Source organism: Triturus cristatus, chromosome 1_2, assembly GCF_964204655.1.
Source record: "Triturus cristatus chromosome 1_2, aTriCri1.1, whole genome shotgun sequence".
Classification (NCBI taxonomy): Eukaryota; Metazoa; Chordata; class Amphibia; order Caudata; family Salamandridae; genus Triturus; species Triturus cristatus.
This window is the reverse complement of record NC_140580.1, coordinates 261,600,583-262,715,711: the sequence shown is the minus strand read 5'-3', so window position 1 is coordinate 262,715,711 and position 1,115,129 is coordinate 261,600,583. Positions and strand designations below refer to the sequence as shown.

At 48.5% G+C, this 1,115,129-nt stretch overlaps 3 protein-coding genes across 4 annotated transcripts in view; 1 reads left to right on the top strand and 2 right to left on the bottom strand.

Annotated features, from left to right (window-relative positions):
- The window catches only part of VPS26A (VPS26 retromer complex component A), a 363,728-nt gene extending 214,217 nt beyond the window's left edge, over window positions 1-149,511 (top strand). Inside the window, exons 6-9 of the mRNA XM_085603584.1 lie at window positions 73,388-73,494; window positions 94,069-94,137; window positions 121,246-121,388; window positions 148,647-149,511. Of these exons, the coding sequence (XP_085459710.1) occupies window positions 73,388-73,494; window positions 94,069-94,137; window positions 121,246-121,388; window positions 148,647-148,757 (430 nt within the window). The 3' untranslated portion in view covers window positions 148,758-149,511. The remainder of the gene's footprint in view (window positions 1-73,387; window positions 73,495-94,068; window positions 94,138-121,245; window positions 121,389-148,646) is intronic.
- A 108,536-nt stretch (window positions 149,512-258,047) lies between these two features.
- LOC146867129 (nucleolar RNA helicase 2-like) lies at window positions 258,048-1,054,207 on the bottom strand. 2 transcript variants are annotated; one of them, XM_085603581.1, is made up of 16 exons: window positions 1,054,002-1,054,207; window positions 994,437-994,679; window positions 945,496-945,705; window positions 869,943-870,018; window positions 857,417-857,595; window positions 803,770-803,887; window positions 800,337-800,522; window positions 757,748-757,893; window positions 733,699-733,848; window positions 689,841-690,002; window positions 613,648-613,767; window positions 530,370-530,443; window positions 511,461-511,620; window positions 433,503-433,637; window positions 327,956-328,000; window positions 258,048-258,407 (listed from the first exon to the last, which is right to left on the bottom strand). In XM_085603581.1, the coding sequence occupies exons 1-16, from the start codon at window positions 1,054,098-1,054,100 to the stop codon at window positions 258,222-258,224; spliced, it is 2,289 nt and encodes a 762-aa protein (XP_085459707.1). In that variant the 5' UTR covers window positions 1,054,101-1,054,207; the 3' UTR covers window positions 258,048-258,221. The 2 variants fall into 2 exon arrangements, with proteins under 2 accessions (XP_085459707.1, XP_085459708.1); XM_085603582.1 differs by lacking the exon at window positions 945,496-945,705 and having other exon boundaries at window positions 1,054,002-1,054,189.
- On the bottom strand, window positions 836,306-840,480 carry LOC146867130 (uncharacterized). The gene is made up of 2 exons (XM_085614839.1): window positions 836,526-840,480; window positions 836,306-836,438 (listed from the first exon to the last, which is right to left on the bottom strand). The coding sequence occupies exon 1, from the start codon at window positions 839,253-839,255 to the stop codon at window positions 837,618-837,620; it is 1,638 nt and encodes a 545-aa protein (XP_085470965.1). The 5' UTR covers window positions 839,256-840,480; the 3' UTR covers window positions 836,306-836,438; window positions 836,526-837,617.
- Window positions 1,054,208-1,115,129: the final 60,922 nt, after the last annotated feature.

Sequence of the window (1,115,129 nt, the reverse complement as noted above, 5' to 3'; positions counted from 1 at the left end):
TCACGGAGCTCTGACCCAGCAAACTCTGAGAAAAAGGACCATCAGGAAGGGGCTGAGAGGCAGTAGCGTACCCAGGCCTCTGGGGGCCCCAGTAGGCGGGCCCCGGGTCTGCCTTCCCCCATCTCGGGATCGCCGGACCTCACGGGGCTCTGACCCAGCAAACTCAGAGAAAAAGGACCATCGGGAAGGGGCTGAGAGGCAGAAGCGTACCCGGGCCCCTGGGGGCCCCGGCGGGCGGGCCCCGGGTCTGCCTTCCCCGTCTCGGGATCACCGGACCTCACGGAGCTCTGACCCAGCAAACTCAGAGAAAAAGGTCCATCAGGAAGGGGGCTGAGAGGCAGGTGTGCGTACCCGGGCCCCTGTGGGCCCCGCTTCGGGCGGGCCCAGGTGCTGCCTTCCCCTGTCTCGGGATCCACGGACCTCACGGGGCTCTGACCCAGAAAACTCAGAGAGAAAGGACCATCGGGAAGGGACTGAGAGGCAGGAGCGTACCCGGGCCCCGTGGGGCCCCAGCGGGCGGGCCCCGGGTCTGCCTTCCCCTGATTCAGAATCGCCAAACCTCACTTTGGTCTGACTGACCCTCTCCCTAGTAATCCGGAGGAAAATTACCCCCTTTCTTGTAATCCGTGCGCACGAGGTGACAGAGGGGACCCTAGGCGCGAATGTACCCGACCTCCTGGAGCCGGAGCCCTCGCTGGGATCCCTGTTTCAGAATCGCCAGACCCTCATGGAGGTCTGACTGACGCTCTCCCTAGTAATCCGGAGGAGAATCACCCTCCTTTCTTGTAATCCGTGCGCACGAGGTGACAGAGGGGACCCAAGGCGTGAATGTACCCGACCTCCTGGAGCCTTCGCTGGGATCCGGGAGGCAAATGGACCCTCATCAAGACTTCCAGGCAAGCTCGGCCATCTGGTCGCCCCATAGGAAAGCATTGTGCGCGACCAGATGGCCGAAGTGAATTGCACGACCAGATGCCCGAGGGGACAGCTGTGACCAGATGGCCGAGGGGAATGGGGGCCGCGCTTCCCGGGGCCCCCAGGGGCCCGGCCGGAGCTCCTGAACCTAGACCAGCGAGAGGAGGCTCCCCGGACACAGCGGAACCCCGTCGGGGGACAGGGCCCGGGGACGGAGACCCCGACCCGGGGCCGGGCCCCTGGACCCAGCCGGGGCCCGCAGGCGCAGGGGAAGCCTCCCCGGGCCCTCCGCACCCTGCCCCGGGCACCCTGCCACGTGGCAGGACCCCGGATGGAGCCCGGGGTGGGGAGGCCGCCCTCCCCGGGGCCGCCAGGGGCCCGGATGGAACTCCTGAACCCAGACGAGCGAGGGGAGGCTCCCCGGACACAACGGAACCCCGTCCCGGGCCTTTGGCTGGGATCCGCGAGGCGAATGGACCCTCATCGGGACTTCCAGGCTGGCCCAGCCATCTGGTCGCCCCATTGGAAAGCATTGCGCGCGACCAGATGGCCGAGGGGAGAGGTGCAACCAGATGGACGGGACTGAAAGGACTCCCATCTGTCCAACCCCGAGCCTTCGCGCTAAGGTTCCCGCCTGCCCACGCAGGGCTCGGGGGCTGCAGGGCACGGGGCCTGCAGGGCTCCAGGGCTGCAGGGCTCCGGGCCTGCAGGGCTCCAGGGCTGAAGGGCTTTGGGGCTGCAGGCCTCGGGGGACGCCCGGGGGACCCATGGAGGCCGTCCTGGGCACTTTGCCTCGCCGCGGGCTGGAGGAGGAAGCACCGGACGCCCCGGGGAAGTGTCGTCCGGGCTTGGCCCATCTGGTCCCCGCCTGAGAACCGCAATCCCCAGGAGGGGTGTCCCGGCATACCCTGCCCCTACTAATCCGGAGGAAGGCTACCCACCTTTCTTGTAACCCTCGCGCTCCGAGTGACGGAGGGGACCCTAGGCGCGTATGCACTCGGCCTCCTTAGAGCCCTGGCTGGGATCCGCGAGGCGAATGGACCCTCATCGGGACTTCCAGGCTGGCCCGGCCATCTGGTCGCCCCATTGGAAAGCATTGCGCGCGACCAGATGGCCGAGGGGAGAGGTGCAACCAGATGGACAGGACTGAAAGGACTCCCATCTGTCCAACCCCGAGCCTTCGCGCTAGGGTTCCCGCTTGCCCACGCAGGGCTCCGTGGCTGCAGGGCTCCGTGGCTGCAGGGCTCCGTGGCTGCAGGGATCCGGGCCTGCAGGGCTCCGGGCCTGCAGAGCTCCGGGCCTGCAGAGCTCCGGGGCTGCAGGGCTCCGGGGCTGCAGGGCTCCGGGCCTGCAGGGCTGAAGGGCTCCAGGGCTGCAGGGCTTTGGGGCTGCAGACCTCGGGGGACGCCCGGGGGACCCATGGAGCCCGTCCTGGGCACTTTGCCTCGCCGCGGGCTGGAGGAGGGAGCACCGGACGCCCCGGGGAAGTGTCCGGGCTTGGCCCATCTGGTCCCCGCCTGAGAACCGCCATCCCCAGGAGGGGTGTCCCGGCATACCCTGCCCCTACTAATCCGGAGGAAGGCTACCCACCTTTCTTGTAACCCTCGCGCTCCGAGTGACGGAGGGGATCCTAGGTGCGGGTGCGCCCGACCTCCTGGAGCCCTGACTGGGATCCGGGAGTCAAATGAGCCCTCATCGGGACTTCCAGGCTGGCCCGGACATCTGGTCGCCCCATTGGAAAGCATTGCGTGCGACCAGATGGCCGAGGCAAAGGTGCGACCAGATGGCCAGGACCGAAAGGACTCCCAGCTGCCCACACCGAGCCATAGCGGTAGGGCTCCCGCCTGCCCTGGTAGGGCTCCCGCCTGCCCTTGCAGGGCTCCGGGGCTCTGCACCAGGGTCCCTTGTCCCGGGCAGATGGACACTTGGCAGGCCGCAGGACGTGGGATCCCAGGCCCCGACCAAAAATCAGGCGGCCCGGGGCCGGTCCCTACTTCTCAACGCAGCCAGGCCGGGGAGATCGGGGAGCCTGCCCAAGCACGAGGGACCCCAGTCCCGGGCACATGGTCCCTCAGGTTGTGCGCTTGTTTTCCACAATTGTTTTTCAAAATTCCGCGAAGAGGCATTCCGCAAATTCCGCCCAGCCCTAGTTCATGCAGGGCAGGATCACGCGGGGGGTTTAATTTAATAATATATATATATTTTTTTAAATGTAGCTTACCTTTCCGCCAGCTGGGTCCCATGTCTTCACGGCTCCTGCTCTCCTGCTTCTGGCAAAAACAGGATGCAGGCAGCCAGGCTCCCTCCGCAAAGCCAATCACAATGCTGCAAGCAGTGTTGTGATTGGTCGGGACGCCGCCCAGCCAGGGGCTTATGTGGAGGCCATGTTCTCCATGCAGGCTGCATTGCAGCCAATGCAGCCTGCATGGAGAAGGGCAGAGTTGGCATGACTAGTTTGGGCGGCCCCAGAGGGCCGACCAGACAGTCTTTCTGCGCTCATGACCTGACTGCTAATTAAATAAACAAAGGGCATGACAGGGCAGGCTTTAGCACTAGTGAGAAAGTCTTGTTTGACACCCCACCAATGACCTCTTTCTCCATAGATACCATTACTACCACCCTCCAACAGTACCCTTCATCTCTCTGTAGCCCCTCTCTCATATGCATTTCATTTGTTGTATAGCGCTACTCATATCAGTGTGTAGGGTGTCAAAGTCCCTTACATCACGCACACATTATACAGAGATAATGAATCAGTGGTAAGGTAAATCAGTCTATAGGGAATGTCACATAAGCCAATGAGGATTATAAGGTGTAGGACTTGCGTTATCCATACTGGTGGGCAGGATATTTTAAGAGGGTGTGGTCTGGAGAAGCACAAACTCAGGACTTAAAGCATACCCCAATGGTTGGTGGGTTGGCTTTACTAATAAAAATTTATATCTGCCCAAGCTAACTCCTTTTTTTAGCAACATTAGAATAATGAAAGACTGAGGAAGTTCTAACTATATCGCAACACAAAAGAAAAGTGAAGTTCTAACTAAACCATTCAGGTTTGTATGCACCTGTTTGACAGCTCCTAGGTCTCTGTCCTATGTAAGAATTGTAACTTCTGAACTGCAAGTAACACAAGAATCACTGTGACAAAGACAGTAACCCACTGAGCTATCCACATAAAATTTAGTTTATCTGGATTTCAAAACTACCAACAAAGGATTGCTCTCCAGCAGCATCATTAATCACCAGTTATCTGGGCACTTTTATTGTTGCCTTGCATCCATGGTCATGATAATGATAACAAGCATTTGCAATGCAATAGGCCTTGCATTTATGCAAGTTTAAGCTATTTGCATTGTAAATGGCAATGCCTTTTATATATGTTTTAAAAACCAAAACATAAAAAGGCATTGTTATTTACAATGCCAATAGCTCAAACTTGCGTAAATGCGAGACCTATTACATTGCAAATGCTTGTTAATTTTTGTTTCTCACTTGTTACTCCGGTGTACGGGTTGTATAAGACTACCTTATGCTGTGATTTCGCACTTCTGGTTGGAAGGCCTGCAAGAAAGTAGGACCATGCTTTTATCCAGTTGGTATTCCCTAATACTGACTCAGCAATATACTCTTTCATTGTAAAAAATTACTGTTGAGTCGTTCCGCTTGACCAGTTTAAACGTTTTGAGTTTGTGGTGTTCAAATTACCTTCCTGGCCTGTCGCAGTTTTGCAGTCTTGGCAGAGTTAGATTGAAAACAATGTTAGATTGAGTGATCACTTATTGTGGTGTACTCTATATAAAAATGTGCAAGGAGCGGCATTAATGGGAGCATTATGATCGTATAGTCCAGTGTCAATTGAGAGCGTGGGCTGTAATACATATATTTTGGTGGGATGTCTTCAGATCATCTTTTAATCACCCGCATTCACTGATATTCTAAAGCTGTTACTAGCTGTTGGCCGAAGGGATCTTTACGATTATGCTTATTCGAAGACTGTTGCTTTATGCTCCAAAAAGTATTGTTCGCGATCAGGTTTTCGTCTAAGTCAGGAGTATAAAGTAGGTTTGTGTTGAAGTCACCTGTCAGAACAATACTCCATGCTGGTTCAGCACAACGTAAATTCAAAATGGTTATAATTAGAATAGCCTTGTTCTTCCTTTTCTTTTGGTCTGTTGGTTTGTATAATAATTCATCCGAATTACTGTTGTGGTTTTTCCCTGACTTTAGTACGAGAGCTTGATAAGTTGAATACTAGGATTTGGAGAGATCAGCTGCTCCGATGAGATTTTTAAACCTAACGCAACGTAATTGTGATTAAATCTTTCTGCCGTGAGTGAAACCAGCTATGGAGAGATCTTCCGGAGCCCATGTCTCTTGCAAAGCAATTATATCACAACTGTCCCACTCATGGAGGGGAAAACCTTCAAGAAGCTTTTTTTGCACTGACTGGCTATATTCAAGGATTGAATGTGGATCACGTTTCCATGAGCATTACTGATTTTCTTTGTTCTTTGTCACACCGTCTTCTTGTTGGCAAGGGTGCCTGGAAGCCAGCCCCATTGGTTGAAGCTTGAATTTGTTACTGGTTGTCGGTCTGTAATTGAACCATCCAGGGGTCGCATCTACCCTGCTGCTGCCCTTGGCATTCTGTAATATTGAATAGACTTGTTTGTTTGCAAATGGTTTATTGGAGTCTTGTTTCGTTTGGTACAGTTGGAGATCCGACAGTGGTGAGGGGTATTGAGGTTTTGCTGGTGTAGATAATTTTATACCCCAAGCAGCAAATTGCTCACAATTATTTATTATTAGCTGAGCTGTCTCGGGCGACTGCCATGTGACTACCGTTTGTTCGATGGCATCTTTTTGTCCTGAGGAAAGTAACTGAACCGCCAACAAGTCGGCTGTGCGTATCTGAATCAAATCTGGTATTTCCGCCATGAGTCTTAATATGTTACTTCTGTTTAGTATGTCGTGTCCTCCTTTATATTCATATTCGGGAGTCCAAATTATCTGCTGCTTTGTGCAGTTGGACTTTAATGCATCTTGTAGGTGTTCTTTAGACGTACTGTCCCTTGGGGCAGAGTTAGTCTGGTTTATAATGTGGAATCTTAATTGCGCTTGCGATAGCTGATCTTCTTCACCTGCTTTCTGGAGGGCAGTGCTTTTTTTTATAAGTGCCCCTGGAAGTCCTGAGCATATAGTAGTCTTTTATTTTGTGCTGCTGAGAGCCTGGAGTATGGTCTGGGGTGGATTGTTCTACCGTAATTACTGCTGATGCTTTTGCATTCTTGTTTGACAAAGTGCATTCCATTAGTCTAGTTGAGTTTTTTTGATTTGGAAGCAGTAGTTTCTGGGTTGGGTGAGTCATGTGATCCTGGAGGCACCTGGGTGGAGCATTTCTTCTTCCCTTCCATGCAGGTATGTGTTTTGATGTCTAATGTGAGCAAACTCTCTGTTTCCGACTTAAGTATGTCCATTTCAGCTTGGATGTTATCCCGGATGATAGTGTTGGTGTCCCTGGATAGTTTTTTAGTAAATCATGGTGATTCTGGTTTCGTTCAAATGGGTCCATTGATTGTCAGTTTGGGAGGAAAGCGGGTGTTAGGGAAGAAGGGCACCTATCTGAACGTTTTATGTCATGTAGCGTGGAGAAGATGAATATAGTTTGTTTGTATTGTCCGTCTTGACCTCCCTAGTTTTATTTCTTGCTTTTACTCCTCTCTTTTTTTGTCTTCCAGATTGCAACAATGGTTTTGGTTGACTCAAAACTACCTTCGGTTTCATAGTTTGTTCTGCATCTGTATTCTCCACCTTTTCTGTAAAGGGCGACTGGCTGGAGTTGTTTATTCCCAACGCATTGGTTGGTGCTGCTGTTAAAAGCTGCTCTTTTGTAGTTGGGCCAAGATGGTTTTTGCCCGTGGGTGAACTAACCAAGCGTCTATTAAGGCAGAGAATCTGTTCCAGCAAGTATGTAAAAGCCCTAGTCTATCTAATATTGGGCCGCATGTGCATGCAGATACCTCTGGGGTATATTTGGATTGTGCTCGTTTTTATTTTCTTTATTAGAACAGGAAAACAAATAAACGAGAGCAAACAGACAAACTGTAGGGCATCACAGAATAAATAACAAGAAGCACAGGTAATTAACACCAAATTCCATGACGATAAAATTGATAAATCTGAATTAATGACAACTATATAAACATTCCATAAAAAATATAATACAGAGAATATATAACATAGTTCTCAATAATCTACATTAAGCTATAGTCGATACTCAGGCTTACTCCCTGTGATTTCCCAGAAATGTATATATCCATCCTTAATTGTTAATGACCGCTATGATCTAAAGTAGCTACATCAAACTGACGAAGATTCTATTTAAAGTGCATATAAGACTAGCAGCAAATATACCTCTAACCCCATAAAAAGTGCAATGTGCCGATGTCCTAGCAGACAAAGGTCACATACTATCTAAAGTGCATTGTGCTGGTAGCAGCAATTATTATAAAGTGCTAAGTTTATCAAATATCGGAAAGATACCTTCATCACAATTTGCAAATCAACTATCGAAAATGATAGAAAATGCAAATATGGCTAACAGCCGCTATTACACATGCTCCTATAGAGCACCCAGCTCTTATAATCTCCTTTCCTTCGCAACCCCATAGGAAGAGAACTTCTGCCAGATAGCTTTAAATCTTACAGTTGCTCCTACACGTTTTGCATAGGCCTCCTCAAATCTGAAAGTCCTGCACATTTTTTTAAACCAGTGCTCCATACTGGGTTGTTTATTGGTTCTCCAATTTTAAAGGACAAGTGACCTAGCGACTGCTATGGAGATTAGTTTAAAATACTGCTGGTATTTTGGATTGTGCTCTTGTTATTAGATTGGTTAATTATCCATTTTCAAGTTTATCTCGGTGATGTAGGAGGCCATGACATTCATTAGGTAAATTTGAATGTCCAATTTATCTGACTGCAGAATAAAAGTATTTGTTGATGCTTGAAGCGCTGTCAGCATCTGGGCAATAAGTTCCGTCTGGGTCAGTGACCTGTCGCTAGCCCCGTTAGCTGACGGGAGGAAAGCAGCCAAGTTTGCCATTCGCTGTGGACTGGATACAGCTGACTCATTGGACAGAGTGGTTTCATCGTCCGTGGCCCTTAGGCGCCATGTCAGGTTGAGAACTACTAGCTTTTCAAAGGATGTCCAAGCCTTGCTGGTGACATGCCCTTTGATGGCTCACATCTCTTCGGAGACAAGGCGGACTCAGCACTAGAATGCTTAAAGGACAGCAGAGGTACGGCCATGGACCCTCGCCAACCCCAGTCCACCATTCGAGGCTACAGAAAGGGCTTCCAGCCGTGTCTCTTCCCACCCAGCCACCATGGCACGCAAGCTTCCTAGCCCCTGCATGATCGAGGACTCGGCACCCACAGGCCTCGTGGGTCAGATAGCCAGCATCGAGGTAATAAGTTCCATCTGGGTCAATGACCTGTCGCTAGCCCCGTTGGCTGACGGGAGGAAAGCAGCCAAGTTTGCCATTCGCTGTGGACTGGATACAGCTGACTCAGGTGACTGAGGTTCTCTCTCTATTGGAGAAACATGCTATAGAACCAGTTCCATTTTATCATCAAGGGACAGGAGTATACTCTCTGTACTTCCTAATCCCTAAAAAGGATGGCTCTCTCAGGCCTATATTAGACCTCAGATAGCTAAATCTCTACATTCAATCAGACCACTTCCCCATGGCCACACTCCAACAGATGCTTCCACTACTTCAGCAGGGTGACTTTCTATCCACTCTACACTTAAAGGATGCCTATTTTTATATTCCCATTCACCCAGCTCTCAAAACATATCTCAGGTTCGTGGTGGACGGACAACATTACCAATTCAAAGTTCCCCCATTCGGGTTAACTACAGCACCCTGGGTCTTCACAAAGTGTCTGGCATTAGTCGCAGCTCATTTAAGAAGGCAACACATTCACGTCTTCCCTTACCTGGACAACTGGCTAATAAAAGCCAGATCACAACAGAGCTGCATACATCATACTCACAAAACAGTTCAGCTGCTTCACAACTTGGGTTTCACTGTAAACCTCACCAAGTCTCCTCTCCAGCCATCCAACATGCAAGAGTACCTAGGAGCCAACATAGACACTTGAAAAGCTCTTGCATACCCCAACCCAGTCAGGATACGCAACATAGAAAATCTGAAATCCCAATTTCAGCCTCAACACTCATTACCAGCCCGAGTGTTCATGCAATTAATCGGCATGATGACTTCTTGCATTCTCATTGTTCCTGACGCAAGACTTCAAATGCGTCCCCTACAGGAATGCTTAGCACGTCAGTGTTGGTGGACGGCCGCACCCATGGCTCTCTGTAGTGGTGGAATACACAAAACCTTTCCAAGGGGCGGCTATTTGTCGACCCGGTTCCACAGATAGTGCTAACCGCAAATGCATCGCTCACTGGTTGGGGAGCTCATCTTCAAAAACATGCCATTTAGGGCATGTGGAACCTACAACAAAAACAACTCCACATAATCCATTTGGAGCTACTAGCAATGTTTGTGGCATTGAAAGCCTTTCAAATGCATCTAGTAGGCAAAGCTGTCCTAGTTTGTACAGACAACATGACAGCAATGTACTACATACAAAAACGGGGGGGGGGGGGCACACTACAGCTCTTACAACTAGCTCAAAGCATATGGAGATGGGCCAGTCCTCAAAAGATATATCTCCTTGTAGAACACCTCCCAGGAGTAAACAACCAGATTGCAGATCTGCTCAGTCGTCAAAGACAACAGATCCACGAATGGGAACTACATCCTCAAGTTCTCATCCCATTCTTCCAGATGTGGGGCTACCCAGAAATAGATCTCTTTGTCACACACCTCAACGCAAAATTCCCTAGCTTCGCGTCCAGGTATCCTCACCCATTGTCCAAAGGCATTGCGCTATGGATAAATTGGTCAGGAAAATTGGCTTACACTTTTCCACCTCTCCCACTAATTCCATTAATGGTTCGGAAACTCAAACAACATTCCCTGACCATGATCCTAATTGCTCCCACATGGGCTCGACAACCCTGGTTCACAACCCTGCTGGAAGTATCAGTAGTTCCTCACCAAAAATGACACCGCTCACCCAAGCTTCTCACTCAGAACCATGGAGAGATAAGACATCCAGATCCCAGTCATCACAACCTTGCGATCTGGCACCTGAAATCCTAGAGTTTGGCTACCTCAATCTTCCGCCAGACTGTATGAATGCCATAAAAAAGGCTAGACGTCCTACCACAGGAGCATGCTACACAGATAAGTGGAAATGGTTTGTAATTTACTGTACAAACAATCAAATCAATCCACTAGATGTTTAAATCCAAAACTTCATTTGCTATCTATTACACCTACAGCGTTCTAATTTAGTGTATACATCCATAAGCTTACATCTTGCTGCAATAGCTGCTTACCTACAAAACAGACAGCACTTGTCTTTGTTTCGAGGGCCCGCTATCAAAGCTTTTATGGAAGGACTCAAAAGAATCATTCCTCCTAGGCCTCCACCTTCCCCAGTGTGGAATCTTAATATAGTTCTTACAAGACTAATGAGTCTGCCATTTGCACCTTTACAAAAATGTGACCTACAATTTCTCATCTGGAAGGTAACCTTCCTTATAGCCCTCACATCTCTTAAAAGAGTTGCTGAGCTTCAGGCACTAACCTACAAGAACCATTTTTGCAAATACACCAAAACAAAGTGGTTATTCAGACTAATCCGAAATTTTTACCCAAAGTAGTCTCTGTCTTCCATATCAACCAGTCTGTTGAGTTACCCGTATTCTTCCCTCAACCAGACTCAGTGACGGAGCGTGCTCTTCACACATTAGTTGTCAAAAGAGCCATACTATTTAACATTGAAAGAACTAAACCCTTGCTTTTGCACGGCCGCATAAAGGCAATCCCATATCAAAAGCAGGTATTGCACGGTGGATAGTTAAGTGCATTCAAACATGCTACATTAAAGCTAAACACACATTAACCATTTCCCCTAGAGCGCATTCTACACGCAAACTGGGGGCTTCTATGGCATTCTTAGGGAATATACCATTAGATGAAACCTACAAGGCTGCAACATGGTCTACACCACACACATTCACAAATCACTATTGTGTAGATGTGTTAGCAAGACAACAAGCTAGTGTGGGCCAGGCAGTTTTGCGAACACTATTTCAAACAACAGCTACAGGTTAGCCACCGCTTGGGAGATAACTGCTGTATAGTCTATGCTAAAGCATATGATCTACAGCCCATATGCCTCAAACGGAAAAAATGCTACTTACCACAGTATGCATCTGTTCTTGGCATATACAACTGTAGATTCATATACACCCACCCGCCTCCCCAGGATCCTTTATCTGTTGTAGTATTATCTTACTTGGATGCATTCAGGGCCGGACTGGGAACTGATAGCAGCCCTGGCAAATTCTCCCAGACCAGCCCCCGTCCGGCGCGTAGCGAGCGAGCCCGACCGCTACTAGGGGGGTTTGGGAAAAAGACAGACCAAAATGGTGAATTTTACAGCACATTTTTCATTACATCTTCAATTGTATCAACTTTGAAAACACAGTAAATAGTAGATGATGACCTTAAAGAGCATCTGGTTACCCACACATTCATATGTACCCATAGACATTCTTTCAGAGAGCACCAACAATAGACACAAGTAGTGAATCGTATACATCTTATTTTCTGTTTGCATTTTAATAAATACACTGGGGGTGGCATCTAGTGTCTCACTGAGGAGCACCAGTCAGAACAAGACCACTATCTCCCTAAACTGCAACTGCAAGTTTAGCTCAGATATAATAGGATGTTCTGACTGCACTACTTTGGCTATTAAACACATTTCCTATGAATGCCCCTGGCTTCTTCACATTCACTCCTGTTCAAGTACTTTCAGCCAGATTCAATAATCTTCATCTAGCTGTTTATTATGCTTTTTTTTTTTAACGCATTCTTTCCCAGAAAGAAGGGCATTCAAAGGGCATTCTCCCAGTTACCTTTCTTTCCCTTGCTACTCTTTCCTAATCCTGCCTTCTACGCTTTTTACTCAGATGTCAAATTCTCCATTCTTAAACCTTTTTTGCCATTTGATTTTCCTCTTTTTCCTCTGCTCTCTTATCCTTTCAGTTCTTATCCTCACTGTCTCTCCTTTTTTATAACCCATGTTCTAAATATAATCTCCCCTCTCATTCCATTGTGTTCCTTTCTTTTCCCTTTCACTCTTCCCTACCATCTCTCCATGATCACCTAAGATTCTTTACTTAATTTCTATCCTGGTTAATGCTCTCTAATTCCTCCCGCCCTTACCCTTGTTCCTCCTTCCTTTCACCCCATTACTTTATTCCACTCCTTCTCTCACTTCTTCCTCTTGTCTCCTCTGCCTTTGACTCTTTCCCATCCTAGCATCTCTTTCACTCCCTTCTCCTTTGTATCCCTTTATTTTTTTGCTATTAATTTTTTTCTCTTCTTTATTTTCCTTTAAAAGGCACAAGCAAATGACAATAGATATACTGTAGTTGTGTGAAGAAGGATGAAGCTGTTGACCATGAGGAGTATGAGAATGATTGTGAGAGTAATGAAAAGACTGGAAAGGGACCGGGTACACTCAATGACCCACTGTTGTAAGGTAGACTGCGGCACGTGGGTTTGGGATTTGCACCTGCAGCTGTCTGCAGCGTGAGTGATAACGCGCCAGATGAGGAATCGAGCCTGCTGACTGCGGGTTATGCATGCATATGGACAACAGGCACATTTACTTAGTGTACTATATACATACCGAGTGCTTCAAGTAGGATAAAAATGGCAAGGGGTCTCTAGAAGGGATGTAGCAAAAGAAGTAGAACTAGAACTACTTTCCAAGAGTCGTGGTCTATGTAAGGAAGGGCATAGCTGAAAACACAGGAACTAACATTCTGTTCTTCACGTAGTTTCAAAACAGTGTCATCTCTTTCCTCTTCTGCGCCATTCCTTTCACTCTCGCCTTCTGCACATACCCGCTTTTATCTTCTCCACTCCACCATCCCTGCCACACTCAACCCACACACCTGGAAGCATTTCATTTCTATTCCTTTGGCACGGTCTATATTTTGACAGCTGTGTACTTCCTTCACACACTTCCCAACAGTTCTCATTGGAACATATGAGACCATCGCTTTGTGCGCTCTGCGGAGAGGCCAAGGACGTGATGTGCATGCAGTCTGAATACCTGTATAACCTACTGACAGGAACTGAAAGAAACTCGCCCTTCTTCAGCCTCAGCTGCAGAGTTATCAATCGTGTTCCATCATAAACACCCACCCACAACCTGAACTCACTTATACGCCTAGAGTCAAATCAGTTCACAATATGCACTATCCAAGAGTCCTACCTTGTATAAAAACTACAGAGAAACATATGGAAAAAGCAAACACTCCTAAGGAATGCAAGAAGTAAAATGTGAAATGTAAGCGGGGGCTGCATGGGTGACGTAGATCACCCTGACTGAGGATTTTTACAGTCATTGTTGTGAAACTGACCAGTATTTTTGCTTGTAAAGTTAGGGACCTTAGAATCGGATGGCCAGATAAGGACTGTCCACCTGAAATCTTTGATATATGCTGAGTTAAAGTCTGTTCCCTGCTGGTACTCTGCAGCAGGTGCATTAACCACTATGCTATTTTACTGGATTGGAACCTGGAGGTAAGTGAGCTTCACAACAGCTACATTAACCCTCTGAAATGTCTTAATCTGTCCCCCGACATGGCGATCTGCTCACCAGCACATGCATTAACCCACTAAGCCGTGTTTACCACAATGTCCCCTGTGCACAACAGCTCAGATGAAAAGCAGTGCTTAAAGGCGTCTGCAAGGCTGCAACACGTGCGGGGGCTGAGGGGGCAGGGTTGGAACATGTGTAGAGTTCTGCACAGTACACTGGATTTTACACATACGTGCATTACACAGGTGCACTGATTTGCAATTGTAGGCACAGAGAGAGAAGGAATTATTTGAACTGCGTCATACGTTTGGTGTTGATTTCAAAGCTCAGCAACTTCTCATCTGACCAATGGTCTTCAAACTTTTTAATTCTGTGCCCTACCCCCGTGTCCAATAATATATTCGTTACAACAATAATTTATTCGAGCACCATTAGCCAAGGTACCAAATACATTTTCTCACAACTAGTATTTAACATTTTAAATATTGCAAGCAAGTGGGTTGAGGACACACCTGACCATATTGGCTGGATAACGACATAATTCAGGCAGAACGTGCAAATGTTCACGGACGTGACGGGCGGCAGCGCAACCTTAGCCATCACCCCCTCCCCCAGCCCACAGTGTGGGGGTGCGTGTCCTCTGCAGACAGGAGCCCTGTGCAAGTGTGCACCCTCCTCTCAGCCTAGCCTGTGAGTGACGGGCTCAGCCCTGACTGGGTGAGGTCTGTAAGGGAAAGACAGACAGCCATGGGCACCGACTGCAGCAGCTCGCAGCCACTGAGACCAGGCAGAGGGCATGAGTGGCACGGGCCGTGGGATGCCGCTATGGAGACGGGAAGGGGGCCGTGCAGAAGAGTACCAATGGGCGGGGAGGACAAGACAAGCAGGGGCAAAGAAATGGGAAAGTCTGATAGAGGAGGCTCGGAGGAGATGAGCACACACACACAGCCAGACAGAGAGGACGAGGAGGGAAGGTGAGGGAGTGGGAGAGACAGAAACAGGGCAGTGGAGAGAGAGGGTGATTAGGCAAGGAAGGGGTGAGTTAGAGGAAAATGGAGCGAGAGAAGAGAGGGCAGGTGAGGGGTGAGATGGAAACAAGGCAGGGAGCACCTGTGGGAAAAATGGAGTGACAGATAGGACTGAAAAGGGGTCAGAGAAAGGAAGTGAGAGAAGGAATGAGGGATGAGGAAAGGAAGGGGGGATGGAGTGAAAGAGGGGTGTGAGAGAAATAAGACTAGAGAGGAGATGGACGTAAGGGGTTGGACGAAGGAAACACACTGAGAAAAAGTGTTTACATTGGTGGTGGAGGGGAGAAGAGAAGCGGCGGAGGAGGGAGAAGGCAATAACGGTGGAGAGAACCAGAGGGGCGGAGGAGAGAGGTGTACTGTACAGGGAAGAAGGAAATGAAGAGGGAAATGGATGTGGTGAAAGGGAAAGAGAATGGAGGAAGAGAAGGAGACAGACAGGGGGAGGAACGATAAGCGACAGTTTACAAGTGAGAGCGAAGGAGAAGCGATGTAGGAAGGAAGGAGAGGGAGGAAGAGAAAGGAAGGAAAAGCAAAATCATGATGAGAATGAAGACAAAGAGAGGTGTGTGCCCGAGAGACGAGAAGAGAGTCAATGTAAAGTGAGACAAGAGAAGAAGTACGACACAGAGGCAAAGATGAACAGAACAGGGATGGGGTCAGGGGGGGTGGATGGAGTAGACCGTGATGAGGGAAGGCTGTGTGGCTCCTCGGTGACGGATGGAGGGGTCTTCTTGAGAGTACATAAGTAATCGCAGTCACCAACAACAATCACTGGATTTACCACTAACCCTGGGTTCCGGGGTACAGTCAGAGGGGCGAATACACGGAGGCATTGTGCGAGAGCGGTGGCTTCCTCTTTAGAGGAAAGGCATCAATCGATTCAAAAGATTAGAGCGCTTTGAAAATGTAACCTAATACAAATTGCGGTTTGCTCCCGCTGATGCTCTTCCAGTTTCCCTGTAATTATTCAAATTGTTTTTCAGTCTAAATTGGGCGATGGTATACTTCAGCTGTGTAATGCCCTGGACTTGTTTTTAGGCATCGCCTGTTAATTGTTGTTTTTTGTTATCTACTACAAGAGTTTAAAGGTCTTGCCAGGGTACGGGCCCCTTGTTTTGTTTGCTTGGGCGGAACGGTCCTTTTCGGTAGCGCCTCTGAAAAAAGTCAGCACCACTTTCTTCCAAGCGCTGGACAGAGCGCTCTCACTCTTTACTGTAACTGGCCTATTTTGAGGAGAGGACAGGGTCAACGACCTGGGGATTTATTTTCACCCATAGCCCTCCCTCCTTGGGCTGTGGGGATCTGCGAGTAGGCAATTGTGTGAAGTGGGGTTTGGCGGGCCGGAGATGTCTGGCATGAGTGTACATCACTCGATGTCAGTGGCACTGACTGGGCAGGCGATTCACGGCAGTTTAAGTTGAGAACCTGCCTGGTATCAGGCACATGTTTGGATCATGGGACCGGACCGGGTCCAACTCCGAGGTCCGCCTGGTCCAGTCGTAAATAGACTCACCTGCGGCTGCGGGCGGCAGACAGGGGGGATTAAATTATGGGGTCTGTCTGGCCTCTGAGAGCGAGCGATGCCTGCCTCCTCCTCGACCTCGCCTCAGAGTCACGCGCACTTTTAATTTTAATTGCGCATGAGCATCAGACCCCACCCTAAGGCTGAACTAAACTAAAACCGCGGCGCACAGACGCGGAGGAGGTGACATCTGCGACTTCATCATGATCACATGGTCAAGTGGGTTTTAAATTATAACGAGTCAGGCCTGATCTGCCTGCTGCCTAAATGAAATTAAATCGGCCAGCAAGTCGGGTCACTGCTCACGTCACAGCACCAGCATTTTATGCAGAGAATCGTTGTGCTCAGGGCAGGCGGCAGTGTGCAGGAATGGAAGTTAATGCTATTTTTGTTTGTAGGGGCAGTCCGACACGGCCAAATCGGCCCCCAGCAACAGAACCGGCCTCCCAGTCAAAAAAAAACGGCCCCCATCCAGCCTACCGGGGGATTGCCCGGTGCCCGAAATTGCCAGTCCGGCCCTGGATGCATTATACATGGACATTTCTTTACTACTCTTACTAACTCCATCATCACCCTTATGGCAAAACAATCTGGGGATGGAGTTAATTCCCATGCGCACTATCACCGAAAGGAGTCACCTACCTCGTGACTGGAAAGACTTCTTCGAAGAAAAACTAAGTGCAAACATCCGGACCCAACACCAGATGGCGATCTATGCTAAAGCATATGGATCTACAGCTCTGTATACCAAGAACAGATGCATACTGTGGTAAGTAGCATTTTCCTTTTGTAGATTTGAAGTTTCTTATGGTGTCATACAAACCAACACCACACTTGGAAGATTTTTCACAGAAAAGCAGTCAGTGCAGTCCTATGGGAGAAAATGGTGTTATCGGTTTACGGTTAAGTACTTAGTTTTGTGAATTGGTTTTCTGTGGGTAGAACAAGGGTCAAGGATGCACTCTCAAAGCACCCTCAGCGGCACTAGGGCGGCCAGGAGCAGAGTGCTGAGGCCCAGTGTTATCCAATGAGGGATAGGGGGCTGCCGGTTGGTGGCTGCTCACGAGCAGGACACAAGGTTGTGGGAGCAAATCTCCTGGCCTTAAGCTCAGGGCAAAGTGGGATCCGGTATAGTACACAAGGTGCACCCACGGTGGACTCAGAATCTGGAGCGCTGGGGGACCTTGCTGGGACCGGTGGGCCACTCTAACTCGGGCCATAGGCAACGGGTTTCTTTGTCTTCAGCAGGCTCCGAGTCTTGCTTTGGAAATTCTTTTGAACAGAGCTGCTGTTCACAGGAGATCCGGTCTTTGTGGAAGTCAGTCAGTCCTCCCAGGAATTCTGGAGGTCGCTGGCTGCAGGACAAGGCGACTTTTGGTGCAGGATCTCTGGAAACTACAGACAGGCCGGTTTGGCTGGGGCCAAGTCAGGTGTTCTCTGCAGCCTCCTCTGCTGGGCGTCATCTTTTGTCTTTCGTACGTTGCTGAACTCTATCTTCCTGGTTCAGGGCTGCCCCCTAAATACTGTATTTAGGGGGATGTTTTAGGGGCCTCAACGTCAGTAGCCAATGGGCTACTGACCTTGGGGTGACTACACCCTTGGTGTGCTCAACCCACGTCGGGGAGTGGGCACAATCCCTAATCCGGATTGGAGAGTGACTACTTTCTGCAAGTTGGCGGGCATTGAAGAGTGGGCTTCACCTCGCCTCCCCCACCTGAGGGTTGGGGTTGGCAGAGGTGGGCACACCTTCTGAGCTGTGCTAATTTTTCCCACCTGTCTTCCCACCAAGGAGGGGAGACAGGAAGGGGGCCTGCTTCGGATGGCAGGCGAGGCTGGGGGTCGCGTTACAAAGGCGGCATGGCCTTTGAAGCTCCCCTGCCACAGATGGCTCTTATTGGCCTGGGGGAGGTGTGACCACCTCCGCCCAGGAAAGGCTTTGTTTCTGGGCTCAGGGAGCGAAGGCTCCCACCCCAGGGGTCCAGAAACATGTCTCCTGGTGGCAGGCTGGTGTGTACCAGTCAGGGAACCCACCAGAGGCTGGGTGGTTTTCAGGGGGCATCTCGAAGATGCCCTCTGAGTGCCTTGTATAATAAATCCCACACTGGCATCAATGTGGGTTTATTATGCTGAGAAGTTTGCTACCAAACTTCCCATAATTCAGTAAAGCCATTATGGTTCTGTGTTTAGTTCGTAATGACAAACTCCCAGACCATATACTCTTTATGGCTTTACTGCATTTACAATGTCTAAGAATAGACTTAGGCACTGTAAGAGTACAGCGCTCATGCAACTACCCTCACCAGTGGTATAGTGCACCCAGCTAGTATATAGCATAATGGTTCTGTTGTGTACGGACTAAATTTGTTTAGTATATATTTGTCCTGATCCGTAGGAAAGAGACAGTCAAAGGTAATAAGTGCCTAAACCATACAGATACACAAACTCAATGAGACTGACCAGAATTAAACTCCAAAAAGTGGACAATATATTATTTGTTATATATTGTATTACATATTATACATACAAATGTATACAAGCGGAAAAATAAACATCTAAATACATGAACATATGCCGTTTAACCCCTTCGCTGCTAGGCCTTTTTTGGGTTATTTGGGGTAGTGCGTGCTTAGGCCCCTGTAACTTTATGGCCACATAAGATATCCACGCCGAATTTGCGTCCTTTTCTTCCAACCTCATGGTGATTTTAAAGGTACCCAGGGTTTGTGGATTCCCCTGGAAGGGTCCCAGAAATGAGCCAAAATACAGCAAAATGTATTCTTTTTGTTTTGTGAAAAATGGGAAAAACGGGCTGCAAATGAAAGCGTCTGGGTTTTTCTCTGCAAATGGTATCAAAAAAGGGTTTGTGGGGCTGAAATCACCATTTTCCCAGCTTTTAGGGAATGACAGACTTTTGTCAGAAAGCTAAAAATCTTTACACAGTTTTGGCATTTTTCTGGGACATAGCCTATTTTTGCTATTTTTTTGTGCTTGCAACCTCTTTACAGTTAATGGTAGAAATGGGTGTGAAAGCAATAATGGATCCTGGAAAGCTATACATTTTTGAAAAGTAGACAAAATTCTGAGTTCAGCAAGGGGTCATTTGTGTAGATCCATCAAGGTTTCTTTATAGAAACTAACTTTTTCGAAATTGGGAATACTCATACTAGCATGAGAATTATCGGTCATTTTTCAAAATGATTTTTTCTTTTACACAATGTCTTTCATTTGGAAGGCAGAAATGCATCAAAAATCAATAGGTAATAACAGTTGCTTTACAAATCTGAATTACCCTAAGTCTCCCGATAAAAATGGTACCTCACTTGTGTTGGTAGGCATAGTGCCCACGACAGGAAATGGCTCAAAACCAAACGTGAACACACCACATTTTCACAATGAAAATTTACCCTTTTTTTGCGAAGTGTCTAGCTGTAGTTTTTTAACACTAGGTTCGAGGCATGTGGGCTGCTGAATTCATATCTGTGCATAGATCGCCGCCTAGTGTTGGGTCCGGATGTTTGCACGTTGTTGTCCTGGAAGAGTCTTCGAAGTATCCTGAGATAGGTGACTCCTCCCCTGGACCACAGTGCGCATGGGCATCCTCTCCATCCTCAGATTGTTTTTTTCCGCCATTGGGTTCGGATGTGCTTATCTTGACTCAAGTTAGGAAAATTTAGTTTCAGGCCAAAAGGCCTTTAGTTTTCGTCGGTACTGTTCCCGATCGGTATCGACAGCTTACTTACTAGTTTACCAACTTTAACAACTTTTTTCGGATCCGTTTCATCCGACCATCGACCTTACATCGACGATGGAATCGAGGACCCCATTCAAACGGTGTCCTGTTTGCCACGCAAAATATCCACATATCGACGTCCACCCGGTGTGCAACAAATGACTCTCTCCGGATCACGACGAATCGAAATGTATGGCCTGTGCCCGATTCAGATCCAAGAAGACTCTCCGGAATCGACGAGCTGCGAGATTAGAAGCGCAGCAATCGGCACCGGCCCCGACCAACATCTTCAGCACCGAGAACGAAGATGTTGAAAGCGTGAAAAACATAAACTCCAGCCCCACTTCCGAACACGATTCCCGATCGGAAGACGCAGATGAAGAGCTTTTTCACAGGGAAGAAGCCGACGATGAGGTAGGGGACTACGATGAGGCCTTCGGGGCCGAAGAAGATAGCTCTGGTGAAGAGCAGGGCCTACCCGTCCAAACGAAGGCTATTAAAGTGCGTCAGTCTACGGCTCCGGTCGAGGGATCGCCTTCGGGCCTTACCCGAGATCAATCCCGCAGTTCTTCGGCCCCGCCCTCTGGCCCGGCCTCGAACATCCAGCGAGAGCCATTATTACCGAAAAAGACTGGTTTCCCTTCCACGAAACCGAAACCAATCGTCGCACCGGTTCCACAGAAACCGAAAGTGAAACTGGCACTGGTCGGCTCGAAGACCTCCACTCCTTCGACGCCAGCCAAAACCATCGGCTCCGACCGCACCAAAAGGGATTTCGGCGCCGAACTCGCGGCGGCGGATGTCGGCACCGATCCAAAGAGGAAGGCCAACGGTACCACCAAAGCGCCTCGGCCCCCGGCACCGAAGCAATCGGCACCGACCACCAAGGTTAAAATGGCCGCTCCATCGGAATCCACTTCGAAGGCAGCGACTGCGGTCCAGTCATCGACGCCGTCAACGGCTACTACCTCTCCTCGACTCGATGACCCTGTGGCTCCGAAGAAGTCCACACCTACCTCTACAGAACCCCTCGGCACCAAAGAACCTTCGGCGTTCTCGGTGCGACAAGTTGCAGCGTCCTTGCAACGTATCAGAGAACAGGCAGCCCTCCAGGCCACGTCGGGCTCCGAGCCGAAAAAGGCTCCAAAGGCACCTTCGGCACCAGCCAACATCACTTTTGGTCTGCCGCCGTCCACAGCGCCAAAACTATTCGAGATCCGAACACGTGTCACCCAGACAAGGTCCCCATCTACTGCACACTCTCCTACTGGGCCTTCACCGTCACAATTCCTCGACGCCGACACCGGCAGGCTCATGCTCCGAAAGAGGAAGGTCACTTCCGACCAGGCTTTGGACTCTTACAGAAAGCAAAAACTGTCAGCAGAATCGGAACCAGTTCTATATGAACGCCTCCACACCTCCTATCCGGATCCCCAGTCCTTCTCTCCAACGCACTCCCACACGGACGCAATGGAGGATTACATGGGTGATGACACCACCTACCCCAGGGATATAGACCCTGAGGAGCAGCAGGACCCAGATCAAGCTTGGGATGACCCTGCAGACCCGGGTGCCGCTACAGATACCCAGAACACGCAGCTTTATGGCGCAAAAACATCTCCCACAGAGGACACTGCTGCCTTCAACGCCCTCATTGAACGTGCCTCAGCCAATCATGGAGTGCAACTCCACTCGGACACAATTGAGGACGATTTCTTGGTGGACACTTTCGCCTCCTCAGAGAGGACCGTAAAGACTCTGCCCATGTTAAAAGGTGTCCTCAAGCCAGCAAAGGACATTTTCAAGGAAACAACCAGGGCACGGGTAATAAACCCCAGGATCGAGAAAAAATACAAGCCTGCGCCCGGGGACCCTATGTACATTAGAGGCCAGTTACCTCTAGACTCCATCGTGGTTGCTAACGCTCGAAAACGAGCGCACTCGCAGACAACTGGTGATGCTCCTCCCCCGGACAAGGAGTCCAAGGTGCTGGAGACCTCCGGCAAAAGGATTGCAGCCCAAGCAGCAAACATCTGGCGCATTGCCAATACACAGGCGCTCCTGGCTCGCTACGATCGCTCACACTATGACACGTTGGAGTCCCTACTCCAACATCTACCAGACGAGTACAAAGAGGCAGCGGAGCTCCTCGTCAGAGAGGGACAACTTCTCACAAACGCATCCATTAAGTGTGCACTGGATGCCGCCGACACAGCTGCAAGGGCAATAAACACCAGCGTCATGCTACGACGACACGCTTGGTTAAGAATCTCCGGATTCAAACCTGAGGTTCAAAATAACATCCTCAACCAGCCTGTCAACCCCGACTACTTATTCGGACCAGAGGTTGACACCACCCTAGAAAAGATCAAAAAAGACACAGACACTGCAAAGTCAATGGGGGCTCTGCAAACGCAAACATTTCGTAGTGGCTCCTTTCGTCGCCCCGGAAATAGAGGAGCGGCTAGAGGACAGGGGTCACAGCAAGCCTACAATAAGGGGGGCACACAGAGTACCTACGATAAAAACACCAGAGGTGGATATCGTGGCTCCAGCACCAAGGGCAGAGGACGCGGTTACGGCAACACCAGGTCCTCACCCAAGAACAAACAGTGACGCCCTCTCCCTTCCCCCGACCACATAACACCTGTCGGGGGGGAGACTCCAGCGGTTCCTGTCCACGTGGAATACCATCACCACGGTCAGGTGGGTCAGGGATGTTATCCAACACGGTTACTGTCTCGAATTAACCTCCACTCCACCCACAATACCGCCAAAGCACCGTCCTATGTCCTCAGAGCACTTAGCATTATTACAGCAGGAAGTGCTAAGTATGCTGCAAAAAGGCGCAATAGAGGTCGTGCCCGTCCACCAGCAAGGGATAGGGGTGTACTCCCTGTACTTCTTAATACCAAAGAAGGACGGGTCCCTCAGACCTATACTAGACCTGAGACCCCTCAACCACTACATTCTCTCAGAGCACTTCCATATGCTCACCCTACAGCAGGTTCTCCCGCTGCTCAGGCAGGGAGACTTCCTAGCCACACTAGACCTCAAAGATGCGTACTTCCACATACCCATACACCCGTCACACCGAAAATATCTCAGGTTCACTATTCAGGGGCAGCACTACCAATTCAAAGTCCTCCCCTTCGGTGTGACAACAGCACCCAGAGTTTTCACCAAGTGCCTAGCTACAGTAGCTGCACATCTACGGAGACAACACATCCACGTCTACCCTTACCTGGACGACTGGCTTGTTCAGGCAAGGTCAGCCCAACAATGTGCCAGCCACATGTCCCTCACCATTCACCTTCTTCACAGTCTGGGATTCTCACTAAATTACCCAAAATCACATCTCCAACCCGCACACGTACAACAGTACCTAGGTGCGACCATAGACACTCTGGCAGCCACAGCTCAGCCAAATTTAGTGAGGATCAACAGCATGCAAATGCTGATCTCAAAGTTCAAACCTCAACCCTCCCTGCCTGCCCGAGTGTTCATGCAGTTGATAGGCATGATGGCCTCCTGCATTTTCATAGTCCCGCACGTGAGACTACATATGCGCCCGCTTCAGGAGTGCTTGGCACGTCAATGGAATCAGGCTCACGGGCAATTAAAAGACCTAGTGTTGGTGAGCGGTCGGGCATACAACTCTCTGCATTGGTGGAATCCACAAAACCTTTGCAAGGTCCGACCGTTCCAAGAGCCTGTTCCACAAATAATACTGACAACGGACGCGTCTCTCCAGGGATGGGGAGCTCATGTACTCAATTACACCGTGCAGAGACTATGGACAATATAACAAAAGAAGATGCACATCAACCTTCTAGAACTGATGGCAATCTTCCTGGCAATGAAAGCATTCAAGGTACACTTGTGCAACAAAGTCGTGTTGATCCGGACGGACAACATGACTGCCATGTACTACATACAGAAGCAGGGATGAACACACTCGCCACAGTTGTCTCATCTGGCACAGAGCATGTGGAAGTGGGCCATTCAAAGGAACATCTTCCTCATGGCGGAACACCTCCCGGGCAAGGACAACCAGATGGCGGATCTGCTCAGCAGACACAGCCACCAGATGCACGAGTGGGAGCTACATCCGTCAGTACTCCAACCGTACTTCCAACAGTGGGGTCATCCAGAGATAGACCTATTCGCCACAAACGAAAACGCAAAATGCCAAAGCTTTGCCGCCAGGTTCCCACATCCACAGTCGCAGGGCAATGCGATATGGATGAACTGGTCCGGCAGATTTGCGTACGCTTTTCCCCCAGCGCCATTAATACCGCTGGTGGCACGCAAACTGCGACAGCACTCACTGACACTCATCCTAGTTGCTCCCACATGGGCGCGCCAGCCATGGTACACCACCTTTCTAGAACTTTCTGTGGTGCCGCATCAAAGGCTGCGGATCAAACCTGCACTCTTAACGCAGAACCATGGCGAAATTCAGCACCCAGATCCGCAACAGCTGAACCTGGCAATCTGGCTCCTGAAGTCTTAGAGTTTGGCTACCTAAACCTGCCACCTGACTGTATGGAGATCATTAAGGAAGCCAGGCGACCCACTACCAGAGCTTGCTATGCAGCTAAATGGAAGAGGTTTGTCATTTACTGCAACAACAATGACATTAACCCGCTAGACGCATCCATTCAAAATATAATCTGTTACCTCTTACACCTATACCGATGCAATCTGGCATACACCTCAATACGTATCCATTTGACAGAAATAGCAGCCTATCTCCAGAACAGGCAGCACCTCTCTTTATTCAGAGTGCCTGCCATCAAAGCTTTCTTGGAGGGACTTAAACGAGAAATTCCCCCAAGACACCCACCAGCACCGGTGTGGAACCTCAACTTGGTCCTCACCCGACTGATGGGTCCACCCTTCGAACCTCTCCACTCATGTGAGATTCAATTCCTCACCTGGAAAGTAGCTTTCCTAGTGGCAATCACTTTGTTAAGAAGAGTTAGTGAACTCCAGGCACTAACCATTCAAGAGCCATACAGGTTCACGCAAACAGGGTCGTACTACGTACCAACCCCAAATTCATGCCTAAAGTTATATCGCAGTTCCACATGAATCAAACTATTGAACTGCCTGTTTTCTTTCAGAATCCACAAAATGTCGCTGAAAGAATGCTCCATACACTAGATGTCAAAAGAGCCCTCATGTACTATATAGACAGAACTAAAGACTTTAGGAAGACAAAACAACTTTTCGTTGCCTTTTCTCCCCAACACAAAGGCAACGCCATCTCCAAAGCAGGTATAGCCAGATGGATCGTTAAATGTATTCAAATTTGCTATCAAAAGGCTAAACGAACATTAACGATTCCCCCACGGGCCCACTCCACACGTAAGTTAGGGGCATCCATGGCTTTCCTGGGAAACATTCCTTTACAGGATATATGTAGAGCAGCCACATGGTCCTCTATACATACATTTACCAAACACTATTGTGTAGATGTACACTCAAAACAGCAGGCAGCTGTAGGACAGGCTGTTCTCAAAACTCTTTTTCAGACCGCTGCAGCTGGCACTGGTGGCCGCCGCTAATAGGAGGTACTGCTGTGTATTCTATGCACAGATATGAATTCAGCAGCCCACATGCCTCGAACTGAATATGCTACTTACCAGTATGCATCTGTTCTTGGCATGAAGGGCTGCTGACATTCATATCGCCCACCCTCCTCCCCGGCGCCTGTAGCAGCTGCAGCTCTCAGAATTACTGTATAGCATGGTCATCACTTTCTGTATCTACTCCATCACTGCCACAATGGCGAAAAACAATCTGAGGATGGAGAGGATGCCCATGCGCACTGTGGTCCAGGGGAGGAGTCACCTATCTCAGGATACTTCGAAGACTCTTCCAGGACAACAATGTGCAAACATCCGGACCCAACACTAGGCGGCGATCTATGCACAGATATGAATGTCAGCAGCCCTACATGCCAAGAACAGATGCATACTGGTAAGTAGCATATTCACTCTGCTGGCACCTAGGGAAACCTAGCAAACCTATACATTTTTGAAAACTAGACACCCAGGGGAATCCAGGATGGGGTGACTTAGCCGCCCCCCACCAGGTTCTGTTACCCACAATCCCTTGCAAACCTAAAAAATTGTGGGGGGGAAAAACATTTTCCCCACATTTCTGTGGTGGAAAGTTCTGGAATCTGCGTGGATCCACTAATTTCTACTCATCCCGCATTTCTCAAAGTCTTCTGAGACAAATGGTACCTCACTTGTGTGGGTCGGCCTAGTGACCTTGACAGGAAACGGTGCAAAATGCAACGTGGTCACACCTCAATTTCGCAGGGAAACATGACCCTTTTTTGGCAAAGTGCCTAGCCGTAGTTTTTGAACCCTAGCTCTGCCGGCACCCTGGGAAACCTAGTAACCCTATACATTTTTTAAAACTAGACACCCAGGGGAATCCAGGATGGGGTGACTTGACTGCCTCCCACCAGGGTCTGTTACCCAGAATTGTATACAAAAAGACCTGTTCACAATGTGAGCGAGTGGTTCATACATCCATAACAGTTGTCATACATTTTAGACAATCTTTAAAGCAAGCAATTGTATCATCTATGCTACTCGTCGGTGTGGCTCACTTAGGAAAAGAATAGACAAATATTTTGCATACGAGGTAAGGCAGGATGACTGTCAATGAGTCTAAAAACTTATGTCTCCAACACCCAAACGTGATGAAAAAAAAGTGAGAGGGAGTGTTGGTGCCTCACGGTAGCAACACCAAGGAGGGTTAAGCAGGATGGTACTCGCCTGCTACCTCAAGATCTCATCATCAGCTACCAACACTCCAAAAGCAAGAGATATGTGTAGGGAAAACAATAATTGACTGTACAAGTGCTAGGGTGTGTAATTAAAGAAAAAAGAACTGTGCTATAGTATGTGCACCATATTGAACCCCATAATGATATACAATGATATACAAATTTGAGCTAGATCACACTGGCTTGCGTTTTTTATTCTAAGCTGCGTGATTGCTCATGTTTAAAATGCCGACATGTTTCATTGCCTACTGGAAAAACTCACGGCAACTTCTTCAGGGCGTGGGGTCTTTTCATTTCACCCTGCACCTCTGTTTGTCAATTAAAAGCAATTCTGTTGGAGACAAAAAATAAATAAACAAAACAACACAGGACAGACTTGGTTGGCAACCGGTTTACCACGGGACTGATACCCTATGTATTGCATTCCGAATCACACCGTATCATATTTACCGGGATATTGCCCACCATGGGCATACCTTTACCCTTGAGTCCTTGTGGCTGTGTGTACGAATTCAAGGCTCCGCTTATTCAACTCCAATCGTGAGCCTGTAATATATAATAACGATTGTGTGACTGCCAATATCAGATGCCTACCCTTAGTGGTGTCATCGATAATTAATACTCATGTGTCTCAGTTCTATTAGGTATCTACCCAACATCTGTGTCCTTCCTTGAAACTTCCTCATGTTTGGCATCCTATTCGGTAAACTATGACCCCTTGCAGTGGCATACCCTTTATAGAGTTCGTACATAATCCATACGCATTAAAACCTCCCGCTCCAACTGAGGTGGCCCAAGTTCCTATCTTTTAATGTTTTAATGCCGAGTGCCCCAAGTCAAATTACATAAATCGGGACTCACCGTGGAAGCGTCTGTAACTGGCGTTTACTCAGCCCAGCAACAACGCGGCTGTTGTGATGAACACATAGCATCAATATTATCAGGCCCCTCCCTCCTACCCAATGCTCCTCTCAACGGGACAACTTCAGCCCGGGATGAATGGGAAAAACTGTCTAACACTAGGAAACGACAAATAAGAATTGCACTCCATGGAGCGCTCATGACGGAATACCTCAGGGCAGGCGCGGCGCCTGCCAGTCTCCTAGTACGCATTGAGCCTAAGATCTTTTTAGAAGACAAGAGATTCCGGGTGGACTGGAGCTACATAGCGAATAAGTGCACCCGGGATTGGCTTGTCTTGATAATTAATACAGCTAAGAGGCTCAGTGATGAACTCCTAAAAGAAATTCTGGAGATCGAGGAAACCCTTAAAGCAGACACCACCATCACTGACACAAAAGAACAACTAGCTAGAATTCAAAATGACCTTAGTGAATATCAAGCATACATGGTCAATCAAAAGATTAAAGGGCTCAAGCGCAATTTTGAGAGGTTTAGCCATGAATGGGCTTTTCCCTACGTTGAAGACCAGTATTACCAGCAGTCTCAACCACAACCCATGTTTCCACCTGGTGGGAGAGGAGGTCGTCAACAGGGTAGAAGGACACCTAACAATCAGACATTTGATAATACAAGCAGTGAAGATGACGAGACTACTGCCCAAGCATCCACCTCTAACCAAAAGGTTAGATTCAATCCCCAGGACAGAACCAACGAGGATTTGGGAGCAATGTTTAGGTTTTTTTTAGGCCAACAGACACACAACACTGCAGATCAAAGGGGGACCAATTACAGAGGCCGGGGACGGGGTCGGGCTCGTCAGAACCCGAACTCAACTTGGCAATCCTTCTCCCCGAGGATCACACGCAGCAGAGGCAGAACACCCCTTTAACTGTTAATGACAACAACATAGTGGTCAACCTCTCTAAACATCCACTCACAGATATGGAAATTGAAGTACTTAACAAAGGGTTGAGGTTTGTCCCCACCCCCCGGCATGATGGGTTCCAACTCCGGGCAGAACTCTACGGTCTCATGAGGAAGATCAAACTGAAAAAATTTTTTGAAGGGAAGGAAAAGGAGAGTGTGTCTAATTTCTCCACAAACTTACGTTGCCCCTCCCAGTTTTGTCCCCCCGGGAATGCAGTAGGCCCCAAAACTTTGGTCTTTGAACAAAAGATCTTACAGGATATCAGCCAGATTGAACACAATATGCACACTGTGGGCCATAGCAACATGAGTTCCAGAGACTGGCAAGCATTGAAAAGTCTACAAAACAACCATACTATCACTATCAAGCCAGCCGATAAAGGCGGGGCGGTGGTAGTGATGGATACCCTCGATTACGACACTGAAGTGGCTAGGCTTTTGGGGAACCGCTGCAATTATAGACCTTTGGCGCGGGACCCCACCAATGACCTGCAGGCGACCATCATCCAATTGGTGTCGGAGGCAAAAGAAAAGAAATGGGTTACATACAGGGAAGCCGAATTTCTGATTAACATGAAACCGAGAATGCCGGCGTTCTACATTGTACCCAAAATCCATAAGAAACAACAGCCTCCCCCGGGACGTCCTATTGTCTCTGGCATTCAATCATTATTAGAACCACTATCACAGTTTGCAGACTTCTTTTTAAGGGAATGTGTCATCACCCAACCCTCATACGTCCAGGACACCACGGACGTTTTGAGAATATTGGAGAATGTTTCATACAATCCTGCAAACCAATTCCTTGTCACTATAGACATAGAGTCGTTGTACACCAGTATCCCTCAGGAGGCGACGCTGGTGGCAGCAGCGCGTGCCCTGAGGGATTCTGAATGGTTCTATGACTGTCCACAAACCTTTGTCCTACAATGCATAGAGATCGCATTGACCCAAAACTTCTTCTCATGCAAGGACCAGATATACCTCCAGGTGTCTGGGACTTCGATGGGGGCTACATTTGCCCCTAGTCTTGCCTGCATCTATGTAGGCCGATTTGAAGCGTACTACATCCATTCTGACACCAATCTCTTCCAGAGGAACATTGTCCTCTGGAAGAGATATATAGACGATGTACTGTGCATATGGGAAGGTACGGAAGAGAGACTAAGGGACTTTCTTTCTTGGCTGAATGGTTTAGATAGCTGTTTAAAGTTCACCTGGGCAATGAGCAAAACATCTGCAGTATATCTGGACCTTGATATTCAGGCTGAAGATGAGAAGCTCGTGACCAGGGTGCATCACAAATCAACTGATAAAAACTCCCTGCTGCACTATAGATCATACCACCCCAGAGCTCTCCGCGACAACTTGCCTGTGGGACAGTTCTTAAGATATCGCCGCAACTGTTCCACCTTACAAGAATATTCTGAACAATCCAATGTATTGGCCACCAAGTTAGAAAACCGAGCATATCCGAAAAAGGTCATAAGACAGGCAAAAAAACGAGCCTATAACACGCCCCGTGCGGCCCTGTTGGAAAAAACCCCTAAGGAAAAAGGTGAATGCATTCCAGTGGTCACCACCTTTGGGCCACTCTCCACCAAAATCAGGCAGATTATCCGCAGACATTGGCATTTGCTTAGTACCACCAACATGCAAATGCCTCCACCCCGTTTCGCATTTAAACGATCGGCGAACATCCGAGATCGGCTGGTCCATACCAGACCCAAAATAAGTCCACGTGAGACCAACATCCCTCCGGGGCATTACCCGTGTGGTAATTGCTCTGTTTGTGCATTTACATCACCTACTAAAAGCGTTACCCTTGTAAATAAAAAAAATCTGGTTTCTAAATAAATTTAGCAACTGTAACACGTCTTATGTCATCTATAGACTAACATGCCCCTGCGAGCTCCACTATATCGGCCTGACCACCAGGAAGGTAAAAACAAGGATACAAGAACACCTTAGTACGCTACGCGCAGGTAAATTGAGCACCAAATTGGTGCAACATTTCCAGACACATAAACATACCCCTCAAGACTTGCGCTGGGTAGTGTTGGAAAAAGTTACAGGCGATCAGTTTAATATGGAATCCAGATTGAATAGTAGGGAAGCACGTTGGATTTACCAGGAGGGTGTGGATCAAAATGGATTGAACGACTTTATTGAATGGAATAAGGTGAACACATGAATCGCTCAGTCCTTCCCTTACACCATCATAGGTTCATCAGTATTTAGTTTATTACAGATCCCAGACAGCAAAAAGTTGGGAACTATACATCTAACAGGTCCAAACATTCAGTAATGAGTTAACCTAAAGAGTGCATCACAACTTGTCCCTACTCTCATTGCCATAATTTGTGAACATGAGAGTCAAGGCTTCATCCCTCACTAATGTAGAAGGGACTATACACGGCAATGTATTTCTATCAACCACTTGGTCATTTTCCAACAGAAAACCAAAAACAACAAATTACCATGCATTCGAAGGGGTATTTCGAAGGGGTATTTATGGAAAGACCTTGGTGCCGGTTTTAAACGTTACAAATGGGTCGATTTATCTATACATTCGACATTATCCACCAGTTGGGTGTAGAAATCATATGCAGTAGTAAACCTTTGCTAGTTAACGGGGGGTGGCACAGTAAGGAACCCACCACTCCAAAATGGCAGCCTCTTTTACACTACGCGAATTCCCCGATGAGAACGGGACCTTTGCAGTCAGGTCACGTGGTGAACGTGATTACGTTCTTAAACCGCGAAACACAACAGCCGCGTTGTTGCTGGGCTGAGTAAACGCCAGTTACAGACGCTTCCACGGTGAGTCCCGATTTATGTAATTTGACTTGGGGCACTCGGCATTAAAACATTAAAAGATAGGAACTTGGGCCACCTCAGTTGGAGCGGGAGGTTTTAATGCGTATGGATTATGTACGAACTCTATAAAGGGTATGCCACTGCAAGGGGTCATAGTTTACCGAATAGGATGCCAAACATGAGGAAGTTTCAAGGAAGGACACAGATGTTGGGTAGATACCTAATAGAACTGAGACACATGAGTATTAATTATCGATGACACCACTAAGGGTAGGCATCTGATATTGGCAGTCACACAATCGTTATTGTATATTACAGACTCACGATTGGAGTTGAATAAGCGGAGCCTTGAATTCGTACACACAGCCACAAGGACTCAAGGGTAAAGGTATGCCCATGGTGGGCAATATCCCGGTAAATATGATACGGTGTGATTCGGAATGCAATACATAGGGTATCAGTCCCGTGGTAAACCGGTTGCCAACCAAGTCTGTCCTGTGTTGTTTATTTATTTTTTGTCTCCAACAGAATTGCTTTTAATTGACAAACAGAGGTGCAGGGTGAAATGAAAAGACCCCACGCCCTGAAGAAGTTGCCGTGAGTTTATCCAGTAGGCAATGAAACATGTCGGCATTTTAAACATGAGCAATCACGCAGCTTAGAATAAAAAACGCAAGCCAGTGTGATCTAGCTCAAATTTGTATATCATTGTATATCATTATGGGGTTCAATATGGTGCACATACTATAGCACAGTTCTTTTTTCTTTAATTACACACCCTAGCACTTGTACAGTCAATTATTGTTTTCCCTACACATATCTCTTGCTTTTGGAGTGTTGGTAGCTGATGATGAGATCTTGAGGTAGCAGGCGAGTACCATCCTGCTTAACCCTCCTTGGTGTTGCTACCGTGAGGCACCAACACTCCCTCTCACTTTTTTTTTTCATCACGTTTGGGTGTTGGAGACATAAGTTTTTAGACTCATTGACAGTCATCCTGCCTTACCTCGTATGCAAAATATTTGTCTATTCTTTTCCTAAGTGAGCCACACCGACGAGTAGCATAGATGATACAATTGCTTGCTTTAAAGATTTTCTAAAATGTATGACAACTGTTATGGATGTATGAACCACTCGCTCACATTGTGAACAGGTCTTTTTGTATACAGTTCATTGAGTGGGGGACGACCTGTTCTCTGCCCCTTTAGCTCCTTATTGTAGATTGGTCTGTTACCCAGAATCCCTTGCAAACCGAAAACATTGTCCAAATAAACACATTTTCCCCACATTTCTGTGGTGGAAAGTTCTGGAATCTACGTGGATCCACAAATGTCCACCCACCCCGCGTTCCCCAAAGTCTTACGAGAAAAATGGTACCTCACTTGTGTGGGTCGGCCTAGTGCCCGTGACAGAAAACTGTGCAAAATGCAACGTGGTCACACCTCCATTTCGCAGTGAAAAATGACCCTTTTTTGGCAAAGTGCCTAGCTGTAGTTTTTGAACCCTAGCTCTGCCGGCAGCTAGGGAAACCTACCAAACCCACACATTTCTGAAAACTAGACACCAGGAGGCTTCCAGGGAGGAATGGCTTGCGTGGATCCCCCAACGTTTCCTTACCCAGAATCCCCTGCAAACCTCAATTTTAGCTGAAAAAAACACTTTTTTCACACATTTTTGTGTGGGAAAGTTGTGGCATCACCGGGCTCACACAAATTTCCCACCACCCAGCGTTCCCCCAGGTCTCCCGATAAAAATGGTGCCTCACTTGTGTGGGAGGTCCAAGTACCCGCAACAGGCAAGGGCCAAAACATTTTTTGTTAGGCAATGTTGATGTCGCCTCACTACGTTTTGGGCCCTTGCCTGTTGCGGGTACTTGGGACTCCCCAGGGTGTCTAGTTTTCAGAAATGTGTGGGTTTGGTAGGTTTCCCTATGTGCCGGCTGCGCTAGGGCCCAAAATCCACAGGTAGGCATATTGCTAAAAACAAATCTGTGCCTAGTTGGCTTTCTCACACCCGGGGGGGGGGGTATCGGGGGGAGGGGCTTGCCCCGATATGCCCCCAAGAAGGGCAGAAACACTGGATTTTTGTGGGGGGGGGGGGTGGGAGCATTGGTATGCCCATTCTGGGCAGCCCCCACCGCCACGCTTAAAAAAAGCCAGCGTAATCGTTGGCGTCTAGTGGGCTTTTTGACCCCCCCAGGGGGGCAGATTGAGCGCTACTGCCCCTATCTGCCACCCCGGGGGGGGGGGGGGGGCAGAAATTCCACTAGGTGCCAGGGAGTTTTTTAGGCAAATTTTAATTAGGGTGGGGGCTGCCCGAAACGGGCTTGCCAATGCCCCCACCCTAATTAAAATTTGCCTAAAAAAATACCTGGCGTCTAGTGGGCTTTTTGCCCCCTGGAGGGGCACATTGGGGGCTACTGCCCCATCTGTCCCCCGGGGCGGCAGGAAGGCTGTAATTTTTGCGGGGTGGGGGCATGGGCATGCCCGTTTTGGGCAACCCCCACCCTAATTCAAATTTGCCCCCAAAGAATCCCTGGCGTCTAGTGGGCTTTTTGCCCCCCTGCGGGGCAGATTGGGGGCTAATTCCCCTTCTGCCCCCCAGGGGAGGCAGAAAGTCCGCTAGACGCCAGGAAGTTTTTTGGGCAAATTTTAATTAGGGTGGGGGCTGGTCAAAACGGGCATGCCAATGCCCCCACCCTAATTCAAATTTGCTCAAAAAAATCCCTGGCGTCTAGTGGGCTTTTTGCCCCGGGGGGGGGGGGGGGGGCAGATTGGGGGCTACTGCCCCATCTGTCCCCCACGGGGGGCAGGAAGGCTGTAATTTTTGCAGGGATGGTGGGGGCATGGGCATGTCAGTTTTGGGCAACCCCCACCCTAACTCAAATTTGCCCCAAAATAATCCTTGGCGTCTAGTGGGCTTTTTGCCCCCACCCAGCAGGGCATATTGGGGGCTGATGCCCCCATCTGCCCCCCATGGGAGTCAGAAAGTCCGCTAGACGCCAGGAAGTTTTTGGGACAAATTTTAATTAGGGTGGGGGCTGCCCAAAACGGGCATGCCACTGTCCCCACCCTAATTAAAATTTGCTCAAAAAAATCCCTGCCGTATAGTGGGCTTTTTGCCCCCGGGGGGGAGGGGGGAGCAGATTGAGGGCTACTGCCCTATCTGTCACCCACGGGGGCAGGAAGGCTGTAATTTTTGCAGGGTGGGGGCATGGGCATGTCCGTTTTGGGCAACCCCCACCCTAACTCAAATTTGCCCCAAAATAATCCCTGGCGTCTAGTGGGCTTTTTTGCGCCCCCCCCCCCCTCCGGCAGGGCAGATTGGCGGCTAATGCCCCCATCTGCCCCCCAGGGGGCTGCCCAAAACGGGTATGCCAATGCCCCCACCCTAATTAAAATTTGCACAAAAAATCCCTGACGTCTAGTGGGCTTTTTGCCCCTCGGGGGGGGGGGGCCAGATTGGGGGCTAATGCCCCCATCTGGCCCCCGGGGGGGGGGCAGAAAGTCCACTAGATGCCAAGCGGTTTTTGGGCAAATTTGAATTAGGGTGGGGGCTGCCCAAAACGGGCATGCCAATGCCCCCACCCCCTGCTTGAGTCTCCCCTTTCCAATGATACCTCTCCCGTCTTTCTACGTGCCCGGGGGCTGAGATAGCCCCTTGAGCACATAGAAAGTGAAACTGAAATGAGCCTAAAAGCTCATTTCAGTTTCGGTTTCTGTGCAATGAAGACAGCGCGCTGATCTTCATTCCACAGAAACCAGGGAGGGGGCCTCGGGAGCTGGGGAAGCTCTTCCCCAGCTCCCAAGGTCAAAGGGATTAAATGGAAATCCCTCTGCTGTCTGCAGCAGAGGGATTTCGTGCCCGGGCCTCATGACGGAATGGTTCCGTCATGAGCACAGGGGCACCGATGCTCATGACGGAACCATTCCGTCATGAGCATCGAAGGGGTTAATATGCAGGAAACCACATTCAACATTTACAGTACATAGTGGGGGGAAAAGGGGTGGAGGAGCGAGGGAACTAAATCTTTAAAATGCATCCGCAATAACTTGGCCCATTATTTAACACATATAGCCTTATCCTTAGGCATCACTATGCGAAATGTTGGTGTGGGATGTCTTGTTCAATACGTCGACGTTTCGACTGCTTGTGGGAGAGTTGTTATTGGAAAACATCTCAGAGGGTCTTATTCAGGACTGGGAATGTGTAGGGGGAAAGCCTGTATGGTAAAGAGAAGGCAATTAAGGTGCTGTGTAACACCCCACAGACAATGTATCAGATGGGTGAGTAGATCTGTCAAAAATTCAGTTAAGGGAGGGGGGGTTGTGTTGGATGAGGGTGGGTGTGTGAAAGAGAACCTGGTTTAAGGCCCTCCGTGATTCCAAGCGGATCACATGTGGTTCTACGACATGTTAAAAGGTGATTGTACCTGTGTGTCTGAAAGAAACATGCAGGGTAAAAGTTACCTGGAATAATTGTAGGGAATAACTTTTGAAAGAGGGTTGCCTGAGGCCACAGTTAGCTGTTGAGGACAACAGTTCATATCCGTAAGTAATATAAAAATAGTCTGGCTGGTACACAGTAGGCCATAACTTTAAACGACAATGATTACCTTTCGGTGACGGTGCAGCCGCATTTTGCTATATACTGTTCTAATACCCCGGGTTCTGTGTGACACTGGGTTACTCCATTAATTTGTAATGGTTACCTATACCATAGGCAGTGGGTTGCTGGCATGGCACACAGGAATGTGTGCCATGTTGACTCTTCACTTTTCTCTGAACCAAAACATGCAGCCTGCAGAGTGAGAGAGTGTGTTAGTGAGTGTGTTAGTGAGTGTGTTAGTGAGTGTGTTAGTGAGTGTGTAAGTGAGTGTGTTAGTGAGTGTGTGAGGGTACAGGACCTCTAAGGGTGGCACAATATGTGCTGCAGCGCTTAGGGGCCTTCCCTGTTCACAGTGCCCTTCATACCCATGGTTTCCTTTTACAATGGACTTGCATGTGGCCAGAGAATTGCCAATTGGGGGTACAAATGTACAGTTGTGGGACAGAACACAGGCCCTAGGAACCTGATTGGCAGGGATCCGGGGCACATCAAGTCAAAGTACATCAGCAATCTTGCAAAAAGTGGGGGGTTACTGCAACAGAAGCCCAGCTTTCTACACTGACAACAGTATATAGGTAGTGTCCCGCAGCAGGCCACAGAGGCAATATCCCTACAAACATAAGACTAACCAGAGCACAGTGAACAGGAACCAAGAGCATGCACACCCCTCCACCCAATACTTGGGTCCAGGATGAACACATCAAGCGGCAAAGGGCTTCATTATTTATTACGCGGATCGCTGAGATCCTTACCCCGAAATTAGAACAAATCCGGCCTTGCCGGCAACAAGGCGTCTTGGACAGCCTTCCCCCAGCTTCCACATCTTCTCAGTCCGAGCCAGAAGAGCCCCTGCACTCATGGGGGCGCTAACATGTTTTCCTAGACTGCTTCTTCCCAGGAGGCCTGAGGGGAGACGACACTGCTCCCTCCCACCAGGGGATCAAGCACCGCGGATGCATCAGGTCGCCGGAGCACCCTCCTTTCGGGTGCCCATTACAAGCCTGTTCCGGGGTGTCCAACTAAGTGTCCAAGTTAAAGATCACCTTCAGCTGTGCTTGGAAGTGGAGCATGTAATACAGAGCTTCTGCTATCCTCCTCGAAGGAGCGCCGTCGCAGCTGGACCGCCTGGGTGCAGTCAGGGAAAGATCATAATTCGCTAATTCTGAAAGCAAACATCCTGATGAGCCTGGACATCCTGAAGGATATCATCTCTGTCGCGGTGGTTGAGAATGGTTGCTAGCAGCAGTCGGGCCTGTGCCCCAGGAGTCAGTAAACAGGTCTGGGACCTAAGAGCTTTTTCCACCACAAACGATGGTGACAGCTTTTTAGAAGGCACCTAGGATCGCAACCACTCCTCCAGAAGCTGCTCCGAGCTAGAGGTCTCAGCACCCTCTGGAAATCCATTGAACCAAAGGTTTTCTGCATCCTCGACTTGCTCTTCAAGCACCTCCATTGCCGAGAGGAGCCTAGAGATCTGCAGCTTAAGGGTGACTACTTCATCCTTCACTGAGGACACCATGGTCTCTGCCTCAGTCACTCTACCAGCGACGTTCCGGAGTGCTCGGTACAACAGGGGGAGATCCACCCAGACTTCACCCACGTTCGTTTGAACTGCCTCCCTCAAGTCCTGTATCGCCTAAAGGACGGTAGCAAGATCAGAGTGAGTGGAACACCTAAGGTCTGCCAGTGGCCTAAGGGTTACTAGAGGCCAGCTTGTTGTATTGATGATCGTCCGGGCCGGTGGGGGTGGCCTTTCGTGCCCCATAATCACCAGGACACCTCTGGACGAAACAGAAGTTTGGGGGCACCCACTTCCACCTGTGGCTCGCTCACCCCAATGAGCAGTACGAGCAGCCAGGGCAGCAGCATCTGCATAGATGTACTAGAGACCCAGGCCCACTGCACCAGTTGTAGATCGGAGAGTCAGGTCCAGATAAGGCAGTCACAAGCAGCCCTGTGAGTGTGGGCTGGCACGGCGAAACCACCATCAGATACGCTGCAGAGAAAGACCTCGCACATGAAACAGAACAGGGCACAGGCGGATCCAGAAGCGTACAAGGGACACACCTGTGTTTGGTCCATGGTTGTGAGCGATGCAATCATCAGATGGAGGGTGGCCAGACAGAAGTCAGCGAGATACCAATTGGCGGTAGAGGCGACTACAACGGTCAGTTGCAGCGCGGTCCCGATCTCCAACCTCAAGTATGCACCCAAGCCAACCCCCACCCCTAGCTGTAGTCCCAGCCAGTCGCCGAGCTGCCTCCAAGGCAAGGTCCAAAGCGTACGCCGTTGAGTATTCTGGAGTGGCAGATGGGCCCCTGGATATCACTCGGGCCTAGGGCTTCCGGCGCCTTCAACAGCAAGCAAAGGGTGTCCCCTCAAACAAAGCCCCTGTAGTTCAGGAAGGAGGGGGTTAGCCCTTGATCAAGAGTCACCCAGGTCCACCAGCGTAATGCCCCCACCTCAATGTCACGGGGCCTCTAGTTCCCGCACCTCACTGTGGCATTGCCGGCAGTGTAGGGCTTTGCAGGGCCGCCACAGCTCCAGGAAGCCCGCTAATGTTCACTCCCACAGGATTGTCTCCAGCCGCAGATCGGCTTAGTCTCAGAGCCTCGCCCTGCAGCGGTTCCTCAACAACCGTGCCACCTCCTCATGAGTGTCGCAGGCCCTCACTGTATCTTGACTTGTCCTGCTGATGCTTGTTTTTACCAGGAAACTCCTGCGCGGGTCCAGTGACAGTGGCCTTCTTTCCCAGCAGGCAACACCTCCCGCCTGGCTCCTCACGGCAGTCCCGCTCTCGTCCCTAGAGCTGGGTCCATGCTTGCGCCACTCTTAGGGCCCACAGCCCACCACCAGGCAGCCCCACACTGTGGCTGTCACAGCCGGTGCGATTCAGGCGCAGGCCACCATCTTGGATCGGTCACACGGTGGCAGAGGATGTCCCGGCGCTGTCCTAAATCCCCAGCATAAGTAGGGGGAAGAAAAATACCCGTTGTCAGGCAAGGATGCTGCCGGATTACAATGGGGCGCAGGAGCAACCTTAACATAGCCATGCCCCCGAAGTCTGCAATGTTATATTAGCAGCCCAGCATCCCTCCAGCAAAGCAGTATGGTCCGGCCGTGGGCACAAGTTTGTGATGTGGTGACTCTTATCTGCACCACTTTCCCAAGTTCTAGCATGGCCCATCAGGGCTCTGCATTAGGCACGTTGAAGGGATATTTGCCTCTCATTTCCATCTTCATGCGGCTGCCAGATCAACCTTTCCTCGTAAAGCCCCCTATTGTAAATAGGTTCCTTGAGGGTCGTCAACACGTTTCCCCCAGCTCCATTCTTTATGCCTCAATGGGTCCTTAACTTGGTTCTTAACCTCCTAATGTGTGCTCCTTTTGTGCCGCTTCATACCTGCCCTCTTAGGCTTCTCAGCATCAAGATGGCCTTTCTGGTGCCAGTTACTTCTGCCCGGATGGTCAGTGTGCTACAAACGTGATTTTCACTGCCTCCATACGTCTCCTTCTTACCACACAAACTGGTTCTTTGGAGCCAAGTATCCTGCTTGCCAAAGGTTGTAACCCCGTTCCATGTAGGCCAATCCATCACCTTCCCTACTTTTTATGCTCCTTCTCATCCCTCTAAAAAAAAGGAGAGACTCCATCCGCAGGACTCAAAAAGAGTGTTGTTGTTCTACCTTGACCGCAAGAAACCATTCTGGGTGGACGATCAACTCTTCGTGGGATATGTTGGGCCAAAAACGGGAAGGCCGTGCAAAAGCAAACCGTTTCCCGATGGGAGCCTGCTCTGCATTAAGATCTGCTACACATTGGCCTAGAAGCAACCCCCAAATGGTTTGTGTGCTCATTCCACCAGAGCAAAGCTGCAACCATGCTATGTTTCGGTCCTGGACATCTCCCAGGCACCAACGTTTACCAAGCACTACTGCCTGGACAGTTAGGTTCGTCGGGAGGGGTATTTTGTCCATTTGGTCCTGGAGGACTTCCTAGTATGAATCCAGTTTGCAGACCCACCTCCGGAGAGCTATTGCTTGGGTATCTATTCTAAGGTAAGGAATCGGCAGCTAGAAGTCTCTTATCAGATGAACATCTTACTATTGATAATGCTGTATCTGGTAGAGCCACTCTAGCCGCAGATTCCTCACAGATCCACCCATTCTCCCACGAATGGATAGGGCTAGAGATAGGGCTGCTTGCTTTCAGGGCCCTAGTTCCACACACCAGCAATCCCTGTTCTTCTTGGCTCCGCCCTTTTGGCATGGAAAGTCGTGAAAACAAACACACATCAGCATGCTGGGGTGGCACCTGTATAGCCACGTGCACGTCACTTCTGGCGCGGACGACTCCATGTGGAGCCAAATAATGCCACTTACTGCTCACTAAAAATTTCCAGATCCAGTCTGACACCTAGGGGGAATTCTAAGGTAAGGAATCTGCGGCACATAGTCTCTACCTGGTAAGACATTACCAGAGGTAAGTAACTTGTTCATTAGTGTGGTGCGCGCATATGGGCACCTGTGGGAATATTATGGCAAGCCTATTCTGCAGAAAATTGACGTATTAAAAATTCAGAAACTAATTTCAGTCATACTCATGTTGGTGTCAGAGACTAAAGTGAAAAGATTCAAAGCAAGTACTGTGGAACACTCTTTAGAACAGACTACAATGGTTCATTGGAATAAATTAAATGAAGGGTTCCCCAAAGCAAAAGCTAATATTGGAGCAGTGCAGGGAAACTACTGAAAAAATACAGAAAAACAACCCACCTTCAAAAAAATAGTAGATTAGTCCTTTAAGTATTTCGAGCTTGTGAGAAAGTGCCCTCTTTCTTGCATGGTATGCCCCCACTTTTTGCTGAATTGCTGATGTTCTTTGACTGAGTGTGCCATGGGCTCCTGCTAATCAGGTACCTAGGGCCTATGTTCCTTCCCTAAAACTGCATTGAAGCCAAAACCCAATTTGCATCTCTGGCCACATGTCAGCCCCTGGTAAATGGTACCACAGGTACCCAGGGCACTGTGACCAAAGAAGGCCTCTGAGGGCTGCAGCACTTATTGTGCCACCCTTAGAGGCCCTCCTGTACCTTGACACTCTCACACTGCCTTTGCAGGCTGCGTGTCTTGGTACAGAACAGTGAAGAGTCGACATGGCACACATCCCCGTGTGCCATGCCCACAAACCACTGCCCTGGCATACATCATTCACCCCTCTAGCTGGGTGCCCTATGCCAATGGTGAGGGTACAAGTGCATGAGCACTGTACCCCTACAGTGCTCAAGTCCATTCCTGGGCACTGTAAGTGCAGGGCTGCCATTAAGAGTATATGGTGCTGGGAGTTTGTCATTACGAACTCCACCACACCATAATGGCTACACTGAAGACTTGGAAGTTTGGTATCAAACTTCTCAGCACATTAAACCCACTTATGCCCATGTGGAATTTAAGGTAAAATGCACAACAGAGGGCATCTTAGAGATGTCCCCTGAAACTCGAACAACTTTTAGTGACCTGGACCCCTGGGTCAAGAGCTGCTGCTCTCGGGGGGCCTGAAATAATGCACATCCTGGGACGAGGTGCCAAGCCTCCTCCCCAGGATGGGCAGGGTCCACGAAGGAGAATCTTCAAAGGCATGCCGCCTTTGTGAGCCTCTCCAGACCAATTGCTGCTTTCAGCAACTGGTCCCCACTGGTTCTACTCCCCACTTTGGGCGGGAGAACCGGCGGGAAAAATAAGTGAGGAAGAGAGGTGTGCCCACCTCTGCCAACTCCACCCCTCAGGTGAGGGAGGCGAGGTGAAGCACAACCTCAAGTCCCCGCCATTTTGAGGATGTGGGGACCCAGCCAACCAGAGACAGGCTCCTGCATCACCCCCCCCCCCCACCCCCCTCTGGATAGTGGCAGAATAGGGGGTGTACCCACCCCAGGGAAGGGACCCATTGGTCCCTGCCCTTTACCTACCTGTAACGCCCCTAAATTTAGTATTTAGGGGGCACCCTGAACCTTACTTCCTCAGATCCAGAAACGACAAGAAAAGAAGATAAGAAGGACGAAGAGCCATGCAGAGCTAACAAGAGGACGACACCCACTGGCTTGGCCCCAGCCCTACATGCCTTTCTCCCCTCGAACCTGCTCCTGCGAAATCCCGGTGTGTCCTGCAGCCAGCAACCTCAAAAACCCGGAGGACCTGCCTGCCTTCACTTCAAAGACTGAATCTCCCGTGAACACGGGACTTGTTCAAACTGCATCTTCCGGTGCCAGCCAGAGACCGCAAATCCAGCCCACTCTGCACCCGCCGAGCCCGGCCTGAGCGCGAGTGGAGAAACACCACGACGAGGTGACCCCGGCGATCCTGACCAGAGATTTGGCGACCCCTGACCTGCTTCAAGCCTCCAGTCGACGCCTGCAGCCTAAATCCAGAATGCCCCCCTGACCGTGACCCGGAGCTGGTAAGAAGATCTGACCCCAGAAGGCACCCCTGCACCCGACGCCCCATGGCCTTGTGTGCCCAAACCACCGGTGCCTAGCCAACCCTTAACTTCCCAACTTACCTCTCCAAGTGGTGGTTGCACCCCGAAGTCCTTCGTCTCCCTGCCTGCAGTGCTTTTGCAAACCGGAGGTTCTCTATAGAAATTAACAGGGCACCCGACGTCGAAACTGCACTATGCACCCGGCCGCCCCAGTGCAGCTGAGGGTGCACCTTTTGCGCTGTGAATGTGAGAAAGTGGCTCTGTATATACTGTTCCCTACTAGGTACAGGGTGTACAGAGTCCACAGTCCCCCAGGGCTCATAGAGGTTAAAGTTAGGTATGACCTTACTCTCTAAAGTGGTAGCTTGGTCGAGCAGTAAGGCAGTACCAGAGGACAGTGCAAAGCACTTGTTGTACACACTCAGTCAGCAAATGGTCTCACACACTCAATAACTGAACTCTAGGCCAATGGTTTATATATATAAAATATATGCTTGTTTTATTTTTAGAACCACACGGAATAAAAATATACTTTCTCAGAATGAGAGGTTGAATATAAATACTTTTGCAATAAGCAATGGATTTTTGTAAATAGTCACAGTTGGTTGCAATAAACAATCCTATTTCCTAAACATAACAATGCATTGAGCTCAATGATAAATTCAGGTTATTTGTAATAAATTACTTTTCAGATTACTTTTGGAATTCCAGGTCTGGTTCCTAAATCCAGCCCTGGGACAATATTCAGAATCAAGTGGTGAAAGTCGACTTAATTACTGTACTGATTTTTAAATAATACTTAGCTATTTCAAAAGTTGACACTTAGAAAATATTTCAAAGAAAACATTCAATGGATCTCTATGGCAAGAAATTCAAGTTGCAGGTAGAGTACTTTATCGTTACTTTTGTAATCCAGGTCTGGGTCCCTCGACTCAGCACTGGGGTCCTTATCAGAAACAGGTAAGTAATTACGTTTGCAGAAATTGTACGATTTTAAAAGAATATTTCAAGATTGCAGAAATCAACACTTAGAAGAAATTTCACAGAAAAGCAGTCAATGGTTTCCTATGGAAGAAAAAGGAGTTAAAGGTAAGTGTAGTTGTGGGTACTTTTCAGAGTCAGTGCCGGGCACCAAGATCCAGCACTGGGAGCTCACCTAAGAGCAGGTGAGTAAATTCGTTTTTGGTACTCGGCTGATTTTTGGTGAATATTTTGAGTTTTGAAAAGTTCACACTTAGAAGAATTTCCAAGAAAAAGCCAGCCAATGTTACCCTATGAGAAAAATGAAGATCGCGGTTTAAGGGTAAGTTCTCGACTGGCAGAGTTGAAGTTCTGGGCATAGACTCAGGGGTCTCCCAGTGTCAGGTAGGTACAGTCAGTTCACCCTCAGCGGTTTCAGGACGGCCGGGTGCAGAGAGAGTTAGGCCCAATGTTAGCCTATGATGAATAGGGGGGCCTGGTTTGGTGGCTGCTGACTAGCAGGCCACGCGGCTGTGGGATCTGGGCTCCTGGTCACTCACTCAGGGCAAGTGGGGAAGTAGGCTAGTGTAGAGATTGCACTGCCAGGGCCACTCGGGCGGCTGGGTGCAGGGTGCTTTTGAGCCGTCTGGCGCTCAATGGAAATCAATGGGAATGTTCCGGTTAGGAAAAAGGCTGCAAGCTCGGGGACGAGGATGCTTCAGGTGCCACCACCACTTCGAGAGGTAAGTTGGGTAGTTGTAGGTTAGGTGGGTACCCCGGGATTGGGCACAGGGGGCCGCAGGGCGCCGGGTGCAGGGGTGCCTTTTGATGTCGGAAATCGTACCCTCTTGTTGATTGCGGTTGGGGTGGCACTCTGTTCTAAGGCTGCAGGCTTCTTCCGGAATGTCGAGGGGGGTCCTTGGGTGCCAGACTCGGGGTCACAGTCGCCGTGGGGTCGTCCTCAGGGTCTTTGTCCACTCCGGCACTGGCCAGGCTTGGCTGGTGCAGAGTGTGCTGGGTTTGCGGTTCCGGGCTGCTGCCGGGGGTTAGAAATAGGTTTCTGAGTAGAGCCTCTACTCATGGGAGTCCCAGGGGCTTAGAGCCAAAAGGTAGCCAGGTCCTCCGGGGTTTGGTGAGGTTGCTGGCCACTAGAGATGCCGCGCTGGTGCAGGTCCGGGAGTCGACAGGCCGGTAGGGCTGGGGCCAAAGCAGTTGGTGTCTTCTTCCCTTTTTAGCAGTTGCAGGGCAGGTCTTTGTTCTTCTTGCTCTTCTTGTAGTTTTTCGAATCTGGAATCTCCGGAAGGAAGGTTCAGGGTGCCCCTAAATGCTAGATTTAGGGGCGTTACAGGTAGGTGAAGGCCAGGGACCAATGGGTCCTTGTCCTGGGGTGGGTACACCCCCTATCCTGCCTCTCTCCTGGGGGAGGGGGGCAGTAGCCTAATCCTGATAGGGTAGGGCCCCCCATCTTCAAGATGGCGAGAGCCCGGAGATGTGCTTCACCTCGCCTCCCCCACCTGAGGGGTGGGGTGGGCAGGCTGGCACATCCCCTGTCCTTGTATGGGGTTTCTGGCCAAGCTTCCCGCCAGAGTGGGGGGTTGCAGTGGCCTGGGGAAACTCCAAGAGGCGGCATGCCTTTGAAGCTTCCCTTTGCTCATCCTGGGGGAGGAGATTTATCACCTCACCCAGGATGTGCATTGTTGCAGGCCCGGGAGACCCAGGGGTCCAGCAACGTGTCTGCTGTGTGGCAGCCTGGGCAGCCTCAGAGCAGACGTGGATTGTAGGTTAGTTGTAAGGGGGCATCTCTAAGATGCCCTCTGGGGTGCTTAGTACATTAAATCCCACTCTGGCATCAGTGTGGGTTTAATGTGCTGAGAAGTTCGATACCAAACTTCCCAGTCTTCAGTGTTGCCATTATGGGGCTGTGGAGCTCGTGTTTGACGAGCTCTCAGCACCATGTACTCTTAAATGGCAGCACTGCACTTACAGTGCCCAGGAATGGACCCGGGTACTGTAGGGGCACAGGGCTCCTGCTCCTGTGCCCACACCACAGGCGTAAGGCACCCAGCTAGAGGGGTGACTGATATATGCCTTGGCAGTGTAGGTGATGGGCATGGCACACAGAGATGTGTGCCATGTCGAATCTTTGTTTTGTCCTGCACCCAGACACTCAGCCTGCAAAGGCAGTGTGTGTGTGTGTAAGGGTACAGGGCCTCTAAGGGTGGCACAACGAGTGCTGCAGCCCCTAGAGGCCTTCCCTGGCCACAAGGCCCTGGGTACCTAGGGTACCATTTACCAGGGGCTGACATGTGGCTAGGGTTTGCCAATTTGGAGTTGAAGGAAGGAACATAGGCCCTGGGCACCTGATTGGCAGGAGTCCAGGGTACACTTAATCAAAGTAGATTCAGCAATTTAGCAAAAAGTGGGGGCATACCATGCAAGAAAGATGGCACTTTCTCACACCCCTTTGCCCTGACCTTAACCCTAGGAGCTTTGCTCCCACAATCCAGTGGCCTGCTTGTCAGCAGCCACCAAACCAAAGTTCCCCATTGGATAACATTGGGCCTCAACACTCTACACCTGGCCGCCCTAGTGCCGCTGAGGTTGCAGCAACAGTGCATCATTGACACTGGCGGACCCCTGAGTCTAACCCCAGAACTTTAACTCCCACAGTCGTTTACTTACCTGCAAACCGATAACCTGTTTTCCCTCCATAGGACAACATTGACAATTTTCCTTCCAAAAAAGTGTGGAGTTTTGAAAACTAAAGATGTTCTTTAAAAATCGTGCAAATAACAAAAGCGTATTTACTCAACTGTTTTCAGGAAATGTCCCAGTGCTGAATCAAGGCATCCATTGATGAGTTAGAAAAAGTAACGTAAAAATAACTTACCTGTAATTTGTTGAAAAAGCCCATTCGTTCCAATGTACTATATTTGCTGAGTGCTACAATCTACTACATTATCTGTAAATCGAATCAAGTACAATTGCATTTTCGAACTGTATTTCAATCAAGTAACTTATTATTGCAAAGTATTTTATGCTTACCTGCGCCAGGCTTGCTTGGTTCTAGAAATAAAACAGTATATTTTTTTTATACAAAAACAATTGGCCTAGAGTTCAGTTCTGGAGTGTGTGAATGAAAAATTTCCTAGCTATCGTTACGGAAAGTTTCAATTCTATTAAGGACTCGGAGGCGAGGATTATGCCTTCTTTCTTCGCTTTATTAAACAGCAGCGTTGGAAGAAACTAACAAAACTACTTTTCCCATGAACCATTGGGGAAAAATGTAGTCACAAAAACAGAGTGATAACAACCAATCATGACCGAGACAGTGTCCAATCAGGGCTCTTCAGTAACCCTATAGTCCCTTGTTAGTGTCCTGTCCTCCTCTTTCGGAGCGCGAAGACAGCCCAATCATCAGCTTCAGGAATCCTGTTTGTGGGTCTCCGATCCTGAAACAAACAAGGATGTATTAACAGAGGAAAATACAACCCTAGGTAACATTTTTCAGGAAAGAATACAATACCAACATCCTTTACGTCATTCATGAGAAAGCAACAACAGTTCCCGCCATAGGGAAAAAGGCAACATACCTACCTCCATACGGGGAGGGATCTCTTCCAAGAGCATAGGGCGGGATAATCCTCGCCTCCGAGTCCTTAATAGAATTGAAACTTTCCGTTACGATAGCTAGGAAATTTTTCATTCTATGTCAGGACTGGAGGCGAGGATTATGCTTGTTTAAAGCTTGCCCACAACCAAATGCGCCATATTTAGAATTGGCTTGAAATAAAAACGCTTGAAGGTAGAATCTGAGGACCAATCCGCCGCATTGAGGATGTCCTCCAATCGAGCACCCAGACCAAATGCCTTAGATGCCATGGCCCCTCTTGCCGAGTGGGCTCCAAAATGTCTGAGGCTAATGCCTGCTTCTTGCATCACCCAACGAACCCATCTGGCTATGGTGGGCGAGGAAACCGCCTTAAAGGGTTTCCGGAGCGCAATGAGAAGCTGACGTGCTCTCGGAGGACGGTACTCGCCTGTCATTTCCTCATACGCTTTAAGACAGTGAACCACGCACAGCTTCGGAGAATCCGAAAATTCTGGATAAGAGATGACCCTTGTGTGGCACTTTGTCCGTCGTAAAAGGGTAAACGTCACCCCCTCCGGAGTGAACATGCGACTGGAGATATCAAGAGCGCGCACATCAGAGACTCTCCGGCAAGACACCAGGCAAAGGAGCATTGCAAGTTTAGCTGACAACTCCTTACGGGATAAAAATCTATTAGGCTGCCATGAAAGGAAAAGATTCAAGACCTGATTAACATCCCATAAAGCCGAATATCTCGGCTCTGGTGGCAAAGAAAGACGGATACCTCTTAATAGTCTGCAAACCAACGGGTGTTCCCCCACCGAGGATCCCCCCACCGGGCTATGGCCAGAGGAAATGGCCTATCTGAAAGTGTTGATAGACCTGTAGGCCATACCGTCTGAAGCAAGCTTCGCCAAGAAATTCACGATGTGGACAACGTCCGCGACCAGGGGATCGAGACCCCTTCGCAAACACAACGGGACCATCTGCCCCACGCGGACTTGTATCTCTTAATCATACTGTCCGCCCATGCCTTGGAAATGAGCTCCTCAGCCGCTCGCGAAAGGCCTGGGGCTTGCCATCTATCCCTGAAATCCTCCACACCATGAGCCACAGCGAATTGGTGGACGCTAGGGGATGAGGAGCGCCGAACGGATCCTTGAGAAGATGAGGAAACCGGGGGAGTAGGATTGGAAAATCCCATGAAAGTTCCAGAAGAACTGGAAACCACACTTGAGACCTCCAAAGCGGGGTGATTAGGACTAAGTCCGCTCGCTGCCGGCGGACTTGCGCTGTTGAACGGGTGATCATCGCGAACGGAGGGAACGCATAGCCCCGCTCTTTGCTCCAATCTTGGAGAAATGCATCCGTGGCTGCTGCCCGGGGATCGGGTCTCCAACTGAAAAACTTAGGGAGTTGATGGTCCAGGCGGGACGCAAATAGATCCACTGTGAACGGACCCCAAAGGCCGTTGAGGGACGCAAAGACTGAGACGTCCAGCTTCCACAGGCTGGTATCCCGAAAGTGGCGCGAGTGGAAATCTGCCTCCACGTTGTCGCGGCACGGCAGGTATTCCGCTGTGACAGAAACGTGGCTGTCCAGGCAGTATTGCCAGAAACTTGCTGCCAGGTTCGACAGAGCCTTCGATTTAGTGCCTCCTAGGTGGTTGATATAACGGACTGCTGAAATGTTGTCCATTTTGAGGAGCACACACGACTGCACCGAATCTCTAGTCCAGCATCTGACGGCAAACGAGCCCGCCAGCAGTTCGAGACAATTTATATGTAACCTCTGTTCTTCGGGTGCCCACAAACCCCCCGTAGAAAGGTCTCCGCAACGCGAGCCCCAACCGAGTCTGCTTGCGTCCGATTCGATAACCAGATCTGGAACGGATCCGAAGATTGCTCTCCCGTTCCATGCCTCCATGTGTGTTAACCACCATTGGATTTTTTTTTTTTTTTTTTTTTTTTATTCAGGGAGGGACACGGAGCCTAGTTTTGATTTAGGTCCTGCTCAGAAGGCACCAATGGAACATTGAAAACAGGAAGAGCAGTTCCTATGGGTAGCTAGTTGGGGAGGGGGAGGAAGTGGGGAAGCACAGGTCTTTCTTCGTAATGCCCTCACACACCCCAAGGGATGTCATGCTTCATCATTTGGGCATTTGCCCCTCGTCAGGCCGGCGCTGCAATGCCTGACGGGCTCCCGAAACCGGGGCTCTTTGTCGGGGATCTTTTGAAGAAGCCGTATGGGTGCGTGTGGGTGTGAGGGCAGGGTAGTGCACGAGGAGTGAGATGTTTAAAAAAGGTATAGGGCCGTCCTACTTATTTAAGTATTTATTAATGAGGAGGCTCTAGCCTTAATAAAATAGTGTGGAAGCCCTAATTAGGAGTCATGGTCCGTGAGGGCTAGTCATGTGTGGGTGTGGTCAACATGTTTCGTGCCCCAGCTGCCCCAAAAAGGGTCAATGGCACTTCGTCAGGACCAAATTAGAACGTTTTAAGGTGAGTGCACTACCGTTTAGCACTAGTTGCTTAGAACGGTAGGGGGTGATTAATAAAGGAACTGGTACTGGGATGAGGATAGACCTGTGGTAGAGGGGAGAAACAACGGGAAGGGGAGAAAAAAGAAAGCAACAACCAGCGATTAAACCAGCCATCGGCATATAGTGCATGCACTGGACATTGGTGCGCCTAAGTGAAGTAAAAAGGTACACAGGTATACTCTTAGTGTACTCTAGGTATTGGACCAGTGGGTGGTGGAGGGACGGAGTCGATCCGTCATGATACTTCTAATGACAGGGTGTCAGGAGTAGTGATTATTCCGACGATACCGTGCAGCGTGGACGGACTACAGTAGATCTCGGGTGACTATGTAGAATACCAATTTGTATATTCAAAATAGTCGTGGTCTATTGTGCGATACTATAAAGTAGTCCTGTGCTGTGCACGTGTGGGTCCATCAAAACAATATCCAAAGGCAGCAAGGATATTTAGGAATGATAAAATTGATAACCGGTAACATAATGCAACCGTGGAGCGAAAGAATGACATATATTACAAAGATCGTTTGTGGGTCAGGGAGGGCTGAGGTTGTTTGTGAACTAATTTACACACTTGTGTGAAAGAATGCCACAAACGCGCTAATTTTAAGGACATACTACACGGTACACGAAGCACAATTAGGTTAAAGACTCACCCCTCACGACCTAGTTCCGGACAGACTGGGATGAGAACAGAGCACAATAGTTGCTCCGATATCTATGGGGAAGCAATCCAGACGGAAAGGCAACAACAGTGGGAGAAAAAACGGGGGAAAGGAAGTCAAAGTTACATTCGCATACTTACAAATATGACGAACGGGCTTACCAACGGGATACAGTCTTACGAACAAGGTACTCACGTAGGTAGACAGGCAACTTGCTGGCGTCCTACCCTCGCTCTGGGCCCCGTGCAGGATACTTCCCGGGTGCATCTTATGTAGCGTTGTTAAAAGACGTCCCTGAACGTGGTGGCCATATTGGAATGGGCTCTCCTAGCGCTAAAGTCATGTGACGTCCGGCGCGTTTGGAAGTAAAAGGCGGCCATGTCAGAACGGGACAACTGAAGGAATAGGATTGCAACTACGTAGATTGTGTTAAAGGAGAGGGGGGGCGGGATTGGTCGAGGGGTGAGAGTGATGTAATCAAATTACCGTGTACATGGACACGTGTGGTTTTTTATGATACCTCTCTTGGAAAATATAAAAAAAAATGTATAAAAGTTTTTTCCGTTCTGTTAATGTGGTCCCTGGGGGTATTTCAGATGTAGATCATAGAAACCCTAGGGCGCAGCCCAAGATGAACGGGGGGGGAGCGGGGGGGTTAGTTAATGAGGACAAACCTTCAGGATGACATTGGGGGGGCTCGATTCAGTGATTCAATTCAGCCCAAGGTATGTCATCGTTCAGGCCCCTAGTGTGTGACGCAAGCTTGAACACCCAGCATTGTTCCTTCCTAAAGAGGGCTTCTTTTGTGATGACTGGGAAGGCCTCTAAAATAGTCCAATTTAGCTCATTCGGTGTATGATTATGTGCCGCATATTGAGAACACATCTTGGTGTTAGTTTTTTTGCAACGTACATTGCTTCTGTGTTCGGTTAGTCTTGTCTTTACTGGGCGTGTGGTCCTCCCAATGTATTGCAACGAACAGGGGCATGTAATTAGGTAAATACAATTGCGTGTGTTGCAATTTGTGTGTTTCTTCTGGGTCCAAATCCAGTTGGTAGTTAATTGGACTGTTTTGCTTACTCGGGTCAGTGGGCAAGCCACACATTGGCCACAGGGGTAATGCCCGCTGACCGGAGGTAAGTTCCACAAGGTAGTAGAGACTGTAGGGGCCGGTGGTTTGGGTCTGGTGTTAATTAGGAGATCCTTGATGTTGGCTGTGCGTTTGAATGCAAATCTCGGTTTACTTAGAGACAGATCACTCGAGTCTAGTATTCGCCAGTGTTTGTTGATGACCCTTTTTAACAAATTTGACTCTGAGGTGAAAGTGGTCACACATGTGATGAGGTCTGATTCTGGTTTTGTCTGTGATTCGAGAAGGGTTGACCTATTGGTATTGCGTGCTCGTTTTTGTGCATTATTGATGATGCGGGCAGGATATTGTCTCAGAGTTAGATTCCTACTAAGTTCAGATGATTGCTTTTTGTAGTCATCTATCTTACTACAGTTCCTACGGATGCGTAAGAACTGCCCATAGGGGAGATTGTCTTTTAGTGCCTTGGGGTGAAAACTATTGTATAGTAATGGACAATGGCTGTCGGTAGGTTTTTTGTAAGTTATCGTCTCCAAGGTACCCATGTTTTTAATGATCGTCAGATCGAGGAATGGTAGTTCCTGTTGAGAGCAGGTTGCAGTAAATTTCAGGAAAGGGTTAAGACCATTCATCCATGACAGGAAGTTCGGGATAATGTCCATGCTGCCTTTCCAAAAAATTAAAATGTCATCAATGTAACGTCTCCAAAGGAGAACGTTACTCAAAAACGGATTGATGTCCGTGAGCACATGCTTGCCCTCAAAGTCTGACATGTAGAGACATGCCAGGCTCGGGGCGAAGGTGCTGCCCATCGAAGTTCCTTGGGTCTGATGGAACAGTTGATCCTCAAATAGAAAGAAATTCTCAGTAAGAGCAATATTGGCACATTCCATAATAAAGCTCACGGGGGTTGGTGAATCCCAGTTGGTATTGAGCAGGATCGTCTCCACCACCTCAAGAGTGTTAAGCTGAGGGATATTGGTGTAAAGGGCCTCCACATCCAGAGTAAGAAGTACATCTGGATGTGGGCCCTCCAGGTTAGTAAGTTCAATCAGTTTTAGAACATCTCTGGTGTCTTGGAGAAATGTTGGAGTAGTTTTGACTAATGGGCGGAAAAAATGATCGCAAAATTTGGATAGAGGTTCCATTACTATACAATAGTTTTCACCCCAAGGCACTAAAAGACAATCTCCCCTATGGGCAGTTCTTACGCATCCGTAGGAACTGTAGTAAGATAGATGACTACAAAAAGCAATCATCTGAACTTAGTAGGAATCTAACTCTGAGACAATATCCTGCCCGCATCATCAATAATGCACAAAAACGAGCACGCAATACCAATAGGTCAACCCTTCTCGAATCACAGACAAAACCAGAATCAGACCTCATCACATGTTTGACCACTTTCACCTCAGAGTCAAATTTGTTAAAAAGGGTCATCAACAAACACTGGCGAATACTAGACTCGGGTGATCTGTCTCTAAGTAAACCGAGATTTGCATTCAAACGCACAGCCAACATCAAGGATCTCCTAATTAACACCAGACCCAAACCACCGGCCCCTACAGTCTCTACTACCTTGTGGAACTTACCTCCGGTCAGCGGGCATTACCCCTGTGGCCAATGTGTGGCTTGCCCACTGACCCGAGTAAGCAAAACAGTCCAATTAACTACCAACTGGATTTGGACCCAGAAGAAACACACAAATTGCAACACACGCAATTGTATTTACCTAATTACATGCCCCTGTTCGTTGCAATACATTGGGATGACCACACGCCCAGTAAAGACAAGACTAACCGAACACAGAAGCAATGTACGTTGCAAAAAAACTAACACCAAGATGTGTTCTCACTATGCGGCACATAATCATACACCGAATGAGCTAAATTGGACTATTTTAGAGGCCTTCCCAGTCATCACAAAAGAAGCCCTCTTTAGGAAGGAACAATGCTGGGTGTTCAAGCTTGCGTCACACACTAGGGGCCTGAACGATGACATACCTTGGGCTGAATTGAATCACTGAATCGAGCCCCCCCAATGTCATCCTGAAGGTTTGTCCTCATTAACTAACCCCCCCGCTCCCCCCCCCCCCCGTTCATCTTGGGCTGCGCCCTAGGGTTTCTATGATCTACATCTGAAATACCCCCAGGGACCACATTAACAGAACGGAAAAAACTTTTATAAATTTTTTTTTATATTTTCCAAGAGAGGTATCATAAAAAACCACACGTGTCCATGTACACGGTAATTTGATTACATCACTCTCACCCCTCGACCAATCCCGCCCCCCATCTCCTTTAACACAATCTACGTAGTTGCAATCCTATTCCTTCAGTTGTCCCGTTCTGACATGGCCGCCTTTTACTTCCAAACGCGCCGGACGTCACATGACTTTAGCGCTAGGAGAGCCCATTCCAATATGGCCACCACGTTCAGGGACGTCTTTTAACAACGCTACATAAGATGCACCCGGGAAGTATCCTGCACGGGGCCCAGAGCGAGGGTAGGACGCCAGCAAGTTGCCTGTCTACCTACGTGAGTACCTTGTTCGTAAGACTGGATCCCGTTGGTAAGCCCGTTCGTCATATTTGTAAGTATGCGAATGTAACTTTGACTTCCTTTCCCCCGTTTTTTTCTCCCACTGTTGTTGCCTTTCCGTCTGGATTGCTTCCCCATAGATATCGGAGCAACTATTGTGCTCTGTTCTCATCCCCGTCTGTCCGGAACTAGGTCGTGAGTCTTTAACCTAATTGTGCTTCGTGTACCGTGTAGTATGTCCTTAAAATTAGCGCGTTTGTGGCATGCTTTCACACAAGTGTGTAAATTAGTTCACAAACAACCTCAGCCCTCCCTGACCCACAAACGATCTTTGTAATATATGTCATTCTTTCGCTCCACGGTTGCATTATGTTACCGGTTATCAATTTTATCATTCCTAAATATCCTTGCTGCCTTTGGATATTGTTTTGAGGGACCCACACGTGCACAGCACAGGACTACTTTATAGTATCGCACAATAGACCACGACTATTTTGAATATACAAATTGGTATTCTACATAGTCACCCGAGATCTACTGTAGTCCGTCCACGCTGCACGGTATCGTCGGAATAATCACTACTCCTGACACCCTGTCATTAGAAGTATCATGACGGATCGACTCCGTCCCTCCACCACCCACTGGTCCAATACCTAGAGTACACTAAGAGTATACCTGTGTACCTTTTTACTTCACTTAGGCGCACCAATGTCCAGTGCATGCACTATATGCCGATGGCTGGTTTATTCGCTGGTTGTTGCTTTCTTTTTTCTCCCCTTCCCGTTGTTTCTCCCCTCTACCACAGGTCTATCCTCATCCCAGTACCAGTTCCTTTATTAATCACCCCCTACCGTTCTAAGCAACTAGTGCTAAACGGTTGTGCACTCACCTTAAAACGTTCTAATTTGGTCCTGACGAAGTGCCATTGACCCTTTTTGGGGCAGCTGGGGCACGAAACATGTTGACCACACCCACACATGACTAGCCCTCACGGACCATGACTCCTAATTAGGGTTTCCACACTATTTTATTAAGGCTAGAGCCTCCTCATTAATAAATACTTAAATAAGTAGGACGGCCCTATACCTTTTTTAAACATCTCACTCCTCGTGCACTACCCTGCCCTCACACCCACACGCACCCATACGGCTTCTTCAAAAGATCCCCGACAAAGAGCCCCGGTTTCGGGAGCCCGTCAGGCATTGCAGCGCCGGCCTGACGAGGGGCAAATGCCCAAATGATGAAGCATGACATCCCTTGGGGTGTGTGAGGGCATTACGAAGAAAGACCTGTGCTTCCCCACTTCCTCCCCCTCCCCAACTAGCTACCCATAGGAACTGCTCTTCCTGTTTTCAACAAACCACCATTGGATCTCTTCTCGAGCATCGTTGGACAAGAGGATCTTGTGGGAGTACGGAAACCCCTTCCGAAGGAAATAAGCCTTGAGGCGCTGAAGGGCCCTGTAGTGGAGAGGGCCAGGGAAGATAGCCTGAATCGAAGCCGACAGGAGCCCTACCACCCGAGCCAACTGACGAAGGGACACTCGGTGGCTGGCCAAAACCCGTCGCAACTCGTGACGAATCTTTGCCAGTTTTTTGTTTGGCAAACTTAGAGTAGAGGAGGTGGAGTCGATGACGAACCCCAAGAAGGTGACGGTCCGAGCAGGATGAAGGAGGGATTTCTTCCCATTGATCACAAAACCAAGATCTTGCAACAGAGTTACTGTCATCTGAAGCTGATTCGTCAAAAGACGAGGACAGGCCGCCATCAAAAGAAGATCGTCTAGGTAAACGATCAGTCTTATCCCTCGAGCCCTCAGGAACTCTACCACTGGTTTGAGCACCTTGGTGAAGCACCAGGGTGCCGAAGAGAGACCGAAAGGAAGGACGTTGAATTCGTAAACCTGACGACGCCAGGCAAACTGGAGAAATCGGCAATGTGGCTGAAAAATTGGGACCACCAGATACGCGTCCTTCAAGTCCAGGCGGACCATCCAGTCGTGAGGTCGGAGGATATCTCGAAGGAGATGAATGCCCTCCATTTTGAAATGGCGGTAAACCAACCACCCAATGAACTCGCTTAGGTTTATAACCGGGCGCTTGCCCCCGTCGGTCTTGTCGACCAAAAAGATGTTGCTGAGAAAGCCGTTCGGATGGGGCGACGTAACCGAAATGGCGCCTTTGAGAAGAAGGGAGGCCACTTCCTCGTCCACCAGCTGTGTGTCGGAAAGTGAAAACTGAATGGGACGTGGAGGGACCTTTTGTACCGGGTTCCCGACGAATTCTATGTGGAAACCTCTCACCGTCTGAAGCACCCAGGCGTCGTGCGTGATAGACAGCCATGCCTCGTAACAATCTGCCAGCCTCCCCCCTAAGTTTTGTGGGGAAGAAAGGGGAACACTCACCAGAGTTTGAGTTAGACGCTCCTCCCCTGTATCCTCTGCCTTTGCCTCGGTGACCTCTTGAGGGGTTAAAATTTCCAAACCTGGACTGGTCCTGGAACTGGGCAGGGCCTCTCTGGTTGGATTGGTGATTCTGCCGACCGGTCTAGCGGCCCCTCCCTCGACCGGCCCCTCGAAAAACACCAGGAAACACTTTTTTGATTGTAGACTGAGCTCTGTCTAATGAGGTAAAAGTATTTACAAATTTACCTAGCTCCTTAATGAATGGTTCACCAAATAGTCCCCCCTGGGCAATGGCACCCGCCTCCGAATCAGCTAGGTCTCCGAGTTTCGGATCAATTTTAATAAGGAGGGACCTGCGTCTCTCGGTGGACAGGGCGCAGTTAGCATTGCCCAAAAAGATTACTACCCGCTGAGCCCAGCCGGATAGTGTCTCAGGTGAAATCATGGAGCCGGAAGCTTTGGCTTCCTCCGCCATGTCCAAAATTTTTGTGGCGGGTCCGATGACGTCCAAAAGCTTATCTTGGCACGCTCTCCAAGAACTATCAATTCCCTTCTTGGGATCCCTAATACATTTTTGCAAAAATGTCGACATTCTAGGGTCGATTTCAGGGGTGAGGGCCACCTTACCCTCCAGGAAAGGACGGGGGCATTCCGCCCTAAGACAATTGCGGGCCTCTTTTTCAAGTGGCCTTCTAATGTGTTCTGCGACATACGTCGCGACTTTTTCCGCAGGGGTCCAGTCCGAAGATCGTGGGTGCACTATGTCATTAGGGTCTAACATGTCAGAAGGCGGCGGTGGAGGCTGCGAATCAGAGGGGACCAAAGGAACTTGAAGGGGCATCTTGCGTGTAAGTCTGTCCTCCAAAGGAGACATGGCTTGGTCAGCAGCTTTGTAAATGGAGGTATCCACCACCTCATAAAAGGTATCCCCCCATGGCATCTCCGCCAAGGGGTCCTCCTCTTCCACCTGGAAATCATCATAAAACTCCATTCTATTGGAGGAATAGAGCAAACTATTTTTTGTGCCACAACAGCAAATGATAACTGAGCTGGGTGTCAGCTACAAGATTGTTGCGTGGTAATAACCACAAATCAATAGGGTGACTGACCCTAAAGGGGATAGGAGCTGGTGAAACCAAATTTAAATATGACTGAAAAACCTGGGCTGGCAATATCCCCTTTAACGTTAAGAAAAGACTAAAGGCCGTTACAAGACCTCCCTATAAGGAGGCGTCAGCGCTATCAAAGCGGTACCTGACTCGAATCCCACTCTCTTGGGAATCGAGCGTCAAAGTAATAAGTGCTGCGAGCTGTTCTACACCGCTCGCGAGCTACGTACAGACCAAAACTGGCATTGAAAGCCGCCCAGGAGCTCCGTTACACACAAACGCGCGCGTGTCTCTGACAGACGGTTGAAACCGCCGAGACGCGCCGCGCTCACCACAGCCTCCCACGCCCCCAGGCGGCGGGAAGACCGGAGCACACACACCAGCAGATGTACCGCGTAGGAGTGATAGAAATCACTCCCGCGGCAACGAACGATCGCACACGCGCGATAAGCTCAAAACAAGAAACACCGAAGAATTCACGCGTGTAACGAAACAATGGAGAAAAACTCCATAACTCAACCTGACAAGGTAATCGCTGCTCAGCGCAAGAGCGATACTTTAAGAATAAACGAACGAGCTGCAAACCAAACAAAGCACATTTTGAATTAAACCAAACCAAGCCCCCAAACAGAAAAGAATCTGATGAGAACTTAACTGGCTGCGCAGCAGCGAAGAAAGAGGAGGACAGGACACTAACAAGGGACTATAGGGTTACTGAAGAGCCCTGATTGGACACTGTCTCGGTCATGATTGGTTGTTATCACTCTGTTTTTGTGACTACATTTTTCCCAATGGTTCATGGGAAAAGTAGTTTTGTTAGTTTCTTCCAACGCTGCTGTTTAATAAAGCGAAGAAAGAAGGCATAATCCTCGCCTCCAGTCCTGACATATAATTCATTTGCTGACTGAGTGTGTACATCAAATGCTTAACACTGTCATCTGTTTCTGCCTTACTGCTCGACCACTCTACCATAAAAAGAAAGTAAGGTTCTATCTAACTTTAACCTCTGCCTACCTCTGGGGACACTTGGACTCTATACACACTATACCTCATTTTGGTGTAGTACATATAGAGCCAGTTTCTTACATTGGTAGATCAGCGGTGGGATACACAACTTGCATTTGTTGGACTACTTGGTTACCACCTGATCACACGACAGAACACTTAAATTGCCTTTAGAATTCTGATTTTTACAAATTGGCATTTTTACCAAACTACTAAAAGTCTTGTTAGGGCCTTGTTTAAGTCCCTTTAGAATTTTAGAAAATAAAAACTCACAATAGTCCAGGGTAGAGGGGTTAAAAGTTTTTGTTAGAATGTCTCACAATGAGAACTGGGTTCTCATTGTGAGACATTCTAACAAAAACTGACATGCAGGACATGGTTGGGGAGCTTGACCTCACCCCTTACCTTCACCTGTCTTTTCAGGAGTTACGGTCCTTAGACAGAATTAAAACATAGCCATGGGCCCACATCCAACCAAACAAAATCTTCAGGAGCTGTTGGCTGAGTATGCTTAGGCCCACCCTTCTGAGAATGGTGATGACCAACCAGAAGGTGAAGGAGGTGAGGAGGATGGAGATAGGTACCTACCTCCCCCACTTTCTAGGAAAGAAAGGGTCCCTGTACCCTTGCTTCAAAGAGTTAACCTCTGGGGACCTAGAGGCCACACAGGTGGTTCAGGTTCTGGTGAGGGCATTGAGGACAGCCTCAATGAGGAGGACAGCCTTTTAGCAAGGCTGGTCAAAAGATTGGATCTAGAGTCCAGACTTCTGGCTCTAGAAAAAAAAAAAAAGAGATGGGTTTAGCACCCATCAATGGGGGCAGCAATCCAAATAATAAGGACAAAGAGCAATCTTATGATCCCAAAATCCCCAAAGGGATTGTCCCTAAATTTGAGGAGGATGATGACATCACTAAATGGTTCACAGCCTTTGAGAGGGCTTGTGACATGAGAAAGGTGATAGAAACCTCACTGGGGGGCACTCCTGTGGGAACTGTTCTCTGGTAACTGCAGAGACAGACTCCTGACCCTCTCTGGGCCAGATGCTGGGTCTTATGACCTAATGAAGAGAACTCTGATTGAGGGAGCTGGACTCACCACTGAGGAGTACAGAATTAGATTCATGGGGGCTCACAAAACCCAAAACCAGTCCTGTATTGATTTTGTAGACTACTCAGTAAAGACACTAGATGGTTGGTTAACTGGACACATTGTGCATGACTTTACTGGACTTTACAATTTGTTTATGAAGGAACATATTTTAAGTAATTGCACGAATGAAAAGTTACATCCGCATTTGGTAGACCTAGGTCTAATTTCTCCCCAAGAATTAGGAAAGAAGGCAGACCACTGGGTCAAGACTAGGGTGACTAAGACAACCAGTGGGGGTGACCAAAAGAAAGGGGTTACAAAACCTCTCATGGGGAAAGGTGGTGAGAATCCCCAAGATAAAAAGTCTGAGTCTTCTAAAGGGCCCCAAAAACCTGCACGGGGGGGTGGGTCTCAAAACACTCCCTATACTCCACAGCCCTTTAGGGGGGAAGACCTTTGATCCTGCAAAGGCCTGGTGTAACAACTGCAAGAAGTTGGGACACTTAACTGGCTTGTCCTAGCAAGAAGGCCCCTTGTCCTACAGCTACTCCTGGTGTAGTCCGTCTCCAGGTGGGATCAACAGTGTGCTCAGAGCAAATCAGGTTGCACACTGGAGCAGTTCTAGTTTCAGAGGGGGGAGTTGAGTTTGCCACTGTAGCTGTGAGGCCACCCAACTTAAAGAAATACTTACAATACCCATGGATTAATGGAACTCGGATAGAGGCTCTGAGGGATACAGGTGCCAGTGTCACAATTGTGAGACACACTGGTTTCCCCTGAGCAATATTTGATTGGGCGTACTTACCCAGTCACCAATGCTTACAGTGTTACCACTAATCATGCAATGGCTAAGGTGACATTAGACTGAGGTGGGGTTACTGGCCTGAAACAGGTAGTGGTCTCTCCAAAGCTACCAGCTGCATGTCTGCTTGGCAATGACCTGAAAACCTCAGCCTGGGTTGAGGTTGAACTAAAAACCCATGCAGCAATGCTGTATATCCCTGAATTAGTGTGTGTAAAAACAAGAGCACAGAGCAAAAGGCAGGGTGAAAAAGTGTTGGAGCCTGAAAGTATGGCCCAACCTACCAAGAGAAAAGGTAAGAAGACTGGGGAACCAGCTTCTGTTCAGCCAAAGGATCAGGACCCCTCTCCTCAGGGAGAGGACTTGGACACCCCAGAGGGAACTGAGCCTGTGGAGCTTGACCCTTACCAACTTAAACTCTTGGGCCCAGGGGGACATCAAGACTGTCCCACTCTTGAAAGCCTGAGACAGCAAGCTGTTTCAGAAGCAAAGGGAGATGTCAGTGGTGCCCACAGAGTTTATTGGGAAGAGGGATTACTGTACACTGAAGCAAGAGACCCCAATCCTGGAACCACCAGGAGAGTGGCAGTGCTACAGAAGTACAGGGAGTTCCTCCTAACTTTAGCTCATGACATCCCCCTAGCTGGACATTTGGGCCTAATGAAAGACTTGGGAAAGGCTAGTTAGCCACTTTTACTGGCCCCAGATGCACCAAAAGGTGAAGGAGTGTGTCCGCTCCTGTGTTACCTGTCAGGCCAGTGGCAAGACAGGTGGCCATCCAAAGGCCTGCCTTATACCACTGCCTGTGGTGGGGGTTCCCTTTGAAAGGGTAGGTGTGGACATAGTGGGTCCACTTGAACCTCCCACAGCATCAGGGAACAAATTCATACTAATGGTAGTGGATCATGCCACTAGGTACCCTGAAGCACTTCCACTTAGGACTACTACAGCTCCTGCAGTAGCCAAGGCCCTCATTGGTGTCTTCACCAGGGTAGGGTTTCCTAAGGAGGTGGTTTCAGACAGAGGTTCCAACTTCATGTCTGCTTACCTCAAACACATGTGGAAAGAGTGTGGAGTGCAGTACAAGTTTACTACACCCTATCACCCACAAACCAATGGCCTTATTGAGAGATTCAACAAGACATTTAAAGGTATCATTATGGGGCTCCCTGAGAAACTCAAAAGGAGATGGGATGTCCTCTACCATGCCTGCTTTTCGCTTACAGAGAAGTGCCCCAGAATGGAGTAGGGTTTTCCCCCTTTGAACTTCTGTTTGCCATCCTGTGAGGGGACCACTTTGTATTGTAAAGGAGGGTTGGGAGAAGCCTCTCCAAGAACCCAAACAAGATATTGTGGACTATGCTTGGCCTAAGGTCCAGAAAGGCTGAGTACATGGAAAAGGCATCCAAATACCTTGAGGCCAGCCAGGAGCTTCAAAAGCACGGGTATGACCAAAAAGCTGCTCTGGTTGAGTTTCAACCTGGGCAAATGGTGTGGGTGTTGGAGCCAGTGGCACCAAGGGCACTCCAGGACAGATGGAGTGGCCCTTACCCTGTCCTAGAGAAAAATAGTGAGGTCACCTACTTGGTTGACCTGGGCACAAGCAGGACACCCAAAAGGGTTATCCATGTGAACCGCCTAAAGCTCTACAATGGCAGGGCTGACATCACCATGCTGATGGTGACTGATGAGGAACAGGAAGCAGAGAGTAAACCTCTCCCTAACCTCCTCTCCTACAGCCCAAAAGATGGGTCAGTGGATGAAGTTGTCTTTTTAGACTCCCTCTCTGCCCAACAGCAGACTGACTGCAAGCAAGTCTTGCAGCAGTATTCTAAGCTCTTTTCCTTGTCTCCTGGTCTGACAAACTGGTGTACCCATGATGTGGACACAGGTGACAGTGCACCTGTCAAAAACAAAATCTATCGACAGTCAGACCAAGTCAAGGAAAGCATCAGCCCTGAAGTCAGCAAGATGCTGGAGTTGGGGGTTATTAAACCCTCGGAGAGCCCCTGGGCTAGCCCAGTGGTTCTGGTCCCCAAACCTCACCCACAGGGTGGAAAGAGAGAAATGAGGTTTTGTGTGGACTATAGAGGGCTCAACCCTGTCACCAAGACAGATGCTCAACCTACCCAAGAGCAGATGAATTGATAGATAAGTTAAATGCAGCCAAATTCTTAAGTACCTTTGACTTAACTGCAGGGTACTGGCAGATTGGCATGGCCCCAGGAGCAAAAGAGAAAACGGCATTCTCCACACCTGATGGGCACTATCAGTTCACTGTTACGCCCTTTGGTTTAAAGAATGCCCCTGCCACCTTCCAGAGGTTGGTGAATCAAGTCCTTGCTGGGTTGGAGTCCTTTAGTGCAGCTTATCTTGATGATATTGCTGTCTTTAGTTCCACCTGGCAGGATCACCTGATCCACTTTGGGAAGGTTTTAAAAGCCCTGCAAACTGCAGGTCTAACTGTCAAGGCATCCAAATGCCAGATAGGGCAGGGCACTGTGGTGTACTTGGTCCATCTTGTTGGTGGAGGCCAGGTACAGCCCAAGATCCAGGCCATCCTGGACTGAGCAGCTCCAACAACCCAGACCCAAGTCAGGGAATTCCTAGGCTTGACTGGGTACTACAGGAGGTTTGTGAAGGGATATGGGTCCATTGTGACTCCCCTCACAGAACTCATCTCCAAGAAGATGCTCAAAAAGGTTAACTGGACAGTTAGTTGCCAAAAGGCTTTTGACACCCTGAAAGAAGCAATGTGCTCAGCACCAATTCTGAAGGCTCCAGATTATGCCAAGCAGTTCATAGAGCAGACTGATGCCCCTGAGCGAGGGATAGGAGCGGTCCTTTCCCAGACCAATGATGAAGGCCAAGACCAACCTGTTGCTTTTATAAGCAGAAGCCTTCTCCCCAGGGAGCAGTGTTGGAGTGCCATTGAGAGGGAGGCCTTTGTTGTGGTTTGGTCCCTGAAGAAGTTGAGACCATGCTTGTTTGGTACTCACTTCCTAATTCAATCTGATCACAGACCTCTCAGATACTAATGCAAATGAAAGGGGAAAATCATAAACTGTTGAGGTGGTCCATCTCTCTACAGGGAATGGGCTTTGAAGTGGAACACAGACCTGGGACTGCCCATGCCAATGCAGATGGACTTTCCAGGTTCTTCCACTTAGACAATGAAGAATCTCTAGGGCAAGGTTAGTCTCATCATCTTTTGTTTGGGGGGGGGGGGGGTCGGGTCATGTGAGAAAGTGCCCTCTTTCTTGCATGGTATGCCCCCACATTTTGCTGAATTGCTGATGTTCTTTGACTGAGTGTGCCCTAGGCTCCTGCTGATCAGGTACCCAGGGCCTATGTTCCTTCCCTAAAACTGCATTGAAGCTTAAACCCGATTGGCATTTCTGGCCACATGTCAGCCCCTGGTAAATGGTACCACAGGTACCCAGGGCCCTGTGACCAGAGAAGGCCTCTAAGGGCTGCAGCACTTATTGTGCCACCCTTAGAGGCCCTGTACCGGGTACAGGTGCATGAGCCCTGTACCCCTACAGTGCCCAAGTCCATTCCTGGGCACTGTAAGTGCAGGGCTGCCATTAAGAGTATATGGGGCTGGGAGTTTGTCATTACGAACTCCACCACACCATAATGGCTATACTGAATACTGGGAAGTTTTGGTATCAAACTTCTCAGCACATGAAACCCACACTGATGCCAGTGTGGGATTTAATGTAAAATGCACAACAGAGGGCATCTTAGAGATGCCCCCTGAAGCTCAACCAACTTCTAGTGACCTGACTGAGTGGCTGCCCAGGCTGCCACCACCAGACGTGACCTGGACCCCTGGGTCAAGAGCTGCTGCTCTCGGGGGCCTGAAACAATGCACATCCTGGGACGAGGTGCCAAGTCTCCTCCCCCAGGATGGGCAGGGTTCACGAAGGAGAAGCTTCAAAGTCATGCCGCCTTTGTGAGCCTCTCCAGACCAATTGCTGCTTTTAGCAACTGGTCCCCATAGGTTCTACCCCCCGCTTTGGGCGGGAGAACAGGCGGGTAAAACAAATAAGCAACAGAGGTGTACCCACCTCTGCCAACTCCACCCCTCAGGTGGGGGAGGCAAGGTGAAACACAACCTCGAGTCCCCGCCATCTTGAGGATGGGGGGACCCAGCCAACCAGAGACGGGCTCCTGCCCCCCTCCCACTGGAGAGTGATAAAATAGGGGGTGTACCCACCCCAGGGAAGGGACCCATTGGTCCCTGCTCTTTACCTACCTGTAACACCCCTAAATTTAGTATTTAGGGGGTACCCTGAACCTTACTTTCCCATATCCAGAAACAACCAGAAAAGAAGATAAGAAGGACAAAGAGCCGTGCAGAGCTAACAAGAGAACGACGCCCACTTTCTTGGCCCCAGCCCTACAGGCCTGTCTCCCCTCGAATCTGCTCTTGCGAAATCCCGGTGTGTCCTGCAGCCAGCAACCTCAAAAACCCTGGAGGACCTGCCTGCTTTCACTTCAAAGACTGAATCTCCCGTGAATACCGGACTTGTTCAAACTGCAGCTTCTGGTGCCAGCCAGAGACCACGAATCCAGCCCACTCTGCACTCGCCGAACCCAGCCCGAGCTCGAGTGGAAAAACAGCACGAGGAGGTCACCCCGGCGATCCTGACCTGAGATCTGGCGACCCCTGACCTGCCTACAGCCTAAATCCAGAAGGCCCCCGAAGCTGGTAAGAAGATTCGACCCCAAAAGGCACCCCTGCTCCCGACACCCCACGGCCTTCTGTGCCCAAACAGACTGTGCCTAGCCAACCGTTAACTTCCCAACTTACCTCTCCAAGTTGTGGTCGCACCCAGAAGTTCTTCGTCTCCCTGCCTGCAGTGCTTTTGCAAACTGGAGGTTCTCCATAGAAATCAACAGGGAGCCCGACGTCGAAACCGCACTCTGCACCCGGCCGCCCCAGTGCCACTGAGGATGCTCCTTTTTGTGCTACTTTGTTTCCCCCTTTGCCCTGACCTTAACCCTAGGAGCTTGGGGGCGTGGGTTAGCCGGATGCGAGATGACCGCACTTTAAGTGGGCTCCGCCGGGCAAGCCTTAAATCCGACATCATCCTGTGGATCCATCGGGGCTGACTCTCCTACCTGAGCACTCTTGACTCCCTGCTTCGTGGGGCGACGAGAGGTCCCTCAGCGGGTGCCCGACTCCACCGCCTCGCTGCTTTTTGTCGAGCCCCCCTGGCCTGCGCGCGGCAGCCGGGCCTGCCTGGTGGAGCGCAGTCGGAGGCTGCGCCGGAACGCCGTGGAGCGGGGGGATTGCCTGCGAGACTTCGCTGAATCTGTTGCTGCCCGCTGCTGATCCCTGGAGTCCATATGTTCACGCGGTCCGGTAAGGAGGCTCTGCTGGTGGGGCGGCCAGTGATGGGGTCGGGGGCGCGTGGGCCGTACCGCGGCGCCCAGGCCATCTCTCCCATGGTTGAGCTCTAGTAACCCTGCTCCATCCCTTGTGCTGATTTGGGCCCCGCGATGTGGACGGCGTGCTCCCTGCATCTCCCCGTTGCCCGCCGCTCCTCTGTTCACGGGCCTCCCGTCGAGACCCCGCCATCTTGCCTCTCCGGCTGGGAGTTTTGCGCCGGCCCACCCTGGGATCGCCGATATTGCTGCCTGGCCTGCTGCACCAATCCCAGACTACTCCAGAGGCTTCGACTTTCTACAGCACCGCCTCTGTGGCCCATCTTCTGCTGCCACCCTCGCATTCATTGAGGTCCGCTGCGCATTGGGGGCCCTACCAGCTACCACTTCCTACCTCACCATCTGTTTCATACACTAACTGTCCCTGGTGGCGGGTTCGGCGCTGGCCTCCTGCATAAGCCATACTTTCGCTTGCCGGCTTCTCAGGTCTGCTCCTTTCTTGTTCCACCTCCTGTTTGAGGCACGTGTCCGGTGCAGTGTCCACCGTGCTGCCTGCGGCCGTTGAGTTCCCTGCTGACCCCGGCCTCCCCTTCGGCAATCTCGTCACACCTGCTTTCTTGAGGTGCTGCGTTTTGGTGACTGTGGCGGCCTGGGCATGGGTAAGGCAGACCCCAAACAGCCTAAGCTGGCCTTCGACCAGCGCAAACTGACGCGTCAAGATGGATCTCCCACGGATACGTGCGACCTTGCCACACAGATTGAGGCTGGCTCAACTCGAGAGGACGACCTAAAAGCCATCATGCTGGATGTAAGGCAAACGTTTCTGGCATCGCCGCCCAACTTGACCAACTGTCCACTCGCCTAGACACGGTTATGGCCCGGGTGGACACACACGACTCGCGTCTGGCCCACGTGGAGGCAAGGGTTTCCGATGTTGAAGACGCTGTGACTGGTGACCGCCAAAAGCTTCTCCAAATGGACAAAGTGCTGGAACTCATCAAGAATAAGAATGAGGATTTGGAGGCGTGCTATTGGCGGAGCAGCCTCCTCATTACGGGCGTGCCCGAATCCTCCAACATTTCCAAAATGGAGGACTTTGTTGAGCAACTCCTGCGTGACCTATTTGGTGATGTCTTATCCCCGGTCTTCATTGTCGAGCGGGCTCACCGCTCTTTGGGTCCGAGGCCTGCTCCTGGCTTGCCCGCTCGTCCATTCATCGCCAAACTGTTAAATATTCGGGATCGTAACGCAGTTCTCGGTGCTGCCAGGGAGAAGGGTGAAATTCGCCACCAGGGCAACTCTCTTGCCTTTTATCCCGATTACACGTTGGCGGTGCAGGCCGCCCAACGCGAGATCCTGCTGGCCAAACGGTTGCTCCAGAAGCATGACGTCTCCTATTCCCCGGCCTACCTGGCCAAGCTGCGAGTCAAGCAAGGCTCCCACATGCACGTCTTTACTGAGCCAAAAAATGCCCTGGCCTGCACTAAGAAACTTGATGAATAGCACCGCTTCACCCCACCTAGTTCCCAGCTAGCCGATACTGGTGGTTTGAGCAACAATGACTGATCTCGATACAAAGTGCAAGGATTTTGCTTTTCAGGTGCTTGCTTCGTTGTTAACAGACCTAACTGTCCTGCTGCCCAATGCTGTAACCGCACCTGTTTTTACTCTATACGTGACTAAACTGACAATGTGTTATTGGGTATCGGATTGCCTGTGGTAGATCACCTCTGGTCCGTTTTATGCTCGCTTTGCCTCGCTCTCCTATAGCACCGTTGCCACCATCGGTGCCTGATTTTCTATTTGTATTGTTACGATGTCCCCCTGGGGAGGGGATGTTCTATTGGTCCTCTTGCTCTAGCCCCTGATGTCCACCATTATATGCGGCTTGGCCACCCTGTCCTTGTGGCAGGGGTGTACGCCTGGCAGAGCCATGCCTCCTTGGCAGGATTCCCTACTTTGCCATTCATTGTTTCCCTCCCAGTTGGGGTGGCCCCGGGGGGTGGGGTGGGTAGCTCAACCTAATTGGGGGGGTTGGTGTGGGTGAGAGGTTGGGGGGTTTATGGTATGAGATGTTGCCTCCTCCTAGAGGCCTGTTTTTCTTATTGTTTTGTTTTGTTCCTTGTTATTGGTCACAAAAGGCGTTCAATTGCATCTTATACAACCTGGCACTCGCTGTTTTTAACACTCTGGCACGCATTGTTTTATATCCCTGTCTCACCACCAATGGCTGACCATAGAATCTGGACTTGGAACATTAGAGGTTTAAATGACCACCATAAAGCACGCCTTATGCACGCACACCTCATACGCATCTGTTTCCTTCAGGAAACCCACCTTCTCTCTGCTACCTCCTCCAGGTTGAAATCGCGACACTGGGATGGGACCCACTCGTCCTTCTATTCTAACTATTCCCATGGCATCTCCATCCTGCTTCAGGCCCCCCTGGCACACTACTAAATCTTTTATCGACTCCGAGGGCCGCTATGTTATTTTAAAAGGGACACTTCTCACACAATTTCATGTGTGCCAACTTATTTCTTCCCTGGGTCCTTGCCCTCTCCTCTGGGGGGGGTGACTTCAATATCGCTCCTTCGCAGACACTTGACCGCTCAGGTCTGCATGCACAGCACCCCCAGTCCACCACCCTTCTCAATGCAATCATCTCCGACCACTCCTTGCTTGACTTGTGGAGACACACCAATCTGGATCGGGGCGAAGGCACTTGCATGTCTGGCTCGCGGGGGTGCTGGTCTTGTCTGGACCTTAGGCTCGCCACTCGTGATGCCTCCTCATGGGTTACATCTTTCTGACCACGCTCCCGTGCAGCTACGCCTACAGCTCCCACTCTGAGCACGCTGCATGTTCGCTTGGAGGCTGCCTCCGTACGCTGTCCGGGATGCAGCCTTCCAGGAGGAGATCCACACTGCTATTGTCAATTACTTCGAGCAGAATGTCGGTTCGGTTGCGTCCCCTTCTACCCTTTTTGAGGGCTTTATGGTAGTAATCCGGGGAGAGTGTATTTCCAAACAATCTGGAGTGCTGCGTTCTCTTCGCGGCACCCTTGCGCGCCTCGAGACTGAGATTAAAGCTTTGGACCTTCAACAATCCTCCAACCCACGGCCCGAAACTCTGGCCCAGATTTGAGGTAAACTTTCTGAATTCCAGGAAGAGGCAGATAGAGAACTGGCATTTCTAGGCAAAGTGGTGAAGGCTTGCCGCTATGGAGAAGGCGACCGCCCCGGCAAAACCCATGCCAACTTACTCCGGCACCCACATGCTTCCTCCTATGTCACTGCTCTACAGAGAGGTCCCACTGACAGAATCACTTCCCCTTCGGTTCACATCGCCCACTTCTCCGCTTTTTACGTCCAATTTTACTCCGCAGGTGCGGTGCCCTCCCGCGAGCTATTTGACCAATATTTCAACACCATCGAACTCCTATGGTTGGGTAATGCCCACCGGGAGTACCTGGATGAACCGTTCACCCAGGAGGAGATATCCGCTGTTATCTCGGGGCTTCCTGGGCACAAAGCCCCTGGCTCTGATGGCCTCTCTCCGGCCTTTTACAAGCAATACACGCCCCTCCTAGTTCCTCACCTAGCTGCCATGTATAATGATTCTCTGGAGCGCGGGTGCCTCCCCCCTTCTCTTCAAAAAGTCATGCTCATCCTTCTCCTTATGCCCGATTAAATCCCCTGAGCTTTGTGACTCCTACCGCCCTTTGTCCCTCATTAATATTGACAATAAAATCTATGCTAAACTACTGGTCATTCATCTCCGTCCCCTAATGTCATTGATTGCGTGTCCTGACCAATCTGGATTCATCCCCAGGCGCACCACTTCACATAATCTTCAGACCATCTTCTCCGTGCTTCACCAGATAAACCCGTCTCTTCCTGCTGTTGCGACACTTTTAGATGCCACTAAAGCTTTTGACACCCTTGAATGGCCTTTCCTCTTCTACCTCCTCCCTCGCCTGGGCTTCAGTCCAGGCTTTGTGCGCAAGATCCAGCTTCTCCACACCCTCCCCATGGCCTGCATCTGCATCAATGGACATGTCACAGATCCTTTTTCCATCTCGAGGGGCACTAGGCAGGGGTGACCTCTTTCCCCCTTGATTTTTGCCATCGCTATGGAACCTCTCGCTGTGCGGCTCCGGCAACACCACACTCAGCGCGGCCTTGGCTTCACGGCCCGGGCCCTGGTTGTATCCATGTATGCGAATGACGTCACGCTTTACATCCGCAATCCGCAAGATAATATCGGCCCTATGACAAGGGAGGTTGTGCGCTTTGGGGGCCTATCTGGCATCCAGGTCAACAGGAGTAAGTCTATTCTTTTCCCCCTTACCGACGCTACTAAACCCTTCACCCCAGACTACCTTTTGTCTGGGCGTCCAGCCCCACCAGATACCTCGGTATCTGGTTCGGTCGTGATGTTGACGAACTCTGGCGCTCTAATTTCGGACATGCTACGAAATTGGCTGGAGTCCAAGCTACCGGTTTGGCAAAAACTTCCTCTGTCGCTGGCGGGATGCATTGCGACAGCAAAAATGGTCGTCCTCCCAAAATGTTTATATCTCTCTTTAAACATCCCACTCACCTCAAACTTTTTACTTAAACTGAATTTACATATCATCGCGCTGGTATGGGCTTGCCGACAACCCAGAATAGCTTACGACATTCTCACACTTCCCCTGTCCCTTGGGGGCATGGGTGCTCTTGACTTTTGCCTATATACGCTCTGCGCCCAAGCCAGCTTTCTTCACTTCTGGCTCCACCCTACCCCCTTCCAACCCCACGTTGCTGTCGAAGCTGATCTTGCTGCCTCTTGGTGGTGAAGTAGACACGGTGGAATGTTTGCGCTGGGCCTGGAACAGACTCAGGAGACTGGCTGGCCTATCTACACTCTATGCTCCTTCCATGCCGCTAGCTTGTAATCCGGCGTTTCCGCCCTTTCAAACTTCCGGCAAGGTTAAACGCGCTGCGTCATTAAGCCTCACCACTATGGCTGACCTTTACCCTGCCGATACCTTCTTCGCCCTTCCCGAAGATACTGGGCCGCTAGATCGGCTCCTCTACTACCAAATCCGAGCTACCTGTAGAGAACTCCACCCCACGTTTCCGAACCCTCCACCGAAGCTTGCTGCCCTCGAGTTGATATACTCATCTAGCTCCTCTAGGAAGTTACTCACCAGGCTCTATGCTCTTTCGCTTGCCGCTTCCCCTGCTAGCACTGACAGAGCCCGCACAGCGTGGAGTCAGGACCTTGGCAGGGATCTCCCCCAAGACGTTTGGCTGTATTGCTGCAACCAGATAAAACGCCTGTCGCCTAACTATCGCTTGCGGTTAATCCTTTTTAAATATATGCACAGACTATATCGTACCCCCGCTTCACTGCATAGAATCGGGCTCCTCGCTAGCGATAGGTGTGTGCGCTGTTCTGCTCCCGCTGCCGCCTTCTCACACCTGGCCTGGATGTGCCCAAAGGTCTCCACCTACCGGCAGGCTCTATGTGCGGCCATTAGTGATATCACCTCTGTGAGAATAGACCCTGACCCGTTGGTGTGTCTCCTTGGTTATGTCAAGCATCTACCTAACGCTAGTTGCAAGCTGACCGCCATGCTCCTAGTCCTTGCCAAACGCAGGGTGTCACTTCACTGGGGGCGTAGACCGGCGCCTACAGTGGCTGGTTGGCTAAACGACTCTAGTCATTGCCAGACGTTATTGGGTGAATTTTGGGACCTGATGCAAGCTGCTAGCCATCCCCCCGACATCTGGCCCCCCTCATTTCCTACATACAGAGATTAACTGCCGGAGTCAGCCCCTTACCTGGTTCCCCTAGCACTGTTATACGGGCCTCCCCTGCTCAAACTACTGACGACCCCCCTCTCCCTGTCATTGACCCTCTACCCTCTGAGTAACGCGATCACACCACCGTTTAGATCTTCTGGCCTGAAATGTGCCTTTTTATTCTTTTCCTTTTTCATGCATGTTTTCTTCCTAAGGTTCTAAAGGAAAATAACAATGTAATCCATGTGCCGATGCCATTAATGTCATTGTATGTTGTGCCGTGCAATTATCTGCCTGATTTGTATTATTTCTTTAAAAACCTATAAATACAATTAAAAAAAAAAACTAGGAGCTTTGCTCCCACAACCCAGTGGCCTGCTTGCCAGCAGCCACCAATCGGATGCCCCCTGTCCCTCATTGGATAACATTGGGCCTCAACACTCTGCACCTGGCCGTCCTAGTGCCGCTGAGGGTGCAGCAACAGTGCATCATTGACCCTGGGGGACCCCTGAGTCTAACTTCAGAACCTTAACTCCCACAGTCGTTTACTTACCTGCAAACTGATAACCTGTTTTCCCTCCATAGGATAACATTGACAATTTTCCTTCCAAAAAACGACTTAAGTGTGGAGTTTTGAAAACGAAAGATATTCTTTAAAAATCGTGCAAATAACAAAAACGTATTCACTCAACTGTTTTCAGGAAATGTCCCAGTGCTGAATCTAGGCATCCAGCGCTGAGTTAGAAAAAGTAACGTAAAAATAACTTACCTGTAATTTGTTGAAAAAGCCTATTCATTCCAATGTACTATATTTGCTGAGTGCTGCAATCTACTACATTATCTGTAAATCGAATCAAGTACAATTTCTAAACTGTATTTCAATCAAGTAACTTATTACTGCAAAGTATTTTATACTTACCTGCTCCAGGCTTGCTTGGTACCTGAAATAAACCAGTATATTTTTATACAAAAACAATTGGCTTAGAGTTCAGTTCTTGAGTGTGTGAATTCATTTGCTGACTGAGTGTGTACATCAAATGCTGAACACTGTCCTCTGATACTGCCTTACTGCTCGACCACTCTACCACAAAAAGAGAGTAAGGTTCTATCTAACTTTAACCTCTGCCTACCTCTGGGGACACTTGGACTCTATACACACCATACCTCATTTTGGTGGTGTATATATAGAGCCAGTTTCTTACAGGACTGCAATGTACTGTAAATGGATTTCATTTGTTTGTGTTTGCTGCTACTTAAATTGTGCCTTTTCAGTCTATGCACAGCTTGCGATACACAACACGGGCCACAAACGGAAAAACGTTACTTATCTGTAATAATTTGTTTGCAGCCTGTAGTGTTGTAGATTCACATGCGATCCTCATTCCTACCCTGTGATTGATGGAGAATTAAACACTCATTCTCATGAATCAGAACCTCAGTGTTTAGCATTACTTTCTCAGTCAGAAATCACATTTATCTGTTATCTTTTCCTACTTTCTTTCCATTGTCCTCACTTAGACGTTTTGAGAAGTTGATTAATAAAGTTACCATTTCAGACTGAAGCATGCCCTGTTAACTCATGGCCCATGGCCTTTTTGTTGCCAAGCAGCAGTCTCCATGTGATTTTTGCTTTATCCCATAATTAACAGAGGTGAAGGCTTATGTCCATTACTTTTTACTTCTTGCTTGCAAATCGTTGAATTTAAACCTAGAGACTCATTTATTAGATCGCATTAGAGCGATATGAAGTGCATAAAATTACGTATTTTTTATATCGTATTGCTTTATATCATTAGGCTTTTTCTTACCATAGCAACTTCATTGAAAATATCTTTAAAAAGCATCAACAAGTACTGTTTCACTAATGCTTCATTTTGTATGTTCCACAGGTACCACTTAAAAGATGTAATTGTTGGCAAAATATACTTCTTGTTAGTACGAATTAAAATTCAGCATATGGAATTGCAGCTAATCAAAAAGGAGATCACTGGAGTAGGTATGAAGCAGATAGCATCCATTTTAATTCTATACATATTTGACGTAAAAAAAGCAAGGTGTTTTATAGAAAAAAAACATTTTCCTAGGTGTGTTTTTTAGTAGATACTTGTTGAACTGTATCTGTGAAGACCGTGGGTGTCATTTAAAGTTTGGTGGGACAGGAGCAGCACCATAAATTGTCAGTCCTCCTGCCCTGCCAGAATCGCACTTTCAGTGCCTTTTTTAGAGGTGAGGTGCTTTTCTGAAGGTAGAGCCTCCAATTGCTCTACTGTCCTGAGGAGTAGTACTGAAATTCATGTACGTTTTTTAAAGGCCTATAAACAGAAGAGGTTATGCCGTTGAGAGGTTAGGTTTATGTCTGTGTACCTCATAATGGATCAACTTTGTACATCCATTTCGATGTTCACAAACCTGTGGAGATAGGAACTCCAGGATAAGATGGCTGCAGGGCATACAAAGTTAAGAGGGCTAGGTATCCTCACAACCTTCAATACTGCCAAGAGACTCATCATAGCTAGTTTATAGAATGCTAGCATGAGGACAAAGGTAGACGTTGGTGTTGGTTTATACCATACTGCATCTGAATTCCTGTTGTGAAAGGTATCCTATAGAAAGCAGCGGACGGGTGACGGTTAGCCCACTCCTCCATGATCAGCTGGATTCTGCAGGAAAAGTGAGAGCGAGTCAGGGTAACGTGTCAACTGCCTTCGACCCCTACTTACACTTGGGAACAGGGGCCAGTTCAAAGATTAGCGTCTTCTCCATCCCAACATGGACAAGGGAGCAGGTGTCTTCTAATTTGTTTATCCTTGGCCCGCAGCAGTGTATGCGCCAAAGAGGACTGGATCACTGCTTCCCATTCAAAATTGAGAATAAGGAGCTGCTGCCAGCCTGGCACCCACTTCTCCATTTTTTGAGTCCCACCCACCTTTTATTTGGCATGCTGATGTAGGCTAGTACAGGGGGGCACACTACGTCAGCCTTTGGCTAAGTTTGTGGCCGCAAACCTCTTGACTCCATCATGGTCCACACTTCATGTAAGTGTTCAAACTCCCAAGCCACAGAAAATGCTCCTCCTTCAGATAGGAAAATCAAGAAAATAGGTGCAGCAAGGACAAGAGAAGCAGTGCAGTCAGCCTCAACTCTATTGGCCTGCTCTCCTGACACAACCGAGCTCATTGGTACAAGATACTGAACCTACTTAAGAATCTCCCCAAATGTAGACAGGAGAGAGGAATTGGTGGCAGAAGGGAAGCCCATCTGCAATAGCACCATCCTTTGTGCCCGAGATGTAACTAACACATTGCCTCAAGGGTTGACACTAGCATCCTTGGCTACGTTTTTAAACCGGAAGTACAACAGCATCTGCTCAACCTCTTCTGCCCGCTGTTGATCAGATGCTGGAAAAACTTAAAGGGCACAGACACTGCTAAGGCGGTAGGTGTTTTTCAAACATCCATCTCTAGTGTTCCTTTCATAGGCATCCGTACAAGACAGGTAGCAAAACCACCTACACAGACCCACCTTCCTCCTATCAAAGACAACCGCAAACTTACCACCAGTAGTCACCATAAAGCTGCTCTAGTGCTGGTGGGAAATCATACCAGACAAATGAGTATTAACAGTAGTTCAGAAGGGCTGCTGCTTAGAATTTCTCTTATGCGCACCCAACATTCCACCCAAAATGCACATTGTCAGAAGGGAACATCTTCGTCTTTTAGAGAAAGATGGTGAAGCTCTTCTTCAAAAGTATGGCGTCGAGCCGGCCCCCCTGCACCACCTGGGCAAAGGTATGTACCCCTTTACTTCTTCTATAAAAAGATGGCTCCATCAGGCCCATTATAGTCCTCAGTCCCCTCAACAGATATGTTCCCTCAGAACATTACCACAGGGTAATACCCTGCAGGATGTAATAACTCTGCCCCAGCAAGGTGACTATATGGCAGAATTAGACATTGAAGACACCTACCACTGCTGCAGATCGGCGCATATAAATTCTCCCTACTTCCACGGACAGAGTAAACCTACAGTCACACACACATACACTCATCATACGCTAGGGCCCATCACACTAAAATTCACACTATTACTCTATCCACACTGAGTACGAGAGAGATAACCTAAACCAATCTGCATCTACAATGAGGTCAATGAGACCATAATGACATTGTCATGAATCATGATTTTAAACATAGGAAATACATTTGAAAACTCAATAAATGACAAAGAAATAACCACCCAACACTGTAATTCAAACAAATGCTTATTTATCTAAATTAGTTCAAATGAAAGTCAATCATTAGCAAAATCATTATTCTCATAGTTACCTATTCTAGCTAAATGGGTCAGGACAGGTCTCTCGGTAAAGTCTCTCGAGCTGCTGTCCTCAGCATAAGTTCAGGAAGAAGTCCAAACGCAATGACCACGATGAACGCAATGGATGCAATGAACGCGATGAACGCAATGAACACGAACCCTCTCTAGTCTAGCATATTTATAATAAAAATAACAAAGTAAAAGTTACAAACAAACATTGAATATCCGTTGAGCCGCTGAGCAGAGCGAGCAGGAAAGGATGTCACTTAGTTACATTTAGAAAACCTCCGCTCAGGAAAAATCACAAAAATAAAAATACGGAAGAAGGAAACTCGAGTTTGCTAATGTTACTTTCGTATATGCTCTTCCTTGGTATCATAGCAGAGCCACCGCAGACTGATCATTGTTCATTGTGGCTTTATCCCTCTCCAAGGACAATTGGATTCATTCCCAGAGCTGCTATCCTCACGGAAATTTTTAAACCAGGCAGAAGCTGTGGTCAGGTGACTTTCAACCATGTTCAGCAAGGCCTCTCATCAAAATTCAATCACTCGAGTGCAGGCTGTAAATGGCAGCCATCTTGTTTTAGGCCAAAACGGACCATCTTAATTAAAAGAAACACAAAACAACGTTACCAAAGCATAATGATTAAACAGTGTTAATCCCCACTAATACCCTTATGTGTATGTAATTATCTAGCCTTCTGCAACGCAATAAAGCATTAGCACACGTTATTTTAAAAGCATAAACATGAAACAAATAGCACTTTTACAACACTCATTTAGTAAAACCGCACATTATTCAGACCCCCCAGGATATTGCGGCATGGATTAGCAAATTTAGCGGCACAAATATGGAAATTTAGCGGCACAAATAGGGAAATTTAGCGGCATTTGTGAGGCACTTTAATTTACTCATAATCATTCATTTTCAGCCTGAAATCAGTGGAAGCTGTTTTAGCAGAGTATTCCACTTTGAAATAGGCATGTTTAAAGTGTCTGCAGCTCTACGGAAGCACAGCACCAGTCCTAACCTCGTGGGAGGGAGCTGTATTTATCCCTAGGATGTTCCAGTGCCATGTATGCACCCCTGTTGGGGCACCGCTGCCTAGGGATCCGAGGCAGGACACCTCTTCCTTAGGCACCCTCTTTTGCCAATTGAGGGTGCCACTGATGCCCTGCAACAATGGTTGCAACATAATATTTCTATTTGTAAATTTGCTGCAAAGATATTGGTAACAGATGACAATTGTGACTGTAAATCTGTTCTAGGTTACTCAATTGGTTACATAGAGGCTGCATTTTAAAATATCTTACAGGGTTAAGATACCTGTTGGAGAGACCATTGTGTGCCCTGCAATTTCGAGGGGACAGAGAAAAACTTAATTACGATACTAAAAACAAGGTACTACACGTTTTAATAAAACAATTTTCAGGGCTTGAGTAACAATTGTGTGGGTGCTGGTGGGGGTTGAAGACCCTCTGTGGCCTCCTCCTGGTGTAGAAGCAGGTAAACCTCTGACCCTGTCTCGTGCACAGTCGCTGGATGAAGGGAAACTCTCTAAAACTAAATTCAGATAAAATAGAGGTGGTGTACTCGGGCCATTTGGTATTTCAGAGCCGTCTAAATTATTCCTGACTGCTTAGTTCAATAATAAGGCAAACAGAGGCATCGTTCCCATGGTAAAAAGGAATACAGAGGATTTTACATACACATGTTTTAGGTGCCCGCTCCTGCCCTTCCAGAACATCCAGACAGGATCAAATGGCGACTTTATTTCTTGGAGAAGCCTGCTAGTGAAAGTAGCCGCGTTTTATTGGACACTGCATGAGGCAAACCTGGATTTTAAAACCACAATCAGTGCTGAAAGGAGAATTGTGTCAAGGTGAGTGTGCACATATTGACAAACAATTATGAAACTGATGCACGTCTGATCTTGCACATCTTAGCTCACTGAATTTAGACATTATTGCATCATGTCACACTCTTTCAAATGTAGCACTTGTTCTGCTAAACCTTGTAGAGTGGACGAATTACCTTTTTGTTCCCAAATACACGTTGCTGCTGCTCTGTCTAGGCGCCCCTGTCTAGGCACCCCTCCCCCCCCAAACCACCTTCGCCTGCTCCCCCACAGGATGCTCAGGCTGTCCGAAATCTTGCTTTCCCGGTCCTACCAAATATTCACGGGGGGGGGGGGGGGTGAGGTTACTTCTAGGAGTGAAGTCGCCCCCCTGTTCCCCACGAGGGCGACATTCATGAATAGACACGTGGGGGACGACATTCCAGCAGGTCGGGCGAGTTTGAGTTCTGCTAAAAAGAGACCTCCCCCTATCTCCGGAAACATTAGAAAGACAGATCTCTGATACAGAAGCATGTACTTATCATCCACTAGAGCAGAGCTGTACTGTAAACACAGACCTAAAAGGGGCCTCCTTCCAAGAGCTGACGACGGTCCAAATTTCGCGGGCAGTTTTGCAAAAATCGCGGCATTTTTACAAAACTGCCGATTTCGCGATTTTTTTGCAAATCGCGAAATCCTGGAGGGTCTGATTATTATTAAGCAACATATATGCATCCCACGTGTAGTTGTTTCTTCTCATTAGTAATGTTGATTAGTTTACACTTTTAACAAAACAAACTATTAATTAATGATTTCATATTAGTAATTTTAATCATAACATATAGACAAAACTTGAGCTTAAAACTCGATAAATTTTCAACAGAAAACTCTGCTCCAGCAATCCCCCCTTTGGTGATATCTTATCACCACAAAAACCAACCCCAAAAAAAAATGTAGTCCCAATTTTTAGGAGAAATTGAAAATGTCTTTTTCAACACAACATTACACACCAGACTCCCTCACATCATCCCTCTTTGACTCCAAATAAACACTCTCCCTCAATTCTTCTAATTCTATTTCTTGCGAATCTCTCTTTTGTTTCTTATCAGTATTTCCTCTAATTATTCTCTTTTTCCCTCCCCTGTTTTTACAACACAAACACCCCAATCTTAGTATCAATAAAGCAACAATTACACATGTCAAAGGAAATAATATTTTACCAATAAAGGTACTACCTATCTTAGCAATAACATTTTTAATAGCAACCATCTTATTAGCTATTTTAGTCCAGATACTTTCAGCTTCCAGTGGTACTAATTCTTCATGCAAATCAGTAATATTTTTGATATAGACCTTTAGGTCTCTACTTTCGTCAGGAATGTAAGTGCAAATATATTGAACTTTCAGCATTCCGCAGACTCCACCCTCCTTGGCCAATAGAATATCAAGGGCAAGTCGATTTTGCATAGACATGGCACGTACGGCAATCATCTCCGTATTCACCAAAAGAAACCCTCCAGCGGTACTTGTCGATAAGCGATCCACCACTGTTGACAGTTTCCGAATTCCATATGCATTTAAAGAAATTCCCACTGCTGGAATTAAAGCTCCAAAAATATCACCTACGATCTCTGACCAAGTTTCTCTCTTAAAACGTGTTAGTAAATTAATGTGTTCTACGTCTTCTATCCTATCTATATGAAAAATCTTTGGAAAGACCAGGCCCACATAACACGTGCCATACCAATGGTCAGGCAACTTGTAATAAGCCTTGTTCCCACAAACATAATACACTCCTGGGAAAACTGGATCTTCTCCACCTTTAAAACCCCATCCTGTTGCAATGAAATATCTATCATGACACTCACTAGTCCCAACAAAATAAGTATCATATTGGGATTTCCTTCTGGTAATGCATAGTTTACCCTTCTGTGGTGCATCTAAAGCTAAATTTGGACTAGCCCCATTTCTCAATTCCTTTCCCATCTCAATATCCCATATTGTCTCACTCACTTTATATTTCCCTGCCTTTTCATGCATGCTCACTCTCCTTTCCTCTACCATGTTTAGGAAAGCCTTCTCCTCTTCTTTCAAACTGCAAGTTAAATTGTTTCTAAAAATGTAATCTAATGTTAATTCTTCTTTCTCAATAAAAATCTCACCAAAAATGTTAGCTTCTTTAGCTGGATTCAGCCTTTTATTCATAGACAATTGCCCAAAAATGTTATCTTTGTTAGACATCTCATAATCTATTTTCCCTAACAAATAAAAAACACTACTTAACACACTACAGGAAATTCCATACGTAGCTGGTAAATGGTGATAAGTAACACCTTCAGAAACGGATGCAGGTAATTGCATACAGACGTAGCAATCCCTAACTTCCATTGTCTTTACGTATTCATACAACAACTTTGAAAAAACATTGCTAGAAAAATCATTAATTGACCTATCTTTATGTATGTAAATGTTACTACTTCTAGTTGGAACTACTTTCTGTGAACTTTTCTCTACATTAGTCACATTCTCGGTATGTATTCCAAAAGTATCTATTGTAACTCTAAAAGTAACTAATAAAGCTAGTACACCCCATAATAGTATTAATAATCCAGTACAGCAGCAGCACATTCTACACCATCTTTTCAAGAAGGCACATCTACTTTGATTATTCTCTGTGTTAGCCATTTTACTACTTTGGCAGTGTCTTTTGACTTAGCCTCTTCTACTCCACTACTAAGATTTAAAACTCCAGATTATTTCACACAGCTAATTTCAAATTTTCTCTTTTCACTTTTTCCCAAGTGACTCCTTCAGTTCACTCAATTTGGATTTTCATCACTTTTCACTTCTTCTTCAGCAACATCAAATTGTATTAGATCATCAACAACATCCTGTGCATCTGACTCTTCTCCAATGTCAGTCAAGATAACTTTCAGGATTCCAACAGTCTTCTCCTCAACCACTTCTCGTACGGTCCCCTCTGGATTTCCTTGACTCTCTGCCTCTTCACCTTCAGACAGTGCCACATACGTCCATTCCGGTGACCTATACTTCTGGTTAGGTTTTCTTATTCTCTTGATCTCCTCTGGTTCTTTTGTAACCTTTTGTTTTTCACCTTTTGCTTGATTCTGACTCGACACCTCGTTCACCTGTTCAGCTTTTGATGAATTTACTCGTGTCAGTCTGTACCTTAGTCTCTTTATTCTGTTAGGCCAAAGATCTCCTCTTACAACCCTCTTTGGTCTCACTTCTTTATTATTTCTTTCTCCAATCCAAGTTCTCTTTCTCAGAACTTGACCCTCTGATTTCTCATGTTCACTCTCATCTGATTCTGTCTCATTTGCCTCTGGTTCTTCAACAATTTTCTTTTGTTCCACAGTCTTTCCCACCACCAATTGAGACTTCCCTATTTCTGTCCCTCCTCGGGTCTCCGACACGCAATCTTCTTGCTGTCTACTTGTCCCTTCACCTAGCTTATCAGAAATGTTCCCTACACCTCCTTGGGGGTCTTCCGCAATCTGTCCCTCTCTATCTTCTTCTGACCCTGCTTCTTCAGGTGTAATCTCAAGTTGATTTTCAACCTCCTCATCTGATTCAGGTGTAATTGCTCTTTTCTCCTCTTTCTTCTCCACTGCTTGTTGGAACTCCAGGCACTCTTACAGAATCTGATCTTTCCTCTGAAACTCTCAATGTTTCTCTTGAAGCCTCTCTTGGAAAGAAAGAATCACCTGACTCTCTTTCTCCTTCAGCTCTTTCAGGATTCTTTCTCCTTCTCACTGGCTCAGTTTCTTCATCATCACTCGAATCTGACCCCTCAAAATACTCTTTACCAGTCCCATCCTTTGGATTTGGAACTCGCAGAGTATGACTCGCATGCACCCAGTTTTTCACACCGGCACACTGTACTGCAGTTGTCGTAGTCAGAATAACTTGTCTCGGCCTTCCCCACCTTGGAACCAAGCAATTTCTTCTTCTGTGTACCTTAATCCTCACCCAGTCCCCTGGACTCAGATCATGGGCTTGCTTCTTCTCAAGTGTGGTAGCGTCTTCTCCAACCTGGTGAAACACCGAATGAACTGCGTCAGCCAGGCCTTTACAGTAATCCAAAATCATGTCATCAGTAATTGTCATCAACTTGTTGACAGGCACAAAAGCATGTCTCATCGCACGTCCCATTAAGATTTCGTGCGGACTCAAACCTGTGGTTCTATCTGGAGTAGACCTAATAGTCGTCAGCACTAGAGGCAAGACATCAGGCCATTTCATTCCAGTGGCTAAACACATCTTACCAATTCGGTTTTTTATTGTGCCATTCATCTTTTCAACGACGCCAGAAGCCTCTGGTCTGTATGCACAATGTAGCTTCTGCTGTATGCTCAATGCTCCACAAATTAAACCCATGAGCTCATTGTAGAAGTGTCCACCTCTATCAGACTCAATTGTCACTGGGAACCCGTACCTAGGAATCAACTCTCTTAACAGTAACTTTGCAACTGTTATTCCATCATTCCTCCTAGTCGGATAGGCCTCCACCCATCTTGAGAACAAACAGACTACCACTAGAACATACCTCAATCTGTTCACCTGAGGCATTTCAATGAAATCTATTTGCATTCTGGTAAAAGGACCTCCTTCTCTGCCTATTGTTCCTAGACTCACCACTGTCTTTTTCCCAGTATTGAACTGCTGACAAATCAAACATCTCTGACAGATGCTTTCTGCAATCAACCTGAACTTTGCATTGTACCAGGTTTGCTTGAATGACCTAATCATTGCGTCCCTCCCCAGATGTCCCTGGCCATGATACATTCTTGCCATTGTCGACAGCATGGAGTTAGGCATGACTGGTCTACCATCTCTATAGATCCAAACATGATCTTTCTCTCTTGGGGCACAACCTGCCTTGATCCAATCTCTCATTTCCTCATCTCCTGCCTCATCCTGCAACTGTTTCACTTCATCCCACGTTTCTAGAACATTAGTAAACATCACAGAACAAAAAGACATTTCCCTTTCTCGTGCCCTATTAATCGAATGATTGTTCTTTGCACAATACTGTGCTATGTCATTGGCAAAACGATTACCAAGAGTAACAAAATCATCTCCTTGTCCATGAGCAGCACACTTCACAACTGCTAACTCTTTAGGCAGCTGTATCGCCTCAAGTAATTTTCCAATCACTTCAGCATTCTTTATTGGAGTCCCACTCGACGTCAAGAAACCTCTCTGTAGCCAAAGCTGACCAAAGTCATGAACGACTCCAAATCCGTACTGACTATCAGTCATCACAGTCACTCTCAGGTTCTTCCCAATTTTGCAAGCTTTCGTCAATGCCCCCAATTCAGCCACTTGAGCAGATCTCACTCCTTTCAAAGGCGAAGCTCCCATAACTTCTGAAACCTTGCACACTGCATATGCTGCACTCAGCACACCATCATCAGTCCTTAGACATGATCCATCCACAAACAGCACATGATCATTTTCAGGCAATGGCAAATCTCTTATGTCTGGTCAGGGTTTTGTGCAGTAATCAAGCACATCCAAACAATCATGATCAACATCATCTCCCACATTCACATTGTCAGCATCTGGTAACAACGTTGCTGGATTCACATTTACACATCTTTCAAGAGTCACATTTGATGCTCCCAAAATGATTTTCTCATATTTAGTCAGCCGACTATGTGACATATACTGAGTCCTGCTTCTTGTCAAAAGAATTGCCACATCATGAGGTACGAATACCCTTACAGGATATCCCATTATTATACCTTCACTCTGTTCCAAGCTCCTGCATGTAGCAGCTACTGCTTTCAGACAACCTGGCAAACCCACAGCTACAGGGTCAAGTGTCGATGAGAAGTACGCAATCGGCCTTCTTAGTTGTCCATGCTTCTGGATTAACACTGAAAGTGCACATCCATTTCTCTCACTGCAATACAACTCAAACTCTTTCTCATAGTCTGGCATTCCCAAAGCAGGGGCTTCACACATTCTGCCCTTCAACTCTTCAAATGCTGCCATTTGTTCTCCATCCAATTCCAATGGGTCTCTCACCTCACTTTTTGTCAACTTAATCAGTGGCTTTGCTATCAGGGAGAAATTACTTATCCACTGACGACAATAACCCACCATCCCCAGAAACATCCTCACTTCTCTCTGGGTCATCGGAGCTCTCATTCCTCTGATAATTTTGATCCTGTCATCAGTCACCTTTCTCAGACCCTTTTCAATATTGTGTCCAAGATAATGCACCTCTTTCTTGCAAAACTGCAATTTGGCTGGAGATACCTTTAACCCTCCATCTGCCAGATGATTCAGTAAAGCTATGGTATCTACTTCACAAGCTTCACGTGTCTTCGATGCCACAAGTAAGTCATCGATATACTGCACCAGTACTGAGCTTTCAGGCATGATCAAACTCTCCAATGATTTCTTCAATAACTGATTGAATATCGAAGGACTCTCTGTATACCCCTGTGGGATACGACACCATGCTAAAATACGCTGGCCAAACCGAAATGCAAAAATCGGCTGGCTGTCATGATGCAATGGAATTGAAAAGAAAGCATGACACAAATCAATCGCCGTGTACCACTCAGCATCATGAGGAATCTGATACAAAATCACTGAAGGATTTGGCACAATGGGACAACATGCCACCACAATCTTGTTAACTTTTCTCAAATCCTGTACAATCCTGATCTTTCCATTAGGTTTCTTCAGCCCCATTATCGGTGAATTACATGGGCTACTCAGTATCTCTCTCAAAACACCCTGTTGAATCATCTTGTCGATTATAGGAGTTATTCCCTCAATTATTTCTGGTGTCAATCTGTACTGAGGAATATTAGGATAAACAATCCCCTCTTTCACTGAAATCTTTACTGGATCTACATTATTCATCAATCCCACATCTTCTCCAGTAAAATCCCAAACTGCTGTTTTCACTGTGTGTCTCAACTCCTGAGGCAAATCATCTGGATTAAACACAGCATATGTACCAACAATCTCACTCGCTCTATTATCTAGAGTCATCCGGTACAAAACATCCTCATCCGGTGTCTCAAAAGCTATTCCATCCGGAGTACAGAAAATTGTACAATTCATCTTGCACAATAGGTCCCTACCTAACAAGTTCACTGGACTAGTGTCACAGACTACAAATCTGTGCATGTCCGAAAATTTCCCTATTCTTACCCTTACTGGTTCAGTAAGACGAGTCTTAATCTGTGTATTGGCTACACCAACCACTTGGATTGCTTCGTCCGAGAGAGGAAGATTTCTAATATCTGCTGACCTGACAGTTGATCTCGTCGCTCCTGTGTCTACCAAAAAAGTAACACTCTCCCCATTTATTTTCCCATCTACAAATGGTCCTGCCTGGTCTATTTCTAGAGTTGCACCAAGTATGCACTCTTCCTCCTCTCTTCGGCACCGTCAATAGTCCCCTTCAGACTCACTCCCCTCATTTTTTAACCAGTACTGTTGTACCGGGTTAGAATGTCTCGGTTTGTTTACCTGCTCATCATTGTAGAATCCTGAGTCCTGGTTATACTTTTGGGACCCTCTATTCTGCGGCAAGGGCGGTTTTGGCTCTTGACTCTGCTGTCTGACAACCTTCTGTTGTTGCTGCTGATGATTACACCCCTCGTTCTGCACCTGTTGATTTAAGGGTTTATTTTCATTACTCACTAATGGTGGATTGGTACACTCGGATCTCCAATGTCCCAATTGTCCACAGTTGTGACAAGGGAACTTTTTCTTTGCCTCCTCAAGATTCCCCTTCCCCTTTCCTGCATATCTGGGTCTATTTCCTGGATTATTTGCTTGTTCCACCAACTGTGCTTCTTGTCTCTCAGCAACTTTCACCTGTGCCCACATTGCCTTTTCTTTCAGCTTTCTCTGTTTTGCTTCAATCTCATCACTGAAGTATTTTGCATGTCTCAAGATTTCATCAATCTTTTTACTCTGCCAATCAACTGTGTGCTCACGTATTCTCTCACTGATTTCAGGTCTCAGGCCATATACAAATCTGTATACAAAATGACTCAAATCCTTGTCACCCAGGTGTTCATCTCCACTGAACTGTTTAAAAGCCAGTATCAGCCTTTCGTAAAAAGCATGAACTGATTCTTTTGCTTCCTGATGTGTTCGATTTATCTTAACCCAGTCTGTCTCTTTCGGGGGTACTTTATTTTTCAGGAACACTATAACCTGATCATACTTCTTCATAACCTCTGGATCTGGTGCTCCTGTTTTCGGATCTCTTGGATACTCTTTTGCAGGCCAATCTATAACTATTTTACACTCTGCCCACAAGTCTGCTGGAACAATTATATCAAACAGACTATTCAGGTCAATCCACAGCACTTTTGACAATTTCACAAACCTGTCTACCTGCCTATACCACTCGACAGGCTTTTCTCTCAGTCGAGGGAAATCATTCGTAAATGACAAAATATTCTGTCTAGTCCATGGGACATGCACATATCTTCCTCCAGGAATCTCTCTCATAGGATAAGCATCCACTGTTTTCTCTTTTTCTCTCATGGGAAAAGCTGAATAAGTCCTATCCACTGAATCTTCCCTTTTCTTGTACCATCTATCCTTCCATTTTTCCACATCACCCCATTTTCGCAATAAGGCAATCATTTCTTTAATCTGCCCTGTTCTACCAGCACCATTTAGATTTTCAATATCCTTGTCCGTGAAATCCACCCTGTAAGGCTTCTGCAAAGCTTTCACCTTATCCATGTCAACTCCTTGTTCACTCGCTATTGCCTTTAACCTGTCATGTGTACTCTTAGCCCTCCAGGTGATACTTTTACACATAAATAACAACTCTCCATCATGATGGTTTTTCAGTATATCTGTAAGAATTGTTCCTGCAATATGCTCCTCCAATTCTATGCGCAACCTGGCTACATCAATTGCCTTTGTATCTTTATCCTTCTTTTGAAGAACTTTCAACCAATCATTCAAATCCTCAGCTGTTATTTCAGTAGACTTTTTCACTGCACCCACTTGTTCTGTCATCCTCTGTGGTTCCAAAATTGTTCCTCCCAAACAACCAGTATTCAATCCTGAATTAGACTGCACATTTAATCCTCCACTACATGTATCATATCTCGACTGTCTCACATTATTTCCTCCCGTTCTCATTCCCAATTCCTCCAAAGTGCAAGTACCAACCAAACCATTTCCAACATAAGGAACTGTCAAACCATTTTCACCCATTCTCTGTTTATCAAAAATAGGCACAACCGGACCTATCGTTACAGGTACTGTAACAGCTTCAAGATTTTTCGTTAGCTCTCTAATCTTCTCAGTCAGTTCAGATGTCGTTCTGGCTAATTCTCTTGTTTTCTCATCACTGATTTGATTCTCTCTCTCTCGCTCTTGCTCTCTCTCTCTCTCTCCCTTTCCATGAAAGAGCTACCACTTTTTAGATCAGGTGTCACAACCTCAGTTTTCACAATACGCAAAGTATCTCTTATTGGAGTAGCAACTGGCGTGCTCTCTTCTGGTTCTGGTCTATATGGAGGTGGTCTCTTGTAAATCATGTCATCCAAGACCTCATCCTCATAATCATTAGCCCCATACCTTCTCACTTCTGCATCTGACACCTTTTCTGTACCCTTCCTCCCTTCCGTTTCTTCAACTGTTCTCATAGGATATAATCCCTCTGACATACTAGCATCTCGCCATCTTATCATTCGATCATGATGAGTTTCACGATCATATTTCCTCCCAAAAAAGTACCTATAATTGCCTCCACTCCTCTGCTTTTCTCGCTCATGCACCTCCTCTTCCCATTCCACCAACGCCTCGAACTGTGTCGGCCTTGGTCTAGGCTCTAGACACATCATCTTTTCCCGTAAATTTCTTAACACGGCCAGATTAAATGAACCATGTTCCGGGAACGCTAAAACACCATCTTCCTTAGTATACTTAGCCCAGTTATCTAACCATATACAGGTATGATACCCATACTTCGCCACCATGAAGGATGCAGGAGTTCTTGTTGGAGGTAGCAATTCACCCTCTCTAGTTATTATGTTCTTATCCTTGTCGAACCACCTCTTTATTTTACCGAACAAGGATTTCTTCTTCTTTTCCTCCGGTTGGTAATACATTTTAACGTTTACCAATATTCTCTAGTCCCTTCCGCAACTGTACGATCTTTTGTCCAATAACAGCGCGACTCACACTAACGCACCAATCCTGGAGCGTCTACGTCACTCTGTACTCCTTCCAATCCCTGCGCGGCTCACACTAACGCACCAATCCCAGCGCGAGCACTGTTCTGATCCACTACCCAATCAGAGCACGGTCTGTATGACGTCAGCAGTCGCTGTAGTCGCTTCTGCTCCTGTCTCCTGTCACTCGTCTACCCCTCCTTTACAAAGCCTTCTTAGTAGACTTCTTTTCAAATTCCACAAAATCTATTAGTTACAACATATAAACATCTCCTTTGTCTGTTTCGCTAACCACAGAATAGTAAAGAAAATTCTTTCTCACAAGAATCCCGCTTCTCTAGAACAGCGCTTACCTCTGCTCCACCACAGAATAATTACTTTCGTTGACACAGTAGCACATCCCTCTACTCTGCCCTTCTAACATGCATCCATCAACTGTTTCCTCTAGGACTGCTCCAAAGAGTCTTACAATCAATTAAATGCTCATACATTCACGCACTTTCACACCAGAAAATGTAGCACATGCACACAGAATCCTGCCTTTCCCGAGAACAGCGAACAGTCTGTCCCACTACAGAATTATAACACACATTAACCAAGCAGCGCTTACCTCTGCCCAGTCCTTCAGACAAGCTCAGAGAATACCTATTACTCCTCCAGCAGTAAGCTTTAACGGCAAACCTTACGGATCCCTGGGACTTAAGACCAGAGTTTCACAGATAACCTTCGCTACCATACATACTCCTTTTATACCGAAAATATATCTCTTATAGTAACACACGACGATGTCACTGATTCCGAACCCAGACAATGTGACGCGCAACTTCAATTGTCACACGTTTTTCCTGCATACGTACAGGTAATTCCAACAATCCCGTCTTTCCCGAGAGCAGCACACACTTCCCTCTGCCCTACTACGGAACCGTCACCAGCTCCCAAGTTCCAGAAGCACTACATAAAACTCAACACGACAACTTCAACATATAGTATTAGTACATATACCAACATCAATCAATAATCAATGAATCAAAAGCCTATGTACAGGCAATCTAATCAGATCAAGACAATAATCAAACCATCATACTGCTACCAGGAAACTGCTGCAGATCGGCGCATATAAATTCTCCCTACTTCCACGGACAGAGTAAACCTACAGTCACACACACATACACTCATCATACGCTAGGGCCCATCACACTAAAATTCACACTATTACTCTATCCACACTGAGTACGAGAGAGATAACCTAAACCAATCTGCATCTACAATGAGGTCAATGAGACCATAATGACATTGTCCTGAATCATGATTTTAAACATAGGAAATACATTTGAAAACTCAATAAATGACAAAGAAATAAACACCCAACACTGTAATTCAAACAAATGCTTATTTATCTAAATTAGTTCAAATGAAAGTCAATCATTAGCAAAATCATTATTCTCATAGTTACCTATTCTAGCTAAATGGGTCAGGACAGGTCTCTCGGTAAAGTCTCTCGAGCTGCTGTCCTCAGCATAAGTTCAGGAAGAAGTCCAAACGCAATGACCACGATGAACGCAATGGATGCAATGAACGCGATGAACGCAATGAACACGAACCCTCTCTAGTCTAGCATATTTATAATAAAAATAACAAAGTAAAAGTTACAAACAAACATTGAATATCCGTTGAGCCGCTGAGCAGAGCGAGCAGGAAAGGATGTCACTTAGTTACATTTAGAAAACCTCCGCTCAGGAAAAATCACAAAAATAAAAATACGGAAGAAGGAAACTCGAGTTTGCAAATGTTACTTTCGTATATGCTCTTCCTTGGTATCATAGCAGAGCCAGCGCAGACTGATCATTGTTCATTGTGGCTTTATCCCTCTCCAAGGACAATTGGATTCATTCCCAGAGCTGCTATCCTCACGGAAATTTTTAAACCAGGCAGAAGCTGTGGTCAGGTGACTTTCAACCATGTTCAGCAAGGCCTCTCATCAAAATTCAATCACTCGAGTTCAGGCTGTAAATGGCAGCCATCTTGTTTTAGGCCAAAACGGACCATCTTAATTAAAAGAAACCCAAAACAACGTTACCACAGCATAATGATTAAACAGTGTTAATCCCCACTAATACCCTTATGTGTATGTAATTATCTAGCCTTCTGCAACGCAATAAAGCATTAGCACACGTTATTTTAAAAGCATAAACATGAAACAAATAGCACTTTTACAACACTCATTTAGTAAAACCGCACATTATTATTAAGCAACATATATGCATCCCACGTGTAGTTGTTTCTTCTCATTAGTAATGTTGATTAGTTTAGACTTTTAACAAAACAAACTATTAATTAATGATTTCATATTAGTAATTTTAATCATAACATATAGACAAAACTGGAGCTTAAAACTCGATAAATTTTCAACAGAAAACTCTGCTCCAGCACCACCACATCTCCATCCATTCCGCCCGATGACACGACCTACGTTTCGTGGTATGTGGCCGGCACAATCAGTTTAAAGTCCTTCCTTTTGGCATCATCGCTACCCGCATTCCACACACACCATTACTACGGATATCTCTCAAGACAGTTGGGGAGCTTATCTCAATCATATAACAGTGCAGGATGTCGGCCCTACCAGCATCAACTACTTCAAGCACATGGTGATACTCCTTACTCCTTTCTCTCAAAGTTTTCCTTCCATTCATCCCAGACAAGGTGGTCCTGGTCAGGACAGACAACCTGACCGCCATGTACTACTTACAAAAGCTGGGGGGCACACACTCACTCTAATTTTCCCTGCTAGCTCAGATAATCTGTCATCGGGTTCTCGTGCATTCACTTGTAGGTTGAGTACCTCCCATGAGTGAGTAGCACCCTGGTGGATTTGCTAAGCAGGACGCTTCAACAAGTCCATGAGTGGGAACTCTGACGGCAGGTCCTGCACTTGTACTTCCAGCACTGGGGCATTCCAGAGTTCAACATTTTTGCCACCCAGAGAATGCTGAATGCCCAGACTTTGCCTCCAGGTACCCACAGTCCATGAGCATGGCACTATTGATCAATTGTTTGCTTACACTTTTCCGCCTCTCCCACTCCTTCCATTAATGGTGCGGAAGATGACACAAACACCCCAGACTCTCATCCTGGTAGCCCTGGTACTCTGCCCTACTTGATATGTCTGTCAGCCCGCATGAGAAGCTCCCCACGAGGTTGTACCTTTTCACCAGGGCCAAATGTCCGATCAGGCACCCAGTTCACAAGCAACTCAATCTAGCGATCTGGCACCTAAGGTCCTAGAGTTCGGTTACCTGGGTCTCCCTCAGGAATTCATGGACAGTATGTGGGCATCATGTAGACCTACTATGCAGCAAAGTTTGAAAGATTTGTCCACTACTGCATCGCTAAGAAGCTGGGCCCTCTAAGGCCTACAATTCAGAATATCATTACCTACCTGCTCCACCTACAAATGTAAGGCCTAGCTTACACCTCAATGCGGCTTCAGCTACTGGCTATGAGTGTATACAAAGAAAACAGGGAGCATTCTTCCCTTTTCTGCATATCTGTAATCAAGGCATTCATGGACTGTCTTAAAAAGGTCATTCCTCCCAGGGTTTTCCTAGCACCAGTGTGGAACCTCAATATTGTCTTTACCAGACTCATGGGTCTCTCTTTTGAGAATTTACCTTACTGCCAGCTCCAATATCTCATTCTGGAAGGTAGTCTACTTAGTTTTGATAACCTCTTTATGGCATGTTAGTGAACTACAAGCCCTCACACTGCAGGAACACTTAATTCAGTTCCACAAGGACAGAGCAGTACTCAGGGCACACCCTAAGCTTGGTCCTAAGATTTCCCTTTTGGGGAGGTTATTGACCTCCGCAAACACACATCTCTACAAGCAAAGAAACAAATTGGCTGCAGCTCCAAGACTGGTGGAAGAAGACAAAGTGCCTGGGAGTAACCGTGTGTAAGCTGGGAATGGTGGCACAAAACCAAATAAGAGTTGGGCGTGAAGATGAAGAGATGCTTAGGAGGTTAAAGTTGATCAACAAATCAAAGATGCAAACACAAGCGGATAAAGAAAACCAGGGGAGCCTCACTTGTTGGAAAAGTGATAATGAGCAACCCCCTCCTAACATACTTTAATGTGTGAGAGCTTAATGTATCAAACAAGAGAATGGTGATGCTGTGAGCTATAAAACACACAAAGGGGAATATCTCACCCATAAACTCACTTGCATTCCATGAAGACTTCAATCCTGCTATTTCCCCCAACAGTTTTATCACCTCAGCTACAACAAGGGTGAAAGGAGTAGGCATATCATGCTTACCACAAGCAGGGCTCACATGTAAAAACTCCTCAGCCGACAAAGAGGCCCAATTGATTTTAATAAATGCACTTTTGAGAGGTCAGATAGTGTCACAGCATTATGTGCAAGCAGTCAGGTCCTAGAGGGATTTCTTAGGCAAATGATTCAGGATTAACTTATTGTAGCAGCAGGGCCTCTTATTAAGGGAGGATATTAGAAATTAGTATTAGGTGGACACGGACACAAAGCTGTCCAGAAGCTTGGCAGTACAGTGGCCGTTTCAGAAGAAGGGACCCTCTGGGTTTTCAGAAATAGGTTTGACAGACCCACGGCATAATCCTCAGCTAGACGACATGTTTCCCATTTCTTATCAGTATACAAGTTGTATGGTAGAGTCGATATTGTATTGTTTGACCAAACCTTTTGGTTTACCCTTCTAGGACGGGGCATGGAGTAATAATACTGTGAAGCCATGTGCCAGTCACCTGTTCATTGAAGTGGTGTAGACTATGCAATACACCAGAGAACTGACGCATTTATCACCATTATTCTTCTGTCCACCAAGCAAGATATATTGTAGGAGTGGGGGATGGAATATTTTTTTTCTTTCTATCTTATGGAGTTTTATACAGCGCGAACTTGACCCGAAGGTATCGGATATCAGAGCGCTTTACATAGCACCAGTTGCGTTACATGAGGACACATTCATTTTTGTTAGGCACAGGGGCATTACGTGATTTGCCCAGAATCACAGGATGTCAGCGTCATTGCCGAGACTCGAACCTGGTTCCCCCAGATTCGAGGTCGTCCGCCCTAGCCGTTAGGCCAACTCCTCGCCCCAATTGATCCCTCATCTCCAGGAGTGTTATCACAGACTCCTGAATACTGATATATTAGCACACATATCTTATCCACTCAGCCCGAATATCTTTTACTCATTGCTAAAATAGTTTTATTGATAGTTTTCTCCATTAAAAAGCTGATCAGCTCACCTTTTTTGGTCAGATATTCCCTGGAAATTGCAGCTTCTTGAAGAAAAAGATGACGCCATCCACACCACACATCCCTTTCCATTTATTAACATACAACTAACTATTATAACATTGCTCCCTCTCTGCTAACAATAAGAGCTATACCATGGACCTGAATTTCCTGTACACTGCATGCAAACCTGTTATTCTCTCAAATTGAGTTGCTTGGACTACTTCATACTTTCTTTGAAAATCATATCCGTAACGTACCATGCTAAACTGTATATGGAAATGGTAAAATATAGAGATATCGGCCAAATTGACAGCAAGCATTGGCAAAACTGACCGGTCTGTCTTTAATGTGCTAATGTGTGCAAACACAGGAATTTACAAAAACATGCAGACTGTTCTGCCATATCTCATTGTGATCTGACACACCACGTGCCTCTTATGTGTGTGCCTAGTTTATTTTATTCCACAATATGTGCTGCTGCTGTTTTTCTTCTTTCAGTTTCTAATGCATGTGCCAGACATCACCACAAGCTTGCAGACTAAATAAACAATAGTATGTAGAGCTAAATTATGCAGAGATGCAGCATAAATTGACTTGACTGTTTATTTGCACATGCCTGTGTTTGCTTGCACTGGCACATTAAGCCACATGTTGCCTGTCCAAATGCTTCATTTATATGTGCCCCCACTCAGTCTTCTGTGTAATTGTGTATGTAGTCTGGCCACCATGCAGCGGGCTTTAGCATAACTGAGTAAGCAATGATTTAATTCTGTTATTATACCTGGTATTTCTTAATAGGCACGCACATACTTTTCTGGCATTTTTTATAAACCTTGGAGAACTACCTTTCAAAAGGAGTAGATTACGTAGTTTGAACATAATTATGAAGGGGTTTTAACTTTGAAATTTCATTGTTGTTTTTAACTGAACAGGACCCAGCACCACAACTGAAACAGAAACAATTGCGAAGTATGAGATAATGGATGGGGCACCAGTAAAAGGTAGTTTTAGGTCTACGTTTTCTTATCTTTGTCAATTTGTTTGATAAATCACCCAATATGTTTTATGAGTACCCGATCATCCAAAAACAAATGTTTGAGGCTTGTGTGCTGTAGATACACATGCTTTGCATACTACTGCCATCTAGTGTTGGATCCGGATGTTTGCAACTTGTTTTCCTTCAAAGAATTCTTTTCCAGTCACGAGGTAAGATGACTCCTCCTTTCAATGATGCTGCGCATTGGCATTGACTCCATTGTTAGATTATTTTGTAGCAAGAGGGTGAGAATAGAGTAAGTAAGTGTAGTATGAAAATGTCCATGCGTATCTAATGTGAACGATGAGAACTGCAACAACCACAGGTGTCCAGGGAGGAGGAAGGGCGCATGTGAATCTACAGCTCTACATGCCAAGAACAGATGCTTACAGGTTAAGTAACATAATCTGTTCGAGGCATGTGTGCTGCCGATACACATGCGTTGCATAGACTGTATAGCACTATGCTCCCAAAGCGGCGGCTAACCAGTGGGTGTTGCAGTTGTTTGAAAAAGTGTTTTTTAGCACTGCTTGTCCTACATTAGCTTGTTGACGTGCTAATACATCCACACAATAATGTTTGGTCTGACGGGTTCAGACATGTATTGCAGCACTCTGATTCGAAACCATCAATCGGGATCCCTTTGGTACGCAATTCAATCTACCCTCGTTGGTATTGTTTTGATCGCGTTTTCCACCTTCTGCGTGTCTAAAATTCTGAAAGCTTTAATTATCCAGTCGGGAAACTCTAACCGCGGCCTAACTCGTTTTCCTCTATCTACAGCCATTCGAAACCCATCATCTAGTCTTCGCCCGATTGAACTGACACCATTTCAATTCTGCCCTCTGTTTTATTCCAAATACCTGCACACCGACCTTCATAAGGTCTGTAACCTCTGTCTCTCTCCGGAACATAAAGAAGAAGACTGTGACGCCTGTCGGTCATTTCGATCCAAAAAGACTCTGCGGGACCGTCTAGCTCGATGAAGAGTAATGCAGCGGCAGAGTATCGAGGACACCCCTGATATCTTCAGAAACCATATTGAGCAAGAAGAAACGGAAGCGTCTGCAGCAGACGAGGAAGAGGCCTTTTTCGTCCAGGACTCCGATTCCGAGTAGGAGTTCAAACTAGAGTCCCACGACGTTCTAGCTGGACAGGGTGCCATGAGTACCGAAGCACCTTTGCCCACCAAACCCACTTCAGCCAAACAAAAGGCTATCGGGCCACCACTGCCACCAGGCCATGGTAGGCACCAAGACTAATTCCAACGCCCCTCCTTCCCGCTCAGCACCGAAACAGCAAGTCAAGCCTTCCGACTCAGGCTCGAGCCGAGAAGATACCCATTCGATTCCAAAGCATTCGGGCTCGAAAGATAAAAAGGACAGATCCAGCTCCGCACAGAAAATTTCGGCACTGAAACATAAAGACGCTTGTCTAAAGCCACTGGAGCCTATTCTAGAAACAATGAAACAAAAGAAGATTCATAAAATCCTAACACTGGGCACATTAGAACTAAATACAAACTAAATATAAATTCTCCCAAAAAGAAAAAGGACATGGCTACTAGCCCTATTACCATTCCTCAAACCCCTCTACCATCTTCACCAGAACCTTTTATACCAGCTTCATGTACTCTACATATCACACTACCAGGCTCTCCAAACACAAATCCTGATATAGGAGATGATGATGATGATACCTATGATCAGCCACCACCAGATCCATGGGATGACTATAATATAGATCCACCTGTAGACACAGATCCGGATCTATATCCGGCTAAACCTTCCCCTCCTGAAGATAATACTGCATATCAGTAGTTAATTGCTAGGGCAGCCACTTACTACGTAGTGACTTCACATAAAGAAGCCTTAAAAGAGGATTTACTGTTTGAAACTTTAGGAAACACACACAGAACATCAGTCTTTGCCTATGTTTAAGGGTATTATGAGGCATGCTAACTATTTTTAGGGATCCATTTAGGGCACTTATCCTAACACCTAGTGTGGACAGAAAATATAAACCTCACCATCTAACCCAGTTTTATTAATGGCCAGTTGCCTTTAGATTCTTTAGGGGTCTCTAATGCCCGTAAAAGGGCAAATTCACAAACCTCAGGTAAGGCATCACTTCCAGATAAGAATCGAAACTGATAGATGTCTCGGGGAAGAGAGTAGCTGCTCAATCAGCCAACCATTGGCGTGTAGCCAATACACAAGGTCTGTTGGCTAGGTATGATTGGGCACAATGAGACGAGATGGAAGAATTATTGCAATATTTCCCTGAAGAAGACAATAAAAGGGGGCAGAAAATAGTGTAGAAAGGGATACTTATTTCCGATTTCTCAATCAGGTGTGCGTTAGATGCTGCAGATACTGCAACCAGAGGAGTCAACACTAGCATTCAACTTAGGAGACATGCATGGCTCACAATTTCTGGTTTTAAACCAGAAGTTCAACAAACTATTCTTAATGCACCTTTTGATAGGAAACACCTCTGTTGGCCTCAAGTAGACCAAACACTTGAAAAAATGAAATAGGATACAGAAGTGGCAACATTTATGGGAGCACTTCAGTCTCCTTCTAGAGGTTCCTTTTGTCGCTCCTTTTACAGAAGAGGCCCCAAAACTGATACTACAAATGCTGCCGCTTCTTCATATACAATACAGACACAATCATCCCCCTCTAGAGGATTCTATAACGGTGGATACAGGGGAAACAATTTTAAAGGGAGAGGTAGAGGTACACCAACACACACCTCTCCATCCACTAACAAGCAGTTACTTGCTATCACTTCCCCCAGATCATTCCTCACCTGTCGGGGGAAGATTACAACAGTTTCTTCACATTTGGCAATCAATCACATCAAGTATAAGGTAAAGGGGGGTCCAAGGGACAATTTAAAGACCACGACCAGACTCGATCCCCTGTCTAATAATTAACAAACCAAAAAAGTCTGGTGGTCTATACATACAGGAGAGAGATACAACAGGAGACATACAAAGATAAGAAAGCCTTAGAGTACTGTATGGCTAGAAAGGATTTCCATCAATAACCAGTAGATGGTCAATTTCATCATCTGGATATCCAGCCTTCCCACCACTATAGACCTCTCCAACAAGAGGTATTCTTTGTGGTTAGGTGTCAAACAGATCACCAATAGTACACATGGGAAAGAGAGGACAGCGAGAATTACTGGCTTGACCAAGACATATATCATGAAATGATGTAGAAGGAGTGCAGTGCAAGAAAGTTAGAATTAAAAAAGGATTTAGAGGAAGAAAGGAGAGTTTATTCAGGATATTCCCGTCAGTTACCTCCCAAACGATTCAGGCAGACGCTGAGGTACCGACGGATAGGTAAGCGTGTACTCTTCCACTGTAAGGATTTTTCGATTTTTGCATTCTGAGGAATACAGTCATTGGTCTATAAGCAGCGGAATATATATTTAATCTGTTGTTGCTTGCGGTTTCCAAACGCACTTATTAGCCACACCACGAGTACACCACTGTTGGTATGAGTGTATGGACGCTCTGCCACGTCTTTTTTTTAATGACACCATTCCCTCACTATTGGAGAGTTGTTTCGAGGAGAGTCGAGACAGGAGACGTATTAGTGGATCCATAATGTGATCCTTTTAAAGAAACCATAAAGAAACCATTACAACATTTTGATCTTCCCTGATGGGAGTCTTCCACGATTGACTCTCTCACTGATGGTCATTCATTTAATATTCCTTCTACCTTATAGGGCGGGGCCTCCATCAACCTGAGTCTTTACCGGGTGAGGTGAGGCATATTCCTCGTGCTAAACAGGTAAGCACTTGGTGTTGGTATATTGGTTCTTCCCGATATATATTGTTATAATAGGAGACTTAACTATCTAACAGAGACATTGTGTTCTTTCTTCCCCTTTCTGTGCTTATCTCCTACTGTATTTAGGTAAAACAGTTATACCAGTTGCACGAAGGCATGTACACCACAAAGGTTGTATTGTATTTTATACACTTATTCTTCTTTTTTTCACACATATTGTTGCAGTAGCAATACGAACATGGTATAAGGTCCTGAGGAAAGCCTTCTGACCACTGAGTCAGGAAGGCTGAAACATGTCGACCGTATTGTAACACAGCCTATTTGTTAAAAGCTGTTTTTTGCACCAATTTTATTTTAAGGATTAGTAGGAATATCCTGAATAAACTCTCCTTTCTTCCTCTAAATCCTTTTTTAATTCTCACTTTCTTGCACTGCACTCCTTCTACATCATTTCATGATATATGTCTTGGTCAAGCCAGTAATTCTCGCTGTCCTCTCTTTCCCATGTGTACTATTGTGATCTGTTTGACACCTAACCACAAAGAATACCTCTTGTTGGAGAGGTCTATAGTGGTGGGAAGGCTGGCTATCCAGATGATGAATTTGACCATCTACTGGTTATTGATGGAAATCCTTTCTAGCCATACAGTACTCTAAGGCTTTCTTATCTTTGTATGTCTCCTGTTGTATCTCTCTCCTGTATGTATAGACCACCAGACTTTTTTGGTTTGTTAATCAATAACATCAGACAAATGGGTGTTGGACATTATCCAACATGCTTATTGCCTGGAGCTCACAAGCAATGCTCACAATATTCTACCCCATAATCACAAACTATCTTAGAACACCAATATCTGCTCAAACAAGAAGTACGAGCTCTTCTGACAAAAGAAGCTATAGAACTGGTTTTAATAAAACAACAAGGATCAGGGGTATTTTCACTGTACTTCCTAATTCCCAAAAAGGACAGTTCATTAGGGCCAATCCTGGATCTCAGGCCATTAAACCTATAAATATTATCAGAACACTTCCATATGGTCACACTGCAAGAGGGACTTCCACTTTTACAGCAAGGCGACTTTATGTCAGCACTAGACTTAAAGGACACGTACTTTTATATGCCTATTCACCCAGCACATTGCAAATAACTCAGATTTGTGATAGGAAGTGTTTTTAGCAATTCAAAGTACTTTCATTTGGAGTAACAACTGCAGCCAGAGTGTTCCCCAAATGCCTTGCAGTAGTAGCAGCACCTCTATGAAGACAGCAAATCAATGTATATCCATACCTAGACGATTGGCTCATAAAAGCCAACACACATCTCAAATGTGTACAACACACACAAACTACCATAAACCTTCTGCATCAGTTGGGATTTACAGTCAACGCACAAAAATCTAATCTTCAACCCACTCAAGTACAACCATATCTAGTAGTCCTTATAAACACTCAAATCACTGTAGCATATCCCAAAGCAGCCAGGATTCACAATTTTCGAACACTGTTACTCCAGTTTCAAAACAACCAGTCTACCAGTCAGAACTTTGATGCAGTTACTGGGGATGATGGCGTCATGCATTGTGATAGTGCCTCATGCAAGACTTCACTTGCGTCCTCAACAAGAATGCTCAGCACATCACTGGAATCATTCGCAGGGTCAGATAACAGATCTAGTATTGGTAGACAGCCGCACTCGTCGCTCTCTGCAGTGGTGGAACACACAAAATGCATCGAAAGGGCTGCCCTTTAGCGACCCTATTCTACAAGTCGTGCTCACAACAGATGCATCTCTCACATGGTGGGGGGGACACATTTACAACATTTAACAGTTCAGGGTCTTTGGGATACCAAGGCCTTTGGGATACCAACCAACAGAACCATCACATCAACTACCTAGAACTGCAAGCAGTTCAGCTAGCGTTAAAAGCATTTTTACCTCATCTGATAGGAAAGTTGTCGTAGTTCGTACGGACAATATGACAACAATCTACTATGTACAAAAACAGAGAGGAGGGGGGACACACTCTGTAACTGTCATGCCTCTCTCAGACCATTTGGCGTTGGGCAATTCATCACAAAATCCAACTCTTGGCAGAACATCTAACCAGGACAGACAACATCTTTGCCAACCTCCTCAGCAGAATGAGGCAACAAGTACATGAATGGCAACTTCACCCGCAAGTTCTCCTTCCGTACTTCCAAAAATGTGGATTTCCACAAATAGACCTCTTTGCCATTACAGAGAACTAAAAATGCCCAGACTTCTCCTCCAGTTTCCCACACCCTCTATCCAAAGGCAATGCCCTATGGATCAACTAGTCAGGGATATTTGCTTATGCTTTTCCGCCTCTCCCTCTCCTTCTATTTCTGGTTTGGAAACTCAGGCAGACATCTCTCACACTGATTCTGGTGGCTCCCACATGGGCTCATCAACTATGGTTCACCACACTACTAGAATTCTCTATAGTTCCACACCAGAAGCTCCACATAACACACAGAACCACTGAGAAATCAGACATTCAAACCCCAAGGAACTCAACCTAGTGATTTATCTATCACCAGATTATATGACAATTCTTAAGGAAGCAAGAAGGCCCACCACTAGGCCATTTTATGCAGCAAAGTGGAAAATGTTTGCAATATATTGTAATAATAACACAGTTGATCTGCTAGATGTATCTATACAAAATATGATGTTCGAGGCATATGAGCTGCAGATCACACACTGAGGATAAGATCGCCATCTGGTGTTGGGCTCGGATGGTTGCAGGTTGTTGTTGTCTTCGGAAGAAGCCTTTGGTCACGAGATAGGTGACTCCTCCCCTGGACAACAGTGTGCATGGGCATTCACTCCATCGTCAGATTGTTTTTTTCCGCCATTGGGTTCGGATGAACTTTTTTCCGCTCCAGCAGAAAACTTCCAGCAATCAAAATAACTCTTCAATCTTCATTCCCTCGACATCGAAATCAACCCGGACCGGTTCCGGAAGCGGCTGATGGACAGGACACCTTTTAAAAAATGCCCCCAGTGTGGAGCGAAGTTCCCCCTCAGTGACCACCACGAGGTTTGCAACCTCTGCCTGTCGCCGGAACACAACGAATCGAACTGTCCAGTTTGTACCGCTTTCCGTTCCAAGAAGACCCTCCGGGACCGAAGAGCTCGACGCCATATTATGGCCAAACCAGCTCCAGAACCGGAGGACATCTTTGCTCAGGATGTTCCTGAAGATGACACCGAAGATCTCGATCGTGTCCGAGGCCGACGATTCCGATGACCTCATCACTCCAGGGCAGCGTGTGAGTACCACCCCCCCCTGCCCCTACCCCATCCAAAAAGACATTGGTCAAGACTCCGCCAGCTGGGCCCAGTCGCGACCGAAAATCCTCTTCAGAAGCCCCGCCCTCGGGCCCGGCTCCGAAGACATCTAAGCCTGTAGGTGGCTCGGGCTCGAGCAAACCTCATGTTATTGTACCTATAATACCTTCGGCACCGAAAACTCCACTGTCGGCACCGAAACAGGCTTCAAGACCGAAATCTCCTTCGGCACCAAAACGTTCCTCGGCACCGAAGTCTCCACCGGCGCCGAAACGTTCTTCGACACCGATGCCTAAAAGTCCCTCGGCACCGAAGATTCCATCGGCACCGAAGATTCCATCGGCACCGAAGATTCCATCGGCACCGAAGATTCCATCGGCACCGAAGATTCCATCGGCACCGAAGATTCCATCGGCACCGAAGATTCCATCGGCACCGAAGATTCCATCGGCACCGAAGATTCCATCGGCACCGAAGATTCCATCGGCACCGAAGATTCCATCGGCACCGAAGATTCCATCGGCACCGAAGATTCCATCGGCACCGAAGATTCCATCGGCACCGAAGATTCCATCGGCACCGAAGATTCCATCGGCACCGAAGATTCCATCGGCACCGAAGATTCCATCGGCACCGAAAAATCCATCGGCACCGAAAACTCCGTCCACACCAAAAAAAGTTCATAAAGACCCGAAACGGCCATCGCCACCACCACTTTCGGAGCCGGATGAACTTTTTCGCCCAGATCCGACTCAAAAGCGGATGTACATTAATCCCAAAACCGGACATGTGACTGCAGTCCCATATAAAAAACGAAAGCTGGACATCACACCACCTTCAGCTCCCATACGGAAGAAGGACTGTGCTACTTCACCGCTTCGTCCTTCCTCTCCTGTGTTACCTCCTGACCCATCCCCCCCTCCTCCTCCTCCTTCTCCTTTACCTTTACCATCTCCTTCTCATTCACCTCCTCCACAGGATGATAATGATGATTTAGGGGGAGGGGCGGACCCTGATTTCTTTAATGATCCTCTTGATCCAAACGACCCTTTTACGTTCCCAGACACAGCACCAGTAGATGACTGGTCTTATCCAGTACCTGACATGCCTGACCCCACTACCTACCCTTCCAAGCCCTCCCCTCCTTATGACCATTTGGGGTTTGGCCAACTCATAAATAGGGCAGCAACATTCCATGGCGTCACCATGCACACAGACTCCCTTGAAGAGGACTTTCTCCTCGATACTTTTGAGCAGTCACAAAAAACTGTTCACATACTGCCCATGATTAAAGGGGTTATAAAGCATGCCACTGAAGTCTTTAAAGACCCTGTTAGAGCTAGGGTTCTCAACCCCCGCATCGAAAAAAAATACAGACCAGCCCCGCAGGACCCTGCATACATTAAAGCTCAGCTCCCTTTAGACTCCTTGGTCGTGTCAAATGCCAGGAAGCGTGTTAACTCACAGACAACTGGAGAAACGCCTCCCCCGGACAAGGAGTCTAAGCTTTTAGAGGCCTCAGGCAAACGAGTCGCCGCACAGGCGGCAAACCACTGGCGTATTGCCAATACCCAAGCCCTGTTAGCCCGGTATGATAGAGCGCATTATGACCAACTGAGGACCTTATGCAACATCTGCCTGAGCCCTTTAAATCCCAGGCTACTGACCTCATTCAAGAAGGCAAATTAATTTCTAATGCCTCCATTAAATGCGCCTTAGAGGCAGCAGACACTGCTTCTAGGACGGTCAATACCAGCGTCTTACTCAGACGACATGCCTGGCTCCGTATTTCCGGGTTTAAACCGGAGGTTCAAACCACGATTCTAGCTCAACCTTTCAACCAAGAGCAGCTATTTGGCCCTGCAGTGGACACTGCATTAGAAAAAAATGAAGAAAGATAATGAGACTGCCAAATCTATGGGAGCACTGCAGTCTCCTCAAACCCGGGGTTCCTTTCGTCGCTCCTTTTATAGAGGAGCCTCCAAAAATCTGGGAACTGAGACCACGTCCACCTTTAAAAATTCTGGACAAACATCCCCTAACAGAGGCTATTTTCGAGGGGGTTATAGGGGAAACAACAACAAAGGTCGAGGGCGGGGCAACAACAACAACACCCGCACCTCCCCAGCCACTAAACAGTGACTTGCCACCACTCCCCCCAGACCATTCCACTCCGGTCGGGGGGCGGCTCCAACAATTCCTACCTGTCTGGACTTCCATCACCACAGACAGGTGGGTAAGACAAATTATCCAGTCTGGCTACTGCCTCGAACTAATACATTCCCCCCCCGAACATACCGCCCAAACACCGTCCAATTTCCTCACATCATCTCTCTCTCCTCAAACAAGAAGTTCAATCCCTGTTACAAAAACATGCAATAGAACCAGTCCCTCTTCAACATCGGGGAACAGGAGTATATTCCCTATACTTCCTCATTCCCAAAAAGGACAAAACGTTAAGGCCCATACTGGATCTCAGACTACTAAACCAGTATATACAATCAGATCATTTTCATATGACCACCCTCCAACAAGTCCTCCCACTATTACAACAGGGAGACTTCCTCGCCACATTGGACCTCAAGGACGCATACTTTCACATCCCTATGCATCCCGCTCACAGAAAATATCTACGATTTGTGGTAGACGGGCAACACTATCAATTTACAGTTCTCCCCTTCGGAGTAACAACAGCACCCAGAGTGTTCACCAAGTGCTTAGCAGTCGTGGCGGCGCACCTCAGAAGACAACAGATCCATGTCTTCCCCTATCTGGACGATTGGCTCATAAAAGCCAATACTCACCAAAAATGCGTTCTCCACACTCATCGCACTATTCAAACCCTCCACAACTTGGGATTCACTATCCACTACCCCAAATCCCATCTACAGCCCTCCCACTTACACCAGTATCTAGGAGCAACCATAGATACATCCAAAGCCATAGCTTATCCCAGCACTGCCAGGATAACCAGTATACAAAATCTCATCTCTCAATTTCAAACTCATCAATCTCTTCCAGCAAGAGTGTTCATGCAGCTCCTAGGCATGATGGCGTCATGCATCTCCATAGTCCCACACGCACGACTTCAAATGCGTCCCTTACAGTAATGTCTAGCACAACAGTGGAACCAAGCTCACGGACAACTTACCGATCTGGTGTTGGTGGACAGTCGCTCACTTCGCTCACTGAAATGGTGGAACACCATCAACCTGTCCAAAGGGCGGCCGTTCTTAGAGCCTCTTCCACAAGTTGTGCTGACTACCGACGCATCTCTCACGGGGTGGGGAGCCCACCTCCTTGCACATACCACTCAGGGCAGATGGACCAGTCAACAAAAACTGCTCCACATCAATCACCTAGAACTCTTAGCGGTGTTCCTGGCACTAAAATCCTTTCAGGTACACCTAAAGAACAAAACTGTCCTCATACGCACAGACAACATGACGACAATGTATTATATACAGAAGCCAGGGGGGACACATTCTCTCCAACTGTCCCAACTGGCACAGCAAATCTGGAGATGGGCAATTCCCCAAAACATCTACCTGTTAGCAGAACATCTCCCAGGGATCCACAACCAGGTGGCCGACCTCCTAAGTCGCCACACACAGCAAATCCACGAATGGGAATTACACCCCAAGGTTCTACTCCCATTCTTCCAAAAATGGGGACACCCAGACATAGACCTGTTCGCCACTCCCGAAAACACAAAATGCCCAACCTTCGCCGCCAGGTTTCCACACCCACAGTCGAAGGGCAATGCCCTATGGATGAACTGGTCCGGCAGATTTGCATACACTTTTCCGCCTCTCCCACTCATTCCGTTTGTGGTACGCAAACTGAAACAACAGTCGCTAACACTAATTCTAGTAGCTCCCACTTGGGCACGCCAACCGTGGTTCACCACACTTCTGGAACTATCTCTAGTCCCACATCAAAAACTACACCTCTCCCCGGATCTATTAACCCAGAACCGTGGAGAAATCAGACACCCAGATCCTCAAACACTGAACCTGGCAATCTGGCTCCTGAAGTCTTAGAGTTCGGGTACCTCAACCTCCCTCCAGACTGTATGAATATCATAAAGGAAGCCAGACGACCTACTACTAGAGCATGTTATGCCGCAAAATGGAAACGATTTGCCATTTACTGCGCTAATAATAACATACATCCATTGGATGCTTCCATCCAAAACATCATTTGCTATCTATTACACTTGCAAAGATGCAATCTGGCGTATTCCTCTATACGTTTACACCTAGCAGCCTTGGCGGCCTACTTGCAAAATAGGCAACACCTGTCCCTCTTTAAGGTACCAGCCATCAAAGCGTTTATGGAAGGTCTTAAAAGAATTCTTCCTCCAAGATTACCACCTTCCCCAGTGTGGAATCTCAATGTTGTTCTAACAAGACTTATGGGTCCCCCATTTGAACCAATGCACAAATGTGAATTACAGTTCCTAACATGGAAAGTAGCTTTCCTTATCGCAATCACTTCCCTACGAAGAGTAAGTGAAATACAAGCCCTGACTCTGGAGGAACCTTTCTTACAACTACACCGTAACAAAGTAGTTCTTAGGACAAACTCTAAATTTCTTCCAAAAGTGATTTCCCCTTTCCACCTTAACCAGTCAGTAGAGCTACCAGTCTTTTTCCCTAGCCCAGACTCCGTAGCTGAAAGGGCCCTACATACCTTAGATGTTAAAAGAGCCTTGCTTTATTACATCGACAGGACAAAACCTTTTCGAAAGACAAAACAACTCTTTGTTGCTTTCGCGCCACCACATAAAGGCAATCCTATCTCCAAATTAGGTATAGCCCGGTGGATAGTTAAGTGTATCCAAATTTGCTACCAAAAGGCTAAACGTACTCTTACAGTTCCCCCTAGGGCGCACTCCACGCGTAAAATAGGGGCTTCTATGGCCTTCTTAGGTAACATTCCCTTAGAAGACATTTGCAAGGCAGCCACGTGGTCTACCACGCATACCTTCACTAAACACTACTGTGTTGATGTGCAAGCCAAACAACAGGCCTCAGTGGGCCAGGCTGTCCTAAAAACTTTATTTCAAACTGCTGCAACGGATACAGGTGACCACCGCTAAGGGGAGACACTGCTATATAGTCTATCCTCAGTGTGTGATCTGCAGCTCATATGCCTCGAACGGAATATGCTACTTACCAGTATGCATCTGTTCTTGGCATGTAGAGCTGCAGAGTCACACACGCCCACCCGCCTCCCCGGGACCTGTATCTGTTCCAGCATTTGTCTTACTTAGACATTGCACATGGACATCCTTTCTTTTCATTCCTATACACTCCTCTTTTCCCATCATGGCGAAAAACAATCTGACGATGGAGTGGATGCCCATGCGCACTGTTGTCCAGGGGAGGAGTTACCTATCTCGTGACCAAAGGCTTCTTCCGAAGACAACAACAACCTGCAACCATCCGAGCCCAACACCAGATGGCGATCTTATCCTCGGTGTGTGACTCTGCAGCTCTACATGCCAAGAACAGATGCATACTGGTAAGTAGCATATTCCTTATCTTTTGAGTCTACAGGGAGTTGGCTTAGCCTACACATCCATTCGACTACACCTTGCAGCAGTAGCTGCCTATCTTCAAAACAGGCAACATTTATCATTATTCAAAGTACCAGTATTTAAAGCCTTTGTGGAAGGCTTCAAAAGAATAAAACTACCCAGGGTACCAACTACCTATCTGGAACCTTAACATTGTTCAAACAAGGCTTATGGGTCCACCTTTTGAACCATTGCACAATTGTTCATTACAATTTGTTTCATGGAATGTTGCCTTTCTAATGGCTATCACTTCCCTAAAATGTGTTGGTGAGCTACAGGCATTAACCTTAGAAGAACCCTTCTTTCAACTTAATAAAGGTAGAGTGGTTCTTCGTACAAACCCAAAATTCCTTCCAAAAGTGGTCTCTGCTTTTCATATTAACCAATCAGTTGAGTCACCTGTGTTTTTCCCTCAACATGATTCAGTAGCAGAAAGAGCTCTACATACACTTTGTCAAAAGAGCACTATTATACTATATTGATGGGACAAAAGATACTCGCAAAACAACTTTTTGTTGCCTTTCTTCCACCTCATAAAGGAAATCTTATCTCTAAATCCAATATTTCTCGATGGATTGTTTAAATGTATTCAGACTTGCTATGTTAAAGCTAAAATAACTTTAACTATACCTCCTAGCGCACATTCTACTTGTAAAATAGCAGCATCTATGGCCTTTTTAGGTAACATTACCAAAGCTGACGTATGTAAGTCAGTTACATGGTCTACACCACACACATTTACCAAACCTTATTGTGTGGATGTAGTAGCACGTCAACAAGCTAATGTAGGACAAGCAGTGCTAAGAATACTTTTTCAAACAACTGCAACACCCACTGGTTAGCCACTGCTTTGGGAGAATACTGCTACACAGTCTATACAAAGCATGTGTATCTACAGCACACATGCTTCGAACGAATTATGTTACTTATCCTGTAAGCATCTGCTCTTGGCATGTAGAGCTGTAGATTCACATGCGCCCTCCCTGGGCACCTGTGGTTTTAGCAGTTCTTATTATTTATCTTACATACGCATTGACATTTCCATACTACACTTACTTCATTCTCACCCTTTTGCGGGAAACCAATCTAGCAATGGAGTCGATGCCCATGTGCAGTATCACCGAAATGGAGAAGTCCTCTTACCTTGCGACTAGAAAAGGCTGCTTTGAAGAAAAAAACTTGCAAATATCCGAACCCAATACTAGATGGCCGGAGTATGCAAAGCATGTGAATCTACAGCTCTGCATGCCAAGAACAGATGCTTACAGGGTAAGTAACATAATCCTTCTTCAGTATAAATTCTAATAGTCCTATAATGCATATTTTGTTTAAATGTTATATGTAGTGATTGACCTTTTCAAATATCAAAAGGCAGGTGTTAAGGTCAGAACACTTTTTATAACATGTTCTTAAGGTTCTGCCATGAACTACATACTTGGATTCCTTTTTATCATTGCCACAGGAGGGAAATCACATACCCTAACCCTTTGTGCCTGGCTTAACTTCGCATCTGACTGGAAAACGTTTTGCTGACAGTGCTCCGCCCAGATGAAGTTCTGTCTCACCACCTGGTTCTGACTATTTGTTGTATCATCTTCATCAAGCTTTATTCTGAAGCATTAAAACATCCACAAAAGCACATAAAATATTACATCAAATATAATCCATATTTGTTGTATCATTTCACCTCCTTTGGACTGTTTGCATCACAAAGCAAGCAGAGTTATTTTACATATCAAAAGTACACTGAATCTTTACACATAAAATGGTTTATTTTGTAGATGCATTGCATACACGAAGCAATTGTCTTTTTTTTTGTCTTTCCTTCACTACAGTAGGCTTTTTCTAAATGTTTTAGTTCAAATTTAAAATGCAAGACAGACCTGTTGGCTTTATCGGTACTTGTTTTAGTATACTCCGACCCAGCAATACTCTTTTTGTCTCACTTGATAGTTTTTTTTAAATCTCTGACTTTGTGGCAGGATTACATTGGCTATATAGACCATTATTTTGCTTTAGAAATTACTGGCTCGACCTAACAAATATTTGATATTAGTAAAAGTCTTTACCTCATTCAGGCTCTTGACTGGATTAAATTACTTTGTTAAGCCTGATATGACCCTTTTTGATACATTTTTGGTACATTGGATTTGGTTAAGCGTGTCATAGTGCAGTTTGGCCTTGATGTGTGTGCAAGATCACAGCATATATAACGTGGATGAAATATAGCGCAGGATTTTGTGGAGTTGACATAGTTTCAGTTTATGGGTCTTCTGCTTCTTCTCCTGTAGCCATTAAAGGATACATCTCTCACCAAATATCAAGTAATGGAGTCCTTTTCTTGCCAGTCCCCTACAGAAGAGCTAACCATCACAAGTACATTCCATCCGTTAGGACATCCTTTAAACTCTTTATATAGAGCGAATAAAATGTATCATCCGGACCCCAAGGAACATAACCTGCTTGCCCAACGACCCCTCTACCACGTTTTGGGACACTCTGTTACGCATTTTAGAAAATGTACTTCCTGGCTGGTGCTTTTATGAGATAAATTTCTTCGATCTGTCTTGGGTCTCCCCCAATCTACATCATCCTTTGCAGCTCATATGGAGCTAGGGATAGGGTACATTACTGATATGCTAAATTTGGCACCGCTTTTACTATGGATCAGAACCTGGCTGAACCCCAACCTTACACTAAACCACAAGATTATTAGTGATTGTATGGGGAGGGATGGAGTGGCGGACATTTTGTGGTTGACATTTATTAAAACATCTGCAGTACTTCTGGGTCGCCCTGAATTATATTTGAATCCGGAAAATCTTACCAAGGAAGATATTACTTGGGTAAAAACTAAATTCATAAAATTACGAGAATTAGAACGAGAAGCAAAGGAAATCACAAAGCCAACAGTTAGGTAATACTTTTTGTTGATCTCGTCCTTGTCAATCCAACTCTACTTGACTACTGTTACCAGACCTTATCACCGGTGGCTTCTAACAAAATTTAGATTTAATCAAGCCCATTTTCTGTTGGGTACTTACGATAAATGGTGTAACCCAAAGGAAAATATACCTTGTGACTGTGATAATTTCTCCGACCAGGATCAGACACATCTTTCTGTTCTTTCTTTGCAGAAAGTAGGAAAAAGTTCATTAGACCGCTGTTAAGGGAAAAGGGGTTTGCACAGTTTAAACCCGCACTGTATTATCTTCAATTAATGGAGACCCCTTTAGTGATGTTTGGTGTAGCCAATTTTCTGATTGCTTCAATCCGTGCTAGAAGGAAGAGACTCCAGATGAATGTAGGAGCTGGTTCTGTAAATGTTTTCTCGAGATCCAATGACATAATTTAAATCAATTCTTTTGTAATAAATGAAATATTGGGGTTATGAATCATGAAACATCTGCTACTATACATTTTTAGTGTATATTTGTGTGGATTTATATGTATATGTCACAGACCTTTTATATATTTACATTTTATTTGTATAATATGCTCTGGAAATTTTTAACATTATGTAACTGTATAGTATACTTTTTATGATTTTTAAATAATCGAATAAAGTGCCTTTTGACTTGACTTGACTTGGTGCTTTTATGACAACCTCAAGTAGAAAACCCCTCAGCCACAAGGTTTATAGACCTACTGGAACCCCTTTTCAATCAGGGCCATGATGTTACATGCTGTAGAGAAGTTACGGACCAGAGAATCCTGATTTTGATCCAGTATATATTGAATTCTCAAATCAGGTGGTGTCTAGCCTTGTTGTGTCATCTGAAGCGTAGATCCATTGCTCGTGATGCGCTCTACAGCACACTAGTGTTTCCTGCAAATCTGAAAAGGTCAAGTAATTGTTTAATAATGAATTCACAGTTTGCCAAAAGTAAAACTAATGCCTCTGTTGAGATAGGTACCAAGATTGACCCAGGACCAGCCTCCTGCCTCTAGCCATAAAACATTAAGAGTCATGTGGCACATAAACCTTCCCAAGATGAGGTTAGCATGTATAGTGTCTCTGTCCACTTCCTCCCAAAACCACTCCACCCCCCAAGTCCAGTGACCTCATGGTTTGGTTCCCCTGTGAAGACATCTGTTTTAGAGAGTAAAGTCACTGCTATAAAGGTTCACGTTTTCTGTACATGGGGTGCAGTTCTAAGTCGTCGCGTTGACTATGGAACACCAACTTGAGACCAAATATCAGGTAAATATTTCAACTGTCCTTTAATAGTGCTGAGATTTTTAAAAACAAGATGAATTTACCTCCAGCCTATTAAATTGATGGCCAGTATTACAACCGCAATGACTGAATTACCAATACATGATCCTTCAGAATTCCAAAGAAACACAGATAAAAGTAAATCCCCAAACCCCATGAAGATATGAATGAAGAGCATGCCTTCTTTAGACCTTTTCCAGCCATCTCTCTTCAGCTGAGGGAGAGTATGTTCTGCGCTCATTAAAGGGTTCTTTCGCTTTGCACATTGGCCAACAAAGAACCATTTTAGGAGTTCATCAAAAACCTTGACAATTCTGCAGACCGCAACAGCACAAAACATATTAACGTTTCTAAAGTAAGCTGAGACTCTTGAAGAAAGTAAAAGAAATCCTGGCACGTCTTGTGAATTCATAAACACTGAATATCATCTACCTTGCATGCGGATCCTAGAGCTCTTTTGTTGGCGAGATCTACTTTTTATTTTATCTTTAATTATCTTACATTTTCTTTTATATACTTTTTTTTATGAGTGCCATCCAGTGCCTTTTTTGTTTTCCTTTCTTTCGTGTGGCTTGTTGAGTAAATGAGGAAAACGCAGCAAGACCGACTATAATTGCCTTTTGCAGAGGGAAAGTATTCAACAAAATGGCCTAATAAAAGAATTTGCTGAATGCAGCCATAAAGGAAGTCCACCACCCCAGGATGCAGTACAGGGTCTGATCTTTTGCCTCTCTAAGCAGTTGGATTTTCTGAGTACTGGGCACTGCCCTAAAGCTTTATCCAACTAAAGTTTTATTTGTAATCTGTGTGAGAAAGTGTCTCTGTATATACTGTTCCCAAATAGGTACAGTGTGTATAGAGTCCACAGACCATAGAGGTTTGGCAGAGGCTAAAGTTAGATATAACCTTACTCTCTAAAGTGGTAGCTTGGTCGAGCAGTAAGGCAGTATCAGAGGACAGTGTAAAGCATTTATTGCACACACTCAATCAGCAAATGGTCTCACACACTCAATAACTGAACTCTAGGCCAATGGTTTATATAAAAAATATGTCTGCTTTATTTTAGAACCAACAATAGGTATTAAAATATACTTTCTCAGAATGAGATGCTTTAGTTAAATACTTTTGCAATATGTAATTGACTTTTGTAGATAGTTACAGGTTGTTGCAATAGGCAACACAATTTCAAACACAATAATGCATTGAGCTCAATGGAAGTTTTAAGTTATTTGCAATAGATTACTTTCAGGATTACTTTTGTAACTCCAGGACTGGATCCTAGATTCAGTCCTGGGACAGTTCTTAGAAACAAGTGATAAGTCGACTTAGTTACTGCTGTGATTTTTAGGCAATATTTTGCTATTTTAAAAGTTGACACTTAAAAGAAATTTCATAGAAAAACAGTCAATGATTCCCTATGGAAGAAAATTCAAGTTGCAGGTAAAGTAGGTTCTCGTTACTTTTGTAATCCAGTACTGGGCTCCTAGACTCAGTACTGGGGTCTCTATCTAAAACAGGTAAGTAATTAAGTTCTCACAGTTAGCACGATTTTTAAACAATATTTAAAGTTTGCAAAATTCGACACTTAGAAGAAATTTCACAGAAAAACAGTCAATGATTTCCTATGGAAGAAAATTGGGTTACTGGTAAGTACGGTTGTGAATGTATTTCAGGGTCCGTGCTGGGCACCAAGATCCAGCACTGGGATCTCTCCTAAAAGCAGGTGAGTGTTTTTGTTACTCGGTTGATTTTTGGTGAATATTTTAAGTTTTAGAAACTCCACACTTAGAAGAAATTTCAGAAGAAACGAGTCAATGTTATCCTATGGAGGAAAATTGGGTTATCGGCTTTTGGGTAAGTACTCGACTGGCAGAGTTAAGGTTCTGGGCACAGACTCAGGGGTCTCCCAGGGTCAGGTAGGTACAGTTGTTACACCCTCAGCGGCGCAGGGGCAGCCGGGTGCAGAGTGAGTTAGGCCCAATGTTCTCCTATGGGAGGCAGGGGGGCCATGGTTAGTGGCTGCTGACTAGCAGGCCACGCGGCTGTGGGAGCTGGGCTCCTGGTCACTTGCTCAGGGCAAATGGGGAAGTAGATAGGTGTAGAGGTTACACTGCCAGGGCCGCCAGGGCCACTCGGGCGGCTAGGTGCAGGGTGCTTCTGAGCCTTCGGGCACTCAGTGGGTTTCAGTGGGAAAGCTCCTGGTCGAACAAAGGCTGCAAGCTCGGGGAGGAAGATTCTTCAAGTGCCACCACCACTTGGAGAGGTAAGTTGGGTAGTTAGAGGATAGGTAGGTACCCCGGAGTTGGGCACAGGGGGCCGCAGGGTGCAGGGATGCCTTTTGGTGTCGGGAAATCTTACCCTCTGTTGATCACGGTTGGGGGGGGTACCTGGTTCTGAGGCTGCAGGTGTCGTCTGGAGCGTCGAGGTGAGTCCTTTGGTGTCCGATTCGACGTCACAGTCGCCAGGGGGACGTCCTCGGGGTCTTTGTTCACTCCGGCACAGGCTAGGCTTGGCGGGTGCAGAGTGTGCAGGGTTCGCGGTTCCGGGCTGATGCCAGGGGTTAGAAGCTGGTTTTGAGCAGAGCCTCTGCTCATGGGAGTCCCAGGTGCTTAGAGCTAAAAGGTAGCCAGGTCCTCCGGGGTTTTGTGAGGTTGCTGGCCACAAGAGATGCCAGGATGTAGCAGGAGCAGGTTCAAGGGTAGACAGGCCAGTAGGGCTGGGGCCAAAGCAGTTGGTGTCTTCCTCTTCTTAGCAGCTGCACGGCATGTCTTCTTTCTTCTTGCTCTTCTTTGTTTTTCAGAATCTGGAATCTAAGGAAGGAAGGAAGGTTCAGGGTGCCCCTAAATACTAGATTTAGGGATGTTACAGATAGGTAAAGGGCCGGGACCAATGGGTCCATGTCCTGGGGTGGGTACACCCCCTATTCTGTCACTCTCCTGTGGGAGGGGGGCAGTAGCCTAGTCCTGATTGGGCAGGGCCTCCCATCTTCAAGATGGCGAGGGCCCGGAGATGTGCTTCACCTCGCCTCCCCCACCTGAGGGGTGGGGTTGGCAGGCTGGCACCTCCCCTTTCCTTATTTGGGGTGTCCGGCCAGGCTTCCCATCAGAGTGGGGGAAGCAAGTGGCCTGGGGAAGCTCACAGAGGCGGCATACCTTTGAAGCTTCCCCCTGTCCATCCTGGGGAAGGAGACCTAACACCTCGCCCAGGATGTGCATTATTGCAAGCCCAGGAGAGCGGGGCTCTCCTACCCAGGGTTCCAGCAACGTGTCTGCTGTGTGGCAGCCTAGGCAGCCCCTCAGACCAGACGTGGATTGTAGGTTAGGTTTCAGGGGGCATCTCTAAGATGCCCTCTGTGGTGCTTTGTACATTAAATCCCACACTGGCATCAGTGCGGGTTTAATGTGCTGAGAAGTTTGATACCAAACTTCTCAGTCTTCAGTGTTGCCATTATGGTGCTGTGGAGTTTGTGTTTGAGCTCTCAGCACCATGTACTCTTAAATGGCAGCACTGCACTTAGTGGCCAGGAATGGACCTGGGTACTGTAGGGGCACAGGGCTCATGCTCCTGTGCCCACACCGCTGGCATAGGGTACCCAGCTAGAGGGGTGGCTGATGTATGCCAGGGCAGTGTAGGTGGTGGGCATGGCACACAGGGATGTGTGCCATATCGAGACTGTTTTGTCTTGTACCCAGACACTCAGCCTGCAAGGGCAGTGTGTGTGTGTGTTAGGGTACAGGGCATCTAAGGGTGGCCTAATGAGTGCTGCCGCCCTTAGAGGCCTTCCCTGGTCACAAGGCCCTGGGTACCTAGGGTACCATTTACCTGGGGCTGTCATGTGGCCAGGGTTTGCCAATTTGGGTTTGAGGTTTTTAAGAAAGGAACATAGGCCCTGGGCACCTGATTGGCAGGAGTCCAGGGCACACTCAGTCAAAGTACATTCAGCAATTCAGCAAAAAGTGGGGGCATACCATGCAAGAAAGATGGCACTTTCTCACAATCTGTGCTTATGATAGAGACATCTAGCTGCAGATTCCTCGCCTTTTGAATATTCTCCAGGTGTCAGACTGTACATGTAAACTTTTCAGCAGTACCTCTGTGCGCCAGTAAGTGGTGCCCTTCAGCTCCACACGAACACTGTTCCCCTTTGGCAATGATGTATGGAGTCTATATGTTCTCCACTCCCACATGCTAACGTCAGAAATGTTTCCATATCACTAGACCTGGATTCGGAACTGTCTGTAGTCCCTCAGAGGCACTTACTTCAATATTTTGTAAAGTGTAAAAGAGATGTCACCCCTTAAAAGTACATGCTTTAAGCCCTGTAGGGACTGTTGCAAATAAATATCTATATCAGATCCCAATCGGGTGTGCCTGTGGTGTCTGGGATGGAGTCTAGACTCCAAACCCTGCGGTGACTGAGTCGGTGAACCCCAAAACCCGCCATAACCCCAAGGCAAACCTTTGTCACTTCTGAGTCCGTGCCGAGTTGACCTAGGCCGCGTCCGGCTGCTGTTGAGTCACCGCTTCCCCTACTTGATCTTCCATGCCAACCAGACCACAATCCCTTTGTTCTCTTTTTGGAACGGATTTGGACAGTGATTGTGAAGCAGAGGAGGAAATTGGTCAATCATACACCAAAGATAACTGTTATGATGACTTCCAGGATCCTAAGCATCTTGACACCTTCCCTGGGTTGGGGCTCCTCTCACCCCTGGGAAATGCCACTGATGAGAGTGCCTCCAAAGCCATGGCTATGCGTAGGGTGGCTGAAGTCCTTGACCTCCAACTCCCCACCTTGGAGGGTAAGACCAACATTCATACGGATGCGTTTCAGCCAGAGTATACACCACTGAGCCCCTCTTGTCTTTTAACTAGGTCCTGAAAAATACCTTATTAGGGGCATTGGTCAAACCTTGATCTGGTTACCCGATCAACTACACATTGTGCAACGTCATGACCTGCAATTTTTATCCCAGCACCCCTCCCCTGATAAAAGCTTGAGGGTGCAGGTGTTTGGGAGAGTGACTAAGCCAAACATGCTCCTAACTACTCCCCAAGATAGTTTAAATGTGTTTAAGCTTTTGGGGAAAGTCTTTTCGTCTACCAGCTTGATGATTGGGTCAGTGCATGCCAGCTGTCTGTTGTGATGCTGCTCCCACCCCTGTTGAGACTCAATCGCTCATGACCTCATGGTATCCCCGAAGGTCTCCAACCTGTACCTACCCAGGCCATAAAGGACAGTTGGGACTCAGCCAAGTACACAATTTGTTGTGGCTTGGACACCACCAGTTCCATTGGGCTGGTCTCTGGCACCAGTGATGCCATCTGGCACCACGCTTGGCTACAGTCCACCAGTGTTTCTAGTGACGTCCAGTCGTCGCTCATGGATATGCTGTTCGATGACACTCGCCTCTTCAGAGATAAGGCAGACTACACTCTGGAACAGTTCAAGAAAAGCAGGGCTAAGACTTGCTCCTTGGTTTATCTGCCCCACCTCGCCAGCTGCATCAGCCTCAGCACTCTTTTCACAGTTTAGGCATTGGTGCCCCATAAACCGACATCACCATGGGCGCCCACAGGAGTCACTGGTTCACAGGGTTAGGCCCGACTAGGACTGGAGTATATCTCCAGAACATTACAACCGCACAAAGTAATTAACAGGGCTGCTCAATACCACTGGGTGGAGCTACACTCAGACACTCTAGAGGAGGATTTTTTTGTGGAGACATTCACAGAAGTCCTCTAATACTTTGCCCATGCTCAAGGGCATGGCAAAACACGTAGACGAGGTCTTTAAGGACCCAGTCAGAGGCAGAATACTGACCCCTAGAGTGGATAAAAAGCACAAGCCCGCTCCTACAGAACCTGCATATATTAGGGGACAGTTGCCCTTAGACTCTTGTCGTATCTAACGCCCGCAAAAGATTCCCTAACTACAGGCGATACCCTTCCTCCTGATAAGGAGTCTAAATTAATAGATGCATCAGGCAAACAAGTGGCCTCACAGGCTGCTAACCATTGGCGAATCGCCAATGCTCAGGCCCTGTTAGCATGCTAAGACAGAGCTCACTATGATGATTTAGAAAAACTCACCAAACACTTGCCTGATGAGTACAAGATGAAGGCTAACAACCTCCTTCAAGAAGGGAAGCTTATCACCAATACTTCCATAAAATGTGCACTGGATGCAGCAGACACCGCATCTCGTGCCATCAACACCAGCATACTATTACGCAGGCAAGTTTAGCTTCGAATGTCTGGATTCAAGTAGGAGATCCAAGCCTCCATACTCAATCAGTCCTTTGATAAAGAGCATCTTTTGGGCCAACAGTCGACACTTCACTTGAAAAGATGAAAAAGGACACAGAAACTGCTAAGTCCATCGGGGCCTTACAATTACCTTCCAGAAGGGTTTCCTTTCGCCGCTCCTTTTTAGAGGTGGCTCAAAAACACTGTCGTCAGAGACTCCCTCCTCCTCTTATAAAAACAACCAATCCACCTCCTCCAGAGGTTATTTTCAAGGAGGCTACAGGGGAAATAATACCAAGGGACAAGGCAGAGGTAGTTCCACCCGCAGTTCCCCTGCCAAAAAACAATGACTTCCCTCCACTACCCCCGATCATTTAACACCTGTCGGGGGACATCTCTCACATTTGCTACCTGTCTGGAATTCAATCACCACAGACAAGTGGATATTACAAATTATCCAGTATGGTTATTGCCTGGAACATACATGTACTCCCCCCAATTCTCCTTCCACAGGAGCTTGCAATGTCACCAGAACACACCTCACACTCATAAAACAAGAGGTTCTCTCCCTGTTACAAAAACATGCAATAGAACCAGTCCCATTACACCATCGGGGGATGGGGGTGTACTCCCTTTACTTTTTGATTCCAAAAAAGGACGGCTCTCTCAGACCTATATTACACCTCAGACAGCTAAACCTCTATATTCAGTCAGATCACGTCCACATGGTCACACTACAACAGGTACTCCCACTGCTTCAACAAGGCAACTTCCTTTCCACTCTATATTTATAGTAAATGCCTACTTCCATATTTCCATTCACCCGGCACACAGGAAATATCTCAGGTTCCTGGTGGACGGACAACACTACCAATTCAAAGTTCTCCCATTCGGGATAACTACAGTACCCAGAGTGTTCCCCAAGTGTCCGGCAGTAGTCGCAGGACACTTGAGAAGACAACACATTTACGTCTTCCCTTACTTGGACGACTGGCTAATAAAAGCCAAGTCACAACACAGCTGCATACAACACACTCACAAAACAGTTCAGCCACTATATGACTTGGGATTCGCTGTAAACCTCACCAAGTCTGATCTCCAACCCTCCAACACGCAAGCATACCTGGGAGCCACATAGACACTTGCAAGGCTCTAGCATACCCCAACCCTGTCAGAATACACTACATACCCTGATATCACAATTTCAGCCTCAACACTCCTTACCAGCTCGAGTGTTCATGAAACTCATCGGAATGATGGCATCTTGCATTCTAATTGTTCCTTACGCAAGACTCCAAATGCGTCCCCTACAGGAATGCTTAGCATGTCAGTGGAACCAGGCTCAAGGTCATTTAACGGGTCTGGTGTTGGTAGACGGCCGCACCCATCGCTCTCTGCCTTGGTGGAACACACAAAACCTTTCCAAAGAACGGCCATTCGTCGACCTGGTTCTATATATAGTGCCAACAGCAGACGCATCACTCACTGGTTGGGGAGCTCATCTCAAAAAACATACCATTGAGGGCATGTGGACCCCACAACAAATAAAGCTCCACATAAATCATCTGGAGCTCCTAGCAATCTTTCTTGCATTGAAAGCTTTTCAACTGCATCTAGTAGGCAGAGCTGTCCTAGTTCGTACAGACAAAATGACAGCGATCTACTCCATGGCTTTCATGCCTAGCTCAAAACATCTGGAGATGGGCAATACCTCAGAACATATACCTCCTTGCAGAACATCTCCCAGGAGTAAACAACCACATCGCAGATCTGCTCAGTCGTCAAAGACAACAGATCCACGAATGGGAATTACATCCTCAAGTTCTCCCATTCTTCTGCATGTGGGGCTACCCAGAAATAGATCTGTTCGCCACACACCTGAACGCTAAATGTCCAATGTGATGTGCGACTGTTTAGACCACCACTACCGTGTTATGATATTGCAAAATGCCCAAACTTCGCATCCAGGTATCCGCACCCATTGTCCAAAGGCAATGCGCTATGGATGAATTGGTCAGGGATATTTGCTTACGCTTTTCCACCTCTCCCGCTAATTCCATTAGTGGTTAGGAAGCTCAAGCAACATTCCCACACAATGATCCTAGTTGCTCCCCCATGGGCTCGTCAACCATGGTTCACAATCCTCTTAGAACTGTCAGTAGTTCCTCACCAAAAGTTACACCTCTCCCCCAAGCTTATTAATCAGAACCATGGAGAGATAAGACATCCAGATCCCAATCAGCTCAACCTTGCGATCTGGCACCTGAAATCATAGAGTTTGGCTACCTTATTCTCCCGCCAGACTGCATGAACGTCATTAAAGAGGCTAGACGCCCTACCACAAGAGCATGCTATGCAGCCAAGTGGAAACAATTTGCTATTTATTGTACTAACAATAGCATCAATCCACTAGATGCTTCAACTCAAAACATAATTTGCTACCTGTTACACTTGCAACATGCTAACTTAGCATATACATCTATATGATTACATCTTGCCGCAATAGCGGCTTACCTACAAAACAGAAACACTTCTCTTTATTTTGTGTGCCCGCTATCAAAACCTTAATGGAAGGACTCAAAAGAATTATTCCTCCTACACTTCCACCTGCTCCTATATGGAATCTTAATATAGTCCTGACAAGACTCATGGGTCCACCATTTGAGGCTTTGCACAAATACGAAATACAGTTTCTCACTTGGAAGCCATCACATCTCTTAGAAGAGTTGGTGAGCTCCAGGCAGAACTATACAAGAACCATTTTTACAAATTCAACAAAATAAAGTGGTTCTTAGGACTAACCCAAAATTCTTACCTAAAGTCGTCTCTGATTTTCATCTCAACCAGTCGGTTGAGTTACCTGTCTTTTTTCCTCAACCAGACTCTGTAGCAGAGCGTGCTCTTCACACTTTAGATGTGAAAAGAGCATTACTTTATTACATTGAAAGAACCAGATCTTTTAGGAAAACTTAACAACTCTTCGTTGTTTTTCACCATAACATAAAGGCAATCCCATTTCAAAAGCTGGTATTGCACGGTGGATAGTCAAGTGCATCCAAATATCGATCTTGAAGCTAAACGCACCTTAACAATTCCCCCTAGAGCGCATTCTACACTCAAATTAGGGGCTTCTGTGGCATTCTTGGGGAACATACCCTTAGATGACATCTGCAAGGCTGCAACATAGTCTACACCACACACATTCACAAAGCACTATTGTGTAGATGTGTTAGCGAAACAACAAGCTAGTGTGGGCCAGGCAGTTTTGAGAACACTATTTCAGACCACTGCAACAGATACAGGTTAACCACCGCTTGGGGAATAACTGCTGTGTAGTCTATGCTAACGCATATGATCTACAGCTCATATGCCTCGAACGGAAAAGGCTACTTACCCAGTATGCTACTGTTCTTGGCATATAGAGCTGTAGATTCATATGCACCCATCCGCAACCCCTCCCCCCGGTACCTCTATCTATTGCAGTAATATCTTACTTAAAAAACATTCTACATGGACATCTCTTTATTACTCTTACTAACTCCATCATCACATGTTATGGCAAAACAATCTAAACATGGTATCGATACCCATGCGCTCTATCACCAAAAGGAGGAGTCGCCTACCTTGTGACTACAAAGACTTCTTCGAAGAAAAACAAAGTGCAAACATCCGGGCCCAACACCAGATGGCTATCTATGCTAACACCTATGAATCTACAGCTCTATATGCCAAGAACAGATGCATACTGGATAAGTAGCATTGTCCTTATCTTACGAGCACGACAGTCATTAGTTCTTACAACAGGAAACTGCTTGTCTGAGCCTGCAAAAGCATGCATTCCGGTTTAACTGTTTAGGGTTGTTAATGTACCTTTTTTCTTTTTTTTTTTAGGTGAATCCATTCCAATTAGACTGTTTCTAGCAGGATATGACCCAACTCCAACAATGAGAGATGTCAACAAAAAGTTTTCTGTGAGATATTTTTTGAACTTGGTACTGGTAGATGAAGAAGATAGACGCTACTTCAAACAACAGGTATGCTGCCACACAGTATTTTACATGTGTATTTTGTTGTGTGACAAAGGCAACTGCTCAACGCTAAGCATTTTTTTTTTTTTTGCATATTTCGATATTCAGACCCTCATAATATTTACTTCAGGAATTAATAGAGAACTGAGCTTACCACATTACTGCTAGCAAACTATTGGAGATTCAGTACTTGGGGATTGCATGCAAGGCCATGTGGGTCTGTATAGAAGGTGTAAAAGTCCTACTTTCTCTATTGTAATTGGAGTTAGACTGGTTTTGGGCATTCTTCAAAAAAACTGTTATTAATTAGTAGCACTAATGAGGTCCAGTAGTATAGCCGAATGTCAACCCTACCCCTGACCATATAGTAATGGTGTACGTTTTGAGAAGGTAATCCTACGCATTCTCCAAGTCCGTATGTAGTTTTCTATTAAGGCATGTAAACCATGAAGAGTGTGGGGGTGTGATAGATGTAGTTTAAAAAAAATTGGAGTGAGGTCGTTTTAAATAAAAATCCTCTTCCCATTACAGAGAGTGGTAGTGTACATCATGAATCCACTTCCCGCTGCATTGTTGGAAAAGGGGGTCCAGAGATTGGAGAATACCAGTTTACAGAAAGGCCCAAGGGATTTACGTATATTCGTAGCATATGCATTAGCCTGACCTGCGTAAGGTCTGATTTTTTTAACAAATAAGAGCCTGTCGTGTGCATATAATAAAACCCAATCATTATTTGCCTCCGGCCATCAGAAGCCACAGAAATGTGCATCCTGTGTAATCCACTATGCAAGAGGTTCAATGACCTGGGCAAAGAGTAGCGATGACAATGGACAGCCTTGCCATATGCCACACTCAATGAGAAGGGATGAGAAGAGAATCCCATTTACCTCCACTGATTAGTGTATAGGTCCTTGATGTATCCCAAGAAGATAAAGCTGATCTGGATTTTCTCTCGAAGTTGACACTTGAAGGGCGACTGAACTGAATCAAATGCCTGCTCAAAGTCCACTAGAACTAATGCACAAGCACCGTCCACAGTATGAGCCTGGGACAAGACCACCTGAACTAGTTTATGGCAGTGTTGGGTACTTCATCTATCAAACCATTTTGCTCCTTGTGGATTAGGTAATAGGTACGTTCGAGGCATGTGGGCTGCTGAATTCATATCTGTGCATAGATCGCCGCCTAGTGTTGGGTCCGGATGATTGCACATTGTTGTCCTGGAAGAGTCTTTGAAGTATCACGAGATAGGTGACTCCTCCCCTGGACCACAGTGCGCATGGGCATCCTCTCCATCCTTAGATTGTTTTTTTCCGCCATTGGGTTCGGATGTGCTTTTCTTAGCTCAAGTTAGGAAAATTCTGTTTAAGGCCAAAAGGCCTTTAGTTATCGTCAGTACTGTTCCCGTTCGGTATCGACTAGTTTCTTTAGTGCTTTAGCACCTTCTTCAAGCTTTTCGGATCCGCTTGGTCCGAACATCGAACTTCGATCGGCGATGGAATCGAGGACTCCCTTCAAAAGGTGTCCTTTATGCCACGCAAAATACCCACACATCGACGTCCACCTGGTATGCAACAAATGTCTCTCACCGGATCACGATGAGTCGAAATGTATGGCCTGTGCCCGATTCCGCTCGAAGAAGACTCTCCGGAATCGACGGGCAGCGAGATTGGAGGCGCAGCAATCGGCGCCTGCCCCGGCCAACATCTTTAGCACCGAAGACGAGGACGCCGAGAGCGTGGAAGACGTAGACTCCAGCCCCGCTTCCGAATACGACTCCCGATCGGAAGACGACGATGAGGTGATATTTCAGGGAGAAGAAGTCGTCAAAGAGGTAGGAGACTACGATGAGGCCCTTGGGGCCGAGGAAGATAGCTCCAGCGAGGAGCTAGGCCAACCCGTCGATACGGAGGCCGAAAAAATACGTTGTCATAAGGCTCAGGTCGTGGGATCGCCTTCGGGCCTTACCCAAGATCAATCTCACGGTTCTTCGGCCCCGCCTCCGGGCCCGGCCTCGAACATTTCGCAAGAGCCATTATTATCGAAGACGACTGGATTCCCTTCAGCGAATCCGAAACCATCCGTCGCACCAGTTCCGTCGAAACCGAAAGTGAAACTGGTTGTGATCGGCTCGAAGGCCTCGAAGCCATCCACTCCTTCGACGCCGGCAAAGGTCATCGGCTCCGACCGCGAAAAAAGGGATTTCGGTGCCGAGCTGCGTCGACGTCTAAGATGGCCGCGCCTGCCAAGTCATCGACTCCGACGAGCGTCAATACCTCCCTTCGGATCGATGACCCCATGACTGCAAAGAAGTCGGATGCCGCTTCGACGCCTACCTCCATGGTGACGATCGCTTCCAAGGAGCCATCTGCGTTCACCGTGCAACAGGTCTCGGCATCGCTGCAACGCATCAGAGAACGGGCAGCCCTCCACTCTACGTCGGCTCCCGACATGCACAAGGCTTCGAAAGCACCCTCGGCGCCGACCAACATCACGTTTGGGTTGCCGCCGCCCACGGCGCCGAAACTGTTCGAGATTCGGACACGTGTCCGCCAGACACAGTCCCCATCCACTGGACACACAGATTTCGAGCCTTCCCAGCCACAATTTATCGACGCCAACACTGGTAGGTTGATGCTCCGCAAAAGGAAAATCACGCCAGAGAGGGGATTGGACTCCTACAAAATTCCTCTCAAACACAAATTGCCGGCAGGGTCAGAGCCAGTGCTTCATGAACACTTTCAACCCTTCCATCAGGATCCACCGTCCTTTTCTCCTACGCCTTCAGAGGCAGACGCAGGAGAGGACTATGTAGGGGATGATACCACCTACCCTGGGGATATCGATCCTGATGATCACTTGCAAGACCCAGATCAGGCATGGGATGACCCCACAGACCAGGGTACCGCACCAGATACCCATGACACGCAGCTTTATAACATAAAGACATCTCCCACAGAGGACACTGCTGCCTTTAATTCCCTCATAGAACGGGCTGCTGCCAATCATGGAGTAGAACTCCATTCTGACACTGTCGAATAAGACTTCTTGGTGGACACTTTCGCCTCTTCCGAAAAAACTGTCAAGACTCTGCCCATGTTAAAAGGAGTTCTCAAACCTGCAAAAGACATTTTTAAAGAAACAACCAGGGCACGGGTGCTAAACCCCAGGATTGAAAAAAAAATACAAGCCTGCACCCGGAGACCCTATGTACATTAGGGGTCAGTTACCTTTGGACTCCATGGTTGTTGCTAATGCTCGCAAAAGAGCCCACTCACAAACAACGGGTGATGCTCCTCCCCTAGACAAGGAGTCCAAAGTGCTGGAGACATCAGGCAAACGGATTGCAGCGCAAGCAGCAAACATCTGGTGCATTGCCAACACACAGGCACTCCTGGCCCGTTATGATAGGTCCCACTACGACACATTAGAATCACTACTCCAACATTTGCCAGATGAATATAAAGAGGAGGCGGAGCTCCTCATCAGAGAGGGACAACTCCTTACCAATGCATCCATCAAGTGCGCACTGGATGCAGCCGACACAGCGGCGAGGGCAATCAACACAAGCGTCATGTTGAGGAGGCACGCATGGTTGAGAATCTCAGGCTTCAAGCCGGAGATTCAGAACAATATCTTAAATCAACCGGTCAACCCAGACTATTTATTTGGCCCTGAAGTTGACACTACCCTCGAGAAAATTAAAAAAGACACTGACACTGCGAAATCAATGGGGGCTCTGCAGACGCAGCAGTTTCGTAGTGGCTCCTTTCGTCGCCCCGGGAATAGAGGAGCAGCTAGAGGTCAGGGGTCACAGCAGCAGTACACTAAAGGGGGCACACAAAGCACCTATGATAAAACCAACAGAGGTGGATATCGTGGCTCCAGCACAAAGGGCAGGGGACGTGGTTACGGCAACACCAGGTCCTCCCCCAAAAACAAACCGTGACGCCCTCTCCCTGCCCCCCGACCACATAACACCTGTCGGGGGGAGACTCCAACAGTTCCTGTCAGCATGGAAAACCATCACCACAGACAGGTGGGTCAGGGACATTATCCAGCACGGGTACTGTCTCGAATTAACGTCCACTCCACCCAACATACCGCCAAAGCACCGTCCTATGTCCGTAGAGCACTTGGCATTATTGCAGCAGGAAGTGCTAAGTATGCTGCAAAAAGGTGCAATAGAGGTCGTGCCCGTCGACCGACAGGGGTGTACTCTCTGTACTTCTTAATCCCAAAAAAGGACGGGTCGCTCAGACCTATACTAGACCTCAGACCCCTCAACCACTACATTCTCTCAGAGCATTTCCATATGCTCACCCTACAGCAGGTTCTCCCGCTACTCAGTCAGGGAGACTTCCTAGCCACACTGGACCTAAAAAATGGGTATTTCCACATAACCATACACCCATCACACAGGAAATATCTCAGGTTCACTATTCAGGGGCATCACTATCAGTTCAAAGTTCTCCCCTTCGGAGTAACAACAGCACCCAGGGTCTTTACCAAGTGCCTAGCAACAGTGGCTGCACATCTACGGAGACAACACATTCACGTCTTCCCTTACCTGGACGACTGGCTTGTTCAGGCAAAGTCAGCCCAGCAATGTGCCAGCCACATGTCCCTCACCATTCACCTTCTTCACAGTCTGGGATTCTCACTAAATTACCCAAAATCACATCTCCAACCCGCACACGTACGACAGTACCTGGGCGCCACCATAAACACTCTGGCAGCCACAGCTCAGCCAAATTTAGTGAGGATCAACAGCATGCAACTGCTGATCTCCAAGTTCAAACCTCAACACTCCCTTCCTGTGCGAGTGTTCATGCAGTTGATAGGCATGATGGCCTCCTGCATTTTCATAGTCCCGCACGCCAGACTACATATGCGCCCGCTTCAGGAGTGCTTAGCACGTCAATGGAATCAGGCTCACGGACAATTAAAAGACCTAGTGTTTTTGAGCGGTCGGGCATACAACTCTCTGCATTGGTGGAATCCACAAAACCTTTGCAAAGGCCGACCGTTCCAAGAGCCTGTTCCACAAATAATACTGACGGCGGACGCCTCTCTCCAGGGTTGGGGAGCTCATGTACTCACTTACACAGTGCAGGGACTATGGACTACGCAACAAAAGAAGATGCACATCAACGTTCTGGAACTGATGGCAATCTTCCTAGCCATGAAGGCATTCAAAGTACACTCGTGCAACAAAGTCGTGTTGATCCGGACGGACAACATAACTGCCATGTACTACATACAGAAACAGGGAGGAACACACTCTCCACAGTTGTCTCATCTGGCTCAGAGCATGTGGAAGTGGGCAATTCAAAGGAACATATTCCTCATGGCGGAACACCTCCCGGGCAAGGACAACCAGATGGCGGATCTGCTCAGCAGACACAGCCCCCAGATGCACGAGTGGGAGCTACATCCGTCAGTTCTCCAACCGTACTTCCAACAGTGGGGTCAACCAGAGATAGACCTATTCGCCACAAACGAAAACGCAAAATGCCAAAGCTTTGCCGCCAGGTTCCCACACCCGCAGTCTCAGGGCAATGCGATATGGATGAACTGGTCCGGCAGATTTGCGTACGCTTTTCCCCCAGCGCCATTGATACCGCTAGTGGCACGCAAACTGCGACAGCACTCACGAACACTCATCCTAGTTGCTCCCACATGGGCGCGCCAACCATGGTACACCACCTTTCTAGAACTTTCCGTGGTGCCGCATCAAAGGCTGCGGATCAAACCCGCACTTTTAACACAGAACCATAGCGAAATTCAGCACCCAGATCCGCAACAGCTGAACCTGGCAATCTGGCTCCTGAGGTCTTAGAGTTTGGCTACCTGAACCTGCCTCCAGAATGTATGAATATCATCAAGGAGGCCAGGAGACCCACAACCAGAGCTTGCTATGCAGCTAAATGGAAGAGGTTTGTCATTTACTGCAACAACAATGACATTAACCCGCTGGATGCATCCATTCAAAACATCATCTGTTACCTCTTAAACCTATACCGATGCAATCTGGCATACAACTCAATACGTATCCATTTAACCGCAATAGCAGCCTATCTCCAAAACAGGCAGCACCTCTTTTTATTCAGAGTGCCTGCCATCAAAGCCTTCTTGGAGGGACTCAAACGAGTAATTCCCCCAAGACACCCACCGGCACCGGTGTGGAACCTCAATTTGGTCCTCACCAGATTAATGGGTCCACCCTTTGAACCTCTCCATTCATGTGAGATTCAATTCCTCACCTGGAAAGTAGCTTTCTTAGTGGCAATCACTTCGCTGAGAAGAGTTAGTGAACTCCAGGCACTAACCATTCAAGAGCCATTCATACAGGTTCACGCAAACAGGGTTGTACTACGTACCAACCCCAAATTCATGCCCAAAGTGATATCGCAGTTCCACATGAATCAAACTATTGAACTGCCTGTTTTCTTTCAAAATCCACAGAATGTCGCTGAGAGAATGCTCCATACACTAGATGTAAAGAGGGCCCTCATGTACTATATAGACAGAACTAAGGACTTTAGGAAAACAAAACAACTTTTCGTTGCCTTTTCTCCACAACACAAGGGCAACGCCATTTCCAAAGCAGGTATAGCCAGATGGATCGTTAAATGTATTCAAATTTGCTATCAAAAAGCTAAACGCACATTAACGATTCCCCCACGAGCCCACTCAACACGAAAGTTAGGGGCGTCCATGGCTTTCCTAGGAAACATTCCTTTACAGGAAATATGTAAAGCAGCCACATGGTCCACTATACATACATTTACCAAACACTACTGTGTAGATGTACACTCAAAACAGCAGGCAGCTGTAGGACAGGCTGTTCTCCAAACTCTTTTTCAGACTGCTGCAGCTGGCACGGGTAGCCGCCGCTAATGGAGGTACTGCTATATATTCTATGCACAGATATGAATTCAGCAGCCCACATGCCTCGAACTGAATATGCTACTTACCAGTATGCATCTGTTCTTGGCATGTAGGGCTGCTGCTCAGCGACCGCCAGGCTCAATGTCGCAGCATGCAGAGTCAGAACATCAGCTCCATTCCCGACTTCTACGAAGAAGATTCCAAACAAGAAACCGGCTATGCCATTGGGGCCGAGGAAGAACAAGAGGAGCCTATCCCTGTCTCCGGCTCAGATTTGGACAAAGACATTCTGCAAGGTCAGCATATCGTGAGTACCTATCCTCCCTTTCCCCAAAGTCCAACTCATCCCAAGAAAAAGGCTCCGGTCCCACCTCTGCCTTCAGGCCATGGTCGGCACCGAGAACATGTTTCCAACGCCCTGCCTTCGGGCTCTGCACCAAAACATACGTCAAAGCCTTCCGGCTCGGGATCAAGTCGCCCACACTCTGGGTCGAAACCAAAACCGATCTCGGATCCAACTCCTTCGACGCCGAAACCATCTTCGGAGCCGAAATCCACACCATCCAAGACACCGGTCCCTGAAAACCTCAGCACGTAAACATAAAGATGCTCCGATACCCCCAAAGGAGCTCCGTTTCGACGTCCCGCCTTCAAAACGGGACCACAAACAAAAGGAACTTTACATTAATCCAAAAACTGGACATATTACGACCAAATTGCCACTTAAATGCAAATCTGAATCGGAGGAAGCTTATCACATTCCTTTAAAAAGGAAACCTGTTGACACTAACCCTTCTCCTCCTCCATCACCTCCTTTCCTAGAAACACTGCATTTTCTTATTACTCCTACTAATTGGCCACCACCACATAACCTTACAATCAGGATGGGCATGGGGGCAATGATCGTTCACCTGCAGACCACTGGAAGGATTGTAATACAGACTTCCCCACAGATAATGATCCTGACCTTTATCCTACTAAACCTTCTCCACCAGATGACGACGTAGGTTACATAGAGCTATTAAGCAGAGCTGCTGAATATCATGGGGTAAAATTACAGAAAGAATCCAGAGAGGAGGATTTCCTTTTTGAATTCCTTAGTAGTTCCCCAAGATCCACACACACAATCCTCAAGCTCAAAGGTATATTAAGACATGTGGATGACATATTTAAGGATCTTGTTCGTGAACATATTCTTACCCCCAGGATAGACAAAAAATATAAACCTGCACCATCAGGCTCAGTTTTCATCAAGGGCCAGTTACTGTTAGACTCTTTAGGGGTTTCTAAAGCCCGTAAACTAGCCAATTCTCAGACGTCAGGAGATGCTTCACTTCCTGGCAAAAAGTCTAAGATGATAGACACGTCTGGAAAGAGAGTAACACCCCAAACTGAAAATTACTGGTGCATTGATAATACCCAAGTCCTTTTAGCAAGTTACGATAGGGCGCGTTGGGACGAAATGAAGCAATTGCTCCAATTCCTGTCTGGTGATGATAAGTCCAAAGCTCAGGACCTAGTGCAAGAGAGAAAGCTCATCTCTAATTCTTCCATTAAGTGTGCGTTAGATGCAGCTGACACTGTGGCTAGAGCCGTTAATACCAGCGTTCACTAAGAAGACATGCATGGTTAAGAATTTCAGGGGTTACCAGAAGTTCAAGCTTCTATTCTTAACTCACCATTTGAAAAACAGCACCTCTTTGGTCCTGTAGTAGACACGTCCTTAAAGAAAATGAAAAAGGACACAGACGTGGCAAAATCTATGGGAACTCTACAGTCCCCTTCTAGTCGTGGTTCCTTTCGGCACACCTTCTACCGTAGGGGGTGCAAGAAAATCTCTTCAGACACTACCTCTACACCGTACAGAGGTAATAATTAGAGACAGCCACATATGCTAGATCGACATGTTTCAGCCAACAGGCTTTCATCAGGATCAGGTAGTACACAGCTACTGCAACTCATTTGAAAATGCACAAAACAAAGTGTACACAAAACCCTCGGTATCAGATACTGAACCAGGAGAGTTGTGTCCAGTAGGTCTCACCAAAGAAACCTAAAACAAAGGAAAACAGAAAAGAAATGTACAAGCTTGGTTTATACCACATCCAAACAATTGCGGAGTAGACAATCCTCCACACCAGTGTGAAAATGTCTTAATTCCGCAAAGTGCGAAAAGAGAGGCACTTACCAAACTGGGGTACAGTTGTTACCTCATCTGTCCAGGGCTAATTTAGCCATAGGTACACGCACCAACCAACCTGAGAGATAAAGGTGGGGGCGTCAAAGTACAACAACGAGAACACAAAACACAAAAGAACAGTTGTGGGGGGGGGGATGCATGGGGAGGGAAAGGAAACCTTGCTAGTTTCTAAGGGGGATTTTATAGAAAAGAACAACAATGTCTAGACATTTATTTACTTGTCTGGAAATGCAGAAACAAGCCTGTTTGAAGACTGCTGAAGTGGTGCCCCACCGGACATATGTTTAAGAGCGCCAAGTAAGGGGAGGGGGGGGGGGGTGTAACATGCCCAGAAGAAAGGACTCCAAAAAATGGTGTCACTACTAGCTTGCTGTGTGCAGGGCTATGGAAAAATGACAGCGCGGCGAGTCTATGCTGCTCCTCTCGTCATGAGGAGTCAAAGAATAGCACCCAGCACATGAATTATAGAGGGCTGAGAAAGCACACCAGGCCAGTGTGAAGTGAAACATTCGGCTCCGAACAATGTCAAATCACAAGCCTGCAACTGCGGGACTCCGAGTAAACAGCAGCGCAATGAATCATGTGGCAGAGGTCAACCAACCAGGGGCCACGAGGTGTCTAAAAAAACAAAAAGGACTATACGCGGTGTGGGCCAGAACAAGCGGAGCGAAAATGCTACCGGTTAGTGAAACCTCCATGGAGGAACGTGCAGTGGAAAGGATCGGAGCCTAGATGCTGCCGATCAGGCAGTTAGCGTGAGAAGTGATACTGGCAAACCAACCTGAAAGGGCATCAGGCTGGGAGCCGGGGCGCCGTATCTGGAAAGCGGGCAAAAGAGCCTCTGCTGCCGTTTAATGAAGCCCTCACGGACATCCTTTTGGGCACCTGGTCCAGACCCAACACAGGGGCTCCTGTGGACAGGATAATTGCCCGACTCCACCACCTGGCCCCAGGCGACCCCACTTTCCTCTCCCAACATCCCACCCCTGAGAGCTTGGTGGTCCAAGCCTCAACTTCCAAAGGCGCCTTCCCTACCGCACCACCGCAAAGGGAATCCAAAAAGCTAGACCACCTTGGGAAGAAAATGTTTTCTTCCGCCAGCTTGGGACTGCGGTCAGTAAACACTGCATGTTTGTTGGTCGTTACACCCACTCTGTGTGGGATACGGTGGCTCAGGTGCTGCCTCGGTGCCCGGAGGAGGCCCGGGCAATACTCTCCCGTGCAGTTGCCGAGGGGAGAGACGCAGCGAAGTTTACCATCCACTGTGGGCTAAATACCGCCAATGCACTTGGCAGGAGGATTTCAACAACCTTAGCCCTTCGACGCTACGCCTGGTTACGTTCCACTGGTTTTTCTGGGGATGTCCAATCCACGCTTATGGACATGCCCTTTGATCGCCGTTGCTTATTCGGTGACAAGACAGACAACACGCTAGAGCGCTTTAAAGACTCTCGGGCTGTGGCCAGGTCCTTGGGTCTCTCCACCACCAACCCTGCGCAGTCTGCCTTTCGCGACTTTCGTGGCTATGGAACGGGTACCCCACTACGTCCCACCCAGAGCCACAGGCCGGCGCAAGCTGTCCAGCCCCAGCGCGGCCAGGGACATGGGAACCAAGATGTGGTTCTGGGGACCAGCGGGCGGGCCAGTTCACCTCTGCAGCAGCCTCCAAACCTTCCTAGTCCGACCTTACAGGGCCACCAAACGCCAGTGGGCGGCAGGGTACTCCATCACCTCCCCTACTGGCGCACCATCATGTCGGACAGATGGGTTTTGCAAATAGTCCGAAGGGGCTACTCCCTCCCCTTCGAGACTACCCCTCCCCCCATGCCACCTCAGTGCCATCGCATGTCGGAGGATCATCTGGCCCTTCTCCAACAGGAAGTTTTGGCATTCTTGGCCAAGGGTGCCATTGAGTGTGTTCCTGTCCCAGAAGTAGGTCGTGGTTGCTATTCCCACTACTTTCTGGTACCCAAGAAGGACAAAGGCCTGCGTCCCATCTTGGATCTCAGGAACATCAACCGCTTCCTCCGGAAGGAAAGGTTCAAGATGTTGATGCTTGCTCAGGTCTTGTCTGCCCTCGACCCTGGAGACTGGATGGTAGCGTTGGACTTGCAGGACGCTTACGTTCTCATCCCCGTCCTTATTATTATTAATTCTTGATAGAGCTCATGGCTACCCTTAGGCATCCCAGCGCTAGTTGCAACCACAAGAAGTTTCCGGTCTCACTGCAATTTCTGAAAGAGCCACATTTTTAATTGCTTCCTGAATGTAAAATGGTGGGTCGTTGACCTAAGCTGGATTGGAAGTGTGTTCCATAGAATGGATGCATTGTATGAGAACATACGCCCTCCCGAACGTACTCAAGATTTTAGGAACCTTCGCTTGGAATAGGTTGGCCGATCTCAGTCTGCGAGAGGGCTGGTGAAAGGACATTAAAGAGCGGTTAATTTTTGGACCTGTACCCCAGAGGGTCTTGTGCGCAATGCAGAGTGACTTGAACATTGTGTTCTGAGATGGGTAACCAATGCAGTGCCTTCAGTGCTGGTTTAGCCGAGTGTTTTCTAGGAATGTTGTGTAGCAGCCTGGCTGCGCAATTCTGCACCACCTGATGTTTCCTTATGGTGGCATTCGGGGTGCCCAGGTATAGTGTATTACAATAGTCCAGCCGAGGCAGTACCAATGCTTGTACCATAGTTCTGTGTGCTGTTTCCGGGAGCACAGGCAATATTTTCCTCAATTGCCTTAGGAATCCGAAGCGTATTGCCTTAGGATTCCGAAGCATATAGCCCCTACTTGTACCGCTTGGTGGTCAAGTTTTAGTGACCTGTCTAGCCAGATTCCTAAGCTTTTGATCCTTTCTTTAGGTTTTGGGACTGGACCCAAGCAGTTCGGCCAGTTCACATCTGAGGGGTTACTCGTGACATTGCCAAGAATCATTAGCTCGGTTTTATCCCCGTTAAGCTTAAGGTATGATTGGTCCATCCAGGTGGCAACCTTTCCTAGGCATGCTTTGAGGTCAACTGCGCTCTTCTTAGGGTGATTGGAGGGCTACCAGCAGCTGAGTGTTGTCCACATAGGTCACTATCTGGGCCCCATATGGGAGGACTAGCTCAGCCAGAGGTCTCAAGTGCACATTAAAAAGAGTGGGGCTCAGCGATGAACCTTGTGGGACCCCGCAATGAACCTTGTGGGAACCCGCAAGTTAGTGGGATCTTTCTTGAGGTATGCCTGCCTTCAAATACCTGGAATGATCTATCTGTTAAAAACGACTTATACCAGGATAGAGCTTTGCCTGCCACTCCCACCTCCTCGAGTCTATCCAGTAGGATACCATGATTTACAGTGTCAAATGCGGCACTTAGATCAAGCAGGATGATTGCCACTGTGCCTCCCAGATCAAGGACTTTCCGTGATTCCTCCAACGGTTAGTAATGCTGTTTATGTGCCATGGTTAGGTCGGAATCTTGTCTGGGAGGTGTGTAAAATCTCGTGGCAGGCCCACCGGCGTTACCTCTGGTTCACGGTAGGCCACGAGCACTTTCAGTTTACCGAGCTCCCCTTTGGCCTTTCCAGCGCTCCTAGGGTGTTCACGAAAGTGATGGTGGTGGTCGCAGCTCATCTGCGCAGATCAGGGGTTCCGGTCTTCCCCTATCTCGACGACTGGCTGTTGAAGACGGGCTCACCGCAGACTGTCTTTTCCCACCTCCGACTACGGCCGACCTCCTGCATGCTCTGGGGTTCTCCATCAACGTGCCGAAGTCGCACCTGACCCCCTCTCAGAAGCTCCTCTTCATCGGAGCTGTTCTGGACACAACGCAGTTTCGGGTTTGTCCTCCCGAACAGCGATTCTGGGATATTCGGGCTATGATTCCAATCTTTCAGCCCCTATCCCTGTTTTTGGTCCGGATGACCCTGAGGCTGCTGGGCCTCATGGCCTCCCACATCCTGCTGGTCGATCATGCCAGGTGGCATATGCGGGCTCTGCAGTGGGACCTGAAGTTCCAGTGGGCGCAGCATCAGGGGAATCTGTCCAATTGCATCCAGATTTCGGATGGCACTGCACGACAATTGCAGTGGTGGCTCACGAACCAGGATTGGGTCAACGGCAGATCCCTCTCCCTTCCCCAACGAGAACACACAGTGGTGACAGACGCATCCCGTCTGAGATGGGGCGGCCACATGGGAGAGGCAGAGATCAGAGGCCTCTGGTCTCCGGCGGAGTCCGGGCTCCACATCAACCTTCTGGAGCTTCGGGCGATCCGTCTTGCACTGAAGACCTTCCTTTCCTCTGTCCGGGACAGAGTAGTGCAGGTGTTCATGGACAACACCACCGCCATGTGGTACTGCAACAAACAAGGCGGGGTGGGGCCCTCCACCTCTGGACATGGCTGGAACGTCCGGGCATATTCCTGGTGGTTCAACACCTGGCAGGTTCACTGAACGCCAGGGCGGCCAAACTCAGGCGCAGGTGCATGATGGATCACGAATCGCGTCTTCACCCGGAGGTGGTGCAAGGTCTCTTTCAGCAGTGGGGAGAGCCTTGGTTAGATCTATTCGCCACCGAAAACGCGCAATGTCAGCAATTCTGCCCATTGGAATTTCCAAGGCGGCACTCGCTAGGCAGCGCTTTTCGTCGGGAGTGGAGTTGCAGTCTTCTATACGCCTTTCCGCCTATACCACTTCTGCTCAGAGTGCTGAAGAATATCAAGCGCGACCCGGCCAAAGTCATTCTTTTGGCCCCGGATTGGGCACGAAGCGTCTGGTATCACGAGCTGCTCAACATGGCCATCGATCCTCCGATCAAACTGCCTCTTCGGGAGGATCTTCTGTCGCAGCAGCAGGGTACGGTCCTCCACCCGAACCGGTCCAGCCTCCACCTCCTTTCGTGGAGATTGAGCGGTGGCAGTTGACATCGTTTGACCTGCCTCCTGGTGTCTGTGATATAATCTTGGCAGCCAGGCGTCCCTCCACTAAGACGGTATACGCCTGCAGATGGAATACATTTGTGGCATGGTGCACAGCAAAGGCTGTGGATCCCGTTTCTACCCCTCTTTCTGAGGTCCTCTTGTTCTTTGGCCCGACAGGGCTCTGCTCTGGATACTCTTAAGGACTACCTCTCGGCCATTTCAGCCTTCCTCAGGCTACCTGATCAGCCTTCTCTTTTCAAGTCTCCTGTTGTAAATAGATTTCTTAAGGGCATTACTCATCTTTTTCCTCCTGTTCCCTTTGTAATGCCCCAGTGGGACTTGAACTTGGTTCTGACATATCTTATGTGCGCTCCCTTTGAGCCACTACATAACTGTCCTTTAAGACTTCTCACTTTGAAAACTGCTGTTCGAGGCATATGAGCTGCAGATTGTACACTTAGCATAGATCGCCATCTGGTGTTGGGCCCGGATGTTTGCAGTTTGTTTTTCTTCTTGGACAGTCTTTGGAAGTCACGAGTTTGGTGACTCCTCCTTCGGTCCGTACTGCGCATGGGCTTCGGCTCCATCCTCAGATTGTTTTTTTCCGCCATCGGGCTCGGATGTGATACTTCGTGCTCCGGCTTCGAACTTCTACGGTTCCAGCCTCGACGGAAAATCCTCGTTTCTTCGAGTTTCTTCATCATCATCTTCATCTCTCGAAGCGGCACTTTTCTCCATCCCGTACATCGGCACTGGCCTTCGGGCCCTCCTCGACTCCGGTCCCGGCCGATGGAAAGGACTCCGTTCAAAAAGTGCCCAAAATGTGGGTCTAAATTTCCCCACACCGACCTCCATCAGGTGTGTAATCTTTGCCTCTCTCCAGAACACGAGGCCAGAGACTGCCCCGCCTGTAAGTCTTTTCGATCGAAGAAAACCATCCGGGATCGAAAAGCTCGACGCACCATGGCGCACTCATCGTCTGCAGCTCCACCGGACATCTTCGGAGACGGCGCCGAAGCTTCGGGGCAAACACACACCGAGCAGGAAGAAGACGTCGTCAGCGCTTCCGAGGCCGACGACTCCGACGTGGAGGACATCACACCGGCGCAGCGGGCCGTGAGTACTGTGCCCCCTCCCACCCCCGCGCCCAAAACCAAAGAGACTCAGGTTACTCCCTCGCCTGCCGGCCTGGGCAAAACCAAGACCAAAGCTTCGATCACCCCACCTTCGGGCTCGGTGTCGAAGCATCCAAAGTCTCACGGCAGCTCGGGATCGAGCCAGCCGACGCCCGGTGCCGAAAAACAGCATCCGGCACCGAAGAAAGCAATATCCAGCTCGACTCCGAAGCCACCGGTGCCGAAGCCTGGACTCTCGGTGCCGACCAAACACAAACATAAATCTGTCGGCACCGACGCTCCGGCGCCGAAAACTCCTTCGACGCCGAAAAAACCGGAGGCCCCAAAAAAGCATGGCGCACACAAACCATCGAAGTCCTCGGTTCCGAAATCACCGGTGCCGACGGACGAGTCGACGCCACTGACTCTGTTTACACCAGACCCTCTACAAAAGACTCTGTCCAAAGATCCAAAGACTGGACTATTGACTTTAATTATCAAGAAAAGACTCCTTGATACTCCGGCTCCTCCTCCACCACCCAAACGGAAGGACTCTGCTACTTCTCCCCTCAGAGTGCCCTCCCCACTACCACCTCCCCTACCTCCTCCACCTCCTCCACCCCCTCCCCCTCCCAGGTCTCCGCCACCTTTACCTCACTACTCTCCGGCCCCGTCCCCAGATCCGGACGACGGGGACCCGGACAATTACCCGGCGGACGCCCCAATGGATCCCACTCCACCAGGGACCCCAGACCCGTGGGAGGATTACAATAACCCTGATGTACCCGATATTCCTCAGGACGACCTATACCCATCCAGGCCGTCTCCTCCAGAGGACTCCTTAGGGTTCCATCATTTAGTGCAGAGAGCAGCACACTACCATGGGGTGGACATGCACACTGAACCAGTGGAAGACGACTTCTTACTGGATACATTCGACATACAGGACAAATCCACCTCTATCTTACCCATGCTTAAGGGTGTCACCAAGCATGCCGCAGAGGTGTTCAAAGACCCTGTCAGGGCCAGGGTACTAAACCCTAGAATAGAGAAAAAGTATAAGGCGGCACCCACAGACCCTGCATACATTAAGGGCCCTGCTCCCTTAGATTCCCTAGTTGTCTCTACAGCTAGAAAGCGGGCTAACTCCCAGTCCTCAGGAGAAGCCCCACCACCAGACAAGGAATCCAAACTCCTAGACGCGTCTGGCAAGCGCACCGCCTCTCAAGCTGCAAACATGTGGCGCATTGCAAACACACAAGCGCTACTTGCGCGCTATGACAGAGCACACTACGATGAACTTGAGGCTCTTATGCAGCACCTCCCCGAGAAACACAGGCGTAGGGCTCATGACCTAATACAGGAGGGTAAACTCATTACAAACACCTCCATTAAGTGTGCCCTCGATGCAGCCGACACTGCTTCTAGAGCCATAAATACCAGTGTCCTGCTTCGTCGCCATGCCTGGCTCAGGATCTCAGGGTTTAAGCCTGAAGTCCAGGCGTCCATACTCAATCACCCCTTTGACCAACAAACGCTCTTTGGGCCCAAGGTAGACGAAGCGTTGGAAAAGATGAAAAAGGACACAGACACAGCAAAGTCTATGGGGGCACTCCAAACACAAGCGTCTAAACGTTCCTTTCGACGCTCCTCCTTTCGTGGCACAGGCAGAGGCTTCTCCACCGATAGCAAATCCCCTCCTCAAAATACCTTTTCAAAGGGCAACCAAAGGGGTGGTTACAGAGGCAATAACAATAAGGGCAGGGGCAAAACTAACAACACCCGTTCTGCCACCCCGCCCACACAATGACTTCCCTCCGCTCCCCCCAGACCATTCCACTCCGGTCGGGGGCAGACTGCAAAACTTTATCCACGCATGGGAGTCCATAACATCGGACAAATGGGTGACCCAAATCATTCGGTCAGGGTACTGTCTCGAGCTAACATCTACCCCACCCAATATCCCACCAAGGCACCGCCCAATGTCTCAAGAACATTCCACACTGCTCAAACAGGAGGTACTCTCCCTCCTCCAAAAACACGCTATAGAGCAGGTCCCCATCAATCAGCAAAATCTAGGGGTTTACTCCCTATATTTCCTAATACCAAAGAAAGACGGGACCCTCAGGCCCATTCTGGACCTCCGGCCTCTAAATGCCTACATACATTCAGACCATTTCCATATGGTCACCCTACAACAAGTCCTCCCGCTCCTCTGTCAGGGAGATTTTCTCACAACATTGGATCTGAAAGACGCATATTTTCACATTCCAATACACCCCTCTCACAGGAAATACCTCAGGTTCGTGGTGGACGGGCAACATTACCAATTCACGGTTCTCCCCTTCGGGGTCACCACCGCACCACGGGTGTTTACCAAATGCCTAGCGGTAGTAGCAGCACACCTCAGACGTCAACACATTCACGTCTTCCCTTACTTAGACGACTGGCTGATAAAAGCCGCGTCTTACCATCAATGCGTGCAGCATACAAACAGCACCATCCAACTGCTCCACCAGCTAGGCTTCACGGTGAACTACCAAAAGTCCCACCTCATACCATCTCACACAAAGCAATACCTCGGGGCCACTATAGACACCTCCAAAGGTATTGCCTATCCAAACACAGCCAGAATCACAAGCATTCAAGCCTTACGCAAAACATTCCTTCCCCAACACTCTCTCCCAGCAAGAGTGTTCATGAAGCTCATAGGAATGATGGCGTCTTGCATCTTTATAGTGCCCCATGCAAGACTACACATGCGTCCACTTCAAGAGTGCCTAGCACAACAGTGGAACCAGGCCCAGGGTCAGCTGACGGATCTGGTGTTGGTGGACGGCCGCACACATCACTCTCTGCAGTGGTGGAACACCACAAACCTTTCAAAAGGGCGGCCGTTCCTGGACCCGGTTCCTCAGGTGATTCTAACAGCGGACGCATCGCTCTCCGGCTGGGGAGCGCACCTCCTACACCTCACAATGCAAGGTCTATGGACGCCACAGCAAAAATTGCTCCACATCAACCATCTGGAGCTCTTGGCGATCTTTCTAGCCCTAAAATCTTTCCAAAAACAGATTTCGGGCAAAGCAGTCCTCATTCGCACAGACAACATGACTGCAATGTATTATATCCAAAAACAGGGGGGGACACACTCTCCCCAGCTCTCCCGCTTAGCCCAGAGCATATGGAGATGGGCAATTCCCCAAAACATCTTTCTCCTGGCACAACACGTTCCAGGCGTACAAAACACCATGGCAGATCTGCTCAGCAGACAAACGCAACAACTACACGAATGGGAACTGCATCCGCAAGTTCAACCATTCTTCCAACAGTGGGGGCATCCTCAGATAGACCTCTTCGCCACCCACGAAAACAAAAAATGCCCAAGCTTCGCCGCCAGATACCCACACCCATTGTCCAAGGGCAATGCGATATGGATGAACTGGTCAGGCAGATTTGCATACGCCTTTCCACCTCTCCCACTAATTCCATTAGTGGTCAGGAAGCTACAACAGCACTCCCTCACACTCATTCTGGTAGCTCCGACGTGGGCCAGGCAGCCGTGGTACACCACGCTACTACAACTATCAGTGGTACCACATCAAAAACTGCACCTATCCCCATGCCTCCTAACCCAGAACCATGGAGAAATCAGGCACCCGGACCCAGCTCAGCTCAACCTGGCGATCTGGCTCCTGAAATCCTAGAATTCGGATACCTTAACCTTCCCCCTGATTGCATGAACATCATCATGGAAGCCAGACGTCCTACCACTAGAGCATGTTATGCCGCAAAGTGGAAAAGATTTGTTATTTACTGCCGTAACAATACAATCAACCCTCTAGATGCATCCATACAGCACATCATATGCTATCTGCTCCATCTTCACAGGTGTAACCTGGCATATTCATCCATACGCCTACACCTAGCAGCGATCGCTGCTTATCTACAAAACAGACAGCATTTATCTCTCTTCAGAGTGCCCGCTATTAAAGCCTTCATGGAAGGCCTTAAACGAGTAATTCCTCCCAGGGCACCACCTTCCCCTGTATGGAACCTAAATTTAGTTCTTACACGACTAATGGGTCCGCCCTTCGAACCAATGCATAAATGCGAGCTACAGTTTCTCACCTGGAAAACAGCTTTTCTCGTAGCTATCACTTCCCTTAGAAGGGTTGGTGAAATACAAGCGTTCACTATACAAGAACCCTTCATACAAATACATCACAGCAAGGTCATACTTCGCACAAATCCGAAGTTCCTGCCCAAGGTCATTTCCCCCTTTCATCTCAATCAATCGGTGGAATTACTTGTCTTCTTCTCGCAACCTCAATCTGTTGCAGAAAGAGCCTTACACACACTCGATGTAAAAAGGGCCTTGCTATACTACATACAAAGAACGCAACCCTTCAGGAAGACTAAACAATTGTTCGTCTCCTTCTCTCCACCACATAAAGGCAACCCCATTTCTAAATCAGGGATAGCTAGGTGGATTGTAAAATGCATACAGATTTGCTACCAAAAGGCTAAAAGAACATTATCTGTTCCGCCTAAAGCCCATTCTACAAGAAAGTTAGGGGCTTCTATGGCCTTTCTAGGGAATATACCCTTAGATGACATCTGCAAAGCAGCCACATGGTCTACACCGCACACCTTCACAAAACATTACTGTGTAGATGTGCATTCCAAGCAGCAAGCTAGAGTGGGCCAGGCTGTACTAAAGACACTATTTCAAACCACTGCAACGGATACCGGTGGTCGCCGCTAGGGTTGGGTACTGCTATATAATCTATGCTAAGTGTACAATCTGCAGCTCATATGCCTCGAACGGAATATGCTACTTACCAGTATGCATCTGTTCTTGGCATGTAGAGCTGCAGAGTTGTACACGCCCACCCGCCTCCCCGGCTACCTGTATCCGTTCCAGTACATCTTATTTAGATACTACACACATGGGTTTCTCACTGTGATTACCAAGCTCCATCATTTCCCTGTTGGCGAAAAACAATCTGAGGATGGAGCCGAAGCCCATGCGCAGTACGGACCGAAGGAGGAGTCACCAAACTCGTGACTTCCAAAGACTGTCCAAGAAGAAAAACAAACTGCAAACATCCGGGCCCAACACCAGATGGCGATCTATGCTAAGTGTACAACTCTGCAGCTCTACATGCCAAGAACAGATGCATACTGGTAAGTAGCATATTCCTTTCTGGTGGCCCACACCTCTGCACTCAGGGTGAGTGAGCTGCAAGCTCTGTCTTCTAAGCCTCCCTTTCTGGTTGTACATCCAGACAAGGTCGTCCTAAGAACTAAACCTTCCTTTCTTCCCAATGTGGTTGCTTCTTTCCACAGTAGCCAAACCATCACTTTGCCCACCATCTTTCCGCCTCCGCATCATTCGAAAGGGGAAGAGAGTCTCCACCGTCTGGATCCAAAACATGCACTTTCTTTATACTTGGATCGCACCATACAATTCCGGGTGGATGACCAGCTCTTTGTTGCTTACGTGGGCGCTAAGAAAGGTCGGGCCGTGCACAAACGGACCACCTCCAGGTGGGTCATTTTGTGCATCAAAGCCTGCTATTCTTTGACTAAGAAGGAGCCTCCAGTGGGGCTGCGCACCAGGGCAACTGCAGCTACTACGGCTTTGGGACGATGAGTCCCCCTAAATGACATCTGTCAGGCAGCTACGTGGGCATTGCTGCACACGTTTACGAGACAATACTTCCTGGACAGCTAAGTCTGCAGAGATGGCTTCTTTGGCCGTTCTATTCTCCAGGACTTTCTGGTGTGAACTTGGTTCGCAGACCCACCTCCGGTGTTGGTATTGCTGGGGTATCTCTTCTAAGGTAAGGAATCTATAACTAACTGTTTCTTTCAGATGAACAATCGGTAACGATATATCTGTAAGAAACAGGTTAGTTATAGATTCCTTACCGCCCCACCCATCCTCCCCGTTCTGCGAACTGACTTCTAGGGTTAAGCATATCCTTTCAGGACCCTAGTTTTGTGCACCAGTGGTCAGTGTCTCGCATGGCTCTGTGCTTCTGGCGTGGTCAGCCGTGTACAGAACTGACGTCAGCGCGCGAGGGCAACGTCTATGTGGCTACGGCGACATCATCTCGGCGATCGCAATGCCGACAATGGACGCAGAGTCGACTGACGCCACCTTCCGACTCGCAAGGGATACTGATGACGAAAAACTTTCCGGATCCAGTCTGATGCCTGGGGGTAAGTCTAAGGTAAGGAATCTATAACTAACTTATGTTTCTAACCTATGTTTCTTATAGATATATCATTACCAAAGGTAAGTAACTTGTTCAACAAAGGGGGGGACACACTCTCTCCACTTGTCGCACCTAGCTCAAGACATTTGGAAATGGACCATACACCACAAAATCTATCTCCTAGCAGAACACCTCCCAAGAGTAAACAATCAGATTGCCAACCTTCTCAGCAGACGGAGGCAGCAAATACATGAGTGGGAACTTCACCCTTAAGTTCTCCTCCCATACTTTCAAAGTTGGGGGTTTCCTCAAATAGATCTTTTTGCCACACACGAAAACGCAAAATGCCCAAACTTCGCCTCCAGTCATCCACACCCACTCTCCCAAGGCAATACACTGTGAATGAACTGGTCAGGGATATTTGCCTATGCTTTTCCACCTCTCCCACTCATTCCATCAGTGGTTCGGTAACTCAGGCAACCATCCCTCACACTGATTTTAGTTGCTCCCACATGGGCCCATCAACCTTAGTTCACGACCCTGTTGGAGCTATCAGTAGTTTCACATCAATAGATGCATCTCACATCCAATCTCCTCACACAGAGCCATGGAGAAATCAGACACGCAAATCACAAAGAACTCAACCTACCGATCTGGCTCCTGAAGTCATAGAGTTTGGTTATCTGAATCTTCCATCAGACGGTATGAACATTATTAGGGAGGCCAGAAGACCTACCACAAGAGCTTGTTATGCAGCTAAATGGAAGCATTTTCTTATCTATTGTAATAATATCAATCCTTTTGATGCTTCGATACAAAATATCATATGTTATTTGTTACAGTTGCAGCGGTCAACATTAGCTTACACTTCTATCCGCCTACATCTCGCTGCCATAGCTGCGTATTTACAAAATAGGCAACACTTATCTCTCTTTAGAGTACCAGTTATCAAAGCTTTTATGGAAGGACTAAAAATAGTCTTACCACCAAGACTTCCACCTGGACCAGTGTGGAATCTTAACATAGTCCTCACATGATTAATGTGCCCACCTTTTGAACCCATGCATAAATGTGAACTGCATTTCTCTTGTGGAAAATCGCTTTCCTCATTGCAGCTACTTCACTGAGGAGAGTGGGTGCACAGGCACTAACCATAGAAGAACCTATTTTCCAGCTTCACAAAGACAAATTGGTTCTTTGTACCAACCCTACATTATTTCTACTTAAATTAGATTCTGCCTTTCACATCAATCAATCGGTTGAGTTACCTGTGTTCTTTCCACAACCTGATTCAGTGCCAGAACAAACTCTACACACTTTAGATGTTAAAGGAGCCCTCTTACATTACATAGAAAGAACAAAGTCATTTCGTCAGACTAAACAACTTTTTGTTGCTTTTGGTCCAGCTCACAAGGGCAATCCTATATTCAAATCAGTATTGCTAGATGAATTGTTAAATGTATTCAGACTTGTTATGCAAAGGCAAAGAGAACTTTAACAAAACCCCCTAGAGCACATTTCACTCTCAAAATAGGGGCTACTATGGCTTTCTTAGGAAACATCACCATAGTTGACCTTTGTAAGGCTGCAACATGGTCTACACCACACATTCACCAAACATTATTGTGAAGATGTGTTAGCAAGACAACAAGCTAATGTGGGCTAGGCAGTACTTGGAACACTTTTTCAGACAACTGCAACAGCTACAGGTTAGCCACTGCTTTTGGAGAATATATAATATGCTGCTGTATAGTCTATGCAAAGCATGTGATCTACAGCTCACATGCCTCGAACGGATGTTACTTACCCAGTAAGCATCTGTTCTTGGCATGTAGAGCTGTTGATTCACATGGGCCCACCCGCTTCCCAGGGTACCTGTACCTGTTGCAGTTCTCTCTTACTGTATATACATATGCATGGACATCTCCATTCTATACCTACTAACTCCATTCTCATCCTCAGCAGGAAAACAATCTAACAATGGAGTCGATGCCCATGCGCACTATCACCGAAAGGAGGAGTCAGTTACCTCGTGACTGGAAAGACTTCTTCGAAGAAAAACAACTTGCAAACATCCAAACCCAACACTAAATGGCAGGAATATGCAAAGCATGTGAAACTACAGTGCTTCATTCCAAGAACAGATGATCCTTGTAACTCTTTCTTTTCCTCTCATAAATACACAAGCCAGACCTAAAAAAAAATATGAGCCACATGATTAGTCTGCTCTTGCGCCCCCAACCCCCCGTAGCCACCAGTGTAAATGTTGCCACTGAATGAACCCATGTTTGGAGTCAAGGGCTTTGATGCCTGTGGGTTTTTGGGGGGAGGAGGTGTAGCTTTTGTCTTCAATAAGTAATGACAAAGTAAAAATGTGACGTTGAGGACTACATAAAGTCAGATATGCCTTACCATAGAATCTTAAGTACGTCTTAAGATGGTGTACTTTCTGTTTCACTTCAGTGTGTATTAGCTGTATATACTTGGTTGGGTAACCAGAAGTCTGGAAATGGCGACAAGCACACTTAAAGCTCAGTCTAAGATTATCCTTTGCGGCTCTTCCCAAATCAGTTTAACCTATCAAGCCAGTGTAAACAAATGATTTGTAATGAATGCGAGTTGTATCCATTTTAGAAAGGTAATGTTCTGAAATATTCCAGGCATAAATGCATTCAGTATCATTTTGCATCCAGTCGCAGAACTGACTTTATTGAATTTTTCAATTTCTGTATTAGTGACTGCAACTGATAGCCAACCTTTGTTTTATGAAATTGAGAATATGAAGAGTAAACAAGCACATGTTGCTTAATTAAAAAAAAAAAAAGTAATTAAAAAAAAAAAAAGTCCAAAGTATACATCTCTCCTCCCTGATAGGCTTGAAAACAGTACTTGTATATAAACAGACAGTAGCCTATAGGCACAAATTGTTAACAATTCAATATACAATAGTGAAATTAGTCACAACTGACATTCATGACTGTCAATATGTAGCCTAACAGCTAGAACGGTCGACCTCAGAGCTGGGGAACCGGGTTCAAGTCTCAGCAGGAACGCTCAACACCCTGTGATTCTGGGCAAATCACTTAATCTCCCTGTGCCTACCAAAAAAATGAATGTCTGTAACACAACTGGTGCTTGTGTAAAGTGCTCTGATACCATTGGGTCTAGTTTGCGATATATTAAAGTCCCAAAACCATATGGCCTCAGGCTATTTTGTATAGTTACCTCACAGTTCTAAGGATTTTTTCAAACAGTCAGTTTTACTGCCTGGCCTCCGTACAATGGGGACATAGTAGTTCACATATTGAAGAAGAGTGTATCTGGACTTTCATAACTACGTAAGTTGGTAGCTTGCACTTTAAAACATATTTGCACATATAAATATCTTTATATGATGGTCCAAAGTAATCGTTTGATTTATATTGCATAGTTTGCTAGTAAAATTATATTATTCTTTTAACATTTTGGTTTAGACGATAAGAGTAAGTGCACCATTTGTATATATTTTTGCATATTTTTCTAGGTGATAAAAATATCTACCTTTGTCCTGTAGAGACCTGAGTGAGTGGCTGAAACGAGTTGAAAAACATTGACTGATCTGTTCTATTCAGCACTAAAGTATGGAATACATTGATTAGCACATTATAAAGGAGAAGCTGTTAAATTAATCATACTATAGCATACAACAAAGTGATGAATAGAATGCTGGAATTAATCTCAGCCAATGGTAATCACTCGGGCTGCTTCCCAGTCCATCATTATTTTGCACACTGTGCCATCTCAGTTTGCACCCAGCCATGTGCAAATCAGTCTTTTACCCTGCTGCAATGGAAACAGTCCAGCCCAAACTGCCAGGCCATGTCCTCTCTGAACTGGAACACAAGCAACCCAAACACCATTCCTCTGCTGTCTCATGCTGTTGTTAAACCACCAAAGAGGGCCCCAAGAATAAAGCAAATAGGGTAACATCTACTCTGCCTTGGGTCAGTTCCCCAGGGCTGGCAGAGCGGTTAGGGTGGCGATTCGGACTTGCTTTCTATCCACGTACTGCGGGGGGCTGGCAACGTCTGATATATGGTCTTACTATGTTGAATCACATCTGCTCGTTTTAAATGAGTGGTGGTACGGGGACAGGGCAGACCCGGCTTATCCCGTACAGCGGCGCTGCATGGGCGACCACACTCTACACACTATTCTTTATTCTGCCCCGTTGATACACTCCCTACTGTCTGCCATGGTATTTCAGATCTGGAGTCAGGCGTTACGGAGGATGGGCTGGTGGAACAGATTAACTCGGGAGACCCCACTATGGCATAATGGCCGATTTCCGCAATTGGCGACTCTATCTGGGTTCCGTGATTGGGACAGTATTGGGATCTCCACCTTGGGTGACGTCATGCGGGGTCCGGTGTTAAAGTCCTTTCAGGATATCCAGAAGGAATTTCAGATGCCGAAGGCCCAATTTTTTAAATACATACAATTCAGGCATGCTATCTCTCCCAGTCAGGAGGGTCTGGACTCACTACCGGAGTTCAGCCTGTGGAAGCCAAGGTATTTATGGGGGACCTCCTTGACCATAAGATTTCCAAAATCTATCAATCCGTAGTTACACACTGTTCCCCTTCGCTGCAGGGTTTAAGGAAGGCCTGCGAGGGTGATGTGGGTCAGATGGAAGAGGAGGACTGGACAGAGGCTCTGGCTTCTCCGCAAGGGGCGGCTATCGCAAAGAGCCTGCGGCTTATTCAATTTAAATACCTCCATCGAGTTTATTATACCAGGGTCAGGCTGTGGAGGGCGGGCTTGGTGGCTTCCCCGGTGTGCCTCCGATGTGAACATGAGGATGGGACCCTGCTGCACACTATAAAGCATTGCACTGCACTAGTGAGATTCTGGAGGGGGTGCTGGCCTGTCTTTCTGAAGTGCTGGGGTGGGAGCTCCCTAATTCGCCGAAGCTAGTCCTCCTACATGTGATGGAAGGGACCGGGGGCAATGTTTATAAGCATCATCTCATGCTCCTGGGTTTCACTTTGGCGAAGAGGGACATAGGTAGAGCCTGGAAGGCGGCAGCTGCCCCCTCCGTCTCGGCCTGGAAAACGGCATGGATTTCTGTATGGGCTTGGAGATTCCGATATTTGTGGCCTGGGGGTGTCCCCAGAAGCACTACAAGATCTGGAGGCGCTGGGCGGACTACAGCGGCCTGGAGCTTGATCCGCCGCGGGAGGACCGGAACCGAGACCCAGTGTGACTTCCATATCCCCTACTGCTAGTTTCCCCTGCAGATTTCCCTTAACCGTAGTAGCATTTTATGTCTGTGTGAGCTTCCCTCTGCACAACGCTTGACATCTCTTTTTAATGTATGTATTTATTTTTCACAATTCAACATCATTGGCTGCATAGTTGCTGCTCATTGTATATGATCGTTGGGGTTTGTGTCCTTGTGGCGCAACTTGAAAAGGTAAGAATTTGTCTAAAGTAGATATCTAGCATTGAATAGCCTTTGATATCCGATGTTAAGAGCCTACCAGACAACTGTCTCCCTCTTTTCCCTTTCAATATCTGTACATTTTAATGTGTAAGGCGGTGACTCAAGAGGACAGTCCACAAATCCTCATTGACCCAATCCACTAGGGATTAATTATGAACCTATTGAACTAGCCTTGCTGTATATTTACTCACCTGAACCAATGGCCATCCAGAGTGGTGTTGCATGCATAGTATTCATATGAGACACACCTACCTAATTTTCCAAAAATGACCAGTTGAGACTATGGGTCCTGTTAAGTGTAAAAAAATAAATGTATGATGTTATACTGATAGGCATTGCCATCAACATTTCGTCATTTGTGAAGGAAAAGGGAACCCAGTGTAGCTTTCTTAATGACCCACTTTTTTACTCATCACATTGTTGTGTTTTTTAATAGGAGATCATCTTATGGAGGAAAGCTCCGGAGAAATTAAAAAAGAGAACAAACTTCCACCAGCGGTTTGAATCCCCAGAACCACAGGCTACTGCTGAGCAGCCTGAAATTTAAGGCTATTGAAACGGTTCAAGCAGACTAAAGATTGCAGCACTTTGTAAGAAGAGAAAAGACCAAATCTCCATTATAATTGTCTTCCTGGAACTTACTCTGCTGCATTTATTTTACCATACTGCAAGTCTGTGTATGTATACATATAAATACGAAGAGATTGCTCAAAACACTGGAATTTTATTAAGCTGCCACTTTTATAATGCATATTTGCTTTTACTTCCTAACTACATGTACTTGAAATGCTTACATATATACAGATTATGTAATGATCCAGTGCTGTTTCCTTGCACGAAAGCTAATGTATGTCTCTCTACATTTGAGAAGTTTTCCAGGATATTTATACATTACAGCATGTTTATTTATGTTCACACCCATGTATGATTACACATTTTGAAAGGAAGAATGAATAAATTACTGTTTGTGTGTCTATGTGTTACCTTAGAATTTCTAGCTTCATTGCTGCCCTTGTGATGCAGAAGTCATGTTCCGGAACTGAGACTTCATTAAAACGTTAAAAAAAATATATAAAAGTGATAAAAGGTGGCCTTGCACTGTATAAATGCCTCAAACTTAACTTTTGATTCTTGACACTATATTTTTTCTATGACCTTTAGTTTACCAGTCAACAGTAGCAGCAACGCAGATCATCTTCTAAATAAGTCTTATCTTTTTGACACGAGGATAATGAATAAATATCTAATTGTATGATTTTCCTTTCTAAAATGTATTTCTAATAAAAAATGTTGTAAAATAATATGATGGCTTATCTCCATATTGTAACTGCTTCAATTTTACAATCCTCTTATTTGAAGCATGCAGTATCCCAAGTAGAACTCTAGGTTGCCACGTTCCTAAGTCAATTGCTCGTCCCAGTTGCTTTCGGTTTTTGTGAACTCCCACTATGTTATGATGAGCCTATATAATCCGTATGACTGGTTCAAATGACAAAAAGGCTGTATTATCGTGTTGCAGTCTGGCATGGTATTGATATGACTTTGTACAATTGTAAAACTTCATGTTTCTTTTAACTTTTTATTGTAAGAATGTCCTTGACACATTTTGCCTTTTACTGAATACATGGCAGATTTCCAGAGTTTGTCGTTTTTGACAACATTTATGAAAAATATGACCGGTTATTTTTTATGGGGCTTTTCATTTCTAAAATCGTCATCTCAGCTTTGTAGGACAGGTGAATTTGAAAGAAACTTAATTTCCACATGCCAATACTTTTGTAACAGGCAGTTAAAGTCTCACAGTTCCATTCATTCAGTGAAAAAAGTATAGCACACCCATTGAAATTTAGACACCTGAAAATGGCTCACCTTCATGAAGTTCAAGGGGTCTTTTTAATTTCGTGGTGTATTTGAAAAGTGATTTCAAAAAAATAGAAAACGCATGTATGTCTCTGTGTCTGTGTGTATATATACACATTCGCACAATATATTCAGGTATATGTACAATAAATCTGTGCATACAGTATAGGGTAGCTGCTATTCTGTGATTATAATAAGAAGCCTTTCCCCACTGAAACCCATGTATTTTTTGTTTTGTTAATGTTTTTTCCACCTCTCCGCAGAAATGTATTAAGCTTCAAAAATGCATGTCACTTTTCTTTGATCCTGTAAACTTCGAAGATCAATCATAGGGATGCAAATGTATAAGGAATAGCCCTAAATCAAAATGGTATATTACTTATCTCCATGTTAATTTATTTTAGTCTAGCGCAAATCTGCTGCACGCCATAATACCAATTGCATATGTATGTGTGTGACATTGATGGAGTGCTAAAAACCCTAACAACGGGGAAAACAACCCGTACCGGTATCCTCTCCGCGGCACAGACCCAACGTCACACTAACTCATTCACACATGCAGTCATTGGTGGGGCCCATAACACCAACACTCACACGTTACTGCCACACCGGTCTGCACGCACATAAGGGATGAGTGGTTCAAGCGCCGTACATGTTAGGGGAACACCTTATAACCTATAGGGAAGGAAAAGTCATTTTACAATTTATACATTTGATCTTACCTTTCCTAATAAACCACAGACTCGTTTCTTGTTAATCAATATCTGTTTATCTAGATTTTCATGATGAGTTAAATTCGCATTTGGAAAGTTTATATCAAATTTCATGTAAATCGCAGAACATCATATTTACCTAATCTGGCTATTCGGAGTCCTCTAATTCATTGGCTCAAATTTGCAGTCAGTCGTCCGAAAGTTAACCAAAGTTCAAAGTTCTTTGCTCAGCACGCTACAGTCCCAAAAGATCGGGAGAGGACCAGAGACATGCAAGCATCTGTCATTGTCCGTATATCTAAGGAAAGTTCGCAGATATCAAATAATCGGGCAGCATCCGGATCCTCTAGGATTCAGGAAAATGCAGCAGTCACCCTAAGTAGCGTTGAAAGTAGCGTCATAAATAGCATCGTTGATGAAGAAGATGCCCTCTCTATTCTACCATGCATTTTTATAATAAAATTGAAGCGAATATGATACAAATTAATATTTTAGCACAGTCGTGATTGGTTGGTTGAGATCGTCCGAGGCAAGTTTTTGGGGATCTTAGTACAGTTCGAGGGGTGAGGTCATGGGTTTGTTTAAAAGTCAGTCTGTTAGGGTTTACTGTAAAGTCAATTGTTTTCTGTCTTGGCCGTCTCCCCACTGTGTCCTTGTTCGGGTACATGGGGCACAAAGGTTGTGACGAGGTTTAGGAGACTTCTCGCGCCTGCGCAGCTCACTCCACGCCTCGTGGGACAGTGGCCACATAGTCGTGTAGCGTCGGCGGTCATCTTTGATTTATGCCCAAACGCCAACTTAAGCGAAACAAACACAAAAGAGTAATTAATACATAGAAATGATAAATCTAATGTTAACCCCTTACTAATCCCTCTATGTGCTTGTGCTTATCTAGCATATAGCGACATTTAAAGCAATTATATTCACCCTTTTGGTCCTCCTCCTGGGCAACATTACAAAACATTACAAAAGCAACATGTATCATGCAGTATTCTATTTACTACATATACTACTTAGTATGCGTACGGATTTTAGTAGTAAAGGTTATTTAGCCATGCAAAATGCAAATCCCACGTGTAATTCGAATATTAATAATGTTGATTAATAAACATGCAAACTCATTTAATAATATTATAGTTGATAGATTTTTTAATTAGTATTTTTCATGCAGAATGGGGGAGGTATACAAAATTTTTTACTACCCGCTCCATCAATCCCCCCTTTGGTGATTTTATCACTACATCATTAAAATTTTGTATCAATTTGTCAAGAAAGCAAAATGAATTCTTTGTTTTGATTCACATCTCCGTTTCCCCAATTTCTTCTCTTCTTGCTGTTTTATACATACTGTCTTTCATCTCTTCTAATTCTACTTCTTCAAACTCTCTCTCTCTTGTTTCTTAATCTGTCTTCTTTTCAAATTTTCTCTTTTTAACTTTTTCTGTATTTTCTTTCTTTTATGACATAAACATCCTAATCTTAAAATTAATACTATAAAAATCACACATGTTAATGGAAATAGGATTCTACCTATAAATGTACCACCTAAGTTTAACAGGAAATCTTTAATAGAAGAAAGTTTCTTCCCAATCTTTTCCCAAACACTTTCAACCTCCATGGTGTAATTCCTCATGCAATTCAGTTATATTTTTAATGTAGATCTTTAGATCTTTATTTTCATCCGGAATGTAAGTACAACAATGTTGAACTTTCAGCATTCCACAGACTCCACCCACTTTTGCCAATATTATATCCATGGCAAGTCGATTTTGCATTACCATGGCACGCATGGCAACCATTTCAGTATTTACCAATAAAAATCCTCCACCGGTGCTTTTTGACAAGCGATCCACTACTATTGATAGTTTTCTAATTTTGTGTGCATTCATTTTCTAATTTTGTGTGCATTCAGAGATATTCCCACTGCTGGTATCAATGCTCCAAAAAGGTCTCCTACAATTTCTGACCAAGATTCTCTTTTTCTACGTGTTAGTAGACTACCTAACTTGTGTACACCATCTTCTCCTCTTCCCATGTGAAATATCTTTGGGAAAACCAGACCTACATAACATGTGCCATACCAATGGTCAGGTAACCGATAATATGCCTTGTTCCCGCAGATAAAATATAACCCAGGAAAAACTGGATCATTTCCTCCTTTAAATCCCCATCCACCCATGATTCAGTATGTATCATGGCACTCACTGTTACCTACAAAGTAATTATCATAGGCAGTTTGATTCCTTCTAATACTCATCTCTAATACATAACACCTCAAAGCCCTCGCATATCCCAGCCGAGCCAGGATAGCCAATATACAAGCTCTAATTGCAAAATTTCAGGCCCAACACTCTCTTCCAGCAAGAGTGTTCATGCAACTCATAGGGATGATGGCGTCATGCATCTTCAGTGTGCCTTATGCAAGACTTCAAATCCGTCCCTTGCAAGAATGTCTAGCATGTCAGTGGAACCAGGCTCACAGACAACTTACAGATCTGGTGTTGGTGGACAGCCGGTCACATCGCTCTCTAAAATGGTAGAACGAAATAAACCTGTCCAAAGGGCGGCCGTTCCTAGAGCCTCTTCCACAAATAGTTCTGACAACCGACGCATCTCTCACAGGATGGGAAGCCCATCTCCTCGGACACACCACTCAGGGCAAATGGACCACTCAACAGAAAGTGCTCCATATCAACTACCTGGAACTGCTAGCAGTGTTCCTAGCACTAATAATATTCCAATTACATCTCCAGAGCAAAACTGTCCTCATCCGGACGGACAACATGACAGCCATGTATTACATACAAAAACAGGGAGGCACACATTCTCTCCAGCTATCCCAGCTTGCGCAGAACATTTGGAGATGGGCCATTCCCCAGAACATATACCTGCTTGCAGAACACCTTTCAGGGGTTCACAATCAAATTGCCGATCTGTTGAGTCGACAAAATCAACAGATCCACGAATGGGAATTACACCCACAAGTCCTATTGCCCTTTTTCCAACAATGGGGCCAACCAGACATAGACCTGTTTGCCACACACGAAAATGCAAAATGCCCAACCTTCGCCGCCAGATTTCCCCACCCGAGTCGAAGGGCAATGCGATATGGATGAACTGGTCAGGCGGATTTGCGTATGCTTTTCCGCCTCTCCCACTCATTCCATTAGTGGTACGCAAGCTCAGGCAACAGTCTCTCAAACGAATCCTAGTGGCTCCTACATGGGCACGCCAACCGTGGTTCCCAACACTACTGGAACTCTCGCTAGTTCCACACCAAAAACTGCACCTCTCCCCGTCCTTATTAACCAAGAACCATGGAGAAATCAGACACCCAGATCCAGGTCAACTGAATCTAGCGATCTGGCTCCTGAAGTCCTAGAGTTCGGTTACCTAAACCTGCCACCAGACTGAATGAATATTATAAAGGAGGCCAGACGACCTACCACTAGAGCCTGCTATGCTGCAAAATGGAAAAGATTTGCCATTTACTGTACTAACAATCATATAAACCCGTTGGATGCATCCATCCAAAACATCATTTGCTACTTACTGCACTTGCAAAGATGTAACCTGGCATACTCATCCATACGTCTCCACCTAGCAGCATTAGCAGCATACTTAAAAAATCGACAACTTTTGTCACTATTTAGAGTACCTGCAATCAAAGCCTTCATGGAAGGCCTTAAAAGGATTATTCCTCCCAGATTACCACCCTCTCCAGTGTGGAATCTAAACATCGTCCTTACAAGGCTCATGGGACCCCCATTTGAACCTCTGCATAAATGCGAACTACAATTCCTCACATGGAAAGTGGCTTTCCTTATAGCTATCACATCCCTCAGAAGGGTAAGTGAAATCCAGGCTTTAACCATACAAGAACCATTCTTACAATTACACCGCAACAAAGTGGTTCTTAGAACAAATCCCAAATTCCTTCCAAAAGTCATATCTCCGTTCCATCTTAACCAATCAGTAGAGCTACCAGTGTTCTTCCCAAATCCGGACTCTGTAGCTGAAAGAGCTCTTCATACCTTAGACGTTAAAAGAGCCCTGCTTTACTACATTGACAGAACCAAATCATTTCGCAAAACAAAACAATTGTTTGTTGCGTTCTCTCCACCACATAAAGGCAACCCCATTTCCAAATCTGCGATAGCCAGGTGGATAGTTAAAAGTATCCAAATATGCTACCACAAGGCTAAACGCACACTGACAGTTCCCCCTAGAGCGCATTCCACACGCAAAATAGGGGCTTCCATGGCATTCTTAGGAAATATTCCCCTAGAAGATATTTGTAAGGCAGCCACATGGTCTACAACACACACCTTCACTAAACACTATTGTGTTGACGTGCAAGCAAAGCAACAAGCTTCTGTGGGTCAGGCTGTCCTTAAAACTTTATTTCAAACTGCTGCAACCAATACAGGTGACCACCGCTAGGGGAGACACTGCTATATAGTCTATCCTAAGTGTGTGACCTGCAGCTCATATACCTCGAACGGAATATGCTACTTACCAGTATGCATCTGTTCTTGGCATGTAGAGCTGCAGAGCCACACACGCCCACCCACCTCCCCGGGACCTGTATCTGTTCCAGCAGCGTCTTACTTAGACATTACACATGGACATCTCTCTCTTTTCTACAAACTCCATCATTTCCCATCATGGCGAAAAACAATCTGAGGATGGAGTTGATGCCCATGCGCACTGTAGTCCAAGGGAGGAGTCACCTATCTCGTCACCAAAGACTTCTTCCGAAAACAACAACAACCTGCAAGCATCCAAGCCCAACACCAGATGGCGATCTACTATCCTAAGTGTGTGGCTCTGCAGCTCTACATGCCAAGAACAGATGCATACTGGTAAGTAGCATATTCCATTCTAATGTTAGGGGAATTTTTCTTAGAAACTAAAGAACTAACACCTTTGCAGGCTTTACTTTATTCAATTTGTTAATTGCAGGTACTTGTGAAAATATATTATCTACATCTGAAAAATAATATTCCAATTTCCCTATTTTGTAAAACAGACTAGCTATTACACTACATGTTATTCCATAGGTTACTGGAAGGTGATGGTAGGTCATTCCCTCCGATACAGATGCAGGTAACTGCATGCAGACGTAGCAGTCCCTCACATCCATTGTCTTTACATATTCATACAGTAGTTTCGAAAACACATAGTTAGAGAAATCATTTATGGACCTATCTTTATGTAGATAATTCCTATCTATTTTAGTCATATATACTTTCTGAATCTTTTCTATATTAGTTTTATTCTCACTATGTCCTTCTATTGTTTCTAAGGTAATCTTAAATGATATCATCAAAGCCAATACACTCCATAGAAGCATTAGTAATCCTGTACAACAACAACATATTTTGAACCATCATTTTAGAAATAAACATTTAGCTTTTCTACTTTCTGTGTTTGCCATCTTTGTAAAATGATCAGTGTCTTTTGACTTAGCCTCTTCTTCTTCACAACTAGTTTTGTCTAACCCAAGGCTCTAAGCACCTACTTGGTTCTATCAGTTATGTCTTTTCCTGTATTCTATTTTCTTTCCATTAACAGCACTTTTTGTCTTTTTTCTCTCATAATCTTGATACAGAACTTCCTGAACATCCGTCTCTTCTCCAATATCGGACAAGATAACGCTCAGGATTTCCGATTCTTCGTCTTCCTCAACCACTTCCGGTACAGTCACCTCTGGATTTACTTGGCTATCCGCCTCTTCTTTTATTTCAAGCAGGGCCACATACGACCATTCTGGCGACTTATACTTCTGGTTGGGCTTTCTAGTTCTTTTGTTTTCCTCTGCTGTAGTTATTTTCTCATTTTTCGATTTTTCTTGACTTGATACTTCATTCATCTGCTCTGCTCTTGGTGAATTCACTTGTGTCAGTCGATATCTTAATCTCTTAATCTTATTTGGCCAGATTTCATCTCTTGCTGGTCTTTTCGATTTATTTTCTTTATCATTCTTTTCAGCTCTCCATGCTCTTTTTCTCAGGACTTGACCATCTGGTACTTCTTAATCACTTTCCTGTGATTCTGTTTCAACTTGCTTTTTGCTTTCAGCTCTTCTTCTTTCCACCGCTTCTTTTATTTTCCCTACTTCTGTCCCTCCTCGTGGTTCTTGAACACAATCTTCCTGCTGACTAATTGTCCTTTCCTCTAACTGGATGTTCGAATTCCCTACAACTCCTCGGGGGTCTTCCGCAAGAATCTTTCCCTCTCTTTCTGTATCTGGCACCTGTTCATCTACTTTTGTTATTTCAGGTGGAATTTCTCTCAGCTTTTCATTAGGAACTTCCTATCAATTTCTTTGATTGTCTCTTCACTGCTTTTCTCTTTTCTCCAATGTACCTGTGCTTGTTCAGTCTCTGAGTCTGAGCTGGTATCAGAAATCTGTAATTTTCTTCTCCAGGGAATATTTTCTGGGGCAACGATCCAACTTGGTTCTGACTTCCCCTTTCAGGATTTTCTCTTGTTCTTGTTTCTTCAGCATCCGATTCAAAACTAGTCTCGGACTCTTCAAAATATTCTCCTTCTTTGTTATCCACTGGATTTGGGATTCTCAGTGTGTGACTAGCATGAATCCAGTTCTTGATCCCTGCACACTTCACAGCTGTTGTAGTCAAAATCACTTGTCGTGGTTTTCCCCAACGTGGGACCAGACAGTTCCTTCTTCCGTGTACGTTAATTCTCACCCAGTCTCCTGGGCTCAGATCATGAACTTGCTTCTTTTCTTTTTTTTTTTTTTTTGTTTTCTTTTTATTGGCAAAATAGTTATTTATAATAAATCTTTTCAATAGTGATTGGTCACATCAGTTATTCATTATTCTGTTACAACAATGGTTTTGCTAGAAGTAAAAAAAGGAAAAAAAATAAAATAAAAAAAATAAAAATGAATTGACTCTTTTTATACAGTATACAACAAAAAAAACATTGCAATGGCAACAACAATATAACACTTGATACAGCATATCAAAATGTTTAGAGAGAGTAATCAATCTAACACAGCTTCAAGAATAAAGGACAGAGTTCATTAAGCATAATTAGATTAGGAAGCTCTATTATTATTACTCCAATTCTCAATTGATTCCCAAATCCTAATACCTTGAGCTCTCGCCTTCTTCCCCTTACAGGCAAAGAACGCCTTCTCTTGACTATACATACCTAACAGCCGGGTGAGCCAAACCTGAAAATTGGGGGGATCTACATCCTTCCAGCGAGCTGTTAAAATTATCCTATATACAGCCGTCCCCAAAAAGAGGCATGTTTCCTCCTCCTTGGTATGTCTCAATATATTATCATATCCCAAGATGTAAAGGGTAGGAGATTCAGCTACTAAGTGCCCAAACACTTCCCGCCAAAAACCTGCTATCATACCTCTCAAAACTAAAAGTTTATCACACTCATATAACATATGGACTAAATGTGCTGCGGTTTTTCCACATCTCGGGCATTCTAATGTAGCTCTTTTCCCCCAAGAGTAAAGCTTGGCAGGTGTAAAATAGAGATCGTATATAGTCTTATACAGCTGAGCTTTCAGATTAGAAGTTACGAACAGCTTCATTGAGAGGGTTAATGACATATCGATATCTACATTAGAATTATTCAGTTTTCTTGACCAGCTTACTTCAGTAGGCTCTACGTCATCCCGTTGATTTACAATTAAAATATCATATATAGTACCGATCTTAGTTGTAGATTTGCCCATACAATCGAATAGGGGAATATTATCCAATGAGATATCAGGACTTTTTACTTTAAGAATCGTATTAATTTGAATAAATTTAAATACACTGGTATTAAGAATATAATTATTTTTTTGCAGTTGTTGAAATCTATTACCGTAGCCAGGCAATAAGAAATCTCCTACCGTTAACACTCCTAAATATTCCCATCTTCTGGAAATATCATCATATAATTGTGTTGGCAGCAGTGTAGAATGCCATAGCGAAATATATTTATTATATTTAGGAATATTAAGATGCCTGACAGTTTTCTTCCAAATTCCCCAGACACTCGATATAATCTTAAACTTAACTTTTTTAAAGTATGAAGGTTCTAGTTGTTTTACAAGGAGGCCATTAGCCTTATCTCCAATAACCAATTCATATACTGAAGGTATATAATTATCCCCTATCACTATTTCAGGTGTTTTGATAAAAAGTAATGGCATCATCTGCTGGAGCAAGGTAGCCCACAAATAAAATCCTAAATTGGGGATTGCCAAACCCCCTCTTATAACTGGTAAAGAGATGGATTTCCTTATCTTCCCGTACCCCCATACAAATTTACTCATCTGGAATTCCAGGGCCTTAATAGTTTTATCATCCACCAATAGCGGGATCGCGCGGAACAAATATAAGACCCTGGGTAAGATATTAATTTTAAGAAAATTACCTCTTCCAATAATTGAGAGATGCAGGCAATCTATCCTTTTTAAATCATTCTTAATCTTTTGTAGGAGAGGATCATAATTTATTTTAATGATTTCATCCATCTTGGGAGATATATGAACTCCTAGGTATACAGCACTTTTCACTCTTCTTGAGTCTTCGAATTGAGTATTCTGAGTACATATAACCATCGTTTTATCCCTATTTAGGGAATACCCCGAAAACTGTCCAAAAACTTGGGTAATCTGTTCGATTTCAATTATTGCCTCCATGGGGTGGGATGTTACTACCGCAACGTCCTCGGCATATGCTAATATTTTAGTATCGAACCGGACTACTGTAATTGGTTTGATTGCCTCTGCACCTAGCAATTTTAAAATAAGGGGATTTATATATAGGGCAAAGAGAATCGGGGAGCATGGGCACCCCTGCCTAGTCCCACAAAATATATCAAAGAGCTTAGACTCCTGTCCCATTACCAATACCCTAGCCTTAGGTGTGTAATACATAGCCTTAATGGACTTCACAAAACGGGGACCCATTTTATTTTGATCTAAAACCGCCCACAAGAATTCCCACGAAACCCTGTCAAAAGCCTTCTCGGCGTCCAGGAGGACCATCGACATCCGGCCCCCTGCGACACCCATGGTAAAACAATGCTATAGCCCGACGGGTATGGTCCGTAGTGCCCTTACCCGGAATGAAGCCATGTTGCCACGGGGAGACCAGATGCTCAATGACCCCCCCCCCTGAGCCGGTTAGCTAAGATCTTAGAGTATAGCTTCGAGTCAGAGTTTATGAGAGAAATTGGGCGGTAAGATGAGGGTAGGTTAGGTGGTTTATCTTTTTTTGGGAAAACCACTATGTTAGTTTCCATCCATGACCTAGGAGGGGTGCCACTCACTTGAATCCCTATAAACAAATCGAGGAGTAGAGGTGTTATAACATTGCCCAAAATTCTATAAAGCTCCAGTGGTATTTTGTCAGGCCCTGCGGCTTTACCCGAGGCTAGCTCTGCTAGGGCCATTTGTACCTCCATCTGAGTTATGTCCCTTTCTAAATCTTGCCTAGTAGCCATATCTATTCCTAAACTATCTTCCAACTCGATTGCCCATCTAGCAAGTGCTTCTTTAATTGCTACAGGATCAAACGTATCCTCGTTTAGATACAACTTCTGATAATATTTTTTTAAAACTTCTATAATAGTCTCAGGTGTTGTATATTCTTGGCCGTCTAACTCGATGCTGGTGATAAGGTTGAGAGATTGTTTTTGGCGAGTGCGGAAAGCCAACTGCTTACCGCACTTCTCCCTCGCTTCGTAGATCTTATTACGATGAGATTGATATATCTCAGCAGCCCTCTGAGAAAGCCTACTATTTATCTCAGTTTTGAGAATTATCATCTCTCTAAAAGTCGGCCCCCCCATCCCCGCCCTGCATTATTAGAGTAGTATGCTTCTCCTCTATTCTAGCTAGTTCTTGAAGCTGTAATTCATTTATCCTAGCAAGTTCCTTCCTCTGTCTGGCCACGTAACTTATTGTCTCCCCACGGATTGACGCCTTAAAACAATCCCAGACCATATCTCTCGAAGCGCTGTATCGATTACAGTCGATAAATCCTTGCGCCCATACCTTAATATACTCTATGTATTCTTTATTAAGAAGCAATTTCCTATCAAAGGACCAACTTGAGCAAGGTCTAGACATATTGTTAATACTGAATGTAAGTACTAACGGATTGTGAGCCGAGAATCTTCGGGAGTTTACTGATTTGTGTCCTATTAGCACAATTGCTTGCCATCCAAATATAGTCAATACGAACATATTTATTATGCGGGTGTGAGAAATGCGTATACCCTGGATCCTGATGCTGCTTCAAATCCCATACATCAACCAAGCCTAAGCTTTCCGTAAGTTGTGAGACAGCTCACTTATTTCTCCTGAGGCACAGCCGGGAGCAACGATCTCTTGCTAATTTTTAAAATTGTACTTGTTTGTGTTTTTAAAATTGCTCACCTACGTACCCTTGGCGCATCTAATCTTCCTCGGCCATAGACACCCCCGCACAGCGGATTCAGCGCTGCAGCGGGTGAGGTGTTTGGTGTTATCTTTGCCGCCATTTCCGCGTTCAGCAGGAGACGCCCACCTGCGTTGGCCACACCCCCTTCCAACGTCCTCCTCTACCTGTATATAGTATGTGTCCCCACCGGAAGCGCAGCGGACGCGACGATTGCGCGCCTAAGGCAAGCCCGTCTGCACCCGTCCCCGGCCGGGGCCTGGGGCCCGTCACCCTGCCCAATATACATCTTTTGCCCCTAGGGACTTGATCGCTCTACACACATTCTGGCCGCTGGAATCCACTAGCTACTTAAAATTACAACAACTAGGCATTTTCCAAGCCCGCAGTACTTTTCCAGAGTTCCGGACCCTCCCGTCCTCCCTCATCCCCGAGCACACAGTCATCCCCCCTCCTTCTAAACTCCTGTCCGCTCAGGCACCTGCTAATATGGAACTAGCAATCACATACCTTAACACCCGGTCGTTAGTCAGCCACCAACTTGACATATGCCACCTCCTGGATTCAGACCGACCCAACATTCTACTCTTAACGGAGACTTGGCTGAATGAGGATTCCTCCCCTGACATTTTGGCAGCCATTCCACCTGGGTATTATATTCTCCAAGCCAACCGGCCAGCTTGGAAACCTGGTGGTGGCGTTGCCGCCATTATCAAACTCTCCCTCAGGTTCACTTCCCTCTCCCTACTCACCATTCCCCAGGTTGATTGCCTGGCAATCAGATTCGAATCCTCGGTGTCCCCCCTCACCTGTGTCCTGGTATACCGTCCTCCCCAACCCATGCCCAACTTCCCCTCGCTCTTTGGTGACCTACTTTCCCAGCTCGCAATCAACAACTCCAAACTCCTGGTCTTGGGAGACTTTAACTACTGGCCGTCAGACGAACACGAAAGCTCCCACTCCATGGCTTTTACCGACCTATTAAGTGGGCTCAATGGCCTTCAACACATCCATACGGCCACTCATTCCAAGGGCCACATCCTAGACCAGGTTTGGACCTACAATCTTGAAATTAAGTCCCTTGCGATCTCACCTTGCCACTTCTTAATCTCCTTTCTTCTCCTGGTCCCTCCACCGCCCCCCCGTAACCGAGGCCCTAGCCTCCTGGCCCGTAACTGGAACAAAGCAGACCTCGATCTATTTCTCACCTCTTTAACTTCTTCGATTCTGCCCAGCCCCGGTTCCATAGACTCCCAGGAAGCTGCACTTGTCAAATGGCTAGAGTCCGCTAGCGACAAGGTCGCCCCCCCTTAAGTTAATTAGAACTAAGCGTCCCCATGACGCACACCGATGGTTTTCAGATAGCCTTAAATCTTTAAAACTGGGACTCCGCCAAGCCGAGCGTCGCTGGCGTAGAAACTATGACCCCTCAGAAAAATTACAATTCTTAAAACTATCTGGAGAATACAAACAGGCAATCTCAGTCGCCAAAACTGCTTACTTCTCTACAAAAATCCTTAATTCCGCGCAAAAATCTAAAGAAATCTTTACCATTGTGGAGGAGCTCTCACACCCGGACAGGGTGACCATCAAACCCCTCCCATCTCAGGCACTATGTGATTCCCTTAACCAATTCTTCACAGATAAAATCAGCAAAATCAAAAACAGTATTTCCTCTGGATCCCCTGTGACGTCCCTCACAGAGGTTACTCCCGTTTTTAACTTCCACTCCCTGACCCAGCTTCCCCCCATACTAGAAGGAGATTTTCTCTCTTTGCTTAATAAAGTCTCATCTGGCTCCCCCACGGATTGTTGCCCTCCTGTGATTCTCCGTGCTGCCTTTTCGGCTTGCCCTGCCCCTCCGTTGGCCCTCCTGAACAATTCCCTCCTGCTCGGTGAGGTCCCCAGCCAGTTTAAGAACGCTGAGGTGGTTCCCATACTAAAAAAAAACAACGCTGACCCCGCGGTTATGGGTAACTTCCGTCCCATCTCCCTTCTCCCTTACCTGAGTAAGGTACTTGAAACACATGTAACCAGCGTCCTCAGTTCTTTTATTGAAGATTCCAACTTCCTAGACTCCCAGCAAGCAGGGTTTAGACCTGCCCATTCTACGGAGGCGGTCATCCTCTCTGTCATGGAGGAACTCCGTAGAGGTGCCGACTCCAATATTAGTCAAGCCCTGATCCTCCTGGATCTGTCTGCGGCCTCTGACACGGTCGACCACACCATCTTAGTCGACCGTGTCAAGGAGGCGGGCATCAGTGGGACGGCCCTTAGCTGGGTCTGCTCCTTCCTGACGAACCGCCACCAATCTGTCCGACTTTCCCAGTTCTCGGCTGACAGGATGAAGCTCTCCTGCGGCGTCCCGCAGGGTTCGTCCTTGTCACCACTCCTATTCAACTTGTACCTCACCCCCCTGATCCGCTACCTCCGGGGAAGGAATGTCACTGCATTTAACTATGCAGATGACATTCAGCTTGTCTTCAACCTCGATTCCTCGGACGAAGCGGCTCAAGACTTTCAGTCAACCCTTTGCCACATCAGTAATTGGATGGGTGCTCACCATCTTAAACTTAACCCCGACAAGACTGAGCTTGTTCTTGTCGGAGGCCCATCCAACCCCTGGAACTCCACCTTCTGGCCCCTTTCCCTTGGCCCCCCTCCCTGCCCCGCGGACAAGGTGAAAAGCTTGGGAGTTTACATCTCCCATGATCTCTCAATGAAGCATCAGGTCAGTGCCACTGTGTCCTCCTGTTTTTTCCAGCTAAGGAAGATCCGGAAAATAGCTCATTTCTTGACCACCGAAGCCCTCACTTTGGCGCTGTTGGCATTAGTCATCTCCCGGATTGACTATGCCAACGCCCTGTATGCAGGCATCCCACAATATCAAATCAAAAGACTACAGCTGGTACAGAACCAGGCAGCCCGCCTGATCTACCATCAACCCAAACACCACCACGTCCGCCCCCTGCTTAAAGCCCTTCACTGGCTCCCTGTATCGGAGCGCTGCAAGTTCAAACTAGGCTGTTTGACCCACAAATCTCTGGCCGGCATCGGCCCTTCCTTCATCTCCTCTCTTCTGCATCCTTACGTCCCCTCCAGGCACCTCCGATCCTCTCACCATGCGCTCCTCCAGACGCCTAGGTTTAGCCGCAAAAAACACGGAGGTCTCAGATTTTCTTTCCTGGCTGCCTCATTCTGGAACTCACTCCCGTTGGAACTCAGACTCTCTCTCTCCTACCCTCACTTTAGGTCTCTCCTCAAAACTCACCTCTTCCGCAGCATCTACACATAAGCACTCATCACCTTCCCTTTATGCCATCTTCCCCAAATAAGTGAACAGCGCCAAGAAACCGTCCGGTGTAAGCTGCGCTTTACAAGAATTTTTTACATTACATTACATTACATGTATACCTTCGGTTTACGACCACCATATTTATATTGACCTTGATTGTGTAGTAACCCGTTTTGAGTCAAAGAGATGTTGAAGTCCCCACAGAATATCAATGCCTGAGGCCAGGATGCAAGCTCCATTTCCAGATCAGTAAAAATAGAGGGATCATCCTGATTGGGAGCATAGATAGAGCATATTGTGATTCCAATTTTAAGCCCCACAATCACCCACCTACCCATAGGATCAGCTGCCTTGCGTATGGCCTCCCCCAAGAATGACTTTGTCAAATTAATCATTAAATAAATCCCTTGAAGGCACCTCCTTACCCATTTATTCATATTTGCCCCTCAAGGGTATATTGGGTTGTCCATTACACTTATCTACTCTTGTTAAAATAGCAACACCTCTTGTTTTGGTAGTATGGCTTGTACATACCATTAAATTAAACCCCGGGACCCTCAATACATCTCTTTCTGCCCATGGAATGTGGGTCTCTTGTAGACATATTATGTCGAATGTATTTTGGGTAATTATCCCACACATTTGGTCCCTTTTCCCCCTATCATTAAGCCCCGCTACATTCCAGGAACACATTTTTAGCCTAGCCATATTGTGTTATATTTATTTTCCAATCTGATTCTACTGTGTGACCCAATTTAACATTAATCTTATAATTTCCGTTTTTATTTCTATTTCTACAATTATAATTGCCATTTTTATATATTTTCTCCCCCCTTCCCCCCTCTGCCCCCAACCGCCCCAACCCTCCCCCCACCCTCCCACAATAAAGGCAAATAGACTCCATAAGAGTCCAGAATGATGAACGTGCAGTGCCAGTCAAGTGCTCCCAAATACGCCATGTAGTGTGTACGAGGATCCCCTTCTCATCCCTATTTTTTCCATATTTTAAGACTTTTTCTTTTCCTTTTTAACCCCCTTTTTTTTATTTTTAAAGTGCCACACCCAAGAAAAAATAAGTCTTGATAACACAGAAGAGATAAAAGCATATATAAAGGCAAAAAGAAAATGTTATCACTAAAGACTATCCAAATAGTCCTTTGCCTTAATTTCGGAGGTAAAAAGTTTTATCTGGTCTCCATTAATAACTTTCAGCCGAGCTGGGTTGTTTAGAAATGCCTGAAGTTTCTTGTCTTGAAACGGTTTGATGAGCTGACGTAAGCGCCACCTCCGTTCAACCGTTGCATGACAAAAGTCAGGACGTACAAAGTAGGTTATATGTCCGCTGGTTTTTTTTGCCTCAGGTCTCGCTTTGTCCCAGATTGCCTGCCTCAGTAGAAAATTGCCGAAGTACACTAATATAGCTCGGATATGCTCCATGTTTGGGTGTACTTTTCATGGTGAAGGGTACCAGATGTGCTCGCTGCACCTCTATATCCCAGTTCCAGGCTGACAATTCGGGGAGAGAGTCTTGAAATATTTTAACCACGAAGGAACGAGCATCCCCCCCTTCCACCCCTTCAGGAACTCCCAGAACCCGTAGGTTACTTCGCTGTAGTCGAGTTCCACATCATATCCGTGGGTTCTACCTCCTGGGCATCAATCCGTTCTGTGAGGCTGTTTCTGACTCGTTCACCAGCACTCTCGACTCCATCTCGGTCATTCGATCACTAAAGGAGCCAATTTTCCTCAAGTTTGCGGACCACACCCTGCACCTTACGTAGCTCCGCGTGGGCCTTTCGACCATCGTGGGATGTCTCCTCCCTATGCGCAGCTATGGCAAGCAAGACAGTTTCAATCGTAGGTGCGACTATATCTTGGGGAGTTACAGGCTCCAGATGCTGAGCTAGGCCAGAAGTTAGCCCCCCTGTGAACATGTTGGAGTGACTGCTGGAAGAATATGGCTGGTAGGTGTGTAGTCCCAAGCCAACTCTGCTGAGTCGCAACGGCTCTTTCTATGTTTTAGCGCCGTTTTCTGAGCCGTTCTAATCTCCTTGGTGCTGGTTCCGTCATCACTAGAATCACTCAAGTGGGACCCTGTATCATTTGACCAACCCCGCTCATCTGAAAAAGAGTAGAAATCGCTAGGATCCTTGTCTTTATCCAGATCATCCTCACTAACAGTTTCAGATCCAAGTTGTGCAGCTTGGGAGCCATCCAAGAGTACTGCCGCAGTCTGCCCCTTATGAGCAATCTGCAGACCCCCCAAGCTGTCTACTTTAGTTTCATTACCCCCAGAGGTAGATGGGGCCAATTGTAAGTGTTTGTCTAAAGAGATAGGACTCTCGGGGTTTATAGTGGACACTGCGGGTAGATTATTATTTTTTACCTATCAAGTCAGTCTGAACGCGCGTAGCACCATTCATTAAATTCCTGGAAGCAACCCCACTAACTTGGGGGGTACTCCCATCGCTCACCGCAACGTCCTGACCCACCACGTCTCCAGCCAGCCTGCTGACATCCACATTAACTCCGGCACCCGTGCCTGCCCGCACAGCTTCTCCCGCAGGCGTTGACTCGGGCATGTGTTGAGCTCCCGGCTGGCTCTCCCCTCCCTGACCCGGAAGGAACCGTGCCGGAATCCCACGAAGAAGTTCCACTACCGATGGACCGCCCTTCCGGGTGACGCTGCTCCAGCTGTGAGCCTTGCCGGGGGTCTTCTCCACTAGTCCCGCTGCTACAATCGTTGGCGGCCCTACACACTTCACAGCCGCCTCCGCAGCCTCACGAATGGCCAGCCTCGTCGCTCTTGCCTCCCTTGCTTTCGCGGTCGCCACTGCAGCTGCTGCGGCATTCTTCGGGGCCATGTCGTCCAGACCACAGCTCTGCTCCTGAATCTCGGCGCTACCCTGGTAGGTCTGGCAACAATTCTTATGTTTTTGGCCGATATAACATAGATAGCGAATCACAGAGAGGCCAATTACCACGGCCAGCGCTGGAACTTGACTTTTGTCTGGCGCCCTATATTTCACAGAAATCTCATCCTCTAGCATTATACTTGACAGCCGCTTCGGCTCGGTATCCATAATCCAGACCGAATATCTTTAGTTCCCCTTTCCACGCTACATATTAAACTCAAACAGACTTTTCCTCCATGAGCACCGGTCGGACAGCACTGCACTTGCGGTCTCAAGCGGCCGCCATCTTGAGCTTGCTTCTTTTCAAGGTTGGTGGCATCCGATCCAACCTGATGAAACACAGAATGAACTACGTCAGCCAACCCCTTACAGTAATCCAACACCAAGTCATCAGTTATAGGCAACAGCTTGTTGACTGGTATGAATACATGACGCATTGCTCTTCCCATGATAATTTCATGAGGGCTCAAACCTGTGGTCCTATCTGGAATAGATCTAATAGGCATGAGTACTAGAGGCAAGACATCAGGCCATTTCAAACCTGTGGCTAAACACATTTTTCCCAATCGGTTTTTAATGGTGCCATTCATTTGTTCCACCACACCAGAAGCCTCTGGGCGATAGGCACAATGTGGTTTCTGTTGTTCATTCAATGCTTCACAAATCAACTTCATGATCTCATTATGGAAGTGCTTTCCTCTTTCTGACTCAATTGTAACTGGTAACCCGAATCTAGGGATGAATTCCCTCAAAAGCAGTTTTGCCACTGTAATTCCATCACTCCTTCTTGTGGGGTATGCTTCTACCCATCTGTAAAACAAGCAGACCATTACTAGAACATACCTCAACCTGTTACAGGGAGGTATTTCAATGAAATCAATTTGCATTCTGGTGAAAGGCCCTCTTTCCCGACCTATCGTTCCTAGACTTACCACTGTTTTCGTTCCAGGATTGAACTGCTGACATATAAGGCATCTTTGACAAAGGCTCTCAGCTACAAGTCTAAATTTTGCATTGTACCACGTTTGCTTGAAGGACCTAATCATCGCGTCTCTCCCTATGTGTCCCTGTCCATGATACATCCGTGCCATGGCAGACATCATGCCATGCCATGCTGGTCTTCCATCTCGATAAACCCATACATGATCTGTTTCTCTTGGTGCACATCCTGCTTTTACCCACCGTCTCATTTCCTCATCTCCTGCTTCTTCCTGCAATTGCCTCACTTCTTCCCAGGTACTCATAATGTTAGTAAACATTAGGGGTCAAGAATTAATCTCTCTTTCTTTAACCCTGTTGATTGAATTCTGATTCCTAGCACCATATTGAGCCATATCGTTGGCATATCTGTTTCTCACCGCGATATAATTGGCGGTTGTGAGAAAGTGCCATCTTTCTTGCATGGTATGCCCCCACTTTTTGCTGAATGTACTTTGACTGAGTGTGCCCTGGACTCCTGCCAATCAGGTGCCCAGGGCCTATGTTCCTTCCCTAAAACACAAATTGGCAATCCCTGGCCACTTGTCAGCCCCTGGTAAATGGTACCCTAGGTACCCAGGGCCTTGTGACCAGGGAAGGCCTCTAAGGGCTGCAGCACTCATTGTGCCACCCTTAGAAGCCCTGTACCCTTACTTACTTTTTTACACACACACTCTCTCTCTCTCTCTGCCCTTGCAGGCTGGGTGTCTGGGTACAAGACAAAACAAGGAGTCGACATGGCACACATCCCTGTGTGCCATGCCCACCACCTACACTGCCATGGCATACATCAGCCACCCCTCTAACTAGGTGCCCTATGCCAGTGGTGTGGGCGCAGGAGCCCTGTGCCCCTACAGTACCCAGGTCCATGGTGCTAAATCTCCTCCCCCAGGATGGGCAGGGGGAAGCTTCAAAGGCATGCCGCCTCTGTGAGCTTCCCCAGGCCACTGCAACCCCCCACTCTGGAGAGAAGCTTGGCCGCAAACCCCAAATAAGGACAGGGGATGTGCCAGCCTGCCAACCCCACCCCTCAGGTGGGGGAGGCGAGGTGAAGCAATCTCCGGGCTCTCGCCATCTTGAAGATGGAAGCCCTGCCCAATCAGGACTAGGCTACTGCCCCCCTCCCACAGGGGAGAGGCCCAGGACAGGGACCCATTGGTCCTTGCCCTTCACCTACCTGTAACGCACCTAAATCTAGTATTTTAGCACCCTGAACCTTCCTTCCCCAGATTCCAAAATCCGAAGAAGAGCTAGAAGAAAGAAGACCTGCCCTGCAGCTGCTAAAAAGAGGAAAACACACAAGATGATGGATGGAATGTTGCATATTGGCAAAACATTCACCCCCAGTCACAGATCTGGGTTTAATCCATCGTTATTTTGCTCACCATGCCACCCCAGTTCAGACATGGCCATATGCAAATGAGTCTTGACCCTGTGCCTCATGGGAACAGTCCAGCCCGAACTGCCAAGCCATGTCTTCCCTGGACCGGAATCAAGCATCCTAGGACCGGTTTCGGGGTTTCACCCCTCTTCAGCCAGGATAGCTTGACTCCAGTGGCATGGTGAGCACGGGACCCACGTCTGGGCATACCCTTCCCACATAGGGTGAACAGCAAAACACACAAGATGATGGATGGAATGTTGCACATTGGCAAAACATTCACCCCCAGTCACAGATCTGGGTTTAATCCATCGTTATTTTGCTCACCACGCCACCCCAGTTCAGACATGGCCATATGCAAATCAGTCTTGACCCTGTGCCTCATGGGAACAGTCCAGCCCGAACTGTCAAGCCATGTCTTCCCTGGACCAGAATCAAGCATCCTAGGACCGGTTTTGGGGTTTCACCCCTCTTCAGCCAGGATAGCTTGACTCCAATTGTGGAAAGTAGGCCTCAGCTAGGCCTACCAGTGCAAGGGTTTCGCCCTTCTCTGCACAGAGTCCTCAGACTATTAGAAAGAAGTTGGCACAGAAACTGAAATAGAAAATACAGAGTTTAATACCTCATGAGGTGGAACCATATTCACCCAGCACCCTGTGGTGCTGAATGAAGGTAGCACACAGAGTAGAAGAACCATGGGTCTTTTATACCCACACAGGGGCTCAGAAAAAGGGCGGTGCAAGCATACATGAGAAGAGTTACATACATAGATGGTCATACAGAAATGCACAATCAACAGTAAAGGAGGAGCTAGCAGTTGCTGACTCTGGTAGAAACAACCTGATAGTTACAGACTAAAAACAGATGCATGGACAGTTAGATATTCCTGCGCATGTGCAGGGTAGCAGAGTCTAAGTATAGCCAGTCCTTTAAACAGAGCACAAGGGAAGACAAAATGGCTGCCAGAAATACAAAATGGATTCCACAAAATGTACAGGATAGCCTCTAAATACCAGATGGATTCTGCTAACGCTAATTTAATCGCAGCCAATTTACGACAGACGGCCCTTTTAGCGTTAGCTGAAGACATCTCCCATAATCCAGTAGGAAAATGAAAAATATGCAAATTAATTTTTAATTAAACATTTTTTTTTTTTCATAAATATCCTATTTCATTGCTAGGTGGGCATTTCTCATCCTAAATATTGTTAAGCGGGTATGTATGAGGTATAAACAGAAGTACAAAGGGAACAGAGAATTGGGTCATACAGATAGCAGGAGAGAGTAATTACTATTATCAGAAACAGAATTATTAGCTTTCTAGTCCTAAGCAAATCCTAGAACCATCCAGTAAAAACATTTTCAAGGCTCCTATGCATTTCAGTTACCATCAATTTCAACTTCAAAAACATTTTCGCTAGACTTTTCTAGTGTTTCCTTTATGAGGGCTAGAGTATCTATAATTATACCCAATACAAACATTAAAGCAGTCAGACATATTATTTACAAAAATGATCCTGGATCCAGAGGACCAGAAGAACTACACAGGACCATGAGAATTAGGACGAAGAGCTGCAAAGGGTTGCTCCTCCTCAAAAATGGGACGATCAATGGGGTACATTTTCAACAAAAAGAAAAAGAAGTCCTTGGGAAATTAAAGCCGCTGTACAACCAACCAGAGGGGAGTCTTCTCCCTGTGTCCGTTTGAGCCTCACAGGCAGGCTCTTGTTGTTCCCACGGTGGAGCTACACAACTCGCAACTCAGGAATCGTGGCCTAGTTTCAAGGGAAAAGTTTCTTCTTTCAGGATAGGGCAATCACCCACCAGGGCAAATGCGCTCAGCGATCCTGTCCAGTGTCTCAGGCAGTGCACCAGTTTTCTTCATTTCAATCTAACAGGCACCAGAGACACAGCACCTGTACCCTGAACTCCAGTCCTTCCCTAACTCCTGTATTGCTCTGCTGGCACACTGCTCTTTCGTTGGGGCCATATCTCTTGGCCAACAAAGGTGAAAACTTTGCAGCCACTTTAGGACCAGGATTCAGAGGCCTGATGCTAGGATCTCTGAAGCAACCCTTGTTTCAAAGGGGGTTACCTCAAGCAAAAACTTTCTCGCCTTCCTGGTCGGTCTGTGACTCTCGGCTGGGCATCAAAAGCTTGATCCACGATTTCTCCTTTCTGATTTGTGACCCCGTCTTTCGCCCAAGATTGTAGCAGGGGTACACTCATCTCAATGCTTCCGGCCTTCTACCTTCACTGAGGTCCTGGTTGCCAGCAATGCCTGTGCTGGTTACCTTCACTTTGACTTCAAGCTGGACTGGTGCTGACTCCTCAAGCTGGATCTGATGCCCGCGCCCCTCTGGCAATGGTTGTAAAGCAGCAAATATCTATTGGTGGACAGAACAAAAGGTCTTTAGACAAGGCACAGAAATAATCTATCAACAGAGAGGATAGTCTCAGAATACTTCCTAGTCTAGGGACGCCTCATATATTAACAAGGCACCCTAGAACCACTTTCATATATGTGAGAGTAAATAAAACAACAGCCTGAACCTATTGGCAAGTATAAAAGGAACTCTTTAGTGAACTGACAAGAGTAATACGTCACCCAATCCCAAGCAGTCAAGGAAGTCTGTGTTCATTTCTAAAGACCCTCAAGAAAAAGGAAATGTTATACTCATAAACTTTGCATTACTTATACAGGACTGTAGACACTTCTAAAATGATTTTTCTTAATAAAAGCACCTACATTGTATACTCAGGACCATGCTCTCATGTTATAGGAGCAACAGGAAAATCTAACACTGCTAATTTAACAAAGATTCTTATTACATAAAGAACTAAAAACTTCAACATAATGGGTACACGTTCTCCAGTGGAACATCTTGTGACTAACAGACTCCTATAAAACAATATTTTCCTCAAAAATGTTTGCTAAGGATCACATAGACCTCTTCCCTGCAGTCTACATTTTCACAATCCAAACTATGCAACATTAGTTCTAGTAAGGACTGTCAGTTTATTTACACAGACTAGCTAATAAAACTAGCAATGCCCTTGCAAAACTGTATGTAGCATGAGAATAACAAACAATAGTGGTGTTGTCACCTGAGAATTTTCAAACAAAAACTACCCACAGCTAGTTCCCCTTAAAGATCAAATAAGGAAGCAGCAATCTAGACTACTCATCCTCTCATAATTCCATCAGAGAGGATGGGTAGTAACATATATTTATTCATTTTATTAATGCCAATAATGTTTAAAACAGTATTACTGAATAGCCAATTAAATGTCTCATGGCTATTTCACAGACAGTTTAGACAGGCTCGGAAGAAATTAAGAAAAAGAGAGAGAACACATAAATTTGCCTACCCTTAATTTGTAGAGGAGCTAGCCTCCTCTCCCCAGTTTTGACAGTAAGAAACCTGTACCAGGTTTCATTCTGTCAACACTATCAACCCCAATTTGTAGCAACTGGGCATAAACAAACTCTGAGGAGCTAAATAGCACATTTCAGCTAGCCAAAGAACATATTCCTTTAGCAAATGTACTAGTGCAACATGAGGCCGCATGAATTCAAACTAAATCCCATTGCTTCCTGAATTCAGCCCTAAAAGCATTGGTACCATATATATATGGCAGAGCCATTGTCTTTTAAAGAGAGGTCACATATACTATGTTCATTGAGTGCACACAAAAACTTGCTTTTGCCAAAAAAAGGTAAGCAAAAACCTCTTTCTTCCCCTGCCATTTAGTCTTTCAAATATCGAAATGTCAAAGCTCATGTGAAGCCGTGCCCTGCCAGGCTTCTAAATGTAGGAGTTCGGCCTTTAACCTATGCAGCTGTTCCATCTTGTATGCAAGGTTGGCATGCGGTGCTCCCAAGTCAAAGTGACCCTAGAGACCGAAGGCAGAACAGCAAAACCCACTCTAATGTGTGTCTACCAGCAATTTCAGAGGTAAGCTTAATAACTTCTGCCAGTTTTTGTACATAGGTATATTTAAAATCAGTGTGCTGAGTGCATGAGCAATATAGATGTCAGCTTATGAAGTCTTATGCTTACATATGTGCATTTACTTGAGCCTAAGGCAGTTTAAAAGCTGCTCTGACTGGAGAAATCTCATTTAAATAGTGAATTTTACTCAATTTCGACTTTGATTTTTAGGGCACTTAAAAATTAATATCCTACAATGTTTTTGCATAATAGTCATCCCCAGAATGTCCTCTACATATCCCAGAGATGTGGCATCAGAAATGTATAATGTATGCCCTTATAAAAATGAGTTTTGTACGCCTGAATAAAGTGACATTTTCACATGTAATTGACCCCCTATTGCTGTATAGCACGGCTTAAATTCAATTTGGATGCTAGGAGGTCACAGCATCATGATTCAGGCATTATGAATAGTAAAAAAACGAATTGAATACACCTATGTTAGATAACATTGGTAATATAATCATTTTAAATCTGCGCCACTTTTATTATGTAACATCAAAAACCACTCGTATCCTTATTTAAAAAGGCATTAACAAAAGAAATCCCTACTGTCAATCTGTCCTCTGTTTATCAAAAATAATGAAACTATATTTCTAACTTTTAAAACAGCAGTCTGAAATACCGCATTTTACACCGTGTTTGACTTTAGCTGTTCTCTGTGGCCGGAGTCCGCAGAGAATAGAAATAGTCTTGCTGACACAGCTGTTTGACACGTAAAGGCATCGAATTCACACGCCTTTCAAGTCAACCTTTCAAGCCAACACAACTCTGTCGTTCTGTATAATGTGAATGCCTTTGAATACCCTATACAAAAGATAAATGCTGTGACATTTTGTATCTGAATTTAGTCTATTGTAAAACACACAATTTGGTTTTTTTTTTTTTTTAGCCTGCTTAATTTGTCAGGCTTAAAATTCATAACTGATTTTCTTGCCTTACTCACCCCCATCTGACAGTAGGTCATCTTTATGATGACCAGCTGTCAGCTGAACTGACTGTGTCGCTTCTGACACAGGTCATCTTAATTTTAACTTTCTAAAGGTAAAACTCTTATCTGATAGTCCATGTTAGCTTTGCGCCACAATTTCCACTGAGAAAATTAATTCTCAATGGGAAAATCGTTTTTATATAGGCATATAGCCCTTAAAATTTCAAGCAAGAGCATCATTTTACTTTTTGTCTAGGATTAATGCAACAGTTTAAAAAAAATAAAAACAGTTTTCTATGGAAAGTCTAACTGGTCTTTGCACAAAATAGGGCCGAGGAAGGCTCCTTGAGTTTCGTTCCTCAGCTGCCCTGTCTTATCAGAGAAGCTAAAAATAGCCCCTCAGCGCAGAACCGGGCCATAGCGAGTGCTCCTGGCCCCCACCTCTCTCCAAGGCTGTCCTGCTGTAAGCATTACACATTTTCATGTCATAGAAGCTTTCTAATCAGTGATTTCACCTCCTGGTTCAGTCGCTCAGCCTTACAGGCTGCAAGGTCAAAATCTGCCTCGCACAGCCCTGAAGCTGTCAAAGACCAAAAGCCTTCCTAATTTCATCTAAACTGCAATAATTTGCCCTATGGAAAAATGTATTTTGATATACAATTTCTTTTCAGGGGTCATAAGTTTATTTTCAATTCTCAGATTAGCAGGTTCAGCTTAAATTAGAACCTACAACCCTGTGGACCCAGCACATTGGCTCACTGAACCACCAAGAACACAAAGCTGCATAGGAACAATTTGCAAATTAGAAATACCCACAATTTTTGCAAGCTAAACTTTTAACCGGTCCCTAATTACTCTTCATTAATACTTTTGTACATTAAGGGTGTCATCAAATCACAGGGGTTGCTCTTTCTCTAGCTACACCCCTCTCAATTTCCTTTTGCGACTTATTGATGGTGAGGAGACCAAATTAAATTTACTCCTTAACAATTTCACTTCTCAGAATTCTTTCACATATTCACAGTCATTCAATCACACGCTTTTTCCAGTGCTAGCAACATCCAAAACACAATTTACCACACCATAACATTTAAACACACATTTAACCCACAGATCAACACTTAAGACAAACAAAAGACAGCCCACAGACTGTACTTAAACCAACCCATTTGTAAATACTAGTTGCAAGTCATATTCACCAGATTTGGCTGGCAGAACACCAGAAAAACGCTCTGCATCTCATAACTTATGAATGTTACTAAGTGCACAGACCAGGATACTTTAATGTACATATTTAGTTCCACGGGGTACTAGTCACCACTTACAAGTATTTTTATTCCATAATGCGCTGTACATTATAGAAGAAAGACCATACTTAATATACATATCCCTATTAGGCGTCCCCTCCGGGGGGGGGGGTGGCGGTTGTGCTTCATCAAGTCTCATTTTGGTACCATTCCAAAAGCAACACATCCTTTGAAGTGTGCTAAAGACAGGCATGCCAAAAATAGTGCAGAATATGCAATATTATAATCAAAGTAGCACTTAAGGTACCTTTAGTACGATGTGCCGTTCAAATCAATTCAGTTAGAGAAAATTCTCCTCATTACCTGCCTATGTGAATTGCAAGTCACATATGTCAAAACAAACCAAGTTGGCCAACACAAAATATACCATATTCAAAACCACAGTAAGCGTTACTAAACTACCTTACCAATCACAGGCATCAAAACCAACAGCAAGCGCCGCAGAAGGACACTTACCAATCACTTGGTGTCCAGATTCATCCTGCCAAGTTCTAAAATCGACCAAATGGTCACTGCACGGTGGATCAACAGAAGAGATCTCAGTCGAGGACCGGTGCCATCTGGATGGTCAGATCAGAAAGAAAGGAAAAGCCGCCGTGGATGCCAAGACTCTGGTCTTATCGGGCAGTGATCACGTCCAGAGCAAGATTCCAATCCTTCGTCGCAACCAACCCTTTGGGCATCCGAGTCACCGATGAGTCCCAGGTTGAGGCGCCAATTGTGGAAAGTAGGCCTCAGCTAGGCCTACCAGTGCAAGGGGTTCGCCCTTCTCTGCACAGAGTCCTCAGACTATTAGAAAGAAGTTGGCACAGAAACTGAAATAGAAAATACAGAGTTTAATACCTCATGAGGTGGAACCACATTCACCCAGCATCCTGTGGTGCTGAATGAAGGTAGCACACAGAGTAGAAGAACCATGGGTCTTTTATACCCACACAGGGGCTCAGAAAAAGGGCGGTGCAAGCATACATGAGAAGAGTTACATACATAGATGGTCATACAGAAATGCACAATCAACAGTAAAGGAGGAGCTAGCAGTTGCTGACTCTGGTAGAAACAACCTGATAGTTACAGACTAAAAACAGATGCATGGACAGTTAGATATTCCTGCGCATGTGCAGGGTAGCAGAGTCTAAGTATAGCCAGTCCTTTAAACAGAGCACAAGGGAAGACAAAATGGCTGCCAGAAATACAAAATGGATTCCACAAAATGTACAGGATAGCCTCTAAATACCAGATGGATTCTGCTAACGCTAATTTAATCGCAGCCAATTTACGACACAGTGGCATGGTGAGCACGGGACCCACGTCTGGGCATACCCTTCCCACATAGGGTGAACAGCAAAACACACAATGGCATGGTGAGCAAAAAAACGATGGATTTAGGCCCAGATCTCTGTACTGGGGTGAATGTATGTCATTGTTCTGCATTCTGTCCATCAATTGTTGTTTTTTCATTTGTCACCCCGAGTGGGTCGGGTATGCTCAGAAGTGAGTCCCGTGCTCTCCATGCCACTGGAATCAAGCTATCCTGGCTGAAGAGGGGTGAAACCCCGAAACCGGTCCTAGGATGCTTGTTTCCAGTCCAGGGAGGACCTGGCTTGGCAGTTCGGGCTGGACTGTTCCCATGAGGCACAGGGTCAAGACTGATTTGCATATGGCTGGGATCAAACTGGAATGGCATGGTGAGCAAAAAAACGATGGATTTAGGCCCAGATCTCTGTACTGGGGTGAATGAATGACATTGTTCTGCATTCTGTCCATCAAATGTTGTTTTTTCATTTGTCACCCCGAGTGGGTCGGGTATGCTCAGACGTGAGTCCCGTGCTCTCCATGCCACTGGAATCAAGCTATCCTGTCTGAAGAGGGGTGAAACCCCGAAACCGGTCCTAGGATGCTTGTTTCCAGTCCAGGGAGGACCTGGCTTGGCAGTTCGGGCTGGACTGTTCCCATGAGGCACAGGGTCAAGACTGATTTGCATATGGCTGGGTTCAAACTGGAATGGCATGGTGAGCAAAAAAACGATGGATTTAGGCCCAGATCTCTGTACTGGGGTGAATGTATGACATTTTTCTGCATTCTGTCCATCAATTGTTGTTTTTTTGCTAAAAAGAGGAAGACACCAACTGCTTTGGCCCCAGTCCTACCGGCCTGTCGACCCTCGAACCTGCTCCTGCTCCAAACCGGCATCTCTTGTGGCCAGCAAACTCACAAACCCCGGAGGACCTGGCTACCTTTTGACTCTAAACCCCTGGGACTCTACTCAAAATCTACTTCTAATCCCTGGCAGCAGCCTGGAACCGCGAACCCTTCACACTCTGCACCCGCCAAGCCTGGCCTGTGCCGGAGTGAACAAAGACCACGAGGATGACCCCACGGCGAATGTGACCCCGAGTCCGGCACCCAAGGACCTCCCTCGACACTCCTGAAGAAGCCTGCAGCCACAGAACCAGGTGCCCCCCAACCGCGATCAACAGAGGGTAAGATTTCCCGACACCAAAAGGCACCCCTGCACCCGGCGGCCCCTGTGCCCAATCCCGGGGTACCTACCTATCCTCCAACTACCCAACTTACTTCTCGAAGTGGTGGTGGTGGCACCTGAAGAATCTTCGTCCCCGAGCTTGCAGTCTTTTTCTAAACCGGAGCTTTCCCATTGAAATCAATAGAGCGCCCGAAGGCTCAAACGCACCCTGCGCCCAGCCACCCGAGTGGCCCTGGCAGTGCAACCTCTACACCCATCTACTTCCCCACTTGCCCTGAGTAAGTGACCAGGAGCCCAGCTCCCACAGCCGCGTGGCCTGCTAGTCAGCAGCCACCAACCAAGGCCCCCCTACCTCTCATAGGATAATATTGGGCCTAACTCTCTCTGCAACCGGCCGCCCTTGTGCCGCTGAGGGTGAACCAACTGTACCTACCTGACCCTGAGAGACCCCTGAGTCTATGCCCAGAACTTTAACTCTGCCAGTCGAGTACTTACCTTTAAACCGATAACTCAATTTTCTCCATAGGGTAACATTGACTGGTTTTTCCTGAAATTTCTTCCAAGTGTGGACTTTTCAAAACTTAAAATATTCACCAAAAATCAGTCGAGTAACGAAAACTAAATTACTCACCTGCTATTAGGTGAGCTCCCAGTGCTGGATCTTGGTGCCCAGCACTGACTCTGAAAAATACTTACCACTGTACTTACCAGTAACCCAATTTTCTCCCATAGGAAATCATTGACTGTTTTTCTGTGAAATGTCTTCTAAGTGTCAATTTCTGCAAACTTTAAATATTCTTTAAAAATCGTATAATTTCTGAAAACGTAATTACTTACCTGTTTTGGATAAAGGTCCCAGTACTGAGTCTAGGCACCCAGTACTGGGTTACAAAAGTAACAAGAACATACTATACCTGCAACTTGAATTTTCTGCCATAGGGAATCTGTGAGAAGTTGGCCTGTAATATGCTGTCCACTAGTTATAGGGGACACCTTGCACCAGTCCTATTCGACTCTTATGGTGATAGGTTAAAAGACAACCTTTAAAGAAAGCTATCCTAGTGGTAGCTGTGGAGAGCAGCCTTCAGGCTAAGTCTTGAAGGATTGTTAAGCTTATTGTTTTACCATAGATAACCTCTTGAATAACCAAATGAAAGAGTAGTCCACACAGGTATATATATATATATATATATAAGAATAATCCCACTAGTCTCTTTATGAAACTGGAGGGAAAGATACAATTCAAACAAGCATTGATAGTTATAATAAATAGCACTGGAATCATAGGGCCCCAGGGGGGGACCAAACCATATATTTAAAAAGTGGTATAAGAACCACGACAATTCTACAGACAGTGCCTAGGGCACTTAGGGTCGCTGGCCCCTTAAGAAACCACCCAAGGTAGTGAGGAAGGGGACCCACGGGGGACGCGTGCAGTGGTATAAACTACTGTCGGGATCTCTATTAAACCCTATGGAGAATGTCGCGGTTGGAAATTGCAAGAATTAAAACACTTCTAGCAGGAGTTCAAGTTCAGCAACTTAGAGTTAAGCTCTTGGAGGTACCACTGTTACCTGCCCCAGGGAAGCCGGGTGCATAGGTAGTTTTCGATGTCGGGTCGCGATCTCGTTTTCAATGGAAAAAGGTGAAGAACTGCTGCTGGCGTGAAGCGTCGTCGATGTCGTGCAGATTGAAGATGTAGATCTTGAAGGTAAGGACCTGAAAGCAGAGGGGACAGAGTCTGGGTCACGGCACAGTGACCAGGGGGCTTAGGAGAAAGAGCCCTTCAATGTCGGGTGCTTCCAGGTGGAAGATGGGTAGCTTGGATCGTCAGCCACGGGGTCCAGGAGACTTCAAGGAAGGCCAGCTTCTGGAGGGCGACTGTCCCACGAAGGATGAGGGCCACTGCGGTGTTAGTGTCCGGATTGGATCCACTAAGCCTTGGCACCCGCAACCCACGCAAGAATCAGAAAACAGCTACGCTGCAGACCCACGAGGTCTGGGCAAGGTCTCCAGCGAGGAGACTGTAGAGCAGGCCTGGAGCAACCAGGGGAGCCCTTGAAAGTGGAGGTTGACCTCCGCTAGGTCCCACCAGTCGAGAGACAAGGGACCGCAGGAGGCAGCAATTTGGCGTGCATAAAGATGCGCCCACGGGTCGCCGGAGCAGGCTAGGGCGTCGATCTTTGGCACAAATGATGCTGATAGGTTGGCTCAATAATGGGCCAAAGCACCACTTCCCCACTGGTCGGGGTTGTGTGCTATGCAAGAGGTGGCCGGTGTCCTGGGGTGTTGGGGATCTCGGCACCCACGGGGTCCACGGTGCTGAGCTTTGCTGTGCACATTCACTGGCCTCTGGGATGCTTGGAAACCCACCTCAAGGTGGGCAGAAGTCTTCGATGTCCGTAGGAGCAGCGGAGTTCCAACCGGGTCACTTCAGGTGCCTGCCAAGCAGGGGGGTAACTCCTTTACCCCAAGGGAGATTTCTTCATTCAGCTGTGCGGCAGCAAGTCGAAGGTTCAAGTCTATGAAGTCCAAGATTAATCTGAGGCTCTGGGGACCCTGCATTCACCTTTATCCAAGGATTAGGGGAGTGTCTAAATCAGAGCCCACCAATGAGAGTTCAGGCGGGAAAGGGTGGCTACAACCTCTCCCCTTTGTGTGTTTTCCCGCCTGGGCAGGGAACAGGATGCCCCTGAACCGGTTTGAGGCGGTGTATGCAGAAGTAGGCACTGGAGAAGCCTACGTGCAAGTCTGAAAGACATCCTATGGTGCACCCACCCAGTTCCAACCCACATAGTCTGTCTGGGGAGGTGGGAGCACCTCCCTGCAACAAGATCCCTATTGTCCAGCTGCCGTGGCTGGAGTTCTGCCCAGCAACAGGCAGCCAGAGTCGTGTGGGTGGCGGGTAGCATCCATTTTGTACTACGTGTGCACTTTTAAATTGGTGTCAAAAATCTGCCGCTTTTACCATATCGCCCCTCTAGCAGGGGGGAATCATGCCCTCACTCCCATGGTTGGATTGGGGGTATGATTCCTACTTGTTTGACACCAAACACGACATGGTTCTGTGCAGCCACTCTCAAGTTATCACGCTATCGCGATTACTTATAATGCGGTTAAGAGTATATGGTATGGATGCACTACAAACAACCCAGCAATAGTTTTACAAAGGTTGCAGAGGGGTCCTACTCAGGTAGGGGTTCCCCCTCACACATCTCAGCACCCTGCCTTGTAGGATTAGCAAGGCCTGCCTTAGGGGTGACCTATGAGGATATATGTGTTGTATTAAGTGGGATACAGGATACCTATATCCCTGTAAGGGGTGCAAGCACCACCTTACCCAGACTACAGTAGTGGTCTGGTGGTGTCAGTTTATATGACTGTCCCAGGGGTGGCACAATAAGTGCTGCAGCCCCTGGTAGGCCTCTGAGGGACCCATGGCCTGGGTACCTAGGGTACCATCTACAAGGGGCTAATAGGGTGTCCTCAGTATCCAATTGGAATGTACCTAGGGTACTCACATCAGTTTAGAGAGGAAGCAGATAGGCTGGGGTCCTGGATAGCAGGATCCCAGCCAGACTAATCAAAAACCATTCAAATACCAGGAAAAAAGTTGGGGGCAACCATATAGTCAGATTCCACCTTCCTACAGAATCATTGACTGTTTTCTATGAAATATTTTCTAAGTGTCAACTTTTAAAATAACAAAATATTGTCTAAAAATCATCACAGTAATTAAGTCGATTTGTATCACTTGATTCCAAGTACTGACCCAGGACTGAATCTAGGATCCAGTCCTGGAAATCCAAAAGTAATCCTAAAAGTAATCTGTTGCAAATAACTTGATCTAATGTTAACCCCTTACTAATCCCTCTATGTGCTTGTATTTATCTAGCATATAGCGACATTTAAAGCAATTATATTCATAATTATATTATGGTCCTCCTCCTGGGCAACATTACAAAACATTACAAAAGCAACATGTATCATGCAGTATTCGATTTACTACATATACCACTGTTAGTATGCGTACGGATTTTAGTAATAAAGGTTATTTAGCCATGCAAAATGCAAATCCCACGTGTAATTCGAATATTAATATCGTTGATTAATAAACATGCAAACTCATTTAATAATATTATAATTAATAGATTATTTAATTAGTATTTTCATGCAGAATGGGGGAGGTATACAAAATGTTGTACTACCCGCTCCATCAACATTTATACAGCTGTACTTCGCCAAAAGCCAGCAGAACCGTGTATCATGCAAAGAGGCAGCTTTTGATGGGTAGCTGGTTTCTAAAAGCGAAAGTGGACAATTATTGCATTGTGATGTAGCATTCTTTAACGAGCTGCGTCTTCAGCTCATTTATAAACTAGATTATTGTTGGGCCAGTCCCGATGAATACTGGGATGTAGTTCGATTATGGACATAGATGGAGAAGTCTTTTTGCCATGTGTTTTTTGTTCTTTTTTATTTTGCACGTTTTTGTCCCCATTCGGAACGTGAAATGGCTTCATATGTGCTGAAAGCCACCATTAATGGTAAATTTGTCAACCTGTTAGTCAGGGCCACTGGTCTTAATGGCTTCATAGATGATGCAGCTGCTTTTGAAGGTGGTGCAGTCCAGCAAAGGCAGTCTGAGCAGTTCCATCAGGGTGAGGATGGTGTGGTCATAGTTTAGTCCCTTGATGAGGAGTGATGAAGCTTGTATGATGCTCTTAAGGGACCCAGAATGGAGTTTGGAAAGCCATGAAACAGGGCATTGTCAACATCTAGGTGTGAGAGTACGGGGGCGTGAATGGCAGTTCTGAAGTTGCTTTCTGGGAAGGATTGTTTCACTTTGCTTCGCAGAGACAGTTGCCACCAACCTGCCAGTTTCGTCCGTCCCCCCCCCCCCCCCCAGCCCCCCCCCCCCCCCCACCCGTCACAATGTTTCCCTGTGTGTGAGAGTTGGAGTTTGAATCTGTCCAGATGTGTACCGTTTGTTCTTGTTAAATGGCCTGAATTCTGTTTTGGTGGGGTCAGGCTTTCAGGTATGTGCTGAATATTCAGGTCTGGGCTATAGTGAACTTTTCAACAACTGGAGCAGAGAAATCTTTCAAATATTCCTGAGACCAGATACTTTTGAATATAAAAGAGAGGCAGAGACTAATTCTTTCTTTTTGAGTTTACAGTTTTTTTTATAATTATGTTCACTGGATAAGTTTCAATAACTTTTATTAATTTTTTAACCATCGTACATCATAGAAAATCACATCTTCTCATTCCCTCCCTCAGCTTCATTACACCCCCTAAATCCATTTGGTTACTACACATTTTTTTTTACAGCCCCCAATTAACTTCAGCTTTAAATTATTACAAGTTTGTTCCTCTATTGACTCAGAGTCCACCAGACAAAAAGAGCCCTCAGTTTTCTCGGACAGGTCACGCAATTACTATCTTTTGTGAGAAAAGCGAATTTCTGATAGAGACTTCTAACTGCAAATGCAAATTCCTCACCTTTTGAATATTCCCCAGGTGTCAGACTCGATCCAGAAACTTTTGAGCAGGTCCTCTGCATGTCAGTAGATGGTGCTGTCGTGTCATGGATGTCGTTCCAATGTGGAAATGATGTGCGGGGGGTCTATATAAACACTACTCTCGCATGCTGACGTCAGTTCTTTCTTTCCGCGCCACGAGATGCGGATCCGGAGCTGCATCCCATCTCTGAGCCCCATTTACCTCATAAACGTTCTGCAATACAGTGCACAAGGGAAATGTCACCTCCCAAAACAGGTTTTAAATCTAGTATGGATTGTGGCAAACAAATGTCTAAGACCGATCCTCATTAGGGTTGCCAGTGGTGCCTGGGGTCGAGCCACTACTCTAAGGCCTCCTGTTGTTGCATGTCAATGAATCAGAAGTCAATAAAAGACCGTGAGGTGAAACTCTGTCACCAAACACGGAAATACTCCGCAACGAGACCAGTCCAAGTTGAAGAGTCAGTCTGGGTTTCATTCCTGTGCAGAAGTTTGAGGACTCTTTCCTGAAGTTGGTGTTGTTCCACTTCAAGTCTTCAGGCGAGTCAAAGAAAAAGCAAAGACAATCCAAGTGGATCTCTGCCCTTTCCACCAGTCACTCCTGAGAAGGCACAAGGCCATGGCCATGCTTCTCGATCTCGCTCCCAATTTCGATCAATGTCAAAGCCTATCCTGCAACTTGTCCTGACACAAACCAAATTTCAAGCGCCATCTGCTACACCGAGGAAGATCGAAGAGTTCCACAATGCCTTGCTCCGACTCTTCAGATCCTTAGACTCCCTCTGGCGTGCCTCTGGGCCCCCAGGGACCGAGACACCCTCCATCTAGGGTACTGCCAGTGGGTTCACCCTGGGCACAAATTTAATGCTCCAATTCCACCATTGGGCCTCTTCTGGCTCCCATTGCAACTCTGGCGACACTTTCCCCACTTGTTCTCAGTGCATCAACTCCGATACAGACTCCATCGACACCAGAGGATGAAATAGATGCCCTTGTGCTCTCTGACTCCGAGTCAGTGGCGTTATGACCTTGACCAAGGCTGCTCGGCTTCCATCAGTAAGCTGCCGCCCCCAATTGACTTGCCACCCCACAAGGAAGGACACATAATTTGCTTTCCTTTTTTGGCACGGATTCGAACGAGGATTAGGCGATGCAGGCGATGAAATTGGGCCACCATACCATGAAGAAAATTGATATGATGACCTTAAAGAAGTAAACCAGTGGCCTTGATACTTCCCCCCTGAGTTGAGCTTGCTCTTACCCTCTAATCCTGCCACTGAGGAGAGCTCTTCTTAGGCCATGGTCATGCGTAGAGCGGTTGACGTTCTTGTCCTCCAGCACCCCACCTTATAAGTCAAAAACAATGTCTTAACAGGAGTGCTCCAGCCAGGGCAAACCTCAACTTAGACCCCCTTGTCCGTCAATGAAGCCCTTACAGATAACCTTTTGGGGGCTTGGATCACACCTTGTTTTGTCCCGCCTGCTCAATTACCAGATTGTGAGATGCCACTGCCCTGGCAACCCTACATTTGTATCTGTGCACTCTTCCCCTGAAAGCTTGGGGGTGCAGGTGTCTGCAAGTCGGATGAACCCAAGTACTTTTCCAACTACTCCAACCATAAGGAATCTAGATGAGTGGAGACCTTTGGTAAGAGGATATTTTCTTCAGCTTGGTCCTCAGATCTGTGAATGTCAGCTGCCTCCTGGGCCACTATTTCTACGCTCTTTGAGATTGTGTGGCTCTTGCCCACCCAGGTGTTCCAAATGACCTCTGACTTTTCGTCGCCCAAGCCATATAGGACGGTAATGATGTAGCCAAGTTCACAATTCATTGTGGCTTTTACACCACCGATTCCGAGCAAGCCATTTGTACCAGCATTGCCATTCGGGCCATGCCTGGCTGTGGTTAATCGTTTTCTCATGTGACCTCCAATCATCTCTTATGAAATGTCCTTTGATGAAACTTGCCTGTTTGGGGACAAAGCTGATGCCACTCTAGCGCAGTTCAAGAGCCCCCCCCTCCCCCTTGATGGACTGGATCCTGCTAACCCCCCCGCGCCTTGAGACCCTTATGGGTGAGTAATCGCCAGGAGTCTACGATTTGAAAAAGACGTAGTCGAAAGAAGTTAGCCAAAAAGTAGCTAGGGGTAGCTCTCTCCGGATCTGCCCTAGGCTGCCGAGGAAAAAGAAAGATCTGATGTTAGTGTGCATGGGCGGTGTCTGTAGGTCGGGCGACGTCATGCCGACAACGGACTAGACCACCTAACGACGCGCAGGGGTACTGCTGAAGAAAAAAATCACCGGATCCAGACTGACGCCTGGGGGGAAGGGAACGATTCTACAACTAACAGTCTCTATCAGATTATGTACTACATGATTTAGTGATGGCGTAATACATGGTTTAGTGATGGCGTAAGACTGCTGATTTGCCTTAAAGTACAGGTTACTTACCTTCGGTAACATAATATCTGGCAGAGACACAGTCTAGCTGCAGATTCCTTAACTTTTGAATTCTCCCGAGGCAGCAGTCTGGATCCGGAAATCTTTCAGCAGTACCTCTGCGCGCCGGGTGATGACGTCGTACGGCTACGTGATGGTCTACTTTAGTCATGACGTTAGTGGAGCCATATAAGTCCCCTCTAGCGCTTGGATGCCAGTTTCTTGTGTGAAACCTTCCGCGCCAGAACACGGGGCCACTATACGAACTGGTTGTGGAAACAATGTGTCGGAAAGATCAAAAATCTTTCACACATTAATAAAGAAGAAACATAAAAAGGTATGTTAATACCAGATATGGATTTTAAAGAAAACCCCAAAAGAATCAACGAAGCACAGGGCTATGTGAGACCCTGGCAAATAACCATTATGTAAGGTAAGAAAATCTTACACTCTAGAGACCATTTAGCAATCGGAATGAATGGCATGGTAATAGCAAAACAAACCTATAAAAACAACACCACGCTGATTGTTGAATCACATCGTTACATGACATAGTGATAGAGCCAATACAAGGTATGATGATACCAAACAAAAACTTTCAAAGAAAGAACAAATAAATCAATACTGTTCACTGGTGTCTAATTCAGTGTGGCAAAAAAAGACACCCCCATCCTACCGACTGCTCACATTTGGAAATGGATGGTATGGCAACCTCTAAACAAAACCTATGTGGCAAGACTAAGTTGTCTGTTGAGTCCCAACATCAGTTGGGACAGTTATCACCTGCATATAAAACCAGAACTCAAAACGGGTATGTGATCAAGGCCACAGGACTTGGCCAAAACACGTCATGGGCAGCACAAGAAAAATAAACCGTTTAATTCAATCCCAGCCTATTGCTTGGAGTCCGCATCTCTTTTGTGCTCAAACAGCACTGGGACTGGTGTATAGATAGATATATATTTATATATATCATGTGATCAAGGCCACAGGAGTGGCCGAAATGCGTCATGATGAACTTGCACTGAACTAAAATAAAACTCTGCACTGGGCACCAGCAATCGAAGTTGTCCGTATCCCCGTTTGTGCGTGAATGCACATGGAGTGGTAATTGTGTACATGTATGTGTGTGTGTGTGTGTGTGTGTGTGTGTATATATATATATTCACTGAAAAAACCATAGGTTTCACACATGTTATAGTTAGCGGAAATTTTACTGATAAAAAACCAGTGAAATTCCCCCGTTATAGTTAGTGCAGGCAACTATAACTCACGCGACCGCAATCCTCTGCTGATGCTAATACTGTATTTAGACACTTATTTGCCCATGTCTTCTTCCATACATTTTTAGCTATACATATATTACAAATATTTTTTTTTCATAAAGACACATATGTCATCAGCAGAAGATTGCGGTCGCGTGAGTTATAGTTGCCTGCACTAACTATAACGGGGGAATTTCACTGGTTTTTTATCAGTAAAATTTCCGCTAACTATAACATGTGTGAAACCTATGGTTTTTTCAGTGAATTTGCAAGGTTTTTTAAATGCTAATTCCTAACTATAACGTGTGTGAAACCTATGGTTTTTTCAGTGAATTTGTACGGTTTTTTAAATGCTAAGTTACTTTACGCCATTCGAGGCGTGCGCGCCCACTTAACGCAGTTCGTTCCGTGCACGGTTTTTATCAACTTTAATAAGCCCTGTACATTTGGTGGCCTTCGGCCACCAAAAGCACAGGGGGTGGGGTCAATGTGGATAGTGTTTTTTTTATTTCAATTTTATAATTTCATGTTGCCAAAATTTAGTTTTTTTTACCTATTAATAAGCCCTGTACATTTCGTGGCCTTCGGCCACCAAAAGCACAGGGGGTGGGGTAAGTGTGGATAGTGTTTTTTTTATTTTTATTTTTTTACCATACGCTTACGGTAAGCGTACGGTAAGCGTACCCCGCGAAATTGCCGAAAAAAAAATAAAACCGTTTTTGCTCTTGGGGGATGTTTGTGGACTCCCTCAACATGACTATGTGGGAGGGAGTTGTCAAAACAGCCCCGTAACATGTTTTTGGCCATCATGTTTGATAAACAACACTCAGTGCGAGAGACAAAATGGCGGCCGCCGCTTCCTGGTTTCGGCCGATTCGAATGTTTACTAAGATCTAAGAGCCAATCAGAATCGCGCTCGCGCACGCCACCGTACGCTTACCGTAAGCGTACGGTAAGCGTACCGTAAGCGGGCTCAGATATATATATTGATTTAAAGGCTATTTTCTCAGAATCTACTGAACAGATTTACACCAAACCTACAAAAGGCACTTCCTTGACCTAGGGACTACCTCTCTGCCAAATTTTGAGTAATTCTGTTCAGCCGTTCGGGCTGTAGCTCGTTCTAAAGGTCCTATGGAAAAATGCATGGGAAAAACGCGTTTTGGGACCCCCCTTTTATCTCAGCCCCCGCTTGACGGATCCCCCCGAGACTTTCAGGGTAGGAGCGGAGCGTAGCGCCCCACCTATTTTGATAAATTCGCGAGGATTCGTCGACCGGCGCCAAAGTTATTCAAAATAGAATGTTGAGGTTTTCCTATGGAAACGTGGTCCTAACTATAACTACCTACTGGCGACCGCCAGTAGGTAATATATGTATATATAAATGTAATGTAATGTAGGCATACTTGTATAGCGCACTGTCACCCCAAGGGTATCCTGGCGCTTAGATTACCAGTCAGCCATTGCGTGTACCAACCAAGATAGACAAGAAACTAATCTCTGGGAAACAGTCTGGTTTTCAGTTCTTTCCTAAAACACGACAAGGTATTCAGTTGTCTAAGCTCCAAAGGCAGGGCATTCCAAAGTCTGGATGCTGCAAAACTAAAAGATCCGCCACCCATGCGAACTTTATTGACGCAGGGAACACAGACCAAATTAGCCGAGGAGGAACGCAGGTGTCTAACAGGAGAATACCATACGAATTTCCTTTGCAGCAACTTTGGCCCAGTTTTGTGTATAGCCCTGTAGACAATACAGAGTGCCTTGAACTGGACTCTCTGCACAATAGGCAGCCAATGTAGATACTTTAGGGCAAGTGAAGCGGAGGCACTACGTGGTTGGTTAAGCGCCAACTTAGCTGCCATATTCTGTACTGTTTGTAATTTTTTTATCAAAGAGGCTAGAGTGTTCAACAGAAGCGCATTACAATAATCCACTCTGCTTAGGATGATACTCCGTACCACCCGAGGTCTAGCTGAGGTAGGTAGAAAAGGGAGTATCTTCCGAAGAGCCTGAAGCAGGGATAGACAGGTATTCACAGTTTTATTTACCTGAGAATCTAGTTGTAAATTACTGTCTAACATCACTCCTAAGTTGCGCACTGTCTTAGCGAGCAGTAGAGAGTTGTTAGCCGGACCGGGCCAGAAATCTACTGGAAGGAGTCGCGGAGTTTTACCTGCAGTACAACATAGGACTCCATTTTTCCCCCCATTAAATTGTAATGAGCTTTCTCTCAGCCATTCTGCTGTTCTATCCATGCAACTATGGAATTTTTCTAAAGACACTGCTTTATTGCCCTCAATAGAGAAGACAAGCTGGGTGTCATCCGCATAGTTAATGACATCAATGCCAAAGGGTTTTATCAGGATAATAAGTGGGCGGAGATAGAGATTAAACAAAATAGGGCTGATAGCCGAGCCTTGTGGAACCCCATGTCTAACATCCCTATTCTGAGAGATAAATGGTGACAAGGTCACTGCCTGCTGCCTATTCGAAAGATAAGAATGCAGCCAGTCCCGTGCCCCGCCCACCACACCCAGCTCCTCCAATCTCTTAATCAAGATCCGGTGGTTAACCGTATCGAACGCTGCCGACATGTCGAGCAGCACTAAGAAAACTGTCTGACCACTGTCCGCCCGCATTCTCAGGTCATCCAAGACCACCACCAAGGCAGTCTCGGTCCCATGTGCAGGGCGGAATCCAAATTGGACTTCGTCCAGCAGCTCATTTTCTTCAACGAATTTTGAAAGAGATTTACTCACTACTTCCTCCAAGATCTTAATCGGATACGGTAGCTAGGAGATGGACCTGTAGTTAGAGGGACACTGGGGATCCAATGTAGCTTTTTTTTTTTTTTTTGCAGTGGAGAGACAACTGCCTTTTTCCAGCAGTCTGGTGCTACACCATTGGTTAGGGACTGACAGCAAATTTGATAAACATGTGGAAAAGGTTCACCACCAAACAGTTTCCAAAACTTGTGTGGAAGTGGATCCATAGGGGAACCAGAGGAGATGCTAGCTGCAATAGCATTGAATTCCTCTAGTGTGGGAACTTGGAATTGATCCAGAAATTTCATATGTTCCCTGTCATTTATACTACAGTTTGTAGGAGTGGTAGGCTGGTATGCATCATCATTCGTAGAGGATTCTAACCCATTTAAGATTTTATTAATTTTATATCTTTTTAATATATAATTTATACTACTTCAAGAAGCAACAGCCATGATTTCTCAAGGACTGTTAAGCCAAGAGAAAATTAGAAACATACCCCAAGAGAACAGGTAATATCTAACCTTCAGACAGATGCAAAAAAAGCATTGTAGGAGAATAACAAGAAGAGCTTTCTATGAAGCCCAAAAACTCCTACCATGAAATGCATGACCGAAAACAGCCTTAACCCTTTCAGACACTGCCTATCAGACAGCTCAAGATACAGAGTTCACACTGCCATGTTACAAAATTGAACAAAGGAATTACCTATAATGTCCCGCAAAGGAGGAGGCCACTAACTCATGTATTCCAAAGAATACACCATAAACTCTGAATTTACCTGCACAACTCTTCACTAATTTGAAGCATTTATAATAAATAAGCAGTCCGCTCAAGAAGAGAAAACAAACTGTACTGATTACCCTAGCTAAGAAAAAACAGAGGGGCGTGTAAATGTGTTAAAAAAAAGAAGGCATCACATGAGGAAAAGAACAGCTATTATCTCACAACAATAGACCTTAAAAGAGCATATAATGAAGTCCAAGAAGGACTAAGCTGTATAGCAGAGTGTTGCTCACACAAACCAGGGTACTCAGAGAAGATTATTTAATAGTAAACAAACCAACCACGTAAATAGTACACCTAAAAAGCTATACAATAGCAAACCAATGCTCCACATAGAGTTAGACATATACCCCAAAAAAGGTATGAACTATAGACTAGGCTCCTCATCAGACTAACATAAAAGAACAAACCAGCTACACAGCTTCAAAGACAATCCGGAGATTAAAATAATGAAGTCTGGAGTCAAACACTCATGCAGTAAAAAAGAAGTAGTGCTTAATACTTCAACACCCAAAGACCCAAAGATCTGCGACCATGGCTATATAAAAGATGAGCAAAAGACCTAATAAGACCAAACTACAAGTGAGCAGCCATGAGGCGTTGTATCGCTGAATGTGCATGGCTGTCACATGAACAAACACTGTCAAAGGTCATATCTTTCAAACTCTACCGAACAATATCAGGGATCTTCGACTCGCGCAACTAAGCGTGTCTGCGCAGAGCAACAGCTCTGCCATAGCTCTGTCAATAGATTTGGTGGTGTCCATTGCCGATTTAATGGTAAACGTTGCCATCTCACGGCCATCTTGCGCAAGCTGAAAGAGTTCAGTCCTGACCCTTTCAGGATGTGAAGGAAGCAGATGGGTGACAGAGTCCCATAAAGCATATGAAGTCCTACCTATAAGACACAAGACCTGTATAACGACCTAAAGGCCGAACTAGCCGAAGCAAAGATATTCCTGCCACACAGATCCATCCACCTACAATCTCTACCTGGTGTAAGGAAATGAGAAACATCTGAATTCGGTGAAGTCGTAGCAGCTTACACAATGAATCCCTTAGCAACAGAGAGTCGAGAAAGCCAGACAGGGTCGTCCAGAGCAGGACGATACCGATGGGAAATGGCACGATCACCAGAGGCTTCGGCCACTGGCCTCGCCCAAGTTCCTAGGAGAATATCATACAGAGACTCTCCATAGGGCAGTAAGAGTTCAATACCTGCCTCACCCTGGTGTAGCAGATCCAACAAGGGATCATAAGACAAAGTCACCTAAGGAAACTGTAATTTCAAGACATCAGCAGCTCTTTATAACTTCAGCAAAAGCTGCACTAGCCTCCGTTGCCATTTGTGGCAGAGAAAGCAGATCAGAAATAGGAGATGATTGTAGACTACTATCTTCACCTGATGCAGCCCAAGAACCTTCCACAAGAGGCTGAACAATACAAACCGGAGTCACCTGAGCCAACTAGCAATTATGGAGAAACCAACCAAGCCAACTTCATCCCCAGAATGCAAAGTAGAAGACATGGAAACCACAGTGGCTATGAGCTGGGTCTCCGATCAATGTTGGGGCAGCGTTGTATCGTCATGCACCATGAGGGGCGGTGCCTCTGGCGTCAACAGACATCGGGGCGGCATCATATCGACCTCCAGAACAACCTCATACGAAGCCACCAGTGTCACAACTGGAAGCTGCACCGGGCTGTGCACAGATGCCATGAAGACCCCAGGCACGTAGTCGAGGTCTCCGACCAGCGCCGAGGGCGAACCAGCTGGTGTGTTTCCAGTCAGAGTACCACCTACCTCCTTGGGGCCCGAAGGTGCTCCAGAGGATCGCATGGACCCAAATAAAGGCATGCAGGGCATAATAGTATGTCTGCATCTGGATCATGGTAGCTCTGGCTCGAGGATAAGAAGGGAGGCTCGGGTTGACTCTTGTGCGACGTCCTCCAGTAAGGAATGATATGAATCAACAGCCACAACACGGTGAGGCCGAAGGCCGCTGCAACCTTGATCCCTTACGACGGGAGTTTCACGACTTGGGTGAGCGGCCCTCACCTGAACGGCCTGGGCAGGAACATCAGATTGGGAAGGAGATCGTCGCTTGGACTCTGACCGGGAGAGCAGCGCCCTCAACCGCTTCATCCGCCTTCCCCGCGAGGCCTTATGCTTCAGCGGTTTATAGGCGTTGCACTCCTCGGAGTAATGGTGCTCTCCTAGGCACCACAAGCAGATGGGATGGAGATCAGTAGCCAACATCTGTCTCGCACAGGTCTTGCACGACTTAAAACCCAAAGGCATAGGCACACTGTTCCCCGACACAAAAAGGCATTGAAGTAGGCCAAAAATACTAACGGCCCAAGAAACCGCTTCTCCGGATTCATGTTTCAGCAACGGAAAACAAGAAACGGATGACCGCATGCCGGACTTGACTTATATGGCTCCACTGACGCCATGACCATAGTCAACGCCCTCACGGAGCAATACGATGCCGTCCCCCAGCACGCAGGTACTGCTGAAAAATTTCCAGATCCAGACTGGCGCCTGAGGAGAATTCAAAAGTAAGGAATCTGTGGCTAGATGTCTCTATTAAATATGTCATATTTCATACAAACCTGACATTTTCTGTGATTAAAATGAAAATAAAGGATAGGTTACTTACCTTACAAGCATCTGTTTATAACATGAGAGCTGTAGATTCACATGCTTTACATAGGACTGTCATCAAGTGCTGGGCTCAGGAGTATTCTATTTCTAGTTGTTTATCTTCTGAGAAGTCTTTTGAGTCACAAGGTATAGTGACTCCTCCTTTATCTGGTAATGGGCATTGGACCATTATTAGATTGTTTGCCGCACAGCAGGTGAGTGTAAAGATGGAGTGCAAATGAAGAAAGTACAGTGACAATGCAAAAGGTAAGAAACTTAGAAGTGACATAATAGAACGTTCATTTGCAAGAACCAAAGGTTTCCGGTGACACAGTTGAACGAATGTTAATATACAGCACTATATGCTATGAACAGATGCTTACAAGGTAAGTAACCTATTCCTTTTGTAGCATCTGTGCCTGTAGATACACATGCTCTGCATAAAATATAAAGCCATTCTCCAATAAGCGAAGGTTAGCCAAAGGATGCTGCAGACGATTGATAAAGAGTCCTTGGGACAAGATGCCCAACTTTTACTTGTTGGTGTTGTGAGAAGTCGGCTTAGTATATGGTGCTCACTTATGTAAGTGTAGCACCCTGCACTAATCCAGACAACCCTTATGGTGATGTTAGTGGTCTTAGACAACCTTTGAAAGCTCTCTAAGTGGTAACTATGGAGAGCAGCCTCAGGCTTAGTCTAGAAGGAGTGTAAAGCAGCTTGTTTTACAGGAGTGTGATCTTATTGGTATAGATTACGTGAAAAAGAACCACACACTGTATTTATAAAAATATTTATTTATTATAAGACACTCACTAACACATACAAATATCTATTACCCGGAGATGTACAAAATGCGCACAATACTTTGCAAAGGAAACAGGTAAGAAACACGTATTACACAGTGGTCACCAGTGGGAGACCAAACCATATACTAAAATAGTGGGATGCGCACCACGACTCAAGTGAAGACTATACCCAGAGTATGTTGCAAGGCCAGGGAACCACCTGAGGTAAGTAACCAGGAACCCCATGGAGGCAGTGTGCAGAGTGGGAACATGACAGCGGGCTCAATTCAAGTCAATGGGTAATTCACATTTACAATTTTAAAGAAGAAGGACCCTTCCCAGTGGACTCTGAAGAAACCCCATGAAAGACAGAGGGTTGAAGAGCCACCCCACCTGTGGATAACCTAGGAACCAGGATATGTACACCAGGGAAGCCGGGTGCATAGGTACGAAGTGGCATCGGAAACTGGGGTTGAATTCAATGGAGGACTTCAGGAAGATGCCGCTGGCAAAGAAGTGGAAAGTGTCCTGTGGAATCCGAAGGTGGATTCAAGGTGAGAGGTACCTGCAAGCAGAGGGGACAGAGTCTATACCACACAGGAGTGACCAGGTGGCGGGTGGCCCATCCATGTCAGGAGTTGCAGGAGTTGACGGTGACCTTGGAGCTGCAGCTGTGCGGACCAGGCGACACTGTGGAAGACCAGGAGCAGTTCACGAGCTGTCCCATGTCAGATGTCGAGAGTTGAGGGATAGGTGCCCATCGGGAGCACCAACAAGCCTTGGCAAGAGCAAATAACGTGGAAAGTGAAAAAGGTGCAGTATCAGGAACAGCAAGGTCCAGGTGACTCGCCACAAGCAGGGGAGTCAGAGCAAGCCCGAGCAATCAGGGGAGTCTGCTGAAATCAAAGAAGATTCTGATATGGACCCACATGTCAGAAGCACTGGAGTCACGAGAGGACCTCGAGCAGCTCACCAAAGATGCAGGCCCAAAGTGCAAGGGATGCGATGAGGACAAAGATCTTGGTAACAGGAGATGCTTGAAGGGGAGGCCACTTGGAGCCCGAAAATCTCTGAGGAAGAGAACCAACAAGCCTTTGCAACAGCAAGTCGACGCGGTGCACAGGAGTTCGGTTCTTGAGGCTTCGACGAGGGATACTGGCCTCAAACTCAGTGAGAGGACAGGGCAGGCCTGAGGGATGTGAAGAACCACCCCCTGTGTTCCTGACCTTTTCGTAGTCCGTGGGAGCCCAGGATCAGCAGACTAGTCAGCTTTGTTGCAGTGACTCCTTCACTTTAGGGGGGGATGGAATCACCCAAGGTGAGTACCTAGGAACCCCAAGGCGGTTGTGTGCAGAGTAGGAACACAACCGCATACTCAATTCAAGTCAAGGACCCTTCCCAGTGGTCCCTGAAGAAACCACGTGGAGGACGGACGGTTGGAGAGCCACCCCACCCGTGGATACCCCAGGAGCCAGGAAACCTACACCAGGGAAGCCGGGTGCATAGGTGCAGAGTAGGATCGGAAACCGCCGTAGACCACAATGGAGACTGCAGGAAGATGCGGCTGATGAAGAAGGTGAAAGTGTCCAGTGGAACCCAAAGGTGGATTCAAAATGAGAAGTACCTGCAAGCAAAGGGGACAGAGTATATGCCACTCATCAGTGACCAGGAGGCACCGGAGACGAATGCCCACCGATGTCAGAGGATGCAGGAGTGTTTGATGGGGCCCTTGAAGTTGTAGCTTTGCAGATCCGGTGATGCTGTAGAAAACCAGGAGCCGTTCACGAGCTGTCCCATGTCAGATGTTGAGATCCAAGGAGTCAGTGTCTGGCAGGGGCACTAACAAGCCTTAGCAGCGGCAAACATAGTCGACGGAAAAGGTGCAGTGTCGGGACCAGCAAGGTCTGAGTGACTCACCTCGAGCAGGTAAGTCAGAACAGGTCCCGAGCACGGAGGGGAGCCCACTGGAGCCAAAGAAGACCCTCAAGAGGACTCACAGGCCAAAGGCACAGGAGTCACAAGAGGACCTCGAGCAGCTCACCAAAGGATGAAGGTACACAGTGCACAGAATGTGGTGCAGGTGAAGATCTTGGCTGGAGGAGATGCTTAAAGCTTGAGTTACTTGAAGTCCGAAGATCTCTGGAAGAGAGAGTCAACAAGCCTTTGCAACAGCAAGTCGAAGCGGTGCACAGGGGTTCTGTTACAGCGGTTCAGACGAGCGATATTGGGCTGAAACTCGGTAAGGAGACAGTACAGGCCTGGAGGGATTTGCTGAACCACCACCTGTGTTGCTGAGCCTTTCGGAGTCCGTGAGAGCTCAGGATCAGCAGACCCGTCAGTTTCGTTGCGGTGCCTGCAGATGCAGGGGAGTGACTCTTTCACTCCAAGGGAGATTTCTTCGGGTGTCTTTGTCCACAGGTCCTGTGAAGGACCTGTATGGAGCATAGGCACAGATGTTGCAGCCGACTTGCATGAGGACGAGACCAGGAGCAACAGGAGTCTTACCAGTTGCAGTCTTGGTTCCCAATGCAACGCCCAGCAAAGTCGAGTGCCCAGACGGTTGAAGAAGTGGCATTGGATTTGAATCTCGTCCCACTTCGAATCTAGGGATCCGCTCACAAGTAAGGCCTTAAGTACTCTAAAGAAAGGGTTGAACTGATTAATGGGTCCCTTCCAGAGGAGGGGCTGGACAGTGGGGAGGATGCACCCATGTCCTTTCTCCAGTTTCGCATTAGAGCGGGAGCCAACGGCTCCCTGAACTGGTCTGTACTGGAGTATGCAAGGAGGGCACCAAATGTGCTCTTCAAGAAATCTGAATGGCGCTGGCAAGCACCACTACCCTGTCCCAATACACTAAATCATGTATGGGAGGTGGTCAAACCATCCTGTGACAGGATACCTATTGCCCTGCCTTCCTCTGATCAAGCTTGACTCAGCAGCAGGAGGGCAAAATCGTGTCTCTGGTCAGCAGCAGCCATAGTTTGCTGTCCGGGTCTAGAAGACTGGTACCGGGAGCACTGAGGGCCCCCCTGAGGAGCTTTACAGTGCATGGAATCATACCTCCCACACCATTTACAGTGTGGAGGTATGATTTCAACATGTTCGATACCAAACATGACAGGGTTCGTTACAGCCAGTTTACAGATGGTCATCACGTAATGACGCATATCGTAATGGCAGATGCACTTACAACCGGGGAGAATGGACTCCAAAGGTTGTAGGGGTGTCCTACTCATGCAGGGGCACCCTCACACTTAGAACCGAGCACCCAACCTTCGATTGAAAGGCCTGCCTTATGGGTGACTTACAGGTTTTAAGTGCAGTGATCTCAGATGTAAGAACACTTATCTGTTGTAAGTGGTGCTAGCACCAGCTTACACAGGCTGCAATGGCAGGCCTGTAGACACAATTTGAGTGGTCTCTCATGAGTGGCATAATACATGCTTCAGCCCATGGGAGACACCTTGGAGACCTATGCGCTGAGTACCTTAGTACCATATACTCTGTACTTACGAGGGTACACCAGTAGCTAATCTGGAGAGTACCCAAGTACTCACCATGTCCAATTTAGGGACGAAGCACCGAGACTTGGGTCTTGATTAGCAGGATCCCAGTCAGACTAGTCAGAAAACATGACACCAGCAAAAAGTGGGGGTGACCATGAAAGCAGATCCTACTTTCCTAGAGACATGATATGGCGTGTTCTGCAAAATATACAGTAGGCGTGGGATTGTCATCTTAAATAGGGCTGTATGGCCCATTAATATAAGTGGCAGTGCCTGCCATCGCTGGGCGTCCCTTGTGAATCGGACTAGCTGTGTTGCCAAATTCAGTTTGTAAAACTCTTGGGGATCTCTTGTTATGTAGACCCCTGGATATTTAAATCCCTTCAACTCTAGGGGGACGTTACACCTAGGTTCGGTGCGGGGAGCCGACCACCAGCATGGACATATTCAGGACTTTATCCCAATTTATGCTGTATCCTGAATACTCCCTGAAGATACAGAAGATTTGTAGTATCCTGTCAGTAGACTGCTATGGTCTCTCCACGTACAGAAAAATATCATCTGCATACAAAGAGATGAGCTCATCCCATTCATCTTCCACCATAATGTCCCAATTGAAGGGGTCCTGCCTGACCCACGCTGCCAGGGGCTCTAATGTCAAGGCAAATATTATTGGGGCCAAAGGCATCCCGGTCTCCTCCCTTTCTGCAATGGGAACATTCGGGACACCTCCAAGTCGACTCTCACCCTGGCCAATAACTGTTCATATAACAGCTTCACTCATCCGAAGAAATATGGCCCAAACCCCAGGCCAATAAGTAACACCATTCCACACTATCGAAGGTCATTCTGGAGTTCAAAGACAGGACTGCCACCGGGTTGGTGGAACCGGCTTCCGTGACATGCAGAATCTGAAATCTACATATTTTCAGCCCGGTTCCCCTACATTGTATTGTATTGGGATTGTTTTGTAATTGCATTTATATAGCGCTTACTACCCCTGACCCGGCGTTGAAGCGCTTTTTCGGCGAGTAGCACGCTACTCCAGGACCATTAAGGATTAGTGTTGAATTAGTATAGTGAAATATGAAAGTAATTAAAGTGGTGGATAGGTTAGTCAGTTATTTGGATTCGGAAGGATAGCGGAAGGATAAAAGAGGAAACAAGGTTTGTATTTATATAGCCCTTATTACCCCTGATGGGGTGTTTAAGCGCTTTTCTGGCGAGTAGCACGTTACTCTGGAACCCATAAAGGATTAGTGTTGAATTAATATGGTGAAATATGAAAGTAATTTGAGTGGTGAATTTTAGTCAGTTATTTGGAGTGAGAAGGATAGCGGAGGGATAGAAGGGGGAGAAAAGTTTGCATTCATATAGCGCTTGTTACGCCCGAAGGGGTGTTGAAGCGCTTTTCTGGCGAGTAGCACGCTACTCCGGAACCCATAAAGGATTATTGTTGAAAATTAGTATAGGGAAATATGAAGTAACTTGACTGGTGGAATGTTATTCAGTTATTTGGATAGAGAAGGGTAGTGGCAGGATAGAAGAGGGAAAGAGGTTTGTATGTATATAGCGCTTGCTACCCCTGATGGGGTTTGAAGTGCTAAGAATTAGTGTTGAATTAGTATAAGGAAAATATGAAAGTAATTTGAGTGGTGGATATGTTAGTCAGTTATTTGGATTAAGAAGGTCTGGGGAGGGGTAGAAAAGGGAAAAGGTTTGCATTTATATAGCGCTTGTAACCCTGATGGGACGTTGAAGCGCTTTATTGGCGAGTAGCCCGCTACTCCGGAACCCATAAAGGATTAGTGTTGAAAATTAGTATAGAGAAATAGGAAAGTAGTTTTGAGTGGTGGATGTGTTATTCAGTTGGATAGAGAAAGGTAGCGGAGGGATAGAAGAGGGAAAAAGGTTTGCATTTATATAATGCTTGCTTACCTCTGATGAGGTGTTGAAGCACTTTTTTAGCATGCTACTCTGGGACCTATAAAGGATTATTGGTGAATTAGTATAGTGGAATATGAATTTTGAGAAGTGAACATGTTAGTCTGCTATTTTGATTGAAAGGATAGTGGAGGGATAGGAGAGTGTAGGGTATAGCTTTTTTTTGGGGGGGGGGTCATAGCAGTACGAGGAGGCTCTTGGATGAGTAAAAAGGAGTTGTGGAGGGGAAGAGTCGAGGGAAGAGTTTAGAAAGGTTTGTTTTGGGGATCGGTATCGTAAAAGAGGAATCAGATGATGCAAGGAGGGGTAGAGTAAGGGAGAGTCTAGAAAGGGTTATTTTGGGGATCATAGTAGTGGTAAGGGGTTTGTAAATGAGAGAGTGGGTGTAGAGGATATATTGATAGCTGTATAGGGTAAGAAATAGGGTAGTGATTTGGAAAGAGTAGCAGAAAGAAGTTTGAGATGAGTCAAAGTTGGGTTAGAAGATATATTGAGAGAAGTATAGGGTGAGAAATAGGGTAGAGCATTGGATGTGCTGAATTAGAAGAAGGTGATAAATATATAGATCCATAAGTACATTGAAAGTATCTAGATGCATAAAGGAGGTAGGTATATGTAGAATAAAGATATTGATAGAGGTACAGGATGAGAAATAGGGTAGTGCATTGGATATGCTTTTCAGGAGGAAAGTAACAAACACACAGATCCAAGTACATGGAAGGTACATAGATGCACAATAGAAGAAGTACATGTTGACCAAAGATGCACCAGATAAACTCAGGTTATCAAGTGTTATTGAACTTTAATTTTTTTAAACATAATTATTCTACATGTTTATACAAAGCAATACACAAAGATAGGTATATATAGTAAAGACCAATTATTATATACAGAGGGATATGCTGTAAATTTCTGTTTGCATATGGTGCTTATGTGGGGAAGAGCCAATTCTTGAGCAGTTTTCTGAAGATAAGGTGGCTGTCCATGAATCTTATGTTGGGGGTAAAGAGTTCCATAGTTTGGCTGCTTGAACAGAGAAGGATGTGCCACTCATGGTTTTTTTCTTGTATCTTGGGATTTTGAGGCATGTGCCATTTTAGAGCGGAGGTTCCTTTGTTGAATGTGTTTAGTGATTTTATTCCGGATGAAGACCGGTCCCATTCCATATATGGCCTTGTGGGGGATAGAAAGCAGCTTGAACGTGGATCTTCTGGCAACCGGTAACCAATGTAGGGCTTTCAAGGCAGGTGAGATGTGGTCTCACTGTTTGACATGCAAGAGTAGTCTGGCAGCCAAGTTTTGAATCTGTTGTATTCTTTTCATGGCCGTTAAAGGTGATCCGTGGTAGAGGCTATTGGCGTAATCGAGTTTGGACAGAACAAGGGAGTGTGGAAATCCCAAATGAGGGGAAAATTGTTGCAGCGTTTTTATAGTGACAAAGCTTGATTTTGCTAGGTTGTCCACTTGGGCATTCATCGATAGCGCGGAGTCTATGATCATTCCGAGGTTTCTTACTTCCTTCGATACTTTAGGTGGTAATCCCAGTTCATCAGGCCAGGCGGCAAGCGGTTCATAATGTTTCCAATCGCCACACATGAGTATTTTCGTTTTGGAAGCATTCAATTTGAGGTGGCTCCAAGTCATCCATGGCTCTGAGACAACTGAAAATTGTGGAGTTTCCAATGTCTTTGGGGCATTCCAGTTGAAGGAGTATTTGTGTGTCATCTGCATAGTTATAGCATGTGAGGTGAAATTGATTGATCAGTACCGGTAATGACTTTATGTAGATGTTGAAAAGCATGGGCGAGATGATAGAGCCTTGAGGGACCGCTGCTTTTGTGGAGTATGGTTTGGATGAGCAAGGTGGGGTATGGATGACATTAGTTCTGTTTTGAAGGTAGGGTCGATCCATTCTAGAGCAGTCCCCTCTATGCCGCATCATAGTCTTTGTTTCAGAGTGTCATCGTCAACCCTGTCAGAGGCAGCCGAGAGGTCCAAGAGGAGAAGCACAGCAACCCTGTTGTGGCCTACTGTGTTCTTCAGGTCATCCTAGACAGCAAGGAGGGCAGATTCTGTGCCTCATCCCGGATGGAAACCTGTTTGGAAGTCTGAAAGTATGTCATTCTCTCCAATTAATTGTGACATCTGGGCGAACACTGCTCTTTCTATCACTTTGCCCAGGAAAGGGCCATTTGTAATGGATCTGTAGTTGTCAGGGTTCAGCGGGTCCAAGTTTGTTTTCTTCAGTAAAGGGCGTATGTATGACTTTTTGAGTTCTTCTGGAAATATTCTGGTAGTTAAGGAATCATTGATAATTCTTCTTACTGGAGTGGCAGCAGAGGTTGATAAAAGAATTGTCTTGAAAGTTTGTGGTGGACACGGGTCAGAAGGGCTGCCAGCAGGTGTGCTTGCTTTGACCACGTCCATAAATTCATCGTGTGAGATGTGTTGGAAGGAACGGAGAGGCTTGGTTAGAGTATTCTTGGATTGTTGTTTTGTCAAAGGGTTAGTGCTGATGCTTTCTCTCTGTTTTAAGTATGAGTCCAAAGTGTCTGCTTTGTCAGGGTAATGATTTGCCAGTTTGCCCAGAAGGAACTCATACTCAAGATTTCACAGACAATTTGGTTTGCGAAACTCATTGAGTATTTTATAGAATTCTTTATTTGCACATTTATAATTCTGTCTGAATAGTACCTTTTCTGAGCTTTTTTGATATCTGACTTGTATAATCTGTTAATTTTCTGTAGGTGAAGTTTGTCTTGTTTGGCGTTTGCTTTGAGCCAGGTACGGTGCAACTTTCTAATTTGTTATCTCTATGTTTCTAAAAAAGGCGCTTTTTTCCGTTTGTGTGGTTTTAAGTGTTATCAGGATGTCAAAAGCTTCCTGTAGCCACTCGTATAGTTTTTGAACAAAATTTATTGTTTCCAGAGTTGTACTGAATGTTAGTTGTGTTTCCAAGTGTTCTAAATTGAGTTTGTTCTACGGTCGATAGGTTGATGGATGTAAGGTAGTTTTAGGTGAGTCGCTTAGTGTTGTTTTATTTTAGCAAGCAAGTTTTGGTCTGACCATGTGACTGGAGTTATAATTTGAAAGGTAACTAGTTCGGTATTAGCAAAAATGACATCTAGGATATGTCCAACGATGTGTGTGGGTTTGTGGACAATCTGGTGCAGGTGTAGTGCATCTAGGCCAGTGGTTATTGTTTTTGGATGGGTCATTTTGGGTTTGTCAAACCAAATGTTAAGGTCACCCAGAACACATAGGTTAGAGTGTATTGTTATCAGGTTTGAAACTGTCTAGAAGTGCGTCTGGGAATGTCACCTTGATAGGTGGAGGTCTGTAAAGGAGCAGGAAGTTACAGGAGGAAGACGGTGTAGGATTGCCCCACAATTCTTTATGGTGATGTTGTCAACTTTAGTTATATATAATGTTTGCCTGAACACAACAGCTAGACCACCTCCTTTTTTGGCTATACGATTTTGGGTGATCGTTTGATAGCCTAGATGAATAGCTTAATGCAGGACTGGAGCCATGTCATCTCCCAACCATGATTCAGTTATGAATGGGTATGTCTGGTTTTGCATCGGTGAGGTCGTAGATGTGATGTTTGGTTTTAGAGAGGGATCGAGCATGTATTAGTAGACAGTTTAGAGAATGGGCTTTGGTGATAGTGAGACTTTGTTTTGTAGAAGAGTGATTAGTTTTGTGTGGGTTTGTAGCAGGTGTGTTTTTAGTGCCGATATTAGCTGTGTTAGGATAGCAATCGTGTGGCTGTTCTGTATCATGTTCCTCATCCAGCATGTTAAGAAGGCATTTTGATGGGTCTGCGTGTGTAGGTGGTGGAGACGGTGTTTGAGAGTGAGTTGGTGTGCTGTGTTGTTTTTGTGGTGTAACATTGTTGTGCAGTAGACATAGGGAAGCAAAGTTGTGAGGTGTGGCACGTCTCTTATATTGTGTGCATGTGTTTAGGGCAGAAGCTGTATGAGTCAGGGGTGGTGGTGCAACATGTGGGTCATGTAGTAAGGTTCTAAATCGCCCAATGGATGAGAGGCATTTAGAAGCGAGTTGCTGTGGTGCTGTATCGGTGTTGGATGTGGTGGAAGAGAGAAAGCTTGGCATTGGTGTTTGTTCCTTTGTATGGTTTGAAAGGTGGGTGTATGTATGTATTCTGTGATGGTAAGTATTATTAGGTGTTGCGCTTGGAAGATCTTGTTGTGTTGGTGTGCGTGATATGTTTTGTTTTTGAGGGGTAGTAAAAAGAGGTGCTGGTGTATTTGTTTCATGCGATGGATTCGTTTGTAAAGTATTATTTGTGAGATGAGGTTGTAAGGTAGAAGGGGTGGTGATATGGCATTAATCTAGATTGGTCTGGATGGATGAGAGAGGAGATCACAGCACACAACCACATGGATATAGCCTTTGCCAAGACCTTTACTTCATAATTGAGGAGGGAGGTCTGCCTGTAAGACCCAGACTCCGTCGGGGGCTTGTCCTCCTTTGGTATTACCACTATCCCCGCCGTCCTCTGATCTGGGGTAGGATCTCTACTTCTTTGGCCTCTTTAAACGGATCACTGACAAAATATCGAAGGTCAAAAAATCGACCTACAAAAATATCGGAACAAAAATATCGATGTCAAGAATATCGACATCTTATCTACAACATGGTAAGTACAAAAATATCGAAAATAAAATATCGATGTCAAAAATATTGTTATTAACTAATATCGTTTTTTCTTTAGTTTAAAAAAATATGTAAAATAAACCAAATAATACTTATAAATAAAATAAACATAATTAAATATATTTTATAATGTTTAAGATTAATAATTAATATATATAATTTAATAAAACATTAATTAAACATATACATATAATATATAATATATATATACTTAATAATTAGTTTTAATAATTATTTTAGTAACTTATAAATTATTAACATTTTTATAAATTACCAAGACATCTATACACATAAAACAATAACATGAATAAAAATGTAATAATTACGTATAACAAATTAAAAAAATTACATTTAATTTGAATAGTTTTAATTATTAATTATATATTACATTAGCTAAAATAATAGAAAAAATATTAAATATCAGAGAGAATAAAACTACTACTCCAACTCCAACAAAAACAACAGTAAGGAAAATGTTGGATAGCGTAGGGCTAAAAATTACTATTTCCACTCCAGGGAGTGGAACAGTAGGGAAAGTGTTGGATAGCGTAGGGGTAAAAATGACTATTCCAACTCCAGAGAGTGCAACAGTAGGGAAAGTGTTGGATAGCGTAGGGGTAAAAATTACTATTCCAACTCCAGAGAGTGCAACAGTAGGGAATGTGTTGGATAGCGTAAGGGTAAAAATTACTATTCCCACTCCAGAGAGTGCAACAGTAGGGAAAGTGTTGGATAGCGTAGGGGAAAAAATTACTATTCCAACTCCAGAGAATGCAACAGTAGGGAAAGCGCTGGATAGCGTAGGGTTAAAAATTACTATTCCCACTCCAGTGAGTGCAACAGTAGGGAAAGCGCTGGATAGCGTAGGGGTACACAAATAACTATTCCCACTCCAGAGAGTGCAACAGTAGGGAAAGCATTGCATAGCGTAGGGGTAAAAATTACTATTCACACTCCAGAGAGTGCAACAGTAGGGAAAGCGCTGGATAGCGTAGGGGTAAAAATTACTATTCCCACTCCAGTGAGTGCAACAGTAGGGAAAGCGTTCGATAGCGTAGGGGTAAAAATTGCTGTTCCAACTCCAGAGAGTGCAACAGTTGGGAAAGCGCTGGATAGCGTAGGGGTTAAATGAGCATAATAATCATTTAAATAATTTGTTATTAAAAATAGCATATTAATAATTAATTTACAAAATAATTATTAATAAATACCAATAAATTAAAATAAATATTTAACTAAATAACATTAAATTACATCCCACACTATTCCCCCTTTAACACACAACACACTACACATACAAAAAACACAATTAATTTAACTATCAATTAATCAATTAATAACAATTAATCATACATTTATAATTAATATAGTTATAAATTAACTGGTTAATACATATTAACTACCAAATAATTATTCACCAATTAACTATTAATTAACAATACATTAATTAGCAATAACAAATAAAAACAATTAATAAATTAATTATATTTAATATATTTAACTAAGTAATAACAATCAATTACCAATTAATAATGAATTAACAATTAATAATAAATACCAATAAAAAACAATATCATTAATTAATTTAATTTAATTACATCTCACCCTATTCCCCTATAAACCCACAACCCACTACACATAAAAAAATCACATAATTAATTTAATTATCAATTAATCACTTAATACAAATAAATCACCAATTAATTATTAATTAACAATAAATTAATTAACAATGACAAATAAAAATTATTAATAAAATAATTAACAATTAATAATGAATTAACAATTAATTAATGATAAATACCAATTAAAGAAAACATATTAATTCATTAATTATAATTAAATTACTTCCCACCCTATTCCCCTATAAACCCACAACCCGCTCTGATACTAAAACGCTAAATTTACTTTAACTAAATTACTAATTTCTAAACATTTATTTTTAAATTTATTAAAATACATTACAAAAATGTTTAACATACATATAAAATACATAACACAAAAAAAAAAATCGATATTATTGACAACGATATTTTTGCTTACAATATTACTTACTTCGATATTACTTACTTCGATATTAAAAAAAACGATATTACTTACCTTGGGGTCGATATTCTGGTCAACGATATTCTTGACTTCTATATTCTGTCCCTACGATAATAAAAACTCGATATTAATGTAGGTCGATATTTAAAATTCGATAATTTGACTAACCACCTCTTTAAACATACCCAGAAGGTGTGGCAGCATTTTATTTAGCATGCATTTAAACAATTCCACTGGCAAGACATTGGGCCCCACTGATTTTCCGGACTGTAGAGCCTGGGCCGCTGAGCTAATCTCCTCTACCGTCAAGTCACCTTCCAATCTTTCCCTAACTTCTATGGCTAGCTGTGGTAGGGTTATGTCTTGTAAGAAATCACTGCAGTCCAGCTCTATTTTATTAGTCGAAAATGAACATCATTTTTCATAGTATGCAGCAAACGCCTCCGCTATCTCTTTCTCAGTGTCAAGTCGCTGTCCTGTTCCATCTACTATCCCCAGGTGTCAGGAAACTGCGTCCTCAGCCTAAGAATAAATGCTAGTCAGTGGGGGCTACTATCGCTTAATGCAAAGAAAGGAGATTTTATTCCCCATGTTACCTCAGGAAATCACACGACCAGTCCTGGACTGCTTTAGTAAAAGCGTGGTCCTCTAAGATGGCTGCAAGCACAAAGGTTAGCACTGCAGCTTTTCAATTGTGAGTGCGAGGGTTCCAGCAGAGCCTAGTCTCGTGCTCTCCTTCTGCTGTGCGCACTTCGCCAGGACCGTTGGGCGAACAGCGTTAACGTCCGTGGTAGTTCAGAGCAGATTAGTGAGAGAGAGTTTACGTTTTGTTTCTTCGGTGGTAGAATAGTGTACTTGTACGCACCGGTTGTTAGAAAAAGCCCTTCAAGGTGAAGGTTAAGGTAGTTTACATGAATTTGGCTTACGGAATCCCAGACGCTTTCAGAGCTCTTGTCTCTGACCGGAAGGCTTCCAGCACACAAGTACCCTTTCAGGGAAAGCCATTAAGAACTCTCAATTTAAAATCTAAAGTGTTTCAAGTATCTGTTTATCATTTGTTTATTTGCTCCCGCTGGGCTTATAGAATGAAACATTATTTTGTGTTTTTAAGAATTGAATTAACTAATGCAAAAGTAGAACTTACCTGAATTTTCTGTTCCTGTGAGTCTCCAAGTTTGATTCAACCTGCATAAAAATGAAAAGAAAGGTTATTAGAACTACACAGAACCCTAATATATTATAAGGTGTTTAGATTGATTAGGAGAAATTAAAACTGTCATTGTTTTCTACAGAAAAATTCTACGCTTCCTGTAAAACCAATGTGCAGTAATTACATATCATAAAACATCAAAATTAATAGAAGAGAGGCAATAGCTGTCTCTTCGGGGTATGTGATACGAGGGCATTTAATACATATATAGTGAAGCTGTTAAACCAGGTTGAGGTCTAAGTAATTGTGTTTTTTGTGTTACAGTGTCTTTAAACTGAAAACTGCGCAAGAAGCAAGATAGAAGTAGCAGCATAGAAGACACCAGATAGAAGAAGGCGAAGCTGTCTCTTCTCTGTCCCCTATCCCTTTCCCCCCCCCTGGTAATTTCTTCATACTCTCAGAAATATTCCTTAGGAGTGTGGAGGGAGACTCAGAGAGGCATTGGGAATAATCATCATACTGCTCCTGTGAAGTATCTGGGAAACTTCAAGTAAGACTCTTGACACCAGTTCCATTCATTAGCGACTGCTTTCTTGTCTCCCACCTCGTACAATCTGAGCTGGGTAGCCAACGCCTGTGCCCTGGCACTGTCCTTGAGTAACTCGCATAGCTCTTTCTGACATAATTTTAGACAGTGTTTCACCTCCGAGGGTGCCCCTGCTCCCCCGCCACCCGGGCCTCCAGACTCAGTATGTTGCTTTCAAGGGTGTGGCACTGCAACGCCTTCTACTTTTTAAGTGCCCCTATCTGAGCCTGGGTGTGGCCCCCTAATCACCGTTTTGAACGCCTCCCAGATCATCGCCATTGAACCCATGACCTCATGTTTTCCGGCAAAAAACTGTTCGGCTCGGAGTCTCATACTCTTTTTACATTTTACATCTTTTAAGTAGCACAGGTCAATCTTCGGGGGCAGGACATCATCCCGTGTTGGACCTAAAAGCAGGACCTCAACTGGGGAGTGGATGGATACACCTCATGCACCATGCGTGGTGCCTTTAAAGTGCCCCAGGTTGTACATCTGTGTGATCAGGTAGTCTAGTCTGGTGAGGCCCCCATGAGCCACCGACATGTGGGTGTATTGTCTAATACTCGGGTGGAGGTGATGCCAGATATCTCCCAAACCCACAAGTAAGTCCCGCAGGGCGCCCACCCTCCTTCCGGAGGCCGCCCCCCAAAACATCCATTTCAAGTGAGACCACATCATTCATATCTCCCCCTAATATCAATTGTCTCACTGGAAACTCTAGGAGCAATGGACCCAGCCCGTCCAATGTTGGCGCCTGCAGCCTAGGTGGAACATATACCGAATCGAAGCTGAGCAATTGCTCCTCCCATTTGCCACTCACCACCACAAACCTTCCCAATGGATCTGTCCACTGGAACAAAAGGTTCATTTCTTTTTTACACAATACCCCCAACCCACATAGAATCAGCTGTATATCCAGCATGAGCTATCAGTGTATACCCTAACCTATCCAGCGCCTTGCAGTGGTTGTCCCGTAAGTGTGATTCTTGCAATAGAACAATATCTGGGGCATTTTTCTTAATGAATCGCATAACCACTGTGTGCTTTATGGATAAGTTACTTACCTGTAATCCTAGTTCTCTTCCAGGGGTATCCTCATCAAAGTCATAAGCACTGAATATTCCCGCCCACGTGCGGGGACCCCGGAAATAATATAGAAATTATATATGGAAATCATATATATACAGCTCTACATATACAGATATCTATATATATATATATATATATACAAATATAATTTTTTCTCAGACCAATGCAGCACCCAATAGGCGGCTAAACAATGTAATTACACATATGAAGACTGTATTTGCCAATATATATATAAAAACACAAGAGGGCAAGTAGTACTTGAACTCTGTTTTTTAATGAGCAAAGTACTCATGAATAGTAAACTGCAAATAAAGTAGACATTATTAGCCTACAGGCTGCATTGTAAACCAATAGCATAGAAAATGAAAGCATTTTCAACAAAAACTGGCACCGTGCCTTTAAGGCAACCATGAGCCCTAGCTTCCCATCATGCCTCAGGGGTGACAGTTAGGTCAGTTGTTCTTTGCATAGCCCTGAAGGTCAGGGCACAAAGATATCTTTTAACACTTTAGAAACATCTCATGTACCTGGGGAGGCGGGTGGGTTGCTTATGACTTTGACGAGAATACCCCTGGAAGAGAACTAGGATTACAGGTAAGTAACTTATCCTTCTCTTCCAGGGGATCCTCATCAATAGTCATAAGCACTAAATAGAATAGCGAGCCCATCAACCACCTGCAGGCAAATGAGAGTAAAAATGACCCAACATATAATAACAGCCGAACTCAGCTGTTGAACAGATTCCTCAAGGAGGCCTGACCTACTTGGGTGTCTGTTCTGGTGTCTGAATCCAGACAGTAGTGCCTTGTAAATGTATGGACGGACCTCCAAGTTGCCGCCTTATAAATTTCAGATATGGGCATGTTATGAAGAAAAGCAGTAGTAGCCGCTTTTCCTCTGGTAGAGTGCGCTTTGGGAGTAAACCCAAGGGGCTTCTGCGCTAATTGATAAGCAAGCTTGATACATGAAACTATCCATCTGGAGATGGACCGCTTTGAAGCTGCAAAACCAGTTCTGATCGACCCATAGTTAACAAATAGTTGATCAGATTTTCTCATAGATCTGGACCTATCCAGATAGAATTTCAAAACCCTTTTCAGGTCCAGAGAGTGTAAGACCCTCTCAGCTCGAGTGGAGGGATTGGGGAAAAAGGTGGGTAGAGAGATGGTCTGATTCACATGAAAATCTGACACCACCTTAGGAAGGGAAGAGGGGTGCGTTCTCAACACGACCCTATTAAGATGGAAAACTGTATAAGGTTCTTTAGAGCAGAGAGTCTGTATTTCGCTCACTCTGTGAGCTGACGTGATTGCTACCAAGAATGCCGCCTTCCAAGAAAGATGCTGTAAGGTTGCTTTGTGTACGGGTTCGAAAGGCGGACCCATCAATCTTGATAGCACCAGGTTTAGCTCCCAGGGTGGTGAAGGAGGCCGGACCGGAGGGTAGACCTTCTTTAAACCCTGTAAGAAATCCTTAACAGCCTGTAACTGAAATAAAGAAGGTTGAGAAGGTGAACGCCTATATGCAGTTATTGCCGCTAAGTGCACATTAATGGAAGAAAACTTCAACCCTGCTTTCGCCAGATAAAGTAGGTAAGTTCAGTGAGGGAAGGTTGGGGTGATGAATCCTCCCGTTCATTTTGGACAGCAGGTCTGGTCTGCACGGCAGCTTCCTGTGAGGGCATTCTGATAGGTGCAGAAGGTCCGGGTACCACCATTGTCTCGGCCAGTCCGGGGCAATCAGTATCATCCTCGTGCACGAATGAGACAGCTTGGTCACCACCTTTGAGATTAGCGGAAGAGGTGGAAAGGCGTACACAAATGCCCCTGACCAGTCTATCCAAAGGGCATTCCCTTTCGATCCTGGTCGGTAGAACCTCGAGGCGAAGTCTCAGCATTTCGTATTTTCGTCGTCCGCAAAGAGGTCGATGGTGGGACGACTCCATGACTGGAAGATGTTTTCGACGACCTCGCCGTTGAGAACCCAGTCTTCTCTGTCTTCGAAATGACGACTGAGCGCATCCGCTCTCACGTTCTGTTCTCCCGGCAGGTGGACTGCTGTGACTGACAGATTCTGTGCCAGGAGCCAATGCTAGAGTGTTTGAGCCTCCAGTGAAAGTGTACATGAGCGAGTTCCCCCCTGTTTGTTCGGGTAGTACATTGTGGTTGTATTGTCCGTCTGTACTAATACTGAGCTTGCCTGAATCAAGGGAAGGAAAGCGTTGAGGGCTAGGTGATCTGCTCTCAGCTCTAACATGTTGATGTGGTAGGATCGCACTTTTGGAGACCATAGTCCTTGAGTCTGGAGAGGACTCATGTGGGCCCCCCAACCCTGCAGTGAGATCAGCGTCTGAGGAGGCGGAGATTGATGAAAAGGAATTCTGACTTCCATATTTCCTTTTTCATCCACCAAGGTATGGACGCTTGTGCCGCATTCGATAGACTTATCTTTTTATCCCAGCGAGCTGTCTGTTGGTGCCACTTGTCCTCCAGATCCTGCTGAAGAGGACGCATTCGTAGTCTGGCGTTGGGAACCAGAAAGATGCAGGATGCCATCGACCGTAGCAGGGAGGCAATCCGACGTACAGGCAGTTTTCTGTATGAGGGAACACTGTCTCTCCTCCGAAGGAAACACTTGTCCTACCTCGGAGTCTAGCAGAGCTCCTAAGAAATGTATTTTTTGCGTTGGCTGTGAAGTTGACTTGTCTAACTTCACATGCAGGCCCAGCCGGTGACACAGCTCGAGACAGTTCAAGAAATGACTCCTCACGCTGTCTGGAGAAGGACCTTTGAACAGCCAGTCGTACCGGTACGGGTACACCAAGATGCCCCTGAGGAGGCTGTGCGTCTGCCACTTCATGCACTTCGTGAACACTCTGGGGGCTGACTTCAACCCAAAGGGCAAAACTTTGAACTGGTAATGACAGGATCCCACCAGGAATCGTAGGTATTGCCTGTGATGCTGATTGATCGGGACAGGAAAGTATGCATCTTGCAGATCCAGCGAACACATCCAATCCCCCTGCCTGAGATGTGGATATATTTGATGGAGAGCCAACATGCAAAACTTCTCCTTTTTGATTGATTGGTTGAGTGTCCGCAAGTCCAGAATGGGTCTGTATTCTGCCTTTTGACCCTTTTCTTTACCAAGAAGTATCTTGAGTAAACCCCTTCCCCTCTTTGAGATACTGGCACCCTCTCGATGGCTGACTTTCTGAGAAGGGTGGCAACTTCTCTCTGCAAGAGCTTTAACTGGTGACACAATGGTGGAACTGGCGGGATTGAGGGGGGACGGTTTCAAAAACGTAGAGAGTACCCATTCTGCAGCGTAGCTAACACCCACTGATCCTTTGTGATAGCTCGCCACTCTTCGAGATGATTTGCGATACTTCCCCCCCACTGGACTGGTGAACGGCGACGGGGAAAGTGAGTACTCATTGCTTTGTCTGCGTCATGGTGGAGTTGTTGCCCTGACGCTGATTTCCTCCTCCTCTGGAGGAACGTCTGCCCCGATACTGCGATCTTTGCTGGCCTTGCTGATCCTGATTTTTCTGCCAATGAGGGGTTTGAACCCTCTGTTGGGAGAATTGCCGATTGTAAGGTCGGAATCTCTTGCGAAATTCCTTCTTCTTTTCAAGGCCCACTGCCTTCAGCGTGTCCAGCTCTGTTTTCATCCGGGCCACATCTTCATCCGTGTGAGGCCCGAACAAAGAGGAACCAGAGAAAGGAACATTGAGGATGCGTGACTGCGCTTCTGGCTTGAGCGCTGTAAGTCGGAGCAAAGACGTTCTTCTTGCGCATACCCAATAAGCATGAGCCGAAAGGCCAGCTCCATCCGCCGCAGCACTGATGACCTGGTTAGACACCAGACTGCCCTCTGTTAGGATTTCCTCAAAAACTTTGCGATCTTCCTGCAGCAACTTTTCAGTGAATCTCTGTACTGAGTCCCACAGAGATCAGTCGTAGCGGCCCAGGAGCGCCGATGCGTTGGAGACCTTCAACAAGGAGGCCGAAGTGCCACAACCCTTCCTTCCCCAGGAATCTTGCGTTTTACTCTCCTTATCTGGTTATACAGTAGAGGAGGATAAGACCGCATGGGTCTTCTTAGCCGCAGCAATTATGACTGAATCCGGGGGAGGATCAGCTCTAAGGAAGAGGGGGTAGTCCTCTGGCGAACGGTACTTTTTTAAGATTCTCTCTGGAGCGGTCTTAACACTCGTCGGTGTGAGAAAGATGTCCATCACTGGCTCTATGAAGCCTGGTACCAAGGGAAGCAGAGGCTTAGATGCTGCTCTTTGGTGTAAAGTCTCAAAAATCACATAGGACTTGCTTTGACTAGTTGGCATAGGGATACCCAGCTTTACCACCCCTCTGCCAAGAATGTCCTGAAAAGTGTAGATGTCGTCCACCGGAGAGACCCTCGACGGCGGACTGTCGGTCAAAGTAGGCGAGTAGTCTCTGTGGGACGTACGAGTGGAAGAAGAGGACGGAGTTGGAGATCTGTGCACTATCCTCCTGCTTCTTGATCTAGACCTCCTTCTATGTGAGTGCACAGGGGTGCGGCTGCGAGCTCTGGCTCTTGAAGGAGATCACTTTTTATCCACTGCTTGTATTAGACGAGCCAACAGAGATCTGTCCCGAGGGCTCGAGTAATGCTGCTCCGCCGTAACCTTGTCAGTGGCCCAGTGATGCAACGGCCTGTACCATCGTGGTGACAAATGGATGAAAGGCGATCTGTGCCTCTCTCTCCCCTCAGGGGATTGTGCAGGAGGGGGGTGAGTCCACCTCTTCATGTGCAGGCCTGCTTGGGGAATCTTTGTGTCCCCCTGACACTGGACTGCTGGATGTCGAGATCACCACCTCCAGAGATCTTGATGTTGACCCTTGGTGAGAAGTGTGGGAGCCTGAAGGTGAGGATGATAGGCTCACTGGAGGTGAGGTGTCTCTGGAAGGGCGCCTTGACTTCGATCTGGAGCGTCTGTGCGCCGACTGTAGTCTCAACGGAGACGTATCCCTCGACGTTGACTTTCTTCTCTTAGAAGGTGGACTTGATCTTGCAGCAGAACGTCCTCTCGATGTCAAACGACTCCCCGACGCCAAAGGAGTGTCATGTTTCGACGTTCTACGCCCCCTCTGAAAAGACTGCTGCGTCGACGACGACTGGCGTTGGGCTGCCGGCGACAGAGACCTGTCTCGATGCCGAAGATCCATGTACCGATCTCGGCGGCGTTTTCTGTTTCAACGTCAATGATGGAGTATGACGGATCGCCGTCGAAGAGCTTTGTCCTGACTTCGACGGAGACTTCTGCTTCGATGCTGAAGGAGGTGTCCCGTGTCTCGACATCGAAGATCGTTGGATTGATCATGACGGAGACCTGTGCCTCGACGTCGATCACCGATGATGAGGCGGCGACGGAGTGATGTGCATTGACGTCGATCGCCGATGATGAGGTGACGACGGAGTGATGTGCCTCGACGTCGAACGCCCAGCCGGCGCCAACGGAGACTTGTATCTCTACGTTGAGCGTCGCCTGGTTGACGTCAACGGAGGACCTCTTACCTTTGTCGACGATGATTTCGTTGTCAATTGATGATGCGCCGGCATCGCCGAAGTCTTCGACGTCGATTTCTTTGTTGTCGGCAGCTTCGACGTCGATCCCGACGCCGATGAAGAACAGTTCGGGACTTTTCCTCTCGACGTCGACCGAGTTCTCTTCTTCTGCTGCCTCACATTCTATAAGATATTTTTGACAGAAAGTCAAAAAAAGGAAGAGCTGAAAATTCAGGGTCTTGACTGAAGGAGCCGGAAAGAACAACTAACCTAACTGTCACCCCTGAGGCATGATGGGAAGCTAGGGGTCATGACTGCCTTAAAGGTACAGTGCCAGTTTTTGTTGAAAATGCTTTCATTTTCTATGCTATTGGTTTACAATGCAGCCTGTAGGCTAACAATGTCTACTTTATTTGCAGTTTACTATTTATGAGTACTTTGCTCATTAAAAAACAGAGTTCAAGTACTACTTGCCCTCTTGTGTTTTTATATATATTGGCAAATAGTCTTTTTTTTTTACAACCAATTTTATTGAGTTTTGTAGGTAAGAACAAACAGCACCATTCAGAGCCACATATGCATCATCTGAATAGGGAGAAAAACACATCTCAGTGACATCAAAGTTACAGAAGGAAATCACTAAAAGCATATCCACGTGTGCCTGAAGAGAAGACCACACCATCTCAATAATCGAGTACCCAGACCCATTTGCCCCACATACGGCGACATTTCTCAGGACATCCTCTGGCCACATATAGAGGCCGCTCCTGTGCAGCGCACCAATCCACCCCCCGGAGCCAGCGCCCTAGAGTGGGAGGAGCAGTGTCCAACCAATGCGTAGTAATGTCCCTCTTGGCGACCACCAGTGCTGTGTTAAGGAAAAGCTTCTCCGCCCTAGAGCCGTCCAATCATCTGAATAGGGAGAAAAACACATCTCAGTGACATCAAAGTTACAGAAGGAAATCACTAAAAGCATATCCACGTGTGCCTGAAGAGAAGACCACACCATCTCAATAATCGAGTACCCAGACCCATTTGCCCCACATACGGCGACATTTCTCAGGACATCCTCTGGCCACATATAGAGGCCGCTCCTGTGCAGCGCACCAATCCACCCCCCGGAGCCAGCGCCCTAGAGTGGGAGGAGCAGTGTCCAACCAATGCGTAGTAATGTCCCTCTTGGCGACCACCAGTGCTGTGTTAAGGAAAAGCTTCTCCGCCCTAGAGCCGTCCAATCCGCCTGTGACTCCCAACAGAACATGTATAGAATCGAGAGGCACCTCCCACCCCAGGACCCCTGTCAGGTCTTGGGTTAACAATTCCCAATATCAGTGGATCGCAGAGCACGACCAAACCATGTGGGGGTGGGCACAATGGGGGCAGTGGGCGTCAGGCCGAAGCCCAGCACGGTGAAGATGCAGAGGTGTGAGGTAGGCGGTGTGTAGAAAATACATTTGGACCAGGCGAAGCCTCGCCGATACTACGATCGTCCTAGGGGCCATTAGGGCGGCCCTCCATCCTCCAGAACCCCAAGCCAGCCCTCCCACCTCTCGCAGAGTAGGGAAAGGGAATTAGGAGTGTTGTTGGTAAGTGAACGGTAGATCCGAGAGACTCCACCCTTCCCCAAGTCCCCAGTCAGTACCTGTGCCTCGTGCGGGCTATATTCAGGCAGGGGCATGCCGTCTGGAATGTGGGAAGAAAGGGCATGGCGCAGCTGCAAGTACCGAAAGAATTGAGAGGGATGGAGGGAGTGCCTGGCCTGTAGGTCCTGAAAGGACCGAATGTGGGTACCGCTCCAGACATCCCCCAGCAAGGTTACCCCACAAATACAGTCTTTATATGTGTAATTACATTGTTTAGCCTCCTATTGAAAGCTGCATTGGTATGAGAAAAAATTATATATGTATATATATATATATATATATATATATATATTACCTACTGGCAGTCGCCAGTAGGTAGTTATAGTTAGGACCTATTTTCCATCGGAAATCCGCAACATTCTATTTAGAATAACGTTGGCGCCGATTGACGAATCTTTGCAAAATTTTCCAAACTTTTGGCCAGCTCTGGTCTGCTCCTATCCTGAAACTTTCACGGTGATTCGTCAAGAGGGGGCCGAGAAAAAAAGGGGGGTCCCAAAACGCTTTTCCCCATGCATTTTCCCATAGGACCTGTTGACGCAGCTACAGCCCGAACTGCTGAACGGAATTACACCAAATTTGGCAAACAGGTAGTCCTCAGTTCAGACTCGTGCCTTTTGCTTAAATGGTGTAAATCCGTTCAGTAGTTCCTGAGAAAATTAGAGTTAAAAAGATAGATATATCTGGCCTAACCACACATCTCATCGTGAGATCTGATTGGCTGTCAGTACTTCATCCAAGAAGTGTTGGCAGCCATCTTGTGACCAATAAACATGATAGCACCTCATTAAAAAGCATTGCAGTTAATAGAAGGTTTTAAGACTTTAGTTATATTATAAATCATTTGTTGATGGTACCATACTCATTTTAGGAATTGTGGTGTGTTCTAAGGTGATTTTACCATGTGAAAAAGCCTTCTGCTGTGATATCATGAATCATGTTTGAGAGAAAACTATTTTCTCATGCTTTTCCCACAGAGGTTTGGAAGGTGATCTATAAGCTAAACTGAGAACATATTTTCTGTAAATTCACATTATCTTTCTCAGTCATGTGAGAATGAAGTCTGACATTCTCAGTAAAACATGTACATCCAACAAGGGCAGAGACTGTCAGTTGATTCCTTTGTGTTCTACTGCAGCTTCCCAGAGTGTTCTAAATAACAACTAGAGCGCTAACAGTCCTACTTATGACAAACGTATTGCACACCTGAAGCCATCTTGATTGGAATAAAGTGGTAACTCTTAAAACATTTAATTTAAAAAGGAACAAAATGAGGGGGTTCATTTTGCCATAGAAAGTATGGTTAGTGCTGCAGAAAGAAAAATTAGGGCACATTTTGAGTGACTTCTCAAATCCTCTTCTATTTCATTAAACAATTCTGACATGCAGACTGAAACATGCACTTTCAATACCAGCAGCAGACTTCCCTGGTGAGCAGTAGCTTTACTACAGTGATCTAATAAGCAACTAGAGTGCTAACATGCTGAATTTATGGCAAATGTGTGACACATCTGAATGCCTTCTTGATGGAATCAAAGTAAAAAACTGAAAGTATTTCCTACTGAGGAGACTGTAGTAAATGAGGAAATTAGGAAACTTCATAACAAATAAGTCTCCCAAAATGGCCACCATAGACAAAAGAGCCCAAATGTAGCACAAATATCACCCAGATGTAGCCCAAGTATAGCCCAATGACAGAATGTCCCAGAGTGTTCTAACGAACAACTAGAGCGCTAACAGTTTTACTTATGACAAAAGTATGGCACACCTGAAGCCATCTTGATTGGAATAAAGTGGTAACACTTAATACATTTAATTTACAAAGGAACAAAATGAGGGGGTTCATTTTATCCATAAAAATTATGATTAGTGCTGCAGAAAGAACAATTAGGGCACATTTTGACTTCTCAAATCCTCTTCTATTTCATAAAAAATCTGACATGCAGACTGAAACATGCGCTTTGAATACCAGCAGCAGACTTCCCTGGTGAGCAGTAGCTTTACTACAGTGATCTAATGAGCAACTAGAGTGCTAACAATCAGAATTTATGGCAAATGTGTGACACATCTGAATGCCTTCTTGATGGAACCAAAGTAAAAAATGAAAGTATTTCCTACTGAGGAGACTGCAGTAAATGAGGACATTAGGACACTTCATAACAAATAAATCTCCCAAGATGGCCACCAGAGACAAAAGAGCCCAAATATCACCCAGATGTAGCCCAAGTATAGCCCAATGACAGAATGTCCCAGAGTGTTCTTATGAACAACCAGAGCGCTTACTGTCTTACTTATGACAAAAGTATGGCACACCTGAAGCCATCTTGATTGGAATAAACTGGTAACACTTACATTTAATTTAAAAAGTAACACAATGAGGGGGTTCATTTTGCCATAGAAATTATGATTAGTGCTGAAGAAAGAAAAATTAGGGCACATTTTGAGTGACTTCTCAAATCCTCTTCTATTTCATTAAAAAATTCTGATATGCAGACTGAAACATGCACTTTTAATACCAGCAGCAGACTTCTGTGGTGACCAGAAACAAAAGAGCCCAAATGCAGCACAAATATCACCCAGATGTAGCCCACATGTAGCCCAATGACAGAAGTGTGTAAAACACTTATTTTTTGTGTATTTGCAGTTTTATATAGTGCAGACTTGTCAGTTATTGGAGTGCTTTACATGAGCATTGGTTACATCACACAAGTTCAAATTCATTTTGGTTGTAGACATGGGGAGATTAAGTGATTTGACCAGAATCACAGAATGTTGAGCTGAAGCAGAAACTCCAACCTGGTTCCCCAGTTGCAAAGTCTGCAGCTCTGGAAGTAACACCACATCCTCTCCTCTAGGTGCAACATTTAATCAAGTGGTCAACTGGATAAAAAAAAAATAAAGATTACAAATAATTTAAAAGTTCTTTGTCGCTATTTGAAAACTCAGAAAATGTGTCCTCATTTTAGTTTTTTAGAGCTCTAACCATAATTTTGATGCAGGTAAGACCCTCTCATATATGTAATTTCTAAAGGAAATGCTCTAGGTATTACAGTCTTGATTACATCAAGATGACGTCAGGCGTTCCACACTTTCGTAATAAATATAGAATGTTAGCAATCTAGTTGTTCATTGGGATACTGTTGAAAGGCAGAGGCCAGGGGCACGGACTCTGAAAATTGAAGGCAGGTAGGAGAGTGCTGAGGCAACAATTTGACCACACTGGGCAGGCAGGAAGGGCAGTGGCAGCACAACAGACTGTGGAGGGCAGTGGAAAGGGGGGCAGGGGCAACAAACCAACAATACAGGACTGGCAAGAGAGGCTGTGGCAATATAATAGACCATTGTGGGCAGAAGGAAGAGGCAGTGGTAGTACAACCATACATGCCAACAGACCTGTTTCAGCCAGGAAACGTCCAATGTTTTTAAGCTAAAATGGGCTTTATTTGATCTGTCTCCTGTCTACAATCTCCTCTTTTTCAATGTAACTCAAAGGGGAAAATAATACCCCAGTTTTTTTCCCAAATCTCCCTCTTACCAAGTTCAAAATGTTCGCAAGTATGGTACATTGGATCATGGTAGCCAGGAGGAATTGGGGTAGGGACATGGACTCGGATAACAGAGGACAGGAGGGACATGGAGAGGTGCACCAAACTGACCCTACAGGGTAGGCATCAGGGTTTGCAGCAGCACAATACACCACACAGGGCATGCGGGACGGGAGTGCAGCACAACAATCCATAGAAAGCAATAGGCAGGGGACAGGACCATGCACATGGCCAATAGAGAACAGAGGGGAAAGAGGCAATGGAGGCTAGCTGACCATAATGGACAGACAGGAGAGAAAGCTGCAGCATAACAGACCATAAAGGGCAGGAGGGACAGATCAGGGGCATTACAATGGAACAGACAAGCCAGGAGGGAGGGAATAGGGGTCTGCACATGGAAACAGAGGGCTGGGGGCAAGGGGGCAGGGCAGGAGCAGCAAGATGACCATGGAGGTGAGGCAGGATGGGCACTAGAAACAAGAAACACCATGGAGAGCAACAGTGATACTATGATGGCATACACACAGACCATGGAGAGAAGGTGGGAGGGGGTCAGGGGCAGCTAGCTGACCACACAGGGAGGGTGGGAGGGGCCATGGCAGCACAGAAGACCATGCATGGCAAGCGAGAGGGTCAGTGGCAGCACAATGGCTATGATGGGCAAGAAGGAGGGTGCAGGGGCATGCACAAAGGACCATGGAGGATAGAAGGGTGTGGCAGTAAAATGGACCATGGAGGACAGGAGGGTTCAGGGGAAGAGGCCTCACAACAGACCGCGCGGGGCAGGCAGGAGGAGCAGTTGCAGCACAACAGACCAGGGAGGGCAGAAGGGTGTGGCAGTAAAATGGACCATGGAGGACAGGAGGAAGGGGATAGGGGCATGGCATGTGGACAGGCAGGGTGGAGTTGGTAAGGACAGGTTACAGTCATTTGACAATGCTAGGCAGGTGGGAGGGGAGTGGCAGTTCAACAGAACACTCAGAGTAGATAGGAGTGGCAGGTCCATGGAACATGGTGGGCAAAAAGGATGGAGCAGGGGCATGCACAAAGACATTGGAGGGCAGGAGGAAGGAGAATAGGGGCAGCAAGCTTAGCACAGAGGCTAAGCAGGAGGTCAATGATGGGCCATAGAATTGGGCAATGGAGGGCAGGAGGAGTTGACTGGTACATCATGCTAAATGGAGGGCAGTGGCAGCACATCAGACCATGCATGGCAGGAGGGAGGAGGCTAGTCCATGGATTCAGACAACAGAGGATAGGGAGGAGGTGGATGGGGCAGCAAGCTAACTGTTCAGAGAAGGTGGGTATTAGGAACTTTATTGTTTTTAAAATGTGTGTCTGTGCGAACTACTTAAAATATGAACAGGTATGCAGCATAATCTAACTTTTATTCAGGAAGAAGAGGACGTTTGTGACTGTGACTCTGGGCTGACTTGGCAGAAACACCCCCTGACCCTCCACCCCCCATCGCAAAATGTAATGCCCATGAAAAGGGTAGGTGGACGCAGTGTTATATGGAACATAGTCCCGAGAGCACGATTGAAAATGAAAACTAGATATAGTATATGGTATAAACTATGCACCAAAAATTGTGATATAAGATGAACCGGGCGTGAAAAATAATATGCAATACATTGTGCGCAATGACAGATTCATTGGAGAGCACAAGATAGCACAGGCACTAGTGCGTGCTATGCGATATGTGCCATGGAGTGTAATATGCACAGGGCAGTGTTGTGTAACCTAACTAGTCTCTAAAGTTGTAATATAAAATATGTGCTAGGGAGTGTAACGTTGCATATCCACTGTGACAAAGATATGGATCCCAGATTGTAATACGTATGGCATAGCGCTGTGCGTTATAACATAGGCATCGAGGAAGGCACGTTAGATGGGGCAATATAACCCGTGCGAAGGCAAGTGTGGCATGACATATTCATGGGGTCTTGTTACAGTGCACATGGGCTAGAGAGTGTCATAGCATACGCACTAGCTGGTGGAATACAACACAGAGGTGTGTGGCACTCGGCGGGCACTGGTGGGTGTAACACAGCATTGGGCTCAGCCAGGAGCACGCTGTGACTCAAGTGAGGTTCGTCTCCTTTCCAGAGAGTAAAATAAAAAGTATTACACATCCGGCGGTGGATGTGTTTTATTAACCGTGAGGGTATTTTCTTGCATAGTTTGGTCTAATTTTTGTCGAATTCCCTTTGAATGGCTTGGTGTGCGTGTGTATTAAATGTGCCCGTCAATAGCTACCCATGTTTGTATAAATAAACGACAAGAGTGTCTACTTGGAGTACCCACCGGCGGGGGCGCCGGGATTAGGCACGGTAGGGCGTCAGACACGTCCGAGCTTCCCTAGCGGTGTAAATACATTCCACGTGGATTCATTGTATGCATAGTCACCTTTTAATGAATATCACGCAAATCGTCATGGTGATAGGTACATATGGTTTGTCCAGCATGTCCTAGGCCCCCCTCCTAAAGAATAAAATTTTTAAAAAAGGCCATAACCCGGGGGTTGGGGTCCCGGGGCCGATTAAGGCCTTGGGAGGGCCAAATTTATTTTTTTCAACAAAATAAATTAGGGTGCAGGCCCTGGGGGGTGGGGTCCCCAGGGCCAATAAATTAGAAAAAGAAGGGGGGCCACACAGCCCTCCTTCTTGAAAAAATAAAATAAATAAAAGACCGTCTTTGCGCCGGAGGCCACGCCCCGTCCTTGCAGCACTCTGCAAACGCGCCCCCCTGGCCAGTTGTAAGTTGGGGAATTAATTCCCCTTCAATACTGAGGGTCCCTGAGGGCCAACTAGCCCAGCGTGTATCTCCAGTATGCGCCAGGGAGCTGCGTTGCAGACAGGTGTTCTGAGGCCACGCCCCTTTTTACACCTCTATGCAACGCAGCTCTGTGGCGCTTACTGGAGGTTCCTAGTGGGCTAGTTTGACCCTAGGGACCCTTAGGATTCAAGGGGACTTAATCTCTCAATTTAGAACGGCCACAGGGCGCGTTTACACAGTGGTGAGGGGACGGGGCCTGAGGTGACATGTGCAAACACGCCCTGTGGCGCGTTTTAAGTTGGGGAAATAATTCCCTTTCAATCCTGAGGGACCCTGTGGGCCAACTAGCCTACCAGGTGTTTCCAGTAAGCGCCACTGTTCTGCGTTACAGAGAGGTGGTGCAGGTCGTGCCCCTTTTTACACCTCTCTGCAATGGCGCTTACTGGACGTACCTAGAGGGCTATTTTGCCCCTAGGGACCCTCAGGATTTAAGGGGACTTAATCTCCCAACTCAAAAAACAGCCACAGGGCGTGTTTACACAGTGGGGAAGGGAGGGGACGGGGCCTGAGTTAATGTGTACAAACACTCCCTGTGGCGCGTTTTAAGTTGGGGAAATAAATTCCCTTCAATCCTGAGGGACCCTGGGGGCCAACTAGCCCACCAGGTGCTTCCAGTAAGCGCCACTACGCGGCGTTGCAGAGAGGTGGTCTAGGCCGTGCCCCTTTTTACATCTCTCTGCAACGCAGCTCTGTGGTGCTTACTGGAGGTACCTAGTTGGACCCTAGGGACCCTCAGGATTCAAGGGGACTTAATCTCCCAACTTAAAACGGCCACAGGGCGTGTTTACACAGTGGGGAGGGGACGGGGCCTGAGGTGACGTGTGCAAACACGCCCTGTGGCGCATTTTAAGAGGTAGTTTTAATCCCCTGTCCTATTATATACTAGGGGTTTACAGAGGAGGTCATGCTAATCACAGGGGGACCCCAACGCATAGTGTTCCCTAGTGTATGTAGGTGTTTTCACTGTATTCTGAGTGTCTTTTAACATAGCACCGGCTCTAGGACTGGTTAGTCAGACTCAGTTACCACCAGTATCTGTCTGAAAAAGTTGAGGGTACAGGATGATTTTGCAACAAGGCTTCTTTCTGCTCTTCTGTTTGTTCTTTCTGCATGTTATCCTTCTTCCTGCACTTTTCTTCGTCTTTGAGGACTTCTGTTGCTTCTTTCTGCATTTCTTTTTTTTCTTTATGTGCGTTATTTCTTCTTTCTTCACATGTCCTATCTCTGTAGGCATAGTTAGAAATTAGCATTTAAAAAACCTTAGAAATTCACAGAAAAAAACATAGGTTTCAGGGGCATTATAGTTAGCTGGACTTTTCACTCATACATAACCATTGAAATTCCCCAGTTATAGTTAGTTCAGCTAACTATAACTCACGCGCCCGCAATGCACTGCTGATGATGTCACATATTACATCACTCATGACATGAACCGTATTTCTATAAGGGATGCCCCCTGAGGTAGCGGATAAATTTCAGATGTCGGGGTTTAATGATTAGCTGCTCGGAGCTCAGCTAATGTGTGGCTATCTTTGTTCAGGCCAATCCACCCCCCAGACTGGAGGATTAAGCGGGTTATGCACTACATCACTACAAAAAAATTTCAAGCAGAAGGGGAGGCAGGCCTGGCATGTGGTCTTGTCGTACTCTGGGGAGAGGCAGAGATTTCCGACCTAGTGGTTGTCAGTCGAAGGGAATGTTCAGCACAGTCATCATTAAAATAAGTAACATGACCGCCATGTATTATCTCCAAAAACATGGCAGCACTAAGTCGAAACAATTAGAAGCACTAGAGTAAAGCATTTGGCACTGAGCCATTCACTAGTAAATACGCCTCCTAACAAAGTCCCTTCCTGCAGTGAGCAATGATTTTCAAGGCCTGCTCAGCAGGAGGGGGCAACAAGTTCAAGAGTGTGAACTCCACCCGCAAGTCCTATTCCCATACCTCTGCTGATGGGGGTACCCGAGATAGACCCGTTGGCTACTACACTAAACACAAGATACCAAAGCTTTGCTTCCAGGTTCCCACACTTCATGGGCAATGCACTCTGGATGAACTTTTCAGAGATATTTGCCTATACTTAGCCAACTCTCCCACTCCCTCTGTATGTGGTCTGGAAACTTTGAGAGACCTCCCTCACATAGAACCACAGCAAAATCAGAACTCCTAAGCAAAGGCAGCTCAATATAGCGATCTGGCACCTGAGGTTCTTGAATTTGGCTATTTCAATCTCCTTAATGAGTGCATGTCCATCCTTATAAACTGAGCAGACCCACTACGAGGGCCTGCTATGCCGCCAAGTGGAAAAGATAAGACCACCATACTGCAATCCTAAGTGCACAGACCTGCTTAAGCCTCCAGTTTGAATCATCATTTGTTTCCACTTTTTGGCTAAAGTTTTTTCGACATTTGAGGTCCTGGTCAAGAGGGGGGTCACGGGACTGGTCGCGGAGTCACCACCATCATCATTCCTCTTTAAAGTCTTCATTTTTGGTTAAGTCGAAGCACAAGAAAAAGCACCGCCGCTCGTCGCCTTCTCCTCGTCTGTCAGCTGATGAGATGCAGGAGGTAGTTGTCCTTCGGTTCAGCCCGCGGAGTCTGCTGGGACAGCTCCAAGTCTCCCTTCCCGGGAGCCGGAGTGTCCCCTGCCCAGCTTCATGCATTTTACGAAGCCCTCCACTCCATCTTTGGGCAGCCTCACTCCGCCGGTGCGCTTTTAGGCCTTGCAGACTCGGCTGGGGGCTCTAGGCCTTCAATGTTGGGGCTCCAGGCCTTCAATGCCGGGGGCTCCAGCCTCAGGGGTGCAGGGCCCCCAGGGATCCAGGCCTGGATCCGGGTGGGTGCCGGTTAACCTCACAACACCTCCCCGGTGCAGATTCCTCTGAAAACCTCCCCCTCGATCTGAACGCGGAGCTGGACCGGCATCGGCTGTAGCCGGTACTTTTGTACCACTGTTCTATCCTGGCATTCCTTTTTGCCCTGAGTGGCAGCCAGAGGAGGGTGAGGAGGACTGGGAGGGGTCTGTGGACCCTCTGGCAGACCAGCTAGAAGAGCCGGACTAGAGAGAGGAGCTGGGTGAGGCCAGTGGTCTGGACACTTCCCCAGACCTTGGTATGCTTTCTCCCCCCTACCGTGGCCACAGAGGAGGGAACCTCCTATGCTGTGGTGTTGCGTAGGGTGGCTGAGGCCTTGGGCCTTGAGTTTCCTACAGTGGCAGTCAGGCGTAACATCCTGACTGAGGTGCTTCAGCTGCCAGCGGCCTCTTCGGAGCCCCTGCTGCTGTTCAATGAGGCCCTCACAGACATTCTTCTGGGCACTTAGTCCAAGCCCAGCAAAGGGGCTCCTGTGGATAGGATTATTGCCCAATGCCGCCGCTCTACCCAATTTTCCTCTCAAAACACCCTACCCCGGAGAGCTTGGTGGTCCAAACCGCCACATCCAAAGGCGTGTTCCCTTCTGCTCCCCCAGATAAGGAATCCGAGAAGCTGGAGCATTGTCGGAAGAAGATGTTTTCTTCCGCCAGCTTAGGACTGCGGTCGGCGAACACTGCATGTCTCTTGGGCCGCTACACCCACTCTGTGTGGTACACGGTTGCGCAAGTGCTGCCAGAGTGCCTGGAGGAGGCCCAGACTATACTCTTCCGCCATATTCCTTATGAGCGTGGTATCTGCATTCCATCTTACTGTAGCTGAGGTCCCGTTACGCTTTTGAAATTTAACATGCCCTCATGTGATACATCAATAGAATAAAGCCCTTTCGCCAAACTCAGCAGCTATTTGTCTACTCTCCCGTGCGGTTGCAGAGGATAGAGACGCAGCGAAGATCTCCATTCCATGTGGACTGGATAATGCCGACTAGCTAGGTAGAACGATTTCTATGTCCGTAGCCTTGAGTAGCCATTCCTGGTTCGAGCCCACTGGCTTTACGGGGGATGTTCAATCAACCCTTTTGGACATGCCCTTTGATGGCCGTCACCTGTTTGGTGACAAGACCGACAACGCGCTCAAGCGCTTCAAGGAATTTCGGGCTACGGCCAGATCTTTGGGCCTCGCTGCTACCTCTCACCCTGTTCAGTTTGTCTTTTGCCCTTTTCGTGTGCTACGGAAGCCACATGCTGGCGCAAGCTACTCTGAGTGGCCGGGGACATGGGACCCAGCACCATGGGTCTAGGGGCCAGCCGGCAGGCCAGTCCACCAGTGCCCCCTCTGCATCGGCCTCCAACCCTTCCTAGTCCGACCGTTCAGGGCCACCAGTTGCCAGTGGGTGGCAGGATTTGCCATAACCTCTCCCATTGGCACAACTTCACGTCTGACAGGTGGGTTTTGCAGATAGTCCGAAGAGGCTACTTCCTCCCCTTCAAGAATACCCCTCCCTCCATGCCACAAATGGAGAAGTTCAAAATGTTGACATTGGCTCAGGTCTTGTCTGCCCTCGACCCTGGAGACTGGATGGTAGCGTTGGACTTGCAGGACGCTTAGTTTAACATCCCCATCCTGCCGGCCCACAGGCGTTACCTATGGTTCACGGTAGGCCATGTGCATTTTCAGTTTACCGTGATCCCCTTTGGACTTACCAGCGCCCCTCAGGTGTTCACAAAAGTGATGGCAGTGGTCACAGCTCATCTGCGCAGATGAAGGGTTCCAGTCTTCCCCTATCTTGAGGACTGACTGTTGAAGGCAAGCTCACCCCAGGCTGTCGTCTCCCACCTCCAGACTACAGCGGACCTCCGGCACTCGCTGTGGTTCACTATCAACGTGCCGAAGTAAGACCTGATTCCCTCTCAGAAGGTCCTTTTCATTGGAGCAGTTCTGGATACAGCACAGTTTCAGGCTTACCCTCCTGAGCAGCGAGTCTGGGATATTCGGGCTACGATACTGATGTTTTAGCCTCTATCCCGGATTTCGGTGATAATGACCCTAAGGTTGCTGGACCTCATGGCCTCCTGCATGTGGACCATGCCAGGTGGCTTATGCAGGCTATGCAGTGGGACCTGAAGTTCCAGTGGGCGCAGCGCAGGGGAATCATTCAGATTGCTTCCAGATCTCGGAGGGCACTGAACACCAATTGCAATGGTGGCTAACGAACCAGGATTGGGTCAACGGCAGACCCCTCCCCCTTCCCCAACCTGAGTTCACAGATGCGTCACTCCTGGGGTGGGGCGGTCACATGGGGGAGGCGGAGATCAGAGGTCTCTGGTCTCCGGCAGAGTCCAGGTTCCACATAAACCTTCTGGGCGATTCGCCTTGCACTGAAGGCATTCCTTCCCTCTGTCAAAGGAAGCGTAGTGCAAGTGTCCACGGATAACACCCAGCCATGTGGTATTGCAACAACCGGGCGGGTGGGGGTCGTGAACCCTTTGTCAAGAGGTTCTTTGCCTTTGGACATGGCTGGAACATCAGGGCATATCCCTGGTGGTTCAACACCTGGCAAGTTCCCTTAACACGAGGGTGGACAAACTCAGCCGCTGGTGCATGATGATCACACCAATGGCGTCTTCACTCGTAGGTGGTGCAAGGTCTCTTTCAGCAGTGGGGAGAACCTTGGTTAGATCTGTTCGCCACCGAACAGAACACACAATGTCAGTAGTTCTGCACATTCGAATTTTCAAGGCAGCACTCGCTCTGTGAGGCTTTTGCAAGTGGAATTGCAGTCTTCAATACGCCTTTCTGCCTATACCACCAGAGTGCTGAAGATGAAGGGCGACCGGGCCCAAGTCATTCTTGTGGCTCAGGAGTGGGCACGAAGAGTCTGGTATCCCGAGCTCTTGAACATGGCAATCAATCCTCTGATCAGACTGCCTCTTCAGGAGGATCTTCTGTCGCAGCAGAAGGGGACGTTTTCCACCCAAACCTGTCCAGCCTCCATCTCCTTGCATGGAGAATGAGTGGCAACAGTTGACAGGCGTCCCTCCACCAAAACAGTATCCGCCTGTAGATGGAACAAATTTGTGGCATGGTGCATATCAAAGGCTGTGGATCCCCTCTCTGCCCCTCTTGCAGAGGTTCTCCTCTTCATTTTTTATATGACCCAGGAGGGCTCTGCTCTGGGCACTCTTAAAGGCTATCTTTTGGCCTTTCTTGATCAGCCTTCTCTTTTCAAGTCACCTATTGTAAATAGATTTCTTAAGAGCATTACTCACCTTTTTCCTCCTATTCCTTTCGTAATGCCCCAGTGGGACTAACTAACCCGAAGTTAAGAAACTTGTTCTGTAGCACCCTCCAGGAAAAGGGTGTAAACCTCCCTTCCACAGGACAACCTGCCGATTAGCCTCTTTGGTCCGGCGAGCTTCAAAGAAGCTGCTGCCTTTGGAATGCAAATTTGGCTCCTATCACAGGAGAGGAACCCCCTCCCCCCCGGTCAAGAGCCCCCTTGGCACCGGGACAGGCAGGACAAGTAGCTTGTCATGTAGGCGTGCCACCCCCAGGCTAGTACCACCCATAAGGTGGGCTACTGTGAGGTGGCTACAATGTTTCGGAAGTAGCCATCTTTGTGATGGCATACTTAGGAATTCAGGGACAGGGTTATGCCCACTCCCCACAGGAAGTGGTCATGTAGGGGGAGTAGTGACCTCAAGGGTCAGTAGCCCATTGGCTACTACCCTACACTCCCCTAACGTCCCTATATTTATTATTTAGGGGAGCCCCTGGCACCAGAGAAGTAGATCCTGATGACCTAAGTAGAGAGAGCAAAATGAAGAGCTGCAGAAGCAGAGAAGAGAGAAACAGCAGCTGACCTAGTAGCAACCCTGGCGGCCTGTCTGCAACCCTCATCTTCGACTTCTTATGCTTCGACTTACCTGACCCAGAGTGCGAAGACTTAGATGAATGGTGATGGCTCCGCGAGCGGCCCCTCGATCTCCCACATGACCAGGACCTCGAATGGCGTGGAGCCAACGCTCAAGAAGCTTTTGGGACTGCTCCCGCAAAGCCTTTGGAGTCATGGACCGGCAGTAGGAGCACGAATTGGGGTCGTAGTCACGTTCCAGGCAAAAGAGGCACATGCGGTGCGGATCCGTAACCAACATCAGTGGGAACAGGATCTGCAAGCCTTGAAGCCGGGCATCCCTACGTGCACCAGGAGTCGTAGACTCAAAAGACGTCAACATAAGTCGCTCAAAAAGTTCAGTCAAAAAGTGACTCGAGGTACCGCTCTCCCAGGATCTGCTCTGGCTGGAGCAGAAACAGAAAGAACTGACATCAGCGCGCGAGGGTGGCATCTAAGTAGCTACAGCGACGTCATTCCGGTGACCACGACGCCAACGAAGGACATGGAGCAGACCGACGCCACCATTCTGCCGCGCAAAGGTACTGCTGACGAAAAATCTTTCCGGATCCAGTCTGATGCCTAAGGGGTGATTCTGAGGTAAGGAATCTATAACTAACTGTTTCTTTCAGATGCAATGTTTGACATGTTTGCCAAGGAATCATACCCTACCGGTGCATCGTCTGGCCCTGTGGGTCCGCTTGCCTTTAATTTGGGCAACCCCCAACAGTATACCCAAGCACCTTTCATGTCGACGGCTCCATCATGGCAGTTTCCGGCACCGTCTGGTGTTGAGCCGACGTCTTCCCACATTAAAGCGGCGCCGTTGCCCACTTCGGAAGGTCCTCCTTCGACGCCTTTGTCACAGGCGCCTCGGTTGGCGCCGCCGACCCCGAAGCAGCGTTCCAGGAGGGAAGCACAAAGACTGCTGGAGGAAGAGGAGTACCAGCAAGAACATGAGGAAGGGGAAATACTCGACTCCGTGGATGACTTTGAGGGCCTACGGGAGGCCAGTGGCCTGGATACTTCCCCGGAGTGGGAGCTTTCTTCGCCGAAGGCCTTGCTTTCACAGGACGTTGACCCATATCACTAGGTCATCAAGAAGGCCGCTGCTCTGTTGGACTTTCGGTTGCCCTCAGCTAAGGTGAAGTCAAAAATCTTAACTGAAATGTTTTGCTTTCTCTCTCTTCTGTTGAACCTCTGCTGTCTTTCAACGAGGCGTTGACAGAGCAGATTATGGAAGTGTGGCAGAAGCACTTGGTTGTTCAGGCTTCTTGTTCCAAACAGTCGGCTGGATCCTTCCCCACCACCCTGGGGAATAGAGATTCGAAGAAGCTGGAGCAGTCTGCCAAAAAGGTGTTCTCCTTGGCAAGCATGGCTCTGAAGTCAACAAATGCCACGTGTTTGCTAGGAAGGTACATTCATGCACTGATGGACTCTGTCAAGCAGGTAGTTCCTAAGTTACCTGAAGATGACCACGTTTATTTTTTAGAAGCGCTTTCAGACACACAAGCAGCAGCTCGTCAGGTCATTCAGTCTGGTCTGGACACAGCGGACTAGGTCACAAGGGTGATGGGCTCCTCAGTGGCTACCAGGAAGCATGCCTGGCTTAGGTCTTCAGGTTTCTCACCAGGTGTACAGGCTACTTTTCTCGATCTACCCTTCGATGGATCCAGACTGTTTAGAACAAAGGCGGATTCTGCGCTGCAGCGTTTCAAGGACAGTAAGGCTACTGCAAGATCTTTGGGCCTGCAGTCTCTGCCCAGGAACTATGGATACAAAAGGTATTGAGGCTTTGGGAAGGCAGCTCCCTTTCGAGGCAGTCAGTAGCAGAACACTGTGTACAGGTCATACAGAGGAAAAGGTAGAGGCCGTCTGCGGGGAGCCTCTCAACAACAGTCTTCCTCCTCCTCTCCTGTCCCCACCACAGGTGCCACAGAAAAGCAGCTCTAGAATCCCCATCTTGGAACATACTGGCCCTGTAGGGGGCCAGGTGTCCCATTTTCTGGCACAATTGGAAATCGGTTACATCAGCCCATTGGATTTTTAATCTTGTAGATAACTGGTACGCCCTACCTTTTCAAGAGTTTCCACCTCATTACCCTCCTCGCCAGGGCTGGTGTTCAGAGGATCAATTGCTGCTCCTGCAGGAGGTTATTGCCTTACTGCAGACAGATGCGATAGAGGTGGTTCCGGAGCAGGAAAGGGGTCAGTCATGTTACTCCCGATATTTCCTGATCCCCAAGGAGGACGGCTGGTTGAGACTGATCCTGTAAATCAAGATTTTAAATTTTAACCTCAGGCAGGAAAAGTTCAAGATGCTGACCCTAGCTCAGGCTCTTCTGGCGCAGCAGAAAGACTGGATGGAGCTGATCGACTTGCAGGATGCGCATTTCCACATCCCTATTGTGAAGTTGCATCAGACGTATCTCCGGTTTACGGTAGGGTCTCAACAATACCAGTTTACAGTCCTCCCATTCGGTCTCACTTCCGCACAACGGGTCTTCACAAAGGTGATGGCAGTGGTGGCAGAACATTTCAGAAGGTTGGGCATTCCGATTTTTACCTATCTGGACGACTGGCTGCTCAAAGCAAAGTCGCCAGAGATGGTGCTGCATCACTTGCAAGTAACAACGAGACTGTTCAACTTGGGTTTCTCGATAAATGTACCCAAATCTCACCTGGTGCCCTCTCAGCGCAGCCTGTTCATAGGGGCAGTACTGGACAATACTGTGTGTCGAGCTTTTGCGCCTCCGCAGAGGATTCTCGACATTCAGGAGACGATTCCTTAGTTTCATGATGGAGTGGTTGTTCCAGTCCTGAAGTTCTACGCCTGCTCGGTCTGTTTGCTTCTTGCATACTGTTGGTCAACCATGCAGCTGGCACATGAGGGCACTCCAGTGGTGCCTCCGCAGACAGTGGTATCAGCACAATGGAGATCTCGGAGAGAAGGTCAAAATCTCCGGAGACCAGCGGCGGAGCTGTCTCAAGGAAAGCCTTTTCAACCTCCTCCACCAGTGGCCACAGTAATCACACATGCCTCCACTCTAGGGTGGGGGGGCTCATCTGGGGGATTTGGAGATCAAGGGTCTTTTGTTTCCAGAGGAAAGGTTGCTTCACATCAACCTTCTGGAATTGCGGGCAATACGTTTGGCTCTCAAGGCCTTTCTTCCATCCCTTTGCGGTAAGTCGATTCAAGTCCTGACGGACAACACTATCGCAATGTGGTACATAAACAAACAGGGAAGAGTAGGGTTGCATCGTCTCTGAAGAGCAGCTCTGTGACTTTGGTCCTGGGCTCAGGGCCATTAGATTTGTGCGTCTGCAAATCATCTGGCCGGGTTGCTTAATGTGTGTGTGTTGACAGTCTCAGTCGGCAATATTCTGCAGATCACGAGTGGCGGGCTTCATTCGGAAGTTGTCCATCACATCTTTCGGATGTGGGGGTTTCCTCGGTTGGACCTTTTTGCCACTCAGAACGTAATCTTCAGTATCCGATGCAGGGAGCGTTGGGGGGACGCTTTGCAATTGGATTGGAGCTCGCAACTCCTTTATGGGTTTCCTCCCATACCCTTGATTTCTCGTGTTCTGAGGAAGATTCGCCAAGACCAGGCTCAAGTCCTATTGATCGCTCCGGAATGGACAAGAAGGGTGTGGTACACAGACCTTCATCTCTCATCACACCCTCTGCTCCATCTCCCTCTCAGGGCTGATCTCTCGCAGCGGCAGGTTCTACACCCCCACCTCCAGCGCCTGCACCTTCATGCCTGGAGATTGAACGAGGCAACCCGAGTTCTTTCTCTCTCCCACCGGATGTGGTGGATGTTATTTTATCGGCCAGAAGACACTCCAACAAATCTGTTTATTCCTCTAGGTGGTCCAAGTTTGTGAAATGGTGTGGAGAGAGGTCCACTGATCCTGTGAAGGCCTATTTATCTGATGTACTTGGCTTTTCACTTTCCTTTGCCCAGCAAACTTGTGCTGTGGCTACTGGTTACTTGTCGGCTTTCCTCTGTTTGCCGGACCTGCCGTCTTTATTTAAGTCCCCCATAGTTATGAGGTTCATAAAGACCTCACCAATAGGTTTCCTCCCACTTCCCTTATTATGCCTCAGTGGGATTTGAATTTAGTACTTACTTTCCTGATAGGGTTTCCTTTTGAGCCTCTTCATAGATGCACATTGAGGCTTCTTTCTTTCAAGACAGTTTTTCTGATCGCAAGTACCTCAGCCAGGAGGGTAAGTGAGCTTCAGATTCTTGGTTCTAAACCTCTGTTTTTAACCATTCATGCAGAAAAGATGGTTCTCAGGACCAGGGCTGCTTTCCTGCTAAAGATGGTCACTCCTATCTAAGGCAGCCTATTACCTTATCTACCTTCTATCCTACCCCTCACCCTTCCAAGGAGGAGAGACTTCACCGCCTGGACCCTAGGAGGGCTGTCAGCTTCTACCTGGACAGAACCAGGGACCTGAAACTGGATGACTACCATTTTGAGGGCTATATTGGAAGGATCAAGGGCAAAGCTGTCCACAAACGAACACTCTTCAGATGGATAATTTTGTGCATCAAGATCTGCTATGCCTTGGCCAAGAAGGAGCCGTCTGAAGGTATTAGAGCTCATTCCACCAGAGCTAAGTCATCTTCTTTTGCCTTGGCTGGAGGTGTTCCTGTTGTAGACATCCGCAAGGAGGCAACTTGGGCATCCCTCCACACCTTTGGGAAGCTTTACTACTTGGATTTGGAGGTTAGGCGGGACGGTCATTTTGCACGCTCTGTGCAACAAGATTTTTTGGCTTAGGCAGGTAGACACCCTCCTCTGGGAGAGGAACAGCGTGGGAATTCAATTCAAAAGGTGAGAAATCCACAGGCAGATGTATCCATCAGAAGAACAAGTTACTTACCTTTGGTAACGCTTTTTCCGGTAGATGGTCTCTGACTGAGGATTCCTCACTGACCCACCCGCCTCCTCGTTGTCCATCTGCTTATACCGAAAAACCGCCAACTGTTTAACATTGTTATTTTTTATATGTAATTTATATGCCATACAGTTTGTGGCTAGGACATGCTTTGTTTTTTGGCTTTTCCTTTTTACTTACATATATATATATTATATATATATATATATATATATATATATATACACACTGTATGTAATTGTGTATATATTTTGTATTCTGTATACTTGTGTTATGGTGTTGGATGGGTGGAACTGATGTCAGCACGCTGACAAGGTAGTCTTATTGGCTCCGATGACGTCACGCATAGAGTCGTGCTATTGTGACGTCCTAGTCAACGAGGGAGAGCTAAGAAAAGAATTTCCGTGTAATGCTGGCGCAGGGGTAATTCAAAAGGTGAGGAATCCACAGGCAGATACTGTATCCATCAGAAAAAAGCGTTACTGTGTCCTATATTACCCATACAGGACCTGCGTGTTCGGATAACAAACTGTGGGTTTGGTGGCAAACTGACTTTGCGCACCCACACTGAGAAATGTTAGCCTGTTTGCATTAGCTAGCTCACAGTGCCACTAGTGTCTCCTCTGATCCAGGAGAGAATAGTTTCTGGCAACCTTAGAACATGACAACCCTGATCCCTCAGGATCGTGGAAACAATGTACTACTTTTCGCTCAGTCACTCATGCTTACTTAGTTTCTCTCAGATATACACAGAATAAACAGTCTGGACGTTTCAATAAGGATTTATTGAACAGTTGTTATTCTTGTGTAAAATATATGTGCTGGGATAATCGTTAAACAGTAGCAGAGATATATGATTAGCAGTACAGTGAATATAAAAGGATAGTACAGTTCTACCATCTTGCAATAAGCATGAATAAATACATGAATATAAAATGCAGGATAAAAATGCGTGTACTCCTACTATGCCTGTCTAGATGTACCCAAGTGTACCCAGCATGTGAGTAGGTGTGAAGCCAAGAATTCCTCTAGGTTTTAGTTGAACCCCATTTCCTGAAGTGCGAGAATGTAGGAGCCCGTCCTGGTCTCGAGTTGGACACCCCGCAAGGGATGTTCAGACCACTGTTAGCTAGAGCGTCTGCATGCAGGAGTCTCAGCGTCTCTGGTCAGTGTGTTGGCCTGAAAGTCTTGGTTCCCTCTGCCTAACACTCGCAAGATGTGCTGTATTTATGTAGAAAGTATCTAGGGCTCCTTTGTCCCTTGTCTCGTGTATTAGCCATTGTTGGATTTGAGGATGAGGTATGGGATGAACCCAGTGGCGGTGTGTCCATTGGGGGCGTTGCCCCCCCCGCCCGCAGCTCACTCGGCGTTTCTGAACTTAAGTAAACTAACTCAGTTTACTTAAGTTCAGAGACGCCGAGGGAGAACTGTCTGAAAATCATGTCAGTCAGCATGACGTCAGACCGCCCACCCCCTTCAGAAGGGGGTGGGCGGTCCGGCGTCATGTTGACTGACATGATTGTCAGACCGTCACCAGGGGCATACAGCAGCACAATGCACAAGTGCGGATGACTGGGCAAGGTGGGCGAATTTTCCACCATGCCCAGTCATGCGCACTAGTGTCTGCTGTGGCTGGCACATGCCCATTAGAAGAGCGAGGAATGAGCAAAGGCTCAAACCTCGGTCTCCTAAAGGGCAGGCGGGCAGTGAGTCACCCTGCTCTAAGCGAATCCTGGCGCTGCTGGCAGCGCCAGGATTGGCTGAGAGGGGTTGCCACTCCAGTCTCCAGTGACACGGCTGCTGTTCCTGTAGAAAGTGTTGAAAGCGCCGCGCCAACACACGACCCGGTCAGGTAAGTTTTCGTTATTTTATTTTTTGTTATCTCCCACGGACCCCCCCTCCCCCGCGCGATAAATCTGTAATTACAGAACATTCAAGAACGTTCACATTACTCGGAGCATTCAGGGCCGTCACTAAAATTAACTGCATACAGGGCGTGGAAGCCAAAAACTTTTGTCAGAACGCACACAAAGGGATGACGAAGACAGCTGGGTTTTTAAAAGCGACCGGCCACATTACAGCTGACGCAAAGCACCTGCCACAACAGGTAAGCGTCAGACACGCGTCAGAGTGAGCCGCAGTTCCGAGGTCACATGTCGTAGGTCAGTTACATGCAGCATGGATGTTAAAAGTCGGAATGCAAGCCAGCTCCCACAAGGTCTGTCTTGGTCAAAGGAGCAGATTTAGTTCTACTATTCACGCAGTTCAAATATGGCTCTACAGGCCAGAGGGGCAGCCCTGAGCCCTGTCTGCCAGATACCACAAGTGAATATGTGAGGTTACAAGTAAAGTGCAGATCCGTGACCACCTCTCTCTGGACTAGCCTGGAGCGTTTCTTGAGCATGTAGGCATGTGGCAAAGTATATGCTTCCATGCCACCACAAAGGAGCCATATCTGTGCCAGGTTTCGAGTTGTTCCCTTACATCTTGCTCCTGCGGCTAACTCTTATGACTGTTCTTAATGCTTGTTAATTTAGATTTTTTTTATTTTTTATCTATACCCTTCACAATTCAGTGATGAAACAAGTTTATCTTAAAATTGGCAGAGGGCAGAATAGATGTGAGCGAGATTGTGCTGAGGTAAAGTGCCAGCAAGCTTTTATGCCATCCTGGTGATGCTGGTGCAGCAGCGCCCACCCACTGGGGGAAAGAATACTGCACAGATGCGTTTTGCACCATGGGAAAGTGTAGTTTTCTGCGCCGAGCATTAACAAATATCTTTGGCGGTGTTTATGCATGATGGATAGCTTATATGTGAAGTTATACTATGATTTACTGGCTGCTGGGCAGAGCTTAAAAAAATCAGAAGCCATTTTAACATTTGGTGCTTAAGTCTGTAATGTTGTACTATGGATGTTACACTGCAGTGGCAGAAATGACGTTTCTTATTTAGATAACCCAGAGTAGAGTTCACATGGAATGTTTGCTAAATATTAAATGTGTCCACGGCACGTGCTGACTTTTTGGGAAAAGCACGTCAAAACCGACCAAGAACTAGCATGACTTGTACACACAGCCCAGCTCTCTCGGAAGATAAGATGTGTGTGATCTTGGGCAAATCCTTATTCCACTGGTTCTTGTTTCTCGTGACTTGAAAATATGAGTTGCTAGAAACTACAAAGCAGTCTAGTACATTTCGAACCTGGTATATAATCGTTTACCTCTTGTAAGTAACTAACGAAAATGTGAAAGGAAGGTGACAATAACTATTTAGTACAGGGAATGTTAAGTTGTTTCTATGCTTTTTGTACTGAAATCAGCTCTGTACGTCCCACTTATGCCAATTTCTAAATATTATGGCTTTTTCATAATAACGGAGTCACAAGGAATTGAGTTCTGCTCAAGATCACACACCATGTTCATGCGAGGAAGCAGGTATTAGAACTCCGGCCTCACGGTTTTATAGGAGGACACATAACCGCTATACAGAGCAACTTCAGAAACCTTTTAATTAAATCTTCACAAATGTAGTGATGTTCAAAGCTTGGGTGGGACATTTAAAGAATGCAGTGAAAGGACTGAAGTAGTGTAAACCCCGGTGCACAATAGCTAACTTTAATTCTATTAAACATTGTCCAGGTTGTTGTGCCTTTGTCTTTCTGTGCTGAGGTAATTTGTTGCGTGTTTTCTTGTGACTCACGTCTCACGGAGCATATACGTGTCTCCATCCACTTTTTAAAATTTTATTTCCATAGCTCCTTATATGTGAGTTTGTTGAGCTAATTCACGAGAACATTTTAAGTGATTCTTATTTTGTCCTTTTAACCCAAATCTGTTCTGTGCAGTCAGTTAGCAAAAGGAACGATATAGCCATAAACAGGCAATTCAAACATACCACGGCACCTATTTACACCCGTTGCTTATTCTGAAGTAGTTTTAGGCCTATTGTTGGACACAATACAGCGGGAGTTTACTTCCCCATGTTTAGATTTTGTTTTTGTGTTTCATTGCATTATGGCACATTTTTTAATACAAACAGTTGTTGAACCGTAATGCAGCTGGGCTTAATTGTGTGCAATATTCAGAGGAGACACTGTTGGAGAAGAGGCCACTGGTTTAAAGAGCACTCGTGCTGTTTATGATGGCTCCGGTAACAGCTGCATGGAAAGTAACTTGCAACCGAAAACAGATTGACAATAGAAATTATACAGAGGGTAAAGTGTGACCTAAGTGCGTGCATGCTTTTAAATTACATGTTTACTTGATCTTGCATTCCCCACGAGTTAGCTATTTTATAATGTTGTTTATCTGTATTTTTTTCTGTGCATACTTACTTTTAGGCTTGAGCCATGCCAGGTGTTTATGAGGGGCTTTGATTGAGCACGAAGGCTAAAGCCAAAAAAAGTGCCTGTCAGTGGGTTGGGCTCTGCTGAGCACACAGAACAATATTTGTGTATTCCATTTGCAACTGAAATACTGTGGAAATGTGTGTGAAGGGGGTACACTGATGTCAAAATATTTGCAAGGCAAAAGTAAGAGAAATTAAAGTGCTTATATTTGAGGGAGTGCAGTGCATGTTGGGGGCGGTGAAGTGACACAGATGTGAAGAAGGGCATTCGGGGAAGAGTGAAAAGAGGATGCTGAAGAGGAAAGAGGGGGTTGAAGATGTGCAGATGGACAAGACATGCAGAGAAAAATAGGATACATATCTAACATAAAGCACACATAATTGAAGGCCAAAATTCCTTCCACAGGCCTCAATGCTATTTAATTCACAGACTCACTATTTCAGAATTTAAACATTTTTAATGTTAACCCCTTCAGTGCCACGCCCTTTCCCCCTCCTGTGCCGGGCGTTGCATTAGTGGGTGGGGTTCATGACGAGATAGTCTCGTCATGGGCACAGCGCGACCGTGCTCCATGACGAGACTATCTCGTCATGGGCACAGAAGAGGTTAATTATTTATAAAAAATCATTGTTGTTACTCATTTATCTTAAAACAGCTAACACCCAATGACAAAGCCAATCATACTGACAGGCTTTAGGCGTATGTCAATTGCTGTACCATTTATCTGGATACAATTACATCTCAGAGAGAAACCAAAATACCAGTCTGATGGCACACTATGGGAATCACAGACATGTATTTGGCATGTTCCTTTATAGGGAGCACCCACTTTTTTCATCTCACTTAAAGACCTGTCTGCACATATTTCTATATGACTTGTTACAGCCAGCAGCTGTGGGTGCTTCCCGAAGTCTGGTTAGAGCATATTTTTCCAAAGTTAATGCTGCATGCAGTGCAAGACACTGGACAAGCATACATTTTAAAGGGCCATAGTTGTTGTCATGCAGAACAATTTACATATTACAGTAACTGTTGAACAAATTAATGCAAGAAGGTACGGGGCAGTTTTTAATGTGTTTAATATTTCAAGACTATACGTTCCCACTGCTTAATAAGCCTTGCTTTATCGCTGCATTCATTTGCTTTAAAATGCACCATTTGCCAATCTTTTTTACATTTCTTTCTCAGGAGAGGAATTCTCCCTAGACCCCAGGTGTGTCCATTGAACGTGTTCACATCGCTAACTAGTGTTTTCTATTGGAAAGGGTAGAGCCAAAGCAGTCTTAGTACCCTAGTCCCCTTCAGATGTCAGACTTGCTTGGCAACTTAGAAATTCTCTGCAATAATGTATGAGTTTTCTTTTATGAATGCCGCCCTAGAAGAACTGAATTTTTAGTCCATTTATCACAGAAATAGTGCTAAAAATCGCACCAAAAAGATGGCAATTTTTTAAAAATTTCTTCACGGGGAGAGAACCCCCCTGAACCCCTCTTATTGCCGTTGGCTCGCTCGTTTAGTGCGCACGCATACATTGATTCATTCCGCTTACGCCTCACCAGTTTCAAATTCCGCCAGCCGCCACTGGATGAACCTTGTACGTAGATATAGTGGGGTAGGTGGTTTAGCCCCTGCCTGGTTTCCAAGAACCTTATGAACATTCATTCATACTGTGTGAACAACCGCAATGGACCGCACTCCGCTAGCTCCTCCTCCGGGTCGCCCCAAGGGAAGCTGGTACATGAAGTTCTTGAGTGGTTCACCCCAGTGGGTGCAAGTAAGTACTTGTTGAACTGATAATCTTTGATGGAGTTCTTGAGTAGTTCACCCCAGTGGGTGCAAGTAAGTACTTGTTGAACTGATGATCTCTAGACCCGATACATGTCCCGGGTTTTAAAATATCGCCCGAGACATGGCTCGGGTTTCGGGATAACTTCCCTCCTCAGTAGAGAAAATAGTTAGGAGTGGAAGAGAGGGCCGCCAAGCAACCGACAAGGGCCTCAGTGCCCGCTCAGGCACGCAGGTGCGTCGCCCAGGAGCTCGTCAGCTCAAAGCTCGAGGGAGCCATTTTTATAAACAACCGCAATGGACCGCACTCAGCTAGCTCCTCCTCCGGGTCGCCCCAAGGGAAGCTGGTACATGAAGTTCTTGAGTGGTTCACCCCAGTGGGTGCAAGTAAGTACTTGTTGAACTGATGATCTCTAGACCCGATACATGTCCCGGGTTTTAAAATATCGCCCGAGACATGGCTGGGGTGAACCACTCAAGAACTCCATCAGAGATCATCAGTTCAACAAGTACTTACTTGCACCCACTGGGGTGAACCACTCAAGAACTTCATGTACCAGCTTCCCTTGGGGCGACCCGGAGGAGGAGCTAGCAGAGTGCGGTCCATTGCGGTTGTTTATTCATACTGTGTGAGTCTATTGATGAAGTTATAGGACTCTTTTGTTTAGGAGAAACCCTCCTTCTGCACCCAGGACTGGAATTAGGTGAAGGTTCAATCCTAAAGGCTCGTTACTGTGTAGTATAAGGGGTATAATGTAGGTGACGGTGTATGATAATCCCAGGGCCTATGTTAGGGTACCTATATGAAACATAACACCCATTCCCTCTTCCGAATAATGAACAATGATAAAAATGTTAGCAAACTATTTCCTCTATTAGGTAGTAACGCATTTAAACCATCAGAGAGTTTTGTAAAAACATTTGTCTTGAAATCATTTTTAAAAAGTCTAAGAGGGAAAGAGAAAGAAAACTTTTACTTCGAAAATCAGTTATAGGAATTTGCCACTTAAGCCGAAGTCCTAATTGAGTTTGTTTATAGAAGTCGAACTTCTACAAGCATCAAAAGGCCATGCTTTTCAGCGAAAAAAGTGTCACTTTTTAGGAAATGTTCCAAATGTAGTCGAGTTTTGAAACAAAAAGGAGAATCTGAATTCTTTCCCAGCAGACGATGAGCCAATTCTAGATTAAGTGTCCTGGCTGGGAGACTCAACATCATCGTTGCTTGCTGCTGCAGGGGACGGTCCTTGTAACACTTCACAGAGTAAGTCAATGGAGTACAGATGATATTCAGCACTGCCAATAGCTGGTGTAGAGGCAGACGGTGCTGTAGTCGATACTTGGGTGCTAGTGGCGGAGCTGATGCTCAACCCAGTTGTAAAAGGCACCTTCTCCAGGAAAGCAGCCATCAAGATGGGAATACACTGGGGACATTGCCGAGCGTGGGCCCTCAGGGGATCCAGCCGGGCATTCAAGTCCGCAGGCGTGTCCATCGCCAAGTGTCAGACAGAGATCCAACACGCATTCTTCACCGCAAAACAGGCATCGAACAAAAGGTAAGATGCAGTCCATCCAGACTGGTCTAAATGATAGGAACCAAGATGCACCTACGATAGAAAGCAGGATCAGCGGAAGACCTCCAAAGATGCTTTCCAATACAGAGTGTATAAAATTTGGAATAACTCCAAGGATTGTCTAAAAGGTGCTTAGAAATCCTGCCCCTATGGTCTTAAATAGGTGTACAGTATCAGACATATTCAAGATACAACCCACCATTTCTTCTAAATGAATGGTGCAGTTTGTAAGTATAAGTGCCTGTATCTTAGTTGAGGTCCTTGCGATTTGAAGATCAAACGTCTCTCGAGCGGAGGTTAGGGGTAAGGGTTGCTGCAAAAGCATGGCTTTCAGTCTGCTCAAAGTATCAAATTGTATAAAGTCAACATTCAACGAAGGCCATAACGGCGCCTCCCTGACTGTACTTGTAGGGGGAAACAAAACTTGCAAACAGCAAGTAACCCTGGAGTTTACAGTGACCAGATAGGCAATGCCCGGAAGCATCCCACATCAACCTTGATCGTTCAACATCAAGTAACTCCCATTTGAGAGCAGCGCGAATACCGGTTTAATCACGGCAGCTGGAGTCCCTTTCATGTGGCAGGACAAGTTTGCTATCTAACCATTGCAAGCTCCGTGCAGTGATATGTCCTGGCTCATGAGAGAACCGCTTAAAGCGCTCTTGCAGTTTGTACCACTTAGAAACACTTCTCGATCCCCACTCCAGCATCGAAATCTGTATGGTAATTCCAAGGATTCCATAATGTAATCCTTACCTATCTTTTCATATTTGCCCGCCTGCCTTTGCTCAAGGCAATATTGAAACTGAAACGTAGTGACCAGAAGAGTTATGTGGCCATGGATGAGCCATTCCGTAGATGGCGATTTCGCTACCGTGAATGGTAACCTGTCCAGTTTCTTACTACTCAGCATTCTGTATTTTGCTTCCCTTTCTGCCATTTCCATCTGTTTATCTGTTAGATTGTATTCAGAAAACAGAGACGTACGGTTTATATAACGCCAAGGCATATAGCCTGCATGCAAAGATTGTAGCGTCCAGCTCAATAACATAATAGAACGCAACTGAGATTGCCCGTGTTGTAATATGGCTAAATCCTGTTCCAGTATGTCTATCGCAGAAGATACAACGTTGCCTACGGAATATAAACTGGAGGTCAAAGTTGTTAACCCACTGTCTACCACTGCTAGAGATTTTTCTAAGTTAATACGGTCTATTTCCCGTATCCTCTCTGCAGCCTCTTGTTGGGATATTTTCAAGATTTCATTATAGGCAGCGTAAATAACGGCATACAAACGTTTTGGACATTGTCTCCTGGGACCTAGTAAAAAAATACCTTAAGACCCATGTCTTGTGAGAGCAAGGCTAAGTGTTGTTTCACTTCTGTGAGTGTTGAGGTTTCTAGCCAATCAAGGCACATCTTCCCAATAATGCAGGATGTCACTACCCCCGGGTGTTCTCTTTGTACATAACGTGGATGTGGCCTATGGATACGGAACCCTTCGGTGGTATCCCAGAATCTTTTCTGACATCTGTTCATGTCTAAGCACCAAACCAACCATTCTTTCCATTAGGGTCTGATCATTGTACCGTAAAATATCATCTATTGTTGCCCCTTCCTGTGTAGTTGAATTTTGCCACCCCTCTATCTGTGATGGTGTTGGAAATCGAGGTGTGTTCAGGTCCTTGTTCATGGCTAGTCCAAGACAGGATGTCTGTTGCACAGTGTCATTTAGAAATATCATCTGCTGTGGAAAGAGGCATGCTCTAAATAGCGTTTCTGTTCCCTGGACTTGCCAGTCTCTAGAACCCCAGACTGATTTCAAGTCTATGGTGTCCTTCCATAGGTCAACACCCTGTTCAGACAATTGGTCAATAAAGGAAGCACAGTAAATCTGTTTGGTGTTTGTCAGCATCATTTTCAGTGCCTATGTTGGTGCAACCTTATAATAACATGAGGTTGAGTCAGTAGTGTTAAACCCTGAAAAATATGAAGATTTCTGTGCAAATGTTTGCTAACTACTTTTAGGTGCTGTAGGGTAATGTTCCCACTGGTGGTACTCAAAAAGACTTCTAGGTGAAATAGATTTGTGCAGGAAATGATGACCATAATGTTGGTAACAGTACAATGTGTCAGTCTGAATAACCTAACATTTCATTGTTCGAAAATGTGGCCGTTTTTTCGAAATCAGACAACATGTTATTAACAGTTTCAGAGTCCCAATCATCAGACAATGAACTGGAGGTAATGATATCACTTAATGAAAGTTTAAATATATGAGAAATTTTTAAAAGTTCAGTCGGACCGAACATATCAAAATCAACTTTGTCCCAAACTATACCGTCCGGTATAGGAACTACTGTTCACTGATGACAAGTCTCTTTGTTCATGATGTGATGATTGATGTGGTTTTAGAATCAAATTAACTTTGTGGGCTGTAGAACTTTGTTGAAGGTATCGTCCATTAATAAGCGTGCTAAAAGTTATAACTAAGCCTAGTTCTAGTTCTTTAGTTCTAACCAAGGTGATAGCAGGTAAGTCTTTTTGAGAAAGTTTACAAAGTCTTTAACTTGCTGTTTGCGTGATTTTTGGGCTGGCATCGTTTCCGGTTCACTTGGATCCAAAGAAAACGTATCAGAGTTCATGAAGTAGCCAGAAGCAGTTCGATCAATTGTTGGAATTGCATCAGGATTTGTTGAAACTGCAGTTAGCTCTCGTCAAAGCATGTCGATGTAAACATCAGTATTTGGTCTTATTGCGACTTGTGTGTTGTTTTGGGTTTGATTTTGAAGTCTAACTTCGGGTTCAAGGGGAACAAGTTCCATATCATAGTTGCATAGTCCTTCATTCCGCACAGGAGGCTCTTCAAACGTGAGGAGTCTTTCTGTTTGAACTTCTTGTATTGTAGCTAGAGGAGGGCGTCTGCTACTGTGGAATCCACGAGGTCTACTGTTAAGTATCGGCCACATAGTGTGGTTTGATTAAGTCGATTGAGACAAATATTTTCTCCTTTTTCTCTGCAAGAGGCGGCAAAAGTACATTTCTTGTTCCTTAAACTGCTAGGACAGGTACAGGGTTTCTGTATGATGGCCCCAATTCTTTGTCCGCTATTTTCTTTCTGACCAGATCCCAGACTTTTGGGATCCAGACTGGTCTTGCTGTGACTGCCTTGACTTCCCCAGTGGCGTTCTGTTTATGGAGGACGTTACTTTGTTGTGTCCTGGATTCATTTAGACCCTGTAAAACAGCCAAACGATCATGGATATCACATTTTTTTTAACCGCCACTGTGCCTTCACAATCAAGATCAGGTACAATCATTTTCGTCCCAAATAGGACCTCATATGGAGTGCCACCCCCTAGAGAGCTTATTGGCTGATTGAGTGCTCGCTGTACCCCATATAGGTGATTGACCCAACTACCGCCCTTGCCTAATACCTTAGCAATTAAAGATTTCTTTAAGTCCCGGATTCTTCCTCTCCATGACCGAATTTCCCTCAGGATGGTACGGAGAGGACTACCGGAATGCTACGCCCATATCTTCCATGGCCTTTTTGTAAGCCCGAGAGCTAAATGCTGGGTCATGGTCAGAATGTAACGTACCAACTGCGTTTGTCCCAATAAAGACTCACAAATCTTTGATAACAGTTCGAGCGTCAGCCGAGCGCTGAGGCCATACCCATAGGAACCTTGAGAATAAATCCAATGCAACCATGATATACTTGTAAGCCCCATCAGCTTGTAAGGGGCCGCAGTGGTCCAGATACATACATGCAAGAGGTTTGTCAGATATTAGTAACAGTGTCTGTGCTAGGCATGTTATGGTGCAACCTTTCATCTGTTGGCAGATGTCACATTTCAAGACGGTCTTTAGTTTGTTTTGTTAGACCTGGCCACCAATAGCACTGTTTCAATGATGAAATAGTCGCTGTAATGCCTGTGCGCAGAACCAAAACCCTTGTGTGCAGCAATAATTAAACATTGCCTACGATCCATATTTGGTATTACTCTATCCCCCACTCCAGGAATCTGAGCATATGGAATGTTGTTTGCATCCAACTTGTAGGAGTACTTGAGTGGAAATATCTTTGGTACTGCTGAGCTGCCTTTGAGCGAAGCAATGACAGCCACCATAATCTCAGTCTATTCTTGTTGAACGATTAATTGCAGCTATGGAAGCAGTGCGTACAGCCCCCTTTGCGGCTTCATCAGCCAATGAATTCCCTTCAACGTGAACGCCATCACGTTGATGACTCAGTGTGTGTATCACGTGAGCCCGTGGTAGTTCGTTTTTCAATTCAACTACCTGTTCCCATAGCATTTTATGCTTAATTGTGCCACCTTTTGCATCTTTGAACCCGTTTTGTTCCCAATTATATTAATATTAATTGTATGACAGCACACAGTGAAAAGAATCATACACAATTAGTGGGGGGAATTCGAGATCCGTATTTACAAGTGCCAGTATCAGTGCTTTTAATTCTGCCAACTGCGCCGTGCAGTCTCCTACAGACTGAGTCTTTGTGCAACTTGGATGAACTTTCCATCTGCTTGCGACCTTTAACAATTGCACATACTGCGCTGTATTGTTGCTTATTCCTTATGGCCGGTTGAGCAGATCAGTCAGTGTAAATAATAAATTCATACTGTTAGATAGGCAATATTTCATTAGGTAGAGGATAATCTTGTTCGTATTGCAGGAATGCTTGTGTATTTAGACTTGGATCAAATCTGTATTCAACGTCCGTTGCAGTAAGAGAATTAGCCTATTGTATCCATCTTGGATGAAAGGCTTTCACATTCGGGATGCTAGCCTTTGTAATGGTTTCTAAAGCCGGTACCCGAGTTACGACAATTATGCGTTTCCCATGAGCCAGTGCTCTCTCTCTTGCTACAGCGGTTTGAACAGCTGTCAGTATCTTTTCTGTTAGAGTGAAACGCATTTCTGCGCTTGTGTACAGGTGTGATTTGTATGCGATTGGTATGGTTTCGCCATCATTGACGGTTAAATAAGTGTACCCGCATTGACCTGCAATTATTCTGATCACTAGGTTGCTTACATTTACGCGTGTCTAAGTGTTTGAAAGCTAGCATGTCATCTTGTAGTGAACATAGGATGGTTGCGTGTTCCTGTGTCCAATGTCCAACTGAAAAGTCAGGTTTTATTAAGTCGTAGAAAGGTTTTACTCTTTCTGCGTGATCCAAAATGTATGTTCTGCCTAAATTTAGGAATCCCAGCATGGATTGTAGATTTTTCAATGATTTTGGTGGTTGAAGACGCACACCCTTTTCTAAAAAGTTAGCTCCCAGGCTTTTTCCTTCACTTGAAAGCTCATATCCTAAAAACAGTAGACCGAGATGGGCTATTTTTGATTTCTTAAAATTAAATTTGAGGCCCTCAGAGGCGAATCCCATAATAATGGTGCTAACCCTGGTCAAGTGCCTTTTTAAGTCCTCATCCGGCAGCTAAATATCATCCACATAGGACAACGCTTCCTCATCGAAATTTTGGAGTAACTCAATTACTCTTGCTGAGAATACCCCGGGCTGTTCTTATACCCCTGGGGAGACAACAAAATTGTCGCTGGGAACCTAACACTGAGAACGCAGTCAAATACCTGCTCTCAGGTGCTATATTTTGGCAGAAAAATCCATTTGAGATATTAAGTGTGGTCTTGTATTTTGTCCGCACAATGTTATTCATTAATGCGGCACTATGTGCATTTTGGACCGCAAATGTCTTTGTGCAAGTGTTTAAATGTCTGTAATCCAAAACTAGACTATATGTATTGTCAGGTTTCATGACAGGAAACAAAGGATTGTTCATTGGTGAGGTGCAATTCTCGATCACCCCTTGGTATTCAAGTACGATCTCACTGACCTGTTTTTTAGCTTCTTGCTTTATTGGGTATTGCCTCTGAGCATTTGGTGAAACTTTTAACGGGATCACGTGGTGGGTTGAATTCTCATCCCATCCGGCATGATTTTTGTACAATAATGGAGCTAGGGCAACCGCCCACTCCTGTGCATATACATGTTTAAGATGTATGGGAACGAGGTCTGAGAATGCTGGAAAAATGATATCTTTCCACCTAGGGCACTCCATAACGAATGCTGGCGGACAATCTTGTTCGGCTAATAGGATGTCATAACCAGATAGGTTTTTCCCAAAAATACCTTCAACTTTCCCGGGATTGTCGTCCTCCATTTGGAGTGTTATCTCATGTAACTTATGTGGGACGCTCACCCTTGTATCTGGTGTTTCCACCGTGATGTTATCACTCAAGTCCGCTGTCACCAGAAATTCCATCAGGTTCTGGCGAGCTATTGTTACTTCTGCCGCACTATCTAGCATCATCAGAGCCCATTTCCGTTCAGAAGCTGCGTCCTCAGAATTCTGGGCATGTCTGATCTTCAGCCCTGCAACTTTCTCCTTCTTAAACGGAGGTTTTGATTTTTGCTTTTCTTCTTTTTTAGAAGTGTAGTCTTGAGCGTGCTGCTTGTCTCTAGACTTTGTACGCTCCTCTTTGTGTTCTGACCGTCCTTTTCTCTCGGAGCATTTCATCTAGCCCTGAAAGGAACAAGAGGAACGTGCATCAGTATCCCGATACCTGTCAGGTTTCCTAATATTATACCTATTCCTGAGATTATAACTCTTTTCAGAGGGCTCCTATGGAGGAGATCTATCTCAGGGTTGAGATCTCTCTTTTCTGTTATTTTGCTGTTTTTTATTATCCCACTTCTTTTTTTTAAGAAGCAGGTGTCTGCTTAGAAGTGTCCTTTTCAGGACTGCCCATCAGTTGTGGTTTTAAAGCTTTTCCACCCAAACTGTCTCTGCCTAATTCTGCATATGCAGTTTCAATTATTTTGTGCAGTTCATGTTGCTGATCCAACGGACTGTATTCCCTTAGGCATTGGTGGATTTCCACTGCAGCGGCTTCCCCATTAATATTAGCTAGTATAATTGCTGATACCTGGTCGTAGTAATTAAGTAATTTCATCCCTAAATTCAGAGCAGGCTCTGCTCCGTACTCGTTCTGCATTTGTCTTAATACATCTGGTGTCACAGCTAAAGAAGAAATACCATGTGTCCTGGTATATATAGCAGCAAAGACTGTACCCCAAGAGGTGCAATCCTCTACTTGGGGTGTTATCCCCATGGGCAAGCAGATTGTTAGCATTCTGTGTTTTTCAAACGGGGTAGTATTGGGAAATACTGCCTCGAGGCGAGTTATTTTCTGAGCTACCCAGAATGGCATTTGTTCAGGTTTTGTGGGAATTTTACCCATTTCCGCGTGTAATGTTTTTGGTGTGATTTTAGTTGCTTTACTCTGAGAATGAGTTCCATTTGTTGCAACTGTTGCTGGTTGGACTGTGAAAGTCCTCATGACGAATTGCGTCAAGTTTCTATAAACGTTTATTAAATCCTTGTGTTGTAAGAGTAAGTCTGCCTGTGGCACTGCTTCAATGTCAGGATGTGGTGTATAGGCCGCTAATATTAGCCATGTTATCCCGTCTCCTCCGAGCAGGCCTAATCTTACTCTGTTTCTTATATGGGGTAGGGAGCCTTTGAACCAGTATAGATGTTCCTGGAACGTGAGTGGAATCTATGTCCTCTCAGGGACCATATTCCACTGGTGCATCTCCTTCTGTATAGTAGTGAAATGTTTGTGTTCTTGCATCTGCCTTTGGGAATGTAACCCACAAATAGAATACCTGTTTGGTTTGATTTGTGTGCCTCAATCACAAAAGCTACTAAGCTACCCCTAGGTAAAAACATAATAGTTTCAGGGTGATCATATGTCTGAATTTAGGTTCAACGTGAATTGCATTTGTATCTTCTTTTCCGGCTGAGACGTGTAGATCTACTACGTGATCTCTGTCCTCAGTCATTTTTGTAACTAAGACTTTTGTTCAAGGGAGCAAAGATACAGTGTTATGCACAATTTTAGGAACACTATGTCCTTCAAGCTTGATTAACCAGCAGCCAATAAATAGGATATTTCGCCTACTCAGCTGTGGCAGGGTTTGTGCCCACCCAGTCCAGACGTCTCTGGTTTTTAGTGAGTAGGGGTCTCTGAGAATTAGCACAACTGAACTACTCCGATTCTACTGTTAAATAAGTACCCAACCAACATTGGCGGCGCCATGTCGTGTAGTTCCTATATTACCCATACAGGACTTGCGCGCTCAGATCACAAACTGTGGGTTTGGTGGCAGACTGACTCCGAGCACCCCCACCGAGAAATATTAGCCTGTTTGCATTAGCTAGCTCACAGTGCCACTAGGGTCTCCTCTGATCGGGGAGACAATAGTTTCTGGCAACCTTAGAACATGACAATCATGATCCCTCAGGATCATGGACACAATGAACTACTTTTCGCTCAGTCACTCGTGCTTGCTTAGTTTCTCTCAGAGACACACAGGATAAACAGTCTGGGCATTTCAATAAGGATTTCTTGAACAGTCGTTATTCTTGTGTAAAATATATGTGCTGCGATAATCGTTAGACCGTAGCAAACATATATGATTAGCAGTATAGTGAATATAAAAGGATAGTACAGTTCTACCATCTTGCAATAAGCATGAATAAATACATGAATATAAAATGCAGGATAAAAGTGTGCGTACTCCTACTATGCCTGTCTAGATGTACCCAAGTGTACCTAGCATGTGAGTAGGTGTGAAGCCAAGAATCCCACCAGGTTTTAGTCAAACCCAATTACTTGAAGTGTGAAAATGTAGGAGCCCGTCCTGGTCTCGAGTTGGACACCCCACGAGGGATGTTCAGACCACTGTCAGCTGGAGCGTCTGCATGCAGGAGCCTCAGCGTCTCTGGTCAGTGTGTCGGCCTGGAAGTCTCGGTTCCCTCTGCCTAACACGAGCAAGATGTGCTGTATTTATGCAGAAAGTATCTAGGGCTCCTTTGTCCCTTGTCTCATGTATTAGCCATTGTTGGTATTGATGATGACGTATGGGATGAACCTTGTACGTAGATATGGTGGGGTAGGTGGTTTAGCCCCTGCCTGGTTTCTAAGAACCTTATGAATATTCGTTCATACTGTGTGAGTCGATGAAGTTATAAGACTATTGTTTAGGGGAAACCCTTCTTCTGCACCCAGGAACTGGAACTAGGTAGAGGTTCAATCCTAAAGGCTCGTTACTGTGTAGTATAAGGGGGATAATGTAGGTGATGGTGTAGGATTTTACCAGGACCTATATTAGGGTACCTATATGAAACATAACTTAATGTAAGTAACTTGTTCGTTGTAGCATGAAGTGCTGCAGATTCACATGTGCCGACACACCTCTCAGGCACTCTTTAGCTGCTGCAGATCTACGCTCTATTATCTCACTTCTAAGTCTTACCTTTTGCATGATCACTAGACTTTTCCATCTTTTTTTTTTTTGTTTGAATTTGTTTATTGGGTTTTTACATTTCTTATGACTTTGTACATCATTTCAGAGTATTAAAACACACTTACAAATGGGCGTGAAGTACTTGCGATCATCAACATATTTTACTATTTCACAATGTTATCACTATTTAGTCCATGGTGGAAGACTGTTAGGGAACAGTCTTCTTGTTCTGAGCTTGTCAGCGTCACGGTCTCATGTTCGGGTAGTATTTGCCGCCTGTTGGGAGGTCGTTGATTTTGTGTGTTTCTGCGTTCGATCAGTTCTCCTAAGTGCTGTTCCACCCAGTTCCTTGCCTCTGCCGGATCCGTAAAGAAGTGTGTGCACCCTTCGTGAATGATCTTGAGGCGGGCTGGGAATAGGAGTGCATATTGTATGTTTTTTTGATTTAGGGTGTGTTTTACCACGAGGAACGTGGCTCGTTGTCTCTGAACTGCTTGGGAGTAGTCCGGGAAGAGCATCACCCGTTTGTCCTCAACTCTGAGTGTCCTTGCTTGCCTGCTCGTAGCACTGTATCTCTATCTTGGTAATTAAGCAATTTTAGCAAAAACGGACTGGGTGGAGATCCTGGAGGTGGCTTCCGAGCCGAAACCCTGTGCGCCCTTTCTACTGAGAAGAATGGCGTTGGGTCCTGCCCTTGGGTGAACGTTTTGATCCATGTTTCCATGTACCGTATAGGGTCAGCCCCCTCCACTCCCTCCGGCAGATTTAGAACGTGGATGTTGCTCCGGCGGGAGCGTCCCTCCAGGTCATCTGACTGGTGTTCTAGGCATTTGTGAGAAGTTGGCCTGGCATATGCTGTTCCTAGTTATAGGGACACCTTGCACCAGTCCAATTCGACTCCTATTGATGATAGGTTTAAGACAACCTTTAAAGAAAGCTATCCTAGTGGTAGCTGTGGAGAGCAGCCTTCAGGCTAAGTCTTGAAGGAGTGTTAAGCTTATTGTTTTACCATAATAACCTCTTGAATAACCAAATGAAAGAGTAGCCCACACAGGTATATATATAAAATATATGTATTTATTCTAGACAGAATCCCACAGTCACTTTATGTGGCTAGTGGCAAAGTTACACTTCAAACAAGCATTTATAAACACAATAAATAGCACAGAAATCAATGGTCCCCAGGGGGGGGCCAAACCATATACTAAAATAGTGGTATAAGAACCACGACAATTCTACAGGCAATGCCTAGGGCATTCAGGATCGCTGGCCCCTTCAGAATCCACCCACAGTTAAGAGGAAGGGGACCCACGGGAGGCGTGTGCAGTGCGAGAAGTTGCTATCGGGATCGCAATGTTAGCCTATGGAGAAAGTCGCGGTTGAATAATTAAGGTTTAAGGGCACTTCTAACAACAGTACAAAGTTAAGACTTGAGACTTAAGGCTTTGGAGAGCCCACCACCACGGAAGTACCGAAGTACCACTGTTACCTGCCCCAGGGAAGCCGGGTGCATAGGTCGATTCTGGTGTCGGGTCGCGGGCTGATTTTCTATGGAAAAGGAGTCCAAACTGCTGCTAGCTGGAAGTGTCGTTGAAGTCGTGAAGATTAAAGTTGAAGAAAAGACAAAGATGAACCTGAAAGCAGAGGGGACAGAGTCTGGGTCACAGCACAGTGACCAGGGAGCTCACAGGAAGGAACTCGTGGATGTCAGGTGCTTCAGGTGTGGAAGGTACAGCTGGGCTCTGCAGTCACGGGCTCCGGGAGGCTTCAAGGAAGGCCAGCTTCTGGAGGGCGACTGTCCCACGTCGGCTGAGGGTCGCTGCGGTGTTAGTGTCCCGATTGGATCCACTAAGCATTGGCAACCGCAACCCACGCAAGATGAACAAAGCAGCTGCTGGTGCAGACCCACGAGGTCTGAGGGTGCTCTCCTTTGCAGGGAGCGTAGAGCAGGCCTGGAGCAACCAGGGGAACTCTTGGAAAAGAAGATTGTCCTCCGTCAGGGCCCACAAGTCGAGAGACAAGGGACCGCGGAAGGCAGCAAAATGGAGTGCGTAAAAGGGCTCCCACGGGCCACCGGAGCGGGCCAGGGAGCTGAGAGTCGGCACAAATGCTGCTTGATGGTTGGCTCAAGAATGGGCCAAAGCACAACTTCCCCACTGGTCGGGGTCGTGTGCTGGACAAGAGGTGGCCGGTGTCTCGGGGTATGCGGGGATCTCGACACCCACGTGGTCCAGGGTGCTCAGACTTGCTGGGCACACTCACAGGACGCTGGGATGCACTGGAGACCCACCTCGAGGTTGCTGGAAGGCGTCGAAGGTCGTGAGAGCAACGAAGTTCCAACCGGGTATCTTGTAGTCTTTTAGGTGCCTGCCAAGCAGGGGGATAACTCCTTTATCCCAAGGGAGATTTCTTCAGTCAGCTGGGCAGCAGCTCGTCGAAGGTCAGTTCTGTGAAGTCCTGTACGAATCTAAGGCTCTAGGGCAAAGTTATTCCCATATATCCCCAAGATTAGGGGATGGTCCAACAGAGAGCCTACCAATCAGAGTAGAGGCGGGAAAGGGTGGCTACACCCACTCCCCTTTGTGTGTTTCCCGCCTGGGCGAGGGGCAGGACGCCCCTGAACCGGTTCCAGGCGGTGTATGCAGAATTGGGGCTCTGCAGCTGCCTACGTGCAACTCTGAAAGGACATTTGGTGCACCCACCCTGTTCCAATCCACATATCCTGTCTGGGGAGGTGCTGGCACCTCCCTGCCACAGGAGCCCGATTGTCCAGCTGGCGAGGCTGGGGTTTTCCCCAGCAACAGCCAGCCAGAGTCGTGTAGGTGGCGAACAGTAGCCATTTTGTGGTACATGTGCACTTTTAAATTGGTGTCCAAATTCTACCGCTTTTCCCATATCACCCTCCTAGCAAGGGGGAATCGTGCCCCCATGCCCATGGCTGGACTGGGGGTATGATTCCTTCATGTTTGACACCAAACACGATATGGTTCTGTGTAGCCATTCCTAAGTTACAGCGATGACGCAATAACTTATAATGCGGTTAAGAGTATATGGTATGGCTACACTACAAACAACCCAGTAACGATTTTACGAAGGTTGCAGAGAGGTCCTACTCACGTAGGGGTCCCCCCTCACACATACCTCAGCACCCAGCCCTGTAGGATTACCAGGGCCTGCCATAGGGGTGACCTATGAGAGTATATGTGTTGTATGGTATGGGACATAGGGTACCTACATCCCTGTAAGGGGTGCTAGCACCACCTTACCCAGGCTACAGTAGTGGCCTGGTGGTGTCAGTTTGGGTGGCTGTCCCAGGGTGGCACAATAAGTGCTGCAGCCCTGGTAGGCCTACTGGGGGACCCATGCCCTGGGTACCTAGGGTACCATCTACAAGGGACTGGTAGGGCATGCCCAGCATTCAATTATGTTTGTACCTAGAGTACTCACAACAGTTTTAGGGAGAAAGCAGATAGGCTGGGGTCCTGAATAGCAGGATCCCAGCCAGACTAGTCAAAAAACACTTAAATACCAGGCAAAAAGTTGGGGGCAACCATTAGTCAGATTCCACTCTCCTACAGCATTTCACTTTGGTCTGAAGTTATTGGATGGCCTCCTGATGCGACTGGATTTGCGGTTCCACCGTCTGTAGAATTCTTTCTCCCTGCTTGACTCTATCCGCCAGTTTTCTATGATCATCTTGCAGTAGGGTAGAGGTACGTGGCTAATTTGCCAAATTTGCTCTCCATGGTCATCCGGGATTGCTCTATCGCTGCCAGGACTTTGTCCAGCTTAGCGGACATGGATTCAGAGTGTGGGGGGTCCCTCATCTGTTTCACTTCTGAGGGGCCCGGGGAAGGCTGTCTCACTGCGGCTGGGCCAGGCGTTGTGCCGATTATCCGTTGTCTCCCCATGTCGTTTCGGTCGTATGGTCTTCCCTTGCTGCGTTCTTTACTCAGTGACCTTGTGATTCTCTTTCATGCAGCGACGCGCTCCGTCTCTCCTTCCTCGCCCTGTGTATCTTTCTCTTTGTGTGATTTAAGGTCACCTTAGTGTATGCTCAGTTGTTGGCAATAACTGCTGCTGGTGGTGGTATCTGGGAGTGTACAGTATTGGCTTGCTAAGGTTTTTCCCAGCGATGCAGGGGTTGGTTGTGCCAGACTTCAGAGACGTGGCGTTAGGGGGGGTATTATGCTGGTGCTGCTGGTGAAGCTCTTCTTGTGGTCCTTTCCCCTGTCTCTGAATTGCTCCCAAATGCACTGAAGGATCCTACCACAATGGATGTACGAGGCTTCAGTTCCTTAGTGTGTCCTGTACCTCCCGGGATCACGTGTCTGGGGGCACCTAGTAGAGCCAGCTGTTGCCTGCGGGTGTCCCTCTTCTACAGCCCCGTGCCCTTCCTTGGTTGTTATTGCTTCCCTGTACGTTCGAGGCCCAGATATCGATTTGGGAGGCTCAGGCCTGCCACTCCTCTCAGCCCCCGCGGTGGTGACCTCTGGGTCTGGCTCCGTCTCTGCACGGTCCGTTTCTGTGGCAGTCGAGGGTTGCTGAGCCGTGACGAGGGGAAACCGGGGTATCTGTCTCCCTCTGCCTTGGCAATGTCTGCCCTTCCTCAGTGCCTTCAGGAGTTGTGTTCCCAGTGCTTCGGGGGTGATCGAGGTGCTCCTCCCTCCGCCGCTACCGGTGAGTGGGTCCCGCCATTTTGGCCGGGGTTGTGGGCCGTCTCTACGCTGGTAGCGCTTCAGACACTTCAGCTGGTCAGAGGTCTGGGGGATCGTCAGCGCCCTCTTGTATTAGGGGGGGCCACTCCCGCTCCGGGTTCCCCACGGCGATCTCTGGTTGCGCGCCCTACGCGGCCCCTTTCCCTCCCCCTCGAGTTCTGGCGCCGACCGAGGAGGGAAGCATCCGTTGCGTTCAGGGCTCATATGATAGCGGGGAGTTCTCGGCTCTAATATCCGGCTGCGAAGGAGGCGTGGCAGTGTGTATACGGGTCCCGGTGTCCCCCCGAAGGTACTCACTGTGTCACCAGACCGTCTCGGACTCCTGTCCGGGTGTCCCCTCCACAGCAGTGCCGCAACCACCATTCCGCTTGCTGGGTCGCTTAATTTTTCGGTATTTCTCAGCTATCTATTTTCGGTGGACGGGCGCCGCCATTTTGTGCTTGTTCTGGGATCGGCATGCCGGTCCCGTTTCGTAGCAACCCGCGCTGATTGGGTCACAATTTTCGGCACTGCGGGGATTTCTGCGGATGGCAGCACTTACTGTGTTGGATTTTGCAGAGGTTTAGGCATTTTCAGCGAGGCAATGTCTAACTCGCGCAGGCAGCCGATCGGAGCACTAGAAAGGTGCGTCAGCCATCTTGGCTGGCTTGGCCACGCCCCACTAGACTTTTCCATCTTACGCTTCATTTTTATGTTCACCTGCTGTGCGGAAAAAGATCAAGCAATGAAGCCAGTGCCCAAAAGATAAAACTGTTTTGCGCCAGCACTAGGAAACCTTTAGGTGGAACAAATGGTAAGCTACCAAGATAACACAATGCAGATCAGCCCAATCACAAGATAAGTCTGACTGCACTAGCTAGACAAAAGCCTGACTGAGAAGGAGAACAATTGAGAAGCAACAGACCAGCAACAGCACTCAGCGCTGCAAAAACAGGCCCTCACACAGAGGGGTCAATCTGTTTTTATACTCTTAACTATTGATATATGTAAGTCCAACCATGTTAAGACTGATCAATGTATGCACTATGAAAATGTATGAACTGGATTAACAGTGATAATGCATTAAAACTTAGCTACCTAATAATTAAAACAGTAGTGTATCTGATTACTTGGATACTGTGCATATCTACATGCTTTACAACAGTAGCAGTATAACCTAATAACCCCATGCTTTAGCAGTTTGGTCACTGGTGGTAATTTTCAGAGCTACAAGTTTGCAGTGCAATCTGTTTAACTTTGAACTTCAATTGCGTACACAATTAAGAAATAAAAAAAATGAATTGAAACAGAGCCGTTTTAAATATTGTCTTTCATTTAATAGACTGGCTTTGCAAATATCGATGCCAATGTTGCCAACACCAGAAAATGGTAATAATTACGGGATGCAGCAAGTGGTAAAACCATAGAAATGTAACAGATTTTCTGTCCATAAAAATGAATAGTCGTGTTCATTCAAAGGAACAGACTGCTAATGAAATGCACTATCAAAGCTTCTTTTGTGGCCCCTGTTTTGATTTCTGAATGTGTTATTCCTGTGAAAGCCACCGCCTTGCCTTCGACCTCTGAAATCGGAGAAACTTCTTTCCCGTTCTTCTAATTCTGGTAAATCGATTGCAACAGTCAACTGCCATCGCCTCGTGTCTTTCCAGCGCTCCTGCAAAGACAACGTACATTGGTTAAACTGGTTTATGCACATGGTGTTATGACACTGAGATAGGCAATTAAATGATTAAACTGTTTCTATAGCACGGATGCCAACATAATTCAATTTTGAGAATCAAATCTGAATTGCTTACATACCTTCTGTAATGATCTTTCGGTGGATATTTTTATCCTACTGCAGATTCCTCAACACTTGAATATGCGTGCCAGACTGGATCCAGAAACTTGTCATATGTTTCCTATGCTGGGGGTTGGTGCTGGCACCGAGCACCGGAAACCACTCAAGCCAAATAGTGACACCCTGGCGCACCAATATCAGTTCCCTATCCATTTGTTCCATGTCCTTACATCACTCCTAAAGCATGGACGGACTTCTAACTCCACATAAGAGCCTTTTCTTCTCTTCTTGAACTCCGCAAAAAGCCGAAGATCTTGCTTTTCAATCTACCAACCTACCATAGGCAGGGCTAGGCGCACACACGTGCTCAGTACCAGGATACCCTCATGGGTGATTGTGCACTTTACAAATACACATCACAAAACCTTAGAGGCAGAGACAAAGAATCGCATCTTGAGTATTAACTGCAGTGCAACAGACTAACTTGGAATCATACTAAATGGAAGGGCTATGACCATCCTTTATAACCGAAGACACATGGGATCTGGGAGGGTTGGATATCCACCTTTTCTGCATAGTCACCACCAATATTTCACCTTTTGCTAGACCCTATATTTACTGGTTGAGGGCTGACAGAGGATTATGCCAATAAGTCTTCGGATAGTACAGGCAGGTAAAGGGTAACTTTCTAAAAGTGTATATCAAGAAGGTGTGCAGGTCCTAGTGGGGAAATGGAGGTCTTTCTTCGTGATGCCCTCACACACCCCGAAGGATGTCATGCTTCATCATTGGGCCAAGCTGCAATGCCTGACAGACTCCCGTAAACGGTGCTCTTTGGCGGAGATCTTTTGAAGAAGCTGTAGGGTGCGTGCGGGTGTGAGGGATGGGTAGTGCACAAGGGGGTGGGTTAAAATAAGTCTAGAGCTGTCCTATTCTCATATGTCTTTATTGATGTGGTGGTCAGGTGGCACTTCATCAGGACCATAGAAAACTAAAGGTGAGTGGTGCACTAACTCTGGACCACGTGAGCAGGGTAGGATAGACCAATTTCGGCTGCCACCCTTTTCTACAGAGCAACGACGTGCTCTGCCTCCCCCATCAGCTGTAGGCTATCTTATCACGAGTCGCCTACCCCGTGATAGTCTACTAGGGTACCCTCCACCACATCTGGTCATCAGTCTTAATTAGGAGAACCAGACTTTTGTTAGTGCACCACTGACCTTTAGTTTTCTATGGTCCTGATGAAGTGCCACCTGACCCGCTAGGGGCAATACAGGCACGAAAGATGTTGACCCACCACACCACGATAGCCCTAGAGGTACATTATATCCATCTAGGGATTCAATACCTTTTAATTAAGCCTGAGCCACCACATCAATAAAGACATAATAGGACAGCTCTAGACTTATTTTAACCCACCCCGTGTGCACTACCCAGCCCTCACACCCGCACGCACCCTCTGCCTTCTTCAAAAGAACTCCGCCAAGGAGCCCCATTTACGGGAGCCCATCGGACATTGCAGCGCCGGCCCAACGAGTAGCTTGGCCCAATAATGAAGCATGACATCCTTCAGGGTGTGTGAGGGGATCACGAAGAAAGACCTCCCTTTCCCCACTGGGAACTGCACACCTTCTTGATTTACATTTCTACTCTGGAGCTTGTGTGCAGGACCTGTTTTAATACAGCTCCTGCCCCCCCCCCCCCACACACTTTTTTTTGCGAATCTATTTTATTGATTTTTTTAAAGTGTAGTACAGCGTTATACATACAACATCGATCACCGTTGGGCAGCATAGTCAGCGTATAGGGCACCTTGTTGACAAATAATAGATGTACAGTTCATGTCCTGGGCAGCGTGCAAAGTTATCAAGGGCCAGGTTTACAGGTAGTCTGGCATCAGTACATTAACAACCAGGTGCACGAAGAAAAGATGGATAATGCAAGTAGGCAAGTACATACAGTGAAAACCTCTGCAGCCTGCACATTGGGAGAACTCTGAAGCATGAGCTTCGGCGATCGACTATTGCCGCACACATCTGCATGGATTGTCCCATAGTTCTCGTCGGAATGCTGGCATTCATTAGTAATTGGGTGCCAGTAATAGATTCGCAGTTAATTAATAGAAACTAAGAACTGTGCATATAACAGGGGAGGGGGAAAAGACGTATAGCCCTTCTGACCCCCTCTTGTTTTTATCATAACTTTCTAAAAGTAACTTTTCTTTAACATCTATTATAAATCTGGATTCACCATTGAACTGGATTTTTAACAATTGTTCAAAATAGTGGTTTCATAATTTTTTTAGCTAGTGCCTTTCCCGAGATACAGTATTAGCGTTTTAAATTTAATAGGTGCGAATGGGTGTGACTTGACTCATAGAAGCAAACAATAGGCTTACCTGATGGACCTGTGGCAGAGATAACTCCTCTGAATGCTGCAGAAAATGCAAGGTGGGTGCTATGGATGTCCTTTTTGATACTACAATCTCAAATCCTTATCGCAAGGCCTGCTGTGTTCACACATAATCCTTGGAGTACACCCGAAAGGGGAAAGACCAGGATGCGAAGATGGTTATTGTGAATTCACTGCCTGGTTACTGAAGAACTCTGCTTTTGTACTACCAGACATCCATCGCGGAGTTTTTTCGGAGTACAGTGCTGCTCAAAACTGTATTTTAGTGTTCGATGTGGGAGTACGCTAGAATTGTAATGTACACTTCCAAGTTTAGTGCGGCCGAAAACTTTCACCATCTTGAAAATGCTAAAACTGGGTGGAGTTGGCCTTAGGAGCTTTTAACCCATTGTTTAGGTCGTGTTCAGTCGTCCTTCTCACCCACTAGCCATGCCAGGCATAAGTGTGGCACCTCCTGGCACACACTTCAGAACTCTCCTGGACCTGTGGAATAACAGAAGAGTAGACCTGATGTATGCAACCTGAAAAGAGTCCTGAGGGACTGATCCTGCTATCTCTTGTACACAGGAACAAACATTTGAACTACATTGATCATAAGGCTGATCTGTTCAAGCTACAGGGATACAACAAGCTACACGAAGCCTTCCCCCAATTTCTAGCTGATCATGACACCCCATGAGTCTCCAATTAGGTTGAGAAGTGTATTCTGGTGGTGGATTGGGTCTTACAGGATTAAAGTCAGAAGGCAAAATATTTGACCATGATGAACTTGTTCGATGTATCTGACCAGTGCTCCTTCAGTCAGCCTCAAATTGTCCTAAGTGACGGTATACTGAGACCAACGATGCTTTGTGCTTTCAACTCAAAACTTTAATAATTCATATCTCTGGTTCTCTTATTTGATTTTTGTAATTTTGGTGTCATTTTATTAAACTGTACTGTATTTTTCTGATTTAATTTGAGATTTGTATTGTTTTATAATGTGACCTGAATACGGTTTCGGTACTGCATAAACACTTTACACACTGCCCTAAGTTAAGCTTGTGTGCCATAGCTACCATGGTTGAGCTCAGTGTAATTTAGTTACTTTGAAGGTTCACTTAGACTAGGGTTGTGATTATCCTTTGAGGTAGGTAGTCTCCCATCCCAAATAATAATACCATTTTGTACAATGGGGAATCTGTAGGTAGATCAGAGTATCCACCAGAAGGAAAATGTTACTTACCAGTATGCATCTGTTCTTGGCATGTAGAGCTGTAGATCCGCATACTTTTGCATAGATCGCCATCTGGTGTTGGGCACGGAGGTTTGCACTTTGTTATTGTAGAAATCTTTGTAGTCACAGGTTAGGCGACTCCTCTAGTTAGTAGTACGCATGGGCATCGACTCCATCTTTAGATTGTTTTGCCATGAAGGGTGATGATGGAGTTAGTTACAAAAAATAGATAGATGTCCATGTGTAATATATCTAAGTAAGATAGTACTGCAACACATAGGTGCCCGGGGAGGTGGGTGGGCGCATGTGGATCTACAGCTCTACATGCCAAGAACATATGCATACTCGTAAGTAGCATCTTCCGTTCGAGGCATATGAGCTGTAGATCACATACTTTTGCATAGATTAAACAGCAGTTCCCCTTTTAGCGGTGGCGGTATGCGTTGCAGTAGTTTAAAAAAGTGTTTTTAGTACAGCCTGGCCCACACTTGCTTGTTGTTTTGCGTGCACATCTACACAGTAGTGTTTAGTGAAAGTGTGCAGTGTAGACCATGTTGCGGCTTTGCAAATAACATCCATGGGAATATTTCCTAAGAATGCCATGGATACCCCTAGTTTGCGTGTGGAATGTGCTCTAGGAGGAATGGATAATGTACGTTTTGCTTTAAACAAAAAAAAAAAATTGGTGAATTTAAGAAAAAACCAATACAACCAGTTGCAAAAACAGCCAGTCAATTGCTTATACTATACAGGGTTACCGTTCTGTAACACAGTCATGTGAATTGCGATTATATTTGTATACATTATCGCTCCTATGCATAGTCCCAATAACACTATAGGTATTTCAATTATAAAGGATGAAGCAGTCCCATCAACACAAGAAGTCATAGCAGGACATCTCACATCCATACCCGTAAAATTTGAAAGGAAGTACAACGTAATCAGGCACATTTGCATATTTGTCATATCCCCAAGCTGTATATCACATCTCACTCAGATCTCCTTCTAGGCTACTCCTGGGGCACAGTGCCACAGTTGTCTCTTGATGTTCACGGGCCCACACCACAAATGGTTCCCAAATGTCTTTGGGCCTTGATGAGGAGGGCATAAGCTCCCAGAAAGTGGTCAATTGTGAGTGACCAAACGTTATGTCTGTTATCCAATCAGTTTTGGATGGAACCCTCCTACTTCCCCAATGTACAGCGACCCGTCTTTTAGCAAAAAGGAGCAGTAGTGCGTGTCGCTTCCTAGTCTTAGTGGGTGTGTCCTTAACATACCCTAGCAGCCCCTGTATAAGGTTAGGGTCCCCAGCCAGCCCAGTTATTTGATGAATTATATGAAACACATTGAACCAATACTTTTCCAACCTTGGGCAGTCCCATGCCACATGTAAAAAAACAGCAGGGGCTCTCCCAAATCTCCAGCAACTGTCATCCTCCAAGACCTATACGATGCAGATTAGTAGGTATTCTATAAAACCTGTGTAGGAATTTAAAATGAACTAAACGAAGTTTGTAATTAGGGGAGAGTGCTGTGAGTTGGCTGCAACAATAAAGCTACTGGTCTTCTGTGAGTGGGGGTTGGAGGTCTTCATTCCACGCCCGTAGTGCTCGTGGTTTCGTCAAAGGGGCCGATATCTGCATGTGGTTGTATATCCTGGTGATTAGTCGGCGAGGCGAGGCTGACTTAAGAACGTTTTCTAAGGCACTAAGGGTGAGCGGGGCGTCTGGGAAAGTGTCATGGAGGGACCGAGACACAGCCCTAAGTTTATGATATACGAACAATTCAGAAAAAGACACTTGCTGCTCTTCCGTGGTCGACGGAGGTGGTTGGAAAGACCCTTCTGGGTAGAAGTCAGCGAAAGTGTGTAGATTCATTTTGTGTGCCAAGTCTTTTCCAATACCGTCTCCCGTGGGGAACAGCATCGGGTTATGTGCTATGGGCATTGCTGGGGCATATAGGATGGGAGCGCCAGCTCTCATCCGCAACTCGTTCCAGGCCCAGCACAGAGTCTCCACTGTGTCTATATCTTCCCTAGGGCGCCTGTAAGCTTTAAACAGGGCAACCTGTAGAGGAAGGGGCGCCGCAACATCCACTTCCACTGCCACATGGGGCTGAAAAGGAGTGGGATGTACCCAGTAATGTAAATACTGCGCGTGGGCACTTTACACATATAATTGCATGTCCGGAGCCCCAAGTACACCCTGTCGCAAAGGAAGTGTTAAAAGCTCCCATGAAATTCTAGCTTGTCCACCCGCCCATATCAAGGAAATCAACAGGGACCGTAGGGTTTTAAAAAAAGGTGGTGTGAGGGGGAGTGGAATATTAACAAATAAATAAAGAACTTTAGGAAGTACCACCATCTTAACCAATGCTATCCTCCCGGGCAGTGAGAGCGGTAGCCCAGCCCAAGCAGTGATCGTCTCCTCCAACCAGTTTATGGCACGCCCATAAGGAATATGCTACTTACCAGTATGCATCTGTTCTTGGCATGTAGAGCTGCAGAGTTGTACACTTAGCATAGGTCGCCATCTGGTGTTGGGCCCGGATGTTTGCAGTTTGTTTTTCTTCTTGGACCGTCTTTGGAAGTCACGAGTTTGGTGACTCCTCCTTCGGTCCGTACTGCGCATGGGCTTCGGCTCCATCCTCAGATTGTTTTTCGCCAACAGGGAAATGATGGAGCGTAGTAATAACAGTGAGAAACCCATGTGTGTTGTATCTAAATAAGATGGACTGGAACGGATACAGGTAGCCGGGGAGGCGGGTGGGCGTGTACAACTCTGCAGCTCTACATGCCAAGAACAGATGCATACTGGTAAGTAGCATATTCCGTTCGAGGCATATGAGCTGCAGATTGTACACTTAGCATAGATTATATAGCAGTACCCAACCTTAGCGGCGACCACCGGTATCCGTTGCAGCTGTTTGAAAGAGTGTTTTTAGTACAGCCTGGCCCACCCTAGCTTGCTGCTGGGAATGCACATCTACACAGTAGTGTTTTGTGAATGTGTGCGGTGTAGACCATGTGGCTGCCTTGCATATGTCATCTAAGGGTATATTCCCTAGAAAAGCCATAGAAGCCCCTAACTTTCTTGTAGAGTGGGCTTTAGGGGGAACAGATAATGTTCTCTTTGCCTTCTGATAGCAAATTTGTATGCATTTTACAATCCACCTAGCTATCCCTGATTTTGAGATGGGGTTGCCTTTATGTGGTGGAGAAAAGGAAACAAACAACTGTTTGGTCTTTCTGAAGGGTTGCGTTCTTTGTATGTAATATAGCAACGCTCTTTTCACATCTAGTGTGTGTAAGGCCCTTTCCGCAACAGATTGGGGTTGCGAAAAGAAGACAGGTAATTCCACTGATTGATTGAGGTGGAAGGGGGTAATGACTTTGGGCAGGAACTTCGGATTAGTTCGAAGTATGACCTTGCTGTGATGCATTTGTATGTAAGGTTCCTGTATGGTGAACGCTTGTATTTCACCAACCCTTCTAAGGGAAGTGATAGCTACAAGGAAAGCTGTTTTCCAGGTGAGAAATTGTAGCTCACATTTGTGCATTGGTTCGAAGGGCGGACCCATTAGTCGTGTAAGGACCAAATTTAGATTCCATACAGGGGAGGGTGGTGCCCTGGGAGGAATTACTCGTTTAAGGCCTTCCATGAAGGCTTTAATAGCGGGCACTCTGAAGAGTGACAAATGCTGTCTGTTTTGTAGATAGGCAGCGATCGCTGCTAGGTGTAGGCGTATGGATGAATACGCCAGGTTACACCTGTGAAGATGGAGCAGATAGCATATGATGTGTTGTATGGATGCATCTAGAGGGTTGATTGTATTGTTACGGCAGTACATTACAAATCTTTTCCACTTTGCGGCATAGCATGCTCTAGTGGTAGGACGTCTGGCTTCCATGATGATGTTCATGCAATCAGGGGGAAGGTTAAGGTACCCGAATTCTAAGATTTCAGGAGCCAGATCGCCAGGTTGAGCTGAGCTGGGTCCGGGTGCCTGATTTCTCCATGGTTCTGGGTTAGGAGGCATGGGGAAAGGTGCAGTTTTTGATGTGGTACCACTGATAGTTGTAGTAGCGTGGTGTACCACGGCTGTCTGGCCCACGTCGGAGCTACCAGAATGAGTGTGAGGGAGTGCTGTTGTAGTTTCCTGACCACTAATGGAATTAGTGGGAGAGGTGGAAAGGCGTATGCAAATCTGCCTGACCAGTTCATCCATATCGCATTGCCCTTGGACAATGGGTGTGGGTATCTGGCGGCGAAGCTTGGGCATTTTTTGTTTTCGTGGGTGGCGAAGAGGTCTATTTGAGGATGCCCCCACTGTTGGAAGAATGGGTGAAGAACTTGTGGATGCAGTTCCCATTCGTGTAGTTGTTGAGTCTGTCTGCTGAGCAGATCTGCTATGGTGTTTTGTACGCCTGGAACATGTTGTGCCAGGAGAAAAATGTTTTGGGGAATTGCCCATCTCCATATGCTCTGGGCTAAGCGGGAGAGCTGGGGAGAGTGTGTCCCCCCCTGTTTCTGTATATAATACATCGCAGTCATGTTGTCTGTGCGAATGAGGACTGCTTTGCCTGAAATCTGCTTTTGGAAAGATTTTAGGGCTAGAAAGATCGCCAAGAGCTCCAGATGGTTGATGTGGAGCGATTTTTGCTGTGGCGTCCATAGACCTTGCATTGTGAGGTGTAAGAGGTGCGCTCCCCAGCCGGAGAGCGATGCGTCCGCTGTTAGAGTCACTTGGGGAACCGGGTCCAGGAACGGCCGTCCCTTGGAAAGGTTTGTGGTGTTCCACCACTGCAGAGAGTGATGTGTGCGGCCGTCCACCAACACCAGATCCGTCAGCTGACCCTGGGCCTGGTTCCACTGTTGTGCTAGGCACTCCTGAAGTGGACGCATGTGGAGTCTTGCATGGGGCACTATGAAGATGCAAGACGCCATCATCCCTATGAGCTTCATAAACACTCTTGCTGGTAGAGAGTGTTGAGGAAGGAATATTTTGCGTAAGGCTAGAATGCTTGTGATTCTGGCTGAGTTTGGATAGGCAATACCTTTTGAGGTGTCTATGGTGGCCCCGAGATATTGCTTTGTGTGAGATGGTATGAGGTGGGACTTTTGGTAGTTCACCGTGAAGCCTAGCTGATGAAGCAGTTGGATGGTGCGGTTTGTATGTTGCACGCATTGGTGGTAGGACGCGGCTTTTATGAGCCAGTCGTCTAAGTAAGGGAAGACGTGAATATGTTGACGTCTGAGGTGTGCTGCTACTACTGCTAGGCATTTGGTAAACACCCGTGGTGCAGTGGTGACCCCGAAGGGGAGAACCTTGAATTGGTAATGTTGCCCGTCCACCACGAACCTGAGGTATTTTCTGTGAGAGGGGTGTATTGGAATGTGAAAGTACGCGTCTTTCAGATCCAGTGTTGTGAGAAAGTCTCCCTGGCAGAGGAGTGGGAGGTCTTGTTGTAAGGTGACCATGTGAAAGTGGTCTGAATGTATGTAGGCATTTAGAGGCCGGAGATCCAGAATGGGTCTGAGGGTCTCGTCTTTCTTTGGGATTAAGAAATATAGGGAGTAGACCCCTAGATTTCGTTGATTGCCGGGTACCTGCTCTATGGCGTGTTTCTGGAGGAGCGAGAGTACCTCTTGTTTGAGCAGTGTGGAATGCTCTTGGGACATTGGACGGTGCCTTGGTGGGATATTGGGTGGGGTAGATGTTAGCTCGAGGCAGTACCCTGACCGAATGATTTGGGTCACCCATTTGTCCGATGTTATGGACTCCCATACGTGGATAAAATCTTGTAGTCTGCCCCCGACCGGAGTGGAATGGTCTGGGGGGAGCGAAGGGGAGTCATTGTGCGGGTGGGGTGGCAGAACGGGTATTGTTGGTTTTGCCCCTGCCCTTATTGTTGTTGCCTCTGTAACCACCTCTTTGGTTGCCCTTTGAAAAGGTATTTTGAGGAGGGGATTTGTAGGAGGTAGAGGCATTATCGGTGGAGGAGCCTCTACCTGTGCCACGAAAGGACGAGCGTCGAAAGGAACGCTTAGAGGCTTGGGTCTGGAGCGCTCCCATAGACTTCGCTGTGTCTGTATCTTTCTTCATTTTTTCGAGCGCTTCGTCTACCTTTGGGCCAAAGAGTGTTTGCTGGTCAAAGGTGTGATTAAGTATTGATGTCTGGACCTCAGGCTTGAACCCTGATATCCTGAGCCAGGCATGGCGGCGAAGCAGGACACTGGTGTTTATGGCTCTAGAAGCAGTGTCTGCTGCATCGAGGGCACACTTAATGGAGGTGTTTGTGATTAGTTTGCCCTCCTGTATCAGGTCATGAGCTTGACGTTTGTATTTCTCTGGAAGGTGCTGCATAAGAGCCTCTAATTCATCATAGTGTGCTCTATCATATCGCGCAAGCAGTGCTTGTGTATTTGCAATGCGCCACATGTTTGCAGCCTGGTAGGCGGTGCGTTTACCAGACGCGTCCAGAAGTTTAGATTCCTTGTCTGGTGGTGGGGCATCTCCTGAGGATTGGGAGTTAGCCCGCTTTCTAGCTGTGGAGACAACTAGGGAATCTAGAGGAGCAGGGCCCTTGATGTATGCAGGGTCTGTGGGTGCCGCCTTGTACTTCTTCTCTATTCTAGGGTTTAGTACTCTGGCTCTGACAGGGTCTTTGAATACCTCTGTAGCGTGCTTGGTGACACCCTTAAGCATGGGTAAAATAGCAGTGGAACGATCTTGTAAATCAAATGTATCCAGTAGGAAGTCTTCTTCCACTGGTTCAGTGTGCATGTCCACCCCATGGTAGTGTGCTGCTCTCTGCACTAAATGGTGAAACCCTAAAGAGTCCTCTGGAGGAGACGGCCTTGATGGGTATAGGTCGTCTTGAGGTACATTGGGTACATCAGGGTTATTATAATCCTCCCATGGATCTGGGGTCCCTGGTGGAGTGGAATCCATTGGGGCGTCCCCTGGGTCATTGTCCGGGTCCCCGTCATCCGGATCTGGGGATGGGGCCGGATCGTAGTGAGGTAAAGGTGGAGGGGGTGGTGGTGGGAGGGGGGGTGGCAGTGGGGAGGGTACTCTAAGGGGAGAAGTAGCTGAGTCCCTCTTTTTGGGTGGAGGAGGAGGAGCCGGAGCCTCAAGGCGACGCTTGTTAGTAATCACAGTCAAAAGGCCAGTCTTTGGATCTCTGGACAAAGTCTTTTGTAAAGGGTCTGGTGTAAACAGAGCCAATGGCGCCGAGTCGTTTGTCGGCACCGGCGATTTCGGAACCGGAGGTTTCGATGTTCTGTGTACGCCATGCTTTTTGGAGGTCTCCGTGTGTTTCGGCGTCGAATGCTGTTTCGGCGCCGGAGCGTCGGTGCCGACCGATTTCTGTTTGTGTTTGGTCGGCGCCGAGTGTCCAGGCTTCGGCACCGGTGGTTTCGGAGTCGAGCTGGATTTTGCAGGCTTCGGTGCCGAGTGGTGTTTATCGGCACCGGGCGTCGGCTGGCTCGATCCCGAGCTGCCGTGAGACTTTGAGTGCTTCGACACCGGGCCCGAAGGTGGGGTGATCGAGGCTTTGGTTTTGGTTTTGCCCAGGCCGGCAGGCGAGGGAGTAACCGGAGTCTCTTTGGTTTTCGGTGCGGGGCTGGGAGGGGGCATTGTACTCACGGCCCGCTGTCCTGGTGTTACGTCCTCCAGGTCTGAGTCGTCGGCCTCGGAAGCGCTGACGATGTCTTCTCCCAGTTCGGTGTGTGTCTGCCCCGAAGCTTCGGCGTCGTCTCCGAAGATGTCCGGTGGAGCTGTCGAGGATGAGTGCGCCATGGTGCGTCGAGCCCTTCGATCTCGGATCGTTTTCTTCGATCGAAAAGACTTGCAGGCGGGGCAGTCTCGAGCCTCGTGTTCCGGAGAGAGGCAAAGGTTACACACCTGATGGAGGTCGGTGTGGGGAAATTTAGACCCACATTTTGGGCACTTTTTAAACGGAGTCCTTTCCATCGGCCGGGACCGGAGTCGCGGAGGGCCCGAAGGCCGGTGTCGATGTACGGGATGGAAAAAGTGCCGCTTCGAGAGATGAAGATGAAGGAACTCGAAGAATCGAGGATTTTCCGTCGAGGCTGGAACCGTAGAAGTTCGAAGCCGGAGCACGAAGTATCACATCCGAGCCCGATGGCGGAAAAAAACAATCTGAGGATGGAGCCGAAGCCCATGCGCAGTACGGACCGAAGGAGGAGTCACCAAACTCGTGACTTCCAAAGACGGTCCAAGAAGAAAAACAAACTGCAAACATCCGGGCCCAACACCAGATGGCGACCTATGCTAAGTGTACAATCTGCAGCTCATATGCCTCGAACTTCATGTTCCACAGGACCTGAATATCCCTGCTAACCCATATACCTAAATACTTCAAGGGCTCCATCGTCCATTAAGAGGGAACTCAGATGAAGATTGGACAGTGGTGTCAGTCAAAGGGAAAATAACAGATTTAGACCAATTGATCGATATACCGGAGAGGCCACCGAATTTAATAAATTCCCTCAACAACGGATCTAGATTTGATTCTAGGTCAGACACATACAGGGTGACGTCGTCCGCATAGAGAGATTAAAAGACTACGGGCACTAAATCCAATCCCTTTAGCAGTATGATGCTGCCTGTACCTTTGGGTGCAAATAATGTAGTACAGAGAATAAAGTCCTAAGATTTTGGGATGTTGCTCTCCTGGCGATAAACCCCGATTGGTCCAGACGAGCCACCAATGGGAGCAAGGGCTGCAGCCTATTAGCGATCAGTTTCACCAAGATTTTAACATCTACATCTATTAGTGAGAGTGGCCTATAGGAGTCTAGAACGTCTTCAGGCTTCCCAGGTTTTCAGAGGGTAATTATCGCCTCCCGCATTGACGGTGGAAGGACACCAGATTCGCGGGCTTCTTCAAAAAGCTCGAAAAGGCGGGGCGCTAGTTCCTCAACATAGGTTTTATAAAAGGCGGTGGTTAGACCGTTTGAACCAGGGGCTTTGTTTAACGGTAAGCTTTTTATGACCTGCGCCACGTCGTCTGCTGTAAAGGGGAAATCCAAATACTCCCTGTACCTATTACTCAGCCAAAGCAGCTCAAGGGAGTCTAGGAATGGCAGCAGGCCTTCAGGGCAGGAGCACAGTGTAGCGGTGTAGAGCTTAGAATAAAAACTGGAGAACTCATCCAGTTTAGCTTTCTGACCCCGAATGATCGATCGGTATGCAGTTTTCAACTCAGTGACAAATGTAGAGGACCGTGGGGCGCGTAGCATTGCCGCCAGTGTCCTCCCGAGCCTATCTCCCTCTCCACATCTCCTAGCCTGGGCGTGTTTATCTAGGAATTTGACTTCTCTGTGTGCCGCCTCTTCAAATTCAAGCAGTTTTTCTTTCAGTGTGGCCAGTGTAGTGGGCTCACCGGATGAGTAGAATTGTTTCTCCAATTCCCTAATCTGTTTTTCGAGTGAGTCAAGAGTCCCTCAGATGGCTTTCAGTACCCCGGCCTGTCGTGCTATACAGTTCCCCCATATCACAGTTTTAAAGGCTTCCCACAACATAGCCACAGTGTTCACAGAACCCGTGTTGAGGGAAAAATAATATTTTATGTCTCCTCTAATTTTTTCTTTAAAAGCTTTGTCTAAGAGGGCGTCCTGGGGCAATCTCCAGGTATACATCTTCGGTATGGAATGTGGTAATTCCAAGCGCAGAAGACAGGGTGCATGATCTGATAGAGATCGGGGAAGATGCAGGGCCTCCCTCATCCATGTTGCTACATCTCGGGAAACCAACCGTGACCATGCTTTATGATATTCTGAAATACATGTTCCCTTGATTAACCACCGGGTGCACACTCCTCCAGATGTCCACTAAATTGCCGTCTGATAGTATGGCTTGCAGCGTTGCACTAGCTAAAGGATGTAGTGTGCGAGATACCCCTTTCCTATCCAGTACATCATTGAGAATGGCATTAAAGTCCCCTGCCCAGATAATGGTGTCGCAGTTTGTCGCTCTCACTTTAGCCCATATACTTTGAAAAAACTCAGGTGAGTCAACATTGGGGCCATAGACCGTGACTATCACCATTGGACTGCCAGCTAGGGTGCCTTGTATTATTGCATATCTACCTTCTGGGTCTAGTTGTTGTTCGCCTACCTTCCAATCCAACCCGCGTCTGATCAGTACAGTGACTCCTCTAGAGTAGTTTGAATAGATAGAGGAGTAGACCGATCCCCATCTACTATGGCGCAATCTAGGTGAGGAGGGAATACTTAAGCGTGTCTCCTGCAGCAGGCAAACATCAATATTATGTCTAAGTAAATAGGAATGCACTAACCTGGCCTTCCTACCGTCATTTAACCCACAAATTTTCCAGGTAAGAAAATGTAAAGGGGTCATTGGGCGGCTATATGAGTATAATGCAACAAATTAACAGGAGCGTAGCATAATGGCGTATACATTTTCACATGACAAGCAATATAAGAATTGAAAAGCATAGATCTGGCAAACAATAAAACATCCCCAACCCCCTCCTATCCCCCAATCAGGTTGCAGAATCCCCACCCCAAACATCACAAAAGCTACAACAACTAGTGGGAGCTCTCCCGTAGGGGCGTAGTATCGCCGACATACTCCCCCGATTACTCGGGGTGGCCAAGAACATTTTTGTGAGCCATACCTATCTCCTCATAACATTAAAAACCAAATACCCAAACCCACTAGAGTACGTATAATTGGTGTGTAGTTGCCCCATCAATCTCCAACCTATACCAGTTTAGTTAGTCTCAACTAGCCCCAGCATACCGTAGGGGCAGACTCGGCGTGCTCGGAACTAGCGATCAATTAGGACTGTGTTATATATCAAAAACCAGTTATAATAAATATACAGGCAAACCCTACTGCCCATCTTCAACAATTATAAACCAAACCATGTCGACAAGAGTCGTCATAATGCAATCCAAGAGGGCTTCAGGATCAAGACCTGAGTCAGTCATTGTCGCTTAAACTGTTCTCTTCGGTAGCCGAAACTTTAGGACGTTGCTTGGATGTCTACCCCCGATACGTTTTGCGAATTTGAGGGCAGATTTAGCAACCGTAAAGAAATGAGCAGACCCATCATAAGTTACTTTAAGTTTTGCAGGATTGAGAAGCACATACGGAATCTGGGCCTGCAGAAGGAGACGCTTAGCCTGGAGGAACTCCCGCCGCGCCGCGCCGCCTGTACAGCAGGGGTAAAGTTCTGGGTAGAAGGAGATGGTATTTCCCCCATAGGTGATCGTCCCTTTATCCCGGCGCAGGACAGTGTCTCGATCTTGATAATTCAGGTCTTGGCCAAGATGGGTCTGGGGGTAGCACCAACTGGCGGTCTAGGGCACAGAGCGTGTCCTCTCCACGGCGAAGACTGAAGAAAGGAATGGGTCAAATAGTTTGTGGAGTAGATCTGCTACGTAGGACCCCATCTTTGCAATTGCTGTTGTCTCCGGTATGCCAGTAATACGGAGGTTGTTTCGGCGAGACCGGGCATCCAAATCTTCGTTTTTAGCATGGATTATGCCAAGCACTTTGTCCATCTGGAGGAGTTCTTTTAGCTCCACTTGGAAGTCATGAAAGTCTGAGGCCCGATTCTCCAGCACATCCAGCCTAGTCTCGTGTGCCCCCACCTGTGTTTTAACAGCGTCCAATTGGGAGGTCAATGCATCCAGCTTATTGTCTATATTCCGAAGACTGGACCTCATTTCAAGCATTAAGGTACGTAAATATTCCCCCTGATCTTCAGTTTGTGGGTCCGGCGGTCGTTCCGTTCCTGCCTCAGAATCGTGATCTGTGAGCCTCGTGGTCCTCCGCTGGTCGAAGTTTAGCTTTGGTTGTTTTGCATCTTGTTTGCCCATGGCTCAATCGGCTTCTGCCTCGGAACCAATACGTACGCTGTACCAGTCCGTCGCGGTTCAAGCAAAAACAATGTCCAGCACGGGCCTCACCGCCTAGTACCTATCCACTGAATAGGAAACATAGAACTAGGCCAGCACTTCAATCGCGTAGACAGTGGAGTCATCCAGAGCCACCTCACAATCCTCAATCAAAGCCCCCCTCACCGGAGCGTGTTATAACCCTTGCGTCGCTGCCGATGGGACTTTAGTGTCAGGGGGCGGTGTGTAGCGGTGAGTCCATGCAGCGTGGCTGTAGCCTTAATCCCGGGTTAGCAGTCACCTATAGGCTGATAGATAAAGGTCACATATGGTCGCATGAGTGGTCGCCTACGGTCCCCCAAGGGATCTAGGGGTAGGCGCGTTGTCGTAGCATCCCCAACAGTGTCACAGCATCGTTCCTGCCAGCTAGCTATGGACTGGGGGTTGCAGGCTGCACACCGAGTAATACATCTGTGTCGTGCATGTCCCCACATTTGAAAGAATGGATGAAGAACTTGCAGATGAAGTTCCCATTTGTGAATCTGTTGTTGTTGACGACTGAGCAGATCCGCAATTTGATTGTGAATCCCAGGTAGATGCTCTGCTAAGAGGTATATCTTTTGGGGGATGGCCCATCTCCAAATGCTTTTTGCTAGCTGTGAAAGCTTCAGTGTGTGTGTTCCTCCCTGTTTTTGTATATAGTACATTGCTGTCATGTTGTCCGTCCGGACAAGGACAGCTTTGCCTATCAGATGTTTCTGAAAAGATTTTAGGGTGAGAAATATAGCCAGTAATTCCAGGTGATTTATGTGGAGAGGTTTTTGTTGAGGGGTACACATACCTTGGATAGTGTGATGTAATAGATTAGCTCCCCAGCCAGTGAGCGATGCGTCTGCTGTGAGCACTATTTGTGGAACCAGGTCTACGAACGGACGCCCTCTGGAAAGATTTTGTATGTTCAACCATTAGAGAGAGTGATATGTGCGGCTGTCCACCAACACCAGATCTGTAAGTTGACCCTGAGCTTGGTTCCACTGTTGTGCAATGCATTCTTGCAATGGGCGCATCTGGAGTCTTGTGCAAGGAACAATTAAGATGCAAGAGGCCATCATCCCTATTAGCTGAAAACTCGTGCTGGTAGTGAGTGCTCCAGCTGAAATGTGGTGTTGAGTGCTTGCATACTGCTTATCCTGGTTTGGTTGGGGTATGCAAGGGCTTTGGGTCTATCTATTGTGGCACCTAGATACTGTTGACTGTGGGATGGTTGTAGATGCGACTTGGTGAGGTTTATTGTGAATCCTAATTTGTGTGGCAGCTGGATTGTGTGGTGTGTGTCTTGCACACAAGCTTGTTGTGACCTGGCTTTTATGAGCCAGTCGTCTAAGTAAGGAAACAAATGGATGTGTTGTCTCCTTCAAGTGGGCTGCTACCACCGCAGGGCATTTTGTAAAGACATTGGGTGCTGTTGTGACTCCGAACGGTAGGACTTTGAACAGATAGTGTTGTCCGTCCACTACAAACCGTAGGTATTTTCTGTGAGCAGGGTGAATAGGAATGTGAAAGTAGGCGTCCTTGAGATCTAGAGTGGTAAGGTAATCGCCTTGTTGAAGCAGGGGCAGGACCTGTTGTAGTGTGACCATGTGGAAGTGGTCAGATTGTATGTACCAGTTTAAGGGCCTCAGGTCTAATATAGGCATGAGAGTTCTGTCCTTTTATGGAATTAGAAAGTAACGGGAGTAAATCCCTGTGTTTTGGTGATGTATGGGAACCAGTTCTATTGCATGCTTTTGCAAGAGAAAGAACCTCTTGCTTGAGAAGCATTAGATGTTCTGTGGACATTGGACATTGTTTGGGAGGAGTAGAATGGAGTTCCAGGCAGTAACCATACTGGATAATTTGTCTTACCCAATTGTCTGTGGTGATGGAATTACACAGGTAGGAACTGTGATAGTCTTCCCCCGACTGGAGTGGAATGGTCGGGGGGAAGTTTAGGGAAGTCACGGTTTTTTATGGTGGGGGAGTTGCGGGTATTAGAACAGTGTCCTCTCCCGCTGTTATTGCCTCTGTAATTCCCTCTATAGTAACCTTTATTAGGGGAATTTGGGGTGGGGCTTTTATAAGTGGAAGAGTTGGCCTCTGTACCAATGGTCTTGGAGGCTCCTCTATAAAAGGAGCGACAAAAAGAATCTCTACTAGCTGTTGCTTGCAGAGACCCCATGGATTTGGCGGTCTCTGTGTCCTTTTTCATCTTTTCTAAAGATGTGTCGGTAGTGGGTCCAAATAAGTGTTCCTGATCTAAGGGCTGGCTGAGAATGGTACACTGCACTTCTTGTTTAAAGCCAGATATGCGCAGCCATGCATGTCTACGTAATAAAACGCTTGTATTTATTGCACGGGATGCTGTATCTGCTGCATCGAGGGCACATTTTATTGATGTGTTAGTAATTAACTTTCCATCTTGTATAAGATAATTTGCTTTTTTCTTATTCTCTTCAGGGAGATGTTGCATGAGCTTTTCAAGCTCATCATAGTGGGCCCTGTCATACCTTGCTAGCAAAGCTTGTGAATTAGCAATGCGCCAAAAGTTAGCTGCCTGAGACGCAACTCTTTTACCTGATGCGTCTAGTAACTTAGATTCTTTGTCTGGCGGAGGGGCGCCACCTGTGGTTTGAGAATTTGCCCGTTTGCGGGCATTTGCCACTACTAATGAGTCTAAAGGGAGTTGCCCTTTAATATAAACTGGATCACTTGGAACTGGTTTATATTTTTTCTCAATTCGAGGATTAAGAACCCTAGCCCTGACAGGGTCCTTAAAAACCTCAGGGGCATGTTTAATGATCCCATTGAGCATAGGGAGAGTATTTGTTGTCTTTTGAGGTTGAGAGAATGTCTCTAACAAAAAGTCCTCCTCTAGAGGGTCTGAATGGAGTTTGACCCCATGGAATTGTGCAGCTCTATTTATTAGTTGCGCAAACCCCACATTATCATCTGGAGGGGATTGTCTGGAGGGATATAGATTTGGCTCAGGTACATCTGGGACATCATAATCGTCCCAAGAGTCATGAGGCGGGCTACTGTGAGTGTCATTATCAGTATCTGTATTATGTGGCGAGTGTATGTCCTCATCCTCATCTTGGTGCAGGTGAAAGAGGAGGCACTTTTTTGTTTTTTTTGGACCGTTTGTCTGGTCTTTGAATGCTGAACTGAGGTTCCAGACTGCCACTGGAAGTGTAATGCTTAAATGGTCCTTTAAATGTGACCTGGGTGACGAGGGTGGAAATAGATCAGACAGGAATGCACTGTAAGGTTAATCCAGGCTGCACTGAGAGTGCACAGTAGTAAGAGCTGTGTTACATGTTAGAGGTGAGATTTACAGAGAAAAGTATGTGTGACTAAAAGAAATTGGATTATCATTTTGGGTGGGCGACTGCAAATTTCAACGAATAATCACAACCCTTGTCATCGTGAACCCACCAAGTCACTAAAATACCCTGAGCTCAATCCCCTGGTAGCTATGGCACAGAGCACGCAGGCTTAATCTAGGGCAATGTGTAAAGTATTTATGGAGCGTCAAAATGCAAATCAATAGAAATCCCAAACCAAATGAAAAAAATAGAGTAAAATGTAATGAAAAAAACTTGACAATGACAACAAGCATTGGCATAGCCAATAGCTCGCCTTTGGGACCTTATAAGTATTAAGTTATGCAGCACAATATCCTTTGTGCAACAACATCAACTGTTGCATGGCTAAACACTTATAAGGTCCCAAAAGCAAGACCTATTGGCTATGCCAATGCTTGTCTTGGATGGTATCTCAGGAGTTCCTGAGGTGTCCTATTTCCTCTTTTTAGGTGGTATAGAGGTGACAAGGGACACCTCTGGCAAATGCTTAAGTTGAAAACTTTGCCCTGGTAGAATGAGCATTGACTCCCTTGGGTGGTTCCTTTTTCGCAAGGGTATAACACATTTTGACACTCAAAATGATTGTGACGTAAGGTCCTCTTTCTTCACCGCATTGTCACCACTGCTGCCTGCATATCCCACAAAGAGCTTCTCAGCAGATCTGATAAAAGACTGGATAACCTCATGGGTTACAAGAAGCGTTCTACAAATTTACTGAGTGATCAAGTAACAACTTAAAGGCCCCCAAGGGTCCATCCAATGTAATCTCTCCTCCTTCTTGGTAGGGTGAGTGGCAAGAAACAAGTGAGAAAGGTAATGGATTACCCCAGGTGCTAAGGAGTCTCCACCTTAAGCAGGAAATCCACTTTAGTACTCAGGACCAGTTTGTCTGGGGAGAAGCATGTGAAAGGCAGATGGACACCGGGTGCCTGCATCATGCTGAAGTAAACACCACAAGTTAAACAGTCAAACTTAAGTAAACAAATGTCAGGGGTTCAAAAAGGCCCTAAAAAATGTTAAAAACAAGATTAAGATTCCAATTGGGTACTGCAAAAGGTGAAGCGGAAATGTAAGCACCTTAAAAAACTCAGTTCACAATAAGGGATCTGAACGGGTAAGTTTGAACAGGCAAACAAACATGCAGAAAGGGCTGCAATATAGCCCTTGATAGTGCCTAATGCACAAGCCTGTGTTTGGATGTAAAGTCCTCGATATAGTAAAAGACAAACTCATACATTAAGTGCCCAACTGTACTGTTGGTTGGATCCCTAATGCTGATTTTGTTGTCATAGCCAAACTCGGATCGTGCGTGTGCACCATCACATAGGCCTCTCTCGTGGATTATTGTCTTGTTGGACTGCAAGGGGTGCCCAAAGGGCTATTCGCATGTGGTGGAAGGCTACTGCCTACACCAAGCGTTAAGTAGTACAGACACAGTGGTGCAGCATACCATGTAGGGGTCAGTAGGAGATGGGAGTCCTTTTAGCCTTGTGTTACTGGAGTGAGGCAGACAGGCTCACTGACCCCTTTAAGGTTCCGCTGCTGTGAGGGTAGCTCACTCTTGGCCTACATCAAGTAGACGTAGAGTGCTGCGCAGAGCAGAGTAGTGAGACTGCACTTGATGTATGTGTGCCTGGGAAGGGTACAGTACAGGGATAGAGCAGCACTGTGTAGTACATGAATGGTCAGCGCATGTACTAAGTGTATGTTGCATACGAGGAGTATATTACATGAGAGAAGTAGTGCTGTGTGTGCGCAATGAAAAGCAAGAGCTGGGTGTATGTGTGCTTGCGAGAAGCACTATGCATGAAGGGAGAACTGCTGAATATGTGTGCTGAATGTATGTGTCTGTAGTGGCGGAATGCATAGAGGTAACAGTGCTGGACAGTATGTGTGCTCTTCATGTACACGGAGTGAGTGTGCGCCTGTAATGGTACATTACATGGAGGATCCAGACTTCCATTTGGGAAGCCCATGCCTGCTAGAGTAATGCACTGCCAGGCAGACTTCTGTATTGCTGCATTCCTGTTAGTTGGGTGGGACACACACTGGAGGAAGGGACTCCCCCTTACCACTTCAAAAGGTTACGCTTTGATTCAGAGATAGCTCACAAGAAAGGGACCTGGAAATATCTCAGGAAGGAAATGGGGACGATAAGGGAATCAAAGTGTAGAGATGGGATCCCAGGATTAACCTTGTGATGCACATATCACTGTAGCGGACATCCAGGTGTGAACTCTGGTTACTCCCATGGCCTGGGTTGTGGGACAATCCTCTTCGGAGTCTTTCCTGCCGTGACGGATAGCCTTTCAAGAGGAAAGTGGAGAATAATAAGTTACTTACCTTCGGTAACAATGTATCTGTAAGAGACTTAGGTTAGCTATAGATTCCTTACCTTAGAATTACTCTCAAGAGTCAGACTGAATCCGGAGATTTTTTTCTTAGCAGTATGTGTCAGTAGGTGGCACCCGTCAATTACGCGTCCATCGTCGTGGTAGCCAGGATGACGGGGTGCCTACTTAGATGCCGCCCCTGTGCGCAGACAGTTCTGACACGACTTTCTATGCCAGAAGCGCAGAGCCATGAAAGACACTGATCACTGGTGAGCCACAACTAGGGCTCTGTATGGGAGTCCCTAACCCGAGAAGTCAGTTTGCAGAGCAGCGAGGATGGGTGGGGCGGTAAGGAATCTATAACTTACCTATGTCTCTTACAGATACATCGTTACCAAAGGTAAGTAACTTGTTCATCTGAAAGAGACCGTTAGTAATAGATTCCTTATCTTAGAATAAATACCCCAGCAATATCAACCTCGGAGGAGGGTCTGCAAACCAAGTTCAAACTAGAAAGTCCTGGAGGACAGAACGGGCAAAATAGTCGCCCCCCCGGACTTGGCTGTCCAGGCAGTAATGTCTGGTGAACGTGTGAAGCGATGCCTACGTTGCCGTGTGGCAGATGTCAAGGAGTGGGACTCCACGTGAGACTGAGGTAGTTGCTGCCGTAGCACTAGTGGAATGAGCACGCAGCCCCACTGGAGGTGCCTTTCCCGCTAAAGCGTAACAGATTGTAATGCAAAGGACCGAGACGGTACGCTTTTGGACAGCCAGACCTTTTTTGGCACCTACATAGCCAACAAAGAGTTGATCATCCAACCGGAAATCTTTTGTGCCGTCAAGGTAGAAGGGCAGCGCACATTTTAGGTCCAGACTGAAGTCTCTCCTTTTCCTTGGAAGGGTGTGGAGGTGGAAAAAGGTGGGCAGAGTGATAGTTTGTCTTATGTGAAAAGGCGTAACTACTTTAGGAAGGAATGATGGTCTCATCCTAAGCACCACTTTGTCCGGATGCACAGAAAAGTAAGAGGGCTTAGAAGAAAGAGCCTGAAGCTCACTCACCCTGCAAACAGAGGTAATGGCAACAAGAAAGGCAGTCTTCAGAGTGCGGAGACTGACGACAATTGTGAAGAGGTTTGAAAGGAGCGCACATAAGATAAGTTAAGACAAGGTTCAAGTCCCACTGGGGCATTATGAAAGGAGATGGAGGAAAGAGATGAATAATGCCATTAAAGAATCTGTGTACAATAGCCGAAGGAAAGCAGAAATAGCTGCAAGATAGCCTTTAAGAGTGCTCTGCTGGGCCTAAGAAAGGATGAACAAGAGAACCTCAGAAAGAGGGGCAGAGAGGGGATCCACAGCCTTTTATGTGCACCATGCCACAAACTTATTCCATCGATCGGCGTATACAGTCTTAGTGGAGGGACGCCTGGCTGCCAAGATGACATTACAGACTTCGTGCGGAAGGTCAAAAGCTGTCAACTGTCGCCGCTCAATCTCCACGCAAGGAGGTTGAGGCTGAACAGGTTCGGGTGGAGGACCGTCCCCGGACTGGCCCGCCGGCTCCCAGACCCACGAGGTCACTATGTCCCACATCTGAGGCCACGTAGAGGCAGGGCAGCTTGCATGAACCGGAGGCTAGACTGGGTCGGATGCGGTGGGAGGCGAAAAGACTAGGATGGACGGGAGGAAGCAGTGAGGCCCAAGGATCTGGCCGTAGGCTGGGAATCCTTAAAGCACTCTAGCACGGAGTCTGCTTTGTTACCAAAAAGGCGAAGGCCATCGAAGGGCATGTCCAGCAAAGTTGATTGGACATCCCCCCGAAAAGCCAGACGTCCTCAACCAAGCGCAGCGCCAAACGGCTTCTGATGTGGCAATCGTTCTGCCCAGTAAGTCAGTGGTATCCAGTCCACATCGAATTGTGAATTTTGCTGCGTCTCTCCCATCTGCCACTGCTTGGGAGACAACGGCCTGGGTCTCCTCCAGGCACTGAGGCAGCACTTGCGGGACTGTACTCCAGATAATATGGGAGTACCTGCAGTGCCAAGCTGGAAGAAGAGAACAGGCTCTTACAAGATGGTCCAGCCTCTTGGATTCCCTGTCTGGGGGAGCAGATGGGAATGTGCCCTTGGAAGAAGAGTCTTGAACCACCAAGCTCTTAGGGGAAGGGTGTTGGGTGAGGAGAACTGTGTCGCCCGGGGACGGGCGGTGGCGCCGGGAAATCGTCCTTTCCACAGAAGCCGCTGTGCTTGGACCAGGTGCCCAGAAGGACATCAGTGAGGGCTGCGTTGAAGGGCAGAAGGGGTTCAAAGGAGGTTGCCGGAGGCTGAAGTATCTCAGGAGATTAGTCCTGACTGCCAGTTAAGGGAGCTCCAGGCCCAAGGCCTCGGCTACCCTTCGCACCACCACAGCGTAGGATGCTCCCTCCTCCGTAGCCATGGTAAGGGGAGAAAGCATGTCAAGGTCTGGAGGTGTCTAGATCACTGGTGTCACCCAGGTCCTCTCTCCAGGCTGGCTCTTCAAGCTGGTCTGCCAAACGGGCAGCGCCCCTCCCAATCCTCATCAGCACCTTCTAGGCAATAGGGAACAGCAGGGATGACCATGGGGAAAAAAGTACCCGCCAGAGTCTTGTTCGAAGTCGACCAAAGTCAGTCCGGGTCCATCTCAGTGATGAAGATGGGGACGGAGTCGGCCGGGGTGTTGTCGACGGGGAAGGTCGAGTAAGATTAATGGGCATCGATCCAGATACAGGCCTGGATCCACGGGGCCCTCCAGGGCCAGAGCTGCCTGCATTGAAGGCCCAGGAACCACCGGCACCGCAGGGCCCGAAAGACGCGCCGGCGGAGTCGGGCTACCCAAAGACACGATGGAGGGCTTCGTAAAATATACTAAGTTGGGCAGGGGACGCCCGGCTCCCGGAAACTGGGGGAGGCGCAGAGTCATCCCTGAATCAGGCAGAGGAGACGGAGCCTTAGAGCGACGACTGCCCGGATCCCGCGTCATATCAGGAGACCGACAGGGAGAAGCTTAAGAGCGCCGGTGCTGCTTAAGCTTCGACTTACCCGAGGACTTTGAATGGGACAAGGTGTGGGGGTTCTGCGAACAGTCTCAAGACCTTTCCCTCGAACGAGACCAGGAATTACACGGAGCCAACCGCCCGGCCTCAAAGAGCTTTCGGGACCGCTCCCGCAAAGACTTAGGATTCATGGTCCGGCAGTCGGAGCACGACTTTGGGTCGAGGACGCACTCCAGACAACAAAGGCATACGAGGTGCGGGTCCGACACCAGCCTGTGACAGGCCGCTCAAGGCTTGAAGCTGGTCCGGACATCAGCATATGACAGGCCTCTCAAGGCTTGAAGCCGGTCAACGATGGGACATCCCTCGCACACCAGGAGTCAAAGACTCGAAAAGAAGTCGACAAAACGTCGAAAAAAGTTTAGCCAAAAAGTGACTAAAGGGATAGCTCTCTCCAGATCTACGCTAGGCTGGCGCGGAAAAAGAAAGCTCATTACACAGAGAGAAGTAGGAGGGTGGAAGGTCGTTTTTTATAGAGGTTAACTGGATTGTTAGAAAAACTGCCCTCACCCACAAATGTTTGTGGCATGCTTCATCATAGGGCTTCTGAACACACCTCTGCGCAAGCCAAAGCCCGAGGTGGAGCAATAGGGTGGGGGAAACAATACAAACATATAGAAGAGTAGGGATCAAGCAAGAATTAAGTGCAGACAAACAAAGTTAAAACTAAGCCAAGGAATTCCAAATGCCTATTTTATTCATGGATTCAGAGGTTAGGGTAAAAAAAAAAAACAAAAAAAAAACAAGGTTTTGCTAAACCAGTGGTTGGTGGTAAGCTGTTAAGTAATGGACCATGTACCCCTCCACTTTGCCAAATCGTCAACATGTTTCAGCCGGACATAGTGTCTTCCCTTGCTTTCATCAGGCCTACTAGATTCCAGTATTTATACCCTTCTCTCCTACCTCAATTTGTAGATCGAAGTTTAAGCCTGTGTTAATACTTAGGTCATGTAATCACACACTGATTAAAATTGAGTTTCACTGTAGTTCAAGCTCGAAAAGGCAGGGGAGCGAAGACTGCTCCCTGTAGTCACACATTCATCAAGATGAGTCGTCACTAAAGTTGTGTCTCTCACAGTGCTGTGTAGGCTCAAACTTCGATCTACATATTAAGGTAGGAGAGAAGGGTATAAATACTGGGATCTAGGAGTCCAGATGAAAGCCGGGTAAGAAAGAGCAGTTTTTTTAACATTTCATTTTTGCCAGTTGACCTCTAAAAAAAAAAGTGACCTTTCACCATCCTAAAGAGTCTACTATTGTGAGAAAGTGGCTCTGTATATACTGTTCCCTAATAGGTACAGGGTGTACAGAGTCCACAGTCCCCCAGGGGCTGATAGAGGTTAAAGTTAGGTATGACCTTACTCTCTAAAGTGGTAGCTTGGTCGAGCAGTAAGGCAGTACCAGAGGACAGTGCAAAGCATTTGTTGTGCACACTCAGTCAGCAAATGGTCTCACACACTCAATAACTGAACTGTAGGCCAATGGTTTATATATATAAAATATATGCTTGTTTTATTTTTAGAACCACAAAGGGAATAAAAATATACTTTCTCAGAATGAGAGGTTGAATATAAATACTTTTGCAATAAGCAATGGATTTTTGTAAATAGTCACAGTTGGTTGCAATAAACAATCCTATTTTCTAAACATGACAATGCATTGAGCTCAATGGTAAATTCAGGTTATTTGTAATAACTTACTTTTCAGATTATTTTTGGAATTCCAGGTCTGGTTCCTAGATCCAGCCCTGGGACAATATTCAGAACCAAGTGGTGAAAGTCGACTTAATTACTGTACTGATTTTTAAAAGAATATTTCAAGATTGCAGAAATCAACACTTAGAAGAAATTTCACAGAAAAGCAGTCAATGGTTTCCTATGGAAGAAAAATTAGTTAAAGGTAAGTATAGTTGTGGGTACTTTTCAGAGTCAGTGTTGGGCACCAAGATCCAGCACTGGGAGCTCACCTAAGAGCAGGTGAGTAAATTTGTTTTTGGTACTCGGCTGATTTTTGGTGAATATTTTGAGTTTTGAAAAGTTCACACTTAGAAGAATTTCCAAGAAAAAGCCAGCCAATGTTACCCTATGAGGAAAGGAATATGCTACTTACCAGTATGCATCTGTTCTTGGCATGTAGAGCTGCAGAGTTGTACACTTAGCATAGGTCGCCATCTGGTGTTGGGCCCGGATGTTTGCAGTTTGTTTTTCTTCTTGGACCGTCTTTGGAAGTCACGAGTTTGGTGACTCCTCCTTCGGTCCGTACTGCGCATGGGCTTCGGCTCCATCCTCAGATTGTTTTTCGCCAACAGGGAAATGATGGAGCGTAGTAATAACAGTGAGAAACCCATGTGTGTTGTATCTAAATAAGATGGACTGGAACGGATACAGGTAGCCGGGGAGGCGGGTGGGCGTGTACAACTCTGCAGCTCTACATGCCAAGAACAGATGCATACTGGTAAGTAGCATATTCCGTTCGAGGCATATGAGCTGCAGATTGTACACTTAGCATAGATTATATAGCAGTACCCAACCTTAGCGGCGACCACCGGTATCCGTTGCAGCTGTTTGAAAGAGTGTTTTTAGTACAGCCTGGCCCACCCTAGCTTGCTGCTGGGAATGCACATCTACACAGTAGTGTTTTGTGAATGTGTGCGGTGTAGACCATGTGGCTGCCTTGCATATGTCATCTAAGGGTATATTCCCTAGAAAAGCCATAGAAGCCCCTAACTTTCTTGTAGAGTGGGCTTTAGGGGGAACAGATAATGTTCTCTTTGCCTTCTGATAGCAAATTTGTATGCATTTTACAATCCACCTAGCTATCCCTGATTTTGAGATGGGGTTGCCTTTATGTGGTGGAGAAAAGGAAACGAACAACTGTTTGGTCTTCCTGAAGGGTTGCGTTCTTTGTATGTAATATAGCAACGCTCTTTTCACATCTAGTGTGTGTAAGGCCCTTTCCGCAACAGATTGGGGTTGCGAAAAGAAGACAGGTAATTCCACTGATTGATTGAGGTGGAAGGGGGTAATGACTTTGGGCAGGAACTTCGGATTAGTTCGAAGTATGACCTTGTTGTGATGCATTTGTATGTAAGGTTCCTGTATGGTGAACGCTTGTATTTCACCAACCCTTCTAAGGGAAGTGATAGCTACAAGGAAAGCTGTTTTCCAGGTGAGAAATTGTAGCTCACATTTGTGCATTGGTTCGAAGGGCGGACCCATTAGTCGTGTAAGGACCAAATTTAGATTCCATACAGGGGAGGGTGGTGCCCTGGGAGGAATTACTCGTTTAAGGCCTTCCATGAAGGCTTTAATAGCGGGCACTCTGAAGAGTGACAAATGCTGTCTGTTTTGTAGATAGGCAGCGATCGCTGCTAGGTGTAGGCGTATGGATGAATACGCCAGGTTACACCTGTGAAGATGGAGCAGATAGCATATGATGTGTTGTATGGATGCATCTAGAGGGTTGATTGTATTGTTACGGCAGTACATTACAAATCTTTTCCACTTTGCGGCATAGCATGCTCTAGTGGTAGGACGTCTGGCTTCCATGATGATGTTCATGCAATCAGGGGGAAGGTTAAGGTATCCGAATTCTAGGATTTCAGGAGCCAGATCGCCAGGTTGAGCTGAGCTGGGTCCGGGTGCCTGATTTCTCCATGGTTCTGGGTTAGGAGGCATGGGGATAGATGCAGTTTTTGATGTGGTACCACTGACAGTTGTAGTAGCGTGGTGTACCACGGCTGCCTGGCCCACGTCGGAGCTACCAGAATGAGTGTGAGGGAGTGCTGTTGTAGCTTCCTGACCACTAATGGAATTAGTGGGAGAGGTGGAAAGGCGTATGCAAATCTGCCTGACCAGTTCATCCATATCGCATTGCCCTTGGACAATGGGTGTGGGTATCTGGCGGCGAAGCTTGGGCATTTTTTGTTTTCGTGGGTGGCGAAGAGGTCTATCTGAGGATGCCCCCACTGTTGGAAGAATGGGTGAAGAACTTGTGGATGCAGTTCCCATTCGTGTAGTTGTTGTGTTTGTCTGCTGAGCAGATCTGCCATGGTGTTTTGTACGCCTGGAACGTGCTGTGCCAGGAGAAAGATGTTTTGGGGAATTGCCCATCTCCATATGCTCTGGGCTAAGCGGGAGAGCTGGGGAGAGTGTGTCCCCCCCTGTTTTTGTATATAATACATCGCAGTCATATTGTCTGTGCGAATGAGGACTGCTTTGCCTGAAATCTGCTTTTGGAAAGATTTTAGGGCTAGAAAGATCGCCAAAAGCTCCAGATGGTTGATGTGGAGCGTTTTTTGCTGTGGCGTCCATAGACCTTGCATTGTGAGGTGTAAGAGGTGCGCTCCCCAGCCGGAGAGCGATGCGTCCGCTGTTAGAGTCACTTGGGGAACCGGGTCCAGGAACGGCCGTCCCTTGGAAAGGTTTGTGGTGTTCCACCACTGCAGAGAGTGATGTGTGCGGCCGTCCACCAACACCAGATCCGTCAGCTGACCCTGGGCCTGGTTCCACTGTTGTGCTAGGCACTCCTGAAGTGGACGCATGTGGAGTCTTGCATGGGGCACTATGAAGATGCAAGACGCCATCATCCCTATGAGCTTCATAAACACTCTTGCTGGTAGAGAGTGTTGAGGAAGGAATATTTTGCGTAAGGCTAGAATGCTTGTGATTCTGGCTGAGTTTGGATAGGCAATACCTTTTGAGGTGTCTATGGTGGCCCCGAGATATTGCTTTGTGTGAGATGGTATGAGGTGGGACTTTTGGTAGTTCACCGTGAAGCCTAGCTGATGAAGCAGTTGGATGGTGCTGTTTGTATGTTGCACGCATTGGTGGTAGGACGCGGCTTTTATGAGCCAGTCGTCTAAGTAAGGGAAGACGTGAACATGTTGACGTCTGAGGTGTGCTGCTACTACTGCTAGGCATTTGGTAAACACCCGTGGTGCAGTGGTGACCCCGAAGGGGAGAACCTTGAATTGGTAATGTTGCCCGTCCACCACGAACCTGAGGTATTTTCTGTGAGAGGGGTGTATTGGAATGTGAAAGTACGCGTCTTTCAGATCCAGTGTTGTGAGAAAGTCTCCCTGGCAGAGGAGTGGGAGGACTTGTTGTAAGGTGACCATGTGAAAGTGGTCTGAATGTATGTAGGCATTTAGAGGCCGGAGATCCAGAATGGGTCTGAGGGTCTCGTCTTTCTTTGGGATTAAGAAATATAGGGAGTAGACCCCTAGATTTCGTTGATTGTCGGGTACCTGCTCTATGGCGTGTTTCTGGAGGAGCGAGAGTACCTCTTGTTTGAGCAGTGTGGAATGCTCTTGGGACATTGGACGGTGCCTTGGTGGGATATTGGGTGGGGTAGATGTTAGCTCGAGGCAGTACCCTGACCGAATGATTTGGGTCACCCATTTGTCCGATGTTATGGACTCCCATACGTGGATAAAATCTTGTAGTCTGCCCCCGACCGGAGTGGAATGGTCTGGGGGGAGCGAAGGGGAGTCATTGTGCGGGTGGGGTGGCAGAACGGGTATTGTTGGTTTTGCCCCTGCCCTTATTGTTGTTGCCTCTGTAACCACCTCTTTGGTTGCCCTTTGAAAAGGTATTTTGGGGAGGGGATTTGTAGGAGGTAGAGGCATTATCGGTGGAGGAGCCTCTACCTGTGCCACGAAAGGACGAGCGTCGAAAGGAACGCTTAGAGGCTTGGGTCTGGAGCGCTCCCATAGACTTCGCTGTGTCTGTATCTTTCTTCATTTTTTCGAGCGCTTCGTCTACCTTTGGGCCAAAGAGTGTTTGCTGGTCAAAGGTGTGATTAAGTATTGATGTCTGGACCTCAGGCTTGAACCCTGATATCCTGAGCCAGGCATGGCGGCGAAGCAGGACACTGGTGTTTATGGCTCTAGAAGCAGTGTCTGCTGCATCGAGGGCACACTTAATGGAGGTGTTTGTGATTAGTTTGCCCTCCTGTATCAGGTCATGAGCTTGGCGTTTGTATTTCTCTGGAAGGTGCTGCATAAGAGCCTCTAATTCATCATAGTGTGCTCTATCATATCGCGCAAGCAGTGCTTGTGTATTTGCAATGCGCCACATGTTTGCAGCCTGGTAGGCGGTGCGTTTACCAGACGCGTCCAGAAGTTTAGATTCCTTGTCTGGTGGTGGGGCATCTCCTGAGGATTGGGAGTTAGCCCGCTTTCTAGCTGTAGAGACAACTAGGGAATCTAGAGGAGCAGGGCCCTTGATGTATGCAGGGTCTGTGGGTGCCGCCTTGTACTTCTTCTCTATTCTAGGGTTTAGTACTCTGGCTCTGACAGGGTCTTTGAATACCTCTGTAGCGTGCTTGGTGACACCCTTAAGCATGGGTAAAATAGCAGTGGAACGATCTTGTAAATCAAATGTATCCAGTAGGAAGTCTTCTTCCACTGGTTCAGTGTGCATGTCCACCCCATGGTAGTGTGCTGCTCTCTGCACTAAATGGTGAAACCCTAAAGAGTCCTCTGGAGGAGACGGCCTTGATGGGTATAGGTCGTCTTGAGGTACATTGGGTACATCAGGGTTATTATAATCCTCCCATGGATCTGGGGTCCCTGGTGGAGTGGGATCCATTGGGGCGTCCCCTGGGTCATTGTCCGGGTCCCCGTCATCCGGATCTGGGGATGGGGCCGGATCGTAGTGAGGTAAAGGTGGAGGGGGTGGTGGTGGGAGGGGGGGTGGCAGTGGGGAGGGTACTCTAAGGGGAGAAGTGGCTGAGTCCCTCTTTTTGGGTGGAGGAGGAGGAGCCGGAGCCTCAAGGCGACGCTTCTTAGTAATCACAGTCAAAAGGCCAGTCTTTGGATCTCTGGACAAAGTCTTTTGTAAAGGGTCTGGTGTAAACAGAGCCAATGGCGCCGAGTCGTCTGTCGGCACCGGCGATTTCGGAACCGGAGGTTTCGATGTTCTGTGTACGCCCTGCTTTTTGGAGGTCTCCGTGTGTTTCGGCGTCGAGTGCTGTTTCGGCGCCGGAGCGTTGGTGCCGACCGATTTCTGTTTGTGTTTGGTCGGCGCCGAGTGTCCAGGCTTCGGCACCGGTGGTTTCGGAGTCGAGCTGGATTTTGCAGGCTTCGGTGCCGAGTGGTGTTTATCGGCACCGGGCGTCGGCTGGCTCGATCCCGAGCTGCCGTGAGACTTTGAGTGCTTCGACACCGGGCCCGAAGGTGGGGTGATCGAGGCTTTGGTTTTGGTTTTGCCCAGGCCGGCAGGCGAGGGAGTAACCGGAGTCTCTGTGGTTTTCGGTGCGGGGCTGGGAGGGGGCATTGTACTCACGGCCCGCTGTCCTGGTGTTACGTCCTCCAGGTCGGAGTCGTCGGCCTCGGAAGCGCTGACGATGTCTTCTCCCAGTTCGGTGTGTGTCTGCCCCGAAGCTTCGGCGTCGTCTCCGAAGATGTCCGGTGGAGCTGTCGAGGATGAGTGCGCCATGGTGCGTCGAGCCCTTCGATCTCGGATCGTTTTCTTCGATCGAAAAGACTTGCAGGCGGGGCAGTCTCGAGCCTCGTGTTCCGGAGAGAGGCAAAGGTTACACACCTGATGGAGGTCGGTGTGGGGAAATTTAGACCCACATTTTGGGCACTTTTTAAACGGAGTCCTTTCCATCGGCCGGGACCGGAGTCGCGGAGGGCCCGAAGGCCGGTGTCGATGTACGGGATGGAAAAAGTGCCGCTTCGAGAGATGAAGATGATGAAGGAACTCGAAGAATCGAGGATTTTCCGTCGAGGCTGGAACCGTAGAAGTTCGAAGCCGGAGCACGAAGTATCACATCCGAGCCCGATGGCGGAAAAAAACAATCTGAGGATGGAGCCGAAGCCCATGCGCAGTACGGACCGAAGGAGGAGTCACCAAACTCGTGACTTCCAAAGACGGTCCAAGAAGAAAAACAAACTGCAAACATCCGGGCCCAACACCAGATGGCGACCTATGCTAAGTGTACAATCTGCAGCTCATATGCCTCGAACATGAAGTTCGCGGTTTAAGGGTAAGTTCTCGACTGGCAGAGTTGAAGTTCTGGGCATAGACTCGGGGGTCTCCCAGTGTCAGGTAGGTACAGTCAGTTCACCCTCAGCGGTTTCAGGACGGCCGGGTGCAGAGAGAGTTCGGCCCAATGTTAGCCTATGAGGAATAGGGGGGCCTGGTTTGGTGGCTGCTGACTAGCAGGCCACGCGGCTGTGGGAGCTGGGCTCCTGGTCACTCACTCAGGGCAAGTGGGGAAGTAGGCTAGTGTAGAGATTGCACTGCCAGGGTCACTCGGGCGGCTGGGTGCAGGGTGCTTTTGAGCCGTTGGGCGCTCAATGGAAATCAATGGGAATGTTCCGGTTAGGAAAAAGGCTGCAAGCTCGGGGACGAGGATGCTTCAGGTGCCACCACCACTTCGAGAGGTAAGTTGGGTAGTTGTAGGTTAGGTGGGTACCCCGGGATTGGGCACAGGGGGCCGCGGGGCGCCGCGTGCAAGGGTGCCTTTTGGTGTCGGGAAATCTTACCCTCTGATGATCGCGGTTGGGGGGGCACCTTGTTCCGAGGCTGCAGGCTTCTTCCGGATTGTCGAGAGGGGTCCTTGGGTGCCGGACTCGGGGTCACAGTCGCCGTGGGGTCGTCCTCAGGGTCTTTGTCCACTCCGGCACTGGCCAGGCTTGGCTGGTGCAGAGTGCGCTGGGTTCGCGGTTCCGGGCTGCTGCCAGGGGTTAGAAATAGGTTTCTGAGTAGAGCCTCTACTCATGGGAGTCCCAGGGGCTTAGAGCCAAAAGGTAGCCAGGTCCTCCGGGGTTTGGTGAGGTTGCTAGCCACGAGGGATGCCGTGCTGGTGCAGGTCCGGGAGTCGACAGGCCGGTAGGGTTGGGGCCAAAGCAGTTGGTGTCTTCTTCCCTTTTTAGCAGCTGCAGGGCAGGTCTTTGTTCTTCTTGCTCTTCTTGTAGTTTTTCGAATATGGAATCTGGGGAAGGAAGGTTCAGGGTGCCCCTAAATACTAGACTTAGGGGCGTTACAGGTAGGTGAAGGCCAGAGACCAATGGGTCCTTGTCCCGGGGTGGGTACACCCCCTATCCTGCCCCTCTCCTGTGGGAGGGGGGCAGTAGCCTAATCCTGATAGGGTAGGGCCTCCCATCTTCAAGATGGCGAGAGCCTGGAGATGTGCTTCACCTCGCCTCCCCCACCTGAGGGGTGGGGTGGGCAGGCTGGCACATCCCCTGTCCTTGTATGGGGTTTCTGGCCAAGCTTCCCGCCAGAGTGGGGGGTTGCAGTGGCCTGGGGAAACTCCTAGAGGCGGCAGGCCTTTGAAGCTTCCCTTTGCTCATCCTGGGGGAGGAGATTTATCACCTCACCCAGGACGGGCATTGTTGCAGGCCCGGGAGAGCAGGGGCTCTCCCACCCAAGGGTCCAGCAACGTGTCTGCTGTGTGGCAGCCTGGGCAGCCTCAGAGCAGACGTGGATTGTAGGTTAGTTGTAAGGGGGCATCTCTAAGATGCCCTCTGGGGTGCTTGGTACATTAAATCTCACACTAGCATCAGTGTGGGTTTAATGTGCTGAGAAGTTTGATACCAAACTTCCCAGTCTTTAGTGTTGCCATTATGGTGCTGTGGAGCTCGTGTTTGACGAGCTCTCAGCACCATGTACTCTTAAATGGCAGCACTGCACTTACAGTGCACGGGAATGGACCTGGGTACTGTAGGGTCACAGGGCTCCTGCTCCCGTGCCCACACCATGGGCATAAGGCACCCAGCCAGAGGGGTGACTGACATATGCCTTGGCAGTGTGGGTGTTGGGCATGGCACACAGGGATGTGTGCCATGTCGACTCTTCATTTTGTCCTGCACCCAGACACTCAGCCTGCAAAGGCAGTGTGTGTGTGTGTGTGTGTGTAAGGGTACAGGGCCCTAAGGGTGGCACAATGAGTGCTGCAGCCCTTGGGGCCTTCCTTGGTCACAAGGCCCTGGGTACCTAGGGTACCAGTTACTAGGGGCTGACATGTGGCCAGGGTTTGCCAATTTGGAGTTTGTGTGGGCACCTGATTGGCAGGAGTCCAGGGTACACTCAGTCAAAGTACATTCAGCAATTTAGCAAAAAGTGGGGGCATACCATGGAAGAAAGAGGGCACTTTCTCACAACTATAGAGGAGGTGGAAGGAAGCAGGAGTTCCCCTCCTTCCCCCTTAGTTTTGTGTGTGGTGCAGAAAAAGAAAGAACGAACGTCAGCGAGCAGGTTCGGCATCTAAGTAGGCACCTCAACGTTATCCCGGCGACCACGATGCCGACAACGGATGCGGAGTCGACAGACGCCACCTACAGACGCGCAGGGGTACTGCTAAGAAAAATTCTCCGAATTCAGTCGGACGTCTGGGGTTAATTCTAATGTAAGGAATCTAGAACGGTCTCTTTCAGATAAAAAGTACACACTTCAAAAGAAGCAGAACCCCCAACATAAAACTTTAAAGACTTAGACCCTAAAACAAATTTGGTGTCTAGAAAAGGTCTATAAGAAGGGGAGGTTGAGAGACTAAACTTGGGCTGGCTGTGTGAGAAGGGGAAGCTCTGCAAGACTTCTGTCCATGGAGAGGACTGTGGGGGCCAAGGCCTGCTAGTCTCCCTTACTGGGTGACGGGAAATCATCCAGGGCACCAATAAAGAAACAGGAGACCTCACTCATTTCAGGACAGCACTCAACCAATATGCAAGAAAACTGGCTCTATATATATTGTGAGTGGTGATATATTGTTTCTTTTTTTTACATAGAGGTAACTTAAAATTTTCTGACATTGTTTTATTTTAAAGCTTGTATTGCAATTGTTTTAATTAACTATGCAAATAAAAACTATTCCTATTCCTACTGCACCAAAGTGAGCTACAGTGTGTACAGAGTCCAAGGGTCTCCAGAGGTTGAAGTTAGATAGACTTTTTCACATAGAATCACCAATGTTATCCTTTTGCGGGTAAGTTACTTTAACGTTACTTTTCTTACTCAGTGCTGGATACCTAGATTCAGCACTGGGACATTCCCTGAAAACAGTTGAGAAAATGCGTTTTGGTTAATCGGGACATTTTTAAGGAATATTCTCAGTTTTCAAAAGTTGACACTTCGAAACTTTTTGGGAGAAAAAGTGTCAATGTTATTCTATGAGGAAAAAGTGGTTATCGGTTTCCAGGTAGGTAATCTGTCTTTTGAGTTAGGGTTCTGGGGTAAGACTCAGGGGTCTTCCAGGGTCAGTGATGCACTGTTGTTGCACCCCCAGTGGCACTAGGGCGGCTGGGTGCAGAGTGTTGAGGCCCAACGTTATCCTATGGAGGATGGGGGGCTCCGGTTGGTGGCTGCTGGCAAGCAGGCCACTGGGTTGTGGGAGCAAAGATTCTAGGGTTAAGCTCAGGGCAAGTTGGGGACCAAGTTAGCACCAAAGGGGCACCCTCAGCGGCACTAGAGCAGCCGGGTGCTGTTTTGAGGTCGAGCGCCTTTTTGATTTCAATGGAGATTACCTGGGACAAAGAAACACTGCAGGCTCGGGGATGAGGATCTTCCAGGAGTGACCACCACTTCGAGGGGTAAACTGGGATGTAGAGGGTTGGTTCGGCACTGCTGCGTTGGGCACACAAGGCCATGGGGCGTCAGGTGCAGGGGTGCATTGGGACGTCGGATTTTCTTACCTGCTCTGGTCACGGTGGGGGTCCTCTGGATTGAGGCTGCAGGCGTCGTCAGAAGGCTTGAACAGGTATGGGGTCACCGGATCTCGGGTCAGGATCGCCGCAGGGACCTCCTCGTGGTATTTGTCCACTCGACCTCGGGCCGGATTCGGCGAGTGCAGAGTGTGCGGGATTCACGGTTCCTGGCTGGCACCAGAAGCTGCAGTTCAAACACGTCCAGTGTTCATGGGAGAAACAGCTTGGAAAGTGGGTCCTCCGGGGTTTTTGCGGTTGCTGTCCGCTGAACATGCCGGGGTTTTGCAGGAGCAAGTTCGAGGGGAGACAGGCCTGTAGGGCTGGGGCCAAGTCAGTGGGCATCGTCCTCTTGTTCGCTCTGCACGGCTTCTCGTCCTTCTCTTCTTTTTCTTGTGGTTGCTGAATCTCAGGAAGGAAGGTTCAGGGTGCCCCTAAATACTAAATTTAGGGGCTTTACAGGTAGGTAAAGGGCAGGGACCAATGGCAGGAGCCTGTCCCTGGTTGGCTGGGTTCCCCCCATCCTCAAAATGGCGGGGACTCAAGGTTGTGCTTCACCTCGCCTCCCCCACCTTAGGGGTGGAGTTGGCAGAGGTGGGCACACCTCTCTCCCTCACATGTTTTTCCCGCCGGTTCTCCTGCCCAAAGTGGGGGGTAGAACCAGTGGGGACCAGTTGCTGAAAGCAGCAAATGGTCTGGAGAGGCTCACAATGGCGGCATGCGTTTGAAGCTTCTCCTTTGTGAACCCTGCCCATCCTGGGGCAGGAGGCTTGGTACAGGATGTGCATTGTTTCACCCCCCCCCCCCCCCCGAGAGCAGCAAGCTCTCGACCCAGGGGTCCAGAAAAATGCCTGGTGGTGGCATCTTGCGCAGCCACTCAGCCAGGTCACTGGAAGTTGGTCATGTTTCAGGGGACATCTCTAAGATGCCCTCTGTCGTGCATTTTACATTAAATCCCACACTGGCATCAGTGTGGGTTTAATGTGCTGAGAAGTTTGATACCAAACTTCCCAGTCTTCAGTGTAACCATTATGGTGCTGTGGAGTTCGTAATTACAAACTCCCAGCACCATATACTCTTAATGGCAGCACAGCACTTACAGTGCCCAGGAATGGACTTGGGCACTGTAGGGGTACAGGGCTCATGCTCCTGTACCCTCACCACTGGCATAGGGCACCCAGCTAGAGGGGTGACTGATGTATGCCAGGGCAGTAGTTTGTGGCATGGCACACAGGGATGTGTGACAATTCGACTCTTCACTTTGTTCTGCACCAAGGCAAAGGCAGTGTGTGAGTGTCAGGGTACAGGGCCTCTGAGGTTGGCACAATAAGTGCTGCAGCCCTTAGAGGCCTTCTCTGGTCACAGGGCGCTGGTTACCTGTGGTACCATTTACCAGGGGCTGACATGTGGCCAGAGATGCCAATTGGGGTTAGGCTTCAATGCAGTTTTAGGGAAGGAACACAGGCCCTGGACACCTGATTGCCAGGGCACACTCAGTCAAAGCACATCAGCGATTCAGCAAAAAGTGGGGGCATACCATGCAAAAAGAGGGCACTTTCTCACACAATACCACCACCTACTGAAAGAAACCAAGAGCCCTCTAGCAGACCGCTTAGAAACCAACACAAACCGCAGCAAGGAGCTCTTCGCCATCGTGAAGGAGTTCTCTAACCCCACTGAAGCCAAGAACGACCTTAACCACTCCCAAAAACTGTGCACCACCCTGGCAGACTTCTTCCATGACAAGATCTCAGACATCTACAAAAACTTTGAAACCCAACCTCCCACTGCCGACAGCGTCAGCCTTCTCACACTCAAAAACAGTACCCGACCACCTGCGTACCCACTGGGAACCTCTCACAACCCAACCCACAATCGCAGTTATGAACTCTGTGCACTCTGGAGCACCCACGGACCCCTGTCCCCACCACAAGCTAAACCTCGGGAGCAAGAAGATAGAAGACGAGCTCAAGAAAGTCCTGAACACCTCCATCAGCTCGGCCTCCTTCCCCAAGGACTGGAAACATGTAGAAGTCAGGCCCTTGCTGAAGAAACCATCCACCGACCCAGCAGAATCCAAGAACTACCGACCGAGCTCCCTTCTCCTGTTTCCAGCATAGGTTCTTGGGAAAGCAATCAACCAGCAACTCACCAAACACCTAGAACAAGGCAACCTCCTGGTCCCTCTTAATCTGGATTCCGAACCAACCACAGAATTGAGACAGGTCGGATCGCAGTCAACATCAGGGCCTTACTGAACCGGGGCGAAACAGCATCCCTCAACCTCCTGGAACTATCAGCTGCCTTCAACATCGTCGCCATCACATCCTGATCAACAGACTCCACCACATCGGAATCTAGGGAGATACCCTTAAAATGATCACCTCATACCTCTACAGAATAACCCAGAGAATTTGTCTCCCACCATTCACCTCGGAACGCAAGAGGATCATCTGTGGCGTTCCCAAAGGATCATCACTCAGTCCCACCCTCTTCAATGCATACATGACTACCCTGGCCAACACCGTCCGATCTCATGAACTCACCATTTCCTACGCGGACACCCAGCTTATTCTCTCGCCGTCAGAAGGCCCCATTGTAGTTAGAATCAACTGTCACAGATGTATGAGCAACGTTGTAGACAGATTAAGGATAACTGCCTCAAGATGAACACAGACAAAACAGAAGTCCTCATCTCTGAGAACACCACCTCGCCACCATGGAATGACACGTTGGTGGCCTGGGGATCTTGGCCCACCCCCTGACACAACAAACCATGTCCACAATCTCGACATCTTGGACAGGAAGTTATCCATAAAGCAACAGGTAAAAGTAGTGTTGTCCGCCTGCTTCCACACTCTACGCATGCTACACAAGATCTTCAGGTGGCTCCAAGTCAACACCAGAAGGACGGTCATGCAGACCCTCGTAACCAGAAGGCTGGACCGCAAAAAAACACACCACGTAGGAATCACCGCTCGCCTCCTGAGGAGATTACAGACCATACCAAACTCAGCAGCAAGACTCATCCTCTGCCTCCCCAGACAGACCCACATCACACCCCACCTTTTTTTTTTAATTTTATTTTTTTTGAAAGACCTTTATTTAGCAAAGTAATGATTACACTGCGTCACGCCAACAACCCGGAGGCAGGCCGCGATATCGACAAGTGTGTCCAATTAAGGCGCTCCATGGCAGAAGTCATAAGTAATGACAACAACGTAACATACAGGGAGATACACACCAATGCCATTGATGAGCGGCACAATGGCGTAGTCAGTGAAAAGTGGAAGGTCTTACATTTGTGGGCTTCGTGGACTAAAAACAAATCCTAGGCACCCGGTCCCGTCTAATCGCTCCAGCAAGTACTGGGACCGCAGCTCATGTAAAAGGCAATGTATAGATAGATCACCCACAGCCACCTTTTCTCCCAACCCCCCCGCAACAATCGGAGGGAAACAGAAAACTTTCGGTGCAGAACTAGTGCAATAAACCAACAGACATCACAGCTTGCTCACGCAGGGGCTCACGTACAAGGACCCGTCCGTCCTGGAGGGACGACCACAAGTATCATCGGTGGCTGTAGGAGGAGCACAGGGCAGCAGCCATGGGGCAGGGGGGGGGGGGGGGGGGGGGGAGGGAACGCAGCAGGACAAGGCAGTAGACCTCCCGGATGGGGAGGGGAGGTAACACGACAAATCCAACAGGCATGCGGCAGGCACGGGATCCGGCAAAAGCAACACACTCCGCAACACCCAGGCGCACCCACCAAGCAGGCATCCGTCCACTCATCACGGTGTGGGTAGGGCTCAAAGGCCTACCCCATGTCATCCGAAACGCCCGTCCCGGGGGAGTCCACAGATGCAGCCGAACCCGCCCGCTCTCTTGTCCACTGCAGGAAGGGTTCCCAGATGTCATTGGGCCTAGATGCGGTGGGCATCGACTCCCAGTAGGTCGTGAGCTGCGTCTGACCATACGCAACGTCACGAACCCATTCGGCGAACGTAGGCAGGGCTCCACGGCCCCAGTGTATCGCCACCTGACGTTTAGCGTAAAGTAGCAGCATCGCGTGCAGTTTCCTGTCAGCGGGTACGGTGTCTTTAACGTATCCCAGGAGCCCCAAAAGCGGAGAGGGCTCATCAGTCCTGTTTAGAATGCGGTTGATGGCCTCAAAGATGCTCGACCAGTACTCAACTAGCTTAGGGCAGCTCCACGCCACATGAATGAAGGACGCGTCAGCTCCGCCACACTTCCAACAGGAAGCGTCAGTGCGGATCCCCATGCGATGCAGCAGCACTGGTGTGCGGTAGTACCGGTGCAAGAATTTAAAATGGACCAGTCGGAGTCTATAGTTCGGTGACAGCTCTGTTAGTTGCTTACAGCAATATTCCCACATGTCATCTGACAGGGCGACGTCCAGATCAGTGGCCCAGGCCTGTTTGGCCCTAGGCACGGTGAGCGGTGCCTGCTCCTGCATGCAGTTGTACAGCCTGGACACCAGCTTCGCGGGGAGGGTCGTGACAGCAAGTTTTGAAGGGCATCCAGTTGCGGGGGTTCCTCGGGGAATTGAGGCCACATCTTTTTGCAGGACTCCCGGAGAGAGTGATACAGGAGCTCGTCTGAGAACGAGGTAGGCTGACCGTCCGAGCGGACACCCAACTCACCAAACGTCCCGTCAGGGTAAAGGTCAGCGAAAGTGGCCACCCGTCTCCCCTGGAGCGTAAGAGTATCTCCCCTAGCGCTAAGGCAAGGCAGCATCGGATTGCTTCGCAGCGGTATGGCCGGCGCATAGAGCAAGGGAAGGCCCGCCCTCCGGCGTAGCTCCTTCCATGACCAGCGGATCATCTCAACGGTGTCCACCTCCTTCGAGGGGCGGGAAACCCTGCCATACAACGCCACCCGGAGCGGCAGCGGGGCAACCGCAGCCAATTCCACCGCCACGTGCGGCTGGTAGGGGGTGGGGAACGCCCAGAAGTGTAGAAACTGAGCCTGAGCGCACAGCGAGTAAAGCTTAAGGTCAGGCGCTCCAAGGCCCCCCTGCCGCAGCGGGAGCGTGAGCAAAGCCCAAGAGGTCCGCGCCTGCCGCCCAGCCCACACCAGAGACACAAGTAGGGAGCGGACTCGTGCGTGGAAGCATGCAGTCATGGGCAACGGGAGATTAACGAACAGATAAAGGAATTTCGGGAGAACTACCATCTTCGCCAGCGCCACTCTCGCCACCAGGGACAGGGGAAGTTTGTTCCAAACCTCCACCCTCCGCTCCAGCCAGTCGACCGTTCTGCCGAAGTTTAGAGACCATAGTTCCTGCGTGTCCCGACTAATCCAAATACCCAAGTATTTGACCGCATCAGTCTCCCAACGGAGGGGGTAGTCCGAAGGAGGTGGAGCTGTCCCGTCAGTGAGAGGGAATGCAACGGACTTGGACCAGTTTATAGACACGCCCGCCAGTCCCTCGAAACGTACAAATTCTCGGAGCAGGGGATTCAAATTCTCTGCGGGGTTGGAGACATACAGAGTAACGTCGTCTGCATAAAGCGAGATAAGCAGGCTGCGAGAGCTGAAGCCTATCCCCCTCGCCGTGTGGTGTTGGCGTATTCTGGCCGCCAGTGGTTCCATCGCAATAGCGAAGAGGAGGGGCGACAGAGGGCACCCCTGTCTAGTCCCCCTGGAGATGGGAAAGGGTTCGGACACCAGGCCATTCACTCGCACCCGCGCACGGGGTCTGTCATAGAGCAATTGGATGAGATTAATAAAGTTACGACTGAATCCCATCCTGCTCAAGATACGAAAGAGGTACGACCATTCTAACGAATCAAAGGCCTTAGTCGCGTCTAAGAACACGACCGCGGCCTGGACGGAGGGGTGAAGATAATGTAGGATGGAGAATAGCGTTCTGAGGTTGTGCGAGGTGGCACGGCCAGGGATAAACCCCGACTGGTCTGGGAGAGCAATGATCGGCAGCAGCGGCTGTAATTTGTCCGCTATGACCTTGGCAAAGATTTTGGCGTCTACATTTATGAGAGAGAGGGGACGATAGGAGTCCAGATGTAGTTCGTCTTTGTCGGGCTTTAAGAGAGTGACAATGAGTGCCTCGCGCATGGAATCTGGGAGGGCATTCAGCTCTAGCGCCTCCACGAATACAGAGTGCAATTTCGGAGCTAGTTCTTCAGCGTATGTCTTGTAAAACATTGTGGTAAGGCCATCTGGGCCGGGAGCCTTATTAGCCGGCATGCTTTTAATGACCTGAGCTATGTCCTGAGCCGAGACTGGCAGGTCCATGTATTGCCTATGGTTGTCATTGAACCAGACTAGGGCTATAGAGTCAAGAAAATCGTCCAGAGAAGTCGGGGCAGCCGAGTGTTTGGACGTGTATAGAGAGGCATAAAAGTCAGCAAAGGCCTTCAGCACCGCCTCCTGACCCGTGACCTGCGTCCCCTCGCTGGACATGATGGTGTGTATATAGTGCGCCTGAGTCTGGGGAGCAATCAGCCTAGCCAGTGTTCTGCTCGGTCTATCACCCTCCCCGTATCTGCGAGCTTCCGCCTGTTTCCCCAAGAACTTCACCTCTCTCTGCGCCTCTTCATTGTATTCCAATAGTTGTTTTGAGACTACCTGCATTAGCCAACGTCGGGTCCCGGCAGAAGGCCGAGTCCAGCTCTTTGAGTTCTTGCTCTAACTTAGCCAGTGTCCGGCGTATGGAGTGTAGCACCCCCGCCCGCCGAGCTATGCACTGGCCCCGTATTACCGCCTTAAAGGCGTCCCACACCACGGCCTCAGAGGAGGCTGAACCCTCATTGTCCTCGAAGTACTTAACAATGTCCTCCCTAATTTCTTCCGTGAACACCTGATCCGTAAGAGCGTGGGGCGGCAGTCGCCACGAAAACGCCCTAGGGGCCACGTTGGGTATACGCAGTTCTAGCATGCAGGGGGCGTGGTCCGAAAGCGACCTAGCCTGAATCTCCACCTCCCCCACCCAGGTAGCCACCTCAGGGGACAGCAGCCAAAAGTCTAGACGGGACCAAGCGTCGTGGTGGCACGTGATACAGGTCCCCATTCTCTCTCCGGGGTGTCGGAGTCTCCACACATCAGTCAGTCTCCCCTCCTCAAGCACATCTAGCAACGCCTGTCTCGCCTTCGTATGTGTAGGCCTACTAGTGCCCCTTCTGTCCAATTCATCATCCAACACCACATTGAAATCACCCCCCACCACTATCAGGTCACAATCAAGCAACACAATTTGCGCCCAGACAGTTCGGAAAAATTCAGGGTCATCCACATTGGGGCCATATACAGCGGCTAAAACCAGTGGCTTACCCTGCAATGAGCCATGAACCAGTACATAACGACCCTCCTTATCCAGTACACATTGATGCTCTCTCCAGTCCAGCCCCCTCCGTACGAGGACAGCCACCCCCCGGGCATAGTTAGAGTATATAGCGGAATATACATGTGACCACCTGTGGTGTTTTAGCCTGGGCGATGGGGCAGAGTTAATGTGAGTTTCCTGTAACAAGCAAATGTCTACATTGTGTCTAGTCAACATAGTATGCATCAACCTGGCTTTTTTATAGTCCCCAAGGCCACGAATGTTCCAAGTCCACAGTTTAACTCCCCCCATGTTGACGGCACAGCCAAGGCGACCAGGCCGCCTCCCCGCCCCCCCACACCACACCAACAGGCCCAGACCACCGCTCGCCCCCGCGCAGCACGGGCATGTAATGATAAATTTCAATGCATTGCACCAGCACCGGTAAACAAACAAACAAAAGTCCCTCCCAACCCCCACCCACGCCAACCCCCCAAATAGGTTGCGCTAAAATCCCATATGTGCTCTGAAACGCACTTGAGTCAATCGAGAACAAAAACAACAGGAGATTCCCCATGGGGCGAGGTGCTCCTAGCTGACACCCCTGAATGCACAGGGTGGCTGCACACTAAAGATCCCACGCGACACCCGAGGGGCGCCCAGCGGTATGGAACACACAGCACCGGAGTAGTATGCCGTCCAGTGCGCCCCAGACCTGCGACACAATCAGCAACCAAGATCCACCCGACCCGAGCGGGCCAGCTCCAACAGGTCCAGTAGCGGCCCCAGTGCACATCTAGAGGGGACCAAACAGTCCAGCAAATGTCAACTGTAGTGGAAGGGACAAACCCAGATGACTGCACCCCCTGTACCTCAATCGTTGTCGCTTATGCGGGCCACGTCCTCCTCCAACCTCGGCGATTTGCGTTTGGCACCAGGGCCTCCGATGTGTTTAGCGAACTTTAGGGCCTCCTTGGCGTCAGTGAAGAAGTGAGCAGTTCGTTCATGAAAGATTTTCAGTTTTGCTGGGTAGAGCAAGGAGTATTGGACTCCGGCCTGCATCAGGAGCTTCTTCGCAGGTATGAACTCCTTTCTGGCTGCCTGGACGAGGGGGGTGAAATCAGGGTAAAACGAGATGTGATTCCCTTTATGGATGATCTTGCCTTTTTCCCGGGCCAACTGCAGGATGCGGTCCCTATCCTGGAAGTTGAGTAGCTTGACCAATATAGGGCGTGGGGTGGCGCCTGGTGGCGGTCTCCTGCCCAGTGTCCTGTGCGCCCTCTCCACCGTGAATACCTGGGACAGGTCCGGATCAAACAGCTCGTGTAACAAATCAGACACAAAGACCTCCATCTTTCCGGTGTTGTCCGTCTCTGGAATGCCCGTAATGCGGACATTGGACCTCCGGGAACGCGCTTCCAGATCGTCCGCCTTAGCTCGCATGGCCTCCAGTTCGCGCTCAATATTTGTGATGTGGTTTTTCGCCTGCTGCTGAAACTCGGCACATTCGGTATGTTTGCTTTCTAGGCAGTCTAGCCGCGTTTCGTGCACTTCCACTTTGGATTTTACCGCCTCCAGCTGTACAGCCATGGCATCCAGTTTTGCGTCTATGCTCTTTAGGCTTGATCTGACCTCCATCATCAAAGCGCCAAAATCGACTTCGGCTGCTGGGCTCTTTGGGGGTGACGACGTGGCCCCCGTGTCCACCGCCTGCTGCCTGGCCCTCTGTTTGTGGTCGAAAGCCAATTTGGTCTGCTTTGCGTCCTTTGTGCCCCCCATCCCCGACCCGCGCTGGGCGCGAAGCGCAGTCCGAGGCAGGAAGCGCTCACCGGCGCGTTGCGTAGGCCCCTAGGACTGGCCGGCACAGCTCGAGGCGTTGCGAGAGGGAGCAAGAGGACAGAAGCCCCAAAACCAGTGGGCTGCCCAGTGTCCGACGGCGACCCCTCCAAGTGTGGTCTACGGTCTCCAAGGTGAGGAGCGTGGGAGGCTCCGGCAGGAGCAGGCCGAGGCCGTCAGCACGTCGCTCTATGCCCGGGAGTGGAGCCCTGGCGTCAGGGTGCGATCAACACCCGTACATCCATCTGCGAACAGCCGGGGCCTCAGGGTGCAGCAATCAAGGGGCATGTACAGCGTGGGCCATGCAGCGCAGCGGGAGCACAGTTTCTGCTCAGTCGCCCCAGACACAGTACAAAATGGCGGCGTCGCTCCTCGGCTGCAGCCCCGACCCTCCCCCGATCTGCTATCTCCGGTGGATGGCCGCTCCGCTTCCACCCTCCGCGCACAGGCAGCACCACATAGTGTTCGCCGGTGGCCCCCAGCTCCACAGCAAGGGCGTCAGGGCGACCCCCTCACCTCCGATCTCCGCGGGCCTGGGAATCCCCGGGGTCAGGTCAGGTTTCACAGCCGCCTCGGGCTCCGCAGTGTCAGGCAGGCTCCAGCCGGCGGGCCGGCTTCAATCGCGGTCGCTAGATCACCGCGCGCAGCCGTTCGCGAGCGGCCAGGATTTACTCGGTCGTGCCTCCGGGTTGCCGCATCAGTTTCCAACGGAATCCGGGCCCCTCAGCAGCGTCGCGCAGGATTGTGAAGGATTAATTTGTGTGCAGCCGGCGGAGCTCGCTCAGAGAGCGGCCATCACGCTGCTCGGTTAGCCACGCCCCCCCACATCACACCCCACCTTAAGAAACTACAATGGCTTCCAATCCAGAGGAGATACCAGTTTAAGATGCTGATCCACACATACAAAGCCCTGCACAACAAAGCATACATAAACAAACGCATGATCTTCCACCAACTGACCATACAACTACAATCTGCCGCCCTCTTTCTCGCTGACTGCCCCCGGATCCATTGAGCCAACAGCGTAGGACGCTCCTTCCCACATATGCTTACAAATGTTGTTAGTCCTTTGAATGTGTAGAGTTAAAGAAGGAATATGCTACTTACCAGTATGCATCTGTTCTTGGCATGTAGAGCTGCAGAGCCACACACTTAGGATAGTAGATCGCCATCTGGTGCTGGGCTCGGATGCTTGCAGGTTGTTGTTGGCTTCGGAAGAAGTCTTTGGTCACGAGATAGGTGACTCCTCCCTTGGACTACAGTGCGCATGGGCATCAACTCCATCCTTAGATTGTTTTTCGCCATGATGACGTTTGTAGAAAAGAGAGAGAGAGATGTCCATGTGCGATGTCTAAGTAAGACAATGCTGAAACAGAGACAGGTCCCGGGGAGGTGGGTGGGCGTGTGTGGCTCTGCAGCTCTACATGCCAAGAACAGATGCATACTGGTAAGTAGCATATTCCGTTCGAGGCATTTGAGCTGCAGATCACACACTTAGGATAGACTATATAGCAGTGTCTCCCCTAGCGGTGGTCACCTATATCGGTTGCAGCAGTTTGAAATAAAGTTTTAAGGACAGCCTGACCCACAGAAGCTTGTTGCTTTGCTTGCACGTCAACACAATAGTGTTTAGTGAAGGTGTGTGTTGTAGACCATGTGGCTGCCTTACAAATATCTTCTAAGGGAATGTTTCCTAAGAATGCCATGGAAGCCCCTATTTTGCGTGTGGAATGCGCTCTAGGGGGAACTGTTAGTGTGCGTTTAGCCTTGTGGTAGCATATTTGGATACATTTAACTATCCACCTAGCTATCCCAGATTTGTAAATGGGGTTGCCTTTATGTGGTGGAGAGAAAGCAACAAACAATTGTTTTGTTTTGCGGAACGATTTGGTTCTATCAATGTAGTAAAGAAGGGCTCTTTTAACGTCTAAGGTATGAAGAGCTCTTTCAGCTACCGAGTCTGGATTTGGGAAGAACACTGGTAACTCTATTGATTGGTTAAGATGGAACGGGGATATTACTTTTGGAAGGAATTTCGGATTTGTTCTAAGAACCACTTTGTTGCAGTGTAATTGTAAGCATGGTTCTTGTATGGTTAAAGCCTGGATTTCACTTACCCTTCTGAGGGATGTGATAGCGATAAGGAAAGCCACTTTCCATGTGAGGAACTGTAGTTCGCATTTATGCAGAGGTTCAAATGGGGGTCCCATGAGCCTTGTAAGAACAATGTTTAGATTCCACACTGGAGAGGGTGGTAATCTGGGAGGAATAATCCTTTTAAGTCCTTCCATGAAGGCTTTGATCGCAGGTACTCTAAATAGTGACAAGTGTTGTCGATTTTGTAAGTAGGCTGCTAATGCTGCTAGGTGGAGACGTATGGATGAGTATGCCAAGTTACATCTTTGCAAGTGCAGTAAGTAGCAAATGATGTCTTGGATGGATGCATCCAGTGGGTTTATATGATTGTTAGTGCAGTAAATGGCAAATCTCTTCCATTTTGAAGCATAGCAGGCTCAAGTGGTAGGTCTCCTGGCCTCCTTTATAATATTCATGCAGTCTGGTGGTAGGTTTAGGTAACCGAACTCTAGGACTTCAGGAGCCAGATTGCTAGATTCAGTTGACCTGGGTCTGGGTGTCTGATTTCTCCATGGTTCTGGGTTAATAAGGACGGGGAGAGGTGCAGTTTTTGGTGTGGAACTAGCGAGAGTTCCAGTAGTGTGGGGAACCAGGGCTGGCGTGCCCATGTGGGAGCTACTAGGATCAGTTTGAGAGACTTACCTGAGGTTGGGTACCACTAATGGAATGAGTGGGAGAGGCGGAAAAGCGTACGCAAATCTGCCTGACCAGTTCATCCATATCGCATTGCCCTTTGACTCCGGGTGGGGAAACCTGGCGGCGAAGGTTGGGCATTTTGCGTTTTCGTGTGTGGCGAACAGATCTCTGTCTGGTTGGCCCCAGTGTTAGAAAAAGGGCAGTAGGACTTGGGGATGTAGTTCCCATTTGTGGATCTGTTGAGTTTGTTGACTTGACAGATCGGCAATTTGATTGTGAACCCCTGGAAGGTGTTCTGCAAGTAGGTATATGTTCTGGGGAATGGCCCATCTCCAAATGTTCTGTGCGAGCAGGGACAGCTGGAGAGTATGTGTGCCTCCTTGTTTTTGTATGTAATACATGGCTGTCATGTCCGTCCGGATGACGACAGTTTTGTTCTGGAGATGTAGTTGGAATAATTTTAGTGCTAGGAACACTGCTAGCAGTTCCAGGTAATTGATATGGAGCACTTTCTGTTGAGTGGTCCATTTGCCCTGAGTGGTGTGTCCGAGGAGATGGGCTCCCCATCCTGTGAGTGATGCGTCCGTTGTCAGCACTATCTGTGGAAGAGGCTCTAGGAACGGCCGCCCTTTGGACAGGTTTTTTATGTTCCACCATTTGAGAGAGCGATGTGTGCGGCTGTCCACCAACACCAGAAGTTGTCTGTGAGCCTGGTTCCACTGACGTGCTAGACATTCTTGCAAGGGACGCATTTGAAGTCTTGCATAAGGCACAATGAAGATGCATGACGCCATCATGCCTATGAGTTGCATGAACACTCTTGCTGGAGGAGAGTGTTGGGTTTGAAAGTTTGTGATAAGAGCTTGTATATTGGTTATCCTGGCTGGGCTGGGATATGCTAGGGCTTTGGAGGTGTTTATGGTGGCTCTAGATACTGATGTATGTGAGGGTTGGAGATGAGATTTGGGATAGTCTATCGTGAATCCCAAGTTGTGTAAGATTTGGATAGTTTGGTGAGTGTGTAGAACACATTTGCTGAAAGAGTTGGCTTTTATTAGCCAGTCGTCTAGATATGGGAAGACATGAATTTGTTGTCTTCTGAGATGAGCTGCTACCACTGCTAGACATTTGGTGAATACTCTGGGCGCGGTTGTTACTCCGAATGGAAGGACTGTAAACTGGTAGTGTTGTCCGTCCAACACAAACCTTAGGTACTTCCTGTGAGCAGGATGTATGGGAATGTGGAAGTAGGCGTCCTTGAGATCTAGTGTGGCAAGGAAATCGCCTTGTTGTAGTAGTGGGAGCACTTGTTGAAGAGTGATCATATGGAAATGATCTGAGTTTATATACAGATTTAGGGGTCTGAGGTCGAGTATTGGTCTGAGAGTTCCGTCCATTTTGGGGATTAGGAAGTATAGTGAGTATACCCCTGTACCCTGATGTTGTAAGGGAACTGGCTCTATTGCGTGTTTTTGAAGCAATGAGAGAACCTCTTGTTTGAGGAGCGCAAGATGGTCTGGTGAAATGGAACGCTGTTTGGGTGGTATATGTGGGGGGTATTGGTGAGTTCCAGGCAGTAACCATACTGGATAATTTGTCTTACCCACTTGTCTGTTGTGATGGAGTTCCAGACAGGTAGGAACTGTGAGTCTTCCCCCGTCTGGAGTGGAATGGTCTGGGGGGAGTAGAGGAAAGTCACTGTTTTGTGGCAGGAGAGGTGCAAGTGTTGGTATTGCCTCGACCTCGTCCCTTGTTGTTTCCTCTATATCCTCCTCTAAAATATCATCTACTGGGGGATGTTTGTGTAGCAGGTTTGAACGTAGAGGAGGTGTCCGCTCCCATATTCTTGGAGGCTCCTCTCTAGAAGGAGCGTCGAAAGGAGCCACATGGTTGTGGAGACTGTAATGCTTCCATGGACTTAGCAGTCTGTGTCTTTTTTCATTTTTTCAAGGGCAGTGTCTACTGCTGGCCCAAATAGCTGTTCTTGGTTGGTAGTTTGTACCTCTGGCTTAAAGCCTGAAATGCGTAGCCAGGCATGTCGCCTAAGGAGCACACTTGTGTTTATGGCTCTAGAGGCGGTGTCTGCGGCATCAAGCGCACATTTAATTGACATATTTGAAATAAGTTTTCCCTCCTGGATAAGGTCATTTGCCTGGGTTTTATATCGGTCTGGCAGATGTTGTAACAGATCCTCCAACTGGTCATAGTGAGCCCTGTCATAGCGTGCTAGTAGGGCTTGGGTGTAGGCAATAAGCCAATTGTTAGGAGCTTGTGCTGCTACTCGTTTGCCAGAGGCTTCTAACAGTTTGGATTCTTTGTCGGGGTGGTGTATCTCCTGTGGTTTGGGAGTTGGCGCGTTTCCTAGCATTGGAAATGACCAAAGAATCCAAAGGGAGCAGTCCTTTGATGTAACAAGGATCTTCAGGGCCAGGCCTATATTTATTTTCTATTCTTGGGTTAAGAACCCTGGCACGAACGGGGTCTTTAAATACCTCTGGGGCGTGTTTTATGACTCCTTTAATCATAGGTAAAATTTGTACGGACTTTTGAGATTGCTCAAAAGTATCTGATAGGAAGTCTTCCTCAGGTGCGTCAGAGTGCATGGTGACGCCATGGTAAAGTGCTGCTCTATTTAATAATTGGCCAAACCCCATGTGGTCATCTGGAGGTGATGGTTTGGAGGGATATGGTGGAGGGTCAGGCATGTCTGGTAGAGGGAATGCCCAATCATCCAGTGGTGCAGTATCTGGATCCGTGAACGGATCATTAGGATCACCCCCTCCCCCTAGGTCATCATCATCATTCTATGGAGGTGGTGTATGTGATGGAGAGGGTAGAGGTAAGGGTGGTGTAGGCAGAGGGGGTGGGGTAGAAGGTAGTATGGGAAAGGAAGGAGGAATAGGCGATGTTGCAGAGTACTTTTCTTTCTAGGAACTGGGGCAGGTGGTGTGTCCAGTTTCCGTTTTTTACATGGCACCGCGGTGACATGTCCAGTCTTTGGATTAATGTAAATCTTTTTCTGTCTTGGATCAATGGGATCTGGATGGAAAAGTTCTTGTTCCTCTGGAACAGTTTTTGGCGCCAAATTTTTTGGTTCCGATCGAGGTTTTGGTTGATCGGTGGAGTTTTTGGCTTTAGGAGGTGTTTTAGAGTCCTTAGCCAGTGGTTTCGGTGCCGATGATGGTTTCGGAGCCGAAGTTGTATCTTTAGGCTTGGGAATTTTCAGTGCCGGTTTATCTATGGGCCTCGATGTTTTCGGTGCCGAAGGCGTCGGAGCCGATTTCGGTGCCGGTGGAATAATGACATGCGGCTTGCTCGGGCCCGAGCTACCGGAAGGCTTATGTTTCTTCGGAGCCGAGCCCGGAGGCGGGGCTTCTGAAGGATGTTTACGGTCTCGACTGAGGCCAGCAGGCGAAGTCTTGACAAATGCCTTTGGTTTTGGAGGGGTTGGGGCAGGGGCAGTAGTACTCGCGCGTTGCCCAGGAGTAATGGGGTCGTCTGAGTCGTCTGCTTCGAAGATGATTTGTAGATCCTCGGAATCTTCTTCCGGGACATCGGGACCCTCAAAGATGTTTTCTGGTTCCGGAGCTGGTCTCTGTGCCATGATGTGGCGTCGAGCCCTTCGATCTCGAATGGCCTTCTTGGATCGAAATGCTGCGCAGGCTGGACATCTGGACTCGTGTTCCGGTGATAGGCACAGGTTGCACACTTCGTGGTTGTCACTGTGTGGAAATTTTGCTCCACACTGGGGGCATTTTTTGAAAGGCATCCTTTCCATGAGCCGTAGGCCTCATGGTGTGGATAGGCCCAGCGGCCCGTGTCGACGTCTGGAATCAAGCCGATGAAATCGATGTCGAGTGAAGGTGCTGCGATGTTTTTGTGGGAGTTTTTCGCTTCGAAAAGCTTGGAATTGAGATTTCCAACCGGAACGGAAAAGTTGCATCCGAACCCAATGGCGGAAAAAAAAAACTATCTAAGGATGGAGTTGATGCCCATGCGCACTGTAGTGCAAGGGAGGAGTCACCTATCTCGTGACCAAAGACTTCTTCCGAAGACAACAACAACATGCAAGCATCCGAGCCCAACACCAGATGGCGATCTACTATCCTAAGTGTGTGATCTGCAGCTCATATGCCTCAAACATAAATTCTCCTTTTTTTATAAAAGCAAGGATTTGACTGGACATCTGATTTATTGGTAGTGCTGTGTGTTATGAGTTGTGTTCACTACTGTATCTAACCCCCCCCCAGGGATTCCCCCCCCCCCAGGGATTCACCCCCCCCCCCGGGATTCACCCCCCCCCCCCCCAGGGATTTCCCCCCCCCCCCAAGGGAGCCAATAGGTTACCAGTGGGAGTGACTAGGGTACCACTTATCAATTCAGGAGTAAATGCCTTTTGGGGGTTAAGTTTGGCACAGACTTGGAGCCTGGAGTGGACACTTCAGAAAGCTAAAGCTGAGGAAGATGAGAGAGTCAGAGAGGGAGAAACCAAACCAAGACTAGCTCACCAGGAACAAGGGGAGAGGAGGCCAGAGAGACAGGAGGAATAAGCCCGGGAGGAGAAATTGCGAGAGGGGAGACAGAGTGGGAGGAGAAGCAAAATGAAAGGGAAAGGATAGTCCTTGAAAGAGAAACTTAAGATGGCAGCAATGACCACTATCCAGAAAAAGTGACTGTACATCCAATTCAGGACAGGTGTGGCCAAGAGTCGAAAATCTTGTGCATGTATAAGGTCAGTATATTTTTGAATGGTTTGTGATCTTCATGTGTATGTGACAGGTCAGGATATTTTAGAATGGTTTGTGATGTATGAGGTTGCTTGTAAGGTGTGGACCTTTAATGAATGAGGTATCAAAGGCGGCTGCCCTAAGGCGCTGCAATCCATTAGAAGGGATAGAGATCATTGGGAGGATGCCTGTGTCAGACAAGATGGTCTTTGAGGGAATGACGGAAGCTTTCATTAGGCAGTTTGGGCAGAAGCCAGCTCAATACCTGCACAGATTCGGTGACTCCAAAAGAGCAGATGGTGTTTCGTTTGAGACTTGGATTCAAGGTATATAGGAGTCGATAAGAGGGATGGAGACTTTGTCTCCTAACCTGTTAATGGTTACAGAGCGACTCGAGGAGGGCTCTGCTCCACTTGGGCAATACCCATCTGATCTGAGAGAGGTATCCATCAAAACTCACAGTATTAGCTGACAAGTGGTTGGCAAGGAAAATGCTACTTACCCAGTATGCATCTGCTCTTGGCATGTAGAGCTGTAGAATCTCATGCTATGCACAGATCACCATTTAGTGTTGGGTCCGGATGTTTGCACTTTGTTTTTCTTCAAAGAAGTCTACCTAGTCACAAGGTGGGGGACTTCTACTTTCGGTGATAGTGCGCATGGTCATCGACTCCATCCTGTAAGAAAGTGGCTCTGTATATACTGTCCCCAAATAGCTACAGTATGTACAGAGTCCACAGTCCCTAGAGGTTTGGCAGAGGCTAAAGTTAGATATAACCTTACTCTCTAAAGTGGTAGCTTGGTCGAGCAGTAAGGCAGTATCAGAGGACAGTGTAAAGCATTTGTTGTACACACTCAGTCAGCAAATGGTCTCACACACTCAATTGAACTCTAGGCCAATGGTTTATATATAAAAAAATATATATGCTTGTTTTATTTTAGAACCAACACTTGGATTTAAAATATACTTTCTCAGCAGGAGATGTTTCATATAAATACTTTTGCAATATGCAATAGACTTTTGTAAACAGTTACAAGTGGTTGCAGTAGGCAACTCTATTTCTAAACACAACAATACATTGAGCTCAATGGTAAATTCAAGTTATTTGCAACAGATTACTTTTTAGATTACTTTTGGAATTCCATGACTGGATCCTAGATTCAGTCCTGGGTCAGTTCTCAGAATCAAGTGATGAAAGTCGACTTAATTACTGTAATGATTTTTAAATAATATTTAGCTATTTTAAAAGTTGACACTTAGAAAATATTTCAGCGAAAACAGTCAATGATTCCCTATGGAAGAAAATTCAGGTTACAGGTACAGTATGTTCTCGTTACTTTTGTAATCCAGTACTGGGTGCCTAGACTCAGTACTGGGACCTTTATCCAAAACAGGTAAGTAATTACGTTTTCAGATATTATACGATTTTTGAAGAATATTTAAAGATTGCAGAAATCGACACTTAGAAGAAATTTCACAGAAAAACAGTCAATGGTTTCCTATGGAAGAAAATTGAGTTAAGGGTAAGTACAGTTGTAAGTATTTTTCAGAGTCAGTGCTGGGCACCAAGATCTAGCACTGGTAGCTCACCTAAGAGCAGGTGAGTAAATTCGTTTTTGGTACTCGGCTGATTTTTGGTGAATATTTGAAGATTTGAAAAGTCCACACTTAGAAGAAATTTCAGGAAAAAGCCAGTCAATGTTACCCTATGAGGAAAATAGAGTTTGCGGTTTAAGGGTAAGTACTCGACTGGCAGAGTTGAGGTTCTGGGCACAGACTCAGGGGTCTCCCAGGGTCAGGTAGGTACAGTTGGTTCACCCTCAGCGGCTCTAGGGCGGCCGGGTGCAGAGAGAGTTAGGCCCAAAGTTATCCTATGAGGGATAGGGGGGCCTTGTTTGGTGGCTGCTGACTGGCAAGCCACTCTGCTGTGGGAGCTGGGCTCCTGGTCACTTACTCAGGGCAAGTGGGGAAGTAGGTAGGTGTAGAGTTTTCACTGCCAGGGCCACTCGGGCGGCTGGGTGCAGAGGGCTCGAGCCTTCGGGCGCTCAATGGATTTCAATGGGAAATCTCCGGTTTGGAAAAAGACTGCAAGCTCGGGGACGAGGACTCTTCAGGTGCCACCACCACTTCGAGAGGTAAGTTGGGTAGTTGGAGGATAGGTAGGTACCCCGGGATTGGGCACAGGGGGCCGTGGGGCGCCGCGTGCAGGGGTGCCTTTTGGTGTCGGGAAATCTTACCCTCTGTTGATCGCGGTTGGGGGGGGCACCTTGTTCTGAGGCTGCAGGCTTCTTCAGGCGTGTCGAGGGTGGTCCTTGGGTGCCGGACTCGGGGTCACAGTCGCCGTGGGGTCGTCCTCAGGGTCTTTGTTCACTCCGGCACTGGCCAGGCTTGGATGGTGCAGAGTGTGCTGGGTTCGCGGTTCCGGGCTGCTGCCAGGGATTAGAGATAGGTTTCGAGTAGAGCCTCTACTCATGGGAGTCCCAGGGGCTTAGAGCCAAAAGGTAGCCAGGTCCTCCGGGGTTGGTGAGGTTGCTAGCCACAGAGATGCCGGGCTGGAGCAGGTTCGAGGGTTGACAGGCCGGTAGGGCTGGGGCCAAAGCAGTTGGTGTCTTCCTCTTTTCAGCAGCTGCAGGGCAGGTCTTCTTTCTTCTTGCTCTTCGTAGATTTGAATCTGGAATCTAGGGAAGGAAGGTTCAGGGTGCCCCTAAATACTAGATTTAGGGGTGTTATAGGTAGGTGAAGGGCAGGGACCAATGGGTCCCTGTCCTGGGGTGGGTACACCCCCTATCCTGCCTCTCTCCTGTGGGAGGGGGGCAGTAGCCTAGTCCTGATAGGGTAGGGCTCCCCATCTTCAAGATGGCGAGAGCCCGGAGATGTGCTTCACCTCGCCTCCCCCCACCTGAGGGGTGGGGTTGGCAGGCTGGCACATCCCCTGTCCTTATTTGGGGTTTCCGGCCAAAGCTTCCCGCCAGAGTGGGGGGTTGCAGGGGCCTGGGGAAGCTCACAGAGGCGGCATGCCTTTGAAGTTTCCCCCTGCCCATCCTGGGGGAGGAGATTTAGCACCTCGCCCAGGATGTGCATTGTTGATTGGCAGGAGCCCAGGGCACACTCAGTCAAAGTACATCAGCAATTCAGCAAAAAGTGGGGGCATACCATGCAAGAAAGATGGCACTTTCTCACACATCTTCACATTGTTTTCCTGCAGAGGGTGAGATAATGGAGCAATAGTAAAGAACAGAGATGTCCATGCATATGTATGTATAGTGACAAGAGAACTACAGCAGCCAGAGGTAACCGGGGAGGTGGGTGGGCGCACGAGATTCTACAGCTCTACATGCCAAGAACATATGCATACTGGGTAAGTAGCATTTTCTGTTCGAGGCATGTGAGCTGTAGATCACATGCTATGTATAGACTATACAGCAGTCTCCCCCAAGTGGTGGCTATCTTGTGAGTTGCCTGAAACAGCGATTTAAGTACTGCATGGCTCACATTGGCTTGTTGTCTTTCTAACACATCTACACAATAGTGCTAGGTGAATATGTGTGGTGTAGACCATGTTCACTAAGACAGCCATAGTAGCCCCCATTTTATGAGTGGAGTGAGCTCTAGGGGGTACAGTTAGAGTCCTCTTGGCTTTTGCATAGCAAATTTGAATACATTGAATGATCCACCTAGCAATACCTGATTTGATGATAAGATTGCCCTTGTGAGGTGGTGCAAAAGCGACAGAGTTGTTGGAGTATGTTAAGATTCCATACTGGGGCAGGAGAAATTCTTGGTGGTATAACTCTTTAGTCCTTCCATGAATGCTTTGATTACAGGCACCCTAAAGAGGGATCGATGTTGCCTATTTTGAAGATAAGCAGCTATCGCAGCAAGATGCAGTCTGATGGACGTATAAGCCAATGCTAACTGCTGCAAATGTAACAGGTAGCAGAGAATGTTTTGTATGGAAGCATCAAGACGGTTGATGTGATTGTTATTGCAATAGAGAACAAAACGCTTCCATTTGACTGCAGGCTCTTGTGGTAGTCCTTCTGGCCTCCCTAATAATGTTCATACAGTCTGGTGGAAGATTCAGATAATCAAACTCTATGACTTCAGGAGCCGGATCGCAACGGTTCAGTTGTTTGGAGTCTGGGTGTTTGATTTCTCCATGGCTCTGTGTGAGGAGATTGGAAGTTAAATGTAATTTTTGATGCGGTACCAGAGAGAACTACAACAGGGTTGTGAACCAGGTTTGACATGCGCCCATGTATGAGCTACCAGGATTAGTTTGAGATGTTTGCCTGAGTTTCTGAACCACTGTTGGAATTAGTGGTAGAGGCGGAAAAGCGTAGGCAAATATCCCTGACCAGTTCATCCATAGAGCATTCTCTTTGGATAACGTGTGTGGGTACCTGGAGGTGAAGCTTTGGCATTTTGGGGTGTTGCAAACAGATCTATGTGAGGGACTCCCCAAGCTTGGAAGTATGGAAATAGAACTTGAGGGTGAAGTTCCCATTTGTGTATTTGATACCTCTTCTTGCTGAGGTTCGCAATCTGGTTGTTCACTCCCGGGAGGTGTTCTGCTAGGAGATATTGTGGTGAATAGCCCACCTCCAGATGTCTTGGGCTAATTGGGACAGCTGGAGAGGGTGAGTCCCCCGTTTCTGTATGTAATACATAGCTGTCATGTTGTCGGTTCGAACCAAGACAGCTTTGCCAGACAGATGATCTTGAAAGGCTTTGAGAGCTAGAAAGATTGGCATCAGCTCTAAATGATTCATATGGAGCATCCTTTGCTGTTGGCTTCACAGACCTTGGACTGTGTGTTGCTGAAGAGGCTCTTCCCCAGCCAGCAAAGGACGCGTCCGCTGTTAATACTGTCTGTGGAACCGGGTCTATGAAAGGCCGTCCTTTTAACACATTTTTTGTGTTCCACCACTGCAGAGAGCGACGAGTACGGTTGCTTACCAAAACTAGATCGGTTAATAGACTGTGTGACTGGTTCCACTGACTGGCTAAGCATTCCTGAAGTGGACGCATGTGCAGCCTGGCATGGGGAACGATCATGATGGAATACACCATCATTCCCAGCAGTTGCTTAAACACTGGAAGTGACTGATTGGCATGAAACTGGAGAACTAACGCCTGAATGTTTTGAATTCTGTCTGTGTTGGGAAACGCAAGAGCCCTTTGAGTATCTAAAGTGGCTCCTAGGTAGTTCTGAGTTTTGGCTGGCTGAAGATGCGATTTTAACACATTGACTGTAAACCCCAGCTGGTGAAGTAACTTGAATGGTTATGGAAGTATGCTTGAGACACTGTTTGTACGTGCTGGATTTGATGAGCCAGTCCATGTATGCTTTGTCTTCTTAGATAAGCAGCTACTACCGCCAGACACTTTGTTAAGACTCTGGGGCAGTAGTGACTCCGAATGGGAGTACCTTGAATTTGTAATGTTGACCTGCTACCACACACCTGAGAAATTTGCGGTGAACAGGGTGGATTGGAATATGATGATTGGAATATGAAAGTAGGCGTCCTTTTAGTCTAGAGTAGACAGAAAGTCGCCCTTTTGCATAAGAGGTAATACCTGTTGAAGTGTTACCATGTAAAAATGGTCTGATTGTATGTAAACATTTAGTTCTCTGAGATCTAATATTGGTCTGAGAGAGCCGTCCTTTTTGGGATTAGGAAGTAAAAGAAGTACACGCCCAACTCTTGTGGTGGTACGGGCTCTATAGCTCCTTTTAGTAGTAGTGATTGTACCTCTTGTTTGAGGCGGTGTAGGTGATCCGGTGAAAGTTTGTGTGACTTTGGGGGAAAGTTTGGAGGAGTGTTGATGAATTCCAGGCAGTAACCAGAACGGATAATCTGTAGAACCAACTTGTCTGTTGTTGATTGCCAAATTGGAAAAAAAAAAATCTGACAGTCTTCCCCCGACAGGTGTTAAGTGGTTGGGTGGTGGGGGTGGGAGAAAGTATGGCTAAGTCACTGTTTTGTATTGGAAGGGGAGGTACCTCTGCCTTTGCCGTTGTTTCCTCTGTAAACCCCTCTGAAGTAGTTTTTAGAGCCAGAGGGTTGGTTATTGCCCTTGTATGTGGATGCAGTTTCCGAGGAAGTATTTTTGGACCCTGCTCGATAGAAGGAGCGCCGAAAGGAACCACTGCCTTGGGTGGACTGAAGGGCTCCTATTGATTTGGCCACTTCAGTGTCCTCCTTCCTCTTTTCCAGTGAAAAATCTACCACTGGGCCAAAGAGGTTTTGTTTATCAAACGGTGTGTTCAATATGGAGGTCTGAACCCCGAAATACATAGCCAGGCGTGTCTTCTTAAAAGGACACTAGTGTTTACTGCTCTGGCAGATGTGTCAGCAGCATCTAGGGAACATCTGATTTGATTGTTTGAAATAAGTTGCCCCTCCCACACTAAGTCTTGTGCTTTAGATTTATGCTCTTGGGATAGATATTGGATGAGTTGTTCCATGCCATCCCAATGCGCACGGTCATATCTGGGTAATAGTACTTGTGTGTTAGATATGCGCCAGAAGTTCGCTGCTTGTGGGGCCACCCTTTTCCCTAAAGCATCGAGAAGCTTTGATTCTTTATCTGGAGGTTGAACATCCCTGTAGCTTGGGAGTGAGCCCTTTTGCGTGCATTTGAAACTATCAATGAGTCTAAGGGTAATTGTCTCCTTATGTACACTGGGTCAGATGGTGCTGGCTCATACTTTTTATCCACCCTAGGGGTAAGGATACGTGCCCTCACAGGATCGTGAAATATGTCTACATGCCTGATCATCCCTTTCAGCATGGGTAATGTATGTGGTGACTTGTGTACTACTAAATGTTTCAAAAAGGAAATCCTCTTCGAGGGATTCTTTGTGGAGCTGCACCCCATGGTAATTGGCCACCCTGCTTAGCAATTCAATATAGACTACACGGTCTGGTGGGGAGGGCGTGGTAGGGTATTAGTCAGGGTCGTTGTCTGTGGGCAAGTCAGTGTTTTAGTCGTCCCATTCGTCTATAGGTCCTGGCTGACAATCATCATTACCATCCCTATCATCCTGATTGTCAGGTGTATGTGGTGGTGAGTGCTCAGGTGAAGTTGGCACAGGCAGAGACTAAGGAGAAGGTAGTGCTGGAAGAGGAGGAGGGGAAGGGTTAGTTCCAATAGTTCTCTTCTTCGCAAGGAATGTGATATTCCTCTTCAGTATCAGTCCTTTTCTTTAGAGTCACTTTGGTGGTAATGTGTCCAGCTTTAGGACAAATGTAAAACAGCTTCTGTTTCAGGTCCGGTTTATTGAGCAGATCCTCGAAACTGTGCTTTTTAGGTGAATTTGGTACATCAGTCTGTTTCAGCGCCAAAGTTTTAAGTGCCGGCGGCTTAGAGGTTGGTGTCTTCGGATCCGAAGTGTTTTTCGGTGCCGAATGGTGATGTTCAGAGCCGTGCTTGTGCTTCGATCCCAAAGGCTTTGGCTCGGTGCCAGACTTGGAGTGGGGCTTTTCAGATCTGGAAGGCTTTTTGGTAGGCTTTGGTGCCGAGTCGGAAGGCCCAAGGGCGTGGGTTGGTCTGGAGCCTTCTTTTTAGGTTGACTTGGGAGTCCGGGCGAGGTAGGGACTGTACTTACAGTACGTTCTCCATGCGGGATGTCTTCATCCTGGTCAGAGCTGTCCTTGGAAAGGGAGACCGGATCCGGTTCTTCCTTGGCCCCGATCGCATCACCAACTTCTTTATTCGATTGAGGTCGAAGAGGTTCGGAATAGAGCTTGTATGTTGGCTCTGCATGTCGCAGCGTCGAGCCTGAGGGTCGCGAGGGTCTTCTTGGAGCGGAAAGCCTGGCACGTGTCGCAGTCCTGCTCACTGTGTTCTGTTGACAAACACAGGCTGCACACTTCATGTGAGTCGGTGCGCAGGTATTTCACGTGGCACAGAGGGCAGAATTTAAAGGGAGTTCGGTCCATTGACTGCGAGTCTAATCGAGGCGGCTAAGCCCAACGGCCTACCACGAGCTCTCCGATCAAAAGAGGGTTTTTTCCATATAAACACGATATGCGAGGAATGGAATACGCGATCAGAAACAATACCATCGAGGGTGAGTGTTCTACGCACCGAGGGAAACAGAAGGATCGTGTCGAACCTAAGCACAGCGAGTAACATCCGAACCCGATGGTGAAAAAAAGAAGATGAAGATGGAGTCGATGACCATGCGCACTATCACCGAAAGGAGGAGTCCCCTACCTCGTGACTAGGAAGACTTCTTCGAAGAAAAACAAAGTGCAAACATCTGGACCCAACAGTATATGGCGATCTATGTAGAACATGTGTTCCACAGCTTACATGCCTCAAACACAGTTCACAAAGAGCTGGAGCAGCACAGTTCTAAGCCAAAGTGGGAGAAAGTAAGGACGTTCTTCCAAGTCCAAGGTAGTAACTTGTTTTCAGGACACAAGGTCGGACATTACAAAAGATTCTCAAGAGAAGGATCTTGACAGAGCGACACCAGTGATAGAAGCATGTTACACATGGGTGAAGGTACCAGAGGAGGATCGAATGCACTCAACCTAGTAGCTATGGATATTTGAGAGAGGGACCCAGAGGATCTGAAGCACATCAATCCTTACACAATGTGATTTGTTCAGGAAGTCAGTATCAATGGGAGCAAAACTGCCTGCCCAGAGACATTGGAGCCTCCTGCACAATGGTTGCGAGGAAGTACCTTAAACCTAAGGATATACTCCCTGGAACCAAGGATACAAGATTGGTAGCCAGTGGAAAAGGCATGGAGTATACGCTTGCCAGGGTTGAGACTGTACTCAATGGCAAGGCAGCCATGCTTGATGTAGGGGTAAGAGGAAAAAGCAAGGAGCACATGCCTCTTAGGCAATGTTTTGATTGACCCAGGCTTGGTGCCAGGACCAGAAGCATTTATGGTTTGGAAAACATCCACTACATTAACCAGAGAACAGGCTGCCCATCAGTCTCAGAGTGAGGCTGGGATCAACTCTGATTTGCAGGGACCAGGACACGAGAGGTAGCAAGAAAGGGCAGACACAGGGAAGACAATGGCAGTGGAGGTCATCGCCTTTGCTCCAAAATGAGGTTCCTGAAGCAGACCAATTGCTGGCGTCTGGGTCGCTTCCAGAGCTGCATGGGTTGTTAGCTGTTCGGGGGACCTACTAGGGAAGAGGAGAGTCCTATGCTTGTGGGACTTAGGAAGGAAGCCCAGGAACAGGTCAGCAAATAAGTGGTCGGGAAACACTATGTTGGCTGCAAGGATGGTCTACTTTATAGTCAACCGGTAAATCCTGAGCCAGGAACTAGCAAGAGACTAGTGGTTCCATTAGTGCACAGGAACTCTGTCGTCACTGGTCCATGAAGTGCCTTTAGCTGGCAGTAACGGATTAGAAAAATAAAGAATAGGTTGGACCCTCTGTTCTACTGGCCAGGATGTGCAAAGAGGTTCTATAGGACCTGACCAGCTTGCCAGTTCAGTGGTAAGACAGGAGGGAGGACTAAGGCACTATTAGTGTCTCTACCAGTTGTAGGCGTCCTTTTCAGTGGGTGGAACTAGACAGGTGGTCCATGCGAACACCCTCAGTCAGGATGCAAGTATATCTCGGTTTTGGTGGATCACACCACAAGGTTCCCTTAGATGTGTCTCTGAGAAGCATGAGTAAAAAGGAAGTAGGGAGAGCTCTCCTGGGTATCTTTTCTAAGGTCAGATGTGCAAGGGTGGCAATTTCTGCCCAGGGAACCAACTTCACCTCATATGAGAGACACATGTGGGTTTAATAACATTCCTGGTTCATTGCATGCAAAAGGAAGACCTGGAAATGGGGTACTGTAGGGTACCAATGGACTTCCCAATATCTGCGTGCTTTATGAATGTTTTGAGCATCCAATCCGCCTAGGGGCTGAATACATGCTCGCCATCGGAAGGAACATTCAGCAAGTGCTGCTGCACCTCTGGTCCAAGCCCTCATAGCCTGCGCCAGGCATGCCTACGGTGGAGGATGCTATTTTTAATCCCTCCAGCGACAATTCGAGGACACATCCAATACTGTTGCTTCTTATGATTTTATACCCCAGTAACTAGCTCCTGTCGGTTTTCTGTGGACCTCCAAGAGGTGCTTCACCAGCTCCTCCATTTTCTTCCTGTGGCACGAGTTGTACAGAGAGAAGGCCCACAGAACTGACAATGCACTACTGTGTGGCTACTCAGAGCAATATGCGCTTCCGTGTCGCATCTATGTGCTGGGACTCCTTATCAGGTGGCGCAGTATACCCTGTTGCTTATGCAGACACCCTCTTACAGACAGGTGAGCACTAAAGGATTCACAGGCGTCCTGCCCACAGATATATGTGGAGTCATCAGGTGACTGTTAGTACTTTTTCTTTGACCCTGGGCTTGGCCTTAATGGGCTCTCTAAGGTTGTCTGTGGTTGACCTATGCATTGCATCAACATGGGAAGATAGTGCAGTGCAATGTCTGCTCTGTTTTAGAGAGGGCCTTGACTAATTGAACAAGTTACTTACCTTCGGTAACAATAGATCTGTAAGAAATATATTAGTTATAGATTTCTTACCTTAGAATTACCCCCAGGCTTCAGACTGGATCCTGAGCATTTTTTTTTCTCACCAGTACACCTGCGCGTTGGTAGGGGGAGTCGGTCGACTCCGCGTTCATCATTGGTGTCATGATCCCCGGAATTACATCGTGGTATCTACATAGACGCCGCACATGCGCGCTGACGTCAGTTCTTTTACACGACATTCCATGCCAGAAACACAGAGCTATGCAAGACACTGACCACTGGTGCACAAAACTAGGGCCCTGAAAGGGAGTCCCTTACTCTAGAAGTCAGTTAGCAGAACGGGGTGGATGGGTTGGGCGGTAAGGAATCTCTAATATGTCTCTTACAGATATATCATTACCGAAGGCAAGTGACTTGTTCATCTGAAAGAGACTATTAGTTATTGATTCCTTACCTTAGAATAGATGTCCCAGCAATACCAACCCCGGAGGTGGGTCTGCGAACTAAGTTCACACCAGAAAGTCCCGGAGAACTGAACGGCCAAAGAAGCCGTCTCTCCAGAACAGACTATCCAGGCAATAATGCTTCGTGAACGTGTGCAGAGATGCCCATGTGGCTGCCTGTCACATGTCACAGCAGGGGACTCCACGTCCCAAAGCAGAAGTAGCTGCCGTCACCCTGGTGGAATGGGCGCGCAGCCCTACTGGGAGCTCCTTTTCAACCAAAGAATAACAGATTTTAATGCAAAGAACGACCCATCGAGAGATGGTTCATTTTTGCACGGCCCGACCTTTCTTGGCGCCCACATAGCCAACTAAGAGTTGCTCATCCACCCAGAATTGTTTTGTGCGATCCAGATAAAATGATGAAGCACGTTTTGGATCCATAAGGTGGAATCTCTCCTCCTCCTTGGAAGGATGTGGGGCGGGAAGAAGGTGGGCAAAGGGATGGTCTGTCCTATGTGGAAAGAGGTAACCACTTTAGAAAGAAAAGGCCTAGTTCGGAGGACAACCTTGTCCGGATGGACAGCAAGGTAAGGAAGTTTTGGAGACAGAGCCTGAAGCTTACTCACCCTGCGAGCAGAGGTGATGGCAACCAAAAAAGCAGTCTTTATTGTCAAGAGTCTGAGAGGACAATTATGCAGTGGATCGAAAGGAGCACACATAAGGTAAGTAAAGAGAAGATTCAAGTCCCACTGGGGCATTACAAAAGGAATAGGAGGAAACAGTTAAGTAATGGCCTTAAGAAATCTATTTACAATAGGGGACTTGAAAAGAGAAGGCTGATCAGAAAGGGGAAGAAAGGCCGAAAGGGCTGAAAGATAGCCTTTAGGAGTGCCCAGAGCAGAGCCCTGCTGGGCCAAAGATTTAATTAAGAGAAGAACCTCTGAAAGAAGGGCAAAAAGGGGATCCACAGCCTTTGCTGTGCACCATGTCACAAATTTGTTCCATCTACAGGCGTATACAGTCTTAGTGGTGGGACACCTTGCTTCCAAGATAACATTACAGACTTCGGGAGGAGATTCGAAAGCTGTGAACTGCCGCTGCTCAATCTTCATGCAAGGAGGTGGGGACTAGACTGGTTAGGGTGGAGGATCGTCCCCTGCAGTTGCGACAGAAGATCCTCCTGAAGAGGCAGTCTGATCGGAGGATAGATGGCCATGTTCAAGAGCTCGGGATACCAGACTTCGCGGCCAGTCCGGGACCACAAGAATGACTTTGGCCTGGTCGCGCTTGATCTTCTTCAGCACTCTGGGTAGAAGTGGTATAGGTGGGAAGGCGTACAGAAGACCACTAACGTCGCCGAGCGAGTGCCGCCTTGGAAATTCCAACACACAGAACTGCTGATATTGCACTTTCTCGTTGGTGGCGAACAGATCTAACCAAGGCTCTCCCGACTGCTGAAGGAGACCTAGCACCACCTCCGAGTAAAGACACCATTCGTGATTCATCATGCATCGGCGGCTGAGTTCGGCCGCCCTGGAATTCAGAGAACCAGCCAGGTGTTGAACCACCAGGGACATGCCCTGATGTTCCAGCCACGTCTAAAGGTGAAGAGCCTCCTGACATAGGGTCCATGACCCCACGCTGCCCTGTTTGTTGCAGTACCACATGGCGGTGGTGTTGTCTGTGTACACCTGCACGACCCTTCCTCTGACTGAAGGAAGGAATGCTTTCAGTTAAAGACTAATCACCCGGAGCTCCAGAATGTTGATGTTGAGCCCAAACTCTGCCGGAGACCAGATGCCTTGGATCTCCGCCTCCCCCATGTGGCCGCCCCACCCCAGGAGTGACGCATCTGTCACCAATGTGAACTCTGGTTGGGCGAAGGGAGAGGAATCTGCCGTTGACTCAATCCTGGTTCGTGAGCCACCACTGCAATTGTTGTGCAGTGCCCACCGAGATCTGGACGCAATTAACAGATTCCCCTGATGCCGCGCTCACTGGAACTTCAGGTCCCACTGCAAAGCATGCATATGCCACCTGGCATAATCAACCAGCACAATGCAGGAGGCCATGAGGCCCAGCAGCCTCAGGGTCATTCTGACTGAAACCCGGGATAGAGGCTGAAAGATCAGAATAGTAGCCTGAATACCCCGGACTCGCTGTTCGGAAGGATAGACCAGAAACTGCGTTGTGTCCAGAACCACCGCGAGGAAGAGGAGCTTCTGAGAGGGAATCAGGTATGACTTCAGCACATTGATGGAGAACCCCAGTGAATGCAGAAGGTCGGCTGTAGTCTGGAGGTGGGAGACGACTGCCTGGGGCGAACCCGCCTTCAACAGCCAGTCGTTGAGATAGGGGGAAGACTGAAACCCCTGATCTGCGCAGATAAGCTGCAACTACCACCATCAGTTTCGTGAACATAAGAGGGGCGCTGGTAAGGCCAAAGGGGAGCACGGTAAACTGAAAATGCTCCTGGCCTACCGTGAACCGCAGGTAACGCCGGAGGGCCGGCAGGACGGGGATGTGAAAATAAGCGTCCTGCAAGTCCAACACTACCATCCAGTCTTCCAGGTCGAGGGCAGACAAGACCTGTGCAAGTGTCAACATTCTGAACTTCTCCTTCCAGAGGAAGCAGTTGACGTTCCTGAGATACAAGATAGGACGCAGGCCCTCGTCCTTCTTGGGGACCAGACAGTAGTGAGAATAACAACCACGACCTACTTCTGGCACATGAACGCGCTCGATGGCTCCCTTGGCCAAAAGAGCCGTAACTTTCTACTAGAGAAGGGCCAGGTGATCCTCTGACATGCTGTGACATGGCTGGAGGGGTAGCCTCGAAGGGGAGGGAGTAGCCCCTTCGGACAATTTGCAAAACTCACCTGTCCAACATGATAGAACGCCAGTGGTGGAGGTGATGGCGAATCCTGCCACCCACTGGCGTTTGATGGGCCTGAATTGTCAGACTAGGAAGGTTTGGAGGCTGCTGCAGAGGAGGGTTGGTGGACTGGCCCGCCCGCTGGCCCCCCGGAACCACGATAGTTGTTCCCACGTCCCCGGTCGTGCGAAGGTTCTGTAACTTGCAGCGGCATGTGGCTCTGGGCGGGACGTAGCGGGGCACCCCTTCCGTAGCCACAAAAGGGGCAAAAAGCAGACTGCGCAGGGTGGGCAGAGAGGGCCAAGGACTTGGCCGTAGCCCGTGAGTCCTTGAAACGCTCTGGAGCGTTGTCTGTTTTGTCGTCAAAAAGGCGACGGCCATCAAAGGGCATGTCCATCAAGGTGTTCTGTACAAAAGGGGGTGGTGATGGACGGAGTATGCTCAGACGTGAGTCCCTTGCTCACTTTGCCACTGGATTCAAGCAAGCCTGGCTGAAGACGGCTGAAATGCCAGAAACCGGTCCTAGGAAACTTGTTTTCGGTCCAGGGAAGGCATGGCTTGGCAGTTCGGGCTGGACTGTTCCCATGAGGCACAGGGTCAGAATGATTTGCATATGGCCATGTCTGAACTGGGGTGGCAGATTGGGCTAAAGAATGGTGATGGATCAAACCCAGATCTGTTGACTGGGTGTGAGTGTTTGATTGGTTCTGATGCTCCGTCCATCACCACCCCCTTTTGTACCATCAAGGTGTTCTGGCCATCCCCCGAAAAGCCAGTCGATCTCATCCAGGCGTAGCGACGAAGCACTACTGGCGTTGAAATGGTCCTGCCCAGAGAGTCAGCAGTGTCCAGCCTACAATGGATGGTAAACTTCGCCACATCCCTCCTTGCGGCGACAGCCTGGGAGAGCACTGCCCGGGCCTCCTCGGGACACTGAGGCAGCATCTGCGCAACCGTATCCCACACAGAGTGGGAATAACGGCTCAAGAGACATTCAGTGTTTACCGACCGCAGTCCTAAGCTGGCGGAAGAGAACATTTTCTTGCCAAGGTGGCCCAGCTTCTTGGATTCCCTTTTCGGTGGAGCGGTAGGGAATACGCTCGTGGAAGTGGTAACTTGTACCACTAAGCTCTCCGGGGTGGGGTGCTGGGGGAGGAAAGTAGGGTCGCCCGGAGCCGGGCGGTGGCGTCAGGCAGTCATCCTGTCCACGGGAGCCCCTATGTTGGGCCTCGACCACGTGCCCAAAAGAAAGTCGGCGAGGGCCTCATTAAACGGCAGCAGGGGCTCCGAAAAGCTCGCAGCCGGTTGAAGCACCCCTGTCAGGAGGTTAATCCTGACAGCCACTATAGGAAGCTTGAGGTCGAGAGCCTCGGCCGCCCTATGCAACACCACTGCGTACGACGCTCCCGCCTCCATAGCCAGGGTAAGAGGAGACAACTAACATGGTCAGAGGAGGTGTCAAGACCACTGGCATCCCCCAGCTCCTCTCTCCCTCCAGTCCTGTTGGTCTAACTGGTCAGTCAGAGGGTCACCTGACCCTTCCCAGTCCTCCTCCTCATCTTCTGGGTGCCATTCTGGTCGAAAAGGGACTCCAGGGGCACAAAATCACCTCTCTGCACTGGATTCGGCATTGCCGATACGGCATCGAATGCGGAATTGGTGCTGCAGGAAGCGGCGCCGGTGGAGGTGTGATCAGGTCAACCTGTGCCGATCCAGATCCAGGCGGAGAAGGCCTAGGTCCCCCAACTGAGTCCGCGGGGCCCGAAGGCGCACCGGCGGGTTCAGGCTGCCCAAAGATGGCATGCATCGCCTCATAAAACGTATGAAGCTGGACGGGAGTCACTCCGGGTCCCGGGAAGAGAGGGAAACTGAGCCGACTCTTCGGGCTCTGCGCGCGGAGCTGCGGGAGGGGCACCACCCGCAGCTCTGCGCGCGGAGCTGCGGGAGGGGCACCACCCGCATCCCTCGTCGGGTCGGCCGACGAGAAGTTGAAGGGCGACGATGCTTCTTCGACGACTTCTTATGCTTCGACTTACCCGACCCAGAGTGCGAAGACTTCGATGACCTGGCCGAATGGTGGTGGCTCCGTGACCGGTCCCTTGGACCGGGACATCGAACGGCGTGGAGTCGACTGCAAGCGCTCAAGCAGCTTTAAGGACCGCTCCCACAAAGCCTTTGGCGCCATCGACCGGCAGTCGGTGCACGACTTGGGCTTGTGGTCGCACTCCAGGCAAAAGAGGCACACGCGATGCGGAACAGTCACCAACATCAGTCGGGTACAGTAACCACATGCCTTGAAACCGGGCATCCCTCGTGCACCAGGAGTCGAAGACTCGAAAAAGAAGTCGACAAAAGTCAAGAAAAAGTCAGTCACAAGTGACTGGAGGTACTGCTCTTCCTGGATCTGCGCTGGCTGGCGTGTAACAAAAAAAGAATTGATGTCCGCGCGTGAGGGCGTCGTCTAAGTAGCTGCCGCAACGTCATCCCGGTGACACGTCGCCAACAACAAAGCAGAGCCGACCGATGCCACCTTCCGACGCGCAGCGGTACTGCTGATGAAAACATTTCCTGTTCCAGTCTGACGCCTGGGGGTAATTCTAAGGTAAGGAATCTATAACCAACGTGTTTCTTTCAGATAACACTTGATTCAAGAGTGATAGTGCTCGGCCAAGACACCAAGACTAGTCTTCACCAGTCAACAGAAAAAATGCAACCAAAGTGACAACATGCAGACGAAAAAAATGTGATGTGGCACTTTGTATGTGCACAGACTGTACATATTTAATTGCTTAATTCAAGATGGCAATCTTATTTACAAATTAAATTGGAGAAATACTTTGCACACCTAAAATTGAAACATTCAATTTGAGTGAAGGACCAAACCATAAATGGGCATTGTTAACATTCTGGTATTTATCAACCAGGAAAACATAAGAAAATAAACATACCTGAATCGTTTTTAGATCAGCTGTGGGGATGTCAAAACACACACCCTAAAACACAGGAAAATACGGGTGTAAGAATAAGCGTGCTTTAGTAAACAAATGTGCTTTAATAACTTTTTCAATAAATCAAAAACATTCTACTAAGGTGAGCATAAGGTTTGCCAATAAATGTTTTTGATTATCATTTGATCAGCTCCACCAGAAAATCTGAGAATGTCATCAAGGCAACACTTTATACAACTATTTTAGTTTTACACTGGGTACTTCCAGGGCCTGTCTCACCTTCATTGCCTTTGGTGGTTTCAGATGCAAAGAACTAGGCTTGTCAGGTAGCTGCGTGCATGACTTCTAGAGGTGAACGTTTTGATAACTGTGTCCCTAAACTCAATTCATGCTTGTCCAGACAGACCTCAATGTGAACACCATAAAGATATTGTTAAGTACTGAGTTGTTTTCCATGTAACCAACATAAACAGCAAGATAGTTACCTTTGATAACATCTTCCCTGGTAGAGACTATCTAGCGGCAGATTCCCAACATTAAAATTATCCCCAGGCATCACTGGATCTGGACATTTTCTCGAAGCATACCCCGGCACGCCTGTAAGTGGTGTAATTTGGCTCCGCGTGGCATTGTTCACACCGGAATGGACGTGTGCAGTGCCTATATAGGCAAAACTGTAGCGAGCTGGCGTAGTTTCTTTTTCGAGTATCCACACCTGGAGCTACAAAAAATATGGACCACTATGTGAAAAGCTAGGGCTCTGAAAGGGGATAGCCTTGTCCCTAGAAACAGGTTGTACGACAGTACAACGCAGGTAAATACATCATATGCCTTTGACACATTTTTCAACATGCATCTATTTACCACGAATATGCATTTACAACGCATACCAATACCACGCATTGCTTTTAGATTTAAAAACAATGTATGGTATTGGTATGCATTGTAAGGCAAATGCTACTTACCAGTATGCATCTGTTCTTGGCATGTAGAGCTGCAGATCTACACACTGTGCATAGATCGCCATCTGGTGTTGGGCCCAGATGTTTGCAGTTGTTTTTCCTCTTGGAAAGTCTTTAGAAGTCACAAGGTATGTGACTCCTCCTTTGGATCGTATTGCGCATGGGCTTCGGCTCCATCCTCAGATTGTTTTTCGCTAGCAGGGAAATGATGGAGCGTAGTAAGAAACAGTGAAGATGCCCATGTGTGTTGTGTCTAAATAAGATAAACTGGAACAGATAAAGGTAGCCGGGGGGGGGGCGTGTGTAGATCTGCAGCTCTACATGCCAAGAACAGATGCATACTGGTAAGTAGCATTTGCCGTTCGAGGCATATGAGCTGCAGATTACACACTGTGCATAGATTATATAGCAGTACCCATCCTTAGCGGCGACCACCAGTATCTGTTGCAGTGGTTTGAAACAATGTCTTGAGTACAGCCTGGCCCACACTAGCTTGTTGCTTAGTCTGCACATCTACACAATAGTGTTTAGTGAAAGTGTGCGTTGTTGACCATATAGCTGCTTTGCAGATATCATCTAAGGGGATGTTCCCTAAGAATGCCATGGAAGCCCCTATCTTACGTGTAGAGTGGGCTTTAGTGGGAACGGATAGCGTTAGTTTTGCTTTGTGGTAGCAAGTCTGAATGCATTTGACAATCCACCTAGCTATCCCAGATTTGGAGATGGGGTTGCCTTCATGTGGTGGTGAGAAGGAAACAAACAGTTGTTTGGTTTTACGAAAAGGTTGTGTTCTCTCGATGTAGTAGAGCAAGGCTCGTTTTACATCTAGTGTGTGGAGAGCTCTTTCTGCAACGGTCTGTGGTTGCGAGAAGAATACGGGTAGTTCCACAGATTGGTTTAGGTGAAAGGGAGAAATGACTTTAGGGAGGAATTTTGGATTAGTACGTAGAACAACCTTATTATGGTGCATTTGCAGAAAAGGTTCTTGAATGGTGAGTGCTTGCATCTCACTGACCCTTCTGAGGGAAGTGATGGCTACAAGAAAAGCTGTTTTCCATGTTAGGAATTGAGGTTCACATTTGTGTAGAGGCTCAAAGGGAGGCCCCATTAGTCTGGTGAGAACGATGTTTAGGTTCCACACAGGTGAGGGTGGCACTCTGGAGGGGAACTGTTCTTTTGAGGCCTTCCATGAAGGTTTTTATGGCAGGTACTTTAAAGAGTGATAGGTGCTGCCTGTTTTGTAGGTAGGCTGCTATGGCTGCAAGGTGCAGTCGAATAGACGTGTAGGCTAGATTGCATCTCTGTAAGTGTAGTAAATAGCATATGATGTGTTGAATGGACACATCTAAGGGATTGAAGTTATTGCTGTGACAATAGACTACAAATCGTTTCCACTTGGCTGCGTAGCAAGCTCTAGTGGTAGGTCGTCTAGCTTCTCGAATGACGTTCATACAGTCTGGGGGAGATTTAGATAACCGAATTCTAGGATTTCAGGAGCCAGATCGCAAGGCTGAGCTGGGTCCGGGTGACTGATCTCTCCATGGTTCTGGGTTAAGAGGTGTGGAGAGAGGTGTAGCTTTTGGTGCGGTACTACGGATAGTTCCAGCAGTGTGGTGTACCATGGTTGTCTGGCCCAAGTCAGAGCTACTAGGATTACTGTGTGAGAAACTGGCTCTGTATATACTGTTCCTTAATAGGTACACGGTGTACAGAGTCCACAGTCCCCCAGGGATTGACAGAGGTTAAAGTTAGATATAACCTTACTCTCTAAAGTGGTAGCTTGGTCGAGCAGTAAGGCAGTATCAGAGGACAGTGTAAAGCATTTATTGTACACACTCAGTCAGCAAATTGTTTCACACACTCAATAACTGAACTCTAGGCCAATGGTTTATATATAAAAAAATATATGCTTGTTTTATTTTAGAACCAACACTTGGGTTTAAAATATACTTTCTCAACAGGAGATGATTCATATAAATACTTTTGCAATATGCAATAGACTTTAGTAAACAGTTACAAGTGGTTGCAGTAGGCAACTCTATTTTTAGACACAACAATACATTGAGCTCAATGGTAAATTCAGGTTTTTTGTAACAGATTACTTTTTAGATTACTTTTGGAATTCCAGGACTGGATCCTAGATTCAGTCCTGGGTCAGTTCTCAGAATCAAGTGATGAAAGTCGACTTAAGTACTGTAATGATTTTTAACGAATATTTAGCTATTTTAAAAGTTGACACTTAGAAAATATTTCAGAGAAAACAATCAATGATTCCCTATGGAAGAAAATTCAGGTTACAGGTACAGTATGTTCTCGTTACTTTTGTAATCCAGTACTGGGCACCTAGACTCAGTACTGGGACCTTTATCCAAAACAGGTAAGTAATTACGTTTTCAGATATTATACGATTTTTGAAGAATATTTGAAGATTGCAGAAATTGACACTTAGAAGAAATTTCACAGAAAAACAGTCAATGGTTTCCTATGGAAGAAAATTAAGTTAAGGGTAAGTACAGTTGTGGGTATTTTTCAGAGTCAGTGCTGGGCACCAAGATCCAGCACTGGGAGCTCACCTAAGAGCAGGTGAGAAAATTCGTTTTTGTCACTTGGCTGATTTTTGGTGAATATTTGAAGATTTGAAAAGTCCACACTTAGAAGAAATTTCAGGAAAAAGCCAGTCAATGTTACCCTATGAGGAAAATAGAGTTTGTGGTTTAAGGGTAAGTACTCGACTGGCAGAGTTGAGGTTCTGGGCACAGACTCAGGGGTCTCCCAGGGTCAGGTAGGTACAGTTGGTTCACCCTCAGCGGCTCTAGGGCAGCCGGGTGCAGAGAGAGTTAGGCCCAATGTTATCCTATGAGGGATAGGGGGCCTTGTTTGGTGGCTGCTGACTGGCAAGCCACGCGGCTGTGGGAGCTGGGCTCCTGGTCACTTACTCAGGGCAAGTGGGGAAGTAGGTAGGTGTAGAGTTTTCACTGCCAGGGCCACTCGGGCGGCTAGGTGCAGAGGGCTTTTGAGCCCTCGGGTGCTCAATGGATTTCAATAGGAAATCTCCGGTTTAGAAAAAGACTGCAAGCTCGGGGACAAGGACTCTTCAGGTGCCACCACCACTTCGAGAGGTAAGTTGGGTAGTTGGAGGATAGGTAGGTACCCCGGGATTGGGCACAGGGGGCCGTGGGGCGCCGCGTGCAGGGGTGCCTTTAGGTGTCGGGAAATCTTACCCTCTGTTGATCGCGGTTGGGGTGGCACCTTGTTTTGAGGCTGCAGGCTTCTTCAGGAGTGTCGAGGGAGGTCCTTGGGTGCCGGACTCGGGGTCACAGTCGCCGTGGGGTCGTCCTCAGGATCTTTGTTCACTCCTTCACTGGCCAGGCTCGGCTGGTGCAGAGTGTGCTGGGTTCGCGGTTCCAGGCTGCTGTCAGGGGTTAGGGATAGGTTTCGAGTAGAGCCTCTACTCATGGGAGTCCCAGGGGCTTAGAGCCAAAAGGTAGCCAGGTCCTCCGGGGTTGGTGAGGTTGCTGGCCACGAGAGATGCCGCGCAGGAGCAGGTTCGAGGGTTGACAGGCCGGTAGGGCTGGGGCCAAAGCAGTTGGCGTCTTCCTCTTTTTAGCAGCTGCAGGGCAGGTTTTTGTTCTTGTAGTTTCGAATCTGGAATCTGCGGAAGGAAGGTTCAGGGTGCCCCTAAATACTAGATTTAGGGGCGTTACAGGTAGGTGAAGGCTAGGGACCAATAGGTCCCTGTCCTGGGGTGGGTACACCCCCTATCCTGCCTCTCTCCTGTGGGAGGGGGGGCAGTAGCATAGTCCTGATAGGGTAGGGCCTCCCATCTTCAAGATGGCGAGAGCCCGGAGATGTGCTTCACCTCGCCTCCCCCACCTGAGGGGTGGGGTGGGCAGGCTGGCACATCCCCTGTCCTAGTTTGGGGTTTCCGGCCAAGCTTCCCACCAGAGTGGGGGGTTGCAGTGGCCTGGGGAAGCTCACAGAGGTGGCATGCCTTTGAAGCTTCCCTTTGCTCATCCTGGGGGAGGAGATTTATCACCTCGCCCAGGATGTGCATTGTTGCAGGCCCAGGAGAGCAGGGGCTCTCCCACCCAGGGGTCCAGCAACGTGTCTGCTGTGTGGCAGCCTGGGCAGCCTCAGAGCAGACGTGGATTTGTAGGTTAGTTGTAAGGGGGCATCTCTAAGATGCCCTCTGGGGTGCTTGGTACATTAAATTCCACACTGGCATCAGTGTGGGTTTAATGTGCTGAGAAGTTTGATACCAAACTTCCCAGTCTTCAGTGTTGCCATTATGGTGCTGTGGAGTTCGTGTTTGACGAGCTCTCAGCACCATGTACTCTTAAATGGCAGCACTGCACTTACAGTGCCCAGGAATGGACCTGGGTACTGTAGGGGCACAGGGCTCCTGCTCCTGTGCCCACACCATTGGCATAAGGCACCCAGCCAGAGGGGTGGCTGATATATGCCTTGGCAGTGTAGGTGATGGGCATGGTACACAGAGATGTGTGCCATGTCGACTCTTTGTTTTGTCCTGCACCCAGACACCCAGCCTGCAAAGGCAGTGTGTGTGTGTGTAAGGGTACAGGGCCTCTAAGGGTGGCTCAATGAGTACTGCAGCCCTTAGAGGCCTTCCCTGGTCACAAGGCCCTGGGTACCTAGGGTACCATTTACCAGGGGCTGTCATGTGGCCAGGGTTTGCCAATTTGGAGTTTGTGTGTTTTAGGGAAGGAACATAGGCCCTGGGCACCTGATTGGCAGGAGTCCAGGGTACACTCAAAGTACATTCAGCAATTCAGCAAACAGTGGGGGCATACCATGCAAGAAAGATGGCACTTTCTCACATAGTGTGAGGGAATGTTGTAGTTTGCGCACCACTAATGGAATGAGTGGGAGAGGCGGAAAACCGTACGCAAATCTGCCTGACCAGCATCCATATTGCATTGCCTTTGGACAATGGGTGTGGATACCTGGCGGCGAAGCTTGGGCATTTGGCGTTTTCTTGGGTGGCGAAGAGGTCTATCTGTGGATGTCCCCACATTTGAACGTACGGGTGAAGAACTTGTGGATGGAGTTCCCACTCGTGGATCTGTTAAGTTTATCTGCTCAGGAGATCTGCTATAGTGTTTGACTCCTGGGACATGTTGGGCTAGGAGAAAGATTTTTCGGGGTATGGCTCATCTCCATATGCTCTGTGCTAGCTGAGAGCTGCGGAGTAGCGGAGTGTGTGTGCCTCCTTGCTTTTGTATCTAGTACATGGCTGTCATGTTGTCTTTGTGGACTAGGACTGCCTTGCCTGAGATTTGTGTTTGAAAAGATTTTAGGGCTAAAAATATGGCTAGCAACTCCAGATGGTTGATGTGGAGTAACTTTTGTTGAGGTGTCCACCTGCCCTGCACGGTGTGATGTAGGTGAGCTCGCCAGCCGGAGAGCGATGCGTCCGCTGTTAGTACTATCTGAGGAACCGGGTCCAGGAATGGTCGCCCTTTGGAAAGGTTTTTGGTGGTCCACCATCTACCAACACCAGATCTGTCAGTTGACCCTGGGCCTGGTTCCATTAGCGCGCTAAGCACTCTTGGAGAGGACGCATTTGGAGTCTTGCGTGAGGTACTATGAATATGCAAGAGGCCATCATTCCTATTAGTTGCATGAACACTCGAGCTGGAACAGAGTGTTGTGGCAGAAATTTGGCACGTAGAGCCTGAATGCTTGTTATCCTGACAGGACTGGGGTCGGCTAGCGCTCTTGGTGTCTATGGTGCCACCAAGGTATTATTTTACGTGGGATGGTTGTAGATGGGACTTTGCGTGGGTTACTGTGAAGCCCAGTTTGTGAAGTAGCTGGATAGTGGCATGCGTGTGTTGTACACACTGGTTGTATGAGCTGGCTTTTATTAGCCAGTCGTCTAGGTATGGGAAGACATTGATGTGTTGTCTTCGCAGGTATGCTGCCACTACTGCTAGGCACTTGGTAAATACTCTTGGTGCTGTGGTGACTCCGAATGGGAGCACTTTGAATTGATAGTGTTGGACGTCCACCACAAATCTGAGGAACTTCCTGTGAGCGTTGTGAACAGGAATGTGGAAATAGGTGTCTGAGGTCTAAAGTGGCCAGGAAATCGTTTTGGGAGAGCAGGGGAAGTACCTGCTGGAAGTGTGACCATGTGAAAATGGTCTGAGTGGATATATTTGTTCAGGGGCCGGAGGTCTAGGATGGGCCTTAGCGTGTTGTCCCTTTTTGGTATGAGAAAATATAGGGAGTAAACCCCTATATTTTGTTGGTTGATAGGAACTAGTTCTATTGCCCCCTTTTGTAGGAGGGAGATTACCTCCTGCTTTAGTAGTGTTAAATGTTCCTGTGACATTGGGCGTTGTTTGGGTGGAATGTTTGGGGGGGGGGGGGGGGGGGGGGGGGGGGGAGATGTTAGTTCGAGGCAATAGCCTGACCGAATTATTTGTGTTACCCATTTGTCTGAGGTGATGGTAGTCCAGACAGTAAGGAAATTGTGGAGTCTGCCCCCGACCGGAGTGGGATGGTCTAGGGGGAGTGGAGAAAAGTCATTGGGTAGGGGTGGAGACAGAGCGGGAGGTGTTTGTCTTGCCTCTGCCTTTATTATTGTTGCCTCTGTAGCCACCCCTTTGGTAACCCCTTGTAAAGGTGGATTGGGTAGGGGCTTTATAGGAAGTGGAAGCGGTGTCTGAGGAGTAGCCTCTGGATGTGCTTCGAAAGGAAGAGCGGCGAAAAGAGCGCCTCGGAGGGTGTGATTGTAAGGCTCCCATAGATTTCGCCGTATGTGTCTTTCTTCATTTTTTCCAGGGCCTCATCTACTTTTGGGCCGAACAGATGTTCCTGGTCAAAAGGGTGGTTCAGGAAGGAAGCTTGCACCTCTGGTTTGAAACCTGAAATCCTTAGCCAGGCATGGCGACTGAGGAGGACGCTGGTGTTAATTGCCCTAGAGGCAGTGTCAGCTGCATCTAGGGCACAGCAGATGGAGGTATTGGTGATGGTTTTGCCCTCCTGAATTAGCTCATTGGCTCTGTTTTTATATTTGTCAGGGAGGTGTTGCATTATGGCTTCTAGTTCGTCATAATGGGCCCGGTCATATCTTGCCAGAAGCGCTTGTGTATTTGCGATGTGCCATATGTTGGCAGCCTGGGATGCAGTGCGCTTGCCCGATGCGGCCAAGAGTTTTGACTCTTTATCAGGTGGTGGTGCTTCGCCTGATGCTTGGGAGTTTGCTCGCTTTCGTGCTGTAGACACTACTAGGGAATCCAGTGGTGCTGGCCCTCTGATGTAGGTGGGATCTGTAGGGGCGGCCTTATTTTTTTGGTCTATGCGAGGGTTGATGACCCTGGCTCTGACTGGATCTTTAAAGACCTCCGGCACGTGCTTGATAACTCCTTTGAGCATGGGCAGGATGGATGTGGCCCTGTGTGTCGTGTTGAAAGTATCAAGGAGGAAGTCCTCCTCCACGGGGTCGGTATGGAGATCCACACTGTGGTAGTGTGCAGCCCTCTGGAGTAGGTGGTTGAACCCCAATGAGTCTTCTGGTGGGGATGGTCTCGAAGGGTAGAGATCATCCTGCGGGACGTTAGGAATGTCATAATCGTCCCATGGGTCTGGGGAGCCTGTCGGAGTGGAGTAGGTTGGTCATGGGGCTCGTCCCCCTATGTCATCATAGAAATCATCATTGTCATCATCCGGAGAAGGTGTGGGGGGAATGATGAGGTGGGGGGAGGAGGAGGTGTTGGGGGGGGGGGGGAGGAGGAGGTAGAGGAGGGAGAGGGTGAAGGTATTCTCAGAGGTGAAGTAGCAAAGTCTTTCCTCTTTGGAGGTGGAACTGGGGCAGGCTTGTCCAGCTGTCTCTTTGATGCGGAGCATCAAATGTCCAGTCTTAGGATCCTTGACCAGTGTTTTTTGCAATGGATCAGGCTTAAAAAGTTCTTCAGAGAGTGGCCTGTCCGTCGGCGCCGAAGGCATCGGGCCGTAGTTTTTTTTGTTTTAGAGTCTGCACTAGTTCGCTGTTTTGAACTATGCGGCTTCGAAAGGGCTGGTTCGTTACTCTGCTCCGAGATGGTTTTCGGCTTTGAGATATGGGTGTCGGTGGCCTTGTGTTTTTTGATCAGTTCCGGGGACAGTGTCGGTACCGAGGAGCTTGTGCTGGTTTTCGGCGGCGAGTGCTTCGGTAAGGAGCTCAGTGCCGAGGAGGAGGCCATTTTCTTTTTCGGTGCGCAGGAGTGTTTCTCGGCACCGGCGGTGGGCTGGCACGAGCCCGAGCCACCGGAAGGCTTAATAAGCTTCTTTACCAGTCCCGAAGGTGCGGTGTGGGAAGCAGTGTTCTTGGTCGTGCCTAGGCTTGGAGGCGAAGGCGTGACCGTAGCCTTTTTTGATGCCGTCGAGGGTGTGCATGTGGGTGTGTGTGTTGGGGGGATTTCGGTACTCACAACCCTCTGTGCCGGAGTGATGTCCTCCACATCTGAATCAGCTTCGGAGGCGCTGACGAGGCCCTCGTCGGCGTGTTGTCCTTCTGGAGCGTCGACGCCTTCTCCGAAGATGTCGTCTGGGATCGCCGTCGACAAGTGTGCCATAGTTCTTCGTGCCCTTCGGTCTCGAATGGTTTTCTAGGACCGGAAGGATTTGCACGCCGGACAGTCTCGTGTTTAGGGGAGAGGCAGAGGTTGCATACTTCGTGAAGATCGGTGTGGGGGAATTTGGACCCACATCGAGGGCACTTCTTTAAGGGAGTCCTTTCCATTAGCCAGGACCGGAGCTTGGGTAGGCCCGAAGGCCGTCGTCGACGACTGGAATCGAAGGTCTTGATAGATGAGAGCCATGTCGAGAGTGGAGATTGCGATCTAAAACAATACCGCAAAAGGGGGTGAGGCTTGCGCGTCGATTGGAGAACTGGAAACTGTTCGGAACCGGAGCGCGAAGATCACATCCGAGCCCGATGGCGGAAAAAAACAATCTGGGGATGGAGCCGAAGCCCATGCGCAATACGATCCAAAGGAGTCATCACATACCTCGTGACTTCCAAAGACTTTCCAAGAGTAAAAACAACTGCAAACATCAGGGCCCAACACCAGATGGCGATCTATGCACAGTGTGTAATCTGCAGCTCATATGCCTCGAACATGCATATTCGCGGTAAAAATATGCATGCTAAAAATGTGTGGTAAAGGCACAACAAGGTAAAAACCTCGCTGTAAAGGTTGTTTCCCCTAGAAACCCAGTCACAGAGCGTGGAGGATGGATGTGTCGGTAAGAAATTTGTAGCTAGAATAAAGTCTCTACCAGATAAGGCATTACCGATGGGTAACTTGCTCATCTGATAGAGACTTCTAGCCGCAGATTCCTTAACTTAGAATAGATACGCAAGCAATACCTCCTGGAGGTGGGAGAGCAAAACAATTACACACCAAAAACGCCTGTAGGACCGAACAGGCAAAGTGCCTGCCTGACGGACCGGACTGTCCAGGCAGTACTGTTGTGTGACTGTGTGCAGCGAAGCCCACGTTGCTACCTGGCAGATGTCCACGACCGTGATCTCATGTGCTAACACAATGGCTGCAGCCTTTGCTCTGGTTGAATGAGCACGCACACCCCCAGGGGGTTGCGTCTTGGCCAATGTGAGCAGATTTTAATGCAGAGCACGATCCACTGGGAGATGGTCTGTTTCAGCACAGCCTGTCCCATCTTCGCTCCGACATACCCCTCTAAAAGTTGGTCGTCCACCAGGAACTCTTGTGGACGGTGTAGAATGACAATGCTCCTTTTGGGTCCAGATGGTTAAGTCGCTCCTCTTCCTCAGAGGGACGTGGCGGAGTGTAAAAAGTTGGCAAGGTAACTTTTGGCAGAAAGGAAGTTCTAGTGTGAAGAACCAGCTGGTCTTGGTAGATGTTCATGTATGAAGGTTTGGATGACAATGTCTGAAGCTCACTAGCCACTTGGGCACATGGTATTGCCACCTGGAAGGCCGTCTTGATGGTAAGGAGCCTGAGCAATGGCTCAAAGCACACATCAGAAAAGCCAAGCTCAGATTAAGGTCCCACCAAGGCCTGATGAAGGAAAAAGGTGGAAAAGTATTGCAAACCTTCCAAAAACCTATTTACGGGGGCGTGGCTAGCAGCCGGCAAGAATGGCGGCCGCCTAACGCCTAAGTGAGCTCCGAGCCCCGCATGTACAACTGACCTATCCTGTGCCATCCAGACCCCCCCTGAATCGCGGCGATTGAGGTGTGCTAGACTCATAACAGACCCGCGGACAGCCTCGCCCCCGTTGGTGCCGAAGATTTGGACCCGGGGCTCCCCGAGGAAACACCCGGGGCGCCGGTGGCGCCGGCAAGAGGAGCGGATGCGGAAGCCAGGGAGGAGAGCAGATCCAGGCGGCGCTGGTGGAGTCCCAAGGCAGCCAGGGACTCAACACTTGCCTGTAGAGGCGGAGGGGATTTGGAGGCGAAGCGCGCGACGGCCGCGCGGGCAGCATCGGCGGCTGCAAGGTGAGTGCCGGGCGGCCTGTGTGGCTAATCGAGGCCCCGGCTCCTGGGCCTAGTCAGTGGTGCCTGCCCCCGGCCAGCATCAGGGCGGCGTCCAGAGCATAGGGCGCTGCGGAACCCATGTGATCCCTGGGAACTGGCTGCCGGGGGTGCTGGGAGCCCCCGCAGTGAAGACATTCAATGCTGTGGATAACAGGGAGGCGATCTGCGCCGCGCCGGCGGTACTGGCCTGCGGCGCCTCCGGTCGCCGGGTGGCGCAGTAGAAGACTTGGCGGTGTAGAGGAGAACAACCGCAAGGGATACACCGGCAGGTGGAAGGTGGGCGCCGGGCGGGTTGTGCTCCTCATCGGAACCCGGCTGTTGGGCCTGCACGTGGAGGCCTGTTCCTGACCTGCCCCCGGTCGCTGATGTTGCCGGGCCCCACTGCGCTGACAGAAATACATGCCTCTCTGGACAAGGGAGGGAGAAGAGACTGAGCCCGGGACATACCCACGAACTGAGGACACACTTGTTGGTGACAACGTGCCCGAGGCGTGGAGGTCCTTACCGGCGGCGGTGTGGGAGCTGAGGTGAGCTGCCGCGAGTGGGGGGTGCGGGCTGAAGGTGTGCCGGGAAGATACATATGCCTGAGGCGGCTGTGGACCAGAGGGCTGAGATTGGAGCCCTTAGGCAGGAGTGAGCTCGAGCGCCGCTTGCCCTGAACACCGGTTGTGAGGTGGAACCGCAAAGGTTTACCCGAGCGACCCGGAGCCTGGGGCCACCAGATCGGATACGGCCTATCTCGACTGCCGTTGGGGCTTTGCTGGGCACGCGCTGGCCTGGGACTGATGGGGCTGCCGCCTGCGGCGAGTGTGAGATACAGATGGCCCCGAATCACAGGGTACATCACTGAGGGCTAAGCGATTGATCAGTTATACGGGCGTGGGGCTCTACCGGAGGAGAGACGACGCGGACGGCCTGGGCTGCAGAGGCGAGGAGACCGACGGGGGTCCCAAAGGAAGGGGAGCACTGGGTAGGGCGGGCGGACGAGTGCAGCCGTCGCAGCTTGGGCCCTACCTCGGGTGAGGAAAGCGAGACAGGCGGGCCCTTGCTGCGCTCGCATATGGTCACACGTGGGGGCCTGCAAGAAATAAGCATTCGATAAGGCAGCGGGAGACAGCAGGGCCCCCCCGGGGTGCCCCGGGCTCGCGAATTTGGTGCTACCAAACATAGACCTTGTCTCCTGATCGGCCCTGGCGGGGGAGCCCGGCGTCAATGGCGACGGGTGGCAAAGGGCCTAAGGCCAACGCACAGAAACAACTGGCGAAGTTCGCTTGGTCCAAAACAGGCGACATGACTGAACCACCGTCAACGGAGAAAGAGCCGTCACAAACTAGTCCCAAGCAGGGGACAGAGCCGACGCTGATGTTATGGCTGCAATAAATGGAATGCGTGCCTCATTGGACTCTGCAACAGTGGAGGTGTCCCTGATAAGGGCGGATCTTCGGAAAATGGATGAGAAGGTCCAAGAACTTAAGACAGTGACTAGCACTTTACAGATGGACACATCACAGCTGCAGGCTCAAATGTCCGATATGCAACAAAAACAGAACAGAATGGTGCAGCAGCTTGACTATTATGAAGGTCGCGCGCGCCGCAACAATGTGCGAATTTTAGGAGTTCCGGAACTAGAGGAAGGGCCGGCAGCGGACCTCTATGTGGAGGAACTAATCACCCAGAAACTTAAACCTAAGGCCTTGTCTAGTTACTTCTCAATTGAGAGCGCGCACACAGAGTACCGGGGGGCCGGCCTAAACCTGGGGCCCCTCCGCGGCTGATTATAGCCAGAGTATTCAACTATCGAGACAGAGACATCATCCTACAGGCAGCTAGGGCTGGTCCCCCACTGAAAGTTGGCAACAGCGAAGTGGCCTTTTTTCCGGATTTCACTGCCAAGGTGCAGGCCCAACGACGTAGCTTTCAGGCAGTAAAGCGGGAACTGCGGGATCGAGAAATCAAATATGCAATGCTGTTCCCGGCGAAACTGAGGGTGGAATCAGGCGGGACAACTCGGTTCTTTGATTCCCCGGAGGAGGCTTGGGACTGGGTGGAGGGTAAAGCCAGCACTGGAAAACAGACGAGTTCACACTGGTAACTCGAACCGACCAGCTGGGGGCCGCCTGAAACCGTCCACATCCAGGCCTCCGGAGGGAGGGGGGAGGGAAGGGGGGAGAGGGGAAAAGGAGGGAGTTCACGAGGTTTTGGTTTTGTTGATTTGCAGAAAAAAGTTTGTGAGGATAGCTAGTTCTGGGCAGGGGAATTGGCAGCTATACGGTACCTAATAGCTAAACCCCTGCAGTAAGGCGGGTAGCACGCCTATGCATGGGCAGCCGCGGTGGTTGGGGGACTGTCGCAGGATCGACCACAAGGATGTATGTGCTGACTCCCTTCCACCACACAGAGTCGATATGGAGCGTAGAAGTATTGCAATGTCAAGGCACCAGATACCAATCAGGTTACATACACTGCTGCTGATCCGCAGTATACTGCTTTTCCACCTTTTCGATGATTGGGGGTGACAGGGATGTGTCGCTTTCCATTCTTACCTGGAATGTAAATGGGATGGGGGACAAAATAAAGCGAGGAATAGTGCAGCAATACCTAAAACGCCAATCTCCAGACGTGGTGTTATTACAAGAGACACACTTAGTTGGGAACAAAAGCAAAGCTCTTACGCGATGGGGATATAAACTTTTAGTGCACGCAGAATACACCACAGGCTCCCGAGGAAGAGTTATCCTAATTAAGAAGAACTTGGCCCCGATTGTACACCGCATATGGGCTGACCCTCGGGGTAGATTAGCTGTTGTGGAGGGTAGAGCGTTGAATATAATTTCGCTATACCTACCACCGGCACTGGGTAAGGCCGCGCTAACGGACTTGGGGAGGATACTGACCGACCTCCCGGCAGGCACCCTGATCCTGGGCGGGGACTACAACCTCACACTCGACGACACAACCGACAGACACCCGCAGCGACCTGGGATCAAACCAAATGGGCTCATGACAGAATTCACAAAGACTATGGGCCTCATAGATATTGGACATGCGACACATCTAGCCGCACCACCGTTTACCCATTACTCAAATGCGCACAAGAGTTCGTCACAAATTGACTACTCCTTGACCTATGCAGCCACACTAGGGAGTTTCACACAGCCTAGGGTTCTGCCGAGAGGCATCTCGGACCACTCCCCGGTGTGGATCGAATACACACACTGGGAACGACAGCCTCGAACGACGATTGCAATAGACCCATGGTTGCTGAAAATACCGGATATCAAAGAAGACCTGTGCACACATACCAAGAACTACTTCGACGATAACGTAGGATCAGTAGACTCGGCCCTTACCATCTGGGAGGCATTCAAGGTGGTATTGAAAGGGAGGACCCTGGCACTAAAAACAGGCTATATATGCAATAAACGCAAAACGATACTCCAGTTAGAGGCCGAGCTTCAGCACTGGGAAGCTGAATATGCCACTAATCCCGTAGATGATACACTGCACCGTCTCACACTCAAACAAGAGGAGTACAAACTAAAGACGAGGGAGCATATGATGACTAAACATTTAAATATGCAGCACAGACTATACGAGTTGGGAGATAAGGCGGGAAAGACATTAGCATGGTTAGAGAAAAGGGATCATGGAGATAGGTGGGTGCAGAGACTAGTATTGTCCAGCGGCGAGACGGTTACACACCCCCAAAGACATAGCAGACGCGTTCGTAGAGTATTTTGAGAAAGCCTATTCTCGGTCTACCACATACACGGCAGAGGACTCCCCCGGCTCCTTGCCGATAGTGACCTGCCCACCCTTTCTCAACAAGAGAGAGAGACCCTTGATGGAGACCTCACTGATGAGGAACTCCAGAAAGCTATTGCCCAAATCCGCTCGGGCAAAGCGACTGGACCCAATGGCACCCCTATTGAGTTTCTAAAAGTGACGAGCTCTCAGATAGCCCCGCACCTTCGGGCCATGTACAATGAAAGTTGTGTTACCGGGCGACTTCCACCTGATCAACGTTTAGCTACCATAGTAGTAATCCGAAAACCCGGAAAGCCCGGGGATCAATGTGGGTCGTATAGACCAATTTCCCTGATCAGTGTGGAAGCTAAGATATTGGCGAAAGCACTGGCCACAAGGTTGGGCACGGTCATCTCTTCCCTGGTCCACCCGGACCAATCCGGCTTTATGCCAGGTAGGAACACGACACTAAATATCCGTCGTCTCCATAGCGTGATGGCTCGACGTGACTACTTAGAGGAAGACGCGGCGATCCTATCATTAGACGCCTCCATGGCTTTTGACTCTATAGAATGGCCATATCTATTTGAGGTACTAGCACGATTCGGATTTGGTCCTAAGTTTTTGAAGTGGGTGCAGCTACTCTATGAGGATATACAGGGTCAGATACGGGTCAATACCCACACATCAAGGGCCTTCGGGTTATGAAGAGGTACCCGGCAGGGCTGCCCATTGTCACCACTGATCTTCTCCCTTATGCTTGAACCACTGGCGGCGTGGATAAGGCGAGATGCGATGGTAAGGGGGTTAAAATGGACACTGGACCAGGAGGATAAAATATCACTGTACGCAGATGATATCCTACTCTATCTGGCCTCCCCTTATAGGTCCATCCGAACTGTGTTGAATATCTTCACTAACTTGGAAAATACTCCTGTTATGCCATTAACTGGAACAAGTCAGTACTATATATGCTCCGTGGGCAGGTCCCTCCCCTACCGTCTGACTGCAGGCTGGAGGTGGCCAGAGAGGGTTTTTGTTATCTGGGGGTGTATGTTACGGCTAATCCGGTCCTGTTCTACAGCCATAACCTGGCCCCCCCACTGGCCCGACAGATCCGATGTTGAACACTGGAGGACCCTACCGCTCTCCCTGGTGGGCCGGGCCGCCCTCTTTAAGATGCTTGCTCTCCCGCGGTTTTTATATATACTCCAAAACTGCCCGAACCCAGGTCCAGATTCCTATTTTACAGCGATAGTAAGCGAGATTCGTACGTTGTTGTGGGATGGTGGGGCCCCCCGAGTATCGCTGAAAAAGCTCATCAAGGGATGGTACGATGGAGGTATAGCCTTGCCGGATCTGAAACTATATTACTGGGCCTCGCAGCTGGTGGTGGTAAATCATTGGGTATATCGAACACCTGATGACCCGGCGTTTGTACTAGACAAATATCAAACGGGTCGAGCAGGGTACTTGGGTGCGCTTTACTCTAAAGCCAAAAAGCACAAATGTATTGGCCCCATGGCTCATACAATTGACGTCTGGCGCTGAGCGAATTCCCAATTAAGGTGGGCAAACACCCTCACGAAGGCGACACCACTATGGCAAACCCAGAGACTGGGTACCTTATGTTCTCAACCGGGGTTTGACAAATGGGATCTGATTGGAATCTCAAAGGTAGCGGGACATGATTAAAAAAGGTTCCATTCTCAGTTTTGAGGAATTGACGGAGACTTACCACATGGCGCAAGGAGAGATATTCCGCTACCTCCAGATCCGACATGCCCTTCTGACGGCATTTACCAACCTGCAGGACATACCGGATTCGTCGCCTCTAGAGGACAGACTATTAGACGGACCATTACACTCGAGGGCCATCTCCTTGACGTATAAAAAACTCTGCAACAACCTCCCCTATACATTTGAGACACTTCGAGAAAAGTGGCAACGAGACATAGGACCCATAGAGGAAGAGGACTGGAGGGAGGCACTAATGTCTCCTAGGAGGGCGGCGATCACCATCCGATTCCGCCTGATCCAACTCAGGATCCTGCATAGGTCCTATATGACCGGTGTCATCCTCGCAAAGATAAGGGCAAGTGGAGATGCAATGTGTCTTAGGGGTTGCCAACATGAGGCCACTTTCCACCATATGGTATGGGACTGCCCTGCGATCAAGCCGATATGGGAGGGGGCCACAACTAAGCTCCAAACCGCGCTGGGGAAAACGCTGGCCCTCACGCCTCAGCTGGGCCTGCTTAACATATGGGAGGCTACGGACCTCACGGAGATCGAGCAGCAGACGGCAATGCTGGGCCTCACCTTGGTTAAACAGGAAATCGCACGCCACTGGGGGACTGCAGATGCACCATCTATACGAGTATGGGTGCAGGAGTTAGAGAGATGCATGATTGCTGAAAAGGAAGCGTTCCTAATTCGAGGGTGCCCCAAGAAGTGGGATAAGAAATGGAAAGCATGGAATAGCTATCGAGGGAACTTATGCACATCCCCAATGGTGGACCTAACACTACGGAAGAACGAACTCAGAGAAGTGTTAAAATTGTGAATGTAATTCATTGTATCTTATTTCAGAATAAGTGTATTATGGTGCTGATGATGCAACTGCTACTCTATATATGTACTTTGCAAAATCAATAAAAATGTTATTCCAAAAACATATTTACAACAGGGGATTTGAAGAGGGATGGCTGATCAGGCAACCCCGAAAAGCCTGAGATGGCAGAAAGATAGGCCTTTAGGGTGTCTAGAGCAGGGCCCAACTGGACAAGAGAAAGAATAAAGAGAACTAGTTGCTCTGCATACCATGACACAAACGTACCCCAACGGCAGGCTTTTACAGTCTTGGTGGACACCTGGCTGCCAAAGTAACATTGCAGACTTAGGTTGGAATGTCGAAAGCAGTCAACTGTTGCCATTTAATCTCCACGCATAAAGGCAGAGCGTTGACAGGTTCCGGTGGAGAACCCTATCCTGCTGCTGTGAGAGAAGATCCTTCTGAAGAGGCAGCCTGATCGGAGGACCGATGGCCATGCTCAACAGCTACCAAACTCTCCAAGTCCAGTCCGGGGTCATAAGTATGACTTGGGCTCGTTAATTCCTGATTTTCTTGAGAACTCTGGGCAGGAATAGTATAGGTGGAACGTTTTATTGGAGGCCTGAGCTCCACTCAAGGCGAAAAGCGTCACCGAGTGAGAGCTGCCCTGGAAACTCCAGCACGCAGAACTGCTGACTTTGCGCGTTCTCTGCAATGGCAAACTGATCTAACCAAAGCTCTTCCCACTGATGAAAGAGACCTTGCACCACCTTCAGATGGAGGCACCATTTGTGATCCACTAGGCATCTTCAGTTGAGTTAGTCTGCCCTGGCGTTCAGAGAGCCCGCCAGGTGATTAACCACCAGGGATATGCCCCGATGTTTCAGCCATGTGAGAGATGCAGGGCTTCTTGACCGAGGGCCCACAACCTCACCCACCCTCGTTTGTTGCAGTACCACATGGCGGTGGTGTTGTCTGTGAGTACCTGCACTAGCCTTCCCTTGATGGGGGGCAGAAAGGATTGTAATGCTAGCTGGATCGCCCTGACCTCCATTAGGTTGATGTGGAGTCTAGATTTTGCCAGAGACAAGAGGTCTCTGATTTTCACGTCTACCTGATGGCAACCCCACACAGGAGTGACGAATCGGTCACAAATGACAGATCTGGTTGGGGAAGGGGTCTGCCGCTAACCCAACTGCGGTCTGTTAACCATCACTTGCCTATGTTTGCAGTACCCTCCAAGATCTAGACCATGTCAGAGATTTCCCTGATGCCGCTCCCACTAAAACTTCAGGTCACACTACAGCGTCCGCAGCGCTTCAGAGACAGTCTCATCAAAATCCAAGATAGAGCCTGAAACATTGGTATCATAGCCTGAATATCGTGGATCTGCCATTCGGGAGGATAGCTCCGAAAGTGACCCGTGTCTAGAACAGCTCAAATGAAAGGGAGAGTCTGAGTGGGAGTCAGGTGTGACTTTTGCAAGTTGATAGTGAACCCCAGCGAGTAGAGGAGGTACGCTGTAGCCTGAAGGTGAAAGACGACTGCCTGGGATGAGCCACTTTCAACAGCCAGTCGTCGAGCTAAAGGGAAGACTGGCACCCCTGATCTCCACAGATGAGCTGCAAACTTCACCATCACCTTAGTGAACAACTGAGGGACGCTGATAAAGCCAAAAGGAGGCACGGCAAACTGAAAGTGCTCATAGCCCTCCATGAACTTAAGGCAGAACAGGAATGTGGAAACATGCTTCCTGCAAGTCCAACACTACCATCCAGTGTACCGCGTCCAGAGCAGCCAGAACTTGAGCTAGCGTGAGTCTTCTTAACTAATTCTTGAGCAAGAAATTAACAGGGCGGAGGTCTAGGATAGGACAAACGCATCCATCCTTCTTGGGCACCAGAAAGTAGCTGGAAAAACAATCACAATCTATTTCTGCCGTCGACACCCTCTCTATGGCTCCTTTGGCCAAGAGAGCTGTTATTTCCTGACAGAGTAAGGAGAGATGGTCCTCCGTCAGCCTGTCCCAAGTGGGTGGCGTGGGTGGAGAGATAAACAAAGGAAACACAAGGAAATGATGGACGGAGCGCTGAAACCTTTCAGACACTCACCCACAGTCACAGATCTGGGTTGAATCCATCATCGTTCTTTAGCTCACTTTGTCACATCAGTTCAGTCCCAGCTAGTTTTAATCCAGTGGCAACCATTATCAGGATGCTTGTTTCCGGTTCAGGGAAGACCTGGCTTGGCAGTTCGGGTTGGGGTATTCCCATGAGGCACAGGGTTAAGACTGATTTGCATATAGCTAGGTCTGAACTGAGGTGGCGGAGTGAGCTAAAGAACTATAATGGATTCAACTCAGATCTGTGACTGGGGGCGAGTGTCGGAAAAGTTTCAGCCCTCCGTCCCTCAACTCCTTGTGTTTGCTTTGTGGGTGGGGAGGTAGTCACGAAGGGGAGAAGTTGCTCCTTTGGACAATCTGAACAATCCAGCTGTCTGATGTTATAGACCACCAGCAGGGCAAGTTATGGTGTATCCTGCTTCCCACTAAGGTGCTCATAATGGTAAGAGGGCGAACTAAAGGAGTATGGAGGCTGCGGCTGCCAGGGGAGTAGAGGACTGGCCCAATCTCTGGCTCGCTGACCCATGGGGTCTGTCTGTACCACATCCTCGGCCACGCATAGGCTGGGAAGCTTGTATGCCATAGTGGCTGGGCTGGCAAAGTCACGGCTGGAAGCCCCTACCATGTGCCTGCGAAAGGCAGACGGGGTCGTCGAGGGGCCATGTCAAGGACTTGGCCATAGCTCTGCAATCCTTCAAGCTCTCCAGCGCTAAGTCCGCCTGCTCTCCGAAGAAAAAGGAGTCAAAAGGCATGTCCATAAGAGACACTTTGACATCCCTGGAAAAGCCAGGCGTGACCCCGTAAGGTCACCGAAGAAAAAACCATTCTGCCCAGCCCACATCGAATTGTGAACTTTGTTGCAGCTCTCCCAACAGACATGGCTTGGGAGAGTATAGCCAGGGCCTCCTGCAGGACCATGGTTAGCACCTGCACAACCGAATCTCACATGGCAAGGGATTAACAGCCCAAAAGGCACGCAACGTTCACAGACCGCACTGCCAGGCTGGTTGAAGAAAACATTTTTTTCCCCCAAGGTGTCCAGTCATCTGTGAGGGCCTCATTAAATGGGAGAAACAGTTTTGAGGGGGGTCACTCCTGGCTGAAACACCTCCGTTAAGACGTTAGCCTACTCTCAGTGGCAGTCAATACTAAGGTTCCAGGACCTCGGCCGCCCTTCTAACCAACATAGCAAAAGAAGTCACCCCCCCCCACCAAGTCCCTGTCCAGAACAATAGTGCTCTGGCCTGGAAGGCATGGCTCCAATCGGCGCCGGAGTCCACGTGTCAGAGAAGGGGATGAGAATAGGGATGGCACCGCAGGTGTGCATTGGCAGAGTCAGGAGTGTAGGCATCAGGACCAGCACTGAGGAAGGTCGCGGTTGTATGATTGGAGTCTGTCCTAATCCATCTGTGGATCCAAGCGGCCCGACTGGGGCATAACTGCTGACGGAGAACCAGTGGAGGTCCCCTCTTGAATCTGCGGGCCTGAAGGCGTACCAGTGGGAACAGGCCAACGAAATATGAGTTACATGGCCTTGCTCCTGGAAACTCGGGGAGCCAGCTGAGGTGCAGACTGAACCACAGAGCCAGACCCTGAATGACTATGCTCCTTTGTATCTTTAGATGACTTCGACAGATAGGGCGAAGTCGAAGACCTCTGACTTCTTACTCTTCTTGCACTTGTGGGACTTACCCGAAGACAACTTCGATCTTAGGCTCCGCAAACAATCCTGGGACCTTCCACTCGACCGGGATCGAGACCGTCACGGCATCCCTCAAGGCCTTGGGGTGCATGGTGCGGCAGTTAACAGGTCGTTGTCTCATGGTTGCGGTTCAGGCACCTAAGGCTAACAGGGTGTGGGTTCAACACCGACATCTGCTGATGACAGGCACTTGAAACCAGCCTTCCTAATTGACATCCTGCCATAACAGGAGAAAAATCTCAAAAGACTGACAAACAAAATCAACAAGCATTGGCATAGCCAATAGGTCTCGCCTTTGGGACCTTGTAAGTATTTAGTTGGTGCAACAACATCAACTGTTGCATGGCTAAACACTTATACGGTCCCAAAGGCAAGACCTATTGGCTATGCCAAAACTGGTTTGTTTTTGTCAGAGCATAGGGCCTGTTTCTAGGGTTGGACTCTCGTCGAGATTACACTAAATTTTTTGAGGATGTAATGGCCGCTGTAATTTCCAGTTGTTTCACATTCAGACAAGGAGCATAGAGTTTCTTCCTTAGCACTGTCTGGACTTCGAACTCCAAAGTGGTGTTTGATGTAAAGAGAGCCCTCTTCATCCCAGTGGGATAAAGCTTGGTCCAAAAGTGCATTGTGCTATGATATATATATATATATATATACACATACATATACACATATACATATATACATATATATATACACACCTTTTGTATTCTCAGCTGCTTAAGCCATTAGGCATTCAGTAACTCCTAATAAAAGCAGACCAGAGAATAGCTGCATGTCTGCTCGGTAACTGGGTGCTGAGTGTGTCTGTAAAATGTACGTGACCCCCCCCCCCATTGGTTAAAAAAAATAAAAAAATAGGCTCCCCCTCCAATGACCAACTTATTTTCTAACAATAATTCTATATACTTGGCAGCTTTTAACATATTTAGCAGTTAAAGCATTGCAGTTGTTTTTGGTTATTCCTTTTAAAAATGCTAGCAAACACCTCATTTCCAGGCTGGTCTTTATCAAAGTGCTCACTGTGTGACTTGGATGGTTATTTTCCAACACACAGTTAGAGTCCGAATAGGAGAGGACACCAAATTTGCTGTTCCTAGGGCGCTGTCAGATTAAAGGCCAGCGCTAGTCACTTTATACCCAGGAGTAATGAACATTACCAGCAAATAACGTAGGCAATACATCACTGTTTTCCGATTTATCTGGGCGCCCTCCAGCCTGCCAAGCTCGCGCTCTGCGGCAGATTGTTTCTGTTGCAATGCACATGCTCCAAAGCACCTATAATTATATTTATTAATCACAGATGCAGCTTTCATGCAGTGCCACTACGGGAAGTTGCTCTCGGTAACAGTTGCTTTCTATCACCGTTGCCGCATTTTAATGAGGGAACATTTTTTGCACCAAGTGGTCACTGGCAAAAGGGGAGTTGGTTTGTGGGTGGCAGGCTGCGGTTCCCTGGGCTTTCCATAATGTGCTTGTGTCACGCGAACTAAGCTGGGAGGACTGCTGGCAACAGTGTTTCTATTGAAAAAATAAAAGAAACGACCAGACGATAGAAATGTAAATAACTGAAGTTAGATAAAAAGAAGCCATAGAGTCTTTGATGTAAAGAAAGTGCTGGGACTCGGGCTTGGAATGTTTTTTCATTAAATCTGTGGAAAAGGAAAGGAAAAGCCAGAAGAAAATTCGATCTGAGCCACTGCTCTAACTAAACAAGCGCTAAAACACAAGTGTGGCCCTGCGGTCGCGAAAGTTAATTGTTGTGAGAGAGGGGGAGCAGGAGTTGAGCCCGCGAGTGGTGCGCGCGAGCACGCTTGGGAGAGTCTTCACTTTTCAAGCACTGCACTCGTGCTTGTGGCGCGCCCCTGCTCGCTCCCGCAAGGTGTATGACGCCACAAGCACGAGTGCAGTGCTTGAAAATGAGCAGAGCGACGGCTAAAGGTCCTCCTATGCAGCGCATGCGCGCTGCGTAGGAGAGACCTAAAAAGGGTCAGCCAAAAATTGACTGGGGGTAGCTCTCTCCAGATCTCGGCTGACTGGCGCGGAAAAAAATAACTGAGGTCAGCATGCTGGGGTGGTGCCTATATAGGCATGCGCAGGTCACTTCAGGCGTGGACGACACTGAAAATGCCACGTGGAGCTGAATGATGCCACCCACAGGCACGTAGGAGTACTGCTCACAAACAATTTAGGCATCCAGTCTGACGCCTGGGGATAATTCCAAGGAAAGCAATCTGCAGCTAGAAGTCTGTCAGATTAATACTTCACCTTCAAAATAGATACCAAAGCAGTACCTCCCAAACATGGAGTGTATGGAGTAGGCTTGGACTAGAAAATCTTGCAGGACCTCATCAGTGAGATGCTCTTCCTGTCAGTTCTAGATATGAAGGCAGTAGAGCTTTGTGAACGAGTGACCAAATGCCCAAGTCACGGCCTGGCAGATATCGGTACTCTGCGTGCTAACGCAGTGGTGGCCCCTTTAGCCCTGGTGGAATGGCGGAGGTAGCTTTTTGGACAATGCACAGTAGATCTTAATGCAGAGAACTATCCACCACAACCGATTCCTTTTCTGCACAGCCGTTTCATTTTTTAGCCCTAAAAAACCCCACAAAAAGTTGCTTGTCTAATTGATGGTCCTTGGTGTAATCAATATAAAAGCTTAAAGCCCTTTTGGGGGTTCAACCGAAGGAGCCTCTCCTATTTTAAGGGATGAGGCAGGCCAAAGAACAGTGGGAGAGTGCTGGATTGCCCAATCTGGAAAGGAGTCAAGACTTTCTGCAAGGCAGCCACCAACTCCTTAGCATTGGTTTGTTCAGGAAAAAGGTGGTGTAGGGCGGTTACACTGATAGAGCTTGGAGTTCCTCCATGTGACAAGCTAAAGTGTCCCCAAAGAGGAAGACGGTCTTTTAAGATCAGAAGACATAATGAGCAGCTCTGCTGAGGCCTGAAGAGAACACATTAGAAATGTCAACACCAAGATAAGGTCCCAATATGGCAGCACAAACTTTTTGGGAGGAAACGCGTGTCAAACCTTTAAGAAACCACATCACAACAGGTTATTTAAAGAAGTGTGGTTGGTCGGACAAACGCAAATATTCCGGAAGGACTGACATATATCTATAATAATGCCCAAATGCAAGGCCTTGTGGGTCCAACAACTAAACAAACAACAAAACCCGACAGTTTGGCTTGTAACAAGTCTGCCTTGTGGACATCCACAACCTCAGGTGGTAGATCAATCCCAGTCAACTGCTGCAGCTCTATCTCCATGTATGGAGGTATAAACTCTGCATGTTTGGTTGCAGAACCCTGCCATTATGCTGCAACAGAAGTGTGTTTCCAGCATGGTAACCTGATCAGGTGTCAAACGCCGATGCCCAGACGTTTAGAGGACCACACATTCCTGGCCCAATCTGGAGCCTCTAGGATGCCTTGGGCCTTATTGCTCCTTTTCTTCAGAATTTAGGACAGGAGAGGCAGAGGCGGGAAGGCATACAAATGTACAGTGCTCCACTCCAGCTAACAAGAGTTTTGCAGGAATTCCAATGCGGAATGCGTGTTGACTCAGCACATTCTCTATGGTGGTGAAAAGATCTAGCCAGGGATTGCCCCCTTTTTTGGAAGGTTCCCTGTTCTACCTCAGCATGCAGACAACATTCCGCCAGGCACCACGAGGAGGAAACTGTTGAGCGGTCCAAAGAGTGCGCCATGAGCTGGGATTCCTTGAAGTGCTCCAGGGCAGGAATCAGCCTGTGGTCCAAAAAGGCGGGATCCCACAAGTTACCAACCTTCACTAACGCTCTTTCTGGTAGAACCGCAGATTGCTCTCCTTTTGATTAATTCCCTAGGTGTCACACTGGATCTGAAAAATTTTGAACAGTACCTTTGTGTGTTGCAATGTGACTCAGCACCAACGTAGTTTTGCTCTGTGAATGACGTGGGGAGCAAATCTATCAACTCCTGCATGCTGACTTCAGTTGCTTTCAAGACTGTCCTCACCCTCAGATGCTGAGACCCAACAGCAAACTGGTGTTGACCAGTATGCAGATTCCTAGACTTGGGATCTTTTTAGGTTTAAATTTGTTTTATTGATTTTGAGGTGAATATTCAGTACATTTGTCCCACCGAAATCCATTGGCCGGTGGGGAACAATGAGGGAGAACAACATTAACGGGGAAAATTGGCAGGAAGGAAAAGGGGGGATGGGCTAAGGGTAAAAGAGAGGGGGATAGGTAAGGACAGGAAATAAACTTCCTCGAATCTGATAGTGCTGAAAAAACGGTGGAAGTCATGAAGGCAGTTGCTAGCACCTTATTAACTATCATGGTCCAAGCGTGTAAGGCAGAGGACTTGTAAGTAGGCTGGGCAAGTTAGCTCTCTGAATTCATTGGCCAGGAATCTTACGCAAGGCCCCCAAGTTCTGTCAAAGCATGGCAGCATATTGGTTACAGCTGCTGTTAATTTCTCCCTTCCCAGGAGATCCCATAACTCATGGAGCCAGTCCAGGTGCGCTGCGCGAGAGTCCGCGACACAACGGGCCAAGAGGACCTGTTTGGCTTCACCAAGCACCAGTGCAATGGCCCACTCCGTCACAGATTTTAGGTATGTCAGGGGATTCGAAAGTCTTAGAAGGATGTAGCTGGGGAACCTAGGAACATCCGTGTCATAAATCTCATTAATGTCTGTCAAGACTTCTGCCCAGAATTATTGTATCTTGGGGCAAGGCCAAAGAAGCTGTTTAAGTGTGCTAGTCTGTCCAAAGTGTCTCCAACATGTAGCATTCCCGCTCTGCTTCCATTTAGCCACCCTAGTCTGGTTTATAGTAATAATATTGTGCAATCTTGAGCATAATTTCCTTACTCAACGCACTGCATGCAGAAGCATGGGCCCTCTGCCAAATGTTGCCCTATTCTTTGGCAGTGAAATTGCGTGCACACTCATTTTCTCAGCGCCTTTGCGCAAATCATTTAGAGGGCACCTTTGGATCATTTAAGAAGAAAACAAGTTACTTACCTGTGACTTTGGTTCTCCAGTATTGTAAACTTTCATAGATTCCCATAGCTTGTATCATTCCCCGTCGTCGGAATGGAAGTCTCGGTACACAAAATAACATTGCAGTAGGTACAAGAGAGAAAAAAAAGGCCTAGGCCTCATTCTCTTTTGTAGCATATCTACCTCTTTTTGTAAAAGAGACAAAAATAGAGCAACAGCCAATAAGATTAGCCTCACCCCACAGAACCCTCCTGAGAGAACCTCAGAGCCTCAGATTTTCGTAGCCGTTGTGTAACAGTACAACCAAACGAGCCAAGGGCTGAGCTTTCCCAGGGGAGGAGGGTGGGCGCATGGGAATCTATGAAAGTTATCAATACTGGAGAACCAAAGTTACAGGTAAGTAACTTGTTTTCTTACTCCAGTATTGGAACTTTCATAGATTCCCATAGCTTGTATCAGAGTAGCTAGCAGTCAAACACATTTTGCTTCCTTAGAGACATCTCATTCTTCATTCTCCTTAACCGTATTTCTCTCTTTTTAAAAAAAAAAAAGAAAACCTAAAACTACAATGCAATCACATAAAGAACACATAGCAAAATGTGCAAATAACAATAAGAAAGGAAGGAGGGAAGAAAGGAAAACTCACCACTCAATGGAAGAGGTTCCTCAGGACTGTCTGGCCTACAGCCGTGTCTTCCTGTGCCAAGGTCTCCAGGCAGTAATGTCTTGTGAAGGTGTGCACGCTGCTCCAAGTTGCAGCCCTGCAGATGTCTTTAATCTGGACCCCCGCAAAGAGCCGTAGAGGAAGCCATGGACCTTGTCGAGTGTGCTCTAATTCTGCCCTCTAGAGGCGTGTCCGCTGCAGAATGACAGAACTGTATAGCACTGGAGATCCAGCGAGCAATACCCTGCTTGGACAGGGGTAAGCCTTTGCGGGGAGCACTGAATGAAATGAACAATTGAGGAGATTTTCGAAATTCTTTAGTACGGTCCAGATACCATTTCAAGGACTGCTGCACGTCCAGCGAATGAAGTGCCCTTTCCGCCGGTGTAGACGGCTGGGGAAAGAAAGCCTTGAGAATTACCGGCTCATTTAAATGAAAATCCAAGGGCACCTTTGGTATGAATTTAGGATTAGTCCGTAGAATTACAGTATTCCTTTTGAATTGGAGGAAAGGTTTCTGGATTGTGAGAGCTTGTAATTCTCCAATACGTCTTGCCGAAGTGAGAGCAAGAAGGAGTGCTAATTTCCATGAGAGGAATTTCAAATCTACTCGATGAACCGGTTCAAAGGGCGGCTTCATCAGCTGGGTGAGAACCAAGTTCAAATGCCATGTGGGAGGCGGAGGCCTCACGGGAGGAAAAACTCGAAACAGGCCTTTGAGAAATTGTTTGACAATTCTACAGAACCAAAGAGAAGGCCCAGAGGCAGTACTTCTGTAGCGAGAGAGTGCAGCCAAGTGAACCTTTATGGACGAATGAGCCAGACCTGCCTTAGCCAAGGACAGGAAATAAGGAAGAACTTGATGAGGCTGAGACAAGAAAGGGTCCACACCTTGCTGTTGGCACCAGATGCAAAAGTGTTTCTATTTGAGACGGTAAGTTTTGTTAGTGGAAGGAGCTCTAGCCTGAGAGAGAACATCCCTTATCTCGTCCGAGAGATGAAGACCTAGGAATTCTCGCTGCTCAGGAGCCATGCTGAGAGGTGTAAGGAACAAGGATCTGGATGCCAGATCTGGCCCTGGGACATCGTGAGAAAGTCCGGGATCGCCTGTAGAGGACGTGGAGGGACCAGAGAAAGAAGGTGAAGCTCCGTGAACCAAAACTGCCTTGGCCAAGCTGGGGCTATTAGGATCATCTTGCATGGCTCTGTTTTGATCTTCCTGAGTATCCTTGGTATTAACGGAATGGGGGGAAAGGCGTACACAAATGCGCTTGACCAAGCTATCGAACGCGCATTCCCCAGCGATCCGCGATGGTGACATTTGCTTGCGTAAAACTGGCATTTTCTGTTCCCCAGGGTAGCAAAGAGATCTATTGAGGGTTTGCCCCACCGGTGAAAAATGTCGTCCAAGACCATCTGGTTTAGTTCCCACTCGTGGCTGACTGACGAAAACCTGCTGAGTCTGTCCGCCTTTTCGTTTAGCACTCCTGGTAGGTTTTCCACCATGAGCGATATTCCGTTTAGGATCGGCCATTTCCAAATCCTTTGGGCCTCCTGCGACAACGGAAGAGATCTGGTACCCCTTTCCTTGTTGATGTAATGCATGGCCGTGGTGTTGTCCGTGCGGACGAGAACCGCCGAACCCTGCAAACGCGGAAGAAACGCTTGAAGAGACAGACGAACCGCTCTGAGCTCCAGGAGGTTGATATGAAGAAGGCGGTGCCGGGGCAACCAATGCCCGCTTACATGCAAGTCCTGAAGCACCACACCCCAGCCGACCAGCGAAGCATCTGTTGTGACAACTTGAGGAGCCGGATTACTTACGAAGGATATGTAAGAGAGTGGGTTTCTGTTGCAGTAACCCCCCCCCCCCTTTTTTTTTTGCCTAATAGCTGATGCACTTTTCCTTGTTGTGCCCTGGGCTCCTGCCAATCAGGTGCCCAGGGCCTGTGTTCCTTCCCTAAAAACTGCCTAACAGCCAAAACCCAAATTGGCAAACCTTGGCCACATGTCAGCCCCTGGTAAATGGTACCCTAGGTACCCAGGGCCTTGTGACCAGGGAAGGCCTCTAAGGGCTGCAGCACTCATTGTGCCACCCTTAGAGGCCCTGTACCCTAACACACACACACTGCTCTTGCAGGCTGAGTGTCTGGATACAAGACAAAACAGAGTCGACATGGCACACATCCCTGTGTGCCATGCCCACAACCTACACTGCCCTGGCATACATCAGCCACCCCTCTAGCTGGGTGCCCTATGCCAGTGGTGTGGGCACAGAGGCAGGAGCCCTGTGCCTCTACAGTACCCAGGTCCATTCCTGGGTCCTGTAAGTGCAGTGCTGCCAGCTAAGAGACTATGGTGCTGGGAGCTTGTCAAACACGAACTCCACAGCACCATAATGGCAGCACTGAAGACTGAGAAGTTTGGTATTAAACTGCTCAGCATATTAAATCCACACTGATGCCAGTGTGTGATTTAATGTACAAAGCACCACAGAGGGCATCTTAGAGAGGCCCCCTGAAACCTAAACCTACAATCCACGTCTGTTCTGAGGCTGCCACACAGCAGACATGTTGCTGGACCCCTGGGTAGGAGAGCCCCTGCTCTCCTGGGTCTGCAACAATGCACATCCTGGGCGAGGTGCTAAATCTCCTACCCCAGGATGGGCAGGGGGAAGCTTCAAAGGCATGCCGCCTCTGTGAGCTTCCCCAGGCCACTGCAACCCCCCACTCTGGCGGGAAGCTTGGCCGGAAACCCCAAATAAGGACAGGGGATGTGCCAGCCTGCCAACCCCACCCCTCAGGTGGGGGAGGCGAGGTGAAGCACATCTCCGGGCTCTCGCCATCTTGAAGATGGAAAGCCCTGCCCAATCAGGACTAGGCTCCTGCCCCCCTCCCACAGGAGAGAGGCAGGATAGGGGGTGTACCCACCCCAGGACAGGGACCCATTGGCCCCTGCCCTTCACCTACCTGTAACACACCTAAATCTAGCATTTAGGGGCACCCTGAACCTTCCTTCCCCAGATTCCAAACTACAAAGAAGAGCAAGAAGAAAGAAGACCTGCCCTGCAGCTGCTAAAAAGAGGAAGACACCAACTGCTTTGGCCCCAGCCCTACCGGACTGTCGACCCTCGAACCTGCTCCTGCTCCAACCCGGCATCTCTTGTGGCCAGCAACCTCACAAACCCCGGAGGACCTGGCTACCCCTTGGCTTTAAGCCCCTGGGACTCCCATAAGTAGAGGCTCTACTCAAAACCTCTCTCTAATCCCTGGCAGCAGCCAACCGCGAACCCAGCACACTCTGCACCAGCCAAGCCTGGCCAGTGCCGGAGTGAACACTGAGGACGACCCCCCGGCGACTGTGACCCCGTGTCCGGCACCCAAGGACCTTCCTCGACACTCCTGAAGAAGCCTGCAGCCTCAGAACAAGGTGCCCCCCCAACCGCGATCAACAGAGGGTAAGATTTCACGACACCAAAAGGCACCCCTGCACGCGGCGCCCCAGGGCCCCCTGTGCCCAATCCCGGGGTACCTACCTATCCTCCAACTACCCAACTTACCTCTCGAAGTGGTGGTGGCACCTGAAGAGTCCTCGTCCCCGAGCTTGCAGTCTTTTTCTAAACCGGAGATTTCCCATTGAAATCAATTGAGCTGGGTGCAGAGTGCTCAAAAGCACTCTGCACCCAGCCGCCCGAGTGGCCCTGGCAGTGAAAACTCTACACCTACCTACTTCCCCACTTGCCCTGAGTAAGTGACCAGGAGCCCAGCTCCCACAGCCACGTGGCTTGCCAGTCAGCAGCCACCAACCAAGGCCCCCCTATACCTCATAGGATAACATTGGGCTGAACTCTCTCTGCACCCGGCTGCCCTAGAGCCGCTGAGGGTGAACCAACTGTACCTACCTGACCCTGGGGGACCCCTGAGTCTATGCCCAGAACCTCAACTCTGCCAGTCGAGTACTTACCCTTAATCCGCAAACTCTATTTTCCTCATAGGGTAACATTGACTGGCTTTTTCCTGAAATTTCTTCTAAGTGTGGACTTTTCAAATCTTAAAAAATTCACCAAAAATCAGCCGAGTAACGAAAACGAAATTACTCACCTGCTCTTAGGTGAGCTCCCAGTGCTGGATCTTGGTGCCCAGCACGGACTCTGAAAAAAACTTAAAACTGTACTTACCCTGAACTCAATTTTCTTCCATAGGAAACCATTGACTGTTTTTCTGTGAAATTTCTTTTAAGTGTCGATTTCTGCAATCTTTAAATATTCTTCAAAAATCGTATAATATCTGAAAACGTAATTACTTACCTGTTTTGGATAAAGGTCCCAGTACTGAGTCTAGGCACCCAGTACTGGATTACAAAAGTAACGAGAACATACTGTACCTGTAACCTGAATTTTCTTCCATAGGGAATCATTGACTGTTTTCTTTGAAATATTTTCTAAGTGTCAACTTTTAAAATAGCTAAATATTGTTTAAAAATCATTACAGTAATTAAGTCGACTTTCATCACCTGATTCTGAGTACTGACCCAGGACTGAATCTAGGATCCAGTCCTGGAATTCCAAAAGTAATCCTAAAAGTAATCTGTGGCAAATAACATGAAACTTCCATTGAACTCCATGCATTATTGTGTTTAAAATAGTGTTGCCTATTGCAACCACTTGTAACTGTTTACAGAAGTCAATTACATCTTGTAAAAGTATTTATATAAAGCATCTCATTCTGAGAAAGTACATTTTAATTCCAATTGTTGGTTCTAAAATAAAACAAGCATATATTTTTTATATATAAACCATTGGCCTAGAGTTAAGTTATTGAGTGTGTGAGACCATTTGCTGATTGAGTGTGTGCAATAAATGCTTTACACTGTCCTCTGACACTGCCTTACTGCTCGACCAAGCTACCACTTTAGAGAGTAAGGTTATATCTAACTTTAGCTTCTGTCAAACCCTTGGGGACTGTGGACTCTGTACACCCTGTACCTATTTGGGAACAGTATATACAGAGCCACTTTCTCACAGGATAGACCTTGGGATAAATTCTCCTCCGGTGTCCACCACAAGGTGGCTTCTTTCATTGCCACAGTAATCACCACCTTGTCGTCGAAAGAGCCGTGAACTTGTTGCCACTGCATGTCTAGTTGCTCTTGAAGAGATCGCATCCGCAACCTGCAGTGGGGTATCTGAGGGATGCATGAAGAAATCACTCCTAGAAGGGATTCGTAACGGCGTACTGAAAGACACTTTCTCAACAAATGAGCCAAGGACCTTAGTTTTTCTTGCCTTTCGAAGGTTGGAGAAGCCTTGTTGAAAGATGTGTCCAAGATAGCCCCTAGGAACCGTGCTCTCTTGGACGGACAGAGACGACTTCTCCTTGTTGAGAGTCAGACCCAGATTGCTGAACAGAGTCGTACACGCCCCGACTATCTCCTCCGCTGTCCGCCTAGACGGAGCCTTCAGCAACCAGTCGTCCAGATAGGGGAAGATTTGAAAATGCGGTTTCCTGAGGAAAGCTGCCACCACCTTGGTAAAGATCCTCGGGGCAGAGCGAAGTCCAAAGGGTAAAACTTTGAACTGGAAGTGGCTCTTGGCTACTGTAAATCATAGAAACCTCCTGTGTGCTGGATGAATGGGTATGTGAAAATACGCATCCTCGAGATTGAGAGTGGCCATGAAATCTCCCGGGTTGAGGAGACGTAAGATATCCTGGAGAGAGACCATCCGAAAGGATTGACTGATGAAATAGGTGTTTAGCTCCCTGAGATCTAAAATGGGGCGCCATTTCTCCAGCGTCTTCTTGACCAGGAAAAACCTGGAGTAGAAACCATCCCCCCTCTGAGACAGGGGAACCGGCTCCACTGCTCCCTTGAGGAGCATCTGATGAACTTCGAGCCGTAAGAGACGCAGATGTTTTGAAGGCATAGCGACAGGGGGCTTGGAAGGTGGTATATGAAGAAACTCCAGTGAATGGCCATCTTGAATGATGTTGAGCACCCAACGGTCCGAGGTTATCCGTTTCCAGTTGTGGAGATGTTGAGACACCCTGCCTCCCACAGGTGTCAACGGGGAGGTGGGTACAGTAGGCAGAGCCAGAACGCCGCTATTGTCTCTTGGAGGGGTCACGTCCCTGGCGATTCTGCTTTCCTCTAGTGTTGGAGCGAGAGAAAGGCGAGGTCTGGCCTTTCCGTTGTTGGTACTGTGGGCGATACGACGGAGTCGTCGATCCATAAGAAGAGTACCGTTGCTTCCCCCTGGCCCCACGGAAAGGAACCTTTCGATATTGAAGATTGCCTAGAGACCTTGCCGTCCCCTTATCTTTTTTAATGTCCTGGAGGGCATCGTCGACCTGTTTCCCAAATAATGCCTCACCATCAAACGGGAGGTCCAGGATCTTGTTCTGAACCTCCGGTCGGAACCAAGTCGCACGGAGCCAGCCCTGGCGACGAAGGACAGCCGTGCCTGCCAATGCACGGAAAGCGGTTCCATGGCACAGTCGATCACCTCCGCCGATGTAGCCTCTCCCTCCTGTAGAATTTTCTTGGCCTCCGCCTTGGACTCCTGTGGGAGCTGGTCCAAATATGGTGAGAGGTCGCACCACATTTGGGGATCGTACCTGCCAAGGATCGCCAACGCATTCGCTGCCCATACTAAAAGACTCGCCATAGAGGAAAACCTTTTCCCCGCATTATCAAGGCGCCTGCCTTCTTTATCGGGAGGAGTCAGTGGTGCAGAAGGATTGCGTGACTTGCATTGCGCCGCCTGGGATATTACCGAATCCGGCTTCGGCTGACCCATCAAGGACGCTGGACTATCCTCAGGCGCCTTGTACTTCTTCTCGAGGCATGGCAAAACTGGGATAACAGTAGCCGGGTTCTTCATCGCCTTCAAACCCTCGTCTCAGACATGGCCAACAATGGTGGGAATGGAACAAACCACTTTCCTGTAGGGCTCCTTAAAATCATAAAGGAAGCATTCCGTTTGAACTGACGGCATAGGAAGCTGGAATCTACTGGAGGCTCTTTCCATCAGCTTGTGAAAACCCCCAATGTCTGCCAGGGGTGAATCCATTGGATCCGGAGTACGTGAAGCAGGATTCGAGATCACATAATCCTCCCACTCAACACACTGGTTAGACCTGCTGCCATTATCCTGATCCTCGTCCGAGGAATCATCATGAACATCCGGGACTACTGGAGGTAAACCTGGGCTGGAAACCTTCGGCTGGGAAACCATCTGGGATGTTACCCCCGGAGAAAACACTGCAGGAGCCGATGGTGTAGGCACAGTATGCACTGCAGAGAAAGTCGAAGATGGAGGAGGAGGAGCTTGAGAAAACTTCTTCCTATAATCCTGCAACATACCCTGGAGATCTGCCAGGAGCGAAGAAGGGACCGCAACCATCTTCGGCCCTGCGCTATCCTGACGACAATAGGATGGTTGGTAGGAGTACCCAGGAGTGTAGTCGCCCTCCGAATCAGTGTCCTGACATTTGACCAACAATTGTGAAGGACTATGGGCATAGCCACAAGAATCCTGATCATCCCCATCAGAGTCCTCTTCTTCCTCGAGCAACAGTGCGGGAGGCAAGGGGGAAACCCTCCTTGGTGACGTCATATCAGGTGTTATTCTTTTTAAGGATATTGTAATCCTCTCCGCCAACGAAGATGTCGTCGACGGTACAGTCGGCGATGGGGTTGAAAGAGAAACCACCGTCGACAAGGTCGTCGACAGAAGATGCACCGTCGACACTGCCGTTGACGAGACAGTCGACACTCCTGCCGTCATAGACGTTATCATTGCTCTCGTCGACGACACCGTCGTCGCCGCCGCCACCGTCGTCGACACCCTAGTCGTCGACGCTCCCGTCGACGTCGATGTTTGAGTAGAAGGTACCGTCGACGGTGAAACTTTGTTCGCCTGAGATTTTGACGTTTTCGTCGACGGAGTCTTCTGCGTCGTCGTCGACTATCTAGAATCTTTTTCTGACTTCGCAGAAGATAGAGAAGAGGGCTTCTTAAAAGTCTTAACAGACTCCACCACTGCTGGGGCTGCAGATAGTACTTCCCTCTCCTTTGTACCGTAGTGAGGAGATTTACTCGGACTCCGGCGACTCACGGGGGGTCTTTTTTGAGGCCTTACCAGGACGTTCAGAGGATGGTGAAGGTGAAGCCCTACCCCTTTTCACTGACCTGCAAGATGAGGTGCCAGATGAGTCCTCACTGTCACTGGACAGAGTACCCTTCCTTGACTTTACCTTCTGGAGCCAAGTGAGAAGGTGACCCTCACGGTCCCAGAGGGTCTTCGTAGAGAAGGTAGAGCAGATCTTGCAGTCTGCTGCCTTATGATCCGGGTACAGGCAATAAATGCAGTCCTTATGCCTGTCCTCCACATACAGCCTCTTCTTGCCACAGGTGGAACAAGGCTTGAAAAGGGCTTTCTTCTCCTCGTCAGACATTCCTGAACTAAACACCAAACAATTCTAAAGAAAAAATGTAGAAAAAAGCAGTCAACTAGAGTTGAAGTGAGCAGAGCTCAAAGGAGACTCCCTAAGCACAACGTGCAGTAGAAAATCTGAGGCTCTGAGGTTCTCTCAGGAGGGTTCTGTGGGGTGAGGCCAATCTCTACTTTGGTCTCTTTTACAAAAAGAGGTAGATATGCTACAAAAGGGAATGAGGCCTAGGCCTTTTTTATTTCTCTTTTGTACCTACTGCTATGTTATTTTGTGTACCGAGACTCCCATTCCGACGACGGGAAATGATACAAGCTATGGGAATCTATGAAAGTTCCAATACTGGAGTAACTGGCATGTGTCAGAGTATGCGTCTATCGGAAGAGCGGGTGAGAAGCCATTTTTCAAAGGAGGTCATGGGGTCGGCTTGCATGGGGTGAATGTGAAGCAGTAGGAGCCAGTGTCTAAGGGCAATATATTGCTAGCAGGCACTGGACAAGAGGCAGTAATTCGATTGGAGTTGAGCGAACTTCATAATCCAATCAACCCTAAGAGGTCACCCAACCATTTACAGTTGGCTGCTTGCCATCGCGCAAAGGATGGTCCCTATACCGCTGAGTGCGAAATCAGGAAAAATGGGGTCAGAGGCAATATGCAAGTAGACAGCTTGGACAGGATTTGTACTGTGTCCTGGACTCCCATAGTGGCTCATATCACTGGCAAGATGTAGACCCCTAGAGGACAGCATGGTTTAGGAAACCATGTATTTTCCAGATGTGTATTCCAGCCACAGCCTGATCTATGAAGCACTAATGTTTCTCCGTGCGCGGTCTAGACCATTCCACCATGTAATAGAGCTGAGCCTCTTGATAGTATCGCACTGAGGCATGCCCAGTCCACCCTCCAATGGGGCTAGGAAGGCATGTTTTTTATGCTATGTGTGCCTTTTTCACGGCCCAGACAAATTCATCTATAAGGTGTTGTAGCTGGTCAAGGATATGTGGCGGGGGCTGCAACAGTAATGTTTGCATGACAAAGGATCTTAAGTAGAAAGGTCATTTTGCCTGCTGCAAGACCCGGTCCCCCCCCCCCCCCCCCCCCCGACCAGGAAACGGAGAAACTCTTCCATGAGGATAGGTCAGATGGATTAGTTACTTACCTGTAATCCTAGTTCTCTTCCAGGGGTATCCTCATCAAAGTCATAAGCATTAGAATATTCCCGCCCATGTGCGGGATCCCGGAAACAGTATATTATATGTGCCCCACATATATATATCCATACATATATACCTATATGTATACACAAGCAATTGCAGCCCATAACACCCTAGAGCTGAACCATGCTGTAAGGAATTTCCACTATACATAAGAAAATAGCATTATAAACATGAGAAACAACATTATAACTTGTTTGGAAACTGTTTTAATGCTTAGAAAACAGCAGAAATTCTTAGAAAACACTGAAAGCATAGGAAGCTCCCAGGCTGCATTGCAAATACCCAGTCTAAAAAGACTGAAAAGCTAACTAATAGCTGCATAGCAAAAAACTGACACCGTGCCTTTAAGGCACACCTGACCCCCCACCTTCTCATCATGCCTCAGGGGTGGCAGTTAGGTCAGTTGTTCTTTGCGGAGACTGAAAAGTCATGGCACAAAGAAATAATAACCTCTGAAAACTATCACACCTTTGCCCGGGGAGGCGGGAGGGTTGCTTATGACTTTGATGAGGATACCCCTGGAAGAGAACTAGGATTACAGGTAAGTAACTAATCCTTCTCTTCCAGGGGATCCTCATCAATAGTCATAAGCATTAGAATAGAATAGCGAGCCTCACCTCATCCCCCTGCGGGCAAAGGAAAGAAAACAGAGAAGGAACAGTATGCTTAGATAGACCCCGCTACCCAAACAGGTTCCTCAAGGAGGCTTGGCGTACTTGGGCATCCGCCCTGGAATCGGATTTGAGGCAGTAGTGCCTGGTAAAGGTGTGAACCGATTTCCAAGTGGCCGCCTTGCAGATCTCTGCCATTGGAACGTCATGCAAGAAAGCTACTGTGGCCGCTTTCCCCCTAGTAGAATGAGCCTTAGGGGCCAAAGGTAAGGGCCTTTTCGCCAGCTGGTAGGCTAGGGTAATGCAGGAAACAATCCATCTGGAAATGGATCGCTTAGCTGCTGGGAAGCCTGTTCTCATGGCGCCATAGTTGACAAACAGTTGATCCGTCTTCCTAATGCCTCTGGTACTTGCCAGGTAGAATTTAAGTACCCTCTTGAGGTCTAAGGAGTGGAGCGACCGCTCAGCCGGGGTCGCTGGATTCGGGAAGAAGGATGGCAGAGAAATGGACTGATTAATATGAAAATCAGACACTACCTTAGGGAGAAAAGATGGATGTGCCCTTAAGACCACTTTGTGCTGGTGAAAAACTGTGTACGGCTCTGTAGTACAGAGAGCCTGGATTTCGCTTACTCTGCGTGCCGATGTAATGGCTACCAGAAAAGCAGCCTTCCACGACAGATGCTGTAAGGAAGCTCTGTGGATCGGCTCAAAAGGTGGGCCCATCAACTTGGACAACACTAAGTTCAACTCCCGAGGAGAAGGGTTTCGAACAGGGGGGTAAACTTTCTTCAACCCCTGCAAGAAGTCCTTGACCACCTGCATCTGGAAAAAGGAAGGTTGACTGGGAGACCTCCTGTAAGCTGTAATGGCAGACAAATGGACCCTGATGGATGCATACTTCAAGCCTGATCTAGCTAAGTGAAGGAGGTACAGAAGGATGACGTCCTCCTGCCCCTTTGTAGGATCAAGGTGATTCTCCCTACACCAAATGAAGAACCTCTTCCACTTAAACGCTTAAGACGCTCTCGTGGAGGGTCGCTTCGCTTCTTTGAGAATATGCATGCAGTCAGGTGGTAGACCTAAATGTCCGTATTGCAGGACCTCAGGAGCCATGCTGTTAAGTTCAGTGAGGGAAGGTTGGGATGTAGAATCCTCCCGCCCATCTTGGACAGCAGGTCCGGCCTGCAAGGCAGTCGCCTGTGACGTCGCACTGAGAGATGGAGAAGGTCCGGGTACCACCACTGGCGCGGCCAGTCCGGGGCTATGAGGATCATCTTCATGTCGGATCTGAGCAGCTTGGATACCACCTTCGGAATCAGAGGCAGGGGCGGAAAGGCGTAGGCAAATGTCCCGAACCAGTCCATCAAAAGAGCATCCCCCCTGGTTCCTGGACGGTGGAATCTGGACGCGAAGGCGTGGCATTTTGAATTTGTCGTCGTCTGCAAACAGATCGATTTCTGGACGACCCCAACAACGGAACAAGTCTGCCACCACGTCGTCGTGCAGCACCGTCGGGCTAATCTTTGAAGTGCCTGCTGAGTGCGTCTGCCTTGATATTCAACTCCCCCGGAAGGTGCACTGCCACTACCGAGAGGTTCCGGGCGAGCAGCCAGTGCCAGATCGCCTGTGCCTCCAGGGAGAGGGGGCGTGACCGAGTCCCACCCTGTTTGTTCAGGTAAAACATGGTAGTGGTGTTGTCGGTCTGCACCAGGACTGAGTCGTCCTGGATTGCTGGGAGGAACGCCTTTAGAGCAAGGTGGACTGCCTGAAATTCTAGCATATTTATGTTGTAGCCCTGTTCTTTTGCAGACCACCGACCCTGTATTTGGAGGCACCCCATGTGGGCCCCCCAACCTTGCAGCGATGCATCTGTCACCACCGATTGCACCGGAAGTGGGTGGTGAAACGGGACTCCCACCAACAGATTGTCCTGACGAGTCCACCATGCAAGGGAAGATTTCGCCACCTGGGAGAGAGAGATTCGATCTCCCCAACGGCCTGTGGACTGATCCCATTGGACCTCCAGAGCTTGCTGCAAAGGTCTCATTCGCAGTCTGGCGTTGGGAATGAGAAAAATGCAGGACGCCATGGATCCCAGCAGAGATGCTACCTTCCGGGCTGACGGCCTCTGCTGCATAAGCCTGCATTTCCTCTTCATTGAAGACAGTCTCTCCCCCGAAGGATACGCTTTTCCCACGCTTGTATCCAGAACGGAGCCAAGGTAGTGGATGGACTGAGTGGGCTGCTGCACGGACTTTGCCATGTTGACGTGAAGGCCGAGAGCGTGCAACTGTCTCAGACAGGTCTGGAAGTCTTTCTTCACCTGCTGCTGGGATGGAGCCTTCAGCAACCAGTCGTCTAAATAAGGGTAGACGAAGAGACCCTCCTTGTGTAGGCAGGCCGCCACCACTGCCATACATTTGGTGAAGACTCGCGGAGCAGACTTGAGTCCGAATGGAAGGACTTTGTACTGATAATGCTTGCTTCCAACCACAAACCGCAGGTACCTGCCGTGATGTTTCGCGATTGCAATGTGAAAGTATGCATCTTGGAGGTCCACCGAACACATCCAATCCCCGACTTGCAGATGTGGACATATTTGGTGAAGCGCCAACATACGGAACTTCTCCTTGACGATGACTTTGTTTAGGAGACGAAGGTCCAGAATCGGCCGAAACTTGTGCTCTTGATCTTTTTTGGGCACAAGGAAGTACCGGGAGTACACTCCTTTTCCGACCTGTGAAGGAGGAACTTTTTCTATGGCCTGTTTTTGCAGAAGGGCCCTCAACTCCTTTTGGAGCAGTTGTAAGTGGTGAGGACGGGACCTTTTTGGCGGGATGTCTTTCGGATGCGCTCGAAAACGTAGCGCATATCCATTTCGCAGTATATTCAGCACCCAGCGATCTTTTGTGATGCTGTCCCACTCTGCTAGATGTCGTGACGCACTTCCTCCCCCTGGAGTGGGCAACGGTCGTAGAGGAAGCCACAGCTCATGACTTTCCTCCTCTTGTGGTAGTGGAGGACTGCTGCTGGTGTCCACCTCTGCCCCTGCCGGATTTTCCGCCTCGAAACTGCGATTTTCCTTGGGGTTTACTCTGAGACCACTGAGGGGTTTGAACCCTCTGTTGAGGCCCCTTGCGTTGGGTGGGTCGAAAACTGCGCTTGAATTCCTTTTTCTTCTCCAAGCCCACAGCTTTGAGGGTGTCTAGTTCAGTTTTCATGCGCCCCATCTCCTCATCCGTGTGAGTGCCGAAGAGGGAGTTGCCAGAGAACGGGAGGTTTAAAATCCGTTGCTGTGCGTCTGGCTTGAGCCCTGTCAGCCGCAACCAGGACGACCTCCTGGCGCACACGCCGTGTGTGTAAGAGTGGGCTGAGAGTATCGACTGATTAGCCACTAGAGCCCCTTCAGTGACAATCTCTTCAAAGTCCTTTTGGTCCTCCTTGGGGAGCTTGGACTTGAATCGCTCCATCGAGTCCCAGAGAGCCCTATCGTATCTGCCCAAAAGCGCCGCCGCGCTGGAGATTTTGAGGGAAGCCGCCGCGGAAGAGCAGGCCCTGCGTCCCCAGGAGTCCTGGGTTCTGCTCTCCTTATCTGGAGGAATGGAAGAGGAGGCCGACGCCGTCTGACCCTTTCTTGCAGCCGCCACTATTACGGAGTCCGCAGGCGGGTCCATCTTCACAAAGACATGGTCAGGGGTAGCTGGCTTGTATTTTTTGAGGATACGAGCCGGAACCGCTTTGACGGTCGCCGGGGTGAGGAAGGTGTCCATGACTGGTTCCATGATTCCTGGGACCAAAGGCAGCAGTGGACGAGAGGCAGACTTCTGGTGAAGTGTTTCAAAAATCACCGACGTGGTGACTTGGGGGACTGACATCTCAATCCCCAGCTTCTGCGCTCCCCGCTGCAGCACCTCCTGGTAGGTGTTGATGTCGTCTATGGGCGAGACCCTGGGCTGCCCGATAGCGTGGGTGAATAGTCCCTGATGGAGGACCTGCTGGACGAGGAAGAGGACGATGAAGGAGAACTCCGCTCCCGGCGATGATCACGAGCCCGTGATCCGGATGAACGCCCCTCCCGCCTGGGGGAGCGCGATCTGCGTCGCCTGTTGTCCGGCGACTTCTGACTTGCTGGCCTGGGGGGACTAGCTCTGTCCACAGCCGCCACCAGCCGTTGCAGCGGAGTCATGCACTTGACTGACGTATTCCCGCAGCCTCCTTGTAGCCCCTGAGTCCTGCCAATGATGTGCTGGCAGCAGCCATCTGGGCGACAGAGAAATGGTCCCTTGAGTCTGAGGGGAAGACCTACGGGGTTGGCTGGCAGGCTCTCGTGGAATTGCCGGTCGTGGAGATATCCCTGAGTGAGAGGAGGAATGGCGCGACGCCGACTGTCACCAGGACCACCGACCTGTCCGAGGCCTGTCTCGACGTCGAGCGTGGTCTTGACGTCGATCTGTGGCGTCGCCTTCTTTCTCGCCGGGACTCTTCTCTCGACGTGGACCGGCGGCCATGTTCAGTGGGCGAAGAATGCCGCCTCGACGTCGAACGGCGATGTGAAGCCGACGACGGAGGCCCTCTCTCCCTCGACGCCGAACGCCGTGGGGACGCCGGCGGTGATGCTGCCACTCTCGACGTCGACGCGGATGCCAATCTCGACGCCGAACGCCGTCTGGATGACGACGGCGGAGGATTCTGCTCTCTCGACGTCTAACGTTGATGGAGCCTCGACGACGGAGGGGATCGTGACCTCGACGACGGAGGGGTGACACTCCTCGACGCCGGTCGTCGCCTGGTTGACGACGGCGGAGGGTCCATGCTCCTCGACGCCGATCGTCGTCGAGATGACGACGGCGGAGGTTCCCTGCTCCTCGACGCCGATCGTCGCCGGGTTGACGACGGCGGAGGGGTGGTGTCTCTCGACGCCGATCGTCGCCGGGTTGACGACGGTGGAGAGGCTCTAGATCTCGACGCCGATCGTCGCCGGGTTGACGATGGCGGTCTGGACGTCGACGACGTACCTGCTCTCGACGGCGAGCCCGCTGTCGAAAGTCTCTTCTTGGAAACACGACCTACCGGAACATCTTTCCTCAGCGCCGATCCCGACGCGGAGGCGGAAGGACGAGAGGACTTGCTCCTAGATGTATCTCTAGGCCTCTTGGAGCCCTTCCTCACCGGAGATCGGCCTCTGGATGGTTGTGCCAGGCCATAAATGCGAATTCGCTCTCTGTTCTTCAAAGTTCTCTTGGACAGGCTCTGGCAGTGAGTACATGTCTTGGAATCATGATCCTCCGGTAGACACAGGATAGAGACCCTATGAGAGTCAGTCCTGGCCTCCTCCTTGCCACAAGCAGGGCAAGGATCGAAAAGAGAAGGCATTTCAAGTTGGAAAAAATGCCCAAAACTGCCTAAAAAAAGACAGCCTCTTACTGACTTCGATGTAAAACGTCGAAGTAAGGGAAAAAACAGTTGAAAAACAGACAATATTTTCTGACAAACTCAGAAAAAAGTGGAGCTCTGTTGCCAGGATCCTTCCAGAAGGAGCCGGAAAGAACAACTGACCTAACTGCCACCCCTGAGGCATGATGGGAAGGTGGGGGTCAGGTGTGCCTTAAAGGCACGGTGTCAGTTTTTTGCTATGCAGCTATTAGTTAGCTTTTCAGTCTTTTTAGACTGGGTATTTGCAATGCAGCCTGGGAGCTTCCTATGCTTTCAGTGTTTTCTAAGAATTTCTGCTGTTTTCTAAGCATTAAAACAGTTTCCAAACAAGTTATAATGTTGTTTCTCATGTTTATAATGCTATTTTCTTATGTATAGTGGAAATTCCTTACAGCATGGTTCAGCTCTAGGGTGTTATGGGCTGCAATTGCTTGTGTATACATATAGGTATATATGTATGGATATATATATATGTGGGGCACATATAATATACTGTTTCCGGGATCCCGCACATGGGCGGGAATATTCTAATGCTTATGACTTTGATGAGGATACCCCTGGAAGAGAACTAGCAATATCATGGAGCGCAGCATAGGGTATTTCTGCAGTGCGGCTTATCATTGGGAGTATCTGCATGCCCAAGTTTCCCACACCTTGGGCAGCCCAGGGGAAGAGGGGTTCCAAATGAGCTTGGTCAGCTTTGGGAAGAGTGAGTTTAAGGGCATGAGATTTCAGAAAGTTGATTGTGAAGCCATAAGTTTGTCCGAAGGCCTCCATCTCTCGCATCAGAGGGGTAAGGAAGAGAGGCCTCGTCAGCACTATCAAGTCATCAACCTAGAGTGCTCATTTGTGTTCCCCTGCACCCCCCCCCCCATCTGCAAGCCCACTATTTGATTTGGCAAAGAGTTAAATATATAATACAATCGTGGGGGGTAGGGGGTGTGGGGGGATGACTGCTCCTAGCAATATCAAAGGGCCGTGACATCAGCCAATTGACCCAAACGTATGTCCTGAGTCACAAGTTACTGCACCATATCCAGCAACAGTCTCGGGCCAAGGCCCATTTTAGTAAGCCAGTGGACCCAGCCAAATGCCTATTTGGAACGTCAACAGATAGTAAGAGGGCCCGGAGTACAAGAATGCTGAGCTTTATCAAGGAGGTGGCAAAGACGCTTAGTGTTATCACTGCAACTGCGCTTGGGTATGAACCCAGCTTGGTCAGGGTCATGCATGCAGGAGACCAACATATTTGTGAAGACTTTGGCACCTACATTCAGCAACAAAATGGGGCAGTATTAAGAGCAGTGTGCGGGATCCTTACCAGGTTTAGGGATAACTGTGACCGTCGCCCGCTGCATCGTATCAGTGAGTGTGTGAGTAGTATTAAAGGAGTTGTATGAACAGGTTAAAATAGGCTCCAAGATAGAAGTGAATGTTTTGTATAAGTCTAATGAGTAACCGTCCTGGCCAGGTGATTTTCCGGGCTGCAGTCATAGTATGGCCATGAGCAAATCAGTGGTCTGGTTGGAGGAATCGGCTGGGGGAAGATGGGCCAGGGGAACCCTCGTCATATAGGATTCAGCATCCCTTGATTCTAGAGCTTTAGTTTTGGCTGTATATAGTGTGGAATAGAAGTGGTCAAATGCCTGAGCTACGCGCTAATCTTGATCAACTCTAGCACCCTGGAAGCCTTCAATCTCTAGTATTGTATGTTGGAGGACCTGGGCTTGAAGTCTGTGCGCCAGTAGTTGGCCCGCCTTATTACCCCCAGCATATTATTTGTGCTTCGTACGCAGGAGTGCGTATTCAGCTTTATTAATGGCAAGGGCTTTGAGTTGCTTGCAGCCCGCCATTAGCTGCAGCCGCGCTTTAAGGCAGCGTGTTTATTTATGCTTTTCTTCCAAGTACCTTATACCATCCTCCAGCTGCGACTGTTTGCCTCGCCTGTCCCTGTTCATCCGAGCCACCAAGAAGATAAAGCAGCCTTAAATTACCACTTTCAATGTCCCACAGCAGTGCGATGGGGGTCTCTGGGGTATCATTGGTAGCCAAGAAGTCTAAGATGGCATTTGTAATTTCAGTGACTGAGGCTTCATGCACCAAGAGTTTGTGATTAAGGTGGCAGGTACAGTGTTGAGGTGCGGGACCTGGCAGATGGCATGTAATGGATATATGTGAATGGTCAGAGAGCAGTCACGCCAATTTCTATCACCCTTGTCCCTGCAGTCAAACGCAAGGATGTAAGGAAAACAAAAACCTCTAGAGTATGACTGGTGTGCTGTAGAGTAAAATGTATAGCAATTTTTGAGTGGGTTGTGCTGGCGCCATACATCGACTAATCCTACATCCGTTAACCATTGCCGGCTTGCAGGTGAAAGTGCTCCCATCTGCCCGGTCCTCTGGGTTGACCTATCTAGTGAAGCATCAGGGACCAGACTGAAATCCCCTTCCAGCATAATATCTGGAGTGGCTAGCACCCGTCCCACCGCATCTTTAAGGAAGGCTTCCTGGTGGTCATTGGGAGCATATAGATTTGCAAGAGTGAAAGTATAACCCTTTGAGTCAATGCGCAGAGACAGGAGTCTACCTGGCATCTCTGCTTGGGTCTGGATCATTCTCACCAGAAAAGATAGGGCAAGCAGCATTGCTACTCCCACTTTCTTCCCAAGCCAAGAAGCAAAGTATTGGCATCTGGAGCGTAAGTGCTTCCTGTGAGAAATTGGCCTGGTATATGCTGTCCACTAATTAAGTGGGCACCTTGTACCAGTCCAAACAACCCTTATTGATGATTAGGTTAAAGACAACCTTTATTGAAAGCTATCCTAGTGGAAGCTATGGAGAGCAGCCTTCAGGCTAAGTATAGGGAATGTAAAGCAGCTTGTTTTACCAGATCAGAACCTCCTGAATGACCAAATGAAAGAAGAACCACACGAGATATATAAAATGGAATATGCTACTTACCAGTATGCATCTGTTCTTGGCATGTAGAGCTGCAGAGCCACACACTAAGGATAAGATCGCCATCTGGTGTTGGGCTCGGATGATTGCAGGTTGTTGTTGTCTTCGGAAGAAGTCTTTGGTCACGAGATTGGTGACTCCTCCCCTGGACAACAGTGCGCATGGGCATCCACTCCATCCTCAGATTGTTTTTCGCCATGATGGGAAATGATGGAGTGTGTAAGAAGTAAAGAGAAAGGATGTCCATGTGTAGTGTCTAAGTAAGACAATGCTGGAACAGATACAGGTCCCGGGGAGGCGGGTGGGCGTGTGTGGCTCTGCAGCTCTACATGCCAAGAACAGATGCATACTGGTAAGTAGCATATTCCGTTCGAGGCATATGAGCTGCAGATCACACACTAAGGATAGACTATATAGCAGTGTCTCCCCTAGCGGTGGTCACCTGTATCAGTTGCAGCAGTTTGGAATAGAGTTTTTAGGACAGCTTGGCCTACTGAAGCTTGTTGTTTGGATTGCACATCAACACAGTACTGCTTAGTGAAGGTGTGTGTAGTAGACCATGTTGCTGCTTTGCAAATGTCTAAGGGAATGTTCCCTAAGAATGCCATAGAGGCCCCTATTTTACGCGTGGAGTGCGCCCTAGGGGGAACGGTAAGAGTAAGTTTAGCTTTTTGGTAACATATTTGGATACATTTGACTATCCACCTGGCGATACCCGATTTGGAAATAGGGTTGCCTTTGTGTGGTGGAGCGAAAGCAACAAATAGTTGCTTGGTTTTCCGAAAAGGTTTTGTTCTGTCGATGTAATAGAGCAAGGCTCTTTTAACATCTAAGGTATGAAGTGCCCTCTCGGCTACTGAGTCTGGATTAGGGAAGAAGGCTGGCAGTTCCACTGACTGGTTTAGATGGAAAGGGGAAATGACTTTAGGGAGGAATTTTGGATTCGTCCTAAGAACCACTTTGTTCTGATGTAGTTGTAGGAAGGGTTCTTCAAGAGTTAAGGCTTGTATCTCACTTACTCTTCGCAGGGATGTGATTGCGATGAGGAAAGCCACTTTCCATGTTAGGAACTGTAGTTAGCATTTGTGCATTGGTTCAAATGGGGGACCCATGAGCCTTGTTAGAACAATATTAAGGTTCCACACCGGGGAAGGTGGTAACCTTGGAGGAATGATTCTTTTAAGACCCTCCATAAATGCTTTAATGGCTGGTACCTTGAAGAGGGACAGGTGTTGTCTATTTTGCAAATAGGCAGCTAATGCCGCTAGATGTAGACGTATAGAGGAATACGCTAAATGGCATCTTTGCAAGTGTAATAAATAGCAAATGATGTTTTGGATGGAAGCATCCAGTGGTTGTATGTTATTGTTAGCGCAGTAAATGGCAAATCGTTTCCATTTTGCAGCATAGCATGCCCTAGTAGTAGGTCTCCTGGCTTCTTTAATGATATTCATACAGTCTGGAGGAAGGTTGAGGTACCCGAACTCTAAGACTTCAGGAGCCAGATTGCCAAGTTCAGTGTTTGAGGATCTGGGGGTCTGATTTCTCCATGGTTCTGGGTTAAGAGATCCGGGGAGAGATGCAGTTTTTGATGTGGAACTAGCGATAGTTCCAAAAGTGTGGTGAACCAGGGTTGACGTGCTCAAGTGGGAGCCACTAGGATGAGTGTCAGCGACTACTGTTTCAGTGTGCGTACCACAAATGGAATGAGAGGGAGAGGCGGAAAAGCGTACGCAAATCTGCCTGACCAGTTCATCCATATTGCATTGCCCTTTGACCGCGGGTGTGGGAACCTGGCGGCGAAGGTTGGGCATTTTGCGTTTTCTGGTGTGGCGAAAAGGTCTATGTCTGGTTGTCTCCACTTTTGGAAGAATGGGAGTAAGCCTTTGGGGTGTAGTTCCCATTTGTGTATCTGCTGTGTGTGGCGACTTAAGAGGTCTGCACCTGGTTCTGAACCCCTGGGAGGTGTTCTGCTAGCAGGTAGATGTTCCGGGGAATTGCCCATCTCCAAATTTGTTGCGCCAGTTGGGACAGTTGCAGAGAATGTGTCCCTCCTTGTTTCTGTATGTAATACATTGTGGTCATGTTGTCTGTGCGGATGAGGACAGTTTTGTTCTGGAGATGCACTTGGAAGGATTTCAGTGCTAGGAACACCGCTAGAAGTTCTAGGTGATTGATGTGGAACTGTTATATTTGAATGGTCCACCGTCCCCGAGTGGTGTGTTGAAGGAGGTGGGCTCCCCGCCCTGTGAGAGATGCGTCGGTGGTCAGCACAACTTGTGGAAGGGGCTCCAAGAACGGCCGCCCTTTGGACAGGTTGATGGTGTTCCACCACTTCAGTGAGCGAAGTGAGCGGCTGTCCACCAACACCAGATCGGTAAGTTGTCCGTGGGCCTGATTCCACTGTTGTGCTAGACATTCCTGTAAGGGACGCATTTGAAGGCGTGCGTAGGGTACTATGGAGATACATGACGCCATCATGCCTAAGAGTTGCATGAACACTCTTGCGGGAAGAGAGCGTTGTGTTTGAAATGTTTCTATCAGACTTTGTATGTTGGCTATCCTGGCTATGCTGGGATAAGCTACGGCTTTGGCTGGGTCTATGGTGGCTCCCAGGTATTGCTGTACTTGGGAGGGTTGTAGTTGAGATTTGGGATAGTTGATGGTAAATCCCAAGTTGTGCAGGGTTTGAATAGTGCGGTGGGTGTGGTGAACGCATTTGTCTAGAGTATTGGCTTTGATGAGCCAGTCGTCCAGGTAGGGGAAGACGTGGATTTGTTGTCTCCTGAGATATGCTGCCACAACTGCCAAGCACTTTGTGAACACCCTTGGTGCAGTTGTTACTCCGAATGGGAGAACTGTAAACTGATAGTGTTGACCGTCTACCACGAATCGTAGATACTTCCTGTGAGCGGGATGCATAGGGATGTGAAAATATGCGTCCTTGAGGTCTAATGTGGCAAGGAAGTCTCCTTGTTGAAGTAATGGAAGGACCTGTTGGAGAGTGATCATGTGGAAATTATCTGATTGTATGTACTGGTTCAGTAGTCTGAGGTCCAGTATGGGTCTCAAGGTTTTGTCCTTTTTGGGAATGAGGAAGTATAGAGAATATACTCCTGTGCCCTGATGTTGTAGTGGAACAGGTTCTATTGCGTTTTTCTGAAGCAAAGACTGTATTTCCTGTTTGAGGAGCGCGAGGTGGTGAGACGTCATGGGACGGTGTCTGGGTGGTATGTTTGGGGGCGGGTTTATGAGTTCGAGGCAGTAGCCATATTGGATAATTTGTCTTATGCACCTGTCTGTAGTGATGGTATTCCAGACAGGTAGGAACTGTTGAAGTCTGCCCCCGACTGGAGTGGAATGGTCTGGGGGGAGTGGTGGCAAGTCACTGTTTGGTGGCTGTAGAGGAACGGGTGTTGTTGTTGCTGCCCCGTCTTCGGCCTTTATTATTGTTTCCCCGATACCCTCCTCTAAAATATCCTTTGTTAGGGGATGTTTGACCTGATGTTTTGAATGTGGAAGAGTTGTCTGTTCCCACATTTTTGGAAGCTCCTCTATAAAAGGAGCGACGAAAGGAGCCTCGGGGTTGACTGGACTGCAATGCTCCCATAGATTTTGCAGTTTATCTTTCTTCATCTTTTCTAGGGCAGTGTCCACTGCCGGTCCGAATAGTTGCTCCTGATTAAAGGGTTGAGCAAGAATGGAGGTTTGTACTTCCGGCTTGAAGCCGAAGATGCGCAGCCATGCGTGGCGTCTAAGCAATACGCTTGTGTTGACTGCCCTAGAGGCGGTGTCCGCTGCGTCTAATGCACATTTAATGGAGGCATTGGATATTAGTTTGCCTTCTTATATGAGGTCAGTGGCCTGTGTTTTGAAAGGTTCAGGCAGGTGTTGCAAGAGATCCTCCAGTTGATCATAATGGGCTCTATCATATCGAGCCAACAGGGCTTGTGTATTTGCGATACGCCAGTGGTTAGCCGCTTGAGCGGCAACCCTTTTGCCGGAAGCCGCCAGGAGTTTAGACTCCTCGTCCGGGGGCGGCGTATCTCCGGTTGTTTGGGAGTTGGCCCTTTTTCTGGCATTAGAGACGACTAGTGAGTCTAGGGGGAGTTGCGCCTTGATGTACGCAGGATCTTGTGGCGCTGGTCTGTATTTTTTCTCTATTCGGGGGTTGAGAACCCTGGCCCTGACAGGGTCTTTAAAGACCTCAGTGGCATGCTTTATCACTCCCTTAATCATGGGTAGAATGTGGACTGTTTTCTGGGACTGCTCAAAAGTGTCAAGTAGAAAATCCTCCTCAGGAGTGTCGGTGTGCATGGTGACACCATGAAATGACGCTGCTCTGTTAATAAGCTGACCAAACCCTAAATTGTCATCAGGAGGGGAGGGTTTTGAGGGGTATGGAGCGGGGTCAGGCACGTCAGGCATAGGGTAAGTCCAGTCATCTACTGGTGCTGTGTCTGGGAGTGTAAAGGGATCAGTAGGATCAGTGGGATAAGTGAAGAAATCTGGGTCTCCCCCTCCCCCAAAATCATCATCATCCTGTGGAGGTGGTGTATGAGAAGGAGATGGTAGAGGTGCAGGCGGTGGGGGAGATGGAATAGGGGGTAATGTAGGAGAGGAAGGACGTAAGGGTGAAGTGGCAGAGTCCTTCTTCTTTGGAGGTGCTGGAGGAGCTGAGTCCAGCTTCCTTATCTTGAAGGGCACCGCTGTGACATGTCCAGTTTTTGGATTTATGTAAATCCGTTGTTGCTTAGGATCAGGTCGAAAGAGTTCCTCAGTGTCTGAAGGCGGCTGTGGGGCCGACTTTTTCGTGTCTTTCTGGACTTGTTTTGGCACCGAAGAGGTTTTGGGTGCCGAAGAACCTTTCGGTGCCGGTGGAGATGTCGGGATCGAGTGACGTTTTGGGTCCGATGGAGTTTTCGGTCCCGAAGCCTGCTTTGGTGCCGAAGGCACAATGACGTGAGGTTTGCTCGAGCCCGAGCCACCTGCAGGCTTACTTTTCTTTGGAGCCGGACCCGAGGGCGGGGCTTCAGAAGATGTTTTTGGATCGCGACTGGGCCCAGTTGGCAGAGTCTTGACCAATGTCTTTTTGGGTGATGTTGGGGTAGGGGGGCTGGTACTCACAGGCTGCCCCGGATCTGAATCGTCTGCCTCGGACACGATTTGGAGATCTTCGGAGTCATCGTCAGGGACATCCTGTGCAAAGATGTCTTCTGGTTCCGGAACCGGCTTGGCCATGATATGGCGTTGAGCTCTCTGGTCCCGGATGGTTTTCTTCGAACGGAATGTGGCGCAGGCTGGACAGCTGGATTCGTTGTGGTCTGGTGAAAGGCACAAATTACAGACCTCGTGGTGATCGCTATGAGGGAACTTTGCTCCACATTGGGAGCATTTTTTAAAAGGTGTCCTTTCCATCAGCCGCGTCCGGAGTCGGTCCGATATCGAGTTCGACGTAGAGTATTCAAGTTTTGAGAGTTGTAGTGATTGTAATAAGTTTTCTGCTGGAGCGGAAAAAAGTTCATCCGAACCCAATGGCGGAAAAAAACAATCTGAGGATGGAGTGGATGCCCATGCGCACTGTTGTCCAGGGGAGGAGTCACCAATCTCGTGACCAAAGACTTCTTCCGAAGACAACAACAACCTGCAATCATCCGAGCCCAACACCAGATGGCAATCTTATCCTTAGTGTGTGATCTGCAGCTCATATGCCTCGAACATATGTATTTATTACTAAACACTCTAACCTCTTTATGAGATTAGAGCACAAAGCACACAATATTAAATCACTACGACAGTAAATAGCACAATACACAGCGGGCTCCAAGGGGAGACCAAACCATATACTAAGAAAGTGGTAGAACAACCACAACTTAACCAGACAGTGCCTAGAGCACGTAGAATCGCTGGGACCCCAAGGAACCACCCAAAGTAAAGTAGTGACTAAGGGGACCCACGGAGGACGGGTGCAGTGTGTGAACACAGGCGCGAGCTCCGTACAACTTTAAGGGAAAGTCGCGGTTGGAATTTTAAACATCGATGACACTTTGGAGATGACTTTAAGCAAACCCTTTCAAACATAGAAGGCTCTAAGGCCAGCACCCTTGAGAGTACCGAGGCAACCGTGTTAACTATCCCAGAGGAGCCGGGTGCATAGTGGGTCAAGTGATGTCGGAAACCTTCGTCGTTTTCAATGGCATGATGCGGAAAAGTGCTGCTGCCGGGAAGATGAAGTGTCCGGTGGGATCCAAACCTGGATCCGAGGTGAGAAGAAACTGAAAGCAGGGGGGACTGAGTCTGGGTCACTTCAGGGTGACCAGGGGCATGACAGACGAATGCCCATCGATGTCGGGTGCTTCAGGTGAGAAGATGCGATGCTTGACTAGGCAGCCATGTGGACCAGGAGACGTCTGCGACGACCAAAGTCCGTAGGTGAGCTGTCCCATGAATGAGGTCGAGTGCTGGGGCGGGGTCAGTGCCCGGATCGAACACCAACAAGCCTTGGCAACTGCAACCCACACTGGCAGAGAAAATCAGCTTTGGTGAGGACCAGCAAGGTCTTAGGGACCCTCCAAGCTATGGGGAGTAGGTGCACGTCTGGAGCAACCAGGAAAACCCAAAGAAAGTCAAAGTTACCTTCACAGGGACCCACAAGCCAACGGACCAGGGATCGCAAACGGACCTCGAGCTGAATCATGAAATACCAGCCCGCGGAACACTCGTGGAGTGTAGGCCCGAAATCTTCGGTGGAAATACTGCTCGTGGTCAGGACTACAAGTAGCCCAAAGCACAGCCTCAGGGATCGCCGAAAAGCATATGCTGCTGCAACACTACACGGTGCACAGGGGTTCGGGTTCCAGGGTCCCCACGAGGGATACTGGTCTCAGAATTGCTGAGTGAGCAGATAGACCTCAGAGACCTTGGAAACCCACCTCCTGTGTTGCAGAAATCTTCGGAGTCCTCAGGACCTCGGGAGATGCAAACCGGTCAGATGCGTTAAAGATGCCTGCCTTGCAGGGGAGTAACTCCTTTTCTCCAAGGGAGATTCTTCAGTCATCCAGCGTAGATCGAAGTACTTGGTTTCTGTAGCAGAATTTCGTCCAGGTAAAATCTAAAGTCCTGTAGACAGGGCTATAGCCAAGGAAGGGGTGGCACAAACTCTGGGGACCCACCTATGGGAGGGTCAGGACAGAGGGGTGGCTACACCCATGTGCTTTGTCCAGTTTCACGCCAGAGCAGGAGCAAATGGCTCCTGCAACCGGTTTCAGCTGAACTATGCACAGGGACACCAAATGTGCCCCCAGTGCAGACTTTCTGGCACTCTGAGTGCACCCACCCAGCCCCAATACACTAAAGCCAGTCTGGGAGGTGGTCACACCTCCCTGTGACAGGAAACCTATTGTCAAGTCTTCCCTTGCTCAAGCTTGGCTCAGCAGCAGGAGGGCAGACTCGTGTCTGTGGCTGGCAGCATCCATTTTGTGATGCCCAGTTCGAGAAAGCTGGTACCAGGTAGCCCGGTTACCCACAGGAGTGGTTCCACAAGGAAGGAATCATACCTCCCACACCAGCTACTGGTGTGGAGGTATGATTCCAAGGTGTTTGAAACCAAACACAACATGTTTCTAAGCAGCCGTTTTAAAGTTAGCATTTACCGCGAGGTTATAATGCACTTAAATATATATGGTTGGCTGCATTACAAACAACTTCGGAAAATAGGTTCCGAAGGCTGCAGAGGGGCTCTGCTCATGCATGGCCACCCTCTCACATAAAACCCAGCACACTGCCTTCAGGATTGATAAGGCCTGCCATAGGGGTGACTGATAGGTTTATATGTGCAGTGATTTAGAATAGATATAGTGAACCTATATCTAAGTAAGGGGTGCATGCACCACCCTACACATGTTGCAGTAGCAGACCTGTGTTGTCAGTTTGAATGGTCTGTCAGGAGTGGCACAATACATGCTGCAGCCCCTGGGAGGCCTCTGGGGTACCTATGCCCTGGGTACATAGTATACCATATACTAGGGACTTATAAGGATACCCCAGAATCCAATCTGGAGTGTACCTAAAGTACATGCAATCAATTTAGAGGAGAAACCAGCTAGATTGGGGTCCTGGATAGCAGGATCCCAGTCAGACCAAGTCTAAAAACGTGAAACATCAGCAAAAAGTGGGGGTAACTATAAGAAGCAGACCCTACTCTCCTACACTTCCAATTTGCCTTTAAGGTGTTGTGCTTCTCGAATAAGACAATAATCACATTTAGAGTCCCTGAGCAAAGAAAGGACTGCCAGCCATTTCACTGGAGCGTTGAGGCCTCGAACACTGAGGCACAGAACCTTAACCATGTGGTGTAAGGTGGGTGTAGCTACGGATGTCGAGGTGAGCTAGGCCCCAGATTTTTTAGGAAATTCCTGAACGTGTGATGTCTGGCTACTGCCTGACCAGATACGAGCTGTCGGAACTAGAAAAAGATGGGAGACCAATAAACAATACAACTGGAGTGCTCCCCGCCTGGGAACACAGTGGTGTATCAAAGTCAGAGGCTCCACGTTGTCAGCGAGTGTGTGTCTAGCCTCAGGTGGGGGTGGAGAGAGGAGCTCCGCAATAAAGATGGAAGTCAGAACAGTAGGGCACAGGGCTCCCGACACCCCAAGTCCCTATTGAGGAGGGGAGTAACATCGAACAGCAGATAATCTTTAGCAGCAAGAATTAGGCCTTCTCTAGTCATTGTTTTTCCTCTGAAGTTGGTTCAGCAAGGCAGCTCGTTCCTGATGGCGCTCAAGTGCAGAGGGTTTGCAGAAAAGTATGTTTGTTGAGCAGGGGGTACGGAGTGCCTCAACGGAAGGGGACGTTGGGTGCTTTTACTCAAACTGTGAAGAAATGTCTTCCTGCAACTTGTCTAACTGCGACCGGGCTTCCTCCAGGGTGCGTAGACTACGGCTTTCATTGTTCCATACAAAGGTAATGCAGAATGGGTGCCCCCACTTGTATCTGATCCCTGTGTTGTGGAGAAGATTGGTGAGGGGGTCAAGGGTCTTGTGGCACTGCAATGTAATAGGAGATAAGTTCTAGTATAGTCACACCTTTGCACCATCAAAGTCAATGGTGTTTCTGTCATGTACTGAGTCTTCTCATGATGACTTCTTTCGGTCATTAATAATGGAAACAGTTGCGTATGTCCTGTGGCTGCCCAGGGGATAGGACCAGGCGACCAGCTCTGTGCACGATCTAGGACAATATCCTGGTCAGCAGGGGCCGGAGCCAAGTGGTGCAGGAGGCAAAGAACATAATTCCAACTTTCCTGAGTCAGCCTGTAGCGGGACCCTTTTTATGCAGTTGTTGGGAGTGCCGTGACCGGTTTTCAAGATCTTCCAGTTGGTAGTTGAGCTCAGCAGTTTTGTTCCATAGGGCGAGGATTTCCCGGCGATGTTCCTCTAGTTCTTTGGCTCGAGTGTCATGGCATTGTTCCAAGGAGTCGACCCTTTGGTCCACCCTTCTGCCCAGATTCCTCCTATTATGCTTGACGTTGGCCGCTATTTCCTGCTTGAGATGCGCTATGTTGTTACTGAGAGCCCTGAAGAGGCTCTCCAAGCATGCCAGATGGTCCAGGAGCAGGTTCCGAGACCGATAAGTGCTCCTTCGGTACCAGGTTGGGGAGCGCTATGTGATGCTTGGTGGTCCCGGTGTTGCGACTCCGCTCCCTGAGCTCCTCCACTCCCGATGCAAATCCCGAAATAGCAGTGTATGTGCAAATAGATCTCAGATCGCCCCATGCAGTATCTGTGAGGAGCCATAAATGATGCATTGAGGCCTATGGTCCTCCCTCAACAGGCAGACAGGCTTTGTGTGCGCCAAGAGGAGGGGCTGTCTGGAGTTAACAGCACATTCGGGACTGCTGTGTTTCTCACCTACCCCATTCACATGATTTCTCGGGCTCCCCGCCTCTCAAAGTGTTTGCACTGGGCGTCCAGTCTCTGGGCTGCACGGCACCCCCAGTGTTCTTGGACGCTAGCAAGCCGTTCACGCCCACTGACGTGAGGCGGGGGCAATGCGGGTAGTGTTGGTGGAGATCTGCAAACTGAGGTGGGGCCTGCGGCCCTCCTTCCTTGCCCAGGTAGGCCCAGTGTCCGCTGGGAAGAAGGGATGCTCAGGGTTAGCGCTGCATGTGGGGTAGCAGCCTTGTCTTACCTACCCCATTCACAAGGGCTCACGGGCTCTGCAGGTGGACAGCTATCACTTAGACTGAGGCGATTCGCCCCATACGTGGACTAGCTCTGGGTCGCTCCTCGTCCTTCACCGCTGCTCCCGCCAGACGTCGACAGGGCAACTTCAGTGTCCTCAGGGGCCAGCAAGTTTCTCAGAGCCCACCGACCTGGGGCCAGGGTGAGTCTCTGTGTCCTCAAAGCAGAGGGAGCAGGAACCGTGAAGAGTGGTGGGGCAGCATTGACCTGCTGCTGCCAGAATATTCAGAGTAATGCTTCAGCCATCATTTGCCTGCGGTCATGCTCACCTCCTTCGCCTCCAAAGTTGTTGCTAGCAGCGTCGTCCTGACATGGGGACCGCAACTCTCACCTATTGATGACACAGGGGAGGCCCCCTCAGCATGTCTGTTCCGCAAGGGGCCCGGAGAGGAGCTAGGACCACCACTGCAAGTGATATCAGCAGAGGAGCTCAGTGGAGAGACTTCTTACATAGGCACCACTTTGGACACCAACCTTGTGATCCTTTAAATGAAGAGGGTCCAATAGTTCAATACATAGAACTGGGAGGATGGGAAGTTCAGTGAGGAATCTGTGGTTAGGCAGACGCTCTAGCAGAAAAAGCATTACCGAAGGCAAGTAACTTGTTTTTCTGACTGAGACTTATAACTACATATTCCATAATTTTGAATGGATATCAAGCAATACCTATTCTGAGGTGGGTCTGTAAATTGGCTGAAACCAAAAAGTCTTGCAGGACTGTGCAGGCGAAACACTCCCCCTCAGTGAACCAGGCAGCCCAGACAGTGGACCTTTGTGAATGTATGGAGGGATGCCCCTTTTACGGCCTGAAATGACCAGGAGAGCGAATCTGCATGTCATCACTGTGGTGGCAACCTTGGCTCTGGTGGACTGAGCACTTATCTGGGTGCTGCTTCTTGGCCAGCGCGTAGCAGATTTTAATACAGAGCATGATCCAGCAAGAGATGGCAAGTTTCTGCACAGCTTTGCCCTTTTTCGCGCCTGTGAACCACACAGAGTGGATTGTCCACTCAGTGCTCTTTGGTACAACCCCTTTTGGGGTCTGGACAAAGGAGTCTTTCCTTCTTAGAGGGGTAAGGCAGAGCATAGAACAGAGGTAAGGCAATGGTTTCGACAACAAAGAACAGAGTCACAACTTTTGGAAAGAAGGATGCCCAAGTCTGCAGACCTGGTCTCTCTGGTAAGGTGGTGGTATGAGGCAGATCGACCCAGCTTGCTGACCCGCTGTGCCGGTGTTATTGCAACTAGAAACACTGCCTTAAGGGTGAGACGCTGCAAAGGACAGCTGTGCAGCAGCTTAAAGAGAGTGCACATCAAATATGTGAGGACCAGGTCAAGATCCCACTGTATCATAACAAAGGGAATGGAGGAAACACATGCTGGAGTCCTTTCAAAAACCGCACCACATGTGATTGAACCCCTTCGCTAGGCCTTTTACCCCCGGACTAATTCTTTTTTGGGGGTTTTTGCTATATGGGGTAGTTCGTGCCCAGGCCCTGTAATGTTTGGTCCACATAAGGAACCCACAGCAAATTTGCATCCTTTTCTTCCAACATCCTAAGAATTTTAAAGGTACCCAGGGTGTGGAGACTCCCCTGGAGGGGACCGAGAAATTAGCCAAAATACAAAATTTGTTTTGCTTTTTGGGGAAATAAGTGCTGCAGAAGAAAGCGTCTGGTTTTTCCCCCTCGGCAAATGGTATATCAAAGGGTTTGTGGTACTAAAATCACCATCTTCCCAGCTTTTAGGAACAGGCAGACTTTTGACAAAAAAACACAAACTTTTCTACACAGTTTTGACATTTTACTGGGACATAGCCTATTCTTCCTTTTTTTGTGCTTTCAACCTCCTTCCAATTAGTGGTATAAATGGGTGTGTAACCAATAATGGATCCCGGAAAGCTATGCATTTCTGAAAAAGTAGACAACATTCTGAATTCAGCAAGGGGTAATTTGTGTAGTTCCATCAAGGTTTACCTATAGAAACAGTTGAAATAAAAAGAAATTGAATTGAAATAACCATCCATTTACGCATACGTTTTCACCTGTTTATTCTTTGAATTATGGCAGATCTTTAAAAGCAATATATTGTTACGTTCGCTGGAGCCTTATGGTTGCAAGGATATATAAGACATGTAGGTTCACAAAAAACTCTAGGTACCCAGAGCCAATAACAGAGCTGCACCTTGGAATGGTTTTTCATTATGGACTGGGTTTACAGCAATTCATTTGGTAAAATGTAGAGAGTGAAAAACAGGTATCAAGGAAACATATGTATTTCCAAAATCTGAACAAAATATTGAGTTTAGAAGCAGTGGATATTTGCACATCCCCGAATTTGTGGGTACCCATACTAGCATGTGAATTAGACGGCATTTTTCAAGACATTTTTGGTTTTTTTACACAGTCTTACATTTGGAAGACAGAAATGCATTAAAAGAAAAATGGGTAATAACACGTGTTCTACTATTCTGTGTTCCTCTAAGTCTCCCAATAAAAATGGTACCTCACTTGTGTGGGTAGGCCTAGTTCCTGAGACCGTAAACGGCCCAAAACGCAACGAGGACACATCATAATTTTCCGTTCAAAACTGACCCTTTTTTCGCAATGTGCCTAATGTGGATTTTGGACACACGCTCAGCTGGAATTTCGGGAAACCTAGGAAACCTGTACATTTTTTAAAACTAGACAAAGGGAAATCCACGATGGGGTGACTTGTGTGGCTTTCAACAGATTCTGTTACCCAGAATCCCTTGTAAACCTCCAACTTTGTTAAAAAAAAACAACAAAACATTTTCCTCACATTTCTGTGATGGAAAGCTCTGGAATCTGCGGGGAGCCACAAACACCCACACACCCAGCACTCCCCCCTGAGTCTCCAGATAAAAATGGTACCTCACTTGTGGGGGTGGGCCTAGTGATCGTGAGAGGAAATGGCCCAAAATGTACAGTGAAGACTTCAAAATTATTGATCACAAAAGAGACTTGGTTTTGCGAGGGAGTCACCTGTGTTTTTGGCCCCGGGCTCGGCTGGCATCTAGGGAAACCTACCAAACCTAGACATTTCTGAAAACTAGACACCCAGGGGAGTCCAGGGAGGTGTGGCTTGCGTGGATCTCCTAACGTTCTTCTACCCAGATTCCCCTGCAAAACTCAAATGTATCAATAAAAATTAATTTTCCGCACATTTTTGCGGGAAAGTTGTGGGAACACCAGGCCGCCACAAATTTCCAGCCGCCTAGTGTTCAATCAGGTCTCCCGATTAAAATGCTAGCTCACTTGTGTGGGTGGGCTAAATATCTGTTACAGTGAAGGGCCCAAAAGGTAATGTGAAGACATCAAAATAATCTATTACAAAATGACCTGGTTTTGTAAAGGGGGCACCTGCTTTTTGGTCCCGGGTTCGGCAGCCATTCAGGGAAACCTACCAAATACAGACATTTCTAAAAGCTAGACATCTGGGGGAGTACAGGGAGGTGTGGCTAGATTGGATCCCCCTATGTTTTCCTACCCAGAATCCCATGCAAATCTCAAATTTAGCTTAAAAAAATCATTTTCCTTACATTTCTGTATAGGATCACCGCACCAGCACAAATTTCCTACCACCAAGCGCTCCCTTTGGTCTACTGAAAAAATTGATACTTTACTTTGAGGTATCCACGCAAGCCTCACCTCCCTGGACTCTCACAGGCGTCTGTTTATTTTTTTTGCACCAAAGCTGGGAAAGTAAAATGTGCTGATTGGCTCATTTCACTTTCAATCAGATGTCAGCGCCAATTGTCATTACACTGAAAAAATTAATGTTTCGGGAGGGTGGGGAAGCTCTTCCCTAAATCCGTGGCTCGAAAAAAAAGAAAATCCCTCTGTTGTAAACAGCAAAGAGATTTGGTGGTCGTGTGCAGAGGACGGGATGGTTTACTACTCTGCACACAAGCACCGTGGCGCAGGACAGAACCATTCCGTCCTGCGCACTGAACGGGTTAAAAATGAGGGCTGGTCTGGCAACTGTAAGAAGGCTCAAAGAACCAAAAGGTACCATTAACCGTGCGTAAAGCAAAGCCTTACTGGCCAGGGAGGGAACAAATAGAACATTCGATCCATTGGCCTGGAGAGGGACTATCTGTTGTGTGCCTCAACAAACCACAAATGTGTCCCAACCAAAAGGTTATACAGTTTTAAGGGATGTCTGACTGCTAAGATGAGATCAACCACCTTTGAAGGAAGGTCAAAGGTGTGCAGCTGTTCCTGCTCAAACTTCAATCATGAATGTGGAGATTACAGAGGTCCCGGTGTAACACCCTGCTCAGCTGCTGGGATAACAGATCCTACCGGAGGGGCAGTCTGATTGAAGGAAAGATGCCCAAGTCCAGGAACTCCAGATACAATACTCTTGTGACTTATCCGAAGTCACTAGGATGACTTGGGCCTGGTTGTTCTTGATCTTCAGAACACGGGGCAGGAGAGGTGTTGGCGGGAAGGCATACAGAAGTCCAGAGTCCCACCGTAGGAGGAATGTGTCTCCAAGAGAGTGTGATGCCTTGGCAACTCCCAACATGTAGACTGTCGACATTGCAGATTCTCAGCAGTGGCAAAGAGATCAGGACTAGGATCTCCTCATGCATGCAAGAGCTTGTACCATCCTCCTGGTGTAACTGCCACTCATGATCTGCTAGGCACCGATGGCTAAGTTGGTTTGCCCTGGCATTCAGAGATCCCACGAGGTGGTTCACCACCAGGAAGATTCCTTGATGATCCAGCCATTTACAGAGGTGCAAACTGCAACAATAAGGGGATGGACTTCTTGAGTTACTCTCAGCCACTGGAAATCGCTCAGGCCGCATTCCAGTCTATTCTTTTTCACCGACCATGCCACTGTAATGAAAGGACTGCCTTATGCAAATCAGAACTGACCCTGCTCCTCATGGGAACAGGCCATCCAGAACTGCAAGGCAATGCGCCTTGCAGAAGGCATCACAGACAACACCACACTAGTTTCGACCTACTTAGGTCTCATCAATGAGGTATAGCTTGTGTCCTTTGGCACAGTGAGTATGGGACTGATTTTTGGGCAGAGTCGCAACGCCTCTTAGCATAGAATCCACAACCCCAGCCTGCCCTGTTTGAAGCAGTCCGACATGGCGGTGGAGTAGCCTGTCAACACCAGCACCGGCCTTCTCGATGGATGGCAGGAAGGCTTTACGTAAAGCGGATGGCTCTCCGGTCCAGAAGACTGAGGTGGAGCTAGGCCTCTGCTGGAGACCAGAGACCTCGGATCGCCACCTCTCCCACATGACCAGCCCAGAAGCAATGCATTTGTAACAACTGTTAGCTCTGGGTGGGGTAGGGAGAGCAGTCAGCCACTGATCTAATCGCTGTTGAGTCATCACCACTGTAGGTCTTTTGAGGTCAAGATCTGGAGATCAGAGAGGTCCCCTTGATGTTGGGCCCACTAAGACTTCAGATCCCACTGCAGAGCCTGCATATGCCACCTCGTGCACTTCACGAGCAGGAGGCCTTCAGTCCTTGCAGCCTCAGAGTCGACCTCATTCCACAATTGTGGCTGAAAGGTCAGGATGGAGCAGTTTCTTAGCTGTAACTCCACTTCTCTTGTAGGGGTATTTCCATGATAGTCATAATCATGTGAATAGTCCCACCCATGTGTGTGGACCCCGGAGCACTTCATTAGATATATCTTCTTAAGTTGTCATCTTCTGCCTTTCTTCAGGAAGGCCTGAATGGACACTTAAGAGATAAAAAAAACAATAATGCAGCCTAAGAAACGAGGCTACACTGGCCATTACTTCATCTTGAAGTGAAAAAGATAGCCAGTTTAACTTTAATTTTAGTAATTTACTGAGTTTTACACATAGAAAACTCTCCTTCACAAACCTCCTTTTTCATGATAGAGATGAAAGGAATGGATAGAGAACCCTCATAGGCTGCCATTATGTGTCTGCAAATGGGTACCGTGCATTTAAGAGTCTCCAGAGACCCCCGGTATCCCATGAGGCATAGCCAGAGGCATTTACTTTCAGTTCTTTTTGAAGGCGTAAATAAGCAGAGCCTGCTGAATCTTGGGAACATCTGTATCTGCCACCGGGGAGGAGGGCAGGTTTCTTATGACTATCACAGAAATACCCCTACAAGAGAACTGGAGTTACAGGTAAGAAACTACTCCTTCTCTTGTAGGGGATTTCCGGGTATAGTCAATCACCTGAACAGACTAGCAAGTCTATCCCCAAAACAACTCACCAGCGGTGGCAGAACAGAGGACAACCGCACGATTGTGCGAATAGATTTCGAAGTGAAGCCTGTTCAACCTGAGCATCTGCCCTAGCATCAAGCAGTAGTGCTTTTAAATGTGTGGACTGACTTCCAAGTGGCAGCCTTACAGATTTCTGAAATAGGTACATCACGAAGTAAAGCCGCAGTAGCTGCTTTACCTCTAGCAGAGTGAGCCCTAGGCTTACTAATCAAAGGTTTGTTTGCCTTTTGATAGTAGCTGAATACAGGAAACAATCCACCCAGAAATGGATTGTTTAGAGGTAGCTAGACCAGTTCGAACCGAGCCATAGTTTGCAAATAGCTGGTCTGTTCTACGGATATCCTTAGTCTTGTCTAAATAGAATTTCAAGACTCTCCTAACGTCAAGAGAATGCAGTGACCTCTCCGCAGGAGAAGATGGAATTTGAAAAAATGTAGGTAATGTAATAGTCTTGTTTACATGAAACTCCGACACAACTTTAGGAAGGAACTTAGGTTGCGTCTTAATTACCTTAGAGGAATAAAAGACTGCATAAGGTTCTTTACACCATAAAGCCTGAAGTTCGCTAACCCTGCGGGCTGACGTAATGGCCACAAGGAAAGGCGTCTTCCAGGACAGATGCTGAAGAGAAGCCTGATGAATGGGTTCAAACGGTTCCTTCATCAGTCGTTAAAGGACTACATTCAACTCCCAAGAGGGCGAAGGACGCCTAATGGGAGGAAACACTTTCTTCAATCAAATCTCTGATGACTGGGATTTTAAAAAAGGAAGTTTGTGAAGGACAATTCCTATACGCAGTCAAAGCTGCCAGATGAACTTTGATCGAATGGAACTGAAGGCCAGATTGTGCCAAGTAAGGAAGGATGACATCTTCCTTACAGGAGGTAGGATTGAAGTCCTTAGAAGCACACCGATGCAAAATCTCTATTTATACGCACAGGGCGTGCATGTAGATGGTCTCTTGGCCTCTTTCAGTATCTCCATACAGTCCTGAGGGAGATTCAAATGTCCGTACTGTACTAGCTCAGGAGCCATGCCGCCAAATTCAACGATGAGAGGTTGGGGTGGACCATCTGTCCGCCGAACTTCGTCAGAAGGTCCAGCCTGTACAGCAGCCGGAGATGTGGCAGTAGTGACCGGTGGAGTAGGTCTGTGACCCACCACTGCCGGAGCCACTCCGGAGCAATCAGGATCATCTTGGCCCTTGATTGGGAGAGCTTGATCAGCACTGTTGGAATCAGGGGAATTGGCGGAAAAGCATAGAGAAAGCCGCTTGACCAATTGATCCATAGGGCATTCCCCAGAGTCCCCGGTTGGTAAAACCTGGAGGCGACGACGCGGCATTTGCTGTTTTCTGCAATAGCGAACAGATCAACTTCTGGAGTACCCCATCTGTCGAAAATGTCTAGCACCAGTTTGTCGTTTAAGACCCATTCGTGGTTTTCGTGAATGAGTCTGCTGAGCGCATCTGCCTGAACATTCTGAACACCTGGAAGGTGAGTTGCTGTGATGAAAGGGTTCCTGGCTAACAGCCAGTGCCAGATGGCCTGGGCTCCCTGAGACAGCACTCGAGATCTGGAGCCCCCCTGCTTGTTGAGGTAGAAGATAGTTGTCGTATTGTCCGTCTGAACAAGCAGAGAGTTGGAGTGAAACGACGGCTGGAATGCTTTCAGCGCCAAATGGACTGCTCGAAGTTCCAGGAAGTTGATGTGGTACTTTGTTTCTTTCAGAGTCCATGCGCCCTGTATCTGTAGGTGGCTGAAATGCGCACCCTATCCGTGGAGAGAAACATCCGTTGCTATTGTTTGTGTGGGTATCCCCCGGAGTAGATTGCGTGGAGAACACCACCATCGGATGGACTAATGAGCCTGTTGTGACAGTTGAATCCTGTCTTCCCAGTCCCCCAGTGTCTGGTCCCACTGATCCTCCAGACATTCCTGCAGGTGTCTCATATGGAGGCATGCATTCGGAGTGAGGAAGATGCATGACGCCATCAAACCCAGGAGAGACGATACTTTCCTCACCGTTTGTGCGGGCATGATCATAAGAGCTTGAGCCTTTCGAAGGATCGATAAGCGTCTCTCCTCCGAAGGACACACGCTTGCTGTACGTGTGTCGATAGTAGCTCCTAGGTACTGAAGACACTGAACAGGAGTTGAGGCAGACTTCGTGAGGTTGATGTGAAGTCCCAAACGAAGTAAGAGATTGGAAGAACGATTGAAATGTAGTTGCGCTTCCTGAAACGTAGCTGCCTTGATCAACCAATCGTCCAGATATGGGTAGACGCATATTTTGTTCCTCCTCAGTTGCGCAGCCACCACTGCCATGCATTTGAAAAAAGTTTGAGGCGCTGACTTCAGGCCGAAGGGCAGCATGGAGTATTGATAATGGTTTTTGCCCACTGTAAAACGCAGGAACTTGCGATGTTTCCTCGCTATGGGCACATGAAAGTACGCGTCCTGCAGATCTATTGCGCATAGCCAGTCTCCCTGATGAAGTTGAGGGTACATCTGATGCAAGGACAACATCTGAAATTTTTCTCTTCGAACCCATTTGTTGGCTTGTCGTAAGTCAAGAATGGGTCTGAACTCGTTCTTGTCTTTCTTGCGGACTAGAAAGAACAGTGAATATAGCCCTGTTCCTTTCTGATTTAGAGGGACAGGTTCTACCGCCCTTTTCCCTAGGAAGGTGTTGGCCTCCTTCTGCAACTCGCACAGCATGTATCTTGATCGAGTTGGAGGGATTGATGGAGGAGGGCTTATAAAACGTATAGAGTATTGTGAGAAAGTGGCTCTGTATATACTGTTCCTTAATAGGTACAGGGTGTACAGAGTCCACAGACCCCAAGGGTTTAACAGAGGTTAAAGTTAGATATAACCTTACTCTCCAAAGTGGTAGCCTGGTCGAGCAGTAAGGCAGTATCAGAGGACAGTGTAAAGCATTTGTTGTACACACTCAGTCAGCAAAAAGTTCCACACACTCAATAACTGAACTCTAGGCCAATGGTTTGTATATAAAAAATATATGCTTGTTTTATTTTAGAACCAACACTTGGAATTAAAATATACTTTCTCGACAGGAGATGTTTCATAAAAATACTTTTGTATATGCAATAGACTTTTTAGTAAACAGTTACAAGTAGTTGCAGTAAGCAACTATTTCTAAACACAATACATTGAGCTCAATGATAAATTCACATTATATGCAACAGATTACTTTTTAGATTACTTTTGTAATTCCAGGCCTGGATCCTAGATCCAGTCCTGGGTCATGTGAGAAAGTGGGTTTCTGTTGCAGTAACCCCCCCTTTTTTTGCCTAATAGCTGATGCACTTTTCCTTGTTGTGCCCTGGGCTCCTGCCAATCAGGTGCCCAGGGCCTATGTTCCTTCCTTAAAACACACAAACTCCCAATTGGCAAACCCTGGCCACATGTCAGCCCCTGGTAAATGGTACCCTAGGTACCCAGGGCCTTGTGACCAGGGAAGGCCTCTAAGGGCTGCAGCACTCATTGTGCCACCCTTAGAGGCCCTGTACCCTTACACACACACACTGCCTTTGCAGGCTGAGTGTCTGGGTGCAGGACAAAACAAAGAGTCGACATGGCACACATCTCTGTGTGCCATGCCCATTACCTATACTGCCAAGGCATATGTCAGCCACCCCTCTGGCTGGGTGCCTTATGCCTATGGTGTGGGCACAGGAGCAGGAGCCCTGTGCCCCTACAGTACCCAGGTCCATTCCTGGGCACTGTAAGTGCAGTGCTGCCTTTTACAAGTACATGGTGCTGAGAGCTCGTCAAACACGAACTCCACAGCACCATAATGGCAACACTGAAGACTGGGAAGTTTGGTATCAAACTTCTCAGCACATTAAACCCACACTGATGCCAGTGTGGGATTTAATGTACTAAGCACCCCAGAGGGCATCTTAGAGATGCCCCCTTACAGCTAACCTACAATCCACGTCTGCTCTGAGGCTGCCCAGGCTGCCACACAGCAGACACGTTGCTGGACCCCTGGGTGGGAGAGCCCCTGCTCTCCCGGGCCTGCAACAATGCACATCCTGGGTGAGGTGAGAAATCTCCTCCCCCAGGATGAGCAAAGGGAAGCTTCAAAGGCATGCCGCCAGTTGGAGTTTCCCCAGGCCACTGCAACCCCCCACTCTGGCAGGAAGCTTGGCCGGAAACCCCATACAAGGACAGGGGATGTGCCAGCCTGCCCACCCCACCCCTCAGGTGGGGGAGGCGAGGTGAAGCACATCTCCGGGCTCTCGCCATCTTGAAGATAGGAGGCCCTACCCTATCAGGATTAGGCTACTGCCCTCCTCCCACAGGAGAGAGGCAGGATAGGGGGTGTACCCACCCCAGGACAAGGACCCATTGGTCCCTGGCCTTCACCTACCTGTAACGCCCCTAAATCTAGTATTTAGGGGCCCCCTGAACCTTCCTTCCCCAGATCCCAGATTCGAAACTACAAGAAGAGCAAGAAGAACAAAGACCTGCCCTGCAGCTGCTAAAAAGAGGAAGACACCAACTGCTTTGGCCCCAGCCCTACCGGCCTGTCGACCCTCGAACCTGCTCCTGCTCCAGCGCGGCATCTCTTGTGGCCCGCAACCTCAAAAACCCCAGAGGACCTGGCTACCTTTGAACTCTAAAGCCCCTGGGACTCCCATGAGTAGAGGCTCTACTCAGAAACCTATCTCTAACCCCTGGCAGCAGCCCGGAACCGCGAACCCAGCACACTCTGCACCAGCCAAGCCTGGCCAGTGCCGGAGTGAACAAAGACCCTGAGGACGACCCCACGGCGACTGTGACCCCGAGTCCGGCACCCAAGGACCCCCCTCGACATTCCGGAAGAAGTCTGCAGCCTCAGAACAGAGTGCCACCCCAACCGCGATCAACAAGAGGGTAAGATTCCCGACATCAAAAGGCACCCCTGCACCCGGCGCCCTGCGGCCCCCTGTGCCCAATCCCGGGGTACCCACCTAACCTACAACTACCCAACTTACCTCTCGAAGTGGTGGTGGCATCTGAAGCATCCTCATCCCCGAGCTTGCAGCCTTTTTCCAAACCGGAATATTCCCATTGACTTCCATTGAGCGCCCGAAGGCTCAAAAGCACCCTGCACCCAGCCGCCCGAGTGGCCCTGGCAGTGCACTCTCTACACTAACCTACGTCCCCACTTGCCCTGAGTAAGTGACCAGGAGCCCAGCTCCCACAGTCGCGTGGCTTGCCAGACAGCAGCCACCAACCAAGGCCCCCCTATCCCTCATAGGATAACATTGGGCCTAACTCTCTCTGCACCCGGCCGTCCTGAAACCGCTGAGGGTGAACCAACTGTACCTACCTGACACTGGGGGACCCCTGAGTCCATGCCCGGAATTTCAACTCTACCAGTCGAGTACTTACCCTTAAACCGCTAACTTCGTTTTCCTCATAGGGTAACATTGACTGACTTTTTCTTCAAAAATCTTCTAAGTGTGAACTTTTCAAAACTGCAAAAATTCACCAAAAATCAGCCAAGTGACAAAAACGAATTTACTCACCTGCTCCTAGGTGAGCTCCCAGTGCTGGATCTTGGTGCCCAGCCCTGACTCTGAAAAGTGTTCACAACTATACTTACCTCTAACTCATTTTTCTCCCATAGGAAACCATTGTCTGCTTTTCTGTGAAATTTCTTCTAAGTGTCTACTTTTGCAAATTTGAAATATTCTTTTAAAATCGTACCATTTCTGCAAACGAAATTACTTACCTGCTTTTGATAAGGACCCCAGTCCTGGGTCTAGGCACCCAGTCCTGGATTACTAAAGTAACGATAAAGTACTCTACCTGCAATTTGAATTTCTTGCCATAGAGATCCATTGAATGTTTTCTGTGAAATATTTTCTAAGTGCTAACTTTTGAAATAGCCAAATATTATTTAAAAATCATTACAGTTATTAAGTCGACTTTCATCACTTGATCCTGAATACTGACCCCAGGCTGGTTCTAGGAGCCAGACCTGGAATTCCAAAAGTAATCTGAAAAGTAATTTATTACAAATAACCTGAATTTACCATTGAGCTCAATGCATTGTTATGTTTAGGAAATAGGATTGTTTATTGCAACCAACTGTGACTGTTGACACAAATTTATTGCCTAAGACAAAAGTATTTATATTCAACCTCTCATTCTGAGAAAGTATATTTTTACTCCCTTTGTGGTTCTAAAAATAAAACAAGCATATATTTTATATATATAAATCATTGGCCTAGAGTTCAGTTATTGAGTGTGTGAAACCATTTGCTGACTGAGTGTGTACAATAAATGCTTTACACTGTCCTCTGGTACTGCCTTACTGCTCGACCAAGCTACCACTTTTGAGAGTAAGGTCATACCTAACTTTGACCTCTATCAGCCTCTGGGGGACTGTGGACTCTGTACACCCTGTACCTATTAGGGAACAGTATATACAGAGCCACTTTCTCACATTGGTGGATCAGCGGTGGGATACAAACTTGCATTTGTTGGACTACTTGGTTACCATCTGATCACACGACAGAACTCTTAAAAATTGCCTTTAGAATTCTGATTGGTTTTTCCAAAATTACTAAAAGTCTTGCTAGGGCCTTGCTTAAGTCCCATTAGAATTTTAGAAAAATAAAAGTCACTATAGTCAGGGTAGAGGGTTAGAACTGTCAGGTTAGAATGTCTCAAACAAACCCAGCTATTAGTGATAATAATAACATGGACCTGGTGGAGGAGCTCGACCTCACACCTTACTTACACTTGTCTTTCAAGGAATTGAGGTCCTTATGTAAACTCAAAAATTTACAAATGGGTCAGCATCCAACCAAACAAGGGCTCCAGGAGCTCCTGGCTGAGTATGCTAAAGACCACCCATCTGAACATGGTGATGGCCAGTCAGATGAGGAAAGGGAAACAGGGGAGGAGGACAGCAACCTCCCCATACTATTCCCTAGGGAGGAGATGGCACCCATACCCTCCAACTCAAGACATAGCATCTGGGCACCTAGAGACCACACAGGTGGCTCTGGTCCCAGAGACAACACTGGGGGTCCCCCCAGTGAAGAGGACAGCCTTATGAGGCTGGCCAAAAGAATAGATCTAGAGTCCAGGCTCCTGGCTCTAGAAAAGGAAAGGAGAGAGATGGGTTTAGCACCCATCAATGGTGGCAGCAATAATAAAAACAAGGATAGGGAGGAAACTTCTGACCTTAAAATCCCCAAAGGGATTGTCCCTAAATTTGAGGAAGGTGATGATATCACCAAATGGTTCACAGCCTTTGAGAGGGCTTGTGATATCAGGAAAGTAAAGAAACCTCTCTGGGGGGCACTCCTGTGGGAACTGTTCTCTGGTAACTGCAGGGACAGGCTTCTGACTCTCTCTGGGCCAGAAGCAGGATCCTATGACCTCATGAAGAAAGCTCTGATTGAGGGATTTGGATTCACCACTGAGGAGTATAGAATTAGATTCAGGGGGGCTCACAAAACCCAGACCCAGTCCTGGATTGACTTTGTAGATTTCTCAGTGAAGACACTGGATGGTTGGTTAGCTGGACATGGTGTGCAGGATTTTACTGGATTGTACAATTTATTCATGAAGGAACATATTTTGAGTAACTGCACAAATGAAAAGTTGCATCAGCATTTGGTAGACCTAGGTCTAAAATCCCCCCAAGAATTGGGAAAAAGAGCAGACCACTGGGTCAAGACTAGGGTGACTAGGACGTTCACTGGGAGGGACCAGAACCAAGGGGTCCCAAAACCTCCCCAGAAGAAAGAGAGTGAACCTCTTGTGGATAAAAGAAAGGAGTCCCAGGTAGCCCCCCAAAAACCTGACCAGGAGGGTGGGCCCAAAGACACCTCACAAACTAAACCAGGGTACCAAGGTAAGAATTGGGATCCCAACAGAATATGGTGTTTCAACTGTCAGAAGGCTGGACACCACACCCAGGACTCTAGCTGTCCTAAAAATAAGGTTCCTAGTACAGCTCCAGGGGTGACTAGTGCAGCCCCAGGGGTTGCCAGTGTAGCTTGGGAGGGAGGGTCCTCAGATGAGGAAGTCCTCCTAGCTTTCAACTGGGGAATGGGCCCAAGAAGCAAGCTGGAGATCCCAGAAGGAAGTAGACACTTCCACCACCTACTGGTGAATGGAATCCCAGCCACTGCCCTGAGAGATACCTGTGCCAGTCACACTGTGGTACATGACAGGTTGGTATTCCCACACCAATATGTCTCAGGGGAAACAAGAAGGGTAAGAACTGTCCCAGGGGGAGTCACTGTTAGGCCTGTGGCTATAGTGCCCCTAGCCACAGCTGGGTCCCTTAGATGGAGGAAAGTGATAGTCAGTAAAAACCTCCCCCTTGATTGTCTCTTGGGGAATGATCACTTAGATGTGGAACTGAGCCAAAGAGAGGTGCTGGCCCAATGCCAGGCCTCACCCAAAGAACCTGTGGGGGCTCAACCTGCAGTCAGTGCAGCTGAGTCCCAAAAGAGTGAGAAGAAACAGGGTAGGAAAGGTGGGCAACTGTTAGCCACAGTTCCAGAGAGCCAGGGAGATTCTATCCCAGTAAGGGAAAACTCCCACAATGGCACTGGTAAAGCCCCCCCTAGCCAACAGCAAGACCTGACTAGTCAGGCAACTGTCCAGCCTGAATTAGTGGCTCCTCAGGTGGCAGAACAAGGGGTAGAGGAGGGGTGTTCCCTACCAAGAGTAGGGACCCCCTATCCTCAAACAGACCAACAGCCAGGACCCAAAGAGAACTATAAAATAGCCCCCTCACTTGCCAGTCAGGAGCTAAAGGTGTGGTTCTGGGCACTGACAGCTGTCAGCAGCCTCTGCTGGGTATTAGCCTTTATGGCAGCCCTATCCTTGGCATGGTGGCCTAACCCCCTGCCAAATAGCAAGTCAGGCCCCCTGACCTTATTGGTCATGGTGGGGTTGCTCAAGCTGTGGGTAGCCTCTGAGGGTAAGCTGGGCCTAGCCCTGGCTAAGTTAGAAACTACCGAGGTATACACCTCTAAACCCAAAATAGAAAGATGGGACCAGGACAGTAAAAGACAAGGAGAGGAGCCTTGGGAGTTAGGTCCTGAAACTAATAAGACAGGCCAGCTCCCCAAAGGGACTGACCTAGGCAGAAGGATGTAAGGCAGAGTAGGCCCTGCAACTTTCAAACCACTTCCCCAACTCTTCCTCGCCTGAAAGACTAGGTAGACTCTCCCAGCTTTGGCAGAAGTTTCCTGGCCTTTGGGCTGGGGGGGGGCTTGTGTGAGAAAGTGGGTTTCTGTTGCAGTAACCCCCCCTTTTTTTGCCTAATAGCTGATGCACTTTTCCTTGTTGTGCCCTGGGCTCCTGCCAATCAGGTGCCCAGGGCCTATGTTCCTTCCTTAAAACACACAAACTCCCAATTGGCAAACCCTGGCCACATGTCAGCCCCTGGTAAATGGTACCCTAGGTACCCAGGGCCTTGTGACCAGGGAAGGCCTCTAAGGGCTGCAGCACTCATTGTGCCACCCTTAGAGGCCCTGTACCCTTACACACACACACTGCCTTTGCAGGCTGAGTGTCTGGGTGCAGGACAAAACAAAGAGTCGACATGGCACACATCTCTGTGTGCCATGCCCATTACCTATACTGCCAAGGCATATGTCAGCCACCCCTCTGGCTGGGTGCCTTATGCCTATGGTGTGGGCACAGGAGCAGGAGCCCTGTGCCCCTACAGTACCCAGGTCCATTCCTGGGCACTGTAAGTGCAGTGCTGCCTTTTACAAGTACATGGTGCTGAGAGCTCGTCAAACACGAACTCCACAGCACCATAATGGCAACACTGAAGACTGGGAAGTTTGGTATCAAACTTCTCAGCACATTAAACCCACACTGATGCCAGTGTGGGATTTAATGTACTAAGCACCCCAGAGGGCATCTTAGAGATGCCCCCTTACAGCTAACCTACAATCCACGTCTGCTCTGAGGCTGCCCAGGCTGCCACACAGCAGACACGTTGCTGGACCCCTGGGTGGGAGAGCCCCTGCTCTCCCGGGCCTGCAACAATGCACATCCTGGGTGAGGTGAGAAATCTCCTCCCCCAGGATGAGCAAAGGGAAGCTTCAAAGGCATGCCGCCAGTTGGAGTTTCCCCAGGCCACTGCAACCCCCCACTCTGGCAGGAAGCTTGGCCGGAAACCCCATACAAGGACAGGGGATGTGCCAGCCTGCCCACCCCACCCCTCAGGTGGGGGAGGCGAGGTGAAGCACATCTCCGGGCTCTCGCCATCTTGAAGATAGGAGGCCCTACCCTATCAGGATTAGGCTACTGCCCTCCTCCCACAGGAGAGAGGCAGGATAGGGGGTGTACCCACCCCAGGACAAGGACCCATTGGTCCCTGGCCTTCACCTACCTGTAACGCCCCTAAATCTAGTATTTAGGGGCCCCCTGAACCTTCCTTCCCCAGATCCCAGATTCGAAACTACAAGAAGAGCAAGAAGAACAAAGACCTGCCCTGCAGCTGCTAAAAAGAGGAAGACACCAACTGCTTTGGCCCCAGCCCTACCGGCCTGTCGACCCTCGAACCTGCTCCTGCTCCAGCGCGGCATCTCTTGTGGCCCGCAACCTCAAAAACCCCAGAGGACCTGGCTACCTTTGAACTCTAAAGCCCCTGGGACTCCCATGAGTAGAGGCTCTACTCAGAAACCTATCTCTAACCCCTGGCAGCAGCCCGGAACCGCGAACCCAGCACACTCTGCACCAGCCAAGCCTGGCCAGTGCCGGAGTGAACAAAGACCCTGAGGACGACCCCACGGCGACTGTGACCCCGAGTCCGGCACCCAAGGACCCCCCTCGACATTCCGGAAGAAGTCTGCAGCCTCAGAACAGAGTGCCACCCCAACCGCGATCAACAAGAGGGTAAGATTCCCGACATCAAAAGGCACCCCTGCACCCGGCGCCCTGCGGCCCCCTGTGCCCAATCCCGGGGTACCCACCTAACCTACAACTACCCAACTTACCTCTCGAAGTGGTGGTGGCATCTGAAGCATCCTCATCCCCGAGCTTGCAGCCTTTTTCCAAACCGGAATATTCCCATTGACTTCCATTGAGCGCCCGAAGGCTCAAAAGCACCCTGCACCCAGCCGCCCGAGTGGCCCTGGCAGTGCACTCTCTACACTAACCTACGTCCCCACTTGCCCTGAGTAAGTGACCAGGAGCCCAGCTCCCACAGTCGCGTGGCTTGCCAGACAGCAGCCACCAACCAAGGCCCCCCTATCCCTCATAGGATAACATTGGGCCTAACTCTCTCTGCACCCGGCCGTCCTGAAACCGCTGAGGGTGAACCAACTGTACCTACCTGACACTGGGGGACCCCTGAGTCCATGCCCGGAATTTCAACTCTACCAGTCGAGTACTTACCCTTAAACCGCTAACTTCGTTTTCCTCATAGGGTAACATTGACTGACTTTTTCTTCAAAAATCTTCTAAGTGTGAACTTTTCAAAACTGCAAAAATTCACCAAAAATCAGCCAAGTGACAAAAACGAATTTACTCACCTGCTCCTAGGTGAGCTCCCAGTGCTGGATCTTGGTGCCCAGCCCTGACTCTGAAAAGTGTTCACAACTATACTTACCTCTAACTCATTTTTCTCCCATAGGAAACCATTGTCTGCTTTTCTGTGAAATTTCTTCTAAGTGTCTACTTTTGCAAATTTGAAATATTCTTTTAAAATCGTACCATTTCTGCAAACGAAATTACTTACCTGCTTTTGATAAGGACCCCAGTCCTGGGTCTAGGCACCCAGTCCTGGATTACTAAAGTAACGATAAAGTACTCTACCTGCAATTTGAATTTCTTGCCATAGAGATCCATTGAATGTTTTCTGTGAAATATTTTCTAAGTGCTAACTTTTGAAATAGCCAAATATTATTTAAAAATCATTACAGTTATTAAGTCGACTTTCATCACTTGATCCTGAATACTGACCCCAGGCTGGTTCTAGGAGCCAGACCTGGAATTCCAAAAGTAATCTGAAAAGTAATTTATTACAAATAACCTGAATTTACCATTGAGCTCAATGCATTGTTATGTTTAGGAAATAGGATTGTTTATTGCAACCAACTGTGACTGTTGACACAAATTTATTGCCTAAGACAAAAGTATTTATATTCAACCTCTCATTCTGAGAAAGTATATTTTTACTCCCTTTGTGGTTCTAAAAATAAAACAAGCATATATTTTATATATATAAATCATTGGCCTAGAGTTCAGTTATTGAGTGTGTGAAACCATTTGCTGACTGAGTGTGTACAATAAATGCTTTACACTGTCCTCTGGTACTGCCTTACTGCTCGACCAAGCTACCACTTTTGAGAGTAAGGTCATACCTAACTTTGACCTCTATCAGCCTCTGGGGGACTGTGGACTCTGTACACCCTGTACCTATTAGGGAACAGTATATACAGAGCCACTTTCTCACAGGTCAGTTCTCAGAATCAGCTGTTGAAAGTCGACTGTAATGATTTTTAACTAATATTTAGCTATTTTAAAAGTTAGCACTTAGAAAATATTTCAGTGCAAAACAATCAATGATTCCCTATGGAAGAAAATGTAGGTTACAGGTACAGTAGGTTATCGTTACTTTTGTAATCCAGTACTGGTTGCCTAGACTCAGTACTGGGACCTTTATCCAAAACAGGCAAGTAATCACGTTTTCAGATGTTATGCGAGTTTTGAAGAATATTTAGAAATTGCAGGAATCAACACTTAGAAGAAATTTCACAGAAAAACAGTCAATGGTTTCCTATGGAAGAAAAATGAGTTAAAGGTAAGTATAGTTGTGGGTGCTTTTCAGAGTCAGTGCTGGGCACCAAGAGTCAGTGCTGGGCACCAAGATCCAGCACTGGGAGCTCACCTAAGAGCAGGTGAGTAAATTCGTTTGTCACTCGGCTGATTTTTGGTGAATAAGAGGAAGATTTGAAAATTCCACACTTAGAAGAAATTTCAGGAAAAAGCCAGTCAATGTTACCCTATGAGGAAAATAGAGTTTGCGGTTTAAGGGTAAGTACTCGACTGGCAGAGTTGAGGTTCTGGGCACAGACTCAGGGGTCTCCCAGGGTCAGGTAGGTACAGTTGGTTCACCCTCAGCGACTCTAGGGCGGCCGGGTGCAGAGAGAGTTAGGCCCAATGTTATCCTATGAGGGATAGGGGGGCCTTGTTTGGTGGCTGCTGTCTGGCAAGCCACGCGGCTGTGGGAGCTGGGCTCCTGGTCACTTACTTAGGGCAAGTGGGGAAGTAGGAAAGTGTAGAGTTTTCACTGCCAGGGCCACTCGGGCGGCTGGGTGCAGAGGGCTTTTGAGCCTTCGGGCGCTCAATGGATTTCAATGGGAAATCTCCGGTTTGGAAAAAGACTGCAGGCTCGGGGACGAGGACTCTTCAGGTGCCACCACCACTTCGAGAGGTAAGTTGGGTAGTTGGAGGATAGGTAGGTACCCCGGGATTGGACACAGAGGGCCGTGGGGCGCCGGGTGCAGGGGTGCCTTTTGGTGTCGGAAAATCTTACCCTCTGTTGATCGCGGTTGGGGTGGCACACTGTTCTGAGGCTGCAGGCTTCTTCAGGATTGTCGAGGGGGGTCCTTGGGTGCCGGACTCGGGGTCACAGTCGCCGTGGGGTCGTCCTCGTGGGTTTAGTTCACTCCAGCACCGGCCAGGCTTGGCTGGTGCAGAGTGGGCTGGGATCGCGGTTCCGGGCTGCTGCCAGGGGTGAAAGGTAGGTTCTGAGTTGAGCCTCTACTCATGGGAGTCCCAGGGAATCAGAGTTCAAAGGTAGCCAGGTCCTCCGGGGTTTCTGAGGTTGCTGGCCACAAGAGATGCCGCGCTGGAGCAGGAGCAGGTTCGAGGGTCGACAGGCCGGTAGGGCTGGGGCCAAAGCAGTTGGTGTCTTCCTCTTTTTAGCAGCTGCAGGGCAGGTCTTTGTTCTTCTTGCTCTTCTTGTAGTTTCGAATCTGGGAAAGGAAGGTTCAGGGTGCCCCTAAATACTAGATTTAGGGGTGTTACAGGTAGGTGAAGGGCAGGGACCGATGGGTCCCTGTCCTGGGGTGGGTACACCCCCTATCCTGCCTCTTCTGTGGGAGGGGGGCAGTAGCCTAATCCTGATTGGGTAGGGCTTCCCATCTTCAAGATGGCGAGAGCCCAGGGATGTGCTTCACCTCGCCTCCCCCACCTGAGGGGTGGGGTTGGCAGGCTGGCACATTCCTTGTCCTTATTTGGGGTTTGCGGCCAAGCTTCCCGCCAAAGAGGGGGGTTGCAGTGGCCTGGGGAAACTCACAGAGGCAGCATGCCTTTGAAGCTTCCCCCTGCCCATCCTGGGGGAGGAGATTTAGCACCTCGCCCAGGATGTGCATTGTTGCAGGCCCAGGAGAGCAGGGGCTCTCCTACCCAGGGGGCCAGCAACAGGTCTGGTGTGTGGCAGCCTAGGCAGCCCCAGCACAGATGTGGATTGTAGGTTAGGTTTTAGGGGGCATCTCTAAGATGCCCTCTGGGGTGCTTGGCACATTAAATCCCACACTGGCATCAGTGTGGGTTTAATGTGCTGAGAAGTTTGATACCAAACTTCTCAGTCTTCAGTGCTGCCTTTATGGTGCTGTGGAGTTCGTGTTTGACGAGCTCCCAGCACCATGTTCTCTTAAAGGGCAGCAATGCACTTACAGAGCCCAGGAATGGACCTGGGTACTGTAGGGGCACAGGGCTCCTGCTCCTGTGCCCACACCATTGGCATAGGGCACCCAGCTAGAGGGGTGGCTGATGTATGCCATGGCAGTGTAGGTGTGGGCATGGCACACAGGGATGTGTGCCATGTCGACTGTTTTGTCTTGTACCCAGACACTCAGCCTGCAAGAGCAGTGTGTGTGTGTTAGGGTACAGGGCCTGTAAGGGTGGCACAATAAGTGCTGCAGCCCTTAGAGGCCTTCCCTGGTCACAAGGCCCTGGGTACCTAGGGTACCATTTACCAGGGGCTGACATGTGGCCAGGGTTTGCCAATTTGGGTTTTGTCTGTTAGGCAGTTTTTTAGGGAAGGAACACAGGCCCTGGGCACCTGATTGGCAGGAACCCAGGGCACAACAAGGAAAAGTGCATCAGCTATTAGGCAAAAAAAAGGGGGGGTTACTGCAACAAAGACCCACTTTCCTACAAGTATCCACTGCGAACAATATTCAGCACCCAATTGTCCCAAGTTATTTTCTGCCACTCTGCCAGATGATTTTGGATACTTCCACCCCACCGGAGTGGACAACGGACGAGGGGGGAAAAAACCCTTCAGGGCTTCGGACCAGCAGGAGCCTTGTTCCCCTGTCCAGACTGCTGGTTAGATCTCCCTCGCTGTTGTCGTTTTCGAAACGGCTGAAAGGAGCGCTGGAACTGCTGCTGTTGGTTAGATTAATCCCTGAGACCGTTGGAACCCCTGAGAGGAATAACGCCTCTGGAAAGGACGGAAGGTCTTGCGTTGTTCTTTAGGTTTCTCCAAACCTACAGCCTTCAACGTCTCCATTTCGGTCTTCATGAGGGCCACCACGTCGTCCGCGTGGGAACCAAAGAACGTTGTGCCAGAGAACAAGAGATTGGAGATTCGCTGCTGTGCCTCAGGCTTCAGTGATGTAAGAAAGCCAAGCATGATGTCGTAGAGTGATACCATGGCAATACCAGTGGGCTGCCAAAAGTGAAGTATCCGCTGCAGCGCTGATGACTTGGTTAGAGACTGTCAGGCACTCATTCACAATCTCCTGGAAGTCTTCCCTCTTGTCCCTGGGCATGATCCACAATTGCTGAAGGGACTCCCACAATTTTCTATCGTAACGCCACAGCAAGGCCATAGAGCTCGCCGCCTTCATGGAAGTCGCCGCGGTGTTACAAGCCTTTCTGCCCACTGAATCCAGCTTACGGCTCTTTATCCGGAGGCACCGTGGAAGTCGGAGCCGCAGCATGCTGTTTCCATGCAGCCACCACTATCACAGTGTCTGGAGTGGGGTCCAGCCGGAGGAAGGCAGGATCCGAATCAGGCGGACGATAATTCTTCTGCAACCTCGAGGGTGCAGACTTTATAGAAGACGGCGTAAGGATCAGTTCCATAGCTGGTTCCTCCAGACCCGGCACCAACGGTAGCAACAGGCGCGATGTCCGTCTCTTCTGCAGGGTCTCAAATATCACAGAGGTCGGCTGCACAGGGGTAGACAGGGGAATGTTGAGTTTCGTAGCCCCTCTGACCAGAACCTCCTGGCAGGCAGAAATGTCATCAACTGGTGACACCCTTTGCGGGGGAAGAGTCCGTAAGTGTAGGAGAGTACCTTCCTGTACTCGTGGAAGATGTAGCCCTTGTATGCCAGGACCGAGACCTCTCATAATAACGACGACGTGATCTTGTGGAAGACCGTTGGCGTCTATGTGACCTATGTCTCGAACGAGACCGTGTTCTTGGCCAACAAAGTTCCAAAGGGCGCGTGGGCTGAGGAGCCACGGGCACAGGTTGAGGCTGTGGTGGAAGATGTGGTGATGGAGGAATCGCTGATGGAAGCGGAGGAGTAGCTGGAGGCGGAAGACTTGGTGGTGGCTGTGGCATTCCTGGTGGGACCACTGGTGGAAGCGGAGCAGGAGGAGACCTAGTTGGTGAGTAGGTACGTGAATACTCCGAACTGGGAGACGAGACCAACCTCCTCCTTTTACGAGCGGGCCGTAAGAAAGGGACCCTAGATGCTCCATCTGTCCCCCTCTATGTCGATCCACTACTCAACGTCGATAATCGACTGGAACGCGAAGTTCCTGTCGACGACGATAGGCTCACCACTGAGCGAGGCCCGGAACGGGACCTCGATGTCAAACGCCGGTATCGACGTCAACCTTCTCCTTGATTCTCTCCTCGACGTCTACTTTCTCCTCGACATCGATGGTGATCGGCGACGGCGCTTCGGTGGCGACTGCTGCTTGCGAGATCCAGATAGACATCGATGATGTCTCGACAGCGATGTTCGTTGTGTCGACGTCGAACGCGGGGAACCCCTTGACGGCGATCTCGTCGTTCTTCTCCTCGATGTTGATCGTCTACGTCGCTTCAACCCAGAGCCCTGGGTCAACTGAGAGCATATCGTAGTCATACCTGCTCTCGACGTAGTCGTCACCGTCCTCGACGCTGACTGGGAACGGTGTTTTTTTTGCCGTTTTTCCACTGGGGAGCCCCCAGAGGTCGAAGCATGGGACTTGGTAGAGGACTTACCTTCTCCTTTGCCAGAGGCTGAAGCAGCTGCCTTCTGTCTCCTCTGCTCCATGCCTTGGAGCCGAATCTTCTCCCTGTCATGCAGGGTGCGCCTGGAGAATGTCTTGCGAATGGCACAGGTGTCAGGAGCATGGGACACAGGCAAACACAGGATACAAACCCTGTGGGAATCCGACTTGGCCTTCTTCCTACCGCATTCAGGGCACTTGTCAAATAGAGATGGCATTTTGACAAGAAAACAGCAGAAATACAGCCAAAAAACTACAGCTGTAGTTAGCTAAAGGCGTCGAGTGAAATTGCTAAAGTCAAGAAATAATCATTCATTTTAAATGAAATACCCAAAAAAGTAGAGCTCAATGCTCCAGGGTCCTGCTAGCAGGAGCCGGAAAAAAACAAAGTAAATGCCTCTGGCTGTGCCTCATGGGATACCGGGGGTCTCTGGAGACTCTTTAAAGCACGGTACCCATTTGCAGACACATAATGGCAGCCTATGGGGGCTTCCCTATCCATTCCTTTAATGTCTATCATGAAAAAGGAGCTTTGTGAAGGAGAGTTTTCTATGTGTAAAACTCAGTAAATTACTAAAATTAAAGTTAAACTGGCTATCTTTTTCACTTCAAGATGAAGTAATGGCCAGTGTGGCCTAGTTTCTTAGGCTGCATTATTGTTTTTTTCTCTCTTAAGTGTCCATACAGGCCTTCCTGGAGAAAGGCGGAAGATGACAACTCAAGAAGCTATATCTAATGAAGTGCTCCGGGGTCCACGCACATGGGCGGGACTATTCACATGATTATGACTATACACGGAAATCCCCTACAAGAGAACATAGCCTGATTATCCTGGACTCTCCTTTCGAGGGAAAAGGCTAGGAACCGAAACAGGTTTAGAATGGCTCAGATGACAGGGTGCGTCAGAGAATGAGTCGGTGAGACTGCAGCAAATTGGTAGTGAAACTCAAAGATGTCAGGAGACTTGCCGTAGTCTGGAGGTGCGTGTCCACTGTCTGGGGCATGTCTGTCTTTAGAAGCCAGTCATGGTGGTATGGGAAATCTGGGACCCCGACCTTCGAAGATGTGTTGCCACGATCCTCAACGCTTTAGTGAACCCCTGAGGGGCGCTGGTGAGACCATAGGGAACCATAATGAACTGAAAATGCTCCTGTCCCACCATGAACAGCAGATAGCACATGTGGGCCTGTAGGAGGGGGGGGGGGGGAGAAAATAGTCATCCTACAGGTCCACCGCTATCATCCAGTCTCCAGGGTTAAGAGCAGACAAAACCTGGGCCAGGGTGAGCATCTTGAGGGCACATGCCCATCAATGCTGGAGGACGAGGCACATCCTACTGCACTTTCTGACTCCAAATCCGCCCTGCATTTGACCAAGGCCGCTCTCTGGGATACTTTTGCTGAAGTGGTCCCAGAAGACATTTGAACTGTACTGACTTAGTTCAGAGAGGATGGCCGTGTCACCACTATGTTTACCATCAATTGTGGCTCGGATACAACAGATTTCCTCGGTGGGACTAATGGCACTAGTATCACTATCTGTTGACATGCCTAGCTGTCATCTGCAGGATTTTCCAGAAATGTTCAGTCATCCCAAATGGACATGCCCTTCGATGTGACTCAACATTTTGGGGATCAAGCAGACTCTGCTCTGGAACATTTCAAAGAAAGCATGGCCACAGAGCGGTCTTCAGGCTTATCTGCTCTGCCATGCCTTTCCCCATGAGCTCTTACAATCTCTCCGTGGCTCTGGCAGGGGTGCCCAATACAGAGGGCTACTTCAGCCTCAGCAGTATTCCCAACACTCTTGTAGCAGATGTCCTAGCACACACTGACCCCGGGATCAGGGACAACACACCACTCAGTCCACTGCTCCAACCCTGAAGTTAAACCTGCCAAACCCCTTTTGCGTGCCCTCAGTGGAGCATGGCTACCAGGGTGGAGGCAGGATCCAAGGATTCTTACCCTGCTGGCAGGTGGGTCCTACAAATTGTCCAGAAGGGATATGCTCTACCATTCCTGCACGCTCCGCCACACCAGTCATCCTCGGAACGCCTGACGGAGGACGATTTGTCTCTTATTGCAGGAAAGGCATGGCCTTTTGGGTAAAGGAGTTTTAGTGAGGGGGCCTGCATAGGAAGTGGTTCAGCACTGGCATTGGCATTTCAGAAACCAGCGTAGGACGAGGAGTCGAGTCAGTAAATGCACAGGAAGAGATCTGGTGAAGGTATCGGAGGGTCCCACTGGTGCAGAGGGCAAACCTGCTGGTGGTGTCCTGTATGGAGGATCTCTCGACTCTGTGGGGCAAGACTGAGCGTCTGGGTAGAGTCGAAAGGGATCTGAAGATTCACAACATGGTCTTGCTGAACTCTTGCATCAGCCTCAGAGTCGCAGGCGACCCTGGAAACACAAGTTGTACTAGGTAAAAGTTGCAGAATCTGCTTGAGTCATCAGACTTTGGAAACGAGATAGAGAGGTAAGTTCTTGTGCCTTCTTCGGTGCACAAGAGTTGCTGGAAGGGGCTGTGTCCTGCTTGGATTTTAAAAAAACCCTTTTTTTTCTACAACAAATGAAGATTTGAAGCGTGATGACGATCGACATCTGGATCTATTTTCTGGGCATGTAATCGGGACCAACCTTTGAACTTCGACAGGTTCCAGCCCGGGTCATGTGATGCTTGGCGAAGTATAAATGTGCCTTGCAGTCCTGAATGGCCTTAGGATTCTGTCTAAAACCTTTGCCAGAGACAGTCTTTACAAGGTTTCAAACCTGCTGTCCTGGGAGGGGATATTTCCCTTGCCCACTGAAAAAACTTGAGGAAAAATGGGTCCAGAAAGAGATGAAATGTAGTTCCATGGTGGCATGTCAGCTTGCGGAAATGATGCTAATATTGGTTCTGCATGTAATTTCGGCAGCAGAACAGCTTCAGTTCGGAGCCGCACGGTGCTACCTGGAGGTGGGCAGAAGTAATGCCCAAACATCTCCAGCTCCACTCTCGACTCCTGAAGAAGTATTCAAAAGGTGAGAAATCTGCGGTTATAAGTGTATTAGAAAGTCATTTATAAGGGATGCCGGTACATCTCCAAAAAAAACTATAGATCGTATCCACACATGGCGCTGCACTACTTCACTAGTGCAGACTCCTCACCCCAAACAATCAGTAATATCCAGGCCAGCCCTGATCACATCTGTGGCTGCATCCTGGCCACCTTGGAGGGTCTGAGCCCAGATGGCATGCGTGTAACAGCTCAGTAGGCAACTTGAGTTAACTGAACTCCAGGCTAGGCTGACCAAAGAGAACCGTATTCCTAAAGCCTCAACCATTTTGACTCCCTGTAGAGGGGTGGGATGGGGTCATGGGGAACAAATTTGAGGAGTAGGATGTTGTGTAAGAAACTCGGGGATGCCAGGGACCGACCGAACTGTGGCATCTGGCCAGCAGACAGTTCATCAGTAGGCAAGAAAAAGGTTTAGATTAAGTTCCCAGATGAGTATCAGGATATCACTGAACAGTAGTAATTGCTCCGAACAAGTCATCCCACGCTGCAGACTTTTAGTAAGCACATTTGTGATAACTTCCATAAAATGGAAGCTGGAGATCCAGTCCCTCTACAGCATGTCTTCCGAAAACAGCAAAGTTAATACTTTATTATCTTTGGCGGCGCCAAGGGAAGAAATCGACCATTCATCAGGGGAAGTGTTGGAAATCCATATATAAACTCATGATGACGTGGGGATGATTCAACATATACATGGTCTTTTCCTTGTGGCAGTAAGCTCTGGTCAGAATTGGAACCAAAAAGCTAGTGGAGCAGTTAAGGACGGGTCAGTAGGAAAGGGAGTGTTTTGTCTGATTCAGACTATAGGGGAAAGGGTACACCAGACTGTGACCTCGGTCGGGGTTGAGACAGAGGCCGTTGGGGGTCAGACAACAGAGTAGGCAGAGTGGTACTATGCGGCGTCGCCAATGTCAGGACCAGCATCGACGAACAAGGGAATCACACGGGTCCTGGGAGCTGAACGTAAGTCAGCAACTGAGTCTGTAACCAGAATGGAGGCCACGGCCCCTCCTTGGTGCTTGAGGTAGGGGAGAGTGCTGAAAATACTTAGCATGGACACTATAAAGTATTTGACCTGTTGCAGCATCACAGATTCCTAGGAAACACTGTGCACATCAGGATGAACTGTGGAATGAGCTCCTCAATCAGAGATCAGGAACAAAATCAAGTGGCATATTGACTTCCTCACCACTTCTCTTTTGACAGAGTGGTGTAGGAAGCTGGCTCGGTATATACTTTATGAGGTATAGTGTGCACAGAGTCCAGTGGATCCCCAAAGGTAGGCAGAGGTAAAGTTAGATAGCACCTCACTCTCAAATTGTGGTAGTGTGGGCAAGCAGTAAGGCAATATCAGAGGAGAGTGTTAAGCATTTGCTGTACCCACTCAATCAGCAAATGATTTTACACACTCAAAGACTGAACTTCAGACCAATTGGTTTTGTATAAAAATATTCTTTTAGTTATTTTATTTTCTAGAACCAAGCAAGCCTGGCACAGATACGCAATAAATACTTTACAGTAGTAAAGCAGTTTGTAAACAGTTTGGATTGTAATAGTAAATGTACTTTGGTTTGACCTACAGTATTGTTTCAGAGAAATGCAATGATTTGTAACTATAGTACATAGACATGAATGGGATTTTCAGTAAAATACCAGGTAAGTTACTTTTTGGATTACTTTTCTTACTCAGAGTAGTATGCCTAGATACTACTCTGGGACATTTCCTGCAAACAGGTAAGTAAAATCGTTTTTGTAAAACAGTGTAATTTTTAAGTATTTCTTTAGGTTTTCAAACTCCACACTTAAAAACTTTTCCAAGAAAAACAGTCAATGTTATCCTATGGAGGAAAATATGGTTATCGGTTTGAGATAAGTATTTGGTAGTGGGAGTTGAGGTTCTGGGGGTAGACTTCGGGGCCCCCCACGGTCAGTGATGCACTCTTGTTACACCCTCAGCGGCACTAGGACAGCAGGGTGTAGAGTGTTGAGGCCCAATGTTATCCAATGGGGGATGGGGCCCTCCGGTTGGTGGCTGCTGATGAGCAGGCCACTTGGTTGTGGAAGCAAAGCACCTGGACTTTAGATCAGGGCAAATGGGGAAACAAGCCAGCACGAAACGTGCACCCTCTGCAGCGCTGGGGCGGCCGGGTGCAGAGTGCTGTTTTGACGTGTTGGTTTTTAGCTGCAGGCTCGGTCCAGGAAGACTTACCGGGAAGAACCAACAGCTGGGCAGGTAAGTTGCAGGGCTCGGGGATGTAGGTGCACCTCGGGTTATTTTCTCCAGGGCGCAGGGCGACTGGATGCAAGGGTGTCTTTTGAGGTCGGATTTCACCTTACCGGGCCACTCGATGTTGGGGTGGCCTCCGTGCAGAGGCTGCAGGTAATGTCGTGGAGTCCTGGAGGGGTCAACCCGTGGCGCTGGGAGACCTATCTGGGACCAGTTGGCCACTCGGGCCGTAGGCGACGTGTGCAGTGGTAGTTCCAGGCATTGGGTTTTCTTGTCCTCAGCAGGCTCAGAGTCTGTTTTTGGAGTTTCTTTTGAACAGGACTGCTGTTCAAAGGAGATCCAGTCTTTGTTGAAGGTAGTCAGTCCTCCCCGGGGTTCTGGAGGTCGCTGGTTGCAGGACAAGACTATTTTTGGCACAGGATCTCCGGAAACTGCAGACGAGCCGGTAGGGCTGGGGCCAAGTCAGGTGTTTTCTGCAGTCTCAACTGCTGGGCGTCTTTTTTAGTCCTTTTTCTGCTTAGGTTACAGGAATCTGCTTTCTTTGTTCAGGGCTGCCCATCTAAATACTGTATTTAGGGGGAGTTTTAGGGATCTTGAGGTCAGTAGCCAATGGGCTACTGACCTTAGGGTGACTACACCCTTGGTGTGCTCACCCCACGTGGGGGAGTGAGCAAAAGCCCTAATCCTGATTGGGGAGTGCCTGCCATCTGCAAGATGGCGAGCAATGCAGAGGGCTTTACCTCGCCTCCCCCACCTGAGGGGTGGAGTTGGCAGAGGTGGGCACACCTTCTGGGCTGGCTAGTCTTTCCCGCCTGTCTTCCTGCCGAAAAGGAGGGGAGACAGGAAGGGGGCCTGCTCCTGCTACCAGGAAAGGCTGGGGGTCACATTACAAAGGCTGCCAGGCCTTTGAAGCTCCCCTGCCACAGATGGCTCTTCCTGGCCTGGGGGAGGTGTGAACACCTCTTCCCAGTAAAGGCTTTGTTTCTGGGCTCAGGGAGCGAAGTCTCCCACGCTAGGGGTCCAGAAACAGGTCTTGTGGTGGCAGGCTGGTGTGTACCAGTCAGGGAACCCACCAGAGGCTGGTCGTTTTTTAGGGGGCATCTCTAAGATGCCCTCTGTGTGCATTTTTCATTAAATCCCACACTGGCAACAGTGTGGGTTTAATGTGCTGAGAAGTTGGATACCAAACTTCTCAGTTTTCAGTGTAGCCATTGTGGTGCTGTGGAGTTCGTAATGACAAGCTCCCAGCACCATATACTCCTAATGGAAGCACAATGTCTAAGAATGGACTTAGACACTGGAGGAGTACATGGCTCATGCACCTGTACCTGTACCTTCACCACTGGTATAGGGCACCCAGCTAGAGTGGTGACTGATCTATGCCAGGGCAGTGGGTTGTAGGCATGGCACACAGGGATGTGTGCTATGTCGACTCTTCACTTTGTTCTGCACCAAAACACTCCTACAAAGGCAGTGTGAGTGTGTAAAGATACAGGGCCTCTAAGGGTGGCACAATAAGTGTTGCAGCCCTTAGAGGTCTTCCCTGGTCACAGTACCCTGGGTACCTGTGGCACAATTTACCAAGGGCTGGCCTGTGGCCTGAGATGTCAATTGGGTTAAGTTTTGGGAAAGAACACAGGCCCTGGGAACCTGACTGGCAGGGACCCAGGGCGCATCAGTAGTCTAGCAAAAAGGGGGGGGGGGGGGGGGGGGGGGGGGAGGGGAGGGGAAGGGGTTACTGCAATAGAAATCCACTTTCCTACAGCACTACATCAAGAAGGTGGATAGTTCTAGGGAGCGAACCACATCTATAAGGAAGGGGAGGGCGATGCCACCGCACCCACCTTCAGTGTAGGGCAAACCTAAGGGAACTCCCACCTAACCGCAAACAGGGAGGGTTCCCTGGGGAGGGCAGTTTAGGAGAGAAGCAGTAGCAGTTGCACCTCAGCCTCCTGTCTCTAGAGCAGAACCCTTGCCAGTCCTGGCAGAGCCCGTCTGTAGGAAGCTGGCTCTGTATATACTATACCAAAGTGAATTATAGAGTGCACAGAGTCCAGTGGAACCCCAAAGGTAGGCAGAGGTAAAAGTAGATAGCACCTTCTCTCCATTTGTGGTAGTGTGGTCGAGCAGTAAGGCTGTATCAGAGGGTAGTGTTGAGCATTTGCTGTACACAATCAGCAAATAATATCACACACTCAAAGACTGAACTTCAGACCAATTGGTTTTGTATAAAAATATTCTTTTAGTTATTTTATTTTCTAGAAACAAGCAAGCCTGGCACAGGTAAGCAATACATACTTTATAGTAGTAATACAGATTGTAAACAGTTTGTATTGCAGTTGTATATATACACTTTTGACTTGATTACAGTAGAGCTACTAGTAATGCAATGCTTTTGATATACTGTACATATACTTTGTATTGGCTTTTTAGTAGAATGTCAAGTAGATTACTTTACATACACAGTGCAGTATACCTGGATATTGCACTGGGACATTTCCTGTAAACAGGTAATTAAAAGCGTTTTTGGTATTAAGTTAAAGTTTTAAAGGTTTCTTAGATTTTCCAACTCCACACTCAATGTTATCCTATGGAGGAAATTAGGGTTATTGGTTCAAAGTTAAGTATTCGGCTGTGGGAGTTGGTTTTCTGGGGGTATTCTCAGGGGTCCCGCAGGAACAAGGATGCACTCTTGTTACACCCTCAGCGGCACTAGGGTGGCCGGGAGCAGAGTGCTGAGGCCCAATGTTAACCAATAGGGGATATGGGGCCTCTGGTTGGTGGCTTCAGACAAGCAGGCCACTGGGTTGTGGGAGCAAAGCTCCTGGACTTAGGGGGTTCAAGCCAGCACAAAAGGTGCACCCTCAGCGGCACTGGGGTGGCCGGCTGCAGAGTGCTGTTTTGGCGTCGGGTGCCCTGTAGCTTTCAATGGGGAGTCTCCGGTTTGCAAACACACTGCAGGCTCAGAGACAAAGGTCTTCTGGGTGCGACCGCCATTTGGAGAGGTAAGTTGGGATGCTGGGGGTTGATTAGGCACCGTCGGTTGGGCCTTCCAAGACCGTGGGGCATCGGGTGCAGGGGTGCCTTTTAGGGTCGGACCTTCTTACTAGCTCCTGGTCGCGGTTGGGGGGACCTTCCGGTTTGAGGCTGCAGGCGTCGGCTGGAGGCAGGTCAGGGGTCGCAAGGTCTCAGTTCAGGATTGCGTGGGCGCCCCTTTGCTGGGGCAGCAGTGCGCATTACAAATGTATGTAACATAACATAACATAACCTCCTCTTGGTGTTGGGCCACTCTAACTCGGGCTGTGGGGTGCAGACTCATGGACTTTGCGGGACCTGGAGTCTGTTGGTGAACAAATCAGGTGTTCGCAGGAGACAGTCTTTTCTTTTGAAGGCAGTGCAGGTCCTCAGGATTGTTGAGGCCTCTGGCTTCAGGACACACCAGAGTTTTGCTTCTGCAGGTCCGAGGTTGGGACAGGTCGGTAGGGCTGGGGCCAAGTCAGTGGGCGTCCTCCTTTTGTTAGCTTTGGCACGGCTGTTCGGTCCTTTTCTTCTTCTGGTTTCTTGTCTGAGGAAGCAAGGATCGGGGTGCCCCCTAAATACTAGATTTAGGAGCATTAAAGATAAGTTAAGGTTGGGACCAATGGGTCCCTTCCTTGGGTGGGTACAGCCCCTATTATGCCAACCCGCCAGTGGGAGGAGGGCATATGCCTCACTCTGGTTGGCTGGGTCCACCCCATCTGCAAGATGGCGGAGACTGAGTTGTGCTTCACCTCGCCTCACCCACCTGAGGGGTGGAGTTGGCAGAGGTGGGCACACCTCTCTTCCTCACTTGTTTTTCCTGCTGGTTCTCCTGCCCAAAGTGGGGGTCAGAACCAGTGGGGAGCAGTTGCTGTAAGCAGCAAGTGGCCTGGGAAAGCTCACAAAGGTGGCAAGCCTTTGAAGCTTCCCCTTCGTGGACCCTGCCCATCCTAGGGGAGGAAGCTTGGCACCTCGTCCCAGGATGTGCATTGTTTCAGGCCCCCGAGAGCAGCAGGCTCTCGACCCAGGAGTCCTGACACATGCCTGGTGGTGGCAGCTGAAAGCAGCCACTCAGCCTGGACACTAGTAGTAGGTCGTTTTTCAGGGGGCATCTGTGACCATTTAGAGGGTGGCCATCCAGGGGGGAGGCGGATGTCCCTGCGAAGCCTGGGTGATGAGTCTTCCTCTGGATCGTTCCCCAGCGCCGCCAGGAAGATGCAAAAGAATCCACAAGATGGCACCAGACGATGCATTACAGCCAACACAAGCGGAGAGAGGGACTTGGTTTAAAGTGAGCCTGTGGTAGATTGTGTAAGGGAAGATACACCCCCCCCCCCACCCCAGGCTTTGGAGGTGGTGGATAATATCCCATTTGGTTTCCTGCGTGGAGGCCTCTGCTTTGTGTTGATCAGGTCCTTGTGGTTTAACCGTGGTCCAAGCCAGTCGGAGATCTGTTCCTGGAGCATCTCGGGTCAGCACTGTTGCAAGTATCATCAGGGAGACCCACCAGGTGTTTCGTCTCCGTAAGGGATCTCAGTTATCTGCATCTGCACCCCCCCCCCCACCCCCCCAAATAGAAACAAGTGTGCAAAGGGGTGACCTCACTGATATCGAATCCCCAACTCACAAAGTTTGTCAGTGATCGGCTTAAATTGTTGTTGTTTCCGCAGTGTAATAGGGGACTGATCTTGGCATAGTTGCACAGTGAGGCCCCGAAATTTCACTTCAGTTTTGTCTTTAGCAGCCTGAAATATCGCTTCCTTCTCTGTAAAGAAGTGTACACTTGTCAGGATGTCTGGCACTGTGTCTCTGCGCCCCGGGGCTGAGGCCACCCGATGGGCCCCGTCGAGGGTAGGTGGGGAGGCACTGTCATCTCCTCGGATCGCCTGTAGGAGGTCAGCTGTGTAAGGACATGTCGTCAATGCCCTCCGCTCCTTTAGCGACTTCCCTTAGGCATACATTGTTACGATGGCTTCTATTTTCCAACTCCTCCTGCTTTGATTGAATCTCAATATTTTTCTCTTCTAGAGCAGTTATCGGACGCCACAGCATCTCTTGATCTTCTGGCCTTGCATCCACGGTGCGTTCAAGATAGTCTACTCGCTCACCTATGTCTGACATCTTTCCGGATGTCCCTAAGGCATGATTTGAACTTGCCCTTGAGGGAGCTAATGTCTAAACAGATCTCTTGCAGAAAACGGCCCCTGTAGCCTTGCGTGACAGAGGCAGGGGATGGGGGCTCCATCGTCGGGACGGGGGAGGGAAGGGTGGCGCTTATGATACAGTAGGCGCAGCCTTGGTCCTGAGGGATGTCACCAGGTTGTCTTCTGCAGCTTTTGAGTGTGGCATATCAACGCAATGTTTGTTAGAGGTTGATCAAGAGAACGGGGCCACCAGATGTGTGTCAGGAGCCAAGGAGCAGTGCAGACAAAGGGAGGACGGTCCTTGAAGCTGACTCACGCAGCTTGGGAATACAGATGCTGTGATTCTTCGCACACAGAATATCATCCAGACCTACACAGTGCATTGTCACTGTTTCTAGAACTTACCAGGGATTAACCATACCGCTATGGCTATAGCGAGTTGATGTAAAGAGCCGGTCGGCCAAACCGTACCCCTGACTGCCAGCCTTTCCTCACACTGATTACCCGGACGGGTCCTCTTGTCAGTAATACCCTTTCACTTCTCACTTGTGGTACATCACTAGTTCACAAGGCTGCGCATTAAGCAATCCAGATGTCCCTGCATCACTAGTCCTGAGTAGACCCCGTACTGATAGAGGGTCGAAATGCAGTCGACAAGCGAACCATTGCCCAGCGCGTATTATTATATACAGTTGCGGTTTACAAAGAAATTATACAAGAATGAACGCCTTTTAAGATTTATGGAAACCTTGTATATAAACACACACCCTGTCACTTACGATTAGGTTCCATTTTTCACTTTGGGACACAGTGCACAAATATCTGTTCTAATGTAAATTTAAACAATGTATATAATAAGTCTGTTGTGTTTATAAAACAAGTCATAATTTTACAAATGTGTTGGTGGTTCCTTGCCCTCTGACATTATTCTACCCTCTTTTTATTGCGATTGTGCAAATTATATTGCTTGAATCCTTTTTTATGAGTCCACAGGAACCGTTGTTTCCCCTTATACAACATGTCATATACGGCTTCACCATAGGGAAGCACCGGTTCTACCTCTGTTTGGTGGTCCGCCAAGGACGCCAACTAAAGGATCAGTAGTCATTTCGACAGGAGGAAGTGTCAAATCCAAAACCACAGAAACCCATCTCAGCATGTAAGCTAGACAGGAGCTCTCCTCTGTAGCAAGGTCAGGAGGAGAAAGGAAACCAGTGGCCTGGGGGCTCCAAGTCACTAGCTTCACTCAACTTAGTCAGCCAGCTATCCTCCATAGGAGGCTGGGTAGCATCAGACAAGGGGTGAAGAAACCCCAAATTCTCTTAATCGCCGCCAGGATAGTGGTTCTCAGAAGCAAAAACAGGAGGAGGCTACACAGAGAGCGGAGGGAAGGTGTCTGAGACAGACGGCACCACCAGCACCGCATCGGAAAGGGAAAGTGGCGTGGCGTCGATCGGCGTCACTGGTATCTTTGACTGAGTCGGCTGATCAGACCCAGGCGCCGAAAGTGGGATCCCCAAAGGGCTGTGGACTGGCGTCAAAACAGACTGGACTATGGATCAGAAGGCTAAACCGAGGACAAGGGTGAACCAACCAGTGTGGACACAATTTCGGCTCCTCGCACCTTGTAGGAAACTGGCTCTATATATACTACACCAAAGTGAGGTATAGTGTGTATAAGAGTCCAGGTGACCCCCAGAGGTAGGCAGAGGTTAAAGTTAGATAGAACCTTACTCTCTATTTGTGGTAGAGGGGTCGAGCAGTAAGGCAGTATCAGAAGACAGTGTTAAGCATTTGATGTACACACTCAGTCAGCAAATGAATTCACACACTCAAGAACTGAAATCTAGGCCAATTGTTTTTGTATAAAAATATACGGTTTTATTTTTAGAACCAAGCAAGCCTGGCACAGGTAAGCATTAAATACTTCTCAGTAATAAGTTGCTGAATATAGAACAGTTTGAAAATGCACTAGAAATTGTACTTTGTTTGATTTACAGGGGATGCAGTAGGTTGCAACACTTAGCAAATGCAGTACATTGAAATAAATAGGCTTTTTCAGTAAATTACAGGTAAGTTACTTTTTACGTTACTTTTCTAACTCAGTGCTGGATTTAGCACAGGGACATACGTTTTGGTTATTTGTTCGATTTTTAAAGATTATTTTTGATTTCAAAACTCCACACTTAGAGACTTTTTGGAAGAAAATTGTCAATGTTATCCTATGGAGTAAAAACAGGTTATCGGTTCACAGGTAAGTTATCGACTGTGGAAGTTAAGGTTCTGGGGTTAGACTAAAGGTTTTATGAAAATAAAAAGGTTCTGGGGTTAGACTCAGGGGTCCCCCAGGGTCAGTGATGCACTCTTGTTACACCCTCAGCGGCACTAGGGCAATCGGGTGCAGAGTGTTGTGGCCCAATGTTATCCAGTGGGGGATAAGTGGCCTCCTGTTGGTGGCTGCTGGCAAGGAGACCACTGGGTTGTGGGAGCAAAGCTCCTAGGGTTTAGGTCAGGGTAAATGGGGAAACTAAGTAGCACAAAAGGTGCCCCCTCAGCGGCACTGGGGCAGCCGGGTGCAGAGTGCTGTTTCGAAGTCGGGCGCCCTGTTTTCTATGGGGAACCTCCGGTTTGCAAAAGCACTGCAGGCAGGGAGACGGAGGACATCTAGGTGTGACCACCACTTCAAGAGGTAAGTTGGGGAGTTAAGGGTTGGTTAGGCACCGTCAGTTTGGGCACACAAGGCCGTGGGGTGTCAGGTGCAGGGGTGTCTTTTGAGGTCGGATCTTCTTACCAGCTCCGGGTCGCGGTCAGGGAGGCCTTCTGGATTTAGGCTGCAGGCGTCGGCTTAAGGCATGTCAGGGGTAGCCGGATCTCGGGTTAGGATCGCTGGGGTGACCTCCTCCTGGTGTTTTTCCACTCAAGCTCGGGCAGGGCTTGGCGGGTGCAGAGTGGGCTGGATTCGCAGTCTCCGGCTGCTGCCAGAGGTTGCAGTTGAACAAATTCGGTGTTCACGGGAGAAGCAGTCTTTGTAAGTGAAGGCAGGCAGGTCCTCTGGAATTTGAGGTTGCTGGCTGCAAGACACACTGGGATTTCGCAGGAGCAGGTTCGAGGGGAGACAGGCCTGTAGGGCTGGGACCAAGTCAGTGGGCCTCTTCCTCTTGTTAGCTGGCTGCACGGCTGTTCGGTCCTTCTTTTCTTCTTGTCGTCGCTGGATCTGAGGAAGCAAGGTTCAGGGTGCCCCCTAAATACTAGATTTAGGGGCGTTACAGGTAGGTAAAGGACAGGGACCAATGGGACCCTTCCCTGGGGTGGGTACACCCCCTATCGTGCCACCCTCCAGTGGGAGGGGGGCAGGAGCCTGTCCCTGGTTGGCTAGGTCTCCCCATCCTCAAGATGGCGGGGACTCAGTTGTGCTTCACCTCGCCTCCCCCACCGGAGGGGTGGAGTTGGCAGAGGTGGGCACACGTCTTTCCCTCACTTGTTTTTCCCGCCGGTTCTCCCGCCCAAAGTGGGGGGTAAAACCAGTGGGGACCAGTTGCTAAAAGCAGCAAATGGTCTGGAGAGACTCAAAGGCGGCATGCCTTTGAAGCTTCCCCTTTGTGAACCCTGCCCATCCTGGGGGAGGAGGCTTGGCACTGCGTCCCAGGATGTGCATTGTTTCCGGCCCCTGAGAGCAGCAGGCTCTCGACCCAGGGGTCCAGAAACCGGTCTGTTGGTGGCAGCCTAAGCAGCCACTCAGTAGGGTCACTAGAAGTTGGTCAAGTTTCAGGGGGCATGTCTAAGATGCCCTTTGTTGTGCATTTTACATTAAATTCCACACTGGCATCAGTGTGGGTTTAATGTGCTGAGAAGTTTGATACCAAACTTCCCGGTCTTCAGTGCAGCCATTATGGTGTTCGTGTTGACGACCTCCCAGCACTATATACTCTTGATGGCAGCACTGCACTTACAATGCCCAAGAAGAGACTTGGGCACTGTAGGGGGACACGGCTCATGCACCTGTACCCTCACCTCTGGTATAGTGCATCCTGCCAGAGCGGTGACTGATCTATGCCAAGGCAGTGGTTTTGTGGGCATGGCACACAGGGATGTGTGCCATGTCGACTTCACTTTGTTCTGCGCCAAGACACAGCCTGCCAAGGCAGTGTGTGAGTGTCAGGGTACAGGACCTCTAAGGGTGGCTCAATAAGTGCTGCAGCCCTTCGAGGCCTTCTCTGGTCACAGTGCCCTGGGTACCTGTGGTACCATTTACCAGGGGCTGACATGTGGCCAGAGATGCCAATTGGGTTTAGGCTTCAATGCAATTTTAGGGAAGGAACATAGACCCTGGGTACCTGATTAGCAAGAGCGCACTCAAAGAACAACAGCAATTCAGCAAAAAGTGGGGGCATACCATGCAAGAAAGAGTGCACTTCCTCACACACCTCCTTAGGGCACAAAGATGCTTCAGGGGAAGGTAAAGACCTAAAGATAGCATGAAGAGAATTATAGTATTCTTGCATCTGGGTCAGAGTCGCCCCAGTTCCAGGGAAGGTAGGAAGGCGCAGGGTGCACTCATGTACCGACTCGTCAACTGAAGATCGGGAGGAGGTGTAGGAGACAAAGATTTTACGCGGATATGTCCGGGGATGCCACAACTTTGACAGCCTGTGTCATGACTCACTTGAGTCGTCGATGGAGAGTGACGTCCACAGGAACACCTCCTGTACCGGACCCTCAGGCGGTCCGTGGAGCGTGTAGGGGACCAAGGTCGACAGTATGTCTTGGAAGACTGCAACATCTGCACCGCTAGAAGCTTAATACAATGTTCCAGAAGTGACTTCAGGAAAAGTTGATGTCCGGAGTCGCACTCCTTGGAGTTATGGTGCTCCCCAGGCACCACATACAAATAGAGTGAGGGTCTGTGGCTGACATTTTCCGATCACAGAATGGCTAAACCCAGAGGACATGAGAAGTTTAAAGGCACACTGTCCCGTTAAAATAAAATGTCAAAGTAAGTCAAAAAAATAGCCTGAGGAATCGCTACGGAAGCCACGTTGAAAGCTCGGAAAAGAAGAAACCGAGGAAAGTGTGTCAAGAAGGTGCCTATATGGACTCCGTTTATGTCACATTCGCTGATCGACGTCACTATGTAGTCGCAAAATGCCCTCTACCGACATGCTGTTGAATTTCTTTTCCAGGTATAGACTGTCGCCTGGGGAGAATTCAAAGGTAAGGAATCTGCACCTAAATGTCTCTATCAGATACACCCTCTACCAGAGGCAGCATTGTTCTGACCTCCCGAGAGCGTGGGCTCTCACCCCTGGAGGTTCAGAAATTCTACTGTGCTGGTAGGCTGGTCAGTACCAGTCAGTCAGCACAAAAGTAGTTGGTAGGTTTTCAGGGGGTACCACTAAGGTGCCCTCTGGGTGCATATATTAATAAATCCATCACTGGAATCAGTGTGGGTTTAATACAAGATGCTTGATACCAAACATTATTGGTTTCAGTGAAGCCATCATATAGCTGGGGAATTCTATTTTACCAGTGTTCAGCCCATGTACTTAAAATAGCTTCCCTGGACACTTGTAATCTGAGAATTTACTTCGATATTACAGGAGCATATCTGCTCATGCAGATGTCGACACATGTAGTATAGTGCACCCTGTCTAAGGGCTGTAAGGCCTAATTTAGGGGTGGCTTACCTATACTGTATGCAGTGTCCGCAGGCTTGGCACACAGGCATGTGTGTGCTATGCTGTGTTTTCACTTATGTCTGCACCAAGACACGCAGCCTGTAATGGCAGTCTGCATGACTTAGGTGAGGGGTACCTTTAGGGTGGCACAATACATGTTGCAGCCCTCAGGGACCCACTATAGTACCCTTTCCCTAGGTACCTGGGATACCATTTACTAGGTACTTACAGAGGTGCCAAGGGTATTGCCAATTGGGGGAACAATTATACAGTTTTAGGGAAAGATCTGGCACTGGGGACCTGGCTAGCAGGAGCGTGGTGTACTTTGTCAAAATTGCATCGAATACCAGGCAAAAAGTGGGGATGACCATGTCAAAAAGGGGCACTTTCCTACAGTAAGGCATTGCTGCATGCCCACACTATTGATCAGCCAATTGACAAGATTGACGTGCGCCTCCACTCTTCGGGTGGACAGCTACGATTGCTAGGCATTTTGTAAACACCTTCGTGGCTGTGGTAACCACGAAGATTAACACCTTGACTCAGTAGTGTCCCCTTATAACAAAGCTAAGGTAGCGATAAGCTGGATGCATTAGTATGTGAAAGTAGGTGTCCTTCAGCTCTAGAGCAGTCATGAAGTAGGCTTGCTGCAGCAGGGGGATAACCATGTAGGGATGGCATTTGGAAATGTTGTGAGAGGATGTATCTGTTGAAGGTCTGAGGTCAAAAATCGGTCTGACGAACCCTATTTTTTGGGTATTATAAAGTATAGGGAGTATACCCTTTTGCCTTGGTGGTGGAAGGGCACTGCCTGTTTGGTCAGTTTCAGCAGGAGCATGTGCACCTCTTCTTGAAGAAGGTGGAGATGTTCTGCACTTGGGGTGAGTTCACAGGTGGAATATTTGGTAGGGTGCAAAAGAGTTCTATGCAATATCCATGCTGAACTATATTTAGTACTCAGTGGTCTAAGGTAATTTTACCCCAACAGGTAAGAAACCCCTGCAACCTTCCCCCTTCCAGGTGTGATGCATGGCAAGCCAATGTATTGAGGTGGAGGCTTCTTTAGTGGGAGTGATGCTACCTTTGTCTCTTTTGGAGATGCCCCTCTATGATCCACAAGTAAATCCATTGCCAGCTTGCTAGTGATAAGATTACTGAAGACATTGGTAGGAGTAGAGCCGCTCTGAGGAAGTGACCTTTGCTGCACCCTTGTATACTCTTGCCTACGAAAGGAGCCCCTGGTGGATGGCGTTTGGAGGGCCTCGATGCATTTAGCTATTTCAGAATTTTTTTCACTCTGTGAACCAAAGAGCTGCCTCCATTAACAATAGGACAATTATGTTTTGTTGCACCTCTGACTTTGAGACAGTGATACCAAGCGACAAATATATAGATAGGATCACTGAGGTGTTAACTTCACTGGCTGCTTTATCCGCCGCATCCAAAGCACACCGTATGGTGACACAAGAGAGAACTTCAGCCTCTGATACAATTTCCCCCCCCCTTTTCCTGAATTGCTCTCGGAGGCGATGTAGCACACTCTCTCCTTCCACTGGGCCCTAACGTAGCATGAAGGCAGTACCAGAGTCAGCAAACCTCCAATGCATAGCAGCCCCCACTACAAACCTCATCTGAAGCATCAGTTCTCTTGCTCTCCGTTTCCAGTGGAGGAGCATCCCCTATGGCAAGCAAAGAGGCAAATTTATGGGGGGGGAGCGCAGCAACAAGTAATCCAGAGGGACCTGTCCCCTGATGTAAATAGGTTTGTGGGAGAATACCTATTTCTTCTACGCCCTGGGAGTAACCACCAGAGTCCTGACAGGTTCCTTAAAGATGTCTGCAGTAGGCGTGAACATCCCCTTCAAGATTGGAAGGAACTATATGGAGTGTTCTGACCTGGAAAGCCTTTCCACAAGGAAGTCTTCCTCCTCTGCCATGGAATGCATGTCCACCTTATGGCCCCAAGTGGAACCCCTAGGGTTCATCAATCTTCAGTGGCTGCACGTTTCCAAAATTGTGGCGACCTGGGTGGTGAGTGTAATGGGGTGATGTTGGAGGTTATATCCTGTAGAAGTGTCTAGTATGGGCTCCTTCTTAAAAGTCAGCCTCCTTTTTTGGGTATCCGCTCGAAGGTCTTTATATCCTTAGAGGAAATGTTTCCAGTGTGTGGATAAATGAAAATTTGTCACTGTCTTACCAATTTCCTCCTGGAGTCTCACGAAGATTGGAAATTATCAGAGCCAGTGGTGGAGAGCAGTATCAGGGCAGATGGTGTTTTCGGCAGAGAAGGTGTCTTTGGGGCTGGCATCTTTTTACGGGTCCGAATGGGGTTGCAACACCAATGAGTCTTTCGGCTTCAAAGGTTGCTCTGGCTATCAGCGCCTGGTGTCGGATGGGGGTTTGAGGCAGTTGTTTGAGTTCCTCTTTAGGTCGGGTGCCTTGCCTTATGCAGACCGGAGCATGAAGGGTTGGCAGGCCCTGAAGGTGGCGTAGTTTTGTGTTGGGCTGGACACCCAACTCCTGGAGGACAGTGCTCCAATTCAGTGTGAGGCTGTTAGTGAGGTTTGTGATGTCGGGGTTCAACCATACACACGATCCTTGCCTTCAATTTGATTTGAGGCCCAGTGGTGGACATGGAGGGAACATCATCTTGTCTGAATTCATCTGACTCCGAGGTGTTGAATTGGATTACCTCTGGGTTGGTGCGCAGGCAGGTCTTGGGTTTTGAAATATCGCCTTGTTCCTCTTCCTCTGCGCTGAGGGTGCTCAGATTCACTAAAGATGTTGGGTATGGCGCTATGGATTGGCATTGAATTGTGATGTGCTCCAGGGGTATATCTCTCCACTACCTGAGGATCTTTTTACAGTGAACAGCTAAGCAGAATGTACACTCTGTACCCTTGTGATCTAAAGCAAGGCACAAATTACACACCCTGTGCAAGTCAGTTCAGGGGTACTTTGCTTTATACTAAGGGCACTTTTTGAAAAGCATACATTCCATCAACTTTCTTAGCTCTCATTCTCTGAAGTTGATGGAATAAGAGGAGACTGAGCACCAACAGGGCAATGGTGTCCCGATGGTCAGGGGACCAAAGGGGCGGAAGTTTTTACAGCAGTTCTTGAAGCAAACTAGTCGAATGCATCTAGTCCCGGAGTATCACTGGCAGGCGTGAGTACCACAGGACGGACAAAAAAAATCAATCAATGGAGGTGGTGCCCATGCGCAGTCCCTACTAAGGGAATCACAGGATAACTTGAGACTTGAAGAAAGTTGTTGGAACAAACATTTTGAAAAGTCCGAGCCCATCATTAGATGGAAGGTGTATGAAGAGCATGTGTATTTACAGCCATGTATGCCATAAAAGAACAAGTTAATTACCTTCGGTAACGCCTTATCTGGTAGAAACCTAGATTTGCTGCAGATTCCTTACCATAGAAATCTCCCTAAGCACTGGACTGGATTCGTAAATTGTTTAAGCAGTACTCCTGTAGACGGTGTGATGCGACTTCATACCGACATCGTTCACATATGCGATGTCATCCGAGTCTATATAAGCCCCTCCCGATATGCGTACGTCAGTTTTTTTCGTGACTATTTACCGCGCCAAAAAGTGGAGCCATTATAGAAACTGGCTGGGGAAACTGTGCCATAAAAGCTAAATATCTCAATTAATTACAAAGTCGAAATGCACAGCATGCGAATACCAAGAAAGGGATCTTTTAGGTAAGACGGAAACAGCTCGCAGAATGGGGAGGACAGGTGTGTTGGCAAGGAAAATGCGGCTAGACTGTCTCTACTAGATAACGCATTACCGAAAGTAAGTAACTTGTTCATCTGATAGAGATGTCTAGCCGCACATTACTTACCTTAAAATAGATACCCAAGCAATACCATTCCTGGATGAGATTATGTGAGCAAGAGCATACACTTCACCCTAGGAACTGTGGCAAAACCACAAGCAAGCAAAGTCATAAAGACAGTGAAAAGCATGGGAACAGAGTTACCCATGGCAACGGAACAGAAATGTGTCTTTAGACAACATTCAATATAAATACAATACTTGGTCGCTCCCAAGGTGGGAGCTCACCCATGGTTGGCTGTGACTTGGGAACCCAAAGGCAACAGCCGATGCCACTCAGCTACAAGGCCAGCAAAACAGAGAAAATAGGCCCCAAGAACGAAGCATAAGGGCAGCTGGGGCTTGGAGGGGCAGAAGCAATAGTGAAGGCATTAGAGGCCAACCTGTCCTGAGAGACACGGACGAAGGAACGTAGGATAGAAACACAGTGGAGGAGCATGGATTAATGTAACCACCGAAAAAATCGCAAAGACAAGACAAAAAAAGCCCCCGCCAGAACGTAGTCGATGGGATCATTCAACGAGTAGAACTCAGAGGTGGAAAGAAGAGAGTGCATGTATAGCAAATAAGTGAAGACGAGACTGCAAGATGCGAATGAAGGGTACATTCACGTAAGCTATAGGTAGGCCCTGTTTACGAAATGTAGCATAACACAATATATATGCACTGATTTAGATATATATATATATACACACACACACATACACACACACACATACGTTCATAGACAATAACCTCCATGCATATAAATATATCGATGATAGAAGAAGCTATCACCTCGCTGAAGCTGAGAAACATAAGTACTATGCGCTGAGTAATCAGCAACATAGTATTAGCCATAAAATGGTGACAGACAGAGAAAAAAAAACCACAAGACTGTAACTAGGCCCAGAAGCAGGCCAAGGAAAGAGAGGCTAACCCATAAAGGGCTAGAAAAAAGTATCAAGACTTATCCAACAGTAAGGCATATCCGATTGAAGATCTGATGAAAGTACAACAGTCTCACAGGAACTAAATCCCCACAAGAGGAACAGTTAAAAAATTGAACCAAGTAATGAAAGCTAAGCAACAGAAGAGATGCGAGGTAAATAGGAATAACTGTTAAAGTAAAAAATGTCCCAAAGGAAGTGGGTGGAGGACATCCAAATTACCAACGTATAAGGGTATATACCAAGTTACATAGGTGAAGAAAACACAAAATTGAGTCAAGAAAGTGAATACACACTAGAGGGGAATATTCTTTATGAAGAAGAAACCCCAGCAATAAAAGATAACACATAGGTGTAATGACTAACTCAGAGGGTAGGCTATCAGGAAACAGTACAGAACAAATGAAAGAGTTGTCCATAGAGAGAGTTGCCAAAGAGGACAAGCAAGCCAACAAGGAAACTAAGTCCAAGAGGACGACACCATAATGTTCTAGGAACAGTTTCAAGTAACAAGATATCCACCAAAAGGTGGATGAGCCATTATTGCACAAAAAAGGCACACCACATAGTGTCTTTGCAAGAATAAAAATGTAGATGCCTTGATGCCACGTGTGTGAACGAACTCTGAAAAAGGAGGTGTTCGTGGCAATAAGAGAAAAAGACTTGCCTACAGGCAATAAGTGAGTATGGCAGATGTCATGATAGGAAAAGTCAGAGGACAGTGAAACTAGTGGTAGAAAGAAGTCGGCACTTAAATACTACCGTACAGATAAAGAAGGTGAAGGAAACTGCAAACAAGATCAACAGGGCTGAGGAAGAAAACACTTTTTTTTTTTTTTTTTAAAAACACCCATGAGAAATTCGCAACAGGCGAATGAAACACATGCACCAGAGTAGTGCATTAAAAGTGCACCCTGCTTAAGAACAGAGAGAAGCGTGCTGGAGAAATGGAGCACACAGAGAAAAGAACGTCCCAGCAGGAAATAATGGCCAGGCCAGTAACGTGGACAACAGAGTAGAGACTGTGGTACATGTCCCACTGCTCCAGTGTAAATTCAGAGCCTTTGGCGAACATTACTTCACATGAAGGGTAGCTGAAAAGGGTGCTCCCTGTAAAGATCAAGGAGAAAAGAGATGCACAAGAAAAGGATCTCATTGAACAAGCTATACAGAAACTCCCCAAGAAGGATAAAGGGAAAGGTCCCTATAAGGGATACTAAATGTTATTTATCAATATGAAGTGTTGGGGTAAAAGGTTCCAAAAACAAAAGGAACTGATGGATGGAATGCTGAGCAATGCAAACATTCGCCAAAGTCGCAAAGATCTGGGTTTAATCCATCCTTCTTTTGCTCACCACGACAGCCCAGTCTGGACAAGCAATATGCAGATCAGTCTTGAAACTGTTCTCATGGGAACAGTCAAGCCCGAACTGCCAAGCCAGGTCCTCCCTGGACCAGAAACAAGCATCCTTCTACCGGTTTCGGAGCATCACCCCATCAGCCAGGCTAGCTTGAATCCGGTGGTAAAGGTTCCAGCAGTTTGGATGAGAGTCAGCGCTCAAACTCTAGACCACAAGTGACTGATGAGCAGTGCGGAACCATAACCTGTCATCGACCGTGTAAGAAGAATTAGAATAATACCTGCAGGAAGCAGGAATACAACACCGGGTGTCACCAGTAGAAGGGCTAGACAAACATGGACACCGCCACGGAATGCTCAATCGAGAAAGACATGAAGGACCAACATCCCCCATACAAACTGAAATGGGTGGATTTTGGGAGACAGGAGCAGAGCTACCTTTCTGTTCTATTTCAACTGACGCGAAAATGCCACAAAGCAGAGTCAACATGAGCACTGAAACGTTGAGCGCCATTAATAGGCATGTCAAGCAGAGTGGTCTGAACAGCCTTTGAAAAAGTGGAGGTGCGTAGATCGGCACGAAGACGTAGCGCCTCTGAAGAAGCCATGGCCCGACCTACCGAATCAGTGGTATCCATCACACATCTAAACATTAATGTAGCTGCTTGTTGCCCATCTTGGATCAACTGGGTAAGCTCGCTCTGGTTGTCGTACAGAAGCGATGGTAACAGACATGTCAAGTAATCCCACAATGTATGGGAAAAGGGCCCAAGAACGCAAGATGTATTAATGGAACGCAAATCAGAACTTGTGGAGGAGAGATATGCCTGCCACAAGCATCCTGTCACCTGGAATCTCACGTAACATGAGGAAGAGACAATATCCTACTAAGGCGAAGCGGCCTCTACCAACAGGGTGCAGAAGGAGACTGCGGGGATCCTCAGGGTCCGGACGGTGTTTGTGAGATATCGATCTATTCACCGGTGCCCCTGTATCTGGTTTAGCCCAGCTCCCAACAAATAGGGAGTCACTATAGGGAAGCACCGGCTCCACCCCTGTTTTGCCCCGATAGAGAACACCAATTAGGAGATCAGTAGATTTTTCTACAGAAGGAAGAGTTAAATGCCAAATCAGAGCGACTCGCCTTCGCATATCAGATAAAGAGGAGCACGCTTCTGTAGCAAGACCAGGAGGGGAAAGAAGGCCAGAGGCTGGGAAAGAGACTAATCCACTTGCTTCACCCCATTCAGTTGGCCAGCTATCCTCCACAAGATTCTGAGCAGCATCAGATATGGGGTGTAGAAACCCGAACTCGTCCCCATCACCTCCTAAACAGTGATCCTCCGAAGGAAAAACATTGGAGGAATCCACAGAAAGTGGAAGAAGGGTGTCCAAGATAGGCGGCTCCATTTGCTCCGCACTACGTCGATAGGCGTCGAGTTGGTGACGTCTCGAAGTCGGAAAAGGGGAAGTGGTACAGTGACTATCGCACCGCCGATTTAGTCGTTGGAGTTGGCCAATCGGATACAAGCGCTGAAGATGGGAACCCCAAAGGGCTGTGCACCAGCGCCGAGACAGAGTGGACCATTGACCCAAGAGCCTAACTGAAGCCAAGGGCGAACCCGCCGGCGTGGACACAGTCGAGGCACCTCCCACCTCCTTGGGGCCCGAATGCGCGTCAGGGGAAGGTTAAGACCCAAAGATGGCATGCAGAGAGCAATAATATGCTCGCATCTAGGCCACAGTCTCTCGACTCCGGAGAAAACAGGGCGAACTCGTGCACGGAGTCCTCAACCGGCAAGCGGGAGGAGGCGTGAAAATTGTAATCTCTGTGTGGCGAAGTCTGGGGATGCCGCAACTTCGACCACTTATGTCGAGACTTACCGTAGGAGGACGATGGAGAGTGACATCCACATGAATGGCTACTGGACCGGTCGTGCAGTGACTGCCAGAGCCGTGCCGACAGGAGCTTCAGCCCACATTTCTGCAGCACCTTCGGTTGAAGTAGAAAGGAGTCACATTGCTCGGAGTCATGGTGCTCTCCCAAGAACCACAAACAAATGGAGCGAGGGTCACTCTACTGACATGCCGGGGTGCTGCTGAAAAAATATCCGGATCCAATCTGGTCTGGTGCCTGGGGAGAATTCTATGGTAAGGAATCTGGGTCTAGACGTCTATCAGATGCAGTGCTACAAAACTCCCTGGATCCAATCTGGCGAAAAGGGGATATTCTAAGGTGAGGAAACTGCAGTTAGAAGTATCAGTCAAAATTCCTTAGAAAACATACAATACCAGTCCCGAAAAATAACATTAGAACAGCACACAGCATGATGGAAGGAATGCTTTAATGTTAGATACCCGGTGGGCAGAGATGCCGCAAGGAGTAATTGCCAGTGACTGTTCCACTACAGACAGGAACCAACCATACACAAATTGGTCTTGGCTCACCGCTTCACCTTTGTATTTCAGTGCGACCTGTATTCACATACTTGGGCCAACAGGATTCAAGCTGCAGCTCACAGATGAGATCCAACAAGGGCAAAACTGTTCACGGGTTAACTCATGTTCCAGTGAAGAGGACCAGTTCTGGCAATCTAGGGTGGACGTAAGAGTAGGATGAGGCTGATTTGCATAAGGTTGGTTCCTGTTTGGATTGGCACAGAGGGCAAAAAAACTATGAACTGAAATGCAGCCAGAGTGATTGCCAGTGCTGAGACTTCTGAAAAAATTCCTCCATTCACCATTTTGATTCATGACAAAACATTAGCCACAGGTCAAATTTTATAGAAAATCTAGTGCTATAAAACAATGGGCACCTTATCTCGGCTTGTGAAGGTGCTAACTTGTTCTGGTTTTCCTCCACAATCTTAAGTTGGAATTTCTTTACACAAAGCTACAAACAAATGTTTCTGAAGGTATAGCCCTAGTTGGACATTGAGTGTTATATACTGTGTCAACCATATTGAGGTTTCTGGCTTCATTCCACTTAGTCTTGATCACAAAAAGTCATCTTATTTATATAACTTAAGTGTCAACCTAATAGGCAATAGGTTAGGTTGCCCTGTCCAACAGTGATAAATGACAGTACTGGCAAAGGATACAATTCAGTAAGCACCATGGACCACATGGAAAGGCGTCACATTGCGCTTTATGGGCATGAAGACCTTAAACCACATCTGCAGTGACCCCATCTAAATCCCATCAAACCAGATAGAGGATCATAGCTCAGGTCTGCCTCTTTAGAAATAAAATGCAAACTACCACTGTACAACCATTGGAAAAGTACAACAGATTGCGGCCCATGTTTATTTTAAACAAATGCCACCAGTTGATAAACAGTGTATCAGCGCTAGAGTTATGTTATGATGAAATATGCTTTTAAGTGGACTTAACTTAAGATGAAAATCCACAAACAAGCATAAGATTAGCACCCAGTTTTAAATAATGTAATACAATTTTGTATTTGAGCACACCAGCATCCCATAAACCACAAAACTGACTTGTTTGTTGCTAGTCTTAAGGACTTTTGGAGAAAACAAAAATATTGCAAACATGGATTACCAGTTTCCCCTTCAAGAAACACATTCGGTTCACTTGGTTGTCAATTTCATTGCCCAATTGCTCTTTCAGTTCTCGCCAGGCATAGCTCATGTTGTGCATCTCAGTTGAGCACTGCAATATCATGGTTACAAAGCCCTGGAAAAAAGAGATCAAAACATCATAAATAGAAAGCTTAAAAACTGTAAAGAGAAAACATTTTTACTCGCTTAATTTGTTTTTCCATTTACTAACCTACAAGTCAAAAAGTAAGTGGTCTTATTTTACTCAAGGATACTGTTGGGACGGGAATATGGCTTCATGGCATACAGGCGTGTATCCCCTACCCCAAGTGCCTAACTGCACATGTACCTCATACCTTGACTTTTTATTTTTGGCCCTGGGGTCATGCTTATCTAAGCATGTGTGCAGTGGCCTAGACTTAACCAGGACTATGAGAGGCACTGGATCTGTGGTGTGACCTGTAGGGGAGCATCAAGCATGTTCTCAGTACTGTCAATTTACTACTGTTCCCGTCATGGGTATAGTGCATAGAGTGACAGTGGAAACATACTTTGGTTAGGGAAAATCTATAGTATGACTAGATTTTTTTTAGCCAGGGCCACTTATGTTAAAGTCTACCGGCAACCAGTGTAAAGTTTCACTTGTGTGTGTAACCAAGTCAGGTACATCCTGTGAGCCTGTCTGTACATGTAGTGAGTGTAGCACCAGTATGGAATGTTAGTAAGTTACAGTAATAAATATCAGCAGGGTCCATTTAGGATTCCCATGGCGTGGCTTAGCACATGACGGAGAGTGAGGACTGTGATCCAAGGCATCGTTTGAATGTATTGCTTGCATTCCTGTAGCTACCTGGAAGAGAGTCGGATACGGAAGTGAGAAGAGAAAGACAGGTCTTTCTTTAGAAATGTAGCTTTTTGGTTAACGAGGAGCTGTTTATTATTATTCCGGAGAACTGCCATTTGGTGGATGAAAGAAATGAGTGGGGAGACTGCAGACTCTGTTCACTGCTAGTCTTTCCCAGGTTATTCTTTTCAGTTTAACTGAAGACAGCCAGGGGTAGAAACGTCACACCTCTTTGTGCATCAATTGTGGGTGATTGAGGCAGGAGAAAGCCCCAGTGCTACGCTGAGGCCCAATGTTAGCCTATGAGGCCAGGGGGCTGTCGGTTGGTGGCTGCTCTTGGGCAGGCCACAAGGTTGAATGATCAAAGCTCCTAGGGTTAAGCTCTGGGCAAATGGGGATCCAAGTTAGCACACAAGGTACACCCACAGCAGCACAGGGGCAGCCGGGTGCAGGATCGATGTCGAGTGCCCTGCTGGTTTCAATGGGGAAGTTCTGGTCAGAAAAAACACTGTAGGCTCAGGCACGAAGACGTTCTGGAAGCAACCACCGGTTGGAAAGGTAAGTTGAGATACTTGGGGTTGCCTGTACACTGTCTGATGGTCCACCCAAGGCCGTGGGGCATCGGGTGCAGGGGTGTCTTAAATCATCGGGTTTTCCTTACCAGCTCTGGTCAGGGGGGGGGGGGGATCCTCCAGAGAGGCTGCAGGTGTTGTCGGGAGGCTTGAGGCAGGTCAGGGATCCCCAGATTCCAGGTCATGATCGCCGGAAGACCTCCTCGTGGTGTTGGGCCACCCGAACTCGGGCTGTGGGCGTCGGGGGCAGACTCGCGAATTCGGACGGAGCCAGAGTCTGGTTTCTTGAGCAAGTCCGGTGTTCACTGGAGACAGAGTTTATGAAGGGAAGGCAGGGCAGGATCTCTGGGGGGCTGCCGGACATGCTGGGATTCCGCTGGAGCAGGTCTAAGTCGGGATAAGCCGGTAGGGCTGGGGCCAAGACATTTTGGTGGCCTCCTCTTGTCCTTCAGCACGGCGCTTCAGTCCTCCTTGCATGACCAAGGAGGCAAAATTCGGGGTTGCCCCTAAATACTAAATTTAGGGGCGTTCCAGGTAGGTACAGGTTGGGACAAATGGGTCCCCTCCTTGGGGTGGGTACACCACCTATCATGCATCCCTCTAGTAGGAGGGGGGCATAGGCATCACTGTGGTTGGCTGCCCCCCTCCCCAAGATGGCAGGGAATGCGAGTTGTGCTTCGCCTCGCCTCCCCTACCTGAGAGGTGGGGTTGACAAATGTGGGCACACCTCTCCTATCTTGGTTTTTCCCGCCGATTCTCCCTCTTAAAGAGGGGGTTAGAACCAGTGGAGGCCAGCTGCTGGGAGCAGCAAATGGCTGAGTCAACTCACAAAGGCGGCAAGCCTTTGACGCTTCCCCTTCGTGGACCCTGCCCATCCTGGGGGAGGAGGCTTGGCACCTCTACCCAGGATGTGCTTTGTTTCAGGACCCCGAGAACGGGATGCCCTCGACCCAGGGGCCCAGAAACATGTCTGGGAGTGGCAGCTAACAAGCAGCCAGTCAGTCATGACACTAGGGTTAGGCCGTTTTTCAGGGGGGCATCTTTAAGAAGCTCTCTGAGTGCATTTTGCATTAAATCCCACACTGACATCAGAATTCGGTAAAGCCATTATGGTGCTGTGGAGTTCGTAATGGCAAACTCCCAGACCATCAATCAATCAGGGGGTTTATAAAGTGCGCTACTCACCCGCGAGGGTCTCAAGGCGCTAGCCTCATGGCTTTGCTGCACTTACAATTTCTAAGGAGGGATGTCTTACCTATACCATAGGCAGTGGTTTGTAGGCATAGCACACAGGGAGGTTGTGCCATGTCGACTCTTCGCTTTTCTCAGCACCAAAACACGCAGCCTGCAAGGGCACTGTGAATGTGTTAAGGTACAGGGCTTCTAAGGGTGGCACAATAGGTGCTGCAGTCCTTCTGGGCCTTACCTGGTCACAGTGCCCTTGGAATCCATGGTACCTTTTACAAAGGACTTAAATGTGGCCAGAGAGTTGCCAATTGGGGTTGTAAAGGTACAGTTGTAGGGAAAGAACATAGGCCCTGGGTACCTGGTTGGCAGGAATCCAGGGCACACTTAGTCAAAGTGCATCAACATCAGGCAAAAAGTGGGGGACATTCACACAAGAAGGGGCGCTTTCCTACACCCGTGGACTATTCACTGCCATGGGGAAGCACAATTGGACCTGTTAGCTGGAGCGACCTGGTCCCTGGGTGGCTCAGGGACCTGGAATTCCGGCAAGCTCCCGTGGGCCTCAGAGCAGATTTACTCCTCAGCTCCCCATCGAAGAGACCCGTTTGTGCAGCCAAAGCTCAGTTAGAAGTCTGGGACAGGAATAAAGTGGAATATGCCTCTCTCTCCACAGGACAGCACTACTACTCATCTTCCAACAAAGCGGGGAAACTTCTTGCAGCACAGTTAAAGGCCCAAGTCACAAATGTGAGGATTCGTAAAATAACCACAAGAGATATAGTTCAGGAATACCACAACACAGCTGAGGAGTTCGGGCACTTCTATCAAAAGCTGTACTTGAAGGAACGGGTGAATCGATTGAGGTCTCCCAATATCTGTAAAAACACTCTCCAAGACCCACCCCCCTGGAGAGGCTACAATCCCTGCATGAAACCATCTCAAAGGAAGTAGTAGTAACTGCAATATCTAAAACCTAACGCTGGGAAATCCCCAGGCCTGAATGGATACTCTGCCATATTTAAGAACCTCTTTTGTTCACAAGTTGCCCAAATCCTAACAAAGCTATTTAATACCATTGCGCACACTGTCGAGCTTCTTAAAATGTGTAAAACGGTAGTGGTTGTCATTCGCAAACCAGTTAAGGACCCAAAACTGTGTCCTTCATAGCGCCCCGTCTACCTCCTGAACATTTGACTTAAAACTTCATGGGCATCTTAGCATAAAGACTTGGCCGCTATCTCCCAGCCATAACAGATATAGATTAAGCAGGATTTACTCCTGACCACCAATGTAGTGATAACATGTAAAAGCTGCTCCACATAATTAATAACACTCAACAGAAAAGCAACATTATCTTACTCTAATCTCTCAGAGCTAAAAAGGCTTTTGGTTGGGTACATTAGACCTTCATGGAAGGAGTCTTGCAGAACTTGGGATTTGGTCTTTTGAAATGGATCATGGCGTGCTACCACCATCCTACAGCTGGCATACTGGTTAATCGCACCATATCCTTCCCTAGTAACATTATACAAGGCACAAGAGAGGAGTGCCCTCCCCCCGATGTTTGCCCTAACACTTGCACCGTTCTCCAAAGACGTCAGGCAGAAAAAGGTGATCGCAGGGGCTTTCTAATGGCACAGAGACGTGTAAAGGTACTATGCTCCCTGACATCTTGTTTACGTTAATGGATCACCTGACCTCCGTGCCGCAAGTGGTGGAAGACCTCCTGAGCTTCAAATCGGTTTCTAAATTTAGGATTGAGCACTGCAAATCAAAGGCTCTATTATTGCATCTTAAGCCTCTCTAGGTTTCAGCTATGAGCAAGCTCATTCCCATCCAGTGGTCTAGTGATTTCATAACTTACCTAGAGATTACTTCAGTGTGTACTACTGCACCAATAGTAACCCTAACCCTTGCTAGGCTACTAACAGACATGCATCAAGATTTTTTGAAATGGCACAATAAAAAATTCTCCTGGCTGGAGCACTTGGTGGTAGTCCTCCCCAGATCCTCTATTTGTTTCAAACTACCTCTCCCAAACATTAAACAGCTGCAGACTCTGGTAAACATACATCTGGCAGAACAAACCCACCCGCATGACTAAAAGGACTGCATATTACCCTGTTAAACAAGAGGGGCAGGCAATTCCACATAAATGGTCTCATTTTCAGTCTGCTCGGAAGCAATACCTTGTTAAATGGGCATAGACGGAAACAATGAAGCAATGATGCTTGGGCGGGACAGGGCTGGTGAAACCTGGTGTGCTAGTTGTAAGTACTGGCGGTATATATGAGATGTCCTTAGGCTGTGAGGTGGGGGTTGAAGTGTGGTGTATGTGTCAGTCTGCATATCGCAGTAAGTCGTGCTGCAAAGCCATGCTTCCTTCTCAGGACATTGTGTAGTGCCCCAGTGTAATGCGCAATTTCTCTTTTTGCTAATAGTGCTATAGCGAGGAACGTATAGTTTACCTGTCGGTGTAGTTTTGCAGCTTGAAGACTTTCTGGATTCACTATGCTGTGCATTATTTCGCCATCTAGTGGATGGGTCCGGAATTGTAGTCTTTTTATTTTTTCGTGGCCCAGGTGGGTGTCGACATACCACCATTTAGTGTCCTGCGTGACGTTGACGCGCTTCCCCCGGAAGCTCCCACCTTTGGTCACCATCTTTGGATTCTTTTTTCTTGTCTTGTGTTACTTTGTTTCTCCTCTAATCTTTTAAGTCTTCCTCCAGTTTTAATCCCTTATCTCCTGTCTCACCTTTCTGGCGGAGGAGGGTGGGTTCGCTAGTGAATCCAGAAAGTCTTCAAGCAGCAAAACGACACCGACAGGTAAGAAACTATACGTTGTGCAGAGTGAATCTTTCTGGATTCACTATGCTGTACATAGACTTTGTAGCGGTTTGTCCTTATTTTGGTGGCTGGGTGGAAGATGAGCACTGGTTACTGAATATGTGTTGTATGACTTTCTGTCCCACTTGCGCTTCCTTGTTCATTTGGATATCTACACAGTAGTGCTTAGTGAACGTGTGCACTGAAGACCATGTTGCAGCTTGGCAAATGTCTTGAATTGGTGTGTTAGCTAGAAACGCAATTGTAGCTCCTTTCTTCCTTATTGAGTGGGCATGAGCTGCTCCTAGTAACAGCTGTCCTGCTCGTTTGTGGCAGAGTTGTATGGTTTGTGCAATCCATCGTGCAATGGTATTTTTGGTAACTGGCCGTCCCAAAAAACTGCTGGCAAAGGACTGCTTTGTCTTTCTGCACTCCTTTGTCATTTCTATATAGTGCATTACCGCCTTCCTGGCGTCCAGTGTGTGTAGTGCCCTTTCTATGCTTGTGGCTGGTTTTTGGAAAAAACTAGGTATTTGGATTGTCCGATTGATGTGGAACCGTGACACCACCTTTGGCATGAAGTGTGGGTCTGTTCTCATTACAATCCTATCATTGTGTATTTGCAGGTAGGGCTCTTGAAGTGTTAGCGCTTGCAATTCACTTACTCTTCGTAGTGATGTGATAGCCACTAAAAAGGCTTTCTTTAGAGTGAGCATGTGCAGTGTAGCTTTGTGAATAGGCTCAAATTGTGCCTTCATCAATTGCGTTGGCACCACGTTGAGGTTCCATGCCGGTGCCGGCATTCTGTTTGGAGGTGCGATTCTCTTTGCTCCTTCTAGAAATCTTTTTACTACTTGGGAGGGGAAAAAACTTTCCCCCGTTCTACTCTTGTGTAAACCACTATCGCCCCTAAGTGCACCCTTAGGGATGTGTAGCTTACTTTACTTAGTAGTAGATGCGTTAAGTATTTTAGTACTGTTGATTCCCTTGTGATTTTCTTTTGCAGTTTCTCCCTAATGCACCATTCGGAGAATCTTTTCCACTTTGCTACGTAGCACTTTCTTGTGGTAGGTCTTCTTGCCTCCCTGAGCACTGCCATTGTGCTTGCCGGTAGTTTAAGGTGTGCAAATTTTAGGTCTTCAGGAGCCATGCAGCTAGGCTGAGGCTCTCTGGCACTGGGTGCAGCACCCTTCCATTCTGCATCGTTAACAGGTCCCTTCTTCTTGGGAATCGGTGTGCTGGTGCTTGCGCAAACTCCACTATTTGTGAGAACCTGGACTGTCTGGCCCACTGAGGCGCTATTAGTATTAGCGACATGTTGCGGATTCTGCATTTGCTGAGTACCCTGTGTTATCAGGGAAAAACATATGCATGTCTTTGACCAACTTATCCATAGCGCATTCCCTTGTGACCGATGATCTGGTTGAATGGATGCGAAGTGTTGGCATTTTGGTGTGTTGCATATAGGTCTATTTGCGGTGTCCCCCACTTCCGGAATACTTTTTGTATTTCTTGTTGGTTGATCTCCCATTCCTGGGATGATGACGTCAGCCTGCTGAGTCGGTCCGCTTCCACATTGTCCTTCCCTGGGAGATGTATTGCTAGTACGTCTATCCTTAGAGGAATGGCCCATGTCCTTATTTCCTGTGCCTGCCCCGATAGTGCTACTGATTGTGTTCCACCTTGCTTGTTGATGTAGAACATGGTAGTTGGGTTGTCCGTTTGGATCAACACCCTGTTTCCGTACAGCTGCTTCTGAAAGGCTTTTAAGGCTAAGAACACAGTTTTTAGTTCTAGGTAGTTGATGTGTTTGACCACATCTTGCTGCGACCATAGTCTCTTCACCTTGAGTTTGTTCATGTGCGCGCCCCACCCCAGCTGGGAGGCGTCCGTTGTGATGGTTACTGTTGGAGTTGGATGTGTGAATGATTTCCCTTGTTCCACCACGCTATTTCCTGATGCACTGCGTGTGTGACAACCACTAGATCTTCCCAACTCCCTGTTGCCTGTGACCATTGCTGCTGTAGACATTCCTGGAATGGTCTCATGTGGAGTCGAATATTTTGGACAAGGTGGATGCATAATGCCATCATTCCCATTAGCTTGCTCACCGTCCTCACTGTCAGAACTTTCCCCTTGCGCTAAAGACGTGTTTCCTTCAGTATTGCCAATGTTCTCTTCCCGCTGGGGGACACTTTGGCCAGTATGGTGTCGATCTCCGCCCCTAAGAATATCTTGATCTGTTGCGGCTCGGTTGGCGATTTTTTCCAATGGATTGAGAAACCCAGTTGGTTCTGTGTTTGTACGACCTGCTGTATGTATGTGCAGTGGCTGTACGAACTTGCCTTTGCGAGCCAGCAGTCAAGGTAGGGATATACGTGTATTCCTTGCCTTCGTAGGTGCGCTGCTACTGCTGCTATGCATTTTGTAAACCCCATTGGTGCTGATTTGAGCCCGAATGCCAGTACTGTGAACTGGTAGAGAGTTTGGTTGATCACAAACCTTAGTAGACGTTTGTGCTTGTGGTTGATGGGGATGTGTAAGTACGCGTCCTCATAAATCTATCATTGCCATGTAATCCCCTTCTTGTATTTGTGGTATTACATCTTGTAGGGAAGTCATTTTGAATCTGTGTCCTTATTAATTTGTTCAAGAACCTTAGATGTAGGATAGGTCTTAGTGTTTCGTCCACCTTTGGCACGAGGAAATAAGTGGAGTAAACCCCCCATGTTCCTTTGGTTGTGCGGTACTACCTATATCTCCTCTTAGCTGAGCAGTTCCTGCACTTCTAGTCTCGAGAACGAAAGTTCCTTTGCTGAGTGTATCTTGCTTCTAGGTTTCCTGTTTGGAGGCTGTTTTTCTAGCTCTATACAGTATCCGTGTTGTATGATGTTTAGTATCCATTTGTCTGCTGTGATCTTCCTCCACTCCTGGAGGAAGTCTCTTATTCTGCCTCCTACTGGTGTTGTGTGTTCGAGATATTGTTGGTTGTGGAACGTCAGGTTTTTGTTTTTCTCTGTGTCTTTCTGCCCACCCGAGGTGTTGCTAGGGTGGGTTTTCGTTCTATGGCGAAGTTACTTGGGGGCATGCTGCTGCCCTCCTCTCCGTGTCTGCCCTGGACTGTTAAGAGCGCACTTGAAAGGACTGTCCCCGGGGCTGGTACTGCCAGTTCTGCTGCTGCTGTCCCTGCTGCTGCTGGCCTTCGTTGTTCCCTTGATAGCTGTGCTGGAAAGTCTGGTACGATATAGTAGGCATGTTGCCTCCCCTACCACCTGGCCTTCTCGTGGGTGTACCCCTTCTCATCCCTCTGAACTGCAGCGCTCCCATGGACCTTGCTGTCTCGTTGTCCTTTTTGAGCTGTGTTAACTTGTCAACTGGTGTGCCAAACAGTTGCTCTCCGTTAAAAGGTGTGTTAAGGATGTTGTTTTGCACCTCTGGCTTGAAACCTGAAATTCTAAGCCATGTATTCGCCATGTGTTTGCTCTCTTCTACCAGGTGAGCTGCCCTTTGTTGGTACTGGTCTGGTAGATGCTTTAGGAGTTGCCCCACTTCCACCCAGTGCTGGTATGCATGACTGTTGATCAGGGCGTTGGAGTTTGCGATGCACCATTGAATTGCCGCACTCCGCTCCACCTTTCTCCCCAAGAGGTCCACCCTTCTACTTTCCTTGTCTGGAGGTGGCCCGGCATTTGTGGGTACATTGGCCCTATTCCTAGCTGTTGCTGTAATGATGGAATCGGCTGGCACTAACCCCTGGTTGTTTGCAGGGTCCTTTGAGGAATGTTTATACTTTTTCTCTGTTCTATGAGTCACTGCTTTGCATACTGCTGGTTCTTTAAAAGCATCCCTTCCCTGGTCCAGCACACTAGGGAGCATGGGCAGGAACTGGCTCCTAGTCGGTTGAGGCAGCAGAGTTCCCAGGAGGAAACATGACTTGGGCTTCTCTTCCTCCAGTTTTAACCCATAGGTCTGTGCAGCCTTTTGGACGACCATATTGTAGATCCCTATGTCGTCTGGCGGTGAAGGCCTCGAAGGGTATGTGTCTACTACTCCTTCCGGCAATTCGGCGTTGAGGTCATGCCACTCCAAGCCTTGTGCCTCCAAGGACGTCGAGTCCCAGTAGGTCTGCTGATCCTCGTCGTCTTCTCCCTCGAAATAATACAGGACTTCTTCCTCCTGTTCCTCGACCGGTTCAGGCGTTTTCGGCGTCCTCGTCGTCTTTCGACTTCGAGCTTCGGTGGGATAATGTACCGGATCATCCGTTCGTCGAAGTCCTTTCTTCGCTGCAGGATGCTGGCCATTTCGGCCTCGAGCCTCCTCTTCTTCCTTTCCATCTCAGCGGCCTGTTCGGCATCGAGAGTTTGTGCGCTTCGCTTCGAGGTCGTCGAAGTAGTTGTCGGCCCTTCTTTTCTCTGCACAGAGGTGTCCTTTTCAAGGGCATCCTTCGATGACCTAGATTTTTCGAGGGCTTTCGCTGTCTGGGAGTCCTTTTTGAAGGATCCGCTGGGCTGTTTGTCCTTGGGTGCCGTTGCTTTCGCCGGGTGTTTTGCGGCAATGTTCCCTTCGAGGACTTTGCTTCACTGCTACGAGTGTCGCTCGAGGACTTCGCTCCACCCTTTCGAGTGTCGTCGAGTGTCTGGGGGTCGACTCCCTTACCTCCTTCGACGTCTTCTTTTGGACCTCGACGACTGTACAGTCCTCCAGTCCTTCGGCGATGTTGTCCTCCTCTCCACTGGAGAGGCCCAAGTCCCGGAGTGATGGAGGTGGCCCCTGCATGGTGTGGTTCACCCTTCTCTGCCACTCTCTTACTCGGAGGGTCTTAGGTGTGAATGCTGAGCACGCATTGCAGTCCTCGCTGTTGTGGTCGAGAGGCAGGCAGAGGTTGCAGACTGGATGCTGGTCCTTCTGGGTGTATTTGTGGTGACAATCGGTGCAAAACTTGAAAGGAGTTTTATCCATTCTGGCGCTCAGGTAGCACCCTGCGAGCACATTCTCCGTTGAATGTTAAGGTCTTGGTCGAAAACCTTCTCCCTCGATGTCCCGGTTACCTGACCTGTAGTCGGGTGTGCTGAAAAGGAATATGCTACTTACCAGTATGCATCTGTTCTTGGCATGTAGAGCTGCAGAGTTGTACACTTAGCATAGATCGCCATCTGGTGTTGGGCCCGGATGTTTGCAGTTTGTTTTTCTTCTTGGAAAGTCTTTGGAAGTCACGAGTTTGGTGACTCCTCCTTCGGTCCGTACTGCGCATGGGCTTCGGCTCCATCCTCAGATTGTTTTTCGCCAACAGGGAAATGATGGAGCTTGGTAATCACAGTGAGAAACCCATGTGTGTAGTATCTAAATAAGATGTACTGGAACGGATACAGGTAGCCGGGGAGGCGGGTGGGCGTGTACAACTCTGCAGCTCCACATGCCAAGAACAGATGCATACTGGTAAGTAGCATATTCCGTTCGAGGCATATGAGCTGCAGATTGTACACTTAGCATAGATTATATAGCAGTACCCAACCTTAGCGGCGACCACCGGTATCCGTTGCAGTGGTTTGAAATAGTGTCTTTAGTACAGCCTGGCCCACTCTAGCTTGCTGCTTGGAATGCACATCTACACAGTAATGTTTTGTGAAGGTGTGCGGTGTAGACCATGTGGCTGCTTTGCAGATGTCATCTAAGGGTATATTCCCTAGAAAGGCCATAGAAGCCCCTAACTTTCTTGTAGAATGGGCTTTAGGCGGAACAGATAATGTTCTTTTTGCCTTTTGATAGCAAATCTGTATGCATTTTACAATCCACCTAGCTATCCCTGATTTAGAAATGGGGTTGCCTTTATGTGGTGGAGAGAAGGAGACGAACAATTGTTTAGTCTTCCTGAAGGGTTGCGTTCTTTGTATGTAGTATAGCAAGGCCCTTTTTACATTGAGTGTGTGTAAGGCCCTTTCTGCAACAGATTGAGGTTGCGAGAAGAAGACAGGTAATTCCACCGATTGATTGAGATGGAAGGGGGAAATGACCTTGGGCAGGAACTTCGGATTTGTGCGAAGTATGACCTTGCTGTGATGTATTTGTATGAAGGGTTCCTGTATAGTGAACGCTTGTATTTCACCAACCCTTCTAAGGGAAGTGATAGCTACGAGAAAAGCTGTTTTCCAGGTGAGAAACTGTAGCTCGCATTTATGCATTGGTTCGTAGGGCGGACCCATTAGTCGTGTAAGAACTAAATTTAGATTCCATACAGGGGAAGGTGGTGCCCTGGGAGGAATTACTCGTTTAAGGCCTTCCATGAAGGCTTTAATAGCGGGCACTCTGAAGAGTGATAAATGCTGTCTGTTTTGTAGATAGGCAGCGATCGCTGCTAGGTGTAGGCGTATGGATGAATATGCCAGGTTACACCTGTGAAGATGGAGCAGATAGCATATGATGCGCTGTATGGATGCATCTAAAGGGTTGATTGTATTGTTACGGCAGTAAATAACAAATCTTTTCCACTTTGCGGCATAACATGCTCTAGTGGTAGGACGTCTGGCTTCCATGATGATGTTCATGCAATCAGGGGGAAGGTTAAGGTATCCGAATTCTAAGATTTCAGGAGCCAGATCGCCAGGTTGAGCTGAGCTGGGTCCGGGTGCCTGATTTCTCCATGGTTCTGGGTTAGGAGGCATGGGGATAGGTGCAGTTTTTGATGTGGTACCACTGATAGTTGTAGTAGCGTGGTGTACCACGGCTGCCTGGCCCACGTAGGAGCTACCAGAATGAGTGTGAGGGAGTGCTGTTGTAGCTTCCTGACCACTAATGGAATTAGTGGGAGAGGTGGAAAGGCGTATGCAAATCTGCCTGACCAGTTCATCCATATCGCATTGCCCTTGGACAATGGGTGTGGGTATCTGGCGGCGAAGCTTGGGCATTTTTTGTTTTCGTGGGTGGCGAAGAGGTCTATCTGAGGATGCCCCCACTGTTGGAAGAATGGTTGAAGAACTTGTGGATGCAGTTCCCATTCGTGTAGTTGTTGCGTTTGTCTGCTGAGCAGATCTGCCATGGTGTTTTGTACGCCTGGAACGTGTTGTGCCAGGAGAAAGATGTTTTGGGGAATTGCCCATCTCCATATGCTCTGGGCTAAGCGGGAGAGCTGGGGAGAGTGTGTCCCCCCCTGTTTTTGGATATAATACATTGCAGTCATGTTGTCTGTGCGAATGAGGACTGCTTTGCCCGAAATCTGTTTTTGGAAAGATTTTAGGGCTAGAAAGATCGCCAAGAGCTCCAGATGGTTGAAGTGGAGCGATTTTTGCTGTGGCGTCCATAGACCTTGCATTGTGAGGTGTAGGAGGTGCGCTCCCCAGCCGGAGAGCGATGCGTCCGCTGTTAGAATCACCTGAGGAACCGGGCCCAGGAACGGCCGCCCTTTGGAAAGGTTTGTGGTGTTCCACCACTGCAGAGAGTGATGTGTGCGGCCGTCCACCAACACCAGATCCGTCAGCTGACCCTGGGCCTGGTTCCACTGTTGTGCTAGGCACTCTTGAAGTGGACGCATCTGGAGTCTTGCATGGGGCACTATAAAGATGCCAGACGCCATCATTCCTATGAGCTTCATGAACACTCTTGCTGGAAGAGAGTGTTGGGGAAGGAATGTTTTGCGTAAGGCTTGAATGCTTGTGATTCTGGCTGAGTTTGGATAGGCAATACCTTTGGAGGTGTCTATAGTGGCCCCGAGATATTGCTTTGTGTGAGATGGTATGAGGTGGGACTTTTGGTAGTTCACCGTGAAGCCTAGCTGGTGGAGCAGTTGGATGGTGCTGTTTGTATGCTGCACGCATTGGTGGTAAGACGCGGCTTTTATCAGCCAGTCGTCTAAGTAAGGGAAGACGTGAATGTGTTGACGTCTGAGGTGTGCTGCTACTACCGCTAGGCATTTGGTAAAAACCCGTGGTGCGGTGGTGACCCCGAAGGGGAGAACCGTGAATTGGTAATGTTGCCCGTCCACCACGAACCTGAGGTATTTCCTGTGAGAGGGGTGTATTGGAATGTGAAAGCATGCGTCTTTCAGATCCAAGGTTGTGAGAAAGTCTCCCTGACAGAGGAGCGGGAGGACTTGTTGTAGGGTGACCATATGGAAATGGTCTGAATGTATGTAGGCATTTAGAGGCCGGAGGTCCAGAATGGGCCTGAGGGTCCCGTCTTTCTCTGGTATTAAGAAATATAGGGAGTAAACCCCTAGATTTTGCTGATTGATGGGGACCTGCTCTATAGCGTGTTTTTGGAGGAGGGAGAGTACCTCCTGTTTGAGCAGTGTGGCATGTTCTTGAGACATTGGACGGTGCCTTGGTGGGATATTGGGTGGGGTAGATGTTAGCTCGAGACAGTACCCTGACCGAATGATTTGGGTCACCCATTTGTCCGATGTTATGGACTCCCATGCGTGGTTTTGTAGTCTGCCCCCGACCGGAGTGGAATGGTCTGGGGGGAGCGGAGGGAAGTCATTGTGTGGGCGGGGTGGCAGAACGGGTGTTGTTAGTTTTGCCCCTGCCCTTATTGTTGTTGCCTCTGTAACCACCCCTTTGGTTGCCCTTTGAAAAGGTATTTTGAGGAGGGGATTTGTAGGAGGTAGAGGTGCTATCGGTGGAGAAGCCTCTGCCTCTGCCACGAAAGGAGGAGCGTCGAAAGGAACGTTTAGAGGCTTGTGTTTGGAGTGCCCCCATAGACTTTGCTGTGTCCGTGTCCTTTTTCATCTTTTCCAACGCTTCGTCTACCTTGGGCCCAAAGAGAGTTTGTTGGTCAAAGGGGTGATTGAGTATGGACGCCTGGACTTCAGGCTTAAACCCTGAGATCCTGAGCCAGGCATGGCGACGAAGCAAGACACTGGTATTTATGGCTCTAGAAGCAGTGTCGGCTGCATCGAGGGCACACTTAATGGAGGTGTTTGTAATGAGTTTACCCTCCTGTATTAGCTCATGAGCCCTACGCTTGTGTTTCTCGGGAAGGTGCTGCATAAGAGCCTCGAGTTCGTCGTAGTGTGCTCTGTCATAGCGCGCAAGTAGCGCTTGTGTGTTTGCAATGCGCCACATGTTTGCAGCTTGAGAGGCGGTGCGCTTGCCAGACGCGTCTAGGAGTTTGGATTCCTTGTCTGGCGGTGGGGCTTCTCCTGAGGACTGGGAGTTAGCCCGCTTTCTAGCTGTAGAGACAACTAGGGAATCTAAGGGAGCAGGGCCCTTAATGTATGCAGGGTCTGTGGGTGCCGCCTTATACTTTTTCTCTATTCTAGGGTTTAGTACCCTGGCCCTGACAGGGTCTTTGAACACCTCTGCGGCATGCTTGGTGACACCCTTAAGCATGGGTAAAATAGAAGTGGATTTGTCCTGTATGTCAAATGTATCCAGTAAGAAGTCGTCTTCCACTGGTTCAGTGTGCATGTCCACCCCATGGTAGTGTGCTGCTCTCTGCACTAAATGATGGAACCCTAAGGAGTCCTCTGGAGGAGACGGCCTGGATGGGTATAGGTCGTCCTGAGGTATATCGGGTACATCAGGGTTATTGTAATCCTCCCATGGGTCTGGGGTCCCCGGTGGAGTGGGATCCATTGGGGCGTCCGCCGGGTAATTGTCCGGGTCCCCGTCATCCGGATCTGGGGACGGGGTCGGAGAGTAGTGAGGTAAAGGTGGCGGAGACCTGGGAGGGGGAGGGGGTGGAGGAGGTGGTAGTGGGGAGGGCACTCTGAGGGGAGAAGTAGCAGAGTCCTTCCGTTTGGGTGGTGGAGGAGGAGCTGGAGTATCAAGGCGTCTTTTCTTGATAATTAAAGTCAATAGCCCAGTCTTTGGATCTTTGGACAGAGTCTTTTGTAAAGGGTCTGGTGTAAACAGAGCCAATGGCGCCGAATCGTCCGTCGGCACCGGTGATTTCGGAACCGAGGGCTTCGATGGTTTGTGTGCGCCATGCTTTTTTGGGGCCTCCGGTTTTTTCGGCGTTGAAGGAGTTTTCGGCGCCGGAGCGTCGGTGCCGACAGATTTGTGTTTGGTCGGCACGGAGAGTCCAGGCTTCGGCACCGGTGGCTTCGGAGTCGAGCTGGATATTGCTTTCTTCGGTGCCGGATGCTGTTTTTCGGCACCGGGCGTCGGCTGGCTCGATCCCGAGCTGCCGTGAGACTTTGGAGGCTTCGACACCGGGCCCGAAGGGGGGGTGATAGAAGCTTTGGTCTTGGTTTTGCCCAGGCCGGCAGGCGAGGGAGTAACCTGAGTCTCTTTGGTTTTGGGCGCGGGGGTGGGAGGGGGCACAGTACTCACGACCCGCTGCGCCGGTGTGATGTCCTCCACGTCGGAGTCGTCGGCCTCGGAAGCGCTGACGACGTCTTCTTCCTGCTCGGTGTGTGTTTGCCCCGAAGCTTCGGCGCCGTCTCCGAAGATGTCCGGTGGAGCTGCAGACGATGAGTGCGCCATGGTGCGTCGAGCTTTTCGATCCCGGATGGTTTTCTTCGATCGAAAAGACTTACAGGCGGGGCAGTCTCTGGCCTCGTGTTCTGGAGAGAGGCAAAGATTACACACCTGATGGAGGTCGGTGTGGGGAAATTTAGACCCACATTTTGGGCACTTTTTGAACGGAGTCCTTTCCATCGGCCGGGACCGGAGTCGAGGAGGGCCCGAAGGCCGGTGCCGATGTACGGGATGGAGAAAAGTGCCGCTTCGAGAGATGAAGATGATGAAGAAACTCGAAGAAACAAGGATTTTCCGTCGAGGCTGGAACCGTAGAAGTTCGAAGCCGGAGCACGAAGTATCACATCCGAGCCCGATGGCGGAAAAAAACAATCTGAGGATGGAGCCGAAGCCCATGCGCAGTACGGACCGAAGGAGGAGTCACCAAACTCGTGACTTCCAAAGACTGTCCAAGAAGAAAAACAAACTGCAAACATCCGGGCCCAACACCAGATGGCGATCTATGCTAAGTGTGCAATCTGCAGCTCATATGCCTCGAACATTTGATTTTCATCGATTTTCTTCTCTTCCGTTGATTCTTTCTCCCAAAAACTCTGGAACTCTTCGCTAATGATCCAGACCCAACTGCGGAAAAAAGAATCTGAAGATGGCGACCAAAGGTTAGAGCTTTCGGAGGAAGTGTGTCGACATCACGAAGGACACCAAATGGTGGTATGTCGACGCCCACCTGGGCCATGAAAAAAAAAAAAAAATACAATTCCAAGCTCAACCACTAGATGGCAGAATAATGCACAGCATAGTGAATCCAGAAAGATTTACGCTGCAAAACCTGCGATAGCCAAGTTTTATACTGCTGACTATGCCTAGCAATGCTAACTTCGGCTGGGAGGGGGGGGGGGGGGGGGGGGGGCGAGGGTGGGAGGAAGTTATGTCGGAGAGCACTTGAAACACTTCCGTCCATTATTCAGTTATGGGTTGGCATGTTCAAGTCATGTGTGCAAAATCAGCATCAAACGCTTGGCATTCGGGGCAGTTTGAGGATTTGTTGGGATCTTATTTGGTCAGATGCTGCAGCGTGATATTGATCCGATGTATAAACTTGAAGTGAATTAATTTATGTTTGTGAGATACCCTCTTTATTTGTTCGTGGCTACAGGCCCATTCTTCATCAGTTAACGGCTGACCCAAGTCATCGTCCCAGTGACATCGCACCTCCGTGTACCGAACTTGCCCACACACGCCTGATATAGCTTGATCCGAGGGGCACCATCCTGGTCAGTTATAAGCATCGTAAGAGGTGTAAACTCTTCAGGAGGGAGAGGAAACAAAGAAGTAGCCGAACGGAGAGCACCGAGCAATCTGGTCGCAATGATTTTATCCATATAGGACATCTCGGGCCGTATGGTTCGGTCCACTATGGTTATTGCATGCCCATCAGAGAATAGGGAGCCAATGGTGTGTAATTGTAGCTTGTTGAGGGTGCGCTGAACCACCTTCTCAGAAGTGAGCGGTAGAACCGGATTCTGCTGTAGTGGGAGGTTGGGCGTATATAAAGAGTCAGCGCATAGTAGCCGGCTGAGTCTGCACCAGGCCCAGCAAGTGGTGGATAGGGTTTGTAAATCATATGGATCAACGGTATGCCCAGGGGGAGCAGCGAGCCTAAGGGACTATCTGCGGGCAAGTCTCGTTCAGGTCTGGTATATGGTATGCGGGCATCTTGGTGGAACCAGTGCTGAGAAAGCTAGGCCTGTGCGATCAGTTAATAGAGTGGTAAATGGGGGACCGCGAAACCCCACCGTTTATAGAGGAGCGCAAGGGTGTCCTAAGCTATCTGCTGCCTCCGACCCGACCAGACCAGACGAATAAGTAAGTCATGAAGCTGCTTTAAGAAGGCCTTAGTTAATGGAATTGGTATACTGACACATATAGGTATCAGGGAAGGACATTCATTTTAATGAGGGCAATGCGTCCGGACATGGATAACGGCAGTTGAATCCGTTGTTCAATCTGTGAAGCAAGCAACTTTATGGCTGGCCCATAGTTAAGGCGGATAAGTTGTTCTTTGTTTCTATGTAAAGTGATACCTAGATACTTGGTAGTGTCTACCGTCCATCGAAGGGGAAGGCCATCTCCTGTCGGGTTTGTAGAGTCAGTGATCGGGAAGAGTTCTTATTTGTCCCAATCAATCCGCAGCCCGGACATGTCGCTGAAGCTGCAAATCTCGTCTATGAGAGGTTGTAAATTTGTACTGGGGTCTCTAATAAAGAGCAGGATGTCACCCGCGTACATAGATAACAGCAGGGGTCCAGAGTGGAATTGGAGGCCACGAAACATGTGTTTTTCTTGTAGATGCCTGATTAAGGGGACCATTGCTACTATAAAATGTAAGGGGGATAAGGGGCAGCGTAGGGGTGCCACTCAAGACCGGAAAAAGGGGGTGGGGGGAGAAACGAATATGCTACTTACCAGTATGCATCTGTTCTTGGCATGTAGGGCTGCTGACATTCATATCTGTGCATAGATCGCCGCCTAGTGTTGGGTCCGGATGATTGCACATTGTTGTCCTGGAAGAGTCTTCGAAGTATCACAAGATAGGTGGCTCCTCCCCTGGACTACAGTGCGCATGGGCATCCTCTCCATCCTCAGATTGTTTTTCGCCATTGTGGCAGTGATGGAGTAGATACAGTAAGTGATGACCATGCTATACAGTAATTCTGAGTGCTGCAGCCACTACAGGCGCCGGGGAGGAGGGTGGGCGATATGAATGTCAGCAGCCCTACATGCCAAGAACAGATGCATACTGGTAAGTAGCATATTCGGTTCGAGGCATGTGGGCTGCTGAATTCATATCTGTGCATAGATTATATAGCAGTCCCTCCATTAGCGGCGGCTGCCTGTGTCAGCTGCAGCAGTCTGAGAAAGGGTCTTGAGAACAGCCTGTCCTACAGCTGCCTCCTGTTTTGAATGTACATCTACACGGTAGTGTTTAGTAAATGTATGTATAGTGGACCATGTGGCTGCTCTACACATTTCCTCTAAAGGAATGTTCCCTAGGAAAGCCATGGACGCCCCTAACTTTCGTGTTGAGTGGGCTCTTGGGGGAATCGTTAATGTGAGTTTAGCTTTTTCATAGCAAATTTGAATACATTTGACGATCCATCTGGCTATCCCTGCTTTGGAAATGGCGTTGCCCTTGTGTTGTGGAGAAAAGGCAACGAACAATTGTTTTGTTTTCCTAAAATCCTTTGTTCTGTCTATATAGTACATGAGGGCCCGCTTTATATCTAGGGTATGGAGCATTCTCTCTGCGACATTTTCTGGATTTGGAAAGAAAACAGGCAGTTCAATAATGATTCATGTGGAACTGCGATATCACTTTGGGCATGAATGTGGGGTTGGTACGTAGTACGACCCTGTTTGCGTGAACCTGTTTGAATGGCTCTTGAATGGTTAGTGCCTGGAGTTCACTAACTCTTCTCAGCGAAGTGATTGCCACTAAGAAAGCTACTTTCCAGGTGAGGAATTGAATCTCACATGAATGTAGAGGTTCAAAAGGTGGACCCATCAATCTGGTGAGGACCCCATTTAGGTTCCACACTGGTGCCGGTGGGTGTCTTGGAGGAATCACTCTTTTGAGTCCCTCTATAAAGAGAGGTGCTGCCTGTTCTGAAGATAGGCTGCTATTGCGGTTAGATGTATACGGATGGAGCTGTATGCCAGATTGCATCGATACAAGTGTAACAGGTAACAGATGACGTTCTGAATGGATGCATCCAGCGGATTAATGTCATTGTTTTTACAGAAAATGACAAATCTTTTCCATTTAGCCGCATAGCAAGCCGTGGTCGTGGGTCTCCTGGCCTCCTTGATGATATTCATACATTCTGGAGGCAGGTTGAGGTAGCCAAACTCTAAGACTTCAGGGGCCAGATCGCCAGGTTCAGCTGTTGCGGATCTGGGTGCTGAATTTCGCCATGGTTCTGTGTTAAAAGTTTGGGTGTTAGCCGCAGACGTTGAGGCGGCACCACGGAAAGTTCTAGTAACGTGGTGTACCATGGCTGGCGTGCCCACATTGGAGCAACCAGGATGAGTGTCATTGAGTGTTGCCTTAGTTTGCGTGCCACTAGCGGTATTAATGGTGCTGGGGGAAAAGCGTACGCAAATCTGCCTGACCAGTTCATCCATATCGCATTGCCCTGCAACTGTGGGTGCGGGAACCTGGCGGCAAAGCTGTGGCATTTTGCGTTTTCCCTTGTGGCGAATAGGTCTATCTCTGGATGACCCCACTGCTGGAAGTACGGTTGGAGTACTGATGGATGTAGCTCCCACTCGTGCATTTGGTGGCTGTGTCTGCTGAGCAGATCCGCCATTTGGTTGTCCCTGCCCGGGAGGTGTTCTGCCATGAGGAACATGTTCCTCTGAATGGCCCATCTCCACATGCTCTGAGCCAGATGAGACAACTGTGGAGAGTGTTCCTCCCTGCTTCTGTATGTAGTACATGGCAGTCATGTTGTCCGTCCGGATCAACACGACTTTGTTGCACAAGTGTACTGTAAATGCCTTCATTGCCAGGAAGATTGCCATCAGTTCCAGAAGGTTGATGTGCATCTGCTGTTGCTGTGTCGTCCATAGTCCCTGCACTGTGTAATTGAGTACATGACCTCCCCATCCCTGGAGAGACGCGTCCACCGTCAGTATTATCTGTGGAACAGGCTCTTGGAACGGTCGGCCCTTGCAAAGGTTTTGTGGATTCCACCAATGCAGAGAGTTGTATGCCCGACCGCTCACCAACACTAGGTCTTTCAACTGTCCTTGAGTCTGATTCCATTGACGTGCCAAGCACTCCTGAAGCGGGCGCATATGTAGTCTTGCGTGCGGGACTATGAAGATGCAGGAGGCCATCATGCCTATCAACTGCATGAACACTCGCGCTGGAAGGGAGTGTTGAGGTCTGAACTTTTTTTATCAGCAGTTGCATGCTGTTGATCCTCACTAAACTTGGCTGAGCTTTGGCTGCCAGAGTGTCTATGGTTGCGCCCAGGTACTGCCGTACGTGGGCGGGTTGAAGATGCGACTTTGGATAATTTAGTGAGAATCCCAGACTGTGAAGAAGGTGTATGGTGTGGGATATGTGGCTTGCACACTGCTGGGCTGACTTTGCCTGAACAAGCCAGTCCAGGTAAGGGAAGACGTGAATGTGCTGTCTCCTTAAGTGTGCAGCCACTGTCGCTAGGCACTTGGTAAAGACTCTGGGCGCCGTTGTTACTCCGAAAGGGAGTACTTTGAACTGATAATTCTGATCCTGAAGAGTGAACCTGAGATATTTTTTGCGTGACGGGTGTATGGTTATGTGGAAATACGCATCCTTCAAATCCAGTGTTGCTAGGAAGTCTCCCTGACTGAGTAACGGTAGAACCTGCTGGAGGGTGAGCATATGAAAATGCTCTGACAGAATGTATTGGTTGAGAGGTCTCAGGTCCAGTATAGGTCTGAGAGACCCGTCCTTTTTTGGGATCAGGAAGTACAGAGAGTACACCCCTGACCCTCGTTGTTCTACGGGCACGAGCTCTATGGCTCCTTTTTGCAGCATACTTAGTACTTCCTGCTGCAATAATGCTAAGTGCTCTGCGGACATAGGACGGTGTCTTGGTGGTATGTTGGGTGGATTGGATGTTAATTCCAGACAATAACCGTACTGGACAATTTCTCTGACCCACCTGTCTGTGGTGATGGATGTCCAGACTGGCAGGAACTGTTGGAGTCTCCCCCCGACCGGTGTTATGTGGTTGGGGGGCAGTGACAAGACGTCACTGTTTGTTATTGGCGGAGGACCTGGTGTTGTTGTGTCCTCGTCCTCTGCCTTTGGTGCTGGATCCACGATATCCACCCCTATTGTTCTTATTATAGGTACTCTGGGTAGCTCCTTTATTGTACTGCTGCTGGGACCCCTGACCTCTAGCTGCTCCTCTATTCCCGGGGCGACGAAAGGAGCCACTCCGAAACTGCTGCGACTGTAGAGCCCCCATAGATTTCGCAGTTTGTGTCCTTTTTAATCTTTTCTAGTGTAGTGTCAACCTCGGGGCCAAATAAAGAGTCTGGATTGACTGGTTGATTCAAGATACTATTTTGAATTCCAGGTTTGAAACCGGATATTCTCAGCCATGCGTGCCTCCTCAACATCACACTAGTGTTGATTGCCCTTGCTGCAGTGTCAGCTGCATCTAGTGCGCATTTGATGGACGCATTTGTAATGAGTTGTCCCTCTCTGATGAGGAGCTCCGCTCCATCTTTGTATTCATCTGGTAGGTGTTCTAGCAGTGTTTCAAGGGTATCGTAGTGTGACCTGTCGTATCTGGCCAGGAGTGCCTGAGTGTTGGCAATGCGCCAGATGTTTGCTGCTTGTGCTGCTATTCTTTTTCCTGATGTTTCTAGCACTTTGGACTCCTTGTCCGGAGGAGGAGCATCACCGGTTGTTTGCGAGTTAGCTCTCTTGTGAGCATTAGAAACTACCATGGAGTCCAACGGCAATTGACCCTTAATGTACGTTGGGTCTCCTGGGGCAGGTTTGTATTTTTTCTCTATTCTCGGGTTCAATACTCTGGTTGGCTCCTTAAAGATGTCCTTAGCATGTTTAACAACTCCTTTTAACATTGGTAAAGTCTTGACCGTTCTTTACGATGTTGAGAACGTGTCCACCAAGAAATCCTCCTCCACAGAGTCAGAAAGAAGTTCCACTCCATGATTGGCAGCTGCTCTTTCAATGAGGGCGTTAAAAGCAGCAGTATCTTCAGTGGGAGATGGTTTTATATTATAAAGATGAGTGTCAGGAGCATTTTGTGGGTCTCCTGGGTCAGTAGGGTCTCCCCATGCTTGATCCCGGTCTTGCTGTTGTTCATCAGGGTCATTATCCACAGGATAAGTGGTATCCTCAGTATAGCCCTCTCCTGCATCCGCCTCCGAGTGTGTGGGAGAAAAGGATGGTGGTTCCTGATTATATTTGTGGTAAGGTTCTACAAGCACTGGTGTCGAACCTGACGCCATTTTTCTTTTTAGTGGAATTTTGTATGATTCCAAAGCTTTTTCTGGAACAATTCTCCGCTTGCGGAACAGTCTACCAGTGTCGACGTCGATAAACTGGTCCTGTGAGTCTTCGACATCAGTTCTGTGTGTGGACACTGTTCTTGGTTGTTCGATACTTTTCGTAAGTTCGAACATCTTCGGTGCCCCCGGTGGTGGCAATCCAAACTTGATCGGTGCCGGCGCCGAGTGAGCCTTTGCGGCCTTGTTCGGTTCGGGACCCGTTTTCGGTTCGAGAGTGTCCCGTTCCCTGATGTTCTTTAGGGACTCAGACACCTGTTGCAACGTAAACGCCGACGGTGCTTTTGATCCGACAGGCTCTTTGGAGACAGGCCTCGACGCCTTGGCTAGTATTTAGTTGTTAAAATGAATTAGGGGGATGCGGCGATATGAAGTGCAGCTAGTGGGTTCCTTACCTGCTTTTGAGAAGAGGGATATGGCTGCTTCCCTCATTGAAGAGGGGGAAAGAGAGCCCTTTTTCGAGCGCTTCAACATATAGTCCGAGAGGATGCGGTGCTATTATTTGTTTGGATGTCTTGTAGAAAACCCCGACAGACCGTCAAGGCCAGGTACCTTCGATCAGTCTAGCGCGTCTATAGCCTGGGTAATCTCCTCGACGGCAAAAGGTTCTTAGAAATTGAGCCTGCCCTGTTAGCCATACCATTGCGATCTCCTCCAGGTAGGTTAGGTGCTGTGTAAAACCTGCGGGGAGTTTAGTCGCCTATAGGTACCGATAGCATGAGATTATCGGTCATTATATCACCATTGTCAGTAGCTGTATAGTTGTCAGGGTGCTGCAGCACCACGATATGCCCAGCTTCCCAGGGAAACAACAGTTCCTGTGGACTCATAAAAAATTATTCAAGCAATATAATTTGCACAATCGCAATAAAAAGAAGGTAGAATGTCAGAGGGCAAGGAACCACCAACACATTTGAACAATTATGACTTGTTTTATAAACACAACAGACTTATTATATACATTGTTTAAATTTACAATAGAACAGATATTTGTGCACTGTGTCCCAAAGTGAAAAATGGAAACTAATCGTAAGTGACAGGGTGTATATTTATATACAAGGTTTCCATAAATCTTAAAATCTATTTGCAGAAGGCCAGTACAGAGGCTGCAGTGTCAAAGAACCAGGTTTGTCGCCCACTTGTACAGCGAAATCGTGCAGGGTACAGCATGGCGTATTTTAGACAGATTGTGGGGAGCTTCAGCTTAGAATCCGCAAATTTGCAACTGGCTTTTTAGACTGCGGCTGTTTGGTCTGAATAGAAGGAAAGCACGGAGCCCTAAAATTGCACCAGCAAATTATCTCGGGCCAGGCGAAGGATCGTGTCCCTGTAATTGAGCAAGCGGGCAATTATAGGCCGCAGACACACTCCGGGGCAGAGGGGCGGGTTTGTGGGGGCGAGGACCTAGGGATCTCTGTGGCCTTTCCACAATGACTGTCTTGGGAGAGTTTATCCACTCCAAATAGATCGGTAAGTAGTGATTCAACAAATAGCTCAGGGTGCCCAGTGTTAGTAGATTCTGCAAGACCCAAGATACGAATGCTGTTTCTTCGTGACCAGGCCTCTAAGTACTCGTTTTTGATGGCTACGGCCTTAAGCAGTCGCTCCATTTTCTCCAACCAGCGTGTGGTGTCTTTGGCCTGGCCTTTGTGAGCATAAATACGTTGTTCCGCTTCATCAGGCTGGGTGTTGTGCTCATCTATGTGCTCCCAGAGTCTGTCCGGTCTGGAGGCGAGGGAGTCAAATCTAGAGTCTATTGCACGAAACCCAGCACGGAGCTCTGCCATTATAGCCACCGCACCCTCCAGGGCGGGAGGCTGAGCGTTCTCCTCCAACTGGCCATCTGCATCAAGGCTCTGATCTGGGCGTTCAGATGTGCCCAGTCTGTCAAAGGTTAGCCTGCGCTGCTTTGGGTCCCCTCGTCCGATGTCTACAATGTGAGCGAGGGCATCAGCTCAACAACCTTGTAGGTGATGTGGTGAGATCGCAGCAATGACTGAAGGCAGGTATGAGGACAATCACCGCCGGGGGCAGCCGCTCAGTGACACCCCCGACAAGTCCGCAAGTCACCACTCCCCTGCCACAGGAGGTTTTTGTCTTTGTTGTCTGTGTCCCCAGTTCAAAATGGCTTTGCTAAGTCCCAAATAAGCAGGCAAATGCTGGCTCCAACCAGCACTAACCGTCGCCACGCACAGTCCGTTCCGGGGCCTCTCCCCCAAGCACCCCATGGGCTCTGCACCAGGATGGAGGGGTGCTTGTGCACTATCACAAGGCCAGCACGGGGACTCCCAAGGACGCTGTTGTGCCCGGGGAGGAAGGTTGGGTGTGATCCAGGGGGCCCAGCGGAGCACCGTAGCTCTAGCCTCAGTCTCACCCACAACCCCCATCGCAGCAGGGCCTCCGAGGCTGGCTGGGCCTCCGCACGCCACCACTCACCTACGCAGGATTCGGCGGACGCTTGAGGGGAACAGTGCAGGATCTCGCAGCATCGTCGCGGTGTCGGGCGACCTCAGCTTGGCATCTCCACCAGTGGAATGAGCAGGACCATGGAGTTTGTGTTAGAATGGGGGCGTTGGAGCTTCAATACTATGGGGCCATCTTGTTCGATGGCTCGGCCACGTCCCCGGCTTGGCAAATTCTGGGAGTGTGAAGGCCAGTCTGCTTGCCAGTATCTAAATGTAGGAATCTGTATATAGTATACCAAAGTAAGGTATAGTGTGCACAGAGTCCAGGGGAACCCCAAAGGTAGGCAGAAGTAAAAGTAGATAATACCTCACTCTCCATTTAGGTAGTGTGGGCAAGCAGTGAGGCTTTATCAGAGGGCAGCGTTAAGCATTTATTGTACACACTCAGGCAAGAAATTATGTCACACATTTCAATGATTTCAATGTACACTCCCAGTAGACACCTAAGATCCTCCCATCTGCAGCTCTTGAGCACAATAAAAGTCAAACGGGCCAGATGGTGAGGCAGATCATTTGCCTACATGGTACCAAGGTTGTGGAATGATCTTCCACTCAACCTCAGATCACTGCCCAACAAAGCCTCCTTTAAGAAAAATCTAAAGACCTGGCTCTTCCCACGTTAATTTACATGTGATCAAACCTCTCAGCACAGCACTCATCAGCCCAGGGAAGCCCTCGGGCAGCAATGCGCTTTACAAAACAAACACACTCAAAGACTGAACTCAGACCAATAGTTATTTTATTTCTAGAACCAAGCCAGGCCTGGTGCAGGTACGTGAAATAATACTTTGCAGGACTACTGCAGTTGAAATACATTTGAAATGCAGTTGGATGCAATTGGTTTGTTTAAAGGTAAGTCAACAGTTTAAATTACTTTACAGTTACTTTCAAGATCACTTTGTACTTTCTTTTTATGATTACGTTTTAAGCTACTTTCTACTCAGTGTGATATGCCTAGATATCACACTGGGACATTTCCTAGAGAAAAGGTAAGCAATTCAGTTTTTGTACATTTGCAGTTTTTCAACGATTCATACAAACCAACTCCAAACAAGAATTTTCAAAGAAAAGCAGTCAATGCAATCCTATGGGAGGAAATTAAGTTATCAGTTTACAGGTAAGTACATGATTGTGGGAGTTGGGTTTCTGGGGTTAGAATCAGGATTCCCCCAAGGTCAGCGATGTACTCTCAAATCACCCAAAGCAACACTAGGGCAGCCGGGTGCAGAGTATTGAGGCCCAGTGTTATCCAATGGAGGATTAGGTTGGTGACTGCTCACGGGCAGCCCACGGGGTTGTGGGAGCAAAGCTCCTTGTGTTAGGATCAGGGTAAAGGGGGATCAGATTTGGCACAAAGGGTGCAGTGTGCAGGTTTCGCATCAGGTGCCCTGTTGATTTAAATGGGGATTCTCCGGTTGCAACTAACACTACAGGCTCGGAGACCAAGATCTTCGAGACGACCACCAGTCGGAGAGGTAAGTTGGGATGCCTGGGGATGATGGGACACCATTAGTTAGGCCACCCAAGGCCATGGGAATTTGGGTGCAAGGGTATCTTGAGGCTTCGGCTCCGGTCAAGGGGATCCTCCAGGAAGGGACTGCTGGTGTCATTTAGATACTTGAGGCAGGTCAGGGATCACCAGATCCCAGGTCAGAGCGTTGGGTTCAGAGTGGTGCAGACTTGCAGATTTGGCCAGAGCTAGAGTCTGTTGGTGAGCAAATCTGGTGCTAATGGGAGGCAAAGTCAGGTTTAGGAAGGCAGCACATGTCCTCTGGGTTCTTGGGGGCACCTGCCTGAAGGACACATCGATATTTCGCTGGAGCAGGTTTGAGGTTGGGACAAGCCACTAGGGCTGGGGCCAAGTCAGTTGGTGTCCTCTTCTTTCAGCATGGCTTCTTCGGTCGTTCTCTCCTGGTCTGAGAAGGCAAGGTTCCGGGTTGCCCCTAAATACTAAATTCAGGGGCATTACAGGTAGGTACATGTCGGGAGAAATGGGTCCTTTACTTGGGGTGGGTACACCCCCCATTATGCCACCCTCCAGTGGGAGGGGGCCATAAGGCTCACTCTGGTTGGCTGGGTACTGCAGAGTGAGAAAATGTGTGTGTGTGTTAGTGTGTGTATACAGGGTCTCTAAGGGTGGCACAATAAGTGATGCTGCCCTTAGAGGCCTTCCCTGGTTACAGTGCCCTTGGTACCCATGGTACCTTTTACAAGAGACTTGCATGTGGCAACAGTACAGTTTAGGGAAAGAACATAGGCCCTGGGTACCTGGTTGGCAGGAATCCAAGGCACACTCAGTAAAAGTACATCAACAGTTTGGCAAACATTGGCGGCAACCATGCAAAAAGGGGCACTTTCCTACACCCTTCACTTGTGTCTGAAAGGCCTTTAGGGCCAGGAAGAACTTCTTTAGGGCATTTATTATTTACTTAGTTCCCCCATATATGCTCCCCAGCATGTGTGAGATGTGTGGGTGGTGATCGTCACAGTAGGAGATGGCTGTGAGAAGTCTGCCCACTGTTATTGTTCCACCATTTCACCTCTTCTTGCACTTTGTGTTACAACCACTACATTCTCTCAACTACCTGTGACCATTGGAATTGGATCCACTTTTGCCAGGTTCTCATTTGTGTCTTGTTTGTGGAATGAGGGGAATACAAGAGGCCATCATTTCTATTTTCCACACAGTCCTCACTCTCAGACTGACCCTTGCAGTAGCTGCAAGCTTGCTCTGATTGCCAGAACCCTTTTGAGCAAAGGAAACGCGTTTGCCTCCGCCGTGTTGATCCTTGCCTCCAGAATGGTCTTATCCATTTCTGGTTTTGTGGATTATTTTTGTAGGCTGATTGTGGAGGGTGTCCATGACAATTCTGATGATGTTCTTGCATTGGTGGAAGGAGTTTGCTTTTACCAGCCAGTCATTCAGATATGAGTATGCATGGATTCCATTCCTTCTGAGGCAGATGGCCACTGTGGCTAGGCGTTTTGTAAATACCCTTGGGACAGAATGGAATCTGAAAGAGAGCACTCTAAATTGGTAGAGGTCTTGGTTGACAAAGAACAGGTGTTTCTTGTGCTTGCGACACTTGGGGATATGTAGGTAGGTCTCCTTTAAGTCTTTGGTTGCCATGCAGTCCTTTTCCCGAAGCCGCTGGAGGACCTCTTCAGGTTTACACATTTTTTATTTTTGTGTTTTTATGCATTTGTTTAAAATGCAGAGGCCCAGAATTGGTCTTAGCGACTTGTTTGGTTTTAAGATGAATAAGTATGCGGAGTAGTTTCCTTGGATCATTTCTGTTGTTGGCACTCTACCACCCCTTTTTTCTAGAGATTCTGCACCTTGAGTTCTAGGCAGTGCCTTTCTTCCTTCAAGTGCCCTCTCTTTCTGGGTTTGACTCCCGGAGGTGTCCTTGTGAGTTCTACTCAGTATCAGTGTTGGACGATATTTAGTATTGAATATGCTACTTACCAGTATGCATCTGTTCTTGGCATGTAGGGCTGCTGACATTCATATCTGTGCATAGATCGCCGCCTAGTGTTGGGTCCGGATGTTTGCACGTTGTTGTCCTGGAAGAGTCTTCGAAGTATCCTGGGATAGGTGACTCCTCCCCTGGACTACAGTGCGCATGGGAATCCTCTCCATCCTCAGATTGTTTTTCGCCATTGTGGCAGTGATGGAGTAGATACAGAAAGTGATGGCCATGCTTACAGTAATTCTGAGAGCTGCAGCTGCTACAGGCGCCGGGGAGGAGGGAGGGCGATATGAATGTCAGCAGCCCTACATGCCAAGAACAGATGCATACTGGTAAGTAGCATATTCAGTTCGAGGCATGTGGGCTGCTGAATTCATATCTGTGCATAGAATACATAGCAGTACCTCCTATTAGCGGCGGCTACCAGTGCCAGCTGCAGCGGTCTGAAAAAGAGTTTTGAGAACAGCCTGTCCTACAGCTGCCTGCTGTTTCAAGTGTACATCTACACAATAGTGTTTGGTAAATGTGTGTGTAGTGGACCAGGTGGCTGCTCTACATATATCATGCAAAGGGATGTTTCCCAGGAAAGCCATGGAGGCCCCTAACTTGCGTGTTGAGTGGGCTCGTGGGGGAATCGTTAATGTGCGTTTAGCCTTATGATAGCAAATTTGAATACATTTAACGATCCATCTGGCTATACCGGCTTTGGAGATAGCGTTACCTTTGTGGTGTGGGGCAAAGGCAACGAAAAGTTGTTTAGTCTTCCTAAAGATCTTAGTCCTGTCGATATAGTACATGAGGGCTCTTCACATCTAGTGTATGGAGTGCTCTTTCTGCGACAGTTTGTGGGTTTTGAAAGAAAACGGGCAGTTCAATAGTTTGATTCATGAGGAACTGCGATATCACCTTGGGCATGAATTTGGGGTTGGTACGTAGTACGACCCCGTTGGTGTGAACCTGTATAAATGGCTCTTGAACGGTTAGTGCCTGGAGTTCACTAACTCTTCTTAAAGAATTGATCGCTACTAGGAAAGCTACTTTCCAGGTAAGGAATTGAATCTCGCATGAGTGTAGAGGTTCAAAGGGTGGACCCATCAGGCGTGTGAGGACCAAGTTGAGATTCCACATCGGAGCCGGTGGGTGGCTTGGAGGAATTACTCGTTTGAGTCCTTCCAAGAATGCTTTGATGGCAGGCACTCTGAATAAAGAGAGGTGCTGCCTGTTCTGGAGATAGGCTGATATTGCGGTCAAATGGACACGTATCGAGGTGTACGCCAGATTGCATCGGTATAGGTGTAAGAGGTAACAAATTATGTTTTGGATGGATGCGTCTAGCGGGTTAATGTCATTATTATTGCAATAGATGACGAATCTTTTCCATTTAGCTGCATAGCAAGCTCTGGTAGTGGGTCTTCTAGCTTCCTTAATGATGTCCATACAGTCAGGTGGCAGGTTTAGGTAGCCAAACTCTAGGACTTCAGGAGCCAGATTGCCAGGTTCAGCTGTTGCGGATCTGGGTGCTGAATCTCTCCATGGTTCTGCGTCAAATGCGCGGGTTTGATCCGCAGCCTTTGATGCGGCACCACGGAAAGTTCGAGAAAAGTGGTGTACCATGGCTGGCGTGCCCACGTTGGAGCAACCAGGACGAGTGTCAGTGAGTGTTGTCTGAGTTTGCGAGCCACCAGCGGTATCAACGGTGCTGGGGGAAAAGCGTACGCAAATCTGCCGGACAAGTTCATCCATATCGCATTGCCCTGCGACTGTGGATGTGGGAACCTGGCGGCAAAGCTTTGGCATTTTGCGTTTTCGCTTGTGGCGAATAGGTCTATCTCTGGATGACCCCATTGCTGGAAGTACGGTTGGAGTACTGATGGGTGTAACTCCCACTCGTGCATCTGGTGGCTGTGTCTGCTGAGCAGATCCGCCATCTGGTTGTCCTTGCCGGGGAGGTGTTCCGCCATGAGGAACATGTTCCTCTGAATGGCCCACTTCCACATGCTCTGAGCCAGGTGAGACAACTGTGGAGAGTGTGTTCCTCCCTGCTTCTGTATATAGTACATGGCGGTCATGTTGTCCGTCCGGATCAACACAACTTTGTTGCACAAGTGTACTTTGAATGCTTTCATAGCCAGGAAGATTGCCATCAGTTCTAGAAGGTTGATGTGCATCTTCTTTTGTTGTGTTGTCCATAGTCCCTGCACTGTGTAGTTGAGTACATGAGCTCCCCATCCCTGGAGAGACGCGTCCGCTGTCAGTATTATCTGTGGAACAGGCTCTTGGAACGGTCGGCCCTTGCAAAGGTTTTGTGGATTCCACCAATGCAGAGAGTTGTATGCCCGACCGCTCACCAACACTAGGTCTTTTAGTTGTCCGTGAGCCTGGTTCCATTGACGTGCTAAGCACTCCTGAAGCGGGCGCATATGTAGTCTCGTGTGTGGGACTATGAAAATGCAGGCGGCCATCATGCCTATCAACTGCATAAACACTCGCGCGGGAAGGGAGTGTTGTGGTTTGAACTTTGAAATCAGCATTTGTATGCTGTTGATCCTCACTAAATTTGGCTGAGCTGTGGCTGCCAGAGTGTCTATGGTCGCACCTAGGTACTGTTGTACGTGTGCGGGTTGGAGATGTGATTTTGGGTAATTTAGTGCGAACCCCAGACTGTGAAGGAGGTGAATGGTGCGGGACATGTGGCTGGCACATTGCTGGGCTGACTTTGCTTGAACAAGCCAGTCGTCCAGGTAAGGGTAGACGTGTATGTGCTGCCTCCGTAGATGTGCCGCCACAGTAGCTAGGCACTTTGTGAAAACTCTGGGTGCTGTTGTGACGCCGAAGGGAAGAACCTTGAATTGGTAGTGCTGCCCTTGAATAGTGAACCTGAGATATTTTCTGTGTGATGGGTGAATGGGTATGTGGAAATACGCATCTTTGAGGTCTAGTGTGGCCAGGAAGTCTCCCTGTTTGAGGAGTGGGAGGACTTGTTGCAGGGTGAGCATGTGGAAATGCTCCGAAAGAATGTAGCGGTTGAGGGGTCTCAGGTCTAGTATAGGTCTGAGTGACCCGTCCTTTTTTGGTATTAAAAAGTACAGGGAGTACACCCCTGTACCTTGCTCGTGGACGGGTACGACCTCTATTGCGCCTTTTTGCATCATGCTTAGCACTTCCTGCTGTAATAGCGCTAAGTGCTCTGAGGACATAGGACGGTGTTTTGGGGGTATTGTGGGTGGAGTAGAGGTTAATTCTAGGCAGTAACCGTGTTTGATAATATCTTTGACCCACCTGTCCGTGGTGATGGAGTTCCACGTGTCCAGGAACTTTTGCAACCTTCCCCAGACAGGTGTTGTGTGGTCGGGAGGAAGGGGGCGTCACTGTTTGTTCTTGGGAGAGGATCTGGTATTGCCGTATCCGCGTCCTCTGCCCTTTGTGCTTGAACCACGATATCCACCCCTGGTGTTTTTATCGTAGGTACTTTGGGTGTTGCCCTTGTTGTAGGTTTGCTGTGACCCCTGTCCTCTACCTGCTCCTCTATTACCGGGGCGACGAAAGGAGCCACTCCGAAAGGTCTGTGTTTGGAGAGCCCCCATGGACTTTGCAGTGTCTGTGTCCTTTTTTATTTTTTCTAGTGTGGTGTCAACCTCTGGCCCGAATAAGTAGTCTGGGTTGACCGGCTGGTTGAGGATGTTATTTTGCACCTCCGGTTTGAATCCGGAGATTCGTAACCAGGCGTGTCGTCGTAACATGACGCTAGTGTTTATGGCTCTGGCAGTATATCTGCGGCATCCAGTGCACACTTGATGGATGCGTTTGTGAGGAGTTGTCCCTCCCTGATGAGGATATCTGCTCCCTCTTTGTATTGGTCAGGGAGATGTTGTAGTAATGTTTCTAGTGTGTCATAATGCGCTCGGTCGTAGCGAGCCAGGAGCGCTTGAGTATTGGCAATACGCCATATGTTAGCTGCTTGGGCCGCAACCCGTTTGCCGGAGGTCTCTAACACCTTGGACTCTTTGTCCGGGGGAGGGGCATCCCCAGTCGTCTGCGAGTGCGCCCGTTTACGAGCATTCGCGACTACTATGGAATCTAGAGGCAACTGTCCTCTAATATAGGTAGGATCCCCAGGCGCTGACCTATATTTTTTGTCGATTCTGGGGTTTATTACTCTGGCCCTGGTGGGTTCTTTGAAAATGTCCTTTGCTGGTTTGAGGACACCTTTCAACATGGGTAGAGTTTTAACATGTTTTTCTGAGGATGCGAAAGTGTCCATGAGAAAATCGTCCTCGATGGTGTCAGAGTGGAGTTGAACACCATGATTGGCCGCAGCATGTTCAATGAGGGCGTTGAATGCGGCAGTGTCCTCTGTGGGAGACGTTTTTGCTCCATAGAGTTGCGGGTCCTGTGTATCCATAGGTGCACCCGAGTCTACAGGGTCATCCCAAGCTTGGTCAGGGTCCTGTTGGCCTTGAGGGTCCATATCTCCGGGGTAGGGGACGTGGTCACCCATGTAGTCCTCCAAAACATCTGTGTCGGAGAGAAGGACTGTGGATCTTGGTAAGAGGCATGGAGAGGCTCGTAAAGAAGTGGTTCCGAATCCACTGGCAGCTTTTTCTTTAGTGGGATCCGGTAGGAGTCCAAAGCTGGCTCAGAAGTTATCCTCCTCTTGTGAAGCATCATTCTGCCTGTTACGGCATCGATGATGTGTGAAGGCGACGTCTCCGTAGGAGAGTGTTCTGCAGGTGTGATCCTGGTGTGGGTGACACGTGTTCTGATTTCGAACAGTTTTGGCGCCGTGGATGGTGGCAGGCCAAAAGTGATGTTGGCCGGTGCCGGAGAAGCTTTTTGAGCCTTTTTCGGCTCGGAGCTCGATGTGTCCTGGAGGGCCGCCTTATCTTTGATGCGTTGCAAGGATGCTGAAACTTGCCGCACCTGGAACGCCGACGGTTCTTTGGCGCCGACCGGTTCCGTTGAGGCAGGCGTGGACGTTTTCGGTGCCACAGGGTCATCGAGTCGAGGAGAGGTAGTAGCTGTCGACGGCGTCGATGATTGTGCCTTTGGTGCTGTTTTGGAAGTGGTGTGAGATCCAGCAGCCATTTTGACCTTTGTGGTCGGAGCCGATTGTTTCGGTGCCGGGAGCCGAGGCGGCTTGGCGGTACCGATGGTCTTTTTCCGTGCGTCAGCGCCGACGTCGGCTGCTGCAAGCTCTGCACCGAAGTCCCTTTTGGTGCGGTCGGTGCCGACGGGTTTGGCTGGCGTCGAAGGCGTGGTGGGCTTCGATCCGACCAGTGTGACTTTCAGTTTCGGTTTCTGCTGAACCGAGACGGCTTTCGGTTTCGGTGAAGGGAAACCAGCCGTTTTGGGTAGTATAGGCTGCCGCTTAATGTCCGAGGCCGGGCCAGAGGGCGGGGCCGAATGGATGCGGGATAGGTCTTGGGTAAGGCCCGAAGGCGATCCCTCGACCGGAGCCACAGACTGACGCACTGGGATATCCAAAGTCTGTTCGGGTAGGCCTTGCTCGTCACCGGAGCTACTCTCTTCGGCCCCCAAGGCCTCATTGTAGACTCCTACCTCGGTGTCGGCTTCGTCTCTGTGGAAGAGTTGTTCTTCGACGTCTTCCGATCCGGAGTCGTGTTCGGAAGCGGGGCTGGAGGGTAGGTTCTCCACGTCTTGCACATCTTCGTCCTCGGCGTTGAAGATGTCAGTCGGGGCCGGTGCCGCTTGCTGCGCTTCCAGCCTCGCTGCTCGACGATTCCGGAGAGTCTTCTTGGATCGGAATCGGGCACAGGCCATACATGTGGACTCGTCGTGGTCCGGTGAAAGGCATTTGTTGCACACCGGGTGGACGTCGACATGGGGATATTTCGCATTGCATACAGGGCACCGCTTGAAGGGCGTCCTCGATTCCATCGTCGATGTCGGGTCGATGGTCGGGTATGATGCGAAAAAGTTGGTTTCTGGAAGTTAGTAAACTAACAAATAACTATCGATACCGATCGGGAACAGTACCGACGCGAACTAAAGGCCTTTTGGCCTGTAAAAAGTTTTTCCTAACTTGAGTCAAGATAAGCACATCCGAACCCAATGGCGGAAAAAAACAATCTGAGGATGGAGAGGATGCCCATGCGCACTGTAGTCCAGGGGAGGAGTCACCTATCCCAGGATACTTCGAAGACTCTTCCAGGACAACAACGTGCAAACATCCGGACCCAACACTAGGCTGCGATCTATGCACAGATATGAATTCAGCAGCCCACATGCCTCGAACCAATTTGTCTCATGTGATTGTTCTCTGCCCCTGAAGGAAGGCATTTATTCTGCCCTTCCACTGGTGTTATGTGGCGGGACAACTGGAGTTTCTTGGCTGAGGAGCTAGCTCCTCCAGGGAGCTGTCCTCTTCCACTCGCTCACAAAGGGCTGTCTTAGTGTTGTCTGTGGCTTCCACTGCTGCGCTGCTGGTTGTTGTGGTGGTAGGATGTCTGTTGCGCCATGCTCTGGAAGTTTCCTCTTCCGGGTGCTCTTTTTACAGGGGTTGCCCCTCTGTGAGTGGCCTTTCTTTACCTACTGCAGTCTCTCATCCACTGCTGTGTCGAACAGGTTTTCTCTGCTGAAGGGAGTGTTCATGATGCTTGCCTGCACCTCACTTTTAAACCCTAACACCCATAGCGAGGGTGGTCTTCTCAATGTTGTGCCTGTAACCATCTTACTACTGGGCATGTCTATGATGTTGAGGGTGGATTTCAGGCACCTGTTAGCGATGGTCTAGTCTTCTTCCACTAGCGCGACTGCCTGTTTTTGGAACGGCTCTGGGAGATGTTTAATGAGCTCACCTATTTCTTCACCATGCAGATGGGCGTAACAGTTTAAGAGGGCGCTGGAGTTCGCAATCCTCCACTACGTTGCTACTCTGTTCTCCATTTGGTGCCCTCACCCTCCCCACCCTTTTGCTTGCTTTCTCGGGTGGTGGACACGTTGAAGTAGGGATGTTGGCTATTCCTTGCTGTGGCCATATTATGGAGTCTGCCATAGCATTCATGTATGGTGGGTCTCTGAAGAAGTGTTTGTATTTTTCTCCACCCTCCGAGTCACAGCCATGCAGGCTGCTGGTTCTCTGAATGCCTCAGTTTCCTGGTCAGGGATGCTGGGGCTCATTGGGAGATATTGGCTACTTCTCTGTAAAGGCACACGTGTTAAGAAGAGGAAGCATGTCTGTGACTTCTCTTCGAGTTGGTCTGCATGCCTGTGTGCTGCCCTCTTTACCACCAAGTTGTATAGGTTGATATTGTCTGTAGGGGATGGTCTCGAAGGATAGGAGTCAATTGAATTTTACCAGCGAGTCTGCTTCGATATCTTGCCACTCGTTGACACCTTCGACATCAGAGAAGAGCTCTGGTCATCGTTGTGCTCTTTGTCCTCAAAGAACATTTCCTGTTCGTCTTGTGGCGCGGGGTTCCTTCTCTACTTCCTCCCATTCCTCTCAGCACGGTTCTCGCAAGGGCTCCGAAATTCTCAAATGGATACCCGAGTCTTATCTTCTGTAGAATCGCCGCCATTTCGGCTTCAAGATGCCTTTTTTTTTGTACCTTGAGCGCCTTTTCGCGTGGGGTCCATCGTGACCGGCGGTCATTTCTTTAGAGCCAGGGCCTCTAGGTCTATCAGATACTTTGCATCTTTCACTCCTTTGATGTTGATCGCTTTTCCATGAGGTGATTTTCACTGGAATCCTTGTGTCGGGACAGGTGTGATTCTTTGCGTTTCGACCTCACTTCAGTCAACTAATCTTTCGGAGCTGAGGCAGTCTTTCAGGACATTAAGTCTGATGACTTTTGGCCAATACACCCCCCCCCCCCCCAACCTCAGTTTGCCCCTCGGTGCCAGAGGTCTTGTTTGGGGGGCTCCCTCCTTACGTTTCTTTGAAGGACCAAGTTCCAGACTGACAACCTCTCACTCAGCTACCAACCCTTCTGCTTGTGCTTCTTTGGTGCCTATGTTGTCCTCTTGACAGCCCAAGCTCTCTTAGGGATGGGATCCCCTTCTTCCGATGTATGCATTGTGGCATATGTGCCTACTTCTGCTTTATTCTAGTCCTCAGTGTCTTCGGGAGGAGCTCGGGCCATGACTAGCGGCCTTTGGTGTAATGGTCCATGGGTAAGCAGAGGTTGCAGACCCGATAGTTGTCCTTCTGGGCAAATTTGTAGAGGCACTTTGGGCAAAACCTAGGGGGATTGATCTTAGTTTCCCTTGTCTGGTCTGTAGCCCTGTCGTGTATTCGCAGATTGCGGGGTCTTCCATGTGGTGCATCTACTTTCGGTGCTGGTCGTGGTTCTCCATTTTGCCTTCTTTTCTCCTGCACAGAAGTCCCTTATGTCCGGGGAGCTTTGGTTGATGCTTCTAGATCCAATGGCAAAAAAAAAAATATGAAGATGGAGACCATGCACCTCAGGGGACTGTGTAGTTTGTAAATGTCGTATTTGTCTTTGTGTTAGCGGTAAAATAAAATAATCCTTTTATCCTGAGAGTGAGAATTTGGCTAGACAATCATTTGTTGCTGCTACTGCGTGTACTTTTAAGTTGTAACATCGTGTCCACCCCCTGCATCCACCCCCCCTTCACAGGAGAGAGACTTGGGCCACTCAGTGCCTGAGAGTCAAGTGCTGAAGGGGTACTTGGTACGGTTACTCAGAATCCATAGTAGGTCTGAAAACTGCAAATACCGCTAAACTGACCCGTATCACTTCAATTGCTGGCCACTAAGGCTCATGCATGAGACATGCCCTCACAATATTTACTCAACCGGAATATTTTATAAAACCATATTTATTATTTGTAAAAAACGTTTTTGGGTTTTTCTCTTTTTCAAAAAATACATTATTTTATGTTGGCACAAAGCTTGAAAACAGACACATGCAGAGTAGTCCTGTTATATCACTTTCTCAATACAATTCATGTATTTTATTTCATTGACGGCTTAATATCTCAAATAATATAGCATGATTCAATAGAACAAACAGAACAATTTCAATATGAAAAAATAATCATACACAGAGGAGAGATACTTCCAACATGATGTCAACCTAAGTATAGAGATAAAAAATTACAATAACCCCACAATCAATATCAAACATACATTCATACACTTCACATGCCTCATCCATACTATCATACATACTGCACCACAGAATATAATACATAAAACAGTTCAAAAAACATATGCAGGATATAGTGAATTAGATTGGTAAATTTGTAACTACGATGTGGTGATATGTTACAGCAGTTTCTTCTTTGTTTTTGTGTCTCAAACTGGATTCCTGTCTAGAAAGAGTAGGTCAACGCACGTTTCGGTGGGACATAAATAAAACAATCTTCATCAGGACCAATAATGATTCATTGCCTTTTCAAAAACTTGTGTTTGGTGGGGTTAATCTGGGTCGGTTTATTTGTATCACAAATGTATGAATACACTAATGGTCAGCCAGCTATGGTGACTGTGCATGTCACCAACTATGCAAGTGCACAAACGTTTCTGTCCCAGAAGGCAGGCAGTACTCCTGTTCGTTCACCTTCGTATATTAATGCTGCTAGGCACAAAGCATCAAAATTTGACGTCCAATGCGGTTACCTGCCCATCCTCAGGTGTAAATATGAAGCTAGTATCCTATTAGCTGGATGTTGTCTACTGTCAACACTTCTTAGACGCCTTCGCTTGGCATGTCTGCGTTACCTCCAACAGGTTTTACGTAATAATCTTGTTACATACGGATTCACGATAGGTTTTGTTTAGAAACTTCGAGTTAGATTTAATTGGATATTCCCAGCATTTGTAATCGCCACGAAGCACTGTGAAGAATCGAATCTGTGCAGCAGTAGTTTTCCTTGTTTCTCATCAATGGAATTCCTTATTTAATAACTTTTAGAGATTTAACTCGGGACTTCGTTAGTCCTAGCAAACGTTGTGACAAGTCTTGTAAATATGATGACACGCATAAAAGAGTGATCCTGGGTTTTTATACATATCGGGTCGCATCTTGTACTTGACAACTATCGGGTTGCGATTTATGTCTGACAACTATAGATAGAGCTTTTGGACATCTTTATTTAATAACTTTTAGAGATTCGACTCGGGACTTTGTTAGTCCTTGCAAATGTTGTGACAAGTCTTGTAAATATGATTACACGCATAAAAGAGTGATCCTGGGTTCTTATACATATCGGGTCACATCTTATACTTGACAAATATCAGGTTGCGATTGTCTGCCAACAATAGAGCGTTTGGACATCCTGGATCAACAAGTTACTATTAAGGGATATTGAACTTGATACGTGTCTGATATATATAAACTGGCAGGGCAAGTAGAGTAATGTATTTTTGGGTGGAAAACGTATGATTTTTGTCCACCATGAATTACAGGTCCTTTTTCTTACATTTTACAGATTCATACTGAGTAACCATTAAAATTAGGACGTTTCGCTGCATATTATAATGGTCGCAAATTATGAAAAAGCCAGAGTCTGGACCATTATGTATTGAGGATACAAGAACAAAGGAACTATAACAGACTGTGTTCAGACCTTGCTTGGTTGGTATTTTGGAAATGAGTCGTCGGTCAGGCTTAGCTTATCGATATTGAGGTACTCTTGAGTCTCAATCGTAATAAGTCTTTGCTTTCCTAGAATATTGTGTCCCAGGTGGGATGTTATTCTTGTGAAAAAAAATAGCTGCCTGATGTTTGGGCTATGACAAGAAGAGATCTTTAGGTAAAGTAACATCAGCCCGTTACTTGATGATATTGTAAAAGGGAATGTTGTCATCTAGTGCTTATGTTGTTATAATATCGTGTTTCCATAGACTGAATGCGGACTTTCTAAAATACGCCGTTGTTTTGATCCCATAAGTGGTTGCTTGTTGGACTAATATATATATATATATATATATATATATATATATATATATATATATATATATATATATATATATATATATATATATATATATATATATATATATATATATATATATATATATATATATATATATATATATATATATATATATATATATATATATATATATATATATATATATATATATATATATATATATATATATATATATATATATATATATATATATATATATATATATATATATATATATATATAGTCACCCTGGTATCAACACACTTCGTAGGTTAGGCTTGGTTAAATCCATAGCAGGGTTCCTTTATATTTTGGGCTACAAGGATTCTCTACACAGCATAGAATGGAAACTAAGGGACTATTACTTTACGCACTCGTGAACACTTTTCTGTTTTCTCTTTCTACTGAGTACCTATTAGAGAAACTTGTTCTCTCAATACTCCCATTGGTGAGTATTTGGGAGTATTGGGAGTAAGAGAATGTTGTGGTGTGGGTTCTACTAAATGTCAATTCTCTGTGTTTGTTGGGAAAAAAATATCTTCCCTTGTGTTTTCTGACCCTTTTTGAACATTTTTATTCAATCTGGTCATTGAGATTTTACTATCTACAATCTCCCTTCTTTTTCAGATGCAGTTTGGATGATTGTGGTATGTCTTGTTGAATAAATATATTATATGTGTTGATTGTATTTGATGTAATAACAGGATTGACCTCTTATTGTGATGTATACACTTCATAAAAAAAAGTTTTAAAGATGAAAAAATAAAATGAAATTTTACAATATGAATGAAGAAATGAAAAACAATGATAATCGATTTATAAATGTTAGTGTCATTGAATTGATATAATTACTTATTGAGCCCAGCAGGGATTTAGTCCTTATGGTAAAGGAAGGATAGGCCTTGAGGGAGCTTTTTTCATTGTATGTGCAACATCAGTATTCTACACTTATCAACACCTTTAGGACCCTTAGGTTTCGTTTCTCAAACCTTCAGCTTAACCCTGGGGAGTAGCAGTTCTTAACAGCAAGGCTTACACAAAGGAACAAGTGTAAAGCATTTAAACAGCATGAAACAATTACATTTGACACAAAAACCTTTTTAGTGAAAAGTTGGGCTAGGTGAAACTCTGTCACTTGGAGTCACTATAGGCACTGAACTCCAGTTGGGGAGCAGCCAGGTCCTCAAGAACAGTTACCTTAACAGGAGAAGCAATTCTCATTCAGATCCAGGCACTTTTATCCAATGCAGTCTTTTACAATGGAAATGGCCTTGATGCAAGGGATGAAGGAGCTGAAGATGCTCAAGGATGCTGTGGGTGCAACGTGGGTCTTTCTGCAGGTAGTCCTCGCTCCACAAAGACGATGTGGGGCTCGTGGTTGCAGGGTCAACCTCCCACGAGGTCCTCTCCAGTCTGACGGAAGTTCGGTCACAACTGGAGTACCAGTCACCAGGTGCCACGGTCACAGACCAATCTTTCCTGAGTCAATAGTTTGTCATCTCTGGGTCCCAGTAGTTCTCCGACAGCACTCCCAGGCTCTGCGAACTTGGGTGCAGCTATGTGCGTCGAGTCTAGGTCGCAGGTGCTGCACGGACTCAGTGATAGCTGCTTGAAGACTTTGGGCAGTTAACTTGCCCCAGCAGGCTTCTTCAGCTATTGTGTCCCAGTGCTGCAAACAGGAGGCCAGTAGGCTGACCTTAGCAGTCTAGAAACTTTGCTGGGCTATGGGGATACCTTCTCCTTGAACAGGACACAGCAGGCACAGACCCACACTTCGCTAGCCACAAGGTGCAGCAGATGGCAACTTGATGGTGCAGCCTCTCTTTCCAGGTCTCTCAGTGCAGCAGGGCAGTCCATTGGTCCTCCTTCCAGGTCAGTTGATATCGGAGTGCCAGGGGTGCTCTACTTATGCTCAGAAAATGCCAACAGGGCAGGATGTGGTTGGTAGCCAATGGGCTACCAGGTTCCCACCCACCTGATGACCACTTACAGTGAAGTGTGGCATCGGCCTACTCCCAATATGCCAGGACCCTCTGCCGGCTGTGGAGCTCCCTAGCCCACCCCAAATGTGTGGCTACCAAAGGGGCTTCACACCCCTGGAAAACCGGTTTGACAACTGGCTTCCCCTTCCCTGTCCCTAGTGCCACACTGTCTACCTAAACAATAGAGCAGCCCCTCTTCCAAGTGTTCCCCATTTGCACTTCAAAGGTGGTTTCGCCTTTTGGACTAACACCCTTGCGGCTTCCTGCAGGGGAGAGGTAACACCTCCTCCAATGGCAGGCCTCAATGGTTATCTTTCCTGGAAGTTGTTAGTACATCTCCCCAGGAGGGCAATCAGCTGTCTGCAGGAGACACAACAGTAAAAGGGCACTGGATTTCTTGGGCAACTAAAGGGGTAACTTCTAAAGTTGCATTTTGCCCACCAGTGACATTAAATTCAATTTAACAATTGCATCTGATTTAATCCACCGATTTTGATAACTTAAACAACTTTAGTAGTCCCATTCAGAAGTTAGAAGGGCTGAGGTGTCAGCCTGTAACTCTGTACATGCCAATGGAGCTATGTAGGAAGCTATCTCTGTATGCACTATACCAAAGTGAGGTATAGTGTGCACAGAGTCCAGTGGAATCCCAAAGATAGGCAGAGGTCAAAGTAGATAGCACCTTACTCTCTATTTGTGATAGTAGGGGTAGTGTTAAGCATTTGCTATACACACTCAATTAGTAAATGATTGTCACACACTCAAAGACTGAAATCATAACAATGTTCTTTGTATAAAAATATTCTTTTAGTTATTTTATTTCCTAGAACCAAGCAAGCCTGGCACAGGCAAGTGAGGAGTACTTTTTTTTTTTATTTTCAAAAACCTTTATGTACAAAAATTGCATAAACAATACATTATTGCATCAAATCAGAGCACCGTATACATAAGTACATTTGTAGATAAAGAAAAAGACCAATAAAACAGACCGGCAAAGAGCAACAGCTTGTACAGACACTACATAGGCACAACTGGACAGTAAACAATTGTAGAAGTGAATCATACAAACAGCGGGAGAAGGAGGAGGCCTGACTGGAGAGGAGTAAGGACAGAAAAGGGGGCAGCTACTGACCTACACCGGCGGCCGCCACGGGTAGAATGCCGGCGGGGAGCGCGGGAGAGGCTGTTTGGCTCAGGGGTGAACGAGTATGAAGGTATGTCACTAGGGGGCCCCATATGACGAGTGGGCCATATCTCACACGCATGAGGTCCCAGAATTCAGATAAAAGGGTCTGGCATCGCGATGCATCCTCGAGCCATTGGGCGAACTGAGGCACAGATTTGCGACCTCAACACATGGATGCCCTACACTGCGTGAGGACGAGCAGCATGGCAATCAAGCGTCTGGGCAAAACTTAAAGCCTAGGAGACAAAGCAGAGGGATGGGCTGAACCGGAGAGGAGGTGATCTCAGATATTGCAGTGCAGACCTCCCGCCAATAGTCAGAGACCTTTGGACATACCAGGCAAGATGAGAGAAGTCCGCAGCAGGAGCAGAATAGCGCAGGCACCTGTCACTGGGGATGAATCCCAATGTGTGTAGCTGAACGGGGGTGCGATACAGCCTGTGCAGATATTTAAAGATGCAGGTGATAGTTTGGAGATAATCGCTTCATTTGGTTGCAACAGTAAAGCCAATCGGCCTGGGAAATATCCACACCAAGGTCCTCGCCCCATGCCACACGAGCGCGGTCAGTGGAGATGGAGGTGGCCGCCAGCGTGAGGGCATAGAGTTTGGTAACCAACTTCCAAGGAGTGTGAGACTAATATAGGAAATCGAGAGTGGACATCGAGGGAGGGGGCTGGGGGAACGTAGTATGCAGCTCCCTACAGATGGCCCGCAACTGATAGAAAAGTAAAGTATCCATGGGACCAGAGACGGCAGTGGGAGAATGGAATGTGTTCCCAGGGTAGAGGTCCGCTAATGTTGCCAGCCCCAGGCGGGTGGAGTGTTTAGCCATGCCGGAGGGCTGGAGAGGAGGGAAGGTAGGATGCCGAACAATCAGCATCGTGCTTGCCGATAGCAACGGAGCACCGGACATACGGCGTAGTCCATCCCAGGCCAAGCGCAGGGTCTCAACTGTGTATTTCGGTGCGTGGGAGTTTGGCTGGGGCAAACAGGGCGGTGACGAGCGGCCATGGGGCTGCGAGATCAGCTTCAACCACCACATGCGGCTGGAAAGGGGTGGGATGAAACCAGAAATGCAAGAAACTGGCCTGAGCACTTAATGCATTAAGCTTAGTTAGGAGCGCCCATGCCACCACACGACATAGGGAGGGTACGAGTGTCATGCGATCCTGGGTTGTTTACCAGCCCAGATAGAGATCAACGAGCGGATCCTGCGAAAAAAGTTGGCAGTTAGGGGAACAGGGATGTTCAGAAAAAGATATAGGAATTTCGGGAGGACCACCACCTTGGCAATGGCTATGTGACCTCCAAACGTCATCCACGTCCCTGCTAAGCCAGATACCCAAATAGCGAGTGGGAACAGACACCCAGATGAAAGGGTAGCCCGGGGTGAAGTGCATAGTGGCGTCAGTAAGAGAAAAGAGGACTGACTTACTCCAGTTCACCTGGATACCGGAGTATCCACAGAACCGTATGATCTCCCGTACCAGGGGGCTGAGATGGTCTTGGGGGTAACAGACATATAGAGTAATATCGTCCGCGTACATGGAGACCAAGAAGGCGCGGGCTGCAAAGCCAATGCCCCTCTGAGTATGGTGTTGTCGAAGTCTGGCCGTGAGGGGCTCCATTGCAATGGCAAAGAGCATAGGCGCCACGCCCGATAGCGATGGGATCAGAAATTTGTAAAGGAGTAATATTTTGCATATGAAGACAGGGCTGAAGTCAAGACGTGGGTATCGAAGGCTTTGGTGGTGTCAAGAAGAGCCGGCACTGGGGGGAGGCCTGAATCAATCTGATGAAGAACGGAAAAAATGGTCTGAGGATTGTGTGAAGCATCGCGTCCAGGGATGAAGCCGGACTGATCAGGGAGGGCAATGAGTGGCATGAGAAGAAGGCGCGAGGCGAGTCACGGCATTCCGGGGGTTTGTCTGGCTTGAGGAGAAGCGTTAACATAGCCTCACAAAACGATGGTGGGAAGACCACCACTCTTGAAAGAGTCATTATACATAGCGGCCAGGTGCGGTACCAAAAATGGGGCGAAGGTCTTGTCGCCAGGCATACTATTGATGGCTGCAAGTATTTCTTCTTTAGAGAAGGGCTCGTCGAGGAACTCATGATGATAGTTTGAGCCATAAGAGATCGAGGGTGTCGAAATATTGGTTAAAGACCTTGCGCGAGGGGGTGAAGCCTGCAGTATAAAGTTGCATGTAGTACTCCGTAAAACGTGCCTTTATTTCCTCAGGGCAGATAGTGCGAGTGGGGTCGCCATCCTGGAGCACTGTGATGTAGGATGCAGCACGAGGAGGACGGAGAAGGTTGGCCAGGGTTTTACCGGGCCGGTCGCCCTCACCAAAACGGCATGCCCAGGCCTCTCTACCGAGGAATGAGAGCTCCCTGTTGGCCGCCTCAGCAAATTCCAAGTGTTTCTCGCGAAGGCGAGCAAGAGTATCAGAGCTGGGGTGGAGAGCATGGGAAGAGTCCAAGGATTTGATTTCCGAATCTAGTTTGTCAAGAGTGCTGCAAATGGAGCGTAAGACCCCCAGACTGTTTAGAGATGCATTTGCCGCGAATTACAGCCTTAAATCCCTCCCAAAGTGTGGAGGGAGAATCCACAGATCGCGGTTTGAACCTCATCACAGAAGACAGTCTCGAAGCGCATTCGGGGGGAGCCGCCAGGTGATGGCCCGCCATGGGGATAGAGGTAAACTAAGATTAAGCTGTACTGGTGCGTGATTCGAGAGAGTGCGCGCCATATGATCAACGGAGGTAAGCCAGGAGAGGATATCCGGAGTGGTGACCCAGAGATCCAGACGGGACCAACGGCCACGAGTTCCAGTAACACAAGTGCCCTCGCCGGCGTCAGGACGCATGTGGCGCCAGGCATCAAACACTGAGTTTTCTGCAAGGATGGAACTAAGGAGAGCCGTGGAGCGTGGGTGCGAGGCAGAAGAGCCGGAGCGGTCCAAGACTGTGGAAAGTGCCACATTAAAGTCCGCCCGCCCGCCCGCCCCCCCCCCCCACCCCCCCCAGAGGAGTGCGGCAGGGCCTAGGGATGAGATGAGGTGCCAGATTTGCGCAAAAAAGTCTGGGTCATCAGTGTTAGGGCCATATACTGCAGCAATCGTTAAGGGTTGGGTCTGCAGGGAGCCGTAGAGGATAACGTAGCGCCCTTCGGGGTCAGTGAGTACCTGGGCCGTTTGCCAAGGGAGACCGCTGCGCTTCAAAATGGACACCCCCAGAGAATAGTTGCAGTAGAAAGAGGAGTGTAATTCTCCCCAGTGTCGGGAATGCAGTCTAGCGGCAGTTGTAGGTACCAGGTGGGTTTCTTGTAGCAGACAGATGCCCACTTTGTGCCGAAAGAGGTGGGCATGGATGAGTCAGGCTTTGCGGTGGTCATTCAGACCACGCATATTCCAAGTCCAAAATATAGTGTCTGTAATGCTGTGCTAGTGTAGGGAAAAAAGGAGCGCGGTGCAGTGAATTCGGTCAGGATCTTAGGATGGGAGCGCATGGTGGTGTAATCCAACTGAGAGAAGGATAAGCGGTGTAGCAATGTAGGGTATGCAAAGGGGCCAACAAGCTCCAGCCAAAGCAGGCGGCTGGGCAATTGGGGGGGGGGGGGGGGGGGAGAAATTCAACAAGGGATGTAGGAAGAGCACAACCCTGGGAATGTGCGCCATGCGATGCACCGAGGCGGTGCGGGAAGCATGCGTAACGGTGATGTGATGCGAGCAAGATGTAATGAATATGCTACTTACCAGTATGCATCTGTTCTTGGCATGTAGGGCTGCTGACATTCATATCTGTGCATAGATCGCCGCCTAGTGTTGGGTCCGGATGATTGCACATTGTTGTCCTGGAAGAGTCTTCGAAGTATCCTGAGATGGGTGACTCCTCCCCTGGACCACAGTGCGCATGGGCATCCTCTCCATCCCCAGATTGTTTTTCGCCATTGTGGCAGTGATGGAGTAGATACAGGAAGTGATGACCATGCTATACAGTAATTCTGAGAGCTGCAGCTGCTACAGGTGCCGGGGAGGAGGGTGGGCGATATGAATGTCAGCAGCCCTACATGCCAAGAACAGATGGATACTGGTAAGTAGCTGTGAGACCGGCCTCGTGGCGTGGGCCCTCCCGACCAGCAAGTCACACTACAAACACGCCAAACCTCGTGGGCACGGCCTTTCGGCTTCCGTGGACCAACATCCCGAGGGCCGAACAGATCCCCAACACGCATGCCCCGCCGAGGGAGAACGACACACCCCCAAACCAGACCGAGAGGCGCCGACTCTGTCACACCTCTGGTCTCTTCCCCGAGGGAGGTTTCGATCGGCCACCAGGCCCCCGGTGAGCAGGCGCCTCTCCTACTGGGTGTCTGGAGTCCCTCCCGGACACATCTGAACAGATCAAGGGGCTGAGCGACAGGAAACCCCGACACACCGCCCCCCAGGCACCAGACCCCTCTCCGCGAGGACCCCGGACTTCAAAGAGGAAGGGGAGTATAACAAGGGGTGCTGAAGGGACGAGAGGCAGAGAAGACCTGGACTGACGAGAGCCTGCTGACCTGGTCGCGGCTTGATCGCTCACCGAACAGAAGATCGCTATCCGAACTCTGAAACCACCCGAGCCCTGCGGACGCTGTCGCAGCTCCCCGAACTCTGAAACCATCTGAGCCCTGCTGACGCCGTCGCGGCTCCCCGAACCCTGAGACCATCTGAGCCCTGCTGACGCCGTCGCGGCTCCCCGAACTCTGATCCATCTGAGCCCTGCTGACGCCGTCGCGGCTCCCTGAACTAAGACCCTCCGGTGCCTGCTGAGTGACTCGCGGCCCGTTCCTCCAAGAAGATCGGTAGGGATCGCCGAGAGAAGCAACATCCCCTCAGCTCGAGGATTGAGAGCTGGGCGCCGGATAACTCGCAGAGACACTGATTCAAAGACTGTCCCGCTACCCCCTTTTTCCCTCATCACAAGATCGCTGCCGCTTGTGGCATTTACTTTGGCACCTGCTTACCGGATCATAAAGATCCCTGACAACTACCGATAAAGACTTATTGCCTTATAAACGACCTACTGTGTGGTGTCCCTCTATCCGAAGAGAGAGTAAGCGCAGCGCGTGCGATCCTAGGTGCGAGACCCTGCCAGGCAGGGCCTCTCTGCTCTTGCTCGGCCTAATTCTGGGAAAGGTGGGCCCCAGGGTGGACGGGAGCACACTCCGCAGCCTCCCCGGGGAACGCTTTCCAACATTTGGTGGCAGACGACGGGATCCGAGCCAACACCTAGAGATCGTGCAGTAGACGGCTGACGCACTACCGAGAAGAATGGAAGGAGAAACTTCACTAGGTGCCGCAGGCACCAACCCAAGCACGGCATTTCAAAAAGACCAGTTAGAATCTTATACGCACCGAGAACTGAAACAATTTTGCAAAGACTTTGGAATCGCTACCACCGGACTGAGCACGAAAGAGGACTTCCAGGGGGCATTAAAAACCTGGGTCGAGGCAGAAGCTCCCCGGACACGAACAGAAAGAGAAACCCCCAACGAACCACGAAGCAGCCCGGGGAGGAACGGCGCCCCCGAGGGGGGCCTATCCCCTGAGGAACTAGCGGACCGAGAAAGAGGTCGCAACCACGAACTGGAACTAGCAAAACTAAAAATTGAAGGAGAGATAAAACTGGCCGAGAAAAAACTAGCGGTGGAACAGTTACGCCTACAAGGAGAACTAGAGGAAAAGAAACGACAGAGAGAACACGAAGAAAAGAAACTCCAACTAGAGCACGAACGTAGCCTAAAAGAAATCGAGCTCCAGGCCAAGAGGGCGGAGGCCCGACCCTCGGAAACCCAACCCATCTCCTCCACCGTGGAACCGAAGGTCCACATCCCCAAGGATGTGGTGAGAGAATATTATAAGAACGACGACATTCAGCAGTGGTTCAAGGCCTACGAAGTCGCCATGACCTCCCACCGAGTCCCGCAGAAAGACTGGGGGGCTGGGCTGTGGGGCCGGTTCCTGAGTGAGGGGAGAGATACCCTGCTGGACCTGCCCTCCACGGTGATGAACTCCTACAGTCACATGAAAGAGGCTCTAGTAGCCAGATATGGGCTCACCCCTGAAATGTACCGGCAACGGTTTAGAGACTGCAAAAAGATACCTGGTACCACCTGGGTGGAGTACGTGAACTTTTACAGCCGGGCCTTGGACGGATGGATCAAGGGCAGCAAGGTCTCCACCTTTGAGGAGCTGTTCGACCTAATCGCATGGGAACACTTGGCCGCTAATTGCTTCGTAGAGCTGCGCCAGCACCTCCTGGATAGCAAACTCACAGACCCTCGGAAACTGGCCGTCGAGGCTGACCGGTGGGTGAAAACCCGGACCTTCCGGGCACCCGTGGGAGACTACGGTCGCCACAGTCAGGGACCCCCCCGCCAGAGGGGCGGGGGGAACCAAGGCCGGCCAAGGGAGCTCCCGGGGGGATCCCCACTCAGCCCTCCCAGAGGACAATCTCCACCTTTTCCCGCTCCACCTCCGGCCAGTACAGGGCCACCCGGGAGGCCGGGGCCCCGAGTGAGGATCACCTGTTTCCGCTGCCAGCAGACCGGACACTATGCCAGTGACCCTCAGTGTCCCCTGTACCAGCGGACCGCCACCACAACCCCGCCGGCTCGACAGATGGCCTCTGTAGCCCTGGGAGAAGAGGTGGAAGAATCCGAAGAATGGGAACAAGCCGCCATGGCCTTGGTCTCCCTAGGGGACCGGGAGATGGTCCCCGGAACGCCCCTGCCCGCCAACACAAAGAAGTACCGACAGCAGGTAACGGTCAACGGTCACCGCATCGAGGGGCTCCGGGACACGGGGGCGAGTGTCACGGCGGTCCATTGCCACCTGATTTCCGAGGATCAGATCCTGCCTGACGCCTTTTGCCCCGTCATATCATCAGACAATTCCGAGAGCCTCTGCCGGATGGCCCTAGTCCCCTTCGAATGGGGGGGGAGTCACCGGCAAGTTAAAAGTAACGGTCCGAACCTCCCAGCCCGTGGACTGCCTCCTGGGCAACGACCTGGAGAACTCCCCGTGGGGACAAGTGGAACGAAGGGCCCACCTCGAGATGATGGGCCTACCCGAGTGGGTATGCGCAACCACGCGCTCGATGACTCTCCGGGCGCCTGCCTCCGAGGGGGGAGAGACCAGGCCCCTGAGCACCGCCACTATCCCCGAGAGCCAGGATACACCACCAGAGGCCAACGACCCCCTTCTGGACGAACCAACCGCTCCGGCGAAGAATCCGGGCCTTCCGACCCCGAAGCCCTGACCAAACTCGGACTTGACTGAACTGGCCCCGTGGCCCTGCGAAGGGGGCCCCTCCCGTGAAGAGTTCTGCCAAGAACAATCCACCTGCCCGTCACTCATTGGGCCCCGACAACAGGCCGAGGCCCAAGCAGCCGGCGACCGGACTGGCACCCACTGGGTATACTGGGAGAACGGACTGCTTTACAGCGAACAGAAGTCGGCCGAGTTGGGATCGGCCCGAGTACTAGTCGTACCCCTACGCTTCCAAAATCTTCTCCTGGGCCTGGCCCATGATGTACCCCTGGCCGGACACTTAGGCCAGGATAAGACCTACCAACGACTCGTCACCCACTTCTATTGGCCCAAGATGCGAGCAAATGTGGAGGCCCACTGCAAGTCCTGCCCCACGTGCCAGGCCAGCGGAAAGAGTGGGGGCAAGCGCAAGGCTCCGCTCCAACCCTTCCCCGTTGTCAGTACCCCTTTTGAGCGGGTAGGAATCGACATTGTCGGACCCCTGGACCCCAAGACCGCCCAGGGCCACCGATTCATCCTCGTCCTGGTGGACCATGCCACCCGTTACCCCGAAGCCGTCCCTCTCCGCACCGTGACGGCCCCCGTGGTGGGCCGGGCCTTGATGGGGATCTTCTCCCGCATGGGGTTCCCCCGCCAAGTCGTGAGTGACCGGGGCACGAACTTTATCTCCCGCTATATGAAGTCCCTCTGGCAGCAGTGCGGAGTATCGTACAAATTCACCACCCCGTACCACCCCCAAGGAAACGGCCTAGTCGAGCGCTTTAACAAGACATTGAAGGGGATGATCATGGGCCTCGAGGAACCCCTACGCCGGAGGTGGGACGTCCTCCTCCCATGTCTCCTGTTCGCCTACCGGGAGGTTCCCCAAAAATCCCTGGGATTCAGCCCATTCGAACTGTTATACGGACACCCCGTCCGAGGACCCCTGAGCCTGGTCAAAGAGGGGTGGGAAGCGACCCCCCGGGGGACTCCTCCGGACGTGTTCCGTTACTTCTTGGCGCTCCGCAACCAGACCCGAAAATTCAGGGAACTCGCAGAAGCAAACCTTGAGGCCAGTCAAGAAGAGATGAAGCGCTGGTATGACCAGAATGCTACGCTGGTCGAGTTTCAGCCGGGCCAACAAGTCTGGGTCATGGCCCCGGTGAGACCCTGCGCTCTCCAAGATAAATGGACTGGGCCCTACAAGGTGATCGAGCGGAAGAGCCAAGTCACCTATCTCATCGACGTGCAGTCCCCGCGGAACCCCCTCCGGGTTCTCCACGTGAACCGCCTCAAGCCACACTTTGTACGGACCGAATTAAGTCTACTCCTAGCCACAGACGATGGGGCCGAAGAAGACACCGAGCCCCTCCAAGACCCCCTGGGGGCGAAGGAGACCGATGGATCCGTGGAAGGAGTGAGACTGTCGACCGCCCTCACAGCCCAACAGACCGACGACTGCCGCCAGCTACTAGGGCAGTTCGCGGATCTCTTCTCCCTGACCCCTGGGGTCACCAGCTGGTGTGTCCACGACGTGGACACCGGAGACAGCCCGCCCGTGAGACATCGGGCCTACCGGGTCCCTGATCGGGTCCGGACCTGCATCCAGACCGAGGTAGAAAAGATGTTAGACCTCGGGGTGATTGAACCCTCCGACAGCCCTTGGGCCAGCCTGGTAGTCCTGGTTCCGAAAGCGACTACCCCGGATGTTGCCACCGAGCTGAGATTCTGCGTGGACTACCGAGGCCTCAATGCGGTCACCCGAGCAGACGCTCATCCTATCCCCCGTGCCGACGAACTCATTGACCGCCTTGGGGCCGCCTGCTACCTCAGCACCTTCGACCTGACCAGTGGGTACTGGCAGATTGCCCTCACCGAGGGAGCCAAGGAGCGCTCCGCCTTCTCCACTCCAGATGGGCACTACCGCTTTAGAGTGATGCCGTTCGGAATGAAAAATGCCCCGGCCACCTTCCAGCGGCTGGTGAACAGGGTCCTGGCCGGACTAGAGGGGTTCAGCGCGGCATACCTTGACGACATAGCAGTCTTCAGCTCCCAATGGACCGAGCCCCTCCAGCACCTCCGTCAAGTCCTGCTGGCTCTGCGCCGGGCCGGCCTCACCATCAAAGCTAGCAAATGTCAGATTGGGCACGGCTCCGTAACTTATCTGGGGCACCAGGTGGGGAGTGGGCAGGCCGCCCCCCTCCAGCCGAAGATCGACGCCATCTTGTCTTGGGAACCCCCTACAACCCAAACGGAAGTCCGTGCCTTCCTGGGCCTCACCGGCTACTACCGTAGGTTCATTAAAAACTATGGCAGCATCGCCGGCCCTCTTACAGAACTAACCTCCAAGAAACACCCCAAGAAAATACACTGGACTCCCACCTGCCGGAAGGCGTTCGACACCTTAAAGGCCGCAATGTGCGCGGCTCCGGTACTCAAAGCACCAGACTACACCCAGGAGTTTGTGGTCTAGACGGACGCCTCGGAGCACGGCATCGGGGCAGTCCTCTCGCAATATGACAACAAAGGCATAGATCAGCCCATCGCCTTCATCAGCCGAAGGTTGCTGCCCCGGGAACAGCGGTGGAGCACAATTGAACGAGAGACGTTCGCCGTAGTCTGGGCCCTCAAAAAGCTACGGCCCTACCTGTTCGGAACACACTTCCGAGTGCAAACGGATCATCGACCCCTGCGGTGGTTGATGCAGATGCGAGGGGAAAACCCAAAGCTGCTACGCTGGTCCATCTCTCTCCAGGGGATGGATTTCACTGTGGAACATCGCCCCGGGACTGACCACGCCAACGCGGACGGCCTGTCCCGATTCTTCCGCTTCAGCGAGGAGAACTCCCAAGTGGATGGGTAGTTCTCCCCGCCTTTCAGCTGGGGGGGGCACGTGTGAGACCGGCCTCGTGGCGTGGGCCCTCCCGACCAGCAAGTCACACTACAAACACGCCGAACCTCGTGGGCACGGCCTTTTGGCTTCCGTGGACCAACATCCCGAGGGCCGAACAGATCCCCAACACGCATGCCCGGCCGAGGGAGAACGACACCCCCCCCAAACCAGACCGAGAGGCGCCGACTGTCACACCTCTGGTCTCTTCCCCGAGGGAGGTTTCGATCGGCCACCAGGCCCCCGGTGAGCAGGCGCCTCTCCTACTGGGCGTCTGGAGTCCCTCCCGGACACAGATCAAGGGGCTGAGCGACAGGAAACCCCGACACACCGCCCCCCAGGCACCAGACCCCTCTCCGTGAGGACCCCGGACTTCAAAGAGGAAGGGGAGTATAACAAGGGGTGCTGAAGGGACGAGAGGCAGAGAAGACCTGGACTGATGAGAGCCTGCTGACCTGGTCGCGGCTCGATCGCTCACCGAACAGAAGATCACTATCCGAACTCTGAAACCACCCGAGCCCTGCAGACGCTGTCGCGGCTCCCCGAACTCTGAAACCATCGGAGCCCTGCTGACGCCGTCGCGGCTCCCCGAACCCTGAGACCATCTGAGCCCTGCTGACGCCGTCGCGGCTCCCCGAACTCTGATCCATCTGAGCCCTGCTGACTCCGTCGCGGCTCCCTGAACTAAGACCCTCCGGTGCCTGCTGAGTGACTCGCGGCCCGTTCCTCCAAGAAGATCGGTAGAGATCGCCGAGAGAAGCAACATCCCCTCAGCTCGAGGATTGAGAGCTGGGCGCCGGATAACTCACAGAGACACTGATTCAAAGACTGTCCCGCTACCCCCTTTTTCCCTCATCACAAGATCGCTGCCGCTTGTGGCATTTACTTTGGCACCTGCTTACCGGATCATAAAGATCCCTGACAACTACCGATAAAGACTTATTGCCTTATAAACGACCTACTGTGTGGTGTCCCTCTATCCGAAGAGAGAGTAAGCTCAGCGCGTGCGATCCTAGGTGCGAGACCCTGCCAGGCAGGGCCTCTCTGCTCTTGCTCGGCCTAATTCTGGGAAAGGTGGGCCCCAGGGTGGACGGGAGCACACTCCGCAGCCTCCCCGGGGAATGCTTTCCAACAGTAGCATATTCAGTTCGAGGCATGTGGGCTGCTGAATTCATATCTGTGCATAGAATACACAGCAGTACCTCCTATTAGCGGCGGCTACCCGTGCCAGCTGCAGCAGTCTGAAAAAGAATTTTGAGAACAGCCTGTCCTACAGCTGCCTGCTGTTTTGAGTGTACATCTACACAGTAGTGTTTGGTAAATGTATGTATAGTGGACCATGTGGCTGCTCTACATATTTCCTGTAAAGGAATGTTTCCCAGGAAAGCCATGGACGCCCCTAACTTTCGTGTTGAGTGGGCTCGTGGGGGAATGGTTAATGTGCGTTTAGCTTTTTGATATCAAATTTGGATACATTTAACGATCCATCTGGCTATACCTGCTTTGGAAATGGCGTTGCCCTTGTGTTGTGGAGAGAAGGCAACGAAGAGTTGTTTAGTCTTCCTAAAGTTTTTAGTTCTGTCAATATAGTACATGAGGGCCCTCTTTACATCTAGTGTGTGGAGCATTCTCTCAGCGACATTTTGTGGGTTTTGAAAGAAAACAGGCAGTTCAATGGTTTGGTTCATGTGGAACTGCGATATTACTTTAGGCATGAATTTGGGGTTGGTACGTAGTACGACCCGGTTTGCGTGAACCTGTATAAAAGGCTCCTGAATGGTTAGTGCCTGGAGTTCACTAACTCTCCCTAAGGAAGTGATGGCAACCAGGAAAGCCACTTTCCAGGTGAGGAATTGAATCTCGCATGAGTGCAGAGGTTCGAAGGGTGGACCCATCAGTCTGGTGAGGACCAAGTTGAGGTTCCACATTGGAGCTGGTGGGTGGCTTGGAGGAATTACTCGTTTGACTCCTTCCAAGAATGCTTCGATGGCACGCACTCTGAATAAAGAGAGGTGCTGCCTGTTCTGGAGATAGGCTGATATTGCGGTCAAATGGACACGTATTGAGGTGTATGCCAGATTGCATCGGTATAGGTGTAAGAGGTAACAAATTATGTTTTGGATGGATGCGTCTAGCGGGCTAATGTCATTGTTAGTGCAATAAATTACGAACCTTTCCCATTTGGCTGCATAGCAAGCTCTGGTAGTGGGTCTTCTAGCCTCCTTAATGATGTCCATACAGTCAGGTGGCAGGTTCAGGTAGCCAAACTCTAGGACTTCAGGAGCCAGATTGCCAGGTTCAGCTGTTGCGGATCTGGGTGCTGAATCTCGCCATGGTTCTGCGTCAAATGCGCGGGTTTGATCCGCAGCCTTTGATGCGGCACCACGGAAAGTTCGAGAAAGGTGGTGTACCATGGTTGGCGTGCCCATGTTGGAGCAACCAGGACGAGTGTCAGTGAGTGTTGTCTGAGTTTGCGTGCCACCAGCGGTATCAATGGTGCTGGGGGAAAAGCGTACGCAAATCTGCCGGACCAGTTCATCCATATCGCATTGCCCTGCGACTGCGGATGTGGGAACCTGGCGGCAAAGCTTTGGCATTTTGCGTTTTCCCTTGTGGCGAATAGGTCTATCTCTGGATGACCCCACTGCTGGAAGTACGATTGGAGTATTGATGGGTGTAACTCCCACTCGTGCATCTGGTGGCTGTGTCTGCTGAGCAGATCCGCCATCTGGTTGTCCTTGCCGGGGAGGTGTTCCGCCATGAGGAACATGTTCCTCTGAATGGCCCACTTCCACATGCTCTGAGCCAGATGAGACAACTGTGGAGAGTGTGTTCCTCCCTGCTTCTGTATGTAGTACATGGCGGTCATGTTGTCCGTCCGGATCAACATGACTTTGTTGCACAAGTGTACTTTGAATGCTTTCATTGCTAGGAAGATTGCCATCAGTTCTAGAAGGTTGATGTGCATCTTCTTTTGTTGTATTGTCCATGGTCCCTGCACTGTGTAATTGAGTACATGAGCTCCCCATCGAGACGCGTCCGCTGTCAGTATTATTTGTGGAACAGGCTCTTGGAACGGTCGGCCCTTGCAAAGGTTTTGTGGATTCCACCAATGCAGAGAGTTGTATGCCCGACCGCTCACCAACACTAGGTCTTTTAGTTGCCCGTGAGCCTGATTCCATTGACGTGCTAAGCACTCCTGAAGCGGGCGCATATGTAGTCTCGCGTGTGGGACTATGAAGATGCAGGAGGCCATCATGCCTATCAACTGCATGAACATTCGCGCAGGAAGGGAGTGTTGGGGTTTGAACTTGGAAATCAGCATTTGCATGCTGTTGATCCTCACTAAATTTGGCTGAGCTGTGGCTGCCAGAGTGTCTATGGTCGCACCTAGGTACTGTTGTACGTGTGCGGGTTGGAGATGTGATTTTAGGTAATTTAGTGAACCCCAGACTGTGAAGAAGGTGAATGGTGCGGGACATGTGGCTGGCACATTGCTGGGCTGACTTTGCTTGAACAAGCCAGTCGTCCAGGTAAGGGTAGACGTGAATGTGTTGCCTCCGTAGATGTGCAGCCACAGTAGCTAGGCACTTTGTGAAGACTCTGGGTGCTGTTGTCACGCCGAAGGGAAGAACCTTGAATTGGTAGTGCTGCCCTTGAACAGTGAACCGGAGATATTTTTTGTGTGAGGGGTGAATGGGTATGTGGAAATACGCATCTTTGAGGTCTAGCGTGGCCAGGAAGTCTCCCTGTTTGAGCAGCGGGAGGACTTGTTGTAGGGTGAGCATGTGGAAATGCTCTGAGAGAATGTAGCGGTTGAGGGGTCTCAGGTCTAGTATAGGTCTGAGTGACCCGTCCTTTTTTGGTATTAAGACTTACAGGGAGTACACCCCCGTGCCTTGCTCGTGGACGGGTACGACCTCTATTGCGCCTTTTTCCAGCATACTGAGCACTTCCTGCTGTAATAGCGCTAGGTGCTCTGAGGACATAGGACGGTTTTTTGGTGGTATTGTGGGTGGAGTGGAGGTTAATTCTAGGCAGTAACCGTGTTTGATAATATCTTTGACCCACCTGTCCGTGGTGATGGTGTTCCACGTGGACAGGAACCTTTGTAGCCTTCCCCCGACAGGTGTTATGTGGTCGGGAGGAAGGTAGAGGGCGTCACTGTTTGTTCTTGGGGGAGGACCTGGTATTGCCGTATCCGCATCCTCTGCCCTTTGTGCTGGAGCCACGATACCCACCCCGGGTGTTTTTATCGCAGGTACTTTGTGTGTTGGCCTTGTTGTAGGTTTGCTGTGACCCCTGTCCTCTGCCTGCTCCTCTATTTCCGGGGCGACGAAAGGAGCCACTCCGAAAGGTCTGCGTTTGGAGAGCCCCCATGGACTTTGCAGTGTCTGTGTCCTTTTTTATTTTTTCTAGGGTGGTGTCAACTTCTGGCCCGAATAAGTAGTCGGGGTTGACCGGCTGATTGAGGATGTTATTTTGAACCTCAGGTTTGAATCCGGAGATTCGTAACCAGGCGTGTCGTCGTAGCATGACGCTGGTGTTAATTGCTCTGGCAGCTGTATCTGCGGCATCCAGTGCACACTTAATGGATGCGTTCGTGAGGAGTTGTCCCTCCCTGATGAGGATCTCTGCTCTCTCTTTGTATTGGTCAGGGAGATGTTGGAGTAGGGTTTCTAATGTGTCATAGTGTGCGCGATCGTAGCGAGCTAGGAGCGCCTGGGTATTGGCAATACGCCATATGTTAGCTGCCTGTGCTGCAACCCGTTTGCCGTAGGTCTCGAGCAGCTTGGACTCTTTGTCCGGGGGAGGAGCATCCCCAGTTGTCTGCGAGTGCGCCCGTTTGCGAGCATTTGCGACTACGATGGAATCCAGAGGCAACTGGCCTCTAATGTACGTAGGGTCCCCAGGAGCCGACCTATATTTCTTGTCGATCCTGGGGTTTATTACTCTTGCCCTGGTGGGTTCTTTGAAAATGTCCTTTGCTGGTTTGAGGACACCCTTCAACATGGGTAGAGTTTTGATATTTCTCTCTGAGGATGCGAAAGTATCCATTAGAAAATCGTCCTCGATAGTGTCAGAGTGGAGTTGCACACCATGATTTGCCGCAGCACGTTCAATTAGGGCGTTGAATGCGGCAGTGTCCTCTGTGGGAGACGTTTTTGCGCCATATAGCTGCGTGTCCTGTGTATCCATAGGTGCACCTGTGTCTACAGGGTCATCCCAAGCCTGGTCATGGTCCTGTTGGCCTTCAGGGTCCATCTCTCTGGGGTAGGGGACGTCGTCACCCATATAGTCCTCCAAAACGTCGGTTTCGGAGTGTGTCGGAGAGAAGGACTGTGGATCTGGGTAGGAGGTATGGAGACGTTCGTAAAGAACTGGTTCCGAATCCGCTGGCAGCTTTTTCTTTAGCAGGATCCGGTAGGAGTCCAAAGCGTGTTCGGAAGATATTCTTCGCTTGTGGAGCATAATTCTGCCAGTGTCGGCATCGATGATGTGGGACGGTGACGTCTCCGGAGGAGAGCGTTCGGCAGGTGTGATCCTAGTTTGGGTGACACGTGTTCTTATTTCAAACATTTTGGGCGCCGTGGGTGGCGGCAGGCCAAAGGTGATATGGGGTGGTGCTGGAGAAGCTTTTTGAGCTGTTTTCGGCTCGGGGCCTGACGTGTCCTGGAGGGCTGCCTTTTCTTTGATGCGTTGCAAGGACGCTGCAACTTGTCGCACCTGGAGCGCCGACGGCTCTTTGGCGCCGAGCGGTTCTGTAGAGGCAGGCGTGGGCTTCTTCGGGGCCACGGGGTCATCGAGTCGAGGAGAGGTAGTAGCCGTCGACGGCGTCGATGATTGGGCCTTAGGTGCTGCTTTCGAAGTGGTGTGCGACGCAGCGGCCATTTTGACCTTCGTGGCCGGAGCCGATTGTTTCGGTGCCGGCTGCCGAGGCGGTTTGGCGGTACCGATGGCCTTTTTCCGTGTGTCGGCGCCGACGTCGGCTGCTGAGAGTTCGGCACCGAAGTCCCGTTTGGTGCGGTCGGCGCCGACGGGTTTTGCTGTCGTCGAAGGTGTAGTGGGCTTCGATCCGACCAGTGTCACTTTCAGTTTCGGTTTCTGTGGAACCGACACGACTTTTGGTTTCGGTTTCGATGAAGGGAAACCAGTCGTTTTGGGAACTAATGGCTGTCGCTGAATGTCCGAGGCCGGGCCCGAGGGCGGGGCCGAAGAACTGCGGGATAGGTCTTGGGTAAGGCCCGAAGGCGATCCCTCGACCGGAGCCATAGATTGACGCACTGGGATATCCTCCGTCTGTACGGGTAGGCCCTGCTCGTCACCGGAGCTACTTTCTTCGGCCCCTAAGGCCTCATCGTAGTCTCCTACCTCGGTGTCGTCTTCATCCCTGTGAAAGAGTTGTTCTTCGATGTCTTCCGATCCGGAATTGTGTTCGGAAGCGGGGCTGGAGGGTAGGTTCTCCACGCCTTCCACATCTTCGTCCTCGGCGCTGAAGATGTTGGTCGGGGCCGGTGCCGCTTGCTGCGCTTCAAGTCTCGCTGCTCGTCGATTCCGGAGAGTCTTTTTGGATCGGAATCGGGCACAGGCCATACATGTGGATTCGTCGTGATCCGGTAAAAGGCATTTGTTGCACACCGGGTGGACGTCGACATGGGGATATTTTGCATTGCAAACAGGACACCGCTTGAATGGTGTCCTCGATTCCATCGTCGATGGTGTCGATGTCGATGCGAAAAAGTTGTTTTTGAAGTTAGTAAACTAGCAAGTAACTGTCAATACCGATCGGGAACAGTACCGACGCGAACTAAAGGCCTTTTGGCCTGAAAAAAGTTTTTCCTAACTTAAGTCAAGATAAGCACATCCGAACCCAATGGCGGAAAAAAACAATCTGAGGATTGAGAGGATGCCCATGCGCACTGTGGTCCAGGGGAGGAGTCACCTATCTCAGGATACTTCGAAGACTCTTCCAGGACAACAACGTGCAAACATCCGGACCCAACACTAGGCGGCGATCTATGCACAGATATGAATTCAGCAGCCCACATGCCTCGAACACATAATTATCCTTAAACAGGGCACTTGTGGCAGAAGTTAATGAACTTCAGTGACGAAAGGGACTCAACACTAATTTTGTTAGACACGCAAAGCAATGAATAATTTAACTGGCTGGCTCACAGTGATCCGACATGATTCGCAGATCCCAGCAGTAGCTAGCATACATTAATTGAGGCGTCTAACCAGTTAGAGCGGTAGGGGCTCGACAAGGTGAGTGCAGGGCAGATAAGACTACCACCTGGGTTCGATGTTCGAACTATGGTTGTTTGGGGAGCAGAGGTACGCCAAGAAGAGTAAGGGAAAAACAGGCACTAAAGAAAAAGAAAGGGGAAAAGGAATACCCTACTCTGTTACAGCTTTCCCTCCTTTTCGTTTTGCAGGTTCTACCCTTTTTCTCCTGCAGCTTTCTCTCCCCACCTTGCTGCAAGTTTACATTCTCGTTTACATTTCCGTCCTGTCCCTCGCAGGTTTTCACACTTTCTCTACTCTTACAGGTATCATTCTGCAACTATTTTCAATCCTAGTCACCTTTAGAAGTTCAACTGAAAAGGTGCCTGAAAGAGCGTCACTGTGCAAGTATATTAATCTAAACACTTGTTTTGTGCTATCACCCAGCAAATATAATAAATCAAAGTGTTTGAATGTCACAGAATGCTTGTTTCCTGGTTGCGTATTTTTCTGGTGCTTTGCAACAGTTAACTTTAGAGTTTCTCATTGCTCAAATGGGTGTGATTTCTCATTTTTGTAGGTTTCCCTCATTTTCAAGTGTTACTTAGTCGTTGAAATGTCACTTATAATTACACTAAAATTATTTAAGTGTCACACATAGCAATCTGAAACCTTGGCAGCTATGCAGTAACGGGAATCCGATCAATAGCAGTTTCCGGACAGGGAGACCAGGGCAGGGAGCCCCTTTATGCAGACAGGATTCAGGGGAGACCCTCATGATGGCGAGGCCCTCATCCTTAAAGACATCATGGAAGCACAGGGGGTTTGGGACTCCTTGGAGACAAAAATTGATTCGGTCACCACAGAAGTTACACTGGACAGTGTTGATCTCCGTAAAATGGGGGAGAAAGTGAAGGAGGCGGAACACTCAAAGGCAGCCCTCAAGGCAGAAGCACAGACCCTGAGAGATCAAGTGAACAGCCTATGAGCGAGCGCGAAGGCAACAGGAGCCAAGCTGGAGGACCTCAAAGGCAGCTCCAGAAGAAATAACAGTGTGGTTGGGGTCCTGGTGAGGGCCCAAGTACAGACCTCTTACTTGGGGACTTGATCCTAAACAAAATACAGCCAAAGGGACTTTCTACATTTTTCCAGACAGAACATGTGCAAAGGGTCCCTGGTCCCCCGCCGAGGCCGGGTGAAGTGCAGCACATCATCATCGCCTGCATCTTTAATCACAGAGATCGTTAAGCTATCCTCCAGGCCACGCACCAACAGCTGCCTCTGAAGTATGACAACGGGGCCATCAGCTTCTTTCCTAACTTCACTCTCAGGGTCCAGAAGCTCCGCTGCTGTTTTGATGAAGTGAAAAGGACACAACAACAAGGAGACCTTGAAAGATCCTGTTATCAGGGGACTGAAATGGGCTGAGGAATGGGAGGATTATACATCATTGTAAGCTTATGATATACTGTTATATCTGGCATCACACAGCGCCTTCCTAGATACAGCTATACATCTCTTTATGGCTTTAGGAAGGTGCTCTGGCTATAGCATAAATTGATCCAAGTCGATCATCTATGTCCTGTGCAGTAAACCGCCTACACTGCCGCGGGGTATCAATATCAGTGAAGCCAAATTAGATTTTAGATACCTGGGGGTCCATGTTTCGAAGGATTTCACCCTCTTCTATGAAGAAAATCTTTTGCCCCCCTTACAAAGACTACGATCTGATGTTAAACACTGGGAATCTCTCCCGCAGTCCCTATTGGGGAGTGGGACATTGTTCGAAATGATGGCCCTGCCGCGTTTCTTATATGTACTACAAAACTCGCTTTGCCAGGTTGGAGTAGACCATTTTAGATCCATAGAAAGTGACCAGAGACGGCTCCTGTGGGCTGGGAAACCACCCAGGATATCCATTCAAAAACTCACTTATGGGTGGTATGATGGAGGGATTGTGCTCCCCATTAGGCAATATTACTGGGCTTCACAGCTAACTGCAATTAACCAATGCACTTATAGGCCCCCTGGGGATCTAGGTTATCAAATGAACAGGTGGCTTCTTCCAGGGGCTTCACAAGAGTGTTATATACCAAACCCACAAAGTTGAAGCGGACTGGCCCCACAATGCATGCGGTGCAGGTCTGGCGGGCGGCTACGAAAAGCTTGGCATGGGAAATGAAAATAACACGCTACCCCTCTCTGGGATGCAGAGGCTTTTGGTAACCTCAGGAAGACCAAGGGTTTTGACTGATGGGATTTAATAGTCATCGCTAGGGTTGGAGATCTTTGGAAAGCGGGAGATGTGGTCACCTTTAACCAACTGAAGAAGGAATACGACTTGGCCAGCACTGAATATTTTAGATACATGCAGATTAAACACGCACTACAGATGACAATAGTCGCCGGGGAGTCGTTACCTGAATCCTCCCCATTAGAAGATAGAATCTTAGAGGGATACATGCCAGTAAAAGCCACTACTTTGACATATAGGAAGCTAATTAACAACATGTCCGATCATCTTCTCCGCCTCAGGTCCAAATGGAAACACGATGTGGCGGGGTTGGAAGACAGAGTGGCTTGAGGTACTTACGTCCCCTAGGGAGGTAGCTACCTCATCTAGGCTGAGGCTGAAACAATTGAAGGTGCTCCACAGGATCTATATTGCAGGATTCGCAATGGTGAGGACGGACTACAGAACAGAACCAGGATGTACGAGAAAGTGTGGTCAGGAGGGAACCTTTATCCACATTCTGGGAATGTACATATATACAGGTGTACTGGTCCGAGGTTAAAATATGTATGGCAGAAATGATGGGCTGTGAGATTGACTATAATATAAAGCTGTGCATTCTGAATATATGGGGTCCCACTGACCTTAACACCAAAGAGAGAACATGGGTGACACTTGGTATGGCAATTGCAAAAAGTAACATTGCAAGATTGTGGGGGGAAGCAGGGTCCTCCGGCCCTCACAGAATGGAATAATGAACTGGACTGGTGTATGCACCCAGAAAGAACGGTGTACGAATCTAGAGGGTGCCCCAACAAGTGGTCATAGATCTGGGAGAAGTGGAATTACAGGGGAGAAATTTGTGAGCCCCCAAGGCAGAGATAAAGGGATATACCATTGTAGGCCAGCAAGTCAACTTGATAAAATGTATTATCTGAAGATGGTGTCAAGCTCAGTGTTTTTTTTTTTTGAAAAGTCAGCAATGTATACACTCTTGATTGATACTGTTTGCATGATGTACAAGATGTCAACCTGTCATCAATAAAAAAAGATATAAAAAAAAAAAAAAAAATCCAAGGAGACTTTTAATATTCAATGATGTTTCTGCCAAAGCTACAAGCGGTGGCAGAGGGTAACGCTTGGCAATTTCCATCCCCAGTGGAGACCTGGAACTGGTTCTAGGGATGGAGGCCAACTAGGGAAAGGGGTGCTGAATTGCCCCCAGCAACAACGAAAATGAGTGAGGGGGGCAGACCACAGGGCCACAGATGGTGCTGGGGAAGTAATGCAATGATTGCCACCGAGGAAAGATTCAGGACTCCGTGTCCGACTAGACCCAGGAGTCCTGGTCTGATGCCCCAGACTGAAGCCCTGGACTGCAGACATGGCCCCGGGCCACACGCTGGTGAAGGATGATATGAGAGCATGGGAAATGGAGAAGAATACATAAGGCTCATGGGAGACGTGCCGGCCACTTGGAATGAACGATACCATGTACAGCAAGACATGGGTAGCAAGCGGGATGATTTCCGTCAGTTGGGACCGCTGAACCCCATTGTTATATACTACTACTGGGGGAACAGGCGTTCTGCATTGTTGGGGGGGAGGGGGCAGTTCTAAATCTGCTATGCAGGGAGGGAGGGATTGATTGTGGAACCTTTCTTGCTGAGTTGGTTGGTTTTTATTGGTCTTGAAGCACTGTCGATTCACACTGGGGATAAATGACTTCTAAGCCTACCGGAGCTGGCCCAGGGACTTGGGTCATTGACCCTCAGAGCCCCTAAATCCTGTTACCACAAATCCAAATTAGCTGGGAGGACCTCCTAGAAAATAATGTCCTGGAATGTCAATGGGCTTGGAGACAAAATTAAGAGGGAAGTGGTACTGCAATGTCTTAACCCCCATGGTCCTGACATCGTTCTATTGTACAAGTTACTTACCTTCGGTAACGATGTATCTGGTAGAGACAGACTACACCGCCAAGGATAGCCCTACCTCCGGAAAGGAGTAGGACGACAAAGGGCAGGTAAGCGATCCGCAGACCACGCTGCCAAGGAGGGCCATAACCCTTGAAAGAAGTAGGAGGTCAAAGGACAGGTAAAAGAACACCCAACGAAGACCGGTGGGGATCAGAAACTCTAACAGAGGGAAAGAGCAAAAAGAGGCCCGCACGCTGGTAAGAAACCAGCTGGAGGGATGCCTGACCAGAAGAAAACGAAGGGGACACCCACAGAAGACAAGCCACCCAGAGGGAGGCGACTGCAGAAACCCAAGCAGAGGGTTGTCGCAGAACGGGGAGGAAGGGCAGGTCGTGAAGGAATCTGCGGCTAGAATCGTCTCTACCAGATACATCGTTACCGAAAGGTAAGTAACTTGTACATCTGATACAGACTACTAGCTGCAGATTCCTTAACGTAGAATAGATACCCTAGCCATACCCAGAAGGGAGGAGGGCCTGCGAGAGAGTCTCCCCACCAAGTGAGACACAGGGCCCCAGCAGGGGACGTCACAAGGAAGAGGCCAGGATATCCTAAGCCCAACCAAGGGAGAACTGCCCAACACCCCGCAGGGGCAGACAGCGCCTGAGAGCCCTAAGGAACCCAAGGACCACCAAAAACCCTAGGAAGAGGAGGAAGAACCGGAGGCAGGGCCCACCGTAAGAAACACATACATAGTGACAGAAAAAACTGAACACACCTCAGCCGCAAGCAGCGGACAGGGCAGGAACGGCTCCACCACCAAAGCGCAGACAGAAAAGAGACAGTCGTGCAAGCCCCAGCGGAACCAAAGGCAGGGGCACAAGGGAATACATCAAAGGCCACAACAGTGGAGCAGAACAAATAGGCCTGCACAGGCATGCGCAGCAAGCAGCAGGCAACACCACAAAACGGTGCATCCAAGACAAGCCAGACACCAGCCGAAGGCAGAGGCCAGGACACACCCCAAGGGAGGCCGGCCCAGAAACACACACAGACCCATGAAGGAAGAGGAACCAGGCAGAAAAGAAGAGAGAGAGAGACACGGAGGACGGACAAAGCCGTCCACCAGAACACAGAAGCCAAGGAAAGCCAGCCCCCCCCCCCCCCCCCCCCCCCCCCCAGAACAGCAGACAGAGGACCAAGCCGAAACCTCGGACAGAAGTGCGGAACCGCTACAACACGATGCCGCAGACAGCAGGCCAGACTGGCCTAGCGACGTAGCGAACCAGGAGAGGGACGGACCTGGGCGCAACGCAAGCTGCTTCAAACAAACGGCAAGATCGCACCTGCGACGTACCGTGACGCCACGGAGAGCAAGGAGCCCAAAGGGCGACCACACCTCCCCAGCACATTATAGAGCTATGTAATAGCTACCATCACCCCACATAGGGTATGTTACGTCCCAAGAACATGGGAACCCTCTTAGGAAAAAGTTTCCGCAGCAGAGGACAAACAAAGACCTGCGGACAAAACCGCAGACGGCTTGCTAATCAGCCAATAAAGAATACACAGAAGGCCTAATCTCAGGGCCTACACTACTTACCAACAGCCAAAACCACAAGTCAAAAAAGGGCCAGACCAGCAGCCAACAGCACTAAAGTCCCAACAAAAGGACCTGAAGGCACATCAACCACAGAACACACAACCGGGGCTACTCATTACAAGGCCCCAGGAAAACAATGGAACACCTCCCAAAACACAGACAGACATACAGGTCACAGGGGGAAGGGGTTGGGGGACAAAGCCCCGCAAGAAACCTTTGAATCCGCAGGGGCGTGGAACAAAAGAGCGCCATCAAAGGGAAGGTCAACCAGCCGTTCTCTAACGTTCTCAGGGAACACACTATCCCGTAGCCAGGCATGGCGACGAAGGGCCACCGAAGAAGCCATGGTACGACAAGCACCTCCGAAATGTCCAGAGCCAAGCGAAGAATAAATGCCGCCAGTTCCCGGCCATCCAACACATGGTACCGCAGATTAACACAGGCACCCTCCCGAGAAGCGGCAGACATAAGGGACTCCGCTGAATCCCACAAGCAAGAAGTGGCTCTAGCCAACACACAATGAGTGTTAAGGGCCCGCAAAGCCGCACTGGAGGAGGCGAAGATATTGCGCCCCCAGGAATCTAACCAGCGGGCCTCCTGTGACGGGGGAGACAACACCGATGGCAGGGAGGGAAAGGCAGTCTGTAAAAGAGGGTCCCTGGTAGAGGGGTGGAGGGAAAGAGACAGGATCATGCGTGGCAGGACGGTGACGAAGCGGCTGGGGCACCGGGTCCCCTGTGGCAGGACGCCCTCAAGTCCCCAAAAGAGAAGTGTGAAGCGAAGCCTCGAAGGGAAGAAGCAGCTCCCGACCACCAGAACTCTGATGGAGGACCTCCAGCAGATGATCCGTGTGGAAATGGGCAGCTGGATCGCCAAAGCGCAACATTCCCCCAGGCGTGGAAACAGCCCGAGCGAAGGCAGCACTTGCATCCTTAGGGCCCCGCGGCGGGGAAAGCAGTTACTCTGTGGGCGACTGCTGCAAGCTAAGGCGGCTGTCCCCCAGCCCAACCAGAGGAAGGAAAGGCCAAGCCCGGAAAAGGGGGGGGGGTCCAATGAATGGGGAACCCGAGGTGCCTCCGGCGAACAGCGGGCGCGGTGACGGCGAAGAGACGTCCTTACAGGACGCCGGGGAAAAAACCACGATGCAGCGACCTGTCTCCGGAGAAGATGAAACCAACAACCGCCGAACCTCTGGAGAAGAATCAACGACCCGATGTCGGCCCGGCGCCGTAGAGTCCGCCACCGGCGTCAGGCCAACATCGATCGGCGCCGAAGGGCACGCTGGAACGACCTCCGCCACAACACGCGGTGCAGAACACAGAGGCTGGGTTGGAGTCGGGCAGCTAAAGAATGGCGCCAAAAAGGCGTCGACTACCTCCCACGGCCGGCGTGGAGGGAGGCGTCACGCCCCGACCCCTAGTTGGCCCCTGCGGCGCCGCCAAGGCCAGCAGCCACCAGCGCCAGAGCGGTGTCACCTCGGCCAAGGCCGCCGCCTGCCCAGAGGACCAAGGGGGACTCGAGGACACGCCCCGAGCCCCGGCAACCTCCCGCAACCCCACAGGGACCCCCGCGGGGGTTTGCAGCGAGGCAAAGGCGCCATGGTCCGAAGGAGGGAACCCTGAAGGGCTGCACCCCGACGGCACCAGCACTTCAGAACCTGAAGTCGAACCTGACGGCGCCGGAGCCGCCGCAGAAGTCCCCGCACACGGCAAGGGATCCGCAGACGTCCCAATCAATCAGCATTTATAAAGCGCACTACTCACCTGTGAGGGTCTCAAGACGCTGGGAGGTGGGGAATGCTACTACTGCTCCAAAAGCCAGGTTTTGAGGAGTCTCCTGAAGATCAGCAGGTCTTGGGTCTGCCGTAGGTGGATGGGGAGGGTGTGCCAAGTCTTGGCAGTCTTTCAAGTCTTGGCAACGAGGTGGGAGAACGATCTGTCGCCGGAGGTCGCTCTTCGGATGCGGGGGACTGTTGCGAGGGCGAGGTCGGCGGAGCGGAGCTGGCGGATGGGGGCGTAGAAGCGGAGTCGTCTGTTGAGGTACGCAGGTCCGGTGTTGTGGAGTGCCTTTTGTGCATGGGTGAGGAGCTTGAAGGTTATCCTCTTGTTGACTGGGAGCCAGTGCAGGTCTCACAGGTGGGGTGTGATGTGGCTGCGGCGAGGGATGTCGAGGATCAGGCGTGCAGAGGCGTTCTGGATGCGTTGCAGCAGTTTCAGGAGTTTGGCCGAGGCTCCTGCGTAGAGGGTGTTACCGTAGTCCAGCCAGCTGCTGACGAGAGCCAGGGTGCCCGTTCTCGTGTCAGTGGGGATCCACTTGTAGATCTTGCGGAGCATGCGGAGGGTGTGGAAGCAGGAGGAGGAGACGACGTTGACCTGCTTAGTCAGGAAGAGAAGGAGAAGAGGGAAGAGCCAAAGAGGCCTGCAAGGCCGCTGCATAGGCCTCCATCTGGGCTCTGCTCGCCCCCATGCCGGGGAACGGCGGATAGGGTGGCGACGCGCGGGGCCGCACCAAGCACGGAGAACCCGCAACCCCACCAGGCCGGGGACCGGGCCTTGGGGACAAACTGCAACACTTACCAACAGGTGAGCGACACCCTTGTGGCCTGGGAGAGGGACGATGTCGGAGACGGAAGAGGCGGGTCTTGAAGCCTTCCACGGGGGACGGACGCGGCGAGGACACCAACCTGGACATGCGTGCCGAAAAGAGTTTCATCCGGCACTCCTGCCAGGACTTTGGCTTCATTTGCTGACAAGCCTCGCAGTCGGTGGAGTCGTGGTGCTCTCCCAAACACCACATGCAGATGGGGTGAGGATCCGTCGCCGACATCTGGCGCGCGCAAGACGAGCACGTCTTGAAGCCCGAAGGCATTCGCACACTGCTTAAAGCGGAAAAAGAAGGCCTGAAACAGGCCATGAACACGATCCGGATCCGCGTTGCACGCGGAAAAGAAGAAAACTGACATCAGCGTGCCGGGGTGGGGCTTATGTGACCTCGCTGACGTCACGCCCGCAGAAGACGTCGGGCGGAGTCGCGTGATACTTTAGCCAGGGGGATCGTCAACCACTCCCCAGTTTGGGCAGTGTTAGCCTCGAGACATGGTGACACTGAGACAACCAGACAAATAAACGCCTGGTACTTGAAGCAATGTGCTATACAAAGTCCCGCATTAAAAGCACAGAACACTACTTTAAAGAGAAACTGGCCTCATTCGACTCGGCACAAACTCTCTGGGAGGCATATAATACTGTTTAGTGGTCAAGCGATATCCCTTATTTCAGGTTTCAAGAGAGATAGGTGGGCAAAACCTGAGGAGCTTGAGGGGGACATACTGTCACAGGAGTAGCTCCTAATGACCGAGAAGGAATCTTAAGTGCGACACACTCTAGCCCCAAGGTAATACAACGACCTTGCCATGGAGGCCGTTTAAGCGATACACCATGCATCATTGCGTGTATGAATAAGGTAATAAATGCTGAAGTCAAAATTTTAGCCAAAGTATTAGCCAAATACAGTCATCCAGTCCCTGATCCAGCCGATCAATAGGATTTATGCCCCACCGGATCACCACACAATCTCCAGCACCTTCACGGGGTATAGGGGCAGAGGACCAACTTACGAAAGCAGGCCCTGGTGCGGTCAAAGGATGCCAAAATGGTATTCGACACAGTGGAATGGGACTATATCTTTGCAGTATTGGCAAAATTGGGCTTTGTCCCCCACTTCGTGCAATGAGTCCGCTTACGATACACTGGCTCAATGGCTAAGGTTAATGGTGGGTACTTCCGGGGGGTCAGAATTCTGGGTACACTATCAACTGGCATATATCTTTGATATGTCCACTTAGAGGTCGGGTGCCACATCAGCCGCCAAACTGTGCGGTGACAGTAGCGTGGACGGTCTTCTGCTACCTGAAAGGAATATGCTACTTACCAGTATGCATCTGTTCTTGGCATGTAGAGCTGCAGAGTTGTACACTTAGCATAGGTCGCCATCTGGTGTTGGGCCCGGATGTTTGCAGTTTGTTTTTCTTCTTGGACCGTCTTTGGAAGTCACGAGTTTGGTGACTCCTCCTTCGGTCCGTACTGCGCATGGGCTTCGGCTCCATCCTCAGATTGTTTTTCGCCAACAGGGAAATGATGGAGCGTAGTAATAACAGTGAGAAACCCATGTGTGTTGTATCTAAATAAGATGGACTGGAACGGATACAGGTAGCCGGGGAGGCGGGTGGGCGTGTACAACTCTGCAGCTCTACATGCCAAGAACAGATGCATACTGGTAAGTAGCATATTCCGTTCGAGGCATATGAGCTGCAGATTGTACACTTAGCATAGATTATATAGCAGTACCCAACCTTAGCGGCGACCACCGGTATCCGTTGCAGCTGTTTGAAAGAGTGTTTTTAGTACAGCCTGGCCCACCCTAGCTTGCTGCTGGGAATGCACATCTACACAGTAGTGTTTTGTGAATGTGTGCGGTGTAGACCATGTGGCTGCCTTGCATATGTCATCTAAGGGTATATTCCCTAGAAAAGCCATAGAAGCCCCTAACTTTCTTGTAGAGTGGGCTTTAGGGGGAACAGATAATGTTCTCTTTGCCTTCTGATAGCAAATTTGTATGCATTTTACAATCCACCTAGCTATCCCTGATTTTGAGATGGGGTTGCCTTTATGTGGTGGAGAAAAGGAAACGAACAACTGTTTGGTCTTCCTGAAGGGTTGCGTTCTTTGTATGTAATATAGCAACGCTCTTTTCACATCTAGTGTGTGTAAGGCCCTTTCCGCAACAGATTGGGGTTGCGAAAAGAAGACAGGTAATTCCACTGATTGATTGAGGTGGAAGGGGGTAATGACTTTGGGCAGGAACTTCGGATTAGTTCGAAGTATGACCTTGCTGTGATGCATTTGTATGTAAGGTTCCTGTATGGTGAACGCTTGTATTTCACCAACCCTTCTAAGGGAAGTGATAGCTACAAGGAAAGCTGTTTTCCAGGTGAGAAATTGTAGCTCACATTTGTGCATTGGTTCGAAGGGCGGACCCATTAGTCGTGTAAGGACCAAATTTAGATTCCATACAGGGGAGGGTGGTGCCCTGGGAGGAATTACTCGTTTGAGGCCTTCCATGAAGGCTTTAATAGCGGGCACTCTGAAGAGTGACAAATGCTGTCTGTTTTGTAGATAGGCAGCGATCGCTGCTAGGTGTAGGCGTATGGATGAATACGCCAGGTTACACCTGTGAAGATGGAGCAGATAGCATATGATGTGTTGTATGGATGCATCTAGAGGGTTGATTGTATTGTTACGGCAGTACATTACAAATCTTTTCCACTTTGCGGCATAGCATGCTCTAGTGGTAGGACGTCTGGCTTCCATGATGATGTTCATGCAATCAGGGGGAAGGTTAAGGTACCCGAATTCTAAGATTTCAGGAGCCAGATCGCCAGGTTGAGCTGAGCTGGGTCCGGGTGCCTGATTTCTCCATGGTTCTGGGTTAGGAGGCATGGGGAAAGGTGCAGTTTTTGATGTGGTACCACTGATAGTTGTAGTAGCGTGGTGTACCACGGCTGTCTGGCCCACGTCGGAGCTACCAGAATGAGTGTGAGGGAGTGCTGTTGTAGTTTCCTGACCACTAATGGAATTAGTGGGAGAGGTGGAAAGGCGTACGCAAATCTGCCTGACCAGTTCATCCATATCGCATTGCCCTTGGACAATGGGTGTGGGTATCTGGCGGCGAAGCTTGGGCATTTTTTGTTTTCGTGGGTGGCGAAGAGGTCTATTTGAGGATGCCCCCACTGTCGGAAGAATGGGTGAAGAACTTGTGGATGCAGTTCCCATTCGTGTAGTTGTTGAGTCTGTCTGCTGAGCAGATCTGCTATGGTGTTTTGTACGCCTGGAACATGTTGTGCCAGGAGAAAAATGTTTTGGGGAATTGCCCATCTCCATATGCTCTGGGCTAAGCGGGAGAGCTGGGGAGAGTGTGTCCCCCCCTGTTTCTGTATATAATACATCGCAGTCATGTTGTCTGTGCGAATGAGGACTGCTTTGCCTGAAATCTGCTTTTGGAAAGATTTTAGGGCTAGAAAGATCGCCAAAAGCTCCAGATGGTTGATGTGGAGCGTTTTTTGCTGTGGCGTCCATAGACCTTGCATTGTGAGGTGTAAGAGGTGCGCTCCCCAGCCGGAGAGCGATGCGTCCGCTGTTAGAGTCACTTGGGGAACCGGGTCCAGGAACGGCCGTCCCTTGGAAAGGTTTGTGGTGTTCCACCACTGCAGAGAGTGATGTGTGCGGCCGTCCACCAACACCAGATCCGTCAGCTGACCCTGGGCCTGGTTCCACTGTTGTGCTAGGCACTCCTGAAGTGGACGCATGTGGAGTCTTGCATGGGGCACTATGAAGATGCAAGACGCCATCATCCCTATGAGCTTCATAAACACTCTTGCTGGTAGAGAGTGTTGAGGAAGGAATATTTTGCGTAAGGCTAGAATGCTTGTGATTCTGGCTGAGTTTGGATAGGCAATACCTTTTGAGGTGTCTATGGTGGCCCCGAGATATTGCTTTGTGTGAGATGGTATGAGGTGGGACTTTTGGTAGTTCACCGTGAAGCCTAGCTGATGAAGCAGTTGGATGGTGCTGTTTGTATGTTGCACGCATTGGTGGTAGGACGCGGCTTTTATGAGCCAGTCGTCTAAGTAAGGGAAGACGTGAACATGTTGACGTCTGAGGTGTGCTGCTACTACTGCTAGGCATTTGGTAAACACCCGTGGTGCAGTGGTGACCCCGAAGGGGAGAACCTTGAATTGGTAATGTTGCCCGTCCACCACGAACCTGAGGTATTTTCTGTGAGAGGGGTGTATTGGAATGTGAAAGTACGCGTCTTTCAGATCCAGTGTTGTGAGAAAGTCTCCCTGACAGAGGAGTGGGAGGACTTGTTGTAAGGTGACCATGTGAAAGTGGTCTGAATGTATGTAGGCATTTAGAGGCCGGAGATCCAGAATGGGTCTGAGGGTCTCGTCTTTCTTTGGGATTAAGAAATATAGGGAGTAGACCCCTAGATTTCGTTGATTGTCGGGTACCTGCTCTATGGCGTGTTTCTGGAGGAGCGAGAGTACCTCTTGTTTGAGCAGTGTGGAATGCTCTTGGGACATTGGACGGTGCCTTGGTGGGATATTGGGTGGGGTAGATGTTAGCTCGAGGCAGTACCCTGACCGAATGATTTGGGTCACCCATTTGTCCGATGTTATGGACTCCCATACGTGGATAAAATCTTGTAGTCTGCCCCCGACCGGAGTGGAATGGTCTGGGGGGAGCGAAGGGGAGTCATTGTGCGGGTGGGGTGGCAGAACGGGTATTGTTGGTTTTGCCCCTGCCCTTATTGTTGTTGCCTCTGTAACCACCTCTTTGGTTGCCCTTTGAAAAGGTATTTTGAGGAGGGGATTTGTAGGAGGTAGAGGCATTATCGGTGGAGGAGCCTCTACCTGTGCCACGAAAGGACGAGCGTCGAAAGGAACGCTTAGAGGCTTGGGTCTGGAGCGCTCCCATAGACTTCGCTGTGTCTGTATCTTTCTTCATTTTTTCGAGCGCTTCGTCTACCTTTGGGCCAAAGAGTGTTTGCTGGTCAAAGGTGTGATTAAGTATTGATGTCTGGACCTCAGGCTTGAACCCTGATATCCTGAGCCAGGCATGGCGTCGAAGCAGGACACTGGTGTTTATGGCTCTAGAAGCAGTGTCTGCTGCATCGAGGGCACACTTAATGGAGGTGTTTGTGATTAGTTTGCCCTCCTGTATCAGGTCATGAGCTTGGCGTTTGTATTTCTCTGGAAGGTGCTGCATAAGAGCCTCTAATTCATCGTAGTGTGCTCTATCATATCGCGCAAGCAGTGCTTGTGTATTTGCAATGCGCCACATGTTTGCAGCCTGGTAGGCGGTGCGTTTACCAGACGCGTCCAGAAGTTTAGATTCCTTGTCTGGTGGTGGGGCATCTCCTGAAGATTGGGAGTTAGCCCTCTTTCTAGCTGTGGAGACAACTAGGGAATCTAGAGGAGCAGGGCCCTTGATGTATGCAGGGTCTGTGGGTGCCGCCTTGTACTTCTTCTCTATTCTAGGGTTTAGTACTCTGGCTCTGACAGGGTCTTTGAATACCTCTGTAGCGTGCTTGGTGACACCCTTAAGCATGGGTAAAATAGCAGTGGAACGATCTTGTAAATCAAATGTATCCAGTAGGAAGTCTTCTTCCACTGGTTCCGTGTGCATGTCCACCCCATGGTAGTGTGCTGCTCTCTGCACTAAATGGTGAAACCCTAAAGAGTCCTCTGGAGGAGACGGCCTTGATGGGTATAGGTCGTCTTGAGGTACATTGGGTACATCAGGGTTATTATAATCCTCCCATGGATCTGGGGTCCCTGGTGGAGTGGGATCCATTGGGGCGTCCCCTGGGTCATTGTCCGGGTCCCCGTCATCCGGGTCTGGGGATGGGGCCGGATCGTAGTGAGGTAAAGGTGGAGGGGGTGGTGGTGGGAGGGGGGGTGGCAGTGGGGAGGGTACTCTAAGGGGAGAAGTAGCTGAGTCCCTCTTTTTGGGTGGAGGAGGAGGAGCCGGAGCCTCAAGGCGACGCTTCTTAGTAATCACAGTCAAAAGGCCAGTCTTTGGATCTCTGGACAAAGTCTTTTGTAAAGGGTCTGGTGTAAACAGAGCCAATGGCGCCGAGTCGTCTGTCGGCACCGGCGATTTCGGAACCGGAGGTTTCGATGTTCTGTGTACGCCCTGCTTTTTGGAGGTCTCCGTGTGTTTCGGCGTCGAATGCTGTTTCGGCGCCGGAGCGTCGGTGCCGACCGATTTCTGTTTGTGTTTGGTCGGCGCCGAGTGTCCAGGCTTCGGCACCGGTGGTTTCGGAGTCGAGCTGGATTTTGCAGGCTTCGGTGCCGAGTGGTGTTTATCGGCACCGGGCGTCGGCTGGCTCGATCCCGAGCTGCCGTGAGACTTTGAGTGCTTCGACACCGGGCCCGAAGGTGGGGTGATCGAGGCTTTGGTTTTGGTTTTGCCCAGGCCGGCAGGCGAGGGAGTAACCGGAGTCTCTTTGGTTTTCGGTGCGGGGCTGGGAGGGGGCATTGTACTCACGGCCCGCTGTCCTGGTGTTACGTCCTCCAGGTCGGAGTCGTCGGCCTCGGAAGCGCTGACGATGTCTTCTCCCAGTTCGGTGTGTGTCTGCCCCGAAGCTTCGGCGTCGTCTCCGAAGATGTCCGGTGGAACTGTCGAGGATGAGTGCGCCATGGTGCGTCGAGCCTTTCGATCTCGGATCGTTTTCTTCGATCGAAAAGACTTGCAGGCGGGGCAGTCTCGAGCCTCGTGTTCCGGAGAGAGGCAAAGGTTACACACCTGATGGAGGTCGGTGTGGGGAAATTTAGACCCACATTTTGGGCACTTTTTAAACGGAGTCCTTTCCATCGGCCGGGACCGGAGTCGCGGAGGGCCCGAAGGCCGGTGTCGATGTACGGGATGGAAAAAGTGCCGCTTCGAGAGATGAAGATGATGAAGGAACTCGAAGAATCGAGGATTTTCCGTCGAGGCTGGAACCGTAGAAGTTCGAAGCCGGAGTACGAAGGATCACATCCGAGCCCGATGGCGGAAAAAAACAATCTGAGGATGGAGCCGAAGCCCATGCGCAGTACGGACCGAAGGAGGAGTCACCAAACTCGTGACTTCCAAAGACGGTCCAAGAAGAAAAACAAACTGCAAACATCCGGGCCCAACACCAGATGGCGACCTATGCTAAGTGTACAATCTGCAGCTCATATGCCTCGAACATATACTTAACACCGGACACTGTACTCTCTCTCAAGAGTATCCTGGCCCCGTTACTAGACAGACTATGGCTACACGTGCGACAATGGCAGTCTTTCTCGCTCTCACTATTGGGGAGAGCGGCGTTATTTAAAATGTTGTCTTTACCACGCTTTTTATATGCACTACAGAATACCCGATACGAGGACCCCAAATCTTATTTCAAAGCAGTCGAGGGGGAGGTCTGATCGCTGCTGTGGAATTTAGGACCAGCTGGAAATGTGCTACTCAAGCTTACAAGAGGCTGATATGATGGATGCATAGCTCTGCCGGATATATTCACAAATACTTTTGGGCTGTACAGCTGAGCACGATCACTGCGCTTTCCTGACAACAGAATTCCAGATGGACAGGTATATATTGGGGGAGCGAGGATACCGGAAAGCCCAATATGGCGGTGGGAGGGTGACAGACTGGCCTGAACCCACTAGGACAGTAGTGAAACTTCAAGATACTTGGGGTGAACGAACATGGGACGCTGAGATTCTGAGTACACTGCGGAAGCAACCAGGGTATGACAGATGGGACCTAATTGGACTCCCCACAGTGAGGGAGATAGGGACCCAGGGAGATATTACAACCCTGCTCGACTTACAACAGGAAACCAACTAGCACCTTCCGAGACATACAGGTATCTGCAGTTCCGACATGCGGTCAGAGCGGTGTTGCCAAGGGGAACAGAACTTGTAGAATCCTTTGGAGTTCCCAAGCCCCGAAAAGCCACGTCACTGACCTATAAAAAAGCTAATAAACAACACACCTGATGCCTTGCAACCCTTAAGGGCTCAATGGGATTGGGACGTGGGTGGTCGTCAAGACAGAATAGGAGGAGGTCCTCGCAGCACCTCCTAGGGAGGTGACAATACGATCAGGCTTCAGACTGGTCCAGTTAAGGATCCTCCATCACTCCTATTACGCTCGGACAACTATGATAAAGATGGGGAGGGGTACTGATGCACATGGCTTGTGTGCATGTGAGCAGACTGGAACTTTCATTCACATCATGTGGGACTGCCCAGCAGTACAGGTATTCTGGTCTGGAGTGGTGGAATGCCTGGGTAAAGTAGGGGGAGGGGCTTGACGGTCTCCGCAAAACAATGTGTTCTTAATATTTGGGGAGAAGCAACGGTCAGCAAGGCGCAGCAGACATGGATGAGGGTGGGTCCGGCAGTGGCAAAGAGAACTGTTGCAAAGTCATGGGATGCCGGATAGGCCCTAGATCTTGAAGCATGGAAGAGGGACATGGACTGATGCTTGGTAGCCAAAAATTTTGAGTATCAGGCTAAGGGATGTCCCTGACAGTGGGGGGAAATATGGAATTGGTGGAACTCAGATAGGGGCCAGAGCCAAGGGGACTTGGAATTGGCTGATGGGGATGTGAAAAGTTGATGGAGAAATCCAAAATAAATGTATGAGTAGGGAGTGGGAATGGGGGGCTTGGACCGATTCTTGAAGATATTCGGGGATGTAAGATAGAGCTAATGTTAATGGCTGTTGAAGCACATATGCCAATTTAAAAAAAAAAAGGTGTTAAAAAATAGCTTTGTTTGGTGTTTGTGGAAGACAATGCTAAGACACAAAAGGAGTGAAGGTAATGGTCGAGATGAGATGCTAAAGCCTGTGAAAACGTTATGTGACAGCAAAAAGGACAGAGGAGAAATTCCAGTGGGCTAGTTACAAGCGAAGGATGCGGTCATTAGGGAATGAATTTACAGGTAAAAGAAACACAAAAAACTAAAGAAAGAACAACACAGAAATAAAGAGTAATGAAAATAATATTGTTTGAAAAAACAATCAGTTTGCAGAAAGAGAAAAACAATGCACTGTGCAAGAAAAAAAAAAAAAAAAGACGCGGACACCAGCAAAACATTTTTCAACAAATTATTAAAAAATGCTTATCGCTAATATTTCCTTTTTAACTGTCAAAAAACACTGAAGAAAAATATTACTAAACCAAAGAAAATATTAAAAATAAAATGTTTAATTTATTTAAACATACCGCGTCTGAGTTGAGCAAAGACCGCTGTTCTATGGCAGTGGCTCCAGAAATGTGAGCTAATGCCGCTGCCAAAGCCTCCACTGCTCCCTTCTCCTCTATCAGTTGCGCTGCAGATATTTTGAAGTGCTCAATGGCGGAAGGGGGCACAGAATCCAAGAATCTAATATGGTAACAAAAATATATACATATATCTTAATATATTTCACACTTCATACTTTTCCTAAACACGCTATGCATCTTACGGTGGCCTCCAAATTTTTTTAAACAACCGACTGTTTCAGTCTAACAATTTATGGAACTAAGAATATTGGAATTCGGGGCTTTGTACCCAAGCAACATGTCCACAGTCTTGGAAAGCTCCAGTTATCCCACCATTATTTATAAAAAAAAAACACCTGCACTATCCTTTTCTTAGGACTGATAAATGTGGGCATCCGTAGTTGCTAAACTAACTTGCACAAAGTGGTTTCTCCGCAGAATGGTGCAAAGGAAAGGGTTTATGCGTATTCGGTATGCGATGGCACCTGCTCGTGTGTGCGTGTGTAAAAGCTGCAGTAAATCTAAGACATTGTCACAAGTTGGGGCTAACCCTGAACCCCTGAAGAAAGACAAGGTCAACAAAATCACAATAGGCTTGTGCACACGTCAACGGTGTACGCAGAGCAATTTCTCTGTGGATACACTTCTCATGAGACTGTATTACAGTAATTATAGAGTGAATAGCACATGAAGAACAACACTTGGAAATATTGCTGCTTGTTCTTTTTTAATTCTGATTGATTGCCCAGCCAACACGGGTTTCGCCTGGGTGGTAACCCAAGACTTCTTCAGGGCTTGTAGGCAAGTGAAGGGTCGTGTAAGATCTCGAAGCAGTCGTCTCAACATGCAGCGCACTCGCTGCTCAGAGCATCAAGCAGACAGCACTCCTCGGCTACACACGCCCAAATCACAGTTGCAGCTCCCCATCAACTACGGGCATTACAGAGGAGTGAAGCCTATTCCCATCTCCACGAGCTGGTCGACACTTTTGAGTCACCCACAATTGAAGAAATCCTACTCTCCTAGTCCAGCCGGAACGGAAGTACAACCGGCAGAGAGCTCTTACACGACCCTTCACTTGCCTACAAGCCCCGAATAAGTCTTGGGTTACCACCCAGACGAAACACGTGTTAGCTGGGCAAACGATCAGAATTAAAAACAACAAACAACATTTCAGTGTTTTTCTTCATGTGCTATTCACTGTATAATTACTGTAATACCGTCTTATGAGAAGTGTATCCACAGAGAAATTGCTCTGTGTACACTGTCAACATGTGCACAGGCCTATTGTGATTCTCTGCAGTATGCGTACTGTGGAGATGCCCTTAAGATTCCTGGAAAAATTGTGGAAGCACAGGCCCTAGCGTATAGTTTCTTACCTGTAGGTGAAGTTTTGCTGCTCGAAGAATTGTCTAGATTCACATGCGGTGCATAACTGCACAATGCTGTGTTTGGGTCCCGAATTCTCAATTTTTTGGTTTTTTTTTAGTGCCTCGATTTTTGGTTTTTGTTGGTGGGCGTCAACGGACCACCGTTTGGTGTTACTTGTGACGTCACTCTTTCCTCCAGAAGTCCCCACTTTGGTCACCATATTAAGATATTTTTTTTCCTTTTTTTTTTCCTGGTATCTTCTTCTTTTCTTACATCTTCTTGGTGGAGGTGGTGAATCACTTGTGAATCCATAAAATTCTTCAAGCTGCAAAACTACACTTACAGGTCAGAAAGTTTACAGTTTAGGGTATCAGCCCTGACCCTAAAAACCTGTCCACAGAACGGGGAGGATGGGTGTCTAGGTAAGGAATTTGTGCCTAGGTTATGTCTCTACCAGAGAAGGCATTACCCAAGGTAAGTAACTTGTCCATCTGAAAGACATCTGGCCGCAGATCTCTTATCTTAGAATAGATACCCCAGCAATACCATCCCCGGAGGAGGGACTGCAGACAAGTTTAGACCAGGAAGTCCTGTAGGAGAGAGAGCAGCGAAAAAGGCAGTCCATATGGACTTGACTGTCCAGGCAGTAGTGCTTAGTGAACGTGTGCAGTGATGTTCACGTTGCCACCTGACAAATGTCAAGGACTGGAACACCACATTGCAACACCTTGGTCGCAGCATTAGCTCTCGTGAAATGAGAGCTTAAGCCTTCAGGAGGCTGTTTCTTACCCAAAGCGTAGCAAATTTGGATGCAGAGGACAACCCATCTCAAGATAGTATTCTCTTCTGCACTGTACGACCTTTTGTTGAGCCAAGGTATCCCATGAAGAGTTGGTCATCCACCCGGAACTCCTTCTGCAGTCAAGGTAGAACAACAACGCTCTTTCTGTCCAAACGGTTGAGTCGCTCCTACCCTTTAGAGTGGTGCAGAGGAGCATAGAAAGTGGGGCAAGGAGACTGATTGCCCCACGTGGAATTGTATTGAATATGCTACTTACCAGTATGCATCTGTTCTTGGCATGTAGGGCTGCTGACAATCATATCTGTGCATAGATCGCCGCCTAGTGTTGGGTCCGGATGTTTGCACGTTGTTGTCCTGGAAGAGTCTTCGAAGTATCCTGAGATAGGTGACTCCTCCCCTGGACCATAGTGTGCATGGGCATCCTCTCCATCCTCAGATTGTTTTTCGCCATTGTGGCAGTGATGGAGTAGATACAGAAAGTGATGACCATGCTTACAGTAATTCTGAGAGCTGCAGCTGCTACAGGCGCCGGGGAGGAGGGCGGGCGATATGAATGTCAGCAGCCCTACATGCCAAGAACAGATGCATACTGGTAAGTAGCAGATTCAGTTCGAGGCATGTGGGCTGCTGAATTCATATCTGTGCATAGAATACATAGCAGTACCCTCTATTAGCGGCGGCCACCAGTGCCAGCTGCAGCGGTCTGAAAAAGAGTTTTGAGAACAGCCTGTCCTACAGCTGCCTGCTGTTTTGATTGCACATCTACACAATAGTGTTTGGTAAATGTATGTGTAGTGGACCAGGTGGCTGCTCTACATACATCATGCAAAGGAATGTTTCCCAGGAAAGCCATGGAGGCCCCTAACTTACGTGTTGAGTGGGCTCGTGGGGGAATCGTTAATGTGCGTTTAGCCTTTTGATAGCAAATTTGAATACATTTAACGATCCATCTGGCTATACCTGCTTTGGAGATGGCGTTGCCTTTGTGGTGTGGGGCAAAGGCAACGAAAAGTTGTTTTGTTTTCCTGAAGACTTTAGTCCTGTCTATATAGTACATGAGGGCTCTCTTTACATCCAGTGTATGGAGTGCTCTTTCTGCGACAGTTTGTGGGTTTTGAAAGAAAACAGGCAGTTCAATAGTTTGAGTCATGTGGAACTGCGAGATCACTTTGGGCATGAATTTTGGGTTGGTACGTAGTACAACCCTGTTTGCGTGAACCTGTATGAATGGCTCTTGAATGGTTAGTGCCTGGAGTTCACTAACTCTCCTCAAAGAAGTGATCGCTACTAGGAAAGCTACTTTCCAGGTGAGGAACTGAATCTCGCATGAGTGTAGAGGTTCGAAGGGTGGACCCATCAGGCGTGTGAGGACCAAGTTGAGGTTCCACATTGGAGCTGGTGGGTGGCTTGGAGGAATTACTCGTTTGAGTCCTTCCAAGAATGCTTTGATGGCAGGCACTCTGAATAGAGAGAGGTGCTGCCTGGTCTGGAGATAGGCTGATATTGCGGTCAAATGGACACGTATTGAGGTGTATGCCAGATTGCATCGGTACAGGTGTAAGAGGTAACAAATTATGTTTTGGATGGATGCATCTAGCGGGTTAATGTCATTGTTATTGCAATAAATTACGAACCTTTTCCATTTGGCTGCATAGCAAGCTCTGGTAGTGGGTCTTCTAGCTTCCTTAATGATGTCCATACAGTCAGGTGGCAGATTGAGGTAGCCAAACTCTAGGACTTCAGGAGCCAGATTGCCAGGTTCAGCTGTTGCGGATCTGGGTGCTGAATCTCTCCATGGTTCTGCGTCAAATGCGCGGGTTTGATCCGCAGCCTTTGATGCGGCACCACGGAAAGTTCGAGAAAGGTGGTGTACCATGGTTGGCGTGCCCACGTTGGAGCAACCAGGACGAGTGTCAGTGAGTGTTGTCTGAGTTTGCGCGCCACCAGCGGTATCAATGGTGCTGGGGGAAAAGCGTACGCAAATCTGCCGGACCAGTTCATCCATATCGCATTGCCCTGCGACTGCGGATGTGGGAACCTGGCGGCAAAGCTTTGGCATATTGCGTTTTCGCTTGTGGCGAATAGGTCTATGTCTGGATGACCCCACTGCTGGAAGTACGGTTGGAGTACTGATGGGTGTAACTCCTCACTCGTGCATCTGGTGGCTGTGTCTGCTGAGCAGATCCGCCATCTGGTTGTCCTTGCCGGGGAGGTGTTCCGCCATGAGGAATATGTTCCTCTGAATGGCCCACTTCCACATGCTCTGAGCCAGATGAGACAACTGTGGAGAGTGTGTTCCTCCCTGCTTTTGTATGTAGTACATGGCGGTCATGTTGTCCGTCCGGATCAACACGACCTTGTTGCACAGATGTACTTTGAATGCCTTCATGGCTAGGAAGATTGCCAACAGTTCCAGAAGGTTGATCTGCATCTTCTTTTGTTGTGTTGTCCATAGTCCCTGCACTGTGTAATTGAGTACATGAGCTCCCCATCCCTGGAGAGACGCGTCCGCTGTCAGTATTATTTGTGGAACAGGCTCTTGGAACGGTCGGCCCTTGCAAAGGTTTTGTGGGTTCCACCAATGCAGAGAGTTGTATGCCCGACCGCTCACCAACACTAGGTCTTTCAGTTGCCCGTGAGCCTGATTCCATTGACGTGCTAAGCACTCCTGAAGCGGGCGCATATGTAGTCTCGCGTGTGGGACTATGAAGATGCAGGAGGCCATCATGCCTATCAACTGCATGAACACTCGTGCAGGAAGGGAGTGTTGTGGTTTGAACTTGGAAATCAGCATTTGTATGCTGTTGATCCTCACTAAATTTGGCTGAGCTGTGGCTGCCAGAGTGTCTATGGTCGCACCTAGGTACTGTTGTACGTGTGCGGGTTGTAGATGTGATTTTGGGTAATTTAGTGAGAACCCCAGACTGTGAAGAAGGTGAATGGTGTGGGACATGTGGCTGGCACATTGCTGGGCTGACTTTGCCTGAACAAGCCAGTCGTCCAGGTAAGGGTAGACGTGAATGTGTTGCCTCCGTAGATGTGCAGCCACAGTAGCTAGGCACTTTGTGAAAACTCTTGGTGCTGTTGTCACGCCGAAGGGGAGAACCTTGAATTGGTAGTGCTGCCCTTGAATAGTGAACCTGAGATATTTTCTGTGTGAGGGGTGAATGGGTATGTGGAAATATGCGTCTTTGAGATCTAGCGTGGCTAGGAAGTCTCCCTGTTTGAGCAGCGGGAGAACTTGTTGTAGGGTGAGCATGTGGAAATGCTCTGACAGAATGTAGCGGTTGAGGGGTCTCAGGTCTAGTATAGGTCTGAGTGACCAGTCCTTTTTTGGTATTAAGAAGTACAGGGAGTATATCCCCATGCCTTGCTCGTGGACGGGTACGACCTCTATTGCGCCTTTTTCCAGCATACTTAGCACTTCTTGCTGTAAGAGCGCTAAGTGCTCTGAGGACATAGGACGGTGTTTTGGCGGTATTGTGGGTGGAGTGGAGGTTAATTCTAGGCAGTAACCGTGTTTGATAATATCTTTGACCCACCTGTCCGTGGTGATGGAGTTCCACGTGGACAGGAACCTTTGTAGCCTTCCCCAGACAGGTGTTATGTGGTCGGGAGGAAGGGGTCACTGTTTGTTCTTGGGGGAGGACCTGGTATTGCCGTATCCGCGTCCTCTGCCCTTTGTGCTGGAGCCACGATACCCACCCCGGGTGTTTTTATCGTAGGTACTTTGTGTGTTGCCCTTGTTGTAGGTTTGCTGTGACCCCTGTCCTCTGCCTGCTCCTCTATTCCCGGGGCGATGAAAGGAGCCACTCTGAAAGGTCTGTGTTTGGAGAGCCCCCATGGACTTTGCAGTGTCTGTGTCCTTTTTTATTTTCTCTAGGGTGGCGTCATCTTCCGGCCCGAATAAGTAGTCGGGGTTGACCGGCTGATTGAGAATGGTATTTTGAACCTCAGGTTTGAATCCGGAGATTCGTAACCAGGCGTGTCGTCGTAGCAGGACGCTGGTGTTTATTGCTCTGGCAGCTGTATCTGCGGCATCCAGTGCACACTTAATGGATGCGTTTGTGAGGAGTTGTCCCTCCCTGATGAGGATCTCTGCTCCCTCTTTGTATTGGTCAGGGAGATGTTGGAGTAGGGTTTCTAATGTGTCATAGTGTGCGCGATCGTATCGAGCTAGGAGCGCCTGTGTATTGGCAATACATCATATGTTAGCTGCCTGGGCTGCAACCCGTTTGCCGGAGGTCTCTAGCACCTTGGACTCTTTGTCCAGGGGAGGAGCATCCCCAGTTGTTTGCGAGTGCGCCCGTTTGCGAGCATTTGCGACTACGATGGAATCTAGAGGCAACTGGCCTCTAATGTACGTAGGGTCCCCAGGCACCGACCTATATTTTTTGTCGATCCTGGGGTTTATCCCTCTTGCCCTGGTGGGTTCTTTGAAAATGTCCTTTGCTGGTTTGAGGACACCTTTCAGCATGGGTAGAGTTTTGATATTCCTTTCTGAGGATGCAAAAGTATCCATTAGAAAATCGTCCTCGATTGTGTCAGAGTGGAGTTGCACACCATGATTTTCCGCAGCACGTTCAATTAGGGCGTTGAATGCCGCAGTGTCCTCTGTGGGAGACGTTTTTGCGCCATAGAGCTGCGTGTCCTGTGTATCCATAGGTGCACCTGTGTCTACAGGGTCATCCCAAGCCTGGTCAGGGTCCTGTTGGCCCTCAGGGTCCATCTCTCTTGGGTAGGGGACGTCGTCACCCATATAGTCCTCCAAAACGTCAGTTTCGGAGTGTGGAGAAGGACTCTGGATCTGGGTAGTAGGTATGGAGACGTTCGTAAGGAACTGGCTCCGAATCTGCTGGCAGCTTTTTCTTCAGCGGGATCCGGTAGGAGTCCAAAGCGTGTTCGGAAGATATTCTCCGCTTGTGGAGCATAATTCTGCTGGTGTCGGCATCGATGATGTGAGATGGTGACGTCTCCGTAGGACAGCGTTCGGCAGGTGTGATCCTAGTTTGGGTGACACGAGTTCTTATTTCAAACATTTTTGGCGCAGTGGATGGCGGCAGGCCAAAAGTGATATGAGGTGTTGCTGGAGAAGCTTTGAGCTTTTTTCGGCTCTGGGCCCGACGTGTCCTGGAGGGCTGCCCTTTCTTTGATGCGTTGCAAGGACTCTGCAACTTGTCGCACCTGGAGCGCCGACGGTTGTTTGGCGCCGACCGGTTCAGTAGAGTCAGGCGTGGGCTTCTTCGGGGCCACGGGGTCATCAAGTCGAGGAGAGGCGGTAGCCGTGGACGGCGTCGATGATTGGGCCTTAGGTGCTGCTTTCGAAGTGGTGTGCGACGCAGCGGGCATTTTGACCTTCGTGGCCGTAGCCGATTGTTTCGGTGCCTGGTGCCGAGGCGGTTTGTCGGTGCCGATGGCCTTTTTCCGTGTGTCGGCGCCGACGTCTGCTGCTGCGAGTTCGGCGCCGAAGTCCCGTTTGGTGCGGTCGGTGCCGACGGGTTTTGCTGGCGTCGAAGGTGTAGTGGGCTTCGATCCGACCAGTACCACTTTCAGTTTCGGTTTTTGTGGAACCGACACGACTTTTGGTTTCGGTTTCGAGGAAGGGAAACCAGCCGGTTTGGGTCCTAATGGCTGTCGCTGAATGTCCGAGGCCGGGCCCGAGGGCGGGGCCGAAGAACTGCGAGATAGGTCTTGGGTAAGGCCCGAAGGCGATCCCTCGACCGGAGCCATAGACTGACGCACTGGGATATCCTCCGTCTGTACGGGTAGGCCTTGCTCGTCACCGGAGCCACTTTCTTCGGCCCCTAAGGCCTCATCGTAGTCTCCTACCTCGGTGTCGTCTTCATCTCTGTGAAAGAGTTGTTCTTCGATGTCTTCCGATCCGGAATCGTGTTCGGAAGCGGGGCTGGAGGGTAGGTTCTCCACGCCTTCCACATCTTCGTCCTCGGCGCTGAAGATGTTGGTCGGGGCCGGTGCCGCTTGCTGCGCTTCAAGTCTCGGCGCTCGTCGATTCCGAAGGGTCTTCTTGGATCGGAATCGGGCACAGGCCATACATGTGGATTCGTCGTGATCCGGTGAAAGGCATTTGTTGCACACCGGGTGGACGTCGATATGGGGATATTTCGCATTGCAAACAGGACACCGCTTGAATGGTGTCCTCGATTCCATCGTCGATGGTGTCGATGCGAAAAAGTTGTTTTAGAAGTTAATAAACTAACAAGTAACTGTCGATACCGACCGGGAACAGTACCGACGCGAACTAAAGGCCTTTTGCCCTGAAAAAAGTTTTTCCTAACTTGAGTCAAGATAAGCACATCCGAACCCAATGGCGGAAAAAAAACAATCTGAGGATGGAGAGGATGCCCATGCGCACTATGGTCCAGGGGAGGAGTCACCTATCTCAGGATACTTCGAAGACTCTTCCAGGACAACAACGTGCAAACATCCGGACCCAACACTAGGCGGCGATCTATGCACAGATATGAATTCAGCAGCCCACATGCCTCAAACTACTCCTTACAGTAAGAAAGGAGACCCTAGTGCGAAGTACCAACTTATCAGGGAAGATGGTCAGGTAAGGAAGCTTGGATGACTGAGCCTGCAATTCACTCGCCTTCCTGCGGGACGTTATTCCCACTAAAAAGGATGTTTTGATGTAAAGCAGCCAGAGGGGGCAGCTGTGCAGAAATTCCAACGGAGCGCACATCAGTAAGGTGAGAACCAAATTAAGGTCCCATTGAGGCATGATGAATGGGGCAGGTGCACAAGTCCCTTAAGAAATCTGTTTACAATAGGAGATTTAAATAAAGAGGGTTGATCTGGCAGCCTCAAGAAGGCAGAAAGGCACCCTTTAAAAGTGCCCAGAGCAGAGCCCTGCTGGGCAAGGGTCAAATAAAAAGAAGGACTTGAGAGGAAAGCAGAAAGAGGATCAAGACAGTTCTGTACAATATTTTACACATTTTTGCCATTGGCAGGCGTACATGTCTTGGTAGAGTGCTGCCTGGCCACCAAAGGAAAATGCTACTTACCCAGTATGTATCTGTTATTGGTATGTAGAGCTGTAGATTCACGTGCTTTGCATAAGCCTGCCATCTAGTGTTGGGTCTGGATGTTTGCACTTTTTCTTCGAAGAAGTCTTTTCCAGTCACGAGGTAGGTGACTCCTCCTTTCGGTGATAGTGCACATGGGCATCGACTCCATTGTTATATTGTTTTCCCGCAGAGGGTGAGAATGGAGTTAGAAAGAGTAGAATAGAGATGTCTGTGTGTGTATCTAAGTAAGATATGTGAGAAAGTGCCCTCTTTTTGCATGGTTTGCCCGCTGAATTGCTGATGTGCTTTGACTAAGTGTGCCATGTGCTCCTGCCAAGCAGGTGCCCAGGGCCTATGTTATTTCCCTAAACCTGCATTAAAAACAAAACCCAATTGGCGTCTCTGGCCACAGGTCAGCCCCTGGTAAATGGTACCACAGGTACACAGGGCACTATGACCAGGGAAGGCATCTAAGGGCTGCAGCACTTATTGTGCCACCCTTAGAGGCCCTGTACCATTACACACACACACTGCCTCTGCAGGCTGCATGTTTTGGTGCAGAACAAAGTGAAGAGTCGACATGCCACACATCTGTGTGTAATGCCTACAACCCACTGACCTGGCATAGATCAGTCACCCCTCTAGCTGGGCGCACTATACCAGTGGTGAGGGCACAAGTGCATGAGCCCTGTACACCTACAGTGTCTAAGTCCATTCTTAGACATTGTATGTGCAGTGCTGCCATTAGGAGTATATGGTGCTGGGATTTTGTCATTACGAACTCCACAGCACCATAATAGCTAAACTGAAAAATGTGAAGTTTGGTATCAAACTTCTCAGCACATTAAACCCACACTGATGCCAGTGTGGGATTTAATGAAAAATGCACACAGAGGGCATCTTAGAGATGTCCCCTGAAAAACAACATACCACTAGTGTCCAGGCGGAGTGGCTGCTTTCAGCTGCCACCGCCAGACATGTTTCTGGACCCTGGGTCTAGAGCCTGCTGCTCTCTGGGGCCTGAAACAATGCACATCCTGGGATGAGGTGCCAAGCCTCCTCCCTCAGGATAGGCAGGGTTCACGACGGGGAAGCTTCATAGGCTTGCCGCCTTTGTGAGCTTCTCTAGGCCACTTGCTGCTCTCAGCAACTGGTCCCCACTGGTTCTGAACCCCACTTTGGGCAGGAGAACCGGCGGGAAAAACAAGTGAGGAAGAGAGGTGTGCCCACCTCTCAACTCCACCCCTCGGATGGGGGTGGCGAGGTGAAGCACAACTGTCAGTCCACGCCATCTTGAAAATGGGGGGACTCAGCCAACCAGGGACAGGCTCATGCCCCCTCCCACTGGAGGGTGGGATAATAGGAGGTGTAGCCACCCCAGGGAAGGGACTCATTGGTCCCTGCCTTTGACCTACCTGCAACGCCCATAAATCTAGTATTTATGGGCACCCCTGAACCTTGCTTCCTCAGACAAGAACCGGAAACAAGAAGAAGGACCGAACAGCCGTACAGCACCTAACAAGAGGAAGAGGCCCATTGACTTAGCCCCAGCCCTACCGGCCTGTCTCCCCCTCGAACCTGCTCCTGTGAAATTCCTGTGTCTCCTGCAGCCAGCAACCTCGAAAACCCCGGAGGACCTGCCTGTCTTTAACTACAAAGACTGTCTCCTGTGAACATAGGATTTGTTAATTTACAACCTCTCACTCCGGTCGGGCACCGCGGATCCGCACCCAAGGCCCAAGCGTGCAAAGACCACAAGGTTGTCACCCCGGCCATCCTGACCCAAGATCCAGCGACCCCTGCAGCCTAAATCCAGAAGGTCCCCACAACCGTGACCAGGAGCTAGTAAGAAGATCCAACCCCAAAAGGCACCCTTGCATCTGACGCCCCACGGCCTTGTGTGCCCAAACCGACGGTGCCTAACCAATCCCTAACTTCCCAACTTACCTCTCCAAGTGGTGGTCGCACCCAGAAGACCTTCGTCCAAGAGCCTGCAGTGCCTTTGAAAACCGGAGGTTCCCCACTGAAACAAACAGGGCGCCCGACATCAAAACAGCACCCTGCACCCGGCCGCCCTTGTGCCGCGGAGGGTGTAGCTTTGGTGCTACTTTGTTTCACCATTTGCCCTGAGCTAAAGTCCAGGAGCTTTGCTCCCACAACCCAGTGGCCTGCTTGCCAGCAGCCACCAACCAGAGGCCCCCTATCCCCCATTGGATAACTCTGGGCCTCACCACTCTGCACCCGGCCGCCCTAGTGCTGCTGAGGGTGTAACAAGAGTGCATCCTTGGCCCTGGGGGAACCCTGGTTCTAGCCCCAGAAGCTCAACTCCAAAGACTGATTACTTACCTGGTAACCTTTAACTTCATTTCTCTCCATAGGAATGCATTGACTGTTTTTTCTCTGAACAATGTTCCAAGGGGGGAGTTGATTTGTATGGAAACCAGAAAAACAACAATTGAGCAAAACTGACTTTACTTACCTTTTCTCTAGGAAATGTCCCATTGTGATATCTAGGCATATCACACGGAGTAGAAAAAGTAATCTAAAAAGTAATCTCAAAAGTAACGTAAAAGTAACTTACCTGTAATTCTTAATGCAAAATCGATACAAAGTATATGTACAGTATTTCACAGTATTGCATTACCAGTAATTCAAACAGTAACCATTTCAAAGCACATTTACAATTGCATTTCAAACTGTATAGTTACTACAAAGTATTTATCAACTTACCTGTGCCAGGCTTGCTCGGTTCTAGAAAATAAAGTAACTAAAGGAAAATGCTACTTACCAGTATGCATCTGTTCTTGGCATGTAGACTGCAGAGATTCTTGCACCTTGTTGTCTTGGAAGAAGTCTTTTGTAGTCATGAGATAGGAGACTCCTCCCTTGGACGATAGTGCGCATGGGCATCGACTCAATCCTCAGATTGTTTTTCGCCATGATGGGGAATGATGGAGCTTGTAGAAACAGAAAAGATGTCCATGTGCATGTATCTAAGTAAGATAACACTGGAACAGATACAGGTTCCGGGGAGGTGGGTGGGCGTGTGAATCTCTGCAGCTCTACATGCCAAGAACAGATGCATACTGGTAAGTAGCATTTTCCGTTCGAGGCATATGAGTTGCAGGATTCACACTCTGTGCATAGACTGTACAGCAGCGTCTCCCCTAGCGGTGGTCACCTGTATCAGTTGCAGTGGTTTGGAAAAAGTGCCTTAAGAACAGCCTGACCCACAGAAGCTTGTTGCTTTGCCTGCACATCTACACAATAGTGTTTGGTGAAGGTGTGTGTTGTAGACCACGTCGCTGCCTTATAAATGTCTTCTAGGAGAATGTTCCCTAAGAATGCCATGGAAGCTCCTAATTTGCGTGTTGAATGCGCTCTAGGGGGAATTGTTCATGTGCGTTTTGCTTTTTGGTAGCATATTTGAATGCATTTCACTATACACCTGGCAATTCAGCTTTGGAGATGGGGTTGCCTTTAGGAGGTGGAGAGAAAGCCACAAACAGTTGTTTTGTCTTTCTAAAGGCTTTAGTCCTGTCTAAGTTATAAAGTAAAGCTCCTTTGACGTTGAGTGTGTGAAGCGCTCTTTCCGCTACCGAATCAGGGTATTGGAAAAACACTGGTAACTCTACTGATTGATTAAGATGGAAAGCAGAAATTACTTTTGGAAGGAATTTTGGATTCGTCCTAAGAACCACTTTGTTACGATGTATTTGTAAGAATCGTTCTTGTATGGTTAGAGCCTGGATCTCACGTACTCTCCTGAGAGAGGTGACTGTGACAAGGAAAGCTACTTTCCATGTAAGGAATTGTAATTCGCACTTGTGTAAAGGCTCAAATAGTAAGAACAATGTTTAGGTTCCACACTGGAGAGGGTGGCAGTCTGGGTGAAGTTATCCTTTTAAGGCCTTCCATAAAAGCTTTGATAGCGGGTACTCTAAACAATGACAAATGTCTGTTTTGTAGGTAGGCGGCAAGGGCAAACAGATGTAATCTTATAGATGAGAATGCCAGATTGTATTTTGTAGATGTAGCAAATAATGTTTTGAATTGAAGCATCTAATGGGTCAATTTTGTTATTGCAGTAAATGACGAATCTTTTCCATTTAGCTGCATAGCAAGCTCTAGAAGTAGGTCATCTGGCTTATTTAATAATGTTCATACAGTCGGGTGGGAGGTTGAGGTAACCGAACTCTAAGATTTCAAGAGCCAGATCGCTAGATTCAGTTGTGCTGGATCTGTGTGCCTTATCTCTCCATGGTTCTGCGTGAGCAGCTTTGGGGAGAGACGTAGTTTTTGATGTGGAACTACTGAGAGTTCGAGTAGTGTTGTGAACCATGGTTGCCATGCCCATGTGGGAGCAACTGGGATCATCTTGAGAGACTGTTTGAGCTTGCGTACTACTAGCGGAATGAGCGGGAGTAGCGGAAAAGCGTACGCAAATCTGCCTGACCAGATCATCCATATCGCATTGCCCTTGTACAACGGGTGTGGGAACCTGGCGGCGAAGGATGGGCATTTTGCGTTTGCGTGTGTGGCGAACAGATCTATGTCTGGTTGTCCCCACATTTGGAAAAAGGGTTGAAGAACTTGCGGATGAAGTTCCCATTCGGGTAGGTGTTGAGTCTTACGACTTAACAGATCCGCAATCTGATTGTTCACTCCTGGCAGATGTTCCACCAGAAATGAAATGGCGACTTAGAGCGCAAACAATCACCCGAGAAGGTATATGTTTTGTGGAATGGACCATATTCATATGCTTTGCGCTAGTTGAGACAATTGCAAAGAGTGTGTTCCTCCTTGTTTCTGTATGTAATACATTGCTCTCATATTGTCCGCGTGGACTAGGACAGTTTTGTTGAGGAGATGTGTTTGGAATGACTTTAATGTTAGAAATATTGCCAGTAATTCTAGTTGATTGATGTGGAGCGCTTTTTGTTGGGTAGTCCACCTGCCCTGAATTGTGTGGTTTAGGAGATGGGCTCCCCAGCCGGTGAGAGATGCGTCTGCTGTTAGCACTATCTGTGGAACTGGGTCTAGGAACGGCCGCCCTCTGGAAAGATTTTGTTTATTCCACCACTGCAGAGAGCGATGTGTGCGGCTGTCCACCAACACCAGATCTGTAAGTTGACCTTGAGCCTGATTCCACTGACGTGCTAAGCATTGTTGTAAAGGGTGCATCTGAAGTCTTGCGTGAGGTACAATGAAAATGCAAGAGGCCATCATCCCTATGAGCTGCATAAACACTTGTGCTGGAAAAGAGTGTTTGGGTTCAAACTTGGTGATGAGGGTTTGCATACTGGATATCCTGGCTGGATTGGGGTATGCTATGGATTTGGAAGTGACTATTGTGGCTCCTAGATATTGATGTAGGTAGGAGGGCTGAAGGTGTGACTTGGTATAGTTTACTGTAAACCCCAAGTTGTGTAGCAGCTGAATGGTTTGATAAGTGTGGTAAACACACTGGTTGTATGACTTGGCTTTTATCAGCCAGTCGTCCAGGTATGGAAATACATAGATTTGCTGCTTTCGCAAGTGCGCTGCTACTACCGCAAGGCACTTCGTGAATACCCTGGGTGCTGTGGTTACCCCGAATGGGAGAACTTTGAACTGATAGTGACCACTGTGAACCCTAGGTATTTCCTGTGAGCAGGGTGTATGGGAATATGTAAGGAGGCGTCCTTGAGATCTAGTGTGGCAAGGAAGTCGCCTTGTTGAAGCAGTGGAAGGACCTGTTGAAGAGTGATCATGTGAAAATGATCTGATTGTATGTAGAGATTAGAGGTGTGAGGTCCAGTATTGGCCGTAGAGTACCGTCCTTTTTGGGTATTCGGAAATACAGGGAGTATACTCCTGTTCCTTGATGCTATACGGGGACTGATTCTATGGCATGCTTTTGAAGCAGTGATAGAACTTCCTGCTTGAGGAGTGTTAGATGTTCCGTGGACATCGGACACTGCTTGGGAGGTATGTTGGGGGGAGTTGCAGTAAGTTCCAGGCAGTAACCGTACGGGATAATTTGTCTTAACTATCTGGAATTCCATCACTACAGATAAGTGGGTATGAACTGTGAGAGTCTCCCTCCGACCAGAGTGGGATGGTCTGCAGGGAGTGGAGGAAAGTCACTGTTTATTAGTGGGAGAGGCGCGAGTTGTCACCTCGTCCTCTTCCTTTGTTATTTCCCCTGTACCCACCTCTAAAATATCCCTTGTGGGGGGATTTTTGTGTGGTGTTTTTATAGGACAAAGGAGCAGCGTCTGTACTGATGTTTTTAGATGCTCCTCTATAGAAGGAGCGTCGAAAGGACCCTTGTGTGGATGGAGACTGTAATGCTCCCATGGATTTAGCAGACTGTGTCCTTTTTAGGTCTCGGCTAGAAGGCTGCGCTTGCGCAGTCTCGCTCCGAGATTTAATGTTAGGAGTGGGGCTTTAACCCGCCCCTTTATTTTACCTCCTCTCCATTGGCTGGCCTCTGAAATACTGGTCAGCCATTGGAGAAGAGCATTGTCTCTCCAAACAAGCCCCGTCTTTTTCGGATTCGGGGGCATGTTTTTAACTTTCTTTCTCTTTCTCTCCTCTGGAATGTAAACATTCCAGCCAATGGCAAGAGGAGAGAAAGAAAAACACGCCCCCGAATCCGAAAACGCCGCTGCGTTTCTCCGAGGCATTTCTGCTTGACCTCGGAGAAAGGTGGTGGTGTTCATGGCGTATCAGGCTCTCCAGCCCCTGAGGTCGTGTTGCCAAAACATGTCTGTGCTGTGTGCTACGAGGCCAACCCACAGGAGTCGATAAGGTGAGCCATGTCTTTAAGGGAGACAGACGTCTGTACCGCGGGCAGAGACAGACGTCTGTACCGCGGGCAGCCCCATAGAAGTGAAACGAGCGAGCCTTGTCTAAGTGTGCCATCTGCCGCAAAGACCACCTTGTGTCGGTCAATGGAGGTTAGCCATGACAGACCCCGGAAGTCATGGACCTCAAAGGACCATGCATACTATGTTTTACAGTAGTGTTGAAGCTACTCGTTGTTTTGATTACATTGTGCACGTGCTTTTCAGGAAGTCTACTGTACTTTTTAATTTCACAACTTCTTACCAGAGCCGATTTAACTAACGTGTTGTTTCTGTGTGAAGCTTTGTGTACAAGTACAGCCATCCTACACCTTTTCTACAGCGGTGTTGAACTGCCGTGAAAAGTCTGGGGAGGTTATGCTTGCTAAAGTGCGTTTTCAGGTTGGAATACTAACAATGGTGATGTGCTGTGCCAGGAGTGACAACAGAGCCTACACCTTGCACCCTCTCTCCGAGTGTGTGTCTCCTCTCACCCTCCCTCCCCCCCTTCTCTTACCCAGCACGGCTCGCAGGTGCTTCAGGCGGGTCAAGACGTCCTTCTTCGGGTCCATAACTTTGTGTAGATTTCTTGAGGTCTCTATGGTTCCTCCAAGGAGAACATTCTGCAAGGAGAAGGTGACTTGGGGCAGGAGGCGCCCCCGAGGGGCCGCAGGTGCTGTGGGTGAGGGAACACACACCTGCACTTAAACGCTGCCTCCTCCGCTGTGACTGTGCAGCTCCCTGGCTGCCCTCCCTGCCCACTTACTGTCACTGCGCCGCTCTCAGCTTACAAAACACAAAGGAAGGACTATCGCAGTGGTTGTCCGGTAGCGCAACTTCGGTAGCCATTTCGGAATGTCAGTCTTGACCGCTGACCATCCATCTAAGAGCCGGTCTCCCTTTCAAAGCTAGGCTGCCTGCGTGGGCTATTACCCTCAATTACCAGTTGCTGTCCACTCTTCCTAGCTGCGGGGTTGAACTCTGAGCACTTCCCTTTGAAGTAACGATCCTTTTATCTGTGGCCGGACTCAGGAATTTAAGAAGAACCGTCATACTGATGCTCAGAACAGTTTGTGGTTACTGCAGTGCTTAATTTATGAAAAAAAAAATATATAGAAGTAAAAAACATAAGTGCCAGGGCCCTCCTTAGGAGGCCCCTGCAGCTTGCGCCACACATTGAGGCTCTGAGGGTGGCTGTGTGTGTGTGTGTGAGGCTCTATGTGTGTGTGTGTGTGTGTATGTGTGTGGTTCTGTGTGGGTAACTGTGTGTGTAGGTGGCTCTGTGTGGGTGGCTCTATTTGTGTGTGGGTTGCTCTATGTGAATAGCTCTGTGTAGGTGGCTCTGTGTGTGTAGGTGGCTCTGTGTGTGTGGGTGGCTCTGTGTGTGTGGGTGGCTTTGTGTGTGTGGGTGGCTTTGTGTGTGGGGCTGTGTGTGTGGCGCTGTGTGTGGGTGCAAATGCAATAGGTCTCGCATTTGAGAGAGATTAAGCTATTGACATTGTAAACTGTATTTGAGTGGCCCACTTCAGATCGTGAGCAGTCTCCTCCAAGCCCTGGATGACATCAGTCAGACTGTCTTAATGGTGGGCTAATTTAAACTATGCACCAATGCCTCCGCCACAACAATTGGCACTGGGTGGGACTGGAAGAGCGGTCTGCCACTGGAACCAACTGCGGTCCAGCAACCACCACTGCAGATCTTTTTCAGTATCCTCCTACACCTGGATATAATCTGTAAGGTTCCCTTGGTGTTAAGACAACTAAAACTTCAGAACCCACTGCACAGCCCTCATATGCCATGTAGCGTGGTCCAAAAGCAGGATGCAGGAGGCCAAGAAGCCTTACATACAAGGAGATCCAAGTCAAGGCTTAAAATATCAGTATCATAGCCAAACTTGTTGAGGTGGAGGGAAGACTTGGAAAAACATTGCCTTCTAGATAGTTCCAACAAAGTGGAGCCACTGTGAAGGAGTAGGGTGCGACTGGCATGCTGAAGGAAAATCCCATTGAGGTCAAAAGGTTGGCAGCCAAATCTGGGGGTTGCCCACAACTGCCGGAGGTGAGCCTACTTTCAGCAGCCAGTCGAAGCATGGAAGACTGGTATTCAAACCTCCAAAAATGGGCAGAAACCACCACCATCAATTTTATTAACACTCTAGGTGCACTGGTAAGGCCGAAGGGCAGCACCATAAATTAAAAGTGCTAGTGGCTTAACTGAAACTGCAGGCAACGTCTATGGGATTGCAGGACAGAGTTGTGGAAATAGGTGTGCTGAAAATCAAACATCATCATCCAGACAGCCAGATCCAGGGCAGGCAGACCTTGGACCAGAGTGAGCATTTAAAACTTTACTTTTCTGAGCAAAAAGTCTAGAGGGTGAACATTAAGGATAGGGCAGAGGCTTCCATCCTATGACTTCACCAAGAAGCAATGGGAATAGCCACCAGACTTCTGATGCAGGCACCTTTCTAATGGCTTCCTTTTCCAAGAGGGCTTGCAGTTCCCATCACAGAATTTACAATGCTTTATCTGATGTCCTGCCTAGTAGCTTTTGCCAATTAAATCTGCCCCCATCTGGAAAAGCATTCAATGATACTATTGCTACATATTAGAATGTAAGTAGCCTCCTACATGATAACGGTCAGTTCATGTGTTATTCAAAAAATATTCTTAACAGTACTGGAAATACCAAAATATAAAAATAAATTGGGAGCTTTATACACTTTAATGCTTGAATGCTTTAGAAACGTACACTCTAAACAGTCAAAGTTGATGAGCAGCTGTTGGAACACCGAACAATGTGAATGATCATGCACAGGAGGAAAAATGACCATACCTGATAGCATCTTTGCTTGAAGCTTTTATTATATCAGCCGCAGAAGGGACACCTACTCGTTTAAATGTCAAACCCTGTAATTGATAACGGTAAATTAAAACAAAAGATTATATTATTAACATGATGTACAGGATCTAAAAAGCACTACTTAAGGGAACAGTAATATTTCAGTTTTTCAAAATACATCCCAAAATGTTTACCAATGTAAAAAATACAGAGAACACTTTTGTTTCCAGTTTTAGAATGTTACATACCAGCGGTGTGGAATTCCTATTGCGGACATACTGGTCATATTGTTTGAAGTCAAGGACATCAAGTTTTTATGTTTGATTTGTCCTTTGGACATGGAGGCCGAAGCCCCTGTAGCACAAACACATTGGCTGCCAGTTCACAGTACCTCATTATGTATCTGCAAAAAAGCACATCTGCAGTTGAGGTGAGGTTTCTATCCATACGTTTATACTGTTAGAACTTGTATTTATGGTTCGTTAATGCTAAGTCTTTATGAATAAGGTGAGCGCTGTAAGGAAATGCTGTGAGCTCAGCTTGCACTGACAGTGGTTCCAGAAATAACAAGCATTGGCATAGCCAATAGGTCTCGCCTTTGGGACCTTATAAGTGTTTAGCCAGAGATATTGACTTTGCCAATGTCTGTTTAAATCATTCGTAAAACATTGTCAACGGTATCAGCATCTTCAGCCTACAACCCCTCGGGCCGGCAAGTTACACGCGTAGATATCAACACCACTTAAGCCGCTCCCTGTCTCGTTATCAGGTCATTGTTAAACACAGCATGCCGCCTACAACCCCTTGGGGCCGGCAGCGTCTTAAACTGGAGGGGAGCCTGGGAGTCACTTCCTTTACGGCGGGAAAAAAGCTGGTGATTCTCCCCGTAGGTCCCTCCTCCTTAAAGAATATGCCGTATAAATGCGAACCCATAGATACATGCCTGAAAGTGTCATCCTGTGGCTGTGACGGCCCGGTTGGGGTGGTAGGTCCCATAGCTAAGACGCGTTCCTAGGACACCACTCCGTTTCAATATTCATGAAAAACAAAACCATAACTTCCCCAACACCCCCCCCCCCCCCTCGATCTCCCAAATCCCCTATTCCCTCTCCTCCCTCCTACCCCATCCAGTGCGGCCTTTAACCCATCTCACGTGTTTCCGCGCCCCCCATTTAGGTACCCCTATCTAGGTGCGATCAAGAGGTCGAGCCTGCTTGCTCAGCAAGCCGCAGGAGTCGAAGGTATCTCGGGCAGGTCAGTTCTCTAAATTCCGTGGCCAGGAGGGACTGGAATGGCTTCCAGATGTCATTGAACTGCTCTGCCTCCCCCGCTGCGATAAACGACATTTTCTCCATTCCAAGTACATGCCATAGTCTGTGCAGCCATCCAGTCACAGTGGGGAGTGTGGGTGAACGCCAATGTGTAAGAATAGTTTGTATGGCCGACCCTAGCGCTATAGCTATCTGCCTGCCTCTACGGGATTTTAAGGGGCACATCAGCCTGTTCGGAAGGCCCAGTATAATATAGGCCGGGAGGCGTGGCAATTCGATCCCAAAGTGGGAGTCCACGTTGTCTATCACCTCCTTCCAGTAGGCGTCGAGAAGGGGGCATTCCCACAGGATATGAGTCAATGTACCTACCCGCCCACAGCCCCTCCAGCAGGTGGCCTCTTTGCTACTGTCCATTGTGTGTATGCGGTCCGGGGTATAGTACCAGTATGTTGAGATTTTTGTGAGGGTTTCTGTTAGGCCTGTGTGGTATGCTGAGTGTCTAGCTCTGTACGCTACCTGTTCCCATTCTGCGTGGCTCAGGGTTCGGCCCAATTCCTTCTCCCAGCGTCCCCTTCCCGGGTGATAGTGCGAGGAGGGCATTTGGAGGAACTTGTAAAGGTCACTGATGAGCTTCGCGTCAGACGTGCGGGACATGAGCCATCGTTCGTAAGGGAGGAGTCGTCTATCCGCTGTCTCTCGCACCTGGGGGTTCAGCGCTCAGTGGCGAACCTGCAAGTAACGCATTCTTTCGGCTTCGGTAAACGCATAGTCTTGTCTGAGGCTTGTGAAGGGGATGATTCCTTCCGTGGTGTACAAATGACACAAAGCCCTGCATCCCGCCGCGCGCCAATGAGCAAACGCACCCGCCTCCATCCCTGGGGTGAAGTCTGGGTTATCCACCAGAGGCGTCAACGGGGAGGGGAACGTGGTCAACCCGTAAGTGAGATTTGTGGTGTCCCAAACCCGTAAAGGTACTCTGGTGATAAATGAGGCGTATAGATTCGCGGGGCGGTGGGTCCTGCGCAAAAATGGCACTTCCTGTAATGGTCTGCCCGCTACTGCCTGATCTTGAAAAAGCCAGTGCTTGTCCGATTCCCACTTGCTCCATTCTACAAGGTAGCGCAACTGTACCGCTTGAAAATACTTGCGGAGATCTGGAATGCCGAGGCCTCCAGCCTCCGGCGCCAGCATTGAGAGTGCTCTCCTCATTATGGGCTTCTTACCCTGCCAGATAAAACGCCCCAAAGCAGACTGCATCTGTCGGATCCACCCCACTGGGGGCTGTAGTGGAAGTGCCCGAAACAGGTAGAGAACCTGGGGCAAAATTGTCATTTTAACGGCCGCCACCCTGCCCAGCAACGAGAGAGTAGTGCGGTCCCACCGAGTTAATTCCTCCCGTATCTTCCGACCCAACGCGGTATAATTGACTGCCACCATAGTGGGCAGGGTGGGAGCCAGCTGAATTCCCAGATAGAGCACCGGATCCTTTGTCCAGACGATCGGGATTCGATTCTGCAGGAGGGCTCTGGTCGCTGGCGCAAGAGAGAGATCCAATGCAACCGACTTCCCCATATTTATCTTGAATCCTGCTACGTCCATAAAGGAAGTCAATTCCTCAATACAGGCCGGCAGGGCTGTAAGCGGATCCTCCAATGAGAGGATCACGTCATCAGCATACAAACTAACTGCGTGATAGAAGCCACCCATCTTCACTCCTGGTATCATCGAATGATTCCGTATCCTCTGCGCAAAGGGCTCCATATATAAGGCGAAAAGTAAAGGCGACAGCGGGCATCCCTGCCTCGTGCCTTGTTCAATATGAAAACTCCCAGAGCTGCACCCGTTTCGCGAACCACCGCGGTCGGGGATCTGTAACAGTTAAAGACCATGTTGCGGAATTTGTCCCCCATCCCCACCTTCTCCAATACCCGTTCCAAGTACGGCCAGTGAACCCAGTCAAACGCTTTTTCAGCGTCCACCGCTAGTAACATTCTCTCTCCCTGGGTCCGTGACGCTTTCTCTATAAGATGTGTGACCCGTTTGGTGTTGTCCACCGTCTGCCTCCCCGGAACGAAGCCTGCCTGATCTGGATCTATAAGCCCCGGCAAGAGTGGTGCTAAGCGAGCCGCTAAGATCCCGGTGTACAGTTTGAGATCAATATTCAAAAGAGATATCGGCCTGTAGGAGCCGCATTGAGTTCTGTCCTTCCCCGGTTTCGGGATGACCGTTAGGGACGCCCGCAGTAGATCCGGCGGTATAGCCCCCGGCTCGGCGAAGGTGTTGAAAAGGCGCGTGAGAATCGGCGCCAGCATTGTGCAAAATGTTTTATAGAAGAGGGACGTGTAGCCATCCGGTCCCGGGGATTTACCATGTTTAAGATTGGCAATAGCGGCTATAACCTCCTCAATCCGTATTTCCCTTTCTAGACTCTCCGCCTGCTGAGGTGTCAGGGATGGCAGAGAAACCGAGTCTATATATCTCTCTGCGTTGCGGGTGCATCCGGGGGGTCCCCGGCGTACAGGTCAGCGTAGTACTTACGGAAAAGTTCCGCAATGTGGGCGTCCTCTGTGACCGTTGACCCCGTGGGGTCGGTAATCATCTTCACTAACTGGTTCTGTCGCGCCACTCTGAGTTTACTTGCCAACAGTCGGCCGCATCTGTCTCCCCCAGTGTAATAGGCGTGTCGGAGACGGAGCGCTGCATATTCTGCGCGATCCATATCCAGAGCCATCAGGGTCTTCCTCGCGCTCTGGAGCTGCCGCCAAATCCGGGGGGCTCCCGTCCGGCGATGCATGTGTTCTAATTCCCTGACCTTCTGCGTGAGTTCCTCTCTCTTACTCCGTCATTGTGCGTTATCCGCAGCTGAGATCGCAATAAATTCCCCTCTCAGGACCGCTTTCAGAGCAGCCCACTGAGTCGCCCGGGAAGTCAGAGTTCTCATTGTGAGATAGATAGTCCCGAATCGCGTTCGTCACCTGGTCTATTACGTCTCTTCTGTGTAGTAAGGTGTCTCGTAGCCGCCACACCCGGGGGACATAGGAGACCGGCGGCAATGCGAAGGTGGCTATCACCGGGGCGTGATCCGACATGGAGATCACCCCCATTTCTGCCGTTGTAGCTAAGGCGCCTGCAGGCCCGGTGACTAGAAAGTGGTCTAGCCGTGCATAGGTTTTATGTGCGTGCGAGTAGTAGGAATAATCCCGTGCTGTAGGGGGCAAGTGACGCCAAAGATCCAGTAAATCCATGTCCGCTAGCTGTGCCTTGCATCCCGCCGAGAACTCCCCGGTCTGCGGCGAACGTTGGGCGGACCTATCAAGTGCCGAGTCAAAGACCAGATTGAAGTCACCCCCCAGAATGATGTGCCTGTCCGGGGTGGCCGTGACCTCCCCCAAGACCGAGCGAAGAAAGCCCTCCTGTCGTTCATTCGGGCTGTATAAAGATCCAATCGTGAAGGAAAGACCCGCTACTCTAAATCGATAGGCTAAGAGTCTACCTTTCTGCTCTGCTTGTTTGTGGAGCACTTCCCCTCGAAAGTGCCGAGCCACCAATATCGCCACCCCTGCCGTTTTGGTATTGCAAGAGGAAAAGATTTGCGTTGGGAATTTGGGAGAGCGCACCCTGGCACAGTCTCGGGGTAGAAGGTGCGTTTCTTGGAGAAGGCAAATATCCGCCTGTGTGTTTTCCAATAAGGACAGTACCGCTCGCCTTTTAGTCGGGTTGTTGAGGCCCCGGACGTTAAGCGTAACTATTTTAAGGGTGGTGTGTGTCATGTGAGGGGACAGGTGCGCCCGCGCTGGTCCTGCAAGGACCCGTGTATTATGTCGTTGGAGTCACTATCTTGGCCATAAATTCGGTCACGCACTGGACGATGCTCCCCCCCCCTCCCTGGTCCCCCCTCTCCCGCTCCCCACCCCATCATACCTCCCTCCCTCCCTCTCCCTTCCCAATACCAACAAAAACTCCCCTCCCCCGATACCTACCAACCTACCCCTCGGCAACAAGCCATCAACATTGAGTCCCTTCCCTCCAACATATCTCTCCCCCGCCTCAGATCCGGAGTCTCCATTGTCCAAGTCCGGTCCCCGAGGGAACAGGTCATTGGTAAAGCACTCCAGTGGACGTCCAGCCACCATTCTCCCCTCCACTGGCCCCCTCCCCCCCCCAGCCCCCAAACCTGCAAATGGAAGTTGGCTATGGTGATCTCCCCCCGGAGCGCTCCTACGCTGTCAACGCTACAGCGCCGTAGCCTGTGTTCTCGGCCACCTCCAGCACCGCGTCAGCCATGCTGGCTCTGATGGCAGGCGAGTCCGGCCGCGCCGGTCGGTTGAGCGCCGTCTGGCCACCCGCCGCCATCCATCCCTGCCAGAGCGCCCCCGGCGCAGCGTCGTCCTCCACAGCAGGAAGACCCAGGACCCCGCACGTCTCCTGCAGGGAGCGTAATTGGTGCAATGTACCGTTCCATCGGAATATAAGTCTAAAGGGGTGACCCCAGGCATAGGGTGTTCCGTGTTCCCTCAGGAAGTCGGTGGCTATTTTGAAGGTTTTCCGTTTCTGGAGCGTAATAGCAGACAAATCCTGGTATAAGGCCACCTGAAAGTCAGGGGCTGCCGCTTCCGTGCTTCCTCCATGGTCCGTTCTTTAAGTGGGTAGTCCGGAAGGAACGCCAGAATGTCCGGGGGCGGCATCGCTGTCCTACGTTGCGCCCCCACTCTATGCGCTCTGTCTATTCTGATGGGGAACTCCTCCGACTCCCCCAAAATCTCTCTAAACAGGCCTCTCAGGTACCCTGCCACATCCGTTCCCTCCGTTGCTGATGGGACTCCTCGAACCCGTACGTTGTTTCGCCGAGACCCGTTTTCAAGGTCCTCGGCATGTGCTTGGAGATCAATCTGTTGGTCCCTGGGACGCAATACCTCCTGTTGTAGTTATTCGATCTCTTCATCTCTCCTCTGTCCGGTCTCTTCCACTGTGGCTACCCGGTCCCCCAGGCCGTCCACTTCCCGGCTGACCTCCCGCACCTCACTAGCTACCTCTTTCTTCAAAGCTTGGAAGTCCTCCCTGAGAGATCCGAAGAAGGACTCCATAAGGGACCTGGTGATCGGGGGTTCCCCATTGTCGGGGTCCGGTACACTTCCGGAGGTGTGGGGCGACTGCTGTCCCCTGTCCGCTCTTTGCGGGTGCCGGTTTAGTAGTTCAGGGAGAGTGCGCTCTCCTTTCCTCCCTCCTTTACTGCCTGCCATGGTTGCTGGGCCGGGACGCTACCTGAGTCGCCTGTGCCCCCGGTCCTCCGTTGAATCCTCCACCTGGGCTCTTCGCTCCTGCCCCCCTCCTGCCGCACCCTCCCTCATGGTGGTCTCCTCTGACTAGCAGTAGCTCGGCACAGTAGGCCTTGGCTTATGTCCGCCGGAGGCTCTAGTCGCAGGGAGCTTGGTGTTGTCTTGCGCTTATCCGGCTGCCGCTACCTGGGCCGGTAGTCAGTAGGTCCCGGTTGTGGCTGGGGCTCTGTTTCCTGCTCCCGCCATGGGCCTCGTGACTGGCCTGGTTCTCTTTCGGGCCTCGACTTTGGGGGCGCCCAGGCCGCCGCGACGCCGCCACCAACTCACGCTCCTGTGTCTGCGGGCTGTGGGCCCCCCGACCGGTCTGCTGCAGCCCAGCCGCAACTCCAGCCTCCTCTTTCGGCCCTGGGAGGGGGGGCCCTGCTACTCCTCGGGACCCCTTCAATCCGCTCAAGCTCGCTCCGTCTTGCTGGCGTAGCTGAACCCACACCAATCTGCAGTGGGGCCCTCCACCCCTGGTCCTCCGTGTCGCAGCCCTTCGCCGTTGCCGGCAAACCCCGGTCTGGTGTCCCTGCCCCCCAGGTTGGGGGGCAGGGACCCACAGGCTACTACAAACCACACTATCTTATAACAATACTGCATGTTTTGCAGCAAGAATGAATGGTCCACATTCCAAATACTAGACATAACTGCATATTCGCACAACAAACACTCAAATTGCAGGATGCCTTAATCACCCTTAACCACCCGACCTAAACGAACACAAAAAGAGACAACAAAGCAGTCACAATCCTTCCACAGTGTAAGGAAAGCCTTGCTATCTTTACTGGCGTGATGCTAACTAAACTTCATGTCAAACCATAATCGCACGACCCCCCTAGGTTTTGCGATCACCTTGAACACGACGCCCTCGAGCATCTTGTTTGCTGCACAATCAGTACATGCAGGATATGTAGTTGGGGACTCCCAGTGGCCTGGCCAGGTGAATGAACCCTAAAGCCCCTCTAGTCTAGGCGTTTCCTCGTCTTTCCCAAGTTTGCAAACACATCAAAACAATGAGGGGGAGTGTAACTGCACTCCATAAGTCACATGACCAGACTTCAATGTCACCTAATTGCACTGCAGTAAACATACATGCACCTCATCTGAATCCATGCATCACTCAAATTTACAAGGGAGCCATTGAACATGAATCTCAATCGCACTCAGTCAGAACGTGTACGCAATCTACATACATACTTTCCAGACATTCCATAGGAAAAAGGGGGCGCACAAGGTATTAATTTAGCAAAAGCCAGCTCTTTCGCACTACTGGCAAAAAGTGGTAGCCAGTTAGTCTTAAGCGAGGGAGTAACGGGAAGCAGTAAAAAATGCTGGTAGGAATAAGGGATGGGACATGGAAATACAGAGCTGATTGGAGAGAAGGTGATCAGGTTCAAGCGACAAAATACACAGCTGAACAGGTTTTAAAACTTCGCAAGCTCCTGAAATTACAAAGCTGGTTGAACTTTTTTACATAATTGTTTTCTAAAGGTGTGCAAAAGAGGCTGTGCATGGTCTTTCTGCTGCTCGAGTGTGCATATTGGGTGAAAAAAAAATAATTCCAAAAGCTTCCATGTTTTATAAGAGTGTAGAGAAGGGAATTGCAAAAACATTTGAGGTGAGGGAAAAGTAAAATAAAACGCAATCGATTTTCTCCCAGTGGACCATCCGCCAGTTTAGATCTTGTATGTAGAAACATTTCAGTAGATTTTGGTGCATCCCCCCCAACTGTCGGAAAATAAAAAGTTGCATATACAATAAAGAGCTTTGAAGTTTTTGAATTCAACATTTATATTTTGTTCACGGTATTTTTGGGGCAATATTATTACGTGTCGAAAGTTGTTTACTTTTGATGCCTTGTGACTCAATTTGCAGACCGGAAGTCACACGAAGGCAGATGCAGCAGTTAAGTTTCTTTGCGGCACCTCTGCCAGCTTGTGTGGCGCCAGTTTGCTGCCTCATCTTGATCATTGGGAGGTTGCAACAGTCACTGCTACAGAGACAGAATCGGATTTCAAAAAATCTGACAACCTCCGGTGCTGTCCTGCATGGGAAGACCACAGTCGTCGGCCCGGGCCGCTCAGGTATAATTCATGACTACTACTACATTATGTTGATTTTAATAAAGAATTAATAGTATAATATAATTTTAACTGCCAGGCTAAGCCTGCAAGTTACATAGAACTGCAGGCTGAGATCAGCAGAGATGCCTGTATTCTCAGGCACCAGGAAAGCCTTGTAATTAATTACTCTCTACTGTTTCTCTCAACCCGCAGAGCCCGGTTTTCGCTGACCGGGTAATCAATTTGTAGGCAATGGACACTTCGGAGTGCCCCCTTAATTTACATTGATAACTATGTTGAAAACGGTGACGAAAACAGTTACTGACCCACCGTCGGATTTCCTCCTTTAACTGTAACAAACTAATTTAACCTTACCCACTGGACAAAAAAATCGGGGGTTATGGTTTTCTACTAGAAAATAATGGAATCGTGTGTTTTCCACGATTGATTTTGTGTGTCTAAATTTTAGACTCTAAAATGTCCTAATGGGAAGAAATTATTGCTGGCAAAGCAGGCAGTTCGAGGAAAAGTCATGAAGGTAGGCCTTTTGTTATCAATCTTCCTTTGCCAACTGTAATCCCTGCTCAATGTCTTTTTACCCTGATCTTAAGTATTTTTTTGGGGGGGAGCAATTCACTTAGCAACTGATAAATGCACTTATTAACATTCATTAAGTCACCATTTCTCTTTTTCTGGCCACCGCACGTTCTCGTAACGAAAGCGAAACCCAGACAGGGACCCGCAGGTTGCGACGGGCAAACGCCTAGCTCCACTCAGGCCATGTTGGGAATGACGTCCTTTTTAATGGGCATTGCAGAAAAAAAAATGGGTTTTGTGGTAACGGAGCCACCCGGCCCGTTCAGCCACGCTGAGCATGCACCCACGCACCCGGAGGGCGGGCACGCCCGAAGGCATAAATAAACGGGCGCAAGACCGCTCGTGGTCTTCGGCCCACACCAGTGACCCTGACTGCTGTGTCCTGTTTGTCCCGTAGTTACCCCCTGTCCTTAGGCCTGCCCCATCACCCACGATACCACATTGGCGACGAGAGCGGAGCCTACCCGCGCCTCGCCCCCCCGCGCACCTGCTGATCCGGCTGGCGGTGCTCCAGGCTGTCCGCGGAGGCGGAACACGAAGGACTTTCCAAGGCGCGCCCTCGCGTTGGCTGGCTGGGCCGCGCGCGCGCTATTCTGGTGCCTGGAGGGGATTCCAGCGTCCTGTGCTGTGCCGGTAAGCTCTGTCGGAGGGGGGAGTCGGCCCTCGTGAGCCCGGCCCGCGTCTGCGTGGGGAGAGGAGAGCTCATTACCGCTCTGGTGTGCAAGGCCCCGAGAGAGAGACGAGTGGCAGGGGCGTCCATGAAAGTGCCTGCAGGGGGAGATCGTCTGCATAAAGCTTTGTGAAAAAAAAAAAGAAGGGCTCCGGTGGTCTCGCCCTCGCGCAGCACCAGCCAGGCAGCCTATCTGCGTCACGGTGCACAGCCGTTGGTCTCGCCTGCGCGCAGCGACAACTAGGCAGCCGGCATCATCCCTCGGCGGGGGAGGAGAGTGACAGTGGTCTCGCCTGGAGAACAGACCTGCAGCCACGGCCTGTGTGGCGGGAGGTGACGGAGAGGGGCAGCAAGCATGACCACCCCTGTCACCAGCGGAAGTGGCACCGCGCAGCCACCACAGCAGCGGGCCGCGCAGCCAGCGGCCGCCGCACCTGGACACAGTGCGGTAGCCCCGTTGCCACCGTTCAGCGAGCTGTCGGACCCCTCCACGGCGGCGGTGCGATGGCGATCATGGATCGGACGGCTGGAGCACTACTTTGTCGGGGTGCGGGAGACGGACAATACAGTCAAGAGGTCTCTCCTCATGTGCTACGGTGGCGAGGAGCTGTACGACCTCTTCGAGACCCTACCAGATAGAGGGAACGACAACGACTATGCGGGCGCCATAAGGGCCCTAAATCGCCATTTTGACCCCCAAACCAACCCCGACTTCGAGTGGTTCAAGCTCCGCCAGGCGCGACAAGAGGAAACAGAGAGCATCGACGTTTTCTACGCCCGCCTTCGAAAACTCTCGCTGTCATGCGAACTACCGGACCAGAGAGCAGAGATTCGGGCGCAGCTCATCCAGGGGTGCAGGTCGGTCCCGTTGCGGCGCCTGATCCTACGGCAGCCAGGCATCTCCCTGGATGATATCTTAATCCTGGGCCGGTCTCACGAGCTATCCAACGCTCGGGCGGACGTGATGGAAGCAGCCCTCAACCGGCCGGCTGTGGCCCCGAAACCGCCGGCAGTCAAGGAGGAGAGGGTGGATGTGCTGCAGAGGCGGCCGAACAAGCAGCGCGGAGCCGCGAGGGCTCCACAAAGAGACGCCTGTGGCAACTGCGGCCTAGGTCACCCGCCTGGCGGGCGGTGCGTCGCAAGAGGACAAACGTGTCTGAAGTGCGGACGAGCGAACCATTTCGCGAAGGTCTGCAGAGGCGGAAGGATGCGCGGCGGTACTGGGGGCCCGCGAGGTGCAGCGGCGAGCGTGCACCAACTGACAGAGGAAGAATCCGCCGCCCTGAGAGACAACACCAAGGCGGAATTCGTGGAAGAGGTAGAGGATGATGAAGTATTCTTCGTCTCGTTCGTTGGCCGGGAAGGCACGAGGCGAAGGCCGCCGCCCATGTGTGACATCATGGTGGCCGGATCCCCGGTGAGCGCTCTCATCGACACGGGGGGCGTCAGTGAACGTAATGGACAGCTGCCAGTATGAGAGGCTGTCGCCACGACCGCCCCTGAGGCCCTCCAAAGCCCAAATCTTCACATATGACAGTGACAAGCCGCTGTCCCTGCGAGGGGTGATTGACGTTGAAGTCGTCAGTGACGGCAGGAAGCTGGCCATGACGTTCCACGTGGCGGAAGGCAAGAGGGGCACCTTACTGAGCTGTCACACCGCCGAAGATCTGGCGCTGGTGTTTTTTGCGAATCAAGTGCATGACTTGCATGCCAGGGAGATGTTGAAGGACTTTCCCATGCTGTTCCGAGGTCTAGGGTGCCTACGCGGGAAACAGTTCAAACTACACGTGGACCCGACAGTCCGGCCCATGGCGCTGCGCCACAGGAGAATACCATTCCTCCTGAGACCACGAGTGGAGGAGGAGTTGAAGAAGTTGGAAGACCTGGGGGTGATCGAAAAGGTATCCGGCCCCACCCCGTGGGTGCCCCCCTAGTCGTGGCGCCCAAACCCAAGCAGCCAGGCGCCATCCGTTTGTGCGTCGATATGCGCCTCCCGAACAAGGCAGTGAAGCGCGAAAGACACCTCACGCCCACCATGGACGATATCGTGGCTGACCTCAACGGCGCACAGTGGTTCACAAAACTGGACCTCAACGCGGGATACCATCAGCTAGAACTCCACCCGGACAGCCGCAACATCACCACTTTCTCCACCCACGTTGGCTTGCGGAGATACAAGCGGCTGAGTTTCGGGATTTCGTCAGCGGCTGAAGTGTTCCAAAATGCCATACGGGAGACTCTCTCGGGACTCCAGGGAGTCATCAATTTGAGCGACGATATCTTGGTGTTCTCGAAGACTCTGGAAGAGCACCATCGGCATCTTCGGGACACGCTGCAGCGGCTGGCGGACAGTGGCCTCACCTTGCACGAGGCCAAGTGCTCCTTCTACCAGGAATCGGTCGAGTTCTTCGGCTATGTCTTCTCGAGGGAAGGCCTGAGAGTGGATCCGAAGAAGGCGGAAGCAATCCGAGCAGCCCCGAGGCCCACCTCCGTCACCGAGGTCAGGAGTTTTCTAGGGATGGCAACCTACTGTGGACGCTTCATTCCCAACTTGGCGTCCCTGTCGGAGCCGCTCCGGCTTCTCACGAAGAGTGGCCAGCCCTGGACCTGGGCAGCGAAGGAACATCTCGCGTTCCAGGCGGTCAAGGACGCGCTAATCGACGACAAGGTCATGGCGTACTTCCGGCCTCAAAGGCGGACAGAGGTGGTGGTTGACGCGAGCCCTGTTGGGCTGGGCGCAGTCCTGATGCAGGAAACGGAGGCGAAGGAATGGGTCCCGACCGCATACGCCAGCAGAGCCCTGACGGCCACCGAGATGCGGTACGCGCAGATTGAGCGGGAGGCGCTGGCCATCAAGTGGGCCTGTCAGCACTTTCATCTCTACTTGTATGGTCACGACTTCCGGGTGGTCACCGACCACAAACCCCTTGTCCCGCTCTTCGCTGGCACGGCACGTCTGGGCCCCCCCGCGGATCGAGAGATGGGCAGTCCAATTGCAAGCTTACCGATTTGAGGTCGTCTTCCGACCTGGTGCCAACAACCCGGCGGATTTCCTGTCCTGGCACCCGGGGCCGGCCCCATCACACCCTGATCAGTCGGATGAGCGCGGCACGGAAGAGTTCGTCAGGATGGTGTCGCAGGCAGCGTGCCCGGTGGCACTCACGCTGGAGGACATCGGCAGGGCCACGGAGCTGGATGAGTGCCTCGTAAAGGTGAAGCGCACGTTGGCGAACCGCAATTGGCGGAACTTCCTGGATGGGGTGCAAGCCCTCACCGAAGACGAGAGAGTCTTTCGACAGCAAGTGTGGAATGCGCAGAGTGAGCTCAGCGAAGGGCCGCATGGCGTGGTCATGAGAGGCGCAACACTCGTCATACCGAGGAGTCTCCAAGGGGAGGTGGTTCGGTTGGCGCACCAAGGGCATCAAGGCGTCTCCAAGACCAAGGCCAGGCTGCGGAGCAAGGTGTGGTTCCCTCGGATGGATGCCATGGTTGAGGAAGTCGTCCGCAACTGTCACTCGTGCAACATCACCGGGGGCGAGCCGGCGCCTCATCCGGTAATCACGGAAGAACCATGCCTAGAACCCTGGTCCAAGCTGTGTGTGGATTTTGGATCCTTCCCGGACGGGCGACACACCTTGGTGGTGGTGGATTCGCACTCCAAGTTCCCGGTGGTGGAAGTGGTTTCCTCCACAGCGTTCAGCCAGGTGAGAGCGGCGTTGGACCGCATATTTGCCATGATGGGACTACCTGAGGAAGTCCGGTCGGACAATGGGCCACCTTTTCAAGGAAGAGAATTCCAAGACTACTTAGCAGCTCGAGGGGTCAGGCACAGGAAGATCACCCCGCAATGGCCCCAGGCGAATGAAGAGGTGGAGCGGTTTATGTGCACGATGAACCGGGCGCTGAGGATCGGAGTCGAACAAGGGGAAGACGCGGATCAATGCGTCTCACAGTTTCCCAGCGCGTACCGCCGGACACCTCACTGCACCACTCAGTGTGCGCCAGCGCATCTTCTGTTCAAGAAGGCCCCCAGGGACAACATCCCGGCGAGCCAAGTGTGGCAGCCTCGGCCGCTGGACCAAGGGGCGGCTCAAGAGAGAAGGCGGACATCCAACGAGAAGGCCAGTCGGGCGAGGAGAGCCCAAGCGAGGAGTCTCCAGGTGGGGGACGTGGTCATCATGAGAGACCGTTACCCAAATTGGATGTATCGCACCCCGTTTGAACCGGAAGTGTGGGAGGTGACCAGAGTGCAGGGCACCATGGTGTCAGTCCGGAGAGGAACACGGACAGTGACTCGAAATGCGTCCTGGTTCAAACAGGTCACCTCAGCTCCCCCCGAGACCGACCCACAGGAGGAGGAGTTCGAGGCCAGAGAAGGGGGCAGCTCACCAGGAGGGCAGGCGAGCACATCCCGGAGCGCGCCCCCACTGTCTGGCGTGGGAGAACGAGAGAACGGGTCCTCCGAAGATGTGGGGGTACCCAGTGAGAAAGGAGCCTGCGGGACCGGACGAGGAGACGTCCCCCGGAGCCAGCCGTACGGCCTTCGGCCAAACCCGGCCCCTAATCAGAGACTGAGAGAATTTGCGTGGTGTGCGCAAGAGCCGAACTGTTCTGTGATAACTGATCTCTGTATCTGAAAGATTGGAGGGATGTGGTAACGGAGCCACCCGGCCCGTTCAGCCACGCTGAGCACGCACCCACGCACCCGGAGGGCGGGCACGCCCGAAGGCATAAATAAACGGGCGCAAGACCGCTCGTGGTCTTCGGCCCACACCAGTGACCCTGACTGCTGTGTCCTGTTTGTCCCGTAGTTACCCCCTGTCCTTAGGCCTGCCCCATCACCCACGATACCACAGGTTTTTAAATAAAAGATTTTTTTAAAGACCTGCGACGGTATTACACAGATTAAAACATGCAAGTTAACAAGAGAGCGTCTACACTTACCGCAGAGCACTCTCACAGCAGCTGCGATCGGAGCACAACAGCTGTTTTTTTGCAGCTTGGGAGGAGGTGCCAGCCTCCTCTGCGCGCTGCTGCTCGTTCCCACGGCAATACTTTTAAGAAAAGGAGGGACCTGCACCAACAATTAGATTAGCCATTTGGTATACACCATGGACTGTTTAACAAAAGAACATACACTCAAAGATGGCGGCCAAAAATCGGGACTGTATTCCCAGCATAGTCCTTTTTCTGAACACTGGGCAGGAGGAGCCTTTTAAAGAAACTAAGAAGCCATTGATTTCTTTACTCACCGGACAGCATCTGAGGAAGTCAGTAGACGAAACGCGTCATGCTGGGTGCAATAAAGGACTTTAAAAACCCAAAGAGTGCTCCGTGTGTGTTCCTGAAGGAGGGACACAGTTGTTGAACTATTTTAAAGCGTGCATGCCACTTGCACGAAGGAAGCACCCATCAAGTAATGTGTTCGGCAGAACGGGTGGCGTTTGTTGGAATATATATATATATATATATATATATATATATATATACTTTCTTTGGGACCTATGGTAGTAAGTGGTTATTGGACAAGATCCTTCATGAATATTTAGTTTTATGCCGATATTCCAGGCAACAATATCTATAGTAACTTGTATGTTTTACATTTAAGTAATGTTTCATAATGCATTTCTGCCCCATTTCTAATCGCTGTAAAGAATGGGTCTTACCATTACTCAATTCAACTGAACTTGTTTTATTGCAAGGTGACTATAGGGTCCCCTTTAAGATATTTCAGTTACCGACTTTGAGAAGTTGGCCTGGCATATGCTGTCCACTAGTTATAGGGGACACCTTGCACCAGTCCAATTCGACTCTTAAGGTGATAGGTTAAAAGACAACCTTTAAAGAAATCTATCCTAGTGGTAGCTGTGGAGAGCAGCCTTCAGGCTAAGTCTTGAAGGAGTGTTAAGCTTATTGTTCTACCATGGATAACCTCTTGAATTACCAAATGAAAGTAGTCCACACAGTTATATATTCAAAATATATGTATTTATTCTAAGAACAAATCCCACTAGTCTCTTGTGAGGCTGGAGATAAAGATACAATTCAATAAAGCATTTAAACAACAATAAATAGCACTGGAATCACAGGGCCCCGGGGGGGACCAAACCATATATTAAAAAAGTGGTATAAGAACCACGACAGTTCTGTAGACAGTGCCTAGGGCACTAAGGGTCGCTGGCCCCTTACGAAACCACCCAAGGTAGTGAGGAAGGGGACCCACGGGAGACGGGTGCAGTGTTTAAACTACAGTCGGGATCTCTATTAAACCCTATGGGAAATGTCGCAGTTGGAAATTACAAGAATCTGGACACTTCTAGCAGGAGTTCAAGTTCAGGAGCTTAGACTTGAGCTTTTGGAGGGCCCACACCCACGACAGTACCAAGGTACCACTGTTACCTGCCCCAGGGAAGCCGGGTGCATACATCGTTTTCGATGTCGGGTCGCGATCTCGTTTTCAATGGAAAAAGGTGAAGAACTGCTGCTGGCGTGAAGCGTCAATGTCATGCAGATTGAAGATGTAGATCTTAAAGGAAAGGACCTGAAAGCAGAAGGGACAGAGTCTGGGTCACTAGCCAGTGACCAGGGAGCTCAGGAGATAGAGCCCTTCCATAGCGGGTGTTTTCAGGTTGAAGACTGGTAGCTTGGATCAGCAGCCACGGGGTCCAGGAGGCTTCAAGGAAGGCCAGCTACTGGAGGGCGACTGTCCCACGAAGGATGAAGGCCGCTGCGGTGTTAGTGTCCGGATTGGATCCACTAAGCCTTGGCAACCGCAACCCACGCAAAGATCACGAAACAGCTACGGTGCAGACCCACAAGGTCTGAGCGAGGTCTCCAGCGAGGAGACGATCGAGCAGGCCTGGAGCAACCAGGGAAGCCCTTTAAAGTAAAGATTGACCTCCGCTAGGGCCCACCAGTCGAGAGAAAAGGCACCGCGGGAAGCGGCAATTTGGAGTGCGTAAAGATGAGCCCACGGGTCGCCGGAGTGGGCTGGAGCGTCGTCCTTTGGCACAAGTAATGCTGAGAGGTTGGCTCAATGATGGGCCAAAGCACAACTTCCCCACTGGTCGGGGTCGTGCGCTGTGCAAGAGGTGGCCGGTGTCCTGGGGCTATCGGCACCCACGGGGTCCACGGTGCTGAGCTTTGCTGTGCACACTCACTGGCCTCTGGGATGCTTGGAAACCCACCTCAGGGTAGGCAGAAGTCTTCGATGTCCGTAGGAGCAGCGGAGTTCCAACCGGGTCACTTGCAGTGTTTCAGGTGCCTGCCAAGCAGGGGGGTAACTCCTTTACCCCAAGGGAGATTTCTTCATTCAGCTGTGCGGCAGATCGAAGGTTCAAGTCTTTGAAGTCCAAGATTAATCGGAGGCTCTGGGGACCCTGTACCCACCTTTATCCAGGGATTGGAGGAGTGTCTAAATCAGAGCCAACCAATGAGAGTTCAGGCGAGAAAGGGTGGCTACACCCTCTCCCCTTTGTGTGTTTTCCCGCCTGGGCAGGGGACAGGATGCCCCTGAACCGGTTCTAGGCGGTGTATGCAGAAGTAGGCACTGGAGAAGCCTACGTGCAAGTTGACATCCTATGGTGCGCCCACCCAGTTTCAATCCACATAGTCTGTCTGGGGAGGTGGGAACACCTCCCTGCAACAAGATCCCTATTGTCCAGCTGCCGTGGCTGGAGTGCTGCCCAGCAACAGGCAGCCAGAGTGCTGTGGGTGGCGGGTAGCATCCATTTTGTACTATGTGTGCACTTTTAAATTGGTGTCTAAAATCTGCCGCTTTTACCATATCACCCCTCTAGCAGGGGGGAATCATGTCCTCACTCCCATGGCTGGATTGGGGGTATGATTCCACGATGTTGGACACCAAACATGACATGGTTCTGTGCAGCCACTCTCAAGTTATCATGCTATCGCGATTACTTCTAATGCGGTTAAGAGTATATGGTATGGCTGCACTACAAACAACCCAGCAATAGTTTTTACGAAGGTTGCAGAGGGGCCCTACTCAGGTATGGGTTCCCCCTCACACATATCTCAGCACCCTGCCTTGTAGGATTAGCAGGGCTTGCCTTAGGGGTGACCTATGAGGATATATGTGTTGTATTTAAGTGGGATACAGGATACCTATATCCCTGTAAGGGGTGCAAGCACCACCTTACCCAGACTACAGTAGTGGCCTAGTGGTGTCAGTTTGTATGGCTGTCCCAGGGGTGGCACAATAAGTGCTGCAGCCCCTGGTAGGCCTCTGAGGGACCCATGCCCTGGGTGCCTAGGGTACCATTTACAAGGGGCTAATAGGGTGTCCTCAGTATCCAATTGGTTTGTACCTAGGGTACTCACATCAGTTTAGAGAGGAAGCAGATAGGCTGGGGTCCTGGATAGCAGGGCCACAGCCTGGCTAGAGTCAGAAAACAGTCAAAACATCAGCAAAAAGTTGGGGGCAACTATGCAGTCGATGCCACTCTCCTACACCGACTGTAGAATGACTAAGGGCCAAGTCAGCATTGCTGGAATTTGAACTTCAGCTCTCCGCATTTCTCAGCTTCAAGTGTTTAACTCGCTGAGCCATCCGGAGCTGAATGCATGCAAAGGCATCCCTAGTTGATAAAAGTTACTTCTTTGGGGACCTTTATTATATCTGAGGTCTACAGAGGGAGAGCAATCAAGGCCACACAGCAGGAGGCGGTGGCTAGAAACGCAGATACATCTGTCACAGTAACAAATATTAACATGAATGCCATGTCAGCAAATTGTCACTAGTCAAGGTATAAAAAAATGAATTATTAATTTGGGTGGATAGTAGTCAACCACAAATAATAAAATCACTAACCTAGTCGGTCCAGGAAAATAAGGTTTCACTAATTTAAACATGAGCTCAACCCCTGGTAGCAATGAGACAGACAGGTAGCCTTAACTAAGAGAAAATGTGTAAGGCATTTAGAAGTACCAAAACAGTTCAAAAGTCATCACACTACAGTTTATAATAGAGTAGCACTTAATTAGCAAAATGAAACCTCCAATAAGGGGACCTGGAGATGTGAATTTTTAAAAGATTTAAATGAAAAGGAACCAAGATAAATTAAAGTGGCAATATAAAGCACTGTTCCCATGTGACTAGGACTTAGGCACTACTTCAGGCCGACTGCAATGAAGCGTAGTCTGAAACACCAAGCAGGATCACCCCAGTCAAGTTTTTTAACCTGACCTAATTACGGAAATGCAAGTCAAAATTCACCAGTGGGATAAGGTTAGAAATGGAATTTGAGGAAGTCCTCTCGAAGGGGATATAGATGTTAAATGAGGTCCGGCTGGACCCGTTGTTTTTGGTGAGAAAAGCTCAGAACGGGAAAAGCCCAAATTTCAGACCCAGGGAAGTACTTATGAGCAAGATACTTTTCGCGCTTCACCCAGTCACGATTCATTTGTTTAGACAGTCTCTTTTTTGGAGGTCAATATGCTCCATCGGGAAAAGGGTGCAAGGTGTATCTGGGAAAGTTGCACTAAAGTCAGATAGGTTTGCCACTGATGCCTGCTGAACAGATGGCCCGGCCTTACTGATTGAGGGTTAAATCCTTTAGTGTTTAGAGAAACAGATGTTTCAAGCAGCAAAAAGCTTTGAGATGAACCAACTTGAAATCTTCAGCTGCCAAGGTCGTGCCTTGGTCGGATTGACTTGGGTGGTTAGTCCTAGTCTAAAATTTGTCCAAGTCACAACTTTTCTGAGATGTTTTGAAAAGTCAAGCTCCACAAAGCAAGGGTCCCAAGGAACTAAGAGACAGAACTTACAGGTCATAACTTCCTGTATGTAGCAAGGTCCTCATTAGGGTTCAGTTCAGGCCAGTTGAAACTGGTCAGGTGGGCACTTCAGGAAAAAGGTCTCTTGAATTCTGTCCCTGTAGCCACACAAGAGGTCAGCTGTAGCAAAATGGGTTCTGCCCATTTAATCCACCCGGATATTGAGCTTTTGGATCACCTGTTTTGTGTCCATGTTACTGTTGGGGACCCTCACAGTTGGTGACTCACCCATGCTAAATGGACTGAGCTGGTTACCGCCAGTGTCCGCCTTTCAATACAAGGTTGTTGTGGTTCAGTAAGTGTAAGAGGCACTTGGCTTGTTACACATGAACACGTGTGCATGCAAGTGAGGGCTGCATATTTGAGACAGTCATGCGCAGCCCAGTAACTGAACACAGGTAGCCTGGCGCAGAGGGGACACTGAAGGCTTGGATATTGACCTGGGGTAGGCCTTATAATATCAGTGGACATTCAAAGGGAAAGTCAGAAAGGTTTACTGTTTTGTCAATGTCGGAAAGTGCCTATTTTTGACATGGTCACCCCCATTTTTTGCCTGGGATTTGAAGCAACTTTGACTGAAGTGCACTGGGTTCCTGCTAACCAGGTCCCCAGTGCCGGTGTTCTTTCCTAAAAGGGATATGCTACTTACCAGTATGCATCTGTTCTTGGCATGTAGAGCTGCAGATCTACACACTATGCATAGATCGCCATCTGGTGTTGGGCCCGGATGATTGCACTTGTTTTTGTCATGGAAAGTCTTTGGAAGTCACAAGATAGGGGACTCCTCCTTAGGATCATAGTGCGCATGGGCATCGGCTCCATCCTCAGATTGTTTTTCGCCAGCAGGGAAATGATGGAGCTTTGTAGGAAACAAGGAAGATGCCCTTGTATGTTGTATCTAAATAAGATAAAACTGGAACAGATAAAGGAAGCCGGGGAGGCAGGTGAGCGTGTGTAGATCTGTAGCTCTACATGCAAAGAACAGAGGCATACTGGTAAGTAGCATTTCCCGTTCGAGGCATATGAGCTGCAGATTACACACTATGCATAGATTGTATAGCAGTCCCCATTCTTAGCTGTGGCCACCAGTATCTGTTGCAGCAGTCTGAAATAGTGTTTTGATTACAGCTTGGCCCACACTAGCTTGTTGTTTTGATTGCACATCTACACAATAGTGTTTTGTGAACGTGTGCGGTGTAGACCATGTAGCTGCTCTGCAGAGGTCATCGAAGGGAAAGTTCCCTAAAAATGCCATAGAAGCCCCTACTTTTCTTGTAGAGTAGGCCCTAGGAGGAACAGATAAAGTTTTGCTTTGTGGTAGCAAATTTGTATGCATTTAACAATCCATCTGGCTATCCCAGACTTTGATATGGGATTGCCTTTGTGTGGTGGTAAGAAAGAAACAAAGTTGTTTAGTCTTGCGAAAAGGTTGTGTTCTCTCAATGTAATAAAGCAATTAACATCTATGTAGAACTCTTTCTGCGACTGTGTGTGGTTGCGAGAAGAATACGGACAACTCCACAGATTGATTGAGGCGGAAGGGAGAAATTACTTTAGGGAGGAATTTAGGATTACTTCGGAGAAGGTTATGGTAACCGAATTCTAAGATTTCAGGAGCCAGATCGCAAGGTTTAGCTGAGCTGGGTCCGGGTGTCTGATCTCTCCACGGTTCTGGGTTAAGAGGCGTGGTGAGAGCTGTAATCTTTGGTGCGGAACTACAGACAGTTCCAGTAATGTGGGGTACCACGGTTGTCTGGCCCAAGTTGGAGCAACTAGAATGAGAGTCCGTGAGTGTTGCCGTAGTTTGCGCACCACCAGTGGTATGAGTGGGAGAGGCGGAAAGGCGTACGCAAATCTGCCTGACCAGTTCATCCATATCGCATTGCCTTTGGCCAATGGGTGAGGGTATCTGGCCGCGAAGCATGGGCATTTGGCGTTTGTGGGTGGCGAAGAGGTCTATGTGCGGTTGCCCCCACATTTGAAAGAATGGTTGAAGACCTTGTGGATGAAGTTCTGTGAGAAAGTGCCATCTTTCTTGCATGGTATGCCCCCACTTTTAGCTGAATTGCTGAATGTACTTTGACTGACTGTGCCCATGACCCCTGCCAATCAGGTGCCCAGGGCCTATGTTACTTCCCTAAAAACCATAACCTCAACCCAAATTGACAAACCCTGGCCACATGTCAGCCCCTGGTAAATGGTACACTAGGTACCCAGGGCCTTGTAACCAGGGTAGGCCTCTAAGGGCTGCAGCACTCATTGTGCCACCCTTGGAGGCCCTGTACTCTAACACACACACACACACACACACACTGCCCTTGCAGGCTGAGTATCTGGGTACAGGACAAATCAGTCTCGTTATGGCACACATCCCTGTGTGCCATGCCCACCACCTACACTGCCCTGTCATACATCAGCCACCCCTCTAGCTGAGTGCCCTATGCCAGTGGTGTGGACGCAGGGGCATAAGCCCTGTGCCCCTACAGTACCCAGGTCCATTCCTGGGCCCTGTAAGTGCAGTGCTGCCATTTAAGAGTACATGGTGCGGGGAGTTTGTCAAACACGAACTCCACAGCACCATAATGGCAACACTGAAGACTGAGAAGTTTGGTATCAAACTGCTCAGCACATTAAACCCACACTGATGCCAGTGTGGGATTTAATGTACCAAGCACCACAGAGGGCATTTTAGAGAGGCCCCCTGAAACCTAACCTACAATCCACGTCTGGTCTGAGAGGCTGCCACACAGCAGACATGTTGCTGGACCCCTGGGTAGGAGAGCCCCTGCTCTCCTGGGTCTGCAACAATGCACATCCAGGGCGAGGTGCTAGATCTCCTCCCCCAGGATGGGCAGGGGGAAGCTTCAAAGGCATGCCGCCTCTGTGAGCTTCCCCAGGCCACTTGCAACCCCCACTCTGGCGGGAAGCTTGGCCGGAAACCCCAAATAAGGACAGGGGATGTGCCAGCCTGCCAACCCCACCCCTCAGGTGGGGGAGGCGAGGTGAAGCACATCTCCGGGCACTCGCCATCTTGAAGATGGGAGGCCCTACTCAATCAGGACTAGGCTACTGCCCCCCCTCCCACAGGAGTGTGGCAGAATAGGGCGTGTACCCACCCCAAGACAGGGACCCATTGGTCCCTGCCCTTCACCTACCGGTAACGCCCCTAAATCTAGTATTTAGGGGCACCCTGAACCTTCCTTCCCCAGATTCCGAAATACAAAGAAGAGCAAGAAGGAAGAAGACCTGCCCTGCAGCTGCTAAGAAGAGGAAGACACAAACTGCTTTGGCCCCAGCCCTACCGGTCTGTCGACCCTCGAACCTGCTCCTGCTACAACCAGACACCTCTTGTGGCCAGCAACCTCACAAACCCCGGAGGACCTGGCTACCTTTTGGCTCTAAGCACCTGGGACTCCCATGAGTACAGGCTCTACTCAAAATCTGCTTCTAATCCGCGGCATCAGCCCGGAACTGCGAACCGTACACACACTGCACCCGCCAAGCCTGGCCTGTGCCGAAGTGAACAAGGACCACGAGGACGACCCCACAGCGACTGTGACCCAAAGTCCGGCACCTAAGGACTTCCCTCGACGCTCCCCTGAGCCTAACTCCTGGGTACCTACCTTTCCTCCAACTACCCAACTTACCTTTCAAAGTGGTGGTGGCACCTGAAGAATCTTCGTCCCCGAGCTTGCAGTCCTTTTCTAAACCGGAGCTTTCCCAATGAAATCAATTGAGCGCCCGAAGGCTCAAAATCACCCTGCACCGAGCCGCCCGAATGGCCCTGGCAGTGTAACCTCTACACCTATCTACTCCATTTGCCCTGAGCAAGTGACCAGGAGCCCAGCTCCCACAGCCGCATGGCCTGCTTGTCAGCAGCCACCTACCAAGGCCCCCCCTGCCTCTCATAGGATAACATTGGGCCTAACTCTCTCTGCACCCGGCTGCCCCTGTGCCGCTGAGGGTGAAACAACTGTACCTACCTGACCCTGGGAGACCCCTGAGTATATGCCCAGAACCTTAACTCTGCCAGTCGAGTACTTACCTTAAAACCGATAACTCCATTTTCTCCATAGGGTAACATTGATTGGTTTCTTCTGAAATTTCTTTTAAGTGTGGAGCTTTCAAAACTTAAAATATTCACCAAAAATCAGCCGAGTAACGAAAACGAAAAATACTCACCTGCTATTAGGTGAGCTCCCAGTGCTGGATCTTGGTGCCCAGCACAGACTCTGAAAAATATTCACAACCGTACTTACCAGTAACTCAATTTTCTTCCATAGGAAATCACTGACTGTTTTTCTGTGAAATTTCTTCTAAGTGTCGATTTCTGCAAACTTTAAATATTCTTTAAAAATCGTATAAATTATGCAAACTTAATTACTTACCTGTTTTGGATAAAGGTCCCAGTACTGAGTCTAGGCACCTAGTACTGGATTACAAAAGTAACGAGAACATACTATACCTGCAACTTGAATTTTCTTCCATAGAGAATCATTGACTGTTTTCTATGAAATTTATTCTAAGTGTCAACTTTTAAAATTGCAAAATATTACTTAAAAATCCTAGTAGTAACTAAGTCGACTTTTATCACTTGTTTCTAAGTACTGTCCCAGGACTGAATCTAGGATCCAGTCCTGGAATCACAAAAGTAATCCTGAAAGTAATCTATTGCAAATAACTTGAAACTGCCATTGAACTCAATGCATTATTGTGTTGAAAACTGTGTTGCCTATTGCAACAACTTGTAACTTTCTACAAAAGCCAATTGCATATTGCAAAAGTATTTATATAAAGCATCTCATTCAGAGAAAGTATATTTTAATTCCTATTGTTTGTTCTAAAATAAAAAAATTTATATAAACCATTGGCCTAGAGTTCAGTTATTGAGTGTGTTAAATCATTTTGCTGACTGAGTGTGTACAACAAATGCTTTACACTGTCCTCTGATACTGCCTTACTGCTCGACCAAGCTACCACTAGAGAGTAAGGTTATATCCAACTTTAACCTCTGCCAAACCTCTGGGGACTGTGGACTCTGTACACCCTGTACCTATTTGGGAACAGTAAATACAGAGCCACTTTCTCACATTGGTGGATCAGCGGTGGGATACAAACTTGCATTTGTTGGACTACTTAGTTACCATCTGATCACACAACAGAACTTTTAAAATTGTCTTTAGAATTCTGATTGGTCTTTTCCAGAATACTAAAAGTCTTGTCAGGGCCTTGCTTAAGTCCCACTAGAAATTTAGAAAAATAAAAGTCACTATAGTCAGGGCAGAGGATTAGAACTGTCAGGTTAGAATGACTAACAAACCCAGCCATTAGTGAAAATATTAACATGGACCGTGGAGGAGCTCGACCTCACACCCTACTTACACTAGTCTTTCAAGGAATTGAGGTCCCTATGCAAACTTAAAAATATACCAATGGGCCTGCATCCAACCAAACTAGGGCTCCAGGAGCTCTTGGCCGAGTATGCTAAGGACCACCCATCTGAACATGGTGATGGCCAATCAGATGAGGAAAGGGAAGAAGAGGGGGAGGAGAGTGACCCCCACACTATTCCCTAGGGAAGTGAGGGCCCCCATACCCTCACATCCAAGAATTAGCATCTGGGGACCTAGAGATCACACAGGTGACTCTGGTACCAGAGAGATCACTGGGGGACCCACCAGTAAAGAGGACGGCCTTTTAGAAAGGCTGGCCAAAAGATTAGAGCTAGAGTCCAGGCTCCTGGCTCTAGAAAAAGAAAGGAGAGAGATGGGTTTAGCACCCATCAATGGTGGCTGCAATAATAAAAAGAAGGATAGGGAGGAAACTTCTGATCCTAAAATCCCACAAAGGGATTGTGCCTAAATTTGAGGAAGGTGATGACATCACCAAATGGTTCACAGCCTTTGAGAGGGCTTGTGAAATAAGAAGAGTAAAGTAACCTATCTGGGGGGCACTCCTGTGGGAACTGTTCTCTGGTAACTGCAGAGACAGGCTTCTGACCCTCTCTGGGGCAGAGGCAGGATCCTATGACCTCATGAGGAAGACTCTGATTGAGGGATTTGGATTCACCACTGAGGAGTATAGAATTAGATTCAGGGGGCTCACAAAACCCAGACCCAGTCCTGGATTGACTTTGTAGACTTCTCAGTGAAGACACTGGATGGTTGGTTAGCTGTACATGGTGTGCAGGATTTTACTGGATTGTACAATTTATTCATGAAGGAACATATATTGAGTAACTGCACGAATGAAAAGTTGTATTAGCATTTGGTAGTCCTAGGTCTAATTTCTCCCCAAGAATTGGGAAAGAAGGCAGACCACTGGGTCAAGACTAGGGTGACAAGGACAACCACTGGGGGTGACCAGAAGAAGGTGGTCACAAAACCTCCCCAGGGGAAAGGTGGTGAGAATCTAAGATGAAAGTCTGAGTCTTCTAAAGGGCCCCAAAAACCTGTTCAGGGGGGTGGGACCCAAACTACTCCCTATGTGCCTCAACCCTATAGGGGGAAGAACTTTGATCCCTTAAAGGCCTGGTGTAATAACTGTACAGTCAGGACACCTAACTGTAGATACATCTTGCCCCCACAACCAAGCCCCTAAGGCACCCAGAACAGCTACTCCTGGGGCAGCAAGTATACAGATGGGATCAGAAGTGTACCATGAGCAAATCTGGGGACACACAGAGGCGAGTCTAGTCTCCCTGGGGAAAGTGGGGTGTGCCACTGTACCTGTGTGGCCACCCAACTTGAAGAAATATTTGCAGTACCCCTGGGTGAATGGGACTAGGGTAGAAGCTCTGAGGGATACAAGTGCCACTGTCACTATGGTGAAAGACACACTGGTTTCCCCTGAGCAATTCTTGATTGGGAAGTCTTACCCAGTCACCAATGCTGACAGTGTCACTACTAGTCATCCCATGGCCATGGTGATATTAGGCTGGGGGGGGGGGGGGGGGTGGAATGATCTGGAAACCTTAGCCTGGGCTGAGGTTGAGCTAAAGGCCCATGCAGCCATGCTGGGCATCCCTGAATTGGTGTGTGCTCAAACCAGAGCACAGAGCAAGAGGAAGGGTGAAAAAGTAGGTCTGGAGCCTGAAATAATGGCCCAGCCAACCAAGAGACAAGGTAAGAAGACTGGGGAGCCAACTTCTGTACAGCAGGGCATTCAGGACCCCTCTATACAGGGAGAAGATTTTGATACCCCTGAGGGAACTGAGCCCATGGAACTCGACCCTTACCAGGTTGAACTCTTGGGCCCAGGGGGACCCTCTAGGGAAGAGCTGTGCCAGGGTCAGCGAGACTGTCCCACTCTTGAAAGCCTGAGGCAGCAAGCTGTTTCAGAAGCCAAGGGAGATGTCAGTGGTACCCACAGAGCTTATTGAGAAGAGGGATTACTGTATGCTGAGGCAAGAAACCCCACTCCTGGAGCTACCAGGAGGGTGGTAGTGCCACAGAAGTACAGGGAGTTCCTCCTAACTTTGGCTCATGACATCCCCCTAGCTGGACATCTGGGGCAATCCAAAACTTGGGAAAGACTAGTTAGTCACTTTTACCGGCCCCAGATGCACCAAAAGGAGAAGGAGTTTGTCAGCTCCAGTGTTATCTGTCAAGCCAGTGGCAGGACAGGTGGCCACCCAAAGGGCCCCCTCATCCCACTACCAGTGGTGGGGGTACCCTTTGAAAGGGTAGGAGTGGACATTGTGGGTCCACTTGAACCTCCCACAGCCTCAGAGAACACATTTATTCTAGTAGTAGTGGATCATGCTACTAGGTACCCTGAAGCACTTAGGACTGCTACAGCTCCTGCAGTAGCAAAGGCCCTCCTGGGTGTCTTCACCAGGGTAGGGTTTCCTAAGGAGGTGGTTTCAGACAGAGGTTCCAACTTCATGTGTGCTTACCTGACACACATGTGGAAGGAGTGTGGAGTGCAGTACAAGTTTACTACTCCCTACCATCCACAAACCAATGGCCTTGTTGAGAGATTCAACAAGACATTGAAAGGTATGATCATGGGTCTCCCTGAAAAACTCAAAAGGAGATGGGATGACCCGTTACCATGCCTGCATTTCGCTTACAGGAAAGTGCCACAGAAGGGAGTAGGTTTCTCACCCTTTGAACTTCTGTTTGGTCATCCTGTGAGGGGACCACTTTGTCTTGTAAAAGAGGGCTGGGAGAGGCCTCTTCAAGAACCCAAACAAGACATAGTGGACTATGTGCTTGGCCTAAGGTCCAGAATGGCTGAGTACATGGAAAAAGCATCCAAGAACCTTGAGGCCAGCCAGGAGCTCCAGAAGCACTGGTATGACCAAAAAGCTGCACTGGTTGAATTTCAACCTGGGCAACAGGTGTGGGTTTTGGAGCCAGTGGCACCAAGGGCCCTCCAAGATAAATGGAGTGGCCCTTACCCTATCCTAGAAAGAAAGAGTGAGGTCACCTATTTAGTTGACCTGGGCACTAGCAGCACACCCAAAAGGGTTATCCATGTGAACTGCCTTAAGCTCTACAATGACAGGGCTGACATCACCATGCTGATGGTGACTGATGAGGAACAAGAAGCAGAGAGTGAACCTCTCCCTGACCTCTCCTACAGCCCAAAAGATGGGTCAGTAGATGGGGTGGTCTTTTCAGACGTCCTCTCTGCCCAACAGCAGATTGACTGCAAGCAAGTCTTGCAACAGTATGCTAGCCTCTTTTCCCTGACCCCTGGTCTGACAAACTGGTGTACCTATGATGCGGACACTGGTGATAGTGCACCTGTCAAGAACAAAATCTATAGCCAGTCGGATCAAGTCAAGGAAAGCATCAAAGCTGAGGTCAGCAAAATGCTGGAGTTAGGGGTCATTGAACCTTCTGAGAGCCCCTGGGCTAGCCCAGTAGTTCTGGTCCCTAAAACCTCATCAACAAGGTGAAAAGAGAGAGATGAGGTTCTGTGTGGACTATAGAGGGCTCAACTCTGTCACAAAGACAGATGCTCACCCTATTCCAAGAGCAGATGAGCTGATGGATAAATTAGGGGCAGCCCAATTCCGCAGTACCTTTGACTTAACTGCAGGGTACTGGCAGATTGGCATTGCCCCAGGAGCAAAAGAAAAGACAGCATTCTCCACCCCTGATGGGCATTATCAGTTTACTGTGATGCCCTTTGGGTTAAAGAATGCCCCTGCCACCTTCCAGAGGTTGGTGAACCATGTCCTAGCTGGGTTGGAGTCCTTTAGTGCAGCTTATCTTGATGATATTGCTGTCTTTAGCTCCACCTGGCAGGATCACCTGATCCACCTTGGGAAGGTTTTAGAGGCTCTGCAGAATGCAGGTCTCACTATCAAGGCATCCAAATGCCATATAGGGCAGGGCACTGTGGTGTACTTGGGCCACCTTGTAGGTGGAGGCCAGGTACAACCCTTACAACCCAAGATCCAGGCCATCCTGGACTGGGTAGCTCAAACTACGGCATTCCTTGGCTTGACTTGGTACTACAGGAGGTTTGTGAAGTGATACGAGTCCATTGTGACCCCGCTCACATAACTCACCTCCAAGAAGATGCCCAAGAAGGTTACCTGGACAGTTAGTTGCCAAAAGGCTTTTGACACCCTGAAAGAAGCAATGTCCTCAGCACCAATTCTAAAAGCTCCAGAGTATGCCAAGCAGTTCATAGTGCAGACTGATGCCTCTGAGCTAGGGATAGGAGCGGTCCTATCCCAGAACAATGATGAAGGCCAAGAACAACCTGTTGCTTTTATAAGCTGCAGGCTACTCCCCAGAGATCAGCGTTGGAGTGCCATTGAGAGAGGCCTTTGCTGTGGTTTGGTCCCTGAAGAAGTTGAGGCCATACATGTTTGGAACTCACTTCCTGGTTCAAACTAACCACAGACCTCTCAGATGGATAATACAGATGAAGGGGGAAAATCCAAAACTACTAAGGTGGTCCATCTCCCTACAGGGAATGGACTTTGAAGTGGAACACAGACCAGGGACTGCCCATGCCAATGCAGATAGACTTTCCAGGTTCGTCCACTTAGACAATGAAGACTCCATAGGGCAAGGTTAGTCTCATCACCTTTCGTTTGGGGAGAGGGGGGTGGGTTTGCGTGAGAAAGTGCCATCTTTCTCGCATGGTATGCCCCCAGTTTTTGCTGAATTGCTGAATGTACTTTGATTGAGTGTGCCCTGGACCCCTGCCAATCAGGTACCCAGGGCCTATGTTCCTTCCCTAAAAACCAAAACCTTAACCCAAATTGGCAAACCCTGGCCACATGTCAGCCCCTGGTAAATGGTACCCTAGGTGCCCAGGGCCTTGTGACCAGGGAAGGCCTTTAAGGGCTGCAGCACTAATTGTGCCATCCTTAGAGGCCCTGTACCCTAACACACACACACTGCCCTTGCACGCTGAGTGTCTGGGTACAGGACAAAACAGAGTCGACATGGCACACACCCCTGTGTGCCATGCCCACCACCTACACTGCCCTGGCATACATCAGCCACTCCTCTAACTGGGTGCCCTATGCCAGTGGTGTGGGCACAGGAGCATGAGCCCTGTGCCCCTACAGTACCCAGGTCCATTCCTGGGCCCTGTTAGTGCAGTGCTGCCATTTAAGAGTACATGGTGCAGGGAGTTTGTCAAACACGAACTCCACAGCACCATAATGGCAACACTGAAGACTGAAGTCTGGTATCAAACTGCTCAGCACATTAAACTCACACTGATGCCAGTGTGGGATTTAATGTACTAAGCACCACAGAGGGCATCTTAGCGAGACCTCCTGAAACCTAACCTACAATCCATGTCTGGTCTGAGAGGCTGCCTAGGCTGCCACACAGCAGACATGTTGCTGGACCCCTGGTTAGGAGAGCCCCAGCTCTCCTGGGTCTGCAACAATGCACATCCTGGGCGAGGTGCTAGATCTCCTCCCCCAGGAAGGGCAGGGGGAAGCTTCAAAGGCATGCCGCCTCTGTGAGCTTCCCCAGGCCACTTGCAACCCCCACTCTGGCGGGAAGCTTGGCCGGAAACCCCAGATAAGGACAGGGGATGTGCCAGCCTGTCAACCCCACCCCTCAGGTGGGGGAGGCGAGGTGAAGCACATCTCAGGGCGTTCGCCATATTGAAGATGGGAGGCCCTACCCAGTCAGGACTATGCTACTGCCCCCCTCCCACAGGAGAGTGGCAGAATGGGGTTGTACACACCCCAGGACAGGGACCCATTGGTCCCTGCACGTCACCTACCGGTAACGCCCCTAAATCTAGTAATTAGGGGCACCCTGAACCTCCCTTCCCCAGATTCCAGATTCCGAAATACAAAGAAGAGCAAGAAGAAAGAAGACCTGCCCTGCAGCTGCTAAGAAGAGGAAGACACAAACTGCTTTGGCCCCAGCCCTACCGGCCTGTCGACCCTCAAACCTGCTCCTGCTACAACCGCGCAACTCTTGTGGCCAGCAACCTCTCAAACCCCGAAGGACCTGGCTACCTTTTAGCTCTAAGCACCTGGGACTCCCATGAGTAGAGGCTCTACTCAAAATCTACTTTTAATCCCCGGCATCAGCCCGGAACCGCGAACCCTACACACTCTGCACCCGCCAAGCCTGGCCTGTGCCGGAGTGAACAAGGACCACGAGGACTACCCCACGGCAACTGTGACCCCGAGTCCGGCACCCAAGGACTTCCCTCGACGTTCCAGACGACGCCTGCGGCCTCAGAACCAGGTACCCCCCCAACCGCGATCAACATAGGGAAAGATTTCCCGACACCAAAAGGCAGCCCTGCACTCGGCGCCCTGCGGCCCCCTGTGCCCAACTCCTGGGTACCCATCTATCCTCCAACTACCCAACTTACCTCTCGAAGTGGTGGTGGCACCTGAAGAATCTTCGTCCCCGAGCTTGCAGTCTTTTTCTAAACCGGAGCTTTCCCATTGAAATCAATTGAGCGCCCGAAGGCTCAAAAGCACCCTGCCGCCCGAGTGGCCCTGGGAGTGTAACCTCTACACCTAGCCCTGCAGTGTAACCTCTACACCTATCTACTTCCCCATTTGCACTGAGCAAGTGATCAGGAGCCCAGCTCCCACAGCCGCGTGGCCTGCTAGTCAGCAGCCACCAACCAAGGCCCCCCTGCCTCTCATAGGATAACATTGGGCCCAACTCTCTCTGCACCCGGCTGCCCCTGTGCCGCTGAGGGTGAAACAACTGTACCTACCTGACCCTGGGAGACCCCTGAGTCTATGCCCAGAACCTTAACTCTGCCAGTCTAGTACTTACCTTAAATCCGATAACTCAATTTTCTCCATAGGGTAACATTGACTGGTTTCTTCTGAAATTTCTTCTAAGTGTGGCACTTTCAAAACTTAAAATATTCACCAAAAATCAGCCGAGTAACGAAAACACTCACCTGCTATTAGGTGAGCTCCCAGTGCTGGATCTTGGTGCCCAGCACTGACTCTGAAACATATTCACAACCGTACTTACCAGTAACCCAATTTTCTTCCATAGGAAATAATTGACTGTTTTTCTGTGAAATTTCTTCCTAGTGTCGATTTCTGCAAACTTTAAATATTCTTTAAAAATCGTATAAATTATGCAAATGTAATTACTTACCTGTTTTGGATAAAGGTCCCAGTACTGAGTCTAGGCACCCAGTACTGGATTACAAAAGTAACAAGAACATACTATACCTGCAACTTAAATTTTCTTCCATAGGGAATCATTGACTGAAATCTATGAAATTTATTCTAAGTGTCAACTTTTAAAATAGCAAAATATTACTTAAAAATCGTAGTAGTAACTAAGTCGACTTTTATCACTTGTCTCCAAGTACTGTCCCAGGACTGAACCTAGGATCCAGTCCTGAAATCACAAAAGTAATCCTGAAAGTAATCTATTGCAAATAACTTGAAACTTCCATTGAACTCAATGCATTGTGTTTAAAACTGTGTTGCCTATTGCAACAACTTGTAACTTTCTACAAAAGCCAATTGCATATTGCAAAAGTATTTATATAAAGCATCTCATTCTGAGAAAGTATATTTTAATTCCTATTGTTGGTTCTAAAATAAAACAGACATTTTTTTATATAAACCATTGGCCTAGAGTTCAGTTATTGAGTGTATGAAATCATTTTGCTGACTGAGTGTGTACAACAAATGCTTTACACTGTCCTCTGATACTGCCTTACTGCTCGACCAAGCTACCACTTTAGAGAATAAGGTTATATCGAACTTTAGCCTCTGCCAAACCTCTGGGGACTGTGGACTCTGTACACCCTGTACCTATTTGGGGACTGTATATACAGAGCCACTTTCTCACAAGTTCCCACTCGTGGATCTGTTGCGTTTGACGACTTAACAGATGGGCTATGGGGTTTTGGACTCCTGGGACATGTTGGGCTAGGAGAAAAATTTTCTTAGGTATAGCCCATCTCCATATGTTCTGTGCTAGCTGAGAGCTGCAGAGTGTGTTTCCCGCCTTGTTTCTGTAAGTAGTACATGGCTGTCATGTTGTCCGTGCGGACTAGGACAGTCTTGCCTGATATTTGTTTTTGGAATGTTTTTAAGGCTAGGAATATGGCCAGTAATTCCAGGTGATTGATGTGGAATAACTTTTGTTGAGGTGTCCACCTGCCCTGCATGGTGTGATGTAATAGGTGAGCTCCCCAGCCGGAGAGCGATGCGTCTGCTGTCATGACAATTTGAGGAACTGGCTCTAGGAACGGTCGCCCTTTGGGAAGGTTTTTGGTGTTCCACCACTGCAGAGAGCGATGAGTGCGACCGTCGACCAACACCAGATCTGTTAGCTGTCCTTGAGCCTGGTTTCATTGACGTACTAAGCACTCTTGAATGGGACGCATCTGGACTCTTGCGTGAGGCACTATAAATATGCAAGAGGCCATCATCCCTATGAGCTGCATGAACACTCGAGCCGGAAGAGAGTGATGGGGCTGAAATTTGGTGAGGAGAGCGAGAATGCTTGCTATCCTGGGTGGAGTGGGATTGGCTCGCGCTTTTGAGGTGTTTATTGTGGCGCTGAGGTAGTGTTGCGTGTGTGAGGGTTGCAGATGAGACTTGGTGTGGTTTATTGTGAACCCCATGTCGTGGAGTAATTGGATAGTCGTGTGAGTGTGATGAACACACTGGTTGTACGAGCTGGCTTTTATGAGCCGGTCGTCGAGGTATGGGCAGACGTGAATGCGTAGTCTTCTTAGATGGGCTGCGACTACCGCTAGGCACTTTGTGAATACCCGTGGTGCTGTTGTGACTCCGAAAGGGAGTACTTTGAATTGATAGTGCTGCCCGTCCACTACAAACCTGAGATATTTTGTGTGCTGTGTGAATGGGAATATGGAAATAGGCGTTCTTGAGATCCAAGGTAGCCAGGAATTTGCCCTGTGAAAGCAGAGGGTGGACATGCTGAAGTGTGACCATGTAGAAATGGTCTGATTGTATGTATAGGTGTAGTGGCCTGAGGTCTAGAATAGGTCTCAGAGAGCAGTCTTTCTTTGGTATGAGAAAATACAGGGAGTAAACTCCCGTGTTTTGTTGATGCAGGGGAACCAGCTTTATTGCACTTTTTTGTAGTAAGGAAATTACCTCGTTTCAGTAGTGTCAAATTGTTCTGTTGACATTGGACGCTGTCTGGGTCGAATGTTTGGGGGGTAGAGGTAAGTTCGAGACAGCAACCTGATTGCACTATTTGTCGCACCCACCTGTCTGTGGTTATGTTGGTCCAGACAGGAAGGAACTGTTGTAGTCTTCCCACGACCGGAGTGGAATGGTCCAGGGGAAGCGGAGGGAAATCATTGGGCAGGGGTGGAGGCAGAGGGGTGTTGTTAGTCTTGCCTCTGCCCTGGTTATTGTTGCCTCTGTATCCCCCTCTCTGATAATCTCTGGTGAAGGTAGATTGGGTGGGAGCCTTGTAAGAGGTGGATTGGTTATCAGACGAGTAGCCCCTGGAGTTGCCCTTTTAGGATGAGTGCGATGGCAAGGCTACCATTGATTTGGCTGTGTCCGTGTCTTTTTTCATCTTTTCAAGGGATGCGTCAACATTAGGGCCAAAAAGGTGTTTGTTGAATGGTTATTTGAGGATAGAGCTTTGCACCTCAGGTTTAAAAACGGGAATGCGTAGCCACGCGTGCCTGCGGAGAAGGACACTTGTGTTTACTGCTCTGGATGCTGCATCTGCCACATCGAGTGCGCACCGGATGGAGGTGTTGGTGATAATTTTACCCTCCTGTATGAGGTCGTTGGCCTTATTTTTGTATTTGTCCGGCAGGAGTTGTAGTAGGGACTTCAACTGATCATAGTGAGCCCTATTGTATCGGGCTAAGAGGGCCTGAGTGTTTGTGATGCGCCAAATGTTAGCTGTCTGTGACGCTGTTCTTTTGCCAGAGGCGTCCAGGAGTTTAGATTCTTTGTCGGGCGGAGCTGCATCACCTGATGTTTGCGAGTTAGATCTCTTTCTAGCATTTGAGACCACCATAGAGTCTAATGGAACAGGGCCCTTAATGTAAGCTGGGTCTGTACGGGCAGCTTTGTATTTTTTCTCAATTCTAAGATTGATGACTCTAGTCTTAACAGGGTCCTTAAATACCTCTGTAGCATGTTTAATGACCCCTTTGAGCATGGGTAAAGTGAATGTGGACCTTTGGGTGGTGTCAAAAGTGTCCATTAAAAAATCCTCTTAGACCGGTTCTGTATGTAGGTCGACCCCGTGGTACTGGGCAGCTCGGTGTAGCAGCTGATTAAAACCCATGGTGTCTTCTGGTGGGGAAGGCCTAGAGGCGTAGATGTCATCTTGCGGGACATCAGGCGTATTATAGTCATACCAGGGGTCAGGGGAAGTTGGTGGACTGGGGTCCCCTAGTGGCAGGTCGTCCGCACCGTCCCTTGTGTCGTCATATGTGTCGTCATCGTCTACTGGTGTAGGGGATGGCGTAGGAGAACGAGGTGGTGGGGGAGGAGGAGGTGGAGAAGGGACTCTAAGAGGTGATGTGGCTATGGCCCTCTTTTTAGGTGGTGGAGCTGGTGCAGACATGTCCAGTGGTCTTTTCCTGGAACTCAGTCAATTGACCAGTCCTAGGGTCTTTAGTTAGAGTTTTTTGTTCAGGGTCTGGTCAAAAAAGCTCTTCTGAAGAAGGTTGGGTGTTTGGTGTCGACTGTCGATATCGAGGGCTTTTTCGGAGCCGGCTCGGAGCGGTTTTTGGCTAGGAGCCGTGTGATTTACCAGTCTCTGTGTGCTTCTTCGGTGTCGATGGCTTTTTCGGCTCCGAAGAATGTGAGTCCTAACTTTTGGGGAGTGGCTTCTTCGTCCGCTCCGAGTGTTTTTTCGGTGCCGGGGAGTCACTGCTTGGTGTTTTCGGTGCCGAGGGCTTCGGGGTGGAAGTAGCGGTTAGCCCAGGGGATGGGTGCGGCTTCTTTTTCAGTGCCGATAATTGGGCTTCGGCGCCGGTGGCAGGCAGACTCGAGCCCGAGTCGCCGGCAGGCTTGGTAGGATTCTTTGCCGGGCCCGAGGGCGGGGCATGGTAAGCAGTGTGTCTGTGTGTACCTGAGCCCGAAGGTGAAGGTATGACCGAAGCCTTTTTTGCTGTAGGGAGTGGGTCGGGGTCGACGTCTACTCACGACCTGTTGAGCCGGAGTCACTTCTTCGATGTCTGAGTCATCAGCTCCGGAGGTGCTGACGAGGCCTTCTTCGACCCGCTCCTCTGGCACAGACGCCCTCTTGGAAGAGGTCGTCGGGGATCAAAGTTGATGAGCGAGCCATGGTCCTTTGAGCTAGTCGATCCCAGATGGTCTTCTTCGAGCAGAAAGAGGCACAAGCTGGACAGTCTCTGGCCTCGTGCTCCGGAGAGAGGCAGAGGTTACACACCTCATGCAGATCGGTGTGGGGAAACTTCGACCCACATCGAGGACACGAGCCAGATGCCAAGGCTCAGGTCAGCCCGAAGGCCTTCTTCGATGACCGGAATCGAAGACTTGTAGAGATGCGCGCCGATTAGGGTTCGCGATCGAGACAATACAGTCGAAAGGGTGAAGGACTGCGCGTCGAATCAGGAATCGGTAACGGTTCCGAACTGGTGCGCGAGAACCACATCCGAGCCCGATGGCGGGAAAAACACAATCTGAGGATGGAGCTGATGCCCATGCGCACTATGATCCTAAGGAGGAGTCACCTATCTTGTGACTTCCAAAGACTTTCCAGGACAAAAACAAGTGCAAACATCCGGGCCAAACACCAGATGGCGATCTATGCATAGTGTGTAATCTGCAGCTCATATGCCTCGAACATAAGGTATCTGCTCAACTGTTCCCTGAAAACCTACCAACCTCTAGTGTACTAGCGGATTGATGTAGACCAGCATGCCACCACAAGCAGGTTACTAACCCCCTGCAGGTGACAGCCCACACTCTGAGGGCAGTAACAATGCCGGAATGCTTAGTAGTACACGGACTGCGACAGTATGCAGCAATGGGCCTAAATACAAGGGAGCTCAGATCTGGATATTCCCAGACTATACGTGAAGGGCGCAGGCCAAGAGGTGCACGTTCCTGGCCGCCAAGCAGCAGCTCCATTCCTTGAGCACCAGATATATGCTGCTTTTTCTGCCAAGCGCCGTGTGGTGCATGAAGGTCAGTCTAGATTCTTCACAAGCCCAGAGGACGTGCGCAATTGGCTTGATTCTACACTTGCAGAGCAAGCGAGGGGTGCCGGAGAGGCCTGAGGGACCCACTAAGGAGCAGACTTGCCAGGTCCAACAGCTCTGAAGAGAGCAGAAGATGGGGTATAAAGACTACTGTAGACGGCCCATGTGTAGAGGTGAAGCAAGACGGCATGTTGGTTGTTGCGGTGGCAGACTTAGGTGGAAGCACTGAGTAGTGATGAGGACAATGCTCAGTCACAGGCTGCAACTCCTTAGCATGGTTATTCATTGCGGAATGCAAGTGAGGCTCCTGTGGTTCGTGTACCACTTGACTTTTTACTGCACGGAATGTGCTCTCCCCCTTTTTGTTTCACGAGATAGCACCTGTTAGTGCATGGACTCCTCTACTGCAGGGCACATTGGGCCACCCGGTCTCATTTTGTTTGTCTCTCACCATTTGTTATTTTTGCTTTCCTTACAGGTTATCGCTGGACCTCATCACAGGAAAGAGATAAGGTGATCTGGGGATGCAAGTTCGTGGCTAGTTTCGGCTGGCTTGCAGTTCATGCCCTTGTGGGGTCCTCTGTGTTTTGAGAGTGAGGGTGAGGGAGTGTGAGGGTGAGGGAGTGAGTGTGAGGGTGAGGGAGTGAGTGTGAGGGTGAGGGAGTGAGTGTGAGGGTGAGGGAGTGAGTGTGAGGGTGAGGGAGTGAGGGTGAGGGTGAGGGAGTGAGTGTGAGGGTGAGGGAGTGAGTGTGAGGGTGAGGGAGTGAGTGTGAGGGTGAGGGAGTGAGGGTGAGGGAGTGAGTGTGAGGGTGAGGGAGTGAGTGTGAGGGTGAGTGAGTGTGAGGGTGAGTGAGTGTGAGGGTGAGTGAGTGTGAGGGTGAGTGAGTGTGAGGGTGAGTGAGTGTGAGGGTGAGTGAGTGTGAGGGTGAGTAAGTGTGAGGGTGAGTGAGTGTGAGGGTGAGTGAGTGTGAGGGTGAGTGAGTGTGAGGGTGAGTGAGTGTGAGGGTGAGTGAGTGTGAGGGTGAGTGAGTGTGAGTGAGTGTGAGGGTGAGTGAGTGTGAGGGTGAGTGAGGGTGAGTGAGTGTGAGGGTGAGTGAGTGTGAGGGTGAGTGAGTGTGAGGGTGAGTGAGTGTGAGGGTGAGTGAGTGTGAGGGTGAGTGAGTGTGAGGGTGAGTGAGTGTGAGGGTGAGTGAGTGTGAGGGTGAGTGAGTGTGAGGGTGAGTGAGTGTGAGGGTGAGTGAGTGTGAGGGTGAGTGAGTGTGAGGGTGAGTGAGTGTGAGGGTGAGTGAGTGTGAGGGTGAGTGAGTGTGAGGGTGAGTGAGTGTGAGGGTGAGTGAGTGTGAGGGTGAGTGAGTGAGTGAGTGTGAGGGTGAGTGAGTGAGTGTGAGGGTGAGTGAGTGAGTGTGAGGGTGAGTGAGTGAGTGTGAGGGTGAGTGAGTGAGTGTGAGGGTGAGTGAGTGAGTGTGAGGGTGAGTGAGTGAGTGTGAGGGTGAGTGAGTGAGTGTGAGGGTGAGTGAGTGAGTGTGAGGGTGAGTGAGTGAGTGAGAGGGTGAGTGAGTGAGTGAGAGGGTGAGTGAGTGTGTGAGAGGGTGAGTGAGTGAGTGTGAGGGTGAGTGAGTGAGAGAGTGAGTGGGTGAGAGAGAGAGTGAGTGGGTGAGAGAGTGAGTGGGTGAGAGGGTGAGTGAGTGAGTGAGAGGGTGAGTGAGTGAGTGAGAGGGTGAGTGAGTGAGTGAGAGGGTGAGTGAGTGAGTGAGAGGGTGAGTGAGTGAGTGGGTGAGTGAGTGAGTGAGAGGGGTGAGTGAGTGAGTGAGAGTGAGTGAGTGAGAGGGTGAGTGAGTGGAGAGGGTGTGTAGGTGAGTGTGGGGTGAGTGAGTGAGGTGAGTGAGTGAGTGAGAGGGTGAGTGAGTGAGTGAGAGGGTGAGTGAGTGAGTGAGAGGGGTGAGTGAGTGAGAGGGTGAGTGAGTGAGTGAGAGGGTGAGTGAGTGAGTGAGGGTGAGTGAGTGAGGGAGGGTGAGTGAGTGTGAGGAGGGTGAGTGAGTGAGTGAGAGGGTGAGTGAGTGAGTGTAAGGGTGAGTGAGTGTGAGGGTGAGTGAGTGTGAGGGTGAGTGAGTGTGAGGGTGAGTGAGTGTGAGGGTGAGTGAGTGTGAGGGTGAGTGAGTGTGAGGGTGAGTGAGTGTGAGGGTGAGTGAGTGTGAGGGTGAGTGAGTGTGAGGGTGAGTGAGTGTGAGGGTGAGTGAGTGTGAGGGTGAGTGAGTGTGAGGGTGAGTGAGTGAGTGTGAGGGTGAGTGAGTGAGTGTGAGGGTGAGTGAGTGAGTGTGAGGGTGAGTGAGTGAGTGTGAGGGTGAGTGAGTGTGAGGGTGAGTGAGTGAGTGTGAGGGTGAGTGAGTGAGTGTGAGGGTGAGTGAGTGAGTGTGAGGGTGAGTGAGTGAGTGTGAGGGTGAGTGAGTGAGTGTGAGGGTGAGTGAGTGAGTGTGAGGGTGAGTGAGTGAGTGTGAGGGTGAGTGAGTGAGTGTGAGGGTGAGTGAGTGTGAGGGTGAGTGAGTGAGTGTGAGGGTGAGTGAGTGAGTGTGAGGGTGAGTGAGTGTGAGGGTGAGTGAGTGTGAGGGTGAGTGAGTGAGTGTGAGGGTGAGTGAGTGAGTGTGAGGGTGAGTGAGTGAGTGTGAGGGTGAGTGAGTGTGAGGGTGAGTGAGTGAGTGTGAGGGTGAGTGAGTGAGTGTGAGGGTGAGTGAGTGTGAGGGTGAGTGAGTGAGTGTGAGGGTGAGTGAGTGTGAGGGTGAGTGAGTGAGTGAGAGGGTGAGTGAGTGAGTGTGAGGGTGAGTGAGTGAGTGAGAGGGTGAGTGAGTGAGTGAGTGTGAGGGTGAGTGAGTGAGTGTGAGTGAGTGAGTGAGTGTGAGGGTGAGTGAGTGAGTGAGTGTGAGGGTGAGTGAGTGAGTGAGTGTGAGGGTGAGTGAGTGAGTGTGAGGGTGAGTGAGTGAGTGAGTGTGAGGGTGAGTGAGTGAGTGAGTGTGAGGGTGAGTGAGTGAGTGTGAGGGTGAGTGAGTGAGTGTGAGGGTGAGTGAGTGAGTGAGTGTGAGGGTGAGTGAGTGAGTGTGAGGGTGAGTGAGTGAGTGTGAGGGTGAGTGAGTGAGTGAGAGAGTGAGTGAGTGAGAGGGTGAGTGAGTGAGAGGGTGAGTGAGTGAGTGAGAGGGTGAGTGAGTGAGTGAGAGGGTGAGTGAGTGAGAGGGGTGAGTGAGTGAGAGGGGTGAGTGAGTGAGAGGGTGAGTGAGTGTGAGGGTGAGTGAGTGTGAGGGTGAGTGAGTGTGAGGGTGAGTGTGAGGGTAAGTGTGAGGGTGAGTGAGTGAGTGTGAGGGTGAGTGAGGGTGAGTGAGTGAGTGTGAGGGTGAGTGAGTGAGTGTGAGGGTGAGTGAGTGAGTGTGAGGGTGAGTGAGTGAGTGTGAGGGTGAGTGAGTGAGTGTGAGGGTGAGTGAGTGAGTGAGAGGGTGAGTGAGTGTGAGGGTGAGTGAGTGAGTGTGAGGGTGAGTGAGTGAGTGAGAGGGTGAGTGAGTGAGTGAGTGTGAGGGTGAGTGAGTGAGTGAGAGGGTGAGTGAGTGAGTGAGTGTGAGGGTGAGTGAGTGAGTGAGAGGGTGAGTGAGTGAGAGGGTGAGTGAGTGAGTGAGAGGGGTGAGTGAGTGAGAGGGGTGAGTGAGTGAGAGGGTGAGTGAGTGAGAGGGTGAGTGAGTGAGAGGGTGAGTGAGTGTGAGGGTGAGTGAGTGTGAGGGTGAGTGAGTGTGAGGGTGAGTGAGTGTGAGGGAGGGTGAGTGTGAGGGAGGGTGAGTGAGTGTGAGGGTGAGTGAGTGTGAGGGTGAGTGAGTGTGAGGGAGTGTGAGGGTGAGGGTGAGTGAGTGTGAGGGTGAGTGAGTGTGAGGGTGAGTGAGTGTGAGGGTGAGTGAGTGTGAGGGTGAGTGAGTGTGAGGGTGTGTGAGTGAGTGCGAGTGCGAGGGTGGGTGAGTGCGAGGGTGGGTGAGTGCGAGGGTGGGTGAGTGCGAGGGTGGGTGAGTGCGAGGGTGGGTGAGTGCGAGGGTGGGTGAGAGTGAGTGAGGGTGGGTGAGTGAGTGAGGGTGGGTGTGTGAGTGAGGGTGGGTGTGTGAGTGAGGGTGGGTGTGTGAGTAAGGGTGGGTGTGTGAGTAAGGGTGTGTGAGTGAGGGTGGGTGTGTGAGTGAGGGTGGGTGTGTGAGGGTGGGTGTGTGAGGGTGGGTGGGTGAGTGCGAGGGTGGGTGGGTGAGTGCGAGGGTGGGTGGGTGAGTGCGAGGGTGGGTGGGTGAGTGCGAGGGTGGGTGGGTGAGTGCGAGGGTGGGTGAGTGAGTGCGAGGGTGGGTGAGTGAGTGCGAGGGTGGGTGAGTGAGTGCGAGGGTGGGTGAGTGAGTGAGTGCGAGGGTGGGTGAGTGAGTGCGAGGGTGGGTGAGTGAGTGAGTGCGAGGGTGGGTGAGTGAGTGAGTGCGAGGGTGGGTGGGTGAGTGAGTGCGAGGGTGGGTGAGTGAGTGAGGGTGGGTGAGGGTGTGTGTGTGAGGGTGGGTGAGGGTGTGTGAGTGAGGGTGGGTGTGTGAGTGAGGGTGGGTGTGTGAGTGAGGGTGGGTGTGTGAGTGAGGGTGGGTGTGTTAGGGTGTGTGGGTGTGTGAGGGTGTGTGGGTGTGTGAGGGTGTGTGGGTGTGTGAGGGTGTGTGGGTGTGTGAGGGTGTGTGGGTGTGTGAGTGCGAGGGTGGGTGAGTGCGAGGGTGGGTGAGTGCGAGGGTGGGTGAGTGCGAGGGTGGGTGAGTGCGAGGGTGGGTGAGTGCGAGGGTGGGTGAGTGCGAGGGTGGGTGAGTGCGAGGGTGGGTGAGTGCGAGGGTGGGTGAGTGCGAGGGTGGGTGAGTGCGAGGGTGGGTGAGTGCGAGGGTGGGTGAGTGCGAGGGTGGGTGGGTGCGAGGGTGGGTGGGTGAGTGCGAGGGTGGGTGGGTGAGTGCGAGGGTGGGTGGGTGAGTGCGAGGGTGGGTGGGTGAGTGCGAGGGTGGGTGGGTGAGTGCGAGGGTGGGTGGGTGAGTGCGAGGGTGGGTGGGTGAGTGCGAGGGTGGGTGGGTGAGTGCGAGGGTGGGTGGGTGAGTGCGAGGGTGGGTGGGTGAGTGCGAGGGTGGGTGGGTGAGTGCGAGGGTGGGTGGGTGAGTGCGAGGGTGGGTGAGTGAGTGCGAGGGTGGGTGAGTGAGTGCGAGGGTGGGTGAGTGAGTGCGAGGGTGGGTGAGTGAGTGCGAGGGTGGGTGAGTGAGTGCGAGGGTGGGTGAGTGAGTGCGAGGGTGGGTGAGTGAGTGCGAGGGTGGGTGAGTGAGTGCGAGGGTGGGTGAGTGAGTGCGAGGGTGGGTGAGTGAGTGCGAGGGTGGGTGAGTGAGTGCGAGGGTGGGTGAGTGAGTGCGAGGGTGGGTGAGTGAGTGCGAGGGTGGGTGAGTGAGTGCGAGGGTGGGTGAGTGAGTGCGAGGGTGGGTGAGTGAGTGCGAGGGTGGGTGAGTGAGTGCGAGGGTGGGTGAGTGAGTGCGAGGGTGGGTGAGTGAGTGCGAGGGTGGGTGAGTGAGTGCGAGGGTGGGTGAGTGAGTGCGAGGGTGGGTGAGTGAGTGCGAGGGTGGGTGAGTGAGTGCGAGGGTGGGTGAGTGAGTGCGAGGGTGGGTGAGTGAGTGCGAGGGTGGGTGAGTGAGTGCGAGGGTGGGTGAGTGAGTGCGAGGGTGGGTGAGTGAGTGCGAGGGTGGGTGAGTGAGTGTGGGTGGGTGTGTGAGTGTGGGTGGGTGTGTGAGTGAGGGTGGGTGTGTGAGTGAGGGTGGGTGTGTGAGTAAGGGAGGGTGGGTGTGTGAGTGAGGGTGTGTGTGTGAGTGAGGGTGTGTGAGTGAGGGTGTGTGAGTGAGGGTGTGTGAGTGAGGGTGGGTGTGTGAGGGTGTGTGAGGGTGTGTGGGTGTGTGAGGGTGTGTGGGTGTGTGGGTGTGTGGGTGGGTGAGTGCGAGGGTGGGTGAGTGCGAGGGTGGGTGAGTGCGAGGGTGGGTGAGTGCGAGGGTGGGTGAGTGCGAGGGTGGGTGAGTGCGAGGGTGGGTGAGTGTGAGGGTGGGTGAGTGCGAGGGTGGGTGAGTGCGAGGGTGGGTGGGTGAGTGCGAGGGTGGGTGGGTGAGTGTGAGGGTGGGTGGGTGAGTGTGAGGGTGGGTGGGTGAGTGTGAGGGTGGGTGGGTGAGTGTGAGGGTGGGTGGGTGAGTGTTAGGGTGGGTGGGTGAGTGTGAGGGTGGGTGAGTGAGTGTGAGGGTGGGTGAGTGAGTGTGAGGGTGGGTGAGTGAGTGTGAGGGTGGGTGAGTGAGTGTGAGGGTGGGTGAGTGAGTGTGAGGGTGGGTGAGTGAGTGTGAGGGTGGGCGTGTGAGGGTGGGTGTGTGTGTGAGTGAGGGTGGGTGTGTGTGTGAGTGAGGGTGGGTGTGTGAGGGTGTGAGGGTGGGGGTGTGAGGGTGGGTGAGTGCGAGGGTGAGTGCGAGGGTGGGTGAGTGCGAGGGTGGGTGAGTGCGAGGGTGGGTGAGTGCGAGGGTGGGTGAGTGCGAGGGTAGGTGAGTGCGAGGGTAGGTGAGTGCGAGGGTGGGTGAGTGCGAGGGTGGGTGAGTGCGAGGGTGGGTGAGTGCGAGGGTGGGTGAGTGCGAGGGTGGGTGAGTGCGAGGGTGGGTGAGTGCGAGGGTGGGTGAGTGCGAGGGTGGGTGAGTGAGTGTGAGGGTGGGTGAGTGAGTGTGAGGGTGGGTGAGTGAGTGTGAGGGTGGGTGAGTGAGTGTGAGGGTGGGTGAGTGAGTGTGAGGGTGGGTGAGTGAGTGTGAGGGTGGGTGAGTGAGTGTGAGGGTGGGTGAGTGAGTGTGAGGGTGGGTGAGTGAGTGTGAGGGTGGGTGAGTGAGTGTGAGGGTGGGTGAGTGAGTGTGAGGGTGGGTGAGTGAGTGTGAGGGTGGGTGAGTGAGTGTGAGGGTGTGTGAGTGAGGGTGGGTGTGTGAGGGTGTGAGGGTGGGTGTGCGAGGGTGGGTGAGTGCGAGGGTGGGTGAGTGCGAGGGTGGGTGAGTGCGAGGGTGGGTGAGTGCGAGGGTGGGTGAGTGCGAGGGTGGGTGAGTGCGAGGGTGGGTGAGTGCGAGGGTGGTGAGTGCGAGGGTGGGTGAGTGCGAGGGTGGGTGAGTGCGAGGGTGGGTGAGTGCGAGGGTGGGTGAGTGCGAGGGTGGGTGAGTGCGAGGGTGGGTGTGAGTGCGAGGGTGGGTGAGTGTGAGGGTGGGTGGGTGAGTGTGAGGGTGGGTGGGTGAGTGTGAGGGTGGGTGGGTGAGTGTGTGGGTGGGTGAGTGTGAGGGTGGGTGAGTGAGTGAGTGTGAGGGTGGGTGAGTGAGTGTGAGGGTGGGTGAGTGAGTGTGAGGGTGGGTGAGTGAGTGTGAGGGTGGGTGAGTGAGTGTGAGGGTGGGTGTGTGAGGGTGGGTGTGTGAGGGTGGGTGTGTGAGGGTGGGTGTGTGAGGGTGAGTGCGAGGGTGGGTGAGTGCAAGGGTGGGTGAGTGCGAGGGTGGGTGAGTGCGAGGGTGGGTGAGTGCGAGGGTGGGTGAGTGCGAGGGTGGGTGAGTGCGAGGGTGGGTGAGTGCGAGGGTGGGTGAGTGCGAGGGTGGGTGAGTACGAGGGTGGGTGGGTGGGTGAGTGTGAGGGTGGGTGGGTGAGTGTGAGGGTGGGTGGGTGAGTATGAGGGTGGGTGGGTGAGTGTGAGGGTGGGTGGGTGAGTGTGAGGGTGGGTGGGTGAGTGTGAGGGTGGGTGGGTGAGTGAGTGAGTGAGTGTGAGGGTGGGTGAGTGAGTGAGTGTGAGGGTGGGTGAGTGAGTGTTAGGGTGGGTGGGTGAGTGTGAGGGTGGGTGAGTGTGGGTGAGTGTGAGGGTGAGTGTGAGTGAGAGGGTGGGTGAGTGAGAGGGTGGGTGAGTGAGAGGGTGGGTGAGTGAGAGGGTGGGTGAGTGAGAGGGTGGGTGAGTGAGAGGGTGGGTGAGTGAGAGGGTGGGTGAGTGAGAGGGTGGGTGGGTGAGAGGGTGGGTGGGTGAGTGAGAGGGTGGGTGGGTGAGTGAGAGGGTGGGTGGGTGAGTGAGAGGGTGGGTGGGTGAGTGAGAGGGTGGGTGGGTGAGTGAGAGGGTGGGTGAGAGGGTGGGTGGGTGAGTGAGAGGGTGGGTGAGTGAGAGGGTGGGTGAGTGAGAGGGTGGGTGAGTGAGAGGGTGGGTGAGTGAGAGGGTGGGTGAGTGAGAGGGTGGGTGAGTGAGAGGGTGGGTGAGTGAGAGGGTGGGTGAGTGAGTGAGTGAGAGGGTGGGTGGGTGAGAGGGTGGGTGGGTGAGTGAGTGAGATTGTGGGTGAGTGAAGGTGAGTGAGTGTGAGAGTGAGTGTGTGAGAATGAGTGTGTGAGTGAGTGTGGGAGAGAGTGTGGGAGAGAGTGTGGGAGAGAGTGTGAGTGTGTGAGTGAGTGTGTGTGAGTGTGAGTGTGAGTGTGAGTGTGAGTGTGTGTGAGTGTGTGTGAGTGTGTGTGAGTGTGTGTGTGTGTGTGTGTGTGTGTGTGTGTGTGTGTGTGTGTGAGAGAGAGAGAGAGAGTGAAAGTGAGTGTGAGAGAGTGAGAATGTTACTCATTGGCATCTCATATGGGGAAACATCTTGGAAGGAAATGTGTAATGTTTACCGGGGGTGGGTGAGGTTCTGTGGGTTCGAACTTGTTACTAGGCAAAGCAAGAAATACAGGCACAGCACACATACATAGAATCCTCAGGGAGGAAGGCAGAGAGATGAGTGGGGTTCCTTACATCAGACAAGGGGGCTCGATGGAGGTGGGCTGTAGCTTGCCCTATGGGGAGCCAAGGAGTAACCTGAGAAACTATGGAAGGAGAAGTACAAATTCTCACTTGGAATATTAGGGGCCTGCAGGACAAAGTGTTACAGGGTCCAGACCTACTTTAGACATCACCAGGTGGGAATAGCTCACCTCATCAGCCCTGAAGTGAATAAGCTGAACAAATAAAGGGGGCAACCGTACACATTCACTTATTTCAGGTATGTAGCTATATGGATTGCCCCCTCCCCCTCCCGGGTGGATGAGCAGATGTTGAGTTTCATGATTTGTTCCTCTCAGGTGAGTTAGACGTCCTAAATGTAAAGATTCCAAACTGTGATGATAGCGGATTTTTCGAGGTGATCCTGGACATTATTCTGCAGAGTCTGGAGACATCCCTGCTGTGGTCAGGTGACTTCAATTGTATTATAGATGGAGATGGGGACAAGTGCCCCCCTTAAGCGTAGAACAAAGCTGGGCATTACTATGGTGCTAGAGGTGGGTATGACAAGGGTGGATTGTATCAATGCATGGAGGGCGATGCACCAAAGGAGTCTGGACTAAACCCATCATTAAAAAATGCTTGGCATGTATATCGGTGTGAGGCATTTCTGACTCACATCTACGAGGCTTAACCGTATCCTCATGCCAGACACGGTGCGGGGCACGATAATACTGCTTATCTGGTAGTAGTGCCTCTTCCAACGAGAACATCCTTTTGACCCTTACGACAGGGTAGCATAGATTAAGAATGCTACATGGATGGACCGGAACGGAATTACAACCGGAATAGAGTTTGGAGTTAACTTTGAAGATGTTGACTGCCCTGACAAACTTATGGGTGTATCCCAAACAGCGACGAAACACGTGTTGGCTCTGTGGATAAGTATAAAAGAATTGAAACCTAAGAAAATGACCATTATTGGCGATTTTTAAAAGTTGTGTCAGAAGGATGCTAGATTATTTGCAAAATACAATTGCGAGTGATTGGGATGAAGGCTTTTTGAACCAGTGATGATCTGATCAGATTTGGGGAGTGGGGTGATGCTCTTTACCGTTAAGCACTGCAGAAATGAATGTTGGATACACCAATAAATGTGCACTACCATTTGAGCGCCACCACCCTGGTCAGATCACCCTTTCCATAATAACTTGTATAGGATATTGGAAAGAATCCTTGTGGCGGGGGAACTGGCAGACCAGCTGGTCGCAGGGAAGCACCTTGGACGATCCTTCTCCAATCATGCTCCAGTGCTCATGACATACATACGGCAATGCAAGAACCTACCTATCCCTATGTGGCATCTGCGTTCGGAGGCGCTGCGCCATGGTGCATTGAGATCCAATACCCGGAAGATCCTAGGGTGCTTCTTGGAGGGCAACTGGGGGTCCACAGATACTAGGGCTTATCAATGGAATGCCCTCAAAGCTGTTCTACAAGGGGAGTGCCTTTCTAAGGTGTATGAAATTAAACATCAGCTGGGAGGGGAGCTGAGGGCTCAGGAAGATACAATGGGTGGCCTTCAGCGGGGGGACGAGGGGGATCCCCTATTGCAGGATAAGATAGTGGAAGCCAAACAGATGGTGGGGGGACGTCGGACAGGTTAGATACATTTACGCTGAAGGAGTATAGGCAATTGTTGCATAGAGTGGGTGACTGACCTGACCACCGCTTGGCTTCGCCGTAAGACCACCAGTGTAAGAAACTGGCTCTATATATACTACACCAAAATGAGGTATAGTGTGTAGAGTCCAAGTGTCCCCAGAGGTAGGCAGAGTTTAAAGTTAGATAGAACCTTACACTCTAATAGTGGTAGCTTGGTCGAGCAGTAAGGCAGTATCAGAGGACAGCGGTAAGCATTTGATGTACACACTCAGTCAGCAAATGAATTCCCAGACTCAAGAACTGAACTCTAGACCAATTGTTTTTATATAAAAAATATACTGTTTTATTTCATTGAAGAATGACCAAAGTCTGACAATTAAATCTGCAGACAAGGGTGGAGGCCTGGTGGTTTTAGACACCGAGGATTACAGCAATAGAATGCTAGCACTATTGGAAGTAAAGGAACATTACATGAGAGTCCCCCATACAAAATTGGAGAGATTTGACAATGAGGTAAAAATAATCACTACCAAAGCAATGGAGAATGGTTGGATGTGTCAGGGAGAATAAACATTTTTAAATAATCAAAATGCCATTATTCCAGCAATATATGACCTCCCTAAGATACACAAGAATGTATCAGATCCACCTATGAGGTCTATTGTCAGCTGTATAGGGTCCAGATTGGCACCCCTCAGCCAAAACACAGATATTTTTTTAAAGCCTTTAGTTCAACAACAGAAATTGTATGTTCGTGACTCAGCCCATATCATCTCTATGATAGAGGGTGTCCCCTTTAACGACTGTACTCAGATACTGGTGACCCTCGACATAGAGGCGCTATACACAAACATACCTCAAGAAGACACAATCAAAGTCATCCGGAACACCCTCACTGAAAATGACTTAAGAGGGGCTAATAAAGAATTCATCATGTAGTGCATTACCTTGGTACTCAAAAATAATATGTTCCTATTTCAGGAAGATGTGTATCTTCAATGTAAGGGGACCATTATGGGAGCAACCTGTGCTCCCAGCCTGGCATGCCTGTCTGTTGGGGAATTTGAAAACAGGCATGTCTTCAATCAAGCAGCGCCATTTTCTGAGAACATCTTGATGTGGCGCCGCTTCATTGACCTCTTCCTCTGGGAGGGTGAATAATCCGTTCTAATACAATTTTTGGAATGGTTGAATTTAGGGGATCTGAACCTGAGATTCACTGCAGTGTATAATAATCACGCGGTGAATTTCTTGGATATAACAATTAAAAGTGTGGAGGGATCCCTTGCAGTGGAATTATTTACAAAATCTACTGATAAGAACACTTTACTCCATTATAGGAGTTATCATCCTCAATCCCAGAGAGACAACATACCCTTTGGACAGTTCCTCTGATTACGGAGGAACTGTTCAAACATTGAGGATTTTTATAAGCATTCTGAATTTAAAAAAAAGAAATTATCTGACAGAGGCTACCCGAAAAAACTCATTTAACATTCATTCAAGCGTGCTCGCTTCTATAATCGGGAAAGCATGTTGAATCCAGATCCTGTTGAAAAATGTAAGAAAAGAGAAAACACAAAAAATAAACTAGTGTTTGGTACTAGTGTACCAGTCAGGGAACACACCAGAGGCTGGTCATTTTTCCGGGGGCATCTCTGGGATGCCCTGTGTGCGCATTTGTCATTAAATCTCACACTGGCATCAGTGTGGGTTTAATGTACTGAGAAGTTTGATACCAAAACTTCAGTTTTCACTGTAGCCATTATGGTGCTGTGGAGTTCGTAATGACAAGCTCCCAGCACCATATACTCCTAATGGAAGCACAATGTCTAAGAATGGACTTAGACACTGTAGGGGTACAGGGCTCATGCACCTGTACCCTCACCCCTGGCATAGGGCACCCAGCTAGAGGGGTGACTGATCTATGCCAGGGCAGTGGGTTGTAGGCATGGCACACAGGGATGTGTGCCATGTCGATTTGTTACTTTGTTCTTCACTAAAACACGCAGCCTGCAAAGGCAGTGTGTGAGTGTCAGGGGACAGGCCCTCTAAGGGTGGCACAATAAGTGCTGCAGCCCTTAGAGGTCTTCCCTGGTCACAGTGCCCTGGGTACCTGTGGTACCATTTATCAGGGGCTGACCTGTGGCCAGAGATGCCAATTGGGTTAGTTTTGGGGAAAGAACACAGGCCCTGGGAACCTGATTGGCAGGTACCCAGGGCACACCAGGAAAAGTGCATCAGTAGTCTGCCAAAAAGTGGGGGAGGGGGGGTTACTGCAACAGAAACCCACTTTCCTACACTACTTTCACTATGGATGCCTATGGCTGTCCTGCAAGGAAAACTACAGTGCAGATTAATGCATTAATATTGCAATCTCAGATTTTGGACAAGCTAGAGAAATTGCTCCACCACTATTAATATTTAATTAAAAATCCAATTCAATTATGAAGTTATATTTTTAATAAATTATTACTAAATGTAATTAAGTTACCATTTCCCTAACTGAAGCTCCTGATGGCTAATTTGCATTAGCCTAACCGCAGCTGCTCCTGCCAGTGCATGACCTTTATGGAGGGGTGAAAACTGCTCCAGAGCAGGACAATTGATTGAGCCCGGTGTAAGAAATTCCGTATTAGTTGCAAAGTATGCAAGTCTTTCACAAACAGGTTCATGAAGGAAATCAGGTTATTAGCTGTGCAGAAAGCGAGGTCTGTGCAAGTAATAGGTCCATAATTATCGGTTCACTGGGAACCAAGCACCCCATTGTACCGCTAGACTGTCAGGGTAGCGAAGCAGCGCAGTCCAAGGCCTACTCTAGGCAGCTGGTATGGGCTAATTGCCATTTGCTGCCATGCAATAGAAACACTCAATAAATGATTGTCCAGTCGGTGTTTATTCTTGAATATCAACAGTATCCTCACAGCATCCTCAGCATCATTCATCCCTTGCATTAGGACCGGTCCATTGCAACACAGATAAAGTACCTGGAATTGCTGTAGGACTTCTTCTGTAAAGATAGCTGTTCTTGAGAACCTTGATGGTTCCCCATGACTAGCTCACTGCCGGAGTTGGTCATACCAAGTACTTCTTAGGTACTTGCCTAAGTTTCTCTTGAAAACCTTCATGTCCAATTTGTTGGCTTTGCCCAGGCTTGTTTGCGGTTGAGTGACATTTTTTGGATTACTGCTTGTAAAATCAATTTCTCCGGAATCTTCCGGTGGATATTATTCATTCTAGTGTCTAAATTCTTATAAAAATAGTCTATTTTCATAAAGGTTTTTTGAGTGCAGTGTCAATTACTTCTTCAATTGTGTTGGTGCTGGTTAAACGCTTTACACTTCTTCCTGTGTGTAAGCCTTGCTGCTCAGTGACACAGCTACCCAGGATCGAGAAACCTACTAGACCTAAAGGGGTTGGTAAGTGTATTGCACAGTAAGTTCGCCCAACCAAAATATAAAATACACCCCATTTCCTCACAGTCCACAATAGTCTTATTACTGGGAATGAAGTACCCAATTAAAACACTTGACGGAGCACAAAGAAGGGCAGACCACGGCCTACTCAGATGGGGTGGTGTAGGCTAGCAATCCCAATTTGCTGGCACACAGTAAGAATACTCAAATTATTGTATGGTCAATGCCTTTTCTTTTAAAAAGCAAACGTACTTTTATTACAGACAGTACTAAACAGCATTACATTTATTTTACATATACATATGTATACACGTGTGTGTGTTTTCATTAAAAACAACAAAGGTTACAGGGAGATTACAGTTAGGTTCAGATTTTACACACAAAACCATAGAAATTCAGAAGTTAGTTATCTCAAGTAACTATAACTTGTGCCCTAAGGTAGTTATACCAATGCATAGTTTTCTCATCAATAATTTTACAGCAAATGTTGCAGTGATACCATCAATGATATTGTAGAAAGCTGCCTCTGTATATACTATACCAAAATGAGGTATAGCTTGCACAGAGTCCAGTGGATCCCCAAAAGGTAGGCAGAGTTAAAAGTAGATAGCACCTTACTCTGAGGTAGAGTGGGCAAGCAGTAAGGCTTTAACCGAGGGTATTGTTAAGCATGTGTTGTACACACTCAGGCAAGAAATGATGTCACACACTCAAAGGCTGAACTCAGACCAATATATTTGCATACAAAGTATTATTTAGTTACTTTAATTTCTAGAACCAACTCAAGCCTGGCGCAGGTAAGTGAAATAATACTTTGCAAAATCTTATGCGGTGATTTAAATTTGAATGCAGGTTCAAATGCAGTTGGTTGAATTACAGGCAAGTCAAAAGTTCGAAATTACTTTTCAGTTACTTTACAGATTACTGTGCATGTTACTTTTTAGATTACTTTTGCTGATCAGAGATGTGCCCTGATAGAACAATGAGACATTACCTAGACAAAATGCAAGTAATTCACTTTTAGTACATTTGCAGTTTTTCAATGTTTCATACAAACCAACTCCACACTTACAAAGAATTTAAGGAAAAACAGCCCATGCAATCCTATGGAAAGGTATGAAGTGAACGGTTTGCAGGTAAATACTTATTTGTGGCCGTTGGTATTCTGGGGTTAGAACCACGGTTCCTCCAGAGTCGAGGATGCACCTTCAGAAGGAACTAGGGCGGCCGTGTGCCGAGGCCCAATGTTATCCAATGGGGGATAGGCGGCATCCGGTCGGTCGCTGCTCACAAGCAGGCCACAAGGTGTGGGAGCAAAGCTCCTGGTGTTAGGCTCAGGGCAAAGGGGGATCCAAGTTCACACCCAAGGTACACCCTAGTGGCATAGTGGCAGCTGTGTGCAGCGTGCTGTTTTGGCGTCGGGTGCCCTGTTGATTTCAATAGGGATTCTCCAGTTGCAACAAACACTGCAGCTCGGGGACGAAGATCTTCTGGAGGGGACCACCGGTTGGAGAGGTAAGTTGGGATGCCTAGGGATGCTGGAACACTGTCGGTTGGGCCACCCAAGGCCGTGGGACGTTGGGTGCAGGGGTGTCTTTAGGCGTCAGGTTTCTTAACCTCTCAAGTCGCCGTCGTGGGGATCCTCCAGGAAGTGGCTACAGGCGTCGAGTGGAGATTCGAGGCACGTCAGATATCACCAGATCTCAGGCCAGGATTGGCAGGGAGACCTCCTCGTGGTGGTGGGCCACTAACTCGGTCCGTGGGCATCGGGTGCAGAATGGTGCCGACTCGCGTATTCGGCCACAGTCTGTGGGTGAGCAAATCCAGTGCTCACAGGAGGCAAAGTCTTGATTTCGGAAGGCAGGGAAGGTCCTTTGAGTTCTTGGGGGATGCAGGACATACCGGCATTTCGCAGGAAGAGGTTTGAGGTGGGGACAGTCCGGTAGGGCTGGGGCCAAGTCAGTGGGCAAACTCCTCTTCTTAGTTCAGCACTGCTTCTTTGGTCCTTTTTTCTGGTCAGTTCTTGTTTGAGGAGGAAAGGTTCGGGGCGTTACAGGAAGTAAATGTTGGGACCAATGGGTCCCTTCCTTGGGTTGGGTACACCCCTTATTATGCCACCTTCCAATAGGAGGGGGGCATTTGCCTCTCTCTAGTTGGCTGGGCCCCCCCCATCTGCAAGATGGTGGGGACTGAGAGTTGTGCTTCACCTCGCCTTCCCCACCAGAGGGGTGGGGTTGGCAAAGGTGGGCACACCTCCCTTCCTCACTTGGTTTTCCTGCCTATTCTCCCACCCAAAGAGGGGGTCAGAACGTGTGGTAGCCAGTTACTGGAAGCAGAAAAGGGCTGGGGTAGCTTACAAAGGTGGCAAGCCTTCGAAGCTTCCCCTAGTGGACCCTGTCCATCCTGGAGGACGAGACTTGGCACCTCGTCCCAGGATGAGCATTGTTTCAGAACCACGAGAGCAGCAGGCTCTCGACCCAGGGGTCCAGAAAGATGTCTGGTGGTGGCAGCTGGCAAGCAGCCACTCAACTAGGACACCAGAGTTGGGTTGTTTTTTAAGGAGCATCTCTAAGATACCCTCTGCGTGCATCTTTCATTAAATCCCACACTGGCATCAGTGTGCATTTAATGTGCTGAGAAGTTTGAGGCCAAACCTCCCAGTTTTCAGTAAAGTCATTATAGTGCTGTGGAGTTCGTAATGAAACTCAGCACCATATACTCTGTGGCATTGCTGCTCTTACAATGTCGAGGAATTAGTTTAGACACTGTAGGGGCATAGGGCTCATGCACCTGTACCCTCACAACTGATATAGTGCAACCAGCTAGAGGGTTGGCTGACCTGTGCCAGGGGAGTGGGTTGTAGGCATGGCACACGGATGTGAGCCATGTCAACTCTTCCTTTTGTTCAGCACCAAAACACCGAGAGAGGGGGAGAGAGAGAGGGAGAGGGAGGGGAGAGAACGTACCGGACCTCTAAGGGGGGCACAGTAATGCTGCAGCCCTTAGAGGCCTGCCTTGGCCACAGTGACCTTGGTACCTATGGCACCCTTTACAAGGGACTGACATGTGACCAAAGAGTGCCAATTGCACGCGCCCAGTGCATTGCTACCACAGGTTTGGCAATTAAAAGTCCCATGTCGACTAAGCGTCTGATATTTTCCCAAGTCGCTTACAGTACCCCAGTACGGCCAGTAGTGATTCTGGTTCAAGCGTTTCTCCTGCAATCCCACTCAGCTCAGCAGAAACCTGTATCCAAAAGTTAGCAACAGGGGGGCAGGGCCAAGCTAAGTGTAGAAAGCCAACTTCCCTCTCCCCGCATCTCTCGCAGCTATCCGTGTCACAGAGTCCACATCTATGTAACCGGACAGGGTATGATATGCTCGGTTAAGGAATTTAAATTGTATAAGACGGTGTCTGCCATTAAGGGAAATGCGTTTTGTGGCCTCGCAGCAGTATTTCCATGTTTCGTCTTCTAGTGTAAGTTCCAAAACAAGTTGCCATTCTAGTCTGGCTTTAACATATTGGTTACGGTGCAGCTCGTGTTTTGCTATAAATATGTGAGATTAATCTACTTGTGGAGTCAGTACGGTGCAGTGCGGAGAGGGGGTATCTCTGGTAGTTCCAGTAGTACATCCCCTAGCAGTTCGCGCTTCTAGCTCTAAGGTAGTGGAACAGTGTTAAGGGGGGGGGTCGTTGGGTTGCTCGCCGCTAACTCGTCTCAGTCTCATCCCTTTCCAGCTTTAAACAATTTGCCAATTGTGTCTATGCCTAAGGTGTGCAGAGCCCCGGCTATTTCAGGTTCAGTGAGAGCCGGGAGCCACACGCACCATTTAATAGATGTAAGGGGGAATAAAGGATGGAAACTGCTTGGCAGCTCATGAGGTTTTCCCAGGTGTGTGTGGTTGCATTAATCAAATCTAGAGTCCCGGAGCGTCACTTCACCGTGCGGCACACAGCTGTAGATAAATGAGCAGGGGCCACTGCAACCTTTTCTATGTGAAGGTGAGGGGGAGGTACCTGTTGGTGTAACCAATATGCATGGGAGCATTGGGCGGCAGGGTAATAGAGGTCTAGGTCAGGGGCTCCCAAGCCCCCTATCCAGTAAGGGAGAGCAATGACATCCCATCTGGCTTGAGGCTGTTTTCCGGCCCAAGCCAGTTTCATCTTGACTGTCTTAAGGTGCTTAAAAAAATGTGCTGGTAGGACAATCGGGATGTTGATAAAAGGCCTGAGTTATAGTTACCTTATGGCATGAGTTAGTCACTTGAGATAAATAACGGCTGAATTCCTATGGTTTTGTATTGTAAAATCTAAACCGAACTATAACGTACCCGTGAGCTTTGCTTTTTAGTGAATTTCTATGGTTTTTAAAAAAAGAAAAATGCTACTTACCACAGTATGCATCTGTTCTTGGCATGTAGAGTCACATGCTGTGCACAGCCCGCCATCTAGTTTTGGGTCCGGATGTTTACACTGTTTTTGTTCGAAGAAGTCTTTCCAGTCATGAGGTAGGTGACTCCTTTCTGAGATAGTGCGCATGGGCATCGGCTCCATTGTTCGATTGTTTAGCCGCAGAGGGTGATGGAGTTAGTAAGAGTAGTAAAGAGATGTCCATGTAGATTCTATCAAAGTTAGATATTACTGCAACATGTACAAGTACCCAGGTTGAGGGAAGAACACAGGCAACTCAACAGATTGGTTGATAAGAAAGGCAGATATTACTTTAGGTAGGAATTCGGGGTAAGTTCTAAGAACCACTTTGTTTTGGTGTATTTGTAAAAATGGGTCTTCTATGGTTAGTGCCTGAAGCGTACCCACTCTCCTCAGAGATGTGATGGCTATGAGGAAAGCTACCTTACAAGGGAGAAACTGTAGATCACATCTGTGTAATGGCTCAAAAGGTGAACCCATGAGCCTGGTAAGGACGATGTTGAGGTTCCACATTGAAGCAGGTGGAAGTGTTGAGGGAATGACTCTTAAGTCCTTCTATAAATGCCTTAACAGCAGGCAACCTGAAATGAGACAAATGTTGTCTGTTCTGCAGATATGCAGCAAGATGTAAGCATATGGATGTGTACGCTAAATTGGAACGCTATAGATGTAACAGATAGCAAATTATATTTTCAATTGAAGCGTCCAGCAGATTGATTTGATTGTTATTACAGTACATCACAAGCCACTTTCATTTTGCTGCATGGCATGCTCTTGTAGTAGGGCGTCTAGCCTCTGATATTCATGCAGTCTGGGGGAATATTGAGGTAGCCAAACTAAGATTTTAGGTGCCAGATCGCGAGGTTGAAATGAGTGAGATCTAGATGCCTTATCGCTCCATGGTTCTGAGTGATGAAATTGGGAGTAATGTGTAGTTTTTGGTTAGGAACTACTGATAACTCCAACAAGGTTGTGAACCAGGGTTCACGGGCCCATGTGGGAGCAGGAAAATGCTACTTACCATTATGCATCTGTTCTTGGCATGTCGAGCTGCAGAGTTGTACACTTTTGCATAAATCGCCATCTGGTGTTGGGCTCGGATGTTTGCATGTTGTTTTGGTCTTTGAAAAATTCTTTGTAGTCACGAGGTTGGTGACTCCTTCTGTCGACAGTGCGCATGGACATCGGCTTCATCCTTAGATTCAGGGGACACTACTACTTGTTCTCTTTGTATAACCTTCAGGGGACACTACTACTCGTTCTCTTTGTATCCTTTCAGGGGACACTACTACTCGTTCTCTTTGTATACCTTCAGGAGACACTACTACTCGTTCTCTTTGTATCCTTCAGGGGACACTACTACTCGTTCTCATTGTTTTTGCCACGTAGAGTTAGATGGAGTAGTGAGAAGGAATATGCTACTTACCAGTATGCATCTGTTCTTGGAATGTAGAGCTGCAGATCTACACATTGTGCATATATCTGGTGTTGGGCCCGGATGTAGCAGTTGTTTTTCTCTTGGAAAGTCTTTGGAAGTCACGAGGTATGTGACTCCTTTGGATCATATTGCGCATGGGCTTCGGCTCCATCCTCAGATTGTTTTTCGTCAGCAGGGAAATGATGGAGCTTTGTAAGAAACAGGAAAGATGCTCATGTGTGCTGTATCTAAATAAGATAAAACTGGAACAGATAAAGGTAGCCGGGGAGGTGGGTGGGCGTGTGTCGATCTGTAGCTCTACATGCCAAGAACAGATGCATACTGGTAAGTAGCATATTCCGTTTGAGGCATATGAGCTGAAGATTACACACTGTGCATAGATTGTGTAGCAGTACCCCCTCTTAGCGGCGACCACCAGTATCTGTTGCAGTTGTTTGAAATAGTGTTTTGAGGACAGCCTGGCCCACACTAGCTTGTTGCTTAGTGTGCACATCTACACAATAGTGTTTAGTGAAAGTGTGCGTTGTAGACCATGTAGCTGCTTTGCAGATATCATCTAAGGGGATGTTCCCTAAAAATGCCATGGAAGCCCCTATCTTACATGTAGAGTGGGCTTTAGGGGGAACAGATAGCGTTCGTTTTGCTTTGTGGTAGCAAATCTGTATGTATTTAACAATCCACCTAGCTATCCCAGATTTGGAGAAGGGGTTGCCTTTGTGTGGTGGTGAGAAAGACACGAATAATTGTTTGGTCTTGCGAAAAGGTTCTGTTCTCTCGATGTAGTAGAGTAAAGCTTTTTTGACGTCTAGGGTGTGCAGAGCTCTTTCTGCAATGGTTTGTGGCTGCAAGAAGAATACGGGCAGTTCCACAGATTGATTGAGGTGAAAGGGAGAAATGAGTTTAGGAAGAACTTTTGGATTAGTGCGGAGAACAACCTTATTAAGATGCATATGCAGAAAAGGTTCTTGAATGGTGGGTGCTTGTATCTCACTGACCCTTCTGAGGGAAGTAATGGCTACAAGGAAAGCTGTTTTCCATGTTAATAATTGTAGTTCGCATTTATGTAGAGGTTCGAATGGAGGCCCCATTAGTCTTGTGAGAACGATGTTTAGGTTCCACACCAGTGAGGGTGGCACTCTAGGGGGAATTATTCTTTTGAGGCCTTCCATGAAGGCTTTTATGGCAGGTACTCTAAAAAGGGATAGATGCGGTCTATTTTGTAGATACGCTACTATGGCAGCAAGGTGTAGTCTAATAGACGCGTAGGCAAGGTTGCAGCTTTGTAGGTGTAGTAAGTAGCCTATGATGTGTTGGATACACACATCCAAGGGATTGATATTGTTGTGACAAACCACAAATCGTTTCCACTTGGGTGCGTAGCAAGCTCTAGTGATAGGACGTCTAGCTTCTTTAATGACGTTCATACAGTCAGGGGGAAGATTAAGGTAGCCAAATTTTAGGATTTCAGGAGCCAGATTGCAAGGTTGAGCTGAGCTGGGTCCGGGTGTCTGATCTCTCCATGGTTCTGGGTTAAGAGTCGTGGAGAGAGGTGTAGTTTTTGGTGCGGAACTACGGAGAGTTCCAGCAATGTGGTGTACCACGGTTGTCTGGCCCAAGTTGGAGCAACTAGGATGAGAGTTAGGGAGTGTTGCTGTCGTTTGCGCACCACTAATGGAATGAGTGGGAGAGGCAGAAAAGCGTATGCAAATTTGCTTGACCAGTTCATCCATATCGCATTGCCTTTGGACAATGGGTGTGGATATCTGGTGGCGAAGCTTGGACATTTGGCATTTGTGGGTGGCGAAGGTCTATTTGTGGTGGCCCCCACGTTTGAAAGAATGGTTGAAGAACTTGTGGATGAAGTTCCGACTCGTGGATTTGTTGAGTTTGACGGCTCAACAGATCTGCAATGGTGTTTTGGACTCCTGGGACATGTGCTAGGAGAAAGAATTTTGAGGTATGGCCCACCTCCATATGGTCTGTGCTAGCTGAGAGAGCTGCAGAGAGTATGTGCCACCCTGTTTTTGGATGTAGTACATTGCTGTCATGTCTGTGCGGACTAAGACAGCCTTGCCTGAGACGTGTGTTTAAAAGGCTTTCAGGGCTATAAATATGGCCAGTAACTCCAGATGGTTGATGTGGAGTAACTTTTGTTGAGGTGTTCACCTGCCCTGCATGGTGTGATGTAGTAGATGAGCTCCCCAGCCGGAGAGCGATGTGTCCGCTGTTAGAACTATTTGAGGAACCAGCTCTAGGAACGGTCGCCCTTTGGAAAGGTTTTTGGTGGTCCATTACTGCAAAGAGCGATGGGCACGACCGTGTACCAACATCAGATCTGTTAGCTGACCTTGAGCCTGGTTCCATTGGCGTGCTAGGCACTCTTGGAGAGGACGCATCTGGAGTCTTGCATGAGGTACTATGAATATGCAAGAGGCCATCATCCCTATAAGTTGCATAAACACTTGGGCTGGAAGTAAGTGTTGAGGGTGAAATTTGGCGCGAGGAGCTTGTATGCTTGCTATGTGGGCAGGGCTGGGGACGGCTAACGCTTTTGAGGTGTCTATGCTGGCACCGAGGTATTGTTGTATGTGGGAGGGATGCAGATGGGACTTGGCGTAGTTTACTGTGAAGCCCAGGTCGTGAAGTAGTTGGATCGTGGCGTGAGTGTGTTGTACACACTGGTTGTATGAGCTGGCTTTTATAAGCCAGTCGTCTAGATATGGGAAGACGGGGATGTGTTGTCTTCTCAGGTGTGCTGCCACTACTGCTAGGCACTTGGTAAACACTCTCGGGGCAGTGGTGACTCCGAAGGGGAGTACTTTGAATTGATAGTGGTGACCGTCCACTACGAATCTGAGAAACTTCCTGTGAGCGGTGTGAACGGGAATGTGGAAATAAGAGTCCTTGAGTTCTATGGTGGTTAGGAAGTCGTTTTGGGTGAGCAGAGGAAGCACCTGCTGGAGTGTGACCATGTGAAAATGGTCTGAGTGTATGTATTGGTTTAGGGGTCTGAGGTCCAGAAAGGGCCTGAGAGAGCCGTCCTTTTTTGGTATGAGAAAATATAGGGAGTAAACTCCCTTGTTTTGTTGGTGGGCAGGAACTAGTTCTATTGCATCTTTTTGTAGGAGGGAGATTACCTCCTGCTTTAGAAGTGACAAATGTTCCTGTGACATTGGGCGCTGTTTGGGTGGAATGGGTGGGGGGGTAGATGTTAGCTCTAGACAGTAGCCTGATTGGATTATTTGTTGTACCCATCTGTCTGAGGTGATGGTAGCCCAGACAGGAAGGAAATTGTGGAATCTGCCCCCGACAGGAGTGGAATAGTCTGTGGGAAGTGGAGGGAAGTCACTGGGTGGAGGCAGAGCGGGAGGTGTTAGTTTTGCCTCTGCCTTTGTTATTGTTCCCTCTGTAACTGCCTCTTTGATAACCCCTAGTGAAGGTGGATTGGGTAGGGGTTTTGTAGGAAGTGGAGGCGCTGTCAGAGTAGTAGCCTCTGGTGTTGCCTCTAAAGGAGGAACGGTGAAAGGAGCGCCTGGGAGCTTGCGACTGGGCTCCCATAGATTTTGCCACGTCTGTGTCCTTCATTTTTTCGAGGGCTATATCGACATTAGGACCAAACAGATGTTTCTCATCAAAGGGGTGGTTGAGGATGGAACTTTGAACCTCAGGTTTGAAACCCGAGATGCGTAGCCAAGCATGCCTACGCAGAAGGGTGCTGGTATTAATTGCCCTGGAGGCCGTGTCAGCTGCATCGAGGGCACAATGAATGGAAGTGTTTGTAATGTTTTTGCCCTCTTGAATCAATTTGTTGGCCTTATGTTTATATTTATCAGGGAGGTGTTGCATGATTGTCTCCAGCTAATCATAATGTGCCCTGTCATATCTGGCTAGGAGCGCTTGGGTGTTGGCGATACGCCAGATGTTGGCCGCCTGGGACGCCGTCCGTTTGCCAGAGGCGTCTAGGAGTTTAGACTCCTTATCTGGCGGTGGTGCCTCACCTGATGCCTGGGAATTGGCACGTTTCCTTGCATTGGAGACTACCAGGGAGTCTAGTGGTGCGGGACCTTTAATATAGGGTGGGTCTGTTGGGGCGGCTTTATATTTTTTCTCAATACGTGGGTTAATGACCCTGGCCCTAACTGGGTTTTTAAAAACCTCTGGTGCGTGCTTAACTCCCTTAAGCATCGGCAGGATTGAGGTAGACCTGTGTGCAGTGTCGAATGTATCTAAGAGGAAGTCCTCCTCTACGGTGTCTGTGTGGAGATGGATCCTGTGGTAGCGGGCAGCCCTATGGAGTAGTTGGTTAAAGCCCATGGTGTCCTCTGGGGGGAGGGTCTAGAAGGGTAAAGCTCATCCTGCGGGACGTTAGGGATGTCTGAGATGTTGTAGTCGTCCCATGGGTCTGGGAAGCCTGTAGGAGTACAGTCCCCTGTTGGTTGGTTGTCCGCCCCATCCCCTGTGTCGTAGATAATGTCATCATCGTCATCCTCATCTGGAGATGGTGTAGGAGAATGATGAGGTGGGGGAGGAGGAGGAGGAGGAGGTGAAGGGATCCTCAAAGGGGAGGTGGCAAAGTCTCTCCTTTTTGGTGGTGGAGCTGGTGCAGGCTTGTCCAGTGGTCTTTCTGGTGCTAAGCGACAAATGACCAGTCTTTGGATCTTTTTTGAGGGTTTTTTGGTAAGGATCGGGTCGAAACAGCTAGTCTGTAAGGGGCAGATCCATTCGTGCCGGAGCCGTGGGTTTTTTCGGCGTGGATTCGGCACTGGTTCTTGGTTTAGAACCGTGGGGTTTAGCAGTGTCTTGACTTCCTCGGTTCCGAGGTGGCTTTCGGCTTCGAGGTTTGGGAGTCAAGGCTTTTCGGCTTCTTGCTCGGCTCCGAGGGTGTTATCGGTGCCGAGGAGCCGGTGCCAGTGTTCGGCGCCGAGAGCTTCGGTGTCACGCTCGGCGCGGACGAGGAAAGGGGCTTTTTTTTTCCGGTGCCAATGAGGTTTTTTGGGCACCTAGGGTAGGTTGGCTCGAGCCCGAGCTGCCTGAAGGCTTGATGGGCTTCTTTACCGGGCCCGGAAGCGAGGTATGGGAAGCAGTCTTGATGCATACCTAGGCCCGAAGGCGTGACCAAAGCCTTTTTTAATGGCGTGGAGGGGGGTTTAGGGTCGGGGTCGACATCTGTACTCCTGCCCCTCTGTGCCGAAGTAATGTCCTCGACGTCAGAGTCGTCAGCTTCAGAGGCGCTGACGAGGCCTTCTTCGGTGTGCTGTTGTTCCGGGACATCGACGACTTCTTCGAAGATGTCGTCAGGAATGGAAGTCGCCGAGTGAGCCATTGTTCTCCTTGCTTGTCGGTCCCGGATAGTCTTCTTCGATCGGAAGGAGGCGCAAGCTGGACAGTCCCTTGCCTCGTGTTCTGGGGAGAGGCAGAGGTTGCACACCTCATGGAGATCGGTGTGGGAAAACTTCGACCCACATCGAGGACACTTCTTAAATGGAGTCCTTTCCATCAGCCAGGACAGGAGCCCTGGTAGGCCCATAGGCCTTCGTCGACGACCGGAATCGAAGACTTAGATTGTTGAGTCGCGTCGAGTGTTGGAGAACGTGATCGAGACAATACCGTCGAAAGGGGGAGGATTGTGCGCCGAACAGGAAAACTGGAACGGTTCCGAACTGGAGCGCGAAGAACACATCCGAGCCCGATGGCGGAAAAAAACTATCTGAGGATGGAGCCGAAGCCCATGCACAATATGATATAAAGGAGGAGTCACATACATCGTGACTTCCAAAGACTTTCCAAGAGAAAAACAACTGCAACATACGGGCCCAACACCAGATGGCGATCTATGCACAGTGTGTAATCTGCAGCTCATATGCCTCGAACATAGAAATATGTCCATGTGTAAGGTATCTAAGTAAGATAATACTGGAACAGATAGAGGTATCCGGGGAGGCGGGTGGGCATGTACAACTCTGCAGTTCTACATGCCAAGAACAGATGCATACTGGTAAGTAGCATTTTACGTTCAAGGCGTATGAGCTGCAGATTGTACACTTTTGCATAGACTATACAGCAGTTACCTTGTTAGTGGTGGCTACCTGTATCTGTTGCAGTAGTTTGAAATAGTGTTCTTAATACAGCCTGGCCCACACTAGCTTGTTGTTTTTCCTGCACAGCTACACAATAGTGTTTTGTTAAGGTGTGTGGTGTAGCCCAAGTTGCTGCTTTGCATATGTCATCTAGGGGAATGTTCCCTAAGAATGCCATAGAAGCCCCTTGTTTGCGTGTAGAGAGCTCTAGGGGGAATGATTAATGTGTGTTTGGCTTTGATGTAGCATATTTGTATGCATTTCACAATCCACCTTGCAATTCCTGTTTTAGATATAAGATTACTTTTATGAGGTGGGGAGAAAGCCACAAAAAGTGGTTTGGTTTTCCTAAATGTAAGAAACTGGCTCTATATATACTGCACCAAAATAAGGTAGTGTGTGTGTGTGTAGAGTCCAAGGGTCTCCACAGGTTTGGCAGAGGTTAAAGTTAGATAGAACCTTACTCTCTAAAGTGGTAGCTTGGTTGAGCAGTAAGGCAGTATCAGAGGACAGTGTTAAGCATTTGATGTACACATTCAGTCAGTAAATTAATTCACACACTCAAGAACTGAACTCTAGACCAATTGTTTTTGTATAAAAAATATACTGTTTATTTTTAGAACCAAGCAAGCCTGGAACAGGTAAGCATTAAATACTTTGCAGCAGTAAATTACTTGTATGAACACAGTTTTTTTTATTTTCTAAAATTCTAAAGTGACTTAAGCAAGGCCCTAACCAGACTTTTAGTAGTTTGGGAAAAAAATGCAAATTTGCAAAATTAGAATTCTACAGGCAATTTAAGAGTTCTGTCGTGTGCTCAGATGGTAACCAAGTAGTCCACAAATGCAAGTTACTATATACTGCACCAAAGTGAGGTACAGTGTGTATAGAGTCCAAGGGTCTCCAAAGGTTTGGCAGAGGTTAAAGTTAGATAGAACCTTACTCTCTAAAGTGGTAGCTTCGTTGAGCAGCAAGGCAGTATCAGAGGACAGTGTTAAGCATTTGATGTACACAGTCAGCAAATGAATTCACACAAACTCTAGGCCAATTGTTTTTGTATAAAAACAATATACTGTTTTATTTCTAGAATCAAGCAAGCCTGGTACAGGTAAGCATATAAATACGTTGCAGTAGTAAATAACTGGTATGAACAGAGTTCAAAATTGCAGTACAAATTGTACTGATTTTGGTAACAGTTTAAGTAAGCAGTTTGCAACACTTAGCAGGTATAGTACATTCGAATGAATGGGCTTTTTAAGAAAAATTAAATTAATTACTTTTCAGATTACTTTTGCTAACACAGGGCTGGATCCTAGATTCAGCACTGGGACATTTCCTGTAAACAGTTGAGTAAATTAGTTTTAGTTAGAGGTATGATTTTTAAAGAATATTATTGTATTTCAAAAGTTGACACTTAGAATATTCTCAGTTTTCAAAAGTCGACACAAACTTTTTGGACGAAAAAGTGTCAATGTTATTCTATGAGGAAAAAGAGGTTATCGGTTTCCAGGTAGGTAATCAGTCTTTGGAGTTAGGGTCCTGGGGTTAGACTCGGGGGTCTCCCAGGGTCAGTGATGCACTGTTGTTGCACCCCCAGTGGCACTAGGGTGGCCGGGTGCAGAGTTTTGAGGCCCAATGTTATCCTATGGAGGATAGGGGGACTCTGGTTGGTGGCTTCTAGCAAGCAGGCTATGGGGTTGTTGGAGCAAAGCTCCTAGGGTTAAGCTCAGGGCAAGTTGGGGACCAAGTTAACACCAAAGGGGCACCCTCAGTGGCACTAGGGCGGCCGGGTGCATGGGTGCTGTTTTGAGGTCTGGTACCCTGTTTATTTCAATGGATATTCTCCGGGACAAAAACACTGAAGGCCCGGGGACGATGATCTTCCAGGAGTGACCACCACTTTGAGGGAGAAGTTGGGATGCAGAGGATTGGTTAGGCACAGCTGGGTTGGGCACACAAGGCCGTGGGGCCTCGGGTGCAGGGGTGTCTTGGGACACCCCTGCACCCGAGGCCGTGCAGGGGTGTCCCAAGCACGGCCTGATCGGATCTGTGGGTGAGGCTGCCGCTACCGCCTACAGTGCCGATTTATATGTCTGGCGCGATCTCCTGATGCAGAGCAGGAAACGTGGCAGGTCGGAGTAAAATGGCGGCTATCCACTAACGGTGAGACTCATCCCGCGGATCTAGGTCGTGAAGCAGCGAAAGACATCGCTACAGGGAGGCAGGGGTGCCTGATGGAAGCGCAGGCTGGAAGAATGTGGTGAGACTATGCCCCATCTATTATAAGGACTCCTTATACATGCGTCTCTGCTACTAAGTTTGGCTCTACACGATATGCCCTGAACACACCCTCTTGAAGGTGATTACTGCCGCTATATAGCGGTGAAGTGGGCTTCACTGAGACAAGTACTGGAGACTGTGTGCCGGCAAGCGCAGACTCCCGCTGAGGATAGCGCGGTGGTGATGGCGGCATCGCTGTAAGTGCGGGGGAGTGTGTTGGCATCTAGCGCCCCTGCCGTGGATATCCCAATTAGCAGACTGGTGGCCTGGAGGTAGTGGATGAATGTGAGATGAGTGCAGCCTGGGTACATGACCGCCTCCACAGACCCTGTGACTTGTAGATGAGGCTCAGTGGCACCTTCTGGGCACTAGGGGCCACAGTAGTGGTGGCCTACTTTAGCGGCATTAAGCTCAAGGCTGTAACATATCTGCTGACATCGGAGGCTGGAATAGTGCGCCATTTAGTGGTGCGATGCCCCTCTAAGTGGTGCTGCAAATTGGGGGCAACAGAAATTACGAGGTGGTGTTTAGGTGCGGCAGCATCACCACCGGTGGTATCAACGTGCATCAGACATCGTGGTAACTGGGGCCCGCCATTCTTATCATGGGAAAGTCAGACAAGCAACAGTCAAAGCTCTCCTTTGAAACGAAACGCCAAACGAAAGGTGCATCGGTGCCATCGGATACCGAAATGGAGGTGGGAGCCGAGCCAAGTCACCAAATGAAGCAAGTCCTCAAAGCAATACAACAAAGCCGGCAAGCCATCAATGGTAAACTGGATTCCTTAACGCATCGGGTTGATAATATATCGGCAAAGCTGGATAAGCATGGGGAACGACTGGATGAGGCAGAGAAACGTATCTCCTCTGTGGAAGGCGAATCGCAAACTACCGCGCGCAAATGCACAGATATGGAGAAAGCGGTGGAGGCCCTAAAAAACAAGGTGGAGGACTTAGAGGCGAGGTCTCGCCGCAACAACATCAGAATCGCGGGAATTCCAGAATCCATCAATACTGGGCGGATAGAGACATTTGTGGATGGTCTCCAGCGAGTGGTGTTCGAAGCTAATCAGTTCTCGTCGGTCCTCATAGTGGAACACGCCCATAGATCCTTGGCTCCGAGACCCCCACCAGGCGCCACGCCAAGACCTATAGTTGCCCGGCTCCTGAATTATAGAGACCGTGATGCCATACTGCGTATGGCACGGGATAAGCAGCAAGTAACGTATCAGGGCAACGAATTGGCGTTTTATCCGGACTTCACCATGACGGTACAACTAGCGCGCAAAGAATACAATCCAGCGGAAAAAAAACTGAGGGAAATGGGGGTGGAGTATGCAATGCTCTATCCAGCTCGACTTATGGTGACACAGGATGGCAAATCTACGATTCTCCACTCTCCAAAGGCCGCGCAAGACTTTATTAAGAAGCTAACTGGCCAACGCAGGGAGCGTAAGCACGCTGAGCAGACCCGTGACTGAGTGAGGCTCGCCGGACTGCTATTCTAGTATTGGCCAGTTGTATCTGTGCGGCGTAGGTGCTGATGCCGGCTCGAACTGGGGATATAAGACATTGTGTGATATGTATACTATGCAGACACGTCCTGTAAGGTCGGTATGATTTAAATACTCCTCCGAGGGTCTTCCTGGTAGTGACAGACAGGTAGCAGTTAAGAACGTGTACTCTGCTCAGACACTGACTTTCCGTTTGATGCCCTGCAACACTGAATGCAATGAGGAGTAGTATGCATAACATGTATATTGGACACTATTTACAATGGTGCTCAGGGCACGGAGGTTGAATTGTCACCAGGCTACTTTGTGACGCAGTAAGAACCCTGCTGCGTCTGTTTAGCTATTATTGGAGTACACGCACCAAACGTGGTAAATTGTCTCAGGCTAAACCACTAACTCTGATCCTTTTATTTTATTGCACATTCCAGACAGACGTATGGGATTACGGCAGCATTGAGATACTCGCCCACTTCTGGGCACTATTGGATCTGCATATGTAACGTACACCTGACCACATCCACACTGTTGGATAGAGTAGTGTGCGCTCGGTGGTACCCTCAGGCGGGTGATCCCCACAAAGTGTTTTTGAGATGTTGTTTCTTCTGTTAGGGACTTGTCTTTGGCATAGTTGGGGTGCTGAAGTGGGAGGGGGGGGGGAACGGGGTGGGGGACTTATGCAGACTGTAGTGCATGAGAGACATCACAGTTATTCAATAGAAAAATTATATAAATGTGATTACCAGCTTTTTATAAAGTCACAGAGGATGTTCCTGCAGGGGACATGGTATTTGACCTTAGGTTCTATTTCAATGTTTACCTATGTCCGCATCTAGATTGCGTCCAACCCAACTAAACCGGATTACGTGGAATGTTAAAGGGCTAAACAACCCGAAAAAAATAAGGCAGGTATTTGCCTATTTTGATAGGCTGCATATTGACATAGCATTTCTTCAGGAAACCCACATTGCCCCCGACGCTAACAATACTATTGGACGCAAATGGGCGGAGGCAATATACAAGTCGTTATACTCATCCTAGTCTAGGGGGGTCATCATATTGGTAAAAAAGGGAACGCAACTCCAAGTAGATAGTACATTACGGGACGAACTAGAGCGCTAAGTTATCCTTACAGGAAGGCTCTGAGGTCAGCGTATAGCCTTTGTTAATACCTATGGCCCAAATGTAGATGACCCAGATTTCTATAAAGACATATGGCGTAAAATACATGATTTGAAAGGCATGACTATATTCTGGGGTGGAGATTTTAATGCCGCTCTGTGTGACAATCTGGATAGATCAGACACGTCTAGAGAAACACACAGGAGGGCTGTGGAGGTATTGCACAAGATTATGAGGGAAGAGGGACTACATCACATTGCCTTACACGCGAGGTGGGCTCACTGTTCCAGACTTTCTGCTCTATTTTCTGTGTGCTCAAGCGCAATTTGCGCATTACTGGTACCACACTGTCCCGTATATTCCCCATGTAGCCATCAAAGAAAGGGATGCACATCCTATTCCGTTGAAGGCTATCATCACGCATCGTAGGTCTCCACTTCACAGCCGAGACATCAACCCTATAGACGCAACAGTTGCTGCGTGATATAGAATGGGGAAGTTAGCAGGCAAATACCCGCTATATGCACAGGCGCCGCCATTGTTACATCATCCAGAGCTGTCCGTCACGCAAGAGCAAGTGGGTCAGAAACAGCTGCAACAGGCGGGTATAGACAAGATGGGGGACCTTTACTGCAATGGTGTTTTTAGAGCGCTCACTGATCTTACATATATTAGAAACCAAACGACTATTTCGATTCACATACTACAGACTACAAAATGCGATCAAAGCATTGCATCCCTCTTACCCCGAGGAGCCATCACAGCTGTCCACTCTACAGTGGGTGCTCACTACACCCAACAATAAACACATGGTCTCTAAATTGTACATTAAACTACAGGAGGATATAGCTAGCAAGACGACACCGGCGATGGGGAAATGGAATGAAGTTCTTGATGTTCCACTCACAGAGGAGGAATGGTCCACGGCGTGCGCTCTAACTAGTTTGCTTACGCCTAACGGTAATTTGAGACTGATACACTATAAATATCTCCACCAAACATACTACACACCAGCCAGGCTATGTGCATATGGCCTACGGTCGGATGCGACATGTAGGCGCTGTAAAGCAGATGGAGCTGATTTTATGCATCTGGCATGGGACTGTGCAGAAGTGCATGAATACTGGCTAAATGTTACAAAGACATTGGGATACAGGGTGGGTATAACTATCGACTGTGCTGCTCGCACCGGTTTATTAGGCCTTGTTCAAAAAGTGCAGGCTCGTAAGCTTAAATTCTGTGCTGTTGCTCTATTAGTGGCAAAACGTAGAGTTTCATTGTGCTGGGATAGTAAGGTGATCCCAACGCTTCGACAATGGCTTCGAGACCTGACGTACTGTAAGGACACGCTCCATACCTACACTGAAGAACTGCCCACTGGTGCCAAACCTAGAGACTATTGGACATACCTAACTGACTATCTACAAATACATCCAACAGACTAATTGGATATCGTAGCATGCCTGGGGTATTTGTGGCTTGCTGATAACTTGCCAGATCTGTCAACATTGTAAGATGGATGTTGTTATACTACAGACTACGGGTTAATTTTTATGGTTTGTATAATGTACAATTTTGAAATGCCAATAAATGAAATAAAAAAATAATAATTTAGAATGAAAAAAAAAAAAACAGTCTTGTAGGACCGAATTGGCAAAATGCCTGTCCCAACAGACCGGACTGTCAAGACAGTAGTGTTTCGCAAACGTGTGCAGGAAAGCACATATTGCTGCCTGATATTCGAGACGAGTACTTTGAGACCTAATGCAGTGGTTGCAGCCTTGGTTATGGTAGAATGAGCTCGCAAACCTTCAGGAGGGTTGCTTTGTGAGAAAGTGGCTCTGTATATACTGTTCCTTAATAGGTACAGGGTGTACAGAGTCCACAGACCCCAAGGGTTTAACAGAGGTTAAAGTTAGATATAACCTTACTCTCCAAAGTGGTAGCCTGGTCGAGCAGTAAGGCAGTATCAGAGGACAGTGTAAAGCATTTGTTGTACACACTCAGTCAGCAAATAGTTCCACACACTCAATAACTGAACTCTAGGCCAATGGTTTGTATATAAAAAATATATGCTTGTTTTATTTTAGAACCAACACTTGGAATTAAAATATACTTTCTCGACAGGAGATGTTTCATAAAAATACTTTTGTATATGTAATAGACTTTTTAGTAAACAGTTACAAGTAGTTGCAGTAAGCAACTATTTCTAGACACAATACATTGAGCTCAATGATAAATTCAAATTATATGCAACAGATTACTTTTTAGATTACTTTTGTAATTCCAGGCCTGGATCCTAGATCCAGTCCTGGGTCAGTTCTCAGAATCAGTTGTTGAAAGTCGACTTTGATACTGTAATGATTTTTAACTAATATTTAGCTATTTTAAATGTTAGCACTTAGAAAATATTTCAGAGCAAACAATCAATGATTCCCTATGGAAGAAAATTTAGGTTACAGGTACAGTAGGTTATTGTTACTTTTGTAATCCAGTACTGGGTGCCTAGACTCAGTACTGGGACCTTTATCCAAAACAGGTAAGTAATTACGTTTTCAGATGTTATACGATTTTTGAAGAATATTTAGAAATTGCAGAAATCAACACTTAGAAGAAATTTCACAGAAAAACAGTCAATGGTTTCCTATGGAAGAAAAATGAGTTAAAAGGTAAGTATAGTTGTGGGTACTTTTCAGAGTCAGTGCTGGGCACCAAGATCCAGCACTGGGAGCTCACCTAAGAGCAGGTGAGTAAATTCGTTTTTGTCACTCGGCTGATTTTTGGTGATTATTTTGAGTTTTGAAAAGTCCACACTTAGAAGAATTTTCAAGAAAAAGCCAGTCAATGTTACCCTATGAGGAAAATGAAGTTAGCGGTTTAAGGGTAAGTACTCGACTGGCAGAGTTGAAGTTCTGGGCATAGACTCAGGGGTCCCCCAGTGTCAGGTAGGTACAGTTAGTTCACCCTCAGCGGTTTCAGGACGGCCGGGTGCAGAGAGAGTTAGGCCCAATGTTATCCTATGAGGGATAGGGGGGCCTTGGTTGGTGGCTGCTGTCTGGCAAGCCACGCGGCTGTGGGAGCTGGGCTCCTGGTCACTTACTCAGGGCAAGTGGGGAAGTAGGTTAGAGTAGAGTTTTCACTGCCAGGGCCACTCGGGCGGCTGGGTGCAGGGTGCTTTTGAGCCGTCGGGCGCTCAATTGATTTCTATGGGAAATCTCCGGTTTGGAAAAAGACTGCAGGCTCGGGGACGAGGACTCTTCAGGTGCCACCACCACTTCGAGAGGTAAGTTGGGTAGTTGGAGGATAGGTAGGTACCCCGGGATTGGACACAGAGGGCCGTGGGGCGCCGGGTGCAGGGGTGCCTTTTGATGTCAGGAAATCTTACCCTCTGTTGATCGCGGTTGGGGTGGCACTCTGTTCTGAGGCTGCAGGCTTCTCCAGGATTGTCGAGGGGGGTCCTTGGGTGCTGGACTCGGGGTCACAGTCGCCGTGGGGTCGTCCTCGTGGGTTTAGTTCACTCCGGCACCGGCCAGGCTTGGCGGGTGCAGAGTGGGCTGGGATCGTGGCTCTGGGCTGCTGCCAGGGGTGAAAGGTAGGTTCTGAGTAGAGCCTCTACTCATGGGAGTCCCAGGGGATCAGAGTTCAAAGGTAGCCAGGTCCTCCGGGGTTTCTGAGGTTGCTGGCCACAAGAGATGCCGGGTTTGGAGCAGGAGCAGGTTCGAGGTCGACAGGCCGGTAGGGCTGGGGCCAAAGCAGTTGGTGTCTCCCTCTCCTTCGCAGCTGCAGGGCAGGTCTTCGATTCTTCTCGCTCTTCTTGTAGTTTCGGAATCTGGGGAAGGAAGGTTCAGGGTGCCCCTAAATACTAGATTCAGGGGCGTTACAGGTAGGTGAAGGCCAGGGGCCAATGGGTCCTTGTCCTGGGGTTGGTACACCCCCTATCTTGCCTCTCTCCTGTGGGAGGGGGGCAGTAGCCTAATCCTGATAGGGTAGGGCCTCCCATCTTCAAGATGGCGAGAGCCCGGAGATGTGCTTCACCTCGCCTCCCCCACCTGAGGGGTGGGGTGGGCAGGCTGGCACATCCCCTGTCCTTGTATGGGGTTTCCGGCCAAGCTTCCCGCCAGAGTGGGGGGTTGCAGTGGCCTGGGGAAGCTCACAGAGGTGGCATGCCTTTGAAGCTTCCCTTTGCTCATCCTGGGGGAGGAGATTTATCACCTCACCCAGGATGTGCATTGTTGCAGGCCCGGGAGAGCAGGGGCTCTCCCACCCAGGGGTCCAGCAACGTGTCTGCTGTGTGGCAGCCTGGGCACCCTCAGAGCAGTCGTGGATTGTAGGTTAGTTGTAAGGGGGCATCTCTAAGATGCCCTCTGGGGTGCTTGGTACATTAAATCTCACACTGGCATCAGTGTGGGTTTAATGTGCTGAGAAGTTTGATACCAAACTTCCCAGTCTTCAGTGTTGCCATTATGGTGCTGTGGAGCTCGTGTTGGACGAGCTCTCAGCACCATGTACTCTTAAATGGCAGCACTGCACACAGTGCTCGGGAATGGACCTGGGTACTGTAGGGGCACAGGGCTCCTGCTCCTGTGCCCACACCATGGGCATAAGGCACCCAGCCAGAGGGGTGGCTGACATATGCCTTGGCAGTGTAGGTAATGGGCATGGCACACAGAGGTGTGCCATGTCGACTCTTCATTTTGTCCTGCACCCAGACACTCAGCCTGCAAAGGCAGTGTGTGTGTGTAAGGGTACAGGGCCTCTAAGGGTGGCACAATGAGTGCTGCAGCCCTTAGGGGCCTTCCCTGGTCACAAGGCCCTGGGTACCTAGGGTACCATTTACCAGGGGCTGACATGTGGCCAGGATTTGCCAATTTGGAGTGTGTGTGTTTTAAGGAAGGAACCAAGGCCCTGGGCACCTGATTGGCAGGAGTCCAGGGTACACTCCGTCAAAGTACACTCAGCAATTTAGCAAAATGTGGGGGCATACCATGCAAGAAAGATGGCACTTTCTCACATGCTTTTATTGCCAATGTGTAGAAGATTTTGATGCAGGGCACTATCCACTGCAAGATGATCCGTCTCTGCACTGTTTTTCTTTTTTTGACTCCAACGTACCCCACAACTAGTTGATCATCCACACAGAACTTTTGTGCAGTCAAGGTAGAATGACAGTGCTCTTTTGGGGGTCAAGACTATGGAGTATCTGATCTTCTTTAGAGGGGTGAGGCGCAGTGTAAAAGGTAAGCAGGGTGATGGACTGTCCCACATGAAAGGAAGTAGCTATCTTCGGTAGGAACGATGCTCTAGTCCGAAGAAACAACTTGTTTGGGTAGATGTTAAGGTACGGAGGATGACTCTCCGGGCAGATGGTATTAACACTGGAAAGGCTGTTATAGTAAAGCGCTTGATTGGGCAGTAGTGTAATGGCTCGAAAGGAGCCACATCAGAAAAGTTACTACTAAATTTAGGTCCCACTAAGGCATTATGAAGGGTGAAGGTTCGAGGAATCCCGGGATGGGGATCTCTCTCAAACTTTGTACACAATGACAGGGAGAACCAGTCCCACTGAGGAGTTGGAGCTGTAAACAGCAGTTCGGAATTGTAAACATGAGAAATGGTGTATATTTGTGGCTGCATGCCGGTCCACATTTCTTCTGTATTGGGGACAGTTAAGTAAACAGTTACTTAAATGCGCCTCTACACTCAAAGGTTTCCTATGGGAGAAAAGGCATCGATAGCATACAGCTATTTCGGCTTCTGGGGGTCTCCTTCGGGTCTTAAGGTCGTAGGGGGCCAAGGCCCAAAGTACTACCAGCAGTTCCTCATTACCTGCCCTGGGGCATCCAGGTGCAGACGTGCTGGTAGAGTTGGTAGCTGTGCGAACTACGCCGGTAAGGAGAAGGGGGCCACCTAGAAACAGGCTGCAAACAGGGACAAGTCCAGGAGTTCCCAATGGGGGTCTCGGTACGCAAGGTTACGGGGACCAGAGGGCACAGCCAGTTTGTAAGGTTCTCAGGTGCAGAGTTGAAAGGTCGCCTGGCCTCTGTGCGTCCTGGAGCCTCGCAAAAGGATTTATGAATAGGTCGGAGGCCAGCCCGCATGATTTGTCTCTATCTCTTCTATGGAATCAGAAAGGGACTGGCTCTCTAAAAGATCACACTACTAATGCTGTGTTGCATGCGTGTATTCTTCTCTCTGTATTTTGGTATCTATATTCTCAACTTGTGGTGCTGGGAAGAGTGGATCCTACATTTTTCCTCTTCCCCCCCTCTGTAAACCTGGGTTTTTCTGTTCCATTTAACTCAGGGTCTAGTATGAAACTACTAAAACGAAGCATTTAAATGTCTCCTTCTGAACGTTTGGAGTCTGTCTTTGAACCAGAGTTAACCCTGCTTTTCTACGACCACTTTTTTTGGAGTCTTTCAGGTGTTTGAGTACTTGTCGTTCACCTTCCTCCGGTCTCAGTCCTCTTGATGCTGATCAAGATGGTTTAAGCTTTTTGATCACATTGGTATCTGTGCTTTTCAATCCGTGAGTCAAGTCTGTAGGCCCTCTGAATCATCAAGGTTTGATGCCAAGAATTTAGCTTTCATTTTACTGAAAACCAAACTTTTCAGAACCGCACGCTTTACTTTTAGCCGTTAGCTTAGGCATTTTTGATGTTGAAAGAATGTCTCTCTGTAGCGTGTTATTTAACTATGTTCATGTGAGCGATGTCTTTGACGTCCAAATCCTGCATGTTCTCCTAATGTCTCCTCAATACCCTCTAGAGTAGTGGACTTCCAACTACTTAATGAGCCCCCACTCCCCAGTTGAAAAAACGCCCTCCCCCCTCAATTTCTCACAATTATTTTGCTCAATTGTCAAAATTTAAATATGGCTAAACATTTAAATATTGCATTTAAGCGGTTACCCCTTTCCTACACATACTCCCAGTCAGGATATAAATGACAAAAGTTGCTAGTGGTGGACCATTGCAAGGTGGCTTACTGCTGCTCATGTTTTCAACACTTAAAACAAAGCATGATGCTTCTCTTGGCCAGAGGCTGGCACCCCTCCCCCTGAGATCACTGAAGATCTCCCAGGGGGGCCGGCCCCTCCAGTTTGAAGACCTCTGCTCTACGACATCAAATCCCCCGTGATAATGAGTACTCTGCCAAGCTTTGTTATTTTGCCGATTCAAGACGCAACATATCCACTTTTGCTTCCCTCCGATTTTTAGTGTCTTCAGATTAAAATAGCAGCTGGTTTCAGATGTATGCTCCTTTGGGAGACAGTCTGCATACCCTGTGACCATCCATTTGGGTAAATGTTCGGAGGCACTTAGGGCAAACTTTTGATTACTGTCCATGACCCTTGCTTGACAGGTAACTAGAAGGCCCGATTGGAACAGCACTTACAAGTTATATTCTCTGACTTGCTTATCATTGGAGTATCACCCCCCAAAAAACTATTCTCCTTCGCTCTGCCTTTTTAGATGTGCACTGCCTCAGTCGTTACGGTTTACTTCAAGTATGCTTGCATGTCAAGTTTTCAAATTGGATCTTTCAGCAATCTTCCTTGCTTCCGAACACAATGGTGGAAAAAAAAAAAGCTAGAAATTGATTTGCCGATTTGATAGAATGTGGTGGTTTTGTCACCCTCCCCAAGATGGAAGAGAAGGCCTTCATGACTAAACTGACTGCCTGCAGCCGCAACATGTTTCTGTGTAGGGACTGCTCTGATATGGGGCAAAAAGCCTATGTAATGATGTACTGCAGGTAGGGTATATATCAATCTCTTTTGAAGTCCAGAAAAGTCCTTTGAGCTCAAAATAGCATTAGAAGTCCAATAGTCGTTTGCATAACTCTCAACATAGAGTGGTGTCAATAAATATCTGGAATCCCCAAGGAATCTTTCCTGAGGTATTGGGTGAGGTGGGGAAAAAACCAGATGGGAATAATTGGGGCGGAGTTTCCCCATCTCTCCTACACAAATCTGATCTTCAATACAGGTGGATCACTAAAACTTAAAGCCTCCGTGGAGCCAAAGTGGGTGGCTGAGAGTCCAAGCCCATTTATGCAAAATTTGTGCTGAACACCAGTACTCTTCTCATGTGTCACTTGAATTTTTCTTTTAGCTGAATTAATAAAAAAAGTCAACCAAGGATTTTTTTAACCTTTAATCAGAGTCGTTTTAATATCTATTTAAAAGGTGTGTCAGGATCCCACACACATCTGCACATAATCAGTATTCAAAACTACTAACGAAAAACTCAAGTGTAATTTATTATTAAGTACATTGACACACGTGCAAGTGCACTACTGGACAACTTGACCTTGACAGAGCGACCCTTGACCTTGCCAGGTAGGTCGCTCCCCCCCGCTGCAGCTCCACCAGCTCCCTGAGTGTCTGTGCCTTTTTGCTCCTGTGCCCCGCTGCCCACTTGCCTTCTGTGACCCGTTCTTGTGCCTTTTTGCTCCTCTGTGCCCCGCTGCCCACTTGCCTTCTGTGACCCATTCTTGTGTGCCTTTTGCTCCTCTGTGTCCCGCTGCCCACTTGCCTTCTGTACCCCATTCTTGTGTGCCTTTTTGCTCCTCTATGCCCCGCTGACCACTTGTCTTCCGTGCCCCCTCCCGTTCCCGCCGCTGCATCACCTGCGGCCCCGCGCCCATTCGCTGCCCCCTGTAACCCGCCTCCCAGCTGCTCCTCCCTCCCACCTTCCCTTAAAATGGGGGCCGCTGCGCGGTGAGGACAGCGACCCTAGACCTTGCCAGGTAGGTCACTCCCCGCCCCCCGCTGCAGCTCCACCTGCTCCCTGAGTGGGTCTGTGCCTTTTTGCTCCTCTGTGCCCCGCTGCCCACTTGCCTTCTGAGCCCTGTTCTTGTGTGCCTTTTTGCTCCTCTGTGCCCCGCTGCCCACTTGCCTTCTGTGCCCCCTGTTGTGCCTGCTCGCGTAGCTCCCGTTCCCGCCATTGCATCCCGCCCCCCCCACGCCTATTCGCTGCCCCCTGCCACCCGCCTCCCAGCTGCTCCTCCCTCCCACCTCCCCTTAGAAGGCGCGCCTAAGGCAAGCCCGTTTGCGCCTGTCCGCGCCTGGACCGCGCCCAGCGCCAGAACCCCTGGCCCCCGCACCAGCCATGCAGACCGCCTCCGATATGAAGCTAGCACCATCATCGCTCTCAACCCAGGACGAACCCCCACCTGCTGCAGGGCCACCCCGAGGAGCACCCACTGTCCCTTCGCCTGCCAGAACTGCAGCTTCTCCTGCATCGAACACGCAGAGACACCCGCCACGACAAAACACAACCGGCTGCGATGCATCCTGATTAACACCCGCTCCGCACGCAAACACGCAGTCGAGTTCTGGGACCTACTCGACACCGCATCTCCAGACGTAGCCTTCCTGACCGAGACCTGGATGAACGAAGCCTCCTCTCCAGACATCGCCATAGCCATCCCCGACGGATACAAGATCGCCCGCAGAGACCGCACCAACGGAGTTGGAGGAGGAATCGCCATTGTCCACAAGATGACCATCAGGGTCTCAACAAACACCGACGACACTCGGCACCGCCGAACACATGCACTTCCAGATCGACACGGACCCCAAGACCACCCTAAGAGGCACCCTCGTCTACAGACCACCCAGACTCCGACCACAATTCTGCGACGCCATCGCCGACTTCATCAGCACGCACCCACTGAGCTCCACCGACTACATCCTGTGAGAAAGCGGCTCTGTATATACTGTTCCTTAATAGGTACAAGGTGTACAGAGACCACAGTCCCGAGGGTTTGACAGAGGTTAAAGTTAGGTATAACCTTACTCTCTAAAGTGGTAGCTTGGTCGAGCAGTACGGCAGTACCAGAGGACAGTGTAAAGCATTTGTTGTACACACTCAGTCCGCAAATGGTTTCACACACTCAATAAATGAACTCTAGGCCAATGGTTTATATATAAAAAATATATGCTTGTTTTACTTTAGAACCAACACTTGGAGTTAAAATATACTTTCTCAACAGTAGATGTTTCATATAAATATAGGCAAATCTATTTCTAAACACAACAATACATTGAGCTCAATGGTAAATTCAAGTTATTTGCAAGAGATTACTTTTTAGATTACTTTTGGAATTCCAGGACTGGATCCTAGATTCAGTCCTGGGTCAGTTCTCAGAATCAAGTGATGAAAGTCGACTTAAGTACTGTAATGATTTTTAACTAATATTTAGCCATTTTAAAAGTTGACACTTAGAAAATATTTCAGAGAAAACAGACAATGATTCCCTATGGAAGAAAATGCAGGTTACAGGTACAGTATGTTCTCGTTACTTTTGTAATCCAGTACTGGGTGCCTAGACTCAGTACTGGGACCTTTATCCAAAACAGGTAAGTAATTACGTTTTTAGATATTATACGATTTTTGAAGAATATTTAAAGAGTGCAGAAATCGACACTTAGAAGAAATTTCACAGGACACCAGTCAATGGTTTCCTATGGAAGAAAATTGAGTTAAGGGTAAGTACAGTTGTACATATTTTTCAGAGTCAGTGCTGGGCACCAAGATCCAGCACTGGGAGCTCACCTAAGAGCAGGTGAGTAAATTAGTTTGTCACTCTGCTGATTTTTGGTGAATATTTGAAGATTTGAAAAGTCCACACTTAGAAGAAAGTTCAGGAAAAAGCCAGTCAATGTGGAAAATAGAGTTTGCGGTTTAAGGGTAAGTACTCGACTGGCAGAATTGAGGTTCTGGGCACAGACTCCGGGGTCTCCCAGGGTCAGGTAGGTACAGTTAGTTCATCCTCAGCGGCTCTAGGGCAGCCGGGTGCAGAGAGAGTTAGGCCCAATGTTATCCTATGAGGGATAGGGGGGCCTTGTTTGGTGGCTGCTGACTGGCAAGCCACGCGGCTGTGGGAGCTGGGCTCCTGGTCACTTACTCGGGGCAAGTGGGGAAGTAGGTAGGAGTAGAGTTTTCACTGCCAGGGCCACTCGGGCGGCTGGGTGCAGAGTGCTTTTGAGCCTTCAGGCGCTCAATGGATTTCAATGGGAAATCTCCGGTTAAGAAAAAGACTGCAAGCTCGGGGACGAGGACTCTTCAGGTGCCACCACCACTTCGAGAGGTAAGTTGGGTAGTTGGAGGATAGGTAGGTACCCCGGGATTGCTCACAGGGGGCCGTGGGGCGCCGCATGCAGGGGTGCCATTAGGTGTCGGGAAATCTTACCTTCTTGGGGGGCACCTGGTTCTGAGGCTGCAGGCTTCTTCAGGAGTGTCGAGGGTGGTCCTTGGGTGCCGGACCCGGGGTCACAGTCGCCGTGGGGTCGTCCTCAAGGTCTTTGTTCACTCCAGCACTGGCCAGGCTCGGCTGGTGCAGAGTGCGCTGGGTTCGCGGTTCCGGGCTGCTGACAGGGGTTAGAGATAGGTTTCGAGTAGAGCCTCTACTCATGGGAGTCCCAGGGCTTAGAGCCCAAAGGTAGCCAGGTCCTCCGGGGTTGGTGAGGTTGCTAGCCACAAGAGATCCCGGGCTGGAGCAGGAGCAGGTTCGAGGGTCAACAGGCCGGTAGCGCTGGGGCCAAAGCAGTTGGTGTCTTCCTCTTCCTCTTTTCAGCAGCTGCAGGGCAGGTCTTCTTTCTTCTTGCTCTTCGTAGTTTGGAATCTGGGGAAGGAAGGTTCAGGGTGCCCCTAAATCTAGTAGCGTTACAGGTAGGTGAAGGGCAGGGACCAATGGGTCCCCGTCCTGAGGTGGGTACACCCCCTATCCTGCCTCTCTCCTGTGGGAGGGGGGCAGTAGCCTAGTCCTGATAGGGTAGGGCTCCCCATCTTCAAGATGGCGAGAGCCCGGAGATGTGCTTCACCTCGCCTCCCCCACCTGAGGGGTGGGGCTGGCAGGCTGGCACTTCCCCTGTCCTTATTTGGGGTTTCCGGCCAAAGCTTCCCGCCAGAGTGGGGGGTTGCAGGGGCCTGGGGAAGCTCACAGAGGCGGCATGCCTTTGAAGCTTCCCCCTGCCCATCCTGGGGGAGGAGATTTAGCACCTCGCCCAGGATGTGCATTGTTGCAGGACCAGGAGAGCAGGGGCTCTCCTACCCAGGGGTCCAGCAACATGTCTGCTGGGTGGCAGCCTAGGCAGCCTCAGAGCAGACGTGGATTTGTAAGTTAGGTTCGAGGGGGCACCTCTAAGATGCCCTCTGGGATGCTGGGTACATTAAATCCCACACTGGCATCAGTGTGGGTTTAATGTGCTGAGAAGTTTGATACCAAACTTCTCAGTCTTCAGTGTTGCCATTATGGTGCTGTGGAGCTCGTGTTTGACGAGGGGTGACTGATGTATGCCATGGCAGTGTATGTGATGGGCATGGCACACAGGGATGTGTGCCATGTCAACTTTGTTTTTGTCTTGCACCCAAACACTGAGCCTGCAAAGGCAGTGTGTGTGTGTAAGGGTACAGGGCCTCTAAGAGTGGCACAACGAGTGCTGCAGCTCTTAGAGGCCTTCCTTGGTCACAAAGTCCTGGGTACTTAGGGTACCATTTACCAGGGGCTGACATGTGGCCAAGGTTTGCCAATTGGGGTTTGGTTTGTTTTAGGGAAGGAACATAGGCCCTGGGCACCTGATTGGCAGGAGTCCAGGGCACACTCAGTCAAAGTACATTCAGCAATTCAGCAAAAAGTGGGGGCATACCATGCAAGAAAGATGGCACTTTCTCACACATCCTCCTCGGACACCTGAACTTCCATCTGGAGAACAACAGGAACTCCTCCACCCTGATAGACAACCTCGCCAACCTCGGACTGGAACAGCTCGTCACGACGCCGACCCACATCGCCGGACACACGCCAGACGCCATCTTCTCCTCTAGCCCACACGTCTCCTTCAGCCACGTCTCCGAACCCACCTGGACCGACCACCAATGCATCCCCTTCACCTTCCAGAAACCAGTCGCACCTCACCGCACCTTACAGATCCCCCGTCGCCTACAGACAAACCTCGCACTTAACCCACCGACCAACCCCGACGATGGTGCGCGCACCCTCAGATGATGGATGGACGACTGCGCCAACACCTTAGCCCCGCTGAAAAAACAAACCCTCAAAGACACCAGCAAGAGAGCCAACTGGTTCACCCCGGAACTCCTAGCGTCAAAGCGCACCTTCCGGAAGTTGGAAAACATATGGCACAGCGAGAAGTCGCCGGGCAGCCGCGCAGCCCAGAAAGACGCCATCCTCAACCACCACCACATCAGGATCGCCAAGAGGACCTCCTTCAAAGACTGCCTCGACAACAACGCACACAACAGCAACAAGCTCTTCAACGTCGTGAAGGAACTCTCCAACCCCAGCTTCAACGCCAACGACATCCCGCCGTCGCAAGCCCTGTGCGACTCCCTCGCCACCTTCTTCCACCGCAAGATCGCCGACATCCACGATAGCTTCAACCCCCGGACGACCCTAACAGGCCCCAACACGCCGGAACCACCACACCCCACCGACTACAACCCCCTGACAACCTGGGCCAACGTGAGCATCGAAGACACAATCAAGTCCATGGGCACAATCCACTCCGTCTGACCCTTTTCCACACCACATCTCCAACAAAGCCGGCAGCTCCATCGCACCCCACCTACGCAACATCATCAACCTCCCCTTCGAGACCGCGACCTTCCCTGAAAGCTGGAAACAAGCCGAGATCAATGCCCTACTGAAGAAACCCAAAGTGGACCCGAGTGAACTGAAAAACTTCCGGCCCATCTCACTGCTTCCGTTCCCAGCTAAGGTCATTGAGAAGATAGTCAACATCCAGCTCACCCGCTACCTCGAAGACAACAGCATCCTGGACCCCTCCCCGTCAGGATTCCGCAGCAACCACAGCACCGAGACCGCCCTCATCGCCGCCACAGACGACATCAGGATCCTACTGGGCAACGGCCTTCATCCTTCTGGACCTCTCCGCCACCTTCGACACAGTCTGCCACCGCACACGACTCCACGTCGCAGGGATCCGAGACAAGGCCCTGGACTGGACCTCCTCCTTCCTCTCTGGCAGAACCCAGAGAGTCCGCCTCCCCCCGTTACGATCCGAAGCCTCCGAGATAATCTGCGGCGTCCCGCAGGGATCCTCCTTCAGCCCGACACTGTTCAACGTCTACATGGCGCCTCTCGCATGCATCGCCCGACATCACGACCTCAACATAATCTCCTACACCGACGACACGCAACTGATACTCTCCCTCACCAAGGACACCCTCACCGCCAAATTCAACTTCCACCAGGGAATGAAGGCCGTTGCCGACTGGATGGAGGATAGCTGCCTTAAGCTGAACACAGACAAGACGGAGATCCTCATCCTCGGACCCAACCCCTCAGCATGGGACGACTCCTGGTGGCCCGCATCGCTGGGGACACCCCCCGCACCCACCAACCACGCATGCAACCTGGGAGTCATCCTCAACTCGAAGCTAACCATGACCAAACAAGTCAACGCTGTCTCCTCCACCTGCTTCAACACCCTCCGTATGCTCCGCAAGATCTACAGATGGATCCCGACAGACCAGGAAAACTGTCACCCAGGCCCTAGTCAGCAGCAGACTCGACTACGGAAACACCCTCTATGCCGGAGCCCCGACCAAGCTCATCAACAGACTGCAAAGAATCCAGAATGCCTCTGCACGCCTGATCCTCGACGTCCCGCGCCCACATCATCCCCCACCTGAGGAACCTGCACTGGCTCCCTGTCGACAAAAGAATCTCCTTCAAGCTCCTGATCCACGCACACAAGGCACTCCACCAGACCGGCCCAGCCTATCTCAACAGTCGACTCTCCTCCTACGTACCCAACAGGAAACTCCGCTCTGCAGACCTCTCCCTGGCTACCGTCCCACGCATCCGTAAAACCACAGCCGGAGGCAAATCCCTCTCCCACCGCGCCGCCAAAACCTGGAACACCCTCCCCCCTCATCCTACGACAAACCGAAGACCTTCTAACCTTCAGGAGACAACTCAAGACCTGGCTTTTCGACCAGTAGCAACAGCACCCCCCCCCTCTCCCCACCCTCAGCGCCTTGAAACCCTTGCGGGTATGTAGTGCGCTTTACAAATTATTTGAATGATTGAACTTACTTGAAAACAAACTTACTTTAAGCAAAAGTAATTGCATGTAATTTTCAAAACATTTAAATCCTAGAATTAAAAAGAAACAGTCCTACTAAAACATGCTGATCGTCAATTGACAGTGCATTCTCCTATATTCAACATACTTACTGCTTTCTGCTCTACATATCTTAACTGCGATTCTTCTTTACGCTGATAGAAACAGATGCAAACCCCAGTGCGCCCAGCACGGCCTGTGCGTCCAGAACGATGAATATAAGAATCAACATCCTTAAAAATAAAAATAAAATTGGTACTAATTAGGTCTGAATATATGAGAAGAAGTTGGTAAGCATTTTGTCAACTTCTATCATTCACTTATTACTGCTTTCAATAAATTGGTTGCCATGAGGGTAAACATCCTGAAACTATGAACTGAAAATTATATAAGAAATTTAGAGATAAAAGTGCTCACCTGTCACAAGGTAATAACTATGTTCACCATTTCCTCAGGTTGAGCGTCGAGGCAACCACTATTCAGCCTGAGCCCTTTTATAAATATGTGGGTGATGGAACGCGTTACTTACCTGTAACTGCGGTTATCCAGTATTGGTATCTTTCATAGATTCACATGCCTGAATCATTCCCCGTCGTCGGGAATGGGAGTCGCCGGTAAATAAAGTAATGTCCAGAAGACATAAGACAGCCATAGGCCTCAGAGGCCTTAGCTTAGTAAGCTATCCACGTCCTTATGTAAAAAGGACCAAATTTTGGCCAGAGCCAATCAGCTAACACCACCCTCTAGAACCTTCCTGGTAGGAGCTCTAGTCCCTCAGATTTTCGTGAGCACAGTGCTAAGCAGCTGTATACTGAGAGATCCGAGAGAGCCCTTCCAGGGGAGGCGGGTGGGTTGCATGTGAATCTATGAAAGATACCAATACTGGATAACCGCAGTTACAGGTAAGTAACGCGTTCCTTATCCAGTATTAGGGTATCTTTCATAGATTCACATGCCTGAATCAGAGTAGCAAGCAGTGAAAAAGCACATTTCGAAAGATATGGATAACATACAGGTATTAGATAACCACATCTATCTGAGATAAATAACAGTACTACTGTAAAGCAATGAATAAGTAATGCAAACATTATAGTGCGAAATGTGCATAAACTCAGGATGGTGGGATGAAAGAAAGGGCTCACCTCTATTTAAAAAGATGACGTAGTACCGCTTGGCCCACTGACGCATCCTTCATGATCTCCGCATCGAGGCAGTAATGCTTGGTGAAGGTATGCGGCGTCTTCCATGTGGCCGCTCTACAAATATCCACAATGGGCACCCCAGCAAAAAGAGCCATGGAAGTAGACATGGCCCTTGTGGAGTGGGCACGGACCGTTGTTCTCAACGGACGTCCTGCCTGTTGGTGACAGAAAGAAATGGCCGAAGAAATCTAGCGGGAAATGCTCTGTTTTGTGAGCGGAAGCCCTCTTCGAGGTCTGCTGTAGGCTATGAATAGCTGATTTGATTTACGAAAAGATTTCGTTCTCTCAATGTAAAATTTCAAGCAACGCTGAATGTCTAGTGAATGTAGAGTTCGTTCCGCCACTGTTTGTGGATTTGGGAAGAATGATTGTAAAACAATAGGTTCGTTGAGGTGGAAGTGAGATGGAACCTTGGGAATGAAAGCTGGATTTGTGCGGAGAAGGACTCTATCCTTTTTGAATTGCAGGAATGGGTCCTGGATAGAGAATGCTTGGAGCTCTCCCACTCGCCTTGCCGAGGTGAGAGCTAGTAGAAGTGCCACCTTCCAGGAAACAAATTTAAGGTCAGCTCTGTGGATGGGCTCAAACGGGTGCTTCATTAATTGAGCTAGAACTATGTTAAGGTGCCAGGCCGGTGGAACAGGCTTTACTGGAGGGAATGTGCGAAACAGTCCTTTCATGAATTGCTTTATGAGTCTATGAGACCATAAAGAGGGGCCGGAAGAAGATCTTCTGAAACGTGAGATTGCAGCTAGGTGAACTTTAATGGAGGCATGAGCAAGACCAGATTCTGCCAGATGTAAAAGGTAGGGTAAGACTTGTTCTGGGGTGGAAGAGAAAGGATGCAACTTATTCGTCTTACACCAGATACAGAATCTTTTCCACTTGAGTGAGTAGGTCTTGTTGGTACTATCTGCTCGAGCCCGAGCTAGAATTCGTCTGCAGTCTGGAGGAATGTCTAGGCCCCGAAACTCTCTGAACTCAGGAGCCAAGCTGATAACCTGAGAGAGGCTAGATCCGGATGTTGAATCTGCTGATCGCTGAGCGTCAGAAGAGATGGAAACGTTTTCAGCCTGATCGGAGGTTCCTGGGAGAGGAGGTGAAGTTCCGAGAACCAGTGTTGGCGTGGCCAAGCTGGGGCTATCAATATCAAAGTGCAAGGTTCCGCCTTCATCTTCCGTAGTACCCTGGGGATCAGGGGAAATGGCGGAAAGGCGTATGCAAAGACGTTGCACCATGCTATCGAAAAGGCATTCCCCAGGGATCCTGGTTGGGGATGCCAGCTTGCAAAGTATTGGCATTTGGCGTTGCGTTGGGTGGCGAATAGGTCCAGCTGAGGTGTGCCCCATTGGGCGAAGATATTGTTGAGGACCTGCTGATCCAGTTCCCACTCGTGGCACGCTGCCTGTCTCCTGCTTAGATAATCTGCCAACACATTGTGGGTGCCTGGAACATAATCTGCTCGGAGAGAGATGTTGTGGCGGAGCAGCCAGTTCCAGATTTTCTGCGATTCGCGCGAAAGTGTCAGTGAACGAGTCCCTCCCTGCTTGTTCAGGTAGTGCATTGTCGTGGTGTTGTCTGTCCGGACAAGCACTACTGAGTTCTTTATCCTCGGGAGGAAAGCCACTAGAGCTAGGTAGACTGCTCGGAGCTCTAAAAGGTTGATATGAAGCATTTTCTCCGAAAGGGACCACTTTCCGCTTATCTGTAGCTCCTGAAGGAAAGCTCCCCAGCCTTCCAAGGAGGCGTCCGTGGTGATTATATGAGGAGTAGCAGGAAGCAAGAAAGGCAAGCCTTGCGAAAGGTTCTTGGGGCGAACCCACCATTGCAGAGCCTGTTTGATCGCCGGGGTTACTTGGATGACGTCGTCGAAAGACCCTGTACACTGGATCCACTGGTTCGACAGAGCCTCTTGTAGGGGTCGCATCCGTAAGCGGCAATGTGGGATTAATAGAATGCAGGAGGACATCATCCCGAGGAGGGATTTGAAGAGGCGCACCGAGAGTGTCTTTCTTGTCATTACCTGGAGTGCCAGAGATTGAAGTTTGTCCTGGCGTTCCTGTGACGGGAATGCTTTCCTGTGGATGGTGTCTAGTGTGGCTCCCAAAAATTGCATGCATTGGGATGGTTGCAGGACAGATTTGTCGTGGTTGAGAGTGAGCCCCAGTGACTCGAAGAGTGTCAGACAAGCGTTGGAAGATCTTATCACGCCTTCTTGTGATGGGGACTTGATAAGCCAGTCGTCTAAATACGGGAAGACTTGGTGGTGGGAACGGCGTAGGTACGCCGCCACTGGTGCTAGGCATTTGGTGAAAATGCGTGGCGCCGATTTGAGCCCAAAAGGCAGAACCCGAAACTGGTAATGCCTGCCCGCCACCATGAAACGCAGGAACTTCTTGTGGTTGCGGTGTATTGGGACATGAAAATAGGCGTCCTGAAGGTCCACCGACGCCATGTAGTCGTTTGCGTTGAGTAAATGCAAAACCTCCTGTATGGTAATCATTCGAAACGACTGTTTTTTCAGAAATTTGTTGAGATTTCTGAGGTCCAATATGGGTCTCCATTTTTTCTCTTTCTTTCGGATGAGAAAGAAATGGGAGTAGAACCCTCTCCCTCGTTGGCTTAGGGGAACTTTCTCTATAGCTCCCTTTAGAAGCATAATCTTTATTTCTTGGAGTAATGGGCGCAGGTTTTTGTGAGCCCTTTGGCGGGGAGGAGTTTGGGGAGGAGTTTGAGGAGGAATTTGTATGAATTCCAGGGAATGGCCGAATTGTATTAATTGGAGGACCCATCGGTCCGTAGTTATCGTTTGCCAATTTTTGAGAAAATGGGAGATGTTTCCGCCAATCTTGTAGGATGGAGACAAGTTTGTGACCGGCTGCATCTGGAAGTCATTGCCGCCGCGCGGCACCCTTTTGTCTTCCTCCTCTGTTACGAAAGGAAGTTTTGTGGTAAGACGACTGTTGTCGCTGCTGAGATTGTGGACGGTACTGCTGGGAAGAGGAGAAAGAGGAACGCTGTTGAAAGTCTCCTCTGGAGGAAGTCTGACCTCTTCCTCTGGACCCACGAAAGGAAGGGTTCCGAGATTGCAGAGACCCCAGGGCTCTGGCAGTATCTGTATCTTTTTTGATACCTTGCAATGCCTCATCAATAAGAGGACCGAATAGAAGCTGTCCATCATAAGGCATGTCCAGGACTTTTGTCTGGACCTCCGGTCTGAAAGAAGTTGCCTTGAGCCAACCCTGGCGCCGGAGAACAGCCGCACCAGCCAGCTGTCTAAAACCTGTGGAAGCAATATCCATTGCACAGTCTATCAGTTCCGTGGCAGATCGTTCACCCTCCAACAGAATCTTCCTTGCCTCTTCTTTTAAGTCAGAAGGCAAATCCGCTAGATATGGGGCAATGTCCGCCCACATTTGTCGGTTGTACCGTCCCAATAGTGCAGTAGCGTTGGAGGCACGCACTGTCAAGGCTGACATAGAGGAGAAACGTTTCCCTATGTTATCCATACGTCGCCCTTCTTTATCCGGCGGAGCTGTCAACAGCGCAGCTGGGTTGTTTGCCCTCCTCTGCGCAGCCTGAGTGATAACCGAGTCCGGCTTTGGATGGCCTGTAAGACAAACCGGAGCCGTGTCCGGAGCTTTATATTTCTTGTCCAGGCGTGGTAGAACCGGTGGCACTGATGAAGGGTTCTGCATTATCTTTATGCCCTGGTCCCAAATATAATCAATTATCGGAATTGCCCGGACGGACTTCTTGAAGGGTTCCTTAAAGTCATATAAGAAACAGTCTTGTTGATGCGAAGGCATCGGGATCTGGAAGCGCTGGGCCGCTCTTTCAATGATGTTGTGGAAACCGCCGATGTCGTCGGGCGGTGAGTCGGCTGTGGTAGGGACAGGCGAAACAGGAGCCGGAAGGATGTAATCGTCCCATTCATCTTGTTGGGATTGGACGTCCTGGAGTTCTCCTTCCTCAGGTTCCTCCTCCTCCTCCTCGTCGTCCGTGGTGGGCCGAGGCGGAGGTGCCGTCCTCTCCAAAAGCAGTGGAGGCGGTCGTGGCCGTGGAGTAGAAGGCCCCGCAGGCATCGGTGGAGGTGCCGGAGTCGGAAAACGCTGCTTATAGTCCGTTATTAAGAGCTGAAGGTCTGTGACCAAGGCTGCCGGTAGACACACCATGGAAGGTGGAGGCGGCATGTATTCTTGATGAGGAACCTCCTCATAGTCCTGGGGATTGTCTTCGAAATCCGAGACATCCTGGTACTTTACATGAAGCTGTGATGGACTAGTCGCCGCAGGAAAGAGACTAGCGTCATCCGAATCCTCCTCTTCAAAGAGGCGAGTGGGAGGCAAGGTTGAGACCTTACTGGGCGAAGTGAGGGCCGGAGTTAATGCCCGCTTGGTTATTTGTACATGCACAAATGTACCTTGGTCGTCCGTGTCCATACCCCTCAAGGGGCTCGATGGTATAGCTGTAACCGACGTTACAGGTATCAATGCAGTCGACGAGATCGTCGTCGGAGTCGTCGTCAACGACGAGGATGATGAAGACGGTCTCCTCGTCGACGATGACGTCGACGATGACGTCGACGACGGCGTCGACGGTGATATTCTCGTCGACGGTGTCCTCGTCGACGGTGTCTTCATCGACGATGTTGTCGTCGACGATGATGTTGATGAAGCTCTCGTCGACGGTGTCGTCGTCGACCCTTCCGTCGGCAGCTTACTCGCCGACGACTTTTTTATGGCTAACGTCGACGGAATTGTCTTGCCTGCCGTCGACGATGGAGTTGTCGTCGTCGAGGACATGGAATGGGATGTCATCGTCGATAGAGTCGTCGTCGACGATGTAACTGAAATCGCTGTCGAAGGCGACTTTCTCGTCGACGCTACTGTCGACATTGTCGTCGACGAGGTGGCAATAGGCTTTTTGAAGGTGTGGGGCATCACCTTAGGAGACAAGCTCCCTGGAACAGGCGAATCCTGGACCTCTGAAGACTTTTTCTGCGTCTTCTTTTGAGGTGGCTGCGACGAAGGGCCCGGCGATGCCACCCTTGGTCTTTTAGATGAGGAGTGAGACGCAACTGAGGAACTCTCACTCTCCTCAGAGGACACCACATCCTTGTCCTTTAGCCTTTGCAGCCAGATTAAAAGGCGCCCCTCTCGGTCTTTCAAGGTCTTAGAAGAGAAAGTCCGACATACCTTGCAGTCCTTAGAACTATGACTGGGATAGAGGCAATACAAGCAGTCCTTGTGTTGGTCGTCGATATGTAGCCTCTTCTTTCCGCAAGAGGCGCAGGGCCTGAATAAACCCTTCTTAGGTGTATCAGCCATGCTGAAAATCCAGAAAGTTGTGAAGAAATACTGTCAAATCCAAAGAAATGAGCAGAGCTCAGTGGAGACTCCCTTAGCACGACGTGCGGTAGAAAATCTGAGGGACTAGAGCTCCTACCAGGAAGGTTCTAGAGGGTGGTGTTAGCTGATTGGCTCTGGCCAAAATTTGGTCCTTTTTACATAAGGACGTGGATAGCTTACTAAGCTAAGGCCTCTGAGGCCTATGGCTGTCTTATGTCTTCTGGACATTACTTTGTTATTTACCGGCGACTCCCATTCCCGACGACGGGGAATGATTCAGGCATGTGAATCTATGAAAGATACCCTAATACTGGATAACATAATTTCCTGGCTAGTTATAAAAAAATCTGTGCATTAAAAACCATTTCAATACAGTTTCCTAACACCTACTATTTCAACCACGTTGATGCATTAAGACAAAGGTATCAGTTCTAAGATTATGAAAATACAAGGCTTTAGTATTGTTCAGAGCATCAGCTAGAAGCTTTTTTAATGTATACCAGATAAGTGGCTTTGATCCTTTGAGCGACTCACTCTGGAGGGCATCCAGGTGGTGAAAGCAGAAGCCATCTAGGCTGCCCCTAGGTCAGGTCCAGGGGGATCGGCCTCACCAAAGATGTTGGCATTTCTGAACACGATTGTGCCATCCTGTCTTGGGACCACTGTAGAAAGCTGTCTTTTTATATAGTGCACCAAAACAAGTTACGATGTGTAGAGAGTCCAGGCAACCCCTATTGATTTACAGGGGTTAAATAAAAATCCCAAATGCTTTCTTTTGTGGTAGTGAGGGTGTAGGAAAGTGCCCCTTTTTGACATGGTCACTACTGCTTTTTACCAGGTACCTGATGCAATTTTGACAGAAGTGCACAGAGTTCCTGCCATCCAGGCTCCTATTGCCAAATCTTTCCCTAGAACTGTACATTTCTTACCCCATTTGGCAATACCTTTAGCACCCTTAGTAAATCCCTAGTAAATATGGGCTAATGAGGGTCCCCAAGGGCTGCAGCTGGTATTGTGCCATCCTAAGGGACCCCTCAGCACCAATATGGAAACTGCCATTGCAGGCAGCGTGCCATGATGCAGAGAAAAGTGAAGACACGACATGGCACATCTGTATGCCATGCCTGCAGACAGTGCACGGAGAATATGTAAGTCACCTACAGAAGGCCTTACAGCCCTAAGGCAGGGTGCACTATGCTACAAGTGTGGACAGATCAGCATGAGAAGATATGCCCCTGTGAGGTCTAAGTTGATTCTTAGATATTACAAATTAACAGTATAGCCATTTTGAGTACATGTGCTGGACACTGGTCTTTACGAGTTCCCCAGCTAGACGATGGCTTCACTGAAACTAGAGATGTTTGGTATCAAACATCTCGTATTATTAAACCAACACTAATTCAAATGATGGATTTATTAACACAAGCACCCACTGGATTTATTAATACAAGCACCCAGAGAGCACCTTAGAGGTGCCCCCTGAAAACCTACCGACTACTACTGTGCTGGATGACTTTTGTAGGCCAGCCTACCATCAGACAGGTTTCGGACGCCCTGCAGGTGAGAGCCTGGGCTTGCTGAGGGCAGAAACAATGCCTGTTCAGGCCGGAGGGGTTGTCCCCACCTCCAAGCACGATGGCTCAGTGATAAGTATATTAAGGTAGGAGGCTTCAAAGACCTCTGATGCCTTTCATATGCGGCCCAAGGCTTCCCCAGACTGAGGAAATGCTACTCCCTGCCCCAGGTCCATTGGCACCAGGACAAGCAGGACAATTAGCTAGTCAGAGACATGTCCCCCCCCCTCTGAGGATAGTTCCACTTTTAAGGTGGGCTACCTGATGTGGACACGACTTTTAGAATCCCACCATCTTAGTTTTGGTGAAATTAGACTCTCTGGGTCAGGCTTTGCACACTTTCCACAGGAAGTGGTCATATAGAGGGTGTAGACACCCTAAAGAAAAGTAGCACATTGGCTGTCACTCCCCTGAACACCCATGAATTGAGTATTTAGGTAGCACCCCTGGCACCAGGAATTCTGATTCGACGGATCAAGAAGAAGAGGACAAAGAAGAGCCGCGAGAAAAGCGAATTCTGAAGACTGCTGTGGTCTTTTGGCACCAAACGCTGCTTGTCTGCACCAGTCTCGAAAATTGTGATCAGCTACTCGTCCTGCAGCTGACCAGCTTCCAAGAACCCCAGGAGAATGCCAGCCCTTTGCAAACTGCCAGCAATTAACTTGGGGTATAGGAGCTACTCCCCTGCAGTCCGCAGGCGCTGAAAAAGCAACATCTGGTTTACCGTGTTGCCGCTCCCTGGCCAGCAGCCTCCCAAAGAAAGGACCCTGTGCTCTTGAAGGTCAGATCCGCCCCCCCCCCACCCCACCAAGTGAGAGGAAACCAGAATGAACCGGAGACGCACAGCACCAATACACAGGATACAGACCCCTTGCAGCAAAAAAAGCCCATGAGAGTCCAATCCGGATTCCAACTACACAAACAGCCATCGAGAGTCGTCCGCACCACAGAGACCCACTTCCAGGATGGCCAAGCGGTCTTGATTTTACACCCTCAACTGGTAAAGATCCAACAACCGCAAGGCCCAGGACACACAGCCCAGCCGACCTATCCACTCTGCGCCTCAGCTCGAGGTGGCGCGCACAGCTACCAACACGACCAGCACCTCTGCACCCAGACACCCCAGGGCAGGTAACTAGTAACTGCTGGTGGTGGTACTTTGGACCATGGCCCTATACAACCCTCCCTAAGTACCGAAGGAGACCCTCAGAAACCGATCGCAAATAACTGTATACATCATATGCCTTTAGTTCCATAGGGAGGCATTGCTGCGTTAAGACGCATTTAGGGGAACTATTTATTGACCAGTAAAAAAATCATTTGATAATGAAGTTCTTGGATTCAAAGTTGAAATAAAAATGTGAGTTATTGTTCTAAATTGGTTTCAGATTTATTCTTCAGTGTGTCTCATTTATTGCTTCCGAGTAAAAATAATGCTTAGCACTTCCCTCGAGTAAGCCTAAACTGCTTGCCCACACAACCACCAAAGACCATTTACTGTTAGCATTTTTGCCTCTGTAAAACAATAAGGGTTGCCTGGACTCTTTACGCAGTGTATCTCGTTTTAGTTCACTATATAAAGAGCCAGCTTCCTACATTGGTGGTTCAGCAGTGGTATACAAGACTGCATTTGCTCATACCACTTGGTCAATAGGTGACTTCACAAAGTAAATCCATAATTGACATTAGTAAACCTTATTATTCAATTTATGTCGATTTTTCAAAGTTTCTAAACTTGAACTGTTAAGGCCTAGGTTAAGAACCCCAGTCCATTTGTATTAGGTTTTTAAAAGAATCGTAGGCAGTTAGGACATTGAAAAGTATAGTTTGCTCGATTTTTATTAAATTTCTAAAAAGGTCCCAACTGATCTAATACAGTGTCTGAAACCCAGGTGCTCAAACTGGGTCCTCACAAGAAACTTAAGTTGGCCCAACTTTAGGACCTCTGCAAAGCATGGAACCTTGCCATGGGGTCTAAATCTAACAAGGCTTATTAACGGACCCTGCTTGCTGAGCATGATAGAGCCATGGCAATGGAAGAAAGCCCTACTGATACATAGGAGGGAGATGTCAGTGCGGATGATGATCCCTTAAATTCCCCTACTGGAAGCACCTACAACAGGAGTACTTCAGGTAGTACTCCCGATGAAGTTGAGGAGAATCTTGAACTTCAGAAATTGGCTAGGAGAATAGCAGAGGATGCTAAAATCTTAGCCATAGAAAAAGAGAGCTGAGATGGGCCTATCACTCATCTCTGGTGGCAGCAAAACTTTAAATAGGGAGAAAGATGAAACTTCCAACCCTAACATCCCCAAATATGTAGAGGGTGATTATATCACCAAGTGGTTTACAGCCTTTGAGAGGGCTTTTAAAATAAGAGAAATCAGCAAGAAGTTTTGGGGCGTTCTACTCTGGAAGCTGTTTTCAGGAAAGTGCAGGGGTAGACTCCTCCGGACACTGAATGAGGCAGATGCAGAGTCCTATGACCTCATGAAAGATACCAAATGAGAGTTTTGGACTCACCACTGAGGAGTATAGGATTAGGTTCAGGGAAACTCATAAAACCTCGTGTCAGACCTGGGAAGATATTTTGGACTTCAGTCAAACACTAGATGGGTGGTTAAAAGGTAACAAGGTGCAAGTTGCAAGACTATAATGGGCTTTAAAATCGCATTATGAAAGCACATATATTAAGTAACTGTTTCCGAAAAATTGCATCAGTACTTGGTAGACCCAGGTCCAGTCTCTCCCCAAAAACTGGGAAAGAAGGCCGACCATTGGATTAAGACTAGGGTGTCCAAGAAGTAATATGGAGGGGTGATCAAAAGAAAGGGGTTGCTAATCCCCAACAAGGGAAAGAGAGGGGGACACCTAAGGATAAGAAGGGTCTTCTAAAGGCCCCCAAAAACCTGTTAAGGATTGTGGGACCTGAGAATACACAGACCAAGGGTGGGTATCAGGGTAAGAACTGGGATTCCTAGGTTTGGTGCTTTCATCGCAAAGCCAATGGGCGCCGAACTGGAGACCCTATTTGTCCCAAAAACCAAAAAGGCTTCCTCTAGTTCTCCTCCAGTAACACTGAAGTGGTGAGTCTCTATATGGGATTTTTGGTGTGACCTGACCAGGCCAGAGAGCACACAAACCACTTTAGTTTAAGAGGGTGGGGTGGAATAGCTGCCCTGGATGTCTGACCGCGTAACGTGGAGAAATACAGATAACAGTGCCATAATAATGGGATTAGAGTGCAAGCACAGAGATACGAGTGCTAGTGTCAACATGGTGACTAAAAACTGGTATCTCCAGAATAGTATCTGACTGGAGAAACGTATCCTTTCACCAGTGCTGTTAATGTGACCAAGGTTCTTTCCATGGAGTGGGGAGGGGTTACAGGCCAGAAAGTGGTTGTGCCCTCTGCAATTCCTGTTGAACATCTCGCAGGGAATGATCTAGCCTCAGCATGTGCTGAAGTAGAGTTAAGATGCCATGCTGGGAATCCCTAAATGGGTGCTAGTAAAAACTCGAGAACAGAGCAAAGCCCAGGGTGAAAAAGAGGAGTGAGAGTCTGAAAGAGTGTCCCAACCCTCCAAAAGAAAAAGTTGGAAGTATAGGAAGCTAGCTCCTGAACAGCCACAAGCTCAGGACCCCTCTCCTCAGAGAAATGATCTGTCAGCCCCAGAGGGAACTGGGCCCCAGGAACTTGGGCATTGCCAGGAAGAGCTCCTAGCCCCAGGAGAACCCTCTAGGGAAGAGCTGCACCAAGGACAGAGGACTTGTCCTACTCTTAAAAGCCTGAGACAGCAAGATGCTGCACAGGAAAAGGGAGATGTCAGCGGCTCCCAAAGGACCTATTGGGAGAAGGGCCTCCTGTACACGGAGGACAGAGCCCTCAAACCTGGTGCGGCTAGGAGGGTGGTTATGCCTCAGCAACACAGTTTTTACGCTCATCGGCCCATGACACCCCCTAACTGGGCTTCTTCGCAAGATCAAGACTTTGAGTAGGCTAGTCAGCCACACCTACTGGCCAAACATTTCCCAGAAGGTGAAGGAGTTTGGTAACTCTGGTGTTAAATGCAGAGCCACTGGCAAGGCAGCTAACCACCCAAAGGCTCCCTTAATTCCAAGTCAAGTCAAATGAACTTTATTTCGGAGAATATCTCCATAAAAGATGCATAAAATTGGTAATATAAAATTGTTTAAAGACATACATTGAATGATTGAAAAGTAGTTAAAATATTTAAAACATTAAAAACACCAGGACATCTATATATCCGCTCGTTACAGCAGTCATGTACAATTTAACCCAGTACAAATTGAGTCAGGTAGGCGTTTTCAGGTACCGTCTCCTCGTATGCCAGAAAGCCCCCAGAAATTTGGCCACAGCAAACACAGTATGAGCAGCCATTTCACTCTTGAGGATTCTAAAGGCTTCATGACACCTAGTAAAACCCAGATTCCTACAAATGGGGATGATCCATTTTCTGCGCGCCTCACTATAGCCCGGGCAAAAAAATATAATGTGCAGTTCGGTTTCGTCACTTACTCTGCATGCCGGGCAAATGCTGGGTGCGGACTCAGACCAATGACTAGTGAGTGCACGGATTGGCAAGGACCCGTGCCTCCATTGTAGATAAAGCTTCCTTATTAGTACTGGGTATATATTGTCCAGGGTTGGTTCCAGGCTATAGGCATTTTTAGTACAAAGAAATTGCTCCGTAAGGGTCCCTACGGTTGTGGAGGAATACAATGTGGGAGCCTTGGAGTCATAATACAATTTAGTGAGTGCCTTTTTTGGGAACCTGGGGCAAGCATCTAGAGGATCATTCCATAAGGTATCAAGGCCTAAACCCACCAGACTGCTCCTTACGAATTTAAACCAGCCAATATTCCCCGAGTTCGGAAGGCTAAGGACTTCCTGCAAGCCCTGCCTATAATGAGTCAATTCGGGCACCGCCCACAATCTATGCCAGTAGATCAGAGGGCGAAGCGCCAGTTCTTCTTCCAGGGGTCTAATGCCTAAGTCGAGTCTTAGTGGCACTAGAGGTGTACTTGGAGGGAGGGCTACTAAGCACCTAAGAAACCTATTCTCCTCTTTTGTCAAGCATGGCGAGACTTTATGGCCCCATAGTTCACTGCCATAGGTAACGGCTCCTCTAGCTTGCACCCTATAAATGTGGAGCGGAGGGCCTATGGGTTTGAGAGTTGACCTATTCTTCCCCGCCAGCCTTAGTATCCCACCCACGTGTTGCACTAGTTTTAGCCTTGCTTTCTCCTGATGCGGACCCCACCCCATTTTCTCGTTGAGGGTTACACCAAGATATTCAAAGGTGTTAACTCGTTCTAGCATATTATTCCCTATACGGGGAATGCGGTGGAACCTAGGCGGCGGATTGAAGGCCATAAATTTGGTCTTTAAAGTGTTAATCTCCAATCCGTGCTCTCTACAGAAGTCCCCAAAGCCATCAAGCACACGCTGAATTCCCATCGGCGACTTGGAGAGGAGGAGGGTATCGTCCGCAAACATAATTGCCGGAACCCTCCTTCCTGCCAACTTTGGGACGTCAGAATTGGGGACCTCGTTGAGGTAGTCAATGACCCCGTTGACAAAGAGGCAGAACAGGGTCGGTGCGAGTACGCACCCCTGTCTTACCCCTCTGTCCACGGGAAACTTATTGGATAGGGCGCCCTGCTTGCCACACCTCACTTGAGCATAGGTGTTGGTGTGAAGGCGAATGATAATCAACAAAAGATCACCTGGCACCCCGACTCTAGCCAGCACTTCCCACAGCTTACCGCGTGGAACCAGGTCAAAGGCCGCCCTTAGGTCCACAAATACAGTATAGAGGCTGCCAACCTCCAATTGTATTGTTTTCCAGTATATAAGGGACAGCCTGAAGACCTGGTCTATGGTAGAGATCTTTTGCCGAAACCCGGCCTGGAGGGGGCTCAAGATTTCCCTGTCTTCGATCCAGTCCGAAAGGCGATCCAACAGAAGCCTTGCGAAAAGCTTCTGGGGGACGTCTATCAGACTGATCGGTCTGTAGTTGGCTGGGAGCAGAGGTGAACCCCTTTTGAATATAGGGACAATCTCCGCCCCCAGCCAAGTGGAGGGAACCGCCATACCGTGAGCAATAGCATTAAACAGTACCAGGAGGTAGGGGGCCCAGATTCTAACCTCATGTTTTAGGAGGTCGCCTGGGAGCTTGTCAAGTCCTGGCGCTTTTCCCGAGGAAAGGCGAGTAATCGCCATTTCCAATTCCTCCAAGTTGAAATCTTCCATCATGGAAGAATTAGCGATAGTTGGGGACGCTATCTCTCCAACCTCGGTTCCTAGGTGATCCAGCCCAGCTACACTATAGAGGGATGAAAAATGTTCCTCCCACACTTCAGGCGCAATATTTGCCTCTATAGCCAAAACAGGCTCAGCAGAGCCATGTTTGACTATTTGCCAGAATTTCCTAGGGTCTCTGACTTTGAGTGCAGATGTCATTTCTGACCAGTTCTCCCAGTCCCAATCTTTTTTGGCATTTTCAAGGAGGAGCTTATAAGCGGCCCGCTTTTCCCTAATGACCAGAGGGGCCTCCTTATTTTTAAATGTCTGGAGAAGGTCTGCCTTGGCTCTCCTGCAACTAGCATTGAACCAGGAGGCTCTTTCTCTCCTCGCTTTCCTCTCCCGAACCACCGGGTTCAATACCTCGGCAAGGTTATTGCACAGGGTCAGATGAATGTCCCCCAGAGAAAGGCACCCATCAGGCGAAGGCAGTAGTGGGAGAAGTCTTCCCACCTTTTCGAGGGCTGATGCCACTAACTCATAAATTGCCCTGATACGATTTGGTTTTTCCAAGAGTTTTTCCCACCTTATTCTTCGCCTATTACTGGATATAATTAGATCGGACACCATTAACCTGTTTTCTACCACAGCAGCATTAAGAAATGCGTCGGCAGCCAGGGAGAGGGACAGGCCATTGTGATCACTGTCCGGCCTGGGGACTATTTTGAATTCTTTAACTAGTTTCCAGTCCTGTAGTTTAATTAATATATAATCTATCCGGGACTCCTGGCCTAATCTATTGAAGGTTGGTTGCGGTGGTATGTCCCCTTTAAACCTGCCATTGCAAGCTCTAAGTGAGTTTGCAAGGGTCATAGTTATTATTTGGGATACAAGTGGTGAGCATGCCCTAACCGGGGGACCCACAATAATTGGAATATCCCAGAGATCATCCTCCTCACTACTGAGCCCGTCTAGGTAAGCCGGGAATGGTTCATACTGGGTGTTAAAGTCACCTCCGACAAGGAGTGTTGCTGAGCTAGAGACAGAATCGAGAAATGTCACCAGATCCTCCATTGTCCCTGAAGTGCCCGCTACTCCAACCGGTCTGGAATATAAGTTTACCAGTGTTAGTCCCATCCCAGTGGGCCAGCGTAAGGCCACACACAAAATATCCAAAGAATTGGTTTCTACAATCTCGGCCTTACAGCCAAGATGAGAACCAATCCATATTGACAAACCACCGGACGGGCGTCCCTTCCCTCCCCATGTGGCTAAAACATTAAAGGTTGCAAACCCAGCATAGCAATGGCTCTCTCTGGCCCACGTCTCCTGGAACATGCATATATCGTATTTCTTAATGAAGTTCGCCCATTCGCTGCAATCTAATTTGTTGGGTAACCCCGCTGTGTTCCAAGATAGGATTTCTAATGACCTCAAATCCTTAACTGTACTTGTGACAATCTCGACAGGAATACTTTGAACTGGCCCGAGGGGGGCCCAGTCCCCAGTGTCAGAGCATTCACTATCTAGGATAGCCCGTGGCGAAGAGACCTGTCTTAGTGAGCACCCACCTGCCCCAGTATTCCTCTCCCCCCCCCCCCAATGCTGGACAGACGGTGCACTCCCCTTTGGGGTTACACCGTCAATCCACAGCATCGAGGCAGTCAAATCTATTGGAGTGAGTAAATGGGACCCCATTCAGATCTAAGGCTGACTGATTCCATCTATTCATGCCCCGGGGATCCCCTTGGGGATGGACTCTTCTCCCCTGGTACAATTTTCTCCGGCCCACCCATGACCAGCCCTCGTCGCCTCCCTCCGCAAACCGCTCTGATTTGTCGGGGTAGAAGGCCGATAAGGGAAGTGTCTGTATGGTGGTATGTGGTGAGCCCCCAACCCAATTGCAGATGTAAGCAACTGTTCTTGGGTCTCTAAAATTGACCAGAACACAATCCCCTGTTCCCCTTTTAATTGTCTCTCCTACCCACGGAACCCGCCTTGCCAAATTAACCTCATTATACATGCCCGGGGGTAGGGGCCTAAATTTGTTGAGCCAGTCTATGGTCTTGTTTTTAATCGAAGTGGGAGTCTCATTGGAGCCCTCAGCAAGCTCTGGGACACCACAAAGGACTACCACATAGGGTGCGGCACCTGGCAGTAGATGGGCTGATCTCCTGGCGGAATTGGAATCGTGGATCTTCATTAGAGGTTGCATGGCTTGCTCCCTGGGGTATAAATTGGGTGCCTTTGGGAAGTTTACCGGGAGATTAGGTCCCTGTGTCTGGGTGACAGGGATAGCTATTGCAGAAGTTTTGTTGGTAGTGTCCCCCCTGGGAGGTAGGGATGGGGGGGGATGGTAGGGAAGGGTTTGGGATGCCCCGTGATGTATCATTGATTGGGGCTAGATTGTTGGTACCAGATGTACTAGGTTGGGTAGTGGCTGAATAGAATGGATTCGTTTGGTGGGTAGATGATGATATTGCGGGAGCTGCACCTCCCCTTGCTACACACTTTGAGCAGATACCACTACTATTTAGCAGTACCTTCAGTGTCCCTACACCCTTTACCAGATCTTTCATTAAATCCTCCATTCTGGTCAACCTACCCTCTACTTTCCCTAGCCCCTGGGTAGATTCCATAAGGGTTCGCTGAGTATCATTTATGCCCTCCTCAATGCCACTTAGCCTAGCCTCTAGCCGTGTTAATCTATCTTCGAGGAAGTCTATCAGGCGTTCTATGGTCGAACTCAGGAGTCTATCCCCTGATTGCGCTTCCCCGTCAGCGTTAGAAATTGCAAAGAGACTACTTGACAATAGGGGAGTAGCTTCTACCCTTGGGTTGGTGTTAGATACTTGGGGGTTCCTCCCTCGTCCCTTGCTCATATTCCGTGGGGATTGGAGGTTGTCATGTTTTAAAATTTTAGATTTTTTCCCCCCCAAACCCTGGGTGCACGGTTTCCTTTTCTTAGTTGCGCCTTTGCCTTGGCCAACCTCTAGGGTCTTATTCCTGAATTCAGGACCCTGTGGGGGTTGGTTGGAGGGGACAAGGAGGAGGCTTTGGGAATCACCTTGTGTATCAGTGATAACAATGTTAATTGAGGGTTGGACATCATCAACTGACCCTGGTAGTGGTGGTGTTAAACTCAAATCCCTGGCCTTCACCGGGAGACCCTGCTGAATAGGTGATAAAGCCCTAGCGATAGCCCCAAGAGAAGAGCGTTTCGATGCAGCCAATCCCTGAGACAGTCTCCTCTCTAGCGTGATTATTTCTTTGTCAAGAATAGAGTTGGCCCTTATGATAAAGTTATCCATGGTCCCCAAAGTAGGAAGTGTTTGGGCTCCAGACCTTGCAACAGTGCTCCTAGTTTCCCTTGCAGCCATGGCCACCTGTTCGTATCGAAGATGGAATAGAAGGCTGGCCCGGTCCCGGCCTCCACCGTCCTCGAACGGCCTCAAACGGCCCGCTCTTTGCCCGGTCTTAGCCCCGTGCTAAGAGCCGCGCGCGTCCCGCTGGCGCGTGTGGGCATTAAAGTGAATTTAAGGTGAGGGGAAACTGTGTTGGGGGAGGAGTCGGGAAGAGGACCAGGTGCGGCTGTTCAGCGTCTCGCTCAGCACCCTGGTCCTCGCAGTCCCGAATGCGCCGGGCACTCCCAGAAGATCGTGCGTCCAGCAACAGCCCCTCACCAGATTGGGACACAGCACAACAAAGCGGCCAGCGCAGGATCCAGTCGCCGCTATCGCCAAGGAAACAAGCAGCGAAAACCCAGTCCCTCGAGCGGCTCCCGCAAAGCGGGGGCCGCGAGTCGTGGTAGAAGTTTTTAAAGGGTGAGGTGATGATCCAGGCAATCCCAGCTAGTGCAAAACAGCAAAGAAGAATACCTCTGGCGGAATTCCACTTCCAATGGTTGGGGTTCCTTTGAAAGGGTAGGGGTTGACGTTGTTGGCCCCCTAGACCCTACAACAGCATCAGGGAACAGATTCATACTGATTGTAGTGTATCATGCCACTAGGTACCCTGAAGCTATACCCCTTAGGACTGTCACTGCTCCTGCAGTTGCCTGAGTCCTCTTAAGTATTTTTACAAGAGTGGGTGCCCATAAGGGGGTGTGTCAGACAGAAGTAGTAACCTAATGTCTGGCTACCCAAAAGGCAATGTGGAATGAATGTGGTGTGACGTACATGTTTACTACCCCATATCATCCACAAACCAATGGTTTAGTCGAGAGATCCAACAAAACCATGAAAGGTATGCTCACGGGACTCCATGGAAAACTCAGAAGGAGATGGGGTGTCCTTTTCCCATCCCTGCTTTTCTCTTACAGATAAGTACCTCAGAAGGGAGTAGGGTTCAGGCCCTTTGAACTTCTGTACGGGCATTCTGTACAGAAATTCTGTAAGCGAACCATTATGTCCAGTTAAGGAAGGTTGAGAGAAACCTCTCAAAGAATCTAAACACGACATTGTGGACAATGTACTAGGCCTATGTTCAAGAATGGCAAACTACATGGGTAAAACATCCAAAGATTCCCAGACCTGAGGCGGATGCCGGGTCCTGGAGGTACGCGATTGTTTGTAAAACTGTGTAAACTTGCTTTTAATTGTGTTGACTGATAACCTTTAAACAGCTTACTGATCTCTGCATCCCACCTTTTTACCACGCAGCCGATTCAGCGCTGCTGCGGTAATTGTTTGGTCTCATCCAGCGGCCGCCATCGCAGGCGTGCTCGCTAGCCACGCCCCCTTGAGGCCACGCCCCCTCCTCCTTTATCATGTGCCTGGGCAGGAAGCGCAGCGGACGAGCGCAGCGGGAGCGCCGTTTGCGCGCCGAAGGCGCGCATAGGGCAAGCCCGTCTGCGCCCGTCCGCGCCTGGACGGGCCCAGGGACCAGGCAGAATGAAGAAATCATCAGGTACTCCTCTCTAGAGTTGCATTCTCTGCATGATCCCGTTCCTCAACCACTCGACCCGTCCACTCATGCCCGCCTAAAGGCAAGCAACATCCTTGCTCACCATTACTCACAAGAACCGACTTCTATCCTCTCTCTAAATTCAAAAAATAATAATCCTCCCCCTAAACCTAATCTCCGGACCCTCCGATGTCTCTATCTTAACACCAGATCCCTGGTCAAACACCAACTTGACATATTCCTGCTCCTAAAAACGGATAGCCCCGACATACTCTTTGTCACTGAGACATGGCTCACCATAGACTCCCTGCCAGATATACTCTCGGCTTTACCATCAGGCTATTACATCCTGTCTGCAAATAGAAAACCAGGTAAAGCTGGGGGAGGTGTCGCCGCTATTATTCACAAAGACCACACATTTACCTCCTCACCCCCCCTAGACTTACCAGACACGGATAACCTAGTTATCAAATCCGACACCGAGACAGGCACCATGGTGCTAGCATTGATATACCGTCCACCCACATCTATGCCTTCCTTTCCTGCCTCCTTGTCTGAGCAAATAGCAGGTCTAGTCGTTGACTACGACAAGGTTATGGTCATTGGAGATTTCAATTACTGGTACAACAACGCAGATGCTGGTCCTCACGCCACAGAATTGTTCGAACTCCTCTCTAATTTAAACTTCCACCAACATGTCTCGACCCCCACCCATGAAAAGGGACATATCCTAGACCACATTTGGTCTCACAACATCTCTACCTCCTGCCCCACGGCCTCACCATGCATATGGTCCGACCACCACTTACTGCAATTTTCTATTACCACTCAGGGTCACCAAAAAAAACAACGCGCCCCCGGGAGGATCAGTCAGGAAATGGAGATCTCTAAACTTCCAAGATTTTCTCTCCACCCTGACCAACTCCATCTCCACCCAGGGACCAGACATCAATCTGACGGATAAAGCGCACTCTGAGTGGCTCCTCTCTGCATGTAATGAACATGCTCCCCTTACCAAGTTCTCTCGCGCCCGTCGTAGGGACGCCCACAAATGGTTCTCCGCTGAATTGAAAGAGCAGAAACTAGAACTCCGCCAACTCGAAAGGAAGTGGAGACATAGCTACCACGCCACAAACAGAGCACTCTATAAGATAGCCCGCAAAAATTACAAGGACTCCATCTTATCTGCTAAAGCCACTTTCTTTTCAGATAAAATTTCCAACGCCAAAAACAAATCACGGGAAATCTTCAGAGTGATTAACGATCTTTGCAATGACGCCAGAACCGCCCCCTCCCAACCTGCATCTCAAATGCTGTGTAACCAACTTAACGACTTCTTTAAGGAGAAGATCGACAACATAAAAAACAGCATTCAAACCAACCACCCTGCAGCTGACGAGTCGGACATCTGTAGAAACCCCAACATCCTGCAAGACATCCCCCCCATTGACCCACCTAAACTATTGGAACTAATGAACCGAGTAAAATCAGGCTCACCCAACGACCCCTGCCCCCCGCATATTTTGAAAGAGGTCTATACCATACTCCCTCAGAGCATACTCCCTATCCTGAACACCTCCCTTTCACAAGGAATAGTACCAGATTCCTTCAAAAATGCCACCCTGGTTCCTCTTATCAAAAAACCAGGTGCCGATCCCTCCAACCTCTCTAACTATCGCCCCATCTCCCTTCTCCCTTACTGTGCAAAACTACTGGAAGCCTATGTAACCAGCTACTTATCCAACTTTATCGAAACGTCAGACTATCTCGAACCCAACCAAGCGGGATTCCGCCAGGCACACTCCACCGAGGCGGTGATCCTCGCCGCGCAGAACACCCCAAGGACCAACGCCGACAATGGTATTCATCAGGCCCTCGTACTACTCGATTTATCGGCCGCGTTCGACACGGTGGACCATACTATACTATTACACCGTGTCGAACAAGCCGGCCTCAGTGGCGCGGCTCTCTCTTGGATTAAGTCCTTTTTGACAGACAGGTCTCAGGCAGTAAAGCTGGAGAACTTCACAGCTCCCACCCTCCCAACCACTTGCGGTGTCCCACAGGGCTCCTCATTGTCTCCCCTACTCTTTAATCTTTATATCAAACCCCTTCTGCACTCCCTGAAAAACAGAAAAGTAATTATTTTTAACTATGCTGACGATTTGCAGTTGGTATTCCCCCTCAACTCCCCGGACTCCATCGAGGAATTCCAAAAGACCATGCTGCATATCCAGAGCTGGATGGATCGGAACCACCTTAAACTAAACCCAGGAAAGATTGAGTTAGTACTCCCTAGCGACAGTGCACTCAGCTGGGGGCCCCACTTCTGGCCACCCTCAATGGGCACACCCCCATCCCCCTCCCAGTCAGCGAAAAGCCTCGGGGTCACTCTTAGCGCCGATCTCTCTCTGAAGACCCAGGTCGGAACAGTGATCTCCTCTTGCTTCTTCCAACTAAGAAAGATTAAAAAAATTGCTCATTTGCTGTCCCACTCTGCTCTCATTCAGGCAGTACTCGCACTAGTCCTCTCGCGATTAGATTTCTCTAATTCTATTTACCTCGGCCTCCCCCTCACCATCTCTAGACGCCTGCAGATTGTGCAAAATCAAGCAGCCAGATTAATTTTCAAGAGCAATCGCAGGAAGTCAGCCAAACCTTTGCTAGCCTCCCTCCACTGGCTCCCCATCACCCATCGGATCACTTTTAAGACAGGCTGCATAATTTTCAAGGCTTTTCACGGAAAAAGCCCTAGGTTCATTAACCAACTCATCAACAAACACGTCCCGACTCGCGAGCTTCGGTCTGCCCATCTATCCCTTCTCACGGTGCCGACATTTAAAAAGAAACGACTCGGCGGATCCAGTTTCGCATACCTCGCCCCAAAAACCTGGAACTCTCTGCCCTTGTCTATCCGGAGCTGCTCCAAGCTGACAGAATTCAGGCGAGCATTGAAGACCTGGCTATTAAAACAAGCGTACGGTTAGAACACCATACCTTCTGACCCTTCACTATCCATCTCTCATCTGTTTTCTTCAGCGCCATGAAACCCCTGGGTGTCCGTGCGCTTAACAAATTCTGCATAGAATAGAATAGAATAGAAAGACCTTGAGGCCAGCCAAGATCTCCAGAAGCATTGGTATGACCAAAAAGCTGAAAGGGTGGAGTTCCAACTAGGGCAGAAGGTTTGGGTTTTGGAGCCTGTGGAACCTAGCCCCCCCCCCCCCCCCCCCCCAGGACAAGTGGAGTGGTCACTACCCTTTCCTAGAAAGAAAAGGGGAGGTCACCTATCTGGTAGACCCAGGCACCAGCAGGAGCCCTCACCGGGTCATCCATGTTAACCATCTGAAGCCTTTCTATGGCAGGGCTGATGCAATTATGCTTATGGTCACTGATGTGGATCAGGGAGCAGAGAGTTAACCCCTCTTTGACCTCTCCTACAGCCCATAAGATGGTTCAGTAGATTAAGTTGTCTCCTCAGACACCCTCTCGACCCAACAGCAAGCTGGCTGCAGGCAAGCTCTGGAGCAATACGCTGAGCTATTCTCCCTAACCCCTGATCATACTACTTGGTGTACCCATGATGTGGACACTGGAGACAATACAAAAGTCAAAAATAAAAAATACAGTCTGATCATGGTAAAGAAAGCATCAGAGCTGAAGTTAGCAAGATGCCCAAAATGGGACTCTCCGAGAGCCCCAGGGCCAGCGTAGTTGTGTTGGTCACAAAACCTCATTCCAAGGGTGGAAAAACCAGAGCTGAGGTTTTGTGTGGACTACAGAGGCCTCAATATAGTAATCAAGACAGACGAACACCCAATTCCTAAAGCTGATCAGCTAATTGACAGGTTGGGGGTAGCCAAATTTCTCAGTACCTTTGATATATCAGAGTGCTGGTAGATTGGTCTAACCCCTGGAGCAAAAGAAAATTCAGCATTCCTGACCCCAGATGGGCAACCAGTTCACTGTTATGCCCTTTGTATTAAGGAATACCCTTGCCACCTTCCAGAGTAGGTGAATAAAGTCCTTGCTGGGTAGGAAACTTATTGCAGCATAGCTGGAAGATGGTACTGTCTACAGTTCCACTTGCCAGGATCACCTGATTCACCTTGGAAAGGTCCTGAAGGCTCCACAAGCTGCAGGCCTCACTATCAAGGTATGCAAGTGCCAGATAGGGCAGGGCAGCTGTATACCTGGGCCACTGTAGGAAGTTGGCTCTGTATATAATATTGCCACTAGGTGGTAATATCGTGCAAAGAGTCCAGTGGTTCCCCAAACGTGTACAGGGCTCAATGTAAAACCCAAAGTGCTCGATTAGTGGTAGTGTGGGCGAGCAGCCTTAGGCCTAACACAGAGGAATGCAAGGAGAAGATCCAGACCAATTTTAGAAAATATACTTTGCTTATACTTTACTTTAAGACCAAGATCTTCGCAATAAGGTAAGTTAGTTTTCAATTAAAAGGAATATGCTACTTACCAGTATGCATCTGTTCTTGGCATGTAGAGCTGCAGAGTCACACACTGAGGATAAGATCTGGTGTTGGGCTCGGATGATTGCAGGTTGTTGTTGTCTTCGGAAGAAGCCTTTGGTCACGAGGATGGTGACTCCTCCCCTGGACAACAGTGCGCATGGGCATCCACTCCATCGTCAGATTGTTTTTCGCCATGATGGGAAAAGATGGAGTGTATAGAAATGAAGGAAAGGATGTCCATGTGTAATGTCTAAGTAAGACGGATGCTGGAACAGATACAGGTCCCGGGGAGGCGGGCGGGCGTGTGTGACTCTGCAGCTCTACATGCCAAGAACAGATGCATACTGGTAAGTAGCATATTCCGTTCGAGGCATATGAGCTGCAGATCACACACTGAGGATAGATTATACAGCAGTGCTTCCCCTTAGCGGTGGTCGCCTGTATCCGTTGCAGCAGCTTGAAATAAAGTTTTTAGGACAGCCTGGCCCACGGAGGCCTGTTGTTTGGCCTGCACGTCAACACAATAGTGTTTAGTGAAGGTATGCGTGGTAGACCACGTGGCTGCCTTGCAAATGTCTTCTAAGGGAATGTTACCTAAGAAGGCCATAGAAGCCCCTATTTTACGCGTGGAGTGCGCCCTAGGGGGAACTGTGAGTGTACGTTTAGCCTTGAGGTAGCATATTTGGATGCATTTAACTATCCACCGGGCTATGCCTGATTTGGAGATCGGGTTGCCTTTGTGTGGTGGTGCGAAAGCAACAAAGAGTTGTTTTGTCTTTCGAAAGGGTTTTGTCCTGTCGATGTAATAAAGCAAGGCTCTTTTGACATCTAAGGTATGTAGGGCCCTTTCAGCTACGGAGTCTGGGTTTGGGAAAAAGACTGGTAGCTCTACTGATTGGTTAAGGTGGAAAGGGGAAATCACTTTTGGAAGAAATTTAGGGTTTGTCCTAAGAACCACTTTGTTACGGTGTAGTTGTAAGAAAGGTTCCTCTAGTGTAAGGGCTTGTATTTCACTTACTCTGCGCAGGGAAGTGATTGCGATAAGGAAAGCTACCTTCCATGTTAGGAATTGCAACTCACATTTGTGCATTGGTTCAAATGGGGGACCCATGAGTCTTGTTAGAACCACATTGAGATTCCACACTGGTGCAGGTGGCAATCTTGGGGGAAGAATTCTTTTGAGACCTTCCATAAACGCTTTGATGGCTGGTACCTTAAAAAGGGACAGGTGTTGCCTATTTTGCAAGTAGGCTGCCAAGGCTGCTAGGTGTAAACGTATAGAGGAATACGCTAGATTGCATCTTTGCAAGTGTAGTAGATAGCAAATGATGTTTTGGATGGAAGCATCCAATGGATGTATGTCATTATTAGCGCAGTAGATGGCAAATCGTTTCCATTTTGCGGCATAACACGCTCTAGTAGTAGGGCGTCTGGCTTCCTTTATGATATTCATACAGTCTGGAGGGAGATTGAGGTATCCGAACTCTAAGACCTCAGGAGCCAGATCGCTAGGTTCAGTGTTTGAGGATCTGGGTGTCTGATTTCTCCATGGTTCTGGGTTAATAGATCCGGGGAGAGGCGTAGCCTTTGATGTGGAACTAAAGATAGTTCCAGAAGTGTGGTGAACCACGGTTGACGTGCCCAAGTGGGAGCCACTAGTATTAGTGTTAGTGACTGTTGTTTCAGTTTGCGTACCACAAATGGAACTAGTGGGAGAGGCGGAAAGGCGTACGCAAATCTGCCTGACCAGTTCATCCATAGGGCATTGCCCTTGGACTGTGGGTGTGGAAACCTGGCGGCGAAGGTTGGCCATTTTGTGTTTTCGGGAGTGGCGAACAGGTCTATGTCCGGTTGTCCCCACTTTTGGAAGAAGGGGAGTAGAACCTTGGGGTGTAGTTCCCATTCGTGGATTTGTTGTGTGTGGCGACTTAGGAGGTCGGCCACTTGATTGTGGATCCCTGGGAGATGTTCTGCTAACAGGTAGATGTTTTGGGGAATTGCCCATCTCCAGATTTGCTGTGCCAGTTGGGACAGTTGGAGAGAGTGTGTCCCTCCCTGTTTCTGTATATAATACATTGTCGTCATGTTGTCTGTGCGTATGAGGACAGTTTTGTTCTTGAGGTGAACTTGAAAGGATTTTAGTGCTAAGAACACTGCTAAGAGTTCCAGGTGGTTGATGTGGAGCAGTTTTTGTTGACTGGTCCATCTGCCCTGAGTGGTATGGTGAAGGAGGTGGGCTCCCCACCCTGTGAGAGATGCGTCTGTAGTTAGCACAACTTGTGGAAGAGGCTCTAAGAACGGTCGCCCTTTGGACAGGTTGATGGTGTTCCACCATTTCAGTGAGCGAAGTGAGCGACTGTCCACCAACACCAGATCGGTAAGTTGTCCGTGAGCTTGGTTCCACTGTTGTGCTAAACATTCCTGTAAGGGACGCATTTGAAGTCGTGCGTGTGGGACTATGGAGATGCATGACGCCATCATGCCTAGGAGCTGCATGAATACTCTTGCTGGAAGAGATGGATGAGTTTGAAATTGAGAGATGAGATTTTGTATACTGGCTATCCTGGCGTTGCTGGGATAAGCAATGGCTTTGGAGGTATCTATGGTTGCTCCTAGATACTGATGTAAGTGGGAGGGTTGTAGGTGGGATTTGGGGTAGTTGATAGTGAATCCCAAATCGTGGAGAGTTTGAATTGTGCGATGAGTGTGGAGTACGCATTTTTGGTATGTGTTGGCTTTTATGAGCCAATCGTCCAGATAGGGGAAGACATGGATCTGTTGTCTTCTGAGATGCGCTGCCACGACTGCTAGGCACTTGGTGAACACTCTGGGTGCCGTTGTTACTCCGAATGGGAGAACTGTAAATTGATAGTGTTGCCCATCTACCACAAATCGTAGATATTTTCTGTGAGCGGGATGCATAGGGATGTGAAAGTATGCGTCCTTGAGGTCCAATGTGGCAAGGAAGTCTCCCTGTTGTAAAAGTGGGAGGACTTGTTGGAGAGTGGTCATATGAAAATGATCCGAATGTATATACTGGTTTAGTAGTCTGAGATCCAGTATGGGCCTTAGTGTTTTGTCCTTTTTGGGAATGAGGAAGTATAGAGAATATACCCCTTTTCCCTGATGTTGAAGGGGAACTGGTTCTATCGCATGTTTTTGTAACAGGGATTGAACTTCTTGTTTGAGGAGAGAAAGATGATGTAAGGACATTGGACGTTGTTTGGGTGGTATGTTTGGGGGGGATTGTATGAGTTCGAGGCAGTAGCCAGACTGGATAATTTGTCTTACCCATCTGTCTGTGGTGATGGAAGTCCAGACAGGTAGGAATTGTTGGAGTCGCCCCCCGACAGGAGTGGAATGGTCTGGGGGGAGTGGTGGCAAGTCACTGTTTGGTGGCTGGTGAGGTGCGGGTGTTGTTGTTGTTGCCCCGCCCTCGACCTTTGTTATTGTTTCCCCTATAACCTCCCCGGAAATAACCTCTGTTAGGGGATGTTTGTCCAGAATTTTTAAAGGTGGACGTGGTCTCAGTTGATGTGTTTTTGGAGCCTCCTCTATAAAAGGAGCGACGAAATGAACCCCGGTTTTGAGGAGACTGCAGTGCTCCCATAGACTTGGCAGTTTCATTATCCTTTTTCATTTTTTCTAATGCAGTATCCACTGCAGGGCCGAATAGCTGCTCCTGGTTAAAAGGTTGAGCTAGTATTGCGGTTTGAACCTCCGGTTTAAAACCGGAAATACGGAGCCAGGCATGACGTCTGAGTAAGACGCTAGTATTGACCGCCCTAGAAGCAGTGTCTGCCGCATCTAAGGCGCATTTAATGGAGGTATTAGATATTAATTTGCCTTCTTGAATGAGGTCAGTGGCCTGGGACTTAAAGGGTTCAGGCAGATGTTGGATGAGGTCCTCAAGTTGGTCATAATGTGCCCTGTCATACCGGGCTAACAGGGCTTGGGTATTGGCAATACGCCAGTGGTTCGCCGCCTGTGCGGCGACTCGTTTTCCTGAGGCCTCTAAAAGCTTAGACTCCTTGTCTGGGGGGGGCGTTTCTCCAGTAGTCTGTGAGTTAACGCGCTTCCTGGCATTTGATACGACCAAGGAGTCTAAAGGGAGCTGGGCTTTAATGTATGCAGGTTCCTGCGGGGCTGGCCGGTACTTTTTTTCGATGCGGGGGTTGAGAACCCTCGCTCGAACAGGGTCTTTAAAGACGTCAGTGGCATGCTTTATAACCCCTTTAATCATGGGAAGTATATGAACAGTTTTTTGTGACTGTTCAAAGGTATCGAGGAGAAAATCCTCCTCAAGGGGGTCTGTGTGCATAGTGACACCATGGAATGTTGCTGCCCTGTTTATCAGTTGGCCAAACCCTAGGTGGTCATCAGGAGGGGAGGGCTTGGAGGGGTAGGTAGTGGGGTCAGGCATGTCAGGTATTGGATAAGACCAGTCATCTACCGGTGCTGTGTCTGGCAAAGTAAACGGGTCGGTTGGTTCAACAGGATAATTAAAGAGATCAGGGTCCGCCCCTCCCCCTAAGTCATCATCATCATCCTGTGGAGGGGGTGAATGACAGGGAGATGGTAAAGGTAAAGGTAAAGGAGAATCAGGAGGAGGAGGGGGGGACGGGTTAGAAGGTAATACAGGAGAGGAAGGACGAAGTGGTGAAGTGGCACAGTCCTTTTTCCGTATGGGAGCTGGGGGAGGTGTAATGTCCAGCTTCCGCTTTTTATATGGGATGGCAGTCACATGTCCAGTGTCAGGATTAATGTAGATCCGCTTTTGAGTAGGATCTGGTCGAAAAAGTTCATCTGGCTCCGAAGGTGGGGGCTGCGATGTCCGCTTCGGGTCTGTCTGAGCTTTTTTCAGTGCGGGCGTAGTTTTCGGTGCCGATAATGTTTTCGGTGCCGATAATGTTTTCGGTGCCGAAGGATGTGTTGGGTCCGATGGATTTTTCGGAGCCGATGTATGCTTCGGTGCCGATGTATGCTTCGATGCCGAGGGACTTTTAGGCATCGATGTCGAAGAACGTTTCGGTGCCGGTGGAGACTTCGGTGCCGAGGAACGTTTCTGTGCCGAAGGAGATTTCGGTCTTGGAGCCTGTTTCGGTGCCGACAGTGGTTTTTTGGGTGTTAAAGGCACAATCAGGTGAGGTTTGCTCGAGCCCGAGCCACCTACAGGCTTAGATGTCTTCGGAGCCGGGCCCGAGGGCGGGGCTTCTGAAGAGGATTTCCGGTCGCGACTGGGCCCAGCTGGCGGAGTCTTGACCAATGGTTTTTTGGATGGGGCAGGGGCAGGGGGGGTGGTACTCACACGCTGCCCTGGAGTGATGAGGTCATCGGAATCGTCGGCCTCGGACACGATCTCGAGGTCTTCGGTGTCGTCTTCGGGAACATCTTGAGCAAAGATGTCCTCCGGTTCTGGAGCTGGTTTGGCCATAATATGGCGTCGAGCTCTTCGGTCCCGGAGGGTCTTCTTCGAACGGAAAGCGGAACAAGCTGGACAGGTGGACTCGTTGTGTTCCGGCGACAGGCAGAGGTTACAAACCTCGTGGTGGTCACTGTGGGGGAACTTCGCTCCACACTGGGGGCATTTCTTGAAGGGTGTCCTGTCCATCAGCCGCTTGCGGAACCGGTCCGAGTTGATGTCGACGTCGATGGAATGAAGATTAAGGAGTTAAATTGATTGCTAGAAGTTTTCTGCTGGAGCGGAAAAAAGTTCATCCGAACCCAATGGCGGAAAAAAACAATCTGACGATGGAGTGGATGCCCATGCGCACTGTTGTCCAGGGGAGGAGTCACCATCCTCGTGACCAAAGGCTTCTTCCGAAGACAACAACAACCTGCAATCATCCGAGCCCAACACCAGATGGCGATCTTATCCTCAGTGTGTGATCTGCAGCTCATATGCCTCGAACATGCGTTTCCCTTTGCAAAATCGACACATAGAAACTTTTCAGCACAGTCCAATGTTGACCTACGGGGAAAACAATATCGCGGTTATACAGGCAAGTAATGCACTTACAATCCCAGTCGTTGGAGCCAAAAGTCTGCAAGGGCCAAGGGTCAGGTGAGTACCAAAACTGCACCACCAATAGCACAGGAGTGGCCGGGAGCAGAGGTCAAATTCAGAGTTTGGCCCAATGCTTTTCAATGGAGACTGGGAGGGGGAGAGGGGGTTTGGGAGACTGAAGTAGTGACACTGCTTGCATGTAGGTAAATCGGTTGCAGGGGCCAGGCTTTGGGGGTTAGCACTAGCATGGGGGCACAAAGCAGCACCAAACATTCACCACAAGTGGCACAGGGGCAGCCGGGTGAAAGGTGCAATTTCTGCATCGGGCGCAATATTCTTTTCAATGGGGAATCTTCTTATGGCTAAGAGACTGCAGGCGTGGCACTGCAGTTTGCAGGAGGAAACCCAATGCCAGCAAAGGTAAGTTGAAATTAAGAGGGTCATAGGGGTACTGTAAGTTCAGATCACCAAGGACTACGGGCTTCGGGTGCAGGAGTGCAATTCGATGTCGAAGTCTGCTTACTGGAGCCGGTCGCAGTCGGGGGGAGTCTCTGAAATTACACTGCTGGCGCAGTCAGAGATCAGGAGAGGTCAGCCAACACTAGGAGAGGTCAGTCAACACTAGGAGAGGTCAATCAACACCAGGAGAGGTCAGCCAACACTGGACACAAGGTCAGGATCGCTGGGGAGACATTACTGCACAGGTGAAACACTCAGACTCGGGCAGTGGATGTTGGGTGCAGAGTGGTTAGGAAAGGCAGATTCGCCTGGATCCGGCGTCCCTGGAGTAGGTTTCTTCTCGACATGTCCGCTGCCCACGGGACTTTGGAGTCTTTGTTGAAGGCAGCAGTCCTCTCAGGGTTTTCAGAGCTCTGTGGCTGCAAGAAAGGTAGCAATTTTGCAGAAGCTTGATGAGACAGGCTAATAAGGCTGGGGCCAAGGCAGTCTTCTTCAGTTTTCTCTGCAGTGTCATCTTTCTTCTTAGGTTATCGCAGATCTGATTTCTAGGTCTGGGGAAGCCACCTAAATACTAGATTTAAGTGAGTTTTAGGGGAGCAGCAGATAGGGCAAATTGGCACCTTACCTGGGGTGACTACACCCTCTGTTATGCCACCCTTCTCTGGGAGGGGAAAAACCTAGCCCTGATTGGAGGGGTCCCTCCACCTGCAAAAAATGGTGGGGACTGAAAGATGTGCCTCACCGCGCCACCTTAGGGGTGGAGTTGGCAAAAGTGAGAACACCTCCTACACTAAGTTTTCCCGTCTGTTTGTCCGTCCAAAGTTGGGGTGTAAACTAGTGGATGGCATCTGCTGCTAGCGTAAGAGGCTGAGGGTTGCATTACAAAGGCAGCAGGCGTTTGAAGCTTCCCTCTTCAAGCACTGGCCCATCCATGGGGAGGTGTGGTGATATATCTGCCCAGGATGTGCATTGTTTCTGGTGCCTGAGAGCAGGGACTCTGTACCCAGCGGCCGAGAAACATGTCTGTTGGTGGCTGGCTGCCTACAGCCGGTTAGAGACCACACCAAGGTTGGTCAGTTTTCAGGGGGCACATATGAGGTGCCCTCCTGGTACATAGTACAATAAATCCCACACTGGCACCAGTGGGGATTTATTTAAAGTAGTAGTTTGGTACCAACACTCCTGTGTTCAGAGAAGTTATCATGGTCCTGTGGAACTTGAGTTGTGGAGTTTCTGGCCCATGTAGGCTCTATGGCTTCCCTGGCCTGTGGTATAGTGCAACTTGCCTTAGGGCTGTAAGGCCTGCTATAGGGGTGACTTACCTATTGTAGAAAAGCGAAACTTCTGGCATGGTTGCCCCCCACTTTTTGGCAGATGTTGATGCCCTTTTTACTAAGTGTGCCCTGGGTTCCTGCCAACCAGGTACCCAGGGCCTACGTCCTTTCCCTAAAACTGTACAGTTGCAAACCAAATTGGCGGCTCTGGCCAAATATAAGTTCCTTGTAAAATGTACCAAGGGCCCTGTCGCCAGAGAAGGTCTCTAAGGGCTGCAGCACATACTGTGCCATCCTTAAGAGGCCCTGTACCCGGACACACACTGCCATTGCAGGCTGCATGTTTTGGTGCAGAACAAAGTGAAGAATCAACATGACATCCCTGTGTGCCATGCCTACAGCCCACTGCCCTGGCATAGGTCAGCCACCCCTCTAGCTGGGTGCACTATACCAGTGGTGAGGGTACAGGTGCATGTGCCTTGTCTAGACCAATTCTTAGACATTGTAAGTGAATTATTTGTGTCACCCATTTGTCTGAGGTGATGGTAGCATAGACGGGAAGGAAATGTTGGAGTCTGCCCCCGACCGGAGTGGAATGGTCTGGGGGGAAGGAGGGGGGGGGTCATTGGGTAGGCGTTGTGGCAGAGCGGGCGTTGTTGGTTTTGCCTCTGCCTTTATTATTGTTCCCCCTATAGCCGCCTCTTTGATAACCCCTTGTGAAGGTGGACTGAGTGGGGGATTTGTACGAAGTGGACGCGGTGTCTGAGGAGTAGCCTCTAGATGTGCGGCGAAAGGAGCGTCTAGGAGGGTGTGACTGTAAGGCTCCCATGGACTTCGCCGTATCCGTATCCTTCTTCATTTTTTCTAGGGCCTCATCCACCTTTGGGCCAAATAGATGTTCCTGGTCAAAGGGATGGTTAAGGATGGAGGCTTGTACCTCCGGTTTAAACCCTGATATTCTTAGCCAAGCATGGTGACGGAGGAGGACGCTGGTATTGATGGCCCTGGAAGCTGTGTCTGCTGCATCTAAGGCACAGCGTATAGAGGTGTTAGTGATAGTCTTACCCTCTTGAATTAGTTTGTTGGCCCTAGCTTTATATTTTTCAGGGAGGTGGTGCATTATGCTTTCTAACTCGTCATAATGTGCCCGGTCATATCTGGACAATAGCGCTTGAGTATTGGCGATACGCCACATATTGGCTGCTTGTGACGCAGTGCGCTTTCCTGATGCGTCCAGTAGCTTTGACTCTTTGTCAGGTGGTGGTGTTTCGCCTGACGCCTGGGAATTTGACCTTTTGCGTGCAGTGGACACCACTAGGGAATCTAGTGGCGCTGGCCCTCTGATGTAAGAGGGATCTGTGGGGGCAGCTTTGTAGTTCTTTTCTATGCGCAGGTTAATGACCCTGGCCCTAACTGGGACCTTAAAAACTTCTGGCACATGCTTTACCACTCCTTTAAGCATAGGTAATATGGAGGTAAACCTATGTGTGGTGTCGAATGTGTCGAGGAGGAAATCTTCCTCCACGGGGTCAGTATGCAAGTCTACCCCGTGATAGTGTGCCGCCATTTGAAGTAGATGGTGGAACCCCAATGAGTCTTCTGGTGGAGATGGCCTGGAGGGGTAAAGGTCATCTTGTGGGACTTTGGGGATATCAGGGATATTGTAGTCGTCCCATGGGTCTGGGCATCCTGTAGGAGTGGGGTCCCCCTGTGGGTAGGTTCTGGGGGACATCCCCTATGTCATCATATGGGTGCCCGTGATCATCATCGTGTGGAGAAGGGGTGGGAGAACGATGAGGTTGGGGTGGAGAAGGCGGAGGGGGTGGAGGTGGAGGTGGAGGAGGTGGGGAAGGTATTCTGAACGGAAAGGTAGCAGAGTCCTTCCTCTTTGGAGGCGGAGGTGGAGCAGGCTTCTCCAAATGTCTCTTTTTGGAAGAAAGTGTCAAATATCCAGTTTTTGGATCCTTGGTGAGTGTTTTCTGTAAGGGATCCGGTGTAAATAAGTCCGGTGGGGCTGGTCTGTCCGTCGGCGCCGAAGGCGTTGGGGCCGTTGACTTTTTAGGCTTTTCCGTGCTGGTTCGTTGTTTGGAACCTGGTTTGGGAACCTCCGGACGCTTGGTCGGTGCCGAGATGGATTTCGGCCTCGAAGTGTCGGTGCCGGTGACCTTGTGCGCTTTGGTCGGCACCGAAGGTGGTGTCGGTGCCGAAGAGCTGGGTTTCGACCCAGAGTGCTTCGGTGCGGAGCTCGGTGTCGATATGGAGGCCGGCTTCTTTTTCGGTACCGAAGCGTGTTTATCGGCACCGAGGATAGGCTGGCTTGAGCCCGAGCAGCCGGAAGACTTGCTTGGCTTCTTTACCGGGCCCGAAGGTGCGGTGTTGGAAGCAGTGTCCTTGGTCTTGCCTGGGCCCGGAGGCGAAGGTGTGACCGGAGCCTTTTTCGGTGCCGGCAGGGGTGGGGGGGGGGATTAGTACTCACGACCTTCTGCGCCGGGGTGATGTCCTCCACATCTGAGTTGTCGGCCTCGGAAGCGCTGACGAGGCCCTCTTCAGTGTAACGCTCTGGAACGTCGATGCCTTCTCCGAAGATGTCGTCCGGAATCGTCGTGGAGTGCGCCATAGTTCTTCTGGCTCTTCGGTCCCGAATAGTCTTTTTGGACCGGAAGGACTTACACGCCGGACAGTCTTGAGCCTCGTGTTCAGGGGAGAGGCAGAGATTGCATACCTCGTGGAGATCGGTGTGGGGGAATTTGGACCCACATCGAGGGCACTTTTTAAATGGAGTCCTTTCCATTAGCCAGGACCGAAGCTTGGAGAGGCCCGAAGGCCGCCGTCGACTGGAACTGAAGGTCCGTGCTGATGAGAAGGCGTGTCGAGTGGGGGAGATCGCGATCAAAACAATACCGCAGTTTGGGGTGAGGATTGCGCGTCGACCGTCTAACTGGAAGCTGTTCGGAACCGGAGCGCGAAGATTACATCCGAGCCCGATGGCGGAAAAAAACAATCTGAGGATGGAGCCGAAGCCCATGCGCAATACGATCCAAAGGAGGAGTCACCGACCTCGTGACTTCCAAAGACTTTCCAAGAGGAAAAACAAACTGCAAACATCCGGGCCCAACACCAGATGGCGATCTATGCACAAGTCTGCAGCTCATATGCCTCGAACATTTAGTTATGAGAGCTTGCATGCTGGCTATCCTGACTGGACTGGGGTATGCAAGGGCTTTTGAAGTATCTATTGTGGCGCCTAGATACTGTTGTGTGTGGGACAGTTGAAGATGTGACTTGGTGAGGTTTATTGTGAATCCCAAGTCGTGCAGCAGCTGGATTGTTTTGTGTGTGTGGTGCACACAATTGGGATGTGAATTGGCTTTTATGAACCAGTCGTTGAGGTAAGGAAATACATGAATGTGTTGCCTTTGCAAGTGAGCTGCTACTACTGCGAGACATTTTGTGAAGACTCTGGGTGCTGTAATCACTCCGAATGGGAGGACGTCGAATTGGTAGAGCTGACCGTCCAGTACAAACCGTAGATATTTCCTGTGAGCAGAGTGAATAGGAATGTGAAAGTAGGCGTCCTTGAGATCTAGAGTGGCAAGGAAATCGCCTTGCTGGAGCAGTGGGAGGACCTGCTGGAGAGTGACCATGTGAAAGTGGTCAGATTGAATGTACAGGTTTAACAGTCTGAGGTCTAATATTGGCCTGGGAGTACCGTCCTTTTTTGGGATGAGGAAGTAGAGAGAGTAAACCCCTGTACCTTGATGATGTAGGGGAACCAGTTCTATTGCGTGCTTTGGCAAGAGAGAGAGAATCTCTTGTTTTAGAAGCGATAGATGTTCTGTGGACATCGGACGTTGTTTGGGAGGTATGTGTAGGGGAGTGGAGGTGCGTTGCAGGCAATAACCATACTGAATAATTTGTCTCACTCACCTGTCTGTGGTGATGGAATTCCAGACAGGTAGAAACTGTGATAGTCTTCGAACGGAGTGGAATGGTCTGGGGGGAGTGGAGGGAAGTCATTGTTTTGTGGTAGTGGAGGCGCAGGTGTTATTCCCGCGGCCTCTTCCTTTGTTGTTATTCCCTCTGTAATCCCCTCTAAAATATCCTTTGTTAGAGGAAGTGTGAGTGGGGCTTTTATAGGAAGAAGGTGTTGTCTGTCCCAATGGTTTTAGAGGCGCCCCTATAAAAGGAGTGACGAAAGGAACCGCTAGTAGTTGGTGATTGTAAGGCCCCCATGGACTTAGCGGTTTGTGTCTTTTCAGCTTTTCTAAAGATGTGTCTACAGTAGGTCCAAACAAGTGTTCTTGATCAAAAGGCTGATTAAGAATTGTAAACTGCATTTCCTGATTAAAACCAGATATGCGTAGCCATGCGTGCCTGCGTAGTAAAACGCTTGTATTAATGGCACGAGATGATGTGTCCGCTGCATTAAGAGCACATTTGATAGAGGTGTTTGTAATTAGCTTTCCCTCTTGTATGAGATTGTTAGCTTTAGACTTGTACTGTTTTGGAAGATGTTGCATGAGCGTCTCAAGCTCATCATAATGAGCTGTATCATACCTGGCGAGATTATGGGCATTTGACACTACTAGGGAATCTAAAGGGAGGTGCCCTTTGATATAAGCTGGATCATTTGGAGCTGGTTTATACTTTATCAACCCTGGGATTGAGAACTCTAGCCCCGACAGGGTCTTTAAGCACATCAGGTGCATGTTTAATCATACCTTTTAACATAGGTAAAGTACTTGTTGACTTTTGTGATTGTGTAAAAGTTTCTAATAAGAAATCTTCCTCCAAAGTGTCTGAGTGTAACTCTACCCCATGTTATTTGGCAGCTCCATTTATGAGTTGCACAAAACCTATGTTGTCGTCTGGAGGGCATGGTTTAAATGGGTAGAAGTCTGGTCCAGGTACATCTGGGACATTATTATAATCGTCCCAAGGGTCAGGTGGTGGGATACTGTGTATATCATCATCATCATCCCCTTGTGGGTCTTCATCCCCATCCCCAAACTCATCCTCATCTTGTGGTGCAGGTGGAAAAGGAAGCGGTGGAAAGTGTGCTGGAGAAAGTGGTATAGTTGGAAGATTTGGATACTAAGCGGATGGTCTGAGAGGTGAAGTTCCTATGTCTCTCCTCTTGACGGGTACCTCGGGTGCTTCTGAGGTGTCCAATTTCCTCTTTTTAGGTGGTATTGTTGTAACATGACCTGTAAGAGGGTCAATGTGTAGGGCTTTTTGTTTCGGATCCGATGGATCTGGTTGAAACAGTTCTTTTGAGCCATTGTCTTTTTTCGGCACCAACGATTTTGTTTAGTCTCTGTAGCTTTAGGAGGGGTCTTGGTCGTCTTGTGCTTTGGAGGGGTTTGAGTCCGAAATCCTTTTTGGCTCCGAAAATTTATGGAGTTTTTCCGGTTCCGATGGCTTGTACTCTGTGTTTTGGTGCGGAAAGGCTCAGCGTGGAAGCAGTGTCCAGTGCCGATGGAACAGGGCATGGCACTGTGTTGATTTCAGCTTTTGTTTCGGTTCTGGGGATTGTTTTTCGGTACCGGTATGCGGCTGGCTCGGTCCAGAGCCGCCTGAAAGCTTTTCTTTGGAGTTCGGAGCCGGGCCCGAGGGGGGGGGCATCTGAAGTATTACCTCTGTGTCGACCTGACCCCGAAGGTGTTACCAGAGCCTTATCTTTAGTTTTAGATGGGGCAGGGGTCTCGATCTCGGTACTCACGATCCGTTGACCTGAAGTAACCATCTGATTCTGGGCATCTGACTCGTTAGCCTCGGAGACGTGGATGTCTTCATCCTCCGGTTCTTGTTCTTCTGGAACATCGGGCCTGCATCGAAGATGTCGTCCGGCACCGACATATGTCGTCTGGCGCCGACATAGTTGATCGAGACATTACGAGACGTCGAGCCCAGCCATCAAGTATGGTTTTCTTTGATCTGAAGGAAGCACAGGACTCGCATTCTTTGTCCTCGTGTTCTGAAAAGAGGCAACGGTTACAGACCTCGTTGAGATCGGTGTGCGGGAATTTAGCACCACACAGGGGGCATTTTTTAATGGAGTTCTTTCCATTGACTGCAGGGCCTGATGGAGCAGATAGGCCCAACAGCCCGCGTCGACGACCGAAATCGAAGGTCTTGATACATTTTTGGGATGCGTGTCGAAGGGGAACGTGATCGAAACAGTTGAGCAGTGATGGACTGCGCGTCAAAGGGGCATAGAGTACGTCACCGTCTCAAAGCGCAGCAATTTACATCCGACCCCGATGGCGGAAAAAAACAATCTGAGGATGGAGTCGATGCTCATGCGCACTATCGACCTAAGGAGGAGTCGCCCATCTCGTGACTACAAAGAACTTCTTCCAATACAACAACAAAGTGCAAACATCCTAGCCCAACACCAGATGGCGATCTATGCTCAAGTATATATTCTGCAGCTCATATGCCTCGAACGTGTCTGCTTCCCTCTGGAATCACCAACTCACCTTCTGGCCCTATTTCCCAATTAAAAGCTAAAAGGATTTCTTCACCCGAAAAGCAATCCTTCCTGATTACACTGGCAACTCCTGTGCATACCTTGAGACAAGCTGGGTCCCCTATGTAGTGCACAACCTGCTGATAATCAAAGCGGGCCAACAGTCTGACTTTTCTAAGCTTAGGGTTCTCCACTCCACTGGTTACCGCTAGAAGTGGGGTGGGATGCACTATCCTGAAGGAACATCTTTGGAGCACTTACCACCTCCTTTTCTCCTCTGTGGGCCTAACCCCTCTTTCCTAGGATCTCCCCCCAGATGCTTTATGAGAGTTCTAGTCCTAACCCATTCAACAGCTTTCTTAGCCAGCTGTCAAGGACTAGAAAGTGATGTATCTACTAGATGCTGATGTAACTTTTCTGATGTACAGTTTTCGAATATGTGCTTCTTCATAATCAAATTCTATGTCAGGACCAGAGGCTTCAGATTATGCTTTACTTCCCTTACTTCATTGATATAGCAGCCATCTTAAAACTTAAGACCACATTTCCCAGCAACCTCTGGAAATTGGCGAAAAAACAAACAAGGGACAAACATATCCTTCAGTCCAATGTCCAATCACAGCGCCGGATCCACCGTTAAGACCCTCTTCAGCCTCTTGCCAATCCTTTTTTTCTTTCCTGCTCGCAGCCATCAGAGGAGTACTTCTCTTTTTCCCTACAAGTTTTTCTGTCGGATTCGATATTAGTGGTTTCACATCACAGTTGCGGAGCTGCGTTTCGGCCTCCCGCAACTCGAGTTATGTTAATTGCCTTGTTAATGGCCTTTTATTGATTGTCTTTATTACCTTCATAGTGTATTGTGCCGTTAACGTCACGATTGTTTGGTTGGTTGGCACGCGAGCGCATCACGGGTCCGATCTGCGGTCCCATGCAACTTTTTCTCTCTTTGGTGCTTGGTGTACAGCTTAGTGAGGAAATGCACTTACTTGCAGGAGGCGGGTCGGCTTGTCCGGTCTACGCGATACCCGCTTCCCGGTTCCCTGCGGCATAGTGCGGTCTGGACCTTCGACCGCTGGGTAGCGCTGTGGAGAGCACGCATCGCGTCAGCATGTCATTGGCAACGGCGTGCTGAGTTTGGATTTTTCTGTCAGTTACCTAACCCACCCGCCATTGCCTGTGCCTCCGCCAGCCCCTGGAGAGTTACGCCCTCACAACCGGGTCTGTACAGGTGGATAGCCTGCATTTTAGTTGACGCTCAGAGGAAATCCACCAAGTAGGTGTATGTGTGTTTTTGACGCCCGGTGGGTGTATTTTTCTGAACACTGTTTGACAGGCTGAAGTCGGGCCTCCAGGGACACGCTCCCAGGGGGGTTTATTGGGCCTGTCAAGGAGTAGATTTTGGCTCAGAGACTCCTTCAAGCACGGTTGTGTCCCGAAGGCGCGGACCTCCTCTTCTATTCTTAATTGGGGCTGTGCCCTTGGTTAATTAGCTGGTCCCCAGCGTTTAGAAGGCAGTCACCAGAACTGCGGAGGTAGCCACTGGCTCGCAACATTTACTGAACCAGTGGGCAGAGTCTACTCTAGTAAGCATGTCTGAACAGGCTGACATGCAGTGGGATGAGGATCCCTGTCATAACTGCCGTGGGACGACGAATTTTACGACGCAGTTGATGCGTCGATTTACCGGGCAGTTGAGGAAGTGATGGCTCCCATGGAGGAGCGGTTGGCACAAAAAAACGCGCGAGAGTGTGCTAGGTGGGTCCCACCTGCTTCCAATGCCCCCCACACTTCACAGGGTGCGCAAGGGGAAGATGCAGTTCTGGCCAAGCGTCTCAGAGTTGAAGGGGTGGATCAGGACGCTTTTGAGCGCTTGAGGGAAGCGGTCTAGGCTCAGAACCAGTCCTGGGTGGGCCCCTTAGACCCCACCCCTTCCACTACTCCGCCTAACCCAGTCAGTCCGTTCCAAGGGTTTGAGGATGACACTGATGAAGAGCCCGGGCCATCTAGATCATGGCGCCCACCAGCGAACTCCAGGCCCACTGAGCCTCAAGGGGCAGAGGGCAACTCAGATATGTTGGATCCAGAGTTGATTATGCATCCCCGATCTTCTGAGTGGACACCCTCCACAAAGGTGGCTGGCTACGTGGCTAGTCGGATTTGTACTCCCATGGGGAAGAAAGCCTGTAGCCGCCTCCGGTAGGTGTGTCCACGGCCCTCCGTAAAAGGTGAAAGTTGCACAGACACCAGATTTAGATCCTAGAATGGCTACCTTTTTGGCCAAGTTCATTAAGGACCCCAAGAAGGGTATAGACAGATCCTGGAGGGCGTGCCAGGACAAGCTTCTGGATGCCCTGGGGCCGCTCACCATGATTCTGGACATGGACAAGGATGTCAAGGTTTCAGGGGCCCTTATATCACCAGAAGCGAGCGGTGGTGTTCTTAGGGAATGCGAATTGCGCTCTCCTGACGGAGCGGCAGAGATCTTTCCTCATTAAAGTGGACCCAAAGCTAAGGGGATCTAGCCGACTCTGGGGCGGTAGCCAAGGGAGGTTTGTTCGGTGAGCCTTTTATCAAAGAGTTTGGCAAGTTTGTGAACACGTTCACATCGCTTGATAAGGCTCAGTCTTCTATCAAAAAGGTGTTCGCTTCCCTGGTTTTCCAGGGGGCCGGTCGAGGCAGGGGCCGCTCGACCGGCCAGGCCCTCCAAAATTCCAGGAGACAAGGTTCCGGGAAAGATCAAATTCAAGCCCGTTACAACAACTTCTACCCCTCCAGTGGTAAGTGTCTCTTCCACTACTCTGTTGCATGTGGGCGGTCGTCTAGCCGAATTTGTCCGTCTGTGGGAAACTATCACAAACGATGCTTGGGTGTTGCAAACGGTCCAATGGTTTCACATAGAATTTTGCGGCAACCACAGTCAAGCAATCCAGTCCAGACCTATACAGTTCTCCCGGCCAGAAAAAGGGGCTATATGTCGCGCCTCGTTGCACACTCACGGGTTTGTAAGCAACATGTTCTTAGTGGAAAAGATGGACAGAGGACAGCGACCGGTCCTGAATCTGTGCGATTTTAACGAATGGCTTGTGTATCGCCGTTTCAAAATGGGGGGAATTTACCTCTTAATGGACGCGTTGCGCCTGGCGAATTGGATGGTCCGTTTGGATTTAAAGGATGCCTAATTGGCAATCCCTAGTTTTGCACCACACAGGAAATTGCTTCAGCTTCTCTGGTGCAGAGTTTACCGGTTCACCACTCTTCCTTTTGGTCTCTCCTCTGCTTCTTGGTGTTTCATGAAGGTGCTAAGACCAGTCGTGGAGTACCTCCGAGCGAGGGGCTCTCGCCTTATTGTGTACTTAGACGACATGCTTCTGTTGGCACAAGATCCACAGGTTTTACGAGATCAATTACAGCAGGCAGTCACCTTCCTGGAAGGTCTAGGATTCGTGATCAATACCAAAAAACCCCTGTTGGTTCCAGCTAAGAAAGTCACCTTCTTAGGCTTCATGATAGACTCTACCGAGGCAAATCTCAGCCTTCCCTCGCGGAAGATATCCAAGATATATCACAAGTTGCCACGCACATTGTCCAAGAGAAGGTCCCACTTCGACAAATCACACGCGTAGTGGGACTGCGGTTTGCTTCCATCCAGGTAATATTTCCGGGCCCGTTGCACTACCGAGCCTCGCAACATCTGAAAGCAAAACATCTGCGGAAGGGCCTTATTCACATACAGTTTCCCTGTCAGAGGAGGCACGGGAAGAGATTCTTTGGTGGCTCTCTCACCTGCAAGCAAGGAATGGGCGAGCGATTTTCGGCTCAACCCCAGACCTAGTTATCGAATCCGACGCAAGCAGGTCAGGTTGGGGCGCCAGGTGTGGAGAATTTTTCACAGGAGGATCGTGGTCTCCGCAGGAGCAGACTCTGCATATCAATTGCCTAGAGCTGCTGGCGGGGTCCTTTGCCACGCGGTACTGGACCAAAGATCGGGTTCAGTCGGCTGCCCTATTAAAGATGGACAATATCTCACCAGTCTGGTATATCAACCATCTGGGGGGCACCCTATCGGAGGTGCTTTCGGATCTCGTGACAAACCTATGGCAGTTTTGTCTAGATCACCATATTTCAGTGACCGCAGAGTATCTTCCAGGTCGGGAGAATCTGCTGGCAGATTGGCACTTGTGTCCCTTCAGAGATTCCAGTCTGTGGAAGTTACATCCGGACGTTTTTTCAATGGTGCAGGACCATTGGAGTCCTTTTTCAGTGGATCTTTTCACCTCCAGGTTGGACCATCAGGTTCCTGTATTTTTCAGTTGGAGGCCGGATCCGTTAGCGGTGGCCATGAACGCTTTCCTGCAGGATTAGAAGCAGGAGCAAGCTTATGCATTCCCGCCATTTGCAATGATCACTCGGGCATCGGCCCAAATCAGGCAGCAACAAGCGAAAGTGGTAGTGGTTCTCATCACACCAATTTGGAGGTCGCAAGTTTGGTTTCCAGTTCTTCTGGAACTTTCCTGGGATTTTCCTATCTGACTCCTCAACTTTGCAGAATTGTTTCTCGGTCCAGGTCAGGTTTCACATCAGATGAGGCCTGCATCTCATGGCGTGGAGGATTATAGGACTAGATGTTCAGTCCCAGGCCTTTCGGAGCTCGCTGAGGAGCTCTTGTCCAGGGCCTGGACTGATAGTACAGTCAAGAGATATCCTCAGCATGGCGGAGATGATGTCGGTGTGTGTGTGTGTGTAACGGGGTTGTGATCCTGTGGGCGTAGATGTAGTCTACGTTTTGAACTTCTTAGCGAGGTTGGCTCAGCAGGGTTTAGCCTACGGTTCAGTTAACACCTTCCGATTCACCATTTCGGCAGGGCATATTAGTGCAAGCAGCACCAGAGGGGTCTCAGGCTTTCACTGCTCCCGGAGCAGAGGTACTCAGAATTATTGGATGTCAATAGAGTTCTTAATTTGTTTTTGTCTTGGCAATCCAATGAGTTTCTATCAAGAAAGGAACTGTCTGCTCAACTGGCGATGCTCCTTTGCCTGGTCTCCTGTAGAAGAGTTTTCTGATGCAAGGGACCTGGACATCACAGCCAGGGTTTTTCTCCCTCTGGAGTATCCTTTACCATTCGGCGAAGGACCAAATGTCACACTAAGCTAATTGAATATCCGGAGTTCCCAGATTTCCCCAAGTTGTGTGTGGTTCGGTGTTTAAAAGCCTATGAAGAAATGTCTTCGGAGCTTCGGCTCCCAGGGGAGAGAGAACTTCTGATAGCCCTCCGAAAACCGCATAATGCGGTCTCATCTCCTACCATTGCACATTGGGTGCGATGGGTCATTCAAGAAGCGCGTATTAGCCTGCGACAATTCGGTGCTCATTCGACAAGGGGCGAGATGGCTTCCAAGCCTTTTACGCTTGGGGTAAGATTAGAGGATATAATGAATGCAGCTGATTGGTCCTCGGACTCAACCTTCAAAAGGTTCTACTTCAAGCCTATAATTGATATGGTTCATTTGGTGGTAAGTAAGCTTTAAACTAGCATAATCAAAAGCCTCCGGTCAGGACATAGAATGCAAAATGTCCTAGCTATCGTAACGGAAAGTTTCAATTCTATTAAGGACTCGAGGCGAGGGTTATCCCACCGTGGAGATTTTCCAGGATGCTCACCAGTCAGGAGTAAGTAAAGTTTTTTCTATTGACTTGGCTGTTTTGTAGATGTACTTACACTAATTGAAGTGATTTTTCTATACCGATTTGATGCATTGAGCTCGAGGATTCTTGTAACTCACATTCCAGAATTTGTCAATTAAGGAATTGTTAGCTTGTATGTAAATATTTATTTTGCTGATTGGCATTTCCAGCCCTGATCTTGTGTTTGTATTCCAGGAGCGGATTCCGGAAAGCAAGATGCATAGGAGGAAACGGATGGCGTGACTCGTGCAACGAAAGAGGATGAGCAAGAAGCTGAAGAGGGTCTTAACGGTGGATCCGGCGCAGTGATTGGAAATTGGACTGAGGGATATGTTTGTCCCTTGTTTGTTTTTTTGCCAATTTCCCGAGGTTGCTGGGAAATGTGGTCTTAAGTTGTTTTAAGATGGCTGTCATATCAATGAAGTAAAGAAAGTAAAGCATAATCCTCGCATCAGAGTCCTTAATAGAATTTAAACTTTCCGTTACAATAGGTAGAACATTTTTCATTGTAGTGCCCTTCATATTACTGCACCTGGTTACCTGACTGAGAAGTCACCAAAATCAACCCATGTCTGACTCAAGGTTTTGTGAGTCTCCCTGAACGTAATCTTGTACTCTTCGGTGGTGATTCCAAAGCCCTCAATCAGAGTATCCTTCATGAGGTCATATGACTCCAGCATCTACCTCATTAAGTGTCAGGATTCAATCCCTGCACGTTCCTGAGAATAGCTCCCAGAGTAGAGAGCCCCAGTGTTTCTGGTGTAACCTTCTCATCCCACAAGCCCTCTAAAAGGCTATGAACCACCTCAACAATCCATTTACGGATTTTAGGGTCAAAAGATTCCTCTCTTCCCCCCATTTGTAATTTTGCAGCCACAAGATATGGGTCCTAGGCCCATCTCAGCCCCTTCCTTTTCTAGTGCCAAGATATTGGCCTCAAGAGCTACCCTTTTAACTAGTATTTGAACATCAGGGTCTTCATCTTCTACTTCTTCTGGGGAACTGTTCGAGGTACTATCCATAGGGGTATCTGAGGGATCATCCTCACTGACCGCTCCATCCCTGTAGGGTGCCCTCCCTTTGCTAGTTCTCTATCATGTTTGGTAAGCAACTCTTGGAGATGTGCCCTAGTGGGTTTAGGCCCCATGGCAATGTCACAAGTTTTACAGAGGTTCCTAAGATGTCCTAACTTGAGGTTGTTGTAGGGGGCCAGGTTGAGGTCCTGGCTAGTTCACTCTGTATCACACACTATTTCAAAACAGTTGGAACCTTATTTGAAAATGTTTTTAAAAATCGAAAGCACTTTAAGGCCTGACTGGTAAACTTTTTATATTTCTAAAACCATCAGACTGGGTGACAACACAAGGCCCTACCTGTTCAAATTAGAAATTTGTAGAACAAAAAAAAAAAAAATCTTTTTGCCAACTAAAGTGAATTGTGGATTCTTTAGTGGAATCGCAACACTGAGAGTGGCACAGCAAATGCAAAGACTTGTATCCCACCACTGAACCACCTATGTAGGAAGCTAGCTCTATATATAGTGCACCAGAACATGGTGCAGTGTGTACAGAGTCCAGGCAGCCCTTATTGGTTTACAGAGGCACAAGCAACAAACCCAAAAGCTCTTTTGTGGTAGTGTGGGCGAGCAGTTTAGGCTTACCAAAGTATAGTGTTAAGCACCTTTTGCAAAGAGTTAGTAAGCGAGACACAATAAATATTGTTATCCTATGGGAAAGAAACATACTGCTTATGGTCACTTGTCAACGACTTACAGGACTGTTCTTCCGGACCTAAGATAAGTATGGGGCAAGGTCCAATGCAGCATCAGCAGGACACCTCGGTGTGCTCTGGGGCATCCAGGTGCAGAGGTGCTTTTCGAATTCAGGTGCCCTGTTAAAGTCAATGGGAAATGGTCCTGTTGAAAAGCGGCTGCAAGCAGGGGCTGGGGGGGACCAGTCCAGTTGAACCCACAGGAAAGCTCAGTTTTTGAAGGTCTTGGGCATGCAGGGACACAGTCAGTCCACTCGAACTCGAGCAGGGTAGCTCTTGTGTAGTGGGGCTTTGTCCAGCGGGGTCGCTCAGATTAAGAGACTTGCGGTTCTCTGTCCCTGCAGAAAGAGGCTGCAGGAAAAGGCTAGGGGGATCAGTCTGGACAAACCCAAACGTGGACTCAGCTCTTGCAGGTCTCAGGACCCCTTAAGCATCATCCCCTCCCTCGGACTCTGGCTGTGGGGCTTAGGTGCAGGGGTGTGTAGAGGTGTGGCAGTCAGACTTACTCTGTCTTGGGGACCTGGTGAAAAGGGAAACACAGCAGCAGGGCCCTCTGTGCTGATCTGGTGGAGCCTGACATCCCTTGACGGCAGGTGTGCCTTTGTGATGCTGGAGTCAGAACTGGACCACTAACAAGCCTTGATGAGAGCTGATGCTGCTTCTCTGCTCCTGCACGCAGCTCCTTAGCGCTTTAGCACATTTGTTTTTAAAAAATTGAAAATTTAAATTGGTTTTGTTCACTCGTTTTAGTCCTGTAAAATTATTGCCTTTTTATTTTAAACTATGGGGAATTGAAGCGGGGGGTTGGTTTTCGCTGAAAACAAGTGGGGCTCTTACCGGGGTTGATTGGTGCTGACTACTCCCTCGAGCCGCCATTTTTCCTTTTATGAGCGGTCTAGACGCTCTGGAGGCTTTAAAAAAAGGACGCTGTGCTAGCGCGCGCGATCCTTGATGAGAGCTGACGCTGCTTCTCTGCTCCTGCACGCAGCTCCCTAGCACTTTAGCACATTTGTTTTTTAAAAAATTGAAATTGGTTTTGTTTACTCGTTTTAGTCCTGTAAAATGATTGCCTTTTTATTTTAAACTGTGGGGAACTGAAGTGGGGGGTTGGTTTTCGCTGAAAACAAGTGGGGCTCTTACCGGGGGTTAACTGGTGCCGACGACTCCTCGAGCCGCCATTTTTCCTCCTGTGAGCGGTCTAGACGCTCTGGAGGCTTTAAAAAAAGGACGCTGCGCTAGCGCGCAGCGGACACACGCAGCGGGCGCGCCTAAAGCAAGCCGTCAGCGTCCGGCGCAGGGAATGCTGCTCTCCTTTCAGGAAACAATGAAGGTAAGAGTATCACAACGCTTAAATACAGTACAAATTGCCTTAAAATGCTAGGAAACCAATCACTCTGTTGTCCCCCATGAAATCAGCAGTTGCATCTGACAAACTGTTTTGTAACGTTTGCAACTGGAAGGCAGCTCCTTTAGATGTTAAAGGAGGGACTGTTGAAGGAAATGACCATACTTCCAGGACATATTCTCCACTGAGTAACACCAGAGAAAAACTTAAAGCCTCTCTCATAAATGCTAGATCTATGAAGAAGCATGAATTTCAATTTTATGATCTCCTTGTGGAAGCCAAGCCGGATCTTTTATTTATCACCAAAACTTGGCTTCACGAAGGATCTAATCCCACTCTTGCGAATGCTATACCTCCTGACTATAAGATCATTAGGAAAGATAGAATCGGAAATAGAGGGGGAGGGGGGGGGGGGGGGGGGGGTGTAGCTATTATATATAAGAACTCCCTTCTGTGTTCAGCTATTCCCGTGAATGATCTTGAAGGAGCTGAGGGTTTAGGATTCCATCTCTCTATCTCTGCCCACCAGTCAGTTGCGGGGATGGTTATATACAGACCGCCAGGATGCTTCCTAGAGTCAATCGGCCAGGCTACAGCATCTATTGCCACCAGAACTAATCAATGCATGGTCCTTGGTGATTTTAACCTGCATTTTGACCAAAAAGAAGATCCCGAGGTCAAGAAGCTATGCGAATCTTTAAACATTTTTAGTATGGCTCCGCATGTGACTACTCCTACTCATGATAAAGGTCATATCTTAGACCAGATTTTCTCCACATATAATATGGACTTAGATAACCCTCAACCTATTGTTTGGTCTGACCATTTCTTGCTCACTTTCTGGTTGAAAAAAAGAGCGTAATAAGACTCTGTCTCAGAATACCAAACAAAAGAAGGTAGTCAGATCTTTTAAGTTAATTACATCTGACTCTGGCTGAAATAATAAGCTGTCATCCGATCCCTGTGGAAGGGACTTTAGAGGATGCAGCATTTGCTCTAGAGAGCTGCCTGCATAAATGGACATTATACCTTGCCCCTCCTAAGGTGCATAGGGCCACTCGGGGGAAATCCTCGGCTCCCTGGTTTTCCGAGGCGCTGAAGAGCATAAGTGCCTGTAAATGCCTTGAGCGCTTATGGAGGTAAAGTTACGATCCTCTGAGCAAACTCAATTACAAACAGGCACTTAAAACACATTCGAAAGTCTGCGATGAGAAAAAAAGCTTTCTGGCTAAAAAAATTGGCTCTGCCAGTAATTGCACCAAGGAATTATTCAAGATCGTGAAAGATTTTGTCTCCCCAATGTCACCCAGTCTTTTTACCCCCACTCTTGAATGGACTAATCAGATTGCAAAGTTTTTTTATGACACATTTGATGTATCCATCTGTACTAGTCTGGCTGTTGTTCCGGACTCTATAGACCTTTTTAGGGCAGATGCTCTGCTGGAGTTTCCACCTATCTCCTTGTTTACCTCACTCACCATCTTGAGGGCACTGAAATCCCGGTCGCCTACAGACCCGTGCCCTGCTAAAGAACAAGTTACTTACCTTCGGAAACGATGTATCTGTAAGAAACATTAGTTAGTTAGATTCCTCACCTTAGAATATCACCAGGCGTCAGACTGGATCCGGAAGATTTTTCGTCAGCAATACCCCTTGCGCGTCGCTAGGCGTCGTCTGCGGCTCGGCGTCAGTCGTCGTGCGCCGGAATGACGTCTGAGTACTTAGACGCCGCCCTCGCGCGCTGACGTCAGTTCTTGTACATAGCATTCCGCGCCAGGAACGCAGAGCCATGCAAGAGACCGACACTGGTGCCAAAAATAAAATCTAGGGGCCTGAAAAGGATAACCTTAACCCTAGATGTCAGTTCGCAGAACGGGGAGGATGGGTGGGTCAGTGAGGAATCTAACTAATGTTTCTTACAGATACATCGTTACCGAAGGTAAGTAACTTGTTCATCTGAAAGAAACACTTTAGTTAGATTCCTCACCTTAGAATAGATACCCAAGCAATACCATCCCCGGTGGTGGGTCTGCGAACCAAGATCACACCAGAAAGTCCTGGAGGACAGAACAGCCAAAGAAGCCATCCCTCCGGACTTGGCTGTCGAGGCAATAATGCCTGGCAAACGTGTGTAGCGAAGCCCACGTTGCCGCCTAACAGATGTCCTGCAAAGGGACACCCCGTCCCAAAGCAGTAGTAGCCGCCGTGGCCCGAGTAGAATGGGCGCGCAGCCCAACAGGAGGGTCCTATTTGCCAAGGAATAACACATTTTGATGCACAAAACGACCCACCAAGAGATGGTCCGTTTGTGCACAGCTTTCCCCTTCTTAGCACCCACGTATCCAACGAAAAGTTGGTCGTCCACCCGGAACTGCTTTGTGCGGTCCAGATAAAAGGAGAGCGCACGTTTTGGGTCCAGACGGTGGAGCCTCTCTTCCTCTTTGGAAGGATGCGGGAAGAAGGTGGGCAAGGTGACAGACTGCACAAGATGAAAGGGGGTCACCACTTTCGTAAGAAAGGAGGGAGGAGGCCGAAGGACAACCTTGTCCGGATGAACAGAGAGAAAAGGAGGCTTTGTTGATAAGGCCTGGAGCTCACTCACCAGTCTAGCCGAGGTGATGGCTACCGGAAAAGCAGTCTTAAGCGTCAGCAGACGAAGAGGACAATTATGAAGAGGCTCAAAGGGAGCACACATTAGAAATGTGAGAACAAGATTCAAGTCCCACTGAGGCATTACGAAAGGGACAGGAGGGAACGTGTGAGTAATGCCTTTAAGAAAGCGTGAAACGACAGGGGACTTGAAAAGAGAAGGCTGATCAGGAAGCCGTAAGAAGGCAGAGATGGCAGCAAGATAACCTTTCAAGGTGCCCAAGGCAGAGCCCTGCTGGGCCAAAGAAAGAAGCAAGAGGAGAACCTCAGAAAGAGGGGCGGAAAGGGGATCCACAGCCTTTGCTGTGCACCATGCCACAAATTTGTTCCACCGGCAGGCGTATACCGTCTTTGTGGAGGGACGCCTGGCTGCCAGAATGATATCACAGACTTCAGGAGGCAAGTCAAATGGCATCAACTGCCGCCGCTCAATCTCCACGCATGGAGGTGGAGGCTGGACAGGTTCGGGTGGAGGACCGTCCCCTGCTGCTGCGACAGAAGATCCTCCCGAAGGGGAAGACGTATCGGAGGATCGGACAACATACTGAATATGCTACTTACCAGTATGCATCTGTTCTTGGCATGTAGGGCTGCTGACATTCATATCTGTGCATAGATCGCCGCCTAGTGTTGGGTCCGGATGTTTGCACGTTGTTGTCCTGGAAGAGTCTTCGAGGTATCCTGGGATAGGTGACTCCTCCCCTGGACTACAGTGCGCATGGGCATCCTCTCCATCCTCAGATTGTTTTTCGCCATTGTGGCAGTGATGGAGTAGATACAGAAAAGTGATGACCATGCTTACAGTAATTCTGAGAGCTGCAGCTGCTACAGGCGCCGGGGAGGAGGGAGGGCGATATGAATGTCAGCAGCCCTACATGCCAAGAACAGATGCATACTGGTAAGTAGCATATTCAGTTCGAGGCATGTGGGCTGCTGAATTCATATCTGTGCATAGAATGTATAGCAGTGCCCTCTATTAGCGGCGGCTACCAGTGCCAGCTGCAGCGGTCTGAAAAAGGGTTTTGAGAACAGCCTGTCCTACAGCTGCCTGCTGTTTTGATTGCACATCTACACAATAGTGTTTGGTAAATGTGTGTGTGGTGGACCAGGTGGCTGCTCTACATATATCATGCAGGGGAATATTTCCTAGAAAAGCCATGGAGGCCCCTAACTTACGTGTTGAGTGGGCTCGTGGGGGAATCGTTAATGTGCGTTTTGCCTTTTGATAACAAATTTGAATACACTTAACTATCCATCTGGCTATCCCTGCTTTGGTGATGGCGTTACCCTTGTGGTGTGGGGCAAAGGCAACGAACAGTTGTTTTGTCTTCCTAAAGGGTTTAGTCCTGTCGATGTAGTACATGAGGGCCCTCCTTACGTCTAGTGTATGGAGTGCTCGTTCCGCGACAGTTTGTGGGTTTTGGAAGAAAACGGGCAGTTCAATAGTTTGATTCATGTGGAACTGCGAGATTACCTTGGGCATGAATTTGGGGTTGGTACGTAGTACGACCCTGTTGGCGTGAACCTGTATAAATGGCTCTTGAACTGTTAGTGCCTGGAGTTCACTAACCCTTCTTAAAGAAGTGATTGCTACTAGGAAAGCTACTTTCCAGGTGAGGAATTGAATCTCGCATGAGTGGAGAGGTTCAAAGGGTGGACCCATCAGGCGTGTGAGGACCAGGTTGAGGTTCCACATTGGAGCCGGTGGGTGGCTTGGTGGAATGACTCGTTTGAGTCCTTCCAAGAATGCTTTGATGGCAGGCACTCTGAATAGTGAGAGGTGCTGCCTGGTTTGCAGATAGGCTGATATTGCTGTCAAATGGACACGTATAGAGGTGTACGCCAGATTGCATCGGTATAGGTGTAAGAGGTAACAAATGATGTTTTGGATGGATGCGTCCAGCGGGTTAATGTCATTATTACTGCAATAAATGACGAACCTTTTCCATTTGGCTGCATAGCAAGCTCTTGTAGTGGGTCTCCTGGCTTCCTTGATGATGTCCATACAGTCGGGTGGCAGGTTGAGGTAGCCAAACTCTAGGACTTCAGGAGCCAGATTGCCAGGTTCAGCTGTTGCGGATCTGGGTGCTGAATCTCTCCATGGTTCTGCGTCAAATGCGCGGGTTTGATCCGCAGCCTTTGATGCGGTACCACGGAAAGTTCGAGGAAGGTGGTGTACCATGGCTGGCGTGCCCACGTAGGAGCAACTAGGACGAGTGTCAGGGAGTGTTGTCTGAGTTTGCGAGCCACCAGCGGTATCAACGGCGCTGGGGGAAAAGCGTACGCAAATCTGCTGGACCAGTTCATCCATATCGCATTGCCCTGCGACTGCGGATGTGGGAACCTGGCGGCAAAGCTTTGGCATTTTGCGTTTTCGCTTGTGGCGAAGAGGTCTATCTCCGGATGACCCCACTGCTGGAAGTACGGTTGGAGTACTGATGGGTGTAACTCCCACTCGTGCATCTGGTGGCTGTGTCTGCTGAGCAGATCCGCCATCTGGTTGTCCTTGCCCGGGAGGTGCTCTGCCATGAGGAACATGTTCCTCTGAATGGCCCACTTCCACATGCTCTGAGCCAGATGAGACAACTGTGGAGAGTGTGTTCCTCCCTGCTTCTGTATGTAGTACATGGCAGTCATGTTGTCCGTCCAGATCAACACGACTTTGTTGCACAGATGTACTTTGAATGCCTTCATGGCCAGGAAGATTGCCATCAGTTCCAGAAGGTTGATGTGCATCTTCTTCTGTTGTGTCATCCATAGTCCCTGCACTGTGTAGTGGAGTACATGAGCTCCCCATCCCTGGAGAGACGCGTCCGCTGTCAGTACTATTTGTGGAACAGGCTCTTGGAACGGTCGGCCCTTGCAAAGGTCTTGAGGATTCCACCAATGCAGAGAGTTGTATGCCCGACCGCTCACCAACACTAGGTCTTTCAACTGTCCTTGAGCCTGATTCCACTGACGTGCTAAGCACTCCTGAAGCGGGCGCATATGTAGTCTCGCGTGTGGGACTATGAAAATGCAGGAGGCCATCATGCCTATCAACTGCATGAACACTCGTGCTGGAAGTGAGTGTTGGGGTTTGAACCTGCAGATCAGCATTTGAATGCTGTTGATCCTCACTAAATTTGGCTGAGCTGTGGCCGCCAGAGTGTCTATAGTCGCACCTAGGTACTGTTGTACGTGTGCGGGCTGGAGATGGGATTTTGGGTAATTTAGTGAGAACCCCAGACTGTGAAGGAGGTGAATGGTGCGGGACATGTGGCTGGCACATTGCTGGGCTGACTTCGCTTGAACGAGCCAGTCGTCCAGGTAAGGGTAGACGTGTATGTGCTGCCTCCGTAGATGTGCCGCCACCGTAGCTAGGCACTTTGTAAACACCCTTGGTGCCGTTGTCACGCCGAAGGGAAGGACTCTGAATTGGTAGTGCTGTCCTTGAACAGTGAACCTGCGGTATTTTTTGTGTGATGGGTGAATGGGTATGTGGAAATACGCATCCTTGAGGTCCAGTGTGGCTAGAAAGTCTCCCTGCTTGAGCAGCGGGAGGACTTGCTGGAGAGTGAGCATGTGAAAATGCTCGGAAAGAATGTATCTGTTTAGGGGTCTCAGGTCCAATATAGGTCTGAGTGACCCGTCTTTCTTCGGTATTAAAAAGTACAGGGAGTACACCCCCGTACCTTGCTTGTGGACGGGTACGACCTCTATTGCGCCTTTTAGAAGCATGCTTTGCACCTCCTGCTGTAAGAGCGTTAAGTGCTCTGAGGACATAGGACGGTTTCTTGGAGGAATTGTGGGTGGAGTGGAGGTTAGCTCTAGACAGTAACCGTATTTGACAATATCTTTGACCCACCTGTCCGTGGTGATGGAGTTCCACGTGGACAGGAACCTTTGTAGCCTTCCCCCGACAGGTGTTATGTGGTCGGGAGGAAGGGAGAGGGCGTCACTGCTTGTTCTTGGGGGAGGACCTGGTGTTGCCGTAGCCGCGTCCTCTTGCCTTTGTACTGGAGCCACGATATCCACCCCGGGTGTTTTTATCGTAGGTGGTTTGTGTATTGCTCTTGTTGTATGTCTGCTGTGACCCTGTCCTCTACCTGCTCCTCTATTTCCGGGGCGACGAAAGGAGCTGCTCCGAAAGGACTGAGTCTGGAGAGCCCCCATGGACTTTGCGGTGTCCGTGTCCTTTTTTATTTTCTCAAGGGTGGTGTCAACCTCCGGTCCGAATAAATAGTCGGGGTTGACAGGCTGGTTGAGTATATTATTTTGCACCTCAGGTTTGAATCCGGAGATTCGCAACCAAGCATGTCGTCGCAGCATGACGCTTGTGTTAATGGCCCTGGCAGCCGTGTCTGCGACATCTAGTGCACACTTGATGGAAGCATTTGTGAGTAACTGTCCCTCTCTGATGAGAATTTCTGCACCTTCTTTGTACTGGTCAGGGAGATGTTGGAGTAGTTGCTCCAATGTGTCATAGTGCGCTCTATCGTAGCGAGCGAGGAGCGCTTGAGTGTTGGCTATGCGCCATATGTTGGCAGCCTGTGCGGCAACTCGCTTGCCGGAGGTCTCTAGCACCTTGGACTCTTTGTCCGGGGGAGGAGCGTCACCTGTCGTCTGCGAGTGTGCCCTCTTGCGAGCATTCGCTACGACAATGGAGTCTAGTGGTAATTGGCCTCTGATGTAAGTAGGGTCCCCAGGCGCCGATCTGTATTTCTTATCGATCCTGGGGTTTATCACTCGTGCCCTGGTGTGTTCTTTGAAGATGTCCTTGGCTGGTTTGAGGACCCCTTTCAACATGGGCAGAGTTTTTACATGTTTTTCTGAGGATGCGAAGGTGTCCATAAGAAAGTCGTCCTCGATGGTGTCAGAGTGAAGCTGCACTCCATGATTATTTGCGGCACGTTCGATAAGAGCGTTGAACGCTGCAGTGTCCTCTGTGGGAGATGTTTTCGCCCCATAGAGTTGTGGGTCCTGTGCATCTAGAGGTGCACCTGGATCTACAGGGTCGCCCCAAGTTTGATCAGGGTCCTGTTGGTAATCAGGGTCTATGTCTCCGTGGTAGGGGACTTGGTCATCCATGTAATCCCCCAACACATCCGTGTCGGAGTGTGTGGGAGAGTATGATTGTGGATCTTGGTAGGGCGAGTGGTAAGATTCGCTTAGGAGAGGTTCTGAGTCCACAGGCAGCTTCCTTTTTAGCGGGATCCGGAAAGGGTCCAAAGGTGGCTCCGAAGTTATCCTCCGTTCGTGGATAACCATCCTGCCGGTGATGGCGTCGATGACATGTGACGGAGACGCCTCAGCAGGTGTAGTTGTGGTGTGGGCGACCCGCGTCCTGAGTTGGAATATTTTTGGGATCGTGGACGGAGGCAGGCCAAAAGTAATGTTGGCTGGCGCCGAAGAGGCTGCTGGAGCTTTTATTGGGCCGGAGCCCGACGTGTCCTGGAGGACCGTTTTGGTTTTGCTGCTTTGTGCTGCACCAGGTCGCACTTGGAGCGTCTTTGAGGCTTTCGCGCCGACCAGGTCTGTCGAGGCGGTCGTCGACTTTTTCGGCGCTGGCGGGTCATCGAGTCGAGGGGCGGGAATGGCCGTCGACGTCTTCGATGCATGAGACTTCGGTGGTGCCGGGGAAGCAATGTGAGACGCAGCCGGCAGTGTGACCTTTGGTGTCGGAGTCGATGGCGTCGACGCCGGGAACCGATCAGGTTTGTTGGCACCGAAGGCCTTTTTCCGCATGCCGACTTCGACGTCGGCCGCTTCAAGTTCGGCACCGAAGTCTGGCTTGGTGCGCTCGGTGCCGACGCGCTTCGCTGGCGTTTAAGGTGTGGAAGGCCTCGATCCGACCAGCGCCACTTTTGGTTTCGGTTTCGATTGAACCAGTGCAGCTTTCGGTTTCGGTTTGGAAGAAGGGAAACCAGCCGGTTTAGGTAATAATGGCTGCCGCTGAACGTCCGAGGCCGGGCCCGAGGGCGGGGCCGAAGAACTGCGGGATAGGTCTCGGGTAAGGCCCGAAGGCGATCCCTCGACCGGAGCCATAGACTGTGGCACTGGGCTCTCTTCAGTCTGAACGGGTAGGCCTTGCTCGTCATTGGAGCTACTCTTCGGCCCCTAAGGCCTCATCGTAGTCTCCTACCTCGGTGTCGTCTTCATCTCTGCGAAAGAGTGATTCGTCGACGTCGTTCGATCCGGAGTCATGTTCGGAAACGGGACTGGAGGGTAGGATCTCCAATTCTTCGACATCTTCGGTCTCGGCGTTGAAGATGTCTGCCGGGGCCGGTGCCGCGTGCTGCGCTTCGAGTCTTGCCGCTCGTCGAGTCCGTAAAGTCTTCTTGGAACGGAACCGGGCACAGGCCATGCATGTCGATTCGTCGTGATCCGGTGAAAGGCATTTGTTGCACACCGGATGGACGTCGATGTGGGGATATTTCGCATTGCATACCGGACATCTTTTGAACGGTGTCCTCGATTCCATCGTCGATGTCGTAGATGGGCAGGTAAGAAGCGAAAAGTCGGTGCTGAAAGTTGTTAAATTAACAAAGGAGTATCGAAACCGATCGAGAAAACAGTACCGACGCGAACTAAAGGCCTTTTGGCCTCGATAAAGTTTTTCCTAACTTGAGCTAAGATAGCACATCCGAACCCAATGGCGGAAAAAAACAATCTGAGGATGGAGAGGATGCCCATGCACACTGTAGTCCAGGGGAGGAGTCACCTATCCCAGGATACCTCGAAGACTCTTCCAGGACAACAACGTGCAAACATCCGGACCCAACACTAGGCGGCGATCTATGCACAGATATGAATTCAGCAGCCCACATGCCTCGAACTGAGTAGCTCGGGATACCAGTACCTTCGAGCCCAGTCCGGAGCCACCAAGATGACTTGGGCCCGGTCGCGCCTGATCTTCTTCAGCACTCTGGGCAGAAGTGGTATAGGCGGAAAAGCGTACAACAGACCGCACCACTCGTGACGAAAAGCGTCGCCGAGCGAGTGCCGCCTTGGAAATTCCAACGCGCAGAACCGCTGACATTGCGCGTTCTCTTCGGTGGCGAATAGATCTAACCAAGGCTCTCCCCACTGCTGAAAGAGACCTTGCGCCACCTCGGAGTTCAGACGCTATTCGTGATCCATCATGCACCGGCGGCTGAGTTTGTCTGCTCTGGCGTTCAGAGAGCCCACCAGATGTTGAACCACTAGGGTGACGCCCTGGTGTTCCAGCCATGTCCAGAGGCGCAGAGCCTCCTGACAAAGGGTCCACGACCCCACCCCGCCCTGTTTGTTGCAATACCACATGGCGGTGGTGTTGTCCGTGAACACCTGCACGACACTTCCCCGGACAGAGGGAAGGAAGGCTTTCAGTGCAAGTCGGATCGCTCTCAACTCCAACAGGTTGATGTGGAGACGAGACTCCGCCGGAGACCAGAGGCCTCTGATCTCCGCCTCTCCCATATGGCCACCCCATCCCAGGAGGGACGCATCCGTCACTACGACATGCTCCGGTTGGGGACGGGAGAGGCTCTTGCCCGTGACCCAATCGCGGTCTGTGAGCCACCACTGCAACTGCTTCGCAGTGCCCTCCGAGATCAAGACATGGTCGGACAGGTTGCCGTGATGCTGGGCCCACTGAAACTTCAGGTCCCACTGCAGAGCCCGCATGCGCCGCCTGGCGTGATGCACTGGTAGGATGCAGGAGGCCATCAGCCCCAGAAGCCGCAACACTAGCCTGACCGAAACCCAGGATAGAGGCCGAAAGATGGGAATCAGGGCCTGAATATCCCGGACCCGCTGTTCCGGTGGATAGACCCGGAACTGCGCCGAATCGAGAACCGCTCCGATGAAGAGGAGCTTCTGAGAGGGACCCAGGTGCGACTTCGGCACGTTGATGGAAAACCCCAGCAAATGCAGGAGATCCGCCGTAGTCTGGAGGTGGGAGACGACTGCCTGGGGCGAGCCCGCCTTCAACAACCAGTCGTCGAGATAGGGGAAGACTGTAACCCCTGATCTGCGCAGATGAGCTGCGACCACCGCCATCACTTCCGTGAACACCCGAGGGGCACTGGTGAGGCCGAAGGGGAGCACGGTGAACTGAAAGTGCTCTTGGCCCACCGTGAACCGCAGGTAACGCCGGTGGGCCGGCAATGTGGAAATAAGCGTCCTGCAAGTCCAACACTACCATCCAGTCTCCAGGGTCTAGAGCAGCTAGAACCTGAGCCAAAGTCAACATTTTGAACCGTTCCTTCCAAAGGAAGGCATTGACGTTCCGGAGGTCCAAGATAGGGCGTAGGCCCCCCTTGCCCTTCTTGGCAACCCGAAAGTAGTGGGAATAACAACCACGACCTACTTCTGGGCTCGGAACGCACTCGACGGCCTCTTTGGCCAAGAGGGCCGAAACTTCCTCTCGCAGAAGATTCAAATGATCCTCCGAGATACGGTGGTGCTGCGGTGGCATGGCTTGAGGGGTCGTCTCGAAGGGGAGGGAGTAGCCCCTTTGGACGATTTGCAGCACCTACCTGTCCGAAGTGATGGTACACCAGTGGAGCAGGTAATGGCGAACTCTGCCGCCCACTGGCGAGGAATGGGCCGGAAAGCTCGGACTAGGAAGGCTTAGAGGCGGATGCTGCCGGGGTGGATGTGGGCTGACCGCGTCGTCCTCCAGAACCGCCTCGGCGGAAACCACGTCCGCGACCGCGCGCAGGTTGGTTCTGCGGCTGGTGGCTAGGCGGACGTGAGGAGGCACCCCTTCCTTGGTCACGAAAGGGGCGAAAGGCGGAAGTTTGCGACCGCGGGGCCGAGAGGCCCAAGGACTTGGCCGTAGCCCGGGAGTCCTTAAAGCGATTCAGCGCACTGTCCGCTTTCTCACCAAAAAGGCGAGTGCCATGAGAGTGCTCTGGACATCCCCCGAAAAGGACGTGGACTGCAGCCAGGCGTGACGTCTAAGCGCCACCGTGGTAGAAATCGCCCTACCCAGCGAGTCCGTAGTGTCAAGCCCACATCGGATTGCATGTCGTGCTGCATCCCTCCCATCAGCCAGAGCCTGGGTAAGTCGTGTCTGGGCCTCCTCCGGGCACAGGGGCAGCACGTCCTCCACCGTATCCCACAGAGAGTGGGAATAACGGTCCAAAAGACAGGCGGTGTTCAAGGACCGCAGACCCAAACTAAGGGAGGAGAACAGCTTTTTTCCAAACTGTTCCAGTCTCTTGGAATCCCGGTCCGGCGGAGCGGTCGGGAAGGAGGATTGGGAGGTAGAAGCCTGGATAACCAGGCTCTCGGGGGTGGGGTGTTGGGACAGAAAATTGTGGTCGCCCGGAGCAGGGCGGTGGCGCCTGGCGACGTTCCTGTCCACAGGAGGAACTGTGGAGGGCTTGGACCAGGTGCCCTGCAGAACGTCAATGAGGGCCTCATTGAATTGCAGCAGAGGCTCAGTGGAGCTTGCTGCAGACTGAAGCACCTCAGTGAGGACGTTAGTCCTCACAGCCACGGCTGGAAGCTCGAGCCCAAGGGCCGCGGCCGCCTAGCGCAGCACCACAGAGAAAGCAGCACCCTCCTCCGAAGCCACAGTCGGAGGAGAGATGAATCCAGTGTCTGGTGAGGTATCCAGACCACTGGCCTCCCCCAGTTCATCTGCCCAGTCCTGTGACAGCTGAGCCTAAACGGCCATAGGGTCATCGGACCCCTCCCAGTCGCCCCCGTCATCTGATTCCTGGTAAACAGGAGGAAGGAGCGGAGCCGGACGATAGACATAATGGGTCTCTAACGGCGCCATACGCGGCGTCCATAGACGCCGCAACGGCGCCGGATCCAGAGCGGGGCTGAACTGGGGCTCGACGCCGAGCGGAGCCGGCGTCGGAGGTGGAACCGGTGTCGACGCCGGCGGAGGAGGCGTGACGAGGTCGACCGTCGTCGGCGGGGACTCGGAGGGGAGTCCCTCGGGAACCTGCGGCGCCGTGGCCCGAGCCGGCGCCGGAGCCGCCGGCATGCAAGGTTGCCCAGTCGGGTCCGCGGGGCCCGAAGGCGCGCCAGCGGGCGTCGACGGCGGAGCCAGGCTCCTCATGGCCGAGAGGAAGGCACTGACTTCCGCCGGCGTCACGTCAGTCCCAGGGACCGGCGGGTATGGGGACTTGCGCGTCGCCTGCGGCTCCGCTGGAGCCGCGGGGGTGGAACCACCCTGACCCTCGGTCGAGTCGCGCGACCGGCAAGGGGAGTCCGAAGAGCGGTGTCGCCTCTTGGACTTCTTGGAGTGCTTCGACTTACCCGAAGACTTGGAGCCAGACGAGCGATGAAGACGTCGGCTGCGACCGATCCTTGGACCTCCTCCTGGACCGGGATCGAGAGGGGCGCGGAGCCGAGTGGCGAATCTCAAGGAGCTTACAGGACCGCTCCCGTCTAGCCTTCGAGGTCAGGGCCTTGCAGTCCGAACACGACTCCGCGTCGTGGTCGAGACCCAAGCAGTAAAGGCACCGGCGGTGATCCGTAACCGACATCAAGCGGTTACAGTCAGCACAGGCTTTGAAATCAGGCATCCTACCGGCACCAGAGTCGAGACAAGATCAAAAAGGATCAAAAAACTTAGTCAAAAAAGACTAAAAGGGGTAGCTCTCCCGGATCTGCGCTTACTGGCGCGATAAAAAGAAGAACTGACATCAGCGCGCGAGGGCGGCGTCTAAGTACTCCGACGACGTCATTCCGGACGCGGAGCCGCAGACGACGCCTAGCGACGTGCAAGGGGTATTGCTGACGAAAAATATTCCGGATCCAGTCTGACGCCTGGGGATATTCTAAGGTGTTTCTTTCAGATATAGCAGCTTCTGTTGCTGAGGTTTTAAATCCCGCTGCTAACCAAGTCATGAATCTTTCTTTGGTCAATGGTAAAGTTCCAGTAAGGTGGAAACAGGGTAAAATCCTCCCTCTTCTGAAGAAACCTTCAGCTGACCCAGCCGTTGTTAGCAACTATAGGCCCATAACATTGCTTCCTTTTTTTGCCAAGGCGTTAGAGAAGTATGTGAACTCAGTCATTACTAACTTTATAGAAGTCACTAATGCCCTCCATCCCAGTCAATCGGGTTTTAGAGCTAATTATAGCACTGAAACAGCCCTATTGGAAATCACAGAAAGCATTAAAGGCACCCTTGATAGAGGAGGAAAGGCAGTTTTAATACTGCTTGATCTCTCGGCAGCTTTTGATACCGTGCCCCACGACCGTCTCCTTCAGAGACTTAAGGAATGTGGCCTTGGGGGCACGGTTCTTAGCTGGTTCGCCTCCTTCTTGAATGATCGTCAGCAATCTGTCTGGTCCCCACCGTTTTCAGCGGACATCCCTTCACTGAATGTTGGAGTGCCTCAGGGCTCAGTTCTGAGCCAGACCCTTTTTAATATCTCTATGGCCCCTCTGGCTTCACTTGCGGAAAAATTTGGGGCGAAGATTATAACCTACGCAGATGACTCACAACTTGTGTTCACATATGGAAAGGGTGAACCTTTTAGCGAAAGTGAAATTAACCAATGTTTGTCCAACATCTTTGACTGGTTTCGCCAGAACCAACTTTCCTGTAATTCCACCGAAACCGAAATTATCTTTTTTGGACATACACCGGGTGATGAATGGCAGAATTGGTGGCCTCAGGACCAACCTTCGCCCCCTAGCCCTTACACCACTGTGAAAAATCTAGGAGTCCTACTAGATTCTGATCTCTCTATGAAGTCGCAGGATCAATCGGTGACTGGCATGTGCTTTAGGCTCCTAAAAATGTTGAGAAATTTTCTTTCACTATTGCCTCTGTCTCACAGGCAGACGGTAGTTCAAGCCTTGAACACCTCAAGGCTGGACTATGCTAATGTATTGTACTTGGGCATTCTAAATACTTATTAAGTCGCCTCCAGTTGGTGCAAAATGCGGCTGCCAGGGCTATCTTGATGGTCGGGCCTAGGACCCATCTGGCAATTCACCTGAAAACTCTACACTGGTTACAAGTGAAAAACAGAATTGACTTTAAGGCGCTAGTACTAGCTTTTAAGGCCTTGCATGATAGCGGGGCCCAGTATCTCAAAGAGAATCACTCCCTACTGTCCGGGTAGGACGCTAAGATCTTTGACCCAACATCTGTTAGTGGTGCCCCAATTTCTTCTTGCACGGAAGGGAGGACGTTCCTTTCAGGTGACTGTAGGCAGATTGTGGAATTCACTGCCCCTCTCCCTCAGACTTGAAACTGAACTCCTTAGTTTTAGACGCCAACTTAAGACCTGGATGTTCCATCAATAACTTTGCCGGGTTGGATTGGAAGCTTTCAGGATCTCTCTTCTCACAAGGTACTGCTTTAGCGCCAGGACACTCTTCTGAGTAGTCATGCGCTTTACAAATCCACCATAACATAACAAATGCTCCAGTACCCATGGTATTGGAGCTGGGTGGCGACTGGAGCCTCCAAACTTGGCAGGGAAACCGATATGACCTCCTGGAGCATGAAGACCTTCTCCTGTTGCACTGTTCCTTCGGTGGGCCTGGTGGCCGCCAACACAATGGACTTGGCAGATGCCTTTTTGGTACCTGCAGAGGTAGAGAAGCAGCTCCTCTGCTTTAAGGGAGATACTGCTAGCAAGATGAAATTGTGTCCCGCTTCTCCACAGCCTTAGGGCTCAACGGTCTGCTGTATGGGCGATTTACTTATATTAATACAGTGAGTGTGCCATGTCATGTTTTCACTCATGGTTTGTGTGTGGGTCCCTTGGGGTGTCATAAGATATGCTGTAGCCCCTAGAAACCTTCTTTAGCACCCATGCCCTAGGTAGTAGAGGTACAGGGTGTAAGGCAACTGACTCCGGGCCACAACAGGAGCTGACAAACTATAAAAGACCAAGAGCGAGCTGAATCACGTCAAATCCAGAGGGCAGAAAAAAGCAACCTTACAATGGAGTCAGTGCCCATGCACATTTACAACCAGAGCAGTCACATAGACCCTGTCACTCAAAAGACTACCTCGAAGAAACACAAGTTGCAACTGTCCGAGCCCAAGACTAAATGGCAGGAGAATGCAGAGCATGTGCATCTACAGACACACATGCTACAAACATGTAGTGCTCTCAGCAGCTCTGCCTTTGACTCGAGAGGCATGTGAATACATTTGTAGCAGGTCTTTAGGTGCAGGAGGACTGTTGCAAAGTTTCCAGATCCACTCTCGCACCTCTAGGGGAATAAAGGTGGGGGATCAAAAAAGGAATCTTCAGGTAGAAGTATCCATAAGAAATCTGTCTACATGCTTTTTAACACAGTCAAATACAATGCACCCATAAAGGTCTATTGCTTGTACCTACTGCTTTTATCATAACTTTTCAATAGACCGGTCAGATCTTCAACAACCAACTTAACTTTTCTAGATGAACCAATAAGGCCACAGGCAATGATTATCATGGTCTGTCACCATAAACTCAAACCTGCTGAGCATACATTTGCCCACATGGCAACTTTTAGGGGTACAGACACAAAGTTACAAATAAGCACATAATCACATTTGGCAAAATATGCAACATTAAAGGGGATTATCACAGTGAAAATCTTCCAACTCTAGAAGAGGAATGCAAAATCAAAATCCTTACCTAATTTCATGTAATGAATGACGTGCCTGCACACACTGGCACAGTTTAGTAACTGTGCACCCTTATAGGTTTGTTTTCAATATAATGTTTCACAATAAATAACAAGCCTAATGTCGTTGACATAACATTTTACATTAAACAGATCAATCTTGATCAGTGGCTTTTCACCATAATCAACTCAAGACTACTGCAGTGAGAATAAGCTTTCCGGCAAGACAGTGCAATATAAGCACTTGTTTTCTGTTAACTCAACCACCTTCCACCAATTCAAAACTTGTAGAGTGGAAGACCAGCATGTAGTCAGAGCTAAACCCTTCTCTAAGTACTGCTTCTTAAAGCTCTTTGACTAGTGATCACATGGAGGTTAGGTGACAGCACTTTGACCCTCCAGATACCCCTGCCATACAGACAGCCCTTCACGTGGCGCCAACCATCCAATGCTCTGCTAGACTCTGCTTTCAAGGAGGAATTGCATACACACATTACAGAATACTTTGACAAGAACACAGGGTCTGTGGACTCAGCCGGGACCCTATGGGAGGCTTTCAAAGTGATAATTAGAGGACATTGTATAGCTGGGGCAAGCAGGGCGCTCAGGGATATACAGGGTTGTTTGGACCGCCTAGAATCGGAGCTCCGTACTCTTGAACAATATTACTAACCCTGGGCGGACCACTAAGCTACGCTCGCGAAGTTTGCGTAGTTTGTGCTACTTCGCGCTACGTGAATTGCACGTAGCACAGTGCAAAATCGCGTAGCGTAGCTGGCATTTCTTGCTCGCTCGCGGTCCTCAACGTCAAGTTGACTACCGCGAGCGAGCAAAACGACATCCCGGCGAGACTTTTTCCTCGTTCGCGATCAACAACATCAAGTTGCCAATCACGAGCGTGTAAAGGAATTTGCTACTTACCAGTATGCATCTGTTCTTGGCATGTAGAGCTGCAGATCTACACACTGTGCATAGATCGCCATCTGGTGTTGGGCCCGGATGTTTGCACTTGTTTTTTTGTCTTGGAAAGTCTTTAGAAGTCACGAGGTATGTGACTCCTCCTTTGGATCATAGTGCACATGGGCTTCGGCTCCATCCTCAGATTGTTTTTCTTCAGTAGGGAAATGGAGCTTAGTAAGAAACAGGGAAGAAGCCCATGTGTGGTGTATCTAAGTAAGATAATACTGGTACAGAGAAAGGTAGCCGGAGAGGCAGGTGGGCGTGTAAAGATCTGCAGCTGTACATGCCAAGAACAGATGCATACTGGTAAGTAGCATATTCCGTTCGAGGCATATGAGCTGCAGATTACACACTGTGCATAGATTTTAAAGCAGTATCCACCCCTAGCGACGACCACCAGTATCTGTTGCAATAGTTTGAAATAGTGTTTTGAGTACAGCCTGGCCCACACTAGCTTGTTGTTTAGTTTGCACATCAACACAGTAGTGTTTAGTGAATGTGTGTGGTGTAGACCATGTAGCTCTTCTGCAGATATCTAAAGGAATGTTTCCTAAAAATACCATTGAAGCCCTAATCTTTCGTGTAGAGTGGGCTTTAGGAGGAACAGATAATGTACGTTTTGCTTTATGGTAACAAATCTGTATGCATTTGACTATCCACCTAGCTATCCAAGATTTTGATATGGGGTTGCCTTTGTGTGGTGGTGAGAAAGACACAAATAATTGTTTGGTCTTACGAAAGGGTTTTGTTCTCACTATGTAGTATAGTAGTGCTCTTTTGACATCTAAGGTGTGAAGAGCTCTTTCTGCAACTGTTTGTGGCTACGAGAAGAATACAGGCAGCTCTACAGATTGATTGAGGTGGAAGGGAGAAGTGACTTTAGGGAGGAATTTAGGATTGGTCCAGAGAACAACTTTATCAAGATGCATCTGGAGAAAGGGTTCTTGAATGGTTAGCGCTTGTAGTTCACTAACTCTTCGGAGAGAAGTAATGGCTACAAGGAAAGCAGGTTTCCAGGTTAAGAATTGTAGCTCACATTTATGTAAACGTTCAAATGGAGGCCCCGGAAGGTGGCACTCTGGGGGGAATTATTCTTTTGAGTCCTTCCATAAAGGCCTTTATGGCAGGTACTCTGAAAAGTGATAGGTGTGGTCTATTTTGTAGATATGCTGCTATGGCAGCGAGATGCAATCTGATGGAGGTATAGGCTAGGTTGCATCTTTGGAGGTGTAGTAAGTAGCCTATGATGTGTTGGATAGAGGCATCTAGGGGATTAGTGTTATTGCTATGTGTAGGAAGGTGGAATCTGACTAATGGTTGCCCCCAACTTTTTGCCTGATATTTGAATGGTTTTTGACTAGTCTGGCTGGGATCCTGCTATCCAGGACCCCAGCCTATCTGCTTTCTCCCTAAAACTAATGTGAGTACCCTAGGTACAAACCAATTGGATGCTGAGGATGCCCTGACAGTCCCTTGTAGATGGTACCCTAGGTACCCAGGGCATGGGTCCCTCAGTAGGCCTACCAGGGCTGCAGCACTTATTGTGCCACCCTGGGACAGCCATACAAACTGACACCACCAGACCACTACTGTAGTCTGGGTAAGGTGGTGCTAGCACCCCTTACAGGGATATAGGTACCCTATATCCCACCCCATTACAACACATATACTCTCATAGGTCACCCCTATAGCAGGCCTTGGTAATCCTACAAGGCAGGGTGCTGAGGTATGTGTGAGGGGGACCCCTACATGAGTAGGGCCTCTCTGCAACCCTCGTAAAATCATTGCTGGGTTGTTTGTAGTGTGGCCATACCATATACTCTTAACCGCATTATAAGTCTATCGCGATAGCGTGATAACTTGAGAATGGCTACACAGAACCATATCGTGTTTGGTGTCAAACATGTAGGAATCATACCCCCAGTCCAGCCATGGGCATGAGGGTACGATTCCCCCCTGCTAGAGGGGCGATATGGGAAACGCGGCAGAATTGAGACACCAATTTAAAAGTGCACAAGCAGTACAAAATGGCTACTACCCGCCACCTACACGACCCTGGCTGGCTGTTGCTGGGGAAACCCCAGCCTCGCCAGCTGGACAATAGGGCTCCTGTGGCAGGGAGGTGCTGGCATCTCCCCAGACAGGGTAATGTGGATTGGAACAGGGTGGGTGCACCAAATGTCCTTTCAGAGTTGCACGTAGGCAGCTGCAGAAGCCTCATTCTGCATACACCGCTTGGAACCGGTTCAGGGGCATCATGCCCCTCGCCCAGGCGGGAAACACACAAAGGGGAGAGGGTGTAGCCACCCTTTCCCGCCTCACCCCTCATTGGTGGACACTACTCTGGACACTCCCCTAATCTTGGGGATAAAGCTGAATAACGTGGCCCCAGAGCCTCAGATTAATCTTGAACTTCACAGTCTTGACCTTCGACTTGCTGCTGCCCAGCTGACGGAAGAAATCTCCCTTGGGATAAAGGAGTTATCCCCCTGCTTGGCAGGCACCTGAAACACTGCAAGTGACCCGGTTGGACCTCCGCTGCTCTCACGAACTTCGACGACTTCCAGAACCCTTGAGGTGGGTTTCCAGCGCATCCCAGAGGCCAGTGAGTGTGCTCAACGAGTTTGGGCACCGTGGACCGCGTGGGTGCCGAGATCCAATACCCCAGGACACCGGCCACCTCTTGCGTAGCACACGACCCTGACCAGTGGGGAAGTTGTGCTTTGGCCCGTTTGAGCCAACCACTCTACAGCAATTGTGCCAAAGACAAGCGCCCTAGCCCCCTCCGGTGGCCCGTGGGTGCCCTTTTATGCACGCCAAATTGCCGCCTCCCGCGGTCCCTTGTCTCTCGACTTGTGGGCCCTAGCGGAGGTCTATCTTTACAATCAAGAGTTCCCCTGGTTGCTCCAGGCCTGCTCTACAGTCTCCTCGAAGGAGACCTCTCCCAGACCTCGTGGGTCTGCACTGTAGCAGATTTGTTTATTCTTCGTGGGTTGCGGTTGCCAAGGCTTAGTGGATCCAATCCGGACACTAACACCGCAGCGACCCTCATCCGGCGTGGGACAGTCGCCCTCCTGAAGCTGGCCTTCCTTGAAGCCTCCCGGAGCCCATGGCTGTAGATCCAAGCTACACCACTTTCCACCTGAAGCACCCGACATCGAAGGGCTCTTTGCTTTGAGCCTCCTGGTCACTTTGCCGTGACCCAGACTCTGTCCCCTCTGCTTTCAGGTACTTCTCTACAATCTTCACATCTTTGATCTTCACGGCATCATCGACGCTTTTGGCTAGCAGAACTTTTGACTATTTTCCCATTGAAAATCAGCCCGCGACCCAACAGCAGAAACTACCTATGCACCCGGCTTCCCTGGGGCAGGTAACAGTGGTACCTCAGTACTCTCGTGGTAGTGGGCTCTTCAAAAGCTTAAGTCTGAAGTTTTAACTTTGTACTCCTGCTATAAGTATTTTTAAACTATTTCCAACCGCGACATTCTCCATAGGCTGTAATAGAGATCCCGATAGCAGCTACTTGCACTGCACGCGCCTCCCGTGGGTCCCCTTCCTCATAACCTGGGGTGGATTCTTAAGGGGCCAGCGATCCTGAATGCCCTAGGCATTGCCTGTAGAATTGTCAAATTCTTATACCACTTTTTTAGTACATGGTTTGGTTTCCCCATGGGGCCCAATGTTAATAGTGCTATTTATTGTGTCTATCAATGCTTGTTTGATATTGTAACTTTGCCACAGCTTCATAAAGAGACTGTGGGATTCTGTCTAGAATAAATACATATATTTTATATATATACCTGTGTGGGCTACTCTTTCATTTGGTTATTCAAGAGGTTATTATGGTAAAACAATAAGCTTAACACTCCTTCAGGACTTAGCCTGAAGGCTGCTCTCCACAGCTACCACTAGGATAGCTTTCTTTAAAGGTTGTCTTAAACCCATCATCAATAAGAGTCGAATTGGACTGGTGCAAGGTGTCCCTATAACTAGGAGACAGCATATGCCAGGCCAACTTCTCACACTATGGCAGTATATCACAAACCTTTTCCATTTGGCTGCATAGCATGCTCTAGTGGTAGGCCGTCTAGCTTCTTTGATGACGTTCACACAGTCAGGAGGAAGGTTAAGGTAACCGAATTCTATGATTTCAGGAGGCAGATCACTAGGTTGAGCTGAGTCTGGGTGTTGGATTTCTCCATGGTTCTGGGTTAAGAGTCGTGGAGAGAGGTGTAGTTTTTGGTGCGGAACTACTGAGAGTTCCAGCAGTGTGGTGTACCATGGCTGTCTGGCCCAAGTTGGAGCAACCAGGATGAGCGTTAATGAGTGTTGCTGTAGTTTGCGCACCACTAGTGGAATGAGTGGGAGAGGCGGAAAAGCGTACGCAAATCTGCCAGACCAGTTCATCCATATCGCATTGCCTTTGGACAATGGGTGAGGGTACCTGGCGGCAAAGTTTGGGCATTTGGCGTTTTCTTGGGTGGCGAAGAGGTCTATCTGTGGTTGCCCCAAAGTCTGAAAAAACGGTTGAAGAACTTGTGGATGAAGTTCCCACGCGTGGATTTGTTCTGTTTGACGACTCAAGAGGTCGGCTATTGTGTTTTGGACTCCCGGGACATGTTGGGCTAGGAGAAAAATGTTCTGAGGTATAGCCCACCTCCATATGCTCTGTGCAAGTTGAGAGAGCTGCAGAGTGTGTGTTCCGCCTTGTTACTGGATGTAATACATGGCTGTCATGTTGTCGGTGCGGACTAAGACAGTTTTGCCGGATATATGTTTTTGATAAGCTTTTAGGGCTAGGAAGATGGCTAGTAACTCCAAATGGTTGATGTGGAGTAGTTTTTGTTGAGGTGTCCACCTGCCTTGCATCGTGTGATGTAGTAGGTGAGCTCCCCAGCCGGAGGTTCGAGGAACGGTCGCCCTTTGGAAAGGTTTTTGGTGTTCCACCACTGCAGAGAGCGATGGGCACGACCGTCTATCAACACCAGATCTGTTAGCTGACCTTGAGCCTGGTTCCATTGGTGTGCTAAGCGCTCTAGGAGAGGACGCATCTGGAGTCTTGCATGAGGTACTATGAATATGCAAGAGGCCATCATCCCTATGAGTTGCATGAACACTTGAGCTGGATGAGTGTGTTGCGGTTGGAATCTTGTGAGAAGAGCTTGCATGCTTGCTATTCTGGCGGGACTGGGATAGGCGAGCGCTCTTGAGGTGTCTATTGTGGCACCGAGGTATTGTTGCGCGTGGGACGGTTGGAGCTGGGACTTGGGATGATTGTGAATCCCAGGTCGTGAAGTTGTTGAATAGTGGCGTGAGGGTGTTGTACACAGCGATTGTACGATTTGGCTTTTATGAGCCAGTCGTCTAGGTATGGGTAGACATGTATGTTTTGTCTTCTTAGATGTGCTGCCACTACTGCTAGACACTTGGTGAACACACTTGGTGAACACACTTGGTGCTGTGGTGACTCCGAATGGGAGCACCTTGAATTGATAGTGCTGACCGTCCACTACAAATCTTAGATATTTTCTGTGAGCGTTGTGAATAGGAATGTGGAAATAGGCGTCCTTGAGGTCTAGAGTAGAAAGAAGTCGCCCTGGGAAAGCAGAGGGAGGACCTGCTAAAGTGTGACCATGTGGAAATGGTCAGAATGTATGTGTATGTCTAGCGGTCTGAGGTCTAAAATAGGCCTTAGAGATCCGTCCTTTTTTGCTGTGAGAAAATAAGGGGAGTAGACTCCCTTGTTTTGCTGGTGCAGGGGAACTGGTTCTATTGCACTCTTTGGTAGGAGGGAGATTACCTCCTGCTTTAAAAGTGACAGATGTCTTGTGACATTGGACAGTGTTTGGGTGGGATGTTTGGGGGTGGGTAGATGTTAGTTCGAGACAGTAGCCTGATTGAATTATCTCGTGGACCCACCTGTCTGAAGTGATCTTTATCCAGGCAGGGAGAAATTGGTGGAGTCTTCCCCCGACTAGAGTGGAATAGTTGGCGGGGGGGGGGGGGGGGGGGGGGGGGTGGACAGTGGAGGGAAATCATGGGGTAGGTGTGGAGGCAGAGTGGGAGTTATTTTTGCATCTGCCCTTGCTGTTATTTACCCTGTAACCACCCCTTTGGTAACCTCTAGCAAAGGTGGATTGTGCGGGAGCTTTATAAGAGGTGGAAGGGCTATCTGAGGAGTAGCCTCGATGGGTGCTTCTGAATGATGAGCGGCAAAAGGATCGTCTAGGAGCTTGCGATTGCAAGGCTCCCATAGATTTGGCGGTGTCTGTATCCTTTTTCATTTTTTCGAGGGATACGTCTACGTTTGGCCTAAATAAGTGTTGCTCATCAAAAGGTTCATTTGGGATAGAACTCTGGACTTCTGGTTTAAAACCAGATATCCGTAACCAGGCATGCCTGCGCAAAAAGACACTGGTGTTGATTGCCCTTGAGGCGGTGTCTGCTGCATCTAGTGCACAGCGAATAGAGGTATTGGTGATAGTTTTACCCTCATGCATTAGTTCACTGGCTCCGTTTTTGTATTTGTCAGGGAGGTGCTGCATTATGGACTCAAGTTTGTCATACTGTGCCCTGTCATATCTGGCTAGGAGCGCTTGGGTGTTAGCAATGCGCCAAATATTTGCTGCCTGTGATGCCGTGCGTTTGCCGGAGACGTCTAGGAGTTTGGATTCCTTGTCTGGTGGTAGTGCGTCACCTGACGTTTGGGAATTTGCCCTCTTTCTGGCGTTAGAGACTACTAGTTAGTCTAGTGGTGCGGGGCCGTTAATGTATGCTGGGTCAGTAGGGGCAGCTTTATATTACTTCTCTATCCTTGGGTTAATGACCCAAGCCCTGACTGGGTCTTTAAATATTTCTGTTGCGTGCTTAATGACCCCTTTAAGCATGGGTAGTGTTGTGGTGGACCTTTGTGTGCCGTCAAAGGTATCCATAAGGAAATCCTCCTCTACTGGTTCTGTATGTAAAGCCACCCTGTGGTATTGAGCAGCTCGTTGAAGGAGCTGGTTGAACCCGATATTGTGCTCTGGGGGGGGAAGGGGGTGGGGGGGTGGCCTGGTTGGATAAATATCATCTTGTGGGGTGTAAGGGACATCTGGGACACTATAATCATCACAGAGGTCAGGGGAGCCAGTAGGGGTAGGGTCCCCAAGGGGTTGATCATCTGCACCTCCTTCTGCATCGTCTGATGTGTCATCCTCCTCTATTGGGGTAGGTGATGGTGTGGGAGAGCGGTGTGGTAGGAGAGGAGGAGGAGGAGGAGGAAGAAGAGGAGAAGGAATCCTTACTGGAGAGTTGGCAAAGTCTCTTTTCTTTGGTGGTGGACCAGGCGCAGGCATGTGTAGTGTTCTTTTATTGATACTGAGCATTAAATGACCAGTCTTAGGAACCTTCATTAGAGTCTTTTGTGTTGGATCTGGTCGAATCAGTTAATCTGTGGGAGACAGATCCATCGGTGCCGAGGGCTTCGGTGCCGTAAGTATTTGGGGCGTCGCCTCTGTAGCGGTTCTAGTCTTGGAACCGTGTGGCTTTGCAGTGTCTTTGAGAGTTGGAACCGGGTGCTGTTTTTTCGGTTCCGAGGTTTTCTGTTTGGAAGTGTCGGGACCTTTTGGTGGGCGGCTTTTAGTCGACTCAGAGGGTGTTGACGGTGCCGAAGAGCAGGTGCCGACCTTCGATGTCGAGTGCTTCAGTGTGGGTGCAGCGGTCGGCGTGGATGATGTCGAAGAAGCCTTTTTCTTCGGTGCCGGAGTTGGCTTGTCGGTACCGAGGGTAGGCTGACTCGAGCCCGAGTCACCTAAAGGCTTTGCAGACTTCTTTACCTGGCCCGAAGGCGGGGCATGAGAAGCAGTGTCTCGGCGTGCACCTGGGCCCGAAGGTGGGGGTGGTACCGAAGCCTTTTTCGACATTGTGGAGAGGGTGGGTGTGTCGGGGGCGACATCTGTACTCACGCCCCTTTGAGCTGAAGTGATGTCTTCGACGTCTGAATCGTCTGCTTCGGAGGCACGGATGATGGCTTCCTCGACTGGACCCTGCTCCAGAACATAGACGCCCTCTTGAAAGATGTCGTCGGGGATCGAAGATGACGAGCGCGCCATTGTTAGTCGAGCTCGTCGGTCCCAGATGGTCTTTTGTAGTGGAAGGCGGCACAAGCTTGACAGTCCCTGGCCTCGTGCTCCGGTGAGAGGCAAAGGTTGCACACCTCATGTAGGTCGGTGTGGGGAAACTTCGACCCACATAGAGGACACTTTTTAAATGGCGTCCTTTCCATGAGCCGGAGTTAAGGCCCTGGTCGGCCCGAAGGCCTTCGTCGACGACTGGAATCGAAGACTTAGAGTGGAAGGGCGCGTGTGGTTGGAAACGCGATCGAAACAATACCGTCGAGATGGGAAGGATTGCGCGTCGAAGAGAAACCATTAACAGTTCCGAGCTGGAATGCGAGAACACATCTGAGCCCGATGGCGGAAAAAACAATCTGAGGATGGAGCCGAAGCCCATGCGCACTATGATCCAAAGGAGAAGTCGCATACCTCGTGACTTCCAAAGACTTTCCAAGACAAAAACAAGTGCAAACATCCGGGCCCAACACCAGATGGCGATCTATACACAGTGTGTAATCTGCAGCTCATATGCCTTGAACATAAACCTCCCGGCGAGATTCTCAACGCGGGGAGGTCAGGTTTCTCATTGTGAGTGGTCGCGTATGCTCGCGACCGCTCGCGATGAGAAACTACCAGTCCGCGTTGAGAAAGCTGCCGCTCGAGTAAAACATCTACTCGAGCGGCAGAAAACAGCTCGCACTGTGCAAGATGCCGTTTTTAATGATCGCTCATTCCGGACAAGCGTCTGGCACTGTGCAAACATTGCGAACAGCGCACTACGCAATTCGCGTAGTGCTACGCATATCTCGCGTAGTGCGAAGTGCACTTCGCGTAGCGCTACTACGCGAACTACGCGCAGGGTTAAATATTACGTGACACCGTCAGCGGAGACATTGGGGCAAATTCGTAGCAAACTGACTACATACCAAGGGGAGGCTGACAGGGAGGAGAAGTTCCTTCACAAATATGTGATTGCTAGGAGGTATGGTGAGGGCGATTGGCCCGGAAAGACACTAACGAACCTACTAAGACCTCCTAGGGGAGCCGCTTTCATCACTGCACTTAATACCTCAACAAATGACCTGGTGCATTCCCCTCCTGACATTTTAAACACCATGAGAGATTTCTACGCACAGCTACACACATCCCAAGTGTCACCCTCAAACTCGGTGCTAGAAGAGTACTTTGACTCTATAGCACTTGTGTGGTTCAAAAATGCACACCGAGAGTATCTAGATATACCATTTACGGTCGAAGATGTGCGTCGGGTCATAGGAAGTATGAAAGTGGACACGGCGCTGGGGCTGATGGTCTTACCGCAAAATTTTACAAGGAATATTCCGAGGAGCTTGCCCCTCGCCTTCTTGCATGTACCAGAAGGCACTACAAGATGGAGTCCTCCCCGCATCAATGAGAGAGGCAATTATAATTACCCTTCTCAAACCAGACAAGGACCCCCAGCAATGTGAGTCCTATCGTCCACTCTTGTTGATCAACTTGGACACCAAGATTTTTGCAAAACTCCTGTCTACCAGACTTCAGCCGTTGCTCCCACTGATAGTCCTGCCGGACTAAATCGGGCTTCGTACCGGGTAGAGCAACCTCGCACAATCTCAGAAGTCTTTTTGGGCTATTACATTATTTAGCGCCGCACCTGCCTGCTGCTGCAGCGCTTTTGGATGCTTCAAAGGAGTTTGATTCACTTGAGTGGGGATTTATTTTTCCCCTACTCAATAGGATAGGTTTAAGCCCGATTTTCATCAAACAAATTAAACTCCTATATGCGCAACGCACGGCGCACCTCCGGGATAACGGGCTATCTGATCCGTTGGACATAACACGAGGCACCAGACAGGGTTGTCCTCTGTCACCGTTACTGTTCATGATCGCGGCGGAACCCCTAGACGCGTGCCTGCACCAACATCATGCAAACAGGGGGATTGGCTTTACTACCAGGGCGCTCACAGTGCCCATGTACGCGGATATCACATCACACTCTATATGGTGCATCCTAAAGACAACCTAGCACCCATGACCAGAGAGGTGGTTCGTTTTGGCGGACTCTGCGGTGTAAACATCAACTGGAGCAAATACGTGATCCTCCCCCTTACAACAGGCACTCAGGAATTTGCCACTGATTATCCGCTGGTGTGGGCCTCAGAACCTGTACGATATCTAGGTGTATGGTTTACCAATAATTTGCAGGAAATATGGACCGGCAACTATGGGAGGGTGGTGACCTGGATTGAAGACCGGATAAAAAGATGGAAGTCGCTTCCTCTTTCGTTGGCGGGTTGCAAAGCGGTAGCCAAAAATGTTAATATTGCCGAAACTACTCTCTTTGTAAATGTGCCGCTCCCGATGCACTTTTTTAAACGATAAAGATCACTTATGATAGAGCTGGTACGGGCAGGGGGTCATCCAAGGATAGTCTTGAAAGTTTTGACACTACCGCGGGAACAGGGGGGGCTGGCAGCCACAGACTTTGTTCTCTACGCTTACAGGGCACAGGCACAATTCTTACACTTCTGGGCTCACCCCACACCCTATCAACCACACGTGTCCATAGAAATAGATCGTGCTCTCCCCTGCCAGTGTCAACAGCACTATTTCATCCATATAAACGCCCTCGCGAGGAAATAGATACCGTACAAGTCATGAGATGGGCATGGCAGGGAATTCGTAAATGAGCACACCTAGAGATACTATATGCACCATCCATGCCCCTCCTTAATAACCCCATATTTCCCCCTCTTATGGAACGGAAAGCACAAGAGCGTGCGAACACACACAATATGGCAGTAGGCAGCGATCTATATCCCAATTACGCCTTTCTTACACTGCAACACATGTTCTCTCCAGCAGTACCGTACGCACTAGATATGCTGCTGTACTACCAGCTTCGCGCATCCAGTAAGAGTAAATTCCCCACATTTCCAGTGCCCCCGCCGTCTCTACCGGAGCTTGAGAATCTGTTGGCGGTGGAGTCGGTAGGAAACTCATCACTCATAAAACCCCCCAAAAGACCTCACCTATAGTGATTACTCCCTCATGTGCTGCCTGGGGAGAGAACTTAGGTACACCCCTCAAAGATGCAAAGTGGAGGCTGAGCTGTCAACAGCTGGAGCGGCTGTCGCCCAACTACTGCCTCAGGCTTATACACTTCAAATATCTCCATCGCCTTTATCGGAGGCCCACGCATTAGCATAGAATGGCGCTCCGGGAAGGTGATTGTTGCTGGAAATGCGGTATCCCACACACAACATCTTTACATTTAGCTTGGCACTGCAGACCGATAGCAAACTTCTGGCTTGAAATCTACAGACATAAAAGATATCACTGGGTTGGACTTCCCCTGCACACCTCTTAAGTCCCTGCTCAGAGTGCTGGAGAAGATACCCCCTAAATCACGCAAGCTACCCGAGATGCTACTGTCGATGGCAAAAAGACAGATAACCTTACACTGGGGAGCAGTTAGACCTCCGTTAATTAATGATTGGGTCACACAGGTTGCCTATTGCAGGACACAGCTATCTACTGGGAACTCCAGTCGACCAAATCCTGACTTAAGGACATTTGGGAACCATTTGTAGCTTGGTTAAAAACTAGAGCATGATTAATGTATTGATTCCATGATATGTGCTCCCAACGAGATACCCACTAGACTGCGAGATGTAGCTTTACCCCGGGGATGTAATGTCGAAATTTCCCACTGCAAATTGAATGTTAATTGACGCTTTATATTACAGGAATTATTTTGAAGCCCACGCGAAGGGCTGCACTGCTTGGAATGTTGACAAGTCTCATTTAATTATTACAGTATAGCACTGCAATGTATGTTCTTTTTCGTGTTGCTTTCATTTCGAAAATGCAAATAAAAGCAAAAAAAAAAAAAAAGTTAGGTGACAGCCGTGTTGAGAAGCTAGATCTTGAAAAAAGAAAGCATCTTATATGAGCTTCAATGACAGTCGAACTCAGTGAAGGAAAAGTATAGGGTAATCCATAAACACATTGGGGCAGGCCAGTATAGCTTAATCAAGCCATGGAGGGGACCCTTGTCAACACTTTGTCCCTGTGACAGCAAACCCCAACAGGACAATCAAAAACCAGCTACAGAGGCCAGCACACACTTTGTTGCCATGCCATCCACACCTAACCAAGTCAGCCTCTTAAAATGCCTTTTTCCTTTAAACAATAGCAGACCCAAAATGTTTCTATTATTTTAATAATTTAATACTAAGCTGCAAACCTTTGGCGGAGAACACTGAATTACAAGGTCGACCTCAGGAATGTCTAATCCACGAGCAGCTACATTTGTTGCAACCAAAACTTCAAACGAGCCATTTCGAAATCCTTTCAAAGTCACTTCTCTTTGCTTCTGTGGAATGTCACCATGTAAACACTGAGTATCCTATATGGAAAAACAATATAGAAAAAGGGTTATGAAGTTACTGAGTGAGGCAAAATGCAACGCTCTGCCACTTTAAACTAATCTAATAAAACAAACTACCATTGGATTAACAAATCGGCATGATTATTCCTGAAGGAATTTCAGTTTTATAGAACAAGTTACTTACCTTCGGTAACGATATATCTGTAAGAAACATTAGTAGTGATAGATTCTTTACCTTAGAATTACCCCCAGGCATCAGACTGGATCCGGAAAGTTCTCGTCAACAGTATCCCTGAGCGTAGGACGGTGGCGTCGTGCGGCACCGCGTCCGTCGTGGTTGCCGAGATGACGTCACGGCATCTACTTAGACGCCGCCCTCGCGCGCTGTCAGTCTGTACACGACTTTCCGCACCAGGAACGCAGAGCCATGCAAGATACTGACCACTGGTGCCTTGAAACTAGGGCCCTGAAAGGGGTGACCTTAACTCTAGAAATCCATTCGCATAACGGGGAGGATGGGTGGTGCGGTAAGGAATCTATCACTACTAACGTTTCTTACAGATGGAATATGCTACTTACCAGTATGCATCTGTTCTTGGCATGTAGAGCTGCAGAGTTGTACACTGTGCATAGATCGCCATCTGGTGTTGGGCCCGGATGTTTGCAGTTTGTTCTTGTTCTTTGGACAGTCTTTGGAAGTCACGAGTTCGGTGACTCCTCCTTCGGTCCGTACTGCGCATGGGCTTCGGCTCTATCCTCAGATTGTTTTTCGCCAGCAGGAAAATGATGGAGCGTAGTAATAACAGTGAGAAACCCATGTGTGTTGTATCTAAATAAGATAGACTGGAACGGATACAGGTAACCGGGGAGGCGGGCGGGCGTGTACAACTCTGCAGCTCTACATGCCAAGAACAGATGCATACTGGTAAGTAGCATATTCCGTTCGAGGCATATGAGCTGCAGATTGTACACTGTGCATAGATTATACAGCAGTACCCAACCTTAGCGGCGACCACCGGTATCCGTTGCAGCGGTTTGAAATAGTGTCTTTAGTACAGCCTGGCCCACACTAGCTTGTTGCTTGGAGTGCACGTCTACACAGTAATGTTTTGTGAAGGTGTGCGGTGTTGACCATGTGGCTGCTTTGCAGATGTCATCTAAGGGTATGTTCCCTAGAACCGCCATAGAAGCCCCTATCTTTCTTGTAGAGTGGGCTTTAGGTGGAACAGATAATGTTCTTTTTGCCTTTTGATAGCAAATTTGTATGCACTTTACAATCCACCTAGCTATCCCTGATTTAGAGATGGGGTTGCCTTTATGCGGTGGAGAGAAGGAGACAAACAATTGTTTAGTCTTCCTGAAAGGTTGCGTTCTTTGTATGTAGTACAGTAAAGCCCTTTTAACATCAAGTGTATGTAGAGCCCTTTCCGCAACAGATTCAGGTTGCGAGAAAAAAACAGGTAATTCCACCGATTGATTGAGATGGAAGAGGGAAATGACCTTGGGCAGAAATTTTGGATTAGTACGAAGTATCACTTTGCTGTGATGTATTTGTAAGAAGGGTTCCTGTATAGTGAACGCTTGTATTTCACGAACCCTTCTAAGGGAAGTGATAGCTACTAGAAAAGCTGTTTTCCAGGTGAGGAACTGTAGCTCACATTTATGCAGTGGTTCGAAGGGCGGACCCATTAGCCTTGTAAGAACTACATTTAGATTCCATACAGGAGAAGGTGGTGCCCTGGGTGGAATTATGCGTTTAAGGCCTTCCATAAAGGCTTTAATAGCGGGCACCCTGAACAGTGATAAATGCTGTCTATTTTGCAGGTAAGCAGCAATCGCTGCTAGGTGTAGGCGTATGGAAGAATATGCCAGGTTACACCTTTGAAGATGGAGTAGATAGCATATAATGTGTTGTATGGATGCATCTAAAGGGTTGATTGCATTGTTACGGCAGTAAACGACAAATCTCTTCCACTTTGCGGCATAGCATGCTCGAGTGGTAGGACGGCTGGCTTCCTTGATAATATTCATGCAGTCAGGGGGAAGGTTAAGATACCCAAATTCTAAGATTTCAGGAGCCAGATCGCAAGGTTGAGCTGAGCTGGGTCCAGGTGTCTGATTTCTCCATGGTTCTGAGTTAGGAGGCATGGAGACAGGTGCAGTTTTTGATGTGGTACCACTGAGAGCTGTAATAGTGTGGTGTACAACGGCTGCCTGGCCCATGTTGGGGCTACCAGAATGAGCGTGAGGGAGTGCTGTTGCAGTTTCCTGACCACTAATGGAATTAGTGGGAGAGGTGGAAAGGCGTATGCAAATCTGCCTGACCAGTTCATACATATCGCATTGCCTTTGGACAATGGGTGTGGGTATCTGGCGGCGAAGCTTGGGAATTTTTTGTTTTCGTGGGTGGCGAAGAGGTCTATCTGAGGATGCCCCCACTTGCGGAAGAATGGGCGAAGGACTTGTGGATGCAGTTCCCATTCGTGTATTTGTTGCGTTTGTCTGCTGAGCAGATCTGCCATGGTGTTTTGTATGCCTGGGACGTACTGTGCCAGGAGAAAGATGTTTTGTGGAATTGCCCATCTCCATATGCTCTGCGCTAAGCGGGAGAGCTGGGGAGAGTGTTCCCCCTGTTTTTGAATATAATACATTGCAGTCATATTGTCTGTGCGAATGAGGACTGCTTTGGCTGAAATCTGTTTCTGAAAGGATTTTAGGGCTAGAAAGATCGCCAATAGCTCCAGATGGTTGATGTCGAGCGATTTTTGCTGTGGCGTCCATAGACCTTGCATTGTGAGGTGTAGGAGGTGCGCTCCCCAGGCGGAGAGCGATGCGTCCGCTGTTAGAATCACCTGAGGAACCGGGTCTAGGAACGGCCGCCCTTTGGAAAGGTTTGTGGTGTTCCACCACTGCAGAGAGTGATGGGTGCGGCCGTCCACCAACACCAGATCCGTCAGCTGTCCCTGGGCCTGGTTCCACTGTCGTGCTAGGCACTCTTGGAGTGGACGCATGTGGAGTCTTGCATGGGGCACTATGAAAATGCAAGATGCCATCATCCCTATTAGCTTCATGAACACTCTTGCTGGGAGAGAGTGCTGAGCAATGAACGTTTGGCGCAAGGCTTGCATGCTTGCGATCCTGGCTGAATTGGGATTGGCTATACCTTTGGAGGTGTCTATAGTGGCCCCGAGATATTGTTTTGTGTGAGATGGTACGAGGTGGGACTTTTGGTAGTTCACCGTGAAGCCTAGCTGGTGGAGCAGTTGGATGGTGCTGTTTGTATGTTGCACACATTGGTCGTAGGACGCGGCTTTTATCAGCCAGTAGTCTAAGTAAGGGAAGACGTGAATATGTTGACGTCAGAGGTGTGCTGCTACTACCGCTAGGCATTTGGTAAACACCCGTGGTGCAGTGGTGACCCCGAAGGGGAGAACCGTGAATTGGTAATGCTGACCGTCCACCACAAACCTGAGGTACTTCCTGTGAGAAGGGTGTATTGGAATATGAAAGTATGCGTCTTTCAGATCCAAGGTAGTGAGAAAGTCTCCCTGACAGAGGAGTGGGAGGACTTGTTGTAAGGTGACCATGTGGAAATGGTCTGAATGTATGTATGCATTTAGAGGCCGGAGGTCCAGAATGGGCCGCAGGGTCCCGTCTTTTTTCGGTATTAGAAAATACAGAGTAGACCCCTAAATTTTGCTGATTGACGGGGACCTGCTCTATAGCGTGTTTTTGGAGGAGGGAGATCACCTCCTGCTTGAGCAGTGTGGAATGTTCCTGTGACATTGGACGGTGCCTTGGTGGGATATTGGGTGGGGTAGATGTTAGCTCGAGACAGTACCCTGATCGAATAATTTGGGTCACCCATTTGTCCGATGTTATGGACTCCCAGGCGTGAATGAAGTGTCGTAGTCTGCCCCGACCGGAGTGGGATGGTCTGGGGGGAGTGAGGGGAAGTCATTGTGCGGGCGGTGTGGCAGAACGGGTGGTGTTGGTTTTGCCCCTGCCCTTATTGTTGTTGCCCCTGTATCCACCTCTTTGGTAGCCCTTTGAGAAGGTATTTTGAGGAGGGGACTTGTAGGAGGTAGAGGCGCTATCGGTGGAGTAGCCTCTGCCTGTGCTACGAAAGGACGAACGTCGAAAGGAGCGTCTAGGGGTTTGGGATTGTAAGGCCCCCATAGACTTTGCTGTGTCCGTGTCCTTTTTCATTTTTTCTAATGCTTCGTCCACCTTTGGCCCAAATAGGTGTTGTTGGTCAAAGGGTTGATTTAGTATGGATGCCTGGACTTCCGGCTTAAACCCTGAGATCCTGAGCCAGGCATGACGGCGAAGCAGGACACTAGTATTTATAGCTCTAGAAGCAGTGTCCGCTGCATCGAGGGCACATTTAATGGAGGTGTTAGTAATGAGCTTTCCCTCCTGTATTAGGTCATGAGCTTTTCGTTTGTGTTTCTCCGGGAGGTGTTGCATAAGAGCCTCAAGCTCATCGTAGTGTGCTCTGTCATAACGCGCAAGTAGCGCCTGTGTATTCACAATGCGCCAGATGTTTGCGGCTTGCGAGGCAGTGCGTTTACCAGACGCATCTAAGAGTTTTGATTCCTTATCTGGCGGTGGAGCCTCACCTGAGGACTGGGAGTTGGACCGCTTTCTAGCCGTGGACACAACCAGGGAATCTAAAGGAGCAGGACCTTTAATGTATGTAGGATCTGTGGGTGCTGCTTTGTACTTTTTTTCTATTCTGGGGTTTAAGACCCTGGCCCTGACAGGGTCTTTGAACACCTCTGCAGCATGTTTGGTAACACCCTTAAGCATGGGCAAGATGGCTGTGGATTTATCCTGAATATCAAATGTATCCAGTAAGAAGTCGTCTTCCACTGGTTCGCTATGTAGTTCCACCCCATGATAGTGTGCTGCTCTCTGCACTAAGTGGTGAAACCCTAGTGAGTCCTCCGGGGGAGATGGCCTGGATGGGTAGAGGTCATCTTGAGGCACATCTGGTATGTCAGGGTTTTGGTAATCCTCCCATGGGTCTGGGGTCCCTGGGGGTGTGGGATCCATTGGGGCGTCCGCTGGATCATAATCTGGATCCCCGTAATCCGGTTCTGGGGATGGGGTTGGGGAGTGATGAGGCAAGGGTGGCGGAGACCTGGGAGGGAAAGGAGGTGGAAGAGGTGGAGGAGGCGGCGGAGGTGGAGGAAGTGGTGGGGAGGGCACTCTGAGAGGAGATGTGGCAGAGTCCTTCCGTTTGGGCGGTGGAGGAGGAGCCGGTGTGTCAAGACGTCTTTTCTTGATAGACAAAATCAATAGCCCAGTCTTTGGATCCTCTGATAAGGTTTTTTGAGAAGGATCAGGTGTAAAAAGTTCCGTTGGCGCCGATGTTTTCGGAGCCGAGGACTTGGGTGGTTTTTCTGCGCCATGCTTTTTTGGAACCTCCGTTTTTTTCGGCGTCGAGGTAGGCTTTGACGCGGGAGCGTCTGTGCCGAGAGATTTGTGCTTGTGTTTCGTCGGCACCAAGAGTCCAGGCTTCGGCACCGGTGGCTTCGGAGTCGAGCTGGGCGTCACTTTCTTCGGTGCCGAACGGTGTTTATCGGCACCAGGAGTAGGCTGGCTCGAGCCCGAGCTGCCGTGAGACTTGGGATGCTTCGACACCGGGCCCAAACGTGGGGTGATAGAAGCTGCATGTTTGGTTTTCCCTAGGCCCGGAGGCGAAGGTGTAACCTGAGTCTCTTTGGATATGGGCGCGGGGGTGGGAGGGGGTAGAGTACTCACGACCCTCTGCGCCGGTGTGATGTCCTCCAGGTCGGAGTCGTCGGCCTCGGAAGCGCTGACGATGTCTTCCTCCTGCTCGGTGTGGTGTTGCCCCGAAGCTCCGGTGTCGTCTCCGAAGATGTCCGGTGGAGCCGCGGTCGATGAGTGCGCCATGGTGCGTCGAGCTCTTCGATCCCGGATGGTCTTTTTTGATCGAAAAGACTTGCAGGCGGGGCAGTCTCTGGCCTTGTGTTCTGCAGAGAGGCAAAGGCTACACACCTGATGGAGGTCGGTGTGGGGAAATTTAGACCCACATTTTGGGCACTTTTTGAACGGAGTCCTTTCCATCGGCCGGGACCGGAGTCGAGGAGGGCCCGAAGGCCGCAGCCGATGTGCGGAATCGAGAAAGTGCCTCTACGAGAGATGAAGAAGATGAAGAAACTCGATGAACGAGGATTTTCCGTCGAGGCTGGAACCGGAAAAGTTCGAAGCCGGAGCACGAAGTATCACATCAGAGCCCGATGGCGGAAAAAAACAATCTGAGGATGGAGCCGAAGCCCATGCGCAGTACGGACCGAAGGAGGAGTCACCAAACTCGTGACTTCCAAAGACTGTCCAAAGAACAAAAACAAACTGCAAACATCCGGGCCCAACACCAGATGGCGATCTATGCACAGTGTACAATCTGCAGCTCATATGCCTCGAACATATCGTTACCGAAGGTAACTAACTTGTCCAAATGAAAGAAACACGTTGTGATAGATTTCTTACCTTAGAATAGATACCCCAGCAATACCAACCCTGGTGGTGAGTCTGCGAACCAGGATCACACCAGGAAGTCACGGAGAACTGAACAGCCAAAGAAGCCATCTCTCCAGACTTGGCTGTCCAGGCAGGAATGCTTAGTAAAACTATGCAGCGAGGCCCACGTAGCTGCCTGACCGATGTCTTGTAAGGGGACACCACGTGCCAACACCATAGTGGCAGCCTTCGCCCTGGTGGAATGGCTGCGCAGCCCTAACGGAGGCTCCTTCTTTGCCAGAGAAGAACAGGCTTTAATACATAAGACGAGCCATTGGAAGATACTCCACTTGTGTACGGCCTGATCTTTCTTGGTGACAACGTTTGGCAGAAAGGATGGATGGGAGGTTTACAAGAAAGAGCCTGGAGCTCACTCACTCGCCTAGCGGAGGTGATGGCAACCAGGAAAGCAGTCTTCAAAGTTAAGAGATGTAGAGGACAGTTGTGAAGAGGCTCAAAGGCAGCACACCTCAAAAATGTGAGAACCAGGTTCAAGTGCCACTGCGGCATCACAAAAGGAATAGGAAGGAAAAGGTGAGTAATGCCTTTGAGGAATCTATTTACAACAGGGGACTTGAAAAGAGAGGGCTGATCAGGGAGCCTAAGAAAGGCTGAAATAGCAGAAAGGCAGCCCTTGATAGTGCCCAGAGCTGCTGGGCCAAGGAAAGAAGGAACAAAAGGACTTCTGAAAAAGGTGCAGAAAGGGGATCGACAGCCTTTGCTGTGCACCATGCCACACATTTGTTCTACCTGCAGGCGTATACCAACTTAGTGGAGGGACACCTGGCTGCCAGAATAACATTACAAACTTCAGGAGGCAAGTCGAAAGGAATCAACTGCCACCGCTCAATCTCCACGAAAGGAGGTGGAGAGGGGACAGGTTCGAGTGGAGGACCGTCCCCTACTGCTGCAACACAAGATCCTCCTGAAGAGGCAGTCGGATCAGGGGATCGATGGTCATACTGAGTAGCTCGGGATACCATACTCTTCGAGCGTAGTCCAGAGCCACAAGGATGACTTGGGCCCGGTCGGGCCTGATCTTCAGCACTCTGGGCAGAAGTGGTATAGGCAGAAAGGGATACAACAGACCGCAACTCCACTCGCAACGAAAAGCGTCGCCGAGCAAGCGTCGCCTTGGAAACTCCAACACGCAAAACTGCTGACATTGCGCCTTCTCTTCGGTGGTGAATAGATCTAACCAAGGCTCTCCAGACTGTTGAAAGAGACCTTGCGCCACGTCAGAGTGAAGATGCCATTCGTGATCTATCATGCACCTGCGGCTGAGTTTGGCCGCCTTGGCGTACAGTGAACCTGCCAGGTGTTGAACCACCAGGGAAATGCCCTGATGTTCCAGCCATGTCCAGAGGCACACAGCCTTAGGGTCCACGACCCCACCCCGCCCTGTTTGTTGCATTACCACATGGCGGTGGTGTTGTCTGTGAAGAACTGCACTACTCCCCTTGACAGAGAGAAGGAATGCCTTCAGTGCAAATGGGATCGCCTGAAGGTCCAGAAGGTGGATATGGAGCCGGAACTCCGCTGGAGACCAGACTCCTCTGATCTCCGCCTCTCCCATATGGCCGCCCTATCCCAAGAGGGACGCATCCGTCACCACTGTGTGCTCCGGTTGGGGGAAGGGAGTGGGATCTGCCATTGATCCAATGCCGGTTTGTGAGCCGCCACTGCAATTGTCGTGCAGTGTCCTCTGAGATCTGGACGGACTGACAGGTTCCCCTGATGCTGTGCCCACTGGAACTTCAGGTCCCACTGCAGAGCCCGCAAATGCAATCTGGCATGACCGATCAGCAGGATGGAGGAGGCCATGAAGCCCAGCAGCCTCATGTTCATCCTGACCGAAACCCAGGATGGAGGCCGAAAGATCGGAATCAGAGCCTGAATATCCTGGACTCGCCGTTCGGGAGGATAGACCCGAAAGAGCGTTGTATCCAGAACCACTCTGATGAAGAGGATCTTCTGAGAGGGAATCAGGTGAAACTTCGGCACATTGATGGAGAACCCCAGCAAATGCAGGAGGTCGGCCGTAGTCTGGAGGTGGGTGACGAATGCCTGGGGCGATCCCACGTTCAACAGCCAGTCGTCGAGATAGGGGGAAGACTGGAACCCCTGATCTGCGCAGATGAGCTGCGACCACTGCCATCACTTTCGTGAACACCCGTGGGGCGCTGGTAAGGCCAAAGAGGAGCACGGTAAACTGAAAGTGCTCGTGGCCTACCGTGAACCGAAGGTAACGCCAGCAGGACTGGAATATGGAAATGTGTCCTGCAGATCCAACGCTACTATCCAGTCTCCAGGGTCGAGGGCAGACAAGACCTGAGCCAGAGTTATCATGAACTTCTCCTTCCGGAGGTCTAATATCGGACGCAGGCCCTTGTCCTTTTTGGGCACCAGAAAATAGTGGGTGTAACAACCACGACCTACTTCTGGCGGAGGAACGTGCTCGATGGCCCCCATGGCCAAGAGGGCCACGACTTCCTGTTGAAGAAGTGCCAAGTGATCGCCCGACATGCGGTGGTACTGGGGTGGCATGGCTGGAGGGATAGTCTTGAAGGGGAGGGAGTAGCCCCTTTGGACTATTTGTAAAACCCACCTGTCCATAGTGATGGTGCGCCAGTGGGGGAGGTGATGGCAAATTCTGCCGCCCACTGGCGTTCGATGGGCCTGAAAAACCGGACTAGTAAGGTTTGGAGGCAGAGGTGGTGGAGGTGGACTGACCCACCCGCTGGCCCCCTGACCCACCTCGGCGGGACCCACGCCCGTGCTGAGACTGTTGTTGCGCAGGCCTGTAGCTCTGAAGCGAACATGTCGATGTGCCCCTTCCGTGGCCACGAAAGGTGCGAAAAGCAGAAGGCCGAGGAGGCCGAGTGGTCGAAAGGACCAAGGACTTTGCCGTAGCCCGCGAGTCCTTAAAACGCTCCAACGCACTATCTGCCTAGTTGCAAAAAGGCGAATGCCATCAAAGGGCATGTCCATGAGTGTGTTCTGGACATCCCATAGAAGCCAGTAATCCTCAGCCAGGTGTGGCGACGGAGCACCACTGTCGTGGAAATCGTTCTGCCCAGGGAGTCGGCATTGTTAAGGCCAAATCGAATTGTGAACTTGGCTGCATCTCTCCCTTCAGCAATAGCCTGAGAGAGATCACTGTCCGGGCCTCCTCCAGACACTGAGGCAGCACTTGCGCCACCGTATCCCACAAAGAGTGGGAATAACGACCCAAGAGGCATGCGGTGTTCACAGACCGCAGCCCTGAACTGGCGGAAGAAAAAATCTTCCAAAACTGTTCCAGTCTCTTGGATTCCCTATTCGCGGGTGCGGTAGGGAATGCGCTTTGGGACGTGGAGGCTTGGACAACCAAGCTCTCAGGGGTGGGGTGTTGGGAGAGGAAAGGGGACGAAGGCATCGGGCCAAGTTCCTATCCACAGGAGCCCATGTGTTGGGCCTGGACCAGGTGCCCAAAAGAACGTCAGAAAGTGCATCATTAAAAGGCAGCAGTGGCTCCGCAGATGTAGCCACCGGCTGAAGCACTTCTTTCAGGAAGCTAGTCCTGAGGGACACTGTAGGGAGTTAGAGAGCCTCGGCCGCCCTACGCAACACCACTGCATAACTAGCACCCTCCTCTGTAGCCACGCTAGGAGGAGTTAGCATGCCACGGTCAGGAGAGGTGGCAAGACCACTGGCATCCACCAGCTCCTCTGCCCAGTCCGGGTCATACTCACACTGAGCTGTAAGAGGGTCCTCAGACCCCTCCCAGTCTTCGCCTTCCTCCGAAGGCTGATGTACAGGCCGAAAATACAGAGGTTGGACATAGGGAAAGAAGGGTCCCATCGGTGTCGGAATTGGCGTTGCCATTCCGGCTCCATGTCCACATCGGGGCTGAAACCGGGGCAGACGTCGTCAGGCGCCACGGTCGACGTCGGAGGTGGTGTCGACATCGGTGGTGTGACAAGGTCGACCGGGGTCGAACGGGATCCAGGCCTGGATCCATGGGGGCCCTGCGGCACCGGGGCCGCAGCCGACAGCGATGCCGGAGATGCAGACAGTGAAGGGCGAGGACCCCCAGTCTGGCCCGCGGGGCACGAAGGCGCGCCAGCCCAAGAGGCGGGTCAAAGCTGACAAATTCCTCCAGCTGGGCTGGAGTCGCCGATGGACCCGGGAAGGGCAGGTAGGCTGACTGCATGCGTAGGCTCGACCAGAGTTAAGGGGGATGCACCACCTGCACCCTCAGCCGCGATGGGAAGTCAGAGCGATGGCGCTTCGACTTCTTGTGAAGCTTCGCCTTACCTGACCCCGAATGCGAAGACTTCGATCCCGACGAATGATGGTGATGGCTCCACGACCAGTCCCTCGACCTCCCACGGGACCTTGGGCCGCATGGAGCCAACTGCCAGACTTCAAGCAACTTTCGGGACCGCTCCCGCAAAGTCTTTGGCACCATGGCCCGGCAGTCAGGGCACGACTTGGGGTCGTGGTCGTGCCCCAGGCAGTAGAGACACACGCAGTGCGAATCAGTCAGACATCATGCGATGACAGTCCCCGCAAGACTTGAAGCCGGGCATCCCTACGGCACCATGAGTCGAACGCCTTGAAAAAACAGACAAAAAGCCTCGAAAAACTCAGTCAAAAAATGACTGGGGGGTACCGCTCTCTCCGGATCTGCGCTTTCTGGCGCTGAAAAAGAAAGAACTGACGTCAGCGCACAAGTATGGCGTCTAAGTAGCTGCCACAACGTCACCTCAGTGACCACGACGCCAACGACCGACGTGGAGCCGCACGACGCCACCTTCCGACACGCAGGGGTACTGCTGACGAAAACTTTCCGGATCCAGTCTGACGTCTGGGGGTAATTCAAAGGTAAGGAATCTATCACTACATGTTTCTTTCAGATTGTTTTAACACTGAAAGAAAAAAGTAATCAACAGCATCTTTTTATTAAAGTAAACAAAAGTTCTGATAAAGTAGTTAGTCTGAACATATCGACAGAGGATTACCTTATCCTGTTGTGCAAGGGGAGAAGTCTTTAACTAAAGTTACCTACAGAGGAAGGATGGTTCAGGTAAGTTTGGAGGAGTTTCCCATACTGATGATAGCACCAATCTGAAGGTTAGGAACTTGTCTACTTATCAAAAAAAATTTTGTAACGTAAACGAGCACAAACCACAGAGCCAAACGTTCTCACAGCTATGACACAAGAATTGATCTATCTATTTCTTTCTGTGAACTGCAGCCAATGCTATGTACACCAACGACATGTCACAACACTCTATAAGTGTGTTGTGTAGGAACCTGGCTCTGTATATACTATACCAAACTGAGGTATAGTGTGCATAGAGTCCAGTGGAACCCCAAAGGTAGGCAGAGGTTAAAGTAGATAGCACCTTACTCTCCATTTGTGGTAGTGTGGGCGAGCAGTAAGCATTCATCAGAGGGTAGTGTTAAGCATTTATTGTGCACACTCAGGTAGCAAATCATGTCACACACTCAAAGACTGAACTCAGACCGATTCGTTTGTATAAAAAATATTTAGCTATTTTATTTCTAGAACCAAGCCAAGCCTTGTGCAGGCAAAGGAAATAAATACTTAACAAAACCTTATGCAATGTTTTACAATTGAATGCAGGTTCAAATGCAGTTGATTGATTTACAGTTAAGTCAATGTTTCGAAATAACTTTTCGGATTACTATGTACGTTACTTTTAAGATTACTTTTCAGATTAGTTTTGCTAATCAGTGTGATATGCCTAGATTTCACACCAAGACATCTCCTAGACAAAAGGTAAATAATTAACTTTTAGTACATAGGCAGTTTTTCAATGTTCCATACAAACCAACTCCACCCACACACACAATTTAAGGAAAAAGTCAATTTATTTTTATGGAGAAAAATGAAGTTAACAGTTTGCAGGTAAGTACTGGTTTGTGGGAGTTGGTATTCTGGGCTTAGACAATATAACAAAGTATACCCAATCTGATCACACGGCAATTCTTTACATTTACTTTGAGAGTGGGAATGGGAGTTAATATTTTCTTCCTCACCAATCTCCCTTAACTGAGTTTGGAGAATTTTCCCTCCTCACAATAGCCGTGTATTTTATTTTTAAAATAAGAACCAAACCCAAAGTTCAGTCACTGGGTTCCCAATTTTTTTTAATTATATATAGCCACAACCATGTGTCAAAAAGGTGAGAAAAGTGCAAACTATTTCATCTACAAAAATGACTTGTTTTTACAAGTCCCAGGTACTTCGATGGGCGCAACCTTTGCTCCCAGCCTGGCCTGCATTTATGTTGGCCAGTTTGAGGAGCATCATATTTTCCATCCGCTCAATCCCTTTCAGAGGAATATATGCCTCCGGAAGCGGTATATTGACGATGTTTTATGTACTTGGTCAGGTACAGAAGACAATATCATTGTTTTTTTTTTTTTTAAATCGGTTGAATACCTTGGATGCCAGCCTTAGATTCACCTGGGCTTAGAGTAAACAAAGATGCAAAACATCAGTTAAGGATGCAGGACCCCAACGGCGCTTCCCGCTAGCGCGTAGGTGCGGTGATGCTCCTCCCCCTCATTCAGATGACGCTTCGAGGATCAGGTGTGCGGAAACGCCGAGGTCCGGCGTAGCAGGCAGCTCCTTTCTCGTTCCTGGTTTCTCGTTTACGTCGTTTTTATCGTGCAGCCGGTGACTGGTTCCAACTGAAGGGGAGAACTGAGGGCTTGTGTTCCTCGGTGGTTCCGGTGGAGTCAGCAATTTCGTTGTTGCTCCAGCTTTCACTCCAGTTTGGTTTCCGCTGGCCCCAGTGATTTGAATGGTGGCTTGGACCGCGGGTGGATTTCATTTCTGCTCTGCTGGTTTGTGGGCTCCGGGTCTGTTATCTCGGACTCGACTGGACCAGGCTGCTTTCCGGAACGCTAAAGAAGCATTACTATAAGAGCACGGACATGGTTATGGACATGTGAGTACGATGGGGGAGTCTGCTGTCAATTGGTGGCGATTCCAAATTTGTTCAGGAGGGAGAGCTGGGAGAGATATCATTTTGTTATAATGCCTTTTTTGGACTTGGGACTGCTGGTGAAGGACCTATAAAGCAAAAATATAAAAATCATTGGAACTATATAGGAGAGTTTGCGAGGCAAAAATACAAAAAGAGAGAAGGTGCTATTAATTAAAAACATTCTTTAAGTGAAAAAAAAATGTTTTGCTACAGAATTAGTACGAAGTGGCATGATGAGGAAACAGCTCAAGTTGGCGGCTGCAGCTAAGGCGGACGCCGTGATTGTCGCAAAAAATAAAGTGCGCTCTGCAAAAGCCAAACTGAATCAGTCCAAAGGGAGTAATAAATGACAGAATGCAGAGTCCTCCTTCAGCTCACAAAGTTCAGGAATTGAGGATTCCCCTTTAAAAGCGACAAGAATGGTGGCATCTACAGAAGTTGTTCCTAGGGATCAAAATCTTCAGTCAGGCATCTCTGATGATCGTCTGAATCAGGAGTTGAAAAATGCCAAACATTTCCCTCTTTTTGTGAAAAAGATGGCACCCCTTGTTACTCCCACTGGTAATTCGAGAAACGATGTTCTCAGGCAGGACGCTGTGCAGGCTATTGTAGGGGGTACAGGGGATGCAACAGCGGGAGCCTCTAACAAAATCAGTATCCTCTTTGGAGGCTATCTCCTCTTTTTCAGGGTTGTCTTCTTCAGGGGGCATCCACCATTGATACAGATACAGGACCCAGTCCCAGGCCTCCCGATTTCGACCCTACTTAATTGAGCGACTATGGCAATGGCTACTGCGACCCCGCTCCCTCAGTCTCCCCTCTCTCTTCTCCAAATTAGTTCAAATGGTCTTCAAACGCAATCAAATGGCACCACCGTGGCTCAGGGTCAGTCAGATAAGCAAGGCCAGCAACCCTCGACCAAACGATCAATGCTCTCTGCTCGTCTAGGTCCCCAAATCCTATTGGAAAGTAGCTCTAGTATAGTAAACGCCGAGGCCAACTTAAATGAAAGCGGACATCAATCAGGAACCAAAGAGCCTGTCTTTATATATCAGGACGAGAAGGAAGTTTCATGCCAGATGGATATCAAACTATGTTAAATATGATTCTTGAGGAAATCAGGAGATATGAAGAAAACACAGCAGTTAGAAATTCAATTGATTCAGCAACGTCTGGGAAAGATGGAGGAAGCAGTTGCTAGTCTTCCGGGTCGTCTCCATGAGGCTGAATCAAGGATTTCTACTCTAGAGGACCAAATGATTGGTGCTCTTCAACAAGTAGACTCAGTGGCACGTGAAAAATTAATTATGGAGACCAAGATCAATGAACTTGAGAATTTTTCCCGTCGTTCTAAGCTTCGGATAGTTGGTGTTCCCGAACGGCTTGAAGGGGGCGACACCCTTAAGTGGGTGGAAACATTTATAAACAAGCATTGGCATAGCCAATAGGTCTCGCCTTTGGGACCTTGTAAGTGTTTAGCCATACAACAGTTGCATAACTAAATACTTATAAGGTCCCAAAAGCGAGACCTATTGGCTATGCCAAGCGGCTGTGGGGCCGCGAAAGTGATCGCGATCAAACATCAAAGCGGCCCTGCGGCCGCGAAAGTGAAAGTAATCGTGATCAAGCGCGGCGCGCGCACCCGCGCACATGCACTGTAGCTCTAGGCTGGCCTGGTAGCACTTTTTGGAGCCCACAAAATAAGTCTCGCCAGACCAGCGCATGCGCTAGGTCAGGCGAGACCTAAAAAGGCAGTGCTACCTGACTTCGTGGGAGAATTAACACTAACTAGGGCTCATTGGGTCCTCGCTCATCTTCCTCCAAACGATAAGTTCCCCCGCACGATACTGGTCAACTTTGCGGATTATCGTGTAAAAGAAAAAGTCTGACTTCAGCAATTCAGTTGAGACAGATTGAAACTGAAAATGGAGTAAGGTGTAGAATTTTTTCTGATATGTCGGCAGCAGCAGCTAGAAGACGGAAAGAGTTTGTTAAATTATTATATTTGCTTAAAGCCCAAGGGGCACAAGCTTCGATCGCACAACAATCAAAACTTAAAGTTTTTGTCCATGGAAAGTTTCATTTATTTACTCGTCTAGAAGCACAGGAGCTGCTCAAGACAATCTCTGCTGGAAGTTAACCGACTAGGATTTTATATTGTTTTTTTTCTTTTTTTTCCTTTTAGATATCTGATTTGGCGACTTAAAGACTTGTAGAGTCTGTCTTTGAAGATTCGTTTTTTGTTTTTTTTCTTTTGTGAGGGGGAGGGAGATCACTGTGGTGCAATATCAGGGCACCAGTATGTGCATTGAGCTTTTTGATCTTTTTGTACTTCGTGAATGAGCTCATCCAGCATTTGCCAAATTCTTTCTGTCAACGTTAATGGAATTTTGAACAGACGCAAATATGGTGGTTTGATTAGGTGGCTAGTTACTTTAAAACCTCAGATTCTTTTTTTTACAGAAAACTCATTTGAAATCCAATACCCCAAAATGTTATATTCCAGGAATGTTTTCAAGAGCTTTTTTTTGCTTCAGCAGGTGTTGTAATGCAGGGGGTGGCCATATATTTTTATCGTGAATTTGATTGGGTGTTTCTTCAGGAACAAAGAGATCCCCAGGGAAGGTGGATATCGGTACAGGTGTCATTAAACGGCCAGATTCTGAATTTTGTTAGGTATTATGGACCAATATTTGACGACGAATCGGCATTATGTTCACTTTATAAACCTTTGATTGGGGTCACGGGGCAAATTGTTTCGGGGGCGATTTTAATTATATTCAGGACTTGAAAATGGATACCTCAAATAGAGGGGGAAAACAATTGAAACCTAAAACAGACGCTTTTTGATGCTTTGATAGATGTTCTCCAGCTAGTTGATGCATGGCGGTTTTTAAATCAAACTGGTCGTAAATATACTTGCTCTTCACGCCAACATCAAACTGCATCTCGTATAGATTTTCTATTGTTGTCACGCTCTTTGATTCTTAGGGATGCAGATATTGGTGCCAACGCTTTCTCTGACCACTCTTATGTTCAAGTATGTATAGAATTGGGTCTTTCTAAAAAGCGTAGGTCTAAGTGGCAGATGGACCGTCTTCTTTTGCAAGTTCCAGTCTGGATTGATGAATTCAGATGCTGGATAAAAGACTACTTTTCTATTAATGAAGGGACCACTGATATGTTTTCTGTCTGGGGGGGCTTTAAGGCTGCAGCCCGTGTGAGATGATTGCCACCACTGTTAAGAAAACTAGGGAACGTTTAAATAAAACAACTTCAGCAGTCATTAATTTATGCTAATCCGGTGGGCTCTTTAAATCTTACTCAGATGAAACAGGCTAGAAAGGCTTTAAGAGATTTTTTCATTTTAGAAGAAATAAATAGCTCCCAGACTTATTCTCAGAAGGTCTATGAAGAAAGTCAAATGGTGGGTAAGATGCTCGCCTGGTCTACTCTGGCTCGACAAGAATCCACCTGCATTGTCGAAATAATAGATCCCCAATCCAATACAATAGTTACTGATAGAGCTGATATTCCTCAAATATTTCTTAAATCACTTTCAACAAATTTATACCACCAATCATTCTGTAAATTTCGAGCTGATTGAGGAGTAGTTTGCTTTACTTAAAGTTCCTAAAATATCGCAGAATGTAGTGACGATGCTGCAGATGAAAATTACTGTTGCCGAGATAGCGGCCGTGATTAAATCTTTGGCGAGAGCAAAAGCTTGTGGTGAGGACGGGTTCCCAAGTGAACTATATAAATGTTTTGTGAAGGAGTTGACCCCTTTTTTGGCAAAGTTATTTGATTATATTAAAATGGGTGGGGCGGTGTCTCCTGAATTTAAAAAAGCGATAGTAGTTCGCTTTACAAAAAAAGGTAAACCCTCCAACAATTTGAATTCTTACCGTCCAATCAGTTTATTGAATACCGATTATAAAATTTCTATGAAGATTTGGGCACAGCGTTTCACCTCTGCAGCTAAGGAAGTGATTCATGGGGATCAAACGGGGTTTATTGCAGGCCGAATGATGTCGACTAATACCCGCTTTTTGATCCAAGCTCTTGATTTTTTTAATATGAATAAGACTCCTGCTTGTATTATGACGGTAGATGCAGAAACGGCCTTTCATTTAGTTAATTGGGATTCATTCTTTTATGCACTTTGTAGGTTTGGTTTTCCACCATTTGTAATAACTATGATTGAAAATATTTACCAGGGGGCACAGGCTCAGATTATAGTCAACGGGGATCAAGCAGGGTTAATAAAGATAAACCGTGGGACCAGGCAAGGCTGTCCCTTATCAAGTCTTTTGTTTACTTTTTTTATCGAACCTCTTGCTATTAGATTACGAGCCAATAGGAATATTAGAGCCCCTATCGAAGGTGACAAAACAAACTTTTTGCTGATGAGGCTATTTTATATTTAAATCCAGAAAAGTTACATTTACAGTGAACATTGGCGGAATTCATGAAATTCGAACAAATAGGGGGCTATAAAATTAATCCTCCCAAAACTGAAATTTTAATGCTAAATTCTGGCCGGCATGTCTTCCAGAAGAATTAAAACAGGTAAGAAAAACTGATCCTATTAGGTATTTGGGAATATACGTTACAGGTCAATATGGGGAATTGGTTAAGAATAATTATGAAGCCACCAGTATCAAGATTCAGGATTTGTTGAATAAATGGTCTAATCTTCCTTCGACTTTGATAGGACGAGTGGCATTAATTAAGATGTCTATTTTACCTCTTGATTTTTTTGTTCACAAATATCCCGGTCAAGGTCAACGTTATTTTTTTTTAATTCTTTTTTTTTTTTTTAAAGGAATCGATGTTCTGATTAGATTATTTGTGTGGAATAAAAATACTGCTAGAGTTAAGCTCCCAATTCTGCAATTAGATACTAAGTTGGGCGGGTTGGCACTTCCAAATATTCGTTTATATTATGATGCATCACTTTTTGATTATGTAGCATGTTTGTTGTCTAAACCTTATCAGGTTGATAATTTTTTTTTATCAGCAAGATGATCCAAGAGGCCAGAACTCAACTCCCTACTTTTTTAAAGACTTCGAAACTCCCAAAGAGAACACGATATAAAACATTATTAGATTTTTCAAATCGATTGCGTATCGTTTTTAAACAAAAGGATCTCTCGGGGTTCTTTTCGTTAAAATTAATTGTGTGTCGAGATCGAAGTTTATATATTCATTTTACTCTATTGAAAAATTGGAACGATTATGGTTTGGGGGTTTTGAATCAATTTGGCATTCAGGGCAGGTTGATTACCTGGGAAGAAGTTCAGGCTAGAAGTCTGGGTCTCAAACCTTTTTTTGAATTCATCCAAATTATTAATTTCTTTAAAATGTATAATTTTATTTTTAACATCCCTCCTGGTAAAATTGCTTCTGCACTATGTGTTGCGAGATTATCTGGAATGGGCAATTGGTATTGTTTATAGATTATCAAGATGAATCTCCTTTGGTACTAAACATGTTGGAAAAAGTCGAAGCTCATACTCAATGTGTTTTTCTCATCAGGAATGGCAAAAGATCTCATCTTTAGGGAATAAGGTTTTGAGAACTGCTAATTATAAAAGAATGGCATTTTTTGCCAATTGGATGGTATATTATACTCCAGTAGCACTAAATAAAATGTATCCAGAGGTGATAAATAGCTGCTTTCGCTGTGGTACTTCAGCAGCAGGGGTATGGCGAAAATTTGTTTTCCTGCCCTAAGTTAAAGGTTTTTTGTGAAAAAATATTTGCATATTTTAGTGGCGCGATTAGGAAAATGTATAAACCTTCAGTAGAAGCTACTCTGTTCGGCATAGGTAGTAAGGAGGTTATACTCTCCGAATTTCAGGGACGTTTTCTTGCTATCGCTATGTTGGTTGCCCATTCATTGATTTTACAAAACTGGAGATCATTGGTAATACCGTTATTTGGGAAATGGTTGAGTAAAATGAAACGTACAAAATGTTTTGAAGAAGCTTATGCTAAGCGTGTGGGGGCAACTAATAAATTTAAGGGTCTGGGATTATTTTGCTGATTGTTAATTTGATAATGGGGTCTTTTTTCTTTTTCGGCCGCTATATGTATTTATTATGTGCTTAATCAGGATGAGATTTGTTTGCAGTGCAAATTTTTTTTATGATGTGTAAATAATGACTGTTTCCTTTTGGATCTGCTCAATAAAAAAAATATATATTTTAAAGTAAACAAAGCTGTATACCTTCACCTGGCCATTACAGCTGATCGGGGGAAGCGCATGACCACAGTACATCAGAAGGCAACCGATAGGAATTCTCTGTTGCACTTTAATTAATTTAATCCCCGGGCACTCAGGGACAATTTACCCGTGGGACAGTTCCTCCGATACCGGATGAACTGTTCCTCTACAGGTGACTTTTTGCAGCAATCTGATGTACTTTGTGAGAAGCTCGTTCAGAGACAATATCCGAGACTGACGGTGAAAAACGCTAGAAAGAGAGCCTTGAACACCCCCACAGTGTGTTGTTGGAAAAGAATATCAGACCTAGGAGGGAGTGTCTCCCAGTAGTCATGACATATGATCCACTGGCAAGTAAAATGCGCCAAGTGATGCGCAAACATTGGGCTTTACTATCCACAGCAGATTTTAAGATGCCTCTTCCGAGATTTGCTTTCAGGAGAGCATGTAATCTGAAGGATAAACTGGTACATTCACGCCCCAAAGCAGAGACAAAAATGTCCACCCTTCCTGCTGGGCATTATCCGTGCGGATCATGCTAAGTGTGTGAACTGACTGTTAAAACTAATCAAGTGACAGACGGAAGGGAGGGTTTGGCATCTTACACAATTCACCAACTGGAATACAGTAAATGTGATTTATCGCTTGACGTGTGGCTGTGGTCTACACTATATTGGATTAACATCTAGGAACGTAAAGATACGTATTCAGGAGCATCTCAGTACTATCAGATCAGGAAAATTGACTACCAGGTTAGTACAACACTTCATCAATGAAAAACATGATGTTAGGTCATTGACATGGGCGGTGTTAGAGAAAGTGAGAGGTGATGTCGCCAATATGGACAGATTATTAGCCAATAGAAAGCAGAACAAGTGGGGGTCAACGACATTGAATGGAATAGAATCAGTCTTTGAGATAATGAATTAGAGCTCTGATGCAGTTGGAGATGTCCTGCTCTCTTCTTTGTGCAGCAAGTGTGGTATTTATACAACTACATACAGGATTGATCGTCAAAGTAGTTGGTCTAATATGCATCCGACGTGCTATTTGAGTATCTATTTTCGGAGATACTCCCTGCCCATGAGATTTCAATTGACTTGATATGAGCATTAGTGGGTGTTGGCATTATAAACGAAATTACTGGACTGGCGATGCGGTATTACCAACTTCATGTGGGGGAACTCTTACATGGTCTCTGCAATTAAAAGTGTATATTAGGCTTAACACGGAGCATCTTACGGTAGCGCTTGTGTGAAAATATGAATTGTGAACGTTGGAATTGTTTTGACAGAAGTCAAGATTGTGGCGCCATGACATTCTTTATGTTCCTGTTTTATGGTCAAAACGCTGTTGTGGTCAATGTAGAACGATGGCGATTTAGTCTTGTATCCACTTCAAGATGGCGGCTATAGTACAGGGTCTTTCACGTGATGTGGCACGTAATGCGTCCAGAAGGGAAATCCTGTACCGGTTGTTTTAAATAATGAGAACCGCGTTTAGTTGCCAGCGCGAAATGAGACAAAGCTCCCCACGTGAAAATTAAGCGTTAAGACCGTGGCAATCTCCTGACCGGGAAAGAATGGTGTGATTCGGTTAGAGTTATTGAGGAACGATGAGAGATGGCGACTTGGAGTGGTTGGATGTTAAGAATCTATGTTACAGTCGCGTTCCGATTCTAAGCAGCAAGGTACGAGTTTTAATGGAGGACATAGTCAAATAAGATTAATATATTGCGCCAATGTGAACTTGTCTGAGATGAAGCACACCGATATAAGATTTTTCGGTTCAAAATTTCCTCAAAAAAGGGAAAAGGGGCGGATTAAACCAGACAGGAGAGCAAAAAAAGGGGAGTGTCTGGTGGAAGCAACTGAATTCCCGAGGTGTGTGATTGTGATTCACATAAGGAGGTGGTAAAACTTGTTTTTGTCTTACAGAAGAATGACAACACAAGTGTCCTTTTAAGATACAGGACTACTCAGACTGGGTAGTGCCTGTGTGATGCGGTTCATAGCTGGTACGGGGGCCTTGGCTATTACCAGTAATTAGATTTTTTAAGTTGATTTGCAATTAAGGGAATAGAGGTGGAATGCATTACAGGTTTGTTTTCTGTTCTGGCTATAAGTGTTTTTCTTAAAGAACCTTCCCTTCTGTTTATACAGTCACTGGTTGTTCGTATCAAGGGTCCAGATAAGGTGGACTAAGTCCTCGTGCCCTGAAGAAATTGCCACTATAGACAGGCAATGAAACATGTCGGCCCAACATAAATTGGTCTGCTAACATGCAGTATGTTTTTAGTTTGAATAAACCAACGAGCCATGAATAAAGTGGTTTTGCTGTGGGTCTATTTAAATTTTAACTATACTGGGTTGAAGTGTGTGATGTTTTCACATATTTACACCAAGTTCACTGTTTCTCTGGACACCTTTTTGTTTACATTTTTTCTTTCACAAGGTAGCGACCTATGATGATAAACGTGGGCATAACTGGTGATATTTAACCAGCAAGCTCACTCTGGCGGTGCGCACGTGAGGTGCTACCTTGTTTTTTGCACTTTTCTCACCTTTTTGACACATGGTTGTGGCTTATACACCTGTGATTTCATGGGGTATATATAATGTAAAAAAATTGGGGACCCAGTGACTTAACTTTAAGTTTGGTTCTTATTGTGAGGAGGGACAATTCTCCAAACTCACTTTAGGGAGATTGGTGAGGAAGAAAATGTTAACTCCCATTCCCACTCTCAAAGTAAATGTAAAGAATTGCCTTGTGATCAGATTGGGTCTACTTTGTTATATTGTTGATTTGAGTGGGGGGCGACCCAATCTGTTCCCTTTCCCCCTGTAGCTCCTTGTTTTTTGGTCCATTCTAGGGTTAGAACCAAGGTTCCCCCATGGTCAAGGATGCACTCTTGACACACCCTCAGTGGCACTAGGGCGGCCAGGGGCAGATTGCGGAGGCCCAATGTTATCCAATAGGGGATTGGGAGCCTTCGGTTGGTGGCTGCTCACAAGCAGGCTACAAGGTTGTGGGAGCAAAGCTCCTGGTGTTCGGCTCAAAGCAAAGGGGGATCCGAGTCAGCAACCAAAGTACATCCGCAGCTGCACAGGGGCGGCTGGGTGCAGGGTGCTGTTTTGGCGTTTGGTGCCCTGTTTTCAATGGGGATTCTCCAGTTGCAACAAAGACTGCTGGCTCGGGGACGAACATCTTCTGGAGGTGACCACCCGGTTGGAGAGCTAAGTTGGGATGCCTGAGGATGCTGGGACACCGTCAGTTGGGCCACCCAAGGCCGTGGGACGTCGGGTGCAGGGGTGTCTTTAGGCGTCGGGTTTTTCTTACCAGCTCCAGTCACGGTATGGAGGATCCTCCAGAATGGGCCTGAAGATTTCGCTTGGAGTTCAGAGGCAGGTCAGAGATCACTAGATCTCAGGTCAGTATCGCCAGGGAGACCTCCTCGTGGTGTTGGGCAACTTACTTGGGCCCTGGGTGTCCGGTGCAGATTTGTGGTTTCATCTGGGGCCAGAGTCTGTGGTTGAGCAAATCCAGTGCTCACGGGAGACAAAGTCTTTGGCTTGGAAGGCAGGGCAGGTCCTTCGGGTTCTTGAGGCTGTAGAACACACTGGGATTTTGCTGGAGCAGGTTCGAGGGGGGTACAGGCCTGTAGGGCTGGGGCCAAGTCAGTGGGCTTCAGTTTCCTCTTCGTTTCAGCACGGCTTCTTTGGTCCTTCGTTGCTTCTTCTTGTCAATTCTTGCCTGAGGACACAAGGTTCAGGGTTGCCCCTAAATACTAGATTTAGGGGCGTTACAGGTCAGTAAAGACTAGGACCGATGGGTCCATTCCTTGGGGAGGGTACACCCCCTATTATGCCACCCTCCAGTGGGAGGAATGCATATGGCTCACTTTGGTTTACTGGGTCACCCCCATCTGCAAGATGGCAGGGACAGAGTTGTGCTTCACCTCGCCTCCCCCTCCTGAGGGGTGGGGTTGGCAAAGGTGGGCACACCTCCCTTCCTCACTTGGGTTTCCAGCCCCAAGTGGGGGGTAAGAACCGGTAGGGGTCAGTTGCTGGAAGCAGCAAAACGCCTGGGGTAGCTCACAAAGGCGGCAAGCCTTTGAAGCTTCCCCTTCGTGGAACCCGCCTATCCTGGGGGAGGAGGCTTGGCACCTTATCCAAGGATGTGCATTGATTCAGACCCCCGGGAGCAGCAGGCTCTCGACCCAGGGATCCAGAAACTTGTCTGGTGGTGGCAGCTGGCGAGCAGCCTGGACACTAGTGTTAGGTCGTTTTTCAGGGGGCATCTCTAAAATGCCCACGGTGTGCATTTTTCAATAAATCCCACACTGGCATCAGTGTGGGTTTAATGTGCTGAAACGTTTGATACCAAACTTCACAGTGCTCAGTAAAGCCATTATGGTGCTGTGGAGTTCGTAATGACAAACTCCCAGCACCATACACTCAATGGCATTACTGAGCTTACAATGTCTAAGAACTGGCTTAGACACTGTAGGGGTACAGAGCTTGTGCTCCTGTACCCTCACCACTGGTATAGTGCACTCAGCTAGAGGGGTGGTTGATCTATGCCAGGGCAGTAGGCATGGCACACAGGGATATGTGCAATGTCGACTACACTTTGTTCTGCACCAAAACATGCAATCGGGGGGGGAAGAGAGAGGGAGAGCGCGAGAGAGAGAGCGAGAGCGAGAAGGTACAGGATATCCAAGAGTGGCACAATAGGTGTTGTAGCCTTTAGAGGCCTTCCCTGGGCACAGTGCCCATGGTACCATTTACAAGGGACTGACCTGTGGCCCAAGAGTGCCAATTAGGTTTTGTTTTTAATGCAGTTTAGGGGAAAAACATAGGCACTGGGTACCTGTTTGGTCAAAGTACATCAGCAGGTTGGCAAAACGTGGGGCTAACCATGCAAAAAAAGGGCACTTTCTTACATGTTGTACACAAAATACAAAAATATGAAATATTTGTTGCTCCAGTAAAGGCAGGTGAGCAGTGGGTACTGGCCTCATGAGCACTTGGACCGCATTGAGATCTGTTTATTAGAAAGACTCTTTATGTGAGAATGTACCATGTTTGTCTTCCATTCATACCGTTGTTAAAATACCTTACCTTCTAATCATTCGAATACGTAGCCTCAATGGCTATTTTTAAATCAGTTTAAGTTTTTGATTTGATGAATTTGCAAAGTGATGCCTTTTCTGAAAACATTAATGTCTATAGTGCATTTTGCTGTTTATAATTTATCTTTAAGTGCATTTGACACCTCATGTAAGTTGTTTTCAGTCATACTGTCTTTATATTGTTTACATTATTGTTCCTTTGATTACTTGGCACTAAGCTTCATTATACATTTCTTTACCACTTTAAGTTCATTTGATAATTTTATTAATTTGTAATATCCAGTCTATTTGATGGTATTAAGGGTTCCATTGGGATTTGGAATTCATTTTAAGAGTACCTAATACTTTATGTAAATTGTAATAATTTAATTGTACAATAAAATATACATCTTTGTGAATAAGGGTTTAAAACAATTGGAATCTTTGCAATCATCAACAGAATCTTCAACAGAACTCCAATGTTGCAAGATACACTGTTCTGGCATACCAAAAAGCATACACTGAAAAGCCCACCTGTGCCACTCAAGAGGAAACACCCAAAACTAGCTTTTAAAAATAATTCTTTAAAAACTGAACAACATCAGTGACATACCTTGCCCCCCAACCTTTGGAATAAATAGGACCTGGCGTGTTAATCCTCACACCATCAAGCACATTAAAAAACGGTCATGTGACACTAACACTGGGCACATCTTGCCTAAAGACACCAGAACACACCTATCTAAAGTTTTCGCAAAGAACAACACACACTAATGGGTATCCGCACCCAACAAATATGCCTAACAGACTCAGATATTTTGGGTGTTTTGCCCTCGACTGGAAAAAAATTGTTTTAGGTTGGACCCTCACCCACTTAAGTAGTGGCAGCATGCTTTATTAGCAGGTCTCATCCTGGACCCTAAAAATCAAGATGGGCCCAATCATATTCCTTGGAGCACTTTGAATATAAATAACAGCATTGTTCTTTTATAGAATAAAAATAACTCAAACAACCCAAGTATCCCTTTAATACCGGATTTTCAGGTCTGATTAAACAAACAAATGTGGGGGATACAAATTCGGGATGATGACCCGGTTACCCAGTAATTCTGTCAACATGTTTCAGACCGTAAAACGAGAGGGATACATGGGGTCCAGGACTTTCATAAGGACAAAAAAAAGTGACACCGAATCTTGTTTCCTGCCTACCTCTTTAGTTAACAGGGACACAAACACAACACTGATCACATACAATAACTGGTTTACTTTCCCAATCAAATGAAGCAATATTCAATCTCGATTCCGGTTGGGAAAAACACATGTTTTCTTATATAAACACGCATACATTCAGATGAGCTAATTAACTCTATGAATATGATAAAATACACTGTAGTCGTGAGTGCTGAGAGCTGGCAAGCAAGATGGCCGCATCTCAGTGAGGCTCCTGCTGCCCGGGGCCTGAATCCGTCAACATCCTACCATCGGGTTGGCCCTAGTTGCACCAAAATTATGTAAAAGGCGCAGTGACTAGTGGCAACTAAGCCTAGGGGAGAGCTCTGTAAAAAAGCTGTTGGAAATAGAGAAATGCCGGACAGCTGACGAACGAGTGGTCGGAACATGATGACGGATGCTTTCTCCTGATACAGGCGGCAGCAGCATTGTACGGAAAAGGCCATCCGAGTGTCGCACTGCTGATAGCGCCACACGGGACTGACCTACCTGCGTCTGGTGGAGTCGGCGTCTGCTGGGATGCAGTCCTGTTAGGAGATCGTGGGACTCGGACTACTGGCCTGGCAAGGGGAGAGCGACGTCATCACTGCTGCGGCCTGCCTGGGCCGTGACGCGGCCGCAGGTGGTGGTAACACAGGCCAGCTGGAGGACACCGACGTCGCTGCTACCTGGGTCTGAGAAACTGCCTGGGCTGGAATCACAGTCCCTCCGGTGGAGCTTGCTGGGTCCAGTAGTCGTTGATACGCAGAGGTGAACGGAAGCCTTGCGCTCTGGGGGAGAAGCTCGAGTGCCATCCTAAATGCTGCAGGGCCTCTGCCTGATCTGAGAGAGGCCGCAAGGGACCTTCTGGTACTGCAGGCGGCTGCTGGTGAGCTCCCCTGGCTGCCCGGTTCGTGGGTGGCCCGTCACTGAGGTCCACCCGGTGCCTCGGGGTCCTTCAGGGCACCGCCTGCAAGTGGGAGCCTGCAAGTGGGAGTGACTGCGAATCAACAAGCTCTGAATGTTCTACTGACGAACAGGTGCGAGGGGCTGCTTGGAGGGAATTGGCCTACGCTACTGAATTGCCATTTATGTGCGTGGACCCTGGGGCCTTTGGAGGAGCTTAAGCTTACTGCCTGGGCAAATATACTGCTGCATGGGCATCTGACCAAGCCCATAAGACATCAGTTGCTGAGCTGAAATCTAGCGGTGTGGAGGGCCCCACCAATCAAATAACTGGTGAGAGAACATCCTTGCGACCCCTCCCCCTCGGCTGAGACACAGACGGGACAGTGCGGCGCCTCCACCACTCTGGCTATTGAAGGGGTACTGGGCTCTGGCCACCTAACGTGCGATTATACCAGTGTGCAGCGCGCTTGGCCATAGGCAGGACGGAGGGCAAACAGGCGAAGCTGCCCTTCAAACTGCAGAAATCTTCTAGGGGCCCTGGTGGAGACATGGATTCAAATATGGCAGAAGGCGTCCAGTCTGGTGAGACAGATTTGCACCCCCTACTGCTTACCATGAGTCAAAGCCTCACCTCCATTGAGGCCAAAATGGATGCCATGAACATGCGCATGGACTTCATAACTCAAAGGCTGGAAAAACACAATGGGCGAAACAGAACACAGAAACTCGCAACTGGAGGACACGTCGACGGCTGGGGAGAACAAATGCAGAACCTGGAGCGCCTCCTGAAGGTTATTGCGGCGAAAAATGAGGACTTGGAAGCGCGCGCACGCCGTAATAACATCCGTATTCTTGGAATTTCCGGAGTCAACAGACACAAGGCGGATGGAAGACTGTGGAGCGCCTACTTGTAGGTCTGTTTGGTGCATCCTCCTTTTCTTAAGTCCTGATAGTGGAACAAGCCCACCGCTCGCTTACTGCCAGGTCCCCGCTGGGCTCTAGCCCTAAACCTATCCTTGCTTGTCTTTCGAATTACAATGAGAGAGATGCTACCCTCCGAATGGCACGTGAAAAGCGGGAGCTAAAATATGATGGTCACTCCATTTCCATTTTCCCAGATTTTATGCTAATGGTTCAAGAGGCACACAAGAAGCTTGCACCTGTAAAGCAAAAGTTGCAGGAGGCCAGTATTCCTTATGCCATGCTCTATCCGGCCAAACTGCGTGTCACACACTGGGAAAAACAACATGTCTTTACCACTCCTCAGCTGGCCCAGGAATTTCTAAAGGCAGCACTCACTTGTGGCCCCCGATCAGAAGGGGTGGGGGAGTGGACCCAGATCAACATCCTCACTCTCAGACAATCATTAATCACTCGTTGCACTGGCTGTAGTCTGCCTGGGTTGTTCTACTGTACTTATATAATGTTTTCCAACAGTTTGTAGCTATGACCGGATATGCTAATGTGGGACACAGACATACCCGCTAAATCCTGCATCCACTTACCCCCTTTGAAGCATTGTAGGTCGCTTTGGCTGACACCGCTTTAATGTGGGTCCCCGATCGTGTAAATTGCTGTTGCTGTAACTGCAGTGGGCCGCACAGCTCCTGCTGTGACCATGGGGGAGGGGGCTTAAACCACAACCCCATACCTGCTTTGCGGCAAGGTTGTCGCCGATCTACTCTACTAGCACCAGGAGGTGCTTATAACCCAGCCAGGGCTCCTACGGCAGGGACAAGGGTGGGCCCATCTGCACCCGTCCGAGCCCGGAGGAGGCTGGGCCACGACCCTAACCAAATCAGCCAGGTCCTCTCATTTCTTGGACGGGGCTCCTCTGGTGTATATCGTCGTGGAGAAATTTTCTGAAGAGCTAGAAGACATGGGTAAGACAAAGCAAAACATGAAGAGGCCTGATTTGGGGGGGGGGGGGGGGGGGGGAGGGGGGGGGGCGTCGCAACGACTCTTGACTCATTCCTTTCAAGGGCAGCAAGTGTTCTGTCCAAGGAAATTGCCCTGACGGAAAGGAGACTTTCTCTGGAATTGACTAACTTGCGTCAGAGCCCGGTTCTTTCACATGGCTCAGTTCCAAAGATAGGGCTAAGTGAGTCTGTTCCTACTGCACCTACTCCATCAGTTGTTCTGCCAGAGGAACTCTAGTGCAACCAAGGGGAGGGTATACCCATGCGGGAACCTCCGGTAAAAAAGAAAAGAGGTGGAGGCAAAAAATCCATACAGCCTCCTAAAGAACAAACATCATCAGTTGTTGTGGACCCGGTAACAGGTTTTGAGCCAATTCATGAACAATTTTTCTCAAATATTAGAAGACATTTTTAAGTCCTATCTAGCTCCAATTGTTGCACGGTTGGATAAGTTTGAATCACCTTTGCATCAGTCTGAGTGCCTTTCTTTTCTTGTAACTAATAAGGGGTTGGAACTGCGAGGGTTCAATGTAGGACGGGGTTCTGCCCAGTTGGATGGTCATGATGTCTCAGGGCTAACAGTCTGCAGTCACCCCGTGGGTTCAATAATCAACCTCCAGATGGGCTGGGCCACCAAGGAAGCATTAAATGCCCCAAAAGAAGCAGGGACGAAAGAGTTGCCCGGGATTGAGTTTCGCACAGTATATTGGGGACTGATTCACCAGAAGCCCGGGTGGTCCCAAGGAGTGAGACACATGGCCCAAAATCCCCCAACCTGCCAAGTAGGCTGGATGAGAGAACGGACGTTGTACATGCAGATTACACACTGTGCATAGATTGTGTAGCAGTACCCCCTCCTAGCGGTGGCCACCAGTATCCGTTGCAGTTGTTTGAAACAGTGTTTTGAGGACAGCCTGGCCCACACTAGCCTGTTGCTTAGTTTGCACATCTACACAATAGTGTTTAGTGAAAGTGTGCGGTGTAGACCATGTAGCTGCTTTGCAGATGTAATCTAAGTGGATGTTCCCTAAAAATGCCATGGAAGCCCCTATCTTACGTGTAGAGTGGGCTTTAGGGGGAACAGATAGCGTTTGTTTTGCTTTGTGGTAGCAAATCTGGATGCATTTAACAATCCACCTAGCTATCCCAGATTTGGAGATGGGGTTGCCTCTGTGTGGTGGTGAGAAAGACACGAATAGTAGTTTGGTCTTGCGAAAAGGTTGGGTTCTCTCGATGTACTAGAGTAAAGCTCTTTTGACGTCTAGGGTGTGTAGAGCTCTTTCTGCAATGGTTTCTGGCTGTGAGAAGAATACGGGCAGTTCCATAGATTGATTGAGGTGAAAGGGAGAAATGACTTTAGGAAGGAATTTTGGATTAGTGCGTAGAACAAACTTATTATGATGCATTTGCAGAAAAGGTTCTTGAATGGTGAGTGCTTGTATTTCACTGACCCTTCTGAGGGAAGTAACGGCTACAAGGAAAGCTGTTTTCCATGTTCAAAATTGAAGCTCACATTTATGTAGAGGTTCAAATGGAGGCCCCATTAGTCTTGTGAAAACAAGGTTTAGGTTCCACACCGGTGAGGGTGGCACTCTGGGGGGGGGGGGGGGGGGAATTATTCTCTTAAGGCCTTCCATGAAGGCTTTTATGGCAGGTACTCTGAAGAGTGATAGATGCTGTCTATTTCGTAGATATGCTGCTATGGCTGCAAGGTGTAGTCTGATAGACGTGTAGGCTAGGTTGCATCTTTGTAGGTGTAGTAAGTAGCCTATGATGTGTTGGATAGACACATCTAAGGGATTTACATTGTTGTGACAAATCACAAAACGTTTCCACTTGGCTGCGTAGCAAGCTCTAGTAGTAGGTCGTCTAGCTTATTTAATGACGTTCATACAGTCAGGGGGAAGATTAAGGTAACCAAATTCTAGGATTTCAGGAGCCAGATCGCAAGGTTGAGCTGAGCTGGGTCCGCGTGTCTGATCTCTCCATGGTTCTGGGTTAAGAGGCGTGGAGAGAGGTGTAACTTTTGGTGCGGAACTAGGGAGAGTTCCAGCAATGTGGTGTACCACGGTTGTCTGGTCCAAGTCGGAGCAACTAGGATGAGAGTTGGGGAATCTTGCTGTAGTTTGCTCACCACTAATGGAATGAGTGGGAGAGGCGGAAAAGCGTACGCAAATCTGCCTGACCAGTTCATCCATATCGCATTGCCTTTGGACAATGGGTGTTGATATCTGGCGGCGAAGCTTGGGCATTTGGCGTTTTCGTGGGTGGCGAAGAGGTCTATCTGTGGTTGCCCCCACATTTGAAAGAATGGTTGAAGAACTTGTGGATGAAGTTCCCACTCGTGGATTTGTTGTGTTCGACGGCTCAACAGATCTGCAATGGTGTTTTGGACTCCTGGGACGTTGGCCTAGGAGAAAAATGTTTTGAGGTATGGCCCACCTCCATATGGTCTGTGCTAGCTGAGAGAGCTGCAGAGTGTGTGTGCCGCCCTGTTTTTGGATGTAGTACATTGCTGTCATGTCTGTGCGGACTAAGACAGCCTTGCCTGAGATGTGTGTTTGAAAGGCTTTTAGGGCTAGAAATATGGCCAGTAACTCCAGATGGTTGATGTGGAGTAACTTTTGTTGAGGTGTCCACCTGCCCTGCATGGTGTGATGTAGGTGAGCTCCCCAGCCGGATAGCGATGCGTCCGCAGTTAGAACTATTTGAGGAACCAACTCTAGGAACGGTCGCCCTTTGGAAAGGTTTTTGGTGGTCCACCACTGCAGAGAGCGATGGGCACGACCGTCTACTAACACCAGATCTGATAATTGACCCGGAGCCTGGTTCCATTGGCGTGCTAAGCACTCTTGGAGTGGACGCATCTGGAGTCTTGCATGAGGTACTATGAATATGCAAGAGGCCATCATCTCTATAAGTTGCATAAACACTTGGGCTGGAAGAGAGTGTTGAGGTTGAAATTTGGCGCGAAGAGCTTGTATGCTTTGTATCCTGGCAGGACTGGGGTAGGCTAATGCTCTTGAGGTGTCTATGGTGGCACCGAGGTATTGTTGTACGTGGGACGGACGCAGATGGGACTTGGCGTAGTTTACTGTGAAGCCCAGGTTGTGAAGTAGTTGGATAGTGGCGTGAGTGTGTTGTACACACTGGTTGTATGAGCTGGCTTTTATGAGCAAGTCGTCTAGGTATGAGAAGACGTGGATGTGTGGTCTTCTCAGGTGTGCTGCCACTACCGCTAGGCACTTGGTAAACACTTGTGGCGCTGTGGTGACTCCGAAGGGGAGTACTTTGAATTGGTTGTGGTGACCGTCCACTACGAATCTGAGAAACTTCCTGTGAGCGTTGTAAACAGGAATGTGGAAATAGGCGTCCTTGAGGTCTATGGTGGTCAGGAAGTCGTCCGGGGAGAGCAGAGGAAGCACCTGCTGGAGTGTGACCATGTGAAAGTGGTCTGAGTATGTATTGGTTTAGGGGTCTGAGGTCCAGAATGGGTCTTAGAGAGACGTCCTTTTTTGGTATGAGAAAATATAGGGAGTAAACTCGCTTGTTTTGTTGGTGGGTAGGAACTGGTTCTATTGCATTTTTGTGTAGGAGGGAGATCACCTCCTGCTTTAAAAGTGCCAAATGTTCCTGTGACATTGAGCGGTGTTTGGGTGGAATGGTTGGGGGGTAGATGTTAGTTCTAGACAGTAGCCTGATTGAATTATCTGTTGCACCCATCTGTCTGAGGTGATGGTAGCCCAGACAGGAAGGAAATTAGGGAGTCTGCCCCCGACTGGAGTGGAATAGTCTTGGGGGTGTGGAGGGAAGTCACTGGGTGGGGGCGGAGGCAGAGCAGGAGGTGTTAGTTAGTTGTAATAAGCGACTCTGCTCCTTCCTTAAACTGATCTGGGAGGTGCTGTAGCAGTGTCTCTAGGGTATCATAATGCGCCCTGTCGTATCGAGCCAGAAGTGCCCGAGTGTTGGCAATTCTCCAGATGTTAGCTGCCTGTGCAGCAACTCTTTTTCCCGAAGTTTCCAAGACCTTAGACTTCATGTCAGGGGGAGAAGCATCACCCGTTGTCTGTGAATTGGCTCTTTTCCGACCACGCCAGCACTCAATGGATAGGACTTCTTTAAAAAAATGCCCCTGGTGTGGTACTAAGTTCCCACACATTTCTTACACAAGGTTTGAACCTCTGCCTCTCCCCAGAGCACGAAGACAGGAACTGCGAGGCCTGTGCATCTTTAAGGTCGAAGAAAACCATCCGTGACAGTCGGGCTCGACATCACAAAATGTCTCGCTTCATCTTCGGAGCAGATCCCAATCTCCAGCCATAGCAACAAGCTGATGAAGGAGACATCTCCGTCTTTGAAGCAGACGACTCAGACGTCGAAGACCAGACAGTCACCCCGGCTCAGCAGTCTGTGAGTACTGAAACCCCTCTTCAAACCAAACCCCTAGGCACCGGTAACACCTTCGCCCTCTGGATCAGGTCGACACCGGCGTCACATTTCAGACACCCCGCCCTGTGGCCCGGCGATGAAACCAAAAGAAAAGCCTTCTGGTTTGAGATCGAGCCAACCCCATTCCGGTGCCGAAAAATGACCTCGGGCACCAAAGTCCAAAACCAAAGAGGTGCCCCGCCCTTCTTTGTCAGCACCGAAAACAACCTCGATGCCGAAGCCCTCGGCGTTGAAACAAAGGACATGCATTCGGAGCCGAAAAATCCTTTGCAGCCGAACAAACTCTCGGAGCTACAAACTCCTGTCCCACAAGCTGAGCAGTACGAAGACCCCACAGAAAGCTTCAGAGACACGGGCTAAACAACATTCTGACCCCAAGTCTTCCGCACTGACAAAGGACACTGTACCCACACAACAGCCTCTACCAGATTTTTCGGATCCAAAACAAAAAACTCTACATTGACCCAGAAACTGGCAAAGTTGTCGCCAAGCCTCCTAAAAAGAGAAAATTGGACACTTCAGAAGACCTTGAAATATCCATGAAGCAAAAGGAGATGGGCACTAATACTTCTCCACCTCCTTCTCCAGCTGATCAAAATCTGCTAATTTCTCCAGCACACTCCCCTCAACATACATTTTCACCTCATCCACAGGATGATGAGGATGATTATAGTGATGTGGGTGGGGATAGAGATCCAGATAAAGATGATGCACATACCATTCCACACAATACAGATCCTTGGGATGGATATAACACAGATCCCGACCCCCACAATGACTCTGACCTCTACCCTTCTAGGCCACCACCACCAGATGAAAGTATTGGGTTTGCGCAACTAATAAATAGAGCTGCTCAATACCACCTGGGTACAATTACACTCTGGCCCTTTAAAGGAAGACTTTTTACTGGAAACATTTACACCCACACAAGTCCACGCACACCCTGCCAATGTTAAAAGGCATGCTAAAACATGCACCAGAAGTTTTTAAGGATCCCGTCAGTCAGAAGTCTTCACACCAGGGTAGACAAAAAATATAAGGCAGCTCCCAATGACGCAGTGTACATTAAAGGTCAGGTCCCTTCAGATTCTCTCGTAGTGTCTAATGCACGCAAGAAGGCAAATTCACAAAGCATAGGCGACACCCCTCCACATGATAATGAATCCAAACTCAGACGCATCTGGAAAACGCATCGAGTCACAGGCTGCAAATCATTGGCAGATTGCCAATGCCCAAGCTTTGTTGGCCAGATGTGACAGAGCTCACTATGATGAGCTTGAAAAGCTAATGCAACATCTTCCTGACCAATATAAAGACAGAGCTAATGACCTTCTACAGGAGAGAAAATTAATAACTAATACATCCATCAAATGTGCGCTTGTTGGGGCTGATATGGCATCTCGTGCTATTAAAACCAGCGTTTTGCTACTTGGGCACGCTTGGCTCAATCTCCGGATTCAAACAGGAAGTGCAGTCCGCTATTCTTAATCAGCCCTTTGACCAGGAGCATCTTTTTGGGCCCACAGTCGATACATCTTTAGAGAAAATGAAAAAGAATACTGCCAAGTCAATGGGGGCTTTGCAATCCCCTAGAGGTTCATTTTGGTGAGGACCACATTTAGGTTCCAGATTGGTGAAGGAGGGTGTCTTGGAGGAATCAAACGTTTGAGTCCCTCCAAGAAAGCTCTGATGGCAGGCACTTTGAACAGTGAGAGGTGTTTGCCTGTTCTGAAGGTAAGCTGCCAGTGCGGTTAAATGTATACGGATGGAATTGTATGCTAGATTGCATCGGTATAAGTGTAATAGATAACAGATAATGTTTTGCGTCGATGCATCCAGCGGATTGATGTCATTATTTTTAGAATAAATGACAAATCGTTTCCACTTAGCCGCGTAGCAGGCTCTGGTGGTGGGTCTCCGTGCCTCCTTAATGATATTCATACATTCTGGAGGCAAGTTTAGGTAGCCAAATTCTAAGATCTCAGGAGCCAGATCGCCAGGTTCAGCTGTTGCGGATCTGGGTGCTGAATCTCGCCATGGCTCTGCGTTAAAAGCGTGGGTGTTAGCCGTAGTCGTTGATGCGGTACCACGGAGAGTTCCAGAAACATGGTGTACCATGGTTGGCGTGCCCACGTTGGAGCAACCAGGATGAGCGTCATTGAGTGTTGCCTCAGTTTGCGTGCCACCAGCGGTATTAATGGAGCTGGGGGAAAAGCGTACGCAAATCTGCCTGACCAGTTCATCCATATTGCATTGCCCTGCGACTGTGGATGTGGGAACCTGGCGGCAAAGTTTTGGCATTTTGCGTTTTCCCTTGTGGCGAACAGGTCTATCTCTGGATGACCCCACCGTTGGAAGTACGGTTGGAGTACTGATGGATGTATCTCCCACTCGTGTATTTGGTGGCTGTGTCTGCTGAGCAGATCCGCCATCTGGTTGTCCTTGCCCGGGAGGTGTTCCGCCATGAGGAAGATGTTCCTCTGAATGGCCCACTTCCACATGCTCTGAGCCAGATGAGACAACTGTGGGGAGTGTGTTCCTCCCTGCTTCTGTATGTAGTACATGGCAGTCATGTTGTCCGTCCGGATCAACACGACTTTGTTGAACAAGTGTACTTTGAATGCCTTCATTGCAAGGAAGATTGCCATGAGTTCCAGAAGGTTGATGTGCATCCTCCTTTGCTGTGTCGTCCATAGTCCCTGCACTGTGTAATTGAGTACATGAGCTCCCCCATCCCTGGAGAGACGCGTCCGCAGTCAGTATGATTTGTGGGACAGGCTCTTGGAACGGTCGGCCCTTGCAAAGGTTTTGTGGATTCCACCAATGCAGAGAGTTGTATGCCTGACCGCTCACCAACACTAGGTCCTTCAATTGTCCGTGAGCCTGATTCCACTGACGTGCCAAGCACTCCTGAAGCGGGCGCATATGTAACCTCGCGTGCGGGACTATGAAGATGCAGGAGGCCATCATGCCTATCAACTGCATAAACACTCGTGCCGGTAGTGAGTGTTGAGGTTTGAACTTTATGAGCAACTGCATGCTGTTGATCCTTACTGAATTGGGCTGTGCCTTGGCTGCCAGAGTGTCTATGGTCGCGCCTAGGTACTGCTGTACGTGGGTGGGTTGAAGGTGGGACTTTGGATAATTCAGGGAGAAGCCAAGGCTGTGAAGAAGGTGAATGGTGTGGGTTACGTGGTTGGCACACTGCTGGGCCGACTTTCCCTGGATAAGCCAGTCGTCCAGATAAGGATAGACATGTATGTGCGCCGCCACTGTTGCCAGGCACTTGGTGAACACTCTGGGTGCCGTTGTTACTCCGAAAGGGAGGACTTTGAACTGGTAATGTTGATTGAGAACAGTGAACCCGAGATATTTTCTGTGTGATGGGTGTATGGGTATATGGAAATACGCATCTTTGAGATCTAGTGTTGCGAGAAAGTCTCCCTGTTTGAGCAACGGCAGCACCTGTTGCAAGGTGAGCATGTGAAAATGCTCTGACAGAATGTAACGGTTTAGAGGTCGTAAATCCAGTATGGGTCTGAGACCCGTCCTTTTTGGGGATCAGAAAATACAGTGAGTACACTCCTGATCCTTGTTCTTCTGCTGGCACGAGTTCTATGGCTCCTTTTTGGAGCATACTGAGAACTTCCTGGTGGAATAAGTTCAAGTGCTCTGCGGACATAGGACGGTGTCTTGGTGGTATGTTTGGTGGAGTGGATGTGAACTCCAGACAATAACCGTACTGGACAATGTCTCTCACCCACCTGTCTGTAGTGATGGACTTCCAGACCGGCAGGAACTCCTGGAGTCTCCCCCCCCCCCCCGACAGGTGTTACGTGGTCGGGGGGCAGTGACAAGGCGTCACTGTTTGTTGGTGGCGGAGGACCTGGAGCGGTTGTTCCCTCGGCCTCTGCCTTTGACGTTGTTTCCACGGTATCCACCTCTAGTATTTTTATTATAGGTGGTCTGTGAACCTCCTTTAGTGTACTGCGACTGTTGGGAGTTCTGGTTTTTAGATGGTCCTCTGTTGCTAGAGCGACGAAAGGACCCACTCCAAAACTGCTGTGATTGCAGAGCCCCCATAGACTTTGCAGTCTCCATCTCTTTTGATCTTTTCTAGGGTGGTGTCAACTTCGGGGCCAAAAAGGGAGTCAGGGTTGACAGGTTGATTGAGTATTGTTGTCTGTATCTCTGGTTTGAATCCTGAGATTCCCAACCAAGCATGCCTTCTTAACATGACGCTGGTGTTAATAGCCCTAGCTGCAGTGTCCGCTACGTCAGGAGCGCACTTAATGGAAGCGTTGCTTATGAGCTTCCCTTCTGTAATAAGCGACTCTGCTCCTTCCTTAAACTGATCTGGGAGGTGCTGTAGCAGTGTCTCTAGGGTATCATAATGCGCCCTGTCGTATCGAGCCAGAAGTGCCAGAGTGTTGGCAATTCTCCAGATGTTAGCTGCCTGTGCAGCAACTCTTTTTCCCGAAGTTTCCAAGGCCTTAGACTTCTTGTCAGGGGGAGGAGCATCACCCGTTGTCTGTGAATTGGCTCTTTTCCGAGCATTGGACACCACCAACGAGTCCAAAGGCAACTGGCCTCTTATGTAGGTAGGGTCCACAGGAGCTGGCCTATATTTTTTGTCAATCCTAGGGTTTAGTACTCTCGCCCTTGTGGTCTCCTTAAAAATGTCACAAGCCGGTTTTAGGACCCCCTTCAGCATGGGCAGAGTCTTAACAGATCTTTCTGAGGTAGAGAAGGTATCCATCAGAAAATCATCCTCAATAGGATCAGTGTGGAGCTGTACATCATGATTTTTAGCTGCTCTCTCAATCAGGGCATTGAAAGCAGCAGTATCCTCAGTAGGAGATGATTTTACCACATATGCCGGTGTGTCTGGAGCAGTATGTGGGTCCCCTGTACCAATATCGTCCACCCAAGGTTGGTTTTGATCTTCAGGGTCAGTGTCCACAGGATAAGTGTCCTCAACATCACCAGCATCCCCTGCATCCACATCAAACTGTGTGGGTGAGAATGACTGAGGCTCCTGGTCATAATATTGAACATGTTCCACTAGAACTGGTGATGTGGTCCTCTTCTTCAATGGAATTTTGTATGGCTCCATTGATTTCTCTGGCAGTATCTTTCTTTTATATATTGAAAGTCTACCAGTCTCCGCATCGATAAACTGCCTTGGCTCCTCATCTTCCTGAGGTACTTCGACAGCTCTCTGTCCCATTGGCATTCCTGTTGGTGCTTCGACAGGTTTCTTCGGGTCGACCCCTTTTTGCGGCTCGGACCCTTCTTTGCGTCGAACATTGGCGGTCGTACCGCCGGTGGTAGTCCGAATTTTATGTGCGTCGACGCGAGGTGAACTGTGCTGACAGTCTTCGGCTGCGGGGGTACTTTTGCGCCGAGCATGGAAGCCGTGTCGTGGGTGCGGAGTAACGACTCCGACACCTTCTTCTTTAGGAAGGGAGACTGTGTTATTGATTCGACACGTTCCTTCGATACCCTTTTGGACGTGGCATCTAACCCCGAACCAGACGCCGTGTTCTCGACACGAGGACTGGGATAGGTCGGCCGTCGCGAGTCGCTCTGTATTTTTGTGTCGACGATCCTCGGCGCCGATTTTTTCGGGTCGGCAACCTTGACCTTGGTTGTTGGCGCCGCCTTCGGCTCGACGTCCCCATGAGATCTCTGTGCGTCGACGGCCTTCTTTTGTTTGTTCAGCTCCGAGGGCTTCGAGGCCTTGTTGCCGATGAGAGACTCTTTCACTTTCGAGTTCGGTGCCTGTGCCTTCAGTTTCGATTTCGTTTGATCGAATGATGGCGCTTTCGATACCGATGGCTCTTTAGGGTAGTTCGTAGCCGGGCCTTTATGCGGGGCTGTAGAACGAGAAGAATGATCTTGGGTAAGGCCTTGTGGCGATTCCTTGACCCGAGCCTTATCGAGTGCCTCTCTGGGCCCTGTACCGACATGTGGGCCTAGCTCATCTTCTGAGCCATCCTCCTCGGCCCCAAGGGCCTCCTCGTCGTCTCCTACCTCTTCGACGACACCATCTTCCGGTTCGTCTACTATACGCTCGTCTTCGGCATCAGTCGGATTCTCGCTCCGAAGCCGGATCCGATAGCTCCCCCCGAACTTCAAGGTCCACGACCTCCTCATCTTCTATCCCGAAGATGTTGTCCGGGTTCGACGTCGCTTTCTGCGCCTCGAGCCGAGCTGCTCGACGAATGCGAAGGGTCTTCTTCGATCGAAACCTGGAACACGCCATACAGGTGGCTTCGTCGTTGTTTGGAGAGAGGCACTTGTTGCACACCGGGTGCACGTCGAAGCGAGCATACTTAGCGTTGCAAAGAGGGCAACGCTTAAAAGGGCTATTCGATGTCTTTGGTTCCATCGTTGAAGATCTACTCGAGAACGCCCTCGACAAATAGACTTGGCGCCGAACGAAAACAATACCGACGAATGTAAAGGCCTAAATAACTCAAAGAGCTAAGATTAGGACATCCGAACCCAATGGCGGAAAAAAACAATCTGAGGATGGAGGGGATGCCCATGCGCACTGTAGTCCAGGGAGGGAGCCACCTATCTCGTGATACTTCGAAGACTCTTCCAGGACAACAATGTGCAATCATCCGGACCCAACACTAGGCGGCGATCTATGCACAGATATGAATTCAGCAGCCCACATGCCTCGAACTACTACCTCGGTCTAACACTGCCTTGGAAAAGCCCACTCTAGTAAAGATACCGATGAGGGCTCTGGCAACTGCAGGAATTGCTTCAGGATACCTGCTGCAAAAACAGTTGGACAGAATGCAGAACAATGTCATACATTCACCCCAGTACAGAGATCTGGGCCTAAATCCATAGTTTTTTTGCTCATCATGCCGTTCCAGTTTGAACCCAGCCATATGCAAATCAGTCATGACCCTGTGCCTCATGGGAACAGTCCAGCCCGAACTCCCAAGCCAGGTCCTCCCTGGACTGGAAAGGGGGGGCCTGTTCCCATGGGGCACAGGGTCAAGACTGATTTGCATATGGCTGGGTCCAAACTGGGGTGGCGTAGTGGGCAAAAGAACGATGGATTTAACCCAGATCTTTTGACTGGGGGAGAATGTTTGCATTGTCAGCATTCCGTCCATCATTTGTTTTCTGTAACACTTTTTGCAAGTGGGATGGGTATGCCCAGACGTGGGTCCCTTGCTCACTGTGCCACTGGATTCAAGCTAGCCTGGCTGAAGAAGGGTGACATACCCTGAAACCGGTCCCAGGATGCTTGTTTCCGGTCCAGGGAGGACCTGGCCTGGCAGTTCGGTCTGGACTGTTCCCATGGGGCACAGGGTCAAAACTGATTTGCATATGGCTGGGTCCAAACTGGGGTGGATTAGTGGGCAAAAGAACGATGAATTTGACCCAGATCTTTTGACTGGGGGTGAACGTTTGCATTGTCAGCATTCCATCCATCATTTGTTTGCTGTATCAGGATACCTGCTGGCATACTCCACTACCACAAATCTGATTACGTATACTTTTGAAGGGTCAAGGGGACAGACTATGTCAATCCCTACCCTTTCAAAGGGAATCCCAAACACTAGAAGTGGAAATAAGAGGGTGTTTCCGGTCTTGCTACTGGCTTGACAGATAACACAGGAGTTACAAAACTCCTTCACCTTCTGGGACATGTTTGGCCGATAGAAGTGGGTGACGAACCTACTCCAAGGCTTTGCCTCGCTAAGATGCTCAGCTAGGGAGCTGTCATGGGCCATTGAGAGCCAGAACTCTATTACTGAGGCACTCCCACCATCGTAATGCCATCAGGTTTTGGGTTCTCTGGCCTCAATAAACAGGAGCCCCCCCCCCCCCCCCCCCCCCCTCCCAATAGGTCTTGTGGGAGCCACTGACATCTTAATCCTGTGCAGCAGCTTGCTGTCTCAGGCTGTCAAGAGTAGGATAAGTTTTCAGTCCCTGGCACAGCCCCTCCATAGTTCCCTCTAGGGCTGACAGGTCTCCTCCCTGAGGCAAGGGGGCCTGAACTTGTGGCTGCTCAGAAGTCGATTTCCCCAGCCTTCTTACCTCTTCTCTTTGGAGGATTGCGCCATTATTCCAGGCTCCAATTCCTCTTTTTAACCATGAGCTCTTGCTTTTACACACGCCCATTCAGGTATTGCCAACATGGCTGCATGGGATCTTATTTCTACCTCAGCCCATGTTGAGGTTTCCAGATCATTCCCTAGCAGACATTCAACAGGAATTGCAGAGGACACGACCACCTTTTGGCTAGTCAAACCTCCCCACTTTAAGGACACCATATTCATCAGATGAACCAGTGTATGGTTATCAGCATTTATGACTGGATAAGCTTGTTCAGCCAAGTACTGCTCTGGAGATACCAGTTTTTCAGTCATCATGGTGACACTTGTGCCTGTATCCCTCAGTGATTCTTCTCTAACCCCATTGATGTGAAGCGGTTGTCTGAAGTTTTTTAGGTTACTCAGCCAGACAGCCTGGGCAGCTATATCCACCCCACTCACTGAGATTAAGGTAGCTTCAGTGTAGTCTCTGACCTAGTCAGTGAACGCCAAGGATCCCATCTGGAGACTAACCACCTCAGTGGTATCTAGAGGTGCACTAGTTAGAGCCTTTTTGGGACAGAAAGTCACCAGTTCAGTGCCCATTGATCATACAACTGAAACATCAAACCCACCCTATGATTGTGAAGTGTCTCGGTGGCCCACCATCTCAACAGTTTTTTGGGTGCCTTTAGAAGACTACCTTTTTCTTTACACTGTCCTACATCTTTTCCTTGGAAGGCATTAGTAGCCCCTTTCTTTTGGTCACCCCCACCATGAGACATACTGGACACCCTACTCTTGACCCAATGGTCACCCTTCTTTCCCAGCTCATGGGGAGAGATCAAACTTAGGCCCACCAAGTATTGATACAAAACTAACATGTATAACATATAACGTGTATTTGTAAAGCGCACAATCACCCGCAGGTCTCTTGGCGCTGAACAGATGTTTATTGTTACCCAACTCAATGGTACTCATTTTATCGACTTCAGATGGATGAAAGGCTGAGTGGACCCGCCGAGATTTGAACCCATGACCAAGAGGTCGAACACAGGCCCCTGCAATGGACGCATTAGTCCACTGAGCCACCAGGCCCAGCAAGTACAGTTACTTAAGATGCTCTTTCATAAGTAGATTATAAAGCCCATCATAGTCTTGCACCTTACTTCCTTTGGCCCAACTGCCAAGGGTTTTGACTGAAAGTCTACAAAATCAACCCAGGACTGACTCGAGGTTTTGTGAGTCTCCATGAGCTTAATCCTGTACTCCTCAGTGGAGAGTCCAAAGCCCTCGATGAAGGTATCCTTCATAAGGTCATAGGACTCAGCATCTTCCTCATAAAGTGTCCGGAGTCTATCCCTTTACTTGCCTGAGAAAGCTCCTAGAGTATAAAGCCCCAATACTTTGGCTTGAACTTTCTCATTTTACAAGTACACTCAAAGACTGGAAACCCTTTTGTGATATCACCACCCAAAACAGATTTGAGGATAATCCCTTTAAGAATTTTCAAATCAAAAGTTTCCTATCCCTTCGTACCTTGTTGATGCCACCATTTATGGGTGCCAGACTCTTCACATTCCTTTTTTTATGGACAGAACTTTGGCCTCCAGGTCTACTCTTCTGACTAGTCTCTCCAGCTCCTGGCCTGTATCCTCTAGTTCTTCTTGGGGCCTGGAGTGGCAAGGCCTCTCTCCATGTCTAGTTTCAGGGACAAGGTTCCTACTGTTATCCTCTTCTGATGGGGTATAGGAAGGGGAGTCATTCCCATGAGTAAATTTAGCAGTTTCTTCTTCACTGACATGGTCATCAATGTTGTTAGTGTATTCTTCATTTGCCTGGGCTCTATCAAACTCAGCAAGCAACTCCTGGAGTTGTACTTTGGTTGGTCTAGACCCAGTTGCAATTTTGCAAGCCTTGCATTAGTCCTTTAGCTGCTTCAAACTAAGTTGCTGGTCAGGTTGAGTTCCTCGACTCCATCCTCTGAGGTTGACATGTGTAATGTAGTTGGAACCTCATTAGAAAAGCTACAAGAAATTCTAAGAGACTTTAAGGCCTAACTACTAAGCACATTTTAAAAATAATTCAAATACAATGGACTGGGGGACTGAACACAGCCGTAACAATTCAGATTTTAAAGAAACTGGAATTATGTTTATGCTAATCTCAATTTATTAAAACAAATTGTTGGAAAAAGCAATAAAGTTGTGGCCTATTTGAACTGAATTCCATTGTTTACAGACACCTAAAAGGCATACCTGTTTAATGGAAGAATTCATAGTCAGTTCGCCGACTTCCTTTTTTGTTTCACAAAATACTATGGTACGCCCATGACTTCCACTGTAGACCTGAATGACATCACCTATGACTGCGGCTCTCTGAGACCAATGGCAGGCTACGGCCAAATGCTGGTAAAGAATAAAATGAAAAAAATAAGAGAAATGTTGATCGATAAAGTCACAGCAATCAATACATTCGTAATCCTTAAGAAACTAGTAACTGAACTGTAAAGAGTTTTGTACCATAAAAACTTCTAAACTTACACACTATGTAACATTCTGCTAGCTAGTAGTAGGGTATGAAATTGTATCTAAACATAACGAGCTTTTATTTTGGGAATCAACTGTAGATGAAATCTTTAAGACTAGCTAAGACATTGATCATAAACCCACAATACTTCAATATATGAACAGCATTTTTGTTTTCCTTTATTTATATGGTTGGCGCCAACTCACCCACCTTAAACTGGGGCCTCAAGGATAATATTTGAATCTATAAGTGTTTCAAGCTGGCAAAAGGAAAATGTTACTTACCCTGTAAGCATCGGTTTGTGGCATTTAGTGCTGTAGATTCACATGATTTGCATACTCCTGCCATTTAGAGCTGGGTCTGGATGGATGTATGCAAGTAAGTCGTTTTTCTTCAAACAAACTTTGGAGTCACAAGGTAGAGTGGCTCCTCCTCTTGGTGATAATGCACATGGGCATCGACTCAATTGTAATATAATTTTCCTGCACGGCGGGTGAGAATGGAATATGAAAGTAAGTGATATGTAAAGAGATGTCCATGCATATAAGAAGAGAAAAGAAATTGCAACGCCACAGATGTCCAGGTAGGAAGTCGGGCACATGTGAACCTACAGCACTACATGCGACGAACAGATGCTGAAATGGTAACATTTTCAGTACCAGGCCTGCAGATACAAATGCTTTGCACAGACTGTAAAGCAGTCCTCCTCAAAAGTGGTGGCTAGCCTGTGGGTGCTGCAGTTGTTTGGAAAAGCGTACATAGCACTGCCTGACCCACATTAGCTTCTTAGTGTGCTAGAACACACACAAAGTAGTATTTAGCATAAGTGTGCGATGTAGCCCATGTAGCTGCTTTACATTTGTCAACTATTGGAATGTTTCCTATGAAGGCTATAGAATCTGCTTTCTTTCGAGTATGGTGTGCTTCAAGGAGGTATAGGTAGAGTTCTTTTGGCCTTGACATAAAACGTTTGAATGCACTTGCCTATCCATCTGGCAAAGCCGGATTTGAATATGGGCTTTCCTTTATGAGGTGGTGCGAAACCAACAAAAAGCTGTACAGTCTTTCTAAAAGTTTTAGTTCTATTAAATAAGTTACCCACCTTCGGTAACATTTTATCTGGTAGAGACTAGATCTAAGGTAAGGAATCTCCTTAGCTTAGAATTAGCCCCAGGCGCCAGACTGGATTCGGAATTTTTTCTACAGCAGTACCTCTGAGCATTGGTAGACTGTGTCAAGTGACTTAGTAAAGACGTCGTCCACTGGCTATGATGTAGTTGGGGTCCATATAAGCCCTTCAGTTTGTCGCTGTCAGGTTCTTCCGCGACTACTGTCCACGCTAAAACACGGAGCCACGTATAGAAACGGATATGGAAACAGTGTGCCCAAACAAAATCCTCTTTTTTAAAGGCGTTTATATTAAGTATTATCGGTTGCTTGGTGTGTCTTATATTTATTTTATTTTTTGATTCAATGAAAGGCACAAATGTGCACAGAAGTGATCTGGAAGAAATAGAGAATCAGTTTACAGAGCAGGGAGGATAGGTGGGTCACCCCTTTGGCTGCCCCTGTAATCTCCTCTAGGAGGGGACTGATTTTGTGGCCCGTATGAAGATGTGGAGGCATCTGTGGAAGTGGTTTTTGAATCTACTCTGTAAAAAAACAGCAGAAGGAGCCTCTACTGGAAGGTGTCTGAAGTGCTCCCATGGAATCAGCCACTTCCATGTCTTTTTTCATCTTCTCCAATGCTTCATCCACTTATGGGCTGAAGAGATGTTATTTATCAAACAGAACATTAAATATGATCTGTTGAACTTCTGGTTTAAAACCAGAGATGCACAGTCAAACGTGCCTCTTTAAGAGGATGCTGGTATTAATCCCTCTGGCAGCAGTGTCAGCAGCATCTGATGCACACCTTATGAAGAAGTTGGAAATTAATTTCCCCTCCTACACTAAATCCGGTCCCTTTTTCTTATGCTCCTCAGGGAGTTATTGGAGTAATTCCTCCATCTCATCCCAGTGAACTCTGTTGTATTGGCTAAATGCCAGTGATTGGCCGATTGCGCAGCAACTCTTTTGCTTGAGGCATCTATAAACTCTCACGCTTTGTCAGGGGGTGGTGCATCAGCTGTGGTTTGCGAGTTTTCTCTTTTGCGAGCACTGGACACAACCAATGAGTCGAGTGGAAGCTGACCTCTGATATAAATTGGGTCAGATTGTGGGAATTTGTACTTTTTGTCCACCCTAGGTGTAATAACGCGTGCACGGTCCTTAAAAATATCCACTGCATGGCGCATCATGCCCTTTACCATCGGAAGCGATCAAGATGATTTGTGTGCAGTCCCTAGGGATCAAATGAAAAGTCTTCTTCCAAGGCCCCATGACATGCAGCTTTCCAGGCTATGAGCTCCTGATAGGAAGTCCTACTGTCAAGAGGTGAGGGTTTTGCAGGATGGAGATCAGGATCTGTGTCTCCTGGAGGGTCTATATCATATTCCTGCCAGGGATCCGGTGGTGCTTCATAATTATTGTCTATATCTGCATTTGGGTCTGAGTGGGAAGAACCTGGAGGTATGATACTTAGAGGGTTTGGGGGAAAAGGTACCAAGGGTACAGGTGAATGTGGTGATGGAGGAGGAATAGGGTGCAGGGGGCCATTAGCTATGTCCTCCTCTTTTTTCATAGTTATCTTATATCCAGTGTCTTGTAGGAATTAAGTTTTTCTTTTGGAAGATGGTACTGGTGCAGGTTTTGTTACGATGCATCCAGACTCTGGATAAATATGTATTTTCTTTTGTTGTGGATCTTGTTCTTTTTGCATGGTTTGCAGAAAAAGTACGGCACGTGTTGGAGGAGCAGATTTAGGTTTCGTGCTTAAGTTTTCGAAACGAAAGCGGTCTACTCTTTCGGTATCAATGGTTTGGGAGACAAAGTTGCTGTCTCGGCCAAGACGCAGCAGTAAGGCTTTATCTGTATTTTCAGGGCCGAGCTGGAGGGCGGGGCGCTTGAAGCAGAGTGCTAACAATGGCCTGACAGCAGTGGTGACTGGGAAGACTTTTGTTCAATAGAAGTAGGTTTTTGTGTGGGTGAAGGGGTTTCGGTACTCACGACACCTTGACTCCAGATCGATCTCAAGTTCAGAGCCGGAGTCGGAACCAGAGATTTTTTTCAATGTCTTCCTGTTGTTAGTCAATAGCTTCTCGACCAAAGATATTGGGGGTGCTTTCTGTGTTCTGCCTCTGCCGGTCTCTACGTCAAGCCGGATGGTCGTGCACAGTCTTTTTAGACTGAAACGACCAACAGGCATAACATTACATGTGTATTTGTAAAGCACACGTTCACCCTGAAGGGACTCTTGGCGCTGAATAACAGATGGTTATTTCACAGTCGTCTTCTTTGTGCTCCGGAGATAAGCTTAGATTGCAGACTTTGTGAAGGTTGGTGCGCGGGTACTTGGAGTGGCACAGAGAGCAGAATTGAAACTGAGTCTGTTCCATCAGCGGATTAAGTCGATGGACTTGGTATCGGGTAGAAGGTAACCCGGAACAGCAAGGTCCGAAGTCCATGGTTGGGCTGTTCCGACCCGATGAGTGAAGTCTTCAGAATTTCGATACGTGAGGGATGGAAAACGTGACTGAACCAATACCGACGAGGGTAGAGTGGATTGCGCATGAAAGGGATCCAAACAACAGTCTCAAACTGGAGACGCCGCAATACAACTCTGAACCGGATGGCGGAAGGAAAACAATCTAAGAATGGAGTTGGTGCTCATGCGCACTATTACCAAGAGGAGTCACCTTACCTCGTTACTCGAAAGATTTTTAAGAAAAAACACTTGCAAACATCCAGACCCAACACTAGATGGCAGGAGTACGCAAAGCATGTGCATCTACAGCACACATGCCTCGAACAAATGTTTAGATCTTATGACGTGGGGAAAAAGGACCCAAATGTCAGAATGCAGGGTGGAATTGTACAAGGCTGCATGATGGCACATATAGATGTAGATCTGAAGCAGTGGTCTTCAAACTTTTCTGTAGTGAGCGCTACTTCTGATCAGTGAAAATCATTGTGAGCTACTGAAGGCCGTGCCACTCGCGCACTGTTACTAGACACCCCCTAACGCCCAGTTTCATTGAATTTAAGCCTAATGTCCATAGAGTTAAAGACTATGGTTTGAACAAGATACTTTGACAGAGCTGCCATGTGTGTCAGTGAGAGCATTGTATTTGGGGATGTATGAACGTGTGTGTGCGCGAGTATGAATGGGATATATGGGTATGGGTGATTGAGTGTTTCGTGTGTACTTTTGGCAAAGGGCATATGTGAGAAAGTGGCTCTGTATATACTGTTCCCAAATAGGTACAGGGTGTACAGAGTCCACAGTCCCCAAAGGTTTGGCACAGGCTAAAGTTAGATATAATCTTACTCTCTAAAGTGGTAGCTTGGTCGAGCAGTAAGGCAGTATCAGAGGACAGTGTAAAGCATTTGTTGTACACTCAGCCAGCAAATGGTCTCACACACTCAATAACTGAACTCTAGGCCAATGGTTTATATATAAAAAATATATGCTTGTTTTATTTTAGAACCAACAATAGGTATTAAAATATACTTTCTCAGAATGAGATGCTTTATATAAATACTTTTGCAATAGGCAATTGACTTTTGTAGAAAGTTACAAGTGGTTGCAATAGGCAACACAATTTTAAACACAATAATGCATGGAGTTCAATGGAAGTTTCAAGTTATTTGCAACAGATTACTTTTGGAATTCCAGGACTGGATCCTAGATTTAGTCCTGGGTCAGTACTTCGAATCCACTGATAAAAGTCGACTTAATTACTGTGATGATTTTTAGACAATATTTTGCTATTTTAAAAGTTGACAGAAAATATTTCATAGAAAACCGTCAATGATTCCCCATGGAAGAAAATTCAAGTTGCAGGTATAGTATGTTCTCGTTACTTTTGTAATCCAGTACTGGGTACCTAGACTCAGTACTGGGAACTTTATCAAAAACAGGTAAGCAATTACGTTTTCAGAAGTTATACGATTTTTAAAGAATATTTAAAGTTTGCAGAAATTGACACTTAGAAGAAATTTCACAGAAAAACAGTCAATGGTTTCCTATGGGAGAAAATTGGGTTACTGGTAAGTACAGTTGTAAGTATTTTCAGAGTCAGTGCTGGGCACCAAGATCCAACACTGGGAGCCCACCTAATAGCAGGTGAGTATTTTCGTTTTCGTTACTCGGCTGATTTTTGGTGAATATTTTAAGATTTGAAAAGTCCACACTTAGAAGAAATTTCAGGAAAAAGACAGTCAATGTTACCCTATGGAGAAAATTGGGTTATCGGTTTAAAGGTAAGTACTCGACTGGCAGAGTTAAGGTTCTGGGCATAGACTCAGGGGTCTCCCAGGGTCAGGTAGGTACAGTTGGTTCACCCTCAGCGGCACAAGGGCGGCCGGGTGCAGAGAGAGTTAGGTCCAATGTTATCCTATGAGAGGTAAGGGGGCCATGGTTGGTGGCTGCTGACTAGCAGGCCACGCGGCTGTGGGAGCTGGGCTCCTGGTCACTTACTCAGGGCAAGAGGGGGAAGTAGGTAGGTGTAGAGATTGCACTGCCAGGGCCACTTGGGCAGCTGGGTGCAGGGTGCTTTTGAGCCTTCGGGCGCTCAATTGATTCCAATGGGAAATCGCCGATTTAGAAAAAGACTGCAAGCTCGGGGACGAAGATTCTTCAGGTGCCACCACCACTTCGAGAGGTAAGTTGGAGGATAGGTAGGTACCCCAGGATTGGGCACAGGGGGCCGCGGGGTGCAGGGGTGCCTTTTGGGGTCAGGAAATCTTACCTTCTGTGGATCGCGGTTGGGGGGGGGGCACCTTGTTCTGAGGCTGCAGGCTTCTTCAGGAGTGTCGAGGGAGGTCCTTGGGTGTCGTCCTCGTGGTCTTTGTTCACTCCGGCACAGGCCAGGCTTGGCTGGTGCAGAGTGTGCTGGGTTCGCGGTTCCAGGCTGCTGCCAGGGATTAGAAGTAGTTTTTGAGTAGAGCCTCTACTCATGGGAGTCCCAGGGGGCTTAGAGTCAAAAGGTAGCCAGGTCCTCCAGGGTTTGTGAGGTTGCTGGCCACAAGAGATGTCGGGTTGGAGCAGGTTCGAGGGTAGACAGGCCGGTAGGGCTGGGCCAAAGCAGTTGGGGTCTTCCTCTCCTTAGCAGCTGCAGGGCAGGTCTTCTTTCTTCTAGCTCTTCTTCAGATTTTGGAATCTGGGGAAGGAAGGTTCAGGGTGCCCCTAAATACTAGATTTTGAATATGCTACTTACCAGTATGCATCTGTTCTTGGCATGTAGGGCTGCTGACATTCATATCTGTGCATAGATCGCCGCCTAGTGTTGGGTCCGGATGTTTGCACGTTGTTGTCCTGGAAGAGTCTTCGAAGTATCCTGAGATAGGTGACTCCTCCCCTGGACCATAGTGCGCATGGGCATCCTCTCCATCCTCAGATTGTTTTTTCGCCATTGTGGCAGTGATGGAGTAGATACAGAAAGTGATGACCATGCTTACAGTAATTCTGAGAGCTGCAGCTGCCACAGGTGCCGGGGAGGAGGGCGGGCGATATGAATGTCAGCAGCCCTACATGCCAAGAACAGATGCATACTGGCAAGTAGCATATTCAGTTCGAGGCATGTGGGCTGCTGAATTCATATCTGTGCATAGAATACATAGCAGTACCCTCTATTAGCGGCGGCCACCAGTGCCAGCTGCAGCGGTCTGAAAAAGAGTTTTGAGAACAGCCTGTCCTACAGCTGCCTGCTGTTTTGATTGCACATCTACACAATAGTGTTTGGTAAATGTATGTGTAGTGGATCAGGTGGCTGCTCTACATATATCATGCAAAGGAATGTTTCCCAGGAAAGCCATGGAGGCCCCTAACTTACGTGTTGAGTGGGCTCGTGGGGGAATCGTTAATGTGCGTTTAGCCTTTTGATAGCAAATTTGAATACATTTAACGATCCATCTGGCTATACCTGCTTTGGAGATAGCGTTGCCTTTGTGGTGTGGGGCAAAGGCAACGAAAAGTTGTTTTGTTTTCCTGAAGACTTTAGTCCTGTCTATATAGTACATGAGGGCTCTCTTTACATCCAGTGTATGGAGTGCTCTTTCTGCGACAGTTTGTGGGTTTTGAAAGAAAACAGGCAGTTCAATAGTTTGAGTCATGTGGAACTGCGAGATCACTTTGGGCATGAATTTTGGGTTGGTACGTAGTACAACCCTGTTTGCGTGAACCTGTATGAATGGCTCTTGAATGGTTAGTGCCTGGAGTTCACTAACTCTCCTCAAAGAAGTGATCGCTACTAGGAAAGCTACTTTCCAGGTGAGGAACTGAATCTCGCATGAGTGTAGAGGTTCGAAGGGTGGACCCATCAGGCGTGTGAGGACCAAGTTGAGGTTCCACATTGGAGCTGGTGGGTGGCTTGGAGGAATTACTCGTTTGAGTCCTTCCAAGAATGCTTTGATGGCAGGCACTCTGAATAGAGAGAGGTGCTGCCTGGTCTGGAGATAGGCTGATATTGCGGTCAAATGGACACGTATTGAGGTGTATGCCAGATTGCATCGGTACAGGTGTAAGAGGTAACAAATTATGTTTTGGATGGATGCATCTAGCGGGTTAATGTCATTGTTATTGCAATAAATTACGAACCTTTTCCATTTGGCTGCATAGCAAGCTCTGGTAGTGGGTCTTCTAGCTTCCTTAATGATGTCCATACAGTCAGGTGGCAGATTGAGGTAGCCAAACTCTAGGACTTCAGGAGCCAGATTGCCAGGTTCAGCTGTTGCGGATCTGGGTGCTGAATCTCTCCATGGTTCTGCATCAAATGCGCGGGTTTGATACGCAGCCTTTGATGCGGCACCACGGAAAGTTCGAGAAAGGTGGTGTACCATGGTTGGCGTGCCCACGTTGGAGCAACCAGGACGAGTGTCAGTGAGTGTTGTCTGAGTTTGCGCGCCACCAGCGGTATCAATGGTGCTGGGGGAAAAGCGTACGCAAATCTGCCGGACCAGTTCATCCATATCGCATTTCCCTGCGACTGCGGATGTGGGAACCTGGCGGCAAAGCTTTGGCATTTTGCGTTTTCGCTTGTGGCGAATAGGTCTATGTCTGGATGACCCCACTGCTGGAAGTACGGTTGGAGTACTGATGGGTGTAACTCCCACTCGTGCATCTGGTGGCTGTGTCTGCTGAGCAGATCCGCCATCTGGTTGTCCTTGCCGGGGAGGTGTTCCGCCATGAGGAACATGTTCCTCTGAATGGCCCACTTCCACATGCTGAGCCAGATGAGACAACTGTGGAGTGTGTGTTCCTCCCTGCTTTTGTATGTAGTACATGGCGGTCATGTTGTCCGTCCGGATCAACACGACCTTGTTGCACAGATGTACTTTGAATGCCTTCATGGCTAGGAAGATTGCCATCAGTTCCAGAAGGTTGATGTGCATCTTCTTTTGTTGTGTTGTCCATAGTCCCTGCACTGTGTAATTGAGTACATGAGCTCCCCATCCCTGGAGAGACGCGTCCGCTGTCAGTATTATTTGTGGAACAGGCTCTTGGAACGGTCGGCCCTTGCAAAGGTTTTGTGGGTTCCACCAATGCAGAGAGTTGTATGCCCGACCGCTCACCAACACTAGGTCTTTCAGTTGCCCGTGAGCCTGATTCCATTGACGTGCTAAGCACTCCTGAAGCGGGCGCATATGTAGTCTCGCGTGTGGGACTATGAAGATGCAGGAGGCCATCATGCCTATCAACTGCATGAACACTCGCGCAGGAAGGGAGTATTGTGGTTTGAACTTGGAAATCAGCATTTATATGCTGTTGATCCTCACTAAATTTGGCTGAGCTGTGGCTGCCAGAGTGTCTATGGTCGCACCTAGGTACTGTTGTACGTGTGCGGGTTGGAGATGTGATTTTGGGTAATTTAGTGAGAACCCCAGACTGTGAAGAAGGTGAATGGTGTGGGACATGTGGCTGGCACATTGCTGGGCTGACTTTGCCTGAACAAGCCAGTCTTCCAGGTAAGGGTAGACGTGAATGTGTTGCCTCCGTAGATGTGGAGCCACAGTAGCTAGGCACTTTGTGAAAACTCTGGGTGCTGTTGTCACGCCGAAGGGGAGAACCTTGAATTGGTAGTGCTGCCCTTGAATAGTGAACCTGAGATATTTCTGTGTGAGGGGTGAATGGGTATGTGGAAATATGCGTCTTTGAGATCTAGCGTGGCTAGGAAGTCTCCCTGTTTGAGCAGCGGGAGGACTTGTTGTAGGGTGAGCATGTGGAAATGCTCTGACAGAATGTAGCGGTTGAGGGGTCTCAGGTCTAGTATAGGTCTGAGTGACCCGTCCTTTTTTGGTATTAAGAAGTACAGGGAGTATATCCCCATGCCTTGCTCGTGGACGGGTACGACCTCTATTGCGCCTTTTTCCAGCATACTTAGCACTTCCTGCTGTAAGAGCGCTAAGTGCTCTGAGGACATAGGACGGTGTTTTGGCGGTATTGTGGGTGGAGTGGAGGTTAATTCTAGGCAGTAACCGTGTTTGATAATATCTTTGACCCACCTGTCCGTGGTGATGGGAGTTCCACGTGGACAGGAACCTTTGTAGCCTTCCCCCGACAGGTGTTATGTGGTCGGGAGGAAGGGAGAGGGCGTCACTGTTTGTTCTTGGGGGAGGACCTGGTATTGCCGTATCCGCGTCCTCTGCCCTTTGTGCTGGAGCCACGATACCCACCCCGGGTGTTTTTATCGTAGGTACTTTGTGTGTTGCCCTTGTTGTAGGTTTGCTGTGACCCCTGTCCTCTGCCTGCTCCTCTATTCCCGGGGCGACGAAAAGAGCCACTCCGAAAGGTCTGTGTTTGGAGAGCCCCCATGGACTGTGCAGTGTCTGTGTCCTTTTTTATTTTCTCTAGGGTGGCGTCAGCTTCCGGCCCGAATAAGTAGTCGGGGTTGACCGGCTGATTGAGAATGTTATTTTGAACCTCAGGTTTGAATCCGGAGATTCGTAACCAGGCGTGTCGTCGTAGCATGACGCTGGTGTTTATTGCTCTGGCAGCTGTATCTGGGGCATCCAGTGCACACTTAATGGATGCGTTTGTGAGGAGTTGTCCCTCCCTGATGAGGATCTCTGCTCCCTCTTTGTATTGGTCAGGGAGATGTTGGAGTAGGGTTTCTAATGTGTCATAGTGTGCGCGATCGTAGCGAGCTAGGAGCGCCTGTGTATTGGCAATACGCCATATGTTAGCTGCCTGGGCTGCAACCCGTTTGCCGGAGGTCTCTAGCACCTTGGACTCTTTGTCCGGGGGAGGAGCATCCCCAGTTGTTTGCGAGTGCGCCCGTTTGCGAGCATTTGCGACTACGATGGAATCTAGAGGCAACTGGCCTCTAATGTACGTAGGGTCCCCAGGCGCCGACCTATATTTTGTCGATCCTGGGGTTTATCACTCTTGCCCTGGTGGGTTCTTTGAAAATGTCCTTTGCTGGTTTGAGGACACCTTTCAGCATGGGTGTAGTTTTGATATTCCTTTCTGAGGATGCGAAAGTATCCATTAGAAAATCGTCCTCGATTGTGTCAGAGTGGAGTTGCACACCATGGTTTTCCGCAGCACGTTCAATTAGGGCATTGAATGCGGCAGTGTCCTCTGTGGGAGACGTTTTGCGCCATAGAGCTGCGTGTCCTGTGTATCCATAGGTGCACCTGTGTCTACAGGGTCATCCCAAGCCTGGTCAGGGTCCTGTTGGCCCTCAGGGTCCATCTCTCTTGGGTAGGGGACGTCGTCACCCATATAGTCCATATAGTCCTCCAAAACGTCGGTTTCGGAGTGTGTCGGGGAGAAGGACTGTGGATCTGGGTAGGAGGTATGGAGACGTTCGTAAAGAACTGGCTCCGAATCTGCTGGCAGCTTTTTCTTCAGCGGGATCCGTGTTCGGAAGATATTCTCCGCTTGTGGAGCATAATTCTGCCGGTGTCGGCATCGATGATGTGAGATGGTGACGTAGGAGAGCGTTCGGCAGGTGTGATCCTAGTTTGGGTGACACGAGTTCTTATTTCAAACATTTTTGGCGCCGTGGATGGCGGCAGGCCAAAAGTGATATGAGGTGTTGCTGGAGAAGCTTTTTGAGCTTTTTTCGGCTCTGGGCCCGACGTGTCCTGGAGGGCTGCCTTTTCTTTGATGCGTTGCAAGGACTCTGCAACTTGTCGCACCTGGAGCGCCGACGGTTGTTTGGCGCCGAGCGGTCCAGTAGAGGCAGGCGTGGGCTTCTTCGGGGCCACAGGGTCATCGAGTCGAGGAGAGGCGGTAGCCGTGGACGGCGTCGATGATTGGGCCTTAGGTGCTGCTTTCGAAGTGGTGTGCGACGCAGCGGGCATTTTGACCTTCGTGGCCGTAGCAGATTGTTTCGGTGCCTGGTGCCGAGGGCCTTTTTCCGTGTGTCGGCGCCGACGTCTGCTGCTGCGAGTTCGGCACCGAAGTCCCGTTTGGTGCGGTCGGTGCCGACGGGTTTTGCTGGCGTCGAAGGTGTAGTGGGCTTCGATCCGACCAGTACCACTTTCAGTTTCGGTTTTTGTGGAACCGACACGACTTTTGGTTTCGGTTTCGAGGAAGGGAAACCAGCCGGTTTGGATCCTAATGGCTGTCGCTGAATGTCCGAGGCCGGGCCCGAGGGCGGGGCCGAAGAACTGCGAGATAGGTCTTGGGTAAGGCCCGAAGGCGATCCCTCGACCGGAGCCATAGACTGACGCACTGGGATATCCTCCGTCTGTACGGGTAGGCCTTGCTCGTCACCGGAGCCACTTTCTTCGGCCCCTAAGGCCTCATCGTAGTCTCCTACCTCGGTGTCGTCTTCATCTCTGTGAAAGAGTTGTTCTTCGATGTCTTCCGATCCGGAATCGTGTTGGGAAGCGGGGCTGGAGGGTAGGTTCTCCACGCCTTCCACATCTTCGTCCTCGGCGCTGAAGATGTTGGTCGGGGCCGGTGCCGCTTGCTGCGCTTCAAGTCTCGCCGCTCGTCGATTCCGAAGGGTCTTCTTGGATCGGTATCGGGCACAGGCCATACATGTGGATTCGTCGTGATCCGGTGAAAGGCATTTGTTGCACACCGGGTGGACGTCGATATGGGGATATTTCGCATTGCAAACAGGACACCGCTTGAATGGTGTCCTCGATTCCATCGTCGATGGTGTCGATGGGAAAAAGTTGTTTTAGAAGTTAATAAACTAACAAGTAACTGTCGATACCGATGGGGAACAGTACCGACGCGAACTAAAAGCCTGAAAAAAGTTTTTCCTAACTTGAGTCAAGATAAGCACATCCGAACCCAATGGCGGAAAAAAACAATCTGAGGATGGAGAGGATGCCCATGCGCACTATGGTCCAGGGGAGGAGTCACCTATCTCAGGATACTTCGAAGACTCTTCCAGGACAACAACGTGCAAACATCCGGACCCAACACTAGGCGGTGATCTATGCACAGATATGAATTCAGCAGCCCACATGCCTCGAACAGGGGCGTTACAGGTAGATGAAGGGCAGGGACCAATGGGTCCCTGTCCTGGGGTGGGTACACCCCCTATCCTGCCTCTCTCCTGTGGGAGGGGGGCAGGAGCCTAATCCTGATTGGGCAGGGCTCCCCATCTTCAAGATGGCGAGAGCCTGGGGATGTGCTTCACCTCGCCTCCCCCACCTGAGGGGTGGGGTTGGAGATTTAGCACCACGCCCAGGATGTGCATTGTTGCAGACCCAGGAGAGCAGGGGCTCTCCTACCCAGGGGTCCAGCAACATGTCTGCTGTGTGGCAGCATAGGCAGCCTCAGAACAGACGTGGATTGTAGGTTAGGTTAGGTTTCAGGGGGCCTCTCTAAGATGCCCTCTGTGGTGCTTGGTACATTAAATCCCACACTGGCATCAGTGTGGATTTAATGCGCTGAGCAGTTTGATACCAAACTTCAGTCTTCAGTGCTGCCATTATGGTGCTGTGGAGTTTGTGTCTGACAAGCTCCCAACACCATGTAGTCTTAAATGGCAGCACTGCACTTACAGGGCCCAGGAATGGACCTGGGTACTGTAGGGGCACAGGGCTCCTGCCTCTGTGCCCACACCACTGGCATAGGGCACCCAGCTATAGGGGTGGCTGATGTATGCCAGGGCCGTGTAGGTTGTGGGCATGGCACCCAGGGATGTGTGCCATGTCGTCTCTCGGTTTTGTCTTGTACCCAGACATTCAGCCTGCCAGGGCAGTGTGTGTGTGTTAGGGTACAGGGCCTCCAAGGGTGGCACAATGAGTGCTGCAGCCCTTAGAGGCCTTCCCTGGTCACAAGGCCCTGGGTACCTAGGGTACCACTTACCAGGGGCTGACATGTGGCCAGGGTTTGCCAATTTGGTTTTGAGGTTTTTGTTTAGGGAAGGAACATAGGCCCTGGGCACCTGATTGGCAGGAGTCCAGGGCACACTCCGTCAAAGTACATTCAGCAATTCAGCAAAAAGTGGGGGCATACCATGCAAGAAAGATGGCACTTTCTCACAGCATACCTTTCGCAATAGGTGGCACTAAGTATAATAAATATACAACCAATTTTGTTTTAAATGGGAGAAATTTTAAGTGCAAAAAACTTTTCTACAAAAATATTTTCATTTTTGGGAACATTTTTCTGCACTTTAAATGACTCCATATGTGTAATTTTGACACTTTGAAATGGGAGAAATTTAAACTAAAGAGTTAACTATGTTTATATGGATTTCACAAAACTCATAATGTAAATTTTACCCAATTTCAAAGTGCCGCACTTAAAAACCTGAAGTTATTTGCCACCCAGTGTCCTGTAGACACTGTGCCATTTTTATAACAGAAAAAAACAGCCATTTGTTTAAATAGGAGGAATCTAAAGTGAAGAAATATGCCTCATAAAATATGAAGACTTAATTGGCTTATTTGGCAGTGGGAAAAAAATCTTGGCTCTATGTTTCAGAGAAATATTTGTATCCACTTTAAATTGATCAGATTTGAGAAAAATGACAATCTTGGTTATAAATAATGCACAGTGTCTACTGGCCACTGAGAGGAAGAGGCCTGCTGATTGTAAATGCAACACTTTGAAATGGGATAAAATTAAAATGAAGTTAACGTAATCATTTAGTTAAGTCTTCATTTCAATTTTCTTGAATTTAAAAGCATTCAGAAACAGCAATTTCTCATGCTCCAATATTGAGTTGACAAGGACTTTTATTTGAGATTTAAATACCTCAGGGGTTCAGTTCCTCAACTCTATCCTCGGTCATAAATCTGACTCCAACACTGCTCATTATCAGGCCCTGCTTTCTGCAGCCTGAAGAAAATGTAAAATAAACGCACCCTTCCCTTAACTTTAAAAGGAAAGCATGACCCTATATTTATTTAAAAATAAACTCAAGGCTGTGAACTACTCTGAAGGGGTCTGTGAGCTACTAGTAGCTCATGGTCGACTGGTTGGAGACTCCTGATCTGGAGGCATGTGATGCCAACTCTATGCCAAGGAGCTATTGCAAGTTTGCCTAGTGACATCAGAATCCTGGCCTAGATTGGGTCCAAAATCACCATGAGGAAGGGACAGAATAGAGGTCAGTGTGAGAAAGTGCCCTCTTTCTTGCATGATAAGCCCCCACTTTTTCCTGAATTGCTGATGTTCTTTGAGTGTGCCCTGGGCTCCTGCTAATCAGGTACCCAGGGCCTATGTTCCTTCCCTTAAACTGCATTGAAGCCTAAACCCAATTGGCATCTCTGGCCACATGTCAGTCCCTGGTAAATGGTACCACAGGTACCCAGGGCACTACGACCAGAGAAGGCCTCTAAGGGCTGCAGCACTTATTGTGCCAGCCTTAGGAGCCCTGTACACCGACACTCACACACTGCCTTTGCAGGCTGCGTGTCTTGGTGCAGAACCATGTGAAGAGTCGACATGGCACACACCCCAGTGTGCCATGCCCACAAACCACTGCCCTAGCATACATCAGTCACCCCTCTAGCTGGGAGCCCTATGCCATTGGTGAGGGTACAAATGCATGAGCCATGTATCCCTACAGTGACCAAGTCATTCCTGGGCACTGTAAGTGCAGTGCTGACACCAAGAGTATATGGTGCTGGGAGTTCGTCATTACGAACTCCACAGCACCATGATGGCTACACTGAAGACTGGGAAGTTTGGTATCAAACTTCTCAGCACATTAAACCTGCACTTATGACAGTGTGGGATTTAATGTAAAATGCAAAACAGAGAGCATCTTAGAGATGCCCACTGAAATTCGACGAACTTCTAGTGACCTGACTGAGTGGCTGCTTAGGCTGCCACCACCAGACATGTTTCTGGACCCCTGGGTCGAGAACCTGCTGCTCTCTGGGGCCTGAAACAATGGGGACGCCAGCCACAACTCTCTGCACAAGGCACTTTACACCCCTGGTAGGGGGACAAGCACGCTGCACTTTAGTGCAAAAAACTCCATTGCCCAGAAGCTCTAGCGCCTGGAGGCACGGTCGTCACTTCCTTGGCGCCCGGTGGCGCATAAAATCGCTAAGGGGCTACCACGGCGCGGGACGTGCGTGGGTGGGCCCGTCTGTGCCAGGAGACGACGGAGCGGGGCCATTCCCCTTGGGTCTGTCTCTTTCCTACGGAAACCTTGGAAAATTGAATGCAGCATGATGGACATTAGCCAGTGACTGGTATCGTATTTGGGGTATCTATTGTGAACTTTATGTTTTGTAGTGCCTGGGTGTACATATCTTGTTCCTTAATTGGGCAAAGAAAAAAGAGGGAGAGGGAGATCATGGGGCTGTCTGTGCGGTGCACAAAGATTACTTAAGTGTTCTGCCGTACTGAGCTCTTTAATTTCTCCTGTTAGTGGGGAATGGTACTTTTCTTTATAATCATTATAACAAATTTAGTTGAGGTCTAAAAGAAGATTGGGAAAAAGAATAATCTCGATAAGGCCAAGGGCTTGGAAAATTCCAAACGAAAGAAGTCGCTTGGGTGTTTGTCAGGGCACTATGGGCAGAATCAAGCTGATATCAGTGTCAGGAAATAGTGGACCAGGCTCCATCAATCCCCCAAGCTAATGTGAATAATGATGGCGATCCTGTATTGACACGGGTACAAAAAATCCAAGATCAGGTAGTGCCCAAAGACAGTACCCTGGGGGAGTCCCGTACTAAATGTATCCCCAACATGTTCACTAAGGGGAAGCAAAGGAATAGAAGTCCCGACTATTATCACCAGAAAATGGCTTGTATATACAAGCCCAAAAAAGGCAGGCAAGTGGGACATTAGACTCCGCCCAAATAATCACGGTGGAATGTCACAATAGATTTGAGTCGTTCTCAACGACAGACTCAGAGCCCTTGAGGGTGGCAGCTATTGTGTTTGAGCCCTCACATAATACCTCTTCATTAGAATTAACAGCACTAAGACAAGCCATTGAGACCTTAAGAGATGAGGTTGCAGCACTTAGAAAGGAGGTTGCCACCCTAACTGTAATGAAAATGGCCCCATCCAGGAAAGAAGTTTGTTCTGGTCTAATAGCAAGGAAAGGGCACTGAAGAGAGGAAGTGTGGAGGGATTAACTGTTGAAACCCCAAATATTAGCTTTAGCTCTACTATACATCAACAGAGAGGTTTCCCCGGGTATCGCACGTACAAGCCACCTTACGCAGATAACCCAAGAAATGCCCCGCCAGGTATTTTTGTCAGGAGTAACTTAGGGGGAATGGATAGTAATAAAGCAATACTAGATAGGAACATCCCATTGAGGTTGGTGAGAGATGGGAGTTATATGAAACAGAAAGATCACTGTGACGGGAATGTGATCTATCTTACAAATGTACCAAAGCTTGTACAGGTGGGGACTGAAGACCTCAATTCTGTTAAAAACAAAGTCAAACACTGGTTAAGATCTTCCCGCCACTGCTACTCTCTAATTAGAGAGGATATCAAATACGCAAAGAGATCTAACCAATCAGGGATGGCAAGGGATATGATTGAGGTGGGGTTTTATGACAATGACAGTTACTGGCTTGCTATCCCTGGAGTCTTGCACCATCCCCTTGGAAAATACATCAATTGCTACAAAATATAAACGGCCCCTGGGTTCCGATCATGTATGTTCAAGGGGCACTGCTGGAGATACCCGCTTAGGGGGGGATAGAGGTGAAACAGATGCAAAGTGACTACAATTGATCAATTCAGGTGAAATGATAAACCTACCATTCTCCGAAACATCGACTTCTAGCCAGAAGGGGGGTGAAAAGGTAGATAACCAAAGAACCCAAGCAGGATTAGACAATTCCACCGCAAACATAAGCTCTAGTCCCAGAGTCAGAAGGGTAACGGTTCCCCTTACCGCAGATAATCCGCCAGCAGGTGGTTTATTCTGCGGCCCTGACTTTGAAGATGGGATAGTCCCCACCTCTGAGCTACGTATTTTGGTGTGGAATGTTGCTGAGATTCAAAAATTACAATCGGACCCCGATTGGTGTAGTTTTGTGGACACCTTTGATGTTATTCTTTTCCAGGAAACATGGAGCCTGATAACCCCGCCTAGGAGTGGTTACTCTGTATATGCGATTGAGGCAAAAAGGGGGAAAAAAGGCAGACCTTATGGAGGTCTGGCAACCTGGGTAAAAACCACATTGGGCACTAAAACCAGGTCGTTAAAAGTTGATACACAGGATATTTTGGCGCTAAAATTGACCTTATATTGTGGCTGGAAGGTTAGAATATTTAATGTTTATAACAGAGTAGATTGTGCAACTGAGGAAACTACCATGTTCAAGCTAGATGATGCCCTAACTAAATACTCAGATAGCACTCCTACTACAGTTGCAGGTGACTTCAACTGCACTTTTGAACCTTGCATTTCCTCCCCCCCCTCCCCCTCCCCCCCCCCTCCCCCTCCCCGGAGATCTTACCAAGGATTGGGATTGCCTATTGTCCATCCCCACTTTAGATTTGCCAATAGTAAGGTGGTCAAAGAGAGGGGTGCAGGTGCTTGCGTTAACTCTACAACATGAGCTTAGACCCACAAATGGCAGGACAAAATCTGACGCAAAAGGGGAACATACTTTTACTAGACCAGGTAAAACTAGTAGAATTGATTATGGTCTAATTACCCCAAACATATGGCCCCAATTATCAGACATGAAGGTGGTGAAAAGAATAGAAAGTGACCATCATGCTCTTGCTCTTACCCTACTAACAGAGGCCCTTTTGTAGCCAACCCACAGGGCACATGCCGATGTGGGCATACTCACTGCGGCAAATAATGAGAAAGCTTTAAAATGGACATGGGTAGAGAAACATCAATAAGCCTTAGAAGTAGTAAAAACTAAAGCAAGGCAGTTGATTAAGGATCGGAGCGGTCTTTGCCCTAATGATGCTATTGCAACACTAGGGCCCATCCATGACCTCTTTTTCAGCGAGATAAGGAGTGTACTGAGCCAACCATTAAAAACTAGGAGCAATGAGGGCCACGTATCGCCCTAAAGCAAGATAACAAAAGTTCCTGGTTAAACCAGGACTGTAGGAAGGCAAAGGGGACACTCACTGGGGCAAGTAAAAGAGGGGTCCATGTAGAAATGTCTACCTGTAGAGCTGGATACAAAAAGGCCATTGATAAAGCAAAAAAGGAGTGGGAAGACTCACTCTGGGAATCCTTGCATGTGGCCTTATCGGAAAGTGATCCCAAAGGGTTCTGGAGACAAGTGGCATGCTGGTTAAAAGATGAAGGACCCACACTGGAGTAAACCATACAACCGGAGGAGTGGGTTGCGCATTTTGGTTCCCTTTATGGAGATGATCCTTATATAGCTAGTAACATATTAGTGGACATGGAACTCTCCAGGGGGCATGAAGAAGGAAATTTGGTTATCTCACCAGAGGAAACATTAACAGCAATATCCTCTTGTGTGTTGGCACATGCCCCTGGTCCAGACAGAATCACAAACGATTTGTATAAAGAAGACAAAATGTTAAGGAGCCTACATATAAATTTAATTACCAACCTGATATTGGCCGGTGCCTCCATTCCACCCTCTTGGCAGGAGGCCAAAATAGTGCCCATTTTTAAAAAAGGAGACAGATCTGTTCCATTGAATTAGAGGCCTATCAGCCTTATTGATTCCCGTCAAAAAAAATTATGCAAGCAGATCTTAGGAAGGGTCCAAAATTGGATAAGGGAAGCACAGATTTAAAGTGATTTCCAGGCAGGCTTTCGTTCCAAAATCAGTACGCTGGACCAGATGTTTCGACTGATTTGTATTTATTGGAAGGAAGTGGTTGTAAAAGGTGGAAAGCTCCATGTGGCTTTTGTGGATCTGCGTACAGCTTTCGATCTTGTTCCATGAAAGAAACTATGGGGGGTGTTATTGGAGATGGGCGTCCCAAAAAACATTTTAAACATTTTAATTAGATTGCACTCAGACAATTCTGCACAGGTTAGATGGGCTGCCAATAGTCAAGTCACTGAAACCTTTCCAGTCATGCGAGGAGTGAGACAAGCATGTGTGCTCGCTCAAACACTTGACTCTTTTTATTAATGGAGTGGTTGAGTTCTTAGATAAAGATGGCTGTGACGCCCCAAAAATAGGGCTAGGTAGAGTACCGGCACTGTTATTTGCCGATGATACTCTTAATTTCAAAGTCACCCTAAGGATTGCAGCAACTCAAACGATTTTTTAAAGTTTTGTAATGAAAGAGGGCTCAGCCTAAATGATACCAAGACTAAATTTATGATCTTTGATAAAGGTAAAAGTGTAGCAAAGACCAGACCAATGTGGGCCGGTAGCACTAAACTGGTTGAAGCCTGTGATTACTTGGGTATTCGTCTTACCCCTTCAATTAGCTGGAGTCCACAGGTAGAAAATTCAAAACTCAAACTAATTCATCAATGTGTACACATAAGTAAGATACACAGGAGGACAGTATCCAGGCAAATAGCCCCCGCTCTCCAAATTTACAATACTAAGGTGTTGGGCAGGGTGCTCTATGGGGCGGAGCTTTGGGGTGTTAGTTATCTGGCCTCTTTGACTACAGTTGAAAACCGATTTTTAAGATAACTTTTAGATCTCCCTGCTAGTTCCCCTCCGATTCCTTTTTATTTTGATATTGCTCACAAGCAATTAAAGCAAAATATTATCATTTTGGTTTAGACTATGGACCACAGAGGAGCTGGATCCCGATCGTGATGCCCTAAGGGATCTTTTAAGATTCTCAGGCTGCATCTATAAGGTGGTTTTCCTACTTGCGTGATTTACTAGGGAAACCGGGGATGGATAGCTTCTGGTCTAGCCCAGTAACCATGAGCAGTTTCTCGAGAGATAATCTTAAATAGATGTACTGGGAAAAAATAGTACAATTGGAGTTGACAGAACATGTCTCAGGCCTAACCAAAGATTGTTTAACTTATAAACATGTCCCATCTTTTGAAATGGCAATAGATGAAATTACCCCTCCAATGGCCCGAAAGCTTTTCTTGCAGTTCATATACAAGACCCTCCCAACTAATCTTTTCTGCTCAAGATGGTGTATGTATCCACCTGTAGCTGATTTATGCCCTGCGTGTAAAAGCTCGACAGAATCTATTGTCCATTTACCTTTTTTCTGTCCTTTCTATGCGCTATTGAGAAAAAAAATGAATACCTTTATGTAGAGCTGTAGGTCCGGGTCATCTTGAAATCCTGAGGCTGCTGTCTACGGATACCCGTAGATTGATAAGTCTTCGGTATTTCTCGTTTTCTCTATGCTTTGTGGATCAGGCGGAAGAAGCTAGCACTTTGAACTTTGCTCTTTTATGCATGATTTTGTACTTATTGGGTAATGAATTGCTGTATTTTTGTGTACTGATAATCCTTCTTTTAAAGATCATATTCTATGGTTTCATTGTCTTTTTTTAATGGAACCTGTGCTGTGATGTTCTTTTTTGAATCTCTGAGATTGTAAAAGTTTTAACTAACATGCACATCCTGGGACGGGGTGCCAAGCCTCCTCCCCCAGGATGGGCAGGGTTCATGAAGGAGAAGTTTCAAAGGCATGCCGCCTTCGTGAGCCTCTCCAGACCAATCACTCCTTTCAGCAACTGGTCCCCACTGGTTCTACCCCCAACTTTGGGCTGGAGAACCGGTGGGAAAAACAAGTGAGCAAGGGAGGTGTGCCCACCTCAGCCAACTCCACCCTCGGGTGGGTGAGGCGAGGCACAACCTCGAGTCCCCATCTTGAGGATGGGGGATCCAGCCAACCAGTGACAGGCTCCTGACCCCCTCCCACTGGAGAGTGGCAATATAGGGGGTGTACCCACCCCAGGGAAGGGACCCGTTGGTCCCTGCCCTTTACCTACCTGTAACTCCCCTAAATTTAGTATTTAGGGGCACCCTGAACCTTGCTTCCTCAGATCCAGAAACTACAAGATAAGAAGGACCGAAGAAACGTGCAGCGCTAACAAGATCCGGTGACCCCTGACCTGCCTCAAGCCTCCAGATGACACCTGCAGCCTCAATCCAGAGTATCCCCTCTACCGCGACCAGAGCGGGTAAGACTTTCCGACACCCCAAGGCACCCCTACCCCAAGGCACCCCTGCACCAATGCCCCACGGCCTTGTATGCCCAAACTGACGGTGCCTAACCAACCCACGACATCCCAACTTACCTCTCAAAGTGGTGGTCGCACCCAGAAAATAATGGTCCCCAAGCCTAAATTGTTTCTTTGTACCGGAGGTTCTCCATTGGAAACAGGGCACCCGACCTCAAAACAGCACACTGCACCCGGCCACCCTAGTGCCGCTGAGGATGCAACAGTAGTGCATCAATGACCAACCGAGTCCAACCCCAGAACCTTAACTCCCACAGTCGATTACTTACCTGCAAACAGATAACCTGTTTTACCTCCATAGGATAATTGACAATTTTCTTCCAAAAAGTTTTCAAGTGTGGAGTTTTGAAAACTAAAAATATTCTTTAACAATCGCACAAATAACCAAAACATGTTTTCTTACCTGTTTGCAGGAAATGTCCCAGTGCTGAATCTAGGTATCAATGCACGGAGTTAGAAAAGTAATGTAAAAAGTAACTTGCCTGTAATTTACTGAAAAAGCCTATTCAGTTCAAAGTACTGCATTTGCTAAGTGTTGCAACCTACTGCATTCCCTGTAAATCAAAACAAGTACAATTTCTATTGAATGTTCTAATTGTTCTATAACCAGCAACTTATTGCTACAAAGTATTTATGCTTACCTGTGCCAGGCTTGCTTGGTTCTAAAATAAAACCGAATATTTATTATACACAAACAATTGGCCTAGAGTTCAGTTCTTTATTGTATGAATTCATTTGCTGACTGAGTGTGTACACGGTCCTCTGATATTGCCTTACTGCTCCACCACTCTACCACGAACAGAGAGTAAGGTTCTATCTAACTAACCTCTGCTTACCTCTGGGGACACTTGGACTCTATACACACTATATCTCATTTTGGTGTAGTATATATAGAGCCAGTTTCTTACAGTCAGCACCACCAGTTCAAGGTCGAAGCTTACCCTTCTTTCAAAGCTGATCATCAGAATAAAGTTGAATCTCAATTTGACACAGATCCATAGACTTCAAATTCTTCATGGCCTACTTTTGGATACAACTTCAGATTAGAGTGGAGGTTCTGTTTCAAGCCCGAGGCGGTAATATGAAGTTATCCTAAAGTGAATAGCAATGATGTGGCTTTCAGCATCACTGTTCTGAAGTATTTACAAGACAGAATTCTTCTGCCCACTTTGTAGGGTTTGGTGGGAGTACTTCAGTCTGTTCTACAGAAGAACTAAGTCTTTAAAAGAGATTTAGTGGATAACGGATTTGGTCTCCTTCACCAAGATCAAAACTCCTAGATGGCTCTGCATATAAATCTTGCTCATCCCATTTGTGCATTGCTCTATCAAACCCCTCTTCAAAGGCACCGCTGGGGAGATTCAAGTGCATTTCATGACCATCGAGACAAAGCACCCAGAACCATTATTTCCATGACTTTATAGTTTTCTTCCATTGAAATTAAGGACAACATTTAAAAGAGGAATTCTCCATTCCCACCATGCCAACTCCATCAAAAGCAATTTGCATACATATGATCTGATTCAGCGCTGAATTGAAAGGGATGTCCCACAAAACGTCTTGAACCATGCAGCACTGAGGCTCCTAGGCTTCGATACTGTGTCAAAATAAATGGCTGCAAGTAATACAATGACTGAGAATAAACCTACTATTCCAAAGATTGATGATGCAAATAATTAACCTAAGGTGGATTATGCATCAGAGTACCATATGATCGTCAGCTTGATGAGGTCATGAGTCATCTGAAACTAAAACAAAATACTGAGAAAACTCCTCTTAATATTCTGGACCAAACACTAGATGGCAGGAATAGGTATAGCATGTAAAGATAAAGATACAAGACATGCAGCAGCCATCATTCTTCCCCCCCCCCCCCCCCCCGAGTTCAGGGATAATATTTTCTTTGATAAAGTCACATGGAGATGCATCTATCCTACAACACATTGTGTCCCTTTCTTCTGACATGCCAAAAGCAAACTACACATAAATTCCTCCCCCATAATGCAAGACTGTTCATCTAGATTTTTAAGCGTGAGAAGGGGAGCAGAAAAAGGGAGCTCTCAAAAAGATTTTTAAAGTATAACTCAACTACCATGCCACATTAATTTCCCAAATTACATTCACTTTCAAGACTTACCTCTACAGTAGTTGCAGCCCTTTGAGTCCTCTTTCCAACAAGGTCAACTTGTTCATATTTTGATTTCATGTATTTACGAGCGACCTCATAAACCCATTGTGGACAAGTAGCAGAGAAAAGCAATGTTTGAGGATTATCTTCAGATTCTGGAGGAAAATGAAGGTTCAAGTATTTAGACAAGGAAGGATACACAAAAACTGTTGAATGAGAGTTTTATAGATAGCTTTAAACATGTTAAACTTCAAAATAACTAGAGATATCTTATTGTTAAATTGCACTTGTATAGTGCACACTGAGCATCTCACAGGTTCACATCAGTATAGCATTTCACTGTGTCCAAGTCAATAAAGTGATTACCAGGGTCTGTTGAATATTAGTAAATGTGCCAAACTTTGTAAACGCCACGAAAATCAGGAGTTCAGAGTGCTTATTAAAAAAAGTTTGAATCAGAGCATCTATATTGCCCCAAGTTCAGAGGGTAACCAATTTACCAAATCTAATGGCAGGATAGGAAAGGAAAATGCTTCTTACCAGTATGCATCTGTTCTTGGCATGTAGAGCTTTACATCCGCATACTTTTGCATAGATCGCCATCTGGTGTTGGGCTCGGATGTTTGCAATTTGTTATTGTAGAGGTCTTTGTAGTCACGGGTTAGTCGACTGCTCCTCTAGGTAGTAGTGCGCATGGGCATCGACTCCATCCTTAGATTGTTTTGCCATGAAAGGTGATGAGTTAGTTAGGAAAAATAGAAAGATGTCCAAGTGTAATGTATCGTATAGTTTACCTTTCGGTGTAGTTTTGCAGCTTGAAAACTTTTCGGATTCACTATGCTGTGCATTATTCCACCATCTTGTGGTTGGGTCCGGAATCGTAGTATTTTCTCTGGGTTTTTTTCGTGGCCCAGGTGGGCGGCGACGTCACACCATTTGGTGTCCTTCGTGACGTCGGCACGCTTCTTGCGGAAGCTCCCGCCTTTGGTCGCCATCTTCGGATTCTTTTTTCTTGTCCTGTGTTAATCCTGTTATTTTGTAAAGTCTTGTTTATCATTAACCCTTCACCTCCTGTCATCTTTCTGTCGGAGGAGGGTGGGTTTGCTAGTGAATCCAGAAAGTCTTCAAGCTGCAAAACTACACCGACAGGTAAGAAACTATACGATACATTACACATGGACATCTTTGCAGATTTGCAGCGTGAATCTTTCTGGATTCACTATGCTGTGCATAGACTTTGTAGCGGTTTGTCCTTATTGTGGTAGCTGGGAGGAAGAGGACCACTGGTTACTGATTATGTGTTGTAAGACCTTATGTCCCACTTGCGCTTTGTTAATTTGAATATCCACACTGTAGGGCTTAGTGAACGTGTCACTGAAGACCATGTTGCCACTTGGCAAATGGCTTGGATAGGTGTGTTTGCTAGAAACGCAATTGTTGCTCCTTTCTTCCTTGGTGAGTGAGCCTGTGCTGCTCCTTGTAACTGTTGTCCTGCCTGCTTGTGGCAGAGTTGGATTGTCTGCGCAATCCATCATGCAATGGTATTCTTGCTGACTGGTCATCCCAGAAAACTGCTTGCGAAGGAGACAAATAACGGTTTTGTTTTCCTGCACTCCTTTATCCTCCCTATATAGTGCATTACAGCACTTCTGGCGTCTGGTGTGTGTAGAGCCCCATCTGTTTTTGTGGTTGGTATTTGGGAAAAAACTCGGTATTTGGATTGTTTGGTTAATATGGAACCGAGACACCACCTTTGGCATGAAGTGTGGGTCCTTCCTCATTACAATCCTGTCCTTGTGTATTTCTAAGTAGGGCTCTTGGAGTGTGAACGCTTACAACTCACTTACTCTTCGTAGTGACGTGATCGCCACTAAGGAGGCAGTCTTTAGTGTGAGCATGTGCAGTGTAGCCTTGTGAATAGGTTCAAAGGGTGCCTTCATCAATTGAGTTAACACTACGTTGAGGTTCCATGCTGGTGCTGGCATCCTCTCTTGGCCCCTTCCAGGAATGTCTTCACCACTTGAGAGGTGAAGAAACTTTTCCCTGTTTCTCCTCTTGTGTAGGCCACCACCGCAGCCAAGTGCCCCCTCAGGGATGTGTAGCTTAATCCGCTTTGTAGCAGGTGTGTTAAGTACTTTAGTACTGTTGATTCCCTTGTGACCTTCCGTTGTAGTTTCTCCTTGATGCACCAATGGGAATACCTCTTCCATTCTGCTATTTAGCACTTTCTTGTGGTAGGCCTTCTTGCCTCCCCGAGTTCTGCAATGGTACTTGCTGGTAGTTTTAGGTGCGCAAATTCTAGATCTTCAGGAGCCATGCTCCTAGGCTGAGACCCTCTGGTTCTGGGTGAAGCACCCCTCCGTTCTGCATTGTTAACAGGTTCCCTTCTTGGGAACATGTGTGCTGGTTCTTGTGCCATTTCCACTATCTGCGAGAACCAGGACTGCCTGGCCCACTGAGGTGCTATCAGTATTAGCGGATTCTGCATTTGCTGAGTACTCTGTATCAGTGGTATCCATTTAATGGATGAGTTTAACTTGTCCTCCTGAATCAAATCATTGGCTTTGGCCTTGTATTTATCAGGCACATGCTGCATTAGGCCCTCAAGCTCGTCGTAATGAGCCCTATTGTATCTGGCAAGTAATGCCTGTGCATTAGCTATCATCTAGTGATTAGCTGCCTGGGAGGCAACTCGTTTGCCTGAAGCCTCTAGTAATTTAGACTCTGTCTGGAGGTGGAGCATCAGCGGAGGTCTGAGAGTTGGCACGCTGCCTAGCATTGGTCACTACCAGGGAATCTAAGGGGAGTTCGCCTTTAATGTAGGTGGGATCATCAGGGGCGGGTTTATATTTTTAATCAATCCGAGGATTGAGAATCCTAGTCCTGACACGGTCTTTGAAGACGTCTGGAGCATGTTTGATGACACCTTTCAGCATGGGTAATGTTTCTACTGTCTTTTGTGACTGTACAAAAAAGTGTCAACCAGGAAGTCTTCCTCTGTGGGGTCTGAATGCATTTGAACACCATGATATTGGGCAGCTCTTTCATGAGCTGACTAAAACCAATGTCATCTGGGGAAGATGGTCTTGTTGGGTATGAATCTGGATCAGGAAGGTCTGTAGGATCTACAGGCCCATTGTAGTTGTCTCATGTGTCCTGTGGTATGTTAGTGTCATAATCAGGATCATTGAAAGGGTCATTAGTTCCATCCCCTAGGTAGTCGCCATCCTGTGGTGGTGGTGAGTGTGCGGGAAGAATGGGAGACTTTGGAGGAGAGAAAGGCTTAGTAGGAAGAACAGGAGAAGAGGGTCTTAATGGTGAAGTTGCACAGTCTCTTTTCTTCACAGGCACCTCAGAAATGTGTGGGATGTCCAATTTCCTCTTCTTCGAGATACTGACAATATGGCCTGTTTTAGGGTCCACATGCAGTGTTTTCTGTTTCAGATCAATGGGATTTGGTAGAAACATTTCTTCCTCATCGGTGTTTGTTCTCGGCGTCGATTTTTTCGGTTCCGAACGTGGTTTAGATGTCTGCTGTGGAGTCTTAGAAGGGGTTTTTGAGTCCTTCGGCTTTGGTGTAGAGACCGAAATCTTTTCGGATCCAAAAGGTTTGAGGTGTCTTCGGATCATAGGCCTTTTGTTCTTTCGGTGCCGAAGTGCTTGGCGCCGAGGCCTTTTTGGAGACAGGGGGGACTAGGATGTGTTCTCACTTTCGGCATCAACGGTGTTTTTGGGGCACCGACGTGCAGCTTGCTCAGTCCCAAGCTGTCGGAAGGCTTCTCCTTTGTCATCTGAGCCGGGCCCGGAGGCGGGGCTTCGGAAGTGTTCTTTCGGTCACGACTAAGGCCTTCGGGCGAAGTCTTGACCGGAGCCTTCTTTTTTTCGGGTGTGCTTGGGGCAGGGGCAGTTCTCACTCGTTGACCTGGAGTGGTAGGGTCATCGGAGTCGGAGTCATCTGCTTCGGATAGGATGTCAAGATCCTCCGAATCCTCTGCCTCTGGAACGTTGGGCCTTCATCGAAGATGTCTTCTGGCACCGGTGCAGCCTGTTGCGCCATAATGTGTTGTTGAGCCCGGCGATCACGGATAGTCTTCTTAAACCGGAAGGAGGCGCAGGCGTGGCAATCTTTTTCTTCGTGTTCGGGCAAGAGACAAAGGTTGCAGACCTTGTGTTGGTCGCTGTGTGGGAATTTAGCTCCACACTGGGGGCATTTTTTGAATGGAGTCCTTTCCATTAGCCGCAGGCCCGAATGGCGTGGATAGGCCCAGCGGCCCGGGTCAACCAAAATCGAGTATTTGAGTTCACGCGTCGAAAGGCACACAAACAAAAACTATACTGTCGAGTTTGCGACGGTTTTCGCGTCGAAAATGTTTGAAAAGGAATATGCTACTTACCAGTATGCATCTGTTCTTGGCATGTAGAGCTGCAGAGTCACACACTGAGGATAAGATCGCCATCTGGTGTTGGGCTCGGATGATTGCAGGTTGTTGTTGTCTTCGGAAGAAGCCTTTGGTCACGAGGTTGGTGACTCCTCCCCTGGACAACAGTGCGCATGGGCATCCACTCCATCGGCAGATTGTTTTTCGCCATGATGGGAAAAGATGGAGTATATAGAAAAGAAAGAAAGGATGTCCATGTGTAATGTCCAAGTAAGACGGATGCTGGAACAGATACAGGTCCCGGGGAGGCGGGCGGGCGTGTGTGACTCTGCAGCTCTACATGCCAAGAACAGATGCATACTGGTAAGTAGCATATTCCGTTCGAGGCATATGAGCTGCAGATCACACACTGAGGATAGATTATACAGCAGTGCTCCCCTTAGCGGTGGTCGCCTGTATCCGTTGCAGCAGCTTGAAATAAAGTTTTTAGGACAGCCTGGCCCACGGAGGCCTGTTGTTTGGCCTGCACGTCAACACAATAGTGTTTAGTGAAGGTATGCGTGGTAGACCATGTGGCTGCCTTGCAAATGTCTTCTAAGGGAATATTGCCTAAGAAGGCCATAGAAGCCCCTATTTTACGCGTGGAGTGCGCCCTAGGGGGAACTGTAAGTGTACGTTTAGCCTTGAGGTAGCATATTTGGATGCATTTAACTATCCACCGGGCTATTCCTGATTTGGAGATCGGGTTGCCTTTGTGTGGTGGCGCGAAAGCAACAAAGAGTTGTTTTGTCTTTCGAAAAGGTTTTGTCCTGTCGATGTAATAAAGCAAGGCTCTTTTGACATCTAAGGTATGTAGGGCCCTTTCAGCTACCGAGTCTGGATTTGGAAAAAAGACCGGTAGTTCTACTGATTGGTTAAGGTGGAAAGGGGAAATCACTTTTGGAAGAAATTTAGGGTTTGTCCTAAGAACCACTTTGTTACGGTGTAGTTGTAAGAAAGGTTCCTCAAGTGTAAGGGCTTGTATTTCACTTACTCTGCGCAGGGAAGTGATTGCGATAAGGAAAGCTACCTTCCATGTTAGGAATTGCAATTCACATTTGTGCATAGGTTCAAATGGGGGACCCATGAGTCTTGTTAGAACCACATTGAGATTCCACACTGGTGCAGGTGGCAATCTTGGGGGAAGAATTCTTTTGAGACCTTCCATAAACGCTTTGATGGCTGGTACCTTAAAAAGGGACAGGTGTTGCCTATTTTGCAAGTAGGCTGCCAAGGCTGCTAGGTGTAAACGTATAGAGGAATACGCTAGATTGCATCTTTGCAAGTGTAGTAGATAGCAAATGATGTTTTGGATGGAAGCATCCAATGGATGTATGTCATTATTAGCGCAGTAGATGGCAAATCGTTTCCATTTAGCGGCATAACACGCTCTAGTAGTAGGGCGTCTGGCTTCTTTTATGATATTCATACAGTCTGGAGGGAGATTGAGGTAACCGAACTCTAGGACCTCAGGAGCCAGATCGCTAGATTCAGTGTTTGAGGATCTGGGTGTCTGATTTCTCCATGGTTCTGGGTTAACAGATCCGGGGAGAGGCGTAGCTTTTGATGTGGAACTAAAGATAGTTCCAGAAGTGTGGTGAACCACGGTTGACGTGCCCAAGTGGGAGCCACTAGTATTAGTGACTGTTGTTTCAGTTTGCGTACCACAAATGGAACTAGTGGGAGAGGCGGAAAGGCGTACGCAAATCTGCCTGACCAGTTCATCCATAGGGCATTGCCCTTCGACTGTGGGTGTGGAAACCTGGCGGCGAAGGTTGGGCATTTTGTGTTTTCGGGAGTGGCGAACAGGTCTATGTCTGGTTGTCCCCACTTTTGGAAGAAGGGGAGTAGAACCTTGGGGTGTAGTTCCCATTCGTGGATCTGTTGTGTGTGGCGACTTAGGAGGTCGGCCACTTGATTGTGGATCCCTGGGAGATGTTCTGCTAACAGGTAGATGTTTTGGGGAATTGCCCATCTCCAGATTTGCTGTGCCAGTTGGGACAGTTGGAGAGAGTGTGTCCCTCCCTGTTTCTGTATATAATACATTGTCGTCATGTTGTCTGTGCGTATGAGGACAGTTTTGTTCTTTAGGTGAATTTGAAAGGATTTTAGTGCTAGGAACACTGCTAAGAGTTCCAGGTGGTTGATGTGGAGCAGTTTTTGTTGACTGGTCCATCTGCCCTGAGTGGTATGGTGAAGGAGGTGGGCTCCCCACCCCGTGAGAGATGCGTCTGTAGTTAGCACAACTTGTGGAAGAGGCTCTAAGAACGGTCTCCCTTTGGACAGGTTGATGGTGTTCCACCATTTCAGTGAGCGAAGTGAGCGACTGTCCACCAACACCAGATCGGTAAGTTGTCCGTGAGCTTGGTTCCACTGTTGTGCTAAGCATTCCTGTAAGGGACGCATTTGAAGTCGCGCGTGTGGGACTATGGAGATGCATGACGCCATCATGCCTAGGAGCTGCATGAACACTCTTGCTGGAAGAGATGGATGAGTTTGAAATTGAGAGATGAGATTTTGTATACTGGCTATCCTGGCAGTGCTGGGATAGGCAATGGCTTTGGATGTATCTATGGTTGCTCCTAGATACTGATGTAAGTGGGAAGGTTGTAGGTGGGATTTGGGGTAGTTGATAGTGAATCCCAAATCGTGGAGAGTTTGAATCGTGCGATGAGTGTGGAGAACGCATTTTTGGTATGTATTGGCTTTTATGAGCCAATCGTCCAGATAGGGGAAGACATGGATCTGTTGTCTTCTGAGATGCGCTGCCACGACTGCTAGGCACTTGGTGAACACTCTGGGTGCCGTTGTTACTCCGAATGGGAGAACTGTAAATTGATAGTGTTGCCCATCTACCACAAATCGTAGATATTTGCTGTGAGCGGGATGCATAGGGATGTGAAAGTATGCGTCCTTGAGGTCCAATGTGGCGAGGAAGTCTCCCTGTTGTAAAAGTGGGAGGACTTGTTGGAGAGTGGTCATGTGAAAATGATCCGAATGTATATACTGGTTTAGTAGTCTGAGATCCAGTATGGGCCTTAGTGTTTTGTCCTTTTTGGGAATGAGGAAGTATAGAGAATATACCCCTTTTCCCTGATGTTGAAGGGGGACTGGTTCTATCGCATGTTTTTGTAACAGGGATTGAACTTCTTGTTTGAGGAGAGAGAGATGATGCGAGGACATTGGACGTTGTTTGGGCGGTATGTTTGGGGGGGATTGTATGAGTTCGAGGCAGTAGCCAGACTGGATAATTTGTCTTACCCACCTGTCTGTGGTGATGGAAGTCCAGACAGGTAGGAATTGTTGGAGTCGCCCCCCGACCGGAGTGGAATGGTCTGGGGGGAGTGGTGGCAAGTCACTGTTTGGTGGCTGGTGAGGTGCGGGTGTTGTTGTTGTTGCCCCGCCCTCGACCTTTGTTATTGTTTCCCCTATAACCTCCCCGGAAATAACCTCTGTTAGGGGATGTTTGTCCAGAATTTTTAAAGGTGGACGTGGTCTCAGTTGATGTGTTTTTGGAGCCTCCTCTATAAAAGGAGCGACGAAAGGAACCCCGGTTTTGAGGAGACTGCAGTGCTCCCATAGACTTGGCAGTTTCATTATCCTTTTTCATTTTTTCTAATGCAGTATCCACTGCAGGGCCAAATAGCTGCTCTTGGTTGAAAGGTTGAGCTAGAATTGCGGTTTGAACCTCCGGTTTAAAACCGGAAATACGGAGTCAGGCATGTCGTCTGAGTAAGACGCTAGTATTGACCGCTCTAGAAGCAGTGTCTGCTGCATCTAAGGCGCATTTAATGGAGGCATTAGATATTAATTTGCCTTCTTGGATGAGGTCAGAGGCCTGGGACTTAAAGGGTTCAGGCAGATGTTGCATAAGGTCCTCAAGTTGGTCATAATGCGCTCTATCATACCTGGCTAACAGGGCCTGGGTATTCGCAATACGCCAATGGTTAGCCGCCTGCGCGGCGACCCGTTTGCCTGAGGCTTCTAAAAGCTTAGACTCTTTGTCTGGGGGAGGCGTTTCTCCAGTTGTCTGTGAGTTAGCGCGCTTCCTGGCATTTGATACGACTAAGGAGTCTAAAGGGAGCTGGGCCTTAATGTATGCAGGGTCTTGCGGGGCTGGTCGGTACTTTTTTTCGATGCGTGGGTTGAGAACCCTAGCTCGAACAGGGTCCTTAAAGACTTCAGTAGCATGCTTTATAACCCCTTTGATCATGGGCAGTATGTGAACAGTATTTTGTGACTGCTCAAAGGTATCAAGGAGAAAGTCCTCTTCAAGGGCGTCTGTGTGCATTGTGACGCCGTGGAATGTTGCTGCCCTATTTATAAGTTGGCCAAACCCTAGGTGGTCATCAGGAGGGGAGGGCTTGGAGGGGTAGGTAGTGGGGTCAGGCATGTCAGGTATAGGATAAGACCAGTCATCCATGGGTGCTGGGTCTGGGAACGTAAAAGGGTCGTTTGGATCAACAGGATCATTAAATAAATCAGGGTCCGCCCCTCCCCCTAAGTCATCATTATCATCCTGTGGAGGAGGTGAATGATAGGGAGATGGTAAAGGTAAAGGTAAAGGAGAATCAGGAGGAGGAGGGGGGGACGGGTTAGGAGGTAAAACAGGAGAGGAAGGACGAAGTGGTGAAGTAGCACAGTCCTTTTTCCGTATGGGAGCTGGGGGAGGTGTAGTGTCCAGCTTCCGCTTTTTATATGGGATGGCAGTCACATGTCCCGTGTTAGGATTGACGTAGATCCGCTTTTGAGTAGGATCTGGTCGAAAAAGTTCATCTGGCTCCGAAGGTGGTGTCTGCGATGTCCGCTTCGGGTCTTTATGAGCTTTTTTCGGCGCCGACTGAGTTTTCGGCGCCGACTGAGTTTTCGGCGCCGACTGAGTTTTCGGCGCCGACTGAGTTTTCGGCGCCGACTGAGTTTTCGGCGCCGACTGAGTTTTCGGCGCCGACTGAGTTTTCGGCGCCGACTGAGTTTTCGGCGCCGACTGAGTTTTCGGCGCCGACTGAGTTTTCGGCGCCGACTGAGTTTTCGGCGCCGACTGAGTTTTCGGCGCCGACTGAGTTTTCGGCGCCGATGGACTTTCAGGCATCGATGTTGAAGAACGTCTCGGTGCCGGTGGAGACTTCGGTGCCGAGGAACGTTTCTGTGCCGAAGGAGATTTCGGTCTTGGAGCCTGTTTCGGTGCCGACAGTGGGTTTTTGGGTGCCGAGGGTGTTAAAGGCACAATCAGGTGAGGTTTGCTCGAGCCCGAGCCACCCACAGGCTTAGATGTCTTCGGAGCCGGGCCCGAGGGCGGGGCTTCTGAAGAGGATTTCCGGTCGCGACTGGGCCCAGCTGGCGGAGTCTTGACCAATGCTTTTTTGGATGGGGCAGGGGCAGGGGGGGTGGTACTCACACGCTGCCCTGGAGTGATGAGGTCATCGGAATCGTCGGCCTCGGACACGATCTCGAGATCTTCGGTGTCGTCTTCGGGAACATCTTGAGCAAAGATGTCCTCCGGTTCTGGAGCTGGTTTGGCCATAATATGGCGTCGAGCTCTTCGGTCCCGGAGGGTCTTCTTCGAACGGAAAGCGGAACAAGCTGGACAGGTGGACTCGTTGTGTTCCGGCGACAGGCAGAGGTTACAAACCTCGTGGTGGTCACTGTGGGGGAACTTCGCTCCACACTGGGGGCATTTTTTGAAGGGTGTCCTGTCCATCAGCCGCTTGCGGAACCGGTCCGAGTTGAGTTCGACGTCGATGGAATGAAGATTAAGTATTTAAAAGTATTGCTAGAAGTTTTCTGCTGGAGCGGAAAAAAGTTCATCCGAACCCAATGGCGGAAAAAAAACAATCTGCCGATGGAGTGGATGCCCATGCGCACTGTTGTCCAGGGGAGGAGTCACCAACCTCGTGACCAAAGGCTTCTTCCGAAGACAACAACAACCTGCAATCATCCGAGCCCAACACCAGATGGCGATCTTATCCTCAGTGTGTGATCTGCAGCTCATATGCCTCGAACACATGGTACCAAAACGGAGTACTGAAGTTGCATCTGAACCCGATGGCGGAAAAAAAAATCTGAGGATGGAGTTGATGCCCATGCACACTATCGTCCAAGGGAGGAGTCATTATCTCGTGACTACAAAAGACTTCTTCCAAGACAACAACAAGGTGCTAGCATCCAAGCCCAACACCAGATGGTGATCTATGCAAAAGTATGAATTCTGCAGCTCATATGCCTCAAACAGGTTTTTTTTCTCTCTGCATCAGTGTGACAGAAAGCAGCATGCATCTTGGGGCCAGTGTGGACGTTTGTATGGGAGTTGGTACAGGTCTGGTAAAGGGTCTCGAGGGTACAGACTGCACTGGGGAGACAGGCTGGCAGTAATCCAGTACGAGGCCACAGTGTGGCATGAAGCTGCACCAGAGGGAGATGGATACCGACTAAAGATATGCTGCATGGACTTCTTGAAGGCTACCATCTACTGTGGAGTTGACAATAGCCCAGAAGGAACGCGTTACTTACCTGTAACTGCGGTTATCCAGTATTGGTATCTTTCATAGATTCACATGCCTGAATCATTCCCCGTCATCGGGATGGGAGTCACCGGTAAATAACAAAGCAATGTCTAGAAGACATAAAGAAACAGGCCCCCAAAGGGCCCTAGCTTAGAAAGCTATCCACGTCCTTATGTAAAAAGGACCAAAGTTTGGCCAGTAGCCAATCAGCTAGCACCATTTTCTAGAACCCTCCTGGAAGGAGCCCTAGTCCCTCAGATTTTCGTAAGCACAGTGCTAAGTAGTTGTGTCACTGAGAGATCCAAGAGAGCCCTTCCAGGGGAGGTGGGTGGGTTGCATGTGAATCTATGAAAGATACCAATACTGGATAACCGCAGTTACAGGTAAGTAACGCGTTCCTTATCCAGTATTAGGGTATCTTTCATAGATTCACATGCCTGAATCAGAATAGTAAGCAATACAAAGCACATTTTTGGCAGGCACAGTAAATATACAGTCACTAGATAATAACATATCCATGTGAAAGATAAAGTATCAAAGAACCATAACCCAAGTAATGCCAACATAACAGTGTGAAATGTGCGTAAAGAGACCAGGATGGTGGGATGAAAAAAGGAAAGGGCTCACCTCTATTGAAATAGATGACGGAGTACAGCTTGCCCCACTGCAGCATCCTTCATGATCTCCGTGTCCAGGCAGTAATGCCTGGTGAATGTATGCGGCGTCTTCCATGTGGCCGCTCTACAAATATCCACCATGGACACTCCTGCAAACAGTGCCATGGAAGTAGACATCGCCCTTGTAGAATGGGCACGAACTGCTGATTGCAGTGGACATCCTGCCTGTTGGTGACAGAAGGTTATGGCTGAAGAGATCCAGCGGGAAATGCTCTGTTTGGTGAGCGGTAGTCCTTTTCTAGGCCTACTGTATGCCACAAAAAGTTGATTAGACTTCCGAAATGTTTTAGTCCTTTCAATGTAAAACTTGAGTCAGCGCTTAACATCTAATGAATGAAGAGCCTTTTCTGCCCCCGTTTGTGGATTCGGGAAGAATGAACGTAGTAGGATAGGTTCATTGAGGTGGAACTGAGTCGGAACCTTAGGGATAAACTTCGGATTCGTCCGAAGGATGACCCTGTCCCGTTTGAACTGAATGAAAGGGTCCTGGATTGAGAACGCTTGTAGTTCTCCAACCCATCTTGCCGAGGTAAGGGCCAGCAGGAGTGCAAGCTTCCAAGAGACATACTTAAGGTCTGCTCTGTGGATTGGCTCAAACGGGTGTTTCATGAGCGGAGCCAAAACCGTGTTAAGATGCCAAGCCGGTGGTACAGGCTTCACTGGAGGAAAAGTTCGAAACAGCCCTTTAAGAAATTGTTTGATAAGCCTGTGAGACCACAAAGATGGACCTGTAGAGGACCTCCGAAAGTGAGATATCGCCGCTAGGTGTACTTTGATGGAGGCATGAGCTAGACCGGATTTTGCGAGATGCAGGAGATACGGTAAAATCTGCTCCGGGGTTGAAGAAAGAGGGTGCAACCAGTTTGTTTTGCACCATATGCAGAATCGTTTCCATTTCAGTGAATATGTCTTGTTGGTGCTATCCGCTCGAGCTAGGATTTGTCTGCAATCCGGAGGAATGTCTAAGCCCTGGAATTCTCTGTACTCAGGAGCCATGCCGATAACCTGAGAGACGCTGGATCCGGATGCTGAACCTGTTGATTGTGCAGCGTTAGCAGAGATGGAAACGGGTGCAGTTTGATTGGAGGTTCCAGGGAGAGGATGTGAAGCTCCGTGAACCAATGCTGCCGTGGCCAAGCTGGGGCTATCAATATCAGAGTGCAGGGCTCCACTTTCATCTTCCGTAACACCCTGGGAATTAGGGGAAACGGCGGAAAGGCGTACGCAAAGACGTTGCACCATGCTATCGAAAAGGCATTCCCCAGAGACCCTTGTTGGGGATGCCAGCTTGCAAAGTGTTGGCATTTGGCGTTGATCTGGGTGGCGAATAGGTCCAGAGAAGGGGTGCCCCATTGAACGAAGATGCTGTTGAGGACTTGATATAGTACATGAGGGCTCTCTTTACATCTAGTGTATGGAGTGCTCTTTCTGCGACAGTTTGTGGGTTTTGAAAGAAAACAGGCAGTTCAATAGTTTGATTCATGTGGAACTGCGATATGACCTTGGGCATGAATTTGGGGTTCGTACGTAGTACGACCCGGTTTGTGTGAACCTGTATGAATGGCTCTTGAACGGTTAGTGCCTGGAGTTCACTAACTCTCCTTAAAGTAGTGATTGCTACTAGGAAAGCTACTTTCCAGGTGAGGAATTGAATCTCGCATGAGTGCAGAGGTTCGAAGGGTGGACCCATCAGGCGTGTGAGGACCAAGTTGAGGTTCCACATTGGAGCTGGTGGGTGGCTTGGAGGAATTACTCGTTTGAGTCCTTCCAAGAATGCTTTTATGGCCGGCACTTTGAATAAAGAGAGGTGCTGCCTGTTCTGGAGATAGGCTGATATTGCGGTCAAATGGACACGTATTGAGGTGTATGCCAGATTGCATCGGTATAGGTGTAAGAGGTAACAAATTATGTTTTGTATGGATGCGTCTAGCGGGTTAATGTCATTGTTGTTGCAATAAATGACAAACCTCTTCCATTTGGCTGCATAGCAAGCTCTGGTAGTGGGTCTCCTGGCCTCCTAAATTTTTTTTTTTAAACAAACTTTATTAGGTCACAGAACAAAATGCAGTCAATCCCCGTCCCCCATAGTCCTCCCCCCAGCCAAATCAGGACATCTTGCAATAATCACCCCAGCACATAAGCTACATCTGTACAGCATTCACCCCAATAATGTCCGTGCTACTAGGTAGTGCATCCACAGGAGTAATCCACCATGAGTGTGCGAGACAGCCATAATACCCCCCACCCCATCTCCCAACATCCCCCCCAACAAGCCCCTCCTCCCTACCCACCCACCCAAGCATGTCGCCCGTACCTATCAGAAGTACATGTACATCAAAACCTCAGTCACCACCCGTCGAGTCCGCCTCCCGGCAATCCCAACAGACAGTACCGCAAGAGCAGAGGGGGGAAGCCCTGTATAGTGCACTCAAGGAACCGGGGTCCCGTCATCCCCCACCGGATCAACCCCATCCCCCATAACCAAACATTTGAACAAGTCCAGGAGAGCCATCCATGCCCGGGCCCATTCGTGCGATCTTTCATTGTCACTGCGTCGAGCCAAGCACAATCTATAAGTCCCCTCACTTCCCGCCCATTTCTCCATTTCCCTAGCCCACCGTAAGAAATTAGGGCCCTGCCGCGCCTTCCAATGAGAAGTAATCTCCCGCTTGGCCAGGACCAGCCCTAGATAAATAAACCTACTGGTGATCTTAGTCTTTGCTGTATGCGGAAAGCCATGTAGCAAGCAGACCCCCGGGCCTACCTCCAAGTCCCTCTCTGTCACCGTCAGGAGTAGCGTCGCCACTTCCTCCCAAAACCCTGTCACCTGCGGACAGTCCCAGAGCATGTGTAGAAAAGTCGCTCCACTATAACCACATCGGGGGCAAGCATCTGGCCCACCAAAGTACTCAGCTATCTTGTGAGGGGTAAGGTATGCCCTATGAAAGATATAAAACTGTATAAGCTGGAAGCGTGCATTTCGTGTACACTTCCAAGGACGCTCCATGATTTCCTCCCAGTTTTTGTCCGTAAGAGGCGCTCCCAGATCCGCCTCCCACTTGACGCGCAGGGCAGCCAGGGGTCGCCGCATATCACCAGTAATCCGCCTATAAAGGCAAGTCACCGCCTTATAGACACCCGCTCCCATCACTACATACTGACAGGCAAGAGATGTGTCCGGCTCCATCATCCCCTTCCGCCAGTGCTTTCTGACGGCCGCAGTCAAGGCTGCATGGAATAGGAAGTCCCCCCGCGGGAGATCATGCCGCTCCCTAAAGTCGTCAAAAGGTAGCAGGTTACCATCCTCATACAAGTCTCCCAATGTCATAACTCCCGCCTCCTCCCAGGCCAATAACCGGTTCCAGTCTCCCCCGTGGGGTAGCGCCTCACACATTCGCAACGGGATGTCAGGTGCATAGGGAATAATCTCACGCGCCCTCCTGGCCAACCGCGCCCAGCATTGTCGAACCACCCTCAAGTCCGGAGGAAGTGAGGCATTCCTCATCGGCACCCGGAGCAGCACGCACGATAATTGGGACCAGCTCGGATCCGCCCCTCCCTGTTCTTCCGGACGCCTGATGTGCCCCGCCACCCACTTCATGAACCACTGGAGCTGCGCAGCATGGTAATAGGACTCCAGGTCCGGCAATGCAAGGCCTCCCTCACTCCTAGGACGCTGTAGAGTAAGCAGCGCTACCCTCCGTCTCCCCGCACCCCAGATGAACCCCGTAATCAACGAGGTCAGCTGAGCAAATAGCTTTCCCGGAATCCAGATTGGAAGAGTCCCAAAGTAATAAAGCAATCTGGGCGGAATCACCATTTTCACTAAGGCGACCCTGCCGGCCACCGACAATGGGAGAGTGCCCCAAAACTCAAAGCAGGTTTTCGCCCCTCTTCTTATCGCTCGCCCCACGTTACCCTCTAACAAATCAGCGGGATCATGATAGATCCTGGTTCCCAAGTAAGGCAAACACCGGGATTCCCATGGGACATCCCCCTGGCGTAGCAACCCCTCCGGGCCCGTGGGAAATAGGCAAGACTTGGTCCAATTCACCCGGAGTCCCGCCACCCTCCCCAGCGTCTCCAGCAAACCCCGCGCCCCCTGTAAGGCCTCCCCAGCATTCGGCAAGAAGAGCAGTAGGTTATCCGCATATAATGCTATGTGCTGCTCTCGTCCCTCGACCAGTAGCCCTGGAAAATACTGCCCCAGCCTAGCATGAGCGGCCATGGGCTCCATTGCCAGTGCAAATAATAAGGGGGACAGCGGGCACCCGTCTCGTTCCCCGACCGACCGCGCATGCACTAGATATCAAGCCCCCCGTCCGCACCCTAGCAGTGGAAGCACTATAAAGAAGCGCCGTCCATTGAACAAAACGTTCCCCCATCCCAAAAGCCCTCAAGACATCAAAGAGGTAAGGCCACTCCAGGCTATCGAAAGCTTTTTCAATGTCGACCGCAAATATGCAGGCCTCCTCCTTGTCATAGGAGTCAGAACCCAAGATGCGCATCAGTCTGCGTACATTCATTGCAGTATTGCGGGTGGGAATGAACCCAGCCTGATCTTCATGGATCAGTTGCAACATATGGGGCATCACTCGACTAGCCAGAATACGACTCAAAATCTTGTAGTCGAGGTTGAGCATCGCCAGCGGCCTATACGAGGACCGCTCCCAAGCAGGTTTACCCGGCTTAAGAAGGGGAACTATGAGGGCTTCTCGCGTGGTAGCAGGGAGGGTCCCTTCTCGGCGCGCCCCATTATACAGTGCTACCAAGCAGGGTACTAGCACATCTGCATACGCTGCATAGAACTCGATGGGGAGTCCATCGGTGCCCCGGGTTTTGTTCCTAGCCATGTGCTTTATGGCACTACGTACTTCACCCGCTTCTACATCCCGACCCAGCGCCTCAGCATCTGCCGCCACAAGTTTTGGGAGCCCCGCACCCGGCAAAAATTCTGTATCTGTTGGACAACCAGGGCCCGCCCCACTCCGATATAGCTCTGCGTAGTACTGTAAGAAGTGGTCATTGATGCCTTTTTGGGTGTATAGTACCTCCGTACCCTGCCCCCTCAGTTCTGCTATTGGGGTCCCCCTGCGGGCCGGATTGGCCAGCCAGGCCAGCAATGCCCCCACCTTATCACGTTCCACATGCGCCCTGTCCATGTAAGCTTTATAGTCAAAACAACGCAATTTCTCAATCTGGACTGCTAACTCTTCCCGAGCCTCAAGAAGCCCCGCCTGTTCTTCCGGGCGCTCCGGTCTCAACCTTTCCCTATCGCGCACCCGCCGTTCTGCCGACTGGACATCCTGCAGTAACACTCTGCGTACTCCCACCACCTCACCAATGCATCGCCCCCGAACCACAGCCTTAAAGGCGTCCCATTCTACCACCAGGGATGACGCTGTACAGGCGTTAATTCGAAAATAGTCCTCTCTAGCTGATCCAATGGTGGCACGAAACACTGGATCCTCCAGCGTGTCAGGTCGAAGCCGCCACGTGGGAATAGCCGGCCGATCCCGCAACCAGTGTAGGACTGTCAGCAAAGGATTATGATCCGAGGTTGTCCGGGCCAGGTACTCACTGTGCACCATTGCCCCATGCACATCAGGGGAGCTAAGGATCGAATCTAGGCGAACATGGAGATCGTGCATTGAAGAGAAATAAGAATAATCCCTCTCCCCCGGGTGATGCGCTCTCCAGGTATCAGTCAGTCCCCACTGTCTCTGCCAATCCTTCCAGGCCTCTGCCATCCTACGCACAGGGGAGTCAACAAGGGGGGGATGGGAACGGTCCATGCAAACATCCGTGATGCAATTAAAGTCACCCCCCAGGAGCACCGAGCCAGTCAGCAAGGGGGCCAAAGCCCCAGAGAGACGCGCAAAGAAGGAAGCCTGGTCTGTGTTGGGGGCATAGACACTTCCTAGCACAATATCCCTACCATCCAGTCGCCCCGTCACTATCACGTATCTGCCTTCTGGGTCAACCACCTGCCCAGTGGACTGGAACGGCACACCCGCCCGCACCCAGATCAACACCCCTCTGGCATAGGCTGAATATGTGGTATAGAACACCTGTCCCCGCCACCTCCGCTGCAGTGCCAGCCCCTCTTGTTTGTTCAAGTGAGTTTCCTGGTGCAGAGCTATCTGCACCCCTCGTAGACGAAGGTAGGCATGTAGCTCATGGCGGCAAGACACACTATGCATCCCCCTAATATTCCAAGAGAGACACTTAATCCCTACGGCGGCAGCCATGACACGACAGCATTAGCACCATGCATCCAATTTCCCCTTGCGACATGCTTGGTCCCACCCCCCCCATGCCCAAATCCCCAACGCTCCCCAACTCCCACACCCCAGGATAGGTTCTCCAAAACTAGTCCCCATCCAAACTAAGAAAAACAACAACCTTGTCAGCTTAGAAAGTGAGACGTGCGCAGACCCAAAGTGGAACTCAGAAACCCCCGCCAGCCCTCCCCCGCTACATATATCAGGACCAGCAACAGCCCTGTGGGAGCCCCATTAAAGCCAGTCACTAAGGGTCAAATCCCCCACACGTAATGGGTCATTGCCCCCTCACTCCTCAGTTCCGGGTTGCAACACAAATTGACCATCCTTGCCCTCCAGTCTCCGCTCAGCCGAACAATTCCGCCGTCTGCGGGGTTACCACCGGGAGCTCAGTGTCAGAATCCCCAGTCGTGCTGCCATCCAGGGAGACCTGTGAACCTCCCCTCGCTCGACCAGAAGAAACTGAGGCCGGGCTGTTGCTACCTCTACTGATCTCTACCACTGCCCGCACAGCTCTGTCCCGTTCTAGGCGTGGATCCGGCGCCGTGGGCGCCCCTGTCAGACTCGCAGCAGCTGAAGCTCCTCTCCCCTCATCGGTCACCGGCGACTTCCGGCCCGGGTTCGTCGGGCGAGTTTCCAACCAGCTCCACACGTCTTGCGGAGCGGTGAAGAAGAGCGTGCGAGAGCCATCCACCACCCTCAGCCTCGCCGGGAAGAGCATGGCGTAAGGAACCTGAAGCTGCCGCAATTTCCTCTTAACACCCACAAAGGAGGTCCGCTGCTTCTGAACCTCCCGCGTAAAATCCTGGAAGATCACCCTAGAGTTTCCAATCTGCAAGCGCTGCTTCTCTCGAGCCTTCTGCAGGATAAGATCTCTGTCTCTGTAATGCAGCAGTCGCACCACCATCGGTCTTGGGGGTGCACCCGGCTTGGGAGGCCTCGCCGGGACTCTGAGCTCTCTCGAGGGCAAAGAATGGAGACAACCCCTCTGGGGCCACCTCGGCCCGAAGCCAGTCCTCCAGGTATCGGACTGCATCAGCCCCCTCCTCACGCTCCTGGACCCCCACTATGCGGAGGTTGTTCCTTCGGGCACGCCCTTCACTGTCCTCAGCACGCAGCTCCAGAGTTCGTACTCTACCCTCCATCTGCGCCATAGATCTCTGCAAGGCAGTCATTCTATCCGGCACCTCCTCGAGCGTCGTCTCGGTCGCCTTCACCCGATCCTTCAATTTTTTATGATCGTCTTTCAACAATGCCAGGTCCACTCCAATGGAATCTATCTGTTTCGAGGGCCTCCCTGGAAGCTGTGATGGCCTGCATGATATCCGCCAAGGAGGGGCCGCCCGGGATCTCCGCACCAGGGGCTCTCGCCCCGACTCCCTCATCGTCCGACCGGTGCTCCCCCTAGTCGTCCTGTAGGGCCGCGAACCCTTTTCGCCTCGACGGCCGACCCATCGTAGGCGCCACTTCAGGGGCCTCTCAAGTGCACCCACTCCAGCAGATGCGGGCTAGAGCAGTCTATCCAGCCGACGAGGACGCCACAGCAGGCCAAGGTCCCTCGGTGCCCGAAGGGCTGAGCCTCCCCACTAGCTTTTGACAATCTGGACCAGCCGCGGCCCCGACTCCACACCTCCCCTGGGCCAGTTCAGTGGACGAAGCCCCCCCGTCGCACCTCCTCCACAATATCAGGGCCCGCCAACCAGTCACTGCACTCCACAGGCCATCCCAGCTCACTGTCCGCAAGCCCCAGCTGCCGCGCTCCTCCGGAGTAACTGCAGCGCACCTCCTCCACGTCTCACCGCTGCGTGGTCCCTGGGCGAAAGGGTGGTTGCAGGCCTAGCACCTCCCGTGCTGCAGCCCTATGCGTCCACCTCGAAGACCACGGGAAGGGACAGCCGTCGATTAGTACCACTCAGCCTCGTGGAGCCAAGCCCACAGCTAGACATCGTCCCCTGTAGCGCGCTGCAGTGGCAATGGCAATGGGGGCCACCCCTCTACACGCCGCTAGTATATAGGAGCCCTCCAATCGCCGCAGTTCAGTCCCAGCAGGCCTCCCCTATGCTCCGGTCCACGCCAGGCAGCCAGCCACCGCTCCCTCGTCTGCCCACACTCGTGTACCTCACCGCTCGCTCCGGTCCTCAGTGGCTCGCTCTGCTCCAGCCACTCCGAGCCGCCATCTTAGGGTCAGGCAGCAGCCACCCTTGTCCGCCGTTCGCCGCGCTCACCAGGCTCCTCGGGCACCCCTGTTCTCATCCGCCGCCGCCGATTCAACCGCCAGGCTCCTCACTACGGGTCCAGACCCCGCGCCGTTGCTGAGGGGCAGAAGGGGACGGAGACTTCAGCGGCGACCCGCGGCCGCCATCTTGGGCTGCCCGACCACCAGCGCGGCGCGACTTTCACACGGTCGCACAGCTTCACCAGGGCGACTTCGCTGCCACTGGCTCGGCCAGGCAGCCACCAGGTCTCCACTACTGGGGTGAGGAGAAAGGGATCTCCCCCAGCGACTCAGGATAGTTGAAACCGAGGGAGGCCGCGGAGGAGCTCCGAGATTCCCGACCTCCTACATCGGCGTCTGGCCACGCCCCCCCTCCTGGCCTCCTTAATGATGTCCATACAGTCAGGTGGCAGGTTTAGGTAGCCAAACTCTAGGACTTCAGGAGCCAGATTGCCAGGTTCAGCTGTGCCGGATCTGGGTGCTGAATCTCTCCATGGTTCTGCGTCAAATGCGCGGGTTTGATCCGCAGCCTTTGATGCGGCACCACGGAAAGTTCGAGAAAGGTGGTGTACCATGGCTGGCGTGCCCACGTTGGAGCAACCAGGACGAGCGTCAGTGAGTGTTGTCTGAGTTTGCGTGCCACCAGCGGTATCAATGGTGCTGGGGGAAAAGCGTACGCAAATCTGCCGGACCAGTTCATCCATATCGCATTGCCCTGCGACTGCGGATGTGGGAACCTGGCGGCAAAGCTTTGGCATTTTGCGTTTTCGATTGTGGCGAAGAGGTCTATCTCTGGATGACCCCACTGCTGGAAGTACGGCTGGAGTACTGACGGGTGTAACTCCCACTCGTGCATCTGGTGGCTGTGTCTGCTGAGCAGATCCGCCATCTGGTTGTCCTTGCCGGGGAGGTGTTCCGCCATGAGGAACATGTTCCTCTGAATGGCCCACTTCCACATGCTCTGAGCCAGATGAGACAACTGTGGAGAGTGTGTTCCTCCCTGCTTCTGTATGTAGTACATGGCGGTCATGTTGTCCGTCCGGATCAACACGACTTTGTTGCACAAGTGTACCTTGAATGCTTTCATTGCCAGGAAGATTGCCATCAGTTCTAGAAGGTTGATGTGCATCTTCTTTTGTTGTATTGTCCATAGTCCCTGCACTGTGTAATTGAGTACATGAGCTCCCCATCCCTGGGAGAGACGCGTCCGCTGTCAGTATTATTTGTGGAACTGGCTCTTGGAACGGTCGGCCCTTGCAAAGGTTTTGTGGATTCCACCAATGCAGAGAGTTGTATGCCCGACCGCTCACCAACACTAGGTCTTTTAGTTGCCCTTGAGCCTGATTCCATTGACGTGCTAAGCACTCCTGAAGCGGGCGCATATGTAGTCTCGCGAGTGGGACTATGAAAATGCAGGCGGCCATCATGCCTATCAACTGCATAAACACTCGCGCGGGAAGGGAGTGTTGTGGTTTGAACTTGGAAATCAGCATTTGTATGCTGTTGATTCTCACAGAATTTGGCTGAGCTGTGGCCGCCAGAGTGTCTATGGTCGCACCTAGGTACTGTTGTACGTGTGCGGGTTGGAGATGTGATTTTGGGTAATTTAGTGAGAACCCCAGACTGTGAAGAAGGTGAATGGTGCGGGACATGTGGCTGGCACATTGCTGGGCTGACTTTGCCTGAACAAGCCAGTCGTCCAGGTAGGGGTAGACATGAATGTGTTGCCTCTGTAAATGTGCAGCCACAGTAGCTAGGCACTTTGTGAAAACCCTGGGCGCCGTTGTCACGCCGAAGGGAAGAACCTTGAATTGGTAGTGCTGCCCTTGAATAGTGAACCTGAGATATTTCCTGTGTGAGGGGTGAATGGGTATGTGGAAATACGCATCTTTGAGGTCTAGTGTGGCCAGGAAGTCTCCCTGTTTGAGCAGTGGGAGGACTTGTTGCAGGGTGAGCATGTGGAAATGCTCCGAGAGAATGTAGCGGTTGAGGGGTCTCAGGTCTAGTATAGGTCTGAGTGACCCGTCCTTTTTCGGTATTAAAAAGTACAGGGAGTACACCCCTGTACCTTGCTCGTGGACGGGTACGACCTCTATTGCGCCTTTTTCCAGCATACTTAGCACTTCCTGCTGTAAGAGCGCTAAGTGCTCTGAGGACATAGGACGGTGTTTTGGCGGTATTGTGGGTGGAGTCGAGGTTAATTCTAGGCAGTAACCGTGTTTGATAATATCTTTGACCCACCTGTCCGTGGTGATGGAGTTCCACGTGGACAGGAACCTTTGTAGCCTTCCCCCGACAGGTGTTATGTGGTCGGGAGGAAGGGAGAGGGCGTCACTGTTTGTTCTTGGGGGAGGACCTGGTATTGCCGTATCCACGTCCTCTGCCCTTTTTGCTGGAGCCACGATACCCACCCCGGGTGTTTTTATCGTAGGTACTTTGTGTGTTGCCCTTGTTGTAGGTTTGCTGTGACCCCTGTCCTCTGCCTGCTCCTCTATTCCCGGGGCGACGAAAGGAGCCACTCCGAAAGGTCTGTGTTTGGAGAGCCCCCATGGACTTTGCAGTGTCTGTGTCCTTTTTTATTTTTTCTAGGGTGGTGTCAACCTCTGGCCCGAATAAGTAGTCTGGGTTGACCGGCTGGTTGAGGATGTTATTTTGCACCTCAGGTTTGAATCCGGAGATTCGTAACCAGGCGTGTCGTCGTAACATGACGCTAGTGTTTATGGCTCTGGCAGCTGTATCTGCGGCATCCAGTGCACACTTGATGGATGCGTTCGTGAGGAGTTGTCCCTCTCTGATGAGGATCTCTGCTCCCTCTTTGTATTGGTCAGGGAGATGTTGTAGTAAGGTTTCTAATGTGTCATAATGCGCGCGATCGTAGCGAGCTAGGAGCGCCTGAGTATTGGCAATACGCCATATGTTAGCTGCTTGGGCTGCAACCCGTTTGCCGGAGGTCTCTAACACCTTGGACTCTTTGTCCGGGGGAGGAGCATCCCCAGTCGTCTGCGAGTGCGCCCGTTTACGAGCATTCGCGACTACTATGGAATCCAGAGGCAACTGGCCTCTAATATAGGTAGGGTCCCCAGGCGCCGACCTAGATTTGTCGATCCTGGGGTTTATTACTCTTGCCCTGGTGGGTTCTTTGAAAATGTCCTTTGCTAGTTTGAGGACACCTTTCAACATGGGTAGAGTTTTGATATTTCTTTCTGAGGATGCGAAAGTATCCATGAGAAAATCGTCCTCTATGGTGTCAGAGTGGAGTTGCACACCATGATTGGCCGCAGCACGTTCAATGAGGGCATTGAATGCGGCAGTGTCCTCTGTGGGAGACGTTTTTGCGCCATATAGCTGCGTGTCCTGTGTATCCATAGGTGCGCCCGAGTCTACAGGGTCATCCCAAGCTTGGTCAGGGTCCTGTTGGCCTTCAGGGTCCATTTCTCCGGGGTAGGGGACGTGGTCACCCATGTAGTCTTCCAAAACGTCGGTTTCGGAGTGTGTCGGAGAGAAGGACTGTGGATCTTGGTGAGAGGTATGGAGAGGTTCGTAAAGAATTGGTTCCGAATCCACTGGCAGCTTTTTCTTTAGTGGGATCCGGTAGGAGTCCAAAGCTGGCTCGGAAGTTATCCTCCTTTTGTGGAGCATCATTCTGCCGGTTGCGGCATCGATGATGTGTGATGGCGACGTCTCCGTAGGAGAGTGTTCTGCAGGTGTGATCCTGGTGTGGGTGACACGTGTTCTGATTTCGAACAGTTTTGGCGCCGTGGATGGTGGCAGGCCAAAAGTGATGTTGGCCGGTGCCGGAGAAGCTTTTTGAGCCTTTTTCGGCTCGGAGCCTGACGTGTCCTGGAGGGCTGCCTTGTCTTTGATGCGTTGCAAGGACGCTGAAACTTGCCGCACCTGGAACGCCGAGGGATCCTTGGCGCCGACCGGTTCTGTTGAGGCAGACGTGGACTTCTTCGGTGCCACGGGGTCATCGAGTCGAGGAGAGGTAGTAGCTGTCGACGGCGTCGATGATTGTGCCTTCGGTGCTGCTTTCGAAGTGGTGTGAGACACAGCAGCCATTTTGACCTTTGTGGCCGAAGCCGATTGTTTCGGTGCCGGGAGCCGAGGCGGTTTGGCGGTACCAATGGTCTTTTTCCTTGTGTCGGCGCCGACGTCGGCTGCTGCAAGCTCGGCACCGAAGTCCCGTTTGGTGCGGTCGGTGCCGACGGGTTTGGCTGGCGTCGAAGGTGTGGTGGGCTTCGATCCGACCAGTGTCACTTTCATTTTCGGTTTCTGCTGAACAGATACGGCTTTAGGTTGAAGGGAAACCAGCCGTTTTGGGTAGTAATGGCTGCCGCTGAATGTCCGAGGCCGGGCCAGAGGGCGGGGCCGAAGAAATGCGGGATAGGTCTTGGGTAAGGCCCGAAGGCGATCCCTCGACCGGAGCCATAGACTGACGCACTGGGATATCCACAGTCTGTACGGGTAGGCCTTGCTCGTCACCGGAGCTACTCTCTTCGGCCCCTAAGGCCTCATTGTAGTCTCCTACCTCGGTGTCGGCTTCGTCTCTGTGAAAGAGTTGTTCTTCGACGTCTTCCGATCCGGAGTCGTGTTCGGAAGCGGGGCTGGAGGGTAGGTTCTCCACGTCTTCCACATCTTCGTTCTCGGCGTTGAAGATGTCGGTCGGGGCCGGTGCCGCTTGCTGCGCTTCGAGTCTCGCTGCTCGTCGATTCCGGAGAGTCTTCTTGGATCGGAATCGGGCACAGGCCATACATGTGGACTCGTCGTGATCCGGCGAAAGGCATTTGTTGCACACCGGGTGGACGTCGACATGGGGATATTTCGCATTGCATACAGGGCACCGCTTGAATGGTGTCCTCGATTCCATTGTCGATGTCGGGTCGATGGTCGGGTATGATGCGAAAAAGTTGTTCTTGAAGTTGGTAAACTAACAAATAACTATCGATACCTATCGGGAACAGTACCGACGCGAAACTAAAGGCCTTTTGGCCTGTAAAAAGTTTTTCCTAACTTGAGTCAAGATAAGCACATCCGAACCCAATGGCGGAAAAAAACAATCTGAGGATGGAGAGGATGCCCATGCGCACTGTAGTCCAGGGGAGGAGTCACCTATCCCAGGATACTTCGAAGACTCTTCCAGGACAACAACGTGCAAACATCCGGACCCAACACTAGGTGGCGATCTATGCACAGATATGAATTCAGCAGCCCACATGCCTCGAACATAATAGAACTCTCACTCTCCTCAGAGGACACCACAGAGTCCTTGTCCTTCAGCCTTTGTAGCCAGATTAAAAGACGCCCTTCTCTGTCCTTCAGGGTCTTGGATGAAAAGGTACGACATACCTTGCAATCCTTGGCACTGTGGCTGGGGTACAGACAATAAAGGCAGTCCTTATACTGATCATCCACGTGGAGCCTTTTCTTCCCACAGGAAGCACAGGATCTGAAGAGTCCTTTCTTAGGAGTATCAGCCATGACAAATCCGAAAGTTTTGAGTAGAAAACACTAGAAACCAGAAGCAATGAGCAGAGCTCAGTGGAGACTCCCTTAGCACGACGTGCGGTAGAAAATCTGAGGGACTAGGGCTCCTTCCAGGAGGGTTCTAGAAGGTGGTGCTAGCTGATTGGCTACTGGCCAAACTTTGGTCCTTTTTACATAAGGACGTGGATAGCTTTCTAAGCTAGGGCCCTTTGGGGGCCTGTTTCTCTATATGTCTTCTAGACATTGCTTTGTTATTTACCGGTGACTCCCATCCCGACGACGGGGAATGATTCAGGCATGTGAATCTATGAAAGATACCCTAATACTGGATAAATACTGAGTGATTCTGGACCCAAAACTAACAACTTTAAAAAGAGTATGATCCTCACACATGTTGTGTTTGGTGATAGAGTTCCATGAAAACTATGAACCCCACACAAAAAGTCCAAGCTGGGATCACATTCTTTCCTAGATGGTGTAGGAAGCTGGATTTTTATACAGTGAACCAAAATGAGGTACACTATGTAGAAATTCAAGACGACCCTTATTGGCTTACAGGGCTTAAATAATCCCAAATATACACGTTTGTTGTGGTGTGGGCGAGCAATTTAGACTTCTCAGAGGATAGTGTTAAGCATTTGTTGTGCACAGAGTCAAATGAGACACGAAGAAACTCGAGACCAAATTAGACAAATACATTTTTTATATCAATTTTAGACACCAAGATCTTTGTGATTGGGTAAGTACTTTAGACGTTATCAAATTATTTAGTAGAAACAGTAGAAAATTACAGCTGTCAGATTTAAGGCATAAGCCGTGAACGTGGAAATGTTATCCTATGGGAGAAACACTCCTTAGTGTCACTTGCAAACTACTTACAGGACTGTTCTTCTGGACTAAAAGATAAGTAGGGGCCAAGGTCCAAGAAAGCACCAAGAGTTAATGGTTACCTACCCTGGGGTATCTGGATGCAGAGGTGCTTTCAGCAGTGGCAGCCTCGAATACTACAAGCTACAGTGAATGGGAAAAGTACCTGTCAGAAAGGGGGGGGGGGGGGCAACAGTCCTGCAGAACCCACAGGGGTGCTCCGTTCTTGCGGGTTTCAGGACCACAGAGACACCGTTGGTTTCATTGGACTCTGGCAGCGGGCACAGGTATTTTATCCAGTTTGACGAGTTTAAGACTTCCACGGTTCTCGGTGCACCTGCAGATGAGGCGAAGATACACAGCAAGACTACTTCCAATGTGGAGCTGGCCACTGGTGAAGTTCTGACTGAACACAAACAAGCCTTGGTGTCTGCAACTATCTCCAGTACCTCAAGTATTGGTGCACGGAGGCTCCTTGGGGTTCTGGCATCTCCAAACTTGGCAGAGACACGAATTGGGAATCCTAAAGCTCAGCGACTTCTTTCTGGGCAGCTGATGCGACGGTGGACCTGGTGGTCAGTAGATCGGTGAACCGGACGTTGCCGTCGGTGCCTGCAGGCAAGTGGATCCTCCACTTCAAAAGGACACTGACGGGTAGGCAAAGTGCTGGCAGCCCTCCGAGGCTTTTAGAGGGTGTGCAGCTGCAGGACGACTTAGGTCTTTGCAACAGTCGAGACAGGAGCAGGCAGGCAGGGTTTAGCACCAAGTCCACAAATAGACCACTGTTCTTGTGTACTTCTGCTCTTCTCGATCCTTCTTCTTGAGTCAGACGAATCCGAGTTCCTGGTTTCACGCAGCAACCTATATAATCTATTTAGGGGCATTAAGGGGAGTAAAGGGTAGTAGCCAATGGGTCACTTACCCTTAGCGTCACTACACCCCCTATATGACCACTTCCTGAGGGGAGTGGGCATAACCCTGTCCCAGAGCTCATATTTCCACCAAAAGCAAGATGGTGGAATCCTCCTTTCGTGGAGCACATCAGGCAGCCCACCATAGGGATGAGACTAAATTATGCAAAAGTTGGTCGCACACTGCTCGTCACACCAGCAAGTTGCCCCAAAGGACTGTGGTAAATGTAGTGGCGATGGCGGGTACGCCTATGCCACGATGTGTAAAAAGAACAGTATGTGTTGCGTTAGCCATCCTTGGATCTGCACCTGCGCGCCATGAGAGGTACTTGACCTGTTTTGAATTACATTTTGGCAGTCCACACGGCACCCCTTTACACTGACCTGCTCCCTGCTGACGAGAGGCAACTACCTCGAAACACGTGTCCAGGGATGGCTAACGCAACACATACTGTTCTTTTTACACATCGTGGCATAGGCGTACCCGCCGTCGCCACTACATTTACCACAGTCCTTTGGGGCAACTTGCTGGTGTGACGAGCAGTGTGCGACCAACTTTTGCACAACATAGGGATGAGACTAGCCTAGTGGTGCAATACACTTACTTGCAGATCTAATTATCCACCTGTGCTGGTGCCACAGGGGCCTCAGGGCAAGGAGTGGCATCTCCCCGGTCTGGGGGAAGCCAGGGTCACAAAGCCAGCAGGAGCTTTGAAGCACCTGGACTCGATATGCTAAATCACTAGCCATCATGCTAGAGGACGTGTGAACACCTTCCTCCGGAGCAGGCATTGTTTCTGGCCTCAAAGAGCATGGGCTTTCACCTGCAGGAGATCAGAAACTTGTGTCTGTAGTGACACGCTGGTCAATACCAGTCAGCCAGGACCCTAGACAGTGGTAGGTTTCTTGGGGGGTAACTCTAAGGTGCCCTCTTGGTGTAGGTCACAATAAAACTTGCACTGGTAACAGTGCAGATTTATTAAGACGAGGTGTTTGATACCAAACATCATAGGTTTCAGTAAAGCCATCTTGTAGCTAGGGAACTCGTAATGACTAGTATCCAGTACATATACTTAAGATGGCTTCTATGTTAACTTGTACCATCTAGCAATTAAACTAGACAGCACAGGGGCATATCTGCTCATGCAAATATGCCCTTACATGTAATACAATGCACCCTGCCGTAAGGCTAGAAGGCCTGCTGCATGGGTGACTTACAAATAATACATGCAGTGACTTTGGCACTGCACACAGGGAGTGTTCTATGTCATGTTTTCACTCATGGTTTGCACCATGACACGCAGTCTGCAATGGCAGGGTATATGCAGTTTGAATGGGTGTCCCTTAAGGTGGCATAATACATGTTGCAACCCTTAGGGACCCTCTTTGGTACCCATGCCCTAGGTACCAGGGGCACCACTAAAAAGGGACTTACAGGAGTGCCAAAGAAGGTGCCAATAGTGTTACAATTAGAACATTTACCTTGTTTTAGGGAAAAAGCACTGGAGCCTGGTTAGCAGGGACAGTGCACAATAGTCGAAAAACATTACCAGTGGCATAAAGATGGGGATACCAATATGAAACAAGCATAGGTCTCGCTTTTGGGACCTTATAAGTATTTAGTTATGTAGCACAATAACCTTGGTGCTATAACATCAGCTGTTGCATGGCTAAAAACGTATAAGGTCCCAAAGGCAAGACTTATTGGCTATGCCAATGCTTGTTTTTAGAGGCCTGGCATGCAGTTTTAAACGTAGGCTGGTAAGAAAGGTGCCAACCCGAGGGGCAAGGTCTAGAGAGAAATAAGATAGGAAGAGAGGTGAGTTATAATGAGAATGCACCAATAGAAAGGTGAAGCACAGAATGACAGGTCAGGTAAACAAAGTAGCAAGGCAGAGAGGCAGGTAGAGCCGGTGGGATGAAAAATAGAAAGATATGAGAAGTAGAGAGAAAAGAGGTGCAGATGAGGTAGAGAGAAGAGGCTAATGCAGAGGAAGGGCGAGGGAGAAGTATAGAATGGTGAAACAGGGAGCGAGAGAGGTAAGATCTATTAAACGAGCGAGACATTGGAAGCAGAGAGAGTGAACGGAAACAGTGAAGGAGATAGGGAGGGATGGATGGAGTGGAAGAGGTAGAGAGCATTATAGAGAGAGAAAGAAATAAAATAATGGGAAAGGTGAGGGAAAGAGGACATCAACAAAAAGACATAGAAGGCCAATAGGTGAGGTAAATTGAGAGGCTCGATAGTGTATGAGAGGTGGGGAAGAGAGGTGGGGAAGAGAGATGAGGCAGTGAGTTGAGAGGCAGAGAGAGAAATGAAAGAGAATGGAGCGGTATAAAGACATGCGAGAGGTAGAGAAAGGTATGGTATAGATGGCAAAAATGATAGAAAAGGCAAGATAAAGAGATGAAATTAAGAGGGAGGTGAAGTAAATGGAAGAGAAATGAAGGGGGATGAGATGCAAACAGAGCAGCAAGATGCAGAAAGAAGAGAAAGGAGAGAGCGAGCAAGAGACTTGAGAAGAAATGGGGTAGAGAGCTGAGAGCTAGAGATCTAGAGGTAGGATCGGAGAGAGGTGGCAAGTTGAGGTCATGAGAGGTAAGTGCTGTGGGGCACTAAGGTTTATTGAAAGAGGTGTGATGTACAGAGAGTTTAAAGGTAGAGCAATAGTGTGGTAGGTACGTAGTCATGTATAAATAGACAGGTAACAAGTGAGTGTTTAGGTAAAGGAATGAGACATGGGACAGAAAGGTGCGACAGAGAAAGAAATGTATTGGGTGGTATAGAGAAGTGACAGCTAGTCACAGAGTGTGGTATGTAGAGAAGTAAGTTAGAGAGAAGGGCAGGGATTTAGTCTCTGGTCAGGTAAAGAGAGTTAACCTACAACAAGAGGGAGAGATGAAGAAGGCAAATTTGAGTAGAGGTGGGAGGTAGAGAGGCAAAACAAACAGGCGCTAAGAGTAAGTTAATGGGAGGCAGACAGAAAGTAGAGAGGTAAAGAAGGGTTAGCAAGACAGGGAAATGGATGATAGAGCAAGATGTAGGTGAGGTAGAGAGGTGGATAGAGAGGTTGAGAATCGTGGGCTAGGTAGAGAAAGGACGTGTCAGAAGGGGTAAGGGGAAGATGATAACACACAGAAAGAGAGAAGAAAGAGCGAGAGATAGTCTTCTGTTTTAATCACTTTAACAGGGTGGGCCTTAAAAGATGGGGGCCTTCGGCAATTGGCCAAGAAGCCCGCCCATGCCTTAAAACAGGCTTAAAGGTCATTACCTCTAAAGGGGAATTTTACAGCACAAATATATTTTGGGGGAAAAGCCATATGTTTTTATGTCCTGTAAGTTTTCCCAACATTGAATAAAATCAAGTCACTGGCTTATATGACATTTCACATAGGAGAAAGATATACCTACATAGTGACAAGACACTTCCCCACCCTCCACTCACGGATTGCAAAATACGTCAGTAACAATAAACAGAGAATAAATGTGTACATAGCTGAGGACAACATGTCTCCTCCATCTGTGCCCAAATACATCTCTTACGACTCAGAATCCTATCAGATTTATGCATCTGCCTATTCCTACTATCAAAGGGCCAAGTGACCTGGGACAAGCCAAGGCTAGTGATCCCTCCTTTAAATGTAGAAGTAGAGATTTCCACAGTGTGTCAGATTTACTATACCGACACCTCAAGTCCCATGACAGTCTTTAAATAGGAAACAGCTTCAGTAGAGCAAGCGTGAGAGGAAAAGAGGAGCGAGAGCGAGAAAAGGAGAGAGAAAAGGAGAGAGATTGGAAAGTAGGCAGAGAAAAGGAAGTGAGACACAGAGGCAGAGAGAACGACAGATAAGAGGAAAGAGAGACAGAGAAAGACAGAAAGAAGACATACGCAGAGACGAAAGAAATAAAGAGGGAAAGTGACAAAGTGTTTGACTAAGGCCCTGCACCTTCGCCAACAATAAAGGTTTTTTTAAACAAATGACAACGCAAGCATTGACAAAGCTAAACTGCTGGAAGTCCTCGCCAAACCTACTGGCTTTTCTTTGTACCCTAACCCTACCCCCACACTGTCCCTTTGTGAGCTTGTCTGAGAGCCTTCCTACTTATCCATTTCCACGCGCCGGCACCACTAGCGAACGTGCCTAGCCAAGCCACTCTAGGACAGCTTTCCTCATCATTCTCCCGCCAGCAGAGCACGCTTCCGACAGCGCCTGGACACCTGTACAGCGCCACTAACGCGTCCAAAGCTGCACAAAAGTACTACCACATCAGTTTCCTCTCTTAAAGCAGGACGTCTACCAAAACAGACATTCAAGAAATGTAAGCGACAGTGAGAGCACACCAAAGACTTAAAGGAGATGCACTGAACACCTGTGGTTTTGTCAGAAAGCTGCCACTCTACACAACCCTCTGTACCAGATATGAATAGTGCACAGCTCCGGGGGCGGGGCTCCTATCCTCGCGCCATGGCACCTGTCTATCACTATCCGAACAGCGACATTGCAGAGTTTTACACTGTTCGCGTTTCCAGTGATTAAAAGGGGCCCCCCTTGAAAAACCTAAAACAAAACACTAAAAATAAATAACCAACACAATTGACGCCAAATGCGTTGCTGCTTTAATAAAGAGCGTGAGGCTGGCAGTACGAACAGGCTGCTGTGCATATACCAGGTCTGAAGCGCCTGGAGCCCAAATGCAAGCACTAGCATGGCACAAGGATTTTTCAAACTTGCAGGATTCAAATGACTAGGTCAGCAAAAATTCTCAAAGCCATGCAACCAGGTCATCCTTTTCATGCGACCCCCCTTTTCAGCATACAGGAATGTAGTGGTTAGAGGAGAAACCCCGCCCCCTCGCTGCTGCTTCCTACAGCTGCCAGTACTAGCAATAATAGCGCAGAAACAATGCTTAGCAAGTCTCTCCTTCAGCCCTGTCCTCTAGGATCCCTTTAAAGCACATGAGTCTAGCCTCCCGGAGTTCGCCATTCAAACTCTCAGCGAAAATGGCCAATAACAAACGCATCGCCACAGAAGCGGGGTGGAGTCCAAGCCAAGGCCAGGGTTCGTTACCATAGGTGCAGTTACAGCACAGCCTCAAGACCAGCAGGATCTACATCTCAAGGTCCCTGGGGCGTCCGGGGGATCTCGCCTGTGCGTGCAGCTCTCTGCCCTCCATCCATAGCACGCGCCGGGCTCTGACCAGCACCGGCACACAATGGAGGGAGGAGGGGCTGACGGAGGTGAGGGAAGGAAGGAGCGAGGGGCGGAAGGGCTACGCATCTCAAAGAGGGGATTCTGTGTCAGTGTTTCTTCAGCAGCAACACAAAGAATCGGTGTCTGAAGGTGCCACAATCAATAACCGGCAGTACCACCAGCCGTGGCTGAACTCCATGACAGCGGGCAAACGAGCAGAAGGGCAGAGCGGCAAACAAGGGGTGTGAGACTCTAGATCAGGGGTCTTCAAACTGTGGGGCGTGACCCCCAGGGGGGCCGTGGAGTGATGCAAAGGGGGTCGCGCCTTCCCAGTCACACTTCTGCCCAGGCCCAAGGGCTTCAGCCCCCCCCCCCCCCCCACACTTTCCCCGTCCTGTGTCATCAGCCCGGGCTGCTGCAGTGAAACTTGAGCTGCTGGGGGCTCAGCTGGGCAGTGTCTGTATTCCTATCTCCGGCACCCCCGTGTTTTTTCACAGGTCTTTAAAGACCATTTGCATTTTAACATGCCTTTGTAAACTGGTTAGAGGCTTAGGTTTTTTTGCTGGTTCCAGTACCCCCTGGGTCCTCACTGTGCCTATTCCTTACATTTGGATTTTACATTCACTGCCGTAGTGTGAGAATGCATTTCATGGAAAGGAATACAAAGTTGGCTTCCTGGGGGCGCCGTGTGTGAAAGTTTATTGTGCTTTTGAAGCACCTGCTGCGTTTCTTTCCCCGGCAATTATCAGGCCTCACATAAATGTCAAGATAACTTGTGTGATTAATTATCTTCCTGGAGAGAGATCAGAATTTTGTATAGTTGAGGTTTTGACTTAGGTGAAGTTAGTGCAGAGGGTTAATATGCCTGCTGCAAAGAACCTGTACCAAGTAGATTACAGAGTGTGTATGATGTGAAGAGATCAGCAGGTTACTGCTTTCAAAAGAGACATCCTTTTGTTACTTGCAATTTATAACTTAAAGTCCTAATATAGAATAGTGAGCTATTAACTTTCATCCTAGAACAGCATGCACACTACAAAGAATACATTATTAGACCATTGATTAATGTTGCAAAAAGGGTTAATTTGGCTAGAAATCAATTCTTATTATTAAAGGAAACTCCCAACTATGCTGTTTCTTTTTCGACTGAGTTTGTGCTTCTCCACACCAAGCACTCTTGAACTATACTGCCTACCAGTATGGATGACATGTGACTCCTATACTTTTAGTCCTTTGGCTTATGTAACATTTCCTATACACTGATTTACACACTTATGATTGATTGTCTCTGTGTAATGTGTGTGTGATGCAAAGTGCTCGGACACCCTACACTGGTATGAGTGGCACTATACAACTAATTCAATGCATCTGAGAGTGTGGGGTTATGGAGACTTGGTCACTGTTAAAGGGTGCTAGTGAGAGAATCCGTGGTGGGGGTGGTCATTGGGGGGGCACCAACAAACATTGTCGCACAGGGCACCACCAGCACTAAAGCCGGCCCTGGGAAGTATGCACAGATAAGCGCTGAAAATACCGCTTTAGGTGACTGCTTTTTTTTTTGTACCGACTGGGCCATCAAAATAATCTGCTGGTAACCCTAACCATAGGACTGGAAGTTTGTTGCAGGATCAGCACATTATTTATTCCCTTCACCCTCGATCCCGGATTAATGCCGCAATAGTTTAACTTAGATCTTAAAGTCTACGCCCCCGTCAATAACATGCTGAGTTACTTCATGGGTCTGGGAATGCACCCTGCATTCAGACAGCTCATTCCTCATTCTCGCCCTTTGTCACGCTCACCTTGCACTCACAGTGATCACAATGCACTCACACTGATCACCATGCACTTGCACCATTCACCCGCTCACCTTGCACTCACAGTGATCACTCTGCACTCAAAATGCACTTGTCCTGCTCACACTATACCTCAACCTGCAGTCACACGAGTACACTACTCCTCCTGCACTCATGTGACACTTCACTCACCTGTCCCCCTCACTACTCAATATGCAACTCACTCAAACAAGCCCATCAGTAATCATACATTCAGTCATCCCATTCTGAACTTGCATCCGCACCCAAAATGAGGTCAGGGATGAGGAGAAATGTGAATTGCCGAAGAGAAGTGTGGACACGCAAGAAGTGAGTGTGATCCAAAGGTGAGGGCTTCTGTTAGAACAAAGGGGAGATGTGAAAGAGGAATGGGGGGACTGGAGAGGTGTAAGATACAAATATACAAAAATTTGAATGAAGAGACTAGGTGAATGAGAAGTGCTGAGGGGCACGGGAGGTGACAGGGCCAGAGAGGCCATGAGATAAATGTGAGAGACTGTTAGAGATGAGGGCAGTGAAAGGACAGAATGGCAAGAGGTGATTAAAGGTGAAGTGAGAGGTTGAATGGGGAGAGTTCAGAAGTTGTAAAAAGGGGTGAAAGAAAATGACCTGCAAAGTGAGAGAGGGATCCGGGGTTAGGAGAGGAGAGAGGGATGGAAGGGAGGGGGTGAGAGGAAAGCTGCATGGGTAAACGGCTTAACTCTACACAAAACCGCCAGGGTTTTAAGGGACCCCTGCTTCTTCCGGTCAGGTCCAGGTGAGCTTCTAATGTGGCAGCACGTATTGCTGCAGAGTGGAAGGCCCTTCACAAAGGTTGACTTTAAATCTTTCTGATGATAATTGCTGTATTTTGGTTATAAATGGGTACTGATTGGGTGAAATCTTTCCTCAGCGTTACTGTGTGTAACAAATATCAAAATAATGAAGCAATGCTATCCCAAAAAACGCGGCATCACATAACCTCATTTACATTTTCATCCCACGCAATTTAGTCAACAGGTTTAGACATTTTTGTCAGGAGGGGGTCCTTACGCCTCAAAATGTTGACAGGGGGGTCTCGGCATCCAAAAGTTTGAAGACCTCTGCTCTACATAGAATACCACATAAAAATAGGGGGGGGAAGAGGGTAACGAGAGAGGGAGGCAGACAGGGGAGCTTAAAAGGAGAGATGGAAAGAGTAGAACGTTAAGGGGCAGAGAGGTAGTAAGAAGGGCTTAGAGAAATGGAGGCAGTTTGAATAAGAAAAGAGGACGACAGTGAGAGGGGTGAAACGGAAGCTCAGAGACAAGCGCGCGCGACGTGCTCGGTGGGGGGGGAGGGGCGGTGAAGCGCGAGCAAAACCGAGGCGGAGCGAGGCGTGCGCTTGGGAGAGCGAGAGGAAAGCCAGATGGCGCCTCTGCTCGTAACTGTGCGCGTAACCGCACGCTCTATGCCACACAAAAAGCTGTGGTCGGCTTTTTCAAGCCCAGTCACTAAATGTCTCGCCAGAGCAGCGCATGCGCTGGCTCAGACGAGACCAAAAAAAGGGGTACAACACTTCCCACCACCACCCTCCCCACCTCTCAATGAAAGAGGATGAGGCTAGCCTTTCCCAACAGTCTTCATTGTCTAAGTAGAAAAACCTGGAAAGGCCATCTACATTAGCATTGTCAGTAAAAGGTCCGTGTTCCACTGTAAAGTACATTCCCTGTTGGGAAATGGGCCACCTAAACAGTTTTGCATTTTACCCCTGCATTTGCATCAGCTATCTGAGAGGCCTGTGGTCAGTTTGAACAAGAAAGTGAGTCCCAAACGGGTAGAATGTCAGCTTCTTCAGGGACTAAACCACAGCAACGGCTTCCCTCTCAATGGCACTACAATGCTGCCCCGTAGAGGTCGCCCCTGCAGTGCGGGAGCTAATGTTACGCCACTAGCAATGAGAACAAAGTAACTTCAGTGTGCTCTCTGACCTGGTCAGGGCACACCAAGGATCCCATCTGGAGACGCACAACCCCGGTGGTAACAGAGTGCACTAGTTGGGAAATTTCTCAAGGGAGAGTTTAGGGAGTGGGTTGTTGCTGCATTCCAAAACACACTTTTTGCCTGGTATTAGATACAACTTTGAATGAAAGTGTACTGGGTTCCTGCTAACCAGGTCCCCTAGTGCCAGTGTTCTTTCCCAAAACTGTACACTAACTTTTGTCAGCACCAAGACAGGCATCCTGTAATGGCAGTACACATAGCTTAGGTGAGGGGTTCCTTAGGGTGGCACAAAACATGCTGCAACCCTTAGGAACCCTCTTTAGCCTCCTTGCCCTAAGTACCAGGGGTACCACTTACTAGGGACTTAGAGAGAGCGCTAAAGGTAATGCCAATTGGCGCACAATTGAACAGTTTTGGGCAAGAGCTCTCGCACAGGGGATCTGGCTAGCAGGAACCCAGTGCACTTCCAGCCAAAATCACATCAAATACCAGGCAAAAAGTGGGGATGGATTTGCCAAAAAGGGGAACTCTCCAACATAGGAACAATATACAATGGCTGCATATTGTCTGCTCTGTTGTGACAATTCCTTTACACAACCCAAAATAGACTTTCAATAGGTGATAGAGAAGCTTCATTATTCATAATTCTGACATAAGCTTCTTAATCCCTGTAGGAAGCTGGCTCTGTTTATACTATACCAAAATGAGGTATAGTGTGCACACACAGAGTCCAGTTGAACTCCAGAGGTAAAAGTAGATGGCCCCTTACTCTCTATTTGTGGTAGTGTGGGCGAGCAGTAGGGCTTTATCAGAGGGTAGTGTTAAGCATTTGTTATACACACTCTGGAAAGAAGTTATGTTATACACTCAAAGACTGAGCTCAGACCAATTTGTATCCACAATATTATTTTGTTATTTTATTTCTAGAACCAAGCCTGGTGCAGGTGAGTGAAATAATACTTTGCAAATCTTACGCAATTAATTTACAGTTGAATGCAGGTTCGAATGCACTTGGTTGAATTACAGGCAAGTAAACCGTTTGAAATTAGATTTTAGTTACTTTACAGATTACTGTGCACTTTATTTTAGATTACTTTTTAAGTTACTTTAGCTAATCAGTGTGATATGCCTAGATATTACACTGAGACATCTGCTAGACAAAAGGCAAGTGATTTACTTTTAGCAGATATGCAGTTTTTCAATTTTCCATACAAACCTACTCCACACTTAAAACAATTTTCAGGAAAAGCAGTCAATGCTATCCTATGGGAAGAAATGAAGTTAACAGTTTGCAGGTAAGTACTATGGGAGTTGGGATTCTGGGGTTAGAACCAGTGTTTCCCCAGGGTCAAGGATGCACTTTTGAAACACCCGCAGAGGCACTAGAACGGCTGAGTGCAGAGTGCTAAGGCCTAATGGTATCCAATGGGGGATATGGGACCTCCAGTTGGTGGCTGCTCTCGAGCAGGCCACAAGGTTGTGGGAGCAAAGCTCCTGGTGTTATGCTCAAGGCAAAGGGGGATCGAGTTAACACCCAAAGTACGCCTGCAGCGGCGGCTGGCTGCAGGGTGCTGTTTTGGCGTCGGGGTGCCCTGGTGATTTCAATGGAGATTCTCCGTTTACAACAAAGACTGCAGGCTGTAAGAAACTGGCTATATATACTGCACCAAAGTGAGGTACAAAGTGTATAGAGTCCAAGGGTAGGCAGAGGTTAAAGTTAGCTAGAACCTTACTCTCCAAAGTGGTAGCTTGGTCGAGCAGTAAGGCAGTATCGGAGGACAGTGTAAAGCATTTGATGTACACACTCAGTCAGCAAATGAATTCACACACAAGAACTGAACTCTGGGCCAATTGTTTTTATATACAAAAAATATACTGTTTATTTTTAGAACCAAGCAAGCCTGGAACAGGTAAGCATTAAATACTTTTCAGTAATTAGTTACTGGATATAGAACTGTTTGAAAATGCAATAGGAATGGTACTTTGTTTGATTAACAGGGGAGCAGTAGTATGCAACACTTAGTAAATACAGTACATTGGAATGAATAGGCTTTTTCAATAAATTGCAGGTAAGTTACTTTTCTGATTACTTTTTCTAACACCGTGCTGGATCCTAGATTCAGCACTGGGAGATTTCCTGAAAACAGTTGAGAAAATGCGTTTTAGTTAGATGTACGATTTTTAAAGAATATTCTTAGTTTTCAAAAGTCAACACTTTTTGGGAGAAAAAGTGTCAATGTTATCCTATGAGGAAAAGCAGGTTATCGGTTTTGAGGCAAGTACTCTGTCTTTGGAGTTGGGGTTCTGGGGTTAGACTCAGGGGGTCTACCAGGGTCAGTGATGCACTGTTGTACCCTCAGCAGGACTAGGGCGGCTGGGTGCAGAGTGTTGAGGCCCAATGTTATCCTATGGAGGATAGGAGGGCTCCGATTGGTGGCTGCTGGCAAGCAGGCCACGGGGTTGTGGGAGCAAAACTCCTAGGGTTTAGCTCAGGGCAAGTTAGGGACCGAAGTAGCGCCAAAGGTGCACCCTCAGCAGCACTAGGGCGGCTGGGTGCAGGGTGCTGTTTTGAGGTTGGGTGCCCTGTTCATTTCAATGGATATTCTCCGGGACAGAGAAACACTGCAGGCTCAGGGACGAGGATCTTCCAGGAGCGACCACCACTTCGAGGGCTAAGTTGGGATGTAGAGGGTTGGTTAGGCACCGTTAGTTTGGACACACAAGGCCGTGGGGTGTCGGGTGCAGGGGTGTCTTGGGACGTCGGATTTTCTTACCCGCGCTGGTTGCGGTAGAGGGAGTCCTCTGGATTGAGGCTGCAGGTGTCGTGAGGAGGCTTGTGGCAGGTCAGGGGTCGCCGGATCTAGAGTCAGGATCGCCGGGGGACCTCCTCGTGGTGTTTATTCACTCGAGCTCGGGCCGGGTTCGGCGGGTGCATTGTGGGCTGGATTTGCGGTTCCTGCCTGGCACCAGAAGCTGCAGTTTAAACACGTCCGGTGTTCACGGGAGAAACAGTCTGGAAATTGAAGGCAGGCAGGTCCTCCGGGTTTGTAAGGTTGCTCGCTGCTGGACACGCCGGGATTTCGCAGGAGCAGGTTCGAGGGGAGACAGGCCTGTAGGGCTGGGGCCAAGTCAGTGGGCGTCATCCCCTTGTTAGCTCTGCACAGCTCTTCATCCTTATCTTCTTTTCTTGTTGTTGCTGGATCTGAGGAAGGAAGGTTCAGGGTGCCCATAAATACTAAATTTAGGGGCGTTACAGGTAGGTAAAGGGCAGGGACCAATGGGTCCCTTCCCTTCCCTGGGGTGGGTACACTCCCTATTCTGCCACTCTCCAGTGGGAGGGGGGCAGGAGCCTGTCCCTGGTTGGCTGGGTCCCCCATCCTCAAGATGGCGGGGACTCGAGGTTGTGCTTCACCTCGCCTCCCCCACCTTAGGGGTGGAGTTGGCAGAGGTGGGCACACCTCTCTTCCTCACTTGTTTTTCCCGCCGGTTCTCTGGCCCAAAGTGGGGGGTAGAACCAGTGGGGACCAGTTGCTGAAAGCAGCAAATGGTCTGGAGAGGCTCACAAAGGTGGCATGCCTTTGAAGCTTCTCCTTCGTGAACCCTGCCCATCCTGGGGGAGGAGGCTTTTCACCTCGTCCCAGGATGTGCATGGTTTCAGGTCCCCCGAGAGCAGAAAGCTCTCGACCCAGGGGTCCAGAAACATGTCTGGTGGTGGCAGCCTAAGCAGCCACTCAGTCAGGTCACTCGGAGTTGGTCGAATTTCAGGAGGCATCTCTAAGATGCCTTTTGTTGTGCATTTTACATTAAATCCCACACTGGGATCAGTGTGGGTTTAATGTGCTGAGAAGTTTGATTCCAAACTTCCCAGTCTTCAGTCTAGCCATTACGGTGCTGTGGAGTTCGTAATGACAAACTCCCAGCACCATATACTCTTTAATGGCAGCACTTCACTTAGTGTCCAGGAATGGATTTGGGCACTGTAGGGGTACAGGGCTCATGCACCTGTACCCTCACCACTGGCATAGGGCACCCAGCTAGAGGGGTGACTGATGTGTGCCAGGGCAGTATGCCGACACTTTGTTTTGTTCTGCACCAAGACAAACAACCTGCAAAGGCAGTGTGAGAGTGTCAGGGTACAGAACCTCTAAGGGTGGCACAATAAGTGCTGCAGCCCTTAAAGGCCTTCTCTGGTCACAGTGCCCTGGGTACCTGTGGTACCATTTACCAGGGGCTGGCATGTGGCCAGAGATGCCAATTGGGTTTAGGCTTCAATGCAGGTTTAGGGAAGGAACACAGGCCCTGGGTACCTGATTGGCAGAAGCACAGGGCACACTCAGTCAAAGTATATCAGCAATTCAGCAAAAAGTGGGGGCATACCATGCAAGAAAGAGGGCACTTTCTTACACAGGCTCAGGGACGAAGAACTTCTGGAGGTGACCACCAGTTGGAGAGGTAAGTTGGGATGCCTGGGGATGCTGTGACAGTCGGTTGGGCCACCCAAGACCGTGGGACGTCGGGTGCAGGTGTGTCTTTAGGTGGGTTTTTTTTACCAGTTCCGGTCGCGGGGGTACTCCAGAAAGACTGCAGGAGTCGTTTGGAGAGTCAAGGTAGGTCAGAGATAACCAGATCTCAGGTCAGGATCGCCAGGGAGATCTGGTAGTGTTGGGCCACTCGAACTCTGCCATGGACGTCGGGTGCAGACTCACGGGTTTGGCGGAGGCAAGTCTATTGGTGAGCAAATCCGGTGCCCCCGGGAGACAAAGTCATGGGTTTGGAAGGCAGTGCAGGTCCTTCAGGTTCTTGAAGCTGCTGGCTGCAGGGACACACTGGAAATTCACTGGAGCAGGTTCAAAGTGAGGGGGGGGGGGTGGCAGGCAGATAGGGCTGGGGCCAAGTCAGTGGGCATCCTCCTCTTCTTAGTTTCAGCACGGCTTCTTCGGTACTTTCTCTTCTTCTGGTCCATTCTATTCGGAGGTGGCAAGGTTCGGGTTGCCCCTAAATACTGGATTATGGGGAGTTACAGGTAAGTAAAGGTGCATCAACAGTTTTCAAACAGTGTGGGTGACCATGCAAAAAGAGGGCACTTTCTCCCACAATCCCCCAATAAAAAATGAAGCTTTAAAGGATAACCCCATGGAGACCATAATCCTAAAACCGGTGGGCCTAGGTGGGTAACCTATAATTTACATGCTTCTTAGGAACCTCATTACCGATGCCCACATGGGCTCCTATCATTTATCAGGATAGACACCTAAGTAACAACATTAAAGACTGAGAATGGGAGACCTTACAAACAGATGCAAACAGAAGCTTGCCGTACATTAGGGACTAGAGGTCCACTATCAACTTCTTTATGGTTGGCACTACATACGCTGCACCACATGTACGATGCAACCAGAAAGTTATGTTGGGAGAGATGTGGTGGGACCGGGGATACTTTGCAAATTTGGTGGGTATGCTCCAAATGAAAAATTCTGGTGAGACCTAGCGAAAGCACTCAAAGATACTGTGGTAGCCATGCCCCTGAACCCCATGGTCTTGTTCCGAGTCCATAGGCAAATTTGATTTAAGTGCCCGAAGTATGTGCAGCAGTTAATGTGCTAGGTTTGAAGGAGTCTAAACTAGTGATAGCATTTCAATGCAAGAACTAGCCCCCTCGACCCCTCATCACCTCTGTGGCATCACAGACTTTGGAACATCCTTGCTTTGCAACGCTTGACCAGCTAGCTTAACAGGACACATTCATAGTTAAAGGGCATGTAGAAATCATTGATGGACTACACGTTCTGGGAGAGTTACCAGTCATCCTAGATAGAGAGAGATGGGCTTGTACTCCGGCCCATTGGCATGGGATTCGTCTGAGAAACTGAACCAGAGTTTGGATGCTGCTGTGGGCACAAAAAGAAAAATCTGTTTTGCCCTTTGGAACTGCGAGCTCTCTGTGTGGCGGGGAGGGGTAAACTGTTGAGGGTTGGGTAAGCACTAGAAAATTTAAGTGAATGACGTACTGGGTATGTCTTGTATGAATGGTGCCTACTGCTAATCATGAATACCTTTATTTAAATAAAAATAAGTTTGAGAAAAAAGAAATAATGACTGTGAGAATAACTAAAAGAAAAGGTTTTCTTAGACAATAGCATTAAAACATTAAAAACAGACAGCAGCATGTGAAATGGTGTACCATTAAGTAGCATTCTTTGTTCACTATAAAATGTATGATACACAAAACAATTAACGCGCTACTAAATTTACCTTTTTTGTACGCCACACTTAAAATCTCTTCAACTTGTTCAGCGAAGCCCATGTCCAACATCTGATCAACTTCATCAAGAACAACATGCTTTAGTTGAGAAAGATTAAGGTTGTGGTTCTGTAACTGGTCTTTGATGCGGCCCGGTGTACCAACCAATATGTCAATGCCATTTCGAATGCTATCAACTGGGATAAACACAGAAAAAATATTGAAAGCCAAATACGAATTTTTTTTTGATTTTTCCTTAATTTCATTTTGCAGTTCTCATTACGAAGGAGAAAGATGAGCTCAGGGAGAGGTAAAAGGGGGAAGCTGCAAGGAGGGGGCAAAAGTAGGCCCGCACAAAATATAGATGATGCCAGAGTAATTAGGGTAATATTGGGAATTTTGTGTTATTACAGGACGTTTGCGGCAAAATTTTACTGCGAGCGCCCAGGAATAACACATATGGCCACGACAGTGACTGTTGCTCATGCAACTTGCGATTTTCATGCTATTTTTTTTTTTACAGCAAAATGAGTCAAAAATGGATGCGGGAACACATTTTGCACTGAAGGATTTGCATAATTACACCTAAATTATCCGAAATGTGTCATAATTACACAAAATATGCTTATTTTGCAGGCCCCCAAGAACAAGGGTGGGTGGGTGGGTACACACACACACACACACACACACACACACACACACACACACACACACACACAGCAAGTTAAAGAAATAATTATAAAAATGGGGTCTGAGAGCAAGCAGACAGCAATACCCTACAATAAAGAAAAGGTAGGTGATATACTGCTTTCAAGTGATGTCTAAGTATTGGAGCCAGTGTAATCTTGTTCTCCGTACCACCTCAGACTTGAGGCAGAAAAGTTCCATATTTCTAAATGTGCCATTTAATAATAATCTTTATTCGGCTGTAATCACAGCCATAAAAGAAACAGGAATAAAAAACAGTAGCAAATTATTTTAAAACAACATGTCACGATATGTGCAAAATCGCGAAAGTCCTTATATCCATCAGTCACGTCTATAACTTCTTGATCTTGAGACGGCTATTAGAAAGTTTGTTACAGAAAAAAAGTGACATTTTCAAAACAGTAATCTTAAATCCAACTTCACAACCAGTTTGGATTTTAAATTACCATGAACTGGAGTACTTGATCCATGATTTCAGCTCCGTCCATCATCTCCTTGTGTTTACTTTGTTCGCTCTACGTTGGCAGGGTATGCCCAGATGTGGGTCCCTTGCTCACTTTGCCACTGGTTTCAAGCTAGCCTGGCTGATGAAGGGAGTCACCCCGAAACCGGTCCCAGGATGCTTGTTTCCAGTTCAGGGAAGACCAGGCTTGGCAGTTCGAGCTGGACTGTTCCCATGAGGCACAGGGTCAAGACTGATTTGCATATAGCTGGGTCTGAACTGAGGTGACGAAGTGAGCTAAAGAACAATGATGGATTCAACCCAGATCTGTGACTGGGGATGAGTGTCGGAAAAGTTTCAGCGCTCCGTCCGTAATCCCCTTGTGTTTGCTTTAGCTATTACCAACCTGAAGTTATAAAGTGTTCTAATGTAAACCAGTGCTTTTCTATAGGAGGCCAGGCCTGCCACAGTGAAATACCATTTAGATTTTTCACTGTCGGGACATGTAAAATGCACAAAAAATACACTTCATACTTTTTAAATGCCATGCAACCTGCCAAATGGGCAGGTACTGCCTACCTTAAGAGTGACTTACAATTATTGAAAAGAAAAGCTTAGGCCTGTCAAAGGGTTTATTTTTGCCCCGGTCGAATTTGCAATTTAAAAGCTGCACAGCTAGGATGCAGTGGCAGGCCTAGAATCATGTTTTCACTTTTAGTGGTGGCACAATAAGAACTGCAGTCCACAGGTGCCATTTACCATACAGTTCCTGTGAACACAGTACCATATGTCATGAACCAACTGGTAAATTAGCTATGCCAATCAGGTATTAGCCAACTGCACCTATACTTTAGGGTCAGAGCACATAACTGGATGCCAGCGCTCCCTTGTTCAGAATCAGTACACCAGCACAATCTAACAAAAAGGGAACTGATCCTGCAACAAGGGACAACGGGACTTCAGCAGGGCTTTGGTGGCATCACATCTCTCAGGCCCCTGGCCTCAATTCAAAGGTGCAGCAGGGTTATAGGTAACGGCTCTCCTCTTGCCTTCCCGGCCTTGTGGCAGGCCATGCCCCCAGAGTTCCATTCGGGGGAATTACCAAACAGGAAAGAGAACCCCCCATAAACAGCGCTTATCTGCAGCTCCTCAACTCGTTCTATAATTGTACTGTTCAGACTGAGAACCTACAGGACCATGTGGCAATCTACTGCTTTAACACAAAAAAAGGTGTTAGGCTATAATAAACCAAGTTTTTTGTTTGGGTTTCTTTGGAAGATGGGTTTTGCACCCTCACCTTGCTTGTGCGGTGGCTGTTCTGGTAAAGGAGGCGTGATCTGATATATACTGGAACCCCACGTCTCGGAGGTACGGTCAGCCCTCCCAGCTGAGCAGCTAGGAGCTGGATTAGGCAGGATCCCTTGCCCTGTGGGTTCCACTGGTGGGAAAGTTGAAGGCAGAATGCCTATGCGCTGCCGACGCCCTAATGTTCCTTGCCAACCATAGTTTATAATTTCCACATCAATCTTTAACATCCAGGTTTTTGAATGATACACCAAGATTATTATAGATTATGCCAAGACCAAATCGCTCCCATTACGGTACTGAAGTATCAACGAGTAAACATTCTATAGATAACCCATAACGATTATCAGTCTCTTATTTCATGATGGCTGACCCCAATGATGGCTGACCCCACATTGCAGACAATACTCTGGAACTAATCTACATTTCCTAGATGGAGCACATGGCGTCACATCATTGCCATGTGCAATTGATAGTGTAATTGGGTCAGCAAATACGGCAAAGAGAGGGGTGAAAAAGTTATACAAGTGAATGTGATGGAAATAGTATGCATCCTAAGGAGTTGCTCTATAATCCAGCGTCTGACTCATTCAGCTCCCGATACTTTATTGATCAAACTCTCATATGTCTTAGTTGTTTGCCTAGGGATCAATATTGAACCAGTTTACCTCGGCTACAAATTTGAGCACAGCTCACAGATCGGAGCAGTACAATAAGAACACCAACCAATTTACAAAGCAAAACACTTTTAACACGGGCTATTTAATAAACATTTTTATACTAAAGCACAAACTAAACAGGGGTGTGCCAGCCATCCCCTTGTACATCGCCATCTTACAGCAAAATGTAATTTTGCTTTGTGCTGTGTTTTATTTACCAATTGGGTGGGGAACTAATATCATGTAGCAGTAATCAACGTTTATTCATATCATTCTTGGTATAATTAAATGAGAAGTAATGGAAACAGCCTAACGGAAAACAGTACTTACATTGTGCACGATATGCTGTGCCACCATAGAAACAATCAACTGTGAGTTTTTTAGTAATGTCTTTAAAGTCTCTGGACACCTGAATGGCTAGCTCCCTTGTTGGAGTAAGAACAAGCACCTGCAATAAAACAAAGCAGTGTTAAAATTTAGATGGTCTGGCACTTAAATTAACCAATAATCCCAGGTGGATTCGAAATTGTCAATGAATGCATAATTGCAGAAAGAAAAACTTATCTTTAAATGCTTTCCTTAAATCAGTAACCATTTAATCAAAATAAAAGCAACAAGTAACCTTCCTTTGATAGTTGACAAATGTGTATACTGTACATTATCTTAGCATGTTCTGGTTAAGCGAAGGCTCAATCAACGTTAAATGGAGACAAGGATGTGGAAAAACAGCCTGGCAGAGGATAGAAAGTCCGCATCCAGAAAGCAAAACCGTGAAGGAGAACAAGTCTGGAACACAAGATAAAGAGAGATCACCACAAGATGTCACCACAAGATGTCACCAGAAAGACGTTGCAACCCATAAATGTACAGAGCCAATAGATCTGAAGTAAAAGGCCGCAGGAGTGGCAAAGACCACAAGGCAATGGAGAAGGGGAGAGGGATGGTGGGAAAAAGCGTGAATAGATTTCACACCGTACAATCCAGGCCGAGGGCTGGAAAGAACACAGGAGCCATCAACATACCACCTAACCTTGAGAATGTGCTGAATGGAGCAGAGAAACAGAACGAAGCAGTCTGTGTTGGAGTGAGAGAATATCACTTTGCAAAAGGCAAGCCACCTAAAGGGAGGTGAGTATAGAAAGCCCTCGCAGAACGGGGAGGACGGGCGGGCATTAAGGAATCTGCGGCTAGACCATGTCTCTACCAGATACATCATTACCGAAGGTAAGTAACTCGTACATCTAATAGAGACGTCTAGCCGCAGATTCCTTGACTTAGAATAGATACCAAAGCCGTACTCATGGAGGAGGTGGGTCTGCGACTGAACCCCACCAAGTTCCTGAGAGAACTTACTCATCCACAAGGTGAGTTAAACAGCACGGTCAACCTTTGGGACGAACCATAGTGAGAACAGTAATGTAGCGCAGGTAACCACCAGACCATAAAGCTCTAAAGAGAGCGAAAAACACTGGGAGGCAAAGGCACCAGAAGCAGTTAAGAACAGCACTAAAAAACCCCGTTGTATATTCCTGGGTTGAAGGAAGGATAGCACAGAGCCAGGATGACCGTGGCAAAGTGAGATGGATGTAACTTTGAAAAAGGGTTTGAGGGATCCACAGGACCAGAGGTGGCGACAGAAAGCAAAAGCAATTACCAGTCGACCAAGCAGAACAGTGGAAAAAAAGGGCACTGTAGAGCCTGCACCTGCAAAGACACTTGGGGCAACAGTGGCAAGAGGCTGACCCTTATCCGACAGTGCAAGCATGGAAGAAAACATATACTAGATATGCTGGAGGAAAAAGGGAGGTCATGACTTCGCAAGAAGTGGGGCTGACCCAAGGGTTTGAGAGAGAGCTGCCGAAGCAATGTGTCACCTGCAGCAAAACCTTGTGACAGGAACCGGTATGACAGACATCGCACACCGGTCGACTGTGTAACAACTGCAAAAAGGAGCCCTGTTGAAACCTGCACCAAGTGACAGCAGTGGCAGGATGTCAATCTGCAGCCATAAGGTGCTGGTAGTACGAAGGCCCAGACACGCCAGGACTTTGTGTTGTGTCACAACTCGTAAAAAGGGGAGATGACAAGCAGTCAAGCTTTAACGGACAAGAGCAAAGCCCGGAAGGCACCTAAGCCTACCAGAAGCTAGCTAAGCATACCGTGTGGATACTGGAACCACACGAAGTAAGCAAGGACCTCCTGAAGCGCAGGGTGAGCAGACCAGAAGCGCACAATAGCAAGAAAGCAACGGCCCCAAAAAGGGGCACCAAACAAGCTGGGCACTACATAAGAGCTGGCGGAACAAGCAAACCGGGCCAAGAACCACAGAAACACCACAGGCAAAAAAGAGCCTGCATGGATCCTCCTGGTAAGAACACAGAGCAGATATAGAGTAGGAGGAAAAACGTTAAAACCATGAAAACGTGTCCCCACAAGAGTCTAGAGTATGCTGAAATTACTCGCAGTCATGAGGAAACTGAGTAGGACAATGTCCAAAGCAGTAAGAAACCCATGCCCCTTGCCCGAGAGGAACAACAGTCCCCTGCAAGACAGAATAGAGGGTGTAAAAAGTGAGAGCAATGTAAAGGTCCTGGACTCCAAGAAGCGAGTATTTCAAGGAGAACATGCCGCTTTGAGAGTGCACAGCATGAACCCAAGCAAAAGCATGGAAACCCCTGTACGGAAACAGCAGGGAGTATGGAAACCGCTGCAGAATAAGTGGCCAGAAGGAGGCCATGACCACGCACAGCAGAGAACATCTGCTAATTCACTACCTTGGAGGACAAACCCAGAAGGAGCTGGCCGTCCAAGTTACACCAGCCACAGACACTGCTCCCGGTCGGTGACTGCTTGTTTTTGTTCTAACAGCACCCCCCATCTCCTATATCCAAGCCAAACGCGCTATGTGCGAATTCGTTGCAAGGGACCCGTAAATTTTAAACATATTGTTATAGTATTGTATTGTTTTTAAGATTTGTGTAGTTTACTGTGCCTGAACATTTTAAAACTTTTGTGTCAGAAACCTATTACCTGCTGCTTCTGCTCTTTTGCATACTTGCTTCCACTTGTATCGGCCGGTCCCCGTTCCGCCACGGCTTGTGCGATTGATGCGGAGGGACGTGAGGCCATCTTCGTTACGCTTAGGGCTGATGAGTTACTTCCGGTCCAATTAGGTTAGCGTTTCAGTCCTTCATTCCAGCAGCACGCCCCGCCCAGTTTTGCCTACTTTACGTGGCCTAGGGCGCGGAAGCGCGCAGCGGCGCGCCAAAGCCAAGCCCGTCTGCACCCGTCCGCGCCTGAACGCCGCCAGACGCCCAGACTTCTTGGAGGAAATAGTGAGTAAAGACCGCTATTATGTTGTGCTATTCAAGTCTGGAGCTCCATCTCTTAAATCCTAGTAGACACTCTCTGCCTAGTACTCATCGACTTCCTTTAGTGGCCCATGAGCAGCTCCACCCTGTTATTAACAGGAGAGGCGGCCTGTATCTGTCCCTTGGTGCCAGACTTTCTTTCCTCGAAGGCCACCAAAACTGCCCTGAACCCTCTGTCGGCCCTATATTTAAACGCTAGGTCCATACCTAAGCACGCGCTTGAGCTCTGGAGCCTTCTAGATGAAGAGAAACCCGGAATTTGCTTAATCACTGAGACTTGGCTCCATGATCTGTCATCAGCATGCGTAGCCTTGGCGTTTCCTCAATAATATCGTCTGCTACGGCTTGACAGAGAGTCGGGAAGAGGCGGTGGTATTGCAGTAGCAGCGGCAGCCCCGGTCACAATTAGAGTATTAGACTCACTTTCCTCTATACAATTGGAGATCTTAATTTTTGCTTTAGACATGCCTGGCCCAGTATCATGGAATGGGGCTTTGATATATAGACCTCCAGGCTCGAAGGTACATTTTGTCAATCAATTGCTAGAATTTATTGCACCTCATGTACTAGCGACAGATAACTTCATCCTACTTGGTGATTTTAACTATCATGCTGAACTGCCGCTTGACCCCGATACAGTTCATCTTACTGGGGCTATGTTAACATTGGGTTTGACACAGAAGGTGATGGGACCAACTCACTCTGCGGGTCACACCTTAGACTTAATATTTACAAATTCCATTAAATTAAATATTAATCCTCCTCGCCCGACAATATGGACTGATCATTCCATCCTTAAATTTAGTATGCCCTCAACCATGCACACCAACGACAGCTTAAAGAAAAACACCTGGATACGGCCTTGGCGCAAACTTTCAACCGATACTTTATCGCATTTTGGGCCTTTTTTACAAGGAGTGAAGGTGGATGCGGTTGATACCGTTGTTAGTAATTTAGAATCCTCCATCTCAAAGACCCTTGATAAAGTTCTCACTCTCACAAGGGTCCAAGTAAAAAGTAAGGCTTCACCATGGTTTACCGTGGCATTAAAAGTCGACAAACAAAAATGTCGGGCCGCTGAACGTCAGTGGAGAAAATCTAAGCCTGACGAGCATCGCAGGAATGATATAAATTATCATTCAATCTATATGAATAAGATTAAATCTGCAAAAAGGATCTATCTTACTCAGCGTATTAATAATGCAGCTCACTCAAGTAAAGAGCTGTATAAAATACTGAAGGAATTCACTGCTCCCCAGGTCGAGCAATCTTCCTTTGTACCTACTCAAGATTGGGTCGACTCCATTGCTCTGTTTTTTGATAACAATATCAAAACAATTTATGCCTCATTTTCCTCACGGGCAGCCGACTCTGGCTGCCATAACATCAATGTGAGTCAACCCAGCCCCTGCCTACAATTAAATGACACCCCTTTATTAACTGAGTTTGAGCCCATAACAAGCATTGAAGTCAGCGAAAGTTTAGGAAGGATTAAGTCTGGCTCCCCTGCCGATCCATTTCCTCCCCGCTCCTGTGCCAAAATGTTACCACTATTTGTGGATATTTTAACCTTTGTTTTTAATTTGTCTTTTAATCAAGCCACGTTCCCGCAAAGGTGGAAACTGGCACAGGTTAAGCCCATTCTCAAAAAAGCCTCAGCCGACCCTGGCGTGCCGGCCAACTATCGCCCTATCTCCTTGCTCCCCTACTTTAGGAAGGTATTGGAGTTCTTAGTCAATAAACGTCTTACGATCCATCTCGAAACTCATAGGCTCCTCGATCCCTCCCAGTCCGGCTTCAGTGCGGCTCATAGCACGGAGACCGCAATTATTGAAGTAGTTGACAATATTAGACTGGCCTTGGATCGTCGAGAATCTGCAATTTTGGTCCTTCTGGACCTATCGGCAGCATTTGAAACCATCTCCCACAGCATTCTTAAACATCGTCTGTGGGAGATTGGTGTCAGAGGGAGGGCCCTGGACTGGTTTGCGAGTTACCTGGCAGATCGTTACACCATGGTTTCTGTGGACGGGATTGCCTCCTGTTAATACCCAGTAACAGTCGGGGTCCCGCAGGGCTCAATCCTCAGCCCAATGCTGTTTAATGTTTATCTAGCTCCGCTGGCCGATATCATCAGGTCTTATGGCTTTGACACACTATCATATGCCGATGATACCCAGTTGTTAGTGACTTGTGATCCTGACCAGTCTGATGTTCAAACTCGTTTCAAGAGCTGTTTGATTAAGATCAATGATTGGATGCACTTAAACAGGCTTCAGCTGAACGGTGGGAAGACCGAGGTCATCCTATTCGGGAAGGCCGAACAGCTCTGGACCTGTGATTGGTGGCCTTCAGAGCTGGGTACCTGTCCTTTGCCCAAGCTTGCAGTCCGTAACCTGGGCATTACAATTGATAACTCTCTATCCCTGAAGACCCACATAAATCAAGTGTTGGGGACCTGCTTCGGTATTATGCGTTTGCTTCGTAAGATCTTTAAATGGCTACCCATAGAAGCTAGGAAACCTTTGGTCCAGGGTCTTATCATTAGTCGATTGGACTATGGTAATGCCTTGTTTACTGCACTCAACCAGGACCTACTCTAAACTTCAAATTCTTCAGAATACGGCCGCTAGGCTTGTCTTGAATCTCCCCCGCGCACTCCTTCTCCCACTCTAAACACCCTACATTGGCTGTCTATTCGCCAAAGAGGGCGCTTTAAAATCCTTTGTCTTACACATAAGATAATGCAAGGCACAGGCCCATTATATCTGGTGAAAAAACTCCAAAGGTATGCCCCAGGACGTTCTCTGCAGTCCAGTTCTAGACCTCTCCTTGTCCAACCTCGTGTTCGGACTGTCCGTAATGGAGGTCGTTCCTTTTCATACCTGGCTCCTTTGCTATGAAACAGACTTCCATTGGATTTACTTTCCATAACGGACCATCTACTCTTTCGCAGAAAGTTGAAGACCTGGCTTTTTTCTCAAAAAGCGTAGGCATTTGAACATCATGTCACCGCCTGGTCTCTTTGTCTTGGTTGCTAGCGCCTTGCGACCCCTGGTGATTTGTGCGCTATACAAAAGACATTGACATTGACACCAATAGGCAAGCCGCACACCGGCAAAAAGGGTGTCAGCTGTGGAAAAACCTGCGACAACAAGGTGTCCTGCCAAGCGTGTGAGATAGACACCGCACGTTATGGAAATTATGTCAGGTTCCGATGCACCACAGACTGACCAACAATGCTGTCCAAGGATCACAGTAGGAATAAAGAAGTGGCACCCAACAGGATGTCCACGGGGAGGCTTCCTAGGAGCGTACCAAGGCAAAGACAGAACCTAATGCCAGCAAATACCCCACACAGGGTAGGCTAATCCCTGGTAGGGGTGTCCTCTTGGGCTAAGCACACAGTCAGAGGACTGCAAAACAAGAGAAGCAGCCGAACAGCTGTACTGAACGAACATTGAAATGGCTAATCAGCCAGGAACAGTGACCGGCACTAAAACTAACCAGTACATTAGGTTGGGTGCCGTAAAAGGACACCAAGGTTTACTGCAGCCCGGAAAAGAGATGGGAGACCGCCGAATCCCCATGGCGGTTTAAAAGATCCACCCCATTGAACGACAGATCTCTGAGGGCATCCCGAAAATGATCAGGGTAGCGACTGTAGCGAGCAAGGACCTGTCCCATAGAGTCAGTTGCATCAAGGGAAGACCGAAGGGAGAATTGTGCCATGCTCCGGCCATGCAGCAGAAGACAAAGCAATTCTGCCCGTGGCCCTTCTGAGACAGAAGGGAGAAGGTTTGCAACCGAGTCCCAAAGAGCGGAGGCTGCGTGGGCAAACACACAGACTGTAGCCATAGCCTGGACGCTTGCACTGGCAGAGGCGAAAAGCCAGCTACCACAATCATCCAGCCACCTAGACTACCTGGTGGGAGGTAACATTGGCAAAGAGGGTGAAGAATGTAAATCAAAAGTCGCCTGAACAACTAGGCCCTGAGCCAGTGGGTGAAGAGACCCGGAGTAGGGCGGTGCTTACGAGCAATAGCCCGATCAACTGGGTCACCAAAAGAGGGTCTTGACCATGTGCAACGCAGGATGTCAAGTAGAGAGTCCCCAAAGGGCAGCAAAGGTTCTACTTCAATAGGCTCCAAATGGAGCAGATCCAATAAAAGATCAGAAAGTAGAGGCACCACAGGTGGCTGACAGTAGAGTACAGCAGCCGCCCCCTGAATAGCGCGTGCAAAGGCAGCACTAGATTCAGTTGCCATCCGTGTAGGGGAATACAAACAGTCAGTAGGAGACAGTTGAAGGCGGATCCTGCCACTAGACATTAGGTGTGGAGGAGCCGGAGACTGACCTGGAAGCCAGGAAACACAGGGCACTTGCACCCTGGCTCCTTGATCTGGGGAGTCCAGGGAAGCATCAGGTTCCAAATGAGGAGGTGTAAATGGTAATACCGGCATCGACGGATGCCGCTTTGGAGACCTATCGCCGCCCGAGGATAAGGGGGAGCAACCATCAAGGGAAGCGGAATAGACATCGGTACAGACGTCGATCGACGCCGCTGCCGCATTAGAGTTGCCTGGATGTCGACACCTCCACAGAGGACGCGACCGGGACGCTGACCGACGTCGATCCTACTGCAACGTGCCTGGAGGAAGCACGAGGTGCCGGGGTTGGTGTAGTACCCCGCGTCATCACCGGCACCGCCTCTGACGTCGGGGCAGGAAGCAGCACAGGGCTATGCACTGACAGGCAGGGAGGAAGGGCTGTGCTCGGGGTCATGGCCCCGGTGGCGTTGCGTCGGCTCTGGAATTGGAGTCGACACACACGAAGACCCGGCATGAGTGCCTGCTACCTCTGTGGGACCCAAAGGCACACCAGGGAGCGGAGGCGACTCAAAACAAGCCTGTAGTGCCTGAGAATCAGCCTCCATTTGGGCACGCTTTGCCCCAACACCCAGAAAGGGTGGATACTGAGGACGAGGCTGCTGTGCGCCCTTACCCGGCACAGTGGGAGAGGAATGGGCGGCAGCGGCACAGACATCGGAGGAGGATCTCCATAAGCGACGCCTGTGCTTACGCTTACATGTTGTCGCATGGAGGTCGCAGGAGCGACCTCGGCAACGAGCCCGATCCCGAGAGGAAGAGTGGCGACGGGAGGGAGCCGGACCGGACATCCGTGCGGCCAGCAATTTAATGCGACGCTCCCTCAAGGACTTCGCTTCATCCTCTGACAGGCGTCACGGTCCTTGGAGTTGTGGTGCATGCTGAGGCACCACATACAGATGGGGTGCGGGTCAGTGCCAGACATCTGACGAGCACAGGCTTCAAAAGCCTCAAATCCGGAAGGCATTGCACACTGTTCCCACAACACCGGAGGGTGTCAAGGCGGCCCAAAACCCGGGACAAGGAACTGCTGTTTTCCAGGAACGGCGCTCCGACGCAGGAAAGAAGAAAACGGGCATCAGCGTGCCGGGTGGGGCATATATGGCTCCGCTGACATGTCTGCGGACGATGTCAGGGGGGAGCTGGACGGCGCCGCCCCCGGCGTACAGAGGTGCTGCTGCAGAAACACTTCCGGATTCAGTCTGATGCCTGGGCAGGGGTGTGGAATTGAATAAAATAACTACTTGTCCATGGGGCAGGTTTCTTCATATATATACTTGTCCTGTAACAAAATCCACTTGCCCCTTTGGTGCCATGAGTGCAGCAACATATTATGGTAGCCATCTCATTATATAAGAGCACTGATATAGCCTCTCCGATTATACCAGGGCTCATTCCATAGTAGTTTGAATACTTGCAATCCCCTTATGTTGCCACCTTTCTGCTGATCTACATACTGGGGCTGAAGGTAGTGGTAAGTAATAGTTCCAGGGTTAGAATGAGTCTGTGCAAACCTAATTTGCATGTTTTAAGGGTTTTCAACAACTTCTCTAATCTTTTCCCATACTGAGAAATGTTGGAAATTTACCCCCGACAGTGGCGGATGTAAATCTTTTTCCAGAGTGGGGAAAAAAAAAGTGGTTGACGGGAAAGTGAACTTGCAAATACTCAGTTTCACATGAGCAAATCTACACATACATATTTGCTCATGCTAAAATGCAGTTCACAAATATTTTCTAGGGATACCATTTCTTGTCCTACTTCTGTAAATTCTTGAGAATTCACCAAAGCGGTATAGCTGCACTTAATGCAAGGACATAGACCAAGGTTGCACATTTGAGACTTTCTTTAATAATTGGGCCCCTAATTTGGTCTGGCGTTGACCATGACCTTTTGCGTTTATTAAAATTCTGTCTCTCTGCATAGTCTGGCTTCACCGTGAGTGACAGTATTCTGCTCTTCCACAAGGAGCATATCGGTACACAAAGTAATTTTGTTCAGTGCCAGTAACTACTGTGGCAGCGTATGCTTTCTGAGACCAAAAACAATTTTTGCTTTTGCCAATGTTCGTTATAACGGTGAGGGCCCTGCAGCTCCCACACCAGTAAGGTTTTAGAAAAACCATGCCAAAACAATTCACACATTGACAAAACTAAAAAGCTGACCACCAATTTCAGACCCACTGGCTTTGCCAATGCTTGTTTATATTTGTTTCCCAAAATCTTATTGAAACTGGTTACACTGATTTTCCATTATGAATTTTTTTTTTTTTTTTTTTTTTAATTCTAGCATGGATCAACACGTTACTAAATGAGGCTGCAAAGAAATGGTAACTGAAATTTTACAGTAGTTTAGCAAACTTTTTTTTCCTGCTTTCATCTTTTATGAACATTTTATTTTGAAACCAAAGAATCATCATTCTTGCTTTCAAGCTTCTGCAAATATTTGCATCAAATCAGAGAGCATTCTGGGAGCATTATACACAGCCTCATATTGCTAAACTTCGAACACGTGTGTACACATTTTTATACTGGAACCACCGTCAGTAGTGCAGTCAGAGCTTACAACATTTACTTGGAGCACTCACCCTAATAATAAAGGATTTCAGTTAATGAACCATAAATACAAGTTTGAACAGCATTAACATATGGACAAAAATATTGCCTTACTGCAGACAGTGCACTTCCCTGATCCATAATGTGGTACTTCAAATTGGCAGCTAAAGGGTTTGTGCTGCAGGGGGTTGGGCCTACTTGTCAAAAGGACAAAATACACATGAAAACTTGTTGGCCTTGACCCCAAACAATATGTCCTGGAAGTCGGGCTATAGGAATTCCACATCCCTGGCCTGGGGATATTCTAAGTTAAGGAATCTGCGACTAGACGTCTCTATCAGATTATTTTTCTAACCCAGAAAGCCTTGCATATGTCATACTTCAGATGGCAAGTGTAGCAAATTATGTTTTTGACCCATACTGACATCTGCTGGGTATTCTATGTAAGATAATATGCTGGGATCCGCACATGTGTCATTACTCTGGATTCCTGTGGGCGTCTAGTTGGCAAATATTTTGAGGGTTGGTAAATTTTCCTGGGTGCTGGAAGAATTCATGCCCAGATATTTAAGTTATCCCCTAGGGAAACTGGAAACTAATTTGGCGATTTAGGCATAGCTTTGGCATTTGCAGTGCATTCTAGGCAAGACCATTCCCCTTGGAAATCCGGAAGAAAATGGGTGTTTTAGGCCTGGTTTCGATGTTTACAGAGGTATCTGGATACAAAAACAAATGCAGAGATGAAAGGAAGCTACACTACCTCCTCCTGTGAGTGCCAAGGGGAAAACCTGCATTGGGTGCATGAAAGGGACCTCTAAGTAGAAGAATGGTGGAAGAAATAGAGGTCAATGTCCTCCCCTCTCTAAGACGTTAATAAAACTGGAAAAAAACATTAACCTTACTACTTTTTTCAATACAGTGCCCTGTCAGATTAGTAACATTGCATAGAAGAGGAAGATTAATGACATTCCCCTCTCAGAATAATGTTATACATTTTAATACGTAACAGCTAAGGAGCCAGGTGGCGACTTGCAGGGTTCCAAATAATCTCAGGTATATTTCAGAACGATATTATCACAAACTATTTGATAGTTGTTAACAGGATTTTCAGCTGGAGGAGTCTGAAACACTGCACTATGAGAAACTATCTCATCTGGGGGAACAATTAATGACTGATTCTCACAGTAAGTGTCATTTTGTTGGAATCAGAAAAGAGGGACTCTTGGTCTTACGTGGCGAAATAAAAGAAATCTAGAGCAAGAAATTACACCAGACGTCTTGAATAAATTACTGGGGGTTATATCTTTTTTTATTCTATTTAGGAAGTTTTAAATAGCGCGAACAAGATCCCGAAGGATAGAGCGCTTTACAAAAGGATGGAGGCAGGTAATAAATGTAATATCGGCAATAGATAAGACAATTACATGACAAAGGGGTCAGAGGAGATAAATACAATAACTGTTACATTGCGTGCTCAGAAGGGAACAAACGGTAGGGTCAATAAAGTAGCCTCCAAAGAAGGTCTCACGGTTGTAAGGTCAATGACATAGGGCAGAAAATCCTATCCCATTTAAGGTAAGAACTTGTTCATCAGGAATCTATAAGTTTACAATTTGAAAGCAACCGTGGAGGAGATTGAGTATTTCCGGTGGAAGAGAGTTCCAGATCTTCGGGGCAGCGCCGGAGAAGGCTCGGTGGCAAGTTCTCTTTTTGCCAAAGATCTGTGGTTTCAGGAGGAAAGAGTTAACACTTCTTGAGGGTCTACCGCCTCCGGATAATTCAAGCTTTTCCGCTAGGTAGCTGGGGGTTTGAAATGGAGGGTTTTGTGCGACAGACGATCAATCTTTCGCTGAATTCGTGCTTCGTAGGGCAACCACTTAAGGGATTTTAGGACTGGGGATATGTGCGCATTTCTTTTGATACCCGTCACCAATCTTGCCGCAGCGTTCAGTGATGCCCTTAAAGGAGCCAAGGTGTATTTGGAGAGACCACAGAGCGTAGCACTGCCATAGTCTCGGCAAAACAAGCACTTGGACCACCCGCTTGAAGTCAGCTTGTGGAAGGAATGGTTTGATATTGGAGTATCCTCATCAAGTGATTAGCTCCCTTACAGACATTACTATGCTTCTGCCTGTTCAGGTGATTGTCCAGGGTGATTCCAAGAGATTTGGCTGAGCCTATAATGAGGGGAGAGCAGTTGAAGGCAATGAGGCGATGAGGCGATTCAACCACCGATCTAGCTTGGGGATCTGATTCGGACAAGAGATGAGAAGGAAATCAGTTGGAGGTGTTGAGCAGGAGGTGGTTCTCGGTTAACCAGTTTTGAGTAGACGTTAGGGTAGTGTTGAGTGAAATGATGTTATCCGGGGAGGAGATTTTCAGATAAAGTTGGGTATTATCCAAATACATATGGAAGTGAGTGTTTTAGGAATTTTTTGCATCAGCTAATGGTTCCAAGAACATGCTGAAGAGTATAGGAGATGGGGCGGACCCTTGGGGAACCCCATGGATACTGGAGAGGGCTGGGAGAGAGAGGTTCGCCTTGACTGTGTTCTGTGGTGGAGGAAGGACGATAACCATTGTAGCACCCAACCAGAGAGGCCCATCCTGTTCTTCAAAATGGATAGGAGCTTGTCGTGATTGACCGTTTTGAAGGCAGAGGAAAGGTCAAGGAGGATTAGGAGGCAGGATTCATTTTGGTCAAGCATTTTAAAAATGTCATCCATAACATGAGTGAGAGCGGTTTCAGTGCTGTGCCCACTGCGAAAGCCAGATAGAGAATTTCCAACTCCTGGACCAGCATCTATGTGAGCACAGAGTTGGGATTGAACGCAGTTTTCTAGGAGTTTGGCTAGTGTGGGGATGTTCGAGATAGGGCGGAAGTTGTTAAGGTCAGTATTATCTGGATTAGTTGGTTTTTTTAGCATCGGTTTAGGGATTTATAGAGCGCATGGCTACCCATAGGCATCCCAGCGCAAGTATGAAACAAGACAGGGAGATATCATGCACAAAGGTTTAGGGGGGACAGCCATGTTTTAAGTTTCTTTTTAAAGGTCAGTTCGTTCTCAATCATTCAGGAGTTCTGGGTCCATACTGTTCGACAGTTTGGGTACCGGGTGTTTGAACGACCATCTGGATCTCTCGATTCTGGTGGTATTAATCAGAAAATTTGATCCTGATCTGAGATGGCAACAAGGTGAGTAGTGGGAGATCAGATCTCATACCAGCGCGGGGCCGTTCCCCATACATGGCTCTATGGGTCAAGCCAAGCAGAGGGCCTTGAATTTGATCCTGGAATGGACCGGAAGGCAGTGTAGCTCCTTACTGACTGACGTCTGGGTATCTTCAGAAGCTGTCGGGCTGCTGCATTCTGTACTACCAGCAGTCTGTCCGTGACATATTTGGGGGAGCCCAGGGAAAAGGCATTGCCAAGCCTCGACACCACCAAGGCTTGAACCACAGTCTTCCTTGAGTTTTCTGGGAGCAGGCTCATTATTTTCCTAATCATTCGAAGTATCCCAAAACAGACACTCGAAATAATTTTTGCTTGGATCTCCATTGTTAGGTTCTGTTCCAGACATATCCCCAGATTTATTATGGAGGCGGTGGGGAGGGGAAAGTGGGGAGGGTTTTTGACCCATTTTGCTGGCCAGGGGATCTCCGAGCGAGGGCTGAAGTAGCTGCCCAAAATCATAAGCTCGGTTTTATCCCCGTTCAGATAAAGACTACAGTCGGCCAACCATGAACCAATCTTTTACAGGCAGTGGGCTAGTTGCCTATGGTCTGGATTGATAGAATCTGAGATTGAGACCACTAGCTATGTGTCATCGGCATATGACACAATGGAAAGACCGAACTCCTGAACCATGTGAGCTAGTGGGCTCAGGTAGATATTAAAGAAGGTCGGGCTCAGGGAAGATCCCGGAGGACCCCCCCCCCCCCCAGAGGGGTGGAAAGCAGTCTGAAAGAATTCCGGCCTCCATACATCGGAAAGATCTACCCTTCAGGAAAGAGGCCAACCATTGGTTGGCTGTGCCTCTGATTCCAATGTCCTTGAGCCTGTTGACCAATACAGCATGGTCTACCGTGTCGAAGGCCGCGCTTAGATCTAATAGCACAATCACGGCGACTCTTCCCTGGTCTAAGGTGCTTTTTAATTTTTCGGTGACAAGTAAGGCTGACTCTGTGCTGTGTCTTGTTGAAATCCCATCTGGGCTTGGTGTATGATACCATAGTCTTCGAGAAATTGTGAAATAGTGCTATTCACGTGCTTCTCTGCGATCTTGCCCAGGATGGGTAACAGTGAGATCGGGAGGTATTTAGCTAGAGAGGCTGGATAGAGTTGGGGGTTTTTTCAATAGAGGTTTTACAAATGGCACGTTTCCACTCTTTGGGCACTGTGCCATTTTCGAGGGATAGGGCGATATGGTGGCAGAGTAGAGTTAGGACACATGTCCCCCCTTGAGTGAGAATATGAGGTGGCACCAGGTCCAGAGGAGACCCTGATTTAATGTTCGGTAGCAGGGACCCAACCTGTTCCTCACTCAGTTTGGGGAAGGTGAGTAGAACTGGGGGGGGGGGGAGGGAGGAAGAGTACTGACTGTTCTGCACTCTTGGAAGGTTCAGGAGAGGTGTTGGGGGCTTCAGTGTCTGCTGGTGAGCTTATGTTAGGGTGGAGTGAATTGTAAATATTTTCCAGCTTGCTCCTAAACAATTTGGCAAACTGGGGGGGCGTGGTCTGCCGTGCTGCGGAATTGCCGCTCTGTGAGTGAGCTCCGCCGGCCGAGACATTATCCTGCATTAATCCGCACAACAAGGAGTCGAAGTTCTGCTTTTTTCGATCCATCAGAAGCAGAAGACCTGCGGCAACAAGCAGCGTTAATATCGGATGCCTACACTGCTCACCCGTCGAGATACAAGCCCCGCAGTGCTGTGCGCGGAGGAAAAGGTAGATCCAACGGAGGTGTAGAGCGGCAGCCGTATCTAACTGAGGCCGGGGCTCCGGTGAAGGCCTAGGCGACGCCGATTGCAGCTCTCGCGACTCTGGGCCGCCTACCAGCGCAAGTGGGGGCGAGACCAGGTGCCATTGTGTCCCTGTCGCGAGGAGAGGTGGATGAATGAGCCAAGACATGAAATATCTAGAGGACCCTCCCGCGACCTGAAGACGCAATTTTGCAGTTATGAGCGACAATCGGTGTCTGACCGTCAGAAGCAGCAGCGAGTGCCTGCCTGTGAGAAAGTGCCATCTTTCTTTCATGGTATGCCCCCACTTTTTGCTGAATAGCTTAATGTACTTGACTCAGTGTGCCCTGGACTCCTGCCAATCAGGTGCCCAGGGCCTATGTTCCTTCCCTAAAACACAAAATCCAAATTGGCAAACCCTGGCCACATGTCAGCCCCTGGTAAATGCTACCCTAGGTACCCAGGGCCTTGTGACCAGGGAAGGCCTCTAAGGGCTGCAGCACTCATTGTGCCACCCTTAGAGGCCCTGTAACCTAACACACACACTGCCCTTGCAGGCTGGGTGTCTGGGTGCAAGACAAAACAAAGAGTCGACATGGCACACATCCCAGTGTGCCATGCCCACCACCTACACTGCCATGGCATACATCAGCCACCCCTCTAGCTTGGTGCCCTATGCCAGTGCTGCAGTACCCAGGTCCATTCCTGGGCACTAAGTGCAGTGCTGCCATTTAAGAGTACATGGTGCTGAGAGCTCGTCAAACACGAACTCCACCGCACCATAATGGCAGCACTGAAGACTGAGAAGTTTGGTATCAAACTTCTCAGCGCATTAAACCCACACTGATACCAGTGTGGGATTTAATGTACCAAACACCCCAGAGGGCATCTTATAGATGCCCCCTAAAACCTAACCTACAATCCATGTCTGTTCTGAGGCTGCCTAGGCTGCCACACAGCAGACATGTTGCTGGACCCCTGGGTAGGAGAGCCCCTGCTCTCCTGGGTCTGCAACAATGCACATCCTGGGCGAGGTGCTAAATCTCCTCCCCCAGGATGGGCAGGGGGAAGCTTCAAAGGCATGCTGCCTCTGTGAGCTTCCCCAGGCCACTGCAACCCCCCACTCTGGCGGGAAGCTTGGCCGGAAACCCCAAATAAGGACAGGGGATGTGCCAGCCTGCCAACCACACCCCTCAGGTGGGGAGGCAAGGTGAAGCACATCTCCGGGCTCTCGCCATCTTGAAAATGGGAAGCCCAGCCCAATCAGGACTAGGCTACTGCCCCCCTCCCACAGGATAGAGGCAGGATAGGGAGTGTACCCACCCCAGGACACGGACCCATTGGTCCCTGCCCTTCACCTACCTGTAACGCCCCTAAATCTAGTATTTAGGGGCACCCTGAACCTTCCTTCCCCAGATTCCGAAATCCGAAGAAGAGCTAGAAGAAAGAAGACCTGCCCTGCAGCTGCTAAGAAGAGGAAGACACCAACTGCTTTGGCCCCAGCCCTACCGGCCTGTCGACCCTCGAATCTGCTCCTGCTCCAACCCGGCATCTCTTGCGGCCAGCAACCTCACAAACCCCAGAGGACCTGGCTACCTTTTGACTCTAAGCCCCTGGGACTCCCATGAGTAGAGGCTCTACTCAAAATCTACTTCTAATCCCTGGCATCAGCCCGGAACCGCGAACCCTTCACACTCTGCACCCGCCAAGCCTGGCCTGTGCCGGAGTGAACAAAGACCATGAGGACGACCCCACGGCGACTGTGACCCCGAGTCCGGCACCCAAGGACTTCCCTCGACACACCTGAAGAAGCCTGCAGCCTCAGAACCAGGTGCCCCCCCAACCGCGATCAACAGAGGGTAAGATTTCCCGACACCAAAAGGCACCCCTGCACCCGGCGGCCCCCTGTGCCCAATCCCGGGGTACCTACCTACCCTCCAACTACCCAACTTACCTCTCGAAGTGGTGGTGGCAGCTGAAGAATCTTCGTCCGAGCTTGCAGTCGTTTTCTAAACCGGAGCTTTCCCATTGAAATCAATTGAGCGCCCGAAGGCTCAAAAGCACCCTGCACTCAGCCGCCCGAGTGGCCCTGCAGTGCAACCTCTACACCCATCTACTTCCCCACTTGCCCTGAGTAAGTGACCAGGAGCCCAGCTCCCACAGCCGCGTGGCCTGCTAGTCCGCAGCCACCAACCAAGGCCCCCCCCCCTACCTCTCATAGGCTAACATTGGGCCTAACTCTTTCTGCACCCAGCTGCCCCTGTGCCGCTGAGGTTGAAACAACCGTACCTACCTGACCCTGGGAGACCCCCGAGTCTATGCCCAGAACCTTAACTCTACCAGTCAAGTACTTACCTTTAAACCGATAACCCAATTTTCTCCATAGGGTAACATTGACTGGTTTTTCCTGAAATTTCAAGTGTGGACTTTTCAAAACTTAAAATATTCACCAAAAATCAGCAGAGTAACGAAAACGAAAATACTCACCTGCTATTAGGTGAGCGCCCAGTGCTGGATCTTGGTGCCCAGCACTGACTCTGAAAAATACTTACAACTTTACTTACCAGTAACCCAATTTTCTCCCATAGGAAATCATTGACTGTTTTTCTGTGAAATTTCTTGTCAATTTCTGCAATCTTTAAATATTCTTTAAAAATCGTATAAATTATGCAAATTTACCTGTTTTGGATAAAGGTCCCAGTACTGAGTCTAGGCACCCAGTACTGGATTATAAAAGTAACGAGAACATACTATAACTGCAACTTGAATTTTCTGACACAGGGAATCATTGACTGTTTTCTATGAAATATTTTCTAAGTGTCAACTTTTAAAATAGCAAAATGTTGTCTAAAAATCATCACAGTAATTAAGTCGACTTTTATCACTTGATTCCAAGTACTGACCCAGGACTGAATCTAGGATCCAGTCCTGGAATTCCAAAAGTAATCCTAAAAGTAATCTGTTGCAAATAACTTGAAACTTCCATTGAACTCAATGCATTATTGTTTAAAATTGTGTTGCCTATTGCAACCACTTGTAAATTTCTACAAAAGTCAATTGCATATTGCAAAAGTATTTATATAAAGCATCTCATTCTGAGAAAGAATATGTTAATACCTATTGTTGGTTCTAAACTAAAACAAGCATATATTTTTTATATATAAACCAGTGGCCTAGAGTTCAGTTATTGAGTGTGTGAGACCATTTGCTGGCTGAGTGTGTACAACAAATGCTTTACACTGTCCTCTGATACTGCCTTACTGCTCGACCAAGCTACCACTTTAGAGAGTAAAGTTATATCTAACTTTAGCCTCTGCCAAACCTCTGGGGACTGTGAACTCTGTACACCCTGTACCTATTTGGGAACAGTATATACAGAGCCACTTTCTCACACTGCCCTGTAAGACCAGACTATCCGGAGAGGCAACATCGGGATGCTGTCTTGATCTAGAGGTACATTCGCCCACTGGTGGGTCGGTGTGGCCCATTAGACGGAGAGTACGCCATCGAGTGACAGTGCTGGTATACTGATCCAGTGAGCACGTTTCATTTTCAAAATTTCCTGTGAGCTGCTACTCGCTGCACGCTGTTAGTTGACTGTCGCCGTTACAACGTTGGGGTGCAAGAGGTTGCTGGGGAAGGAATACTCGGACCGAACTGCTGCCAACTGTGCGTGTACCATGTTGTGATTTGGACACAAATAAGGGAAAGAAAGAAGTGGTAGCTGGAGCCATGGGGTGATGTGCGGTGTGGAGAAGATTTGTGCCCGTCTTGCATCCGACATGTTCTGGGTCGCGGCTATCGGAAATCAATCGTGTGGAGTGTTGTAAGTGTCGCCGCCCCCCCCCACCAAAGAACATTGAGAGGAAGGGGAAAGATGAAAGTAGTGCAAAGAAAGCTGCCATATACAATCTGGCCACTGTTGACCCGCAAAACGCGGAGGATCACGTGCTAGGAAAGAAGCAGTATATACGGAGAAGAAATCGCAAAGCCTCTTACTCCCTGTGGAAGTGCACCCCCTGAAAGTAAGCCATGGGCAAACAAGATGTCAAACAGCCCAAAATTAGCTTTGACCAGAGAAGGGCGACTCGACTTAAGGAATCGGACCCAAAGTCCGCCTCAGGAGGTTCTACCGAGGGACAACGGGGGGACCAGGAAGAAGACATCTGCACGCTTATGCTCGAAGTGTGATCCAGCCTCCGCACCACTGACGTGAAATTGGACACTAACAACCCAAATAGAATCTGTGAAAACCCAGGTTTGTGTTCATGAACATAGACTGGACGTGCTTGAAAATAAATAGTCAGACTTTCATGAATTTCAGGTGGAAACAAAGGACCAATCGTTGCAGATGGGTAAGTTATTGGGTGTAATCCGCGCCAAAAATGAGGATTTGGAGGCGAGATCACGCCGTAACAACCTGCGCATTACAAGAATTCTGGAAACCACAGAAATCACCAAAATGGAGGTGTATGTGTCGTAACTGTTGCGGGACCTGTTTGCTGCACAGCTTTCACCGGTCTTTGCAGTGGAAAGAGCTTATCGCGCTTTGGGCCCCAAACCTCCAGTGGGGGCTACTCCACGGCCCATCCTGACGAGACTACTGAATTATCAAAATCGCGATGTGATACTGCGCCAGGTGCGCGCAATAAGGAAATTAACACATCAAGGGAGCCAGGTCTCCTTCTACCCGGACTTCACTCCAGCAGTACAGGTGGCGAGACGCGAATCCTTGCCGGCAAAGCGGATCCTGTTGCAGGCACAATTCCCCTACTCGTTACTATATCCTGCTAAACTTAAGGTGTCTCATGACGGCTCTACCCACTTTTTCACGGATGCTAAACCCTCCCTAAAATTTGCGAAACACGTGGGTAGTAGACAGGTCAAGAGCAGTCCTAGACTAGACACCAGCTAAGTGACAATGAGTAAAAAGCAAGATAATATTACTAATCTACTCCTTTTAAGTCCAGGAGAAGGACTGTACTTGTGTTCTGTTTTGGTATCAACTCCTTACCCTTTTGGATTGATCAATATTATTGTTTGCAGCTAGCGAATGTCAGTTTGGTCTGTTTATTGTACGATGATATGACTTGGGGTTACAAATGACTGTCGGATGCCTTAGGAGACTATTGCTTTATTTTCTATTATTGCTATTTTGCTTTCTGTAGCTGTTAGTTATTGGAATGTGCTTGGAATAGAGAGACGGGGGTAGAGACACTTCCTTTGATTTGTAGCCGCATATTTATCATTTTGATGTAATACAGGCTCGACTTCTTGCAGTTTCTTGGCCACCCTGCCAAGGTAGGGAAGTATGCCGGTACTCATACATCCCCATGGGAGCTTTCCCAGAATTTCACTGTTTTGTATTTTATTGTTGGGGGGCATTCTTCAACCTGATTGGGGGGTTGGTGTGGGAGTGGCGGGTTGGGTATGTTGTTCAATGTTTTACTGGTGTATTGGTATGCTACTGGATGAAACATGAATGAACATGAGATGAACATATGTTGCACTAGACGCGGCAATGTCACACACATGACTATTGTACACCACGAGACCGGTATAAACTGCTTGACATGGCACATAAGGGGGCTAAATTACAGTAGGAAATCCACGTTGGTACATGCATACCTCACGAGGTATAATATAGATTTATGTATGTTACAGGAAACTCCCTTACATGCTCAGCCCTCCCAGAAACTCAAACATAAAAGATGGGGGTTCGCCTATACATCGGTATATTCCAACTATTCCTGTGGGGTGGCAGTGTTGATTAAACGTGGCATTGACTGGAGAAAGAGAAGTGCACACAGACCCTGAAGGACGGTATATTATTTTGTTGGGCTCGTTGGGAGGGATTTTATTAACCTTGGTAGCAATATATGGACCTAATATAGACTCTCCCAGTTTTTTCCAAGATATAAGGGCCAAAATCAAAGCGACTGGTTGCACCACGATTCTATGGGGGGGGATTTCAATGCGGTTTTAAATGATGACATGGATAATGAATATGCTACTTACCAGTATGCATCTGTTCTTGGCATGTAGGGCTGCTGACATTCATATCTGTGCATAGATCGCCGCCTAGTGTTGGGTCCGGATGTTTGCACGTTGTTGTCCTGGAAGAGTCTTCGAAGTATCCTTGGATAGGTGACTCCTCCCATGGACTACAGTGCGCATGGGCATCCTCTCCATCCTCAGATTGTTTTTCGCCATTGTGGCAGTGATGGAGTAGATACAGAAAGTGATGACCATGCTTGCAATAATTCTGAGAGCTGCAGCTGCGACAGGCGCCGGGGAGGAGGGAGGGCGATATGAATGTCAGCAGCCCTACATGCCAAGAACAGATGCATACTGGTAAGTAGCATATTCAGTTCGAGGCATGTGGGCTGCTGAATTCATATCTGTGCATAGAATACATAGCAGTGCCCTCTATTGGCGGCGGCTACCCGTGCCAGCTGCAGCGGTCTGAAAAAGTGTTTTGAGAACAGCCTGTCCTACAGCTGCCTGCTGTTTTGACTGCACATCTACGCAATAGTGTTTTGTAAATGTGTGTGTAGTGGACCATGTGGCTGCTCTGCATATATCATGCAGGGGAATATTTCCTAGGAAGGCCATGGAAGCCCCCAACTTGCGTGTTGAGTGGGCTCGTGGTGGAATAGTTAATGTGCGTTTTGCCTTTTGATAACAGATTTGAATACACTTAACTATCCATCTGGCTATCCCTGCTTTGGAGATGGCGTTACCTTTGTGGTGTGGGGCAAAGGCAACGAATAGTTGTTTTGTCTTCCTGAAGGGTTTAGTCCTGTCGATGTAGTACATGAGGGCCCTCCGTACATCTAGTGTATGTAATGCCCGCTCTGCAACAGTTTGTGGGTTTTGGAAGAAAACGGGCAGTTCAATAGTCTGGTTCATGTGGAACTGCGATATTACTTTGGGCATGAATTTGGGGTTGGTACGTAGTACGACCCTGTTGGCGTGAACCTGAATAAATGGCTCTTGAACGGTTAGTGCCTGGAGTTCACTAACTCTTCTTAGGGAAGTGATCGCTACCAGGAAGGCTACTTTCCAGGTAAGGAATTGAATCTCGCATGAGTGTAGAGGTTCAAAGGGTGGACCCATCAGGCGTGTGAGGACCAAGTTGAGGTTCCACATTGGAGCCGGTGGGTGACTAGGTGGAATGACTCGTTTGAGTCCTTCCAAGAATGCTTTGATGGCAGGCACTCTGAATAGAGAGAGGTGCTGCCTGGTTTGCAGATAGGCTGATATTGCGGTCAAATGGACACGTATAGAGGTGTACGCCAGATTGCATCGGTATAGGTGTAAGAGGTAACATATGATGTCGTGGATGGATGCGTCCAGCGGGTTAATGTCATTATTACCGCAATAAATGACGAACCTTTTCCATTTGGCTGCATAGCAAGCTCTTGTAGTAGGTCTCCTGGCCTCCTTGATGATGTCCATGCAGTCAGGTGGCAGATTGAGATAGCCAAACTCTAGGACTTCAGGAGCCAGATCGCCAGGTTCAGCTGTTGCGGATCTGGGTGCTGAACCTCTCCATGGTTCTGCGTCAAATGCGCGGGTTTGATCCGCAGCCTTTGATGCGGTACCACGGAAAGTTCGAGGAAGGTGGTGTACCACGGCTGGCGTGCCCACGTGGGAGCAACTAGGACGAGTGTCAGGGAGTGTTGTCGGAGTTTGCGAGCCACCAGCGGTATCAACGGTGCTGGGGGAAAAGCGTACGCAAATCTGCCGGACCAGTTCATCCATATCGCATTGCCCTGCGACTGCGGATGTGGGAATCTGGCGGCGAAGCTTTGGCATTTTGCGTTTTCGCTTGTCGCGAATAGGTCTATCTCTGGGTGACCCCACTGCTGGAAGTACGGTTGGAGTACTGATGGGTGTAACTCCCACTCGTGCATCTGGTGGCTGTGTCTGCTGAGCAGATCCGCCATCTGGTTGTCCTTGCCGGGGAGGTGTTCTGCCATGAGGAACATGTTCCTCTGAATGGCCCACTTCCACATGCTCTGAGCCAGATGAGACAACTGTGGAGAGTGTGTCCCTCCCTGTTTCTGTATGTAGTACATTGCGGTCATGTTGTCCGTCCGGATCAACACGACCTTGTTGCACAGATGTACTTTGAAAGCCTTCATGGCCAGGAAGATTGCCATCAGTTCCAGAAGGTTGATGTGCATCTTCTTCTGTTGTGTCGTCCATAGTCCCTGCACTGTGTAGTGTAGTACATGAGCTCCCCATCCCTGGAGAGACGCGTCCGCTGTCAGTACTATTTGTGGAACAGGCTCTTGGAACGGTCGCCCCTTGCAAAGGTTTTGTGGATTCCACCAATGCAGAGAGTTGTATGCCCGACCGCTCACCAACACTAGGTCTTTCAACTGTCCTTGAGCCTGATTCCACTGACGTGCTAGGCACTCCTGAAGTGGGCGCATATGTAATCTCGCGTGCGGGACTATGAAGATGCAGGAGGCCATCATGCCTATCAACTGCATAAACACTCGCGCTGGAAGCGAGTGATTGTGTTTGAACTTGGAGATCAGCAGTTGTATGCTGTTGATCCTCACTAAACTTGGCTGAGCTGAGGCCGCCAGAGTGTCTATAGTCGCGCCCAGGTACTGTTGTACGTGTGCGGGCTGGAGATGGGACTTTGGGTAATTTAGTGAGAATCCCAGACTGTGAAGAAGGTGAATGGTGCGGGACATATGGCTTGCACATTGCTGGGCCGACTTCGCTTGAACGAGCCAGTCGTCTAGGTAGGGGTAGACGTGTATATGCTGCCTCCGTAAGTGTGCTGCCACCGTAGCTAGGCACTTCGTGAAAACCCTGGGCGCTGTTGTCACGCCGAAGGGAAGGACTTTGAACTGATAGTGCTGCCCCTGAACAGTAAACCTGAGGTATTTTTTGTGTGAGGGGTGGATGGGTATGTGGAAGTACGCATCCTTGAGGTCCAGTGATGCTAGGAAGTCTCCCTGCTTGAGAAGCGGAAGGACTTGCTGTAGAGTGAGCATGTGAAAGTGCTCTGAAAGAATGTACTGGTTCAGGGGTCTCAGGTCTAATATAGGCCTGAGCGACCCGTCCTTTTTTGGAATTAAGAAGTAGAGGGAGTAAACCCCCGTGCCCTGCTCGTGGATGGGTACGAGCTCGATAGCGCCTTTTAGAAGCATACTTTCTACCTCTTGCTGTAAGAGCGTTAAGTGCTCTGAGGACATAGGACGGTTTCTTGGTGGTATTGTGGGTGGAGTGGAAGTTAACTCCAGACAGTAACCGTGTTTTATAATATCTTTGACCCACCTGTCCGTGGTGATGGAGTTCCACGTGGACAGGAACCGTTGTAGCCTTCCCCCGACAGGTGTTATGTGGTCGGGAGGAAGGGAGAGGGCGTCACTGCTTGTTCTTGGGGGAGGACCTGGTGTTGCCGTAGCCACGTCCTCTGCCCTTGGTACTGGAGCCACGATAGCCACCTCGGGTGTTCTTATCGTAGGTGGTCTGCGTATTACCCTTGTTATATGTTTGTTGTGACCCCTGTCCTCTACCTGCCCCCTTGTTTCCGGGGCGACGAAAGGAGCCGCTCCGAAAGGACTGAGTTTGTAGGGCGCCCATGGACTTTGCAGTGTCCGTGTCCTTTTTTATCTTCTCGAGGGTGGTGTCAACCTCAGGTCCGAACAAAAAGTCGGGGTTGACGGGCTGATTAAGTATATTGTTTTGTACCTCAGGCTTGAATCCTGAGATACGTAGCCAGGCGTGACGTCGTAGGATGACGCTAGTGTTGATGGCCCTGGCAGCCGTGTCTGCAGCATCTAGTGCACATTTAATGGCAGCATTTGTGAGTAGCTGTCCCTCTCTGATAAGGATTTCTGCACCTTCTTTGTAGGGGTCAGGGAGGTGCTGAAGAAGTTGCTCCAGTGTGTCATAGTGCGCTCTATCGTAGCGAGCGAGGAGCGCTTGAGTGTTAGCTATGCGCCATATGTTTGCAGCTTGTGCGGCAACTCGCTTGCCGGAGGTCTCTAGCACCTTGGACTCTTTGTCCGGGGGAGGAGCGTCACCCGTTGTCTGCGAGTGTGCCCTCTTGCGGGCATTCGCCACAACGATGGAGTCGAGTGGTAATTGGCCTCTGATGTAAGTAGGATCCCCAGGTGCTGATCTGTATTTTTTATCGATCCTGGGGTTTATCACTCGTGCCCTGGTGGGTTCCTTGAAAATGTCAGTGGCTGGCTTGAGGACCCCCTTTAACATTGGCAGAGTCTTTACATGTCTTTCTGAGGATGCAAAGGTGTCCATTAGAAAGTCATCTTCGATGATATCAGAGTGAAGCTGTACATCATGGTTGTTTGCCGCACGTTCAATCAGAGCGTTGAACGCCGCAGTATCCTCTGTGGGTGATGTTTTTGGCCCATATAGTTGTGTGTCCTGTGCATCAAGAGGTGCACTGGGGTCTGCAGGGTCGCCCCAAGTTTGGTCAGGGTCCTGCTGGTCATCAGGGTCCGTGTCCACATGGTAGGGGACTTGTTCATCCAAGTAGTCCCCCAATGCATCCGTGTCGGAGCGTGTGGGGGAGGCCCGGTGTGGATCCTGGTAGGGTGAATAGAAGGGTTCATACAGGAGAGGTTCTGAGTCCACAGGCAGCTTCCTCTTTAGCGGGATCCTGAAAGGCTCCAATGGCGGTTCCGAAGTTATCCTTCGGCCGTGGAGAATCATCCTGCCAGTGTCGGCGTCGATGACGTGTGACGGAGACGGCTCGACAGGTGTAACCGCAGTTTTGGTGACCTGTGTCCTGAGTTGAAACGCCTTCGGGATTGTGGGTGGAGGCAAGCCGAAGGTAATGCTGGTCGGCACCGACGAAACCGCCGGAGCCGAACCGGAACCCGACGGGTCCTGGAGGGCGTCCTTGGCTCTGCAGCCTGGCATCGCGCCAGGCCGTACTCGGGGCGCCTTAGAGGTCGTGGCCCCCGCCAGGGTCGTCGAGGCGGCTGCAGATATCTTCTGCGCCCGTGGCGCATCGAGTCGAGGTGCGGAGATCACCGTCGACGTCTTCGACACGTGAGGTTTTGGTGTCGTCGAGGGAGTGCTGCGAGGCGTAGCAGGCGGGACGGCCCTCGGTGTCGGTGGCGTCGACGCCGGTAACCGGGCAGGTTTGTCGGCGCCGATGACCTTCTTCCGTTTGTCGACTCCCATGTCGCCCGTCTCGAGTTCGGCACCGAAGTCTCTCTTGGTGCGGTCGGTGCCGACCCGGTGCGCTGGCGTCGAAGGTGTTGAAGGCCTCGATCCGACTAGCGCCACTTTCAGTTTTGGTTTCGTAGGAACCTGAGCAGCTTTCGGTTTCGGTTTCGTGGAAGGGAAACCAGCTGGCTTAAGCGGTAATGGCTGCCGCTGAACGTCCGAGGCCGGGCCCGAGGGCGGGGCCGAAGGACTGCGTGATAGGTCTCGGGTAAGGCCCGAAGGCGATCCCTCGACCGGAGCCATAGTCTGTGGCGCTGGTGAAATTTCGGTCTGAACAGGTAGGCCTTGTTCATCATCGGAGCTACTCTCTTCGGCTCCTAAGGCCTCCTCGTCGTCTCCTACCTCGGTGTCGTCTTCACCTCTGTGGAAGAGTGACTCGTCGGCCTCGTCCGATCCGGGTTCGTGTTCGTGTTCGGAAACGGGACTGGAGGGTAAGACTTCTACTTCTTCGACGTCGTCAGCCTCGTCGAAGATGTCAGCTGGGGCCGGTGCCGCGTGCTGCGCTTCGAGCCTCGCCGCTCGACGATTCCGCAGAGTCTTCTTTGAACGGAACCGGGCACAGGCCATACATGTCGATTCGTCGTGGTCCGGCGAAAGGCATTTGTTGCACACCGGATGGACGTCGATGTGTGGGTACTTCGCATTGCATACCGGACACCTTTTGAATGGCGTCCTGGATTCCATCGTCGAAGTAGAGTCGATGGACAGGCAAATGCGAACAAAGTCGGTGCTGAAAGTTAGTAAACTAACAAAAAGTATCGAAACCCGATCGATAAACAGTACCGACGCGAACTAAAGGCCTTGTGGCCTCGACAAAAGTTTTTCCTAACTTGAGCTAAGATAGCACATCCGAACCCAATGGCGGAAAAAAACAATCTGAGGATGGAGAGGATGCCCATGCGCACTGTAGTCCATGGGAGGAGTCACCTATCCAAGGATACTTCGAAGACTCTTCCAGGACAACAACGTGCAAACATCCGGACCCAACACTAGGCGGCGATCTATGCACAGATATGAATTCAGCAGCCCACATGCCTCGAACACAGGGTACGGCGAGATCATCCCTCAGCCGGCAAAGTTCTGAATGCATTGTTGAACGATGGGGACCTGGTTGATGTTTGGCGCTAATGTAACCAGCAGACTAGGGAGGGTACCTGCTTCTCTGAACAGCGTAGGGCCTGGTCTCGGTTGGATTACTGGCTGACCACTCGGAATGTGGCTAACTGGGTGGTGGAGGTGATGCACTTGCCAAGAACGTTATCAGATCACTCCCCATGCCTCTTGAAAATGTTGCTCCCTGATGCCACACGTAGAGCGTTCTCCTGGGGACTGCCCCCGCATGCGTTATTAGATGCAGCATTTAAGGAGGGAATCCGTAATGCTATAACTGGCCATTTCACTCTCAATACAGGCACTGTCGACACTGTAGCCTCTTTGTGGAAAGCATTCAAAGTAGTCATTAGAGGACAGTGTATTTCTAGACAAGCAGGGGTACTTACTCACATTAAAGAACATTGAGACTCAAATAAAAGATCTAGGAGACGCGCATCTACTCTGAGGGCACGCCTGCTATTTTAGCTTAGTTGAAGGCCAAACTACTAGAATATGACGAAGAGGCACAGAGGGAGGTGAAGTTTCTTGGGAAATATGCAGAAGCGCGCAGATATGGAGAGGGCGACAGACCAGGACGGACTCTTGCTGGCATGCTTCGAAATCCGCGGTCCACTGCCTACATTTCCGAACTGGTCGATAAAGGCGGTGGTACTGTCAGAGGTCCGGTGGCTATACTTAATGAGTTCTCTTCCTTTTATGCCCAATTATAAACAGCTACACAAGCCGAATGCCTGGAGGGCATGCAGGCATTTTTAGATTCTCTGGAACTGGTTTGGTTTAACAACCAACACAGGGAGTACATGCACTTACCGTTTACGGCCGAGGACATGGCTAAAGTGATGAAAAGCTTGCCATTGGAAAAGGCCCCTGGGTCGGACGGTTTGACGACCGCCTTCTATGAAGTTTATGCGGAGGAGCTTGCGCCCAGACTTCTGGCAGTGTATGAGGAAGCTCATGAAACTGGTATATTACCCCAAACAATGCGGGAAGCAATAATTGTAACCTTGTTAAAGCCAGGGAAACCGACTTAGATTCATATCTTCCCCTGTCGCTTATTAATGTGGATGTCAAAATTCTGGCAAAATTAATAGCGAACAGGCTGCAACCTACGCTCCCCCTCATAGCCCGACCAGACCAATCGGGTTTCATACCCGGTAGGTCTACATCCCATAACCTTAGGACAGTCTTTTCGGTCATACATAATTTACACTAAGATATGCAGGCGGCAGCGGTGTTCTTGGACGCGACCAAAGCCTTTGCCTCGTTTGAATGGCCCGCTCTCTTTAAGATATTGGAGTGGATGGGGTTTGGCCCCCTTTTTATCAAATTGTTATACACCGAGCCGACGGCTAGGATACGAGCGAATGGTCGCTTATCTGATCAGTTTCAGATCTCGCGGGGCACGCGTCAGGGGTGCCCCCTGTTTGCCATTGCGATGGAGCCACTAGCTGCACGCATCAGACAACACCACACGAATAAAAGGATAGGGTTCAGCTCTAGGAGCCTCCTGATATTACTTTACGCAGATGATGTCACCTTTTATATTCTGAACCCCGCACAAAACTTAGACACTGTATTAAGAGAGTTCAAATTTGGTGGGCTGGCGGGCACATCTATAAACTGGACTAAATCGGTAATATTCCCCCTAACAGATAATACCAAGTCTGTAGCTTCCGAGTTACTGTTACAATGGGAGGATGAGAAAGTGAAGTATTTGGGAATCTGCATAAGTCGAGATCGACAAGAAATATGGACCTTAAACTATGGTAGAGCCATTACTTGGTTGGAAGAGAAGGTTGCCCTATTATTATTAGCAGGGAAGATCGCACTTGTGTGAAAATGGTTGTGCTACCTAAATTTCTGTATCTCTTTGTAAATCTGCCGATCATACTTACACAAACGTTCTTTACAACACTGCGCTCATTGTTAATATCTTTGGTGTGGGCGGGTGGACAGGCTCGAGTATCGTGGGAGCTACTGTCTCTTCAGCTCAAACGGGGAGGCCTGGGTACCTCAGATATGAAATTATATGCACTCTGCACACAGGCAAAATGTCTGCATTATTGGGTCCACCCAACGCCCTTTCAGCCACACGTGACTGTTGAAAAAGATGCGGTGGCACTGGTTCCTCTACAGGTGGCGGTGTATCAGACATATCGCCGCCCCACAGATGGTATCGACACTTCTGAAACTTTAAGATAGGCTTGAGATGGTCTACGGAGGCGGGAGACAGCACAGATATTATATGCCCCTTTAATCCCCATAGCACAAAATCCAATGTTACCCAACATCAAAGACGAGATAAACAAGAGGGTAGCACAGAAGATGTCACTTCATACATTTGTGGACCTCTACCCAGTAGACACGTTTAGGGACCCCCTGATGGCAGAGGAGGGACAGAGAGCACCCTTTGGGAGACGTATCTCTATCCTAAATTACGGGCCACCTATCGCAAATTACACAATGAATTCTCGGCCCAGCCACCCCCTTTACTGGCCCTGGAGAATCTACTTCATTCTCCATCGCCACGTAGACTTATAACCAGACTTTACACACACATGCAAACCAATGCCTCCGTGATGAAACCTAGTGCTTGGCTGAAGTGGAACGCAGAGCTATCACCTCCCCTGACTGAAGATCAGTGGACATACTGTTGCACTCAGCTGACTTATCTCCGAACTACTGGCTTCGCTGGATTCATTTCAAATGTCTCCATAGGTATTATAGAACACCCATCAGTTTACATCGAATGGGGCTCAGAGATGATGACTGCTGCTGGCGTTGTGGGATGACCCCTGCCTCTTACCTCCACATGGCATGGGAGTGTTCTGCACTTGCTGACTATTGGTCCCAAATGTTTACGTCTATAAACCAGATCCTGGGTATGACCTTATCCCCATCCCCACTATTGGGACTGTTACGATATGTCAAAGACACACATGTAAAAAAACTAATTACATGCACTATTGCTACTGTTCGCCAAACGCCAAATCGCACTTCATAGGGGGAAGAAGAGGAAGCCTACGACCACGGAATGGATTAGAGAGATTACCTACAGTCATGTTCAATTAACCAATTTCTGGGAATTGATGCCACCCACTTCTAGACCCCGAGAGATATGGAAACAATTTATTACCTGGGTCCAGGAGAGGACGAGTGGAACTGAAGATGCTGTGTTAAATGCTGTCCAAACTGGGGATGTGTAATTAAAATAAAATGGAGATTTGATATGTGTATAGGATGGGCACTGTAAGCTGAATTCTGGAAACTGCTGTCATATTCAGGCAGTATTACCTCTATATGTTTACTGTTACATGAACACTGTTCCTGAGCATGTGGGGCACATTGCTGTGATAGATACATGATGACGCAAGATTGATATGCGTGTTTTGAACTGTCGTATATTTGGCACTTATACACCAAGCCTGTTTTTTGTTGCATAAAATTTATATTGCACTTATTTTGAAATACCAATAAAAAACATTTTTTTTTTTTTAAAGTGGCTAACCCATTACATATCTCTTTTGAGCAAGGAGAGACGTTTGCGCCCGAGTCAATTGTAGAGAGGGATTTTAAAATTTTGAACAGCTCCTTTGAAGAGTTAGAGGACAATTTATTCTTCAAAAAAGGCAGCTTGTGCTTTCCTGATATTTTTAGGATATTTCTCGATAGCTAATTTGTAGGCTATTTTGAGCTCAGGGTCATGCGTTTTTCTCCAGCTTCTTTCTAGCTTTTTGCTGCTTTTCTTTTGAGCGACCAGCTCAGGGCTGAACCAGGATGATCTGGTGGAGTTTTTTTTAACTTTTTTGGACCTTGCTTCCTAAAGTTCTGATCCATGGATCAGTTTATCCAGGTTAGACAATTTTTATGGGCTTCTTCTAAGTCTTTCGTTTCTGGCGGGGTGGACGACTCAAGGTCCGTGATCCAGGCTTCGGGATCTCGCCTTGGCCATTTATGTCACAGTACAGGGCTTACATTTTTGGGCACTGTAATATGGGGCTTTAAAAACCAGATTGGGATGAAGAGGTGGTCTGTCCATGGCATACGTATGGGGGCCAATGGCTTCAGTCTGGGGTCATTTGAGAAAATGGGGTCCAGAATATAGCCCTTTTCGTAAGTGGACAGATGCACCAGTTGTGTGAGTTGTAGGGCATCCAAGTTGGCTAGACAGCTCACAGTCGAAGGATTAGTTTGATTGTCCAAATAGATGTTGAAGTCGTCTAGAACAGTAAAGGCGCTTTTCCCTATTATCATGCTGGCCAAAATGTCTGGGGCGGTTTCTAGGAACGGTATACAGGTCCCTGGTGGCCTGTAGATAAGGCAGCCTGAAAATGAGCATACCGGGGTGGGAGACAATCTGAAGGCAAAGGCCTCACACTTAGCAATATTGAGGGGGGTGATGACACAGGCTAGATGGGATTTGCAAATAGCAGCTATGCCCCCTCCTATTGTACCCGCTCTATCAAGGCGGTATATTTCAAAGGCCTGGGGAAAGGCGTTTACAATATCTGGGATAGAGCTTTCTCGGAGCCAGGTTTTTCGTTAGAAACAGAACCTCCAGCTCTTCCTCCTTAATTAGAAGCCTAATCTGGAGTGCATGTTTTGGGAGGGATCTGCAGTTGATTAGTCCCATCTTCCAATAATTAGTGTGATCTGTCTTTTCCCCTGCGCCCTGTCCCTGCTGCACCCCAGTCTCAGATATGAATCCGCAGACAGAGCAGCTCAGGGGCTCATAGGTGACCAGAGTGTGCTGGCAGGTGGGGTGAGCTCCTATATTCAAAGCCCAGGGTTCTTTGTGTATTTTATAGGTTTTGTAGGAATCCAGATGTTTTGGGCAGTGTTTCTGGCCCCTGGTCCCACAATGGGGCAGACGGGCGCAGACGGGCTTGCCTTAGGCACGTCAGCGCCATCCCAGTCTTAAATCTAGACCCGGGAAGAGCCTTTGTGTAAAGGCTAGACTCTCAAAATGGCGTCAGTCTAGTGATCACCCGGAACAAATAGTTTCTTACCCGTCAGTGTAGTTTTGCAGCTTGAAGATCTATCTGGATTCACTATGCTGTGCATTATTCCGCGGTTTGGTGGTTGGGTCCGGATTCGTAGTCTTTCTTTTGTCTTTTTTTGTTGTTTTTTTGTAGCCCAGGTGGGCGTCTACGTCCCACCATTTGGTGCACCTCTCGTGACGTCGTCCTGCTTCCTGCGGAAGTCCCACCTCGGGGCGCCATGTTCGGATTCTTTTTTTTTTTTTTTTAACCCTAGGTCATTTACCGTATTTCTTCTCAATTTTATCCTCTCACATTTCTTTTCAAAACCTTTGTTCTCCATTCTCTGTTTTTCCCCCCTCTACTCCATTCTCATCTTTCTGGCGGAGGAGGGAGGGTTCGCTAGTGAATCCAGAAAGATCTTCAAGCTGCAAAACTACACCGACAGGTAAACTATTTGTTTTGCAGCGTGAATCTTTCTGGATTCACTATGCTGTGCATCGATTTTGTAGCGGTTTGTCACTTTTGTGGCGGCAGGGTGGAAGATGAGCGTTGGTCGTTGAATATATGTTGAAGCACCTTTTGTCCTACTTGTGCTTCCTTGTTCATTTGTATATCCACGCAGTAGTGCTTAGTGAACGTGTGCACTGAAGCCCATGTTGCCGCCAGGCATATGTCTTGAATGGGTGTGTTTGCCAGAAAAGCAATTGTTGCTCCTTTCTTCCTTGTGGAGTGGGCCCGTGCCCTTTCTGGTAGTTCTTGCCCTGCCTGTTTGTGGCAGAACTGTATCGTGAGTGCGATCCATCGCGCAATGGTGCCCTTTGTTACTGGCCTACCCAGGAAGCTGTTTGCGAAGGACACAAAAAACTGCTTAGTTTTCCTGTGCTCCTTGGTTCTCTCAATATAGTGCATCACCGCCCTTCTAGCGTCCAGAGTGTGCACTGCCCTTTCTGCGCCTGTGGTAGGGTTCTGAAAGAAGCTTGGTATTTGTATTGTCTGGTTCATATGAAATGCCGACAACACCTTCGGCATGAAGTGTGGGTCCGTTCTCATTACGACTCTGTCCTTGTGTATCTGGATGTAGGGCTCTTGCAGTGTTAGCGCTTGCAGCTCACTTACGCAGCGAGGTTATTGCCACCAGAAAGGCTGTCTTCATGGTTAGCATTTGAAGGGAGGCCTTGTGAATGGGCTCAAGGGGCGCTTTCATAAGTTCAGTTAGGACTAAGTTGAGGTTCCACACCGGCGGCGGCATCCTTTTTGGTGGCGCTATCCTTTTTGCCCCCTCCAGGAACCTCTTTACAACTCTTGATGTAAAGAAACTTTCACCCGTCTCACCTCGTGTGTAGGCAACAATCGCTGCGAGGTGTACCCTCAGTGAGGATGAACATAGTTTAGCCTTTAGTAGGTGCGTGCGGTATCTTAGCACCGTTGATTCCCTTGTCATCTTATTTTGCAGTTTATGTCTCCTGCACCAATGTGTGTACCTCTTCCATTTTTCCCCATAGCATTTCCGTGTCGTCAGTCTCCTTGCTTCCCGGAGCACTCGCATAGTGTTTTGAGTTAGCCTAAGGTGTGCAAATTCTATGTCTTCAGGAGCCATGCCGCTAGGCCAAGGCTCTCTCCGGCTCTGGATGTAGAACCTCTCCGTTCTGCATGGAGAGCAAGTCCTTTCTTTTGGTGAACTTGTGTGGTGGTCCCTGTGCCATCTCCACTATTTGCGAGTACCAGGTCTGTCTTGCCCACTGTGGTGCCACTAGGATCAGCGTCATGTTGCTGGTCCTGCACTTGAGTACCCTGTGTATCAGTGGTATTGTTGGAAAAGCGTAGGCAAATGTTTTTGACCAGCTTATCCATAGGGCATTCCCCTTGGATTGTTTCTGGTTGTCTGGATGCGAAGCTTTGGCATTTTGCATTCTGGTGTGTTGCAAACAGGTCTATCGTCGGTGTACCCCACCTTCTGAATAGCTTTTGCATTTCCTGTCCATTGAGCTCCCACTCGTGGGACGCCGAAGTCTGCCTGCTGAGACAGTCTGCTTCCACATTGTCCTTCCCCGGTAGGTGAATGGCCAGCAGGTCTATTTTGATGTGTCTGGCTGCATCCGCTGGAGTCCACAGACCCCTCACTTTGAGCTTGTCCATATGTGCTCCCCATCCTATCTGAGATGAGTCTGTGGTGATGGTCACCGTTGGGTTTAGTGGTGTCAAGGGCTTCCCTATAGTTATGTTCTCCCTGTTCCACCATGCTATCTCTTCTTGCACCGCGTGCGTTACAACCACTAGATCCTCCCAACTTCCGCTTGCCTGTGACCATTCCTGTTGCAGCCATTCCTGCAAAGACCTCATGTGTAGGTGTACATTGGGAACTAGGTGAATGCATGACGCCATAATCCCCATGATCTTGCTCGCTGTTCTCACGGTCAGAGCTTGCCCCTTCTGGTAGAGGCGCGTCTCCTTCAGCAGGGTCAGTGTTCTCTTGTCGCTGGGCATCACTGTTCTCTGTAAGGTGTTGATCTTTGCCCCCAGGAAGATCTTCACCTGTTCTGGTTCCATAGAGGATTTCCCCCAGTGTATTGAGAATCCCAGCTTCGTTAGTGTGTTCGTGACCCGCTGTGCGTGTTCCTCGCACTTTTTGCGTGAACTTGCCTTTATTAACCAGTCGAGGTAAGGGTATACATGAATCCCTTCCCTCCGCAGGTACGCTGCCACTGCCGCCAGGCATTTTGTGAAAACCCTTGGTGCGGACTTTAGTCCGAATGCCAAGGTTGTGAATTGGTAGTGTTCCTTGCCAATGGCGAACCTTAACAGACCTTTGTGCTGCCTGTTCATTGGGATGTGCAGGTAGGCATCTTTGAGATCCACGGTGGACATGAAGTCTCCGTCTCTCATTTGCGGGAGTACCTCTTGTAGGGACGTCATTTTGAATTTTTGCGTCCTTACGTACTTGTTTAGGAACCGTAGATCCAGGATGGGCCTTCGTGTTCCGTCCACCTTTGGTACCAGGAAGTAGTTTGAGTACACTCCCTTGTTCCTTTCCTTGAAAGGTACTGGCTCTATGGCATCCTTTAGGAGTAGTTCTTGTGCTTCTTCTACGAGTTGCACTAGCTCCTGCCTGAGTGCTCCCTCCTCTTTACTTTTCTGTTTGGTGGTTTCCTTTCCAACTCTATACAGTATCCGAACTGTATGATGTTCAGTATCCATTTGTCTGTTATCTTTTTCCATTCTTGAAGGAAAAGTCTCAGTCTGCAGCCTACTGGTGTTGCATGTTCGTTGGCGTTTGGTCTGTGTAACCCTCTCGTCTTTGATCTCTTGTGCTCCACCCTCGGAGGGTTTTTGTGGGTGAGCACTCTTTCCCGTGTGAAGTCACTTTGAGGTGGGTTGGTTTCCCCCTCTGCGTCTCTGGCCTCATCCGTTCCCCCTGCTCCGAAAGGACTGGCCCGAGGCTGGTACTGCCAGTGTTGTTTCTGCTGGGCCTGCTGCCCGTGATTGTCGCCCTGATGGGCCTGCTGGAATGTTTGGTGTGACGTTCCCGGCTGGTTTCCTCCTCTTCCGTAAGGTCTCCGTGTCGGGGTACCTCTTCTCATTCCTCTGAATTGCAGGGCCCCCATGGACCTTGCTGTTTCGTTCTCCATTTTGAGCTGGGTGAGTTTTTCATCCACCGGTGCCCCGAACAGCGTCTCTCCGTTGAAAGGGGTGTTCAGGATGTTGTTCTGAACTTCTTGCTTGAAGCCTGAAATCCTGAGCCAGGCTTACCTTCTTTGTTATTCCAATTGCCATCAGCCTGCTTGATGTTTCTGCTCCATCCAACGCGGTTTTAAGGCAAGAGTTTGCTATACTTTCCTTCCTCCACTAGGTGCGCAGCTCTTTGTTGGTATTGCTCGGGGAGGTGCTTCATCAGTTCCCCCATTTCTTCCCAGTGTTGGTACTGGTTCCTGTTCAGTAGGGCATTGGAGTTCGCCATGCGCCAGTGCATTGCTGCGTTTCCCTCTCTTTTTCTCCCAGTCAGGTCCATTCTCCTGCTTTCCTTGTCTGGAGGTGGTCCAGAGGTTGCTGGGACATTTGCCCTTTTCCTGGCAGTAGATGCAATGATTGAATCTGCTGTGATGGATCCTTTTATGTATGGAGGGTCCTGGGAGGAGTGTTTATATTTTTTCTCCGTCCTAGGTGTGATGGACCTGCATGTTGCTGGGTCCTTGAACGCCTCGTTCCCCTGGTTCATGACACTCTGGAGCATGGGGAGGAACTGGCTCCTAGTTTGGATAGGGAGCAGTGTCTCCAGTAAAAAGTCTGCTTTAGGCTTTTCTTCCTCCAGATTAACACCAAAAGCTGCAGCTGTGCTTTTGACTACCATGTTGTAAGCCCCTATGTCATCTGGCGGATAAGGCCTTGAAGGTCTCCACAGGCTCTTCTGGATTTTCAGCGTCTAGGTCCTGCCACTCCAGGTCCTGCGTCGTCGACGGCGCCGAGCCGTAGTTCGATTGTTGTTCCTCATATTCTTCACCCTCATAGTAAATGTCTTCTTCTTCCTCTCCGGGAGTCTTCGACAGTTCTTCAGCGTCAAACTCCTCCTGTTCCTCGAACTCTACGATGATCGACGGTGGTTTCGTTGGGATAGTGAATTTTTTTTATCTTCTCGTCGAACTCCCTTTTCCTTTGAAGGATGCTCTCCATCTCTGCTTCGAGCCTCCTCTTTTTCTTCTCCATTTCGGAGGCTTGTTCGACGTCTTTTCGACTGACCTTGTGTCGACGCGACTTTATCTTTCGAAGTCGAACGCCCACTTTCTTGGCCTTGCTTCGACGACCTTTGCCTTTCGGCGGTCTTCGGCACCTGTGAGTCCTTCTCGAAGGATCCGCCAGTCCTTTCGTCCTTGGATCCACTCGCGGTCGTCGAAATTTTCGGCGCCGGTGTTCCTTTCGAGGACTTTGACTCTGTTTTTCGAGAGTCTGACTGTTTTTCGGGGCCCTGTCGAGGGTTTAGTGCTCGACGTCTCTCCTACCTTGTCAGACGTTTTCTTATCGGTCTATGCGACCGTGAAGTCATCAGGTCCTTCGGCGACGTTGTCTTCGTCGTCGGTGGAGAGGCCCAGTTCGTACAGTGTTGGGGCCTTCCCCTTGCCCTCCATGTTGTAGTTGGCTCTCCTCTGTCTATCTCTCACCCGGAGCGTCTTCGGTGTGAAGGCCGAACAGGCGTTGCAGGCCTTGCTCTCGTGGTCAACTGGCAGGCAAAGGTTGCAGACCGGATGTTTGTCCTTCTGCGCTTATTTGTGGTGGCAGTTACGGCAGAATTTAAAAGGTGTTTTGTCCATTCCTGCGCTCAGTGACCCTGAGTGCGCATTCTCTGTTGAACGTCGAAGATCTCGAGGTTCTCCTCCTTAGTCGTCGTCCCGGCTTGTTGCTCTTCCTTTCTGTAGATTTCCTTAACTTCTTCTTAGATGAAACTCGTGCTTTTTCTTCTTTCTTCGCCCAAAAACTCTGGAGCTTCACGGTGACGATCCAGACCCAACGGCGGAAAAAATAATCTGAAGATGGCGCCCCGAGGTAGGACTTCCGCAGGAAGCTGGACGACGTCACGAGAGGTGCACCAAATGGTGGGACGTCGACGCCCACCTGGGCTACAAAAAAAAAAAAAACAAAAAAAAAAAGAGAAAAGAAAGACTACGAATCCGGACCCAACCACCAGACCGCGGAATAATGCACAGCATAGTGAATCCAGAAAGATTCACGCAGCAAAAGTGAGTATTTCCGGCATATCCTTCTCCCTCCATACAATCAGCTACAGGAGCTGCGGTGGACCGGGGAGAGTCAAGAGAGTGTTGAAGGTATTTGACCGCAATTATTATAAAACAGGTCAAGTACTTTATGTAAAACTTTTACAAGCGTGCCAAAATCAGCAAAGTGCGGAGTGCGCTAGCAGCGATGTGAAAACATCCAGTGACAGCTTAAATTTTTTTTTAAAGTAGCATGTTTTGGAGCTTGCAACTTCCACCGCGCGTTCATGCAGAAAGATGCCCGTGCTTAAATCGGTGAAACCTGAGCTGCTTCTAGGCAATCTGGCATCATACCTTGTGACAGAGAAGCGTTTACAATCTTTGTCCAGATTAGGATGACGTCATTCTTGATTTCTTTGATGAAAGAATCCTGTTGATGATGTCTCTTTCACTGAAGGGAGTAAAGGTGCCCCATGATGCAATGTTCTTGGTGCTCAGGCAGATAGGTTTGAGCTTCTCTAAGAGGGCAGGAGGTGGTGCGGACCCAGCGGATGGCAGTAGAGCCGTCTTAGCAGCGACTTCAATGTTGATAAGTCTTGCTATCTCGGTGAAGAAAGCAGCCAGATCGTCACATGAGGGTGGGCTGACTCCAGAGTCAGAGTGGTTTGGAGCTTCCACAGATTGCTGTTTAACCAATTCAAAAAGTTTCTTGGGGTGGTTAGCTGCTTGATCAAGTTGGGATCTGAAGTAGTCTGCCTTAGTGCTCTTGATTTGTTTCTTGTAGGAGCTCCTAAGGAGTTTTAATTGATCTGAGGAGGGCTTGGATCTCCAAGATCGTTCAACTGCCCTAAGGTTGCGGCGTTCTGAGTTTAAATTGTCGTTGAACCACGGTTTGGATATTTTTGTTGAGGCATTTTTTTGTTGGAGTGGTGCAATGGCATCCATGAGGTTAGAGATGGTAGAGTTGTAAAGGTCAGTGAGTACCTGAACCTCTGACAAGTCAGCTTGGGAGGAGAGGGCCGATTTACAGTGAGCTGCTAGTTCATCAGTATTGATAAATCGGAGGTCCCTTTTCCAGATCTTCGATTTCGTACGTTGAGACTTCCTCCTAGACACCTCCATGTTAATATAAAAGAGGATGCAATGGTGGTCGTACCAATCGCAAGGGGTGATGGTATCCAATGTGATGGTGTGACCTTGCGAGATGATGAAGTCTAGAGTTTCTCCTTTATTATGGGTTGGTCGGAAACAATGCCGAATCAATTCTTGATCACTAAGAATGATTTAAGGCAAGTTACTGCCTGATCATTGGGGTTAGACCAGTGAAAGTTGAAATCACCGAGGAAGATATGGGCCAATACCGAGTCGACATTCTCAGAGATGATTTCCATTAGCTGCTCGATGAAGGGGAGATTGTCCCCAGGTGGGTGATAAAAAGTGTAAAGTTTGCACACCGGCAGGTTATTACGTGAAATGTTGAGGCATAAGTATTTGCAGGAGGATGGCATAGAGAACTGAGTGGGACACCAAGAGTGTATTCCGATGAATACAGGCTAGGCCACCACCCAGCTTCAAAGCTCTGTCTAGACAAATTATGTCATGAGTAGGAGGTACTAGGAGGTCTAGGATAGGAGCGGAGGCGGGATTTAGCCAAGTTTCAGTGAGGATGATGATGATGATGTCTAACTCATTGTGATGGATGAGGTCAAAGATATCGGAGGCGTGTTTACTGGCTGACCTACAGTTGAGTATTACACATTTAAGTCATAGCGGATTAAGGGAGTCTGGATTAAGTTCACTTTCGTGAGGTTGTCATTATTAATGACTAAGATGGTGTGGTAGTTCTCTGTTCGGGTTAAACTGTATGGCTTGGATTTGAGACTGGAGGGGTCGTGTTGGTATCGAGCATGTGCGAGTAAGAGTTGAGTAGATCATCGATATCATTAGTCGCGAGGTAGTCCTTCCATCTTCTGGGTCGGGAGGGGGCATTAGGTAGGAGTGTGGTTTTCGATACCGGGGTCCGGGGGGAGAGCAAGCTGGCTCATGCGATCTCTCACCCTAGGACGGGCTCTGGCAATTCGCAGAGGAGAGGTGTGAGAAAGTGGCTCTGTATATACTGTTCACAAATAGGTACAGTGTGAACAGAGTCAACAGGTTTGGCAGTGGTTAAAGTTAGATATAACCTTACTCTCTAAAGTGGTAGCTTGGTCGAGCAGTTTGGCAGTATCAGAGGACAGTGTAAACCACTTGTTGTACACACTGAGTCAGCAAATGGTCTCACACACTCAATAACTGAACTCTAGGCCAATGGTTTATATATAAAAAAATATGGTTGTTTTATTTTAGAACCAACAATAGGTATCAAAATATACTTTCTCAGAATGAGATGCTTTAGTTAAATACTTTGCAATAGGCAATTGACTTTTGCAGATAATAGTTACAGTTTGTTGTAATAGGCAACACAATTTTAAACACAATAATACATTGAGCTCAATGGAAGTTTTAAGTTATGTGCAATTGATTACTTTCAGGATTACTTTTCTAACTCCAGCACTGGATCCTAGATTCAGTCCTGGGACAGTTCTTGGAAACAAGTGAGTAAATTCGTTTTAGTTACTGTTGTGATTTTTAAGCGATATTTTGCTATTTTAAAAGTTGACACTTAGAAACTTTTTCTAATCAAATTACCAATGTTATCCTATGGAAGGAAATTCACTTAGCAGGTAAGGGGGGTTATGGTTCCTTTTGTTAGGTCAGTGTTGGATCCTAGATCCAGCACTAGTGTACCACCTGTAAGCAGTTGAGAAACTGTGTTAAATTACACAGGCGATTTTTAAGGAATATTTATAAGTTTGCAAAATCGACAAGAAATTTCACAGAAAAACAGTCAATTGTTTCCTATGGGAGAAAATTCAAGTTACGGGTAAGGAATATGCTACTTACCAGTATGCATCTGTTCTTGGCATGTAGAGCTGCAGATCTACACGTTTTTGCATAGATAGCCATCTGGTGTTGGGCCCGGATGTTTGCAGTTTGTTTTTCCTCTTGGAAAGTCTTTGGAAGTCACGAGGTCGGTGACTCCTCCTTTGGATCGTATTGCGCATGGGCTTCGGCTCCATCCTCAGATTGTTTTTCGCCAGCAGGGAAAGATGGAGCGTAGTAATAACAGTGAAGAAACCCATGTGTGTTGTATCTAAATAAGATAAACTGGAACAGATACAGGTAGCCGGGGAGGCGGGTGGGCGTGTGTAGATCTGCAGCTCTACATGCCAAGAACAGATGCATACTGGTAAATTCCGTTCGAGGCATAGGAGCTGCAGATTACACACTTTTGCATAGACTATATAGCAGTTCCCAACCTTAGCGGCGACCACCGGTATCTGTTGCAGTGGTTTGAAATAGTGTTTTAAGTACAGCCTGGCCCACACTAGCTTGTTGCTTAGTTTGCACATCTACACAATAGTGTTTGGTGAAGGTGTGCGGTGTGACCATGTAGCTGCTTTGCAGATATCGTCTAATGGGATGTTCCCTAGAAATGCCATGGAAGCCCCTATCTTTCATGTAGAATGGGCTTTAGGGGGAACGGAAAGCGTTTGTTTTGCTTTGTGGTAGCAAATCTGGATGCATTTTACAATCCACCTAGCTATCCCTGATTTTGAGATGGGGTTGCCCTTGTGTGGTGGAAAGAAAGAGACAAACAGTTGTTTGGTCTTTCGGAAAGGTTGTGTTCTCTCGATGTAGTAGAGTAAGGCTCGTTTGACATCTAGCGTGTGCAGAGCCCTTTCTGCAACGGTCTGAGGTTGCGAGAAAAATACTGGTAGTTCTACAGATTGGTTTAGGTGAAAAGGGGAAATGACTTTAGGTAGGAATTTTGGGTTGGTACGGAGAACAACCTTGTTATGGTGCATTTGAAGAAAAGGTTCTTGTATAGTAAGTGCTTGTATCTCACGGACCCTTCTAAGGGAAGTGATGGCTACAAGGAAAGCTGTTTTCGATGTTAGGAATTGCAGTTCGCATTTATGCAAAGGTTCGAAGGGAGGCCCCATCAGCCTTGTGAGAACGATATTGAAGTTCCACACAGGTGAGGGTGGTACTCTGGGGGGAATTATTCTTTTCAGGCCTTCCATGAAGGCTTTAATAGCAGGTACTCTGAAGAGTAATAGATGTTGCCTGTTTTGTAAGTAAGCTGCAACTGCTGCGAGGTGTAGTCGAATGGACGAATAGGCTAGATTACACCTATGTAGGTGGAGTAAGTAGCCTATGATGTGTTGGATAGACACGTCCAGGGGATGGATGGTGTTATGGCAATAAACAAATCTTTTCCACTTGGCAGCGTAGCAGGCTCTAGTGGTAGGGCGTCTAGCTTCTCTGAGGACGTTCATACAGTCAGGGGGAAGATTTAGGTACCCAAATTCTAGGATTTCAGGAGCCAGATCTCAAGGTTGAGCTGAGCTGGGTCCGGGTGTCTGATCTCTCCATGGTTCTGGGTTAGGAGGCATGGTGAGAGATCTAGCTTTTGGTGTGGTACTACCGAGAGTTCCAGCAGCGTGGTGTACCACGGTTGTCTGGCCCACGTTGGAGCTACTAGGATTAGTGTGAGGGAGTGCTGTTGTAGTTTTCGCACCACTAATGGAATGAGTGGGAGACGCGGAAAAGCGTATGAAAATTTGCCTGACCAGTTCATCCATATCGCATTTCCTTTGGATAATGGGTGTGGGTATCTGGCGGGGAAGCTTGAGCATTTTGTGTTTTCATGGGTGGCGAAGAGGTCTATCTGCGGATGGCCCCACATTTGAAAGAAAGGATGAAGAACCTGTGGGTGAAGTTCCCACTCGTGGATTTGTTGTGTGTCTGCTGAGCAGATCTGCCACGGTGTTTTGGACTCCTAGGACATGTTGAGCTAGGGGAAAGATTTTGTGGGGAATTGCCCATCTCCATATGCTCTGTGCTAACTGAGAGAGCTGTGGAGAGTGTGTGCCGCCTTGTTTTTGTATATAATACATGGCCGTCATGTTGTCTGTGCGAATGAGGACTGCCTTGCCTGAAATCTGTGTTTGAAAAGATTTCAGGGCTAAAAAGATTGCTAGTAACTCCAGATGGTTGATATGGACTAACTTTTGTTGAGGCGTCCATGTGCCCTGCACTGTGAGGTGTAATAGGTGAGCTCCCCAGCCGGAGAGCGGTGCGTCCGTTGTTAGTATTATCTGGGGAACCGGGTCCAGGAACGGTCGACCTTTGGAAAGGTTTGTGGTGTTCCACCACTGCACATAGCGATGGGTGCGACAGTCTACCAACACCAGATCTGTTAGTTGACCTTGGGCCTGGTTCCAATGGCGCGCTAAGCACTCTTGGAGAGGACGCATCTGGAGTCTTGCGTGGGGCACTATAAAAATGCAAGAGGCCATCATCCCTATTAGTTGCATGAACACTCGTGCTGGAAGGGAGTGTTGAGGTATGAATTGGTGTCGCAAAGCCTGAATGCTTGCAATCCTGGCCGGATTGGGGTAGGCTATTGCTTTTGAGGTGTCTATGGTGGCACCGAGGTATTGTTTTATGTGGGATGGTGTTAGCTGGGACTTTTGGTGGTTCACCGTGAAGCCTAGTTGGTGAAGTAGCTGGATTGTGGTGGCGGTGTGGTGTACACATTGTTTGTATGAAGTGGCTTTTATCAGCCAATCGTCCAAGTATGGGAAGACGTGAATGTGCGGTCTTCTCAGGTGTGCCGCCACCACCGCTAGGCACTTGGTGAATACCCGTGGTGCTGTTGTGACTCCGAACGGGAGCACTTTGAATTGGTAGTGTTGTCCGTCCACTACAAATCTGAGGTACTTTCTGTGAGCATGGTGTACTGGAATGTGGAAGTATGCGTCTTAAGTCCAGTGTGGTAAAAAAGTCGTTCTGGGAGAGGAGCGGAAGTACCTGCTGAAGCGATACCATGTGAAAATGGTCTGAGTGTATGTATGTGTTTAGGGGCCGGAGATCTAGAATAGGTCGTAGAGTCTCATCCCTTTTTGGTATTAGAAAATATAGGGAGTAGACCTCCATATTTTGTTGATTGACAGGAACGTGTTCTATTGCCTGTTTTTGTAGGAGGGAGATTACCTCCTGCTTTAGTAATGTTGAATGTTCTTGTGACATTGGGCGTTGCCTGGGTGGAATGTTTGGGGGGGGGGGGTAGATGTTAGTTCCAGGCAGTAGCCGGACCGAATTATTTGGGTCACCAATTTGTCTGAGGTGATGGTCTCCCAGACATGAAGGAAATTTTGGAGTCTGCCCCCGACCGGAGCGGAATGGTCTGGGGGGAGGGGGGGGTGGGGGGTTGGAGTCATTGGGTAGTAGGTGTGGCAGAACAGGCGTGGTTTGTTTTGCCTCTGCCCTTGTTGTTACCCCTGTAGCCGCCTCTTTGGTAACCTTTGGTAAAGGTGGTCTGAGTAGGGGATGTGTACGATGTGGACGCTGTGTCTGAGTAGTAGCCTCTGGATGCACTCCGAAAAGAGGAGCGGTGAAAGGAGCGTCTGGGTGGGTGAGACTAAGGCCCCCATGGATTTTGCGGTATCCGTGTCCTTTCATCTTTTCTAAGGCCTCATCCACCTTTGGCCCGAATAGATGTTCTTGGTCAGAGGGATGGTTAAGGATGGAGGCTTGTACTTCTGGTTTAAACCCAGAAACCCTTAACAAAGCATGGCGACGGAGAAGGACGCTGGTGTTGATGGCCCTGGAGGCTGTGTCTGCTGCATCTAGGGCACAACGTATGGATGTGTTTGTGATTGTTTTACCCTCTTGAATTAACTCGTTGGCTCTACTTTTATATTTTTCAGGGAGATGGTGCATTATGCTTTCTAATTCGTCATAATGAGCCCTGTCATATCTGGCCAGCAGTGCCTGAGTGTTTGCTATACGCCATATGTTGGCGGCCTGGGATGCTGTGCGTTTGCCTGATGCATCTAGCAGTTTTGACTCTGTCAGGTGGTGGTGCATCACCTGAGGCTTGGGAGTTTGCCCTTTTACGTGCTGTAGATACCACTAAGGAATCTAGTGGTGCTGGTCCTCTGATGCAAGAGGGATCTGAGGGAGCAGGTTTGTATTTCTTTTCAATACGTGGGTGTAGGAGAGTGGCATCGACTGCATAGTTGCCCCCAACTTTTTGCTGATGTTTTTATGACTCTAGCCAGGCTGTGGCCCTGCTATTCAGGACCCCAGCCTATCTGCTTCCTCTGTTAAACGATGTGAGTACCCTAGGTACTAACCAATTGGATGCTGAGGGTGCCCTGACAGTCCCTTGTAGATGGTACCCTAGGTACCCAGCGCATGGGTCCCTCAGTAGGCCTACCAGGGCTGCAGCACTTATTGTGCCACCCTGGGACAGCCATACAAACTGACACCACCAGACCACTACTGTAGTCTGGGTAAGGTGGTGCTAGCACCCCTTACAGGGATATAGGTAGCCTATATCCCACCCCATTACAACACATGTACTCTCATGGGACACCCCTATGGCAGGCCTTGCTAATCCTACAAGGCAGGGTGCTGAGGTATGTGTGAGGGGGGACCCCTACATGAGTAGGACCTCCCTGCAACCTTCGTAAAATCATTGCTGGGTTGTTTGTAGTGTAGCCATACCATATACTCTTAACCGCATTAGAAGTCTATCGCGATAACTTGAGAATGGCGACACAGAACCATATCGTGTTTGGTGTCAAACATGTAGGAATCATACCCCCAGTCCAGCCATGGGCATGAGGGTACGATTCCCCCCTGCTAGAGGGGCGATATGGGAAAAGCGGCAGAATTGAGACACCAATTTAAAAGTGCACATGTAGTACAAAATGGCTACTACCCGCCACCCACACGACTCTGGCTGGCTGTTGCTGGGGAAAACCCCAGCCTCGCCAGCTGGACAATAGGGCTCAGGTGGCAGGGAGGTGCTAGCATCTCCCCAGACAGGATAATGTGGATTGGAACAGGGTGGGTGCACCAAATGTCCTTTGAGTTGCACGTAGGCAGCTGCAGAGCCCACATTCTGCATACACCGCTTGGAACCGGTTCAGGGGCATCCTGCCCCTCGCCCAGGCGGGAAAACACACAAAGGGGAGAGGGTGTAGCCACCCTTTCCCGCCTCACCACTCACTGGTGGACACTACTCTGGACACTCCCCTAATCTTGGGGATAAAGGTGAATAACGTGGCCCCAGAGCCTCAGATTAATCTTGAACTTCACAGTCTTTACCTTCGACTTGCTGCTGCCCAGCTGACGGAAGAAATCTCCCTTGGGATAAAGGAGTTATCCCCCTGCTTGGCAGGCACCTGAAACACTGCAAGTGACCTGGTTGGAACCTTGCTGCTCCTACGGACTTCGATGACTTACAGTACCCTTGAGGTGGGTTTCCAGCGCATCCCAGAGGCCAGTGAGTGTGCTCAACGAGTTTGGGCACCGTGGACCACGTGGGTGCCGAGATCCCCAATATCCCAGGACACCGGCCACCTCTTGCGTAGCACACGACCCTGACCAGTGGGGAAGTTGTGCTTTGGCCCGTTTGAGCCAACCACTCTACAGCAATTGTGCCAAAGACCAGCGCCCTAGCCCCCTCCGGTGGCCCGTGGGTGCCCTTTTACGCACTCCAAATTGCCGCCTCCCGCGGTCCCTTGTCTCTCGACTTGTGGGCCCTAGCGGAGGTCTATTTCAACAATCAAGAGTTCCCCTGGTTGCTACAGGCCTGCTCTACAGTCTCCCCAAAGGAGACCTCTCCCAGACCTCGTGGGTCTGTACTGTAGCAGATTTGTTTATCCTTCGTGGGTTGCGGTTGCCAAGGCTTAGTGGATCCAATCCGGACACTAATACCGCAGCGAACCTCATCCGACGTGGGACAGTCGCCCTCCAGAAGCTGACCTTCCTTGAAGCCTCCCGGAGCCCGTGGCTGCAGATCCAAGCTACACCACTTCCCACCTAAAGCACCCGACATCGAAGGGCTCTTTGCTTTGAGCCTCCTGGTCACTTTGCCGTGACCCAGACTCTGTCCCCTCTACTTTCAGGTTCTTCTCTACAATCTTCACATCTTTGATCTTCACGGCATCAGACGCTTTTGGCTAGCAGCACTTTTGAACATTTTCCTATAGAAAATCAGCCCGCGACCCGACATCGAAATCGAGCTATGCACCCGGCTTCCCTGGGGCAGGTAACAGTGGTACCTCGGTACTCTCGTGGTAGTGGGCTCCTCAAAAGCTTAAGTCTAAAGTTTTAACTTTGTACTCCTGCTAGAAGTGACTTTAATCTGTGTAATTTCAACCACGACATTCTCCATAGACTATAATAGAGAGCCCGATAGCAGCTATTTCCACTGCACGCGCCTCCCGTGGGTCCCCTTCCTCATAACCTGGGGTGGATTCTTAAGGGGCCAGCGATCCTAAATGCCCTAGGCATTGTCTGTAGAATTGTCATGGTAATACCACTTTTTTGATATATGGTTTGGTCCCCCCTGGCGCCCAGTGATTCCTGTGCTATTTGTGTTTATAAATGCTTGTTTGAATTGTAACTTTGCCACTAGCCTTATAAAGAGACTGTGGGATTCTGTCTAGAATAAATACATATATTTTATATATATACCTGTGTGGGCTACTCTTTCATTTGGTTATTCAAGAGGTTATTATGGTAAAACAATGAGCTTAACACTCCTTCAAGACTTAGCCTGAAGGCTGCTCTCCACAGCTACCACTAGGATAGCTTTCTTTAAAGGTTGTCTTAAACCTATCATCAATAAGAGTCGAATTGGACTGGTGCAAGGTGTCCCTATAACTAGGAGACAGCATATGCCAGGCCAACTTCTCACAGTGGGTTAAGGACCCTGGCTCTAACTGGGTCCTTAAAAACTTCTGCCGCATGCTTTACCACCCCATTGAGCATGGGTAGTATGGAGGTGGACCCATGTGAAGTATCAAATGTGTCTAGGAGGAAATCTTCCTCCACAGGTTCATTATGCATGTCCACCCCGTGATAATGTGCTGCCCTTTGCAGAAGATGGTTGAACCCTAATGAATCTTCTGGTGGAGATGGTCTAGAAGGGTAAATATCGTCTTGTGGGACGTTGGGGATATCTGGTATATTGTAATCGTCCCATGGATCTGGAGATCCTGTAGGGGTGGGGTCCTGTGGCACATCCCCTGTATCATCATATGGGTCTCCCTGATCATCATCGTCTGGAGACGGAGTAGGAGAACGATGAGGTCGGGGTGGAGAGGGCAGAGGGGGTGGAGGTGGGGAAGGAGGAGGAGGTGGTGGGGGACGGGACGGTATTCTAAACGGAGAGGTAGCAGAGTCCTTCCTCTTTGGAGGTGGAGCAGGCTTCTCCAAATGTCTCTTCTTAGTAGAGAGTGTCAAATGTCCAGTTTTTGGATCCTTGGTGAGAGTTTTTTGCAAGGGATCCGGTGTAAATTGCTCTTGTGAGGTAATTTGGTCCGTCGGTGCCGAAGGCGTCCGGGCCGATGATTTTTTAGGTTTTTCCGTGCCGGTTTGATGTTTAGAACCCGGCTTGGGACCCTCCGGTCTCTTGGTCGGCGCGGAGATGGGCTTCGGCTTGGAAGTGCCGGTGCCGGTGGCCTTGTGTGGTTTGGTCGGCACCGAAGATGGCGTCGGTGCCGAAGAGCTGGGTTTCGACCCTGAGGGCTTCGGTGCGGAGCTCGGTGTCGATGTGGAGGCCGGTTTCTTTATTGGTGCCGAAGTGTGTTTCTCGGCACCGCTGGTAGGTTGGCTCGAGCCCGAGCCGCCGGAAGGCTTTCTTGGCTTCTTCACCGGGCCCGCGGGTGGGGTGTGTGAAGCAGTGTCTCTGGTCTTGCCTAGGCCCGGAGGCGAAGGTGTGACCGAAGCCTTTTTGGGTGTCGGCGCGGGTGTGGGAGGGGGTAGATTGGTACTCACGACCCTCTGCGCCGGAGTGATGTCCTCCAAATCTGACTCGTCGGCCTAGGAAGCACTGACAAGGTCCTCTTCGATGCGATGATGTTCCAGATAGTCGATGTCGTCTCCGAAGATGTCGACTGGAATGGACGTTGAGGAGTGTGCCATGTTCCTTCTGGCTCTTCGGTCCCGAATAGTCTTTTTGGATCGGAAAGACTTACAGGCCGGACAGTCTCAAGCCTCGTGTTCAGGGGAGAGGCAAAGGTTGCATACCTCATGAAGATCGGTGTGGGGAAATTTGGACCCACATCGAGGGCACTTTTTAAATAGAGTTCTTTCCATGCGCCGGGACTGGAGCCTGGGTAGGCCCGAAGGCCGCCGTCGATGACTGGAACCGAAGGTTGGCGTCGATGAGAAGGCGCGTTGATTGAAGAGATCGTGATCGAAACAATACAGTGATTGGGGTGAGGATTGCGCGTGGATCGCCGAACTGGAAGCTGTTCGGAACCGGAGCGCGAAGATTACATCCGAGCCCGATGGCGGGAAAAAACAATCTGAGGGTTGAGCCGAAGCCCATGCGCAATACGATCCAAAGGAGGAGTCACCGACCTCGTGACTTCCAAAGACTTTCCAAGAGGAAAAACAAACTGCAAACATCCGGGCCCAACACCAGATGGCGATCTATGCACATGTGTGTAATCTGCAGCTCATATGCCTCGAACAGTATGTTCTCGTTACTATTGTAATCCAGTGCTGGGCTCCTAGGCTCACTACTGGGGCATCTATCTAAAACAGGTAAGTAATTACGTCTTCACAGTTGGTACGATTTTTAAAGAATATTTGTAGTTTTAGAAAATCGACACTTAGAAGAAATTTCACAGAAAAACAGTCAATGGTTCCCTATGGGAGAAAATTGAGTTAGTAGTAAGTACGGTCGCAAGTACTTTTCAGGGTCAGTGCTGGGCACCAAGATCCAGCACTGGGATCTCTCCTAATACCAGGTGAGTATTTCCGTTTTCGTTACTCTGTTGATTTTAGGTGAATATTTTAAAGTTTAGAAACTCCACACTTAGAAGAAATTTCAAGAGGAACCAGTCAATGTTACCCTATGGAAGAAAAGTGAGTTATCGGCTTTTGCGTAAGTACTCAACTGGCTGAGTTAAGGTTCTGGGCATAGACTCAGGGGTCTCCCAGGGTCAGGTAAGTATAGTTGTTGCACCCTCAGCGGCACAGGGGCAGCTGGGTGCAGAGTGAGTTAGGCCAAATGTTATCCTATGGAAGGCAGGGGGCCCTTGGTTGGTGGCTGCTGACAAGCAGACCACACGGCTGTGGGAGCTGGGCTCCTGGTCACTTGCTCAGGGCAAATGGGGAAGTAGATAGGAGTAGAAGTTGCACTGCCAGGGCCACTCGGGCGGCTGGGTGCAGGGTGCTTTTGAGCCTTCGGGCGCTCAATGGATTGCTATGGAACAGCTCAAGGAAGAACAAAGGCTGCAAGCTCGGGGACGAAGATTCTTCAGGTGCCACCACCACTTTGAGAGGTAAGTTGGGTAGTTGGAAGATAGGTAGGTACCCAGGAGTTGGGCACAGGGGGCCGCACGGCGCCAGGTGCAGGGGTGCCTTTTGGTGTCGGGAAATCTTACCCTCTGTTGATCGCGGTTGGGGGGGGTCCCTGGTTCTGAGGCTGCAGGCGTCGTCAGGAGCGTCGAGGTGGGTCCTTGGGTGCCGGATTCGGGGGGTCACAGGCGCCGGGGGGACGTCCTCTGGGTCTTTGTCCACTCCCGGCACAGGCCAGGCTTGGCGGGTGCAGAGTGTGCAGGGTTTGCGGCTCCGGGCTGATGCCAGGGGTTAGATACTTGCTTTCAGCAGAGCCACTGCTCGTGGGAGTCCCAGGTGCTCAGAGTCACAAGGTAGCCAGGTCCTTCAGGGTTTGTGAGGTTGCTGGCCACAGGAGGTGCCAGGATTTAGCAGGAGCAGGTTCGAGGGTCGACAGGCCGGTAGAGCTGGGGCCAAAGCAGTTGGAGGCTTCCTCTTCTTAGCAGCTGCACGGCAGGTCTTCTTTCTCCTCGATCTTCTTTGCTGTTTTAGGATCTGGAATCTGAGGAAGGAAGGTTCAGGGTGCCCCTAAATACTAAATTTAGGGGCGTTACAGGTAAGTAAAGGGCAGGGACCACTGGGTCCCTGTCCTGGGATGGGTACTCTCCTGTGGGAGGGGGGCAGTGGCCTAGTCCTGATTGGGTAGGGCTCCCCATCTTCAAGATGGCGAGGGCCCGGAGATGTGATTCACCTCGCCTCCCCCACCTGAGGGGTTGGGTTGGCAGGGCTGGCACATCCCCTGTCCTTACTTGGAGTTTCCGGCCAGTCTTCCCACCAGAGTGGGGGTCAGAACCGGTGGGGGCCAGTTGCTGAGTACAGCAAGTGGCCTGGAGAAGCTCACAAAGGAGGCATGCCTTTGAAGCTTCCCCCTGCCCATCCTGGGGGAGGAGACCTAGCACCTCACCCAGGATGTGCATTGTTGCAGGCCCAGGAGAGCAGGGGGCTCCCCACCCAGGGGTCCTGCAACATGTCTGCTGTGTGGCAGCCTAGGCAACCTCTCAGACAAGATGGGGTTTGTAGGTTAGGTTTCAGGGGGCATCTCTAAAATGCCCTCTGTAGTGCTTTGTACATTGAATTCCACACTGGCATCAGTGCAGGTTTAATGTGCTGAGAAGTTTGATACCAAACTTCTCAGTCTTCAGTGTTGCCATTATGGTGCTGTGGAGTTAGTGTTTGACGAGCTCCCAGCACCATATACTCTTAAATGGCAGCACTGCACTTACAGTGCCCATGAATGGACCTGGGTACTGTAGGGGCACAGGGCTCATGTTCCTGTGTCCACACAACTGGCATAGGGCACCCAGCTAGAGGGGTGGCTGATGTATGCCAGAGCAGTGTAGGTTGTGGGCATGGCACACAGGGATGTGTGCCATGTCGAGCCTTTGGTTTGTCTTGTACCCAGACACTCAACCTGCAAGGGCAGTGTGTTTGTGTTAGGGTACAGGGCCTCTAAGGGTGGCACAATGAGGGCTGCAGCCCTTAGAGGCCTTCCCTGGTCACAAGGCCCTGGGTACCTAGGGTACCATTTACCAGGGGCTGACATGTGGCCAGGGTTTGCCAATTTGGGTTTTAGGAAAGGAACATAGGCCTTGGGCACCTGATTGGCAGGAGTCCAGGGCCCCCTCAGTCAAAGTACATTCAGCAATTCAGCAAAAAGTGGGGGCATACCATGGAAGAAAGATGGCATTTTCTCACAAGAGGGAGGGGCTGATCAAGGGGAAATGTAAAATTGAGAGGGCTTTCAGGTCATGTAGTTCGACTGAGAAGGTGCAGCTGAAGAGATATATCATCAAGGCGTGCCACCAAGTCAGAGTGCTGGGAGAGGGGTAAAGGATGTGTAGGGAGATCTGGCAGAGAGAGGTTGGGATGGTCTTTGAGCTATGAGTCAGGGATGATCCATTCAGGATTGAATAGGTTTGGCCGATCATGGACCGTGGAGGGCAAATGTCAGGTCTTCGGCCTAGTGGGTGACGTGGAAAGAGGGATGAGGGAAGGGGGATCTTTCGTTGAGAGCAATGGGAGTGGGTCGCTAGAGAATCTCTCCGCTCGAGAGTCAGTTAGTATCGGACTGGAGAGCTGTGAGCAGAGCGAACCTGTACTGTAGCTCGCCTTCTGCGTCGGGGGTCTGGTCCAGTTTTACAGGTGACAGGGAAGCTCTGCGATCATCTAAAGGGGAAGAGTGTATTAGAGAGAGTGAGGAGCTCCCGACTGTGAGGGGGGGGGGGGGGGAATGGTTAATTCCGGAGTAATGGTAGTGTGTGGGTAGCGGTCATTGGGTTTCGCCGAGACCGAGCTTTTGAGTGTAGGGAAGATAATGGCCATCTTAACTAGGTTGACATTGGAGGCTTGGATAAGGATGATACCATTGTTATAGAGGATGATAGTGGCATTGGCGTTAAGAGTGAGCGCGGGTGCTATTGTTCATTTGAGACCATGAGGTGTTTTCCTGGAACCTGATATTCGAAGCATGGAGTAAAAAACGTTCCCCAGCAGGCTCTTTTTCTGGTGTAGAAGATGCGGTCATTAACTCTACTACCCTTGTTTGCACAGAAGTAGATGTCTGAGATTAAAGTTTAGGGTCTAGCCTTGAGTATGTGATGTTTGTATTTTTTGGCTGCATTTTTAGAGAAGTTGGGTATCTAAGCCAATATTTGTGCACAAAGAAAGAGGTCCAGTATGAATGGTAAAATACACTTGAATCCATCGCACATAATCCTCAACTGTTGCAGAAATTAAAACTTTTTAAAAAAAACACTAAAGTAAATAAACTGCAGCTCTACATAAATAAAGCCCCTGCAGGGATGAGACCAGAACAGAGCATATTCATATTCAGTCTGCATTGTAGCAGTGCCATTTCCCAATATACTTAGCGTCCGCTTTGGAGGAGCCCTTGCTCAATCAGAACCCGATACCACAAGAACAATAAGAGCACAGCCACATTGGAGTACCACTGCATGACACTAAACTGAATAAGTGGACTGTTTAACAATACACATTTGAGAAGCATATCTTCCCAAGGACAAGAAGATTTGTATCCCTGGCTAGCCAGTTTCACTTCCAAGTTACATTTGCATCAAACCAATAACATCAATCTCTCAAAGTAGTGAGGGATCACAATATGGTGTGTACTTTAGAATACCAAAATGACAACATTTCCAAAGAGAATGAAGCAAAGTTCTTATATGTATTCTTAGTCACCTTGGGGGCTCTGCCTCTTTTCCGATCTTGGCCAACTCCTTGAAGTTTTTCAATCAATGGAACAGCAAAAGAGAAAGTTTTCCCTGTCCCAGTTCGAGCTTGAGCGACAACATCTTTACCACTATACACCGAATGGAATGTCTTTACTTGCACAGGAAACAAATGTGTTACTCCTCTTGCTGAAAAATAAAACATAAATGGCATGTTACATCTAGTTTCATGGCATACACAACTGTTCACCAAAATATCTAAAGCAAAAACATTCATGAAGACCAAATACACACACACACACACACGTAACCAACATTGCCGAAGCAAAACGCCCAGAAGCTTGAGGCCGCACAATACTGCAGGTATTTAAACCAAGCAGGCAGCTTAATTATTTAAACCAAGCAGGCAGCTTGACATCCCTTTGTAGTCCATGGATTGATGAGTTTCGATGCCGCGGTTTGCATCTCCTCAAAGACAGTGTCAGCAGAGGTGATTTATGGCTACTGCATTTCCCCTGCTTGTTTCCGTAATTGGGGGCTTTCCGTGCTCCTCCCTTGGTGAAAGTTCATTTTCAAATGCACGCTGGGATCGGAGGTCTCATTAAATTGCAAACTAAACCACATTCACTGGATGTCATCAGTAATGTCATCCGTGATGTCACTGACCATGTCATGAATGATGCAATATGCGACATCAGCAGTGCATTGCGGGCGCGAGAGTTATAGTTAGCAGAACTAACTATAATGGAGGAATTGCTATGGTTTTGTATGAGTGAAATGGCTAGCTAACTAGAACACCCCTGAAAACTATGTTATTTTCTGTGAATTTCTAAGGTTTTTTAAATGTTAATTTCTAACTTTAACGTCTCTGAAACCTATGCTTTTTTCAATGAATTTCAAAGCTTTTTTAAATGCTAATTTCTAACTATAACGTCTCTGAAACCTATGTTTTTTTTCAGTGAATTTCAAAGGTTTTTTATATGCTAATTTATAAGTGTGATAGTAGTTATACCTATTTTTTTGTACTGATTTTCTACAGTTTAACTGTTTATTGATAAATATTTTATTCATTAAATAACATTTTTCTGAAAATTGCAAAAAAAATGTAAAGAAAATTCAAACTGAAATATTGATAATTTGTTATTTTTTATTTTAATATATTTGTATTTTCTTTTTTTTAAAAACAATTTCCAATTTTTTTTCGGAGTCGCGCACTCAAAGCTTACACATCACAGTGGGTGCGCAGATTCTAGCCGCCATTTTAGAAAAGTTGTGAAGGATCCGCGTACGGTGTGCGACAGCTGCGTGTATTTCAGTTACATCATATACATTTAATATTACGTGATGTGCGCGATTGGTATGCGACCAGTCCGCGACTCCTGCTCCCGTGCTTTCGCAACACATGCGCATTACGGTACGAGATGCTTGCACGGTGGCGTGTCCCGCGTGACGTCATATGCCTGCTGGGGCGCGCTGGGTGCGCAACTCCGGCAAAAAAAAAAATTATGTTCCAAAATGATATGTATGTGTCTTTAATATACATATTAGGGCAAAAGATTATCTAAGATATTCATAAAAATAATATATTTGTACTTATAATAAACGTATATTATTTTTAAATATATTTTTGCGAAGTTGGGTGCGTGCATCATGAGCGCAGAGAACCAGGTAAGCAGAGCTGCTGTACAGCCAGAGAAACCAGGTCAGAAGAGTTGCTCTAGAACCAGAGACCCAGGTCAGCAGAGCTGCTTTAGAGCCAGAGAATCCGGTCAGCAGAGCTGCTTTAGAGCCAGAGAACCAGGTCAGCAGAGCTGCTTTAGAGCCAGAGAACCAGGTCAGCAGAGCTGCTTTAGAGCCAGAGAACCAGGTCAGCAGAGCTGCTTTAGAGGGAGAGAACCAGGTCAGCAGAGCTGCTTTAGAGGGAGAGAACCAGGTCAGCAGAGCTGCTCTAGAGCCAGAGAACCAGGTCAGCAGATCTGCTCTAGAGCCAGGTCAGCAGAGCTGCTCTAGAGCCAGAGAACCAGGTCAGCAGAGCTGCTCTAGAGCCAGAGAACCAGGTCAGCAGAGCTGCTCTAGAGCCAGAGAACCAGGTCAGCAGAGCTGCTTTAGAGCCAGAGAACCAGGTCAGCAGATCTGCTCTAGAGCCAGAGAACCAGGTCAGCAGATCTGCTCTAGAGCCAGGTCAGCAGAGCTGCTCTAGAGCCAGAGAACCAGGTCAGCAGAGCTGCTCTAGAGCCAGAGAACCAGGTCAGCAGAGCTGCTCTAGAGCCAGAGAACCAGGTCAGCAGAGCTGCTTTAGAGCCAGCGAACCAGGTCAGCAGAGCTGCTTTAGAGCCAGCGAACCAGTTCAGCAGAGCTGCTTTAGAGCCAGAGAAACCAGGTCAGCAGAGCTGCTTTAGAGGGAGAGAACCAGGTCAGCAGAGCTGCTTTAGAGCCAGAGAACCAGGTCAGCAGAGCGGACCTATCTGACACTGATTGACAGACAGACACACACAGACAGACAGACGACAGACACGAGACAGACGACACACACGACACAGACAGACGACAGACAACCGCTCCACTTCTCACTCTCCACCTCTCCCCACATGCATATGCATTTATATATGTATGCGTATATATATATATATATATATATATATATATATATATATATATATATATATATATTGGCACAAAAGTCTTCAACTGCTAGAAGAACTGAAGGAAACAACGGGGATTTCAGGTAAGGTATTTAATGACAACCAGCATAGGCATGACGCGTTTCGACGTAAATGTCTTCCTCAGATGCCTGCTGTCGCAGTGCTTGAACGCCAGTTACTTGAAATACCTCCATCTGTTCGGTCTTTAATGACGTAGTTAGGTGGGCCGGCTCAGAGTCACCATCATCACTGTGGTCGCATCGGCAGACAACAGTTCCCAGAATGCACTCTCACAGCAAAACTGGGTCGGGATCCCCTTCACCGCTCCATGTATCCCTTCCTGGGTCCTGGCTGTCGATAAGAACGTGGTGCAAGTACTCTGGCTTAGCATTGTGGCTGAAACAAACGCCTCACCTGGGCCCCCAGGATGCCTCAGCCGTACAGTCCCAATCAGCCATGCTTGAATTGACGAAAACAGTGTTCCGCAATTCCTCCATGCAGTCATGGACTGCTATCTGCAGCGGCACTGTGTCTGGAAGGGGATACGGTGGGTCTGCGCAATTCCAATCCTTGGACGAAGCGAAGTTGCCGAAGCTGCCCATGTAGCTCAGACCACTTGTGGGGCGGGTCACCTTTTAGCGCGCCCAGGACACAGCACGCAAAATATGGCACAAAAGTCTTCAACTGCTAGAAGAACTGAAGGAAACAACAGGGATTTCAGGTAAGGTATTTAATGACAACCAGCATATGCATTACGCGTTTCGACGTAAATGTCTTCCTCAGATGCCTGCTGTCGCAGTGCTTGTACGCCAGTTACTTGAAATACCTCCATCTGTTCTGTCTTTAATGACGTAGTCAGGTGGGCCGGCTCAGAGTCACCATCATCACTGTGGTCGCATCGGCAGACCACAGTTCCCAGAATGCACTCACACAGCAAAACTGGGTCGGGATCCCCTTCACAGCTCCATGTATCCCTTCCTGGGTCCTGGCTGTCGATAAGAACGTGGTGCAAGTACTCTGGCTTAGCATTGTGGCTGAAACAAACGCCTCACCTGGGCCCCCAGGACGCCTCAGCCGTACAGTCCCAATCAGCCATGCTTGAATTGACGAAAACAGTGTTTCGCAATTCCTCCATGCAGTCATGGACTGCTATCTGCAGCGGCACTGTGCCTGGAAGGGATATAGATATATATATATATAGATATATACACACACACACACAGACATATATAATCTGCATATCTATATAAATAAAAATATAAATGCATGCATACATATACACATACATATGCATGTTATGTACATGAAAGTTTGAAAAACACTATTAAAAGCAAAGCTAAAAAGCCACCTAATTACAAACAGAATTGCTTTAACTTAAACGAGGGCGAGACCTATTGCATTTTCAATGCTTGTTTACTTTGGTTCCATCAAGAAGGCATTCAGATGTGTCACACATTTGCCATAAATTCTGAATGTTAGCACTCTAGTTGCTCATTAGATCACTGTAGTAAAGCTACTGCTCACCAGGGAAGTCTGCTGCTGGTATTCAAAGCGCATGTTTCAGTCTGCAGGTCAGAATTTAATGAAATTCTGAAGAGGATTTGAGAAGTCAAAATGTGCCCTAATTTTTCTTTCTGCAGCACTAATCATAATTTCTATGGCAAAATTAACCCCCTCATTTTGTTCCTTTGCAAATTAAATGTTTTAAGTGTTACCACTTTATTCCAATCAAGACGGCTTCAGGTGTGTCATACTTTTGTCATAAGTAAGACTGTTAGCGCTCTAGTTGTTCTTTGGAACACTCTGGGAAGCTGCAGTAGAACACAAATGAATCAACTGACAGTCTCTGCCCTTGTTGGATGTACATGTTTTACTGAGAATGTCAGACTTCATTCTCACATGACTGAGAAAGAATTTACTGAAAATATGCTCTCAGTTTAGCTTTTAGATCACCTTCCAAACCTCTGTGGGAAAAGCATGAGAAAATAGTTCTCTCAAACATGATTCATGATATCCCAGCAGAAGGCTTTTTCACATGGTAAAATCACCTTAGAACACACCACAATTCCTAAAATGAGTATGGTACAATCAACAAATGATTTATAATATAACTAAAGTCTTAAAACCTTTTAACTGCAATGCTTTTTAGGTCTCGGGACCATCCGGTCGGCAGACCGGAAGTCCGGAGATTTAATGTCTTTGAGAAGAGGGGCTTGCACCCGCCCCTCTTCTCTCCTGTTCTCCATTGGCTGGCCTCTTAAATGCTGGCCAGCCACTGGAGAAGAGGTCCAGTCACTCCTATTATGCCCCGTCCTTTTCGGATCGGGGGGCGTGTTTTTTGCGAGAAGTCTCAGGGAGGAGACAACAGCAAAACACGCCCCCAAATCCGAAAAGGACGCTGCGTTTCTCCGAGGCAGTTCTTCTCAGCCTCGGAGAAAGGCGGTGGTGTCCCTGCGGCTCGAGCCCGTAGCTGTTCAGCCCTTACCTTGTATCCCCGGAGCCAACTCTCGGTTCTCAGCGCTTTCAGGCCTCCACAGTACCTCAGGTGCTCCCGGGGCATCTTTTTTCCCTCTTTCCTCTGTTACGTATTCAACGCCCTCCCTCAAACCCTGCCCAGCAACAAACAGGAGTACTTTCGTAACTGGGAAATACTATGCAGAATTCCGACGATCGATGCAAATTTAGTATGCACAGTAACTCCCATTAACTCATAATTCAATAAATTAGAGATTAAACTGCCGAAAGATTCGCGTGAAGCACGAGTCACCGACCACTACTGCTCACGAGTCTCGGTCATGTGAGAGACCGGCTGTCCTTGTGAACAGGTCCTTTCGACTGCCGCGGTGACTTCGAGTCGTGACAGAGTTCAAGCATCGCCCACTGTAGACCACCATGGATCAGCCAGCAACCTTGACTAAGCCGAAAGAGGCTGACTCCCCATCAAGAGCGCCAGCCAAACCACAAATAAAACGATCCTGCCGAGTATCTACCCTCTGAAGAAAGGTAGGACAGGAGGCACGTGTAGACTCCGTAACCAATCAGCACATTGAAATTCTTTGCGGAGCACTAGGATTGGCCGAGGTGCCGCCAATTGCTCCAATGATTGCCCTTATTGCACATTACCAGTACCTCCCACTCTCACAAGACTCCCTGAATATGTTTTGCAATGGGATCTGTTTGGTATGCGACCCGGAAGTGCTGGATTTACAGGCAAATGACATCCGTGAAAAGATCAACAATGGACCATAGACTTAAAGCTGAATTCACGGGCGGCTCTGTAAGTAGTCTGGTTGTCACTTTGCCTATACCAGATTTGTTTATTCAGACAGTAGTTTCAGGTTGTATCTGTAGTCTGTCAGATTCTCCCTCGTAGAGAAGCTGACATTCCGTAAGGCGAAAGAGCACTAACTTTTTCATTTGTTGTGCATTGATAATAGTGCAATCATTCGATATATTACTATATTAAAATAACTTCAGCATTATTATCCAGATCTGAAGTGGTAATCTTTAAAAAAAAGTACTGCACTAACGTTTTATTCGATTATTATATTTGCCATCGCTTCTCTGCTTATAACAGTCCAGTAATCGCCATATATGACTAAGCAACATGTGTGCATTGTTGCACCTGTTCATGTAGTGTACTCTGAAGTGCATTTTCTGTGAAGGAAGATGAGTCTATGTTTGTAGCCACTCCCCGCCGCACAGCGCCTGATTTCCGGCTCAAAGGTACATTCCTGTCCCACGTTCCTCTTCTGACTGCATGCCAGAGCTCTCCGCTTCTAAAAGTACTTCCTGCATTTCAGCAGCTCCGGCCTGCCGGCTCTACTGATAGATTATGCGTCATCAGACAAACGAAATTGTCAACGTGCCTGGTTCCGAAGCTGCAGCAGAATTTCTCGATCATACCATTTGCTCCCCTTTAAGTCAGCTACTTGTTTAGTCTGTAGAATCAAAGCCTTGTTACCAAACCCCGCGTATTGTGCGCAGCTGTGTCTCAATCTAAAAAAGCTTCACAAATTGAACATTATTTAAAGTGATGTAGTGTGCACAATAGCACAGTACAGGAGTGTGTTCTTGGATGTATGCTTAGTAAATACATCCATCGGTGTGCGGTTTACGTCCTTCCACCTTGAATACCACTTCAACGATTGTGTGTGATTCTGGAGGAAAAAAAACTCTTGAGGACACCGACTCTGCAGAAACTTCCTCCACAAAGCTGACTCCTCAATGTTTCCTGATTTACTGGCATTCCTAGGACATCAGGTTTTAAAAAAAACCCTGCAGTTCGTTTTTTTCCAGTATCATAGATCCCCTGTTTCCCTTTCACATGGGAGCTCCCTTTGGTGGGTTTGTGAGGTAATCCTGACGCTGGTTGGTGCTAGCTAGCTGTACCACCACAGACTGGCTTCTCCACCTCTGCGCCATGGCTGGGGTGCTCTGCTGTACCAACAGCAGCCCTTCACACCCACGAGCCGCTTCCCATCCGTGCACCTCAGCACCGTGTCAGGGGAGGGACATCACAAGAGGGGGTCAAAAGGGCATTATGTGCCCCAGCTACCGCGCCATTCCAGGGCCCGCATCCCTAATGCACAATGAATGTTCTTTCACCTGTATCCCTGCTGCGCCTGTGTAAGGCCTTAGCATTCTAATAATACTTCAATGTCTGCCCCTCCCTGACACCAGCCCTTTGAGGGGTCGATGGGTAGTATTGAGTTTACTCTAGCAAGCCAGGACATCTCGAGTCCTGCTCTGGCTTAATCTCTCTGCACATAAGTGTTCAAATTAATTTACTCGGCAAAGCGCACGCTCGGGTACTGCGTCCTTCCTACCCACCCGGAAATACCCAAAGGTCCCATTTCAGCTGTCTCCGTGACTACCTGGTATAGACTGCACTCGCCTTCAGGCCACTCTACTCGATGCACCAGAAGTTCGCAGTGCCTCCTGGAAGCAGACATGGGTTACGTGAGCCAGGACTTCTCCCTCAGTAGAGAGAACGCAAGAATGCACCCCCTCTCGGTTTATGTACCCCCTCTCGGTTTATGCACCCCCTGTGAGTGTATGCACCCCTTCTCGGTTTATGCACCCCCTGTGAGTGTATGCACCCCCTGTGAGTGTATGCACCCCCTCTCGGTTTATGCACCCCCTCTCGGTTTATGCACCCCGGATCAGTGGGTTAATGTGTTTGCTGCAGAGGTCTCTGTGTGTGTGTGTGCGTGTGCGTGTGTGTGTGTGTGTGTGTGTGTATGTGTGTGCCTATGTGTGTGTGCCTCTGTGTGTGTGTGTGTGGCTTTTTTTGAAGGTGGCTCTATGCGTGGGTGGCTCTGTCTGTGTGTGGGTTGCTCTATGTGAATAGCTGTGTAGGTGGTTCTGTGTGTGTGGGTGGCTTTGTGTGTGTGGCTCTGTGTGGGTGCAAATGCAATAGGTCTCGCATTTGAGACAGATTAAGCTATTGACATTGTAAATAACAATGCAGTTTCTTTAAAATGTTTCAAAAACAAAAACAAACAAAAATAATGTCATGAGCAATGCCAATAGCTCTAACTTTAACAATGCCGAGACCATTGCATTGTAAATGCTTGTTAATGGGGTGCTATCATGTATATTGGTCCCAAGATGGCTGCCAACACTTCTTGGCTGAAGTGCCGACAGGCAATCGGATCTCACGATTAGATGTGTGGTTAGGCTCCGCCCAGATATATGTGTTTTTACTTTTGATTTTATCAGGAACTACTGAATGGATTTAGGCAAAATTTGGAGTAATTCCGTTCAGCAGTTCGGGCTGTAGCTGAGACTAAAGGTTCCTATGGAAAATTGCATGGGGAAAACACTTTTTGGGACCCCCTTTTATTCCTCGGCCCTTGCTTGATGAATCATCCCGAGACTTTCAGGATAGGAGCGGGCCACGAGTTTTGAAAATTTTGCGAAGATTCGTCAACCGGCGCCAAAGTTATTCCAAATAGAATGTTGCGGATTTCCTATGGATTATTATATATATATATATATATATACATATATATATATATATATATACATATACATACATACATACATATATATATACATATATACACACACATACACAAAATTACCACAGGAACGACGAAAATGTCGGCTGACGCGCTAAAAGACCGTGAGGCAGCAGCCTCAGAAATGTTCGACAATGTACCCCCAGCCAGCAATGTGTTTAATCAACCTGGGGCCAATGTCACGAAAAAAAATTATGATTTGAAAAGTAAAATGAAAGCGCTGGAAAAGTTGATGGGCGGAGAGCAGGGAAAATGGTGGTAACATAAATCACTTCAACGATACCTGAACATAGGGCGAATTCGAGAGGGTTGCGTATTTTAACTGCGCCTTGCTATGAGCAGCCTAATCCAGAAATGATGAAGGAATGGGCCCAATGCAACCTGGACTCATCGAGAAGATTAGTTGAAATAGTCAAATATGCGGAAATCGATAGGACTATGCTACAACCCCGCATTGAAAAACTGTCTGATGAAATCACTGCCATTGGTCTCTCTGATGAAACAGCCAAATTAAAAAATGAAATTACTATTCGTTTGCGCAAAGAAGAGGATGAAATAAAAGAACGAAAAGCGTTCAAATTCCATCGGGACCGAGTGGATTATGAAAGCGGCCGTATTTTTACATTCTCACGCAAATATAAAGTTATGAAGTCATCCAAATATGCCACCTCCAATGCCCAAGAATCTTGAACCTTCGTGAACAGACATACCACGGCGGATACGTCCAACTCGGATCTCAGCTCGGCACTTGAAAGTGAAGCAGAGGGAAACCCGAGTAGACCTCTGCTCAGCGGGATCCGTGTCACACCATCACCCGCAGAAGAGCTGAATTTTTTAGTGGAAGAACGGAGAGCAACTCTCCGACCACGGCGCCAGAAACAACAAGCAGACAGAGGAGAAACTACAGGCGGAGGCAGAGGCGAAAGGCAGGAAAACAGAAGAGCACCGCACGGCAACAACAAAAAACGCGGGAGGAGCTGGTGGAACCGCCGATAAAACACGCGAGAAGAAAAGAACGGCGATTAATCTGAAGCTTTGCTCAATCAAGCGGAAATACAAATACTGGCCCTCTGCTTGTCTTTTTGCAATGAATCCAATTTCGATTATCCCAACACCAGTATGGATATTTACAAATTTGTGAGAAAATTAAAACTCCAAAAATTCCATGCAATGAAAAAAACAAGAGCAGAAGCTGCTATAACTCTTGAAAAATCTCCAGAAACAGAGGAATTCACACAGACCAGGTTCCCAACTGACCAATCATTGTTACAAGTTTTAACTGATTTACATCAGGAAAATCAAAATGTGGAAGAGGAAGTGCTTTCTCCTACCCTGATTACTAACACTTTGGCCACACAAGACATTCACAGCAGAAATACTCCCTTCAAAAAGAAATCAAAGTTTACGCCAATATTATTAAGAGATCGTATTGTCATTTTTTGTGAAAATATAACAAGCCAAATCAAATCTTTAAACTACACAATTTCCAACTCAAGGAAGAAAATCACTAATCAAAACAGACAATACTATCAACTTATCAACAAATTACAAACAGACAAAAATGTCATAATGAGAAACTCTGACAAACGGGGGAATGTCGTTCTGTGGACAAGGAAGGACTACATGTTGGAAGCACTGTCTCAGCTTAATGACCGATCATGCCATCGGCTCAGTAAATCAGTGGCCTTAAGGGAAACTGCCAATGATTTTTATGCGAAACTGGTGGACTGGAAGAGCGCGGGATTACTAACTATGGATGAATACCAGTTTATTAGAAACGATCACCCAACCGTCCCCAACATCTACTTCATCCCCAAAATTCATAAAAATACCTCCAAGCCACCAGGCAGGCCCATTATATCTGCAAGAGCAAGTTTATTAGAAAATGATTCCAAATATATAGACTTTTTTCTCCAAGAATGGTTGCAAAGTCTAACATCCTGCATTAGGGAGACTAGTGACTTTTTATCCAAAATAAAGGACTTTCAATAGAACCAACAATTTTACCTTTGGATGTATCCCCCCTGTACACTTGTATTAATCACGAAGATGGTCTTCGTGCAGTGGAATTTTATTTTAACAAAAACAAGGCAACTTTCCCCCAACACGATGCTATGCTGCTGAATACGATTAGTTTGTTTAAATAATATTTTTTTATTTGACAAAATGTTTTATCAGCAAATGCGGGGCGTTGCCATGGGAGCCAGCTTCTCCCCCAGCTACGCCTGTCTATTTATGGGCTGGTGGGAGAAGCTGGTTCTCAGGGGGGCACACAAGGGATTTTGATGACCATGTGAAAATGTACTATAGATACATAGACTATTTATTGTGTGGGATGGATCAAAAGAGCTAGCTATGAATGGTCACCAAAAATAATGAAAATTATGTGAATCTAAACTTCCCTTCCACCATAAGCAATCTAAAAATCAATTCATTGGACATTGAGGTCTGTATTAAAGGCAAATTGGAAACCAGACTTTACAGAAAGGAAACTGCGAGAAATGCGGTATTACACTTTTCCAGTTTCCATCCTCGACATCTTGTACATAGTATCCCCTATGGGGAAATGTTACGCCTAAAAAGAATCTGCAGTAACCAAAAAGACCTGGCACAAGCCCAACAGCAGAGCAAGAATAGATTTTTGGCCAGAGAATATCCCCTCAAGACCATACAAGAAGCAATTTACAAAACCCACATTTTGATCAGAAATGAACTGTTAATTCTCAAGAAATCCAGAAAAGAAATGCAGACCAAAAGTTCTAGCCCTGATGACTTGAGACTTATCACTACCGGTAGCGCCCAAGAAAAATCCATTAAAAAAAAATTGTATATAAAAATTGGGATCTAGTCAAAAGTGATCCCGTATAGGTCATGAACTTTCTGTAAAACCCAGTATCTCTTACAAAAGGGCTCCCTCAATGCACAACAGTTTAGTCTCTAGCAGTCCCGAATCATCCAAGTTTACGAACTGGTTGACTGTCGCTAACGGATTCACTAAGTGCAAGATGTGCAAAGCATGTCAATATGGTACCAATAAAAAAAAGTTATTGTACTGCTTTTAGCAAGCAAGAGGTAAAAAACAACAAACCTTTGCATTGATAAACTGAGATTGCGATATATGTTCTTGAATGCACATGCTCACTCAAGTATATAGTTAGTACCAAATTAAGAGTGAACAAAAAAAAAAATCCTCCAACACATCAGGGCCATCAACAATAACGATCCCACTTAGCCCGTCGCCAGGCATTTTTCAGAAGTCCACAATAACAATCTAAAGGACTTCTCATACCATGTGATTGATGCCATACCGAAGACCAAACGAGGCGGTGATAGAGAATACCTACTGAGAAAACTCGCTATATCCTTAATATGGATAGCAAGTCTCCGGGAGGGCTGGATAATACTGAGGATTTATATACCCGTTTATAATTTGACTGGATCTGTCTCTAGACTCCGCGCGTCCTTTTACCATTTTGAATAATCTGCATTATATTCAAGCCTTCATACAAAATCTGTTTAGCTCTATGTACTGTATTTACGCTGTCCCACAACCAATCTATATGTTTCCAACTTAAACGCTTTTTATTGAAACCAATGGGACATATATTCTTGACGTAAACCGAGGCTGCTAAATCACTTGAACCACTTAACATAATGGTTTTTTTTTTAATCACACTACACTAAGTTGCACTTTATATTCCAACACACAAGGGTTTTTATTCATTTTTTTAAAGATGAATAGGGTGATTGCAGGTAATACACAGCACTTTATTAAGTATGTTCAAAACTGAAGGTGGCAAACTTTCAATTATTGTTTCCGAACACATTGTAATACCCAGTCTATTTGAATCTTTAGTTTGATCCTTACCTTTAAGAAGACTGATGGTATCTTCAGAGATACTGAAATTAGAGAATGCACCTTCCTCCTGCTCTGCTGTTAGCTCCTGAAAAAGGCAAAGAAAAAAATGACATTAGGAAAGTAGTGCTTGGTTGTTTAACATCATCAATTCAAGTTTATTAATTTACTAAAGATGAAACATTGAAAAAAAATTTTTTTGCTATCTGCACCATCGCATTAAGTCTACAAAAAGATGACACTTCATTTGTTCATTCAGCCACTAAAAAACTTAAGAACATTCGATTTATAACAGAGCAGGCCTTTATGTATCTACATTTCTTCATGGCACTAAAGGGACAGAACACTAACAGACCTGGTCAGAAAGCTTTCAGAGCAGAATTCAAAGTTAGAAAGCCATGATTTTAGGTGTCCCCAAAGTTTGGCGTATTAAGCTTAGTACGGAGGTTTATGAGTACGGTGTTTATCTGCTGTTGTGGAAAAACAGCAGTCTCCAAATGCAACTGTTCTCGATCTAGGGAGTTATCTGTAAAAAAGAGGCTGGCAAAGCCAAAGTGGGAATTATCGCAGTAGGGAACACATTTAGAGGCCAAAAAAGCCATGGCCTTTTAGATGTAGTGCTTTGTGCACAATGGTTTATGCTTTGAAAGAAACTCAATAGTAGATGGACCGCCAATGTAGACATCTTAGCACCAGCATGATGCATGTTCTCTTTGGGTTATCAGTAATGACACAGGCAGCTACAGTTTGAACAAAGCCAATGGAGCAGATTTTGAAGGGACACCGAACAGAGTTGATACAGTTAAGACTTGATTGGATGACGGTGTTAAACATAACATGCAGATTGTGGTCAATAACGGTCAGGATCTTCTTAACCCCTTTGCTGCTAGCCCCACACCCTCCCCCCCCTTCGTTGCCATGCCTTTTTTTGGCTATTTGGGGTAGTTCGCGCTTAGGCCCCTGTAACTTTTTGATCACATGAGGATCCACGCCAAATTTGCATCCTTTTTTTCCAACATCATGGGGGTTCTAAAGGTACCCAGTGTTTGTGGATTCCCCTGGAGGGGACCCAGAATTGAGCCAAAATAAAGCTAAATTCTTTCTTTGGGGGGGGGGGGGGGGGGGGGGAAATGGGAAAAAAGGGATACAGATGAAAATGTCTTTTTCCCTGCAAATGGTATCAAAAAAGGGGTTGTGATGCTAAAATCACCATCTTCCCGGGACAAGCAGACTTATCAGAAACCCAAACTATTTTACACAGTTTTGGCATTTTTCTGGGACATAGCTTATTTTTGCTATTTTTTGTGCTTTCAACCTCTTTCCACTTAATGGTAGAAATGGGTATGAAAGCAATAATGGATCCTGGAAAGCTATACATTTTTTTAAAAGTAGACAAAATTCTGAATTCAGCAAGGGGTCATTTGTGTAGATCCTTCAAGGTATCTTTATTGAAACTAACCGTTTAATATGGGATAAATTTAAAATTAGTTGAAAAAAACAGCCATTTGTGTCAACGTTTTCACCTGTAACAACTTCTAAGTATGACAGCTGTTTGAAAGCAGTATACCGTTGCATCCGCTGAACCTTTCTGGTTGTGGGGATATATAGGACTTCTAGGTTCACCAAGAACCCGACGAACCCAGAGCCAATAACTGAGCAGCGTCTTGCAATGGTTTTTTATTTATGTACCGGGTATATAGCAATTAATTTGGGAAAATATATACACATGAAAAAATCAGTATGAAAGGCACCTACGTGTTTCTGAAATTGGAACAAAATGTAGAGTTTAAAAACAGTAGATATTTGCACATTTCCCAAATCGTGAGTACCCATACTAGCATGAGAATTATCGGTAATTTTTCAAAAGGACTTTCTTCTTTTATTTTTTTTTTACACATTGTCTTTCATTTGGAAGGCAGAAATGCATCGAAAGTCGATAGGTAATAACAGTTGCTCTACAATTCTGTGTCACCCCAAGTCTCCCGACAAAAATGGTACCTCACTTCTGTGGGTAGGCGTAGTTCCTGCGACAGGAAACAGCCCAAAACGCAACATGGACACACCACATTTTCACAGGGAAAACGGACCCTTTTTTTGCTAAGTGCCTAGCTCCAGATTTTGAACCCTAACTCTACCAGCACCTAAGGAAACCTAGCAAACCTATAAATTTTTTTAAACTAGACACCCAGGGGAACCCAGGATGGGGTGACTTGACTGGCTCTCACCAGGTTCTGTTACCCAGAATCACTTGCAAACCTAAAAATTAGTTTGAAAAAAAACACATTTTCCTCACATTTTTGTGGTGGAAAGTTCTGGAATCTGCTTGGATCCACAAAATTCCACCCATCCTGCATTACCCAAGGTCTTCAGAGAAAAATGGTACCTCACTTGTGTGGGTAGGCCTAGTGCCCGCGACAGGCAACGGCCCAAAACGACACGTGGAAACACCACATTTTCACAGTGAAAACTGACCCTTTATTTGCAAAGTGCCTAGCTGTGGATTTTGAACCCTAGCTCTGCCGGCACCTAGGGAACCCTAGCAAACCTATGCATTTTTGAAAACTAGACACCCGGGGGATTCCAGGGAGGTATGGCTTACCCAGAATCCCCTGCAAACCTCAAATTTAGCAGAAAAAAATCACTTTTTCCACACATTTGTGTAGGGAAAGTTGTGGCATCAGCGGGCTGACACAAATTTCCTACCACCCAGCGTTCCCACAGGTCTCCCGATAAAAATGGTGCCTCACTCGTGTGGCCCAAGTTTATCGGGAGACCGCTGGGTGGTAGAAAATTTGTCAGCCTGGTGATGTCACAACTTTCCCACACAAAAAACAGTGGAAAAAGTGATATTTTTCAGCTAAATTTGAGGTTTACAGGGAATTCTAGGTAAGAAAACGTTGGGGGATCCACGCAAGCCATACCTTCCTGGAATCCCCTGGGTGTCTAGTTTTCAGAAATCTGTGGGTTTGATAAGTCTCTCTAGATAGCCGCCGAGCACGGGGCCAATAACCCAGGTGACCCCCCCTTGCAAAAACAAGTTGTTTTGTGATAGGCAATTTTGATGTCGCCTCAATACGTTTTGGGCCCTTGCCTGTTGCGGGTACTTAACCCACCCACACAAGTGACATACAATTTTTCTCGGAAGACTTTGCGGAATGCAGGGTGAGTGGAATTTTGTGGATCCACACAGATTCCAGAACTTTCCACCACAGAAAAGTGAGGAAAATGTGTTTTTTTTTATATACATTGAGGTTTGCAAGGGATTCTGGGTAACAGAACCAGGTGAGAGGCACACAAGTCACCCCACCCTGGATTCCCCTTGGTGTCTAGTTTTTAAAAATGTACAGGTTTGCCAAGTTTCCCTATGCGTCAGATGCGCTAGGGCCCAAAATCCACAGGTAGGCACATCCTAAAGAAAATCCAGTTCCTTCTGCCGTCCTGGGGAGGGGGGAAATCAAGGGCTATTGCCCCAATATGCCCCCAAGAGGGGGCAGAAAGACTGTGGCTATTCTTTTGGGGGTTGGGGGCATTGGGATGCCCATTCTGGGAAGCCCCCTACCCTACTAATAGAAAATCCAGCATAATCGCTGGTGCCAGGTGGACTCTCTGCCCCCCCCCCCCCTCGGGAGGGCAGATCAGGTACTACTGCCCCCATCTGCCTCCTGGGGGGCAGAAAGGCTGTGGCATCTTTTTTGGGGGTTGTGGGGGTATTGGTATGCCCATTGTGGGCACCCCCACCCCGAACTTTTGAGAAACAATCCCTGGTGGCTAGTGGGCTTTCTGCCCCCCCCCGGGGGGGGGGGGGCAGATTGGGGGCTACTGTCCCCATCTGCTCCCCAGGGGGGGCAGAAAGACTGGAATTTTGTGGGGGAGAAGTGGGGGCATTGGCATGCCCATAATTGGCAGCCCCACCCTTATAAATGTTCAAAAAAATCCCTGGTATCTAGTGGGCTTTCTGCCCCCCCCCCCCCCCCCAGAGGGGCAGAAGGACTGATTTTATGGCCAGGGGGGGTAGGGGCATTGGCATGCCCATATTGGGCAGCCCCCACCCCTAAATAAAATGAAACCAAAAATTCCTGGTATCTAGAGGACTTGGGGGGCTGATTGGGGGCTGCTGCCCCATCTGCCCCCGGAGGGGGGGGCGGGGGGTTTAGGGGGGGCAGAAAGACTAAATTTGTCCAAAATAATATGGGGGGAGCAAAGGCCCCTGCCCAAACAGGGATCCACTAGGGAGGAGTATCATTCCAACGATAACTCTCCTGACTTTCTACGTGCTCAGGGGGCTGAGATGCCATGCGCGCGATCTGCATTGCAATGAAAATGCAAATTGGGCCTCGGGAGTGTGGGGAAGCTCTTCCCGCCCTCACGAGGCCAAGAAAAAAAAAAAAAAAAAGGGAAATCCATCTGCTGTCTGCAGCAGAGGGATTTAGTGCCCCTGTTCTCATGACGGAATGGTTCAGTCATGAGCAGAGGTGCTCATGACAGCTGTGCTCATGACGGAACCATTCCGTCATGAGCACCGAAGGGGTTAAGAATACATTTAAACGAGTTAAGCAGGTGTCAATAACTTTTGTGGCCTGGGCCTCCAAAGACAGTGTGATCAAACAGAACACCAAGATTGCGCATTACTTCACAGGGTGCAATCAGCAGACTTTTGATTTCTAATCACAAGGACACATTCCGCTTTAAGTTGCTGAATAGCTAAGTAGAACTTGTAGTATGTGTACTAGTACACATGGAATTTTACTGAAAGCAAAAGACCCTTGGCTCCGCAACAGAGTATGCCAACCCAAGCAGCTCACATTTTTAATACTTAGGATCACAAGTATTGCATTTACTCTATCAGTTAACAAATCTAGATACCAGACGATGTTAGAACTTAACTACACAATGAAGAGCAGAAGAGGATTCAGAACTACTTCACATTAACCAAGTGAGAGCCCAAGAGGAACGAGAAGAAATCCCTGTGCAGTTCTAAGTGATTGAAACTTGTGTTTGATAAATAGTAGATTGGCTATATGGCCTTTCCTTGGGATCCCAAGGCAGTCAGGAGTTTACTGGGCAGCACCCTGAGTGGGTAATAGCATTCTGTGGGAAGCTGGCTGTGTATACCATACTAAAGTAAGGTATAGTGTGCACAGAGTCCAGTGGATCCCCAAAGGTAGGCAGAGGTAAAAGTAGATGGTACCTTACTATTTGTGGTAGTGTAGGCAAGCAGTAAGGCTTTATCAGAGGGTAGTGTTAAACATGTATTGTACACACTCGGGCAGGAATGGTTTCACACACACAAAGACTGAACTCTAACCAATTTGTTTTGTGTAAAAATATTATTTAGTTGTATTTTATTTCTAGAACCAAGCCAGGCCTCGTACAGGTAAGCGTAATAGTACTTTGCAAGAATAATACAGTTGAATACAGTTTGAATGAAGTTGAATGCGATTGGATACGGATAACTCACTTGTTCATAACCAGTTGAAATTACTTTTCAGGTCACTATTGAATTACTTTTTAAGTTACTTTACAGATTACTTTTCTGACTGTTGATTTCCTCCAGAAAGGGGCTGCAAGTGTTGTCGGGAGATTTGAGGTAGGTCAGGGATCCCAGGACAGGATCACCGGGGCCAAGTCTGTGGGTATCCTCCTTCCTTCAGCACCGCTCTTCAGTTCTTCTTGTCCGAGGACGCAAGGTTCAGGGTTGCCCCTAAATTCTAAATTTACGGGCGTTTCAGGTAGGTGGAGGTTGAGACCAATGGGTCCCTTCCTTGGGGTGGGTACACCCCCTATTATACCACCTTAATCAGCGTGCATTTAATGTGCTGAGAAATTTGATATCAATTGTTCATCTTTATTCGGTCAAAAGATGTTAAACCATAAAAGCACATTAAGATTAACAGACATATATAATAGATAAAATACATCAATCCATTTCAACGCTGTTTTATTACCACATCAATTTGCACATAGAATAATATAAGATAGCTAAAAACTAAGAATCATGCTTCATATTTAAAAATTCATTCTGAACCCGTCCAAGAATTCACCTATACCGTGTGATAACTTATGTCCGTTAAAAAGTTTTAACAGTGTAAACATAATAGAAAATACAGGAAGGTAAAAACGTCAAATCTGGGTCCGCCATACGATCCTATTTTCATTTGTTCGCTATAACACTTGTAAATAAAATTGTGAATAAAACAATGATGTATATATATTCAGTATAAAAAGTAACAAACATCAGATTTCACGCGTGGTTTTTTATAAGCTGCTACCCCGTGCATTGGGGTGGTCTGTATCCTCTAGCCATAAGGCCTTCCTTGCATAAAAAAACAGTCCATAAAAAGGATGACATTCTTACACAGATATCGATTGCGGGTAGGGACTGTAGAAAAAGATATGCCGGGCGACACCGAGTGAAATCTAGGTGTTTTAAAAAGCTTGATCTATAGAATTTCCTCCACTTTTTATAAAATTTACAAAAGAATACCATATGCATTGTAGACTGTGTTGAAACATTATCACAAGTACATTTTGATAGATTAGAGGACCAATTATTTTGTTCAGGGACGGTGACCATGCGATGAAAAATGTCTATTCTAAAACAAGCTAAAATACAGGTGTTTTTGAGGCGGTACAAGTCTAAGGTATAGTTGCATATTGTAACTGGTTAAAATGAGCTGGTTTCTTAAAAAAGTAGGTTTTAACATTCCCACAGATATCCGAACGCTCTCTAGGTGTGTTAGACAGTTGGCCCTCAGATCTTTCCTATTTTATTCAACCAGACATTCAGAGTTAGCTAAATATTCTGGATGCCCCAAATCCTGACAAAAGCATTCTATATATCTCAACCATGGGATGAGTCAGTACAGGGATGGCCTTCGGCAATCCCTTATAACGAGCCGGTTTAGGGCGGTTGTGAGAAAGTGGCTCTCTATATACTGTTCCCAAATAGGTACAGTGTGTACAGAGTCCACAGTCCCCAGAGGATTGGCAGAGGTTAAAGTTAAATATAACCTTACTCTCTAAGGTGGTAGCTTGGTCGAGCAGTAAAGCCGTATCAGAGGACAGTGTAAAGCATTTGTTGTACACACAGTCAGCAAATGGTCTCACACACTCAAGAACTGAACTCTAGGCCAATAGTTTATCTAAAAAATACATGGTTGTTTTATTTTAGAACCAACAATCGGTATCAAAATATACTTTCTCAGAATGAGATGCTTTAGTTAAATACTTTTGCAAAATGCAATTGACTTTTGTAGGTAATAGTTACAGGTTGTTGCAATGGGCAACACAATTTCAAACACAATAATACATTGAGCTCAATGTGATTTTTAAGTTATTTGCAATAGATTTCTTTCAGGATTACTTTTCTAACTCCAGGACTGGATCCTAGATTCAGTCCTGGGACAGTTCTTAGAAACAAGTGAGTAAATTCGTTTTAGTTACTGTTGAGATTTTTAAGCAATATCTTGCTATTTTAAAAGTTGACCCTTAGATGAAATTTCATAGTAAAACAGTCAATGGTTTACTATGGAAGAAAATGTAGGTTACGGGTAAAGTATGTTCTCGTTACAATTGTAATCGAGGGCTGGGCTCCTAGGCTCAGTACTGGGACCAGTATCTAAAACAGGTAAATAATTACGTTTTCACAGTTGGTACGATTTTTAAAGAATATTTGTAGTTTGCAAAAATCGACACTTAGAAGAAATTTCACAGAAAACAGTCAATGATTTCCTATGGAAGAAAATTGGGTTAGTGGTAAGTACGGTTTAAGTACTTTTCAGAGTCAGTGCTGGGCACCAAGATCCGGCACTGGGATCTCTCCCAATAGCAGGTGAGTATTTCCGTTTTCGTTACTCGGTTGATTTTAGGTGAATATTTTAAGTTTTAGAAACTCCACACTTATATGAAATTTCAGAAGAAACCAGTTAATGTTACCCTATGGAAGAAAAGTGAGTTATCGGCTTTTGGGTAAGTACTCAACGAGCAGAGTTGAGGTTCTGGGCACAGACTCAGGGGTCTCCCGGGGTCAGGTTGGTACAGTTGTTACACCCTCAACGACACTGGGGCGGCCGGGTGCAGAGTGAGTTAGCCCCAATGTTATCCTAAGGGAGGCAGGGGGACCTTGGTTGGTGGCTGCGGACTAGTAGGCCACGCGGCTGTGGGAGCTGGGCTCCTGGTCACTTGCTCAGGGCAAAATGGGGAAGTAGGTAGGAGTAGAAGTTGCACTGCCAGGGCCACTCGGGCGGCTGGGTGCAGGGTGCTTTTGAGCCTTTGGGCGCTCAATGGATTTCAATGGCAAAGCTAGAGGACGAACAAAGACTGCAAGCTCGGGGACGAAGATTCTTCAGGTGCCACCACCACTTCGAGAGGTAAGTTGGGTAGTTTGAGGATAGGTAGGTACCCAGGAGTCAGGAGTCAGGCGCAGGGGGCCGCAGGGCGCCAGGGTGCCTATTGATGGCGTGAAATCTTACCCTCTGTTGATCGCGGGTGGGGGGGGGTCCCCGGTTCTGAGACTGCAGGATGTCATGAGGAGCGTCGAGGTGGGTCCTTGGGTGCCAGATTCGGGGTCACAGTCACGGGGGGGGGGGGGGGGGGGGGGGGGGGGGGGGGGGGGAGTCCTCTGGGTCTTTGTCCACTCCCGGCACAGGCCAGGCTTGGCGGGTGCAGAGTGTGCAGGGTTCGCGGTTCCGGGTTGATGCCAGGGGTTTAGAAACTTGCTTCGAGCAGAGCCACTGCTCATGGGAGTCGCAGATGCTCAGAGTTACAAGGGAGCCAGGTCTTCCGGGGTGTGTGGGATAGCAGTTGTTGTCTTCCTCTTTGCAGCTGCACGGCAGGTCTTTTCTTCTTGTTCGTTTGCTTTTTCGGAATCTGGAATCTAAGGAAGGAAGGTTCCGGAGTTCCCCTAAATACTAGATTTAGGGGAGTTACAGGTAGGTAAAGGGCAGGGACCAATGGGTCCCTGCCCTGGGGTGGGTACACCCCCTATCCTGCCACTCTCCTATGGGAGGGGGGCAGTAGCCTAGTGCTGATTGGGTAGGGCTTCCCATCTTCAAGATGGCGAGAGCCCGGAGATGTGCTTCACCTCGCCTCTCCCACCTGAGGGGTGGGGTTGGGAGAGGCTGGCACATCCCCGGTCCTTACTTGGGGTTTCCGGCTGTAGTGCTTTGTACATTAAATCCCACACTGGCATCAGTGAGGATTTAATGTGCTGAGAAGTTGAATACCAAAATTCTCAGTCTTCAGTGTTGCCATTATGGTGCTGTGGCGTTCGTGTTTGACGAGCTCTCAGCAACATATACTCATAAATGGCAGCACTGCACTTACAGTGCTCAGGAATGGACCTGGGTACTGTAGGGGCACAGGGCTCCTGCTCCTGTGCCCACACCACTGGCATAGGGCACCCAGCAGGAGGGGTGACTGATGTATGCCAGGGCAGAGTAGGTTGTGGACATGGCACACAGGGATGTGGGCCATGTCGACTCTGGGTTTTGTCTTGTACCCAGACACTCAGCCTGCAAGGGCAGTGTTTTTGTGTTGGGTACAGGGCCTCTAAGTGCTGCAGCCCTTAGAAACCTTCCCTGGTCACAAGGCCCTGGGTACCATTTACCTGGGGCAGACATGTGGCCAGGGTTTGCCAATTTGGGTTTTAGGGAAGGAACATAGGCCCTGGGCCCCCGATTGGCAGGAGTCCAGGGCGCACTCAACCAAAGTACATTCAGCAATTCAGTAAAAAGTGGGGGCATACCAGGCAAGAAAGATGGCACTTTCTCACAGCGGTATACTCCGACGACCATACCCTGTGCCACAACAGGATGGGCTGGATCTTGATTAGGTCAACAAGGAACGATACCCCCAACTCTGCTTGACTGCGAGAAAGTGCTATCTTTCTTGCATGGTATGCCCCCACTTTTTTCTGAATTGCTGATGTACTTTGAGTGTGCCCTGGGCTCCTGCCAATCAGGTACCCAGGGCCTGTGTTCCTTCCCTAAATACTACATTGAAGCCTAAACCCAATTGGCATCTCTGGCCACATGTCAGCCCCTGGTAAATGGTACCCAGGGCTTTGTGACCAGAGAAGGTCCCAAAAGGGCTGCAGCACTTATTGTGCCACCCTGGGAGGCCCCGTACCCTGACACACACACACTGCCTTTGCAGGCTGAGTGACTTGGTGCAGAACAAAACAGTCGACATGGCACACCTCCCTGTGTGCCATGCCCACAAACACTGCCCTGGCACACCTCAGTCACCCCTCCACCTGGGTGCACTATGCCAGTGGTGTGGGTACAAGGGCATGAGCCCTGTACCCCTACAGTACCCAAGTCCATTCCTGGGCACTGTACGTGCAGTGCTGCCATTAGGAGCATATGGTGCTGGGAGGTTGTCATCACGAACTCCACAGCACCATGATGGCTGCACTGAAGACTAAGAAGTTGGATATCAAACTTCTCGGCACATTAAACCCACACTGATGCCAGTGTGGGATTTAATGTAAGATGCACGACAGAGGGCCCCTTAGCGTTGCCCCCTGAATCAAACCTACAATCCACGTCCTGTCTGAGAGGCTGCCACACAGCAGACATGTTGCTGGACCCCTGGGTAGAGAGCCATCCGCTCTCCTGGGCCAGCAACAATGCACATCCTGGGCGAGGTGGTAGGTCTCCTCCCCCAGGATGGGCAGGGGAATCTTCAAAGGCATGCCGCCTTTGTGAGCTTCTCCAGGCCACTTGCTGTACTCAGCAACTGGCCCCCACCGGTTCTGACCCCCACTCTGGCGGGAAACCCCAAGGGAGGAAAGAGGGTGTGCCAGCCTCTGCCAACCCCACCCCTCAGGTGGGGGAGGCAAGGTGAAACATCTCCGGGCGCTCGCCATCTTGAAGATGGAGAGCCCTGCCCAATCAGGATTAGGCTACTGCCCCCCTCCCACAGGAGAGTGGCAGGATCGGGGGTGTACCCACCCCAGGGAAGGGACCCATTGGTCCCTGCCCTTTACCTACCTGTAACGCCCCTAAATTTAGTATTTAGGGGCACCCTGAACCTTCCTTCCTCAGATCCCGAATCCGAAACAAGCAAGAAGAACAAGAAGAACGAAGACCTGCCGTGCAGCTGCTAACAAGAGGAAGACACCAACTGATTTGGCCCCAGGCCTAAAGGCCTGTCGACCCTCAAACCTGCTCCTGCTACAACCCGGCGTCTCCAGTGGTCAGCAACCTCAAAATCCCCGGAGGACCCGACTGCCTTGTGACTCTAAAAAGACTGGGACTCCCACGAGCAGTGGTTCTGCTCTAAGCAAGTAACAAGCCCCTGGTGCCAACCAGCAACCGCGACTCCTGCACACTCTGCACCCACCAAGCCTGGCCTGTGCCGGAGTGGACAAAGACCACGAGGACGTCCCCCCAGCGACTGTGACCCAGAATCCAGCACCCAAGGACCCACCTCCACACTCCTGACTACGCCTGCAGCCTCAGAACCAGCGACCCCTCCAACCGCGACCAGCTGAAGATAAGATCTCCCGACGCGAAAAGACAGCCCTGCACCCGGCGCCTGCGGTCCCCTGTGCCCAGCTCCTGGGTACCTACCTAACCTACAGCTTCCCAACTTACCTCACGAAGTGGTGGTCGCACCTGAAGAATCTTCGTCCCCGAGCTTGCAGCCTTTGTTAGTCTTGGAGCTTCTCCATTGAAATCCATTGAGCGTCCGACGGCTCAAAAGCACCCTGCACCCAGCCGCCTGAGTGCCCCTGGGAGTGCAACCTCTGTCCTATTTTTCTTCCCCACTTGCCGTGAGTAAGTGACTAGGAGCCCAGCTCCCATAGCCGCGTGGCCTGCCTGCTAGCAGCCACCAACGAAAGGCCAACATTGGGCCTAACTCTCTCTGCACCCGGCTGCCCTTGTGCCGCTGAGGGTGTAACAACTGTACCTACCTGATCCTGGGAGACCCCAGAGTCTATGCACAGAACCTTAATACTGCCAGTCGAGTACTTACCCAAAAGCCGATAACTCACTTTTCCCTCATAGGGTAACATGGACTGGTTTCACTTGGAAATTCTTCTAAGTGTTGAGTTTTGAAACTTTAAAACATTCGCCTAAAATCAGCCGAACGAACGAAAACGAAATTACTCACCTGCTATCAGGAGAGATCCCAGTGCTGGATCTTAGTGCCCAGCACTGACCCTGAAAAGTCATTACAATCGTACTTACCGATAACTTGATTTTCCTCCATAAGATAACATTGCCTGGTTTTTGCCAGAAATTCTTCTAAGTGTCAAATTTTGAAACTCACAAATATTCCTTAAAAATAGTCTGTGTAACAAAAACGATTTCTTTCAACTGTTTACAGGAGATGCACCAGTGCTGAATCCAGGATCCAGCACTGAGTAAGAAAAAGTAACGATAACCCTACTTACCTGGTAAACGAATTTCCTCCCATAGGATAACATTGGTGATTCTATGTGAAAAAGTTTCTAAGTGTCAACTTTTGAAATACAATAATATTCCTTAAAAATCATACCTTTAACCAAAACACATGTACTCACCTGTTTCCAGGAAATGTCCCAGGACTGAATCGAGGATCCAGTCCGGTGGTTAGAAAAGTAATCCAAAGTCATAAATTGCATTTACTAAGAAATTCCCATTGAGCTCAATGTTAGAATTGTGTTTGAATTGTGTTGCCAACTACCTACTGTATTCAAAAGTCTATTGCCTATTGAAAGTATTTAACTAAAGCATCTCATTCTGAGAAAGTATATTTTGATACCTATTGTTGCTTCTAAAATAAAACTATATATTTTTATATACAAACCATTGGCCTAGAATTCAGTTTTTTTATTATAATTTTTTTTTATTTATATGAAAACACACCAACCAAAGACCGGTACATATAAATTAGTCACTATACGAAATACCCTCTCCAGTACATACATGTGTTCTACATAGTGCCATTCATCCCATGGCTGAATGGGGGTACATACAAAGAGGCATTCATTGTACATTTTCTGGCAGTAATGAAAGACCTGAACATACATCAGATGGCAACAGGGAGCGGGGGATGGAGAGACCTAGAACGTCACCCCTACAGGGGAGAAGCCCGCACCTCCGCCGTCAACTGGGCCATCAGCGCCTGTCTGCCTCTCTGGAGTTCGACCGTTGGAGAAATGCAGATGTCTTCTCTGTACCTATTCCATTTCCCCCACTTCTGGTCCCACTTTTTGGGGCAACCGCGACCTTTGAATACTGACTTTTCAGCCACCATGGCGCTATCCATGTCATTTGCCCAGTCAACCAGGCGCGGAACCATAGCCACCCCCCAGTGTTGTGCAATGTTCCGTTTTGCAATGATGAGGCCCATGTCTGCTGAGCCTGCGTGAGATCGGACGCCCCCCAAATGTTTAGTAAGCATAGTTGGGGAGACAACTCAAGCGATTTACCACCCACCCTCACGAGTTGGCGGGAGATTCTTGCCCAGTAGTCATGAATATGTGGGCAATCTATATCTAATGATATGAAAAAAGGTGCCCATCTGGTTGCAATGACTGAGGCAGAGTGGATCAGGGAGTCTACCAAGCCGGAATAGGAGTTAGGCATCGAAATATGCTCGGTGGAGGATCTTGAGTTGGAGCAGACGCAGGCGCATCGGGATGGCTATTTCTCGGGGTGAAGCTAGATCTTCCCGCCATTCATCCTCCTCCATTTCTCCCAAATCTCTCTCCCGCCCCAAGTTTCAACATCGGGTCGGAGCAATTGTTGACCAACTTCTTGTAGGTGAGCGAAATGGCCTTTCGGTCCATGGGATCCAACAACAAGCGGTCCTCCAGGGGGGAAGAAACAGGGAGAACACCACATGAGTGATCTGTAAGTACCCGACGGAGCCAACGGATACTTAGTTTGGAGCTCTGGGAACGATGCAAGCCTCCCCTAACCCAGATATCTCTGACCGTGGAGATTCCAATCAAATCCCACTTCTGGAACCCTGGACAGCTGCTAAGATGACCGAGAATATCGGGCTCCCACAGGGGCGTGGCTTTCGTCAGGCGCACGCACCATCCTCATTTTCTGGTGACTTCATGCCAAATCTCGACCGTGCGCACCGTTGGGCCCGTTAAGTGAAGTTTGCGGGGGTTGGTATAAAGTGCCCTATTGTAACCACCCCGACCCAAGAGTCAGTGATCCGTGCGGAAATTAGGCTTGTCGTGAGGCTCGAACACCCAGCGATTGACCACCATAAGTTGGGATGCCTGGTAATAGTCGGGAGATCTGGTAAAGCGATACCCCCATCATACCAACCCATGGTAAGCTTGTTCATTGCGATGCACAGCCCTCTCAGAGCAGTCCCCGCAATATTCCGTCAATCTGGGAGAAATAACAATCCGGGATCCGGATATGTGGATTCTGTAAAACCTAAAGAAAGCGCGGTAGCGCAAACATTTCGGAAAGGGACACACGTCCGAAAAGAGTGAGGAGGAGAGAGCGCCAATGCACGTGTCGGATCTGAAACGCTGAAGGGGTGCAAGCAAGTTACGCTTGAAGAAGAGATCAGGGTCAGGAGTGACGAAAATGCCCAGATAACGAAAACCCCGAGGTGCCACTGGGATATCAAAACCCCGAGGGCTCGCCGGGGGAGAACCCCATAACGCAAACATCTGGGACTTAGACCAATGGATCTGATATCCAGAGCGGGTGCTGAAAATATGAAAAATGTGGAGCACCCGTCGCAGCGACCGTGCAGGGGAAGCCAGGTATAAGGGGATATTGTCAGCATATAAGGAGATACGGTCCTCGTGAGATGCCTTCCACTTAAACCCCTGGATCGCACCGGACCCACACCACGAGAGGCTCCAAGACAAGGGCGAAAAGCAGCGGTGACCAGGGGCAACCTTGTCTCGTGCCCCGATGAAGCGAGAAAGTGGCGGAGCAGTGGTTGTTACAAAGACGTGTGCCGTGGGGCGGGTATACAATAGCCGAATCCAACGGATCAATTTAGGTCCAAGCCCCAGTCAGGCTAGAACGGCGAAAAGGAAATCCCACTCAATAGTATCGAAAATCATTGAGGCGTCCAAAGACAAAAGATTCCTCTTCGATGGTATGCAGTCTGCCAAGGGCTCTATGCACTCTCCGCAAGTTCCAGGCTGTGTTTCTCCCCGGCATAAACCCAGATTGATCTGGATGAACCAAATCAGCGATAAAGTGGAGAAGCCGATTCGCGAGAAGCTTTGCCAGGATCTTAGCCTCGACTGTCAAAAGGGAAATGGGGCGATAGGATTTGCACTCCTCAAGCGGTTTGTTCGGCTTATGAATGACCACTATAGCAGCAGTGCAGAGCTCTGCGGGTAAAACACCCGACTCAAAACATTAAGTATTGAGATCAAGAAGATATGGAGCCAATAGCATTGACATGGACTTGAATAGTTCAATGGGAAGCCCGTTGGGGCCCATGGCCTTCCCGGAACGGTCATCTTGTATGGCCTTTTGAACCTCCGTTACTGTGACGTCTGCCTCCAAGGTTTCTCTGTCTTGCAATGAAATAGTAGGAATATCAAGCTTAGCCAGAAGGTCTGGGAACAGGGAGGCCTGGGAATTAGGAGAGCTAGTGTATAACTCCTCGTAATACTGGAATAATACGTCAGCTAGGAGTTGGGGGTGAGTAATAAGGATACCCTCCGAGTTTGCTATCGTGTGGACCCATCTAGTCGCCTGTTCCCGCCGTTCGACTCACGCCAAGAGTTTGCCCGTCCGCTCCCCCTGCTCATAAATCTTATGCCGAGAGGTCAGCAAGCGCGCCGCATCATCTTCAAAGAGAAGCGGTCGGTAATCCTGCCGCTTGAGAGCCAGACCGTGTCGTATAGCAGGGTCAGGGTCTCGGGCGGCTGACTTCTCCAAACTCGAGACCTCGGCCTCCAACTCCGACACTCTCCTGGTCCGCTCTGCTCTATGTCCCACGATGAGTGATAATGCTCTGCCTTTAATGACCGCCCGAAAGCCCCCCCCATAACGTCTCCGCAGAATCAACAGAGCCAACGTTTTCCGCAAAATAATATTCAGCGTCTCTGCGGCGAGCATCTCTGATGTGCGGAATTTTCAACGCCCACGGATGCACAGAAATGGAGCAGGGGTGTCCCCCAGTGCGAGAGCCCTGGGTCGCCCGAACGGGGGAGTGGTCGGAGATACCCCGGGCCAGGCAACCGGACCTAGTGAAAAGTTGAACATCATGGGCATGGGTGAATAAATAGTCTATCCTCGACTGACTGCCATGTACCCCGGATTGGAACGTAAAGCAGGTGTACGACGGGTTGAAAAACCGCCAGATATCCACCACCCCCAGAGCATTCGCTAACTCGGATAATTGTGAACCCCTCAATGGATCTCCCCGGGTTGGAAGACGGTCCAAAGAACCATCCATGGTGAGATTGAAGTCCACACCCAAGACCAACACCCCGAGAGGCAAGTCAAGCAACAGGGTCCCTAAATCACGTAGCGTCAAGCACTGTATTCCGGGTGGGGGGCATAGACAAAAACAGCGTTAATAACACGCCCTTCCCAGGTGCCCGAGACCGCGGCATATCTGCCGTGGGGGTCAGTCCAGGAGTTATGAATAATGTAGGGGCAGCCCTTCCGAAGCAAAATCCCCACCACCCTGGAGCCCGAGGAAAAACCAGAGTGGACCACCATTGTGTATCCTTTCCTGTTCAGGGCGCCACAGGAGTTGCCAATCAAGTGCGTCTCCTGCAACACCAGGTCAAGCTCGTTGCGCTTAATATATTGTAACACAATCCCCCTCTTAATTTTATCACCCAATCCGTTAACATTCCAAGTGGACAAATTAAGTGAGAGACCACGTACCATCACGTCCAACTATTCGGGATTAAGTAGAAGCGAATAAGTAAGCATAGGTGTGTGCAGCTAGGGCGAGTGTCCCAAACGCCAATGGCAATTGACCAGGAGCCCAGCTCCCACAGCCGCGTGGCCTGCTAGTCAGCAGCCACCAACCAAGGCCCCCCCCCTGCCTCCCATAGGATAACATTGGGCCTAACTCACTCTGCACCCGGCTGCCCGTGCCGCTGAGGGTGTAACAACTGTACTTACCTAACCCTGGGAGACCCCTGAGCCTGTGCCCAGAACCTTAACTCTGCCAGTCAAGTACTTACCCAAAAGCCAATAACTCACTTTCCTTCCATAGGGTAACATTGACTGGCTTCTTCTGAAATTTCTTCTAAGTGTGGAGTTTCTAAACTTTAAAATATTCACCTAAAATCAACCGAGTAACGAAAACGGAAATACTCACCTACTATTAGGAGACACCCCAGTGCTGGATCTTGGTGCCCAGCACTGACCCTGAAAAGTACTTACAACCGTACTTACCACTAACTCAATTTTCTCCCATAGGAAACCATTGACTGTTTTCTGTGAAATTTCTTTTAAGTGTCGATTTTTGCAAACTCCAAATATTCTTTAAAAATCGTACCAACTGTGAAAACTTAATTACTTACAAGTGTTAGATAGATGACCCAATACTGAGCCTAGGAGCCCAGCACTGGATTACAAAAGTAACGAGAACATACTTTACCCGTAACTTGAAATTTCTCCCATAGGAAACCATTGACTGTTTTTCTATGAAATTTCTTCTAAGTATCGATTTTGCAAACTTATAAATATTCCTTAAAAATTGCCTGTGTAACCTAAACGCAGTTTCTCAACTGCCTACAGGTGGTACACTAGTGCTGGATCTAGGATCCAACACTGACCTAGAAAAAGTAACCATAACCCCACTTACCTGCTAAGTGAATTTCCTAACCTAGGATAACATTGGTAATTTGAGTAGCAAAAGTTTCCAAGTGTCAACTTTTAAAATAGCAAAATATTGCTTAAAAATCACAACAGTAACTAAAACGAATTTACTCACTTGTTTCCAAGAACTGTCCCAGGACTGAATCTAGGATCCAGTCCTGGAGTTAGAAAAGTAATGCTGAAAGTAATCAATTGCACATAACTTAAAATTCCCATTGAGCTCAATGTATTATTGTGTTTAAAATTGTGTTGCCTATTGCAACCACTTTAACTATTATCTGCAAAAGTCAATTGCCTATTGCGAAGTATTTAACTAAAGCATCTCATTCTGAGAAAGTATATTTTGATACCTATTGTTGGTTCTAAAATAAAACAACCATATATTTTTTATATAAACCATTGGCCTAGAGTTCAGTTCTTGAGTGTGTGAGACCATTTGCTGACTCAGTGTGTACAACAAATGCTTTACACTGTCCTCTGATACTGCCTTACTGCTCAACCAAGCCACCACTTTAGAGAGTAAGGTTATATCTAACTTTAGCCTCTGCCAAACCTCTGGGGACTGTGGACTCTGTACACACTGTACCTATTTGGGAACAGTGTATACATAGCCACTTTCTCACACATGGTGGTTACGTCGGCCTGCCATTCGCCATCCCTCTAGCCAGTCCCAGGCCTCCTCCGGAGCGGTGAAGAACCAGGATTTCCCCTCCGATTCCACTCTCAACTTGGCTGGGAATATCATCGCATACTTAAAGTCCTTGTCACAAAGCACCATCTTGACCACCAGGAAACTTCGTAGTTGTCGTTGCACCTCGAGGGTGAAGTCTGGAAAAAAAGTTATGCGACGGTTTTGAAACTCCACTGGCAGGGCAGAGCGGGTACACTGCAGGAGGACATCCCTGTCGCGGAAGTTAAAAATCCGTGCGAGGAGGGGCCGTGGAGGGGCCCCAGGCCGCGGTCGGCCACCAGATAGCCGGTGCGCTCGCTCCACCGAGAAGAAGGTAGAAAGTCCACGTGGTTTGAGGTAAATGGTGATAAAATCTTCCACGAAGTGGTCCGCGGACAGCCCTTCCGCGTATTCCGGCACACAGATTATACGGACGTTGTTTCGCCTGGAGCACCCTTCATAATCGTCCAACTGCGCCTCCAGCTTTGCGGCATGTGATTGTTGGTCTTCCACCTTCCTCTGCAGCTCGAACGTACCCTCTATCAAGGAGGTTGCCTTTACTTTACATCCTTGAGGCGGGAATTCATGGCACGCATATCTTCCCTGATGAGCGACACCTCTGGAGACCGTATCAATTCGTGATTCCAGAGACGTGTGGACGGTAGTAATGGCGTCAAGGATATCCTGCAACGTCAGGTCTGTCTTCTTCCCTCCGGATCCAGAGTTGTCAGGAGCGGTGGATCCGCCTTTAGGGCTCGAACCGGAACCCCCGTTCCAGGCAAATTTTGTTAGTTTGGCCTGGATGGCTGCCTTTGAGCCGCGACCCCCCCGCCATGGTGGGTGTAGAACTCCCTTGCAAAGCCCCCCGTGCAGGATGTAAAGACCAGGTTGTAGTAACAGGAGTAAAAGCACCAGTATCTGCACTTAGTTCCAGATAGTGCACGAGGGACCGGGGCACTATCACCGGCGTGCGCCAGAGCGTTCCTCCAGTCCCGGCTCGCGTTTCAGGCCGCACAGGGTGCACACCAAGGCCATGCACCAATGGCGGCAGAGGGTGAAGAAAAAGGTTTGTAGGACAGGTCCATCTAGCAGGGAGGCCAATCGGCGGCGATCAATGGCGGTCAGCTGCACAAGGCAGCAGTACATAGAGTTCAGTTCTTGAGTGTGTGAGATCATTTGCTGAGTGTGTACAACAAATGCTTTACACTGTCCTCTGATACTGCCTTACTGCTCGACCAAGCTACCACTTTAGAGAGTAAGGTTATATCTAACTTTATCCTCTGCCAAACCTCTGGAGACTGTGGACTGTACTCACTGTACTTATTTCTCCAACCATTCGTACAGAATTGGAAATCTTACATTGAAGACACCACGGATTTCTTACGAAGTTTGCAAACGATCAAAAATCAATCTATGGAGAATTGGATTTTGTGCACTATTGATGTAGTAGCACTCTACACGTCCATACCCCACGCTAATGGACTTGAAGCAGTAGAATGGGCTTTACTTCAACAAGAAAACTTGAACACACCAAAATATTTTATTTTACAATTATTGGAATTCTGCCTACAAAACAGCTATTTCAATTGGAATGAGAAGTTCTATATACAGTTGAATGGAACTTCCATGGGTTTTCCGGGAGCACCAGTCTATGCCAACACATACATGGCCAAATTTGAAAATGACTACATTTTGTTAGATCTTACATGGCAAGATGGTTTGATATTCCACCGACGATTCATAGACTACATCTTTCTCATTTGGAACAAATCAGAACCAGCTCTGACGAACAACATACGGACATTAAATTCCATAGATCCCAGAATACAATTCACCTATACCATCAGCAAAAAGGCACATTCATTTTTGGATGTTTGGATTAACAGTGAACGGGGTGAAATACAAACCAGCATGTTTAAAAAACCTACAGACAAAAACAACGCTCTATTATTCAGTAGTTTCCATCCATCTTCTTTAATTCGAAATTTACCAGTTTCACAATTCTTAAGAACTCGCCGAATTTCATCCACGGATACGGCTTGCGAAGAGACTTGGGTGCCGCTCGAGCTTGGGACTCTGCTTTTTCATCTACAACGCTATTGCCAGTGCTTGTTTGTGGGCGTGAGGGACTGCGAGGCCTTCCAGCGGAGTAATCACGATCACCTGAGGTCTCTTCCCGGACACTCCCCCTTCTTTCAACAGACATGCTATAAAGGTCAACTATCACTACGCCCCGCGGGACGCTCGCGGGACGCGCGCCGGGCGAAGCCCGGGCCAAGGGCGGGCCCGTTTAAGCCCGTTCAAGACCGGACCGGGCTATCCCCCTAACACTTGCTATCCGATAGTTTGAAAACCTTTGTTACCCTTTGTTTGTTTGTTGTTGGCAATCTGTTGCTTTGCCACTTATTGCAACCATGGCAACTACAAGAGCAAGAGGCAGTAGGAACAAGACAGCAACGGAACTAAACAGTATTACTGGCTGTAGTGTTCTAGGTTGTAAGAGGGAGATGATGTAATGTTCTAGAGTGGGCTTAGGTCACTTGTCTATGTCATACTGTGTTTGCATATTCTAATGTGGAATGTACTTGAGGGAGAATGTTACTCCTTGAACGCTGTGTCAGTTATTCTTGGATGTTGAAGGATGGGGTCTCTTGGATTCTTTCTACATTAAAGAACCTGCAAACAGATCACCTTTATTTCTACTTTATTTCTGATCTTCAATACCTCATTTTGGCGACGAGTGGAAATCGACAAGAGACCCCAACTCACCCATAATCGTCATCTCTTCAGATCTCAGGCTTTTCTTTTGTTCCTCAAGTTCAAGTTCAGGCTCAGTTTTCACCGAGCTTGCTCCGCCGCTTTTCATCACATTGCCGCTGCTTTTCCACGATCTTTTGAAGGCATCTGGCATGTCCCTGATCCCTGTCGGAAAGCGTCTGTCTGTTACCTGATCTCCGTTGGAACCTGTGGCTCTTCACCGCTTCACTGTGTCTCCTCGCAGATCTGGCCCGCTGGCTGGTGAAGGCCTCGCTGTCCCGACGCCTCATTTTCAATTTTGCAAGTTTTCCGGAATAAGCGCTGGGCATTTGCCGTCTTCGAGGGGTTGCCTAGCAACCTACCGTGTGTTGGGCCCAGTCTGTTGCCTCGCATTGAGTTTCTCACGTTTCCGTACACTCTACGTCAACGAGCGGAAACTCTCTCTCAGTGAAAAGACATCTACTGCGCAGTCTCCGCTGCGTTGCCTGGCAACTCCTCAACGTTAGGCACAAGGGTTGTTTACTGCGTCCTGAGTGCGAGGTGACTTGTGGATTATCCAAGAACTCCTAAGGTATTGTGGAGCGATTCAGTTACGTTGACAACGCTGATCTGCACAGCTTTACTCTTTTCTCAGCAGATCATTTCTTGTGTTTTAAACTGTTTCGTGACTTTTTTTTTGTTTTTTTTTTTTTGTTTTGGCCTACGCTAATCAAGTGATTCAGTTACTTTGTCAACGCTGATCTGCACAGCTTTACTGTTTTCTCAGCAGATCATTTTCTTGTGTCCAAAGGGCCAATTTCATTGTTAGAGCGAACTCTGTGATAGATCAAGGGATCGCACTTATGGAACGTAGAGTCTCCCAGGAGCTGGCACGGGCAAAACGATCTTCGTTGGGTCATTTTGCTTTAGTCAAAACTCCAACTAAACTAGTTAAAGATGTGGTCCCTACAGATACTCAGTCGGCCCGTCAGAGCCTTCCCAACATGGTTGACCTGTCAGTATCAGCTTCTGAATTTCTTTCGGTTTTAGAACCAGACAGGTCCCTGACATGCTCTCACGATCCCTTGTTAGTTGAATCAACTGATACCCAGCGGAGGGGGAGTAGGGAGGGAGCAATACCTAAATCTTTAAAACCTGTTAAGAAAAGTAAACCGAGAAACATTAAGAAGTCTAAAAAGCACCAGAAATTGTCAAGACCCACAGAAAAGGAGACCCACGAGCCACTATTAAGTGTTCAAGAGGGGGGACAAAATCATAGACAGTTTTTGTGCAGTAACCCCCGCCTAGACTCGCATAATGTTACGATGGATACAGATTGTATTACTGTTTCCCCTAGCTTAACTTCAACTAGCATGGCCATCGAGACAGATACTAAAATCTTTGATTATATGAGCAAACTGTTTAAACTGTACCTCTCTCCATTAGAGGCCAGATTAAAAGGCGTTGAAAAACTAATCGAATTGACCGCCTTTATCAAACCTCTGAGTAAGTCTGGAGTAAATAGCGATGGAGTAAGGCAGCAAATCATTAATAATAATTCAACGGGGGTCTTGCGATCAAACAAAAGCTTACCTTTAAAAGACCCTAATTTAACCATTGATCCTACCGCATCAGAGAATAATTCACTTAGTAATGCTAGCAAACCTACTCAAATTAGCAAACAGAAGGCTACTACACCTAGAAATACTGCTCTGATACCTAAGACAAATCTTAATGGAAAAGTACTACCGCAGAAATTATCCATCGATTTGCCCCCGGAAGTAACTCCCTACCTGGTGATCCTGACTGGGGTGCCAGAACTGAGGGAGGACGTAGAGGAGTCTATAGGATCCTTGAAAAACAAGGTACAACATTGGCTCAACTCAAGACGGCCATTGCCTCCCAATAGGTCGAGCAAGATCCTTATGGTGCGAAGAGTTCCATGGGTAGGGCAAGGCAAAAAAAACACGAAAGGGGATTGTATTTTGGTAAATTTCGATGACCCGGATACCGTCGACTACATTTGTTCATGGCCTAACCAGCTTAACAACGAAGATATTGCAACTATGCGATTGTCTTTTTTCTACCCTCCTAGTAACCCTAGTAATCCCCATGAACTAGACTACGATAGAAGTAGGGGTGTGGCAGGCACTCAAGTCAGAGTAGCAGATAGGTGGGTGCGGGGCTGGCAAACAACCAGAGAAATACGCCCAATGGACAATTGGAGAGGAATACGGACCGATAACCGGTTTAGCTGCTTGGAATCGGTCGATTGACGCCCCTTGTCCACCACTCTTGAGGGCGTCCTTAGTGGGATCTCTAGTGAACTAACCAAAAGAGGAACCAACTTATTAACTGAAACCCTAGGGACCATAACCGACAGAATAGATTCTGAGACAGCAGTGAGCCATATTCTTCCTCGACTTACAATAGAGGATGCACCCTGTGGAGAGCTTGCAGGACCAATACACATCGTCCCCGAAAACGTTATGCCCAGCCAACATTCGCGATCACGCCAAGGAACGACTGCAGGAGTTAATCCCTTAAAGTCAGATTTAATAAATGGTATCGAGCATCCCCTTGTCTCGGAGCCGAAAAAAGTTCCCCAATGTAGTAAACTAGCCTTGTTATCATGGAACATTGCGGGCCTATCAAACAAAGTAATGGATCCTAGTTTTAGAGACTTTATCGACAAGTATGATATTATTTGCCTGCAAGAGTCCTGGGAAATTAAAGAGATTCACATTGAAGGGTATCGCACATTTGCTACTCCTGCAGTTCAGCCTAGGAGGGGCAGATCTTCGGGAGGTCTCTGTACCTATATTTCCAACACCGTAACCACGACTATAAAACTCTTGACCAATGATGGTCATGTCTTTTACCAGATCCTTTCCCTCGTTTTTGGAGGTAAACGACAAATTATCCTGGTGAATTTATATAACAATATTCCCAAGGGAGATTACAAGCACGCCTTTGAGGATATAAACAACTTGATCCATTATGGGACAGACCGGGATCATAAAGATACGTGTATTATTTTCTCCGGCGATTTTAACTGTCATTTATGCCCATATAGCAGTATGGGTACCTGCGGTTTGTTAAATCCTTCGGGGGAATGTTGTACTCACTTTGAGCACTCAACGTTAGGCAACCTATTGAACGTTTTAATTCACAATTGGAATTTGGGCTATGCCAATGAGCTCTGCAACCCACAAATTAGTTTTCAACCCACTTTTAACGGGCATGGACTACATTCTACAATAGACTTTACATTAATCACTACCAGCCATCGCCATAATATCCTCATGTTTAATACAGAGGATATTGCCATGAGTGATCATTTTCCCATCAGCATTATCTTTGATACTGGACTGAGGAATGGAAAACTACCAAATATAGTGGAAAATCTGTATGGTCATTCCATCCAAATGGTGAGAAAAAATGGATATGCAATTAAATGGAAAATGGTTGATCCCGCCAACTTCCTGCTTAGCCTAATTACTGACCAGTACTTTAACATCATGACCTGTTTGGAAGATTCTCCAGATCCTAATATGGTCATTAAAGCCTTTCAGACGATTGCGATGCAAATATCTAACAATCTGACTGGAACGCCTAGAGAAGGGGGGGGAAAAAAACCCGAGGGCTGGTTTAACTCTGAATGTAGTAAAGCCCATGCAAACCTGAAACAGTCTCTAAAAACTACGCCTAGAAATTATTCAGATATTAGAGCAGCCAGACTAGCTTACAAACTTACCTTACGAAAACGAAAAAAAGAGATTAAGGAGAATGCCTGGACTGCCCTAGTAAAGGCGTCTTGTTTGAGAGACAATACTGCATTATGGAAAGCAGTAAATGCTCCTTTTTTTGTGGATAGAAAAATCGACGTGATAGATCTGGCAATTGAAGAATCTGCTTGGATAGATCACTATACTGAACTTTATAAGAAGGATGACGTGTTCAGTTTACTAACTCCAACACAAAGCTCATCGAACAATAGCTTGTCCATTTCAACTGTGGGCTTCCCTCTGGAGATTTCGTTTTCTGTAACGGAAATGGAGCTAGCTCTATCCGAAAGTTCAAAAAACAAAGCCCCGGGCCCGGATGGGATTCCCATAGATCTATTTAAGGAAAATATCCCCTTTTGGGCCCCGCTCCTGACCAACCTATTAAACAGCTATAACAAAAAGGGTTTCCCTCTGACCTGGCAGGAAGCAATAATTGTCCCTATCTTTAAAAAGGGAGATCGTAATGATCCAAAATGTTATAGGCCCATCTCGCTGCTGGATTCGCTGATGAAAGTAGCCGGAAGACTTATCCTAAATAGATTACAATTATGGGCTAAAGACAGTGACATCCTTTCTAAATTTCAATATGGCTTTAAGGAAGGACTAGGCACAGTCGAACAAGGTCTTAATCTAGCTATAATAACTGCAAAATATACTATAGCTAAGAAGGGCAACCTTTTTATGACCTTTGTCGACTTAACCTCAGCCTTTGACTGCTTAAGCCATGAGCTTTTGTGGGACACTTTAAACTCACTAGGTATTGATCTGAATATTTTGAATTTTATCAAAGAGTTATATCGTGGAGCAGGAGCAAAGGTCCGCTTTGGCAAAAAAGGTGAATGCACAAATAAATTTCCTATTATGAAAGGTGTACGCCAGGGTTGCATCCTGGCTCCCTTTCTTTTTAATTTATACATAAATGGAGTGGCGGAGTTCTTATTAAAGCAGAAAGTAGATTACCCCCAAATAAATGGTGAGGCCGTTCCTATTTTATTATACGCTGATGATGCGGTCATCATGGCCAGAACCCAATTAGGCCTCCAAAAAGCGCTAACCACTTTTTCAATTTTCATGTCATCCAGGGGCCTAAAAATCAACACTGGAAAAACCTTTACCATGAGCTGTTCATCAGCGACCAAAGTTCCCTGTAATACTTTTTTAAATCAGTCAAAGATAGAATTAACACACACATTTTCTTATTTAGGTATTTTATTTAATTATAGGGGCTCTTGGACACCGGCAGTTAATACTAGGAATTTAGCTTTTGCTCGCTCACTTGGAGCTCTGAAACAGTTCGCAAACAAATTGGGAGGTAGACCTGTCCGTATCTTAATGGACATCTACAAAGCTAAATGTGTCTCAATTGCCACATACGGGGCCGGTATTGCAGACTGCCGGGAAATTCAAGTGAGGGAAAATATTTTCCTCCGGTATTTGCTAGCAGTCCCCAGGTCAACCTCCACGTATGTGTGCCACAACGAATTAGACATAACTTATATCTCTGATTTGATTAGAATTAGCCCTTTGTTATTATGGTATAAGATATGGACCTCATTAGCTACTACCTTAAATCGAGCTGTCTTATCTGATTGTATCAATCTCGAAAGAGCAAAAAACATCCAATGGTTAGCATATATAAAGGCTTTTCTAACCAATATGGGCCTACCACATTACTTTAACTATCCAACTTTATTATCCACGCTTTCAAGAAAGGAATTTAAAGACCGATGTCTCGCTTTCTTAGAAAATAGACGGTGGATTAAAGAAAGTACGAAAAAATCTGTTTCACAACATCAGTTACTCCTTCAGGGCTTCGGATTACAGTTTTATTTATCGCCTGACTATACCTGTTATGATAGAATGTTATTGGCTCGTTTGAGAACCGACTGTTATTATAGGCTTATCACATTTCCTGAAACAAATAATTGGTCGCCACATTTAATCAAATGTCCATGTGATGATATTTCCGAGCAATCATCTATCCATAGTCTTTTGTTCTGCAAATTTTATGTGTGGGGCAGGAAGAGACATTTGATTCCTCTATTGAAAACCTGGGGTCTAAGGCAGTGCAGACCAGCCTTTGTAAAACTGCTTATGCTCGAAGATGAAATGACAATTAAGGCTGTATCCAAATTCTTGAAATATGTAATTAGATGCAGATCTTCTATGTCCTAGTACCCTTCAATTTTATGCTCTAATAAGATCTTTTTACTAAGATACAATTAATTGGATTTACTTGAATATTCTTTTTTAATATGTGATTGTTGCATTTACTGTGCTTTTATGGTTTTTAATGAAATCGAATAAAGCTATCTTTGACTTGACTTGGCAACAACAAATCAAGGATTACATTCAGAGAGAGTATCCTGAAGACCTTTTACAACAACAACTAAACAAAGTAAAAAAAAAATCGACCTTGTGAAGAATTACTCATTAAAATTCCTAAACAACCTAACACTCGTTCAGTGTTTGTATCAAAATATTCTACAGCATCCTCAACCATTAAAAAGATTATTCTCAAACGATGGGACTTACTTGAGCTTGAAACCGACTTTAACAGATTATTCTCTGAAAAACCAGTTTGCATACACAAGAGCACACAACTTAAAAGAGATGCTATCAAAGAAAAACAAATCACCAACAATTACGGAATCCTCAGCCAAGAACAACGGCACACATAAATGTTGGAATTGCATTCACTGTAATAATGCAATTCTAGGAGATATCCTATTACATCCTCAAACTGGTAAAAAAATCAAAATCTTGAGTAGCACACCGTGCAATTCTGAAAATGTCATCTACATCATAAAATGTCCATGTGGACTGTTGCACGTTGGTAAAACTGAAAGGAAGATGAAAATCAGATTGACGGAGCACAAAAGCAAAATACGTACCAAAAACATTTCCTCAAGTCTAGCAACACACTGGGAAGAATCGCATCATCAAATTTCTCAACTCAAATTTCAAATTATCGAACAAGTACCTAAACTTCCAGGCAGAGACAATTCAAAATACCTGTTAATGAGAGAAGTGTTCTGGATAAAAAAATTGCAAACCATGACTCCCCTAGGTCTTAATGACAAATTGGAAATGATTTGTTTTCTGTAGTTATACGTATATGCAATCTGAAACACCACCCAAGGATCCTCACGCAGAATTTTAGCAATATAATCACACATTGAAGAGGTAATTCCCTAAGACCCACATTCAGACTTAGAACACTAATTTCCACCAGACTCAATAGAGTGTACAATCATATTTAGGATGCTCAAGAATTGTAGATCATAATTATTATATTTGCATCATGAAAACGTGATAAATGTAATCATTTATTTTTCATTGAGAAGATCGTAATCACATTTATTTTCACATTAGCACTGTGGTGTATTCACTGTTTAATGTTTTTTCGTTTTTACTAACACTGAACACTATTAACTAAAATACACAATTATCACATTCATCCACGGATGTCGGAATTTGAGCTCGTGTTAATATTGGCTATGAGCATTATCATCTTTATAGATTATGCGAATATTAGTATATAGGTTAATTCTTGACGTCTCATTTCGCTTTTGTTTACGATGAGCCCGCTCTTACACCATTATTTACAACACAGAATCATGGTATATTTCTGAATTAATTTCAACATTAGTTACGAGCGTCGTTCCTACATATTTCTCATAAGATCACCGGATCATGGTGTTACTTACATTCATGCAGTGTACAGAGACAGCGTCTCTTTTTATAAACTGCCAAACCACACATATCGCTGGTCTAACAGCTGAGCGGTGAGTCCGTTTTCAGTGTTACTTATTTTCCACACAACGTCATCACGACGACGGCTTAAACCAGGAAGTTTACTTGCGATTTCTACGCTACACGCGAACACCGGCGCCGCTTACAGCCGAAACGGACACGCATATTATCGTGGTAGGTAGCATCGACATATCCCTCGGTAACCCTAAACATTACTCCTCGTAGGCATCAGTTAAACCCGAATCGTTTTTATCATAGGTAGTTCATGACGAGTGTTACGGAGTCCGCAGTCTTGAAGACAGCCTCTGAACAACCCAGCTCAACCTATATTCGTACACCTTATATTTTCTTTGAGGTGAGCAGTGATTTTATTAAGTGAATGTAGAATTTCTTATATGTTTGCAATCACAATTTTAAGCATTTAATTTTTCCGGATTTTCAGGAATACCACATAGAATAACTGCGAGAACTTCGTCTATTCTCATTAACACACAGAGAGCAGGTACGCAAGAGTTTATTTACAGCAATACTGGAGTGCCTCCGATGTGGCAGAGCAATATTTATCCTTACAACACAGTGTTTCTTTTCTTAGTGGCTGAATCTTGTGAAGTACAGAATACTGGTGTAGAATAACCAGGTACCAAAATAATTCATACAGCACCTATCACTTTGGTGAGGGGAGCACAGTGCACTCAGAAATCACAACCTTGAAATATCACATCTGATTCCATAAGTGCAGACCTTGAAATGTTCTCCTTTTTCTTTACAGTATACCCCTGACGAAGGGACAGAGAGTCCCGAAATGCATTGTTTTTTTTTTTTTTAATGAATTTATATTTAGTTTTGGTTTTAAAAAAACATGTAATTTTGTCAATCTCAGTTCTGTTCATGTTAAAAACTGAAAAGGAAGACAGTATATGTTTTGTTGAAAATTGCTTTGATTAAAAATCAGAATCGAATGAAAGGAAAAAATTTCCAATTGCAGTGCAAATTGCAATCCTAGTAATCTGTTAAGTACTAAGCCACTCACTAGGTTTCACTCGCATGCTATGCAGGCATATTGCAACGCTGCACGCATATCATAAAAACTCATTTAAATTTGTTTACTAGTGTGCGCTCACCACCCACAAAAAACTTTAAAGGAGGGACATTTGTTAACTATTACATATGGAGTGGCAGCAGGTGGACGATCTAAAATCTCTGGTGGCTGTATTAACGGGGCGTGTACAGGTGGATTATTAGTAGGCGAAAGCAATGGTCTAACGGGAATATTCCCTTTATTTCAGCAGGGGCCTGCTTGGTCATGGGATGTTGCACCCTGAGGGCTACGAGTATGTCCGTGATTTAGTTCCCTCGCTGTATTAACTACAGCTAGGTTACGAACAGCTATTTCAGTCCTGGTTGGCTCACTTAATCAGGTACTCAGTTGGTCCACACATATGTTGCATTTTGCTTCTAGTTCTTTCACGCGCGTATTAATGCTTTCTGGGCAATTGTTAATTATATCATTGCACTGCTTAGGCTGTTCAGTGAACACCATTGCTGGGTTATTCTTGATCTTATTTTGGGGTTTGGTCCTTCAACTACAGGATACCTCATTTAAAGAGCTAGTTGTGGTACATATACTTTTTTTATCCGTTTGGAAGGCAGTGGGGAAACGGATTTGGAGGAGTTAATAGTATCAGATATGTTCTGTATACACCCATTCGTTCCCTTATCTATTATTGGAGCCGTACCATACCGCTATCACAGGGTTTTGGATTATCATCCTTATTAACTTGGACTTTGTGGAGCGAGGCTGGACTACTGCCATGGGGAGTAGTGTCAAGACTGATTTGCATATGGCTGGGTCCAAACTGGGTTGGTATGGTGGATAAACAAAACGATTGATTGGGATGCGGCCCGAGCGATTGCTAGTGTCTGAGTTCAATTAAAGCATTCCATCAATAACCTTATATTTGCTAGGCTGAATGTGGCTGGTTCTAGATGGTACACTCTTTCGTTTTGTATTGTTAGCAGGTCCTGTTCTGCCTTGATTGGGATTATGTCTCCTCTGGACATCTCCAGCAGGACTTAATACCAGGTCCGTCTGGCCACAATGGCGCTAGGAGATTGAGCGTTGTCCAAGGTTGTCTGGCCTTCTCCAGTATCCTCAGGATCAGGGGAATCGGTGGAAAGACGTATACAAATGTCTCTGATTAGTTTAGTGACAGGGTAATGACCTTGGATTGGTAGTGTGATATTTGTGAATTTCAACAGCATTTCTTCCTCAGAATGCCCAGCAAATGTTAAACTACAGGGAAAAAAAAAACAATTTCCTCGCCTTCAGTAACCTGATCCATGAGGAGCCAACTGCAAATTCACCCACTGTAAAGAAATGACTCATTTTGTACAGTCATGCCCACGTTTTTGGATTGATGCTGAAGTTTTTTTCACTTTCGAGATTGAACCGATGCCTGCTAACCAGACCTGTGTCAGTTCCTTGATCCTAAAACATGCACGTTGTATTGGCTTATACCCAATCGGCAAAAGCGAACTTACCTACAAGTCCCTAGATAACGATACATGCCCTTGATACGCTGGGTAAGTTAGAGGGTCAGTGTAGGTAGTGCCCCTTTTTGCATGGTTACCCCCACTTGCCCGACATCTAATGCAACCTGACTTGATGTGCACTGGGTCTCTGCCAACTAGATTCCCACGGTCTGTGTTCTTTCCCAAAACTGTACCTTTGTACCCACAATAGGCAAATCCCTTGCCACAGGTAAGTGCCTTGTAAAAAGTCCCATTGGTACCAAGGGCACAGTGACCCGGGAAGGCCTCTTAGGCCTGCAGAACCTATTGGGCCATCCTTAGAGGCCTATTACCTTAACATCCACACACTGCCATAGCAGGCTGCACGTTTTGCTGCAGAGAAAAGTGAAAAGTCGACATGGCACATCTCTGTGTGCCATGCTTACAACCCACTGCCTGAGGCCTAGGTAAGTCACCCCTCTAGCAGGGTGCACTAGCCCACAGGTGAGGGTACAGTGCATGAGCCCTGTACACCTAGAGTATCCAAGTCCCTTCTTAGACTTTGTAAGAGAAGGAAAGCCATTATGAGTATATGGTCTGGGAGTTGGTCATTACAAACTCCACAGTTCCATAATGGCTTTACTAAACACTAGGACATTTGAAGCAAACTTTTCAGAACATTAAACCCACACTAATGCCAGTGTGGGATTTAATGTAAAATGCACTCAGATGACATCTTAGAGATGCCCTCTGAAAATGGACCTGCCCTGGTGTGGTTACTGAATGACTGCCATTTTCCACCACCAGACAGGCTTCTGGACCCCTGGGTAGAAAGCCTCCGCTCTCTGGGTCCAGAAACAAAGCCCATCCTGGGCAGAGGTGCGTCATGCCTCCTACCCCAGGATAGGGAGGGTCCACGAACGGAAGGTTCAAGGGCCTGCCACCTTTGGGAGCTGTCCCTGCCTTTTGCTGCCCCCATCAACTGGCTCCCACCGTTCTGGCCCGCACTTTGGGCAGGAGAATCTGAGGTAAAACCAAGCTAGGAAGAGAGGTGTACTCACCTTTGTCAACCCCACCCCTCAGGTGGGGAAGGCGAGGTGAAGCACACATCTCGGTCCCCTCCATCTTGAAGATTAGGGGGACCCAGCCAATTAGGAAAAGGCTTGTGCCCTTCACCTCCCACTGGAGGGTGGCATAATAGAGGGTGTACCCACCCCAAGGAAAGGACCCTTTGGTCCCGAACTGCACACCCCTTTAAACACCCCTAAATCTAGTATTTAGGGGCAACCCTGAATCTTGCCTCCTCAGATTAGAGGAAGAATGAAGAAGGACCGAAGAGCTGGGCTGACCCAAGAAGAAGAGAACACCTACTGCTTTGGCCTCAGCCCTACCGGCCTGTCCCGACTCTGACCTACCTACAGAGAAGAAACTGGCATGTCCAGCAGCCATACAGACCCCCAGAACCTGGAGGACCAGCCCTGCACTCAGCTTACAGACTGTCTCCCCCGAGCACTGGATTTAAAAAACTTCAAGACCAGAATTCGGATTCCGGCAACTCCAAATCTGCACCATTCTGCACCTGAAGCCCACGGGCCGAGTTAGAGTGGCCCAACACCACAAGGAGGTCTCCCCAGCGATCCTGACCTGGGATCTGGTAATCCCCGGACCTCCCTAAAGCATCAAGACGACGCCTGCAGCCTCGGTCTGAAGGGACCCACGACCGGCGTTGGCAAGAAAACCCAATGCCAAGACACCCCTGCACCCGAAAAGCTACGGTCTTGGGTTGCCCAATCAACAGTTTCTAGGCATCCCCCAGGAACCCAACTTACCTCTCCAGCATTCAGGAAGTCTCCCTGCACGAGCCTGCAGCAACGTTGCCGAAGTGAAGCGCTCTATTGAAAAGCACAGGGTCCCCCATGTCTTCTTGGCACCCTGCACCCGGCCGCCCCAGTGTCGCTGGTGGTGCAGCTCACGTGCCGGTCGTTGGCCCCTGCAGTGCTAACCTTAACCCCAGGAGCTTTGATTTCACACTAGAGTGCCCTGCTCGCAAGCAGTCCCTAACCGGCTAACATTGGATCCCTATACTCTGCACCCGGCCGCCCCAGTGTCACTAGTGGTGCAACTCGAGGGCCTACTTAGACCTTGGGGAACCTGGTCCTAACCCCCAAATCTCCCCACTTGTAAGACGCTTACTTACCTGTAAAACCAATAAACATTTTTTCCCCATAAAAAACAATGCTATGAGATTCTGGGCCTAAAATGTTTCAAGTGCTGAACTGTTGTTTTGTATGGGGGAAGCAGTAGCTATAATTCAAGGCAAGAAAAGTCTTACTTACCTGGTATTATGAGATCCTTAAGTGTGGTATCAAGGCATAGCATTCCCAGTATTCATAGTACTATGAAAGTAACTAAAAAGTATACTAAAAGTAATTGTATAATTCAAACTGCTTTTTACAGTCATACCACCAGTAACAATTACAAATCCATCCTCAATATGAATTTGTGTAAAGGTTTACAATTGAAAGTATATTTTACCTACCTGTACCAAATCCTGCTTGGTTCTAGAAATAAACTACAAGTATAACCTTTTTTATACTTACCCAATTGGTCGGGATTCTGTCTGAGTGTGTGCCATCAGTCTAGATCAGGCTTCTCCAACCACTAGCTTGTGAGCTACTGGTAGCTCTCCAGTTACCTGTAGGTGGCTCTCCTGTGTACAGCCCAGCCTACTACATTAGAAGCTTTTGCTCAATTTAATTGTTATTTATTCCAAAATTGAAAAGTGTGTAATCAAGATGAAAATATGTATATTGTCAGATCAGGTCAACTGATTTCTGGAGAAAAATGGTTACATTTCCTAAATATATTTAGAACCGACAATTTTGTGATAAATCATGCGGAATTGGGGAAACTTATTACTACGATTATTATATTGGTGCCAGATGCATAGCAGCTATGGCTGTTACGTATTACCTATGTAGTCATTCCATATTTTCAAAGCCTTTTATGCATCAGTGCTGGCAACCTTGCCTGATGCACTGACATGATCACTGCTGATAATCTTGCGTACGGTGGTCACTAATGTAATCTTTTCTAATGTGGTCACAATTACAACTCTAACAATATTAGTAGCTCAGGATAATTTTCATTGACCCTTAGTGGCTCTTATTATAGAAAAGGATGGAGACCCCTGGTCTAGATTGAGTGATTACAATAAGTGCTTAACAAACCATTTGGATAAATCTAACTGCTCGCCCACACTACCACAAAAGAGAGCGGTTAGTACTTACCTAATTTAGCCTCTGCTATACCTCTGGGGACTCTCTGGACACTATACCCTATGTTGGTATAGTATATACACAGCCAGCTTCCTACAGGCACCCCAAGGATTGCAGTACGGGTTTTGCAACCCTGGGTGTGACAACTAAAACAAGTCTTCGTCTGCCACTGCAGACTGGAAGAGCAGTGTTAAACTGTTAGCCTGACTTTGCCATTTAAAGCAAAGCCAAGCCACGCCTTGTAATATGTACAAGTCACCCCGATGGCAGGCCTACCAAGTCCTAAGGTAGGGTGCCATTAAAGATAATGGGGTAACCCTGTGTACCTCCTGGGTATTGGTAATAGTCTTCAACAGGTTCTGTGGGATAAACCAATTGCTTAGTATTCAATAAATGATACAACATAAAATTAATTTATAGGACTAAAGTCTAATAAACCTTTCTTAGACATCTGATGAAACACCAAAGATACTCTAATTTGTTCAAATGTAATATTTACTACTTTAGTATATGGCGGTCACATATACAAATTTCAACATGTAACAAGTAATGTGACTTTCGTGAGTGAAGTGACATGTAGTGAAAGGTGGTGCTGGGAATGAAATATAGAAGACATACTGATTACAAGTATATGTACATAGAATCAATTAATGCCAGTCTGTCCTTTTACAATTTTTCTCACATGTTCTAACCACACCCACAAAAATTCCTTTTTCTGAAATTGGGGTGAGGAGACTAATGGACGAGAGCTGAAACAGAAGCATCAACGTTTCGACCCAAGTCTTCCTCAGGACTGATAACACAAGTGTAGACAGCTAATTCCAAATAGGGTAAGACTTCCCGCAAGATGAATATGAAGAGTAAAAACAGAGACTGTGTTAAACAGCTACATATGCTGTAAAATTAATCACAATGAATCGCAAGGAGGATGGCATTCACTGCCTCTCCAAAATAAAGTTGTCCTCCATATTGTACATTCCACCCAAGACATACACCCTTACCGTTCTCCTGCTTAAACCTTTATCGGGGCGTGGCCTGGGAGTGCATTGAGTGAGACATGTTTCACTGCAGCTCTGGGCTCCAGAGTCCTTTCTAAGGGTGTTAGCTGCACTGGAACCGGTCCACAGCATCCTGGATCATGCATAACCTACTGGACCCTGCTCCATCTACTGGGAGAGCTTTCCTGGCCCTGAGAGCGGTTATCCATGCCCACTGCCTTGGGCCACCTGCGGAGACGGCATCTTGAGGCCCGCCGTGGTGGTACTGGCCTGGTCGAGACGATTGGCTGAGCCTGCCCGTTGTCTAAAGCGATGGCGGAGCCCTTAAACCCCACAAAGGGCAACATGACAGGGTCGAAGCTTTGGCTCCTCTCTGACAAGCTGCAGCGTCGCTCATGCCCCGCTCCATAGACCCCTGCTTGGAGGAACCGCCATCTTACTGCCTGTGGTGGTGGTGGCGGACGGCCCTTGCTGGGCCCTAGCTGACGGAGGCTTCCCGGCTGCACCCCTCTCTACCAACTGCTAGGGAGCCTGCGAGGAGGGGCAGGAGTCTAGGGATCGGACTGGCGCAGCGGTGCCCCATCGATTTGAAGAGCCACAACACCGCTGGGGCCCGGCCCGGATAGACTCTCCTCTTGGGAGCTGTGGGGCCCGCCCTGGTATCGCGCTGCTTGTGAGTGGGCGACAGGCCGCCCCCGCCGTGAGGGCTGCGCTGGGGCTTCCTTGGCTTAAAGTGCTGCAACATTACTCCAACCCTGCTTCAGGCTGACTGACGTCTTAAGGGCTGTGGGACCTGCCCCCGTTGCTGCGCTGCAGAGGTGGTGGGCGACCCCTGCTGGGCTTCGGGCAATGGGGACCTCCTGACAGCCCTGCTCGCATCCTGCAGCTGCGAGTGCTGGCGAGAAGAAACCTGGCTGGGTGGAAGGGGGCCTTGGAATCGGCCTGGTCCAGTGAGGTGGTGAACAGCATGGTTCTGAGCAGGTTAGTCACCTGCCTCTGGGGGGCATATCTAGCATGGGTCACTGCTGCACAGCGCCTGTGGCCCCCTATGGTGCGGTTAGGGACTCCCCCGTGCTTGGCTGAGACTCCTGGGAGGCATTGCTCGGGTCACAGATCAACAGTCTTCACCATCCACGGCTGCCACCCGGTGATAAGTGGTGAAGATTTCCCTAACCTGGAGCCTGGCCCTAACTAGCCTGTGACTGGTGACAAGGGGCGAATGACAGTGTTTCAACAGGCAGGGGCCTGGAATGCAAAGTCGTAGAGAGTAAAAGTTATTTATTAAATAAATAATAAGCAAGGCCCACACATAGGTGGAAGTGAAGAACAAGTTACTTACCTTCGGTAACGATGTATCTGTAAGAAACATTAGTTAGATTCCTCACCTTAGAATATCCCCAGGCGTCAGACTGGATCCGGAAGATTTTTGTAGCAATACCCCTTGCGCGTCGCTAGGCGTCGTCTGCGGCTCCGCGTCAGTCGTTGGCGTCGTGCACCAGAATGACGGAGTACTTAAACGCCGCCCTCGCGCGCTGACGTCAGTTCTTGTACATAGCTTTCCACGCCAGGAACGCAGAGCCATGCAAGAGACCGACACTGGTGCCAAAAAATCTAGGGCCCTGAAAAGGATAGCCTTAACCCTAGATGTCGGTTCGCAGAACGGGGAGGATGGGTGGGTCGGTGAGGAATCTAACTAACTAATGTTTCTTACAGATACATAGTTACCGAAGGTAAGTAAATTGTTCATCTGAAAGAAACACGTTAGTTGGATTCCTCACCTTAGAATAGATACCCAAGCAATACCAACCCCGGTGGTGGGTCTTCGAACCAAGATCACACCAGAAAGTCCTGGAGGATAGAACGGCCAAAGAAGCCATCCCTCCGGACTCGGCTGTCTAGATAATAGTGCCTGGCAAACGTGTGCAGCGAAGCCCACGTCGCCGCCTGACAGATGTCCTGCAAAGGGACTCCCCGTCCCAAAGCAGTAGTAGCCGCCGTGGCCAGAGTAGAATGGGCTCGCAGCCCAACAGGAGGGTCCTTTTTTGCCAAGGAATATTTTTATACACAAAACGACCCACCGGGAGATGGTCCGTTTGTGCACAGCTTTTTCCTTCTTTGCACCCACGTAGCCAACGAAAAGCTGGTCGTCCACTCGGAACGGTTTTGTGCGGTCAAAATAAAAGGAGAGCTCACGTTTTGGGTCCAGACGGTGGAGCCGCTCTTCCTCTTTGGAAGGATGCGGAGGCGGAAAGAAGGTGGGCAAGGTGACAGATTGCCCAAGATGAAAGGGGGGGTCACCACTTTCGGTAGAAGGGAAGGACGAGGCCGAAGGACAACCTTGTCCGGATGAACAGATAGGAAAGGAGGCTTGGACGATAGAGCCTGGAGCTCACTCACCTGTCTAGGCGAGGTGATGGCTACCAGGAAAGCAGTCTTAAGAGTCAGAAGACGAAGGACAATTGTGAAGAGGCTCAAAGGGAGCGCACATCAGAAATGTTAAAACAAGATTCAAGTCCCACTGAGGCATTACGAAAGGGACAGGAGGAAACGTGTGAGTAATGCCTTTGAGAAAGCGTGACACCACAGGGGACTTGAAAAGAGAGGGCAGATCAGGAAGCCGTAAGAAGGCAGAGATGGCAGCAAGATAACCTTTCAAGGTGCCCAGGGCAGAGCCCTGCTGTTCTAAAGAAAGAATAAAGAGGAGAACCTCAGAAAGAGGGGCGGAAAGGGGATCCACAGCTTGTGCTGTGCACCATACCACAAATTTGTTCCACCGGCAGGCGTATACCATACCGTCTTTGTGGAGGGACGCCTGGCTGCCAGAATGATATCACAGACTTCAGGAGGCAAGTCAAATGGCATCAACTGCCGCCGCTCAATCTCCACGCATGGAGGTGGAGGCTGGACAGGTTTGGGTGGAGGACCGTCCCCTGCTGCTGCGACAGAAGATCCTCCCGAAGGGGCAGACGTATCGGAGGATCGGTCAACATACTGAGTAGCTCGGGATACCAGTATCTTCGTGCCCAATCCGGAGCCACTAAGATGACTTGGGCCCGGTCGCACCTGATCTTCTTCAGCACTCTGGGCAGAAGTGGTATAGGCGGAAAGGCGTACAACAGACCGCAACTCCACTCGCGACGAAAAGCGTCGCCGAGCGAGTGCCGCCTTGGAAATTCCAACGCGCCGAACTGCTGACATTGCGCGTTCTCGTCGGTGGCGAATAGATCTAACCAAGGCTCTCCCCACTGCTGAAAGAGACCTTGCGCCACCTCGGAGTTCAGACGCCATTCGTGATCCATCATGCACCGGTGGCTGAGTTCGTCTGCTCTGGCGTTCAGAGAGCCCGCCAGATGTTGAACCACCAGGGTGACGCCCTGGTGTTCCAGCCATGTCCAGAGGCGCAGAGCCTCCTGACAAAGGGTCCACGACCCCACCCCGCCCTGTTTGTTGCAATACCACATGGCGGTGGTGTTGTCCGTGAACACCTGCACGACACGTCCCCGGACAGAGGGAAGGCAGGCTTTCAGTGCAAGCCGGATCGCTCTCAACTCCAACAGGTTGATGTGGAGACGAGACTCCGCCGGAGACCAGAGGCCTCTGATCTCCGCCTCTCCCATATGGCCACCCCATCCCAGGAGGGACGCATCCGTCACTACGACATGCTCCGGTTGGGGAAGGGAGAGGCTCTTGACCATGACCCAATCGCAGTCCGTGAGCCACCACTGCAACTGCTGTGCAGTGCCCTCCGAGATTAAGACATGGTCGGACAGGTTGCCGTGATGCCGGGCCCACTGAAACTTCAGGTCCCACTGCAGAGCCCGCATGCGCCGCCTGGCGTGATGCACCAGTAGGATGCAGGAGCCCATCAGCCCCAGAAGCCGCAACACTAGCCTGACCAAAACCCAGGATAGAGGCCGAAAGATGGGAATCAGGGCCTGTATATCCGGGACCCGCTGTTCCGGTGGGTGGACCCGGAACTGCGCCGAATCGAGAACCGCTCCGATGAAGAGGAGCTTCTGAGAGGGGCTCAGGTGAGACTTCGGCACGTTGATGGAAAACCCCAGCAAATGCAGGAGATCCGCCGTAGTCTGGGGTTGGGAGAAGACTGTCTGGGGCGAGCCCGCCTTCAACAACCAGTCGTCGAGATAGAGGAAGACTGGAACCCCTGATCTGCGCAGATGAGCTACGACCACCGCCATCACTTTCGTGAACACCCGAGGGGCACTGGTAAGGCCGAAGGGGAGCACGGTGAACTGAAAGTGCTCCTGACCCACCGTGAACCGCAGGTAATGCCGGTGGGCCAGCACGACGGGGATATGGAAATAAGCGTCCTGCAAGTCCAACGCTACCATCCAGTCTCCAGGGTCTAGGGCAGCTAGAACCTGAGCCAAAGTCAACATTTTGAACCGGTCCTTCCGGAGGAAGGCATTGACGTTCCTGAGGTCCAAGATAGAGCGTAGGCCTCCTTTGCCCTTCTTGGGAACCAGAAAGTAGTGGGAATAACAACCACGACCTACTTCTGGGCTCGGAACGCGCTCGACGGCCTCTTTGGCCAAGAGGGCCGAAACTTCCTCTTGCAGAAGATTCAAATGATCCTCCGAGATACGGTGGTGCTGCAGTGGCATGGCTGGAGGGGTCGTCTCGAAGGGGAGGGAGTAGCCCCTTCGGACGATTTGCAGCACCCACCTGTCCGAAGTAATGGTACGCCAGTGGAGCAGGTGATGGCGAACCCGGCCTCCCACTGGAGAGGAATGGGCCTGAAAGCTCGGACTAGGAAGGCTTTGAGGCGGATGCTGCCGGGGTGGATGTGGACTGTTGTCCTCCAGTACCGCCTCGGCGGAAACCACATCCACGACCGCGTGCAGGCTGGTTCTGCGGCCGGTGGCTAGGCGGACGTGAGGAGGTGCCCCTTCATTGTCCACGAAAGGAGCGAAAAGCGGAAGTTTGTGGCCGCGGGGCCGAGAGGCCCAAGGACTTGGCCGTAGCCCGGGAGTCCTTGAAGCGAGCCAGCGCACTGTCCGCTTTCTCACCAAAAAGGCGAGCGCCATCAAAAGGCATGTCCATGAGTGTGCTCTGGACATCCCCTGAAAAGGACGTGGACCGCAGCCAGGCGTGACGTCGAAGCGCCACCGTGGTAGAAATCGCCCTACCCAGCGAGTCCGTAGTGTCGAGTCCACATTGGATGGCATGGCGCGCTGCATCTCTCCCATCGGCCAGAGCCGAGGAAAGCCGTGTCCGGGCCTCCTCCGGGCACAGTGGCAGCACGTCCTCCACCGTATCCCACAGAGAGTGGGAATAACGGTCCAAGAGACAGGCGGTGTTTAAAGACCGCAGGCCCAAACTGAGCGAGGAGAACAGTTTCTTACCAAACTGTTCCAGTCTCTTGGAATCCCGGTCCAGAGGAGCGGACGGGAAGGAGGATTGGGAGGTAGAGGCCTGGATAACCAGACTCTCGGGGGTGGGGTGTTGGGACAGAAAACTGGGGTCGCCCGGAGCAGGGCGGTGGCGCCTGGCAACGTTCCTATCCACAGCAGGGACTGTGGAGGGCTTGGACCAGGTGCCCTGCAGAACGTCAGTGAGGGCCTCATTGAATTGCAGCAGAGGCTCAGTGGAGCATGCGGCAGACTGAAGCACCTCAGTGAGGATGTTAGTCCTCACAGCCACGGCAGGCAGCTCAAGCCCAAGGGCCGCCTTGCGCAGCACCACAGAAAAAGCTGCACCCTCCTCCGAAGCCACAGTCGGAGGAGAGATGAATCCAGTGTCCGGTGAGGTATCCAAGCCACTGGCCTCCCGCAGTTCATCTGCCCAGTCCTGTGAAAGTTGCCCTTGAAGGGCCATAGGGTCCTCAGACCCCTCCCAGTCGCCCCAGTCATCCGATTCCTGGTAAACAGGCGGAATGATCGGAGCCGGTCGATAGACATAATGTGTCTCTAGCGGCGTCGGATGCGGCGTCTGGCATTGCCGCATCGGCGTCGGGACCGGACAGGGGCTGAACCGGGGATCGACGTCGACCGGAGTCTGCGTCGGAGGTGGCATCGGTGTCTTATCCGGCGGAGGAGGCGTGACGAGGTCGACCGGCGTCAACGGGGGCCCAGGCTCGGGCCCCTCGGGGACCTGCGGCGTCGGGGCCGGAGCCGCCGGTACGCAAGGTCGCCCAGTCGAGTCCGCGGGGCCCGAAGGCGCGCCAGCGGGCGTCGTTGGCGGGCCAGGCTCCTCATGGCCGAGAGGAAGGCACTGACCTCCGCCGGAGCCGCAGACGACGCCTAGCGACGCGCAAGGGATATTGCTACAAAAATCTTCCGGATCCAGTCTGACGTCTGGGGATATTCTAAGGTGAGGAATCTAACTAACGTGTTTCTTTCAGATAAGCACAGCTGACCGAGAATAAATCAAATCTGCCCCAACATTCCATTACATCATATATATACACAGGTTGGCAGGTATGATGTGACATCATAATGTGTGGAAGGCGTGATTGGACAGGGTATAAAGATGAGAAGAGAGCAAGGAAAAAGGGTAGAGTGTAGAGCTAACTGTAGGTGCGGTAGTTATGAACAGGTACAACATCTCCTTTCCTTCAAAAGGACAAAATATAAAAGATCAATAAAGTACAAAATGTTTTGGTTGTTGAATTACTCTTCTAGTAGGTAAATTCTCGTTTAAATGTGAAGTACCACGTAAATCACCGTTTTCAGATGCATTATATTCATGTTTCACAGTTGAACCCAAAACGTCAAAGTTTCTGAGATTGAGAAAAGACATCAAGTTCATCTGAAGTTGCATAAGTTTCATTGTTTTCCGGAAAAGAAATGGGATGTGGTGTGGGTGAAATAACTACTTCATAATTAACTTCACCATTTGCAAAATTGTCATTTAAAGCTTCTTCAAGTTCATCAAACTCCCAAAAACTTCCTTCACTTTCCGAATTATCTATGGTCTTATTCTTTAGAAGAATTTCTTCCTGACCAGGTTGGAGACATACGACATCACTCTTACTCCACCATCCTTTTTCACCTAAGTTATCTGAACCATTAGATACACTTATAACTTTGAATGGTCTGGTAAAGGTAGACTCACCTTTCTGTACTTTAATAGGTTTTTTGATGATGACAAAATCCCCCTTTTTGAATATCTTATTCTTCATTTTGTTACTTATATCATAAGCCTTTTTCAAGATTTGCTTGTCAACAATTTTCTGATGTACATTTACTACTTTATCATCAATCTTAGTGCTTTCAGAAATCTATTGATACCAATTCTTAAATTTAGGTGTCAAAATCGTATTACCTTTTCTTCCCCTCAGAAAAAAAAAAGGTGTCCTGTAATTTTATTCTCAATGTTGTTGTAACTAAAAACTTTTTCTCAAATAGGTTCTTTAACTGGCAAATGTGAAGCAATAGCCAGTTGAACACCTTTACGAAATCTATTGACACGTTCCACTTATTCGTGAGATGAAGGTGTTTTTCTTGCCTAATGCCTAACATCTTTAGGTAATTACACACTTTTGATGAGACTAATTGTGTACCATTATCAGATACTAAAACTTTAGGTTGTCCCTCAATTGAAAAAAATGTGTTTAAGCATTCAATTATAATATCTGTAGTTATATTTGGAATACATTCGAAATGATTCCACTTTGAGTAGTAATCAGAAAACACAATAAGATATTTACAATTCCTTTCTAAAAATGTGAAGGGTCCCGAAAAATCAATTGCAACTTTAGACCATGGTCTCTAAGGTATTTTAATCATTTGCATTTAATTTTTGCAAACCTTCCAATGCTTATCTGCTGTCAAGCATTCTTCACAAAAATCAACAGGTTTGTTTACATCAGAATTTAATCCTGGCCACCCACCATTAATAACATTTTTAGAATACTCTTAGTAGCCGTAGATCCTGGATGACCTAATATGTGCAAGACATACAAGTTTTTTCCTGAGCTCATATGGTGGAATAAACAAATCATGTCTCATAAGTAAACCATAAACAGTTCATCTACAACTTGATGACAACATTTTAAGTCATATTTTTAATTACGTAATGGTGGCCATTTGCTAATTACAAACTCTTAAACTTTTTGCAATGTACAATCCTTTTGTAGTTTTTCAACCCATTCTTTTTCTGTAATGGCCCATCACTTAAGATGGTAGCATCAATTGGAGCAACTACAAATTCTACTGCTTCAATAACCTTCACTTTCTACAAGTGGCATCCTTGAGAGGTAATCAGCACGAGAATTTAATTTCCTGGAATGTGTTTGACTTTAAAATTATATTCTTGCAATTTTGCAATCAGTCTTACCATTCTAGAGGATGCTTTTCCGTTACCTTTCCCACAGCCATCCATCATATAGATCAATGGTTTATGGTAAGTAATGATCTCAAATTCTTTACCCCATAAATAAGTTTTAACAAATGGTAAATTCTTCACTCCCTTTCTTTTGACTGAAGACAGCACCAATTCCTACTGCACTAGCATCAACAGTAATGATATTTTTCCTTGCTGGATCACATGGAAATATAGCAGGTGCACACATAATAGATCTTTTAACTTCCTCAAAAGCTTACTCAAATGTTGTTCTTCCCATATACATTTTTCTCCTTTGTGTAAGTTTCCTTAAAGGTTCAACCTTTTCAGCATACCCTTCTATAAATCTTGAAAAATACTCAGAGACTCATAAATGACTTTAAAGTCTCTGTCATTTGGGCAAGGAGCTTCTCGAATTACTTTTACCAAGTCATCTTTGGGTTTTATACCTTCTGCTGGGGTCAGGGTGATTTGGCAAGGAGGGAACGACGAGGACAACCTGATCTAAGGTGAGATCTCACCTCTTTGGCGAACTGCCTTCAATATACTTTGCAACTTGTTGCGATGGTGCCCACTCAGGTGACAAGGGGTGTTTATTGGGAAGGGGATCGAACATATTCTCCCCCAGTGGGTCAACAATGACCACCTTAGATCCTGAGGCCTTGGATGCATCCTCTGATGTTCCTTTTCTTCTGACCACAGTTTCTTCGTGGTCGGAAATAAATTGTGACCAACAAGAAAGTCCAATTTCAGGTTCATAAACCTCGTCATCACCATCACTAGATATGGGGACAACTGGGCCTCTTCCTTGCCCATTCACAGTGTTAGAAACACTGACTCCATTACTGGCTCCCTCCGGTACCAAATCCTTAATTATCTTCGACTCTTGTCTTTTTACGATGATGGTCAACCGCAGTTCTTTTCCTCTGGGTTTTATGAAACCATCCAGAGCATTGGGGTTGACCAAAAATGACTAAACCATTTTCATCTGTAGTGATACTCTAATTTCCTATTGATGGTTTCATCCAGCGACCTTCTAAGTTTTCCTATTGCACCTATTTACTATCTCCTCTAGCTTCCCTTGACTGCCACCCTCTAGCTGTTCCTCAGACATATTGCTACAGTACAAGTTCAAGTGTAACAGAGGTATAATGGTTAAGCTACCAAAAAAGGGAAATACCAGTGACTCCTTGACATTCATTATAGTTTAACTAAGGGTGCAACCATGCTTGAAACGCAGTGGCTGTGAATGAGGACTACAACAGCCAACCGTCTTAGTGTCCGTTGTAAATCACTTGCCCACACCGTTAAAATGGGAGCCTGATCAAATTAAATTATGTTTCCCAAACACAAAATATGGCGGCCGACGCATATGCAGTGTGCGTCGTCGGCTGCCGATGTCCTTTTATCTAATGCGCCTCACACAGGAAGCAAACAAGCCGATTTCTGTACGGCACGTAGGGAAGGGGTGCCGTACCAAAAAAATCACTCTGCTTTGATGAAGGTGGGTCGGGCACACTTGCTGACAAGCGGACCGCACCGGAGAGCCAGGATGTCCTTCACCCGCCCAGTCGTATCAAATTTGCAACCAGACCAGCTCCCTCTTAAGACACCCATGGACGCCCGGCTGAGAAGGAAAGTCAGCGCTTGCCCCTGAGCCTGAATACGGGCGGCACGTAAAGACGCCCTACAGCGGAGGAGTCGGACACGTGTGCTGGAGGCTACAGGCGAGGTCCGCTTCAGTCGCATTGTTTAAAATGCCCCAGCAACTGCCTCCCATAATGAGGGCTAAAGTAAACCATGTAAGGTTAATAAGTAATAAGGCAAATAAAAATAATGCAACTAAACGGTGAATATAAATATTTGTACAATTTTAAAAAGTGTTATATACCAACATCTAAGGTTAAACAAGCCCAAACTATAAGAGTACTATAACATAAGTCACCTGATAACGCTCCAAGTTATAAAAAACCTATAACTTATGCCCTCATAAGAAAGGCTTTTCTAAACCACGGTCTAAACAGCGAAGTCTTAATAGAAATATAGGATATAAAAGGAGTTTACTTATCTTGTGAGCAGCAGCAACAAAAGAAGGAAGATGGCTGCATGTTACTGTGCTATATACTGGACTGGAATGTTTTAGAAGAGCTAAATTGTTTCTATTGTGGCTGCTGTGAGCAGGCAATAACAGTAGATTTGCATAATGTTAGCCTCCGTGTCCTGCCAAAAAATCAACATCTCCACGGTCATGGAATTAGGTCAATGAGTGAGAAAAGTAAAGCCAAAAAAGAGGGATGGAGCAAAGAATGGATGGCAGTACATAGATTAAGGATTTTCTGGCATTACATTCTTACACAATGTTAAGTTAAATAAAAGAAACTAAATTACAAATTATATACAACTGTGTAAACTACATCTAAATCAGTTATATATACAAAAAAAACTAAATAATAAGTTTTTAAACTGAGTCAAGTCAAAAGATACATTAAAATTCACATTTGTTTAAAAATGTGATAGAGCCCAAAGAAAAAAGGGCAGGCTAAGTGTATGACTTGCAGGAGAGAACAGTATTGTATTTCAATTGCATCTACATAGTGTTTATTACCTCTGACAAGGTATTGAAGCACTTCGTGCAACGTAGCACACTGCTCTGGAACAAGGAGTGAGTGGTTAATCCAGTGGTCATGGCTGGTTATTGGGAATGGTCTTATGCGGTCAAGGAAACCATTCCATGCATTTGTCCTAGTTTCTTCGTGGTAGAATAAATTGACAGATGTGATCACTGGTGGGTGCTACGTGAGTTTATGCAAATGATTGATCGGAGTAGTAGATAGGCTAAGGAAATCTGATAGTGTAAAAATGCTGGCACATGGTTTCAAAGGAAGAGAGGTTATGGTCATTGAAACGAGGTGTGGGCTTTTGGGGGGAAACAATAATGGAGTTAAAGAAAACAGGTATGCCTTCCCTTTATTTTTTGCTAACATTAAATAGCACTCTGGCAGTTGTAATATTAACTTTCAGATTATAAATATAGGCCCACAACTGAAAGTGACGAGTGAAGTGACCGGAAGGAAAGCGATATGAGCTAATAAGACATGAGGGTATGAATATCGTGCACCTGCATTGATCAACTTCTGAACTCCGTGATACAAAGACATAGTTCGGAGCATGCCTACCTCCTCCTGGCCTGGAATTTGTAGTCTCCCAGATTTAGCCTGAAATCTCCATCAATGAACAGAGCTGTTCCTGCGAGCTGCCCTACCTGGCCAATGTTTCTAAGTAGAACTGCAAAGTTTTACCATCACTTCTCAAAAGTACTGCAAAGCATGCGTGGTAAAGACCTTCCTTGTAAAGAAATGCGTAGTAAAGGTTATGTACTGTAAAGGCATTCACATTGTTAACGCATGTGTGGTAAAGGCAGGTGCTGCAAAGGAATGCATTGTTCGGCATGGTGGGCCTCTCCAGACCATGTGCTGCTTTCAGCAATTGGTCCCCACTGGTTCTACCCCCCCCACTTCGGGCGGGAGATCCGACGGGAAAAACAAGTGAGGAAGAGAGGTGTGCCCACCTCTGCCAACTCCACCCCTAAGGTGGGGGAGGCACGGTGAAGCACAATCTCGAGTCACCGCCATCTTGAGGAGGGGGGGACCCAGCCAACCAAGGACAGGCTCCTGCCCCCATCCCACTGGAGAGTGGCAGAATAGGGGGTGTACCCGCCCCAGGGAAGTGACCCATTGGTCCCTGCCCTTTACCTACCTGTAACACCCCTAATGGGGCACCCTGAACCTTCCTTCCTCAGATCCAGCAACCAGCAGATACCGGTTGTGTGTTCGCTGTCCTGGCTGAATTACTCCCTTCTGAGTCATTTAGATTTTCTATTGCTAACTCCCTGGTCATTGCGGTTGGTCAGTCTGTTGCCTGGGATTGCTCACACCAGCACACACACACCTCTCCTTTCACAAATAGAAATAAATGTGCTCCAAAGTTCCCAAGTAAAAGACGATGCAGAGCCTTAACCCCTTCTGTGCGCACGACGGCTGGGAGCCGTCATGCGCAACAGTGCTTGTGTGCGCAGGCACCAGAGGGATTTTTCTCCCCTAAAGCCTCGGGAGCTGGGGAAGAGCTTGCCCAACTCCCAAGCACCCCCCCCCTGTTTCTGTGAAATGATAAACAGCACGCACGTCGCGCTGATGTCATTTCACAGAAACCGAAATGAGCCTTTAGGTTCATTTCAGTTTCACTTTCTACATGCTCAGGGGGCTATCTCAGCCCCCTGATCACGTAGAAAGACAGGAGAGGTATCATTGGAAAGGGAAGAATCTCCCCTTTCAAACAATACCCCAGTGGATCCCTGGTGGGGATCGCCCCAGGAGTGCGATCTTAGGGCAGGGATCCACCCACTAAACACCAGGGAGCGGGGGAGCAGCACCTTGGGCAAGGGCCTTTGCTTCCCCCCCCCAAAAACAATTGGCTAAATTCAGTCTTTCTGCCCCCCCCCCCCCCCCCCCACACGCAAAAATTACAGCCCGTCTCCCCTGGCGGGATACAGGGAAATGTTGGGGGACCCACGTGGACTCCCCCAGGTGTCTAGTTTTCAGAAATGTGTGGGTTTGGTAGGTTTCCCTAGATGGCTGCTAACCCCGGGGCCAGCAACTTATGGGATCCCCCCCCCCCCCCCCCGCTTGCAAAACCAGGTTGTTTTGTGATAGGTAATTTTGATGTCGCCGCAATAGTTTTTGGGCCCTTGCCTGTCGTGGGTACTTGACCCACCCACACAAGTGAGGTACCATTTTTCTCAGAAGACTTTAGGGAATGTGGGGTTGGTGGAATTTTGTGGATCCACGCAGGTTCCAGAACTTTCCTTTTTTTTTTTTTATTAAATCTTGATAAGCAAAAACATAATGACATAGTAATCATGGCTGAAAATACAGAAAAGTATTTCGAAAACAAATAGGGAAAAGTACTTATTTAAGATCAAAAAGCAATGTACATAGAAAAACAAGGCTAGAGGGTACGTTAAGCCCAGAAAAACCATGAAAGAAAGAGAAATAAACAAAGCCCAAATAGGATCTATTCACTAAGCCACTCAACCACTGGAGCCCAAATCTTCTGACCCCACACCCGCCTCTTTCTTCCCCATCTAAACCAAACTGCTGACTCCAAATTAAAGAAGGCTAGAATCCTTGCTCTCCAATTCATAAAGGTCGGCGCATCTGGGCTAATCCATTGTGATGTAATACAAAGGCGAACTAAGGACATCGCAATAAACAAAAAAGCTGATGCATACCGGGATCTCCCAGGCGGTCCGATATTTTCTAGCCCACAGACCACCAACTCGGGTGAGAGAGTAACTGATATCATTAGCCTTGAGTTGATAAATTGTTCTACCTCCAAAAGAAAGGACCCCAATTTAGGGCAAACAAAGAACATATGTACATCGTTTGCAGCTGGGAATCCACATCTTGGACATAAGCACCCCTGGCTACCCCCCCCATTTAGAGATCTTCGCCGGGGTGTTATATAGGTCGAATAAGGCCATAAAACATTGAGAGCGTAGACTTCCAGAAATTAAGACCTTATTGGACAGTTCGAGTATTTGGGTGATGTCCACACCCGACACCCCTAACATAGCCTCCAGTTTGGTATTCTGCAGCAGGATATCATCCAGAAGGCCTGATAGTTGTTGGTAGATAGGTAGATACCACCAATTTTAGACCTCTTTGAAATTAAATCAAACAGGATAATCCTATCAAATATAGTAATTGTTTGGACCTTCAATCTATCAACGAAACTGCGAATCTGCATATATTTGAAAAAATCATGTGTATTAAGATTAAACTTATCCTTTAAAAGAGATCAAAGCCCCATCCAAAACTAGATCCCCTAAAACTGTCAAACCAGAAGAGGCCCATCTGAAAGTAATATAATCTTGAAAGATTGGGGGTAAAAGTCTTGCCGCTGTAAAAGGCGTATAAAGATTAATGTTCGGAATAGACCATTTGCGTCGGATCTTGCGCCAAACAGAAAACATTGGTCCCAATAACCTTGAACCTGGTCTTCTTATAGTAACTAGGCTCAAGGATTCGCATCAAAACCCCCTTAGCTTCCTCTCCTAGTCCTATTTCATAAATTGAAGGTCTACAAGACAACGGAACCACCGCCCTATCCCCGAGCAGTGGTATGCCAAACGGTTGGACCAATGAAGACCAGAAATACAGCAACAAATTGGGTACTGACCAGCCACCTCGTTCTCTAGGAAGGCACATCCACCTTGCTGCCCTACGAGGGCAACGATATCCCCAGAGAAATCTATTACAGGTCCTCTCAGCCCTAGCCATATTCAATTGGGAAAACTCAAGAGGAATAGTTCTAAAAAGATATAAGAACTTTGGTAGGACCAGCATCTTTAAGACGTTGCACCTACCAAATAAAGAAAGATGTAAGTTATTCAATCTTGTCAAAATGGAGTGGACTGATTCAATCATTGGTCCGATGTTCAGATCTGGGATATCACTTACTGAGGCAGTGATTTTAACTCCTAGGTATATTGCAGATTGGATCACAGGGGCTTGAGATGGACCCATAGCAGCAGATTGAATAACTTGAGTTTTAGTAATGTTAAGTTTATAGCCGGAGAGCTGGCCATATTGTACTGCTAGGGTCTGTAACACAGGAAAGGCCGATGCCACATCGTTGGTCAGTACAACGATATCGTCCGCATAGGCCAGAGTTTTATAATCTGTGGAGTTTACCCTAACCGGTGCAATGTCTAATGAATGTTCAATTTTATTTAAAAACGGGTCAATATATAGGGCAAATAGCAGCGGCGAGCAGGGACACCCCTGCCGAGTACCCCTGCTAATGTTAAATGAATTTGATATTAGCCCAGAGATGGATAGGGTGGCTACTGGAGCAATGTATAATGATTGGATTGCACAAATGAATTCAGAACTAAATCCCTTCCACCGGAGAACCGCCCATAAGAATCCCCAGGCGACCCTGTCGAACGCCTTCTCGGCGTCCAACAGGATCAGCCCTATGGGTGAGCCAGTGACCTGTGCCCAATCCAATAATGCAATAGCTCGGCGGATATGATCGGCCGTATCCCTTCCCAGGATAAACCTGTGCAGACGCAGTGATACAGAGGAGTAATGACCGAAGCTAACCTAGTGGACAACATTTTGGCATAGATTTTATTGTCAGTGTTTATAAGTGAAATGGGACGGTATGAAGAAGGGTCAAGCTCCGGCTTATTTTTTTCCTTAAAGAGAATAATATTAGTCTGGCGCCAAGAATCAGGGATGGAGCCGTGCTGCGCGTCTGAGAACCAGCAAAAAATCCCGCTGGACCTCTGCACAAAACATCTTATAGAGTTCCAAAGGAATTGCATCTGGACCGGTAGCCTTTCCATTGGCTAAAGAGCTAATCGCAAACTCGGCCTCATCCCATTCTATAGGAGCAGAAAGAGCTTTTTGTTGAGATGTAAGATGATGGGTATGACTATCCTGAAAGAAGGTCCCTGCTTCTGCCTCTATATCTATGCCAGTATTGTCCTCAGTATACAATGTGTGATAAAAATTACGAAAAACACCTATAACCCCCTCTGGTGAAGTCTGAAGTCGGCCTAAATGATCTTGTATCTTGAAGATACGATTAGCCAGGCTCCTCTGCTGGAGTCGTTTGGTCAGAACCCTGCCAGATCTTTCACCTAACTCAAACATCTCAGTACGAAACTACAGAAATTTGGCAGCAAGGTCCCGGCCAAAGAACTCCAGCACACAAGCCCTTGTCCTGGCAACCAAAGCCTGATTTTCGTCTGTATCCTGTCCGTCTTTAATAGCATCTATTAAATGGACTTCTGCTAATCTGAGCTCTTCCATTCGACTAATAATTTGGTCTTGAATCGTTTTACGTCAAAAAGCAGAAAAGCTCTTCGTCTCTCCACGAACCGCAGCCTTAATTGTATCCCAGACAATGGTGCCAGAAGCTGTCCCCCTGTTAATATTAAAAAATTCAGGTATCCACATCCTCATATGATCTAAATAGGACTGCTCCATTAAGAGCTTCCTTTCAAATGTCCAGATCCTTGAAGGACCATAAATTTGAGAAAAGGGACATTCAGCGATCAAGGGATTATGGTCTGATAAGAGTTCTTGGAGGGGCTGAAATAGAAGAATCATCAGCCAGCTGATCACTCATAAAAAACATAATCCAACCGGACCATTTTGTCATGAGGGGCAGAGTAATACGTAAAGCCATCTTGGTTTTTGTTATGGTGAAACCAAAGATCAATCAGGCGATGTTCTTGAATCAGGGCTTGAAGTGCGCTAAAGATCCTGGGTTTCTTACCCCTATATCCCATATCACACATTATATTAAAATCCGCGGGCAAATTAATGTTCACATCCCCACAAAAACAAAATCGGATGAGAGTATAATGCCAGCTCTACATTCAAATGATGAAAAACATCAGGGTCATCTAAATTGGAGCCATAAACCGTACACACGGTTAGGAATCTACCATTGATAATCAGCTCTGTAATAGCCCACCTCCCGGAATTATCTTGGCCGGTTTTCCTACAGACACTGATTCCTCTTCTCATTAGAATTGCAACTCCTCTAATTTTTGATGTCTGACGGGAGCACCCGACTAAATCAAAGCCTGGTATTCTGAGAAGGTCCCGATCACTCCAGGGGACAGGAGTCTCTTGCAAACACAGTAAATCAATATGCAAAGCTGGAACAATTTTTGAGAGTAATGCCCTTTTTTTGCCGTCATTAAGCCCACATATATTCCAGGAGGCTAAAGAAATCTTACCATCTATTTCCCTATATTGAACCAAACCAAACGCACTAAGTAAACCTAAAACATAAGTACACATAACTTTAAACCCTCCTTCAAGCCTTAGGCATACCTTGTTTGTACAAAACCTTACAAATGCGCCATGATTATAGCATATATTCAAGCAAATTTTACCTTTTAGGGCCAACCGCCCAACCCCCGCGCCCCAAACCGCCCCCCCCCACGCCCCCCCCGAACAACCCTCCCTGAACCCACCCACTAGAGCCCCCCCAATTCACCATCCCCTACGTGAGGCACCAGGACTGAGGTCCTTGTGATGGAGGAGTTAAGAGGAACACAAGGTCCCCCGGCATCCACGCCAGACTGCTAACGTCAATAAGGGGTACACTCCCAAGAAAAGAGGAAAAGAAAACCAGCATTTGCAATGCAATAGGTCTCGCATTTATAAGAGTTTGAGCTATTGGCACTGTAAAATTACAATGACTTATTTTTGTTTTGGTTTTAAAACAAATATAAGGCATTGAAATTTACAATGCCAGTAGCATAAAGTCGCATAAAAGCAGTGTGTGGAGTGCAGCAGTGTGAGGCGTGCATCAGTGTGTGACATGCAGCAGTGTGCGGCGTGCAGCAGTGTGTGGCGTGCAGCAGTGTTTCGTGTAGCAGTGTGCGGCATGCAGCACTGTGACCTGCAGCGGCGTGCAGCAGTGTGCGGCGTGCAGCAGTGTGCGGCGTGCAGCAGTGTTTCGTGTAGCAGTGTGGCATGCAACACTGTGGCGTGCAGTGGCATGCAGCAGTGTGTGGCGTGCAGCATTGTGCTGCGTGCAGCATTGTCGTGCAGCATGTAGCAGTGAGTAATGCAGCAGTGTGCAGCAGTGTGTGGCGTGCAGGTGTGTGCCGTGCAGCATTGTGTGGTGTGCAGCAATGTTTCGTGTAGCAGTGTGTGGCGTGCAGCAGTGTGTGGTGTGCAGCAGTGTGTGGTGTGCAGCAGTGTGCGGCGGGCAGCAGTGTGCGGCGGGCAGCAGTGTGCGGCGGGCAGCAGTGTGTGGCAGTGTGCGGCGGGCAGCAGTGTGTGGCAGTGTGCGGCGTGCAGCAGCATGCAGCAGTGTGCGGCGTGCAGCAGCATGCAGCAGTGTGTGGCGTGCAGCAGCATGCAGCAGTGTGTGGCGTGCAGCAGCATGCAGCAGTGTGTGGCGTGCAGCAGCATGCAGCAGTGTGTGGCGTGCAGCAGCATGCAGCAGTGTGTGGCGTGCAGCAGCATGCAGCAGTGTGTGGCGTGCAGCAGCATGCAGCAGTGTGTGGCGTGCAGCAGCATGCAGCAGTGTGTGGCGTGCAGCAGCATGCAGCAGTGTGTGGCGTGCAGCAGCATGCAGCAGTGTGTGGCGTGCAGCAGCATGCAGCAGTGTGTGGCGTGCAGCAGCATGCAGCAGTGTGTGGCGTGCAGCAGCATGCAGCAGTGTGTGGCGTGCAGGAGCATGCAGCAGTGTGAGGCGTGCAGCAGCATGCAGCAGTGTGAGGCGTGCAGCAGCATGCAGCAGTGTGAGGCGTGCAGCAGTGTGAGGCATGCAGCAGTGTGAGGCGTGCAGCAGTGTGAGGCGTGCAGCAGTGTGAGGCGTGCAGCAGAGACACGTGGAGGGTGAGGAGAGACACGTGTAGGGTGAGGAGAGACACGTGTGGAGGGTGAGGAGAGACACGTGTGGAGGGTGAGGAGGAGACACGTGTGGAGGGTGAGGAGGAGACACGTGTGGAGGGTGAGGAGGAGACACGTGTGGAGGGTGAGGAGGAGACACATGTGGAGGGTGAGGAGGAGACACCTGTGGAGGGTGAGGAGGAGACACATGTGGAGGGTGAGGCGGAGGGTGAGGAGACACGTGTGGAGGGTGAGGAGAGACACGTGTGAAGGGTGAGGAGAGACACGTGTGAAGGGTGAGGAGAGACACGTGTGGAGGGTGAGGAGAGACGTGTGGAGGGTGAGGAGAGACACGTGTGGAGGGTGAGGAGAGACACGTGTGGAGGGTGAGGAGAGACACGTGTGGAGGGTGAGGAGAGACACGTGTGGAGGGTGAGGAGAGACACGTGTGGAGGGTGAGGAGAGACACGTGGAGGGTGAGGAGAGACACGTGGAGGGTGAGGCCCATCTCCACACCCTCACTTCTGTTTGTGAACTACTCTGGCTTTTACATCTGCAGAATCCAAAGCATGCCCCAAAAACACACTCTTGTTTCGCTCCAGCCCACGAGAGCAAAAATCCATGGTAAGCATCCCAAACGAAACAAAGACCAAAATGGGTGTAAAATCCAAACTCTTCACCTCAGGTAGGTGTGTGCCAACAAACAATCCTCAACCCCCCAAAAACAGGTCTGAAGCAAACTAAGAGCAAAATTAACAACTAAAGACTGCTCTCAGTTATAATAAAAATACAACTCTGCTTTAAATTGACCGAGTGCGTTCGGTTGATTAGCATGTCCGCAAACATAAGGTCGCTCTTGCCTACATGTAAACGGGGGCAGCAAGGGTCCTACTTTGTTAGCTATAGAGGCCTGAGTGCATAAAGGCTCGTATTTCCTCGGACATTAATGTAGACTCACATCCAATAAGGGTACCCCACATAGTGCCTCGAACAGCACAGCAAGTCTAGAAGCAGCTGAACTATTCCTGTAGAAATCGACGGGCGTTGTTCAATTTCTGACCTTGCATCCTGTGTAATGGAATGAAATGCCTAATTTGCGAAAGAGTGCCTAACAATTAATAAAAAGGTAGTTTTAATGCCTGCAAAATGGATTTGCTGTAGATTTTCCTACAACCAACTTGTCTGTAGTAATGAACTTCTAAACGGCAAACATTGAGCACTCTTTGGATTGCTCCACGAAAAATCTCGTAAGTGTTATAAAACATTTTATCTGAGCCGGCATCTACTTTTGTAAAGACTTCTATCTGGCCACTGTATCCTGTATTGTCATCAGAACAGGAAACTGCAATTGGAAGGCTGTTTTTTTTTTTTCTCCAAGCGCCCCTGTTGTCTGTAATTCCGACACTTGCGAATGGGCCATTAACCAAGCCTAAAGGCTCGGTCTGGTTTCGATATCTGTGGCGCCTGATGTCGGTTGTGTGATCGTGTTTTCGCCTGCAGGATGGGAGGGGTCGGAGCATCTGAGAGAGGGGGGGGGGGCGGGGAAGACTGCCATGCGAGGGCCGCTGTAAGCGTGGCTAAGGCTTTACAAACCTAAACCAAAGTTGAGAAAGTGCATGCCAAGCAATCACAGACTGCTGCGAATTCGCGTAAAGAGACATCCCTGCAAGATGCTAAAAGTGTGTGTGTGGCACGTAATCTTTATTGGAAACCTGTTGGGCACAAATCCATTGTGGGAAATATGGCAAAAGGTTAAGGTACACGTGATGTTTTCTCACTTTGGCCCTACTGCTTGCACCCTTTTCTGAGGCCCTTTATTTTTATTTTTTCGAAAAACAAAACCAAACAAACATTGCAGCCTTTTTCCTCACTGTGCTGAGAGGTAATCTGGAGGTCGCTGCACGCCCGAAGGAATCTCGGAAAGCTGTGGAAAAGGAACCGTTTGTTTGTGGGGGGGTGGAAGGTTAGTGAGTCAGTCGTTCTAATGTGCGGAAAAAAAACAAAGCTGACGAAGAGGGAGTGGGAGGGGGGAGTGGAGTCGGGCACGCAGGCTGCCAAATGGTTTTCCTTTTTTTTGATGAAACGGAAGCAAATATTAAAGTCCATTAGATTAGCAATAACAGATCTTGAAGGAGGTGCCCTGACGGAGCGTGTCATTTATAATAAAAAAATACAACTTTGCTTTAAATTGTCCGAGTGCGTTCGGGTGATTAGCAAGGACAGATCTGGAAGGAGGTGCACGGGGTGCTCTGAAGCTGACGAAGAGGGAGTGGGAGGAGGGAGTGGGAGGGGGGAGTGGAGTCGGGCACGCAGGCTGCCAAATGGTTTTGCTTTTTTTTGATGAAACGGAAGCAAATATTAAAGTCCATTAGATTAGCAATAACAGATCTTGAAGGAGGTGCCCTGACGGAGCGTGTCATTTATAATAAAAAAATACAACTCTGCTTTAAATTGTCCGAGTGCGTTCGGGTGATTAGCAAGGACAGATCTGGAAGGAGGTGCACGGGGTATGTTTGGCAGGGCTTGGAGAAGGGTTTCCATCACGGCGAAAGTGAAAGCAAACGAGTGGCTGCAGGACTCCAAATGGTGCGCGCGCCCGGACGGGTCACATGCACTGTAGTTGGAGGCCTGCAAAGCCACTGTTTGCACTTCCAAAACGCGCTTACTATAAGTCTCGCCAGAGCAGCGCTAAAGCGCTGGTCAGGCGAGACCTAAAAAACGGGAGAGAAGACAAAAAGAAGAAAAACAACTTTCGTATTCCTCTCCACTCCACTCCACTCCACTCCAGAACCACACCCCTCTGCACTTTACATATAGGAGATCCAGAGGAGAGAAAGAAAAGAAAAAAAATTTGACTTAGCAGTAACGCCACATTTCCCCCCCTAAAGTGAGTTCAAAAAGTCCTGAGCCTGGATTTCAGAAACAAAGAATCTAGTTTGGCCTTGATAGATAATCTTCAATTTAGATGGAAAAAGAAAAAAAGTCTGGGCTCCCTTAGATGGAAACGATGAAATTAACTGGCGGAGCTGCCACCTCCGCTCAACCGTAGCTGGACATAGATCAGGTCTAACAAAAAACTCGCACCCTTGGCCCCTTCGCTTCCTATCGGGCCGGGCCAAATCGTAGATCTTCTCCCTGGCCAGAAAGATATTTAAACTAATAAGAATGGTATGAGGTTTATCTTCTAACTGGCCAGTGCGCTTCGTTTGCTTAAATGGAAAGCGGTGGGCCCGCTGAACTTCGGTTTGCCCAGTCCCATTGTTTGACCTCAGGGAATGCTTCACTGAAAAGAATTACCACAAACTGTCTAATGTCCGACCCTTCAATTCCTTCCTGAACACCAAGAATTCTTAGATTGTTCCGCCGAGCTCTATTTTCAAGGTCCGTGAGCTTCCACACCATATCTTCTCTTTGGTTCTTTATGAGGTCTGTAACTTCTTTCTGGGCAGCCATATCGTCTTCAAGAGTAGATATCCTTGCTTCCGCTTACCCAATTCTAGAAGCTATCTCTGAGCAAGTCTTTGCTACTCTGCGGATAGAATTTTGTACCCTGCGACATGCACCCTGTGTCCGAGCACTTTCCTGTCGGGTTTCTTCGCGGTGGACCATGATAGTCTGATAGATAACCGCCAGTGTCATCTCACCGGTGTGCCCTTGTAATGTATTGGCTCCGCTCGGATTGCCTAGATCAGTCGTATCATTTTCTATAACAGACTGCATGGAGTAAGAATAATCCCAGTGAGCCTGCGTCAGGACAAGATGTTGGGGCCCCCTGATCTCTGGCTACCTTACGAACTGTGTTGGGACCAGCTAGTAAGTTTAATACTTCGCTGGCTCGCCAATCCCCCGGCTCACTGTCATCATCCGTCCAGTCCTTGTCTTCCCCAAAATCATCCTCGGATGAGCTTGTATGATCAGATAGAGAGTAGAATTTATCAGGGTCCCCATTAGAGCCTGACGCTTGTTAAGCTGATTGCGACATCCCATTTGCAACATCCCATTTGGTATAGTTTCATTTAACTAACAGTAATGGCTGGGCCTCCCCTGGCGTAATAGATTTTACTACAGCTCCAGCTGCCCAAACTAAAACTACAGCTCCCAGAGTTCCACAGGATTGTAAGACACCAGCTGCATTTTCAATAGTAGCTCCAGGTTCCGCATTAATGTCCCCCCCTGCTGCGATCGGGATTGAAGGATTATTCATTATAGTTCCCCCCTTGCTACTGGGGGAGCAAGCAGACATTAATGCGCTCGGGGGAGAAAGGCCAGCGTCAATTTTAAGAAATGTCTTTGGTGGAAGTTTTAAAGAAACGGCTGCATCAGAGGTTAAAGAGACAGCCTGACCTTTAGATGACATAATAGATGATTGTGGCGTCTTGCTTTTAACTGCAGGCTTTTTAAACATAGTGGGAACTGTGTGCTTTGATTTTGAATTCGCTGTGACTGGTGCCACTTGCCGGGTATGCGAGTTTTCCTCCGGGGTAGCAGCTCCCAGTATCGACGATGTTACAGCACACACCTCAGTGTTTGCCTTCAAGGAGCCGCCGCCCCGGGTGAGCAAGGCTCGACCTGTGACACCGGGAGCCATAGCCGCAGCCGCGTTCTTCCCCTTTGGCGGCATGTCCTTGTAGTAAGAAACGCCGCCACCGAACCACCAGAGTAGCGCATACAAAGTCCCACATGCCAGGCAAAAGTCCAACAGGTAAGTCGGCTCCTTAAAACGAAAGAGCGCCAGAGCATGCCGATACAAGAGGAATTTTGGTCCAAAAAACAGGTAGTGTGGTTGAGATCCAATATCCCGCTATTCCAAAGCCTCCGGATCTGAAGAAAAGGCAAGATGGCGGCCGGACCTTCGGCCGGGATAGCTGGTTAGGAACACTTTGTCTCTGCTGACCCGCCTGGTTCCAGAACTTTCTACCACAGAAACGTGAGGAAAATGTGTTTTTTGGGACACATTGAGGTTTGCTAGGGATTCTGGGTAACAGAACCTGGTGAGAGCCAGTCACGTCACCCCATCCTGGATACCCCTGGGTGTCTAGGTTTAAAGAATGTATAGGTTTGCTAGGTTTTTCCTAGGTGCTGGCAGAGTTAGAGTTCAAAATCTACAGCTAGGCACTTTGCAAAAAAAGGGTCAGCTTTCACTGTAAAAATAGTGTGTCCACGTTGCGTTTTGAGCCGTTTCCTGTCGTGTGCACTAGGCCTACCCACACAAGTGAGGTACCATTTTTAATCGGGAGACTTAGGGTAACACAGAATTGTAGAGCAACTGTAATTACCTATTGACTTTCGATGCATTTCTGCCTTCCAAATGAAAGAATGTGTAAAAAAGAAGTCATTTTTAAAAATGACCTATCATTCTCATGCTAGTATGGGTACTCACGATTTCGGAAATGTGCAAATGTCTGTTTCTAATCTCTATTTTGTTCCAATTTCAGAAATACATAGGTGTCTTTTATACTGTTTTTCCCATGTATATATTTTCCCGAATGAATTGCTATATACCCGGTACAGAATAAAAAAAACATTGCAAGACACTGCTCAGTTATTGGCTCTGGGTTCGTCGGGTTCTTGGTGAACCTACAAGTCCTATATATCCCCACAACCAGAAAGGTCCAGCAGATGTAACGTATAGTTTACCTGTCGGTGTAGTTTTGCAGCTTGAAGACTTTCTGGATTCACTATGCTGTGCATTATTCCGCCATCTAGTGGTTGGGTCCGGAATTGTAGTATTTCATCTTTTTTTTTTTCTTTTCGTGGCCCAGGTGGGCGTCAACATACCACCATTTGGTGTCCTTCGTGACGTGACGTTGATGCGCTTCCTCTGGAAGCTTCCACCTTTGGTCGCCATCTTCGGATTCTTTTTTCCCTTTCTTGTGCTACTTTTCCTCATCAAACCTTGTAAAGTCTTATTTTTTTTACCTTTTGCTCCCCTTTATCCTCCTGTCTCATCTTTATGACAGAGGAGGGTGGGTTCGCTATTGAATCCAGAAAGTCCTCAAGTTGCAAAACTACACCGACAGGTAAGAAACTATACGTTTTGCAGCGTGAATCTTTATGGATTCACTATGCTGTGCATAGACTTTGTACCGGTTTGTCCATATAGTGGTGGTTGGGTGGAAGATGAGCACTGGTTACTGAAAATGTATTGCAAGACCTTCTGTCCCACTTGCGCTTCTTTGTTAATTTGGATATCCACACAGTAGTGCTTTGTGAACGTGTGCACTGAAGACCATGTAGCCGCTTGGCAAATGTCTTGAATTGGTGTGTTGGCTAGAAACGCAATTGTTGTTCCTTTCCTCCTTGAGTGAGCATGAGCTGCTCCTTGTAATGGTTGCGCTGCCTGTTTGTGGCAGAGCAGTATGGTTTGTGCAATCCATCGTGCAATGGTATTTTTGGTAACTGGTCGTCCCAAAAAACTGCTGGCAAAGGATACAAAGAATTGTTTTGTTTTCCTGCACTCTTTTGTCCTGGCGTCCAGTGTCTGTAAGGCCCTCTCTGTGTTTGCCGAAGGTTTTGGGAAAAAACACGTTATTTGAATTGTCTGATTGATGTGGAACTTAGACACCACCTTTGGCATGAAATGCGGATCTATTCTCATGACAATCCTATCACTGTGTATTTGCAGGTAGGGTTCTTGGAGCGTTAGCGCTTCTAATTCACTTACTCTTCGCAGTGATGTGATAGCTACTAGGAAGGCTGTCTTTAGCGTGAGCATATGCAGTGTAGCTTTGTGAATAGGCTCAAATGGTGCCTTCATCAGTTGTGTTCGCACTACATTGAGGTTCCATGCTGGTGCTGGCATTCTTTTTGGAGGTGCGATCCTTTTTGCTCCTTCTGGGAATCTTTCTACCACCTGTGAGGTGAATAAACTTTTCCCTGTTTCTCCTCTTGTGTAAGCCACAATTGCTGCTAAGTGGACACCCTTAGGGATGTGTAGCTTAGTTTATTCTGCAGTAGATGCGTTAAGTATCTTAGTACTGTTGATTCCTTAGTAATCCTTGTTTGCAGTTTCTCCCTACTGCACCAGTCTGTGAATCTTTTCCACTTTGCTACGTAGCACGTTTTTGTGGTCGGGTCTCCTTGCCTCTGAGTACCGCCATCGTGCTTGCCGGTAGTTTGAGGTGTGCGAACTCTAGGTCCTCAGGAGTCATGCAGCTAGGCGGAGGCTTTCTGGCTCTGGGTGTAGTACTCTTCCGTTTTGCATCGTTAACAGGTCCTTCCTGGCGGGGAACCTGTGTGCGTGCGTTTGTGCCATCTCCATGATTTGTGACAACCATGTTTGTCTGGCCCACTGGGGTGCTATTAGGATGAGCGTCATGTTGCTGAATCTGCACTTGTTCAGAACCCTGTGTAGTTGCAGTAACGGTGGAAAAGCATAGGCAAATGTCCCTGACCAGCTTATCCATAGCGCATTCCCCAGGGACTGTTTGCACAGTACTCTGGATGCGAAGTTTTGGCATTTTGCATTTTGGAGTGTTGCAAATATGTCTATTTGCGGAGTTCCCCATATGTGGAATACCTTCTGTATTTCTTGTTGGTTGATCTCCCATTCGTGGGAAGCAGACGTCTGTCTGCTGAGCCAGTCTGCTTCAACATTGTCCTTCCCTGGTAGATGTATTGCTAACAGGTCTATTTTCCTGGGGATTGCCCATAATCCATATTTCCTGCGCTAGCACGGAAAGTGTCGCAGATTGTGTCCCTCCTTGCTTGTTGATGTAGAACATGGTAGATGTATTGTCTGTTTGTATTAGTACTCTGTCCGTACAGAAGTTTCTGAAAGGCTTTTAAGACTAGGAACACTGTCTTGAGTTCTAGGTAGTTGATGTGCTTTATTGCATCCCGATGTCCCCACAACCCCCTTACTTTGAGGTTGTTTGTGTGCGCTCCCCACCCCTTCTGGGAGGAGTCTGTTGTAATGGTTACTGTTGGAGTTGGTAGTGTGAATGATCTCCCCTGTGCCAAGTTCTTCTGGTTCCACCACGCTATTTCTTGCTCTACTGCCTGCGTGACAACCACTAGATCCTCCCAACTCCCTGTCGCTTGTGACCATTGCTGCTGGATCCATTCGTGGAATGGTCTCATGTGTAGGCGAATATTTGGCACCAAATGTATGCATGATGCCATCATCCCCATCAGTTTGCTCACTGTCCTCACTGTCAGAGCTTGCCCCTTGAGGTAAAGACGCATCTCTTTGCATATTGCCAGAGTCCTCTTTGCATATGGAATCACCGTGCTCTGTAAGTTGTTGAGCTTTGCTCCTAAGAATATCTTCACTTGTTCTGGTTCTATAGACGTTTTCTCCCAATGGATTGAAAATCCCAGTTAGGCAAGCGTCTGTATCACTATCTCTATATGCCCTTTGCACTTGTGGTATGAGCTTGCTTTTACCAGCCAGTCGTCGAGGTACAGGTATACATGTATCCCCTTCAGTGTGCCGCTACTGCTGCCAGACATTTTGTGAAGACCCTTAGTGCAGATTTTAATCCGAAAGCCAGTACTGTGAACTGGTAGTGAGTTTTGTTGATCATAAACCTGAGGAGGCGTTTGTGTTTGCTGTTGATGGGGATGTGCAAGTAGGCGTCCTTGGGGTCGATAGTTACCATGTAATCTCCCTTTTGTATTTGAGGTATGACCTCTTGGAGCGAGGTCATCTTGAACCTTTGAGTCTTTATGAACTTGTTTAAGAATCTTACGTCTAGAATTGGACGCAATGTTCCATCTACCTTTGGTATGAGGAAGTAGGTTGAGTATACCCCCTTGTTCCGTTTTTTTTGTGATACCATTTCTATGGCTCTTTTCTTTAGCAGTTCTCTCGCTTCCTGCATCAAGTGTGTCCGTTCTTTTGTTGAGTGCACTCTGACCCTTGGCCTTTTGTTTGGCGGTGGCTTTTCCAGGTCTATACAGTACCCGTATTGTATGAGTTTTAATATCCATTTGTCTGATGTTATTGCTCTCCACTCCTGGAGGAAGTGTCTTAATCTGCCTCCTACTGGTGTTGCATGTTGGAGGAAGTTTTGAAGGTTTTAATTTTCTCTTGGTCCTTGCCTCGACTCTTTCTGCACCCTGTGAGGTCTTGTCCGGGCATGTGTTGGTTTTGCTGGTGAGTCACTTTGTTGCGGGAGGCTGACTCCCCTTTGGCCGTTCCCCCATTCCTCGGCCGCGCCCTCGAAAGGATTGTCCTCGGGGTTGGTACTGTCAGTTCTGTAGTTGCTGCCCCTGCTGCTGTCCCTGGTTACCTCCCTGATAACCTTGCTGGGAGGTTTGGTGTTGTGCCACAGGTTGATGATTTCCTCTGCCTGTTTGTGAGAAAGTGGCTCTGTATATACTGTTCCTTAATAGGTACAGGGTGTACAGAGTCCACAGACCCCAAGAGTTTAGCAGAGGTTAAAGTTAGATATAACCTTACTCTCCAAAGTGGTAGCCTGGTCGAGCAGTAAGGCAATATCAGAGGACAGTGTAAAGCATTTGTTGTACACACTCAGTCAGCAAATAGTTCCACACACTCAACTGAACTCTAGGCCAATGGTTTGTATATAAAAAAAATATATGCTTGTTTTATTTTAGAACCAACACTTGGAATTAAAATATACTTTCTCGACAGGAGAAGTTTCATAAAAATACTTTTGTATATGCAATAGACTTTTTAGTAAACAGTTACAAGTAGTTGCAGTAAGCAACTATTTCTAAACACAATACATTGAGCTCAATGATAAATTCACATTATATGCAACAGATTACTTTTTAGATTACTTTTGTAATTCCAAGCCTGGATCCTAGATCCAGTCCTGGGTCAGTTCTCAGAATCAGCTGTTGAAAGTCGACTTTGGTACTGTGATGATTTGTAACTAATATTTAGCTATTTTAAAAGTTAGCACTTAGAAAATATTTCAGTGCAAAACAATCAATGATTCCCTATGGAAGAAAATGTAGGTTACAGGTACAGTAGGTTATCGTTACTTTTGTAATCCAGTACTGGGTGCCTAGACTCAGTACTGGGACCTTTATCCAAAACAGGCAAGTAATTACGTTTTCAAATGTTATACGATTTTTGAGGAATATTTAGAAATTGCAGAAATCAACACTTAAAAGAAATTTCACAGAAAAACAGTCAATGGTTTCCTATGGAAGAAAAATGAGTTAAAGGTAAGTATAGTTGTGGGTACTTTTCAGAGTCAGTGCTGGGCACCAAGATCCAGCACTGGGAGCTCACCTAAGAGCAGGTGAGTAAATTCGTTTTTGTCACTCGGCTGATTTTTGGTGATTATTTTGAGTTTTGAAAAGTCCACACTTAGAAGAATTTTCAAGAAAAAGCCAGTCAATGTTACCCTATGAGGAAAATGAAGTTAGCGGTTTAAGGGTAAGTACTCGACTGGCAGAGTTGAAGTTCTGGGCATAGACTCAGGGGTCCCCCAGTGTCAGGTAGGTACAGTTAGTTCACCCTCAGCTGTTTCAGGACGGCCGGGTGCAGAGAGAGTTAGGCCCAATGTTATCCTATGAGGGATAGGGGGGCCTTGGTTGGTGGTTGCTGTCTGGCAAGCCACGCGGCTGTGGGAGCTGGGCTCCTGGTCACTTACTCAGGGCAAGTGGGGAAGTAGGTTAGAGTAGAGCTTTCACTGCCAGGGCCACTCGGGCGGCTGGGTGCAGGGTGCTTTTGAGCCGTTGGGCGCTCAATTGATTTCTATGGGAAATCTCTGGTTTGGAAAAAGACTGCAGGCTTTTCAGGTGCCACCACCACTTCGAGAGGTAAGTTGGGTAGTTGGTGGATAGGTAGGTACCCCGGGATTGGACACAGAGGGCCGTGGGGCGCCGGGTGCAGGGGTGCCTTTTGGTGTCGGGAAATCTTACCCTCTGTTGATCGCGGTTGGGGTGGCACTGTTCGGAGGCTGCAGGCTTCTCCTGGATTGTCGAGGGGGGGGTCCGTGGGTGCCGGACTCGGGGTCACAGTCGCCGTGGGGTCGTCCTCGTGGGTTTAGTTCACTCCGGCACCGGCCAGGCTTGGCGGGTGCAGAGTGGGCTGGGATCGCGGTTCCGGGCTGCTGCCAGGGGTGAAAGGTAGGTTCTGAGTAGAGCCTCTACTCATGGGAGTCTCAGGGGATCAGAGTTCAAAGGTAGCCAGGTCCTCCGGGGTTTCTGAGGTTGCTGGCCACAAGAGATGCCGGGTTTGGAGCAGGAGCAGGTTCGAGGTCGACAGGCCGGTAGGGCTGGGGCCAAAGCAGTTGGTGTCTCCCTCTCCTTCGCAGCTGCAGGTCTTTGTTTCTTCTCGCTCTTCTTGTAGTTTCGGAATCTGGAATCTGGGGAAGGAAGGTTCAGGATGCCCCTAAATACTAGATTTAGGGGTGTTACAGGTAGGTGAAGGCCAGGGACCAATGGGTCCTTGTCCTGGGGTGGGTACACCACCTATCCTGCCTCTCTCCTGTGGGAGGGGGGCAGTAGCCTAATCCTGATAGGGTAGGGCCTCCCATCTTCAAGATGGCGAGAGCCCGGAGATGTGCTTCACCTCGCCTCCCCCACCTGAGGGGTGGGGTGGGCAGGCTGGCACATCCCCTGTCCTTGTATGGAGTTTCCGGCCAAGCTTCCTGCCAGAGTGGGGGGTTGCAGTGGTCTGGGGAAACTCCTAGAGGCGGCAGGCCTTTGAAGCTTCCCTTTGCTCATCCTGGGGGAGGAGATTTATCACCTCACCCAGGATGTGCATTGTTGCAGGCCCGGGAGAGCAGGGGCTCTCCCACCCAGGAGTTCAGCAACGTGTCTGCTGTGTGGCAGCCTGGGCAGCCTCAGAGCAGACGTGGATTGTAGGTTAGTTGTAAGGGGGCATCTCTAAGATGCCCTCTGGGGTGCTTGGTACATTAAATCCCACACTCGCATCAGTGTGGGTTTAATGTGCTGAGAAGTTTGATACCAAACTTCCCAGTCTTCAGTGTTGCCATTATGGTGCTGTGGAGTTCGTGTTTGACGAGCTCTCAGCACCATGTACTCTTAAATGGCAGCACTGCACTTAGTGCCCAGGAATGGACCTGGGTACTGTAGGGGCACATGGCTCCTGCTCCTGTGCCCACACCATGGGCATAAGGCACCCAGCCAGAGGGGTGGCTGACATATGCCTTGGCAGTGTAGGTAATGGGCATGGCACACAGAGGTGTGCCATGTCGACTCTTCATTTTGTCCTGCACCCAGACACTCAGCCTGCAAAGGCAGTGTGTGTGTGTGTAAGGGTACAGTGCATCTAAGGGTGGCACAATGAGTGCAGCAGCCCTTAGGGGCCTTCCCTGGTCACAAGGCCCTGGGTACCTAGGGTACCATTTACCAGGGGCTGACATGTGGCCAGGGTTTGCCAATTTGGAGTTTGTGTGTTTTAAGGAAGGAACATAGGCCCTGGGCACCTGATTGGCAGGAGTCCAGGGTACACTCAGTCAAAGTACACTCAGCATTTAGCAAAAAGTGGGGGCATACCATGCAAGAAAGATGGCACTTTCTCACACAGTTGGCCTCCTGGAAGGTGTTCCCCCTTCTCATACCTCGGAACTGCAGTGCCCCCATGGACCTTGCTGTTTCGTTATCTTTTTTCAGCTGGTTCAATTTGTCATCAACTGGTGCTCCGAACAGTTGTTCCCCATTGAAGGGTGTGTTGAGGATGTTGTTTTGGACTTCATTTTTGAAACATGAAATTCTTAGCCAGGCATGCCTCCTTTCTGTGATCTCCAGCTTCATCTGCCTGCTAGATGTCTCTTCTGCGTCTAGGGCCGACTTTAAACATATATTTGCCATGTTCTTCCCCTCTTCTACCAGGTGGCTTGCCCTTCTCTGGTATTGCTCTGGTACGTGCTTGAGGAGTTCTCCCACTTCTTCCCAGGGCTGGTACACGTGTCTGTTAATGAGTGCATTGGAATTGGCGATGCACCATTGTATAGCTGCGCTCCTCTCCATCTTCCTACCTATCAGGTCCATCCTCTTGCTTTGTTTGTCTGGTGGTGGGCCTGAGTTTGTGGGTATATTTGCTCTTTTCCGAGCCGTGGCTGTGATGATCGAGTCAGCTGGTACTGACCATCTAATGTACATGGGGTCTTTTGATGAATGTTTTTTCTCTGCTCGTGGAGTCACTGCTCTACACATGGCAGGCTCCTTGAATGCCTCCTTCCCCTGGTCAAGAACACTTGGGAGCATGGGCAGGAACTGGCTCCTGGTCTGGGATGGCAACAAGGTCTCCAAGAGGAAGCAAGACTGGGGTTTTTCTTCTTCCATCTGCACTCCATATGTGTCTGCAGCCCTTTTGATGACTTGGTTGTAGATCCCCATGTCGTCCGGCGGCAAAGGCCTCGACGGATATGATTCTACACCCTCTTCCGGGGATTCGGCGTTAAGATCTTGCCACGGCAAGTCCTGAGCCTCCGAAGACATCGAGTCTTGGTAAGTGTGCTAGTCTTCCTCCCCTTCGGCGTCCCCGTAGTACAGGTCTTCCTGTTCCTCTCCAGGTTCAGGTGTGGTCGGCGGTTGGAAATCCGACGTACCCTTCTGTTTCGGCCGTGGCTTTCGACGGTAGGCTGTAGAATTTCATTTTTTCGTCTAAGTCTTTCTTGCGTTGCAAGATGTTCGCCATTTCAGCCTCGAGCCTTTTCTTTTTCTTTTCCATCTCGGCCGCGTGAACGGCTTCGAGGGATTCGACTTTCCTTTTCGCGGTTGTCGACGCCGAAGTCTAAACCGTTTTTGGGCCTTCGCCTTTCAACGTCGAGGCCTCTTTGGTGGCTGCTCTTCGGCGCCTTTCCCTTGTCTTGGGATTTCGCCATCTGTGTGTCCTTCTCAGAGGATCAGACGGTCTGCTTGTCCCTGGATGCAGAAGCCGACGTCGAGTGCTTCGACGGCCCTGCTCCCTTAGAGGACTTTGGTTTGCTTTAGCGAGTATCAGTGGAGTGTTTAGGGTTCGACGACTTTTACCTCCTTCGATGTTTTCTTTCCGACCTAGACGACCAAGACGTCCTCTGGTCCCTCTGCTATGTTGTCCTTCCCTCCGCTGGAGAGTCCCAAATCTCGCAGCGATGGGGGTGTCCCCTCCCCCTGCATGTTGTAGTTTGCTCTTCTCTGCCTCTCCCTTACTCTGAGGGTCTTCGGGGTGAACGCTGCACAGGCGTTGCAGTCCTCGCTTCGATGGTCGAGGGGCAGGCAGAGATTGCAGACCGGGTGTTGGTCCTTTTGCACGTACTTGTGGTGGCAGTTCGCGCAGAATTTAAACAGAGTTTTGTCCATCACCGTGGCCAGAGAGCCCCCTGTATGCGCATTCTCCTTTGAAACGTCGAATTCTTCGATGTTCTCTCTTCTGTCGTCAATCTTCCTTACTTGTCTTCCCCGGTGATATATTCTAAAGTTTTCTTCTATTTTCGTTGATTCTTCTCTCCAAAGTTCTTGGTGCTCCTTCACTGCTGATCCAGATGGCGACAAAAGGTGGGAGCTTCCGGAAGCGCGTCGACGTCACGAAGGACACCAAATGGTGGTATGTCGACGCCCACCTAGGCCACGAAAAAAAAGAAGAAATACTACAATTCCAGACCTAACCACTAGATGGCAGAATAATCCTGAAAGATTCACGCTGCAAAACGGTATATTGCTTTCAAACAGCTGTCACAATTAGAAGACGTTACAGGTGAAAACGTTGACACAAATGGCTGTTTTTTTCCAACTAATTTCCGGGGGGGGGGGGGGGGGTGAAAAGCCCACTAGAGCCAGGCATTTTAAAAAAAAATTACAAAATGTAAGCGACCCCTTGGGCAAGGGTCGTTTCCAGGGGACATTTTTTATTATGTGTACTCTGCCCCACCTGGGGGCAAATTGGTCTGTTTATTCGGCCTTTCTGGGGGCAGAAAACCCACTAGGCACCAGGGATTTAGTTTTGTAATGGAAGCGACATGGTTGCTTCCAAGGGTGTCAGTTTTGTTTCTTTTTTTACTGCCCCTCCTGGGGACATATCTGCCCCTTTTTGGGCCTTTCTGCCCTAGGCAGACCCCCTCAGGATATTGCAGCATGAACTAGTAAATTTAGCGGCACAAATCTGGAAATTTAACGGCACAATTCTGGTAATTTAGCGGCATTTTGCGGCACTTTATTTTGCAATTTTTCCTACAACAAACACAGATATCTTAGTTTTTGGAGTTATTTTACAACATGAAGCTATGTATATTTGGTTTAGTTACAATTTAGACAGTTTGTTTTGCTTCAAGGCTACATATAGGACATAAACAGGTTACTGAATAAATGCCCACGGGACCTGTATGCTGGTCGTGTTAATCTTGGCCATGTATGTACAGTTCTTCTGAGCAGTCCAAATTTAGCCCTATATTGTGCTGCTGATTATAATGCAAAAACAATAATGCCCGGATGGATTGCTCTGAGAGGGACCATCGTCTGGCTGACAAATTTTGTAGATGCTGTTGCTCCTTTCAGCGTCTGCAGAACTGGTCACATTGTCCTTGTACACAGCTGCAAGCTGTGAAAGAACTGGAGTGCGGTCAGCCATCCCACGCCAAAAGAGGTCAGTGTCAATCACCCCAGAAACAGATGCCTGTACTGCTCCTGGGCCTACATGTTCAAAGTAGAGGCGAAGCTGCTGATCGGGAAGTTTGCTCAAACCAGGGATGACTAAATATGCAATCTTGTCCTTAGGCATGATGCAGTGTCGTGCAAGATTGAAAAGGCGCACTTGTTTCAAGAATCCAATGTCTGGTTGGGCCTCCTCCATGTATTTGCCCACCTTTTCCAGAAAATTTTCAAAAGCTTCATTAAGCTGGGCTGCTATCTTTTTTTTCTGTGTCAGAGATAATTTAGCCCCTGCAATGGTCTGTTGAAATGGTTGTAGTGACTCCACAGTGAGGACTGAATTGTTGGTTAGGTTCATGTGGAGATCCTCTAAATACCTTTTTAACAATGGGGAATGCATATAATGCAAATAATCATACACCTTCATTGTCACTGGTGTCTGACTCTGGAATAAGTCCATCAGATGTAAAATGTTTTGGCATTTTTCTGCCACAATGTCCAATTGAACTTTAATGCACTTTCTTTAGTCGCTGTTCAAAATCCTTTGCAGATTTTCAAGAGAATCTGGGGGGAGACTTGCTGAGTTGCATCTCAGACTCAACAAACCCAGCATAGGCATCAAAGTCCTTGCAGTGGTACTGAACAACAGCAAACCAAGAATTCCACTGGGTACTGCAAGGGTCAGGTGCCATGCGTGGTTTCATCCCATGGTTCTCAGCAAGATGGTGCAGGTACCTTCTCTTTCTGCTACCGGCCATGTAAAAGATGCGCGAGAAGTACAGAAGGAAACCATTTAGCTCCTCAAAAGGGTTCCTAAACGACTCTCCAATAAGGTTCATTATGTGTGCCAAGCAGGTGATATGTATGGAGTTTCTATACAGATTTCTCAACACAGTGTTGTATGCCTTGAGCATGTATGTCACATTGTCAGTGTTAAAGGAAATAACGTTCTGGAAAGCTATGCTGTACTCTGTGAGCCCCTTCACAACTGCTTGCGCTACAGTCCCATGGTTGCACTGTGAGAGGAACACTGTCTGCTAGGTGGGTGTGGCTCCGACTGCCACACTGCGTAGAGACCACTGCAAATAACACATTTAATACACATCGCCCTTCGACATCAGGTGTGTCATCAAATTTAACACTGATCTTTTGATCTTGCAAGTGTTCTTTCAACTCGTTCTTGGCTCCTGTACATCTCCCTGGGAGATAACGTTCTTGAAGCTGATGACTCCCAGGTATCACTCCACCATTTCATACTCGCTCGTGGAGAAACTTGCGCAACACAGGGTGGTCGGTTTTGCTCAGCAGAATGTTTAGTGCTCTGCAGACACTGACCCATTCACTTATAATTTCCTGGTTTGAGGCACCAGCAGCTGTACTCTGAGAAAAGTGAGTTCACATTCATCTGTCGGGCACGTTTTGGCGAAAAGTGAGGTTCTGGATCATCTGTACAGCGGTTCAAGTGTTTTTGGGACCGCACATGCATATCCACTGTGCGTTTCCGGATGTGGTCCACCGCCACATTGCACACACTGCAAAACAGCACGCCACCATCAGCATGCATCACGGTGCTGTACTCTGCACGCAGCGGGCCCAACAGCATATATATATATATTTTTTTAATTATGTCCCCCAGGGCCCGCCGCATGCCCCGTGTGCGGCGGGCACAAAAAGAATGCCCCCCATGGGCCCACCGCACACTGCATGCGGCAGGCCCAACAAACTTTTTTTTTTTTTTTAATTATGCCCCCTAGGACTCGCCGCGTGCCCCGTGGGCCCAAAAATAATGTCACCCATAGGCCCACCGCACAGTGGGCATGCGGCAGGCCAACAATCTTTTTTTAAAAAATATTATGCCCCCCCAGTGCCCAGTGTGCGGCAGACCCAAAAATAATGCCACCCATACCCCCGCCGCACACTGGGCACGCGGCGGGCCCAACAGAATCATTTTTTTATTAAATCATACCCCCACAGGGCCCAACAGAAAACTTTTTTTTAAAAATTCTGCCACCCAGGGCCTGCCGCGTGCCCCATGTGCGGCGGGCCCAAAAATAATGCCACCCATGGGCCCACCACACACTGGGCACGCAGTGGGCCCAACAGAATATTTTTTTTCAAAAATGATGGCCCTCAGGTCCCGCCGATGCCTAATGTGCGCCGGGTCCAAAAATAATGCACCCGATGGGCCCGCCACACACTGGGTATGCGGCGGGCCCAACAGAAACTTATTTAAAAAAATATGCCCCCCAGGGCCCGCTGCATCCTCAATGTGCGGCGGGCCCAAAAATAATGCCATCCATGCCCCCGCCGCACACAGGGCACGCGGCGGGCCAAAACAATTAAAAAAATATATTATACCCCCCAGGGCCCGCCGCGTGCCCAGTGTGCGTGGGTCCAAAAATAATACCCCCCCATGGGCCCGGCGCACACTGGGTAGGTGGCGGGCCCAACAGAATATTTAAAAATAAATTATGCCCGCTGGCTGCCCAGTGTGCAGCAGGCCCAACAAGCAGAGCAGCAGCAGGAGTACCTACCCCAACGATGCTCCAGCGAGACCAGTCCCCAGGAAATTAAAACAGCAGCACAGGTGAGGGGTGTAAAACACACAAACTCGCCTGCCTGCTGTGAGGACCCCGAGGACCCTCTGTCTATTGGCTCTGTGGCGAGAGCCACGGGGCCAATAGAAGGGGTCGGATTTCGCGGGCAGTTTTGTCAAAATCACTGCATTTTTACACAACTGCTGCTTTTGGGATTTTTTTGCTAATCGCAAAATCCTGGAGGATCCTGGAGGATCTGCCTAGGCGGGAGGGGGAGGCAGAAAACCCTAACCGGCACCAAGGATTTATTTCTTTTGCAAGGGGCGCACATTTCTGTCTGCTGTTTTCTGCCTTGCTCACTTTGCCATTGGATTCAAGCAAGCCTGGCTGAAGACGGCTGAAATGCCAGAAACCGGTCCTAGGAAGCTGGTTTCCGGTCCAGGGAAGGCATGGCTTGGCAGTTGGGGCTGGACTGTTCCCATGAGGCACAGGGTCAGACTGATTTGCATATGGCCATGTCTGAACTGGGGTGGCAGAGTGGGCTAAAGAAATTTATGATTCTCAACCCTCCTAAAAGTACCCGCCCGAGCCCAGTATTGAATGGAATCCCCCTTGAAAGGGTGAAAACGTTCACTTACTTGGGGATTACACTCCAAGAAGATCTTGGCTGGGGAGGCCAGGTGGTCAATTCTACACTTAAGTTGACCCAAACTACAGGAGGTATGGCTAGATTGTTTAGTGGCACGGTTTTTAAACCAGCGGCCCCAGTGGTAGAAATTTTTAAAACTCAAGCCCGATCTGCCGCTACCTATGGAGCAGAACTATGGGGCCACTCCCAAATAGATAGTCTAACGAGGGTCGAAAACTCCTTTATCAGGAAACTATTAAGTTTACCCCCTAGTACTCCGTTGGTCCCAATTAGATTAGATCTGGGACTGCTTCCCATTGAAGAAGTGGTGGTGGCCCGGCCTGTCCAATACTGGAAGAGATTATGGTCCAATCCAGACCTCGAAATTTTCAGAGATGAATTTCTGGATCTCTGGCCTACACTTAAACACATGAATATCCCTTGGTTAACTCACGTTAGGGAAACTTGCTTCAAGATTGGTCGCAGGGAACTCTGGGATACCCCAGAAGCTTCCTGCCTATCTGTTTCTAAAACCAATCTTGCTGAAGAACTAAGATACTTTCATCTAACACGCCTGCACATGGACCCTAACATAGGCAGGCTGACCGAACAGTTTCTTCAGATTAAACCGAACTATGGGAGGGAGTTATTCCTGGATCTGATTTTCCCTCCTCTAGCCAGGAAATTATATGTTCAATTTAGAATGGGTACCTTACCACTCAGGTCTTTCACTTCTAGATGGGACATTAAGAATAGTATTTCATGCCCTGCATGTGGCTATAAACTGGAGGATGAAATTCATGTGTTCTTTGTTTGTCCTGCGTACCTTACCCATAGGAAACGCTGGGTAAAATCGATTTGTAGGAACCTTGGTTTTAGAGATTGTGTTAATGCCCTGCGAGTTTTAAAATACGACACCCATCCCCCAATTGTGTTTGCAGTTTCACGCTTTCTTAATGCTGTATGGTTTCAGCGTAGGAAACTTTCCACCAATTTTTAATAATGTGAAAATTTTAATTTGATTATTTTATTCTGTTTTGGTGGTTAAAATGTGATCTGCTCTTGCTTTCGACATATAAATTGTTGTATTGTATTCTGCTTTTATGGCCCTTGTGGCCGAAATAAAGTTTTTTTGACTGAATAAAGAACGGTGATGGATCAAACCCAGATCTGTTGACTGGGTGTGAGTGTTTGATTTTGTGAGTAATTGGTTTTGTTTTTTCTTTCTAGGGGGATATCATTGGTTTTTGCTGTCTCTCAGCGGAGTAGGTGCAGGTGAGTAGCTGTCTCTTGTAAGTGAATCGTATAGTTTTTGTATATATAGATCTTTGTGATAAAGGCACACTTTTTTTTTACTTACTTATTTTGCACAGTGTTGGTGGTTGTTGACTTGTTTGTGCAGTCTCTTAGTAAGAATAATGTCTAGCCGCAGGATTACTGCTCAGCAGGTTGTTGGTATGCTTTTTGAGTCTTCCTCTGACCATGGTTCAGAGAGGGACTCTGCATCTGAGGCAGAGGAGGAAGGGGAAGATTCAGGCAGTGAGTTCTCTCCACGTGGAATCATCGGATGATGAAGCTACTCTCAATGCGAATGAAGCTACTCTTAGTGCGGATGAAGAGCCTGTTTTAGAGGAGGACATTGATGTGTCGATAGTGCAGCAAGAGGCATCTGGGCTGCAGCCTGGGGCTGCAAGGCTTCCAGTTGGAAGTGATGACCTCTGGGTTGCCCCAGGCATCGTGAAGCCGGCATTGCCACTCTACTGGAGTGAACACAAACATTTTGGCAAATACATTTTTTTCAGTTGTTTATGGACGATGTATTTTTGGTAGAGATTGGTGAGCAGAATAATGTGTATGCTGAACAGTTTTTGAGGGACAACAGTGCCAGCCTTAGACCCCACTCTAGAGCTACCCAGTGGACTCCCACAAATCTGAAAGAGAGGAAGAAGTTCTTGGGTTTGACTTTTTTGATGTGCTTGCTAAGGAAGCCATCAATGTCTTCATATTGGTCTACTAGTCCCTTGATGACAACGGCTATATTTCCAGCAGTCATGAGTCGTGATAGGTATTTGCTTCGGATGCTGCATTTTGTCGATAATGGTTTAGCGCTGCCACAAGATCACCAGTCTTTAAGATTCGGCCTGTCATTGATCACTTTGGAGATCGATTTTCTGAGATCTATGCTCCAGGGAAAGAAATAGCAGTGGATGAGTCTTTGGTCTTGTTCAAGGGCCGTTTGGTTTTGAGGCAATATATTCCTAGTAAGATGGCACGCTATGGAATTAAGCTGTATATGCTGTGTGACAGTAGGACTGGATGGGTCTCTAATTTCAGGGTGTCATGTAGCATGATCCTCGGGACCGAGTTATTAGAGGAAACCAAAACACAAAAAAGAACACTGAATAAAAAGAATAATCGCATTTTAGTTAAAAGCAGCATATATAACGCAGAAGCAATCTGTCACCAAATATGGTATCTATGGACAAGCAGATACAGATTTGCAAGAAAATAAGTTGTCTTAATTTAAGTTTGAAATCGTAGAGGATGTTTGAGAACAATAATTTTCTAATATAAAAAGTGAAGATGAAAGCAGCAATAGAAGTTTGGCCTGTGAATTATGAAAATCTTACCAGTTCGCTATCACTTTTATATTCTGTGCTTGAGAGTTTATCTGCTGAATCTAATAGTGGCGGGGATCCATTGATGACTGAACTTTGCTTAGAACGTTCACATTTCAAGTGTCCAGTACTCTCCTTCCTTCGCTTTATGACATTTCCAACATTCAAGTTCTCATCTACAAGTTCCTTTGACTTGCCGTCTTTTTTTTTTTTTTTCTTCTTCTGTTGATAAAAATATTTTGGTGAAATCCGAGGTCTAAACAGTTACTTACCAACCATTCATTTCTGAAAGCATACATGTGAATGCAATATCATATGAACAAACAAGGCAGATAAGCGCTCTAATAAATCAAACACAGATCCTAACAAAACTGTAATGTAAGGTTTAACCCCTTCGATGCTGCGCAGATTCCGCCGCTGTGCTGACGGAATCTTGCGCGGGTGTGGTCATGACGGAATGGTTCCGTCATGAGCACTGCTCAACCGTGGGTCATGACGGAACCATTCCGTCATGAGCACCGAAGGGGTTAAAGAATTTCTTACCCATTTTAATATAAAACAGACTAATGTTTTCAGAACACAAGTTTTCAATAAAATCTCTTGCCTTTGACAAACTCTTGCACCTTTCAAGAACAGATATTTGCAACAAGTAAACATGCATTACAAAGATTTGGCTTTTGCATACTGGATGCACACAGAAACAAACATACAGGCCCACAAACAGAAAGACAACAATTTTCATAAAGTCCATCAGATGTACAAAGGCCGATTTTCACAAAAGTGCATCAGGAAAAAAGACACCGATGCACGCATCTATTTCAAATGGTCACCAGAATCACCCTAGAGCCAGATGTTAAATGCAAGGACAAACTAGCACTACAATACCACTCAATTAGAAAGGCAAAACAACATATATATGAATCTACATGTCCAAGCACGACGTTTGAAAGATTATCTCCCAATTCCTGACCCATGAATACTTAAGCTTCCAAAACCACCCACACAAGAATGTTTTGTAAGGGAGTCGTATCATTTCATATTCAAAGCTAAAGACTTGAAGAAAAGCTTGGAAGAAAAATAAAAGAAATTCCAACCTACATATCACCCCTACCTCATAAATCCTGAGGCCACACATCCTACTATAATTCAACCTCTTCTCTACAGAGGACTTTACTAATCTTGAAAAGGATTAAGGCACTTTATCAAACCATTTCCATGACATATATTGAAGCACAAACTCATCAACAGCTCAGATGCCATTCCGGCCAGAACTATCATTGACTCAATGGCAGAGGGGATGATCCCTGAAAAACTCAAAAAAGTTTTAAGAAATGAGGTTTCTAACCAACATTCCCAGCCAACTAACACCCAGTTTACAAATTGATGAAAATAGTTGCCTATAATGAACTATCATCCTACCTTAAAAATATTTATCAGCTTTCCAACATCCAAACTGGACCCTGTCCAGGTAGAAGCAAGAAAAAGCATTTGCAATGGAATAGGTATCGCATTCATGCGAGTTTAAGCTATTGGCATTGTAAATGACAATGCATTTATTTATGTTTTGGGTTTCAAAACAAATAAAAAGGTGCAGTACTGCAAGCTGTTCCTAGAAGTACCTAGTGAGCAAGGTACCAGCACTGCTTGTCTAGGTGCGGCACCGCAAGCTGTTCCTAGAGGTCCCTAGTGAGCATCATAAACTTTAAAGGTATGGTAAATCCACCCTACCCATAATGCATTGCATGCAAGACAGTACCACAAGTACATTCAAATAGCTATGTCCATATATACAATTAGTAGCTTTGATATGTGACAAAATAATTATACTAATTCCGGATTAGGTTAGGTTGTACTCTTTGTGGATCTGATGAAGGGAAATTTATGGAAGGTCTAATCTAATTGTGGTAGGTGCAGTACCGCAAGCTGCTGCCAAAGGTCCCTAGTGAGCAAGGCACCAGCACTGCCAGTACCACAAGCTGCTCGTAGAGGTCCCTAGTGAGCATCAAACTTTTGGTCACATATGGTACTCCTATAATGCATTGCATGCAAAACAGTACCACAGTACATACAATATATACAATTAGTAGCTTTAAAATGTGACAAAATAATTATATTAATTCTGGATTAGGATATACTCTATGTGGAGCTGATGAAGGGAAATTTATGGAAGGTCTAATATAGATGTGTTGGTGAGGTGCCGCAAGCTGCGCCTAGAGGTTCCTAGTGAGAATCAAACTTTTGGTCACATATGGTACTCCCATAATGCATTGCATGCAAGACAGTACCACAAGTACATTCAAATAGCTATGTCCATACATACAATTAGTAGCTTTGAAATGTTACAAAACAATTATTATATTAATTCAGATTAGGTTGTACTCTATGTGGACCTGATGAAGGGAAATTTATAGAAGATCTAATATAAATGTGAGATGTGTAGGTGCAGTACCGCAACCCGAGTATCATAAACTATGAAGATATGGTAAATCCACCCTACATGGATGAGGTCTCTGCCTTCTGTGCAGACGGACCATTTGTTAAAGAGCTGGAGAGGACCTGTATTGAGAGCACCAAGTTGGAAACCCTACTCTTCAAACATTGGACCCCAACCCGAGACCCTCTGCCATTTCCCATCAAGCAGAACTTCGAGGATCTTTGGAGTCTGGTTCGAAGAAGGTCTAATACAGAGGTGTAGGTGCAGTACTGCAAGCTGCGCCTAGAGGTCCCTAGTGAGCAGCAAATGTTTTATGTTTTGATTTAATGGGCGCTTTTGTACATTTTTGAGTCACAACCTTGAAATATAGGTTTCTCAATCACTTGGGACACCATGCACTGGATTTAAAATAATGCGTTTACATTACATAAAGCAACGTATTTTCATACCAAATTCATGCTATATGCCTTTCCTCTTTCCGACGTCCCCTTGCCTTCAATTATTGTGATTGTGCTAGTATGTATTAAGTATCTTTGACTGATTGTGTTTAACAGAATACAATGGTTCCTGTGGACAGAGAGAAGACGGCACAGAAAAGCCAAGAGGGGCAGACCAGCAGAAGAGCAGAGTGCTCTCCCACAGGACCACCAGGGATGAGGCGCAGCAGGAGGAGGGCCTCGAAACACACACCCGTGGTCAGCAAATCGGACAGCTCAGGCAGCAGCACTTAGTGGTGGAACTGCGCGGGGGAAGAGCAGTCACACTGAACAGGCCAGTGGTCTAGCTTAGGTTTTGAAAAGGGTGGGAGATGTGGGTTACATCTTTTATTTTTTGCTTTTAACATGCATGGTCTCTTATGTTTAGGCGATACCATATCGTCTTTACATTTAATTTGTTCTCATGCATGTTTCTTTTGTCTCTATGTAATTGTGATCTGTTCATCTGGTAATTGCCACATTGTTGTTGCGTTTTGTAAAAGGGGGAGATGTTTTATACCTGCTACTCAGCAAGTATGAGACACGCACTGCCCATCTCCCGTTTCAAAACAAGCATTTGCAATGCAATAGGTCTCGCATTTGCGAGAGTTTAAGCTATTGGCATTGTAAATGACAATGCTTTTTGTTTATCTATTTTGATAGTTAATACATAAATAAAAAGCATCGTCCTTTACAATGCCAATAGCTCAAACTCTTGTAAATGCAAGATCTATTTCATTTCAAAGAAGCAGCTGCCATTGTCCCGGGCTGCTTGGAAAGTGAAAACCTGCATGGCGTGCTGAATGTTGCAGGAAAGCATGTTGTGCCTGCAGGACCAGAAACTCATTCAAGAAAATAGTGCTTACAGACTAAACAAGCATTTGCAATGCGATAGGTCTCGCATTTACGCGACTTTAAGCTATTGGCATTGTAAATGACAATGCCTTTTTTTATGTTTTGGTTTTTAAAACAAATAAAAGGCATTATCATTTAGAATGCCAATAGCTTAAACTCGCGTAAATGCGAGACCTATTGCATTGCAAATGCTTGTTTAACTGCGTTTTTTCTTCCTTCAGCTCAGAAGTAGGGACAGTTATTGTGTTAGGAATTAAAACTGATCATTCTTAAAGAGGCTAATTCATTCAGGAAAGCGGAGACTGTCTTAGTGAAGTTATTCACTTTGTTTTTCTGACTCCTACACTCTTACCAGCAGGATGTATGGCTTCCTGGAATATTTCACTAAGGGACTGTGCTGTTACCACCCTCAGCTTCCACCGCTTAATTATTTGCTCTTTATATTGCCGGCTGTCTTTATTAAATAGTGAAGTAGGCATGATAATATCGAAGTATAAAACAAATAAAATCAAGTCTTGATATAACCCCACTTTTAAATATGTATATAGCACTTGGGCTTACAATACTGGACGCACTCGAACTTCGAACTATCAGTCACGTGATGCTCAGGCATAAAGTAATTCGACATACTCAGTGACCTGACATTTACCGGTTCTAAAGCGGCAGACCCAGACGCGATGACGTTTAGGCGTGTAAATAACTTGATATGCTCACACAATATAGTGACACTTTAGATGCCCTATCAAAAACAGATCGCAACTACGGTACAATAATAATGCGACAGACAATATCTGTACAAATTTGAATTACATTTAGAAGTACACAGGCTGCGCATAATCGAATACATCGAATAGATCGACCCACCGCAACTCGACATTTTCCCCTCTCTGTGCGTTTGCTTGTCAGTTAATTCATTCCCTTTACCTTCTCCTGTTATACTGTAGGGGTACCCTCCTCTGCCAGCCCTGTCACCAAATGCCCGCCATGGGTTAATAGGTCAGTAAATAAGAGATGTGTACCTTTGAGTCCCGCTCTGTTCCGACGCCTGCACCGCCAGCTCTTGTCTAGGAAGCCGGCGGGCACACCCATAGTCCCGCCTGCAACTGGCAGCAACAAGTAATTCAGGCATATTTCGGGTAATGGGATCAGCGCAAGATGTACAGCCCTAAATTTTGTGCTGGCCGGGAAGGGCAGGGCAGGAGGTTTTAACTTCTCACCGCTGTGTGAGTGGCTGATGCGGTAAATTGAAAGTGTGTACAGCGTAGCCATATGCCAGTCGTTGCATTTCGTTCAGAGACACAATGCATTCTGGGGGTTGTAGTCTTAGTTTATTCCAACTGAAATGACGCCCCATAGATCACAGCACCAGTGGTGTACTACAAAAACTTGCCCTGCAAGTTCTGTACTCTTTCTTAACAGCAGAGCGTGAGGCAGGCATATAAATAAATAAGACTTGGGTACAGCAGGTGAAGTGGCACCGGGGGCAACAGGACTGAGAGCCCACTGAACCCTGATTATTTTTCTATTCAACATCTCAAATATAGTGACTATGGGCCCCTTGCTGTCTTCGCGCTAGGTTCAATAACACTGGCTACGACACTGACACGCCCGACCGCCATTGTAAAACTGGTATCCCCTCTCCTCGCCGTTTCTCTTTCACTGGTAGTTAGTTCTCTCTGTTTCTCGCTGTTCTTACTGATCCTCGTGTGTGACGCAACACAGAGGCACATGGGTGCCTTTTCAATGGGCAAACTGCCAAGCATATCTCACGGAGCTACTTGCCCCTTTACTTTGAGTGTTCGACTATAAGCTGAGCTGATTACGAACATTGGAACCCTGCAGATAGTTACCTGGTCTCCCTGCTTGTCCTGTGGTTGCTGCTGGCTCTCATTTCTCCCGCCGCCGCTTTGCTGACTACGCGGCCGCCGAGAGGAGAAAAACTTTAGCCCCCAGAATCCCCAGCCCCAGGAGCAGGTGACGCTAATCACGCGCCCGGAGGTCCTATAAAAACAAGCACACCTCCGGGGGAGCGGGTGTTGCCCTGAGCTGATTACGAACATTGGAACCCTGCAGATAGTTACCTGCTCTCCCTGCTTGTCCTGTGGTTGCTGCTGGCTCTCATTTCTCCCGCCGCCGCTTTGCTGACTACGCGGCCGCCGAGAGGAGAAAAACTTCAGCCCCCAGAATCCCCAGCCCCAGGAGCAGGTGACGCTAATCACGCGCCCGGAGGTCCCATAAAAACAAGCACACCTCCCGCGTCGCGGGACGCGCGCGGGCGGACGCCGGGCTAAGCCCGGGCAAAGGGCGGGCCCTCAGTGGCCGAGGTTGGCCGGGCAGGGCCCCGTTATTTCCATAGTGCTGCTCACAGCATGTACATTCTCTACAGCTATTGAAGGCGTTAAAACGGTGAGGGTGATACAACTATACAACTATTGACTGGTCGCATATATAAACTATACATTGACAGTTGATTCTTAGTATATCATTGGTTAATTTATTGTGTATTAGTTTTTTGCTTTTATCCTTTTACTTGATACAAAATGACAGCCAAAAAACTACGCTCTGGAAGAGTCTTAGGGGGGAGATCATGTATTAAAACTAGGTCCAACCCCCTGAGGAATAATTTTGAACATAGTCTACAATTGAAGGGACAGATGCAGTTGTTTAAACTATGGGAAAAACCAGAGAATAAATATATGGAAGTTCCAGTCACTACTGACAATGAGACAATAACTACGACGGAACCGCAGATAGAAGCAGCCTTCGACACTAACTCTAGGTCAGCTACGGAAAAAGTTTCTCCCACCTTACTCCTGACTAAAGATGTAGACATCCTAGCATGTCCTCCCAAAGGAGATAATTCAGTCTTACTGAAGGCAGATTTGAAAGGTTTTCAGTATAATACTCCTAAGGTTACAGAAGAGAAGGTGGAGGATATAAAAGAAATCTCTATTCCGTCTAGTATTGATCTAGAATTGTGTGGTCGTTATATGGGTGAGAGGGTTGTGAAACAGCCTGATCCTTGTATTTCCTTAAACGGAGCAACGCCTTCAGGATTACGGCTATATAGTAGCACCCCCTCTATGACATCTAATGATATTTTTTCACTGCAGAGCGATTTGAAATCTCCTCAACTTAACCTATCAGGTATCTGCTCTCTTACTGCACCTGAATATATAAAAAATGAAAAACCAATTTCTGATTCTCTGATAGCACTTGAGCATCTGCTGACCTCCATATTAGGTTTATTGAATAAATTCGTTGGGAGCACTGACTGTATTATGGATTCAGTTACTGAAATATTGAAAGTATTAACTGCCAAAAATGCTGTGAACAGGTCTATTTTTCCTATCGAACCTATTGCTCAGAACGTTATTGATAGTAACATTGCATTAAGAAAAAATGTATCTGCGGGGTTGGTATTAAAAGTAGATATTCATGAGCCCTCAACCTCTTCTTTACCAATCTCTGCATCTTTGAGGAAAGAATTAGAACCGATTTTGAAGGAAGAACAATCGGCAGTGGTTAACCCAACCGCTGGAAGCAAATTTTTTCCTATTTTTATTCAGGATAAAAAAGAACCTGAAGGTATTGTGGTGACTACTGGGACAGTAATAGAAAAAAGCAGAAAGATTAAAGGGAAAAATAGGAAACCTGTTCGCAAATATAAGAAGAAAAGACAGAGGAAAATGATCTTTCAAGAGCATGTAAATACAGAAGTAACTGATGTTATAGGAACTCTAGATAGTTTAATACAGGAGACTTCATCTATTGAGGTTGCTGGTGGCCTCACCGACCCTTTAGCTGAAGGCCCCCCCGGTGTCAGCACCTTGGATGGAGGACCCCTTTGTTCTGAGGCTGGTGGGATAGAACCTCTTGAACCAAAGGATGAAGTTACAAGTAATAGGCCTATTGAAAAAATAGTACTTAATCCATCGGCATCTACTTTTTGGCCTTTAGCGCATGTGACCACTAATTCATCTACTGTAACACTAAAAACTTCCAACCCATGTGTGGATACTTTGTCACTGGATTTTCTCCCCTTATTCGATTTAGACCTTAATATGAATAGATCATGGTTGCTGAATTCCTTCAAGGACATTGAATGCTTAAAACTTATTTTGTCAAGCGACATTGATTTGGTTTCAATAATGGGGTTTGAAAATGGTCCGCGCGTAAGGGTAAAATTCTGTTCAAAAATAATTGCGAATCTTGTCCTCCAACAAGCGGAATCATTTCAACGTAGAGGGATTGATGTGCTGCCCTTTATTAATAATGGAAATCATATGTTCTTTAGAAAAGGAGCTTCTGAGCTGGGACTTGGGCAAGAAGACCCAATTATTCAAAATAAAAATCTAAAGATACGGGTTTCTAGAGGAAAGCGTATGGTCTCTCAGGTACCTTCTCCCCCTGAAAATCTTCTTATTTCCATGACAGAAGATAATCAACACTGGAATTGGCTTCCTGGAGTTTTATCCAGTAACACATCGAACAACTTAAGACCGTTTCTACATCTTTAACAGTCAATTAAAAATCATATCCTGGAATGCTGCAGGATTACATAATTGTCCTCAGAAGTTTGATTATCTGTTCTCTCTGAATGCAGATGTGCTATGTATTCAGGAAACATGGTGCAAAGATTCTCTTTATGGGGGGAAAAATTATTTTGTATTCGAGGCCCCAGCCACACCCTCAAGAAAAGGGCACGCGAAAGGAGGAATAGCCTGTTTTTTATCAAACTCATTACAATGGCAATTTTCCCATTATAAGGACACTAGTAATCTTTTTCAATCAATTACTATTAATAATTTAGTGTCCACAGGTAGACGGTCCTCTCTTGTAATTCTTAATGCATATATCCCACCTGAAGAGATTTTTAATACCGTTCTGAAGCGAATGTTTTCTTATGTCAAACAACTACTGGAGCTCGATCACCCCCCATATATATTACTTACGGGTGACCTAAATAGTAAAGTGTCCACTTCGAGTATAGACTTGTTTAGAAGTAAATTTAAGGAAGAAGCATACAATATACCCCAAGCAATCTTTCCTAGTAAAATGAAAACTAACAAAAGAGGAAAGATATTACTTGAAGAACTTAGTTATGTAGAGGGGTTAATTGTAAATGGTAGGATGCCCTCTGACACTCCGGCTAAGTTTACACATAATTCCTGTAGGGGTGAATCTATTTTGGACTATGTAATTACGGATTATGATTCATTTTCTTATGTTCAGGACATGATGGTCTCTCAATCTTGTTTGAGCGATCATAATGTGATTAATATAATAGTTTCATTACAAACCCCAGATACTGAATCATGGTCTATAATTAATAAAGGTGTTTCAATTCATTGCAAGTCTGGAAGGTGTTTCTGGGACCCTTCAACTATGAAAGACGTACAAAATATTCTTGCCCAAACCTTACTTGATCTAGATGATTGGCAGGGTAGGGAATTTTCATGTTTTGAAACTCTTAAGGAAACCCTTACCATGAGAGCTAGGAAATTAAGTAAACCTAAAAAGCCATATCTCCCTCCTAGTTTATTATTACCCCTAAATAAGGAAATAAATAAACTCGTAAGGCAACAGTTCATTAGTAGAACTAAGGAAAATGAGTATAAGATAGCCTTATTAAGAAGAAGGCGAGCTAGACTTAGAATCAAATTAAAAAGAGAAAAAGAAGATTCTCTCTGGATCAGGTTAAGAGAGGCATCGGCCTTTAATAAATCTAGAGAATTCTGGACCCTAATAGGGAAGGGATGTGGGGTAAGAACTTCCCCTATCCCTATCTCTATTGCCGAAAATGTCTGGATATCATTTATATCCAGTTTGTATGCTTCTAATAATGTAGAGGGGGATAGCTGGGATTTAGCCCTAAATAGTCAGCCTATTATAGAGCTCCCATCTGAGAAAACGATCGCTTCGGTGATAAAGAGTATGAGTGCGTCCGGAGCTATGGGCCCGGATGAGCTGCCCATGTCTATAATAAAGCAAGACGTTACATCCTGGAGTAGGATTCTCCTTCCAGTATTCCGTGCGTGCTTTTTACTGAGATCAGTCCCTAATTCGTGGAGGGGAAGTATATTAATCCCGATATTCAAAAAAGGAGAGCGGGATAGCCCTGGGAACTATCGTTTAATTGCTCTTTTAGATTCGATAGGGAAAATTTTTGCAAAATGTCTTTTGATTTTAATCTCCGAATGGATGGAAGCGAATGACATCCTACCTTTGGAACAAACTGGATTTCGTAAAGAGCATGGTACACTTGATAACTTAACAGCATTACAGGTGATTGTCGATAAATATGTACGTGTTCGCGGTGGTGGAATATATGCGGCATTCATTGATTTCTCCACAGCGTTTGATAAGGTCGACCGACCAACCCTGTGGAGAAAACTCGCTATTCTAGGGATGCCGTTATATTTGCTCGAACTTGTAAAAGCCCTCCACTCGAACACGTGGTGTAAGGTATTACAAGGTGGAGAAAGAGGTTTGTCTCAATCTATCCCCTCACCTAATGGGCTAAAACAAGGGTGCATATTGGCCCCTATATTGTTTTCTCTCTATACGGCAGACCTTCCTTCTTCCATTTCAGTGTGCGGTGGGATAGCCCCGATAATTGGAGGATCTCCTGTATCAATTCTAATGTATGCAGATGATATCCTCATATTAGATTTAACTCCGAAGGGCTTGTCTAACCGCTTATGTGCATTAAATCAATTTGCAGAAGCAAATTTCATGAAGATTAATGCTTCGAAAAGTAAAATCATGTGTATTTTTGGAAAGAAAAAATGTAGGTCTGTAAATTACGGATGGGCCATAGGCGGACATAAGCTAGAGGTGGTAAAAACCTACACCTTTTTGGGTAAAATAATATCGGCAAACTTAAGTGAGAAACTCCATACAGATCATAACTCGCGTAAAGCATTAGCCCATGGTATGGGATTATGCTCCTTGTACAAGGCTACAGGGAAGAGACACCTTACACTATTTATGGAGGTATTTAGGGCAAAGATCCCTGCAACTTTATTGTATGGGTTAGAATTAGTAGAGTTAAAACACTGGGGATTTTTACATAGAATGGAAGGAAAGATATTAAGAAGAATTACTTCCATTAATACAGCTTGTTCTGTATCCTCATGTAGATTGGAGTTCGGACTCAGAAGTTGTTGGGTACAGGGGCTGATAGCTCTGGTAAGGTGGGTAGCTTGCATAGCTAGAGGTAAAAAGGATTCCTTACGGGAAGCCATAAAAAATGAGCTTCTGGGCAGTTTCAATGAGTTTTCCCTGTTAGTATAAAACTTTAGAGAAGCAGTAATTCTGTTAGAGCTGGATGTAAGTACTCTGTTCCTACTTACTCCCTCCGAACTAAAATCTAAATTAAAAAGTGCATCTTGGGAGCTCAGTTATAAATTGGATATGATTGCCCAACAAGGAAAATCGGAAAGGCAACTTCTTTTAAACACATATACATTAAAGCTGCCACAACAATACCTCACATGGAATATCCCCCACAGAGTCCGTAGGTTTTGGTACCTGTTAAGACAAGATTTGCTTCCACTAAATCCACTTTTAGCTAAATGGTATGGTGTATCTCCTATATGTAATCTTTGTCATAATGCTGTACAGGATCGTAATCACGTTCTGTTTATCTGTCCTGTTTTACGCCCATTGCGTTACAAATGGTTGAAACCTATCTGTTTACAATTAGGAATTTTAAATGTAAACACTTTTTTTCATGCACTTTACTGTCCTCCAAATGAAATGTTCTGTTTTAAAGTTTTTAACTTTTTTTTTAGGTTTTTTAAATATTTATTGAATGAAATATAGAGAAATATCTGTCAATTGTCAGACCAGTGTATATGATGTATCTTCTTCTCATCTGTTTGTCTGTGATTTTATTGTAAGTATTGTTGTATAATTGTGTCTTTATTTTATGTGGCCCTCTTTGAGAGCCAAAACATAATAAACTTAAACTTGTGAAACTTGTAAAACTGCGACTATCAGGTTACAGGTGTTCATGCAGCGATACCCTCCCCCACTGCACTTTGTCTCTACTGGAAGTGAACTCGTAGCGATACAGCCATTCGCGGAACTGTTGTGTGTCGATCGAAACTGGACACCATTCTGTTATGGAGCCCCTGCAGCGATGCGTTCACCAGCTAAACTAGAGCTAAAGTTCAATTGCTACTGCCAATCCAGAAATTTCCTGGATAATTTGAATTTGCTGTCCAAATACGATAAGGATGTCTGAGCTGTTGCCAGAGCAGAAAGGCGCCCCCCATTTGTTTATGTAAGTGAAATGAATGCGCGGCCGCGAAAGTGAAAGCGACTGCGCTCGGTTATAATTAGTAACCTGATCCACGACCAGCTGCCAGCCTGTGCGCGCCGTTGCTCGCTCCTGAGACCCAAAGGCCATGGGAGTGAATCTTTAGAAGAAAGGTGTGACACGCACCCGCCTTTGGCCGATTGCGTGCTTTCATTTTTGAAAGCCACACGCAAAGGCCAAAAAAACGTGAGGAAAATGTAAAGGCACACGCACGAGTTTACTGTGAAGTCTGGAGTGATTCCAAGAGTCCCTCCTAGAGCAACACATGCGTGCTGCGCTAGGTGCGACCTAAAAAGACGTACCGTGTAACAGCAGAAGTAAAAGGGCCAGTTCTCATGGGAGGTTACAAATGACCCGGTGGAGTGGGCAGGTCAGAAGGAGCAGCGTGAGGCAACAAACTTCCTACATACTGAAAAACTTAACCTCATGCGTTGACCAACGGGTACTGTTGACGCCTAGATTGCTATTGAATAGGGTAGTTCCTGGGCACAACAGGTATTGCAATCAAGAAACACTTTTCCCTTCTGTAAACTTTGGTATCAGGAGATTTTAGATATAGTGTTTTCCTTTTTAGGTCCTGAAGAATCGAGAGTATATCCACTCTATGCGAGAAACATGTTGACCCATACTTTCGAACATAGGACACTCTAACACGACACATTACATTACTTTCAAAAAAAGGGGGGGGGGGGGTAATTTCTCTGCCAGGTTGTTTCCAGGCGCTCTCCTTATGGTGCGTTAATTAATATTGTGTTCGCTAGGTATATGTCAAAAACGGTCCTACGGAAGAGGGATAAAACCCCTAAACCCTCTGGTGGTGGACCACGGCCCACTGTACACAAAACAAAACTGTGCACACGTTATAATCTGTGTAACATGCGTAATAGCGTTTGGTTTAAAGCAGATTCATTATGCAACAATAGACAATGAAGGACCACAATGTTCTGATTTCTTTTTTTCTCTGTATTATGACGAGTTTAGATTTACAGCCAGCCTTAAAAATCACAAGGGTCAGGCTAAAGCTCATAATATCTTACCCTTGTAATATGTTGATCTGAATCAATCACGAAGGATAGGGCCTCCAATCTGAATACAGGTAGTGTATTGAGTTTCAGCTGACCGAGTAAATCGATCGGAGTCGCTTCTTATGATTGTAGATTTCTCAATTCGTGGTTAGTATATCTTGACAAATACCGAAACCCGACACACTACACTCTACGCATGCGCGCTTTAATTTGAGTCCGAATACACACGGTCTAGTGTTTTTTTTTTTTTTACACACCCGGAATTCGATATAAATACCACTTCCGGGCATGCGCACTACTCACAGACAGAACCACACGCGGGGAGATACACGCAGATACTCAATGATGTACTCGTCATGAGGTATGATATCATTAATCAATTCCAAGAGTTGTATATCTTGGTAGTTCATTCTATAATGGCTTCCTAGCTAGCACCAATAGTAATGAGTAAGAACACATTCTTTGCCGATTTTGGCATTACCTCAACTCCGATCGACTTACTCGGTCAGCTGAAACTCAATACACTGCCTGTATTCAGATTGGAGGCACTATCCTTCGTGATTGATTCAGATCAACATATTACAAGGGTAATATATTATGAGCTTTAGCCTGACCCTTGTGATTTTTAATGCTGGCTGTAAATCTAAACTCATCATAATACAGAGAAGAAAAGAAATCAGAACATTGTGGTCCTTCATTGTCTATCGTTGCATAATGAATCTGCTTTAAACCAAACGCTATTACGCATGTTACACAGATTATAACGTGTGCACAGTTTTGTTTTGTTTTATGTACAGTGTGCCGTGGTCCACCACCAGAGGGTTTAGGGGTTTTATCCCTCTTCTGTAGCACCGTTTTTGACATATACCTAGCGAACACAATATTAATTAACGCACTATAAGGAGAGCGCCCGGAAACAACCTGGCAGAGAAATAACACCCTCCCCTTTTTTGAAAAGTAACCAGATTGAGACCAGGGTAGGGCAGCATCTACGTTACCACAAACATGACCAGTGACGGAGATAAGGTTGCAGAGGAACTCTTTGACAATCTAGCCAAAGGACAATCAATAGCAGCAAGTGCTGGGCCTACCAAACCCACACGCAATGAGGGACTATGTGACAAATTCACGAAACTAGAAAGGCTGAAAAAAAGCAGAGAACTCCAAATGGTGGGATGGCGCCACGTTAAACAGTATTTACGCCTTAATAGGGTCCCCAGGGGTCTAAGATAACAGATCTTTCCGACTTATGACGACCTGGAGGAGGACCTTTTAAAAAAATGGGAGGACACTGACTGACAAATCCCAAACGCTGATGAGAATCCTCATAGACAACACAGACAGGAAATTACTAAAACTACAGAAAGAAATTGAAGATCTAGAACAGGAGATAAGATCCTTAGACTTAAAAGAGGCGACAGAGAAGAATTATGGGATACTCAATGATATTCTAACGAAACATCAAAATGAAATTAAAGAAAGGAAAGCAAGAAAGTTAAAACGGGACGAGATAGACTACAGAGAGGGGCGAGTGTATACATATGCGAGAAAATATGACCACCTTTTCCAGACAGGAAAGGAGCCAGAAAAGAACCAGAGACAGGAGACTATCTCAATCTCCTCTAGCTCCTCATCACTGAACGCACCGAACACCAGCGACAGTGAGATAGAAAGTACAGGGGCACAATCTTCATCTTTTTATCAAGAGGTACTGAGAATCAGGAAGGGGAACAGATTACCACCAATCCGCGACCCCATAAACGTAAAACCCACAGAGGGAAAAGGGCAGGGAGACAGAGAAGACTACCGAAACAAACTGAGATCAGGACAGAACAAGAAATAACGGCAGGATCTGCAGATGATATTGGGGTTATGAAACTTTCGTCTACACCACTAAATCAGGATATGGTTACTTTGCTACAGAAAGGTCTAAGTTTTAACCCCACTAATGAAGGTGATGTGTGCAATAGCAAGGTAGACCTCTATAAATTTATTAGAAACTTGAAATTGAAGAAATTCTTTGAAATGAACCCTGTACCTAATAAACTTGCTACGCATATTCCTACTGACTCTCTGTATGAAAATGTCAGTATTCAAGATGCACGTAATACTCAACTCCTACTATCTATAGCAGACACTGAGGAAACCCCTCAGCGCATGGAACAACTACTACAGGAGTTGGATATCCAAACTGATTACTCACTCACTAGTGGGCTCCGATCCAAATCCAAGTGGACACCCACACTAACAAGCGGCAATTCAATCGACACATTTTACAAACTGGTGCAGACAGACCTTAACAGATTTGAAGATAAGAGAAATCAGAAGAAATTGAGATACACTGACAACTTGTTGAAGGGGGAACGGGTGGCCCTGAAAGAGTTAGCAACTAACAAAAGTTTAATAATCAGAGAAGCAGATAAAGGAGGCAACATAGTGGTTATGAACAAACAAGATTACAATGCTGAAATACTAACACAACTTAACGACACGACATGCAATGAACCTGTATACCACAACCCAATAGGCCCTTTAACGATACTAATCAATAGGAACCTCACTGATTGGTATAACAATAGCCTGATCACCTTGGAGGAAATGACATATCTGAAAGTATTCAGACCAAATTACCCATGCATTTATACACTCCCAAAGGTACACAAACATCTTGCCTTCCCTCCGGGCAGACCTATAGTCGCAGGAATTGGGGGCCCCACTGAGAGTATAGCAGAATACGTAGATTTATTCCTGTCACCACTAGTTAAGAACTTACCGTCGTACATCAGGGACACGAAACACATTGTAAACATCCTGTCAGACTTGAGCTGGGAGGAGGACATGATCTTGGTCACGATGGATGTGGTGTCCTTGTACACCAGCATTGAGCCAGATCTAGGCATCAAAGCCATAGAAACCACTTTGTTCAGAAGAGCTGCTTCTCAATGGAAGCACACGGAGATGCTGGTCGACATGATGCGCATCATCCTCAACAACAATGTATTTCTTTTCAACTCTCAATGGTACAGGCAAAAGAAAGGAGTAGCAATGGGATCCAAATTCTCTCTCAGTTTCGCTAACTTGTTCATGGGCAAATTAGAAGATGATTGGATATGGGGACCCCGAGGAGGCGGGTTTCACGACTCTATACTATACTGGGGCCGCTACATTGACGATTGTTTGATGATATGGACAGGCACTCTAGACAGTTTGACGGAATTTTTTATATACCTGAATTCGAACACTTCACATATGCAGTTCACACATGAGTGGAGTTACACATGCATTACGTTTCTGGACATTGAGATCCTAATCAAGGATAACAAGCTACATACCAAACTTTACAGGAAAGACAGCGTGTAACGCAATTTTACACGCAACCAGTGCACATCCACCGCACCAAATCAATGCTATTCCCTTCGGGGAATTCACGAGGGCGAGACGCAATTGCAGTATAGATACGGATTTTGAACTATGCCTACACGACATGAAAACCAGATTCACTCAAAGAGGCTATACTAGATCCACCATTCAGAGAGCAGAGAATAGAATCAGGAATACAGACAGAAAAGATACCATCATGGACAAGGAGAAGAAACCAAATGACAGCAGTCAGATTGATCACAAACTTTGATGACTATAGTAAGGCCCTGTCTAAGAGTATGCACAAACACTGGCGCATTCTAACCAACGACTCTACTTTAGCCAAATTTGTTCGTAAAACACCACAGATCACATACCGAAGGGGTAAAACACTCCGAACCCACCTTAGCCCCAGCTACACACAGAACGAAACCTCAGACACATGGTTGACAACACGGTCTAAGGGGTTTTACAAATGCGGGTGTTGTGGAACATGCAGATGGGCAGATGACAAAAAGAAGGTGTTCGAAGGCCCTAATAAATCCTTTGACATCAGAGTCAATATAAATTGCAACACCAAATACGTGGTTTATGTGTTGGAATGCACGTGTGGTGGCAAACACGTAGGAAGAACCATAAGATGCCTCAAAGAGAGAATTGGGGAACATGTACGGGCACTTAAACAAAAGGATCCTAGATACCCCATGGCAACACACATCTGGGAGTGTCCTACACAAGACCCCAATAGAAGGTCCAAATTCTATGGTATAGACACCTGCAAACAAAACCCCAGAGGGGGAAACAGGGAGCTCAATCTGAGAAAGCTCGAAGCGTTTTGGATCATGCGCTTGCGCACACATGACCTGGGTTTTAACAGTGACAATGAGATGCACTATTTTCTAGGTGAATAATAACCATACGTACGCATGGCTCCAACAATGTCATCTGATGCTTCATAGAATGTACGAGTGTTCTAACCACTTCACCCCAACAGATATGCAAATGTTTGTAAAATGGAATTACATGCTCACTATGTACACAATTGAAATGTGTCTCTTGCCTGAACCAAGATACCCATCACGAAAAAATTTTAAATATGCGAGACCACTAACTTCACATATCTGCTTTATCTGTGAATTCATCATGTGAAGGTGATAATGACAAACCAAAAATGTGTCTCGTATTCGAATATTCTGCTTCCAAACATGTGGGAATCGATCATGGAAGTATTTTTAATATGTGTGACCACTAATTTTACATGTCTGCCTCAACTGAGAACTCACCATGATAAGGCGATAATGACAAACCAATGTTTTTCGCACTGGAATACTCTGCTCACATACATTAATTGTGGATTTGTTTTCTGCTTTACTTTCCTTTTATATGGTTCCATGTTTTCTTCGAAATTTTGGTTCTCCGATTAACTAGTGTCGAATTCACTTCGAAAGTCGCTTCTTATGATTGTAGATTTCTCAATTCGTGCTTAGTATATCTTGACAAATACCGAAACCCGACACACTACACTCTACGCATGCACGCTTTAATTTGAGTCCGAATACACACGGTCTAGTGTTTTTTTTTTTTTTTTTTTTTTTTACAGACACGGAATTCGCTATAAATACTACTTCCGGGCATGCGCACTGCTCACAGACGGAACCACACGTGGGGAGATACACGCAGATACTCAATGATGTACTCGTCATGAGGTATGATATCATTAATCAATTCCAAGAGTTATATATCTTGGTAGTTCATTCTATAATGGCTTCCTAGCTAGCACCAATAGTAATGAATAAGAACACATTCTTTGCAGATTTTGGCATTACCTCAACTCCGATCGACTTACTCGGTCAGCTGAAACTCAATACACTGCCTGTATTCAGATTGGAGGCACTATCCTTCGTGATTGATTCAGATCAACATATTACAAGGGTAAGATATTATGAGCTTTAGCCTGACCCTTGTGATTTTTAAGGCTGGCTGTAAATCTAAACTCATCATAATACAGAGAAAAAAAGAAATCAGAACATTGTGGTCCTTCATTGTCTATCGTTCCATAATGAATCTGCTTTAAACCAAACGCTATTACGCATGTTACACAGATTATAACGTGTGCACAGTTTTGTTTTACACTCGGATGAGTGCCTTGTTTCACTGTTTTTAATCTGGGTAGGAGACCCCCAGAATAAAAATCAATTTGTGTTAGGTACTCCCAACCCTGTTTTAATCACCACTACATATCTACACTTTCTTGGCCCTATACCTGCACTTCACCATACGGCAGTTGGACAGAAGATCTCCGACAAAGTGCCCCTTTTTAGGGAGCCCGTTGGGTATTGCACTTCCGACCCGACGAGGAGCAGCCCATATGATGAAGCATGACACCTGCAAGGGTGTGTGAGGGCACCATAATCCAACATATGGATTCCCAACTATAGACCCCTTGTGGACCTAGTTGAATCCGGCCTTCTCACTGACTTTTTGACTCTTTTCACAGAGGAACGGCATAACTACATTTTTGTAAGTAAGGTTACAAATGAAGACAAGGCGGTACTAAGGAGGGACTAACAAGCCTATTAATGATCCCAAAGCCAGCATTTAAGAAGGACAATGACAAGCCAATGACAAATAGGGGCGGAGTGTAAGTGGGGCTTCAAGTCTATACTCGAATACAGCATGCCTCTCAGAGCAGCGGACGCTCTGCCCAGGCTTGACCTAAAAAAATGTAGGGCGCTTCAGACAGCAAGTGCCTATAGAGACTCGACCTCAGTGTCTGAAGAGGGCTTTTGGACTGTGTGAAAATTGTGGCCTACCCAGGCATGAGCCTTCTGGGTCCGCCAGTTCAAAAAGACCTGTTCAAACTTAGGTCTTCAATGGGCCACTATCAACGGGCAAGCCAACTCCTCGCCAAGAGGCTACTGTAAAGCATGGGCATTTGCAAACTGTCAGGAAGGGTCTTTGGCAGATGCAACCGAGACATGAAAATGTAAACATGAAGTCGTAACAACGAAGTGTCCCGAAAAACAGCCCAATTGACCTACACAGAGTTGTCTTTTGACCCCACAGATAAACATTAAACATGGTTGGAGTCACATCTACTCAGTGGCATTAATGATGCACTACAGGTTATTTAGTTGTATTTATTTTTATTTGTAAAGTTTAATATAGCGCTAGCTCGACCTGCGGCATCAGAATGCTTCACACTGTATACATGGTAGCAAATATATATTTCACATAAAACATTATGACAGACATGCAGGTACAACTGCAGTTCATATCACCAATGGTTTCCATTTCAACTTTGATGCCGTTATATAGGAGAAATTCTTAATTCCTAGAAACAACTCAGACAGGATAATCATCTTCGCGTTACAATTACTGTGCCTTATTGTAAGAAAATCAAAGCCCTAACCGCTGCTTGAGCTATTCCAGACCAAACACCAATGAAAATTTAGGGAAAGTAGGAAAAGATTTTTTGTGTTGTGCAAGCCTAAGGGAGTCAACACGTGTTACACAAGTTACAAATGCATAAGAACTATTAGTTTCATTACTTTACATTTTGTTGCAGTTTACTTTCTGTAAAGCTTTCTTTAAAGGAGGTAGTGTGCATTTTACCAGATTCCTAAACTGTTTCCTTGTCACGAGATAGGCGCCCTACTGTATCCAATAGATGCTATCTGTCTCCATTCTGTCTGAGATCGAGACTACTGCCCATTCTGCCGAGCAGAACAAGTCACCCCAACGTCTCACTCCCTGTGGAGTGTGGGGACTCCCCACACCAGTTCTGCATCCCGATGGTATTTCTTGCACCTCGTTTATGCAATGGCATACTTTAGTACAATTTTCAAAGCTAACAACCTCTGAAGATTAATTAGCAAAATGCCAATAACTCCCCCTATAATAATACACGTAAAAGAAAATAAATCACTTTTGTGAACCCCTTCCCAGGTCAAACAGGATTACTTTAGAAGCCATCCCAGAGTCATTGGATGATCATCCAACGACTCTAGAAGTCATTTTCACATCATCAAGCTCTTGAAGTCATCAGCCGACTTTAGAAACTTGAGCTTGATGACTTGCGGATGACTTGAAAAATGGACATCTGATGACTTCACAAGGTGTGAATATTCCTATGACTTCAGGAGGATTTAAGAATGAGTATGTGATTACTTCATAAGATCCAATTGTGCTTGATTTGAACATGAACATCCAAATCTCCACAAGCATAATTTTTTTTAACATTATGAAATTGCTCCTGATGTTTCGAGAATGATTATACTTCTAGTGCAGATGTGTTACATTTTACTCAAATTGCCCAAGTCAAAAGTGACTGCAGTGATCAAATATGAGATGTGCCACTGCAAGGAAATATGCAGCTGCACAAGTCGAGTTTTCAACTGACCCTATGCCACTAGGTTTAATTTCAGCCAGTTTTTGATTTGCCGCCCAAAACATTGAGCAGGAAAATGATCAAATCGAAACTACAAGTTCCAGAATGCCTAGTAGTATGGACTTAATGGTGGATCTTATGTAATAAGTCAGGATGGCAACAACGTACCAGGTTTGGGTCTCAGCATGTCCATGTAATCTTTGTTGCAAACATCATAGCTGTCAGTTTCCTAGGTCCCTGTTAGATTAGTTACTCCAGTCTCATGCGATTCTTAGGAATCTGGGACTTGCAGTCCTGGTTTTATACTGGGTTAAATAAGACTACAAATCCCAGATTTATACAAAAAAAAAAAAAAGAAAAGGGACTGTCCTACCTAACTAGTCGTGCATCAACATGGGAAACTTTTCAACAATGGCGGATCTACATACATTTTTGCATAAGTGCCTTTTAGGTTGAGCCTGGGCAGCGCATGCAATGCTCTGTGAGGCATGATGTATTAAGGTTAGGCATAAAAGCTCCGGCCATCATACTCCCATCTCTTCAATTGGCTCCTGTTATTGTCCTTGCTAAACCGTTGCTTTTCATTTGCACATAGGCTTACTAAACCCTCCTTGGTACCGCCTTATCTGCATTTGTAACCTCCCATAATGACTGGACTTTTTACTGGTGTCATTACACGATCGGTTTGATAAGTCGGTGAGCACTGTTTTCTCTAATGATGTTCTCCTCTTCCACCCACGACATCGCAGCACACTGCTGGCTTTTATAATGTATTTATTTAAATTACAGTGCCGTCCGCTTTAAATATAGCGGCTGCCCTTATTCAAATAATTAATTTACAGCACGTGACACTTTCACTTAAGTGGCCGCGCTTAATTACCAGCGTGGGCCGCTTTCACTTTGACGGCCGCGCTACAGAACTACTGTGAGAAAGTGCCATCTTTCTTGCATGGTATGCCCCAACTTTTTGCTGAATTGCTGACTGTACTTTGACTGAGTGTGCCCTGGGCTCCTGCCAATCAGGTGCCCAGGGCCTATGTTCCTTCCCTAAAAACCCGAAACCCAAATTGGCAAACCCTGGCCACATGTCAGCCCCTGGTAAATGGTACCCTAGGTACCCAGGGCCTTGTGACCAGGGAAGGCCTCTAAGGGCTGCAGCACTGTGCCACCGTTAGGGGCCCTTTACCCTAACACAAACACACTGCCCTTGCAGGCTGAGTGTCTGGGTACAAGACAAAACACAGAGTCGACATGGCCCACATCCCTGTGTGCCATGCCCACAACCTACACTGCCCTGGCATACATCAGCCACCCCTCTAGCTGGGTGCCCTATGCCAGTGGTGTGGGCACAGGAGCTCTGTGCCCCTACTGTACCCAGGTCCATTCCTAAGCACTGGAAGAGCACTGCTGCCATTTAAGAGTATATGGTGCTGGGAGCTCGTCAAACACGAACTCCACAGCATCATAATGGCAACACTGAAGACTGAGAAGTTTGGTATCAAACTTCTCAGCACATTAAACCCGCACGGATGCCAGTGTGGGATTTAATGTACAAAGCACTGCAGAGGGCATCTACGAGATGCACCCTGAAACCTAACCTACAATCCACGTATTGTCTGAGAGGCTGCCTAGGCTGTCAGACAGCAGACATGTTGCTGGACCCCTGGGTGGAGAGCCCCCACTCTGCTGGGCCTGCAACAATGCACATCCTGGGCGAGGTGCTAGGTCTCCTCCCCCAGGATGGGCAGGGGGAAGCTTCAAATGCATGCAGCCTTTGTGAGCTTCTCCAGGACATTTGCTGTACCCAGCAACTGCCCCCCACCGGTTCTGAACCCCACTCTGGCGGGAAGACTAACCGGAAACCCCAAGTAAGGACAGGGGATGTGCCAGCCTCTGCCAACCCCACCCCTCAGGTGGGGGAGGCGAGGTGAAGCACATCTTCGGGCTCTCGCCATCTTGAAGATGGAAAGCCCTGTCCAATCAGGACTAGGCTACTGCCCCCCTCCCACAGGAGAGTGGCAGGATAGGGGGGTGTATCCACCCCAGGGCAGGGACCCATTGGTCCCTGCCCTTTACCTACCTGTAACGCCCCTAAATCTAGTATTTAGGGGCACCCTGAACCTTCCCTCCTCAGATTCCAGATTCTGAAAAAGTAAAGAAGAAGAAAGAAGACCTGCCGTGCAGCTGCTAAGAAGAGGAAGACACCAACTGCTTTGGCCCCAGCCTTTCCGGCCTGTCGACCCTCGAACCTGCTCCTGCTAAATCCCGGCAAGTCCTGTGGCCAGCAACCTCACAAACCCCGGAGGACCTGGCTACCTTGTGACTCTGAGCATCTGGGACTCCCATGAGCAGTGGCTCTGCTCAAAGCAAATTTCTAACCCCTGGCATCAGCCCGGAACAGCGAACCCTGCACACACTGCACCCGCCAAGCCTGGCCTGTGACGTAGTGGACTAAGACCCTGAGGACGTTCCCTCGGCGACTGACCCCCGAATCCGGGAACCAAGGACCCACCTCGACGCTCCGGCCGACGCCTGCAGCCTCAGAACCAGGGACCCCCTGTGAGAAAGTGCCATCTTTCTTGCATGGTATGCCCCCACTTTTTGCTGATTGCTGAATGTACTTTGACTGAGTGTGCCCTGGACTCCTGCCAATCAGGTGCCCAGGGCCTATGTTCCTTCCCTAAAACAAACCAAACCCCAATTGGCAAACCCTGGCTACATGTCAGGCCCTAGTAAATGGTACCTTAAGTACCCAGGGCTTTGTGACCAAGGGAGACCTCTAAGAGCTGCGGCACACCTTGTGCCACCCTTAGAGGCCCTGTACCCTTACACACACACTGCCTTTGCAGGCTGAGTGTTTGGGTGCAAAACCAAAACAAAGTCGACATGGCACACATCCCTGTGTGCCATGCCCATCACCTACACTGCCATGGCATACATCAGTCACCCCTCTAGCTGGGTGCCTTATGCCAATGGTGTGGGCACAGGAGCAGGAGCCCTGTGCCCCTACAGTGCCCAGGTCCATTCCTGAGCCCTGTAAGTGCAGTGCTGCCATTTAAGAGTACATGGTGCTGAGAGCTCGTCAAACACGAGCTCCACAGCACCACAATGGCAACACTAAAGACTGGGAAGTTTGGTATCAAACTTCTCAGCACATTACACCCACACTGATGCCAGTGTGGGATTTAATGTACCCAGCACCCCAGAGGGCATCTTAGAGGTGCCCCCTGAAACCCAACCACGAATCCACGTCTGCTCTGAGGCTGCCTAGGCTGCCACCCAGCAGACATGTTGCTGGACCCCTGGGTAGGAGAGCCCCTGCTCTCCTGGTCCTGCAACAATGCACATCCTGGGCGAGGTGCTAAATCTCCTCCCCCAGGATGGGCAGGGGGAAGCTTCAAAGGCATGCCGCCTCTGTGAGCTTCCCCAGGCCCCTGCAACCCCCACTCTGGCGGGAAGCTTTGGCCGGAAACCCCAAATAAGGACAGGGGATGTGCCAGCCTGCCAACCCCACCCCTCAGGTGGGGGGAGGCGAGGTGAAGCACATCTCCGGGCTCTCGCCATCTTGAAGATGGGGAGCCCTACCCTATCAGGACTAGGCTACTGCCCCCCTCCCACAGGAGAGAGGCAGGATAGGGGGTGTACCCACCCCAGGACGGGGACCCATTGGTCCCTGTCCTTCACCTACCTGTAACGCCCCTAAATCTAGTATTTAGGGGCACCCTGAACCTTCCTTCCCCAGATTCCAGATTCCGAAATTACAAGAAGAGCGAGAAGAAAAGAAGACCTGCCCTGCAGCTGCGAAGGAGAGGGAGACACCAACTGCTTTGGCCCCAGCCCTACCGGCCTGTCGACCTCGAACCTGCTCCTGCTCCTGCTCCAAACCCTGCATCTCTTGTGGCCAGCAACCTCAGAAACCCTGGAGGACCTGGCTACCTTTGAACTCTGATCCCCTGGGACTCCCATGAGTAGAGGCTCTACTCAGAACCTACCTTTCACCCCTGGCAGCAGCCCGGAACCGCGATCCCAGCCCACTCTGCACCAGCCAAGCCTGGCCGATGCCGGAGTGAACTAAACCCACGAGGACGACCCCACGGCAACTGTGACCCCGAGTCCGGCACCCAAGGATCCCCCTCAACAATCCTGAAGAAGCCTGCAGCCTCAGAACAGTGTGCCACCCCAACCGCGATCAACAGAGGGTAAGATTTTCCGACACCAAAAGGCACCCCTGCGCCCCACAGCCCTCTGTGTCCAATCCCGGGGTACCTACCTATCCTCCAACTACCCAACTTACCTCTCGAAGTGGTGGTGGCACCTGAAGAATCCTCGTCCCCGAGCCTGCAGTCTTTTTCCAAACCGGAGATTTCCCATTCAAATCCATTGAGCGCCCGAAGGCTCAAAAGCACTCTGCACCCAGCCGCCCGAGTGGCCCTGGCAGTGAAAACTCTACACTTTCCTACTTCCCCACTTGCCCTGAGTTAGTGACCAGGAGCCCAGCTCCCACAGCTGCGTTGCTTGCCAGACAGCAGCCACCAAACAAGGCCCCCCCTATCCCTCATAGGATAACATTGGGCCTAACTCTCTCTGCCTCCGACCGCCCTAGAGTCGCTGAGGGTGAAGCAACTGTACCTACCTGACCCTGGGAGACCCCTGAGTCTGTGCCCAGAACCTCAACTCTGCCAGTCGAGTACTTACCCTTTGTGAGACCGGCCTCACGGCGTTGCCCTCCCCATCATCCAGCCAACTTGCAACCACCCTCAAGACACGACATCTCCGACTCCGGCCGCCCCAGCCACCCAGATCCGAGGGCCGGCCAGAGCCCCGACAGACTCGACACCCTACCACGCATGTCCGACCGAGGGAGCGGGAACCCTCGAGCCAGACCCAAAGGCGCCAGCCCAGTCACACCTCGGGTCGCCTTCCCCGGGAAGACTCGATCGGCCACCAGGCCCCCGGGGAGCAGGCGCCTCCCCTGCCGAGCGTCTGGGGTCCCTCCCAGACCCACCTGAAAAGACCAAAGAAGTGAGCGGCAGGAAATCCCGCCGAACCCCCTCAGTCACCCCAGTCCCCCCTCTGCGAGGACCCCGGACTTCAAAGAGCAAGCGGAGTATAACAAGGGGTGCCGGAGAAACAAAGGTAGAGAAGACCTGGAACCATCCGAGCCTGCTGACGCTGTCGCGGCTCTTGAACGCTGAAGTCACCTAGGCCTGCTGAGTGACTCGCGGCCTCTTGCTATTGAACCATCTGAGCCCTGCTGACGAGGTCGCGGCTCCCGAGCACTGAACCACCTGGGCCTGCTGAGTGACTCGCGGCCTCTTGCTATTGAACCATCTGAGCCCTGCTGACGAGGTCGCGGCTCCCGAGCACTGAACCACCTGGGCCTGCTGAGTGACTCGCGGCCCCCAGCTATTGAACCATCTGAGCCTTGCTGACGGAATCGCGGCTCCCGAACTCCGACCACCTGTGCCTGCTGAGAGACTCGCGGCGCTCCCCTTGAGGACGACTCGGTAAGAGATCGCCCAGAGAATCGACACCCTCCAGCTCGAGGATTGTGAGCTATCCGCAGGGTATTTCGCAGAGACACTATCTTGAAAGACTGTCCCGCTACCCCCATTCCCCACGACCGATTTGTGGTACTTTGTGCCACTGCTGTACTACTTGCATCTTGGATCATAAAAGATCCCTTGAAAATCATCGATAAAAGAACCTATCGTCCTACAAAGAATACGTGTGGTGTCACTCTGTTCGTAGTGTATATCAGGGTGTGCGCGCCTAGTTCGGCCTACGTGGGAGGTGGGTCAAAGGAGTGGGCAAGACGGGCATCGAACCCCCCTCCGGCGAACGCCTTTCCAACAACAGTGAATGGTAAACTTCGCTGCGTCTATCCCTTCAGCAGAGCATGGACCAGGCTTCCCCGGGGCCGTGCTCTGCTGCAGTTGCGCAACCGTGTCCCACACGGAGTGGGTGTAACGGCCCAATAGACATGCGTTGTTTACCGACCGCAGTCCCAAACTGGAGGAAAAAAAACATCTTCCCAAAATGATCCAGCTTTTTGGAATCCCTGTCCGGAGGAGCGGTAGGGCGTGCGCCCTTGGACGTGGAGGCTTGGACTACCAAGCCCCCACGGGTGGGGTGTTGGGAGAGGAAAGTGGGGTTGCCTTGGGCCGGGCGGTGGCGTCGGGGAATCATCCAGTCCACGGGAGCCCCAGTGTTGGGCCTGGACCAGGTGCCCAAAAGGATATCTGTCAGGGCTTCATTAAACGGCAGCAGGGGCTCCGAAAAGCTTGCTGCCGGTTGAAGCACCTCTATCAGGTGGTTAGTCCTGACTGCCACCATAGGTAGCTCGAGGTGGAGAGCCTTGGCCACCCTATGCAACATCACTGCGTATGACGCTCCCTCCTCCGTAGCCAAGGTAGGAGGAGTTAACATGCCATGGTCTGGTGAGGCATCCAAACCACCGGCTTCCCCCAGACCCCCGCCCCCAGTCCTTCTCCTCCTCTGGCTGCCTATCAGGTCTCAAAGAGCCAGAGTAGAACAGGGGTACAAAAGTACCCGTCAGCATCTAATCCAGCGGCGGTTGATGCCGGTCCAACTCAATCTCGAGGTGGAGGCCGGGGTCGACATCGGCTGGGGACACAGCAGACGCCAGCGGCGGACGTGGGTCCGGTGGAATCGGCGCTGGGGGAGGCGTAACGAGGTCAACTGGTGCCGATCCGGATCCAGGCCACTTGCTCACCCAAACAGTTATACACCACCCACTTACTCATACAAACAGTAACACATACTCACTCAGCTATAAAGTCACTGACAAAAGCATGCGCTCATCTATATAGCCACTCTCACATTCACTCGCTCATAGTCACTCAGATACCTATCACTCATGCATACTGCCTTTCACTTGCTCAGTTACTCACCCATACTGACACACGCACTCAATCACCGACACAGCCATACAGACACTCACACAACTTTTCATACACTGAACAGTACCCCATACAGCCACTGACTCACCCACTCGCTGATCCACACAGGCAGTAACACCTCCTTACCCACAAATACAGACACCCATAGGCGTAGTCAAGACAACCAATCGCCCATATAGCCATTCACGTACCCACTAAAACACTCATACACCCACTTAGACATCAACTGACAGAGAGATACATACATTCACACAACCAGTCACTCACCCATACATTCACTGAGACACCTAATCACTCACTTATACAATCAGTCACGCACCCGCTGAGTCAACCATACAGTCACTCGTACACCCACTGATTCACCAATACGCCTAGGTATATATATGTAACACTCAAATATTTTAAAAAACACTAAGTCAGTGGATGATGTCATCAGTGATGTCAACGACCATGTCATGATTGATGTAATATGCGAGGTCATAAGCAGTGCATTGCAGGGGCGCGAGTTATAGTTAGCTCAGCTAACTATAACGGCTGATGTTTTCTACTAGTGAAATGTCAAACTATAACGTCCCTCTAACCTTTGTTTTTTTTTTTTTTTTACGAGAAATATAAATATATATATATATTCTGTGAATATATAAATACACTGACAATACCAGCGGTTACAGAGAAGTTATAGTTTTATAGTTCAGGAATAGAATTTTATTTTTTAAACTTAGAAATTCACTGAAAAAAACAAAGGTAACAGGGACGTTATAGTTGTGCTGACATTTCACTTGTGCAAAACCAGAGAAGTTCAGCAGTTATAGTTAACTGAGGTAACTAACTCGCATTGATGAATCAGGGGGTGTACGAGTGCCTCTATAGATGATTCGGTAGGTGCGTGACTGACTGTATATGTGAGTGGTTAGGTGGCTTAGTGAATATATGGATAACTGACTAGGTTGTCTGAATGTCTATCGGTTTGGGTCAAAGTGGCAGTATGGGTTAGCATGGGTTGATGAGTGGGTGTGTGGTTGTATGGGTGATTGATTGATTACCTATATGGGTGTATGAGTATCTGTGTGGGTGGGTAGGCAAAAGGGTGTGTGACTGCCTGCATGGATGAGCGAGTGAGTGAGTTGCTGACTTCAGCTTTGACGCTTTCCTTGACTTGGTCTGACAATAGATTTTGTTCTTGACAGGTGCACTGTCACTAGTGTCCACATCATGGTTACACCAGTTTGTCAGACCAGGGGTCAGGGAAAAAGAGTCCAGCATACTGTTGCAAGACTTGCTTGCAGTCCGTCTGCTGTTGGGCAGAGAGGGTGTCTGAGAAGATCACACCATCCACTGACCCATCTTTGGGGCTGAAGGAGAGGAGCTCAGGGAGAGGTTCACTCTCTGCTTCCTGTTCCTCATCATTCACCATCAGCATGGTGATGTCAGCCCTGTCATTGTAGAGCTTAAGGCGGTTCACATAGATAACCATTTTGGGTGTCCTTCTTGTGCCCAGGTCAACTAAGTAAGTGACCTCACTCTTTCTCTAGGATAGGGTAAGGGCCACTCCATCTATCATGGAGTGCCCTTGGTAGCACTGGCTTCAAAACCCACACCTGTTGCCCAGGTTGAAATTCAACCAGTGCAGCTTTTTGGCCATACCAGTGCTTCTGAAGCTCCTGGCTGGCCTCAAGGTTCTTGGATGCTTTTTCCATGTACTCAGCCATTCTGGACCTTAGGCCAAGCACATAGTCCACAATGTCTTGCTTGGGTTCTTGGAGAGGCCTCTCCCAACCCTCTTTCACAAGACAGAGTGGTCCGCTCACAGGATGACCAAACAGAAGCTCAAAGGGGGAAAACCCTACTCCCTTCTGTGGCACTTCTCTGTAAGCGAAAAGCAGGCACGGCAGCAGGACATCCCATCTCCTCTTGAGTATTTCAGGGAGTCCCATGATCAGGCCTTTCAATGTCTTGTTGAACCTCTGAACAAGGCCATTGGTTTGTGGGTGGTATGGTGTAGTAAGCTTGTACTGCACTCCACACTCCTTCCACATGTGTTTTAGGTAAGCAGACATGAAGTTGGAACCTCTGTCAGAAATCACCTCCTTAGGAAACCCTACCCTGGTGAAGACACCCAGGAGGGCATTGGCTACTGCAGGAGCTGTATTAGTCCTAAGTGGAATTGCTTCTGGGTACCTAGTCGCAGGATCCACTACTACTAGACTTAACATGTTCCCTGAGGCTGTGGGAGGTTCAAGTGGACCCACAATGTCCACACCTACCCTTTCAAAAGGGAACCCCCACCACAGGCAGTGGTATTGGGGGGCTTTTGGGTGGCCATCTGTCTTGCCATTGGCTTGACAGGTGACACAGGAGCTGACAAACTCCTTCACCTTTTGGTGCATCTGGGGCCAGTAAAAGTGACTAACTAACCTTTCCCAAGTTTTGGTTTGCCCCAGATGTCCAGCTAGGGGGATGTCATGAGCCAAAGTTAGGAGGAACTCCCTGTACTTCTGTGGCACTACCACCCTCCTGGTGGCTCCAGGAGTGGGGTTTCTTGCCTCAGTGTACAGTAATCCCTCTTTCCAATAGACTCTGTGGGTACGACTGACATCTCCCTTTGCTTCTGAAACAGCTTGCTGCCCAAGGCTTTCACGAGTGGGACAGTCTTGCTGACCCTGGCACAGCTCTTCCCTAGAGGGTCCCCCCTGGGCCCAAGAGTTCAACCTGGTAAGGGTCAAGCTCCATAGGCTCAGTTCCCTCTGGGGTGTCCAAGTCCTCTCCCTGAGGAGAGGGGCCTGGAGTGGTTTGCTGTATGGAAGCTTGTCCCCCAGTCTTCTTACCTTTTATTTCTTGGTGGGTTGGGCCATACTTTTAGGCTCCAATCCTACTTTCTCACCCTTCCTCTTGCTTTTGTTTGCACAGACACCAATTCAGGGATACCCAGCATGGCTGCATGGGCTTTCAACTCAACCTCAGCCCAGGCTGAGGTTTCCAGGTCATTGCCAAGCAGACATGCAGCTGGTAACTTTTGAGAGACCACTACCTGTTTCAGGCCAGTAACCTCCCCCCCCCCCCCCCCCCGCCCCCCCAGCCGAATGCCATCATAGCCATTGGATGATTAGCGGTAACACTGTCAGCATTGGTGACTGGGTAAGTTTTCCCAATCAAGTATTGCTCAGGGGCAACCAGTGTGTCTCTCACCATAGTGACACTGGCACCTGTATCCCTCAGAGCTTCTATCCTAGTTCCATTAACCCAGGGGTATTGTAAGTACTTCTTTAAGTTGGGTGGCCACACAGCTACAGTGGCAAACTCAACTTCCCCTTCTGGAACTAGAACTGCTTCAGTGTCCATCCTGATTTGCTCTGGGCACACTGTTGATCTCATCTGTAGACTTGCCACCCCAGGTGTAGCTCTACTGGTTGCCTTGGGGGCCTTGTTTTGGGGGCCAGATTTATCTACAGTTAAGTGTCCCAACTTCTTACAGTTGTTACACCAGGCCTTTGTGGGATCAAAGTTCTTCCCCCCCTATAAGGCTGAGGCACATAGGGAGTAGTTTGGGACCCACCCCCCTGTACAGGTTTTTGGGGCCCTTTGAAAGACTCAGACTTTTTATTTTGGGGATTCTCACCACCTTTCCCCTGGGGAGGTTTTGTAACCACCTTCTTCTTGTCACCCCCAGTGATTGTCCTGGTCACCCTAGTCTTGACCCAGTGGTCTGCCTGCTTTTCAATTCTTGGGGAGAAATTAGACCTAGGTCTACCAAATGCTGATATAACTTTTCATTTGTGCAATTACTTAGTATATGTTCCTTCATAAACAAATTGCAAAGTCCAGTAAAATCATGCACATTGTGTCCAGTTAACCAACCACCCAGTGTCTTTACTGACTAGTCTACAAAATCAATCCAGGACTGAGTCTGGGTTTTGTGAGCCCCCCTGAATCTAATTCTATACTCCTCAGTGGTGAGCCCAGACCCTGCATCTGACCCAGAGAGGGTCAGAAGCCTGTCTCTGCAGTTGCCAGAGAACAGTTCCCACAGGAGTGCTCCACAGCGAGGTTTCTTTACTTTTCTCATGTCACAAGCCCTCTCAAAGGCTGTAAACCATTTGGTTATGTCATCACCTTGCTCAAATTTAGGGACAATCCCTTTTTTTAGGATCATAAGACTGCTCTTTATCCTTATTATTTGCATTGCTGCCACCATTGATGGGTGCTAAACTCATCTCCTTCCTTTCTCTAGAGCCAGGACTCTGGACTCTAGTTCTAATCTCTTGGCCAGCTTTGCTAAAAAGCTGCCCTCTTCACTAGGGAGTTCCCCAGTGTTTCCTCTGGGACCTGGTCCACCTATGTGGTCTCTAGGTCCCCAGAGGTTGATTCTTGGAGTTAAGGGTATGGGGTCCCTTTCCTACCTAGGGATTATTGGTGGGTGGGGGGGGGTCACTATCCTCCTCCCTTTCCCCTTCTGACTGGTCATCACCATGTTCAGAGGGGTGGTCCTGAGTATACTCAGCCAGGAGCTCCTGGAGCCCTTGTTTGGTTGGATGCAAGCCCATTTGTATATTTTTTAGTTTGCATAAGGACCTCAATTCCTTGAAAGACAAGTGTAAGTACGGTGTGAGGTCGAGCTCCTCAATCAGGTCCTGCATGGTATTACCTTCACTAGTAGCTGGGTTCGTTTGAGACATTTTAACAAGACAGTTCTAACCCGCTACCCTGGACTACAGTGACTTATTTCTCTAAAATTCTAAGGAGACTTAAGCAAGGCCCTGACAAGACTTTTAGTATTTTGGAAAGACCAATTTAGGAAAATCAGAATTCTAAAGGTAATTTAAGAGGTCTGTCGTGTGATCAGATGGTAACCAAGTAGTCCAACAAAAGCAATTTTGTATCCCACCGCTGATCCACCAATGTAAGAAAGTGGTTCTGTATATACTGCACCAAGGTAAGGTACAGTGTGTACAGAGTCCAACAGTCCCCAGAGGTTTGGCAGAGGTTAATGTTAGATATAACCTTACTCTCTAAAGTGGTAGCTTGATCGAGCAGTAAGGCAGTATCAGAGGACAGTGTAAAGCATTTGTTGTACACACGCAGTCAGAAAATGGTCTCACACACTCTAGAACTGAACTCTAGGCCAATGGTTTGTATATAAAAATATACAATTGTTTTATTTTAGAACCACAAGTAGGTATCAAAATACTTTCTCAGAATGAAATGCTCTACTTGAATACTTTCAATAAGCAATAGACTTTTAAATGCAATAGTTACAGTTGTTGCAAGAGGCAACACAAGTTAAACAATTATAACATTGAGCTCAATGGGAATCTTTAAGTAAATGCAATATCAATTACAGTTGAAAGAAATCGTTTTTGTTACACAGGCGATTTTTAAGGAATATTTGTATGTTTCAAAAATCGACACTTAGAAGAATTTCTGGCAAAAACTAGGCAATGTTATCCTATGGAGGAAAGTTTGGTTATCGGAAAATCGCAGTTGTAAGGGTCAGTGCTGGGATCTCTCCTGATGGCAGGTGAGTAATTTTGTTTTTGTTGATCGGGTGATTTCTAGTGAATATTTTAAAGTTTCAAAACTCGACACTTAGAAGAATTTCCAAGTGAAAACCAGTCAATGTTACCCTATGGAGAAAATGTGAGTTATCGGCTTTTAGGTAAGTACTCTACTTGCAGAGTTAAGGTTCTGGGGTAAGACTCAGGAGTCTCCCAGGGTCAGGTAGGTAGGAATATGCTACTTACCAGTATGCATCTGTTCTTGGTATGTAGAGCTGCAGAGCCACACACTAGGATAGTAGATCGCCATCTGGTGTTGGGCTCGGATGCTTGCAGGTTGTTGTTGTCTTCGGAAGAAGTCTTTGTGGTCACGAGATAGGTGACTCCTCCCTTGGACATCAGTGCGCATGGGCATCAACTCCATCGTTAGATTGTTTTTAGCCATGATGGGAAATGGAGTTTGTAGAAAAGAGAGAGATGTCCATGTGTGATGTCTAAGTAAGACAATGCTGGAACAGATACAGGTCCCGGGGAGGTGGGTGGGCGTGTGTGGCTCTGCAGCTCTACATGGCAAGAACAGATGCATACGAACAAATGTTACTTACCTGTAAACTGTGTTTCTCCAGTATTGGTGTCTTTCATAGATTCACATGCTTGAATATTCCCCGTCGTCGAAGTGGGAGTCCCACGGTACATAACAAAGCAATGTAGTAACAACCCATGCCCATTAGGCATAAAAGAAAGAAAAAACCATAGAGTTTTCACAGATAGACAACTTGTCACCTCTATAACATCACTGTCATTATGTTCTAGGCCAAATCCAGCCAATCAGGCGTCCACACCCTCTAGAACCCTCTCCCCAGAGACTCAGGCTCTCAGATTTTCATAGCACAAGAGTGACAAAGTCAAATACACAATAGAGCCTCTGAGGGGAGGTGGGTGGGTCGCATGTGAATCTATGAAAGACACCAATACTGGAGAACCACAGTTTACAGGTAAGTAACATTTGTTCTTCTCCAGTATTGGGGTGTCTTTCATAGATTCACATGCTTGAATAAGAGTAGTGAAGCAGAATACTACAAGGTACATAAGAATCAAAACAGCATATACAGTGCAGAAGACTATATGCATATAAAAGATCTATATATAGATATATCTACTATACATAATAAATAAAAGTACCTTGTGTGCAGGAGGAGGGAAGCATCAGAGGCTCACCTTATTTTAGGTGAGCAGTGAATTTCTCCATGCCAGCGAGTGAGGCGGGTCCTGCGCCTTCCATCTCTTGGTGAGCAGTCTCTTAGCTACTATCATACCCAGGTCTATAAACCGGGACACTACCTTCGTGGCCGGAGTTCTGCGGAACAGGTGTTGCGGAACAGGTGTAACAGATATACGGTCCACTCAAACGGTAGGGCACTGCCAGCGCATGCATGTAGTAACCTGCTGATTTTATGCCAGTACGTATGAAGTCGGCTACAGCTCCATAACATATGAACTATACCCACCCCCAGCTCGGCGCATCTGGGACACCCTGCATCTGTACGGTGGAAATACATGTTGACTGCCTCCGGTGTGAGGTACGCCCTATGTATAATGAACAGCTGGATCTGCCTGAACCTCATATTTCTGGGTATGCGCACTGGGCTCCCCAACACACGCTCCCATTCCCTATCCTCCAGTGGCCTACCCATGTCAGCTTCCCACTTATGTCTGAGAGATTCCAGCGCTATCGCTGCATGAGTACGCAGCGACGCCGCGAACCAGCGGATCAGACGCCTACCACGTCCCATAACGTGTAGGTATTGTATGGTGAGGTGCTGAGGAGGCTCCGTGGACACGTCCCCCCATTTCGTTGTCAGGGATGCAACAAGTGAGCGATGCAGAAGGAACTGTCCTGGGGGCAATCCCTCCTCCTCCATCAGCTGATCATATGACCGAAGGGCACCGTCACGGTACAGATCTCCCAGGGTGTATACATCAGCATCCCGCCAGTCCGTGAGCGTGCGGGTGGTGAGTGTCCCCAACCCGCTTGGGGATCCCTCCAGCGGTAACGCCGGCGCATATGGGGTTAGAGCTCTGGTAAGAAATAGGCTTCTGCTGTAACATCTATACGCCACGCTCAGAAGAAGCGGCTCTGGCGTCGCTCGCCTGGCCGTCGGGTGAAAAAGCCCCAGGAGTCGCTCCAGTGAGTAAGGGGGTAGCGTTGAGGCCGTGTCCTCTCGGCCTCTATCCGCAAACCAGCGAGCAACCCATTGTAACTGAGCGGCTAGGTAGTAGTGCTCGAAGCAGGGTGCCGCAAGTCCCCCCCTGGTCAGTCGGAAGGTACAATTTTGCTAGTGACAGCCTATGCCGGCTATTCCCCCAGATGAAGTCCCGGAGCGTTCTGGAGAACATGGCAAAAAATGCCGCAGGGACATACAATGGCAGGTTAGAAAAATAATACAGGAGTCTTGGCAGAACCACCATTTTCGATAATGCCACCCTGCCCGTGACCGTAAGTGGCAATGTGCCCCAGAACCGCATCTGCGACTTAATGGCTGTGAGAGCCCTGCCCAGATTTCCATCAAAAAGGTCAGACGGTTGGCGATATATCTGTACCCCCAGGTACCGAAAAGTGTCCCCTTTCCACATCACCCTTTCCCCATTGAGAGTGTAGCCCGGGTCCAGCCGCCCCTCCCCGAACGCATAAAGACAGGACTTGTTGGCATTTACCCGCAACCCTGACACAGCAGCGAAGTCCTGCAATATGTGGTCCAGCTGTGCTGGGATATTTTCGACATCCCTCACATATACTAGCAGATCATCTGCATACAATGACACTTGATGAACTGCGTCTCCCAATTGGATGCCGTCTCCCATCAATGTGCGCAGTGCCACCGCCAGGGGCTCAATCGCCAGCGCGAACAGGAGCGGCGATAGCGGGCACCCCTGTCTAGTGCCCCTGCAGACAGGCACGGTCTCCGACACGTACGGACCCAGGCGTACCCGAACCGAGGGATTCTTGTACAACAGGCCAACCATCTGCAAAAAGTCCAACCCCAGATTATATCGCTGCAACAATGTTGACAAGTACCCCCATTCCAAACTATCAAAGGCCTTTTCCAGGTCCAACATTAAGCAACCTGCCCTAGGCCACTCATGGATGCTGTCCGTCGCCACCCTGAAAAATCTCCGCAGGTTCAATGACGTGGATCTCTTGGGAACAAACCCATTTTGATCCCTGTGAACCAGCGTTGCGACCACTGGCGCCAAACGGTCCGCTAGAGTTTTAGCCAGTATTTTATAATCTGCGTTGAGGAGCGCCAGCGGTCGGTAAGATCCCAAGGCCATTGGGTCTCGGCCAGGCTTCAACAGGGATACCAGATACGCCTCACGCATCGAGGGGGGTAGCGTATTTTCTTCCATCGCTACGGCGAAGAGAGCGTGCAATTGAGGCACTAGGGTCTCCCGGTAAGCTTTGTAAAATTCGGCCGGCATGCCATCCGGTCCCGGCGTCTTCCCTGACGCCATGGACGCAATTGCCTCCCCTATCTCCTCCAGAGTGAGGGGCGGTTAAGTTCCTCCTGTTGGGCAGCTGAGGTTGTGGGCAGCTGGAGCCGTTCAAGAAATGCCGCTATCTCGAGGTTCGCACCACTAATCCCGGACTGGTAAAGCCCTGCATAATGCTCTACCATGACCCTATGAATCTCCCGTTGTGTGCACACCATTTCTCCCTCGCGTGTACGCATGGCAGCAATCGGGGCTCGGGAATCGTCTTGTCTTAGCAACCAAGCAAGTAGGCGGCCCGCCCTGTCTGCTGTGGCATGTGTGCGGGCTGTGTGGGCTGCGTAATTATGGCAACGTAAACGCTCCAGGAGCGCCACATGCCGCGTCCGTAGCTCCTTCAGGTAACCGGAGTGGCTGCCCCCACCCTCGCCCTCGCGTTCATGCTGCAACAGCTGGGATTCAAGGCAGGCAAGGTCCTTCGATAACTGCCTCCGTATATTCCACGTGGCCCCCAAGCAATGTCCTCTGAGCGTTGTTTTGAGGGCGTCCCATTCCACCAGTGCGTTACTCGCAGTGCCCTCATTAAGCTCAAAGTATGCCAGTATGGCTGTTCCCAATGAGGAGCGGAATTCGGGATCCTCCAGCGCAGCTGGTTGGAGGCGCCATGTAGGGATAGGGGGCCGTTCCACATCCCATCGGAGCTGTATCCGCAGGGGGTTATGATCGGAGTGTGTCCGTCCCAAGTATTCCGAACACTCCACCAACGGCAGGAGGGAACGAGATCCCAACACCCTGTCCAGTCGGACATGCAGGTCGTGTGTTGCGGAGTAGTAAGAGTAAATACGGTCCTCTGGATGTAGGACCCCAGAGGCTCACCTTATTTAAAAAGATTACGAAGGACTGCTTGTCCCACGGCTGTGTCCGTGTCGTCTGCAGCATCCAGACAGTAGTGTCTCGTAAAGGTGTGTCTGCTGGACCAAGTCGCCGCTCTACAGATGGATTGAAGAGGGACTCCAGCAAAAAGCGCAGTAGAAGAAGAAACCTTCCTTGTGAAGTGCGCTTTCACGGCAGCAGCAAGAGGTTTTCCTGCTTCTTGATGGCAAAAGGTAATAGCAGAGGATATCCAACGTGCTATAGATTGTTTGGTGACAGGATGACCTTGTCGCATGCGTCCGTAGGCGACAAAGAGTTGGTCATTTTTACGAATGGCAGCAGTTCTTTGAAGATAAAATTTGAGACATCTCTTGACATCCAAAGAATGAAGTGACTTTTCTGCAAAAGTTTGAGGATTAGGAAAAAACCTTTTTAAAACAACCGGCTGATTGAGGTGGAAATCAGATGGCACTTTAGGGCTATAGGCCGGATTGGTGCGAAGCAGGGCAGAGTCCTTAGTAAATTGAAGAAAAGGTGGGTTAATGGTAAATGCTTGCAAGTCACTGACCCGGCATGAAGATGTAAGAGCTAGGAGAAGAGAAGTCTTCCACGTGACATGTTTGAGGCTGACCTTATGGATTGGCTCGAATGGTGATTTCATGAGCTGTGCCAATACAATGTTTAAATGCCATGGAGGAGGAGGCCGACGTATCGGAGGAAACATCCGAAAAAGTCCTTTGAAAAACTGTTGCATTACTCTTGACGAGTAAAGGGAGTTAGAGCCATCTTGACGGAATCGTGAGATTGCCGCTAAAAAGACTTTAAGGGTAGCATATGAAAGGCCTGATTTTGCTAGATGCAAAAAGAAAGGTAAAAGTTGCTCTGGCTTGGAATGTATGGGATGAATTTTGGCATCATTGCACCATGAACAAAATCGTTTCCATTTGAGTTTATAAGTTTTTACAGTAGAAGGAGCTGTAGCCTTTGCTAAGACTTCTCTGCACTCCAAAGGGATGTCCAAATTCACAAATTCAAAGTACTCAGGTTCCAAGCCGCTAAGTGTAGAGACGCAGGATCGGGATGACAAATTTGACCGTGTTCCATGGTCAAAAGATTCGGAAGAGGACGAAGCATGATTGGTTCGCACTGAGACAGTAGCAGCAGCTCCGTGAACCATATTTGTCGAGGCCATCGGGGGGCTATTAGGATGAGCCGACAGGGTTCTTTCCTCATTTTCCGTAGAACCTTGGGGACTAGAGGAAATCGGTGGAAAGGCGTAAGCATAAATTGTGGACCAGTTCATCAAAAAGGCGTTCCCGCATGACTTTGGTTGGGGAAGCCAACTTGCGTAGAACTGGCATTTCCGGTTCAGATAGGTTGCAAAAAGATCCAGATTCGGGGGACCCCATAGCTGGAATATGTGCTCCAAAGTGGGTTGGTGCAATTCCCACTCGTGATTGGTCGTGGAGGATCTGCTTAGGGAATCCGCCAGAATGTTGGACGCTCCCGGAACATGTACTGCTGTGAGGGCAATGTGATGTTGAATCGCCCAATCCCAAATCTTTTGAGCCTGAAGGGACAACAGAACGGACCTCGTGCCTCCTTGCTTGTTGATGTAGTGCATGCACGTTGTGTTGTCCGTCCGGATCAACACCGTGCTTCCGTGAATGATGGTTCTGAAAGCTTTTAAAGCCAGAAAGATGGCCAGTTATTCTTGCGGGTCATTGGGGGCCAACTAGCCCTCCTGTTAACTCTAGCAAGAACCACACAGCTGGACTGCTGAGAGGTAGTCAGAGGCCACGTCCCCTTTCTCCACCACTCCTCAAACGAGACTCCAGGCGCACTGCTGCTTTAGTCCGGAGGTCCTCAGAAAGCAAGGGGACGTCAGCCCCCCACCAGAAGTGCACCGAGAGGTGCGTCTGCAGAGTGATGGAGAAAGGGGGCATGGCCTTTGACAACCTCCCAGCAATCTTACTGCGTGAGGCTTACTGGAGGAAACAGGAGGACTAGTTGGCCACTAACGAGCCTTAGCAGCAAAGGGGGCTTCAGCCACCCAACTAGAAGTGCACCAGGAGGTGCGTTTAAGTAGTGGAAAAAGGGGGCTGGCCTCTGTAGAGTTCACAGCTTATTTTTTGTTTTTTAGGCAGGGGGGGGGGCGCGTGGCTCCCCTGCCCTTGAACCTTTTGGGCCCCGGGGACCGCATCACCCTGGGCCTCACCCATGTTTTTACATTTTAATAAAACTGGAGAAGGGCAGCGTCCCCCCAACCCCCTCCCCAGATAGATTTCGGCACCGGGGACCCCATCCCCCGGGGACATGCCTCTTTGTTGGGGACTACAGGGTGAAGCTGAAGGCCGCAGTGGTCCTGGCCGGCTTCCACCTCCTGCGGGAGCCGGCATTGCTTTTTACACCCTTCTTACCAGGCAACTGCCTTGTTCAGAGTGGAGCACACTAATTGCTATGGCATGGCGGGACCAGTGCTCCCGCCATGCCATAAGGTACCCCATGACATGGCCGCTCTGCTCCCCCCCTCCTTTGCTCACATTTGCCCAGGAGGGGGGGGGGGGGGGGTTAATTGGTGGATGGTGATCCCCGGGGCTTTCATAAGCCCTAGGAGCGGGGCCCCATGCGCACTCCACCTATGATTAGCATATGTACCTGGGACATAGCAGTGAGAAAGTGCCATCTTTCTTGCCTGGTATGCCCCCACTTTTTGCTGAATTGCTATGTACTTTGACTGAGTGTGCCCTGGGCTCCTGCCAATCAGGTACCCAGGGCGTTTGTTCCTTCCCTAAAACTGCATGAAGCCTAAATCCCATTGGCATCTCTGGCCACATGTCGGCCCCTGGTAAATGGTACCCTAGGTACCCAGGGCCTTGTGACCAGAGAAGGCCTTCAAGGGCTGCAGCACTTATTGTGCCACCCTTAGAGGCCCTGTACCCTGACACACGCACTGAGTGTCTTGGTGTAGTGCAAAACAGTCGACATGGCACACATCCCTGTGTGCTATGCCCACAAACACTGCCCTGGCATACCTCAGTCACTCCTCTAGCTGGGTGCACTATGCCAGTGGTGTGGGTACAGGTGCATGAGCCCTGTACCCCTACAGTACCCAGGTCCATTCCTGGGCACTGTAAGTGCAGTGCTGCCATTAAGAGTATATGGTGCTGGGAGGTAGTCATCACGCACTCCACAGCACCGTGATGCCTGCACTGAAGACTGAGAAGTTTGATATCAAACTTCTCAGCACATTAAACCCACACTGATGCCAGGGTGGAATTTAATGTAAGATGCACAACAGAGGGCCACTTAGAGTTGCCCCCTGAACCTAACCCACAATCCACGTCCTGTCTGAGAGGCTGCCAAGGCTGCCACCCAGCAGACATGTTGCTGGACCCCTGGGTATAGAGCCATTCGCTCTCCTGGGCCTGCAACAATGCACATCCTGGGCGAGGTACCAGGATGGGCAGGGGAAGCTTCAAAGGCATGCCGCCTTTGTGAGCTTCTCCAGGCCACTTGCTGTACTCAGCAACTGGCCCCCACCGGTTCTAACCCCCACTCTGGCGGGAAGACTGGCGGGAAACCCCAAGGGAGGAAACTGGGTGTGCCAGCCTCTGCCGACCCCACCCCTCAGGTGGGGGAGGCGAGGTGAAGCACAACTCGGGGCTCTCGCCATCTTGAGGATGGGGAGCCCTGCCCAATCAGGATTAGGCTCCTGCCCCCCTCCCACTGGAGAGTGGCAGGATAGGGGGTGTACCCACCCCAGGGAAGGGACCCATTGGTCCCTGCCCTTTACCTATCTGTAACGCCCCTAAATTTAGTATTTAGGGGCACCCTGATCCTACCTTCCTCAAATCCCGAATCCGAAACAAGCAAGAAGAACAAGAAGAAAGAAGACCTGCCGTGCAGCTGCTAACAAGAGGAAGACACCAACTGACTTGGCCGCAGCCCTACAGGCCTGTCGACCCTCAAACCTGCTCCTGCTAAAACCCGGCGTCTCCAGTGGTCAGCAACCTCAAAAACCCCGGAGGACCGGACTGCCTTGTGACTCTAAAAGACTGGGACTCCCACAAGCAGTGGTTCTGCTCAAAGCAAGTAACAAGCCGCTGGTGCCAACCAGGAACGGCGACTCCTGCACACTCTGCACCCGCCAAGCCTGGCCTGTGCCGGAGTGGACAAAAACCACGAGTACGTTCCCCTGGCAACTGTGACCAACAATCCGGCACCCAAGGACCCACCTCGACGCTCCGGACTACGCCTGCAGCCTCAGAACCAGGGACCCCTCCAACCACGACCAGCTAAGGGTAAGATTTCCCGACGCGAAAAAGAGACCCATGCACCCGGCGCCCTGCGGCCCCCTGTGCCCAGCTCCTGGGTGCCTACCTAACCTACAGCTTCCCAACTTACCTCTCGAAGTGGTTGTCGCACCTGAAGAATCTTCGTCCCCGAGCTTGCAGCCTTTGTTCGTCTTAGAGCTTCTACACTGAAATCCATTGAGCACCCGACGGCTCAAAAGCACCCTGCACCCAGCCGCCCGAGTGCCCCTGGGAGTGCAACCTCTGTCCTATTTTTCTTCCCCACTTGCCCTGAGTGAGTGACCAGGAGCCCAGCTCCCACAGCCGCGTGGCCTGCCTGCTAGCAGCCAGCAACCAAAGGCCCCCTGCCCACCATAAGCTAACATTGTGCCTAACTCTCTCTGCGCCCGGCTGCCCCTGTGCCGCTGAGGGTGTAACAACTGAACCTACCTGACCCTGGGAGACCCCCGAGTCTATGCCTAGAACCTTAACTCTGACAGTTGAGTACTTACCCAAAAGCCAATAACTCACTTTTCCTCTATAGGGTAACATTGACTGGTTTCACTTGGAAATTCTTCTAAGTGTCCAGCGGCGGTGCGTCCATTGGGGCGCAGGGGCGGAGCCCCACTTACCGCGAACGCACGCACGCGTCACAGCTGAGACGGACCAGCAATGCAATCATCATGAAATTGAATAGCTGATTGCGAGGCAATGCGAGCCGCGGTGAAGGGGCCGGGGGGCGAGCACTGACAGTGAGTGACAGACAGTGCACAGTAACGGCAGCGGCTCGCATTTTATCTGCGCATGCTCGAGTTTGTCTCACGACAAGCACGAGCATGCGCATTCGCCGCACTGTAGCCATGTGTACTAGTAGTGAGAGGAGGGGGCCGAGAGGCTGAGGGTTGCCTCTGCAGCAGCCCCGTCTCTCGGTATCCGGACGAGCCCTATCCGTGCTCTTTCGCCAATCCAGGGCAGGCGCTGCTAATGCAGCGTCTCTGGATTGGCTGAGAGAGCCTGAGACAGCCTAGGAGTAACTGCATTGGGTGCCGCGCAACTATGGCCAATCCCTGTGGCTTAGTCTGAACAGAGTGACAGTGATTGGCCATGAGGTGCGCTGCGCACTCTATGCAATTCTGTCGCGCCATCACGCACGCGGTGGTGCCACTGTCTGTCTCTGCGTACACACCTCGTGGCGGCGGTGCGTACAGGAGCCCCGTCGTGTGACAGTGTCGGTGACGGTGTGTGTTGATTGTTGACTCCGACTGACTCGTCGTGGTGGTGACAATTTTCTTGTTGACTGCCTCAGTGCCCTGACTTGTCCATTGGTGAGTACTGTCGTTCTAATGTGACGAGGGTGTTTTACTTACTTTTTATTAAGCTAAGCTTCATTTCCTGCTACGCACTTAGCAGGTCTCGAGCAGTGCGCCATTATACATACAGAGTAGGAGTAGGGGGGGCGGTAGGATTTATTCGAGGGGTGGCGGCGCAAGTAATGAAAAATGAATTACTGTGTTCTCTGTGCAACACAGCGAGATCTAATTGCCTATAGAGATTCTTATACGTGATGCGCGAGGTGGAATCTGTTTAGAGGAGTAGTTTTAAGAAAATTAATTTTAATAAAGGGGGTTCTTTTACATCACTTATTGCAGAGCAAATGTGTGCTCATCATTATTTAAAACGGATCATCTTCCGTCAAGAGCTTCGTGGGCCGCGTTTACGTTATAGAAATCTGCATACATAGTTACTATCCCGTGCGTGGCCTTGACCGCTGTGCGCACCCCTGACCCCTGTGCGCACCTCCAGCCCGCACCTGCTCGTCAATCCTCGCATACAATTCTGGGACCTGTGGTGTGGCTCTGCTCCTGCGTCTGAGGGCAGACATGTCCCAGAATCTAATCTAAGGCATGTTTTGTTTACACGACCGCCGGTGGCTGGAAGTGCCAAAGGCATGTTGGAAGCTGGGGAGGGGGGGGGGGTCCACGCAGAGGCGCAACTAGAGCCAAATTTCGGGGGGGGGGCTAAGAAAAAATTTCGGGGGGGGGGGCTGAATCTTTTAAGCCATAGGCAGAGTGGAGCTGCACGGGCTCTTAGAAGGGGTGAAACACCAGCAAGGCCTCATTAACATGCAAATGCTCTTTTAGAGACCTGTGAAGTGCTCGGGTGCGGCTGTGTGATAGCCCGGGAAGCTGTCTCATCCCGGGCTGCCACACACGACGGGGGGGGGCTGAAGCCCTGTGAATCCAATGGGTGTTGCGCGCCTGGGTCCACGTTCCACCCCCGCATCAAAGGGCAATGGTCTCGGCAACATGAGTGCACAATCAAGGTAACTACAAGGGGGCTTCGAGGCACGTGTGACGAGAGCTTTGGAAACCTAAATGGAAATAGAGCGCCTAAAAGTCTCTACATGTGCCAAGATCCGAAACCCAAATGCCCGAATAGTTTAATGTCAGCTACTCCGATTTACATTTTTTGGGGGGGGGGTTCCTTATGAAAAGCTTTTACCAGGTGCGTTCGATGAATTAGTTTGAAGCAAGCAACACTTCTTACCCAGAATGCCTTTAATTGTTAAAGGGGACCGACCTCCGAGGAAAAAGTCTTTATTTGGCATCGATCCTGTTCCGAATAGCTTAAGAATGATACTTATCTAAATACGTTTGTTGAGATCTTGAAAAGGAATGAAGGGGGCCGCAGTTCACACTGCTGACGGGAAGAGGCCAGGCCTGGCGGCCTTGCTGCGAGTACTCTCTCACTGCGCTCGTCACAACGAGTACACTTTGCAGTTTTAGTCTCTCGTGTGTCAGTCTAATGCCTTCTGGGTGTTGTAGTCCGTACTAGTAAGGACGCAGTCTGTTCGGCCGTGGACAGTGAGGGGTTCCTTTGCCAGTCAACATTCACAGCGGGGGGGGTAGTCATAGATCGAGGCATCGTCTTTTTTAAAGTAAAATCCAGACTGTAAACTATGACCATGTGAAAGTGACCCCTCCCCTTTCAGAAAACCTTTTGACATACAATAAATACATGAGTGAATCTATGCCCTTATGTTTTTATGGCACATTTTATCACATTATTGTAGTGTAGGAGAACTGTATATTACATTGACCATTCTGGCCCCCTTATAAAGGATTTCATTTTAGTGACCTCAGAAGGATGAAAGGTTGAGTTGTCCACGATGACATCGTAACCTGTGACCTCCATGTGCGTTATTAAGATCACTACATTAAATGACGGAGTCGGAGTCCTTATCAGCTGTCCTGCAAGCCTTAAGACGCAGCTCTAATTGTCGTCATTCCCATCATTCTCCGTGCTGATGCGATGTCTGAACAAATCTCCTGGGAGTCTGTCCAGTCCCAGAGCTTTCCCATTCTGCATAGAGCTAATAGCTGAGACAGTTTCCTCGATTGAAAAACTAATTTAATCAGCCTGTGCTTATTCTGTACTGCAGACCTGTACTAGTTCTAGACTGCAGTCCTAAACTTTGCCCAAGTAAAGATTTGTAAAGTACTCTTCTCAGACATAAGACTATATATGAAAGTCAGTTTCACTTGTCTGCTTAGATGTCCCTTTCGGCAAAAGGTGCCAAAATAATTGACAATCCTTCAGTCTTGAGGCCTCTACAAGTGTGCACCAATTCTCTGAATTCCAGTCCCTTTTTGCTTCAACATGTGCCTTCTAGTACAGCTTTCTTCTGTTTTTGTTGTCTGTCTGTATATATTTCTTAACCACCACAGTTAGATCATCTCTGGCTTGCCTACAAGCCTCACTGTACCATGGGGGTGGCTCGGCTGTGGTGTTGGATGTGGTGGAGTTTTATTCTGTATTGTGCTTTGCTGAGTTTATGAAACTTTGAACGATGTTTTTCAGCCTTAAAGAGGATTAAGACATTCCTGAGAAACACCATGCTTGAGGAAAGACTCAATGCTTTGGCAATGCTCTCTGTAGAGAGCAAGCTAGTTCAGAAAATCCCGAACTTTAACACTAAAGTTATTGAAAAGTTTGCTGCTCTTAGAGAGAGACGTGCTGATTTCATTTACAAAAAGTAAACAATGTTGAATGCTGCTACTTTGCAACCAGTTTAGTTTGTTAAATAAAAAACATCTGTGAGTGAGGTACTCAGAAATGCATTGTATCTCGAAGTCTGTTATGAAGCTCTGTGGTTTTACACTGAATAAGCAGCTACCTATGTTATATGACATCTCTTTATTAATGTTATAACTGCACTTTCACAATTGCTTTATTAACCTTCCTGCTTTCTCAAATTTGCTTGAAAATGCACCATTTCTCTTCTTTCAAAATTTTCTCGGGGGGAGAACCCCCCTGAACCCTCCTTATAGGGGTTTGGGCTCGCTCGCTACGCTCGCTCGCAACGGTGAAGTATACCAATCATTTTACGCCTCACCACTTTAAAATGTCACCAGCCGCCCCTGTAAGTGTCGAGAATTGAAACTTTAAAATATTCACTAAATATCAGCCGATCAACAAAAACGAAATCACTCACTCAGGAGAGATCACAGTGCTGGATCTTGGTGCCCAGCACTGACCCTGAAAAGTAATCACAACTGTACTTACCGATAACTTGATTTTCCTCCATAGGATAACATTGCCTGGTTTTTGCCAGAAATTCTTCTAAGGGTCGATTTTTGAAACTTACAAATATTCCTTAAAAATCGCCTGTGTAACAAAAACGATTTCTTTCACCTGTTTACAGGAGATGCACCAGTGCTGGATCCAGCACTGAGTAAGAAAAAGTAACGATAACCCCACTTAAATGCTAAGTGAATGTCCTCCCGTAGGATAACATTGGTGATTCTATGTGAAAAAGTTTCGAAGTGTCAACTTTTGAAATACAATAATATTCCTTAAAAATCATACCTTTGACCAAAACACATTTACTCACCTGTTTCCAGGAAATGTCCCAGGACTGAATTTAGGATCCAGTCCTGTGGTTAGAAAAGTAATCCAAAAAGTAATTAATTGCATTTATTAAGAAATTCCCATTGAGCTCAATGTTATAATTGTGTTTGAATTGTGTTGCCTATTGCAACAACTGTATCTACTGTATTCAAAAGTCAATTGCCTATTGAAAGTATTTAACTAAAGCATCTATTGTTGGTTCTAAAATAAAACTATATATTTTTATATACAAACCATTGGCCGAGAGTTCAGTTCTTGAGTGTGTGAAACCATTTGCTGACTGAGTGTGTACAACAAATGCTTTACACTGTCCTCTGATACTGCCTTACTGCTCGACCAAGCTACCACTTTAGAGAGTAAGGTTATATCCAACTTTAGCCTCTGCCAAACCTCTGGGGACGGTGGACTCTGTATACACACTGTACCTATTTGGGGACAGTATATACAGAGCCACTTTCTTACAATATCCCACCTGGGGGTTATTTTAAAGCAAGTGCAGGGAGCACGCACTTGGTTTTTTAAAAACAATTGCTGCAAATTCGATATCGCCAATTTGACGCAATTTGTTTTTTTTAATGGTTTTACACCATTGCGAGGTCCCAGCAGGACCCCAAGACCATGGCTTGGGGTCGGGGTATTCCTACCCTGCCCCCTTTTATTTGTTTTCACTTTTTTGGGGGAATTCGGCTTGAAGTCGAGTTCCAAGATGGCTGCCAACACTTCCTGGTTGAAGTGTTGGCAGCCAATCAGAGCAGTGCATTTCCCTACACAAGCTTTCTTTGTTCGCGAAGAAATCTCGACCAGAGCTATCACTATAATTTTAAACTTACATTTCTCCAGGCATACTGAACGAATTTACACCAAATAAGTAAAAGGCACTTCCTTGAACAGACATCTACCTCCCTGCCAAATTTGGTGCAAGTCCGTTCAGCGGTTTGGGCTGTAGGTGTGGCTAAAGATTTCTATCAGAATTAACATTACAAAAGCAACCTTATTTCACGCCCCAACTTCTCGGTCACCACTGCACGGATCACCCCCAAATTTTCCATGACAATAGAACCCACCTTGACACTTTTTAGGTGAAATTTCATGACGATTGGTCAAACGATGCCAAAGTTATAGCCAAGTCAAAAAATGCTTTTTCGATGGAAACATGGTCCTAACTTTAGCTACCTACTGGTGACCGCCAGTAGGTAATTATATATGTTTAGGGGTGGGTGAGGGTATTGGGTAGGTAAAAGTATTTGGGTAGCAAGGGCATTTTTAGGGTTGGTAAGAGTATTTGGGTGGCAAGGTAATTTTAGGGTGGGTAAGGTTATTAGGGAGGCCCGGGTGGTTCAGGGTGAGTAGGGGTAAGATGAAGAGATAGAGAGAGAGAGAGATGCTTCATACTTACATTTTTGTTGTAAAGGCATGTGTGGTATTAGCATATGCATGGTAAGGGATATGTTGTAAAGGGTTGCGTGGTAATGTCATGAGTGGTTCCGTCATACGTCCAGATAATTTATGTTTTTCTTTGGCAGCAGCATGAATAGAAGATGCAGTCCTTAACCTACTTGGATTTTGAGGTTTGGCTTGACAGTGCAGCTGTCACCTGACCTTTTAAGCTATTCTACAGTTCTTTGCTTCCACACATCTACTTCCATGCTATTTACTTGTAATGCTTCACATTACCATAAACCATTCCTATAAAACTAACCTATTGGCATTGCCAATGCTTGCTCTGCTTTGGAAAAGGTGAAAATTAGGACAACAGGCTTCCATCAGCGCTTTCAAGGCTTTTTTCATTTGCAGTGGGTCTTTTTTTTTTTAACTGCATTAGTTTAATTAAAAATCAAAACACAAAGAAAATATTCAAACTGGACAAAAATGCCTTGTACTTAGAGAGATTTCTTTCTATTGCAGAGAATTTTAGGTTTTCAAAGACACATGGAAATATTAGAATGTGTAATGAACATAAAGAGCCTATTGGGTAGAACTCTGATTTCAGATTGCTATTTAAATTGGGGGGCCCTTTAGTAAATAGAGAACATATTTATATTATCAACACAAATGTATGAATAGCCAGATGACGAATACAGAGATAAAGTACAAACATTACCTGCTCAATACCACTGTTATACTCTCTGCTTTCTTCACCAGAATCTGAAAAGGATTTGGACTCATAGACTCCAATGCTTACATCTGTTGCTTGGGGACTTTGATCTTCCAACTGGCAGCTGCTATTTTCTTTTTTCATCTTCTTGGATTTAGGAGCTTTAAGGTCGTCAGAGTTATTTTCTTTAAGATGTTTTAACTTCTTTGACTTTTTATGTTCCTTTGACTTTTTCTCTTTTTTTTCCTTCTGTTAAAATAAAAATACATAGTTAAAACTAAAACAGAGAGCAACAACTTGATTTAGCAAGAAAACATTATAAAATGAGAGAACTGCCACAGTTACACTTACAACCAAAGAAAAATCAGTCATTCCCTGATCAGATCTAGGATTTATTTGAAAACTCAAAATTGAGGAATGGTCATCAGAGAAAGACTGCACAGTGGGGGGGGAAGAGGGATATTTAAGAGTACTAACAACATATTAAATGTATCATTGCGCTACACTCTACGACCTGTTATAAGGTGATTATGGGTGGTGCTAGAGGATAGTCTTTGAAGACAGACCGAGAATGGGCTAATGCAGCGCTGCTTATTGGCCTCACTTCCCTGCCTCCTATATGTGTATGATCATCCCAGAACAATTACCAATTCTGCAGGTTGCCTTATGATGCTAGGGTTACGCCCAATTCATTCTTAAATATATGCAGATGATGTGATCCTATTTGATCTTATGCCTAAGGGTATTCAAAATTGCTAGGTCTAGGATAAACTGCAGGTCTATCTATGCAACTCCCCAAACCTTGAAAATTAAATGTTCAAAAAGATGGTGGTTATTAGAAATAAACACAAGAGGAAAGTTAGTGCTACTGGTAAACTGAGTTAGGAGATAGAAGGGGAATGTGAAAAATCTAACCTTAATTGTGAAGTATCTTCTCCAACTGGAGGGGTAAAGCATTGGGCCATGGAGGGAGGCAGGGGAACATAGAATACCTCTATAAATCCCAAGGTCAACAGCACATTATTTCTGTCTATAAAGTTAAATTCCCGACTACACTACTATACCCAATCAATATTGTACCTCATAGGCAAGGCCACTGGAATTATGGGATTGTGCAGCCGCTGCGATTTTTGAATACTTATAGAATTACCATATTTGCCACATAATCCATAATCTGCAGATTTTAACAAGAAAAAAGAATTTCTAGCACAAACGGTTGAAAAGTTACTAAAAGTGCAGGAAAACATGTTGCCACACAGTGGAAGGTCCTTTGCAAAGTTGGACTGGTCATCTTTCTGTTACTTATTGGTATATTTTTGTGTTCTCAATATTCAAAAGAGGGAGAGAGAAGTCCTTGTTCCGCTCAACTTCAATTGGGTAAACATACAAAATCAAAAAGAGTTGAAGAGATGTAGGAGCGGAAAGTTGTAACACTAAAATTGTAGGGAAACTCAGTGTTCGTACACCACAGGAAAATCTACATTGGGTGGAACAAGTCACATATTGTTACATCATAGGGTCTTATCCTCCACCAGGAGGGGTTGTCTCTTAGATCCGAGACCGGATGGATTGTGGATCAAGTGATGGTCATTGCCACCACTTGATTTAAGTGCCTTGACTGCTCCTTCCAAGCTGCTGATAGAATAATACAGAGATCTTTGTATTTTACTTATGAAGCAACCATGTCTTTAAGTATGTGACGGAAAACATCTGGAATACTGTGGCATTCTCCTTTCACCTGTACACCAGCAAGAATGCCACTCGTTACATTTAAAAATGCCCTAAACATGCAATAAGAGAATGAATGAACAGCTCGCCGTTTTAAAGGAATTAACAGGACTTAGTCAAATTAAGTTGCCAGTCATGAGAGTCTGCACTTGAACGCAAGCCTCTTCACCGACATTCCAACAAGGATTTAAAAGGGGTGGGGGAGCAACCCAACTCCAGTGCTTCTGATGCATCGAAACAACTCCACCTCGCCACAGTCTTCACCACTTGGACGGTCGTGTCTAACACAGAAAGAAGCACTGCAGGGTCTGGTTTGCTTCTCCTTTGTAGCCGTGGTCTTTCCAGTGTTGCCGCACTAACCTCAGGAGCCACTGCATGATTCTTCAGGTCCCGCCTAGGCAGCGCTTGCGCAGTCACTTCGAGAAATGCTGTACTGAGGATATGGTCATTAGCTCCACCCACTTTTGGCCCAACTTTATTAGCTCCCGTTTCTGTCCTGTGTAAATGGTGGCTTTTCATTGGTTAATAGGCTTAGTAGTCCCTCCTTAGTACCACCTTTTCTCTTATTTTAATCTCCCATAAGGACTGGCCTGTTACACATCCGGTTACTATTTATGTATTCGTTTCAGCTGACTCTTTTCTCCTTTTTGCTTCTTTAAGCTCAGGAACTGCATGCAGCCAACCTTTCTCCCTCCCCTGGGCTGCAGCTGACTCCTCCTCCTCCCCATTTACTCCATCTCTTCGGCAGCAGCTAGTGCCTCCCTCCTGATTTTGTTCTGTCAATCACACACAACAAAGGCCAACAAGACGCTTATGTTTATGATTTATGCTTAACTACAGCTTTTTACCACCAACCCACCTTCGCAGGAGCACGTGTGCAGGGCGGGCAGGACCACGAAAACATCATGTGGCTCACGGCCTGCCAGCACTAACTTTTACTCGGGCGGCCGCAGGCCTCGTGGAACTTTTTTTTTTAACCAGCGCGGCACACCTAGCGGCCACGCAACTTTCTTTGTGCCAGGCTCTTATAATTGTGGGGAATAGAATACGGATATACAGAGTTTACAATCGGGGCCTGTGTCTTTCATGGGCACCTTGCACGTGGGTGAAGAGGCAGAGAGAACGCAACACCATAAGTTACAAGAAGCAACAAAAAAGACAGGTTCCTCTACCATTTTGAGGTCATCATGAGTGTTTGAAAGCACTGTGAATATGCAAGTCATTATTTTAAAACTATTTTACACTTTGAATAAAATAGGCTGCCTCAAAATGCGCAAGGAGATTACGGGCTTTACTTCGAGGCTGGAGGGTGGGCTACTACGTCCAAATGCCAGGTACTTACTATCTGCTGTATTACAAATGCCCTTAGGCAATAATGCACCTGTAAAATGGCTAATAGGACATTTATGGTAGCGTTTTCCGTCCACCAATCTCTAAACAAGACACGAAATGTTTATTTTAAAAGTGTGTTAAAATAAGAATACAATATTAAGCAATCAAAATGCACGATGGGGGGGTGGCTTGACGACGATGTAAGGAGAAGCGGAGCTCCTCCGTGGCCTCCCTCCACTACTAATGATCCCGAGACACTGAGGGCCCCCCGCCGCGCACTCTCTGGCGGAACGTCTGATGCCCTTACAGGATCTCTGCTGAGGAGCGGTGGTGCCGTGAGAAGGGGTAAAAAAGCAGTTCATTGCCCCGCTCAGTCTCTGACTGCGGCGGCGCTAAGATGGCCGCGTGCTGAACGAGATCTCCATTCACTGCAGCGACAGGAGTTTTGAGCTCTGAATTTGAGTGGCTGTGTGGAGTACCGGAACTCAACCAGCAACAGGGGTCCACTGAGGTGAAGACCTGGGAAGTGCGCATTGGAGGGCCGGGGCCAGCAGTGCACGCTTGCATCGAGTAGCGCTTCCAAAATTGCGGCTCCAGGAGGCGATGGAGAGACCCGGTGAAGACATAAGCAGACAGCCAAGCGTAGCAGTGTGGTGGGGAACGCTACCTATGGAAGAGCTGATTAGCAGCTGAAACGCACGCCCTGGGTCCGGGGCTGCAACACGGACGGTGGGGCAGCGACAAGAGCAATGGGGGAGCACCGAGACCGGAGCCTGCTGGGTACCCGAGTGACTAGGAGGTGGCTCGAACAGCGAGGTCTCGTAGCTCCTGCGGGGCGGAATTGATGAAGTGGAGAGAGGCCGGAATCTACCTGTACTGAGCTCCCCTCTTGAGCGGAAGGTTGACTACCGCGAAGTGACGTCCTGCTACCAAGGGGGACCGCAACACACGTTGAAATGCCGCGGTGCAATACTTGTGATGCACTGTAGAGACCACTGACTGAGTGTGGCTTGGACTTCGACCAGCAATATTACACGGTGAGGTGGCGATTGGACAAGGCTCCGTTCGGTGGCAGCAGTCGTGTGGCGGCACTGGAAATATAGGCCAGCTGGTGAATGATGGATGAGAGCCTTCTGACTGGCGTTGGGCAACTTGCTGGCATCGTGGGATCACTTGGGTGGATACAGACGGCCCCTGCAAGGCTCACTATCACTATTCACAAGCCCTACAGACCACGGGAGTCATTCCTTTAAATACCGGAGAGGCCGAGCCAACGGAGTCTGCGCTGTGGTGGTACAACACCTGCTGATCGGCAAAGGCCGACGCAGAGGAGCAAAGGTTGACAGATCCCTCACAAGACGCCTGGATCTCTATACTTATCCATGAGCTTGACGGCCTGCGAGAGCTCCACAACATTTCGCAACTCATCGTGGCAGGATTCACTATGGGGAGAGCATCCAAAAGGAGGGGGTTTGAGGTCCTGGGAGTGGAAGAAGCGGAGCAACATACTGAGGATGATGAGGATGATGAGGATGCGCCCGGAAGACGAACAGAGAGGGCTCCCAGAGACCCTACCATAGCCGACATCATGCAGGCCATTACCTCCTCGAGAGAAGCCCTGGAAACAAAAATTGACACCATAGGGACAGATCTCACCTTGCTAAAAGATGACCACCGTAAACTTAAGGAGAGAGTGACCGGTCAATGAGAACGCCATGAAGGAAGTCCCGGAGGCGGTCTCTACCCTACAGCGTGTCCTGAAAGTGGTGGAAACCGAAATCAAAGTATTAGAAATGAGAGCTGAAGACAGCGAGGGGCGCTCACGAAAAAATTATCTGCGCATAGTGGGAGTCCCAGAACGAGAGGAAGGGGCTGATGCTGTCCAGTTTCTGGAGGCTTGACTAAAAGCGGAGGTGGCCCCGGAGGGCCTCTCCCCCTTTTATGCACTCTAGCGCGCTCACAGAGTTCCGGCTTGACCGCCCAAGCCTGGAGCTCCTCCCCGCCCGCTGGTGGGGAGGGTACTTCACTATCGTGACCAAGACTACCTCCTGCAACGAGCCAGAGAGAAACAGGACCTGCAGATTGGGAACAGTAGGGTGACGATCTTCCCGGATTACACCAGAGAGGTGCAGCGCCAGAGAACCTCCTTCCTGGCTGTTACGCGGAAACTGCGCCAGCTGCAGCTCCCCTATGCTATGTTGTTCCCGGCACGCCTCCGGGTAACTGTGGATGCAGAGAGGCATTTCTTTACTACCCTGAATGAAGCTTGGGACTGGCTGGAGACTCGACGAAACACTGGACCCAGCACTCCACCACCAGGCTCGCCCCTGCGGAAGCCGAACACACCACCTACTCAGAGGGATTCTTCCCCTGCCAGACGGAAGCTAAAGCGTGATAAAGCGGTACGAGCGGTGGCAGAGATTAGCCATGGTGACATGAGCCCAACCAGTAATATCACGGAACACGAAATGAACATTTCTGACGGCTCAAGGTCGAGTAGTGTCCATAAGGCATCAGATACCGAACTCCCGGACATTACTCCTCAAACTGCAGACTGCATAATCTGAGGATCACACGACAGGTCGTATGAAAAGGGATTGTCTATTGATGGGAGATGTCCTTTTTAACACTTGCGATTATTGGTGACTCCCTGGGGACACAATCGGAACAATGGGGGCCACTATTTGATCTACGAGAGGGGCGGGAGCGGTCTGGGGGAGATCTGGGTCCAACAGGTTCAGCTTACACCTCGCCACTTTCATGATTCACTGTTTGTGTGCCTTAATTTGGATGGGAACTTGTTTATCTATACATGTACTGGGGAGAGGGAGTTTTTATGGTGGAGGGGAATTGGTTTGGGGCCAGGCATGTCGCTAGGGGTGAGCTAATCCGAGAAAGTCTGTGGCTCATACTATGGGACCCACCGTAGGTATTAAATGTATATCTTGGAATGTTAGGGTGATGCACACCATGATCAGACGTCATAAAATACACACATCTGATCAGGAGAGGGGTGCAAATCGCACTGTTAAATAAAACCCACCTAACGCAGACAGAAGGAGCGGCATTGCAGCGCCGGTGGGGAGGGCAGGTGTTTCATACTACATATTCAGCCTTTGCCAGAGGGACCCTGGACTGGGTGCGCGCGGGAGTCCCTTTTCAGTGTGTCAGACCAATAATAAATCCAGAGGGCAGATTTGTGGTGGTATCGGGGAGGTTAGACAGACAAGATATACCAATAGGAAGTATCTACTCCCCTAATGTCGATCAACCTGCATTTCTGGCACAACTGACACAGACACCAACACCGGTGCTGACTGGGTCGGTGCTAAGTATTGCTGACATCAACTTGGACCGTTCCCACCCGACGCTCCCACACAGTTGCCGAGACTGGCAGTGACACTGGGGGTTGACAGACACCTGGAGAGCTCACCACCTGGGGGAGAGAGACTATTTTTACTTTTCTGCCCTACATGAGTTGCACGTCTGCTTAAGACTCGATACTGTGCTCCCCGGATGTGCATGGTGGGATCACCCTGAGTGAGTACTTAACTAGGACAGTATCTGATCACAATCCCCTGCTGGTAACCTTGGACTGGGTGCGGACTAGGCCTACAATTCCTAGCTGGCGGCTGAGACCGGAGGTGCTGTAAGATCAGGTGTTTCGAGCCACGATAGGCACTGCTATAGAGGATTATTTCATGACTAATGCCAACACAGCAACTAGCCCACTCACTGAATGGGATGCTTATAAAGTAGTTATTAGGGGTCGATGTATTGGAGACGCGGTGGGGGTACAGAAGGTCCTCCTGGGTGACATACAGAAAGCGGAACAGCGGCTTCAGGAAGTAGAAAGAGATAGGTGGACAGACAGGCTGATCTCCTTGAGGATAGAGAAACTCCAGAGACGCAGGTGGAGAGGTTGCGATGCTTCGATTACAGGGCCTACACGGCTCGGGGCCATGCTGAGAGAGACAAGTCTGGAGCATTGCTAGCTTGGCTGGCCAATCCGGCAAGCAGAGGGACGACGATACTAGAACTGCGGGGGAGGAACGACAAGGTCTATTATAGGCAGCAGGATATCAATCTCCAGTTTCTGGATAATACTGCCCTGTACCAGAGTAAGCTCGATCCCACAGTGTTAGAGGGGGAGAGATTTTTTAGAGGCTATAGAACTGCCTCAAATTGATGCAGATGCAGGAGACCCTGGGAAGGGACGTCGAACTCGGAGAGGTGCGTGGGGCCATAAAACACATGGCCAGAAACAAGACTCCAGGGACGGATGGGCTCCAGATTGAGTTTTACTCCACATATGTAGATATATTGGCTCCCCAACTGATGGCCCTATATAATGGAGCGAAAAGAGATGGATATTTAACCGCTTCAATGAGAGAAGCGGCAATCATCCCGCTGCTAAAACCTGGCAAGCCAGCTTGGGATCGCACTGCATATCGGCCCCTCGCCATGCTCAACTTAGATTATAAGATATTAAGTTGCATCTTAGCGAGCCAACTGATTATTCACATGACGACACTCGTACATGTGGACCAAGCGGGATTTATTCCATCCCGGAATACAGCAATGAATATACGTAGACTTCTTAGACTACTAGATGCGACCACATATAACAAAGAAGAGGCTTGCATTTTATCACTTGACATTGAGAAAGCCTTTGACAGCCTCGAGTGGCCGTATCTTTTCAGTGTCCTGAGAGCATTTGGGCTGGGGGAAGGGTTTTTAGCCTGGATAGCAATACTGTATAAGAATTCTACTGCAAGACTTCGCGCAGGAGGACTGATTTCAGAGGCTTGTGTAGTGGGCAAGGGAACGAGACAGGGATGCCCGCTGTCTACTCTCATGTTCGCGCTGGCGGTGAACCTCTAGCCGTCCATGCAAGATCGGGCCATTACTATCAGTGTTTAGACATGATGGGACAACCCCAATTTATAGCACTATACGCGGATGATCTCCTGATGTTCCTAGCTAACTCTGAGGACGCCCTGCAGGGAGCCAAAGATCTATCAAGTAGACTGGGAAGAGTTGCAGGATTCAAGGTCAACTGGACCAAGACGTGCCTTTTCCCTGCTCTGGCAGGGAGGGTCGGCCCACTAGACACAACAGATGTGATGTGGAAAAACAGATGCCTGACTTATCTGGGTGTTAAGATTTACCACAACACTACAGATTGATTAGAAGGTAATATACCGCAAGATTTACGAGGCACCAAAAGTAACTTTGAATTCTGGGGGACCCTCCCGCTGTCAGTGGCAGGTCGGGTGGCACTATTAAAGATAGCCACGCTGCCTAGACTACTCTATTATTTCGGCTCGTTACCACTCTGGATCCCGCGCAAACTCTTTGCCCAGCTCAACACCACGATCACGGGATTTTTATGTGGCACTGGGAGACGCAATGTGGCGCTAACCACCATGATGAGGCCCAGGGCGGAGGAGGGCTTCGCAGTGCCGGAATTTGAGGCCTATTATCATGCAGCCCATGTACAGTGGTTCACAAAGTGGATGGCTGGACTACTCCGAAATGCGAAGGACCTTGGGAGCACGGTTCCGGGGTTGTGACTCCTGTCCCTCGTGTTGTTACATCTCCCTTTGAGAGATGGGGAAGCTCCAGTGGACTTATGGGCGATGCGCCGCTGCTGGAACCGGGCTTGTGGCCGAGCATGACCAGGACCCCCTTATGCACCTGAGATCCCGCTGGTCTGTGAGGCACTGCGCCATGGTGGAGACTGGCACGGACTGCGAGCATGAGAGGAGGCGGGGATATCTACTATTGAAGATCTCTATGAGCACAATACCTTACTCCCTTTTAATGATTTATTAGGGCGATACAACCTTCCCAGAGGTGATTTCCTTTTACATGCTGACCTGACGGCAGCTATCGGTAAGCACTGGAGGAAGGGGCTGGCGGAACCTCCGACTTCTCTTGCTTGTCAGTATATAGTAGTAGCGACTGGAATGGTTAAAGCAGTCACTTGTCTCTACCGACGCCATAAGCAGGGGCACGGCCCTGCGTCTCAAATGGGAAGCGGACCTAGGCGAGCCCATAGATGAGAAACCGTGGGAAGAACTGGTAGAAAGAGCTTGGAAAAGCTCTAGAAATGCGCGTTTCTAGCCGATACGCTTTGTTGTCCTCCATAGAGCATACCGTACCCCGTCCGAGATTAACAAATATTTTGGGGCCCTATCCGCTTGTCCACGGTGTAACCGGGAAAAAGCGGGGTTTCTACATAGGTTCTGGGACTGCCCGTTACTGTGGGGGTTCTGGAGAGGGGTAACGACTAGATTGGGGGACACAATGGAACGCGACATAGCACTGACACCAGGGTATTGCCTACTACACTGGTTCCCTCACACCGCCAGGAGTAAAGTCACCAGCAAATTTATAGACCTGGGGTTGGTATTGGCCAAAAGGGAACTTACTAGCCACTGGAAGGTGAAAAGCACCCCTAGAGTACGGAGATGGTTAAGGGAGCTTATAAAGTGGGCGGAGTGAGAAGGGATCTTTAGACTGCAAATGACCCAGAGGGCTGGAAGTGAAAAGACACTGGAGGCAGCAAGAGCGTGAGTGGCATTAGTGGAGGTGTTAAAGCAGCCAAGGGGCGATAACGAAACACCCCCTGGGTGAGCAAACCCAGCTATGGAGAACTGAGTGCCTGACTAATTGCATGACTATGATGGCCGTCCAAGAGATCGTGATGCCCATGGGGTACTGGATGGGAGCAGGCCCTTTTAGGGAACTACCTTACTGGGAATAGCATACCTGATGCCCTGTAAGACCGGATAACATTACCATGCGGGGAATTGAATGACTGAGCGACATGCCTGGGGGGTGGGCGAGGGTGGGTGATGGGTGGGAGGAGGGTTCCTTTTGTGGGTTGTTACAGGTTTAGTAATGGAACAGAATGCTGGGGTGATGCATGTCTATTAAGGGGGTACAGAGTCTAATCAGCCCGAGGACCCTGAACTATACTCAGTGATCGTCAACTCCTTGCACAAGAATAAATCCAATGACTCCTGGGGGACGTGGAACCAAGATTAGTGTATGGATGTAAATGGCTAATTGTTGAAAGCGGCTTGTAGGTTCAGGTTCATCTCTGTAATGCTATTGACTGCTTTATCACCAATGAATAAAATCTGTTTACAACAAAAAAAAAAAAAAAGCAATCAGAATGCACCTAGAGCAAACATTATTTAAATAAGTTTCAATTAGGAGGATGTACTCCAGGACTCAGATGGTAACACCGTTACGTCTCAAAAAATATATATCTTTTTTCCCCCCCAAGAACCCTCAAATTACTGCATCAACTAAAGTTGTATACTGGCTCCCAAGCAGCCTTTAGATTTGCTGTTTAACCAGTTGCACACATTTACACTTCTTTCAGGTAAAGGCACTCAGGCAAGATTGCTTCTTCTTTCGTTGTCTGCCTCTCACTTGGCTTCACAGAAGGGTAGCGACCCCCCTCCCCTCCATTCCCTTTTCAGCCAAAGGCATCTCAAGGTCTGAATCATGCCCTCAAACAATTATTTTTAACGAAAAGTATGGGAACTGTAAGAGATTGGTAATGTTGTTCCCAATAGATCCCACCCATTTTAACCTCTGAGGTCATCCAAAACTAATGTACTGGTAGAGGAATCTCTGTCTTTTCATTGCTTCTCGAAACTTATGGTGTTGCGTTCTCTCTGCCTCTTCACCCATGTGCAAGGCGCCCATTAAAGACACGGGCCCCTGTTGTGAACTCTGCATAGCGGAATTCTATTCTCCACAAGTATAAGAGGTCCAGTTATTTGGCAATTCATTCAGTGCGGGAACAACAAACCCAATTCTACTGGCCAGAAAATTCCAAAGGTGAAAACACTGTGGGTGAATACTAGGTTGTGGCACAGAGCCCCTTACACAATCCCTGGCTGAACCTCAGACAAAGTATGGGTGGAACATTACATGTCCCCTAGCCAGACAACATTCTCTACTCCTTCCTTCACGCTACTCAACCTCTGCCTCCTCCCGTGCCTTAAAATTAACTGTCTGGTGCATGATCATCACAGTCCCCAGCATACTTTTACCACCTGTGTAATACAGGTGGTTAATGTGTGCATCGAACGACACATAAAAGGGAATACCATGCTGAATACCGCAGGGAATATCTGAGTTGCACACCAATTCCCCTTTCCGTGTTGGTTACCTTGTGATTGCATGGTACTGGTTATTACTGAAAACGAGCTTGCATACTGTCAGAACTCTAAAACGTGTAATCTGTCTACTTAGGGTGAAGCAGCAATGCTGTGCATCTGTAGATGTGGTGGGATCTCGTCCTTTCATCCCTATTCATCTATATCCAGGCACATATAACTTCAACACAAAACAGAATCCAAGATTACATTAGTATGTTAAAGAAAGGCAGCAATACTGTATTGTGTTGTCACTTTGTAGCAATTTCCTAACCCTTGAGAGGTCCACAGATATGGGAGAAACAGGTTTTGTTTTATGCTCTTAATGCTTTGAACACTTTCATAACATTAGGCACTATTTAAACAGGAACTGAATGGAAAATTATATATTCTGTCATCAGGTTTTAGCAATTACCATAATTAAAAACCTAAATCTCCAAAGCTTGTCCACTTTTCAGATCCCAGCTAATGGTTACCTTAAGAAAAGAGTACCAGGGGTGCTGTAGTTCCCATGTGTACTTTTCAGTTCCGCAGGGGCTGTTTTGGGCTGATTGGAAGCACTTTCGGACCTTGTACCTGCCTAACTGAGTTAGTATCACCCAAGGGTAGACCTCTGCTTTGTATTCTATGAGGTTGCAACTGTGCATACACAAACCCCTCCAAATGTGGCATGTGTTGGCTTGTGCTGCCCCATCTAGCCTTGCACATCTGGCCTACTTCCATGAGTAAGCTACATTCTTGTTAATGACAGTTTTAGCCATATCCACACACCAAAACCCTTCAAACACAGGTCGGAGCCAACTGACACACTTTGTCCCTTCAATTAGAAGCTAATGCTTGAGCAACTTCTTTTTTTTCTTTCTATTCAAAGGCATGCAAAAGAATAGCAGCAAAGCTTATTAAAAGCTTAACTCTGGTCCAGAAGCGCAAGATAAAAACACTCCACATATAGGCTGCACAACAAATACGCACAGTTCCAGCTACATCGCAGCAAACGTGCTTTGATGCCTTATATAGAGTATTAAGCAGTGCATAAATTCAACTTCAGTACTAGACAACATACTCAAAACATGCAGCACTTCCAATCCTTAATGATGCCGATACAGGGCTAGGCAAATCTCTATTGACATAACCAAACCCTGCGATCTACACATGTACAGACTTTAATTAGACCCCCATTTAAGTGGATTATTAATTTCTGATCCAGTTGTGCATCAGGTACTACATTCTGCAAATTTCTTGCGACAGATTTCGCCAGAAAAAGCCAGAGTGAATCTGCCAGGATAAAATGCTACGACCAATGCAAAACATGTAGTAACCAGTGTGTGAAAAAGGCTTTGTCCTGATGTGGGAAAAGCTGGAAAAGTTAGGTTACCCATTTTATACTCCACACCAAGTCAGTGTTAGTACCACTGTGCACTAATTGCCACCCCACTACTAAATCACTTGGAATCATGACATTCTCCAAATCTGTTTTGTGCTACTATCAAGATGCTATCCATTAAGTTAGGTACATAGCCTACAATATATTAGTCTCAGTTTGGAGCCACCAAGACCATGTACTTTACCCATTTTTGTACCTGTTGTAACCTCAACCTCTAATAAATCACTGCCACTCAATTTTCCCTGGCGATACAATTACATATTACAAACTGCTTAGGAGGAGTGGAGAAAGAGTGACACGACATCTAAACTGACAAACTTCCTGCAGTCACCAGCTCTGTGTTTGCTTTTTGTTGCCAAACTATTGATGCTATGACTTGATGTGCTCTGGTGCCCTGCAAATCAGGACCCCAGGGCATGTGTTCTTTCCCCAAAACAAAACCCAATGGGCAATTCTGGCCACTGGTAGGTGCTTGGTAAATGGTACCCAATGTACCCAGGGCACTGTGACCAGAGAAGGCTCCTAAGGGCTGCAGCACCAATTGTGCCACCCTTAGGGGCCCTGTACCTTTTGACAAACACACTGCCTTGCAGGCTGCTTGTCTTGGTGCAGATCAAAAGTGAAGAGTCGACATGGCACACATCCCTGTGTGCCATGCCTACCAACCACTGCCCTGGCCTAGGTCAGTCACCCCTCTAGCTGGGTGTACTATGCCAGTGGTGAGGGCACAGAGGCATGAGCCCTGTGCCCCTACAGTGTCTGAGTCCATTCTCAGACATTGTAAGTGCAGTGTACCATTAAAGAGTATATGGTGCTGGGAGGTTGTCATTACGAACTCCACAGTACCATGATGAATACACTGAAGTCTGGGAAGTCTAGTATCAAACTTCTCCGCACATTGTACCCAAACTGATGCCAGTGTGGGTTTCAATGTAAAATGCACGACAGAGGGCATTTTAGAAATGCCCCCTGAACTCGACCCACAACCAGTGTCCTGACTGAGTGGCTGCTTAGGCTGCCACCCACCGGACATGTTGCAGGACCCCTGAGTCGAGAGCCATCCGCTCTCGAGGGCCTGCAACAATGCACATCCTGGGACAAGGTGCTAGGTTCCCTCCCCCAGGATGGGCAGGGTAAGCTTCAAAGGTCTGCCGCCTTTGTGAGCTTCTCCAGACCACTTGCTGTGCTCAGCAACTGGTCCCCATTGGTTCTACCCCCCACTTTGGGCGGGAAAAACAAGGGGGGGGGGGGGGGGAGAGAGGTGTGCCCACCTCTGCCACCTCTACCCCTAAGGTAGGGGAGGCGAGGTTAAGCACAACCTAGAGTCTCCGCCATCTTCAGGATCCAGCCAACCAGAGACAGGCTCCTGCCCCCCTCCCACTGGACAGTGGCAGAATAGGGGGTGTACCCACCCCAGGGAAGGGATCCATTGGTCCCTGCCCTTTACCTACCTGTAACGCCGCTAAATTTAGTTTTTAGGGGCACCCTGAATCTTCCTTCCTCAGATCCAGCAACCACAAGAAAAGAAGGATGAGAAGCCGTGCAGAGCTAACAAGAGGACGACGCCCACCGACTTGTTGCCAGCCCTACAGGCCTGTGTCCCCTCAAACCTGCTCCTGCAAAACCCCGGCGTGTCCAGCGGCCAGCAACCTCAACAAGCATTGGCATAGCCAATAGGTCTCGCTTTTGGGACCTTATAAGTAATTTAGTTATGCAGCACAATATCCTTGGTGCAACAACATCAACTGTTGCATGGCTAAACACTTAGAAGGTCCCAAAAGCGAGACCTATTGGCTATGCCAATGCTTGTTTTCTAAACTGGTTGGTCAGACAGCTCCAGAGGCTGGCCTTTGACTGTTAAGCTCTAGACACTCATTGGCTTTAGAGCGGAGGTAGCTCACCAGTTTCCCTTGAAAGACGAGTAAATGTACAGGATTGAAAAGGGGAATACAGAGCTGGAGACAACTGCTATGAAAAGTTCAGTCACTCCCTTTAAGACGATTGCGCATTTTCCATAAACGTCAAATATCGGTTTTAAAAACCAATAACAAGGCTCTGTTGGCGAGAGGTGCATTCACTGGAACAATGTAACCTTGTGATTTCTTCAGTCTCCGAAAGGCGCTGCTATCTAATCTCGGAGATACCCAGTGGCCGTGAGAGCTCGGAGTGCTTGTGTTTCTGCTGCGCTGTCAACAGTTCCTATATATATATATTATATATATATATATATATATATATATATATATATATATATATATATATATACATACACACATCTCTCTCTCTCTCTATCCAGGACGGATCCCTTTGTGACGTAGGCGCTCCATTTTCAGCGCGGTGCATAAACCATTCGGCAGGATCCAGCCAATAATTATTTAACAGATTCTTAGTCCTTGGATTCTGTGAACTAAGAAGGGATTGCACTCACTCGTAGTTGTATTTAAGGAAAGGACTTTATTCTTGCCAAACCCAACGCGTTTCGCCTCTGCAAGAAGGCTTGATCACGGGATGAGGTTACATGGCATGCCTCTCTTTTATGTTTAGCATGCAGTCACATCCTGTTTGTCTTTAGACAATTGCATTGTGGTCAGTGAAGTTTTTATACAGTGACAAAGTTAATATATAATAAATGTGCTCTTTTGTGAGGTGAATATGTTACATAACATTTGTGTTTGCGGACACTTGATGGTCTTATGTCAGTCCTTAATACCTGTCGGCATTTTTTGATGTCATTCTGGTATGTTTTCATGTCTTTCCACCTCTTTAGTCCTCGCAGTTTTTTGGAGGGAAAGATTATTATTTTGTTTTAGTTCTTTCATTGCTCTCTAGTGAGCATTGTGTTTCCAGTTGCTTGCCAGGGGTGACTGTCCAGTAATGTATTTACAGAGGAGTGTACAATTCTTCATTCTGATTCAACCCTCTTGGGTCTAGAGTTCTGAAAGTGAGGATGTGTTTCGATTCCTTTCGTCGTAGGGTTTTCAGTCGGTCTCCTCCTCTTTCAGAAACAGGTATTTGTTCCAGAGCCCAGAATCGGATGGTTTCCCAGTCACTGTTGTGATGTTTTTCCATATGCTTTGCGACTGCATTGGTTCGATCTTTGTGAATTGTAGCTCGCACATGTTCCAAAATGCGTTTTTTCACTTCAAAAATTGTACTGCCTATGTATTTTTTGTGACACGGGCATTCGATCATGTATATCACATAAGAGCTTTTACATGTGAGGTGTTGCTTTATCTTCCAGGTCATGCCTTTCTGGGTCTGGACTTCCTTCAGGGGTGTGGCAATTTTGCAGACCTTGCATTGTTTGCACGGCCAGAACCCTTCCCTCTGTAGCCATGTATGTTTCTTTGTGTCTTGGAAGTGGCTATGCACAATGTAATCCCCGATGTTTTTTGCTTTTCTGTATGTGATTTCTAGATGGTCTCCAATGATTTCTGATAGTGTTGTGTCCATGCGCAAGGATAAAGTCCTTTCCTTAAATACAACTACGAGTGAGTGCAATCCTTTCTTAGTTCACAGAATCAAAGGACTAAGAATCTGATTATATATATATATATATATATATATATATATATATATATATATATATATATATATATATATATATATATATATATATATATATATATATATATATATATATGGGAGATACATAAAGATACCACTGTTTTTGACATACATTGCAGACAGGTGTGGACAGGTGTGAACAGCTGAAATCACACGTGGGGTTCTGCTTGTCCATTTATCACTTCCTGCAATCTTCTGGTGAGAAAGAACACACATGCGCAAGTGAAAGCCATCGCGATGCACTTCACTTAATGACATGCGAAAGACAGATGTCGGCTGCGCACGTGCACGCTCGCATGATCGCAAGCGCTAGGCCAGCCAATGCATGGGGTAGAACTTTCAAAACCCTGCTTACTAAAGGTCTCGCCAGAGCAGCGCATGCTGGCTCAGGCGAGACCTAAAAAACACAAGGGTGGCAACATAGCTCCTCTTTGTGTGCCTGCATAGAGCGCTTTCCCGCTGTCTGAGACAATGAGTGTTGTGGTGTTTAAATATTGTGCCACACATACTCCTTGGGGAGCGCTGACGGGTTCATAACACACATGGATTATGGAAGCTTTTCTTAACAAATAAAATGCACTTTTTTTTAACCTAAGTCGTCTTCATTTGGAAACACAACATATGTGAGTATCCGTTTGCGACACACTCCAAGTAGTGCAAATATAGTTTCCATCACACCCCCATTGCCCAAGTGGCATAAACAGTGCACTGGAGTTGCGCTGCTTTGCACTGGTGCAGCATCTCGGTTATACGTCATAGAGGCGGGAATGCAAACAGACGCAGTATATAGCATGCCCCGCCCCTAAAGCACTTGCTCTCCAGTACTTCGGCTACGCAGCGCTCTCAATTAAAGATCTTGGGCAAATGGGCATCACTCCTTTCATTGAAAAGAGGAGAGATCGGACCTCGCGGCCTGCGGGGTGCGCATAGACGCTGGCAACAGATGTGCTAGCCCATTCAGCTATCGCAGCGCTATGCAGTAACATTAAACGGGCCTTTAGGCTTTGTAAGTGGTGCGCCCAGTGTGTATTTTAGAAGGGTGGATGGACGGAAGGGGGTGGGGGGTAGCCATGTGATTGTATACGTTTATGGCCGATATCGCTAAGTGCATGAAACAGGCCAAAGTGCATGGGCTAAAATTATTTTATCACACATTTGTCAGTCACTAAAGTTGACATTCATTTTGATTATTCTTATAGTCGCACCGAGCAATCGGTGCAGGCTGGGAAGCCGCGTTACTGTTAGAATTATTTTAGGAAACACTTAAAGGACATTCTAGGTTTGTCACATTGCGACAGTGCACCGATACAGTATTTATCTATAACCTAATGCAAATAGCAGTACCTCAACGGTTCAGAATCAGAGGAGGCAGAAATATTAAGCCATACAACGGAAATGGCTGGAAGTGAAGAACACTGATCGCTTGGGTGTTGGAATTCCACCTGCTAATCCATCACCAAAATATGAGATTGTGATAACATCCCTGTAGGAGAGTGGAATCTGACTAATGGTTGCCCCCAACTTTTTGCCTGGTATTTAAGTGGTTTTTGACTAGTCTGGCTGGGATCCTGCTATCCAGGACCCCAGCCTATCTGTTTTCTCCCTAAAACTGTTGTGAGTACTCTAGGTACAAACATAATTGGATGCTGGGCATGCCCTACCAGCCCCTTGTAGATGGTACCCTAGGTACCCAGGGCATGGGTCCCCCAGTAGGCCTACCAGGGCTGCAGCACTTATTGTGCCACCCTGGGACAGCCACCCAAACTGACACCACCAGGCCACTACTGTAGCCTGGGTAAGGTGGTGCTAGCACCCCTTACAGGGATGTAGGTACCCTATGTCCCCTACCATACAACACATATACTCTCATAGGTCACCCCTATGGCAGGCCCTGGTAATCCTACAGGGCTGGGTGCTGAGGTATGTGTGAGGGGGGACCCCTACGTGAGTAGGACCTCTCTGCAACCTTCGTAAAATCGTTACTGGGTTGTTTGTAGTGTAGCCATACCATATACTCTTAACCGCATTATAAGTTATTGCGTCATCGCTGTAACTTAGGAATGGCTACACAGAACCATATCGTGTTTGGTGTCAAACATGAAGGAATCATACCCCCAGTCCAGCCATGGGCATGGGGGCACGATTCCCCCTTGCTAGGAGGGTGATATGGGAAAAGCGGTAGAATTTGGAAACCAATTTAAAAGTGCACATGTACCACAAAATGGCTACTGTTCGCCACCTACACGACTCTGGCTGGCTGTTGCTGGGGAAAACCCCAGCCTCGCCATCTGGACAATAGGGCTCCTGTGGCAGGGAGGTGCCAGCACCTCCCCAGACAGGATATGTGGATTGGAACAGGGTGGGTGCACCAAATGTCCTTTCAGAGTTGCACGTAGGCAGCTGCAGAGCCCCAATTCTGCATACACCGCCTGGAACCGGTTCAGGGGCATCCTGCCCCTCGCCCAGGCGGGAAACACACAAAGGGGAGTGGGTGTAGCCACCCATTCCCGCCTCTACTCTGATTGGTAGGCTCTATTTTGGACCATCCCCTAATCTTGGGGATATATGGGAATAACTTTGCCCTAGAGCCTTAGATTCGTACAGGAATTCACAGAACTGACCTTCGACGAGCTGCTGCCCAGCTGACTGAAGAAATCTCCCTTGGGATAAAGGAGTTATCCCCCTGCTTGGCAGGCACCTAAAAGACTACAAGATACCCGGTTGGAACTTCGTTGCTCTCACGACCTTCGACGCCTTCCAGCAACCTCGAGGTGGGTCTCCAGTGCATCCCAGCGTCCTGTGAGTGTGCCCAGCAAGTCTGAGCACCCTGGACCACGTGGGTGTCGAGATCCCCGCATACCCCGAGACACCGGCCACCTCTTGTCCAGCACACGCCCCCGACCAGTGGGGAAGTTGTGCTTTGGCCCATTCTTGAGCCAACCTTCAAGCAGCATTTGTGCCGACCCTCAGCTCCCTGGCCCGCTCCGGTGGCCCGTGGGAGCCCTTTTACGCACTCCATTTTGCTGCCTTCCGCGGTCCCTTGTCCCTCGACTTGTGGGCCCTGACGGAGGACAATCTTCTTTTCTAAGAGTTCCCCAGGTTGCTCCAGGCCTGCTCTACGCTCCCTGCAAAGGAGAGCACCCTCAGACCACGTGGGTCTGCACCAGCAGCTGCTTTGTTCATCTTGCGTGGGTTGCGGTTGCCAATGCTTAGTGGATCCAATCGGGACACTAACACCGCAGCGACCCTCAGCCGACGTGGGACAGTCGCCCTCCAGAAGCTGGCCTTCCTTGAAGCCTCCCGGAGCCCGTGACTGCAGAGCCCAGCTGTACCTTCCACACCTGAAGCACCCGACATCCACGAGCTCCTTCCTGTGAGCTCCCTGGTCACTGTGCTGTGACCCAGACTCTGTCCCCTCTGCTTTCAGGTTCATCTTTGTCTTTTCTTCAACTTCAATCTTCACGACTTCAGCGACACTTCCAGCTAGCAGCAGTTTGGACTCCTTTTCCATAGAAAATCAGCCCGCGACCCGACACCAGAATCGACCTATGCACCCGGCTTCCCTGGGGCAGGTAACAGTGGTACTTCGGTACTCCCGTGGTGGTGGGCTCTCCAAAGCCTTAAGTCTCAAGCCTTAACTTTGTACTGTTGTTAGAAGTGTCCTTAAACCTTAAATATTCAACCGCGACATTCTCCATAGGCTAACATTGCGATCCCGATAGCAACTTCTCGCACTGCACACGCCTCCCGTGGGTCACCTTCCTCTTAACTGTGGGTGGATTCTTAAGGGGCCAGCGATGCTGAATGCCCTAGGCATTGCCTGTAGAATTGTCATGGTTCTTATACCACTATTTTAGTATATGGTTTGGTCCCCCCCTGGGGCCCATTGATTTCTGTGCTATTTATTGTGTTTATAAATGCTTGTTTGAAGTGTAACTTTGCCACTAGCCACATAAAGTGACTGTGGGATTCTGTCTAGAATAAATACATATATTTTATATATATACCTGTGTGGGCTACTCTTTCATTTGGTTATTCAAGAGGTTATTATGGTAAAACAATAAGCTTAACACTCCTTCAAGACTTAGCCTGAAGGCTGCTCTCCACAGCTACCACTAGGATAGCTTTCTTTAAAGGTTGTCTTAAACCTATCATCAATAGGAGTCGAATTGGACTGGTGCAAGGTGTCCCTATAACTAGGAACAGCATATGCCAGGCCAACTTCTCACAATCCCAATAAAAATAAAAAACATTCCTGGCCAAAATAATCAGGAGTAGGACATACCATAAACTCAACATGATCACCTTTTTTTGTGAATTTGTAGGGAAATGTTAATCTAAGAAAAAGTAGGGTGAAATCTTAACATAGAACATATAAAGGAAAATGAATGCGCATATGTAGGAATATATTTACAGTGCGTTACTGTTAGATAGACGATAGGTCGCTTCACTATCATATGGTCACATTGTAATTAAATGTTGCCCGGGCTAGGGTTGAGGCAGAATACAGGACGAGGGGGAAGGAAACTCCTTGATAGACGTTCGCAGATCCCATGCCATTTAATAGGCAAGCAATAGGCCTTTAGCTAAATTGGTATTTAAAACAAGAAACAAAAGCGGAAACTGTGTCTGGAAAAACAAGAAAGAGTATAAAGGGAGTGGTGTGCGCGCAGCCGTCGCGCGACGTGAAAGTGATCGCAAGCACGCAGCGAGCGATGTGCTTAATGAAGAATGCCATATGGCGCCTCTGCTCAAGCGCGCACATGCACTGCAAGCTGTAGCCGGTGGTAGCATTTTTTGAAGCCCTTACTAAAAGGTCTTGCCAGACCAGCGCAAGCGCTGGGTCAGGCAGGACCTAAAAACCCCAAAGGACCTGCCTGCATTCACTTTCCAAGCTGCTTCTTCCGTGAACACCGGACGTGTTAGTACTGCAGCTTCTGGTACCAGCCAGAAACCGTGAATCCAGCCCACTCTGCACCCGCCGAGCGAGAGTGGAAAAACACCACGAGGAGGCCCCCCCGGCGATCCTGACCCAAGATCCAGCGACCCCTGACCTGACCCAAGCCTCCAGACGCCTGCAGCGTCAATCCAGAGGACATCCCCCTACCGCGACCAGAGCAGGTAAGAAAATCAGACGTCCCAAGGCACCCCTGCACACGACGGCCCACGGCTTTGTGTGCCCAACCCAGTGGTGCCTAACCGACCCTCAACATCCCAACTTACCCCTCGAAGCAGTGGTCACTCCTGGAAGATCCTCGTCCCCGAGCCTGCAGTGTTTCTCAGTCCCGGAGAATCTCCATTGAAATTAACAGAGCACCAGACCTCAAAACAGCACCCTGCACCCGGCTGCCCTAGTGCCGCTGATGGTGCCCCTTTTGTGCTAGCCTGGTCCCCAACTTGCTCTGAGCTTAACCCTAGGAGCTTGGCTCCCAAAACCCCGTGGCCTGCTTGCCAGCAGCCACCAACCGGAGCACCCCCCCCCCCCCCAAATCGGATAACTTTGGGGCTCAACGCTCTGCACCCGGCCGCCCTAGTGCCACTGGGGGTGCAACAACAGTGCATCACTGACCCTGGGAGTCCCCCGAGTCTAACCCCAGAACCCCAACTCAAAAGACCGATTACCTACCTGGAAACCGATAAACTATTTTTCCTTATAGAATAACATTGACACTTTTTCCCAAAAAGTTTCTAAGTGTCGACTTGAAAATTACAAATATTCCTTAAAAATCAGCTGAATAACCAAAACGTATTTTTTCAACTGTTTACAGGAAATGTCCCACTGCTGAATCTAGGTATCCAGCACTGAGTAAGAAAAAGTACCGTTAACATTACATACCTGCTAAGTTAATTTCCTCCCATAGGAGAACATTGGTGATTCTATGTGAAAAAGTTTCTAAGTGTCAAGTTTTGAAATGCAATAATATTCTTTAAAAATTCGTACCTCTAACTAAAAAACTCATTTACTCACCTGTTTTCATGAAATGTCCCAGGGCTGAATCTAGGATCCAACCCTGTGTTAGCCAAAGTAATCTGAAAGGTAATTAACTGCATTTTACTTAAAAAGCCCATTCATTTGAATCTACTATACCTGCAATGTGTTGCAAACTGCTTACTCAAAACTGTAACCAAAACCAGTACATGTCATACTGCAATTCTGAACTGTGTTCATACAAGTAATTTACTACTGCAAAGTATTTATATGCTTACCTGTACCAGGCTTGCTTGGTTCTAAAAATAAAACAATATATTTTTTTATACATAAACAATTGGCCTAGAGTTCACTTCTTGAGTGTGTGAATTCATTTACTGAGTGTGAACATCAAATGCTTAACACTGTCCTCTGATACTGCCTTACTGCTCGACCAAGCTACCACTTCAGAGAGTAAGATTCTATCTAACTTTAAGCTCTGCCAAACCTCTGGAGACCCCAGGAATCTATACACACTGTACCTCACTTTGGTGCAGTATATATATAGAACCAGTTTCTTACATTGGTGGATCAGCGGTGGGATACAAACTTGCATTTGTTGGACTAACTGGTTACCATCTGATCACACAACAGAACTCTTAAATTGCCTGTAGAATTCTGATTTTTACAAATTGGCATTTTATTTTCCGAACTACTAAGAGTCTTGTTAGGGCCTTGCTTAAGTCCCTTTAGAATTTTAGAAAATAAAAAGTCACTATAGTCAAGGCTAGAGGGGTTAGAACTTTTTGTTAGAATGTCTCAAAAACAGAACCCAGCTATTAGTGAAGATAACCAGGATAACAAACAGGACATGGTTGAGGAGCTCGACCTCACACCTTACCTTCACTTGTCTTTCAAGGAGTTAAGGTCCTTATGTAAAGTTAAAAATATACCAATGGGCCAGCATCCAACCAAACAAGGGCTCCAGGAGCTCCAGGCTGAGTATGCACAGGCCCACCCATCTAAAAATGGTGATGACCAGTCAGATGAGGAAAGGGATGAGGAGGACAGGGCTGGTAGCCCACCCCCAATAATCCCTAGGGAGGAAAGGGTCTCCAGACCCTTAACTCCAAGAATCAACCCCTGGGGGCCTAGAGGCCACACAGGTGGTACAGGTGCCAATGAGGACAGAGGGCAGCCTCAATGAGGAGGACAGCCTTTTAGCAAGGCTGGCCAAAAGATTGGATCTAGAGACCACACTCCTGGCTCTAGTAAAAGAAAGAAAGGAGATGGGTTTAGCACCCATCAATGGTGGCAGCAATACAAATAATAAGGACACAGAAAAATCTTATGATCCTAAAATCCCCAAAGGGATTGTTCCTAAATATGAGGATGGTGAAGATATCACCAAATGGTTTACAGCCTTTGAGAGGGCTTGTGAAGCCAGGAGAGTGAAGACGACTTTCCGGGGGGCACTCCTCTGGGAACAATTCTCTGGTAACTGCATAGACTACTGACCCTCTCAAGGCCAGATGCTGGGTCTTATGACCTCATGAAGAGAACTCTGATTGATGACCTCATGAAGAGAACTCTGATTGACGGATTTGGACTCGCCACTGAGGAGTATAGAATTAGATTCAGGGGGGCTCACGAACCCCAGAACCAGTCCTGGATTGATTTTGTAGACTACTCAGTAAAGACACCGGGTGGCTGGTTAACTGGAAACAATGTGCATGACTTTAATGGAATTTACAACTTGTTTATGACGGAACGCATGTTAAAAGTAACTGCATTGATGAAAAGTTGCATCAGTATCTAGTAGACCTAGGTCCACTTTCTCCCCAAGAGTTGGGAAAGAAGGCATACCACTGGGTCAAAACAAGGGTAACTAAGACGTCCACTGGGGGTGACTAAAAGAAAGGGGTCAAAAAGCCTCCCCAGAAGAAAGATAGTGAACCCCTTAAAGAAAAGAGTAAGGAGTCACAGGTAGCCCCCCCAAAACCTGTCAAGGAGGGTGGGCCCAAAAACACATCACAACCTAAGCCAGGGTACCAAGGCAAGAATTGGGACCCCAACAGAGTCTGGTGTCACAACTGCCAAAAGGCAGGACACCACACTAAGGACCCTAGCTGTCCTAAAAACAAGGCCCCTAGTGCAGCCCCAGGAGTTACTACTGTGACTCCAGGGGTTGCCAGTGTAGCATTGGAGGAAGGTTCCTCAGATGAGGAGGTTCTCCTAGCCTTCAACTGGGGTATGAGCCCAAAAAGTCAGCTAGAAATTCCAGAGGGGAGTAGACACTTCCACCACCTACTGGTGAATGGAATCCCAGCCACTGCACTGAGAGACCTGTGCCAGTCACACTGTGGTGCATGCCAGGTTAGTTCTCTCAAACCAGTTTATCCCAGGGAAAACCAGAAGAGTAAGGACTGTCCCAGGGGGAGTCACTGTTAAGCCTGTGTGCTGTAGTGCCCCTAGAAGTAGCTGGGTGCCTTAGATGGAGAAAGGTGGTATTGTCTCCTTGGGAATGACCACACAGGGGTTGGTCTGAGCCAAAGAGGTACTGGCCCAGTGCCAGACCTCACCCAAGAAACCTGGGAGGGGGTTGAACATGCAGTTACTGCAGCCAAGCCCCACAAGAAAAAGAAGATGCAGTGTAGAAAAGGTGGGCAACTGTTAGCCACAGTTCCAGTGGGCCAGGGTGATTCTATCCCAGTAAGGGAGAATCCCAATATTGGCACTGGTAAAGTACCCACTAGCCAACAAAAAGACCTGACTACTCAGGGAACTGTCCCGTCTGAGTTGGTGGCTCCTCAGCTGGCAGAACAAAGGGTGGAAGAAGGGTGTTCACTACCAAGTGTGGTGCAGGGCTCGAAAAATCATAAAAAATGCACTAGACCTACAGGTCTAGTAACCTACAAACTCTCCTCGACCCAACTGAAATGCACTTGACCTCTGCTGAGCAAATGTGACATGTTAACAAGATCAAAAGCATTTTTATTGCTCATTTACTTTGTGAGCAATAAAGATGCCGTTAAATCTTGCTATCTTGTCACATTTCCCCTGTTTTCAGAGGCAGAGGTCAAGTGTCAGTTTGTATTCCTACTCGCCAGTAAGGGCGAGTAGGACCTAAAAATAGCTCGTCCTGAATTAATCTGACTCGCAAATGCGAGCGGTCGAGTGAATTTGTCGAGCCCTGTGGTGACCCCCCCTCCCTAAAACAGCAGACAGGCCCCCCCAACCCAAGGAAGCCTGTGAGTTAGCTACTTCACCTATCAGGGAAGAGCTAACAGGGTGTGCCCCCCTGACCCTACTCGTCATGGTGGGGTTGCTCAGGTTGTGGGTAACCTCTGTTGGTAAGCTGGGCCTTGCCCCAGCTAAGTTAGAATTTGCAGAGGTATGCACCTCTGAACCCAAACTAAAAAGAGGGGGTGATGAAACTAAAGAGCTAGGAGAGGAGCATTGAGGATTAGACCCTGAAACTGTTGAGGTAGGCCAGCTCCCAAAAGGGACTGACCTGGACGAAAGGATGTAAGGCAGGGTAGGCCCTGCAACTTTCAAACCACTTCCCCCTACTCTTCCTACCCTGAAAGACTAGGAAGACTCACCCAGCTTTGGCTAAGTCTCCTGGCCTGGGGAGGGGGGGGGGGGTTCTGTGGCAGTAAACCACCCACTTATGTTTTTTGTTGCCAGGCTACTGATGCTCTTTGACTTGATGTGCTCTGGGGCCCTGCCAATCAGGACCCCAGGGCCTGTGTTCTTTCCCCGAAACAAAACCCAATTGGCAACTCTGGCCGCAGGTAGGTCCCTGGTAAATGGTACGCCATGTACCCAGGATACAGTGACCAGAGAAGGCTCCTAGGGGCTGCAGCACAAATTGTGCCACCGTTAGGGGCCCTGTACCTTTTCACAAACATACTGCCTTGCAGGCTGCGTGTCTTGGTGCAGATCAAAAGTGAAGAGTCGACATGGCACACATCCCTGTGTGCCATGCCTACCAACCACTGCCCTGGCCTAGGGCGGTCACCCCTCTAGCTGGGTGCACTATGCCAGTGGTGAGGGCACAGAGACATGAGCCCTGTGCCCCTACAGTGTCCGAGTCCATTCTCAGACATTGTAAGTGCAGTGAGCCATCAAAGAGTATATGGTGCTGGGAGGTTGTCATTACGAACTCCACAGTACCATGATGGATACACTGAAGTCTGGAAAGTTTGGTATCAAACTTCTCAGCACATTGTACCCACACTGATGCCAGTGTGGCTTTCAATGTAAAACGCACGACAGAGGGCATTTTAAATATGCCCCCTGAACTCAACCCACAACCAGTGTCCCGACTGAGTGGCTGCTTAGGCTGCCACCCACCAGACATGTTGCTGGACTCCTGGGTCAAGAGCCATCCGCGATCGAGGGTCTGCAACAATGCACATCCTGGGACGAGGTGCTAGGTCCCCTCCCCCAGGATGGGCAGGGGAAGCTTTAAAGGCCTGCCGCCTTTGTGAGCTTCTCCAGACCACTTGCTGTACTCGGCAACTGATCCCCACTGGTTCTACCCCCCACTTTGGGCAGGAGAACCAGCGGGAAAGACAAGTGAGGAAGAGAGGTGTGCCCACCTCTGCCAACTCCATCCCTAAGGTGGGGGAGGCGAGATGAAGCACAACCTAGAGTCCCCGCCGTCTTGAGGATGGGGGAACCCGGTCAACCAGAGACAGGCTCCTGCCCCCTCCCACTGGAGAGTGGCAGAATAGGGAGCGTACCCACCCCAGGAAAGGAACCCATTGGTCCCTGCCCTTTACCTACCTGTAACGCCCTTAAATTTAGTATTTAGGGGCACCCTGAACCTTCCTTCCTCAGATCCAGCAACCCCAAGAAACAAGCATTGAAAATGCAATAGGTCTCACGCCTTTGATTAAGTTAAAGCCATTTGCTTTGCGAACGGTATTGTATAGCAAAGCAAATGGCTTTAACTTAAGAAAAGGCAAGACCTATTGCATTTTCAATGCTTGTTTAGGTAGCCATGCGCTCTACAAATCACGTGAATAAATACATTGTAGTAGTTTCTTCAATTATCTCATTCTCTTACTATTCCTGGAACTGCAGTGCGGGTTTCAGCCCACCATCCACTTGTGTTTGCTTTGGCCCCACCCTGAGTTTACAAGCATGCTCTTACATGCATTGATTTTTTTTTTTAGCATTTGTATTTTTGTAGATTTACATAGTGCCCAATTCACAAAGCTATTTTAGGCCACGTTTTGGCCGTAAATTGAGCCATTTACACCTTTTGGGTATCTCCAAAAGAATACTTAGCAGGCTCAAAGGCATTTACTACTACATATGTGTACACCATCACCACATACAATTACACAGTAGTAACCCCCATGCAGGGGGTGGGGAGTTGGTGGGTCAATGTATGGTTTGCCTTGAGAGTTCATTAGTGCCATAAACTCATCTCCAACCCTTCCCCACCCTAGAAATGGTAATGGTTATAGAATGGCTCCTGTAAGGAGCTGAAGTAAATCCCCTTCTATGGTGGAAAGGGGAAAGGAAGAAAAGCCCACAGACTTCAAGGGGATGTAGGGGAAAGCGTTTCTTCATGAGGAAAAATGTTAGCCCCTGGAGATAAAAATTAAGAGCAAAAATGTGCAACTGGACAGCGCTGATGCTTTCTTCCAATGTGCAATTGTACCCTGTGCACTGTACTGCATTGGGAAAAGTGCAGCCTGTATAGAAATCGGGATTTACTCCGTAAAACGCCTGGAAAACTGTGACTGGTGTGGCTGGGATAAGACCCAACCTTTCGTGTAAGCACCGGGAACCCCAAGTGGGTAGCTGTGCGCTACATAAACTGTCATAAATAAAAATAAAAAGGTTCAAACCTATTGCACTAGATGATGATGTGATTCAATGGCTAAATTGCTGGAAGGTAATCTGGTTTTCAATCCCAGCTTCTACGCCTTATCATCTTGCGTGCTCCCGGGAAACATAATTCAGGTCTCCCTACTTCAGTTCACTATCTGCGAAAATCCGTAATGCTCTAAATCAGGGTAAATGCCAATTTTTCGTGTTTGAAAGTAACAGCTTTTGCGTTTGTTTGCATGATGAGGGAATTGTTGTCGCAGGTGTTTCTGCTTCCAAAACGATGTATCTTTAGTTGTTTTTTTCAATCCCAGGCTACCTGTTTCGGCGCAGACATTGCTATTTAAGAGTGTTCTTTATCTGGTTATTTTAGCCCGGTGTTTCTCCTGTGCAGCCCGTCTGGGGTGATGCGCTCACCACATACAGAGTAAACAATGGCTGGCAGTCACAAATACAAAGCAATGCGCTCTTAAAAGACATGATGCATTGTGCTGTGCCCTGGGAAGGTCTCCTGAAGAGCATCTCAGCCGCCTGCCTCCCGAGGAACCTCCGGGGCTGAAAGCACAAACAATGTGCCACATGAGTCTCGCGCCAAAGAAGGATGGCGGCAGCACGGTTTGTGTTCACACCAGGGCAGCGGGGGGCTCCGCTCTGCATTTTCCGCGGGGCGTGATAAGGAACGATTAATTGCTTCTGGAAAAGTGGGATGACAACCCATACATTGCAAGGGCGTCAGAGAGCCGAGTGGTGCAATTTTCAGAACAAGCTGATCGCAGCAAAAAGACAGAAGTGGATGCCTGCTTGTGCCCCGGGTGAACCGACAGCAAAAATAAAAGCAAAGCACACGCGAAGCAGCATTTTTGTTGCTATGGCAACAAAATGGCGTGGGACTGTCCACAGTCCCTACGGACACGCGCATGCTGTCTGCTATGGACAAATGGCAAGAGCAGCCATGTTTCTCCATGCAGATGTGTGCACGAAAGCCCTCGGCAGAATTGATTATAAAAAGGTACTCGCAATAGCGAGATGCGCTGCTTTCGCCAGGCGAGACGTACAAAGAAGCGAGATGGCGAGACAGAACAAGGAATTCAAACACTGAGAAAGCCCAAAGACCAAGAGAATCCCGGAACCAGCACAAGCAGTCGCTAGTGTTTAACTTGGCCATACTATACTGACAGAGGAACAACAAATGGTTCTCAACAAAGGGTTAGGATTTGTTCCAACACCAACCCTCGACAAATTTAAACTCCACAGTAAAATAGCGGAATTCTGTTGATAGATCAAACTTAAAGCATTTTACAAGGACAAGGATACTCCCCAAACAGGAGACACTAATTTAAAGAGAAAATCAATGTTCTGCCCACCTAACTCGTTGAAACCTGTTGAGACCCTTTTCATTTGTACAGGCTCTTTAAGGAAATCTAAACTATCGACAAGACACGCTACAAACTCCTCCACAACCTAACCAATAAGGAGCAAAAAGTGCTCAAAGAACTTTAAGACAACCATTACTTGATCGTCAAAATGATGAATGCATCCTTTTTAAAGAGCAACGATGGATCTACCACATCAGAACTTTTGACAAAGGGCAGAATGATAATATTCCCAGTCTAGCATTTATCCAGTAGAATAAAATAGATACTGAAACTTACTGACAAACACATGGTTGGCAATATTCTACGTTGAGGGTCCAATTAGAAGAACACGTCCTATACTTTCTCCATTCATTCAGGACAGCCAGATAAATTAAGAACATTACCTACAGATTAATCTTTCGCATAAAACCACACTGTGTGGTATACACATAGGGCCACAACTTCGTACTGGCTGGCCAAAACCTAGACCAGTAGGATCAGTAGATACACGCACTATAAAAGCCGTAAGACAACGACTTCAGGTCAGTACTTACTTAGCAAGATCCTATAAGTAGGAAACTCGGGAAGAATCAGATCTACTTCACCCTATTTGATACAGTTAAAGGAATCATACCTGCAGATCCTCTCTGTATTGGCAACAACCTGATACTGCCAGAAACACACGCAATAGTAAAAACTGAAAAGAATTAATTATATACATATATACACACACAAAGATGGACACCCACCTACTTCTGCATGTTACACTCAGCCAGATCAAATATACAGTGATAAAGCAATTTTGACAAAAAAAAACATTTTCTTCTTTCTTTTTTCGTGCCATTACGACACAGCTAGTCATCGGCTACCTCTATTATTCCCAACTGTGTCTACCTACCAATTTTGTTTTGCGTCATACCGGCCATCTATGGAAAGCACAGAGGCAATGACCCACTGCGTCTTGTTAGAGAAGTACATTGAACTAATTAACCAGCACCTTCCTCTTACTAAAACAACTTGTGCTTACTAAATACCACACTTCACGTAACGCGCATCCCTGGGCGCACCACCTAGTGTAATTACTTAATAATCAAGGTCTCCCGGCGTAGTATAAAACCCAGTCATCCCCAACTACCACCAACATTCGGTACATGAGAGGCAAACAGCAGTACCACGCTGGATGGCTGCATGTCAGGAACGTGATCAATTGGGCAAACCATGTTCTTTTTTCACCCATTTTTAGAATGTATACTCTATTAGAAACCTTATCAATCTTATATCAGTGGCTTGACATCATTATTTAATGCTGCAACTTACTATTTACTTCCCTACACTTTACCCTTAGATCAAGAGAGACCGTTCCAGGTCTTCTATATGCTGCCAATTGTGAGAGCGTGGTTGAGGGTCTCCGAGAATTTCTCCTGAGACTCTGGCACACAGACAGATGGGGTTCATTTCCCTCCATTCGGATTAATGGCTATTGACAAATGGAAGCTGAATGCTTATCCCTTATCCTTTGAATGGAAAGACACGATGGAGACCACATCCTGAAACCTCACCTGCCAAGCTGCTGAAAATCATCGATAGGGGTGTAAATCATAACACAAGAGTTATTCTCCGTCTGCAGAAAGTTACATGTTAGGGCGATATTAATTTGCACAGCTTCTAGCTCTAATATGCTATGGGGACACGAGATCTTGCCTGCTAGGAAAAATGAAGGAACAGAACAAACAAACAGCATTAAAAGTAAATAAGAAACTGTGGGTTTGGGGTAGCCATACTATGCTGGACGGCAGCCACGGGTGGGCTAGGTGGTTTCGGGTGCGGTAGGCCCCTGCTGGGGCAGATAGTTTCTCATCTTTGTTCTCTTTCTGTGGTAACTGGGTGTTGGTTGGTCGGTGGATTGCTAGGGAATCGAGCGCAACTCATGGGGGGGGGGGGGGGGTCCGAAATTACACTTTGGCTTAAAATCTATGTTGGCTTGGTTTTGGTTTTTTTCTGGGAGTTATGTTCCTTTGCAATGTAAAATGTCCTTTGCGATGTGGTACTGTATATTTCTATGCGGCAGTAGTCTCTGGGATACAGAGCCCTGCTTCTAATGTGCAAATGACAAATAAAATCGGTTGTTAAAAAAAAAAGTAAATAAGAAACAGCGCAGCTCCTGTTGCAATTCAGCATACACTGAGACGTTAATAGCACGTTTGGTCTGTTTAAATATACAGTCGAGAGGAAATGCACCTCCGTCTATGGTAACCACTTACGCTGACATCGTCGAGCTTTGTTTCCAGTCCTATGCTGGTTACCTTCCAACCGTTGCTCTCATGTGTTTTTTTTCTCCAAAAATTATAAGCTTAATAGAAGCAATCACAATACAGTAGATTGACACAAAATTGCCCCGGACTGAACAGAGGCGGCCACACTAACTCAGCCAACACTTACAATTTAAGTAGGAAACTATTCAGTTTTGCAAAAATGCCTATATTTCAGTAGCCTAATACATTGCCTCTATCCAAATGTAAGTTAATGGGGAAATTGAAGTCCACCCTTGCGATTTTTTGTAAATCGTTCTATCATATGACAGTTCCTAAATATTAGCTCTTATGCTCTTAAGAGACATAATTGGGAAAATTACCGGAATCTCCACCTGGCACCAAGGGATGCAGTGTGTGCATGTAACTAGCTGAAACAAAAGTGAAGACAAACAGACTGAGTAGAAGACCGGGGGGACGCCAGACCGGGTTGACTTCTGGGTGTCAGACTTCACTGTTGCCGCCGGCGGGCTCTCGACCTTTCCCCGGATTCGGTGCGATTTGCGTGCACTACTACTTGAAGCCATGAGTATCCAGCCATCTGCTGCTGTAAGACAGCCCAGGAGATGTGCTGCCACTGTTAGTAATATCATACCAACTGGGCGGTGCAGAGTCCCATGCACGGACATGACAGAGTTAGGCGGAACTCAGCAGGCTTCGGGACTGTGTAGCGTTTCCCCTACATTTGAACAATTGTTTCTCGCATGTACTACAGATATGCCCCTTTGTTTTTAAATATATGTATTTCCACTGTTAGAAACACCTTTCTTAGAGCCTCGTTCAGTAGTACAGGAAGTCAGTCCCAATTTGTTCGGCTGCATTAACATACAAGCACGGTCCGCTTTCACGTTCGTCCGTCGTGAAAGCTTTCTTGTCTTTATGGGGCCATGTGTTTTGAAACACATGGCCCCATAAAGATAAGAAAGCTTTCACGACAGAAGGAAGGCAGACGAGCCCATCCAAATGGGACGGCTCAGAAAGACGAACAAAAACGTCACCAACACCTCTTTTCCAATGGCTGGCCACCGTTTCCACCTTCAATACGTTTGAACTAAATGAGAAAATAACCAAAATCCAGAAGGATATTAAATTCTACAACGTAGAGAAAACCTATCCCTACCTACGTGACGAGTTCTACAACACCTCATACATTACACCCAGGACCTGCAACTGGGGCCGATACCGCAATAACCAACAGATCACCTTCTCCAACACATCCATAGAGGACTGACGGAAGTGGCGAACCAAGCACATCCCGAGCGGCCAACAGACCACAACCCCTACTACTACCCGGTTTATTAGGACAAGGCCGCGGACGAGGCCAACCCCAAACGCTATCTCGGAACAACCGCCAGTACCAACCTCAATTCTCAGGAGAAAGACCAACCCGAAACAGATTCTACCAGTGGGGCCCCCAACAATAACCGACCATACGGAAACCCGGCTCACACTTGCTTCCTCCACAACACCAGACTTAGACCCACTATTCATACCCATATTCAACCTCTCAGATCACATCCTATCCCACGACGAGACTCAACTTCTCAGCAGAGGACCAAGTTTTGTTCCCACTTAACGGACCAACTTCCTAGACTTACAGTCTAATCTACTCCTATTTTTCAGATGAATCCGTCTCAAGCAATTCTTCTCTGACAAACCTACATCCATCCAACCCACTGGACCACGGTTCCACCCGCCCTCCACCTTCAACCCCCCTTCTTCCATGCTACCTGAAATACTAGCATTCGAACGCCTGGTGCTACAGGAACTTGCAGACCTCCAAGCCCAATCTGATTATGTTCCATATACCAAGCCTTGATCAACCTCAAAAACAAACCTGAAGTCATAATCAAACCAGCAGACAAAGGCGGCGGAATCGAGGTTATGAACACAAGCAAATATGATGTAGAAGTCAAAAGACAACCATCCAATCTCAACCACTACCGCCCCCTCATTAAAGATCCCTTACCAGACCTCAGAACAAAAATACAACAAATCACGGGACAAGCTAGATCTCTCAACATCATATCCCAAAAATAATTTATCTTCCTCAACAACCAACACCCCCGCACACCTGTGCTATATGTACCCCAAGATCCACAAAGACAGCACCAGCCCCCGGGTCGCCCAGTCTCAGGACGCGGTTCCATTCTTGAACCATTGGGAAAATATATTGATGCCATCATAAAGGAATTCGTCCCTTCCACGGACACATTTATCAGGGACACCATGGACCCCATCCTCACCATAGAGGACAGACCTTTTGACATGAACACTGACCTCATGGTGGGACTGGATATCGAATTATTGTATACCAACATCCCGCACAACGAAGGACTCAAAGTCATTGGTTCACTACTTGAAACCAGGTCTAGACCCACCTTGATCCCCACTGAATTCATCATGGACTTGTTACAGATTGCCCTAGAAAATAACTACTTTCTTTACCGCAACACCTTTTATCTCCAAGTCAAAGGTGTCTCCATGGGAGCCTGCTTTGCCCCAAATTTTGCTATACTCTTCGTCCATAATCTCGAGAAGAGTCATTCTCACTGCCAAATATCCTTTTCTGAAACATATACCTCTTTGGCGACATTATATTGATGACATTCTCCTACTATGGAAAGGCACTACTCAAACCCTCAACCCCTTCATCGATTGGCTCAATCAATCACAAGTTCACCTCAAATTCACCTGCGAGTCAAAACCCAATGACTTGTCATTCCTGGATGTCCTGATACATGCTGAGGATGACAAGATTGGCACCTGCTTCTATCGTAAGCCCACTGAAAGAAATACCCTTCTTCCATACTCAGGCTATCACCCTCGAGGTCTCCGAGATGGGCTACCCTTCGGCCAATTCCTACGCATCCGAAGGAACTGCAAATGGCGGAAAGATTACTTCCGCAAATCCGATATCCTCATTAACAAACTCATTGACATGGGGTAACCCAAACATCTAGTCACAAGAGCACGTAAGAGAGCCTGGTACTGCCACCGTAAACATCTTCTCACACCTCAACCTAAGAAAACCATGACACCATTTGTTGCCAAATTCAGCCCATGCAGCAATAAAATCAGTATGATCATCAAACGTAACTGGAGTCTACTACGATCATTCAAAACATTTAAAGAACCACCTATCTTCTCATACCAACGTGGCAATCTAGCCACACATCTAGTACACACCATTACATGGCTCACCAACATTGCTGAGAAGAACACTATCACCGCCACCTGGGGTCTACCCCGGTCATTGGACACTACAAATGTCAAAACTGCACCATATGTGATCTCGCAGTGAACACAAAAGATTTCAAAACCAACAACAAATCGTAGGGGGGCGCTAGGTGGCGGACTTGCGGAATGGCTGCACGGAGTGAAGCTCCCGCAGTTCTGCAAGATTATTCTTAATTTATCCTGTCTGATTGAGCTAATTCTACACGCAATTAGGAGTGTATGCCAGCGGAACCGGTGAGGCATCGAGTACCATGCTTGAAGGGTCAAGAGTCAGCCGTCTGTGTTCCCTAGGCGGGCCCACTGCAGAGGCCGTGCGGGGACTGTCGGGCGCTGCTGGAGGACGGCGGCGGCTGAGACTACGCTACATCGGGGCCTCCCGCGTGGAGTTCAGGCCGCAGCGGAGTAATCCGGATATCATCGCCCGGGTGAGTGCGGTGGAGGGTCGCGCCCCTATATTTGGCAAGGTGGATGTCGCGATCTTCCTCCATCGGAGCGGGAGTGGCTGCGGCGCAGGGTATTTGACGAACGCCGGCGAGCAGAGTGCGCCGCACGTTTGGCGGACCGGCCATAGGCGGCAGCGCCATTGCGGTTGATCTCCGTTTGCGCCCCTGGACACGAATCGGTGGGAAGCCTCTCGCTCCCGGATTGATACTGGAGGTGAGGTCTGAGCTGTGGTAGCGGCCTGTCGGCAGAGCCGAGGAGTGTTCTGGCAAGCAGATTCTTATTCAGCTGCCATCGGGCGCTGGATGTCAATACACCCTGGGTCTTTGTGTCTAGTGGGTGCGGCAGTGTAATGAGTACTGGGCCTGGACTGGTGCATATCTTTCGATAGCGGCATCGCTGGTGCCTGGCGCGCGCCGTTTTCTGGTCCCCAAGTAGCAGGGGCAAGTGGAGGCCACGACGTCGCCCCTCTTGGCCGTTGATGCTCGCAGATCTGCCGTCCTGGGATGAACTATAAGCTTGCAACCGGGTGAGGGCCTACTACAATGCATGCTATCACTGATGTCCGCTGACCTTGTGCAGAGGTGGGCCCCGATTGCGGGAGGCGCTACTCCGGAGGTGTGCTCAACCCTCAATTTTACAGCCCTGTTTGCCTGCTGTCTGGGAGTCGCAGGAGCTACGGCCGGCTTAGAGACCTAATATGAGTTGGAGGCGCCATTACTGATTTATATGTGCCTGCTGCGGCGGATGGATCATAATAGCTAATATACTGTGTGTTGACGAGCTCGTTGGAGGCCCCTGTGTGGTCGGGGTTTGTGGGTACTTGCCACCTATCAATGTGATTTGCTGCTTTGATATTAGCTGGGGAGTTGAGTCAGGAGTGTAACGACTGAAAGGCTGGAACAGTGACATCGTGGTTGAACACGACCATAGGTTCCCCGGTTCGCTTGTTCTCCAAAGCTGGTAGCCGGGTGGCCGCTGTGGTGGTGGGTCAAGCTAACAATGGGGGAGACAGACGCAAAACAACCACGTATTAACTTTGAAGCTAAAAAAATCTATGCACTCCCAGGCGACGGAGATGGACACGGGGACGGAGGCAGGTGCATTGGGTGGCGATGCTGGTCCTAGTGGTGAAATGAAGGCGCTTATGCTAGAGGTCAGGCAAGGCCGGACGACGTTGGCAGATAAAATGGACTCCATGACCTCTCGCATAGACAGCATGGTACACAAGCTTGATCAACAGAGAGCGCATTACGGAAGCGGAGCGCAGGATCTCGGACACCGAGGACACAACGACGCAGCTCCAAAGTAATGTTGCCCAAATGGATAAATTGCTCAAAATAATAGCAGCGAAAAATGAGGAATTGGAAGCGAGGAGTCGAAGGAATAATATTCGCGTGCTTGGAAACCCTGAAAGTGCCAACACAGGAAAGATGGAGTCCTATATCGAGAAATTACTGCTGGACACCATGGGGTCTGAAGCGCTATCCCCACACTTCATTGTGGAGCGCGCGCACAGGGCGCTCTGTCCTCGGCCGCCCCCTGGGGCTGTTGCGCGTCCTATTATAGCCCTTTTTCTAAATTAAAGAGATCGGGAAAATATTCTGAGGATAGCTCATGAGAAGAAAACGTTACACTACGATGGCACTCCATTTACAATCTACCCAGACCTTACAGCATTGGTGCAGGAGGACAGAAGGCGATTTCTTCCGGTGAAGCACAAGCTGCGACAAGCCAAAATAGAATACGCGCTGCTATATCCTGCACGGTTGCGAATTACACATCAAGGAAAACAGATGTTTACTAAGCCTCAGCAGGCCGAGGAATTTTTGAAACGCCTCAGGAAGCCTAAGGAAGCTGCCGTAATCCCAGAAAACCTAGATGCAGTGGACTAAATACTGGCTGGTTGGCTGTTGTGTATGTTCAATGCCTCTGTCACACCGTTGCTGCTGCATGGGAGGGTATGGGAGGCCTGGTGGATTGGATGGGCAATGAAGGGTCCATGATGTTTCACTCTATGTTCTCACTTTTATGATACCGGCTCAAGGGTTCATTAGAGCCGAACACCTCACTGACTCTGCTAGAGGCGGGTGCTCTCATGTCATTGCCTCGTAGTTGGTGAGGGTTGGTTGGGTCACCTAGGCAGATCCCCCATAAGGGAAATGCCCTGGTAGATTAAGCAATAATGCAATGGTTGGTTAAAGGGGGGAGGAGGGTGGGATGGATATATTCCTTGGCATGATTGGGATGTCATTGTGGGTGGAGGTTGGGGGGGGGGGGGGGGGGGGAGTTGAGTGGTTTTGTTCCTGCTTAATGTATGTTTTAACAATGATTGCAGACATAGCGGTACACAAACAGGGTTTACTAGATAATTACCTGCTGAAAGTGAGATGTCACGACACACTACACTGTTACTAAGGGAGGGTCCTCCAGATCCCAGCCTAAGGTTCATCACCTGGAATGTTCGGGGTTGGGAGATCCGCGAAAGCGTAGGCAAATTATGTCAAAACTGCACCATATGTGATCTCGCAGTGAACACAAAAGATTTCAAAACCAACAACAAATCGTAGGGGGGCGCTAGGTGGCGGACTTGCGGAATGGCTGCACGGAGTGAGCAGTCCGTTATTATGGTCTGCTGCTATGGTCCCAACATTGATACACCTGAATTTTTCTCTGTGCTTTGGGGTAAGATCATGGAACTGGGTTCCGCACAGGTGATATGGGGCGGCGATTTTAATGTGGCTTTTCAGCCGTCTCTAGACAGGTCAAATCCGGCCCCGCAACACTACACCAGGACACAAGCGGTTATGATGGAGATACTTCAGGAGGGCGGCCTGGTAGATGCATGGCGCCTTCGCCATGCGATGGTTAGAGAAGGAACGCATAATAACACTCATGCGGGATCCTGGGCACGATTAGATTATTTTTTGCTCTCAAGGGATCTTGCTCCCTCCATCCTAGCAATCACCCATCTGGCTAAAACATTTTCCGATCACTCACCTGTCCAGATGGAGGTTAATATGCCCGGCTACAATACACCCAGGCGGCATTGGCGATTACAACCTACAGCCCTTTTAGATGCAAGATTTCACATGGAATTGGGGCTTTGGCAGATTTGATTAAGAGGCCTAGGGGTTCGCAGAATGTACTGGAAATTCATGGCCCGGATGGGGTAACTCACAGACAATACGGAAATTTTAGCTCGTTTTACAGCACATTACTCTGCACTGTACGCTTCCCAACGCCAGGACGATATGGAGCTTGATAATTTCCTGGGTGGTCGCACTGGGATGGCTAGAGGATCATCATAGACAATTCCTTAGTGCCCCCTTTGAGCTCGATGAAATTAGAGAGGCAATTATGCAACAGAAATCTGGTTAGGCCCCAGGACTCGATGGCCTGCCAGCCGAATTTTACAAGGCCTACATTGATATCATGGCCCCAGTGTTGAAGGATGTGTACCTGGAGTCCATGGAGGGTGGCAAGCTTCCCCCTTCTATGAGGATGGCAATGATATCGTCATTGCTTAAACCTGGCAAGGCCCCTACCTCATGCGACTCCTATAGGCCTTTATCCCTATTGAACTGCGATACTAAAATCCTGGCTAAGGTCCTTGCCAACAGACTGCTGCTCTTAATAGATAAACTGGTGTTACCTGATCAATCTGGCTTTGTGCCTGGGCGGGATACCTCGCATAACCTCCGTACATTATTTTCCATACTTCAAAACATAGCGCCAGATTTGCCCATGGCTGCGGTCTTTCTTGATGCCACAAAGGCATTCGATTCCGTGGAATGGGACTATCTTAATGCAATACTTTGCCGAATGGGCTTTCCATTGCCCCTAGTTTCCTGGATACACCTCCTATATTCTTGCCCCACTGCCCGGGTTCTCATAAAGGGACACATCTCCGCCGAAATTCCCATATCCGAGGCACCCAACAGGGGTGCCCATTGTCTCCTCTGCTCTTCGCTCTTGCGATAGAGCCATTAGCCTGTAAACTAAGGCAACATCATCGAGAACGCGCTCTGCGCTGTAACATGCACATCCTAATTTTGCTCTATGCCGACGACATGATGTTATACGTCAGAGATCCGCAAAATAATCTTAATCCACTCTTGCGGGAATTTATAGTGTTTGGGCGCTTGTCGGGCATCCATATTAACTGGGCGAAATCATTGATTTTTCCCCTCACGCCTGTGGTGGCTAAATTTGCGCCTGATTTCCCTCTGGGTTGGTGTGAAGCAGACCTCCGCTATCTGGGCATTCAAATTGGGACTACTCGAGATGAGATTCTACGCCTTAATTATGGCACGGCGATGGAGCGCCTGGCGTGCAATGTCACACGTTGGATAGCTTTGCCTTTGTCTATGGCCGGCTGTGCCTCTCGGATTAAAATGGTGATACTCCCGCAGTTTTTATACCTTTTTTTGAACATTCCCTATCCCCCCAGGACGACATTTTGTCGCCTCTCTTAGAACAGAATTGCTGAGATTATTTTGGGGGGGGGTAAACAGCCACGCCTGAAGTGGGCTGTGCTCACGAAGCCGTATGCGCAAGGAGGGTTTGATCTACCAGATTTTGAATTATATTTGGCATGCGTGCATGCAAAACATGCTTACTATTGGATGAACTCATCGTGCTATATGCCTCAGGTTGCGGCGGAGGATTGGTTGTCGGATCCGATTCCGTTGAGTGGGGCGGTTCATGCACCTACGCCAGCCAGAAACATACCACCCACCACTATCACGAGAACAGTCACTGCCTGGCTCAACATTGGGCGGCGTCTTGGTGCCGCAATGTTATATTCTCCATTGATGCCTCTCTCCTATCATCCACAGATGCCATTATTGCAAGAAAAGGGGTTTCATAAGTTATGCACGCGACTGAATATTGGCACATGGGGGGGATCTTTTTATACATGGAAGATTTAGTTCGGCTGATCAGTTTTTCCAACAGACATTTCCCACTCCGTTAGATACTTTCTTGTATTTACGGCTGCAACAGGGGTTGCGGAATATCCTCCCGGAATTTCCCAAGGAACCGGACTCATTAGTACCGTTCCATCGTATGTTGTCTGCAGATAGCCCGGGGCATATGGTCTCTATACTATATCACACGGTACATGCTCTTCAGCCAGAACCTACACATACGGCATTGCACCACTGGTCTACTGACCTGGGATTTGACCTGTCTCCTGAGCAATGGGGGTACTGTTGTAGGCAAGTTGCACACATTTCCGCTAGCTGCAGATTGCGTATTATTCATTTTTGGTACATTCACCGTATCTATTGTACACCTGCAAAATTATACAGACTCAAGCTGCGTGATAATGACAGCTGCGACCGTTGTGGTAGCCCGGGGGCTGGGTTTATGCATCTGGCATGGGAGTGCCCCATGGGTCTCGGAATATTGGTCGAAGGTCTTTGAAGCACTCGCACAGATGGCATCAGGTGTAATTGAATGTAGTCCACTTACGGCATTGCTGGGATATACTGAGCAGCTCCCACAGGCATATCGCCGTTACGTTACACTTGCGCTTTTATTAGCAAAACGAAGGGTTGCATGCAGATGGGGTAGGGGACGCTCCCCCAAATTCAAAGAATGGCTTGACGATTTGATCTATAGTCAGGACCAGCACTCAATTTATGCAGAAACGTTGCCCAGCAGCTCGAGACCCAAAGACATATGGGGACCACTTAAACAGTATCTCCTGCTACACGCCCCAGAAGGGTTCTCATAGGTTGCATTGGTTGGCCTGGAGTGTTAATGGCTGGATTTTAGACTCAGAGCCCTTTGGCCTCCTCCAGAGAATGGGAGTATGGTAATATTGTGATGCTAGGTTTCTCCTGGGTTATGGCTATTTGCTGAACTCTATGTATGAGGGCATGCCGGGAGGCCGGGGATGGGGACGGCTTGGTGCAACTCCTTTCCTGAAATAGGTTAATGCCTAACTTTATGCGACCCGCCGAAAGATACATGAATGTAGCGTGGACTGATGGCCTGTGGACATATATGCAGGCTAAGGAATACAACAGGACGAGCAGGGGTTGCATGTATTTTATTATGTATCTCAATTGATGTGTATCAAGTACGAAGATGCTGCAATGACCGTCTGCAGTTTTGATTTGATTAGTTTGGTTGTCTGTAAGCAAAACTTAATAAAGTTATAAAAAAAAAAAAATTAAAAAAATCGTACAAGCTCAGGACCCTCACAAACTGTAGATCACAAAACATTTACGCGAGTCGCTGTCCCTGTGACCTCATTTACATCGGCCAGACCACCCAAAAGGTAAAACAGCGGATAATTCAACACAAAAGCAGAATCCACTGCAAAGTCCTCACGGCACCATTGGTTGCACACTACATTGAAAAAAATCACTGCGAGAGACATCACCTGGCAGGTGATAGACCAACCTACCCTACCCATCAGAGGCGGTGACAGCAAAGCCCTCTTGAACAAATGCGAATGTAAATGGATCACCGTATGTAACTCGGTCAACACTGGCTTGAACACCATTGATGAATGAAACCACCATTTTACTCTGACCCTAGTTTCATAACACCTACTACCACACACTGTACCGTGCTCCTCTTACTCTTACTGCATTCCTGCCACTGACTATTTTTATCGTCCTCCTTTAACGGTCTAAAAAACACCCACACCCCCGCCCCTTTTTGGTTGCCTCTGTGAGAAGTTGGCCTGATGTATGATGTCACTAGTTATAGTGTACACCTTATATCAGTCCAAATACCCTTATGGTGATTGGTTGTAAAGTCAACCTTATAGACCAGCTATCCTAGTGGTAGCATGGACAAGAGCAGTCTTAGGCTAAACTCTGAATGGCATGTGAAGCCAGCTGTGATACCATATATAATCCCTTGAATACCAAATGAAAGGAAACCACAACAGATATATATATAAAATAAAGTGTATTTATTCTAAGCAAACCCTCAGCACTCTTTATGAGTTTAGAGGTAAGTACAACACAGTCTTATTAATGCATACAGTAAGTCACACAGGTAAGTAATACAGTTAGGCCCTAGGGGCCACGCAAACCATATACTAAATAAGTGGTATAAGAACCACTGTCACGGAAATGGAATAGGCCTAGGCCTAGGGAATCGCTGGGGCTACACTACACTAGCGTTAGTTAGGAAGTGGGAGGCCCACGGGATTCGTGTGCAGAGTGGAAACACTCACGCGTAATGCGTAAAAGTCAATAGCAATGTTACAGTTTAGAAATAGATAGATTTAGGACACTTCCGGAGTAGCTAGGAAGTTGAGACTTGAAAACTAGACACTAGGATAGTCACTATCCTGATGAGCACCGGAGTACCCAAGTTACCTAGCCCACAGGCTGCGGGTGCATAGGGGTGAGGATGCGTCGTTTTCGTCGTCGACTCCTATGGATGCCTGAAGAAAGATGCTGACAGGCAGTCAGTGAAGAGTGTCCGGTGGATCCCAAGGCTGGGATCAAGAAGAGAAGAAACCTGCAAGCAGAGGGGACAGAGTCAAGGTCACTAGCCAGTGACCACGTGGAACCAGGAAGGAACCAGGCGATGTCGTGAAGAGTTGCAGGTGAAGGTGAAGCTTGTCGCTGCAGCCAGGAGGACCAGGAAGCGTCGAGGACGACCAGGACCAGGAGGCGAGCTGTCCCACGAAGGCTCTTGCTGTCGGCGGCGTCGAAGTTGGACTAGGACTCACCAAGCCTTGGCAAGCGGAACCCACGAAGAACAAAGGACTTGCTTCTGGTGCAGACCAGGAAGGTCTGGGGTGCTTCTTCTTTGCAGAGAAGCGGGAGCCAGTCTGGAGGAGCCAAACCAGCGCGGAAGATTTCAGGGAGCGTCGTCACAGAGGCCACTAGCCAGCGGGCAAGCAACCGGACAGACGCGGCAAGCAGGAAAATGCTGAAGGGCCCCACGCAGGACTCGTGGAGTGTGGGGGGCTGATCTTCGGTGCAGTTGGTGCTTGGGGTTGGGGCTTCTCAATCCCCGGTGCACAACTTCGAGGGTACCTCAGAAGCTGCGCTGTAAGTTACTAGCCACTTTTCCCAGGTAGCCGGTCCCACGTTGCTCGTCGCCTCCACGGATCTCAGCTCTGCTGCAGATGTGGATGAGGGTCGGAGAAGTCTGGAAGTCAAGGCTCTGGTCGAGCTCTGCAGTCGGTTCCTCGTAGAACGGTCGCAAAGCAAAGGGTAGTCTCTTGATGGTGCCTGTTTGCACAGGGTAGCCACTCCTTGGCTACAAGGGAGATTCTTCAGTCTTCTTCTTTCGTCGAATGTCGAAGGTCCAGAGTTTCTGTTCAGTTTTGCAGGTTCAGGATAATCTAAAGTCTTGAGGCCCAACTCCCACTCTTATACTAATCTGGGGGGCTGGGATACCTGCTAGGTCACGCCTTATGGGTGGGACCTGGGAGGGGGTGGTTACACCCACTTCCCTTTGTCCAGTTTCGCGCCAGAGCTGGGGCTGGAGTGCCCCAGCGCCGGTTTGAACTGGACTATGCAAGGAACACCTTGTGTGCCCCAGGCATGTCTCATTCCTTTCAGCCCACCCTGCCCCAATACACTAAAGGCTGTCTGGGGAGGTGCTAGCACCTCCCCAAGCAGGAAACCTATTGTCCAGGCCTCCCTGGCTGGGATCACTCCCAGCTGCAGGAGGTCAGACTTGTGTCGTGGCAGCAGCATCCATTTTGTGATGCTGAGGCTTTGGTCAGAGGCTAACAGTTGAAGTATGATTTTAACATGTCTTTCCCTCTAGAAGGGGGGAATAATATTCTCATGTCCAGAAATGGCATGGGGGTATTATTCCCGAGTGTTAGACACCTTACACGACATGTTTTGATAAAGTCAAACCATAGTTACCATAACCGTCTAAGATTATAAGGCACTTTAAGAGTATATGGTAGGCTATATCATAGAACAGCTATAAGGACAAGGTTCCGAAAGCTGCAGACAGGCTCAGCTCATGCTAGAGCACCATCTCACATGTTACCAAGCACTCTGCCTCCAGGATTGTCAAGGCCTGCCATAGGAGTGACTGATAGGTACACATGTGTCTATATGTAAGTTAGGTATAGGAATACTACACCTAAGCAAGGGGTGATTACACGACCTTGCCCCAGCTGAGTGATCAGCCAGTTGTGTCAAAATGGAAGGCCAGGCCAGGGGTGGCACAATACATGCTGCAGCCCCTGGTAGGCCTAGGGTACACCTATGCCCTGGGTACCTAGGGTACACTGTACAGGGGCCAATAAGGTGATCCTATCCAAATGGGTTATGCACCTAAAGTACATAGTATTAATTTAGAGAGAGAACAGCAGGGCTGTGGGTCTGATTAGCAGGCCCACAGCCACATCTAAGTCGAAAACCAGTAAAGCAAAAGCAAAAAGTGGGGGTGAACATAGAAAGCAGACCCTACTCTCCTACAGCCTCAACCACGGGAACTTGTGAATTCCTATCCCACTCATGCGTTAACTTGGTCAGCACATGAGTGATGAGTCCCACCTGGCACACTGCGTTGTGCAATTGGTAGCTCACTCTCCTCGAGTGCATTTGTCCGGCTCTAGTTCATAATTCAATTGATATTGCCGCTTCATTGTTGTTTTCCTAATGCACTCATTTCATTTTTGTTGACCCAAGGTATTTATTTGAACTGTGATATACTTCTATGATGCTTCCAACGCGGCACCGTCCGCAGCTTGCATTGAATGCTGTTCTCTTAAACCCTCCGTCCTGCTCCCCCTCCCGCTCCTCCCCCGCGCCACGTCACTGCTGACACACCCCCTCTATACACACACTTGTCCGTGTGACGTATACTCCCGGAAGCAGCCGCTCTGGCTTATAGCCAAGACACCACAGCCCAGCACCACACTCTGCACACGAATGAGGCGGGTCCCGGATGACTGCCCCACCGTCGGATTTAGTCCGCTGAACCAGGTAAGCTACAGCGATCCCTGGTCAGTTTCTTACCCCTTCCCACACGATTGCTTTCTTACCCGCCCCACCGTCTTCTTCCTCAGGTCTCCTAAATCGGTTCCCTCAACGTGGGACGAAGCGAAGCCTCCCTTTTCCTTACCGCCGATGAACACGGCACCCGTCATTTACTTCCTCCTGCAATTTACTTCAAGGTAACTACTCGACTCCTGCCACGCTTCCTCCTTCCCTCTGTGCGCCCCCGCTTTTATAATCCGTTTAATCTTCACCCCCGCAGGATCTCCAGCCCCCTGGGTAGACCTTCTACCCCGGCAACGCGTGATTCACGCACCGTGCTTTTTCCAGGTAGCGTTTTTCTTCCAATTTATTTAAACACACCACCCAACTTATCACTTAGCCTGCGCTTGCAGCACCCGACCACCGGCGCTTATTTCTTCCCTGTCACCCAGTGACTGCCCTTCCTGGTTTTTAATCTCTCCACCACTCCCCGCCTCAGCCGCATTTACCACCATATACACCCAGATGCTACAGTGCCCACCGCTGCATTACTAACCTGCGATCGTGCTCACAGGCTGCTTCTCAGTTTCACTCTCTTCACGGACGTGATCCACGCAGTGTAACCGTCTTTAATTATTTTTTTCCCTGCCCCCCCCATTGACTGCCCTTCCTGGTTTTACCTCTCTCCCCGCCCCAACCGTGCTAACCACCATACACGCCCACATGCTGCTTGGCCCATCGCCACATCACTTACCTGCGCTCAGGCTGCATCCTAGTTTCACTCTCTACACTGACGTGACCCACCCGGTGCAACCTACATAATTTTTCCTCCCCCCCCCCCCCCTGCCCACATGTGCAGCCCAATCCCCTGCCCCTCCCTTACCCTTCTCCTTTCCCTCCCTGTACAGCACCGCTATTACCGACAACCCGGTCCTGAAGATGATCCTGTCGATAGGATCGAAACGTCATTGACTCCTCAGCGCAACTGATGGCGCATTTCCTTCTGTGGCTCAAATTAATTTGTTTCAATTTCACAAATCTAACATTGTCAATCATTGTCTTGAGGCACAACATCCACTGTATATATTTGTTCACATCCACACTTTGCGCCGTTTTCGCTGATATCACAATTGTCACTTGCATCGCCACCTGCTTGTGTCACATACACAATTGAGCACCAAGTCCTATTTGGGTTGTTTCACGCATTATTTGCTTACAGTGCTGCTACAACTGTACCTTTTAATTTTGAACATAATTATATGATGCCATGTGCACATTTCAAAACCATTTCGGAGTCTCCCGCTTTCTTTTCCACGTAATGTATTATACATACATGTCTAATTGTCCTCTACAGTGCTACCAGTTGGGATACTGTTTTCTCTTCATTTAGAGGATTCATAGCACTTTATAAGTAACAACAACTCAAATTAACTCGTATCTTGCATTTGTAGGCTTTCAAAATACTTATTGATTCTCTCAGGCACTAGACCCAGAAATGAGGAGGTTGTGGCTTTTGTCCTTTGATGATGGAGCATTGCCATCTGAGGGCTAGCTAAGGTGTCTGACCATGGGTAGACTAAGACGATGCTCAGCTATGTGACGCTATATCATTAATGTCTAACCGGAGGCATAGCTCTGCTGCCTAAAGCAAACATCTCTATGGCCAGGTTCTCCGAGTGCATTGTAAGACAGATCTAGAACTTGCTTTAACGTATGCCTTGTGTGGATTTTCTCTGGGATGGTGTATATGCAAAGGCAGTACATCAGCACTCCTCATGTAGGCACTGCATCACCTTAACTTGCCTCTTTCAACTCCTTAAAAAGAGTATAGATTGAAAGCAAAATGCTTCTGAACCCTTATTCTACTGTCATCCTAAGCCTGGGTATGCCAAACGTAGCATAACTCTGATATTGTGTATGATAACTTTACCAATGCAAAGCACTGCACAATGAAAACACATAGTGCACTACTTGTTCCAATGTTAATATGTTGTCTGCAGTCACTTTTATGCCCCATTCAAGTTCCCCCCTTTCTCTACCAAGGCCAGACTAATTGCTACAATTAGCACACATATGAGAACAACCGTTATAGAGAATGCAGTCACTCTTCTCAAAGCAAATTCGTTGAAATGTGTAACAAATGTTGCATTTTATAATATACATTGCTCCTGAAGGATTTAAAAACAATACTTTAGTGGGTCTAACATTAAATATGCTGGGGGCTTCATAATAGAATAAAATTAAACCTAGTATGTTTACAACAGTACCACCATTCAATAGATTTGCCCCCCCCATCAACATTGACGACCAAGATTAACTTCAGCGTTGCGTTGAAGTAAATTAGAGTAATCTAACTGAAGTCCAGAAAGTAGCTTGCAATAACCTTGAGATAGTATTCATAGTGGATATGCCTCCAACTAACGAATGTACGAACCTTGTAGTTAGGTCTTGGAATATTGCAGGGTTTAAAACTAAACTGGGTAATCCGGAATAGCTGGAGACAGTTAAGCAATCGCAGTTAGCTTGTCTACAAGAAACTTGGGCGGCTGACTATTTGTATGTGGAAGGTTATTCTTGGTTTCTAACTCCAGCCAGCCCCATCGTGGTAGGGCGGGCCAAGAGGGGACCTAGCTTTATTAATTTCTACAACTATACACAAAATTGAAAACAACTTATATTAGTTAACCCTACATTCAACTCTTCCACCTGCAAACCGATGAACATCTAAACATGGTATTAGTTAACTACTACAACAACGTTTTTGACAAAGCTAAAGTTATTACTGATCTTCTTTCACGAGACAGATCAAGGATGATTTCATCCCAATATGGTTAGGGTACTTCAATATAAGCAAATGTAATAGGCCAGAATCCAAAAGATGTGGCTATTTAAAAGACAACGGCGATGTGTTGCTACATTTACCGCATAATATTTTTTGAAGAGGCAAGTAAGAAATTATTTTTTAAATATAACATGGAGCTGTTCGACCATTCCTCCCCCCCCCCCTCCCGGACAGTGGTCTTTAATATATAAAACAAAATCACGTTTAAAAAGGGCCACAACTTGAGAAAAACATGATAAGAGCAAGCCAAAACGGTATCAGGCTTAGATGGTGCAACAGAAATGGCCTTTTAAGAAAAGATTATTGTGGAAAATCTTAGTGACTTTAATATATGCACGGATTTGAGAACCCCAAACCATCCCACTCCGCCACCACAGAGTATTGTGGCCGCCTACTGTAAACCAATGGCTAAGATAGCGGATAATGTGAGATCTAGTAACAGAAGTATAGAAAATAAGAAGCGTGGATGGTTTCATCAGGACTGCTCTAAGGCAAATAAGATTCTGAGAAAAGCCCTACAGGATAAACCAAGAGATTGGGATAAACTTAGTAAATTGACAGTTGCATACAAACAAGCCCTGGTTAAAAGGAGGAGAGAGATGCAAGATACGGTCTGGGCTAATTTATTACAGGCTGCTGATACAAAGGATAATATTTTATTCTGGAAAACAGTAAATCAGCCTTCCTGAAAGACATGGCGGACCCAGGGTTGAAGCCCTTTGGTCAACAGGCACATAGGATACACCATTTTGGTGCTATTTTTAATCCAGGCATACTTGCAATAAGGCTGCCTGCCTCAGTAGTATACACAACACATGCAATATATTTATTAATAGGCATGGAAGAGGTAACTAATGCTTTAAATAAAGCTGCTAACGCAAATACACATTTTTATGTCACATGTCACTTTATGAGCCCCATTCTTAACACAAGTGTGCAACACTACAGTAGATGGCTTTCTTACTGCTATTTGGACAGAAAGTACAATCATGCCAATTTTTAAACAAACATTGGCATAGCCAATAGATCTCACCTTTGGGATCTTATAAGTATTTAGTTATGCAGCACAATATCATTGGTACAACAACGTCAACTGTTGCATGGCTAAACACTTTTAAGGGATGGATAGATAGATAGATAGATAGATAGATAGATAGATAGATAGAGACATAGATAGATAGAGACATAGATAGATAGAGACATAGATAGATAGAGACAGAGAGACATAGATAGATAGAGACAGAGAGACATAGATAGATAGAGACAGAGAGACATAGATAGATAGAGACAGAGAGACATAGATAGATAGAGACAGAGAGACAGAGAGACAGAGAGACAGAGAGACAGAGAGACAGAGAGACAGAGAGACAGAGAGACAGAGAGACAGAGAGACAGAGAGACAGAGACAGAGAGAGACATAGAGAGAGACAGAGAGAGAGACATAGAGAGAGACATAGAGAGAGACATAGAGAGAGACATAGAGAGAGACATAGAGAGAGACATAGAGAGAGACATAGAGAGAGACATAGAGAGAGACATAGAGAGAGACATAGAGAGAGACATAGAGAGAGACATAGAGAGAGACATAGAGAGAGACATAGAGAGAGACATAGAGAGAGACATAGAGAGAGACATAGAGAGAGACATAGAGAGAGACATAGAGAGAGACATAGAGAGAGACATAGAGAGAGACATAGAGAGAGACATAGAGAGAGACATAGAGAGAGACATAGAGAGACATAGAGAGACATAGAGAGACAGAGAGAGAGACAGAGAGAGACAGAGAGAGACAGAGAGAGACAGAGAGAGACAGAGAGAGACAGAGAGAGACAGAGAGAGACAGAGAGAGACAGAGAGAGAGACAGAGAGAGAGACAGAGAGAGACAGAGAGAGAGACAGAGAGAGAGACAGAGAGAGACAGAGAGAGAGACAGAGAGAGAGACAGAGAGAGACAGAGAGAGAGACAGAGAGAGACAGAGAGAGACAGAGAGAGACAGAGAGAGACAGAGAGAGACAGAGAGAGACAGAGAGAGAGACATAGAGAGACATAGAGAGACATAGAGAGAGAGACATAGAGAGAGAGACATAGAGAGAGAGAGAGACATAGAGAGAGAGAGAGACATAGAGAGAGAGAGAGACATAGAGAGAGAGAGAGACAGAGAGAGAGAGAGAGACATAGAGAGAGAGAGAGACAGAGAGAGAGAGAGAGACAGAGAGAGAGAGAGAGAGAGAGTCATAGAGAGAGTCAGTCATAGAGAGAGTCAGTCATAGAGAGAGAGAGAGAGAGAGAGAGAGAGAGAGAGAGAGAGAGAGAGAGAGTCATAGAGAGAGTCATAGAGAGAGAGAGAGAGAGAGAGAGAGAGAGAGAGAGAGAGAGAGAGAGAGAGAGAGAGAGAGAGAGAGAGAGTGGGAGAGAGTCAGTCAGTCAGTGAGAGAGAGTGAGTCAGTCAGTCAGTGAGAGAGAGTGAGTCAGTCAGTCAGTGGGAGAGAGTCAGTCAGTGAGAGAGAGAGAGAGAGTCAGTCAGTCAGTGAGAGAGAGAGAGAGTCAGTCAGTCAGTGAGAGAGAGAGAGAGAGAGTCAGTCAGTCAGTGAGAGAGAGAGAGAGAGTCAGTCAGTGAGAGAGAGAGAGAGAGTCAGTCAGTCAGTCAGTGAGAGAGAGAGAGAGAGAGAGTCAGTCAGTCAGTCAGTGAGAGAGAGAGAGAGAGAGTCAGTCAGTCAGTGAGAGAGAGAGAGAGAGTCAGTCAGTCAGTGAGAGAGAGAGAGAGAGTCAGTCAGTCAGTGAGAGAGAGAGAGAGTCAGTCAGTCAGTGAGAGAGAGAGAGAGAGTCAGTCAGTCAGTGAGAGAGAGAGAGAGAGTCAGTCAGTCAGTCAGTGAGAGAGAGCGAGAGAGCGAGTCAGTCAGTGGGAGAGAGAGAGTGAGAGAGCGAGCCAGTCAGTGGGAGAGAGAGAGAGAGAGAGAGCGAGTCAGTCAGTGGGAGAGAGAGAGAGTGAGAGAGCGAGTCAGTCAGTGAGAGAGAGAGAGAGAGAGTGAGAGAGCGAGTCAGTCAGTGAGAGAGAGAGAGAGAGAGAGTGAGAGAGCGAGTCAGTGAGAGAGAGAGAGAGAGCGAGTCAGTCAGTGGGAGAGCGAGAGTGAGAGAGCGAGTCAGTCAGTGAGAGAGAGAGAGTGAGAGAGCGAGTCAGTCAGTGAGTGAGAGAGAGTGAGAGAGCGAGTCAGTCAGTCAGAGGAGAGAGAGAGAGAGAGAAGCGAGTCAGTCAGTGGGAGAGAGAGAGTGAGAGAGCGAGATCAGTCAGTGAGAGAGAGAGAGTGAGAGAGCGAGTCAGTCAGTGAGAGAGAGTGAGAGAGCGAGTCAGTCAGTCAGTGAGAGAGAGAGAGAGAGCGAGTCAGTCAGTGAGAGAGAGAGAGTGAGAGAGCGAGTCAGTCAGTGAGAGAGAGAGAGTGAGAGAGCGAGTCAGTCAGTGAGAGAGAGAGAGTGAGAGAGCGAGTCAGTCAGTGAGAGAGAGAGAGAGTGAGAGAGCGAGTCAGTCAGTGAGAGAGAGAGAGTGAGAGAGCGAGTCAGTCAGTGAGAGAGAGAGTGAGAGAGCGAGTCAGTCAGTGAGAGAGAGAGAGTGAGAGAGCGAGTCAGTCAGTGAGAAGAGAGAGTGGAGAGCGAGTCAGTCAGTGAGAGAGAGAGTGAGAGAGCGAGTCAGACAGTGAGAGAGAGAGTGAGAGAGCGAGTCAGTCAGTGAGAGAGAGAGTGAGAGAGCGAGTCAGTCAGTGAGAGAGAGAGTGAGAGAGCGAGTCAGTCAGTAGAGAGAGAGAGTGAGAGAGCGAGTCAGTCAGTGAGAGAGAGAGTGAGAGCGAGTCAGTCAGTGAGAGAGAGAGTGAGAGCGAGTCAGTCAGTGAGAGAGAGAGTGAGAGCGAGTCAGTCAGTGAGAGAGAGAGTGAGAGCGAGTCAGTCAGTGAGAGAGAGAGTGAGAGCGAGTCAGTCAGTGAGAGAGAGAGTGATGAGCGAGTCAGTCAGTGAGAGAGAGAGTGAGAGCGAGTCAGTCAGTGAGAGAGAGAGTGAGAGCGAGTCAGCCAGTGAGAGAGAGAGTGAGAGAGCGAGTCAGCCAGTGAGAGAGAGAGTGAGAGAGCGAGTCAGCCAGTGAAGAGAGCGAGTCAGCCAGTGAGAGAGCGAGCCAGCCAGTGAGAGAGCGAGCCAGCCAGTGAGAGAGCGAGCCAGCCAGTGAGAGAGCGAGCCAGCCAGTGAGAGAGCGAGCCAGCCAGTGAGAGAGCGAGCCAGCCAGTGAGAGAGCGAGCCAGCCAGTGAGAGAGCGAGCCAGCCAGTGAGAGAGCGAGCCAGCCAGTGAGAGAGCGAGCCAGCCAGTGAGAGAGCGAGCCAGCCAGTGAGAGAGCGAGCCAGCCAGTGAGAGAGCGAGCCAGCCAGTGAGAGAGCGAGCCAGCCAGTGAGAGAGCGAGCCAGCCAGTGAGAGAGCGAGCCAGCCAGTGAGAGAGCGAGCCAGCCAGTGAGAGAGCGAGCCAGCCAGAGTGAGCGAGCCAGCCAGAGTGAGCGAGCCAGCCAGAGTGAGAGAGAGCCAGCCAGAGTGAGAGAGAGCCAGCCAGAGTGAGAGAGAGCCAGCCAGAGTGAGAGAGAGCCAGCCAGAGTGAGAGAGAGCCAGCCAGAGTGAGAGAGAGCCAGCCAGAGTGAGAGAGAGCCAGCCAGAGTGAGAGAGAGCCAGCCAGAGTGAGAGAGAGCCAGCCAGAGTGAGAGAGAGCCAGCCAGAGTGAGAGAGAGCCAGCCAGAGTGAGAGAGAGCCAGCCAGAGTGAGAGAGAGCCAGAGCCAGCCAGAGTGAGAGAGAGCCAGCCAGAGTGAGAGAGAGCCAGCCAGAGAGAGAGAGAGCGAGCCAGAGAGAGAGAGAGCCAGAGAGAGAGCGAGCCAGAGAGAGAGCGAGCCAGAGAGAGAGCGAGCCAGAGAGAGAGCGAGCCAGAGAGAGAGCGAGCCAGAGAGAGAGCGAGCCAGAGAGAGAGCGAGCCAGAGAGAGCGAGCCAGAGAGAGAGCGAGCCAGAGTGAGCGAGCCAGAGTGAGCGAGCCAGAGTGAGCGAGCCAGAGTGAGCGAGCCAGAGTGAGCGAGTCAGAGTGAGCGAGTCAGAGTGAGCGAGTCAGCCATTAATGAAAGGCATTTGCAGTTAGGAGTACTCTAAAGCTCAACTTTCATTGTGACAATGGTTCAAATATAAAACCGGTACATGTTTGCAGAGTTTAACGATTTGTGGCTATTCCTAATGCTCTGAGGATACTACATTATTATATGCAAATAAATACATGCAGAACAAATAAAAGAAACAATTATAGTGAAGACTTGAATCTGCATGTTCTGAAAACCTGTAATTTCCCGTCTTCCAAAAGAGCACAAGCAGCAGCTGTTTTAAAGCACTCGTGCTTGTCATTGCTAATTTATATTAATCGATTTCATTTTAAAGTAATTCAATTAAGATAGAGAGACAGCACATCGGGTAAGGATTACAACGCACCTGAGAAAACATGTTAAACTCTTATCTTATCAAGCCCGGGAGTGGTGCGTGTGTGTGTGCACAGTCTGCTCTTTTTTGAAGCACATACTTGTGCTTATGGCGCGCCACTGCGCGCTCCCGCTAGGTGTATGCAGTCACAAGCACGAGTATGTGCTTCGAAAAAGCTGAACGGCTAAAGGTCTCCTATGCAGCACATGCGCGCTGTGTAGGCAAGACCTAAAAAAGCAGGAGCTGCCGGCAGATCCAAATACGAAGGCACGGAAAGCAAGCAACTGATGTCAATGCGCTTGATGCGGTTTCAGCCATGACTTCTGGGGCGGAGCAGCTTCGATGTGGAGCCACACAACACCACCTACAGGTGTGCAGAAGAGATGCCGAAAAAACTTCCGGATCCGGTCTGGCGCCTGCATTCATTATGAATGTGAGGAATCTTCGGTTAGAAGTATCTATCAGGAAAAAAAGATCTCAATGCAATGATTCTCGTTTTATAGGCCTCTGATATTTAGATGCAAATGAGGTCCTTGCAGAACTCAAAAGAGTTCACAAAGATGCATGACATTGCTCGTTATCAGGTACACTGCAGGCAGGAATGGGTGCGGATTATTTCATCACTCTTCATATTTAGTATACTTTTGAAATAGGTGGGAAGGGTATATAACAACTCCATGGGCATTTCTTTCATTTCGCGATTATTTGAGGTTATGTTTCACCAGCAGTCGGCTTCCAAATGTTTTTTCCAAGTATTGGCTTCCTCACATCACACTTTGTGTTCCCTGCCCAATTTCAGGCCTTTAGATCCATTCAGGTTACAATTCTTTGTAGTAGCTTCGCCCAATTGGCTGTCTTAAAATGTTTGTGCAACTGTGGTTTCACAATATGGTTACACAATATAGGCTTCACATTCAAGGCACTCAAAAGAGGGACTGTCAACATGCAGACAGTGCTTGAAATGGAAATTCAGAAATGGAAGTGCAGGTATTCCTTGTCCCAGAGTACCTATTTGCTGCTGAGTAGTGTTGGTAATCTTGCATTAAAAGCAGTGGAGCAGTGCTAAGGACTACTGGCACTATGCCTTCCAAATTAAAGAAGTGCAGGTACTGAGTATCTAATAGAACTTGCCCACTTAAGCACTGCATACAAGTAACATCAGCCATTCAGCTTCTTTCATTTCACCTTCACGAGACCACAAACAGGCGAGGGTAGAGAAGAGACGCGTGGAATCTCCTTGCTCAGAGGGAGCAAGGAACACAGGCCGAGAGCCGCTGGGCATGGCAGTGCATCACTGTCTTTGAATGTTAGATAAAAAGTGACCCCCATATCACATATGCCACGCTTAGCCAACAGAGCCTGACATTCTGGGACCTATACATCAATATATTCAAACACGCGAAAGAGAAGATATCCTAGAAAGCGTAGTTCGGCTGGCTAAAGTGGTGGTTGTTAGATAAGAACATTCTGCACAAGTCCCAAGATTTGCAAATCTAGCCAGGCAGAAACCTCCAGTTATCCCGTTTCAGATACGATTATTGATCCAGTTCCGTGTTCTTTTTTTTTTTTTGGCTCTTTGCATCCTGTTGCTTTATCTGAATTTTGTTGTGTTGCATCATTGATATTGTAGTTCTAGACTCGCAAAATGAGAAGTGCCGGAACACAGAGACAAAAGGCAAGCCTAGATAATGAATTTCCATCTGCCATGGCACACTTTCGGCTCTGGTGATTTTGGCCAGACTCAAATGTTGGATACACTCTCTTCGCAGTGATGCTTTCGCGGCCAAGGCCTTCCAGCTGAAACCTGCCCAGGCCGTTTGTGGATTGAACTCAGACAGCAGATACATAGGCCGCAGCGGCTCCCCACTCTGGACATGCCCTGAGGTGGCACTGCTGAGGGCAAAGACATTGGTAATGGCCGCATTCTGCGTTTGCAGGAGAGGCGGATTGAGCCTTGGCATGACAATGGCTTGGGTTTGCTTTTTTATTATTCAGTGTTTCTATCATGCATTCGCACGTCCTCCCCCCAGCTCTTTGGGCTGCAAAAAGCGCCACCTTTGATCTGGGGTCTCCCATTCATTAGGAGGATGCTCGTTAACACATTACAGAGCCCTTGTCACGTAATAGAAGCTGGGGCTCGACGCCCAAGTATTGTGGTTAAGGGATAATGGACTGTGGGGGCATCTGCTCAAAGAGCGGGCGGCGGGGAGGAGGTCGAAGCTCAGCGTTCACCTGCGCCCCAATACTTTAACACCAGCAGTGGACGCACACGCCTCGAGGCCAGGCTCACTCACCCCAGGATGTCCTTGGACTGGTTTTAAAGTTACACCTCACTTAAACAAGCGCAGCCCATCACGGGACGGACAGAAGACGTGCACGTGGGGACTGCCTTTACTGGCAGCGGGAAAAAAGTCCCCAGTGTATCACGCCGCCAGTAAAGCATCCAATCCCCACATGCACATCTTCTGTCTCGTTCGTCTCCCCGCGTGCACGCTGGAATCGTATCGATTCCAAAAGGCCTCTGTATGACAGAGCAGCGCATGCGCTGCTTTCGCCAGGCCGAGACCTAAAAAGGGAGAAAGAGGAGATCCAAGATGTTATCGCCCCATATCCCTCCTGGACTCTAGTGCTAAATTAATGAGTAGAATCCTTCTGGATAGGCTAGAGGTATGGGTGACGGAAATAAATATTTTCACTTGTACACAACATTGTTTCATCATGCCTACATCACTCCTGAACCTATGTGTTAACTTACATCTCCTTGTTAGCAAATATACAGTAGCAAAGTAGGGCCATATACACTTGTGCTTTGCAGACTTAAGCAGCGTGTTCGATCTGGTAAACCAGAGTAAGCTGTGGGAAACATTGAGATGGGTGCGCCAATGGAGATTATTAGCTTTTTGTCACAACTGTACTCCCATCTGAATGTTCGATGAAGGTAGGGGCCCAAGGGGGAATGTACCTTCCGCTTCAAGGTCTCTCGGGTATTCGGCAGGGGGTGTGTTCTCGCCCCCTGTCCTTTTCACCATACATTAATGGGGTGGATGAGCAAAAAAATGAAGGCTGATGCCCCTTGAGCCAAGAGCTGCCCAGTTCCTATTTTACTATACACAGACGATGCTGTACTGATTTCCAGAACCGCAAATGGGCCCCAGCAACTGATCGACAACTCTGTCTCCTATTTGGACGATAAAGACATGAAAACCAGCCTTAAAAAAAAAAAACATTCACCATGTTATGCAGACAGGGAAGGGCAAAAAAGGTCAGATCACATTATGGGAGAGACACTGGCTGAGACAATATTTGTAATATTTAGTACTTTCATTCACTAGTGATGGGAGCTGGGAAACACAGTTGCACACAGGAAAACAGAAATTCCTAAGAGCCATAGAATCCCTTTATAAATTTGCAGCTAAGGTAGGAGACAAACCAACCAGAGAAATATTAATGTTAAATAAAAAATAAATGCAATGCCTCCTGAGTGTTAGCTATGGGGCCCCCTGTGGATGTGTGTAAACTGTGCCCTTCTTCAGACCCAAGAGAACTTGTTTTTAGATAGATTGACGGCTGTACCAAACTCTAGTTTGCCTATACTGTACATAAGGAAGTGGCCGTTCCTTTCTTGAAGGCTTACTTACATGCCAGCCCGGTTCTATTTTGGCATAATCTATGGGGGAAAGTTGGCACAAAATTTAGCAAAGAAATAATATTGGATTGCTTATCTTTAGAGTTTGGGAAAAAGATAACATGGTTGGCCTACTTAAGACAGCCATTTGAAAAAAGTGGATGAGAATATTAGAGTACAGAATCCAGTTAGCATATTTCTGTATAGTAAGAAGAAAGTTAAACTCATTGGAAGGGCGAAAAGTGTGGCAGAAAGAAAAAATTGCGAGCGGCAAGCCCACTGTGCATAGACACATCTTAGGCCCAGTACAAGACGGGTTGCAAAATTACCTTTCAATTGTACAGAATACCAAACATAGATTTTATCTTGCTAGATTACGCCTAGACATTTTGCTTTTTAATTTTTTTTCTCCAAAAACGGGTCCTGGGCACAAACACTTCCCAAGTGACCGTGTGATGGGACACCTAATGCACGATGCACTTTATTTTGTTATGTAAACTGTCCAATGATTTGAAAAGATAATTTTTATTACCAATGTTTAAACTGGAAAATATATCTATTAGGAAGCGATTAAGTATATATATATATATATATATATATATATATATATATGTACTAGGAAATGTGGCTATATGTTCTTCAGTCTCATTCTTCATTACATCGGCAATTGCTAGAAAGAATCGCCTTTCATCTCTAGAATCTCTGACATAAGAGGCTGGGTAATTAAGAGTAGCGCTTAACCAAAAAGACTCAAGAGCTCATTTTCTAACATCAATGTATATTTATTAACAAGTATATATTTTTAGAGATGCTATTGTTATTTTTTCAGTGTACCAGGTTTATATATATTCTACAAGTGGCCATTTTATTGGAGGTATTATAAGGAGAAATGGACAGTAGTGTATTATGAAACAGAACACCCGACATTATGTGAAGTAATTGAGGCGAATTTTGAAACGCATATTGGATGTCTATGTACAGTTAATTTAAACGTGTAACTATTTTTGTGGTGTGAAAGATAGTGAAATGCATTATAATAAATGGTCGCTTTTTGACTTTAAATGGACATTTTTATATTCGAATAACGTGAATGAATCAAATTAAAATTGTGGTTGCTGCTATTATACCATATGCTATTAATGGTCACTTGTTCTGTTGGAGTGGCCTCTTTGCAGGACATTCCCCATGACCCCCAAACTCTGAGTTCTGGTGCTGGAAGAAATGCCTGCACTCTGATGTTAAAAAGCCAATTGTTGCCAAGTTATTCTAATGATATATGACGAAGTGGTTCTGTTAGAGTTTGTGGCTTCCTACACAGATGTACCTCAGTCATCTCATATGGGAACAGCTCACTGTGGGGTGTTAATGTTATTTTGATTTAGGATAGGGCAAATAACTGACATAATAACAGGCAGTGATATTGGAAACGGACGATACTTTTTCAATTTTAGAATGAATGGGAGATTATTCAAAATCAAGCCAGTGTACTGCCAGTCACACATCCTGAAATAAGATGTTAACTCAGTAAGCTCAATATTATAAGACCTGAATGTGGGAGGCTTCAAACAATAATATGATGCAAGGTTCCAATGAGCAGACTTTAAACTTATCTATGGTCATCGGCCAAGCAGAAGCCTCTTTCTGAAGACTGATTTGAAAATATTTCACAAGCTTATTATCAATTCACAGAGGAACCGGCAAAATGTGTCCTTGTGGCGAAATAGCATTGTGGAACCGACTCTAAAATGCTTTGTTTTGAAATCTGTATAGCCTGCTTTTAAGTTGTCTATTCACTTTTTTCAAAATATACGTCAGTAGCCTATAAACATTGTTAAATCTTCTAAAATGTCTGTTGTAATCATATTGGGTTTGACCAGCATGTTTAAAATACTGTTTAGCCACTATATTTTCAAGTAATGGCTCGAATGATAGCTCCGCCCCATTGTTTTAAAACGTAGCCCTGCCTCCATTAGTTGATCTTTCAGTCACCCCCCCCCCCCCCTTTACTTCCTTCCCCAATGTTCGGGTCTAGTTGCGCCCCAGATATGTTTAGAAAGATTTATCTTAAAGCATGGCGACTAATTGTGGTGATTTACTCTGGTAAGCGTTTGTTTTTTATTTGCTCTGCTCGAGCTCGAGTTGAACCTGACCTCTGGTCCGGGTCGTCCCTTGAATTCTCTGGTTGGTCCAGCGAATTCGCTAACCAGCACACCTCCCGAAGTAGAAGACGACGTCGGCGCCTTGCATACTACTTAAACAATAAACCTCAAACGTGTAGTTTCTGCTATCAGGAGCCGCTAAAAAAACGCTTATGCATGATGCAGAGTTGCGACGGCAAGCCCGCCAAACATTGTCCCGTGTTAGTACACAACCGCGTGGTCTCCCCAGCTCTTCACCTTGTGTTTTTTCCGCTTCTTTGACTCCTCTGAATATACCATGGCTGTCACGGCTTCCGCCACCGAGCTCTCGTCGTCCCCGAAGGTCCTGCTGGGCATTTTATGACAACTTTAAAACTCCCAAATCCAGTAGCAGACACGCCTGTCCCGGGATTAGTGTGAAAGGAAAAAGCTAGGGTCACAGCTTCCGGTCCACGCAACAGACAGTAGTAAACATAAAGGAAAGACTGTAGCAGACTACGCAAACGCTAGAATGCATAGTCGAACGGGTAAATAACACAGAGTAAATGCGTTACTTACTTCCTCTAATACAGTGAGGATGTATGAAGTTTCTTCAGAGTATTGTGCCGTTAGCAGGTGCAATAGTTTGGTTAATTTTAACAGCTTTGTAATTGCGATTCTCCTATTAACATGACTAGAGAATCTGAATTTCATTAAAGACATGGAGGCTATCATTATGCATGAATCCTTTAATGCAGATCACAAGCAGCCGTACTACATCACAAAGAGAAAACAGTTCTAGAATGCAGTGAGCATAAGCTATAAATGGCATGCGAGACAAACAGACTGCCTCTTTTAAATGAAACGAAGCAACAGAAGTTCAAAGGAGAGATCCAACTTGATCTTGAAACTGAAGATGGAGGGAGTTTTGAAGCGGGATAAAGAATGCAGCAGGATATCAGGTGGAGCTGTCTCCACCTGATGCTCACTGCATTCTAGAACTGTTTTCTCTTTGTGATGTATTGCGGCTGCTTGTGATCTGCATTAAAGGATTCATGCATAATGTAACCTCCGGTCTTGTAATGAAATCCCGTGGTTATGGTTAAAAATGGCAGATTCTTGAGATGATATAATAAATATCTCTTAAACACAATTGTATTTTGTTCTGTAGAGGAGGTATTTACCGTACAGGCGTTTATTTTGGTTTATCTGCAGAATCGAAGTCTGCACATGTAAACCAATTGCTAAATATTTCAGATGTGCGTTGTTTTTACTCCAAAAGCAGCAGGACAGCTCTACCATAACCGTGGCGCCCGAAAGTGGTTGTCCTCTCGGATTAGGGTTTCCAGCATAGTAATTACAGCAAAGGCTGAGGAGTGTGACCATAGAAATAGTTATCTTAGCATTGGAATTATAATCTTTTTCCTCTTCACTTTGTACAATGAACAGAAAAATAAAATATGCATCATAGATTGTGATGAACGATCATCACAGGGGCATAGTGATAAATGGTTAATCAAATGTGCTTGAGCTGGGTATCCTACCAGTAAAGGAAAACAATGTAATCTCATCCTAGTCAATAAATAGCGGTTACAATTTTTGGAGACAAAGGAGAGACAGGAAGCATGACCCGTGGAACTGGGGTGGCGGAGTGAGCTAAAGAATGATGATGGATTAAACCCAGATCTGTTGACTGGGGGTAAGTGCTTGCAATGTTCAACACTCCATCCATCACCCCCCTTTGGTTTTGCTTTGTTCGCCCTAAGTTGGCAGGGTATGCCCAGACGTGGGTCCCTTGCTCACTTTGCCACTGGATTCAAGCTAGCCTGGCTGATGAAGGCTGATTAGCCAGAAACCGGTCCCAGGATGCTTGTTTCCGGTCCAGGGAAGACATGGCTTGGCAGTTCGGGCTGGACTGTTGAGGCACAGGGTCAGACTGATTTGCATATGGCCATGTCTGAACTGGGGTGGCGGAGTGAGCTAAAGAATGATGATGGATTAAACCCAGATCAGTTGACTGGGGGTGAGTGCTTGCAATGTTCAACACTCCGTCCATCATCCCCTTTGGTTTTGCCATGACCACACTAGGCAAGGTCTGGTAGGTTAAAACCGTAATTTTACATTGATTGTGTTGCCATCTTTCAAGTTCACACTTGGTGAGGAAAGCTTCTCTTAACTTTGATTTAGGGAAAGACAAGCAGTTAGAGGGTGATTCATACAAAAATGCTAGGCCCAAATCTGAAAAAGACTGCTTAATATAAGCTAGTCACGGAATACTGTTAACTTGGTCAAGATTACTTATGTCTTTTATCACTGCTTAATTTATTGTGACCGAATCCCTTTTCCAGATTCTGAGCCATAGAAGGGGCGGAGCCAGTTTAATAGAGTTGGTTAAAAAAGGGAGACCAAGTTCTTTGTGAGCAACTAGGTTTGAACAAGCAATTTGTCCTCCACAGTCTGCAAGGCACCCACCAAGGCTGTGCCCCATATTTCGGCAACATAAGTGGCTAGGGCTACAGATTTTGCCAGGTAGATTTCTACCATTTCCCTGATTTTTGTTTGCCCTAATTAGAGGCACATTTCCACAGAGCTGCTAGGCTTCTTTTCATCATGTTTGTTCTGTTTTCAACCATAGCACTCCAATTTCATCATCATCATTTAAACTTTATTTCGGCAATAAGCCATAAAAGTCAGCAAGAGATAAGTACAACATACATATATACAATTCATCATAATAATGGGAGATATTTTAAATTTAATTGGCGATAAAATTTGTTTTATAAGTAACCCATAAGTACACAATACCGCATATAAAAATATAAATAACTATGTATAAGTTAATTAAAAGCCAGACAAAAGTTGATTACATGGACGGTCGAGACAATAAGACATGTACAAAAATCAGAAAGGGGGGAATGGAGGAAGGCAGAGCATAAATCAAAGTGTATTTACAGTTTATAACCAGATCGTTTCCTAATAAAATACACACTGTATAAAAATCTGCTTGTTCCAAACACCACTAGCTGTGAGGTGTTTGACTTGAATATACGCTCTGCCTCTTTATAGTATCTAACCCCCACATAGTTACAAACCGGTTTGATCCAACAGGCCCTTGGTTTTTTGTATTTCGGGCAGAAAAAGAGTAAGTGGGCAGCATCTTCTTTAGCCCCTAGAGAGCAAAGGGTGCACAAGTCAGGCCCTTTTGCCTTCCCCCAACGGGATGTATATGCATTAATCTGTAGAACCCCATACCTAAACTGTAAGTATAATGTTTTTGCTAATGGGGGACAGATCTCATCCATAAATTGCTCTAAACTAGGTGTATCTTTGAAATTCAAAAATTCCAAGGTCAATTTGCTAGACGATGAGCTATACAATAGTTCTCCGTTGACATACGACCAAAAGGTATCCTTTACAAGCTTCCTAGAAGACGATGTCATGTTCTGTGGAGCATCCCATAAATGTGCAAGCCCTAATCTCTCATACCACTTTGAAACATACTTTACCTATGGAGTATTCAAATAGCCATCAATCTGAGATAATTCAACTAGTCCACTTTTATAGACACTCAGTTCCGGGGTTACCCATAACCTGACCCAATACAACAACGGTCTTAATATTACTTGGTAATCTATTTTTTTTAGATTAATATCTAAAAATACAGGAACCAAAGGGGTTCTAGTTGGTATTTTTAGTAGACTACGCACAAAGTGATTTTCCACTTTTCCAAAGGTGTTGTTACAATAGTAGCCCCAAACCTCAGCACCATAGAGGGCAGCCGATTGTGCCTTAGCTTTGTATACTTCAAGAGCCGGGGATATAGCTTTGGAGTAGCTAGCTCCGTGGACTATTAGAATAGGCATTGAGTTTTGTTTGAGGGATAGGGAACTTTTGTCCATCTGTCCTTTCCAAGACAAGTTACTGTCCAACAGTATCCCCAAATAGGTAAAACTCCCAACCTGTTCCAATTTTTTATTTTCAAGGAACAGATTACTCCTAAGGGATTTTTTGGGGTTTATGGACATATACTTAGTTTTGCTAGGATTTATTTCTAACCCCTTCCCCACACAATATTTTTGGAATGTGTCAACCAAATTTTGTAAGCCTCTCGGAGTTTGAGAAATAAGGATAGTATCGTCGGCAAATAATAATGCCGTAACCGCTTCACCACCTAGCTTTGGGGAATCATGCACACAGTTACTCAATTTAATTTGGAGTCAAAAAGAATACCCAGATACATAAAACTCTCTACCCACTCTAGGGGGCCCCGGTCTGCTTGAAGAGATTTTGGCATTTTTTTTCTTGACCCAGCTGCCATAACAAATGTTTTTGATTTATTAACAAACAGTCCCAGATCTGCCATATAGTTTGTGTATGAACCAATCAGGCGCTGTAATGCCAGTGATGTTCTGGCCAGCAGGACCGCATCATCTGCGTAGAGCAGAACTGGCAGGCGTAAACCACCTACAAATGGAATATCCCTACATTCTGCGGTCAGAACTTCGTTGAGGCTATTGGTGTACAATTAAAAAAAAGGGAGCTAAAACGCACCCCTGTCGGACCCCGTTTTCAATACGAAACAATTTGGTGCATTCTCCCTGTTCACCAAACATGACAACAGCCCCTGCTTCTCTATACTAATCTCTGATAAAAAGAATTATGGTCTTGTCCACACCTATTGACTCCATGAGAACCCACAATTTAGTGTGGCTGACACCGTCAAAGGCAGTGCACAAGTCCATTAAAGGCATGTAAAGCTGACCCTTTTTAGCATGCACATATTTAGCGGCAATCAAGGCTAAATGTAGGCCTTGATCAACCATGCCCCTACCCTTTCTAAAACCATATTGAATCTCAGCTAATACATTATTTTTGTATGCCCAATCCTCTAATCTATGTAAAAGCAATCTCCCCATTAACTTGGCAGTGCTATCCAATAAGGAGATTGGATGGTAATTTGCTGGGTTCGATGGGTCTCTCTTCTTGTATATAGGAATAATCAATGATTGTTTACAGGATGCTGGGGGCCCCACTTTGACAACTGCATTAAAAACTTGGGCCAGGAGAGGGCCCAAAAAATCTTTTGGCCAAGAAAAATATCCGGTGGGACTCCATCTGAGCCGCTGCCTTAAGGAAGGCGATTGGGACAGTGCAAGCTCAGTTTTCTGTAAGGAGAATTCCAACTCCAGTTGAACCAGCGGTGAATCCTCAGAGTCATTAGTATCCTATCCTTCTGTGAATGAAAAATATTCTGGAAGTGAGTCAACCAAGAGGTCATATATTGTGGTGTTATGGAGACTTATGACTGATATTATTACTTTGGTACAATGGATATCGCAGCTATGACTGTTGAGTATTACCCATGTAGAAGCATTTCAATTGGCATTACGTTCATGCTGGCAACCATGCCCCATGCACCGAGGTGATCACTGCTAGTAATCTTGCATGGGTGGCCCCTAATGTAATCTTGCCTGATGTGGACACTATTACAACATATTAACAATAGTAGCTCAGGATTTTTTTCACTTTTCAAAAGCAGCTCTTATTATGGAAAAGGTTGGTGACCCCTGTGTTAGATTTTAGAAAACAATCGGGAGTGTATTTTTCCCATTGACTTCTATTGAAATAGGCGGAATTTCATGTGGGAAACAGGTAAAAGAAATTTTTTGAGGGCTAAAAAAATCGTGAGTCTTCCGCCTGAATCAGTATTGGCATGAGAAAAATATTCCTTTTTCACCGGGTGTAACCATTTGATTTATTCCTGGATTTCCACTACTGGTTGTGCTGGAGTATCTCCTGTGTCCTTGACATCTTCTTCAGAGTCAGAGTTGATAATTATTTAGTCGTCATGTTCTGCCTGCGAGTTAAATGTAGCGTCTTGTGATTTAAAGATGACAGGACCCTTTTGGTTCCTGATAGACTCCGTGGAACAGTGCCATAAGTGCATGGGTGTGGGTGATAGATTTCATGATGAAGAATGTTTCAGTTAACAGTTTCATGCTGAGGAATAAAGGTGTGTAATACCACGCTTGTGTGGAATGATAATTGCATGTACCCAGGCAGGGGAGGACGCTCCAACTGGCAACGAGATAGGGGATTACATAAACCCCGCGATCCGAAGGACCAAGAGTGCTCTCCCGGAGAGTTTGCCGTGATCCAGCAACCTTCTCGTGCGTGCCACGTGTGCCTCAGTCGAAGTGGAATTTGAAGATTGGCATGTGTGGAGTCCAAAGAGCCACTGCAGCCAGAGCAAGGCCTGTGAAGAAAGTGAAGGCCTTACAGAAAGTTTGTTTGTCATCAGCTAGAAATGTGCTGGTAAAGTCGAGACAAGAGATAATATGGCACAGTCTAACACAGTGCGGTCACTCATACAGTATGACAACGCTAAGGGCAGCAACAACTAGGTACAGAGACGTGCTAATGGCAGTAATAGCTGAGTGCAAGAAAGCGTTAAAAGCAGAAACATTTTTGACACAAACACTAAAGGCAGTAGAAACCAGATACAATGCACAGAGGTGAGAAGGGTGAAGAGCCCATGCAAGAAACAAAGTCGCTAATCACTGCTAAAGAAGAAGACAGCACATCACAACCAGAGAGCAGGCACAATGACCCAAATGTTAGCATGTGGCTAGTGCTTGACAAAGGTGCCAGTTCAAGCGGGCAAAAAGAACTATTGATGGACAGAATGCAGAACAATGTCATACATTCACCCCAGTACAGAGATCTGGGCCTAAATCCATCGTTTTTTTGCTCACCATGCCATTCCAGTTTGGACCCAGCCATATGCAAATCAGTCTTGACCCTGTGCCCCCTGGGAACAGTCCAGCCCGAACTGCCAGGCCAGGTCCTCCCTGGACTGGAAACAAGCATCCCAGGACTGGTTTTGGGGTTTCACCCCTCTTCAGCCAGGATAGCTTGATTCCAGTGGCATGGAGAGCACGGAACTCACGTCTGAGCATACCCGTCCCACTCGGTGTGACAAATGCAAAAAGAACTATTGATGGACAGAATGCAGAACAATGTCATACATTCACCCCAGTACAGAGATCTGGGCCTAAATCCATCGTTTATTTGCTCACCATGCCATTCCAGTTTGGACCCAGCAATATGCAAATCAGTCTTGACCCTGTGCCCTATGGGAACAGTCTAGCCCGAACTGCCAGGCCAGGTCCTCTCTGGACTGGAAACACGCATCCCAGGACCGGTTTCAGGGTTTCACCCCTCTTCAGCCAGGATAGCTTGATTCCAGTGGCATGGAGAGCACGGGACTCACGTCTGAGCATACCCGTCCCACTCTGGGTGACAAATGTAAAAAGAACTATTGATGGACAGAATGCAGAACAATGTCATACATTCACCCCAGTACAGAGATCTGGGCCTAAATCCATCATTATTTTGCTCACCATGCCATTCCAGTTTGGACCCAGCCGTATGCAAATCAGTCTTGACCCTGTGCCCTATGAGAACAGTCCAGCCCGAACTGTCAGGCCAGGTCTTCCCTGGACTGGAAACAAGCATCCCAGGACCGGTTTCGGGGTTTCACCCCTCTTCAGCCAGGATAGCTTGATTCCAGTGGCATGGAGAGCACAGGACTCACTTCTGAGCATACCCGTCCCACTCGGGGTGACAAATGCAAAAAGAACTATTGATGGACAGAATGCAGAACAATGTCATACATTCACCCCAGTACAGAGATCTGGGCCTAAATCCATAGTTTTTTGCTCACCATGCTATTCCAGTTTGGACCCAGCCATATGCAAATCAGTCTTGACCCTGTGCCCTATGGGAACAGTCCAGCCCGAACTGCCAGGCCAGGTCCTCGCTGGACTGGAAACAAGCATCCCAGGACCGGTTTCGGGGTTTCACCCCTCTTCAGCCAGAATAGCTTGATTCCAGTGACATGGAGAGCACGGGACTCACATCTGAGCATACCCGTCCCACTCGGGGTGACAAATGCAAAAAGAACTATTGATGGACAGAATGCAGAACAATGTCATACATTCACCCCAGTACAGAGATCTGGGCCTAAATCCATCGTTTTTTTGCTCACCATGCCATTCCAGTTTGGACCCAGCCATATGCAAATCAGTCTTGACCCTGTGCCCTATGGGAACAGTCCAGCCCGAACTGCCAGGCCAGGTCCTCCCTTTGCGGTTCAAGCGGGCAGCAGACAGTGCCCGAGCGATCTACACTCCTGACAGTAGAAAATTCCGCAGGTTATAATGATGCTGCATTCCTAAAAGCACCGCCTCCTTTCAATACCACCAAAAAGCCGAACATTGGTGACAGATGAACTGCATGAATTGAATCCTTCAAAGATTTCATTGATGCATTGGAAGAAGCAAATGACAAAAAGATCATTAAATATCTAATTTGGATTCTGAAAGAGTAAAAGAAGTCAGAAAGAAAATAAAACACAGTGGTGAAGTGACTGTCATGGTCGCACATAAGCCTAGCATATCCTGAAGACATCAATGCTTATGAAGACACATACAGTGTTTTGTCTTATTTCTCATCCCATTCCCCCTTCCCCTTGACGCTCTTTTACAACTTCATGGTAGCAAAAAACATTGTAGTTGAAATGAGTTTCAGGAGACATTGGGTTCAGTCATCTCCCTAAAGGAAGGCCTGGAGTTCAGGTGAGTGGCTTTGACAGAAGGCAAGCCACAAAATCTATCTTACTTTCGGGAGACATGGAGCAAGACCAAGACCATATTGATGCCCACGATATGTCCCAAGCCCTAGCAGCAGATATTTTAGATAAACAAGATATGAACCAGTTGGTACATAACTTGCAGTTAGAAATGCATAGATTACGTGCTGAAAATGAAGAGTTACGCAAAGAAGTTGTTCGTTTTACACCAAGGGACAGTCCCTGGGATACATCACCTAACAAGGGGGCAAAAAATCCTTTTGATTATGGCTCTTGTCCTAAAATGTTTCAATCATCACATTTAATGAAAATTCTAAACCTGTACAAGTAGCAGTCGCAGTACCAAATCCTATTCGCTTAGCCGTGCCTAAAAAAGATTCACAGGAGATAGTTCAAAGTTCGCAATTTTTATTAGTTAGTGTCAGTTAATTTTAATGTAAACCATAATCTTTTCCCACTGACTCAGCCTAGGTTGCTTTTGTATTATCCTATCTTGGGGTGCGGCAGCAAATTGGTCAATACCTCTAATTGAGAATGATGATCCGATTTTATACAATTGGCTGGCTTTCAAAACAGCCATGTATCATTTATACGCAAAGCATGTTTTTGTACAAACTAGTGATAATGAACTTTTGAATTTAAGACAAGGAACTAAAGATTTGGTTTTTTTTAAATCTGTTTTTATTAATTTTCACATTATGGCAAGTCATACGTGAGCTTCACATATACATCAAACTGGTGCTTATTAAAGTTGCTTTGTACATAAATCCGCTGATCAGGTCCACAACATGTGTGTTCTATCTGCTCTATATCTTACTCAGCATCTTGACTTATTCTCGTTGTATATCTCTTCATATTAAGTTGTTACTGTTGTTGGGGGTGAGGTGGGCTCGTCGTTATTATGGATGTGGAACAGAGCTGACAGGATCTCATCCCAGCTGCAAGCAATGGGGATCTTACGAAGACCTAGCGTGTCTTCCCTATGGAGTGCTACACTATCTGCTTTTTCCCAAGTGAGCATGGAGCGTTCCACTTTCTGGTGATCAGCCTCTTTGCAACCACCATCCCCAGATCCAGAAATCGGGATGTAACTTTATTATTGCAGTTCCTGCAATATAGATATAAAATATATATATGCCATTCTGGGGAGAGGTCTCTGCTCGTGCAGTGTGCTGGGTCTTCTGCTATTGCTTTCCAATATTCGGTCAGAGTAGGGCATCCCCAAAGCATGTGTAGTAAATCAGCATCCGTGAGTAAGCATCTGGGGCATGTTGCGCCTTGTCATTTGAAATAATGGTTAATCTTTTCAGGTGTGAGGTAAGCTCTGTGTGTGATGAAAATTAAATCTGGCGTAGACATGTGTTTCTGGGGATGTGTGTGGGGCTCTGCAAAATCAAAGACCATTCTGAATTTGAGAGTTGTCAACCTATCTCAGCTTCCCTGTGCTGCCTGAGTGGCGACAGGTCAGTGACTGTATGATGCCTTAGCGAGGCCGCGAACCATTTGGTCAAGTGTCCTCCTTGACCCATGATGTGTACATATTGCACTGTAAGGTGCGTGGCTGGTTCTGTGGATAAATCACCTCATTTGGCGGCGAGTGCTGCCATGAGAGAGCGGTGTAATAGTAATTGCCCGGGAGTAGTTCCTCTTCTTCCACAAGTGTGATGTACAGGAGTGAAACCACCATTGCGGTATAAGTCTCCTATGTCTTGGACTCCTGCGTCTCGCCATTGCTGTAATTTTACCGCTGAGGCAGCTATGGTGCCTCTGGGAGTCCCTTCTAAAGGGAGAGCATATGGAGTGGATGTATAGGTTATGTATAGTATCTGCAGAAGCATTTATACACCACGCAAAGCAGTGATGAGTCTGGGGGTTTGGTTTTGGCACAGGGGTGGAAAAGCCTCATTTAGGTCTGGGAGTTGCACAGGTGAGAGTGTGGTCGCTGTATCTTCTCTATATCTATCTGCCATCCACCTGGCCACCCACTGCAGTTGGGCAGCCAGGTAGTATTGTTCTAGGTTCGAGACCGCTAGGCCCTCTTGGTCTACTGGCAGATACAACTTTTTAAGTGCTACATGGTATTCTTGAGCTTCCCCATATGAAGTCTTTGATCAGATTCTCTAAGGGGCGGAAATAGGATGGGGGGACGTATAGTGGGAGGTTCGTAACATAGTATAAGAAACGGGGGAGGATTACCATCTTCGTCAGTGTCACCCTACCCATTACTGATGGTAGTAGGTTCTTCCAAAAGGCCATATGGGACCTTACTGCAGATAGAGCTTTGTCTATGTTTCCATCTAGTAGATCTGATGGGTTACGATATATGCGTATCCTGAGATAACGTAATGTGGCTGCGCACCATTTAACTTGTTCCCCATTCAGTGTGTAGCCCGGGTCTATATCACATTCGCCAAAGGAGTATAGCCTGGATTTGGAGACATTCACCTTCAGTCCTGATATGGTAGCAAATCTGCCCAGTGTATGTGGCAATTGTTGGGGTATTCGGTGGATGTCTCTTACGTTAGCAAGAGATCATCCGCATACAGTGATATGACGTGTGTGCCATCTCCCAAGATGATGCCCTCCCCTATTTCCAATCTGGGCACCTCTGCTAGTGGCTCAATTGCTAAGGCAAAGAGCAGTAGGGAGAGGGGGCATCCCTGCCTGGTCCGCCTGCACACCGTTACCGGTTCTGACACATAAGGGCCTGTTTTTACCCATACTGTTGGCGCGTCATGGAGTAGTCAATCAATCAATCAATCAAGCCATTTATAAAGCGCACTACTCACCCAGAGGGTCTCAAGGCGCTGGGGGGGGGGGGGGGGGGTGCCGCTACTGCTCGAACAGCCAGGTCTTGAGCTTCTTCCTGAAGGAGAGGTGGTCTTGGGTCAGGCGCAGGTCGGGAGGGAGGGAGTTCCAGGACTTGGCGGCCAGGTAGGAGAAGGACCTTCCTCCTGTTGTCGCTCTTCGGATGCGGGGGACGGCGGCGAGGGCGTGGCTGGCTGATCGGAGATGGCGTTTGGGAGCGTGGAAGTTGAGGCGGTTGTTGAGGTAGCTCGGGCCTTGGTCGTGTAGGGCTTTGTGTGCGTGGGTGAGGAGGCGGAAGGTGATTCTCTTGTTGACGGGGAGCCAGTGCAGGTCTCTCAGATGTCCGGAGATGTGGCTGCTTCGGGGGATGTCGAGGATGAGTCTGGCTGAGGCGTTCTGTATCCGCTGGAGTCTCTTCTGGAGCTTGGCGGTGGTTCCGGCGTAGAGGGCGTTGCCGTAGTCCAGTCGGCTGGTGACAAGGGCCTGGGTGACCGTCTTCCTGGTCTCGGTGGGGATCCACCGGAAGATCTTCCGTAGCATGCGCAGGATGTTGAAACAGGACGAGGAGACGGCGTTGACTTGTCTGGTCATGGAGAGGGAGGAGTCCAGGATGAAGCCCAGGTTTCGTGCGTGGTCTGTCGGTTTGGGTGCGGTGCCCAGGGCGGGGGGCCACCAGGAGTCGTCCCAGGCGGAGGGCGAGGAGCCCAGGATGAGGACTTCCGTCTTGTCTGAGTTCAGTTTCAGGCGGCTGGTCATCATCCACTCGGCTACGTCTTTCATCCCTTCGTGGAGGTTGGCTTTGGCGGTGGCGGGGTCGTTGGTCAGGGAGAGGATCAGCTGGGTGTCGTCGGCGTAGGAGATGATGTTGAGGTTGTGTTGGCGTGCGATGGCCGCAAGGGGGCTCATGTAGACGTTGAAGAGGGTGGGGCTGAGTGAGGATCCTTGGGGGACGCCGCAGATGACTTCGGTGGCCTCTGACTTGTACGGTGGTAGGCGGACTCTCTGTGTCCTTCCGTCAAGGAAGGAGATGATCCATTCCAGTGCCTTCTCCTGGATTCCGACGTTGCTGAGGCGCTGCACTAGGGTGCGGTGGCAGACAGTGTCGAATGCCGCGGAGAGGTCTAGGAGGATGAGGGCCGCTGTTTCTCCGTTGTCCAGCAGGGCTCGGATGTCATCGGTGGCAGCGATGAGGGCGGTCTCGGTGCTGTGGTTGGCTCGGAAGCCAAACTGTGAAGGGTCGAGGGATCCATTCGTCTCGAGGAAGGCGGCCAGCTGCTTGTTGACGGTCTTCTCGATGACTTTGGCTGGAAACGGGAGGAGCGAGATGGGGCGGTAATTCTTGAGTTCGGTGGGGTGCGCTGTTGGTTTCTTTAGTAGAGCGCTGAGTTCGGCGTGCTTCCAGCTCTCAGGGAAGGTGGCGGTGTCGAAGGAGGTGTTGATGATGTCTCGCAGGTGGGGTGCGATGACAGCGTCGGCCTTGTTGAATACGTGGTGAGGGCAGGGGTCGGTCGGAGATCCGGAGTGGATAGAGTTCATCGTGTGGATGGTGTCTTCTGTGTTGATTGGGGTCCAGGCGCTGAGGTTGGTGGTGGGGGGCGTTGGTGCGGTCGTGGGGGGCGTTGTTTGTGGGGTGAAGCTGTTGTGTATGTCAGCGATCTTGATGTGGAAGTAGGAGGCGAGGGAGTTGCAGAGGTCTTGCGATGGGGTGATGTCGTTGTTTCCGGCGTTGGGGTTGGAGAGCTCTTTCACGATGTTGAAGAGTTCCTTGCAGTTGTGTGCGTTGTTGTCCAGCCGGTCCTTGAATGCAGTTTTCTTGGTGGCGTGGATTAGTTGATGGTGCTTCCGGGTGGCGAGCTTGAGGGTGGTCATGTTGTCCGGTGTTGGCTCCCTTCTCCAGGCTTTCTCGAGGGCTCGGCAGTTCTTTTTGGAGCTCTTGAGTTCGTCGGTGAACCATGGGGCCTTCTTGCTGCCGGGTCTGTTGGGCGGGGTCCTCAGTGGGGCTACTTCGTCCGCGCAGGTGCTGATCCACTTCGTGAGGTTGTCGGCGGCCTGGCTAGGGTTCGCTGAGCTGGCTGGAGGGTGCTGTCTCAGGGAGGCGGCGAGCTGGTCGGCTGAGATCTTGTTCCAGCTTCTACGAGCCTCTTGTTGCTGGTGGTGGTGGATCGTGGTTCTTCTGAAGGTGAAGTGGACGCAGCTGTGGTCCGTCCAGTGGAGTCCAGTGGCGTGGCTGAAGGCGATGTCTTTGCTGGATGAGAAGATGGCGTCGAGTGTGTGTCCGGCGAGGTGGGTGGGGGTGGACACCAGCTGCTTGAGTCCGAGGTTGGCGAGGTTGTCAAGCAGGGTGGTGGTGTTGCGGTCGTTGTTGTTCTCCAGGTGGAAGTTGATGTCCCCCAGGAGGATGTAGTCAGCGGAGGGGAGGGCGTGCGGGCTGATGAAGTCGGCGATGTCTTCGCTGAATGTTGTGCGTGGTCCCGGGGGTCGGTAGATCAGGGTGCCTCTGAGGGTGGTCTTGGGGTCGGTGTGGATCTGGAAGTGTAGGTGTTCGGCGGTAGTCAGGGTGTCGTCGGTGTTGGTCGTGATGCGGATGGTGTTCTTGTGGACGATGGCGATGCCTCCTCCAGTCTGGTTGTTGCGGTCTCTCCGGGTGATCTTGTATCCCTCTGGGATGGTGATGGCGATGTCGGGCGCTGAGGAGTCGTTCATCCAGGTTTCCGTGAGGAAGGCAACGTCTGGAGATGTGGTGTCGAGGAGGTTCCAGAGTTCGATGGCGTGTCTGTGGACGGAGCGGGTGTTGAGCAGGATGCACTTGAGGTGGTTGCTGCTGGTGTTCGGCTTGGCGGGTGCTGGTACGGGGCAGGTCCGGATGCAGGTGAACTTGCAGGCGAGGCAGCTGAAGGGTCCGTGGGTGCGTCTCGGGGTGGCTTGGTAGCATCCCGGGGTTCGGCCGGTGTTGAGTGCGTTGAGGGTGGCGGCGTCGTACGTCCGGCGGGTGGGGTGGGGTCCTCGGGGGCCAGGGGTTCGGGCGCTGGGCGCGGGCCAGGCACGGACGGGCGCAGACGGGCTTACCTTTGGCGCACCTTCGGCGCACAATTGGCGCGCCCGCTGCGCGTGCACGCTGCGCGTTGGCCACTCTGCCATATGAGGAGAGTGGGGGGGCGGAGCGAAGGAGGGGCAGCTGGGAGGGGGAGCGGGGTGGCGAATGGGGAGTGCGTGCGAGGGGCGGGGCCGCAGGGGGGCAGCGGCGGGGAGGTGGCGGGAAACGCGGCCGGGGCTGGGCGAGGGGGGGGAGCCCAGGGGCTGGGTAAACGGCGGGAACGATCGGCGGCGAAGCAAGCAGGTGGCGGGGGCACAGACAGGAGATCCGCAGAGCAAGCGGATCCGGCGGTCAGGGCACGGCAGAGGGCGCAGGGCCCAGCACAGGGCAGAGGTGGCACCAGGGGACGGGCTCACTCGCGGGGAGTGTGCTCGGGGGGTGACCTGTCCGGGGACAGAGGTCACTGCACCTAGCTGGCAGCGACGGCCTTAAGTAGTCTCGTGGGAGGGAGGGGCAGCTGGGAGGGGGAGCGGGGTGGCGAATGGGGAGTGCGTGCGAGGGGAGGGGGCGGGGCCGCAGGGGGGCAGCGGCGGGGAGGTGGCGGGAAACGCGGCTGGGGCTGGGCGAGGGGGGGGAGCCCAGGGGCTGGGTAAACGGCGGGAACGATCGGCGGCGAAGCAAGCAGGTGGCGGGGGCACAGACAGGAGATCCGCAGAGCAAGCGGATCCGGCGGTCAGGGCACGGCAGAGGGCGCAGGGCCCAGCACAGGGCAGAGGTGGCACCAGGGGACGGGCTCACTCGCGGGGAGTGTGCTCGGGGGGTGACCTGTCCGGGGACAGTAGTCTAACCATGCTAAGGAAATAGTCCCCTAATTTGAATTTTTCTAATGCTGCGAAGAGAAACCCCCATTCTAATGAACCAAAAGCCTTCTCTAGATCTAAAATCAGACAACCTACATGTGGCCAGTGGGTGTGTGAGTAAGTGGCTAGCCTGAAGAAGCATCTTAGGTTTAATGAGGTACTCCCAGAGGGAACAAACCCATTCTGGTCTGCGTGTACTAGTGAGGGTACCACTTGTCTGAGCCTGTCAGCCAGCAGCTTTGCTAATATTTTGTAGTCAACGTTTAGGAGGGCTAGTGGTCTGTAAGATCCCATATCTGCGGGGTCTTTATCCAGTTTGGGTAGAGATACCAGTCCCGCTTCCCTCATGGATGGAGTGAGCGTCTTAGTGCTGATTGCTTCTGTGTATAGTGTGTGCAGGTGGGGAACTAGTGTTGTGTGATATGCTTTGTAGAATCTGGTTGGGAATCCGTCTGGGCTGGGCGTCTTCCCATTTGCGAGGGCCATGATTGCGCTTCTAATTTCTTCAGGGGTTATTTGTGCGTCCAATTGTTGTCTCTGTTCTAGTGTTGTTTCGGGTAAGCACACCGAATCTAAGAACGTTGAGAGTGACCTCTCATCCCGTGATCTCACAGATTGGTAGAGTTTAGTGTAGTGTCGGGTCATTGTGTCATGTATTTCATGTTGTGTATATACTAGCTGTCCTGCCTCAGTGTGTAAAGCTTCTATGGGGTGAGTTGTCTGTTCCTGGCGCAGAAGCCATGCCAGCATTTTACCTGCGCAGTTAGCAGCGGCGTGTGCTGAATGTGCTGCGTAGGTATGGCAACGAAGCCGTTCGTGCAGGTCTGCGTGTTCGGCCCTTAATGCATCTAGCTTTCATGTATTATGGTTGTCCGCTGACTGCTTAGTTTCTAGCCCTAACAGCTGCCGCTCTACTCAACTGAGTCTGTCGTTCAGTTGTTTCCGAATGTTCCAGGTGGCCCCCATGCAGTGGCCTCTCAGGGTCACCTGAAAGGCATCCCACTCTATGAGGGGGTCTTCCACGGTGTGTTAATTTATCTCAAAATATTCTAATATGGATGTCCTCAGGGATGCGCGAAACGCATGATCCTCTAATGCTACTGGTTGTAGGCGCCACGTGGGAACAGGAGGGGGGGCCAGTGTCCCATGTGAGTTGCAAAAGCTGTAGGTTGTGGTCTGAGTGCCTGCATCCTAGGTGGTCCATCTGCTTAATGAGAGGGATAAAAGGGTGGGGTGATACTACTATTTGATTGAGTCGGCCGTGAAGGTCATGCACTGAGTAGAGAAAGTAGATTCAGTCAGTCAGTCAGTCAGAAAACTTTATTTCGGCTATCAGCCCTAAAAGTTCATAAAAACACATAATACAATATCCACAGATTAAAAGAAATAATACATGGTTCTGAATAAAAATATAAGCACAAATTCATAAGAAAAAAGAAACTAGGAAAACAATTATTGCAAAAAGGTAAAACAGGAATTGCCTTAGGGGGATAGTAAGCGTCTTCTGATTAACCACATAGAGAATAAATATTTGGCTGTTACTGTGGCATATAAAAAATAAGTATCGTACTTCAGCAACCTGAACAAATCTCTGTAATTCCTAACGCCTATGTTTTTTGCAAGTTGAATTATCCATTTTCGGCGGGGTGTTTTATAAGTTGAGCAAAAGAGTATGACATGAACCTCGGTTTCTTCTGAGGCTCCACACCCGGGGCAGGGTTGCCAGACTGAGCCAGCCCACTTATTCGTTCTCGAAAAGAGCGGGAGAGAACCATGCCTAAATTGTAGATATAATTTTTTTGCAATAACCGGGTGGATCAAATATATTACAGGCTCAAAGCTATAGCTAATTTTTGCCTCAAGGAATACCGTGGTCAAATTAGCAATAATAGGAGATTGAAAGATTTTAGTCAGGTTTCGTTCCTCCAAAGCTTTTGTCAATGTTCGTTTTGGAAGAGAGGAGCATGAGTCCACGAGTGTGAGCCAAAGGTCTTCTCTCCCTATCTCCTTCAGGGATTTCTTAACATATGCTAGCCAAGGAATGGCACCTGCCTTAGGGATCAGCAAGATAGACTTGAGTTCCTCCTGAAAGTTTGCAAGTTCAGGGGTGCTCCATAATCGACGCCAGTACATTACTGGCCTGGAAGCTACCATGTCCGCAATGGGTTGAATGCCTAGATCCATCCTAAGTGGCTGCATAGGGGTGCTCATTGGCAGTGCAAATAGTTGTCTAAAAAAGTAGTTTTCTGACTTAGATAAAATCTGGGATGACGTGTGGCCCCATAGTTCAGCACCATAGACTACCACCCCCCTAGACTGGGTTTTATAAATCTCCACCAAAGGACTGATTAACTTTAATTGGCTTTTTTTATACATCTTTATAATACCCCAAGTTATCTGTGCATATTTTAGGTTTATTTTTTAGATCTGGGGGCCCCAAGTCATTTTATTATTTAGAGTCAGGCCCAGGTAGTCAAATGTATTCACCCGTTCTAGGGGCAAACCATCGAGTTTCGGGATAGGGCAGTTGGTGGTGTCTGCGTGGAGGACCATATATTTAGTCTTACTCACGTTAATGACTAAATTACTTTTCCTGCAAAAGGACGCAAAACCGTCCAGGACTCTTTCCATCCCCATTGAAGTCCTGGATAAAAGCAGAGTATCGTCTGCGAACATTAGTGCAGGAATTTTCCTGCCTGCCAACTTAGGAGCGTCTATATCTCTTAGGGCCAGAATGTCTTCTACCAGTCCATTTAAAAAGAGAGCAAAAAGGGTTGGGGCTAGGACACACACCTGTCTAACACCCTTTTCCACTCGAAACGGGTGCGTGAGTTCTCCGTTGAGTCCAAACCTAACTCTAGCAAAGGTGTCTTTGTGGAGTCGCTCTAGTAGATCACATAGATAGAGGGGTACTCCCATCCCTCTCAACAGTTCCCAGAGCTGGCTACGATCCACCATATCGAAGGCAGACTTTAGGTCAACAAACGTGAGATAAAGGCTGCCCCCTTCAAGAATAATGGTTTTCCAGTGGATCATTTGCAACCTAAACAGTTGGTCCACAGTCGACATTTTGGCTCTAAAGCCCACCTGGAGAGGGGTCAAAATATTAAAATCCTCCATCCAGGTTTGGAGTCTCGCTAGAAGAATGCGCGCAAAAATCTTCTGGGCAACATCAATTAGGCTAATAGGCCTATAATTTGCCGGATCAAGGGGAGAACCCTTTTTGTGGATTGGTATGATCTCGGCACCAGCCCATGTAGATGGTAGCGGCATTCCAGCTAAAATTGCATTAAAGAGTCCGTAGAGATAAGGCACCCAGATATCAGGCTCACTTTTAAAGAGGTCGCCTGGGATCCGGTCAAGGCCTGGAGCTTTGTTAGGTAGTACTTTGCTTAGGGCCACTCTAACCTCACTAAGTGTGCACCTCCGAGCCAAGCCCTGAATATCGGGCTGGCGTACGTTGGGGTCAGGAAGATTGTTCGCTACTGATGACTTAGAGGCATACAGATCTTCAAAATGGCTGCGCCATATATCTTCCCCTACATTCAGTTGGAGAGCTGAGTTGGGACGTGTCGATCCAGTTTTAACTAGACTCCAGAACAATCTTAAGTCCCTATTCTTGAGTGCAGAGGAAATCTCCTCCCATCTGCTTACTTCCCATTCCTTTTTCGCCTCTTTGATGATTTTCTTAAAAAGGGCCCTTGATTCATTGATAGATGACTTATTACCGTTTTTAAGGGTTGTAAAAAGCAATGTCTTTGCCTCTCTACAGCTTTTATTAAACCAAGTAGAATTCCCCCTCGTAGGGGCCGAGTTTCTCCTGGCTTCCTGACTAAAGTGAGTCTCAAGGATGCTACAAAGTTCTGTTTGGGTGGCTCCGGTCAGCTCAAGGTCCGGATGGGCCTCTAGTACTGTGGCTGCTCCCATTGCTTTCTCCAAGAGGGGGTAGATCTCAGAGTACATTGCACTTAGATCCCTTTGGGATTGAGCAATCTTCTCCCATCTGACTCTTCGGGCACCACAAGTTGTAATCAAGGGTGGAAGGGTAGGTAAATCATTAGCGGGAGTGAGATGGTTAGTAAAACCCTCCAAGGATACGACAATGGGGTTGTGATCACTTTCACATCGTTTGATCACTTGAAAATCGAGGATCGTAGGCCACAATCCCATGCTGAGCATGATATAATCAATGATAGAGGTTTGACCATTTCTTTCGAAGGTTGGATTACCTGGATTATCTGCGGGCAACCTACCGTTACATGCCCTTAACGAGAAAGTGAGTGTTAATTGGGTGAGTTGTAGGACCAATGGTGTCCAAGCCTTTGTGAAATAGGTATTAGTAGGCGGTATGTCCCACACTTGATCTACTTCCTGTGATACAGGGAAGATCAACCCATTCAGGGGTTCGTAATGGCAGTTAAAGTCACCGCCAATTATAAGATGGTCAGTGTTAGTGATTGAGGTCAGAAAGGCCTCTAGGCCAGTCAATGTGGAGGACACTTGGCCGTAATTCACTGGGCGGGAATAAATGTTTATCAGGGTCAGCTCCTGGGATTCCCGGAAGGACAAAGCCAAACACATGATATCCGGGGAATCGGTACTAATTTTCCTGATTGCACATCCAAGGTGGGTTCGTACCCAGATGGTCAGCCCTCCGGATGGCCTACCCCCATTTGGTCTTACTGCGGATTCCCAGAAGGTAGCATACCCTAAGCGATGATAAGGCTTCATTGCCCAGGTCTCCTGTAGTAAACAGATGTCATATTCATCAATTAATTCTCCCCAGTCAGTGAGTTCTAGCAAACGTGATAGACCCGCCACGTTCCAAGATAAAATTTCGAGCCCCACAGCCCGGTTGATAAGATGGCTGCCCGATTGTGACCTAGGGGAAGTAGGTGTAATTCCCAAGGGAACGACTGGTTTGTCCCTAGTAAGGTCCAAAAGTCCTAGTTCCGTGAAAGGATCAAAGTGAAGCATATTGGTGTGGGGGATAGCAGGGCTAGACACTGTTAGCTGAGACGAGGAAGTATCGACAAATTTCAGCTCATTCTGGTGGGTTAGCGCATTAATGGAGCTTCCACCCGGATGCGGAATTGGAATCGGAGCAGAGGAAGCCTTGGGATGTAGAGATGCAGCCCGGCTCACCATGTGCTCCGTCTGCAATGAGGGGATGTACTCAGGATCAGAGTCGAGCCTCAGTCAGTCAATGCAGTCCAAGGGGCCGAACCTGTTATAACAGGGTATGTTGGGACAAAGGGGATATGAGTCAGCCTCCTGGATTCCACTAGGGCCGAGGGCCGTCCCTGCTCTGCCCCGTTGCAAGTTAGCTATTTCCCTCCCGTGGTTAGATGTACCTAACGGATAGAAATAAGAGAGAAAGGGGGTATGAATTCCATCAGCCATATTGGCCCACCCCCCATCCCCCACATACTCTACCACCCTAGGGTCTCTGAAACTAACAACAATGCAGTCTCCCTTTATGTTCTTTACATCCCGGCCTACCCAAGGTACCATCAAGATTTCCCCAGACAGATTGGATGGAAGAGATCTATTTACATTCAACCAATGAATTACCTTGTTCTTCAAGGATAGGTAAGATTCGACTCTATCTTGGGGGAGTTCAGGTACGCCAGTTAAGACCACAATATATGGGCTACAGTCAGGTGGCAAATCAAGTCTTGGGGAGTTCTTGGTGTTAAGGGGAGTGTTAGGTCTAGGGTTAGTCGGAAGGAGGAGAGGGGGTTGAGGTTGGCGTGAAGATGGAGAAGCTGCTAAGCCACCAGTTTCGCAAGTTACATTAGCCAGGTGTGGGGGGGCAGAGGGAGCAAGCCTGCCGTCTTTGTTGTGAAGTGGTTCCCTATCGATTTGGACTAAGTTGAGAGGGGAGGAGTGATCGGTAGCCTGTTCACTTGGCCTATTAGAAGATGGTATAGCTAGTTGATGACAGGATGTTTTCAAAACTGGGTGAACTAAAGCCACTGCATTGGACTGAATAATTTCGGCTAGCTGAGCTATTTTATTTTCCAATACAGATAGGCGCTTGGCTAAAGGGGACAAACTTCCATCAATTACCGCGGCCATTCTATCCCAAAAAGCGCTGGGAGACATACCTCCCAGGGCTTCCTCACATGGATCTGTGCGATTAAGGGAAGCTACAGAATCCCTGGCTAGAGAAATATGTTGATCCTCTACTATAAGGGGGGGAAGTATGGTCTCGAGTAGGGGCTGGCATTTTTTTTTGTTTTTTCTTGGTGGGAGATCTCATTGGGACCCCTTCGCGTTTCTTCCCTTTAGTAACTAGTGGGTTCGTCCCTGGACATTTACTTCTGACAGACCGGTCCGTCATTGACCTTGTTTTGGTACAGTTGAAAATAGTGGCTGGAAAGGAGTGTTCAACCTCAGTTGGCCTTAGAACAGAAGTATTAGGTGGTATAGGTTCGGCTAGGGACAAGGGGTCACTCATCAAGGCCTTTTCCAAGAGACCATCAGGGGGCAAAGGCACAGATTTGACAGGGGAAGGGACAGACATAATGGCTCCCAATGAGGAGCGTTTCTCTAGTAGTGGATCTAGGGATAGTCTCCGTTCTGTGGCAGCAATCTCATAGGCTAAGACATTACTTGCGCGGGTTATAAAATTGTCAAGAGTCCCCACAACATTGCTCCCCTTAGGGCCCAGCCTCAAAAGTCCAGTGGACATTGATTTTTACCTTTCGAAGCGTGCCTGGCAAGGGGGGGACCCAATCCAATCTCGTACAGTCTTGAACGGCCTCAAACGGCCCGCTCTTAGCCTGGTCTTCGCCCCGAGCTTCGTCCCGCACGCGTCCCGCTAGCGCGGAGGATGAAATGGATGCTGAAATAGGTGGATAAAGGTGGGCAGGAAGAGGACTCAGCTGCGCCGTGGGTGGATGTGCGCAAGGGAAGCTGGTCCTCGCAGTCCCGCAACGCAGGTCCAACGGTGAAAAGAGTCACACCCAGCAACAGTCAGGCAGGAATCAAGTGAGGCACCAAAGTTCAGAGGCAGACACCGCTATTTAAGCAGCGAGCGGCTCCCGCGAAGCGGGGGCCGTGAGTCGTTGCCGTGCTGATGGAGAAGGAGGGCGGGAAGAGGACTCAGCTGCGCCGTGGGTGGATGTGCGCAAGGGAAGCTGGTCTTCGCAGTCCCGCAACGCAGGTCCAACGGTGAAAAGAGTCACACCCAGCAACAGTCAGGCAGGAATCAAGTGAGGCACCAAAGTTCAGAGGCAGACACCGCTATTTAAGCAGCGAGCGGCTCCCGCGAAGCGGGGGCCGAGAGTCGTTGCCGTGCTGATGGAGAAGGAGGGCGGGAAGAGGACTCAGCTGCGCCGTGGGTGGATGTGCGCAAAGGAAGCTGGTCCTCGCAGTCCCGCAACGCAGGTCCAACGGTAAAAAGAGTCACACCCAGCAACAGTCAGGCAGGAATCAAGTGAGGCACCAAAGTTCAGAGGCAGACACCGCTATTTAAGCAGCGAGCGGCTCCCGCGAAGCGGGGGCCGCGAGTCGTTGCCGTGCTGATGGAGAAGGAGGGCGGGAAGAGGACTCAGCTGCGCCGTGGGTGGATGTGCGCAAGGGAAGCTGGTCCTCGCAGTCCCGCAACGCAGGTCCAACGGTGAAAAGAGTCACACCCAGCAACAGTCAGGCAGTAATCAAGTGAGGCACCAAAGTTCAAAGGCAGACACCGCTATTTAAGCAGCGAGCGGCACCGGCGAAGCGGGGGCCGTGAGTCGTTGCCGTGCTGATGGAGAAGGAGGGCGGGAAGAGGACTCAGCTGCGCCGTGGGTGGATGTGCGCAAGGGAAGCTGGTCCTCGCAGTCCCGCAACGCAGGTCCAATGGTGAAAAGAGTCACACCCAGCAACAGTCAGGCAGGAATCCAGTGAGGCACCAAAGTTCAGAGGCAGACACCGCTATTTAAGCAGCGAGCGGCGCCCGAGAAGCGGGGGCCGCGAGTCGTTGCCGTGCTGATGGAGAAGGAGAGCGGGATAGGACTCAGCTGCGCCGTGGGTGGATGTGCGCAAGGGAAGCTGGTCCTCGCAGTGCCGCAACGCAGGTCCAACGGTGAAAAGAGTCACACCCAGCAACAGTCAGGCAGGAATCAAGTGAGGCACCAAAGTTCAAAGGCAGACACCGCTATTTAAGCAGCGAGCGGCTCCCGCGAAGCGGGGGCCGTGAGTCGTTGCCGTGCTGATGGAGAAGGAGGGCGGGAAGAGGACTCAGCTGCGCCGTGGGTGGATGTGCGCAAGGGAAGCTGGTCCTCGCAGTCCCGCAACGCAGGTCCAACGGTGAAAAGAGTCACACCCAGCAACAGTCAGGCAGGAATCCAGTGAGGCACCAAAGTTCAGAGGCAGACACCGCTATTTAAGCAGCGAGCGGCTCCCGCGAAGCGGGGGCCGCGAGTCGTTGCCGTGCTGATGGAGAAGGAGGGCGGGATAGGACTCAGCTGCGCCGTGGGTGGATGTGCGCAAGGGAAGCTGGTCCTCGCAGTCCCGCAACGCAGGTCCAACGGTGAAAAGAGTCACACCCAGCAACAGTCAGGCAGGAATCAAGTGAGGCACCAAAGTTCAAAGGCAGACACCGCTATTTAAGCAGCGAGCGGCACCCGCGAAGCGGGGGCCGTGAGTCGTTGCCGTGCTGATGGAGAAGGAGGGCGGGAAGAGAACTCAGCTGCGCCGTGGGTGGATGTGCGCAAGGGAAGCTGGTCCTCGCAGTCCCGCAACGCAGGTCCAACGGTGAAAAGAGTCACACCCAGCAACAGTCAGGCAGGAATCAAGTGAGGCACCGAAGTAGATTCGTGTTATGGGGTTAAATGCCCTCCATGTGTCTACTAGTGACCAGTTTGTTAGTCGTTCTGTGAGGGCCTGTGTGTTAGATGTTGTTACAGTGCGTGTTGGGGGGGATATGACCTATACAGCTCCCCATCTAGTACTAATTTTTGGTCAACTCCTATTGTGGAAAACGTGTAATATTTTACTTAGCATAAGCAACAGCCATTTTTGCTATGATGTTCATTTAAGTTTCCTTCGTAATTCTTTCGTCTTTTCACTTTGCTTGTGTTATCTATTTTTGTTGAATTCCTGACTCAGCTAAACCACTGTACGTGCTGAGGGTTTATAGTTGTCAGTGCACCTGGTCTCAGATGTTAACTGTCAACCATTTACTGCTGTCATAAGCATTCCTGCTCCCCCTCCCACTTTGCTGACTACATGGTTATTCACCTGCCCTTGTTTGCTGATAGCTATTCCTAAAACTTGTTCTTCCTATTTCTGTTCACATGCTTACAAACCTGTATAAAAGACCTGTGTTATGTGACTTCAGTGTACTACCTCCTACAACACTTGAAAGTGTTGTATGGATGTGGTCCCGCTCATGAGTGATTAATAAACTTGTTATTTATTCCAACTCCAGTGCTGATCTCTATTTTGTTGGTCTCTGGACCCGTGGACGAGAGGGTGACCCTGCACCAGTGTGCCCACTTGCAGGCACATTTCCACAGTTGGCGGCCGACACGTGGGGCCCCATCGGAGATGCGGTCATCCGAGGAGTGGTCTTAACGAAGGATCGAAATATTGTTGAGGTTGCGCACTGCACGAGGAGACCTTTGTCTTTGCAGGCCGACGTGACTTTTCCGGTTTTGCCGATTTGACCCTCCAGGTGGTGGCCGGTCTCCACTGGGGTTTTCTTTGACGCAAATCTGTAGTGACCATTAGGTCGCCCGGAGATCGGCAGGTGGGAGTTGGAGTCTTCTCTTAGGTAAGGTCCCTAAAGCGGCACTCTTGATTTGTTAAGCCTAGGCTTTTTGTTTGAATTTGTTATTCAATCTTTTCAAAGTATGATGTCAGGTAATGTGGAGATTATTCTCCTTTCGGAATATTTGTTTGGAGTAGTATTATTTTACACATATTTAGGTAAAACATGCCTGTTCTCAGCACACTCCGTAGGTGGTGTTGCTGCTCTGGTGGTACCAAAGTAAGTTTGGAAAAAAGTCAGCCGGCTCCCCCAGAAGGGACACCTAATAGAGATAGGTATGTCAAATATGGTATTTCTTCCATAATGTACGGTTCACTGTGGAACAAATACACAAAGAAAGATTCCGATCTGCAATGGCCAGTGAATGGGTCATTTGATCTTAAAAAGGTTCAATATGTAGAGCAGTGTTTGTTTAAAAGAAGAAGTCGACAGAATATGTTTGATTGTGTGCGTATGTGGGAGAAAGAAGTGCGAGAGAGAGCGAAGAGAGCAGAAGCTATAGCAGAAAAAGTACAACGTAAAATGATATATCAAAAATCGCTAAAATTAAAAAATAAAGAAAAGAAGGAAAAAACAGAAAAAGAAGATAGAGAACGTCGATTAGAGATACATGGCACATATCCTATTAGGCTCCCTCTCTAATCCCTACTTGATACAACTAAGGATGATTGCATCCTATTAGAACGCCCCTCACCCCCGTATAAATTTCCCACTCTGAGTGCCCCTGATGAGGCTTCTGACGACGAGCATTTGTCTTCAGATGACAAAGAACAAGATAAATAAGATGGGCTTTGACTAAAGCAGAAAAAGATAAATTAAAAACTTCTGCTAGGGAGGAGGCTCGTCGGTCTCACGCGACATCGCTCATTGTAACTATGGTTCAACAGTGGAACAGTGCAGAGCAATTTTATTTTGTAGAAAAATTCGTTTGGGAGGTAATATTTGATTGTAGACAAATTTCTCAGAAACTAGAGCCAGCTGATATTAATACTGATTACGTACGATTAACAGAGGGGACTTTTCCTTTTTTAAACCTATCCAATATGATTAGACGAGTGGTTAAAATACGAGACGCAACATTGCGTTTACGAAAGGAGCATGAATTAGCTAGAAAACAGAGAGGTATAGAAGCAGTTCAATCTCAAGTACAGAATGTAGATGCTCCGGTGGAAGAGGCTGCACCTAGTAGTACTACAGTTACTGTAAAACCTATGTGTGAAGCTGCACCCCTGTATATTCCTTCAAAGGGTGCAGGAACAAATGATGACAAAACTTCGGATGATGCAAAGGGATATTTTATATATAATTGGGTTTACACTCCTTGGAGTAGAGCTAATGTGATGGCTCTTAAAGCTGCTTTGACTGACCCCCGGAAAAATCCTGCCGCCTTCTATGAGGAGGTGGAAGGAGCCATTAGGTCCTGCACTATGACCTTGCCAGATATTGATATGTTCTTTGGGCTTATTTTGCCCCATGATATGTGGAGAACGATACGTAAAATAGATGACAATGTGGCATATGGTGATACCTGAGAACATTTAGAACAAATAGATGCAGAAAGGGAGCCTGCGCAGAAACCCCAGAAGGATATATTAGATCTCCCTAAAGCTATTGTGACTAAGTTAAAGACTCTCATACCCCCTAAGAAAATAGATTGGACTACGTTAGCGTCCTGTAAACAGAAAACAGATGAGTCCGTTTCTGATTTCTTTTCAAGGTTTGAGGAAACATTCCATGATTTTAGTGGTCAGTCATTGGCCGATGATACGGGTAAGCATTTGTCTGTTGATTCATTTTCGCTAATATGTTACCGGAAATAGCAAGTTGTTTAAAGGCCAGTGAGAGTTCTTGGACTACGTCTTTCCCAGTTTCTCTTTGACTATGGCCCACTATTATGAGCGACAGGAAGAGAAAGGCAGGGAGGATAAGAAGGATAAAGCTTTAAAGACAAAAGTTATGTTGGCTCAAATATATTGTCCACTATTTAGCGGAGCTGGAAGAGGCGGACGTGCAATGTATACACCTAGAGCACCCCCTCTCCCTCTAGCAAATTTGTCCCCTGATCAGTGTGCTTATTTCAAAGAGACTGGGCATTGGCGCTCTGAGAGCCCTCTTTTGTGATGTCAGCAGTATCAGCGGGGAAGGGGCAGTATGAGAGGACGCCCAGGGAATTCAGGAAACAGGGGAGGTATGGGAGCGCATCCCTGGTATGAGGCAGTTGAACAAGGAGGAAATTACTCTAATACTTTTGATAGACGAAATCAATATCAAATGTCTGATTATTCTGATGAGGTCCTTGCAGATTCTGATTACCCACAGGGATGCTTAGGACGGGGTAAGGAACCGGTTGAGGTGCCAGTAGATCAAATGGGTCCTTATGTTGACGCAAACGTCTTGGGATCTACTGATCGGTTTCTGGTTGATACAGGGGCTACTCATAGTGCTCTGTCTAAAAAACTGGTTTCTAGGGCTCCGCTGTCTGGTACAATGATAACGTCGATAGGATTCGATGGGACACCTACACCTAGCCCACTTTCACAGCCACTTGAATTCAGACTTGATAAATTCACTGCAGCATGTCCATTTTTGCTTTCCCCTACCACACCTGACAATATTGTGGTTATCAATATGCTTAAATATTTTCGTGCCACAATACGTTGTTCTCCGGAAGGTGTGCGTGTTATTTTGAATGACAATTATCCAATGGTTGAGAGGGATGTATGACATTACAACGAGTGTTATTACAACGCGTGCAGTTACATCGCATGCGTTACAATGCATGCGATGTTACAACGCTATGCCATTACAACGCAAGTCTTTACATCGACTTGCGCTAGATGGCGTGCTAACATTAGAAAAGTGTAATTTACTATTCCAACTCCAGTCCACTTAACAGTAGGGAAGGTGTTGGGATAGTAAACTACACTATTTGTAATGTTAGCACGCCATCTAGCGCAAGTCGATGTAAAGACTTGCGTTGTAATGGCATAGCGTTGTAACATCGCATGCGTTGTAACGCATGCGATGTAAAAGCTGCACGTGGTAAAAACCGCGTTGTAATGGCTGTTCCCCGGTTGAGAGATCTTGTCTTATCAATGAGAAAGTCGCCCTGGGCTAAATCAGATACTGATGTGGGTCAAATGGTTATTCCACCTGTACATATTCTATTAAAGGAGGGTGTTTCATTGCCTCGACTGCCCCAATACAAAATATCCCGAGAAGGTGAAAAAGCATTATCACATATTGTTCAAGATTTGATTAAAGTGGGGGTAGTGGAAGAGGTCCCCTATAACACTTGCAATAGCCCTATCCTTCCTATTTTGAAAAAAGACACTGACACTAAAATCTACAGATTCATTATTGATTTGCGAGAAGTTAATACAATTGTAGTGCTCCAATATTCGGTAGTTTCTGATATCACTACACTTCTCACTATGGTCCCTCCTACTGCCACTACATTTTCGGTGATCGATTTGAAGAATGCTTTCTTCTCGATACGCTTTCACCCTGACAGCCGTTATTTGTTTGGGTTCACCCTGAAAAATTGATCATATCAGTTCTGTAGAGCTCCACAGGTCTATACAGAGAGTCCCAGCATTTACAGTCAGGCAGCTTGATTCCTTTCCTGTACCCAAAGGGGTGGCCCTTATGGCCTTGTTGAAAGATTCAACAGGACATTGAAAGGTATGATTATGGGGCTCCCTGAGAAACTCAAAAGGAGATGGGATGTCCTCTTACCATGCCTGGTTTTCGCTTACAGAGACGTGCCACAGAAGGCAGTAGGGGTTTCCCCCTTTGAACTTCTGTTAGGCCATCATGTGAGGGTACCACTCTGTCTTGTAAAAGAGGGTTGGGAGAAGCCTCTCCAAGAACCCAAACAAGATATTGTGGACTATGTGCTTGGCCTAAGGTCCAGAATGGCTGAGTACATGGAAAAGGCATCCAAAAATCTTGAGGCCAGCCAGGAGCTTCAGAAGCACTGGTATGACCAAAAAGCTGCACTGGTTGAATTTCAACCTGGGCAAAATGTGTGGATGTTGGAGCCAGTGGCCCAAGGGCACTCCAGGACAGATGGAGTGGCCCTTACCCTATTCCTAGAGAAAAAGAGTGAGGTCACCTACTTAGTTGACCTGGACACAAGCAGGACACCCAAAAGCGTTATCCATGTGAACCGCCTAAAGCTCTACAATGACAGGGCTGACAACACCATGCTGATGGTGACTGACGAGGAACAGGAAGCAGAGGGTGAACCTCTCTCTGATCTCCTCTCCTACAGCCCAAAAGATGGGTCAGTGGATGGAGTTGTCTTTTCAGACACCCTCTCTGCCCAACAGCAGACTGACTGCAAGCAAGTCTTGCAGCAGTATGCTAAGCTCTTGTCTTTGTCCCCTGGTCTGACAAACTGGTGTACCCATGATGTGGACACTGGTAACAGTGCACCTGTCAAACAAAAAATCTATTGACAGTCAGACCAAGTCAAGGAAAGCATCAGAGCTGAAGTCAGCACGATGCTTGAATTAGGGGTTATTGAGCCCTCTGAGAGCCCCTGGGCTAGGCCAGTGGTTCTGGTCTTCAAACCTCACCCACAGGGTGGAAAGAGAGAAATGAGGTTGTGTGTGGATTATAGAGGGCTCAATTCTGTCACCAAGACAGGTGCTCACTGTATCCCAGATAGGTGATCTTAACTACTGGGCCAACAACCCAGCAGGTGGACCTCACTCAGCGGAACTAACTGATCTACTTACAGGGCTAAACCTCCGGCAGCTTATCACTTCCGCCACTCACATTAAAGGACATACATTAGACCAGTTATGGTCCACAAACCTGACCATAACAAACCCAGATGTCACCCCTTGTATCTGGTCAGATCACTACCTCATAAAATTTTCCATAAACAACCTTACTAAACCTAAAATACCCCTACCTGAACCTGGATACTTTAGGAGCTGGAACACCATCGACAAAGCCCAATTCCTCGAAACCCTGGCCAATACAATTCCCATTAGCCACTCCTCTATAGATAAGAGTGAGGAAAACCTGTCGGAATGGCTCTTGACAGCCAGCAATAAATATGCCCCACTTAGGAAGTTACATCGAACACGTCGTCACGAAGCCCAGAAATGGTTTTCCGACGATCTAAAAAAGTTAAAACTTGCTCTGCACCAAGCGGAAAGGAAATGGAGAAGCAAATACTCACCTGACGATAAAAGCGTTTTTCTAATAGCCCTAAGAACTTATAAAAAAATGATTCTGACCACAAAGGCAGAATACTTCTCACTCAAAATCATCACCTCCAAAAATCAATCAAAGGACATTTTCTCAATAATTAACAACCTATCAAACCCTGACCGAGTGACCTTAAAAACCACACCTTCGCAATCCTTATGCGACTCCTTGAATAACTTCTTCATCGACAAAATCAAAATTATTAAAGCATGCATCCCCACTTGCACAAAGCCCACTTGTCAAAACAAACCAAAAAACACACCTCTGGTCACTCACCACGCCACACGGCTCCTCCTGGTTACCCGTGACTGCCCCACTGCCGCTGCTGCTGCCAAGGGTTCGCCGCTGGTGTGCCCCTGGTACCTGTTTTTCCGTGATACTGTTTTTTGTTGCTCTGTATTTCTTTCTACACCTCTGGCTGTTATTCTGTTTTTTCCTGCTGTTCCATTTTGCCGTCCCTGTACCCTCGCCCTCAGTGCCCCCCACCCGCACCCCGCTTCCTGCCGCTGCTCCCCGCGTCCCGCCCCCTTTTCTTCTGTGCCCTCGCCCATTGGCCGCCCCGCTCCCACCTCCCAGCTGCTCCTCCCTCCCACTTCGCCTCTTATGGAGGGCGCCGCGCGGCAGTGAGTGTGCCCTGACGTCTGGTCACTCCCCACGCCGCACGGCTCCTCCTGGTTGCCCGTGACTGCCCCACTGCCGCTGCTGCTGCCAAGGGTTCGCCGCTGGTGAGCCCCTGGTACCTGTTTTTCCGTGATACTGTTTTTTGTTGCTCTGTATTTCTTTCTCCCCCTCTGGCTGTGTTTCTGTTTTTTCCTGCTGTTCCATTTTGCCGTCCCTGTACCCTCGCCCTCAGTGCCCCCCACCCTCACCCCGCTTCCCGCCGCTGCTCCCCACGGCCCGCCCCCTTTTCTTCTGTGCCCTCGCCCATTGGCCGCCCCGCTCCCGCCTCCCAGCTGCTCCTCCCTCCCACTTCGCCTCTTATGAAGGGCGCCGCGCGGCAGTGAGTGTGACCTGACCTCTGGTCACTCCCCTCGCCGCACGGCTCCTCCTGGTTGCCTGTGACTGCCCCACTGCCGCTGCTGCTGCCAAGGGTTCGTCGCTGGTGTGCCCCTGGTACCTGTTTTTCCGTGATACTGTTTTTTGTTGCTCTGTATTTCTTTCTCCCCCTCTGGCTGTTATTCTGTTTTTTCCTGCTGTTCCATTTTGCCGTCCCTGTACCCTCGCCCAAAGTGCCCCCCACCCGCACCCCACTTCCCGCCGCTGCTCCCCGCGGCCCTGCCCCCTTTTCTTCTGTGCCCTCGCCCATTGGCCGCCCCGCTCCCGCATCCCAGCTGCTCCTCCCTCCCACTTCGCCTCTCATGGAGGGCGCCGCACGGCAGCGGGCGCGCCGCAGGCGCGTCAAAAGGCGCGCCAAAAGCAAGCCCGTCTGCGCCCGTCCGCGTCTGGACCGCGCCCAGTGCCAGGACCCCTGGCCCTCGCCAGAGCCAACCCACCCGACGGAGATACGACGCCACTGCCCTCCACGCACTCAACACCGACCGACAGCCAGCCTGCTACCAAGCCACCCCGAAACGCACCCAGGGAATCTTCATCTGTCACGCCTGCAAGTTCACCTGCCTTCGGACCTGCACCGAGCCCACCAGAACAGGCGCCAACAACAACCACCTCAAGTGCATCCTGCTCAACACCCGCTCCGTCCACAAGCACGCCGTCGAACTCTGGGACCTCCTCGACACCACAGCGCCAGACATCGCCGTCCACACGGAAACCTGGATGAACGCCTCCTCATCCCCCGACATAGCCATAGCCATCCCGGACGGCTATAAGATCACCCGGAGGGACCGCATCGCCATTGTCTACAGAAACACCATCCGCATCACGACCAACACCGACGACACCCTCACCACGGCCGAGCTCCTCCACTTCCAGATACACACCGACCCCAAGACCACCCTCAGAGGAACTTTCATCTACAGACCTCCGGGACCACGCACACAATTCAGCGAAGCCATCACAGACTTCATCAGCCTGCTCGCCCTCGCCTCCTCCGACTACATCCTCCTAGGGGACCTCAACTTCCACCTGGAGAACAACAAGGACAACAACACCACCACCCTGCTAGACAACCTCGCCAACCTCGGACTCAAGCAGCTGGTCAACACCCCCACCCACTACGCCGGCCACACGCTTGACCCCATCTTCTCTTCGAGCAACCACATCACCAGACTGCACTGGACCGATCACAGCTGCATCCACTTCAACTTCATGAAAACCACGACTCACCTCCGCCACGACTCAAGCCCCCCGTAGATGCTGGAGCAAGATCACCACCGACCAGCTCACCACCTCCCTGAGCCAAAACCAACCCACCAACACTACGGACCTCAACGAAGCAGCCCGCAACCTCACACAGTGGATCACCAACTGCGCCGACGCCCTTGCACCACTGAAGAACCCTCCAAGGAATCCCGACAGCAAGAAAGCATCATGGTTCACCCACGATCTCAAAGACTCCAAGAAATCCTGCCGTACCCTCGAAAAAGCCTGGCGCCACGACCAGTCAACAGGAAACATGACAGCCCTCAAGAATGCCATCCGCAAACACCACCAGCTGATCCGCACCACCAAAAGGACATCATTGAGAGACCGACTAGACAACAACACCCACAACAGCAAAGAACTCTTCAGCATCGTCAAAGAGCTCTCCAACCTCAGCGCCAGCAACAACGACATCACGCCATCGCAAGAACTCTGTGACTCACTCGCCACGTTCTTCCACCGCAAGATCGCCGATATACACGACAGCTTCGGCACTCAGACTACATACCCAGCCACCGAACCAACGCCCCCCACCACCACCCTGTGCACCTGGAACCCCATCAACACGGAAGACACCACCCTCATGATGAACACCATCCACTCCGGCTCCCCAGCCGACCCCTGCCCACACCACATCTTCAACAAAGCCGACTCCATCATCGCACCCCATCTCCGGGACATCATCAACAACTCCTTCACATCCGCCACATTCCCGGAGAGCTGGAAACATGCAGAGATCAGCGCCCCCCTGAAGAAACCCACCGCGGACCCCACAGACCTCAAGAACTTCCGTCCCATCTCGCTCCTCCCCTTCCCCACTAAAGTCATCGAGAAAACCGTCAACAAACAGCTGACCACCTTCCTCGAGACGAACGGCTCCCTCGACCCATCGCAGTCCGGATTCCGAGCGAACCACAGCACCGAGACCGCCCTCATCGCAGCCACCGATGACATCAGGACCCTGCTCTACAACGGTGAAACTGCCGCCCTCATCCTCCTCGACTTGTCGGCCTCATTCGACACTGTCTGCCATCGCACCCTGACCACCCGCCTCCACCACGCTGGGATCCAAGGGAAGGCCCTGGAATGGATCACCTCCTTCCTCGCCGACAGAACTCAGAGAGTCCGTCTCCCGCCCTTCCGCGCAGCGGCCACCATGATCATCTGCGGCGTACCCCAAGGATCCTCGCTCAGCCCCACCCTCTTCAATGTCTACATGTGCCCCCGCGCAGCCATCGCACGCAAACACAACCTCAACATCATCTCCTACGCCGACGACACCCAACTGATCCTCTCCCTCACCAATGACCCCGCCACCGCCAGAGCCAGCTTCCAGGAAGGAATGAAAGACGTCGCGGAATGGATGAAGCTCAGCTGTCTGAAGCTGAACTCAGACAAAACGGAAGTCCTGATCCTCGGACCATCCCCCTCTGCCTGGGACGACTCCTGGTGCCCCCTGCTCTGGGCACCGCCCCCGAGCCCACGGACCATGCACGCAACCTGGGCTTCATCCTTGACTCCTCCCTCACGATGACCAAGCAAGTCAACACCGTTACATCTTCCTGCTTCAACACCCTCCGCATGCTCCGAAAGATCTTCCGGTGGATCCCCACTGGAACCAGGAAGACAGTCACCCAGGCCCTCGTCACCAGCCGACTGGACTACGGGAACGCCCTCAATGCTGGGACCACCGCCAAACTACAGCAAAGACTCCAGCGCATTCAGAACGCAGCTGCACGACTCATCCTGGACATTCCCCGACTCAGCCACATCTCTGCTCACCTGAGAGACCTGCACTGGCTCCCCGTCAGCAAGAGATCACCTTCAGACTCCTCACCCACGCACACAAGGCTCTCCACGACGCAGGCCCCGAATACCTCAATACCCGCCTCACGTTCTACACACCTACCCGCCAGCTCTGCTCCGCCAGCCTCGTCCTCGCCACCGTCCCACGAATTCGCAGAACCACCACCAGAGGAAGATCTTTCTCCTACCTGGCGGCCAAGACGTGGAACTCCCTCCCCACCCGCCTTCGACTGACCCAGGACCATCTCTCCTTCAGGAAGCACCTCAAAACCTGGCTTTTCGAGCAGTAGCGGCACCTCCCCTCCCAGCGCCTTGAGACCCTCGTGGGTGAGTAGCGCGCTCTACAAATGTCCTGATTGATTGATTGACAAAGGCTAGAACAAATCCCTATGATAAGCCAAGACGTTTTCTCAGATCTACTGACCAAAGTTAAATCTGGCTCTCCTAGGGACTGCTGTCCCCCTTGGATCTTGAAAGAAGCCTTTACGGCCTGCCCAGAGCCAGCCATGGCCCTCTTAAACAAATCGCTATCCCAGGGACACGTACCTGATGCCTTCAAAGAGGCGTTTGTCATCCCCCTCCTGAAGAAGCCAGGAGCAGATCCCAGAACTCTCACCAACTACCGACCTATTTCCCTGCTTCCCTACACGGCCAAACGACTTGAAGCCCATGTACCCAAAAGCCTATCCACCTTTCTGGAGCAGTGAGACTACCTGGACCCTCATCAAGCAGGGTTCCGCCCTGTTCACTCCACAGAATCAGTGGTATTGTCAGTCTTGGACTCTCTGCGAGAGAAAGCGGACGGTGGCTCCCCCCAAGCCCTGGTGCTGCTGGATCTTTCTGCCACCTTTGACACGGTCAACAACACCATCCTGGTCGACCGTGTCAGGGATGCAGGAATCCAAGTATCGGCCCTTGAATGGATAAACTCCTTTCTTACAAACCGTTATCAAGCGGTCCGCCTGCGAAACTTCACAACCCCCAAGATTAAGAACACTTGTGGTGTTCCCCAGGGCTCCTCCCTCTCCCCGCATTTATTTAATTTATACCTCCTCCCCCTGACCCACGCACTAAAAGAAAGGAAAGTCCAGACCTTCAATTATGCAGATGATTTTCAACTGATACTGCCGATCAATGACTCCCCTATCACCGTCCTCGAATTCCAGAGAACGATGCTGTTCATCCGCGATGAATGGATGAACAGCAACCACCTCAAGTTAAATCCAGACAAAACAGAAGTGATCCTCACAGGAGGCTCATTGAACCCCTGGAGCTCCCACTTCTGGCCTAAAGAACTGGGACAGCCCCCCCGTCCCCTCTACATCTGCAAAAACCTTGGGTGTCATAATCAATAAAGACCTCACAATGAAAAACCAAATTGGCTCCGTGATCTCAACATGTTGCTTCCAGCTAAGGAAAATAAGAAAAATCAGTAGGTTCCACACTCAGGAAGCAAAAACACAGGCAGTTCTCGCTATGGTGATATCCCACATCGATTATGCCAACTCTCTTTAACTTGGCATCCCGGCCTTCCTCACCCACCGCCTTCAAATGGTTCAAAACCAGGTGGCCAGACTGATCTTTCAAGACAACAGGCGTCAACATATCACTCCTCTTCTTAAAAGACTACATTGGCTTCCAATACCCCAGAGATGCGCCTTTAAGGTAGGATGCATCATCTTTAAATCCCTGAATAGTAAAAGCCCAAAATTCATCAACAGTTTGATCAACAGATATACTCCTTCCCACAACCGACGATCTGCCCACATGCACCTCCTGAGCACTTCATCTTCCAGGCTAAAATGCGCTGGGGGGACAAGGTTCGCCACCCTAGGCCCCAAACTCTGGAACTCTCTGCCACTTGAGATCAGATCCTGCACAAACCTCATGAGCTTCCGCAAATTGCTAAAAACTTACTAGTAACATCTAGTCTAATACCTTCAGAGCAGCACCAAGAAACCAACCTGGTGTCCGTGCGCTATACAAATAAAGATTAACATAACATAATATCCCGGAGCAGATGAGTTGATAGACAAATTGGACGCAGCCAAATTTCTAAGTACCTTTGACTTAACTGCAATGTACTGGAAGATTGGCATGGCCCCAGGAGCAAAAGAGAAAACAACATTCTTCACACCTGATGGACAATATCAGTTCACTGTTATGCCCTTTGGTTTAAAGAATGCCCCAGCCACCTTCCAGAGGTTGGTGAATCAAGTCCTTGCTGGGTTGGACTCCTTTAGTGCAGCTTATCTTAATGATATTGCTGTCTTTAGTACCATCTGGCAGGATCACCTGATCCACCTTGGGAAGGTTTTAAAAGCCCTGCAAACTGCAGGTCTAACTATCAAGGCATCCAAATGCCAGATAGGGCAGGGCACTGTGGTGTACTTGGGCCACCTTGTTGGTGGAGGCCAGGTACAGCCCGTACAGCCCAAGATCCAGGCCATCCTGGACTGGGCTGCTCTAACCACCCAGACCCAAGTCAGGGCATTCCTTGACTTGACTGGATACTACAGGAGGTTTGTGAAGGGATATGGGTCCATTGTGACTCCCCTCACAGAACTCACCTCCAAGAAAATGCCCAAAAAGGTTAACTGGACAGTTAGTTGCCAAAAGGCTTTTGACACCCTGAAAGAAGCAATGTGCTCAGCACCAATTCTGTTATTTTTTTTACACCAGCCTCGGGTGGAGAGCTAGACCGCTCATTAGTGGGGGACAGGGCAGCCAAATTCGTTGCCTGTGGTAGTGATTGCTCTGCGGCCCTAGCCACACAGGATAAATCCGGATTAGCTTCATAAGCCAAAAACATTCCTTGTATCGCCTGTGAGAACTGGGTCTCCTCATTGCCTTGGGGAGTACTCTCTGAACCAACAATGACGACAGTGTCCCCTTTAGATAATAGATTAGCCACTTCAGCCCCAGCCTCCCCATTTGTAAGTCCTTCTCTGGCTTTAAAAAATGCGGTTATAGCCAGCTGTGGTAGTGTGGACGTGGAAACAGAATTATTTACTTCATGAGCCATCCCTGTTTCATCCGGAGCTTTTGAAACGGTACCTTTTTAGCTGGCTGCCTGTTTTTTTTCCTGCAGCAGTCTCCATTTGACCGTGCTCGTGTCCTGTGTTTTTTTCTGGGTACGGCTCTCTTGAGGTCTACCCAAACTAGTATCCATAGTTGCCGGTGAATGCTCTTGCCTATGTTGAGCAGCATTAGACGCTGCTGCCTCTTTCCGCTCCCTCTGTAGCCTGGAAAATTTAGGAGGCATTTTACTAGCGGTGACCTGCCACCTGCTGCCAAATACCCTTTGTACTTTTTCAACTACTCCACCACCAGCAGCATGTACCAATCCAACCCACAGGCGAAGAGAGCAGCGCAAAAGTTCAACCCATTCCTTGGGCGGTAGAGCCCTAGCAGCCACCTTGCCTTGTGCTGCCCCTGTCCCTATTCTCCTGCGATCCGCTGTGTCTCCCCACCGCTGCTGCGTAGATCCGCGGATTCCAAGCCGGTAGGATAGCGTGCACCTGATGCGAGCGTCCTCGGAGCTCACATCACCAAGAGGGGTGCCCAGGCAGCACCGCGTCCAAAATCAGCAAAGCAACACCCCCTGAAGCCGCCAGGCTCCAGTCGATACTGCAGCAGGTAAGCGGGAGACTCGAGACTCTCCAGGCTTCCCCTACACCACTCCGTGTGAGACTCGGGGGAAAGACTTCACCGCAGAGCTCTAAGCAATTGCCATCTTGCTTTCTCCCACAATGCTCAGCACCAATTCTGAAGGCTCCAGAATATGCCAAGCAGTTCATAGTGCAGACTGATGCCTCTGAGCTATGGAAAGGAGCGGTCCTATCCCAGACCGATGATAAAGGCGAAGACCAACGGGTTTCTTTTATAAGCAGAAGGATTCTCCCCAGGGAGCAGTGTTGGAGTGCCATTGAGAGGGAGGCCTTTGCTGTGGTTTGGTCCCTGAAGAAGTTGAGACCATACTTGTTTGGTACTCACTTCCTAGTTCAAACTGATCACCGACCTCTCACATGGCTAATGCAAATGAAAGGAGAAAATCCTAAACTGTTGAGGTGGTCCATCTCCCTACAGGGAATGGACTTTGAAGTGGAACACAGACCTGGAACTGCCCATGCCAATGCAGATGGACTTTCCAGGTTCTTCCATTTAGACAATGAAGACTCTCTAGAGAAAGGTTAGTCTCATCATCTTTCATTTGGGTGGGGGGGTTGTGTGAGAAAGTGCCCTCTTTCTTGCATGGTATGCCTCCACTTTTTGCTGAATTGCTGATGTTGCTTGATTGAGTGTGCCCTGGGCTCCTGCTAATCAGGTGCCCAGGACCTATGTTCCTTCCCTAAAACTACATTGAAGCCTAAACCCTATTGGCATCTCTGGCCACATGTCAGCCTCTGGTAAATGGCACCACAGGTACCCAGGGCACTGTGACCAGAGAAGGCCTCCAAGGGTTGCAACACTTATTGTGCCACCCTTAGAGGCCATGTACCCTGACACTCACACACTGCCTTTGCAGGCTGGTGCAGAACAAAGTGAACAGTCGACATGGCACACATCCCTGTGTGCCATGCCCTCAAACCACTGCCCTGGCATACATCAGTCACCCCTCTAGCTGGGTGCCCTATGCCAGTGGTGAGGGTACAGGTGCATGAGCCCTGTACCCCTACAGTGCCCAAGTCCATTCCTGGGCACTGTAAGTGCAGTGCTGCCATTAAGAGTATATGGTGCTGGGAGTTTGGCATTACGAACTCCACAACACCATAATAGCTACACTGAAGTGCCTTCGCCTCACACGCGCGACCACACCGTACGCCCCAGAGTTACCGCTATTGGGCATGCCTGGCCCGACGGGACCGCTCACAGAGGCCCACTTGGCAGGATGGGAACAGGCAGGAGTAGACACGCTGGGTGACCTGTATGAGGATGGCGACTTGCTGACGTTCGCCGCCCTGGCTGAGGGCACGGCGCTCCCGGCAGGGCAGTTCCTCCTGCATGCCTCCCTCATGCAGACGCTCACGGCTTCTTGGGGTGACATGGCGGTGGAGCCGCCGGCGCATACCTTCATCCAATATCTGCACATCATGGGAAATGGCGCACATGTTATACACTGGCTGGCGCAGGCGCTATTGGCGCATTCGCGACCGTCCACTTTGGTGCTGAGGGAGCGCTGGGCGACAGACAGGGGCAGAGACTGGACAGACAAAGAATGGGCGATGATACTGGCCAGCCCGACCAACGTTCCACGCAACCCCCGCTTCAAACTCATACAATATTACATACTGCAGCGTGCGTATCTCACTCCCGAGAAGATAAATAGATATTTCTCGCGGACGGACGCCATCTGCCAACGGTGCTCGTTACCGGGAGCGGACCTTTTACATATGCTCTGGCATTGCACTGGTGTGCAGACATACTGGAACGACGTGCTGTCACTGATAGAGCGCGGTGCTGATGGACGGCTACCACGCACGTGGGAGGCATGCATCTTAGGCCTATACAAGCGCACAAAAGCAAATAAGGTGCAGGCGCGCTTCTGGGACATGGGGCTTGTAACGGCCAAACGCCTACTCACCAAGCATTGGAAGGCGACGGCCCCCCCGCACATCAGACACTGGAGGGCCTCCTTCGTAAACTGGGCGCAGGCGGAGAGTGCAGTGCTCCTACGTGAGGAAACTGCGGGGCTCAGGAAGTTCCCCATTGCCCAAATTTGGGATGACCTCCTTGCCACCTTTCAGGCAGCCTGCCGAACCCGAGGGATAACCTGAATCTTGGGAGGGCATCGATGCACTACTGGCTGACATCCCTGAGACCATGGCGGGGATAGCTCCCGGCCCCCTCTGCTTGCTTGTTCCCCTGGCGCATCTCGCATATTGTGCTGCAGGGGATTGCTGCTAGATATCACCTACAGTGTGTCTATGGCGCGCGCGCAGGGTTTGCTGCCGCTGCTGCTTGAGAGGGCGCGCGCACTACTGGGACATGGGCACACCCGGGAAGATATGACCATTCCGCCCCGCTCAGATGCCCCTTACTGGGCGTGGAGGAAAACCTCCCTCACATGAGAGGACAATCTCAGACTGCGGACACAAGCGCGGCGGACTCTTGGCCCCCCCCTCCGATGGCCCTCTGCCCCCCCCCCCCCTTCTTCTTCCCCCCCCTCACGACCTGCTACTCGGCGCGCCTCCCATACGGCCCGGCTATGCCCCGCTGGACAGCTCCTGTCTCCTCTCACACTGCTGCAGAACGATCTCCACCTCCCCCCCCCCCACCCCTCTTACTCTAGTCCCCACCCGAGTTTTCGACCCTGGCCCTGACCCCCTACGTTCATGTTGCACACACGGGGAGCAGTTCGGCGACTGGTTACGCTCCCTGGCCGAACCCGTGTTCCACCACAGCAACAGTTGCTATGAGCGTCCTTGCGAGCTATGCTGCAACCTCCTTGTCGCGCTCCAGCTTACGCCAAGAGCAGGCCACCGGGGCTCCATTGCCCGGAGACCAGGGCATTTGGTGGAAAACCCGGCGCCTAGCGCACTTCCTCCTATGAGCCTAGGGGCTAATTGACGGCGCTGCACTGCGGACTGGCACACAGCGCCCTCCTCTCTTGCAGGCAATGCGCTTCAGATGAGACATGACGAAATACAGAAAAGCACCATCGACCCACTTATACGCAATGTACATACCTGATTCCTCTGCATATGTTCAACTGATTTCCGCCGCCGGACCTCCGGGTTGTCGGCTAAATGGCTGTGTCTAACCATCTGAACGTGTGTATTCTAGTATTGCCGAATCGATGCCTTGGCGAAGGACTGTACATTGTCAATTGATGCAACTGCGGTTAATAAAGGTTTTAAAAAAAAAATATAAAAAAAAATACATAAATAAATAAATAATAGCTACACTGAAGGCTGGGAAGTTTTGTATCAAACTTCTCAGCACATTAAACCCACACTGATGCCAGTGTGGGATTTAATGTAAAATACACAACAGAGGGCATCTTACAGATGCCCCCTGAAACTCGACCAACTTCTAGTGACCTCGCCTGAAACAATGCACATCCTGTGACAAGGTGCCAAGCCTCCTCCCCCAGGATGGGCAGGGTTAAAGAAGGAGAAGCTTCAAAGGCATGCCGCTTTTGTGAGCCTCTCCAGACCATTGGCTGCTTTCAGTAACTGGTCCCCACTGGTTTTACCCCCCACTTTGGGCGGGAGAACTGGCGGGAAAAACAAGTGAGGAAGAGAGGTGTGCCCACCTTTGCCAACTCCACCCCTCAGGTGGGGGAGGCGAGGTGAAGCACAACCTCGAGTCCCCCCATCTTGAGGATGGGGAGACCTAGCCAACCAGGGACAGTCTCCTGCCCCCCTCCCACTGGAGAGTGGCAGAATAGGGAATAGGAGGTGTACCCACCCCAGGGAAGGGACCCCTTGGTCCCTGCCCTTTACCTACCTGTAACGCCCCTAAATTTAATATTTAGGTGGCACCCTGAACCTTGCTTCCTCAGATCCAGAAACGACAAGAAAAGAAGATAAGAAGAAGGACCGAAGAGCCATGCAGAGCTAACAAGAGGACGACGCCCACTGATTTGGCCCCAGCCCTACAGGCCTGTCTCCCCTCGAACCTGCGAAATCCCGGTGTGTCCTGCAGCTATCAACCTCAAAAACTCCAGAGGACCTGCCTGCCTTCACTTCAAAGACTGAATCTCCTGTGAACACCGGACTTATTCAAACTGCAGCTTCTGGCTCTGGATGGACACAGGGATTCAGCCCACTCTGCACCCGCCGAACCCGGCCCGAGCTCGAGTGGAAAAACACCACGTGGAGGTCACCCCGGTGGTCCTGCCCCGAGATCCAGCGACCCCTGACCTGCATCAAGCCTCTAGCCGACGCCTGCAGCCTAAATCCAGAAGGTCCCCCTAACCACGACCAAGAGCTGGTAAGAAGATCCGACCCCAAAAGGCACCCCTGCCCCCGACGCCCCACGGACTTGTGTGCCCAAACCGACGGTGCCTAACCAACCCTTAACTTCCCAACTTACCTCTCCAAGTGGTGGTCGCACCTAGAAGTCCTTCGTCTCCCTGCCTGCAGTGCTTTTGCAAACGGGAGGTTCTCCATAGAAAACAACAGGGCGCCCGACATCGAAACAGCACTCTGCACCCGGCCGCCCCAGTGCCTCTGCGGGTGCACCTTTCGTGCTACTTTGTTTCCCCATTTGCCCTGACTGTAGGAAGGTGGAATCTAACTGCATGGTTGCCCCAACTTTTTTCCTGGTGTTTTGCTGGTTTTCAACTCAGTCTGGCTGGGATCCTACTATTCAGGACCCCAGCCTATCTGCTTTCTCCCTTAAATTGATACCAGTACTTTAGGTATGTTGGAAGGCGGACCTCGGGGGGGTCGGAGAGACCACCCAGGGGGGCCCCCACACTGTACGAAGTAGCCGAGCGCTGCTGAGAAGCCTCCTAGGAGAGGTCCTTCTCCTATACCGTACTAGCACAGTAACCCCACCACACAGGACTCGAGGATGTTTATCCAGACGAGCAATTCTTTATCAGCATTTAGGAAGTTACGGTTATCGATATATACAAGGGGGGATCGAGAGATCCGCAAGAGTCTCAAAGTCTTTGGTCGGGACGGGGTAGCGGGACAGTCTTTAGTAGCAGCTGGGTACGAGGGTACCTTAGGCCCAGTTCTTGACCTCAAGCTGGAGGGACTCCTGGTCTCGGAGTGGTCGAGCCGCGACGGCGTCAGCAGGGCTCTGGCGATCAGTTCGTGGAGCTTGAGCCGCGACTAGGTCAGCAGGGCTCTTAAGGTGGTTCAGTTCAGCTCGAGCCGCGACGACGTCAGCAGGGCTGTGGTGGAAGTTTCAGCGAGGTTGGGCCGCGACAGCGTCAGCAGGGCTCCGATGTTCCGTGAGGTTCCTTGTCTCAATAAGGTGGAGCCGCGACGCAGTCAGCAGGGCTCGTGGTAGTGTCAGCAAGAGTTCTTCTCCGTAGGGTCAGCCGCGATTCCATCAGCAGGGCTCTTGACTCCGGGATTCAACTACTGTCCCATTGCGGGGTTGCCCCAGATATAGGTCTGGAGCCCTTTGATGTCCGGACCCTTGCGCCTGGGGGGGCGGAGAGGCCGGGCTGGGAGAGGCCAGACGCCCAGCGGGAGAGGCGCCAGGCCCGGGGAGGCCGGAGGACGATCGCACCTAGGTGTTGAGGGACGGCGGGGGTCCCATCGGAACTCTCCTCCTCCGGGAGTGGTGAAGTGGCCATGCGGTGCCCCCTGGCCAGATCTTGGTGCCTCGATGTCGGGGCTTCGCTGGGGCTGAGGCCGGGGGGAGCCGGGCTGCGTGGGCTGGTGCGTGGAGCAAGCATGGGGGGGACCCCGAAGGGATGAGGGGTCCCTGTGTGGCCTGGAAAAGGGGGCCGCTGCGGCGGGTGTAGGAAAACGGGTACAATCCAAAGGGGGCCTCGAAGGGAGGAGGGGTCCCTGGCGGCCTGTGAGGGCGGCCCGTGTAGGCCGGTGCGGGGGACGAGCACAATCCAAGAGGGTTAAGACCACGCCACGAGGCCGGGTCCAACAGGCGTCCCCCCCAGCCGAAGGCAGGGAGAGTCACCCATTTCCTTGGGGGTTCTCCTCGTCGAGGCGGAAGAAGCGGGACAGGCCGTCGGCGTTGGCGTGGTCATTGCCGGGCCGGTGTTCAACAGAGAAGTCCATCCCTTGCAGCGAGATGGACCATCGTAGCAGCTTGGGGTTCTCGCCCCTCATTTGCATTAACCACCGCAAGGGCCGGTGGTCGGTCTGGACCCGGAAGTGGGTGCCGAAGAGATAGGGCCGGAGCTTTTTGAGGGCCCACACTACAGCGAAGGCCTCCCGCTCGATGGTGCTCCACCGCTGTTCCCGGGGCAGCAGCCGTCGGCTGATGAAGGCCACGGGTCTGTCGAGTCCCTCCGAATCTACCTGGGACAGGACGGCCCCAATTCCATATTCGGAGGCGTCCGTCTGCACCACGAACTCCTTGCTGTAGTCAGGGGCCTGTAGCACGGGGGCAGTGCACATCGCCGTTTTGAGAGTCTCGAAGGCCGTCTGGCAGCGGGGGGTCCAGTGTACCTTCTTGGGCTGCTTTTTTGACGTGAGCTCTGTGAGGGGGCCGACAATGCTCCCATAGTTTCTGATGAATCGCCGGTAGTACCCGGTAAGGCCCAGGAAGGCCCGGACAGCTGTCTGGGTGGTGGGGGGTTCCCACGCCTGGATGGCATCAACTTTCGGTTGGAGGGGAGCCACCTGACCGCTCCCTACTTGATGGCCCAGATAGGTCACCGATCCTTGGCCTATCTGGCATTTGCTGGCGTTGATCGTGAGCCCGGCCCTTTGGAGGGCGGCCAGGACTGCTTTGAGGTGCCCCAGGTGCTCAGCCCAGTGGCTGCTGTATACGGCAATGTCATCTAAATAAGCCGCGCTGAAGGCCTCTAGCCCGGCCAGTACCTTGTTCACTAGTCTCTGGAAGGTGGCCGGGGCGTTCTTCATGCCGAAGGGCATCACCCGAAAGTGGTAGTGCCCATCAGGAGTGGAGAAAGCGGATCTCTCTTGGGCACCGGGGGTGAGCTGGATCTGCCAGTACCCGGCGGTGAGGTCAAAAGTGCTCAGGTAGTGGGCTGCCCCTAAGCGCTCGATGAGCTCGTCGGCCCGGGGAAGAGGATGGGCATCGGTCTTGGTAACAGCGTTCAGGGCCCGGTAGTCCACACAAAATCGTAGCTCCGGGGGGGTGCCTGGTGCGGCGGCCTTTGGCACCAGGACGACGGGACTGGCCCACGGGCTGTCGGAGGGCTCGATGACCCCGAGGGCCAGCATCTTCGCCACCTCAGCCTGGATGCAGGCCCGCACCCGGTCGGGTACTCTGTAGGCTCTGTGTCGCACGGGGGGACTGTTCCCAGTGTCGACGTCGTGGACACACCATGGAGTCACCCCCGGAGTGAGGGAGAAGAGGGCCGCAAAGGGCTGCAACAGTTGCTGACAGTCGTGGTGCTGTTCCGGGGTGAGGGAGGAGGCGAGTTGGATGCCTTCGATGGTCCTGTCGTGGTCGCTGGTCCGCAGGAGGTCGGGTAGGGGCTCGGAGTCGCCTTCGCCCCCATCGTCGGTCGCTAGCAGTAGGCTTAGTTTGGTCCGGGCAAAGTGGGGTTTGAGCCTGTTAGCGTGTAGAACCCGGAGGGGGTTCCGGGGAGACTCCATGTCGATCAGGTAGGTGACAGGGCTCTTCTTTTCCACCACCTTGAAGGGCCCGGTCCATTTGTCCTGGAGGGCGCAGGGGTCAACCGGTGACATGACCCAGACTTGCTGGCCCGGCTCATCCTCGATGGTAGAGGCGTTTTGATCGTACCATCTTTTCATGTCCTCTTGGCTGGCCTCGAGGTTGGCTTCGGCCAGGGCTCGGAATCTTCGTGTCTGGTTTCGTAGGGTCAGGAGGTATCTGTAGACGTCGGGAGGGGCATCTCGGGGCTTCGTCTCCCAGCCCTCCTTGACCAGGCTGAGGGGTCCTCGGACTGGATTCCCGTACAACAATTCGAAAGGGCTGAATCCCAGGGACTTCTGCGGGACCTCCCGATAGGCAAACAGGAGGCACGGCAGCAGGATATCCCATCTCCGCCGTAGGGGTTCTTCCAGGCCCTTGATCATGCCTTTTAAGGTTCTGTTGAACCGCTCGACCAGTCCATTCCCCTGAGGGTGGTATGGGGTGGTGAACTTGTACGTGACCCCGCACTGCTGCCACAGGGACCGCATGTATTTAGAGATGAAGTTCGTACCTCGGTCGCTCACCACTTCTCGGGGGAACCCCACTCTCGAGAAGATCCCCATTAAGGCCCGGCCCACTACGGGGGCTGTCACAGTTCGAAGCGGGATGGCCTCAGGGTACCTGGTTGCGTGGTCTACGAGGACCAGGATGAAGCGGTGACCCAGGGCGGTCCGGGGGTCCAGGGGCCCTACGATGTCTATTCCGACCCGTTCGAACGGGGTGTTGACTGCTGGTAAGGGCTGGAGAGGGGCTTTGACCCGTCCCCCTGTCTTGCCGCTGGCTTGGCAGGTCTGGCAGGACCGGCAGTGGTTGTCCACGTCCTTCCGCATCCGGGGCCAGTAGAAGTGGGTCACCAGGCGGCTGTAGGTTTTGTCCTGCCCCAGGTGTCCGGCGAGGGGTACATCATGTGCCAGGTTAAGGAGGAACTCCCGGAATCGGAGGGGGACCACCAGCACTCGACTGGCCCCCAGTGCTGCAATCTTCTGCTCGCTGTACAGTAGTCCTTCGGCCCAATAGACCCAGTGGGTTCCGGTCTGGTCACCGTTGGCCTGCGAGGCCTCTTGCTGCCGGACTCCTTCAAGGGAGGGGCAGGTCTTCTGTTCCTGCAAGAACTGTTCTCTGGTGGGGCCCCCGTCGTGGCGCCATTGGGCAAGCTCCGGGAGTGTGCCGAGAGAGGCGATCTCGTCCGGGGGGGCACCGTGGATCTGGCATCGGTGTCCGCTTCTTCCTCGCTGGAGACAGGTGGTGGCACGGGCCCCTCGGGCTCGACGGTGTCGGCGGCCATGGACGAACGGGGGGCCTGGGCGGCCATGGACCGGGTGGTGGCGCAGGCCCATTCGGGTAGTCCTAGCATTCGGAGATGCTCTCGCCGCTCCACTTGAGCCCAGGGGGAACTCTCGAGGTCGTTCCCCAGGAGGCAGTCCACCGGAGCGTCGTCGCGGACTGTCACCTTCAGCATGCCCGTCACCCCTCCCCATTCGAAGGGAATCTGGGCCATCTGGCACATGCTCTCGCTGTTGTCGGCCGTCCGGACGGGGCATAGCACATTCGGCAGGATCTGTTCGGGGGCCACCAGGTGGCAGCGGACAGCGGTGACACTGGCTCCGGTGTCACGGAGGGCTTCGGCCCGTCGTCCATTGATAGTGACCCACTGTTGGTACTTCTGGGTGTTGCTCGGGATGGGTGTTCGGGGCACCATTTCTCGGCTGCCCAGGCAGACCAGGGACATGGCCGCCGGCTCCCACTCAGTGGACCCCCCGTCGAGGGGCTCTTCCTCTTCCTCCCCTTCTCCCAGGGTGGCAGCTGCTAGTTGTCGGGGCGGGGGCCCGCTGGTCCCACTTCGTCGGTTCCGGGGGCAGGCAGGGTCGCTGGCATAGTGTCCTGTTTGTTGGCAGCCGTAGCAGGTTATCGTGGGCCGGTTTTGGCTGGCGTCGTCCCTCTTCGGGCTAGGTTCGGGGAGGTGTGTTGCTGAGGCGGCCCCCGAGGCGGACTCCGGGGCAGCCCGGCTGGGATGTCTCGATTCCTGTTTGACCCTCCTCCCCTGCCGCGCTGGCGGGGGGGTCCGGTGGGGTTTCGCTGGTACTCCCCCATCGAGCTCCGGGGGACTCGGGTGTTGACCCATCGATCGGCCTCGGCGGCGAGCTTCCGCGGCTCGGTCAGCTTGCTGTCGAGGAGGTGTTGTCTTAGCTCCACGAAGCAGTTGTTGGAGAGGTGTTCCGAAATAATGAGGACGACCAGCTGCCCGTAGGTGGTGACCTTGCTCCCCTTGATCCAACCTTCCAGGGCCCTGCTGAAAAAGTCAACGTACTCTACCCACGTGGTACCGGGGATTTTCTTGCAGTCTCTGAAACGCTGGCGGTACATTTCCGCGGTTAGTCCATAGCGGGTGAGCAGGGCCTCCTTCATATGGTCGTACGAGGTCATCACCTCTTCCGGGAGCTGGAGTAGGGTGTCTCGGCCCTCGCTAAGGAACCGACCCCATAGGCCGGCACCCCAGTCCTTCCGGGGTACCCGATGGGAGGTCATGGCCGCCTCGTATGCCTTAAACCACTGCTGGATGTCGTCGTTTTTATAGTACTCCTTGACGACATCTTTGGGAATATGGACCTTGGCTTCGGTGGGCGGCAGAGCGTCTCTATTGCTGGGGGTGCCGGTCTCCCCCTTCTGGGCCTTGAGCTCGAGTTCTTTGAGGCCCCACTCGTGTTCGAGGGTCAGCCTTTTCTCCTCCAGCTCTCGATGCCGCTTCTTCTCCTCTATCTCCTCTTGTAGCCGTAGCTGTTCCATGGCCAATTTCTTTTCGGCCAGCAGGAGTTCGCCGTCCAGCCGAAGTCGTGCGAGCTCTAGCTCATGGGTCCGGACCTTCTCCCGCTCTCGTATTTCTTCCGCGGAGAGGCCGGTTTCCAGGCTGTTTCTCCCTCCGTTCGCTGGGGTCGGTGCTGGTGGCGTGGCTATATTCAGGGGCAGGGGACCTTCACTCTGGGAGGGACCCGCCTCGGACTCTATCCAGGTTCTCAGGGCTTCCTGCATCTCTTCCTTGGTACCTAGGCCGGTGGTCGCAATGCCCTTGTCCTTGCAGAACTGTTTTAACTCTTTGTGCGTGTACTCTTCCAATCGTTCTGGTTGGTACTCCATGGTCGCTGTTCGTCTGGATGGATAGCGAGTGGGTTACTTGCTTGTACGATCTGCGTTCGGCTCGGATCCCGTCGCTGGCCACCAAATGTTGGAAGGCGGACCTCGGGGGGGTCGGAGAGACCACCCAGGGGGGCCCCCACACTGTACGAAGTAGCCGAGCGCTGCTGAGAAGCCTCCTAGGAGAGGTGCTTCTCCTATACCGTACTAGCACAGTAACCCCACCACACAGGACTCGAGGATGTTTATCCAGACGAGCAATTCTTTATCAGCATTTAGGAAGTTATGGTTATCGATATATACAAGGGGGGATCGAGAGATCCGCAAGAGTCTCAAAGTCTTTGGTCGGGACGGGGTAGCGGGACAGTCTTTAGTAGCAGCTGGGTACGAGGGTACCTTAGGCCCAGTTCTTCACCTCAAGCTGGAGGGACTCCGGGTCTCGGAGTGGTCGAGCCGCGACGGCGTCAGCAGGGCTCTGGCGATCAGTTCGTGGAGCTTGAGCCGCGACTAGGTCAGCAGGGCTCTTAAGGTGGTTCAGTTCAGCTGGAGCCGCGACGACGTCAGCAGGGCTCTGGTGGAAGTTTCAGCGAGGTTGGGCCGCGACAGCGTCAGCAGGGCTCCGATGTTCCGTGAGGTTCCTTGTCTCAATAAGGTGGAGCCGCGACGCAGTCAGCAGGGCTCGTGGTAGTGTCAGCAAGAGTTCTTCTCCGTAGGGTCAGCCGCGATTCCATCAGCAGGGCTCTTGACTCCGGGATACAACTACTGTCCCATTGCGGGGTTGCCCCAGATATAGGTCTGGAGCCCTTTGATGTCCGGACCCTTGCGCCTGGGGGGGCGGAGAGGCCGGGCTGGGAGAGGCCAGACGCCCAGCAGGAGAGGCGCCAGGCCCGGGGAGGCCGGAGGACGATCGCACCTAGGTGTTGAGGGACGGCGGGGGTCCCATCGGAACTCTCCTCCTCCGGGAGTGGTGAAGTGGCCATGCAGTGCCCCCTGGCCAGATCTTGGTGCCTCGATGTCGGGGCTTCGCTGGGGCCGAGGCCGGGGGGAGCCGGGCTGCGTGGGCTGGTGCGTGGAGCAAACATGGGGGGGACCCCGAAGGGATGAGGGGTCCCTGTGCAGCCTGGAAAAGGGGGCCGCTGCGGCGGGTGTAGGAAAACGGGTACAATCCAAAGGGGGCCTCGAAAGGAGGAGGGGTCCCTGGCGACCTGAGAGGGCGGCCCGTGTAGGCCGGTGCGGGGGACGAGCACAATCCAAGAGGGTTAAGACCACGCCACGAGGCCGGGTCCAACAAGGTACACTCCAGATTGGATTCTGGGGTACCCTTATAAGTCCCTAGTATATGGTATACTATGTACCCAGAGCATAGGTACCCCAGAGGCCTACCAGGGGCTGCAGCATATATTATGCCACCCCTGGGAAGCCTTCCAAAATGACACCACAGGACTGCTCCTGCAGCCTGGGTAAGGTGGTGCATGCACCCCTTTCTGAGATATAGGTTCCCTTTATCTCTCCATATCACTGCACATATAAACCTATCAGTCACCGCTATGGCAGGCCTTACTAATCCTGAAGGCAGGGTGCTGGGTTTTACGTGAGAGGGTGCCCATACATGAGCAGAGCCCTTCTGCAACCTTCAGAACCTTTATTCCGGGATTGTTTGTGATGCAGCCAAACCATATACTCTTAAGTGCATTATAACCAAATGGTAAATGCTAAATTTGGGATGGCTGCTCAGAAACATGTCTTGTTTGGTATCAAACACCTTGGAACCATACCCCCACACTAGTAACTGGTGCGGGAGTATGATCCCACCCTTCTAGAGGGAGAGACATGACAGCCCCGGTATACCCGGTACCAGCTAACAGAGCCTTTATGTTTGTGTTTTCTCTCAAGGCCCCTTTGCGATCCCTGGTCCGTCGACTGGTGGGTCCCTGTGAAGGTAACTTTAACTTTGATTGGGCTTACCTGGTTGCTCCAGATGTGCCCTGACTCTCCATTGCTTGGGGAGTCACCAGGATCTTTCTGGTCCGCACCAAAGCATCTTTTCTCTTCCTGCGTAGGTTGCTGTTGCCAAGGCTTGTTGGGTCCAATCCAGGCACCGACACTGCAGCACTCGACATCCTTCGTGGGACAGCTCTAATCCATCTCCTGGTCATCCTCAACGCCTCCTGATCCTCGTGGCTGCAGAGTCAAGCTTCACCTCTTCGCACCTGAAACGCCCGACATCGGTGGACATTCGTCTATCGTGCCCCTGGTCACTGGCAAGTGACCCAAACTCTGTCCTCTCTGCTTTCAGGTTCTTCTGATCTTCGATCCAGGTTTGGATCACACCGGACACTTCTCTCCTTCACGGCAGCAGCACTTTGCAGCAGGTCGCCATTGAAAACAACGACGCGACCCGACACCATTTGACACCTATGCACCCGGCTTCGCTGGGTGAGGTAACTCGAGTACTCTGGTGCTCCCGTGTGTGTTGGCCCTAGAACCCCCTAAGTCTAAAGGGGTTTTCTCAAAGTTCTCTCCTAAGTGTCCTTAAACTTTAAAATTTCAACCGCGACTTTCCCCATAGAAGCTAACGGAGCTCGCGGCTGTGTTCTCACACTGCACACGTCCCCCGTGGGTCCCCTGTGTCACTACCTTGGGTGGTTCTTTGGGCTCCCAGCGATTCTACAGGCTCTAGGCCTTGTGTCTAGTCAAATCGTGGTTCTTATACCACTTTCTTAATATATGGTTTGGTCCGCCTCTAGGGCCCATTGTATATTGTGCTATATACTGTCGTTTTAGAACTGTATTATTGTGTGTCTTGCTCTCTAACTTCATAAAGGGGTTAGTAGAGAGTGTTTAGAAATAAATGCATATATTTTATATATATATACCTTGTGTGCTTCTCCTTTCATTTAGTAATTCAAGAGGTTATAATCTGGTAAACCAAGCAGCTTTACACTCCTTCAAGACTTAGCCTGAAGGCTGCTCTCCATAGCTACCACTAGGATAGCTTTCAATAAAGGTTGTCTTTAAACCTATCATCAATAAGGGTTGTTTGGACTGGTGCAAGGTGCCCACTATAACTAGTGGACAGCATATGCCAGGCCAACTTCTCACACTGACCTTAACCCTAGGAGCTTTGCTCCCACAACCCAGTGGCCTGCTGCCAGCAGCCACCAACCGGAGGCCCCCTATCCCCCATTGATTAACATTGGGCCTCAACACTCTGCACCCGGCCGCCCTAGTGCCGCTGAGGGTGCAACAACAGTGCATCACTGACCCTGGGGTACCCCTGAGTCGAAACCCAGAACCTTAACTCCCACAGTCGATCACTTACCTGTGAACTGTTAACCTGTTTTCCCTCCATAGGATAACATTGACACTTTTTCTCGAAAAAGTTTCGAAGTGTGGAGTTTTGAAGTCTGAAAATATTCTTTAAAAATCGCTCCAATAACCAAAACGTATTTACTTACCTGTTTGCAGGAAATGTCCCAGTGCTGAATCTAGGTATCCAGCAGTGAGGGGCATATCAGCAACAACCGGCAATAAATATCGCTAAGCGCACTTAGCGCTAGGATAATTATCGCCGGCTAGCGTGGATTTTTATCGCTGAGATAGCGTGCTATTAGCAACGCTTATCTCAAAAGCGATAAAAATCCTAGCGCTAACTGCCAAACGTGATATTATCGCTGGAAACCCAGCGATAATCTCACGAAGTTTGGCGATAGCTTGCTAATAGGGCCTCACATACTTAGCCATGATATCCACCTTCCATAGGGTATCATGGCTAAGTCAGTTTTAAAGCAGGCGTAAGGAAAGTAGCGATAACAGAGGTTATCGCTACTTTTATTGTCGCTATGCTGCTTTGCGTGAGGCTTGATAATAGGAGAAATGTCGCTTAGCGACATTTCTCCCGTTATCCTGGAGAGGAACGTCCACTTTGCATCTCATTAGAGATGCAAAGATGGGCGTTTAGAATGCAGGTGCTAAGGCAAGGTTTCACGCGATAGCGTGACCTTGCTGATATAGCGATAAAATTATCGCCGCTTTTCGGCTGAAAACAGCCGCAAAAGCAGCGATAATTTTTTATCGCCGCCTTGTAGATATGCCCCTGAGTTAGAAAAGTAACGTCAAAAGTAAATTACCTGTAATTTACTGAAAAAGCCTATTCATTTCAATGGACTGTATTTGCTAAGTGTTGCATACTACAGTGTTAAGCATTTGATTTACACACTCAGTCAGAAAATGAATTCACACACTTAAGAACTGAACTCTAGGCCAATTGTTTTTGTGTAAAAATATACTGTTGTTTATTTTTAGAACCAAGCAAGCCTAGCACTGGTAAACATTAAATACTTTTCAGTAATAAGTTACTGGATATAGAACCGTTTGAAAATGCAATAGAAATTGAACTTTGTTTGATTTACAGGGGAGCAGTAGTATGCAACACTTAGCAAATACAGTCCATTGAAATGAATGGGCCTTTTCAGTAAATTGCAGGTAAGTTACTTTTCACGTTACTTTTCTAACTCAGTGCTGGATACCTAGATTCAGCACTGGGTCATTTCCTGCAAACAGGTAAGTAAACACGTTTTGGTTATTTGTGTGATTTTTAAAGAATATTTTTAGATTTCAAAACTTCACACTTCAAATTTTTTTGAGAAAAAGTGTCAATGTTATCCTATGGAGGGAAAACAGGTTAACGGTTTACTGGTAAGTGATCGACTGTGGGAGTTAAGGTTCTGGGTTTAGACTCAGGGGTACCCCAGGGTCAGTGATGCACTGTTGTTGCACCCTCACGGCACTAGGGCGGCCGGGTGCAGAGTGTTGAGGCCCAATGTTATCCAAAGGGGAATAGGGGGCCTCCAGTTGGTGGCTGTTGGCAAGCCGGCCACTGGGCAAAGCTCCTAGGGTTAAGGTCAGGGCAAATGGGGAAACAAAGTAGCAAAAAAGGTGCACCCTCAGTGGTACTGGGGCGGCCGGGTATAGAGTGCTGTTTCGATGTCGGGCGCCCTGTTGTTTACTATGGAGATCCTCCGGTTTTCAAAGACACTGCATGCGGGAGAAAAAGTACTTCTAGGTGCGACCACCACTTGGAGAGGTAAGTTGGGAAGTTAAGGGTTGGTTAGGCACCGTCGGTTTGGGCACACAAGGCCGTGGGGCGTCGGGCGCAGGGGTGCCTTTTGGGGTCGGATCTTCTTACCAGCTCCTGGTCGTGGTTAGGGGGGCCTTCTGGATTTAGACTGCATGTGTCGGCTGGAGGCTTGAGGCAGGTCAGGGGTCACCGGATCTTGGGTCAGGACCACTGGGGTGACCTCCTCGTGGTGTTTTTCCCCTCGAGCTCGAGCTGGGTTCGGCAGGTGCAAATTGGCTGGATTTGAGGTGTCCGGCCGGAGCTAGAAGCTGCAGTCTGAACAAGTCCGGTGTTCACAGGAGATTCAGTCTTTGAAGTGAAGGCAGGCAGGTCCTCCGGGGTTTTTGAGGTTGCTGACTGCGGGACACACCGGGATTTCGCAGGAGCAGGTTTGAGGGGAGACAGGTCTGTAGGGCTGATGCCAAGTCAGTGGGCGTCGTCCTCTTGTTAGCTCTGCACGGCTTTTCGGTCCTTCTTCTTATCTTCTTTTCTTGTCGTTTCTGGATCTGAGGAAGCAAGGTTCAGTGTGCCCCCTAAATACTAAATTTAGGGGCGTTACAGGTAGGTAAAGGGCAGGGACTGAGGAAATTTGATTACGGCTCCATCTTGCGTATTGACACCATTGTGATGTTGCCCTCACTCAGGCACCGACGACCTTCGTAGCGTTTCTTTTATACTCTGTACCGTAACATGTTAAACGACCTTTTCCTGTCTCTCTGAGCAAAGTATATTCTGAGACCCGGCTCGAAGCAACTAATTCCCGTGATAACCATCTATTGAACCTTGGTGATCCTTCTCTGCCTCTCCAATTGTTTTACGAATCACCACCTGCAACACGCAAACACGTCCTGTTGTAAATTAATTTAACTTAGGAATGCTCATGCCACCTGGCCTATAGGGTCAGGTAGAGAACACGACCCTAGGGAAGGAATTTCTATTACCTATTATCCTGTATCTTGTACAAAGAATGTGTGCTAGTGGATGATTTGTTTGTTTTTATTGCATATTGAGGGGGTTGTTGCTTTAGGGGATTCAAGCGCTATAAAAGACTGTGAGCCACGGATTGAAGTGGCAGTCTCCTGAGAACCTACCACTGATGTACTTCTAGGACAACTGTACCTAGCTGCAGCTAATAAATTGAAGTTCCTATGCCAACAGAGTGTTCCGTGTCTCTGTACAACTAGTGAAGGCGAACTCAGAAGATTTCAGGCGTACCCTGCGCCGCCAGGCCTAATTCAGCCTGGTTCTTCAGGACCAATGGGTCCCTTCCCGGGGGTGGGTACACCCCCTATTCTGCCACTCTCCAGTGGGATGGGGGCAGGAGTCTGTCCCTGGTTGGCTGGGTCCCCCCATCCTAAAGATAGCGGGGACTCGAGGTTGTGCTTCACCTCGCCTCCCCCACCTGAGGGGTGGAGTTGGCAGAGGTGGGCACACCTCGCTTCCTCACTTGTTTTTCCCGCCGTTTTACCCGCCCAAAGTGGGGGATAGAACCAGTGGGGACCAGTTGCTGAAACCAGCAAATGGTCTGGAGATGGTCACAAAGGTGGCATGCCTCTGAAGCTTCTCCTTCGTTAACTCTGCCCATCCTAGGGGAGGAGGCTTGGCACCTCGTCCCAGGATGTGCATTGTTTCAGGCCCTGAGAGCAGCAGCTCTCGACCCAGTGGTCCAGAAGCATGTCTGGTGGTGGCAGCCTAGGCAGCCACCCAGTCAGGTCACTAGAAGTTGGTCGAGTTTCAGGGGGCATCTCTAAGATGCCCTCTGTTGTGCATTTTATATTAAATCCCACACTGGCATCAGTGTGGGTTTAATGTGCTGGGAAGTTTGATACCAAGCTTCCCAGTCTTTGGTGTAGCCATTATGGTGTTGTGGATTTTGTAATGACAAACTCCCAGCACCATATACTCTTAATGGCAGCACTGTACTTACAGTGCCCAGGAATGGGATTGGGCGCTGTAGGGGTACAGGGCTCATGCACCTGTACCCTCACCACTGCCATAAGGCACCCAGCTAGAGGGGTGACTGATGTATGCCAGGGCAGTGGTTTGTGGTCATGACACACAGGGATGTGTGCCATGTCTACTCTTCACTTTGTTCTGCACCAAGATGCAGCCTGCAAAGGCAGTGTGTGAATGTCAGGATACAGGGCCTCCACGGGTGGCACAATAAGTGCTGCAGCCCTTAGAGGCCTTCTCTGATCACAGTGCCCTGGGTACCTGTGGTACCATTTACCAGGGGCTGACATGTGGCCAGAGATGCCAATTGGGTTTAGGCTTCAATGCAGTTTTAGGAAGGAACATAGGCCCTGGGCACCTGATTAGCAGGAGCCCAGATCACACTCAGTCAAAGAACATCAGAAATTCAGCAAAAAGTGGGGGCATACCATGCAAGAAAGAGGGCACTTTCTCACACAACCCCCTCAAACGAAAGATGATGAGACTAACTTTTCCCTAGAGAGTCTTCATTGTCTAAGTGGAAGAACCTGGAAAGTCCATCTGCATTGGCATGGGCAGTACCAGGTCTGTGTTCCACTTCTTCAAAGTCCATTCCCTGTAGGGAGATGGACCACCTCAACAGTTTAGGATTTTCTCCTTTCATTTGCATTAGCCATCTGAGAGGTCTGTGATCAGTTTGAACTAGGAAGTGAGTACCAAACAAGTATGGTCTCAACTTCTTCAGGGACCAAACGACAGCAAAGGCCTCCCTCTCGAAGGCACTCCAACGCTGCTCCCTGGGAAGAAACCTTCTGCTTATAAAAGAATCAGGCTGGTCTTGGCCTTCATCATTGGTCTGGAATAGGACTGCTCTTATCCCTAGCTCAGAGGCATCAGTCTGCACTATGAACTGCTTGGCATAATTTGGAACCTTCAGAATTGGTGCTGAGCACATTGCTTCTTTCACGGTGTCAAAAGCCTTTTGGCAACTAACTGTCCAGTTAACATTTTGGGGCATTTTCTTGGAGATGAGTTCTGTGAGGGGAGTCACAATGGATCCATATCCCTTCACAAACCTCCTGTAGCATCCAGGCAAGCCAAGGAATGCCCTGACTTGGGTATTGGTGGTTGCAGCTGCCCAGTCCAGTATGGCCTGGATCTTGGTCTGTAAGGGCTGTACCTGACGTCCACCAACAATGTGGCCAAAGTACGCCACAGTGCCCTGGCCTATCTGGCATTTGGATACGTTGATAGTTAGACCTGCAGTTTGCAGGGCTTTTAAAACCTTCCCTAGGTGGATCAGGTGATCCTGCCAGGTGGTACTAAAGACAGCAATATCATCAAGATAAGCTGCACTAAAGGACTCCAACCCAGCAAGGACTTGATTCACCAACCTCTGGAAGGTGGCAGGGGCATTCTTTAAACCAAAGGGCATAACAGTGAACTGATAATGCCCATCAGGTGTGGAGAATGCTGTTTTCTCTTTTGCTCCTGGGGCCATGCCAATCTGCCAGTACCCTGCAGTTAAGTCAAAGGTACTTAGAAATTTGTCTGCCCCCAATTTGTCTATCAACTCATCAGCTCTTGGGCTAGGGTGAACATCTGTCTTGGTGACAGAGTTGGGCCCTCTATAATCCACACAAATCCTCATTTCTCTCTTTCCACCCTTTGGGTGAGGTTTGGGGACCAGAACCACTGGGCTAGCCCAGGGGCTCTCAGAGGGTTCAATAACCTCTAACTCCAGCATCTTTCTGACTTCAGCTCTGATGCTTTCCTTGACTTGGTCTGACTGTCGATAGATTTTGTTTTTGACAGGTGCACTGTCACCAGTGTCCACATCGTTGGTACACCAGTTTGTCAGACCAGGGGACAAAGAAAAGAGCTTAGCATGCTGCTGCAAGACTTGCTCTCAGTTGGGCAGAGAAGGTGTCTAAAAAGACAACTCCATCAACTGACCCATCTTTTGGGCTATGGGAGAGGAGGTCAGGGAGAGGTTCACTCTCTGCTTCCTGTTCCTCATCAGTCACAATCAGCATGGTTATGTCATTGTAGAGCTTTAGGTGGTTCACATGGATAACCCTTTTGGGTGTCCTGCTTGTGCCCAGGTCAACTAAGTAGGTGATGTCACTCTTTTTCTCTAGGATAGGGTAAGGGCTACTCCATCTGTCCTGGAGTGCCCTTGGGCCACTGGCTCCAACACCCACACCTTTTGCCCAGGTTGAAATTCTTTTTTTTTTTAATTGTATTTATTCAGTTCATGGTATACAAATTATCTTATACAGAAATAGATACAATCAAACACAATAGATGAGTTATCAGTATTTGATTATTACAGTATACAGTATGCATAGATATACATTTAATAAAGAATAAGCAGCAGAAGAGCAGATGGAATAGAGCAGCATCATAGAGCAGTGCAACAACTAGTACATTGATTAATTAAGAGAGGCCATACACCCAAACCATATTACAGAAGAGGAAGAGAATTCTCAATCTCTCATATAATCTATTACTAACCCCCAAATTTCCTTACCAAGCTTTTGTTTGCTTAGGCCTTTCACAGCATAGAGGCTATATTCTAAATAAAATATGCTAAAGAATCTGGCACGCCAGTGCTCAAACATTGGCGCCTCTTTTTGGAGCCACATAGAGGCAATACATAACCTAGCAATAGCTGTAACTAAAAAAATTAAGTAACGTATTTTATATCTTGGGTGTGTACATATAATTTCTGTGTCCATCCCTAATAACATGTCAGTGACTGATAGTTGAACAGCTACTCCTGATATTTCATGTAGAAACTGTTCAATATGCAAAAAAAAGGTGTCTAATTCTCTACAGGTATAAAAAATGTGGACAATATCTGCAGCTTCACTACCACACCGAAAACATTTTCCATCATTTAAACTGCCCCATTTGGCAATTCTGACAGGCGAATAGTAGAGGTTAAACATTGTCTTATAATATTGTGTTCTCAGGTTAGCAGACACAAAAACCCTTGCCGCAACATTGATATAGGCTTCAAGGTTAATACCTGTTTTCCCCAACCTAGTATCCCAAAGCAAATTATGCTTGCCCAGATCGTCCACTTGGGTCTGTCGGAGGATATTATATAGCATACCAATACGAGTCCTCTTCCTTATCCCTTCTACTAAAGGATTAGGTTCAATTATCCCTCCCTTTTTAAATAGGAAATCCCGAAGTTGCAAATACTTGAAAAAATCATTTCTGGGTATACCATATTTCCCAGAGAGAGCGGTAAATGATGATATAACCCCATCCGAATACAGATCCCCAATACAAACTATCCCCTGCTCCCTCCACTTCTTGACCACCCTATCCCAAAAAACAGAAATACGAAATTTTTGTAATCTTATATTGTTTCCTTACAATTCTCCATATTTTGAACACTGCCATTAAAACTTTAAATCTTGTCCTCTTATAGTAGTTTAATTCAAGGGATATAAAGAGACGCTTATTGGCCTCGGTGCCTAACAAAATTTGAAATATTGATGGATATTCCGCAGTGTTTGCCACCTCTTCCCCAGTTAGTAATATTCGCATATGTTGAAGCATGCAGGCGTAGTAGTACAATGTAAAGTCAGGAACCGCCCACCCTCCTCTTTCTCGAGGTAATGTCATAAACTGCATAGCTCTGCGGGCTTTCCCCTGTGCCCATAAAAATCTAGCACAAATTGACTGTAGCTTTTGTAGTTGTATACGGGTAATCTCAAGTGAAACAGCTCGAAAAAAATAGAGAACTTTTGGTAAAATCACCATTTTTAAGACGTTACAACGGGCAACCAGAGAGAGATGTAGACACTCACAGCGATCTAATTGTTCTTTAGTCGCCCTCTCAATGCCAACCCAGTTAACATCAACCATTGATTTTAGACAGGTCCGTAACTTAATCCCCAAATAAGTTACTTCTGTCATATTTCTTGGGTCGTTACAATTTGGTTGATTTAAACTCAAAATTTGTGTTTTGGATATATTTAACTTATATCCAGAAGCAGTACCATAATTTAGGGCAAGATTTTCGATTACCTGTATTGCTGCCATAGGGTTCGATGTAACAACCGCTATATCATCGGCATAGGCAAGCACTCGGCAGGATTCAAGCCCACAAACCATGGAGTCAATTCTCGGAGTACGTTCACGCATATTTAAAAAAGTGTCTATATATAAAGAGAATAGCAGGGGTGAACAGGGACAGCCCTGACGTGTGCCTCTGGAAATCGAGATCGCGTCTGACTCGTTTCCCGCAATACAGATCTTTGCCGTTGGGTCTTGATACAGCACGCGGATGGCACTAATAAAATCTGGGTTCAGGCCCACATGCAGAAGGGCTGCCCAAAGAAAATCCCATGCCACCCGGTCAAATGCCTTCTCTGCATCGAGAAGGATGAGGCCGAATTCAGCATGTTTTACATTAGCCCAGTCAATCATTGTAAGTACACGATTGATGTGATTAGTGGTCCCCCGACCTGGTATAAATCCGTGTTGTCTGACAGATACCAAGGATATAATGACCTTCGCGAGTCTATCGGCCAAAATTTTGGCATATATTTTGCCATCAACATTAACCAACGATATAGGCCGGTAGGAACCAGGAAGAGTTGGAGGTGTATCCTTTTTCCTAAAGATGATTACATTTGCTTCCTTCCAGGAAGGCGGAGGAGCACCCTTCTGTGCCTGAAGTATGGTAACAAGTAAATCAGCTTTAATTTCCGTGAAGAATGTCTTGTAAAATTCTAAAGGTATTTTGTCTGGCCCTGCGGCTTTACCAGAGGCCAAATTATTAATTGCCCCTTCTAATTCATCGATAGTAATGGGCATATCCAAAGTGGCTGCAGCAGTGGGGTCTAGCTTTGCCACGATGTTATCCCGTAAAAGCATCTCCCCATTAAACATATCAGGGGGCTCCCCTGTGTAAAGTTTACTGTAGTAGTCATGGAATACTTCAAGGATCTCTTTAGGTGTTTCCCTGTGCATCTATTATTGTATCAATACGCTGCGCTCTCTCCTTAGTTCGTAGTCTCTGTGCGAGGCAATGTCCCACCTTTTCACCGTACTCATAGCTAATTTCACGCTTACGTTTATATTTGGCTGCTATATCCTTACTCCATTGGAGATTAATTTTGGCCTTACACCTAGCCACCTCCATCTGCAATGGATCTATCATTGTTTTCAAGCTTATCCCATGTACTAAATTTAACTCCGCATTAACCAGATTTGAATACAGTACCTGCATAGCCTGCTTTATCCCTTTTTGTCTATATAGCCCAAAGCTGAGGGTCTCACCCCGTATTGCCGCTTTAAACGAGTCCCAGACCATCCCACAGGGGGCAGAGTTGCGATTAATAATCAGAAATTGCTTTATCCATTCCCTCAGGTGGTTTACAAATAGCTCTTCCATCAACATTTTCCGATCGAAAGTGAAAGTCTTGGGTTTAACATCAATTTTGGCTGCAGGTG

Coding starts and splice junctions, on each gene's coding strand:
- LOC146867130 (XM_085614839.1), bottom strand. CDS start 839,255: ATGGAAAAAGATAACAGACAAATGGATACTGAACATCATACAGTTCGG.
- LOC146867129 (XM_085603581.1), bottom strand. CDS start 1,054,100: ATGCCCAGCAGGACCTTCGGGGACGACGAGAGCTCGGTGGCGGAAGCC. Junction 857,596..869,942: donor TACCATCAGTCTTCTTAAAG/GTAAGGATCAAA, acceptor TTTATTTTTCAG/CAAGAGGAGTAACACATTTG. Junction 757,894..800,336: donor AAGTGTGGCGTACAAAAAAG/GTAAATTTAGTA, acceptor ATTTTCCTCCAG/AATCTGAAGATAATCCTCAA.